Source organism: Canis aureus, chromosome 35 (genome assembly GCF_053574225.1).
Source record: "Canis aureus isolate CA01 chromosome 35, VMU_Caureus_v.1.0, whole genome shotgun sequence".
NCBI lineage: Eukaryota > Metazoa > Chordata > Mammalia > Carnivora > Canidae > Canis > Canis aureus.
The window spans coordinates 11,945,993-13,099,425 of record NC_135645.1 but is presented as its reverse complement, the minus strand read 5'-3'; the positions used below and the strand labels follow the sequence as shown (position 1 = coordinate 13,099,425).

Here is a 1,153,433-nt window from a genome sequence, read left to right as displayed (position 1 = left end):
ATAGTTCAATTTGTGAATGAGGCAGGATTACCTCAGTTTTACATTACAGGAATTCTAATCTACACGAATTAACTCTGAATTTTGTGGCGAAGGATATATTCTCCCTCAAGAATGTTTGAGAACTGGGCAGCCCCGGTGGCCCAGCGGTTTAGTGCCGCCTTCAGCCCAGGGTGTGATCCTGGAGGCCCGGGATCAAGTCCCACATCAGGCTCCCTGCATGGAGCCTGTTTCTCTCCCTCTCCCTCTGCCTGTGTCTCTCCCTCCCTCGCTCTCTCTCATGAATAAATAAAATCTTTAAAAAAAAAAAAAAAAAAAAAGAACGTTTGAAAACTAACAAATACCTTTACAAATCAGTAATAGCTCTATTCTCTCCATGCCTCTCTTGCCACTAATAAATTAATCACAGGATATGTACAGATGTGTGTATGTACTTATTCACTCACTCAACTCATTCATTCATTCATTCCTTCTCAGGATCAAAGCCTGGATTAAAGCTTACAGGTCTCCAGACTATTCCCTGACTATCTGGGCAAATATCTGCTTACACAAGAATATTATCAATAATATTATATTTTAGTATATGGCTTAATAGTTTTCAAAGCTTTTTTTTTTTTTTTTTAAGATTTTATTCATTTATTCATAAAAGACACACACAGAGAGAGAGAGGTAGAGACACAGGCAGAGGGAGATGCAGGCCTCACGCAAGGAGCCTGATGCAGGACTCAATCCCGGGACTCCAGGATCATGCCCTGGGCCAAAGGCAGGTGCTAAACCACTGAACCACTGAGGGATTCCCTCAAAGCTTTATCATGTAACAGATCTCACTTAACAGACTCAATTTTAAGTTCTATATAGAGGGGGAGGAAACAGAATCCTTAATTGGAAAAACTTATCCTGGCCAAAATAATGCAACTTAAAATGTCTCTCCTAGAATGGTTTGACTGTATGGCCTAAGGTCTGATCAAGCCAATGAACTATATATCTTAGAAGTTTCTCGTTCTAAGAGAGTACCATACTAAGGTACTCAAAAATACTTTTCATGGTGATAGAAATAGTTCCTATAGACTCAGCTGAAGTGAAAAATGTGATATATGGGAACTCTGACGTGCTAAAGACTAAAAAATAACCTTCTATTTCAGAAATGTCAATGGACATTTATTCATGAGAACACCCGCTTAAGTAATTTAGCATCAAGCAGGGTCTATGTTTTAGGCCCTTTTAAACTTTGTGATAATGATACGTTATTAACTCAGCAAGACTGTAAAAGCCTTGAGTATAGCCAAAAGATTTCTTTTGGATCACGGTAACTTTTCAAGATGAAAATAAGAGAATGAAAGGAAGCTTAATGGTACAGATTGTACTTAGCAGAACAGGACGGAACAGCTTGGCATAATTAGCAAAAGTCATCTATTAGCTAACTGATAATTTTGAAAAATTCCACAGTATAACGTATGCATTGGTGGTACATGAGCCCCAAAACTGTATAATTAGTGGCCATCTAACTAAAGATACCATATTTTATTTGTTCATATTATATTTATACTCTGGAAAAAGAGTTTATCTAATAACCTAGAGAGTCTATTATATACTTTTACTTTCACTGGTTCTATTTTTTATAATATCCTTTTTTAATAAAATCCTTTTCAGAGTTCTTAATTTCAGAGATTTAAAGGCTTTTATTTCTTGAGTCATATATGTATATATATGTAAATATATACACACACTATATATATGCTTATATATATATAAACACACACTATATATACACACAGTAATTTTTCTGTTTTCTGCAAGTAAAAAATACTTTGTTGACTTTTTTTCAAATTTACAGATAACAACAGTTTAACTTTGTAAAGTAAAAAGTTCAGACAGCTATTTCCTAAGATAAAAGACTCTTGGGTCTTAATGGAAACAAAATTATATGACATAAAGGTAGATAAAGTTCCTAGAGGAAGGGACTAAAATGTTACATAAGTCCCAATAAACATCATGATACCCTCTGCAGAGAGACTAGGCCCGAATTAAAACCAGCCTACTTGCTGGCAGTAATCAAGGTAAAAAGCAAGATTGCAGTCCTTCTGGTGCCCATTTTAATTTTACATGTCTAAGTTAAGTACTCTATAGCATTATGTGGTGGGGTCTGGGGTGAAGGTGAGAGGGTAGAGGATCTTCCCCAAAGGGTTTTTCAAATATGACAGTGTAATTATAAAAGAAAAAACTGATAGATTCACTTTATAACAACTCTGTATAGTATCAAACCCCAAAACTTATCCAAAAAGGCAAATAAAAAAAATTTTGCAAAATATATAGTAATGTAAGCATCAGTAGTCTTAAAAATATAAAGAGCTCCTATAAATAAGAAAAAGATATATAATCAAATAGAAAAATGTATAAGGGCATGAAGAGACAAATCATTAAATATCTTTCTAGAAATAAACCATTTCCACATACATATATATATGTAAATGGCCATTATAAAAAATGTTTAGGGATGCCTGGGTGGCTCAGTGGTTGAGCGTCTCCCTTGGCCCAGGGCATGATCCTGGAGTCCCGGGATCGAGTCCCACATCGGGCTCCCTTTATGGAGCCTGCTTCTCTCTCTGCCTGTGTCTCTGCCTCTCTCTCTCTCTCTCTCTCTCTCTCTCTCTGTCTCTCATGAATAAATAAAATCTTTAAAAAAAATGTTTAACTTCACTAATTAAAAAATGCAAATGCTGAAGCAATAAGAGGATGAAAGTATTTTACCATCAACTTAGCAAAAATGAAAAATGTGTTACCAGGCAGGAAGATAGGCATTTTTTTGGCATAACCTTTCTGGAGGGCCAATTTGGTATTATTCTTTAAAATGTGCATTCTATTTTTAGGTATTTATCCTAAGGAAAGCATTTAAGTAAAGTGGATGTGTGCAAAGATTTCTTTATAAGGATGATCACTGAAGCATTGTTTGCAATAGTGACAAACTGGAAACTTAAATGTCTAGCAATACAGAAAAAGATAAGTAGATTCTAGCCTATGGCTCATGATAGAATATCCTATAGCCATTACAAAATGATGTCACAGGATGGTAGTCCTTAATCAAAGGGTATTCATCAGGTTCACCCGTGAAACTTAAAAAAAAAAAAAAAAATACAGGCGCCCCACAACGAGAAATTTTGATTTAGCAGGTCTGATCTGTGGTTTACTGTCAGCTGAGAACTAACCTTGCAGCAGTAAATTTAGTGATATAGAAAATTCTCAGGTTATATTGTAAAATTGCAATTTTTTTTCAAAAAACATGATAGTTACATTATTAAGAAAAAATGGCCTTAGTTTTTCTGTATTATGTATTATGAAAAAGCAGATACCCTCAATAGCTTGACTGAAGAAAGTTTAAAAGCTAAATAAAATATTAAAGAGAAGAATTTGCATATGCCTGAATAGAGAAAAGACTATACAGCTATTCAACATGTTACTAGCGGTTATTTCCAGATGATAGAATTATAAGCTACTTTGCTTTTTCCTCTGTCATTTTCTCCTATCAAATTACCAGAATTAACACAAATGATTTTTCTTATTAGAAAAATAAAAACTTAAAAATTCCCCGTGTGTGTGTGTGTGTGTGTGTGTGTGTATGTGTGTATCACAAGCTCATTTAGACAGGAAATGTCTGGTGATCAAGTTAGAGGAGTTAAAGAGTTATAAACAATGTTTTATATAACTGTTCCTGAAGGAGTCTTTCACTTAGTTGTTTTAAGTTCCTTCTCTATATTATGTCCCTCCAAGTCTCAAGAATACCAAAGTTCATATATGCTATACAAAAAGATTTGGGGGATGCCTTGGGTGGCTCAATGGTTGAGCGCCTGCCTTCAGCTCAGGGCATGATCCCAGGATCCTGGGATCGAGTCCTGCGTTGGGGTCCCTGCAGGGAGTCTGCTCCACCCTCTGCCTATGTCTCTATCTCTGTGTGTCTCTCATGAATAAATAAAATCTTAAAAAAAAAAAAAAGAATTGGTTCAAGAAAATAAACACTGACTTAAAGATAACCTCTGTGTACCGCAAACAGCTCACATCTTCTAAATAGTCCAGGCAAGGCAATCTGACAATGGCTAATATAACCCAGGCCATACCAGTGCAGAGCTCAAATGCCAGTGTTTAATAAGCAGAAGACCAAGCAAAGGAAAAACAACATACCCCTCCATTTCCTCTAAGTGGATTCACCATAGTTGCTGCCTCCTCAAGTAGAACGATGCCTGATGACCCATTTGTGCTGAGTTTCCCTAGTGATGCTGCCTCCAGCAGCTCATTCATTTTCTTCCTAGTTTCCTCTTTTGTCAGGGCCAGCTCTCTCTTTAGGATTTCCGTGCGGTGCCAATGCTGCCATCCTGTAAAGTGCTGTCGGAGAACTTGTTTCCGGTTATACTCAGTGGCCAGTTGTTGTTTTCTAAGCAACAGAGTATTTCCATTAAAAAGATGAAGCCATTTACAGCTTGTTAGCTGATAACATATAAACGAAACACAAGTCTAAAAGAGTCCCCGAAATGTTCCATCTTAGATCCAGCATATCCTTTTATTTAAGCTAAATGGAATTGCTTTATCAAATCCCCTGGTGCAAAAGGTCTGCTTGTAGAGGACGTTGGCACCTTAAGAGATTATCTCAGAATTAAGAGTTCTATCACGTCACAGAGCATATTACATTTTTAAAAATTACCATAAAAGAGTTTCTGAGAGCTTTTGGAGGGGAAGGAGCAAGAGAAATCGGCATATAAATAACTACTTTAAAAAAGATGGATATGTGAGGAAGATTTCAGCCATGTCTGCAAATGTGAGGAAGACAGAGGTTTGGGAGAAAGGGAATGGAACAAGATTTAACAAGTGAGCTGTCAATAATGAATTAAGTATAAGACTTATGAAACTTCATAATGTTAGAGGACATCAATGAGTGAGGCTGGGAACTGCTTGCTTTATTCCCTTCCCAAAGGGGACCCCCATCAGGAGACATCGTTGGGGCAGCCAGTCGAGAATTCGAGCATGGAGGGGTCTAAATTCTATCTGTAAGTGGATGATTATTGTCCCTGAAGAAGTAAGCTGTAGAGTTTGGAACTTTTTATATTAGATCAGGAATCAGTTTTGAGGTTGAAAATCTACCATTATTTAGAGAAAATCTACTACTACTTGATTTCATCTTGTAAAGATGACTCAAGTTCTCTATAATACTACTTGGATACCCATTTCTGTTAAACATCCGTAATGTTTAACTCTCCACATGGACTCTTTGGAGTTATAGGTTAAAAAAAAAAAAAAAAAAAAAAATCAAAGTTCTTAGGTCAATGGGTCAGGACAACATTTCTAGAGTTCTTAAATGCTTAAGGGACTTAAAGCTTTCCTGACTGGCATCTATAGTAAGAAAAATGTTACACTGTGACACAATATACAAGTTTATGTGTGTATGTATGAAACAAAAGTATATATAATTGAAACAAAGGTCTCGCCAAACAATATCTAGGTGCATTCTAGCATTTCTGCTCTGTTCCATTTCTTTACAAAATATAGCTCATCTGGGCCTCATTTCAGGACCCGTTAATGGGTTAAAACCCTTAGTTTGAAAAAGACTACTTTAAAGTCACAGAAGTTAACCTGTGTCAGAGAGTTGGATGAAACAACCAATTAGTGAGAGTAGAGTCGATTGAAATAGTGAAATTCAGGATAAACACAACAACTCTGCCAAGAGCATATTTCATTGTATTTAATTGCTTCCCTCTACTGTATTAATGACAGGTACTCAATTAATTTAACTGATGTTTTTGTAATAAAAGTACAATATAGGTGCTAATATAAATATTTATACATGGGATTTAATCTGATGGAAATAAATTACCTAATATGGGACCGAATAACCATAAAATAAAAATTTTAGAGGAAGTAACGATAATAAATCAGGTAGCAAAGAAGGTAAGAAAAAAGTTCCAAATATATCAATGTTTAAATAGTGAAACAAATAAAAAGCCTATAGCACTTTTCTTAAGTGAAAATAATAAATTTCCACTGGATAGAAGACATACATTGCCCTCTCTGATTAATGTGAAATTCAATTTACATCAATCTGCTCAGGAAGGGGGAGTGTGAAATTTACCTGATGTGTTAATTTCATGTTTTTATAGCATAAACAGCCAAAAGGAGCACTAGGGTTTCGACTATCATGGAAGAGATAATTTGGACACCATAAAAGACAAAGAGAAAAATATTTCGGCAGCTATATCAAAATGACTGAACAGTAAGAAAATGGGTAAAAATTACATATCGACCATAGTGTGTAGAGCTGACTCTCTAGTGGTTATGTAGGGGATTTCAAAGTGTATTTAAAATATCTACATTTGTGCTTTGAGATGGAAAGGTAGAAATGCAGAGTCTAGGGATCCAGAGACAAAGCTGGTCTTACTCCTGTTTCTCTGCAGTTCACTTCAGCAGAGTGGTATTCCAAATAAGCTAATTTCCATATTTTTAAAAAGATGACACTAAAAACAAATATTTCTGAAAGTGAAAAATCACTTAAACTTCCTAAAATCTCAGTCTGATGCAATACTTAGGTATGCTAACCAAAAGAAATGGTTTCAAACACAGTTCCCAGCTAATCATAAAATGAAGGACAGAGTTCCCTTATGGAAAACATCTTGTCCCAGTATGCCTCCAAGCTGAAATCTGGGAAGTTCTGGCAAAAGCATATAAATTGATTATCACAGTTAAATAACTACATGCACAGAAAGGCTGTCCCTAAAGACCAAATATAGTGGAAAAACTGTTTTCCGTCCTATATAAGGAAAATCCTGGTTCTTCCCCCCACTGTGTGTGTCTCCTGTGTGTCTCCTTTATCTTTTCTGAGAACACCTCACTTCTGGCACTTTGATTACAAACGTGTGAAGGTTTTTCCCCACACCAACAGCAACTCTTGGACACCAAGCAGGATATCCAAGAATTAACTCAATTCTGATACTATCTCCCCAAAGACAGTGTCAGATCCCACAGGCTAAGGGCTCAGTCCCATAAAAGTCTTCCCATTCTCCCCACCCACCACCTTCAGATGCTAGTCACAAACCCAGGTTATCTATCACTCATGCTTCTGATCAATTTGCTACAGATCAGAGATTCCAACTACCCGCTCCTGGGGTTTAATTAATTTGCTAGGGTAGTTCACAGAACTCAGGGAAACATTTATGTTTATCAGTTTATTAAAGGATATGAAGGATACAGAGGAACAGCCAGATGAAGAGATGCATAGGGTGAGGTCTGGAAAGGTCCTGAGCACAAGAGCTTCTGTCCCCATATATTTGGGGTGTCAATGTGGATGTGTTCACCTGCTGGGAAGCCCCTTGAACCTTGCACTTTGGGATTTTATGGAGGCTTCATCATGTAGCTATGATTGATGTTAACTCCATTTCAGCCTTTCTCCTTCTTCAAGAGGATGGGGAGCAAGGCCAAAAATTCCAAGTTTCTGATCATGGTTTGGTCTTTCTGGTGACCATCCCAGAGCCCTTCAGGAGCCAACCCAGAACTCTCTCATAGGACAAAAGACACTCCTATCACTCAGGTAATTAGCAAGGAGTTAGGTGTCAGGAGCAGAGATCAAAGACTAATATTAGAACAAGAGCTGTTCCTAGTGCTATCATCATTTAGGAAACTACAAGGGTCTTAGAAGCTCTGTTCCAGGAACCAGGTGTAGAGACCAATATATATTTTTTATTATCTCAGACCTAAGAGTATAAAATATAAAGGTTTAAATAGGAATTTAAATAATCAACCATGCTGTTTAGAATCAACACCTCAAATGATGCTTAGTGATCAGTGCATGTTCTAGAATCTGTAAGTCAGAAGAATACTAACTAGACGGGGGACACTAGATTAAGCGCTTGGAAGCCTCAGTTTTCTCCTTAAAAATGGGGTCACCCTAAAAAAAAACCCAAACCAAACAAAAAAACCCTACACATTGTGTATTTTTTTTTAAAAAAGATTTCATTAAACACACACACACACACACGCACACACACGCACAGACACACACATCTGAATATGTAGACGAATTCTCATGGAAGATAACACTATCTTAGGACAAGACTACCAGGTACTAAAAAGCGTCTTGAATTTTTTAAAAAAGGAAATGAGAAATGACAAACAACCACACACTCGTGATCTGATTGAGTGCAGAAATCTGGCACAGAACATGAAAACAGCAGCGGTATGAACAGCTGCATTTGGGATGAGCAGGAACGGGGACGTTAAGCTAATGCATTCAAGTAGCCCCTAGGGAGAAAGTGGAAGATGACAACGGTTCTGTCTGAAAGTTTTAAAAGTGAGCCAGGCAGTGCAAGTCTGGGCCCCCTGCCTGTCTCACAGACACATGAGGAGCTTGCCCAGCTTCAGATGCCCTGCACTTTCTGGCCTCTCGCCTGGATACCCAGGTGCGCGTGGAAGGAAGGGCATCAAGCATGATTCACCGAGGGGCTCCATAAGTGATTGTCCTAAAGAATGCTCAAATGAGGAGTGGGGATATGGGGATACCTGACAGTCTGTTTTCAGCTCAGCCTCCCCACCCCCAGGCTAGCATGTGGGCTCACCCCAGCCCACTCTCTCACAAGCTGCTTATGTGCTGGTTTACCAGTTTTTTCCCCCCCGAACTGAAAACGCCCTCTTCTACTTAGCCACATTCTCCCTCTCTCTCAGAAGATAGGGCCCTTGAATTCCTATTTTTAAAAAGCTCCTCGGGGGATTATAACGCATGATAGCCAAGTCTATGTCACTCCTAAGTATTTTTCTTATGGTGCCTTCTGTCGCAATTATTTTTAGTATTTGGGTACCGTTTTTCACTTCACTTAGACTGAAAACTCCTAGAAGGCAAGTATTTGACACTTTTTCTCAAGTCCCCCTCCCTGTGCTCAAGAGAGAGCCCAGTACTCAGTAAACATAAGTAAAGCTGGTTGGTAAAAGAATAAATTCTATTCGACAGAATGAAAGAATGAGTGAACGAACGAATGCCCTGGCTGGAGGGCTACCAAAGGGCCAGTTTGTCCCCGGGCCTTCCACAGTACCCTCACACTCCCATCGCTTCCGTTTGCAGACACCACCTGTGCAAGTGCAGAAAGCTTCCCAAGAGGGATAACATCAATTGATGGTCACAGGGAACAGTGTGAGGAGCTCCAGGGACAAAGGGCAGGGATCAAAGCATACTCCAGGAAAGGCCCAGAGCTCCGGTGCAAGGGAGGGCAAGACTGCAGGCAGTGTGGGGGTTACTGAGGGAAGGACCGAGATATCAGGGGCTCAGAGGCCTGGGGGTGGAGGATGCCAGCAATGAACCCTGCTTCTTCCTCATTTTGTCCACGGCTGGCCATAAATGGAAGAGAGGGAGGGAGAGAGGGGCAATAGCAGAAGCAAAGCCAGCTTTGAACATGAACATGCAACGCAGATTAAAAATTCAGTTCAAATGCCAATACGACCCCATCAGAGGATCTAACTTGGTGTATGCACCAGGGTTTTGTGGCGTTACCTAAGTGACTGAATCCTCAGGGTCTGGGAATACTTGTTAATGTTGAGATTGTATCAGGATACTGTATCAAAATTTTATAATACCATTTCTGTAACTACTTTTAAAAGAAAAGAGACAGATAAAAATAGAAGAAAGAAAAAGAAAGGAAGAAGGGGCACCTGGATGGCTCAGTGGCTGAGCATCTGCCTTTGGCTCAGGTCGTGATCCTGGGGTCCTGGGATCCAGTCCCACGTCGGGCTCCCCACAGGGAGCCTGCTTCTCCCTCTGCCCAGGTCTCTGCCTTCTCTCTCATGAATAAAATAAAATCTTAAAAAAAAAAAAAAAAGAGAGAAAGGAAGAAAGGAAAGAAGGAAGAAAGAAGTCAGGAAAGTGGGCCCTGTGTGGGGCGATAGGCCAGTGAGGAGAAACCCTGGGTATCAAAAACAAATGTGGATACAGGAGCTGGCGCATGAGGACACAGCTGACATCTGAGTAATGGGCAAAGCAAATGATTTCTACGTCCAAGATAAGCCACAGAACCAATGTGTTTGCCAATCTGGTGAGAGTTTCTACAGTGAGTAACCTGTTATATTCCTTGAGCTCATTAGTAGAAAAAAAAATGCTTGAAAACACTATCAAGTTAAATTGCAGGAGAGGAAGCAAATGAACTCATTCACTCACTGACTCACTTATTATTCAACAAGTATGTATTTCGTGTCCACTGAGGTACTAGGAGAAACTCTGATGAAACCAGAAAGAGGCTCTCCAGACACCCTCCATCCCACTGATATTTCTTGGTTTCTGCCCACAGTAGAAACCTGTGAGCTCTTTCCCCAACTTTAATATCCCAACCTTCCTTGAACAAAATCACCCAACTTAATTTCTAGAACAAAGAGAAACATGCAGAGAGCCTGGGATTTGTAGGAAAGCAGCACAAAGGATGGCTCGTATTTCATAGCTCCTTTCTTCTCCTTCGTTTCTAGCATGACTTGTCATTTGTTGATTACTGCTTTATTTTTCATCCACAACCATTTAAAATTGCCATGTAACCGAAAAATACGGCTGTCTCAGGGAACCACCACCTACATACAGTTTAACATTTAACACAGAAGCAGTGTGGTATAGGAAAAAGCATCTGACTCAGAATCTGAAAGACCAGACTCTAGTCGTGGACTAGCTACTCTTACCTTCATGACCTCGAGAGAGTCATTTACTCTCTCCAAGCCTTGCTTTTAACATCTGCAGAATGACAGGCAGGATCAGACGATCCTTGAGATGACTTCCTGCTCTAAGATTTTCCTGCTGTAACGTTTTGTAGTAAAAAAAAAAAAAAAAAAAAAAAAAAAAAAAAAAAAATGATTGTAAGTTACGTATTTTCTAACTCTGGCACTTTAAAGAAATGTAGTACCCATTCTGAACATTTAAAAATAGACACCTGAAAATAAGTCACAGATACGAGACAAAAAGTTCTAAGATCTTAAAAAAAATTGGCACCTTGTGCTATTATGAAATCCTCATTTAGTGATTTTTATATTTAAACAGTTTAATTGGAATGAAATTATCAAGTTCTTCACATTTTTCTTCTACAAGTTTCTTTCAGCATGTACACTTCACAGGCCACTTTTAATGTCAACCCTCAGTTTTCCACACCCTTTGTGTCCTCACTCATACTGCTTCTCCTTTACAGCACCTCCAGTTTCCCTCCTTTACCCAGGAAATCCTGCTAGCCACTCCTTTTTCAGTAAGCTATCATCCCAATATCTTATATCAATCGCTGGGTCTTGAGAACTTAGAAATGAATTATGGGAAAGAGCTTTTCAATGCTGCCTTTTTTTTTTCCCCACTGAAGACTCCCCCTAGCATGCTGTAAAGAAAGAGAAATTGAGTAGGACACACTTCTACTTAAAAGCTGTCAAGAACTTAAAACACACACACACACACACACACACACACACACACAGAGTCAAGAATTTACCTTCATTTCACAAAGAATTCCTAAACTCCTTGTCTTGGCATTCAAGGCCTTTTACAAGCTGAGAACTTGAGAACCACATGCTTGATGATCTCCAACCGGGATGGCTATCCTACAAGCCATTGCCTCATCTCCCCATTCCCACTGAGGAACGTCCTACATACCATACAGAGTCCAGCTCACCACCCACCTTCCTGATAAAGCCCTTCCTGGCATTTTGTAGGAGCCTCCTCAATCCCCGACACTTCTTCTGCTAAGCTTTCAGCAGCAGAGGGGATGCATTATGCAGTTTATCATGCCGCTCAACACCTGTCCTGTTTTTAGACCTTGTTTTCCCCACCAACTGTGAGGCCATGTGTCAGGCTCCTGTGTACATCACCCCAGGGCCTGATGGCCGCACAACTCTAGAGGGCACCCTTTCCTCCCACGTAACAATGATTTCCCACACCATTCATTCAAATTTTCAGCCTGAATGAGTAACAGAGTTGCCAGCGGGAGAGGTGATTACACATAACATAAACTGTCCTTGCCCCCCAAATAAACAAATGGATCCTTTTAAAGCCGTGACTGGGGTTCCAGGGTACAAAGTTGCACTTGGTAATTTTAAGATGATGGGACAAAGTAAGTTTTACTTGAAGACAATTTCTGTGTCATTCCCAGGTACAAGAGGATGCTGATACAAAGGTATCAAAAACCTCTAAATAAGGTGTGGAACAGAAGATGGAGGAAAGGAACAGAAGGTGGGAGAAGCAACTCGGCAGGTCTGCCCTCCCGGATGCACGGTCCCTATGCCCCTAATTAACATTCTGCGTGCAGGCAGGGATTTCAAACATCAATGGGAATTACTGGCATATTAACCAAACTGTCTTCCAAATTGTAAGATGGTCCAAGGTACGATGCTACGACTTCAGGGGAGAGGGAAAAGGCAAAGCAATTGTTTTCTTCACAAAAAGCATATACATTAGTATTTTTGAATTAAATTTTTCTTTTGCTTGTAATTGTCAGTTAAAATTTTCTAGTTTGGGATGTTAATGCAGAAAAAGCAGTGATCCCCACATTTTATAATAGATGAGATGATTCTAGTGAATAGAATTTTTAGAGTTTACTTCAAGATTCCTCAGGAGGAAAAATGTCCTAAACACACCAGAGGGGTTTTCGTGATCCAAATAAAAGTACCTGTTTGCTTCTCGAAGGTCATTTTCCAGGGCTTGGGTCTCCCGCGCCAACTTCTGGGATCTTGTGTAGTCTCTCCAGGCTCGCAGGACCTTCAGTTGAAACTTCCAGTCGGACAGGGTCCCAGCTTTTCCCAGCGTAATCCTACGATCAAGGATCAGACTGTGCCAGGCAGAGAAATACCGTTTCTGACACTGCAACGGAAACATGTGGAAAATCACCACTGACCAGCCTCAGTGTCTCTAACACCTAACACTGGGAGCGGTCCCCTCAGATTTCCCCCTCACACTTCTTCTAACAAATCTAGGGCCTGTGGTCTTGATGAAGGGGAACAAAATATAACTGCTTTATGCGAATAATGACAGAAAGTATTCAAGTCATGCAGCTGAGGTACCCAGGCTCATGACCTAAACTGTAATACTTAGTTCTCACTGTAAGGCATCGGTCCTCTGGGGGGTTGGAGGAACAGTCACATGTAAGACCCAGGTTAAGTGACTTGTTTGAGAAGCTTGAAATACCTGCTTCCTGTAGGACTGCCAGCTTGTCTTGGGAGTTTAAAATACCAACTGATTAATTAATTCCTGTTACAAACATTGCTGATGTCCTGCACAAAGGAACATGGAAGATCCCACGAGGACAGAATAGGGATCTCTGGTCCTTGGAAATAAGATAGCTAAAACACCAGTTGACAGCTGAGCTACCACTGACCACAACAGAGCTTTGGTGAGCAGGCCTAGAGAGACTAGGTGCTCAGGATGTTTGGGATCTTCCGCTACTTGCATGTGATCACAAGGGAGAGAAGTTCCACTGAGCCTACGGATGTCCCCAGAAAAGTTTACTTATGGTCCTAGCCTAAGAAACTCTCTGAAATCTAGTCCCTGCCTACATCTCCTACCTTCACAGTAAACTAAATGTTCCCACTACATCACAGAACTTTCAGTTTTTGCCCTTACCTCAACCACACCTTTTAATTAATTAATTTTTTTTAAGATTTTATTTATTTATTCATAGAGACAGAGACAGAGACAGACAGACAGAGAGAGAGAGAGAGAGAGAGGGGCAGAGACACAGGCAGAGGGAGAAGCAGGCTCCATGCAGGGAGCCTGATGTGGGACTTGAACCAGGGTCCCCAGGATCACGCCCTGGGCTGCAGGTGGCGCTAAACCGCTGCGCCACCTGGGCTGTCCTCAACCAAACCTTTTAACCTTTCCTATGTGCATGCTCATTTCTCAGTCCTCCCTTTCTGCCCTCTCTTTGACTACTTCAGGACTCCCTTCTTTCTGGAAGTTCTCCTGTTATCAACCACTCTCCCCAAATACAAGTGTCCTTCCACTGTGTTTCCAGAGCAATCTCTGCTTTCTTCCATCACAACACTCATTATACTGTATTACGATCCCCGGTTTACTGGTTTCCACTAGACTACGAGCCCCCAGAAGGAAGGGACGGGGTCCCATGAATGAAAATGGCAAATCTGAGAGTTGTATCAAGTGTTGGTAGCAATAAAACAGAATGTAACCTCACAGAAAGTGACACTGTGGCCTAAATGACCAGCCTCAACCACTTGCTAGCCCTGTCAGGGTCAACTGTATTTACTGCTTCTACCTGTATAACAACCCTTTTGCTACTTCAACATTTAGTAAGCAGCCACCATTGGATTTAAATTTGGGAACTCTGGGATCCCTGGGTGGCGCAGCAGTTTGGCGCCTGCCTTTGGCCCAGGGAACGATCCTGGAGACCCGGGATCGAATCCCACATCAGGCTCCTGGTGCATGGAGCCTGCTTCTCCCTCTGCCTATGTCTCTGCCTCTCTCTCTCTCTCTCTCTGTGACTATCATAAATAAATAAAAATTAAAAAAAATTAAAAAAAAATAAAAATAAATTTGGGAACTCTGAACAAAGATTTAATCTCTCCTTTTGAGAGGTTTAGGGAAAGAGGGCATATAAATTAAAAGACTAATATTGCAAGTAAGCATATGCTAGAATTCTTAGAAATAGCTCTTTTGGCAAACAATGTTTTTTTTATGCAAAAATTCAGTTCTATTCCCATTTAGACAAATTACAAAATCCTCTTTATTATTATTTATCAGGAGAAACCATGGCAAACTTTAAAAAGTTCTCATTCCCTTTCCATTATGTCAAATGAGGGCACACTGTCTAGACCTTCATCTTAGATCCCATGAAAGGGAGGGAAGAGAAGAGAGGGAAGGAGGAAGGGAGATTTGCTGAATACAGGATATACCTCCAGTCATAAAAAGGGAGACACACAGCTGCTAGATAGAATTTTTGCATTACTACCTGCCTGTCTAACCCACAAAATAGAGCATGGGAAAAAAAAATTAACTTGTGTGTCATGGTCAAAAGAAAACATACTATGTCTACCAGATTCATTTAAAGGACTCTCAAAAAAAATAAATAAATAAAGGACTCTCAAATGACTTGAAATATTCTATGTACAGCTATCTCTAATTTAAACTCCTAGAATATTTCTAAGGATGAAATAATACAAACATAACCCACCTTAGACAATAACAACACTATTAATAGTGTCCTTGGCTTTCTACATTCCGTGTCTACAAAGTTCCAAGCATTACTGTAAGCACAATATTACGTGCACTATTTATTAATTTGCAGACCATCATTACAATATAGAGACTGCAGATATTATCATGATTTACCTTACCAAACTAAACTTCAAGTAGAGAAGGGTTAATGATGAAATTCACAGAGTGAAAAGTAAGTGGTACACCAAAGGCTAATACTGAAACATTCTGGCATCCTGATGACCCAATCTATTAGGCAAAAAGTCTCCAAAAAATGAAGAGCATATTCTTTGCTTCTTTTATCCCGCAAGAAAGAAGTCATAGTCATAACTGACAATGGTAGAGTACTGCTAAAGCATATCTGAATTTAAGAGGGGAAAATTTGAGTTAATAAATGCTATAGTCAATATATTTTTTTAAAATAGTTTAGATTTTGAAAGCAAAATGATCAGTTTTAAAGGTCTATAATTCAGTTGCACTACATAGAAGGAAGTAACAGCAAAGTGATGGGCTCAAATCAACTTATTGGTTTTTCTTGTCTATTCAAAAGGGCAATCCCATTAAAACTTAAAAAAAATTAACATGTGAACCAAAAATAGCCAGTTTTGCTTTTTTTTTTTTTTAAACACGTTATTATTTTTTTATTCATGAGAGACACAGAGAGAGAGAGAGGCAGAGACACAGGCAGAGAAGCAGGTTCCCTGAAAGGAGCCCGATGCGGGACTCGATACCAGGACCCCAGGATCATGACCTGAGCTGAAGGCAGAGCCATCCAGGTGCCCCACCACTTAGTTAATTTTGATTCACAGCAAATGTTATTTAGGCAAACAAGAGTCCCATAAATGTGCTTGGAGGAAAATATTCTTAGTCCCTCTTCTTTGGAAGATGCTAGCACTCTGCTTTTATTTAGAAGAGATGAGAAGTGGCATACTTCCATGGTCATGATCTATTTATTCTATTACCTCTCCCAACACCCCCCACCCCCCCCAGCTGAGTCCCTGCTGTTCCCAGGCCTGCTCCTCCTCTTCAGTACTAGATTCTGGAACTACAGCAGTGCTCTGTCCTTTTGCTCTTTGAAAAGAGAACTACTATTGAAAAGCACAACTGGGTTGGAAGAGGAATACATTCTGTCTAATACATTCTATTTAATAAATTCTGTTTCAGAATTTAATGTTCTAAAAAAAAAAAAAAAAAAAAAAGAATTTAATGTTCTAACTAGCCAGACAACTAGGCTGACCTCCCTCCATTTCTTACCTACCTCCTTTATTTCCGTACCATGTTTTATTTCTGATAGGTTTTCCAGATATAGTCATGGATTCTTAATTTCCACATCTCTTTAACAAAGTGGTGGTGAAAAAGGCTTCGTACAAGTAAGTAAAATCCTGAAAATCACGGTGGGAAGAACTGTTCCTAAATACATGATCTGTAATGATTTACAAAATACTACAAAGTGAAATTTAGAAAGTTTTAAGGGAAATGCTCTCCTCCTTTCAAAATCTTCCACAAGACAGCATTTGATTGTTAAGGATTCCACTCAAGAGAAGAAATGACAGCTCGCCCTGCTAAATTTATTACCTGCACTGGAGTTGCCCTCGTTCTGTTGGCAAGAAAAGCTCTTCCCTGAAGTGTAATCACACTGCTGTCACGGAGAATGATTGACGTTAGGTGGAACAGCAATTTGCTATCTAATCTTCATTGTAATTCTAACCCTGTCACTAGAGATGCTTGTTCTGATTAATGAAGTGGGGAACTCATCAAAATTCCTCAGCTATTTCCCTTTTGTCAGAAAGCTCAGTGATAATTGCATCAAAATTCTCAGTCATGGAAAAATAAACAATGCATTGTAAAGAGGACAAAAATGTCAACAAGTTTACAATTTATTTCTGCCGAACAGAACTAACGGTGGTGGTGCAACTAGTGGTCGAGGGGAGCTGGCCAAGGTTTGCCTCGATGTCAGCAAGAAAGCTACACACACCCCCCAGGACCCCAGGTGACTCCTTGCTGCTCCCTGGCCAAAAGGGAACAAGCACTCCATAGCTAGCTACATAAGGAAGTACCTTTTTCCTTTTGGGGACCACTACAGCTAGGCAAAAGCCCCAAGGAACGTATGAAGTCCCTGGGGGTTGCGGAGAGGAGGAGAGGAGGATCCTTATCAAGGCAAAATGAATGAGCCTGGGAAGGAGTAACTTGTGACCCACCCTACTCCTGATTTTCATAATTATGCCCCAAAGAAAAGAAAGGAAGTCATTGTGCAATCTGTCTCAAGGAATAAAAATCCCTATAACTGATTACATTAAGGAAAATACATTCAGTTCTCTGCACACAGTGCTAAGACCTGGACATGCCTGGTTCCATGGAAAGCCCAGAGGCCCAAGCTTTGACAACCACTGCTGTGCAAAATGTTAACACTGGTTACAGACAAAAAGCTATTTTTGTTATATCCCAGAAGATGCAATGTTTTAATTTCTGTATTTGTTTTTTTCTCCTTCCCCTTTTAAACTTAAAACAAAAACACCATTATTACAGAAATTTTTTTTTCATTACAGAAATTTAACATACTCAAAAGCAGAAAGAAGAAATAAACACCTCATTTAGCTTTAAAAATTATCAACATTTTGCTAATCTTGTTTTATCTCTCCATGCATTTTTTTTTCTGGATTATTTACAAATAAATCCCATACATCAGACATCATTACACTTCACTCATAAACATGTGAGTATGTATTTGCCAACATAAGGACATTCTGTAAATTCTTAATTCTGCAAAGAACTTTAATCAATAATACTGCTTATTAATCTAACTCTGCCTCACTTCAGAAATACTACAATTTCAGAAAGTAATTGCTCAGTCTTAACCACATAGTAAATTCTTAACCAGCAAAACACTCTGGGATCTTTTAAAGATGAATAATTATAATACAGCCTATAACCAGACTATTCATTAGGACAGTGCTCTTTCTCCAACGTAGCTTAGACCAGTTTTCAGGGCCTTGTGTCTTTAGGGAAGGCAGACCTGCTGCTTCCCACGTCTTCTCTCCTTTCCTCTTTCTTCCTCTTCCAGACTTCCTTCCCCCCTCTACCAATGCACTCCCTGCCCACTCTCCCCCACCCCCAGCCACACACACTCAAACTAAGCCAAGAGTACAGCTCATCTCAGAATATATTAGATAAATGTTAGGTTCACCCCCAGGGTAGCCTGACAGTAAGACAGTGATGTGATGTCATTTGTTTCTACGCATATGGTTCTCAAGATCCTTATAAATATTCACCTGAAATGTCTAGTATTTAGGGGAAAAGATATTCTACTATAAAATTTTATAGAATGGGCTCCATTTATGCCAAAGGCTCTTACTTTTTTAAAAGCAGAATTTAATCAGTTACTTTTTTCAAAAGACAAAAAAATTACTTATACATGAATTGGAACCTTTGGATCAAAAACAGCTTCATGGCATTCTGAAAAGCCAAACATCAATGCGATGTTTTGGTAAAATGGCCCTCACTGTCCCTTCCTTGAGAATGGGACATGCGAGGGACTCATAGGGTGAGGGTAAGGAAGAAGAGAACAAAATAGACAACCTCTTTACTGATAAAATTTTACTTGGAAATTTCTTCTTGGAAATAACTGTATGAAGTAATACATAATTATGTTTCAAACCCCTCCTAAAATGCATACCACACATGGTCTTTGGCAATAAGCATAGAGGGGAGAGTTAGAAGAATCTCGATGTCCTTCATGTGTATGCCTGACATTTCTTTCTCTACAGTTTTATTTGCAAAGAGGCTCTTCCTTCATTTCCTTCCCCAAATATAGACGACATTACTGAGAGGATGGTTGCTATGTTTCTGCTCAGAAATGGTTTTCCTTCGGTGGCATGTAGGCAGTCCCAACAGAACGGAGATCTCTGGGGATGAATCGTGCTATATAAATGAGGTACTTAACTATAGTTCTTATCACCTTGTCAGAAAAATCCAGGCTTCCTTTCCAATAGATCTCCCTGGTTTAGTCTGGCATGGCCTTTTGGAAGGTGCTATGCCATAAGCACAACATTAACAGTGATTCCTTTGGGTCACTATTATCTTACTCTCTAACAGAAAAACTCAACCAAGTAAGTAAACCAAAACCTTCCCCCATCAGAATTAAGATTTAAGTTAGTATCAGGCCATCTTTCATGGTTCTCTTCAACTTTCACAAGCAGGAAAGATCACAGACTTTCTTATTTCCTTAAGAAAACATAAAATGTATTTCAGAACAGGGTGAGAATTAAGAAGGCCATTTGTATAAGAGTTTCATAGTTAATCCCTTGTTGTTTCTGCTAATTAGCAATGACATGAGGATTGCTGAATCTCCCCAAGAGATTTCACTGCAAGATCAAAGGGAAAATAGAATAGAAAATGGAAGTAGAAAGTTTCTATACAAAAACAGGTATTTTTGATAAAACAAAGAGACCTGGTAATGAAATACGTGGGGAAGATGCATGCACAGTGCCATACCTGAAACTATGTTTGGATGGGAGGGCCTGCTCAGTTTCTCTCAGAAAGTCTATTAAATAACTTGGCCTAAATGGGATGTTAAGAGATTGTTTGGGGGAACAAATACGATTCAGAGTCAAAGCACAAAGAATTATAAGAATTAAAGGAGCTTGAACTAGAACTCCTCCTAGAAATAGACTCTTCAGAGTCTTCCTACAAATCCTCTATATAGCCTGCTGTTGGGTTTGTGCCAGTGAATCACTGCGAGGGTGCTGACAAGAGTTTCTTGTTATCTAGCCGCTCACTGCAAGACAACTAGGCCTTTTCCCCCTTTCTGTCCTGCCATCATAGTTAGGCTGCTGAGTGTTCAAGTTTCAGTATCCAAGGGCAGCTTTGGGCTCCTTCAAGAACCAGGCTAGGAATGTGGCTTGGGGTCATGGTAACAAGCCCAGGGGGCCTGCTACTTTGTGGCATTTACCAGAGGACCTTCAGGTCTCTAGCCAAGTTCGAGTAAAAGCCTGAGGAGTCTGGTAGGTGGGTTTTCTCCATGTCTCAGTTACACTCATACACAGGGGAAATCAAAATTACAGATTTACTCAATATTACAAATAAACATAAGCAACACTGAGGGGGGAGGGAAGAAGAGGACTAACTAACATAAATAATAACATTCTGGCTGAATGAGACTAGAAATGAAAATAATGTACAAATATCATACTCTGGTTTTAGTGAACTTGTTTACAAAGCAGTATGTCTAGCAATTCTGAAACTACTTTTATAGTATATCAGGATTAAATAAGTAAATATATTTTGGATAATGAGTGCCACTGCCAGAGAAAGGAATTATAAATAAAGTGGGAAGGGCATTCTGAAACCTGTGGCACTGGATTAGGGTTGAAGGTATCATTATGAACTCATGAGTATTTTAATAAGCAGACAGATAGTCACAGAAGTAAGTTATACATAAGGAAGAGGGAAAGCTGGCATGACCCCTGCATTACTGCACTGGAGTTAGAGATGTCAGTATGAATTCATGGATTTTAATAGGTATACAAATAGACAAAGAAATACATATAATATGTGTATATGTGTGGGTTAGTATATACCACATATATTTCCCAGCTCTGTCTACTGAGTAGTGACACCCCAGGAGCTGCGAGAGCATCCTGTATTCAGATCTTGCTTTCTAAATACTATTCTCTCATAAAGAAACCAGAGAAGTGGTTGATTCCAGGGCTAGGACAGGGAAAACACAAGATGGGCCTAGAATGTCCCATGGTGTCAGAAGAAAAGCAGTGCTCAATAAAGGATGGAAGCATTTTGAAAGAACAAAGAAGTCAACCTGAAAGACTGGCCAAAGTTAGAACAATTTGAGTAACAGTAAAGAATGACAGTAAGAGATTATCACCCACAGAATAAAATAAATATCCATGAGCTCATACTGATAAAAGAACATAACTGAATAACTGAATAAATAAATAAGTAAATGGGGAGAAAGGACAGGTTTTCTTTCTGTAGAAGAGTTTCAGTTAATAAATGGAGAAGAAAGGAGGGGAAGTACAAAATCATCATTAGATAAATGCAGTAATGTTGCCGGCAAGATCCTCCAATATATGTTAAAATTAATAAGTGAAAGTTTAAGGAGAAACAGGATATTTGCATAGTTTTACAATATCTCCTCTAAGACATTCCAAAGGAGAAACAGTAACTTTATAGTACAGGGGCACCTGGGTGGCTCAGCCAGTTAAGCATCTGATTCTTGGTTTCAGCTCAGGTCATGATTTTAGGATTGTGAGACTGAGCCATGCTGCAGGCTCTGTGCTGGGCATGGAGCCTGCTTAAGATTCTCTCTCCCCACCTGCCCTCTCCCACCCACCCCTCCACTCACGCTCGCTTGTGCTTGATCTCGCTCAAAATAAATAAATAAATAAAATAAAAAATTAAAACAACTTTACAGTACAGAAATCCAGCATACTAACAGTATGTACCCTCTGATATGACTGAGAAGGGCACAGCATCACTTCTTGTAATAATCCGGCCAAAAATGCATAATCTCAATCTAAGCAAGAGACAGTATCAGAGAACCCGAATTGAGGGACACTCTACAAAATATCTGATGAGTACCCTTAAAAAATGTCAAGGTCGGGCAGCCTGGGTGGCTCAGCGGTTTAGCACTGCCTTCAGCCCAGGGTGTGATCCTGGAGACCCAGGATTGAGTCCCATGTCAGGCTCCCTGCATGGAACCTTCTCCCTCTGCCTGTGTCTCTGCCCACCCCCCTTCTCTCTCTCTCTCTCTCTCTCTCTCTCTCTCTGTGTCTCTCATAAATAAATAAATAAAATCTTTAAAAAAAAATGTCAAGGTCATAAAAGACAAGGGATGACTGACGAGCTGTCACAAAACTGGAAGAGACAAAGGAAACATGACATCTATATAAAACAGAATTATGGGGCAGCCCGGGGAGGGGGGAGCTCAGTGGTTTAGAGCCTCCTTCAGCCCAGGGCTTGATCCTGGGGACACAGGATCGAGTCCCACGTCAGGCTCCCTGCATGAAGCCTGCTTCTCCCTCTGCCTGTGTCTCTGCCTCTCTCTCTCCTCTCTGTGTATTCTAATGAATAAATAAATAATCTTTTTAAAAAATAATAAAAATAAATAAAACAGAATTATGGACTGAGTCCTAGGTATACACTCCTAGGTATACTCTAACATAGAATCATGGGCTGAGTCCTGGAATAGAAAAAGGACATTAGTGGAAAAACCAGTGACCTTCTAATAATGTCTATAGTTTAGTTAATGGTATCTAATGGTATTGTACCAAGGTTAATTTCCTAGATCTGATAATTATGATATGCTTACATAAGATGTTAACGTTGGAAAAAGCTGTGTGAAGCGTATTCAAGCATTCTGCATGTTGTTTTTGCAACTTTTCTATATGTCTAAAATAAGTTCAAAATAAGCACTTAAAAACAAAGTATAGGTTTAGATCAAGCAGATCTCTGTGGAGTAGAGATGATAATCTCGCATTTCTAAGTTACAATGGCTGAATAGGTAGACCATGAATTTTGTACAACTCTTTACAAGTCTAAAATTCATAGCTAGCCACTTCTATCTAAAACATGCATTATTTCTTCCTGTACAGTGAACTTCAGTTTTAAGTTTCTGGAAAAAATGTATTACTCATCTCTCATTGGTTGGATAATATTTCTTGGCATGTTTTCCTCACCCCTTCTCTAAATGGTCCTCTGAGTACTCCTCTCCTTTCCTATATTCCTTTAGAAATCTGAACTGTTATTGTAAGACCAATTCTATTGGTCTCCCGAAGGATGTAGCATCTTAGAGTCCTTGCCAATCTTTCTCAAAATGTTAATCCCAACTCTTAACATTTCCTCCTGCTACTCTTCCTTCTCTATTCCTAAAGCCAAAACTCTAACCAAAACCCCTGTTTTATATCTCAATAATTATGACTTCTTGCCCATCAGTCCAAAATGCCTCCACCACATTTTTTCAAAAAATTTTATTTATTTATTTGAGAGAGAGAGAGAGAGAGAGAGAGAGCGAGCATGAGGGAGAGGGAGAAGCAGGCTCTCACTGAGCAGGGAGCCTGACATGGGTTCCAACACAGGACCCTGAGATCATGACCCAAGCTGAAGGAAGATGCTTAAGTGACTGAGCTACCCAGGCACCCCATGTCTCTCTCCTTTTAAATTTCTTAGACTACTGTGGTCTCTTGTTCATATCCCACTTCTCAATATTATATTCAAATTCCTGTTATGATTTCCAGGGTTTCTATAAGTCTGTACTATATTTATCAAGATCCCTCAATACCATCGTGACATTGTCCTTTCTCTTGTCAAATCTGTGCTTTCCTGCATTCATTCCACTAGCTCTCATTGAATTTCAGCAAAGCCTAAGGCTCTGGGTGGGTGTTATAAAAAATATAAAATATCCATATTTATCTTTTCTCAGCCAACCCTCTCATTTTACAAATCTTCCAAGTAATCCCTTTCACCTGAAATGTTATAAATCCCAAACGCATACTGCTGTCAATCCCACTTCATTGAAAGAATCTTCTGCTTAAATGGACTGGAGAGGATCCTCATTTGTCAATAAAAAAATTGACCAGTAATTTTTACAAAAAGTGAAAGTAAAAGAGAGGGAGAAAAGAGTAAAGTGCAGACCATGAAAAGGAGAAGTGTATCATTGCTTTAAGATCCTAGCTATCAGAAGGAAGTGACTTTTCTGAGTAATTCTTCTGAATAATCCAGAAGACTATGGAAGCCAAGCTTTCAAAACCTACCAGAGATCTACATGAGTAGTTAGTTACATGCTATGCTGAAAAGGGTAATTTAGGAAGCCACCTCAAATTAACACCCAGTCTCCCAAGATCACACGGAGTATCTATAGGAATAGACCCCAGACAGGAGAATGGAGCACTGCCCCATGCCCTAGGCCAGCTGGGTAGCACAGAACAAACAGCGTGGGCTATTCGGTATTTGCGGTGAGGTTCAGTTGGGCTTCATGTGATACTGGCCCACCTCTGATAGAGCCCTCTGTCATTTATGCTACAGAATGCTGAACAAAGAGAAGTTATAAGTCCCACCTGACGATTTTCCTTGAATGTTTGGATTAACAACGCTCTCAATTTCTTCTTTCTTTCTTTTGCCATTTTTTCTTCATGCAGAAGAACAGAATCACTTTGACACAAGCCTTTTTCTGTATTTTTTGGAGAATTTTCTTCCTGCTTTTTCCGCTCTCTGTTAACAATTTTAAAAATACATGTATGAACAACAGACTTAATGACGGGTAATTACAACGTACTATTGTGGAACAAACACTGCATTTTCCATCAGAAAACAGATTTTTTTGAGCCTTAGTTTATTCCTTCATAAAATATAGATTCAATAAGAGTGTTACACTCTGAAAAGTAGAAAGCCCTATAGATATTTTGGTAAAGTACTTTTATTGAGTTTACCATTGAGTGATACTTTGATAAAAATTTGAGAGTTAACAACTCCTAGGTATTCTCTCATGTAGACATAAGTTCTCTCTTTTCTTCGAAGGGAGGAACAGAAAAGGGCCCTCAGATAAGGGATAAAATTTTTGCCCCAATGCTTTTACAAGGTTTCTAGGGAGGAAAAATAATGAAAGAATCAGATATTCTTGCATAAGGAGGCAGTGGAATTTATATTAATTCTAAAATAGCTGAAAAGAGAAAAAATAGAATTTAATAATAAGGAAAAAGCTTTCAGGACGCCTGGGTGGCTCAACAGTTGGGCATTTGCCTTTGGCTTGGAGCGTGATCTTGGGGACCGGGGATCGCATCAGGCTCCCCGCAGGGAGCCTGCGTCTCTCTTCTGTGTCTCTGCCTCTCTCTCTGTGTCCCTTGTGAATAAATAAAATCGAAAGAAAGGAAAGAAAGGAAAGGAAAGAAAGGAAAGGAAAGAAAGGAAAGAAAAGAAAGGAAAGAAAAGAAAGGAAAGAAAAGAAAGGAAAGAAAAGAAAGGAAAGAAAAGAAAGGAAAGAAAAGAAAGGAAAGAAAAGAAAGGAAAGAAAAGAAAGGAAAGAAAAGAAAGGAAAGAAAAGAAAGGAAACAAAAGAAAGGAAACAAAAGAAAAGAAACAAAAGAAAAGAAAAAAGAAAGAAAAGAAGAAGAAAGAGCTTTCAGGCAAGTGACAGGAATTGCCCAGTAACTTTGTTGCTTATCTCTCTGGTCATCCTCTATCTCACCCACCTATCCATTCTCATCCAGGTCTCTTCCCCATGACAACTCAGGCAAGCTCACAGTCACTGCTCTCTTATTGGAGTGTATTAAAGTATATGTATGTGTATTTGTGTAAGGTATATATACCACCAATGCTAGAGTAAAAATAGCACCTAGTCAGCAATCAGGATTCCTGGGACTTGGCCACAAATCAGCTGTGAGAGCTCATACAAATCACCTTGTCTTTCTGAATTTCACTTTATACTTGTGGAAATGAAAATTGAGAGAGGGATGCCAGAAGAGTCTACATGTTAAACCTCACATACAGAGAGGACATACAATGTTACATCTTATTATTGGTGAGGTTAACCATTACTTGGTTAAGGGGACTTCTCCCATATAAAGTTGCCATTTCTCCCTTTGTAATTAATAAAGCTCTTAGAGAAGATACTTTAAAACTATGCAATGATGCAGATTTAGGATAGCTTACAAATAAGTTAAAAAGCCCTATCAATAATAAAATTGTACTGATTCTATCCAAATGCCATGACGTTGTTAGATAGTTATGGGCAGAGCATAGTGGCCATTTAAAGAAATACAGTTCTAAAATTATGGATCTGATTTTCTAAAATAATATTAAAATATGTATCTGTCATGAAAGTGATAGCTGCTCACTGTGAAAAACTGGATATAAAAGCCAGAAAAAAAAAACAACAAAACACTGACATGTATGTCAGTGCTGTCTCATCGTATAACCATTTTCATTAATTTCTCCAGTATTTATTAATGTCCATTATAAATAATATCATCTTGATTATCTTTGTGCACAAATTTTTGTCTGGATTTCTGACCATTTTCTTATAGTTTTCCTAATATTGGAATTTCTAGGTCAATCATAATATCATGTTATGTCTCCTGTTGTTTATTACCCAATTGCCTTCTGGAACGTTTAAATCAGTTCATCTGCTAGCAGTAGAGTGTATTATCCACATCACTGGCACTGTGGATAAGATCCAAACTTTTAAAAGGAATGGGTGGGCAGTGAACATTTGTTGAGTGCCCACTATGAGCAGAGCATCCCATTACCATCAAATGTTACTTGTTTTCACAATTTATTTTAGGTCAGCCTAGATTTTTCAGGGTTTGAGAGCAATCTGAAAAGTAAGGTTGACCTTAGCAAGAACTCACTAAAACACTGGTGATTGTTTTCTGAAAGGAATGGGGTCTGGAGGAGGCCTCAGCCTGGCCCTTGAGAGAGTAAAGCACATGTGCACTGGTGAGCTGTTTTAAATTGGATAGACAGAGTAAGAGCAATCAGGAATTCCGGCAGAAAAGTTGTGTAGGCTGATGGGGGTGGAAGGGATTATCTAACAGGTCTTTCTGGCCTCTGTGTTTGAGATTCAGTCACATCAGGCACGTTGCTCCAAGGCTTTTGCAGGTCATCCATCAGTGCTGTTTCTCAGCATACATACGTTAGTTATTTCATTTAGAAGCTCATTTTCTGCATGAGGATACATAACCGTACTATATCCTATGAGGACTATTTTGATTCTCCTCTTATGTCAGGTATTCCTGTTCTTCACCAGTGGTTGGAAGGCAATGGTAACACTGTATGATTATCAGAAGATAAGACACCCACAGGATTCACATAGGCTGAGGCACAATTAGCAAACGTGCGTAAGGAAACATGTTTAATCTTAATGTTTGGGTAACCAAAGAAATGCAAACTAACATAATACCTATTAAAAGCGCAAAAATATTGAAAATGATAGTACTCTCCATGCAAAGAAGAATGTGGTAGGTAAACTGGCCCACTGCCAACAATAGTGTAAATAAGTACAACCCATTTGGAAAGCAATTTGGCAATATTTCAAAAGTCGTCAAAAGGCCTATACCATTTACCTCAGTAATTATACTCCTAAGAAAATAAAAAGCTCTATGCTTAAGGAAGCTCACTGCATTATTATATGGTGAAAAATTTGAAATAGTTGAAATGCTTATCAGAAGGGGGGGAAGGTTATTACATAAATTATGGTCTAGGAACTCAATGGAGAAATAGTATGAGACCTCAGGACTCTGGGCAATGTGTTAATTACAAGAAGCAAAATAAATTAAATGTACTTTATAGTTGCAATTACGTATGTAAAGGGATCAAGACCCAGAGGAAACAGAAAAATGTAAACAGTTAATTTGTTAAGATCATGAAATAGTGGGTGATTTCTCTTGGGTGTTTTGTTTATCATAATGTCCATGTTTTTAAACTTCCAAGTACTTCCAAAATGATCGTTTAGACAAAAAGTCTACACTGCTCACCACGGCTGGCTTACATTTTCCATGCTTCTTCTACAGCAAGTCTCCTCTCAATTAGCTCCCTCCGCAGCTTTACCATCTCCCTTTGAATCTCCTCCTCCTCTTTCTTGGCCTCCAGAGCCTTCTTTTTCTTTTCTTCCTGTACCAAATACTGAGCCTCTAAGAAGACTGATTTTTTCTGGATCTTTTCCATTCTCTGGCGCTCCAGTTCTTTCTCACGTCTCATGCGATTCTCTTTCACCTTAAAGAGAATACAATGAGGGTGAAATGCAGCCTTCCAAATAGAAAAGGAAATGCAAAAGCTTAGAATACATTTTCAAGTTCACGATATGCCCAGTTTGAAACATTCTGGCCCAGAAGCCCCACTGTTCATTGGAAGAATAGGAAGAAATCCCTTCTTTGCTTGGGTAAGAACCAATACAAGTCTAGATGAGGTCAGGTAAGAGGGCTCCCAGAACTCTGGGAATGATTTGCATCATGGAAAAGTTGAAAGTCTAGTGTGTCAGACACCAAGTTCTGGATTCTTAATAATGACTTCCCACCCCTAATATTTTCCAAGGTGTACACTACTGCTGTGTGCACTCTGATTATAATTTAAGAAAGAATATGGATATTCTGGGGAGGCTGCATTGTGAAAGATACAACAATACTTTAGTGCCATGAGGAACACTACTCACTTTTATCATTTAAATATATCAATGATTCTGGCTCATATTTGGAAATCAAAACCATGACTTTCACAGATATTTCTGAATAAGCACAGTCAATTTTTCAAACCTATTAATTCCCTAGACCCTAGAGGCTTTTCTAGCTATGAATTAAAGAGTGCTCCTTTCCCTTCCACTTCACTTACCTTCAACTTTATCTTACTCTCCAGTTATAATAAGACTTCTAGATACTGACAATCTCTTATTGAACCTCCTCTCCTCCCTTTTATCACAAAGCCAAACTAGGATCATACTTCTATCCCTTCTTCTAACATCCTCAGTGCTTTGGCATACCTTAATATTTGAAAGCAATCAGAAATTCAGGGTTTTGAAAGACAACATACAATGTATAGACATCCGTTCTAGTTCAGGCTTAGTTCTGGACATGTGGGAAAGACTTGGTCATTCTGATTTCCTGAAGCTTCCCTACAAAGAGTTGAGATGCATCTTTTTTCTATAACCCACTATTTATTCCCTTTGAAGAAAAGAAAGTTCCCATATGCCTTTCTAATTCAAAACAGCTGAACTAGATTTAATTCAGATCTGTCCTCCCTTTCAAATTATAATCACAAAATGAGTGAATTTTTCAGTTGTCTGGAAAAGAATTATCATTATAACATTCACTGGAATATTCATGATATTAATATTTTGATGTCACAGTTCAAAAATCAAATTCAAACAAAACCAATCTACATATTTATAATAGTACCATATACAAACTAATAAAATTTAGTTCACCACTCCATTGTTCAAAAATCAATTATTCCTTTTTTCGGTTTTCTTAAATAAATTGTTTCCTGTCCTCAGTTTATGAGCATTATTTTTCTTCTGAAGTTCTTATATTTTATTTTTATTCTTTCTAACCAAACCACAGATGGCACCCTTTTTCATAATAAAGCCTAAGTCTTTATTTAAGCTTATTAAATGTGCTACACAAAGATTGCTTCCTGTTACCCATTTTAATTTTGTTTTTCCCTCCCACCTGCTTATGTCTCATCTCCATGGTAAGACGAGGATCCTTCTGCTGCTGCTTGTCTTGGTTTCCATTCATTCCAAGATCTTCCAACATTCCAGAATCCACCACTTCTTGATGGAGCAGATGGTCTATAAATTTTTGAACAGTGGTACTTTCCTCTTCTTCCTCCAAATAGCCACACAACTCTGGGGGAGACAGAGCAACAACAAAAAAAGGGAAAATTTTTTAAAATTTAGTACAATTTCCATATTTATGTAAATAATCCTGGTACAATAAAAATACAAAGCTGTGAGTGTTCAATAAATAGTAACTGATAATGCCAACTGGATGAGGATAGCCCTGAGCAATTAACTACCTTCAACTGAGAGGAAGGAAAAAAAAAAAAAAAAAAAAACCCTCCACTCATGAGGAGTTATCCTCACCCAAGTCACTAAAGACTCCTTATTGCCAAATGTAAAAGCTACTACTTCAGTCTAAACATCCTTGAAGACTCCATGGCTTTTTTTAATGGATTTATTGAGGTATAATTGATGTACATACAATACACTGTAAATATTTAAAGTCTACCATAAGTTTTGATATATACATCTACCCATAAAACCATCACTATAATCAAGATAAGGAACATGTCTGTCAGCTCCAAAAGGGTCCTCATGCTGATTTGCAGTCGTCTCCTCCCACTCCTCCCCATGTTCTGTCTTATCCCAGGCAACCACAGACCTCTTTCTCTCACTATAATTTACATTTTCTAGAATTGTTTTTATCAATTAAATCATACACTATGTACTTTTTTTGATCAGGCTTCTTTTACTCAGCATAATTATTTCTGAGATTCATCGTGGTGTTTTATCAATAGTTTATCACTTTTTATTGCTGATTAGTATTCCACTGTATGGGTATACCATAATTTAGTTCATTCATTCATGGATGGACATTTGGGCTGTTTCCAGATTTTGGCTATGACAAAGTTATAAACATTTGTGTACAAGTTTTTATATGAACATATGCTTTCCTTTCCCTTGGGCAAATGCCTAGGAGTGGAATGGCTGGATCATAGAAGTAGCTGTTTAACTTCTTAAAAACCTATCAAACTGTTTTCCAAAGTGGTTACACAATTTTATATTCTCCCCAGCAGTACAGGGGTGTTCTAGTTCCTCCACATCCTCATCGATACTTAGTATAGTCAGTCTTTGGATGTAAGCCATTTTGATAGGTAAGTATGTACCTACTCAAGGTAGTTTTAATTTGCATTTTCTCAATGACTAATGATGAAAACATTTTCCTTGTTGATGTTCTGTTTAGTTCCATACATTACCGAAAATGGGGTATGAGGTCTCCAGATAATTTGAAGAATTGTGCAATTATCTATTTCTCCCTTCGACTTTGTTAGTTTTTGCCTCAGGTATTTTGGAGCTCTTATTAGGTGTACATATGTTTAAACTTGCTGTGTTTTCTTGACGGTGGATCCTTTATCATTATAAAATGCCTTTCTTTGGCCATTGTAACAATTTTTTATCTTAAAGCCTATTTTGACTGATATTAGTAAGCTGCTCTCACTTTCTTGTGGTTACTGCTTGCATGGTCTATCTTTTCTCATCTTTTTATTTTCAATCTGTTTGTGTCTTTGAATCTAAATTGTGTCTTATGGACAGCATATAGTTATGTCGTATTTTAAAATTCATTCTGCCAATCCTGTCTTTTAATTGGAATATTTAATCTATTTACATTAGATGTAGTTCCTTTTTTGTTTAAATTTTTATTTATTTATGATAGAGAGAGAGAGAGAGAGAGAGAGAGAAAGAGGGGCAGAGACACAGGCAGAGGAGAGGGAGAAGCAGGCTCCATGCACCGGGAGCCCGACGTGGGATTCGATCCCGGGTCTCCAGGATCGCGCCCTGGGCCAAAGGCAGGCACTAAACCGCTGCGCCACCCAGGGATCCCTAGATGTAATTCCTGATAATGTATTTTGGTTTTTGTTTTCCATAATTCTTCTTCTGTAAATGTCCTTTGTCAGGTTGAGGACTCTACCTTCTATTACTATTTTGCTGTGTGTTTTTAATCAGGAATGGATGTTAGATTTTGTCAGGTACTTTTCCTGTGTCTACTGAGATAATCACATGTTAATATTTTCAGTAAACATCCTTTTTTAATGGCTATATAATATTTTTGTTCAATTTTGATCCAAAAACACCAAGAAAATAAAACAAAAAAACTCTACATGCATAAGATGAGTGAGGCCTGGTATGATACTAGATGATAATTGCCAATCTAAGTAAAGAAACATAACTACATCTACTAGCACCATATGAAAGCAAGTAATAGTTCACTATATTCCATATATGCTTCAGAATAAATATGAAGTATGCAAGTGCCTCACTTTAATAATGATATTGATAAATAGAAAACATCTAGAAGATGGCAACCAGCATGATAAGATTAGAAACCATGTGATACGAAGAACTGTTGAGTAAGCTGGTGTATTTAAGCTAGAAGCACGACATATGAGAGATACGATTATATCTCTCACACAAAAAACCAATATGATATTTTCTCTTGCACTAAAAAGTAAAAGTTTCGGAGGTCAAACTTCTTATTCTCCTGAAAGAGAATGTATGAGGATTAGAGCCCCATAACAACTGACTGGGCTCCTCCTATCCTGGGAGATGTGCTGGCAGAGATTATATCACCCCATGTGAGGGATACTACAGAAGGATCTCTAGCTGACGGAGTTCAGAGGGGAGATCCGACTAGGTGTTCTTGAAGAATTTCTCTAGCTAAGAGCTCAAGACTTTGTCATTCCTGGGCTGGGGATTTTGTAGGAGATTTCTGTAGAGTCCTAAACACGGGGAATACTGCCAGAGGAGTTTACCAGTGATGTAGGAGTAGTCACACATGAGGAGCTGCCTCCACCATTGCTAGGCCTACCTTTATGTTGAGTAAAACAAATCGAATTCTGAGTATATTTGAGGAACCCTCACACACTAGTTCTGTGTACAAGCAATAGACTCCTAATGACATGAAACATTTTATAAATATAAAATGGCCCCCTTCAAAGTTAAGGGTCATCTAACAATATATGGGAAGAGATACTCAGAGCATTAATTGCTATAATAATCATAAGAAGAATTACAAATAGAATATTTTAACTTTAAAAACACCATGAACTTACTGAGGATATAGATAATTTATATTGAACCAAGAAAAACTAAAGCCAATTATAAAACTAAGTAAAACCCAGAAAAGTCAAATAATATATCATTTATTTTTTAAAACCATTAAAAAGACCTCTTAGATACATTCATTAGATTAAAAGCTTAGAACAATGAGACAAGTTCTTACCATCAAACTTGTCATATTTCAAATGTCCACTGGCTTCCAGCACAGGAGGGATATTTGACACAGTGTCTTCAGCATCACCTTCGCCATCACTTACTAGTTCTTGCTTAAGTTTGGTGTCTAACCAGTCATTGACTAGCTCCTGAGCTATCAATAAAACAGAAAAAGTCTTTTTAATATTACTGTTACTTCAGAGACTTTCTTCATTCACTCAGCCAATATTAATTGAGCATCTATTATGTGTCAGGTACTGTGCTAGATGCTGGGAACAGAGCAGCAAACAAAACAGGACAAATAAAATCTACCACCAATGAAGTTTACATTCTAATTGGAGAAGAGAGACCATAAGTAAATAGGAAAAACAGAGTAGGCAAAGGAGAAATGGTAAGAAATAAAAGGTGGGTACTGACAGTTTTAAACTAGGGGTTCAAAGAGGTCTCACTGAGAAGACATTTGGGTAAAGAAGGGAAGAAAGTGAGGAAGCGAGCCTATGAATATGTAAGGAAATATTATTCCATGCAGAGGGAAAGCAATTGCAAAGGCCCTAGGAAGAGAATGTCCAGAGTGTTAGAAAAATAGCAAGGAGGCAGTGTGATGGGAAAGGAGTGAAGGGGGAATAGAGGAGATAAAGTGGGAATGTGGGGATCAGGTTTAGAGCAGTGATTCTAGATCAGGGATGATATTGCCCCCCAAGAGACACCTGGCAATGTCTGGAGCCATTTTTGGTTATCACAATAGGGATAAATGATACTAACATCTAGTGGGCAGAGGCCAGATATGCTGCTAAACATCCAATAATGCAGAGGATAGCCCCCCAACTGCCCCCAAAATAATTATCTGGCCCAAAACATCAACAGTGCTGAAGTTGAAAATCCCTTGCACAGAAGTAGTGAACATCAATTGAGAGACAAATGTAATAATCCAGGAAAGAAGTGATAGTAGCCTGGATCTGCAGAGGAATTATTAAAATTGGTCCAATTTTATTATTTTTTTCTAAGATTTTATTTATTCATGAGAGACAGAGAGAGAGGCAGAGACATAGGCAGAGGGAGAAGGCATATGTTCAACCACAAAGCCACCCAGGTGCCCCCCAAATGATCCAATTTTAGAAAGTATTTTTTTGAGGTGGAATTGATAGGATTTGCTAATGTAGTAGATATGGGAAGTGAGAGAAAGAAATCTACAAGGTTTTGTTTGGCCTAAGCAACTGTAAAAATGGAGAAGCCATTTACTGAGATGGAGAAGGCCGAGGGAGAAGATCAGGAATTCAGTTTTAGACTAGTTTGGTTTGAAATGCGTAGGAGACATACAAATAAGAATGTCAAATAGTGGGGCACCTGGGAGGCTCAGTCGGTTAAGTGTCTGCCTTCAGCTCAGGTCATGATCCCAGGGTCCTGGGACTGAGCTCCACATCATGCTCCCTGCTCAGCAGGAACCTGCTTCTTCTCCCTCTGCCTGCCGCTCCCCCTGCTTGTGCTCTCTCTCTCTCTCTCTCTCAAATCAAATAAAAATCTTCAAAAAAAAATAGGTATTGGCTTATACCACTGTGGATTTAATGCCACAGAAGTAGATGAGAGTACCAAAGGAAGAAGATGGATAGAGTACCGGTTCTAGGAGTAAGTCCTGAGGAACTCTGGTATTTAGGGATTGAAGAGATAAGGCCGAACCAAGAAGAGACTAGGAAGGAGAGGCTACTGAGGTAGGAGGAAAACCAAATAATGTGCTGTCCTGGAAGCCAATTTCTATTTGGATTTCTTCCTTAGTGATATTCGGAAAATCTTCTTAAAAGTATACGTACGGGAGAAAATGTCTACTTTAGTAATACCTTCATCACTATCCTTATTATCCAACAGCTCTATGCATAGGGTATAAGGGTTTCAAAGAAGAAAAGTATGTATTTCAGCATTAGCTTCATCATTGTTACCACTAGCACATAGCTCTGAAGGAATGGAATGTTTCTTACATTAAATGATGCCAAAAAGCATTTAATATAGATAGGAATGTAGGAAATATAAACTAAACAACAATGAATCAAGGTAGTAGGAACCAAGTATAAAAAGTATACTAGCAACAAATGTGGGCTTTCAGAGGAAGGTAGAGAAAGTTGACATATTTACCAAGTAACTCTGTGTGCAGTAATTCAGACATTTACATGTATAGTAATTTATATGTAGAATAATTCAGATCTATTAAGTGCCATTCATTAGTAAATAGGGGTTTTTTATGAAGTACCCCAAAAGAAAAAAGAAATAGAACTTCCATTGGAGGGTTCAACTGTAGGAATACCTCCTGTTGGATGAGAGGCTCTAAAGGCTGCATTAAAGCAGAACTTCTCAAAGTATGTTCCTCAGAACATTGATTCTTACTGAATATTTTTTTTAAAGATTTTATTTATTTATTCATGAGATAGAGACAGAGACAGAGAGACAGAGGGAGAAGCAGGCTCCATGCAGGGAGCCTGACGTGGGACTCAATCCCGGTCTCCAGGATCACACCCCAGGCTGAAGGCGGCACTAAACCGCTAAGCCACCCAGGCTGCCCATGTTCTTACTGAATATTAACAGATGATGGAGGAGAGGAGAAAAAAAGGATATAAACCTTTGAAAACCATGTTCTTCCCATACACTGGTACTTTCTAATATAAATCACTAATTCTTCAGGATATCAATATGGATTTCAGGATACAAAGAGTTTCATAATATAGAAAGCTTAGAAAATGAAGTAAACATTTTTTAAAACAGCAGAATTTCTCAGAAACTTCAAGAGGCTAAAGTATATTGTGTATTCCCACTAGTGGGCTGGGAGACGGGGTCGGCAAGACATAGCCTTGCCAATTTCTGAACCAATCTCCTTTCTGCATCTCCAGTTCTACTAACCCCCCAAGACCAAGGGCCATTATTGCTCGCCCAGACCACTGCACCAGCCTCCCGCTGATCTTCCTCCTCCCTTTTTTCTCCCCTATAATTCATTCTTCACATACTTAAAATGTTATACAGTTGTACCTCTGCTTCAATCACTTCAATGATGTCTCATCATACTCAGAATAAAATCTAAATTATTTCCCCAGGCCTATAAGGCCCTATGTATGTAATAGGTCTTCTGCTCACTCCTGCAAGCTCATCTCCACTGGGAAGCTCCAGCCACACTGGTCTTCTTTCTGTTCCTCGAGCACCTCAAGCTTGTATGTACTTTAAGTCTTGATGCTACTTTTCCCTCTTTCTTGGATACTCTTCTTCCATCACTGGCTCCTTCTTATTATTCAGGTCCAAACTTGAATGATTTATCACTACTTAATTATTTTAAGTTTTCTTTATTCCCACACCAGAATATAAACTCCATGAAAGCAAGGGCTTCCCTTCTCTTGTTCAAAATCTGTTCCTCCAGTGTCTAAAATAGTATCTGGCACAGACTATTATATTATAGTATATACATATGTATGTATACATATGTATGGGTGTGTGTATATATACGTATATATACATATATTAAAACATGTAATTTTTATTATGAATTATATAAGGCAATAGTTATATAATACATATTTTTTTTTTTGAATAAAGACATACTGTGAGTAAATGGAAACCTAAATAATCCAAATGGAAGCTGGCTTCCAGGACATGGTCATTCTGACTGTCCTCCCACCTCTCTTGCCTCTCCTTTCCAATCTTATTTTCTGGCTTCTCCTGATTTCTTCACCCCTAAATGCTGGAGTTCCCAAGAGCATTAAACACCAAAATACTAAATTCCAGAGGAGTAAATGTTTTGGGGAGATAGGAAAGTTAGATCAGTTTTAGACTCTCTTCATAAAGAATAAAGTGGATTTACAACCCAGTGGTCAAATTATTTCATAATATTAGATCAGATTATTATGCTGCCCTTCATGCCACAGGACTGATACCTTATAACACTCACCAGTTAGCTCTATCATATCAAACTGCCTCTAGATGGGATTCCATTTCAGGAGACAAAATGGACCTTAAATATAGCCTTACCTGTAATATATATATATATATATATTTTTTTAAGATTTATTTATTTATTTATTCAGAGAGAGAGAGAGAGAGAGAGAGAGAGAGAGAGAGAGAGAGGCAGAGACACAGGCAGAGGGAGAAGCAGTCTCCATGCAGGGAGCCCAACGTGGGACTCAATCCCGGGTCTCCGGGATCACACCGTGGGCTGCAGGCAGCGCTAAACCGCTGCGCCACCGGGGCTGCCCCTTACCTGGAATATTGGAGTTCACTCCAGAGTAAATTTGTTTCAGGGAGGTTGAAAGACACAAAAATTAAGAGAAAGAATAGTTGCTGTTCTGTACTTAGAAATGCATTAAAAAGTTATGTTTAATAAGCTATATTCTAAAGAACTGTCAACACTGCAACAAAAAAAATGTATTGTCTTACCTTCTGCATAGACTTCATCATGATCCTCTATTTGCTCCGATGTTTCCAAATCTACAATTTGGTTCCAAAGCCTTCTGGGCAAATGGGAATTTCTAGCAGAAAATGCTTTCGAAACTGCAAATTCTGAGGCTTTCTCCACCCTCTTCAATATAACAACAACAACAAAAAAATCCATTAAGATGACACAACTTTGTTCAGGTCTAAGGAACTTTTCTCCTACTCAAGAAACTGATTTTTTTTTTTTTTTAAAGATTTTATTTATGTATTCATGAGAGACACAGAGAGAGGCAGAGACATAGGCAGAGGGAGAAGCAGGCTCCATGCAGGGAGCCCGATGTGGGACTCGATCCCAGGACTCCAGGATCACGCCCTGAAGGCAGACATGCTTAATCGCTGAGCCACCCATGAGTCCCAAGAAATGGATTTTCTATCACCTACTGAGATACTTCCATTTTTCCATTTTTTGAAGGAACTGAGGCTTAAACACCCCAAATAATTTCGTTTTTTTTAAACACGAATTTCAATACTTTACCAAATTTTATTTTATTTTTAAGATTTTAATTAATTAATTAATTAATTTATTTATTCATGAGACACACACACACACACACAGAGGAAGGCAGACACATAGGCAGAGGGAGAAGCAGGCTCCATGCAGGGAGCCCAACCCAGAACTCCATCCTGGGACCCCAGGATTATTTTACCAAATTTTAACATGTACTCACAACATTTATTTTTGAACAAAAAGTTATTTAAACTTTAGATAACTTTTGTTTACAGCATTAGTAATGGGATCCTGACACCTGGATATTTTATTTTAAATAGAAAACAGTGTTTTATTAGCTACCAATGTCACTACGATTTGCATATGAATATGAAGAGGCAGATTAGCTATACTTCCTCAAATTACTAGCCCTGAAAAGAACTTCCCATCATATAAACAGTAGGCTCAATAAAATTGGGACAGAGTTGCTGAACTGTCATCATCCAGAATGTCTTAACAATAAAAATATGGCCTAATTCATGGGATTGGTTGAGGTGTGCAAACTGTGTTGGCACGTCGGTTCACTTGCACAGTATAAAAGAACGTATTTTACAATTATCCCCGACTTTTTCTCTCCCCACAAACTTGCTTTCCTCCACATCTGCTGTGTTCCCAAGCTTCCAACCTGGGCAGTTACCATTCCACTTTTTCAGTTCTCGGAATGAAAACCTTGGAGTCCTTCTTGGAGTCCTCTATTCCTTCCCTCCTACCCCATAACTAACCTATCAGGAAATCTGTCGCCTCTATTTTCAAAATATATCCGGGATCTGACCCCTTCTTGTCACCTCTACTGTCATCACCTGGTCTAAGGCACCCCAATTCCCTGATAGGTTTTCTGTCATAGTCTCTCACCACAGCAGACAATCCCTTTGAAATAAAAGCCAGATGTAACTCTGCTCAAAATCCTTTAACGGTTCTCTATCGCATGCAGAATAAAAATCAAAGTCTTTACAATGTGCTTCAAGGCACTGCACCATCAGGCCCTCTGTGAGCTCTCCATTCTTATCTACTACACCCCACAGTCACTCGACTTCAGCCACACTCACCTTGTGCATCCCTCCTCAGATATATGGCAAGCAGGGCCCCATCTCGTGACCTTTGAGCTTACTTCCTCTCTGCTGGACTGCTCTCCCTCGATGGCCATACAGCTCTTTTCCTGGCCTCCTCTTGACCTTACTCAAATGTCACCTTCAGTGTAAGGCTTTGTCCAACTGCCCTACAGGAAACTGTAACCACCCTCTTCACAGCTCTCCCTATTCCCCTTCTTTATTTTCTCTATGGCACTTAAGACCTTATAACATATTTTACCATTTATTGTCCCCCTTAGTAGAATGTGAGCAGGCATGTTTGTTCTCTTCATGTGTGAAACCCACAGTATCCATAACAGTGCTTGGCAGACAATAGGTGCCCCATAAATGTTAAAAAACAAAACAAAACAAAAAAAAAAAAACGAATACATGTAAAATTTATTTTTTGAAAGCTGTATTTGAGAGAGAGAGAAGGCACATATGCTGGGGGAGGGGCAGAAGGAGAGGGACATACTACCTGCTGAGCAGGGACCTGACACAGGGCTGGATCCCAAGACCCTGAGATCACAACCTGAGCTGAAATCAAGAGTTGGACACTCAACTGACTGGGCCAGTTGCCCCTAAAACTTATTTTTAAAAGCTGCACTTTCCCACAGTTTATATTGTTGCCTGACCTATTTTGAAAATGATTTTTCCTCTTGCCCTTCATAGAAAGGCTGGTAGTACCTCTGCCAAAACTTGCCAGCGGCTTTACCTTTTAAATTCTCAAGGGTTTCACATATTATGTTTGAATTAGAAACAAAGGAATAAAGTTGAAAAGCCAAGGGTAATTTGAAAAACATGTAGAAAACAGAACACACAGGAAAAGATATGAATCAGAAAAAAAATAAAAACATGATCTAATCAAGGTTAGAATACAGAAAGTATCATTCACTCTTTATGAGGTCACTCTGGAGAGATCTGTCTCCCACATTATTTCTTGGCCTCTGATGTGCCCAAATTGAGGACGGTCGATATGCCATTTCTTGTATGGTCACAAGGTGCTTGGCACATAGTCCTTCCCTTTAAGGTTTTCAAATTCTAAGACAGTAAGTTGAATTTCACATAGATCACGTGTGCATGTTATATACACATATATGTAAATAATGTACAAATAAATAGGTCGACTTTCAGTTTTTAAACCAACACTCACAGGGATGCCTGGGTGCTCAGTGGTTTAGCACCTGCCTTCAGCCCAGGGCGTGATCCTGGAGTCCTAGGATCAAGTCCCACGTCCGGCTCCCTGCATGGAGTCTGCTTCTCCCCCTGCCTATGTCTCTGCCTCTCTCTGTGTGGGTCTCTCACGAATAAATAAAATCTTTTTTTAAAAATAAAGAAATAAATAAAATCTTAAAAAAAAAACCCAACACTCACAAACAAAAAATAAATAACAAAAAGAGGATTGCAGACTTAGTGTCTTAGGCTACGAGTGAAAGAAAAATCTGTAGGATAGGTTATGTCACCTGAATTGCAATTGGTAGATTCTTGGCAAAGGAGGCAGAGAGAGAGTTTGGAGGTAGGGAAAGACTTAGGTTGGTTCTAAAGAACTTGGTCACGGGATGGTTACAAGGAAGGGAGTAAGGAGAAACGTCTGCTTGGCTCTTACAAAGCAAGTGTTTGGGATATCCCTTAACATGAAGATTTTGGCAAAAAAAAAAAAAAAAAATACTAGATGATATTAAGGATTAGAAAGTCTCTGTATTTCCTTGTTTAAGATATCCCATCCTAACCATTTTTCTTTTTTTCTAACCATTTCATACAAAGTAAATATGTGAGACATAGAAGGTCTTACATTAAAGTTCAATAAAACAAAGTGTGAATTTAACAAATTCTTTAAGTTGACTGAAGGCCTGAAGGCTACTGAGGGGAAAACAAAACTAAAAATGACCAAAGAGTTCCCTTTTATCTACCTGCCTACTCAATACCTACTTATTTACTGTGTCATGTGCCACATGTGTAAGAAACCACTCAAGAATAGCTCTAAAGTAACACAGGAGGATTAGAAAGAAGCCCCGAATACCTTAAAAAGTTTACTACTCAGTAACTGTGTTATGTGTAAGTATATGATTTGTAAAGGAAGCATCCCAGTTATTCCCATGATCTTATAAATGCTCAATATGAGCTCCTCATGTCCCACTATGCACATCAATCCCACTGTCCCACGCAATGGCAGAAACAGCAGGTACAATGCACTCCTTCATTTCCTCAAGGCTGGGAGGTAGAAGTACAAGTTCCTTAATATGCCCTCAAGTGCAAACTGCATGTTTATAAATAATAGTTTTGGGAGTAATAGATTTTTGAAAGTGCCCAATCACTTGGGCACTCTATACAAGCACTTTTATCACTTCTATACAAGCAAATGCTTGACATGGTCTCTTATGTATAAATGGCAAAATAATTCTGAGGGGAAAAGTGTTAGAAGATGGGACTAGGTGGTTGAGGTGGGCGAGGAGAAGTTGTTCACTGAGAGGGGCATCTCAAGCTGAGCCTTAAGGGAGTGATCAGGATTGGCCTCCCAGAGAGGAATGCTATTCCAGGTTTGGGGGATCAGTGTGAGTCAGAGCAAAGGGAAGATAGGGAGGCAGGAGACTGGCATGACAAGAGGCACACAGAGTCCCAGCAAAGGGGCCGTTACAGGTAGATTGATATCATAGTTTGACTGACAGAGAGCCTTAAATGCCCATCTAGAATTTAGTTTCATTGGATGGCATACAAAATCCCTGAAGGTTCAAGAATAGAGAATCAATGAAAATGTTTAGAAAGCTCAAGTATCAGGGCAGCTCAGGTGGCTCAGCGGTTTAGCGCCACCTTCAGCCCAGAGCATGATCCTGGAGACCCGGGATTGGGTCCCATGTCGGGCTCCCTGCACGGAGCCTGCTTCTCTCTCTGCCTGTGTCTCTGCCTCTCTCTCTTTGTGTCTCTCATGAATAAATAAATAATCTTAAAAAAAAAAAAAAAAAAGAAAGAAAAAGCTCAAGTATCAAAGTAACAGAATGCACAGTAGTAAAGAGATGAGTTAGTTTATCAAATCAGGATGAGGATAAATTATAAATCACGGTGAAGTGTTGCATTTTGGGTGAGCTTCCCCACAATTCACAGTTCTACTCAAGCATCTGTCTGAGTCTAAGTGACTTCAGCATCCCTGAGGAAGACTCACCAACAGTTGAGCCTCCAGGTTTGCTTGATCTACTATATTCCAATGGCCTTTCCTGCTACTGTACTTCAGCAACTCACTGACATGGACATCACAGAATTTTCCATTGTTCAGCCCCAAAGCTGATAACCCCCACCCCAACATCACCTCCTGTCCATCTCCCTCTTTTAGTCCCCCTCCTCCACTACATTAGTGTTGCACCTAATCACATCCTCAGTCACTATGGGTCTCCTCTTCCCAACCTAGGAGTCCTTAAAGCGTCCTCTCCTTCCTACTCTGCATGGATATTCAGCTACTCTCTTACAGAACCCTCAAATCTCTTCTCTCTTTGCCCCTCCAGTGAAACCTTCAAACCTGGATCAATCTGATCTACCAGTTTTTGCTACCACATAAAATTCTGGTTATCAACTTCAACCAAAGTCCCCAGTGCTGCCCTGGTAATCTTTTCTGTTCTCCAGAAAGCCCTTTCTTGACCATCAACATGCTCCACACCCCTTTCATATTCTCTCCCTTGTTCCACGTAACCAGATCTGAGCTGATTCTGAGAGAGTGGTGCACTCAAAGGGATTTGGAAGTCTTAGTTCCAGAGGTCCTACCTGTTTAGGATGCACCCAGAGTGGGATAGGTCAGGGAACAAAATCAGAAAAGATGACAGCAATGAGCGAAAAAGTAAAGGAGAAAAAAGAGAAAACACTGTTTTAAAAAGATACTGAAGCAGGATTTCTGGAATAAAAAAAAGTGATAACTGTATCAAATGAACCTTACACAAGTTCGGGGATGAAGAACAGATTTGATCAGGAAGTCATTTCTGAGAGCTGTTTCTGTGGAGTGGTGAGAAACAGGAGCAGGAAGAAAATTCCTATAGACACCAGAGGATAGTAAGATGCAGGGGCCAGGAATCTAGGCTATACTCCCAAAGACACTGGATAAGAAAAAGATGCTGCACCATAATCAGAATGGACCCAGCAGGGTCAAGTAAGGACTTACTGATTTTTTTTTTTTTTTTTTTTTTTGAGATGGGAGATTTGAGGGCATAAGGGAGACAGAGCTACTGCAGAAGTTTTAGAGGAATGATAAAAGGAATGATAAAAATCTAACGGGTCAGGCTGACAAGTGCATAAGTCAGAGCAGAATTTTAACCTCTTTCACTTAGAGGCGGTAACTAAATTTGCAATTAAGCCCTGCAGGGGGTTGGCATTGGGACTCTCAGCACTGACATGGAAACTAGGCTTAGGAGGAGGCTGGGGAGTGGGTTTCCCAGGGGCTGGCCTCCGCAATGGCAGATCCATTCAGCCCTTCAGCAGAGCCAGGAAGCCTTCCCGGCCTGTCTGCATTAGCGTCCCCCACTACATGCTTCTATTACATCCTTTATTCTCCCGACGGTTTTAAGTAAGTTGTTTAACCTCCACTGGACTATAAACTCTGGGAAGGCAGGAACTATACCTGCCCCCAGCACTGTTTTATCTTCAGTGTCCAATGGAGAGGGCGAACACTTAGAAGGCTCTTAATAAATACCGGCTGGATAAATAGTTAACATTGATTACATCTGGCCTAGGTTCCATCTGGCCTGGTGCTTATAATGGCTGTCAATTTAGATAAGTAAAAGCTCTTCAAAATACTACCAGGCAGAAAGATATTTTCCCAGGAAAAGGCTGCATGATTTGGAAACATATGCTGCACAAATGAATTGAGTATGGCAAGTTGCCAAACCGACCCTCAGCAGCATGCACCTGAAGGAGTTTAATAGTACTTTCAACTCAAATGGTACTTGGACTCAAAAATACAGACCTCAGGCCTGGAAGACAGCTCAGAAAGTCACCTAATTCAATCCCCGCCCTCTCCCTCCCCCACCCCCCCCACGCACAGAATGTTCAAACATATTCTTCATTAGTCCTAAAATTAAGTGGCCATTTTAGAATCCACTTGAATACCTCCATTGACAGGAAATACAGCTCTTTATGAGGATGTCCACTCCATTTTTGGATCTCTCCAATTATTAGAAAATTCTTATGATGCATGCACAGCTTTCACCTCATGCACGGGATGCACTGTAACTATGGTACAGTCCTTCCAGTATCTGAGGGAGGCCACCACATTCCCTCTTACAGCTTGCCCTCTGCTCCTTTAGTCCTCTTCATGGGATCCTCACAGCATTTCAAAGAGCATGTCTATACCCATTTTCTTGTCATTCATAGTTCCATGAGAATGAACAGGATAATGCAAACAAAATACTACAGGGTATAAAACTAAAGTAACCCAGATGAGAATAAAAATAGCAAGACGTGTGCAAAACAGAGATCTATTAGTATTCCTTTCCATCAGGCTATGTCTGACTTTTAACTCTCTATTTTAACTAGGCTGTAGCCTTACCTTAATCCAGTGTTCCACATTGTCAGGGTCAAAGGCAGGCTGGAGATAATATATACAGAATATTAATACACAGCAATAACTTTATCAACTTTGCCAATTTAATCTATCCCTCTGACTAAAGCATATGGAAAAGTGTCCTTTTTCTTTCGCCAAGCCATTTCATCAGCAAGTTCAGCAAGCACACAGAATGATGATCAGAGGAAGAAACATGAAGCCTTACTCCGGGACTTCTGTTTTTATCTCCTACCTAGGCCCACCTGGAGATTCTAATTTAATTGGTCTGGAATAGTGCCCAGGTGTCAGTTTTGTTTTTTTTTTTTTTTTTTAAAGGTCTCCAGAGGGGCACCTGGGTGACTCAGTTGTTACGAGGCTGACTTGATTTTGGCTCGGGCCATGATCTCAGGGTCATAGGATCAAGCCCTGCGTCTGTCTCTGCACTCAGCATGGGTCTGCTTGTCTCTCTCCCTCTGCTCCTCCTCTCGTGCTCTCCCTCTCTCTAGTAAATACAAAAAAATCTTAAAAATAAATAAATAAAGCTCTCCAGAGCCAAAATAGAGGAATGCTAGATATATTCCTTATAAAAACCCAAATAAGTACCGATTAGCCAGTTTATTCAAATGTCATGGAAGCAAATGTACTTGGAGAAGGGTATGCCCTTTTCCTCGGTTCAAGTTTTCAAGAATAACTTGTAGTAAGGGGCTTTACTATCTTACCTATAACAGGAATATTGTTTGGTCCAATAGTAACTGGGGAGTGGGGTGGGAGATAATCAATCTTCTGTCTTACAAAGCAGAAAATGAAGATCACGTATATTTCTACCCGGGTCGGTCTAATAGTCACTTAACAAATAGAAGTATATGCTTTGCTAATATTTCAGGTGGGTCTTTAAAAAAGGGAATATCTAAACTAGCATGCCGTCACATGGAGGAAGGAAAGGTATAATACTCTCTCACATGACACTTCACCTTCAAAGCACCTTTTTTTTTTTTTGAACCTTCAAAGCACCTTAAGATAACTAATTAATGCAGCTGTACAGCTGATTAATTTTGTCACTGCAACAAAAAAAGAGCTGATCGTATTAAAACTCAACTGAACTTCAAGAAGCTCTTGTGCTTTTTCCTTTTTATCCCCTAGGCAGTAACAATGAGCACTAGCAGGAAAAATCCTTCCTTTTAGAGTCTCACGAAATTGTCCTAAATTTTCGCCTTCCATCATCAAGTCTATACCCATAACCTATTTGGGATCCAATCTATTGTGGCACAAGTTACATTACAATTGGACCAGACTCTTTCCAACTCTAATGCTCCTATCTACATCCTCTGGTATCTAGGGCAAGATATTTACCAAGTGGAATGTGTCTGGTGCATTATTTAGCTGGTATATTTAGAATAAACTGCAAGCACAGTCGCCTAGAGCCCTAAGAGAATGCCACATGTCTACAGATATATTTTTTTTTTTAAGAAAGTGTAACTTCAGGGTGAAAACAGCTGGTGAAACTGCTCTAGAGCTGAAAGCTGAGAAGCCACTCCATTTTGGTACTCTCACTTACATTTAAAGCATTTATTTTTGTGACTGTTAAAAAGGTGGTCTGCGGAAAGCACACACCGTGTGACTGTGACTTTGCACACAGCATTTTTGTACGTTTTTAAGTTCAAAACGGGGTTATCAGTTTCCCGGGTCTTTCGGTGCTGATGCATCCAAGGAGGTAACAGGTATAAAAGGGAAATGTTGAATTCAGAAAATTTCAAGTAAATCAAGTGTTGATACCTCCAATATGCACTTAACATTCTCTTTTTTTTTTTTTTTTTTTTTTTTTTAGAGAGAGAGAGATTTTATTTATTCATGAGAGACACAGGCAGAAGGAGAATAGGGCTCCATGCAGGGAGCCCGATGCGGGACTGGATCCCAGGACCCCGGGGTCACGCCCTGGGCCGAAGGCAGATGCTCAACCACTGGCCACCCAGGTGCCCCCTCCACTTACACACCTGATCACGTTCCTTTTTGACAACTTCATGGAAAATTAGAAGAGGAATATGAGGAGAAGACTAACATGAAGATCTCCCCTCTCCAATAAAGATCTAAAATTTGGGAGACGTTTAGGAAAAAAAAAAAGTGCAAGAACTTTCCTAAAATTGTGGGAGGGTGGGTATGGGAGGCCAGGGAGTTCGGGATGCGCACTCCCAGCCGTCTCCCGTTCAAGGAACCATGTGATGGAGACAGATCTTCAACTATACAGCCCACCAATGCTATAAAGTAGCCAGACCCCGGAGTGCACAGGCCCCCTGCACCAGGGCAGCCGCGGCGAGAGGGAGCCAGGTAAGGATGCCCCTGGGGGAAGACGGAGGTAGCGCAGCCCGGCCGGCGGGCCTCGGGGCCGGCGCCCGCCCCCCTAGAGCTCCCGATTCGGATGGATCACCTTGGGACTCGGCTTCCTTGTCATTCGTTTCCAGCGATTCGGCCCTGTCCTCTTCCTTGAGGAGCACCCTTCCTGGGGCGCCGGCAGCATTTTGCAGGTTCAGGCCCGGACCACCGCAAAGCTGGAACGAGCGCTCCGTTGCCGAGCCTGCTTCCGGGTCTCCCTGGGAGTTGTAGTTCCTCCGGCCGCAGGGAAGGCGTGTGTGGGGGCGCCGCGGAACCACCACTCCCAGGGGGCTTCGCGCGGACGGAACGCGGTAGCTCCGTAACCCATGGCAACGGCAGCGCTCCCGCGGCCTCGCGGTCCCCAGAGCTCGCTTTCATATTACCTTTGCTTTTTTTTTTCCTGGCGCCGGCTGATGACGCGGCGCTCCCTGATTGGCTCTGAAGCGGAGGCGGTGGTTTAGGGGGCCGAGAGTGCTGCAGGCCGGACACGTGGTAGCGAACTACGAGGAGTTTTGAGGGGTCTCAAGGCCAGAATAAATCGGAAGGGGTGCAGGTAAGTGCCCCGTTTCCCTGTTAGAGCGGGGGGGCTGCAGTGGGTGCACGGGTCGCGCCGCGGCCAGACGCGTTCCGGTTCTGTGGCAGCAACCGGGGCGCTACTCCCGGACTTGTGTCTCCATCCCGGTTCTGGCTCTCTCCTGGTGGATCTTGGGTTCTCGGAGTCCAAATTCTCCCAAATCGTGGAAGCTTCGCTGCATCTCTAAGGAAATAGGGCCTCCTTCGACCGGCCTCTGCTCGAGAGTCAAGCTGTCAGCCGAAAGTGTTCTCTGGCCTGCCCTGGATGCTTGGGAGGCTTGGGGCCACCTCGAATCCCTGAGCCGAGGGCTGCGCCGGGACCAGGCCGCTGGAGGGGGCCTCGGGGCGAGGGAAAAGCCATGCTTACAGACTGAGCTTATTAGATGCTCTCGGAGACGGTACCTGCAAAGGATACGTGGGTTTGTAAGGCAGGGCAGTGGTCTACACAGGGAGCTTTGAACTCAGCTTTGTGGCTCCAAGACCCGAGACTCTTAGTAATGCAGACCCTCAGTTTACTTACCTGCAAACGGGAAGCGATGGGAGGGCTGTAACGGCGAAAAATCAACATCAACCTAGCGCTCTGCCAGGAAACCTAGACTACACTGGACTTGAGATTGGTGAAAATGAGATGAGGGAAGCTGTGCCCGCCCTCATACTCTTGCAGAGGTCGTAGGACTTGCTCTGTCACTCGAGCGTCCATCAGAAGGGTGATGGTTGAGTAAGGGGTGTCACATCCGAGCTATGTAATACCACGACGTAGTTCTTTTAAAACGGTGAGTTAGTTCTGTGTCTCTTCTGCAGGAAGGAGATCCATTTTCCTCCTGGGGAAAAAGCAAGCTGCAGAGACCTGCGTACACTGCGGTATGTTTCCGTTGTTAATAAAAATAAAATAATAAAATAAAATAAATAAAATAAAATAGTAAAGTAAAATAAAGTGAAATAAAGAAGTAAAATAAAGTAAAATAAAATAAAATAAAATTCCCCCACCCCCACCCCATATATGAGTATGTTTAAATGTTTGTACGAAGTGTGGAGAAAGGTTGTGGAGGCTGGGAGGATGGATAGAGGCAGAGAAAGAAGAGAAGGGAAAACAAAAACAATGACAACACCATAGCAAAATGGAAAATAACGACTATGAAATTGCATATTAACGTTACAGTTAATGTGTAATCATTGCGTATGTATATGGACAAGATGGGGCTTCTAAGAGGCTGTCAGCCTCTAAAGCTGGACTTCTGTGATTCGAGTCCTGGCTTGACACTTCCCAGATGGTGACTCTATGACCCTCAGTTTTCTTATATTAAAATGCACTTAGGCAGGGGATCCCTGGGTGGCTCAGTGGTTTAGCACCTGCCTTGGGCCCAGGGTGTGATCCTGGAGACCCAGGATCGAGTCCCACGTCAGGCTCCCTGCATGGGGCCTGCTTCTCCCTCTGCCTGGGTCTCTGCCTCTCTCTTTTTCTCTCTCTCTTTCTCTATGTCTATCATAAATTTTAAAAAAAAATCTTAAAATGCACTTATGGAGTTGATATAATGATGCATTTTAGCAGGGTTAATATGTAAAGGACAGTAAATGCCCAATAAATGTTAGTTGTTACTAATTGTCATTATATAAAGTTGTTGACTTCTATTGTGATCACTGACATATTTGACTTCTACCATCTTATTTTGTATTTTCTCTATTTGATGTGCTTTTTTTGGTTTCTTTTCCTTTTTCTTGCCTTTTATTCTATTAACCAGTTCTTTTTTATCATCCCCCATCCCTCACCAATGGGATCAGAAATTAAGCATTGCTATTAATCTTTTAGTGCTTCTTTTATTTATTTATTTATTTATTTAGCTTCTTTTAAAATTTTTGACACACATACTTAATACTTGACATGATTCATTATCCCTCTCCCCCTCCCAAATAGTGTAAGGATTTTAGAATACTCTCTATCTTCTGTTACTGTTTTCTAGAATTCTAAAGTCCATCATTTCTGTATCTTTCTAACTCAACTCAGGGCGCCATGTTGTTTAGAAATCCTTCAGACTTCTTTCTTTCTTTCTTTTCTTTTCTTCTTTCAAGATTTTATTCATTCATGAGGGACACAAAGAGAGAGAGAGGCAGAGACACAGGCAGAGGGAGAAGCCGGCTCCATGCAGGGAGCCCAACGTGGTACTCGATCCTGGGACTGCGGGATCATGACTGAGCCCAAGGCAGATGCTCAACCGCTGAGCCACCCAGGCGTCCCCAGACATTTTTCTATGCATATAGAAGCATTGTGGTGTATGGGTGTACACGTGTTTATAAATACGTATCCAGTTTTTCTTTCACAAAAAAATGTGCTCACCTAAGCTTGCTCTTTTCCCTTAGCATGTTATAGTCATCTGCCATGGCAGTCTTTAGAGAATTCATATAAAAAACATTTAGAGATTCCTTCTTTCCTGAGGGAATGCTGGAGAGTTGGGGCGGGGAATGTGTGGCTCTAAAAGTGTTAGGACAGGTACAATGCTACCAGAGGTGGGGGTAATCTTTGTTAGCCCTTGAGAAGACCTAGATCCACTGACAGCTTATTAAAGTTTTTTCCATGAACCATTTCCAGATAGTTTTTTTTTAATGGTTTTTCCTTAAGACTTTTCCAGAAATTCCATTTGTGGAAGTGAAGTGTGAATGTATATTTAGAAATCATAATACCACAAATCTTAGAAGATACCTACAGTGAGTGACCCACAAGGGAAAGGGTGATGATGAGGGGAAATAAAAATTAGTTAACATTTTGGAGACTATTGGTTTGTTTCTTGAGAAATTTGCTTGGTTTAGATTATATCCCTCCCAAAGCATGTTTTAAAAAACATGTGTGAGAATATATGTTTATGTGTATTTATACTTACATTACTCTGTAATAAAAACTTGCTGTATTTGAGCCGTAGAAAATGGGTGCACTTATAAAAATTACCATAAACTCAACAGTGAATGGGGAAAGAAAAGTGTGGTTCTTCTAGCTCTGGGCAAAGTTGCTTGTTATTTTTTTTAAATGTTGATTTCCAGCATTAGAAAATGCCTTCTGATAATTGTATTCATTCTCACGATACAGAAAATCACTGACAATAGCAATTTATCTATTATAATACTCTTTCTTAAATGCAGCTGTCTACTTTTCCTTGTTTGCTTTTTTCTTTGGTGACATGTTGATTTATCATCATTAGGATGGGACTCTTAAGAAGCTCCAAACAAGGGCGCCTGTGTGGCACAGTCAGTTAAGTGTCGGCCTTCGGCTTAGGTCATGATCCCAAGGTCCTGGGATTGAGCCCGACATCGACTCCCTGCTCAGCAGGATAGCCAGCTTCTCCCTCTCCCCGTGCTTATGTGTGCTCATGCACGCTCTCTCTCTCAAATAGAGAGAGAGAGAGAGAAGCCCCAAACAGCAGATGTGAGTACATAGCATCAGAGTCTTACACTGTGGAGAAAGCCAAGTGGATATTCCTCTCCAGTTGACCTAGTTCAGTATACTAAACTGAGGATTTTGAATTTTATCTTTAAAAATATGGGTGTTAAACCCTCGTGCATTGTATCACAGGAGAATCCATCTCTGCATCTAAGAACATGGTGGCCCATGTCTCTAGAGCAAATAACGGACTTGGGGAAAAGAATGAAGAAAGCTATTTCTTCAATTGAGGAAAGAGTGAGAAGGGGAGATAGAATATGCTTTCAGAATTGAATGAATGAATGATCAATCACATTTGAAGCTCTTTCTATTAAAATATGGGGACTCCTAGAACATGTTCATTGTTTCCTTCCACAAGGATAGGTCTAAGAAGTCCCCAAGAGAAAGCTAAGTCTTGGAAGCCAAGAATCTGGGCTTCCAGATTTAGCTGCTGCTTCCTTCTTGAACAATCCCTGTGTCTAACCTTGGGGAATCTGAGTTTGGTTATATTAGAGAACCAGTGAGTTTCCTTTCAGTTGTCTTTACGTATGTAATCATTACTTACCCTTCCTATTCCAGATAATATGATCGTGTGGCATTTAGATTCCTGTGCAGTACCCCATAGGGCATGAATACAATAACTGGTCCTCCTTCCTTTTTTGGTTCTCAGATTAAATAATGTGCATTCTGATTTTGTAGTTCAGTCTTTGAGATTGTTTTGTTTGAGCCTGACCCTGAGAGTGGATCTGTGCTAGGTGTATGTACAAGATCAAGCTCCAGGGCTTGCTACACAAAAGGACTAGGGTCTAGTCTGCCAAGATCCCTGATAAAAGTAATGCTAAATTGCTTATGAATTGCATGTATGTTTCATGTGGTTTCTCACCTCTGTTTGGACACCATATAAGAACAATTGGAAAATAACCTCACTTCTCAGAAAATCTCTGTATATCTTTTGATGTATATTGTTCCATATAGTTTAATAAACACCAGGATACCATTTTGTAACCCGCTTTCTTTGCTTAATAACATATTAGGAGAAATTGTTGTGTTGCCTAGTATTCTCTCAATTAGAGAAAGGAAAATTGGATCAAATCAGTAATCAGTATGGCCTAAAGAATGTAGCCTTCTTCTATATGCATTTTCAGGGCTGAAAGCTAGCTTTTGGCAAAAGAGTACAGACTCTTTTGCCAAAGATTAGTCCTGGGGCAGCCCCGGTGGCTCAGCAGTTTAGAACTGCCTTCAGCCCAGGGTGGGATCCTGGAGACCCAGGATCAAGTCCCACATCGGGCTCCCTGCATGGAGCCTGCTTCTCCCTCTGCCTGTGTCTCTGCCTCTCTCTCTCTCTCTCTCTCTCTCTCTCTCTGTCTCTCATGAATAAGTAAATAAAATATTAAAAAAAAAAAAAGATTAGCCCTACTCTTGTCCTTCCTTTGATTTTCATCAGCACACATAAAAATTGCATGACTGAATTTTAACGTGGCTGATGTCATCCTTTTGCTCTGGATCTTTGGGGGAAGGGGTCTTATTCCCTTGTGTGTCTTCTCCCATTTCCTTCTTCCTGATATCTAAAACAATCATCCACTGGAAGTAGTAATAAACATGTTGTCATTTATCATCGTGTAAATCGTTTACTTTCTTTGTAAAATGCTTAATTAGCCTTTAGATGTCATGTAACTCCTGAGTTTATTGTTGTTTTCTTAGCAGGACCTAGAGGAATTGCTTAGGATGAAGCTGAATCTTACCAAGGTAGTTAATGGCTGTCGCCTAGGAAAAATAAAAAACCTGGGCAAAACAGGGGACCGCACCATGGACATTCCAGCCTGCCTTCTGTACACCAAGACCGGCTCTGCCCCACACCTGACCCATCAGACACTGCACACTATCCACGGGGTTCCTGCCATGGCTCAGCTTACACTGTCCTCGTTGTAAGTGTTAGATCCGATTATTTAAGTATCAACTCTGGCAGCAGCTTAGATACCTTAATAAGGTACAGTAAAAAGAAAGACTTTTTTGATTATATGCACAACATTTATAGATTTTCAGAATGAAATTAGGAGATGTCTACTATCAGACAGCCTCTGGCCCTAATCTGGAAGCCACAGGCCAGACCTGCATGTCAGAGCTGCATCACTGTTCCTCTGATTCAACTGTGTCAGCATGGTGACCCTCATTGCCACCACTCCCAGAGGTGACAGAGCAGGGAATGCTCTGTGAGAACTAAACTTGGACTCCAGAGGCTGTCTGCACACACCAGCCTCACACCTTTCTCTGTATCTGCACCCGTACTTGGTACTACCTTATGAAAACAAAACTGATGGAGTTAGATCATTTGATGTAATGTACATACTGACTTTATGCTTAATTGGAGAACCTCTGCTATATGATGAAATAACTCTGTGATACAGTCTTAATCACAGTGATTTTAAAGGGTAGAAGGGAGGAAGAAGATCAGGCATTTGAAAGCACTTGATCTTTGCCAGTTTCTGTTCTCACAGAACTACTTGTAAGTTGAAGACCTGTTTTCTGGCTGAAGAACACAGCCTAGTGAGTTGGGACTCTTGAATACCGGCGTACTTCGTTGTACAAGACTATGTTTACCGTCACGTAGCTCATTTGAGTGTAGAGAAGTGGGTGTCAGTTGTCGCAGACAGTATGTGTAGAACAATTCATTTTTACGCATTTTTCTGTTTTGCTTTCAGGGCAGAACACCATGAAGTCTTAGCAGAATATAAGGAAGGAATTGGAAAGTTTATAGGTAAAACTCGAGTTATTTGTGTTTGCCTTATGATGTATTAATTTGAAGTGTGGAGGTGCTGTTGACTGATCTTTCATTCATACATTTATTTGTTCATTAATTTAATGAGCGTTTATTGGGCATCTAAGAACCACATATTGGGGATTTAAAGATGAGTAGAACTCTTGCCTCCCCAATAGAGCTCAGAGCCTGTCTGGGATAAAGAAATAATTGTAGTAGGGTATAGTGACCACATTTGTAGGATTAGGGGTGTGTACATGTACATGAGAACCCAGAGGGGGAGCACATTACTTGCTGTAGGGTAATGGTGGAAGGAGGTCAGACTAAAGAAAGGATTCTTCGCTTGATCTTAGCCAAAAGGCTGAGAAGCGATAAAAAGAAAGGATTCTTGAGAGAGGAGGAAGAAGTGGTCCCTTATCCGAGTCAAGGAAAAGTAGGACTTAGGCAGGTTGAGAGGTAGGCACAATGGTGGTGGTGGACAGGTGTGGACAGACATCCCAGGCACAGAGCAAAGACCCAGAGGTAAGAAACTGCATAGGACATATCTAAGATCCAAAGCAGTCTAGCTGTGTTTGAGCCTAAAACATAAAGCAGAAGATGAAGTTATTTATATATAGCTATCTTCTGGTATGTTAATACTATCTTTTGTTCTGGAAGTAGGATTTTATATGCAGATGAATGTGTCCATTTGTTTATAGGAAAAGCATAGCAGAGGCACCTAGAGAATCCGTTCTTCTGTAGACCACTTTCTCCTGAGCTTTCTTCCAATATCTAAGAGTTACTTAAGTGAATGAGAATTCTGTTTCCATTGGTTATTCAGTCCTCTGCTTCTGAAGGAAATTGCATGATGGCTTGTTGGTAGTCACAAGGCCCTGTTTTTAAGTAGAGGAATTTATGTAATGTTTTCCTTGGACTGAAACCAGCTTTAAAGTATACAAGCATATAATTAGGTGACAATAGCTGCAAAAGCTTTCTAGAGATAACTGTAAAAATTGAAATGGTGGAAAATAGGTAGAGAACTGCAGAATTGTTTTTTGTTTTTGTTTTTTAGCTTGCTTTATTTTCTGGGTCTTTTTTTGTCAGTGAAATCCTTTTTTTTTTTTTAATGAAAATGTAGGGTAGCATAGGAAGTTTAAGCACATATGGTCTAGTAAGCATTTTTTTTTGGATTTTTTTTTTTAATGACTATATTTTTGACTAAAGAACCTAAGAAATTGTCATCTTGAGTCAATGAAACTTAAAGAGAATTTGATCCATTTTCAGTATGCTGTAGCTTTCCTTATTCTGCTCCTAGGTCCCATGACATGGGATAGTTTTATTATTAATAAGATTACCTTTTGATCATATCACTTTGTTTTTCCAGTCGCTAGTTCCTTTGGATGGTACCTACAACAAACATACTTGATATTAAGTTTTTCTTCAAATCAAGTAGGGTTAAGATGCCACTAAAGACTTTTATTCTACTTCATACTTTAATGTATACTATTCCTTTGTCTATTCCTTTGTAACAACTCATTAGTCCTTAGACATGAACATTCAATCCTTTTTTCAGATGAGTAGGTTTTAAAGGTGGTCTTTTCATTCATGTCGATAAGGCCTCTTAGAATTCTAAGATCGAGTATGAACAGTTGAACATGTCTAGAGAGACTTTATCCAGCAGTACACATATAAACTGCTCTCTGTTACAACACAGCATAATTGTTAATATAAATGCTCTCAGGAGTTCTTTTTTTGTGTGTTTATACAGGCATGCCTGAATCGCTCTTGTACTGTTCCCTGCATGATCCGGTCAGCCCCTGCCCAGCTGGTTATGTCACAAACAAGGTGATTTCTCAGAAAGGTGTCCAGGGCTGCAGCTTTGTCCCAGAAAGTCAGCCTGTTGCATCCCTCCAGTGCTAAATCCCACTGCCTTGGATGCTAGCGCATTCCTGACCCCTTTATACCTTCTTATTTATGAATAGCCCACTACATAGAGTGGTTTATAGGAATTAAAGTAGGGCTACCTGCAGATGAGGTTAAGGTAAGGAATATATCCTCAGTATTTTCATTGTTGCAAAGAATTTGGGGATGAAGGAGGGTCAAGTACATGGCAAAAAAAGAAATTGCTATGATGGTAGAAAGCAATATTTTTTTTATGCCATGCTTTATTTGCAGTTTTAACAACCTCAGGAAGCGCTAGGAAAGTTGCTGATGAGTGTTATCACATGTATAACTATATATAGTAGAATCTCGGTGTAATACTGCTTGCTTTTAGAACAGAATTTGAAAAGCTGGGTGCACAGCCAGAGATTTTAGCTAGTGAAGAACAGTATCAAAAAGATTTCATTAAAAGTTTCCACCTGAGACATGGCACATTGGTCTTGTCCCTGAGGACTACATTTTGGCAAGCCCTCGGTGTATGCTGCTGCTTTACAAATGCAACTACTTTTCCTGCACCCATTTTCATGTCAACGATATCTATTAATCTTACCTAAGTATTTTAAATTATTCTTCTGCTTTAAACTTTTTATTTTGTAGTTTTAATCTGAAAGAAAATATTTTTACCTCAGTTATCTACCCCATTTATAAGGGAGAAAGGATTCATTTGAACAGTGTTCTTAAGCTTTAGGCCAGAATAAAGACTGTCTGCGGGTTCCCCATTTATGTCCTTGTCAATCTCTTCTGGGAAGAAAGATAATATAGAAGAAGGAGTACCCAAAGAAAGAACATTATATAGAGATGCTTATGTATGTATCTGACTTCTTTATATCTGTATTTAACTTAATCTAGTAAACACTTATTAATCTTCAATAATGTGTGAGGACCTAGATTAGGCTTTTGGGACACAAACATAGATTGGGATACTCTATAGTCAGACAATGTACAATGGTACAGTTATAAGTACTATCATTTCTATAAAAGAACTAAGTACAAATTGCTGTAAGAGCTTGGAAGAGTGAGTGATGGATTATGCCCAGATAGGTTTTTGGAGCACAGTAGAGTAGATAATATTTGAACTTTGTCTTGAAAGATGCATGGTATTTCACCAGACAGAGAAGTAGGGAAGGGCATTTCAGCCAAAAGGAACAGTGATTGAAGACAGAAAGATCAAAGTGTATGGTGTATTTAGGGACAGCATGCGTTGGAATGGGGTCTCAGAGAATGGAAGACTGGGCTGGAAAAGTATAACAGAGAATTCTTGGAGCTAGCTTGGAAGCTGGCTGTGCAGCCACTGAAGGGTCTCTATGAGCTATAGAGAAGGTCCTTGGAGAATTGGAATATAGTCCAATCTGTCCAAGATAATGAATTGCCACCATCTCTCTGTTTGTAAAGAAGAATTAAATTCAGTATTACTTTATCGTTTTATTATTCTCTTTTGCTTTGCATATTCCTCTTGCTGATTCCTAATCATTTTGTTTCATGGCAGTCTGTGTCTGTCTGGGGCATTGGGGGACGAGTAGAAATGACTGCTTCCAAGTTCATGGCAATTCAGCAGGCCCTTCAACCAGACTGGTTCCAGTGTCTCTCAGATGGAGAGGCATCTTTCGAGGAAGCAGCTTCCATAAAAAGGGCCAGAAAGTCTGTTGATCGATCGCTTCTATTCCTGGATAATTGTCTGCGGCTGCAGGAAGAGTCAGAGGTAAGGCTGCACCGCCCACCACGTCTTTCTGTTTGAAGCTCTCATACTACCACCTTCTCTGCTCCTCCTCCTGCTTCTCACTTCCCCGCGTCTTTTACTCTCCTGTTTTCTTTTCCTGAACTGTAAGTATTCTGACTCTCTAGGATTCTGCCTTAGGCTCTCCACCCCACTTTGGATGTTTTCCCTGAGCAGCCTCCCCTTGGTTTTAATTGGTGAATAATTCTGAAATCACATGGGTAATCAAGCTCACTTGGCTTAGCTTCAGAATTACATCAAGTGGACTTCAGCTGGGTTCTAAGAATGCATCCCTCACGTGCGCCTCGAACTCAGTGGTAGCCAAACTCAGTATCTGATCTCCTCAGACCTGTTGTTTTTCTTTCTGTCTCTGTTCATAGCAGTCACCATGTTCCTCAGCCCAGAAATTTGTGTCTTTCAAGGCTCTTTTTTTAAAAGAAAATTTTATTTAAAATCAATTAAGTAAAAAAAATAAAAATAAAATAAAATAAAATAAAATCAATTAAGTAACATATGGTGTATTAGTAGTTTCAGGAGTAGAGTTTAGTGATTCATCAGTTGCACCCAGTGCTCATTTCATCCTATGCCCTCCTTAATGCCCTTTACCCAGTGACCCCATTCTGCCACCCACCTCCTCTCCAGCAACCCTCAGTTTGTTTCCTGTAGTTAAGAGTCTCGTATGTTTTGTCTCCCTCTGATTTCATCATATTTTATTTTTCCCTCCCTTTCCCTATGTTCATCTATTTTGTTTCTTAAATTCCACATTCAAGGCTCCTTTTAATACCCATTTAAAATCCAATTGTTTACTCCTTCTTGATTCTATCTCCTTAAATATATCTAGGATCTGCCCCACCTCCCCATCTTTCTTATCACCACCTTGAGGCATAACCTCCTCATCTCTTATGTAGACAATTATCCTTTAAAATAATTCTCTCTGTCTTTTCTCATTTCTATGCAATCCATCTTCAGCCCTGCTATCTGAGAGATCTTCTTAAAACACAAATAGGAGCCCATATCCACTTCCCTAAGAGAATTTAATGACTCTTTTTGTCAACTCTTATGTGGCATGGATGGGCTGCTGTGACCTGGCCTCTGCATGCTCTTCCAGCCCAGTGCTTACTGCTGTTTCCTGTGGCTAACACCCTGGCCCCTCTGAGTTGCAGTTCCCTGCAATTGCAGTTCCCTGCAGTTCCCTGAGGTGTTACCCTATTTCATCCTTCGGATGCTATACAGGGACTTCTGTCTGGATTGTTTCTTTTCTTATCTCCAGCCATATTCCTTCTCTTGCTCCACATTGGCTCATCCCATTCCATTCATCGATCTAGGGAACTGTCTCTGACCCTTCCAGGAAGTTCTGTTCTTCCTTTGCTACCCCTTTAATTTGTATATGGCTGCACTATAGCTCCAGTTATATCATAATGCAATGATTTCTTTACGTGTTTGTCTATATTAGATTGTGACTTCCTTAAACTCCATTTTTGAGTGTCTTTATTTTGTATCTCCATCACATAGCAGAATACCCTACATACGTAAGTCCTCAGTAAATGCTTGTTGATGGTGCTGGTTATAATGGGGTGGGGAGGATGAAACTGTGCCAGTAGCTCAGAGATCATGGTAGCAGAGTGAATGAAGCTCAGAAAGAATGCTGTCACTAGGAGAGACCAGAGCTGGTGAGAGAAGGGAAGGTGTGACCGAAGGGGAGAATTCAATGTTGAGATCATTTATGTGGAGTAATCCTGAGCAATGGTGACAAAGCATGTTGAGGTTGAGGAACATTGTTATCTTGAGTGTGCCAATAAAAAAATTTTAATTGGATAATTAAGTTAGTATACATAAAATGATTAGAAGAAACTTAGTTGTCATTCTGAATAGAACTCTCAATATCTGCAGTGAGAGTTCAGCGTGGGGACATTGGGACATTGCCGTGGGTCCTAATTGTTAGTGTTACTCACCAGCAATTGTTCCGCGCCAGTAATTATCATTGGAGGATGAGTAATGTTTACATGAGTAGAAAGGAGGACAGGGGGTATGACAGCATGATTATTAGAACTGCCGGATGAGCCTCAGGTCCCTCTTCCGTGCTAATCAGCCTTACCATTTCACATTATTGCTGTGTGTTGGTCCCTCTTTCTATCCCTATGATTATGCTGTTGTCTTGACATGATTATTTAGTACCGTCTCCCTTTACTCTTAAATGTGTCCCTTTTTTTTTTTGAAAGAGAACTTTTTATTACTTTTATATACAGAAAACTCAAGAACGCACACTTAATCCAATTTGGTGGCCAGTTCTATAGCCTCTGCCTTTTTCAGGTTGACCACGTGAACCACTGACTTTGGGCCCAGGACGTTGCCTACCCAGTGACGGCAGATCTCATCATATCCGTCATTGTAATTGTTTCTGATAGCTTCCAGCAGCTTTGCCCGAGCTACTGTCTTCCGAGTTAACCTGTGTGAAGGCAACAGTGGTGCAGGTTTCCTGTGGATCAGACGTCCCAGCCTAGTCTTCCCTCTGATAATGTAGTAGGGAACCCCCATCTTATGATATAGGACATGCAGGAAAACAACCAGCTCAGTGGGATCCATAGCATGTGCAATCACTACCAGCTGAGAATTTCTGTTTTCCACCAAGATGGTGACAATATTCACCCCTGCTTGAAGGACAGGTGGCATGTTAGTGGGGACATCCTCTTTGCTGGCAGCTTTATTCTCAGCCCAGGCCAACAGTCTTTACTTCTCTTGCTTTGTCTCTGGTTGTGTTTGTGGGTCAGCCTAAGCAGTTGAGTAGCTGTTTGGCAGTCTCAGGCCAAGGTCTTGGGTGAACTGGTTAATTGTAGGAGGTATTTTCAGACATTTATAGAGAAAAGCCCTTTGCCGCTGCAGCTGGATGTAGTGGGGCCATTTGACAAAGCGGGTGAGGTCCCTGTTGGACTGGATTCCTGTTGAATGCCAAAATTCTTAGGCTTTTCTTCAAACAGGATCGACCACCTTGCCTCCTGCTTCATGACAGCGGGAGCTGGGGCCACCTTGTTCCCCTTAGCCTTCTTTCCTTTTGGCATCTTGGATGGCTGGTGGAGAGAGCACATGTGTTCCATTTTAGATAGTAAGTTGTATGATTATACTTCTTAGTCCGTGAAAAGGGGTTTCCCATATAGATAGGGCTGCGCCAGTCATGTAAAGGGGCAGGCCCATGAAACTTCCTGCTTTGTATGTCTGCATACATCTTTTCATTTTCCGATGATTTCTTCCTCTTTTACTCACTGGATCCTCCTATCCTGAATGCCCTTAAATACTGAAGCTCCTCAAGGTTCTAGTGTTGGCTTTCTTTTCTTCTCTATCTCCTAGGCCAAGGATGGCAAAGGGGTTTCATCCCAAGGTGCTTGGAGCTGTGCCTGGGTGCAGCAGGGAGAGAGTATCTGTCAGCCCTGTCTGCCGTGGGAAGTGGCAGCAGTGTGCCAGGTGTCTGCTGTTCTAGCCTGGGTAGTCACATTTGTATCACACATGTCCATAACTTTAGGTCCGTGTACTCAGCTGCTGATAACCTCAAACTCAGAATGCACAAAACAGAATGATTATCTTGTCTCATCCTCCACTATTTTCCTAGGATTCCCTGTCTTTGCTCTTCCCATTGTCTCTCCGGACCTCCAAAACAGGAGCCAGGAATCATCCTAGACTTTTTAACTTCTCCATGGCCAATTGGTCAAGTTTGTTGATTGTACCTTTTTTTGCTCTTTTAAAAAGATTTTATTCATTTATTTGAGAGAGTGAGCAAGCAGGGGAGAGAGAGAGAGCACAGGATGGGGGAGTGGCACAGGGAGAGGGAGGAGCAGACTCCCTGCTGAGCAGGGAGCCTGATAAGGGGCTCTATCCCAGGACCCCAGAATCATGACCTGAGCTGAAGGCAGACACTTAACCTACTGAGCCACCCAGGCGCCCCTGTTGATTATACCTTTTGATGAAGTTTCAGATCCTGGCTTTCCCCTTCTGCCACTGCCACTGCCTTAGCCCACGTCCTCTTTGTCTCTCACCTGAACTGTTAAATGTTAAACTTGCTTCCTACATATCCTCTAGCCATACTCCTAAATCATACTCCACACAGCAGCCCAAGCATTCTTTCTGATTGTGACTCTCCTGCTTAAATTGAGAAGTGAGATTCCCTGTTCACATTCCAGGCTTCCTTCCCATTCCTCTCTCCTACCAGAGAGCCACTGTTGATTTGCGTTTTTCCTTGCAAGCCTTACTTTTTAGTTGCATACACATAGTTTTTACATACATACATACTGTATGGAGTTTTCATTACATGAATATGATCAGATATGTGATCACAAACACATTCAGAAATGTGTTTATTTTTAATCAGTGATCTCTCAAAACTTGTCAATGCGTATATTTCTATATCTACTGCATTTAAAAAAAAAAAAAAAGAAAAACACCTGCATGGGAAGCCATACTATGAATGTATCATAATTCATTTAAGCCTTTATTGATGTCTGTTTTCCCGTTTTTCATCATTCTAAACATTTTGTAAATATATCTTGATGCATATGAATGAATATATTTGTAGGAGAGATTCTTAGAAGTGGAATTTTAGGACATAAAGATAAAAGCATTGTCATTTTGAGAAGTATTGTCTACCTGCCCTTCCTAGAAGCTGAACTAATTTTTACTCTTTTTAGTTACCAGAGTATGTGTCATTTCTATAACACTTTTACCTCTATGGCGTTGCTATCTTTTAATTATTTTGTCTAAGCAATGTGCAAAAGTGGTATCTAACTGCTTCCAGTTTGTGTTTTCTTGCTGGTGAGGTTGAGTTAGCTCTCCATATATGTACAGGGCATTCACATTTATTTTTCTGAAGTTTATAGTCACATATCTGCCCAGATTTCTATGGGGTTGTCATTTCCTTAGAAGATTTCTTGGAGGTTTCCTATAGTATAAGTATTTGTCTATTCCAACAAGCAGCAAACTCTCCTTTGCCTTTGTTGAGAATATATTTCACTAGAGAAGTTTTGTACTCAAATAGGTTAGCCTTTTCTGGTAAGCTTTAGCTTGCTTAAGGAGGCCTTCCTTACCCCAAGATTATAAAAACTTGAATATATCTTTTTGATACTTGTGTAACTCTTGTATGTTTTAGATTAGCCATGTGGGATTTATTTTTGTGGGTGGTATGCAGTGTAGTTTTATTTATTTTTTTCCAAATGGATAGTCAGTTATCTCAACCACAAAGTTATCTCTAGCTCAGAGACTTGGAGGTTGCCTGAAGCAGGGCTAACAAATGAAAACTGATCCTTTTGTCCTTTCCGTCTCATACTTGCTCAGCCTGTGTTTAATTTAATCTAAGCTCAAACATGACTCCACGTGTTGATCAGTTTCTCCTCAGTCTTTTCTCACCTATCTGAGTGGCTTTCAATTGTGTTTTTTGGAGCCCTAGAGGTTCTCGGGGAGGAGAGAGCCCCATCCCCTTTTCATGTTTCAACTGTAGCAGCTGCACTGAGATCTCTGCCATGTGAAGTTCATTTAAACAAAGGTCTCTACTACTGGAAACAGTTAAAAGCATTCAGTCCTTTCTTCCCTTAGGTCCTTCAGAAAAGTACCGTCATCGGAGTGATTGAAGGTGGAGATGTGATGGAGGAGAGACTGAGGTCAGCACGAGAGACAGCCAAGCGTCCCGTAGGTGGCTTCCTTCTGGATGGCTTTCAAGGGAATCCGGCAACCTTGGAAACTAGACTGTACTTGCTGTCATCGGTCACTGCAGAACTGCCGGAGGACAAGCCAAGGCTAGTGTTCAGTTAGGATGCAGGCCACACCTTGTGGGCTGCAGAGCAGGAGTGCTGGTGATTGTGTATTATGTGGAGTCTCTACACTGGGCATGTCTTTTGATGATCTGATTATGTCCTTTCTGTGCAGAGTCTGCTAAGGCAGACTCAGGGGAGAGTTTCCATCACAGATGTCCTGCCTTTGATTTCACAACATAGATGAGTGCAATTGCTGTGTGAATTAGTTTATTTGATCCTCATAAGTGAGGGCAAGTGTTATACTGTTTCCCCTCATTTTTGTGCCAAATGCCAATTTTATTCTTTATTCATTTTAACATGGTGCCTGGGAACAGGTGTAAAGTCATGTGGAACTCTAGCCTTAATCAAGGAAAGCTGAGGACAGATCTGGGGTGCCCAGCAAAGTGAAGGTGGGCAGTAGTAATAATAAGGATGTTGAGGAAGTTCTTAGATTTGAGGCAGGTAGTTAAGTCACTTTTTGAAATCAAGAGGACTGGCAACATTGACGGAACCGGTTCTTTCCTTATACACAAGATTCACTATGTACTTACTGGTGTAGAGAAATGATATGCAAGATTCAGAGCTCAAAACCCCAAAGTTCTGAATGCTCCGATGTCTTATTAGACTACCCACGTTTTTCTTTTTTTCCTTTTCTTTTTTTGTTTTCAATCCTTAGTTTTTCATCCAACTTGGTATGAATATTCTTGCTTTTTTCGTATAGATCTATCAAGAAGTTTGGTTATAGAATGCTACTTTATGCCCTCTGTTTAGATGCTGTATAGTATATGTCAATTTTACCACTTAAAAAAAAATCCAGGTATAACTTGCAATAAAATGTATGAATCTTATGTAAAGTTTAATGAATTTTTACGTACATATGTAACCCTGTAAACATCAGTCAGAATAGGCTACTTCCAGCAGCACTTGGTCCACAGTTTTGACCTAGCTCTCCTGTGTCCTTTGCTCCCCTTCCTGTGCTGATTTTGTTCTGGTGCAGATAACAGTTCAGCACTAGTGTTTCTAGTCATTTTCTGGACTTCTTTGAGCTAAGTACTCACAGATGTCTGTTACTGGATTTGAGGGCTGGGATTGTTTTCATTCTCTATGTGCGCAGAAATGCCAGCTTCAGTTGGAGAGGACTTCTAAAACATTACATTAGTTGAAGGAAACTGTAGTCAGAAAAGCCGGCATCTATTTAAGTGTTCTGGTTGTTTAATATTACATAAGCCTTTTTTGGACTTCTCCTAGAAATCAGGGAGTCTGTAAGCTTTTCTCTGCCAGTTCATAAAAGGGACTATGGGTAGAAAAACAAACATAAAAAAAAAATAGCAGCCAGCCAGCCAGCCCTGATCTAGAGCACCTCCCCTTCTTGTTTCAGTGGCAAAACCTAGTTGAGTGGCATGATCACTCCCAGAATGCCTTACCTATTACCTCTGAAAATACCATCTCGTTCCACCATGCAGACTTTTTATTAGTGGAGAAAATAAAAGAAGAATAAAGAAAGCCAAGTAGTCTCAGATCTTACGGGCAGAGTTGAAATTCTGAGAGCTAGAGTTGCTTTGTAACTGAATCTATGAAGACTACAGTAGATAAAAAAATGTCTTTCTTTGAACCAATTATAAAAAAGAATTCCTAGGCAAAATACAGTTAAAACATGGAAAGTTTTGAAGGGGGAAATAAAGCACACAGCTTTGCACTCTTTAAAAAAATTTTTTTTTTAAATTTGACATATAGTTGACATATAGCTTTGTACCCTCAAAAAAAAATCTGTGTAGTGACAGGCTATAAAGTTCAGTTGAAGACTAGAGGTTGTTTAGAAGGAATGGGAGGGGAAAGGAAACTACGTTGAACTTCTCTTTGGGACCCAAAACTCCACTGTTTGCTTTTTCAAATATCTCCTTAATCTTCACAACAAATCTTTGAGGTCTGTATTACTGCTCTGGTTTCTAAGATTAGAAAACTAAAACCCAGAGTGGTTAAGAAACCTTCCCAAAGTAGCACAATAAGAGCCCAGGTCTCTCTGCTGCCAAAATCTCATGTTCTTTCTACCATACCTTATTATCTGTTATGTGCCATGCAACTGTGATTGGTGGGCTTTGTTATTACTGCTTTTTAAAAAATATTTTATTTATTTATTTATTTGAGAGAAAGAGAGCATGAACAGGGGGAGGGGCAGGGAAACCAGGGAAGAGGGAGAAGCAGACTCCCCGCTGAGCATAGAGCCCAACTCAGGGCTGGATCCCAGGATCCTGAGATCATGACTTGAGCCAAAATCAGAAGCTTGGCCAACTGAGCCACCCAGGCACCCTCATTATTACTACTTTTAATGCTCTCTGGAAAGTCTCTGCTTCTGTTCCTGGCATTGTCCTCATGTCACTGTTGTTACTTGTTCTTTCTTGTATAGGCTTATCTGTGGAGTCAGCCGGCCAGATGAGGTGCTCGAGTGTATTGAAAGGGGAGTGGACATATTTGAGAGTTTTTTCCCTTATCAAGTGACAGAGCGGGGATGTGCCCTGACTTTCAGCTTTGATTACCAGCCGAACCCTGAAGAGACACGTAGGTCTTCCGAAGTTAGTCTCGGTGTTATCTTCAAGTTTCTTCTATTTCCGTTTCATTATTGCCTTGAGTCACAAGCCAGAAATATGTGCATATTATAACACCAGCCTTTTATAAAACTACATGTTTATTTGTTGTCTATGCTCTAGCATGTCGGCACACAACACTGGTACTTAGTGCTATACCTGTAGCTCATCAATACTAGGAAGTGATTTTATGGTGAGCAGAACCAAGAAAAACAACCCTTTCTATTAACAATATGAAAAAAGAACATTCAGAGTGAATAGTGATGCAAGTCTAAGAACAGAACACCTTTGAACTACTTAGTAAAAGTTAATTCAGTTTTTCACAAAAGAGCTCTTGCCTGCTTTTTGCAAACCACATGCTATCAAAATACAGAGAGTCTCACCCCTTCTGATCCTAGTGTTACTTTTGCTTTTTTTTTTTTTTAAGATTTTACTTATTTATTCATGAGACACACACACACACACACACACACACACACACAGAGGGAGAGAGGCAGAGACACAGGCAGAGGGAGAAGCAAGCTCCATGCAGGGAGCCTGACGCAGGACTCGATCCCGGGTCCCCAGGATCATGCCCTGGGCTGAAGGCAGTGTTAAACCACTGAGCCACCCAGGCTGCCCTACTTTTGCTTTTATGGGCCGTTTATTTATTTGTTTGATTATTTCACAAAGAGGTAGGAGAGGTGTTTTCCTCTGCTAATATTGCTTTTCTTGTATTGCTTATTCCGAAGTCAGGAAAATCAGTCTCAAAGTGTGACATTTAATTGACAGTAGGAAAAGAATTGGGATATGAGCTTTGGGCTGGGATCCCTTAGAGCATCTAGCCAGTTTTTCTGGAGAACATTTGCACGCCCAGTCTGCCCTCTGGCCTTCACAGGTGTGCTTTCCTTTCCTGCTTCCTGTTGTCCTTGGAACTCTTTATTCCGCCAGCCCTACGTATAACTTGGGCCAGAGGCTTCCTTAAAGATTCATTTTATTCCCCACAAGTTATTAAAATTTCATCCAGAAGATGTTACAGTTTTTGTAAAGCCCCCTAACCATCAATCTAAATTGAATTACTTCTGGAAACAAAATCAGATTGGTCAGATTCTTATATATAGGAGGTCAGTTTTGCTGTCCTTTAAATTGACCAGAATATAATGTACAAGAATAAAAAAGCATACCACAAACACTATAAATGTTCATTTATAAGCTTACTTATTTCCACAAGGACTTGGATAACTGTTAGTCATTCTGTACTGTGAATATTTAAAACTTAACAACCTGATATTGAGTTCTCCGGAATAAACAAATTCCTTTTTGGCTAGAGAAAGCTGTTTTCTTCATGATTAGGAAAACTGAAATAGTTTGAACATTTTCCATTAGAGTAGTATTGTTAATCATATTTGTGTGTATATATGTGGTAAATTAAAATCTTTTGCCAATTACAAAGTGAAAATTACAAAAGAATAAGTTGCCAAATACAGGAACCAATATAGTTCCCCCTACTGACAAGGATTTTCCAAAAAGCCAGGGCATTATTGTGGTTTCCCACGTCAGCATGCAAATTCATGGCAGCAAAGTTAAAACAGCCCAGTGCTCAATGCTCAGGTCACGTCTCTTTTTCCTTTGATCAGGACAAAATTCCTTCTTAGGACTGTCTGCCCATTCTCTTTGGGCCGACCCTGAGTTTGTTATTACTCCTTCCCAATAATACTTCTCTACTTGCCCCTGTTCAAGACAGCTGGCTCTTTGCATAGTAATTGGTGTATCCCATATATATCAGAAGTGTTCTTTCTTAAAGAGTTCAAGGGAACAACCCAAGTCCCCATTTAGTTCTGGATAATCTGAGTTCCCTGGAGGCTAGGGTCTCCAAATAGAATACATAAATTAAAACCATATTCTTTTTTAAAAAAAAACAACAACAACATATTCTTCTTTTAATCTATTTGGAACATAAGCAGTTCCAAAGCACAATTAATTTGCCTGTAATGATGATAAGGCATAACTCCGATATACACACACAAATTTATTTGTCTCTCAAACACACACACACACACACACACACACACACTCTTACACTCTCAACTGTGGTTTTTTTTTTTTTTTTAAGATTTTATTTATTCATGAGAGACACACACAGAGAGAGAGGCAGAGACACAGGCAGAGGGAGAAGCAAGCTCCATGCAGGGAGCCTGACATGGTACTCGATCCCGGGTCTCCGGGATCAGATCTTGGACTGAAGGCGACGCTAAGCTGCTGAGCCACCCGGGCTGCCCTCTCAACTATTTTCTTAAAAAAACTCCTTGACAGTAAGATTATATATTATGTACTTGTAACCATAATTTGCTTAGACATTGTTGAATCTCCCAAATCGTGATATTATGGAGAATATGTCAGTGATCATCTTGGTCCATATTACTACTTTTCTGGTGTCATTTCCTTAGGATAAATTCTTATGAGTGGAATGACAGGGTCAAAGAGCATAAAATGTATGTAAAATAATCTCCCAAAAGCCAGTCTTTATCTGATTCTCATTCAAGACTTTTTATTCATTTGTCCTCCAGTATTACAACAAAATGGGACACAGGAAGAAATAAAATATGTGGATCAGACAAAGAAAATTAAAACAACCAGTTGCAACCAAGAAATGACATCATTTGAAATTAATCTGAAGGAAAAAAAGTAAGGAATTTTTTTAGATTTTGATATCTGACTTTGTAATTTCAGTCTGTTTTAAAAGTTTATGTAACTGTTCCCTTTTCAGTTTATGACTTCATAAAATATTTATAGTTGAATATTATTTGGGCCTTCTTAAATTCAGTTCCAGAAACTCTTTTTTTCTGCAGATGAATTTGTGTACTTTGTCTTGTCAGAAAACCAAGGCTAGATAACTGTTGTTTTAGAAGGACTGTCAGAAAGATTAGACCAAATCCATTGTCTGGTGTCTTTTACTCTTTCCGATTACTTTAAATAATGTCAGAGCAAAATAAAGATTTCAAGATAAAAAAGTGTTTCAATTCTAAGGAATTTAAGTTATCTTAGTTATATACAGGTTATAAATCTTAATAAAATATTTTCCTCTGTAAAGAATGAAGTAAGAAATCTTGTAACTTTGTATTTGGCCCAAAGTAGTAATTATTAGTGAGCCACTGAGTGGATTTTCTGTGAGTTTGGTATTCTCACTTTTGTGCTGGAGTGTTTTTGACTCACCCGAGTGAGTTGTGAGCTGGGCATCACACCTAGGCACGGTAGCTCTGGAGCCCTTCCTCTCGACCCCCCCCCCCCCCCCCCCGCCAGGTAAGTCTTCGTTGGGAAATGACAATAAAAATGCCTGTCTTCAAAGATGGTTGCAGAGATTAAGTGAGACAGTGTATGTCCAAGTGCTTTGCAAATCACGAAAAGCTCTGCAAGTAGAAGGCTGTACCATGTCTTCTATACTAGTTCTGGTGGCGAGTGGGAGAAGTGTGTCATTCATCAGAACAGCATTTACTGCTATGGTGTGCCATTCCAGTGTGACTAACGAAGCTCAGCATGCGGGAGTGACCACGTGACTCTCTTGCTGCTCTTGTGTAAGCCTCAGTCCAGGAGGTTATGTCTGTCAGGGGAAGACTCCCGAATCTCCTGACTCGTTTGTGCTCTAGGTTAACTTTTCACCACACTGTCATCCTAAGCAGGTGACCAGCGCCACATTTGCCAGTGATGTTATTAATTATTGGTTATGTACCCACAGAATAAATAGAGAGCCTAGGCTGTGGGTTTCTCGTATTCCCTATTTTCTGGAATATCACTGAAACTTCTTTTCTCAGGTACCAGGAGGACTTTGATCCACTTGTGAGAGGGTGTTCCTGTTACTGCTGTAAGAATCATACTCGTGCGTACATCCACCATCTGCTGGTGACCAACGAACTGTTGGCTGGGGTCCTGCTTATGATGCACAACTTTGAGCACTATTTTGGATTTTTCCACTCCATCCGGGAAGCACTAAAAAGCGACAGACTGGCACAGTTGAAAGAGCTCATCTGCAGGCAAGCATCTTGAGACCTGGCATACGCAAGTCTGACTCTTCACACTGAGCCTGTCCCACTGTTGTAATGTGGGAAGAAGGGAACAAGAGATGATCTTAGCTTTAATCATTTATATTTGAGAATAACATCTGCTCAAATAAGGAACGTTTATACCAGACTCTGCCCACATGAGGCAAAAGAGATTTCTTCTAAGGATTTAAGTGACCCCCCACTGATAGAAAAAATTGAACCATGACCTTTAATATTTCAGTGCTAACTCTTATAGTCAATGGAGATTCGTTTAGTCAAAGACAAAAACTTTAGTTGTGAAGAGACAGCCTTGAAGCAGGGGTGATGAGATTGTGTGGGTTTGCTGAGTTGGATTAGAGGTTGGAAAGAGATGAATGGTCATGAGCAGCATGACTTCTGTAGACACATGGCTGTTGACTGTAAAAGGAACCTGGCTGATTTAAGAGTTTCCTAGTTTTAATCCTTATATTCTCAGGATTGTCTTGGACACTTCTGCTTTCCAATTGCTCACTGCTGCTGTCAGTCAGAAAAGGCTCTTGTGACTTACCCAGACTCGCATCTTCATGGAATATGGGGCTCACTTGATGTTCCTGTGTTCAGTTGGCCTTCATTTGACCACATGACCTGTGTGTGACTTGACTCCCGAGAGCCCATCCAATTGCCTGTTATGAGCTGCAAGTTTGCCTAGACGCTTTCGTCCGGTCGTGCAGATCCATGGTGGTCTGCCCTTCAGGCTCATTAATAGTCTAAGCACATAATAACTATAGCCCCATCACTTGGGGAGATTCATTCACCATGTGTTCACTTGGACGGAGCCCTGGCCTGGCAATTGGAAGACTGGGTTTCAGCTCTACTCAGCTGTGACACCCGGGCAAATCACTTAACCTCTCCGTGCCGATTTCCTCCTGAACAGACAGGGACAGGCATGGTGGGTAGGACTACATGAACTTCCAAGATTCTGTATAGCTGTAATGTGCGGGGGGCGGGGGGCCGGGGCGGATAAAAAACTTTAGTCGTAGCCTCCTTGTGTCCTTGTTTACTGATCACTGTTGGCCTGGTGAAAAATGCAGTGGTGCCAGGAATCAGGCAACAGTAGAGATATTTGAGAGCCTAGAAAGAGGTTTGGCCTGTGAATTTTGAAGTGGTTGGTGAATTAGCACCAGCAGATCCTGAGGCTGGGAAGACCTTCCTGGATCACTTCTGATTCTATGAATTTTTTCTGCTCTCACCAAAGAAGTGACACACATGTTGATAGTGTGACAGGTGATTCTTATTTTCTTTGGGCTTTTCTATGTTTGTCATGTTTTCTGTAAGACTTCATACATAAGTTTTTGTAAAAACAACCAACAGAACCAAAAAAATGCCTTTGTTTTTTTTAGGAGCGTGTAATATATTTGTTTTGCATTCTTAGGCTATGTCTTTCTGTCTGGTCATTTCAGTGGGGATTACTGAACATTGTTTTTAATTATTATGGGGTTGCTATATTTTTATGTGTTAGGTATCTATCTGTTTTTCTTTTCTTGATGGTTTAGGTATGTCCATGACATTCCTATAATCTCTCCTCCACGAATGGCAAGGGTAGTTATGAAAGAGTTTCTGCTCTCAAGGATCTGCTTGCTTTGAAATAAATTGGATTAGATTTGTTCATATGTTTATATTCCTGTTCAACGCTAAATCCATTGTTGGAGGAGTATTAATATCCCAGAATCCATATAAAATTTATGAGTTTTATTTATGTTCAAAACACTGAACAATGTTCTGCTCAACATTGTTCATTTTTATGGGTCTTTTTCTTATTAGCACATTTGAAAAAAAAATGTTTTTTTTCCTTTAATGTAAGCCTATTAAAGTCGATAGCCAATAAACATTTTTAATTAAAAAAATATACTGTCTTGTTTCCTGTAAATAGTAGCGAGTCTATTAAACAAACTATTAAATTTCCATGGTACTAACAATGTTCTCCATTGGAAGAGAATTTTTTCCTACATTTATTTCATCTGTGGTCATTGTTTTAAGTGCACTCACACTAAATGCAGAACCCAAGGAGATTCAGCAATGTACCTGTCTCTCTAAATTATAGAAATAGGGGCCTTAAGGCCATGTTAGCATATAATAAAAATAATAATAACCATAACCTATGGAGAGCATTTTTAATGTACCAGGCACCTTAGTAAACATTTTCCATATAGATCTCATTGACCCTCAGAGCGTGGTTATGAGGTGAGGTGTTGTTATTATTCCTTTGTTAAGCACTGAGTTTCAGGAAGGTTGAGGAGCCTGCCTGAGGGCCTACCAGAACTCCTGGAAGGCTGAGTAGTTTGCCTAAGGGCCTACCACTAGTCAGCTAAACTTTAGCTGCATCTGCAACTACTAAAACTCTGCAGTTAACCATTGCACTAAATAGCCTCTTGTGACTTGCTCCTGGGTTGAAAGGTGCTAAGAGAAGGGAGGAGAAGATATAAGCACCGCGTGACCCTGAGGTGTGGGGTGCTTCTGGAGCTTCACTGCAGCTCTGCCGCCTGGCGCCCACTCCAACAGGGAATGGCTGGCCCTGGCATGTGTAGCCCATAGTTCCCTGCTGGCACCTGTTAGGTGCTCAACATGAGTTGCCATCCCACATCCCCCAGTTTCTCCCACCCCCAGTCTGGGGACTATAATCACACTCTGCGTGGTGGTGAAAGGGTTGAGGTCTGTAGTCAGTTCAAGTGGACTCAGGGAATCAGTGGGAGGTGCCCTAAATGCCTTGAGGGAGCGATACTTTATTATTCTCTGGGAATAAAGGGAAAAGATTCTTCTAAAATATTTTTTGAGCCAAAGACTTGCGTAATTAAAGCATTTTCATAAAAATTTCAAACAAAGACCATCAAAAGGTCAAGATTAGAGTGTAAGCAACTATCTTATCCAGGATTTTTTTTTTTTTTTTCCCTGTCGAGGCAGCTTGGAGCTCACTGAGAAACCACAGAGTTAAATGATTATCCTGTGCCTTCCTGATTAGGAACAGGCTGCTCTCTGCAGTTTGATTAGTCTCGCTCGTAGCTATGGGATTACAGCTTATTAAAACTGACAGTGCTGTGGAGGGCAGGGAGCCGGGAAGGTCAAACTTACATGCTGAGCCAGCCACCAGCAAGGCTCTGCCTTTACCTGAAGGTTTTGTGTAATTGGCATTCATTTTAATATTCTTTTTCATTCCTTTCCCTTTTTTTCAACTTTGAGATCTCATCCTTATTTTACACCTTTTCTCTCCTTCTTTCTCAGGGGAGTCCCTGACTCATGACCACATAACCCAAATAACAGTGGGCAAAAAAGAAAAGCAAGCCCAGCGTAAGCAACATGAATTAGGGTAACCATACGTCCTCATTGTCCCTAATAGCCCTGATTTGTGTCTGTGCACCCAGGCATAATTACCAACAGCACCCTCTTTTACTTTCAAAAATGGCCTAGTTTGGATGACAAATTATATGGTCACCATTTTAATGGTAGAGATGGTCAAGCCAGAGAGCAGGTGCCTCCTCTAAATGGGACAGCTGCTACCCGCCTCTCACCACTTGCTGACGTGGAACCATTGCTGTCTTATCGTCCCATCTCTCAGCGAAACCCAAAATCTGGATTTTCAGAAACTTAACAATACCCAGGTGTGCCGAGTTTGCAGCCTCAGGTTTAGAATTTGGAGGGAAAGCTTTCTGACATCGTTGGCTTTTGGAATTTTCTCAGTGATTCATCACAACATACAGAAAAAGCACCTCTGGTTTCTAGCTCCTGCAGCTGATTACAGATCCCCACATTAAGAGATCCCCATGTTGTCCCGACTCCATGGCACGATCCCTAGAGAACTCCCAGCACCATTCTAAAGCTGCTCAAAGGGAAGGAATGCATCATCCTCTTCAGCCAATTTTATGGATGAGAATTGCTCGGCCTGGAGAAGGAAGGGCAGCAGTCAGTGGGTTCTTTCCTCTCCAGGAGTTTAAACAGACACATGTTTCTTTCCAGTTAACAACTTTGGCTCTTCAACATCTACCCCTTCCAGGTCAGTGATTTTCCCAGTACTCACTTTCCAATGATCCTTTCTGACTCACAGAACCAGTCGGTACCAGGACATCAAGGCTGCTATTGCACCTTCCAGCATTAAAGGCAATAGTCCTGGCTGACACAGTGAGAGCTCAATTATGGTTTGTCAAGTGAACAGATATTCTTGGAGCAGCTGAGGCCTTCTCTTCGGACTGTAGCCAGCTGAGCACTGGTTAGAAGTGACTCGCACGGCAGTGCGTGGTGGGACCTGGGCTCAATGTCTTGTCAGTGGTGGCTTTATCTCGCCCTACACCAGGCAGGCTCCCAGTGACCTGGCACATTTTTTTTTTCTTCTTTTACCTGGTTCGCTTTCTACCATTAGCATTTCCCAGTGCTGGTCTCAAAGCAATTTCCCCTGCTTTGACAAGAGGAACTCGCAGTGAACTTTTCTTTTGTTCTCATTCCTCACGATGCACTTTGAGACCAGGCTGCAGCTGCCAAAGAGTTCAAACGGCCCCGAGCCTCCGCTGGTACGATTCAGAGGGATTAGCACGTCCTCTCTGCACACTCTCCCTGATGGCTGCCTCCTTCCCTGAACCACTGTCCCCTGCTGTCTACTCCTTTGTCTGAAAAACACATTTTCTCTTATTATCACCTAGTTCCCTGCTTGCTTCGGATGGCTTCAGCTTGCCTTCTAACGAAATCAAGATGTTGCTATTAATGGTCTCTTTCCTAACAGCTTAGAGTCACTTCTTTTTATTTAGTCTTTTCCCTTCCCTCCCAAGCCACATACTCATCTTCGCTTCAAATAAAAATGTCCTAACCCTTTCATAACTACTGCCTTAGAGCTATTACCAATAAGGCACAAGAGGGAGGAGATAAAAGTAAGGGGAGAGAACCCAAAAGGTGAGGTTGGTGAGGGATCCTCTAATAATTGAGAAACAGGGCAAGCATCTTCAGGAGGCTTCTTGAATGAAGAAATCAGGCAAGATTGGCCCTCCAAGCTGAACATGATAAGCCCTGTGGTCTGGTAAGGTTTTCCTCTAGTTTTTTTTGTTTTTTTTTTAAATTTTATTCATTTATTAATGAGAGACACAGAGAGGGAGAGAAGCAGAGACACAGGCAGAGGAGCCTGATGGGGAACTCGATCCCGGGTCTCCAGGATCACACCTGGGGCTGAAGGAGGCGCTAAACCACTGAGCCACCCAGGCTGCCCTTTCCTCTAGTTTTTATGGGTGGAATGGAAGATGGTTTCCCCTCTGAGGATTTGTCTTCCTTCCAAATAGTTAAAATAATGCTTGGCACCATCCTAGTATCATTTATATTAGTCATAAATCCATTTATAGGTTCTGGTGACCTAATAGGTATAAGAGTTTTTCAAATCATGCCCCCTGAAAAGTAAAAATATTTACCCACATAATCCAGCATTTTGCATTCCCTACTCACTTATTTTTATTTTGGTGTAACAAACTTATATAACATTTCCATCATAATTCCGTTTATCATTTCCCATGCTGAAGAAAATACAAGCTATGCAAATATACTCAGTTCCCCCACATGGTAATTTACACATCAAAAGAGAAAAAAGAAGAGTGACAGAGTATGTTCAATTTTTTCTTTTTTTACCCTCTATCTGATTTTGGTTAGACTCTCCAATTTCATGTTGTTTGAGTAGAAAAGTTGCTTCTAGTCATGTTGAAAAAGTCAATTCAACTTTACTTTTCTACTTGAACATTCAGTTATTACCCCAAATCCCAAGTGTCAAGAATCAGATTTATTCTCCGTCATCAATCACACTGGTTCTCAATTTCGACTTCTTTACCTCTGTCAGTGGCACCTGCCTTCCACTCAACCCAGCTGGAAAACCTATTCCTTGGATGAATGATATAGTTCCTAGAAGGAGTGGGGATGAGATATTTCAAGGGAGAGATCAACAAGACTTGATATCTGGCTCAAAGGCATGATTGATCATAGATTACCACTGTCCTGCCCTCATCTCCTTCTTGTCCTCCCTCACTCCTCTTTCCCTCCTTTATCTTTATCATTCACTGCTACTCGGCTAACCTGTCGTGAGTATTATCTTCCATAGGATACTCTTTGACTCAAAACCTTCAATGGCTCCCCAGTGCCATCCAGGGCATGGGTGGGTTGGCCAATGAATTCCGAGGCCTGTCATAATCTGACCCTCTCCAATCATTGTGGGTTCTCCCACTTTTATCCAATGGTCTTATCCTAATCATATCATTCTTCAAGGTCCAGCCTGAGAACTAAATCTTCCATAAAAACTTGGTTTTCTGGGGATGCCTGGGTGGCTCAGCGGTTGAGCACCTGCCTTCAGCCCAGGGCGTGATCCTGCAGTCCTGGGATCAAGTCCCACATAGTGCCTGCATGGAGCCTACTTCTCTCTCTGCCGGTGTCTCTGCCTCTCTCTTTCTGTGTCTCTCATGAATGAATAAATAAATAAGATCTTTAAAAACAAAACAAAACTTGCTTTTCTGGAATCCTAGACTCTCAGGATTGAAAGAAGAGGGACTTTTTATTCTGATTTTCTTTGTTTATCAAAGCACTAACAACCAGTGCTCTGAGGCATTTGGTTTGCTTAGGTCTTTAATACTGTAAGCCTCATCTTTAACCAGACTATCAGCTCTGCGAGGGAAGGATGATTCCTCACAGAGGAATATTTTCCCTGTCTGCATCCTCACCCCTGCCCTAGCAGCAACAGTTGTGTCCACTGAAATAATTACAGAGGAGTGTGTGACTAGTTTCCTTCCCACTACATACCTGTGGTGTGCCTTCTGCTCCTCTGTCTTAACATATTGCTTGTCTCATTTCTGTTTGCATCACAATTGGTTTAATAATTCCTCTGCTTTATAGCATATTGCCTTCCTTACTGCTCCGGCGGACCTCTGAGATTGATATGCTCTCATTTACAGAGAAGAAACTGACTCAGAGAACTTAAGTGACTTGCTCAAGCATACAAAGCAGGAGACCCAGAATTTGAACTAGGGACTATGACTCTGAAGCCCAGCATTTTCTCATTTCACTCCCTGACCTCCCTAATTAGTGTTTTTCTTATATAGAGCTTCTGCTCTACTTCAGGAACAAAGGCCAGAGGTAGATGAAGCCCTATGCCAAACAAAACTTCCTCCTGCGATAGATCACCTCTCCTGGTTGTCCTCTGGGCTACCCCTAGAGGTATTCCAGAACTGGTAAGTCAGGATGACTTAGTAACTGTTTTCTTTTCCCTTTTTTTGTTCCCAGAAATTTGCAGCTGCATTTTAATGGTGAGAGGGCTGAGGAATGACACAGAGATCATAATTTTGTTTTGGTCAAAGACTCATACATTTACATATAAATGAAAAGCAAAAAGGCATGTAAATTGTAGAAAGGGGGAAAAATTAGCTTAGCCTTTCTCCTCAGAAAGAGACTTCTTTGATGACACAGAAAATATAATTTTAGAACCTGAAGGAATGTTACAGATCGTCTATTCAACTCCCTCATTTTACAGAGGTGGAGCCCAGGCCCAGACAGAGAGTATGACTAACCCAAAGTCCAATAGGACATGAAAAGCAAGACTTCCTTTCTCAGCCCCAGCCCTTCTCCCTGTCCCTACCTTTTGGTCTGCTTGGATGTGGCCTCTGTATTCTACAGCTCCTTCATCATTTACAAGGTGCTTAATTAAGATGGTTAATTTTATATGTTGACTGGGCTAAGAGATGCCCAGAAAGTTAGTAACACATTATTTCTGGCCATGTCTGTAAGGGTATTTCGGGGAAAAAATTAGCATTGGAGTCAGTAGACTGACTAAAGAAGATGCTATCACCAGTTCAGTGGGCTTCATCCAATCTGTCAAGGGCCTGAATAAAACCAAAAGGTGGAGGAAGGGTGAATTTGCTCTTTTACTAGTTCTGGGATATCTATCTTTGATGGATCAAAACTCCTGGTTCGCACGTCTTCAGACTTGGATTAGAACTTTTACCATTGTCTCCCCTGGTCCTCAGCTTCTCTGGGCCTCCAGCTTGCAGATGACAGATCAGATCTTGAGACTTCTTGGTTCCTAGAATTGTATGAGCCAATTCCTATAATAAATCTCTCCTATCTCTCTATCTATCATCTATCTATTTATCATCTCCCAATGGCTCTACTTCTCTGGACAGCCCTAACTAATATTATTTCACCACTCAGGTATTGGCTATAGCCTTCTTAGTTGCTGAGATAATAGTGATTCTTGAATATAGAGGTGGTTAGGGTGACTGGGGACACTGGTAGCACAGAAATGCACAAAGAGTGGATGGAGCAAAAAGCAGGACGGAATTTATTCTCTCTCCTAGGGAGGAGAGGGGCCAGACATCTAGAGAAATACAGGTCCCCAAGTTTCTGTATGGCTAGGCCTTTTAAGGGTTTTTGAAGGATGTGAGAGGGTTTTAGCTGTGCCCATGCGGGAGAGTATCGGAAGGGGGTTGACTCTTGGCCAGGTAGAGCTGGAGATGGCAGGTTTTTCAAGGGGCTTTGTCTGGGACTTATTCAAGATGTGAGTTGTGGTCAAACTAGAGAAGAATATATTTTGTAGTTGTGGTCTATTCTCTGAGAATGTAGGGTCCCGTGACCTAGAAAAACAAAGAGTTAGGGACATTGCAGACATCTATGAATTTTGTCTGTCAGCTTGGTTGGAGGGTGGGGGTACTTTAGAGTAGATTCCTTTCAGAGGTTATTGTGTTTGTAGATGCATTTTTAAAAGACTTCATCGACCTCCTTTTGACTGTGGACATCATAGAAGTTGGCAAAGTTGTCTCCAACCCTTTCCAAAGTATGATGTCATTTATAATCCCCTTTGCCCCTCCCATAATTATAAAGAGCCCACCAATTTTTGTGGGTTGCTGGTTTGTCTTAGGAGAGGGGAAGGAGGGAACAGTGGTGCTCCTCTTCCAGGGCCCCATCTGCTGGGGCCTTGTATCTAGTCAAGAAAAAGTTATCCACTTCCAAATAAGTGTCAGGCACTCTTGACACTTAGGATTCAATGACAAACATCCTACCCACAGAGAGCACCAGCCTTCTTGGAACTTTCAGACCAGGAGCAAACTCCAAAATTACATGTATTCTACAGAATTAGAAAGTTTACTTTGCTCATATAATCTAAATCATATCCCAACTACAGAAGATTATAAAACTGTCCTCAGAGATGAGAAAATGTGGGAAATCACTAGATGACAATATTGGTAGATAAAATAAAAATGTTAGAAATTTTTACGGTTCATCATCAAAGGAACATATGTGCCAATCAGTGAGCTGAATTTGCCTCTGAGCTGGTGGCTGGGTCACTCATACTAATTCAGTCTGCATTGTATTCTTAGTAAAGCTCCCAACAAATCCATAATCCCTCAAAAAAAGTATAATTATCCCCATTTTATATTTGAGGAGACAGGATGAAACAATCAAATAACTGCTTAAAATTACTTTGATTTCAGGAATATCTGGTTCTGAAGCCTATGCTATTATTTCTATCCTCACCTCCTCTTCACTCACTGGTGCTTGGGCCCAGGTAAGCTGCTGCAAAGGGTATAAAGATAATATAACCTGCCCACTCTTAATAAACATGTTTCAGGGCACCTGGCTGTCTCAGTCAGTGGAACGTGTGACTCTTGGTCTTGGGTGTGAGTTTGAGTCCCACACTGGATGTAGAGATTACTTGAAAATAAAGTCTTTAAACAAACAAACAAACATGTTTCTATGGAGCCATGTCACTGATTTTTTTCTAACGAATTTTTGAAAAAAGTAATTTAGTCTTGATGTCTAAGAAGATAATCATGGGGAAAGAGACCTTTTCTAATGACCCTGCGATTACTTAAAACCTTTTTGGAACAACATCTGGAAATTGAGTTTGGGAAAGGAGTTCAGACCAGAAAGCATTATCAGTGACTATTTATAATGAAAACACTGTATACATGCTTTAAATTTTAGAAAATAACAAAAGGTCATTTAAGTCCATGTTTCATGAGAAGGTCAAGTTAAATAATTCTGGTCATGATTTTTTTTAAAGGGTGTGGGTAGGTCACTGCAAAGTAATGTACTGCTGGTTTTTTTGTGTGATGTTGAAGTCCATAACAAGATCCTAGCCACGTAGCCGCATTTGGAGGTTAAGAAAGCACAAAAAGCTGCCATTTCATAGCATTAACCTGTTTAGGTGATATTTGTTGATGAATGACCTATTCATTCTACAAACATGTATTGCTTGCTCATATATCCCACATTTGCAACATGTTGGAGATTCAAAGGTGAAAATGTCAGGGTTTTTGCTTTTGAAAACACAGCTTAGTGGAGAAAATAAACGCTTCATTGCAAAACAGCACAGCAATCACTTTGCTGGTGGGATATACAAAGCACCATGGTATGAAAGTGTGAAAGTTTTTCTCACCATGTTTCTTGAACCAAAATAAGAACATGTAGTTTGTGAATCTACTTATGGGGGCCGTAGGGAGCACCCTTTACTTGTAGAGTTTTGCCAAGGGAAGAATATTCCAGGCCACTAATAAAGTGGTCTGAGAATTCCTCCCAGATTTGCCTGTGTTTTCTCCCCAGTGCCCTGTTGCCTCTGATTATCATTCTGTTATTCATCACAGACTCACTCAACCAAAATTTGCTGACTGACTAGTCAGGCAGTGTAAGTGATACAAAAGAAAGGAGCATTGCCTTTTTTTGATAAGACAAAAACCCAGAACCTCCAAAGTTTAGCACCAGAGGAAGGTGATGCTCCATGAGGGGGTGGTTAGCTGATGCTAGTAGTTCCGGTATCCTCCCTCCGAGATTTAACTTCCTCTGGAGGTTTCAGGCTGTCTCCTTCCTGTGAGCTTCTCCCAGAGAAACACTCTGGCTCATGCTGGATTTGAAACATTTGTTTCCTTCCCAGAAAGCCTTTGAAATTTCATTTTTTTCACATAACCGAGCAGATTTAGAACCACAATCTTTTTTTCCCTTCAGCACCGGGGATGCTGCAGGGTGGCAGAGGGAACATAGGGGAGATACTGCCAACAATTGGCTTCGAAGCCAGGGAAGGTGTTCCAGCCAATGTTATATCATTCCTGGAGTCAGAAGTGATTGATGTATTAAAAGCTGATTCTATCTCCATTATCTCCTTTGCAGTGGGTTCGGTAAACAAGACCCTCTCCATTCCTTGACAGTTAAACAGCAAACTGCTGCCATTTTCTTAGTGGTAGCCAATCCGCTCATGGCCAGTCTTGTGTTTCCTATTCTTATCCCTTCCCCTTACTCCCATCTGGATTATTTTGAAGCAGATCTCAGACATTTTATCATTTCATGCATAAATATTTCAGTATGTATCTTTAAAATATAAGGACTCTTTTTAAAAATGCAAACACAGTACTATTATTTCACTTAAAAAATGAATAATACAAAAAAATGAATAATACCTTACTATAACCAAATACCCAGATGGTATTAAAGTTTCCTCCATCTTCTCATAATTTTTTTTACAGTTGTTTTGTTTGAATTAGCATCCACACAGCTATTGAATGGTGCTTGAAATGTGGCTGCTCAGAATTGTGATAAGCAAGCGTAAAATATACAAGAGAGCTAGAAATAACACATAAAAAGATATTAAATATTAATAATTTTGCATTGATAATATGTGTCAATAATAATACTTTTATATATTGGGCTAATTAGAATATAGTATGAAAATTAATTTCACCTATTTATTTTTACATTTTATATGTGGCTAGTAGAAAATTTTAAATTACCCATGTAGCTTACGTCCTATTTCTATTGGTTAGTGCTGATCTAGAGGCTTGATCAGTTTCAGGATTTATTTATTTATTTATTTATTTATTTATTTATTTATTTATTTATGTTTGGCAAGACGATTTCATAGATGGCAGTGTGTTCTTCCATGGGGAGGCACATAATGGTTGGTTCACTTTTTGTGCTGCTAAAGATCGATCGGGAGTCCCAGTGTTACAGCCTGATCCACCTGTGTCTAATACTCCATTAGCTTCCCACCTAATGGTTTGAGCAGCCACTAGTGATCAATCCCCAGATCCACTCTTTCATTATAGGGTGTTATGGACTAAATGTTTGTGTTTTCCTCCAAATTCTTGTTAAACCCCAACCCCAATGTGATCGATAGTATGGAGGTGGGGTCTTTGGGAGATAATTAGAGTTAAATGAGATCACAATAGAGTCCTCATGAGGGGGTTAGGGTCCTTAGAAGAAAAAACCAGAAAACTAGCTCTCTCTCTCCACCCTGTGAGGATACAGCAAGAAAGTGGCCATCTACTTCCTGGTGAGAGGAAGAAGGCTCTCACCAGGCCCTGAATCTGCTGGCACCACCAGCCTCCAGAGCTGTGAGAAATCAGTGCTTGCTGCTCAAGCCACCCAGACTATGATATTCTGGTATGGCAGCCTGAGTCGACAGTCTGTTGTTCTTTTTGCCTTTTTATATTAAAAAAAAAAACTTCCCTTCATCAAAGATTTGGTTATAGTGAAGTTCAAATTATACAGGATGAATGATTCTTTCCTATGTTTACCAGTTGTCAAAGAATGGGTTGGTTTTTTGGCATCTTCTAAAAGTGTCCAAAGAGGATTTGAAAAAAATTGTTTTAAATATTATAATTAACTCATGAATTTTAATCATTTACTGTTTTAAAAACTATTCCAGTTATCTTTTTTGATGCTCAAATTGTTTCCACTTTGGCCAGTGGAGGGACCATCCTATAGGCTTCTGGGTCTTTCTGACTCAACCTCAATCTTTTTAAAGTTTTTTCTTTCTGGTATACTAAGATGTTCCAGGGTCACATTTTAGATTTCCTGCCCCCAAACAGGAATTGATTATTTTCCAAAGAAGCTCTGATTCCTTTTATTGGAAAGTGCTTTTTTAGTGGCTATAATCTGGGTTCTAAGAGTATTTATTGCTAAACTTATGGTCATTGCTTCTAAGTTCTTTAGTGGGAAGAGAAAAGAAATACACATTTTTTAAAGGAGAAAATACAGTGATTTCACATTCAAATTTAGATTATGGAGTTTTTATAGAACTTTCATATTTTATATTTATCTCTTTACACTAAAAACTTAGGTCCTGATGACATCAGTCTAAATACTTATTTTGCCTCATCCACACACATACATATGGAATAGTGTCAGAATAACAACTTCAGCATTATTACTGACAAACTGATATCTCACAACAATTTAAAAATTATCTATAATTCTTCAGGCTCTTGGAGAGGTATACATGTCTTAGAGAGGTATAGTCAAATTTAATTTTTAGAATTTGCTTATTATTGTGAATATTTAATCCAGATAAAGGTATTTTTTTTTGTCTTTCAGCACTTTAAATATTCCATTCCATTCTCTTGTTGCTTGCCTAGTTTCTTTCTTTTTTTTTTTTTTAAGATTGTGTTTACTTATTCATGAGAGACACACACACACACACACAGAGAGAGAGAGAGAGAGAGAGAGGCAGAGAGACACAGGCAGAGAGAGAAGCAGGCTCCATGCAGGGAGCCCGGTGTGGGACTCGATCCTGGGTCTCCAGGATCACGCCCTGAGCCGAAGGCGGCACTAAGCCGCTGGGCCACCAGGGCTGCCCAAGAACACCTTCTTAAATAGAGTCTGTGCCTTGCAGCTCTTTCAGCTATCATCCAGTTCTTACACTGGAATTCTATTGATACGGCAGTAAGGTGTGTGGGAGGGGAGACATTCTAAAATTTTGTCATTAAATCTCAGTGTTTTATTGGGGCTTGAGATGACTTTAGATGTCCTTGAGATGACTTTCAGAATGCTTCTTAGTGTTTTTACTCCCTGTCTCCCTGCTCCTTGCCCATTAGATGACACAAGAAAGCTAGAGAAGGATTTTGGTTTAATTCCCATAAGGTGATTAATTCCCATAAGGTGATATAAGACTCCAGTAAAAAGTCTTCCTCTGTAATATAGACCTTTGCTGTGAAGAACACTCTGGACATATTTCAAAATGGTTATATTACCCTCCACTGCAAGAGATATGAAGAGATTTTTTTTTGGTTATCATGAAAAGCTGGTGTGGGGCCTCCCAGCACTATGGCCCCTTGGAGTCTCTCATTCTCACACTAGTTCATACTCAGCCTCCAGCAATATTTTTAAATCACCATTTAAGAGTTCCTATCAGTTTATGGCTCTAGAAGCTTCTGCCCCAGGTTAGCTGATATCAGAAAACCGTCCTTTTCTGGATTTGCTTGTATTGCCAGGTTTCTAGGTAGTGCATTGCCCAGAGACCTCAATTCTCTAATAGGTTCAAGAAAAGTTGCTGATTTTCAGTTTGTTCAGATTTTTTTCTTGTTGTAACTATGGCAGTAATGTCTACTAAGCTTTTTACATGCTGGAGTTAAAATTCTAAGTCCTTACACATTTAATATATTTGGGATCATTCTTTGTTCTGACTTGTATACTGATATTTTTAAAACCTTTGAACTTTGATTTATCATAAGAAGGTTCCCATGTTATGAAAATTCTGTATAAACATTATCTAAAATATTTTCTTAATCCCTACATGTGCTCTGGACCAATGCTGTCCAGTAGAACTTTTTGTGATGATGGAAATGTTCTCATGTGTGCTGTTTATAGAATGACCACTAGCCACAGGTGGTTATTGAGTACTGAAAATGTGTCTAGTGCAACTGAAGAACAGAATTTTTAATTTTACTTAATTTTATTTAATTTAAATTTAAATAGCCATATATGGCCAGTGGCTACTGTATTAGCTAGCACAACTCTTGACACACTAGCTTTCCTTCAGAGTTTCTTTAAAAAGCTTGAACTCAAAAAAAAAAAAAAAAAAAAAGCTTGAACTCACAAGTGTTTTTTCCCCCCTTCTGGGACCTTCACTTATGTTCATTGCTTTGCATGGAACAATCTTCCCCAGACTCATTTCACTGAAAACTTATTTCTATCCTAGAGACTACTCTATGTATTGCTTCCTCAGATTGGCCTTCCTTGACCCCTCAATCTATAGAAGGTTAGTTTCCTATATTATTCTTGCTCATAAAAGCCTCCTTACCTCCTTAATAATATTTACCCTAACTGATAATTATATATTCATGTGTATGCATCTTTATTTAATGTCTGTTTCTCCTGCTAAGTTAGCAGCTCCATGAAGACAGCACACTTGTATCATTCATCATTATGTCTCTGGGGCCCAGAACAACTCCTGTCACATTAGAACTTCAATCAAAGGCAAAACAGTGAGTGGGGTTCTGTTTGTGTAACTACCAGGGCAACATAACAAGAACCAACTCTTTTATTTATTCTCCTTGTTTTTGTTTTCTTTGACAAGAATTAAAACATACATTATGATTTCAACTGCCATGATGTTGCTTATGATTAGACACAATTAAAACAAAAAATTTAAGAACTTTGAAATTTCTCCTACATTTCCCCAGGGTAAAGTCTGGTAAAGGTTTGAGGGCGATGGTGTGGGTGGAGAGGTAGGTGGGATGGAGTTATCAGGCACACTTTTGCTTTCTTCTTCATTAAAAGGATTTATTCCTCCCGGTTTTCCATCTTTGTTCTAGAATTGTCACTGAATTGTTTCTTTCTTACTAACATATCTCACAGCTGTTCTTTCTTGTGTCTAAACCATCATTTAATTTATTTTCTTGATAACTTGATAAAGCTATTTTCCTCCTTCTTTCCTATTTCTACTCTACTAGAACAATTTGCCTTATCTCATGGCAATTTGGCTCCTATTCTTCACCTCTCTGCAAATTTTGAGCAAGCTTTGCCCTTCTCTCCATTCTTCTCTATTTCAGTCTTCTAGACAGCTTTATAATATTTTAATATTATAATATTTTCTTTATAATATTTTCAAAAGTTAAATAAGTCATCTAAGAAGAGCATCACATTGTTATCTCTAAGCACTCCTACTTCTTCAGCCTTTTCTTGATCCCCGAATACGTGGGGACAGGGCAATTCTTGATTTAAAAAACTGTGTTCCTTGTTATGATTGAGCACTAGGTGTTGCATGTAAGTGATGAACCACTGAATTCTACTCCTGAAACCAATATTGCACTGTAAATTACCTAACTAGAATTTAAACAAAAATTTGAAAAAAGAAAAAAATACCCTCAGTGCTCAATGTTCCTTGCTCAAAATCCTCTTTCAAGAATGCAAGCTGGTGTAGCCACTATGGAAAACGGTATTCGGGTTCCTCAAAAAGTTGAAAATAGAGCTACCCTATGACCCAGCAATTGTACTACTAGGGATTTATCCAAAAGATACAAATGTAGTGATCCGATGTGGGGGCACCTGCACCCCCAATGTTTATAGAAGCAATGTCCACAATAGCCAAACTATGGAAAGAGCCCAGATGTCCATTGACAGGTGAATGAATAAAGAAGATTTCATATATATAATGGACTACTACTCAGCCATCGTAAATAATGAAATCTTGCCATTTGCAATGACATGGACAGAACAAGAGAATATTATGCCAAGTAAAATAAGTCAATCAGAGAAAGACAATTACATTATCTCACTCATATGTGAAATTTAAGAAACAAAACAGGATCACAGGGGAAGAGAGGACAAAATAAAATAAGACAAACTCCTCTGATTTGAGAGAGAGGGAGACAAACCATAAGAGACTCTTAATCATAGGAAACAAACTGAGGGTCACTGGAGGTAGGGGGATGGGGTAACTGAGTTATGAACCTTTAGGAGGGCATGTGATATAATGAATACTGGATATTATATAAGACTGATGAATCACTGACCTCTCCCCTGGAACCAGAACCAATAATATATTATATGTTAATAATTGAATTTAAATAAAATTAAAAAAATTCTCCCTCAAGACAGTTTATTTCTACTCAGTTTCAACTCAAAATATCATCCTTGATATTTTCAGGCAAGATACCTATGATTAAACACAAGTAATAAATATTCTTTTATAGATAGAGCACACATTCTAATCTAAATTTTCTTACACATGATTTTCCCCCCAATAACTCTGTAAAGTCAACAGAACAGAGATCATTACCCTCATTTTACTCCTCCAGAAACTGAGGCATGGAAAGATTTACTCTAGAGTTTGTCAGCAGAAGAATATGGACTTTGATTGAAGTTTATAGAAGCAGGTCATTTAGGAAATGGAAATCCCCAGTTGTGAGTGGTTACAGAGATAGCCAGTTGCCTCTAGAAGTGCTTTCTTCCCCCTTGCTCCATTTGGACTTCTCTGGAGGCAATGGTAGGTGAGTTTGCCAGGTACCAACAAAGGCTTGCTCCATTGAAGGAACAGAAAGTATTTCAGTTCAACAAAAACAGAGCCTGGGATAAAAGCCCAGAGGGCTTACACACATCCTAGAAGGAAGTAGGAAAGCAAGGAAGGGAAAAGGACAGGAACAAAGTAGGAGGGGAAAGAGAATAAGTGACAGAGGTGGAAAAAGGTGTGAAATAATTTGCCCCTAATTGGTCTTTATGAAAATTTGATATATGAAAATTCCTACTTGAAAATGAGATAAATAAAGAGGTAATTATTTGCATTACAAATTAACTCTTCACTTCTAAAGAGTATTTACCACAGGTGTGATTCTGTGATGTGAGACTTTAGAAAGGAATCTGACTTGGGGGAGGGAGGAGATTTAAACAATAAAATCCTGATTATATAATATAATGGGAAATAATCCACAGATAAAGGGGGAGACATCTAAAGAAAGAGGTGGTTGTACAGGGTGCTCTCTGCAGAGCTCGGGTTTTTAAAAGGTACATGAACAAAAGACAGAGAGAGGGGATTATAGATAAGCTTGAACACAAAAGACTATCAATGCACCTTCAAGAACAAAATAAAGGAGGCTAAAGTCAGGAATAAACCGAGCTTTATAAAAAGTGCTAAAGACTGCTATAAGGATGTAAAAGCTTTGCTTAGACTTGGGAGAACAAACGTGGGGCAACTTGCTCTTTGAATAAGTGAGATGATACAACGTTAACAGAAGTTAGGTAGTTCTTATGAATTTTTAAAAAAAGGTTTTATTTATTTATTCATGAGAGACACACAGAGAGAGGCAGAGACACAGGCAGAGGGAGAAGCAGGCTCCATGACAGGAGCGTGATGTGGGACTCCATCCCAGATCCCCAGGATCATGCCCTGAGCCAAAGGCAGACGCAACCCCCGAGCCACTCAGGCGTCTCAGTTCCTATGGTTTTGTTTTATTTATTTTGCTTCTGTCTTTTCTAAGGTGCAGAAAGACAGAGGAAATTGGTTTTTCTTAGATAGTATGGAAGGAGTGTATTGATACTAGCCCACCTGGGCAAGGAATGGACATTCCCAAGGTCTGGGCATCAAAGACAGAAGACATGGGGAGATTTGGGAGAAAGGTGGGGGAGAAGACATAGGAGAGGGACAAAGCCACAAGGACGGTAATCTGTCCCTTCCCTCTTCCACAATCTGCTCAGATCTTGAGTAAATTCCACTAAAACTTACTAATTGCTTAGTGTTAAGTGGATTTCTTATGGAAAAAGAAGATTGAACTCAGCTTGGCTCCCAGGGGGACGTGGGGAAAATGAAAACCAGCCTTCAGATGCTGGGGCCAGAGGAAAGGGACAGCACGATATACTGCCTTCAATGTTGAAAGGAAGGTGCCATGAGAATTGAAGTCCCACATGGGTGAGAAAGTAAGAAAACAGGGAACCTCTCTAAGTGGGTTTAAGTTTCTAGTGCTAGAGGAATTAAATGCCAGGAAATTGAAATCATGTGCAACGCAGAGGGCTTCTCGGCCTCTCTTAGTAATCTATTGCTAATTACAGCTAATGGCAGAAGTGCCTGAAGGCTGAAGGCTTTTCTCAAAGGGGAACAGGTTAGGTTCTACCAAATATGGATCCGGAAGCTCTGACATCCATTCTACTGCAAATGATTAGTATAAGCTTAAGCCAATCATGGTATTCCATTCCCTTTGCCAGGATGAATTTTGGCGTACAACAGTGACTTACTCTTGGTTCATAAGACACAAGCAGAAGTCTCCTAAGGGTACTAGGCAAAGAAATGACATGAAGAAGAGCAGAGTAGTTCTGCTGCTGGTGGACATCGTTGTATGGGATAGGACTCCTGGAACTACCCCATCATTACCTCGGACTAATAGAGGTACGGGGTGAGGAGCCAGCTTGAGCACAAAGCCAGTACAAGTTTCCCCTGGTATCTAACAGTGGAGTTATTCCTATGATGTCTTTTGTAAGCCAAAGTGGAGTAAAGTGAAGAAGTAATGACCATTAATTTGTATGGAAACATTTTGAGCATTCCCTAACCCAGGAATAAACTCTCAGGCCCTTTCTGATACTTTAGGACACATCTTGCTAACAGATGCAGGAAATAAATCAACATAAAGCACAGATGCTTACAGACACAGTTCAAAGCTCTGAGAGCTTGATGCTGAGATGCTGTATGGAGTTCCCCGGGGAAGGAGCTTGGTGAAGCCATGCTGGCTGCCCTAAGTGGGTGCAGCGTCTGTAATGGCTGGCTGCAGCACAAACTCTGAATGCTATTTTTGCTTTTCACCCTTTTTTGTGAAAGAGAAAATCCTCTTTGGATTTCTTTGGTTAGCAAAAATAGGGACTAATGTAGGTCTTTGTGAGAGCAAAGTGGCATAACTTGACATTTAAAAAAGTGAGGGATACCTGTACTCCAAGATGGCAGAGAGGTGAGCTAAAAAGAGCATAAATCCACGATGACATTGACAAGTCACTGAATCTGCCAACCTGAAGCTCATACTACCTACAGTGTTCTTCATAAGTGATAATAGTAAACTTTCTCCTTATGACAATTTGAGGTAGGGTTTTTTGCTGTTTGGGACAAGGAAATCCAACTGATACAATGATATATATATTGAATTCAAAACATTTTACATATATTTTCTTTTTTTTTAAGATTTTATTTATTTATTTATTCATGAGAGACACACACAGAGAGAGAGAGAGAGAGAGGCAGAGACACAGGCCGAGGGAGAAGCAGGCTCCATGCAGAGAGCCTGATGTGGAACTCAATCCCAGGACCCCAAGATCACACCCTGGGCCAAAGGCAGACACTAAACCGCTGAGCCACCCAGGGATCCCCCATATAGTTTCATAGCTCCCTTGATATACAACTAACTTGGGGCTTGAATTCAACAAAACATTATGATATTTTCATAGCCCCCTTGATGTACAACTAACTTGGGGCTAGGCAACAATGGCAAGTGTACTTGTGGATGGCTGAAAGAATGGTGCTAACCTGTGCATATCCTACAAACATTGCTTGCTCTGAGGATTCAAGCCTCGATGTCTTATCAATAACTTGACAACATTCCCTTTGATATCTTCTTCCATGAAGATAATTCAAATCTCAATCTAGTATAAGGCAGAAAATAGCGTCACAATTCAAAGTGACTTTGCAAGCTGGAATGCTAGGATAAAACCAACAAGTTGAATAGATGACAAATACAAGGTCCGCACTGGCTCCAAAAATCTAGGACACATCTTAAGACACAGGAGTTCAAGATGAGTGAGACTTGGTTTAGTAGAACTTTAATAGAAGACATCTGGGAAATTCAGGTGAGTATGGATTGTGGATGCTATTGTCTGCTGCCCAGATTCCTCTTTCAAAACTAAGGCACAATTCCCCCAGCTGTGGGTGTATTGGTGGCTAACGGCCAAGTGCTCTCAGCTAAGTCCCTCTCTAGGCATGGTCCTCAGCTGAGGAGAGTCATGCCCTTCACTCCCCCGGTTGGGCCTCTTCCTTGGAAATAGCCGCTTTTCAGACTTGATCAATATGGGTGTATAAAGGCCTGGTCCATGTACCTAAGGGTGGGAAAAGTCTGAAAGGCCATCTTAGATCCAGAGAACCCTGTATGATCTGCTAACGCCTTTGTTACAGTTGAATCAGAGTGACTCGGTTCATATGACCTGGGGAACTCTATGGTACAGGAAATATCATGGAGAGGAGAAATGCCCTGTAGATTTTATGGTAAGCCTCAATAGGAAAACCCAAAGAGACCCCTAGGATTCAGAAGTGAGGCAAGCTACCTATAGCGGGGAAGTATATGCCTTTTGAAAACAAGCTCCGTGTATGCTACTGGTTCTTGGCAGAATCAGAGAAACTGACCACCTGATACCAAGTGTCCATGCAGCCGGAACTGCCCATCATAACTTCTGTCAGACCCCCAACAACGATCAGAAGGAAAGAAGGTTGTACATCTGGGATCAGTTACGAGCAGAGCCAGAGAGCTATAATAAGCTGCATGGTAGGTGGCCCAGACTTCTACGTCACCCACCACTCTTGCACTGATACTTCAGCCCTACCTTATACTTATGGCTACCATGGGGAGAGGGGAAAATCTGAATTTGGTTTATGAGTAAGTAAGATCAGTATATGGCTGAAACCAAAAGTAGACTATTGCTGTACTTCATGGGTGCAGCTCCATTTAGGAATGTCTCTCAAAGATGGGGATGAGGGGAATTCTTCCTAATGGACAAAGCCTGTCAAGAGAAATACTTTGAGGTAAGAATATATATCACTAATGGACAGTAGTGAATGACTTGGCCAGTACTCTATACCATCTAGGAAATAATGTCTTAGCTGATTGATGCCAGTCAACTTCTATCAGTGTTGGCACAGTAGGCATATTAAGGAAGAAATGGAGTCACCATCCTAGCAAGGCTAATTGAGCTTCATCATCAAGAGAAGGAATTCTGCTCTCACATAATGGAGACAGAAAAGAATACTCCCTTGCCCAGTTTCAATGGTAAGGGACAAATACAACAAACACGGCCTCAGAAATGGTGGGAAGGAAGTGGAGGCTATGTGTGGCCCCAAACCATGGGCTCCCACTTAATAAAGCTCATCTAATTACTGCTACTGTTGAATATCCAACCTCCTTGCAACAGACACTTGCACTGAGATCCTAATATGGCTCTAACTCTTGAAAGATCAACCAGCTTCTCAATGGCAAGTTAATTACAAAGGGCGCTTCCATATTGTGATTCATCTTGATAGGAATTCACTGGGACTGACTAATATTCCAATAAGGACTTGCCTTTCCTACTCATACAACCTCAGCCAGACAGTGCTTATGTAGCACTTGATCCACTGGAATAGAATCCTGCCAAATGTTGTATCAGACCAAGGTAATTGCTTATATCAATGGAGGCATGGCTATGTGCACATGACCACGAGATCCACTGCTTCTATTGTGTATTACATCCCCCAGAAGCTGCTAGTCTGATGGAACATGCATTAGCTTTTTGGATGCACAACTGCTAGTCTGATGGAATATGCATTAGCTTTTTGGTCAGCTTGGAGATGATATTCTGATGATGGGGCACCAGCCTTCAGACAGAAGATACACTCTAAACCAAAGACCATTAATGGTGCTTACTCCACTCACTAGAATATATGGATCTAAGAAACAAGAAATGCAAGTACAAGTGTCCCAGTTTAACATTATTTTCCCTGACCCACTTGAGGAGTTGTGTACTTCTACTTCTTGTCTCTGTGCTTTTGGACTCTACAGATTTAGAGGTCCTTGTTCTTATTATTTTTAAAATAACTTTATTGAGGCATATTTTACATAGCATATAATTCACCTACTTGAAGTATATAATTCAATAATTTTTAGTAAGTTTATGAAGTTGTACAACCATCACAATAAATCAGCTTTAAAATGTTAGTATTATCCCAATAATATCCTCATGCCCATTCACTATTTAATCCCCATTCCCACCCTTTGCCTTAGGCAACCACTAATCTACTCTGTATAAATTTGCCTTTTCTGAACATTTCATATAAATGGAATAATACAATATATAGTCTCTTGTGGCTTGCTTCTTTCACTTAGTAAAAGTTTCTGAGGTTTTATCTATGTCAGAGTATGTATCATTAGTTTGTTACTTTTCATTGTTGAATAGTATTTTGTTATATGGATACATCACATTTTGTCTATCTCTTCACCAATTGATGGATGTTTGGGTTGTTTCCAACTTTTGACTATTATGAATAATACTGTAAAGAATATTAATGTACAAGTCTTTCTGTGGATATTTGTTTTCATTTTTTTTGGGTAGATGCCCAGGAGCAGAATCATTGGATGAAATGGCAAATCTATGTTTAACTTTTTAAGGGACTGTCAAACTGTTTTCCACAGTGACTGCACCATTTTGCATTCTCATCAGCAGTGTGAGAGGATTCCCACTTCTCTACCTGCTTTCTAACATTTGCTATTCTCTGTCTCTAAAAAAAAAAAAAAAAAAAAAAAAAAAAAAAAAAAAAAATTAGCCATTCTTGGATGACTAATGATGTTGGTCATGTTTTTTTATGTGTTTATAAGTGATTTTTATATCTTCTTTACTAAAATGTCCATTAAAATATTTTGCTTTGGGACATCTGGGTGGCTCAGTGGTTGAAGTCTATCTTTGGTTCAGGTCATGATCCCAGGGGTCCCGTATCAGGGTCACCGCAGGGAGCCTTCTTTTCCCTCTGCCTATGTCTCTGCCTCTCTCTGTATGTCTCTCATGAATAAATAAATAAAATCTTTAAAAATTTTTTTTGCCTTTTTTTTTTGGATTGGGTGATTTGGTTGTTTGTCTTCTTAGTATTGAATTGGAAAAGTTATTTGTATATTGTATTATATCTTTTTTTTTCTTTAAGTAAACTCTATGCCCTAACATGGGGCTTGAATTCATGACCCAGAGATCAAGAGTTGCATGCTCTATGGACTGAGCCAGCTAGGCAATTCCTGTGTATTCCAGATGCAGTCCTTTATCAGATATGTGTTTTGCAAATATTTTAAAAGCAAGTCTTTTTATTTAAGATTTGAGCCAAAGGCAGATGCTCAACCACTGAGCCACTCAGGCGTACCTACAAACCAGTCTTATTGTTTCTAAATGGTGTCTTTTTTGACATACAAAGTTTTAAGATTTTCATAAGATCCAATTTGTTGTAGGCAAAGATTTCTTATATGTGACACTACAAGCACCATAAAAAAAGAAAGAAAAGATAAATTGGATCTTATGAAAATGTTAAGGTCTCAAAGATTTTCTCTTATGTTTTCTTTTTAAAGTCTTATTGTTTAGCTCTTTTATTTAATTCTATGATCCATTTTGAGTTAATTTTAGGATATGGCATGAGGTGGGGCCTAAATCTGTGTTTTTGCATGAACATCTAATTGTCCTAGCACCATTTATTTAAAAGGATCTCCTTTCCTCAATAGATTGCCTTTGCTGAAAATCAATTGACCTTAGATATAAGGATTTGTCTCTAGACTTTCAGTTCTGCTCATTGATCTATGTATCTATCCTATGCCAACACCATACTCTTGATAACCGTGGGTTTATAGTAAGTTTTGAAGTTGGGAAGTAAACGTTCTCTAACTTTGTTCTTTTCCAAAATAATTTTGGCTATTCTGCATTGTTCCATATAAATTTCACAATCTGCTTATAAGTTTCTGGGTTGGGGGAAGGCCTGTTGGACTTTTGAGAAGGATTGCATTACATATATGGATCAATTTCAAGAGAATTACCATCTGAACAATATTGAGTCTTCTGATCAGAGAACATGGAAACTCCAGGTCCTGTTCTTTTTTTTTTTATTAAAATTTTTTTATTTAGGCAAAATTTGTATAGCATAAAATTAACCATTTTATTTTTATTAAAGATTTTATTTATTTATTCATGGGAGACACAGAGACGGAGAGGCAGAGACACAGGCAGAGGGAGAAGCAGGCTCCATGCTGGGAACCCGATGTGGGACTCGATACCGGGTCTCCAGGATCACGCCCTGGGCTGAAGGTGGCGCTAAACCACTGAGCCACCCCTGCTGCCCAAAAGTAACCATTTTAAAGTAAGTAATTCAGTGGCATTTAGTACCTCTATTGTGAGACCACTACTTTTATCTAGTTCCAAAGATTTTCATCACCCCCAAAGAAACCATTAAACAGTTACTCCCTGTACCCTCCTCTCCCACCTTTGGAAACCAATTTACTTTTATCTCTATGGATTTAACTATTCTAGATATTTCATATAAATGAAATTGTACAATATGTGACCTTTTGTGTCTGGCTCCTTCCACTTAGCATATTTCTGAGGTTCATCCACATTGCTGCATATATCAGTACTTCATTCCTTTTTATGGCCAAGTAATATTACATTATATGGATGTACCACAATTTGTTTATGCATTCATGTGTTGATGATGCCTGCTTGGATTCTTTCCAAATTTGGGGCTATTATGAATAGTACTGCTGTGAACATTTCTATGCAAGTGTTTTGTTTTTGAATACCTGTTTCTAATTATTTGGGATATATATACCTAGGAGTGAAATTGCTGGATTATGGAGTAATGCTAGGTTTAACTTTCTGAGGTAAAGATTCTTGTTCTTGAAGGAGGAATATGTGTAGTAGGAGATGAAAACCCCATTAAGCTTTACATTGTGGCTTTTATCTGGTCATTTGGAGTACACTTTGTGCCAGGAGACCAACAGGTAAGTTGATGGAGCTTCCTGGCAAGGATAATTGAATCCCGGTAATTGGGAGAAGTTAAGGATGTTGTTACACAATGCGGACAGGGAAGAACACATTTGATGCCTGGATGATCCACTGAAGTGTCTTTTTGTATTCCTTTGTTTAATTTTACAGCATGTGAGTAAGTGTAGCAGCTGTGGCCTGAGAAAGTCACCACATCCCTCAGGGTCACTCCATCAGATATGGCCCTAGACCAGAAGAATGCTAATCGTAGTGAGAGGAATCTAGAATAGATGACAGAAGAAGGCAAGATGAGAATAATTTTGGCATTGAGACCAGTTGCTTTGTCAGAGATTATAGTCCATCCCTCTCAGCTTCCACAGAAAGAGAGACCAACTAGATTCCTGACCAAGCTGTTTCTAGAATTTTTTATGTAAGGAAAGAGGAGCCAAATGGCATATAGTGCATGCTGTGGTGTGCACCCAGATCCCCGCTTCATGACTGAGGATTTTGTTCCCCCCAGTTCCCAGGAGAGTTAACAGCAAAAGCTTTCAACTGCACAGAGCCTCCTTGCCTGAGGCACTCCTTCTTCCCAGAGGTAGTCCACATCCAATTACTGGCTGGGCCATGAAAGTCCCTACCCCCTGAGAAATCTCAGTAAGATTGTCTGAGTTCCTTGTGTGACTACATCACAGTTCAACTTCTCCTTCTGCTGAGTTCTACTTCCTTCACATACAGGTATCGATCCCTAAGGAATATCCTATTAAAGTTATCCATTCAGCATGCAAATCTCCTTCTTAGGTTTTCAGTAAGAGCCCTAAGGGTCTGTGTAATTTACAAATATTACAAATATTTGTAATATTACCATTACAAATATCACAAATTTTCCATTACAAATATTCCATTACAAATATTCCAAAAATGCAGAAATGAGTCCATGGCACTCTGAACTGCTTAAACAAACAACATTTAGATTATATTCTATCTGGGGCCTTATATTTTAAGAGAAACACTAACAACATGGCTACATCCAGAAGAAATCAACAGAGATGGAGAGTGTAAGAAAGTGTTACTTGGAGTAGAGAAAGAGAAATTGAGACTTCGGCAAACTGCCTTAATCACACAAAGACTGTCATTGGGAAGTTGGAATAAAAGTTTCTGTGCCGGAGGAGAAAATAGGGGCAGAAAGGTAGATTTTATAAGAAGGGAGATTCTGGCTTAAAGGAGGGAGGAATTTTCTAAAGGGTAATCTGTCACATGTCTTGGGAAGGAGTGATCCAGCTTGTTAATACAGCTACTTGATGATCATGGGTCAGGGATGTTAGAATTTCTGCAATAACTTGGAGACTGGGCTAACGTCCCTTCCAGCTTTCAAATCCCATGATTTAATGTTGTAATAAATTGCAAGATTTTCAAGCATCTTTAAATATAGAATCTTCTGGAATCTGCTCAACGTAATATAAGACCCCAGACCCCATTATGTAAGTTTTTTTTTTTAAAGGCAAAACCCCATCCTTTACCTTAGCCCATCTGGAGTGGTGCTGCATGAAGTAGGACTACATGATATTCCCTCAGCTTTCCTAAGCTCCAATAAGTTTGCTGTTGAATTCCATTTTATTTTATTTTATTTATTTATTTATTTTTAAGACAGTGAGAAGCAACTAAGGATGGTTCTTTGAACAGTTTCAACTTTTAACAATAAGCATATTTGTAGGTTTTTACGGCTCAGAAGATAATTTATGTCCTTCTAGAATTATTTTTAGCTTGTCTTATCATAGCTTAGGGATTCAAATTTACCACTTTTATTGATAACAAAGTTGAGCGTCAGGAAGTTTGCACACTTGTCTCAGGCCACTAAAAAGATCATATGCCAAGGCTGGAATCTGACCTCTTACATTCTGAATTCTGTCAAACTTTTGTGTGTTTTCCCTAGTCATCCAAGTTCCAAGTCCTCTTCCCTTCCAGAATGCTTTTGCCGTATTTTATGGATTGATTTGTGTCCCTCCCTAAATATGTTGAGGCCCTAACCCCCAGAATCTATAAATATAAACTTATTTTGAAATAGGGTCTTTGCAGATGTAATCAAGTTGAGATGTGATCACATTGGATCAGGGTGGATTTTAATTTGAAGACTTAGAAGAAGAGGAAAACACAACATAGACAAAATGAAAGAGCAATACCATGTGAAGATGGAGGAGAGAATGCAGTTCTGCTGCCCCAAGTTAGGGACACCAAAGATTGCTGGCAACCACCAGAAGTTAGGAGGAGGCAAAGATCACCCCCTACAGCTTTCAGAGAGAGCGTGGCCCTGCCAACACCTTGATTTTAGACTTGGAGCTTCTGGAACTACGAGAGAAGTCTCTGTTGTGTAAAGCCACACAGTTTGTGGCCATTTGATACAGCAGCCCTAGGAAATGCATGCACTATATTCAGTGCACTTCTTTCAGGAAGGAAGAGATGGAGAAAGAGGAAAGGTTCAGACATCATGAGGAACAAAGATGGAAAGTCTTGAGGAATATATGCTTTCTGCTCATCATTCCCCAGCCAGGAGAGGAACAGGAACTCCCCAGGCCATCCTTAGCAAGCACACATCTACCATCAGATCATGCTATACTTGGGCACGTGACTGGGTGAGCAGGGAAAGGGTGTGTTGTTAGGGACTAGCCATTTGCCTAAAAACTTCACTACAAATTCAGCCAAGTATCCTGGGCACATGTAGGGAATAAAAGACAAGAGAAAAATCAGATTTCATGTGGGAGGCTGAACAGATTGTGCCTGATAACATGAGACAATTAGAGAATCAGCAAAGAGAAAGAAAGATGGGCTGTGAACCAGATAGGAATGATAAAAATAGCTGCTTGGAGGGGGGGGGGGTAATGTTTATGATGATGATGATGATGATGATCATGATCATGATCATGATATCAGTGATAATCTCTCACATTTGTAGAACCGTATAGTTGGCAAAGCACTTCTAATTTATGATGTCATCTAATCCTTGTCTAGTGAGGAAGGCTACTGGGGTGGGTGGGGCAAGAGGTCCCAAGACTCATGCTTGGCACCGACTCCCAGGTTCTGCCTCTGTCAATGTGTGCAACAGAGCTGAGCTGACATTGGTATCACCCTCCACTGAGTCTCCGTGTCAGGAGGTAGTCATGGAAACTCACTCCCTTCCTAAGCTGATGAGGAGAGAATTAGGTAGAAAGGAGGAATCAAGTTAATTGCCTGTCATCCCCTCTCTGCTCTTTGTGTGTTGATTCAAATTAAGCTTTTTCAGTTTTCTGATGTCAGCAGATACCAAAGGATGAGAGCACAGGCCTGGGAGTCAGGACCTGCAGGAAACAGCCAGTTCTGAGCAAATCTCTGAACTGTTCTGCTTCACTATTTAGTTCTGACCCAAGCATTCAGGAAAACAAATCTCTTTGCCTGACCTCCCCTCGATTTTTGACCCAAACTCTCTGAACTGCCTTCATTTTAACCATCTCTGACTCTACATCCATTCAGCCAGGCATTCCTCCTCTTGCAGAGAAAAGAGCAAAGAATTCAAATTGAATTCTGCATTTATTGAAATTCACTGTGGCTCAGAGGGAAGTAATTAAATAAGTCAGTTAAGTAAGTCGTCTGTGATGTGTGTTGCCCACATGGAGGGAAGTGGAGGAAAGATCCAGAGGTTTTCTGCAAGTGGTATCACCACTAGCTCACTTGTCACTTGAGCAGAGCTGGAGGAGGTCTCCGAAGATGAGACTCTTTCCTTGCCTGTCCTATGGTCTCTTCTCTACAGCCGGTGGAATTATTTGAGATTCCTTGCATGCTCCTTGCTTGTTCATATCTTCGGCTCTTCAATGGTTTTCTCTGCCTGGAATGCCCTTCCTACTTTTTAATTAGGTCTTAACCTGACAATACTTGTCTGGGAAGCCTTTTTAGGGCTGAATATAGGACTTACAAAAACCATGAATTCCCTTTACTGTAGTCAAAAAGCAGGTCATCAGTGTACACACAAATTCCCCTCCCCACTGTACTACAAGTTTGGGGTCATGGACTCTGTCTCCCTTGATGGTGTTTCCCAGCACTGAGTACTCTGCCTGGCACACAGAAGGTGGTAAATCAATATTTATTGAATAAGTAACTGATTTAGTAAATGAGTGATGAAAGGAGTTTTAGAGGATGCGGTTCTGGAAGAAGGAAATATTTACTTACGATCTAGAGTTGGATCTATCTGGATTTCTGTTCTATTTGCATTTCACCCAAATAGTATGGCCAGCTCTGAGCCTTCTTTGGGCCCTAGAACAGGTTTGCCCCAAGAACTCTGCTCTACTTCATTCAGGCTAATGTCTCTCCTGGAATTTTTGGTCACGTTGGCTCTGAAAGTAGCAAGTCTGAGGTTAAGTGCTGGCTCATGGTGGGGAGTATAGAGGTATAGGGGGTAGAATGAAGAATCCCAGGATGAAGAGGCTCAAGTGAGTGTTTGGGATTTCCCTAGAAGGATCTTCCTGGATCAGAAGAAAATTCTGGGAAGGGGATGTTATCTCAGATTAGAGATAAGAGCTGCTGTCTAGGGAAAAGATGCCTCTTAGTTTAATGGGGAAGGTGATAGGATGACTTTCTCCTTGTATAAATATGGAGTTTATCATTTTTATAGAAGAGTTCAGTATACTGGAGCATTTGTCTCTCAGTAGCCAACTGGGATATAGTTTCCTTTTATATAAATGAAGGAGATACTAGACTTCAGTTTCCTTTTATATAAATGAAGGAGATACTAGAACCAAATACTCTCTAAGGTCTCTTACATGATTTTATAAAAACAGATTATGAATTTCCTGTGTGACTGTTTTGGAAGTTGAACATGGCAGGAGAGTGAGAGCAGTGCCTTGGGCTGGGTCTCCAGAAAGTTTAGGGGTGGAGGTGGGTCAGGTAGGCTGCGGCTCTCCCAGGGACCTTTGTTCCATTTTTTTTCTCCCCACTTTTTTCCTCCCACCTCTTTACCTCTCTGGTAGAAAGCAGTGCGTCATAGTGGTTAGTTGCATGGGCTTGCAAATGAGTAGACATGCACTCGAATCCCAGCTCTGCTACTTACTGTGTGTGCACTGGGGCAAATTTCTTGACCTCCCTTAGCCTGTTTCCTCACCTCCAAAACTGAGTTTATCTTCCTAAGGTTATCATAAGTTTTAACGACTTGATGTAAAGGAAGGATACACAATATTTGCTATCATTCTTCCTCATAAATGTATTAATATGGACGCTGTCTACGTTTTTATTTTTAGAACTCTAATTTTGACATGAAATTTTATGAATGTTAACACATTATCCTGCTTGTTTTTTGTGTATTTTGCATGGAAAAACCTAGGAATCATGTACTTGTACTTCTTCGGATATGTAACTGTCTCAGTCCCTATTTCTGCTTGCATTATAAACCTTTGAGCTAGATAGCATGAGGTACAAGAGCTAGTGGGCACACAGAATTTTTCCACTAGAGTTACAACATAAATACTGCTATAGGCAATAACATTTTTAAAATGCTGGCATTAAAAGCATTCAGGAGTAACAGGTAACTAAGTCACTGGGGGTATATATTTCCTTCTTATACACTTAAAGGTTAGAGGAATAAATATGGGGCAAAGAAGTCTTGGATTCTTTGTAAAGTTCGTGTGAACTTTAAAATTTTAACAGCATTGCAGTGGGCATCTGTTACACCTGTGCACTAATAGCTCTTACTTAATAGTAAATTTATTGAAGTTCAGGATGATAACCCTTCATAAATCATCCATAAATTGTATCTTGATTCTCTAGTCAATAAGACGTAGCTTCTATAGGTGAAAAGGTAAGTGGTGAGAATATTTGAGGTCCCTCTAAATGCAATTTTGAATGACATCGACACATTATTTCTATAATGCCTTTAATTTCAGTTGTCGGAGTGGTCTTGTTCAGGTTCTGCACTAGGCCTTTATGAAGACTGTCCCTGTGAGGTCTTTGGACAGCTACTCTGCCCAGTGCCTTCAGTTCTGAGGTCCTCTGGCAGTCTAGAAGAGTCTCTACCACTCTTATAAGCAAGTGAACAAACGCAGGAGCAGGTGGTGGGCTCCTTGAGCCCTTGAGGGCAAGAGCTGTCTTATTCATTGTCATATATCCAGAGCCTGGGAGGTGACGGGCACTTTGTGGACACTTAAGATTTAATGGGTTTAGGGCCTGAAAGTATTGGGTCTCTGTTAAGCAGGAGATGAAGATGCCTGGATAGGAACACCTTACAGTATGAAAAGCATACCGAAGGCATGTTATGAACCACATGGTTTAAAGTGATACTACAGTGGGAGCCATCACTCCTTTTTCACTTGACATACTCATTCCGAATTACTCTGGAATTGAATCTCTAAGAACAGGGGGTTGGAGTCAAAGGGCCTTTATAGCGAGAGCTATAATACAGGAGTAGCAAGGTTTGAAAGGAAGCCCAGGTCCCAATGTGGGACAGTGTCTCCCTCAGAATTTCTCTCCCCAGTTGCAGCCAGATTCTACGGAGAGGTAGAAGCACTGGCTGTGCCCTTATAATTCAGCAAACAATGACCAAAAAGGTGTGGGCCTGCAAAAGTACAAGGTCAGCCTGATAGTTTAATTATAGGCTTGAAGGAAGAGAGACTGTCTATTTCTGCAAGATGGTTTACTGGCTGGGATTTCAAGGACCCCTGGCAAGTTGACAATTATGAGATCTGTTCATTTCTCCTTCACTGTGATGAATCATGCCTCTAATGACAATTTTGTGTGTGTGGAGGGTCATGTTTTATCAGCTTCTTTCTGAATTATTACTTATAACTCAGGGACCTCCCAACCACTTGAAGATTGCCAGGATGAAGTCAGATTTTTGCTGGGATGTAAACATTCTGACCGGGAAGAAGCAGTTGGTTACACCTGCCACTCAGAGGTGTCCTGGCTCCAGGAGTCTCCTTCCTACACCATGCCAGAGAACATAGCACAGTCTTTCTGCGCAGGTCCTGGCCAGTGGCCCAATGGCCTGGCAGCTAAGGGTGGGCACAGGGAGTATGCTCTCCTCTCCTTCAGCAAGACAGGATCTTGAGAAAGGCTTTGCGGAACTCCACATTGAAGGTGGTATAGATCACAGGGTTGAGGGCACTGTTCACGTAGCCCAGCCACGTAGTGGCGCTGTAAAGCTCTGGGGACACGTGGCAGGCTCCGCAGTGCGTATTGAGAACGTGGGTCAAAAAGAAGGGCAGCCAGCAGACAATGAAGGCCCCTGGGTTGCAAAGGAAGAGAGACATTGGTAAGGGGTTTGCTTTTCCTTTTGTTACAACATGAAAATGACTCATGGTTGTTTGCTTTGTGCCAGCCACCATGCTGGAATTTTATAGACCCATTTAATTTTTCCACCAACCCTACGAAATAGGTGTGATCAGCCACTTTTTTTCCCCTTTCTTTTGGAAGAGAAAATTACATGCTTACATCTTTGATTCATCTCAGGCCTTTGTTCCTAAATCAATTTATCAAGTTTGGTATTTAGGTAGCTCTTTACTAGTGTTTTCTACGTCTCAAGTCAATTCAAATATTTATTTAATGTCTAGCTGTGCAAGGCATGATCCTGGGCACTGATAGTAAAGACGACCTCAAAGACATGGCTGACAGTCCTGCTGTTGAGATGACAGCCAGATGTGCTCACAAAGTCCCTGAGATATGAGAAAGTGAGCTTTGTCAGTGGCAGTGAACTGGAAGCATTGCCTTCACAAACTCTATATGCTACCTGCGACTTGCCAATTTTTTTCTTTTTTGTTTTTTTTTAAATTTTTTTTTCTTTTTTGAATACATTTTCTATTATTCTACTGTAAAAATTAACCCCGATTTTGTACATTATGGAAAACTTGGTAAATACAAAAAAGTACAAAGAAAAAAATAACCACCCACCACTCGAAGACAATCACTTTTGACATCTTGGTGAATTAATTTTCATGTTTTTCCTTTCTCCGTATTTGAAATGATCTAGATGTTATCACACCATATGACAGCAGTTTTTGCATCCCTATTTTTTTCCACTTAATATTTTAGAATAAGTAAGCATTTATTAAATATCCAATATGTGCCAGACACTTTTATTGAATGATGATCTTATTTATTATTCGATTTATCCATTATAATTTCATGTGACAGACAACAAACACAATAGAGAAACAGCTCAGTTAGGTCACTTGTTCAGTTTTTTATTTTGTGAATTTCAGCCTAGGCCTTTGGATTTTCACCAGATTTATTGTTTACGCGCAAACCCTTTTCAATTGTATCATGAACATTCATAAATATCATAATTATTGGACTTTCATTGCTGACAAATGTGGTGCTCTGCCAGGTTTTCCAAACTCGACCTAACCTAACCAAATTTAACCCAATTCATCCCAGTCCAACGTGGCTCCAACTCACCAAGCACAATGGCCAGCATCTGCGTTGCCTTCTTCTCCCGGAGTGGCACTCCACGAGGTTGCAAGGGCCCCAGCTTCAGAGATGTCGACAACCTGCCATTACTGAGTTTTCGAACCTCTAAGCTGAGCTTAGGTGCCATGGTGGGGCTGAGGGAGTTTCGAGTCCTCCCCTCCCTTTTCAACTCCCCTCCTGCTTCTTGGAAGCCTGGCTGCCCCAGGGCAGTATCTTGGCAGATGCTGTAGTAGCGCTTCAGCTCCATGTGGGCCCGGCTAGGGGAGAGTGGCTGCAGTTGGGACAAGAGAGGGTCCTGACATTTCTGGGGATACCTTTTATCTTCTGAATGTTCCTGAAAAGAAAAGAGTTTGTAAAGAAGTTCAAGGAAACGATCATTTTGTGAAACATACTGAGGGTCACTTGAGAGTAGTGGGATCATGAAAGTTAAGGTACATGAAGTCTGCTTCTGACTTGACAGCTAAAAGACTCCTACCAGATATAGAACATTTGAGAATCACAGTAATCCCTTGAGGAGGGTAGTATAGGATTATAGTATAGGATTATATTACATCCTTTTTCAGTTAGAATGACCTGGATGTATAGAAGAACACATGAAATGAAGCTACTAAGATGTAAACCACAAAATCTGGAATGTGGTGAACTCTGTAAGACAAATGACTCAGTTTTTTTTTTTTTTCAACAAATAAATTTCAACAACAATACCACTAAACAGTTGCAAAGTATAGGTCTTATTTGAATTTTGATTCAAATAAACCAACTATAAAGACAACTGGGATAATGTGAACATTATTTGATATTTTGGATATTTAATGATACTAGGGAGTTATTTATTTGCTTAGGATGATGTATCGCAGTAATACATTTTATAAAGAGTCTGTATCCCTTAGGGAGTCTTACAGAAATATTTGTGGCTGAAATGTTATGATGTTTGGGATTTGCCTCAGAAGAATCCAATGTGCATGGATGAGTGTAGGTGGGAGTGTCGGTGAAATGAAAGAAGATTGGCCATGAGTGAATTGCTGAAGCTGGCTCATGGCTACTGAAGGATCCCTTATATTTGTCTTTCTACTTTTTTAATTTTGAAAATCTTCTATAATAAAAAGTAGAAAGAAAGAAAAAAGAGAAAGAAAGAAGGAAAGAGAAAGAAAGAAAGAAAGAAAGAAAGAAAGAAAGAAAGAAAGAAAGATAACTTAGTATTTTCACCTCAGCTTTCCTACTTATTAGATGTATCCTTGGGCATTAATGAAATGTCTTTGAGTCTCATTTGTAAAATGGAAAAGAAGTTGGAAAAAATAGGTTTAGGATGAATAGACCCTGAGAGTATGTGGACATTTCTGGTATTTGGTGAGGATTTATGTGTATTCAACATCTGAACTTTCCATATTTGAAGAATCAGACACTGTGTCAATCTCAAGTAGCAGGCAGGGCCCCTTAGCTCCCATTACTGAAGCTATAAAAGCCATATATACACTCTCCCCACATTCCCACCAGTCATCTAGACCTCTGGCACATAAATCACGCCCAGCCAATTAGAGATTTGCATCTAAGACCTTGATTGTGAAGCCAGGAGACTTCAGAATTTGTCTAGGAGTGGTGGCAATTAGTGTCCAGTGTCCCAGGTCTTCCAACCAGATTCTTCCTTAGGCATGAACAGCATTGTCTGAAGTTACTCTCAGCCTTCTCAATGAGTCTGAGCTACTTGATATCCTTCCGGTAAATTCCTTTGTCTATATGTTAGTGTCAACAACCAAGAATGCTCATATCTCTGTAGTTCAAGGAATCATAGTACTAGTGCACTGTACACACTCAGAAACATTGCTGAATGAATGAATGCAATAGGCCTTTAAAACGATATGGTATTTTTGAAAATGTGCCTCACAGAGGTATTCATCAGGATTCTAGTATACTTAAACGTTTTTGATTTTCATTTTGATGGATTTTTTAAAAAAAGATTTTATTTATTTATATGAGAGAGAGAGAGCACAAGCAGAGGGAGTGGCAGGCAGAGGGAGAGGGAGAAGCAGGTTCCCCACTGAGCAGGGAGCCCAGAGTGGGACTCATCCCAGGACCCTAGGATCATGACCTGAGCTGACGGTAGATGCTTAACAGACTGAGCCACCCAGGCACCTTAGATGGGGTTTTTAAATAATTAATATAAACATATTGTGTTTTATCTGAATGGCCATTTGTAACTAAGATTATGATTGTGTTGGTATCTAGTAATCTTCTAAAAGTGACAATATTTAACTTCAAATGCATTATTTCTGAAACTAAGGGACTGGGACAAATTCTTACTGTCCTTATGAAATCTAAGGTTTTAGAACATCGACCTAGTCTAACTTGTCTCTATTTTACAGATGTGGAAATTCAGTCCTACAGAAGGAAAGTGATCCTTCCCAGATTACATATTTTTCAGCTCTCTGCAAACCCTCATCAATACTTCTATGACTGGCATGCAGGAACACTGGATTCTTTTGGGTCTGGTTGCCAGAGCCTTTCACTACCAGATGCTAGGACAGAACCTATTTTTCCATACTCCTGGCAACACCAGCCTCCTGCTTCCCTATTCTCTCTTCAGTAGTCTCCACTCTTTTCCTTTTGGCCTTGGAAACTCCTCAGACCTTAGATCTGCTATTGGCAACTTTAAAATTCTTACCTATTAAAAAATTATCAGCAAGAAGCTCTCACTGCTACACCAGGCCTCTGGGAAACGTGGCTAACTATACAAAAATGGGACAAAGCTTGGACCTTCATCATCATGAGTTTTTGAAATTTTATTCCTAATATTTACTTGGAGTTCAGGGGGAGGAATATTGATCTTCTTTCTAACACCTCCATTCTGCACTCAGCTTGCTTGGGGAGGCAGGGCTGTCTTGAATTGAAAGGACAAGGATAAGGGTGACCATGAAATTGTCTTGGTTTTCTTTCATATAAAGTGGGAAATGGGACACTTGAAAGTCTCACATTAGCCTCTCTTCTCTGCTTTTCTTGGCTCTGACCATGTGTGTTTCATTGACATCCTGTTCCCTCTAGGCAGATGACTCTGGATAGCATCCTAACACCATGTCCAAGAGTCATTGGCTCCAGTCATTGGAATCTAGCTCAGTAGTGATATGCTCTCTGCATATCATTGGGTGATTCGTATTCTGAAGCTCAAATTAGGATCTCATATTTGTTATATATAATAGATATAAGTAAGGGATTGGGGCCATTTTGAGGTAGACGTGGAAGCAAGTCAACTCAGAGTGTTGTGAAAAGGTATCTTATTTTTTTCCTATGATTAAAGACATGGCTTACTTACCATTTGCCCCATAGCATCTGATGGAAATCTGTCCCTTATTGAAAACTGCCGAATGGGGTGCAGCCTCAGACAGGAAGACTAGGGTGGGTTGAAGGAGAAAGAGCTGTAGGTCAAGTTCTACATGGATGAACCATATAGATGCCAAATTTTCAAATACCTTTAATGTTTGTTCATATCCTCAGCTTCAGGTCCTTGCCTTCTATTTCATGGGAACCAATATTCTTGTTCTACCTAAACCATACGACTTGAACTTTGAGAGACTGACTCTTACTCAGGTCATTATAGGTTAATCTCGCCATCCACATTGCACCTGCCTTCAAGATCAAATTCAGTTCTTACTCTGTCTAGGAAGCCCTTTCCTGAGCACATTGACCTCTCACAACTTCTACAGCACTTCTCTTTTGGGGCTTAATTGTCTTCATCTCATTTTGCAAACATCCCGGGGCTGTTAGTTAACTTCAGGGAGAGGTGTGCTTTATCTGCTTGTCTAGAGTCTAAACTCCATAAGGGCTGTATAATATTCCTGCTGTCCCTTCCCTAGCAGTTGGCAGGCATGTGCCAGACACTGGGATAAGCAGACTTTCCAGCCCAAGCAAATGGAAGATTGGTGCTGAGACAGCTCTCCTCTTCAGCACCTTGAAAGGCCCAGTAACACACACGTCATCAGCCTTCTATTTCACAAGCTGGTCAGCACCTTGACACAGTGGCAGATCTAGTAAGGAAAAGAGGTTCCATGGACCCAGTGATTCTTGGAACAAGTGGTCTGCTAAAAAGTCAATCCTGGGGACCTGCCAGCAGTGCACAGTACAACTGTCACACTAAAACAGCCAATCTTGTGTGACATTTGTACCCTTGGCCATTTGGGGGCAATGGAAAAGCTCTGATGGGAAGCAGAAGTCCAGAAACTATCCTCATTGTGCCAAGCAACGTGAGCTCTAGGGAAGATTATAATGCACCTTTTTGATTCAATTTCCTACTCTAAAGCATAGCAGCAGGTTAGAAGGTGGGTGTCAGCTGTGTGTCTCCAGTGTGGCAATACAAGCAAACACACGTACTGCTGGACACAAGGCTGGGAAGCTACAGGGTTGGGTATTTTCTCCCTCTGCCCCTCCAGGGTGCTTACTTGTTGAGGGAAGCTGGGTCTGACACTGATGCACTGACTGTTCTGTCGAGTGAGGATCCGTTTCCGTCTCCTCTGTCTCAACACCACGTAGATCCTGGCATAGACGAGGACGGTCACTCCAAAGGGCACATAGAAGGACACCACTGAAGAGTAGATGACAAAGTCAGGGTTGGAGATGGAGCACACAGTGGGGTCTCCTGTGAGTGAGAGAAGAGGAGAAAGCAAAGCCATTTGCCAACTATGAGACATCAGTGGAGAGCACACAGTATGGCCCCATATCATGTGTGGTGTCTCCACCGTTGAATCTACACGGAGCTCTGGGAAGCAAGGGCTGGACCCACCTACCCCCTCACTATGTCTCAGTTCATATGCTGCCTCATTCATGGAGGCTTCCACCAGTTCCTCAGTCAGAAGGAATTCTTTCTCTCTGGCCCACAGCACTTGCCTTGCCTCTTTGGTAGTGTTAGCACACACAGAGGATCATTAAGTTGTGAGGGTGGTGGGGGGAGATTATGTTGTCAGTTCCTTGAGGGGTGGAGGTCCAATTCATCTTTGTGTTGCTCACAGTTCACTTAGAAAGAAAATTACCCAGTGATTACATGCTAGACACTGCTCTACGCTGGGACTGCAAACATGTCTGTCCTTGAAGGGCTCAGTCTAGACAGACAGGTGGATCTTTCTGAATGCTGTGTTAAGTGTCACAGAGCTATGTGGCCTGGGAGGCTGGGGGTAGGAGGTGTCATAGAGCAACAGGCCAGAGGCTCCTGGGAATGAGGCAGCCCCCAGAAAAGTGCTGGTATGGAGGCATTAAAAGGTTGTTGAAGAGGGCAGCCTGGGTAGCTCAGTGGTTTAGCACCACCTTCAGCCCAGGGTGTGATCCTGGAGACCCAGGATCGAGTCCCACATCGGGCTCCCTGCATGGAGCCTGCTTCTCCCCCTGCCCGTGTCTCTGCCTCTCTCTCTCTCTTTCTCTCTGTATGTCTCTCATGGATAAATAAAATCTTAAAAAAAAAAAAAAGGTTGAAAGCAAAGAGAGGAAGGCTTCTTAAGACATCTTTGTTAAGGATGCCAGGTCTCTAATTTGAATCTGAGGTGGAGGGCAGGTGGTGGGTGAATACAGGCAATTCTCTTTTTTAGGGAATTCTAGGACTGGTCAGGGGCAGCATGGGAAGCAGGCTGTTAAGGATAGTGTTACTGTGGACAATGTGAGATGAGGAACACCTTTGTCCCTGCTTGTGTCCTAAAATACAACTGTTACTACACTTTAGAGAATCTCTGTAGTTTTGCCTTTTTTGCTAGCAGATGTTGAAATTCTTCCAATGCCCAGGATAGGGCCTGTAACTTGTCCCATATGGAAGAGGAAAGGGAAGAAAACTTATCCTCCAAATGGTGTGCCAAGGACTTTATACACATCATCTGACCTAATCATCACGGCAACATTATGTGACACAAGAGCCATTACTGACTCTATTCTCAAGTGAGCAGACTAAGGCTCAGGGAAGTTCAGAAGTGGCCCAGCATACCATAGCCTGAAAGGGGCAGAGCCTGGATATGTTTCTCCAGTCATTCGACTTACAACCGATGTTCTTTCTGTGATTTTGACTCATCTCCCTCTACCACTTTGACTCGCCTCCCTCTACCACGTTGACTGACCTCCCTCTACCACCGGGAATGGCAAATTTACATTTTGCCCAGCACTGTCAGCAACAGCTGTCGGCACACCCAACCAATCTTCATAAAGGGTTGGGGATTCTCAGCAACCCCAGATCTGGCCTCAGAAGATAGAGCCATAGGTGTGAGCTAGTGGGGAGAGGGCAGCAGCCAGACATCAGACATATGGGCCCCTCATTCTGCCTTTTGGTCTTCTGAGGTAGGCAGAGGCCAGGCCTGGGGGGTGAGACCCAGATCTGCGTCTTAGCTTACTATGTGAACTTGGGCACATTTCTTAACTGTGACAGGCTGCAACTTCATTATCTGAAAAGAAGGATAAAAATAAGGTCTCATGTAGTGGTTGTGAGACCAAATGAGAATAAATGGTAGCTATTATTATTATTATTTATTCTCTACTATTATTATTTATTATACACCTCCCTGAGCTGTTCAAATTTAAAAGGCAAGGTGTCATTTGGAATGGAAACTTGTAGAGAGACTTATAAAGCACAATGTCTGTGGGGGAGAGAAGGGAGAACCAGCTAATAATTTAAAAAAAAAAATGTGTACTCAGTGCTCAGTGAGGCATTTTAATGATAGCACTGGCACCAGGATCTTTATGAGCTGCTCCCAAAGTTTTTTATTCTCTTGGGAGGAGGGTAAAATTAATGTCATCTCACCAAGTCTGTGTCAGCATCCTTTAGAAAATGGCTTAGAAAACTTTGAGCAGTGGTCACCGAATCGGCATCTTCTGGCATTCTGGGGGAGACAGGGTTGGAGGTAGGAGAGGGTGGCAGCTGCTGGTCTTTCTGAATCTATAGGGAGTCATTTGGCAATGATCAGTCTTCTTTCTGAAATCAGCTCCTCTGTTGTCAGCATCTGACCATGATTGATTGATTGATTTATTTATTTATTTATTTATTTATTTATTCTTTTTTATTTTTTACCATGATTTAAATGCCTCCCCTGAGGAGATACCTCAGCATGTTTTACTGGTGAGAGTAGTATTTCCCACTATTTGTCTGGCTGCCATTGCTGGTGTGCGGGGTACTCCCCATTCATCCCTCCAGATATACCTTCCACCCTTCTCTACCCTCCCCTGGGTTCTGGGAAGCTGACCTCTAGATTTTACATATTAACCCCTACTTTTTTATCCTCAGGTTTTTATTTAAGTTCCAGTTAGTTAACGTACAGTGTAATAGGAGTTTCAGGTGTAGAATTTAGTGATTCATCACTTACATATGACACCCAGTGCTCATCACAGCACATACCCTCCTTAATACCTATGGGTATTAATTCCTATTTTTAAAAAGCCAGGAGCCAAAGTGGGTATAGTATGCCTATTTGTGTAAAAAGTGGATACGCCCACACATGCATGTACACCTCTGTGTGTGTACATACTTATCTTAAGCATTATCTTTAAGATTATTAGTGTTTGCTTCCAGGGAGGGTCACAGGGCAGCTAACGATCTAGGGTAGAAGGAGACCTACATATATGTGTGTATCTGTATCCTCTTACACCTTATGTTTTATATGAGTGAGTATTTATTTTTTCCATTAAAATAGTGAAAGCTTACATATGAGAAAGAGCAAAGAGAGAACACAGAGCTAATTCAGAATCGTTGGCCACTGAAGGCCCTCAGTGTACAATCACTGAGCCTGCACTGTCATCCCCTCCTTCCTCTCTTATCTGAGTAAACCGCTGCCCATCCTTAGACTGAGCTCTGTAGCCTCTCTCACAATTTCTCCAGGCCTTGAAAGTGACACTGGAGGCTGATGGCCAGTGAGTGAGGCCCTGCCTCAGTTCCCCAATGGGCCTGGCCTAGGTATGTATCCTGTCGTCAGGACAGCAATTCCAGAATCTTCTCTCTGCTGAGTCCCAGATGAGGAGATGAAATGCCTTGTCTTGATTATTTAACCAACATAGTACTGTTGCTATTAGTACAGTAGTTATTGGATGAATACAAGAATGGTGAATACCTGAGCAAAGCAGACAAATGAGCATTTTACATAAACACATAAGCAGTCGCTGGCTGGAGGATAATGAGGAACACCAGAGGGTTACTCTCATTCTCTGAGATCGAGGATGTTTACCCCCAAGAAATCTCAACATTTAAGGAAAAAAGGATGATAAAGAAGAACTCATCCACTCACTCACTCATTCAATAGAAGTTTATGGGGCACCTACTCTGGGTGAGAAAAAGCCAGGCACTCCCCAACCTTGGAACTCTCTGTGACCCAAGATCCTGCCTTACGTGCACATCCAGAAATGCATGTAGCCCTTTTCTTGGACAATAAGAACAATGCCAAGAGGAAGAAACTGAAGTTCAACTTTTTTCTGCCTTGTGTTGTCTGACAGTTCACGATCAAACATGGCAGCTCATTTCATTAAAAAGAGCTCTGCCAGAAAGTTCTTTTGTGTGGCACTGCTTAGTGAAAAATCCAGCCACTTTTGATATCAGGTGTCATTGGCAGTATCCTGCCCTTTTCTGCTTTTCTTTTCACAGGGTGACTAGAAACAAATGGCTGAGAGAAGTCATTTATATTGGGCTTTCGAATGAACTTGGGAACTTCCTTATAGATGGAAGAGGTGCTAGAGGAACCCACATCCATCAAGCTAATGAAGCTGTACTGTGAAGGTCAGACCGAAGCAGAGAATGACGGCTGGGTTTGAGTTCTGCTCACTAGTTTCCTGAACTGTGTTCTAGGACGAGGTGACTGGTCTCTAGAACCACCAGCAGAGCTATCGCCGCTCAGATTTTCTTTGAAGCAGGTGTGCATAGTTAAATTTTGATACACAGAAATCTTTTCTAATATACAGTAATAACAATGATAACAATAGCTAATATCCATTGGGCCTTTACTATGGACCTGACACTTGGATGTGATATATGAATAGATGGAGGGCTTCCTATAGTCTTATTAATTAACTTAAAAGTAAGAGAGAGAGAAGAGAAAGAGAGAGAGCAAGAGAGAGGAGCGCCTGGGTGCCTTGGTCAGAAGAACATGTGATTCTTGATCTTGGAGTTGTGAATTCAAGCCCCATGTTGGGTGTAGAAATCACTATAATAAATAAATAAATAAATAAATAAATAAATAAATAAATAAATAAATGAATAAATAAATAAATAACTTTAAAAAGTTGCAATAGAATAATCATGTACTTCTTTAAAGTAAGAGAGAGATTTAAAGAGATGAGAGGGAAGTGAGAGTGTACATGCTAAGCCACAGGCATTTTTTTGTCTTCTCAATTCTATATTTGAAAATCCTTTTGGAGAGATTTTTCTGAGTTTTGTTTCTGGAATAATAATGATCTCACTGGTGGCAACAACACTGCAATTAGCTCATCATTCATCTTCACTTTAGATGTTGACATTAACTGGGAACTCTGTCTAATGTCAGATTTTGAGACTGTTTTTAACTGTTACGAGGTTTGTGTGTGTGTCTGTGTCTGTGGAACTGAGTAAAACAGCCCCCGCCGACCTCCCAGGATGAATAAGAGGAGCCACTCAGCTGAGTGAATATTGGTGGGGATTTGCTGCCGGCTAGGGGTAAGCAGTGCAGTGGTCTACCAGTGGTAGTGAGTTCCCATACTACAGATTCTAACTTAGAATAATATATTTGGGGGGATCCTTGGGTGGCTCAGTGGTTTAGCGCCTGCCGTTGGCTCAGGTCATGATCCTGGAGACCCGGAATCAAATCCTGCATTGGGCTCCCTGCATGGGGAGGCATGGAGCCTGCTTCTTACTCTGCCTGTGTCTTTGCCTCTCTCTCTCTCTGTGTGTGTCTCTCATGAATAAATGAATAAAATCCTTAAAAAAAAGAATAATATTTTTTGTATAGAAACTAAGATATAGGGGGATCCCTGGGTGGCGCAGCAGTTTAGCGCCTGCCTTTGGCCTAGGGCGCAATCCTGGAAACCCGGGATCGAATCCCACGTCGGGCTCCCGGTGCATGGAGCCTGCTTCTCCCTCTGCCTATGTCTCTGCCTCTCTCTCTCTCTCTCTCTCTGTGACTATCATAAATTAAAAAAATAAATAAATAAATAAATAAATAAATAAATAAATAAATAAAAAATAAACTAAGATATAGAAGGTGGCTTAGTTATCAGACTAACCCCAAAAGCATATTTAACACTCATCAAAAAGAACATTTTAACACCAGGTAGCCTCTTAGAGTTGGAAATGTTAGAGTTAGGAAATATTGCTTTGGGGAATATGTGTGTGTCCACAACCATGTGTGTGTGTAGAAAGTGTGGTCAGTGAAAATGACAAAGTAACTAATGGTAAAGAGTAATGCAAACGTGATAGTAACATCCTGTTTTAGGAACACCCTGAGTTAACTAGGCAAATACTTGTTGGATAACTCAGCTACTTACCCTTCAACGTAGCAGACAAGAAGCCTGACCTTGAGCGTGTGGTGTGTGTTTGGCAGGTCTACATGTTATTCCAATTTAATCCTCACTTAATCACAAAAAAAAGCTCTATGAAGCAAGTACCATGGAATTATATCATATGTAGTGTCAGATTCTAAAGTCAGTGATTAAAGTGAACACCATATAGAGCTGAAATTTGCTTTGAAAAATCTCCTGAATCACATGCAAAGATATAGACAGTTTTATTACAGCCCTGAAGAGTAGTGAGTAAAGATGTATGATACATACATTGATATGTCATGTATTATGAAGAGTTCAAACACAACATGGCGTTTTTAGAAATGAAGTTGTTGGGCTGCTTGGCAGGGGGGCCATATATAAAAATAAATGTTGGAAACATTCTGACTAAATATAGAGACTCAGTTTATATATTTAAATTTGCTCAAGTTTATGCTTTAGGGTATTATTATCCCAAATTTATCAATAAGAAAACCTAGAAAAGTTTAACTTGTTCAAGGAGCACAGCTGATAAGTAGTAGAACTGAAGTTTGAATGGAGGTTTTTCTTACTCCAGAGCTGCTATCTGGCTTCATAAATGTGTTTTGACTTTGAAATCATTGGCCAGCAGATGAGTCTTTGATGACTCTCTATAAATTAGGATTTGCCCATATTTATATGCAAGGTGTTATATATAATACCTGTATGCATATAAATGCACAGCTGTGTGACATATATACTAGAAACTAATGAACTTGGAAGATAGTAGGACTTAAACAAATCCAGATGAACACTAGAACATGACTCATTTAGTTCTCGGCAAATACTCAGTGTTTATTGTCAATACCTGTAATTTTATTATATGTGCTAATAGTTTTCACTCAACACATGAAATTCCTGAGGCTGAAAGACGTATATGGAACAGCCAAAGAAGGCACTGATCCATATGAGGTGTAAATTTGGATCGGTGTCTTATGCCTAAAAACCAAACATCTCAGATATTCACATTGCTCATCCATCCATCCATCCATCCATCCATCCATCCATCCATCCATCCATCCAATAGAAGATGTACCACATGCCAACCATCTCAGCCAGAATTTTTTGTGTATCAAGATAAAAGAAATATAGTCTCCAATAATTTAGGGATCTATACTAGTTCCCAGATGCAGAAATGATTTTTATTTAGTAAAAAATTAGAAATATATATCCTGTCTGAGGGCTTGTATAATGTTATTTTGCATTGTAAGTCCATTGTGAACTGTCCTCTTTTCATTAGCAAATCTCACGTGAATTATTAATATAGTTTAATTTTTTAACTGGCACATTGCTTCAAATGAATACCGTGACATTTCTTTCAAAATAAGGAGAGGCCAGACTTTACGGGCCCGTAATTGATGAAGTTTTTTCTTTGTACTTCAATCAAAACCCAAAGCTTTGCTGTCCATGGCAGCCCTATTTCACTATGATGTATGCTGATCAAGGTCAGAAATTTCCAGGCTAAGCACCCCCCAGGGCCTCTCAGGTGTGCTCTGAACCAACCATAGGGGTGTTCATTGTTACCTGTGGTGTTGAAGCCAAAGAGGAGAGGGCAAGACACAGCAAAGGCCAGTACCCAGACGGCCGTAATCATGAGGGCCACGCGCCGGCAGGAGCTCTGTCCTGTGCCGTGTTGGTAGTGGACTGGCATGACCACCGCGGTGTACCTGTGAAAGGAAGCACAGAGGGACAGATGTGAGGAGGAGGGTTGGGGGAATTGTTCAAAAGACAAGTTCATGTAGAGGTTCCTAGAGAACTAATCTAGGTGATACGTGTGGCAGGAGAAAAAGAGTTTGGTTGGAGAAAGAGAGAAAGGGTATTTGAGTAAAAATGTAGAAAGGTTGAGATGAGAGGGATGAAGAACTCCCTGAGCAGGGAAAAGGAGAAGAATAAAGTTAGTAAAGAACAGACTGGGCAGCTGGAAGGCTTCTTTGCTGGTGGTGGCTGAGGCCCAGCATACCTGAAACTTGTAATCACATACTCTGACCCCCCGAGCCCCTGGGTGCTGGTCTGTGTGCCTTTACTTTCTCCCATGCTTTGTCAGATCATGATAGAACTGTGCCCAAAGAGGACGCTTACCCCTGCTTGCATCCTAATATAAGTTCTAAACCTCATAGTGACAACTATTCCAAGTGGTGGAGATTTTAAAAATAGAGATGAGTAATATCCAGTGAAGGCTTATTTCAAAATCCAGTGTTCATGCTCTCTTTGTCCGTTGAGGCTGCTATATCAGAAATAGCATAGACTCGGTGGCTTAAACAACAAACGTTTGTTTCTCAGAGTTCAGAAGGCTGAGAGGTCCAAGAGCAAGGCGCTGGCGGATTCAATGTCTGGTCGGAGCCCACTTCCTTGTTCATAGATGGCTGTTTCCTCACTGTGGCCTCACACGGCAGAAGGGGCGAAGGAGAACCCTATGGGGTCTCTTTACTAAGGGTGTTGATCCCATTCGTGAGGGCTCCACTCTCATGACCTCATCATCACCCAAAGTTCCCACCTCCTAATACCATCACTTTGGGGGGTAGGATTTCAACATATGAATTTGGAGGAGCCACAAACATTCGGTCTACAGCACATGCTTTTGCACGGTCAATGCATAGTTCCTCGTGTTATTGGATGTTGTCTTTTCTGTGGCAACTCCTCTCACACATTTCCAGCTACTGAGCAGAAAGATAGCTGGCCCTATACATATGCTTTTTACGTCTTCCCCATTTATCCATGCATCTCTTTCCTACCAGTTGCTCCCTGTGATGGCCACAGCCTCCTGGTTGGTCCCTGTTGCCAGGCTCTAAAAGTAGATTTCATCATGTCCTCCCCATCCCTGACCCCCCAGCTGGAAACTGCTTGAGAAAAGCAGAATTCTAAAATGGACTCCAAGATTCCTGCCCCGTATTCAATCCTCTGCATCGACTGTTGGCTGAACCTGAGAATAACATGTGATGTCATTGCTGTGATTAGATAACTAATCAATAGACTGAGTTAATCCTTTAAAGGGAGATTATCCTGGGTGGGCCTGGCTTAACCAGGTAATCCCTTAAAAGAGACTGGGCAAGTTCAATAAGGAGGCTAGACAACTGCATGCCTTATGGCTGGAGAGACGTAGCTCCCATATGATTTGTTACTTGGTGACTCAAAACATGTGATAGCCTTGGTATTCCTCAGAGGTCCTTGTGCCAAGCAAGTGGTAAGAAGCTGTTGATTGCTTGCCTCGTGGATCCTGAAGGCCTTCCCCATAAGAGGACAATTCTAAACCAAGCTCAAGGAATCTAGTGTGTGTAGCTGTGGCTCAAGTTTTGTCATCTTCAGGGTTCACGGAAGCTAAAGGCCAGATTCAGAGCAGGATCCTTCTTAGCTCCTCTTGTGTGTCCATCTAGGCTTGGGGCTGAGGAAGGGAAGAACAGACCCTGGGTTGGAAGGGTTGTGGCACACGTGCTCCTCTCTGTGCCATCACCTCTTGTGCATCTGGCTTTAGGGTTTGTGTGTTAGGATTTTTATTTCTACAAGAGCAGCTTCAGAGTCAGCTCTACAGGACTTGACCTTGGTACCGTGATGTGTGACAGAGGTAGCTTTTTTCTCAAGAGGGAGAAACAGGTCCGTGTTTAATAAAGTCAGATTAAGATCCAAGCAACCGGGGATCCCTGGGTGGCTCAGCGGTTTAGTGCCTGCCTTTGGCCCAGGGCGTGATCCTGGAGTCCCGGGATCGAGTCCCACATCGGGCTCTCTGCATGGAGCCTGCTTCTCCCTCTGCCTGTGTCTCTCCCTCTCTCTTTCCATGTCTCTCATGAATAAATAGATAAAAGATCTTAAAAAAAAAAAAAAGATCCAAGCATCCACCCCAAAGGGGGCCGTGAGAACTCAGTTCCCCTCTTCTGATGCACGTGTTGTAAATCCTCCCTTTGATCAAGGAGCAGCCGAGTAGTACCTGGTGTTCCTCTAGGCCTGTCACTCTCCTTAGGACTTCAGACACTGCTGGGGCAGTGGGCTGGGCTTCGAGTCAAATATGTCTGGCCCCCAGCAGTGATCCCACAGGTGCCTTGGAAGAGAGGTTTAGCCTTGAGCCCAAACCACTCTGGTGACCAAACAGCTGATGGGAGCTGGGGTCGGAAAGGCTTCCTTCTGTCCACACCTGCAGTTGTCCCCTTACCTTCTCTTCACCTAACACCCTTTGATGAAAAAGAGCCCGACCGAGGTGCCTGGGTGGCTCAGTCAGTTAAGCATCTGCCTTGGGCTCAGGTGGTGATCCCAGGGTCCTGGGATCCAGCCCCATGTCGGGCTCTCTGCTCAGCGGGGAGCCTGCTTCTCCTCCCTCTGTCTGCTGTTCCCCATTTGTGCTTTCTCTCTCTGTGTCACATAAACAAATAAAAATCTTAAAAAAAACAAAACAAAAAAAAACAAAAGGAGCCTGACCATCGCATACATTCAGTGCTGTGCTGCTAAATAGCTAACAACTGGTTCTCCAGGTGAAAACAGCTCTCATCTGTACCATTTGTCAATTTTCATGGTATAAATACTCTCACCATTGCCTATTTAAAGCTACACCAAAGATTTAATCCCTGGCTCAAAAAATTCCTAAAATCTTGCCTTCCAGCTCTTGCGAGTCCTCATGAGCTGGCTCCCAGCACACCGCTGAGTGCATCGTCCCAGGTGCACTTTAATTCATGTTCAGCAACTCCTTAGAAGTCCCTGTTAATTCAGTGGAGTTAAGGACCACGGGCTCCACGGTAGAGAGGAGGAGACCTAGAGAGGGTACCTGATGAACCCCAAGGTCCCACAGGGGGGCGGAAGAGCCCGGTCTCCCACCTGAGGTCTGCGGTTCTCCTGCACACCCCGCTCCCTCTCAGGGGCGCTGCAGGGCCTCTGAGGCCTCGTGGGGACGAGGGCTCCCTCAGGACAGGTGGCATGAGCGGGGGCATTCTCTGTGAGACCGCTTTGGATTCCCAGAACTTCCCCCAATTAGAGTCTATTAATTACCTGGGGCGGAGGCGGGGGCGGGGGGGGGGGAGAGGAAGAGGGGCCTGTGAAAATGCAGATTCCCAGGCCACGCTACCTTGATCAAGCCCTCGGGGAGGGGAGCCCAGAACTGTGCATGTGGACCAGGGGAGCGCAGCTTGCAGACGCACGTGAGTCAGTGCGGGAAATCCTTAACTCGGGTGAAGAGGTGAGAGATGAAATACATTTAGCATCATCACGTTTCATTTTTTTCCTTGTATTTTTTTGGTGGGGGAGGGAGACACGACGGAAACTTTGGAATCAACGGGGAGCACCGCGCCCCCGATAGGCCTGCGCGCAGGATGCGCGGCCCGGAGCCCGCCCGCGGGGTCGCAGCGGGTGCAGTTCCGCAGCCGGCCATCGGAGGGCACCCTAACGCAGCGAGAGCTGCCGGCGCCGCGCACCTGCGGGCCTCCCGGGCCGGGTGGGGGGCGGGGAGGGGGAGGGGAGCCGGCTGCTCCGCCTCGGCCCCCCGGACGGGCCCCCCTCGCCCCCTCGCCCCCTGGCCCGGGCTCCCCTGGCTCGCTGCGCGCTCCCTGGCGTGGCCAGGACCCCGGCGGGGCGCAAGGTGCTTGAGCCCGGGAGCTGGGAATCCCCGTTCTTGCGCTTAGCGGTGTGGCCTGGGGGGGGGGGGGGGGCACTAAGGCTGCCCTGAGACTCAGTGTCCTTATCTGCACCTTAGGGGAAACGATGCAGCAGGAGACGGCTGTTAGGAACGTTGCCTAAGCTGAGCTCTGCGGGGGGGCCCGGGGCCTCAGCGGTTGAGCTGCTGCCTTGGCCCAGGGCGTGACCCTGGGGACCCGGGATCCAGTCCTGCATGGAGCCTGCTTCTCCCTCTGCCTCTCTCTGTGTCTCTCATGCATTAAAAAAAAAAAGAAAAAGAAAAAGAAAAAAAAAAAAAAGATTATTCTGCGAAGTCCTTTAGCACCATGCCTGGTACCTATTCAGCATCCAAAAAACCAGTGTTGTTATTGTTGTCATCTTGCGGTGCCGGCCCCGAGGGATCTGTGATTCTTCCTATCCATGCATTTATGGGTATCTGTCCCCTTGCTCCTGGGAACCTTAAAAGGAACGTTGAAGGTATTGATCAAACAAACAAGTATGTCAACTTTCTCTATGCCAGGCAACTGTTGGAGTGCTTCACATATATTAACTTATTTAATCCTTGTGCTAACTCTTGTTGCTATGATCTCCACGGAGCAGTGAGGGGAGCTGAGGCCCAGAGAGGCTGACGGCCTTGCTGCGGGTCACACTGCTATTAGGAGGTAGAGGCGGATTTTGTAGCCAGGCGGTGGGGGCTCCAGAGCTGGGGGCCCAGAGGGCATAGCCAGGCAGCAGGGGGCTCCAGAGCTGGGGGGCCCAGAGGGGTTGCCAGGCGGGGGGGGGGCTCCAGAGCTGGGGGGCCCAGAGGGCATAGCCAGACAGCAGGGGGCTCCAGAGTTGGGGGGCCCAGAGGGGTTGCCAGGCGGGGGGGAGGCTCCAGAGCTGGGGGGCCCAGAGGGCATAGCCAGGCAGCAGGGGGCTCCAGAGCTGGGGGGCCCAGAGGGCATAGCCAGGCAGCAGGGGGCTCCAGAGTTGGGGGGCCCAGAGGGGTTGCCAGGCGGGGGGGGGGGCTCCAGAGCTGGGGGGCCCAGAGGGCATAGCCAGGCAGCAGGGGGCTCCAGAGCTGGGGGGCCCAGAGGGCATAGCCAGGCAGCAGGGGGCTCCAGAGCTGGGGGGCCCAGAGGGCATAGCCAGGCAGCAGGGGGCTCCAGAGCTGGGGGGGCCCAGAGGGGTTGCCAGGCGGGGGGGCTCCAGAGCTGGGGGGCCCAGAGGCGTAGCCAGGCAGCAGGGGGGCTCCAGAGCTGGGGGGGCCCAGAGGGCGTAGCCAGGCAGTGGTGGGGTGGTGTCCAGAGCTGGGGGCCCAGAGGGCGTAGCCAGGCAGCGGGGGGGTGGGGGGGGCTCCAGAGCTGGGGGACCCAGAGGGGTTGCCAGGCAGCAGGGGGGGCTCCAGAGCTGGGGGCCCAGAGGGCATAGCCAGGCAGCGGGGGGCTCCAGAGCTGGGGGCCCAGAGGGTGGTAGGCGCCCCTGCGGCCTGCAGCTCTGGGCTGTTCAAGAAAGACGGTGACCGGGCGACTGCATTGTGACTCCCGCGCCTACCAGTGGTGTGAGCTGGGCAGGCTACACAGTCTAGCCTCACACTCCTCACTTGTGAAGTGAGGATAACACCCCCATCTTGCCGGGGTATCGTGAGGGTTAGCAATAGTGAAAAGCTCTTTGCTTGGCCCGTGTACGTGCTCCAGAAATGGTAGCTGCGTTTAGACTCATGCAAGTTGAGATGAGCCGGAGGAGCCAGGGCACGAAGACGTGGGCAATATGCTTCTTCTACTCCAAGGAAATAGCACGTCAGTCGTGGGTGCTGGCATGGCCAGGGGCGCGCCGTTGGTGCCCCAGCCCTACTGCGGCCAGTGACGGGCACTCACTGTAGTGGAGTCGGGAGGCCCGGGTTCTAGCCCCAGACTCGGCCAAGAGGCTGCGGGAGCCCCTGGGAGCCTCTGTGACATCTCTGACTCCCAGGTCTGCGACTGGGGGTCGTAGGCTTGTCACTCTACCAAAAGTCTTGGGATCCTGGCAAAATGTGACCTCCACCTGAAGCCCTGTCCTAGGGCAGGAGGTGTGTGTGTGTGTGGGGGGGACCGATTGGGGTGCCCCCTCAGGAAGCGGGCAGTGGGGGAGGAAGGAGGCTGGCCTGGGTGGGAGGGCCGGAGTCTAACTCCCTGCCTGGGTTTAATGAGCCCCGGAGCTCTGTGCGGGCTGCTTTTCACCACCTTTTATTTGGTCAGACAGGGGGCTCAATAAATCTTTAGTTCTGTGGACTCCCCTCGTGGAATTGTTGAAGGAGAAAGCTTTTTGCAAATGACTGGAAAGCCCTTTGCAAATATAAAGTGCTTATTTAGATGCAAACGAAAAATCCAAGGTGCCTGTGACTCATCTGGTACCTATTGTGCTTGCTGCAAAGACGCGGAGGCTTGCCTGTGTGATGGGTGCCATTTGAGAGCCACTTAAAGAACTCCCTGGTGAATGAATTTGGTTGCATTATTCCTGGGCCCCTAGCGGAGGACTCTAATTCTCACCGATCAGAACGCGTCCTCCTCCTCTGACACTTTCTCAGCCCTCTCCCTGAGCTAGTTCTGACCCAGGATGCTGTGGGAGGGGGCTGGCCCCCTGGGGAGGCAAGGCGCCAAGGGGGGGGGGTGGTAGGGGCTTGTGCTTTTTAAAAAAGAAAAGGCAGCATTAATCCAAGCATCCAGGGCTATGCCTAAGAATCTAATGACAATAGTATTACTTGCTTTCAAAACCTCTTTTTATCATTTCGTTTCCTTTCCTAGCTCTTACTACCCTGTTATTACATACCAGGGCTTCATGGCCAAAAAATGCTGAATCCATTTGGTCAAGTGTGTCAGACTGGTGAGTAGCATTGTGTGCAGACCAAAGGTCTGCATGAATGACTGCATTTTTAATGAATTGACCAGCTATTTGGCATCCCATGAACAGAATTTAATGCTGTGTACTGCACGCTGCCGTGAAGGATGATGGAGACAGCTTTTCCAAGGCCGAGTCTCACTCCTAGAACAGAGAAGAGGCTCCATCTTTAGGTTTGATGAGGATGGGTTCATGTCAACATACAAGAAGAAAGCTTCCTTCTCCCTTGGGGCCAAGGCATGGCTTGTTCTTCAGATTTCAGGTGGTGAGGGCAATGCATTCTGGGGCTTTTCCTCCATGGGACAGAAGCCAATTCAAGGTTTATTCTTGTTGGTTGTGGTGAAAAGTGGAAGTGTATGTCAAGGGCAGCTGCTGCCAGTGAAATGGTGCTCTCGTGCAGGTTGGAAAAAGGCACCCTCTCCTGGCCGACTCAAGGTTTGCAAAGAAACACTGGCTGAACTCAGTTCCCAAACGCTTGTGCGGGACACAGCCCGTACCACCTCACCTGCAGGCCCCACGTGTGCGACTGTGTGTGGGTGGAGTGTGGAGGCACAATCTTAAGAGAGTACAGAGGAAGGCTGGGAACTGGGAAGCCAGGAGGGGGGCTGCCTCTAAGCTCCCTGCTCCAAGGCTCATCTTCACCCAGTCGCTCATGTTCTTTCTGAAGGGGCATATCTGTGCTCTAAACCCTGGCTACCTCAGGCAAGGACCACTCGATTCAGTTTAATATTCTTTGTTCAACGTCTGTACTTGGCACAGCAGGGAGGCACATGGGTGATGAAGAGCTAGGACTACTGTAAGAGTTTTTGGGTGGTAGAGGTGATGATACAGCAAACCAGATGCAGGCTGCTACTTATGTCACTTATATATTTAGGTACTAAATGTCCGGAAATCACACAAAAGGCTTACATGTTATAAGCAGAGTTCTATTCTCAGAGAGCTAAAAATATTATAAAATCCCTAACGATCCCCTCATTTTAAAACAGCTTTATCAAGATATAATTCACATATCACACAATTCATTCATTTAAAGCGTACAATTCAGTGTTTTGGGGTGTATTTATAGAACTATGCAACTATCTCCCTTTATTTTTAAACACATTCTTTAATGGTGTGAGTCCCAGCCTTCTGGCCATGTTCTTTGATTTTCTTTCTCAGTTGGAGAGCCAATCAAGTGATAAAAGTCAAAAGACTATCCAGTTCGCTGGATGGATGGTCTGCAGTAGTATCATTAGAGGGTGGGGTTTCCAGGTTCATTCTTTGGTTGTTATTCAAGATTCTCAACTTAGCACATGAAAGGGAGTTTAGGCTGTTGATGGAGAGGACACAACCCTGGGGGTGGGGGTGTGTAAATGTCAAAGGAGGGGAAATGAGGAAGACCTGCTTTAGGACCTCTAGCTAAAGGGAGGCTAGAGATGCCTTATGATAGTTACAGAGAAAGCACTATGAGAGTTCAGGGGCAATGGAATCAAGTGGTAGAAATTTGCCAGGGCTTCGTGGGCCAGGGTGTGGTAGACTTTGAAGGAAGAGAGGCCATGGAGCAACCCAGAAAGAGACGAGAATGAAAGATAGATTGAGGCCATAGTGCAGAAAACTTAAAATCCTAGGCTGGGAAGGTAATTCTAACATTTATTCCACAGGCCAAGGAGATGGCGAAGAAGACAGTGCTCCATGGAGGGAGCGCAATGGACATTTGGACTTTATTGCTGGGGGAATAATTCTGAGAGTGGCGTGTAGGACCAGTTAGGAGGCTGTGGTAAAAGTCCAGTGAGAGGTCATAGGAACCTAAAATAAGCAGGCACGGTAAGAAAGGAAAGATAAAAAAAAAAAAAAAAAAAAAAAGAAAGGAAAGATAGGGGCAAATTTGGGGAAGAAATGGCAAAAATAGAGTCTATAAGCCTTGTCTGCTTAGATGAGGAAGAGAGAGGAGTGGAACCAAACCTGAGATTATGAGGCAATGATGCTGCCAATAAGGGATGATCAAGTCAAGATGGTTTGGTGCTTTGAGGGTTTGAGGGTTTGGCTTTTAACATTTTAAGGAGCCAGTGAGCTATCCAGGTGGTAAGGTGGCTTGAAACTCAGGGGAGATCGTAGAGGTGTAGCTAGAGATTTGAGGAGGCTTAGCACAAAGCCTGAGGTTATGAACTTGGAGTCAGATAGACATGAATTCCAGTGCTGGCACGGCTCCCTATGAGGATGTGACTTTAGGCAAATTCCTTCCTTCCCCTAAGAAACTGGAAATGAAGTCAATAGTAGCAGTTGAGTTGTTGTGAAGATAGAATGAAGGAGTGAGTGTGTGTCAGAGCCTTAGCACTGGGTGGTAAGTTCTCAATGATTGGCAGACCTTGTTTGGGCTCCCCTGTTCAGGCTAAGGAGTGGGTATATGGTACTTCTGGGAGGAGTGGAGGACAGAGAAGAGGTGGACAGTGGGTGGGGAGGACAGTGAGAGGGGACCCAAAGAAGGGAAGGTTGGAGGCCCTTGAGTGGCAACAGAGGCCCTGGGCTGCAGAGAGCAAACTCCTTTCCCAGGGCTCTCTGTGGGCCTGGAGATGTCCAGGGGAGCCCTGGGGACGTCCAAGGCCCAGGCTGGGAAAAGGGAAAAGAGGGAAAAAAACACAACAAGAGGAGAAGCGAGGAAGAGAGGTGCCCCAGGGCCAGGGCAGCACACTCTTCATTCCTCGGGATGGAAAGCCATGCCACTCAGGTGGAACATGTGCCGGTTTGAGTCATAATCACAAAGATCCACACCAGCAACCAAAAAGCAATTCAAAATGAACATCATTGTTTACTTGTTTACCTTAAACTCTATGAAGGAAATGAATAAATAGCTAGATCACAGCCATAGTTCCTGCGATTGCCCTTCTCCCATCCACTTCTCTCCTCTCTGCTTCCTTGCAAATCCTCCCAAGGTTTTCTCTCTTCTCTCCCTCTTCCCCCTCCTTTCTTCCCCCACTTTACCAAAAAAAACAACAAAATAGTCACAAGAAACTTTCCTCCCAACTCTTGTTGGCTCACCTTCTGGCCTTGTTCCCCCTCCTCCATCCCCCATTTGCTCTCCATGAGGAATCACAAAAGCCCTAAAGGATGGCAAAAAGGCAAAACCAGAATCCTCTTTAGGGGTCTGGGAAGCAGGAAAGGCCAGGAAAGCTTATAGGATGATTGTTTTTCTCCTGCCACAGGGGTCCCTTCTCTACTGCAAATCATAGTTTAAAAGAAAAAGAGAGAGGAGAAAATGTCCTAGTGATTAAGTCCTACTTGGCAGAGACCCCAGGGACCTCCAAGGCAAAGCCTGGGCATCATACACAGCAGGAGCAGTTTCCCCAGGCTGGTTTCCTGTACCACCTAGCAGCCTGAACCTGCTGGAAGGGGAATCCCAGCCCTACCTGTCGATGCTGATGGCACAGAGGTTCAGGATGCTGGCTGTACACATCATGACATCCAGGGTGACGAAAACATCGCAGCAGATACGGCTGAAGTTCCAGACTCCACCTGTCACCTGAGCGGCAGAGACAAGGCTGTTAGTATAGCCCCCCCACCGCCACCTCCCCCACAAAACCCAGTCAACTCTGCTGTCTTCCTGAGGCTACCCTCCACATACCCTCCATGTGGTCAGTACTCTTGTTGCCAAGGGCAGGCAGACGCTGAGGGAGTGCCCGGCTGCTCAAGATGGTTGTTCAAGGAAGGACAAATTCACAGAATGTTAGAACATTAGAGCTGGAATTAGTCCAATGTCTCTCAAAGTGTGGTCCACAGTGGGGTGCTCATTAAAGATACAGTTTCTGAACCCTTCTCTAGGCCAACTGAGTCAGAATCTCTGAAGCTGGAGCCAATGAATTTTCATTTTTTAAATACTCCCTCCAGTTCCCCCTGTCCCCATACCCATCCACCAAGGCTTGAGAATTATTGATCTAGTTCAAACTCAGGAGGCAACTAAAGCTCATTGTGGTTAAGTGATGCCCATAGATGTCCAGCTGGTAGTGAAAGAGCTTGGGTGAGAGCCAGATGTGTGCACTGTGCCCACACTGCCTTTCTGAAGCCCTCCCCACAGCGGAAAGCTCACCATATACTCAGGAAATAAGCGGAGGGCACATTTGTCATGGAACTTACCTCTAAAATGAAAATCTAGCTGGCTTCTGTTTTTAAAGCTTGGAAGCATATCTGTAAGAACCTCTGTGAAATAAGTCTGTGCCAGTGTGCCTGCCTTGAACACCCTGGTTTCAGTTCCCAGGAGCTGGGGGGTGGGGGTGGGGAAGGGGTCCAGGGCATTGGAAAGGCGCTCAGGTCCTCTCTACCACTCATAGCACCAGTGAGGACAGTCCCAACTTCACGCATTTACACGTATGTTCCAAGCTCTGAAACTTCCTCCCAGTAATGCTTACAGAGTCAGGAACTTAGGTAATTGAATATAGATTCTAGCACATTTCTATCTTATTTTGAAATGTTTAACATCATCTAATCAAACCAGAGCGATATGTCAGGGAGATTGTCACTTTCAGAGTGTCCATAGACTCCAATTCTTGGGTCCTGAGGCCTTTGTGCGTTTGCCAGCTTCCTGTCTGCGGTGACTATGGTTCTCAAAGAGAAACCCCATGAAGCTTCGTGCCCCCAGCTGTAGCTGTGCTCATGATATCCCTGCTGGGCTGGACCGATGGCTATTTAAGAGGAACGGGAGTGAAAAATAGGTACAGTAGCCTCTAAAGTAGCTTCTTAAGGGAAAAACAGATATTGAGCAAACGAGAGAGTGTGTAAAGATGGTGCTGTTGCTCTGGTGACTTTTTGTCACCCAAGATTCTTATTACATGGCCAGGACACTTTCCTGTTCATTCCTGATTTAGCCCACTAAAGAAAGGTTCTGAAAGCCTCTCACCCCAATCACGTCTTTCCCCTTAGATTTATTTCTTTTCAGCATCTGATTTTAGCCCTATAGTTAGTCATCTCCAGACTCTATTTTGAGAAACCCTGACCAAAGATATTTTGCTGAAAAGCAACAATGAAAAGTTCAAACTAGTGAAGAAGTCATTATTTTTGTTCATTAGGTTGCAGATTCACTTTCTTTTAGTTCAGCCGTTTGGCTTTGTATAAATAAGGCCTAATATGAATTTATAGGAATTCTGAGAATGAGAAACTCATAAAAAGGGAACTGTATAGTCATAATAGCACTACGATTTAAGGGATCCAGGAGAATAAAGGATGGTTTTCTCAGTACATAGGATGGTTGTATGCTGTAAAAGCTTCTTGCAGAGGTTGAATTTTGTATACTAGGTCTCATTTTAACATGTGTCTATTACGTAATTTATGTATTAAATTGGGTAAACCTCACTTTTTGTTTTGCAAAGTTGTGAAAATCTGTCTGTGTCTGTAAGCTGAGAGTGAAAATGTAGGTGAGAGAGGATAGTTATGACGACAGCAAGCTCCAGTGCTTGCTGTGGGTTTGATGGTTAGTTAATTAATTAGTTAATTCATTCATTCATAAAGCAAGTAGTTGTGAAGCCCCTGATACTTAGTTCATAGAAGGAGGATTTGTTATGTGTTTTAAGAAGTTTTAAAAATGTACTTCGGGTCCTGTCCTTGAAGAATTTATATGATGACTGAGGAGCAAGGTATTCTTAAATAAAATAATCTTATTCTTAAATAAAATAAGATCATCATGAGGTCTTAACATCGTTAATACAATCTAATGTTTATTGAGAACTTACTTTTCCATGGGTCACTTACCCACATGACCCATTTGGGGAATTTCTTTTCTTTTTTTAAAGATTTTATTTATTTATTCATGAGACACACACACACACAGAGAGAGAGAGAGAGAGAGAGAGAGGCAGAGACACAGAGGGAGAAGCAGGCTCCATGCAGGGACCTGACATGGGACTCGATCCCAGGTCTCCAGGATCACAGGGCCAAAGGCAGGCGCTAAACTGCTGAACCACCCAGGGATCCCCATTTGGGGAATTTCTATAGTTTTGAAAGTTTAGATTCTGAAAACTGAATTTGTTTTTAACTGTATATGCTCTTAAAGCTTTTTGGGAACAAATTATATACTTACTTGCTAGGAAAGTAAATGGCTGTTACTTAATTCTGTAGGAGCAGGGACTTTGACTTGTTTGCTGTTGCATCCTCGGCTCCTAGAGCAGTACCCAGCGGGCAAGTATATTCTGGAAGAGTGAATGGTCTCTGACATAATCTGTATTAATACTACTAGCTAACGTTTACTGAATGCTTACAAAGTCTGATGTTCTACAAAGCACTTTACATACAAGGCCTCTATTGCTGCTTATAATCCCGTGACAGGTGGCTACTGTTTTCACTGCAGAAAAAGGGACAAAACCTGGGAAAGGGTCTAGTACTTCACCGGGGGTGGCACAGCTAGCAGAGGCAGACAGGGCATTGGAATGTAGGCTGTGACCTGCCCTGCTATGCTTGAGCGTCGAGTCAGGAGGGGGCAGTTGTTGGAAAATGATGGGAATGGGCAGACGCAAGGGGCAGGGAGAAAACCATGCGCTCATCAAGGATTTTTGTGTGACACGCTGCATCACCTCCCTTCTAGGAAATGGCACTCCTTTCTCTCTGATTGCCTTCATCACAGAGTTCCAAAAATAGTGCAAAAGATAGAGGTGGCTGCTGGCCTTGGGGTCTAGTGAAAGCACACACTTGGCAAGGTTTTTGGTACCCTGCTTCTTTTGCCCCGCAGGGCCAAAGCCCTTCTAGCTGTCCCTTGGCTTCTCCTGTGCCACCCTATTTTGACTGTCCTCTTCTCCCATCTCCAATTCTGCTAGAAAAAGTCCCATTCTCCTTAATCTCAGCTAAGTGTCAAAAAAACAAAACAAAACAAAACAAAAACAAAAAAAACCCCCAAATGATCTGATCAGCAGACTGAAGTAACTCCCACTAAGATGCCATCATTTAACCTTCCCTGGAGCTTACTCCTTAAGATGAGTCTCTAACTGGTGGCACGTGTAATGGAAAAACTTAAAAAAAATTACTGGAGTCCTGCACATCAAGTAAATAATAGTAAGCAGTCCATAGAGCTGCAAAGGGCCAACACCATGCTTAAGCAACTCTCACACATGGTCTCATAGCAACCTGATGAGGTAAATATTATTTCCAATGTTATAGGTAAAGAAATGGAGACTGAGAACGGTTGAGTGATTTGCCTAAGGACACGTAGCTGGTAAAGAAGCTGGAATTTCAGATTCTTCATATTCCCGATCGCTCTATTTTGCTTTTCAGTGGGTAGCACCTTGCCACGCCACTGCTGGGGGCTCACGTGTGAGTGGGTGTGGGTGAAGAGAGGGCCCAGGAGAGAGACACTAAGAAAATAACTGTGATACAATGAGAACAGTGCAGATGGTGAGGTAAGGGCAGAGTGTGGGGGGGAACATAAAAGGGAAAGGGAATTTTGAAATTAAAGCAGAAAAAAAAAAAAAAAAGCAAGACCAAAATCTGATGGGTTTAGGGCTCTTTAGAGACATGATTTTACCTTTCTCCTAAATTCTAATGAGTAGCTCACTACAGAATTCTCAGTAGCCAGGTGGTGTTAACTCTCACTTGCTAATGAATATAACTAACTCCCTTTGGCAATACAGAAGGTGGGAGTAAGCAAGAAAGTGTCTTCAGGTACTGAAGTTGGCTATTGATTTCCAACAGACACAGCCTAAGGCAGCATTTCCCAAATTTACTGATTATAAGGCAGCATTTCCCAAATCACCTAAGGCTCTTATTAAACAAAATGATTCCCAGGCCCCACTCAGAATAATAAGTCCCTCCAGTGAATTCTTCTGCTTCCTAAGGAGGCTTGGGAAACACTGGTCTGGGATCCAGGGGCATGATATTGTCTTCAGAAATGGTCATCCCTAAAAGCAGGGCTCCTTGAGCATTCTGTGTCCCATGGATCCCTTTGGTCTCATGGTTCCCTTCTCAGAAGAATATTTTTAAGTGAATATAATAAAATATAACGGATCACAAAGAATACCAATTATATTGAAATGTAATGACCAAAGTATTTGAATATATGTGCTTCTTTAATAATGCATTAAGTAACAAAACATAGCGACCAGTCCAAAATTCTCATGATTTCAAAGTACTGGTGAATGTCAATGGTATTTCAAGGTATCTGCGACAATTGTAATGTGATTTGAAAATATAAATATCTGTGATTTCAACTGGTGACACTAAGGATTTCTTCTGCTCTGGTTAATGCCTATATTCATACTTGAAGAAAATACTAAATTTCAGTTTAGTGAAAATAAAGAAGTGATTTTATTTACGTCCAAGTTGATGGACTCCCCTGATTAAGAATTCCTGCTCTAGCAGATGGATTTTTAGTTGTTTGGGGAGGTGTCCAAGGCACAAAAATGGACTTCTCTAGCCTCTTCAGTCCACTTTTGTTTGCTACGTTTGGAATCTTTTTGGGGGGCAGAGAGATTGTTGTGAGGCAAGATAGGGGATCCAATGATCTGAATTTCAATTTCCTCATCTGTGAGATGGGGGGTGGTTTATAGATTAGTGGTTCCTAAATGTCAGTTTGTAGCAGGTGACCAGGTGCCTGCACAAATTACCCAGGGCTGGGGAGGGGCACTGGTACAATTACTGCAGACTTTCCCCTGGAAATTCGGGTTTGGTAGATCTGGGGTAGACCCAGCAGTCTGTATTTTGAACAAGCAGCTCTCTGTAATAAAGGTTTTGCTCAGAACTGCTCAAAGTTTAGATGCGTTTAGATGTGTAAGAGTCATGGGAGAACCCATTGAAAATGCAGACCCTCCTTTATTTTTAACAATCAATGTCAAAAAAAAAAAAAAAAAAAAAAAACAATCAATGTCATTACAAGGCCCAAATGTTCGTCTCTCCCAAAATAGTGTTGCTCTTTCCCATCATCACTATCTGACCTTGATCACTGCCTGTGGTGGGACTCTCTGTCTGAATGCCCCCCCTCCGCCCCCACTCTTTTTGGCTTGGTCTATATTACTCTATTCTCACATCTTTTTTCCTGTCCACACTGGGACCCAAGTATTCTGAGTTTAGTATTCTAAATGTTCCTCTGGCTGCTTGCGTTGCCTTTCTGCCCTGATATAAGTGCATTAAACATCACAAAAGGTGCTTAACCGAGTGGAACAAAATGGGATGTTTGTGCTTGGAGAGGGAGCTCCACACAGACTGCAGCTTCTAAAGCAGGAAATTAAAAACTTGAGAGGGAATCAGAGATAGAACTATTTGTTATGGCACAGAAGCGAGTTTTCGAGAAAATGCGGCAAGCTGAATTAAAGAGAGCCAGGCGAGGGCCCTCTGCCATATAACCTACCCTGAGATTACTTGTATGATTTTCATCCTGAATTCCTCTGCTAGGCCTGAGGACAAAGAAAACCGATGAATGTCAGTGACCAGCCCCTGCTAGTCTCCCAGGCCAAGCCCACGCTCCTGTGTGCCTTAATGATGAGAATGGTACGGTGAAAGCCACTGTGGTATGTACTTGCTGGCTGTCCTCTGCCTTCATTGCAATAGTCCTTGAATTCCACTGGGAATCCATGAAATTCCTGAGCAGGTCTTTGATGTGTTCCTTCCGTGTGCTAAACCAACTCTTCTATCCAGTGATTAGAGAAAATCAAGTGCCAGAAGCCAGTCCAATCAAAGTACTCCTTGACACTTCTACTAGAAATTCTGGACAAAGATTTTCTGTCTTGGTGTGAATGGTGTGGTGCACACATGTGAGGTCTATAGCTTGCCCTATGTTGTGGATAATGTCAACACATAGAAGGAAGCTGAGAGAACTGTAGAGAAATGGAGCTGGGATCCTGCTCAAACTATGCCTGTAGCCCACCCTACCACAGGACTTTTAAAGAACAATGCATTCTGTTTATTGTTTAAGTCAATTAGAATTAAGTTTTCTTTTACTTAATGTTAAAAGTGTCTTAACTAAGATGTTTATAGCTCACATTTTTTAGTTATCAAGGCACTTTCTCCATTGGCAATGGTGAAGCCTAACATCAAGCTATGAGATAGGTTAAGTATGCTTGTCACCTCCATCTTATTCCCTTGATTCCAAGACATCTGACGCCCAGTTCTGAGTCTTTCTCATAGCATAATGCTGTGCAGGGTAACATTCATCCTGGTGAATTCCAGAAGCACAATGTCCTATGACATTTTATTTGTCTATCTCACAGCAGTTCCCCATACCACGTCTTCTTTTTAAGTAAAACCCATATTTTCACTTTCTTTTCTATCCTCCCCTGTATCCTTCCCTTATGATCCAATTTCGGCTAATTAAACTTAAGTGAAGTCCCTTAGGGGATGCTTTGAGGCACTCCAGGCAAAGGGCTTTTTTTTTTTTTTTTTTAAGATTTTATTTATTTATTCATGAGAGACAGAGAGAGAGAGAGAGAAGCAGAGACATAAGCAGAGGGAGAAGCAGGCTCCTTGAGAGGAACCTGATGTGGGAATTGATCCCAAGACCACGGGATCATGACCTGAACCAAAGGCAGATGCTCAGCCACTGAGCTACCCAGGCGTCCCAGGAAAGGGCTCCTCCCGTTTCCTTCTTTGCTGTCCTCACCCATCCTATTTATGAATACTGCCATGATGCTGAGGGCCATGGCAGCCACCCTATGAAGAGCATAAGGAAGTAAGCCAGTTTGCCACGGGTAGAAGAGATTGGTCTTTCATGACACCATGGGACAGCTGAATCAACACCAACAACCTTCCTCCAGAATTCTGGTTGTGTGAGAGAAGTTACTCCTATTTGTTTAAGCCATGCCTAGTAAAGTTTTCCAATGTTTATAGCCATACACACTGGTGCCTGGAAAAATTAGGCAAATTTCCTTCGAGGGAAGGTATCTGGCCAGTATGAGCCAATATTTCCTTCAAAGAAGATAGATGTATTCAAATCAAAGCACAGGAAGCTGTGAATTTGGCAGTTAATGTGGCTACCACATGGTGTTCTCATTTCTGTGCTGTCCTCTTGGGGGCCCTCAAGCCTACAGTGGTCTCTGTGCTGTGGTCAACACTGCATCCTTTCCTCTTTCAAGGGAGCTCTTAGGTATAAGCTTGTAATTACTAGGCCAGTTACTCAAACTGTACCACCATTAGATAAGTTAGTGAGAATAATGCTGTGCTCTTCTCTGAGATACATTCATAGTCCCTTTAAGGGCTCAAACTACTCTTTTCTCTCATTGAGATACCCTATCTGCTTCTGAGGTCCACAGAAAGCAGGCAAATATTTAAGGTGAAGAAAAATAGAGGGATCCCTGGATGGCTCAGTGGTTTAGCGCCTGCCTTTGGCCCGGGGCATGATCCTGGGATCGAGTCCCACATCGGACTCCCTGCATGGAGCCTGCTTCCCCCTCTTCCTGTGTCTCTGCCTCTCTCTCTCTCTCTGTATGTCTCTCATGAATAAATAAATAAATAAAATCTTTAAAAAAAGAAAAGAAAAATATATACTGTGGTGGGTTAGAGAGACCTGTCCTTTGGATTAGAACCTTCTAATATCTTAACTGGTTGTCTATTAATTAGGGCTGCTTTAAGTCATGTTCTATCTTTTATTGAGAGTCCACCTTAGTGGACTGTTGGCAAAGTGGTACAGAAATATTAAGTTGCATTGACTAGAGCTTTAAAGCAACTAGGGAAGACCAAAGAGGTCCCAAAGCCCATTTCCCAATGGAGCGACGTCTCCCAAATCTGCTTTATATGTTTGTAGACTTATTTAGCCATACTCTTCATTACTGAACACTTGCACCAACTAACCTATTGGACAGAATGAACATTGATTTTTGTGAGGGGGAACCAAGAGCTCTACCAGAGCTCATCTCATAGGGGAAAACTCATAGATCCAACCTGCAGAGAGTTCAGTAAGCCTTTGGCAAGATTTCATGCTGGCTCTATGTGGGCTCAGTTGCTTTTCTATGCTCATCAGAAGGGGGACATCATCAATTTTGGCAGGTGTGGCTTGAAGGGGATGCCATGGGTGTCTACTGTGGAAAAATCCCAAGGTCAATATCCTACACCAGTATCTATAGAGATTTTCCAATGTGGTCTATCCAGAGTCCTGGAAGCAACCACAAAGGGACAGTTGAGTGGCTTTGTTATAGATACCAGATGACTGGTTTTATTTCAGAGGCAATTAAATTAAAATGTTTATTAGAGTGAAATTCCTCATCCTGTATTTCTTTCTGACAGTCAGCCTTCTGAAAGACGTGAGAATCCTTGTAATGTATAGGTGTGGACCGAAACACTTTGAGGTGTGGGATGATGGTGTTAGGAATCCCTAACTAATCCATACTAGTTTGTAGCACTTGATCTGCCTTAACTCTTGAACAGAAATATCATAGGTGTCTAACTCCTTTTCAGTCTCATTATTATTGAATGTAAAAAAGATAAACAGCTCAATGAAACAATAGATATGGCTACAGATGGTATAAGCAGGAATTGCCCATCTAATGCATACATTACAGAAAGATTCATTTAATCATTCATATATCAAATATTTATTTAGCATATATTATGTGCCAGATAGTGTGTTTGGACTACAGAAAAAAAAGAACAAAGACATAGCTTCTGACTTCAAGGTTGTCTCAGTCAGTTTGGGTTGACAGAAAAGTCAAGATAATTGCAAGATCTTTTACAATCAGGATTATCCTAACTGGGAAAAATTAATGCTTTTTGTTCTCCTTCAGGTCTTCCCTTAACCTTTACATCTATCCCAATCAGCCCAGATGTTTTTCTGCTTTTCGTTTCCTTTTCTATTTCCTTGATTTCTCTCCTTTATGTTTCCCCTTTGAGATCATAAGTCTAATTTTAGTTCCCAATCATTCTTTAATAGGGATACCAGTCTAGGCAGCCTATGTTTGAGGTTTTTGCTCTCCTGTGATATGTCATACTTAATTAACTGTCACCTTCACTATTAATATTAACTGAGATATTAATTTGATGAATTTTAATTTCTCTTAATCATAGCATCATTTTAATCCTTCATTGGATACCTCTTTAAAATGATGCATGGTACACAGTGCACGAGAGACATATTAATAGTACATTAAAGTGTTTTTAAAAAACTCTTTAGTAATTGAATGTTTTCTCAGTAAGAATATCTGTTCCTTGAACAGGTGTAGGCACCCTGATTCCTTTGTTAGCAAATGGATGTTTTGTCTTGATCACCTCCTGACTCTGTTTTGCACTTTCAAATGAAAATACTTTCACATTTAAGAAATGTTTCCTCTCCAGAAGAATTCTCCAGGGTCTGCTGCATTATCTGACTGGTGAGGGCTCTGTGCTATTAATGGAGGGATCAAAAATATAAATGTGAAGTTTTGGTCTGTTTGGTAGCAGAGTCTGTAGAGAGCTGGTACCCAGGAGGAAAGAGCTGAGTCTGAGGGTAACTGCACTATCAAAAGAAGTCTGATCTATTTGCAGACTGTTTTTTTTCTTTCTTTTCCTCTTATTCATTAAAAAAATTTTTTTTTTTGGTTTTTCTATAATTCCTACTGCATCCCCCTCCACCCTCACCGTTGTCCCACATCCTTCCTGTGCATCCCCACCCCTCTATATACATTGAAATACTGATAAAGGTGCCCACTGACTGCCTCCCCCAAGCCCCCACATCTTTGAGATGTGATTGGCACAGAGATTGAACCTGACGCAAGGGGCACCTGGGTGGCTCAGTGGTTGAGCGTCTGCCTTTGGCTCAGGTCGTGATCCCAGGGTCCTTGTATTGAATCACACATTAGGCTCCCTGAAGGGAGCCTGCTTCTCCCTCTGCCAGTGTCTCTGCCTCTATGTGTGTGTCTCATGAATAAATAAATAAAATCTTAAAAAAAAAAAACCCTGATGCATTTTTAGGATGAGTCCCACCGCTCTAGTCCAGTCACCTGGATGCTGGAGACCCAGGAACAAAATCATTCCTGGATCCTTGGTTCTAATGTGGGCAAGTGATGTTGGATAATGGCTGCTCTCAGGCCTTCAGTTCCCTCATGAAAGGGAGAATGACAGGAGCTCTCTTTCCTTCTTAGTCCTTGAATCATGGCAGGGAACATTTTGAGCTCAGAAGGCCAAGAACTCAGGGAAGACAAAGACAAGTATGGTCACACAGGCGGCTGGGGCCCACTCACCTCCAGGTATACCACCCAGGGCATCACCAAGGTGGCCACCAGCAGGTCTGCCACGGCCAGGCTCACCACCAGATAGTTGGTGGTGGTCTGCAAAGCCCGTTCCTTCAGCACGGCCACACACACCAGACCATTGCCGAAGATGATGGCCAGGATGAGCGCGCAGTAGGAGAGGGCATAGTAGGCATGTGGACGGGCCCGGCTGGCACCTGTGGAGTTCTCTGCCCCACAGGTGGAGTTGATGTTTCCACTCAGCTGGCTCAGAGGCGTCATGGCCCAGAGGGAGAAGAGTGACCCTGGTGGATTTCCTGGGAAGAGACAGAAAACAATGTCGGTAAAACTTGATTCTTGGGAGATTGGCTGCTTTGGTACATTTTTATGTATTGCTTCAACAAATACTTATCAAGCACTTCATACTATTCTAAGCACTGGAAATACAGCAATGAACAAAAGGGATACACATTCCTGCTGTCATGTTGGGGCCCACTGGGGGAGGAGAGTACAGTAAGAAATAAGATAAACAGAGGATGTAGTATGTTTGATAATAATAGGCATTTTAGAGAACGATAAACCAGAGAAGGAGGTAAGGAGATGGGAAGGATTATGTGTGTATGCGTAGGATATCTGAGGGCAATTTTTAATCAGGGTATTCAGGTAGCCCTTGCAGAGAAGGTGACAACTGAGTCAAGACCTGGAGGACATGAGGAAGTCAACCATGCAGGTGTCTGTCCAAGCAGAAGGGATAGCAGGTACAGAGGCAGGACAGGCTGGTGTGTGGAAGGCAGCAGGGAGACCAGAGCGGCTGGAGGCAAGTGAGGCAGGTACAGAGTGGAAGGGTGTAAGACTGAGAGATTGTGCAGGGCCATTGAACGAGCTGTGCTTGGGCTCTGAGTGAGACGGAGAGCTGTTGCAGGGTTAGGATCCCAGCTCTGCCACTTGCCACTGTTGGGCCTTAAGCATGTTACCGCACCTCTCTGAACTTCATTCTCCTCCTCTGTAAAGTGGAAGAAATAATGGAATCCATCCCACAGGGGTTTTGTGAGGATTAAGTGAGCTATTACATATGTAAGACAGTGAAAGGTATGATCCCTAGAAAGCTAAGTGTGATCTCTTTTTCTATACTGGTCTGTTTCTCTTATCTTGCCATTCCTCTTGCCTTATTTCCTCTCTTCTCTCTTCTATTGTCCCCATTTGCCTTTTCCCATGCCTCCCTCTGTCTCTTCCTTTAGTTTCTTATCTTTCTGTTGTGTCTTGTGTGGGGCATGGTAGGTGTGGGATGCTGACTTGAGAAAGACTCAAGAGTAATGGAATATAGAGGCAGGGCAGTGGTTTTTATATTTAGGGAAAAGTCCATGTGTGGAATTTTATTTGAAACCTCCTAATTTTAAAATATTGGTACCAATTAAAGAAGTGTTTAAACCCTATGAAGTCTCTTCTCCCCCCACCCCCCAAATCCCACATCCATAGGCCAATGGCCCATGACCATAAATTTTAAACCTCTGATGTAGCTCAAAGCTCTCACTTTTCAAATAGAGGATTTGAGACCCAGAAAGATGAGTAACACATCTTAAGTCACAAAACTTATTAGGGGCAGAACTAGCATGATTTTTCCAAAACTCTCCTTTGGCATCTGAAAACCATAACAACTGTCACGTCACTATCCCACTAGGATGAACTAATCCTCAACCTGTGAGGACTTTGGAGTTAGGATGGGAAAGGCATCAGAGCCCATCAGCTGCCTCTGTGACACCAGCCTGTTGGGGCCAGCACTAAAGAAGGGACTCTGGGCTCTTACAACCAGGTCTGTGTGTGTCTGGGGTAGGGGTGGCGGTGGGGAGGGAAGTGACAAAAATCACCATGTCCTGTAGAAATATATGGAAATGCCTGTGCATTAAAGCCTTGTGTGCTGGTAGAGGGGCTCCTGTCCTGGCATCTGTGCTTTAAAGGGTCCCACTCTGGACCCCCTCTATTATATCCTCCCCATGGGATAAGGTCATGCCCTCCCACAGTGCCAAGGAGCAGGTCCACCAAGAGTCCATACTCTCATTCTAAACCACACTCTGGGCACCAAGATCACATAATTTTCTGCCCAAACTGCATGGAGTCTGTTTCCAAGGCACAGATCCTAATCTGGATCTGTCACCCTGAGGGTAGACTGTGTCATTTGTCTTTGATGCCCCTGAGCTCAAGAGGTAGCTCTTTGGGGGAGCTCAGATGAATAGCTTGGGCACACCCTGAATGGCAAGGGAAGAGGATGGAGTCCCTGGGGCAGGATTTGGGGTGGAAAGTAGCTTCTCCTGCCCTCTCACGTTTTGTTTTGAACTCTTAAGAAACCCAGGAATCATAATTTCAAACCTGGCCTTCCGGATGGTTACAGAAGTATATTTTTCAAGGCAGGAGTATTAAACATTTTATTCACTGGTTTGTTGGCTATAACTAAAATACTTAGACATGGAATATATGGGCCTCCATGGGAACACTTGCTCTAGGCCCTGGCAGAGGCAGAGGCTGGCTTGGTAGCCAGGATTTATTCTCAATCCTGGTATCTGAAGCTCTCCTTTGGTGAGGGAATTGGCCTAATCATGTATGTCATTTTGTGCCTCATTTTGAATAGTTTCATCCTGGAATGTGAAAGTGTTAAAATGAACAAATGATTGTAAGGGGCTGACTTGGAATGAATTCAGAGAATTGTTTTAAAGAAAATTGTTCTTTATCTTGGCACACTGTTTGTACTCAATATATTTTAAAACATAATAATAGTTTTTGATAATAATTATAATTTTCTCATTATTTGGAAAGGGCAGCTGCTACCCCAGAGATAGCAATGCTGCTGCCAAGAGCTTTTTGAAAAATACAATGGTTTCTGATTGTTCAAGGATATTTCTACCTTTGAGGCCAGCTCAGACCCAGAACACCTTTCTTTCTGCAACTGGACCAGTTAGGAAAACAGTGGCTGGAAATCAATCTTTCATGGAGTCTGTAGTTGGCTAATGATGGCTTGGGCTCATCTTGCCTGTCAGGTATGATGGAAGCAGAAAACCTTGGGATATTTGTTACCATCTTAGACTTTTTAGTCTGTTGAGGTTTGACAGCTACTTAAAAATAGTACAGGTCTGTGTCAATGACTAATTAAACAAAAGAAAACCCTCAACCCTGAAAATCAGTTGTGTGCCTGCTGTTGGAATCATAATTGCATGGATTTCTGACTTAATATTATTTTTGCTTTGTACCGTCTCTGGTCTTAGGTTCTTTAGAGTAGAGGGTGGGTGTAAGTCTTGGTTGTCCAAGCCGTTCCTGATGAGTTTGTGTGGGGGATGGAAGCAGTAAGTGAATGAGATGCTGGATTGCTCTCTGCCTCTCAGCTAATTGTTTCAACTTTCTCCCTCCTTAGACCTTTCTTTCTTTCTTTCTTTCTTTCTTTCTTTCTTTCTTTCTTTCTTTCTTTCTTTCTTTCTTTCTTTCTTTCTTTCTTTCTTTCTTCTTTCTTTCTTTCTTTCTTTCTTTCTTTCTTTCTTTCTTTCTTTCTTTCTTCTCTCTCTCTCTTTCTTCTTCCTTTCCTTTCCTTTCCTTTCCTTTCCTTTCCTTTCCTTTCCTTTCCTTTCCTTTCCTTTCCTTTCCTTTCCTTTCCTTTCCTTTCCTTTCCTTTCCTTTCCTTTCCTTTCCTTTCCTTTCCTTTCCTTTCCTTTCCTAGCATTGCTTATGTAACACAGAGCTGGGTTGGGCTTTTTCCTCTCTTTCCCCCTCTAATAATTATATTACCAGATAGCAAACTTGTTTCAGGTAGGAAGAAGTGGGAAGCCTGGAGAATTTTAACTTAATAATTACTCTTTAAGTAATTCATACAGATAACCTGGTCTCCTCATCAGTAAAATGAGGATATCATGTGGACTCCATGGGGTTATTCTGAAGATCAAATAATATTATATATGTAAAGTCTTGGCACTACTGACAATTTGGGCTGGATAATTCTTTTGGGGGGCGAGGGGACATTGTCCTGTGCATTATAGGATGTTTAGCAGCATCCCGGACATGTAGTACTCACCTTCACCCAGGTTGTAACAACCAAAAATGTCTCCAGATATTGTCAAATGTCCTTTGAGGGACAAAATTGTTCTTCCAATTGAGAATCCTGGCTCTAACATAATGTCTGGCACAAACACTTGAAGTACTGTTGTTTTTATTTTTAAAGGGAAAGTGGGAATAAGTGAAGGGGTCAAGTAAGCTACAGTTGCAGAGTGGCTAATGGACTTGGAAATTAGGAGGTTACTTGTGACCTCAGCAAAGAGTGTTAGTAGTTAAGAATGGATGGGGGGGCGGACGGTGAGAAAGTGGAGAAGGCAAGGACTAGAAGATTATGGCTGGTCTTATTCTTTTAAGATTTATGATACATAACACTACTTACAAATTTTAATGAGCCTTTGAACTTCTTACAAAGTATTGATTTATCTTGGTCTTTAGAGTTTATTCTAGCATCTCTGAAAGTGAGTGCATAATTTATTTTAAAAAGCAGAGGGACAGAGAGTGGTCAGGTCCCTATCTGCAGTGACATACATCCTGCTTCACTGATATTCAATCCCTTGGTGCTGAGGGACATTCTGCCTGGAACATTTGTAGGGCACCTCCTCGGCAGTTGGTTCCATATCAGGCGTGTTAGGAAGATACTCATTAAGGTATACCAGGTTTTTTATTTTTTTTATTTTTTTTATTTTTATTTTTTTATGATAGTCACACAGAGAGAGAGAGAGAGAGAGGCAGAGACACAGGCAGAGGGAGAAGCAGGCTCCATGCACTGGGAGCCTGATGTGGGATTCGATCCCGGGTCTCCAGGATCGCGCCCTGGGCCAAAGGCAGGCGCCAAACCGCTGCGCCACCCAGGGATCCCCGGTATACCAGGTTTTAATGATTTGTTCCTCTTCCTTAAGTATTGAATTAGGCAAAAAACTAAACACTGTAAAGCAAAGACACTTGAGTTCTCAATCTCCTTCTGAAGACAGTAGTCACCATCTCTTCTGTTTTCTACTGTGTACCAGGCACTAGTGCTTTACATTATTATCTCATTTTAATATTTATAGCAGCCCTTGATATCCCTTTTTTATAGATTAAAAAACTGAATCAACAAGAGGTTCAGTAACTTTCTCAAGAGTATAAATGTATAGGGACACCTGGGTGGCTCAGTGGTTGAGTGTCTGCCTTTGGCTCAGGGCATGATCCCAGAGTCCGGGGATTGAGTCCCACATTGGGCTCCCCGCAGGGATCCTGCTTCTCCTCTGCCTATGTCTCTGCTTCTTTCTGTGTGTCTCTTGTGAATAAATAAATACAATCTTAAAAAAAAAAAGATTATAAATGTGTAGGGGGCTGTATTGAGCCTAGCTTTGATCTTGGGTCGCCTTAAATATCAAACTTGAAGCTTATTCAATGTGTCTGTGTTGGGGGTGGACATTGATGTATGGAGTCGTTTCCAATTAGAGATGATTTTTCCTAACAAAACACCTTTTTTTTTTAAAAACAAAACAAAACAAAACAAAATACCTCAATAGCAGGGTTCTATGACCAAATCTTCATTTGTGTCATAGAACCCGGTCTTTTGCCACCAATTACATACTGACCTCTAGTCTGCAAAGCTTTTCTGGTTCTGGGCTTCAATGCAGACTTGCTAAATTGTCTGAAAAAGTTAATAATTAGAGCTAAATTTTATAATCATTATCATATTTAAACCTCACAACAACCTGATAAAGGAAATAGGTGTTATTAATACTCCCATTTTGCAGATGAATAAAGTAAGTAATAGAGAGGTTAATTATCTTACTGGGGTCATACAACAATAAATGATGGAGCTAATTCAACCCAAGATCTATCTGTTTCTAGACCTTATGTTCTTAACTACTCCACTATTGGGGTGAGGAACAAACCTGAAATGGAGACTCATTTTTAAACCTTGCTTTTTCAGAGCACCTGACCAAGCTCAGTGAAGTTAATGCAGGTGCACACTGCACATAGAAACAGTGGGAGTTACATTGTCATTATTATTAGAGGTAGTCTTTAGCATTTCTATGGCACTTTATTCTTGAAAATTGCTGTGTAGTTCCCTTTTTTTTTAAGTTTTTTTTTTTTAGTTTAGTTTCCTAATGAAGATTCACAAATCCATTAAAATACATAGCAAATTTATATATTTGAACGTATTTACAAAGACAAACCATAGCTGGCCAACGAGATCCAGTAACTAAGGTTATATACATTTCTTCTATAATTAAACCTGCCCCATAAAGCAGAGAATTCCCACTTTTCATAACAACTTTGATCACCAAGAATTTTATTATTTTAATCAGAGATAAAATGGGAACTCAATGGATCAATCAATAAGCAAATATTAACCAATGGCAAACTTCAGTGCATTAGATATTGAATTTAATAATGAATAAGATCTATTTGGTATTTGCTTTAATTCATATTCCATAATAAGCAGCCTTCTTTGTAGATGCTTTAATATCAGGCATTCATTTGGATACTATTAGTATTTTCCTTGCTTGACACCCCTGCTCACTACTAACCATGCAGCCCTTTGAAAGTGTTCAACTAAAAATAAACAAGAATCTGAGCAAAAATCTTTTTCATATCATTTTTGCTTCTCTTAGGCTACAAGAGATCCAATGGTGTGTCAAGCAGTGATTCTTCACTCACCCAAGGACAGACATCTTACTGACCTTTTAGTATCAGTAAGCAAAGGGCTTCCCCTATAAAGTGCAAACAGGCATGCAGATTGAGTTTAGAATCCAAGTTCCACTTTGTTATTGCTGCTTTATTATTTGTGCGTGCATTTTGATAGTGTTCGATTAAACTAAATGCATGAACTGGAACAAATGCCTAATTGCATCGACTTCCATTGACCCAATAAGCTACAATAAGTGATGAAAGTCCAACAATTAAAAAACAACAATACCCTCAAAATCATATGCTATTATTAATGAAAACATACACAATCATCATCTCAAGTACTGCATATCTCTGTTGGGAATAATTGGATTCTGACTTGGAAACAGCCTGACTTTAAATAGACCATTGAAAACAGTGCCTCTCCAAACCCTCAGCCCTGGATTACCAGGATGCTAAATTGGGGAGTTTAAAATAACAGACCCTTACAATTAAGTAAGACCCTTAAGGGGAATACAATCAACTTCCATACAAATCCCAGGGATAGTAACAGCTTTTTATTTTTCATCTTTTAATTCTGCCTTGATATAGCTTCTAGAGCCCATGAGGATCTAATTTTGGGAGAAAAAGAGAAAGAGAACAGGTTTCTATTGTTAAAAATGAGGAAAAAATGAAAACAGTTTCCTCAGGGTTTCAGGTTTTTAAATAAGAGGGGGTACAGAGTTTTAATGCATATTCTTAGAGAACCACAGAACCCCAAGCTGGTTAAATAACCTTCCAGGAAAATGCTGTGTATTAAATTAGAAACAAAAAAGCAAAATTACTTACCCTGAAAATTTCTTCTGATTTCTGGAGACTGTGGAGTTTAGCACCTCAGCTCCTGCAGTCACTTACTGACAGCAGACATGCCCAAGCAAAGCAAACTTTGTCTTTCCAAGGACACAGAAACTGTGGAAATGAACAGAAAAAAAAATCACCCATTTTTGCCTCTAAGGTGAAATCACTTGTGGGCTGCTCTTACAGCTTTCCTATTAGACCTTACTGCATGCTTCATAGCTGCTTTCAAATTCATGCGTTTTCTCTAGAGGATTTGGGAGGGACCCTAAAACTGGTCGGTGCTTGGGTCAGCCCTTCAGAGGCACTGTCCTTGGTGCTGAAAGCGAGGTACCGCAGGCACAAGCAGGATCCGTTTTCTATCGCTCTCCTCTTTTCCCTCTGAGCCTCTATCTGCTGCGTGCTATGCTTTTTTAGTACATGTGTGTTTTCCCCCCAGTGCTCTTTTTATCCCACTTATTCCACTGTCTTTCTTTCTGTGCTTTAATTTCTCTTGAATAACTCCAACCTTCCTCAGCTTAATTGCCAGGGCAGCTTTTGGTGGGTGTAAAGATGATTGGTACAGAAAAAGCAACAGATCAACAAATTGATACCACAAGTGGTTAATATAAATCCGTATAATTTAAAATACAATTGACAGAATAATTGAACTTGGAGGTGTAAGCCTGTCTGGGAAAGAAGGTTAAAGGAAATATATTACAGTGGAAGCAAAACCGAGGCATGGAATATAACTGATAATAAAGATGAGATAAGCTTAATACTGTGAGAAATGTTAAATATTTGTTTAACAGCACTCCTTGCATTCAAAGAACTTTACAAAAACATTTACCGATTCATTTTCACTGCTCTTCTGGGGTATACGTGAGTAAGTTTTCTTAACTCAACTTTAGAACTGGCTGAAGTGGGGGGCAATTAAGGGCAATGTCAGTAAGTCAGTTTCTGAAGCAGCCCTAGAACTTAATCTTACTATGGTCACCTGTTCATATAACATCTTACCATGGAACCCTACCTATTCCCTGTTCTCTTGTTTTTGAGTTCTTCTTCCTTCAGACAGGGTGGGAATTCTTTCACTCCTTTCTCCGCCAGCAGTGGATGTGCTTGGCAGCTGCTGTGCACACTGTCATGGGGAAGCTAGTCCAGGTTGATTATGTTGGAGACCTCTACTGGCTGAGAAAGAAGCAGCAGCAGCAAGGTTTAAACATGGCTCTTGCTAACAACCACATTAAATGAGCATATACTATTAATCGGTCATTTTGATGCACTGTCTTGTTTAATTTTTTCAACAGTCCTAAAAGGTAGGTACTATTTTTACATCCCTAACTTACAGATAGGAAAGCTGAGGCTTAGAGAGGTTAAAATAATTTTTAAAAGTGGAGCCCAGATTTGGATCCAGACGTCTTAATTCTGGAGCATGTTCTCTTAACCACTGTGATATAATTCTTCAAAAGGTGAAAAACTGAGATTTCCCAGGAGACTGACAATGTGTCATAGAGAATAATAATTATAATGACAAAAATGATGATATCATTGATACAATATTTGTATGGTGACTTAGAATTTATAAAGCATTTTCTTTTTTTTATAAAGCATTTTCTAATTCATATTCTTGTCTGCATCTTACATAAATCCTTATGATGCCCTTTTTACATAGGCTGTTATGGATTGAACTGCATCCCTCCACCCCCCCCACTCTCACCCCAAATTCATATATTAAAATCCTTAGACTCAGAATATGACTATACTTAGAGATAAAATTTTTGAAGAGTTGACTAAGTTAAAATGGTGTCCTTAATCCAATCTGATTGTTGTTTTTATAAGAAGTCAAAGAGATACCAGGGAGACACACAGAGAAAAGGCTGTGTGAGGACACAGCAAGAAGGCAGCCATCTGTAAGCCAATGAAAGAGGCCCCGGGAGAAACCAAACCTGCTGACATGTTGAACTTGGACTTCTGGCCTTCAGAACTGTGAAAAAATTAATTTATGTTGTTTACACTACCCAATCTGTGGTATATTGTTATGTCATCTCTAGGAAACTAATACAGAGACTTACAGAGATTAGACCCCATATCAAAGGTTGCTAATGATTTACAGTGCATACATATATTATGTGGCATAATGGTCCGGAACATGCCCTAAAACCAGAACTCCTAACTTGAATGTGAACCCTTAGTCTCTTCTTTTGGTTAGGGGATCAAGAGAATATGTACTGTCCAGGGCTGGCATGTCTGATATACCAAATTAGAAACAGTGTGTGAGTAGATTGAAGTAGAGTTGTACTCAAAGTACAAGGTCTTGGGTGCCTGAGTGGTTCAGTTAGTTTGGCATCTGACTTCTGCTCAAGTCATGATTTCAAGGTCCTGGGACTGAGTCCCGCATCAGGCTCCATACTCAATGGGGAGTCTGCTTCTCCTTCTCTCTCTTTCCCTCTGGCCCTAAGCCTGTTCATGCTCTCTCTGTCTCTGTGTCAAATAAAATCTTTTAAAAACCTTTTTAAAAGGCAATCTTTTTTTTAAAAAAGTTCACGGTCATAACTGCTTATTTTGAGTACCATAGTGCCACCTTTGAGGACTCTATGTTTATCTTCTTTAACACTTGAAGATATTGTGTCTAATGATAATGGTGCTCTGATAATGCATGAATGTAGCAAGGAAGGCCACATTTCTGAACTTTCTGTGTTGGGATCCCTTAGTGTATCCCACAGGGCAGCTGTAAGTGTTGCTGGCAAAATTTCCCTCAGCATATTTGTAATGCCTTTTTTGGGCAAAGTTCAAAGGAAGGTAACCAGGGACAAACATTCTAATTCTAAGCAGGAGCAATGGATCGAGGAGTTAACCACCATGCCCAAAGTCACAGATCTAGGCAGTCACCTCAGGCTGGATCAGGTGTCTCTCTGGTAGACTCTCTGACTGCTTTGGTGGATAGAAGGGAATTGGTGTAGGAAATGAAAGGGGGTGGTGGTGAATGAGGTGGTCCTTTCTCTCAGGACATCAGTGTAGGTGAAGATCAGCAATTGCTCCTTTTAATCTGGCACTTTTCATTCATACAACATTGAACAAGTTTAATTATTTTAAGTAAATGGAACTCTTATTCATGATTGGCATTGAAGATTTTGAGATCTGCCTTCTGGGAAGAACTCCAGGACGCCTACAAAACAGACATGCTTGGGCAAAAATCAAGAAAAATGCAGATCATTTTCCTCATCTTCCTTCCAGGAACCCATCTCAATAGCATGACTGGAACATTCTCATGTACCAGCCAACAGTGCTTCATGAAGGAAGTCTTTATCTTTTGAACCTGCAATGGGAGTTTTAGAGCAAGAGTTAAGAGGCGATGGGTTTCTAATACATAGGCATGCTCAATGGTTTTGTTTCAAAGGGAATTGGTGTGAATTTTATGATAGAAATAATCTTTATCATTTTTGTGATTACTGTTCCAGGGTAGTAATTGTTTGGTTTCATCACTGAAATCTTGCTTTCAGCACCAAAGGTCGAGTGCAACATGCCTTTTTGCACCACTTTAAATTTGCACAGAGCTCACCAGCAAGACAGTGCGAAAACCAAATATGGAGGTGTGGGGAGCCAATTTAGAGGGCCTTGTATGAACAGAGGGACATTTTGTTTCCATGTCTCACCATAAGTAATATTTCTCCCTAGAACTGGAAGATTCAATTATGAGGATCTTAAATTGCATGAGTACCTATCTAGCCCCTTGGTGTGCTTTTCACTGGAATCAGACCTCATGTTGTAGAGTGCAAGTTGGCAAATCTGGTAAATGGTCCTGACAGTATGGTTGCTTCTTCTTGACCCCAGCCCCTATTCCTCTCCAATGACACTGTGGTCTTGCCATAGATGAGAACTGTCTGAGAAAGACTTAGGTCTTATATTTGAATTCACTCTGCTGCTATCATGAATTTTTTTTGAAAGAAAAAAATAGCTCAATTCATTAATTATTGGCCAATACAAAGCTTCAATCTTGATTCCCTTCTACCAAAGAATGACAGTAAATAGCATATTAGGCTTCACAACCAGTCAGATTGGTATCTGCTCTGCTTTTTTTTACAGGTACCAGACTGAGGGTAGGGAAGAAAGTGATATTTGTCTTTATATTCAGATCTACTGTTCTATGTACTTGATCCTACTTTCTTTTTTATACCTCCTTCTTCACTTTTCCAACTATTTTCTTCTACCCTGTATCAGATAATCTTTTATTCTTTTACCTTTTCCTCAATTTCTTCCAGTGTATTCTATATTTCTTTTCTTCTTCCCCAAAATTCATATAAATGCGAATGGGGTTGGGGTAGAATTAGAAAATTTCTATCATGATTAACATCACTTGTTAAAAAAGAATTTTGGGTTGATGAATGTGGCAGATTATATTTCTCAAAGATGACCACAATTTTATCTCCCATCCTTCATGCTATTCTGGAATTTTGTTATTTTGCCATCAAGAAGTAGAGTCTTGTTGGTCTTAATTTGTCTTTTTTCTTGAACCTGGCAGGCCTTCGTAACTGCCTTAACTAATAAAGTATGGCAAAAAGGACACTAAATTATTTCCGAGGCCAGGCTATGAAAATACCCCATACTTCCATTGTTTTTGTGAGACATTTGCTTTTGGAACTCAGTCATCATGCTATGAGAAAGCCCAAGGAGGAGCCTACATTGAGAGGAATCAGGATAATTGTCCCACAGACCTGGCTGAGCTTCCAACTGAAAGCCAGAACTAACCTACCACCCATAAGAGTGAGTCATTTTGAAAGTGCCTCCTCCAATCTCCAACTGAACTATCCCAGTTGAGGGCATGTAGAACAGAGACAAACTGTCATGGCAAAGCTCTGCCCAAATTTCAGATTCATGAGCAAAATAAATGTTTTTTAAATTATTTTTTTATTTTTAAGATTCTATTTACTCACAAGAGACATAGAGAGAGAGAGGCAGAGACATAGGCAGAAGGAGAAGCAGGCTCCATGGAGGGAGCCCGATGTGGGACTTGATCCCAGGACTCTAGGATCACGCCATGAGCCGAAGGCTGGCACTAAACCACTGAGCCACCCAGGTGGCCCAAAAGAAATGTTTGATACTATTTTAAGTTAATAATTTTATTGGTATAGCAATAGATAATAGATATACTGAGGCTCAATCTTTCTAGAACTTGTATTTAGTGTTCAGAAAAGCACATCTCAAATTCTATTACATCCTAACACATTTTGAAACAATTACCATTTTGTTATTTAGTGTGTTTTGCTTGAATCTCAGATGCTATTTCTCTGAGAAATTTTATAAAACCTTGTTACTCAAAGTATGGACCATGGGCCAGGACCAGCAGCATCAGCTTCACTTTGGAAGCTGCTAGAAATAGAGAATCTTGGGCCCCATACCAGACTTACTGAATCCAGAATCTGCATCTTAACAAGATGTCCAGGATACTCACTGAAGTTTGAGAGAAGCATTGGTTTGAAGAACAAGCTTGTAAAGCAGATGCAGGTATAGACACTAGACAATCTGCTGTTTTCCATTTGCTTTTATTGCCACCCTAGAAGTCAGGAGGCTTTATGTGTGGGAGGTGAGGGATGAAGGAGATGGAGGACAAGTGTTGCAACAGAAACAGAAATGGCTCGGAAAGTGCAGACCTGGGTCCCAACAGTGGCCTTGAGACTCCTGACTGTGTTAGGCATGTTTCAATTGTTTTACTCGTGGGGATTTGGGACATTACAGGGAATAAGATGGAGAGATAGTAAAGGTACTTTACTTTTTTCATAATTGACAACATTCTATTATAGAATAGACTGTACTTTTCTTGAAGATAATATATATGTTTATTTTGTAAAAATAGTTTTAAAGCCCTTTAGGAATTCCCAGGAGGAAATGTTCTCGGAGATTGGAAATAGACTATTATTATTTTTGCTATAAGTTGAGGTTTGAGTGTTCACACAATATGCCTCTCTTGGGTAAGTGACTTTATAATGGTTTGAACCCTGCCCTAGAGTACAAAGGAGCCCGTTTATCTTCATATCTGATTTTTCAAGATACTCAGCATGTATAAAGTATATCTATAGCCCATCTCTACAGGTTACATTTTCTAATCCTCAAAAATTTAGTTCTCACCAGCAGACAGGACTTGTAGAACTTTGTATGTTAATGACAATAATTTTGCATTCAGCGGTAGCTTTTGTTCCTTCCACACCCCTTAGCAACCTTGCCATTGATGTTCAGATACTACACTGCTATGATTGAAATACGGTCACTTCTAGAGAAAAATAACAGATAATTAAAAATTGGCTGGTTTGAAAAAGGACAAATGCAACCATCAAAACAGGGGTATTTGGTGTCATTAGAGCTCTTGGGAGAGTTAAAAGCTCAAATTTATTGGGATGGTATCCTTATTCCTGGAAATGGTTATTTCCTCCTCTTTCCTACCTTATTTTCTCTTAAGAGAGGATTTCTCTCTCAAACTGGTTTCAACTCTTTATTTCTTAAATATGCCATATAAAAGTGTTGATGCTCATAAAGTTCTGATTATATTAGGGCACTTAGTAGAACCATAACTGGTAGCTTAATGAAGCAGATTGTGGTTATATCCGTCCTGACCACACCTCAGAAATGAGGCACTAGACAATTTCAATGTAGTCATGCTGCCTATGCCTTAGGATTAGAAAAAGAGAGGAAAATATGTGAGTATATTCTCCTTCCATAAAGGCATCCAAGTGTGCTTTCCAATATACAAAGAGCAGAATCAAGTTTATTATTTTGGCTGGGGCTTTGGCAAACAACAGAAAACCCCACTTCTTAAAACTGGACTAAACGATAAGAAGTTGATTATCTCATAGAAGAAATTCAGAGGTAGATGACTTCATACTAATTCATCAGAAATAATTTCTTTCCTTCTTTTCTGCCAATCTTAGCATATGTTTATGCTTGCTGCATGATCACAAGATGGCTGAATCAGACCTAGGTCTTTATATTCTCACACAACATCCAGAGGTGGAGAAAGAGATCTGCTTGTAAGATTGAAGAAGCCTTAGGTCACCTGGGTGGCTCAGTCAGTTAAGCGTCTGACTCTTGATTTTGGCTCAAGTCATGCTCTCAGGGTTGTGAAATCAAGCCCATGTCTGGCTCTATGCTGGGCATGGAGCCTGCTTAAGATTCTCTCTCTTCTTCTCCATCTTCCCCTACCCCCACTGCACTCACATTCTCTCTCAAATCTCTCAATTAGTAAATAAAATAAATAATAAAAAAAAAGATTGAATAAGCCCTGTCCCAGAAGTCCCTCAGCAGATTCCCTTTATGTTTCATTTGCCAGATTTACATCACATGCCCATGCTTGAAACAATTACTGGCAAAGAGATGAGAACACTGCTATTGATAGATTTATCAGGACAATCCTGAGTCACAGGGGAAAAGACTGGATACCTGAACAAAAAATGAAGTTTTGCTAGGGAGAAGAGGGTAGGAAGTGGTGAATAGCTACCCTTGAAATTAAAATGGACCAGCAATGTTGTTAAAGAAAATCACCTAAAACGGTATGAAGAATATTATAGTAGCATTAAAATGATTTTTAAAAGGACAACAATCATGCCATGCCACTCTAATTAATTTCATTATGCAAATTTCATCCTAGTCTTTGTCCACATGTTGTGTACGTTTACATAGTTGAAATCTTCATTTTATAGTCTGTTTACCATGCAAATCATCATGAATAATATTTGTACACATTTCACATTATTGTTACCACCTTTGATGACTAAATTCTCTTTTATTGAGTTTATTTTAATCTAGCTTCTATCATTCGAACTTTTACTGTCATTAACACAACTTCCAGAAAACTTTAAAGGGGATATTTACATTAAACAAACCTGAAGCATGAAGTTGTTATTAGCATGTTAGGAAGAGCAAGAGCAAATAGCTGACTTGGAGTCTGAGATGAAAGTCTTGTCTTAATCCTGCTATGTTTGCTGTGTTCCTTTTGACTGGCTTATTAATCTTTTGGGCCTCAGTGTCCTTTCTTGGAAAAAATGAATTTGGAATAAACAACATCTAAGATCATTTCTAGCTCCCATTGTCTATAATTTTGAGTGCTAAAATCCTCTGAAAAGCATGAGTGCTTGGGCCTCAGGCTAGAATACTGACTTAGTAGAGGCATCAAGACGGAACACTGGTGGCCACATTATGCCAGCGGAAAACTTGGGTTTAGTCAGCTCATTTTCATGTAAAGTGAATGCAAGTACTTTTTCTATAGAGCATGCACTATCCATTTAGATCACAGTGTTCTCACTGTTGTTTTATTTATTTTTTATTTTTTAAAGATTTTATTTATTTATTCATGAGAGACACACAGAGAGAAGCAGAGACATAGGGAGAGGGAGAAGTGGGCTCCCTGCAGGGAGCCCGATGTGGGACTTGATCCCAGGACTCTGAGATCACGCCCTGAGCCAAAGGCAGATGCTCAACCACTGAGCCACTCAGGCATCCCTCTCACTGTTGTTTTACATAAGGATGCTTCATAGTCTCATAGTACTTGTTTTGCCCTTGAAGGGCTTTGAGTTTGCAACCCCTGGAAGAAGGTGAGACTGGTGATTAAATGAATCACCTACCTGCACTCAGCACCTAGTTTCCATGGAACTTTTCCTTTGGAGTATTGTTGAAAGGCAGCTTTATTTGCTCGCAAGATCCAGTGATGGTTTCCATGTTACGCACATAAACACCTTGTCAGGCACCAGAGACAGGTTGGAGAGGATGATTGATGGGAGTGGGCTTGTGAAATCACACCTGCTGTCACAGCAGATGGGGAAAAAAGCCGGAGTAACCTGTGGAATTGCTGATCCTTTTTGAAAATTCACTCCTAAGAACATTATTTTACTTCTTTTACATACTTTAGAAAGAGCCAGTATCACAAACCAGGCTCTAGGGGAGTGCCTACTCTAGGAGTTTTCAGGAGTATAATTTCAATAAAATAGCAAGGAGCCTTCAACAACCAGGTGAACTGGTGTTTGAGCTCTGAGGTGGTGAGGCAACTCTTTTTTTGCCAAGCAAAAAAAATGTCATTCAAACTGCAATTCCTGGCTGGCTGCCCACAGGGCATATAAACTATCCTCAGTGAGTGTTATCCCAGGCCATCCATAGCACTGCCTGTGGAGCACAGAAGGCAACTTAGAGAGAGAGAAATAAAAAAGAGAGATAAAATTGATTTTGTACAAAGCAAACCAGTGAATGGGCAATGGGAAACGTGGGCTATTTACACCAACAGGGAATCCATGTGGACCCAAGGACGTGCTCTGGGGGTCGCCTCTTTAGCTTCATTTCTTGTTGGCTTGGTCTTGCACGACTTAGCATTATATTATCCTAACTTTACTTGATATGCATTAAAAAGTGTATTCAACAAGCTAGTTGAGTCTCCACTATGTTTATGGCACTGTTTTATAAAAGGTACAAAGAAATGTGTTTGGATGGGCCGAATCTGCGCATGTGCTGAACTAAGAAGCAGGGGACAAATTGAACAGGACGGGGCAGCAGGCTACAAGGGACAGGCATCCAGGTAGGATGTGATTAAATCCAAAGGAACTCTACAGACAGCGCTGTGCGTGAGGGGGGAAAGGCACATCTTCTGAGTGGAATAAAACTCCCCAGACAAGCTGGGAATTGATTTGCATCAGTGCTATGTGTGCAGTAAGGGAGAAGGGTTTGAGCTATGCATGCAGTAAGGGAAAATTTCACATCCTAGAGTCCAAAGTCTCAGGCAATTCAGTTATTCACTTAGTCATGCGTGCGTGCATTCATTCATTTGTCCAACATACTTATTGAGCACCAGTTCAATGCCAGGCCTGTTTTAGGCTGGGGGATACAGCGGTTGATCATGACAGACAAATCCCTGCTCTGATAAGGGAGACAGAGAATAAAACCAGCGAACAAAGGAAAGTTTCAGGTAGTGATTAGCATTAGGCAGAGAGAGGTAGGACTGGGGGATGTGACAGTGATTGGGTGACTACAACAGAGTAGGTGCTTTCTTTGCTTCTCTGAAGAGATGATGGCTAAGCGACCATCTGAACGACAGAAAGCAGCCAGCCGTGCAAAGGTCAGGGGGAAGAGCGTTCCTGGCAGAGGGAACAGCTGGTGCAGAGGCCCTGAGATGGGAACATGTTTGGCACATTTGAGGAGGCCAGTGTCACTGGAGTGTAGTGGATGACAGGAGGGGTGGGACAAGGTGGGACTGGAGGGGGAATATGCCAGATGGTATAGGAGTTTGGATTTTATTCTAAGTGGGATGGAAGACGTTTGAAGGCTTAAACAGAGAAATGATATATTTAAGACGCAGATCCCTCTGGCTGCTGTATACAAGAATGGGTCACAAGAGGAGGAAGAGAGGAATCATGGCCTGTGAAGGGGCCAGTGTGGCAATCCAGGAGCACACTGGAGTTCCTTGGAGTCCAGTGGTGGTACTGGAGATGGGGGAGAAGTGATTACCTGTGGGTCACTTTTTTGGATATAGAGTTGACACGACTTAACATTAGATTGTATGTGGCCATGAGGGAAACAGAGTTTCCAGGACAGTGACAGAACTGGGCTCACTTATCAAGAATGTGCTGGTTTCTCTGAATTGCTTATGGAAGCTCTACCACAACATTGAGCTCTCCAAACAAAAGTAAGCGTATTGTGGAAAGAAAGACCAACCAAATGGGCAAACCAAGGGTTATTTATTAAAAGCTCTCTAAGAGAAAGGGCGTCAGCCACTGTCACTAGTTGTGGCAGAGACTCAAAGACGGGCAGCTTTATAGTGAAATGGGGGAAAGCTTTAGGTGTGCCCTGATAGGAGGCTGTTGGCATGGGGAAGCTCCACCTAGGCCAGAGTGGGGTGTCCTGTGTGATTGGTTAGGGGTGCATACTTGGCTTTCTGTGTTTGGTTCTAAGTTGGAAGTGGGTAAAATTATTTTCCTTCCTTTCATTAGGGAAGTTGAGAGGCTGATATTAAACTAATTAAAATGAGAAGAGGAATGAAAGAGGATAACAAACAGTTGATGCTTCCATGTAGGGTTGGAGACAGTGGCTGAGTTGACTGAGGAAAGGCTACTTCTCCAGCTTGGAAGGCTCCCTCTTCCTACCTCTCAGAAGGGTTCCTGAGTCAACCGAACCTACACTGGACTTCTGTTTCTCAAGCTCGACCACCGCAGAGCATCCCTAGTGTGTCTGAGAGCCTCTTCTGGCTTGGCAGGCTGAAGTGGGGTGGGAAGGCAGGAAGAAGATGAATACCCTGGTATCCTAACTGAAGTCTTTCTCAAACACTTGCACCTCTTGTTCTTGGGGTTCGTGTGTATCTAAGCCTTGGAGTCCTTTATATTTTAAAGACATAGTGGCATACAACATCAAAGTCTAGAAAAAAAATCTTAAAATAAGCATCCTAAGTTTCGTTTATTCAGTTTTTCTGTGGATAAATGAATGCACATGCATAGTTTGAATGTTAGCTTTTTTTGTTGCGTTCACTAAATAGATACAACTTAGATTGTCTTGTTGCCCTATTCCTCTTCCATTACAGATTCTGGGTTCCCTCAGTCAGTTCTAATTTAAAATATTCTATCCTATAAGTAAATTCATATCTGTCCAATCATGTATTCTCATTTTTGATTTGTAGACTATGGTTAAGGTGTCAATCAGCTTCCATCCCTGGTCACCTCAGTGACTGAGGTAGGATGTCCTAAAGGATATCCCAAAATGACAGTGTGACTTTTGTCCTTCTCTAAGTCAATGTTTTAGAATCAGTTTACTCCTTATATTTCTATCCAACTGGTGGTTTTTTTGTCGAGTTGTGTTTCAAAACCTGACAGGTTCCCCTGGATCCTGAATCCATTGTGCTTTCTGTCCTCTACACCTCTGAAGACATGTCAGGAATGTCAGCATTTCTGATCTCACAAGTTCATAGTACATTCTGTCATCAGCTTTCCATGGGATGACCTTGCAGTGATCGACTACCTGCTTTTCTCCATTCCTTTGAAGGAAGGCATGTTGTCTTGTTTCACAAAAGTCACTTCTTACCTTGCATCCTTCCACAGGAAAGACTAATGTGGTCTTGGAACATATTGCAAAGTCTATTATTATTTTGTCTTTTGAGTGTGCGTGTGTTTCTTTTGACTGGGCATGGAGCCCAATGTGGGACTTGAACTCGTGACCCTGAGACAAAGATCTGAATAAGATCGAGAGTCAGATGCTTGATTGACTGAGCCACCTAGGCACCCCTCTCCCAACTCCTGCTTTTTTTCTTTTGAAATCATTCAAGGAAAACAAAGTCTCTTCTTGCTTTCAAGTCATTTGCCACTAATGTTCAGAGCAAAATCTGCTTCTTGAAAGAGGAACAGCTCCTAAGACTTGGGGAAGCCTGTCTGCTCTCAATTCTTAGGAAATTACCCCAGGCAGGTATCTCCAATCAGCTCTAATCTACTCATTAGTGATTTTTCTTCTAAAAGAACCACTTGAGGCTGAGCCAGAGGCTTGTCAAGTGCTTCAGGCCTTTTGGGGAGCATGGAAGAAGGGAAAAAAGGTGGGTAAGGAAGGGGGTGGCAATGCACGGGGTTATGAATCTGCTACTAAATACCAGTAAAGCCCTTTCTGTGGAAGACCTCCTGAATTCTAAGAAGGAGAATGTTATTTCATGTAATAAAACTTATGTTTTATTTTTGTCTTATTTTCAACAACTGGGAGATACTTTCAGAAGTCTCTTTAAAATAGGGACCAAGTATATACAACCCTAGTTTAGTTAAGGGATGCTAAGCTGATATGTCCAAAGATGATGATGCACCCTAGTAAAAGCATGAACGTCAAAATGAGTCAGAGTTAAATGTCTGTAATCACATAGTCAATAAAATGTACAACATTATGGAAAGACTTCAATTTTTCACAAGTTGACTAAACAAAGTAACTAAGTTCCATAGCAGTCTTTTTTGCTCATATGGTAACAGAAACTGACAAAGAGAGACGATAAGACATAAAGTACTTTTAAAAGTTAGTGGCCTTCTGATTGAAAAATCGAGATAGTTTTGCTTTCCAGTCTAAAGTTAATTCAAAGTGGGGCAGGGTAGCTAGTGTATTGTAGTGTTGGTCATTGCAATTAGGATTCAAAGAGATAAATTGAAAACATTTCTATTTATACTATAAAACAATTTTATAATAAAATTATTTTATAATAATTTTATAATAAGATGATGTTTCACAATAAAATATCTTAGTTGCCCAAAGAGTTAAATAGAAAAAAAATCTATTTATACTATAAAAGTCTTATAATAAAATTATTTTTAAAGAGGTGATACTATTTTACATTCCCACTACAGTGTATGAAAGTTCTAGCTCTGCCACAACCTTACTGATCCTTGTATGGCCAATCTTTTTAGTTTTGTTGTCTCAATAGATGTGAGGTGATAGCTTATTGTGTGTGTGTGTTTAAATATTTTATTTATTTATTCATGGGAATAAATAAATAAACTTATTTATTCGTGAGCCGTCATGAGCGACATGAGGAGAGACACAGGAAGAGGGAAAAACAGGCTCTCTGAGGGGAGCCTGATATAGGACTTGATCCCAGGATCCTGGAATCATAACCTGAGCCAAAGGCAGACGCTCAACCCCTGAGCCACCCAGGTGTCCCACTCATTGTGGTTTTAACTTGTGTTTTCCTAATGAATAATGATATTGAGCATATTTTCATGTCTTATTTACCATCCGTATATCTTCATGTAGGTGAAGTGTCCATTCAAATCTTTTTTTCATTTTATATTGAGCATTTATTTTCTGATTATTGAGTTTTGAAAGTTCACGATACATTCTGGATACAAATATTTTACCTGGTACTTGCTTTCCTAATATATTTTTCCAGTCTGTGTCTGTCTTTCATTTTTTAAATAGTGTCTTTTGAAGAGCAAAAGTTGAACACTTTGGTGAAGTCCAATTTATCAACATTTTCTTTTCAGTGGATTGTAATTTGGTGACTTATAAGAAATTTTGCTTAACCCAGGGCACAAGATCATCTTCTTCTCCTCCTCCTCCCCCTCCTCCTCCTCCTCCTTCTTCTTCTTCTTCTTCTTCTTCTTCTTCTTCTTCTTCTTTCCTTCTTCTTCTTCTTCTTCTTTCCTTCTTCTTCTTCTTTCTTCTTTTTCTTCTTCTTCTTTTCTTCTTCTTCTTCTTCTTCTTCTTCTTCTTCTTTTCTTCTTCTTCTTCTTTTCTCCTTCTCCTTCTCCTTCTTCTTCTTCTTCTTCTTCTTCTTCTTCTTCTTCTTCTTCTTCTTCTCTTTCTTCTTCTTCTTCTTCTTCTTCTCTTTCTTCTTCTTCTTCTTCTTCTTCTTCTTCTTCTTCTTCTTCTTCTTGTCTTTCTTCTTCTTCTTCTTCTTCTTCTTCTTCTTCTTCTTCTTCTTCTTCTTCTTCTTCCTCTTCTTTTCTAGAAGTTTCATAATATTAGGTTGTATAGTTAGGTCTATGATACATTTTGAGGTAATTTATGTTTATGGTACAAGACCTAGATTGGAGTTCATATTTTTTTGTACTACTATATGTTGTAAAAGCTATTTTTTTTCTTCACTGAATTGGTTTTGCCCCTTTGTCCAAAATAAGTGTCCTTATATGTATAGCTGTGTTTCTGGACTCTCTTTAATTCCATTACTCTGTTTATCTTGACACCAGGACCACAGTGTCTTGATTACTCTGGGTGTATAAGGCTTGAGCTCAGGTAGTGTCAGACTTCTCTTATTTTTCAAAGTTGTTTGCCTATTCTAGGTACTTTGTATTTGCATTTCCATACAAAGTTCAGAATTAGTTTTTACTTTTTACCAAAAAGGTCTGCAGGGATTTTGATTGGAATTACATGTACTCCATAGATCAATTTGGGGTTTTCCTTATAAATCAATATTGAAAATTTCAACACATGAATAAAGATATAGCTCTTCACTTTTTAGGTCTTAGTTTTTCACAGCAATATTTTGTACTTTTTAGTGTATAGATATTTCATTTTTGTCAGCTATATCTTTAAGTATTTTATATTCTTTTTTTAAAAAAGATTTTTAATTTTATTTATTCATTAGAGACCTACAGAGAGAGAGAGGCGGAGACACAGGCAGACTGAGAAGCAGGCTCCATGCAGAGAGACAGACATGGGACTCGATCCCTGGTTCCAGGCTTGTGGGACTCGATCCCTGGTCTCTAGGCTCATGCCCTGGGCTGAAGGCTGCACTAAACCGGTGAGCCACCCAGGCTGCCCAAGTATTTTATATTCTCAATGCTATTGGCAATGATATTTTATAATTCCAATTTCTAGTTGCTTGTTGATAGTATATAGAAATATAATTGCTTTTTATATACTGATCTCATATCTTGCAACTTTGAACTTACTAGTTCTAGTACTTTTTAAATGTAGATGTGTTTGGATTTTATAGAGAGATGATTGTGTCATTTGAAAATAATGAGTTTTATTTTTTTCCAATCTGGCTGACTTTTATTTCTCTCTCTTCCTAAATAAATATTTAAAAATTCACACTGTGTTTTGTTTTTGATAGTTTCTGGTTGTTTTTAAAAATATTTTTAGAAGATTTTATTTATTTTTTAAAAAATATTAAAAATATTTTTAGAAGAGAGACACAGAGAGAAGGCAGAGACACAGGCAGACGGAGAAGCAGACTCCCCGCAGGAGCCCGATGCAGGACCAGATCCCGGAACCCCAGGATCACACCCCAAACCAAAGGCAGACACCCAACCACTGAGCCACCCAGGCTTCCCTATAGTTTCTGTTTTTAATGTCAAATTTACTAATCTTTTTCTGTGATGTCTAACCTGCCATTTATCCCATTCAATACATTTTTCATATCCCAAATCATAGTTTTCATCTAGAAATGCAGACTTTTCCCTTTGCATGCCTGTACTTAACTTTCTGCATCAAGAATGCAGTTTAAGGGACACCTGTGTAACTCAGTGGTTAGCATCTTAGGCTCAGGGTGTGATCCCAGAGTCCCTGGATCAACTCCCACATCAGGCTCCTCACAGGGAGCCTGCTTCTCTCTCTGCCTATGTCTCTGCCTCTCTGTGTGTCTCTCATGAATAAATAAAATCTTTTTTTAAAAAAAGAATGCAATTGTAGTGATGATATTAATGTCCTTATCTGTCAAATTTAATATCTGGATCAGTTCTGGGTCATTTTGTAATGATTCCAACACTCCCCTTCATTATAGGGAGTTAATAACTATTGGAACTAACCACTGAGTGACATTTAAAAATTTCTTGGTTTAACAGCTGATTATCAGGCCAAAAATTAAACAGTCCAAATTATAACGTAAATCAGAATAGCCATGAAGAATGTCTTTAAAGAGAGGCATGTACATTATGAGTTGATTGTTAGGAACCTGGGAGTACAAAGCATGTTACTGATGACAAGAAGGTGATGAATGAGAAGTGACAAGAGCAGCAACAACAGAGAAATACAATTCGATATTCAGAGAATACTAAGTGCACATGAGAAAGTCATGTTATAACAATGAAGTAAATTACACTATATGATTTGAGCAATAGATGGAAAAGCAGAATATTCTGAAATAATGAAGCAAAATTTCAGATATTTCACGAAGATGAAGAGGACCAACTGATGTTTTGTATTCTTGTGTCGTTTCTTTGGGCTTGTCATAATTGTGAGATTTAATAATATTCCTGTAATGTGTTTAGTTTTCCCTCTTGAAACTAATTTGTCTTTTTTATAGGCTATGTTTCTTTCAGGACAACCTGTCCCTATTAATTTCCTCCAAAGTTTCAAGCTTTGTTCTCTTTTTAAATAAAAAAATACTTTTGTTCTTGCTGTTTAATCTTAGTGGTATCTTCAGATGCTTAACAGACATTTGATGAAGTGTTACTTCTTGGAAACTTAAACTCATGCCCATTAAGAAACACATATTGAAAAACTCTCACACAACCACTTAACCCTCTTAATGTTTTTTCTTAATTTTTTTAACATCAAAGAAAACATTTTTGGATGGATTAGTTCTTGTTTCAAAGAAATTGTTTTCTGAAGTTCAGTGATGCCTAAGTGTTCCTTTTAGGTCATTGTTTTTGACACATTTAAATAAAATTATATCTCATAGTTTTTATTTAAGTAGGCAAGACATATATATTGACAACCTTTGTGTTAGGTGAAAAATTTATCATTCTTTTGTTTCTTTCCTGTCTCTTCTCTCAAGTCCTAGATTTTATTAATAAAATTGGACATCTTGGGGATCCCTGGGTGGCTCTGTGGTTGGGTGCCCACCTTCGGCCCAGGGCATGATCCTGGAGATGCAGGATCGAGTCCCACGTCAGGCTCCCTGCATGGAGCCTGCTTCTCCCTCTACTTCTCTCTCTCTGTCTCTCTCTCTCTCTCTGTGTCTCTCATGAATAAATAAGTAAAATCTTTAAAAATAAAAAAAAATAAAGTGGAGACTTAGAAACCAAACATTTAAAAAAAAATAAAATTGGACATCTTATATTCAGATTATTTTTGTTATCTTTTAGATTATTTATTATCTTTGTGACTAAAGAATTATATTTGGCATTACCATTACTTCTAGAAATAGTGAATAGCAATTCTTTTTTATTAGACAGTACTGTAGGTGGTTTTCCCTCGAAGCAGACTTCGAGATACAGCATAGTTCAACTTGTTCCTTGGCCCAATCCTGCTTTCCAGGACTCTTGTTCCTAGAGAAGATTTCCTGCATCTTCTCTTTTATGCTTCCCCTCCCCAAATGCCACCATCACTGCGATTTCCTGTAATTGAAATGTTTTCAATTTTGTCCTTCAGCTTTCCACAATATTCAATCTGTTATTCATTTGTTTTTATGGATGTTTTTAATTCTCATAATAATGGTTTACTTGTTTTAAGTCTCCATGAAATCTTTCTTCCTTTTATACTGCTTTCTCTTTATTATTAATGGTTTTAGTTTCCTAAATAAAATGTTCTTTCTCGAGACTTCTTAAAGAAACCAGGGAAATTCCTCCTTTAAAGAAGACATTTTTTTCCCCTCTGGTTGAAGGGTCTTCTTTCAGGTTATTTATATGTGTTTTAGAATTATATTTTAATTTTTTATTGGCCTTTTAGCAACATGTATTTGTATCACATTTTATTGGTTGCTATAGGGTTTATAATATATATCTGTAACTTTTCATCATCTGTCTAGAATTAATATTAACATGAACAATATTCACTTCACATGAAATGTAAAAATATTTCAACCATAAAGTTCCATTTATTCCCAACCATATTCTTTAGGCTATGGTGGTTATATGTATTTCATCTACATACATTATAAACTCCAACAAGATAATGCTATTGTTTTTGCTTTGAGCAACTTGATGTATTTTAAGGAAGTGTGAGGAATAAGTAGTCCTGTATATTTACCAAGTATTAACAGTTTCTAATGCTTTTTATTTCTTGCTGAAGATTTTTGGTTTCACTTTCCTTTAGCCTAAAGAACTTCCTTTATATTTTCTGATAGTTCACATCTACTGCCAATTAATTCTTTTAACTTTCTTTATTTTGTCTTCTTTTTTGAAGGATATTTTTGTTGGACATAGAATCCTGGATTGACTTTTTTTTCCTTTCAGGACTTTAAAGTGATTGATTATCTCTTTATCTTTGATAGTTAGCCGTTTGACTATAATACTACTACCAATGTTTTTTTTTTTTTGTATTTATTCTGCCTAGAGTTGAATGTGCCTAAAGTTGAGTTTGTAAAGTTACGTTTTTCACTAACTTGAGGAAACATTAGGGCATTATTTTTTCAAATATTTTTATTACCCCTTTTCACACTTTTCTCCTTCAGAGACACTAATTATATGTGTGTCAAACCTTTTGGTATTGTCCCATGGATCTTTGAAAACTCTACTTATTTTTTTCTCCCAATACTTTTTCTTACTTCTTCAGATAGCAATTTCTATTGACTCATCTTTATTCTTCCTTTGTCATCTCCATTCTATTGTAGATCCACGCAGTGATTTTTTTAAAAATGACTTTTTAAAAAAGATTTTATTTATTTATTCATGAGAGACACACAGAGAGAGGCAGAGACACAGGCAGAGACAGAGCAGGCTTCCTGCAGGAAGCTGGATGTGAGACTGGATCCTGGAACTCCAGCATCACGCCCTGAGATGAAGGCAGATGCTCAACTGCTGAGCCACCCAAGCTTCCTTAAAAAAATGTTTTAATTTTTCAGTTCTTGAATTTACATTTGGTCTTTAAAATATAGCTTCTATATGTCTGATGAGGTTTCCTATCTTTTTTTTTTTTTTTTTTTGCAAGCATGATTTTCTTTAACTCGTCAAGCATAGTTATTATAGCTGCTAATCCAACATTTGAGCCATTTGGTAGTTGTTTTTCATTTATTTTTCTCTTGGAAATAAGTCACATTTTCTCGGTTCTATGTGTGTTGAGTAATTTCATCCCTGACATTGCAAATGGTAGGTATGGATTCTGTTATACTCTACAAATTTATTTTGCTGGTACTATTTAATTTGGCAAGTGACCTAATTGTGCTAAAATGCAAATTCTGTCTTTTAGGTGGCAAATCAAATTTTAATTCATTTCTTTTATCTTTAGTTGGAGTTTGCTCCATAAATATGTGTGGTTCAGGAGTGAGCCAGAGATTTAGACTGAATTTATACACGGAATTTGGGGTCCTTCCACTCTGGCTTCTTTTTTTCCTGGGATTCATCCCTCAATTTCCAGTGGCTGCAGGTCTCCAACACTGTCATCTGGTTCTTCAGACGAGACAGAATATGATATTCTATTGGAGTTGTAGCTGCTCTGAGCAGTTACTCAATGCAGTCTGCCTTCGAGCTCACCATCATAAAAAGGGGAAATTTGACATGTGCTCATTCCTTTCACACTCCTCCAGAAGCTACCTGCTTTTATTCATTCTCCAGTGCCTTCAGATAGTTCACTTTTGGTATTTTGTGCAAAGTTTACAGCTGTCATCTGCAAGAGAATCAGTCTGGGTGGAACTTACTTTGTCATAAGCAGAATTGGAACCAAATTCTTTTCTTTTGAATCACAGAATCTTTTAAAGACAGTAATTTTCCTGTGCTTACTCATCTTTAGGAAGTCAGTTTATGTTTGACATTTTATTAGCTTGCTTTAAAGCAAGAGTTGGAATGACGTCTTTAAGAGGTTGATGTGGTCAGTTTCTCAACCCCCAAGTGCAAAATGGAAAAAAAAAAGTATAAAGTGAAAGTTTACTTATCTTGTAAATCTATGTTATTATTGTAGAGCTATTGAAGGACTTCAGGGAATGAAGAAGTTGCTGGAGCCAGGAGCAAACTCTACAGGCAATTTTGCCTCTGTGACAGAGGATTTCTCTCTTGTGTTTGGTATGGGATGACCTTAGCAATGTTTCTGACTTTTTGCCTGGCAGGGCAACCTCTGCCAGATATTATGTTGGAATTAAGCCTTGCCTGTACTCAGCTCAATATATGAATTAACTTTCTAACAATTAGATCTTGCCAATACTGAGTTTGACCCCACATATATAGTGGGTTGTTTATCACTGGAATCGTTCAAATGGAAGCTTAATGATCATCCATGCTTTCTTCTAATTACCTCTACTTTTATTATGGGGGGTAGTGGGAGAACATGTTACTGTGTTCTCCCTGGCACATAGCAGGCACTCAATGACTAAATATTGTATAAACAAATATTTATTGAATTTATTGCATGAATGAATCAAAAAAGAGGTCCACCCCCCACCCCCCCAGCTGTATGGCAAGGTATTTTACATTTTGAAGAGCAAGGATTAAAGAACTAGGGCAGATATTGTCTAATGACTTTAGAATATTCTGGTGGAAGGGGGCATGAACAGGGTATTAGAACATTTTTTAAAGCAATTATTTGATTACAATCAGTTATTTGAAACAATCAGCATGTGAAACTGAAAATACCTGTTTTAAAATAATTTGAAATTATCCCTGTAGAAGAAATTTGAATTGTGATGGGATGGCCTATGGCATGCTCTCAGAACCTTGAAGCATTCATATGCTCAACTCTCTTTCTTTTGCTAGTTCTTTATATTTTTAAAGGAAAAGCTATCTGTTGGAGTGTTACACAATTTGAACACTCAAACAGGTGTTCTTTGCCTTCTGGTCTAGCTATCAGATAATCATCATAAACAGTACCAAAATGAGTCTTATTTCCTATCAAGAAAGGTTAGAACAGACTTAGTGTTCATAATTAGTCATACTCAGGAAGTACTATGTTTTATCTAAAGATGTTGGCACAGTCATATTGACTTTTCAAAAACATTTGTAAGCATAAGGTGATCTGGACACTAGAAACTACCTGGGAGATTTTAATTGCTTTGGGGATTTCACCTAATTCTTACAGTCACTTCAGTCATGGCTATTATTCAATTCACACCTCCCTCCCTCCCTTCCCTGCCCCCACTTCATTAGTTGAACAAAGCAAGATTGCATAATAGTACAATTGAATGCCATTCACATAGGAAGTGTCCATTACATATTTGCATGGAGAAATGAATGGTCTGTTTTATGCATCAGGTACCTGGAAACTAAAGTTAAATAATTCTCTCATTTAAAGTTGCACAGACAGATGTTTATAAGCTTTGGTAGGAAAGTAATAGTGCTCTAAAATAATATTAGCTGCCATTTAATGTACACTTTGATATGTGTCAGGCCCCTTCCTAAATAATTTATATGCATAATTTCATTTATGCTTTATAATACCTTATGAGCTAGGCATTGTTATCTTCATTTTACGGAGAAAGAGACTGAAGCATCAGAGAAATTGAGTAACCAGCTCATGATCACTGTCTCAAGGAGCAGCAGAGCCAGGATTTGAACCTCAGAACACCTGGCTTCAAGTCTGAGCCCTTAACCACTGATTGCTGTAGGGAAATAGCTACTATGGAGAGACAGATGAGTAACTTTAGAACGCTGTGAAATCACTTCAAATCCTGAGGGAAACAGAAGTGAAAAAAGGATGATCTCTTGAAGGTAGATTTTGCTTTTGTATAAATTTTACCTAACACTGAGTGTGTATCTATCTCCTAAATTCTTGTAGGCAGTATGGTAGTCCCTTCCCCTAATCCCTTCTCAGATTATTAGAGCTGAGAATTTGTGGAAAATTTAGAGCTCCAAAAAATGGCAACCAGGGAAGTAACTGTTGGTGGAAGCAAATCTGACCTCCCCCTTACAACCTCTTTCATATCGAAGATCTGGCAGGACCATTGTCCAAGGCATCCATACTATTGCCTGGATGGCCTCTGCTGATGGTTAAGTATTTAATTCTATAATTTGTTGAGCAACTACCATACTATACCATATTTATTTTTTCTTAAATTGTGGTAAAATAGATATAACATAAAACTTGCCATTTTAAGTGTACAGATTAATGGTTTTAATTACATTCATAATGCCATGCAACCAACACTACTCTCTGTCTCTAAAACCCCTTTCATCATCCCACACAGAAACTCTGTATCTCTTGAGCATTAACTTTCCATTCCTCTCTCCCCCCAGTCCCTGGTAACCAGTCCCTGATAGCTTCTATGAATTTACCTCTTCTGTACAAAGGTTTCAATTTCTCTACATCCTTACCAACCCTCATTTCCCTTTTAAAAAAATGATAGTCAACTTCGTATTTATGAAATGGCATCTCATTTTGATTTTGACTTGCATTTCCCTAATGACTAATGATGTTGAGCATCCTTTTGTGTGTTATTGGCCATTCGTATATCTTCTTTGGAGAATTGCTCAGTCAAGCAATTTTGCACATTTTTAAATGGAGTTGTCACCTTTTTGTTTGTGAGCTGTAGGAGTTACATTTGGTATCTTGAATCTTCATCACAGCCCTGCAAATTAGGCTTTATTACTCTAACTTCACAGAGGAGAAAACCAAGGCTGGGGGAGGTTGGGTTACTTGCTTGAGATCCTACAATAAGTGGCCAAGCCAGAATATGAAGTCATATGTGGTCGATGGTCTCTAGGATGGCTCCCATGATGCCCACCTCCTGGTATTCATGCCCTTGTATAATCCTTTCCCCTTGAGTGTGGGCTGATGTTAATGACTCACTTACAATGAATAGAATGGGGCGAAAGAGATGGGATGTCACTTCTGAGATTAGGCTGCAGAAAAATGTAACTTCCACCTTATTTGCCCTCCTTCCTTCTCTTGCTTGTTTGCTCTGAGGGAAGAGAGTTGCCATGCTGTGAGCTATGTGATAGAGAGGCTTATGTGGCAAGGAACCAAGGGAGGCCTCTGGTCAGCAGCCAGTGGGGAGGTGAGGCTTTAGTTCAGAATGAATACTCTGAGGAACTTAATTCTCCCCGTGACTGTGTGAAGTGCTTAGAAGTGGATCTTTCCTCAGTCAAGCCTTCAGATGAGACTGCTAGTCCTAGCCAGCACCTTGATTGTAGCCTTGTGAGAGACCTTGAGATAGAGGCTTCTAGGTAATCTGTCCCCACATTCTTGATCCACTAAATTTGTGAGATAATAGCTGTTTACTGTTTTAAGCTGCTAAGTTTTGGAGTAATTACTTATGCAGCAACCTATAACTAACACGCCATGTTTACTGTTCTTTTGGTGAGGACCTGAAATTGGTTTAAATGCCAGCCAAAGACACTTAAAATAATGGAAAAAGTAATCTCTGGGGACTTATTTGGGCACAGCATCCAGGGCCAGCCTGAAGAAGAGCTAAACTGGGAAGTGGGAATAGTTGAGCAATCCGTGGTTGTGAATAGTATACAGAATATATTTGTGTATGGGTCTCTAGATGGTTCAGGTTCAGCCTATACTGTAGTTTCCCTGGGAGCACAGAGAGCTATCTTCTGAAATAGCTTTACCTGCTTCTCTTTGTTCTACCATTGGGTGGAAAGATACTAAGGAGAGGAATAAATGGGTTATGATTTCTTCCTACTTTAGAACTTGTTGGATTGCAACGTTATTTACTGTGTTGTTCAGTCTTTGAGAAGTTGTTGTTTAGGCTTCGGGAAGACTGAATTATACAAGAAGGCCAGTCCATCATCATCATCTTCAACAACAGCATCAGTAACAACTATTGATGGTGATTGGTAATATGAACCTGTAGTTCTTGAATGAACTATAGGGGGTTCAAAGAAGCCCTTGAAATTATAAGCATGATGGTGTAATGTTTGCACAAATGTACATTTTTCTGCAGAGAGGGACCATAGCTTTCATAGATTCTCAAAGGGGTACGGGATCCTGAAACAGTGAAAAACGACTGCTTGAGTTTCTTACTGGCATGCCTACTCCTGTCTGGAATCTCAGATCAGTGTGGATCTTTTATGATGTCTAGAGCCTCTTGTTGTTTTTCAGATCACTAAACTAGACTGTTTGGATACCGACAGCAACTCACCGTGGCCCAAAGTAGCCACAGTCTTTCAAAATACTGTTCCTGGGATGGCCAGACACTCTCCTAATAGGACCTCTGGTCCAGTCAGTAGAGTCTAAATCCTTCTCCCTGCTGTAGTCTCCTCGATGTTGTTGCTTCTCTCCCAAAGCAATTTAGTCTTAAACATACTTAATAATTTCAAGAAGAGACTTTGGCAAATTTCAATCTTTTGTCTAGTGTCAGAATGACAAACAGCATTGAATGTAGGGCACCTGGATGGCTCAGTGGTTGAGCATCTGCCTTTGGCTTAGGGCATGATCCTGGGGTCCTGGGATGCTGTCCTGCATAGGGTTCCCCACAGGGAGCCTGCTTCTCCCTCTGCCTATGTCTCTGCCTCTTTTTTTGTATCACTCATGAATAAACAAATTAATTAATTAAAAAGAAACACTGAATGTATAAGGCCTCTAGTCCAAATCTCTATTATATTATCATAGTCTTCTTGACACTCTCCAGTGTTGAGGAATTTCTATCACCAATGAAAAAAGCTGAATCCATTGTTAGACAGCTTTTGTTGAAATACTTTTTTCTTTTTTTAAACTTTTAGGTTCTCTGTTTTCTGTGACTTATATGGATTGGTCTTTGTTCTCTCCCTAGGATGATCCTAAGGTTGTTCTTTCTTCTCCCACATTGGCAATCATTTTAATAATTGAAGAAAGCTCTCGAGTTACTTTCAGAATTTGTTTATGTCATATTTTTGAGCCCCCTCATCTCATCCAATCTGAAAGTACTGATTGTCTACAGTTAAGGAGAGTGTTTTTCTTTTCACTTCATGCTTCTTGAAATGACTTGTATCCATTAAGTCTACCTTGCTTTCATTTTGTACTGTGATTTGTCAGTGACAGGCTTTAAATGCTGGAGAAGATGTTGCTAATATTATGTTTACACATATGTGTATATGTTTACATATGTTATGTTTATGCACACATATTTGTATACTATTACCAGCAAGTGTTAACATCTCATTTCCCCACTTTATAAAGAGAAGCCATCACTGTGGTAAAATCTTACTCGACCATCTCCACTGTGGGAGGGGTGGTGGAGAGAGCATAGAACATGTATTTCTCAGTACCATAGTATATAATTAATCTGAGGGTATCAGAAGGCAGTGTCTATGCAGGGGTTGATCAGGGTACCCCCAAACTGACTGAAAGTAAACTTCCTGCCTCTCAGGCCAGTGAAAGCTTGGAATAGATCATATGATTAAAGAAATAAGGAGTTCTAACATTATATAAAGACTGAGCACCATGGAGTGCTTCATACCATTTATGACTATTTAGTTGCATCTTTGTTTATGGGAGTTTTTGTACCATATTGTCCAATTAGAGTTTTAACACTATACCAAGGAGCTTGTCCATTTCAGGTATGGGTCCAAACAGTGATGGTCTTTTCAAGACAGTATACAATTTGTATTTCTGAAGCTCTTCCCAACTTATAAGACTTTTTTTTTTGTTTTCTCCAATGTTCTTATAGTGTAGGCAGGGATCATTACCCTCTATTTTACAGATGAAGAAGCAGAGCCTCAGAGAGATCAAGGGACTTTCCAAAATCATAGACTTGGTGAGTGGTGGTAGAGGTGGGCGGCGGGGGCTTCCAGCGCAGGGGGATTCCTAATCCTGGGTGCCATCTACCACTGCACAGCGTGGGGTATAGTGAGCCAGGAATGGAACTTTGGGGCTGTTCTTTCCCAACTAGTACCAGAAAAGTAGGTTGGAGATAAGGAGTATCAGAATTGCCCCTCTTTTGGCTTCCTGTAAGAGAAACAATAGCTTTTTTTTTTTAATAATGAGAGCATAATTTACATACAGTGAAATGCACAGACGCTAAGTGTACAGTTTGATCAGTTTTGACAAATGCAGATACTCGTGTAACCCACATACAATCAAGATGCAGAACATTCCCATCACTCCAGGAACATTTCCATCACTTCATACCCTTCTCAATCAATCTCTCCCTCCTTCCCCACCAGTCCTCTCAATCACATTCTCCTGCCAAATAACCTCCATTGTAATTTCTGTCCCATGGATTTGGAGAACTGGTTTATGGTGGTTCTGTTTTGGTCACCAATGGCACTGTCACAGGCAGTAGTGGCTGTGTCATCTCTTGGTTGCCATGGTCAACCTGGAATCAGGCTACATGTGAGCCACTTGGTTGGGTCTGCCAACTTTATCACTGAACAGAGGCATTGTCTCTGTGACAATAACTCCCTTCTGCATTCACTAGGCAGTGAGTGACATTTAAACAGCTTTAAGACCTTGCCTGCAGCTTTTGTTTGCTCACACATAACATACCACTGGAATCCAGTTAATGTTGAGACAAAATAAAATATTACCCCCATCCTATTCCACCTTTGGGGAGAGTGGGTTGTAAGCGCATAGATGTCTACTCTAGGGCTCCTCCTCAGGCACAGATTTTACCCTGCATACGGGGATGGGAAGAGGAGTTACTCCCTAATGTCCATTAGCCAACATCGTCTTCAATGGCAGCCACCACTACTCCCATTTATTAGTCGTGACTCTGTGTTGATTCTGTCTGCAGTGACATGCATGTGAGGCCACTCCTTTTGGGAAGGAAATAGGTCTGAGAATTGGATAATAGCCAGAAGGTGACAGGTAAGTGACTGGACCGGACTTAGGAGATACATCTAAGGAGAGATGCCTGGCTTCTCAGTACGGTGTCCCAAACCTCAGGCCCATTTCTAGCCAGGGAAGCTCATTCAGGGGAGGAGGGTCAGCCAGGATGTTTTCCCTCCACCCCAAAACTGTCTTTCTTGCCTTTCCTTGAAAGGATACTCTTTGCTTCCTTTACACACACAGCTAGAGTGAAGCCATTTTGTACTTGGAGCAAGATCCTGCTCATGGTTTTCCCATCCTAGCCTGAGCTCACTCTCTCTGTCCTGGTTAGGAAAGGGGCTAGGAGAAGCTGGAAGGTAGAGCACACTGTCCAGCTAAGTCAGGGGGGGCAGCAGCAGGAGAGAGCCTTTTTTTTTTTTTTTTTTTGGAAAGTTTTCAGCACATGCTCTTCTTGGTCATGCTAATGAAGTGCAGGGGTGGGGATCATTTCACCTACACATTCCTGGTTATGAAAGAGAGAATGGATCCAGACAGAAACTTGTTTTCATTTGTCATTGCCTATCTTCGTCTCCAACTGGCAAGCTAGAATGGAGCTGGCACTCCGGCAACAGCAGCAGGGAGTCATAGCCTTTTCATAAATGCGTGGAGAAATAAGGCATTAGCAGGTACAGGGTACAATGGCTTCCGGTGGGGCCCAGGGATTTCATGGCTTTAAAAAAGATCCTAGATTCTTCTTTTCCCCCCCATGCCAAATGATAGTCAGTCTTCCCAGTTGTTTCTCTATTGGCCCCCCTCTTATTCAAAACTGCCCAAATTCAAATAATCCCCCTTCATCTAGGCAAAAACATAAAAGGAAAAGACAGTCAATCAGGAATCTGCTTGATTAACGTCTCGGGAGAAAGCTAACGTGAGTCTTCAGGGATGAAAATAAATGGCTCTGAGCCTGGGCTGTGGTCCTAAGGCTGACCTTGGCGCTGCCTAAGTGAGGAAGGCAGAGGAGGGAATTGGAGCTCCCGTCCCAGTGTGATTACAGTTGTACCCTTAACAGGACATGGCGGTGGCTTTGGCATTCAATTATGTTTGCTCTGCGTGCGTGCATGCACTCACACACTCACACACACGGAGCTGGAATTGAAATCATCTCAAGTGAGAATTCTTGTGATGCATTTAAGGGCCTGCATTTGACAGGTTGCTACCTAGTTATGGACTAAAATCTCACCAGGCACCCCCATAGCTTATCGCCTGTCATTTCAAAACAAAGACATCCTGCTTCTCCTTTCTGTGTCACATCTCATCGACTCATTCTCGGCAGAATCTTACTTTCATTACAAGCTTGGTGCCACCTCCCTGACTTTCATCAGATGAGAACTTGAAAAAAAAAAAGAATAAAGAAAAAAAAATCCCGTTCCATGTTTTGACTTGGACTCTAGGTGTTATTCTCTCAGTCCAGCTTGAAAGAAAAGAGCCCACCCCACGAGGGGGCAGGCCCGCTTCCCTGTCTTCCGCCACCATTCAGTCTCTGAAGTGTGTGAAGAAGAGAGGAAGAGACAATTAACACTCAGCACCAATCTGCATTTCCTTTTTAGCTGCCATTTACACGCTGCTCAGGTTTTGAAAACCAGCATTTCATGCTACTCCCCAGAGAGCCAGCACCAGCTTCAGCAGGATCCATCTGCACAGCAGTCACATTGCTGAAATCTTCAGCCAACCCAGAATTCATTTATTTATTTTTTGAAAAATGAAAGAGAGGAAGAGAGAGAAAGAGAGAGAGAGGGAGAGGAGGGGAGAGAGAGAGAGAGAGAGAGAGAGAGAGCCAGTGAGCTGGGTGAAAAGAATAGATTCGAATCTGGTCCTATTTAATGCACATGCTTGACCAATCCCTGTGCTGGTCTAGGCAGGGGTGAGTCAGTGGAGTTTTTCTTTGATCATCTTCTAGATTAGTGTGAGCAGCGAGTGAATGAGCAAGAGCCCTGTGACAACAGGGGCTGACAGGCTGTGAGGGTTGAGGCAGGAAGGACACACTCGATAAGTTTCGGTGCAGCTCATCAGCCTGTGTGTCAGCACGCTCTTGCTGATGGGGAACAGCGGGGAGGAGAGCTGTACTGGGAAGTCACTGCTGGTGTGGGACAAGTTACAGGAAGCTTCTGGAGCAAGAGAATGTGTCATCAAGTCCTCAGGTCTGGCTGACTTGCTTTATTTCCTCCTGCCCCCAAAGGGTTGGGAATGGAGGCATAATGGCTTCGATAACCTTTGTTATTTTATCATTATTATTTTTTAAACTGAGTTCAGCACCACAGGAGGTCACAGAGTCAATGGTCACAGCTGGCTTTTAAAAAGGGGTTGAGTCATTTTGTGATTGGTAAACAGAGACTCAGCCTGAGATGAGGGCAATCAAATTTCCTGCTTCAAGGCATCAGTTGATCACTACAGGGGTCAGAAAGAAGTGTTTTTCTCATGCAAGTCCTGGCATGAATATCTAGGTGAATGCAAAGAAAAAAAAAAGTTAGCTTTTTTTTTTTTGAAGAGCAAGCAGGGCTGAAGAGCCCATCCTTATTTTAATAGACCAATGAATGTTCTGATTCTATCTAGCTCTGCTCAGATGGTGGTTGTGATTATAGTGTTACAGATGCATTTCCCATCCAAGCAGGGCAAGATGTCACCGTCTGCATGGGCCACATTTACCCATGGATGCGCACAGGTGTGCTCAGATGGGGAAAGAGACCTCAGGGCAGGTTTGGCGGCGGGGTGAACATATGGCAGTTGGGATAGAAACTGCTGAGTTCAAAAAAAAAAAAATGACTCAGAAGAAACCCATAGTGATATATGGATGCAGTTACATGTCAGGCCGAACAAGATGTTCTCAGGATACAGGGTTTTTTGAATTTCATAATAATACAGATATGTAACTTGGGTTCACCTGCCAGACAGGGCAAAAATAAGGTTATAAAGAACAGCTTTTGTTCTTTGAGCTCTGCCCTTACTCGGTGGAACCTCCAGTCTTTCCTATTCTCCAACAGTTCTTGGAAACCCTGGTGGCAAGGATGTCCCTCTTCTGTTCTGACTCCATGCCATTAGAGTTAGACTGCATGGGTTCGAATCCCAAATTCATTCATTCAACATGCACTTAAAGGGAGTGCCCACTATGAACCTGGCACTATTCTAGAAGCTAAGAAAAATGCAGTCCAAGCTCTCCTTGTAATTTAGGTTCCAGTGAAGGGAACAAATATAAATAGATAAGCAACTGAATGTATAAGATACCAGATAGGGATAAATGCTATGGAGAAAAATACATTGGCATAGGGGGGTAGAGAGAACAGGTGGTGGAAGTAATGTTGGTTCGATGTTAGACCAATTAGGCAGTGAAGGGCTCACTTCTTTTTTTTTTTTTAATTGAAGTATAATTGACATACAATATCCTATTAGTTTCAGGTGTACATCACAGTGATTCAATATTTTTATACATTATGAAATGATCCCCACGATAAGTCTAGTTACCATCTGTCACCATACAAAGTTATTACGATATTACTGACTATATTCCCTATGCTGTACATTACATCCCTTCAACTTACTTATTTTATAACTGGAAGTTTGTACCTCTCAATCCCCTCAGTTACTTCACCAGGCCCCCAACTCCCCCCTACTCTGGGAGCCAGCAGTTTGTTTCCTGTAACTGTGAGTCTGTTTCTATTTGGTTAGTTCATTTGTTTTGTTTTTTAGATTCCACATATAAATGAGATCATACGGTCTCTCTGTGTCTGACTTATTTCACTTACATAATACCCTCTAGGGTTGTCTATCCATGTTGTTGCAAATACAAAACTCACTTCTGCGGTGATACTTTAGTAGACACTGACAGGGACAAGTCCTGTGGGGTGGGGGGCGGGGGGAATGAATGGAAGAAGAGAGAGCAGTAGGCACAAAGCCATGGAGGCAGGAGTATGCTTGGTGTGTCCCAGGAACAGTGAGGAGGCCGGTTGACTACATGAGTGTGGATAGCAAAGGAGGGGTCTAGGCCAGACCTGTCACCCGAGGAATGACTGTAGCTAGAGGAAGGGAAAGATCTGAAACCCTGGGAAATGGCAACAGCTAAATGTTGAAGGAAACTGGAAGGAATAACTGCAGGAAACTGAGGTGGTCAACTGGTGAGAGCGTTGTTCTGAATAGAAGGATAAAAAGCATCTTAAGAAGGAAGGTGTGAACACCTGAGTCAAATACTACTGGCAGTTCCATTTGAATGAGAATTTACCACCACACTCAGTAATGGAAGGTCACTGGTGCCCTTGACAAGGGATGGAGGGAACAGAAGCCTACCTGGGATGTGTTCAAGAAAAAAATAGAAGGATGGGAGAGAGGGCATTAAGACAATCATTTTAGGGAGTTTGGTTGTAAGGGGGAACAGAAACGGAGTTAGCAGGTTGATTTAGATATGGAGTCAGAAGTTGTTTGTGTTTTTGATTGAAGAAATAACATCATGTTTGCAAATGGATCCTAAGACAAGGAAATTGGTACTAAAGCAACGTCCTTGGGTAGGAAGGCAGGAGGAGGTGGGATCTCGTGCAAAGTGGAGAAGAGTTGGCTTTAGACACCATACAGACAGTCCACCCAGAGCCACAAGAGGGCAGGGAAAGCACATGGGCAGAAATGCAGAAAGATGGGCAGGTGTGGCAGTAGAAACTCATTATTCCAGTTGCTGGAATAATGCTCCAGTTTCTCAGTGGAGTGGGAAGTGAAGTTACTAGCTGTGAGCTCCTGAGGGGAAAAGAAGGGTATTGGAGGTTTGGAGGGAGAAGAGGTGAAAGAGTCCTGGGAAGGTGAGTGGACGTGGGTGATAAGGTGGGCTGCCAGGGAGCGCGGGGTCCACGTGAGGTTTGTGGTAACAACCAAAGGGAGACCTGGCGGGGCGGTCGTTTTCTTCAGTTGCACTTGGCTGCCCTCATATAGGCGTGGAGGAAGGGGACAGTTGGCTTGAACTCAGCTTTGGGTTTTACCAGCTGAGCACAATGAAGGGAAAGTGGGTGGAGATGGGTATACTCAGGGGGTAACACCATGACGGCCCATGCAAGTTGGGTAAGGAGCGCAGGAGGTCATGAAGGCGTGAGAGACAATGAAAGGTAGGTGCCAGCAACCATGGTTCATAGGTCCTGGTGTGGCCCAAAAACTGTTGGGGCTGGGACGCTGGAAAGGATGAGCTGGAAAGAGTAGAGGCCGTGGTCCGAGAGGGGGGTCTGAAACAGTACAGTTGCAGTTGTAGTTGGTGGTGATGTCTAGGCAGCGGCAGGAACTCGGGGAGGGGGGGCGCCCGCTGACTTGGGGTAGAACAGAATCAGCTTCCTGTTGTAGTGTACATGGTGGCGCTCCCCGAAGCCCAACGCTGTGGAGTCTGGTTGGATGTTGAAAGCACCAAGAATTGTGATAGAAGTGGCTTTGGAAAGAGTCCAACTAAACTAGAATCTTCCAAGACTAAGTGGGAGGGATGCAGAGGTGCGGAGAAAGGAGAGAGAGGGACAGTAAAGAGGAAGTCTGGCTCGCCACAGGGCTGGAGAGGAATGGAAGCGAAGACGACTCCGTCTGGGGGGCAGCTGGTCCTCCACCTGTTGGTTATGTGACTCGGGGGGAGTTACTTGACCTCGTTGTGCCTTGGTTCTGTCAGATGGAAAACGGAGACGGTAGCTGTGCCTCCCTCGCAGGGACGTTCTGAGGGTTTGATGAGGACGCAGATGTGCCTGTCACAGGTCGCGGCCCAGCGCCACTGGCTTGTCTGCTTTTCAACGGAGGCGGTTTTATCAGCTTCAATATGGGTCAGCGGAGCTCTTGTGTTTTGAAGGGACGGAATGAGTCGTTGGCAGGTGCTGAGGAGCCGCTCGCGGAAGGTGAGGTGCGGGCCTGAGCCGTGAGGGCCGCAGCGCCCGGAGGAGGGTGAGCGGAGCAGGCCTGCAGCCAAGACGGAGCAATTAACCACGTAGACGGCTGAGAGGCTTGACAGAAGAAATGGAAGTAAAACATGTTGCTAATCAGAGCCACGACGAGGGCCGCCTGGAGGCTCTATTGGTAATTGATGTGCCTCTGACAATAATTAGAAACAATTTCTGGGGACTTACAGGATAGAGTCACCTCGTGATATTATTTACCATGGAGAGTAGTGTCTGGAGTGAAAATGGATGTTATTGTTTCCTCAGAACACATTAGAAGGTGACTTCATGGTGAATAGATTTTTCAAGATATGTGACATTCACTGACTTTCTGTTTAACTCCTCTTAGTCACAGAGGCCATTACCGTAATGACAGTCCCTGGATTTATCTCTGGTAATGGCAGGAGACATGTGGGCGATAAGGCGTCCCCGTGTGGGCCCCCGAGTCCCTGAGAACCTGAGGGGTTCTGGGGGCGCAGGCGCCCAGAGAACAGCTTCCGTCCAACAGTGACTCACCCACAGAGGCCGAGGGGCGGGATTGACACGGACCCCATCGCCTTTCTCTAAAGTGAGCTTTATTTTATGCTACTCGGGATTAAGTGTGATAATGTATGTAAGGTGTCAGGGCTTGGCACATAGCAAGCACTCGGAAAGCGTTGGCTCATTAGTTATTATTTTCTTGGGTTCGTTCTTCTGATAAGACTTAGAGGCCGCTCATATGTGGCACGCTCCCAGCCCTGGGGATGTGGGGGGGAGAGAGCCCAGAGAGAGTCAGTGGCCCTATAGGGCCGTGGAACTAGTGGGTTATATGCCCCTTGGGACACCCGAGGTTCAGTGGCGGGAGTTTTTCCTTGAGTGGACTGGTTTAGGCCTGTGGGCAGGATGCCAAGTGGCAGTTCACCAGCAGGGGTGTTACCTAAGGGTTTGAAGTAAAAACTTTGTAGATCAGATAATATGCATTTGCCTTCTGCCCCCGTGTGCCGGTAGCTCAGTGAGCACTGATGTGCCCCCCAGGGAGGGAGACATGGACTGGGTATAAAACTAGCCTCCAGGCTAGAGGGTCCAGCCCAGGTCACCGGGGTGGGGAACAATAATAAAGCCTTGTTGAGGTCCAAGCCCGACAGACGGTTCTCAAGAGGAGTGCTATTGGCATTTGTGTGTGTGTGTGTGACAATTCTTCAATGAGTAGGCCTGTCCCAAGCAATGCAGGATATACGGTACCTGAGGCCCCTGCCTCAGTCCTGTCAGTAGAGCGTCTTACCTCAGCAGTGCAGCAATAACCAAAAGGTCTCCCAACCTCCCCAGGTTGGGAAGGGCAGTATGAGGAACGACGATGAGCTTGGACTATCCTCCCTGCCCATGGGCCTGCACAGCAGCCAGCTGGCCAGCCGCCTGACCTCAGCCCCGTCACCCTGATCCGGGTTCTGAAGTGGGGGAGCCCGGCAGAGTGACTTCTCAGAGTCGAACAAGTATTTAAAGATTATGGTCCTGACTGTCCCCCTCCTTGGAGATGTGCCCTCCTCGGAAAGGGTTGTGTTAGTCACACTGCTCCAGCCATGCAGAAGTGTCCCGCTTCTTTGCATACCACCGGCAGAGGGGGATTGGATCTAAGGCTAATGGAGCTTAAGATTCGGAACCTCTTCCAAGGCTTGTGTGTGAAAGGAACTTGATAAGATCCCCAAATTTGAAACGATCGTAAAATTTTATATGACACTACCAGTAATGCCTCACTTCAGAAGTTTGGCTGTGGAAGGATATTAAGAATAGCTGATTATTAGGTCTGTGGGTGCAGGCACTCTACACCAGGTGCTTTCAACAGTTCTGTGTTTTCTTTTTCTCCTTACCCCTAATTTATAACTGAGGGAGTTCAGGTGCAGAGAGGTTAATGCCTTGCTTGAGATCACACAGCCAAACAGGGTTAGAGCCAAGATTCAAACCCCTAACTTTCTGAGTCCAGAGTCCTATGCTCTCTGCATTTGGCTACACTGCCTTTCAGGCGGGAGGAATAACTAATATCAGGAGGTGTGTGTCTAGTAAAGGGGATTATGTTTGTTGGAAAAGTGGGCATCCCGGCTTTGGCTGACGGCAGAGGGCCCCTGAGGAGAGGGGCTTTTGGCGGGCAGGGTGGGGAGTAGGAGCAGGTTAAGAGGAAAAGTGTGGGGGTGACAGCCCTCAGGAGGGAACTTGGAAGGGTCTGACCAGGTCCAACTTAATCTGGAAGTTATTGTTTCTGAAAGAACAGTGCCCTTCTCTCACTGGTCAGAGGCCAGGGGTCCTTGGATTTGACGGCTCTGGAGCAAACATGCAGGCAGGGCAGACAGGCAGGAGAATCAGTGGTGAGCATTCGCCGAGGAAATTGCAGGGAGCAGACATTAAGGGGACCTGTTGGCAAAGATTTGGTATTTGAAATAAATGTTGGGCACGTATGGGTATCAAGGAGGTGCATTTTCAGAAAACAATAAGTCACAGACACAAGACATCCATACCTTAGTGTGGACTCATGTGGGGGCAAGAGCAGTGCCCAGTGGAGAAGAGAATTCTAGAGAGGCCAGAAAGAGACATATTCTCTTAGCCAGAGCAAGGGAGGGCATTTCTCCAGTGGTTTCTTAGTGAGAAAGAGTTTGAGATGTGCATGAGGAACCCCTTTCATGTCACTCATCCAGCGTCGTAGACGATGCTTAGCCCAGCTTCATGTGATTCTCATTAGCTAATATAGCTTCATTCTCATCAACCCTCTCTTTGCCGTCATCAAGTCAAGAATTAAAGATCCACTGAGTAATCTGACAATTAGCAAAATGAAAAGCGCACATGTTCTGTGAGCCCCTTGTTGGAATGTATCTTACGGAACTACTAGCACGGGTACATAAAGATATATGGACAAAGGTATTTATTATATAGGACTGGCTGAAGACATTGTGGGTCAGCAGACAGTGGATTACTATGCAGTCATTAAAAAGGGCTTGAATAGATGTTATATTGAGAAAGTGCGCAGAATAATCTTATTGTGTAATGTGCAAGTGTGGTCTTACTCTTATTTAAAAATTGCTGTCTGTATATACCTACACATATTTGTGTAAACATTAAAAAAGTCTGGGAAGACAGTGGATACCTTTGAGAGCTAAAGTTAGAGATAAGCAGGAATTTTCAGTTTTTACTTTGCATCATTCCCCCAAAAGGTAGAAGTAGTGGGTTTGTGGGTGATTTTTATTTCCTTTTTGTACCTTTTCAATATCTTTCCAAGTTCCCCATAATGGATCTATGTTGCTGTCACGGTCAAGCTTCATTTCTGCCTGGGAAGCAGCACGGCATATGCAGCAGCTCTACCATATGTAGAAAGAAGCTAAGCATATGGCTGTGGAGTCAGAACACCTGAGTTCACATCCCGTGCAGTGGCTGGAGACCATGAATGGATGAAGTCATCCACTCCCTGTGTCATGGTTGCCTCATTTGCAACACAGAGACAGTCACACAGAGATAGTTTGGACCCCATGAGGTTGTTGGGAGGATTCAGCCTTCGTGCAGAGGGTACGGTCATGATTTAGGAATTGTTGAGTGTGGACCTCCTTACAGGAAACAATTGAGCTCAGGGGCATAGGTAGGTAGATTGATGTTGAGCAAAGGACTATGCTTTGCTGTTTCCATCTAGGATTGGAGGGACAGGACCCACCAGGAGGCAGAAACACCAGTGGGGATATGAGAATAGTGTCAGGACCCTGCTCAGGGTGCTTTTCCTCTCTCAGTGGAACCACAGGGAAAAGGTCCAGAATAACCCTTCAATTTGAGTTCTTGCCCATCTTTCTTGAGGTCCAGTGAGCTTTCTCTGTCCTTCTACAGACATCACTTCTACCTGACTTCTTGGGACTGGAGTATGAATGTCTTAGGAGGGGACTTGCCTCACCCTCCCTGCTGGGAGGCAGGGAGATAAGGGAGCCCACCCTTTGCCGAGATCTACAATGCCCTGAGCAAATCTAGGCAGGTTGCACCTGTTACCCGATCTTTCCTCAACTTTCTTCCTTCTGCAGCTTGAACAAATGATCAGTCACGGGGAGCTGGGTTCTGCCCATGGTGGAAATTGGTTTCTCAGAATTGACTGTTGGGCTCTAAAATCATGGACACCGAAAATAACTCATGGCCACATTTGTGATTCCTTTTCAGATAAATCACAAGCCAGACACATCTAGTATGTTTGAAAGTTGCAGTGGCCACTGCAGATCTCAGCATATTTAGGTTCTCTGACTTGGCTGGTTAATGAAACAGGCCTCCAAGTCACTGAAAATGGTCATCTGGAGGCTGTATAAGGACAACTACACACTGAAACTCCCCCCCCCCCCCCGCCCAAGTATGTGGAAGTTTCATGTCTGAGAGCACCCTGTTGGTAGGTGAGACTATACCTATGCCAGTTTACCTCTTGAGATCCCCAGCAGCTCTGAGAATACGGGGGAAAGCATAGATGGCCAAGATGCCTCACAGTCTGGCCCCAGTCATTACAGCTCAGCCTCACCTCCTACCAATCTCCTTTCCCTGCATTTTGCCCCCTGCCTCCCAAGCTCTCTGCTTGTCTCTGACACCCAAGACATGTTTCTCTCTCCAAGCTAGCTCACGCACTCGCATCCAGTGTTTTTGTATTGCTTCTCTAATTGGCTAATTCCAGTGCCTTCAGAATGACCCAAATTCAACTATAATCTGCTATAAATGTCTTCCTAGAGCCTTCCACATAGAATTGATTGCCTCCACCTTGGTGTTTCCTAAGACTTGGTTCATACGTATCTGTCCTATTTTCTTTTTTCTTTTAGTAACATTTTGCTTACTTATTATTTGCCTTTATTATCTATACTTACTTCACTTATTGTGGTGGGTTATCTACTTGATTAGTAGCCCTCAAACCTCGGTGGGCAAAAGAATTTAAAAGCAGCAACAACAATTATTGGACACTATAATGTGCAGGTCCAGGATTGGTAAAATAGTGGACTATCCAACAGACTGGTCACAGAATGTATTTTTTGTTAGTGTGTTCCCTCTTCCAGATGAGACCTCTGTTTCTGTAGCTCCACTGTAGACCCTGGGAATCTGCATGTACTAATTACAACCCTGGGTGATTCTGATTTAAATGGCTGGAGACACACTCTTTGGGTAACAGTATAGTAAGCCTACAGCTTATATGAATGTAATGAATATCATTTATAATATTGCCGTAGAATAAATTTGAATCCAAGTGCTTTGAGCCTGGTGTGTGAGAACCAGCCACTTAGTAAAGTTAATTAACCATCTAGGACCCTCATCTCTATAATGGTAGTTTGTGGTTCTCTTCTAGTCTTTGAATAAATGGTATAATATTTCCTAGACAAGGATAGTGGTGAACCTAATTCTGCAATACATGGGAAAATGTGCGAGGTGCTATAATTGCAGAATAAAGAAAGTGCTATTGGGCAACAGAAGAGGGAGAAATTAATTTTGACTGGGATAATTAATTTATAGCTAGCAGTTGAATGAAATGCCAAAAGCAAACAAACATACACAGGTGTTCAGGATTGTTTTTCTGACACCATTTGCTATTCATTTGTGTATTGCTTGCTATGAACAGGAACATGGGTGTAACTGGAGATCTGTGAATGCCAATCTTCAAGACAAGGAGCTGCCAAGGAGGGCTTTGATATGGCCAAAGAATTTTATTTTGCATTTCAGAAATCTCATTACAATTATGCTTTAATAGACAATAGTGAGATATATTCAATTCCCAGCCCAAGAAAATCATAACATGGAGAGAAGGCTCTGTAGAGGTTACACAATAACTGACCTTTGTGGAATTTTGACATCTTTCAGAGGAAGCATGAAATTATACAATTTTTATATGATTGATCAATTCCAGAATAGTCTATTTGTCCAAATAGTGGACTTTTGGTAATTCTCTCTCTCCTTATAGTAGTGCTTTGTAGATTGGCTGAGGATTTATTTAGAGATCTAGGGAAAGCCCCTTGGAATTTAGCTAGAAACACCATGTTAACATAACATTTATATATTCATTAAGAACTTCTGAACTATTTGTTGAGCACCTACTATGTACCAAGCATAGTGTTCAGCACTAGGAGTTAATACTCCATGAAATGGGCCCTGAACTTACTCTCATGTGGATACCTTCTAGTAGGAGTTACAGAGGAGTGGACAGGTAATTTTAACCCAATGTGACAAACTCTACCTTGGAGTGGATATAGAGTGCTATGGGCACATAAGAGGGATATCAATTTACATTTGAAGTGATTCGTTAAAGTAGTTTGAGACTTTGTTTCATGGCCTAAGAAGTAGGGGTAACAAGGTGTTTGGGAGGGCCCATAAGCTGACTCATGGGACAAACAGAGTGCAGAGTCTGTAAATAGGGACAGCAAAAAAGGCAATTAGAGTCAACAATTTAAGGACTGGCCTCTGAGTGATCGTTCCTGGGAATGATCCTTTAGTTTGGTGTAAGGCTGGACATGGGTTGCTGTGTGGCATGGTGTCTTTAGGGTGTTGCCCAGCGACTGATGCTTACAGATGGGAAATTGCCTGGGCCTGGAACAAGGTCAGGTAGACTGAATAAATCTGTACCTGGTGTCCCAGGGATTTACAGTCACTCTTTGAGCTTTCTATTGGTGAATTCAGCTTCATACAACAGAAACCACTCTAGTGAATTTAAGCAGAAATATTACCAGATACTAATATCACTGGATACTGGTTAGAAGAGCTGGTTCTAGGCTGAGCTTCCAAAAACACTTCCAGATTCCAAAGTCATACAAACCTCAGCCATAATTCAAGCAGTTGCATTTCTGCTGCAGGAGGACCCTGAATTATAGGGGGCTGCTGACTACAGGTTATGCTGCCTCTGCCTCAGCCCATGCCAGCAACTGAATGGGTGCTTTCAATCTTCCTCATTCCAAGTTTATATGGTGAAACAGGAGTCTTTATGGAATCCCACCTGTAAGGCAGTTTGGGAAATGTAGTTTTTGGCTTTCTGGACTCTTCAGCATAGGAAGGCACAGTAGGAGGGGGTTAGAATAAATTTGGAGCAAGCTAATTACAGTATCTCCTACAGTATACTCCTGGGTGTGTATGCCTCCAAGGTCTAATCAAGTACAATGGGGAGATTTGAAGCCAAAGAACATACCCAATTCCCACCATTTTAATTAAAAGGGTGGGGATGGAATATTGGATCCTTCTGGCCCTGAAGGGTCAGGGATTTGGGTACCTTTTCAAGGATTGTGGGACTTGGAGAAGGATAGCCATGGAGCTGATGAGGATGTGAGAGGAAGGGCCAGGCACAGCCAACAGAGTACAGTGAGAGATGAATGAGGAGTAATGGAGGTACAGAATTCAGAGGGGTAGCTGAGCCTCAGAGGCCAGAGAAAGCAGTTGAAATTCCAAGAGCAGGAATTCAGGAATGGCTCTTGGTTTTTCTAATTGTGCTAGAAGTTGATTTATTACTGAGTTAATTAGGAGGGCATATGCATACTGCCCAGTGTCCTCCCAACTTTCTAGTCACTCAGTCGTTGACTTAAGCCTCAAGATTTCTTGAGATTGCTTCACCGAGCAGCTTTCCTCTGAGATAGGCTTTGTCTTCCCCAGTGGGATTGGATCATGAGTTTTACCTGCAAGCTCAGTCTGAACCAGATCCTGAGCCAACTGTGGCAGAGGCAGGAGGTAAAAGAATTCCAGCATCATCATTCAAGAAGATTCAGAGTGAAAACTAGATGCCAACAGACCTGGCTTGTAGACCACCATGGGTTAATTCCCTTTATTCACTCACTTAACCATTACCTATTGAGCCTCTTATGCAGCAGGCATGTGCACAGTCTGCAGGGTGACATAATGGCAAGCAGTCTGAAAGATGAGTCAGACTCTATTAGGTGGAGAAGTGATGGAAGAGCATATCCTGCAAGAGAGAGCAGGATGTGCACAAGCCTTGTTGCTGAAGTAGAAGTAACGAAATGCAGCGTGGCTGGGTAGATGGGTAGGGGCCGGACAGGTATGGCTTTATTGGCTGTGTTAGGGACTTTTACCTTCTCCTAAAAGTATAGGGAAACCATTGAAAAGGGTTTTAGTTGGGAAGATGGATTAGATGATGCTTTATTATCAGTCCCATACTTGCTTTCTTGAGGGATTGATAAGATGGGGAGGGGCTAAAGTTGATATAGGGAGATCATGTAGAAAGCTTTGCAGTCATCGTGAAGCTAAGAAATCATAATCAGACAGAGGGTGGTGATGGTGAGGAAGAGACATTTCGATAGAGGAGGAAGAAAACAATATAAGAAAGGGACAGTTTTGTTCTTTTCTCTCTAGTCACTTCAAACACTATTTTCACTTTTAGACGTGGTTTTCTTTTTTCATATTTATCTTTTCAACTTGTACACTAGCATAAGAAAATCAAAAGGCATAGATTCATTTAAGAAATGTCACATCACAATATGGATATGCTTACATATAATCCATGCCAAAGACTTTGGAGTGGTATATAGTCTGTATTATATACAATGCCATGGTTAAGAGCACGGATTTTGCAGACAGAGTATTAGCTATGTGACCTCAGATGGGCTATTTCACCTTTCTAAGCTTCAGATTCAGTGTCTATAAAATGAGGCTTAATAGTACCAAACTCAGTGGGTTGCTCTGAGAATTAAATGAGATAATCCATATATAAAGGCACTAGCATAGAGCCTGGTGTAATTAAAATGCTCAATGAATGTTAACCAGCATTGTTATTCATAGATATTATCTGACCAGCCTCCACACAGTTGGCTGATGGTCCTGCAGGCCTTCAGAGTCACCGCAGAGCACTGTACAAAGATATTATTGCAAGACAGGCTTATGCACAGATTGCAAGGACTCTAAAAAGGTTTAGGATATTCTTTAATTCTGCTGTTCTCTCCTAAAGCTAGGTTCTGTCTCTGGGACCGTAGAACCTGTTGGAGAAGCATTGCATGGTAGGATGCATGGGAGGATAGGGAGGAGTGAGGGAAAAGTATTGATGAGAAGGGAGACTATGATGTGGGACACAGGATTTCTGCTCCTTTTGGATAATGTTGGTGATAGTTTCATTGTGGCTCATTTTGGTGTAAAGCTCCGATCTGTTTTCTCAGTCCTCATTCATTGACCACTCACAGTGTGCCAAGCACTGTTACAGGTATTCGGGATATTTCCACGAACACAATCTCAGCTTCTGTAGAGCTTAAATTTTGCTGGGCTATCTTTCTTGTCAGCAAATTTTATTCTCCTGGACGTCTCAGTTGGCCCTAACTTCTTCCTCCATGATAGGAATGAAAGGGAGGGGAACAATAGAGAAGTTCATCACTCTGAAGAACACTCCTCTTATCAGTCTTCAAAGTATCTGTGAGTATGTAGTATGTATTGTCACAGATGAAGACAATGAGGCTGAGAGCTTAAGTGATTTTCCCAAATGGAGGAGGGATTCAGGATTTGGACTTTGCATGCCATTTTTTATTTCTGTTTTTCATAAACTGGGAGTTATTTGCTCAACTGCAAATAAGTAAATTTAATGACATTAGCCCAGTTAGTTTGTTGGTGGTGCTTGGAGTTCCCAGTTAATAGATTTTATGGTGAGTACACTTTTAGATACAGTTGTCTGAAATGGCATACGACATAGCTTAGTGGTTCCCAGTTGCTAAATCCGTGGAGCAATGATGGTCTATGACAAAGTTGTCATCAATCTCAGCAAAATGCAAAATAAATTTAAGTTAAAAGCTGTTTCCCTCATAATGTCTTCTCAACTTATTTTTTATGAGATGATGAAAGTAAAAGGTAGTTAGGCATTTTTTAAAAATAAATTCAACTTGCCAACATATAGTATAATACCCAGTGCTCAACACATTACATTTGTTTTTTAAATTATTATTTTACAAAATAAAAAACTGGTGAGCCTATGTGTGTCAATTCATCTTTTGTTACAATTTACTGTTTGGTAAATTCAAAAGGTTGGGGGAACATGATTTAGCTAATGAAATGAATAATGAAGCCCTGTTTCTGGCAGTATGAAATACTAGGTGTTAAAAAAAAAAGGTCTCTCAGTGCAAAATGCCTAAAAAGAACGTAAAATTAGAAGAATTATATATTTAAAAAATGCCTAGTTGTATTGGCAAGAAAGGAAAATTCTCTCTTTTTTTTTTTTTTTTTTTTTTAAGAAAGGAAAATTCTTAAGAGTCCAAAAATGACAGGAAAGCACAAATCAGAGAAAACTACATTTGGGAAAGACAAGACTCAAGGTGTGTGTAATGTGGGAAATAGGGTCAAAGACTTTTGCCTAAAGCCAGAGCTCCCAAAAGGTGCTATCCTTGGTGAAAAGAGGAAGTAGGGAAAAAAGTGCCCCTTAGGGGAAGCCCAGTAAATATAACTGCCTGTCTTACCTTTGGGATGCTAGGAAGGATAAATTTCTCTTGAGGAATTCATAACCATGAGTCATTCTCTTTGGATTTAAGCTAGAATCCCCATTACTAATATGAACTGAAAAATCCCAAGCTGAGAATCCAAAATAGTCTGTTAGGTAGTGTCTCCAGGGGCCTGATAGGAGCAAGTAAATTTTCTCTGAAGGTGTGCATCTTGATTTCAGGCCTTAAAGAATTCCTACAGATATAATTCCAATTAACATTAGCTCAGAATTAAAAATCACAAAATATATGAGGAAATAAGACGTCCTGGTTTGAAATCAAAAGAACCATCAAGAAACAAAATCAGAAGTTTAATCAAAATTTCAGATATTAGAAATGTTGGATATAAAATATAAAAGAGGTATTAAAAGTGTAAGAAATTAGCAACTATATATTTTGAAAAAGAACCAATTAGGGCTTGTATAAATGAAAAATATAACCACTGGCATTTTACTTACACAGGTGAAGAGAGAATTAGTGAACTGGGAGATAGATATGAAATAACTACTCTGAAAGCAAAGAAGGATGAGGTTGAAAATAAGGGAGATAGGGTAAGAGAAAGAAAAGAGTAAGAAGGTACAATATACATTTGAGAATTATGGAAAGTAATAATAGAGTAATAGAGGTAATGAAGGAGATGCATGCCCAACGTTATAATGAAGGAAACATTTCCAGAATTGATGAAATAGAGGAACCTTTAGATTCAGAAATCCCTATAAATACCAAACATGATAAACTGGAGAGCCCCATCTAGACCTACTATATTGAAGCTGTAGAATATAAAGATAAACAGATCTGGAAAAAGCTACAGAAAAGAGAAAAGCTATGAAGGAATGCTAATATGTTGATAGCTGGCAGCAGCAGCTATGGAAATCAAAGAAGAGACAGACATTCACAATCCTTCATTGAAAAGTCAGTAAGAAGCCAAAGGTAATATCTAACGAATTAGCTCTTCAAAAGGCTTAGATTGTCTTAGCCTTAAGAAAACACATTTTTACCTATAACTGGGATGAATTGGCCCACAAATTTGAAATACAGAACTTTCCCCCCTATATTTTCACATAGCCACTTGATCACTCACATGTCCCATGTGCTTCATTATCGTGGAGCTCAGTGTCTTGCTTTGAGGGTTCCCATGTCCCTTAAATTGAGTTGTCTAAGAACACTGGATACTTATACCCCAAAGGGGATTAGTCCTAAAGTCAGATGTAGAGGGAAATGAAATTTGGTCAGTTTACACCCCCCTGTGCAGTAACTTGTTCACTGCTGTATGTTATGTATTGCCGTTGAATTTGGCCCTGAAAATTTCTGTGGCTATTTTTCCATTACAAGGACATTTTGATGAGTTCAGATCATTGCATAATCACTTTTGCTTATAACTTTCTTGAGTGACAATCATAACCTCCTGGAAAACAGTGGGTCACCCTGACTACCATCACCACCAACACCATTCTCAGACGCAAAATTACTGTCCTTATTTCTCAGGGTGGCCACCTTCCTTCTCAGGGTGGAGGCAGAGTTTTAAAACCATGGGAAATACCAAAGATCTTGTATTCATCTCTCCCAAGGCCATGATACCTGCTTAGTCTACCCTTATATGACCAGGGGGACTACTCGATGATCTTCACGGTATCTTCTCCAGGTGATCTTTTCTCCTCTGTTACAGACTGTGCATGTCCCCTTGAAATCCATGTTGAACTCTAACCCCCAGGGTGATGATATTTGGAAGTGACGATTTTGGAGGTAATTAGGTCATGAGGGTGGAAGCCTCATGAATGGGATTGGTTCTCTGGTAAAAGAAACCCATGAGGGCTCCCTTGTTCCTCCCACCATGTGAGGGCACAGTGAGAAGACAACTGTCTGTGAACAAGGAAATGGTTTTCACCAGGCACCCAATCTGCTGGGACTTTGATCTTGGACTTGCCAGCTTCCAGAACTGTGAGAAATAGATTTCTGTTGTTTATAAGCCACCTAGTTTATGGTATTTTGGTATTGTAACCTGGACTAAGACATTCTTCTAAAGGAAAAGGTCACTTGGCTTCTCATTCACAGTCCACTTTCAGCGACTGACCCCAAATGGGTAGGATCCACTTGTACCATGCTGTAGCTGCCAACTTCTCCTGTTAGAAGAGAACAAAACTCACAGTTTCTGGTGGGACAACTCTGTCAGGCAAACTACAATTTGCCTGGACAGACTTTTACCTGTGGGTTACAGGTATGCTTGTGTGAAAATCTCACTCTCTCCTTTCCTCTTCTTTCTTAAAAGATTTATTTATTTATTTACTTGAGAGAGGAGAGACAGAGACAGAGAGAATGAGTGCTAAGAGAGAGAGGGAGAAGCAGACATCCTGTTGAGCACAGAGCCCAACACGGGGCTCGATCTCAGGACCCTGGGATCATGACCTGAGCCGAAGGCAGACACTTAACTGACTGAGCCACCCAGACGCCCCATCCTTATTTCTAAACAAGGGAAGTATGTCCGATGGTTCATGATTCTCAGTTCATGATTCTCAATGCATGATGTTAACAAATATTCAAATATGTTGTGGGGGCGGCTGCAGACAAATCTTAAGATTATATTAAATCATTAGATATCAAACTCGTGTTCTTTTCTGGAAAAAAGGTCTGATTGCTTGGCATGAATATTATGTTGGACAGAAGCAGCCATGCTTCTCTCCATTCAGAAAACTGACCTGTATCATGAGGACTGAAAGTAAATCCAGTACACCTAACCACATTCATTCTGCAGCAAACATCTAGAACCAGCTGTGGCCAGTACACGTGTTTTTATGTTTGTGTGTATATGTGTGTATATACACAGGATACACTGACATTACTAGCAATCAGAGTACTTCCCTTGTGATCAGCTCCAAGGAGATTAAAACCTGACACCTAAAACGTAACCACTTGTAAAAGGACATTTTATTTTTTATTTTATATTTTTAAAAGATTTTATTTATTCATGAGAGACACAGAGAGAGAGAGGCAGAGACACAGGCAGAGGGAGAAGCAGACTCTCTGTGGGGAGCCCCATGGAGGACTGGATCCTGGGACTCCGGGATCACGCCCTGAGCCAAAGGCAGACGCTCAACCACTGAGCCACCCAGGTGCCCCAAGTTACCAGGATTTTAAAGAAAAATGAGTGTTTGTTATTTGTTGAAGAGTAGCCTATGCTGAGCTCTCATTTTTTTTTACATGTTATTCTACATACGTCTTGTCTCAATGTTTTTAAACTTCCTTATCATTTATTAGATATTGTCAAATAGCTCTGAATCTTTGATTTGGTTTTTTTTTTTTTTTTTGAGGCATAATAACACCAGAACTTTGAAACATCCTGTAAAATCCATGCCTCATAAGAAATAATAGGAGTCACTTTTATTGCAAGGCACCATTTTGATTAAAATATTTGAAACATTAGTACAAAAATAATACATGTTCTTTATTTAAAAACTTGCAAACAATGTTTAAATATATAAAGTAAAAACTGCAAGTTCCCTATATCCATGATCCACCCCACTTCCCACTGAGAGCCACTGTTAACAGTGTTATGTTTCTCCTTCCAGATCTAATTTCATTTCCTGCAACTTGCTTTTTTACCTAACACTGTATCTGGGAGATATTCTAACCTCAATACACACAGAGATATTTTATCCTTCCATGGTATTTCATAGAACAGATGTGCCATAATTTATTTCTTTACTGATAGACATTTAGGTTGTTTTCACTGTTTCATATATAAAAACACATTTTTGGCAGTTATTTTTGTACACATATCTCTGCACATTTGTCAGAATATTTCTTTTGACTAGATTTCTAGAAATTGCATTAATATGTCAAAGGATCTCCATGCATGTTTCACATTTTAATACATTGTATTCATTTAAACATTTTTTTAAAATTTCTTCCTGAGTTTTTCATTAGTTTAAGGTAGCTATATTTTTTGTTTGTTTAACCAGCTCCAGTGTAACCTCTAGAAAACTGCTGACATTGTTTTGGAGAAGCCCCTCTACAGAGGACGAAAGAAGCTGAGAAACCATGAGGGAAAGACTGCAAGCTCACTTGTGAAAGCCACGTAGCTCCAGTGTCCCTGGGTGTTCAAAACCACATGAAGAACTACTGTTTTAAAAATTAAAACCTTCCATAGTCTTAAATGATGCATTAAGATGTGCCTATTCATATGTAGATCCTCATCTCCTTAAATATAAAATAATCTTACGTGGCAGTACTTTTAATATTCTAACTTCTTACAAACTTCATATTTCTCATATAGACTTATGCTCATTAAGACTAAAGACAATGTTTTGCAATAAAGAGTGCTTTCAACAAATCTTTGTAGAGCTGCTCTCAACAGTCCAACTCCCCTGTCACTAGACATGAGTGAACACAAATATCAAGCACAAAGAAAGGGGCAAAGCCCTGTTAGTTCTCAGACAGCCCCGAAGAAAGAAAAGTATGCACATTTTCATACACATGGCTTTCAGAGAAGTCTGAGAGAAGCTGTGCACTCATTTCTTTTTTTCTCTTCTGCTCCCTCCTCCTTGTTCTTTGAAATAATCCTGAGATGGCTTAGTGATACAGCCTTTGGGGAGATGTGTGGCTGACCTTTCTTCTAAGTGTGCGGTAATCAAGAGGTCTCTCTCCTACGTGAATTCTCAGATGCCAAGTAAGATGTTTCCTGTGACCAAGCGATTTTCTGTAGTAGTTATATTCAAGAGGTCTTTTCCTTGTACAAGTTCTTGGATGTTGACTGAGGTAGGCAGGTGCAAAAGGCACGTACCCACGTATCCTAGGCTCAAGGAGTTGCTCTGCAGCATGAATGAGTGAGCTGAGTGAGCCACGAGCAGCAGCTTAAGGCTTTCCTACACTTACTGCATTCAGAGTGCTTCTCCCCAGCACCACTCCTCAAGTGTCAAGGGAAAGAAAAGGTGTTACGAAGCCTTTCCCACACTATTTGCACTCAACGTTTTGCTTCTCTAGTGTGGATCATCATACGTCGGCTGAAAGCAGAGTAGTAGGCAAAGGCCTTTCCATGTTCACGTAGAGCTTCTCTCCAGCGTGACTCCTGGTGTGTCGAGTGAGGGAGAAGCTGTAGTATAAATCTTCCCCACATTCTTTACCCTCACAGGGCTTTTGGGCAGTGAGGGTCATACTGTATCAGATAAAAACAGAGTGGAAGGGGAAAGTCTTTCCACATTCGCTGCCCTGGTAGGGTTTCTCTCTGGTGTGAATCCTCAAGTGTCAAGCAAAGTCTACCTTTTCACAAAAGGCTTTCCTACACCGTGGCATTCATCAGACTTCACTCCAGTGTGAATCTGCTGATGCTGAACAAGGAGAGGCAGATCTTGTTGAACACTTTCCCACCTCCTTTGCATTTGTAGAGGGTCTTCGCTGCCTGAACCCGAGTGTCTATACTTGGTTCCTATGAGTCAGAGTCATGAATAGCATCTCCTGCAGTGTCTTACTTCTGTTAAAACCCTCGAGTACAGACTCTCATCTGTCCCCAACCTGTTGTGTTGAAGGCTCATCTTCTCCAGGAGGGTCTCCTTGTGGGAGACTATAACTGGTCTCAAGTGCCCTTCCTGCATTTCCAACAACCTTTCCTGATCTCTGGCTTGCCCCAACCTGGAGGACCTTCTGGCTTCCTGAGTAAGTCTTTCCCCGAAGCAAGGCCTCCTTAGACAAAGCAGGCTAGTCTTGAGTTTAACGGGTCACCTGGCCAAGTGCTTCAGCAAAGACCTCTTTCTGTCTCTTACTGATGCTGCAAGCTGTTAGATCCACTCTGGTTCAAGAACTGCATGCTCCAGTGAGACCATGGGTCTGCAGGTCTCTCGTGGTATTTCCCAGAATAGAGTCCTCTGGGCCTGGTCCACCGGCCCTCAGTCCTTCCAAGGGAAGGTCACGGGCAGGTCCAAACACTGCTGCCTGGAACACCACCACAATCTAACAAGACAAAAGGTGTATGTAGCACTGCTTCCACCAGCACAGCGCATGCCTGTGACTGCAGATACCAGAGAGCACTGTGCCCAGCCAAGCATTGGGACTATAACTCCCAGGGGGCTTCAGTTTCACTTTATTTTTTTTTTAATTTCTGGGAATTGAAACTTCAGTTGCCCTGGAAGGAAGTTCATATAGCAGTAGGAAGTGCACTCAAGTTGTGTCAGGGAGAAACTACAAACACGCACCCAGATATATATGTGAACATGCATGCAAGGAATTTGGTCATGCAGGGTCTGGGGCAAATTTTATTTGCTGCTTTATTCTCTGCACTGGCCCACAGAGTATGGGCTGGGTATTAAAGTCAGTCCAGTCCAAATACTGGGTGTTGGAGGAGGCATGGAAATTCAAGATCTCTTTCATGTTGTATGTGGTTCTGTTATTATTTGTAAAACCACTTTGAAAAAGTTTGGCTGCTTCCTACCAGTCTTTCCAAAGAGAAGCTTTTCCACATATGCCTCAGGAGACATGTATAAGAATGTTTACAATAGCAAACACCTGGAGGGAGTCCAGGAAAGAGGGTAGATAAATGGCTTCTCCACAGAATGGAACATTACTCAGCAGTTCAAGAGTGTTCTAGCCTAGGCTGTAGCAAGGAATTGGAAGCATCGCAATCGGCATTGCAGAATCCTGGGAAGTGCCAAGTCCCTCTGGAATTGGTGAAGAGCGGAGGCCATCGTGGGGAAGATGGGGAGAGCAGTTTGAGCAGGACCCCAATTCGCTGTCTTCCCTGCCCAAGCTGGAACTGGTTATGACCGTGAAGAGAAGATCTTGGAACTAGAGAAGGAGAGGCTAATTTGAAGTTTCTTATAAAAGGATTGATGGTCATTAACACTTTGGGTTTTGGGACCTCTGCCCATTGTTGCTCTTCTTGTAGCTGTTTGGACTGGTCTTCTCTGAGAGTATGATCATCTCAAGACAAGAGAGCCAAAGATACTGCCCATTACAGGACCTCCGGTGAAATGGCTAGACAGGCTGACATTCAGCCAATACTTAAATTTTGTTTCATTTTTCTGTCTTCTGTGCTGGCCAAAAACCTCCATCCACGACGTTGAAGAGAAGGGGCGATAGCAGATGCTCTTTGCATTTCCCTGATATCAAAAAAAAAATCTATTTTTGCATAATTGAGATTGTGTTTATTTACTTATTTTTAAAGATTTTATTTATTCATGAGAGACCTGCACAGAGTGAGACAGAGGCATAGGCAGAGGGAGAAGCAGGCTCCCTGCAGGGACTCCATTCCAGGACCCCAGGATCACGACCCAAGCCAAAGGCAGACACTCCACCACTGAACCACCCAGGTGCCCCAAGATTGTGTTTAGTATTGATTTTTGTTGGTATCACCGGCTTGATCACTTTCATAGCATATGTAAATATTAAGGTCAGAGAAGTGAAGGACTCGACAAACATATCACCTGGGAAAAGCCAATAGTGTGTTCTCAACCATGGGATTCATTGGAAGTCAGTGCAGTGAGAATACAAGGCAGAGAGGTCAGCTGCATTTTCTAGAATGGGAAGCAATAGTGGATGGCCATGCGTAAGGCTGCTATGCATGAGCTGGTCTGAATAGGTGCTGGACTGTCTTGCCCAGGACAGGTGACTCCATCAGTCTAAGGATGCTACACACTTGAGACAAAGTTCTCTCCGGCACTGGTTCTCCGAGTGTGGCCCTTGCTCTCAATTGTATCCACTTTTAAGAGTTCAAGAAAGCTGACCACTTGATACCGACGTCATAACCATGATAGTGTGGGCAATTGAGGTAGCTTTGCTTCTTGAAAAAGTACTTTTTTCCTTAGTGAGTCTATCTTTCTGTACATGGTTTCAAGGTTACAGAGCGATTTCTGAAATGATTGATATGTGCAGTCATTTGAGCCCTTCAGTAGCAATGCTTTTAAGTAGCCTGAGTATCTTAGCTGGGAGTTTGTATCAATTAGGTCAGAAACTATGCTCTACTCAGAGTCTCCTACCAGCAGTTCTCAAGGGCTTCTCAGGAGGCTCCTGTGTCAGCTGGGGCTACTCCAGTCCACAACCATGGTGAGTGCAGCTGTCACCTGCAAGTTTTGGTCCTTGGACACACTCATGGGGAGAGTGTCCGCCACTCTTCCTCTGCCTCCCTATAGCACTGTAGTCCCCACATGAATATAGACTTTTTCTCTGATATTAGACCAGTCTGTGAGTTTATTAAGACTTTGCTGAAGGCTGGGGATTGCAAGGGGCTTTCACGCAAAGAATAACTTACAATTGACTACTAGCTATGGTTGTTCTTAAAGCCCTCAGTTCCTAATCTGTCCTCCTGGGGCCTCTATAGGACTGCATTTCTGTTCAGAGCATACTCTTCCCCCTTAAGGAAGAATCTAGGTTTTCTCCAACACCCAGAAACACCTCAAACATGCCTTAATTCCCCAGAGTCTAGGCCCAAGTCAAGGAGCTGGGAGAGGAAGAAGTTTCCTTCTTAGCTCCATCTTAGGACTGTCTTCCCCATTTTCTGTTCCTGTCTTTTACTATTAAGGAGGACTGCTGGGTGTAGTATCTGCTTCCTTTAGTGGAGACTCTGACCCCACCCACACAATATTACCTTATGTCTCCATTAGTACATCCCTTCAGGACAAAATAGAGCAATATTTATATAAAATATACATACTTACTCTTAGGGGTTGATAGCATCTTCTGCAAAAGATGTTGAAGTTCTAACCCCAGTACATGTGAATGTGATTCATTTGGAAATAGGATCTTTGCAAATGATCAAGTTAAGATTGAGGTCATTAGGGTAGGTCCTAGACTAATATGACTTGTCCTTATAAAAAGCTTTTGGAAAAAAGAGCTCTTTTCATTCATTAAAAAGAATGATTATGATGGGAAAGAATAGTGTTTTCAACAAACGGTACTGAGACAACTAGATCCACATGCAAAAGAAAGAACTTGGATTCTTACCTCACGTAATACACAAAAATTTACTCAAAATGGGTCATAGACCAAAATGTAAGAGCTAAAACTATAACACTCTTAGAAGAAAACATAGTTGTAAATTTCTGTGGTCTTGGTTTAGGTATTCGCTTCTTAGACATGACACCACAAGAATGAGCAACAAAAGAGAAAATAGGTAAGTTGGGCTTCATTCAAATTAGAAGCTTCTGTGCTTCAAAGGATGCCACTGATAAAGTGAAAAGAGGACCCACAGAATAGAAACAAATATTTACAAATTATATGTGCACAATTGTATAACTCTTATAACTTAATAATCAGAAGACAAAAAACCTAATCAAAATGGGCAAAGAATTTGAAAAGCTATTTCTTCATAAAGGATATACAAAAAGCCAATAGCACATGAAAAGATGTTCAATGTCATTAGCCACTAGGACAGTGAAAATCAAAACCGCAATGAGATACTATTTCACACTTAGTGGGATGACTCAGTTGAAAAGACAATAACAACTGTTGGTGGGGACGTGGAGAAATTGCAAGCCTCGTGCACTGCTGGTGAGAATGTAAAATGGTTTAGCCATTTTGGAAAACAGCCCAGTAGTTCCTCAAAAATTTAAAGGTGGAGATACCATTTTAACTTTTACCATTTCAACCTTCCCAAAGGCTAGGTTGTTTTGTTTTAAATAGGACATCCACTGTGTGATCCAGGCTGCATTTCCACAAAGCTTTGTGGGGATCCCCTTCCAGAAGCCCTGAGTGAGTGGAGATCACCTGCCTTGCAGTTCTCTCAAGAGTCTAAACCCATCCTTCTGCAGACAGGGTCTGCTGAGGTCCACGCTTGTCTGCTATACAGGTAAAGCTCCATAGGACCACACAGAAAATTTAGCTTCTTGGCACCAGAGTAGTTCCATGACCTCTGCTTATCTGTGGTGTCCATTTCTTCTAGAAGGTGTTTCCATAGGATTAACTTTCCACTGGTAAATGCTGCGTTTCACCTAATCTTGAAAATACGTGCTTTGTTTTCCAGATCTCTTCTGTTGCCAGTTAGCAGAAATAGAAGTATTCCCATCTTTTCAACATAGAATCTGATTCCTGGGTCCGGCTATAGCAGCAGAGGGCCACAGTTCCTTCTCTAAGAAGAACTGGAACAGGTTATTTCTACCTGGGAAGTCCCTAAACATGGTAGGTTTGCCCTTTGACTTTTTTCCCCACTCGGCTCAAGGTCCTTCATGGGTTCATCTGGGCTGCTAAGCCTAAAGTCAGCTCCAAATGTATCCTATTCAAATGTTCACGCCAGAGGGATCATCCCTCCCTTGTCAGATCTGTCTACCACGGCTCTGCATAAAACAGAGTAGGAGGAGAAAGAAGAATTTACAGTGTGAAAACATCCAGGGCCTTGCAGTGGAGCCAGACCTCCTCTCCCCTTTTCCCTCTGTGCTGGTAGAGAGGAGGGGAGCAGAGATGGAAGAGAACCAGAGGGCTCACAGCCCTGCTCGGAGCCTCCCTGGGCCGGCTGCTACAACCCCACACCCCATTGTCTAGTGGGGCACTGATGCCTGCCCTCAGGAGCACCTACAGATTTCTTGAATGCAGCACAGTCCCACCCCTCCCACCACAGCAAGCCTGCCTGCTGCCCTTTCAATGCTTCCAGAAGGAGATGAGGAGGAGAAACTATAAAAGCTGATGGGCCCTGGGCTCTTAGCAACAGGTCTTCTGACCTGCGGGCAGGAAAATGAAAATCAAATCGGTGACTTTTCAAGACACTGACATGAGTGATGTATTTCAATGCTCGCACATATTTTGCATCTGGGAGAAAAGTCCAATGGCACAGAAAGGTCTTGAAATGTTTTTAGAGGGGAGTTCAAACCGCTTTAAGCCCTGGTGGTCTTTTGATTGCTCCCTCCCCCCAGCCTAGGCTCCTAGAGGAGGGAAGCCTTTGGGAGCTTAAGACTCTATTTAAAGGGAAAGGAAACAAAGAGACAACTAAATCTCCCCAGGCACTTCTGGTGGCCAGCCAGATTCTAGAAACTTGTTAACTCAATTTCCTTCTTCCTCCTGTAGTAAGGCCTCTTGAAGTACCCATCCTTTCCAGCCTGGCAAGTTTTTATTCCTTCTCAAAATGTGCGAGACCCACCTAAAATGCCCTTCCTCTAAACACGTGGATTCTCCGCATTAGGAATAAACTCTCCTTTGTATCTCCCTAGGCCTTTATCCTTTAGCTCATATGGCTTTTCGCCTCCTGCCTGGTGACAAGGCTAAGGTGCTCAGCCTGACCCTCCCCAGTCCCCCCCCCCCCCCCCCCCCCCCCCCCCCGAGTTCACAAGAACATGATTCCTGTTGAATTCATCTTTATATCTCCCGGAGTAGGAAACACTGTGCCTTGCATGTGGCCCTTGAATGAATACACGTCCTGTCTAATTTGATTCCTTTTATAAATCAGAAAAAGGTGCTTAGTACCCACCCCCCTCATTTTCATTGAAGTATAATTGTCCTACAGTATCCTGTTAGTTTCAGGGGTACGTCACAGTGATTTGATGCCAAAATGTTCCCAACAGAAGTCTAGTGATCATCTGTCACTGTACAAAGCTATTACGGTATTCCGGACTATGTTCCCGTGGCCCAAAGATGAGAACGACCTGCCCACGGAGAAGTCTGTTACCACTGCTACTGTTTTAGGCGATATTAAGTCTAACAGACAACAAAGAAAAATACCAAAGCATGAAACTCAGTGAAGTGTAGCCATTGGTTTTCTGTCTGGGAAGCCAACTTCCCTTTGTGTGGGACAGCTCTGTTTCGGCCTCACCAGGGAGCAGCCCACTTCCAATGCAAAAGCAAGTCGTTACCCCTGCCCCAGTTAGGACCCGCCCCTCCTCCTTTCTGGCTGTGGGAGTTGCCTCTGGGCCCTGGAGCTGTTGCAGCGAGCTGAACACCTGCCTCTCAGATGCCCAGTGTATTCTGCAGTCCCTCCCCACGGTGGTTGCTGTAAGGAAGGATGAATTTCTGTTTTCCTCAGAAAATATTCTTTCTGACTTGAGGTTTCCCATGTGCTTCTTGTCTGTTCTACTTGTCTACCATTTGCTGACAGGTTGCCCGTCTCCTCAATTATTCATATACTTATATATAAATAAATAAAATTTATTTATTTCTTCATTGGCGTGTTTCCCATTACCAGGCCAACAGCAAATTCTTCACAGGTTGTCATGAGATGTCAAAGTTTCACTCTGTTATATCCCACTAAAAAGATTCAGGACTAGGAAACCAGAGAGAAAGCTTTATTGTTTCTTGGGGAGATCTAGGTTTGAGATAGTATGACTTGTGGGATAACCTCAGGAAATTCACTTCACCCATCAGTTTCTTCATTTGGAAAATGAGGGATTAGCTCAGCTTATCTGGATCTATGTACTCCCCCCTCACCAGTGTTGGGCTATTTAGGTCTTCAGTGAGACTGTGGGATATGGGACAATATGGATCCAAGGGTGAAAAAAAAAAAAGCATAAATCTCAGAATAGGAAAGGGATATTAAAGAGAAAATGCCATCAGAAGCAGAATTCATGAATTCATAAAACCATAATTACATTTATAACTCCAATTTGGGATTTAAAGAGCAAATATCATGTGGACCACTATGCTCTATTTTAATTCAAAATATCTTAGAATTTTTCACCTCAAAACTTTCAAAGTCCTTTGCCAAAAAGTCTGGTCCAGTGTTGGCTGTCTCTAAGAGTCTGGATGGATGATATTCCACCCCTAAGAACTCATTAAGTAACTCCTCCCATTCCCGTCCTTCCCAACCCATCACTCCCACATGCAGAAGGTGGGCTAGGATAAGGACTGAGGGATTCTGAATACTGCCTTTACTAAAGCCTAACTAGGGGATCTCCCAAACAATGCTTTCCCAGTCTTGGCTGTCCTAGGCTTCTTATTTTCTTATCCATTAAGGGCTGCTCCATATGGTTGCTTACAGCTGCCAACTTGAAGTCTCTTCTATCAGTGACTGGAGAGGTGTGGTTGTTACTAGTTGAGACCTTCAACTGTCCTGAAGATTTTTGGGTCTTCCTTCCACAATGGGAACTGATAGAGCTCATCTGGGAATGTCCTAGAACTGTTTTGACTTTTGGTAGAGATAGGACTGATTATTGTGGTCCTGCTCTCTAGAACTAGCCTGATATAAGATAGCTTGATGTATTCCAGCCCACTATCTCTCTAGCCCACTGTAAGACAGTGCTCAGTTTTATAGGTTTCTATTGTGTTCACAGTTTGAAATTCTTCTCTAGTTGTTGATAGAGAGTAGCTTACTCCAATATGCAGAGTACATCCCAGAACCCAGGGCAATGCTTCACTGGGGAAGCCTCTCTTCAACATTTTTCATAATAGAAGAGTGTACATCCTTCAAAATACCCAATTGGTGTTTCCTCTAAATATTTCTCAAGAAGCCTCTTTGATTTATTCATTAAAGCTTAATTAATGGACTCTGGTTCTGGCCAAGATAGGATAGTTCCTTTTCTCACCTGTTCTCTCTCTTAGAGCTAAAAAACTCCTCACATAACACAACAAACACAGAGAAACTCTGCAAAGTAAAAGGAAAAGGTGCACTGCCTTGAAACCCAAGACTTCACAAATGACACAATGATGAGTTCCCTGGGTTGGTTTGTTTGATTTTGCCTCCAGTATGTCCCAAACTACAGGATGCTAAAGTCTTCAACCTGAAACCCCCAGCAGGACCAAACTGAACCAAACCAGAACAATAAACAACTCCCCCACCCCCATTCTTCTTTTTTTAGCCAAAAGCAGCCTAGGAGTATGGAAAATCTTTTTGATACCACCTGGCTCACTCCAGCTAATAGCCAATATGCTGGAAAAAGAACAATCAATTTGTGGTAGTAGATGTATAAAGCACAAGAGTAAATGGAGAGAGGTAGACTGAAGATGTAAGCAGGGCCTACACACGTGGGAGAGCTTGAGTGCTCAATGAAGCACATTTGCTGAAAATCTTTAGGCTCTATTTTATAGATTTAGAGGCACTGCAGACATGATTTAAGGAAATAACAACAGGTTCATATCTGAGTGGTAGGTGGATCACATCAAGGGCTGACAGGAGGCAACTGAAGTATTCCAAGTGACAGGTGATGAAAGCTTCCATTCTGGCAGGGACATTGGAAATGTGGAAGTGGGAGAAAATTCCAAAAATTAAAGGACTTGGTAATTGGATGTTGGGTAGTGGCAAAGAAAAATGTGGTGTCAAGAAGGACTTATAGGTTTCTAACTTGGATGACTGTTTAGATGGATGCCACCAACTAAGATGAGGAGCACAAGAATGAGCATGTTGACAGTTCCTAAATCAGACTGCCAGTGCCTCATGCTGTCTTCTCATACAGAGTCTTATGTTCTGGGCCGTCCAGTCTTTTCAGCAAATTTTTCAGTCTTTCTTGGAAGACCTGCCCCACCTGGGTCAGGACATATTGAAATGTCAATTTTTTTTACAATAAAAAGAAGGGACTGAGATGGGAGGAGGGCAAGTGGCATGCATGGTAGAAAATTGGTAGTTCTGAGATATAGGAGAGATCTGAGTCCAGTAAGATAGCTCTAAAAAGGAAACAGAGGGCACCACAAAATATCTTCCAGGCATGATGAAGAGATGGGGTCGGGATAGAAACTATAGGAAGTCAGGACTTCCTATGACCTGACACAGCAGTCAAATTAGTGAACAGGAATCCAGTATGCCAAAATTGGAGTGTTTGGACCCCTAGGAAAGATTCTGAAGAATCAATGAGTTCAAATGACAGATAAGACCAGAAAGGGACCATTTGGTTCTTATAAACCCGAGCCACCTTCATTAGCCCTCAAGAAGTAGATAAGAACCCATAAGACAGAATAACTATGCTGTTCATCAAGCTCTTTTCCTTTGGGTCAAGATGGCTGAGTGGTAGGAAACTTTATAGATGATATGGCTGAACTATAAATAACTTACAGCAATTAAAAAATGGCCCAATATTCATTGAGACTCCTTACATTGAGAGGTGGGGTCTATGTCCCCTCCTCTCAAGTCTGGGCAGGTTGTTACTACTTTGACCTAAGAAGCAGTGCTCTGTAGCTTTTGAGGCTAGGTCATAAAAAGTCATGCCTGGTTCTTTTGAGGTACTAGTATCTATAAAAATATCCAACCACCCTAAGACAGCCAGGATGAATATGCCATGTGAAGGCTCTCTGGTCAACTGAGAGCTCACCTTCCAGCCATCCTCACCAAGGCACCAGATATGCAACTGAAGACATTTTGGAACCTCCAGACCATCCTATCTGCCAACTGAGTTCCAAGGAATGATATCAGTCAATACATCAGAAGCAAAAAACTTATTGTGATGGCCCAAATTGTATCCCCTGCCAAATTCCGATGTTGAAATCCTAACCATCAGTAGTTGAGAATGTACCTCAGAGCTCAGACTTCCAGCTTCTGTGACTATATTTGGAAAGAGGGTCTTTAAAGTGGAAAAAAAGGTAAAATGAGGTTACATGAGTGGGCCATAATCCAATATGACTAGTGTCCTTCTAAGAAGAGGAGATTAGGGTGTGGACACATACAGAGGAAGACTATGTGAAGGCCTATGGAGAAGATGGCCCTCTACATGGCAGGAAGAGAGACCTGTTAAAATAACTTTTTCGACAGCTAATTTATTGGTCTAGTAGGCTTTTATTCAACGACTTGTGAATCAGCATCCAGGCTAGAAGTTAGAAAGGCGTTCCAAAGAATTGTACAAAGCAAGAGGGTTTTTAAAGACCAATGTGAGCAGGAACGAGGGCTTTGTACTGGGCATTTGCCGACTGGTCAAAGCACAATTGCTTTCCTTATATGGAGCAAAGATAAGTCTTAGAGCCAGGTCAGGTAACTTGTGCTGATTGGTTGATCTAGGTCTTCCTTTTCTGGGAGAGCCTAACATGGAAACTGAGTGAAGTATTGGTTTGCTGATGTGAGGCTTAGCATGAGTGACACCATATTGGACCTAATCTGGTTACTTTAAGAGGCGTCAGAAGAAATCCACCTTGACTGACAATACCTTAGTCTTAGATTTCCAGCCTTCAGAATTGTGAGAAAATTAGTTTCTGTTGTTTAAACCACCCACTCTGTGGTACTTTGTCATGGCAGCCCTAGCAAATTGATATATTCACCCAGCTACGAATTTCTTACCTTACAGAAATTGTGAAAGATACTTAAATAGCAATTGTTTTAAGTCATTGAGTTTTCAGATAGTTTATCCCACAGCAGTGGGAAAAGGAACAAATCTGGATTTCTAAAGTTCCTCTTCTTCTAGGGATATCTAGCTTCTAACCACATTGTTAATTTAGGATGCATAGCAGGTGACCTTCAAGAATCGGTACTACCAGAGAGAGGATGCAGTGAAAAGTCAGAGCTCAGACTTCCAGCTTCTGTGGCACTTGAGAACCAGAAACTTTTAAAACAGAGGTTTAAAACTATTTTTTTCATTAGTCTGAGAAAAATGGGAAGAACTGTGCATAAAATGCAACTTCATACAGTTATTCTATGTCTATGTCATTTGGTCAGGTGGGATTCCTTGGGAGAGAGAATTACAGTACCAGATTGCAGGCCGAGGGCCCCGTCTGACCTAGATTCTGATTTTTTAAAAGAGTGATTATAGCTCTGGAGGCAGGGGTTAAGTCTCATGGTCTCCACCAGGAAGCACTTTTCTTAGCCGTGGGGGATATTACATTACAGCTAATTACAGGCTGTCTGCTAAGATTTTCTAATTACTTCACTTACATTAGTCTTGCTTTCTTAAGGATCCTGTAAGCCTTTGGAAAGCATCTTGAGGACAGGGGCACACTTCTCTGGGTTTTCTACCCCATGCAGAGCCCTCTTCAGTACCAGTTACCCCACAGACACTGGATAGTAGAGATAGACAGTAGAATATGAGTCACTGTATTGAGTCACTGGGCTCTGGGGTCAGCCTTGTTGGGTTCAAATCCAAATTTTTTTTCCTATTAGCTTTGTGACCTTGGAAAAATTATCTAATTTCTCCAAACCTGTATCCTTATCTGCAAAATAGAAATACTAACAGTACCTACCTAATAAACCAGTGTGCATGTACAGTTGGAACTGAAGGACGTAAATGCTTCATTCACATTAAAAAGTTCTCATCTTAATAATTATTTTTTAGGGGCACCTGGGTGGCTCAGTTGGTCAAGCGCCAGGCTCTTGATTTTGGCTCAGGTCATGATCTCAGGGTCATGGGATAGAACCCCAGGTAGAAATATGAACTGGAACCTGCTTAAGATTCTCTCTCTCTCTGGCCCTACCCCTCCCCATCGTGTGTGCGTGTGTATGCACAGGCACTCAGTATCTCTTTCTAAATATATGTAGATTTTTTACTTCCATTTGGCTCTAAAAGTTTAAGAGCTCCTACCCACTCACTGCTGTCAGGTTTGGGGTTTGCATGTGGGGAGGGGAACAGAGAGGCAGTAGCAATTGCAGTTAAAGAGCATGGGATCTGGAGAACTCTAAACCCCAGCTTCCCCCTGTATCGGTTGGATGAATTTGCGTAAGCCCATGTCTTTGACATAGGGCCACATGGCAAGGATTTCCAAGGCAGGGCTGTCACTGTTTCTCTCACTCACTGCTCTCACCCCCAAGTGGACAAATCCCAGGTGACCATCTGCTCCTGTATCAGATGTGGAGGCCCCCACCAAAGCCAGAAGGACTGAAGATCTACCCCAGCCAGAGCCAGGGCTTTGAGAAATTAAAAGGGAGCATGTTAATTAGAAAATGCTTAATTAGGAAACCAGTTCCCTAGAAGAAAGGGAATTAATTGAAAAATAGACCTTAATCAAGAAGTTTTGGGCGCAAAAATCCAGCACGGGAACTAGCTAGAACTGGCTGATTTGAGACGATTGTGCACCTTTCAAACTTCACATTCAGTGACATGGTGTTGGCAGCTTGACTTCCCCCACCGTGGGAGTATTTATACCCCTGACATTGACAAAGGCTACAAACTTGGGACTTTTTCCTAGGAGCACGTTGCTCACTGTATTACTACCATACAACTGCAAAAATCTAACGTGTATTCCTAGTCAGAGGGCCCACGTGTCTCTGGGTCTAGAAACTTGTAGAAGCACGGCTCTTGCAATGTCTTAATTCCTTCAAAGCTGATATCTGCAACACGATTTGTACAAGATGAGTCATTGGGGTACATAAAGAAGATCCCACATTTGTTATTTAAATCTTTTTATATAATAGGTTTTTTTTCTAATCTCAGGTTTTGTTTTATAATGTATAAAATATATTACTATAGTCTTATGTCTACAGACTTCACACACATTTGGGAGGTCATTGCTTAAATTTTTTTAACTGATGGTATATGAAATTAAACGGACAAAATGGGAAGACCACTGTTTTAGGGTAGGAGAAAAGAGGATTGGCTCTAAGAAATCCAGGCAGGATGATGTAGAAGTAGGGTATGTATGTCGGGGTGGTGGTAGTGAAACTAGAAGTTAGAGCTGAAGATAAGAAGTAGAAAAGGTGGCCTCATCGCTATTTTAGGGTGGGATGTGTTGATTAATTAACATGCAAGAAGGAAGGTGGGCCACTGCAGTGATCAAGGCCATCAAGGCGGTGAGACGAACAGCTCTTGGATCTGGGGAGTCTTTGCAGGAGGATTTCACAACTTGGAGGGCTTGTTACCTGGAGGACTGCTGGCCCCGCCCCCAGAGACTGGGATTCAGTCAGGCTGGGATAGGCCAGGAGAATTTGCCTTTCTTCCAAGTTTTAAGCAATGTGATGATGTTGGACTAGGCTCATACTTTGCAAACAAGTGATTTAAAGAAGAATTTTATCTTTTGAAGGTGATAGGGATGTTGCTGATGGCAATCCATGAGACGCAGAAGGGAGAACAGAAGCATTTTGAGTGGGGTGGGCAGGAAGGCTGGGAAACTGGATCAGATTAAAGCCTTAAAGAAAGAAGAGCCCAAGTGAGAAGTGTTGACCTAGGAGCCTTGGACTTGTGGTCCTAGTTAAGATAAGCAGGGATATAAGCCATGCTGGGCTTTAGCTCTGTGTGTAGTCTCCTTGCTGGTGACAATCTTTACAGCCGATTGTTATGGTGAAGCAGGGGGTGGTTTGGCTTGCTGGAGGGGCTGGGGAAGGTCTTACCAAGAGCCAAATCAAGCTCTGGAGGCCATACCTCCATTTTGACTGTCTTCCCCCAACTGGAAAAATTCTACATGCTCTTGGTAATTCATCCCTCAGATCACGTCTGTCCTTTCTTTCGAAGTCTTCTAGGACACTCTGGAAATGTAGTTTAGATTCTAGAAGGCCAAGAGAATGTGTGGCTGTTTTAGGGCAGGATGACGTGTGCCACAGTCTGACACTTCCACTCACCCTCCAGCCCTGCAGGAGGCACGGTGTACCCAGCTACCTTTAAAGGAGCACCAAGCATTTGTGTTACCACTTGACCTGCTTGACCAAGGGAGCGGGCTATGCACATCAACCATTGTGAGATCGGGTGGGGACTTGCAAATCAATGGTCTCCACTTTTACTGAGACTTCGATCATATCTGTCCTTGAGCCAGGACACCATCCACATCCGTAATGTTTTGTTTTTCATAGTATATGTTTGTAAACATTCAGTCTAAGCATGCCCGAGTGTCCCACCATATTTCTGAAGTGTTGCCTAGGAGCACATGAATCTCGGTATGTGAATTAACACTGTCATCGCGGCTCTGTCCAGGCATTGGCTGCATGCCAACATTTATTACTGCTTCCCCATGTGCCTTTATATTATTTAGATATATCTCCTTGCTCTAAGATTAGATATCCTTGCTTCAACCACACAACTACCTTTTGCTTCTTTTACCTAATGCAGATGACTATCCTGTAAATCTACTTCTGCTGGTCTCTGCCGATCATTCGCGTGTGCAGCCTACTTTATATTTTATGTTCTGTTTCTTTAGGTCTAAGCCTTTCTCCTTAGATTGTGAACTCCTTGAAAAAACTTTTTCTTTTTCGTATCGACCAGAATGCCTAGCATAGCAGTTTTGCAAAGTAAGTGCTCAATATTTGTTGATTGATTGACACGAAGAAATGTGTTAGGGCTGCTAGATTTGTTATGACAGAGAATCAAGCAGACTTAGCTCAGACTAGGAACTGCCTACCCAATATGAGGAATTTGGCTAAATACTGAAAAGCTCCTTTGGTTATTATGACATTTTAAATTAATTATATATTTCCAACTGTATTTTTCAGTTTTATGCATAATTATTATTATGCTAAACAGTATTTATGCTGAAATGTTTGGTAGTTAATGTAAGCGACTGAGATTAGTAATGTTTTACAGCCTAACCAAATTCATTTTTAATTGTTCTGTTCTCTCAGCCTTCCTATTGGCAATTCCCCTGATGCATTGTGCCCTTGAATTCTAATCACCCTTTGGCATGTTCAGGTGGGTTAGAAGACCGAGGCCCTGAGTTCAATCCTGAAACAGGCAGGGCCTCTTTGTAAGGGATCTGCCCTTCCTTCTTCCCCAGCACTGGCTCTTAGTCCTTGGGCTTCTCCATCCTAGTTGTGCATCCCACCTGGTGCCCACCTTCTCGCAGCTGGACCTGAGTGTTTCCTGCCCTTCAATTTTGACTTCTTACTATGAACTTTGAACTTACAGAGAAATAGATAATACTAAATACCCATATCACCTATATTGAGCAATCAACATTATGTACCTTTTAAAAAATTATTTTTAAGGATTTTAAAATCACAGACATTATGACATTTCACACTTAAAAACTTCAGTAAAAGTTTTGAAAAAATTTTTCCTATGTAACTGCAATGTCATTATCACACCATACTTATTTCCTAAGGCAAGTATAACACCCATAGATAACCACGACCGTGTGGCTTACACAACAGAAATTTATCTTCTCGTGGCTCTGGAGGCTAGAAGTTCAAGATCAAGTTGTGGGCAGGTTTGGTTTCTTCTGAGGCTTCTCTCCTTGGCTTGCAGGAGATGATTTAAAGGAATATATATATTTGGTTAAATATATGATTTAAAAGAATATATTGTATACACTGACTCCAGAATCTATTCATTCAAGAGTATATGTATCCATATATTATGTATATGTGTAAATCATGTATTGATTTAAAATCAATTGTATTGATAGTTCAATTTTGAATTTAATGTTACAGGGCTTTATTTACTTGAATTTATACTTCTATTTCCTCTTATGCTGAAACATTAATATAATGTTAATATATTAATATATTTAATATATTACTTAATATAATTACTTATTTGTTATATATATTATTTCAAAACAATAAGGAAACTGAATGACCAGAATATATTTGTTTATCCTAGAATCAATCACTAAGGGCATACAACATACTAAGTTTTAAACTCAGTTAAACTATTTCTCTATGTGGTTCTGCTGTTAATTTTTAATGCAATTAGATTAATTTGTTTTTTTTTCCCTTCAGTTTTAGGTATGGCCTTCTGTTTTTATTTTTATATAATATGTATTTTTTAGAGATGTAAAACATTTAGATCCTAGAAGTTAAAAGCTATATCCAAAGAAGTTTCCCTTCCATCCCAGTCCCCTCTCTCTCCACCCCCTCCTCTGCCATCTGTTAACTAATTTAAAAAATTGAGTTCTGATTAATTCTTACAGTGTTTCTTATTACAAACATAGGTGAGATTGTGCTCGTCTTCTTATTCCCCTCTATCCTTTCCCATGTGGGTTACCTATTATACATTCTTTTTGGACCACATGTTTTCTCTTAACAAGTCTGGAGATGGCTCCATATTCATACATCGAGATTACTCTCATTCTTTTTATGGTTGCCTCGTGTGCTTCGCATGAAGGTACTAGAGTTTACTCAATAAGCGACTGGGTGTCACAGTGTATTCAACAAGACTCTTGTGGAAATTTGAGCCATTTCGTGTTTTTTTTTTTTTTTTTTGCTAGTATCCATGATGCCTCCATGAGTAACGTTGTGCATATGACATTTCATGTTTGCGAAGTTATATCCTTAGAAAGATTTCCAGAAGTGGGACTCCTTGGTCAAAAGGTAAATGCAGCTGTAGTCGTGATAGATACTGACAAATTCTCCTCCAAAGGAATGATATCATTTCATATTCCCAACAACATTCTGTAGCAGCATTCACTTCTCCACAGCCTCACTAGTAAAGCCTACTGCTACAATTCCAACTTTGCCCAATCCAATGGGGGATGGGGGAGACATGGTATCACTGTGTAGTTTATTTTGTTTTATTTTTATTTTGAGAGAGAGAGAGAGAGAGAGAGCCAGCATGAGGGGAGGGGCAGAGGGAGAGGGTGAGAGTGTATATGTAAAGTCTCTGGCCGACTCCCTGGGGAGCCGGGAACCCCACCCAGACTTGATCCCAGGCCTCTGAGATCATGACCTGAGCCGAAATCAAGAGTCAGGCCAAGGGACAGAGCCACCAGGCACCTCCTACAGTGTAGCTTTAACGCGCATCTCTCCTTTACAACTGGAGTTGAGGATTTTTCCGTATGTTTAAGAAACATTTGTATTCCTTTTTCTATAAACCATCAGTTCGTGTATCTTGGCATGTTTAGGATTGTTGGTCTTTTTCTTTTTTGATTTCTGGGAACTCTTTAGTTAAGGAGATGAATCATTTGGCTGTGAAATAAGTTCCAAATATTTGTTCCTACTGTGTCATTTGTCTTTTCACCTTTATGGTTTTTTTTAATGCAAGTCTTTTTAAAAAAATTATGTAGTCAGATTATTCACCAAATTATTTATTGATTCTAGATGTTGAGTCACAGTTAAAAAGATTGTCTACACTTCCAGGTTTTAAAGCAATTCACCCATGTTTTCTTTTAGTATTTATATGGTTTAATTTAAAAGTATATTTGAATAGCTGATCATTTAGGAAAGTTTTTTTTTGTGGCTTTTGCACATTTCTTGTTAAATTTATTCCTAAGTATCTTTTCTTTTCCTTCCTTCCTTCCTTTCCTCTCTTCTTTCTTTCTTTCTTTCTTTCTTTCTTTCTTTCTTTCTTTCTCTCTCTCTCTCTCTCTCTCTCTCTCTCTCTCGCTGCTATTGTGAATGAGGGTTCTCTTCCAAATATCTTCTAACTGGTTGATGATATATAGGAAGACTGTTTATTTATATTAATTTTATACCTTGCTGATTTAACATTGATAACTAGAGATAGTTTTTATACCTTTATTTCTAATTCTTATGCCTCTAACTGCTCCTCTTATTTAATCAAATTGGCTAATCCTCCTGATAAGTGATTAATTGCAGCAATAGTGAGTACCTGGTCTTATTCCTGATTTTAGTGGGAATACCTCTAGTGTGTTCCCATCAAAAAAGATGTTGGCTTTGGGGCTGGGGTGTGTGTGTGTGTGTGTGTGTGTGTGTGTGTGTGTGTGTAATTAAGAAAACAATAATTGATTTTTATTTTGCTGAGTGGTATTTTTTTTTAATCAGCCATGGGATTGAATTTTCTTTTCAGCATCAAAGAAAATGACCATTTGCTTTTTCTATGTAGATATAGTACTTAATGCGAATGAATTTTTTGGCATTGAATCATCTTTGAGATTGAGGAATAGATTGTACCTGGTGCTTATGTATTTTGTGTAACATGCTCTTGGCATTTGTGTGACAATTTTTATTTAGAATTTTTCCTTCAAGGGGATCCCTGGGTTGCTCAGCGGTTTAGCACTGCCTTCAGCCCAGGGCATGATCCTAGAGACCTGGGATCCAGTCCCACGTTGGGCTCCTTGCATGGAGCCTGCTTCTCCCTCTGCCTGTGTCTCTGCCTCTCTCTCTCTCTCTCTCTCTCTCTCTCTGTGTGTGTGTCTCACGAGTAAATAAATAAATAAAATCTTAAAAAAAAGAACTTTCCTTCCATATTTATAAGAGATTAGGATCTGATTTTCCTTTACCATGTGCAATCTTAATCATTTTTATATCAGTTTGAAATTCACTTCATAAAATTAATTTGGAAGTTTTCTTTTGTGTTATTTGTCTGTATATTTTAAGTAACATTGAAATGATCTGCTCTCTAAAGGCTTGTTATAGTCTCTCTGTGAAATCATCTAGGTGTGGCATTCTTTTCAGTCGGGGAGGAAGAGCTCTTGATGGTGAGGAGCTGGGAATGATAAGTTCTTTGTACTGCAATTCCCCATCCTAGTTGTCTGGGATGCTGAGGGCTCTGGGTAGCAGGAAGTAGGAAGTAAGGTCCCAGGGATAGAAGATACCTTTCTCAAGGCAGATGGAGCCTGGGGATGGATGGATAGTATAATCACCTCTAGGATAGAGAAGAGACAAGAGGGGAGTTGTGTTGGGGGGCGGGCTGTGAGTAGATGCCAGAGAGGCCCAAACTGAGGAAAGATCAGCTGCTTCTTCCCAGACTTCTCTTCTGACTCTGCATTCCAACCTCTCCTGGGGGGTCTCTGTCCTATTTTCACAGCTGAGAAGGCAAAGGAAATTTCCCATGGTCCACTGAACCCCTTGACAGCCTCCGTGGGGGAGGCCCTCTGAGTCACCTCACCTGATGGAGCTTAGAACAACAGTCAGCAATCCTACCCCCCAAATCTCCTCATTTGCATTTGTCCTGAGCCAGTTTCAGCCAACAAGCCCTGCAGTTCACAGACTTATCCAAAATCCTGAGGTTATACACATTCCTTTCACGTTGAATCTTTTATTTTCTGAGGCAGGTCTCTCCACAAGGGCTTTGGAACAACCATAGCTCTGCTATGAGGTGGGCTTTGCTATGGCAAATGGTGGATGGGGGCAGGCTCTTCCAGGTGCCCCCTCCTTTCCCCTACTTCCTGTCTCCCTGCTCCCTCAGCCCTCTGTGGACCTGTAGGAGTCAGGGGTCTCCTTGCCCCGCCCCCCCCCCCCCCAACAGCCTACCAGCAGGAAGTGCTGGTCTGTGAGGTAGAGAGTGGGAGCCCTTGGCCAAAACATGTCACCTCTCTGGCAGCTGCAGGATGTTGTGCTTGATTAGAGGCAGGGAGGGGGAGGGAGAGGAAGCTGTGATATCCCTGAAGCTCCTCACCACTTCTGAGCCAGAGGGAAGACTTCTGAGAGAAGCTGAAGCTCAAAGGCACTGCCGGGAGATTCTTCTGTGCCTCAGGTCATGCTTCCTGTTGTGGGTCTTGTGGAAAGTGGGACCACTCCCCCAGCACCCAGTGCTATGACCCTGCCAGGCTGCAGGCTTCTCGCTGGAGCAGGGGACCCTACAGTGGGCTTGCAGGGTGAGAGGAAGGCTGGGCCATGAGAGGACTTGGGGCATCTGGGGCGTGATCTATGTTCCAGGCCAGCACTTCTTTACCCTTTAGATGCAAATGGAATCCCTTCCCCAGCACGCCTCCATATCAGAGCTGGCCAAGCTTGTCCAGCCCACAACTGCAAAAATGGGGGGAAAACTAGTGGCTCCTTTTAGACTCTGCAAAAGAGATGTGAGTTAGCACCTAACTGACCACAGAGGTTCATACTGTGCTACAGAAACCGACGACTATCTTCAAGGCTCAGGGTGGCCCTAGGATTGGCCCAGACCTGCTCCTCACCCCTGGCCTGCTCAGCTCTGTTTGGGGCCTGCTCAGGGAGTGGCCATACCAGCTGGGCTTCCAGATGGAGCCCCAGAAAGGAGGCTCCTCGATGGACTTCGGGAAGGTTTCCTGGACAGACTCTTCGGTCATTCACATTTCTCCAAGGCCTCCTCAGGGGCTGTTTGGTCCAGTGGCCACTTCTCTGCAGGCATATTTTGTTCTGATATTCGTGTATTATTTGCATATGACTGGATAAAGAGGGTAGCTAGAACCTTGGCCTTGGAATCCAGAGACCAGGGCTTTATTCCTCCCAAATGCATGACATAGAAGAGGGATAGTCTCCTCTAATTTTCCTTTTACTTCTTTAAGATTTTATTTATTTATTCATGAGAGACACAAAGATGCAGAGACAAAGGCAGAGGGAGAAGCGGGCTCCCCGCAGGGAGCCAGACGCGGGACTGGATTCCAGGACCCTGGGATCGCAACCTGAACCGAAGGCAGATGCTCAACCACTGAGCCACCCAGGCGCCCCATACTTCTTGAATTAATATTATTATCAATATGATTACTGATGTATGGAACCCTTCCTGTGTTCCAGGTGCTGTGCTTAACAGCTTACCAAACAAATTAGTTCCCTGAATCCTCATCAGCCTACAAGGCAGTGGGGAGGGAGGTGAAGGGGGCACTATGGTTCTTGTTTACAGAGGAGGAAACTGAGGCTTATGAAGATTGAGCAATTTTCCATAGATCATCAAACCAAATTGAATCTGGCCCTACCTATCTTTTTCACCATAGTCTATTAATCATCACCCTCAAATAGCTCTGGAGAGCGTCACTGGTCAAAATGGACTTGACTGTGTTCCTTTCCAGACTGCTTAGAAACAGAGACATTCTTTAACCATTTTTTTTTTTAACTTAGTCTAAGTTTCTTGGGATTTCTCATTATATAAGACAGGTCCTGCCTCTGGCTTTCACCCACCTATACAAACCATGGAAACATAGACTGTAAATTTTTCATAGCCCAAACCCCCATGTCCTCCTCTTTGTGCTGTTTCTACTAGCTGCTCTCAGCTCTCCCAGCCCTGGCTCCTCTACCTGGACAGCTGGTTTTGGAAACACTCTACCAGTCCTACTGTGCACCCTCCCTGGGACACACAGAGGTATTGCAACTTCTTTGGCTACAGGCCCTCGGACCACTGAAAGGAGGTGGAGGAGGTGTCTCTTGACCTGAGCCTCTAAGGGCAGGTTGAATTAGGGTAGAGTGAGGTTGATGAGGTGAATGTTGTCTAAGAGGCTGGAGGTGGGCTGTAGGGGGTGCATGGGTCATGGTTTCCAGCTGGGAATGGGTGGAACCCAGGGAGGAGAGGAGACTGATTGGAGATGGAGCACCCTGCAGGGAGAAGGGGAGGTGGAGGCCAGGAGCCTGGACGGTGTGGAATGCTCCAGGTGCTTTCCTGGAAGGAAGCAGATGTTTCCCTGGGGGAGGAGCAGATTTTCAGGACATATACCAGGAAACATGCCCAAGGTAGCAGAGGGCAGCCCTAGAGGCAGGTCAATGGAGACCCTCCACCTGCTTTCCCCAGAATGTAGCTTCACCAGAGAGCAAGCTCTGACTGCCTGAAGGCAGGGTCTATGATCATTCACCCTTGTATCCCCAGAGCCTGGTGCTGAGTCTGGTGCTTCATAGGCCTTCGGGACTTTCATATAGATGCAGGAACAGACAGAGGGAGGGAAGGAAGAGGGATGGGTCAACAGTAAGACTTGATAATGAGTCAGGGACTCCAGGCTAGTGTCAACGAACCCCTTCCCAGGGTCAGGTAACTGGGGCTCACCCTTCTCTGCATTGCTGGTTTCCATGGTGGGTCAAGAGTCACAAGAACTGGTCTCCTCTGATTCTGCTGGATTGGAAAAAACTAAGCCAGAGTTCAACAAAGTCTCAGTCCAGATAAACAAAGACGGAAGAAATCAGATTCAGGAACAGAACCTCATTCAAAGGAAAGTTGGCCTATTGTCCAAGACTTTTTGTCCTGCCCACAACTCATCTCTGAAGTCAACGCCTCTAGTTCACTGGCTCATTAGATTTCAGGCCCGGGTCCTGGTCTGTAAGTGTGCATGCCTCGGTTTCTCTTACGGGCACACCTTCCTTTCTTGGATGAAGCCAGGGGGAGCCCAGTGAACTCCATCAGTAACAAGAATGTCAGAATCTTGGGCATCACACAGATACACAGGGCCCTCGGGTTCGGGAGACAAAGGTTGATACAAAACAAGCGCATTAAGACAGGACTTTAAAAAAACAGTAGATTGACTAATAGTAACCCAAAGACCAGTGTGCCTCTAACCACATTTTTGTTTATTTTTTAGTGTGTTTCCTTCATGGTCTTTCTTGTGGGCTTGCCCTATGCAGTTTGTGTACTTGTTGAGAGCGTTTCATATATGCCTCTGACATTGTTTTCGCTGAACTCAGTTTTTCCGAGACCCTCTCTCCTCATAGGCTCAGTTCTGGCCTCGCAGCTGCAGTCCACAGGTTTCGGCGGCAGAAGAGGCCTCGGCTGCTTCCTGTGGGCCCCCTCGCTGGGTGGAAACATGCAATGGTATCTCCTCCTGATTTGGGCCCAGGGGCTGGGGCAGGCTCCCCTCCCTACCTCAGGTAAGGCCTAAAAAGCCAGCTTGGATCTGGAGGAAGAGGAAGAGGAAAGGGAGGTTGGGAGCAGAGGGGAAGCGAGGGGAGGAAACACATGGTTGTCAGGGTCCTTCCTGTGTCCTGTTGGGTGAGAAAAGGCAGCGTTGGGGAAGGAGGTCCGGTTCTGTTTTGGGGGGCGGATGAAGGACTTGGGTTGGGGTGCCTGACTGGCCAACCCAAGAAAGGAAGCTGAGGGAAAGAAAGGGACAAGGGGGAGGAAGGATCCGTTCGTTTGTAGGAGTTCGCTTCTGCTCCATCATTCTGTGTCCTGTCCTTGAGGAGACTTTTAGAAGGGCACTGTTTTCTGGGGATCAATAATGTCTTCTTCATGGATTCCAGAGATTCATTATAGATTGAATTTTTACATCTGTTTCCTTTGGTATTGAAAATCATAGACAAATGTTTCCGAGATGTCTGGCACAGATACCGAGAAACTATAGTATAATTTCATTTTTATCTTGTTTTTTGAACCATTTGAGGCTGGAGCTAAGCCCAAGGTGCTGGGGGTGGTCAGTGCCGAGGAGGGCGCTTTGGTCTGGGGGAAAGAGTTTCTCTCCAGTCCTCCTTTCCTTTGGAGTTTGTGGCTTTCCTGAAGGTTTTTTCCAGGCACCCCAAATGGCAGTCAACCAAACAGCCAGGTTTTCTTTCAAAGGACAATGTGCCCAGCACAGAACTGGCTGCTGAAAGATAAAGGGTTTATATTCTAGGTAGGGACACAGAGTAAGTATGGAAATAATCAATGGGCTCGTCATGGAGCTAGATTACAGCAGGATATCCTGAGTGGGTGAAGTGCCCCATTACGTAGCAGTTATAGTCCACGTGGGGAGTGACAGGATGGACAGGAAAGTCTGTCATCCCCGAAACCAATTCGAGCCTTAAAGCCCTTTGGGATTTCTATGGGAAGATTCAAGGAGAGCTGTTGACCTGGGACTCATGCTCGCTTTCTCCTCTTCCCTAGGAGCTGTGTCAGGCAGGATAATGACAATGGGGAACATTTCTGCTAAGGAAGGTGGCTCTGTCACCTTGCAATGTCACCTCTCCTCCACCACTGCCAACGTGACTCAGGTCAACTGGGAGAAGCAGGACCAACTTCTGGCCGTTCATCACACTGACTTGGGGTGGCACATCTATCCGGCCTTCAGGGAGCGAGTGGCCCCAGGCCCCAACCTGGGCCTCACCCTGCAGTCGCTGACCAGGAATGACACGGGGGAGTACCTCTGTACCTATCACACCTACCCTGATGGGATTTACAGAGGGACGTTCTTTCTGGAGGTCCTGCAAAGCTCAGGTATGCCCTCTGGAGCAGGGTGGCTGATGACCTTCATGCTCCAGGATAGAAAATGTGTTTCTGCCAAACAGTGTGCAAGAGCAGAGTTTCTCAACCTCGGTTCACATTCAAATCACTGGGGAGCGTCAGTGGTACTGCTGCTGGAGCCCCATTGCCGACCAGCCTAATCAGAACCTCCAGGGGCAAGGTTGGGATGTCATAGGCCCTAAAAGCCTGGTGGTTCAAGTGCACAGCCAGAATTGAGAACCACTGTTTTGGGTAAGAGGTGCATTTTATGTGTGTTGGTTAGGAAGAATAGTCTTTGGGGTCATTTGGGAAGGTCATTCTTGCTTATTAGTTTAGCTTCAATCATGCAAATTAAAATTAGCATCGAAGTTTGATAAAGGATTTATTTATTTATTTATTTTAAATTTTTTATTTATTTATGATAGTCACACAGAGAGAGAGAGAGAGAGAGAGAGAGAGAGGCAGAGACATAGGCAGAGGGAGAAGCAGGCTCCATACACCGGGAACTCGACGTGGGATTCAATCCCGAGTCTCCAGGATCGCGCCCTGAGCCAAAGGCAGGCGCTAAACCGCTGAGCCACCCAGGGATCCCTTGATAAAGGATTTAGACACAGTGTGCGCTAAATGCCCAAGTACAGTAATTTACATCTGTATGGTACTTCACACTTTCCAGAATGCTCTCACATTCATTATCCACCCGAACACCTAAACCAGTTCTCTGGAAAGTGGGAAGAGATTACTGACCTGAGAGACAGTAGAGCAGAGTGCTCATGAGGTCAGACTCGGGCACCTGACAGCTTGGGTCCAAAGCCTGGTCAACAGCAGTTGACTTCAGACAAGATTACTTAGCTTCTCCGCGCCTCAGTTTTCTCATCTGTGAAATGGAAATAAATGTAACCTTATGAGGTGCTACCAGGGCCTTGAACACGGTAAGCGCCAAGCGTTAGCTCTGAGTGCCGGCCACTCACATGGGACTGCCTGATGGAGGCAGGGCCTGAGCTTTCCTAGCTCTGTTGCTCAGGGCAGCCGAGCTGGTTTTAACACAGAGCCTCTGGTTTCACTAAACTACACCCTCAGAACTTTTTTTTTTTTTTTTTTTAAGATTTTATTTATTCATGAGAGACACAGAGAAAGAGAGAGGCAGAGACACAGGCAGAGGGAGAAGCAGGCTCCAAGCAGGGAGCCCAATATGGGACTCGATCCCCGGTCTCCAGGATCACGCCCCGGGCTGAAGGCGGCGCTAAACCGCTGAGCCACCCGGGCTGCCCCAGCCTCAGAACTTCTATCTGCTGCCATCTATTGTGTTAGAGATTAAATTTTATGACTGAGAAGATGAAAGGCCACTTTAAAGTTTCCTTTCAAATGCTGCTCCTTGGCTGGCTCTGACATAGGTCAACGCAGCAGCGGGGTGAGAGCCTGCGCCCTTTCTGGCCCGGGAGCTGTGTTCCGCATGACCACTTGGCTCCCCACCTGCCCCCTTCCCCACCTGCGGGGCAAGGAACTCATCTGGGGAGCTCGGGCTCTCGCCCTCGCACCCTTGGGTACGGTGAGCACTGCCTTGTCCTAAGTGACTGCATCCCTTAGCCGCCTTTCCCACACTGTAACCCCTTAGTTAGAGGGGATAGCCTCCGCTAGGCCATTCTTTCAAGACTTCCCTGGACACCTGAGATCTTCCAGAACTTCTGGGAAGGAGGGGTGGGGGGGGGTGGGGGGTGGGACTAAGTGCCTGGAAACTCCTCCATCGACAGTATAGCTCACATCTTGGCAGTTGTCCTGTTCCTTTCACACTCCCCTTGGGTCAGCTATCCCTCTTTTTTTTTTTTTTTTTTAAATTCATGAGAGACACAGGCAGAGGGAGAAGCAGGCTCCATGCAGGGAGCACTATGCCGGACTCGATCCCAGGACCCCGGGAGCATGGCCTGAGCCAAAGGCAGACGCTTAACCCCTGAGCCACCCAGGCGTTCCCCTCTTCTCTTCAAAACCCTCTTTCTGCTTCTCCTCCTTACATTTTACATCTTAATAGAAGTTCATTTGTTCACGCTTTAATTCATGTCACAAATATTCACTAAGCACCTGCTACGTGCCAGGTGCTGAGAAGAAGTGAAGAATAAAGCTCTAGATCTTTATTCTCTTTAGGATCTCACAGCAGGAATAATGTTACTGGCTTAAGGTGAAAGATTATATGCTTTTTGCTCTCTTTTTTTTTGGTATTTTAATATTAACGTTATTTTAATTTTTAATTAAACTTTTTTTTTTACTTAGTATGGTTATAAATGTGAAATTTAATAAAAAGCAAACATGCACTTTCTGGTTTTTTTTATTTTAAATCCTGGATGTTATTGTTTGTTTCATTTCACGATTATTATAGAAAGTGGATTTTATCGATTAGAGGAAGGGGTGTTAACAGTGGGCAGCTCTGACGTCAAGGTGGAGCAGCGGTGCGCCACTGCTCGGGAGATCCGCTGTTGATGTCACGACAGGCCAGCTGATGCCCTGCTGTCCGAAGAGCTGGGCTTTCTCGAACCCCTGTCCTGGGGTTCGAGAAAGGTCTGGCGAGCCCCCATCTCAGTGCCCCGACACAGGGGCTTCACTGTGTGGTGGGTGCCTCTTACTCTGGTTTTGACCCCGTCCTCTTTACCTTGTCATCCCTCCAGTGGCTGAGCGCAGCGCTGCGTTCCAGATCCCACTGCTGGGAGCCATGGCCTCAGTGCTGGCCGTCATCTGTGTGGCAGTCATCCTGGGGGGCCTCTGGACCAGAAAGGTAATGATTCTGGCTGCACGTCTCGGTCATGGGCACCCCATCCCTGTCCTTCCAAGTCCCCTTCTGCCCAGAGAAATATCTAGATGTAAACTCTCCCACTGCTCTTCATGCTTTTCTATGGTCCTTGCTCTGCCTTTCAGGGAAGCTGTTTCCATTCTTCTTCTGTCTCCTTCCCCCCCTTCTGTCTGGGGACCCCAGAAAGCCTGGGGTATGCTTCCCATCTTGCTATCACCTAACAGTTTGTAGTTCCTGCCTGTCCCTAAAGCTACTCCCTTGAGAGTTCGATTGATCTCTTGTGAGTTGGATGCATCTTGGGCATCTAGGGAGTCTTGTATGTTAGCTTTTTAAATCTTTAACAACATTTCCAGATTCTTGGGCTACGTAGCACTTCCGTAGGGTGTGTAATAAGCACTCCCCAGATTGAGGAGTGAAAGGTCCATGGCAGGATCAGCAGACTGCAAATCCTCTGTGACTCCAGCTTAAGAGGGCGACTCAGCTGAAAGAGCCCTGGATGGGGAAGCGGATGATGTAGTTTCTAATGTCAGCACCGAGTGTGACTACAGAGAAGCTGCTGAATCTCCTGAGCCTCCACTTCCTCGTACAGAAAGTGGGGACGATGGTGACTCTGCTTGCTTTCTGTCACAGGGTTGTGGTGAACAAGTGGCACGTTGTCACGTGCTTGTATTGTAACCGTAGCTACTGATGAGTGAAGGGATTTCCACCACTTGTTTTGTCTGCCCTTTTGGACTTTTGAAGACTTCCCTGGTCACCCTCATTCTAGTCACCAAACATTTTGGGGAAGGCAAGAATGGGATTGCCAACATTATTTTCCGCCTCATCCAGACCCCCTCCCTAGTTCCTGATTCACTTCTCCCCAACCTGGGTTCCACTCAGTTAACAACCTAACTCTTCATCCCTGACTTTTTTTTCTCTGGAATGTGTACTTGCTGCTGTTGGTACTGATATAAGTGGATTTATAGCCACCACCTTATTTTCTTCATATTTGTTTTGCCTGTTTTTTTTTTTCCCCCTGGTCTTTCTTGCTGTCTTTTATGACAAAAAAAAAAGACCTATTTGGTAATGAGGCATTTTTTGCTATTCTTTTAGTGGTTACACTGGAGTTTACAAAATATACCCTTGACTTATTAAGGTCTAGTATAAATGAGTGCTTTTATCATTTCTTGGATTATGCAAGAATCTTAGGAAATGTTAATAGTTAATATTATAGTTATTAGTTAATATAAAGTTAATATTCACTTAGACTTATCTTTTCTGTTGCTCTTCACTTCCTGCATTTCCTATCTTGTAACTAGGATCATTTTCCTTCTGTCTGAAGAATATTATTTAGTATTTCCTTTTGTGCTGGTGATGAGTCATCCTGGTTTTTGTTTGTCTGAAAATATATTTTTCCTTAATTTAAAAGTGATGTATCTGTTTTGCTGGTCTACGTTTCTGTGTTTCAGCACATGGAGAACATTTTTCCATGGGCTCTGGCTTCCTATATTTCTGTTGAGAAATTATGTGAATCTTATTTTTGCTCCTTTGCAGACATGGCTTTTTCTTCTGCTTCTTTTAAATTTTTCTTTCTCTTTGATTTTCAGCAACTGTACAGTGATATAATTAGATGTAGAAGGGACCATGTAGGGCTTTTAAGGTGGATAGGTTAAGGACAGTTTAAAACAGACATTTACAAAGGACTGGGCATTAAGGAGGATGTAGCAGCATGTTGGTGTCACCCTTAGTCTTTAGGGGAAAGGAGAGGATGATTACCAGAACCTGGATAGAGAGAGATTTGTGGACGGGACCACCTTGAGAAGTTCTGTAGTCCTGAGGGAAGGTTATAGCCAGCCCAAGGCCACCCTTGGCACACAGAATGCCAGGTGACAATATACCCTCACCTCACTCTCCTTCCCTGCATTCCCCTACTGCATTGGCTGAACCCAACTCAAGCCTGACAGCAAGGGAGCCCACTGATGCAACACCTCTAGTTCAGTCTCCTTAGGAAACAATCAGGATGGAAGGAAACAGAAGGCTGGTTGGAGGATGGAGTTGAGGGGTGAACAGATGATATTCAACCCAGTGTCGCTCAAAGACCTGGAAACTGGGCAAGAGGTCTTGACTTTCTAGGGGGTGCTGACCTCGGCCTTCTCTCATGTATTCTTGATCTCTTGATTACATATATAAGTAACGCCCCTTATTGGCTGTCCATCTCTATCTCTCTTAGGAACACTGCTTTATTAACCATTTTAATATCCCCGTGGGTCAGGCTTCCCTGGCTGCCATTGCAGTAATTGCATCCACTTTGTTTCTTAAGCTGCCACTGCCCCTATATTATTTGGGGGTCTTCTCATTCGTGTTGATCCAGTTCTATGAAAGCATTGAGCCCCAGCATAGAGACGAGAGATACCACGAAGCCTCCTAGTGATGCCCGTTGCTCTCTTCCCTAGCACATTCCTTCCCACCTTTGGGAAAGACACTCCTATCACCAGGAAATTCCAAGAGTGTCCTCTGGCTCCTCCCTAGAAACATAATTAGCTATTGGATTTTCAAAATTACGTAGTACAGGGAAGGGCCAAGTTTCTCTGTAAAGGGCCAGATAGTAAATCTTTTAGGCTTTGTGGGCTATATGGTCTCTGTTGCAACAATTCAACGCTGCCGCTGTAGCATGAAGCACCACAGACAATATGCAAATGGATGAGTATGGCTGTGTTCCAACAAACTTTTATTTATAAACACTGAAATTTGAATTTCATATAATTTTCATGTGTCATGAAATATTATTCTTCTTTTGAATTTGTTTTCAACCACTTAAAAATATAAAAATCATTTTTAGCTCCCGGGCAGTACAAAAATCTGTGGTGGGCCAGATTTGAGCCATGGGCCTTAGTTTGCCAATCCCTGATTTAGTAGGTTATATTGGGGAAAACTCTGTTTTTTTCCTCTTCTCTACTCTTAACACTGCACAGAACACTTCTAAACACCAGATGGGTGGGTTTATTCCCACACTGACCAATTCTTCTACACCATCTGGGTGTCCTACAATCAATTCAGTTCTGACACTATCTGCTTGGAATTAACATGAGAACCCACAAATTAAGGACTCAGTCCTACAAGACTGCCCTCACTTCAGACACCAACTGCAAGTCCCAGATTGTCACCTGTACTTCTGACTGACCGGCTATAAATTGAAGTTCCTACAACCCCCTTCTTGGATTTGATAAGTTGCTGACAGCTCACAGAACTCAGAGGAACACTTACATTTACTGGTTTATTATATAATAAAGAATATGATAAGGGATACAGATGAATAGCCAGATGAAGGAGGTACACAAGACGAAGTCAAGAAAGGTCTCAAGCACAGGAGCTTCTGTCCCTGGAGAGTTGGGGTATGCTACCCTCCTGGCGTGTGGATGTTGTCAGAAAACTGGAAGCCTTTTGAACCCCACACTTGGGAGATTTTTATGGAGACTTCATCGCAGAAGCATGATTGATTATGAACTCATTTTCCAGCCTCTCTCCTCTCTCTGGAGTATGAGAGTCGAGTGAGGCTGACAGTTCTAAGTTTCTAATCATGGCTTGGTCTTTCTGGTCACCAGCCTCCATCCAGGAGCCCAGCCAACATTGCCTCACTGGAACAAAAAGACATTCCTATCACCAGGAAATTCCAAGAGATTTAGGAGTCCTGTGTCAGACATTCCTATCACCCAGGAGATTATAAGGGTTTAAGGAGCACTGTGTCAGGAGCCAGGATTAAAGACCAAACATTAGTAGAAACTGAGGGTAGGGACCAATAGATATATGTTCCTTATGATTTTGCACATATCCATTATAGCACCCCCACCTCTTTGAGCATTTTGTTTTTCTCTTCCATAATTTGCCAAAGCAGTATTAGCATCTCTCTTGACAGTAGTATATTAGCCTTATCTTCTGGGACCCTTGTGCGGGTGTTACATCTTCAGTCATGAGATAGGTCTCAATATTGACAAGTTACACCTCGCCCAGTCTCATAATCTACTTGCCCAGCCCAGACCATCACTCTCAGGATTCACTCCCAGACACGTTCTCCCATTGTTGCCAGTACACGTTACCCATGTCCTTTAGGTAAAACCTCTCTCCTCCCTCAGGATTCCCGACATTCTCTCAGCTAGTCCAGGCTGTAGTCTTGCCCTAAATATGGGGCTGATGGCCCATACAAGAGGTGGAGACAGGTCCTAAGAGGGCCTTACCTTCCATGAAGGGGAAGTGGGCCATTTTGGCAGCTCCAGATGATACGAGAGAAGCAGGTGGCTTTCAAATGCATCTACCCAGGGATCCTCCTCCCGAGTCATAGAGATCTCTTCTTTTCTAGACATAGGAGGCTTGCCCAAGCTTAGAATCCAGCTCTGCTTCGAAGTTCTCTCTCTCTTACAGGTAGGTCCTGTGCCTGGCCTTTAGTGCTGGAGATGGATGTTTCCTGAAACATCCAAGTTTCACCTGAAGCTGCCAGGTACTTCTTGCTTCCAGGTGCTGCTTCCAGGTGCTGATAGATCTAAGCCTATCCTGATCTGTCCTCAGTGCATCTGGGGGAATTAAGTAAAAGCTACTCAGTCCCACAGTTCTTTTTCTTTTTTTTTCTCAAAGATTTTATTTACTTATTCATGAGAGGCACAAAGAGAGAGGCAGAGACACAGGCAGAGGGAGAAGTAGGCTCCATGCATGGAGCCCGACGTGGGACTTGGTCCTGGGACTCCAGGATCATGACCTGGGCAGAAGGCAGGTGCTCAACCCCTGAGCCACCCAGGTGTCTCAAGTTCCACAGTTCTAATACTGTTTTCCCATATATCTCAGATATTAGAGATGTGACACCAGCTGAGAATCCCCTTCCATCTGTGTCCCATCCCATTTCACAACTGGTAGTGGGGTTTATATTCCCATCCACCTCGGGAGGGGGGGGGGTTCTCCTCCATAATCCCATCCTGTGTCTGCTTCTGCTTCTAGGGTCACTTACGGGAGCAGTTATTTATTTATTTATTTATTTATTTATTTATTTATTTATTTATCTATCTATCTATCTATTTATTGGAGTTCAATTTGCCAACATATAGCATATCACCTAGTGCTCATCCCGTCTAGTGGGAACACCTTTTTAAATCAGAAATAGAGCCTGACATGCGAATTCTGGTGACAGTGATTTATTGGGATGGACTCTCAGGTAAAGGGTAGTGAGGGAATCAGGATAAGGCTGAGGGAAGAAAGCTCTGCTTGACGTGGTCTCAGCAGGAGACTTGGTTGCAGTAAGATTTTATGCAGAGTTGGTTGTACCTTGAGGCAGGGAGCTGGCTTTTTGAACACTCACCTCGGTCATCACTGCCCATTGGCTACTCACCAGAGAGGGCCCAAAAGCCATTCTCCAGAGAAGGGGCAGCTATGAGCCACCGGTAGTCCCAGTGTCTGGGGAGTGGGAGCACTGATTAGGTAGGGAGGATCTGAGCGGGGTACCAACAGCCTTCCTTACAGACCCGGAGAGCCTGTTGATTGCATTATTCAGGAGCATAGACTTTGGAATCAGACCTAGTTTTGGATCCTGGCTCTACCACTTGAGTTGCTGTGGTAGTATCTGTAAAATGGGAATAATTATGATTTGTAGGGTTGTGGGAAAACTTGAGTCAAATAATTCATGTAAGGCACTTGGCATTTTTCCTGGCATGTAGTAATAAGTATTGGTGATTAAGTTCTTATTATGAATTTTATTTACCGTGGCACTTCATAATACTTGGTACTCAAAAATATGGATCCTGCATGGATTGATTATGACTAAATGAATGGATATTGTTTGCTAAGCAGCTATTGAAAAAAAAAATTCCCCTACGGGACCTTCTGAGAAAGGAGGGATGGGTGTGTCCAGCTCCATAACAATGACTGCCAACTGTCCGTCCTCCTCACATTCTCCTAGGGGCAATGTTTGTCCTCCTAGGACCCAGCTGCAATCTCTGTAGCTCCCTTTGGTCCTTTAGGACATCAGTCCCAGGCTTATTTTTTATACTGACAATTACAGAGTCCCCTAGGCGGGGTGAAATGAAAACCGGACTGTTGACAGACCCATTTCAGGCATGTTTACATTTCTCAGAAGACCTTGGAAACCAAAATGGTCTTAATATTCCAGGGCAAGTGTGGCTAGTCTAAGAATGGAAATGAGAACACACCAGCATCAGAGGTCACAATCAGTTCTTTGAGAAAGAATTGGGTATTTATATTTTTTAAATGGACTGGGTTGCATCAAGGGATGTAGTACTCTTTGAAGTCCAGCATCAGCACGATCCATGATGACCATGCTCTTTCTTCATACCTGTGGTTAGGGTGCAGCCATTGCTATTGAAAAGGAATGAATGACACAGTGGAGAGAGACCACCTGGCTCCTATGTGTGCTTTTGAGATGATGGCCTCTCTCTGGGCCAGGTTCCTCAGGGTCTGCAGTGTGGCACCTACCCTAATTTTTGATATTTATTCATGATGTACATCTATGCAGCCCACTCACCCTACCTGTTCGCTTTTATTTGTGCACTGATGAGCTTGGCTCTAGCCCATGATGCTGCTGCTTCCTATCCCAGGAAGCAATGAAGGTGGGAAGAATGAGATTTGGTTTGTGTTTGCTGTTATTTTCTAAGCCTGTGTGTGGCTTTTTGGGATTTTGTTATCCAGACCTATGGTGGGGATGAGGACATGTTTAGAACAGTTTCCAGAAAGACCAAGAGGGTGTTACCTTTACATTGGGATGTTATCAGGTATTTCTTCTGCCATCCTGCTTGTGCTTATTAGTCTTTGATTTCCTTGGCTTAGGACAACCTTCCCTTGTGATGCTCTTCTATGGGGTAATGGCTGATTTCACACCCTTTATTTTCCCAAACAGATTTTGCTGTCTATTCTATTTTCCCAAAAGAGCAATCATAGTTATCTGACCATGAGTCCCTGCTTGGGACTTTGAGGTACGGTGCTGAGGAAGAATGCTTGCATGTGCATATGTGTGTGTGCACACATGTGTGAGTACACACACATTTCAGTCCTAAGACATATATTGAATGTCTGTATGGGCTATGAGGTTGCAAAGGGGAGTAGAGAAGAGATCCTTCCCTCAGGAGGCTTACGGTTTGGGGCTGAAGAGGTGAGAGGAGTAATAATAAGTTCAGGATAGCACTGAATGTTGTAACAGAGAACATCCAGGAACATATTCTAGCATCCAGGGAGAATGTCACTCTCCCAGAAAGGTCAAAGAAGGCTTCTTGGACAATGTGCTATAGAGCTGAGTTGGGAGGAAAGAAGAGACAACTTTTTGGGGAACTACAAGAAATGGACAGTGGTAGTAGCATATATAAAATTGGGGAGGTCGGAAACAGTGCATGGCATTCAAGAAGCTATCAGATGAGAGACAGCCTGGCCAAGGAGACAGAGCATGGCCTGGCCCCAACTCAGAACTTGGTCCAGGACAAGGTGCTTCACCTATTGATGCCTCTTTACTTATTCAAAAGTAGAAACTTCAATAAGATTGTTGCTGAGATTACATATGCTGTGAGCCAGTGCATACTCATAGCAGCTTCTCAAAAAATGGCATCTCTCTGGCACCCAGGCCCTATACCAAAAGTTGGGGTGTTGGGTGGGGAAACACTGCAGGAGGTGTAGCTGGAAAGGTAAGTGTGACCAAATCACAAAAGGCATTTTAGGGGGCATCACATACAATCTCCTGCAGGGAATGTAGTGAAGTTATGGACTGACTTGTGGGGTTTTACAAACCCCTTGACATCTACCTGTAGCTTCTATACAAGATTAAGCATCCTTCAGCAGACAAGGGGAGTCATCAAAGGGCTGTAGGCAGAAGCACAGCTTTTCCAACTCCCAGTCCTGAACTATCACTATGCTGGTGGCCATTTGAAAGTCAGACCAGAAGAAAGAGGGAGTCCAGAGGCAGGCAGGCGTAGAAGCATAGGGTGAGATAAAACACGAGGGTGGGAATAAAGAAGTGAGAAGTGATTTCAGGGTGACTTAGGAGTACAATTGGATGGGATTAGACTGATTGGAGTTTAACATCGGGCTTCAGGTTTCTGGTTAGCTGGTGCCATGAGCCAGTAGAGAATGCAGAGACAGGAACAGTTTGTAGAGGAGGGAACATGATGGTCTCATTTGAGACATGGTGAGTCTGGGCTTGCTATGATGACTTGCTATGACTGCCTAGGCCTGGAGCTCAGGGCAGAAGCCTGGGTTAGTTTGGGTAGAGATCGGGAATCTTCAGAGGGCCGATGGTGCTTGTAGAGGGACGTTGGATGAAGTGACTCAGAGAGGGTGTTGAGTGTGAGGAAACAGAAAGTCGAGCTCTGGGGAACCCCCTTATTTGGGGAGCCAGTGTGGGGGCAGAAGAAAAGCAGGGCTAGCTGAGGGTGAAAGTGGGAGTTCAGGAAGAGGAGAACCAAGAGAGAGTGATGCCATGGAAGCCAGGGAAGGAGAACATTTTATAAGGGAAGAAGTCGACAGCGTCAGATGCAGTAAAGAGAACAAGCGAGTTTGAGGCAGAAAGCCACCTCACTGGCCTTAGAGAGTAGTAAGTAATGGGGTGCAGGGCTCATTGCATGTGGAGCAAGTGTAGGTTCACTGGAGCGGTTAGTCCTGAAATCTAGTTGTAATGACGTTGAGCAATTAAGGGTTGGGGAATTGGTGTCGGTAAGAACACAACCTTGTTAGTGTGTGTGTGTGTGTGTGTGTGTGTGTGTGTAAGAAAGGAAGAGAGAGATCATCATAACTATGTATTATGCTGAGAAGTAACTTCTGAATAACATCCCTACATCCTCACTTACTAGTTTGTTTGTTTTTAGAAGAAATGTCGCAGAGTCCATTGTGGGGAAAGTGGCCTCAGGACGATGACGTATGAACAGGAGGAACAGAGTCCCTGCATCCTGTCGTCCACTGGAAGGGCCATCCAGGTAGAGATGGTGCCCGTGGGCCTCTACACGGAGCAGAGGGCAGACGACTATGCTGAGCCACACGACTACTTCAACGTCCTGAGCTACAGGAGCCTTGGAAGCTTCAGCTTCCTGGCCGAGACTGGTTAGCTCGCAGAGGCATCTTCTGGGAGACGCATTCCTGTCCCTGCTGTGACAGGTGGTGACATAAGGGTCTGCGGTCTCCATCGCTGCTGTGCGTGCATGTGAGTGTGTGTTCAGTTGAGTGAGTGAATGTCATCCTCGTCCCCGCCCTTCCCTCCCCTCCCTTGTGGCAGACCCACAGTGGGCAGCTTGTATCTTGGTTGTGAATGCAGAGTCAAGAAACAATGAGTCGGTTCTGAATCGGGCAGTGTGGGCAGACCCTGTGGCTCTGAGGAACGCATTCCCCCTCGTAGCACCGGGCAGGGCTTTGGTGGTCCTGGCAAGTGGCAGTTTTGTCGTGGATGATGGTGATGACAACGACGATGATGATGGTAAGACTCATCTCATTTCTCCCAGTCATTTTCATCAGCAACCACGCATTCAAAACATTTTATTTTATTTTATTATTTTTTTTTTCAAAGCATTTTATGAACAAGGCCTGGCACTGGCTGCCAAGGGGAGGTTTGGACAGGACTACACCAGGCTTTCGGATCTCAGCCCCCTTAGACCGTACAGATAAGTGAGGGTAATGACATTTCCATGAAAGGTAGTGCGAAAACAGAGATATAAGACGCAGGCCTTTGGGAAGAGCCACTGGCGTAGGCTGTGGTCATCAGGCCAAGCTTGCCTGGGTGAAGTGGCTCGGGAGGATGGAGGGAACAGTGAGGCTAGTGTGGTGAGATCAGGAATTGTGTCTAGGGAGGGTGGAGAAACTGAAGCAGAGCTGATGAAATTCCCACATGGAAGAACCAAGGGAGCTGAGAGTGCTTGGGATTTTATTCCTCGGGCAGATCCTTCAGGACTCCTTCTGTTGGGTGGGCCTGGAGTCCAGGGATGGCCTGCTCAGGGGACTCGAGGCCTTCCAGATGCCTGCCAGGGACATGCGCAGGAGTGCTGGTCCACTATAGGAGCTGCATCCTAGCCCCCGGCCAGGACCCACCTTTTCTCTATCAATCCACCATTGAGCTTGTGAGGAAGGAATCTGTGTCCTACCAAAAGGAAAACCTGGATTTTAAAACATAGGGACTCTTCCTAAGAAAAAGAAGAAAGAGGGGGATCGAGGGTTTAAGGTGAATGCCCTCTCCCTAGCTTCTCTGAACCCTTAAATTCACCCCTTGAGCTCTTCGTGCTGGGGTTTGGGTGGCATCTAAGTGCCAGTTTCTGTTTAACTGGCATCCGGCCTCTATCCTGCCACCACTTCTCTTACAGGAGTGAGGAGGGAAGGTGGGCTTACAGGTGACAGGTTTTCTTCCACGACCATAGGAACTGAGTGAGGATGGGAAGAAGGCTGTCTTACTGGTGGTTGAAATCAAGCTCTGCTCTGCTCCCTAAGAATTAGGCAGCCTGAGCAAGAAGACGATTCAACTCCTGCTCCTTGGATTTGGATTTGGATTTTGGTCACTCTACCAAATACGTATGTAGTTAGGAGCAAGGAGCTGAAATCTGTCCAGAGTGCTAAATCTTTCGGAAGACAGACAGATGCACGTAAGATGCTGTGATGTGCCAGGGCAGGTCACCCCACTCTTCTTGCTGAACTCCTGCAAACTGCTTGGGAGTAGAACCCAATTCATGAGTTGGAGAGGAACTAAAATGTCATGACAAAAGGGAGTGGCAGTTTGATGGAGAGATGGCGACTGGGTCTCGGCTAGACTGAGAGTCGCAGTGTTAACGTGGTTATGGTAAACAGGAAATGCCATTTGGATGGTAATAAAAATATAAAAGGACCCATAGATGTTATAAATAGGTCAGGTTGCTAAAATGAGATTGAATTAGAAAATACATTTTAAAATGGAATTCATTGAAGTGGATCTTCCATGGAGGACCAGAGAAGATGATCCCATAAAGCCGGGTTCCTGGACACATGGGCTGTCCAGTGGGATAGCCACTCTGCATGGGTAGCCGTCTAGTGTATGAGATGTGGTTAATCTGAATTGAGATGTACTGTGCTAGACGTGTAAAATACACGCTAGATTTTGAAGGCTTAGTGTGAATAATCAGAATATAAACTATCATGTTAGTAATTTAAAAATATTGATTACATGTTGAGAGGATGTATTTGGGATATAGTCGGTTAAATAAAATTATTAAAATTGATTTCACCTGTTTCTTTTTTTACTTTCTTAATGTGGCTACTGGAAAATCTAAAACTGTGTATGTGGCTCCCATTATGTTTTTATTGGACCACGCAGCACTAGACCCTACACCCAAGCCAAGCTGGCACCAAGGAAGGGTGTCTATCTCTGACTGGTGGGCTCTCTCTTTTTCTCTAATTCAAAATAGAGTTTGAGGAGGCTTTTCCCTCCTACTATGACATTTGAAAAAAACACATAGGAAAGTATTACAGGGGAGATGGAGGTGGGAGACTGTTAAGTGCACACAGGAAGTGATCCTACGCTCTCTTGGATCCCCTCTTGGATCCCCTCTTGGATTTCATGGTAGGAGAAGGGGAGAAAAAATGAATTAATGAATGAGAGTTTGGGAAGGAATAAACGTATTGATTCCCAACCCTTTATTACTTCACATTCTAAGCCTCGGCATCTAGAGTCTGATCTATAATCCAGAGAATTGCCCTGAATAAATATGAGGAATTTTGATTCATGGAGTTTTGAGGTAGGTGATCTTCATGAGTAGACAGTATTTTCCCATACAATTTTATTTCATGACTCATTCCTTCTCACCTGTGATTTTGAGGTGCTTCATCATATACTCAGGTGCATACAGTTTCCGTCAGTGCTAAGCTGGACAGACAGGGTGGCTGTGTGTGCTGCGTACGCTTGGCAGCATTCTGGTGGGCACACTATACCCACAAAGGGGAAGGACTCAGCAGCATGGCTGTGGCTGCCAGCTGTGGGCTGTGAGTTTTATTCCATCTTCCAGTTCTTCCCAATCCTAATTCATGGCTGTAACTAGTAAACTTCCACATCCACTCCAAAGTACACCTGCCAAGAGGCCCAAAGGATTCTTATGTGTGCAAGAGCCTGAGCTTTCAAGAAATCAGAATTAGGTACTTTGATGTTTGATAGAATTTTTTTTTTTTTTTTAGAAAGTAGAGTGTAGGATAATACTACCCAATAGAACTTTCCATGATGATAGAAATGTTTTGTATCTGTGCCATTCAATATGGCAGCCACCAGCCACATGTGACTCTTGAGCACTTGAAACGTGGTGAATGTGACTAAGGAACTGAATTTTAAATTTCTTTTCATTTTAATTAACTTAAGTGTAAATAATGGCATGGCTACTATATTAGACATCACAATTCTAGTAATTCCCTTGCGTATGGAGAAAACACAGAAGAGATATGTTTAGAAGCCATTGGGTGGGTGTAGAGATGCTGTGCATTTGAAAGGGCTCCCACCAGGAATAAACATGGAGGTCTTCTTCTATTCTCCGTGTCCTTCGTTTTTCTTTTGCTGTGTCCTTCCTTTGATCAAAACAAAGCATGAGCCCTAAAAACAGACTGTGTATTTGTTTATTTCAGACTCTTCCCAAAAGGTATCTGAATTAGCTAAGGGATCGAGTTCAGGTAAACAGGGTCATCGTTGTCAAAAGGTTTGCAACTCGTAGGTGTTATGCAGGAATAGACTCGTATCACAGGATTTGCCCTAGACTACACTTATTCTGACTTCATGTGAAGAATACTTCCTCTGGTGCTAAAAGTCTAATTGATTTTGCAGAGATCAAAAGAGAAGTAGCTAGGATGTGTTATGGACAGAGAGGATACTTGGTTAAGTGCTAAGTGCTGCTATTTAGTTTTATGACATTGGATAAGCCACTTAACCTCCTGATCCTCATTATAAATGTTTCCTCATTTGTAAAATGGTGATAATAATACCTACTTCTTAAGGTTCTCGGGAAGACGAAGAAAATGTGGTTGAGTCTTTGTAAGCTAAAAATGCAGAATTAATGTTCTCATTATTGTTCCACGGCACTGCTGCTGATGCCACAGAGGTCCCTGAGGGGGCATCAAACCTTGTTGGGAGCAACCCAGGTGTCTGGAATTATCGAACTCTTGAAAACTGGGATGTAAGGAATGCTAAGAGTTGCAGATGTATCCTTGGGGTCTACAAGTTCTCTGTATTTTAAAATTTTGTGTTTTAAGTGAGATAAACTTTTAATAAGTCGAACATATCTTGGATATCGATGACTTTTTAAAGCAGAGTATTGTCATTGCCTTCAGTCCCTGTATTTGTGTTTACAATTAAGTTGATCTCAAGACATGGAAATTTAACTCCTAAATGATTCATTTGCTCCGGGGGGGGGGGGGGGTGGAATAGTGGAAGATTTTGCAGTAGTTGAAAGAGTAGGAAAGTGATTAGAGAGTTGTCTTCACCTTGCACACTATAGGGATGCCGTCCTCAGAAGGACATGGGCCGAAGCAGGGCTCTAACTTTGTGAGCAGCAAAGCATCATCCAACATATGAAATTGTTATTTCAAATTATTAAAATAAATAATTCATCAAGGTGTTTTTTTGGGTTCACAAAAAATCAAATACGGGCAAATCATGCATTGTGAAATGTTTGCTTTTCTTTATTTTTGACTTGCTAGAGTATCAGGAGAACTTAGGGGTTCAGTGACTGAGATGCAAGAAGTCAATATTTAAATTCATAGAAGTCACCTTTCAGCCCAGAGTTCTCCTTCAGACTCTCCCCATCCCAAGCCCCTGCCAAGGCATCCGTGTTTCTCACATTGGTGGAAATGTCCATCCACACTCACCTCCTCCAACCCAAAGCTTGCAAGTACCTGGGAGTCCCCAAACTGCTCATTCCTTGGACCCCTCTTTGATGAACCCAGCCCGTATATCTTTCTGTTAGTTCATGAACTTCCGTGGCACCGACAATCTGAACAGTACAACCTAGCTCTTGATCTTATGGAATCTTTACTCCTAGTTGTTAGATTTCAAAGCTTGTCAGGGTTAATTGTCTTCATTCCCTTCACAAACTGCACAATGTTGAGTGAAATATAGGTGCTTACTGAAGACTTGGTGAATTTACTTGTCGCGTTGACTGCCCTAGGGACAAATAAGATGTACGTTTTCTTCATCATGCCAGTAATTTCCGTGAGGACCATGAGATTGAGAGCTCTTATGTGTAGGTATACGAGAAGGGGGTTATGGAGCAAATAGAAGCCTCTTGGAGGTCCCCCAAATCATCAAATGGGGACATATTTTGAGCCATGAGTTTTCCTTCAATACAAGGATAGAAGGGTGTAGTGTCACATGGTTATTTCCATGGGAGGCAGATAGATACTGATTTGCACATGGGAAGGAAAAAAAATGGTGAATCAGTTTAGACAACACTAATTGAGTCACATGATTACACGTGAGCTTTGGACGGGAGGACAAAAATGCCCAAATTTGCCTTTGTAACCCCAAAATGATATCACCAATTCTGGGATTTTTATGTCTTATATCAAGAGGACTGATGTATTGAAAATTTCTCTGGTCTTTGGGTATAATCCTCAGTTTGGATAATTTCCAGCTAGACCTTGATCACAGGGTATGAGAGACTGTGAAGGACCACCTGAAACAGAGACCCTGCCACAACATAAAGACGCAATAGGAAACCCAGAGAAGAGTTTTTTTTTTTTAATTATTCCTTCATATTCAAACTTCACAAACAGTGTGAACTTGTACAATACCTCGGAAAGTGAAACTTACAAAAAAAGTGCTGGTAACATTTAAAAAAAAACAACAAAAACCCCAAAAAACAAACATCATTCTTAGCAACATCAATTACTCTTCCACACAAAACAGAAACCTTGTAAAATTTATTTTCGTATTTTTAAGGCGTAATACTTCCGTATAAAGTATATGCAAGAGATAAAACTTCACAGTATTCCAAAATGTCACAATAATAATAATAATATAATAGTATAATGAAGCGCTACAGTTAATTTTTCTTTTTTTGAATGTTTTTTTTTCCTGTTTAAATAACAAATACAAGTCACAGGTAAATATACGTGAGAAAAATACGAGGCTAATATTAAATGGCAGGTAAGGATACTGTCACTGTAAGAAAAAACTGGCAGGATGTGTGTATTTAGTCTATATTTTAAAGCACTTGATAGAAAAGGCGTATGCAAGGTTTTTCAAAACAATTTTTTGTTTGTTTGATAACTGACAACAATTTAAGAGTATAATGAGGAAAAAAAAAAAGGAACAAACTCCCTCTCAAAACTATTGACCTGCTCATCCCAAACCACGTATATACTGATGGATGGATGGATGTGTGTGTGTATACATGGGTTTATAGGGTACACAGATTGATACAAGCAGTGTTCCATGCCCACCTGCAAAGATCGGAGGGTTATAGTCTCTGCAGTCATCGAGCCCAAGTTCCTGTTGGGAAATTATTCTTTCAATTTAAAGCTCACTCTTTCCTTGCCTTTCCCTCTTTCCAAACTCTTCCCCAGTTCCCAGGTCTTCGGTCTGAAAAGACAATCTGGTTAGAAAAGTTGCCCTCCATTCAAAGTTCGCTGGGAAATAGATACTGCATGAACAGTGACACCCACACAGACGTTGAAAATACCACTTGGACGAATGAATATGTGCATGTGTGTGTGTGTGCGCGCGTGCGTGCGTGTGTGTACAGTAGCAATTGCAGAAAAGGGACCATATTCCTTTCCATACTAAGATACAATGTGATAAGAAACATTTCTGTGCAGGGAATAGGGTTTCTTTGAATCTTATCACAACACTGTGGCGGGAAAATCAGGAAATGGGTTCACCTTTCAGCAGTCACCACAGTAAACTTCATTGAGAACACACATGCTCAGACATCTGGTCTGCGCACATGCGTATGTTAACAGCTAGCCATTCAGCCAACAGGTAACAGAAAGACAGCAGATAGCAAAACACGTCAATAAGGTGCTCAAAGAAAAAAGTGGCACCCACTCTTCGAATGGATGGCCACATTTAAGGTGCTTCAAAAAAGTTTTTTTTTTTTTTTTTTTCAGTTTTTATTTCAAACATTAAGAGAGTACTGATTTGCACATGGTAGTTCTGAGCCAGGCCAAGGGTTTTGAGATTTCTGACATCTTCCATTGAAAAGGGCTTTCACTGTAGTTTTATTCAGTTTGTTGTGGGTCACTTGAGTCTAAAGAATTTTTTTTTTAAATGGCCAAAAACTGAAATCAAATCAACATGACTAAAAGAAATAACAGATGAAATGGTATAGAACATTACTGCATTCCCATTGGATCAAGATGGTTTCGCCCATTTTTTCCTCTTTCACTAACACTGTTCCTTTTTTTTCTTTGTTACAATCCGTTCCTTGTGAACATACAGAAGTAACCAAAATCACTGCAAGTGGCTGTTTTTATTTTTTGTGATCTGTTGCAAGAGTCCAACCTTGTTTCCTCTGCTGCTGTTCGTGTAGCATCTGTAATGAGCATCTGGATTTATAATGAGCATCTGATTTTGTTATGTGCATGTGTGTGTATATGCACATATACACACCTATACATGTATAATATATACACTATATATATATGGATATATATAGGAAGTGTGTATACATTTATACATAATATAGTGTATATTGTTTCAACTGGAGATAAACTGAACTGGGTTCAGACACTAGCACATGTTTATCTTTCCCCTGCTCCCTCTGTACATTTTAAACAGTCTGGAGCTTTTATTTATTTTTTAAAGTGCATTTTCAATGCAGAATAACTGTAATCCACTGATTCCTTGGAAAACATTTTTGATGAGAAAAATCTGACAGTTCTCAGCCCCAAGCAAGAGAAACCTGGGTTTGGTCATGCCGGGGGCTGACGTGGCAGTGCCAGGCTTGTGCCTGAGTGATTACTGGGCATTCTGGACTCCGGGCACCTAGCAGCAGCAGCAGCAGCACCTTTACGAGAAGGCGGAGATCAAAGAGGAAGAAGGAAGGAAAGCTCAGATGAGGAAGGATGGGGTTGCGGTGTGTTTGCAGGTCGGAATTGTTCACTTTGTATGGGTTTGTGCAGTTCCTTCTTGGCTTCAGCTAAGAGATGCCATCTAGTCCCTTCCCCGCCACCTGACACCAACCCCCCACCGCCCCCCGCGCCCGCACGCCCCAGCATCGCTGGAGCGTCCCCACTCCCCAGGCTAACTTCCGTGTCCCTTCCTGTGGGTATGTGAGTGCCAGCATCAAGTAGGAATAAGGCACCAGAGAAATCAAAATGTTACAAAAAGATGCAAAACCCCGTTTCAAAGAGCCTCTCCCGTTGCTCCATTAAAATATTGCATGTGATACCATTCATTTGTGTGTACTTAAAGTGTGTCAAATGCAAGTCTCTGGAAGGAACTTGAGGCCCTTCAGCACCAGAGAGCTATAGGAATGCACCCTTTATCGAAACACACCCACTCCCCCACCCCCATGCCCATCCCATGCCACTCAGAAGCACCAAATCCGGAGAACAAGGCCGCTTGCCGTTGTTCACCTCATTTTTGATAAAAATGAAAGAAGCGTACGAAATAGACTTTTCAGGAATTGCTCTAAAGTCAAATGGGTTCAGGCTGTCGTGTATCTGGCTAGGTAATGCTCTAAATGTCCAAGGAGCATCACGAAGGGGTTGGCGTGTCTGTGTTAATAGTTAGGGGGAATGTGTTCAACAAAAATCACTTCTCAAAACGATGCCCAAGTCCTCCACTAACACTTCAACCTCCCCTATTTTTTTTAAGCACTGTAAAAAGGAAGAGGTTCATCTAACTATAAAAGGAAAAAAATGAAGGCACATGATTTTATTCGGTCCCACAATCCTTAAGAAAAATGGTATTTTCCAAGTGTGTGTGTGTTTGTGTGTGTGTGTGTGTGCACGTGCATGCGCTCACACACACACACACACATGAAATGGGAGTCTGAGGGCCACCGGGGCAGTAGTCCAGGGGAAGTTGGAAAAGGAGAACAGAGAGAGTTCTAAGACAGAGAGAAGAAAGGAGAAAGGAGGAAGTGGAGGCCTCTCTTCAGCTTTCTGTCATTGACAGTCTCAAGATTTGGCTGCTTTAGGGTCCAGAATGGAATTCATTTGTCTTGGTCTAGAAAGTGCCCCCAGTTAAATATCTCCAGTTAATCATGTTACAGCTTTTGGTGTTTCCCTTTTCCCTTCCCTCCAGCCAAATGATTTTTTTTTAAAAAAATCACAGTTTTTAAAAATTATTTTTTCAATGTTGAAAAAATATGGAAAGCTATTGGACAGCCTTAGGGCACTCTGCCTCTCCGTCTTCACAGTGAGCAGATGGATGGACAATCCACAGAATCAAAGATGAGGCAGACAAGATCCCTTGTGCTCGATGGTCCCTTGCCCTACCTTCCCCATTTCTTTCAACTGGATCCTCCCTCTTCCAGCCCGTCCACGGAACTTGGGCTGCCGAGAAAGGCGAAGCCATTCTGGAGAGCGATGGTCACAGAAGGTCTCAGAAGCTGAGGGTGGAGGCATCGGGCTCTCTCCTCCGGCAGGGAGAGCGCTGCGCCCTCTGAGCAGCCTGGCCACTGGCTGGGGAAGCGTGGTTGCCCACCGGGAGGCTGAGGTCCCACTCACATGGACTTCATGAGACCTCAGCCCCCAGGCCCACCACCTTCATGCTTCTCTTTGCATCACAGTTGGCCCCCAGTCCTTAAGAAGGCAATGATCCAAGACGGAGAGGCAGAGCCGGCTGGCTGTGTCATACAAAAAAGGGCTACAGACAGTGGGATTTCAGAAACAAATTGAACTTTGGTTTTCTGACTTTTTCGAACCGTAAAAATTAAAGCAGGGCTTCAGTGGCTTTCATCATCTGACAGCTGTTATATTTTTTCTCATTTGGCAAGGCTAAGGCGGGGGGAAAGAGAAAAGGGGTTTCCCATAATTGGTCGAAGACACAGGGTGGTAAAATGCTTCCACACTTAAACTCACAGTCCAGTGTTTTTGACATTTCATAAATAGCTTTTTTTTCTCTAAAAAAAGAATAAAACAAGAACAATCCCTTTACTTACTCATCTGAAACAAAATAAACAGCAGTGGGTACAAACTTCTTCTTGTAACAATTACAAAAAACAACAATATAATCCCAACTTTTAACACGCATCTTGAATCAGTTATTTTTTTTTTTTTTTAACCTCAAAACTGCAGCATATCCTTAAGGGCAAACTTTTCGATTAGTTTTTTTCTTTTTTTTTTTTTAAATAATGTCTTCACCAAAAAAACAGTCTTGTACCAATAAAATGCATTCAAAAATAGAAAATATTACACAACAAAAATATGTATCCTTCCTTTCCAAAAAAGATTCTTCACAAAAAAATGTAGAAAAAATTCCAACAATTTTTTTCCTCTCCTAAACATTAACTTTCAGTCTAGGGCACAATTAGTTATTGATTCAAATGTCTGTTTTTGCATAAAACATGGAAGATGCAAAACAATTACTGTATTAGGATTGTGAAGTTACATCCACTCCCACCCCTACTCCAAAACAAAACAAAACCAGAAAAACCCAGCAAACGTGAAACAAATGATATAACCACTTGGCTAGGCAAATGAGCTCTGTCGTTCCTCTCACTGTGCATTTGAATGGGTTAACTGGCTCTGTTGGTATTGGGAATGCTGAAGAAGGAGGGTTGACTTGGAGTCAAGAGGTTCTTTAGCACTAGCTGATGTTCTAGTGGGTCACTTATGGACTCCCATGTTGTGGGTCTCCCCCCTGCAATCCTCACGGGGAAAAGAAACACGTGAGGTAGTACGTGGGCGGAGGACCGAACTGGGCGCACCTGTGTACTGTACACACACCTCTCTACAAGCCAATTTTTCAATCATAGCACATCTCCCCCCCACCCCAAAATGGAGCCCGAGCATAGGATAAATGGTGAGAGAGAGAGTTTCAGAAATGCTGGGTTTATTTCCCCCATCATGGTCTCTCCTACATTTAACTCTTTTGGCATTCACTGGGACAATGGTAAGATCTCAGATCTCAAAGGAATGCCTCATTTTCCCCATCCCCACTGAGCCCAGGTTTCTTTTATATTTTCAGCACGGTCACTTTTAGGACTTATCTTTCTTATTTGATGATGTTTGTCTTTTGTGTGAGATGGATTTTGTATGGGAATTCAGTAGGACTAGATGATTTTTCTCATAGCTTTTTTTTTTTTCTCCTGTTGCTTATTTGGTTGCTGGTTTTTTCTTTGTGGTGTTTGTTCTGTTTTGTTTTTGAATTTTTGAACAGTGAAATGTGTCCAATTTTATTTCCAGTGCATTAAACAAATTTTAAATTAAAAAAAGAAATAAAACTTTTCCCCCCATCCTTCTAAAGGAAATGACTGATAAAAGTACAATATAATAAAATCAGGCATCGCCAAAAATAGCATGATGTGCAACCTCAATTACATCAAAGAAAAACAAACAGACAAACAAAAATTATAGAACATAAGCATGAAGGAGCCAAGACTATATAATCCCAACTATGGTATGATTGGCAAGCACTGGTTAAAAAATAGGTAAGGCTACTCTTAGATTTCTAACTCAACATAGTTAACCACTGCTCTTCTGTCTTTTCCTTCAACTCTTAATCTTTTACTCACTAGTTCTTTATATCTTTAAAATGAGCAAATTTGTTTTTATATTTTTGGTCTACAGTAGAATTACATATTAATAATATAATAAAAAGATATTTCATTAACAGGTTGGTACTGCATCCATGTGGGGAAAATAGAAAAAAAGTACTCAAATAGACATAGCAAATGGACTCTATTCTTATAAAAATAACCACAAATATAATAGAAATTATAATCAGGGCAACAGATTCAACAGAAAAACAGGCGTAGAAAGCTATATTTTGGATAATACAAACTCTTGACAAGCTATGCCCTAGAATTGCAGCCTCTAAACCTTTTCTGTGATTTCCACCTTCTCATAGGATCACTCAGAATTCAAATGGAAATGAAAACAAAATGAAAATAAAGTGACAGGTGGTTGAGCCAGCCAAAGCTTCCAAGTTATCTTAGTTGACTGGGTCAAGACCAGGTGGACAGCATTTGAGAAACTGGTAGGCTACAGGGGAGCCGCTGATGGGATCTGCTTTTAATTTTGGAAGAGTTCCCAGCCCACTGATAAAGAGAAAAACCAAGGAACCCAATAATTCTTCTGGTAACATAAATAAATGAGATGAAATATAATTATGATAGAGAGGATAGGAGGTGAGGTGGGAGAGAGAAGAGAGAGGGGAAACGGGCACAGTGCGCACCACCTTCCTTGTTTTTCTCCAACACATGGGTTTCCTTCTCTTTCTAAGCATTTGTTAGGATTAACCACAGGCTCTAATGTCCTCTGGGCAAATATGTGTCAGCTCAGCTCTCCATATGAGATCTCTGCTTTTCAGCCTTCCTAAGGGCCAGGTGGCTCTGGAGGAGACTCCCACCCCCACCTCCAATGCCTCATGCCCTCGATGACACAGAGGACCCATGCAAAGTTGTAAGGACAGATGCCCTTTACGTTGACCATTCCTACCTGATGGTTAATTCACACGGAAGGTTCAGTGTGGGGAGAAAAAATAATGAAGGAAAAGAATTGGTAAGAGTTGGGCTTGGTAATCAGCAAGTATGAAGCTTCCTTCAAGGGAAAAGAAGAAGAAGGAGAAGGAGGAGAAGAATGAGAATAAAGAGAAGAAAGAGAAGAGGCATCAGTCAGAAAATACTGCTTTTGGTTTCTTTTAACATTGAACCATCCTTGGTTTTTCTCTTATTCAGTTGCTCCAGTTTAAAGTAGAGTTTAGAATCTAGTGCAAATATCATCAAATCACATCATCCCAGGAGCAATATCCTGTCCCTTCATCCAAAGTGAATACTATCCCTTCAGACCTCCTCAGAAGACTGGGGGTAATGGTCCAGAAAAGCCTAACTGAACAAATTATTGAGTACTTGCTACAAGAAAGGCACTATCACAACAGGTCAGCCTCAGCACTGTCCTTGCCATGGGCATGGGCATTTTAACCACTCCAGCAACCACAGTGAAACCCAGATCGTGGCCTTTTCGGTACTTGAATTCACTTGCCGGTTATCTGACTCTCCCTCTGGCCGTTGTTGTTGGCTCTGGCCACAAAGAGCAGCGATCTGCTCTGTTGTCTACACTGCCCCACATTTCACCAATGACCTTGTTTGGTTCTATGTGATTTAGCTCACTCTCTTCCATGGATGTTTCTTTCTCTCCATCAGTCTTCAGGTCATGACTCTATTAAAGACCAGTTTACAGTGTCAAAGTACAATTGTAGTTTTTCCCCTACTTTTTTTAAACCTCTGACTAAACCCTAAGTCACAAAGACAGTTCAGTAGCTCCTCTAATAATGAGTTCCCTGTAAATATCACCGTGAACAGAATGAAAACCAAAGTGTCCTCCTTTGACCACCAAAGCATACCCGTCGAGCCTGTCGTATTATTTTTGTGTGGGAGAGAGGAGATTAGGCTCTGGTGATTAAAATCTTTGGTGACAAAACTGGAGTGGGTATGCAAGTTTCACAAGAGAAGTTGTTTCCGCAAAGCCTCAAGAGAAGTATACTAGGACAGTTAATGTGAGTGTATTTTAAAAGGTCAATTATTTCTTTCTATACCTTTGGTTTGGTGCAGTCAATACCGTCTTAGTGCTTACGCAATACACATCTCTAAGTACCTGTGAAGAGCTCTGAATTAGAGGTTCCTATTTAAAACTGAGATAATGCTTTGAGTGCTTAAGGGATTGCTTACGTTAGTTCTGAAAGCCCTGGGGTGGTGTTTTTTCCTAATTCGTAACGCTGACAGTTCTCTTACAATTTTTTTTCCTTCTAATAGTAGACTTGGATGGATGCTAAGGAGGAGAGCGAGCGAGAGATAGGTAGCAATGTTGTAATCTTAGGAAAGAGACCTCAACTGACAGTTTTCCAAATTGATGTCCCCACATGTGATAGTGTTCGGAAAAATTCAACATTAGCCATTTATATGTGTTGTGACCCTTTCCTACGGAACCAGAATCTTCAAAGCTGTCACCTTGGATTCTGGAAGAGCTCTTCAAGCATCTTTACTCTTGTGCCCTACAGAATCTACTTCCTTTACAGAATCTATTGTTTTCCTGTGGTGCAAGATTCTTTTACGAATAGTCACTGAAGAGCTGTCACATGCTAATTACTTCTCAGGTTTACAAAGGCAATAAAAATAAACCCAATAAAAAAGTGGAAAAGATTCAGCAACTTCAAAACTAAACTTTTAGGCACTGTTAAGGTCTTCTGCTTAATAAAGGATAGTCTATGATGGAGCAGCTAGTAAGTAGGTTCTGATCACTTCTCCAACCCTCCCTTCAATTTCAATGTTGGTCTAACTTGTTTCAAAATAAACCTTTCACCTCACTGGTTTTCAGTGTTTATTGCACTGTTCCCTTACTGCCATCTTAAAGGATTTTTCCACGTGCATGGCCTTCCTCTTTGGTTAGCCTGACCTAGGTCTCACCCAGGGATGGAAAAGCATGCTCAGGCTGAATGGATATCTCCTATACACACAAGGCTAGGTTTTGTTTTGTTTTTGTTTTTTTTTTCTTGAATGTAGGAAATGCCACTGCCCTCTGCCACACTGGAATGTGCGTCATCAAGGGGATTTGTGGTGAGGCCAAGGTGAAGACTTCAACCTCACCTCAGCTGGCTCCCTTACCATTGCAACTGTTACTGAAAGCTTAGTTGGAGACAACATTGGGCAAACTTTTCCTTGAACATCTTCAATTTACTGTACTAGCCCTGCTTCTTTATAATAAGACAATAAATCCTATCAGCATGGCAGTTTCTGGGCCTGATCAAGAGTTAGTAGATTCACAGATTCTCACCAACCCTGCTAAGACCAAGCACGATGGAAAGAATTCTCCATTTTGTGATGCTTCCTGTTTCATAACTGCCTCTTTCTTCCCCATACCTCACACACTCTCTCCCAGCACAAGTAAATACATTTCAGTAGTGCAATGCAGTGCAGTCATATTTAGTGCAAAAAAAAACAAAAACAAAAAAAACAAAAACAAAACAAAACAAAAAAACCAAACCTCAAAACAAAAAAAAATATCCCCCAACAAAAACAAAAAAAACAAAAAAAAACAAAAAAAAAGCCCTATTATAGACCCAAGCTCAACCCTAAACAGTTCTTAGTAAAGGTTACCAGTGCCACACAAGTGGGAAGTTCAGTCTTTACCTCACACTTCTGTGAGTCATCTCTTGTTGCCCCTGTTTGTTTCAGCTCCAAAGAGAGAAACAAGTAGCATGCGCCTATGTATTATTCTGTAAAATGTTAAATCAATAGGCAGAGAATAAAGGGAAGTAGATGAGTTGAAACCAGGGGTAGTATTTAGAAGAGGAAAATAGCTATTTAATGCAAAGGTCAGTAGTGGTTTTTACTGAATGGTTTTCATCACGTCAAATGGCTCTGATGCTAAAGAGAATGGGTACAGAAAAAGATAAAACTTTCCTGTTTCCCAAAACATGGTTCTAAATTGAACAGTGCTGGGCTCTTATTTTAGAATAGTGCAATCAACTCTTCCTGGAGGGCTTCTGGCAGCAGCCACCTTACCTAACATAAATAGGGACGCTAGGAGCACTCACTTCTTCACATTGACTGCCTACTCCCTCCTCTCGTTCCTCCCGTTTGCTTTGTTTTCTGACTACACAGAAATACAGATCTACATACACATAAGCAGAAATTTTCGAGGCCCCTCTCAGGATGATAGATTGAAAACTGGTACGAATAGCTCAATGACACACTCACACAAAAGTACAGCTATTAAATATAAAAGTGAATTATAATTACACCCAAATTAAGAATCTGCATTGTACCTCTTCTTGTATTATTCTGTAAGAAAAAAACATTCATAGTAGGATATCTTAGGGAGCTTACTTCTCACTTAACGATCAATCTGGAATTGGTTTGGGATACCGCAGTGCTGAGTGATTCTGGGGAAATATTTTGTATTTGATACTCCTCTAAGAGTGGATTTTTTTGGTTTGTCTGGGTCTCCATTCTCCAAATGTAAATCTGCTTGTCTGCTCCTACCCACACATGCATGCTGGAAGTCTCAGGAGAATCAAGACGTAGTATTGAATACATTGTGGAAACAAAGGTGTTTGGCATAGTGGGGCTAGTACAGTCAAATTACTTTAAGACATAAAGTTACCATAGATTTTCTCTACCCTATCAACTTCTTGCCTTTGTTTTGCCACACGGAGGATTACGAAGAAATCCTGCTTTCATTTTTTTTTTTTTTCTGAAAACCACAATTCTTTCAACAGGGGGCAAAAAACCAATTTTAATTCAATATATGAAAGTTACCCTTAATGTCTATATTAATAGGCCCCTCCCAGGAAAACTGAGGTTCAAATCATTGGAACTAAGGAAGGAGTTTAACTGCTGACAGTGCTTTTGAGAATTTTTTCCTACAAATCTTCATACAGATGGTTCCAAATCAAATTTGTCCCAGGGAGAGTAGGAAGCAGAGAAACTAGCCTTATCTGTCAAAGAACCTCTCCGCAGTGAAGGTACACAAAGTATTTTAGACTATGTCTAAATCTTGTACCAAATTTGAACCATCACTTTTTTTTTTCAGATATCTCTCTGCATATGCCCTGGAGAGCAGATTAGGTATAGGAGCAGTCAAGGGTTTGTATGATTTCTCTGAATGGGTTTGACAGAAATAAGAAAAGTCTTAAATCCTAAAGAAGTGAGGTTTCCTGACCAATTCTTAAGACTAGAATAGTAAGGATGGGCAAGAATGGCAAAGGGTGAGTGGTATTAGCTTTCTCTGGTAACTCTGAGAACTGGCTTTATGAATCCAGAACTGTATCAGATTTAGCCCCATCACATTGCCCTGTCTCCCCTCTTTGCTTTTCTTCTGTTCACTTAATTGAAATGGCAATTATTTTAAAGATTGAGTTAAAAATGCAAATTATAGCACAAAAGACAGGTTATAAAAAGGTTGTCAGGCTATCTGTAAATTGAATTGAGTTAAAAACTGTATGCTTTCAAATGAAGCACTACAATTTCCTTTTTTTCAAAAAAAAGTTTCTAATTTAGTTTTTCCTTATTTTGTGGTAGTGGTGGTGGTGGGGTGGTACAAATGGGTGTAGGACTGGCAATGCATTGCCGGTCTCCCTCTGTGACTCTCATCTCCAGTGCTAGGTGGGGGAGATGAGAAGCAATGGAAAAGCAGATGTTTCTCTACTTAAGATCTCATGGACACATATTTTTGAAAATGAGTAGAAAAGAAATCTGAATAATTATAAAAATCTATAGATTGACTTTGCATTTAGTAGCATCTTTCTTTGTCTTTTCTGGGTATTTTGCATTAGTTATTAATAAGAAACATCCAAAGCAGATTTTCATGAAATTAATTTATTCTCAGCCTTATTCCAAAAATTGGAAGAGGCAATAAAGATTTGTAGTGTAAAATACATGACCTTCATCTGCAATCAATTCCCATTCTTTGGCCTCAGACTTGTTAGTTTAGCTAAATGGGGTTTCTCTCAAGAAACAGTTTTTAACTATTCTACTCTCAAAGTGCAGGGAGAGATTTTCTCCTCAAAGCTCTCACATACTAATTGAAAAGGAAGATAAGATTTTCAAGGAGAAAAGGCTCCTTAATGGCAGGCAGGAAGGCTCTTACTCTAAAAGGAAAAGAGTATGGTCAGGGCAGGCATTATTTGACTGATACCTATGCCAGGGACAGTATCAAATTAAAGAATCCAAATCTTTTACTATCTTGAGAAGAAAGAGATAAAGGGAAACAAACAAATCGACAAACAAACTTTACTAAAATACACATTCCTCCAGTTTCAGGTTTCTAAAAATAATAATTATGCTTAAATCAAGGTTTACAGATAGCAAACAACTGTTTTAATGTGTAAAAGTATTATCCCTTTGCTTTACTATATTAGTTTCACTTTCTTTGAAGGAATTGTATCTGTGCACACTTGTCCTAAAGTCCAGTGCAGAAAATAAACTGGTTTGCCACCAGCTTCAATCTCAGAACATTTCCTAAGCTATATTTGCAAATCCTAAAACTACATATCTGTAAAATGAGATGCAGACTTTCTGAAACGCATGGTGGTGGTGGTGGGGTGGGGTGGGGAAGCAAGCTTTTTGTGGGAGAAAAGAAGAAACAAATCTCTTCCCATCCTCCCTATTATGTACTATAATGTTTCTGACCATCATTTTGCTGCATTAGTTACTGGTGGGGCTCTTGGAGTTCCTGACAGGTGTCAGTTTAGAAAAGCAGGAGGCTCATGAGCAATAAGAAATTCACACCCTGGAGTCTCTAGAATATTACCGGGATTTGCACATAATTCCAGACTAATGCAGAGGTTGCGGTGAGAAATCCTCATCTCAGGGTTAGAGCTCTTCTCAGGAAACCAGAAGGAATAATATCAAGAAGGCATCCTGGAGGAATCCCTGTGATTGACTGGACCAAATGGGACCTGTCAGAACTAGATCCTCTCCTACTCTACACTATCCTTTAGACAATAGTAATTAGGATTTAAAAGAGAGTCTTCTCCTGTTTCAGAAGCCAAAGCCTGAGGAGAAGAGTACTTTAGATAAAGAGCACTTTTACAAAAAAGATAGAGGGAGAACAGACAAAGGAAGGGAAGATGGGATTGACTGGGGAAACCAAGTGAAGCTCACCATCCTAGGCAGCATAAATACTGGCTTTAAGAAATGTTGATTTCCTACTAGATGTATAATATAACCCAGGAAGGGTTTGAACTATCTCTTATTTCATTGCTTTCTGTGGTGTGAGTTGATGTTATAAACTGGTTTAATTAAGGTAGGAGATGGGTCAGGCCTCTGGTCACATCAGGAATGCATTTCTCATACTAAATGTTGATTCTGTTTGTCAGTGAGTAAAGCAAGAAATGAGATAGCGTCCTTCTTCTGGGCACTCAGAACCAGGTAATACTCTAAATGACACAGAATTTGTCTTCATGGGAGCCAAGAGGCAATGTAGGAGCACAGCAAGAACGTTGGACTGGAAGTCAGGAAAGAAGGTATTACATTATGAACAACCTGTAAAGGGATAGATCCAGAATGGTATCAGTTTTGGGGCAACATTTTGGCAACAAGGCAGTTGTAACTCATTGAAATGAGATCTAGCATGATGACTAAATTACATGTTGAATGTTTAGGTACTGGGGAGTGTATTACATGGCCCTTCAAGTATCCGGTCAGCCCTATTTTATATACACACATGGTTTACATTTTAAAAACAACTGCTTGTGAGATAGATACTTTAGACACTTTATGCATCTTTCCATCCCTCAACAGATCACTGCTTAAAGTTCTAAATCAATCAACAATTATTTGTTTTTTCAGAAAGATGACATATGAAAAAATTCTTCCTAGTTGTTTCTTCCTACTTTAGCAGAAGTGGCTTTGCTTGTTTTAAGAGAGTTCACTAAGGCTCGAGCAGTTATCAAAATTATTTTAAAATGGTACCTCTTCTGTTAGACTTCTGTAAATCTAGTATGTGGTAAATATGTCATTTGGCTAAATATCAGCAGGACTTGAGACAGTCAACATTGATAAAAATTTTTTCCCCTCTCAGAAATGGTCTCTTCGTATCAGGAATTTGAACACTGTGATATTTAAAGAAAAAAAAAAAACCCTCAGAAAATATTTTCTCCTCTTTACCTTTGGCCAGATGTGAAGGTGAAAGGAATTAATGACCTCACTAGCTCAGCTGACATTTAAAATTGTGACTCAGGTCCTCCCACTCTCAAAAGAATATTGATAACTTTTAAAATTTGAAGGTACAGTGAAGACATGCTTCTTCGCTCTGCCTACGAGTCTCAAGTTGATGAGCTGACTCCTGTCAATGCTCTTTAACTGCACAAAAGTTAGAGGACATTCAGGACAGGTGGGAGAGGGAGGGAAATGAGCACTCAGGGGTCATAACTGTTTAAGTTCTTCAGGTGGTGAGGAGGAGAAAAAGTAATTTAAACAGTCCTGAAGAGAAACAAGAAATAAAGGAACATAGTTAGGAAAAGGAAAGAGGAAAATAATTAAACTGATACGATTTGGGTAGTACAAGGTCACTGGGAAAGCAACAGGCTCGGTGAATCCCAATTCACAATTATGTCTGGTGCCTGTAGAAATATTTTTAGTTGAAAACTGTGGAGAAACAGACTCAGAATTTTGCTACCAGACTCAATGGTAACCTCTTCAAAGTAGGCTTGGGGTAGGTCTACGAGGCTTTACAAGTGGAGGGCACTTCTGGGGGCTTGCATAAGGGGAGGTCAGGAAAGATTTGTTGCTGCCAGTGGTTGGGGGGCGGGCACAGCAGAATGGGATGGGATTTGGAAATAAAAATTTACTAGGAGAGAAGAAAGGAAGGAGTTGGTGTTTGTTACTCATGCTGAGGCCTTAATATTGGTCCAGTGTGGGAAGGGTTTTCACACTATTATAAACCACTGTTTCCATTTTGCCCTGAATGGAGAACTGAGAGAATGAATCTGATTTTAGGTCTCCAGGATGGGTGTAAAGTTTATCCAACTGCGGAGATTCCAGGCATTGGGTTGAGTAGCTAAGGGAAGGAGAAGAAGCTCTTTATCTGAAAATACTACTTGAAAATATTTCTTGCTAGGAAGACAGGATGCCTGATTTCTGAAGCTTCCATGATGGCCTGGCACCAGATCCCCACCTTCACAGACAAATGGAGATACGGGGGGCCAGAGACCCCAAGAGCCACCATTTTATGGATTCTGCAGATGGAAAAAAATGAGATCTCTATTTCTCGCTTCTATTTCTCTCAGCCTCTGTCATGAAAGATTTCCTCAAATTCTGGCTTTATTTAAGAAAGAAAATCTCCTAGGAAAATGAATGTTATATTGCCAAGCTGCCTCCAGGGAAGCATTGAAGACTAGTTAAAAATCATCGTAAAGCATGCTGAAAACAGAAAGTAGTCTGCAAAGAAGCAGTATTAAAATCAACGTCTGAAAATCCAGTTGGGACAGCTTAGGCATTTCATTCCCTTAAGCTTTTCAGATGAGCAGCCCTTCGAATGGCAGCCTGCAATTGTTGGTCAGATCTATGGAGGTGAAGCAGCCCCTTTTGGTCATGTTTTCAAAAGCAAATATAGACAGTGACAGTCCTAAAAGGGAAAATCACAGATACATTCATATGCACTTCTTTTGTTCTTCAGATATTGAGCGGGTCAGCTAAACAAGATCACTTTGAATACGAACCTCTTTGTATCGGCCACACCGAAAAAAAAAAAAAGTTTTCTTAAAAAAAGTTTTCACTTTCCTACATTTGCTAAGTCTGAGCTTAAAAAAATCCTAAAATCCTGTAAAGACAATACTGAAGCTGATAATATAAAAAGCAAACTAGAGCAGTAATGATTATTATTAAATGCACCAGATTAACTGCAGCAGGATGGTGATGGGTGATAAATGCAAAGAAATAATATTTCAATCAACTCATGATCATAGGCAGATTCAAAAGTTAAAATGAATATAATGTAATATATATTTCAATATAGAGTTATATATAATGTGTATGTTCTAGCTTTCAGAAATACTGCAATGTAGTGTACTGTACTTAAGTAAGCATACCTAAATGTAACTCATGTTCTTCCACAAAGTCACTAGTACTGTTAATTAAAACAAACAAACAAACAAAAAAAAAAACAAAAAAACAAAAAAACAAAAAAAAAACCAACTCTTTTTTCCAGTAAAAAGAAATACCTATGGTTACAGTCACAGACTTCTTTTGGATATAGAAAGACAATATACATTTTTAAAAATAACAACAATGAAAAGATTCTAACTGTAAGTAGCCTTACTTAATGGGGTAGGGGAAAAAGTCACCAAAATAGAAGAGGCAAGAAAATGTCCTCTGAATTCTGTAAATCAGCAGAAATAATCTACATGTCACAAAAAATAATAAGCCACCTAGTGAAAGAAGGGCGTGGGGGTGAGCAAACTGAATCCGACTGTTTCCAGGCCAATCTTTAAGGTCAGCTACGAGAGCCAGGTCCATTTGTTCAGAATCGTGCACGAGAGTGCATGTGGCCTTCTACTTTCATGTCGGAGATGGGCCGGAGCTGTCGATTCTTAGAGATTACCAAACATGATTCCCCCGGGAGTCTACTGGCTTGCTAGACACGGTAAACGACCTGCTGCTGGAAAGACTTTGCGGAGGCCACGGTGGCTTCAGGAGACACGGTTTGGAATTCTGATGATGTCCTGCAGATGCAGGCAGGATGGGGAAACTCTGGTTTGGGAGTGAAAGTTACAGGGGAGCAGGTGTTTGGGTGCACACACTGGGCTGCGCGGAGGAAAGCACTGAAGGCCTTTGAGCCATGGACTGGGCCTCCCCTCCCTGGCCTCGGTGCTCCTCCTCCCCAGAAGACCCGGAGGGGTGCCCGGACTGCCTCTCTCTGTGTCTGCTCACCACTTGACTACTTCTGTTCTACCTTCTTCTGGAGGAAAACAGCCTGTCACCGTAGGTTTGCTGTGGATCCAACAAGCTGCCTTTGTTTCTCCCAACTCTGACACGCTACGAAAAGCAACAGAGTGGGCAGGTGACTGCTTCCTGGGCAGGGAGCCACAAGTCTGGAGCGCAATGGTGGGAAGAGGCAACCGTATCAGGCACCAGGACCTATGCCCACGTGTGCTTTCTGAGAGGCACGCACACTACAAGTATCCACGCAAACGCGCCCGTGCACACGTCGGTAAATGCAGCGGATGTGCAGAGTTTGTTAAGTGCACTCTACTCCACGCAGCAGATTTAAGTTTCTCATGAAACTGGTACAATAGAAATTACTGATGGTGGGGCTCCTTCAGAATGCCCTAGAACCTCATCACAGACAGCGGACGGCACTGATGCACCCAACTAAGGCAACAGAGCAGAAGCAGGCAGGAGATATGTGAGACCTTTGACTAACTAGAAGTTCCAGAATCTACCACTGGGGAATACGGACATGCAACAGTTCTGCAGTGAGAGGACCTCACACTGCGTGTGTACCTGCATGACATGTACTCATTTATAGACATTTTGGACAGCAGCTGTGACTGTTGTGACAGTAGTAGAAACAGATGTCTCCTGTGGGGTCAAATTTGTTTTTGTTTTTCTATCTTAGGTCTATCAGAATCTCATTGAGGCATTTGAACCAAGGAAACCCCTGAATTTGAAAGACGGCTGGTAGGAACTTTTTATACCCTAATTAGGTGTCTCAAAAGCCAGGACTCCCACAAGTGTGGCTAGATTTCCTCTATGATCTGAAGATTATGCTCCCTCCTTGAAGATTTGTAAGTTGTGAGTTTGCATTTAAACAAAGTACCACCAGATAAACCAGATGCTCACTAAAACCGAGGAAAACCGAGTTTAGAAATATATACTGTATAGGGAATGAAAGCTTTTAGTACAGACTGTTCTCCCTATGAAGGAAATGATTAAAACTGGCATCCTTGGCACCTGTGATCATGTCTTATGGGATTTATTCTTTGACTAATATGATGCCTATTTTACAGCCAGCCCAGACCTAAGTCACTGAAAGAGAATATAAAAAAGAGCAACCACTTCCTGAGAACTGTCAGTCCCAGACAAGTCTGACACGTCCCTGCAAAGCCAAGGTTTCCATCGTCTTCACTCATGAAGAGGGCCCATTTTGATAACGAAGCGGAATTAAAAACAAGAAATGTCTATGTCTTCACATCCTTCCAACCTCTCTGTCCTCTGTTCTCTTCCCTGGGCTTTCTGACTTAAGGCAATAATTCTTTACTATAAGTGGCTTCTGGTGAAAACACCTCAACTGAGGTCGCTTCAGATTAGATTTTAGTCTGTTTAGTTTGTGGAGCAATAGGCTGGCCCTGAGAAACCACTGGAATCCAGGGGTTGTAGTTGGTTGCTTCAACCCCGGGGCATTTTTAGCAGTTTTTCAGTGGAATCCCTAGTTCTGAAAAAGAACCCGTGCTATGCAGCCCTCACCTTCTACTTCTTCAACCTAAAAAGAACTGAAAACAAACCCTGGTGTTCCAAACCATTTTCTGGGATCTGTGAATGTACACCGCTGACCACTGTGGATTCAGTGTTCAAGGGGGAAAAAAAGATTGTTTGGAGACTTAGAAACATCTTTGGGGAACTTTGGTTAAGCTAATCACCTTAATCCCTCTTGCTAGAAATGATGCTCTGGGTTAGCAATTTTCACGTTTTGTGTTTATACCAACACTGAGTCACCACGGCTTTTCCTCTTGTGGCGATTTAAGTGGTATTAGAAATGGCAACTCCACACAGAGAGCCCTTGGGAATCCGAGAATATTCTCACTGGAGCAAGAGCTCCTCTGTGGCCCCCCTCTGTCTCCATGTGCTGCCTGAGCACCAGGGCGAAGATAGTTTTTGAGATTTTGGCCCGTGCAATCTATTTCCCGGGCACCTAAGAGAACAGTTCTTTCCTTCATGTCGAGGTGAAGAGGAAGGGGCTGCAGCCACCCCAGTGGGGCAGTCCTGCCCAGAGTCCCAGCAAGCCCAGGTGGCTGGGCCAGGGCGACCCTCTCTTCAAGCACTGCAGATGGAGAGGCGTTGGGTTGCCTTGCTTTTTTCTAAGGAATTAGGGAGCCTATTGAAATTCTAGTGGGCCCTTCCTTTTGTTTGCTACCAGGTCACATGGTTCTGTCTTTAGTGTCCTATTTTTATTTTATTTTTTTAAATTTCTTTTTCTGGGGGATAAAATTGGCCATTTAAAGAAAGTTCTTTTCTAGTGAGTAAAGAGGTTTCTCAGAGCCAGAAATCACTCAAAAGAAAGTCTGTCGACCCTACTACCCATGGAAAAGCCCAGAGATTTCTCTAAATACTTCTTGCCAAACTTCCTAGTGTTGTGATTGGATGTTTTTTGGTTTCGCATTATTGGGTGCTGAATACACTTTGCAGTCCTTTTGTTCTCTTCCCCAGGGCTTCCATTACCCTGGACTTCAACTCATTACTAAATTAAAGAATTCTTTCAGAAGATTTCTTTTAAGGGTCAGGTCACAACAGAAAGGGCACCCTCCCTTCTCCCAAATCCCAAGGGCATCTCAGGTTGTGTCTGCTCTTGCATTGTACCTTCGTTTTGTTTCTTTCTGCCTAGCAGAGGCAGACCTGATTTGGTTATCTGATATCTTTGCTGCAGAATCACATATCCTCTGCTCCCAGCCTCAGCTAATTAAATAACATCTTCTATAACAACAGAGGAAGGTTCCTGAATGGACAGGTTGAGTATGAATCTTGGCCAGATCTAGCTCACTGCTCCCTTTCCTAAAGGCAACAGGTGTTGGGAGCGTTATGGAGGAAGCACATCTAGGAAGCAACACGAACCTTTTATTATGTTCTGTTGAGGACCCGAGGGACTTTATAAGGGACACACCTCATTTTCAACTGCTGAGGGAAAACAGATTTGGGGTATGGGCTGGCGCATACTATTGGTGTGGTTGTGTGATGGAGGGACATGTAGGTCAAGGCATTCGGGCTTACTTGAAAGTAATTCATACACCCAGAGGAAACCTTTTTTCTTCTAACAGAGTGCACACATTCTAACTGTTCATGGGTTACAAAGGGTTTTCTTGGTCCTTGTAAGAATATTGGGATGATACAAAATGAAACCCATGATTTTTCAACAAAGCAAATCCAAGTCTTTCCTTATAAAGCTGGGAGCTATTGCGACCTCCAAGACGCCTATGAAGAAGGAATGGACTAAAGCGGGAACACGAGAAGGAAGTTATCTACCACACTTACTCATGGCATAGACAGTTTCAGAGCATTAGGAATTTGGGCAGGAAAAAGTCTATAAACTATTATTAGGAGCCGAAGTTTACAACTCCATTAAAATATATAGTAAAAACCATTTTGGTACAGAGACTTTCATTTCAAATTATTTTTGCCTGGCTTGTTTCTTAATCTTTCCCCATGTGTGTAGATTTGTATCAGATCCATCTGTTTCAATTCCTTCCTCTTTGGGGGCCATATTTTACCACTTGGGTTTTTTTTTAGTACAAATATTGGCATTTATTATAGTAATAAGGGGAAAGTCGCCTACCATACTGAGATGCTACCAATGTTTTGAGTGCAGGGCAATTTTATTTTTCATAAACTGTATCTAAATGTCTCGAGATAAATATTCCCCTTTGACTTTTTTCCCTTCCCTTGTTCAGCTAACCCAGTTTTAAATCACAAATTACTAAAAAAAATGTGCTTTTCCAAACCAGTTCTTGTTCCCTGTATTCCTCCTAAGAGGTCTTAAATCTGGAACATTTGCTTCCATTTTATCTATTTTTTCCCCTGACTACTGAAAAAAAATTTTTTTTTAGCACTCATAGCATCCTAGCATGAAGTTCTAAATGTAAGAAGATTGTTGGATTTGAAACTAAAAAATAAAAGGATTCATGCTCATCCTCTATTCTTGAAGCAAAATATGTTTTCCCATTTCCCAAGATGTTGGTAATTATTTAATTGAAAAGTAAGGACTGGCAATCAGAAAGCATCTCTATCCTTTTGAAATAGGTACAGTCTGCCTTACATCAGTTGGGAAAGTAGCCCTTTCAGAAGGTCAAAGCATATAGTAATGACCCCACAGCAAGTTCACTCCCCAGATTAGACCTTCCACTGCAGTCTAGCTTCTCCCTCTCTCCGGAGAACAAATCTGTCAACTATTTTAGACTATGAATGTTTGGGAGGAATAGACATACGGTAAGAAGAAGTCTACCACTATGCAAACCTGGAGAGTCCATGTGGTTATAATGATTGCATCACCTCACCAAGAGTTCTCTGCGAGTTCTTCAACATTTTTAGAAAAGAGATACTTCATTTGAAGGGAAAGGATGAATATTAGCGTTTCAAACCCAACTGGATTTTTTTTTCCTCTACATGTCTATATCAAAATGTGGATTTTATTTGAACCCAATTTGCTTTGCTTCTCACGTGGCAAATCAACATTAAGGCAAGTGGGTCTCCATCTGAACTGAGAAGCAGACAGCTAAACGTGGCCCATAATGGCACCCACGATCAACTTTTCTAGAGGTACTATAAATCCTGCCTATTTCGCAAAGGTTGGAATAAGGAACCTATCTTAAATCAGCTGCTGTCAAATAAGTGAAAATATTTTAAAGTGGCTTTTGGCCTTCATCATTTGTAACATATACTAAGTGATTTAATATCATTTTTCCTCTAGATTAGACAAGTTGGTTACTTAATATCAATTTTTTCCTTTTTATATCATGGTTTGAACGAATTGTTTTTCAAGATACCAAAACAATTCCCTGACATGGTTAACTAACTAATGCTCCCTCTGTTGGTAGTAAGGGGAAATATTAAAGTCTTACAACACTGCTATTTTAAAAAAGGAAAATTAGCAAGAGAAAAATGGACTTTTTCTTAGTTTTGAAGCTGTTTCCCACTAACTTTTAAAACAGGTCAATTTTGGACACATAGTTCTTGATAGGATTCCTCTTAGAAATCATGATGAGTGTTAACCAATAGTCAGTTAACCATCCAAGTCTACATTAAACTTCCAGCAAAATATTTACTGAATTAAGGACAGAGGACCAAATAAAACCCACCTGTACTCCAGTTGCACTAACCCTACTAAACATCACCAAGAACTTATGGGAAAGATCCAAGTTAACCGGTATCTAAAATATATGAGTAAAACCATTTAGTTACTATAGAGTTGCTTTCCTTGGAAGATTTCTCCTCATTTGTTGCACAGTTTTTGCAAATACGTTGCTGACAAGAAAATTAAAATGCAAAGAAATTTTGAAACTAAAATACTGTCTTTGCTTCTTTTTAAAAATTACAGTTTGGTGTTTCTGCTTTGTTTAAAGATTTAGTTTTCCCCCTTAAGAGTGTTAAAATATGCCCAGCAATGAAATCACCTTTGGAGTCTTTGTTAGGCTTAAGAATTTTTATATTTGACTTGGAATCCCTTCAGGACACTGTCTATAATGGAAAAATCCCTATTTCAATACTTTGATTAGGACCGAGGAGAGAAATCCCAACTAGGAAGAGAGAGTGGCATCTAGGATGATGCAATGAACTGGTGGCCTTTTGAATGATGGATGGTGGTATCTGAGAAATTTTTGTTAATTTCCTTAAAACTGTTCCAAAAAGCAAGGGTTAATAAATCATCTAAAGGACGCTCATCTTATTTAGCCCTCTCAACCATGGTGGAAATAGTCAGAAGGTGGTATTTGGAAGGAAGAAAGTAATTTTGGCATCAAGCCCTCCCGATCTGTACCAGGCTTCTGCTCTCTGTAGTTGTGAAGGGTGAGGAGGCATGAACTCCTCCTCCTGGCTGACCACAAAAAGAAAACCCATTTGTCACGACCTCTAGACTACTAGTGTTTCATTAAAGAAAAGAAGTAAAGGCAATAGAAATTCTAGAATCATAAGATCTCAATGAACTTTTTAGAGAAGCAAGAAATCTGTTTCTGAAAGATAAAGTCCTCCCATGAAAAAGAACAGAATTCTAGATGGATCAGTTGAAAAAAATAGTCAGTGGAGCAACTTAAGCTTGCTAAAAGTCAAAGAACTACATATCAAAATACAAAGCAGCAGTTCAAATTACAGCAGGGATGGGCTGGCCACAGAGGCCCTCATCAACCCAGGCAATACTTAAAAATAATAAAAATTAAGAAAAATTAAAAAAAATATGAAGAAAATATCCTTCCTCTCTTTCAAATATAACTTTAATTGCCTTTTATTCTTTCTATCTGGAAGCAGTATCGCTAACCTTAACAGTCTTGACTTACCAAAAAATATATATATGTGTGTGAAATAAAATAAAAGAGAAGGGATTGGTGGCAGTGTATGCAAAACCAAAATGAAAAAAAAATTACTTTTAACAATCTCACTTTTTTTGTTTTTTTTTTTACACAAATACTGTTGCAAATATATTAAAAAAATCAGCATTCTATCTGGTAAACGTCACTTTTGCCCCTCTATAAAATTTTGAATTAAAAAAGCCTCAAGAACTTTTTATTATTCCCCCCACCCTCCATTTCTCTTTCTTTTTCTCTTCCACAAGAATATATCCTGACACTTTTTTTTTTTGTTTTTGTTTTTTGCAAAGATTGTTGGAAAGAATCCTTCTCTTGTACCTAGAAACGTAGGTGCAAACCTCTGATATCTTTGTTTTATCTGCATTCCTGCCTTTCATGAAAGTCCCTCTTGATTGTGCTGAGGCTGTGGCTCAGCGAAGACACTGAATAAATACGATAGCCACTGTTGCTTGATGCTTGTCCAAGTCTTCCTGGCTTCTGCTGAAAGGGGGGATATGGAGGAGGTGGGCCAGGGTGTGTGGACTTGAGCAGAATCTGGGGGAGAAGCCTGCCATTCGCCTTTCCCACACCACCGAACCCACTGCCCCTTCCCACCCCCCCAGCCCTTTTATGAAATCAGACAATGTGGTAGGTGGAAAACAGCAGGGCCTTTCCTCTGGGTTTTCGACCAGAAGTGATATTCCACAGTTTTAACTGGTTACTGTGAAGTCCAAGCGGCCAGAATTGTTAAAATGTCCACTGAAACACTGCAAGCGGTGTACTTAAAGACAGTAGGCCTTTTAGATTTTGTTATATATTTTTGTAGTGCTCTTCACAAGTGAAAAAAAAATTTTTTTTTTACTTTTTTTTTTTTTAAAGATTTTTTTTTTTTTTTTTTTGTAAAGAAGGGTTGTATTTAGAGGCCAGTAGCTAGAGATCCAACCAGTGGACCTCTTGAAGCACTACCAGGCCTTAAGGCCACCATCCGAGGGAGGCTGGGAAAACTATCATTCACCCGAGCCTCCGGAAATGTAATGTACCAGCAGGCAAAAACAGTTCTTCATGTAGTACAAAATGAAACGAAACAAAAACGAAAACAGAAAGTCAAAACGAAACCAAAAACATTTCTTAAATTCTAGTGCCATAGCTTTTTTTGTTTGTTTGTTTGTTTGTTTGTTTCTTTTTTGTGGTTTTGTTCATAAGAAAGAGAGAAAGAGACTACTTATCCGTCAGACACATGCATCCTCATGTGGTCGTTGAACTGCTCGATTTGGTCAAACTTTGCTGGACAGACGGAGCAGACGTAAGTGGTCCCCTCCGTGCAGGCCACCACCCCAGGGGGGCCAGCGCGGGCACCTGGGGGTGTACCCGCAGGAGGGGTCCCGTTGCTGGCACTGTGCAGGGCCACGTGTCGCTCCAGGAGGGTCTTGTGGGAGAACTTCTTTTTGCAGATGTAGCACTCGTAGGACTTCTCCCCCCGGTGGAGGCGCATGTGCACGTTGAGGGAGCTCTTCTGGGTGAAGCGCTTGTTGCAGATACTGCACTGGTATGCCCTCACTCCTGTGTGTGTCACCATGTGCTTGATAAGGTAATCTTTTAAGGAGAAGGAGCGCCAACAGATGCTGCATTGGTGGGGCTTCTCACCTGTTGAGGTGGGGAGAGACAGCAAGCAGAACAGGGCGAGACACAGCGAGGGAGGGAGAATGAGAGACAGAAAAACGAAGACAACAAAAAACAAAAACAGAAAAATTAAAAAAAAAAATCCGATTGGTTCACCCTTGGGTGGAAAGATCCAGTCCTTCCTGGCTTCTCATGTGCTGAGAAACCTTGCTTTCAGGGGATGCCAGGACAGTCTGGCCTTCCACCTCCCCATGCCAGAAAAAATGGCTCTCTTGGAAAACCGCAAGCTATTCCCCACCAAAGGTTTTCAAAGGTCATTCTGTGGAGAAAAGGGAGGGCTACTTCTAGGGGGGTCATTTTCAGCCTCGTGAATGTGTGGATTTAACTATGTGTTTCCCATTAATTCGATCAAACACATGCAAGAAATAAGAGAGGGGGAAAGGTCGTCCAAGAATTAGGGTTCTTTGCAATCTTTAGAAACTAAAGACAGTGTTTACGTAGCTTGGCTCTTCGGGGATAGTTTCCATTTCCAGTATTCTGTCTAGGAAATGTATTTTGCCTTGATGGGTCTGGAAAATACTGTCCAACGTAGGAGCAAGTCGTTCTGATGAGCTACGCTTTCGATTTTATTTATTTTACACAAAAATCTTCCTGAAATGTAGCGTTATAGTTAATTGGCTATTTCCATCTTGACTGCCCTGAGCTGCAAATGGGTCTTGCCTGGTGTGGAGGTAGGGTAGGTGGTGGACAACACAGTGATCTCAGAGTCCAACGGTCCTGTCCAAATCTGGGCACCAACATTCGGCATGGCACTCTGACAAATCTCCAGATGCCTCTGAGGTATACAGCCGTACTTACCTCACTGCGCTGGTGTTGACATAAATACATATGAAATCACTTTGCAGACCACCAAGGGTGGTGTGGGAATACTTGCATGGTATTCTTATTATAAAACTATTCTCCCCCCCCCCCACCCCAATTAAATGGTTCCATACGCATTTCTGAACTCTCAGGTCAATTTAGAAAATAGTTTTCTCTTTCTTTGTTCTCAGGCTGTTGGCCGAAACCCTTCTTTTCTCCTCAGTATAATGCTCTGGTTTGCTGTTGGCGTAGAAACCAAACGATCAAGCTTGTTGAAAAGACTAAGGTAAATAAAAATATTGTTACTAACTGGCCACATATAAGTATTCCTCTGTAAGTCATGTCCATGGGCCTCTGACATGTTTTTGGATAAGCAGAGCCTTGTTTTTGTTGGTGCTGTTAGTTCTCAGCTCTACTCTGGACAGGTGAGATGAAATGCATTAGGTAGGGTCTTTCCATCTGTCCCACCTCATTACTGATTTGCCTAGTGGAGACACCCACCTCGGAGAAGAAAGTCCTTCTACGTACCCTTCCATAACCCAGCATAAAGCCCAAAGCCTTTGAAACTCTCTAGGGTCATTGTTCAATTAGTGGACTATCAGGGTAGGAAATCTATTTCTTAAAATGGACTTAACTTCCAATGAAAATATGTGCCTTGACTGTGTTCCCATGTTTCCCATTCTGAAACAGGAGAGGTCTGAGTCATCACGGTAATAACGGCAGTGAAAACAATCGGCACATATTCGGTGCTTAGTGTGTGTCAGGCTCAGTGTAGCGCTATATTATGTCCATGATCTGTTTCATGGAACTTTATCTCATCAGAAACCTTTCTAATTGTGTTTATAAACCTAAAAGGATAGGTTTTGAAGCACATGATAGGAAGAAATGGCTAATTTGTTCAGGACTCACGCCACAAATTTCTTAACTAATGCCATTGGTCTTCGAGCTCTTTTTCCCTTAGTTATTTGCAAACATTTTGGCCTAACTCCCTCTCCTCTCGACTCTTCTCTGGTTTCTTTCCCTTTATTTTCACAGATAGGACAGTATGGTCAGTAGGATCACAGGGGTAGAAGAGAAGAAGTTCACTTTTAGACAAAGCGGGGAGTTTGGGGAAGCCTCATTCCCAAACGACGCATTTAGGCTACGCATGGTGTTGATGGAAGTACATTCTTTTGAAATGAGAGATTCCCTGAGACAGTCATGCATGTTATTTTTAGTTGGAACATTTCTGTCAGCTGTACACATGCTTGAACTCGAGCTGGTCTTTGCCATCCTTGTGCTAGGAGTACACTTTCTAGAGGCTGTGATAGGCTGGTCAACTAACTTTTAAAACACAGCCACCCGTCACCTTTAATGGGAAGCTTGCCTTCTTAAGTTCCAGATGGTATTTTGGCTGCTAGGAAGTTGAAACTTTATGTTAAAATGCTCTTGCTGTTTGAAACTTTCACCTTCTTACAGTGTGTTTTTCCTCTAGGCAAGGTCACTCTGAAGGTTTTTTGCTTTCACAACCTTCTAATCTGACTATAAATTGATTCTTCACAGTTGTTATCTTTCCCTTCATAGCATACGTCTGTATGTTGTTTGTATGCACGTAGTATTGGCTCAGCTGTTAATTATCTGTGTGACCCTGGGCCTTCTAAGTCTCCCTGGGTTTGTCTCCCTTTCGGAAAGTGAGGAGCTGGACGGAGCACTTGCCATGGCCCTTTGCAGATTCAGTGGCCTTCTGCCCATCCTGACCCACAACCCCTGAGGACTCTGGTCTAGGCCTTGTCAGCACATGACCTGAGGGCAACCTGCTTCAATCATTCACAGCATAAGCAGTCCCACATTTTAAATAGGACAAGGTATCCTGTTCCCTTCCCTGCCGCAAAAAATGGTATGGCAGTTAATGAGGAAAAACATTTGCAAAGCACTTGGGAGCTCCTTAAAGGAAAATGCTCTCTATAATTATTAGGGTGCCGTGTTGGTAGAGCAGAGGTATTTCAGAACTGTCTTACTAAATGGGGTTTATTTTCAGATTAGTCAGCCAGCTGCAACTTTCACTTATATATGTGTGTGGATCTGAAATAATAGCACTCTGTAGAAATGTTACTATTTTTCTTTCTTGTTGTTCTCCTGCATTTTACTTATAGGGACCCCAAAAGGGCTTTCAACATTATACATGAAATAGATGAGGTCTGCTAATTGTTGTTCTCGATGTGGAGAAATGAAGAGTTAAGATGAGTGGAAGTGGACGGCTTTTCAGGTCTGAGTCTAGAGCCAGGAATGGCAAATCTATCACTGTGTTAGGAAGGGATACGAAGTCCAAAGCAGACACCGGAATTATAACATGAGGGAGAAGCTCATATAAGCCCCTTCACTTTAAAATGCTCCATTTGGGGCTATCCAGATGTGGGAGTCAGATATGAATTCCATTTCCTTGGCTGAATGACTTGAGTATGTAACTTAACCTCTAGAAGCCTCAGTTTCCTTATCTGTAACTTGAGAGTACTACAATAAATACCTGTCTTGTGAAGGTATTTTGAAAATTAAAGAGATAAAGCACTTAGCCAGAGTATGCGGTTATTTTAAGGGAAAAAAAAAAAAAACAACTGTTCTTTCAGTAGAAAGGAACTGATGATAGATGAAACCAATTGAGAAATAACTTGCACTGCATGGGGAAGCCAACTCAGGATTTTAAAAAAACAAACAAAAAACTTTCAGATAATCAATGAAGCTATGTAATTCAGAGTTAAGAGTATGGTCTGCTCTCAGTTACATATGCTAATCAAAGAATTGGCACCATGAGTAAAATATCAGCACCTAGCACTGACAGAGGGGTTCTGAGCAAGTGACAACTGAGCTCTGGAGGTCAAGAAACTGTCCAACGTGGAGAAACCATAGGGAGGGCAGTGTCCTTTACAATTCCTACAGTAGGGGGGTAGGGTGGTGGACACATAGACTTTTCTTCAGTTTTTTTCAGAGATGCTATTCTCTAAAGGGCCTCTTTTAAACTCCTTGTGGGCTAGCACTGACACTCTACCATGATTTCAAGTCAGGAAAAAAAAAAGAGAAGAAAGAAGAAAGAAGAAGAGAGATACTGCTAGGTTAATAGATACAGAGGGTCTGCCCAAAGTTCAAGTAAAGGATACCCCAATTCTGGTATATGTGCTGCTGAAGCGAGAACAACACCCCAATTCTGAATAGTGACTTCTGTAGTGGGGGCTTAGCAAGGACCCATTTATTCGGCTGATTCTTTCTCATTCTTACCAGGCTTCTACTGGCTTGCAGAAGGTACAGTGAATGCTGTTACCAGGATGTTTTCTAGAAGCACCGTTCCCACCCGTCTCTCCCATTCTCTTGGCCTCTCTATCACCTGCTTTAGCATAACACCCTCCTCTTCAGGGGAGTCTGGTGAGGGGCCAGCCAACTGAGGCTGGGAGCCTGGTGAGACGGCAGGTGGTAGGGAAGGAAGAGGAGAGTATGGGTAGGGGAAGATGGCCACTGGCGAGGAGAGCAGGAGTCCTTGAATGGAGAACATCAAGGTTACAACAGAAAATGGGAAAGCTTCAGTGGCAAGAATGGAAGGGTGCTCAGAGTCACGCAGAGCTTTCACTGGCTGAAGAGTCTGCTTTCCACTGGAGAAGTCTAGTTGAAGGGAGGCCTACATTCCTGAGATGCGGCTGGTGTGACTGAGGGCCAGCCTTTCTCTCCAGCTCTGAAGGTGCCAGCTGGGACTGTAAGGCTGATCAGGGTGGGGTGGGGGATGGGACTGCCTACTGGGGGACATACTGTATTCACAAAACATCTCTGGCCTCAGTGACAACTAACAGTTTGGTGTTAGGCAGAATTTGAAGACCTCAGGGAACTTCATCTACGTTACTTCATTTTTCTTACAACTTTATGAGCGGGGTAGACATTAATATCCTCAGAAGATGGGATCTCCCTTAAAGAGGTACAGTAACATCCTGAGGGTCATCCAAAAAGTCAGTAACAGATGAGAGGATGATACCAGCTTAGCCAGATTATCACCTCCTCCTCCTGTTAACGATTTCCGGCTCTCTGGATTATGTGACAAAATGTTATGATGTTAATAACATATATGTTCTTAAATGGCTTTGATAATTTTACAGTACTTGTGATTAAGTGCTTTCACAGAAATAATGTTATTTGATTCTTATAGCAACTGTGTAAAGTAGGAATTATTAAGATCTATATATTTTGTGGCAAAAACACTAAGGCTCAGGTTGATTGTAGAATTTATTGAAGGTCACTCAGAGAGTGGTAAAAACAAGCCTCTCTTACTTCAAATATGATATTTGTTTATTACTCCACTGGCTTGATATAATTAATAGCCCAAATTCCGCATGAGGATTATCCCGTTATTATCTTGATCTCAGTATTTTTACACTATTTCTGACTTTTGTTATGTTACTATTATTCCCATATTTTTTTTATCAAATTCATGGCTGAAAGAGCTGAGCTTCTCAAAGTAACACACAAGATTATCATATATGCAGATGACCCTAATGGACTAAAGCCAGTCACCGATAAACCGGGCTGTTGATAGTATGATTCCGAAAAACGCTCAAACATCTACCACATGTTAGGGAAGAAAACGCAAGTAGAAATGAGGATATAATAAATTCCCCAGCAAATAAAAAAAGAAAAAGAAAGAAAGAGAAATGTAAGTATTGCTAGAAAATAATGCATTTATGTATAAGTCCCTTGAATTAAATTCTCCTGGAACGTGTGCCTACATTTCTGAACATTCATTCACTTACTCAAAAAGTATTTGTTAAGCAATTACATATGCCAGCCTGTATTCATATTCAGATTTTATTTGTTTATTTATTTATAATTTTTGTTTGTTTGTTTAAGTAGGGTCCACACTGGGCATGGAAGGGGCTTGAACTCATGACCCTGAGATCGAGACCTGAGCTGAGATCAAGAGTTGGATACTTAACCAACTGAGCCACCCAGGTGCCCCCATATATAGGTTAAAAAGCAAGAAGTCCTAAGATTGGGTCCTAAAAGAAAGTTCTACTTGGATAGTACTGCGAGATAAAATGCATGACACCCAATTAAATCTGACTTTCAGGAAAGCAATGAATGGGACTGCATGGGACATACTTAGTTTAGAAATACAATTGTTTATCCAAAATTCAAATTTAACTGGATGTCCTATATATATGTCCTAAATATATTATATATATATATATATATCCTGAGGGTAATAAATACCCCCTATACTTGGGGGTAGATAAATCCTCCAAAGCCATCATGGTCATTTGATTCATTCACTGATCAAATATTTATTGAATGTTCATCATATGTAAGGTATTATGATGGGTATGCTGATATATAAGATATATAACGATCTTTATCTCTGGCTATCTACCTACCTATCAGTTATTTCTGGCTCACAGAATTCACATTATAATGGGAAGGTGTAGAGACAATTGCATAATGATAATACAAGTCAGTACTTCTAAGTGCCAGAAGGCAGTATTTGCTGTGGTCACTTGTGCAGTTTGAGAAACTTAGCTCATTTCTCATAAATGAGGTGTTTGCCCCCATATTATAACTTATCCACGATAAAATCAAGCTGTTATTTTCAACTGATTTACTTTTTCCAAATGCATAGGTTCTTAAGAGTGGAATTTTAGAGAACCATGTTACATAACACAAACAACCTGATGCTATCCTTGCCTGTTTCCCAGCCATCTAGGGAAACGATTCCCAACCTACACTGAATCAGAGCTTGTTGAAACACAGATTGTTGGATGGATGATTCAGGTCTGGATGGGCCTGTGAATCTGTATGCTGCTGGAATGGGAATCACGTGGTGAAAACCACTGTTTCAGGGTTATCTTTGAATTTTCCCTATTGCTTGCCTTCTGTATCCACATTGACACCAAAGCTTGTCCTTCTGTGTCCTCTGTCTTTCCCTTCTATTCCCATTCTTTTGACTTTTGTTTTTTCTCTTGAGGGGAGGGGACATAGAGGAGCCCTGCTTGGTTCAATGACAGGATGGTTTGTGTTATCTGTTTTTCTCTGACTCTCTTGTTTTCAAATACATCCTTAACTCTTAGTTTCGTATCTCACAACTTTTGTGAAGCCGTAGTAAAGTGATCTTGAGACACTCCTGGGAGAAATGGAGTACCGCTGTGGTTTGTTGGGGAGTAGAGAAAGTAGTTAGGTGAGGGATTTTCTTATACTCTTAAAAAAATCATTCAGAAGTGAAAAAAAAAATGCTGATGTTATGAAGGAAGTTCGGGGGAAACCCAAGAAGTATCACGTGGCTATAGCGTTTGAATTCCGTAGAGGAAGGAAATCTGTCAAGAGCTTATTATTCAGAGATGTGAGATAGAGCAAAGAAAGTCAATGTCTCTTGGGTGGAGGGGGCTCAGGTAATAATGATGATGGGCTTTTTTAAACATTAACTAGTACTTTACCTTTTATGAAAACCTCTTAAATGCATGATACCTTTACAGCTACTCAAAAGGCAGGAAAATTATTCTTTCCATTATAAACTCAAAGAAACTGAGGGTTATACAATTAAGTGACTTGCTTAAGTCCATGCAGCCAATTAAAGGAATCAAAACAGAACCCAAATAATCGAATTCTAGTATAAATTTCACTTATGTCCCCATTGTAAGTTTCAGTGTTATAATCATTATGGAATATGCATTACAGCCAGGGCTGCCTGGTTCTCTACCGCAGAGCTTAGCTCCAAAGTCAATACAATAGCCTACTTATTTGTTTCAAATACTTCCTTTCAGTGAATATGTAGATCATTAACACAGAGCTCCACAGAATTTTATTTGGAGTCCACATCTCAGAATAGATTCCCTGCAGCTGTGGATAGTAAGTACTATTTACGTTAAATGTTGGAGTGACTGAAATGCAAAGCCAGGTAGCATGCATAATAGCTGTGATGCAGAGAACCCAAATCTCCTTCCTTTTAGCTCTGTCAAGCTACTCTTTCTTAGTAAGATTCTTTTAAATTAGGTTATAGGTGAGAATACTGAAACCATCCCTATCCTTCCAAGTGTCCCTAATACTTTCTAGAATCTTTTCAGACCAACATTTAGACTTTTTGCTCTGGATTTTTATCATTTCCACTGGGCTCTTATGAAGTTGGGAGGCCCTGGGTTGTTGTTTTTTTTTTTTTTTCCCCCCAAGAAATTGGAGAGAACTCTGTTTTGAAATGGAGGCCGCAGTGAATCCAGGTCCTGAATTACTTCCATATGTTCAGGCTGTCTTGCCTTTTGAAAAATCTAGACCAATTGTTCTTTAACTTTGTTAGGTTATGGACTCCTTCACTTCAGCTAGACAAAAAAGTCTTGATAGACAGATGGCCCTTCCAAACTGCCACTGCCAAATAATTCAGGGTGAATGGGAAGAGTGTCTCTTCTTCTAAATGAGGTGCTCAAGTGATATCTGTGTATTATTAATTGTTCCCAGATGTTGCCATGTTATACACACCAATATAAAACCTTCATGATTTACTGAGGATCTTCATAGTTTACTAGAAATCTGAAGGCTACACTTTGAGCATAACTCAGATTTAGAAAATGACTTTATTCATAGTTTTTGTATCTACGAGGTCTAAATGTACAAACCCATTACTGGTTTTCTCATGGGCAAATCTAGTTATTTGGGTTAACCACAGAATCCTTTAGTGAATCCACTGGATAAATGCGTTTATATAGCAAAAAAACAATTTTTGATAGTGCACTGAAAATTTTGTGTTGCAAATTTACAGCCTTATTTCAGTATGTGATCTTAAAGAAAAGTGAGTTTTATACCCATGTAGGTCTACTGGATGAGATGCATGGTCTGGGAGAGGGAGAATAGAAATGTTTATGGATCCAAGACCAGCAAAGTGAACTTTGGCTAATGAGACACTTCCACAAATGGTCTCTTTTTCCTCACTAACCTTTAATTTGATGGTTTGTATGACAATAATTCAGAAGAAGAAATGACAAATGATGTGAGAGCACTCTGTAAACCATAAAGTGCCACATAACTAAAAATATTACTATTTGGTCAATTTGCCAAATGATGATGATGATGCCTATACCACATGGGAAATTGTCCTTGATTGATCTCAGGTTATCAGTACATTCACATTTACCCTAAATAAACATGGTGACTTATCACTACCTGATTTCCTTCCTGAATTCAGTAGTGAGTTACTATGTTGCTTTGGAGTTGTGAAAACATCCTCCTTTAGAACAACTGATTCACACAAAGGCACATACAGATTTACCTACTGTCTTAAGTTGACTGTGAAGAAGGCAAAGTGCATCGTAAGGAATGTTCTGTTTTAGTTGTTCACTTCTACGTTGGGTACCTTGTCTCAGTGTCTGTTGTTTTCCTTCCATTCTATTTTCCAACTTAAATTTTTATCTGCCTTATGTCCTATCATCAGCTAGCTGAACTGAGAAACAAGGTTGCTTGGAGGAACTAATTTGTTTTCATGCATTGTAATTCTAGTAGGTAATTTTTTTTTTTGGCAATTTATTTGTCATTTAACAGGGGTGCTCTGGAACCAGAGGTACACCAGAAGAGGGGCTCATGATAGGAATTTCAAATACGGGGATCACCACTGGGATAAGTATTTTCAGATACAAGAGAATCTATGTGAAATCATATCTCATATGTGGTCACTTATATGGAGGAGCATCCATGAAGTTCCCACTTCTATGTTCCATAATTGAGCCGGAAAAGCGCACTAGCTGGCAGTCAGGAGATCTTAGCTCTAGAACCACAGAATCCAGGGATGAAACACCAGCCCACCCAACTAGTCACCTAATGACTGAGGCCCTGCTACAACATCCCTGAGATGAAATGATCATTCTCTCTCTGACCACCTCTAATTATAGAAACTCAATCCCTTTGGAGGCTGTCTATCCTATCTTAGAGCAGCTTCTTTTATTTAGTTGAAAGAGTCTCCTTTATAGCTTCCAATCGTTGGTCCAGTTCTACCTTTTGAAGGGTGGTGGACAAGTAGTGCTCCACCTGCTCCAAGACAAGCTTAATGTTTCTCTCCTCCCAACCATTTAAATAAAGTTAACAGTGCTAATGTCAGCTACCATTTATAGAGTGCTGATTATGTGCCAGGAATTGTTTTAAGAGTTTCATATATTAATTCACTTAATCCTGAAGACGATACTCTAAGGGAGATATATTATTACCATCCCCATTATATAGACAAGGAAACAAGTACAGAAAGGTGACAGACATCAGTAGTGGCTAAGTCTAATTGCAAGTCTAGGCAATGTGTCTCCAGAGCTCCAGCTTACTATATTATGCTGCCCCCAAAGCTCAAATACTTGGATGTGGCTTATAAGACACTCTGAGTCTTCTTTTTTGCAGGTTGAACAGCCCTAGGACCTTCAACCATGATACGCCATGGCTTTGCATTCCTTTGCATCCCGATTATACTCCTCTGAATATGTCCCAATCAGTCTACTATTTTTTGAAAAGGTAGTGCCCAGACCAGACTGTGGTCTCTAGATGTCAAAAAGAGAGAATAAGCAATTGAAAATAGAGTGAAACTATCACGTTTCTTCATTTCAGGGACCACAAATACAGCATAAGCCTGCATCAGCCTTGTTGTGGCCTCTTCAAGCTGATGGTTCATACAGAATTTACTACACACTGCAACTCGCATCCCTGTTCTGCCTGTATGACTTTGATCTGTAAAATGAAGTGACTGGAGTATATAATCTCCAAGGACTTTTCCAGTTTGAAACAGCTAGAATCAAAGAATGTATCGCAGAGTTCAGCATATTTAAGGGATGTTGTGCCTGTAGATTCTTTGTCAGACTTTTCCCCATTGGGCCCTTCTCCCTAGGGTTTCTGTCATTTTGAGCTTTGGTGGCAGGATGCTTCATTCCTACAATGGGGGTACTGTTGGGGCTTCTAGAAGATGGCTGACAGCGGGGTCTCCTGCAAATCTGAAAGATGACTCCAAACCTTCCCTTCCCCTTGCTGTCTGCCCCTCCCTTCTTCCTACAGCCCCCTCATACCCACGGCCTGCTTCCAGGCCCCCAGGGGGAGCCTGTACTCACCTGTGTGTACGAACATGTGCTTGACGTAGTTCTGTTTGGCGGTGAAAGTCTTGTTGCAGAGAGTGCACTCATAAGGCTTTTTTTCGCCCTGCCCACTGGCTGTGCTGTGGCCTGCGGATGGGGCCAGGGGCTGTGGCGCTGGCAGCTGTGCAGTAAAGGTCGACAGGCCAGGCTGGGACACTGTCACAAACTGGGTCTGCTGGCCTGCCAGGGGCTGTGGCAGGCTGAAGAGGAAAGGCTTGGGGCCACTGCCCGCGGGCTGGGTAGTGAAGAGGGCCGGCAGGTAGGTGTTGCCGGCTGTGCCAATGACCTGTGTGTTGCTGGTCAAGGTCAGAGGCATCCTCAGGTTGCTGGTGAGGGTTTCTGTCTGGCGTAAGTAGAGCTGGGTACTTGGCAATGGCTGCCCGATGGACGTGTTGACCGAAGGCTGCTGCAGGACGCTCTTGTCGGAGCTGTTGCTGACAGTGATGACCGTGCTGTCCATCTCCACCTCGTTGCTTCTTTCCGGGGAGGAGGCACCTGTCTCGAGCTGGTGCGGCTGCGGGCCGCCCTCGGCAGGAGCCTCTGCGGCCTGCTCGGCTTGGGCGGGTTCGGCCTGGCCATCCCGCGCCGCCCCGGGCCCGAACTGCTGCTCCACCGAGTCAGGCTCGGTGCCTATGGAGGAACTGACGCCCGAGTCGAAGCTTTCGCCCTTGGGCTCGCTCTCAGTGCCCTCCGCCTGGTCGGTGTCTTCCGTGCACTCCTCGGACTCGTTGCGCTCCAGGATCTGCACCCTTTGCTGCCCATAGTAGTCGTAGTCGTCCTCCATCTCCTGCTTGATGTGGATGTTGCCCACCAGGGTCTGGATGCGCACGGGCCGGGGCTGCTTGCGGCAGTGCGTGGTCTCGGGGGTGGTGGACAGGTAGCGCTCCATCTGCTGCGAGCGCTCGTGGATGCGCGTGATCCAGCTGGGGTCCTCCATGTGGTGGTCGCGGGGCAGGCCCAGGGCCGTCTCGTGGTGGCTGACCACCGCACCGCTGTAGAAGGAGCGCTCGCCGCTGCCGTTCTGCATGGAGCACGCATAGAGCGCCGAGTAGATCCTGTCCACGCTGTGCTGCGGGTGGCTCTGCAAGTAGCCCGACTCGGTGTCGCTGCTCTGGCCCGAAGTGCCGGACTCGGGGGTGCCCCGTGGCGTGTCCTGGCCCGAGTCCTGGATCCCCGGGAACACGTCACCCACATTCTGTGACACAATGCGCGTGCACTCATCGATGACGGTTTTGATCTGCAGGATGCTGGCGGCCGTGAGGATCTGCAGGGCTTCCGACTGCGAGACGCGCAGCACGCCGCTGTACATGAAGTCAATGAGCTTTTGCACCGACTGCACCGACACCACGGACGGGATCTCGATGTCGCTGTAGCCCAGCAGCAGCTTGTCCTGGAAGAAGGGGCTGCCGGCTGCCAGCACGCAGCGGTGTGCGCGCAGCATGCTCCCGTGGATGCGCACCGTCACGTCACAGAAGTGGCCACGGTTGCGCTGCTCGTTGAGGGTCTCGAGCACGGAATTGCTGAAGTTGTGAAGGTTGATGCTGTGAATGCGCTCGGTCATCCCCTTGCAACTGATGTCACCTGCACGGTGGCAAGACAGAAGACACAAGACAGGGTGTGTGGGTCAGAGCTAGCTGACTGCATGCCTAACGCCCAGGTCTCAGGTGGGTTACGCTCATGGCTCCTGGAAGCACCCCCACCCCTGACCTTGCACACACAAGCGGGCTCTGCGGCGAGATGGACATGCCTTGCACGGGGATCGGGCTGCCGGGATGACCGCCTATGAGAAAAAGGCCTTCAATTTGGCTCCAACAATACTCCAGCTATTTTGGGTATCGAATCTCTATTAATGCCCTAGAGCTGCAGCCAGGGTTGCCAGTTGAAGTAGGACAGCCTAATAAACAGATGGGTCACTTGCCTGCTCTTCCTACAGCTTCAGCACACAAGACCTGAGAAACAAATGGAAGACAGGTTCTCATGGAACGCTCTACCCTACACAGGTCTAAGCTGAGGTCCTTTGGGAAGGCTTGTATTTTCTCCAGGTTTCCACAGTTTCTGATTTTATCCATAGACAGCAACAATATTCATAGTTCAAAAATTTGCCTCCCTTCCTATTAATTTATATGTCTATTTCCGAATCCACATCATGTATGCAAAAACCCTTGGAAAATCCAATCCACACTAAGATATCCACCAAACAGCTGTCACCATGTTTTCCACTTGAGGGACAGGCTATAGGCTGCAGCCTGCGAGCTAAAGCGGCACTCACCCACTGATTTCTGTATCTACACACTCTTCTTGGCATCTCCGACAACCTGTTTGAGGACTTTCTAGAGTGGTGGTATGTGACATGGGTCGTTTTCTGCATTTCCTAAAGCTGAACGAGGAAGGAGTGTTTAAAAAGGTCGGACATGGCAGCATTGACCTGGGAGACTTTAGTATCCTAGGTGATCATATTTAGAGTTCCAGCTGGGCACTTCTGTGAGTGAAAGGGAGCACTGTTCATAATTAGGTGAGGACAGCAGGAGTAAACCAGGAATGGGCTGTGTGATCACCCTAGGCAATACCGTGTTCTATGCACTTGCTCCAGGGAAGTATCAAAGGGCTCCCAGTGGGAAGGCAACAGTCAGCTATGCAGAGGCTGTCCATAGCCTGACCCATTGCCACCCTAACACCCAGCGCTCTGCACACGGGGGAAAATGGTTACATTTGGATCACAGACTGAGAATTAAAATGGGTGGCTATACCACTAAGTTTTAGGGCTTTCCTATTTTTCTACTTCACTTCTCAAATGGCTCTAAAGAATCCCTCTTTCGGAACCATTCTTCACTTAGAGTCCCCATTCTTGCCTTCGTAGGTGAACAGTCCCCTTGAGAGAGGCCACGCGAGTGGGCCTTTCACAACCAGGGTGGCCCAAACACTGATTGTTGGCCTGTGACCGGGCATCCCTGTGTCTTGCGAGGAGCAGCCCCCAGAGGTAATGATCTGAGGGATAGGAGGAATGCCCACCTCCTCAGGTTCTTTCTCCTCTGCCTTAGGAGAGAGGACCAGTTCAAGAGAGTCGGAACACACCAGCTCTACCTTGCTGCACTCAATCTCTGCATGCTGTCTGAGCTCAGGAGGTGCGGCCGCATCCTTTCATATACTCATTTATTTCCTTTGTTCCCATCTTTACATTTAGTCAGCCTCACACATATCCAGTTACCTTAAGACATGCCTAGAGGCTCTTATGCTCACTTTCAGTCATATGATTTGCATAAGATTTTTACAGAAGAGAATTCCTTCTTGTCCTGACTTCCATTAGGTCTGTGATGTGCCTAAAATATTGCACTGGGCTACAGTTTCTAGGTTGTTTTTTTTTTTTTTTTTCACTGTTGTAAAAGCAAATTGTCATTGCCAGATTAAAGAATCATGGTGAATCCTCTATAACTGTGCTAATACAAAGTACAGCCCCAGAGGAAGGCCCCAATAACCCAGGAAGGTATTCAGGAAATCAATCAGCAGACCAAATTCTAAGTTCTTGCTGAGTCCCCCATGCACATAGAGCATGAGAACAAGAGTAAACCCTCCTTTATTTAATGCTTACCATGTATTAACATATTATTTCATTTAATCATCACAGCAACCCTTATCATGTAGGTAGTATTATTATTATCCCCATTTTTCAAATGAGAAAACTGAGGCTGGACAAATTAAGAAACTCATTCAAGGCCACAGAGGCAATTGGTGGTAGAGCTGGCATTTGAATCCAGGGGGTCTGGCTCTAGAGTTCACACTCTTACCTGCTTCATTGCATTGCATGTTTTGCCCCAAATGAAGTCTGGCCCTTAGGTGTCCATAGATCCACTGTAAAGCTGTGTAAAAAAAGTTTGTTCAATATGTTCTCCAGCTGCTTCTACACCTACCCTTGAATTAGCATGGTGTTCATGTTTCTAGGCCTTGGGACATCAACGTAGTCTCAGTAAATCTAACTTAAAAGACTTTTTTTTTTTTTTTTTTTTTTTAGTTTATAAATGGAATAATGCAAGAGATCAAACAACTTGTCCTGGCACTAAAATGTAGAGTTTTCTATATACAGTTTTACTATCACTAAAGTCTTTTTTATTTAAGTAAAACAGTAAGCACTAAAATTGGTTGAGTCTCTAATAAAGTCACCATCTCTGAGTAGGATGGATTTATTAAGTAACTTTTTTCCACACAGGTGAAAACACTCTTTAAACACACATTTGCTCTTAGCCCAGTCACAGCAATATCACTAGGCTTGTCACTTATGATGAAGACTCGTCTTCTTTCTGATAATTCTGGGAAGAAACTCTATGACAAGTATCATAATCATTAATATCCACATAACATTTCATAGCGTACAAAACTCTTTCACATACAACATCTTAGTCTTTCCTTAAAGCCATCCTTATGTTTTTAGGACAAGTCCTATTATTATTATTTGATGTAAGAAAAAGGTTGAGGCCATCAAAGTGTTGAAGTGACTTATCCTAAATTTTACACAGCTAGTAAGAGGCAGGGTTGGGATTAGAACCCACACCCCTTGATGCTTTTCTCACTGCATAACACTGGGTCACTGAAGGATGAAACTCGGATTGCCTAGGGATCTAAGGCCATCCTAATCCTCAGGACATAGAAGAAAAGATAAAAACACTGAAAGCGATGATGGAGGTTGCTCTAGAGTAGGAAACAGTCAACAGCAAAAGCTGTCCTCATACTACACATACTCATACACACACACACACACACACACAAACACACACACTTAAAATCTCATGAGAAAAATTGAAAGTGCTTGTTTGGTCGAATCTATCTAAACAATCAGGTAACCCTATAGAGATAATCACTAAAAGTTGTTAAATAGTCTCAATTATGATTATTGCAGTACTGTCACCAACTTCATTAGAAACCACAGAGACGGTTTTTAAAACTCAAACTTGCACACTTGTACAACCTGACCCGAGACAAGCCTAGTTAGATTTTTATAGACACAATTTTTAAACATCTCCCCGAGTACACTGGTCCCACACGGCAGTGAGCAGCTATGAAAGGCTGAATGGGCTTTGCTGATACGGGTACAGATGCGATGGGGGACCCTGCCTTTCCATTCAAGCACGCCTGGTTCCTCCTGCACACAATGCTGAAGCAATTCTTTCCCAGGCTTTCTTTTATATTTAGCACTAATACAGTGGGAAAAAGTTTCTGCCACAGCAAGGCAATGTCCAGGCTTTTGTGAAGCAGGTCCTTTCATCCAATGGGCATTAATGTATAGATTCCAATGGAATAAATCTGAAATACTCTACTGTAGAAGATTTGTTCCCCATTGAAAACAAATCTTGATTAGATGGTTATTCACGGACTGTATAGGAAGGAATGGTGTGAAAATGCTGACTCCATTCTTTCTTAGATTGACACTGAATAGGCATTTGGGCTATTCAAAAAAAAAAAAAAAGAGGGAGAGAGAGTGAGAGAGAGAGAGAGAAGAAGAAGAAGAAGAAGAAGAAGAAGAAGAAGAAGAAGAAGAAGAAAGAAAGAAAGAAAGAAAGAAAGAAAGAAAGAAAGAAAGAAGAAAGAAAACACCAACCACTCTCTCAACTCCACAAAACCATACAACTTTACAAAGATCATGTATATTTGGGGACATCACCTCACCCCAAAAATACCCCCAAGGTGGTGTTGAACATAGAACTGATGGGGTAAAATGAAAAGAGTGATGACAATGGTTCTCTGTGTGTTTAAAAATAATAACTGACCTTCTTTCCACTAGAGTGAAAATACAGAGTCAGCCTGAGATGGCATTCACTGGAAACACGCAAGGAATCCTACCACCGAGAGTGGTCATGTGTCCTGAATGACTGTTCTGTGAGCCCGCACAATGCGGATGGGGCGGACCCAGGGTGAGTACCGAAGGAGAAATGGGCTTGTAGTGAAAGAGGTGGTGGAGGGCCTGGCTCTGCCTTGCAGGAACCCAGCTCCTGCCTGTCTCCTCAACTGCGGGCGTCCGGGGGGTAGGACTTAGCATGAGAATGAAAAGCTGCTTGTGCACAAGGGAGAATGAACAAGAAAGGAAACAGCAGGCAATACAATCTCCTTTAATTAGGTGTGAAATCCAGTCCTTTCTCAGCCCGGATATATAAAATGAGACCAGTGCAAGGGTGAGGTGCTACAGAGGGAGACGGGAATTTGAAGTCTCTGTGATTTGGGAGGAAACACCAGCTCTCAAATTAAAACCCACATGAATTTCGGTCAAGTCAACACGTCTAAGTCAAATGGCAGGGCTGAAAAGCCCTTGAGCATTCAATCTGGGTCACCAGGCTCACATGAGGTAAGTGGGTCAGCTCACGAACTAGGGCTAGGGTGGCCAGGCCTCCCCAGCCCAGGCTCTCATATCCCACTCTTTCCCACACTGCACACCAATACCATTATCCTGCTGAGGTTGCTCTCTCATATATTAGGTGATTAGTGACGGTCCTAAGCTACTGTGTGTTGGTGTTACATACCAAGTGGGTCATGCTCGGAAAGGCCCATTCTTCTCCTGGGGAAGATTCAGGTCCCTTCCTCCCCAGATCTACATCTGTTGCCCCTGCCAGGGCCAAGACTTCGGTCATATCCATTTGACCTACATGCAGGGTGGTGGTCAACTACAGAGCCTCTGCATGATGGGAGGATAGAGCTTTCTTGCTCACAGCTTTCACCATCTGAAGCACATGTCCCTCCACATACTTTCTATCTCACTGGCATCTTCACAATCTTTATGAGACAGAGAAACTGAAGAACTCCATAAAAACCTGCTTTTGGCTCCCTTTCCTGCTTCTAAATCTTGTTAGGGCCTACGCCCCTGCCCTACACATGCCTTCATGTATGTCCTCCATATAAGGGACAAGGAGTTAATGATTTCTTTGGAGTCTTCCAGCACAACAGATAACATCTAAGGAGTGACCAGGCATGGCCATCATGTGCATATTCCAGACCACCAGCGCTAGACATATCGACGCCAAGACCCCCTGGCTCTAGGGAATAAGTCACTTATGATGGACACCTGGACTCTGTCCTTGTTCTGACCAGTTTCTGGATGCCTGAGAGGACACAGACACCAGACCACAATTGTCAATAAAAACCCCCAGACTCTAAGCGAAGATGAGACTCCCTCCTTTCCTTTCTGACTGTTCCAGACATTCTGTCTCTAACCTGCACTCTCTCTATACCTTCAGTTAACTCTGCTTTCACCTCCTGTTGGCTTGTGTTTGATTTCTATCCTGAACACAGGCAAGGATCCTCTTGGCTGATCCTGCGGGACTGCCTCTGGGTCCATGAACCGGCCTGCCAGTATCATTTGGAGGGTGGCCGGGGGCACTGGGGAAAACACACAAACAAAAGGTGGCAGGTTGTATAACAAGACTCTTTCTCTCACCTTGGCTCCATACACCTAGCATAGCCCAGCTGTCATTGCCTCCTGGAAGTAGGGACCGTGGGAGGGTCATCAGCTGCACTGCGTTATGCACCCACTCCTGGGTGTAAAGGGGGGGTGTTTGGGCTGTCTCCCGGTGAGTGAGAGTTGTCCTCTATCTTCCCAGTCATCTAAGCCCAAGGTACAGGAACCATTAGAGGCTGTTTTCTTTTTTTCCCCTTCTTTTCTTTTTTAGCACTGGTAACAGAATTGTTCTCATACAACATAAATCAACTGTTCACCTTTCAGCAATTTGACTTCCAAACATATTTTCTGGAGGACAGCACCTATGAATATTGGAAACAGGCTGTATATACTTTTGTAGTAAATGGTTATTATTTTAGATGGACAGAGATAGTCAACCTTCTAACTTGCTTAAAGTGATTATAACACCATTCTATCTATGATCTCAGTACTGTACTTGGGTTTGTCTTTCCTATTCCTTGAACTTTCATTCATACACACAATGAACTTTCATTCATTCGGGAGTATAGTGTAAGTACTAAAAGGTCTTTGGGAAGTACATGTGTTGGACTTTAGGAGTGTCCACATGTTTTCATGAATGGGTATGTTTCTACTTTCATAGGATAAGGTCAGTGTCTTTCATTAGAATCCCTAAGAGGTCTGTGTCTCCCTCCTCCTCCCAAATTGAGACCCATGAATTGAGGATCAGTATCTCTCTTTAGGCTGCTCTTAACCACTCTGACTAATCAGAGCCTCTGAAACTGGTGCTGCCTCATCCTGCATCTGATGCAGCGGGCCTAGCGGGCTGATACTTCCCATGTACTGAGGCTGATCGGATGCTAACTTATGTGATAAACTCAACAGTCTTAGCCAAAATGACAGCAGTTGGCTTTTCTTTCTTTGTTTTTCTCTCTCCCTTCATGACCCTCCCTCCCCTCCCTCTTTCCCTCCCTCTCTCGCCCCTCCCTCCCTCCCTCCCTCCCTCCCTCCCTCCCTCCCTCCCTCCCTTCCTTCCTTCCTTCCTTCCTTCCTTCCTTCCTTCCTTCCTTCCTTCCTTCCTTCCTCTCTCCCCCCTGCCTCACTCCTTTCTTCCTTCTTTCTTTCTGCTATACCATTCAGTTTTCCTAAGCTTCAAGAATGGTGAACAAGCGGGCAAAATTGTGAACTAGGAACACATTTGCCCCATGATCTTCAGGCCCATCCCCAAATCTGGACCAAGTCTCCATTCTTGTCGTCCTTCCACTCTCTTCACTCTACCAAAAAGTAAGCTTTATGCTTTGTCTCATGGATAGGAAGAGACTGATAATACCGGTAGGATTTTCAGGGCCAAAGGAAAAGTCCCAGGGAAGCTTTTTTACTAGGCTCTGGAGGCTGTCACAGTCTCCCTCAGAGCCCAGGCCTTTGGTTTGCTTGATTCCACACTCAGTCTGTTATCTCCAAGCAGGGACTAAGAAGTGCCTGACTATGCATCTAGCATTGTGAATACAATGATATGAAAGCAGTTGTTTTGGGGGTCACTTGAATTTTCACCAATTCATGAGTGAAGCATTTACTGAGAATACCCTTGTGTAAATGGATACAGAAGGCCATAGATGATCTGAAATCTAAAACAGTGGAAGAGGGCAGCGCGGGTGGCTCAGCAGTTTGGCACCACCTTCAGTCCAGGGTGTGATCCTGGAGACCCAGGATCGGGTCCCACGTCCGGCTCCCTGCATGGAGCCTGCTTCTCCCTCTGCCTGTGTCTCTGCCTCTCTCTCTCTCTCTATATATATATCTCATGAATAAATAAATAAAATCTTTAAAAAATATAAAAAATAAAAAAAAAGTGGAAGAAATTCATCGGTAAGGACCTTTGACATTTGAAACGTATATTAATCAATCAGCTTCTCTCAGACCTCGTTGCCCAGGAAAAGCTGGTTCTACCCTTATCTTTGTGGACCCTGTGCAAATCATACCTGGAGCTCAGAATCAAAATTTAGATTCCATTTTTGCAACTATATGGAACCTCATGGTATGCTATTTTAAGTAAAATTTACTCCTTAGCCTCACTCAAATGTCGATTCCTTATTTTACTTCAAGGCTGATTTCTTTTTTATAGTTATGTATAAGTATATTTTCCTATATATTCACTAATGTATTAAGTATTCTTTTAAGCCAACTGAAATCCCTTTAGTTATGAGGTAAGGATATAATCAAACAATCAAGAAGTAATTGAACATCAACTTTATGGAACCCATTCTAAATATAAGTTAAACCTTCAGCTTGGGGTATTATCAAGCTACATGCCTTATGAATTTCTACACTTTGAGCATCTGATTCCAGTGGCATAAAACACGGAATGTTCAAATACCTTCTTTATTCTCTTATAGTACAGCTTGTGAAAGCTAAGTTTTAACTCTGGGAACAAAGGCATTGGACAGCTATAATTCTAGACAACATTCTAAAAGACACCTATGCCCTCATTCTGAAGCTGAAATGAAATGGTTTCTTCTTGAGGAGAGAGGACCTGCTGGGACTAAGGAGGAAAGTCAATGAAATCTGAGGTTGATGCCTTTAAATCCTCTTATATCATAAACCTTTTGAGACACCTTTTAGGAGTTTGATTTTTTTTTTTTTTTTATAAAGCTCTTTCCTTACAAATTTAGCTGCTGCCCTATTGTAACCTTTTCTTTTGTTCACTAAATCTGGGGAACAAAAACACAGAGATGCTGCATCCGTGGGTGGGATACAAAAATGAACAAAAGGATCTACTTAAATTCACGGTGAAAGTATGCAGTTTGAACTTTGCTTTGGATAGGCCTTAAGAAGAATCTTTATATTCAAATGTACAGTTAATAAGTTCGGTCCTTTTTTTTTTCTGCTTGAAAAGAAATTATACATTTTAAAAGTGTTTATATAAAAACCAGCATCTTCTTACTTACTAGTCTGGTTTTCTTTTGATCTCTATACCATCGTATACTTATCTTAAAGGAAAAACAAAGTTTTATCTTTAGTGAGTTCAAAGATCAGCATAACTCCCAGGAATGACATTCCTTTGGGAAATATCAACTGGTTGTTAAAGTATGGTTAGGTAAGAAATTAATTTTTTTGACTTTGGGAAAACTTTTATCTGAACTTCAACGACTGAGAAAACAGAACCCCATAGCGTCGTTTTAAATAAGCCTTTTTACTAAAATAATCACAGGGCTTCCCAATCCATAGAACTTCCTTTGGTCCTCTGTTGCTGCACTGTTTTGAGACTGCTTTTGAAGCAGATCTTCAGATTTACGTTCAAATGTTCTCTTTGCTTATGTCTTCCTAGAAAAAATAAGTTACTTCCAATGTGACAACTGGTTTTCAAGCATAGTTCTGTTTGTCAATAGAAGGGGCTACACTACTTCTCTATAGAGGGCATGGGCTTGAGCCATGATAGATCGTTTTACAGAAAAAAATGAAAGCCTTCTATCTCAAAGCAACAAGGAAGAGCCACGGAAAAAGGTAAATTTGTTTTTCTGGATTACTAGTGAAGTGAGAAGCACAGAGGTGGTTTGATGTGGGCTAGTTTAAGACAAGTAGCTGAAACTACATCTCAACAGCCCACCTAGGATGATCCATTATAAAGCCAAGCACAGGATTTCTTTAAGAAAGAATAAGATGTAAGCCCTTCTGGCTCATGCTAAGATGAAGAGCCTAGATAAATGTTGTTGGAACTCAAAAGCTTGGGAGACACTGGTTAAGTAAATGAAGCAGAAGGCATACTGTATAATTATTCTAATAAGGACTAAGATATTTTATTTTATTTTTATTGTATTCTTTATGTGTTCTTTCATTAAATATTTTTATGTTATTTACATATCATAGGAAAAATGATATTAAGCTGTAAGAGCCTTCTATAGCTATAGGAAACATTCTAATGATCTCATTTTCCCCCGAATAAAATCTCCGCACTAATATAAGGAATTGGACATCTTGCCATCCCTTGCATGTGTTGCGTTTATCCATTTATTCTTAATTCTCTTCTCCTGTTGAATTTGTCCTGTGTTCTAAAATACTGTGCTTTCTGTACTTACTAACCCTTAGGTACCATTCGAGAACCCTGTTCAAAGTTCTTCCATCTCTGTGGAGCCTTCTTTGATTACTGGAGTCCATCCTGAGTTCTCTCTTTTCTTAGTTCCAACTGGTTGATGAGGCAATAGATTGAAACATTAATTTCTTTTTTGGTCTCCACCCCCGCCCCCCCCCCCCCCAAACTGAATGAGAAGACTTTCCTAACAATACGGCAATTAAGAAAGGCTAAGGAAGTCGTGGCCTCAGAGTCTGACTCAGAAGCTAAGCCTTAAAGACAAAGCCCTGAGACAGAGGGCTTTGTTTTTGGAATCTAGGCCTTCTAAAGAGAATTAAGCTAGGCCCTTTCTAGGGAGAAGTGGGTGTGACTGGTGCCTTGGAATTAGACTGAGGTAGTCTGATGGGAGAAAAATACTCAACTACCCCTCAAATGGGGAAGGTAATAAAGTTTGAAGTCTCTGCTTATACACAACTGTAATCGGGGTAAGGTCTTGGTACATTTCTGGAGGCTGGACAGAAAAAGGCACTGCCTCTAGAGGAAAAGTGATGATTTGGGGGCAAGGACCACTGGGAGGGCATCTCTAAATACAGCTAATGCAGTAGTGACTAGTAGTCAGATGGACCCAGGTCTTGGTCCGGTAGACAACCAATGTGGATGATGGAGACCACTGTGGACTCAGGATCTGACCTCTCCCTTGAATTCACGAGTCCTGCACAAGTCTGGGGAAGGGAGTGGAGCCTGAAGCTTCATGAAATTTCTAACTTCACGATAGCAGCCTCAGGTTAAATTTGCTTTAGAAATGCAAGGAAATGTTTTCTGCAACCGAATGCTGAGGAATAAATCCGAACATCTTACGCATGGACCACATAATTCAGTACATGATTGATTATTGTCTCTTTTCATTCACACTTACCTATGTCTACAAGAAGACTCCAAGCTTCCCGAAGGCTAGTACTTTATCTTGCTCTAACTATAGCTGCAACTACGAATTTTTGGAGCCTTCACACTACCTAACATTGAGTAGGTCCTAACTGAGTATCTGTTTGATCAAGTCTCCCTTGAACTGGCCAAACATGCTGACAATGTAGCTGGGAACTTCCAGCAGCATTTTTTCTCCGAGATGTGTCTGCATGTTATAGTCCCAGGGGGTCTTTCTGTCTCTGAAGTTCTGGGTAATGCTCTTCTCCCTCTCCTTTACCATCTACTGTCTCTCATCAGGGAATAGCCATAGTTCTATTTCCAGTATGAATTTAAGGTCTAAGGCAGTTGGGTTTTGACGCATTCACTGAGTTTCTCACAAACTGTGCTCATTCAAGTATGGTTTCTGACACAGGCCTTACTGTCCTCATCTCCTGGATTCCATTTGACCCAAGAGACAGTTCATTAGGTCCTCCTGTCAGCTGAGGAGTCAGTGGAGCTCAGAGCAGAGCCATAACTTATAACCCAAAGTGAGAAGAGACGACCAATCTCTGATGTGACATAAAAATTGTTAGGCCAAACTCCCACCCCTCTTGCCTAATTTAGGGACGCTAAATTGCTTGCTCGCAGATGTTACAGAGATATCTACCAATCAGCTTTAATACCTGGGCATGCATTTTTGCATAAACAGTGTCAGAGATTGTTTAGAATATTTTCACTTGGTGGCCACTGGGTGTCCTCATTTACAAAGTAAATAAGTAAATACACACTATTTACTGTAGGTCACCAGTGGGAATTAGACACTAGGTTTCTCTTTGGCCTTTCACATACTAGGTATAAATGTATTATTGAACTTACAACCAGGTCAGAAATTGGTACTGTTTATAAATGCTCAGGTAAAATTGGTAAGGTTTAGAACCAAAGTAACTTTTGCAAGTTCTACACAGAATTTATTTACAAGGCCATTTCTTCAACAGAGGGGACTGTGATCCAGCTTTTAGAATGAGCTCCTATTTGTTTGAAAATTGGCATGGGATTTTGACTATCTGCATAGAGAGCCAGGAGAGAGGGGCAGAGAAGGTCTTAATTTATTCTTCAAGAGAAAAGAGAACACCAAATATCTCCATGGGATATTTGTTAGATTCTGTTTTTATCTCAGTTTTTCTGAAAACCAATTAAAAATAATAATGAGAAAGATAAAATATGTTCTCTTCTTGGAAACCTAAAATAATGTGGAAAAAAACAGTACATTGAGTTGGGTCATATAATGACTATGAATCATTTCATATTTAAAGACAAAGAATTAAATTATTTCTTTGTAGACCAGTTATCCCACCTGTAAAATGAAGATCCTTATGCTTAACAGGGATGCAAATATAGAGGCACTTAGGGTTCCTGGGAAAAGAAACTGTATACCCGACAGATTTTTAGGGTGGTACTAATATTCTAATTGTTGTTGAGTCACAAGTGTGTGTCTTGTCACTGATGGCAGACACAGAAAGTCCAGGCCAGACACATGCAGCCAATAAACATTTACTGATTCAACCACTCTAAGGCACCAAGCGTGATGCACTGCTGGGCTATCACTTTGTGCTCCCATAAGTGATTTGTGCATGCCTAGGATTGTCAATGCTTCTAAACATACATTATATATATATATCCCTGATGAGATTCTTTCCCTGCAAGGCCAAAAGGATTTCCATCTCCCTACCCTGTAAATCCCTCAAACTTGATATAATAGAACTACTGCTAAACATATAACAATATTTGCTTTCAAACGTGGTGCTTAACTAACTAGTTAACCTTTTTATTTTTTTTAAAGATTTTATTTATTTATTCATGAGAGACACAGAGAGAGAGAGAGAGAGAGAGAAAGAGAGAGAGAGAAGCAGAGACACAGGCAGAGGGAGAAGCAGGCTCCATGCAGGGAGCCCGACCTGGGACTCGATCCCGGGTCTCCAGGATCATGCCCTGGACCGAAGGTGGTGCTAAACCGCTGAGCCACCCAGGCTGCCCTAGCTAACCTTTTTCAAAAGCAAAGTTAACTTTACTATAATAATTTTTCCCTCTAGTGTATACCCTCAGCTTAATTATTGTTCCCTGGCATGTGATTTCAGTATATAGATCATCAATATCATTCTGTACCATAACCAACAATTCATACAGATAATATCAGGGAACCTAGGAAGCTGTGTGAACTATTCACTGCCTTTCAGAGATGTTCTCTGGTCTTATTTGACTTTGCTTTACAGCTTTTTTCCTGTTTTTAAAAGACCACCCGCCCATGACTCTAGTACAGCTGTCTGTAACTCTCAACCGTTGAAATGCGCAGCAATACACAATAGCCAGGTCACTTGCACCCTGAGATTCCACTAAAGGATCACAATGTGCTCCGAGTGTATGGAGAAGTATCTCATTTCTTCTAAAGATCCTTAAATTCCTGGGATTTATGGCATTTTCCAACTCTTTAATTAGTAGATTCATTTTTGAACTACGGTAACCCCAAAGACGCGTATCTGCGGAGCCCTCCCGATTGTGTTTTTCCCTAAGCTTTTACTCCTTTCAGTTTCCCCAGTTTGCTCCTTTAATTTCACTTTCAGAACTTCTTGAGGCTCAGTGGCTGAACACCACACAGGGCAGGTTTTATCTGATGTACCGGCGCCTGGTGTGGTCTAAGGCACACTGGTGTTTTGTTCTTGAAGTATAGGACTGAAGTTCTGAAACCTAGACTTCAACACAAAGGAGATCATTAGCTCGTTTTAAGTGTCTCTTTTCTTCCCTCCTGGCCCCCTCCTACTCACCCCAGTGCTTCCTTAGTCCTATGCACCGGCCACAGATGGCAACCATATTCCAACGCTGAGTATATACAAAATCGTGCCATGGAGAACAGAGTGGCTTCAAAGTTAGCTTTCTATTCGAGTGGGATGATGGAGACTCTGGAGGAGTGAACTCATCTCTCATTCATTTAATCCTCTATTCATTCAGCCAGGAGTTTGTTTTCCTACACATTCTTCTAGTGTCCAGCCAGTTGAGGGAGGATGGGTGTGAAGAACTCTCTCGAGGGCCCTTCCAGCAGGAGGGCACTGGGACTCTAAGCCAAGCTCTTGTTTCCCTGGGCCAGCTCTGCCTGCTGTTGATCGAATCACGCCAGCCCCGTGAGAGGAGCTGGGGAGCCCTGTGTGGGGGGTGGGTTTCTCAAGAACGGCCTCCTTGCTAGACTGACAGCACAGGCGAGGATTAGACCAGGAAAAAGGGTGAAACAAGGAGGTGTGGGGTTGCAGGAAACTCTGCAGGATGGTACAGGAATGCGAGGTGGAAGTGGGAAAACCTTTCCTTTTTCTTGTTTCAAGGTTTGCTGGAGCTTTCGCCTAATCATCTGTTTGAGCATCTTGAAAATAAGTATCTATTTTCATGATATCTATCTAAAACAGGCACCAGATTATACTACAAAGTTGACCTTAACCCTGCCATATTGTTACTAGAATCAAAACATGTAGCAGCCTACAACCAACAGAAAACCATTCTGTTTTCCCAGCATAAAAACCAGAGGGTATCTATGATGCACTTTGCTTTACAGGTCTGCAGAAGGAAAAAATCCAGGAAAAAAAATCACCTATACTTTTGCAAATGGTAAAAACGCTCACAAACGCGATCTCCCCTTGCTTTTGCCCTGTTCTTCCCCCATCACATTCATTCATGCATTTAGTCATTCAACAAATATTTGCTGAGCACCTACTACAGCCAAGCACTCTGCTAGGTACTAAGGATCAAGCAGTGAACAAGAAAAGATTTCTGCCCTCACGAGTTCTTCCGCTTGGCCCAAATAAGCATTTAATAATTTAACTGCCAGCATGTCATTTGAGGAACGGGGATAATTTGTCTTACCTAGAATTTCTTCTGAATCTTTCTCAAACATATTTCTTGTAGGTCCAGACTCCTTCAACTAAGATGTTCTGTCTCCAATCTCGCTTTGTCTATTGTTATAGTGGGTCCTTTCTTGGCTACAATGTTGACAGTTCAGATTGCAACTGCTACTTTTTTCTTTTTCTTTTTCTCTTGGTGGGACTGCAACCCTGAGGGATTGTTACTTTTCAAGCTATACATATATTTTCTCTGTAAATACTGCGCCAGTAATTTGTATCTTTGGATTCTGCTGGTTAGGTATCAACATAGGATTTAAGGAATATCGCATATGAGATGCAGAAATTGCCACTCAGTACGTCATTATTTTAAAACTCTGACTTGGGATTTATACGGACTTCATACATACAATCTAGGTTAAGCATTTGATCTGCACCTCTTTACTAAGAGGCCTGTGGTTCAAGTTCCATACCCATGTGTCCCTGGAATGCTATACTCAGCTGTAAAAGTGCTCCGGACTTAGGAAAAGCAAATGTCCACAATTATCTCCATTACCAAAAACGATGTGGGCACCACGGGACAGGAAAGGCTTACTGGGTACAATGAGCCAACAGGTCTTAACTGAATTTCTTAAGATTATATACATTATTTCGACTCCTGCAAACGGCTTCGGAACAGAAGAAGGTAAGCGAGCTGGGTGATTCAGAGCAATCCTCCTCTGCAGTGAAACACATTTGCTCTTCTAACTTTGCCTCTATTTTCAATTATTTCAAAACACTCTGAAGCCATCAGGCAGACTGGCTTTCAAAAAGCTGAAAGATGAGTTTCTTTAGTTGTAAGGATGTCTCTTTGGAGAGGGCCCTGGGATGCAGCAGCACAGCCTTTTGCCCGTCGTGAGGAACTGCTGTTTTGGCCTCTTCGGGTATTGGTGCTGGCAGGGGCTTCTGATGAAAGAAGGATGCCTAGCAGGGGCGGGTACAGGTGCTACCACGGGGCCTGAGCTAAGACAGCACACAGATCTGTTCCCCATAACTTGAAAACCTCTCACTGACTGGAACACACTTGAAGACAAGAAAGGAATTAATAGGCCAATATTATCCCACTGTTGCAGCATATAAATAATACTCTAAACCTTCCTTATACCAAGAAGAAAAGATTCAAAGTTTTTTTTTTTTTTAACTTGTTTGAGCTGCAGTTTCCTTATCAGTAAAATGGAACGTTTTGTAAGAATGATAGCATGTACTTGATACACGGTGGATGCTTAGTAAATATTAGTCCTCTTCCACTTTTAGGGAAAAAATCCCACACCAAGACAAACAAAGGCATGAAAGAAGGCAAAAAGAAAATGGAGAGGCTTCCCAGTCGACCTGGTCCTGAATCTGAGAAGGGGCCAAGAGAGGGCCATCCTTTAGGCTTTTCCTGAGGTGAGGAGGGCGACTGCCCCACACGTTCTCCTCCAGATCCAGACCTCTTCCCAGTCATTCTCAGGGGCAAGGATGCGGGCCCTGCTACTACGATATACATCATTTATGTTGCATCAATTTTAGTACATGTTTACTTAATAATGCAAAACATTTAAACTAGAGCTAATGCTCAAATTCACTGTATGTTGGCCATCTTTCTGGTGCTGTTTTAGGAGCTTTACATATAGCATTCCATCTAATTCTTGTAATAACCCCATGAGATGGGTACTATTTGCATTCTCATTATGCACATGAGGAAATGGAAATATAGGGAGGTTAAGTAGATACGCAAAATGCATTCACAGGCTGGAGTTCACGTTAAAAAGAGCGCATACACAGGCATGCATGTGTGGGTATCTTCTTAGGAGGTTCATAGACTGAGAGGAAGGCCCAGTCATTGTACCATAATACCAAGCCTCCAGGTCAACATCTCCTCTCCTGGAGGGGTCCCTCTTCTGGAAGGAAAGAATAGCCTCTGCATGACGCCTCTGCCTGTATCACTGCCCAAGGAGGTCAGCTTAGAGTGCCTCTCAGTGTGTTAACCCAGGACTACTGTCTACTTGAGAAGCCCAAGATCCAACTACTCCTCTGAGACCCTCAGGAACAAAATGGAATAGACCAGATTTCCAGGAGTTTCCTTAAAAAAACCCAAACCACCCCATCCTGCATGCAGAAACCTACAGCTTTCCCTGACAAAAGGCTATGCATCCTTTCACTTGGAGTTAACATTTAATGGTTAAAGTCTAGAATTGGCATGTGTATTATAATACACATTCTGTAAAGACACAGAATTATGCTCTGTAGCTCAAATGCATGTACACTGTTCTTCTGTTGTCTCCTTTATATCTAAGTACCCAGTTGAGATACAAGGCAAATATTATACAGAAAAGAAAATGATATGAAAAAAATTAATGACAAAGTTCACTTCACTTCTCGCAATTTTTCATGTGGTATTCTTCATGGCACACCAAGCGCTCTTAAAAATTATGTATGCCCCGGGGATCCCTGGGTGGCTCAGTGGTTTACTGCTTGCCTTTGGCCCAGGGCGCGATCCTGGAGACCCAGGATCAAGTCCCATGTCGGGCTCCCTGCATGGAGCCTGCTTCTCCCTCTGCCTGTGTCTCTGCCTCTCTCTCTCTCTCTCTCTCTCTCATGAATAAATAAATAAATAAATAAATAAATCTTTTAAAAAATTATGTATGCCTGGTTAAACACTGCACGAGATCTTGGTATAAAACTGATAACATGAACCTAGTTAAAAACACTGAAGGTAAATGAGGAGGAAGAAATTCTTTTTTTGGAGTTGGAGAGGAAAGGGAAAACTCAAGGTCCATTTTGGCATCAACTATGAATTTGTTCTTCCTTGTGAAATGATAAAGACTCATATTCACAGTTCTTCCAGGTGGTTTTTTATGTAATTTCTCATAGTAATAAATTAACTGTCTTATGTGTTTTAGAGGTAATTTAATAGCAGAGGAAAGTAACACTTGATTTAGCTGGTTCTAGAACACCATCTTGAAGTAGAAGTAATTGCAGATACTGTGTCCAAGTGACAGTGGCCTTAGGGATGTCTTCAACCATCAGAGAGAACAATACAGGCCAAGTAAAAAGTTAAAAAATACTTCCACAAAATAATGAACTTGCCGATGTCTTGTGACAATAAAGAAGTACGCGAGAACAACACATAAGTTTGTTACTGGTAATACAGAGCTACTTGAACCTATCACAAAAAGAATTTCTTAGAATGTGACATTTCAAAAAGATTATGCTTTAAGAGAACTAGTTTTTTAAAATTTTAAGGAAAGTTTTAGTACTCAAAGGATATGGTACCTGTCCTCTGGCTAATGCTTAGAGATTACTAAGGGTGAGAGAATATTTGAGAAGGCATCCAAAGAAGCCGTGCACAATTCTTACAGAGCATTAGTTCTTATTAGCTAAAGGGAAGAGAAAGCCATGCTGGAGAGGAGTAGAGAAAAAAACTAATATGATACAGTTACTGATTTGTTCGGCTTGGGTAGTGACTTCACATTTCTTTTTTAATATATTTATCATTCCAATTGTGGTGTACACAGAGGATCTAATTCTCTCTCACCTCGCCTATTTAATTGCAGTCTCCCCTAACACTGGTTTCTATTCTTCAGTCTATAAATGGGCTTGAGACTCTTATATCATAAAAATATTCCCTACCCTGCTTTTGTATTACCTGTTCATTATTTCTTTGCAAAGTATTAAACTTCTTTAAAAAGTAGTGCAGAGTTCTTTCTTTCTCATTTATCTTCTCTTTGCTCTTGAATCCACCACCCCCCCTTTTTAAGAGATTTTATTTATTTTTTTGAAAGAGGGAGATAGAGAGATTGCAAGAGAGCACAAGAGCTGGAGGGAGAGAAGTAGGCTGCCCATCAAGCAGGGAGCCCGATGTGGGGCCCCATCTCAGGACTTTGGGATCCTGACCAAAGCCAAAGGCAGGTACCTTAACCAGGCCACCCAGGTGACCCTTGAACCCACTTTTATGGTGTTTTGTGATGCATCAGACTCTGCTCTCTTAACAGCTGCCAGGAAGCTACCAGGCCTTGGTGTCTGCAGCACCCAATGCTGCTGACCCTTCTCCTCCCTGAGAGTCTTTGTGTACTATCCTGGTGTTCGTTCTGTATCTCAGACTTTCTTTTCTTCTCCTCCTTTGCTGTTCCTCATTCTTTCTTATCACTCACTGTAGGTATTCTATTTTCCTTTTTTTTTTTTTTTTTCTCTCAACAATGTCTTCTTTGAATCTACTCCCTATTCATGGCGTCAAGTTTGGCTTCTTGGTGAAAGCATTCACTAGCCCTAATTTCAAATCTTCCTGCTGTACTCCACTACCCTATTTGTGACCCTGAGTTAATTGTCTCCGTTGGGTCTACCCTGGTGTCTCATTCTCAGGGTTGTTTAAAACTGAACCATATTCTACTCTTCTGAACATTTCCTTTTTTTCTCCTCTTTTTGATAACTTGGAGTTATCTCTGATGATCTCCTCTCTCTTAACTAACAGTCAGTTCCTAGAGCTGTCCACTCTCATCTACAAAGTCTGTTGAACCTGCCTCATCCCTAGCCCCCTTCAGGGTACCCAAAGTCTGAACGACTGACAAAGCTTCCCTGGCTCTCTCCTGCTCCCAGCCACCCCTTCGCATGTCCATGTACCCTCCACACCATTGCTGCTAAATTAAAGCTTCCTACAGCAAAGTCTTGAGCATGCAACCCCTACTTAAAACCCGTCCACAACTCTACACCAGAATGCAAACTCCTTATCCCTTACCCTCATGCTTTACTTCCAAAGAAATCCTATTCCTTTTTCAAGAGAGCTCAAATGGAACCTTTCCTGATAAACTGGATATTACCACAAACCAGATTATAATGTATTTTATGCACTTTCCCACTTCTATCTCAGATAATGGTGATCTGAGGACACACACTAAGTTTTAAGATTCTTGGTGGCAGGGTCTGGTTGTCTCCACCTTTGTATCCCCCAAAGAACTCCATGTAGGGCCAGGCATGAATCAATGCTGCAGTGCAACCAGGTGTATAGGACGTATCTTGAAGCAACTACTCCACGGGGTAGTTGTTTGTGAAAGTATCTGATCTTGTCTACGAGACTCCAAGCCTCTGTACATAGGGCTTCGGTGTATAAAACTGCATCCTGCACAAGACCTAGGTCTGGCCCTCCACATTGAAAGCATTTAGTAAATAAATAGATGACTAGTCCTGACTCTCTTTCTGCTCAGAAAACGTTAAGTTCTCCTTGAAGCCGACTGGGTAGCAGGCAGCACAGTACAGTGGGAGAAGGAGTAGGGTTCTGTTTTTGGCTCTTCAACTCACTATGTGGAAACCTTTTGGTAAGACACTTGCTATCTATGGGCCTCAGTTTCCTCAACCAAACAATAGTGGATTTAGATCAGGTAACCTTTCATCTCTTCCAGTGCTGATAAAAAGTACTCACTGGTACACATTCCCTAGAAAGAACAAAGGATACAGAGGCAGGAGAAAAGCCAAAGTGCTTATTCAGCTGATGAGTTAACAAGGGGGTTGGGTTGACTATGGTACTTGACACGATTGGTGGAAGGATTTGACTTGAAATTTCTTGAAGCGAGGATTTCCTAGAATCCTCAGGCATGCTCTCATTTGATCTGAAACGATCCCTCTCTGAGGCAATTTTGGTTTTTTAAGTCAGGATGTGAGAAGCCCTGACAGTTATGGAGGAACACTAATTTTATATAATGAAATTGGCCATGAGTGGAGGAAACGCATAGGAAACTGTCACTAGCAGCTGCAGATAAGAATTACAGACGTATTCTAGCAAGATATGGGATGGCGAGATGAAGAACAGAGCCCTGAAAATCAGCAGTCGGTCTTAACAATTATATGTGGACAATTATAGGCACCTTCATGCAATATTTGGGAGAGCAATCCGGCATGGAGTAACTTGAGGCAATGGGTCACGAGACCAGATGTGCCAGGGGAACTGAGAGGATTGCATAAAAGGACAGATTGCTAGAACCTGGGGAGACCACCAGTCTCCAAGTGACGGAGTTCCAATGTGACACACAGGTGACTCTGTGGCTCCAAGAATGAACACTTCTCAATAGGAAAAGTTATTTTGAAATCTGCTCATCAATAAATTATTACTAGGTCCCTCAACACTTTCCTACATCTACTGATTATAGGAAAGAGGGCACTTTTACCTATTAGAAAATAAATGAGTGTCTTGCTTTATTTTTTATATGGAAAGGAAATGTCTCTAGAAAGGATGTGCAATTCAGCCCAGTTGAATTTTAATGACAGGCAATGTTACTGAAATATAAACTGCCCTATGGGTTTATATAAAAATGAAGTGAAGCCTGAGAAAGTCTGAGTATTGTAACTGAAATGCTCTGTTTTCTGAAAACATCATGCTTGTTTTGTTTGTTTGTTTTGTCTCTGTGGCTTTGCTTCTGTTCCTTTTGCCTGGAATGCCATTCCCTCCCTCTTTTACTTTGCACACACTTGCTCTTTCATGATCTAGGTCTAATGGCCCCTTTCCACTCCTTCAGGCCCCCTCCTCAAAAACTCTCTAACACTGCATTTGTACCTACCCCTGGATGAGTTTATAGTTTTAGCCAGTCCTTGGGGCACACTGAGCTCCTAAAGTGGGGAGATGGCATCTTGTTGGTTGGTGTCTTCACCCCTAGCCCTCACTGAGGACTTGGCATAGAAGCAGGGGCACAATAGCATTTGATGAACGACTAAATGAAGGACTGTGCGCATGAATGAGGTAAAGGGCTACTAGAAATTACTGCATTCAGTGACCACGGAAGACACCAAGTTAAATTAGCAGCATAGGGAGAGAACAGGTTTGACTAAAAGGAGGCACACTTTTTTACCAAGAGGTAGACTGTGACATGAAACTTCAAGGAAGAGACTTTTAACACGAAATGTGTCCCTGGGCATTCTAAGTAGAGACTCTAGGAATTACAGCAAATAAAAACATCAGCTGGCCTTCTGATGCATAAGCACTGGACCAAGCACCAAGACCTCTAAATAAGAGGGTATCGAAGATAATAAATGTAATTCCAAAGAGATTCTGTATCAATTAACTCAGAGGCAGAAAGGTGACTGTTTATAAAGGGAAAGACTATCTCTAAAAGAAATGAACCCACACTTAATAAGTAAGAGGTTTACTTGGCTAATGATGTAGCAGAAAGATAGGTATGAAAAGGTAAATATGTAATTCTTTATGGGAAGTAGAATACAGAGGGATGTAGGGCACTCTGGGGCTAACGAGAACACTTAGTTATTATCAAAGACGTTCTATTTGACTGTTTAACTGATATGGAATCCAGTAGAAAATTAATAGCAAAGCCATAGGATAATAGCTCTCTGTGGTTGCTCATTCCATCCCAGTTTGATTATATTTCTTCTGCAAATTAGTGTGACCCCAAAATTGTTTTCAGGATTGTCCAACTTGTCCTAAATTCCATAAATAAACTCTTTCAGAGGATGCTGTTTTTTGCCATGTCTCTATTACGGTTCTTCACAGATGGACCATTTTTGTCCTTTCAAAGCCTAAGAATAACTCTCTCAGTTATCAAGACATACCCAAATCCAGTTCAGCTGCTCCTGTGGGATTCCAGTTAGTTTAGACACATCTGCTGAGATACATGCATTTGAATCCAAATGAAGCTTTTGTTTGATTATACATTTTGAACATTTATGGAGGGTTTTTGGGGGCCAAAATGTTTTTCATTTTTTGGCACTCCAAACAGAGATCTTCGGTTATAAACACTGCCTTCTGAGCACCTCTAGCCGAAATCCAATCTTTTCATGTGAACAGGTGCCTCAGGAAGTTTTTGGAAGGGTTTACACTGCATCAGCTTTCTGATTGGAAACTTTCTGAATGCACAGTCAGATTTGCCAAGGAGACCTTCAAACTTGCTTGAGCAGTTTTCACTCATACAGACATACATTCACACATACAGACAGCCCACGTAAAAGCAACTCAGAGCCCTGTAAAACTCAAGTGTCTTTCTTAAAGGTTAAATACCAGACGCAACCAAACTGAACAAAAAGGAATGTGTGACAGGAGAGAGAATGAACCAATAGCGAGAACAGAGGCTCAAACTCTTCCCGAGTGTTTTCCCCTTAAAGCATTATTGGAGAGTTTTTTTTTTTTTTTTTTTTTTTTTTTACTGGAGAGTTTAAGCCACATACCCTCTCTCGCCCAGTTTCGAACGCATGCCCAGAGCATCTGGGATTTTGAACACTGTACCTTTAGGGGATTGCTGCCCATCCCTTTTACTCCCAAACTTGTTCAAACATTTATTTTGAAACACCTCCTTCTCCAACACAAACGGGCCAACCAGATTCAAATCCAGGAAGAGCAAATACCTCTACTCTCTAAAACGGGTTTTTTGACAAAGCCCTTATTTTACCTGGTTCCTTACAAGGTTTCTTTTCCAGTTTGAACATAAACTGAAAAGTGGAGGCAGAGTAAAATAACTTTTTGAGCCGTCAGCCTGAAAAGTTATTATGGAGTAAAATCACTCCCCCATTGGGCATGCCCGGAATTCAGGGGGGAAATTTGCTTTCAAGTTGTTCTTACAGCCCTGGACCAGATGCTCTAAGGTGGCCAGAAACCTTTGTCTACACCCACTTAGCAGATTTCTGGCTCTCTATCAGGGACTAAGAGGTTTATTTGCAGAAATGAATCATTTCCTTCAAAATATCCTTTACCCTATTTACATGCTTGCATATTCCTTCCATTTTGTTTTCCCCCTACAGCTTTACTAAGGGAATTAATTATCTTGAAGAACAGGAACATACAGTAAGTACATCTGAGATACAGGATGAGGCACAGTATGTCATCTATTAGGCCTGGCTAAGACCAGCAGCTGATGCTAAATGGGAAGGAACATGCACCAAATGTTTTTTAATCACAAAGTTAGTAATTAATTGCTCTTTAAAATACATTTTATGCTTCTTTCTGTCTGTGTACATGAAATGCACATTTATTACATGCCAAAAATTACAACATTATGGTTTAAATGTGACTGGCACGGAAGTCCGGAAATCAGAGTTAACGTTCCCACGGCAACTTTAATTCTGTCCGTGTGCACATGTAGGGCCGTAACAGTCTTCCGCTCCAGGATAATACGTATAGATGGTCTGGGAAGGGAAGCTAAAGGCCCATATCCTCAACTGTAGTTACAGGAAAAAAACAAAGGGTGAAAACCGTGCTCCTTTCCACATATGTGGATAGAAAACAATGTCACCACGCCTGGTGTTGTGTAATCAGGGAGTGAAAGAATCTGCTGTGGTGCTGGCACTCAAGGGGACAGTTTCTGTTGCTGTGGGAACCTGAACTTTGCATTTCCTGACTTTGGGGTAATTAAAATGTCAGCCTTAATGTGGCATTAATGGAGTTTGCCATAAAAAATCCTCTTTCTTGTGTTCTCTAAAAAATTGCTTAAAAGTTCAAACTGAACCAAGTGTACTAAAAATTGTAAACTCGAGGACTTGGCCTGGTGGGGGGTGGGTGGGATGGGGGGAGCCAAGGGTTGGGAGGGGAAAGACCCACGAAGGTAGAAGGCCAGAGAAAAGAAGGGCCCGGCCGTCTCCTCGACAGAGCTCAGCCCCAGCAGAGTCATGCTATACCTACAGAGCTAAAGTTAAACCCACCCACACAACAGTTTGGTAATGTGTAAAGGTTAAATTAAAAATAAATAAAAACTGTTAATGCATAAGTGCGCCTTGGCAAGGACACAAAAAAATGAGACAGCCTGCTGAGGCCAGTGCAAAACACTGGAAGGTAAGTAACCACGGACGACGTCAGCTTCCAACAAAAAAAAGACACCAGAATAGGTGCATCTACAGCCCAAGGTAGGGAGCACTGCCAAAGGAGGGGCAAAGAGAACCACTTCTCCCTTCTATGGGAGCCTTATTTGGGGGAAAACAAAATGGGAGAAGCACGCAAGTCAAAGTTCTGGTCGGGTCTGTCACATGTATGACTGTGACGTGCTACAGCTTGATAGTTGTCAAGATAGAGAGGGCTTCGTCTGCTCTGCTGACTTGGTTTAGGCCTGTTGACGCGTTTGAAGAGAGAGCTTGGCTCAGCTCATCCTCAGCCTGTTCCTCGGCAGGGAACGGTTCTGTCAAACACCTAGGGCTTTTGGACCCTCTGCATTCCAAAAGTCATCTCAACGCTTTGTGCCTTGCGTTCTCACCATCTGAGTTTGCTTGGAAATGGTGGAGAGGCGACAAGCTCGGAGGTCATGGGGGAATGTCGCCAAGAGGTCACTTAGTGGGTGCACTGCGAAGCAGCACACAGTTCCGTAGCAGTATTAACCTCATCATCTCACAAAGGGAAGCATTTCTCAGCCATATTCCTTCTTGTTTTGAATATTACTGGGATCTTCTGTAAAATGTGAAGTGGCTCAGCAGGTTAAATAGCCAACTGAGAATTTTAGGGATCAGAAGTGTCTACAACATTGGCCTGGGTCCTTCGGGTACGACAGCAGTACATCTTACCCACCCTGCCCCGGGTCGGAGGCAGAGCTGGCTCTTCCTTTGTGGGGATGGTGACCCATTGTGTTTTAGAACTCACTAACCAATATGAGTAGCTGCACATTTGCAAGGATGCCATTTATGGGCCTGGAACAGAGCATGCAGCCCGCTCCCTGGGAGAGCAATTCCATAAACATCCCTGGGTGTCTGAAGGAGTTAAGTGCCAAGCAAGTCATTCATCTACAGAAGTGTCAATTTTCTCAGTCTTCTCCTCCGTAAATTGGGAAGAATTATAATGATTGTCAGGAAATGGGCATTAGAGCATGACTAAGAATAATTTTGCTAAACACATAACAAATAAAAAGGTGCTATAAAAATTCAGGCACTTGTGAAAGCTTGGAACACCACACACTGGTGGAATGTTTCTGAAGTTAAAGAGACTAACAAGTCAAGGGCACTATTTTTAAATGCCCCAAATCTGTTAGTTCTAAATAGGAACTGAATATTTTACCTTAAAGAAATTAGGCTTTTAAATTAATCTATGGTACGAATGACATTTGAAAGAAAAAAAAAAAAAACAAAAAAACCTTCTTGAATGCAAGAAGAGCATCCAAAAAATTTAACAGCTTAAAATAAACCTCTTTCCTGTCTTCTCTCAAGCAATCTCCAAATGGACAGATTTCTGTGAATCTTTCCTAAAAACAATTTTCTTCTAAGTGTAGGCTCAAATCAGGACAAACTACAATCCAAATATATTTGGAGAAAAGTCTAATCAATTTAAACAACAGGTCAGAAGGGAGAAGACTTACACATCTTAATGGCAAAATCAGAATGACGTTCTAAGCAGCTGGAGATTAGGTGACTCCTCCCTATTTGTTCTCCTTCCAAGCACGTTCAGACACCTCACTGTGAGCTCAGATCTACGGGCTCCCTCAGGGTCACCAAGGAGCTGTACGGCAGTGTCATGCTCATACAGTTTCTTGTACGTATTCCACGCTAATGCCAAGACCTGGCTGGAGGATGCTTATGATAAAGTACAATAAATGAAGCCGGGCGCCTTCTCTATTCCGCAAAACATTCATTTTACTGCAACAGGGGATTTCTGGGCTAAGGCCATTCTATGTAATCTTCCCCATAAGGTGTGGCAGAGAGCCAGGCAATGAAGGTCGGCATGCAGGAGCTCCAGGCCCTTCTCCACAGGAACGGGCTACCTTCCTGGTAGGTAGGGACAGTGTGCACATGTCTACGGGCACCGTGCCATGCTATTTTCCAATTCTTCCTGTAATTACTATTAGGCTGGAGACTGCCAGGCAAGAAGGGCCAAGGATGTTATTATTACGATGGGCCACAGAACATAGTCCTTGCTTCTGATCCCCAGGTTTCTCCAGAGAAGCAGCAACTTGGTACAAATCACACGGGCTCTAGAGATTGGGATCTCATTCTTTCTCGTTTAATTTTCTAGTAGTGATAGCTGGGGCAGGGTCTCAGCCCAGCCACCATGTAGGATGAGCTCCTTTCACCCCAACTTCAACCCCCGGGTTTTATCCCTTTACTCAAGACACTAATTATGATGAAGCAAGTAGGGAAGGGAATCTCCCAGAAGCATCCATTTCTTGCCCACTTTGCAGAGAGTTTTCCATTTGTTTTGTCAGAAAAATAACAAAAGGAAATTTAGATTCTCATTTCTTAATTAATAATGCTTGTGTTCATGGACAGGATAAATGGAGCTCTTTTCTGAAAACAAACTGTCTTGGTCTTACTCTTCTTCCTTCTAAAGAAGAACATGCCAGCTCTTTGCCTGTTACTAGACATCCTTTATGGAGATCACTTCAGAATACTTGTTGGGTATCTTAAGACCAAAAGGAATATTCTTTCTGATTGGGCCCCAAAATTATTCTATTCCTTTCCATTGTCAACACACATGTTCCTTTCTCTTTGAAGTATTGGGTTACACTTCAAAAAGAGAAAAGCTCCTAAACATGATTTATCAACTTTCTTAAAATAGAATTTGAAGAAGTGACTCCCAGATTAGTGGGAAGACAGCAAAAATAAACAGCAATGGAGTGATTTCAATAGCGACGATCTCATTAAGCTGCCCATTTCCAAATTTAGCCCGTAGGCAGTTTTTTTAATTAAAAAATATTTTTAACCTGAATTCTTATTGGCTACGTGAAGTCTGGGTGGATTCTGAATTCTTGGAAGCCATTCTCTTTTCTTCTGTAAATTTATGCTATCCTTTAACCACTTCAAAATAAATTAAAAACTGGAAGGACGGAAATTCAGCCAAGCCAAATGAGACTCCAATAACTAATGCAAAGCTGACTTGTATTATGTAATTTCAAAATGGATGTTTCCTGTGTCTAACTGGCTTTTTGAGGTCCATATTTGGTGGTTCAGTTTAGTCATGGTGGAAGTGCTGTTATTCAGATCGAGGGGACAAAGGAATAATTAGAAAACAGTAACCTAACTTTTTTTTTTTTTTTTTTTTGAGTGAATGTTATGAAAGAAAATGTGGTCCATCTAATCAGTCAGCCTTTTGAGGTCAAGTGGCTGGACACTTGGTTTTAAAATACACGCTAGTTTGAAAATATAGACGGTTGGCTGAATCAAAATGGAGGCAAGTTCCTTTTGACTACTCTAGAAGACCAAACGGAAATGGCTTGTTCGGAACGCAAAAAAGCCAGAACCCGGGGGAGAAGCACGCTCCAAGTGCCGCGAAGACACCATCACCTTACTGGTGTACTCACAATCAGATGACCCGGTGTGAGCGTGAGAGTTTGTCAGTGAATGTGTTGAGTGGATGAGGGCTGGGTCTGGAGACAAAACAGCTTCAAAGTTCAGGCAGGGAAGGCCCGGCTTGGCGCTGGATCCACCCGGCTGAGTAATCTCATTCTCCTCAGATGCCTTCTGGTTTTCAGCTGTCTTGGGTTTCTTCCTGAAAATAAACAAAGGGCCCTTTGAAGGAACTGACTGCATATTTGGGAAAAGGCATTTTTAGAATCTGTTAAAGATAACTTGATTTTTTTTTTCTGAGGGGGGATGGGAGGGAGTCCAGTATGTCCCTTGTTTTAAAACAAGCTGATTCTTGTTTTTTTCCCTCCAGTAATGGCCTAACTGGGAACACATGAAAGCATATGGGCCAAGCAAACAGCACCACATTTGGACTCTGTTGGCTGCATAAAAAGACCCTGTCCCAGAACTTTAGACAGATTGAGCTACGTATGGCTGACATTATCCAAGAAAGCATCCTTTTTTCCCCCTTAAGAGTTTTAACATGGTCTGGAAAAATACTAGTGGAGGTTTACCGTTCTAGCATTTGTCAGGAAGCTTAGAGACAGGACCCGTGGAGTAATGGGAGGAGCACTGGACTGGGAGTCAGGAGACTTGAGCTATGGTACTAGCTGTGCCTCTAACTTGCTGTGTGGCCTTGGGCACCTCACTTCACCTCTCTGGGCTTCAGTTTCCTCATCTGTAAAATAAAGGGCTTGGATTAGAAGGCCTTGAAGGTTCCTTCCAGCTTGAAGTTTCTATTCATGGAACGCATCATGGAACATTCAAGTTTCTTGCTGTTATTAGATTTCACTTTAGATTAACACATAATTCCCAATCACAGTCTGAATTTGCAGGCCATAGAGATGAGAGGGTAGTGATGGAGATTTTTGTGAAAGTAGCAAATGAAAAGTGAAACAGATGAGCTTAGCTTCTAGCAGGTAAAGCGGTAACACATGGATATCCTCTATTCCAACTCTTTACTCATCCAAAGCTGAAAATGCCCTTTGTTTGTTGATTTAGCACAAGACCCTGGAGTATGGGACTTGGACTGTGTGTTTGGGGGTGTGAGGAAGAGATGGGTGAAGGGAACCAGAAAGCAATTATTGCCCACTGTTGCTTGGGGTCAGGAACAGGAAGCAAAAGAGCTCAGGTATTGTGGGTGTCTCCCCCCCCCCCCCGCCTGGGACAATAAAATTGCCATAAACACAGAAATACTGCATGTACTCTAGGTCCCAGCCATACTGGGTTATTAGGCATATCCTGAATTGGAACGTGCCTTCCAATTTCCTTGTCTCTGTGTCTCTTTTCTATCATTATGTGGATGGTGACCAGAGAAATTATTTTATTTTATTTTTTGGTGGAAGACTATGTGTATGACAGAATTTGTTGTAAGTAGCTCTGTTTCCATGTTTTTCTTGTTTCTATAAGCCTGGCAGTGGACTTGTCATGCAGAATATTTTGTATCGAAATTTGTGGTACGGGGTAGTTAAATCTGCCCTCGCAGAATATGGTGTTATGATTAGCATGCTGTGTTTCTGGTCCAACAGGTTGCGAAATCAAATCTGCTTTTTTCAGAGGGCAGGAGGCAGAGATGGCATGGTAAAGATGATGAGAGAGGAGAAGCTTTCAGACATATTTTTCAGCATGGAGGAAGCCAATATAAGAGAAGCAAAAATTGCAATGCTTTACCAACTGTTTGTTGGATGGGTGACTGTAGAACCAACCCCCAAGTCTTCAGCATCTACATGGACCTCCAAGACCCTGGTTTCTGGTGTGCAGTTTGAGAAAATATTCAAGATCAAAGTCTCCAGAGCTTAACCCTTTTTTTATCCTTGGAAGCCAGCGCCCCCTCTAAGGTCCCTCCTCATTTCCATTACTGTTGGCTATCACTGGCTGAAACCGGCTGAAACTGTAGGCAAGCAGAGCCTTCCTCTGCCTTAAAGCCGACTCATCAAGTCCTGACAATTCTGTTTCCTTATTTTTTCACGTCCATGTTTCCTTTCCATTTCCACTGCTATCCCTTGACACTTTCATTTAGACTGTTTATTGACTGGCTCTCTATCCTCTTAGACCCCTCTGAGGAACCAGGTTAGCCCAACACCCCAAATGAGTTCTATAGATGCTCTAGCTGAGTCTGGTTGGCCATCCAGGACTCTCAAAGTTCTTGAAAATTCCCAGAGCATCTTGGGCCATCTACATCCTTGGCTCTACATCTTTGTTCAAATTAGTTCCCTTGCGTTGTCTGTTTTACAACTCTGTTGAAATCATATTTATCCTTACTTATTAAAGGTTGTCTCCATCTTGTAACCATCTTGATTTACCTCTACCAGATAGAAGGTCTCTCTCTTTCTTTGAAACTCAACTCCCTCCCACCTTTCTCTGAAATTCCCCTCCGCCAAAATTTTACTTCTCTCTTTTTTACTCACTAAATTTTGTTTTCATAATCGTTATTTATTTACGTGGTTATCCATCCCGTGAGACTGTAAATTCTCTGAGGGAACTATATTAGTTATTCTTTAATTCCCTATGTTCGTCCTTTCTTTCCTTTTTCCTTTCTTCCCACCATTCATCTTTTCACATATTCATCTTAAAATATCATGCACCTATGGTGGGCCAACATAGGTTAGGGAATGCCGCAAGCCTGGTTGCTCTCCTCCCAGAGTTTGCTCTCTAGAGCGTACTGTTAAGCAGAGTAGCTTAGGCAAAGCTGTCATTCAATATTTGTTTGTTGATGGGATAAAGCAGAATTGAAATCAAGGTATGTTTTGAGAATGGTCATAGTGTAAATCCCAATTAAGTTTTCCTACTCTTTATGCAGCGGTGAAATCTACCTTGACTGGCTGCTTTTTCTTTGAATCCAGGACGGGCATTTGATAAGAGTAGGATCATTTTGCTCAACAAAGCTGGGCTGGTCCTCATGAGCCCTTTAAATATCAGGATGAAATTCTATTGATAGATATCACTTAATAGAAAAAAATTTTTTTTTAATACTTATTTCTGACGCTTATAGACAAGGCCTAGGCTAGTTTTGGATTTTTGTTTCAGGAAACTGAAAAAAAGCCCTCTTTCAAACATGAGTGCATGGCCAAACAACCAACCTCACTCTTTTAACACTGCAAAAATGGTATTGTCTTGTATATAAATGCCCTTGCTTCCTTCCCTGGATTTGATCCTGCTTCCCACCTGACATTTTACACCACACCCTTCTGTTTGTTGTCTCAAGGATCACCTACAGAAAACACCTGCAGCACGGAGGCATCGGAAGCCACCTCTACAAGTGAAAATATTGAAAATTCAACCTTTCGGCTCACCCCCTCATTTGCTTATCCTGATACCACTGGGCGTTTTCCACCTGCACAGATAACAGAGAGCCACTCACTGTCCTTAGAAGCAATTCATTTCCCCCGCTCACCCTAATAGTTCGGTGGGACTCCTTTTTCTGGAGCTGAGAAATGCGGAAACACGGAAGTGCAGCAGCAGTCTGTGCAGACATGCACAGGTGCTGCTATGTTGACTCCATTTTTGCAGTCAGTCCATAGTTTATTAAGGAGGAAAGAGCAAATCTTGCGGTAATTAATTGAAAATACCTTCCTTAACTGTGCAAAACGAATCACATAAACATGGCACATCTGAGGGCAAGCCTGTCCAAGCCTCCCTGGCTATGCATTATTCCCTGGAGCCTTTAGAGGGCAGCAGCACACAGGCAACTCGGGGCAGCGCCGCGGAGAGGCACACTCCCCACCAGACCAGAACCTTCCTCTCGGTCATCATGCCAAAGGTTGGTTTGCCAAGCTCTGGCCGCTCAGCCTCTTTCTTTCTTTTCAGTTCTCATTCTGTCTCTGTCTCTGTCTCTGTCTGTCTCTGTCTCTGTCTCTGTCTCTCTCTCCCCTCCCTCTCTCCCTCCCTCCCTCCCTCAATGTTAAAATTATACACTCTGATGAAGTCGCCCCTCAACCGGAAAATGAAAGCTCCAATGAAAAAGTTAGACAAGCCAACAACAACAACAAAGAAAGAAACCGGGAGAAAGGGGAAAGGGGGCTGGTGAGGGAGAAGGATTTAAGAACAAGAGAAGGGCAGATGTTTCGTAAATATATGCAAACCCAAACTGGGTGTACCCTCAACACTTCCACAGAGGAACAGACCAATCATTGTGCACTTCCTCCCGCCACACTGGTGGAGCCCTGCATTCAAAAAAAAAAAAAAAAAAAAAAAAAAAAGAAAGAAAGAAAGAAAGAAAAAGAAAAAGAAAAAAAAAAGTGTGGCTGCAGGCACCTGCCTTTCAACGGTCAGTTCTGACATTCTCACTGAATATCTCCCGATTGTCCACAGAGAACAAAAACATTTTCATCTCCCCACTGGAAACGTTTCTCTTATGAGAAAAAAAGGGCTGCTTCAGGAACTGGAAAGGCGTTTTAAGGTGACTGGTGGCTGGTTTTTAACTCTCATTGTGCTGGTCCTGGCAACAAGTTTTGGGCTGAAAGGTAGCAGTGAGTGAGGTTGTGGATGATGTTGGCTCTTTCCTGACTAGACATATTGCATGTGGAAAGAAATATGCATTGAAACATATTGATGAGATGGTAGGTATTAGGCATGTTAAATGCGTGGAAATTAACCAGATCGGTGGCATTTGATGTATATATTTCACACTTCTTTGCACATATTGCACACACACAGTGATGGCAATGCCTTCTGCAACATATGGAAAATAAATATTTTATCTGTGTGAGCTCTTATCAGGCTCCCGGGGCTGTTGAGAGGAGAGTGCTCTCTTCTTTCTCGCTCTCCCAATTTTCTCTCTTCACTGGGCCCCCACCCTCTCCTGCACATTAACATGCCTTCCACTTATCAGCCTGGTTGGATAGGAAAGAATTAGTCAGAACCTCCTTTTGATAAATAATTACTCAGTCATTGAATCATGACAATTTAGCCCCATGATGCCCTCCCCCAATTTTTTTTTTTTTTTTTGAATGGTAACCATTTCTTTATTCTCTTTCCCAACAAAACACTGAAAAGGCTCAGGAGAGTGTTTGGGGAGGGGGGGCAGAGAGCAGAGGTGTAAGAAACCACCCCAGTGGAAGCCAGCTCTCCCATCAAGTAGCTGTGGGCCCTAGGCAGGTCACTGTGCTTCTCTGGGCCTCGGTGGAAATAATGGGGAAATAATACCTACCTCCTTGCGCTGATGTGAGGAGTAAATGAGATAATTCATGCCAAGCGATTGGCAGAGTGATGATGGCCCATGGTCAGTGCTCAATGATGGTAGCTATGAGACGGCATCAGTTCTATGGTTCTCATCAGCTCTAAGGAGGCACTTCCTTGGTCTTAGTAATCTTTTTCTAGTGTCAAGACTTTGGCAGGGGCAAATGGACTGTAATTGTTGCAGAGGCGGAAAGAACGTAAGGATAAGCCATCTCTTCTTCAACACTTTGATCTTACTGTATTACCTTCCCGACACCGTCTTTCTGTTCACGTGTTTGCCTTTGCTGCTGCTCTACCAAGAACTCCTCTTGAACTTGAGGATCGAGCAAGCTACACTTGGGCCGGAGAAGCCCATCGAGCCTGGGCACCATTGTCTGTTCGTCGAAGCCAACCTTTGGCACTTTCGCTTATTACGTCCTTTTACAATTTATCCTTTTACCACTTGGTCTAATGTTCCCAGACCAATTGAAGATGTTTTCATAATTAAAACATTTTATTCTCTCAATTTTTTTTTTTTTTTTACCTTCTTGGCAAGGCTGATTTATAGTGTTTTTCAGTGTATTTCTCCCTCGCTGTATCAGTCAGGATCCTGGCAAGAAACAGCTGGCACACTCACAGGTTTTAGCTGGAGAGAGTTGAATGTAAGGACTGTACAGTAAGGTGCAGAGGAGGTAAAGGGGTGCCTGAGGGAGGGTGAAGCACCAGCACTAGCACTAGCAGCGGGTGGGGGCGGGGGGAGGACTTTAAATCTCAGCTTTCAACTGTTAAATCCAAGGGGCAAGGAAGGCATGGCATTCTCTGCGTCCAGTCAGAACTGCAGTTAGAAGGGGGTCTGGACGAATCAATACCGTGCCCTCACTCTCCTCCTCCTCGCACATCCTTCACGGATGTTCCTTTTGGCCAAATTCAAAGGGAAGCCAGAGTGAAAGAGAGCCTGGGGAGTGCAGTCCAGAAAGGCGGCCTCCTGGGCCACATACCAGGGCAGAGGAGGGCTCAGGGGTTTTGTGTGTGTGTAGAGGGGAGACTAATCAGCGGGCCGCTTCTTACTCTTCTCCCTTGCCTTTACCCTTCCCTCTCGATCTTACTTTCTGGAAAGAAAGACACAGCAAAAGAAAATGAAGTCAGTTCTCTCAGGGTCCATGAACCTATCTGGTCTATTTGCCCTTTGTGGGGGATGAAGACTGCATGTGGGCTCTGTGAGAGCCGGGATATTTGTGTGTTTTCTTTTCTTTTCTTTTTTTTTGTTTAAAGATTGTATTTATTTATTCATGAGAGACACAGAAAGAGACAGAGGGAGGCAGAGACACAGGCAGAGGGAGAAGCAGGATCCATGCAGGGAGCCTGACGAGGGACTCGAACCCTGGCCTCCAGGATCACACCCTGGGCTGCAGGTGGCACTAAACCGCTGTGCCACTGAGGCTGCCCTATTTGTGTGTTTTCTTTGCTGCCACATCCCTAGTTTCCAGAACAGTGTCCGGCACGTAGCAAACTGCCCAGTGAATTTCAGTTGGTCAAGTAAATATATTCACTTCTGCTGTGCTAGACATTATACACATATTATCTCATTTAACGATCACAACAGTCCAAATAAGTAGGCAGCTGCTTAGCATAGTTGTGCAAGCGGTGTGGGAGTGGGTAGGTTTTAAAATCTAACACTTGTCCCCTCCCTGCCCACCCCCAAGCCTTGACACCTGGCCCAGGACATGGTCAACCCTCAGGAATTTTGTGGTTAGTCCACATTTTTGTGCTTTATTCACCTTATTGCTTTTGTATCTAGCCAGTATGTAAGCTTTACTCTTGTTTCTTCTTTCTATATGAAAGAGCTGAGTTTCTGAAAAGCAGAGCCTGCAAAATTGAGAGCCCAGTCTGTCACTGGTAGGACCTGTTGCACAGGTAGGACGTGGTGTTGTGCACAGGTAAAATGCTTCCTAGGGCAGAAACGGAGGCTCACTGGTAGGTCTCCCCGTGATTTCAGGAAACTCTAGGTTGTAATTTCTGGGTCTGGATTTGAGTTTTCTGCAGGAAGGTAGGAGTGGTAAAGACTCTTCCCTCTACCAAAGGAACAGAACCTGGGAGCCGGGATGCCTGGGTGGCTCAGCGTTGAGCACCTGCCTTCCACTCAGGGCGTGATTCCACGGTCCCAGGATCGAGTCCCACATCAGGCTTCCTGTATGGAGCCTGATTCTCCCTCTGCTTATGTCTTTGCCTGCCTCTTTGTGTCTCTCATGAATAAATAAATAAAATCTTAAAAACAAAAGAACCTGGGAACCCAGTTTACACCCTAGCCCAGTGGTGCTACTTACTCCAGTACAGTGACCCCGTAATGCAGAAAACCCCAGAACACCATCCAGATGTGGGAATTTCTAAGGCACTCCTTGTACTTCAACTTGAGGATGAAAATATACAAGTAAGTTTCTTGCATGGGTATGGAGAAATTAGTTTTTATTTTCTGTCACGTCTTTAGTTCCCAGCGCCCTGACCCAGTAGTACTGCACATCACTCTGGTGGTCCCCATCCCCGTGCTGGCCAGGCAAGCCTGCCTGCCACTCACACTCTACTACCACTCATTACAATCCTGGTGACTCAAAGCATTAAAGATGAAAAGCAATGCAAAACAAAGCAAAACAGAAACTCAGACTTTGTCCCTTTGGGTGTGATTTATGCCCAAATAACTGAAGACAGGGAAAATGTGAATGTGAAAATCCTACCTGAAAGCCTAAGAGGGATGTGGCTCTCCCAGGGTTACTGTTTTCCAGTAACAGAGATGTCTGTCAAACCCCATCCCATCACCTGCCTCATACCATATATAGGAAAACCTGAGACTACAACTAGAATGAGGTGTTGTCTTAAAATATATAATTAAGTTATTTTGCATGCATAGCCTCTAAATAATTCAGATTTCTGGCTTTTTCATTTAAAAAAGCATATATTCATCTGTTACTTTTAGCAATGGTTAATGAATACTTGATATCAATCTTTCATAAGTATCGTCCTGTAGGCATCATACCTCCCAACCCAACTTGTTTCTGCACCTTGCCTTGTAAGGGCTGTACTTCTATGTAAATGCCTGGCATGGAGGGAACAGCCTCACGCACAGAGCCATGCATCCGGAGGGCAGGGCTGAGCTGGGGGCAATGGCGAGAGACGTGGCTGAAGGAGCCCCAAGTCCCCAGGCTGGGCCATGGCCCCACAGAGTGGCGAGGAAACAACAACACTGGCTCAGAGATGCAACTCCGACGACAGGGAGATGCCGGTGAGGGAAGCCGGCTCCTGGCCTTGACCAGGGTGCCATGAAATGACAAGTAGCAGTGCAATTCAACAGAATGGCACGGAAGGTGACAAGGGGCCAAGAGATCGGGTGGGAGTTGCCACCATTCCGGGGAGGGTGCAGACGACCAAGCGGAACAGCCCCAGTCCCTGCAAAGAACATCTGGATCCGGCCCCGCACAGTCATCTGGTGAGAAGGGCATGTGCTGCTCAGGGCGGGCACCGCAGGCTGGCAGCTAAGGGCCGCTGTGGGCACCTCGGCATTGGGTCTTGCAACCTCACTGCGATCAAGACATGAAGCCATCAGAAATTTCACCTGCATTTACAATTGTGGGAGGCAGATTTTTTTTTTTTTAAATCAAACTAAGTGAATTAAGAAGCCTTTCACTGGAGGCATAATGTACTCACAGTAGTTTCCAAATAAATGGTGTCACTCTTCAGGTAAATCACTCCGAGGCTTGGGCCTAGTGCAGATGTTCATTGGGGCAGGGAACAGAGAGCGGCTGCATCTAGAGCAGACAAGGAAGAAAGATAAGGCCGTTAAACGACAGGTGATGGTGACCAGTTGTGTCCATGGAGACCGAGCCCAGGGACTTGGGTGCGAGTCTGCTCCTGCCCCTTTGCACCGGCGAGTGGGACAGCAGGGGTGGTGGGGGCAGAAGAGAGGATGTGGCCCGGGCTCCGGGGGGTCTGAGATCTTCAGCAGCACCCTGTCTGTGCACACGGGCTTGATTTCGTGGTGGGGAGATGGAAGCTGGGGTGTAAGGGGGAGGTGTCCTTCCACCTTGTCACGACTGTTTCGGTGTTCTTGGCTCCACGGTAGCCTCCCCTACTTTAGTGCCCAGTTCTCTTCTGCTCTAAAAACGTCACTGAGCTGGCCACGTCTGAGCTCGTGCTGTGCCCCTGCCCCTCACTTCAAGGTCTCCGCTGTCTCCTGTGTCCTCACACGTGGCGCTCAGCCTTAGGGGCTCCCGGGCCGACCATCGTCTCCAGCCTCGCACCCAGAGGTCCATATCCCAGGCCTTGCCCTTTGGGCCACACTGAGCCCCGATGACCACATTATTCCCCAAACTGTCCTCCTTTCTCACCAGGACACTGCATTACCCTGACTTTCCTTCTACCCCTCAGCTCATCTGCCTCCTTTCCTGGCTTGTCTTCTCCCTCCTGTTCCCTAAATGTAGATATCCCTCAAGACTGTCTTCTTCATCTTTGCCTACACCCACCCTGCATGACCTCAACAATCACTTCTCCATAGAGAACACCCACATGGCTATCTTTAGTTCCTGCTTGTCTGCAGAGCTCCAGATCCATATTCTTAATAACCTCTGGTTATTGGTTCATTCACTCATTTGCTTGTTCATTCATTCATTCATTCATTCATTCATTCAGTGTTTGCATAGCATCTATCAGGCACCTGGAAAAGATGAATAAGACAGGGCTTCTCACTCTGAGAAGCTCACACCTCCATCAAATACTGCACAGGCACTTCTAATTCAGAATTTTAAAACAGAATTCATGGTCTCTCCCTGAAAATATGTTCCCATTTCCTGCCATGTTCCATTTCCTACCATCTCCACCCAGTTACTTGGTCCTACAATGGAGGAGTCAGCTTCAAGTCCTCCTTCTCTTTTGCTTCTCAATGTCAATCGATGGCCAAGAGATGTGGTTTGTGCTGAGGCTGTGCTTCCTAAATCAGTACCTACTTTCTATCCCAACACCTGTTTATCCCTCTGTCACCTATGCCAGGACTTTCATGAGAGCCTCTCAATGGCTTCACTTCTTCCAGGTTCTTTTTACTTTTAGCCCATCCTTCACACCACTACCACATTAATTTTTCTTGAATACCATTCTAAATATATCACTCCTTTGCTCTTTGCCCACTGGATTAAATTCAAACTTCTCAGTTTGGCATTCAAGGCCCCCACAATGTAGCCTCAATCTAATTTCCATTTTTTGCAGTGGAAGTGAAGTCCCACTCTTTCCCATCCAGATACCACCTCACTTATGAAGCATTTCCCAAAGGAAAGTGCCCTAGCTGAGTCCTCAGGCACTTTCTGCATGACTCGCTTTGCATGTTCTGTGAACTCTAGTAATTATTTGTGCAACTTGGCTCCCCCTCTATAAGCTCCTAGGAAGCAGAGACGATTTTTACTTTGCGTACTCTAAAGTATGCAGTGCCTTACACGGAGATTTGTGCTCAGCTGATGTCTGCTGAGCCAAAGTTAAAAGGAATCAAGATTCTTACTTCGAGTCATGGAAACTGAGACTGAATTGGAAAGACCTGAAAGCTCATCGCCTCTCATTTTTCAGATGAGATTAAGGGAACGGACTTGCTCAAGGCCACATCCTTGCTCCTGGTTGAACAGCTATCACTGATAGAAAAGGTCACAGATCTTTAAACATCTGCCAGTGCTTGCTCAGCACCAACAGGCCCAGTAGACCATCAATAGTGACCGGACCAGAGAGAATGAGGGGCTCGGGGGGGTGCACAGCCAGCAAGGATATATTGGGTCCCAAAATATAAAGAAATGTGCTTCACTTATTCACTTCAGTACACTGAAATAATAAATATCCTTTTGTAGATAAATAATGTTAAAAAATGAGGGTGGATTTAAAGAACAAGGAAGCGAACCTTTCTAACACCGTCAGCAGAAACAATTATGACAATATTGCAAATGCTACCACAGGGTGATAAACTCAGGGTGAAAACCAGGATGAAGGAATTTCTCACGCTTTACAGAAGCAGTGGGTTCAGCTGAAGTTCTTGGTGAAAACATGCCCCAGTAATTCTCTGGTTAAATTCTGACCTTGTGGAAACAGAGGCCACTGGCAATCCTGCTATTATGCGACTCACGTCAGCGTGTCTTTTCCACCTAGTTTTTGCCTGGGGTTGATCTTATAAGTTTGGCTAAATTTTCCCTGATTTTTCTTTCACTGTATCATCAATTTACCTGGGGAAAGGCATAGATGAGTGCTCCCAAGTCTGCCCTAACTTTCTTCCCTTCTTTTCCCCTCCCGATAGAAGAAGTATCATTGTTTAATCTCCTTTCTATCCTCATCCTCAAGCAGAATTCTTTCCTTTTGCCCAAAGATGAAAAGCTCTCCCCAGAAAACATGTGGGATAACGGCGTTTACCTAGGTGAGAAAACCAGACTTTGCCAGGGAATCACGGTGGTGTTTCCTTGGCCAGGAAAGCTCAGCTCTTAAATGTTAGCCCTCCAGCACTACATGACTTCATCTGCCTCTCCCAGGTGAGTACTTAACTTAGTGTTACTCACCAGAGGAAGAACTCGGTACTATGAATCAGATCCTTTTTGGCCAATATGGGGGAGCCATGCTATGCACTGAGACATCTATTCAATAGCAACACCCCAGTAGCCACGTAAATGGCAAACTGGGCTCAAGAGCTCTCTATAGTTCTTACTAAACCATCTTATGGCTGGACAGGTTATCAACACTTCACCAGACACAGCTTCCTTTCTCTTTTCTCCCCACGGCAACTACGTTAAAACGATAAAGGATATCACTGACCGGTATGTCTAGTACATTGCAATGAAAAATCACCTGGAAGCATACGAATCCATTGTGTAATCAGATAAATGTGCATTTTAAATATGCCTAACATTTGGCTTAAACTGTGCATTTTATAATTAAATGGAGACATAATCTTTCTGTCCTTGAATCTAAACTCTTTCCCAGCCCCACATCCTGCTGCTGTAATCTTCCTTTCATTTTTTGGCAAACGGTCACCTCTCCCCCTCTCCTCACTTCCCTGCACGCCTCAGCACACACCTAGGGGCCTATTAATCAGAACTACTGCGTAGTGTGTCATGTTTTACTGCTTAAAGGGTGGGGATGCTCTAAAAAAGACTCGGTGAGAATGACTTCATGAGGTTTCATATTTATTCTCTTGCAATGACTTCCATATCCAATGTACATAGTTTTTAAGTCAAAGGATAATTCTGAGAGGCTGCTGGGGCTACACATTCTTCCCGGAGTCTGGAAATCCAGCTGTTCTCTGTGCCTCTTACATCATCACTGTAATAAAGAATCTGCTCTTGGAACCCAGCTGGCAGAGTTCTTGATGGTGTCAGAGGCAGAGGAGACAGTGGGTCATTTCCATTCCAGTCTGTTTTATTGTTGACGTCTCTGCAGCTCTGCCTTGGAAGCCCTTGGAGAGCAGAGCTGTTATGTAACACAAGGCCACACATCACCTCAAGGAATTTTCTGTGGAGGTCTCATTTCAGTGTGGCTCTTCCCATTCTTTGGAAATCACACCAAATCATTCTAAAATGACAGATGGGGCCCCTTCATGACCAAAGCTTACAAAAAAGATAATAGTAACAATAATAGCTACCATTTGTTAGATGGCTACATTTTGTTAGGCACTGGATGGGGAATATTTTTACATGCAAATACATGCTCCTTGAATCCTCACAGCAATGCTGTGCTGTAGGTATTAGTATGCCCATTTTACAGATGAGGAAAAGTGAGACAAAGAGAGCTCAAGTATCCATTCTGTGGATAGTGAGGTCAGAATTCAAGGTCAGATATGAGCCAGATTGCTCTGACTTTAAATCTGGGAGGAGGGAGTTGTTCTGTTTTTGTTTGTTGTTGTTGTTGTTGTTTTCCTTACTCTACAACAACTGTTCCATCACAGCGACATGTTTCTAGTTCCTACTGTGACATCAGCATAAGAAAGACGCTTATGCTATTTCCATGATGATTCAGAGCTACTGAAAAAACTAGGAGCACAGACCTCACGTGAAGGAGCTCTTTCAGCAACTATCAGTAAGTGGAGCTCCTTCCTAAGTTCCTTTCTATTTGAAGACGAGAAGATCTTTTATCGGTCTTCTCAGACTAATGAACAAATGAATCATGCAGGATTTCTGAGTCAGCATGTCTGGGAATGAGTCTGTGATTCTGCATTTCTAGAAAGCTCCCAAGTGATACTGATGACACTGGTCTGGGTACCACAGGTCTCATGTCTGACACTTGCCTTCCTACTGTTTTGGAAGGAGGAGTTCAAGCTGAACAACTTGGCTAACAGCTCACACGGCACGACTGGCTTCTGATTCTGGGCCAGTTTGTCAGGTCATCAGGCATTAGATAGAATTCAAGGAGTTTCTGGCATAGAGCACATTATGAAAAAAAATTGTTCCTAGATCCCCCAGGGCTCTACTGTACCCCCATTGGAAATTAAAATGATAATGTCTCTAACATGTAAAATTCCTATTTTTTTACATTATTGTTATTTTTAACAATAATTATCTGGTAATAATTCAAATAACACCTTTCCTCTGAGAGATTCAATGAGCTTTGCTAACCTTAATTGTCTAACAGCAATTCCCAGGTGTAGATAAAGCTGTCTCAAAGATCACAGTAAATTTAAAATTGTTCCACTTCCCTCCTTTCTTTGCCCCAAATGTAGTGATGAATTAGTGGTGGAGGTTTACTAATTGGCAAAGACCCACGTCTCATAATTTGAGGCATTAGAAATTTTATAAAGGCAAGGTAAATCTAAGAAATAGTCAGCAGAGAGGTGGTAGTAGGGCACAAAATATTGGTGAGAGAAAAAAGGAAGGAGAGTTAAGGGGAATAAGAGGATGAAGAAAGTGAAATTATAGAACTAGCCCAATGACCTTGGATGAGTCATTTAACCTCTAGGTGGCTCAGCTTTTCCATCTGTAAGAAAATGTGGATTTTATGATTTTTAAGGGTCCTTAAAACTACAGTAGTCCCTCGAGAAGAAAGATGTGGAGATTAAGTAGCTCATCAACCTGTTAAACCATTAAACCTGTAAGGAAATCTATTTGACTTTTAACTTTTTAACTAATTACCTGAAATGAATTCCCAAGTCCACATCACTAACCCCACCTCTCTGGAAAGTGGTAATAAAAACCGTTTAATAAGGCACCAAAGTCATCACGGCCAGACAAACAAGTCATCAGCCCCATCTTCACTTTCCAATGCTATAATAAATGTTTTACTTTAAAATACTTTAGGTCCTTTTAAAAAAAAATTTTTTTAAGCTCTTTAATTAATCACTAGTTAATACCCATGTCCAGAAGAAATACGTCTGATGGCTTGAAGACCCCTGGGATGGCCTTGCCAATAGAAGGTCCTGCTGTTTGTCACATTAAATCTATGTTAATTTTCTCCATAGAGACCTCTTGATTCCTCTTTGACAATTCACAAACTCTGCTAATAACACTTGCATGTCCCAGGAGACTTTGAGCTATCAGGTACAGTTGATTCTTAATTTTAAACTAAGAGATCTCTGCATCAGGTGAGAGATATCTATTTCAATACTCATATACATATCACATATCCCTATGTAGACACACACATATAGGCAGTAATAATTTTTCTGGTTTTAATGGATAACTGGCAATGGGAACTCCTTCTCTAAGTCACTTTGCACTGGAATCTTCCCCATCAGCAAGCCTGCCACAGGTCCTGGTTAGAAGGCCATTTTAAACTATGTAATGAGGATTCCAACAGGGACATGACTTATGGTGCAGCGTGTTATTTGTGTAATATCGGAGTTATCTGTACCTTGCTTCTTGCACGGAGTACGTGTTCTGGACTAGTCATTACGGTTTCTGGCTAAATGGAGAAACAAGTACTGAGAAACATCAAAGTGACATTATCCTGAAGAACACACACTGCCACCGTCTCCAAGTGAACATCACTCCCCTTTTCCTGCTTCCATCATCTCTACCGTACCATTAACTGAGTGCTGACTGGGTGGCAGGTGTTTATGTTGGGCACTTTCCATACATTGTTTAGCTTTCTTTTCCTTTTTTTTTTTTTTTTTTAAAAGATTTAGTTATTTATTTATAAAGATTTTATTTATTTATTCATGAGAGACATGCAGAGAGAGGCAGAGACACAGGCAGAGGGATAAGCAGGCTCCCTGCGGGAAGCCTGATGTGGAACTCGATCCCAGAGCCCTAGGATCATGCCCTGAGCCAAAGGCAGACACTCAACCACTGACCCACACAGGTGTCCCTCGATTTTATTTATTTATTTATTTATTTATTTATTTATTTATTTATTTATTTATTTGAGAGAGAGAGAGATATAGCGACAGAGATAGTGAGAAACAGCTCAAGCAGAGAAGAGAGAGAGAAGCAGACTCCCCACCAAGCAGGGAGTCCGAAGCAGGGCTTGATCCCAGGACCCTGGGATCATGACCTGAGCTGAAGGCAGACACTTAATTGACTGAGCCACCTAGGTGCCCCTGCTTAACTTTATTTCTTATAATCATTCCTTAGGAGTAGGAATTATATTCTGATTTTACAGATGAAGAAACTGACATTTTAGGAAAAATAAGAATATTTACCATAGTCATAGAGCCAGATGGTAGCAAAGCAGGGCTTTAAGGCCAGGTTTTAGCCACAGTGCTCTACATCTTAATCTACACCAGCTAGTGCTCTCCTGCCTGCATCCCACCCCTGTTCATTGAGCTCCTCGCCAGGGGTTTGTACTCAACTCTCCATCATAGTCCTCTGCTGCCTTCTTGTACCTGTTTTAACCTTTCTTCAAAACCTTCCACATTTGATTTATGTTCCCTCCCTCTACTTTGATCGATGCTTCAATCCAAAACTCATTACCATTGTTTCCATAGATCTTTACCACCATCCTTCTCCAGCTACTTTGTAGCCCTCATCTTCATTCCAATGGACTCTTTGCAGGTTTCACATTTGACATTAAGTGTTCCAACCCCAGCTGGAGAACTCCCCTTCCTCAAAGCCCAAGGAATCTCTTCTTTGCTCCTGGCCTACTAGTCGGCTCCTGCTGGCTTCACTGGATGTCTTTGTCCAGTCTGACTTTACTCCAGGATCAACCATTTCAACACTGTTCTCAAGAACGCTCCAGATTTCCTTGCTCCCTGACCTTCTGTATACAGGGTCTTTTTTCTCATGTTCTGCAACCCTGAATCCATATCACCACTTGTCATTCTCTTGCACTCTCAGAACAAAACCTGACACATGCATGTCATCTGGACCCTCACTCCTGCTCAGGGTTGCTTCTTAATACAAGCCTCCAATAGTTTTCTTAGCACGTCCTACTTTATCAAGCTTATTCTCCATTTTCTTCTTCAGTTGATGACCTTGCCTCCCACATTTGTAAGACAATCTAGACCATCCAGTGTGGTAAGCTTACTGGCTCTCATGTCCAGTATCTCTGAGTTTTCATCATTTTGTTTCCTCAGGATATACCTACACCTCTTTCCACATTCTCTTCCTATCTTGGAGGTTGTCCTCTTAACTTCTGATCTTTCTTCTTCCCTTTGGTTCTGTCAATCATATCTTGTTCTCTGTAGCCGATGACATGTCCATTTATAATAGTACCAGATTAATCATCACAATACAGTGTTTTGTCCCACCTTCAACTCCTGCCCTTCAGAATATTTCCAGGTGGCATATCTCAAGATGGGTTTTATAGAACACTAGAACTTCAAGATGCACCTCAAAGAAAGTTCCTTGTTTAAAGAAATATGGGAAACGCTGCATGCAATATGTTTCTCTTGCAAACTTATATAAGGCACATAAAGACATTAAAGGTGCTGAAGACCCCAGCACTGCCCAAACTTATTAGATTACAGACCATCCCCCGCCCTTTTCAATGGAACACTTATCGACCTCAGAATATACTTAGACAAAGATGTTTTAATGGATTTCCCTGGTTCCAAATACTTTAGCCTGGGTATGTAAGTTCATTGAATCTATATCAAATAGGCCCTCTCAGATTTCCTTTCTGTCAATACTCCATTTGGTCTAACCCAGTTGACTTACAGGGTGTCGGAAAGACTGAGCACATTTGTATTTCTGAGACCCTGAACATAGTATTTTGGCTGTTTAAAGTGCCTTTATCTCCTTTGCCTCAGCTAGGCCGTTCCTCTTCTTCAAGACCCACACGAAACGATGTATTCCTTATGAAACCTTTCCTTGTGAAAACGGTCTCTGCCCATATTGAGCTCTGCCACTCAGTGAGCACTAAAATAAATGGCTATTGTCTAACACCTATTTTCTATATTTTTGGGGAGAATGTCGATTCTGTAGGGCGTGGATCTTGTTTTACATGTTACAGAAACTCCAGCACACTATGCAGTCCTCTGTGCATGCTATGGGTCTCTAACCATAGTAAAGGTTACTGTAGATAGAGGCAGAGGACATTTGGGACATGGGTGAACAGAATGTGATTTCTGTAGCTATTGGGATAGTTTATTATGCTACAGACCCAGGTGAAATGTACTATCACCTTGTTGGGAAGAAATACCACCTACCCTCACTATTATCACCTCTTCAAATGATAACACACATGCTTTGAGGAGATGAAGAGTAGATGGAGATGAGCAAAGGCAGCTCTGTCTTTAAGTGAAAACAGGAATTTGCATTAGTTGACACCAAATGGGGAGAAGGGTAAAATCACCTAGGATCATCAAAGGACCCATGAAAGGTATCTCTGGAATGCCTCTCTACCAATGGTGAGATTACCATTCATGGTCATTAAATCATGGTAACCTAATGAAGAAGAAAAGGTTGTTCCCCTATGCAGGGAAGTCAGGGGCAGTATTGTGCAAGGACCCACTGCTCACAATGTGCCTGGTATACAGAATAGACCAGGCAGCCACCTGCCGAATGTCAGAGGATTGCATGCGCTCTTCCTTCCACTCATATTCCAACTCTCTCTTTGGATCCGTGTGGAGACATATTACCCTGGAGAGGTCGAGGCGGCTTGGCTACCAGCAGCACAACATGCAGCCCCCAAATGATGAATTCCCTCTTTCCCATAAACTTCTTATTGCCACAGGACATAAGAACATACAGCAGCTATACGTCTCAGGCAAGTGCGCAATAACCAGATATTAAAGGGCTTTGAGTTTTTCAGATTAGATGTTATCTGAAGTTGGGTCTGAACAGGTTCCCTGGTCGAGAGTTCATAGTGAGTCTAGGACTAGAAATTTAATGCCTTGATACCTAGTCAGGGAGTTTTATTACGTGAGAGAAGTCAGTATAGCTTCCTTTCTTCAAACTGCAGCAACAAATGATTTCATGTTTTAGCAAAAGAGAAAATGTACTTAATTAAAGTACAGTCTGTGAAGTATTTTGCTACCTTCCTGGATAAAAAGTGTTATACAAACAAAAGATTTAGTTAAAAACTATTTATAAATGAGAATGTTTACTTATGTTTACTCTAAAATAGGTATAGACTGTATTATGTAATGTGTGAAAAATAGTAGGATAATGGTAAAGATTCTGTAAAAGAAAACTCTGTGTTGGTCCTTAGTTAAAATTCCTAAGAGTGTATTACAATATTTATTAGTAGTAGTAGTCAATGAAGAAATATTTTTAAAACTGGAATTTTTATTAGGGGAGATTTTGGGTTAGTGAAGCTAAATGGCTTTGATATTTTCTGTCATGCTCCTGTTTAGAGTTGCCTTTTTGGACAATTTACACATTTGAGAGTGAAAATGAACGGTGGCCTGCCTTTTAGATGTGTGAGAGGCCACTGGGTCAAGGCTACTGCTTTCTGAGAGCCATGGGCCATTTCTATGGTAAAATATCTTAGTCTCTTCTTTTTGTGGTAAAAATAGGTGTTTACTTTTACGTTCTGGGTTGCCCAGATAATGAAGAGTACAGCTTAGTCTAAAACCAAGGTTTTTAGAGGAAACCTCACCACCACCCCCCTTTTTTTCTGAAAATACCATGGCTGCCAAAGAGCTCTGTAGCAAGTCTGAGTAGCAGAGAACTAGGTGGAGAATCAGAAGGCCTGCCTCATCTTCTGGATCTGATAAGAACTAGCTGTTGTGACGATGGTCAAGTCAACTTTCCTGAACCTTATAAAATCAAGAGCAAGGAATCAATGAATAGCATAATTACCTTCCAGCCATAAAACCTCTCACCTGTAAAACAGTATTGATTAAACATGTGTGCTTTGCCTATCTTATATGAAGTTGTGAGGCTCAAGTCAGCTGAACATGTGCAAGGACTTTGCATTCTGCGAAGTACTGAATCACTGTAGTCTCGAAGAATGAATACTGGAAGAATTAGCAATGGGTCCCCTGTGTGTGTGGGAGTTGACAGCGCAGTCCATTTCCATTCAGGTTTTTGGAGAAACGGTAATAAATCAGTCAAATCCCACTCTGTCGGCCTGCCGCAGAGCCTCACTCGAGCAAAGTTCCTTGAGTGGGTGAGCCAAACCTCCCAGTTCCAAACCTTTCTGAGCAGGAGCTCCAGAGGATCCTGAGCCACAGGGCAGGTGACAATCCCTGTTCCTTCAGTGTATCTGAAACACTGGGGAGACCCCGGGGACAGTCCATCCAGGGAGCTGGGGAGGAAGGTCAGACTGCACTGCTCCCAAGGCCTGGTTTTCTCTCGCACGCCTTGCCAGCCCACATGATTTTACCCGGCAGCCCCAGGAGACAGAAAAGACCCAGAATGAGCAGGAGCCTCCTCTCCTGATAACCTAAGTGCTGCTCTGATTGAAAGGCAGAGGGTATCAGCAGAATGGCTGCACCGAGTCCGCATTGATTTCTCCAGCCTTTGTCTGCGTCTGGTTTCTGTCTCGTTTGGAGGTGGTTACTGTTACTACAAGCAGCATGAATCATGTCTCTGTTAAAAAACAGAGCTTCAATTGTCTTACATAACCCCTGGTAACTGAACGTCTAATAATAGCAAGCCATTTACAGGTAGGGAGTCTGTCTTCCTCCCAGACACACACACACACACACACACACACACACACACACACACACACACTCTACTCCCAGTGCCTCACAGTAGAGTGAGACAGACAAGGAGGAGGCAGAAGGAGAAAGGGGACAGCACAATTGATTTTTTTTAATATTTTAAAATATATCGAGTAATCACACATCATGAGGCTTGATGATGGGTGTGTTTATGAGCTAGTTTAATAAACTGAAGGAAACAAGCGTTCTTCAAAGAATTTGAAATAGCAAGGAACCCTAAACACACCAGACAGCCACCTTCTCTACCACTCTACGACTGTATAAAAACCCCAAACCCCAAAGATGAAAGCAGGGTATAAAGGGTAGGAGCTGGGTTAGAAGTTTTGCTGGATTGGCTACTAGCTAGCACCAGATAGGTTTAATTTTCAAAGGACTTTTCCTCCTATCCTTTTGGCTTGACCAGAGAGAGATATTCCAAAGGTTCTTGGCTACAGTCACTGCATAAAATTCCAGACAGTGAAAAGCAACTGAAAACACGGCTGCCGTGGCCCACTATGCAGGTGATACAGTGTCGGGCATTGTAACCTGAGCTGCTCACTTTGGGAGAGAGAACCTTGCATCTGAAGACTTGTATTTTTCCCATGAGCATAATCTCTGCCTTGTACAACACGAGGAGGTCTTTTCATACATGAGCCCCACTCAGCCACCCGTTAAGGTGATTACCAAAAAGCAAATAATAGGACAGGCTGAAAAAAAAAATGGCTGGAAAATCATAAAGGTGAGTTTTCCTTTAAACCACCCATGTGAGGGGGGAAAAAAATTAGGCTCCAGACAGCAAATTAAAAAGTGTATGAGGGAAAAATAATATATATAAATTTGCCACATGCATGGCTTCAGTTGCTCACTACCTCATCCTGGTCAATCTGAGATCAATCACCGCAGGCATTATTTTTTGAGCATGCATTCCCCGGAGCCCCAGAACTCTAGATATCATGTAAATTGGACCCGGGGAGGACTTCATGGAAAATTGCAGATGGAGGCTACACCCTGCCACTCATTTGGGCCAGGACTACAGAAGGAAAACTTTCTTCTCTGTTTTGGTTGTTGGATAACATGAAATGGTGAACTAAGCTAGTTCAAACCAAAGAATGTCCTTGGAGACACCCACTTTGAAGACCAGCACCCGGTCTCATCTGCCACTTGACAGTTGTGTAGTGATATAAAAAAGGCATATGGATATAGTTATATGTCAAAATGGTGTGTGTTCCCTCAAAATAGGACTTTGCCGATTTTCCTTTTAGAACACTTTCTAAATCCATAAGGAAAAGAGTTTTAAATAGAAGAAAGAAGAGAAAGAATAAAAAAAGAAGAAAAGAGAGAGGAAGAGGGAGGAAAATCACTAATGTTTCCTTATCCCCACTTGCAAACCTGGTTGGAGCATATAACGAAACCTCCACTGCTGTTCTCTGATGGTCTTTGCTATGTGCCATATGGATGTGGTTTCTGGAGGAAATGAGTTCTAGGTTTTTCTCACAAATATACAAATGCAGAACAGGAGGGATCGTCACCACTACTTCACCCCACATAACAACAGGACCACAGTGGTGGGATGTGGCTGATGGGGCTAGAATCTTCTGCTTATTTCATTCACAGTTTACTGAAGTAAATTGATCTTAGAGTTGGTACAATGGTCGACTAGATGTTTTAATAAAAACAGCCACGAGACACCACTGTTTTCTTTGTAAAAGCCTTTCCCTTCTAACTACTGCGAATATATTGCTGAATGATTCCTGCTTCTGGAAGAGCAGGGGGGCCGTTGCCTCTTCTCCTCCTCTTGGCCTCACACACTAGCCTCTCCTATATGTTCATTAGGTGATTATATTTACCTGAAATTTCAGGGCACTACGTCAGCTGGTTCCTTCACAGTAGTGTGTTTGGCACCTGAGCAAGGGCCAGACGCATTTAAAATGTACAAGTGGGTTATTTTATTATTTGCATTGCAATAATAAGAGTATTTCTGGATGTTGCTGACAACTAGATCATAATAACCATATGTGTGCAATAAACCACAAGACATTGTATCAGAAGCTTAGAGTTCACATCTTCAAATAATCAAATAATCTAGAGGGTTTTTTTTTTTTTTTTTCAAAAGAGAAATGGATGCTCCTTCCCCCCTTTCATTAAGCATTTATAGAATGCCTATTGTCAGTGATGTACTCTTTGGTCACAGAAGGGAGCTGGGCTATGCCAGGCTCTCACCATGTTCTTTCTCCTCTAACACTGAACCAAATATCAGTAAAACCAAGTACAGCTTTTTTTTTTTTTGAACCTGATAGGCAATCAGTGTGCAGTGGCTGGCCACACTGACGATGGTAGGCGCTGGTGATACTGATGGCAGTGGGAATGACGTCCTTATCAAGGCACAGCAGTTTAAGAACATCTCAGGGACAATTTGGAGGGGGTAAATGAGCAGATCTGGTCTGCTTCATGTATTCCAACAAATGTCTGGAACTCCAGAAACTTTTAAAAATCTAATCATATGATCATGCCATTTTTACAAGAATACTAAGATTCTTATGAAAAAGAGGCATATATGTTTATCTAGTAAGCTTCTCCCTATTTGGAGCATACTCAGAATACTTCTGAGAACACATTGTAATTTTTAGAATCCTTTATAAGAATCCAACAATTTATTATTGTAAACTAAACTTCAGTCCAGAGCAATTACTGGAGATGCTTGTTGACAATAAAGAGACATGAAGCAACATTGGTGGGATAAGGCAAAGTTAGAGTTCTCTAAACCCATTTCAGGGAAACTGAAGAAATGGCAGAGTGGTTCTGCTGGAAGACATCTGACTATAAATTAGAGGACCTGGGTCCCCAGGCATGTTTGTCCACTCTGCACGATCTTACGAGTAGTGAAACGTCTCTTGAGCCTCACCTCACCTTCCTCATCTGTAAAATGGGAGTGGTGGATTCGAAGTTTCTTTCTAGTTTAACATTTGCTGATTTTAAAGATGGGAAAGATGACAGAGTAATTCCCTCTTCCCCTTATTTTGATCTGTGTCTATGTGATTTGATTTAGGTTTAGGTTTCTGGGTTCTAGATGTCCCACAGTAAATAAGTCATTTTTTTCCTTGTATATGTAGGAAAATAATAGGCAAATAGTTCTCCTTTTCTCTCTATGTTGGTGTCTCCTCTCAATCAGATTGACAAACTGAGTAAGAATATGATCATCCTAGCTCTGAGGAAGGCTCTTTCTCATCCTCATCCCAGGCCCTCTCTCATGTTCATGCAAGCTTATCTGATTGGGTTATTTCTATATTTATGTCCTGGCTATTTTTTCTCTTTCAACTCGTTGAAATCTCTGGTAAGCATAGAGCTGCAAAAACAAAAACAAACAAATAAAACAAAACAGCTCTGTTTGAATAATTTACTTCAGTTTAAGCAATGTAAGAAAACACTGTAACACTCAAGGAAAAAGAAAAGCTTTTTAAAATACTCCTGTATCTTAGAAAAGACCAAATAAAATGTTACATCAATGATAGTCTCATCTGTTGTTACTGTTTTCCATTTTCAAAGAGAATGCTACATATTGGGTTTATAGTCTGTGTAAAGACATGGCTAGATCTCCCAATATTCCTCAGGCCACTGCCTCCTGGATGCCAAGGAGGCCCAGAGCATGCTGAGCTAGTTTTACGTAGACAAAGGAGCCACATAGAAAACCCGGTACCTGGAGCTTATATCATATCCTGACTAGGTGCTGCAAGTTACTCATGACTCACTCCTTTCCATCTCTCTCCTGTTCCTTTGCTGGTTTAATTCCTGACACCTAGGATGTCCTCCGTGTGACTCCCTTTCTTGCCCATGATTCCTCCTATCTTTCGAGACCCACCTAGCTCACACCCCTTTTCCAAGAAGCAACAGGCTGATCCAACTTGGGACCCAGGGATAATTTTCATGGCTGGCAAGCTGGCAAGTGATAACTAGCCTATGTGACAAGGGGAGTTACTGGGATCACCTATCTGGGAAGTGCTTGGGGAACACCAGAGAAAAAAAAGACTATGAAGACTTGCAGAGTCCTCATAAAAGGAAAAAGGGCTTTAAGAACAAGCCCAATATAGAAGCTGTGGGATGTAAGAGAAGAGCTGTAGCCTTGTAAATAAAAGTTGTGGCCTTATAAAGGAAAGTTGTAGCCTTGTACAAAAGGGATTGTTTTTGAATGGCCTGACCCTTCTTTCACTTTTCTTTTTTTTTTTTTAATTTTTTTAATAAAGGAAGAGAAGTACTCTTTCTTGAAAGGAGCTGAGACTGCATATAGCAACATATAGTGTCATAGGGTTTGATTGTACTAATGATGAAGCTAAACTGTCAAGCTTTTAACAGAGAGAATACGGGGCTCCGTGAAGATGGGCAGACAGAGGTATATGTGTAGAATCTGGATTTCATCTGCCCCCAAGCGCCCTGGGTCTGATGGCCACACCGTGAATTATGACAAACTCTGACGGTGCCTGGCGGGGCTGAAGTGATGGGCCATGATATATTCTGATAGTAAGAGATAGAATGAAGCTCAGAAATGCTGGATGCTGTTATATATGTATATGATTTTATTTATGTGTATATTTTTATATCTATATATACAAACATATATATTTGTATGATGTTTGGCAACCTCACTCATGGTATTCCTGTGAAGTAGGCATGTGGTAAACATAATTAGCCCATTAAACAGATGGTAGGGCTCTGGCAAATCTCACCATATTCTAAAATGGTGGAGCTGTGAGCAGGAACTGAAGAGAGAGTGCAGTTTGATGCACGGTTCACTGCAAATCTCTGTGAATTGCTACTTTCCTAAAGACAATCTGGGTAGGCTGCGTTTGGCTGAGAACTGGGGATGGTTTGGGAAGCTTTAAAAATATACAAGGGGACAACTTTTCACATTCATTCAGATATAGTATCTTCATTTTTACTTACTAGGGACATTTTTTGAAAAACAGCTTTTTATCTTAACTCATCTGTGTTCCAAGCAAACTCCCAAATTGCTGAGCAGATTAAAAAAAAAAAAAAAAAACCCACCCACATGCCAAGTAGAAACACTGGGTAAATGTGTGTATGTATGTGTGTGTGTATGTGTGTGTGTGTGTGTTTTAATTGTCTTACAAAGTGCACTATTGGAAAAGACAAAGTTGAAAAGAGGTTTGGTACCATAAACATAAACACACAGCCATCACTGTAGCACAGCAACTAGATCCGTGCCAAAGCACATGTGATCAACTTTTACTCAGCTGAAGTTATGTGGCCATGGCATTGCCACTCCATGGTACAGCTGGCTTCAGAGAGCCTATAATTAAATATTCCAGCCCAATTCTTTGTCAATTGAAATAGGGGCTGACAGACGTGAAAGGGTTACTAGAAGTTAAGACTCGAATTTACAAATGTATTTGAACTGGCTTCAAGAAGACACGAAACATCAATACATCTGGAGAATAGAACTTGCACTTGACTGTTCTTTACCATCTGGTCTCAAGAACATTTTCTGCTTGGAAGTTGCATAAGCAATGAAAAAAACACACAAACAACTTCCTGTACCATGTTTTTGGTCACTTATAATGACGCATTACAAAGTAAACCAGCTAAATATGAGCAACTGTGCCTTACGCCAGATGACACCATACATTATATAACTAAGATCAATGACAGCGAACATCTTTATTTTAAAAGATCTGTACTTGAAAAACTATTCAAGAATAAATAGCCTTCCTTCTAAGGTGTTTTTCTTAATAGTTCTGGCTAGATTCTGGGCTTTTAATGGCAGTGCAAAACTCTCTGATTTTTTCCGAATTAAAAAAAAAAAAAAAAAAGAACACCACCACCACCAACAAAAAGAACCATACTGGGGAATAAAATGTCCCATATATATGTTTTAATGACATCAATTTGCCTCTTTAAGCAATAAACCACATTTTACACTTTTTTTTCCCCATGGAAAACTTTTACACATCCCCGTTTTTATAAACAGAGATGCTGACGTCATTTACATTTTTTCATATGATACAGGGTCATCCTTGTGAATACTCATCGCTCCTGTTTTTTCAGTAATACACTTTTATTTTCCTTGAGAATTGGACTCCTGCCTCAATGCTCAGTCTAACGGCCATAGACTAAGCTGTGGCCCACTATCCACTGCTGCAGCTCATTGGTGGCACTGTCCTAGTTTTTAAGGGCCATCTCCTTCCAAACCTCTATGCTAGGTATATTTTCTAGTCTACTTTGGGTTAGAATGTCAGGTACATACGTGTTACAGAGACAATATTGCTTGGAAGCAGGGTTTGGTCAGAGACTTTGGGGACACTCATTTGGGTGTTTGAAGGTCTTTATTTACTGCTTTGTTAAGGGTTGTGATTCAGAAGTCTGAACTGCCAGAAATCAAACTATGAGGTGTTATTGTGTAACACAGAGCGTGATACTTATGCTCTTTTGTTGCAAGCATTCTCATTTTCAAAGAAGTAGCTCAGTTGCGATGACTGGGTGGCTTAGTTGGTTGGGCGACCAAGTTTTGGTTTCAGCTCAGGTTATGGTCGAGGGGTTGTGGGATTGAGCCCCGTTTTGGGCTCCGTGCTCAGTGGAGAATCTGTTCGACATTCTCTCTCCTTCTCTCTCTGCCCCCCATCCCTGTGCCTCTGCATACTCTCTCTTTCTCTAAAATAAATCTTTTTTTTTTTTTTAAGATTTATTTATTTACTCATGAGAGACACAGAGAGAGAGAAGCAGAGACACAGGTAGAGGGAGAAGCAGGGCTCCTAGCAGGAAGCCCGATGCAGGACTTGATCCCAGATCCCGGGATTATGCCCTGAGCCAAAGGCAGATGCTCAACCACTGAGCCACCCAAGCATCCCTAAAATAAATAAAATCTTAAAAAAAAAAAAACAAACCAAAAATAAAGAAGTTGCTTAGTAATCCATTCTTTAAAAAAAAAAAAAAAACTTTTTGTTTTGTTTTTTAGAGAGGGAGTGGGGGAGAGGAGAGAGGGAGTGGGGGAGGGGGGAGAGGGTGCAAGGGAGAAGGAGAGAGAGAATCTCAAGCAAGCTCAAGGCCTAGGGCAGAGCCCCAGGTGGGGCTCCATCTCATGACCTTGAGATCATGACGGGGCTCAATCTCACCATCCTAAATTCATGACCTGAGCCAAAATCAAGAGTCTTGGGCTTAACCAACTGAGCCACTGAGGCTCAGTAATCTATTCTTGTTCACTTTGCTTATAGGTTTCTGACCCATTCCACTTCATTCATTTCATTTCTACAGGCAATGCGACTAACATGATCACTTTGAGAAGTAAAGAAATACTACACTTTCTTAGGGTAAAGTGAGAGTCTTGGAAATTCATCACAGGGACAAAAGCAAAGACATATAAGCAAGTGAGAACATTTCTCTGGACTTCCAGTTTTTCCCTAGATTTTGAACAGGACTCTGGCCTCACTGAACACATGAAAAGATTTTAAAATTTGTGAAGCTATTTATATTAATTTAAGTGTTCAGAAAAGTAACATCTGATCATCTTTTCTCCTTTTCCCTCAAGGGCAAATCAGCATAATTCACAATCTGTGATGGTTAGGATAGGGATTGTGTTGAAATTTACCTTTTCCCTATCTCTGAAAACACAGATTTTTAAGCAATAGAGATTTTTAGTTTTCTAAGAAAATAGCGTTAAGAACGTTGGGGAAGGAAAAGAGAGAACCATGTTTAACCTATAGGAGGGGGAAAAACTTCTTAAATATTTTAAAATACGCGTATGTGATAAGCTGTCGACAATTTTTATTTTGAAGTCAGTTCTCAAGAAACTCTAGTTGTTAACAGTTTGAAATCTCAGTTCAAACTACATAAAAATACTCCATGAGGATTCATACTTTCAGCTAATTCAGATCAGTTGTCTATTTTCTAGTGGGTCTGAACTGGTGAAGTTTTACAAAATAAACATCTTTAGCTTCCTAGAGTTACATTTTGTACTCGTTTGATTTGTTAATTTTTGTAACACGTTTATACAATTAAAAAAAATACTACGAAGAGCTAGCTCTACTTGTTACAGATTATTTTTGGATAAAGAGAGTTTTTGAGAAAGTGTCGATTTTACAGCAGCCAAGGTTATTGGAGACTAAAGCAGAAATTCAGGCATAAACTGGTCTACCAGTTTTCCACAATATCATCTGAGGACATGGTTAATGAGTTCCGAAATTCATTCACAACATTGTTAATCTTTTAGGAATCTCATAACCTTGCCTGACCTTTCCATAATCGTGAGAGAAAATTAGAACCAGTTGTCATGTCCTGCCTTCCTTTCTTCTAGTTATTCACTTTCTGTTCTTTCTTTCTTCCTTCTTTCTTTTTCTTTCTTTCTTTCTTTCTTTCTTTCTTTCTTTCTTTCTTTCTTTCTTTCTCTTTCTTTCTTTCTCTCTTTCTTTCTCTCTCTCTCTCTCTCTTTCATTGAAACAATCAAAAGACTACGTTTCGAAATTCCGTAGAAGACTAATGATTGAATAATTTTCTCACATCTCTGTTTGCACTTTCGCAGTCTGGTTGCATTGATTTGTGTCTCATAAGTAGACATTTCCTTTGTTGGTTACAAATCAATGCTATAGAATAAACCTGCCAGCACATTCCCACCTCCCCTATCCCCCCACTTGCAGTTTGAAAAACAAAGCACCGTCTTCTTTTTAAAAATTAATTTCATTGGTTAGTAATATACTAAAAGAAGAGAAAGCCCTAGAGTTACAAAAAAAAAAAAAAAAAAAAAAAAAATCCGTGGGAAAAAGAGCTCCTCCCAAGCTGGTCTCTGCTGCTTTCTCACCGCCTAAAGCAGAGACCTGCCTAGTGGGAGAGCAGCGCTCGGCTGCCATGGCTCCTGGTGCGCCCTGTTAACCCAATTAAGGTCCTCGCCTTCGTACATCACAAGGCTGCCCAAAGCCACACACTGTGATGTCACAGGCAGATATGATTTCATGGCAGGAAAAAAAAACAAAAAGGCAGAAAAGGTTGAATGTGTTCTGCTTTTATTCCAATCTTCTAAGAGAGGGCAAAAGGGAAGATAAATTTTTTTCCCCTAAGAGAAAAAGGGCACAAGCTTTCTCATGTGAATGTGAAAACTCAGTTCTGAAGATACCCTGGTGCTTTTACCCCAAGTGGATAAGAATGAATAAAGAAGCACAAAAAAAGTACGATCAGCAATCTGAATGCTCTTGCCTACACTTAGCTACAGGTGGAAAGCAGGCAGGCACGATTTGATTTACCTAGATTAAAAGAGCAATTTTCTATCCTCTTTTTTTTTTCCCTTTTAAAAATAGCCAATCGATTTTGGCCTCGCTATTGCTGACTGCACCAGGTCCATTTTAATACACCACTGATTAAATGGTATGTTCATGGCTGAAGGCACTACAGCAGGAACAAGCAGCAGCTGCTGAAGGAATAGAGATGGTAAACCAAAGCCCACAGCTCCAGAAAGTCCGTTCTCGGTACTCCACGAAGGCCGCAGCTACTAGCACTTCACCAGGGCCCTGCAGATAGCACGCTGAGGACTTGAACCAGCTGAAATATAATTTTGGGAGTTGGAAACCTGGAATTCATTTAAGCTTTTTAATTCTGACCCTAAGAATTAAAGGGGGAAAAAAAAAACAAAGTCCTTTGATTTTTTAAAAATACGGATGGGGGAATATAATATTGTGCCCTAAGTTGCAATGACATCTGAAACGAAGGTGGAAATTGGCTTCTCAGGAACCAGCCTATTTAACTGTGCTATGAAAAAGTTAAATTTTCCTAAGTTACAGAGTTAGAGTCATCTACCCGAAGGGGATCTAGTAAGAGACCACCCTGTTGGTGAAGTTGCATGAAAAAGGAACAAAGAAAGAATCTAGGACTTTTATGTAGGGTGACTGACTATACGTTGGGATTTATTGGCAGCCCACAGAAAAGTGAGAAGATCTCCACTGGTTCTGAGAAATAACCACCTGGATTATTATGAGAAAGCACAGCCTTAAGTAAAGTGGAAGCTGGAAACGTATACTCTGGAGGGACTCCTCCAGGTTACTCTCGACCCACTGAGCCACTCAGGTGCTCCTTCCAGGTTACTCTTAAAGATACCTAATAGCCACAGATGTTTCTTCAGAAAATGCAAAGCCCATCTGACAGGTGAGGCCGTAGTTCCACTATGGCTCCAAGGACCCAGGAATTAGATCTGGGAATTTGTGAAATCCAGTTTTAAAAAGTGAATCCAGTTTTAATATGTGAATCTACCTCTTTTTTTTTTTCCTGCCTACTGCTTCCTCCTGCCCCCATCTCTCTCTCTCTCTCTCTCTCTCTCTCTCTCTTTCTCTCTCTCTCTCTCTTTTCTCTGCGATTATTGTTTACTTAATTTGAATCCTGGCCTTAATGGAGACTGAAATGTATCCAGAGGTACTATTAAGCTAAGAAATTTCAGGAAGACAGATTCAATGAGGGGCTTAGGAGTTCGGGGGAAGAGGAATAGAAAATTATTTAGAGAGAAATGAGGGAAAGAAGAACTAAGTCAAATATCAAAATCAGCACGATGGCTGTGGACTAGCTTGTGAGAGACACAGATGGTCTGCATTCTCCAGAACAAAAACAAACAGGAAGTAACAGGGCCAGAGCCCCCTCTCCCCTCCATTCCTCCCTCTCGGGTAAACTGGAAAAACAAAACAAAACAAAACAAACCCGAAATGAGTTCAGATCAAAAAGTCTTCCTTCAAACACGGGAAAAGTGACCAAAGCCAAAGAAATAAGGGAGAGCTAGTTGTAGCCGGTAAAATGCCAAAGGACAGCAGACTTTGAAGGTGGAAGAGAAATTGGAGATTAGACCTGCAAGCTCGCTTTGGAGAAAAGTCAGGCTCTGCAGCTGACTGATGTAGCAGACAGGTGGCAAATTCGAATTCTGCGGGAGAGGAAGGGCTTCATTTTGGGCAGTTTTCTGACGGAGGGTTGGGAGGTCCTGGGGGCAAATGACCACTCTTTGGGTGCGGAGGCGGGGGTCTTAGAGGAGAGGTGATAAACTGGGGAGCGATCTGGGGCACAGGGGGTCAGTCGGGATTTCAGTTTGGATGGTAACAAGCTCCCAGGACATGGCTGTGACTCAGAAAACTGGTGCTGGAACAGATGGCTATCTGCGGGGTTAACATCTTCAAGCTCCTCCTAAAGTTCCTAAATCCGAGCGTCCAAGTACTGCCTACAGCAGCAAGCATGTACACACAAAACAAAACAAAAACAATCCACAAAACGGGGGTGGGGGGGTGTCAGGGCTAGAGAGGAGGTTGGTGAAAGGCACCAGTCACCCCCTGGCCCACAGCCCCCAACAGCACAGAGCTGGGCCAGGGTAACCGCCAGTGAAAGCGGAGGCTTGCAGGCCTTCCTCCGGAGATAAACCAGCCCAGGTCCCCGATGACTCCAGGCAGCAGTGAGGACAGCTTTCCTGTTCCAAAACTAATTGGACAGTAAGGAGTGTCTGTATGAGTACAAGGGGGTGGGAGTGGAGGATGGAAATAAAAGGGGAAAAAAGTGTCCTTGTTGAAAGTTTTAAATTACAGGCTCAGTAAAAAACTGGCATTCCACCGCATCCGGTCTAGTTACCAAATGGAAAAATAGGGTCATTAACATGTTTATTTGAATTACATTAGTCCTTCTCTTTCATATTTAATTTATTCTGTTAGAAAAAAAAAAAAAAACACAACACTCTGCATGCTGGTGAAAGGCGGGAGTGTAATGGATCGGGGAGCTGAAACGCAATGATCTTTACCCATTATCTACCCCGCTAAGGCTTTTCAGAACTTACTAGGATCATTCAGGGGTTCTACTCCTCGGGAGGAAGGGAAGGGTGCAGAAAGACGTAAGGTAGGGACGCCTCTCAGTCATTAAACTAATGTTGGAACACATTCGAATTAAGGGGCGGGAGTGGGATTTGACTATGGAAAGGAAGGTCGGGAAAAGAAGCAAAATGACCTCTTCTCTGGGTTGCATGTTCACACACGAGGTTTATCCTGGGCTTACGTGGTATGCACGTTCTCCACTCGGGATAACACAGGGAAATCTCCGTGTTATTGGTATTCCGGGTATCAAAAGGTCGAATCCGCCCAATGATCTCAGGAGCCTTGCCATTGTCCAAAAGACTTCAGATCGACTTTATCAGAAGCAAGTAAAATGTGATACATTTAAGGGAAAATGGAAGAAAGTCTATTTTTGGTGTCCAGAGATGACCTGGTTATTATGTGTTAGTGACATGAAAAGGACAAAAAAAATTAGTATCATAAGATCGTCTTCGCTCAATGGTTTACTAGCTACATTTGCACACATAATTTAATCAGTTTTCCTCATCCATAAAATGGGCACATGAGCAGAGTTGGGAAGTGAGATGATCTATGTAAAAGCACTGTACACACATAAGACATTCCTATTTCCTAAAGACCTTGGAGCCCAGTACATGCCAAACAGCATGCCAAATATGCTTAGAAACAGGATTGGAAACAAAGCAGAAAAGGCTCTGACAAAGCTGAGGAGGACGCGGATCTCCTATCTCAGTGCTGACTGGTTGTATGACTCGCTACCAGCAGGGATTTCTCACCGGGGATGTTGACCTTGGGTTCACAGATTGCCTCCACAGTAGGTTGCCACCCACTCACAATGAGTCATGTAAAGTTCAATCTTACTTCGTGCTAGCGATGCTAATGTAGAGGTAGGTAGTTTTAGGGTTTTTTACAGCAGGTTTCTGCCGGTATTATAGAAATGGTAGCCTCAGCCTCTCACCGCAACACAGGCCACCTAGCCCAACCTACACTTGGTTCTGCACCCCTGGGTGTGCCAAGATCAACTTCCAGTTCCAACGGAACAAATTGGCTAGGCAGCATTACCTCGTACCTCTTTGTTAGGATCTCCAAAATGGGCAGACAATTTCAGTCTCTACCTTTTCTTAAGGCGACTTTCTCACTTTGCAATAGAATGAATCACATTTTCTGTTGCCATTCTTCCTTTTGGTCAGGTTGATTGAACATTTTGCCAGCTGCTTGTAAGCTGAACCTTGGCCCATATATGATTGCATTCACATTAAGGTAATTTTGGTTAGAGCCCAAAGCCTCCTTAGGATATAATTTTGACAGAGGAAGGGGAGAGTTAAATCACAACAACTCTGGAAGGAGACAGTGGCAGGGCATGTGTGGGACAATGTTTCTGGATGGAGCGCTTCAATATATGCACACAGGCATGCAGACACACATATGGACGGACAGGAGAAAGCTCAGAATCAATGTGATAACCATGATATAAGATGAGGATTTCCATTCATAATGATCAAATCCAGAAAGGGATGGGGTATACATATCTATGGGGAAATGAAAGGCTAGGGTAAAGTGAATATAGATTTGTTTATCCAATTCCAATATATGTGAATTAGAAGTCATCTTATTCCTCTTTAAAACAAAGCATTTAAGACAAAGTAAAACAACTATTTGACACAGTAGGCAGTAACCTTATAAAATTCATTAAAAGTTGATGACAGAAACAGTATCACAAAGGTTTAGCTAAACTCACAGATAGCAAGTCTATGGTGGTTTACTCATGGAAACTAGGATGTCTGGAGAAAAGTCACTCTAATTCCTGAAGTTAGCAACAAGGACAATTGTGTCTTACAAAACAAGTTCCTGGGCCTGTAATCAGAAGGTGAAGGTTGAGCTGAAAGGTCCAAGGGACCCAGCCAGTGGGGGCTTTTCTTATAACCATATTGTCATAAGAAATTAGAGGCCAACTGAGATGCTGAGATGCTGGGCCCGGAAGGGTCACAAATTCTTGAGCCTACATTCCCACATGTCATACTGCCTAAGCCATGCCACTCCCTCTCTGCAGAAATTGTGATTGTCTCCATGTTACAGATGAGAAAACTACGGATGAGAGAAGTTCAAAGAGGAAAAGTCATTTGACAAAAGTCACACAGCTGGCAAGTGGGGTTTGAACCCAGGATAATCTGTTTCCAGAGCTATGCTATCATACTGCTTCTGTTTTTGGCCATGTAGCCTGCGTAGTCTATTAAAGCTATATAAAGTCTTGTTCTTAATTTCCCTCAGTATCTAAATGGTGTGTGCAGTGGCTTCTTGCTAAGAAACCACGTAAACATCTACGACTTTACCTTAAGATGTCTCCAGCTCTTGTTAAGAGGGAATGAGAGAAGCAAGCAGATCGCGAGAAGGTAAAAACATGTAGCTGGCAATACGGGATGCGATGGAGTACCACAGACTACAGTGTGAATGAATGGCAACTTCCTCTAACAACTCATCTACAGATTCATTCGCAGTTTTCCTAATCTAAACCCACGGATTTCAATAAAAGTAATATCCAGGAAGTGCGTGAATATCATGGATCCGAAAAACATCCTTGATTGACCAGTTCTGATGTTGGATGGAAGATCAAAATGGAAGATGAAAAGTGCAAGAAATGTCTGGGTGGTGAGGAGAAGCATTGGGAGGAGAAGAGAAATTAGAGAAATAGCCAGAATTTACTTTCCCCAACTCTGGGTGATTTAATCCTCCCGAGTCTGGTTTTCTTCATATTTTGAGGATTTTAAATTCAGTTGCAGGAGGTTTTGTCATACAAGAGTATTGCCAACCTAAAGGCTGTGATAACATATTTAAGGAGTTTTCTGTCCCTCATAACAAAAATAAAAAGCCTTTCAAAATTATTGATGCCTTTGAATATGTTGGTGAGTACTTATATCCTAAAGTCTGTCCTTGTCAAATGAGACCATTTAAAAAAAATATACTCAAAATTACTGTGTATGTTTACAGCAAAGAGGAGCTATTTATGTGTATTATGAAAAGTTCAGGTAAAGTCACCTATAATCTGTTTTGCAGGGTTCTTTTCCTTTTCCTTCTTTTATATTTCTGCTCCCTTTTTTTTTCTTCCTCTCATCCCCACCTCCAGGATTTTAGCACAGATGTAACACTGACTGGCAACTTATTGCTTTCACCAATTTTCCCTTGGAGCTGGGCGCTCTGAATAGTGATGATCACTGGCCGATGAAAAATCAGTGTGGTTTGATATTATTTAGAAAGGACTGAAATAATTCTCTGAGCAGAAATTCTTTCATTCTTTACGAACACTTCCTACTTAAAGACTTACTTTCCCTCAACACAAAGTTGACAATCTCACTGCAAGTGAGGGATTGCAGTGGGATTGTGGCATCACTGTGCCTGGCCAGGCTGTATCATGATGTCATTGCTTAACTGAACTAAAGGAACTGATGAGTGCCAAAGAAGAAAGAGAGTATGAGGAAGATGTCAGGGGTTATTGTCTAGACTCAGAAACAAACTCCTCAGTGAAGGCCTTAAATGTATTAAAAGGCTCACAGCATCATGCACTGATTGGACTCTCTCCTTCCATGCAGCAATCTTGACTATAATACTTAATTTTCATAGCCTCTTCCTAATGATAAAACCCCAGTGAAAACTGGTTAGCTCAGCCCCTTGGATTGAATCCTGACAACACTAAGTTGCTGGGGTTGGTCTCTGCTTGGCTCATGTCCTTTGACTCAGGGGAGGAGGGGCGTATAGTAGACAGAGCATTAGAGTGATGACCAGCAGCTCTGAGCTCTGGTTCTGGCTCTTGATGCTAATTAGATGTGTTGGGCAAAATGGACAAAATGACTGAACTGTCTAGGCTAAATGCCTTCCTCTGCAAAGTGAAGGACTCCTTTCAAATCTAAAGTTGTGATTTTGTGAGTCTTGTCTGGCTGGTTTTCTTGGTTAGAACGTGGGTTTCATGAGGTTAACATCATAAATTCAGTTCTCATACACATAAGATGGCCCTGTATAGTGCTTCACACATAGTACTGGCTCAATAGATATTTGTTCAATGAATAAATGTCTTGGTATAAAGAAAAACTCTATTTCATAATCAAAGATTCTTATTTAGGTTAAAATGGAGAGCTGAGAGACACCGTAGGACTTGGTACCAATGCATCTGAGCCACTGAGAAAAGAATTTCAAAACGCGGGTGTCACTGATGTTAAGCCCATGGTATTGCTATATAGCTAGCTGTGGTATAAGAACAAGGTTAGTATTTGTTACTCCTCAGATCAGCTGAGAGTAAACTTCCCCAAACCCTCTTCCAGAAAGATAGTAATCCTAAGAGAATTCCCTGAATTTAAGATTATATGAACAGCTCATCAATTCCTCACAATGTTCGGTTGAGGTATGCAAAGCACAGCTCTTTTGCTCTCCATTTCTCTGGCGGGAAAAGAGAAGACTGCTTCTACTACAGGTCACCTTAGTTCCTACAGACGAGGGAAACAAGTCAACCAGTACTAAAGCTCTACCTCTTTGTAAAATATTTGAGCATAGACTTTGCCCATGTTTAGCATACCCCACGATTGAGGCAGCAATCACGGGCCTCATAAAAGAACAGGTAAACATACAAATTGAGATGATATTATCAACCACCTGGTCAGTGTGGTCAGATATCCCATACTTCGAATTCGTTAGCAATACCTGCGAAACCAACTAATAAAGAGGAATTAGAATCAGAAAGATGAAAACTCGAACATTAGACCAAATAACCCGGGGTCATAAATGTTCTTTGACATCCTCAGTTTGCTTCCAACACTAGGGTTTGGTTTTGTTTTCTTTTGTTTTTGGTGCCATGAGAGGATTGTGAACTCCTTCTCCTTTCCTTCCAGAACCTGGCCAAGCACAGACGTGGAGGGTGAAAGCCAGTCACACGGTGTTGACAGAGCTCCTCTTATGGCTGACAGAACAGATCTACTGAGTCTCCCATCTCCTGGTCAGCAGTGACAAGTAAACACTGGTTTTATTTTAGTAGCTCTGTTGTACTTCCGCGGGCAGCTGTCCTTACTGCACACAAGCAGTCCCTCTTTTCAGGGGGTTGTAACTCAACCATCAAAATACCAAAATATGCTCTGGTTTGAAACTTGGTGCACAGAGTCCCAAGCCCCAGAATGACTGTGGTTTGCCTCCACATTTAAGAAAATATTGAGTTTTGTAGGTTATTTATTTACTGTTTTCAAATATGTTTGAAGAGTCTTTTAAACTTTCCATAGGAAAATGCACTAAAAAAGACACGCCATGTTAATACCTTTAATGATTCATTCTGAATTTCAGCACACCACTGAAAGGACCAAGTGGTGGGGGAAAAAAAGAGTTTATTTGTTTTATTTTCTTACCAAATACAGATGTTTTGACCACTTGGGTCTTCATCAGTGTTCACAATATTGGTGTGTTGTAACATAATAAAATAAAGGCGTTAACTTCTTTGTTTTGTTCCTTTCAGTGATGTGCAGAATGGATTAATGAGTTCTTGTTTTTGGCCCCTGTATAACTCAAAAACTCATTTCAACTTAAATAAATTAAGTAAGTAATTAGTTCATAATATGGCCTAATCACCTCTGGTATTTTGAAACAAACAAAAACACAAAAATGGCTGTTGCACAGTTGTACTTAATTACTTCCATGTAAAATACCCGTGTGGATTTTATTACAGGTGACATAAATTTCATGTCTAAGCTTTGTTTGTGATAGAAACCTGGGCTATGGGAATGTGTAGACTCTCTACCCTTCCCTATTATTTTCCCAAAGAAAGACAGTCTATGGAACTGCATTCTTGCCTTCTTAATTGGCAAAGGAAAGCACTTTATTTCAAAAACTCTGGAGAATAGGTTACTTCGTGCAGAGGCTCAAAGGATGTTAATAATAAATAGTATAATTTCTAGAATTATTGCAATGTTCAATTTTTGCTCTTAGAGTCTGAACAGTTCTTGTTTGCATACATGTCTATCTGGGGATTGCTCTTGGTGATCGGGACAGCTTATGGAAATCCTTCCAGATGAATATACCCAATAGAGCAAAAAATTGTGCTATGTCTCTAATGTAAGGGGGAAAAAAAGACTTTTTAACAACTGTGTAATTGTGAGTTCTAGCCTTAAAGGAACTTTCTTGGCTTAGATTTCTTCCAACCTCCCTCTCAGATACTTAATAATCGAAGTATATGCCAAGAAACTAATGATGCAAACCAGAGTATTGCACATGAACTTGGACCTCTTCTCCATTGTGTAGTGTGTACAGTGTGACTAAGATTGGATCCAGAGAGTCAATGATAGCGAAGAGACAATACAACATGATACACAGCAAAGTGCCACTATCTTGGGGAGATTCAAAGACCCATTTCCTGTCCTTCATAACTGGGTCTAAAGAGCCCCAGTGTAAATTCTGAAGTTTCTAGGCTAATCTGACAACCAGCTGCAAAAGGAAGAAGGATCAAACCTTCATTAGTAAATATCCAGGTCATTTGCTTGGCATGAAGCCACTGCCATGTCAGCCGCACACCTCACAGTTCTCTAGGTGATATCTGATACCATCATGCATTTGTAATACCTTATGAGTTCTGATGCAGAAACCCAAGCACAAATAAACATTTCCCCAAGCTGTGACAGCTTTATGGATGTCACTCATTTTAGAATTTAGACCAACTTCCCTTTGGATGTTTGACCTAGGAAAGCTTCCCCTTTAGCTTTCTGACTCATGCCAATTCACCCAAAGCGTTGCTGCAACCTTTGTTAATTGTAGCCACTCATTCACTTACTGGTGCCTTATGCCTAATAGCAGCTCAATAAACACTTGCTTTCCAGGATAGACCTAGCCTTGTTGCAAGGGAGAAGGCAGTGCATAACAGAGTTCTAGATGAACTCGAACGAGGACTAATAGATGTTGAGTATATTAAAAAAAAAAATCAAGCAGCGAGAACAGTTGGGGTTTGATACAACTTCCCAGGGGAAGTAGTCGGAAGTTTCATTACTCAGGGCATTTTAAACCAGAATAGACAAAACACTAGTGGGGTATGTTGAAATAAAATATGCGTAGTCCGTCTGTGAATTAGTGTTTACTTTCAATATAATTATAAGTGAAGCAACACTGTAATGGGAATTTTTCATACACACGAAAGCTATGGCTACTATGTTTCCACATCGACCATATGTTGCACATGTTGGTGTGGATGTGTATCCCTACTGCCCTCTAGTGGATGAAATGTAAGACCTACCTGATCGGACCCATCTAACCAGCTACTCTGGCTTGGGGGGTCTATCAATCCTTAATCATTTAGGGTAGAAAGAAAATAGCTGTGTTGATGCATTTTCCATCAAATTATAAAATTGAAGGGCATTAAAAACAACAGAGTCAAACTCTGTAATTAAGACTGCCATTTAATGTTTGTTCGCACACGGTATTCATTTCTGGGTATCCCTGCCAAAGATCCATTGTGTAATGTTGTCCTCACATGACATTAAAAACACCAGTTCCCTGGAAAATGTAAAAAAGAAACCGTGCTGCCTTGAAATACATGGAGTTTACTTTTGGAAACAGAAAATTAATACAGATGCAGTAAGATAATTTGGAACACAAATAATGGCTAGAAGAAACTTGAAAATCAGGACTGCTCCTTAAATCTAAGCAAGCGATATTAGCAATCTAGGGGTGTGCTGGCTGAGACTCAGAAGAGGGCAGGAAAACAGGCTCAGCACAGGGAAGCTGATCTGAAAAGGACTGACTAGACGCACTCTTATCGATAGTAATGGGGGAAGAAAATAAGTCTGAACACACATTTGGTCCTGGGGTATCTATTTAATGCTATCACATTTAAGCTGCTTTTCGGGTATAGAATCCAGATGCCCTCCTCCAGTAAAGAAAGATATGGATCTGTAGAGTTCTGTGGAATTTTGTCATTAAGTCACAGGATAAATCTGAAGGCAGATCTCTCTGTATAATATTATTATTTTAAAGGATTTAGACCTGATCACTAAATTTAAGCCTCAAACTTAGCATGGGAAATAATTCCCCCCCAATACTGAGAGGACCCAATTGTACAATCTGAGTTGAGAAAACAACTGATATTCTGGATTGGGCAGACGAGATCTGAACGAAGAGAAACATACCCTATGCGTGCTGAGTGAAGCAAGGCAATGGCCATTACTATGAATGTGGAGGAAAGAGATGGACTAATTATTTAAATACCATAAATTATTAGAAGCCAGCAATGTGGGCCTAGATGTACAGTCAAGGGAGGTGCAGATCTAGTTGGGCATGGAGCCAGATTGCTCCCTTTGAGTGAGCGGCAGTTTTCACAGTACAAGATCTGGTAAGGAGCCATGGTTTACCTACCAAAGGTAGATTCCAAATGACTTCTCCTTTTCAACTTAAAAAAAAAAAAAAAGCAACAGATCTATCTAGATAAAGGTGAAAAACAACACGAAATCTCTCATTACCTGAGTGACCTAGAAGAAAATCTGACCCAATAAATATCCTGGAAGCTTGGTTTTCATCTCAACCAGATTTCCATACAGCAATTAGCATCTCTACAGACAGATGACTGGAAGCCCCAGGAGAGTTGGGGGTAAGCAGTATGGGCCACAGGGAAGAAATTCAGCCAATTTCCTACTTAGCACCACGGACAGAGCTGTCAGTGGAAAGAAACATCCTTGGAGTTCGAGAATCTACACAAATCAGTGCTGCATTTAAAGATGCTGCTTCTCCTCAGTAGGACTCGATTGTGGAACCGTGTCGGAATTGTGTCCCACTTCTTCCCCACGGTGCAGCCGTTGGAGCCAAACGGGGCCAGCTTTAAATAAAAAGATGGCTTGCCCACCTGGACATGTGGATGAGGCAAGGTTGACGTAGAAGAATGATGTTCCCTCGACCTTTCTCTGTCACTTTCTGGTTTTTGACCAATCACAGTGCTCTGAGGAATAATATCCAAGCTTTTCCATGACAAGATGAGGCCACAGGCATTTCAGCCTTTGGATCTCTAGGGCACAGAGACTGCTATGGGGCAGAACTAAGGGAGAGAGTAAGTAAAGACAACTTTAAAAGGAAGTCAAGAACCTCTATTCCATCTCCTGTCATGGCAGATCACAAATCAGACCCTCTTTTCCCTCTCAGCTCTGGTCTTGACAGGGTGAAAGGACTGTTTGATTCTGTAACTGAAGAACAGAATCTGGGAAATGAATCCCTCTCATAGACGAGCAGTGAGTGGGTCTCCTTTTCTGCCCTGCTGACCCTTGATGTAGAGACCTCACTTTATGAAAGAAAGCATCCTGGCACAAGCTATCTGGCATTAAATCTCACTGTCACTTGTTGAGGATTTGGAGTCAAAACGTTTCCTATTTGATTGTTAATAAGAAACTTACTATTTCTAAAAGAATCTGGTGGTAGGAGACTTCTGGGTTACAGTTTTCATATATATATTCTTTAGGGTTTTCTTTTATATCTTTTGTTTCTTCATCCTTTACGTCCACAGGGAAGTTTATGGAAGGTATAAAGGGAGTTGGAACCTGGAATTTCTGTCAGCTTACTACACATGTTCACCAAATGGTAAAGTTCTCACTTTAAACCCCAGCAAGACAAGATAAACTCTGTCTGCCCAGCAGCCTTTCAGAGGCATTAAGGGTAAGAGAGAAGGTAAGTAATTCACTATGCGTCCCCATTTCTATAATGGGGAAGGACGTCTTGATACATTTACAATACTCCTCTGGGGATATTTCATCAGTTATACCTAAACTCTAATGGACAATAATTGATTTGAACTTTCCACTTAGCACAGAGCTGTAAACAGCTTCACTGCAGCCGGCAGCAATGAGCCGACGTTTTGTAAAGTGGAGAGAGATTCAGAAAACTTTTGTACTGGGTCAGGCCGTAGCCTAACAGCTTTTGTATCCAGGGAAGAAACAGTTTGTCCTCCTGGTTTTAATAGCTGGGCTAATCGAGTTTCAAGCCTGCAGTAGGTATAGGTTATCTTTTGAAGGCATTCCGTTTTAACCCCTCACTACTGTGATGGGTTTACAACCCAGCCATAAAAATGCACTCGTGATTTAGACGTACATCAGGCCACACTCAGAAACATAACTTTCAGAATGCTAATTTCCTGATGAAGGGGGGAAAACAAGACATTATAGTCATTTTAAGGCTACAGTTGTTGTTTTTTAAACTCTCTGTGGTTGGTGAAGCTCTCAGGGAAAATATCCCCTCTCTCAGTGTCCCTCATCTGGTTGACATCTGTCTCTTATCCTCCACCCCCACCCCCACTTCGTTTCTGCCCGTATCATCATGCAATCTTTCGCAGAAGGACCCGAAGAATAATCTGCTGCAGGGAATGGGCCGGGCACGGGTGTTCCTCTGTCCCACGGCCCCCTCCCTAGCCCTGCTGAGCAGAGAGGTAGGTCAAGTTTGGAGGAATGCTTATTCCTTTTAAATCCGGTTTCTCTGTCCCTCAGGCAGGACAGCAGGGTAAAAAAATGAAGAGAAGTAGAAGCCTAACTATATTTTGCTTCGACCACTGTTATCTTCTGCTCCAACTCTGGCTTTCCTCCCTGGTCCCCGGGATTTCTCACAATGGGATTCAGAGCACACCAGGCAGTCAGTTGCTCTAAGACAACAAAGGGCAGAGGCCCCTTTGGAGTTGTTGCTGCCACTTCTGTGGTGTCAAAGATCTCCAGACCTCGTGGCAGTGAGGTAGGACCTTATATAATCACCAGTTAGAGCTCTGCAAAAGCCATTTTAGCCCGACGTGTGAGGAACACAGGGCAAGAAGGTACATTCTGTGAATTTATTGCTACCTGTCATTACTCACCTTATGTGAGTTTGACACAGAATATGAATTTTTTTGGGAAATTCGGCTGATGAAATTATAAGAGCAAAAACACCCCGTTGTCAGAAAATAGATTTACACTCCACCCCCGATTGTAGCTCCCTTTCTAGAAACCTACAGGAAAAACAGGATACAATCAGACATTTTGTAAGATGTTGTCCAGATTCTGAAGTGGATTAAGACCAAACTAAACATAACTTGCTCCACTCGGCCCTGAAAACAACACTCTGTAGATTCCAAACATCCAGCCTGGTTCTGCTCTTGATTTTACTATTGGTTATACAGGTAACAGTAAACAAGGCACTGAAGCTTGTGAATCTTAGCTTTCCCATTTCCCATCTGGGGAGCATGCTCTCTGGCCATTCACCCTCATTTATATTTATATTCATCCATATTTATGTACTGATGAGATGAATGAATTTATACCAGACAAAAAGTTGTTATATATATTTAAGGTCAGTCACACAGTTAGGAGTGGCCTGACCCCTGACTGGCCATACTCAAAGTTCACTGCATTTTATCGCCTGTCTGCTAGGAATGGCAGTTTCTATCTATTGGCTGCAAGCACCTGGCCCTACCCATAAGGCAAACCCCTTTCTTCTGGGGTCAGAGGGCAACATTTATTATTTGATTTTTTTAATCAAAATTGGTATTTTTGAGGTTGGTTTTAACAACATTCAAAGCTTGCTTAACTTTCAGTTAAGTCACCAAGGCCCTCTTCCAACGCTGAGCTACACTCTTGAACCATAAGATTTCATACAAGGGTACCCACTGACTGAACTATTTTCTCAATGGTCAACAGCTTAACAATGATTAGTTTGTGAGGTGTTTCTATTATAGACTGTCGCTGTATCAAGTTTAGCTCTCATAAATTCCACTAATCATAAAATACGCTTTATAAATAAAATGATGACCAAAGTTAACAAGGAATGGATAACTTAAATTCACCCTGTGTTTTATATCAACCTTGGGATTCAGAGTTCTATAATTAATGGAAATGGGAAGAGCTTAGAGAGGGTTCAAGGCAGAGGTCAAAGAACTTTCCCTCCTTCCTTGCCCAAAATATTTTAAGAGGTGATTTGATAATGGTTATCAGTAAGATGATGTGTTAATAGATGTTCTTTATCTATAATTCTGATTAAACATTTAAAAAGGGGGCTTAAGCAGCATCAGGGATTTGGTTTAGTTATAAAATTCTGACATATTTCAGGAGATGTTAAATCCTCGTATGAAATATTGTGATGTCCTATTATAAGTTTTATGAAATACATTTGGTCTCCTTTTGTCTGTGACAATTTAGGTAAAGTGTTGCTAGAAGGCAGGGCAGCTGAACCAAATGAGTTCTAGACTTCGGCTTTTTATAAAAGTTAAAAATGAGTCGTAGAGCTTATCTTGAAATACTCTTTCACAAAAAGCATACATGGGGCACAGTGACTGAAACAGCTCATATGCTAAGTTGACTACCATCACAGGGAACCAATCTCATATGGACTGTTTGGTTCCATTATTGATCAGTCTTTATAAATGCTTTGCAGAGGTCAAGGAAACAAATCCAATACCTATAAAACAAATAAGAGATTTCCTTGTTTGCTTTAAAAAATGGCATTTACTGATTTTTTTTCGTTTACAGTATTCAGCTTGCATGCAGCCATATTATAATTGTCATACAATAACCTTAATTCAGGGACACATCTTTTAAAACAATGTATTATTCAGCAACCTCAGGTAAACATGTAATTGAGGAGTAGAAAGATGCACACAGAGACAAGTAATCATAGATACAAAGCATGGTGAATTTCTGTGCCATGCACTTCACACCCCAACTCATTTCGCAGGGAAACTAGAGGAGGGGCAGGACCATTCCTATTATGATAATTCACAAAGGGAGGCCATAGAGATATGCATGCAAAGTCTCTCCCCACCTCCCCATTTGCATGCCAGGATTTCAACTCTGCGACACTGAGTCCCTTCATTTAGCCAATTAGTCTTTCCAGCTTCATGTAATGCACGCCAAGAAGAAGGAGAAATAGAAGTGCTGACGTTCACTGCTTTGAAAGTTGCTATTCTAATGCCAAAGCTGCCTCTTGAGCAATTTCCAGAATGTATTAACATGGGAGCAAAGCTCTATTCCTGAAGACATAGATCACATTATGCAGGGGAGCCCCCTTCAATGTGTCACAGTTGCACAGAATCTCCTCCGTCCCTTGTAAGACCTTAACAGTTGTAGTTAGCGTGGGCTCAAGTTTATGGTCCTTACTCATGCAAAACCTAGGAGGTCTTCCTGAAGAAAAGGGGCCAATTTAAAAATATTTAGCAAGCAAAGCATGTTTTCTGAATTATACGTTGGCCGAGTCTTTGCACGGCTACACGGAAGAAAGCCAGTCAAGGTCCAAAGCAAACCAGTTTCTCCGTTTAGGTTTGAGTGAAGGATTCTTCAGTTTTCCTGTCATTTTTGTTTTGTTTTAACCAACTAAATCGAAGTTCAATTTTAACTATTCTAACTCAAGCAACCCCTAGAATTTTCCCTCACCACTAAGGACCAAGTTGAAGAGTGATCTTTAGGTAAAATATAAATACGCCTTGACGTTTGCAAGGCTGTGTAGCTCTGATTCCCTAAGTGCCCTCTTACAGATGTGGGACAGATACTTAGTGGAGAATAAGAAGTTGCTCTGAAATACTCAAAAGGCTTCATTCTCCTTCTTCTGGGGACCATCCTGGCCACAGCTTAAATAGTGACAGAGATTTTAGTATTGCTTTCTCCTTTTCTCAATAGGTTTACACAAACCATCTTGTGCTAGCCTGGCCCACTACAGATTCAGCATTTCTTTGCTTGACTCTTGACATTTGCAAGAGGTGAGTGGGCAAGTCCTTCACTGAGGCGGCATCGCACAGTGGCGGGAGCACCTGACCACCATCAGAGACCCCTGTGCCCAAGTCCTGGTTCTTCTACAAGTTACAAATTCTTCCACTTCTCTCTTCTAGGCCCCCTTCTCCCCAGACACAGAATTTGGGCATTGGCTGAGACGATTCTGCAAGGCTCCCTCAAGCTTGTTTCTCTCCTAAAATCTTCCCAAAATGGCTGCCTTTTCATGTCTTTGGTGGTTCTATAGTTTAAAATCTTGGCTCAATCTTCAATTATTCCCTCGCTCTTCCTTTACTGTCTCCTAAATATGCTGTCCCACAAAAAGCCCCCATTCCCATGATTGTATTTTATTTGACAATCATGGATTCAAGGGGTTGGTGCACTCCTCTATCATTTCCTATAAGCTACGATTATTAGTTAGGGTTAAGTTTACTTAGTTAACCCTTCCTCTTCAGAATACCCCTGATCAGATCTGCCAGCAGCTCACATTCCATCTAGAACATTCTCTCTCTCCTTTTAAATCATTCTTCAATCCAAATTTTATACAACCACAGTCTATGACACGATCCAATGTCCCAAACTTCTGCTAAACTTTTGTATTTTAAAATATTTTGCTTCTCATATATAGAAAATGATCATATCTAGAAAATTTCTTTTTTTTTAAAAAAAAATAGATTGTATTTATTTATTTATTTGAGGGAGAAAGAGAGCAGGGGAAGAAACATAGGGACAAGCAGATTCCCCACCAAGCATGAAGCCTGATGTGGGACTTGACCTCATGACCCTGAGATTATAACTTGAGCCGAAATCAAGAGTCAGATGCTTGACCGACTAAGCCACCCAGGCACCGCTAGAGCATTTCTTGTAATGATCTTAATTCAAATATACATTTTAAAATACGATCCCTGGGCAGCTTCTGATCACACTGTATCTAAGATGTGAAAATTGCCTCCTCACGGCAAACATATTCTCAGTGGTTTGAGTGGCACAGTTCCCTCTCAGTCCTCCAGTGGATTCCCATCCTACTTCAGATCAACTGTGAATTCCAAACTCCCAGCACTGAAAGCCCTCTCTAGGTTTGCTCATCTGATCTGTCAGAAAATGGTACCATGAAAGCCCACTTGTTTCCCCGAAGCAAATCTCCTTTGCCTTCTGGCTTCTTGCCATTGAGAGTCTTCCCTTTATGTGAGGAAAGTTCATCTTGGAACCTTTCCCCCATAAGCCTGCAACTGTGGAATAATTCCTCATCCACTGTAGAATATCTTTCCTTCCTTCAAGTTATAACTTATACCCTGCTTCTCTTAGAGAGACTTCCAGGATTACTATCACCCAATGAAAACAAAGTAAAAGTGACTCCATATACCTCATCATACTTAAAAAACTCATTGTATTTTAAATGTATATTGCAGTTGCTTATAAATTCCACTGATGACAGGAAAAAATACTGTGGGTACTCAACCAATAGTTATGATTAATTGGTTACCTTGCAACCTTAGGTCTTGATTTCAAACAAGTATATATAAAAAGCTCCAACTGTCCTGTTTTATTACCTTAAGACATATAAAGCCATTTAAATCTGGTTTTTGAGAACTGTCAATTGCTATGCATGTGGTAGGTATCAGTAAACACTTGTTGAATTGGATTGAGGAGGAATCATCTTAAACAGTTTACTCATGAAGGAAGGAGTAGTCAGAAGACGACTATTAACATAAATATTCCATAACGACATCTAAGTGTAATGAAAAATAATACCCAAATAAGAGTTTCTTAAATTTCTTATTCTCTTATTTGATATTACATTGATAAAAATATACTTTTAAAAATAGCTTTGATTTTGAGACACTAAATTTACACACCAAGAATTAGACACTAGCAAAATCCCATAGTCTGATTTATTTCTCTGTAATATATCTGTCTTGAGAACATCAGCAGGAATACACCAAAGAAATATGCCCCTCACGGGATCAACTATATAAAAAGACAGAACACATCATCAGCACAAAAATCATTATCCATCTAATTTCTCCCATTCTAGATGGCTCCGGTGAGCCCCTCCATCATTACTGACTAGGGTTAAGATAGACCTTAATGGATTAATTAAACCAAAGCAGGACTGCATTGCAGGCCAAAGAGGAGGAGATCCTGACACGGACGAGGTAGCAACCCTTTTCTTTCATTCAAATGTGCAAGACTTAGGTACTCCCTAGTGGTGTACATTTATATTATAAAGCAGTCTACAAAAATAAGATTTGGTGTCTGTTGTCTGGGTCTTCTCCTTGGCAGTCATCAAAATTGAATACTTGGGTGCTTATCAAAACTTATCATGGAAGAAATTAAATGTTAAGACATTTTTTTTCTTCAGGAATGTGGGGAGCATTTGAAAAGGGATAAATCAATAGAGATGGCATGGTCATTTTGGTAACAAGAAGCACTAGCTAGGGAAAAAGTTACTGTTTGGATGCCAGTGTGACTCTGAGAGGGCCAGGACACAGAAAATTTACAAAGAGCTGAAGGGGAGACGTGTCTACAGCCATAAAGTCACCAGGGACACACCCAGGGGCAACCATCATAATGGAAACCTTGAGAATTGTTCATTTAAAGAGGATTTTGAAATGCAAACGCATATGGAGAAGCCGATAATCCAAAGGGCACAATTTAGAGTCTTTTTCTTCCAGTGAAAGGAATAGGGAAAAGGAGAGGGAGAAAATAACTCCCAGAACTGTTACATCATACGGGGCAGTTTGCTCTCTCTTTAATGAACCAAATCAGTGTATTAATGACATGAAAACCTACCTGCCTGATGAAGACAATCAGACCCTATCACACACATTAAATACACAGGTATTAAACGGGAAAAAACAACCCACCAGGAACACCCCACTCTGGAAATATTGCAGCTGACTAAGGCAGACTGTGCCATTAATATCAAGCACCAACCACACTCTGTGATCTACAAAAGCGTCTATGAATCTACACTGGAACTGGCAGGCCTCATTTCCACCAGTGAGGAAGTGCACTTAAAGCTTCCAGAAGGGGGACCGGGAAGCTTTCTCTCTCTTTCCTGGAATGACAGAAATAGGGCAGGCTCCTCTGGGGGTCACGCTGACCACACCATGTTGAGTCCATGTCTAAATGATAAGTAATTGAACTGAAAAGACACCTATTTCAATGGCTGCCCTGAGATTTAAAAGCAAGTAAAAGTTTCTAGGCCCCCAGTAGATTCCATTTGTGATTCTTGCATTAGGGGAAAAACTTGCGCAAAGTTCAAACAATAGCACATCTCTCAAAAACACATGACATTTCTCACTAGAGAGAAAGAATAGAATTAGGGAATTGGAAGACTTTCCTACCTTTGTGATTATTTAATCTAGTCATTGTGTAAATAAGGAAACTGAGGACTTGCCAGTGGTCACAGAGTTAATTAAGTAGCTGGCAATTTTACCAGTAATGAGTCTATAGACTGATCCAGGACTAATAGTGATCCAATGGAATTGGGTCCCTTAAGGCCTTTTATTTAAATAAATAAACACACACACACACACACACACACACATAGACATACAGAGAGGGGGAGAGATCTATAGATATAGACATGTGTATAAAATATACTACTGGGCAGTAAAAATAGGATCCTGTGTTGTAACATTATCACTACTGTGGTCAAGAAGCCACTGGCTAGATTAATTTATTAATTAGACAAACATTTATTGAGCTCCAATTATGTGCAAGTATTATGAAGTGAAGAGTGTATGATTTTTAGGCATGGTTGTGTTGTTTCAAAGAGTTTCCATCTGCAACACAACCACCTAAAATAATCGAGTAGCCATTCTGGATGAATCTAAAACATAATCATTGATTTTTGAATCAGGAGAGAAGGCATAAACTCTGCACTATACTTTAGTCAGAGACTGGAAATAATTTGGAATGTTTCTAACCCCACAAATCTAGAGGTTGAGCCATTGATTTCAGCTGTTCCCAGCATTTGGACGTGTTTTTTCCTTCAGAATCTACCAAATTCACTGCCCTAAGTAGCTTGGAAACAGGCTCTGTAGACCTTGCTGCTCTGCTTCTGCGTGGTCTCAGAGAGGGTATTTAGGTCAAGGATGAGGGTGGAGCTGGGGATAAAGCAAGGAACCTGGCTGAGCCTGTGTCTATCAGCTCCACACACTACCTAACCTCTAAGTCATTTCACTTATATTTTAGTCTATGGCAGAGCACAATGATTTCCTTTGAGATCAACAGAAACTGAGTGGCTAAAACCTGATGAATATGCTGGGTTGAAGTAATCTCGTTATGGAGAAAAATCATGAATAGTAAGCTTACGACCAAAGAAGTGATCATGTCATCCAGGCATTTCTCTTAAAAAGGAGGGAAAGGAGTAGTAACATTTGAGGGCCTACCATGTTCAGAGACTATACTAGGGGATTTGCACATATCATCTCATTTCATCCTTATAAAAACCTTCCAGAGTAGAGATTATTATCCCCATTTCTTCAGGTAAAGAAACTGAGGCTCAGCAAGATTGTGGTTTGATCAGACTCACAAGGCAGGACGTAATTTATGGCACTCACGTGCGGATCCAAGTGTGTCCGTCTACAAAGCCTGCGTTCTTTGCCAAAGTTTACTAAGAGGGAAACCCAAAGATGAAACAACTGTGAATGCCACTGGCAGTATTTTTAGTGAGTGTCTGCTATATAGTGCTAAATTGTGTGCAGAAGTTTATACAAATATAAACACACATTTTCTGCCACCTTGACATTTAAATATGCTAACATGAACAAACTGACATTGGACCCACCAAAAAGAATATTAATGTGGAAAATTCAAATGACTCATGTACAAAAGGGGACTTTTTTCAGTTCTAAAGACAGACAGTCTACCTGACATTGCAAAGCTTTTGTGCAGCTAATGCTTAAAAACATAAACAAACAACCCCCCTAAACTCTTTCAACAACAGAAAAACACGCACAATCTCCACAAAAATCTAGCACAGCCAATTCTTCATTAATTGCCAATAGATAGGGATTTATCCTCAAAAATATTTAAAGGTGAGCATCTAGTTTGTACTTAAAGGCTTCACATTCGGTCCAGGGTTGACATTATCACTGCCTCTGCTTACCTTGTCTTTCGTAAAGCGTGGAAAGGGAAAGGTTTGGGTGTTTCTTCCACATAATAAAGGCTTAGCTGTGGGGACAGGTTGTTTAAGTGAAAGCACCGTTTCTTTCCTAGTGGCCGGCTGGGGCATTGGGAGGTCCTCCTCCTGCCTGCGCTCCGCCAGCCAGGCACACAAGCTCCCTCTCCTTAGTTTCATGCACGGGAGAAAAAGAAAAGGAAGGAAAGAAAAAGCACGGAAGGGTGTAGAAGAGGAAGAAAGAGGAGGGGACAGGAGGAGAGTCAGGGGAAGTGGTGGTGGCCTCCAGAGGGCTGCCCGAAGTGAAAGTATGCAAAGAGCAGAGCTGAGGCAGCAGGGCTCCTCCCAGATCCCTGGGGACGGGGAGGGGTGCCTCCATCAGCTCCAGAACTAAAGCCCTCTGTGGCCAGGATCCCACTGGAAGAAGGCAGGCCCTGGACAGAGGCTGGAGAGTGATGCTACTCAGTTTTCCAGCCCCTTCTATGCCACATATAAAAAAACAATTATTCTGGAAATGCTGTAACTTTCCAGAGTACCTTCAAATGCAAGAAAAAGGTGCACTCTAACATGAAATGTGACGTGAGAATAATTCATTATTTATTATGCCCCAATTCTTTATTTATAATTATTATCTAACTACGACCCTGCGGGCTTTCCTTGCCCCTTGGTAATCAAGAGTTGACAGCATGCCACTTCCACTGGCTTGTTAAAGAAATAAAAAAAGAACGGTTCAGGTAGACAGGAATTAATTGTCCTGCGATAATAAGAACGCAAGACCGATATCCCCAAATCAGCAACAAAAATGTCAATAGCGAGGTCCTAAACCCCTGGATCTCTGTTGAATTTTTCCACGATCAGAGCTACAGGTGAAATTTAGGTTGTAACAGGCCCTCAAAAGACAGTACTGATGGCCACTGCAGGTTAGCCTTTTCTGAATAAAATTTGGCGGTTGGGGTGCCAAAGATTCACCCTTGCTGGAAAGAGCACTCATGTTAGCTTTGCAAGTGAGCCACCCGTGGGAAGGAAAGGGTAGAGAAGGAAGCCTGAGCACCAAAATCTCCAGTCATCTTCAACCATCTTGACACGGGTTAGCTGAAGGCCATGGAGAATAAGGGATGTGCACTCGTCTCTCTCTTATACAGACAGCAGAGGTGGGGGGAAACCACACACTTGTATTTTGCTAATGTAAAAGTCCCAGTGGAAACATTAGCACTCAAAGACATTAATGTGGATTTAGGACACTCCCTGAAGGATTTTGATTCCATTAGAAAAAAAAAAAAAAAAGACGGTGACAGATATAATCCTGCTTTGATATGTTTAATGCCATTTAAAGAGAAACTGCACCCATTTACCTCAGGCCGGGACACCAAGAGTTCAAAAAGTGAAATATCATTTCTCAGTGCAAAGAAAAAGCTTGGAAAATATTATGTGAAAATTAATTTGGCATGCTTCTTTGAAATTTTAGATTTCTGGGATGAGCAAATGGGTACAGTTTTCTTTTAACTGTTTTTGAACACCATGTGTTGAGAAGAAAACAACAGAATGGCAATTGCTCATCCAAAATGCTAACTTGTGGCATGGCACAGTCAAGATGGCCTGCCACAGCCAAAAAGCAGGTGTACGCTATGCCTCTCACTTCGGTAGCGTGCACGCCACATGTCCCTGCATTCGGCAACCTCTCGCATTTGCTTTTGGAACCTTTCTGAGGGGGACAGTAAACATGACTCAACAGAATGTCTAGCCTAGGAGGGACTGGCTCCCCCGGCTTTTTGTGAGACAGATTCTCTGAGGAAGAACCAAGGAAAAACTGGAATAATGTATCTATTTTGGAATTCTTTGCCACATCACGTCCTGTGACCTAGCACGAAAGTGACTGGTTTCAGATCATTTTGTGTGGATGAAATTTAGGATTTAATCGAGTTAGAGGGTAATGGTGGTGCTTTTGTGTGGCTGGAGAGACCCTATTAAATCGGCTGTCTCGTTTGTAGCTGGTACAGATCATACGCACCCAACCCGATAGCTTAGAGGAATATGCCCCTCACCCCTAAAAGTCCATGAGAAAGTTCAAAACATAGGATGTACGAAATTATTTGGTGTGCTGGGATGCCAAAGCTTCCCCAATCTGACATTATGAATCTATTATGTTTGTTCCAGGAATTAAAAGATTTTTATACAGACATGGGTCTCATTACTCATTACTCTATATAACAGTTCTATGAGGAAGAGGAGACAGACAGAAAAAAAAAAAAAAAAGAATTTCCTCTGCCTTGTAAAAGGGTTGAGAAAGAGGCCAAATTGAAACTCACGACCATTCTTAAGCCTATGCCAGGTGCCACTTAGAATGAAATCTCAGGATATTTGTATTGTGGAGGTTGACAGGGTCAGAACACAAAGATGTAGATGGGGATCAAAATGACTATTTTAGCGTAAAGAAGTGGGAAATCGCTGCTTTATTCTATGATTTAAATTAATAAATCGATAATCATTTGTTAAAAACCTACTGTGTGCAAATACTGCCAGCCAAGAGGAGGGAAGAATGAAATCTATAAATACTAGATTCAAAAAAAAAAAAATCCTTAAGCTTTACAGATACAACTGAGTGCTGTTCTCTGTAGGCTAGCTTCTGGGTAGGCATTTATAGAGCTCAAAGAGTCTGCTGCCAAATACTTATATGCTATTGTTAATTTGACTCATTAGAATGACTGTATTTACTATGTACCTTTTAATTCTGCTGGTACTTTCTAGGTGTTGAAGGGGATACCAACTGTGTATAAACACAATCTCTGTATTTATGAAGCTTACTGTGCAGTAGTAGGAGGAATGAGACACAGATAAACATACTCTAGTATAGAAGAGTATGTAATCAGTGCCACATGAGACATAGAAATAAGTGCTTTAACAGTTGGGAAGAAGCAAGACCTTCTGGCTGTGGAACAGCCCTTCCACAGACTTACTAAAATGGTTCAACGCACAGAAAGGAAAGGGCCTGGACCAAGCTTCAAGGCAACTACCAGTGCACATCGGGATTTAGCTAGGCTGCGAGGGGAGGGAAATGCACCCTGTATCCACAACACCTCGCACACTAATGTTTACCCAAAGGATGCATGGATGAAAGATGAGTCAATATGGACGATAGGCCAGGTCAGTGGTTCTGCATCACTCCTGGATATTAATGATTATTAATACCGGGTAGAAGTTGGCATTGTTATGACGTGATTTTCTTCCTACCAAAATGTGAAAACTTGAGTCCTTTATCCACTCTAGAGTGATAGAAGGTGCCTTTCAGGGTTTCATCCTTCCACGTGAGGAAGCACTTTGCCCATGGTACAGGTATCACAATGTCTGTCAGAACAGCAACAAATGAACTCCCCGCTAGCCCCTCAGGAGGATGCGTGGGATGTGCATGGGGTGTCAGAACCCACACACTCTAGAAATAATGATAGTGGAGCAGGGCCTCAGCTGATATGTGGTGGTCCATACAAGAAGGTCGGTATCATGCAAAAGGAAACAGAATTTGGATGGTGTGGCTTCTAGGTCTAGGTTCTATCTATAGAATCACCTTCTTTTTCAATTTTTCTTCTTCTTGGATACTCCAGCCCTCTGCATCATGAATAGTGGCCTTCTGTAGTTGGTGTGTATGTGTGTGTATGTGTGTGTGTCTTTTTAAGGGGGAGGATGGCTTTACTGATGTGCTTTTGTAAAGGATTCAAGGTTGTCTGGATCCTCAAAGAATGCATTTGAAAAAAGAATACCATTTCTTTGATTCATTGGTGCTTACATTTGGGCAGAGTTTTCTTTTTCCATCCTCAGATACAGTATTTGAGACAATCTGCCCACAATGGAAAGCTTTTAGAGCTTCAAAAGTGTAGGCGAACCAAATCAGAATTAATCTCTGTGAAAATGGAGATTCAGGCACATGGAAAAAGTTTAGAAAAGAATCCAGGCAAGAAGGCAATCCCACAGAAAGATGTCTGACATCTTCCCTAATTCCAGGTGAGCTGGAGTAGGGCAGATGAGGAAGGGGCATGGGGAATTCCAGTTGCTCATATGATCCATTGTCTCACCTGCACCCATACAACTGGGGTCCAGCTGATTTAGTTCCTATGTGTCCTATGGTTTGACTGTATGGACCCAGAGGAGGCTAACTAAGAAGTGTAGGCTAACTGAGGCCAAGATAAAGTGGCCAACAGCTATTCACTCAGAAAGAACTGACCAGAACGGCCTGCAGAGTATCTGCAGCAGTGTTCACTTTTTTTTTTTCCCTTTAGGTTTTATTTATTTATTTGAGAGAATGCACAAGCTGTGGACAGGGGCAGAGGGAGAGGGAGAAACAGACATCCTGCTGAGCAGGACCCTGGGATCAAACCTGAGCTGAAGGGAGATGCTTAACCAACCAATGCAGCCACCCTGGCACCCCATGGCTTTTATTATCATATTAAAAACTGTGCATTTTACTGGGGGGGGGGAGCTCTTAAAAAAAAAGACTTGCAAACAACAGAAGCAAAAAATGGTAGAAGGTAAGAATGATCACCTCTGAATCTTGCTACATGCCCGGCAGTTTTTTTTTTTTTTAATATGTGTATTTCTCTACATACACTCTCTATTTGATCCTATAACAAATAGGAAAGATTTATATTTTGCCCATTTTCTCTGTAAGGAGCTTAGGGTTCAGAGAGGTTAGGTGACTCTCCTCTGGCCACACAGCAGGGGCTAAGCTGGGAGTCCAATCCAAGCGGTAAGACACAAAGCCTGTGCTCCTCGCCATGCCTTGTGCTTTTCGTGGCACGGAATCAGTGTTGGGGGAACTCTGCCCAGCATCTCTGGTTAGCAGAGTGAATCGCTTTTATCATTTGCCAACATGTCATAGAAAAAAACCAAAACAACAAAAAAATTAAAACTCCTGGCTCTAGGAGATTTCCTATCCACCACCTGAAGTTTGGCTTGGTTACATATTGAGTATCTGACAATCTTATAGAAAGTCTAACAAGAATAAAGAATTTTTTCATTTATGCTAGCTCCTACATTAGTTAAAAAATCTCCTCTTCCTATATAACATTGCACCCGGGGAACTCTCTCAGTGCCAGAAACTCATCTGAAAATGCTGAAAAGCCAGAATTTGGGGCCTATCCGCGGACTAATGTTACCAGCTGTGAGTCGGCTTGAACATCAGTAATATGATATTTCCCGCTACAATTTGATTTGGTTAAAATGTGTTTGAAGTTCACCCTTTTATTAACTAGAATTACCACCTCCTGTAACTGGAGGGCCCCTGAGAGCAGGCTGCTCGTGCAATCCAACCTCCCACCTGCCATCAGCGCATTTCCTGGCAACAAATACTATTACATTGATAACTACAGAAATAGGTCAAAATGTCTTTTCAATAGTTGCTAATGTTCTCCTAATGCTCCATCGCCTGCTTTTGATTCTCCTGCTAACGTTTTCTCTCACATCACAGCAGCAACAACTAGTGAAAAGACTAGAACGTGGAGGAGCTCGCTATGGCAGATGGAGGTGCCCTTAGGAGTTCCCTGGATGGTTGGCTAGAGGAGCTATATTTTCCTTGCAGCTGAGGGCCCCAAACCTGGCTTCGCATGTGAGTTGGGTGACCAGGGGAAAAAAGCCACGTCCCATCTAAGCCTAACACCCATCTCTGCAAAAGAGGAAACTCAAGGTGACTGATTATTCAAATTTGCAAAATGCTCTGAGTTCACAGGAGGTAGGAGCCTTGATTTATCACAAAGCAGTCAGTTTTACACTTATTTGCTCTACTTTCATAACCATACCCATTAGGGCCTTGACTATCCAAGATAGAAACTTATTTTCATATCAAAAAAAAATGTTACTGTGGCATATTTTTGTAACAGAGACCCTCTGCAATCATCTGGGGTTTGATTATTCACTGTGTAAACCTACATTTCCCGCCCCCCCCCCCCCCCCCAGGAAGAAAGTTCGCTTTTCTGAGTTCACATCACATATGTGACCAAAGATAAAGATGGGGGTGGGTGGGGACAGTTGCATTAGGACGTGGCTGATTCTAGGCAGAGGAGTTTGGCTGGGAAGGACAGCCACATACAGAAAGCAAGGAGCCCAAGCCCCCCTGTGAATGAGGTACATTTCAATCTCCAACACTTCTTCTGAAATGCAAACATCCTGTTGGGGGGTTAAGCCATTCATGCCTCAAGCTCTAAGCACTTCAACCCCAAGAGGGCTACTGCAGTTTAAAGTAGCTTTGAATTGGAGCTAGGGGAAGGGATGGGGGGGTGGGGTGTAGGAGAAGGAGGTCAGATTAACACAAGGACTTTGGGCCCCAAGGCAGAGGAAAGGAGGAAGGGAGTGGCCATGACTGAAAAGGACTCAATTTCCTTTTGCCATTTTTGCCCTGGGCCTTGTCTGGAGATGCTCGGGTTTCTGAGCAAAGCTTCTGGCCCTTCTGCGGTGCCATGACTGTGCCGGGGCAGGCAGAGATTGGCACTGATTTATTTATTTATTTATTTTTTAAAATTTTTATTTATTTATGATAGTTACAGAGAGAGAGAGAGAGAGAGAGAGAGAGAGAGAGAGGCAGAGACACAGGCAGAGGGAGAAGCAGGCTCCATGCGCCGGGAGCCCGACGTGGGATTCGATCCCGGGTCTCCAGGATCGCGCCCTGGGCCAAAGGCAGGCGCCAAACCGCTGCGCCACCCAGGGATCCCTGGCACTGATTTAAAACCTAGCAAACTTCGGCCTACCTGGTTCAGGCAAGGATAGGTTATTCTCATCTGAGGCTTAAACTCGCAAAGATTGGGGACACCTGGGTGGCTCAGTGGTTGGGCATATGCCTTTGGCTCAGGGCCTGATCCCAGGGTTCCGGGATCGAGTCCCACATCAGGTTCCCTGCATGGAGCCTGCTTCTCCCTCTGCCTGTGTCTCTGTGTCTCTCATGAATAAATAAATAAAATAGTTTTTAAAAATGTGAAAAGACTCCGCAGTCTAGGACCCCCCCACCAGACTCCTCTGGCTTTCCTTCCTTACGCAGGAAGGGAGAAGAGGCAGGGAGAAAAGAGGGTGCAGGGAAGGAGCAGAGAGGGTGGAGGAAGCTAACCCCACCGGGGTTTCTGCCGCCAGCGAGGCTTCCCACGTTAAGTGAACCTCTCTCTGGATCTTTCCAGCAAGCCAGGAGGCATTATTAGTGGTAGGAAGTATTTTTATAGGTGCAGAGAAGCTAGCTCACTTCAGGTGACCAGTCAGGTTCTTTTTCACACATACCTCTCCCTGCTGCTTTCCTCCTCCTCCTCCTGCTAATGGGCGCTTAGATATTGGGGTATGGGCCCGTCATTTAGAATAGGTCTTTTAAAAATGTTGCCGATGCCCTGAGTCATCAAAAGCAAACCCTGCTAGGAGTCTGGAGGCTTGGATTCTTCTGGTGAAAGCCTTGTTCTAACAGACTGTCACTGGGGACAGGTCCCCACATCTCCCTGGGGTCTAATCCAGACCGGTCTTAAATTTCTGTCATTCGTACTCTCCAGGGTGGTAGTAGGGGTTAGTGTACATGTACAAAATTTAGCAAAACCATTCTTATTTTATTCATGAGAGACACAGAGAGAAGCAGAGACATAGGCGGAAGGAGAAGCAGGCTCCCTGTGGGGAGCCTGAGGCAGGCCTGGATCCTAGGATGCCATGCTGGGATCACGACCCGAACCAAGAGCAGACACTCAACCACTGAGCCACCCAGATGCCCAGCAAAAATCAGTCTTATTAGATGCCATATGTAGAGGAACTTCATCCTCCTGATGCCAGTGTTGAGTAAGCAGGATGAAAGGATTGCCCTGGGCTGAAGGCAGGAGGGGAGGTGTGGAGCACAGAGGAAACAGAGCTACTGTGGCCTGCCATGGTGGGAGTCTAAGAGACAGAAGCCCAGGGCCGGAGCTGGGAGATCAATTTGTTTTTAGAATACCCTAGTGTGTTTGATCACATAATGCTTGGGAAGTCCTGGTCTAAAGTAACCTGAATGTTCGATGTTGTTTCTTCAATCTTCATTTAATGGTTGACGCCTATTTTAATCATCCAATAAAGGGCAAAGACTTCCCTACCACAACTATTTCTTCCAAATATCAACCTCTAGCAAAAAGATACTTGGCTGAGACAACTACTACTGAGTTTCTGATTACAAGACAAGACCATCTTGATTATAATCATCTCAAGTTGTCTGGAGGATGGAAGGAGTGATGGGTTCTTCGGAACCACATTATATGGACAGAAATCTTCCAAGTTTAACACAGGAATTAGCTTCTGAGGAATCAGAAGAGGATCGTTTTCAGTAAGAAAAGACATGTGCCTGTTACCTCCAGTGGGCATGCCAGGAGAATTTGCATTCCAGATAGGACCAGCTATATAATTTGTAGGGCTCAAGGAAAAATGGAAGTGGAGGGCCCCTTATTTGAAAATCGTTAAGAATTTCAAGACAGCAACAGCAGAGCATTAAACCAAGCACACGGCCCTCGTAATCATGGGACCATGAGCAATTGTGCAGGTTTACCTCCCAGGAGGGCGGTCCTGATTCTAGTTACTGTTTTCAGAGTCCAGTCCCATAATTACCAAGACCAAAATTAAGAAAGGTGCACCATTGCTCTCAAAATTCTCAGTGAATCCTGTCTTCCTAGGGTAAGGACGCAACTGAATCCTGCAGCAAGGATCAGAAAAATCTGGGGTCTGCCAACATGTTTGATAGATTGCAACTGCACTGGCTTCTGCTACATTTGTCACAGGCACTAATCCCCGCTTCTGTCACAACCCAAAGATGCCCAGGATATCAATGTCTGGGAATTGAAACATATTTTCTAAAAACACAAATTCCCTGAAAACACACACATGCACACACACGTGCGCGCGCGCATGCACACGCAACAAAACAAGCAGAAGTTACTAAAAAGAAGGAGTTTCCTGGATGGAAGTCCTGTCCCCGATTTCTTTCTGGCCTTACCTTGAGCAGTTCTTGGACATGTGCACACAGGCTCAAAGCACAGGTGAATTACCACAATGACTCTTTTCAGTTTGGGGGAAAAACAGAGGAAACAAGAGAACCTGGTCATAGCCCAGTAGAAACTCCTTGTTTCGCTAACAGTATGCCTGCTGCCTCTCTCTCTCTTTTTCACTCCTTATTATGCTAAGTTGGAACTGTGACTTCACTTTCCATGGAAGCCAGTTTCCCTTCTCTGGGTGCTGGGAATGGACCAGAGAAAAGCAAGCAGAGGGTACCAGTCCTGTTAAAAACATCACATTTGAGGGATCCCTTGGTGGCTCAGCGGTTTAGTGCCTGCCTTTGGCTCAGGGTGTGATCCTGGGGTCCCGAGATCGAGTCCCGCATCGGGCTCCCTGCACAGAGCCTGCTTCTCTCTCTCTCTGTGTCTCTCATGAATAAATAAATAAAATCTTTAAAAAAAACCCACCAAAACATCACATTTATTTATTTTCACCTGCCCCCCTCATGTCATTGCCATCCCATTGAGGTCTGGATAGAGAAAGCAGAGATTGAACAAGAAGCAGAGATTGAACAAGAAGCAAATGAACGTCCTTACCCTAGGAAGAACATCAGAAGAATAGTGGCCGTACAAAATAGATGAATGTGGCCTCTTTTCCAATGATCTTAAGGGCTTTATGTATACTGAGTCTGATTCTCACTGGGACAGACCAGTGGCCTGGGCAGGTGCCCAGAATGTTTGTATAGGTTGAAGCTTATCCTCTCCTTATCCTTGTCCCATTTTCTAAAAGATAGCTGTCTAATATAGAGAACCAGTTCATTCCTACAGCCAGAATTGTACTTTGATACCACACCTCGATTTAGATTTTTTTTTTTTAATGGTATCTATTGGCAAAGCTAATCATTTATTTTGCTTGGTAGGCTTGTACTGCCTTTAGTAAGGCCACACGGGTCCATAAGTAGATAGAAATGTCTTTGAATCTCTATAATCATGCTTAGATTTCTAAAAATCTTCCATTTCACAGAGGTGATTTAGGCCCAGTCATCATTTGCAAATGTTTTAACAATCGGTAATTAGCTAAGAAGGTCTTAAAAAAAAAGTGATTGACCTTCACAACAGTTGCATGTATGAAATCCCAATTTGTTTATTTTTAAATCATTCTCCCCTGCTGTAAATAGATAGCTATAATATATACATTTATATACATGTGTACAATCAGCCTTAGCAATACTGCTGTGAGGGAGATGAGGATAGATGGTTTTCTATTTATTTGACAAATGTACTATTACAGAGCTGGGTTAGGAGATTTGTCCTGTAAGGAAGGGTGGAGCTGGAGAAAAAAAAACAAAACAAAAAACAAAACCCTGCCATATCTTTTCTCCTATTATATCACTCTGGAACCGAGCAACCACTACTGTTTTCGGGCTACCTGACTGAAAGGTTGGACAAGGCAATTTTCTGAAAAAAAGAGTTTAACTCTTTCTTCTCTTTCTCATGCTTCCTTGCTCTCTCTTCCCTCTGAGACTATTATAAACTATTGATAAACGTGGCTGCTCTATGTTTATACTTGCTCTTCATGGGCTCTGATGGGTTTTAGCTCTTAAGAGGACATAGGGAAAAAAAATCACCTCCAAAATGTTATAATGATAAATAAAGCTGGGACAGTTTGTTTGAGTTAATGTCCCCAAGAAAATTGGTATTGGTACAAGTGATATTGGGGGTCTTAGAATATTGGTACAAGTGAGGTCTTAGAATCCCCTCTCACAAGAGCTAGTCCATGGCTCTGAAGTGATACAACAGAAGCAAAAGCTTCTCGGAGGCACGACTTGCTCATCGGTACACTGTTGTTCTCTTGGGATCTCAGATGAGGGTCAGAATTTTCGCTGCCTCTTTCTGCTTCAACTTGCAACTGCTGTCTACTGTACATCAGGGCTGCATCCTCTAAGTTCCTGACCTTAGATAGTCTTTCTCTATTTTGGTACATATTTGCATGTCACTTACAGAGCTATATTTGATTAAAGCAACAACAACAACAACAAAAAAAACCTGGGCCAGACTGTTATTTAGCCACGGAAAGACTATTTCAGTATTGTTTTAACTCCTTATTATGTATTTTGTTGATTATTTATGGGAATAAAAAAAGAATATTAGGTTTCTTGCCACTTCTCATGCTTCTGGTTAATGTTTCCCAATGATATCGGTTAATGCTTCGGAAACACAATTTTACTTTAATGCATCCCAAATAAAACATAATTGTGAAAGAGAAGCAAGAGAGAAGAACATATATAATGAATTTTGAAGCTAAATGGTATAAGTTCCTTAATTCTGAAATATCTGCCATTCTTATTTGTTTATATCATCAGAATGTAACGTTGCTGACAAAGTAGTTATCCGGGTGAAGGTGTTTTTTTTCTTTTCTTTTTTTTTTTTTTAAAGAAGGGACAGAATGATAAGTTTCCTTTCCGGTGAGGAGAGCTACAACCCCTGCAGCACACTAGCACCTGAGAACCATCTGCTGCATGGAGCCAGCTTCGGTGAGTCCTCCTGGAGGAGACCACCCCATCAACATGTTCAGGAAAGCTACTTCTGTTTAGAACCCAGACTCCACAAAGGGTGTCTCCGGGCCCCTCAGAACCTTGGCTGGCTGTCATCCCATCAGGTACCCAGTCTGCAGCTGCCACTCAGACACGGAGAGCCCCTGTGTGTGTGTGTTGTGTGTGTGTGTGTGTGTGTGTGTGTGACACACAATGGGCCAGGAAGGGACAAGGCTCTGTTGTACCAGTGCAGTTATTGTAAGGAACTAGTTATGCTGCAACGGCTTTGCTCTTTTATATTCCAGGCAACACGCCGGTGAATATAATTCATAATGAACATATTCAACATTTTTCCATCAGTTCAATACATTATTCATAAATATTAGAGATGGAAAAGACCTAGTAGATTACTGAGACCAAACCGCCTTTCCGCACCTCCATTTCCCCCAACTGTTGATGCTTGCTCAAAACAACAGTGACAACAACAAATCACACAGGAAAAGCAACAAATTCACAATTTTTACAAGTAAAAAGGAAAGCTCCAAAGAAGAAGCCTGTATTGAGGGTGGGGAGGTCCGAGGCCTTCCCTTCCTGCTAGTGGGGCTCACCGAGGACTTAGGATTTTGGGCAGCACTTTGCTGGGAAGACAGGCCAAGGGAAGGAAATACCCATTTCTCCTCTAGAGAATCAGAATTCAAGATAAAGCCCGAGAAGCAATACCATGTCCCTGGGCCAAGTGCGTACTATCCGTCTCCACAACCTGGTGTGGACTCTCCAGTTGGAACTTGAGATTCTGACAATAATGATGAAAAGAAAACGTATAAATAAATAGAAAGTTAAAACTACTAGAGAATGCTCCCTGGGATTATCTGTACTATCAAGATAGGAAAACTTTGCAGATGCTACTGTCTCTCTAGAGGAATAAATGCTTGCATTTTAATATTCTCAGCAGCTGGTTCCTGTTGAATACCATCAGGATGATTCAGCCACCCACCAGGAACACCAGTAACAGCAAGTGCACACGCAGAAATCTGCAAAACTTTCTTCTCTTGATGCCAACACCATTACTCTGGCAAAGTCAGAACCCTTTATTGAATTACCAGCTCCACTAAGTGTGACCCTTTCCCCTCCTGAATACCAGCAACACTCTCAAAGACATGGAACTTTTGGCTGAGTAAGAAGCAACATTCTTTCTGACTTGAGCATACCCTCCCATCAGTCAGTCTCTCCTCGGCCATGATCACGTGACCTGCTCCTTTAAAATGTTCTCATTATTCGCTGTAAACCTGAAGGACCAACAAGGCCCATGGACTCCCCGGGCCCACCTTGCATGCCACAGCGCCGCAGCCGAACCCACGCATTTAATGCTACATCTCCACCCTGACCCCGCCACAAGTTAATTTCTCACTTGCATTTTTCCAGTTTCCCATTTCCACAGGATGTGGTTGCATGCCAGGACAAACAGAGACGTAGGTGAACTACGTTGACCACAGCCATCATTAATACAGAAATTACCATGGCATATGCCAAGTTAGAGAAAAAGTCTATATGTGCCCCCTTCTTCAAACAGACCAGATTAGACATAAAGGGGGAAAAAATGCCAAGATGATAGCTAGCTATCAAAATTGTCTCACTGCCTCATTGTCAGGTCCCCAAAGTAAAATCTAAGGACATTCAACACAGATTCAGGTGCTCTCAACAGCCATGAAAATATATGGCTGGAGAGGGAATCTATAAATGTAATGAATACACAATTGGCTTATAACAGATGCAACTAAAATTAAATTCGATATCTTGACCTGCTCTCTAAAGTGAAAGTTTCTAGTTCAGGCTACAGACAGAGGTATAACAAGCTCATTAATCACATGAACCAGAACTATAAGCTGACACTCCTGGGGATGTTGCAAAGAGCAATCCTAAGTGGTTGGGGGTCTGTGGGGAACCTGAAAGAGAATGCGGCCCTGCTAGTGTACAGTGAGCGACACTCCCATCTTTTATGGTGTACGCAGGTCGGCACTGGCCAACACCAGCCACTATTCTCCACTTCCAGGAAACAACGTAAGGATCTCAGTAAAGGAGTGATAGACCCTATAGACTTGCATAAGATTTAGTACATTTTATTCAGTTCCTATTATGTAAAAGTCATGGTGTTTGTGTTTGTTGCTTGAGGAGATAATGAACTCAATGAGATCAACCTATGACCCCACGAAGAATGTTGTTGGGAAAGAACTGCAGACAAGGGAATATTAATAATAGTAGTAGTAACAGCAGCAATGATATTGACTGATGGCCACATGCTAGTCTTTGTGCCAAGCACTTTATACACTGCATTTCATAAAAATTCTTAACAATATTTCAGCAAGATAGTTATTATTTTCCTATTTACAGATGTGGATTTCACAGAGGCCCAGTGAAATTAAGTGCATTGCCCCAAATTACATAGACCTGTTCCATATGTTACAAACAGATACACAGATGACTAACCTATAAGATAGAATATGGCAAGAGACATTAAAAGATAGAGTATTGTAGCAATAAAGAACACCAGGGGAAAAGGAACAGGGATGTGAAAATGTGGTGTGTGCTTAGGAAATAAGGAGTAGCCCAGTCTGTAATGCGTTTAAACTTGTTGACTCAGTGCCCTCGGATTAGAACTCATACTTTGATAAGATACTAAGATACATCCATCTGTACAAAAAGATTTCTAGGAAGAAGGTCTTCTTTCTAAAAGATCTGACTACAATTTCTTGTAATTTTTTTCTTTTCTTTTCCTTTCTTTTTTCTTTGTTTCCCATCCCCCCCCTTTTTTTGGTGGGGGCAGATGGAAGAAGAGAAATGAAATAAAAGTTACCTTGAATTATCCTAGAGGACATATGAGTGTGAGGGGAACAGTGTTGACAGCAGAGGGTATCCAAGAAGTGCAAGATCTGGTTACATTTTTTTTTATTCCCCAGAATGCCTTATCCTTAGCACATTTATTTGCCCCTGCCCCATTACGGTAAGATTATTGGTACAGCAGTAGGAGCCCAAAGGGCTTGGCTCTTTTGTTCTCTTCCTCAATTACTTCTGGAATATCATCTACTTTTAATTTTTATAAAAATTGTGTTAGAGGTCAGGATGTGGTGTAGGAGTGGTAGCTAGAAAACCTGAGTTCTAATACAATTTACCTTTCTCATCTTGAGAAAGTTTTGTCACTTCTCTGTTTAAATTTTCTTATCAGCAAAGTAAATGGTTTAAGCCCAAACAGCATTTCTTAATCTGTTAACCTCTCCCTGCCCCTTTTGATGAAAATAAAACCTTATGCTTTTCTGAAATTTTTTTCACTCTTCTCTAGTTAGACCCCTGGTTCACAGAATCCATTGTACAGCACCACTAGTCAAGATGAATTTGTGGAGCTTTACATTCTTTATTTTTTTTTAAGCTTTCCTTTTAAATTGTTTTCCAAATATAAGTCATTGTAATACATAAAAATACATATTTTTCTCAAATCCTATGTGGTGCTGCAAACAGATATTCAGTATTTTTTTCTGGAGAGTTTGCTAACCCACTCACCCATATTGAGATATCTAAGGCTCCTTCAAGCTCTAAGATGCAATGATTATGATTCTATGATGCTGACATTTGCTTTGTCGACACTTAAGGCAGAGCTTTTCAACTTCAAACAATAGCATAACAAGTTGCTATAACAATTACACTTATATGAATCTTTAAGCAGATGTGCACAACAGCTCTTTACAACTAGTATCACACTGGACAGCCAAAGCTTTAGGAAGTTGTTAAAATTCTCAGCAAAGGTGAATTCTTCAGTTAATTATATCCTATAGGAAAAAGTACTGCCTTCCTACCTACTTATAAAGTTGACCGACTCATTTCTTCGATATGTTAATTTTCCAGCCAGCCACCGGCTTTAAACATCTCCAATAACTTTAATCACTAGTCCCTACTGTCATAGCTCCTGTGTCTCACCCTCCTAACCTTGCCCACTGAGTTCACTCTTACTGATGTAATCATACATGCTTCTTTGTAGTGACATTCGTCACAGTGCTCATTTAGAATTATCGTCATTCCTACTGCACCCTAGGTCAATGGAATTAAACGTGCTTATGCAAGTTGTTGTCATTTTAATTTTTTCAGCTAGGACTTCTTCATCCAGAAGGACAATTTATTTTATCTGATCAATATATAACCAGTCAGTCAAATGACTCTAGGAAATTGGTAGAAAATCATTCACTGGGGCAAAATCTTACATCTAGGGAGGTTTTTATAAACCTGGACAGTGGCATTTTACTGACCTTGAATCCACAAGTCCAAAATTTATTAGTGTGAACTTAGTCTTTCAGTCTATTAAAGCAATAAGCATAAAATATGCATGATTTGTATTTATGTGTGTGTTGAATTTAATAAACTCGTCGAGAGTCAGGTATTTTAAAAGAAATCTCCAGCCTGTTCCATATTGACTAATCCACCAATTTTCAGATAGAGCTGAAAATATTCTTTCTGTTGTGTCTTAAACTTTTTCTTTTCTTCTTTCTTTCTTTCTTTTCTTTCTTTCTTCTTTCTTTTTTTTTTTTTTTAATAAATAGAGTACATGGACTGTGAAGTAGCAATGTGGTTCACTGTCACATTCTATATGTTCCTCAACTTTGCTCTTTCTATGGTCAGGGGTCAGGGCATGCACAAATAAATAAATCTACAATAGTTTAAATCTAGAAATTTGACTAAACTCTGAAAATATAGCATAATAGACTTGAAAGCTTGGCATCTCATCATTGCTTTATATTATAAGGCTGACAATGCCACCTTATAAAAGATACATTCGTTTATTTTCACATTCGATCAAGAGGGAGAGTTTCAGGAATGGGAATGGATTACAGATCGTTCTGTCCTGGTTATTTTTGGCTTTAAGTATATTGATCATTTTATCATTTTCTTGTTTTAAACTGCTTTAAACACAGCACAAATGTTATTCTCATCATGCCAGAAATGGGTTTGGAATTGATTTTGAGTTTCCATCAATTTTACTCTTTGCTCTCTGTGAGAAGTTTTTCACTTGCTTAAATTCAAAAGGATAGGTTTGTTCAAAAGATGTCAGAGTACAACATTTAGAGATCCTTAGCTGGACAAGAAAGCTCACGTTTTCTACTTTACAAAAGAATAAAAATCGTGAATTTATTACCAGGGACTTTATTGAAATTAGTGAGGAATCATTCATATGAATGCAATTTCAAGGGCTTCCTCCCTCTTTCTCTTCATGTAAGTGTTCGACAAAAGCATGTATCTTCTGAGAAGCCGGCCTGATTGGTCCAGGTTGGCACTGTTTCAGTGTTTGGCCTACGGCGGCTGCTTAGGAATAATTTTGTCTCATCCTCTCTATTTTCCTGGACCGTATCGGACTCAGACACGTGGTATGCAAAGGAAATCCAAGTCCCTTAAAAATGCTATTTCTCTGGGTACTAAAGCCAAGCCGAGTTCTACTTTGGCCAAATGATCTTATCAAGATTTAACAAGAGATATGCAGTAATATCTCCAATCTGTGAGCAGATATTCACTAAGGAAGATAATTTACTACCTACAGAATACATATATTTTCCCTCCCGGAAGCAGAGAGGGACACAATCGAACTTATCCTATTGGTGCTGAGAATAACGACAGCGACACAAATTTTATGGCAATTATTCATTTCAGTTAATTTAGAGAGAAATAAACAAGTAGTTCTTTCCATATTCAAACAGATACTGGAGATCTATTTTCAGTTATTGCTGAAAATATTTTGGCTTCCATAAAGGCACCTTCCTAACACAGCTGCTTTGCCCTCCTCTGCGCTGTCACAATTCAGAATTTGTAACATTTCAGCCAGGTTCTCTAGACTAATTGGATGAAACAATTACCTTTTCAGTCTTAAGATTCCTTTGCAGAATAAAATGAGAGGAGATCTGCCCGGTTCAGATAGCCTGGAAGGTCTGTAATGAACACAGCCCCAAATCCTACAGGTTCCCTACATTTTTCTGCATTTAAAGTAATAATCACTTGTATAGTAAGTGTTAGGATTTAACTTCACACTTAGGGCTATCAACAAACATAGGGAGAAATTTAGATATGTAAACTTCATTTCCCACCCCAGTCTTACTTCTCACCTGCACTATGCTTTGTGTTTCAGAACAAATGCTTCATCTCTTTTGAAAAGTGCCAGGAAACCTCTTCTCCAATTCTCTGGGCCCTTGATTTTACGTGTGTAGTAATGACACACCTTGAAACAGAGAGCCCCACAAACTAGAGTGGGACGTTAATTTAAATACAGACTTAGGGGGAAGAGCTCCATCTACTGCATCAGTTAGATCATGGTTCGCACCCTACAGTTATCCCATTCACTACTTTCCATCTCTTAAAGGCTCTGGAGAGAATGAAAAAGTTACAGCCCCCCCAAACGCTTTTGAGTTTGAGGCCATTCAGAGTATTTCCCAGATACTCTGAGCCCCCTTTCCTTTACCCTTCCTAATCTCCAAAGCTTTCCATATTCCAGTATAAAAGGAAAATGGGATGCTTTGCTATATAAACCATCCTTGGAAAGAGGCAGAAAGCCATTGGTTACAGAAGGAAAAGCCCTAGATAGCTAAGGAAAAGCCCTACATAGCTAAGCTAAAGCTACCGAAAGAAAATCACTCTACCTGGCCGGTGGAGCAGCCCAGGTAAAAAGCAAAGAGAAGTGTATAGCCTACTTACTCCTCCTGCTTTGCATCATTGCTGGGGAAGTCTGCAGCCACCCAGGATCAGTTCTTCTGGGCTCTCCCCAGCTGCACAGTGTTGTTGTGGCATTGGGAATTTGCTGTGGCTTCGTAAGATTATGGGGATATGCTTCAGCAAGCCAAAAGAGTCACAAACAAAATTCAGGAGAGAAAAAAAAAAGTACAAAAACAGCTGATCTTACTGGAGGAGCTCTTGGCATTTGCCTACATATGCCACAATTTTCTTTGGTATTTCCTGGTTCTGTGATCAGAAAAATTATATCATGTTTATTATTGTTGTTTTTTCAGGGTTGCTGGTGGTGAGGGGTGGTACAGTGAGGGCAGATATTGCAGGAGTTTTGGGGAGTAGCAAGGTAAAGATTACTTCTCCCACTTGTTTGAAGGCTTTCCAGGACATCAAAAGGTTGGAAAGTTTCTTCTTCAGAATACTGAAGATATATAGAAATCATATATAGGGGAAAATGGCCATAGTCTTTCTAGATTGGGAAAGTAAAAAACTTCTTAACATAGTAACAGATATGGAACAAAAAGCAAAGCGTATCTGAGAAAACTCAAATGTTAATGTAGCTGCATGAAATTCAAGTGTGAAAGACTTATAAAATACTCTATAAATTAAGATACTTTATTAAACTACAAATAAATATTAATAAGCATATACATATATTAAATAATCAGAGGCAATAGTTAACTGGATTTCTAAATTATAAAAAATAGAATATAATAAATTAATAAAAGTTTGCATTAATACTAATCGTGTTTTATGTAAAAATAAAATTAATATAGATGTAAAGTGGAGTTGCGTCTCTGTGTGTGCATGTGTGTAGATATATGTATGTCTGCACAAAGTATTACTGACTGACATTGAAAGGTGATATGCTGCATAGAAATCAAAACTTTGAATTATTTTAAATTGGGTATTTAAAATATCAGCATTAACCTGGCAGGTTTTTTCTTTTTTTCTTTTTTTTATACATTTAATTTTCAGGTTCTGTTTTAAAGCATGAAAAGAAAAATTAGAAAAACATTGCATATCAACGTTATTTGTAAAACAATCCCTCTGCATTTATTGAAATATTTAGTCCTTAAAAAAAAAAAAAAACCTCAACGGCTAGTTGCATTTTTTTTTTCAAGCCTTTCCAAGACAAGTTCAGTTCTGAGTCAAGAACAACTATGAGAAATTTCACCTCAAAATGAAATTTGTTTGGCGAGTTATAAAGGCCTGAAAAACAAGATTATCTCCATCATAACTATAACAAACAGCTAATGAGTGAATATATTCTGGCAAGAATCGATCAGAACTGCAAAGCCTGGAAGGGTCATCGCAGACTTGAGAAAGGTAACCAAGTGAGGAAACATCAAACGGAATTAATGGAGATAAAGCCCTTCTGAAATATGGAAAGTGTTAACAATCACTGACAGGAAAGAATATACTTCAACAGCAGTGACAACAACAAAACAAAACAAAACAACCCAAAACAACTGGAAACACATAGCTCCAGAAGCAAAATATGACTACTTATTAAGCAAGAGGAGAACCTACTTCTTTGTCATTCCCTTTGGAAGCCTGGCTTTTTTTTTTTTTTTTTTAAAGGCTGCACAAAAGATACATGTGTTCCTTTTCTGGTATTATTACAGGCCCACCTAGATTTAGCTTTCGATTCCAGATGAGATCAGGCATGTTCAGACTAGCACATCTTTGCTCTGTAAGCACAGAGCTGCTATCATTTCACTGGCAAATCCTCGTATCCCCAAATTTATGCACAAGAGATGCCTTTAAAAATCTGCAAATTTTCTAATTCAGTCAAATACCTCATTGAGTTAAATTTTTTGCTAATTTACTTTGCTACTATTAAGCCGAAAAGTTAAGGCAAGCGACTCCTATAAGAAAGGAAAGTTGAACAGTACTTACCCTAAGTATAATGTGCAAGCTTTACTGGGGGAATCTACTTTTGCTCTATGATTTTTAGAAGGGAGTCCAGGTCTAAACTCAGCTCTCGCCCTTTTCCCTTCTGGAAAACTGAGTAGACTCACTGGAGGTAGCTCTGAGAAAGATCATACAAATCAACAGCCTTACCTGTGGCCATTCAGAAGACTGCACTTTGGTGTGTGTTTAAAACTATGAATAAAGTCAGATACAGCGCATGCTCAGCAGGCAATTTAAAAATATTTATAACATTGTTGTTTCAAAAACAAATTTCCTCAAACAAAGCAAAACTCACATTTCTTATCCATGCCAAGTTTAACGTTCTGAGACAAAGCTGTTTTAGAGTTTTCCGCTGGGGGAAAAAAAGGCTTCTAAAATTTTTTGTTGAACGAAAAAATACTTCTCCCTTCCCTTTTGGGTACTCTTAAAGGGGTGGAATAAATTTCCCTCCAAGTTTCAACAGAACTCACCTCTGGCTGAGATAAGCATTAGAAATTTAAGGTCTGTGAAAAATCATCTTAGGGAAAGTAACAAGGAACTAAGAACTATGGATTTAAAGAATGTAATGGTCATCTGAACGTTCAGAGCAGTCTAGCTTGTTACTACTATTTACTATTTAAAAAAAAAAGGATCCTGATACAAACAGGATATGTCATATTATGTATAGATAAGGTATAGCATGTGGAGGATAATGTATAGGCAACCAACCAGTTACACACCCAGAGAAGTTCTGTTTTCTTTTGCTAACTAAAATCTGAACTCTGCAAAACTGAAAAAGAAAGACATCAAAAATTTAGGAGAAACCCTGTAATAATGTCAGTTTAATTCCTCTGTTTTATACAAGAAGCATGGAAGGAAGGCAATCGCATATCAATTGGCTAAACTGCAAGTTACACAAAATAAAAATGTGATTAACTATGATTCTCAAAGTACTCCATGCAGCAGGAATGCCTGTGTTGCCCTCCCTGGAAATGTCTCTCTTTCTCCTCCTTGAGGATCCCCAAGTATTCCATTTCACCATCTATCACCAAGCCCTGCACGGCCCACAGATCTCACAGATCTTATTGAAATCTCCCACTTAATTCTGAAGTCTCTGAATGACTTTCAGCCCCTGCTCTACTTTCCAGGGGTGCTCAGCTGACCTCACAAAAGCTCCACAGACACATCGTTCAGTATCTCTGATGCTTTCAAACTCAGCAGAGGGTGCCAAAAAAAAAAAAAAAAAAAAAAGCCACCGATTAAAAAAAAAAGTTTATTAAAGTGAAACTAGGAGTGCAGATTTGAAGAAGTTGCTTCTACTTTTATTTCCCTCTGAACTCAGCACAGGTGTTTCCTAACTCACACTGCCGTGCATGCTGATGAAGGGAGGGTTAAGTGAAGGTGAGGGAGCGGGCCAGGGGCCGACCAGCAGGCATTTAGGATCTCTAGCCTCCTGTGTTAATGGATGTGTTTAAAAATGGACCCCCCAAAAAGCCTAGAATGAGGTTTCTTTTTGGCAAATGATTAAACCAGTATACTGAAATAATTAAAGCTTTGTCCTTAAATAAAGCATCAGATCAACAGAACAAAAACAAAGATAAAAATTGCACACACATATGCATGCGCGCACACACTCTCTCTCTCACACACAGATACACAAAACTAGCGGGTGAGGGGAGAAGGAAATTAAATAAAAGAAAACAAACAGAGTCCTAACAGGCCATTCTCCGAAAAGGAATCTAAATAAAAAGTCATATGATATCTGATAGTGCAGGACACGTCGCCAAGAACTGGAGCGGATTGCCTACAGGAAGAAAGGGCCAGTGTATTCCAGCTCAAAGAGCTTTTCTTTCCTCCTCCTCTATTTTTTTTTTTTTTCCCTTTTCTCCTCGACTGTGAATGTGTTACTCTCAGGTCAGATCCACGAAGAATCCCAGAATGACAGCTATCACCTTTCACTGTACTCTTGGCGGCACAACTAGCTGATAGGAGCTGCCTGAGTTGGGATCAAGAGAGGCTAGTACAGCTTTCAGTAACAGCCTCTTACCAGACCCCTTCTGCCCCTTCCCTAGACCCCCTTGGTCACATAAAAAAAATAGAGCAGGAGAAAAAAAAAAAAAGAAAAAAAGCAAAAAAAAAAAAAAATAGAAAGAAAGAAAAAGAAAAAAAAAAGAAAGAAAACCCAAAACAAAACAAAAAACAAAAATGTAAGCACAACAGCCCACAGCAACAAAAGAGTTCAGGGGAAAAAAATCAGAAACAAGCCAAAAGGGGGTGGGGTGTGTGGGGGGGAAGCTCTTGCCTTCAATATAAAACTTTTTTAAGATCGAGTTTCTTTTCTCTTATTTTGATGACTTTCTTTTTAAAGATCCTTTTCTCCTGAAGCACTATTAGCAGCATGAAAAATCTTTACAAAAAAAGATAGAAAAGTCTGGAGGCAATACAAGAATTTTCCCGAAGAAAACACACAACTGTAAGAAGGGAGCTACCCTAAAAAATTTTGGATTTGTCAAAAGTTCCCCTAAATCTAATGTCTTTCAGCGAGTTCAAGTGGCCACCTAGCTCTTGTTTTTTCTCTGAGGGTCATTACTGAGGCAACACATACACAGTAAGGTTTCCCGAAAAGACTCCTTGTTATCAAGTTACTTCAAACATAAGGCGCTCACACCTCCCAGCCAGAAGGGTTTACTGACTAGTAGACATCACACTCTGCCCTGATATGTGTTACACTCTTAAGAAGCAGTTACATAAATGCATTCTAAAAATATGGAAAAATGTATATATCTATATTTTCCCTACAGTTTTTCTCCCCAGGGACAGGAATAGATTATATTTTCAGTGAATGGAAAAAAAGAAAAGAAAAGAAAGAAAAGAGTTTCTGAATCTTGAAACAACTGTTGTAGCTCATTTTCACTTAGTAAAATAGTTATCTGTACTTAGGTACTGTACATAATATATATTTAAGCATTTTTCTGGTGCTTTTGCATTTTCCCCCTTATTCAGTTTATGTCTATTATGTACCTTAAAAAGATTTCCAAATGACAATCGAGATACAAATGCATTAGGGGGAGAACTTTCAGCAAGAAAACATTTACTTGAGTTTACAATTCAAGAATATTAGGATAAAGATATAAATCCATTTATAAACGATGGGACTGTTTAGTACATTTTGCACATACAGTTCACATGCTGATTTCTTTTTCCTTTTGTCGGAGCATTAATTTGAAAATGATAAGCATTCTGGAATGTTTGCTACAAACACAAATTCATGGTAAAAATATACAAGCATAGGCAAAAAATCAAGTAGAGAACACAAAGCTACATGGCAATCAGAATCGTTGAAAAATCTCTGTCTAGACTATATTTCGCTTGAACTAGTGTATCACGGATGGGGCAAGTAATCTCTCTGGGGGTTTTTGTCATTTACGTAATTAGATGGAAACAAAAATAAAATACAAGTATCTGCTCCCTTAGTACCTTTTCTTAATAACTGACAAGTGACACAGGCGGTACCTTTTAAACAGATGGATGCAAGAACTTGTGAGGCTGGATGAACTAATGCACCCCATTGGTATTTGGGGAGCCCAAATTCCTTAATTAACTTTTTACCCAAGTGGCAAAAGTAGAAGATGTTCTCGCCACTACATTGATTATTTGGCGTACTCTCATCCTCTCCTCCACAGGATTTTGGGGACCCAGACAGGGTAAAGAGATGGTAAGAGAAGATGCATCCTGAGCAACTTTTATTGTGAGTAGAAAAAAATAGCATAGAGTGAGCATAAGAACAGTTGGATTTAGAAAGATTAAAAGAGGAGAAAAGAGCAACATATCCAACTTCATTAGTCTTTTTCCTTTTTATTTTGTACGTATATATATTGGGGTGATGGGGAGAAAAGATAACTGGATTTCTTTTGAATGTCTTTGTGTCTTTATAGAGTGAATGTTCTGTTCCTGTCTCTTTCTTTTTAGGCGAAAAACTAATAAAAATAGAAAAACATATATCAGACATTAAGCTCACTTCCCCCCCCCCCCCCCTTCCCTTTGTAAAGAACTCTTTGTTCTCTAGTGAAAATGCTGAAAAATCCCCGGGCAGCTACTCCCTGAAACAAGTGCAAAACACTTAGAGGCTTTTGGGCTGGCTGGGAGCCAGGAACCCTCCCGCTGTCTGGTTAGAAGAGGAAAAAAAGAAGAGAGAGGGAGAGGGAGAGAGGGGAAGAGAGATGGGGGGGCAGAGGGAGAGAGAGAGAGAGAGAGAGGGAGAGAGAGAGAGGGAGAGAGGGAGAGAGAGAGAAGGGGAGAGAGAGAGAAGGGAAGAGAGAGAGAGAGAAGGGAAGAGAGAGAGAGAGAGAGAGAAATTGGAGCTTCCTTTAATAGACATAGGAAGCAACGTTTTTTTTTTTTCTTTTTCTTTTTTTTCAAAACTGGCGGTCAAGCGTTAAGTAACTCCCGTCCAAATCCACCTGCTAGAAATGAACTTGGGTAACCCCCCAGGGGTGCACAAAGACAGGGAAGACAGTAACACACTCCATACTCTTTCCCACCCCCCGTTGTACTGCTTCCATTCTCTCTGCTCCCATACACAAATGCCCACAGATCTCACGCCACCCCCCTTACCCCCCAACAACAAACACAGCGAAATACATGCTCCCTCAGTCTCCTGGAAAAAAAAAAAAAAAAAAAAAAGGCTTTTCCATCTCGGTTGCGACACAGTGATAAGGGGTAGCGAACATCTCATACCTGGTGTGAATGCTAATCAGTCAGGAGTTCTCCTTTTCCCAAGACAGGGAACTGTTTCCTTCCAAATTTATTAGAACCTCCTCCACTGCCTCTTTGAAAAACCTTCTTTGTCACCCTCTCCCAAGTCCCGATACTTCTTTAAAAAAAAAATGGCTTCGGAGCTCCTTCTATTCTTGATATTGATTCTCTCTCTCTCCCCCCACCCCTCCTCCTCTCTCCTGTCTGTGTCTCTTCTGAGTGGTCTATTGATAAGTCCCTGGAGGCACTGGGTCAGCCTGCCCGTAGGAAACCAGACACAATGCACAAATCTCCGAGTGCCATTCTGCCATCAGCAAGCAGACCACGTTTAGGAGAGAGAGAGAGGAAAAAAAAAAACAGTAGAGCAAGAGACAGAGAGAGAGAGAGAGAGAGAGAGAGAGACCAACCGAAGGAGGGAGAGAGAGACCGAGAGAGGAAGAGAGAGGGGGGAGAGAGGGAGAGGGAGAGGAGGGAGGGGGGGGAGAGAGAGAGGGGAAGAGAGAGAGAGAGAGAGAGAGACACGGAAGGAGAGAGAGAGAGTGTGAGAAAAAGACTGATTGGAACAGGAGGGAGGGAGAGAGAGAAAGGGAGAGGGAGAGAGAGCGCGAGGGAGAGCGACAGTGCCAGTCAGGTTAATCATCCCTACTTTAATTAGCTGTTCGGCTTAGACATAAAACAATTGAATTTGAATGATCTGTCAGCAGGCTCGGCTGAACCAAAGGGGAAAAGCGAATATTACAAAAAGACTGTTGGTGTGTTCTGATAAGCAATACTGCTCGTACTGACAAATCCTCAAAGGGGGAACTATTAAAACTTACAACTAAACAAAAAGTGCAAATACAAATGGCACTAGATAGAGGTCTTTAAAAAAATGGGAGTTTTCTCCCCCAGTCCTGGGAACGGTAGATATTTATGTGCAGGTGCCAGCATCTTAGGGTCTGCGTGTAATGTGTGAAAGTTTATTAACGATGGTCTAGGAGTGTAGCAGACAGATGCTGCAGAGAACAAGACAGGTACAGTCAGATGCCGAGTCTAGATCTTGGAGGGAGATGGATGCTGGAAGAAGAGGCACCGTGGCAAGAGATCAGCACAGACAAAGTCAGTGGGCAGACAGGCAGACGGATTTTAGGCACGGCACGATCTCGTCTAAAAAGGCAAAAGTTCTGATGCAATAATAGGTGCAAAACAATCCATCCATCCTCTCTCCCGGGAGCACTCTAAGGTACAGTTAAAATGGATTAATCTTTGTGACAAACAGAGCTGGCAAGGCACACTATGGCAGACACTGAAGGCGACTCGCAGACCCAGAGAATACTAGAGCCGGAGAAAGCCACGGAGATCAATCTCCCCAACGCCCTCATTTAGCAGACGAGGAAACTGAGGCCCAGAGACTCAGGCTAATAAATCACAAAGGCAGTAGCAAGGTCGACACTGGAACCCAGGGCCCCGGCGGCTCACCAGGCTGGTGCTCTGGCCATCATACCAGCTAACCTCCTGCTTTCTGCACAGACCCTGGCCCAACAGGTATGGTGATCGCCCTTGTCTCCAGAATAACAAGATTTCTCCACCTCTACAGTTAGTGCACAGAGCTCCAGTTTTTAAAATGTCTAAATAGCTAAGTGGAAATATTTTCTTGTCCGTTTTGAATTCTAGGGACAGGGATTTAAGTCTTAATTCGGTCTCAGAGAAAAGCAGAAAAATATGGCTTTGTGGAGGCCTGGTCTCAGCCAGGGATAGCTGGGGTCGCCACATTCCAAGCTAAGGAAGGCCCGTGGATCCATCTACAAAGACCCCTCCCAGAGTTTGCAGTTCTCTCTGTGTGTATCATCTGCTGTATATCACATGAAGGAAGATGTCGTTCTTTCCTACAACTCATTTTTAAAATATAGGCACACTATGGGTGAAAGAGATTGAGGCTTTCAGCCCACAACGTCCTTCTAAATCACTGATGGGATTTGCTACCTGGAAGATTAGCTGTGGGCAACTTTTCCTGTATATTTCGATTGAGTTGAGCTTCTAAAATAGAAAGGGGAAAGGGTATTATCTGCCCACATATTTGATGCTATCTTTTTTTTTTTTGGACACGTATGATCGTATTCATTATGGATCTCCCTCTTGACAACAGATAATTGAAGATACTTTTTTTTTTTTAAATTTAAATAAAGGAGGAAGAGGTGCTTATGAAGAGAACAGTGCCATCAGATGCTACTGGAGAGATTAAGTCTCTGGTCCTAAAACATGCTGTATATAAAAGCGAAAACTCCCTCTGGGTCACACTTGGGTGACGATGTTGCTACTTAGGGTGGAAGGAGAAAACTGAAAGAAATGTCAGGCACCTGGGAGCCCACTGGACGGCAAGTGAGCTGAGAGAAGCCATAGTCAGTCATTTAGTTTATTGGCACATCAACCTTTAACAATGGCTACTGTGACTTCTCTAAAACACAAGGTCCACAGTCAGTCAATTTAGGGGGAGGAGGGACCACCGCTTTTGACCTTGGTGGGTCCTCCTGTAGGTCTCAAAGCACCTGAACGGCAAGAGCCCAGGGCAGAGCAGTGAGGTGCTTAGTAAATGCGTGCTGGGTGAACTGGGTGAAAAAGGAATGTGTTTTAGAGTGAGACAGACCTGTAGAACACTGCAGACGTCATGGCCACTCTCAGAGCCTCAGTTTCCCTATCTGTAAAAGGCGATTATGTTCATCCCATAAGGTTGTTTTGAGCGTGACATGAGCTCACATATATAAAGTCCATGGATGGTATTACATGGCAGTTATTATTGACGTAGGCATAAAATGAGGGTGTAGATAAATAAAACTGCGTACTCTAGATGAGCTGAGCGTATTATATTCAAAGCATGTAGGTTCAGGACAGGAATACTCCCAGCAAAGCAAGGATCTAATATACAGATTTCTATTAGAAAGGGTTGGCAGTAGAGACTATAAAGTTTAGAACTCCAAAGTTCTAGAATTTAAACTTCAAAGATCACCAGAGGACTATTTGATCTCTTTCTACACAGACTTTGGTATATTTCTCAGCTCATAATAATAACCAACATATTACCGAGTACTTGATTTGTGCCAAGCACTCTGCTAAGTACTTTACATTTGTGTCATCCTTTAGTGTCACAGCAACCCTAAGAACTAGGCACTCTGAAGCTTCTTTTCATAGAAAAGGAAACTGAGGAATAGAAGGGTTAGGTCACATGCTCAAGAGCACACAGCTAGTGAGTGTGGAACTGGGGAGGAAAATCCAGGCAATCCGACTCTGAAGCCTGTTTCCTAGCCATGATGCCGGGCTGGCACACCTACCGTATTATTCAGTAAATATGTGTTGAATAAATGAGCAAATTGCATAAAACACCAGTGTTTTGATTTCATTAAAAAAATAAGTGGAAATCTGTGCACGATCACTTGAGAGAATCTTGTGCTCGAATGATACACTCTGTACCTGTGTCTCTTCAGCAGCTCACTTCAGGTGGCCCTTCCTCAGAAGCCAGGGTGAGCCATGTCCCCGTGTGGTGTTGAAAATGGATGAGGTGAAGATTGCTAGCTATGACCACCCAGGGCATTTAAATATCTGACGGCATTTTCAGCACTTTGAGGGTAGTGTTAGCACACGGGTTATTAATTGGCTTAATTCCAGTTCGGATAATTACATCGTGTCTCTTTAATTTTTCCCCGACTATGCCATTCTTCATTTCCTGTCACAAATGTGCTCTTTAAAAAAGCATGTGAACACACAAAAACATATAGTTATATTTAAGGTTTGCATAATAATATAGGGTGTTCTTTTTTTCTAAATGATTACTGTATAGTGGCCATGTAATAAATGAATGAGTGGGCAAAAGAATTAAAGCCATTGCAAAATAAAGATAACTAGTTGAAGCTAATATTTGAAATAAACAGATTTTTAAACCATATCCTTGGTGACAGGATCCCAATCATATATATATTTTTTTCTCACGGGCAGATATATCAAGAGCTGATGACCTGCTCATGATAAGCTGATTTCCATATATATATATATATATATATATATATATATATATATATATATATATATATAGTTTCTAGCATAAAAAAATAGCAATGAAAACTGATTTTTTAAAGTGGAAAGTAACACCAGGTTCTGAATGGTATAGTATACTGAACTCATGGTTTTAGAATAGTCATTAAAGAGTTATTAGACCCCGACTTATCTGGCAGGTTTTTTTCTCTGCCAAACATATTACTAGAATAATCTTCAAATTGTAGAAGGAAAGGACAAAGGATCCCAACTTAATATGCTTAGGAAAGTTTGACAGTCATAAACACACATAACCCTTCTTCTTTTCCCAAAGAATTCTTGGCCTTTGAAATACTGACTGTGTCTACATGATACCAAAGAAAATCTCCTGGAGGCATGTATTTGAGTCATGTGCACAAATAGTTGAATGTACCAAAGGTGGAGCATGGTTTATCAGTCCTTTTCAGCGTATATTTGTATGAACGAGTCACCAAATATAGGGAATGTAGAAAGTTAAGAGAATAAAGGGTTAATTTATTTACTATGCATGAGAGTTTCTAGACCTTTGCTTCTTCGGCTTTTAGTTCAAAATTCCATGCATACTCTGCACATAATAATAAATGCCATAATTCAATGTATGCCATAATTTGATTTACTTTCAAGCACCTTTTCTGGTTCAGCTCTCAAAGCTTTCCTTCCTATAAACTTCCTCCAAATTATTCTACGTGGCCCTCTGTAAATCATCATTTAAAATAGGTGTTTGTGGGATGACTCTAACACGGTAGAGAGATTTGTATCGAACTAGCCCTATTTCCTTTTGAGAATCAGTGGTCAAGTTCCATGCCCTTATCTGAGAAGACGAAAATTAACAACAACAACAACAAAAAGAACAACAATGAATAAGACCCCAGCCCTTTCCCACTTCTTTGTCCCCTTGTAGAAATAACAATAGCCCCTCAGTGACTGTCCTCTAGTGTGTCACTCCCACCTTGACACTAAGATCTCTGGGACAATGTCTTTATACTCTGCTTGGCATTTTTAACATATTGTCCAGTATCACACCTGCCCATGGTGGTAAATGGTATCTCAGGAAAGCTGGCAGCCACGACTGTTCTCTCTTAGTTCTTCATATGCAATTACAATTTATTCTTTCTGTGTTTCAAGAGTCCAATAAGTACAAGACTAGTGATTTGATGCTTAGACTGAAGTTGTACTACTGGATAGGATGTTTAAGAATTAACTAGCAAAAAGCACTTGTATTGGTGATTTTCCTAGCCTCACTGTGACTTTTACAGCAGGAAGTCCTCGGTAGCACATTCTAAATTCAAAATTTAAGTGAATTCAAAAGAAAAGTGAACAAGATTTATTCTGAATATTAGAAATGGTAAGCAAGCTCTTGCTTTTAAATTTAAATATCATCTAGAAACAGGCAAATAGATTTAAGGCAGCATAGAATCTCAGATGTAGGAAGTATTTAGGAGACTCTCTGGTTCTGTCAGTTTAGAGAAGAGTTGAAAGATTCTTCAGACATTTTGTCAGACGAGCTTAAGGTTACACAACTTGGTAGAAGCGAAACTAGTACTGGAACACAGTTCTTCTGTTTCCTGGTCCCATGCCCTCTTCTTTATTAAAAAACCTCTCAAATACTCGTGCCAAGAAAAAAGTACCATATTCTTCATGTAGTTCAAGAAACATATCACAAAGGGGCTGAATAATGACCCCACACAAAATATCCTTGTTCTAACCCCAAGAAACTATGGATGTTACCTTATATGGCAGTGGGCTCTTGCAGATGTGGTTAAATTAAGGATACTTAGATGAGAAGATTAACCTATATTATCTAGGTAGGCTCTAGATGTAATCACAGGGGTTCATATAAGAGAGGGCCAGGAGGAGAGCTAGTTGTAGGAGATATGATGACGATAAGAAGTTGGAGTCACTTGTGGAAGGGGTCAGAAGCCAAGGAGTTCAGATGGCCTCCAGAAGCGAGAAAAGGCAAGCTTCTTTTTATTATATATATAATAAAAATATATATTTGTATATTTACATATATATTTATATGTAAATATATTTATATTTTACATATATATATATATATATTTAGCAGATGTATTACCTTGTTGACTCAAACCGAGCCTATGATATAAGGACTTCTCACCAGTCTTCAGAAAAATATTGACTAGGATAGGTCAAGAATGGGTCTCTCTCTCTTGCTATTAAGAACATCCTTCTAGGTTGACATGGAGAAATTGATCTAAAGATTATTGATTAATGGATCAGTTGTCTACAGATTTATCTAAATACATTTGCCCATGTCCAGTCTTAGAGCAGCTCTTCATTGCTAGGTTGACAATCATACCTCCAAGTTAATCTACAACAGCAGGTTCTAGTTAGAAGCAAACTGAACGGATTTGCTGTCCAATTCTTAAGTGCCAGAAGATTTAAACTATTCTAAACAGTGAGGTGCCTTCTTATCAGCTTCTCTCCCCCAATTTTTTCTGTTCTTCCCCAGTAGAAGTCAGAAATAGAGAAAAGAATGAGACATGAGGCAGCGTCATGCAAATAGACTTCCTTCTTATAAGACTATCTTGTCTTAATGTATCATTGCCATTCAGTTACTGCATACAATCTATAGAACAGCGCTCCTAAAACAGTGCTCCTTGGCAACATCAGCATTGCCCAGAAAATTGTTGGAAAATTCTTGGGCTCTACTCCAGACCTAGTGAATCAGACACACAGAAGTGGGTATGTCAGTGCCTATGTTTTAAAGATCCCCTCAGGTAATTTTGAAACCTGGCTGAGAACCATTGTCATAGGATGAATCTATGAGCCTTGGCAAGCCTAGTGAAAAATACGCACTATGAATGAGGTCACCTGCTCATCTGGACCTAACTGTGGCTCTGTCACCAGTGATGTGACCACAGATCATGTTCTTAGTCTGTTTATCTCATCTACAAAATGGAAATGATGGTGTTGATGACAATAATAATAATAATAATAATAATGGGCCTCCTGTCTATGTATAAGGCTAATGTAAGACTTAATAAGATCATGAATATGAAAATATGTTATAACTGCAGGACTATCATTATCGAAGAACCATTAATTTGGATTGCGAATGTCCTGAGACCAAGGTGTTGGGGATATTGCCTTGCTTTTTTGCATTAGCTGGGGCTCCGAAGTAATAATAGTAAAAATTCGACAAACTCAAGATGCCAGGTCTAATTCTGCAAGCTAAAATGAAGGCTGGAAGTCTGAAGACTTGTAAAGGATGCGATATTGAGCAGAGGAGCCACTGACGTTATTACTTTCTGGAACTAAGTGCTGAATTTCTTGATTTGAAACTCTACCTTTCTATTCATCAGGTAGCAAAATTTAGTGACAGCTCTGAATTCTATATTGCCAATGAAGGCTCGCAGCTTCTAGGATTCAGAACCACACTTCCTTATCAATTCCCAGGGACATTCAGTTTTAGTAGAGTGGCCCATGATCTCCATCATTTCCATACCATATTTTTAAATAAGTAAGACGGTCCAGGAAGCCAGCCTAAAGACAACTGATTTTATTCACAAGATTTTCAACAGAAAAGCCATAAATCTTGACAGGTGGGAAGGACTATTTAGATCAGAATTGCAACTTTTTTTTTTTTTTTAAGAATTGCAACTTTTTAAAAATATCAAATCCCAAGTTTTTAAAAATTTTTTTAAAAATTTATTTATGATAGTCACACAGAGAGAAAGAGAGAGGCAGAGACACAGGCAGAGGGAGAAGCAGGCTCCATGCACCGGGAGCCCGACGTGGGATTCGATCCCGGGTCTCCAGGATTGTGCCCTGGGCCAAAGGCAGGCGCCAAACCGCTGCGCCACCCAGGGATCCCTCAAATCCCAATTTTTAGGGGGCTGGGAAAAACTCCGACACAACCAGATCAGATATAACTATGATTTTGTGGCAAATCATCAGGATTTTATCCAATCAGTAAGTATGAAAACTTTCAGAATTTACCCAGGACTCTGTATCAGTGGGGGGAGAAAACACTATAAAAGGCAGCTAACCATCCCTTTTCCTTCTCGCATGAAATCATAGCAGGTATGCCTTTTGGCCTGAGGGCTCTTCCATCCTCTGAAGATTTAAGTCTACAGGTTGCACTTTGGCAACTCCTGTGTACCTTGCAGGACAGTTGCGGGGAGGCAAAGACTCTGTCGGGGTTGCTTTCTCCTCTGAGCCAGTCACAATGTGAGCATCAGAAGGAGCTTTTAAGAGCTCTATGTCTTTAAGGAAGTCATCTGTCCTTTTAAACTTTTAAACTTCATGGATTTTCCGTTTGTACAATGTGGATAGTATGTGCCCTGCCAATCTCACAGGTTGTTGAGATCACACACTGAGGATCAAAAGGCATGATGTATCTAGAATGCTTTGTAAGCTAAGAAACCCGTTTGCTTCGCATTATTGATGTTATTATTATTTACACTTCAGCAGAAGAGTAAAGGTAGATACAGAATTGTTGGGCATGGTAGTTTGCATACTTTTAGACACTTACATTGTGCCTACCTCCATGGTTTTCCCCTGAACTTGCATGAATCTCTTTGTCAGATTATGACTAAAGTGGTAACTAAAGAAGTTACTTCCTTTAAGTCCCTATATGATCTCTGGGTTGATTATGATCACTTATACATTAAATAGACGCTGCTGCAGAATTTATTATGGCTGTGTTCTGGCCAACTCTACTTTGAACGTATTCCCTGAGTAAGAACAAATTCACTATTATAAAATTGAAGAAAGCGTGGCATCCAAAGCTGGTATGGAGTAGTGAAAATATCTTCAAAGGCCATTCCTTGGTTGCTTTTCCATCAAATATCTACTTAGAAATATCTCTTGGTTCAACGAGCATTCCTGAAGGAAAATTTGTGGTAAAGCTACCAGGCGCTCAACATTTAAAAGGACAGGAGCATGTATTCTGCTACAACGCAAATTTGAATTTCTGAATTGTCCAAACATTGTTTAAACAAATCTGTGACTCAAGTTTAGATGAAGATCTCATGGACTGTTGCTATTTTCATGCCTATACAGATAGACGCTACCCAATCAGCGAGTCTTTCCAACAGAAATGAACAGAAATGAACTCTGTGGTATATTTGAACATAAATTATTAATATAATTGTGCAAAAAACATATCTGAATACCCTGAACTGTTATTTAAGTCTTTAGCTGTTGTGTGCAATTCCACTTTTTCTGTCATGTATCCTTAACTAGACTGTAGGCTGCCTGAGGATAAACGCTGGCCTCTACTTCTCTGAATTTCCCATTGCCTCCAGTACAGTGGTTTATCCATAGCATTTGCTTCCAACATATCTGCTGTTTAATTGGGTTAACTTCTTATCGGCTTTTCTTGGGGGCAATTAAGACACATAAAATGCCCATAGATAAACGCATCATTATTACTGAGATAGAAGTTGTGATTCTTATATATTTTTTAAATTATGCATGGGGCCACTTATTTTTCCCATGTGACACTTGACCTGACTAATTATAAAAACGAATAGAAAAACATGATTCTCTTTTAAAGAGCTCACTTTTCATGCAATGGTTTAGGAATTCAGCTAATATGTCAAGGAGAGTCGTTCGGTACAATGATGGTGATGGTGAAGCTTTGAGTACTACAGCTTTGATGGAAAATATTTTAAATTAAAGCAAGCTACCCATAAACTTACACAAACATAAATATGCACTCTCCCACAAACACACATTTGCACATCCTTAAACTTAAATTAATGCAAAGAAAAGATATATTCTTTTGTTCCAGTGGAATACAAATGATGAAGGCTAATAAAGGAATAAATAAAGCACCGGGTAACCAAATCAATGTCTGCTCAATTCTGGTCAAGGAGGTGAAGTGAGGTTTCCCTTTGAGTCAGAGAATGTAGTGGATAAAAAGGACGTGAATAGCTGGGGGGATTTCCTGAGGCCATTGCAGACCAGCTCACACACTGTTAAGAGGCTCATTTTCATGAGACTTTTGGTTGCATTTGTAACACTTGCTCTAGGTCCCCTAGAGCATTAAATGCCACATCACAGCACTACAAGAACAGGACTAAATGTGAGAAGGTTCTTTTGCTTTCAGATCCAAATATCCAGGAGTTTGTAGATATTTTCATGACTGCTTTTTTCTCCTTTGTTTTTCCCTCTCCCCACCTCCCCCAACGCTCACACACTCCTTTCAAGCAGGACTGTGTGGAAAGGACTTTTTGTTTTTCAGTGAAAATCTAAATTCTTGTACTTTTAAAAAATGACCAACTGTAAAACCTGTGGATTAGTACAGCTAATTATTTCCATAGGTAGAACATATTTCATTAAAAAAAAAAAAAAAAACAAAAAACCCGGTCAGGCTGCTAAATTTGTTCTAGATTAAGGATTTAGCCACAGTTTGGTAAGTATTTGTTCTCTATTAGGCTTGGTGCATATTAATTGGTACATATTTTAACATTTCACTACTGCATTAAATTATTAATAATTTCAAATTATTAGCTGGTACTGCCACCGTTTTCCCGAAGCAATGCTACCTCTTTCTTCTATGCTTGGTCCAAAATGCAAAGTCTGGAATCTGATTTGTCAAGAAAACAAATGTGAAGTTCAGCAAAAGGAGAGGAATCACCAAAAGAATGAGACTGAATCTCAAAATGATTAGGAGAACAAAAGTTCGCTTAATCCTCAAAGTAAATGTAAAAGATAGGCGGTCAGATTTTATAGATGAAAAATCCGAGGCTCAGAGAGGTTAAGTAACTTCCTCAATGTGCACAGTTCAGAGGTGGCTGACTTGTGTATCAAATCCTCATCTGTCTGACCAAGCTTGTTCTCTTTTCTTTTAAATGTTCCATCCCCAGACACTCAAGGTCTCTGGCTATCCAGGAGTTTCTTTGCAATCTGCCATTGGGTACACGGGGTGAAATAAAATTAAATAATGATGATAGTTGTTAAATATATATATTATATGTAATACACATATATATTATACATATGTATTATCCGTTAAGTATATATACTTACTATACATATGATCGTATATGCTATGTATATACCACATATATGAATACTTAACAGCCAGCACTTGTCAGCACTTACAGTGTGCCAGATATTATTCTAAGTATTTTGTTATTTAGTATTTAGTAATATTAGTTCTTGTAACATCTCTATAAGGTAGAAATTACTATTATCATCCAGTTTTATAGATGAGAAAACTAAGGCATACAACTAGTAAGTGGCACCCAGGGCACTTTCCATGACCCTACCTCTCTCACAGACCTCTACTTATTTGTTATCTCCTTGCGAATATACCTCACGTCTGGTCTATTCTTTTAAGACTTTGTTTCCTCTTAGGTGATAATGAGTTAGTTTTGGAAAGTGGGGGAACTCAAGTAGTAACTAGTCAATAGTTTATTGCTAGGGAACAAAAAGACACAAACTGGGTGGAAAAATCCCCATTTGTAGAAGAGAAAGTCCCAAAAGCAACATATTATGGCTCGGAAAGTAGGGGAGACACTGGGTGGGTAGACTTTCTGGGTCTTTCAAATTGTAACACACGTATAGTCATTAATACATAAACCTAATTTAATTTATTGCATAAAACCAATTTAATATTTAATGAGGGCCTGCTATGAGCAAAAGACTCTGCTAGGAGCTAAACTCTAGAAAACAGCTACAAAGATAAATAAGAAGCCATAAACCTAATATTTAGAATCTGGAAGAAAATAAACACCACATAACTAAAATACAACACAAAAGAAGGCAAATACCATAAAAGGTTGCCAACAGAAGTCTGTAGGTTTAGTGGCTTGAGGAATATCATTTGATGATGGACACTGAAGAAAGTTATTGAAGAAAGCAGGGTTTGAGGTGGACCTTGGACTATGGGGGAAAGTTCCAACAGTTTGAATTTGGAAAGAGAGGTTTTAGGCAAGGGGCACAGAATAAAAGCATGGGGACAGGAAAGCATAGGGGGTATTTGGGGTTGATTTCATTACTTCTAGAATACTTAAAGATAGCAGCAGGAGTTTGAAATGTTGTGGGTGGCACATCCAGTGGAAGTGTCTAGTGGCAGCTGGAAACCCATCTTCATAGTACTAGAACTGACACATTAGAACTAGATACTCAAATCTTCAGGGAGGTGATATGAATGTTGGGTTCCAGCTGTATGGGGTCCATGAAACTGCCCACAGACTTCAGGAAACATTGAGGGAAGAAAGGAGGGCTAACTTACATCTTGTGGGCACATGAAGGGGACAATGGATGAAGGAGCAATAAGGATCATTCATGGGAACAGAAGAATTATGAAAACAACATGCAGTGGAGCCTAAGGGTAAAGAATGCTCTAGAGAAGTGAAGATAGATGGACGGAACAGCCGATCAGAAACAATAAAGCTAGCACTGCCAGGAGGAAGAGAGACATTTACGAGCTGGAGTCTTCACCACTGTACCCTTCCTTGAAAGAACCACCTCTTATTCCTTTATATTTTTTTTCTCCAAACTCATACATGTACTCAGCCACACATATAAACAAACATTTTCCTTTTCTGGGAAAAAAAAAAAAAAGCTATGGCATTACTAATTCAAACTATATCTGGAAGTTTTATGAGTAAAGTCTGAATATTTTTTGCTCAAGTTGTATTTAAAAGATGACTTAGTTTTTGACATGTGGGTCAATTGTTCCTTGGTGGGAGTACAAATTTATTCATATTTTATTCAACAAATACTTTTAGGGACTTTCTTATTTGCCAAGTATTGTGCTAAGTGCTGGCATCAGAAGAACTTCCATAAATGCATAGATGACTTTTACCTGTGAGCTTTGCTTCCTATGGGTGGCTAACTGGGACACAACTGATGCCTTTGTGATTATGAGTTTCAGTTCTGGCGCCCTAAGAGTTTTTATGCTCATTTTTTTAAAGTGCATATTTCTGTGTAATTTTTCTGTTCTGCGATGTTTTTAAAATTTTTTTGAATAATTTTTGGTATTGGCATAAGGTGCTATAGAAGAACAAACCCACTCCAGGCCAACACAGGAACTGATGCTCTTGCTTTGCCATGATGATAGTCTAGTATATGGCCAAGCAGGAATATTCTTCAAGTATTTAAAACAACTATGGAAATCTTATTCTTGATTGTATTCTCTAAGGTATAAAAGCAAAAAAAAAAAAAAATCAGTTTTAAAAGAAAATTGAAAAATAGCTCAGTATATGTTTGTGCCAACTCTTGGGTTAAAATGGAATATAGGGGAAAAAAAAAGGAATATAGGGGCAGCCCGGGTGGCTCAGGGGTTTAGCGCCACCTTCAGCCCAGGGTGTGAGCCTGGAGACCCGGGATCGAGTCCTATATTAGGCTACTTGAATGGAGCCTGCTTCTCTCTCTGCCTGTGTGTCTCTGCTTCTCTCTCTCTCTGTGTCTCTCATGAATAAATAAATAAAAATCTTTAAAAAAATGGAATATAAAAGCTTTGGGGAAGGGAATTGATAAAAGCTACTGTTGGGGCTTATTTATTAGCTTATTTGCTTATATTTTTGCATATGTATATATTTTTCTAATACCACTCTGAGATAGCACTGTAACCCTTTTCTTGTAAGCAAAATTTTTTTCCTATAAAATAGGAATCTTGCTGTATACATTGTTTTGTAACCTGCATTCTTTTAAGACATATATTTTTAAATCCAGCATAATATTCCATTCTATAGGTATATCAACATATATTTAAGCAATTCCCTAATTTTGGACAGGTTGGTTACATTCCAATTTTTATCATTTTCAATAATGCTTTGTTGAGTACCATTGTGCATAGCCTTTGCAATGCTATTATTTACTGGAAAGAAATTTTTGAAGGTTTAAATCTTCATACTACAAGCAAAGAAAGGGAAGAACTTGCTTAATACATCTTCCATAAGCAAAGAAAGAAAAGTCAGATGCTTCTAGGAGCCAGGATGATAAAGTAAATGAATGAAGTGTGTATGGCATAAAATATGGGGTGAGAGGGACTCTGTCAAAGTGAAAAGGACATGACTTATCTGCAGGGAGCAGCCTGGATATTGGTGCCATGTAAGAATGCAGATCTAATAGTGCCAGATCTCCAAATTATCAGCAGAAGTTGAAAAAAGCTAGATTTTTTTTTGGGGGGGGGGAAGATTTATTGATCTTTAAAAGGTTGGCTCAAAGTCCCAAATTATTTTAAAATATTCAATGGATCCCTCATCCCCAAATCTATGGGCTAGCCAAGCACAGCACACAGGCCACTAGTTTCTAACCCTCAAATTAAAGAAAGGGAAACATGTTTGGAAAACATTTTTATATAGGGAGTATATAGGGAGTTAAGCAAATAAAGTTTCACTTCAAGTTTTTCCAGTAACAAGGGATGCGATATGGAGAAACTGAACCTCTATATGCATATCTTGGAAGGTGAGTATATATTGCTCCTCATTAAACTAGAAGCTTCTAAAATGTTACAGACTTCTCAAGGAAAGATGCTTTAATTATATAAATCTCTAACCCAGTGCTCTGCATTATGACATCTAATGCTAATTCCCCTTCTGAACAAACATTTCCCATTAACATCCACCTGCACTACTTCTTTTCGTAAAGGGGAGGTGGTATTTCGCTATGCTCTGGTTCTGATTCAGGAGAAATCAGCCCAAGCCCAACATTTCTGTTCTTAACAGATTTTGGTTTTTAAATCTGTAGAACACAATGTTTCTCTGGGCTGAGTTCTAGCATGCCAAGTTTTGGCTGGCCACAGACTTTGACATCTGAGTGAAAAATCTTTCAACAATGGCATTTAAACTGAAGAATCAACAGACCTTTAATTATAACACTGCTTGTAATCCCCCCTCCCACTTTTATCATTATGTTCAAATTGCCTCAACTCACTAACTGCACGGACAACATGTTATTCAGTTGCCATTGGAAATATAATTTGGAAAACTCTGTGACTTGAGATTGTATATTAATTTTTGAAAAATCAGTATGACTTTACTATAAATTAAAGTGGCATATAGAACATGAGTCAAAATTACTGATTCATTAGAAATAAGAAACAAAAACCACTCAGCATACAATTTCTCAATTTATGTAAAACGTTCAAGGTTTATTTAGATAAAAGTAATATTTCTACTTGGAAATTAGGCATTAAATATATTGAAATACAGAGTTTCTTTTTTTGTGAGGTTTCACAAGTGGCTCCATATTTCTCCATAAAATGTTAAGTGACCTTTTATGGCTTTTTTATGACACTAGCCTCAGATCACTCTATGTTTCCCTTATATACAAAAGATGCTTCTATACTGCTAAAGTGCATCAGGAATCCTTTGAAAACTTTCTTTTTAGAAGTCATTGTTGCCAAGTACTTAGTTTATATTCATCCTATCTGAATTATTTATTGGGCAAATTGAGAGGAAGCATGTAAATGTACAAAATCTTTATTTCCATCATTAAACCCCACCTAAGTTTTTGTTTGTTTTTAAATATAGAGACTGGTTATATAGAACGTGGGCATGATTTCAGTCCCTTTTCATCTTGAAGAGAAACTTGCCTCTAGATTTCCAGGAAATGTATTTATTTATTTAGACTAAACAACATGCCCAGCTTTTATATGTAATTTCTAATCTTCATAACATACCTGCAAGATGGATATCATTAATCTTGGTCAAGTTATCTGATTTATCAGAGCCTCAGTTGCTTTATCGGTAACAGATTAATGATAGGGGGTTTGGACTCTTTTTTGTCCATGGATCTTAAATGAGGGAGTTTGGAGGCAACCCCAGATCTGACTTCAAAGCCCCTGCTTTCTCTTTTGGGGGAAGAAAAATGTCTCCTTGAAACGTAGACACTTTTCCTCGTGTAATCGACCTTGCTTTCTGGATACAATAGGTTATCAGGGAGGTCACATTATTAATTACATTTAGCACTACCTTGTGATTCTGGAATTCATATTCATTCAGAGTATAAAATTCATATTCTAAGAAAACATATAGAAGCCAAAAGTTTCTGATGTCCTGGACAGACCTGGTTTCAAATCTTGCCTTTTATTATACCCATAAATACGCTTGTATTTATAAAATTAGGTCCTATGTTCAGAAAATAAGGTCTCTCATTATCTACTTTGTGTGTAAAGCCAAAAGAGTCCAGGAAAGTAGTTCTAATCAGTACAGAACACTGAAGAATTGGATCCTCCAAGGTAGAACCAGTAGAAGGAATCCAAATCAAAGTTGTTGAGGGGAGTGGAGATGATAAATAATAGGAATAGTAGTAACTACATGTATTGGACACTTAAAAAAAAGGTTGCTGATTCTACGTATCATATTTAATCTTCACAATATGTCCATTTTATGTATGAGAAAACAGAGGCTTAGAGATGATAATTTACTGGCATATGTTCATGTGCCTAGTGAGTAGCATCTGTCTCCAGTGTTTAAGCTTCACTTACTTTACTAAACTATTTCCCAAAGTGGGGAACAAGATTTAGAAAGGCAAATTTAAAGAGCAGTTATAAGATTATAAATAGGAGATGGAGTATGACTCAGGATTTTGAGTGGGGACATAGTAGGAACGAAGGTAGGGAGTCCAGCATGGTGGAGGTCAGCAGGTGTCTGATGTAGGGGGGTCATGTGACTTTAAAAGTATAGCAGCATGTAGAGCTGAGTGACAGAAAGAGAGAATAGGTGGGAGCTAAGATAAATTAGGATGTTTGGCTGTTGCCTATGTTGTTCTCTTTTACAAATGTAAGTAAAGTTTTGTGTGTTGCAAGGACAAGAGGGCAGAGCGGATGTGTCTGAAAGACCTACTCAGAAACATCTCTTTTCACACGTCACTAACTGGAGGCGGGGAAGAAACCCAGCAGTCTAACAAACTTCTTTTTTTAAAATACAAATTTCGGGACAACTGGGTGGCTCAGTGGTGGAGCTTTTGCCTTTGGCTCAGGGTGTGATCCTGGGGTTCCAGGATAGAGTCCCACATTGGGCTCCCTACAGGGAGCCTGCTTCTCCCTCTGCCTGTGTCTCTGCCTCTCTCCCTGTGTCTCTCATGAATAAATAACATAAAATCTTAAAAAAAAAAACACAAATTTCTCCAAGAGGGTTAAGCATCATTTAGGCCTTGGAGGAAACTGCTTTAAGGTTACCAAACCGCCTGAGTGTAATTAAAGTCGCGAAGTCACAGTTTGAGGAAAGGTAACGGCTAACTGGAGCTGGAGCGTGGAAGAAGGGTGGTGGGAGGTGATACAAAAGAGAAGGATTTCCCTAGGGGAGTGGGAGGGCACCATATATAATTCTGCACAAATACTGTTAAGATCTCTGTAGGTAGAAACGACTAGAGTTATTATCATCAATTCTACTCTGTACTTATGTTCAGAATCTTGGTAGCACCCAGTGCGAAACCCAAATCACAATTGGTTGTTAATTTCTCACGTAAATAGTGAGCAGAATGCCGTACTCCATAATATGCAGTTCCTCCATAAATAATTGTTGAATGACTGGGATGTCAAAATTAGTTTGGAAGTTGGAAACTCTCAGATTTCCCGAATTCCAACCTGTCTCTTCTCCAGTCTAGGTTAATTCAGCCCAACCTGTCAGGTTCAGCACAGTTTCCTCAGTGGAAGGAAGGGAGAAAGAATATCAAGAGGGGGAAAAGGACTGATACCTTTCCTCCTTCCTTCCTTCTGCCTGTGTGGCCTAGTACAGCTTGCTCTAGATTTTGTGAGGACTTCAGAATGTAGCTCCTGTGAATGCTGAGGCGACAAAGGAGCTACATTAAAGTTAAATTGTGAGGTGTATGATGAAAAACAAAGAGATATGGTAAGGACGAGCTCATTAATGAGAAAGCTCATCTGCCCCCACTAGAATCTCATTATGGTCCTTTATCCCATTCTGGACCTGTGCTGGGTCTGTGCTGTGGTGTGAAGGTTTGAGGAGACTCCCCAGATTCACACAATGGAGTCCTGATCCCCAATGTGATGCTGTTAGGAAGTGACGCCCTTGGGAGGTGCTCAGGTCATGAGGGCAGAGCTCTCCTGAATGGGATCAGTGTTCTTATAAAAGAGGCCCCACAGAGCTCCCTAGCTCCTTCTGCCATGTGAGGATGCAAACAGAAGGCTTCTACTCAGAAGAGGACCATCACCCGACCTTGCTGGCTCCCTGATCTCAGACTTTCAGCCTCCATAACTGTGAGAAATACACCTCTGTTTTTTTTTTTTTTTTTTTTTTTTTTAAATAAGCTACCGAGTCTGTGGTATTTTGTTACAGCAGCCTGGACGACTAAGACAGTCTGCACAGGTACTTCAGAAATGCTTATATATACAACCTGACAGGTACAATCAGAGGCAGCACGAGGACCACGCGCTTCAACGAGCACCGCTGGAGCATTAAAATCAACTCTGGAGCCCAGGCAGGCTTGAATGATGGGTACGTGGATGATCCCCGGATGTGGCCGGAGGACAACACGCTGTACGTGTGCATAGTCATATCCTCCTTGGTTTCCTCCCCTTCCATCTTCTCCATACACACATCTTTCACATTTTATAACATCACAGGAGACTTCTAAATTCAGCGCTTCTCAAATACACTTTGTATTTCACTCCTAACTTAAAGGGGAGAGGGGGAGTATTTTGTTATAGATGAACCGAATTTGACAGTAAATTTATTTTGGATTCTTATTTGTGAGTTGTGGCTAAAAAAGCACATTTGGTCTAAATATTGATAGCACTTTGGTTTAAAAAATAAAAGTCCTGAGCCTTGGCCCCCTACCCTGTCTTCTCCAAGTGATTCTGATAAAATGTCAGTGTTGGCGGCTTGCAGCCAGTTATGGGGACCAAGGATCTTCGTCAACTTTTTCATTTAGCTGACAAGGGATCTGAGACTCAGAGAGAAACAGTGACTTCTCTAAGGTCACACAGGAATATACCATGTATGAAGATAAAGACTGTGAATAACATGTAAGGGACCCCATTAGCTGTAGTCCAAGTTACTGCTTTAGAAAGTATTTTCTAAAATAGAAATGTTTATTATTATTAGAAATGTTATTATTATTAGACAAATGTTTGTCTGTATAATGCAATAATTCCTTCATCTGCAAGCCACTTATGCGGCATTCCTAATCTGGTTAAGAAGAGGAAGGATGTGAAAAAGATCTGCAGAGCAGCCCATCAGGTAAATCACACAGAAATCCCTCAAGTTTCTGTGATGGGCTCTGCCTCTTGGTCTGGGAGACCGAGATGGCTCAACCGCTCCATCTCCAAGCCTGACTTTGTGCTGTGCTGTAGTCTCACGCCTCCAAAAGCCCAGAGGACCTCTCACGGATACCCAATCAGTACCTTCACTCAGTGTGTTCAGAATTAAACTAGCGTCTTCCCCTCCTCTATCTGCTCCTGCTCTGCAGCCCTCTGCTTCTGTTTATGGTCCCACTCTGGCTCCAAATCGTAGTGATGTCTTCGGTGGTTTCCTCCCCCTTGCTCCCCAAATATGATGGATTAATCCTCTTTCTGCCATGTCTCATAAATCAGCTCACCAGCTCCGCCCGCTCCCTCTGCCTCTGCCCTAGTTAGGGCCCTCACTGCCTCTTTCTGGACTGCTGTGATTGTCTCCTACCTGACCTGTGTCCCCCCTGGTCATTCCCCACTCGGATCCACTTTATTCACTCTTGCCAGATTAATCTTTCGGAGGCACAGCTCTGATTATTTAACTCTCCTACTAAAAACTTTCAATAGCTCCCCATTGTCTACTGAATAAAGTCCAAATTCCTTGGCCTGCTAATCAAGCCCTCTCACTTACTGGTCCCGATCTGCTTTCACTGCTTTATTTCCCACTACTCGCCTCTATACACGACATGCTCTAGTTAAACTCAACTACTTCTCTGCAGAATCTTTCCCCTCTGATTCTTCTAGGCATTGCTCATGGTTTCTTTTTTTTTTTTTTTTTGCTCATGGTTTCAGAAATGTTCTTCTTTCTATCTGTGAGTGCTTGAGTTCTCTTTGCCTTTCAAGACCCCAATCCAGCATCTGCTCTTCTGGTAAATCTCCCAGTTAGCCCTGCTCTGGGATTCCAGTAATAGTTTATCTGTACTACTTTCATAGAGCACAGCACCTACTCTGGACACTAGCAAAGGAGGCCCATGCCTCCCAATGCTGCTAGATTAAAATTTTCTGAGGGCAGGATTGGTGCTTTTTTACCTGTGTATCCTTCCCATTGCTCAATACATAGTATGCTGCTCACAAATATTTGTTGAGTGAAGGAGTGAATGCATGGGCTTTATATGCAACCTAAACAACATTGGCTGTTTGTTTTCCTATCCCAAACCAGATTAGAAGTAGTGCGTTTGAGAAGGAATGAGGATCTTACAGGCTTTCACAAGAAGTAACTTGATAGCTAAAGAGGAGAAATAAAAACTATAAAAAGAAGAGATGAGGACTAAAAATATTATAGCTATCTGGGGGTGAATAAGCAGAGAAGTAAATAATCTTATAGACTAAGGACAAATGGTTAATGCCACATGGAACTGCTTGGAAACCACAAAACAATATTCAAATATACAGCATTATTTTTGTACTTCCACATCCCCATTAGCACCAGTAGATGCGCAACAAATTGTTGTTTAAAATAATGACCCTAAAGATAGATAATAAATAAATAAAATGATGACCCCGAGTCATTAAGAAATGTTTGAATTATGGTACGCATATTATCAGAAAGCTGGGTATGCACATAAATTTAGACACTATTCATCAAAATTTCACATTAATAAAATTTAAAAAATCTTTTGATAATTAAGAGGAGATAAACTTCTGTTTATTGGCTATATGGAATATTCTGTTACATAAACTGATTTCCATAGTGATGTCCGATAAGTAATCTCTCTCTTTACACTTGAGTACACCTATATATTTTCCTAAATATTGGAGAAATAATTCCTGTATCATTAAAAATGAAATATGCCTATGATATATAATTTAGGAAATGTCAGAAAGTAATCAAGACAAAACAATTTAAAAAAATCTTAGATTTCCAAGGTCCACAATCTATTATTTAAAATAAGTAGTTGTGATTATACAATATGTAAATTATGTATGTCACCTTTTAATTTAAAATTAGCATAAAAGTCCAGGTTACTATAAGCTTTTTATCAACATTTTAATGATTCAAAAAATTCTATCTAGGGACGCCTGGGTGGCTCAGCCGTTAAGCATCTGACTTCGGTTCAGGGCCTGATCCTGGAGTCCTAGGATCGAGTCTCATATCGGGCTCCCTGTGTGGAGCCTGCTTCTCCCTATGCCTGTGTCTCTGCCCCTCTCTCTGTGTCTCTCATGAATAAATAAATAAAATCTTAAAAAAAAATTCTATCTAGTATATTTGTCATAATACACTTAATCATGCCCCTAGAGTTGACTATATAGTTTATTTATATATAAATAATATATATTATTATTTTATAATATAGTTTTATAATATAGATGTAGCTAACAAGATTTGCTGTGTGCTGATAAATTGTTGAAGTGGAGTGAGACACTTATGAGGGTTCTCTATGATGTTCTTCCTACTTTGCAAATGTGAAATGTCTATAATAAAAAGATAAAAATATATTTATCTATGATAAGTATCTTGTTTACAATGGTTCCTATTTATTTGTGATCATTTTCTTAGAGTTTTGTACTAACTGGCTGGTTCAAAGTCTGACTCCACCATTATGTAGTTATGAAACTGTGGCAAGTGGCTAATGCCTTCTCAGCTTCGGCTCCCTCATCTGCAAAATGGGTATGATAATGGTAACTTAGAAGACCACTGTAAGCATTATATGAGATGGTGGGCATCAAATGCCTTTCACAGTGCCTGGCACATTGTTAGTGGGCAATTAATACCACCTTGAAGAGACAAAATGCTGGTTATGTCATTGTATGTATTGCGTTTATTCAAAAAAATCATCATGTATAAACTGAGAAACATGGCAGCGATAACTAAAGTGTGCATCACCTCCATGTCCAGGTGAGGCACTTACTTCAAAGATGCTGCCAAGGCTAAAATAATCTGGATGAATAATTACCCTTATGGAGCATGTTCTATGTGGCTGATCCTGGGCTAAACGCTTCACAAGGATCATCTCATTTCATCTTCACAAGAATTCTGTGAAGGAATTACTATTATTATTCTCATTTTATAGCTCAGGGAATTGAGGTTTAAAGATTAATCAATTTGTCCCAAAGGACACAGGGACAGGCAGGGACTATCGTCAAACACAACTCAGAGCCCCTGGAATTTGTCCCTGAGTTATTGAAAATGGCCTTTGGATCTTGGATTCTTTTGCACAGACCTCAGCATTTCTAATCTGTATCCTTTAGAGGGCAGATTTGAATTTGGGACATTTCGGCCCTACTTTGGAAGTTTAACTGTATCTGTGGCTGGAGCATATTTTTTTCTTCCTTGTACTTTAATCAGCATTATTTATTCAAAACATTTTAATCTAGAAAATATTTTAGGGGGATCCCTGGGTAGCTCAGTGGTTTAGTGCCTGCCTTCGGCCCAGGGCATGATCCTGGAGTCCTGGGATCGAGTCCCACGTCGGGCCTCCTGCATGGAGCCTGCTTCTCCCTCTGCCTATGTCTCTGCCTCTCTCTCTCTCTGTGTGTGTCTCTTGTGAATAAATAAATAAAATCTTAAAAAAAAAGAAAATAATTTTAGAGACGACAAAGGGGTACTCCGTAACATATGCTGCCCTTTCAAGAATGTGAATCTCATGGTCTGGAGAGATTAATACCCATCTTGGTTTTGAACAATGATTTCCCATCGGTCTGATTATCTTATGTTCACTGTAAAATAATTCATTACCCGACACACACATACACATGCTCTTTAGAAAGACTATCAAGTTGTCCATATTGACACTTCACCTTAAATTTGTAATCTGTAAATGTGTGTGCATATGTACGTATGTGTAAGACAGAGAGAGCGGAAGTCTGAATTTTGCAAATACTGTGAAAGTCTGAAAAAGGTGGTTTCCTACAAAGATCATGAAAATTAAGTCACAGGTCATAATTAAAAAACAAACAAACAAACAACAAAACCAGTCCAATGGCAAATTAGGTCTTTTATTCTGGGTGGAGGGAGGCTACTCCTCTGCAATAGACTCTAAACCAGAAACACCAAAGGGGCTGCAGCCGCCCCTCTGCCTCAGACAGCGCATTTATGCATCTGTATTCTAAAAAATGTGCCAGCTCTAGCAAGCTCACAGTACTGAGCAAAGTGCTACAGTTACAGCTGGGGATTTGTCTTTCAGGGCTGGCTCTATTTACTGGTTGTTTTTTACTGGTCTGTTCCTCCCTGGGGGGCCACAGTGGGGGTGTTTTTTGTGGGGTGGGGGTTTGAAAGAGGGAGTTTTTGTGAGTTCTATTTTGGATTTTGGTGAATAAGAAAGCAGGGAATTTGCCAGCCTGTTACTCAGTTATATTGAAACATGATACAAACTGCCTCAGTTTGGAGCACAGAAGGTGCTGAAAAATTTTTCTGAGGAGGTCTTGAAATATCGAAGCCTGTCTTCAAGGAAGGACTTATTTCTCTCAAAAATCACCCTGTAAATAATAGAGGTATGCATTTGTCTCCTCTGCATCCCTGGCCCCCTAGGTCACTACCAGAAGGATCACAATCGAAAGGTAGCCAATATGCTGTGAACAAAATCACATCTTGTTCTTTATTTCCAGGGCGAGGATTAAGAGGACTAAGCTTGAGTGTGGGCCTGCTTTAGAAAGTCACTTCTCCACATGTACACCCTCAGGAGCATGGGCTGCATGTGTTTGAACAAGCTGTACTTCCCACGTCGGCACTGTCCACTCTGTTTTCTTTTTTTCCTGTTTTTCTGAATATGCCTGAACATATGTGTCCAGTATAAACATACAATTGCGTGGACATGGCTATGTGTGTTTCCAATTGCATACTATCCTGAAGGTGGTTCAACTTTTTAGAAATGCAGCCATATAATTTGTTCTGACTTGAAACACTGCTCAGAAACTGCATACCGGTCACCAGGGCAGGTACTAGACCATTTATTGCGGGGCTGAAACAAATAGAAAACGAAGTCCTGGACAGCATCACAGAGCAGCGCTTCCTTGTGAGATCCTCTTGGCTAAGGAAGGATCAAGGGAGACAATAATGAAACTGATACTTATAGGCTTTTTAAGGGGTAACAACCAGCTCAGGGTTAGCAGCCTTTCTAGACCTTGATGGTCAATGATATTCTCAACCTTTGCTTCCAGAGACTGGATTCCTGCCAAAGTAGCCTATATCATCCTCCCGCCCCTACCACCTGATTTTTGGTGAGGATGCCCTTGAAATTAGATCATACTTATTCCTGACAAAGCATATGCATATTGTGGTATCACTCTAAAACCGATTGGTTTTAGCTTATGAAGAAAAAAAAAATTCCAACAACCTTTCATGCTGAGATTTCTCATGCTAGTTCTCAGCACAGAAGTGATTTTTTTTTTTTTTAAGTTGCATAAAGCCTAGCAAGGTTTAAGTTTTCCCAGCAAGGAGAAAGTGTTTTTCAGCTGTTAAATTTTTCAGATGCTTTTTTTGAATTTGGATAAAACTCAAAAACATGTTTGTTTTAAAATGTAAACCTTTTTTATGTACAGAGGTTTGCATATAGAGAAATGCCATTACTATGTTTAAAGGTACTTGCTTTTGAAATAAAGAAGTCTTAGGCACTTAAATATATAATAAACTGTATGTTGCATCACCAACATCTCATTGGGCGCACACATAAATACGATGTTTTGGTGGACTGCTGATACACGTTTGCTGACAGGATCACTTATAACACTGCTAGTGAATGTATTTCTGCGTGAGAGCAAAGGGCAGCCAGGTTTGAACTGAAGAGCATTTCTAGAGTCAATATGCTTTTGAAAGACCTTTTACTTCAGTTGCATGAGACTTCTTGGCCCTAGACCTGCTTGATTCCTCAGCTTCTTGACTGGGCCAAAGTTGATACAACATATGGTATTTCAAGCACAAAAACGATGGAGAAACACATTGAGGTACAGCAGCAAGGCAGAGATGAGGGTAAATTATCAGGAGGCCTGCCACCTGCCATTTTTAATGGGCCTAGTCGCTCTTCAATTTTAAGCAAATTGTAGACTGCTGAATGAGAAAAGATACTATCTTGTCTGCCCAATTTTTTGCAAACATTTTTATTGTATGTTTTACACTGTGATCCAGTGATTGTTTGTTTACACACATAAATTGATACCTATGGATCTATCCACTCATCTAGATCTATCTCATTGAAATAAGGGCGTATATATGTATGTATGTGCGTGTATGTGGTTTCAGAGGAAAGTAACTGATCTACCCAAACTTCAAATCTTAAAAGATTCCTCATAATCCTACTGAGTGTTTTATTGTTTGGAGAGTTAAATATCAAAGTCTAGAATTCAGTACACATCAATCTTCTAATCAAGGACTTTCCAAAATTAGGGAAAGTACCAGATCTTCTGGTTTAATCTTTGAAATGCCAACAAATTCATTTTTCCCTTACTCATTCATAAGTTATTAATGTAGTCATTTTCCAAACATTTACTGATAGCCAACTGTATGCCTTACAATACATACCTGCAATGTATTTCTAGCCCAATTACTTTAACAGTTGCTTTAGGATTTATATCAGAGTTGGCCAGATGGTTCTTGAAAAGGAAAATCTTCCAGAGTAAAACAACCTGTTCAGTGTTTCCTATCTAGCAACCAAGAGTCCTGGTAGCATCTCTTCTAATTTTTTTTTTTTTTTTTTTTTATTTATGATAGTCACACAGAGAGAGAGAGAGAGAGGCAGAGACATAGGCAGAGGGAGACGCAGGCTCCATTCCCTGGGAGCCCGACATGGGATTCGATCCTGGGTCTCCAGGATCGCGCCCTGGGCCAAAGGCAGGCACTAAACCACTGCGCCACCCAGGGTTCCCATCTTCTAACCTCTTATTATGGTTCTAGTATAAAATCAGAAGTCTAGTTATATTTACTTTTCATATTTAAGCTTAATTAAAAATACTCAGTGCAATCATGAGCTTTTAATATCAGAATATTCAAAAACAACTTTCCCATAAGGTCTTCCTCACATATGATCCATAGAGAAAATTCATACAATTTTTTTTATGATACAGAAATGCAGAAAATTGACCATTACCTACTTTACAGTGATTCTGAAAATAAATGAGCTAAAGCATGTTAAGTTCTAAGAAGTAGAGTAAATAAATAGATCACACTAGTGCCATCAGACAGTGTGTCTGCTCCCTCTTGATGAGAGCAGTATATATACGATAAGAAGACAGGTCCTAAATATTTATTACTTAGACTCATTTAGGTGGCCATGCCCTCCCATGCCAGTAGAAGTGATATATAAATATATGGGTAGAGCCCAATTCAATTATTTACATGGCCTTTCCAGAAAATGGTTCATGCTATAGACTAGAGACTTAGAAAATGCAGAAGACTGAACAATATGCAAGTGGATGAGACATTAGTCTCTCTCCTCATTGTGTAGGTCATGGCTCAAGGTCATGGAATTAATAGTAGGAGTTGCTACTTTTGAAGAGTGAAATGCTTTGAGGCTTTTAAGGGAATTTATTTTTATGTATTTATTTTTAAAGACTTATTTATTTATTTATTTTAGGGAGAGACCATACGGGAAGGGCAGAGGGAAAGTGAGAAAGAGAATCTTAGACTCCTTACTGAGTGCAGAGCCCGACGTGGGGCTGGATCCCACGACCCTGAGATCATGACCTGAGCCGAAACCAAGAGTTGGATGCTCAGCTGACTGCGCCACCCCTTTTAAGGGAATTTTAAATAAATTAACTTTATGTTTTGGGAATTATCATTTGGGCATTATTAAAGTATTATTAATTGGACATGGGTTCATAAACATAATTACAGGCCACCTTTCCAAAGGACCTTCTTAATAATTCTTTCAATTTTTGATGGGTATAGTTAGTTGCCTCCCTAAAGTTATTCCATTTTCCAAAGCTTCTTACTGTCTGCACAAGTGACAAATTGGCACATACACGTTGGCATGGGGGAGGAAGTATCTGCTAAAGGCCCCTAATAGGGATATGGCAGGCTTTGAGCACTGGAGGCCAAAGGCACCAGAAACATGGGCAGACAGCTTAAAATTGTCCTTTCTTATGTTTGTGCATTGTTTCTATATGGAAAATTACATTTCTCTGAGAGTATATGTGTAAATATGCATCTGCTAGTGTTTTGGCAACTCTAAGTTACCTAAATTAGTTTTGATCAACACTGTCGGATTTTTAAACCCACCAACGTAATAAAAGCAAGTTTAAAAAAACACAAACAAACCCTACAGTACATTGTGTGCTCTGCTGTTCCAAGCCTCAGCTTCAAGACAAAAGGAGAGTGAGACTTTGTCATTTGCTGGCTGTTAATAATCAAGAGAAGATCTGCCAGACAAGCTCTTCGAGGGCTCTGTCTGTCTGGACCAGGTATATACTGCACTACACAAAGGGCTTTGCAGGGGGAGAAAAATGAGTGTTCATGGACAATGATGCAGCTTTCTTAATTAAGATTTTCATTACTGATACATACATTAAGTTCTGCAACTGCAAGAGCCAAAGCACTGTCATGTGCAGGTAGATGTCCCTGATTCCATCTTCAGGCAGTAAAGCTAAAACATATTAAATGTGCACCCCGCAAATGTGGTGGGAGCCAGGAGAGATCCAGAAATATTTCTGTTGGAATGCAGAGAGGCCCCATTAAAAGTAAATTTGTAATGCATCTAATAGGCAGGAGAAAAAGCTCATATGGGTAGACTGCGGGTGCACGTGTGTATGTGGCGTGCATGTGTTCCTGAATGGGACTGCTTTGAGGTCCTGAGCCACAGACAGAGGTAGTTGCAGCTGACCTAGAAATAATCTCTATATAAATACATCAATAGCTCCGGCCTTAAAAGGAACCTTGATCTTTAAGATTTCCAATGCCTATTGTCGAGAAAGGAAATAAATGGCTGATTTTGGGTAGCTTTTGGAAGATGGTGAAGACTCCTGTCCACAGCTGGCCCTGACTCTGTCCCTCTGGGTCACTCAGTCTATTTTCCCTGGATCCTCAGGCTGGTCCACAAGTCAGTGTGGTCTGCCAATGGGTGTAGTGTTCCCATGAAATAATCTGACTGGGGTGTGGGGAAATCTTTCTTCTGAGATCGAGTTATTTTTACAAAAAGAATTTTGCTAAGAGTTGAGAAGAAATGAAACTGCACAAGCCTCGAAATGGATGAATATCTAGAGTGCATGTTTTTTATTCCACCTTAACTAAAGCCTAATTCATTTTAGGGTTGCTGGTGCTGTTAATGTGCACACTGTGCTCTGTTGTTTTTCTCATTTCTAGTTGCATCCTGTTTTAAGGTTCAAATTCATTCGGGGGACTAGCCTCTCTGTCTCCTCTCTAAAGAAGACCTTCATCTCTTGGTCATCCAAGAGTAGAGATGAGTGTTAAATGCTGCAGTTCATGAAAGATCATTTTATTACAACAGTCAAAAATGACACATTCGTTTCTTATTAGGTAAAAACATTTATCTGGAATTTGAATGTAATCCCCCATGTTCTAAGAAGGAATAAACCAGAATCCAACACCGAAATGGCTCAAAAGGAATTCTTCTAAGTATTTTGGCTGTAGTTCTTTGTTGTTTGGGTAAAAGGGAAAAATTCCAAATAATAGTGGCCAAGAAGATTTCTCTTGGATTTCTGCACCAAGATTCAGATCTCTGAAGTAGTTTTCTGGATGTTAGTATACATTTCTGAAACTCTTTCCCTAGGTATATTACAGAGCTAGGCCAGAGTGGTAGACACACAGCCTGCTATGGGGTGGCAGGCCTCTGAACCTATTCTAGATGAGTGATGTTAATGACTGGCAGTAATAAGATGATTCTTTATACATAGTGGGATAGATCGTATGCAGACATCCTGTTAACAGATACTTCATGCGTTTTGGGAAAAGTAAACAGTATTAAGATTCTTTCTAATGTTTACTGAAATGTACGGTTATAAAACTGGTTAGAGGAATATGTGGAAGCTATTAGTGAAGAACCAATATAGTGGACATTATTCAAGCCTTGTGATGATGGAAGCAAGAAGGCAAAACAAACCGCAGGAGAGGATTTTGTTTTATTTTATTTTATTTTATTTTATTTTATTTTATTTTATTTTTTAAAGATTCATTTATTTATTTGAGAGGGGGAGGGGCAGAGGGAGAGGGAGAGAGAGAATCTTAAACATACTCTGAGCTGAGCATGGAGCCTGACATGGGGCTTGATCTCATGACCCTCAGATCACAACCTGAGCCAAAACTCAAAAGTCAGACGCCTAACCGACTGTGCTCCCCCCCCACCCAGGTACCCCCCAGAAGAGGATTTTCACTGGAGATTTCCTATTACTTCTCTTATGCATGCTAGACTTGCTTGTGAGGACCAGATCAAAGGATATTATTAAAGGATTTAGGTGTACCTTTTACTCAAATTCTGTCATGAGACACGCTTCTCTTACCCAAAATACAGGGTTAATTTTAAATTAGAGGTGATAATTATTTTCCACATACCAAAAAGCCCAGAAATCTACAAGGAGGAACTAAAGGTGGAATTCACTTTAGCCTACCACATTGTGAGGGGTTAAGGCAGCCCATTCTAAATAAATACCTGGAAATGATTCTCTGGGATAAGGAAGTTAGGCTTGATTTGTCTTGAGTATCTTCAAATTAGGAGAAACGAGGAATTACAAAAAGACTAGAGAAAGAATGTATAAAAGAAGAATCTCATGAAAGAAAAAAATCTTAATTTTATCACCACAAAGATCTCTGGTACAAGATGCCCCTGCAAGTGCCCTAGTAGAAAGCTTCTTTGAATAAGTAGATTGTGTAGGTACCATATATATCCCTCCCCGGCTTTGAGCAGGCAATCATCATTTTGGGGAAGAAAAGAGAAGGGTGATAAAGAAGGGTGATAAACAACACAAGGAATACTCATAATGTTAATTAATAGCACTCCACATTAATCATCATTACTGTGTCCCCATTTGGTCTCCAAGGAGAAGCTATGTTATAGAGGCAGGTGTATATAATACGTGAAGTTTTCTAAGAGCATAAGAAAGCCAGACATTCAGTAGTCTGAGCCCTGGGTACCCTGAGCCAGCTGTGTGGCCTCTAGCAGCATCCGGCACCTCTTAACCACATCTCACCCTTCCCGGGGAGTTTGTTCAGGTGGAGAATGAGCTGTTGACTAGGCCTGGTACCCACCACTTGCCTTGCTTGGCCTGAAGGGGTTTCCATATAATCTTTGACAAGTTTTGCCTTTTGTCTTTCTTTCTGGATGCTAAGGATTTAGACACACACAACTTTCTTGTACACACTTTTTTTTTTTTTTTTTTCTGAAGACAGAGAAAGAATGCCCCGGAGCACATGCCATCCCTTATCATCTGCAAATAAACTTCTTGTGCTGAAAGAAAGCTCCAGTTACCACTCAGAACAGCTTTGCACAACTCCTGCTCCTCTAAAAGACTCAGGGAACTCACTCCAAGAACCCAGACGCTCCCTAGCCCAAAACACAGGGAAGACGCCCTGTCACAGTTTGTACTGTGGAGGCAGGGGCTGATGCTGTCACTGTGGCATTTCTGTCTCTCCAGCGTCTTTCACTCTCCCTGAAGTGGCTGAAAAATATTCCATGTCATTAAGTATGTAGTAATACACATGGGAGTTAGAAAGAGAGAGGGAAAGGTGGAGGACATTTGATGACATGGCCTCTAGCACTTTATTTATGAGAACATCCAGAAATCTCTATCTACATCTGGTAGAAGAATAGTGTCAATTCTGCCCTGGAGACATGGATCAGGCAATGTTGCCAGTGTGTATTTTTCCCTTCCCAATAATTTACTGATTTTGGTCTGATGGCAGAGCTCAGATGATCACTTCTACACTCATGTGAGTGAACAATTAGCTTGTCTCTTTGGGGGATGGTCATGCCAAATAAATATAAATATATGTAATCAAGGGAAGTACTAACTGTTGTCCCCCCACCCAGAGACTCCTCAGGTCCCTTGACTGTTGTTGGGTCCCCATCATATTTCCCAGGGGGCCAGTGAGGGTGGGTGATGCCACCAGGGCACAGGGGCATAGGAAACCGCACTGGAGCTGCCCTCGTAGGACTTCAGGGAGCACTGCCTGTGCAGGAAGAATGAGAGGAAGCAGCTAAACATGTGTGAGGCTGCTCGTTTGCCCTTTCAAATTTCTACTGTGTCACTCACCTTTTCATTGTTGATTTATAACCACTCTTAAAATATTAGGACATGTCACAATTTTTTTCCCAGTTTAAAAAAATTTTTTTTTCTATCACAGTGATTTTTATTTTCAGGTAATAAAATTTAATATATTTTCTTGAAGATTTTAGACTTTGGGGCACCTGGGTAGCTCAACTGGTTAAGCATCTGACTCTTTGATTTCGGCGCAGGTCATGATCTCAGGGTTGTGAGACTGAGCCCCGCATCTCTCCTCTCTCTCTGCCTCTCCCCCTTCCCTCACTTAAAAAAAAAGATTACATTAAATAAAATATTTCAGGCTTTGGTTTTATGCTTGGAAAAAGCATCCCATACTCCCAACATGAAATATTCACATGCACAAATTACCAAAATTGACATTTACGAAATTAGTGAAGATGCAAGAAAATGGGCAATCTCTTTTTTCATCGGTGGAGGTATAATTTGATACGTGTTTACTGGAGGACAGTTTAGCAATAGATAAATTTTACTTTCACCGTTTCACTACTAGAAATTTATCCTAAGGAGATAAATTAGGAAAGCGCATTTTTGAAAATGTATATGTGTATAAAGATAGATATTGTAGCATTATTTAGTTAGAAAAAAAGTCCAAGTATCCTAAATGTCCATCAAAAAGTGACTGACTCAATAAATTATCCATAAACTGGAGTACAGTGTAGCTATCAAAAAGGTAATGTAGATCTGTACTTATGAAATGGAAAATGCCTATTATAATGTTTAGTCAAAAAGTAGATTACTGGACAGCAAACAACTCTTCCTTTCATTTTCAAAAGACAAAGAAAAAGAAAAAGAGACAGATGAATGGATAAATATGGAAATATATTTCCCGAAGTGTTAATAGTAAATTTCACTCCCTGGGCAGTGAAATTTTGAATGGATTTTATATTCTTCTTTTTATATTATAATTGTAACAAATTCAAACAAAACTAAATGTATACTCTTTAGAAATAAAAATCAGAACTTTTACTTTGGGGGAAAAAGAGCTTAGACACACCCCGCAACAGCTACTTGAAAGTTCAAATATGAGTTTCTCGGTCATTAGCAATTAGAAACTCTCTTAATAGGACGACATCACTGCCTACCTCAACTTCCCTCCAGGTCAGGCAATTGCAGGTGATACATTGTAGTTCTTGCCTTAGAGGACTTTGAAACTGAGATATTGGAAATAATCCAAATATTTATATATAGGGCACAGTTGGGTAAATTCTAGAGGGTTATATGATTGATAAATAATCATGCAGACATTAACAGTGGCATTTAAAAAAAGAACACTTATGTAAAAAAGGAAGCACTTAATGTAATATTTAGTTAGAAAATAGGATATAACTCTATATATACAATGTATGCCCAATTATGCTAAAATCCAGAGGAGAGACTAGAAGGGAATCTAAAAAAAAATTGTTAATAATAGTTGTTTCTGTATAGTGGCATTATAGATGTTTTCTCTGTACTCTATACTTTCTTAATATTTTACAGTATGTGTGAATTATAGAGCCATGAAAGAAGTAAATATTAAAAAAATACAGCTGCTTTGCTCAACAGCTGCCAAATCCTTACCCCAGATGTATCTGCAATGTAGTTTTGAGTCAAATGGCCCTAATGTCATTTCCTAAAGGAATCTAGCAGAATGGAATGTGTTCAAATAAAGGAAAGCTACCATTGCCACCACCTCTTTCTGTCACCATTTCTTAATGCTTAGAATAAATCTGAGTAAGGAATCCTGCTTCTCCTGGAAATTAGGAATTTCCATGTTCTTCAGATCCTCTTCCTATCTTGCCTTATGTTGCCAGATACTGGGATTTAGGTACACTATAGTACTCTGGTATGTGTCCAGGTCTGGAAGTTGTTTTTGGGGGCTGATGGTATAGGTCACCACTAGAAACGGAGGCTCAGTTATTTATTTCAAATTGGAGTTCTTTGAAATATAAGGATAGGTCGCTACATAAGATCTTCTGTAGTTAATTAGTTTTCTTTCCTTCATTACCTTCCCTCTTCCTTCTTTCCCTCTTTCTTTCCTTCCTCCACTTACCTACACACTTCTCCTGTCTCCCTCCCTCTTTTAAATAAATAACCTTTCTGTACAGTTGGATGCCAGCTCTTAAAATTTAGAGAAAATTCACATAGTACCAATGCCACATTTCAAGTAGATCATCTGATTGTTCCAAAATGATCATATTTTGGCAAAATGATGATGGGAGAAGTCAGAATTGTCATTCATATGTATACAATGCATGTTGAGGCTTGGCAATAAGGCAGGCAGTAGATATTTTTGAGAATGCAAGAAAGTAAGTAGGTAATGCCAGGATGGGGGGAAGGAGCAGGCTCAAGAAAGAAGGATCGACATGGGTTTCTGTGTCCTTTGACTAAAGTTGTCTAACCACGTGTTCCTGGCCTTTTGGACCAAATGGCAACTTTCAATCTTCCATTACTAGGAGCTATTTGACAGCAGGGATGGTACTTTATTTATCTCTTTTTTTTTTTTTTTTTTTTTTTTCTGTATGCAACACAGTGCCTGGTGTAATATAGATGCTCACTAGCTACTTGGAAAATTTGACTGAGCCTTTTTACTGCCTTTTATTAACCTCAGCTAGGAAAGAAGAGAGAAAGAAAAAGAAAGAAAAAAGGAAAGAAATAAGAAAGAAAGAAAGAAAGAAAGAAAGAAAGAAAGAAAGAAAGAAAGAAACTAAAACCCCTGATGTCTTTTCACACATACTGGGTAAAACTCCAATTTAATTTGTACTCAAATATATATCTTTTCTGAGCTTCCACCTTGGTCACTGAACTGCTGGAAAAAAAAAAGTACCCAAGGCAGATGGGTATCAACATTAACCCACCAGATTCACCTAGGCCTTCCATACTGCCAAGGAGAATCCTACTAGGTTTTTCTGGTCAACTTGTCCCATTGGTCCCAAGAACTATTTTTTTAAATTTATTTTATTTTATTTTATTTTATTTTATTTTATTTTATTTTATTTTATTTTATTTTATTTTATTCATGAGAGGCACAGAGAAAGACAGAGGCAGAGACACAGACAGAGGGAAAAGCAGGCTCCATGCAGGTAGCCTGACGTGGGACTGAATCCCGGGTCTCCAGGATCAGGCCCTGGGCTGAAGGTGGCACTAGACCGCTGAGCCACCAGGGCTGCCCCCAAGAACTATTTTAAACTTTCTCTTTCCTCAAATCTCCACCTCACTTATTCTTCGCAGGACTCTGCCCCCTAGTAGCTATCATTTTGGAAACCACTCAACCTCTCAGGACACGGCGCACATCTGCCCCCATCCTTTCCTTCCTCTTTCTTGTAACAATAGGAGATGTCCCTCCTCCAATACTCCCATATATGCTCAGGATTCCATGTCCCTAGCCTTACCAGGAATCTTACACTACTAATCATCCCGACCTCTTCTCTTTCTTCCATAAACTGAATCTCCCCTCTCTACTGTATGCTTCCCAAATGCATACAGACACACCAGTATTTCCATTTTTCTCAAACCTTTCTTTGACCTCACTCCCTCATTCCCAAGTTATTACAGTAGTTCATTCTCCTTTTCTTTACAGGAAAACTTCTGAGAGTTATCCATATTTGTGTTCTCTATTTCTTAACCTTTCACTCTTTCCCCATACCATTACAAACAGGTTATCGCTTCTACCACTTCAACGACACAGCTTTTTTTTTTTTTTTAAAGATTTTATTCACTTATTCATGTAAGACACACACAGAGAGAGGCAGAGACATAGGCAGAGGGAGAACCCCTGCAGGGAGCCTGATGTGGGACTCGATCCCAGGACCCCTGGATCATGCCCTGAACTAAAGGCAGATGCTCAACCACTGAGCCACCCAGGAGTCCCAACAAAACGGCTTTTGCCGAAGTCCACAACCTCCACATTAATATATAAATGCATTTTTCAGTTCCTGACTGACTTGACTTCACAGCAGCACATCTCACTACTGACCACCCTCTTGGAACACTCTCTTCTCTTGGCCTCTATGCCACTGTTTTCTGGTTTTCCTTGTACTCCCTTAGCTGTTCCTTCTGAGGCTATTTCATGGCTCTTTTTTTTTTTTTTTTTTGTTCCCAGGTGATTAAATAGTAAGAGTTCCTAAAGTCTTGGTTTGGGCTTTCTCCTCAGTCTTCCCCCTGGTCCGAGGCAGTATCATCCTCGCCTGAAGTCTCATTTGCCTTGACTTAACTTCTGATTTCCTGCCTAGTCAATATGCTCAGTTATCTTTATCAAAAACACCTCACTCCAGACATCTCAAAAACAGATCTTTCAATCTTCCCTCAATTCCTGTTTTTCTTTGTTATTTCGTGTAACCGTGAATGGTACCGACCTCCATACAATTTTATAAGCATAAAACCAGTAGTCACCGTTGCTGTTTTTCTCTCCTCCATCTCCTACATCCAGTCCTTGAGAACATCCTGTATATCTTGCTTCTGTATTATCTCTCAGTTCCATTTATTTTTCTTCCATTCCCAGTCATTATCCTAGTTGATCTCTTATCTGCTATGCTACAATAGCTTCCTTTCTTTTGCTCCTGCAAAACCGTTCACCACGATGCACTAACTTGATCTTTTTTGTTTTTAATTTTTAATTTTAAGATGACTGCAGATTAGCATGCAGTTGTAAGAGATAATACAGAGAGATTTGGTATACCCTTTACCCAGTTTCACCCAATAGTAATATTTTATATAACTGTAGTAGGATATCACAATCAGGAAATTGACCTTGGTTTTACAGTGGTACAATCCATCTACCTTATTTAGATCTTACCAGTTTTATATGCATTTTGTGTGTGTATGTATATGCGTGTATTTAGTTCTATGCAACTGTATCACCTATATACATTTGCACGATCACCACCACAGTCAAGATACATGATAGTGCCATCATAAGGCTCTTTTGTGCTACCCTTGATAGCCGTAGGGAGCTCCATCTCTCCGCCACTCCTTAACCTTTGTCAATCACTAATCTTTCCTTCATCCTTATAATTTTGTTATTTCAAGAATGCCATATAAATAGAATTATAAAGTATGTAATCTTGAGGTTGGCTTTTTTTCACTCAGCATAATACCTTTGTGATGAACACAAATTGTTGTATGTATTGAGGGTTACTCTTTAATGTTGAGAAGTATTCCATGGCATGGATATACCACAGTTTGTTTAACCACTCACTCATTGATGGTAATTTGGGTTGTTTCCAGTGTGGGATTAGTATGAAAAAAGATGTTATAAACATTGGTGTACAGGTTTGTGTGTGGTTATGTTTCCATCTGTCTGTGATAAATATATAAGGGTCACATGATCTTTTTAGAATACAAAATTGATCATATCATATTCCTTCTTAAGTTTGCTTTCCCATTGCCCTGAAGAAGGTCTTTAACATGGCCTACAAAGATCATGACATCATCATATATCTTTTCAACCTCAATCTGGGCTGCTCATTACCAAAATCTCTCCATCCAGCTATATTTGATGCCTTCACCTATGCTGAACTCTCTGCTTAGAAACCTCTACCACCACCTAATCTCACTTCTTGTCTTTTATCTTCAGATGTTAGCTCAAATATCACTTCCCAGGGGAGCTCCTTGTGAACTTGTAGACTAACTTAGAACCCCCTCTTATAATTGCTCCTAGAGCTCCTGGAACTTTTATTTCACAGCAGAAAGCACAGTTTGTAATTATAAGTTATTTTGTATGGTCATTTGATTAATATGGCTTCCATCCCCGAGACTGTAAACTGAGTAGAGCAGAGACCATGTCTATTTTGCTTGCCATTATATCTTCAGCATTTAGTAGGCAGTCACTCTGCGCTTGATGAAATTTAGCCAAAGTTTTTAAGACAGATAGTTTTGGATTCAAGTTCTATTTTACTTACTAGGCATCCTTGAAAAAATTACTCAAACATGCACAATCTCTGTTTCATCTTCAAAATTACGATTACAACAACATCTAATTAACAAGAATAATTTTAAAAGTTAAATCACATAGCTGTTAAAAGTATTTTGTCCAGTGCCTAAAGCAAGGCAAGCACTCGACACATGCTATTTCTTATTGTGATTATTAGTTTAACCAAAGATAAGAGTTTTTGTATTTTTTTCCTCAATGAGGTTTTAGTCCATTATCTTAATTCCTTGCCTGTTCCTGGGGTTCTGATTCAGGGAACTCTGAGAGTCTGAAAAAGAACCCTTAGTTTAGATCTCTGATAATTCTATGACTACAGGTTCCAAGCCAAGGTATGTCTCCTTAGGTGAATACCTTGTTTGGTCTCTTGGCTGTGGTTCTCATTTTCATCTCACTCAGTACTTCCTCCTCTTGTTTTCCAGCCTGTGGATCAGAAGACTGGTAGGAATGCTTCTTTCTGATTCCTAGTTTCCAGAAAGAAGTTTTTTGTTTTGTTTTTTTAGAAAGAAGTTTTCTAAACACAACTTTTCTCTGTCTCATTCCTTATACTTCCCCATAGAGGTGAATGGGAGTTAGTGGCCTGGAAGAGCATTGCTCTTACGCAGATCCAAATTTTCCCTTGGGAGGGCTTTTCTAAAATTTAGATAGAAGGGAAGGGAATCAATGAGCCCATCTTACCTTTCATACATCCTTCAACCAAGCCTAGTGAAAAATTTTTGTTCCTTACCTAGCAGTTATTTCGTCTCATTTTTTAATGGGCTTACAACTTTAGTGGGAAAGAATAGTGACATTTATTGGACCCTGTCAAAGATTCAAACACTGAGGTTTATGCTTTTGCTTGGGATATCATTTGTTTGCTCTCATCTTTATATATATATTCTAGCCATTTTTCAAGACCCAGCTAAATCACATTTTACATGACACTTTCCAGCCCTCAAGGTTCTCTTTCATGAATGAAATCTTATAGTACTTACTGGACTGTATCATTTCTTTTGGAATTGTCACTTATTGTCTCATATACATATGGCATACTCAACAGTGTAACTTCTTTTCCTAATCCAATTTTGAGTTCCTTAAGAGCAAGCAAGGGCAGTGTCCTAGATTTATGTTTTAGCTCTCCACTAAACACGATTTCTTCTTATGTAGTAAGTTCTTAATAATATCTTATGGGATGATTGTGCTTGAGGCTGGCCCACTGACCAGGCTGTGATTTGAAGGATCAAGTTACAATTAATATGGTTTAGTGGCTGGATGGTTTCTGAAGGGGTGGTAGCAGTGGCCAAAGGAAAAAAAAATGCTACTATGAGTATGTCCCTGAACTGTGTTATGAGCACTGTTTAGATATATACAGGTAGTGAAGCTTAATCCTATTATGTGCTGAGTTTTCATCCTGGTAATATACTCCTCCATTTTCCTTTATGAAAGGCATATGGAATACATGGTCTGATAGGCAGAAAGGCTAAGAGAAATGCAAGCAGAGGGAGGTAATGCTCTTAGGTGTGGTAGGCTGGTGTGCAGAGTGTTTTGATTCTCTGAATTAGTCGAAAGATGAAAAAAATAGCCACTACTACCACAGGAAATAAATTAGAAGGAAAGGTCCTGAAAATGGTATCTGAGCAATGAAAGACAGTGAATATTTTAAAGATCACTGAATTTAATTTATTCAACCTAAATGCATAAAAGTACAGGTGGGGACATTATTTATGCAGGTATATGCAAATCACTTTATAAAATAGGCAAAGCCCTTCTGCTTTTTATAAGTTGCCAAGGTGGTTCCTGATATTTTAAAAGCTATACACCTTTAATGTAATTTCCTAAGAGTTGGAATCCCTCTGTTGGAATCACAGTCATTGTCAGAGCGAGTTTATTTTTTTTCTTTCCTCTGGGACTTCTACAAGGCTCTCATAACCATCATAAAAAGGGTGGTTTCCACAGAGATATGACTAGAAAAATCACTTGGAAATCACTGAGGAGCAAGTCACAATGTTCAAAGCGGAGAATAGGGGCTTTGAAAACATGAACCCATCTGACCTCTTGAATTTAGTACAGTGAATTCCTGAGCTCTGAAACATGGGGCCCGGCTGTGCATGCCATATTGGTGCTATAAGACTGGCAGTAGGTTGGCTGTGGCATGGTCTATTTCAAACTCCTTCACAGTGCCCAGTGTTGCATGTTCCCAGATGACATTTGGTTGGCAGAAGCTGGGCTTCCAAAGCTGGCAGTCTGGAATGCAGCCCACTATGTTTTGACAAACACATAATTGACCATCTGATCACCAGCCTACAGTCTGCATTCAGGTCACTGGGGGGACCTGGGCTTTCAATAGGTCCCTACTCCTCATCTTGTTCATCTTCTCAAACCTTTCTTCAGAAAGCAATATAGAGAAGACTTAAACACACCCACACATACCCTCCCATTTGCAAAAGAGAACATGGCCCATGAAACATAAGCTGTTGAAAATTTCCTTTAAATTGTCCTGGCAGCCCAAAGTGAACAAGAGAAAAGCACATTTATGGTGAACTCTAATTCAGAAAGAGCTAAGAGACATACTGAACTGTTTAAAGACCGGCAGTATATACATTGCCATTCAGCTCAATGGCTTGGAACTCCTTAGAAAAAGACAGCATAGGAAACTGATAGAAATTGGGTATTGCTTGACTTTAAGGGGATGCTATTAAGAAATGTTTCAATTTCAAGTGAAAGAAGGGAAAAGCAAGACACTGGAAATGGCTTCTTCCTTATCCGCCTGATACTCCCCCAAATCTACTGTGGGAGGAGAAGTCACACATCTCTGTGACCAGCAGGCAGCAGCTCAGAGTGACTTCAGATTCAAATTCAGGTCTCCTGTAAAGCTCCTGTAAAGAGTGCTTTGGTTTGAAATCACAACTCATGAACCTTTCTCCTAGAAGGCAGGGATTGTGTACTAGGCCAAGATATGCTGGCATTACGCAGATGTCAGTGTCTATGTCGACACTACCAGAGGGCCTCTCCTCTCCACTCACACCCCCACTGCACAGTCCAGGCCTTTGGTTTTTACCTTTGACCTGGTCTCCCTTTTCTCAACCATCCATGTCTATGTAGCTAGAGTACTCTTTTTCTAGAACATACATCTGCTTAAAATTTTTCAAAGCTTCCACAAGCCTGCCACACATCACATCCAAATTCCCCCACGTGACTTCCAAGACCCTTCGCAATCTGCCTTCTACCCACTTTCCAGCCTCACCTCCCAGGATCTCCTTTTGGCCGCCATGCCCCAGCCATACTGAACTAATGTCCTCTAGAGTTGGCTGCTGCTCAACGCCTCTTGATTTTGAAAATACTCTTGCTTTGTTTTTTGGATTTGGATCCCTTTTTCCTCCCCTTCCCCAACATTGACTCCCCAAACTGCAATTCATTTTGTAGACTTTTAGACCCAGCTTGCAGGTGGCACTCCTTTCTTGTTCCTCTTGCTACATCTTGTTTATACCTCCACTCCAGCGTCCATCACAAGCTACAGCCTTTATTTACTCTTTATCACCCCCACCAGACTGTGAGGTTCTTAGCAACAGGGAGCATTTCTTATTTATCTTGGAGTTCCAGGAACGAAGCATAGTGACTAGCTTTCTATAAATGTTTGTTGACTGAAAACTGAATAAAGAGCTGTGCATGATAATTAATCAAAACTAAGCCAAGCAGTAGCATTAGCTTCTATAAGCTAAGCATGGAGCCTATTAGCAATCTAATGAAGGCAGAAGATCACAGCAGTAAGGCTCTCTCTGACGGTTATCATGGGGTGAAAGGAAGAGTGAGGGATAGAGGGTGTGATGGAAGAATGTCTTGTTAGGAGAGAATGTCACGGAGGCAGTGAATTTTTAGCCTTTTCAGTACTGAAAGGTATTGTTCTGAGAATGAATCTGAGTCTGAATTGTGGAGAGGTCTAATTTATAATAACCTGGTTTCTCAAATAGGCAAAGTCTGTGCTACCTGCTACAAGGCAGCGTGGCAGGCTATGGAGGGCTCCTCTTTGTTTCTGCTGAAGAGTCATGGAATGGAAAACTCTTGGGGGGAACATCTGGAAGCTATTCCGTTCTCATTGAAATCTGTGTCAAATCCAGATTGGGACTTTGGACCAAATGCAGGGCCAGGGAGGGAGGGTGGAATTCGCACCTGTCTGGAGAAGGCCATGGAAGAGGCCCTGGGAGCTAGAGACACCGGGGGATAATGTTCTGATCTGTTCCCAAGGAGCTTTTCTTTTCCCTTTGATAGGTATCTGGGACACCACCCCTGAAGCCATCAGCTGTGTCTGTGGGGCACTTGAGGACAGCAGGACTGTCACAGGCCCCGTCACCCTTGAAACAAAAGCAGCCTCAGGATTTGGAACAACCCAAGCAAGCATGAAGCCCGGCCCAGGGAGGGGGGCTGGGACAAGGATCGTGGGTATAGGCACGGGCTGTCAGCCCATTACAGGTCATCCTCTCAGCCCTATCTCTGGTTAAAAACTAGGATCTCTCTAGAAGCTGCCTGATTGATGGTTGATGTAGCATAGAATCAGTTTCACATTTTCCTATGAGCCAGAAACAGCCTTTCAATTACGTTTTTATCTCAAAGGTCTCCCCCTCGATTTCTAATCTGTGACACAGGTCCCCAGTCCCCTGTACCGCTTGTGTCTGAGGCTTGCCCTACAGTGCTGACGTCATAATAGCTGAGCCGTGCGGGCAGGAGTGCACTGTGCTGACTCATCCCCGGTGATGTGAGGATTAATGCCTTGTCTAACACGGAGCTATTATGTGAACTGTTTTTACACAAAAGAACTGTAACAAAAATGATTTGCCAGAGGACTAGAAATATGCAGTGCTAGGTAACTGAAGTAGCGATGCAGAGACATAAAGTGGTAACCACAAGCATGCACGTTGACACCCTCCCAAGCATTGACAGACCTGCTCTATCAACACAGAGGATAAGGAATAACACGACTTGTCAGGGGCAGGGAGGATCCACTCCTGCTGTATAAATGCATTACACACAGTACCGGTTGTCTTTGGGGAGTTTAACCAATCTCCTTTCTCTGTCAAATGGCTGTCACTTTGGACTTTAGCCTTACTGTCCATCCTTTGGGGGATTGTGCTCCCCGGAATATATTTGCAACTAGCTTCCAGGAATGTTCGTGGAAGCCACACACACATACAAGCGAGCCATGGGGACCCCCTTTCTGAGCAAATGATTACCACACAAGAAATACCTCCGAGTGAGAAGTCAGTGAAATAAGACAGATGTTGTGAATAAGGGACAGCACTCACCAGAGAGCTAGAAGCAGCTGGGAAGATGCTGATGATTATTTATCACATAAGGTGATTGCCCCTACCTGTAGCATGTCTCGGGCAGTGTCTCATGTAGTGAGTGACTAGGATTATTTGGGTTCATTGCTGCAGAATCTCTTACAAGCAGCCCGAGGTAAAGCTTATCCTACCCATTCAGTACAGCCTGGTTTGGGCTTTAAAGAACAAATGTTCCCTCTTTTCATCTGAAATCAAGAAATCAAGTTTTTTCCTCTCTCTTTTTTTTCCCCTCCCTTTTCAAATGACTTCCCATCTTTTCTCAAAAAGGATGGTACCTTCTACAAACCTCTTGGCACATGTAATCCCAGATTTCTCTCTCTTTTTTTTTTTCCTGGACTTGTGATTACAGACACTATTTTAGCCCAAATGGATCAAGCTTTATAGATCACGCTTGTACTTCTTAAGTAAAAGAGTATTGGAAATTTTGGCCATAAATGAAAGCTCTGACCGAGAAGTTGAAATTAACTATTGGACCTAGAGATGGGTGTATAACTGAAGAATACATAATTGCCCATTGATTGACAGTGGAGCAAAAGCCCAACTGTTGCTGATATCTGGCTGAAGAATGTAAGCTCTAGTTTAGAGAAGCAGTGACTTCTGCAAACAGCAGCTGCGGCTTAGTAAAAGGCAGTCTTTATATAAGTCCAATGCCTGAGGCCCTGGTCTTTTCAGCCCCCTCATGGATGGCAACTACTACCACCACCAATAGCATCAATTCCAAACCCAAATGAAGCTAACACATAGCAAAGACGTGCTGGAAACCACAACAAAGTCAACTAGAAAACATGCCAATAAAGATCCAAATTTCCCAAATATGACACTTTCTTGAAAAGTAAAGAAACCAATTTTACTTACATAAAGAGAAAGGGCAGGCCACAGACTGCTGGTCAAGGAACTGGAAAAACAAAAACAAAAACAAGGAATTAAAAATAAATCCAAGGATACTACAAGGAAATCTAGGTAATAGAAAACCGGGTTGCTCCTAAGGATGAGTAGTAGGAGCGTGTTTTATTACATGTAGCCCAAGAGAAAAGATCCAGCTCCATAAAATTTTCCAAAGGTGTGATGTTCTGCTATATGACCAACACAGTACTTCCCAGTACACTGAGAGACAACCTTTTCCTTTGTCGACTTCATTCTGATCTGTATGGTACGAGTATTTTCTAGAGTTATGCTTTTCAATACAGTAGCCCCCATCTACACTTATCTATTTAAATTAGTTAAATTTTGGGGATCCCTGGGTGGCTCAGCAGTTTAGTGCCTGCCTTTGGCCCAGGGCATGATCCTGGAGTCCCAGGATCGAGTCCTGCTTCTCCCTCTGCCTGTGTCTCTACCTCTCTCTCTGTGTCTCTCATGAATAAATAAAATCTTTTAAAAATAAATAAATTAGTTAAATTTTAATAAAAAAACCATAAATATTTAGTTCCTAGTCACATTAGCCACATTTCAAGTGCTCAGTAGCCACTTGTGGCTGGTGGTTGCCTTATAGGTAGAACATTTCTATCACTGCATAAATGTCTATTTGGGCAGCACTGACTAGAATAGGTTAAGGCTTTACCGTATAGTACAGGGAAAGTTTTATCGAATTACAACAAAGATGGATAAAACTCTGATAAGCTTTGGCTCTTTTAAGGGTAAATTCAGTATGTTTAACGTCCCAAAGATCCTATGGACACATTTAACACCTACATGCACCGTCGCCCCTCAGCTGAAGACTTGATGTGATGCAGCCTCATGTTGGCTTGACTGAGAACCATATACCACCTCCTCTGCCTCTTCTCTCCAGCCTAGGAGTGTCCCCTCTGACAAAATGATTTTAAATGAAAGCATCTGTCTCCCCAAACGCATCACTAATGATGAAAGCCTCAGGTTTGCAGGGAGTAGATCTTAATAGTTTCTCCTTCTGTATTTCAAATCAGATAATTCTCCTTTGCAATCTTCAACTTACAAGCCAAATGAGCTATAATGGGATTGGCCTGCTCACCACTGTTTTGACAACTTCTCTTAGAGTAAAATAAAACTGAAGATCCATGAGAAATTAATAAACCAAGCAGGGATACTAAAAAAGCAGGTCTCTCTACCCATACCCCACTCAAATATATCAAGGACTTAATATATGCTGATTGGATTCTTGCCTCTCTGACGCCATGATTTTAACTACTTCATAGAAGGCTCCAGAAGTATGCAAAACAAATCATACTAAGATCAAGTAGAGGGATCTGATTATATAACTTAGCCTAGAATAAGGCTAAAGCAAACACAAAGAAACAAACAAACCAGTCAGAGAGATTTCACTTCTCAACAAGTTTTCTAGACTAGTGCCCTATCACAGACTTTCCTCCAAAAGAAAAGTTTTCTCTTTATGGCTAATGTGAGACCCTGGCCATGCACCTGTAAGTGTTAAGGAAGGTATTCCCGTCCTTGAACAAGAAGAGTTAAGATGAAAATCTGCAGCCTGGATAATAATGTATGCTAACACAAGAGAGGCTGGGAGTCTACACTGCTTTCAAATTATTTTACAAAATTGATGAGTTTAATGAAAACTTTAAGCAAGATAATTAGATTATATATGATTCATTGGAAGTACACACAAACTTAAAATATATATAAAGATTGATTAGTCTTCAGAGACTTTAAAATTCTAGGTTTTGCTACATTCTAGTCCCTTTTATAAACCAGGATCCTAGACCGTTGCACCAGTCTATTTTTTAAATCTCCTTCCTTCCTCCCTCCTTTTCCCTTTTTTCCTTTTCTTCCAACTTTTTTGAGCTTGCTCTTTCCCCCCAACCTTTGGGAAAAAGGAGAAAAATATGATTCATGGTTTTTTATGAAATATTCCCACTTATTTCTCTGTTGCATGTTATAAGCCCAATAGCTCTCAATAATACATTATGCTTTTTAAAAACTATACTTAGCATTTATATTCTTATATCTAAGCACATAACTTTCCTTTTCAAATTTCAAGAAGCATTTATTCATAAAAGTTAATCAGTCAAAATTAAACTTTTGATGTGATCAAAAGAGATCAATGTAAATTGTACCCAGATTGATTATTACATCCAAGGTCTGGAATGAAGAAGAAATATCTTTTCTGGATGTCAAGTGACACACAGGCTGTCAATGACAGGAATCCAAGATGGAGAGAAAAATCACAGTGTGTATGTCACAGTCTAAGACAAATTAAAGCCAAATTAAATTGAAGATGTTATTGGATATAATTGTTGTCTTTATATATTAATGAAAAACAGTAATACCTATTCCAAATTTAATATTAAGGCTAAAAATTTAATCTCAGAGTTCTTATACAATTTATAAATGTTCATAAACGTCAAAAGGCCCCTACTTCTTGATTGAATTACAATCTGCAATTTTGAGAATATGTATTAATCTACATAGGTTTATTCCTGTTCTGTTCAAATTGTTATTTTATTGATATGCGCCCTTTCTGCCTAAGTAATATTCACCTTATATGTCTGTAAGTTGTTTTCATCTGAAATGCAAAGAATTATCCATGGTAATTTTGCATACGATGAAAAACATTTGCATTAAGCATGCTAGGCTACCTAGCAAAGAATATATAACTATAAAGTCCAAATGAATCAGGACCCTAAAACATGGTGGGGGAGGTAAGAGTAGAGTGGGGTAAGGGGGTGGTTTATGGTGAAGTCTAATTGCATCCTGTGATTTCTCCACAGAAATTATTGTATAGTGTCAATCTCTAAGGAACTAAATGTATTATTAATTAAATGTATTATTAATAAAGATTAGTCTACTCTGATTTCAGTTTATGTAATGTTCAAGGGCAATGGTTTCCAACATTTTGAGGTGATATGGATCCCTATGAAAATCCCTCCCCAAAGAAACTCCTTACCAACACCAAGTTTCAAGAAACTTCCAGACTCCAGAAAGGTTATCCATGAAGTCCAGTTAAAGCCACCCTTGGCCTAGGGGAGAGGTGAGAGAACACCTGTGAAATCCCACTGCTATCACCTCTAGGGAGATGAGCAAGTTGCTATAAGCTGAAGCCAGAAGAAAACAAAAGATATAGAAGATAGAGCACTACATGGGTGTGTGTGTGTGTATGGCTAGGGACACCCAGACTACCAGACTCTGACTTACTTAGTTCTTTACAATTCCTTTTTAAACGAGTCCACAGAAGCTTAGGAACAGTGAGGTAAAGGAATAGTGAGCAGAGAAATGAGAACAGTTACTATTTACTCAGCACCTTCTGCAGTTGCAGGCATCCTGTTAAGTAAATGCTTCTCAAATTTGAATGTGGGCATGTCCAGGGATGTGGAGCAACGTCACAGGAGCGCACCAAGTCATGGAATAAATAATAAAGACATGACTGTCTTTTTGGAGGGTCAGTTGTCCCTGTGGCTAAGTCATTTAAACTGTTATTTGTACATATGTTTATTAATCCGATAACTTGGATATTAGAGAAGAGAAAACAGCCACTGTTCTTGTCCTTGTGGAACTTCTAGTTCAATGAAACAAATAAGAACGTAGTGAGGAAGAGGAATGCAGAATGTGTCATTTGTAGGATGAACCCTGAGAGCTCACTGAAAAGTCTCATCTGTGGCAGACTGCTTCAGGCAATGGCTTGCACCCTGAGTGCTGGATCACTCTCTGTAACCAGAGGATCACCTCTGTGGAAGAGTTCGAAAAGCAGCATTAGCCGTAGATCATTTCATCCTGACTAGAAGAGTAAATACTGTTAACTTCCAATTTACTATAGAACAAGGGAGATTTGAGAAATTAGGAAACTTACCCCAAATCCCACAGCTGCTGGGATCTGAATAGGTTTGTACCATTCCAAAGTCTACATATTTTTCACCACTAAATTATACTACATCTAGGTATTTCCCATTTTATGTTTCCCCTTGAAATCTGGGCTCATTCAGGATTTTGTAGGCTAGTTTAAGCTTCTCCTTTGGAAGGAGACAGGTTTGGCTTGATTTGTATTCTAAATATTTCACAGTGGTAAGGGAAAGCTATTATTATACCCATTTTATGGTGCGGAAGCTGAGCCACTTGCCAGCTGAGGTATCTGGCTGGGTTAAAAACGGAATCGGGTTGTCAGTCTTTCATTCCTCTTGACTGACTGAAGCCTAGGCAGCAGTACTGTCCAAAGGCTTTTTTGTACACGGGATTCACACTGGTGGAGAAAGAGTGAGAGAAACTTTGCAAGGGGAAAATAATCGTGCAATACGAAAATGGAAAATAAGTAATCATAACTCACTCGCAAAAACTGGTTACTTTTAGCACTGTGAATAGAAAAGAGAGAGCTTATTCATCACAAATGAATCAGAAAATTAGAATGTGTCACAGCATTGATGATAGAGCTGAGGAATTCAGATGAACTGAAGTTCAACACTTATCCTTCTATCTGAAGAGGGTAAATGGTGTGACAACAGGGCAGAAATGACCTCTTCCATGTGCCTTTAATCTTTCCAATCTTTTTTCTTCAACCTTCTCTCTAGAAGTCATGTGGGTTTATATCTTTGTTTTCTATGGGTAGAGATAACATTTTAACATCCTTTTAATGTTCTAGAAGTATTGTATTAATTAATTCTTATGTGGGAGTCATTCCAAATAGTAGGATGAAGATTTTTACCTTATTGATTTCCCTAATACCTTTCTGGCTTCTGTGTTTTCAAAGGCTGAGGCACTATTGGATTTTTAGATTCATATGTCTCTCAGAATAAGTGCCAGCTTCATAGGTTCCTGTCAATTGATATTCCATCTTCTCTATGGATACATGATTTCCTTTATCTGACAGATTCAAGAAATTTTATGCTAGATTTAATGACATTTCATGCTCCCTGAATTTGGAGGTTTTTAATTCTCTATTTTCTATCTGGCAAAAGGTTTACAAGTTAAAGTCAGATGGAAGGGTTATTCGGATGTGTGTATAGAGCATGTGCAATCTCCCACTAGCTAGATTTTGGGGTCTCCTGAAGACAAGTCTCTTGAAATATTTTCATTCCTTTTGGTCCGTCTTATGAAGACCATAAATGCCACAATGGCCTTTCATATCTTAGGGTCTGCTTTTCAAGACCAGCCATTTTTTTGGATCCATCTTGAGAAAGATGATAAGGAAATCAAAATGATGCCTTGCTCTCCTTAATATGCTATGTTAAATCTGAAAAACATCTACCTTAAAAAAACTTAGATGATAAAATAATGATCAACAGAAAGAGATAACTCAAAAACTAAAGTTTAGCATTTAGGTCTAGGCCTGTTTCTAGGTCTGAAATATTGCTGAGATAGAACTTGACACTCCACCCCACCCCATATAAATCCTCCCTAGTTTTCCTGAGTCTTACAGGTATAGGACCTGAAAGATAAGAATGAAACAAATGCTGGAGAGCTGAGGCGGGTGGCAGGGCAGGGCAGGAGGTAATGTCAGGGACTGAACTTGTTTTATACATTCAGGATGATTTCTTACAGTTCCTCAAACAGATCTAACTCTGTTATGAAGACAGTCAAGAGCTCTCTATGACCTGAACCCAAACAACTTTTCCTTCTGTATCTTGAACTCCTGAAGTTGTAGTTTCACGGGTTTAAGACAGATTGGTCTACCAGGACCTTTGACTATAGTACAGTGATATCCCTTAGGGAATGCTAAATAGGTCTGGCAATGTTATCACATGGTCGAATCAATTAGAAATACCTGGTCATAATGCTGCTCAGAGACCGCCGTGAATGCCTTTTGGCACAAAAAGGTTGTGTCTATTACAAGGGAAACTCATCCTGAGATCCCTCAGTGTATAAACACAGAAAGTAACATGTTAGTGGTACAGAGGGCTTTGGAATAAATACGGGCACAGCAGGAGAAAGAAACATCCAGATCAGTGTGAACAGAAGGCTGTCTTTACTCAAATGGTTCCCTCAATTTTTTTAACTCAAAGGGAAAAATCATGACATAAAATTTATACCAAAAGATATAAATTAAGCAGGTACTTATACCTAATGATCTGTTAGATACTAAACCAAGAAGACAGCATGGGCACAGTATGTGTTTTAAAGACTTGGAAAGAACTTCCACAATATAGATTGAAAAAATGTTACTTTCGTCCTTGTCACCATCAACTATTTGCTTAAGAGAATCCAAGATCTTTCACAATCTGGCCCCAATCCACCCCTCTTGTTTTTTGTTTGTTTGTTTGTTTCTGGCTTTTTTCCCCCCACCGCTGCTTCCTTATATACTGTGACAGACTATTGGCTCCTCCCTGAACATGCCTAGGACATCTTTGTCTTTGAGCCTTTGCTAACAGTTCACACTTGAATCTCCCAAGCCTAGCATAGTGTCCTAAACACAGCATGACACTCCAACATTTGTTGAATAAATGCTGTCTGTCTATTTTAGGAGACAAAGATGATAGAAAAAAGTTGTTAAATCAGTAAATAAATAGCACAAGAGAGAGGTCAAGGAAAAGTTAATTTTAGTGCGTTTTAGGAGTGGGGGCAAGATGAGCTTTAAGATTAGGAAAACTGATGCTCTTTATTCTTGGGTCTAGCCAATGCTATGAGTCAGTTACTTTTTTGGGAACAAGTTTCAACCTCAAGGTTAAATGAACACAAATGCTCTGTCCATCAGCATATAATGAAAAAGCTGTGGCTATTTCCACATCAGCACAGTGAAATTAAAATATTCAGTGTCTTTCTCAGAGGCATCATATATGACAGAACTTTTTAAAATAGTCCCCTGTGCCACTCTCATACAGAAAGAGCTATAAAAACAAAAATAAATATTTAAAAAAAAACGGTGGGATAATTTTGTTTTGGAAAGAAAAAGCTAAGGTATAGCTTCATGGTTTTCTGACTATGAGAGTTGTTATAAAGAAGATAACGATCGACATTTTTGTCCTCGGGCATAATGATATTAAACTGTCCACTGAAGAATTTAAGTTAAGACTTAAAGATGAGCATCCTAAATGCAAGTGGTAAATAATCAAATAGATTGCTAAGAGCAGTTATGAAATTTCTATCAACATGGCTATTTAAAAATAGGAAGATCTTCATCTATTTTGGATGGAAAAATTGCTGCTCTGCCTCCAGTCAGGAGATGGATTCAATACCTTCTCTCAGAGTGATTTGCTCTTTATGACTACAAAATCCTGTAACATGTTGATCCTAAAAACTATACAGAATCACAACACAGTTGAGTAAAATACATTCTACAGTTTGGAGAGGATTAGGCAATACAAAAATCTGTAAGTTACTAAATTCAAAATAGTATCTGTAATGCTTACGTCTCAATTTAATTTGCCAAGTGTATATGTCACAAATAGAACTGAGGAAAAATGTACTTGAACCTACTATAGTTTAAACATAATGATTAGCCAGAGTAAAACATTCTAACAATTAATTCTTTCATGTCTAAGAAATTTAGCTGAATATTTCATAAACCTGGTATGAATATGCATCAATCTCCAATTTAAAAAAAAAGTTAGAAAAGACCAGAAAATAATATAGGAACTCACTATTATTATTCCCAGGACTATCTTCAAAGACATCAGGAGAACCAGTGAACAAGTCCTTCTAAATGACCAAAATGGGCCCCATATGATTAAGAATGTAAATCTAATAACAGACTTAGAGAAAGCTCCCACAGAGGTGGCAAGTTACTGGCTTTCTTGTCTATTTACCTTGCAGCTTTGGAGCTCAGCAGAAGTGTCCATTACATACTGCACACAGGGTTAGATGAACAGTTCCAATGACCTTGTCTGAACCAACTTCATTTAAAGCAGTTTGCTACATTTCTTAAATAGAAGATGAGCCTATTCTATCTATGGCCCACATTTGGACTGGATCACTGAACTATTGCCCAACTCTTATAAGCAAAGCACTAACATGTACCAATCAACAGGCAGCCCATAGCAGAGGCATCAGGAAGGTCAAAATACACACACATAAGAAATTGGCAGTACATTATAGAAGAAAGCTATTTCTGAAGATGGACTTTGGCAATTAAAGCCTTTGAGTATTATTCAACCTTTGTTAGGAAAAAAAATCAATCCCAATGTAACTTGTAATAATCTGGTGAAAAAAGATTGGGAGAAAGAAATATAGTTTTATTTTGCAACACATTATTGTCATAAGAACATGAATCAAAAACATAAACTATGCCAATTTCTTCATAGCTGACTTCTTGTGAGATACTGTCCTAGTCTTCACTAATGACTGCTTGAGGGTGGTTATGCTGTGATCAGGATTTGGAAGGATAGAAGTCTAAGACCTTTCAAAAGAAACATTTTTGTTATAGTTCAGAATCACTACAGAAAAAGGAGCATTAAGCTGACTTTGACAACCTAACTAGGATAATGGTTGTTGCATGTAGCCATTGCTTATACTGTTTCAAGTGACAGGAATGAACTAAACAGCAAAGGCATCAAGCTAACCATGAACTTGAATTTTGAAAAGTTCTGGTACAATGGGTGGTAATGTCAGTTGTTAGAATTCATAAAACTTACACCAGAATTATGGATGCAGCAAAAGCAGTTCTTTGAGAAAAGTTCATAGTGATAAATGCCTACCTCAAGAAATAAGAAAAATCTCAAACAAACAAGAAAAATCTCAAATAAATGACCTAACTTTACACTTTAAGGAACCAGAAAAAGAACAAACAGAGCCCAGGCTAGCAAAAGAAAGGAAAAGGCAAAGAACAAAGCAGAAATAAATGAAATAGAGACAAAAAAAAAATCAATAAAACCAAGAGCTGGTTCTTCAAAAAGAGAAACAAAATTGACAATTTTTAACTAAACTCACCAAGAAAAAAAGAGAGAAGCCTCAAAGAAATAAAATCAGAAAGGAAAGAGGAGACATTAAAACTGATACCACATAAATACAAAACATCTAGGTGACTACTATGAACAATTATATGCCAATAAATTGCACAACTTAGAAAAAATGGATAGATTTCTGGAAGCATGCAACCTGAATCATGAAGAAATAGAAAATCCAAACAGACTAATTACTAGTAAAGAGATTAAGTCAGTATTTTAAAAACTCTCCACAAATAAAAGTCCAGGACCAGATAGTAACAAAGAAAAATTAATACTGATTATTCTCAAACTCATAGAAAGAAAAGAGGAGGGAACATTTCCAAACTCATTTTGAGGCCAACATTAACCTGATACCAAAACAAGACAAAGAGACCACAAGAAAAGAAAATTACAGGCCAATATCCCCAATGAATAGAGATGCAAAATTCCTCCACAAAACATTAGCAAACCCAATTCAACAGTACATTAAAAGGTACATACACCACAATCAGGTAGGATTTATTTCAGGGATGCAAGGATATCTGCAAATCAACCAGTGTGATACACCACATTAACAAAATAAAGGGGATCCCTGAGTGGTGCAGCGGTTTGGCGCCTGCCTTTGGCCCAGGGGGCGATCCGGGAGACCTGGGATCGAATCCCACGTCGGGCTCCCGGTGCATGGAGCCTGCTTCTCCCTCTGCCTGTGTCTCAGCCTCTCTCCTCTCTCTGTGTGACTATCATAAATAAATAAAAATTAAAAAAAAAAAACAAAATAAAGGATAAAAATGGTATGACCATCTCAATTGATGCAGCTGAAAGCTTTTCCTCTAGGATTGGGAACAAAACAAGGATGCCCACTTGTGCCATTTTTATTCAACATAGTATTGGAAATCCTAGCCAGAGCAATCAGTCAAGAAAAAGAAATAAAAGGCAATGGTATTGGAGAGGAAGAAGTAAAACTGTCACTATTTGCAGATGACATGATACTATATACAGAAAAGATCAAAGACTCCACCAGAAAACAAAACAAAACAAAACAAACAAAAAACCTGTTAGAATAATGAATTCAGTAAAGTTGCAGGATGCAAAATCAATACATAGAAATCAGGTGTGTTTCTATACACTAACAACAAACTATCAGATAAAGTAAGGAAACAATTCCATTTATAGTTACATCAAAAAGAATAAAACACTCAGGAATAAATTTAACCAAGGAAGTGAAAGACCTGTACCCTGAAAACTATAAGATGTTGAGGAAAGAAATGAAAACACAAATAATGGTAAGATATTCTGTGTTTGTGAGTTATAATAATTAATATTGTTAAAATGTTCACACTACCCAAAGCAATATATAGGTTCAATGCAATCTCATCAAAATTACAATTGCATTTTTCACAAAAATAGAACAAAGAATTCTAAAATTTGTATGGAAATATGAAGACCCCAAATAACCAAAGAAATCTGGAGAAAGAAGGACAAAGCAGGAAGTTTGGTTCTTCATGCTCCCTGATTTCAAACTCTATTACAAAGCTATAGTAATCAAAACAGTATGGTATTGGCATTAAAACAGACACATAAATTAACAGAACAGAAATAAACAGAGATCCCAGAAATAAACTCACTCATATATGGTCAATTAATTTATGACAAAGAGGCCAAGAATATGCAATGGGGGGAAGGACAGTAGCTTCAGTAGATGATGTTGGGAAAACTGGATAGCCATACATAAAAGAATGAAACTAGACCACTACCTTATACCATATACAAAAACTAATTCAAAATTGATTAAAGACCTGAATATAGAAGAAACTCCTAGAAGAAAACATAGGTGGTAAGCTTCTTGACATTGGTCTTGGCAATGACTTTTTGAATTTGATACCAAAAGCAATAAAGGCAACAGAAGCTAAAATAAACAAGTGGGGCTATGTCACACTAAAAATATTCTGCATAGTAAAGAAAACCATCAACAAAATGAGAAGACAGCTTACTGAATGGGAGAAAATATTTGCTAATTATATATCTGATAAGGGATTAATATCTAAAAATATAAAGAACTAATACTATTTATTTATTTATTTATTTTTTACTAATACAATTTAATATCAAAAAATCTGATTAAAGAAGTGGGCAGGGGATTTGAATAGACATTTCCCCCCTTTTTAAAAAAAGATTTTATTTATTTAAGAGAGAGAGAGCGAGAGAGCAAGAGAGAGAGAGCACATGCATGTGTGTGAGCAGGGGGATGGGTGGAGGCGGAGGGAAAAGAATCTGAAGCAGACTTCACACTGATCACAGAGCTCAACTTGGGGCTCCGTCTCATGACTCTGAGACCATGACCTGAGCTAAGACTAAGAGTAAGACACTTAACTGACTGAGCCACTCAGGTGCCCCAAATAGACATTTTTCTAAAGAAGACATGCAGATGGCCAATACGTACAATGAAAAAATGCTCAATGTTACTAATCATCAAGAAAATGCAAATCAAAACCACAATGAAATTCACCTCACATCTGTTAGAGTGGTTATTTATCAAAATGATAAGAAATAAGTGATGGCATGGATGTGGAAAAAAAGGGAACCATTGTGCACTGTTGGTGGGAATGTAAATAAGTGTAGTCATATGGAAAATAGCATGAAACTTCTTCAAAAAATTAAAAATAGGACTATTATATGACCTAGCAATTCTACTCTGGGTATTTATCCGAAGAAAATGAACATACTAATCAAAAATATATATGCATTCCCTTGTTCAATGCGGTATTTTTTTTAAATTAACAGCCCGAATATGAAAACAACCTGAGTGTTCCTCAGTGGATGAATGAATAAAGAGGATGCGGTATATATACATAATGGAATATTATTCAGTTATATCAAAAAATGACATTTGTGTCAACACGGATAAAACTTAAGGCCATGATGTTAAGTGAAGAAAAAAGACAAATACCACATGATCTCATTTATATGTGGTATTCAAAAAACCAAAAAACCAAAACCAAAACAAAAGCGAAGCTCATAAGTACAGAGAACAGACTGGTGGTTGCCAGAGGTGGGAGGTAGGGGGGTAGACAAAATGGGTGCAAGTAGTCAAAAGGTACCATCCTCCATTTATAAAATAAATAAGTGATGGGGATATAATAGCATGGTGACTATAGTTAATCATACTGTACTGAGTATTTGAAAGTTGTTAAGAGAGGAAATCATAAAAGTTCTCATCACAATAAAAAAATTCTGTAACTATATATGGTGACAGGCATTAACCAATCTTGTGAGGCCATTTTGGAATATATATAAATATTGACTCACGATGTTGTATGCCTGAAACCAATATATTATTCTAATATAAGGTATGTCCATTATACGTCAACAACAACAACAAAATAATTCATAGGGCTTACTCATGGCTTGTCTCCCTCCAAGTCTTCTTATCCCCACAGCCATATTTCCACATCCACACGCCCATTATACCAGGCAGTTGAAGAAAAAGGAACACGTGTGACTGGGACTGTCACTATGGGGACACGCTAAGTCAGCTCTCTGTCCTCCTCAAATCCAACTTGCTCTCAGTCATCCGAAAATCTGTGAGTTTAATTCAGTACCTTCCTCTCAGTGGAATCTGCGTTTACTTAATGGCCTTTACAAGATCTAGGTTCAGGTTTTTCCACAGGCGATAGAGGAAATATGGCAATTATGTTTGTATGTGGTGGTGGTGGCGGTGGCGGATTCTGCTTTGGACTTTTCAAATTTTGCATTTTCACTGCTTCCCCAACTCAAGAAGCAGATGTCGCTTATAGTTTAAATGCAAATAAAGATATATACATATATGTGCCTGCGCCACATATTTTTTTTTTTTCCTCTCAAAAGTTATAACACCCATTTTGGGATTTTTCTGTCCATACACTCCATGAATTGTTTCTACTCATGTCAGAGTGACTGAGGCAGAAGCGGAAGAAAACATGAATGTTTTGCGCTGACACTTGACTAGCATATTCTCCGGTAGTGATTTCCTCACATTCATCTCCACCGGTTCCGTCTCTTGGTTAGCATATGCTCTGGGAGTCTTTTTTTCACGAGATCTTCCTTCCCTAGAAATCCCTGCCTGTGACATTTCCCTGTAAAGGCCCGAATTCTCAGATTCACCTATTAAGGATCTAGGCCTGGAGGATGTTTCTTGCCTGCTCTTGCACCTCCGACTTCGAGAAGGGCCTAGTCGGTAAACAGGCTGGCGGGGACCCTCGGGGCTCCCAGCAGCCCGGGAACCTGTGGCGGTCTGCACGACACAATTAGGAAAATAGAAAGGATTCACTCATACTTTCAGCAAGAGAGTATGTTGTTTCCAAGAGGAGGCCCAGAAAAGAAGGCCCGATAAAGAAAGCGAGCGAGATGATAGGATTTTAAAAGGAGTCCAGCAGAGGTAAATGTCAAAAAGTGCAGATTGGCCAGGCCTCTCTCCACTGGCAGCTTCATTTTCAGGGCCTGACAGTGGTCGACGCCAGACCCTTGGAGGGAAGTCCGTTTGTCCCTGACCAGTGTAGCCCAAAGGACTCGTCGTGCAGAAGGGTTCCTTTCTTGTCTCCAAAGGCAATCAGTTTGGGTCCCCAGAGTCTGAGGGTTCATAGCTTTCTTTTAATTTTACAAGTCGGCACATGCATGGTTCCTCCTGCATGATTTGGTCCTGAGGAAGTGACCCACCCACAACGCCACAGAGCTAATTAACCCCATACCGAGTGGTTTTTTTCCCCTCATTTCACACATCCACTCAATGCTTTAAATGACCCAGCAGTGGCATGATCAGATAATTTTTTTTTTTTCCCTTCTCAGTGAGGAAAGCACAGTGATGGGAGAGCTAGGATATATTTGCTCTAATTCAAAACAGCAGTGTAACTCGAAAATATTACCAAATGACATTTTATCAGAGGGTGCAGAAATGCTCAAAAATGCTTGAATTAAACCCTTTCATGTTATTCATTCGACTTGCTGAGGTCTCTATTTTAAATAACAAATAATACATAATAAATACTGAGGCAGAAAAGTTTGATCTAGATCCAGAATTTTTTTTTAACATCTCATTTTACCAGGAAAGATAAAAAAGACCCAGCCTCCTTCCTTGTCTTTAACAGCTTCAAGAGAAGGGCCAATGAGATACGGAATGATATAACCCATCTTTTTTTTTTTTTTTTTTTTTTCACTTCAAGGAATAGGCTCAGGTTTTTCTAGATTTATTTTTGCCGAAGTGAATGCCTTGAAAACTGCGAGATGATCACTGTTTTCTAACTTTTCAAAAAGGAAAAAAAGTGAACATGATGATGGTGGGTGATTTAATGGAATCAGCTTGTCAATGTGATGAAACTGAAAATGTTTTTATAGAATATGTCCACATGCTAAAATAAAAAAGTTTTAACATAATGTATATAGCATAGAGTGGTTTTTGTCATGGCAAAAGAAAGGAGCGTCATTAATTTAGACAGTAAGTATAAGGTTCTGCTAGAAATCCTCATGGATAAATCACGGAAATACTTCTTGGTCAGATAAATGGAGCCAGACAAGTTCTAGTTCTCTCAGAAGCTATCGAAAGAGCCATCAGATTTTAAGTCTGTCATCTCTGCTACATGATAAGAAAAATTCTGGGCTATTTCCTTCAGTTATTCTAGTCTATGGCTTCAGAATTTTAAAGATTTATACATAGATGGACAAGAAAATGACCTCCCCTGAATGTCCCATATTGGGCAAACTATCAGCTCTCTTTCATTCTCAAAAGCACGTGTGCCAAATTGGCTCATTCTGGTATGAATTGGCCATAGAGCGTGCACGTCTTGTGTGAACTTTCAACCTTTCTTCCTCTGCAAAGTGATTTATGCACACACTAGTAAATGCCCGAGAATTCCATAATTCTTAGCACAGCAGTCAGTACAAGGGGAAACCTATCTAATATTTAAAATTCTTCTTTGAAGTGTCTTAAATACTATGCTTTGGAACCAAAGACCTTATGAAAATTCTAAAACATATTCACTATTGCTCCCTAAGCTTTTCATGGGTATGACTGCCAACTGGGAGTGTTAGGTGGGTATAACTGATTCAATAGGCAAAGAAGAGAGTCCAATGAGGTAGTTTTTTTTTTTTTTTAATTTACAGTGGTCAGAAATTTTATATTTAAGATAGAGCCTAAATCAAGCTCTTACATGTGTGCCTCCAGCCTTCGGCTGAAACTGCTACATCTGGTAATCCTATAGTTGGGTTATGATTTCAAAGACTTGCCCATCAGATTTTTTTCAGCTTCACTGATGCTTGGGATTCTGAAGCCCTTACCATTACCTATGAAGCCCAATCTCTCACTACTTCTCTGAACTCACGTAAAATTGGTCCAACTACCAATAGGATGTGATTACCTAGGTGGATGAGCAAGAACAGGAATGTGAATGGGCTTAAAATGAATAAATCAACAAAAATTAGTCACTTTATGCCCTTGTTAAAATTCAACTATCTCACTGGAGAACCTAACAAAGTGTCTGAACTTTCCTTGAGAACTGGTTAGATAAAGGAGACTTTGCAAAGAATTGCCCAGGTGGAGGCATATGTTAATTCATTAATTTAACAGATGTTTTTTTCAGAGTCTATTATTAATCACTCTGCTAATTGGATTCCAAACCTGCTCTCAAGGACCTTTCACTCTAATGTATGCTTTAGAAAGTTATGCCTCCATTGTCACTGACAGGTTATAAGCCCACTTAGGTAAGTTAGCATAAACTTAAAAACCTCTCTTCTTGTTCCTCATTCATTCTTTCCATTTGCCCTGTGACACCCACTAAGCCCTCGTGAATGACCTGTTTATAGTCGATATTATCAAATCTGCCAATTCCTACTTAGGTAAGACACCCTTTCCCCACCACCAATTACATTTTCTTTCTGAAACAGCCAAGAAAATATTATAAAAGTCTGCCCAGAACTATTTAAATGTTAGAAATGGGTCCTAACAAACTTATTTGAAACATCGTTTTTTTTTCTTTTTTGGAACAATTAATGGGGCTTCATCAGCCCCTAGGAAGCATATCTTGATTTATAGGCAAATTACGAGTCAAGCGTGCCAGACACAGCACTCACTACTCTCCAGGATAGGACATTTTAGCACCCAAAAGAGGATCCTAGTCTTATTCAACTAATCTCAATCTCAGAGAGGATTTAATGGAGCACATGTCTTTGGTCTCTATGCTCCTTATAAGGAAGTATCCCTCCATTATATTTTAGTCTTTTCTAAACTTAGCAATCTTAGGTCAGTGTCAGTGAACATGATATACAGAACACTAACTCCTCCTCAATTTACTTAACTTTTTCTTCCTCATGTGCCTTTTAAACAAAAATGGAAGAATTTAATATATGTACAGAGCAGCAAATGTTCTCTCCCCATTTCTTTTCAGATACTTTCTATTATAAACAGTGGTGATGGAATTATAAATACCATTGTTTTACCTCCATGTTAATACTCTTATTATCTTGCATAAACAGAAGTGAATAAATACGTACATGACACCAATCAATCCCTTCTTTAAAAACGCAGTTTTCATCTTTCCAAATCGTAGAGGAAGAATTAATGAATTCAATTTGTGGTTTACCTGTTTATTTTTTGAATGTTAATAAAGTAAAACCAAATTATTGTTAGAGTTCTTTTCAGATTTACACCAGCCATTAACACTCTCCATGCCAGCAAAGGATAGGGGGAGGGAGGAACTAATGGCAGTGGGTCCCAGTCCCCAGAGTCTATGGGTAAAGAGGTTGAGGGGCTGGCGAGGATGTTAAGGTACTAGAGCAGGAGATTCTGACCTGTTGGGTAGGTAGGAAATACTTGCTGGCAGTGAAAAAGGTTATTTTTGTAGAACAACTGGCTAGGAGGAGGTCATTTGGGGCCTTTGGTGAGAGAAATATCAAAAACCAAACATAAAAACACCATCAGGGGACTAGGGAAAAGGGAAATCACTACTCATTCCATCTCCTCATTGGTTTTCCTTCTTCCCTAGTGTGCTTTCTCTTTCCATAACTACATACTCTCTCCCCTGCATTCTTCAGGTTCTCTCCTTTGCTTCTCTGTAACAGAAGCATGTGGGGACAATTTTAGGGGACAGTGAAACCAAAAAAGACATTAGAGAAGACTTGTGACAATATACTTTACATCACATATACAAGGAAATACAACCTACATTTGATTGACCAAGAACTAGAAACTGGGACTTTTGAGATTTAAAAAATTCATTGTATGTCTGGTCATATTAATCTCTAGACCAGCTGGTTTTTAGCAGTGCTAGAAAGAGCTTTAATAGAGTCATGAGTAGGGGGAAAAATGGAATCTTGTAAGGATTTAAATTTGCGAGGAAAAAAGGAACTTCTTTAGAGTTGTCTATTGGAATTGACCCCAAATTATGTTTTGAACTTATACATGGACAATATCAAGAGAAGGAGTCTAAAAATTCTCACAGGGTTTAGGAAAGTACTAAATCCTGTATATTATGTCCATCACAGTCATTTAAGCAAGTAGAGGATAAGTAGAACATGGTATCTCACAGTGAATAACATGGTTGGCTACTTCGCCAGTCTGACATATGGAGACTGGGCCCACAGGAACAGGGCTCTCCTTATGAATACCATGGAGAGACACTCAGGTTCATCTGAATGCACAGGGCCAGAGGGGTTAGCTGTACAGGGTCATCTGGGAGGTCCCTAAAAGTATTCTCTAACCAAGCACCAACTTTTTAGCTCTGTCTTCTTGGAAAATAATTCCAACACAAAGCTTATGAGAATACTTTATTTGGTCACTGGGTGGGGGGAGGTTGCTGAGACAAACCACCACATTCAACGCCTAAAGGCAGGAGGAAGCAAGGAAAGAGACACAGAAAGGGAGAGTGAGTGCCAAAGAAGTCAGTGCCAGCTCTGGAGACTCACTAACAGAATAAATAGAGAATCTTAGAATGAGAGAAATAAATAAGCATGCTTTGAGGGAAACATCAGTATGCTTTTGGAATATGAGGCAAAAAGTAAAAATACTTGGCTCTTGTCAATTACCACCATTGTCCCATTTATTATACTTTTATATACACAAGTAACACTCTTTCCCTAAGGATCTGCAAACTGCAACAACGGTGGTAATGATGACAAAGTCCTTAAGTCACACGAAGTTAAGTTGTTGGCAGAGCTGGGAATGAAATCCTAACCTGCAGGCTTTTTCTGGGCCTACTATATGTCCTCCAAAGTGTTCAGGCTGCTTTCTGTGATTTCTTTCGGACCCAAAGACACGTGTGGTAGGGGCAGTCGTCCTTATTGGTATATACATGCCTCCAGAAAGCAAGTACTCTACCTTGTTACCAAAGGCTTTTCAACTTTCACTTTTTCCTTCATTTTTCTTCCAGACTACTAACCTCCAGTTTCTTCTCTACCATCCAGGATTCCAAAGCTGTTAACTTTAAAACACATACCAGCTCCATTAATTCCCTCTCCTCTGGTTCTCAAGTGAACCTAGCTAGTTCTTGAGCCCACATGAACCCACTCATGTGTGTTGTCCTCAGCTCCCAGGCTGCTGAACAATGCTGGTCTTCCCAAACTGTATAGTTTGGGGCCTCTCCAGAGTCCTGGTTTCCAGCTGGTGTTTCAGAAGTGCTTTATAGTTCTTTTATTGTTCCCAGTCTTTTTCTTTTTTGACTCCCCATCTTCCATTTATCACTCTAATTAACTCCTTCTATCTTCTTACTCTTCATTCTCAACTGACCTTGTCTCTTTTCTCACAGAGAAACAGAGGTCATCAAATAGCATCTCCTCCCTCCACCTCTGTCAAGAATCTACCTATCACATCTCAGAGACCTTTCTCTCTAGTACTGATGACCTGTTCCAGGATCTTATTATATCAATTACTCTTTTCTTCTGTTTTTTTTTTTTTTTTTTTTTTACTGCCTGTCAACATGCTTCAGCTGTCCTCATTTAAGACAAATAATAGCAACCATAACAAATTAACAAATAACAAACCATCTTCCGTGGACCTGGTCTTTCCCTCCTTTGTACCACCTCCAAGCTTCCTAAAACCCAAATTTATTCCTCAACGCATTAAAATCTGGTTTCCTAGCTGTTTCTAATTAAACTGCCAAGGTCACTAAAAACCTCTGAATTGCTAGTTCCCAAGGTCCATTCTTCAACCTCATCATTTTATTCCTTTCTTTTTAAAGTCAGGTCCCTTGATGAATAATTTAATATGATTCACCTTTTTTATACACTTCTATAGTTCAATAAGTTTTGAATTCTGTGCTGGTTCCTTGATGTCTGTAAAATAAAGACCAAATGCCTTTGATTCATATACAATTTCCTTCAGAATCTTTAGCAGCCTTCCTCACAAAACCCATTGTTGGTCACACATTATTCGACACAATGTGCTATGTACATTCATGCCTCTTGGACTTTCTTCATGTTCCCTTTCTATATTATAAACATACAAGTTTTTGTGTAATATAGTAAATGCTATTAATATCATCATATTAATTTCCATATAGACTCATGAAACTAGATGTTATTTTGAGAAGTTTATGTTTCCAAAATAGAAATTAACCATCAAAATGGTATTACTTGAAGATTTGTTATTTTAGTGTTACTGAGCTGAACTATCTCCTCTCCAAATTCATATGTTGAAGTTCTAATCCTAGTACCACAGAACATGCCTATATTTGGGAATAGGGTCATTGTAGATGTGACTAATAAAGTTAAGATCAAGTAACATTGGAGTGGGGTGGGCTCCTAATCTAGTGTGATTAGGGTCCTTCTAAAAGGGGAAGTTTGGACTTAGACATGAACACATGGTGAACACCATGCAAAGATGAAGGCAGAGAGATCAGGGTGATGTTGCCATAAGCCAAAAAACACCAAAGATTGCCACAAGAAATTAGGAGAGAAGCATGGGGCAGATTCGACTTAGAGCCCTCAGAAGGGACCAATTCTGTGGACACTTTGATCTTGGGTGTCTAGCCTCTAGAACCGTAAGACATAAATTTATTGTAAGTCTCCAGTTTATGGCACATTTTTATGGCAGCCCTAGTAAATGAATTCACTTAGTGAATGAACACTCTTTGAGTATATGCGAATACTCATTATCTCATTCACTTACCAAATACTGCGTGCCTACTATGTGCTAGACACTGTTCTAGGATGTTAGGATGCAAGGCATCAAAATACACTTGTTGAATGAATGAATAAGAACTTGATCGTGTTCCTGCATTTTTGATGCAGTAATAAGCAATTAATCTATCAATCAACATAGGATTGGTTTAACGGATGCTTATACTTATTCATTCAACAAATATTTACTGAATACTTACTATGTGTCAAATATCATTCTGGGCGCAGAGAATAAAGTATGGATAGAACAAGTTCTCCACCTTCATGGAGCTTAAAATCTAGTGGGAGAAACAGACATCAACCAAGAAAACGTATAAATAAATCACATAATTTCTCTCTGTGTCCCATACTGACAATTATACACTCTTATCCTATAAACCCTGTAATTCTTGAACAATGCTCAGGGCATCAGTAATACTTTAAAATATTCCTAAATACCATGCCCTGTTCTTTCCCTTACATTCCTGCAATCTCTAAATAAGCCTGAAATATCCCTAAGATTAATGAACTTAAGCTGTTCTCTAGACTTTCTGATTTAAGCATGATTTTAGGAATTTACATGTTACGTTATGGCCTACAAAATAATGATCAAGACAATTAAGTCTGATAGTGGGGTAGGGTAATCCACAGGCAGTGCATGGGTTAAAAGTGTGTGGACAGCACACCTCAAAAACTGGGTTTCTTGGTCAGTTAACACATATTTCTTAAGCACTTGCTGTGTGCCAGCCCCTGTGCTGAAGATAATAGAACTCTGGGGAGAACAGGCATGATGCTGAGCCACACTGAGCTTATAATCTACAAGGAAACACCTGAACAACTAATTTCACAGTCCATTTCTTAATTTCGCTTATGCTAAGGATATATGAAGAACATTAGAAGAACACCTGGGATGGGTAGGGGACTTTGCCACGAGGGTTTTGTGACAAGGCTTTCTTGAGGAAGTGATGCCTGAACACTGCTTTGGGGCTAAGGTAAGGGTATTTGTTTGATCAGGGATCACAAAGTCTTATGTTTCTTCTTCCTCATCTCCTTTCATCCACGTGCACACATTTCAAACACTTAAAAGCATTCTTCAAATATACTAAGAACACCAAAACTAAACACAAGAGAAGGACTCTCCAAAGGAAAGAGGCCAAAAATAGAAGGGAAAAAAAAAAACCCTAATCTCACCATTTGTTTTGAAAACACCCCAAATGATTAAAACATATTATAAACTAAAACATATGAACTAATCACTTGCCAAGTTTCATTTTTAAATCAGTGCCGTTTTTGAGGTTCATAAACTGAGAAAGAGTCTTCAAATATGAACTTGGTTTTTCTTTTCTTGGCCCTCAGCTGGCTTGAAGTATCTGCTGTTAGGCTGTGTTGAGGGAAAGGGTTCCAGCTGGTTAGGAACATTTGGTACACATTCACCAGAATGTAAGCTCCTGGAGACCAGGGCTTTCTTTGTTCATCATTTCATCCCTGAAACACAGAAGAGTGCCTGGAAGGTAGTAGAGATTCATCAAATATGTGCTGAAGTATCCACTGAATGAATATTCTGGGCCTTTAAAGGAATTCACCAACTTTCTTTTCTCACCCAAGTCAGATCTTGCTTTAGGCAGGTGGTTCTTACCCTGGGGCGGTTTTTGCCCCCCACATGAGACATCTGGCAGTGTCTAGAGACATTGTGGGTTGTCAAGACTGAAGAAGTTGCCACTGGCATCTAGTAGGTAGAAGTCAGAGATGCTGCTATAAAACTTACAATGTATAGGACCATCCTACAAAACAAGGATTTATCTGACCCCCAAATGTCAACAGGGCCAAGGTTACAAAATGCTGCTGTAGGCCCTTTGTTTCTATTGGGTGAACTTGGGAGTACAATCTTCCATATATTTGAGAGGAGGTTGAGTGCTAGAGGAAGCAACCAAAAGTGCGTTCTTGCTTCATTCTCCTTCCTTCTTCCCAACAGAACTGCTCCAGCCTACGTAAGGCACACTGGGAGATAGTCATTTTGCCTTTAGCCCCCCACCGGGTCAATAGCAGTTGCTGGGGAAACCACCTGAAAAAGTCTGTCCCTATAACAGTAGTGAATAATTTTATAGTTTATTGGTAATTTTCCCTGAGTCTACCTAAGGTTATATCTTAACTTCAGTAAAATTAGCTTGTTTACAGATTAGTCATGTATCTCTAAGAATAAGAAATGTCGCCCTCTCCTAATTCAACCAGTTTATCCATGTCCGGTCAGAAGCTATATGCATCAGTCTAGCTTTACTCATGATCAATTAGCTCAACTTCACAAATTCCAACAAAACCCAATAATGTGCCTGTAGAAAGACTGGGTTTATAGTATTTCCTCTGCTCCCTTCCTTGCCCTGCATATTAAAATATTACTATCTGATTCCAGTTTCAATGGGGAAACTTCCATGGTGCCAAAGGAGTGCATGTGCCGATTTCCCCACTATGATGGTTGCTCCAGTAATCTTGGTATTGTGGCATGTGTCCCAGTTACCATAGAGACTGCATACACTAACAGTGTAGCATTAAGATTGGTGGGGAAGACACATTTCACAGAAGCTTTTTTGGAGGGATAAAGATAAGACACAAGAAAGAAAGTGAGACTGCCAATAAAGAGGCACAGCAAAGAGAAGTCCCTGACAATCATAGATTCTAGAAATTCAGGACAACAGAGATGGCAACTACTACTATATAACCAACATACATTTTCCATTCAAAGGCTGCCTCTATTGGGAAAATTCCAAGTATGAGGTGAGAGAACACATACAAAATATTTTAAAATTAAAAGGTAAATAAATGAACCTACTAAAGTATAGAGGTGACAAAAGTGGTATGGCCAGAAAACTTATTTAAATAATTCAAGTCAAGAAAAAAATAAGTAATCTAAGCTCAATAAAATTGGAAGTTATATTTCTGTAGGATGGCTGACTTACAGAGAGGCTGGCCCTCAGGGAGTAACTTAAGTTCTGAGTGCCTCTGGTTCCTTTACTGCAAATGGAAAGAAAAAAAAAAAATAAAGATGACCTCCCTCTCATTTGTTTACAGAGATCTCCTTAAATATCCCAATGGTTTGTGTTATGACACATGAATATGCCCCTTGCCAGTCAAAGAAAATATGACAAAAACTCTTAGAGACAGGGTAAATTAGGGGACATTGTTCATGATGTAAATAGGCTTATTCTATAGTTTCTTAAAATAATGAGAGCTTAGAGTTCACTAATGGTGGGATCTTATGTATGAGCTTTCTCTCTGCATTCAATTTTGAGGTGTTTTGTTACAGAGATCACGCAAATATCAATGTAAAGGGTTCAAGTGTTTAATTAGAGATGTTTTTAAATAAATAGAAGGCTGGGGATAGGATGTGGGCTGGTGTAGGGGATGTATGAGAAAGCATATAAGAGGAAATTAGTCTAGGAAAATGTCAGATAAGTGATTAGAAGTTCCTTGATGTCCAGGTCACATCTAGCAATGTTTTATCACACATACTTCACACTGCTATGTCCACTGCCCACTGGATACCTATGATTCCCAGTTTTAATGATCATCAATATGTTAATGTCTCTCAAATCAGGAGCTTGAGCCATTAGTTCTCTCCTGACCTCTAGCTCTCTATATCAAAAGACCTACTGGACAATTCCAATCGGATATCTCAACATGGCCAAAGTTGAATCATCCTCTTCTTCAAAGTTTCTCTTCTTATGTTCCTTATGTGAGCAAATAGCATTACCAATCACCCATCTGCCCAAGCCCCATACCTGAGAACCATCTGTTGCTTTTTCATCACCCCTCAAATAATCACCAGATTTGTAATTCTAATGCAATTTCTTTTAATAACTGAGGGAGGCTTTTGTGCATAGAGAGCGATATTTACAGTTAATTGGGTTTAAAACTATTATGTGTGTGTGTATACTTCTCTGTACATGTGTACTAGACTCTCTTGGTCTAGTAATTTCAGTATAAAATAAGAAGAAAAAAAACTTTCCGGAAGGATGAGGTCACTAGGTAGAAAATTTGGAACTTCAAACTATTTCAACTGTCAGTCAGGCAATTGGAAGAATGAGAGTTAGGGCCTGATCTGGGAATATCTTCTGGAATGATTCTAACAAGGTCACCAGTGGATACACTGAACGTCTTCACAGTAACTCTAACAATGAGGGATTCTCCGTCTATGTCCTACAAAGGGACTTTCGCAACTCACGTCTTCTAAGTTCAACTTGTTTCACACTTACCCACTTCTTTCACAATCACTTTCCACTTTATAGCCTGATAAAGATAGGCAGTATTTTGTTTTCCCCATCAACCAGGCTTCTTCATTCTAGTGACCTTTTACTTATGGATGTTTCTCACTTTTCTAGGTCTCCTGTTCCCATTGTACCACATTAACTCAGGCCTCTGTTATCTGTCACTTGTGATATTTTAGCAGTCCACTGTACTATGTTCTCTTATATTACGGAGCCTTTGCACAACTCGCTACCTGTGTCTAGAATGCTCATATTCCCTGATAAACATTTACCAAATGAAAAAAAAAAATAAGTACTTTAGATGTTGCTGCTTTGGGTGCTGAACAGAAATAGTGGCTTATCTAATATTCTGGATAAACCTGAAAAAAGTGCACTTACTTTCAAAATTAATTTTGAAGAATCTAAAAATTTTGCCATGGAGAATCAAGGGGCCCATGCCACGATATTAAGTTTTGCATTTAATAAAAACACCTGCAAAGTCAGGGAAAGAAGCACTCATTCTTTTTTCATTCTTCCAGCAAATATTTACTGAACACCTTTATACACCAGGTACTGTTCTAGACACTGGGGATTTCTTAAAGTATAAAACAGACGAAAACCTCAAAAACCATACAACAAAACCCAGCAATCGTTGGGCTTACATTCCATGGCAGGGGGAAGTAAATAAGCGAATAAAACATACATCTAAAGGGAGTAAATGCTGTGAAAAGAAATGAAGCAAAGTGGGGGGCAGGGAGTACATTTTTAAATATGGTGGTTATGAAAGACATTCTTAGAAATGAAAATTGAACAAAGACCTGAGGGTGGTGAGTAAATAAGACTTATCTGGGAAAAGCATTACAGGCAGAGAAGAAAGCTGGTGCAAAGGCCCTGAAGTGAAATCATATATGATAGGTATGGAAAGCAAAAAGGTCAAGGAAGCTTGAGAGGAGTGAATGAGAGATCAAGTGTTGAAGGACACAAGTTAATATGGTAAACAATGTGTATGGCGTTTTGGACTACCATAAAGGCTTTAGCTTTTCCTTTGAGTAGACAGGGGCCATTGGAGACTTCTGAGCAGAGGAGTGACATGGTCTGAGTTACATTACATACATTACAAAGAAGCACTCTGGCTACTGTTTTGTGAGTAGACTATAAGTGGCAAGGCCAGAAGCAGGGAAGATAATTAGGAGGCTATCAAATAATCCAGGCAAGAGATGGTGGTAGCTTGAATCAAGGTAGTAGTGGTGGTGAGGATAAGAAGTGGTAAGATTCTGAATGTGTTTTGGAGGTAGAACTGCAGAATTAATTGATAAATTGAATTTGTGCCAGAAATAAAAAGCTAGGAGAGAAATAAAAACTTTGACTTGGAGGATGGAGGATGGAGGTGCTATTTACTAAGATGGGGAAAACCATATTTGCTGAATACAATGAATAATTCCATTGGGGGGATATTGGGTACCCGATGTCCATTAGGCTCACAGTGGAGGTGTTGAGTAGACTGTTAGATATGTGACCCTAGAATTCAGGGTAAAGGCCTGGACCAGAGGTATGAACTTGAACTATAACCTGGGGTGTGACTCTGAAGGAAGTGAATGGAGATAAAGAAGAGAGGAGGTTCAAGGACTGAGCTCTAGGACCCTCGGTGTTTACATGTTGCAGAGATGAGAATATACTAGCAAAGGAGACTGAGAAAGAATGGCCTGTAAGATGGGGAAAAAGTCAAATGAGTGTGGGGGACTGAAAGCCTGCCAAGTGAAGAAAGTGTTTTAATGGTAAAAGAAGAAGGAACCATGGAAAACAATGCTGGCAGGTGGGAAAAAACAAAGACTGAATTAGTTCATGGATTTGGCAACATGGAAGTTGCTGGTGAATCTTAATGGTGGGTGCAGGTGCTAATTAGAGTCAAGAGAGAATTAGAGTAGAAGTGGAGAATGTCAGTAGTGATGATAAGCATTTCTCAAGAACCTTGGCTTATAGCGGGAATCAAAGATATGGGGTAGCAGCTGGCAGGGTGTGGGGGCTTAAAAAAGGGTCTTTTTTAGAATGAGAGAACTTACAACATGTTCGTATGCTATATAGGGAGTATTTGGAAGATAGGGGGAAATTGGTAAAATGAGAGAGAGGGGAGGTTTTTCGGGAGCACTGTTTATGAATATGTGAGCGGGGTGGGGACTGAAGGCACAGCGAGGGGTGTGCTGAGACAGGAGCGCACAGGGTTTGTCCATAGTTATAGGGGAGAAGGCAGTGTGTGGGCATGCATGCAGATGGGAGGGTAGGTGTGCTGGAGAGCCAGCGTTCATACAAGTTCTTTTTTGACTGTTTCTATTTTCTCCATGAAGTAGGAAGGAGGGTCATAAGTTGAGAGTGAGAATAGGGAAGGAATTGTTGGAAGTCTGAGAGAGGAAAAGAGATGAAATGCTCTTGTAGGATATGGAGAAGGACAATATTAGTGCAGGGCAGCACTAAGAACCTCTTGGAGTGATCGAGAGTTTACAGGGAGAGTCATCAGTTTACTTCTATGCTTTTCCCCAGCCACAGTCAGCTGGCATGCAGGCCTACAACAGGCATGGAGTTGCATACGATCACTATGATTAGGATTTGCCAGGAGAGGACAGTGAAGCAAGAGAAGGTCAAGGAAGTTAAGGCGTGTGCAAGAAAAAGATTACAGTCATTGTCCAAAGAATCTAAACTATACAAGGAAGTGAGAATACGAGGGGTTAAGGGTAGAGCTGATGAATGAAAGGTCCCTGTGTGTTCTGGAGTTGTTGCAGTAAGGGGAGCTGCGAAAATATTAGGTGGTGGTTGAAGAGTGGGATGCTTGAAATTGAGATCGTGGAAAAGTTGTCATTATCACTAATGAAAAGGTCAAAAATGTAACCACAGAAGTGAAAAGCTACAGTAGGGTGGAGGGCAGATGATGAGACAATCAAGGAATTGAAATGCAAGGTATTGGGAGGATTATGTATTTAAACACAGACACTGGCCTCACTTTACCATCCTACCTGTTTCTCCTTACGCTCCTGCTCAAACCATCCATCTCCACTCACCAGGGGTGTTTTATAGCTTCCCTCAAGCACTCTGTTGATTTCCGTCCTGACAATTGCATCACATTTCTCCCTGTTTTTAATGTCAGTTCTCCACACACCGATTCAAGTCTCAGCTTGGGGCTCATCTCCTGGATGGCTTTTCCACAATTACTCTAAGGCCGGCTGATTTCTCTCTTCCAGAAAATTCTGCTATGCCTAATAACATCAGCTGCCTTATCTTTTCTAATTGTTGCAGGTGTGTCAGTTTTATCTTTTCACTTTGAACAGAGGTTTGTTTTTGGCTCAGGGTCCTGACTTATATCTATAGTACACTCCCTAATGACTAACATAATGTAGGACAGATAATGGATGTTCAAAAAAATACCATGGTTGCATTGGATAGTTTCACTGGCTTCTCTCTTCCTCAACTGACAAACTTGACTCCTGTCCCATCTTTTATTCTGCTTTTACCTAAATCTGACTATTCTTCCTGCTATATAGATATTGTGTTTGAGACCAGGCCCTCTGTCCACCACAGAGAATTCTACAGCCTTGCGCTGCAATTTCCATAACTAAATCATTGTCTTTGCCATTATTGTTCATGGAGTCTCTTGGCAATTTTAGTATATTCAGGACATAGCTGCCAAGATCATCTTTCTTCTTGGTTGATTTGATTCTTTTTTTTTTTTTTTTTAATCCTTGCAATTCTTTTTCATCAAATTTTATGTATCCCCTTGGGGTTTATTTTTCCTTGGCTCCATCCTTGGACTGGTTCTCCTCCACTTTTTTTTTTAGTATGTTGGGTCCCTGCTTTTCACTTGATTTGCCCTTTGTCTCATTTGAGGGATCAGCTTTCACACCTTCTTTCAAACCACCCTGTATATTTAGAATAGTTTCTCAAATAATATAAAATTTATAATATTTATGAATAAATGACACAATGCCAAGATATGCTGTCTCTTCTTTCAAATAACATCTGAAGATGCACCTGCACCACTGAGTTCTATATTTAAGATATTGAATAAGTATCATTCATCCATCTGTTTTCATTCTGTCTTGCATTTTTCAGGACCTGCTTAAGAGTTGTATTGTGAGGTCTTTGAGGCTAGAGCCTGTCTGGCATAGTTCACAAACTGGCCTTTGCTCTATATATTCATGCTTCTTTGACAAATAATAAATAATAATAATAGCCCACTGTGCATTTTTACATTCCACTCATAAGTCCCTGGAAAAAGGAAAACTAATAAACAGGGATTATAATAGAAACACTGAGACAAAACTAACCTCTTACCAGGTTTTGCTACAGTAACATAGACTTCTATAGACCGATATTCTAATAAATAATTACCTACTTAAGTCATTTGTAAATTGTTCCTTTGCCAACATTATGTATCATATCAAATGCCTATGTGGTTTATAGGACAGGGAAAAACAAGTAGAACATTACAGCTATGTGGGGGATCGGAGCAAAAGCAGCAAAATAAGAGGTTTACTCTGCTGGGTGCACAGTTTGTCAGAATTAGTCTCACAAGTAGAACTACTTGACAGAAAATGTGCCTGCTCTCCAGCTTCCCTCTCCCCTCCCCTCTTCCTTCAGCACTCCACAGCTTTTTTCAATAATGGAAGACTGACTTCCTTCCTTCTTTCCTTCCTTCCTTCCTTCTTTCTTTCCTTCCTTCCTCCTTTCCTCCCTCCCTCTTTCCTTCCCTCTCTCCTCTTTCCCTTCCCTTCCTTTCCCTCCCCTTCCCTCCCCTTCCTCCTCTGCTCTCTCTTGTCTTTCTCTCTCTCAATCTCTTCTTTCTTAAATTTTAGGTGGGAAGTATATAACTTCATGTGAAAAATCTGTTTTCCTGTGGATATAACAAATGTTCTGCTTGAAGCTGCTCTATGAAAATGGCAGTATGTCTAAGGAAAAAAAGAGAGGACTGTGCCTAATGGCTGGAGCGCCTCCCTATTTACCTGTGGATGAGCTCAGTCTTCAAGTGAAAACCAAAATGTGCCGATCGCCTTGTTACTGCAGTGGCCACTAGATGGCAGGTCCAAAAATCTGACTGGAGCCTCACAAAAGGGCAAATCTTACATGGGAAATAGAATGTTTCTGGCATATAGTCTGGTATTGGTTTATCAAAGAGCCTCTTCTCTTTGCCAAACATTGGGTGGATAAGACAATATCCACATTACTTCACAGGGAAGCCTTTTAACAGCAAGGTCTGTCATCACAATACTCACAAACCCTCGTCATTAATCCTGAATGTGCCACGTGATTCCTTATTGGAGGAGGAGCACATTAGTGTTCACATTTTCCAACCCAGATACAGCTGGATCTTGAGCCTTCCATCAACAAACATTTTCAGATCTAGTGTTTATAAATGTTCCGCTGTATTTCATTATCTAATGGTCTTTGTAATACCTTGCCATAATCTCAAAGGTATAAAAAGTAAGTATCTAACTAACCTGCCTCTGTAGAGACACATGGAGAAGACCATCAAACAGGCTGGGTGGGCAAAACACATGTCTGTACTCTGTACCATACTTAATATCTATTTACCAGTAGATCCAATTGAGTGTTTTGTATCTCTGTGTATACCTATCTGCATCTATACCTGTATCTATAGCTTCTTTTTTCTTTAAAGATTTTATTTATTTATTTATTCAATAAAGAGAAAATGAGTGGTAGGGGGAGCGAGAGAGAATCTTAAGCAGACTCTATGCTGAGCATGGAGCCTGACTTGGGGATCTATCCCATAACCTCGACAATTGGACGTTTAACTGACTGAGCCACCCAGGAGCCCCTATATCTATGTTTTCTATAACAGAGACTTACAATATATTCATGTTGTTTTTTAAAAAAAAGAATGTTTATATATAAGAGACGTATTATTTAATAGAAAAATAATTAAGACTCATGATTGAAACTGACATGAATAAATTTAGGACAAATTCTTTGTTGTACTTTGTATCATTTCCATTTTTTTTGCACTGAAAGAGGGGGCTTCAAGAAGTGGATCTTATGAGACCATAAAAGAAGTCAGTCTGAGGCGAATTATTATGCAGATAGATTGAATCCCTCCCTCCATAGTTTTCTTTATCTTTTTTTTTTTTTTTTTTTGTTAGCAGATTGTCCTGATATAAATGATTTTACTACATGGACACTGAGCACTTTTCTTTATCTTTTAATTAAAGAACTGACCTTATGGTTTTTAAAAGTAAAGAATCACAAGTCTGAGATAATTTATCATTCTCATTTAAGAAAATATGTTCTAAAGTCAATTGTATTTTTGTACAAAAGCTGTGACATGCATTCTGATATACATTTAAGCATTGATGCCAATTAAAATTTTATAACAATGAAAGCAACACAAACTCAATTATAGCCATCTGACTAACTAACCACTAACCTCTGGTTTCCTCTTTCTTTTAAAATTTAGGTGAAAGACTAACATTAAGCATGCTGATTGCATCTACACTTGCTCTTATATTTGGACTGTTAAATACCTACACGAGACATGAGAAGAATAGGACATATACACTGGCCTTCAGAATTAAAAAAAAAAAAAAAGATTTTTTTTCATAAGAAGTAAATATGGACTATCCTGATTATCATAGAAGAGATTTTACGTCAGCACTAGCTGACTTCCTTGAGCTTGGCAGTAGAATTTAAAATACGATGACAGAAAAAAAATTATGATGAGGCTCCATGGTTATTTCTACATAATTGTGGTGACTGGAATTTAACCCTTGTTCCTCTCCTACAAAAATGCTACAACTTGTACCTTCCTCATAGAAAGAGCTCTGGAAGGTCAGCTGAGGCCTGGGTTCTACCCTGGTTTCGACAATGCCTCCCAGGGTGAGGCCCGGATGGCATGAGCTCCCTGGGCTCTTCTTTCTTACCTCTGAAATGAGGTAGGGAATTAAGGGAATTAAGGAGAAAGCCTGTGATTCCTCTCTGTTTTAACGTTTACATTCCAGTGAGGTAAATTAGTATGCATTGGAGATTTTTTTCCCTCTGAAATAGATGAATTCTCTTAGATGAGAGAAGAGTGTCATCAGGGAGCTTATATTGAAAGCTAACATGTCCCTACCACCATTGAGGACCCTACCCATGGAGGTGAGGTTAGAACAGCTCCTTCCTTCAACCCTCCCTTTTCCCCTTCTGTATCACTCTTCTGTGGATTCCCCCCATTGCATGTTAAGTCTAAATCCCAACCTTGGGAACCTCCCTGAGCTCAGGCATGAAAAAAGCCCTTTGCTTTTCCACTTGGCATATAGCTCAACTCCATTTCCCAGCCCTCTCTGCAGATGGCTATAGCCTTGTGACCAAATTCTGGCCAGTGGGATGTCAGTAGACATGACATGAGCTGCTCCTGCCCTGGTCCCAAAACATTCCTTTGCCATGATTGCTCTTTCTCTTATGAGTGTTCTGACTGGAAGTCACACCCAAGGTGACCTTGGAAACTGAGTGAAGATGACAGAACTTCTGTCAACCTGGTTCCTTGGCCAGTCTCTACATGAGCAAAAGAGAAACTTCTATTAGGTTAAGCCACGAAGATTTGGAGGTTTATGTGTTATAAAAACCAATATCACCTTAACTAAGAACTCCCCTAAACCAGAGATTGGCTTTCTCTCCAAGATACTTTATTTGTTTCTTTGACCAAGAAACGAATTTTCACAATGTAATGAATTCCTCACTGGTGTGTAAGATCTTCAAGGACAGTACATGTTTTATTTACTTTCTCATCCTCCACAGAACTGTAGTTGAAAAAACGTTGAATACAACATAACTGGTTTGGAAATTATATAAGGTGGTTAAAAAAAAATTCTAGCTTTTTGTCTTGTCCTATTTAGGTAGCAGGTAGGGATGGTGGGTTTTTCTGGCATTGAAATGTTACTATGATATCCACAGCCTTTTAATGCATCTTGTGGACTACCTTCCTACGAACTGTGCTCCCAAAATAAAGTGCACATTAAATATTTTGAAAAGTTAAAGCAACACCAAAGGGAGGGATAAGTGAAGAGATAAATTGAGAAATATGAGAACTAAGGGATTTAAAAAAAAATGCCATAAGTTCTATGGGGCTTCTACTACCACTACCACTAATGAAATTATTTGCCTTAAACTATTACCTCAAATAAAGCACTGTATGTTTGGTACCTTACTCTCAGTGTCAGTATTAACCTCTTTTGAGCCAAATTCCTTAGACATTTTCTGTTTTATATTTAGTTGGTCTCACCACAGGCCCTCTCTGCAGCACCTCACCCTTGGTTTCCTCAATATTGGCCTCGTTTTCCCACTCTCTGTCACTGACAGTCCTCTCTCGTCTTTTCTTTGGCTCCACTTTCTTGTCCATTCGTTGAGTACTAGAATTTTTTTCTATTCTGCACTGAGTTTTCTCCTCACAACTTCTAGAATCACATCATCTAGTCTTTTATGGCTTCACCTACTACTTCCTGACAAGTAACTCCCAAATTTCTGCCTCCAGTGCAGCACTTTCTCTGGAGCTCCAGACGTGTTGTCTATGGTCCCTGGATATTTTGAGAAAATCTAAACATCTTGCAGCCATCTTAAATACAAGTCCCAAATCAAAAGCATCACTTGCCTTTCTTGGCAAATCTCTTCTTTTTCCTCCCCTGCTATCTCTCTTGGCAGATGACATCAAGTTAGACACTTTAAACTTTCCTTATCCTTCTCTTCTGCCCCTTATCTAAATTAGCTACTTAAGTACTAAATCCTAATAGTGACTTTATGGTTCTTTTGAGACTTTTAGCCTAGGTTTGAGGACTGGAGAGAGTTGAAGGCCAATTAAAAATTGGACTTCTTTTACCTCAATGTCAGAGACTTGCTACTATAAATTTCTTCACACAAACACATAGAAAATCCCAGAAGTATGGAAAGACAAAAAGAAGATTTTCAGACCCTTCCATTATACCTGAGGTATACTAGAAACCAGCAGAGAAGCACAAGAGTAAACATTATCACGTTCCATTTCTCAAAACTGGGACTGCTTTGAAATGAAACTGAATCAACGAAAGGAAGGATTTTTGCAGAAGTGACAGGAGCTTTTTGCTCATCACCATTCTTTCAGTGACCTTGGCAAAAAAAGAGTTTGAAGAATGTCCCTGAGGGCTAAACCTACACAACCTCTAGGCTCAAGATTTTCATTCATTCCTGGATCTAACTATAATAAAAGCTCGCAATTATTTTAAGTGTTAGGTTTTCCATTGACATTCAAATGAGATTTCCTTTCATCTAATCAGTTGCTTTGATTTCTTGGTCCTAAAATTCATTCTTCAATGTTTTCCACAATTCTTCAACATCAGTAATAACTTTCTATAGCAACTGCGGTCCTTTTTCTTTCCCTGGTGATGTATTTATCATCTATTACACAAACCTCCTCTTTGCTTCCTCCCTTTGCACCACCAGCTCTAACATCTTAAATTTTCATTTGACATACTGCTTACCTAAATTATTTCATGTGTGTTCCCATCCATGGAAATTCATTTTTGTGTGACATAAATCCCTACCCTATTCTATTTCACAGTAATAAAACTTTATACTGAATTGCCAAAGAGATAGGTAACCAAGCACGCAGTTTAAATTAAGTGCAAGATACACATGTTTGAATATTCTGCTCTCTGTCTAAGATGTGTAGAGACAGGTCCTGTTTGTGTCTGAGCATTCTGTCTTCTGACTCAAACTGTTGGAGTTAAATCATGTAAAAACAGTTTTTTTTTTTTTTTACTTTGATTCAAAAGTAACTTCAGCTATGCAAAAAAAAAAAAACACAGTAAAGAAATAATATGTGTATTAAAAAAATCTCTTCTAAATAATGATTACAGTTGGTTTCAGTCTATGAAAGATGCTCCATGACTTGAGCACATGCCAGTGAAATTAAAACTCTTCCAGGGTTGGCACTATCATTGATTGTTGTCCTTCAGTGCCTTTAATGGTTTCTAGTCCTTGTCCATGTTAACCTTTGCTAGTTGTTGTAGCCATGGTAAATATCCTATTTATTGGATTTTATTAGCATTTCAAATTTTGACATTTGGAAAAGCACAATCCTCCTTCTTTTTCATCTTGTCATTTTTAATGTATAAGTGTCCAGCCTTTTTCCAATTTCAAGTTTCTCTTTCCTAGCTTCAAGAGATTATAATTTTGGAAAGTCAGAATTACTTTGTTAGTCTGTGGCCAGAACATTTCAATTCCATACAACAAAATTTCAGTCAGAGGCATCATTCATATGATGTAAGCATCAATGTTTACTTCTGGTGCAACTGTTTGGCATTTTTGGCAAAATAAGTTTTGGTCGAATCACCTACTGATTTATGTTGATTCTCCACCATTTGTGGTGATATGCTAGTTATGTTGCTAGACATTTGCAAAGCACTGTAAAGTGTTCAAAGTGCTGCTGCAAAGTTCTTATTTGACTCCCAGCATACATTGTGGCTAAGCAATCAGACAGCACACCCATTTTATAGATAAAGAAACACAGGAACAAAGAATATTATTCTGGAGCATGCACGGTAAACAACCAAGGCCAGAACAAACTCCTATTCCTGTGTTCTTTCCTCTACATCATATGACCATTATTTACTTATTCTTGCTTTTCAAATATCCAACCATCATGCTCTCCTCTGCCCTGCACTAGTATCACTCCTGTCATATTTATTTGATCTCTTTCTAGACTGTATCCACCCTTCTGGTTCACACAGTCCTCACTTAGAGCTACTCGAGGACAATGTTGCATCCATGCCTGTATCTCGAAGGCTCTGGTGAGATCCTACTACGTGTTTGCTGAGTGGCTCTGAGCTATAAGTGTTCATCTTCTCTTGGTCCTAAACTGTTTTCGACCCACGCTTTTTAAGAAAATGCTGTAAACGTTCACACTATTTGAGAGGGAGGCATTTCATCCATGTCTTGAGGAGAAGAATGGAAAATCAGGGGAGTGAATAGCTTATTTGAGAGTATCCAGTGAGTTTGTGACAGAGACCTACAGAAAGGCAAAAACGAAGCCAGGGCTCTTCATGCTCAGGCTGTCTCTGTGCCACAGTCAAAGGCACTGGGACTCAGAAGACTGGGAAGGCTGTGTGAGCAGCATGGACAGTGTTGCCACATCCCTGGTACAGGCTACGATTATTTAAAAGAACTGTGGTAAACTGGACATTTTGTTCCTTTCTAATTTATCTGTGTTCCTGTAGCCATGTCTCCACTTCTAAACACTAATCACTTCTCTAGGTGAGCTTAAGTACCTAATTATTAAGAGCCCTCCAAATTTCTAGTGCCATCTTCAATACAGTTAGTGCCCTTTCTGTCCCATTTGCCCCCTGTGCTTGGTACGGAATCAGAACAGCAAATATCCCTAATGAGGAATCATGATACAGGATTAAATTTACAAATTAAGCAATTCCTTTAGTTTTTTTATGTCAATTCCTTTCATCTTGGAATCCCCACCCTCCATTTGCTTAAAATGCATCCTACTGTGAAACTGAAAAAAAACAAAAAACAATGCTGTTATGACAATTCAAAGAGAAATACTGAAACCTAGAAGAGACTCTTGTCACCTGTAAGCACTTGCATATAGCATCAGATAACCTAGGCTTCCAGGGAATGGTAGGACAATACATTAGCAGATTTAACATTAATCTCCAGAATCCCAGATTTATTTCCTGTCCAGGTTAAGTGCTCTTTTGATTATTATAGCAAAAAATAATACAAAAAATCGATTACAACCATTAATGGAGGCTTAAAATATTAACTTCCATAGCTTTAACCCAATATCTATAATTAAATGCAAAAAAGCTAAGTTAATGCAATGTTAAGGTTGAGCTTCTAATTGCACAAAAGTCATGAAATTTAAAATTAAGGTGTCTAGTGCCACTCTCTGTCAGTTCTACAACATTCCTCACATGATTTTTTACAATATATGTTTAACTTAAATGTGTCAGTGATGGAGTTCCTTGGAAAGAATATAAAACACAATAGATTAGAACTGAACTTGTAGATGTCTGCTTAGAGTTTTATGTAACCAACAACACTGGGAAAGTGCAATTATTTTAAAATTATGATGCCCCATTTGAGTGATTATCATATTCCTGTTTAGGAATTTACCCATTTCCCTTACAAATCCTTTAACTTTCACTTCTGATTACAAACTAGCTATTCCCTGGTGAAGGAAAGAGAATTTATATTTAAAAAACAAACAAAACAACCTGTGGGTTGTGATAGTATACATGTGCCAATTCTTTCAACACATGACAAAAGGTATTCATGTGGGACTATTATTTAAGAAGAATAAGTAACTCAGACTACTCAGGTTTATGGGTACATCTAATAGAATAAACAAAGGCTCTAGAGATGGGTAGATAGGGATTCAAATCCTTTAATGCTACTTACCAGCCAAGGTGACTTTGAGCAAGTTACAAGAGTAATCATACCCACTTTGTAGGGTGATTATGAAGATGAAATGAAGTAATATATGTGAGACAGGCTTTGCAAAGCTCTCTTGGAGTTTATAGCACCATAGCAACTATTACCATTAAAGAATGAATAACCATAATTTAACTATCATGTAGCTATCCATAGGTACTTTTGAAACACAAAACAATGATCATCGAAAATTCATTTTATTAAAAGGTTCATAGAATTCTTTTTCATAATAGTTTCCTAAGGTTAAGTATGTGTCTACGGCTTATTATTGAGTGTCCAGATATGTTCAGTACATAATGCATCGAGGTATGTCAGCTACTTCTGAAGGCAGGTGAGTGAAATGAATTCTTGAATACTGGACTGCCATGCCCAACATTTTCTTCAAATTTTATGAAACATTTGTGTTTAAATAGAGAATATGCCGGGGAAATTCTAGTCCAACATGCAATTTCGACAGAAAGTTATAAATCATAAATATAAGGGCTTAAAGCTAAAGTGCCACCTCAACCAAAACAATAATAAAAACTCCTAAGTGCATTCTGGCAGGAATAAATACAAGCAGCAAAGCCTGTTGTGGACGGTGCAGAGCCCAGGAAGGTAACCAAGTGAGTAAACAGCTAAGGCAGGATTATCCTCATTTGGGAGGAATCCATTCCAGACAGGAATTAAAGGGGAGGGGGTTCAGGAGGGAGAATGGAGGTTGGGGGGAAGGGCTTTTGCATCTGAAAGCAGCTAAGTTATCCTGTGGAATGAAAAGGAAATTTGTTTTTCCCTGTCAACAGTAATCTTGTTTGAGGTCTAGCAGACTGGTACACAAAAGATACATGTGTTCCACCTACTTGGTTTCTCTCCTTTGGCAGTGAGGTACACAGGCAGGGTTTCGGGCGAATCAGACCCACTCAGAATAACATAGCCAAATTCCCTTCCAAAGGTATAAATACTGATTCTTCAATAGCTTTATTCAACAGACAGATAACTTATTGCATAGTTCCTGGCACATTCACAGCCAGGATTTGCTCCTGGGAGTACTACAATGCAAAAAAAAAAAGGGGGGGGGAGTGGTTTAAATGAAAGGCAGAGATAGCTATACTGAAACTGTGAATCACAACTTGATAACAATGATTGAAACCAAAAAATCTCACATACATACAGTACCCAGAAAAACATAAATAACCAATAATTTCCGAGTCCTATTGGCTTTTCCAATGTAAATAAATGGTGTAGATGAGATTTTTGAATGGAAGAATAGGGTGAAGAATTGGATCGGTGAGGTCAGCATCACGTATCATCTCTGACTACCTATGGTCCAAGTTGCCATTCTTCTTGGCACTTGATTTTCTAGACAACATGTAGTAAATTCACTATAAAACCTTTAGGTGATATAAATCCTATTAGAAAATGGGCTGTTTCCAGAATAACCCAAGGACTATGGCTATCTACACCCAAGACATATTTCCCAAGCTTTTTAACAACATCAGCATATATTTATAATAATACACTTTATACTTTTAAGACCAAGACTAAAGGTAAGGTTTCAATGGTCATAAAAACAGAAATGAAAGTAATAACTATTTTCCAAGAAAGAAAACAGTTCTCTGTTTATAATAGCTTAACTCAAAAGTCTTTTGAGGTCTTTTTCTTTAGAGATTTTCTTTTTTTTTTCTTTAGAGATTTTCATGCAAAATTTACCTTTAAGAGTAAGCATGACAAGTCTCAGAAAATAGATAAATATTGTTAATTTAAATACCTCCTTCTTATTCCAGGAAATCTTACAAAACTAAATGACAAATGAATTAGATGCAATTCATTCATTAATTCAGCAACTATTTATTGAGCACCTACTATGTCTGGCACCAGGTAAGGCAGTGAATAAGAGAGTCCAGGTTTCCGCTCTCACAGATAGTGTCATAAAATGGTTAACTCATGGCCAAAAAGGCCTTTCCATATACCCTCAGAAAGACAGTCATTCTTTGGGACCAAGATATAAAATTTAATTCTCATTCTTTTTTAACCCTAACATAAAATTATATTCCCTGAAGCAACCCATGCATGGCCATCAGATTTTATTAGGTGGGCTAAAATAATCAGAAGAAGACTTCCTTACATATCAGTTGACCCCACGGGACCTCTAGAGAGTCTGTTAAATTTTCTAATGAAGAATGTTTGAAATCTGTAATATTGATGGCTTCTCTCCTTTCCTGATTCATTGATAAATCTCAAACACTGGGCTGGCACAAACCAGAGCAAAATAGTACATTTTGCACAGTGTAAAGTGGTGGGTGTGGATGTTTTGGGAGCCAGTCAGTCTCTGGCAGCTGACTGAGTCACACTTGTGCTTTGTTGCCCACTTACATCTTCAGAGAGCAGCTTGGGTGGGGATGCTCGTCAGATGTGCTCATTTAAGGACAAACCCATCTGATATGATAACAACGTTTGGCAAGCTTCCTCTACCAAATTGTGAACCTGCCCCCTACTGCCTCTGAGAACTACTGCTTGTCTGGGAAACCTAAGACCTTTGATGTTCTTCACAGAGTAGAACACATTCAAGGCCTCCCAACTCAACACCCTGCCTAACGGTCCTGAGTGCTTTACCTGTTCCTCCAACATTTTTAAGCTCCTGGTCTGGACCAGGAGATTATGGATGTGCAGCAAGTCTTTCTACAACATACAACTATTTTTAATCATAACTGAAGAATCCAAATGTCTTAATGAGATCTAATGGTCACATATTTCATTAAGAAGCCAGCAGCAAACATTTGTTTGCTGCTGTAGAAGTTTTTTTTTATGCAGAGTTCTGTATCATACTTAAGAAAATGTTCTCTACTTCCGTAAGAGGCCTATAGTCTTGCTGAGAATGAGGAAATGACATAATGTATACAGGAAAAACGGCTTTCAGATTAACATAAAAATGAGTGTGCACAAAATATATAAAGTCTTTAGGGTAATCAATTGATAAAAAAATGTGGAAGGGAGTGGTGGATAGGATATGTTTACTGAAGTGAGAGAGAAGAGCATCCTATAGTGGAAAGAGCATAAACAAAGGGAAGTGGGAAAGAGTGAATCCCCCCAACATGCTAAAGCAGGGTAATGAACAGAAGGGTCACTGCAGGTGCATGGAGATAGATAAGGGACTGACTCATGTCCCTCTGGAGGTCCAACTGGAGCCCTTGGTCATTCTACGTTAGAGGAAACAGAAGATGATGGGGACCTTGGAGTTTGGGAAGAAAAAGAGGACAAGGTGAATAACTCGTAAGAGAGGAACTGTAGAGCCAGATGAGGAATTTGGGTTTTAATTTATAGGTAGAGTGAAACAGTGTAGGTTCCTGGGTCAAGAAGCGAGATGAGGAAAATGATGGTGGGAACAATTATTTTAGGTGCTTAAAGGTTTTATGAAAACATCATGAAGGAAGGATGACCTATTTCTAAATTCAGAAAGGAGATAAGGGCCATCCTTCCCAAGGCCCACTGTGAAGTCTTGGCAATGAAAAGAAAGAGGCCAACTGAAGAGGTATTGTTGAAGGGGAAATTGACAGAATTTTGGGATTCACTGAATGGGAAGGGAGGAGCAAGAAAAGAGACTTTTGGAGTGATCCTAGTGCTAGGGCCTAAGGACAGTAACTGGGAAAGAAAATGGATGGCTGGAGTGGAAGATGCTTTGGGCAGTGACTGGATATTCACATGGTATGTGTGTAAACTACAGACACGCAGGTCAGAGTTAGGAGTAATGCCTCATTTTCCCTAATTTTATGTAACAACTTACAATTTTCATTAAATTACCCTATTCTTTACTAAATAAGTATTTATTAAGTGCCTATACTATATGTAAGGACTATATGTAAGGTTTACAAGATGATGATACTTAAGGTTTACAGTAAAGAGATTCAAAAGTCCCACCATTATGGAAAATGGTTTAAGCCTAATTGCAATGTTATTTAAAGGGTGCATTTTCATTTTTTATATTATTTTCTATTGTTTGTAATTCTTAAGCCAAAGACATAGTAGTGCTTTAATTGATGACAGATGTGCCATCTCAGGACAGTTTATAAGCAAGTAATTTTTCTTAGGGTACTTGGCTATCTTTTTTTTTCAAATATCTTTTATGCATTTACATGAAACCAGTGAATAAGGTGCCTTTACAGCAGGTTTAAATTTATATGCAGACCAGTCCTGATCAAAAACCATGTGGTTCCCTGGAAGGGATATATGTGTATGTGCATGGTCTATGCCTCACTCAGATTTTGGGCTTATTGCCATGGAATCAGAACTGCTGTCACTTACATTGTGGATTCCTGCTTGTTTGGGGGTGAGAGGAGAAAGGAAAATTCATGCTTATTTTGCACAGAGCACTGTGCAGGAATCTAATGGCTTTGCTTCTCTTTATCCTTTACTTGGTATGATGAAAACTTATGGGAAGTCTACCTACAGTACTGATCTCTTATATCAACTCACTTTTCTTACGCAGCTGATACCTAAGGAAGTAGAAAGTTCCAGGAGATCAGTTAATCTCAAAATAGAGTTCATCTACAAGTGCACCAAGAGGAAACCAAGTTTTAAAAAATGGCTAGATTAGTCCTTCAACAATAATATAAAGCAAAAAAAAAGCACAGAAAATGTTTGCAGGAATCACACTTCTTCATAATTATTAAGATCTGAAACTTACTTTGAAGAAAATCAGTCATGGACAAGAGAATCACTTCTTCACAGAAGTTAAAGGGAAGAGTACCCAAAGAAATAAATGAACATATGAAAACCTCTTAATATACCAAGGCACTACTATATTTATTTCTGACCTTTGGCTACTGAGAAAATATGACGAATGATGATTCTATAATATTCTATATAATGGCAGAGGTTCCTCTTATTCAAGGAAACAAAAAAGAAATTTCACTAAATATCTATCCAACCAAAGAGAATTTTGCATTGATTTTAGATAGTCTAGTTCCCCAGTGCTTATAACGAAGGTACAAATAATACCTTTTCTTAAGCATGCCACCTGTGTGTTAGCGTGTTAAATATTTTCTTTAAGAGGGAGTCACTGCTAATTTTGTAGGGTATGATCTCATCAAGTGGGACAATTATATACAAAAATTCTTCTATCAGTCCTATATTTCTACCTACTTTACTAGAGTATTATCGAAATAATGGCAAAATCCTGCTAAATATTCAACGTGTATCTTCACTGCTAAATTTTTCCACCATGGTACTATTACTAGTACCACCATGGCTCCTCGTATCTTAAATCCATGCAGTATAATCCATTCTCTTCTACAGCATCGTTTCCTTTTTGTAAACAGAAATTTGGCTTTCACACAGCAATTTCCACCAAACTATAAAAGTGCTAATGATGCCCGATTTAGGACATAAACAATTTACTGCTGTCCTCCTTTGAGCCTTCTCTTTTTTCATTTCTCTAATCATCATACTAAGAATATTCTTTCCTAGAAAGCTGTGGGCAGGGTTGATTCCATAACGAGTTACAAGTTGATTATTTTTAATTTTTATTTTTTTCATTGATGCTTATATTAGACTTTGGTGAACCTGTAAGTTAAGCAATGACTTCTAACTTGACATTTTTCTTGTTTGAGTGATGGATCCTAACTATTCCATTTCTATTATTTTTGCTTTAATCACCGTGCTTCCACCATTTTCCCAACATAGAATGTTCTTTCTACTTCTATATATCTTCTTTAATTATTTTTCCCTCACTTATCACATTCAATCTTATTTTTCTTACACAATTAAAATATTTCCTGAGTACATTTTGGTTCAGTGGTTAGTTGTATTTACATCATTATTCCATAGTTTGGTTGATGACTTGCAAAGAGCATATACATTTATCAAACTGATTCACACTCACTGCAAATGGATTGAAATCCAAATTGCAAGTCGATTTGTTTAAAGCTTTGTGTAAGCATCATACCAGACAAGTCTGACATTCTTCAATTTTATTTCCTCTTCATTTATGGAGGAAATCTTGAAGACAAATATGTTGTTTTAGCTTTCTAGTTTTTTGTTTTGTTTTTTCGTTGTCTTTAAAGGCTTTCATTCATTCTTTAGGAAGAAAATGATAATTTAAAAATTTTTTTTGGTCCCATTCTTAATCTCTTAATTCCCTTCCAGTTCATATATTTGTTCTCCTTTTTAAAAGACATAATTTATGAGTTATCTTTTGAACATATGAAGTCTTAAGATGATTTTTTAAAAGAGGATCTGGAGTAAAAGATGCCTGAGCATCTGAAACAAAGAGAGCTTGTAGACTCACAAGGATTAAAAATTATTTTTATTGTCTAATTTTGAGTTTAAAGACATTCTTATTTATCAGTCTATCTTATTAGTAATATGGGAAATTCTCAAGAAAAATTTCTGCTTCTAATGAAAGAGATTCAATTTGTTATAATATTTATAATACAATTTTTAAATATAATAATATTTATTGAGAATCTCCTCTAAGACTTTATATAAAGTAGTTATTTCACCTGAAGAATCATACCTTGCAGAAGGAGTAGAGAAATTACAGAAAATGATGCAAATTAAGTACTAAGTTTCATAAAAGAAGCACCAAAATGTTGTTAAGGGGTCTTTGTAGGAAGAATGACTTTTGCTACAGAGAGAGCTGAAGAGACGTAGGCCAAAAACTTCATAAAGGTAGTGGCGTTTGAGATGGGTCTGAAGGATAGATAACATTTGACACAGAGGAATGAAGATGGGGTGTATACCAACAATCAAGTAAAGAGTGTGAGACCAAAAGTGGGCTATTCAGAAAAAGAAAATGCTCTTCTATGGAAACCATAGATAATATTTTGGATTCTATTCTTAAAGACTATTCTAAGCAAAGTTGCCATTTATCTCATGGTTTTCAGGGGACAATGTTCTTCCAGCCCCTAAGGTATGCTACTTTTGAAGTCAGAAAGGTTGTAAATAGATGTAACAATGTGACTAGACAAGCCTTCGTTTGCCCAGATGTTTTTGTAAACTTTTCAATATGGTCTTCAAGAACTACAGTTCACAGAACTTTTATTATTTTAGAACACTTTTCATTCTATAAAAAAATGGAAACTCATATGCAGCTAAAAACATGGACATTCTAGATACCTGGGTATCTATTTACTATTATAGCTTAACCATATCTCCTTATTATTTTGTCTCTAGCTAAAGTTCTCTGGGACTAGACATCAAGGATTATCAAATCTCATCCAAAAAGATCATGAAGTTTAAGGACAGTGGTGCCTTTTTGAAGTTTTACTTGACTCCTTCTGTTTTTTAATTTCTTTTAGTTATTCACTAATGAACTCTACACTACAACCATTGAAATAATAGAAAAGTTACAGAGACTCAAGTAAATAGTCCTATGGCCAGTTTCCAAATAGCCCGAAATTAATGGAGGAAATGGTTAAAGTCAAAAGAGTTTTTTCTCTGACATGGATTTCTAAACAATATAATTATGGTTCACTCCATGGTTATGAGCTTTAGGAGCTCCCACAAAAAAGTCTTTGCTGCAGATGTGGCCACTGGCTGCACTACCAGACCATTTGATCCATGTTTGTAGTTGTTTCAAAACACACACACACACACACACACACACACACACATTTACATACAATCTCCTTGGGTTTGGTAGAGTAAGACAAAGCTAGGCACAAAGGCCAAGTATTTCAATATGGTCTTTCTCTATTTGCCCTCAAGACAGAAGCTTAGGAGTTTAATACATGTGAAGATGGTGCTATTGCTTTGTATTAGCTTTTTGCCCTCAGAATGATTGTTTTCAATAACACTGTTTAATATAAACAGAAAATTAGTCCAAGTTGGACAACTGTTATTGGGTTACCTCAAGATGTGTTCTCAAGATAGCTTCAAAAATTTACCTTCTTTGTTCCAAATTATTTCATGGGACAGTTATATGGTATCTTGTCAATAAAACAACTGGGAGCAATGCCTCATGTTCAGTTGGGCATTTAGACTCAAGAAGCAATCCAGTGAAGACTTTACCATAGGACTGCCAAAACAACTGGCTCTTAGTGACACGTAAAAGACTTTAAGAGCTCTACTGTATTGTATTCTATATAGATGTATGATGTGGTGTGCAAAGTATTAACACTTTATGAGCACAGTAGCTCAACTTTGATCAATTTCTGGCAGGTACATTAAGTTATTTTGTAGGAAAAATATAACAGATTAAAGCATAATTTAACTTTACTTTTTCCAAACATGTAATCTCTTCTTACCATCCTTCTTAAAGTGTTTCTTTGATATTTGGCAGATCAGTGAAAACAGAATTTTGTGTTTGATTATGTGTACATTTACTACAAATATACCGGGCTTCCTTTTTTCTTATGCTATTAGAAATGGATTCTAGCTTTCCTAACCCAACCTTACTGTGAGGCTGGTCAAATTTATTTAAATACCATAAATTCACAGTATAACTTGTTTGGTACATTCCTTCTTCCTATAGTTTGAAAATGTGCTGTTCAGCACTGAAATGACTCAAATATAAAAAGATTTTATTTCAAGAGAAGCACAGAGTCCATCATCAATTAACTTTGCCCTAATGGAATTAATACAGTGTACAAGTTCAGGAATGGGTAGATGAGAAGAGGAAGGGAGAATGAAACTTATTCACTCCCTTGCTAGGTTCTGCAAAATAGCTTCCTTATTCCCATAATGTGACATTTCTCTTCCTTATTTCTAGCACAAAGTCACTAGCCTTAAAAATCTTCTACATAGAGGTTTGTGTCTTCCCGTCTTTATAAAAACATAAAGATGAGCTTGCTAGAAAAAGATGTTTTCTGCTAAACTGTAGTATCAGATTGAACAGTTACCAAGCACAATTTTGAGGAGGTAGTCATAACTTCATACTACCTTTCTATCCCAGTCTGCTTCACAGATTTGAGGATGGGGGTCACAGCTAGCTTATCCCTTTGGGTTAGAAAGCCTTTCCAGATGAGGTCATCATTTTCATTACTCTGTTTCTTTCTCTCTCACTAGAGTGTCTTTCTAGAGGCAACCGAGGACCTCTTTAGTGAAATATTGAAGGCAGGGGATGCCTGGAATGATTAAAAGAAACAAAGCTTTCCCATAGCACTTGTCCTTTTCTCTGTAAGGAGATGAGGTAATATATAATCTCCTTCCTATATTACTACCACAAGGGCAATTTGTGGGAGGAAGAGATGGATTTCTGGGAGTGAAATCCTACGGCCTAGCCAGGGCTATTTTCAGAAGGGCTTATCTTCAATACCCTCATTTCAGAATTGGTCTCTCTGCTCAGAGCAGTACCTGGAGCAGCACTGAGAAACCCCTATCCTCAAGGTAAGAATGAGAGTCGATTCCTTGCTGTTGAAATATCTGATGAAGAAAAAGGAAGATAAAAAAAAAAAAACAACACAAGAGATTCTGCTAATAAAAGGTGATGCATAAGAATAAATGTCAAATCTTTCTGCTATTTCTCACGTGGTTTGTGTGTGACACCTCTATTTGATCTTTTGCTCTGCAGTTCCCACCGCCTGACCACCTACACATGTAATCTGGACAGACAGCTAGATTGCTTATATATAAATTAAATAGCCTCAAGTGCCAGCAGACCTCTGCATCTTTTTAATACCCCAATAACTGCTTCAAGTAGGAACAGTTACAGAGAACCTTACTGTAGGACATGGAATTCGCACTTGCCAAAGAAATCACTGCACGTGTAAATTAGAAACTAATCATCACTTCCTCTCTGGATACAGTGGCAGCTTTGCCTCAGAGTTTATGTTGAAATATACATTTTTATGAAATATTTCTCACTGTAGTCAGCATCAATTTAGGAGTATCAAACACTGAATCCCAGTTCTAGCACACCAGAAAACCAGAGAGGGAACAACTGAAAAAAGGGAATTGACAAAGGCCTGGACTTTTCTTACACTTTAAGGAGCTAATTGTATTTGTAAATGCCTAGTTAAAAGCCTGACAATTGTCAGTGACAACTGTCACTGCCAGGCTATTCCTGGGTTTCTTCATCATATATTTTTCCCCAAAGTCTCTCGTAGAACTGAAGGGCTTCCAGAGATGAAAATGAACTTGACAATCATGTTGCAACTCAAACAGATACTGATTCTTTTCGTCACTTTTTAATTCATTGCAGATGGTGTAAATGGGATGTTTACTGGCTGGCAGGTAATGAGTCTTGTTGTAGATAATAGTGATGGACGGAATCTCATGCCTGTTGACAGCCTAGCATCTCAGCAGCTGTATATGGCTATCACCCATTGCTTGGCAGCACATACAATATCGTGACAGGATGCAAAGTCAAGTCCATTTCCCCCAATAGAAAAGATGATTGGTACACCTGAATCTCACTGGGTCACATACGAGTTGCTCTGATTTCATCCTCACTGTCCACATGAGTAGACAGTCTAAGATGTGATCTAATGTCTACTGCTCTAAAAGGAAAATGTAATCTGTTTAAACATCCAAACACTCCTCTTCCCAGGTACTGCCATTCATCACAACTGTCAGTGCTTCTGTGGAAGAGTAATGACCCTCAGGCATGGGATAATGCTCCATAGGGGCCTTATGAATGCCACTGCCAAGCGCAGAAATTGATCGGTTTTCAGTGGGGCTGGTATGTGCATCATGAAAGACCTGCACTTACTCACTAAATTACAAGTGGCTGTTTACCCCTTATACAATAAAGCCTGGGTTAGGGAGCCACAGACCCTGCTGATTTTAATTGTCCCAAACATGTGAGCACTAGATTTGGACCCGTCAGTGAGATAGATTTAAACAGCTTGAAACTGAAGTTAGATCAGAGTCATTCAAAAATATGTTGGAAGATAACACAGGTATTGTTGCCTTCCACTCCTCTGCTTTTCCTTTTTTTATCCTCTCTCAATGGAAGGTAACAACACCCCACCATCCAATATAAACACAATTTAAAAAAAAAAAACAGAATAAGCATGCCAGTGAGAAGTTAACTGTTTCCTACCTGTGGGTTTCCCTCTACTTCTGGATTTGTTCACACATTGCTTCTACAAAGTAGGATAAAGATGAACAGTTACGTAATATGAACTCATTATTTTCAAAGTATCTCCCACAAGTCTTGTTTCCTCACTAACCTATGTGGGCCTTTTTCTTTCAATCCTCCCTACCCTCTCAATCTCAACTGCATTTACTATCAAATCTTGTTGCAAGATAGGCTATCTTGCATTCTATAGACTATTCGTACCTTGGTAAATGCTCTATCACTATGAAAGCTTCATCCAAAATATCTCTCTTCCTCAGCTCTCATTCTTTTGAAACCTAGATATTCTCTTGTGATCTCGCTTGATCCTATCTCCCTCATTCTAGTAGTAGTACTACCTCTTCAGGGCTTTTAGATTCTAGAAAGGGCACCATATTTTTCATATTTCTGTGATGTGATTTCCTAATACATTTTTGACTTCTAATTTCTGTTCTATCTTTTTTTGTTGACAACCTTAATAGTATTAAACCCTTAATCAGTACAGTTTAATTTTTAGTAAATAAGTTTTGAAAGTCCTGCTATTTTATTAGATCCTATTTATTAGTCCTGCTATTTTATAGATTTTTATGCTTTTCCTTTTTTAGGGTGCAAAACAGAGACAGCGAAAACCGAAGAGAAAATAAATGGTACCCTTCAGGATGTAGCATCTATATTAACTCACAAAACATTGGTTGGTCTTGCCTGGGGAATTTTTTTCCAATCTGTATGAGTGGAATGGCTCAAGATAAATAAATGAAAGGAACCAAATCTTTTTTCTCACATTGACTCATTCCATTTTTATGAAAATTTACCAAGTAATGAATCACTCTTATGAAATCCTTACAGTTTGGGGAGCTTTCGTACTTGGGAGATCTCTGTTCCCTTGGCAGTTCAGGGTTATGCCCAACTTAACTATACTTTGGGTGTTCACAAAATTCTGCTTATTAATATCTCTAATGATGAGACTTAGACACTTTCTTGGGAAGAGAAACTCCCAATTAGAGAGATCTTAATAATTAATGAAATATACCAATGAGATAATGAAATTGGGAGCTCTCAGTTATACTGCCAGAGATGGAGAAATTTTTTTGAGAATTAGGAATATGCTAGAAGACAATAAAAAAGATCAGATAGTGAACTGAGCAAAATGACCTTTGATGTAAAGCGTCAGCTAGAAATGTCAATCCAATTCAGGACTGGATACAAAGGGACATTGTGTTGCTGAGCAGAGAGGTATTAAGTTACCTGATTATCTTCTCTGGAAGAATGCATTATGGTTTAGACACTTTTATTACCTGAAAGATGTAGACAAATCAGGGAAGATTAACAACCAGTTTTATTAGGAGGTAGCAGATGAGCTGGCGTGAATAGTACTGGTTGTTAAGAGTTCTGTATTCTCTTCTCAGCTTTGATATTCTCTCACGTGGGAATAGTCATTCTTGAAATTTAGATAGGATAATTTATATTCTGTTCCCCAGAGAAAGGGCAGTTTGGGAACTGGAGGGAGGGAAGGGTTTAAAATAGCATAAAGACCTGAGATGGCAAAAGGGCAGGAAATTCTATTACAGGATTTCAACTTTAATTAAAACAACAACAGCAAACAACAACAGCAATAACCATGTTAAGCCTCCACTTAACATAAACTCCTTGCATGTTGTATTTTTGCAACAGGTCTTTCAAATATAATACCTAATTGTTTCTGGTCCATGGAATACAGCTACTCCATATACAGCTATTACACTCCTGTTCCCCCCGAAATATAATTTGCATTATATTCATTCTAGGAACTCTGATTATGAAATTCAGCATCACTTTCGGTTGGTTACCCTTCACTCTAGGGCAGTTTTTTCACCTCATCACATTTAACCCTGAAGCTGTAACATATAGTCTCATAGGAATGCCAGTTGGAAAAGTCTCCTGCCCCTTGCCTTTTGAATGATTTTCAGATACATTTTTATATACTTGCATATTTTACCAATTTGCATTATTTATGAATGTCATTGAGCAATGATTAATATAATTTTCCAGCTTATTAGTGAAAATAAGTTGTTCATAAACTAACACTACATCACTATTTTTATTTTTGGGTGTATTTATTACAGTTCACCATTTATTAAAGGATTTCAGCTGGTTGGCAAAGTATAATTGAACTAAACTTCTTTCAAGTAATATTGGTGACTCACCGAAGCCCCAATACATTGCACAAATTTCTACTCCTGGACTTAATCTCTTAATTCTATTGGGAAGCACCTATAAACAACAGGATTTCTTCCTTTCCTAATGTTTTTTCAAGTTACATTACATTTGCTCCTAATCCCTGTAGTGACCTTCTCTATGGACTACTTTGAGGGGGAGATGGTGGTAAGAAGAAGGACATTTAAATCCACATTTATTTTGTTTCTAAAAAGATTTTATTTATTTAGAGAGCACAAGCAGGGGGAGGAGAAGGAGAGGGAGAGAGAATCTCAAGCAAATTCTGTGATGAGGGTGGAGCTAGACATGGGGCTCGATTTTAGGACCTGAGCTGAAATCAAGAGTTGGATGCTTAAATGACTCAGTCACCCAGGTGCCCCTAAGCCCACATTTATTTATTTATTTTTTATTTATTTTTATTTATTTTATAATAAATTTATTTTTTATTGGTGTTCAATTTACCAACATACAGAATAACACCCAGTGCTCATCCCGTCAAGTGCCCCCTCAGTGCCCGTCACCCATTCACCCCCACCCCCCGCCCTCCTCCCCTTCCACCACCCCTAGTTTGTTTCCCAGAGTTAGGAGTCTTTATGTTCTGTCTCCCTTTCTGATATTTCCCACACATTTCTTCTCCCTTCCCTTATATTCCCTTTCACTATTATTTATATTCCCCAAATGAATGAGAACATATAAGGTTTGTCCTTCTCCGATTGACTTACTTCACTCAGCATAATACCCTCCAGTTCCATCCACATTGAAGCAAATGGTGGGTATTTGTCATTTCTAATCCTAAGCCCACATTTAAAAGGGGCGAAAAGAGTTCATGAAACTTGTGATCTTAAGCTCGCCTTAGGCGAAGGCAAAGCAGACTTGTAATGAACCTTAGTGAAATGGGCCCAAACTCTCAAAAACACCCTTATTTATTGAGGTTCCTCATTGCTGGTGACTTTCTCAGTTACCTTAACAATCCTCTCCCTACCACATAACTGCTTCATTTGCCAATATTAGACTGTGCTCAGATTTCTTTTTCCTTTTCCTCTTCCTCTCAGGAAGAACATTTTTAGCCCAAAACAATCCTTTAGTCAACCAAAAACATAAAAGATGCTATACTTTATAAATGTTTCTGCTCTCTTGGCTGCTCAACATAATCTGAAATCTTCTATGAGACAATATATTACGTGGCCATGAGACTACTTGCTTGCTATCTTCAGTTTCGGGCATCTTATGCTTACCTATTTATTAACTTCTTCCTCTAACTAGAATGTTCCATGAGGAAAGAAGACCTTGTAAGTCCTGTTCACTATTATATTCCTAGTGCGTATAGCAGTAAGGGCTCAACAAATATTTGCTGAATGAATGAATAAATGACTAAATGATAAAAGAATGGACAGCAAGCAAGAGCAATACCAGTGTTTTTTAGCCGGTCTTTCAATACACCTCCAATGTTTCAAAAACAAAAATGTACTTGCCTATCAGTTTAGCATCAAAAGTACTAATTTTACTAAATTAAAAGCCTGGACCTTAGTGTACATTGATGACTGGTCCAAAATCATGTGGCAAATTAAGTATCACATAATTATGTCTTACATCATGTCAGACCAGACAGTCCCACAGTGTTTTTCTTGGAACACAATTGTAAACCAAGCATAATTAATCTGAGGTCCGTCAATAGGCTTGAGGGGGCCTGTGAATCCTTTGACAAGATGCTGTCCTTTTGTGGGCAGAGGGTTCACAGTTTTCATGAGATTATTAGTGGAAGCCTTAAACTAAAAGAAGCTAGAAAGCCTTTTAAGCAATACCATTCAAAAACACTTGCTATGCCATCTTCCTCTGTGGTAGTATATGCTCTTTAGAATACAAAGATGTTAGGTGGCAAATTTCAATCATTGTCTTCGTCTATTTGGGTTATGTTCACTTTACCCTACAACTTTCTCATGACTCAAGCTATTACTTTTTGGAATAGCACAGGAGATACATGTTTGCATCCTCAACTCTGCGAAACACCTTTGGCCAGTTGGGATTTAATCTCATTTTTACCTGAATATGTTGGACGTAAGCATTTTATTAGCCTAACCTCTACATAAATCTGACATTTATTAATTTTACAATCTTGGGAGAGATTTTTAATCTTAGTCCTAGAGGTTTAAATGAGGTAACACAGGGTATGTTGAACCATATGAAATTGCTGTTTCTGCAGGTGGAAATTGACAAAGTGAAATAGTTCAACCTGTGGCTAAGTGTTCAAATGTCAACTGCTATTGCTGTTGGAGAAGTTATTTTCACTTTATAGTCTTCCCTTCCTGTAAATATTTCTACTCATGAGGAATGTATTATTGGTAAGTGGTGTTAGGGGATAGGGTTGAATTTGCCCAATAATTTAATTGATAATACCTAGGCAGCTACCTCCAAGTGACACCACAGAGACAGTCTGGAGAATGGGCTTTAGAAGATGAGATTCATAGAGGCTGGTTGTTTTTTTGCATCCCTGGATTCACTTTTAACTGGACAACTTTTACATGGAGACCAAATCCATGGAGCAGATTCATGGGTTTTATATTGGTTTCCTATTGCTGCTTATGGCTTACAAAACAGGAATGATTACAGTTCTGGAAGTCAGAAGTCCTTAAATCAAGGTGCTAGACTGCACTCTTTTTGGAGACTCCAGAGGAGAGTCCCCATTTCCTGTCTTCTCCAGCTTCTAGACACAGCCTGCATGCCTTGGCTCATGGCCCTTCCTCCTCCTCAGAGGCAGCAGTGCCACATCTTCCATCTCAGTTTCTGATTCATCGTCACATCTTCTCTGACTCTGACCCTACAGCTTCCTTCTTCTTATAAGGGCTGTTGGGACTATATTAGGAGCCCAGATAATCTGCAGTCATCTTACCATCTGAAGATCCATAGCTAACACCTGCAAAGTCCTTTTTGCCATGAAAGGCAATGTATCCATTTACAGGTTCTGAGGATTAGTATTGGGGGGGGGGGGAGGTGGTTATCATTCTGTCAATCACAAGGATCAACATTTCACATAGCAAGCAAGATACTATTTTATTTCTTTAAAGCTCATATCATGGTAAGCTGCATAGAAGTGTTCACATATACCCTCGCATAAGTTTTAAGAGATAGTAATTTACAACTCCCCAGCTTCCCTTTTGGCACATGCATGTGGAAATCATAGTCTTAGTTTTGGTTTGCAGAGTCTTATTTTGCTCCTTTACCCAGTTTTAGTTAATCCTTCTTAGATTCCAACTTGTCCTTTTTGCAGAATTCATACTGCTATCCCTAGCCAAAGAATGATTAGGATGGTAAATTCTCTCAGCACTACCTTCTACCAACTCCAGGAATAAAAGATCCAGGTTTTTAGCCAAGAGCCAGTGAGGACAGAGTTCCAGCATAGCTCATCACACCTTTCTCGTGCCCTTCCCTCGGGCACTACATATAGACAACCTGTCTCTAGGCTAACCAGCATTTTCAGGTGTTAACACAAATGACTACACCATGAGAAATCCCCTCTTCCAGCTCCTTGTTTGGATAAATGTAACTCAAATGTCTTTCTTCCTCCCTCACCTCAAATATCTGCTTCCCTGACCTACATCTCCCCTGTCCACTACCTCCTGTGAACATGAGCCCTCCAACACTGATGCCTCGGCAGCACAGGCCCATCGTGACAGCCTAACATCCTTGTCCTGCTGGAAACTATTCAGCATCCAGAGGACCATCTTTATGCTGATAACACTAAAATATAAAATAATGCCAACAGCTGGTGCTACAAATGGCTTTTAAAAACGATGTTCATTCACTAAAATTCCTCTTGCTACTTTTGACATGAAACACGCAGTCTCTAATTATTCTGATCAAGACGGTGAAATACAAAAACAAACTTTAATTGTGTTTAACAGATATTTAATCAGGACTCACTGAACTACAGATTAAAGCTGAAATTCATAAACCATAATTACCCGATTGTCGCAATCTTTTGGTCCACATTCTCCTTCCGTCTGGGCGTCTGGCACCTTGCCCCGAATTTCTTTTACTGTCTTCTCAGCTTCGTTACTGTTCATGTTTTCCAGCAGAGATTTAGCACAGATTACAAAATATCTGTTCTTGGCAACTTTCTTCATTAGCTTTTTTTCCCCCTTGCAAAAAAAGTTTATTTTTTTTCCTACCAGAGTAGCTGGAACAGGCATACGTTTAGGGTGCTTTTGTGACACAAACTAATTATATAGTTATCAGGAGATAATACGGTAGCGATAACTAGAGTTACTATAGTTATCACGTAGGTATCATGCAATTTCTCCAGTATGCCATGCGGTGTGTCCCAGTCACCATGTAATTACCTCATGTCACTACTGCATTGTTTTATGGAAAATGCTTATCTCTCCCTAGCAAAACCTTTCCACTACATTTGAAAAAAAAAAAAAAAGTGGGATTCTTAGTTCTCATTTCTAGTACTGCTCATTCCCAGTAAGATGTCATATGAATTAAGAGAAACACCTGTCCTCTCTTAAAATTTTGGTTAAGGAGCAAATGGAGCAATTCTGTTTTCTTTTGCTTCATTCCACCCAGGTGAGGAAGTAATTACCAACAATACATACATTTTCTTTCTTTTTTTTTTTTCTAAAAAAGCAAAGTAGCAAACAGAAAAATACAAAAAAAAAAAAAAAAAACAAAAAACAAACCCAACCCCACCAAAAACCCAAAAAAACAAAAAACACCCCACCACTCCACCCCACCCTATTTACTTAGGATTCGTTTAGTCTGGCACTTCCCCCCTACTCTTCCCTTTCAAATCTCAGTCACTCACATTTGTTTTTTCCTGGAATTATGGTGTAAATCATTCTTAACAAGCTAGCTTGAAACTTGTCTCACTCAGTAGAAACATATAACGCCACTGTAATTGAAACATGGAACTGCGCGCTTGAAACTCTTTCTAACTATTTTTTTGGGCCACTCTTCAGAAGGACACACAGAGCTTCCCTTGCAGTGCTGTAACCCCTGTGTCACACAGTTAGGATAACATCACAGACCAAGGCAAATGGATAAAGAGAAGGCTCTGGCAAAAGAAGAGGTGGGTGGTTCCTTTATTCCCCCCAGTTGGGCAGGCAACCCTCTGAAGCAAGGACTGTAGCTCCTACTTATTTATCTCAAGTTGATTGCTTGAAGTCTGACCTCACCAAGACCTCTGGATATCATATCCCACCTGAGAGTTCCAGTTTAAAACAGGTTGGAGTAGCTTACTTTGCAGCACAGATGAAAGCTGTTTCCAATTCTGCTTTTATTAGTCACTTCCCAAACCGATAACTGCCCATTCAATTGTACACTTAACTCAAGTTGGGGTAAAAATCACCCTCAGATTTAGAAGGGCTGGAAAAAATTGCTATTCCATCCTAGAGCATTGTTCTTCAATCACATAGTTCCTCTAAATACAGTTGACAGCCTTTGAGATGCAAAATGCATCACTTTAATGTAGTAGAGGTCCCCTTCACTGCATTGCCAAATCTATTTAGCAGAATCTTCTTGGAATAATCTGTCCCTAGACCTGAGGATGCGCAGTGATTTTAAGCATTTTAAGCTAACGATAATGGTTAGTGCTGAGAACAGATGTACCTGGCTGTGATGTGATCTATTCCAGTAGGCTTTTATGAGCTGTTCATTCCTATTGACTTAGCATTTTATGTCTGTGCTTTTGCCTGGTGTGATGGTTGCATAGGGGTGTCATGTGTGTATTTTCCTGATGTGTGATGGCTGCACAGGGGGCTGTGTGTATTTTCTCAGTGCAACGGCTACACAGGGTGTTGTGTGTGTGTGTTTGCCTGGAGTTATAGCTGCACGTGTTATTGTGTGACTCTTACCCCCATTTGATGCCTGCTTGCAGGGTCCTATGTGTATCTTTTTCCTGGTGTGATGGTTGTACTCGTTGCTCTGCTAATGATGGACATTTCTAGCAATTATCTATCTACAGGGTCCTGGGGAAAGAATTGCAGTAAAATCAATAAACAGTGCTAGACAGGCCCTTGTAAACATGAAATGACACCCCTGCATAAATGCCTTTTCCTACGATAGCATGTTAAAATCCAAGTGCTGTTACCTTATTGGCATTGGGATAAAATTTCTATGGTCTCTCTATCTCTTTCATATATTGCAGTCGTTTGCGGGAGTTTGAGATTACTGCTGTTTGGAGGGCTTTTACACATGAATCCATCTAATGACACTTTTCACTACATTGTCCTACACATCACCTCTTATACTCCACCCTGACTTGCTCTGGTACAATAGCTGATGTTCTGAAACTGAATATGCCTTTCATTTATTCCTGCAGTCTCACCAAGCCCTCCCCACATGCCCCCTACATCACGCGCACACAGCCCCCTCCCTCGCCTCTCTATAGTCTCTGTATCCCTCCTGTGTTCACCAAATGGAACTGACAAAGGAAAGAACCAATGAGGTTAAAGTCTTTTGAAACCCCTGGAATACAGATGAGCTGGGAGGCATCTGGAAACAAAACCAGACACTTGAAATCAAAGAGACAAGTAAATTACTATCCTAATCTAGGAAGAATAACTAAAGGTGTCAGTGGGGTTCCATTGATAGCACTTGGCCCTGGGCCAGAATGCCAAGGGTTCAAACTCCACACCAGCTTTGGGCTCAGGCCCAAGACTTGCCACTGCAGGGCGCAGCAGCATGTGCGGCGGTGTTAAAGGTGTCAGCCTTCTGCAGAGAGGTTAAGTCCAAGTCCTTCTGCCTGCTTGTCATTACACCCCAGAGGGATGCCGAGATAACCCTAGCTTCCTCTCCAGTGCCTTTCTCAACAGGACAGGCTGTGGAGGAACTAGTACTCAGCAGCAGTATTCACTAAAATCACAATTGTATACTCACTGAAATGCCCCTTTTCTGATGAGGCTGCTTGAAGAAATAAAGTATGTGCAAGAAAATCCAACTACCCACCAAAAACCCTGATGTCTGGCCTAAAGATTCTTCCATCAATGCAAAGAGCTAAGTTTGGAAACCTAAAACCACGTGTCTAAATGAAAGGAAATGTTTTCATTGGAACAGCTTACATGTCTGGTACACTTGCATAAAAACTATTGCATAGCATTTTAGAGCTAAAATTGCTATAAAATGCTTAATACAGTAAGAATAATTATGAGATTTTGCACGCACAGCTGGTATACAACTAAAGTCTCAGCCACAGATTCAATGGAGCATGGGAAAACCATTTATAAAAATTCCTGGTATGCCAGTTTAGCTCACCATCAACAGCCCATCAACACTTCCTCCTTTCTTTAGGCTGGAAAGGGAAGATATTTACCTATTAAATGCTTTATTTCTTCTTTCATGGATGTCGTTAACACTTGATTCAAGGAATCCTAGCTATTGCTTGACAGTAGCAATATAAATTATCACAAGGACACGAATGACCTGAATCCGAGGTTTCCTTATCCATTGAGCCCAAGGGTTACAAATACAGTAAATAATGAGCCAAAAACCAAATGATGAAGTCTACCTGCAGCACTCTCCTCCTTTTACCTCTTCTTTCTATCCCTTCACCTCTTCTTCCCTCCCCTCTTCTCTGATACTCACATCTTTCAGTGACCTCCTGAGTAATCTGGATCCCCCTGCCCTCTGCCCATCACAGCCCATTTGACCTTGCCTTGCCCTAGCTAACACCTCAAGACAGAGTTCTTCCTTTTCTTCCTCCAATCAAATTATAATGGTTCTTTATTCTTCATTCCTTTTAGCTCCAACTGATAATCATTTGAAAGGAGCTAAAGTAGTTTGGATGAGCTTTTTATGGTTAATAATCATTTAATATAGGTTATTTCTTGATTCTAAAAAAGTGAATTTAAGAGTCAAAGGAAGAATCTCTTTATTGAGGCCTCTTAGGCTCTAAGGAAAATGCCAGACAAGGTGAGAAGATTCTAATCAGAGGCATTGGTAGATGTTCCATTGCACTGTCTTGGTCAAAAGATGAGAAACCACTGTAGATATATGGAAACCCTCAGGGGAGAGTGTGTCAAGACAGAGGCAACACGGTACAATATAAAATGAATTGGACCAGAATTAGGAAACACAAGTTTGAGTATCAGTAAACTTTGTTACCAAGTGCTTGGGGAAATCATTCGTTTCCTTCAGCTGGAAAGTGAGGACCCTGTACTAGCACATCTCTATGGTTCCTTGCAGCTCTAACATGAAGGTCATGTCATGGCTCTCTGACTAAGGATCAGTTGGCTCTTCTGATTTCGCTGCTTTCTCCAGCTAAAATTAGAAGTTCTGAATAAAAATGGCTACCAGTAATTCCACATGGAGCCTTCCTAACTAAAGGAGTGTTGACAACCATAAGTAAGTTTTAAGCTCTCTGCTTACTATCTGCACACACTACTTTTGAGCTGGCTCCTTTCTGCTATACAGATATTTTCTTAGCATTTTCTTTCTCTCCATGTATTAATTCAAAAATCATTTATCGAGCACTTTCTATATGTGAAACACAGAGCTAATCACTGACAACAGGATTGAACAAAGTAGTCTCTACTTCCTAAGAAACACAAATGAATCTACTGTTCTTGTCTATTATCTCTCTCTCTCTCCCCTTCACTTCCATGCATAAACACATATACTTCTAAATCTACAAAATTAGTATAGAAAAAAATAAGAGGACTTAGATTTATCTAATCTGTACCCAGTCCAAAGTACTGTTTATCTTCAACACAAGAATATGATAATAATTTGCATTAGAAAATTATAGTCATTCAAAGATGCACTTCAATAGTATAAATGGTATTTCTCAACATGTGTTTTGAGGTCACTGATTTACATTAAGGACAACAATTTGGGTGGCAAGAAAATTATAAAGGTAAAACTATCTCTTCTGTAGGTAAAATTCTGGGATAAAATCTGAGAATCCTGTAAATAACCTCTGAGAAAGTGAGACCACAGAATATTTTTGTTTAGCCTTTTTTTCCTCAGCGGATGTAGGGTTCTTATCCCTTCAAATTTTCTTTCCTGAATTAACAATAATAACTGCCATTTGTTGGGTACATATTAAATTCCAGGCACTTCCAATACATCATTTAATGTTAAGAAAGCAATTATGTAATGTAGACATTATTACTCTCACTTTACAGATGTAAAAACTGAGGCTCATGGGAGGTGAAATAACTTGTCAAAGACCATACAGACAGTATGCAGAGTTGGGATTTAAACTCCAGTCTGTCTTGGTGAAAATACCGCCATAAACATTTCTTGGTTCTACCAAGTCTAACTTTATTTAAAAAATAAATAATCTTGCTTGAATGCTTTGTTTCTTTGTTAGCAAACAAGGAAAACACCTTTATATTCTTTCTTCATATTCATTCATTGCATTATATATAGTACAATGAAAATAGAAGATGGTTAAGATTTTTGTAAGAAGGTCTGGCTACCTTTTCATATTTATTTGGACTGAGATGAATAATTAAATTTGGGGCTCTCTATCAAAGGAGGAGAATGAGCTATTTGCTCTTTGAATATGTATTTGTTATTAATTGATCAGACATGGATAAGGTGTATATTTACAACTATATTTGTGAGGTACGATTTATGTTGTTCTACTGCATATTACTCTGTGCTGTTTTTCATTTTCTTGCACTTTGGACTTTTTGTTTTGTTTTTATGAATTTAGTCACAGTTGGTTGTGTTTTGAACTTTGTAAAAATGTAATACTGAGAAAATTTAAAAAAGAAAAAGAAAATATTTTCAAAATGATGTCAAAATCAAATCTACCCTCACTAATTTGATTTGTAGGAAATGGAGAACAAAGTATTGCAGGCAGAATGCTTTTAAATACATCTTAATTACTTCAATGTGCAAATGCATTGACTAAATCGAAGCATGCATTTAACACTTTGCACTTCAATTGTGCTTATTCATCTAAGTTCTATAGATAGCAGTTCCAAAAAAAAAAAAACCAAAAAAAACAAACAAAAAAAAAACCCAGGAGGTAAACTTCATAGCCAATCATTCTACAATTATTGGAGGAAAACTATTGCTCTAAAGTTCAAGCTTACCTGTCAAGTCAGCTCACTTTTGGACTAATGCAAAGGACCATTAGTCCAACTAATACAAAATAACAATTTACTGCAGCTACTCAAGTTTTCCTTATTGACGTTGTCTTCCCTATTCTCCTCTCTGCTTTTAATGGGGTAGGATGAAGGAGTGGGGGCAGCAAAACCACAGAAGTATTCAGCAGGGTAAGTCCTGGGGAATGATGCTATGGGGCTGGAGGTGATATGCAATTGAGGATGGGATAGAGTCATGGTGCCAGGGTTACATAGAGTTTGGTTTGGGACCAGCTACACCAGAATCACCTGAGGAGAACGTAAAAAACCATATATTAGGGTCACATCACAGAGCAAATCAACTAAATTAGTATGTCTTGAGGTGAAACTCAAAGATCTACCTTTTAAATGAGCTTCCCAAGTAATTCTTATGCTACTAAAGCCTGAAAAGCACTGGCATATGTACTTCAGCTCTCTGATTCTATATCCAATGTGAGCCATGCTGGTATACCTACCCTCTGTCCCAGGTGTCAAGAAACATGTGCAAGTACAACCAGCTGTCCTGTGAGGAACTAATTCTAGTAATAATAGTCCAAGGGCTTAGCCAGGCAAGATTTGCTTATTTTATTAGAAAGAGAGAGAGAGAGAGTTAGAGAGAGAGAGAGAGAGAGAGAGAGAGAGAAAGGGAATAGGGGCAGAATGAGAGGGAGAGAAATCCTTAAGGAGACTCCCCGCTGAGCTTGGGGCCTGACATGGGGCTGGATTCCAGGACCCTGAGATCATGACCTGAGCCGAAATCAAGTTAGTCCCTTTACTGATCGCTTAACCAGGCTCCATGACAAATATGCTCTTGAAAGATGTTTACTCTCAAGGATGTTCATAATTTGGTGATAGTAGCATTGTGAAGGAGCTTGCCTAAATGCTAGTGAGACTGGTTACAGAAGAATACATAGGATGCAAACATTTGAAACCAAGTTAACTTTTCCTTCATTTATCTTTGTAGATACTAAAATCATCTAAAGAGTAGCTGGTATCTTTCATTAGTTCATTCAACAATCATGTGCTTTGCCAGAATCTGAGGTGACAAAGATAAATAGTACCTAGCTTCTACCTTCACTGGAATTACAGTTCTGAAAAAAAGATGAGCTGTGTATAAGTAGTTCTGGGTTAACCTGTAGTTAGTGGAGGCCTGAGCTGGAGAGAGAGTGGTTCACTCTCTTGGCAGAAAGAAAGAGGGTGAGGTCTGGGAACATTTAGTTATTCCCGTACTTTGCCATTGGCTAGTGTAAGGAATTTAGATTTTAAAGATTACATTTTTACTTATACAGTTTCATTAGAAAAGGAGTGGACTAAGTTACTTGTATATTTTGAGCCAATAAAACTTTGTCTGGTTCATTCTTTCTGGCATCTAACTGGGTATCTTTTTTGGCTAAGTCCTGTGTATAGGGCCAAGTAGGTTGTTATGTTTATTCATTCTTTACATAGAGTAGCCAAAATTCTATTCCTGAGATGGGTGCCTGATAAATTTTATCAGTAGTAGTTTATTCTACCAATAAAAGTGACTTTATACTGACATATTGGCTGTGCCCATTACTTCATTTTCGTGTTTCAATTACTCAAAATGCTATTATGATTAGATTATGAAATTTTTACAGGATGAGAAATTTGGAAGTTAAAAACAATTGAAAATATAAAGAGTGATCTAGATTTCTTCCCTTACGATAATCTCATATACATGTACATGTGCTTTGAGTGTATTAATGTCAGAACTGACTGATGGACTAAAGAAAATGAGGTTCTAGAATGTCAGAGCACAAGCTGATAACTGAGACAAATGCACAAGAATCAAAAAAACCCAAAAAATAAAAAAACTGACTCTGAGAAGTACTGGCCAATAGAAACAACGTGATCAGATTCAGAAAATACAAGCCATATTATATTCAATATGATATGATTCCAAAAATCTGTATCACAGATATTTCAAAAGCTTAATAAATTGGAAAAGCAAAACATTTTAACTCCAGTAAGGGGTGATAAATAGTAAACATGTATTCATCTCTTGAATTATCATCAAATTTGGAGTGAATTTTATTTAAATTATTTGCTGTTTGCTTAAATTTTAAATTTTTCTAATTAGTATAGTATTTGTTGAACATTTAGAAAGTTGAAGAAAAGAAGAAATAAAATATCACTTAATGCTACCATATAGAGGGATGCCTAGGTGGCTCAGAGGTTGAGCGTCTGCCTTCAGCCCAGGGCGTGATCCTGGAGACCCGGGATCGAGTCCCCCGTCAGGCTCCCTGCATGGAGCCTGCTTCTCCCTCTGCCTGTGTCTTTGCCTCTCTCTCTGTGTATCTCATGAATAAATAAATAAAATCTTAAAAAAAAATTCTACCATATAGATGTTCACATTTTAATGTATTTCCTTCTATTATAACCATATACTTACATGTACTTTTTAAAATTTAGGATCATGTTAGGTGTACAAGTTTCTTCTGGATCAGGTATTTCTGTTACATTGCTTCATTAAAAAAATTCTAGTAAAGAATTTTTAAAAATATCTTCAATAACTATATATGCAATGATATCTATGAATGTCCCATAATTTGGATAATAATTTCAATTAAATATTTAGGATTGTTTTTTTCTTCTTCCACTTTTGTGATGAACGTCTTTATACATATATCTTGGTGTAGAGTTTCTATTCCCAACAGATTCCTAGAAGTAAAACTAAGTCAAAAGATATATATAAGTGATATACATACATATATAGGTGTGTGTGTATATATGCATATAATTTGTTTATTTGTGAGAGACAGAGAGAGAGGCAGAGACATAAGCAGAGGGAGAAGCAGGCTCCTCATGGGGAGCCCAATGCAGGACTCAATCCCAGGACCCCAGGATCACAACCTGAGCCAAAAGCAGACGCTCAACCACTGAGCCACCCAGGTGCCCCCAAAAGATATATTTTTAAAGAAAGGTTCTTGATAATATAAAGCCATTTTACTTTGTAGAATTTTATGTCAATACATAGTTCCACCATCACTGTATGTGTGCCAGTTAAACTGCACATTTACTAGCTTTGAGAATTATTATTTTATAAACAATGTCTTGAAGTGCTAGCAAGTTATAATACTTTTTCATATGTTCATTAGGTATTTGTATTTCTTCTTTTATGATTTTTCTTTTCATAATCTTCTTAGATTTTTTAAAACAAATATTTATCTCAGTAACTTCATATCTTTTGCTTCCACTCTATCTGATGTTATCACTACATTCTGGGACCCCTTTATCTCATCCTGAACCACGGCCTTATTCGGTCTGTGTATCCCAGATTTCTTCCATTCTGATCCATTTGATATACTGCTGCCTAATATTACTTTTGAAAATATCATACTGCTTTTATCTTGATCAAGAACCTATTGTAGCTCCCAGTTATTTATCTATCAGATAAATTCAACTGCCTTATTCAGGGGATAATTAATCTCATTCTTGGATACTTCCTTATGAATTCTCTAGAATAACACAGGCTGTTGATGTATGGAACCTATACACGATGTATGGAACCTATACACAGTGAAGTTTTTATATGTGGGTATTTATATAATACAGATACAGACAGATACAATGCCGAATACTATATACAAAAATTGGAAGGGGCTTTACAGAGTATTAAGCCCAACTCTTTATATTTATAAATAAATAAAAAAAAATTGACTCAAAAATTTCAATAACTTACTCAAGAGAATAGAGCTAGTAAAACGACATAACTGGGACCAGAAACCAAGTCTCTTGATTCCCAGTTCAGTGACTTTTAAATAGAGAATAATAAAAATCTTTTTTACAATTTAAAGAATAGAAACAGCTAGGAAGACAGTTTAATTTCAATCTGTTATTACATATGAAAGATTGTTAAAATCATGCCATATAGGAGTGTTCTTATAAACACAAATATGCACTTCTTATAAATTGATCAAATGTGCCATTAAAATTTCCATAAAATTTGCACATCAGCAATGACCCACTTTATACTAGTTTGCTTTTTTCTTGTTAATCTACATTGTTTTATTTAATCTACAATAGAAGCATCATATTTTTTTTAGCATGTTACAGATCATCATTAAGTTTCTTGTTAATATCTAATGGTATTCAAAGGAAAATTCAATTTTCCTAGCAACTTCTATAAAGAATTCTTTGACTATAATTGGGGATTTTAAGAATCATCTTTAAAAAATAAAGCAATAAGAAGTACTTCAAAATGCTTCTATTTAAATAGTAAACAACATGAAGAATTCTGGAAGAACACAGGCTATTAGCAATTGAATATGATACAATTATTGATATTTCATCACGATTTCATATTCAAGAATCACACAGTATTTGGCAAATGAAGACTTAATGGTAGTTGCTGACGTGAGAATGGAGTGGCCAGATATATTTTATTATTTGTAAGGGGAAGATAGGATAGAAGTGGCTAAGGTGGAACTAGCTATGAGTGGGACAGAGGCACACTAATTGCAAAGGGTTGGTTCACAAAGTATGTTTGCCTCACAAAAGAATTGAATGAAAGAGTCCTTATTAAATTATATGTTGGCCCAACAGTTTATAAAATCCAAAGTTTAAATGAATAGATGGGTTATCTAGCAGTAGAGGGAGACTCTAATGACATTTCAGCTACATTTTCTTTCTCTGTATGCATGTGTGTATACACAAAACAGGTACATTCATTTCATACTCAACACATATTTACTAGCAGATTTCTCTTAAGAGAATAAAATTTAAAAATAAAGTGATCATTTTTATAAAGAAACTAAAGGCAGCAAAGGGGGCTAAAGCCATAAGCCTGCTCAGATCTGGATCCAGAAGCACACAGAGGTATCTGGGAGTCTAGCTCTTGGAGTAATGAAGCCAAAAGGCTCCATATGAAATGGTGGGCCTGAGACTAGCTCACTAGTTCAGCAAGAGGCTGCAAAAAATTTGGCCAACTGCTTTCCGGGGCAATAGCTTATACAGAGCTGCAGGCACTAAGAGGTGGAAAGATAGAGACACATGATCAAATATCCTTAAAGAGAAAAACCTGAAAGCTACAACATTTGAATTGGGACTAGGTACCCAGGAATCCCGGCAGAGGCAATTGCAAAATCACTAGTCAGGGATATATGAACGAAGAAAAAAAGAGGAAAAAAGAACCAAGATACAAGTAAAAAAAGAAGAAAAAAAAAGACTTACAATCCACATTAACCTGCAAAAAAAAAAAAAAAAATTCTAAAACATAGCAAGAAATCTAATGATAAGAAAAACAAACAACATTAATAATTAGAACATTCACTACAAGTGAATTTGATATTATAGAATTGTCTGACAATGACCTCAACATGAATATGTTTATAACGCTCGGAGACAAAAAAAAAATCATACTTATAAGAGAGTAAGAAATTATTAAATAAAAACAGAGCTGTGAGATAAAGATAGGTGAATAAAGAACCAATCAGAGATCTTAAAAATGAAAAATATGTTCATTGACATTAAAAATGCAATAGATGGGATAATTTAAGATTGGGCAAAGAATAAGATTTGGCAATTTCAAGAAGAGCATTAGTGAGTTGGTAGGTAATAAGGAATGCATTCAGAAAAAAAATCACAGAAAGTAAAATATAGTTTTAGAAAATGAAAGAGCAATTGAGATATGTAAATTGACTAGGAAACACCAGGATATATCTTATAAGAATCCCTAAAGAAAATGGATGTAATAACAAAGAAACAATAAAGGAAAAGATAATAACTGAGAATTTTCTCTAACACTAGAGTCCCGAGATTAGAAAGTATACCCTGAGTTCATGACTGATAACTCAAAATAAATCCATATCTAGCTACATTTTAGAGAAACTATAAGACATCAAGAATATAGAAAAACTTTTTAAAAGTCACCAGAGGGAAAAAGCAGACCACCTACAAAGAGATGAAAACTAGACTGATAGCAGATTTCTCTTAAGTAATGATAGTCGAAAAATAATTGTGTAAGATTGAGTAATATCCTCAACTGCTGAACAAAAATAGATAAGCTGCTATTTAATATAAAAGATAAAATAAAAACATTTTTAGATATATAAAAAGAGTATACTCCCCAGGGCTCTCTCAAAAGAATTACTGAAAGATGTAATTCAACAAGAAGAAAAATGAACCCAGAAAGGAAGCTGTATCATCCAATAATAATGGTGGACACAGCAATAGCTAAAATATATGAGTAAATATAATTAGGTATTAACTATAAAAATCAATGATAACCACTTTTGCATATGCTTAAAACAAATAGGTAAAACAAATTCCATTCAATAACTATAACAGGTTGATAATCAGTAAGTAGATAAAACATGCAAGGCAGCGTTTTTTACATTAAGGAGAAAGTCAGAAATACTAAAAAGTGGATTTTATTTTTTATTAGAAAAATATATAGTTCGGCATACATATAAAAATTTTAATATGAGCACTGAATAAATAGATAAGCCACCTAGAGTTTTCAAGTCAGCAGTAAAATCCATGTCCCAGGTCACAAAAAAAATTAAAAACAACTTTTAATTGAATCCATATAAAATATATCCTCTCATTCTAATGCAATTAAATTCTGAATCAGTAGAGTAACTTTATGTATAGAAAGTAAAAACTACACTTTTAAGTAACTCAAGGGCTAAAAATAAATCAAGCAGACATTACAAAATATTTAAAATTGAACAAACTACATATCAAAACCAAGATATGCAGCTAATGAAAAACTTGGAAGAAAATTTAGAGACTAAAGTTTATCTTTTAAAATAAGAAAAAGCAGTGAAATTAAATGAGTAATATTTGAACTCAGGAATCTAAAAGAAGATGGTCTAAACTATAAGAAAGTAGACTGAAGAAAATAATGTTGATAAAAGCACAAAATAATGATATAGAATACAAAGACACAATAAAGTAGATTAAATCAAAAGACAGGTTTAAAAAAAGTAAATTAAACAGAAAAATTTCTAACATGAGCAATAAAAAGGCTCAGATAAATTAAATTAGGAATAAGAGGGGGATATTAAAGATAAAGTTAAAAATCATAAGACCATTATGAATAATTTTATGCAAATAAGTTTGAAATTGTAGATTAACTGTTAATTGCATATTTTTCTAAAAAAATTTACTAAAATTGACTTAAGGGGGCACCTGGGTGGCACCTGCTTCTCCCTTTGCCTACGTCTCTGCCTCTCTCTCTGTGTCTCTCATGAATAAATACAATCTTTAAAAAAAATTCACTTAAGATGAAATAGAACACTAGAATAAACCAATAACCATGGTAGAAATTGAACTGATAATCAGAAGTCCACCCTACTTTACCTACCCACTTTGGACAGAAAATACTAGGTCCAGATGATTTTTCAGGCAAGTTTAATAAAATTTTCAGAATAGGTAATCCCTATTAATATGACTACTATTTCAGAAATAGGAAAAAAAGAAAGAAAGACATGAATGTTGCTCAACTTATTTTATGAGGCTAATATCACCATGACACCAAAACTCTACAATAACAGTTTAAGAAAGGAAAATTAAAGACTGATCTCCCTGTACAAACATATTACATAAAATATCAGCAAATTAAATTCAATAGTGGATTAAAAAAATACACCAGGACCAGTAAAGTTTTTTTTTTCCAGGAATATAAGAAATGTTTAATGTCAGGAAATGTATTAATAGCATATAAAATATCAACATGTTAAGGGGTAATTTTATCATAGTATTGATGCAGAAAATGCATTAGATAAAATTTGACTAGTATTCCTGATTAAAAATGCGTGGCAAACTGTAAATAGATGGTGGAAACTTCCTTAACACAATAAGTTTTGATTTATCAAGATCCTAAGCAAATATCACATTCCCCAAATTACCATTAAAGTAAGAAACAGAACAGTATTCATAATATCATTGCTTTTATTCAACACTATATTGAGGTCTTAGTCACATGATATGACAGGAAAAAGAAATTGACACTTAAGAATTAGAATTTAAGAGAAAAGCTGTCATTATTTACTGATGATATAGATGCCAATGTAAAAAATCTAAGAGAATTTTAAGTTTAGTTATTAGAACTAATAAGAGAGTTCAGCAAAGTTGCTGAATATATACCAATAATGACCAATAAACAATGAAATGGAAAACAGACTCTATACATAATAGAAGAAAAATCTAAGTAATATGAGAAGAAATCTGACATAATTGGTTCTAGCAAGACCTTTACAGTAAAACTTATAAAATATTATTAAAGAACATGAAGGAAGATCTGACTTAGTAGAGGAATATGGTCTGTTAATAGGTAGAAAGACACAATATTATAAAAACGTTAATTCTCCCCCAGGTTGTTCTCTAAAGTTAGTGTTACAAATAAAATTCAGCAAAGGTTTTGCAAAACTTGACCAACTAATCCTAAAATTTATATTGAATAGCAAAAGGCCAAGAGGAGCCAAGAGAATTTTAAAGAACAATGTAGAGAGATTTGCCTTACCAGATAGCAAGAATATTATAAAACTATGATAATTAAGGCACTGTCATGTCAGCACAAGAATAGAGAAATAGTTTACTGGTTGACACAAAGATTCTAAAAAGAGATTTAATGTAGGCAAGAGATGACATTATAAATTAGTGGCTAAGGATGGCTAACTTATTAAATGGTGCTGGGATAATTGGGTTATCCATGGAAAAAGAATAAAATAGGGTACATGTCAGATATAACATACAAAAGTAAATGCTAAGAAACTTAGAGATCGAAACATAAAAGGCCAAACTCTTAAACTGTTAGGAAAAAAATAAAGGAAGGTTGTCATATGGAAGGATTTCTTAAGTGACATACACATCATGGGGTTTGAACTCACTATCCTGAGATCAAAAGAGTTGCATGCTTCACTGACTGAGCCAGTCAGGAGTCCTAGCATAAACTATAAAGGTTAAAATATTAATAACTGCATTAAAATTAGAAAGTTTTAAAAATAAGCTATTACAGACACAGATGAGGAAAATAAGCTTGTAATTTCTATTGCTCAAAGGACGAGAATCCAAAATACTACAACAACAACCAAAACCAAAACCAAAACCTAGCTTGGTCCAAATAACAATACCCAAACAAATAACCTAACAGAAAGATGGGTAAAGATGCAAACAGACAACACACACAAGGAAATCCCAATGGCTTATAAGTAAAGCAATTCTTAAATGAGATATTATTTAATAACTATCAAATTGGCAAAAAATTTAAAAGTCTAGCCATCTCAAATGTTGTGAAGTACACGGAGAAGTTTTCACAGATGGCTAATGAGAATATAAATTACTACTACCACTTTGGAGAGAAATTTTACATTCCTAGTGAAATTGAAAATTCATGTTTCTTGTAGTTAGGCAATTCCTCCCCTATGTAAAAATATGTATAAAGATGTTAACTGTAGTATTAGTTGTGATTGGGAAATACTAGAAATAACATCTAACAATGAAAGACTCAACAAATAAATTTTAGTGATACCTACAGTATAATATATATTTTATATAAACCTATACTATGGCTTATGGCTTATGTAAAACTAATGCATAATGGTGGAAGTCACAATAGTTTTGCTCGTTTTTAATCTTTTGTTAAAGCTTTGGAGAGTATCACACACAAGAGGGCACAAGGGACTTTTTTTAGGTACTGTAAATGTTTTGTATTTTGGATTGTGCACTGTCACATGGATATATATACTTACATAAAAGCTCATCAAGCTATAGACAATTTGTGTACATCATTGTACATAGCTTAGAATAATAAAAGACAAAAAAACAGGTTTAGGAATAAGTGTGCCAAATATTTGTTTAATTTGGGTATGGGTTCTTGTGTGTTCACACTATTCTTGATATTTTGATGTGCTTGAAGTATTTTACTTTAAAATAATTGATAAGACAAAGACCTCTGCTTTTCCTAATTAGAATTAATCAAGGTGAAAGAAAGCACTAGTGTCACCTTTTCACTGTTTCTGACAATAGATCCAGCAAGGAATCAGCAAGCACATCATAGCCAAACATACTTAAAAAGTGTTCATTTTGTCAAAGCAAAAGCAAAATTTTCAATTAATCTCCTGACTATGTGTAGAATCTAGGCTTTTCAAGTGAATGACCAGCAGCATATGTTGTTGATATGATGCTACCAAGGCACAAAGATCATCTAGTCGGGTTTTCAACGGACGAAGTGTGGGGGGGTGCCTTGCCAAGGACTTTTCTGATATGAATCAACAGGTGGTTTGGCATCAACATTGCTATTTGCTGGTGCATTGAACCTCTGGTTTCAGAAAAGAAAAAAGAGACGATACCTTTTCAATGCTGTATTTCAAGTCGACCATATGGAAAGCAAGGTTTTATTCCAGCCAATTCTCTTTCTCTCAAAGCGTGGAGGAAAAGTGCCAGCCACTGCTACTCTCGCCACCAGCCACGGTACAGATGTTTGGAAAATGCAAAAACGGAGAAATGAAACAAAAAGAAAACCCACAAAAATAAAGTTTTGCATAAATCAAAAATAGAGTATATAATTATCATGGCTGCAAAAAAGGTAAATGCATTTTTTATTTTCCCCTTGTGCTAAACTAAACTAACCAAAACAAACAAAAACATTGATGTTTTTAACTTTAATCAGTGTTTTGTTGAAACTGACAATTAACAAGGACCAACTCAAACATGGCTAAAAGTGGGAATAAAAACCAGATTTCTTTTAATCTGATAAAAGATTTTTATCTCCAAGAATGTTAGATTATGATCTACTTAAATGAATACCTATTAAAGGAACAGACCCATTTAAAAATATGTGTTTTCAGGTGCCAAAATGGGAATGGACAAAGTATTTCTTTGAAATCTTATAAGAGAAAAAAATTAGTGGAAATTGTAATGGTTCCTTTCGTGACTCAAATAAAATACAACTTAGAAAGAAATATCTCCAAACTATTCAAATGTATATCCCTAAATTGGCTTAGCCAGGACACAACCCCAATTATTCCAAAAACAAATGCCTTATTAGACTTAAGTATATCAATGCTAATTATTCAAATGAGACTGTTCATTTAAAAGAAAATTTTAGGCCTAGCTCTGTCACAACCTTGTTGTGTATCTTTGTTATGGTATTCAGCATCTTTGGTCTCAGTATCCACATCGCTTAGGCAGGAGTGTGATACAAAGTCATAGCCTATCATTGAGCTCTTTTCCAGCCCTAAAATCCTATGAATCTAATGAGATTACTCTAGCATAAGAATTTGACTTTTCTCTCTTCCTTTCTTTCTTAAAATAAATAGACAATCAAATAAGTAAGTAAATACATATTAAAAACACATACACATACTCTAATCAGCTATCCCTCTGAATAGGAAGAGAGAACATTTTTTATCGTTGGTGCCATTATCTATTCCCTAATGTGTATTTAAAAAGAGAGTTCCCATAAAAAAAAAAGGTTTTATTTTTTTCCCGAATCAAAAATAGCATATTATTTCTTTGCCATTTAAGTTCTATTAAAAAATAAAACACAAAATCATTGCAGAAATCCTATTAGGAACTTTAAAAAGAAAGAAAAAGTCACTAAAACTCCATTTAAAATTCAAATAGTTCCTTTGCATGTATTCTTTTACAGAAAATACAAGTGTCCCGCCTCAAACTACCTTCACCTCCTTTTCCAGGGGTAATAACTTTAACGGTGGAAAACACAGGACCCTCTCTTATACCCTTCCCACCTGTCTTCTGAAGTAACAAAGCTGAGGTATAGATTGCAGCATGAGATATTTGGGATGGGAGTAGAACATTTCACCTGGGAGACAGTACTATGGTCCGTTTGCCAGATCTCAGAGAAAGGGAAGCCCCGTCGCTACTTTGGCAAGAAATATGGGTTCTCATGGCTGAATGATGATAACCGTTTTTACACAAGACTTTTAAAAATGAAAGCACCTGAGGCAACAGCAGAAAATAAGTCTGAGAATGCAAGTTTTTCCCGTCGATATTTAAAGCAGACAAGACAGTATTGATGCACCTTTAACCAAGGGTCTAAAAAGAAAAAAATACAGGGCACCTGACACCCTGATGAATAAGAGAAGCTCAGCTTTATGAAAAGGCCAAAGTCTGAGGGCGAAACGCCATTGTTTCCAGTGCTGATAGGCCCAAAGCCCCAGCAGAAGCTGAGTACCCAGGCACGACGGGCCAGGCTCCTGTTACAGGCTCTAGCTCAGCTCTGTATGCTGCTAAGCCCAGGGCCCACCGCTCTGCACACTCAAGAACACCGAGGGGGGTCCCCCGGGCAGGAGGGCTACTGCAACGGCAAGGCAAGAATTGGAAGTTGTGCAGTGTCTGAGCACTCCCTGCTGGCAGCCGAGGTTGGAGGTGAACTGGTGGTGTCTTAGGGCTGCCCAAGGTTTCCGGGAGGAGGCTGAAGGACATACCTGACTTTTCAGGGACAAGAGCCTGGTTCTGACTAGGTCTAGATAGTTCCAGTTGCTATCCTGAAGAAGTAGGAGGCTAGGAGAGAGGCTCCTGATGGGAGGAACTCCAAGAATTGGCAAAAACCATGCTTGAAGCTGGAATACACTTTTCAATAACTTTCCCAGCTATTAACACTTTATAAAGTTTATAGAGGTGCCCCCCCCCCCCCATGTATGGGGAACGGAGGAGGTGCAGTAGGAAATGCATTTCTGTGCAGCTCCTTTATCCCAGCAAGAGCATCCTTGGGACATTGCAGGGTGTTTGCAACGTTTATGTTTTACCGAGAAATCCTATCCACAACCCGAATGGAATTGCCTGGTGTGTCCCTGACACCGCTGCACCTAAGGACCACCAAGTGGTCCTCGTTTATCTGTACAGCCTAGGGTGACAAAACTGGCCTCTCCCTAGTGCTCTGCTCTGTTAGGGGTTCTTCTGTAGGAGGAGATGAAGGTCAAGATGGCAGCCTGCTAAAAGCAGCAGTATTTCATTTGCAGGGATAACTTGCTTGTCATCAACTTGTTAATGCAATAGTCAAACATTTCTTTGACATGTACAGTATCAGCTAACTTCAGCAGATAAAGGATCTAGAATGGGAAGATGCTGCAGATGCTTTAGCTCCGAGGAAGGCTTAGCAGAGCCAAAACGTCAGCAGGGCCTGTTTGTTCCATCCTTTCCATCGGGCTCTGTGAAAGAAATGTTAGATTACTGCAATGACAAGTTTGTGACAAGCAAGTCATTTGTGCAACTGGTGCGCTCCTGTTTTTATCTGTTTACCATTCAGACTTGTGAATGCCATTTCAAGCACTTACAGGATTTCTGGCTCCCATTAAGGGGAAATGGTTCCTCCATGTTTAGAATTTTCTGCCTCAAAGAGAATTACTAAGCAATTATTTATTCCTGTGGTCAGAGTGTCACACAAAAGCACTCTTGAGTTGTTTAGTTGGACTCTGAATCATGAAATGGAGTCCTGCAGACTGGATAGCTTGGAGCATCAGAAATTTCTCGTCTAGTTTATTGGAATGACTACAAAGCAAGCCTGTGAGAGTCAATAAAATTGTGGCCAGCTTGAAATACCTTGCTCTTTTGCTCTGGGATCATATATCAAGGCCATATGCTTCAAGGCACATAAACTCACTTGTAATGAGTGGATCCTGAGAAGCCAAGGCCTGACTATGTCACAGACACTGACATGTGATCTAACATATGATAGTTTTAGTGACAAGGACTGTTTTAACTGTGGAAGAAGGGAGCTTACGCAGCTTTCTCCCTGTATTCTGTGGGTAATCGGAGGGCCAGTTCAAATCCAGAAAACAGTTTAAGCATGTGGTTAAAAATAATATCATGATATAAAATTTACTGGGGATCATCCTCCCTAGGCTGACTTTTTCTCACTAAATGGAGACCCTGGCAGATTTTAGATCAAGATTTCAAGATTGATTCATTGGATTCCTCATCTGAGATCACGGAGTAGGTTTTGGTGAGTCGTTTTAACCCCCTTGGAAGAGGGTATAAAATAATAATACCTTGTTCACTGGACGTGAATTGGGCTCAGGGTCAATATTATCAGAGATGAAGAATGCCTTCAGAGTTCAAGAACAAGAACTGCATTTCCTGGAAGCCATGTTTCTTTTTTTATGATTTAAAATATTTGCACATTGTTAGCACTGAATTTACATATCACTGCAGGTATACCTTTTAAAGAACACAGAAGCATGAAGTTTTGAAGCAGAGAGATACCACAGTATCTGGGGAAGTAGGTCAAAGCTGAAACAGCGTGGAATGTCAAGGACCAGACAGAAAGCAATGACGTAAAATGAGGCAGAGCTTGGTATGGGTAACCAGAGAATGTTACGGAAATGGATAACAGTCCTCACTGAATAAAAATTTTATTGTCAATAATTATTTGCCAGACATTACATATGTTACACAATTTACATGTGTAATACAGTCTTTACGTGAGCTCAGTGGTGTATGCATTACCATTTTTTTTAACATGTGGAAGTTAAAACTTAGAGAAATTTAAATACTTTACCATAAATCTGTTAAAGTAGCAGAGATTTGAAACTAGCTTTTCCTCACTCTTGAGCCCTTATACCCTTAACCATGGGAGAACTAAAGTCATTTCCACTACCTTCAGAAGACTTTTCTCTCTCTGGTGTGCTGGAAAACATTTTAATCTGTGAATGCAGATATTCAAGATTTCATATAAAAGGGCCAGTGAGAATATTCTGGCTCTACCTATATTGCCACCTTTCTTAGGCCCCTGGGAAAGCTGAGCCTCGTCAAGATGTCATTCCTTTTGCCCCAGCCTCTCCTACTCGCATACCCTGGGGAAGAGGTGAAAAGTGATTCCAACCTAAATCACGTATCTCTGCTGTGAATGCAGGGTGTTTGGCCGCATCTCCTGTGTCCATGCCAACCCCTTTCTCTCTCTTCATGTGTACGGTCTTTAGTTCCCCTACTCTTTGCTCCCCTGGTATCTCCAGGGAGCCTCCTTTTGTCAGTCTCTGCTCTTCTTTTTAGGTGGGGGGAGGGGCGGACATCTTTCTTACCAGGACAAGGATCACTGAAACAGTGTGAACCTCAAACTTTGCACAGAATGTATCCTTTGTTCAGTCTTCTGCTTTGTTTCTCTTTAATGATAGCTTTGCCACAGGTCCCAATCCAGAGCTATGCAAATCAAACTGGGAAGCAAGACTTGGTGGCAACTGGGTCTTCAAATGAGTATGTGTCCAAGAGGTAGGGGCCTCTGAGGGCGGCATGTCTTCTGAATATTTTGTGTCTAATATCTGCTTTCCTTGTAAAAGTGGCAAAGAATAAGCTCAGTGAGATCTGTATTGACACTCCCTGTTCTCTATTAGTGTGTGTTCAGAGGGGGTCACAAGAGCATTTAGCTCACACAAACTGTGTTTTGTTTGTTTTTCATGTTATTTCTACTTTTTTTTTTTTTTTTTTTAGCTTATAGGGATTTTCCCCAAGCATAGGATTCTTAAAAGCTACTCAAAAAGACCCCATGCATAATGTAAAACCATAGGATCAGCAATATGTTCAGAAGCCTAAATAACCAGTGGCCCGAGTTTTGACCTAGTAGTGCCTGGGTTTGCTCACAAGTGTTCATTCAGCCTTTGCTGCTACTACCAGGGGCATAGGGCTCTGGGCCTCACTGGCAAACCAATCCTGCTTGGAATGCTTCTTTACAAAATTTGACACCAAATAAGGTTCCTTATGTTGAACCTTAAAGTTGTCTTTCTAAAATTCCCTCCATGACTTCTAGTCTTTTACTCACACCACCTTTCAAGGCTGAGAGCTTTAGAGGATCCATAATCTAATGGCTCATTTAAAGATACCCCTTGTGCATATCATATACCAATACGTGTGTTTAGATAGTCCTGCCTTGTTCCTCCTTCCTCACCCCACAAGAGTTAAATTCCCACTCTATTCCTCTGACAATGCTGGAAGAAATGAGAGTCAGTCATTCTACTAAGTTTTTCATTTCCATTTGGATGTAGACAACATGTGTGGCAAAGCATTCTTAATCTCTTTGATTCTCTGTCCTAATCTGTGGAAAATCTTGCTAGACAACCTCAGGCAGATTTGATGGTTATAGCTATTTATAGGGTAACCATATAATGTATTGTCCAAACCAGGGCATATTTTGTGAAAGGCCCTGTGAATAATTATACCAAGACCATAGGCTAAGCCAGAATTGTCCCAGGCAAATCCATACAGTACCTTGCACATACCTTCACTCCAATACATATCTCTTTGCACCAGAGTTGCCTATTTACCCGTCTGTTTTTCTCACTAGTCTGTGAGCACTCTTTACTGATGGAAACTTATTTACCTAAGTACCTCCAGTTCCTAGATGAGTGCTAGGCAAGTAGGAAGAGCTTAAAGATTTTTTTTTTCCTAATAGAGGATGTCTTTTTCCTAATTGCATTCGGTGGGCCTCTGCTCTTATTTATAGCAAATACCACCAACACTTACTGGCTTCATGTTTTTGGGGATGAATCAAAAAATTAGTACAGTAGGAAGGGAATGGTGTAAGTAAAATGGTAATGGGTTTGACTTTGAGTACTGAAAGCAACAAGCAGAGGGTGAAGTGTGGTAACTTTTCCACTAAAAGTTTCTAACATTTTACAGAACACTGAACAATATGCTCTGATCCCCTTGTTCACAAGCACATTTTTTTTCAGCAGCCGTACCCACGGTTCCAAGTTTGTAGTAAATCAGTTGTTATAGAAAATAACTGGAACATAGTGTGATGGCTGCATATGTGACCATATGTAACAAAGGATAGCATTTTGTGATCCCTAAGAATTGTCCACTAAAACTTTGGTTGGCACTGCTATTGCTTTCACATTTGCCAAGCACATTTAGAAGTTCCTGTAGCTTCCAGCAGTTTTTTCCTCTAAATAACAGTGACTTCATTTTTTTTTTTAAGATTTTTATTTATTTATTTGAGAGAAAGAGCATGAGAGAGCACAAGTAGGGGGAGGGGCAGAGGGAAAAGCACACTCCCGGCTGAGCAGGGCACCAGATGTGGGACTTGATTCCAGGACCCTGGGATCAGGACCTGAGCTAAAGGCAGATGCTTAACCGATTGAGCCACCCAGGCACTAAGAGTGACTTTAAAAAAGAGAGAGAAGTTGGAGTGCCTGGATGGCTCAGTTGGTTAAGCTTCAGATTCTTGATTTTGGCTCAGGTCATAATCTTAGGGTCATGAGATCAAGTCCTGCCTCAGGCTCCACACTGGATGTCCATACTGGAGCCTGCTTAAGACTCTCTTTTTCTGAGAGAGAAAGAGAGCGAGAGAGGAGAGAGAGAGAGAGAGAGAGAGAGAGAGAGAAAGAGAGAAGAAATTCCTGAAAAATATGAACCACCTAGAGAAATCATTTTTCCCTGATAGAAAGATTGTGAGTCTATCTGGTTTAAGTTAAAGACCTTCACAGAAGACTATCCCACAGCTTCTCTTGCAGTAGTCAGAAGCCTCACTATCAAGAACTTACTTCATTATCAAACCTAAAGATTTTCTGTTGCAGGATAAGTGTTTTTATTACTATGATTTGTCAGCAAAAAAAAAGAAAGTCTCGTTTCTTATTTCCCTTAACTTGCTTAAAAACTGGTATCAGTATCTCAACCTTCCTTTTTCTAAAAAGAGTAAAAAAGTCTCAATGTCTTTGACTTTTCCTTAAAGAACTTTTTTTTTCTCAAAATGTTAAATTTAAATTTTATTGGGAGGGGTTTTATAACTCTTTCTCTCTCGGATGCTCATTCAAATTTTAGTGAATTCAGAACAAGCATGATTAAGTATCTGATCTATGCTCAGAGGAAATAGCAGAGATATCTATATTCTGCATGCTTCTTACACATTTCACTATTACAGCTATTTTTAAATTTCTGTTTTACCTTTCACACTCTTGATTAACTTTCTATGCTCTAGATGCTATTTTGCCCATAGAGCTAGTGATTCTTTATTTTCAGTCCATCAGTGACATTTACCAAACCATCATGGGTAACGGAAAATACAAGACTTACAAGAAGATTCAGAAGAAAAAAAAAAAAAAAGATTCAGAAGAAACAAAGTTATATGCCTTCCCTTGCAAATTCTTTAATTTGTAGAAAAAGACGACAGTCCTGAATAAAGAAAGCAACATGGATATGTATCTTCAGGTATGTGGTGTTGGTTTAGCAGTTATTAACATATGAAAGCTAGTACAGTTATTACGAAATTCTTTTTTTTTATTTTATTTATTTATGATAGTCACACACACACACACACACACACAGAGAGAGGCAGAGACACAGGCAGAGGGAGAAGCAGGCTCCATGCACCGGGAGCCTGATGTGGGATTCGATCCTGGGTCTCCAGGATCGCGCCCTGGGCCAAAGGCAGGCGCTAAACCGCTGCGCCACCCAGGGATCCCACGAAATTCTATATATATGTGTGATGAGGGAGTAGTGGAATGAACTGCCACTTGGGAGGTTTGCTTTCCCTCCTGTGAAGAATGCTAAAGTCAACTGTTATTTAGCGACATTCTATTTATTTTCTGTTTTACTGTTTATTTCAAATGATTATCCTCTCTCTGAAGTCTCAAATTATTGCTCTTTGGGCACTGTGCATAAAAGCACTGCACTTTGAAAGCATGCATTCCTTATCCTCAAGATCTAAAATAATGATTTACAACCATTTAGAATCTCTGGTGTCCTGTTGTTAATGTGATTTTGCATCACTTTTCCCTGCTTACTCCTTCTTAAAATATAATTTTAAATTAAAATGAATTTTGTTTTGACATATCAAAATGTTGCTACCAATAATTTAGACCACACTGAGTTTGGTCATATTGGAAACCATGTGTCTAGATAATCAAGGCAATCAAAGACCAGAATCCAGGATGGACATCAATGACATACCATTTCTCCATTTCTCCATATTGACTGGTCTCCTAATAAACATTCTCTGAGAATTCTGAAGTGCTTGGCACCAAAGAAATAGATTAGAAATTTGATTGATTGACTGTCATTTAGAGACAAAATTTAAAGGTCTGCTAGTTAAGTGGAGTGAGATCATAACTCTAGCTTTGCCTGAGTTCAGCAGGACTCTCTTTGGACCAAGAAAGAAAACATATCATCATAACATTGTGCTGGTTATTACCTAGTGTCCTCATATTGTCAGAGGACTGGCAAATCAGTTTAGCAGGGTTTTCCTGGCATATTTCCTTGCATGAAGGTTAGATTCTGCATCAATAATTTGCAGATAGAAGTATTAAAATGGTTATTTTCAGGTACAGTTTTCCAAATAGTTTCATCTTGGCAGAGAAGAGGCAATGAACGTAGATGTGAAAGTATCATCACCCACCAATTGAGATAGAGAATAACTGCAGCCTTCCTTCCTGGGTGATCAGCCACAGAGCACCATTTATGGCCAAGAGTTTGAATTTCTATGCTGATCTTATTTTTAAATGACATTAAGTATAAATATAGCAATGTTTTTAATAAGCAGCTCATTTATTAAATTTCTAGAGAACCTTCCTCTAAAATACTTAGTTCTATCCTTTTATCCAACCTGTTTTCAATTTTTGACTAGCCACAAGTCTATACTGTATATTTTCTAACAACATAATCTATTCTTACGCCTATTATAATATAATCTATTAATCTAAGCCCTAATCTAGTCTATTCCCAGCATACAATTCTAAGAGATTCACCCACAAAACTGAACACCAAACATTCATTACTGCTGGACATATAGATGGTCATTGGATCCATGACAGCTAGTTAAACAGGTAGCTTCCAAGTCACTATTACATGAGTAGAAACTTGAAAAGTATATATACTTTGTAATTATTGGGGAATAGAGGGATTTGACTATAGAGAAGACTATTGTTTTTTCAAAAGCTCATTTTTTTTCAAAAAGAACAAAGGCAATGGCCCCCATTCTAGTGAATGTACATCAGGAATTCAGTATTCACTTTTTCATTACACTGGATCTGAAGGTGAGTCCTTAAAAGCACTCCTTTAGTAGTAATAATGCTTCTTAGCTGGGGTCCTTTTCAGTGAAAAGTTGCCAAGTAGACTTTTTAGGAAAATTGAGGCTGTAATCATTATATAAATCATTCAATCATTCATAAACTAAAAATAAGAATGACAATTTATTGGCTAAAAATAGAGGGAGACAGATTTCTGAGTAAAGATGTCCCGATGGGGACATAACTAGAACTAGATAGGCCATTTACCTCCTGTGCCATTTGGGTTTGGGGTGGAGGGTCTCTCTTTGAGTGATGTCTATCACCAACACAGTTCATCTCCATGACAATAGTAGGTTTCACTTCGTATTAAAATAGACCTTGTAAACAACTCCTTCAAGTGTTCTGTTGCTTATTAGCCATCTAGTCAGGCAACTATTTGTTTTCTGCCGGAGCAGTCAAGGCTAAAGAGTCAATATCTGTGCCTGCTGGGGTGGGATCAGAGGTATTTCCTCAGCACTTCTGTCCCACTGCCCTCATTTCTGTCATTTCACTCTGATCAGTAGACAAAAGGTACACCAGCAAAGAAAGAGCTGTAGAAGTTGCTAGGATTTCTAAGGAAGAAGAACCCAAATCTTTCCTGCTTCAGGCAAGAGAACATTTTAGTATTAATAAAAAGAGATGGTTAAATTGCAGCCCATCAAATTTCAACTACAGTTCCAAAGTGTGTCTAAAGTGATCCAAAAGAAAACAAAATTCCTTCTGTCCTTAGCTATAAATTCTGCAGGATGATTCTATGTTCTCATCTTATTCTGGTTTCTTCCTCTGCCTCAGAAAGGATTAGTGTCTAACATTAAACAAACAGTATATAATAAAGAACAGATATAATGTATATTCATAAAATTCTGAATCCAGAGCAAGAGGAGGTTAAGTCCTTAGCCCGGCAGATGAGTCTTGCTGATATTAATAGAGATATTTGTAATTAATTCATAGAAGGTGCTGAAAATGTTCTCTATTGAATCCTGAAATGAAGTTTCGATAGTATAAAAATCTTACTATTAATGCCATATAGTGGATATTCCCCCTCCTCTGTGGGACCACAAAAACAATATAAGTATACACAGGAGCATGTTTATTTATTTCTTCATTAGAATCCCTACATGTTACTATATTCTTTTGTAAATGAATTATGAAGAAAAACACCAAATTCCTTGGTGCCGACCATATTACAATTCCATGGATACCTATGCTTTCGTTTTTCCTGTTCTTTCAATCCTTGTGCTTATTTTTTTCTTTTTTGAATTCACGACCTGCTCTTATACTGCCAGATGATTTTTGGTGGCTGGAGTCCTTGTGACATTTCTTTGTCCATCAATGCTGTCTAGTTTAATACAACACTCCCAAGACGCCTTCATCCTACCAAAGATGATGATTGATTGGACTTAAACGATGATTTACATATTATGACATAAAATCTGGAGGCAGCATTTATGGCTGATCAAGTGAACTTTTAGCCTTACATATGACTCATAATTATGAGGCAAATAAATATGTGTATTTCTCTTTCTGAAGAATAACTAAAGGCCCTAGAAGTCCTGAGTTTGTGTTCAGTTGTACTGAAACTGCATTAATACTGTTCATTAGGTACTTTTTTTCTCAGTCCTAAGAAGAGCATTTGCCATGGTATATAGCAGATGCTATATGAAAGCAGGAACTCATATGTTAGGACCTGAATTGAAAATCCAGAATGGGAAAGATTCATGAATACAAAGAAGATTGGGTGAATTCATTCAACTTAAGAGTTATTACTGGTCCCATGAGTCCAAGGGAGCAGAAGTTCATAATTATATCCAGGGGAATAGTTCTAAGATAGACTCTTGTATATAAGAGACCTGGATTATTTAATATGAACATGACCTACAGCTTGGAAAATCCTTCTGTTTATCCTAGATTGGGTGCAGATTTCCAAGGTAAGACTGGTCACTGGTCAACTCTCATCTTCCATGTTTCTTTCTTTAAAGTCCAGATTCCTGACATATTCTCATTATAGGATATGGTCAAGATTATACACAGGTTGAGAGCACACAACATTTTAGTAACTAAAATGTTGCCATAATAGTGGTCTCTTATGCAAACCTTGAAAGGCCCATATGCTGTTATCTAGAGCAGTTCATGGGAAAGTTGACATAATAATGCTTTAATGATTTAATTTATAAATGAGCCATTTCACTGATGAGTAGAAAGAATAACTGAGATATGTTTGAAAATGTAAATTGTTTCTGTTTCAGAGAATAATCTTCTCTCTCCTACCTACTAATATTTCTTCTTTATGTAGCTAAATCTCTATTATATGAGGCTCATATATAAACTATGGAGACTTCACCTATAAAGTCTCAACATATATATTTCTACAATGAATTAACAACAACAATTTTGGTCCAAATACAACCTAAGCAAGAAAGAAATACCTAAAGCCATAGCATATAGCTATATCCTATAAAACTCACCAAATCAAGATTGTACAATGATGCCATTTATTTTGGTTTCATAATAGTATGTTTTAGAGATTCCTGTTTTTGTACACAGAGGGGAAAATGACATCATATAAATGAAGCACACAAACAGAAAGGTGCAGCAGGCAAATGTAAGTTGCCCGTATACTGTCAACAAAGTCTTGCCAGTTGTAAAAGAAGTTGACATGCTAATATCCATTCATTCGGACTCGTTACTGAGACACCAAGAGAGTGATGGCTGGCAGGCAGTGCATTTAAGTGCGGTTACTGAGGCCCCCAAATATTGACAGAGTGCCAGATTCCAAGAAACTATTGATGTACACAGCCAGCCACAGCTCCAGACACCTCTCAGACAGAGTCTTTAAATGTCACAGATAAATGAATTTTCATGAAACTGGGAGAGAGAAAGGAAGAGCAAGAAGAGAAAAAGAACACAGAATGAGAGGCAGGATAAGAAAAGAGAAAGAAGAAAATCCTTGTGCTTTTCGGGCACGAAAGCATGCGGCATCTCATCTCTAAAGTGCCTTGTAAACGATGGGAGATCAAATCTTCTGAATGCATTCTGTGTTACCAAAGCACTCAAACGCCTTTAATAATTCCATTGTATATTTAAAAAGTTAAGGTGGATACTTGTTTTAGAATAGCTTCAACAAACTATTTCTGAACAAAATAGGATTCAAATACAAATACTGCAAAACTGAATCTTAGAAAAAAATTCAAAATAAAGGAACCGCAGGCACAAATGAACATGAGAAAGTCTCCTAAGCAGTTCTCCATGTATTTTAGAGGTTAAAAGTCAAGGTGCCATGAAATCTATTTTTTGCCAAGACACAGACTTGTCCCTCTGAGTCTCCTCTCCAGAGTCCCACTGAAAGCAGTGACACCTAGTGGGTTTATAACAAGATATTAAGGAGCACCTTCCTCCACCTCTTTCTCCCTGCCTCTCCATAGAAAAACACTTGTCAGGGAAGCATATGAGGTAAGTCAGTTACTTGACACATGATTATAGAAATGAGCCATGGTTATAACTAGAACAGCCAAGTGTTCCTCAGAAATCAGGCGAAACACAATATATTTTAAATGTAAATGAAGCTTTTTCATTTTGAAAGTCTTCCATCTGCCGAGGGCACCTTCTCTTGACCTTGATGCACTGTGTCATTAAAAGCAACCACATATTCAAGGTTAGAATACGGCTTGCTTGCGCACTTTCTTTTCCGTGTTAGAGTTGTGCAATCTCCACATTTTACATAGAGCAATCATGCCAATACCCACAAACAAAATTCTTCCTTCTATTCAAAAGCACACAGGTTATTTTTTTTTCAACCTGCTGCAATATGGTTTCAAAAAGCATCAACTGCCTTTCTACTAGCATTACAATAAGTCTTGGTTTACATTATTTTCCTGGCTCTGTCTTGGGTAGCTGGGACCTTAGCAAGTACTTGGAGAATAAAGTTATGCAGCTCATATATTCTAAGGGGTTTTGTTTTTACATCAGCTTTTTAATGATTTCTTAGTAGCTTTCTTTGTTTATGTTGGAGATAATACGAAAGGAATTAGCCTTTCTGCCATGGGAATAAAATTATTTTCTGTTTTTTATTTTTCTTGAGGCATAATTGACATACTTATTATATTAGTTTTAGGTGTGCAAGTTAGTGATTTGACATTTGTATACATTGTGAAATCTTTACCACAGTAAGTCTAGTACCATCTGCTACTGTACAAAAGTAATACAATGTTATTGACTATATTCTCTATATGCCATTTAATTTATAACTAGAAGTTTGTACTTGATCTTCACTCATTTTATACCCTCAACCCCTCTCCTCTGGCAACCACAATCTGTGTTCTGTATCTATGAATCTGAGTTTTGTTTAGTTTTGCTTTTTAGATTCTACATAAAAGGAAAAATCATGTGATATTTGTTTTTCTCTGACTTATTTCACTTGGCATTATACCCTCAAGGTCCATCCATATTGTTTCAAATGGTTAGATTTTATTTTCTTAGTATTCCTTCATGTATACACACCATGTCCTTTTTATCCATTCATCTACGGATGGACACAGGTTGCTTCCATATTTGGCTATTGTAAATAATGCTGCAAGAAACAAAATGGTGCGTATATCTTTTTGTTAATGTTTTTGTTTTCTTCAGATAGATACAGTGGATAGAGAGTAGTGAAACTGCTGGATCATATGGTAGTTCTATTTTTAATTTTTTTGAAAAACCTTCATACTGTTTTCCACAGTGGAAATTTACATTCCCACTAACATTGCATGAAGGTTCCCTTTTATCTATATCCTAGCCAACACTTGTTATTTCTTATCTTTTTTATAATTCTAACAGATGTAAGATGATATCTTGTTTTGATTTGCATCTCTTTGATGATTAATGATGTTGAATATCTTTTCACGCACCTGTTGTCCATCTGAATATATTCTTTAGAAAACATCTATTTAGGTCCTCTGCCTATTTTTAAATTGTATTGTTTATCTTACTGTTGTTGAGTTGTATGCATTCTTTATATTATTTTGGATACTAATCCCTTATTGGATATATGATTTTTTTAAAGACTTTATTTATTTATTCATGAGAGACACACACAGAAAGAGAGAGAGAGAGAGAGAGAGAGAGAGGCAGAGACACAGGCAGAGGGAGAAGCAGGCTCCATGCAGGGAGCCTGATGTGGGACTCGATCCCGGGTCTCCAGGATCAGGCCCCGGGCTGAAGGCGGCACTAAACCACTGAGCCACCTGGGTTGCCCTGGATATATGATTTATAAACATCTTCTCCCATTCAGTAAGTTGCCTTTTATTTGTTGATGGTTTCTTTCGCTGTGCAGAAGCTTTTAGTTTGATATAGTTCAATTTTATTTCTTTGCTTTTCGAGTTGGATCCAAAAAACTATCACTAGGGACCAATGTCAAGTAACTAATTACTGCCTATGTTTTCTTCTAGAAATTTTGTTTTCAGGTCTTAAAGTTTTTTAAAAAATTAAAGTTTAAAAAAATTAAAGTTTTTAATCCATTTTGACTTTTGTTTATAATGTAAGGTAATGGTCCAGTTCCATTTGTTTGCATGTAGCTGTCCAGTTTCCCCAACACCATTTATTGAATAGACTATCCTTTCCTCATTGACTATATTCTCTATGCTTTACATTATACCCCCCATGCCATTATAAAAGAGGCATTATTCTTGCCTCCTTTATTGTAAATTAATTAACCATATACATGTGTGTTTATTTCTGAGCTCTCTATTGTGTTTCATTGATCTATGTGTCTGTTTTTATGCCAATATCATATAGCTTTGTAGTATAGTCTGAAAACAGGAAGCATGATACCTCTAGCTTTGTTCTTTTTCAAGATTTTTTTTGTTATTCAGGGTCTTTGGTGGTTCCATATGAATTTTTGAATTATTTGTTCTAATTCTGTGAAAAAATGTCATGGAAATTTTAGTAGGCATTGCACTGAATCTATAGATTGTTTTGGGGAGTAGGTACATTTTAATGACATCAATTTTCTCAATCCACAAGCACAGAATATCTTCCTATATATTTGTGTTTCCTTCAATTTCTTTTATCAGTGTTTTACAGTTTTAATGTATAAGTCTTTCATCTCCTTGGTTAAATTTATTTCGAGGTATTTTATTCTTTTTGATGAGATTTTGAGTAGTATTGTTCTCTTGATTTCAGTTTATGGTAGTTCATTATTAGAGTATAGAAATGCTACAATTTTGTATATTGATTTTGTACACTTCAAACTTACTGAATTCATTCATTTAATAGTTTTTTTTAATGTATTTTATTTATTTGTTTTAGAGAAAGAGACTGTGAGCAGGGGGAGGAGCAGAGGGGGAGGGAAAAGGAGAGGGAAAGAATTCCAAGCAGCCTGAGCCATAGCTGTTTTTATTCTTGTTTTTTGGTGGAGTCTTTAGGGTCTTCCATATATAGCATAGAAATTGCGTATAGTGACAATTTTACTTCTTTCTTTCCAAATTGAATACCTTTTATTTCTTTTTATTGCCTAATTTCTCTGGCTGGGACTTGTCATAGTATATTCTTGTATACATATTATATCCTTGTATGCCATAGTATATTCTTGCCTAACTCCTCTGCCTGGGACTTGCCATAGTATATTTAATAAAAATAAGGTGGGGATCCCTGGATGGCTCAGAGGTTTAGTGCCTGCCTTTGGCCTAGGGCGTGGTCCTGGAGATCCGGGATCGAGTCCCACATCGGGCTCCCTTCATGGAGCCTGCTTCTTCCTCTGCCTGTGCCTCTGCCCACCGCCCCCTCTCTCTCTCTCTGTGTCTCCCATGAATAAATAAATAAATAATATTAAAAAATAAAAATAAGGTGAATAGGCATCTTTGTCTTGTTCTTGTTCTTAGAGGAAACATTTTTGTCTTTTTCACATTTTATACCATTAAGTATAATGTTAGTTGTGGGCTTGTCATACAAAGTTTTTATTCTGTTGAGGTATGTCCTGCCTATAACCACTTTGTAGAGAGTTTTTATCACAAATGAATGCTGAATTTTGTTAAATGCAATCTCTGCATGCATTGAGATGATAATATGATTTTTATCCTTCATTTTGTTAATGTGTGTGACATGTTGATTGATTTGTGTGTGTTGAACCATCCTTGCATCCTTGGAATAAACCCCATTTGATCATGATGTATGATACTTTTAATGCACTATTGAATTTGGTTTGCTAATATTTTATTGAGGATTTCTGTATCTATTTTTAATCAGGGATATTGGCCTATAGTTTTCCTTCTCTTCTCTTCTCTTCTCTTCTCTTCTCTTCTCTTCTCTTCTCTTCTCTTCTCTTCTCTTCTCTTCTCTTCTCCTCTCTCTTCCCTTCCCTTCCCTTCCCTTCCCTTCCCTTCCCTTCCCTTCCCTTCCCTTCCCTTCCCTTCCCTTCCCTTCCCTTCCCTCTTCCTCTTCCTCTTCCTCCTCCTCCTCCTCCTTCTTCCTCTCCCTCTCTCTGTCTCTCCGTCTCTCTCTCTCTCTCTCTTTTATATCCCTGTCTGCTTTTGGTTTCAGGGTAAAGCTGGCCTCAAAAAATGAATTTGGAAATGTTCACTCTTACTCTCTTTTGCGGGGGGGGGGCGGGGAGAGTTTGAGAAAAATCAGTATTAATTCTTCTTTGAATGTTTTGTAGAATTTACCAGTGAAGTTGTCTGGTCTTGAACTTTTTTTTGCAGGGGAGGCTTTTTATTACCAATTCAATCTCTTTACTAACAATTGGTATATTCGGATTTTCTACTTATGATTCAGTCTGGGAAGACTAAGTTTCTAGGTATTTATCCATTTCCCCTAGGTCATCCAAATTGTTGGCTTATAATTTTTCACAGTAGTCTTATGATCTTCTGTATTTCTGTGGTATCAGTTGTGATGTTTCCTTTTTAACTTCTGATTTTATTTATTTGCACCCTCTCTCTTTTTCTTGGTGAGTCTAGTCAAACCAAAGTGACAAAATTTTATCTTTTCAGAGAACTAGCTCTTAGTTTTGTTAATCTTTTCTATTGTCTTTTTAGTTTTTATTTCATTATTTATGCTCCAATCAATTATTTCCTTCCCTCTACTGGCTCTGGACTTCATTGGTTCTTTTCCTTCCTTCTATTGGCTCTGGACTTCATTGGTTCTTTCACACAATTATGTGAAAAATTTTTTAAAAAAATTTTCTTATTTCTGGAAGTAGGATTGTGTTGTCCCCTCCTAGAACCACTTTTGCTACATCCCATAGATCTTAGTATACATATTTCTGTTTTCATTTGTCTCTTGGTATTTTTTGATTTCTCTTTTGATTTCTTCTATGACCTGATAGTTGTTCAGTAATATGTCGTTTAGTCTCCAATTATTTGTAGGTTCTCTAGGTTTCTTGAGTTGATACCATTGTACCCCTAATTTTTTGTGTCCCCAAAATATTTCTGATATGATTTCAATCATCTTTAATTTAATGAGATTTCTTTTGTGGACTAATATATGATCTATCCTGGAGAATGTTCTATGTGCAATTGAGAAGAATGTATATTCTGCTGCTTTTGGATAGAATTTTCTGTATATACCTATTAAGTTAATCTGGTCTAATGTGTTATTTAAGGCTAATATTTCCTTATTGATTTTCTGCCAGGATAATCTATTCATTGATGTAGATGGGGGTGTTAAAGCACACTACTATTATTGTACTACTGAAAAATTCTCTCTTTAGGTCTGTTAACATTTGATTTATATATTTTCGTGCTCCTATGTTGGGTTCATATATATTAACCCAGCTTATAAGCCCATTTGCATTATAAGCTGGGTTGACCTTTCATTTATCACTATGTACCACCCTGCCCCTCTTTGTCTTTGATTGCAGTCTTTTTAAAGTCCACCCTGTTTGATATGAGTATAGATATACTAGCTCTCTTTTTATATTTATTTTCATGGCATATCTTTTTCCGCCCTTTCACTTTTAGTCTGTGTGTGTCCTTATACTGAAATGAGTCTCTTGTAAGCAGCACATAGATAGGTCTTATCCTTTTTTTTTTTTTTTTAAGATTCATTCATCCACTCTTTCTCTTCTGATTGGAGAATTTAATCCATTTACATTTAAAGTAAATGTAAATTACTGATAGGTATGTACTTATTGCCATTTTGTTAATTGTTTTCTGGTTATTTTAAAGTTTTTCTGTTCCTTTCTTCTTCTCTTGCTCCTTTGTGTTTTGTGTTTTGATGACTGTCTTACTGGTATACTTAGATTCTTTTCTCTTAATCTTTGTGTATCTACTATAAGTCTTTGCTTTGTGGTGACAAAAAAAACATATGTGCAATAGTCTATTTAAAATTGATAATAACTTAAGTTGAAACACATTCTAAAGCTCTATATTTTACTCCCCACCATTACATATTTTTGATGCTACATTTTACATCTTTTTATTTATGTCTCCTCTAACAAATTATTATAGTTTTAATTTTTACTATTTTTTCTTTTAACTTTCATAGTAACTTTCTAAGTGATTAATCTACTACATTACTATATATTTATCTTTCCCATTGAGATTTTTACTTTCATAGATTTTCTTACTATTAATTAGGGTCATTTCTTAAAGTCTCTTTAACTTGCTAGTAAAACTAGTTTAGCAGTGACAGACTCCTTTAGCTTTTGCTTGTCTGAACAACTCTTTATTTCTCTTTTGCATCTGAATGATAGCCATACTGGGTAGATTATTCTTGGTTGGAAATGTTTTCCTTTCAGCACTTTGAGAATATGTCATTCCATCCTCTTCTGGTGTGCAAGATTTCTGCTGAGAAATCTGTGATGGCCTACTGGGTTTTCCTTGTATGTTACTATTTTTCTCTTGCTGCTTTTAAGATTCTCTCTTTATCATTAACTTCTGACATTTTAATTATAATGTGTTGGTGTGGATCTTTTTGGGTTCATCTTATTTTGAACTTCCTGGGCTTCCTGGATCTGGGTGTCTGTTTCTCCCCTAGATTAGGGACATTTTCAACTACTATTTCTTCAAATAGGTTTTCTGCTCCTTTCTCTCCCCTCTTTCTATGACTCCTATAATGCAAATGTTATTCTGCTTGATGCTGTCCTGTAGATCCTTTAGTTGTCTTCGTTTATTTGTTTTTCTTTTTCTGCTCTTTCTGGGTGATTTCATTGCTTTGTCTTCCAGCTTGCTGACCCATTCTTCTGCTTCATCCAGTCTGCTGTTGAATCTCTGTGATATAATTTCTGTTTGGTACTTTCTTATATATTTTTATATCTTTGTTGAAGTTCTCAGTGTGCTCATCTATTCTTTCCCCCTGTTTGGTGAGCATCTTTATGACCATTACTTTGAATTCTTTATGAGGTAGATAAGTGATCTACCTATCTTTAAGATCTTTTTCTGGGTTTTGTCTTGTTTATTCATTTGAAACATTTACTCTGTTACCTCATTTTTTCTTGACTATCTGCTTGTTTTTATGTCTGAGGCAAAATAGCTATCTCCTTCAGTCTTGAAGGAGTGGCCTATGTGGGTAATTAACTTTATTGTTCAACTTTGCCCTAGTTTTTGGTTGCCCCTCAGACATTTGTGATTATCTAAACCACTTGATTTTCTTGATATATCCCCATTGTTGAAGGAATGTCAAGACCTGGCAGTGTTCCAAGGGAAGGAATTTAATTGAGCATCTAGTTTCTGGATAATTGAAAGCCAGATCCTCAGGCAGTAGCTTTTAAAGTATATAAACATATATAGTCCTGTGAGTCTGTAATCATAATCCCTGCTGGCCTGCAGATCAGGAGTTCTGGAGGTGTCCCCTGGGCAACAACTGCAAAAATTGGGACTCCAAATGAATATATAAGCTCCTTTCTGGAGTTTTGTCAATCTGTAGTGAGGCCAAGGGGGTGTACAAGGATGGTGTTTCTCTGCTTACATTCCCTGAGAACAGTGCATTCATTTCTAGATTGGGGGAAAACTAAAGCCTATCACTTAGGCTGAAGCTCCAAGCTAAGAGTATAGGCCATTTACACAGGAAGACTTGTGTTTCAGTCAGTTGTCTGTTCAGTGCCCTGGGGATAGTGGACTGCCAAGAACTGTCTTTCTGAATCCATGGAGCTCATGAATGCCAGAGCCCTTGGTTTTTAGGGCCAGGCCATCAAGGGGTATCCCTTGTGTGGATTGGCATACCTACTGGCTTTACTTAGGTAGCTGGAGAGTGTAAGGCCAGGAAATACTTGCCAGCTTCAGAAAGGCAGCAGGTAAATGTCTTGACTGGGTGCACCCACAAAATTCAAGAATGCAGTGGAACAGTGTCTTGTCCGTCTGCACATGCCAACTTTAGGCTGGGAGATATTGCAACTGTGCTGGGAGCAAGGTAGTACTTCAATGACCTGCACTATCCTGCTTCAGTATACAGCAGAATAGTGCTGTGACCACTACCCTGCCTGTATTACTAAGATGGTTGGAGGTTGCCATGTCTGAACTCACCTGCCTGTGCCACAGGGTACGTGGAGAGTGCAAAAATAGTATCTACTAGGGTCTCCATCCCCAGGCCATGTTTCATCTGATCCCTGCCCACCTAGCATAAGATTTTAAATATTAGCAAATAATTGCCCTTTCCTTATAGTCTAAGTGCTTTTCATATTGCTGTTTTTTCTCTGGATCTCAGGGCAAGTGACATAGCATATGAACCCTTAAAAGAGTCAGCCCTGTTGGGATTTCTAAACCAGAAAATTTGAGGGCTTATCCCTCTGGTGCAGATTCCAGGGGCTGGAGCATCTCATGTGGGGTATCAATGCCTTATTCCTCTAGGGGAAGTGCCAGACTGTGAGATCCGCCATTCTGGGTTGCCACACCAGCAGTGGAGTTTTTGGTAAGACTGTGTCTTTGCCTCTCTGATCCATCTCGATGTGGTACTTTTATCCTGTGTGTAGAGAATAGTTAATATAATTTTCCAATCTTTCTCAGAGGGAAATGATTCATATGAAGTTGTAGATTTGGTGTCTCCATGGGAGGAAGTGAGATCAGGATCTTCCTGCCATCTTGCAGAAGTCCGACTTGTTTTAAAAACAAAATGAGTTTTAACTCAATGGAAATTGTGTAAAATCTCAGAACCTGTTAATCAGTGACTGCATTAAAACTCCCTAGAAGTATGTCAACTTCCACATGAGGCCACAATTCAACCAAAATTATAAAGAAACATTGTCCACTTTTCCTGTGGCCATTCTGACATATTATACTGTAAAATTATAGAACAAGGCAGTACTCTCTAATATGTTACGCACAAATATACACACACACATACATACGGATATAGTAATTTTTCTCCTATGACCATATAATAAACAAGAAGGTTTTAGTTTACACTAGGGTTAGGTCTAACAAACACATAAAGAAAGTATATGAAAATTGTTCTGATTATAAACGTAATTGTGTTCACTAAATATTCAATGACTGGTTAAACAACTGTAGTACATCCCTACAAGGAATACTACAAGGAATACTATGAAGTTGCCAAAAAAGAATAAGGTAGTTTTATATGTTATATGATAAGCTATACTACATGTATGATAATTCTTTTTGCATGAATAAAATGAAGACATATGTGCATATTACTGGTATATAAATACACATTTTTTACGGGAGAGCATACAAGACACTATTGATTAGAGGGACCAGGGAAGTTTACTTTTGATTATATATATTTTTTCTACTCTGCTTAAATATCTAATTATATGCTTAAAAAATATTCCAGTAAGAATTTTGAGTGACAAAATTCTTGGTAAGGAAAGGTATGAGGAATTTTTAAATTTTTCATCTGTATTAAAAAAACTTATATGATATTTTAAAGTGAATCATCTTTAAAATAGGTTCTATAAAAGTAATCATAAGAAATTTGAAAGTAGTTAAGAAAGGATTAAAAAACCTGTAATTCTTTGGCTCAACAATAACCACTTTTGAATTTTTGGTGGGTTGTGTCCAGTTTGTGAAGTCTTTTCTCCCCTCAATTTTGGGGAAAGTAGAAAGATTCTTTAGATTCTTTTAGGTGGAGGGACCCAAAAGAGCCTTATGAACTGTTCTGCTGTATATCTTTCTGGATACCCTTCATCAACACACTGTTTTTGATTGCTAGGATGCTGCTGGAGCAGCCTAAGCTATATGTGACGCTTCTTATAAGTGCACAGGTCTTCCTTCCTGATATTGCTCCCTAAAATGCATGATCCTTCTACTACTTTATAATAGTATCTGGAACCTCATTATAGAGATCTTGTGATCTCCGTGGAGTTGGAAGCCAAAGCGACTTCATCATGCTCCACAATTATTATAGTGTTTGCACCAAAATAGTTTCTGGAGGGCTCAGAAATGCTCTGTTTTTCTGAACATATAGAGATGCTTCCCTGCAAGGTACTGGTGCCTTAGAATTTATTCAAAACTAAGGAAGTTGAAAGCACATAGAGAGGTGATATACTTGCTATTATTTCTTAGGTAACTGACTTATAGATTACAATACTTTTCATTACTTTATTTGTTGAGGATTATTTTCTGAGGTAACTCTCTCTTCCATGCAAACACCTGGGTGTTACCATTCATCTTTTAAGTACTTTATCCTCTTTTCAACACATTTAAGAATTTTTCCACCTTTGTTATTGCTGTTCTTGAAAATAAGATAATAATGATAATCATCATTTTTATTATGGCTAACTTTCATTGATTGATTTTATGGGTTGGGCAGTTTACATACACTATTTTTATTTAGTTCTCAAAATACCACTATTGTTGTTGTTATTATTTTATAGATTAAAAAACCCAGACTTAGAAATGTTGAAAAACTTGTCAAATATCACAAATTCATTAATAGGCAGATACGACTCACATCTACCTTGGGTTGATTGAAACCTCCCTTAAGATAATTTTTCAGAGTAGATTTACAGGACTCCTTACTCAAGAGTGCAAACCATGCTTAGAGATTTCTTTTTTACTTTCTTATCTTTCTATTACTGTGTGACTGTGTGAGAGAGAGAACTCGAATAAAATGTTATAAAATTTCTTTCTCTAGGACTCCATTTTCCTCACCTCTAAAATGGATAGCACCTATCTCAGAGATTTATTATGAGGATCAAATGGGATAATATACATGAAAGTACTTAGTACACCTAAAATAAAACATTATCATTATTGCTATACATGTTTCCCTCCTTTGCATAATGGATGTGTTCTGGAGAAGGTGATTATGGAAATGTATAGGCTTAACTTCTATTATCAAATCACAGAGCAATTACATTATAAAATCATAGAAAAAAAGATTCCTAACAGATTGTGATGAAGACTTGATGTAAGGCAGGGGTTCAGGTGGAGGTTGTGCCTATGAGTATTATACGGGAAGCAGTCTGTGTGTTGGCATGACTTTCTAGGACCTCTTGTCTCCCTCTATTTAGTCTCCTTGGTTTGGTAATTCCTGATTCTATTCCATCAGTTTCTAGAAGTGATTTCATTGTTTTATTTTTGCTAGTTATGAGCTCCATTGGAATTTGTATGAAATAATAATACTTTACCTGACAGTTCTATCCTATACATGATAGAAAATAGAAAATTCTTCTAATTTGAGATTTCCAATTAGATAAATCCATTGGTACCCTACTTATTCTGTATGTTTGGTTATAGGTTTAGGTAATATATATTAATAATACTTGTATTAGATTAATCATATTCATTATATTGAAAGCCTTCTGGGTCAGGAACCACATCTTCTACTTTCTTGGAAACTCTATACTTACTAATGAGTCCTATAAATAAAATGAAACTTTAAATAGTACTGACTTCACCTCTAACTCATAACTAAACCTGACTCTGGGCTTGAAGTGCTATTTTCACTCTCTAGTCTCATCAGACATGATTGTGTTATGTTACTGACTGAGGCCAACCTATATGCTCCCACAATTCACTTCTTTCTAACAACTAGCTGCATCTTGGTGCTTGCCTTTTCTTGAGGAACTAAGACTTATTCTTAAATTAATGCCTCAATTCTTCTTCTCTCAGGACATCCTTTATTTGTGGAAAATATTAAGAAAGAATGAAATTTTAAAAATAAACCATCTGTTGCTCAGATCCTGAGAAAAGCAGTGATGTTTGAAAATGCTAGATTCAACTAATTAGGGGCACAAAAGCCTTATTAAATGTGTTAGCTTTCTTATGTTTAGAGCTCAAGTAGGAAACAAGATCCAACCTTAGCATGACAACAGGTATCAAGTGAGAGAGGTTAGCAGAGTCTATATTCTTATAAGGTAGCTTGGACACATCAGCTAGAAGTATCCTTTATAAATTCTAAGAGGAGACCTTGTTCCAGATTATCTTATACATGACAGCAGCTCGGGAAACTACCAGACAGCCTCCCTGGTTCTAGACCAATTCATACAAGGTTACACCTACATTTCATTTAATGTTTTGTCATAAGCAGACTATAGGATCTACTTAAGAACAATTTATTTTACTACTCATTCATATTTCCATAGTTATCTTCTATTCCCATTTCACCACTCATCTATTTATTCATTATACAATAAATACCAAGGACCTTAGGAGAATGAATAGATAGTCATATGATAGATGACTGATAGATCGATAGATAGGTAGACAGATAAATAATAGCTACCTAGATTAAATATGCATGAGTCATAATCTTAAGAAATAGCTAAGGAAGGAGATTCCAGATGCAGAAGTATTAAAGGATAAATGGGATTTCAAAATACAGGAAGGAAAGAGAGCATTTCAAGTAGAATAAAACATATGAACAAAAAGGTCATCATGCATTGGGTGAAGCAAATAATTTAATTTGTGAAAGGGAGTAGTAAGAAATAAAATTGACAATTTTTAGATAAATTAAGACTAGTTAACAGGGGACCTTAAGTGCCCCTTAAGTGCCAACCAAAGAACATTACTCTGTCAAGAATATAAATTTAAAGAAAGTTCAGTAAACAACCCACTAGTGTCATAATTTCAGTAGAGAATTACAACCTGTCACAACATCTGAGGCTTTAGACTCCACAGGGAGATGATACATTAGTGGTAGAGAAAAGGTCTTCATTTCTAATGAGTCTTACTCCAGCTAAGATTATCATACTCCATCTATTGAGGTTAATCACATCACATGACTTAAGAATCTCACCAGCTCCTAATCACATCCTCATCACATCAACATTGGTCCTTCATTCTCAATAACAAATTTTACAGAATTGCTTAAAGGCTGATGGTGAGTCTGGCTCAAATGATAAAGAGGAGTATCAGTGCACATGTATAATATCTGTAGAGAAGTTTGACATAAGCTATTATTTGACTCTATTCTATTTGAATAGAGCTAATATGTTCACTAAGAATTGGTTATTTACCTATATTTAGTTCTGGTTCTCCCTATTATAAAAATTGTCATTTCAGTGTATTTAGAACTCTGAGACACCCTTTAAGGTTCACTGATAAATTGTGTAGAATTCCTGGTTTTAGACATCATAGAAATAGCCCTTTCACAACACTTCCCCTCTCTTTCTCTCTTTATTGCTCACTATTGCACTTACTGACTTCTAATATGCTTTCTATTTTACATGTGCATTTGTTTATTTTCTGCCCTTCCCCTCCAAATATTAGCTCTTCGAAGATAACAACTTTTTGTATAGGTCTATTTTTCTTACCCCAGAACCTAGAACAGATACTTGTTGGAAAACCACTTTTGAAAATGAAAGCAAAATATGGAAGATGATAAGCAAATATTAACTGGAGTATGGGAGAAAAAAGCTTTCTAAGTAAAGCCTCCCTCCAAAAATTCATGTATCCTATAATTTGAAGATATCAACTAATAACTTCATGAACTAATTTTCCATAGTACTCAAAGCACTTTTCAAATGCACCTATTTGCTTTCTACCGTTATTGAAATAATGACTTCATTCTTTCCATTTTATATAGATGGAAATCATGGCAAAGAGAGAAGCTCTGGGGTACAGTAAATGAATTCAGGGTCTCTGACACCAAGAGCTAAGTTCTGTGCATATTTTATACCAGTTTATATTTTACAAGCAATAACTGTTTAGTGCTGAATTGCATCGGATGCTAGAATTTGAACCAATAAATAATGCCATTAGCTTACAGCCTCTCTGTTAGTGGACAGCCTTCTCACAGAAATGATGAAACAAACAAAAAAATAAAACAAAGAGCAACATAGAAAGAAGAAAGGTGAACACCTCAAAAGGCTAAACATGGTCATTTTTAAAAAAGATTTTATTTATTTATTCATAGAGACACACAGAGAGAGGCAGAGACACAGGCAGAGGGAGAAGCAGGCTCCATACAGGAGCCTGATGTGGGACTCGATCCTGGGAATCCAGGATCAGGCTCCAGGCTGCAGGCGGCGCTAAACCGCTGTGCCACTGGGGCTGCTCTAAACATGGTCATTTTTAAGTTTAACTTAAAATCCAGATTATTCTTTTTCATCATAATTGTATTGTTTCTTATTGGCAGAAAGGAATGAGATTTAGTATACTATGCAAATGATAGTAAGTCAGCTACAACTCAGTAAGCTCTGGGCACATTATGGCTTCATTTTCCCCAGAGCCTCCTTTATCCTGAAAATATCTTCTGGATTAAAAATCTCATTCAATAAATCAAAATTTTCAAAATAAAAATCCAAATTATCAAAGTACTAAAAGAAAACATTGGTAAATCCTTTCAAAATCTTGGTATGGGAAGGACTTTCTACCTATGCCTCAATATCTAGAAGCCATAATAGAAAAGACTGCATTAAATAAAAAAAAAACTTCCATATGGCAAAAAAATATATGCACCACAAACACTAATTTTTTAAAAAGTAAATGGGAAAGATTTTACATATTTTCATGTAGATAAAATAATTTTCAATATTCATATAGGTGAGCAGATTATCTCCTTAATGTATAAATAGCAATAAATCAATAAAAAAAGACCAAGAATTCAACAGAAAGTAAAGGAGATGAACCATAGACACAATTTAGAAAAATAAACACCCAAATTATCGAACACATTAAAAGATGCTCAGAATCACTCATAGTAAGGAAAATGCAAATTAAAAATATAATGAGATATCATCTTTTACCTATACATTTGGCAAAAATCCAAAATCTAAAAAGATTCTGTTTCAGAAGTTAGAGGTTAGAGGTAAAGGGTTACTTTCAAACATTACCAATGGGGCTGCTCATTAATACTACCCTTCTGGAAATGAATTTGGCAAAATTTCTTGAAATTTTAAAAAAGATTTTATTTATTTATGTGTGAGAGAGTGAACAAGAGAGGGTGAGCAAGAACAGGGGGAGGGACAGAAGGAAAGGGAAAAGCAGATTCTCTGATGAGCAGAGAGCCAGACATGGGGCTTAATCCAGGACCCTGGGATCATGACCTAAGCTGGAGGCAGATGCTTAACTGACTGAGGCACCTAGATGCCCAAAACTTCTTGAAATTTAAGATGAATATAACCCTTTGAACAAGCAATTTTACTTCTTAGGATTTATCCTGCTGAAAACCAGCACATCTACAAAATGATTAATGTACAAAGTTTTTCACTAGAGCATTGTTTGAAATCACAAAAATTGTTTACAAATAGAGAATGGTAGGATAAAGCTATGACACATTTATGTAATGGGATACTGTGCAGCTAAATAAAAAGTTAAGGTAGCTCTGCCTGTTTTGATATGGAAAGGTCTCCAAGATATATTGGGGAAAGTAAGACTGAGAACTACATTGAAAAATATGAGATTGACCAATTCAAGAATAATCTCATATGAAAGTGAAAATGAGAGTTTCATGGTAATAATACAGTGGTCCAGAGCTCCCCCATCTTGTAGCCAGTGGTGCAACCAACATTTCAGCAGATGTGGTAAACCAGTATTTGGCTTCCTTGGGACTAAATTACCTTGAATCATAAAATGCTTCAGGTTCTTATTTCCTTAGTTCCACAGCATTCTTATGTTGTTATTAAATGGCTGCTCCTTTCTGGGCCCAATGGAATTACTAGTCAAATCTAAAATAATATTAAAATGTTGCAATCATGGCATTATTAGCAATAGCCAAATTACAGAAATAAGTCAAATGTCCATCAACTGATGAATGGATAAAGAAGATCTCACACATGCACACACACACACACACACACACACACACACACAGGAATATTACTTAGCCATCAAAAAGAATGAAATCTTGCTATTTGCAATGACATGGATGGAGTTAGAGTGTATTAGGTGAAATAAATCAGTCAGAGAAAGACAAATATCAGATGATTTCACTCATATGTGGAATTTAAGAAACAAAGAGATGAACATAGGGGAAAGGAAAAAAGAGAGGGAGGCAAATTTTAAGAGACTTTTAACTATAGAGAACAAATTGAGGGTTTCTGGAGGGGAGGTAGACAGGGGATGGGCTAAATGGGTGCTGGGGATTAAGAAGGGCATCTGTGATGAGCACTGGATGTTGTACATAAGTGATGAATCACTAAATTTTACTCTTGAAACCAAAATTACAGTATGTGTTTACTAACTAGAATTTAAAAAAGAAATAAATCAAATGTTGCAATCATGAACTAGTTGGGATAAATTCCATTTAAAAGCCTCGGGTGAGGGGTGCCTGGGTGGCACAGTTGGTTAGGGGGCTGACCCATGGTTTCAGCTCAGGTCATGATCTCATGGGTCATGAGATTGAGCTCTGTGTCAGGCTCTGTGCTCAGTGGGGAGCCTGCTTAAAGATTCTCTTCCTCTGCCCTTCCCTACTGCTTGCTCTCCCTCTCTCTCTCTCTCTCTCGCTCTCGCTCTCACTCTCTCTGTCTGTATCAAATAAACAAATCTTAAAAAAAAAAAAAAAAGCCTGGGGTGATTCTCCATATGTTCTGCTTTCCTGTGTTGAGTGGAGATAGGACTATCCACCTGTTGCTATATCAGAAGAAAACACATTTCTGTAGGAGTTTAGATGTAGGAGATTATTAAAAATAATGAGTATAATATATTCATTTGCTAGATAATATTTGTCGAGATTCTAAGGTACTCAGGTGGTATATTCAAGGATGCATAAGATTATTAACATGAGGCAGATTATTAACATTAGGCTGATGATCTATGTTGGGGGTTCATAAAGGAGAAATCTATGTAAACAATACATTATAATTAATTAGAAGTTTAATAACAGCAGCCTAAGTTTTGTATAATAAGCAACACATTCATTCACTGGTCAGAAATTAAAGCATTAATCCACCAAGCTGTTTCCCCAAAGGCTTCCTCATTTACAGTTAGAGTGCTATCTGGAACAATCTATAAAAGTTCCCAAATTTGATTCTCTATTTCTTTTGTCCTTTTATTTTTTTTAATTTTTAATTTTTTTTTTTTTTTGATGAACAGGTAACTGATGAGCTATCCATTTTGTGTAAGAATTTCTTCTTCTGGGTTGTTATTTACATGAGTCAATTATTTTAAAACATGTAGGAAAAAAATAAAACATAGAGGAATGTAGGAAGGAAGTATTGATTGATTGATTATTAATTAAAGACTCAATATGTTCAGGTTCTTTTGCTAGCATTAGAGATACAGAGATTTAAAAAAAAAACAAAAAAAAAAACATAGTCCCTGCCCTCAAATATCTTAGTCTTTTGGGGAGAAAGGAAAGCAAAATCCAATTAGTCATGACATAGGGTGATAGCTGCTGTACTTGAATTAAGGCATGGGACCCTAACTTTTAATACAAGGTTCAATAATAAGTTTAGAGGAGATGATGCCTGGAGCTGAAGCTTATATAATGGGAGGAGTTGATCAGGCAAAGACTGAAGAGAATGGAAAGATACACCAGGTAATCGTAAAAGAAAAAATACAAAATAAAATTTAAAAAAATTTAATTACAGAGAAAGGTAAAGTATAATCCATTCAGGAAACCACAGGTAGTTCCAGACAGAGTACTTAGGTGATGTTTGGGAATAGCAGGAAATGAACTTTCAGAGGTGGGTAGGGCCCACCCAAGTTGTAATGGAAGCACAACTTTAGATAAGATGGTCAGGGAGGGCTGAGACCTCGATGAAGAGAAATAGTCAGCCATGCAAAGCTTGGGGAGAAGAGCATTCCCAGCAGAGAAGAGCACTTGGTGTACAGGTAAGTCTATTCCAAGGAGTGGTTAAAGAGCTAGGGGCACTGATTCCTGGGTGTCAGAGATGAGCAGAACAATTCCAAATACTATTCCCCTGACTATTATCTAATCTCTTTTGTTGTCTCTGGAACCATGGCTCTTTCCCATCAATGAATTCATTCAGTCCCTGTAATCAACTCTGATTAGTGTTGTTTAACATCAATCTTTTCTACTTTTTTTCAAAGAAAGATACCAATCAGTTCTGCACACCCCTGCTTGTTAAAAGCAGCACCTCTCCTGCTGACTTACCGTTCTCTTAATCAAAAGGGCAGGAGGAAGCAGTTGGGATTCACTTTTCTTTTTTTTTCTTTCAAAGTACACAAATGTCAACTTCCTCGAGGATGTTTGGCATAGCTGAGTTCAGTCATGTAATGTACAAAGTCAGCTGCATCAAAAGGCTGCAGGCTGCCCACTGCTAAAATGGAGGGAGAAAAGGAAACCAAGGGCTTCTCTGAAGTGTGAATGAGTGCATAGGCCACTGTCACATGTGTATTTACACTGAGGACATGCTGAGCTGACAAGGGAGTTTAAGAAACGTAAACCTCTAGCACTATACTTCTCTGTTTCCACCTTCAAAACTCCAGAGTGGCATTTTCTCCCTTTCCTATTTTTACTGTTGCCCCCAGCCAAGTAGTTTCCATATAGCTTTGTAACAATCCCAAGCCAGGACCATTTATATGTATTTAAAAGTTATTTTCACTGGCAGTCTTCCAACATTTAGCTGAAGGTTATAATTCTCCTAGCCTCTTATAGACTTGAAAGTGGTAGCACCTGGAACAGGCACCTACACTAGGTTGTTCGTTTGTTTTGTTCATTGATTGATTCATTGATTCATTCATTCATTCCCTGACTCTTTTAACACACACTATCCATTATGTGGCTTCAATATGACAAGCCCTTGTCAATAATTCCCCCTGGAAGATGCTTCTAACAGTTAGAAGCAGAACATAAGTCTTCCAAAGAGTTTATTATCTTAAACTATAACTTAGTTTCAGAAATAGGTAAAAAGTCTGGAAATAATGCCTAGGCACATGTCTAAACCTGCACCCACATTCCCATCAAGCACAAAAATCATCATATATGGTTATGGTTCCTAAACAAAGTTCTGACTGTGTTGTTATTTAATATTTGTAAGGATGTTGAGCTGGCAATGGTTCACAAATAATATTTTGTGCAATCTCATCATTGTTCTAATGTGAACACTTAAGTTATGAGGAGGTATAAGGTCACATAGCTCAGAGTTCCAGCCAGAACTAGAATTCAAGCTCCAAATTCCAAATCTAGGAACTTCTATTTTATGCGGTGACTATTTATTAGGTAGGGATAAGGAGTAGGAAGGAGGGAAATACAAAGTCTTAGGGTCACCAATATGAAGGGATAAGGAGAGATATGAGATGCTATAACAAAACAAACCCTGGTCTAGAGAAACAGTTCCTTTACTCACTCGAAATACCTCTGAATTCCTGATAAGAATACAGGAGAAATGCGTGTACGGGATCACTTTTATATGAAATAAATGGACACATCATTCCCTCTTTTCATGTGTTCTAAAAAAAATACTTAGAGTACTGTCTCCCAAACTTCCCTGATCATACTGATCGACTAGGTTTCTTACATCAGATACAAATACCAAGACTGTTTCACGTAAGTCTCTGATTCTCTGTCTGGGGTGGAACCCAGAAATGTGCATACTTCACAGGTAACCCTGATGATTCTTAGGATCAAGGACACATTTGGGAAACACTGTCCTAGAGAAACCTTTGCAAAAGCAGCTAAAAAGTTCTTCATTCCTAATGAATCATTGCAGTTCTACATTTTAAGCAGGTGCAGACTCTTAGAGCAAAACTACAAACTTGTATGTTCCTTTAAAATCACTTCATATATTTACTGAGTTGTCAGGCTTTTAGCATAGCAACAACCCAAAAGGGGTTCTTAACTAGCTCACTCCCACAGAAGCATCAACTTCTAACTCCCAAATATCAATCTCTAATTAATTTTTTAAAAAATCCTGTGCTCAGGAAACATCCTTAATTATAAACAGAGTTTCTTCCTTTTTTTTTTTGTCTTTATTTAATTGTCTGTCATTTTGGTGGATCAAATTACTAATTTCTATCCTTTTGGAGGTGATCTACAGAAAAATCAGTCTGCTTTTGTTGCATCCCAGACATATTAACAATAGTAATGAGAAGAAAACATACCAAACAAAAATAACTCAGAATAGAAATCTCTACATTTGATTCCAGAACCCCTCCTACTCAGTGAAACATCTGTCTTTCACCTTTTTGACACTCAGAAATAAGCCCTTTCACATCATCTCACCTCTCTCTGATGAGTTATTGTCTTTCCTTCCAAATTCTGGATGAGATAAAATTCTTCTGCTCTTCCAACTACCTTTTAGAAAAAGGCACCAGTCAGGAAACACTGTCTTTAAGAGAACTCCCTTCCTTGTGTCTTTCAGACTCTTTTAAATGGACACCAAGCAAACCAACCAAAAAACAAAAATACTCCTGTCACTTCTTTTGCAATAATTCCACAATCTTGAGGAAAATTGAATTTTGGGGAAAAGAATGGCCTGTACCCTCTTATAAGCATAGGAGGGAGGGGCAGTGACTGTAAAGAATGTCTTTTAATTGTGGTTGTACTGTAGTTATATTAAGAATTGCACAATTAATTCCCACTATCAAATTAAGCTGGTAAACGGGCCTAGATTAAAAACACAAGTTTGCTCTGCTTATTTTCCTCAGTTATATACAAAGTAATAATAAATTCGGTTTGCCATCACCATTATATTGTTACTTCAGAGGAAAAAAAGTATTTTTCTTTGTAAGGCATATTGCATATTGAGATGATCCAGACCAAGCTCAGTGATGTATGTATTTGTAGGGGTGTGGCTGCTGCTAAAATAAGCACCTAGTTTAGTAGACTATTTCCCTCAGAAACTTGAAGCACAATAATTTTTTCCAACTGTGAGAGGGTGTGTCTCTTGAGTGGGGTGCAGGCTAAGAGACAGAGGGTGGTACAGCCTGCAGCAGGAAATGCACCTGGCAGTCAGAATCCATGAGGATCGGACAGCATTGGAACTGCATTAGAGACAGTGCCTGGAGGTAACAGAGAGGTAGGGCCTCTTGAGGCACAACAGCAAGATTACAGGTGGTAGGTGACCATGGCTTCAAGACTCCAACTCCGCTGGCCACAACAACATTGGCAGTCAACATTTGCAAGGTCTCTTTAATTATGTCAGTGACCAGAGCTAGCCTCCTGGATTAGGCTAGAACGACAACTGACAAGCTGCCCCCTAGCCCCCTCTGGGACTCAAATGATAAAGCCACAGCAGTCACAGCAGCAGCAGCAGCAGCAGCAGCAGCAGCAGCAACAGCAGCAACAGCAGCAATCGTAAGAGCACAGCTTTGACCTGCAGTTCTTGCCCATCAAAGAGCTTGCCCTGTCTGCTCCCACTGACAGGCAGATAAATACAGAGATCTGTCGCAAGTACATATTTATGTATATCTACGGCTCCTTCATACAGACCTACAGAGAATGCATAACAACTTCCAGTGGTGTAACACATTCACCCACTAATGGGGTGAGACCCATTACTCACAAATGGGTGAAAAGAAGCATCAATATTCAGGTCTTAACCCCAGTTTGTGGGCAGAAACCTGTCATTCCATTGCAGGCCGATAGGTCTCCTATTCAGACAGTCCTTGTTTAATTTTCTAAACACCCTTCCTCTAAATGGTGCTACTCTACACTGTGCAGACAGACAGGTTTGACAAGCAGAGCCATCAATTTCACATTCCCTATGCCAACTGCTGGGAAAAATTAGGCCTAGTATGTCTCTGGTATTGCTGGCTGGGGAGGCAAGAGAGTTTGATACCTAGTAGGTATTTTCTACACTAGAGACTCAAAACTTCATGGAAGGGTGTTCCTGTTCAAAATATATGAAGTCAGGGGTGCCTAGCTGGCTCAGCCAGAACATGTGACTCTTGATATCAGGATTCTGAGTTTAAGCCTCATGTTAAGTGTAGAGTTTACTTAAAAAATGCATGAAATTTGGAGTGTCCAAAAATGTATAATGGTGGTCTATGGTGGGGCATACGTTATGCTGAACCCAGTAGATAGGAAAGCAAGGCATGGTCTTATCTAAAAGGAGCTCTAAGTAGGCAAGAAAATACTCAAATAACCATAGTATAAAATGGGGCACTTACTTTAAGAATAGAACATAGCAATGCATACATACAATTTTTGGCCAAAGAAAGTTGAATATAGATGTGATATGCTGGCCAAATTGTTGCTTTTCAAGAAGTGTCAATTATCCAAAGAAAGGCCAATTGGGAGCATGACTGATGATGGGTGAAGGAGGACAAATGAATGAGCATTGTTTCTCACAACAAAGTATGAGAATACCATTGGGACCTCTGAGACTGTTTCTGGGGTGAAGACAAAGCTTGGGATGGTCTCGAGATTTCTGCTAGGATATAGTCTTTTGGTGTTGATCTGGTTGAACTGAAGAAGGAAGGGAGAAAATGGGGGGAAAAGGTTCTATTGTTACTTATGAGTCAGGCATTGAAACTCTATAGAAACTTTCTCCTGAAGAAAAGCACATGGAGATGAATGGAACACAACACAACACAACAAAACAAAACAAAAGAAACTTCCTTCTGAATCCCCCCTGAGCAGATCAGAACTTTATGATATTTGAGATTTCCTGCAGAGTTGTGCATATCTGGGACTCATAAATGGGCACCCAGAGGAGACTGTGCATTCCCTGAGCTTATTCCCTGAGCAACCAAACTTTGAGAGAATATTATGTTGTTCAGGCATATAATAAAGCCTCACTGGTCTGAAGCTTGAGTGACCCTGAGAGTCCATTCTCCAATATTGTTCTACCTTATAAGTAGTAACCAACTTAACTAAAATATACCCAAAAGGGAAGGAGGATCCTATAGTCAGGAGATATTTTCCAGTAAAAGTGATGGACTAGGGTTAGGGCTGGTAGGGAAAAGACTAAGGAGAGTGCTGCTGATGTGTTTTTGAAATATGCCCCCCCCCCCTTAAAAAAATCTCCACAGTCATGACTATATTTGAGTTTTGAGTGTTCTACGTCTGAATGGCTGCAATCTTCTCCCAGCTGGCATCTCAGACTAGACTTATCATCCTCAAACCATTCTGTATACTATAGCCAGGTCAACTCCTAAAACACTGCTTTCATTATTTTTGCTTGCTCAAGTATTCAGCAAACCCTTACTGAGTTTTAATTGTACTACTGTATGTTCTCATCACCCACAAAGAATAAATTCTGGATTTCATCTGCCTTTCCAAATTCATATGTTAATTTTCGCCAACATCGACCTCATCTCTAATTTCACTTCCTGTACACACCAACTTCATTCCCACAGCCATACCTTGTTTGTTTGAATGTTTTCTTCATTCTCAGTACTCCTCTGGTTTCTGACATCATAGTATGGCAGTCTATCTTTCTTTCTTCCCCAAAAGATCCTTTCCCTTCATTCTTCAATGTTCAGCTTTTACATATATACTTATACAGCTAAAGCTCTCCCTCTACTATGAAGCCTTCCACATACTAGTAGGGCCACCTCAAAGTGAATTCTTGTAGCATTGACTACTTTCTTTATTGCCTATTTTGGTGCACAATAACAGACTAGTAATTTCCACTTAATTAGTTCTAGATCTAATTACTAATCTCTGCAGTAAGACTATACAAACTATAAGCTCCCTGTAAGCAGGTATTGTATCTTTGATAATTGGTAACACTGTTAACTATTGTGACAGATGCTAATTAAGATTATCATCATACTTGTTTCTAAATTTAAATTGTACTTCTTTCCCTTTCAAAAAAGTAGTGACAATAACGGAAACATAATAAATATATAAACATATAATGGTTAATGGTCTTTATTGGCTACAACAATGTTGCATTTTGCTGTTAGTTCCTCTCCCTCTCGCATGTGATACTTACTATTTGAACACACTCTACACAAAATCCAACATTGCCCAATTAAATTTTACATTAATTAAGATTTGGATGTGGTTAGAACCAACCTAGAGGTAGAGCAGCTATAGGGCAATTGAGACCAAATTCAGGATATAAGACCTCTGAATATTCATCAAGGAGCTAAGATAAGGACCACTGTGGGAAGTGTAGCAAATGATACAAGGCAAAGTCTGCCAAGGTTGTTGAATACTATTTCTTACAGATAGGGAGGGCTTGATATCAATTTTACTTACTTCTTATTGATACAAGCATATTTTTCTTAAAATATAATAAATACAGAAAGGGGTATGTTAACAGAATCATATGAAGATCAAAATCAAGGTTAGAATCAAGGACATCAGATTAAAATGTGAATGGATAATGAACCACTTGTAAGATTAAAATTCAAATTTCAAATGGGAAAAAGGCATAGGTAGAGGCATAAAGAACATAATTCTAAAAATGGTGTTCATGGTTCCATGAAGGAAAAAATGAAGCAGATAGAGGGGTAGGCCTATTATATTTGTCAGATGTCAGTATTGGGAGTTTTAAATCAGACAAGAAAGCAAAAATAACTGGGGAGAGTTTGGACTGGAAGACTGAGAATAATAGTCAGAGATAGCAAATACAGTCACTTAGGTAGATAATGAGGTCAGCAGTTAGAACATCAGGACCCAAGTGGAGAGGCTGGAAGTAGTACATTTGTTCATTCATTCATTTATCCTACATTTATTTATTAAGCTGATATAATAATTTATTGAGCTGTAATGGTGAACTGATCAATAGGTCTGGACTAGACTGTGCTTAGCAGAATCTATACTTTAGTAAGGACTTAAGTGATAGAATGAGGACAACCAGAGTGAGTAGGTAATATGAGTGAGCCCAGCATCTCAGTAATTCTGCATCAAGTACTTGAAACCAGTATTAATGCTAAACTTAGAACCAAACCCATTGCATCTGAAGTATGAATTCCTCATATGTTCTCTGCCTAAGAAGACACTGAACATGAAGGTGAAGCTTAATCTCACAGCTGAGGGTAAGCAAGCCTTCCTAGGTGGATAGGATGGATGCATGTGTGTTTGTGTATGTGGGCATGCACATACTTGTGTAGGGTTTTTCCTAACAGGTATTAACCATGACTTTATAGGAAAGGACTAAATGATGAGGAGGATGATAACTGTGATTATAACAGCAGCTAATGTTTACTGAGTGCTTTCTGTATCCCAGGTCTTGGTTGAAATATTTTACATTCATTAGACCATTTACTCCCCACAATAATTTTCTGATGATGGTATCATCATCTCCATTTTACAGATCAGGAAACTGAGGCACTGAGAATTAGTTTTTTCCAAGTTCACACAGCTAGTGAGTTCTAGAACCCAGACAGTCGGCCCTCTTAATCACTCTGCTCTGCTGCCTAAATCCAGAGGAACAATAGAAGAATTGTACTATCTCAGGTCAGAGCTTGTCTATGTCTACATAATATCTTTTTACATTCCCATAAATATAAATGATTCGAGGATACTCTTACTAGAGCAGTAATCCTTCTCAGAAATATTTAACAATGGCATATTATGTTGTTCAAGAATATAATGAAAGTATAGTGGCAACAGATGAGAGAGATTTGGCTCTTGTGGACTTTAATTTTTATTATACAATTTAAGCAATAAAGAAATACTGTGTGAAGATGTAGAACAATAGGCAGGTCAATATGGAAAGTGAAAATTTTAATTTCAGTCAACCCCGCATGTGTGGGTCCAGCTCTCTACCACTTCAACATCCATTTCTCTACAGGGTGACATGAGGGTTAATAAGATGACTGTGGGACACATTTACCTTATGAGGAATCATAAGTTCTTTTCTTACTGTGATTTTCTTAACCATAATAATTCTGTTGAAATTTCTTATTAAGACAGCGCAGTGAAACCCAAGCTCAGGAATGAGAATGACCAAACAACAACAACAACAACAAACACATCAGTACCATAATGGCTGAAGTAGTTTGGACTCCAGTGTCTAATTTTGTGGTGTCTACTCTTGACAAAGTTGATTGCTAACATAGGGCTATCAACATGAAATTTTCATTAAAAACAAACAAACAAACAAACCCCCCCCCCATAGGTAGCCTTGACTCTTTCTTTTTGGGTCTCCTTGGAATCAAATTGCAAAGCATCATAGACATTCAAGTCAATTATATGGCTTCCAATTTTCAGCTTGACTGAAAGATAGAAGATAGATTTCAAGATAGAATGTCCCCTTTAGACATCTAGGGAACCACTTTCATTGGGCACTATTAACCCATATCTTCCTGGATGCTAGGACTATTCAGTACTATTATTTTTGTAAGTGATCTGCATCAAAACAAAGAGAGGAAAGAGTAGGACAAGGACTTATAAGCTGCAAACCCTGCTGTACAGGTGAGTCCAAAAATCCCTACTTTCTAGCCTCAACATGCTAGAAGACCAGGACCCTAAATTTGGTAGAGAATATCTTGAAGCAGATAAATAGAAACACTGGACCTCTGAACTTGTCAGGAGATTCTGGCCCCTTTTAGCACTTGACCTTCAATGAATAATATAGCTGCTTTTCCCCCTTTGCCTGCACTAGCCACAAAGGTGAATCATACCTGTCATATTTTAGGACAGCTTATCACCTCAGCCCGTGGAGTGATTGAGTATTTATAGACACAAAGGTAGAAATATAAAGCACATATGTATAGGCAGGAGTCCCCTGGAGGTGGCGATTAGGACCAGGCAGTAATTTTAGCTTGAAGTTCCTATGACTTAAATAGCCACTTGAGCTCTGCTCTTGCAGTTTACGATGTCAATAGAACCCCTAAATGAAATTACAGCCTTCTGATACGCAGCAGGATATCCTTTCTTTGCCATGCAATGTACACGGCCAGGAGAAATTGCTCTGTATATGGAGTTTCACTAAAGCAGAATTTATCATAAGGCTGCTCTGCTAAAATATCATTATGCTGTTATTCACTGGATAACACATCTAATGACTCGGGGTGCACTTGATAGCCATGTTTCAGTGAACACAGACGCACGCCCTGATGTGAACTGGGCACTCCAGTGCTTCAAAGCGCTATCGATTTCAATTCTACCATAATTTACACCTGGCTTGTTTTGCCAATAGCTTGAACCCATGCTAACAGTGGAACATACACATACAAGTATTAGAGAAATCAGAAATGAACTGTATAGCGAAAATGCATGCAGCAAGCGTTCTACGATTCTGCCTTTATGATGATCTCCCCTGATGCTAATTGAGTATTCCACACGACTTTCTCTGTTACGCACGGGCATTTCCTCTGTTAGCACCGTCCCATGGCTGCTGGTGACGGTAACGATAGCCTCTTACATTTGTACAAACTGCAGGTATTTCCGGGGCAGAATCTGGGTGCCAGTCACACAATGGGTTCCCCCACCATTTGGCACAACGACTGGCTTCTAATAGTTGCTCACAATAATCATCTTCTCTAAGGCTCCTCTTCCTCTCGCTGTTCCATAAATGTGGTATACTCTAAGGATCTGCTCCCTTTTGCTTTCTGTCAATAAATTTTCCTTGAGAAAAGTCCACTCAATAATTTTCACTGCTACTGTGATGCTGACAATTTAGATGACTGCCCAACTTATGTCTCTCCCTGACCTATCTTCAGCTTTCCTGACTAAATCCAACAGCCTACCAGAAGTCCGGATGCCCCCCTGACATCTCAAAATAAACACATTCAAAAGCAAATTTATCATCTTCCCTAGACTACAAAACCTGCTCCTCCTCCTCGTAGCCTCCCTTGCTATGCTGTGCGAGGTGGAAACCTGGGAGCAATCCAAAATGCCTTCTTCTCTCGATGCCCAGCCCAAAGGTTATTAAATTGTGCTCATTCTGCCTCTTATCTCTTGAACGTGTCTCCTTCTCTCTATTCCCACAGTTACTGTCCTAGTTCAGGGCTTCATTGTTTCCTGTCTGAACAATTTCAGTTGCCTCCTAACTCATTTTCCTGCCTCCATCCTCCCATTCCTCCAATCCATCCTCCAGCCTACTGCCAGGGCGATCTTCCATAACACAATTTGATCATTTAACCTTCTCTACTTAAAACTTTCAATGGCTCCCCAAATGCCTCAAGATGAAGTTAAAACTTCTTTGCATGGTGATCAGGGCCCAACATGACTGTTCCCTGACTACATCTACAGCCTCATTTCTCACCACTCCTCTGCTAAAACAGCAGTGACACTGATCCCTGACTCTGCCACACTATTTCCTATGGAAGTGACTTCCCTCCCTTGGACCATCTGGCAAAATCCTTTAGAGCCCAACATGGATTCAGTAGCTCTTCTGTGGAGCTTTCCCAGACCCTTTGCCCAAGCTACATTTAGCTGAACACACTCTTTTGTGCCTCCAAGGTTCTTTGAACATCCTTCAATTATGATACTTCACATATGGCATCATCCCAACTTGCTTGCCTATCTGTCTTTCCTGTGGAGCAACTTGGGGTCATGTCTTATTCATCTTTATATTGTCGCCAACAAAGTTAAAGCCTTCTCAAGAGCACATGAAAGCGCTCATGCCCAGGCCCCACTGCCTCCCTTACATTATTCCCTACCACGCTTCTCCTTGCCTACTCTGATCCTGCCACAAAGTCTACTCGGTTCTCACTCACACTTCCCAGGTACATTCTCGTCCAGGACCTTTGCACTTGGTTCCACTGTCAAAAGTGCTCTTGCCTTGCTATCTATGAAATTTGCTTCTTCCTCTTTCTCAAATGTTGCCTCCTCGATGAGGCATTCCCTCTCTCTCCAGTTTAAAATTTCACCCTCACCCCTCACACACACACATTCTCACTCTCTTTCCTCCTTCACTTTTCTCCAAAGCAGTTATCACTATCCAATGTAATGTATTTGACATATGTACTTATCATTTTTCTTCCCTGACTAAAAAGTGAGCATTATGGAAACAGAGACTTCCGTCTGTTTTGTTTACTGTAGGAACCCCAGCCCTTGCAAAAGCTCTGGGTGCTTTCGAGCAGTATGTGCTCCCCCATAAATACTTGTTAATAGATGCATCAGTCTTTAGTTTCTAGAATAATACCTGACACAGAGTAGGGGTTCAAAATGTTTCTTGAATTAATAAATAAATGAGTGAGTGAATGAATTAATGTTAAATCCACGCTTGCTTTATGAATGTGTTGAAGGAACAGTCTTTGTAATCGGATCCTCATAACAACACCAGTAAGTAAGCTGAGTGGGTAGTATTATCCTCGTTAGACAAACGGAGTAACTGAAAGGTTAGGAGCCTAAATTAAGACTGCATGGGTAGTTTAAGGTTTGCTACTCTTTTCATTTCAGTATTAAAAGGTAAAGACAATTCTTTGCACTCTGTTCATGATGTAGCTTTAACATTTATTACACTATTTTGGTTCCTCTTGACTAGGAAGCCAATTAACAGGAGGTGCAAGGTGCTAATACCTTTTATTACAATTTGTGTCTTTCCATATTAGGTGCCTTTCATAGACAGATCCTTTTCTTTCACTTTCAAAAGTGGATTAGGCACTCATACAATTTTGCCCCTCGGAGTGGTTTGTACATGGCTACCCAAGAGGACATCAGGCTACAAATCCTGCCAGGATGAACTGGAAGGTGAGTGTGGCATTTGTATCTTGAGGATGAACAGGTTGTTTGATGCCAAGTTTGTGCTAATGGAGGGGTCCTTAATGTGTTAACACCCAAAGGAGAACAAATTCAACAACAAAACATTTCAGTTTTTGGCATGTCTGTGGAGAGTTAACTTTCCATTGTTCAAGGGTTAATTATCCATTATGTGAATCACTTCTCTTTCTCCCTCTGGCTGCTTACATCTAGGAATTCAGTTTACTAAAGGATAAGTAGGGAACATAAAAAGATGAAAATGAAACTAGTACATTTCGTTTATATGTATTAGAAGCTCCAGAAAAGAATTCAGTGTAGGAGGCAGAATTAGATGCAGTTTGAGGATTGCCAAGTTGACTGACCATTGACAACAGCCTTAATTAAAGCACATTTTATACAATATTTTGATTTCTTTCAGTTATTGTTTATGAGGGTTGGTTTGTAGTATATAAAGTTACTCCCTGAATGTAATTCATGTCAGGGTGCCATGTAAGGTGCTGGGATTTCTCCTTTCCTCTGATGTTCCCCGGGCACTAAAGGTGCCTTAGTGTTCTGTGGCTTAATGATTGAAACAGCACAAAGAAAGCCCACCAATTTCTCTACTCATCCATGAGAAACAATTGCAGTGTTTTCAGCTATTATTTGCCTAAGAAGGGGCATTTAATTAGTACCTGTTAAGATAGGGTAAATGATTTGGCTGCCTGTCCTCTTGCCTCTGTTTTTATTGTGTTGTCTGTCTGCCCACCCCTCCTCTGTCTAGTTCACAGGGCATTCAGAGGCAGTCTTCATGCCTGTCCACATCTGACATCAGCCTGCACTCCTTAGATGTTGGGTTTGAGGAAAAGAGGAACCATTGATTGTATGTGAGTAATCGGCAAGCCAGAGAGACTTTTGGTCATGTTCTGGGTGAGTCTGGTCCTTTCAGACTGCATGAGCATGAGCACAACAGGCTGGGTATATGGCTACCCTCACGAGTCTTGGAAAATGAATGGAATTACTGCAAGCTTAAGACCCCATGTTCCATCAGAATTCCCCTATACGTTGTAGAAATTTTAGAAGGTATCTTAGTAGATGGCTGTAGGGGCTGTTGGAAAATCTGATACGGGAACTTAAGGGGTTCAGATAGAGAAGAATCTATTGATTTGTTTTCTGGACTTATTTCTTTTGTTATGATAAATAAAACATATACACTGTCAATGCGCTGACATACAGATATTCACTAATCACCCATTCATTGATCCTTCACTTAGACTGAGGCAATCTGACATTGGTTGGGAGGGAGATAAACATAAAATGTACTACCTGCCTTCTAACCACCTGTAGTTTGATACCTACAAAAAACTTCAGTTCAAGGCAGTATATGATAAGTGCAAACTGAAAGCTAGAGAGTTTTTAAATGCTATCCCCCATGTCAGAAGGGGAAGTTAACTTTTAGTTTTGGTTATCATAAATAGCTTTAGGGAAAAAAGTGTGACTTAACAAGGATATAACATGCCTGAGGGTCTTGAAAAGGTATCTGGAAGGTTATAGTCGCTGATGCTGATACGTAAATACAGCATCAACATATTTAACGTACAGCTAAGTAACTGAGAAACTGGAATAAATTGGGACATTTGTATATAAATTCATTCTTATAAAATAAAGCGAATTCATTAAATATGCCCTCAATTTTAAGATAATTAATAGCAATTTAATTTCTTTCTACTTAATTTTAACTACTTTATAGATACAGCAATTATTATTTTGAGATTGTACATAATAGAATTTAGGTTTATAATCTAACATGTATATTGATGAAGGATAATTACTAATCTTATTGGCTAATAACTGAGTCCCACTTTTTGCAGATACTGTTCATAAATATTCGTACAAAATTTCTGTCTTGTCAGTGTGATAAAATGTCAACCACATTTCACATAAGGTCAATTTGCAAAACGTCTGACTGAATTCAAAGGCAAGTAAGCCTAGGTCCTAGTTGGTCATATTTTTAATAGTTGAGTATTGGTACGTCATGATGCAAGTATCTATGCACTTACAAGCTAACATACATACACAGTCACATGATACAATGAGTCAACTCCTTTTTACCACTGAAAATATAGATCTTTTTAAAAGAATCACAAATATCAAAAAGCATTTTTACATAAATAATCAAGAATAATTTCTTATTGGTGTCATCATAATTCTGTTATTTAGCAATGTCATTTTTATCTAATTGTGATTGCCTAATTAAAATGAATGTAACATGCAGGAAGTGCTTATGGCTAAAACGCGCATGCAAGAAAATACACATTTTTTAAAGCATGCATCCTCTAAAATGTCATTACAATTTTTCAAGATGAGCACTGAAAAACTGAATTACTGATAGTACACTAGCAGGGTTTATGACACAGGCATTGAAAAAAGAGGAGGTATTAATACAAGAACTTAAGCAGAAAGATATACATCATTATCCTGCCTCTCAGAGATGTACTGATCGTATTCTGACTTATTTGCTCCAATTTAGCCATTGAATTCTTCCTCAGCCACGTGGACCTCCAGATCTTGCCAATAATACAGAAAATCTCTCTGGCGGGTTATATTTTTAAAATGTCATCTCTTGGGATACACTCTTAGATATTCATGTTTACCTATTCTCTGCTTAAAGATGCTCAGAAAATTTTATATATCAGACGTAGGAGGTTTCAACATCCAAATGTTCTCAAAGTATCAGAGATCCAGTCTGCCTTTGGTGTAGTCCTAATAGACATCCTTCCAGAGACTTACAGGTAATTCTGGGAGTCTGCAGCCTGAGTGTTAACTGAGGGAAGCACAACCTCCTGCTTGGGTCTTGGTGGTAATGGGCTAAAAGCTAGTTACATTTTTTATACCATATTTTAAAAATTTTAACACCACTTGCCTATTCAATTCCTTTCTTAAGAAAATAAGAGCCTAATGAAAAACCCCTCAGATACATTCAACACACAAATAGTATGGGTGTAATTAGCATGCCTATAATTGAAAGAGTCAAACTTTACCATTACATACATCAGAAGTGTTTATCATCCTCTTCCTAATAAAATGTGGAGACTGCTTCCTGTCACAGTGATAGGTAAGGAATTTGATGTGCCTCACAAATTATAGGTACTGTGTTAGGAACCTGACTCTGTTCTGGAGGTCATGACGGACCTCGATGAGGCTGTAGCAGGGGTCAGTCTCTGTAGAGAACCTGGGATACACGAGCATGTGTGAGTTCTCCGGGTAAGAATCTGAATCGTTCAGTGTAGCAAACAAAATTCCAAAGCTAAGTACCAATGGAATATGTTGGATGATTGCACCAACTTGGACAAGAGAGCACACAACAGGCACACACAATACACATCTGGTTCAATGTAAAATCAACTATTGCTAAAGCATTTTTAACTTTTAGGAGGAATCTACTGGCAACGTGTTAATAGCAAGGACAACTAAAACAATAAAATAACATCTCTTTCCAAATATTTAAGAACATCGAGTAAGTGCCCCTTAGGCTGGGTTGTGGTTCTTGAAAGTTTTAGCCTATGAGAACCATATTGGAAACATCAAAGGCTCCTCCCTCTTTCCAAAGAGCAATTTACTTCAGATGGTGCCACACAGTCAAATGCTTTTATGGCCACCATGTTTTTTTGTTTTTGTTTTTTTTTTCCACTTTTAATATTTCAGAATATGCCAGATTCCTGAAATTGGAAAGAAGACAAGAAAACATGGTAAGATGAAATCCCTTTGAAAGAGCAGCTAAGTAGGTACCTGATGGCAAAGGGCAAACATACATTGCAGCTGAAATTACACTTCCGGGGAGAGCGTGAGTTATCAGTAAGGACACGGAAGGCACATATTGCCTCTGAAAGCTTATCTGTTGACTCCTCTGCTAGTCTCGTATCAAACAGGATGCAACCACCCCCATTCCATTCCTTCGACAACTTCCCAGAGCACACTCAATCAGAGTCTCTTATAATTGAGGACAATACTATATTTGGGTTTAATACTGCGAGGACCGTCATCTAGTTTTCCTAGGTCAGGATGATAAATTTCCCTGGAACCAAATAAGGATTCTCACTGCATTCTTCTATTCGATATCCTGAATGCAGAAGAATAAAGAAGAGGGTGTGACAAATTATATTTTCCAAAGGTCGGATGAGGGGAGGTTCCCTCACATTTAAAAGCAACCAGCTCTTAGTAAAATGATCTTTAGAAGAACAGTATTAACAATATTCCTTGGCTATGCATCCACTTTTCTTTCCTGCTTAGCTGGGTACGTAAGTATTCTGAGCAGAATGTAAATGTCCAGAATAGAGATGCGTGAAGTTGGTAGAGAGAAACTCCAGATGAACGATGAATCCCACTTTCATTTCCCCTTCTTACCACCCCGAGAGCTACCTCCCTGCCCTCACACACTCACCTACCTTCCTCCTCCCACAAGCATGTTTGCTAGGCATGTCAAGGCTGACATCCATCGGTGGCAGCATGAAACCTATGCCTGCAGGATCCTCCTGAGAACGGACTCAAGGCTCTGCCCTTGTACATAGAGTGCTCTCAGCTGTGCACACTAAAATCCTCATCATTCCGTTGGATTGTTTGGTAGCGTTTTAAAAAAAAATTGTTTTTTTTTTTTAAACACCCTTTATTTCCTGACTGCCTCAGAGACACCAAGAATAGAATCCTTGACACATCAAATTCTGGAACCTCACCACTCACCAGGACTGTGGTTCCTGATCCAAGGAGTGTCGACTGAGAATCAGCACAGTCTCTTGAGAGTGTCCAGGCCTGGCTGCTAAGCTCCCTGCTCTGATTAGTTTGTCGAGTTCACAGTGTTCCAGAGTGCTGAAGCACAGAAATTAGGGAGGGGAGGTGGAAGGAAAATCACTGGAGCCTCTTACGATCTAACTTCCACTAACTGAGAGGAAATGTCTTATAAATAAACAACAGCAAGAGAAACAAAAAAAACCCCATCCCGTCCTGCCAGAGGAATGTACATTATTGTCTCCCGACGGAAAACTTTACACCACACCAGAATGCAGCCATGTCTCCTGAAACTACCTCCCTCAAAACAGAAAGAAAAAGAGAATCAAGAAAAAAAAAAAAAAAAAAAAACCACCAAAATGATTTTTTCATCCCCTTGAATTCTGTTGGGAAGTTCATGTGAGTTCCCAGTAGACAAACTAAACGAAGCAGTTTCAACAGTGTCACTGTTCCAGGATTTCTTGCACAGGCTGCTTATTAGCAAAATTTCATTTCTGCCCAGATCATTGCTGTGCCATCCGGACATTTTCAGAAGGGAAGTTCAGGGAAGCGGGGGAGGGTACGACTGTGGAGGAGAGGAAGAAGAGAGGACAAAGGAACACTCCTGATGAACCGGAATGCCCTGGCCACGGCCATGAGAAAGCCAGCCCCCACCCACCACCCGACCACTGCTTGTTGAGGACTTGGTGATGCAGTGTGTGTAATCTACTTACTCTTTCTGCTCGGGAGGCTGAGGTTCCTACATTTCCAGCTCATGCTGGACTGTACCGTAAGCAACAAGTGAAATGAGTTCAGTGATCTCATTCTAGTCCTTCGACTCCTGTCCACATCGCTAAGCGACTGCACAGCTTGGCACAGGCCAGGATGAGTCAGCAGTCTCTGGTCATGAGAGGCCAGGCCTGGAATAGCAGGGGGGTTTAGGTCAGGAGCAAAATGAAGCAGAAAGGCAGTCTAGATGGCAGGGCTAAGCTCTGCAATACACGGAGATACTGCAGGTCAAAATGAAAGAGCCTCATCAGCTCGGGGCGGGGGGGGGGGGGGGGGGGGGCTGGAGGATTGTAGAAAAAGAAGCAGCAAGGGATAAACTTCGAACAGCCGCCTACCAAACATAACAAGAACAAATCAGAGTACCACAGGCGGAAAAAAAAAAAAAAAAAAAAAGGGCACCGTGAGAGCCCCGGAGGAGAAGAGGGATTCGTTAAGATTTTTGGAATACCTTTTTTTCCCATGCGCTCCTGAACTTGATTTAAGAAACAGTGGTTACCCTATATACTATCTTGGCATTTGGGTGTTGCTTTCCCAATTTGGTAAGTAGCAAAACAAGCAAATAAAAGCAAAGCACTGCAGTTAAATAACAAGAAGAAGCCTCACGCTCCAATACAAGAATGTAATTATAAATAAAGAACTGATCTCAAAGATGTACATTTGAGTCCACAGTGTCTTTGTATAACTTGCAAAATACTGGTCACAAAATGGCTAAAGAGAGGTCCTCCTTAAGTTGAGCTTGGGTGGAGGCAGGGAAGAACAGAGAAAAGAGGGGACCAAGCTCAATGATGACAAAGGAATATGACATGGTGTCTGTATTTCTACTCAATGGGGTCATCAGAAATAGAGGCTTCCCAGCAACAGGACCTTCCAACATCTCTCCCCATTCAGTATTGCCATAATATAGCAAGGGGAGAGGGAAAGCAAAATATCAGAGGGGAAAACAACATAAAATAAATCAGTCAGTAATAGACATTTTGATTGGGAGGAGGCAAACCCACCCTATGAGCCACCAGATAGGGAAATATCTTAGTATCTGAAACAACCTTAGAGGAACCATATCTGGATAAGGAGATTGAGGTGGAGACCGAGAATTACCAGCAAATAAGAGTGCTGGCCTCCTAATAAGGAAGAAAGCAATCTGAAGGCAGCTGGTGTGCAGCAAGAATGGCATGAAAAGAGAGTAAGATCTACAGAGTAGAGAGGCACTAGTAAAAGACTTCTTCCAAGTTCTTTGACAAGGAATAATAAGGACCTGCTATACCTTCCTGATTGTTATCCCTTAGAGATGCATGCATATGTAAGTAAATGGAAAGTGAATTTTATTTAGTTATCGTTCTGGAGCGTACTAAATTATTTCCACACATCTTTACGAAATGCTCAGCCTTGGGCAGATGAACCTTCTAGCCTCGATTTTCTTGTCTTTGAAATGGAATATTATCACCCTTGGTGAATTATTTATAAGGGCTGAATCAGTGTTTGTCAGTCCTTACCATAGCCGTGTCTGTCACACGGTGAATACTCAATAAATTGCTATTGTTTCTATTTGATCATCGTATTTTCCCAAGTGCCCACTGAAAGGGCCATTTCCAGTGTTGTTCCACTGGATTGAGTGGAACCAATATGAAGGCTCCAGTGCAATGAGTTGGGTAACGCTCCTCAGAGAATGCTGCTTTAAAAAGCTTATTTCTGTCTGGGTGTGTTAAACATTATACTTGAACACAGAGGATATTGAGACGCTATTGTGTTAAAGTCTCAATTTGGGGTATCTATATTGTCAAAGCAGCTTGAAGCTAACAGTGTTTAGTTAGTTAACTAGAAGCCTAAAAAAGAAAAGAGGGATTTTTTTTTTTTTTTTTTTTTTTTTTTTAGAAGGGTCTCCAAAAGCAACAGGATAAAAGTGCTATTGGCCTTGACCGCATGATGAGGGTTTTTTACCAAAGGGGAAAACTTAGTCCAGTTGATCATCCCAGCCTAATTGATTAATTGTGGGTCTGACCATCTGGCTGATGAATGCTGACACCCAGCAGTGATTACTGTGTAACACAAATCCGGATGTGCTCTCCCTGATGCCTCCCACAATAATGGCAACTCTGAACTTAAGGTTAGTTTATTCAGGCCTCTTGGCTCAATCTCTTCATGGAACAGTGGTTGTGGCAGGGAATATTTTACTAGACCTGGTCAAGCATTATCTTCTCTTATTTCAGTTACCCCCTCTTTCCCAACTCCACGCCTACCCACTCCTGAGCCCTCTCTTGTCTATAATCACTTTTCATGCAAAGCATTCCATCTGTAGTTTTCATCATACTGTCTGATTCTCTCATTTCCGGTTGCTCTATTCTGAAAAATATTTGGTCTAAAATACCTGTATTGCTATTTCACAGGGAATCCTATTGAGACATTTTTATTGTCTCTTCTTTGCTACTGATTTGCTTTAAATTAATCTGTGCTTCCAAATTAAAAAAATATTTGTGTTTCCTTCCTTCCTTCCTTCCTTCCTTCCTTCCTTCCTTCCTTCCTTCCTTCCTTCCTTCTCTCTCCTTTCTTTCTTTCTTTCTTTCTTTCTTTCTTTCTTTCTTTCTTTTCTTTCTTTCTTTCTTTCTTTCTTTCTTTCTTTCTTTTTTCTTTCTTTTTCTTTCTTTCTTCTTTCTTTCTTTCTTTCTTTCTTTCTTTCTTTCTTTCTTTCTTTCTTTCTCTTTCTTTCTCTTTCTTTCTTTCTTTTCTTTTCTTTTTTCTTTTTTTTCTTTTTTTTCTTTTCTTTTCTTTTTTCTTTTCTTTTCTTTTCTTTCCTTCCTTTCTTCTTTCCTTTCTTTCACCTAACTTGTAAGCCTGATTAAAAGGCCCATATATTGCCCAAGTTCTCCATGAGGTTAGTAGGATACAAGGGTTAACAGAAGATAAGTCTTGTATCTTGAACCTACATCTGATCCTCAGTAAGGAGTGTCCTATGGAGAAGACTCAAACACATTTTACTGCTAGAGAAAGAATGTTAGGCTCCTGTAAATCACAGGGATCAATAGCAATGCCACCAATCTATACCTGCAGATAACCTGCACACAGGAGAGTTTGCTAAGCAAATCAAATCTGAATGCATCAAATATAAACTCTGGGGGATTACAACTGAAGGTTTTATTATTTTTTGTGGGAAAGCACGGGGGTGTAAACTGACACACAATGTCTTGCACAAGCTTGGCCAATGAGTCACAACCAAGCAGGATCATCCATTTCCCTTCTCCTTGTCCCAGACTGATTTCCATCTCAAAATTCATCATGTTTCTTGTTCCCCACAGATGCTGAATTCTTCTATGTTCCAGGCTGGGTTAGTGTTAATTTTCAGTGGAGGATGGCAACAGCATGCTGAACTGCAGAGTTCCAGACTGGGAACTGGGAAATGTTTTTGGCCTGACTGTCAGTAAACAACTATGTGTCTAGGGCAAGTCAAGTCCCTTAACTCCCCATGTCTCAGTCTCTTCATTGAAAAATGATAGGGTAGGACCACATGAACTCCATAGTCTCTGCCAACACTAAGATTCTAAGGTCCTATAGCTCATTTCCTTTTTCTCTCTGGCATCCACTGCTCAACCACTCTGCTTATAGTCCTTTCTCTGCTCTCAGTTACTGAAGGGAAAATATCTCCTTCATTTACTACCCGGTATTTGGTATTTGTAACCTCTCTCTTTTTTTGATGCTAGATATTTGGAGGCAGAAACACGAACATAACCAGATAGATGCTTTAAATTTGAAGGCGTTTAAGGAGAATAGCTTTCCCATGTAGAGCATTTAGTGTAGCTCGGCATGGAGGAAGCCAGCCATCCAAAAGTGGAGCAAAGGGGCCAATTCACAAATGAGAGGAAGCCTTTCATAATAAGAGTCTCCAGACTCTTCAGTTTCGATAAAGCTAAATGCTACCAAATTCCAACTACTTTTCCAATCAATCTCAGACATCATCACAGACACTTAGGACTACAAATTTGAGGCCCAGCACTGGCAGTGATGCAGTTCTTATTTCACCTCCACCATGTATTGCCAAGTAGGATTTAGGATGGCATAGTAATAAGAGCCAAGAGGACAATCTGTCATTTATTTTCCTCCAAACTTTTCGAAATTTCCCATTTGGGCTCTGTTTCCCAGTTTTAATTTGGTAACTGCCATTTTTCAGCATTTCTTTTAACAGGTTACTAATAATTTCTGATACAGGATCTCATATTTCATTTTGTGCTGCTAGAACTGCTGTTAATATTTCATCTGCCTTCACTTCAGCTCCGAGTAACGGCTGCTGGGTTTTTGATACACTGTTAACACTTTGGTTCTGGGGATTGGATCACCAGTGTTCATCTAGTTTTGACCATATCTTGTTGGGTACAAGTGAGAAATTGCCGGTCTCGGATATATCTCAGAGTATGGTATACATTCTGGGATACTTTGGAGAAGTTGTTTCCCTCCCCCCCCCCGGATATTTGATGAACACAACAAAAACAAGTTTTTGTGTTTTTTCTCCCAGGTAACATGCTATCTGCTTCATTGGTAGTGTTCTAGAAGCAAAGTGCAGTGGTTAAAAACCAGGGCTCACAGGAAAGTCTAGGTTCAAATTCTGGCTTTGAAATTTACCACACATATCATGCTAGGCCAATTCTTTAACCTTTCCAGGCCTCTATTTTCCCACTGGTAAAACAGGGATAATAATAGTATCCACCTTTATTGTTATGAGGATTCAATAAATTAATGTAAAATGCTCAGGACCTTCTGAGTTCTCAGTTAGTGATGGATGTTGTTATCCTAGCATTAATAATCTACCAATTCATATCACACTGTTATTTTGCAACATCTTTTCAAGGCCAACAAATTATTTTTGAGTCTAGGCTTTGGTTGTTTGCTTTATTATAGTTCACATTTAAGACATTCTTAGTGAAATCAAGTAAAATATTTTAAAATGGTCCTTAAAATGATACATAATTAAAATAGTATATAACATCATATTATTACATCATCCTTCAATCTAGCATCAGATTCTCAAAAATTTTTGTTCATCTATTAGCTCTACCTAGATAAGGTGCCTTATATCAATGATAATCCATTCTATAAAGAGATGGCTTATCATATTTACTTTTCCATACTCCCAAAGAATACAGATTATTCTAATATTCTTTGGGTATGTATTAGGGTCCATTAGGAGAGGGAAACCACACAGCAATTTGAGAAGGAAAAGTTTAATATAAAGAATTATTAACTATAACAGCAGACTGCAGTAATGAGGGAGTAGCTAGTAAGAAGTAAAGAGAATTCTAAATTATATAAGAATAGCAAATATAAGGGGCAACTGGTACTTGTAGGGCTGAGATACAGTGCCCAAGGAGGAGTTCCCTCCAACCCTGGAATGGCACCCAGATCTTGGTGGACCAGGTACAGATACTGATGAATGAATGGCAGAGAAATTGCTAGAGAGTTGCATTAGCAGATCTTGCTGGAAATCTGCATTCTAGGGAGCAAAGAAGCTGTTCATAGGGAGTTGTCTCATCTCAGGCACTCTATTACACTTACTACCCAATGTGTGTGTGTGTGTGTGTGTGTGCATGTGCGTGCATGCATGAGCGTGCATGCATGTGTGGTGGGTGCTGGAGGAAACTGCTGGTCGTTGGGTCCTGAAGAAGCTACATGTTCTTCAGCTGCTGGACACCAAAGCAGATGTGTGTGCTAGAGGAGCCAGGCCTTTGAGAAACTATGCTTACTGCTGGAAGCTGCCAAAGGATTACCCAGGAACCAGCAAGGAAAACTTTTTCCTCCTGTAATGTCTCTCTGAACCCCTTATTGACAAAAGTGCACTCACACCAGCTTGGAAAAGAAACATATTTAAAGGACTCAGATATTTTTTTTTTTTTAAGAGAAGGTAAGAAAGGCTAAATTTGGACTTGAGAGGCAATGCATTGATAACTAACAATTATAATTATTTGTCACTATTTTATAAAAATAATATGCTGATTATAATCCATTGTTCTCAATTTACTTAATCCTGTTAATCTTTACTAATAAATTGACTGCCTAACTGAATAAACACTGTCAGAAATAAGGAAAATAAGATTCGATTACAAGTAATCAATACTCAGGGTGTCTGGGTGGCTTAATCAGTTAAGCATCTGCCTTCGGCTTAGGTCATGATATCAGAGACCTGGGATTGCCGCAGTCAGGCTCCCTGTTCCGTGGAGAGTCTGCTTCTCCTTCTCCCTCTACTCCTTCCCCCACCACTCATACTCTCTCTGTCTCAAGTAAATAAATAAAATATATTTTTTAAAAAATAGCAATACTAGTATTTGTATAATAACCTTTCACCCTCAAATGCTGCTCATGTTTTAATTGTTTATAATTTGCATATTAAGAAAAAGATGTACAGAAATGCTAAGCTATTGACCTAAATTATGTATCAGTGATCCCAGTCCAGAATTTCAACTAAATGATAATCAGAGAGCATTACAAAAAACCCACAGCTTCAAGAGAGGTAAAAATTGCCTCAATTATCATTTTTCCTTTTTTTTTCCTCCCTTTTCCTTTTATTGACTCCAGAAGCCATATTTGCTGTTGACTCATTTTTTGAGGAGGCTGTTAAGTATAGGTTGCTCTTTTCAGAAAAAAATTATCATATATTTAGTAGGAAATTTTTCCTACAGTTTCTGTCTTATATTGTTGAATCCTCAATATCAAATAGAGAAGCATCAGGAAATGATCAATTTGGTACTTTCCTCGAGGTATACAGTGATGATTCTTAAAACTGGTTTTACATATAGATAGGGAGGTATCTTGCTGAAATACTGTCCCTGTTTCACCAAAGTCCTTAATTCCTTTAAAAAGAGGCCTAGGGGTGCCTGGGTGACTCAGCTGGCTAAGTGTCTGACTCTTAGTTTCGGCTCAGGTCATGAACTCAGGGTCCTGGGATAGAGCCCCATGTTAGGCTCCCTGCTCAGCCAGGAGTCTGCTTCTCCCTCTCCCTCTGCCCTTCCCACTGCTTTCATGCTTGCTGCTGCTGCTCTCTCTCTGTCTCAAGTAAATAAATAAATCTTAAAAAAAGAAAAAGAGGCTTGAAACTTTTATTCTCTAATTAGAGGTAGGGTTTTAAAATACAAACCCTTGATATCAGGAACGGTTGTGTTGGTGGGAGGCCAAAGATAGAAAGCAGTTCTGCGAGAAGAGGGTCCTATGGAGCGGAGACTATCACCAGGCTAAGGCCACAAAGCATGCATCTCACTCATTTACCTATTTTCCCCCATGCCTGGCCAGGAGTAGTACTGCCGGTGCTTGATGTTATGGGAAGGACCTACTTGCTTCCTCACAGTTGTGTTTTCTGAAAACCAGTGGTATCAATCGAGCAAAGCAAGCCTCATCAGGCTGTCTCACAATCATTGGCGGCATCTCTATTAGCTGCAGGCAGTTGTCTTTAGGATGTTCTCTCCTTTGTGCTGTGTGTGAGGAGTAAACCTACATACGGATAAACCTAATGACCCTACATACAATTGATCCCCACCTCCCCAACAAACACATACACACACCTCTCCCTTGTGATTTCTGAGTCCAAAGGGGGATGATGACAAAGGAGAGCCGTTAAGTCCATGTGAGTCAGGCAGGCGAGTCCGTTTTATTTCAGTTTGCCCTTCTGTTCAGCAGGCTTTTCTGCTCTGACCCACTATACTTACCCTGTCGGCTGCTCTTACTAGCAACATGCCTTTTTAATCAGCCTTCCTGGGGTCTGCATTTGATTACAGCATTTGTGTTCTATTTTGATTCTTTTGTACTGTGCCCTGTGGTGTTAGCTTGAAAGGTGTTATTTATAAAATGAAATTCTATTGTATTGCCACTTGGATTCAAAGAGGACATATAATATTAATGCAGAATGTATTTAATAATATCTTGAATCTATTAAATCAATTTCTTCATGAGAACACAGAATGGGGGGGGGGGCAAGTTGGTTAGTAACCAGGTAATAAGATTTAAGAATTACCTGAACTTTCCTTCACAAGCACTTGTGAAAGCCGACACAAGGATTATTCTCTTAACGTCAGGGTTTCCAGAAGGAGGAGACTACCTTTCCTCAGCCAGCCCAGTGCGGTGTGCACCTGTTTAAACATTCAATTGTGAAGGCCAAACATTTTCCTAGGCCTCAGATGCAAATTTTTTAACTAAGGAAACCATGAGACTAAACATGGATATGACTTTTTTTTACAACCTAGGAAGATTTAGGGAAAGAAGGAAATATAATCACTTGTTTCCAAGGAGCTACTTGGAAGATTTGTTTAAAAAAAAAAAGGGGGTGGGGGGAAATTTCCTATGTTCCCGACTCCTCTTGAAAGCAGGCTAGGAAAATCCAAGTGACACCAAGACGTAGGCATAGTTTTCAGGGTAACATGTTTAGAATAATGTTCTCACTTAGCATAAGTACAGGTTTCTTTATGCCTGTTGGGTCTCTATAGTCAAATGTTTATGAATTAGATTGATGAAGAAGTCCCCAACTTCTTTTCACTTCTAATTTTATTTTTTTAAAATATCTTATTTATTTGAGAAAGAGGGAGAGAGGGAGAGAGAGAAGGAGGGAGGGAGAGAGTGCATGCACACCAGTGGGGGTGGAGGGGTAGGGGGAGAGAGAAGCAGGCTCCCATTGAGCAAGAAACCCAACTAGGGCTCTGTCTCAGGACTCTGAGATCATGACCTGAGCCAAAGGCAGATGCTTAACCAACTGAGCCACCCAGGTGCCCCTTTTTCACTTCTAATTTTAATGCACGCCCAACACTGAAACATATCACGGTACCATACACAGCTTGCTTATCACAAGTGTTGCTACACACACACACACACACACACACACACACACACACACACAATTCTTCCCTTATGCTTTATCCCCCAGTTGGATAACTGAAATCATCAATGGCTAAACTGCTGTTTGAACAGGGAACAAGGAAGGATCCAGTATGGAGGACACTTTAGGGCACTATATCCTTTTCTACATGCACTGGGCTTCTTTAGGGATGAATGAGATAATGGTTCTGAATAGTTCTGGAAATGCTCTAAATTCTTTGCAGTGAAGGTGGGATACAAATGTACAATATTGTTAACATGATAGTTCAGACCCTTTTTTGGGTTCTTCAAATCCAGATATGAGAAAAATTGACAGATGAATGAATCTGCACCCATCTGGGAATAAATTATATACCCTCATTCATAAATGACATCCCAAACATTTGGAGCTAGGATGTGTTAGGAAATAGACATCTGAACCTTGAATGCATCAAATTATAAGCTACTTACATAAAAATATTATATTATTCACCTCTGTATCTATCCAGATTCGACCATATTGGTTTGCATTATGTAAGTATTACACTAATATACCTTGAATTGAACTGAAAAATAAGATCATAGAATTTGAGAGCTGAAAGTAGCTAGAAATCGAATAAGACCAGTAAACTCATTTGGCAGATGATAAAACTGATGCCCAGATAAATTAACTTATCCAAGTGCAATATTTTCAATGTTATGTCTTTGGAGGAGTTGTTAAAGATCTGCCACTGAAAATATATCACTCAGTCAATTAAAACAAAATGATGTTCCTTTGTCAAATAAGAAGTACTCTTAGTTCAAATAAATCTGAAATCTTCTAATTTAACTAGGGAGGCTGAAACCCAAAGTAACAAAGTAAACTTCATTAAATGGCCATAGACCATAAGTATGCTAGAAATGCCAACTAACTAGTGTTGCCTGTTTTAATACTGTGCCTATCCCCTAATCTGTTGTCATATTTCTCAGGTAAAATCAAGGCTGTACAAACAAAAAGGTTAGTGTCAAATCTTTGAAATTATGTGGGATTCATGAAGGTGCAATTCAAAAATGAAATTATTTTTATCTATTATTTCGGTCTACTATTAAGCCATATTGTAGCCTGTAAACCAAATTTAAATTCTAGATTTTGGGAAATAAAATAGGACAAGATACTTTATCCTTTGTTAAATTAAAAAAAAAAAAAAAAGCCCTATAGTGAGAGAGGCAATTTCCCTTTGGTGGGAGTTACTTGTATAGTATTTGCAGAAACAAGTTTGTTCGACTCTTGGATCAGTTGTCTGGTTAAATTAGTACCACAACCATAAAGCCAGTTAAACTATCCTTTTGACTGATTTGATTTCTTTCTTTTCTTTCTTTTTTTTTTTTTTGGAACAGTTTTATTTTTTTTTTCCTTTCTTTTACCTTAAATCAATCAAAACATTTAAATTATTAATTAGAAGGTAAATAATTTGCAGTCAGGGTTATTTCAATCATCTCCTAAAAACTTCAGCAGGGTGACTGGCATACAACAGATGCCGAATAAAATTTCAATTGTTGGAGAGTAGTAATCTAGGAAATCTCCAATGAGCTACTTTGCATTTTTCCAAAGCTCCTAGCACACTGGAAATCCCTGAAGGTCAAAGAGAACAGGACTTGGAGCAAAAGGAGCAAACAATAGCAGCAGGCTTGGTGCTTCTAACGAGTTAGAAGAACAGTGCCGGACATTGTTGTTTGTGTATTACCAAAACTGGATTCCAGAAACATAATCGGGCTTTCAAAGATCAAGCTCAAGTTATTAACTTGGTATCTCAGTCTCCACGTCCTTGCTCTACCTTGCTAAGGCATCCTAGGTTCCATTCTTTCCCAACAAGTACTCAGGAGTATCGCTGGACTGTATTAGTGTTTGCCTTTATCCTGGTATTGTCAAGGGAGTCCTACATTTTAAATTTTCTCTTCTATTATCTCCATAATTTGTGAAGTCATGTCTGGACTTCTGGGTTGGAATATTATATGCATTCATTTACTGTGATTCAATAAGCATCTACTGTGTGTGAGATACTAGGAAAATAAATAGAAATAAGGCTTTCTTCCTGCCTTCAAAGAACTAAGGAATTCACAATGTAGTGGCTACTTCCCATATATAGCATATATGTTCCTGCTTTTAAGCTTTTGTTCTTCCCTTAGTTGGAGTGTCCTATTGTTATTCTTTCATTGATCTAATTGCTTTACTTATCTTATTCTACCTCCACATAAATCATTTTGTAGTTTTTGTGGTCCGCATTAACTCTCCTTTTGTTTTGACCATATAGCTAGAGTCGACACCGTTACCTACCCAATATCCATTCCCCCAATTCTTCCTACTTACAGACCCTTATTTTGTTCAGAATGGAATGTGCCCAGTCCTGCATGATGAATTATGATACTTCTAAACAAATTATGACAAATCTGACTCTGATTTCCTTGCCTCCCTAGCAACCAAGGATGGCTTTGGGACCCGGTTCTACTCAGAAAGATCTCTGTGACAATCTGCCGGCCTCTGAGAAAGCTTTTTCTTTTTTGATAAAGCTACCTTTTTTTGATAAAGGTAGAGGTAAAAAGCGATCCTTTGCTACCTCCTTTCTTCCTTCTTCTTCTTCTTCTTCTTCTTCTTCTTCTTCTTCTTCTTCTTCTTCTTTTTTTTTTGGTTATTTTAAATTCCAGTTAGTTGACACAGTTTGAAGGTGTTCAATATAGTGATTCAACACTTCCTTACACCTGATATTCCCCTCTTCCTTCTTTGAGCATAGACATGATGCTTGGAGTTGCAGCAACTATTTTGTGATCCTAAAGCAACCAGCATGAACAAAAGGCAAAGAGAACCTCAGAGATGTTGGCCTTGACTTTATCACACACCAGCAACTCCCTACCTCTGGACTTGCTGTTTTGTGAGAAACACAAACCCCTATTTGTTTAAGCCACTCATGTCAAGATTTCTGCTACTGAACACTTTTCTAACCAAGAAATAACTTTCATAATTTAAATTATCTTAACTACTCTTCCTAACTAGATGACAAACATTGGTTACATTCTTGGCATTTAATAAATACTCATTTGCTTCACATCTCGATTATATATACTAGACATTCAATACATGTAATGAAATTCTCATTCTGAAAGCAAAGGGGAAAATTGTACTAAGATATGAAAAGACAAACCAGGTCAAGAATGAAAAAAAAAATCGAGTCTAAAATAAGAAGTTCAATGAGAGGAATTTGTTACAGCCTAGTTCAGTTATTCATATAATAAAAGAAATTTTTAAAGATTTTCCAAAATTCATAGAAATGTATTTTAAGAAATAAAACATTAGAATATGCCCCAAAGGGATGGATGTTTTAAAGAAGAGATCATATAAACAAGATTTCTATTAAATACAAAGAAGACAATGCAATGGCGTTTCAGCTATATTAAAACTCAGTGAGGAACCAGCACTTGTTAAATATCACTTGTAAAAAGACACTTTCTCTGTCCCTTAGATAGCATGACTGTGACTCACCCAAATGCTCAAGTCCTTAGCATGCTAATTAGCTTCCAAAATCTTTCACCTGAGGTTTTAACCCATGCATGAGGAAATTGTTAGAGCATTTGCTTTTGGAGAAGACTACCAAAGCTGGGACAGGAGCTATTTGCAAGCCTTCCAAATATTACAAGTAATGGGGAACCATTCAGAGAAATAAGTAGCTTTGGGTCGTTTTAGGTTAGTGACCTTAAATATAAGGTGTGATTTAATCAGAAGCCAGAGTAATCATAGCAGGAGGTGGGGAAAAAGACTCAGCTGCCTGGAGTTAGGGAAGACTTTGGTGGCCGCTTTCAGTTTGAGCTCAAACTGCAGTGTTTTGTCAGAGCCTCCACAAACAAAGGGCTGCATTATGTAACACATCTTGTATTCCTTTGTGAACTATTCCACAACAAAGTTTCATTAGTTCCCCCCTCCCCAACCCCAGACATTTGACCACTTCCAGGCTGCAACTTGTCCAGAAGGGAAACTTTCTACCTCACATTAAAATTTAAATTGCAAAAAACTGACATTTTTTCCCCCAGGAATCTAATGAAATTAATTTGAACTTTATACTGACTAGGAAAATACTTCTTAAGCTAGGTGGAGAAAATTAATCTCATTTGAAGAATTTCCCAATAATTCAGCAACAGTTGGAAGTTAACTGTCAAACTCTTTTTCCATCTACCATCTTCTGGTAGTGTTACTCTGTTGATTGTACCATCTCAGAGGGTCACTTTTCAATACAGCATTTTATAGGCAAAATTGGAAGACTGTTACATTGATGATGCATAGCAATACATTCTCATAAATAGTATCTTTTTTCAAAATAAAATTTATTTTTGTGCCTGTTATGAGGATGTTCTAAGATTAAACACAGCCCTATGCTATTGTATTTAGCTTTGGTATATAAAAATCTATTTTTTAGCAGTGTGATTTTAAAAATTAATTACTAACTTAAGATTTGTCCATTATATAATATTATTTTGGTCAGCTGTAAAAACAATTTAACTGCTGAATAGATTTTCCCTTTTAAAATTTCAAGTGTTGATTTAATGTTTGTCTCTTAGACCCCTATAAAAGTGACTAGAGTTTACTGAGGAATACTGCATAGAACATGTCTATTGGTCTGAAAGTCTGGGTTATATACTATATAGTTAAAGCTTAGATGGGAACTTCCAACTACCAAGTAGTATAAAAAATTAGGGTTTGAATCTCAGCAGGTGACACTTTTCCTTCTGACTTGGTCTTAATGGATGTAACACTCCATCACTTGTGGGCAGAACATGAGACTGAAGTGTTGAATAGTGCTTATTAAGAACCACTTTGGGGCACCTGGGTGGCTCAGTCAGTTAAGGGTCTGACTTTGGCTCAGGTCATGATTCCTAGGGTCCTAGATTGAGCCCCACATTTGGCTCCCTCAGGCCCTTTCCCTGCTCTCTCTCTCTCTCTCTCTCTCAAATACATAAAGTCTTTAAAAAGAAAAAAACAACCAACTTCATGGGAGCTGGAAATCAAGACAAGTCAAAGGTCGGATACATGGATTTTCATTTTGCTGGCTTTTTTTCACTCAAAACCCATCACTCTCAGAATCAGGATTATGTCTTGTAAATTGGGTAACCATATCTCCCAGTTTACTCAGAATAATTCTAGTTCCAACTGTCCAAGCACAATTATTAATACAGGTCACTTTTACTCTCAAAAGTGTCCCAGTTTGGATGATAAATTATGGGGCTATCTACATATAAGCTTTAAGGAAAGTTATTTATAGCACCATTTGCAGTGATAATCACTCTCTGTAGGGCAAATTAAAGTAATCACTATTGGTTAACTTCTGTAAAGAGAGAAATAAACTGAAAGCTTATTACTTTAATCCCAATGATTTAACTAGAGAGATTTTGCCATCTAAAAGTTTACGTAAATGAGAGTAATTTTGGAAAATCATATTTCAATGAATTATTTAGGATTCGTAATTTTAGGTAGTATTGGCTTTTTTGTTAGCCCTATTCCAAACAAGAAAGCTTATTTCCCCTTAAAATTTATTATAATGAAAAAAGCACAAGATCTGAAATGAAATTCTTTGTATCTTGGATGTGAAACCTAATTCAACTATTTGCTCAATTGGCAAATTCAAATAATCTCTGTGAACATCATTATTATTAACCCCTTCTAAACTGTCCTTAAGGACAGTTTAGAAACCAGAAGTGAAAGAGCTATAAATACTGTAAAAAAAAAGTGACATATTTTCAATATAGTTACTCTTTTTTTAAATAATAAAAACAGCTTTTCCCTTTGACAATTTCTAGGACACTTGTATGACTGAAGAAAAACTGCCAACAGCAGCTAAGACTGAACCACAGGTGAGAGGGCAGGGGTCTCTCTTTAGACTCTCTGCTGACAGTTTCATCACATTTCTGGGTGAGCCCTGTACATGGACATTGATGGCCCACAAATATCAAAGGAGAAAAGACTAAGGACCTTGTGTACTGAGGCCAGAGAAGGAAAGGCTGAGCTTTAAAGCACAGGACTCTGGTCAAAAATTTTATTCGTAGTTTCTGACAGAGATAATCTTGCCTCAAAAGAAAAGGGAAACATGGCAGTAAGAGGAGCTAGATGAGAAGGGCTAGTTCCTGGAGCAGAAAGATATTCTTTTTACTCGCCACATTTTTCTAAGACATTCCTGGATCCCTGTAGATACACTCTTCTATCTTCTTGATGTTCTGCCTTTTCTTCTCTGAAATTCTAGATTCTCTGTCTCAGAAAAATACCCAGGTGTTCTGACTTAATTCCTTTAATCTACCTGATGTCAAAAATTATATGGGAAGTGTTTTTAGTTTTTCATCGATTTGAATGTAACAAATGATTTCATTTAAAACAAAATGAAGCAAAACAAAACAAACAAAAACTCTGAGTTTCCACCACCTTGCCATTGTTTAAAAGACATTTCTTTAGAGTTTTTAGTAATTGTGGGAAGAGTTTGGATAAATTATTCTTCATCGCAATAATTAGACAGGTAAATACCCTAAAAGGAGAGCTAATCCTGGAATGCAGGGCATTTTTGTATGTTTAAATTGACTCCTCTGAGATTGGAGCTCTTTACCTATTTTGAGGCCTCCAAGATATTTCGGTTTGTACAAGGTTCTATCAATTAACCCTCTACCCAATCATTCTCAATTTTAAATATGCTCTGCGTGAAAAGGTGTAGAACAAAAAGAAGAGTGAATGGCAAGAGACTGCAGAGAGGAAAAGGTATCCTGGGCTGAAAAAGAGAGCTAGATATCTTCCCCCATCCTTTGGAGAAAAAAATCTCTCACACATTCTATTAGAAGTTCATTTGTGTTTAACAAGACCCTCTTTTAAAATGCAAATCTCTCTGGTGAACCCGTAAACCTCTTTCACACCTTATTGCTAATTACTTTGATGTTCTAGAATATGATCAACACTTAACTGATATTGACAATCCAGGAATGAACAAATAGCTCAGAGTGGAAAAGGGACATTTTGGTGGAGTGGAACTGGAGGTGGGATTTCATTTGTGAGCACCCTGATGTTTCGTAGTTTTCATCTAGGACAGTGGTGGTAGCTGCAGTACCACAAAAGGACCATTTTTTCTTGATTGCCAATGTCTGGCTGAGATCAGAACAGGTTGGAAAACTGCAAACTTTAGGTTTTAAATACTTAGCCTGAGCAAGTTAATTGAGTTTAGGCTTTCTTGGAAACCTTTCTATCTAATTCTCATTACCTCCCAAACTTGGCAACCTTGGATTCTAAGACTCTTCTGGTTCAATCTACCAGGTTTGAAGCTTACTAGGTAAATGAATTCCAAAAATAAGTGAATGTGGGCCAGTCCTTTTTCATTGTTTCACTAGTCATTTACTTCTTTGGAGATTATGGTATACAATCCTAGACATACTGTAAGCAATTCCAGGATATAAGATATATTATTTCTAGATCTGATTTAGTAAAAGGGTACTTGCCTTGTTATCAAAAGGCTGCAAAATTCGAATTAGACTACAAGTGACTTAAACTACAAGTCCTTGGCTAAGCAAAAATTCAAGGAAAAAATTTTTATGAAATCATTAATCATCTCTCCATTTGTATGAAAAATAAACATGCTAAAATCTTCACTGTTAAGAAAAGGGGTCATCTTTCCCGCCAAAATGGCTATTTTTAGTTTTCATGTGGTTGGATACATTTGTAAATGATTACATAAAAACATATGGTTGGAACATGCTTATTCCTTTATGAGTATTCCTCTTTTGAGGCTGCCGAATTTTCTTAGTTGTTCCATGTGCTTTTTTGTTGTGCTGGTGGCTTCTTGTTCTAAATAATCTTCTTCCTATTCTATTGTTAATGAAATGAATTCTAATAAGGAAAAAAAAAGAAACCCTCTAATGAAAATCCCCTTCTTTATAGATGTGAGCTGGGAAATGATACAGGGTATCACTGGGGGACAACAAACATGTTGCGTATTCTTAGTTGATCCCTCTGCCGCTTATTCACCTGCATGCATTTTGAAAATCACTGAAGCAATAGTGGGAGAGAGACTCTTTGTGTGGCCAATTTCAGTTACCTTTAAAGTACTAGACAAGTTTGTCTTATTATTAAACATAAATATTTGTCTTATTATTAAACATAAATATAGACACACTTTTATGTTCCATCAGGTAAGTGGATCCCCACTGTAGGGTATCTCAGCCAGAAGGAGTGTAAAGTCCCAGAGGTATTAAAATTTCACACACCCTGAACTTGGAGTTTTGTTACATGATTCTCAGTTGACCATTAAGTGTGACAGTCAATTATGGAATTGGCACGGCTGAAGTATAGTTCTTACAAATAGAAGAGGATTATAAGACAATTGAGGATCTTTCCAACTATTTTATCTGATTTTTTACTTTACATTTTGCCTTTACCTTCCCTTACAACACTCCTCTTTTCCCTACACATTTTCACTCCCATACCTTCCCAATTCTGCTTGACACTGAGACTCTCCAGTCTGGGCACATGATATGTTATCTATAAATATGTTTCATGTGTGCTGAATGCATGAAAAATCACCTGGGTAAATATTATGAAGTAAACAATAGGAAACTTTTAATTAGGTAAATCAATAAATCTGTAGTTTGGAGGGACATCCATGATAATAACAAAATGATTAATAATTCCAAGGACATTTAGGAAGGATGTAATCTAGAAGGTTAACAATGAGGAATTCCAGAATTGGAAAAGAAAAAAATATATACAGCTCAAAACAATTGAAAGCACTTATGGAAGAAAGCTACTATATTGTTTATTAAGACATTAAATGGAAAGACTGAAATTAGAATGCTAGTTGGTATTATTATATACAAGCAGAAAGTTTTTTCTTATTGTTCTGACTCTGGAGAGAACAAATTCTCCAAAGCCACCAAGAACAGAATAGGAGAAATGTTTGGAATTTAAGAGTAGCAGTAGATAAAAATGCTAGATGTTCACGGTAAGTCAGTTTGGTTTGTGTGGTAGCCAGCTTCCAAGATGAGCACCCCCCACCCCGCCCGCCCATTATCCCTGTCTCCTGGCATTCACACCCTTTCATAGTCCTGCCTACATGGGCCTATGTGAACAATATAATGTGGTGAGAGTGGTGTTATGTGACTCTCAACGCTGGGTCAGAAAAGCCATTATTGCACCTTTTTAGTCCTTTGTATCATTCACTCTGGAGTGGCCAACCCCTATGTCATGAGGACACCCAAGCAGCCCTATAGAAAGGTTTATGTGGCAAGCGACTGAGTCCAACAGTCAACACTGACTTATGAGCCTTTAAGTGAGCCACCATGGATCCTCTAACTCCAGTCAAGTCTTCAGATGACTGCAACCCCTGTTGACATCTTGCCTGCAACATCATGAAAGTTTTGAAACCAGAACCACTTCACTAAGCTCTTTCTGAATTCCTGATATTGGGAGATCCCTGAGAGATAATACATGCTTATTGCTTGAACTCATTAGATTTTGAGATAATTTTTTTTTTTTGGTAGCAATAGATAACTAATAGAGTGATTATGGCTTCCCCCTACTCCCACCCCTGAGGTGTACAGAATTGAATTAATCATAATCCTTGGCACATGATGCATACTCATTACCGGTCCATGCTTGGCCTACTTTAATTCATATAGTTAGCTATTTTTTAAATGAATTAATAAACACTAGCAAACTAAGACCCTAAAAGAAGAGCTAGAAGCTTTATAATAACCTATATCTATCCATATAGTTTACCCCATCTTATACATATATTTGTAAAGATTTTATTTATTTATTCATGAGAAAAACAGAGAGCGAGGCAGAGACATAGGCAGAAAGAGAAGCAGGCTCCCTGTGGAGAGCTTGGTGTGGGACTCGATCCCGGGACCTGAAATCACACCCTGAGTTAAAGGCAGATGCTCAACCACTGAGCCACCCAGGCATCCCCCTATCTTATATTCTTGCCTCTCCCACCTAAGATAACCATTATCCTGATTCTTATGTTTACTATTTATTTGTTTTCCTTTTCATATAGTTTTATCATATCTATAGGTATGCCTAAATTTATGTTTGTGTATAAACATATATGCATATATAATATGTATTTAATATGTATACATTTTGATTGCTTTAAACTTTATAAAATGCTATTATGCTGCAGATAATGTTTTGAAATTTAATTATTTTTACTAATGTTATATTGTTAAGGTTTATCCACATTGCTGCATATCACTGCAGGTCATTTTATGTCTAATTATTGATGTTGCTAAGTGTTGGGGCCAGGCGGGAAGGGAAACTCCTCAAGATGGTGGATTCGCCAAAATGGCTGAGGTTCCTGTCACCACCTCCACTTGGGACGACAGCTTGAGCAGACCCTTACACCTCTCCTTTGGACTTCCTCAACCGAACCCAATGCCCTTCAAACCCCAGAGGAGGAAGTCACCTTTGACTGGTCGAATTGCAATCCTTCCTTTGCATAGTGAGGGTCACTCTGACTGGTTGGATTGCAATCCTTCCTTTGCATATGAGCCAACCAATAGGAAACCGTTCTGCCTTACAACGTTATGTAAACCCCCTACCACCTTGTCTTGGCGCGACTTCCTCGACTCACTCTCTTTCCCCCGTGAGTCGTGGAACCTCGCCCAAGGGTGCCTGCAATAAAATCTGTTCTTGGACCCTCGCTTGCCTTGGCGGTCTCATTTCTGTCTAGTTACTAAAAAACTTAACACTAAGGTAGTGAGTAAAACAGAAAAATAAGACTAATAAGCCCTTACATCACAGAATTATGTAGTTGTGGGTTGGCAGGATAAAGCATATTTAGGATACAATTTAAAAAAATTAATCAGCTCTAGACATTAAAAAAACCAGAAAATTAATTTAGAAGGTAAAAAATTCTTTCCTTATGGATATTAGCATACTTTAATACTGTATACACATTCGTTTTAAATATAATACAGTTTATCATACACACACACAAACTATGGCTTCTACAGATGTTTGTTGAAGTGAATATTATAAGGTTCAAAGACATATGAAAATATAGTAAGGGTTGCCTATATAAAAATAAAATGCTAGTGTTCTGAAGGACTCATTGCTAGAGACTATGTTGGTGAGTGAATACCAAAGATTATCTATTTTTCTTTAATAATTCATATAATAATTTGTATGGAAAAATATTTATGTACAGGAATTTTCTTTACTACCAATTGTTCTCAAACACACATATCAAAGAATTTTTAAATATGATTACTTAATGTCTACCTCAAATCTTTATGAATACAAGTTAAAGTATTACTGATAAATCTAATCAATTATATGTACAAATGGTGAGGGTCTCTTAACCTCACCTCTTAGCTTCTTCCCACTCAAAGAGCATATTCCTTTGACTTGACGGCACTCTCCAGAAACTAGCCTCCTTTGTTAATTCGAGAAACATCTATATTTGTTTCAGTCAACTATTTTCTGGTATCTTTCTGGTTGACATCAGTTTACAATAGATAGTATTGTTGAATGTCAAAATTATTTAATTTTAATATTATTATGAGTACTCCTGCATCTCCCCCACCATCACCACCAAACCAGTGTCTCATAGGAGGATACTGACTCATGGAGATTTAATGTCTCCTTAAGCTAAACAGACTTCCAGTACAAGTAGACTTTTGTTATAGAGTAGTCAAATTAACTTTATCCATTAAATCAGGATCCATTTAGCCATTTGGCTTTACCCATTAGACACAAACACTTTTCTCTGACTTGATACAATTGCAAAAAATGTGTGTGAAAAGTATCTACAAAGCAAGAGATATTTCATTCTCAGTTTTTTACTAAACAAAGATATAGCTTTAAGGAATAGAAGGAAGAGAAAAATTGATGAAATAGAACCTTCAAACTATGGCATAAAATCCAAAGCATGGAGCAAGATTGAAAAGAATGCTGAGGATTAGTAGAATTACTGAAGGTGATCAGAAGTGCTGATAGAGGAGAGTCACCTTTATTTCCTTAGTCATTTCCTTAAGATCCTTTATTAAAAAAAATAGGGCATAACATTTTAAGAATACATTTTTCTCAAATTTCTCAGCTTTCCAAAAATCTCTACACAAGAAAGATGGATTATTTGAAAAACACGTGAGTGGGAGGATGATAGGAGCCCATGGGCCAAAAAAGGAGGCTACTCCAGCTAGCTGTTCCTTGATGCTTTTTCTCAGTAGGCTTCTGGTAGATTGAAGAAATTTGGAAACTTTTTATATGGGAAAACAAGTGGAAGCCCTGGTTTAAAGATAGTGAAAGAAGTATCTTTTCTTCCTTGTACTAGGGTTGTATTTGGTAAAGGAAAAATGTACTTCCTTCTAATAAAAACTTCTCCTTCCTAATGAACACTCCACTGGGAATGCTTGCAAATCATCAAGGCACAAGGCACTAGACAGTGGCAATGGGAAAGAGACCAAGTTTAAGATTTGCTTTGGAGGTCGATGTGGTAAAAAGTGATATTGAACAATAAGCCAAAAAATAGAAAAATCTTTTTTTTCTCGTCTCTTGTATAATGGAGTTTGTTGACTTTTCCACTGTAAATGTAAAAAAAAAAAAAGCCCCAAAGTTTCATTTATTCTCCTGTAGTGACACCAATCTAATTTGCTATTAAATTTCCACTCAAATGTTCTATTTTATTTAGTTATAAGGATTTGATCTCCTAAACTTTCCCAGAAAGTTTGTATGGAAGTCAGTTGTTAAGGACATTCCTAGGGGAACCTGCAAAATGTTGCAAGATAAATTACCTCAGTACATTATGAAGATTAAGTAGGAGGGAAGGTTTAAGAGTTACCTTTGGAAAGGAAAAGAAAATATTTAGAATTTTGGCTGGAGTTGCTAGTCAATCACTGATGGAAAGGAACTGAGTTGAGATAGTTTTACACTTCCCAAGAAGGGAAGACTTCTACATTTTTCCTCTTGGGAATAAAAGTAAGAGTTTTATCATGGAGAGAAAGCCAGGGAAGAATGTTCATCACCTCTGCCTCCTACCCTACCACCACAAACCCACTCATCCCCACACACCCTTCCTTTTCTTCTTCCTTCCACCTCCACAGCTTTTCCTTTGGTGACTCAAAGATAAAAGACCTCACAATAAGTCATAGGTGACAACTGGGAAGTCTCAGAAGTCTAAAGTTGAGGTTTGGGCAGCCTGGTGGCTGAGTGGTTTAGCTCCTGCCTTCAGCCAAGGACGTGATCCTGGAGTCCCGGGATGGAGTCCCACATCGGGCTCCCTGCATGGAGCGTGCTTCTCCCTCTGCCTGTCTCTGCTTGTGTCTCTGTCTTTCTCTGTGTGTGTGTCTCTCATGAATAAATAAATAAAATCTTTAAAAAAAATAAATAAAGTTGAGGTTTAGCTTCCAGAAAACACTTTTGGCAACTTATTTAGGTTGGGTGAATGAAGGAAACATGATAGGAAAAGCATGGGTTTAGGATCAGAAAGGCACGAATTCGAAGCCAAACTCTACTACTTACTACCAGTGTGACCATGAGCAAATTAGCCAACCTGTTTAAACTTCAGTTTAGTCATCTCTAAAATGATGATTACCTACGGAATCTGTGTTACATATACCATGCAGGTACTTGGTCACTACTCAAGACTTTTCTAGTAGCTCTCTAAACTGGATTTGGAGTAAGGAGCTAGTAAACAGGACATTTATGTGAAAGAAAGGAAAGATACTTAATCCTGAGAGCACTTACAGTCTTTAACAATCATTTGATGATTGACCAGATGCTACTTTGCTGACATCTCTTCATTTGCTAATTGATAAAATGTTAGGAGTGGAAGAAAAAAGATTAATCTCTAACTTCTATCACTTGCAAAAAACTAAAGATCAGAACTAAGAAATAGAAGACAATAATAGATTATTTTTAAGGTTAATCTTTCAGATATTTTTCACAAACATATGGTGTTTAGTGTTCTCACATTATAGAACATATTCTCTACTTTGATATGGTTGTCTATCACAAGAAGAAAAAGTTTATTAAATGTAAATTTTAACTAAATTTTCTGCGATGTTTTGACTAGTTGTTTTACTATACTATAGAGTTTGCCTTGACCTTCCTTCCATTATTGTCTTAGCACCCCAGTTAATAAAAAAATTTATCAAGGGACCTATTAATTAACATAATTAGTATTTTTACTTATTTTGTACTAGATATTGTACTTATTACACTGTTAATATTTTAATATCATTAAGAGCTATAAATATATTATGTATAATAATAAGAATTGTTCATTGAATGCTTATTGTGTGCCACATTTTACTAAGCATTTTGTATACATTTTCACTTAATACTTTCAAAGACCTAATGAGCAGTATATAAATGAAGAGAAATGATCATTTTTTTTTGTTAAAGGAAAACTCACCATATCTAATGTTTCAAGCACTGATAGAAGAGAATGGTTATATCTTAAATTTAGAAAGTGTCATTCATTAAAATGTATTACTAACTACTTTACTAACTTGTGCTATATGCAGTAATAATCTTACATTACACAACACTGAAAGGCTGCTCCTAAAAGATAGCATTTGATAAATTGTACACAAGAAATCCATTAGAATAACAGCTTAATAGAGGGACAAAATTCCATCTGAAATACAGAGAGAATTTAGAAAAACCAAACACTTAACTTAAGCTTAACTAGAATTTGTCCCAATCTGTTTCAGAGTTCATAAATATAATAGGCAGAGATCATTGACATTGTCAGGGGATTATCATTAAGTTTCAACCCAAAGGCATCAAGCTGAAGTAATGCAGACATAGAAAGTAATTCCTCCTAAAATAAAAGTAAAGCAAATATCATGATTTATTCCAGCTCCTACTCCTTTGACTAACCAGCAGGCTCAGAAATTAAATATTTAAAGATTAAAAAATAATACAACTTTAAGCAGTTGACCAATATGTTACTAAATAAAAGAATCCTCATTACATCTGAAGTGTCTCACAGTTCAAAAATTTAACCTATACTCATCCATTTCCTATTCCCTCCAATAATATAAGAACTTGATTATCTCATAGTTTAATCTGGCAGAGGAATCAAAGAAAATATGATATTCTTTCATTGTTACTTTACATTAGGGTAAGTAAAACAATATAAAATTTATGGAAAACCTGATGTGTGTGTGTGGGGGGCGCGGGGGCTGTGTGTGTTCACCACAATGCTTTTACAAGTAGCTCTCTTGCTGACTGAATAAAAAATGTTACCATCCAATCACATGCGTCTCCATGAAGTTAGTAACATTCAAGTGAAATTTATAAAATAAAGAAGATAAATAGACTACACAATTTCCAGTTCTTGAGTAGCCGATTATACACAAAAGGACTATTAAAAGTGAAAGGGTTAAAAAAAGTGAAAGGGTTAGGAGAAAATCTTCTGAGCTCATTTAGTAAGCGAATGTGCAATTCCATGAGATTCTTTTCTAAAGAAACCACTAACAACTCTGTAGATCTACAAAATCTACAAGAGTACACAATGGAATTGAGCCCCTGCTTTGTGATTCATGGGTATACTTCAGCAGGATGTACTTCCTCTTTTAAAGGCTCATATAGGTGAGTAAGCTGACAAAGTCTACAGAGAAAGAAATTCCACATGTGTCATAGGGATAAAATGTATTTGATCTCAAGTTCTATATACATATAAAAAATGAATGAATTCTAATTCAAACCTTAATGAATTCAGTACTGTTGGTGGTTTTTAATTTTTTTTCTGTCTCTAGAATATAACTTACATTTTTTTAACTCTAAATTAACACTAGGTAAAAGAAACAAAAGTAAATTTACACTAAGTAGATTGTATATTTCACAAATCTTTTTCAATTTAAATTTTTATTTTTTTCTCAAATCTTTTATAAAAGCACATAAGCTAAATGAGATAATGTCTAAATGCCAGTTGAAGATTTCATTTTTTTTAAGATTTTATTTATTCATGAGAGACATAGAGAGAGAGAGACAGAGACAGAGACACAGGGAGAGAGAGAAGCAGGCTCCATGCAGGGAGCCCGACGTGGGACTCAAACCCGGGACCCCAGGATCACGCCCTGGGCTAAAGCGGCGCTAAACCGCTGACCCACCCAGGCTGCCCTGAAGATTTCCTTTTGCAGGTAGTAATAACAACAACAATACTAATACAGTAATAATGAATAACTGACTAAACACCAGGAATCATGTATTTTGCTGAGAGTTTTACATTATTAATAGATTAATAAATCAATCAATGCTTTTGAGAACCTACTCCAGACTAGGCACCGTACAAAATGTGTCACACACACACATACACACACACACACACACAAAAGATAGAAGCATTTTTAATTATATAAGAGAGCTACAAAATATAATGGATAAAAGTTTCACAGGGGATTTTTGGTAAAACTGAATAGGTCTTTTCATGTTTCTCTGTTTGAATCCCTCCAAATATCTCTATGTCTGCTTTTAAAAAGAAAAAAAAACTATAATAATCTTGAAAAAAATTGTTCACAAAGAAAACTGCCACTCATATAAAAGCAATGATGGTTAACTTTTTAAGACACACAATATTGTCTACTATTTCTGAAAAATCATTGACAGGTAGCCATAAAAACCTAAATAATAACTGAAAATATTCTCCAGAGATCAATAGGCCCAGAAGAATTCTTATAATATGCATTGGCCTTCAGCCACATTTTTTAATGTCATGTACTTTGATCCATCAAAAATTTCTGATCCCTAGATTAAGGAATATCAGTATTTATTTACAGAAATATCTGGAGCCTGTGCCTACAAATGCATATTCCTATGAAACCGAGAAAAGAAGAAGAAAGCATGAGAAAGTATTCTGATGTCCTTCCTTTAGTTTTTCTTCTTTTTCTTCTTACTATTCTTAGGCCTGCTGTCTATTTCTAATAGGCTGCATCTTTCATTAGACCCAAAATACAGGTCTCTTTATTTAGGACTTGGACATAAACATCAGTTGCTCAGTTGTTATTTTCATGATCATTTTAAGTTATTTGAACCATAAATGCTTTAATTCCCTGAATATCCCAAAGCTAAGTACAAATATACTCCCACCACATTCCTCTGTGCTAACATAGTAATGCAGTTGAAGTCAAGTTTCATTAAAATATATGAGGGAAATTGGTACATCATTAACATTTAAAAATTAAACAATATACAAGATAGTCACAGGACATAAGATACAGTCAGGTCTTCAGAACTTCTGACGCATCATTTGAGAACATCATTTATCATTTTGATAAAGCTGAGGTCAAGTTTCTAAAAATGCAACTTGTTAAAAGCAGGAATAAATGAATGAGGTATGAGTCAGCTCATTTGACGGAAAGGGTAAAAAAATACTTCAAAAGCATACCACATGACTTGGTAAATATTCAGTGTATCAAAATGTAGTTGCCATCTGGCGTTGATAGACTGGGCTAGAATATGTGTTAAAAAAAACAAGAAAGGAAATAACTCAGCCAGGTTAATGTGCTCTTGTCTACATTTCATAATTCAGGTACTAAGTGTTTAATAAATATTCACTACAAAAGAAAGGCTGCATTACAAGTCAGACTTGGACAATGTTTGTTAAAGATATTCACAGATTTGCTGGGGTGGGTGGAGAAGAGTAAAATCAGACAAGACCTGATGACACCTATAGAAGCTGAAAACAAAAAAGTGTTTTAGGTAAAGCAGAATTCTCGAGTATGATGATCCTGCCAAAATACCAGCTTCACAGTTCAACACAGGGAAATGGTAAGCCTGCATTTGGAGGAAAAAACCTGAAATCTTGTTTATTGTCAGTTTTGAATATTCAATTATTCTTCTCTGCGACTATGACTATTTTAAAGTATAAAGTAAACCAGGGAATAAACAAAACTAATGGCTAGATAGTAGAAAGAAGGAAAAATTTGAAAACCTTGACAATCTCTGAAGTTTTTAAGCTAGAGTTTGCTATTGACTTTGCAGTATGTGATCAAACAAAAAGTAAAACAAAACAAAGCGAAACAAAACAAAAAACTACACATGAGCAGTGAAAACTTGCCTGTAGTGGCAATGCCTGTCCAAAGCACTGTTTGGGGTTTGTTACTAGATACCTCTTTCCTTAACCCTGAACATTCCCTGGGTTTCCACATCTTGACAATTCATGTTCTATCCACATCTCTTGGAATCCAAGTAGTAGGGAGAAAATAACAGTTTTCACATAGCTTTGCAGGTCAGTTAAAACAGGGATCAGGAAAATTGTTAGCAAAATGGATGCAATACTTCAGGAGAAAATTGATTAGGGTCAAGCGCTGTTTGTTGGTTTGCTTTAAGGAGGTAAAATTTATATAAAGCAAAATCCACAGATTTTAAAGTATACAATACAGAATTTTGATAAATGTATACAGCTGTGGAATCACCATCATAACAGAGATATGGGAAGTTTCTTTGTGCCCACCTCCAGTCAATTCCCATCTCTCATAAACAACCAATATTCTATTTTTTATCACCATAGATTAATTTTGCCTTTGTATAAATAAAATAATACAATGCGTAGTTTTTTGGGTCCTGGCTTCTTTCACCCAACACATTTCTGAAATCCATCCATATTGTTGTCTGTATTATAGTCTATTTTGTTTGACTATTTAGTATTCTTTTCCATGATTTTGTTTGACTATTTAGTATTCTTTTCCATGAATACACCACAATTTGTTATATCCATTTTCTACACTTGGATGTTTCCATTTTTAGACAGTTATAAATAAAGTTACTAGAGATATTCTTGTATAAGTCTTTTTGAAAGCCCAGTTTTCATTTCCTTTTGTTACATAATCAGGAACACAATATCCAAATCATAGGGTAGGTTTATGTGTTACATTTTATAAGATTATTGGAAAACCCAGTTTTCCATATTGGAATATTCCCCCCGCCCCCCCCGGCAAATGTCCTAAGAATGCCAAGTATTCTATATCCTTGTCAACACTTTAATGTGTCAGTCTTTTTTATTTAGTCATTCTGGTAAGCATGAACTATAATCTTCCTGTGGTTTTGATCTGAATTTCCCTAAATTTTAATGATACTAAGTACCTTTATTTATGAGTTTACTGCCATGCTTAGATCTTCTCTTGTGAAGTGCCCATTTAGGTCATTTGCTGATTTTTAAATTTTGTCTATTTGTTATTGAAGTGTAGGCATCCCTTACATATCTAGACATGAGTCTTTTGTTGATATATTTTACAAATATTTTCACCCAGTTTATTGATTGCCTTTTCATTTTCTTAACAGTGTGTTTTGATAACCAGAGTTTTTAATTTGGATAAAATGTGACTTATTTTTTTTCTTTTATGTTTAGGGATTACTATGTCCTATAAACAATTTTTACCTACCCCAAGTTGACAAGATTTTGCCTCTATGCATCATTCTAGAAGCATTATAAGCTTAGTTCTTGCAGGCTTAGTACATATCAAATTAACTATAGTGTGTAGTGTGAGACAGAGGCCAAGGTTTAATTTTTTCCTATATATTCATGCAGTTGGTCAAGTACCATTTGTTGAAAAGATTTTCCCTCTCCCAATTAAATTATGTTGTCACCTTTGTTGATATCAATTGATTACATATTTAGAGCTGATACCTGAACCCTCTCTATTCCATTATAATGACCAGGAGAAATAATATTAATCCTATACAAATTCTTTAAGAAAATATAGTAGAAGAAAAAACTTCCCAAATTGTTTTGATCTAAAGTGTTTTCTCCTACTAGATTTTCTTAAAGAATTTGTGAGGATTAGTATTTCATCCTTTGATGTTTCATATAATTCTCCACTGAAACTATCTAGGCCTGGGGTTGTCTTTTTAGGAGTTTTTTTTATAACAAATTAAATTTCTTTAATAAATATAGTATGATTCAGATTTTCTATGTTTCTTGTGTCACTTTTGGCAAATTTTTCAAGGAACCTACCTATTTCATTGAAGTTGCTGAAATTATTGGCATAGTGTTTTCATAATATTCCCTTGTTATCTATTCCTTCAGTATCTGTGTAATATGTAATGCTATCTATCCCCTTTCATTACTGATTTTGGTAATTTGTATCTTTTCTTCTTGATCATTTTTGCTGGATGCTTACCAGTTTTATTTATCTTTTCAAAGAATAAAGTTTTGCCTTTGTAAATATATTGTTTGTTGTCCATTTCTTGAATTTTTGCCTTTATTATTTATTTTATTCTACTACTTTAGAGTTTAATGCAATATTATATATATATATATATACTTTAATGCAATTATATATATATTTACTTAACTAAAGTAGAAATCTATGTTGTTGATTTTAAACCTTTCTTCTCTCTTCTGTTTAAGAATAAAAACTCTAGATGTCTACTATGCCCTCCTTTAACCCATACTAAATTTTCAATATAACTTAACTTAAAATGTTTTATAATTTCTCTCATGACTTTATCAATGTAAGTATTTAGAACTTACTTACTCAATATCCAAATGGTCTTTTCTAGATACTTTATTGTTTTTTATTTGTAACTTAATTGCATTCTGATCAGGGAACAAATTATGTAGTATCTCAATCTTTTGAAAAATGATTGAAAGTCATTTGATGGCCCAGATTGTCTAGCTCAATAAAAGTTCCATGTGTAGAGAATGTACACATAAGGAATGTATGTCTTTGTGTATCTTGTAAATGTACAAAACAATGCATATTTTGCAAGTGGGAATAATTTCTGTAAATATCAAGGTGTTTAAGGTATTTTTAATATCTTATATATCTTTTTAAATTTTCTATCTACTTATTTAATCAAGTACTGGGAGAAGGACGTTAACATCTCCAATTGTTATTTTGGAGTAATTGTTATTACTCCATTTCTGTATTTCTGACATTTTCTGATATATGCTTCTTATGTCTTCATGATAATTTAACACATTTCATTACAATGCATCTCTCTTTACCTTGAATAAATAATACTTCTTGTGTTGAAGTTTACTCTAATATTAATGTAGCCGATTGCAGCTTTCATATGTGTACTGTTTGTATTGTATATATCTTCACATTCTCGTACTCTCAAGATATTTATATCTTTACACATTAAGTGCATTCTGACAGTATAAAGTTGAATTTTACTTTTTAAATTCAATCACAGTCTCTGCCTTTTAATTTTAGTGTTTAGAGCATTTACATTGAATGAAATTATTGCTATGGTTTGAGTTTAGATTTTCCATCTCATCACTTGCTTTTTCTTTCTCTCTCTCTCTCTTTTATAAAGACTTTATTTATTCATGAGAGACACAGAAAGGCAGAAACATAGGCAGGGGGAGAAGCAGGCTCTGTGGGGAGCCCGATGTGAGACTTGATCCCAGGACCTCAGGATCAGGACCTGAGCCAAAGGCAGACCCTCAAACACTGACCCACCCAGGCGCCTCTTTTCTTTTCTTTTCTTTTCTTTTCTTTTCTTTTCTTTTCTTTTCTTTCCTTTCCTTTCCTTTCCTTTCCTTTCCTTTCCTTTCCTTTTCTTTTCTTTTCTTTTCTTTTCTTTTCTTTTCTTTCTTTTTTCTTTTCTTTCCTTTCCTTTCCTTTTCTTTCTTTTCTTTTCTTTTTTCTTTTCTTTTTTTTCTTTTCTCTTTTCTTTTTTTTTCTTTCTTTTCATTTCCTTTCCTTTCCTTTCTTTTCCTTTCCTTTCTTTTCTTTTCTTTTTTTTCTTCTCTTTCTCTTTTTTTTTTGTTCATTTTTCCCTTTTTAATGGGTTAAACTGGTAATTTAATATTCTGTTCAAAATCCGCTATTGGCTTGTTAGCTGTAGATTTTTGTATTAGTTTTTAGCAGTTGTTCTAGGGATTATAATATGCTTCTTTATCACTGTGTACTCAGAATTATCATCATATCACTTCTGATAAACATGTGAGTCTTACAAGAGTATAACTAGCACCACTCTGTCTTTGTAGTATTTTCTTATATATTTTAAATCTACAAATATTATAGACCCATGATAAAATGTTATAATGTATGCATTAAATGGTCATTTAAGAAATTAATAGAATAAAAAAGGATGTTATTTTACATGTACCTAGATTGACAATATTTAGTGTTTTTCATTCTTTTAAAAAACCTGTTCCCATCTGATTCAGTTTCCCTTCAGCCTGAAGAACTTCCTTTCACATTTCTTATAATAGTTCTGCTAACACCAAGTTTGGTTTATATGGAAATACTTTACCTTTTTGTTATTGGAATATATCTTCGCTATATATAGAATTCTGAGTTGACAATATAAATAATTTTTTAAAATGGCATTCCATTGTTTTTAGCCTCCATCATTTATGATGAGGAATCAGTCGACATTTACTACTTAATTGTTCCTCTATAGGCAATCTGTTTCCCATATTCCTTTCAGGATTTTTCTTTTTATCTTTGGCTTATAGAAGTCTGAAAACAAGATCTGCAAGTGATTTTTCTTGCACATTTTTGCTTTTTCATTAAATTTCAGACATTTGCAACTATCATTTTTTACATCATTTTTGTCCCATTCTCTCTTCTGCCATCTCCAATCTGCTATTAAGCCTTTTCAATGAATTATTTTTATTTAAATTCTTGTACTTTAACCCTTTGGTTCTTTTTAAATAATTTCATTCATTTTATATTCTACTGAAACATTCCAAGAATATTAGACTCTTTGATATCATTCTGTAGATCTTTGACAACACATTTTTTTAGTCTTTTTTTCTTTCTGTTCTTTAACAATTTCCATTGATCTGTATTCAAATTTATTGACCTTTCTTCTGTCATCTGCAATATGTTACTAAACTCCTCTAATTATTTTGTTTGTTACAAACATTATACCCTAACTTTTTGATTCTTTTTAATAACTTCCATTTCTCTGTTTATTTTCTCATCTGTTCCTTCATGTTCAAAATCATATTTTCCTTTAAGCCATGAATATATTTATAACTTTTGCTTTATAGCCTTTGCCTGCTAATTTAAACATCTGAATAATCTAGGGATTTGTTTCTATTAACTGTTTTTTTTTTTAAATTTTTGAGTTAGAGATTACATTCTCCTGTTTCCATATCCAGTCATTATTTAGTTGCATTTGGGTCTTGTGTATGATATGTTGTAGGAGACTGTGTTCTGTTATCTTTCCCTAAGTAATGTATTTTTATTCTAGAAAAAATTAAATTACTGGTTGACCACTTTGACATTCTGGTGGCTTAGTTTTATGCCTTGTTAGAGCCTTGCAATGCTGCAATTTGTCCTTTGTTTTTGAACTAATTTCTTAGTCCTGGGTAATCATCTATATTCCTAAGGCATGGCCCTTCTGGATTTTAAGTAAAGCCTTAGATATTTACCAAATCTTTCTAACGTAGTAAAACTCAAACTCCTAGTTTTGTCTTCCCTTCATCAGATATATTTGCTCAGCTCTTTCAGCATTCTAGTTGTTCTTTTTCGGCAGGTTCTTATAGCTTCCCCTCTACATGCACAGTTTACAAATCAACCAAGACTCTCCTTAGAGTTTATTTGCAGATTTATAGGTAACCTCCCTCTGTGGGTCCATTCTTTCCAAGATTTCCTCCCTCAATTTCAGTTACTTTGCCAACTCCAAACTCAAACTTCTGACACCTCAAACCAATAAGATTGTAACCTTGCTTCTCAAATTCTAACTGCCCCACACCACACAAACTGGGAAGTTCCTTGAAGGAAAAGCTGTGATAAATGTGGATTCCACCCACAACAGTTTACTTCAGATTTCGTCTGCTGTTGATACCACTCTGATGCCTTCACATAATTGTTTGTTTTTAATTGCAATTTAGTTGTTTTTTTAAAAAATCATAACCAGAGTTTGGTATTGCTATCTGAGGAAATATTTGTCCTGGAATAGTATAAGTTACCCCTTTATTACCAAAATCAGAACTATCAAAAGAACTGTTTTCTATGGTAGAGAGTATTTAGAAGTTGATTTGGAAAATTGCATTAAAATCAGTGTCAAGAGGATTTCTTTTTCTAATTAGACCGCTTTTTCCTTTTGAGAAATGCTATTAAATTTTTTTTAAAGAAAATCATTCACAGTACCTAGGAAAATGATAGGTATTCCACTTACTAAGAATGGCCAACGAATATCTTTATAGTTAAATTCAACAGAATAATCTAGATGAGTGAAATGAAATAGAGTTACAAGTGAAGAAAATCACCTTAAGGAATATACTTGGGAGATTAATGGTATGTGATATTTCTGATTATGGCAGAGAATCTGAAAATGTGGTATAGCTATCCAGGGAAAATTGGTAACTCCATCCTCACCATTTTTAAAGCCTTATTCTAAGACAGGCATTTGCTAAGTAATTTGTATAGATGAACTTAAAAGGTAGCCCAGGTAGTCAGACTCCAAATTAAATTCCAACCATTTCTTCTTATTGCCTATTTGGAATTAAGATCAAACTCATTCATAACACTCATCACAAGTTCTGATGATATGTATCTCCTATTAATATTCTTCCCATATCCTACGTTAGCAACTTGCTTCCTCTGTCATGCAAACTTGCTCTCCATCCTTCCTGTAAGATTCTTGCTCATTTCATGAAGCAGCAGTAAAATAGAGATCTCAGACTGAAGCAGTGAGGGCTGAGAAATACCTCTGGAATCAATGAACCCGAAACTGCTTGTCTAGTTCTGCTCACCTCTCTTGTCCTTTAGAATTAGTTTGAAATTCATCTCTTATAGAGAGCCTCCACTGTTTAGCTTGGAACCACATCTACCACTCCAGCTGACCAACTACCCTGGCAAACTGATATAACAGGGCAATTATTAATTATTTAATTTTATGTTTCAACACTATTCAAGGTATTGTGTGGAAAACAAATGAAGAACAAGACAAGGTCCTTAGTTTCGAGCACATTACACTTTGGTTACAAATATTTTACCCATTACCTACAGTGTAAATTTCATCCAACTTATCTCATCAGTCTCTATGTATACATATATTCCAATATGCTGTTTTACTTTTCTTCCTTCTATGTAACGATTTCATGCAAGCTACTCATTTCAAGAACCTCGCTGACTTCCTATTGGTACCCAACCCTTTAACCCTCAGAACTGAGGGCCAAGTGGAGCCATGTGACTCCTATCAGGTCCCTCTGCTGCAACTAGTCCTTGCTGCCTCATCCAACCCTCCTCACTCAGCTTGTAATCAACTTAACTTTTAAAGTCTTTGTACACATTAGGTAATATTTGTCCTCTGTACTCCCAGGGGACTGTGGTCACTGCCCAGCTAGGAAGCCCTACCCTTCATTATTCAGCAACAGCTTGAAGAGTATTCTAATTCTAACCTTCCGCCCTCTGACGGACCAGCTGCATCAAAGGCTGTGTTCCCTTGTTTGTTTGTTTTTTTCCCTGAAGCAGAATCAGGATTTCAAACTGAGTCATCTATTAGAAAAGGACGGATTCTGGGTCCAAATTTTCAAAATGTGTCTCTTCTGTGAACCACAGCAAATCTAAACTGGATGATGCCTTATGTTGGAGTCAGAACTCATGTGGTCCTCTTGTCTCTGCCCCTCTGGATCCCTGCATGCTGTTCAAGGGAAGTTGCTGGCTTCTGAACTGACGGCTTGGAAATGAAGGCATTTTTCTTTTAGGGAGAATAGTCCTTCAGTGATTCAAACAACGAGCTTTGTGATCAAAATAATTCATAAAGGAAAAGATTTATGAAGTGACTTCACTAGCACACAATGCATTTTTTAAACTTTGTTTTTAAAATAAATCTGTCAGTACACAAGCCAAGACAACACATCTGAATGCAATATCAGTGGACACACCCTGAGTCTCTTCTTTGCTTGTCCAAGACTGTGGCAGAAGAGGAAAATGCTTCTCTTTGTCTTTTTAAATTTAATATTATTTTTTTAATTAAAAAATGCTAGTTCAATGAAAAGACTTAAAAATTGTGCATACTGTCATTTCCTAAATAAAACCTGCCTTACAAAAAGTGTGTTTTCCATCTACTACTGAGCTTGTTTAAAAAAAAATAAAAAATAAATAAAAAGTCCAACTTATAATGAATTCCTCTGGCATAAGGAAGCCTGTTCTAATCTCCCTTTATCAGGTTTGAGTGATAGTTCTGCTCAACGAGTATTGACAGGGCCGTCCTGTTTCTCAGGCTTTCGTTTTCCTCAGTTGGAGAAGGATACAGTGCATTTTCACATTCTCAGAGTCTGCAGTTGTTTTTATATAAGAAGCAATTTGCTTGGGTCACGTCAGGTCGAATGGGATGCCTGCCCAGCTCTTGGTTTTAAAGGAAAAACATACAGAAAGACACAAAAACACAGCAGTTTCCTTCATTAAATTCCACTCTACCTGCCATGGGCTTCTAGCCACAATGGAATTTCCCACCCTGGCCTAGTCTAGCCTAACTTTTATTTTTAGGGATTTTTTTTCCCCTTAAATCTTATGAGCTTTCTTTCAAGTGAACTTTGAGGTAAGGATTATTAAATGATAGAGTAATTGCCCAGTTTAAAAAGACTCAGACATAAGAGACAAATGCCTGGTGACCTTCCGTAATATTGTTGGATAACCACCCTGTAGATGACAGCCTTTCAAAAAACTGTTTATAATCAGCACAGCAAGACAGGTAATAAAATTCAAAATCAAAACCTGAATCATGAAGTGGAGTGAGGAACAGCACCTTCTCAGTAATACATTCTATTTACCATTGCATTAGATAGAATTTCAGAGGAAAAAATGGAATTGAGTAACTAAAAAACCAAGGAAATACACAAATAAGAGAGCAAAGGAGTGGGAGAGAGAGTGGTGGGGGAGAGGGAGATAGGGAGGTGGAGGGGGAGAGAGAGAGAGAGAGACAAGCTTTAAGGACCATTTTCTCCTAAAAACCATTTATGCTTTTGTCCATAGCCTGGGGGCAACTGATTTAATCAGGATTGTTCATGTGGATTATCTAAACTATGAAAAGCAACAGGGAGAACTTCCCAAGAAATCCAGACTGGGTCTGCTGCAAAATACTTGGTTTGGGGCCTGGAGCTAAGCAGACTGTTCACATTGTACTCAGGGTCCTAAGGAAAGTGGCTCAATGCCTCTATAATTCTTTGTCCCTTTGATCTACCTCACCATTTGGTGTCTCTTGGCATCTCGAATGCTCTCAAAAATGACCCTGCCTAGTTAACTGATTTACAGTCTGGGGAAAAAAAAAAAAAAGAAAAAGAAGGAAAGAAAGAAAAAGAAAGAAAGAAAGAAAGAAAGAAAGAAAGAAAGAAAGAAAGAAAGAAAGAACAAAAGTTTGGTAATGAGGGAGGAAAATATACCTTCTTCCTATCTTTGCTCAGCATAAATAAAAATTGAAAGATGTGATTTTTGGGGGATGTGAACTCCACTCTGTCCACATTTAGCAATAGTACTGTCAGAGCCAAATTGACGCCTTCTCCCAACTAACTCTGTTTAAAACACATCAAGTTGGCCTTCTCGTTCATTATTTTCAAGCTGTATTTTACATAATCTTCCTTCAAATGATGAAGTTTACTTTTCAGGCATGTCATTTGCTCTTAGCGTTGTTGTTCTTTTTTACCCATTGCAGCTTCTTATCCTCAAATCCCTGATTTCTTGTTGAAGTTGATTGTTAATACAGCCATTCTTTAGCATCACAGCACATTTACAAACCAATGATGAGTTCACTCTCTCTGACTTCCAAAACCATTGGCTGCTTGAGACCATTTCATGAGTTTGTCTACTCATGTGAATAAACAAAAATGTGTCTATCATGTGAATTTGGAAAAGAAAGAGCGACTCCACGGAACAAAGCCTACAGAGGCCAAATCACTGCCCTGGGTTTCATGGATGCTGCCCTTGCATGTGCTATTCTACCTCAACTCTAGTTTAGATATTAGAACTTTGCTTCTTAATGGATGCCATTTACCTCCAATAAAACCATGTGGTTTACCCTGACATTTAATAGTGATTTAGTGATTTTAGAGTTTCTTCTAACTCAAGAGTAAATGTTCATGAGACTCATGAACTTGAATCTAGGCAATTAATCTGGACATTTTAGCAGTTCCCTGAGGCTGCGTATAATCTCCCACAATCCCTTGCAAAACCTGAGATTTTGAACCACCGTCTAGTTTGTGGTCGCACTGCCAAGGAATAAAGCAAAATCATTACTTATGGTGACTCCCTCTCAAGCGCTGTAGTGAACTGAAGCACAAGAAAACCTTCGCTATACTTTAGACAGAACATTAAGATTAATGCTAAAAATCAAGTAACTAAGATCTTAAAAATATACCAACCTCAAGGAGCAGAAATTAAACAATACTGGAGTTTAGAAACAAATCAATGTTACTATGCAGCCCTTCATTACAACAAAACTAAGCAAAGGACAGCCTCAGCACCAATGGAGAAACACTTTTGTGTACAATTCTTGAGACTACTTGAACTGGATTTGTGGGAAATAGTTCTCATAGGTTTATTACTTGCCTTTCTTCCAAACGTGCATGTGCACACACCCGCACACACGAATGTACCAGACCCACACACATCCACACATAGTACCAGACTAGGCCTATGGCTCCTGTGTTAAATTTATGTCGGTGAGCCACTGTTCAGGTGCTTTATGTATACACCATAGAGGGCCAAAGTGAGAAAACTGGTGTCACCATGGTTTTGTGTAATATTGCAAGGAAACAAAATAAGCTTAAAGCGAGTTAAAGGTAAATGGACATACAGAACAAGTTAGGATTCTTTAGGACTTGGTAGTACCTTGCTCAACCTCGCTCAACACATTTATAAATGACTTGGTCACCCCAGCATCTCACACTTTGCCTGGCAAAGAGTGGGAGCTCAGTTAAGTTTGCTGAGTGAATGGATGAAGAATCTGAAACAAGAAGTACACAGTAAGTTATCCAAGTATGGATATATATACTATATGGATATATAGTATGGATATACTATATATATATATATATATATATATATATATATATATATATATGGATATACTTGGATAGAATTAAACGTCCCTGAGCAGAAAAAAGCTAAGCTGATGGGGTACTTGTCCAGGTGTGCAGAAAGGTGGCAGTGTGAACATAAACAGCCAAAATATCCAAATATATAAAAGGATAGTTTTAAGTCTTAACTAGGAAGGGGTCTTGAAGGCCACTGGCATCTTTCAGGCAAAAATACCTTGGAAATTTTAGTCATTGTTAAGAGAAGTAATGAAAATAAAAGTTATACTTCCTTTATATAAAACCCTTTGCTCTTAGAGTACTACTTTCCTATGACATAATGTTCCAGAATTTCTTCATGCGACAGTCATTAAAGAATTCAAACTGGATTAATGTAATATAAGCTGGTAGATAACAAGTTATTTTGCGATATCATAATAATTCATTGACTATGAGAAAAATGCAAATGACATGGTTGTTAATAAATGTTATGTAGCAGACATCATATTGACAGTTCTTAATAACTGGCTGCCATGGCAGCTTCCTAGTTGTCTGATTTTCTCCACTCTCTGAACTTATGGACTAGTGATCTTGCAGCTCTGGGTGTTGATATTTATTAACCCATTCAACAAACTCTTACTAAGTTCTTCCTTAAGCTGTACCAGCCTGATGAGACCAGACTGGATCCTCTAGATATTGTCACCATTCTAAATGGACCCCATGCCTCCTTTGTCCCTTAAATTCTCCAATTTTTTACTTGTGGTAACCTATCCATGATTACACATCCAGATCCCTGATCCTAGTTTCCTTCCCACTTATTTTCCTTATTTCCTTTTACCCTATGTCTCCCTTCCTATGAGGAGCCAAGAGACAGTCTAATTCTTAGCAGTGGTCATTGGGCTATCTAGAACGGACCTCTATGAGCCCCGAACACATTGCCTTGTTGAAGAGATATAATAAACTTTCCACAGTCAAGAGTGATTTTATTTCTTCTGCCTCAGTAGATGTATTACAAGTTAACAGTGGTTCTCCTGTTATAAACCACAATAGCAATCTACCCACCAGTATCGGTTACAAAATTGTATCATGATAGAATTCTAAAATACCTGTTAGACTTTCTTTCTATAGGTTGCCCATTTCTTCTGATATAGTTAATTCACCTAGCAATAAAGATTAATTAGCCACTTCTTTTTGTATGAAGACAGAAAGAAGTATGATTTTCTCTGCTTATAAAAACTCCTGGTAAGTGGTGATAGCTTTCAAAAACCCTCTTCTTATTTGGCAACCATGGTTCAATTATCAGGAACTCCAAGTTCAGAATCTGAGAACGGTGACTCTGTTCTGTGATTTTATACATGCTAGGGATCGGTAAATTGCTGAAGACTTCTAAATAAAAGAGGAGATACTGTTCTCTTCATCTGCAAGGAACAAGCAGGCATATTAAATGAGGTTTTAGAGTTTCTGGAATACATGGTAAACTCTTGGCTTTCTTTTTAAAAACTATCTATGAGGTTCTCTTTAGAAATAGGACAGACTGGTGAATGTGGTATCTCATTTCTATGGGTGGAAATCCCATCTATAACAATGCTTTACAAAGAGACATAGTAGCAATACCTTTCCCAGCAAGATGCAAATACTAAAAACAGATATGGGCTGCACGAGATAATTTAAGAATACAGGTAGAAAATAATTAAAGCTACTGTGATAGTTTAGATTATAAATGAAATATATAAAATAATAAAATGAAAAGTTTTAAAAAAATTTAAAGCTGAATCAGAATTTCCCTCCTGCACCATAATCATGCTCTTAAAATATTTCTCAAAAGTAACTTTGCTGGGTTCATGAAGAATGGCCTTGATAAGGATGGCACAACTGTAAGCAAAATAATTTTTAAAAGAGTGAGTCTACATACATAATTTCATTATTTCTAGAAACATGGATGTCATTAGAGTTACAGGTAACCAGTGGATTGTATCTCATTCTGATAACAGTCAAAATGTGTTCTAATGGCAGGTTGCTGTGATTAAACACATTTGGAAAGAAATGGGTCTACTGTCTTCTCAAAGTGCCCACCCCTCTGTTCATCTTCCAGCACAAAATATAGCAGCCTTACCTCCAGCCAATAAGTTAGAGAACAGGGTGAAACATCATTTTGGCATTATTTTTTTAAATTACAACCAATCAAAAGAAGAGTTTGAGTGACTATTATAGGATATAAATTAAGAACTAAGGTTATTTACCTATTGAGTAATATTGATGTTTAGAAAATTGTAAGTATCAAGATAATTTTCAACCACAGTATTCCATATCCAGGAATATTTTAGTGGGTACAGTATATTAAAAAAGATGCTTGGACATTCAATAATTAAATAAGATAATGATATCTGATTTATTTATGGTTTAAGTTCTTGTGTTTTCTGGCAAAAGTATTTATGAGAGATAGCATTATCTGACAGTTAATGAAGGGGAGTGGAAATTATCTGTTGCAGACCAATCATGCTCATAAGCAAAATAATCTCTCAATCTGCAAATGGAAATGGGGCATTAAGAAAATACTTTGAGATTCTGTGGATGGAACACATATTCTATGAAAATTTTGTAAATATTATATATTTTAAAAATAATGTAGTATGGTAACTTAGCTGATTATTAGGTATGTAAGTAACCCTTTCTTCTTGATCATCACCCTCCCATAAATCTGAAGGGTCTATTTTCTTCCTTTATTCTTTTGCATAAATAACCTGTTCATAGGTGTTTGAAATATCAGCCCATCAGTTTCACTTTAAATCCTGAAATATTTTAAAGGACTTCAGATCAACAACTGTGGACTTACGGGCTAACTTGGAACTTGCTTCTATCTCTTACAGGCTGTGTGATTTTGATCACTGACCTCAGTAGCCCTCTATCCTCACTTGGGAGAATGGCATAACAACAGTGCAGGCTTCCTGTGCTTACTGTGAAGACTGGATTTTATACAGTCAATACGAGGCTGCCTTTCTGAATCTTTGAAAGTTACTGACATCAGGTTAGTTGAGCAGAACTTTGGTCTCTTTGATTGGCTAGTGATCTCCAAATTTCACTTCTGGTCTCTGACCTTCTGAAATGAGTGAGGTGAATCTCTGCTTGTGTATTTGCCATCTTTCTGCCTCAAAGCCAGGGTGGATTTTCCTGTCGGTTTTAATTTTCACGGAATCTCTCTTTACCTACATGCTACTAAGGGTAAAATATCAACTATTAAACTCTTTGAAGCAAGTAAATTTTGAAAGGAGGATTTAGAAGTCAATAGCAGTATGCCAGCTTGATCTGCCTTTCAGAAAGATCACCATAATAAGGAGACCAATAAATAAATAAAAAGAATAAAATATACATCTATGTTGAATCTTGGAACCCTTTCTTTAACACATATCATTAAAGGAAACTCTGAGTCCTGCCTATGTAATTTGACATTTAAAATAGAACTCATCACAGTTCTATGGAAGAAATTCCCAGGTGAGAACTACCAACTTTATTCAGATCAGAAGTTCCTATACTCCCTTAAAAACAAAAACAAAAACAAATTGACAACAAAATCTATGCTTCTGGTTGTATGTAATGCATACTGCTATCCAGTGGTTTTTAACCAGGGAACAATTTTGTCCTCTCCCTCCTAAAGGGCAATTGACAATCTGGAAGCAACTTTGATGGTCACAAGTGAAGTTATTGGCACCTAGTGGATAGAAGCCAGGAATACTGCTGAATGTCTATAATGCACAGAACAGCACCCATCCAGGCCCCCAAAAAGAATTACCTGGTCCAAAATGGCGACAGTGCTGCTGTAGAGAAACCTTGTACTAACTTGTTACCCCAGAGACACTGGCCTTAAACCAATGACCACATCAACACTTAAGAGACTACATCGAAAGGATAGTCTAACAGTTGAAGAATATGCCCACAAGGAGCACCACTTCAAATATATTTGACAAATTTGGATGTGGTGCTAAGGAAAGAACTGGTAAAACGAATAGTTGTTTGGTAGCTAATTATGTCAAATATTACAAACAAATAATTTTATATTACTGAGTCAACTAGATTAACATCCTTTCTTAATTGCAAGAGGTCTAAAAATACGAAGTTATGGATTAATGCAATATTATCCTCACACAGAGATCTTTTGAAATGGTTTCTAGAAAGCAGTGAACACATTGAAAAAAAAGATATCACAAATGAATTCTGAACAGTTAGGAGCCAATTACCTAGGGCGGATTATTTCTACACACAGTATTCTCCGTATGTATCACAAGCATAGGATTGTGCAGACCACAGCCCCACACTGGAACACTGCTTCTTTCAGAAGACAAATCAGGCTAAAGCTCAGAGTTTGAGAACCGTTTCTGTGCAAGAGTCACTTTCAGCAAAGGAAATACAACATGAACTCTATCTAAGGTAGGTGTGAAATTTATTTTTTCAATGAGCCACAACTATTCTGCAAACATTTAACTCCTTGCTACCGTTAAAGGATGCTGATTACACATAAAAGGAAGAGCCAATAAAAATGAAATTGGAAAATGAAGAAAATATGTGAAAATTATTTTTAATATGGTTAAGATTCAACTATGTGACAATTATATTTTAAGGGTTCTCTGTCAAAGGCATCACATATTTTTCTGATGAAAAAGGATGCCTGAAACTGACATTCAGGTGAGCATTTGGACACTCCAAGTTGTACATTTTTTCTCACCTTTGCAATTATTCTCTTGCTTTTGAATTTTATTTTGATCAGTGGTACCTGAAATTAAAATGAATTCAGGGCCTCAGAAAAATTGGCTTTTACTTATTTCTCAGTACCCCAAGAATTTGCTTCCTAGACAGGCATTTCTCAATGATGAGGAAACAAGAGGTGAAACTGGCTTAGCCACACAGAGAATGGAAACATGCTAATTTCAGAGTGGCCAATATCTTGTTTTTCCATTTTAATTTCTAGATATAGCTCCAAAACATTTGTTTTTTCCTCCCTCAAGGGCAAGTTCTAGAGGCAGAAGGATAGTGGTGGGGAGAGTAGAGATGATTATAGGTTTTCATAGCAGTTCATTTTAAAATTGTTAAATATCCTTTATCAGGAGATCACCATTAACAATTCTAGAACAAAGCAAAATAAGAGATTTTAAATAAGGAAAAAAAAAAAAAGATAAGAACGCAACAGCAATGTCCTGGTACTATGAAAGACTCAAGAAAAAAAAGTCGGATTTCTGCTCTCATGATGCTTGCAATCTTGTTCTAGAGAAAAGAGAAGAATTAAAATAACTGAAGAACAATAAGAAACAGTGTAATTAAGTGTAAAAATGAATAGTGGAAGCAAAATGCTGTGTGAAAGCCATGCCTCTTACATCTTTTCCAACTCAGAGGAAAGAGACCATATGGGTCAAAAGTAACCTACTCTAGTTTCTGATATTAGTTTCATAATTCAGCTATAATCCCATTACAAAGAACTTCAAGGAACTGCTGACATTTTTTGCTGCCCTGTAGTTTATGTCTCAAGTATTGCTTCAAATACCAAGCTATACACAGAGATGTCTGCTCTAATGGTATTTGTTGACCTGCATTAGGTTAAGGTTAGCCTCAATAAACAGAGACGAACATCACAGGGAACCAGTAAGTCAAATTGTTTTTAAGTAGGCTTGCATTATTTTTAGAATGTTTTATTACTTTTAACCTAAAGACTAGACATTTAAAGAACATTATCCTCAAATAATCTTGTTATTACATAAAACAGTAATATTTATCATAGGTGCCTCTGTAAAGCCCAAAATGGGGCTGTGCAGAGGTGGATTTACTAGAAATTTAATAAAGCCTAAACTTCAAGGCCCTCACTTGCATGGCCCCTTCCAAATGCCTGTAGGTTAATTTGTAATTATAATTTTGTATTCTTCTTAACAAGGGTACCCCAAATAGTGTAAACGTCTGGCAAAATCTTGATTCACCCTGAGTATAAAATAACCTTGAAGGGAGCAAACCTGACAGTCCTTAAAGGCCAATTCTGAAAAGGGTACAAAATGTACTTTCACAAGGATATAAAAATTACATTTCCAAATGTATCCCTCCTATTGTCTCTGCCATTCACTCCTGCCAAAGAATAGATGCCATCTTGCCCCACTGTTACAAGGTCACTAGATTCTTTTACATATAAATTCTCTCTGTTCAATGACTGGGACTGGGACTCACAGCAGTTTTTGTTTTTTGTTTTTCAAAAGATAAAAAATTCAGAGGTAGAAGATAATTTCTAAGGATAAAAGGCATGTTAGAGACTCGTGAAATTTCTCACTAAAACAGTAATAATTATTATTCATAGCTGAGGGATATATGCATTTGAGAAAAGGAAGGACATGGAAATTCTCTCAGTACAATTTACAGTACTACCTACTGAAAAATGTGGTGAGTTTTTGCAGCGTGTGAGAATTTCTACCATGAGTAACACCACATATCTGTTTTTTGGTTTCTGAAAACCCCAAATAAAATCCACAAGCACCTCTAAACCCCACCATGGAATTCTGACACTTCTGAGTAAGAGGTTCAAAACAAAATAAAATCTTTAGATGCACTATGACTGTCTGCAGTTTTTCCTATAATGCCTTGTCCCAGTTTTTGAAGAAAACTGAATAAAAATTAATTCAAGAAAAAATGAGTGAAATTACCCCAAATGGAATACTAAATTGAAAAATAATAGTTAAATTGTTCATAACCATTTCCTGTTATATTTTTTCTCTCTGTCTTAGAAATGGAGTAAGAATGCTTCAAATAAAAAATGTAAAACCCATCCCATCCCATAAAGGGCCCACTCACGTAAACAGGAAGCTTATTAAAAGAGCTTTTCTTGGTTTTCTGGCAAAGCCTACTTTTTATTTTGATGGCAGCACCTATTAAGGAGAGGACTTTTTTAGTGGGCAGGGTGAAAAATCAAAACTGCAAATCCTTCAGGCACCCACTGGATAAGGGGTTAGTTGACTGACTTCTTGGCTGGAAGGAACTAAGTGGCTCTGAGATCAAGGAACAGGCTGTATGCAACCTAGCCCTGTCCTATAGATCATGGTCTTCTCAGTCTAGATATCACAAATCAGCTCGAGGTTCCCAAAGAGTCAGCAGACACCAGTCTATAATAGTGCAAAGTGTTTCACATGCACATTGAACTCCTTTCCTTTACACTTAAATCCCTTTTTGTTTCTGTGATTTTCCTTTCTGGGAAGCATTGTAGCATAATCAAAAGAACACAGGTTTTGGAATCTTAAAACCTGGTTTCTAGTTCCAGCTCTGCCAAATACAGTGACATGTTGCATTCCTGAGCATTCAATCTTCTGATATGCAGAATGGGAGCTATAGTTCTTCCTTAATCAGCTCAGGTTTCTCAAAACATGAGTAAGCATTATCTGTCTTGAAATTACCAGAGGTGAAAATACAGATTCCAAGGCTTCTTTCCAACTTATTAAATTAGACTCTTTGTGAGCTAGAAAGCCTTGGAATATTCATTTGAGACCCACTTCCCAAACAATTTTTGCATATTAATGTTTTAGAGCCACATTCTATCTTGTCTTGAGTCAGGATTAAATTAAACCATTTTGGTGAAATGTGTCTGCAAAACTGCAAATCAGAACATATATGCTGGGGGATCCCTGGGTGGCTCAGCGGTTTGGTGCCTGACTTTGGCCCAGGGCACGATCCTGGAGTCCCGGGATCGAGTCCCACGTTGGGCTTCTGGCATGGAGCCTGCCTCTCCCTCCTCCTGTGTCTCTGCGCCTCTCTCTCTATGTCTATCATAAATCAATCAATCAATCAATCAATCAATCTTAAAAAAAAAAAAAAGTACATATATGCTGAGCTGTTCTTACTACTGTTATTTTCCAGGGTAGCTCAAAGCACCAAAGCCAAGACATAGGACCATCTTCCCAAAGATCCCGCTTGAAGCCACACCCGGCCAGGCCACAAGCCTTCCACTTATGTTCACTTAGGCAGGGTAGGTTCACCGGGGGTGGGAGGGTGGGAGGAAGTAGAGCTCAGTTGTGACACAGGCAGGATTTCTGTAGAATTTCATTTATGTGACTGTACCTACCCCACAGGGCGATATAAGGATTAATTCCTATTTGGTAATTTACTGTGTGTAAAATGCCTCAAGCCCCTTGGAGGAAAGTGCTATATAAATGTAAAATAATAATTATAATAATAATAACCTTGACTATTTAACTGATCAGTGAATTAGCTAGAAGATTTAGGCTGCCAAGGGACAAGACAGAAACCATTTTAAGTAGAAACACTGTACATCATCGTATCTCATAACTGTTATCACAAAAAAGGGAAACAGAGGTGGAAAATTAAGATAAATCCATGTTCTTCACTGACTTAAATGACAGGGGATCACTAGTCTTGTTTTATGAAAGCCAGGAAATGCAGAAGTGACAGCTGCATTGTAATTCTAACTCAGGCACACATCCTAAGGTCTAATAAGCTTTGGTCTTTTATTTGTATAGAATATATCTCACTGGAGCAACATCTAAAATTTAGCATGAGTAAGGCATCTGACTATAATTTTGCTTAGTTGGAATATGTTCATAACTCACCCCTATTGGTAGGCAATGGTTTTTCTATCTGAAAAAAGATTGACATTATTCTATGAAGTTCCAGATAATATTTGAAATCAGTTGTTTACTAAATTTGATTCCTCTGTATCTTCCTAAGAAAACTAGAGTGTGTTTCTATTTCTGAATTTAGGAAACTAAAACATACAAGAGATACCTTTTCTCCCTAGGAAGAAAATATTTTGGTGCATATACTCACAAGAGCTCAACTGCCCTGAGTTCTTACATTATTTGTTTTATTTATTAGATTTACAGAGACCCTCCCACTAAAAGCTCAGGGGGCTCAACCCAGAACTTTCATATACTAAACATGAATCACTTCTTAAACCACAAAAAGCAAAAGAAAAGGCTATAGAAATCTTAATGGGCAAGCTTCAGATGCTCAAAAGCAATTGTTTAGTTACTCTACTTAGTTATGCATCGTTCAAAACACTTTCTAAATCGGGCAAAAAAGGTTCTTTGTGAAGAACAGGCTTTGGGGCCTTGGACAAGTTTTAATTCTAGTTGTTTTATAGCTCACACACAAAGTAGTTTCGATGTGTATGTAAAGAGGTACTGTACTTCCATGCGATAAAGTTTGCAGTTGAGGATTTTGAAAAGGAAAGAAAGCAAGCAAGGAGACGAATGAATATGTGGTACCTTGCTCTATTTTTAATTATTAACTCATAGCCTTGAAGATTTACATTTTTTAAAAAAATCCAATATTGAGTAAAAACAGGTGTAGACTAAGGTGAATGAGTACCAGAAAATAAAGTTAAACAGTATAAACTAAAATTATTTTGTAAATACCAAAATTAAGCTCTACTCTGTTTATAGGGTAGGGAGAGAAAGAAAGACAAAATGACAGAAAGACAGAAAGTCAAAAATCTGAAAGCCAGAGTTGCAACTCTGGCTCAGTTTCTTTGCATGAACTAGTAAATATTAAAAATGCTTTTTGATTTATAAAAAGTCATATGATACATAATACCCAACACAGCAGAATATTCCAAATGTGATGTGTGCTTAAACACATGCATGCAAACACACAGATACACTCACACATGTCAAAAATATGGGTGTTTTGTCTGGTATAGCTTTCTGGCTTCAAAGGGCCTCTAAACAGGGTAGAAGCAAAAGAGTTTCTGATAAACTGCTTCTGCCAGGGTCACTAGCAGAGAACAAGTGCTGCCAATAATCACTCCTGTTATAAACATTTTAAAAATCCCTCTTTCCTTTACAGATACTTTCCCTTCCATATTGCTAATATGGTAGCCAGTGCCTTGGTCCTTTAGCCACATTGGAATTTCTTGCCCTGCATCACAGGCCCAGCTGTACTCATCAAAGTAGAAAAACTGACAGCATTGTCTGAAAGACACAGCTTGGGATAATTGCTCCTTGTAGTTCCCCTGTCAATGAATATTATCATATTCTTCTCACGAATAAGGTTACTGTACTTTTTTTTTATTTCTACACACTTAGCCACTAAGCACATTACTGTTCCTTTAATGAAATGGACCAAACGTGACAGTGTGAGCTGTGGTTTAGCATTCCCAAGAGTCTGTTCTAAGGCTTCTGTGTGCATATTTTTAAAAACAATCTTTATATGTCCAGAAGAAGTAAAAATGACAATAATTTTTAACGATATTACTGTTTTCTTAAGAAGGCTAACAGAAATATCAGTGGACTGGCATAAAGCAAAGAAAAAACAAAACACATGAGGGTAGCAAACATATCCTCTTACTGAATTTCTTTCACCCAAATATACAATGGAATCTCTGACATAATGTGTTTTCTTCTCCCTTCAAGTTAGACTGAAACTTAGTTAGAAAGTAGAAAAAAAACACTTGCTTTAAGTCTTCTAGTGATCTACACCTTTGAAATATTAGTCTCTCCTTAAATTTTGAGTGCAAACTCATTAAGAAGGAAAAAAATTTCAAAGTATTGCAGTCACTAATAACAATAGTAAAGTTAACATTTCTTGAACTTGTAGGTGTTCTTGGTACCATTATAACCACACACGTATCGATTGACTCATTAAATCTTCATGACAACTCTGTGAGGTAATGCTATTATCACTCCCATTTTATAGATAGGGAAACACAGGCACAGAGGGATTAAAAACTTGCCCAAGATCACACAGTCCGTGTATAGAGGAGTCAGGATGCAAACTGAGGGAGCCAGATGCTGCTACACAGTGAATATTTGGTCCCATAAAGCCCAGTGCTCCTTATTTCTCCTAAAGCAATTCCTCGGCAGAGTAGCTCTCAGTGTTCACTTTCCCTTCTGAACACTTATACACCTGTTTGCACATAGCCTGCTTTAATATCACAGTAGTGTAATGCTTAAGCTCTGGAGACAGATATAAGTATTTATCCCCAATATCAGCAGTGCTTAACTCTCCTGATATTTGTGCCTCAGTTTCCTCTCGTTAAAAACAGGAGTAATAATACCAATTTCATGTAGCTGTGAGGGTTAAATGGGAGAATGCCCATTAGAGCTCAGTGGAGGGTCAATGCTTAATTATGGCTAGCTTTGTTATCCCTGTTTTTAATCTCTTAATACATATGCTCCCTTTCCTCAACTAGATTGTATTTCTTTTTTTTTTTTTATTGTATATTTTTTTTTCCAGAGAAGTCATCAGTATGAATCCTAACTGTTTTGTGTATGGTTTTCCAGGGTCTTAATATATGTTGTTGAACTCTTAGATGTCCTTGATGCCACCATAATAACATGTATTAACTCATTAAATCTTCAAAACAATTCTTTTTTTTTTTTTTAGAGATTTTATTTATTTATTCATAAGAGGCATGGAGAGAGAAGCAGAGATATAGGCAGAGGGAGAGAGGGAGGGAGAAGCAGTCTCCCTGCGGGGAGCCCAATCCCAGGACCCTCAGGGATCACCACCTGAGCCAAAGGCAGACAATCAACCACAGAGGCCCCCAGACATCCATCCCTCTTCATAACAATTCTATCAGGATATATATTTACTTAGAATATTATAAGTAATGTAATATTTAGAGCAATATTTAAAATTTAGTGAACACTTACTGTGTGTCAGGAGCACTACCAAGTGCATGATGGTATTGTCTCATGTAATTCTCCTCATAATCCTCTGAATGAGGGACTTTCAAAATCCACCTTACACAAGAGGATACCAAGGCTCACAGAGGTCACATACGCAAGTGTTCAAGAATGTGAACCTTTAACCACAACCCTCTACTACCTTCTAAAGAATGAATTTAAAGCAAGTGTTCATAAATATTTGGTCTTCGTGGTGAATCAATTGAGTCACTTCCTTCTGTCATCAGAAATTCTGTGCTTACAGCAAACTAATGTGGCCTGTGCAATATCATTCATTCATAGCCAGGCACATGCCAAGTACTAGCAATTAAAAAAACACTATGGATCTAAAATTTTCTCATCAAAAGCAATTAAAATTTAATGTAATTTCACGACCTCCATTTGCTATGCCTACTCTTAGAAAAATCGAACTTTTCTCCCTTCCTTCCCTGCCCACTCCTTATTCTTTCTTTTAAACCCAAGTTTCATAGTATTAAATTTATACAGATTTTTGCCCATAAGAAGCTTATATGTCAAGGCAAGGAACCATTTTAATTATATTTACTCTTCATTTTGAGTATATTTCCTTTTCATATCTGACAAAGACTTCTGAAGTGACTAAAGAAAGGCAAAGCAACCTGATTTTTTTTCAAAAAAATTCTTTCATGTACAATCTTTTGTCTGTAATATTCTCATAATGGCTTAGAAATTTTAAAAGAAGGTTTTAGCTATTTTTGTTCTTTTCAAATTGGCAAAATTTGAATTTTTTTTCTTCACATGTTTAGATTGGCTTTAAAATCAACAAACCAGAAAATAAGAACATATTCAGCTTAAAAAACACGCCCTGCATGGGCGCCTGGCATCTTCAACTAGTGTCAGCATCGCTCTGAAAACTGGGTTTCTATTCTGTTTTTTAAAAAGTTTGAAAAATGCATGTGTAGAACTCACACAGCACCAAGCCTGCTGTCTAAAGAACAGAAAAAGTTTCAGGGCAATAGAAGACCATAACCATTGCTGTAACAAACTCTCCAGTCAGCTAGCAGACCTTGCCAATACTTCCCTTGCCTCTACGCTGAAGGTACAGGTGGCATTTTGTCTGTGACCTTAAAAAATATCTATTTAGGGCTTGGAGTGGATAATTCTAAAACCAGTAGTGTTCAGGTATACTCTGAAGAATCATTATTTGCTATGTATGACTTTAAGTTATATGGATTTGATAATTTCAAAAGGATAAGGAAAGTTCTCCTGAAATTCTATCATTAAATGCTTCATTTCAGCAGAATTATTTAAAATATAACGCCAAAGAAGAGTATTTTATATCTAGAATACATGACCGTAGAATGCCCTTCAGAAGTTAGCATAATCTGTTACTTCATTAAAGATACATTTTATTGTGTACCTACTATATGCTAGGCATTATAATAGACAAGGACAATATGAAGAACAACTAGATCTGAAAAATAGCAGCAGGGATATAAATGGGGATGGTGAGAGAGAACACAGAAGAGACAATAAAGTGATTACAATCATAGCTGCCACATGCTGAGGGCCTGTCATGTATCAAGGCAACGTACAAGGTGCTTTAGATGAATCACTTCATACCAACCCTTCAGGATAGGTATAATCTTCTCATAGATGTGAAAAATTAGTGTTGATTGATTATAAAGGGCTTTGTAATATGATATAATAAAGTTTTTATTTTATTTTATAAGAAATGGGGAAACATTTTTAAGGTGAGAAATATGATGAATTTCTCTTTCTTTTTTAACATTTTATTTATTTATTCATAGAGACACACAGAGAGAGATGCAGAGACACAGGCAGAAGGAGAAGCAGGCTCCATGCAGAGAGCCCAATGTGGGACTTGATCCCAGGTCTCCGGGATCACACCCCGGACTGAAGGTGGTGCTAAACCCGCTGAGCTACCAGGGCTGCCCTGAATTTTTCTTTATAGAAAGGGAACTTTGGTGTTCGCATTCATTTTGGTATAGCATCACTATACTACCCACAAGGATGTGATTTTTTGGCTGGAGCTGTGATTCTCTAACTGATCCAGAGTTCATTGCCAATGGAGTCCACTATGAATTAAGTAGTATCTGGCTTCTGAAAGACACTGATTGGATGCTACTACTCTTTACTTAAAAACACAAGTCATTTTTAATGATTTCCATGACCTAGCTAATAGAGCTTCCTTCTGAAGCATCCATGATCTGCTCCTGAAAACTGTACAGGGTATAACTGTACTTATTCCCCAAATTCTGTAATGCCTTAATATCTTGCCAATTAGTACCTTCCTCACCATTCCAGATTCTATTATATCTTCATGCTTCAGTTCTCCTGACAGCTCCTCAGATTATATTTTTCTCCCAGGTGAAAACTTTATTCATTCTCCAACATTGTTTGAAAGACCACAGCCTTCCCAAATCTTCCTTCTCATTCACCTTAGATTCAACCACTTTCTCTGGTTCCCCACAACGTTTCACCTATTCTTCTACATCAGCATTTTTTTTCTCTACTTTATATTGAAGCTCTTTCTTTCTAAGTCTCTCTCCTAGAATCTAGAAGGTTAACAAACTGAGGGTATTGACCTTAATCTTTCACCTAAGTTTTACAAACAAACAAACAAACAAACAAAAAAAAAAAAAGGAAAAGAAGCATAAAGTATTGATATACTTGGCCAAGTAATGATATCCAGATGCTACACTGCCATAACCAATGCTCAATAACTGTTAGATGAATAAGATAGAGTCACTCAATCATTCATTGACTCACGTTTTAATTAATTCATTAATTCTACATGCTCAAAGAAGAAAGTAAAGATTTCTTTATAAAAAAAGTTTTCTGGGGACGCCTGGGTGACTCTGCAGTTGAGGATCTGCCTATGGCTCACATCCTGATCCCGGAGTCCCGGGATCAAGTCCCACATCAGGCTTCCTGCATGGAGCCTGCTTCTCCCTCTGCCTATGTCTCTGCCTCTCTGTGTGAGTGTGTCTCTCATGAATAAATAAATAAAATCTTTAAAGAAAAAGTTTTCTGTTCATTTGAATAAAAATCTTTTACAAATCAATAGGCTAGGAGAGGTCTATTATATTATAATTATTATTATTAAATCAAATAAACAATGGGTACATCTAAAGAGTACATTCCAAGCTAGAATCAGGAAAACTGGTTAGAAACTATAGAAAACTGAGAAATGTACTAGCTCATCACTGCCTCCATATAGCCTATAGGTATTTCTGACCATCTTGTACTAATATGAGAGTACCTATGGTACTGGCAAAAGTAGATGAATTGCCTGCCCAGAGATGCTATTGAAAGGAAATAAAACCATTTCATAGCAATATAAGGGAGAAAAGACTGACATTAACAAAGCTATTTATTGTCTAGGCAAGTTAGTAGATTCCAAACATATATTATCTCATTTAAATTCTTATAAAAACCCTAACATGGCTAATATTTATCTATTTTAAATAAAATCATAACTGAATGCAAGAATCTTAACTAAATTCCCAGAGGCCACATTACTAGGAGGTTGGAGTAGCCAGAATCAAAAAGCTGAAAGCCCTTACTTAGTCTTTTCCATTTATATTAAATTACTTCTTAGGACATACTTCCAGACCAAAAGAGTTGAAATCTATGTAGATTTACATTTTGATGGATAGCTTTATGGAAGACTTTACTGTAGGCATCAAAAGACAAAAAACAAGAGCTAATATTTACTACTGTTCTAAACATTTTGGATATATTCACTCATTTAATCCTTACAACAATGTTTTTGGAAGGGAGTACTATTATTATTGTTGTTACCACTTTAAGGTGTGGAAACTGAGTCAAAGAGAAGACAATAAACTTTCAACAAAGTCACAAAGCTAGTAAGTGGCTGTGCGATCAGACTATAGCCCACAGAATTTAACCGTCATGCATACAGCTAATTAGACTAAAAGGTTATTTTTTTTTAAAGATTTATTGATTTATTTTAAAGACAGAGAGTGGTGGAGAAGAGCAGAGGGGGAGGGAGAGAGAATCTTAAGCAGACTCCACGCTGAATGGGGAACCCAACACAGGGCACACAGCTTGACTTGGGGCTTGATCTAATAACCTGAGATCATGACCTGACCTGAAAGAGTCAGCTGCCTAACTGACTACAACACCCAGGTGCCCTAGCCTAAAAGGTTATTAGATGAGACAATGTAAAAATAGTTCCAAGAATAGGACATGGCACAGAGTAGGCCTTTATTAAATGTTACTGCCTCTCTTTTTCTTCAATCTTTAAAATTTTATAACAACGATACCTTTATTTTTAAAGTATATTCTGCTTTTTAAAGACTTAACAATATCAGCTTTCACAAAAATAGAGCATTGAATGTAGGATATACTAAAGTAGTAGTATAATGGTGTTGAGAAGTATTTAACGTGCTGCTAAATATTACTCATAATATAGTTTTTAAGTGACAAAGTATGATTCCAGTGTACCAATGTTTTACCAAAAATAAAATGACACAGAAAACAATGACAACAACAACAACCGGAAAGGTATAGCCCCAAAGGACATTATGAATGGCTTTAATTGTCCTCTTATATTTTATTCTATATAGTCTATCATGACTATTTATGCTTTTCATAATAAGAAAAATAAAAAAGAATAGCTAGGACAGAAATATTCTTAATTTATTGATATAATGCTAAACAGCAACATTAGTAGAGATGTGTGACTCCACACTTGTTTAGAGATGGAGCTTGAATAGAACCCAAGCTCCTCATTTCCAAACCAGTGTGTTTTCTCTTATACTCTATTCTCTAGCCAGTGGTCATAATTATGAGGAATTCAAAAGTAATCTATGAAGAAGACTTCTGGCACATGGTTAGAGATACTATGCAAATGTGCTTTAAGCACACACACACACACACACACACACACACAGAGGTGTTCTAACACATCAGGCTTCTTAAGTTGCTTATGAAACTGTATAAGCCGTTTGTTTCTGAGTCCAATACTATATATGGCAGACTGATTTTCTCTAATTCTTCACACTCTTTCTATAAGAGAACTATAAATCTACACATACCACATGACTTTACTGTAACTCTCAGTAGTGTGTGTTAATGTGGGGAATAGAGTATAACTCTGTCCCCTAGGTTTGAGTTAAGTCAACTCACTTGCTTTGACTGATGTAATGTTGGCAGAAATGCCATGAGTAGTGATTTGGCTTGGCTTCTTATGCACATGGAATTTGAAATAAGAAAACTTTGTCTCAAGTATCTGATCTCTTCATCCTGAGTCCCAGAATGAGAAGCGCGTGAAGAAGATATGAACCCCAATGCAGCCTGAAATAGAGGTACCCAGATGCCACATAGACCTATAAGTGAGAAATAAATGTTTACAATTATAAGCCACATAAATTTGGGGGTTGTTTGTTATGCAGCATTATCATAGCAATAGCAAACTAATATACAAACAACTATCAATGCAATCCGTGGTGGTAGGTTTTGTAATATATATATAGTATACATCTACTCTCTCTCTCTCTCTGATTTTTTTTTTTGTGTGTGTGTGTGTAGTATACATTTACTCTCTCTGTCTCCATATATATCTCACAAGTTTAGGAAACCTGCCACTACAGATAGCATATATATACACATATATATGAGAAAAGGTTGTCAGTTGAAATTTCATACATGAAGAAGCTACTATGCTTTTTAGTTCGCCATGAATGGGCTTCTTACATTTCACTGCACAGAAAAATCATCTGGGATGGGATCTTATTAAAATGCATATTCTCCTTCAGGAGGTTGGAAGTGAGGCCTCAGATTCTGTGTTTCAAACAAGTTCCTAGGTGGTACTGATATTACTAATACTACTATACTCTGAATAGTGAAGCTACAGAGGACAGATAATGGTAACCACATGTAAGAAACAGCCGCAAACAGGGAAGACAGTCTGGAACAGTCTGCAACTAAGAATGGATATAACTTTGATTAAAATTTTATCTTTATCTTATAATGAAACAATTCACGTAAGAGACAGAAGAGTCAAAGGAAATGGGCCTTGCAAACAAATCAAATGACAGCTCTCATGTTAATGGTGAGTATAGATTCCCAGTTTTATACACACACACACACACACGCCTGTTAATGACTGGAACTAGAATTCCACTCAAACAGTGTGAATGTAGCACCCCAGGACATTCTTATGGACATATATACTGATAAACCTAGAATATTGCAGCATTCGCTTATGGAAAAATCTTACATATAAGTTCACTTTCTGAAATGTAGCTTTCTAACAGCAAACTTGTCTTTATTTCTCTATTTTCTCTTTTTGATACTTCAATTACTCTTCACTACAATCCATTAGATTATTTGTCTTAGTTGGCGTGGGCTGCCACAATAAAATACTACAGACTTGTTATCTTAAACAACAGAAACTTATTTCTCTCAGTTCTGGAGGATGAGAAGCTCAGGATCAAGATACTGGCATGGCCTGAGTTCTAGTGAGGGCTTCCTTCTGGACTGCAGATGGCCACCTTCTTACCAAGTCCTCACATTACACAGAGAGAGGAAGCTCTGGGGTTTTCTCCTCTTCTCATAAGGACACTAATCCTAGCATAGAGGCTCCACACTCATGACTTCATCTAAACCTAATTACTTCCCAAAGGCCCCACCTGCTAATACCATCACACGGGGGTTGGGGGTAGAGCTTCTACATATGAATTTTGGGAGGACACAAACATTCAGCCCATAACATTAGTACTTCTCAAATTTTTTCAGGTCATGGCTTACGTAGAAAAGGGTAGGGGTGCCTAGGTGGCTCAGGCAGATAAGCGTCTGACTCTTGGTTTTGGCTCAGGGTTGTGAGATCAAGCCCCACACTGAGTTTGAGTTTCAATCTCCCTCTCCCTCTGCCCCTCCCACTTATGCTCTTTCTTCCTCTCTAAAATAAGTAAATATTTTTTTTAAAAAAGAAAGAGTTGTATTGTCTTATTCACTGGGATAAACTAGGAGAGATTTGGAGCTTTAGAGGGGGCTCTGCTGGGCTATCTATAAGTAACCCTTTTGCTCCAGCTGTCACTAGGCCTCCTCGAGGAGATCCATACCCATTCCACATAAGTTGGCAAACTACAAACTGGATACAAGCACATGCTCTACAGAACACAAACAGCATCACCAATTACCATCACTGTTTCTGAGCCTCATTTTGGATCTTTCATAATTGAGCTGATATTTTCTGGAAAACAACACTAGTGTGGAAAGGGGTTTCCTAGGCAGTTGATCAATAACCACTACAGAAAAGATGACAGTATTTAGAAAATTATGCTGGAAGGCATAGTACAAAATCTAAATAAGGCCACTTTAGAAAACAGCAGATGAGATCGTTGACTTTTCTTGAAGAATATGTTTTTAAATTTTCATAACTTTGTATGTCTCCAGGTGTCACAATGGATGCTAAGAAAGTAAATGGGAATCACCCTTTCTCCCTGAGACCAACACTTGTTTTCTTTTCTTTTTTGGGATATATGTGCTGCCGAAGTGAGCACATCTTTTCTGGGATAAATTCACTAACAGTCAATAGCTTATCTTTCCAGAACAAAAGCTTAAAAATTTTTCTAAAATTAGGGAAGAAAATGTATATATATATTTTTTCTGCAGGAATATAGCTAACACCCAACATCAAGTCCTTTGGTACTTCCATGGGGATGAAATTGAGACGCTGTTTCCTGTAGTTTTCTTCAGCTTGGGTTTCTGAATAATAAGGAGGAGGCTTCTGGTGTTAGGGTGATCTTCTTGGTCACCAAACCCTGGAAATAGCTTTAAAATATCCATGGTCTTGGACACTGAGAGTCCGGAAGAGAGTTTGAAACTTTCCATCTTATTGTTATTTATGTTCTAGAGCCTCACTAATTTCTCTCACAGAAGATGGGGTCTTCCCTGGTGCTGATTATAGAGATATAGTGGATCTTACATTTCTGTCTAGAAAAGAGGCATCAACAAGACTTCACCATGTCTCATTCCAGACTGGATTAACATGATCATAGCAATAAATATCAAACTAAAACCAATCGGCTCCCACTTAACAAAGCATGTTAGAAAACACAAGTATATGAGTATAACTTTATTACAGGAACAGTATTGTGTTTGTTTTAATTTAATTTTTAAAAGAGTAAATCAAATACATATACTTCATAAATTTGTTATTCATAACAAATTTATTGTAACACATCTCACGCTTGATTGAAACCCACAAGACTTTCTTATTACCAACAATAAAAATCACTGGTATAAATCATGCGTTATTCACTCATCCAACAAACATTAATTGAGCACTTACTATGTGTCAAGACAGTGCTAGATACAAGAAACCACAGATGAATAAAACAACATCTCTCTTCAAGTGTTAACAACTATTGATGTGAGCAATTGGGCTTCTACTGGGTTTCGGAAAACAGGCTACTAATGGGCAATAATACACTGGAGGTAGTAGAGAGCAGAGAAGAAGGTGCTGTGATCTAATTAAAACAAACAAACAAACAAATAATAAATCTGAAAACCTATCTCATTTTGGGTTCCTTCCAAAGAAGAGTCTGCAACAAGAACCTGGGTACTGGTTTTACTTTGAAAGGTGATCTCAGGGCAGCCCCCGGTGGTGCAGCGGTTTGGCGCCGCCTGCAGCCTGGGGCGTGATCCTGGAGACTCGGGATTGAGTCCCCACATCGGGCTCCCCGCATGGAGCCTGCTTCTCCCTCTGTGTCTCTGCCTCTTTCTCTCTGTGTCTATGAATAAATAAATAAAATCTTAAAAAAAAAAAAAGGTGATCTCAGAAGGCAAGCGTGAAGAGCATTGAGTCAGAGCAGAGGACAAGGCAGTGATGAAAATGTGTAGAAGGGGCCACCAGAGTATTAACTGGAGCACAATTCAACCAGCATCTCTGAGACTTGTGCACAATGTCTCCAGCGGTATAGTCTGAAGGAAACAGAGGCTGGAACATGAATTCTCCAGTTCTGTTCCTCCAATGGTTGAGAGGCTCTACGGCCTTAAGCAGCCAACCTTCCCTTTCCCTATCTGATGTAGATTTATTGAGCACCCCCTGGCCATGGAAAAGGTCCTGGGAAAAGCACTCCTGAGGTGGGGGTCTGGGCCAACACAGAATTGCTTCAAGCGGAGCTGAAATCAGAGGTGAGCTGAGGGGCTAAGTGTCAGACACGTCTGCTAGAGTAGCCTACAAAGACTTCTGGGGAGTGGGGCGTAATATACTGCAGTCTGATCCAGCAGCCCCTAAAGGATGGTCTGGGGAAGGTTATAATGACATCTTTTTCCTAATTATATTCCGCATAAAGTGTTTCTGACTCTTGTAAGAAGTCAAACTTTGCGACAGTAAATCCTGACACCGCTCGGGTAAGAAACAGAGAAAATGATTTGCTAATCGGCTTACCTGATTCTCTGGCTAGGATGTCAAGATTGGACTCAGCAGTTCTTGTGAAACCCCTGACACTCATTCACCAATTATCCCCTAGAAGTTGATATGTATCGATCTCCCTGTGTTTCAGGGAAGAATTCTTTGAACTGCTCTAAGGAGCTTTTCCAAAAACGATGATACATTTTTGCATCATTTTGTCATGATGGGGCCCTACTGAAAAATTTCCTGACATTTCTCAATTCATGGCAGTAATATCTACGTTGTTGTATCTGGCTTGCATTTTGTTTTGTTTTGTTTTGTATTAAAGCAGAAGAGAAGTGGGTAAAGGTTAAAAACTGCACCTAAATGTATTAAGCTTGAAGGCTGCGAACATAAACGAGAAGGTTTACAGGAAGTTATTCAGACCTTTAAGCTTCTATAAACATTTCATCATTGCTGACAAGATCCACTTTAGGTAACCCTGCGCAAGCAGTTCCTGTGGTGCCGTAAGGGTGAAGGTGAATTTATTTTGCAATTTGCCAAGCAGTGTAGGAATTTTCTGGAGAATTTTGGTTTGGGGGCCTAGAGCGTAAGGCTAAACAGTAGATACTTCTGTGGTTGCAAGAGAAGAACTGATAGACCCCCTCGTTCTGCTATTATAATGTATGGAGGAAAGCACTGGATTCCCAATCCCTAGGAAAGGTGCCGGTGGTAGTATGAACGTACATGAACACAGGCGGCTTCCCTCTGACAAGGAGTGGGCGAGTCTTTAAAATAAAGTTCTGAAAGAAAAAAAAGGAAAAGCTCCAGGGACCATTTAGGCTCCGTCAGTGAGTTCCATCCCGAGACATCACAGCCAGTTGCACAGAAACCAAACGTCAATATTTACAAAGCCCTTTCCATCTTATGTCCTGCTTCCTTTTCCTTTCTTGCCTTTTCTTCTCCCTTTTCTTTCCTTGCCATCCCTTGATCCTCTGCGTCCCTTTCTCCCAGGTGCCCTCACGTCCCCCAGCCCCACCATTTGTGTTCATCCTGAGAAAGAGGCTTCGGTGATGGAAAGGACAGGGCTTCAGACAAAGCCACCGCTCCGGCCGGGGGGCTGTGACCCGGCCAAGCCCGAGGAGGGGCGCTCGGCCCTCTCAGGCTCTTCACCCCACAGGCCATTAGGCTTCCAAGGCTTGATGGCTGTCTGGAGCCTCGTGATTTCAAAGCTTTCAGGGCCTGACAAGGACTTGCTAATTTCAAACTTTCTAACCAATTACAATCACAAAGAACGCAGGACAATAATCAGCAAAATGAAACTGCTGGGGTGAAGCCGCCCTCGCAGGTTTCGCTCTTGTGGCTCCACACGTCGTGCAGCTGGGACTGGGTTTCAACAAGTAAATAAAAATACATTATGAAATAAAAACATGCACAATGGGTCCCTCTTGCTGTCTTGTTCCCGGTAGTCGGGTCTGGAGGAACCCTGTCCTGCGTGTAGCCCATTAATTTCTGATGGTGTTAATTAAAAACTTTTGATGCTGCCTTTGAATGGAAAATACCTCAAACAGTGTTTCCTTTATTGAAACACCAAGTTCCAAGACTTGGATTATTAGGTTAAGCTCTGTCACAGCAGTGAGACCAACATAAATGCTTTTCATACCATCTGACTAGTTCTACTACTACTAATTAATAATAATAAATGAAAAGAAAGAAGAGAAACTGTTTAGGTTGAAACTCCCTTATTTCAATCCTTTTTTTTCCCCCGAACTAAATTGAAAATCCGGGTCCCTGAATGTAGAACATATGATATTTTAAAAATCTTTTTTTCAAATCCTTACAGAACATTCAAATCACCCAATGTTCCAGGACCTGAATTTTTTATATTTTAAAATGGGGAAAGCTGCTTAAAATAAGTGAATCAGCTGCTAAGTGATTTCTCTCTGTCTCTTCCCCTACTCTCTTTCGAGAGGCTGAAAAAAAATGCTTAAAATGGTATATGCAATTGATATGTGCTGCTTAAGAAGCTTAATATAATTACTGAGGACTCAGACTTTCTATTTAAAACGGAGATAGGCTGGGGCAAGAGAAACTCTGAGTTGTAAGTATTCATCCCTCGTGAGGTGTGGAAAATGTTTCCAGACGTTTAGTCCACCGAGCGAGGTAAGGGGCGCGAGGCAGTTATGCACACGGCTCTCCCCGCTCCTGGAAACCTAGGGAAACCGAGGAAATCCTGACAGCAACGTAAGGAGCCAGTGTGACAGATGCCGTGCAGGAAGCCAGCAAATAAAAATGCATCCCTGCAATCCAACGCTTTTGTGAAGTGCTAAGCAAACCACCAAAACATCCTGATTGGTTTCTAAGACTCTCCTCCAATTTGATTTTTTAACCATTCCTCCCTCCCGTACAGGCGCCTGGAGCCCGGACGCCCAGTTGGAGACGCCCCACAAATGTCTTTTCACCGACGCTCTCTTCTCTCTCGGGCTCTCCTGGACTTCACTTTCTCTCCCATTTCTCCTCTCCCAATCTGTTTATTCATGCTGTCTGCAACATCAGCTGAGTCCTGGAGGGACGACAAAACTTTCCTTTTCTACCCTGAAGGTCTTCATCGGTCTTATTCTTGTTTTGATCTACTATCCCTAAAGTGGATGAAGTTCTGCATAAAGGCGAAGCGTTTTGGCAAATCTCCTTTCTTTCCCTCCCTAACCGCAGGCTGCATTGGCCTCACCCTCTTGCAACAGTTTGCAGAACTGCACCCCAACCGCCACCACCTCCACCCGTCCCCGCCTGATGTGACACGATGGTGATCCTTCAACAACATCAACGACATCAACACCGACGAGGGGCAACCCTCCCTGGAAGGCACGCGAGGAGAACAGTCGGAGCGACGGAAAGAACTAGAACACCCAAAAGGGACGTAGGCCTGAGCAAACCACAGCATGAGTCTATCTGTTCACAAAATTTATGAATTTTCCCAAGTAAATTGACAGGCGATATTGTCTACAAAGGACTAGTAAATGTAAATTAACTAACAGATCTGTAGCAAATGAGTGCATTTAAAGATGATTTCCAGCTGAAATGATTTTTCTTCCGAGAGACCAAGTTTTTGTTAAACTTAATCCTACTCTCTTCCCTCTCCAGCAGCAGAAACATCTGGTCGGTTTTAGATTCCCCTTGGATTTCCAACTTCAAAGGGAATTATAAAGAATAACAAATTCATGTACCGGCACTAAAAAAAAAAAAATGAGAGCAGCAGGAGAGAATGGTAAAATTGTCCTTATTTGACTGCTAGTGACAGGCGCCACAGGCAGAACCATAAGAAAAGACAAAGGCAAGATCACCGGGTGACAACCAGAGTTTCTTGAAGGGACAGGATCTTTGGCTACATGCAAATATACACAGGGCTCTTTGCAATCTATAAGGAGATTTCTCCTTGCTTAAATAAAGAAAACAATGAAAGGAGTTAGAAGGCGAGAGAGAGAGAGAGGAAGGAAGGAAGGAAGGAAGGAAGGAAGGAAGGACGGACGTTAGTTAGTTAGTTCACATTTACCTGTCACATAAGAAGCGTCACCAAAAGTTTGTTCAAAGAATCTTAGGACTCAGACTCTGGGTTTTGTGTTTGATCTACAGAAAACTCTGAGTTCTGATTCTACCAAGGGCCAGATAAGCCATCTCAGAAGTAACTCAGGCTCCTAAGAATACCTTAGAACTGTAATATCCTCCTAAAAGATTAGACCTCTGAGAGTCTCTTCCTTGTTCTGGATCTTTATCAAAGGATGGCCAGAAATCAAAGTCCTCCAGGAGTGGACAAACAGGGTTTGAATGAACTATTGATATTTGCAATTGTGCCCAGTTATGCTTGACATCACTTTATACAACTGGATCTATCTTTCTCCTCTGTCATTTACCTAGGAAAACTGAAATATACTTCTTGGAGTGCAGGTCTTGATATAATCAAATACAAAATAAGAACAGTTAGAAGTCCAATTTTGCCATTATAATTAGCTCTTATAAACAGCCTCTCCTCTTTCTTGTTTCATGTACAATGTGTACAGCAATAACAATAAAAATAAGATGTGATTAACCAATCACCTTGTTCATGGACAGAGAAAGAGTTAAGGGCTAAATGTCTTTAAATAATTAATTATAAAAGTCTTTAAATTTTTATTTATTTATGATAGTCACACAGAGAGAGAGAGAGAGGCAGAGACACAGGCAGAGGGAGAAGCAGGCTCCATGCACCGGGAGCCTGACGTGGGATTCGATCCCGGGTCTCCAGGATCACGCCCTGGGCCAAAGGCAGGCGCCAAACCGCTGCGCCACCCAGGGGTCCCTAATTATAAAAGTCTTTAAACTTAGTGTTCAAAGGTTACAGATCCCCACACCACAAATACATTAGGTTGATTCACAGAGTGGCCATCAAAAACCAGAAAGCAAATTACTTTTGACCAAAAAGTATATATCAACAGCATGTTAATATTTCAGAGTAGGATAGAACAAACAACCAATTCTCTGTGGACCTTAGCATGGTTTGCAGATGGAGCAGTCCTCCAAAGAGAAGACCATCTCCAAAGTATGTTGTCTATATCACAGGCTTTGAGTAATCTCTAATGAAGGAAGAAAAAGTTAAGACTTCTCTTCAGCATTTCCAATGTAAAAAAGAAGGACTGAGCTGGCTGCAAAAGCGTCTTGAATATCTGGCTTGAATGAGGTTTTCAATCTCCCCTCAACACTCTAGGTAAAGGCAGGATCACCCAAGTGATCTATCTCACTATGAGAATGCCGTAACTCCTATTCTGATGCTAATTGCATATGATGATGATGTATTACACATCCAAAAAAGTTTACCCAGAATATCTGCCAACTTTTTGAAACATGGATCTGATGATATGAATAAACCATTTTTTTCTTTTGCAACTACCTGTGTCTTCGGTCTAAAATGAAAACCCTGGCTTGATGCAAGCATTTACAAAGGATTCCCTGTCCTGTATAAGCAGAATCATTCAATGATGATTACCCAGGGAGGAGGAAGTAGAGGGTATGGACTACTACTTTATTCCAAGAAATGCTGTTTTATAGCTTGAGGATACATATGGTCACAAATATCAACAATTGAACAGACACCAGACCCAAAGGCAGAGCATAAGGAAACCCCACACACATATACCAAGAAGCAAACACTATCATTAATAATAATAATTATTATTATAGCTATTATCGGGATGAGGTATGATGGTTCACTTGGGTATAATGTGTAATACATTAGCTAGAAAGAACCAAGGGTAAACTTATTCTTATCTTTAAAAGGCAGTTTGTATTCTGGTTTATACGACATGAGCTACATAATTAACACATATAAGAAAAGAATTCAGGAAAAGGTGAAGACTTATGCCTTTATTTCAGTTATTGAATTGTTAATATCAATCTTGAAAATAATGATGAAAAGGTTAGCTGTTTTAAAATATGGGTGTTTTGGGCTATGGTAAAATATCCTCGCAGCTTTAAAACAGTGGCTCATCCCCACCTATCTTTCCTTGGAATGCCTGGCTCAGTGCAGAGCCATCAGATCCTTTCCTGACTTCTGAGGACATTTTAATGGTGGTAATGCCATACCAGGGTAAGAGAGAAATCGAGAGGACCAGAAGACTGAGAGGGACAAAATGAAATGGAAAGAAAAAAGTTTGTATTGTTTACACCATCCAGTCTGGCAAATTTTACAGATGCTTTCTGTTTGCTTGGGATAGTTTATTGCCGATGTTATTTCTTTTCTTCTTCTTCTTCTTTTTTTTTTTCTCCACATGCTTTCCTCTACCAACTTTGGTTGAAAATACTTTGTATGTGTCCCTACTGTAAGCCCTCATATTTTTGTAGAGATTTAGTGTGGTGGAGAAGCACTTTTTTTTTTCTTCCCCAAGGGTTAGGCACATCAATATTCCAGCTACTCACTTTCGAGGCCAATGGAAAATGTGCTCCTAAGATTAAATAGACCTGAGTAACACATAAATCCAGTTTATACTGATGCAGTATGTTACACAGTTACTCACACCCTGAATTTCTGATGAGTGGAATACACCTTTTGGACAACACACTGCTACTGAACCATCACTGACTACAATTCAAAGACAGCGAGGCAGGACTAAACTCTTAACTATAGGTTCTCTACAGAGAGCCTAATTTTGCACAGAGCCCTCCTCATCTGTGGAGCTCTGTATGCAAAGGATCTGGTCTAGCCACAGAAAATTAGGTTCTTTAAATATTCTTAGAGTAAACTAAAGAAATATATGCAAGCACACAGGGAGTGCCCTTTGTTCTACAATACACCGTCTCCTTTGACCCTCACTTCCCTAAACAGTGCTTTTCTTTTTTTAATTATTCAGACTGTTAATATATAATTTCTCCCTTTTCAGACTTCATAAGTGCCCCTTTAGGAAGCAACCTTTCCTTTCTGCCAATAAATCTTTAAAAAACGATGCTTTTAAATCCAGTGTTATATTTGGTTTAAGTAGGTTGGCCATGTTTATCCACTATGGGTTGGCTGCAGCCACACCGGACTTCTATAGTAGTCAGAGCACTATGTTTTCCTTTCACCTCAGATACACAATTGCATATAACACAACATATATCCCATATTAAGTCTAACTAAAGCTATGTAGAACTAGCAGCAAATTATCATTCTAAGTTTGGGTCAGTAAAAATATTCCTACTCCCCAAAAAGGTTCCCCTAAGAAACCTAGCCATATCTGTGAAATGTCCCTCGAGTCAACCAAATTGCCCTTTGGGTAACACATGTACCTAAGAATATTATGAAACACTCTGACAGGATTTTATGATCAATCGTTACATTTTAGGAAATATAATGGCAGTATACTCAGAAGAAAAATAATCCTCTATACAAGGATTAGAACTCTTTATCTAAGTGTTTATAGCGTTAACATGCGAAAAAGTCCTTATGGGCCTGAAATATTGATGGACTAAATGCTGTGATGTTTGGGGTTTGCTTCAAAATACTATGGTAGTAACATGGGAAAATGATAGACCATGAGCTCATCACTGTAAAAGCCCAGGGATGCGTACATGAGAGTTCACTGTAATATGTCTACTTTCATCTATTTGGAAGTTTTCATAATAAAAAATTCAAAAATATATACTGATGGAACTTGCATCCCTTTACTCATTATTGATTGATTAATTTATTCTTTATAGGCAAGATATTGTGGGAATGTCAAAAGTGAAACAAAACAAAACAAAACTCCCCCAAATGCTCTTGTTGCACATTTAGATTAAATAAGCTATTCCTTCCTCTTCAGGAATCATATATATTTATGTAAAATGACATTCATAAGAACCATGTAATTACATGTAAAATTCTTAGGTTAAGTTTTGAAAGCAGGACACAAAATTATATACAAAGTATGTTGGGATCCTTGGGTGGCGCAGCGGTTTGGCGCCTGCCTTTGGCCCAGGGTGCGATCCTGGAGACCTGGGATCGAATCCCACATCAGGCTCCCGGTGCATGGAGCCTGCTTCTCCCTCTGCCTATGTCTCTGCCTCTCTCTCTCTTTCTGTGACTATCATAAATAAATAAAAAAGAAAAAAAAAAAGAAAAAAAAACAAAGTATGTTTACGACATGTTTAAAAAAATATATCCTCAGGGGAAAATGAGAGTAAAGAAATACATCAAATAGTTATTAATGATTGGATTTAAATTATAGAAATAATTACTTGTATTTTTCTTCATTTTACTCCTATGTGTTTTTCCAAATTATTTTTAATGAGCATGTATCATTTTAAAATGAAAATAAATTTTTATTCATTAGTGGATAAGATGTGCTCTCCTTTCCCGAGGAGCTTTTCACTAAAACAGAGAAACTGCAAACACACAGCTTTGCCCGGATACTTTAAATCTTCATACCTAGAAGTGAAATACACCCACAGGAAAAGAAACGTCAATACAGATTTTATCTGATCATAGAAACATAAAGAGCTTTCTGTGTGTTGGACAGAAACAGGGGAGGAACCGGCTTCTCTGCAAGCCAGAAAGAGTGAAATTCAGGCCATTTTGTGGCGAGATCCTTTTGCGATGAAAGCAATGGGAGCAACAAATTAAAGTTACAAGTAAGCCTGTCCCTTGAGTCCTGATGCTCACACTGATAGGAGTTTCTTTTTTGTCAGTGTAACAGAGAAAGCACGGGAGTGGGAGTTGGGTGGTGGGAGTAGTTACAATCCTTAAGGCTTGGGGCCTTCATTGGTGAGATGGATATGGTCAAAGAGACAGAGGTGGATGCGAGACACAACTAGAAACAAAAATACAGCGACAACTATGGATTATGTGCAATGGATGTGGAAAGTCCCTGTTAGAAAAGTATCTTTATCACCCCAAGGGGTTATTTTCCTCATTTTATGCACATTCATATAAAGTGAAGTCAAGAGTGTAACTTTTAAAGGTTTGGATGAATATGATGTTCATGACTAAAATAGGCCTGGCTGGAGCCAGGCGTAACATCATCAGATGCCAGGCAAGTCACCCCCTCCGGTCCTCCTCCCTCTCCAGTATTTCAATGCCGGCCAACCTCTAGCAAACTCAGCTCTTTTAGACTCTTTCTGACTCAATGATGCTCTACGAATATACCCGTAGTACTGACCTGCACTCTCCTCCCAGCCACCGAAATCTCAAGAATTCTAGAAGGCCACAATACCAACCTTTCTGAAACTTCAATTTCCACTAAAAGACACGTAGACCTCAAAGCTTTCAAAGCTAGACTCACTCGCAGCTCTGGGTTGGTCCTTTTAGCTTGAAAAAGAGGTGGCTATCTACATTCATGCTCCTAAAGGACATTTTCCCCTTCCATTTGTGGGTACACAAGAGCAATACCATCTGATTTCAAGATTGATTCAACTGAAGCAAATGCATTTCAAAATTTTAGCATATCGTAGAATAATAAGTAGTTCCAAGCATCACAAAATGTGTTTGGAAGGTTCTGTGTTTGTTTGTTTAATGCCAAAGCATCCGATGTTCCACATGGGCAACATCAGTTTCCAACTTCACCACATCATCCTCTCTGTCCATTCAGGCACCTCCTTCGGAAATATATATCTCCGCAGAGTCTGCCAACCAAGTCCTTTGAATACTTCCACCTCTGCATGGCAAAATCATCACGAAATGTTTGTTGAAATCTGTGATCACAGGTTCTCTGGATCATGTTTCTAATGATTCTAAATGATGGTATTCCAAGCGAACAAATTGGATATAAAATATGTACCGTTCATCAACGTCAAAATACGTTCTATTCAAATTTAATACTTGAGGTGGTGAACACACCACAGCCTTTAGGTTGAATTCTTTCAGAGACTGGGAGAAACACACTCGACTTCTTGGCACCTCGATATCTAGGCTGCCATTTAGGGATAATGAAAGTTACTTACCGGACAGCAAAGTTGTGAGGAATATCCAGTTAGTGATGGTGAAACATTCTGAAATGAAAAGAATATCGTAAATGCTGGGCATTTGACAAATGCATGTCAACACAGTGATCATGGAAAATAACTCATTTGCTTGTCACCTTGGGACACTGACTCAGTGATAGCATATGGAGAGTAAAGGAGCCTTCTTTTGGGGAAGGAACATTCTAGTGTGCCCTGGGAAAGTGGCTTGTGCTGCTGTCTGCATGTTCAGCTTTAAGGGCTCGAACCAGTTGCAACCAGTTGTGAATGACTTGCTGCCCATTTCTGCAATTCACTGTAACTTGTATTGGGAAAGTTATGTTTTATGGTTAATTATCCATGGTCTGTTTGAAAAAATAAATCAAACCATTGTGAACCACCAGGATTTGCAGCTCCATTTGAACTTTACTGTACTTTTGATTAAACATTTTGTAAATAAAAACAAACTGGTTTCTTCTTGTTTTTAGTTGTTTGTTACTTGTGTTCTGGGTATAAATATTGTGGCAATGGTGGGAGAACAAGTTATGGATTATTTACCCCTGGTTTCATGAGTTGTGAGTTACTGGCCTTATTCTCCTTCATGAGTATAAATAAATGTATAGTATTATATTCCAAGTCCTCTAAGACAAATGGAACGAGTGAACTGAAACCTTTTAAAACCAAAACCTTTTATGCTAAGTCACAGAGCAACAAAACAAACCCCAAATTAACATTTAAAAAGCTTCTACTGTGGAGCAACAAAATCCCCCAATATTATATAATCTGCATTTTAAAAACTGCTTGCCTAACGAGCAGCAGTCTATCAATAATTCCACACACTTGTCTTTTCACTGCTTTTATAATTTAGAAGCCCTAGATGGTTTACCAGAGATTACCTCCCACCCCCAATATAACCACCAGGATGCAGCCTTCAAAATAACCAGCATAACTAACTGAAGTCAAAACTGATTTAGAAAGATCTGGAATTATTGTGACTAAAAGTAATGAAACTCTATGTAAAGGAAGAACTTTACATAAATTTGTCTAGAGTCACCATCCTAACATTTATATAAATAAAAGAAGTTTGAAATGCAATTGTCCAGGGAAAATGAGAAAAGCCAGGATTCAAAGGACCCTGTGGCAGCCCAGTGCGAGAGGAATGTGTTTGAGACCTAGAATCCTAAGTTCCTAACACATTTGCATATGAAACTTAATGAGGACCACCACAGTAGCTTGCAAAAATTATGTTTTTTAAATGATCCACTGTTCTATGCAGCACTGATCACTGAAAGGGGCCTCTAGGAAACATAAAATTGCCTTCTGCGATTTGCAACTTTTATAAAGACAGAGACAGGATAATAAGGGCTTTCTTCTAGGATGGGGTGATCTGTCCATTGCTGCGACTTGAAGAGCACTGCATCCGATTTCATCTCTCCCCTTTATTCCTCTCACGGCTTACTGCTCACCTGTGTAAGCACTGTGAGGGAATGGCCATAGAAGGTCCCTCACCAGCTCACAAAAACATGGTAAAATATTTATGAAGGGGCTACTATATGCCAGGCACAACTAGAGCAATCCTCCTTGGAAAGGTAAGTCAGTGGCTCAAGTTCTCCTTGTAACATTTAAAAATATCTATTACTACTGCCAACAGGGAGGAGAAGCTAGGTTGAAAGTGTTATGAAGGACTTCTGAAAAATTAGAAACTGTTTCAAACTCTCCCTAGCTTCTTGTATGCTCTGGGAAGAGAAAGTTCCGGCTACGGGCCCTTCTAAGCCTGGATCCCATATCACCAAAGAAAAGCTAGAAGCAGCCTATATGTTTCCAGGGCCCTGGCTGCAACTGAAAATGAGGGCTGACCAGAATCAGTTGGCAGTCGTTGGACACTGAAAGGTCACTTCTGCCCTAAGTATGGTTCAGAGAATATAAAAACCCACCGAAAATGGAAGCTATTTTGAGAAACAGGCAGGAAAAAAAAAGATATTTTACTTAAAGACATTTTCCTTTTTTTTTTTTTATAATACACTCCTCTATTTTTGAAAACCAAGAAAACACTCATCTGTAGAGTTCTGAGTTTTCTTTTAAATCCAGGCAACCCATTTAAAAATCATGATATGCAAAATGACTCCCCGTATAAGGAACTACACACCAAAAGTAAGTGCTTGGTGGCAGATGAATGATCATGTTCAAATTCTATTATAAAGTATAGAATTCTACACGATGCAGGTATATACATACAGAATTTCAGCCATGACACCTGGAGAGAAACACTTAGAAAATGTATACACAGGAATATGATTTCCTGGTGAAAGACTTGAGTATTATGACCAACTTCCATTATTTTTCCACAAACAAATCTACCTCAGCTATAGGTTCTTTTAAGAGAAAAAAAAAACCAAACAAACCAGGAGACATACTTACAAATTACACACACACACACACACACACACATATATATATATATATGTATTAGCTTGCTCATTACTCTCTAAGACAACTAAAGATGCCCCCACGTCATCACAGAGACATGATAATCCCAGGCCTCTTGATTACTCGGTTATTGCAAGAGAGACACAGATTCAGGCAATGAGACCTGAAAAACCAGACAAAACTCTCCCGGCTTTGATTTTTATCTTTATGCACTAGATTTCTCCATACAAAGGGACTCCTAAATTTAATAGCTAACCCATAAATGAAAGGTAAACAAACTAGGACATAGCCCAAATCTTTTTTTAAAAAGTGAAGGAGCACTCATGTCTCACCTGCGGTCAAATCAGATGAACCAATTTCATCTGGCTTTTCCATCCAGAAGAAAAGTATGACCTGGAGGCATGTTCCTGACCTCCAGTACAAGGAGATGAAGTGCCTCCCCCGACCATTTTCATCCTCTCAGACTGCGTAAGGAAGGATCAAAACTGCCAGTGGTGCCACCCCTCACACACCTGATGCCCAACAAATGCCTAGTCCCATGCGGCCATTTTATGAGCACTCGGAAGGCAGAAACTACAAAGGAAGAATAAAACAAAACTAAAAAGTCCTCCAAACTCCATCATCAAGTGCATGTCTGATTGCCAGAGGACATCAGTCCATTAAATGAAATAAAATATTAGAAACGGGCCCTGAAGACCGATAGGCCTCACCCAAATCTCACTGTGTTCCCACTTAAGCTGGGAAGGAAGTTATTCCAGCAAAAAAACAGGGGCTGTGGGAAAGGAGTGATGGGCTACAAAGGCACAAAGAGACATAAAGCTGGTGCCATGAATCTAAACGTGTGCCAGGGAAGAATATCACAGAAAGTTCTAAATGAAAATTCCAGAAACTGCAGCTTCCTAAGTGGAACTGTTGTTTAGGGGATGAATTCTATAGGGAGTTTGCATTAAGTGCCTGTGCTATAGCATCTAGATGTTTTCTCTTTCATTATGACTTTGGAGTTTGTCATGAGAAAAAAAAAAAAAAAAGAAAAAAACATTAGAGCTTTCTACAGCCCCCAAAGTAAAAGGCGAGAGAAAGACAGGGTTTATATAACTGGCTTTTTACATAAATATTACATCAGGATACATTTCAAATGAAAACACACACACACACACACACACACACACACAGCCGTCTTCCCTATCCTCTATTTTAAAATTCATTTCATACTTTAAATGTTGTTGATTTTTCACAAAACAAGTAAGAATCAAGTCAGCATTAAACACCTCTGAATAATTTCAGTCTTATGTTACTTGGAAAATTCACCACATCATGGAGGGTCACAAAATCCCGTGTTAAAGTCAGTTAAGGCACTGACAATTATGGGATGTTTTGCTGCAGCCTAGGGCAACTCGAAATGGCCACGGATGTTAACTAACTCCCTCCTCAACAGTCTGAGAAAAGGGAAAAAAAAACTGTAAGTTTCCCCATCTGTTATTTCCTTTTTTTTTTCTTTTTGGCTGTGGAAAAGTAAAATTATGCAAGAGCTTTTGAATGTAAAGGCTGTGTGTGCTTTTTCCCTTTTTGTCTCTGTGTACCGGTTATGTGATGTTGCGTAACTGAGTACAGAGTAGGCGGTTAGCGTTTACTATTGATTTACACTATGCCATCTAATGAATTCATAGCACTGAAAAGAAAGGAACGAGAGGGGGAGGGAGGAAAAAGAAAGGAGAGAAGGGCGAGAGGAGAGAGGAGGAACAGAGGAAAGAGAGAAAGAGCTCCTTTAGAGAAACAGTTCTAAAGCCTCCAACACTTTCATTCTCATTCCCTCTAGCTCTGACTTCTGGTTATTGCTCAGGTCTCAGAAAGATGGACTTTGGGCAAGCGACCCCAATATTCCAGTCTTGTTTCTAACCAGGATTATTGGCAGGTGAATGTCTGAAAGTACTAGTGTGTCAAATTACTTGAAAGCAATTCCACTCATCTGTCAGACTTCCCCATATGCACCTATTTATCATTCTCTCTATGCGTTTGTAAATCTGTATCTGTGATAGTCGATGCCATGGTCCAACTGGTTTACCTAGTTGCAAACACTATTTGAAAGACACACAGGGCAAAGAGAAATACATTCTCCTTTACCCATCTCCTTTCACAATTGTATGAAGGATGCATTTAGAAATCTTTGAGGTCACTATTTTACTTTGGAAGAAGATAGACCACAAATCATGTGACTACACAGAACTGCCTAATACAGGATAATCAAAGAGAAATGGGCAAAATGAGGAGAGATTCTAAACTGATGAACAACACTTGAAAAAGACATTTAAATAATTTCTTATATTATGCCCATGGAGAGCACTTAAAATTTAACTTTTGATCAGGATGATGATAGGCATTCCCAGTCCTCAGTGTTTTCCATGCCAGGCCGTACTGTGAGTTCCTAAATCGTAGGCTGGAAGGTAAGGGTGCAGTTGATTCTGCTGTTAGGCACAGGACCTTCCTGTACCTGAGTGCCCTCCCATGGCTGAGAACAACTAGTAAGGTGAGGAAGAGAAATAGAAGTTCTCTTTATTAGCAGCCAGCTCAAGGGTTTGTTGTGTTTCCTTCCTGAGTGTGGGTTTGTAAATGCTGACTAGGAAAAATCACATCCAAAAGAAAGAACAAGAGTGTAAGGTTTCATTTCTGATCGTCCAATCATCTCTTTTCACCCAACTTAGCTTATTAAATATTAAACAGGTGCCTACTCATCCATTTGTCAAGGATGCTTTAATAATCGATGGCTGTGTATACACTGTTGTATGTTGAGCACCTTGCACAATGCTTGGCACATTCTCGATGCTCAGCAAGTATTTGTTGAAACAGTAAAATGATTATGGGAGAAACATCTCTGTAGGAAAAGTAGCTAGAAAAGCCTCAGAAAAACATATTTCAGGGCTTTACAGGAAATCTTAGGCTGTATTACTCTATCATTTATCTGTAGACACAAAATGATGGTATAGAGGAAGTATCAGTTATTTGGCGACAGTTGACTTCAGTTCCATTTTATTGAAAAAAAGCTTAACAAAAGTTATAATGTTGATAGCATCAGCAAAGTTTTGTGTTCATTTCCACTAGCCCTTTTGAACTATTTTACATTTCAGTCTTGGGCACAGAAAAGTCCATTTTAATTTCCATGGACACATTCTAAAGGAAAAGTCAGGGGGTATCAACATAATTCATCTTTTAAAAACTACTGAGAAGAATGTAGCCATTTAGTAATGGGAGAGAATATAGCTTTTTGTTGAAGGGCAAGGCAGGTTGAGTTTTGATTAGGTTATGCAAATTTAAATTAATAGCAGGGCAACCAAGAATGTACCGATTTCCATTTTCTTGGTTAAACAGGAGTTTTATAAGGAAAAAAAAATCTGGATTAGAAAGTCAGAAATGCTATCTTTCAGTGAATTGGTGAATGAGATCTTTACAGGAAAAGTTGCATGGGCCAATCTCTCAGAAATTCCAGTTGAAGATTCAACTAAAAGCCTGTTTGGAGGTAGCAGCCATAGTGCTTTTTAAATAGTGCAATGACCATTTTGCTAATTCATCTAGGAGTAGGCATATACATTTCAGTCAAAACCTTCAGAAAGTTGCTTTTTTTTTTTTTTTTAACTTTGATCAATGGTTTAATCTAATCAAATTCAGCAACTTCCTTACATAAGCATCCTGGCAGTATGTTGACAAGACCATCCCACGTGCTATTTCATTTCATGGATTCTAAAAAATGAATGAGAACTTGGTTGGAACCCTCATTTTATTCATAAAGATTCTGAAGCTCAGAAGGTAATCTTCTCAAGGATATATATTTTGAGACAAAGCTGGGCCTAGTATCCGAAGCTCACAGTTCCTCTCTCCGTAGCTTAGGATAAGTTAATATTGTATAAATTGAATCTTATTTTATTTTATTTTTTGGCCCTTTTTTTCCCCAAGTTTTTATTTAAATTCCCATTTGTTTACATATAGTGTAATATTAGTTTCAGGATAAATCTTATTTTAAATCCCAAAGAGAAAGATTTGAAGAGTCTTTTATAAGATTCTTTTATAAGATTATGTAACAATGTTCACCTTAAAGCTATCTTACACTTCATTTTTTTATCTTTAGTCTTCACTCCTCTTTCCCTTCTTCCTCTTATTCTTTAGTTCTTTAGATAGAATCACTTTTAACTCTGTTTCTAGATCACTATGCCCATTGCCGACCTCAAATTCTTTCCTTTCTCTCACTTTGCATTTGTTTTCCCAACATTTATTCATTACTTTTCCCCATGAAATAATTGTTTTGTTAATGCGCTTTGAGATCCTTAGAAGTCATAAAGGAAGAAAAAATTTACATTTAACATTATACAATAAATAGGCCTTTCATGTATACACAAATTAAGAAATAAAAACTGCAACAAGATACTGACAACTTACAGGCTATGCCACAGGGTGTTAGAGCTGCCTAAACCCTGTCACTGTCAATAAGACTGGAGCCTATGTTACAAGGAATCTCATCAGATGGGAGAGCAAATCTCACAATCTCCAGGCCACTCATTTTCTGCTTCACCATGTCACCTTTCTCTTCCCTGTTCTTTCTTTCCATTCCAGAGATATAACTATTTTGGGACTGATTATGGCATAGCAGAAGAAGGTCCAGAGAAATCCGAGTGGCTTAACGTGGCTTCATGATACGGGCCAAACTCTCTCAATTCCAAAAAAAAGTCCGAGAGAGTTGTATACAAAAATTGCAGCTACACAGAAAGTGAAGTCTGAGGAGGTTAAAAGAGAACTTGGACAAGAGAAAGAAGTCCCTGGATAACAGGAATGTTGCTGCCAGAATCACTGTAATTAAGATTGTGTCATTGTTTCCCTTATAAAACATTAACTCTTATGGGGTTTACAATTCAGCTAAAATGATCAGCTCTAGGCTGAACACAGTTCCAAATATCTTCAAGTGGGAAGTACTTTCCCCCTCCTAATTCCTTAAAAGAGAAAACATGAAGCAACTATTCAGAAATTTCAGTGACATTTGGATTCTGACCACATATGTTTCTTCAAAAAAGAATAGGTGCCGGGGCACCTGGGTGGCTCAGTTGGTTAAGTGTCCAACTCTTGATTTTGGCTCATGTCATGATCTCAAGGTCATGAGATCGAGTCGGGCGTCAGGCTCTATGCTGAGCATGGAGCCTCCTTAGGAAGCTCCCCCTCACTCTCCCTCTGCCCCACCTTGCCCCTCTCTCTCATAAGTAAATAACTCTTTTCTTTCTTTCTTTCTTTCTTTCTTTCTTTCTTTCTTTCTTTCTTTCTTTCTTTCTTTCTTTCTTTCTTTCTAAGAGCAGGTGCCAGTTGAGGAGTCTAATCTACAGTGAGCTAAGGTGAACAACATCCACTGTAGAATGAAGGACATTAACCTACTATGAGTGGGAAATAAAATAAAAAGGATGTCCTGTTATTCTAAAAGGTTTAATGTGCATCACTTGATTGGTCCTTCATTCCATTTTAATGATGTGAATAGGATTTTGACAATACGGTGTTGAAAAGTCTTCCATTCCTGTTTGTTAACTAGAAAACCTTAAATTATAGGAGGCAAGAATTCCTGATGGTTTCCTTTGATCTCTTTCCTCATATGCCCATTTTCAGGGTGGATATTACATAATTAATAATTTTTTAAAACCTGTTTTTCTTATTTCTCTAGCATTGATCATGACATCTAATGGCTATAGTACAATGCTATGCCACAGTGGTGAGAACGGACAGGAGGAGGAAATCACAGACATACATTAAAATTAATAGGCCAGGGGGTGCCTGGGTGGCTCAGTGGTTGGGCTTCTGCCTTTGGCTCAAGTCGGGATCCCGGAGTTCTGGGATCGAGTCCCGCATCAGGCCCCCTCTGAGGCGCCTGCTTCTCCCTCTGCCTATGTCTCTGCCTCTCTCTCTGTGTTTCTCATGAATAAATAAATAAAATATTTAAAAAAAGTTTAGAAAAATTAATAGGCCAGGAGGAAACTAGCATTTATTTAGTACATATTATATGTCATTTACTTCATTATTCCATTTAATGCTAGCCCCTGTGAAGTAAATAAGATTGGCCTAAGTTTCATAGATTAGCAACCTAGTTACAGAGCTGCTGGCTAACTTCTTAAGGACACAGAGCTAATTAAAATGTTGTGCACGTGAGGATCAGGATCTGTTTGACTCCCAGGCCCACAGGTACTGTAAGATACCACAAAGCCAGGAGCAGAATATGAAGCCATCAAATAAATAAATAAATAAATAAATAAATAAATAAATAACCCTCACGCCAATGATGAGAGCCACCACATGCTCCGAGTAAGAGTTGGGAAAGGTAAATGACTCCTAAAAAGAAACAGATTCTTGCTTTGCTCTTGGTTCTGATAAATCCCTGTTTCCTAAATGTATATTTGGTAAATATTTTTTTGTCGTAGATAAGAAAATGTACCATTTCCCAGGAATCTTTAAATCAGACCTAATATTTGAGTGTTTATAAAAATCCCTTTAAAAATTTATACTCTATAATTATATAATAGTTTATAACTCATACAAAATTCGATGATTAGTACATTAACAATTAATATGACTGTGTGTATCTGTGTGTATACAGGTGTATATGATACATGTGTATGTGTATATAATATTTTTCCTTGTCAAAATTTCTGGTAATTTACTATATGAAACTTGACAAAAGCTAACCAGTAAATAGGTTAAGGCAGGAGAAAAGGAAAGAACAAAGAAAAGAAGAGAGGTGTGTGTGAGAGGGAGAGAAAGAGTGAGGTACGGGGAGAGAGAGAGAGAAAGAGAGTGAGATGTCCTATCCTCAAGGCCACTGGGACATTTTTTAAAATATATTTTTAAGATGATAATTTGGTGAAGAGCTTAACAATAAAGTAATAGTAGCCAACCAGATTTGAAAGAACGAATTAACAATTCTTTAGCAGCATCAATTTATTTCTCAACTTTTAATATATCCATATTGCTTTGCCCTTCCCTCCTTTTGTGCTTTAAGTCTAAATCTGACTGGGAGCAGGAAGGAAGAAACAGTAACTTCTGGTTTAGCAGAAGCACAAAAGAACAGAGAATTAGAACATCTTCCTGGCCTTCTTTTCTCATCCTTATAAGGAAAAGCAATAGTAAACTAAACAACAGAAAAGCAACAACAACTACTTTGACAGTTTTGCTTAGGCAAAGGCAAGATTTGTTTCAGCACAACTTTGAGGGCTTTTTTTCACATTTTAGCTTCTCTGGATGGTCTTACAACAAAGCTGAAGAAAAGACGTGATCTGCTTAGGGAAATAGATGAAATTTGGGTGAAAATAGGAGGCACTTCTTATTTTCAAACAGTTTTTAAATGCATGACCAAGATATAACTTGCAACATTAAAAAAATTACACAGTTAACTCAAACCTGCTAAAAATAACTCACAATACCCTCTCCACTGAAACAAAACAAAATAAAGCAAAAACTCACAATTATTTTGACTGGTGAAAACAGTGACATGAAAGTAACAGATGGAAGCCCAGTTTTACTCACACAACACACTCACTAAACACAATTGCAAGCTTCCCCACAAAAATAACTCAACAATGGTGACTTTGGCCTAGTGCTTCAAAATATCCCCCTTAGGTGAGTTCCTTACAGACTTCAAAGGGCTTGGGAAAAATAACGTAGAATGAAACCAACTGTCTGTCCGAACCCAGAAACAGGAAAGGACTGCCAATCACAGCCTGCTAACAAAAGGGATCTTGTCACCTTCACCAAGTCCTTTCTCAGGACTGGAATAGGTGTTTTTCCCCCTATGTATTATTTCTTGTTGTTTGGTAGTAGTTTTAGGAAAGGTGACATAATCTGTACTCTTAAAAAACACCACACCACATAGCATCTAAAAACTTTCATAAATCAAATAATTAAAAGTAACAAATCTTCCTGCTAATTGCTCCTCAAAGTTGAAAGACAGGTTATTTTCTTACCTTACACCGTGCCTTCTGATCTGACAGTGTCATTCAATCAATAATTTCAATGTCAGTTACTGATTTTCAACTCTTTTATTACAAAGGCTTCAAGCAATAATGAAATGGTGCTGATCTGCTTGCTTTCACTCTATAGAACGTCTATATTTATATGCTTTGCTTCTATTTGGATCTATATTTATCTGCTTTATCTGCCTACAGTGCATCTGTTTCTCATACACACAGACATATATTTATATATATACACACATACTGTATATATATAGGTTATATATAAACACACATACCCACAAAAAAATGTATGAATGTATGCTAGTGTGCTTATTTCAACAAGCGTGCAGGTGCATAAATACTCAGACACATGACAAATATACCAAGAACATAAATGTACATATAAACATAGTTGTACAGGGAAAAGCGTATCTTAACAATAGGCCTGTCTGCAAGACTTGAGACTTACACACTCAGGAGTGACAGCCACAGACTACTCTGGGAAGGAGAAAAACTCTTCAGAGAGCAAAACTATGTAACTAAATACAGTTCAGGCGTTCTGACTTACTCATTTTAAAGACGAGGGGCAGAGACGCGGAGAGGCTAAGAGAGAAGGTCTGTCAGCTTTCTAGTGGCCGACCTGACTTGGGAGCAGAACGTGGGACTCTAACTCCTAGACGAATCTTCTGCTATGCTGACTCGAAATGACGAAACAGTTTTCTCAAAGGCAAACCATCTAATTTCCACTCTTCCGTATTGTTTCCCTTTCTTTGCTGCATGAAATGGAAGCCACCAATATTCAATGAGAGTCAGGAACTGCTCCAACTGTTTTAAATGTATGATAGCACTTAATCTGTACAATAGCTCTATAAAGCCGGTATTCTTGCTCATGTCCATTTTACAGATACAACATCTGAGGCCCGATTATTAAATAACTCACTCAAAGCTACACAGCTAGTAAGCAAAGAAGCCACGCTCCTGTGATCCTTCACAGCCTGTGCTTTTCCCACTAAATGATGATGCTTTCCTTAATACACATCTAAATGCCCGGTGAACGCCCCCAGTACCACAGTCTAAGCATCACATAAATCTAACAACTGGCCTGTTTCAGGATACGTCATAAGCCTAAAGCAGAGGTTCTCAGTCTGAGAAAAAATAAAGGGAGTAGAACAGGTATAAGTTGTGCATCCCCAGTATACAGCGCAAACCCTCTAATAGAAAACCGAAACATGCAAAACTCAGTCCAAAAAAAAAAAAAAAAATCACCCCAAGGGTAGTCTTACGTGATTTAAAGTCTTAATAACTTCTAGTCTATGAACATTTTATGTTTTTTTCATCAAAAGATGATAGCAAACTGATAAAATTGAATCAGATGGGAAATAGAGGCACAAGGAGGAAAACGAGGGTAGCAAAAGAAAGCAAGCACCACACCCCTCTTCTTCTCTCGGGACACCACTTCCAAAAATAAACATCTATCAAAAAATTCAAAGCCAGTACCAAAAATTGGTATTTCACCCCCACTTAAGTGTCAAGAAAGATTCAGAAAGGCAACCATGTCTAAGGTAATTTCATACAGATTTCCTCAGATAGTAACCAGCTATGTGAGCTATCCCAACACATAGGAGTTTCACACGTTGTTCAGCTTACACAGAACCCAGCACTAGAAGATGCCATGTGGCTCTGTGAAACTCCCTGGGGCATACTGCATCCATAAGCCAAGGAACAGAAATTACACTGATCCATACATGCAGCTCTTCATCTGTGACATATTGATAATTACTCTTTATTTGTGAATTAAATCCAAGTTATAAAAACAAGTTTCAGACATTTGTCACAAACAGGGTGCATTTTACTTAACTCTTTCAGAACACCATCTCACTACCGTCTCCAGGAAATGGGAGCTATCCTTGAAAGGGCCTGATACTGTGGAAGGATTATGGCTGAGAGGGGGAGAAAGAGAGAGAGAGAGAGAGAGAGAGAGAGAGAAACTGACTTGAATTTGAATCCCAAGTCTTCCACTGATTAACAGTATAGATTTAGGCACATCACTTAAATGGATCTGAATCTCAGTTTCATTACCTGTGGAATGAAGAATAAAACCATCGATTCTGCAGGAACATTGTGAGGATTAGAGATAGTCCCACAGCAATGTCCCTCTCATAAAGGGGGCCATTAAATATTAATTATTATATGTTTAAGAAGACCTTTTGGCTGTGGCTTTCTATTGCATAAATGGCACATAGTTCTTTCGGGAGTAAAAGAACACGTGAGGTCCTTTATACTGGTTTAATCAAAGATAAACTTTTTGGTGATCAGATATGTTCCAAGTGATGACAGAAATAAGAGCATTTCATAGCGTAACATTTTCACTGGAAGATCTTAAAGCACCTCATGGCCTTCCACTTTTGTGATGGTGGCTACTCTCATTTAACTACTGGGCCAAATGAAGCCCAGAGATACATCCCCCAGATGAATAATAATTTTTAAAAAATCACCACCAGGGGTGAGTAGAATTTCTGTCTTTAACATCTAAACCACATAGTGTCCAGCTGAGTAATAACTGTGGCAAGGTCACAGATACAAAGGGCCGTGGTTCCCTAGGGCTCTTTGAGATTATTCACTGAGGCCAGAACCATTAGGTAATGCTGTGTACATCTGCTGAGATAACAAGGGTGAGTCAGGGTTAGGTCAGGGTTTCAGGTTATAGGGGTGGGGCCAAGAGTGGCTTTCACATCGAATGCTGAGAGCAGTTTAATTGCAGCAGCGAACGAGCCATATAGTACTTAATGTAAGAGGAAAGAGAAGAAGAGACAGCCACTGCCAAGAGATGGTGGGTGGGAGTGGGGACCCTGTGGGGCTCGAATGAGGAACTGTGTCTCAAAGAGGAGACCCTCCCATGTAAGCGCACACACTGAGAAGCGGACAAAAAAGCCCAGGGTGCAGCATAAATCCTGCTATCCCAATAACACACACAGATGTTCCACCATTGTTTTCTTTTATGCACATTTTAATTAAGAGATCAGAATCAAGCATTAAAATGTTATTAAATGGCTTGTTTACATTTTCACTATATGTCATTTATTATGCATTTCCTAAATGTGTATCTATGCAGAAGGGCTATTTGGGATTTTTATGTCACTGTTACAATTGTCCCTCTAACTCACACCAGTTTTAGCTAACCGAGGAACTGTCAGAAAGCCTGTTTGGTCCACGCAGTGGGATGGGAACTCTGGCTTCTTTAATTCTCAGTCAAGCCAACCTCACCCCCATCACACCTCCCTGCAGTGTGACAAATCACACTGGCACTCCAGGATGTCCCAGGTCCACAGCAACCTGGTTATTCACGAAAGGCCCATTTTTAAATTCCATCCCATTGTCTTCACAAGAAAACAGTGTCTACATTCATGCCATACTCTTCCTTGAGCAGTTTTGAAAACCTCAGGAACTCAAAGCTACCACATGGAGAAAACTGGCCTCTTCCCAGTGGCACAGACTCCCCCCGGAGGGGACACCTGGGAAAAATGGGAATGAGACTTTTTTTTTTCTCTCCTCAAGCCATCACTTATTTCTAGTCCACCACTTAACTCTACTTACCCCTGCAGGAATCCCTTGAGTGTTTTGTATTATTATAGAATTGAAACAGATACCTCCCCTTCTCCCAGACTCCACAGATATTAAGACTTACTCACAGTCTACTTGCAAATGTGGAGCGCAGGTGTCCTGCAGTCGGCCTGCCCCGTATGGCCTAGAAGCCCCCTGTTCAGGTGATGCCTTATGAATCACGGTGCACGGAATTGTAAGGCCGAGGGCAGGACCTACGTCTCATGCATGTTCGGTTCAGTACCTAATATACTGTGAGTGCTCAGTCAGTCCAAATAAGAGAGGTGGGCTTCCTCCCTCCCTCCCTCCCTTCCTCTCTTTCTTTCTTTCTTTCTTCCTTTCTTCTTCCTTTCCTTTTCCTTCCTTCTTTCTTTTCTTTCTCTTTCTTTCTTTCTTTCTTTCTTTCTTTCTTTCTTTCTTTCTTTCTTTCTTTCTTCTTTCTTTCTTTCTTTCTTTCTTTCTTTCTTTCTTTCTTTCTTTCTTTCTTTCTTTCTTTCTTTCTTCTTTCTCTTTCTTCTTTCTCTCCCCTCCGCTACCCCTGCCTCCCTCCTCTCTTCCCTCATTTCTCTTTGTCTGATTGTTATCCAGGATAAGCAGAATGCTTGCACACAGCAGGCACAAGACAGGAACACATTCTAATCCACTGTCAGATTATACTCCTTAAACTGTCTCATTTGCAGCACTACTGATCTATAAACATGCTTCCGTAACTTTAAATATAACCTTGAGGTTAGTAGACACCTGGTGTACTAAAGCTCCCTGAAGCCCTGCTGTGACGGTCCCTGGGGCAGCCTTCCATCTGGAATGCCCTCAACAGAACCTCTCCTTAGAACTCCTTTATTGTGCCATGTATATCTCAAAAACATATCTCCATCACCCAGCAAACTGAGTCCTTATTCCTTTAAATAAAAATAATAACACCGATAACACCTGGCATTCAAACTTTGAGATTTCAATAGAATCCAAAACTCAGACTCTGTAAAGCCCGAGTTTCAGATTTCACCATGGAAATTTCAAATAGCTAAAGTGGAGCATTACAAGTTTCTATGTTAAGTCTATGGAATTTACATTTAGGTAAATGTACATTTAGGTGTAAATGATGTATGAGTGATGTAGGGCAGTGTGGCAACCACTTCCTAACGCAGGAAGTTACTCTTGAAACAAATCTGCAGACTTCTGGGTTCCCACTGGATAATGGCAGCAAACTGAATTTGAATTTTCCAGATATTCTCCAAAAGTAATGTGGATCAACAAGGAGGGACAATAAAACAACTTCTGTCCATAGCATAACTAAAAGACAGAAAGCGCTACAGACTTCAATTTCTGCATGAGCAGTGAAATAAACACTGGGAATCAAGGAGAGCCAGCTGGGGATCCCCCACTAGGATGGTGCCCCGAGAGAACTCTACCTAGGAGTCCAATAGGACTGTTTCCCTAGGAAACAATCAAAGCTTTAGGAAGGAGATGTGTTCCTGTATAAGCTCCCTGTGTGAAGTATAAATGCCAGGGACCTTCCAAGAACCTATGGAAATCAGAATTTCCAGAAGCCATATCCAAGCATCCTCATTTCAAAACTCCAGAAGTGATTCTGAAATACCCTACAGATGAGGACCAATGTGCCTAGGGGTAAGTTCAACCTTTATAAATTCATCTCTTCTAATAAACATAAACACAATAGTCTGCTCTTGCCAGGCCAGTCTCCTGTTCCCCACTCTTGCCTTCCCCAAAGAGAAAGTGAATTTATGTCTCTGTACATCTGCTCCCAACTTGCCCTTATCTGAAATACTGTGCATGCTCCTTACTGCCTGTTTAAATTCTCCCCACTTCCAAAATTGGGTTCAAGTTTTACCTCCCTTCCAACTCTCATGCATTCCACCTCCATTAATAAGTTACAGAGTATGTGCTGTCCCCTCTGTCTTAAATCATTATGGAAACAATAACTTAGGTTTGCTTTGCATCTCAGTGAGATCATAAACCATATGAGTCCTCAGGAAGTGTTCGTATGTTTTCGTTGGGACCTCTTTGCTATATACATCTGAGACTTTCCAAAGACAGCAGAATGAATCAAAGTAGCACCTGTGTATTCATCATCAAATAACATAGGGGATACATATTTACCTCAAAAACTCAGAATACACGCCTTGTACTCTGTAAGCTTTACATTATAAAGAAAATACATATGTAGAAGTGAAAAAAAATAGACAAACAACAGTTTGTATCTCTAGTACTAATCCCTTTCCTGAGTTCCTGAGTCATATACCTAATACTTCCTCAACCTCTTCACTTGGACAAGAATTGCAAAGTCAACATGCCCCAAATTAATTCATAAATTATCCCTGCCCCCAAATCTACTCTTTCCACCATATCCTCTATAGCTCCCAACTCCACAGAGTTCATGATATTGCCATTCATCCAGTTGCTCAGGGCAAACACCTAGGACTCCCCGCACCTGATGTGTCTCTCTCTAATCTATACCACATCAAAATCCTCAGCAATTGCTTTCAATGTACATTCAAATTATTCAGAAATGAACTATTTTTCTGCCCTCCACTGCCATTGTCCATCATATCCTGGGCTCCCACAGTAACTTCTGACTGGTCTTCCTACTCTGTCTTTGATCCTTTTAGCCTATTCTCCATGGAATAGCCACAGACCTTTTTTGATTTATAAACTAGAACACATACCTTTTTTTTAAGATTAATTTTTATTGATTTTAGAGAGACAGCATGAGCACGAGGGGCAGAAGGAGAGAGAGACTCTCAAGCTGACTCCACACCGAGTGCAGAGCCAGACAGGGGGCTTGATCCCACAACCCTGAGATCATGACCTGAGCCAAAGCCAAGAGTCAGATGCTTAACCCACTATGCCACCCAGAAACCCCAAGAGCACATACCCTTTTTAAAACCTGCTAACAGCTTCTTGTCAGTCTTTACCACAGCCTATGTGATCTGATCCATCCTTAGCTTTGTGACCATCCCTGCTTTACCCCACTTGAGCTACACATTTCTTCTTGCTCTTTCTGGAACATTTCAAGGTGTTCTTACCTACTTTATAATATCTATTCCCTAAACCTCAAATCTTCTTCTTCTTATCATCACATGCTTAGCTCCTCATTATTCTAATATTTGCTCAAATGCCCGTTGTTTTAGTGAGAACTTCGCTACCTGCTCTATCGCAAAGGGCACTCTCTCCATCATCCATTCCTATTTTTACCCCCGCACGTTGCCTTGTTTTCTTCCTAGATCTTATCATTATTTAAAATGATATATTTTTGCTTACTTAATTATCGGTTTTCTCTTCTTTCATTATAAAGTCAGTTTCCTAGGGGACTTTGGTTAATTTTTCACTCTCTCCCCAGTAATTAGGACAATGTCTGAAACATTATAGGTGGTTGATAGATATTAAATGACTGAATGAATAAGTGGATGAATAAAGCGTTCTAAATCTCATCCCAGTCATATCAACTTTAAATAGAAAATTTTTATTCTGCACAGTGTAGTGGCTGATCTGGATTGTCCCAGATGCCTCTGTTCTTTCCATCTGACTGCACAAGCCAATCTGGGTACCCACCTACATGCTACAGCTCAGGTCTTAGAATATGGTTCTTGGGAAAAGTGAAGTGAAATTAGGTAGTTAACTAAAAATAATGTCTCCTTTGAGTCTATAAAGGGAGATATTTTCCCAGCCCAACTAGTCCAAGTGTCTTAGACTGGTATGGAATGCTGACGTGGCAATCTTGCACTTGAAGGATTCCCAACCTGGAGAGGGAATGGAGTATCCTTTTGTACTCTCTATTTTGTAAAACTACCAAGTATGACTCATTTTTGTATCCACAGTGTGCAGAACATTGCTGAGCAGATACTAGAACTTCGATAAATGTTTATTAAACAAATGAACAGACCAATCCATATAACAAACAACAATTTTAAGTGCTATTCTTATATGTCTTAAGCTTTGTGACAGCATTAACCATTCTTAGTGAATACAGAAATCACCTCAATTAGATACTTTATAAAATTCATTCTCACAGCTTTTTTTTTTTTTTTTCCCACTTCATAGGTTAAACTGAAAAACTTCTTGTGAAGGACCATGTCTTATCCATCTTGTATCCTCAGTTCTTAGCAGGATGTCTGGCTGCAAAAGGAGAAAAACTCCACAGCAAAGGATAAAGAAGTTAGAAGTCCTGGCAGGAATCAGTGAGTATTAAAGAATGCCAGTCTGACATGATTATCAGATGTTAGGTGATGAAAACCATGCCAACTAACATATGGATTCCTACCCTGCTTCTATGGAAGACTTGAGCTATAAAATTATTTCCTGAACACAGGGGATCAGAACTGATGCTGATTATTTACTATGAGACTGCTACTTTCCAGAATATTGCTGATCAAAGTGCTAGACACTCAATGCATGGAAGTCTACACACCTCTTTATTCAACACTCCTATGGGGAGGTAAAATGCTTTAGCAAGTGGATGTTATAAAAAATAGTTCCTAACAGCAGGTTGTTCACTAAATATAAAAGCCTTTTCAAATAAAAGATGAAATATATAATATAACTATTAAATCAATAGGCCTTAGGGTAACTGACTTCCTTGGTTTATCTGAGACTGAGGAGACTCCTAGCATGTGGGACTTCCAGTGTTAAAACAGGGAAAGTTCTGGGCTAGCCAAGATGGGCTGTCACCTAATCACGACATAATTTGTTCATTTAATTATCAGATATTCATACATACCTATATGTAGGATTATTAACGTGTATGTAGAATATGATAGACATGGGCATTATCAGGCCACAAACATGAGAGGGTTGAGGAGGAGTCTGCCTGTGTTGTTCCAGTGTATGATAGGAAGTGTAAATCCCTTTTCTTTATTTTCTGTCCACGGCCCCCTATGTTGGACCTTCTTCTTACGTTTTAAAACCATATGCTTGTGTTGATTTTATTACACTCAAAGGATATTAATTTGGGGTGTTAGGACAATTTCCTTTTCTCCAGAAGAAAGGGAAAAGTGAGAGCACCAATGAAGAGTGGTCTCCATTGACGCATGGGCTCATCTGTTTTTTACAACCCCAAATGTGGTAATTTATGATGGTGATGTCACTGTAGGGAATTAAAATTTTCCTAACCCAGAATGTGTGCTTTCTGCATAAGCCAGAACTGAACACATGCAGATTGAGTTCAAAATCCAAGGTGAGACCTACCAAACAAGGATCCCAGCCTCAATTCTGCTGAGGTTTTATTGTAAGACAAACTGGGACAGCCCCTCGTGGTTTCCTTCACGTTCCTATGACCCCCTCACAAGGATCACCTGGCTTTAAGGAGGTCCAAAATAGTAGTCAGTCTTTGGGCAAGGGATAGTCATCAGAATCTGGATTACAGTCTGAGAAGCACTGCATTCTGCAGAGTTTACAATTCCAGCCTTTAAACATTGAAGGGCAATATCTTCTTTCTAAATATCTCTGGTCAGTCTTAGCAACTAGACCTACTTTTGAGGCTCCATTTCTTTTATGTCTTTTAAACTTAATGATAAAGAGGAAAGATCTAAATTTATAATACACATGAAACAGTGAAATTAGGAAAAAAATTCTATTTGATGTGAGCCTGTTTTTTTTAAGCTTCCATGACTAAAAAGATCAACAGTTACCTACATTTGTAATATTTATGCCTCCCAGACTCAGTGTAATGAGTTTCATCTCTGATCGAATTTTTATAACTGACTTTCATTTACCTGTGAAATAGAAAGCTTTGGTAGGCTCTTGCCCTAAAGAATCAGATGCAAAAGTTAGTTCTATTGCAAGGAACAGAGGGAAAAAAAATTCACCCTAATATGCTACTCCTGTATTCCTCTGCTTTTTGCAGGAAAAGAAAGGTACAGAAGACTGATTAAGCAAATCCTGAGAAGCAGAGTCTTCAGCTCTCTTCCATGAAACTGTGGTGTGTCTTCTTCACTTTGGCCAAGTGCCCAGCTACGAGAATTCTCCCACAAGATGAGCATGTTTCAGAGCAAACTCTTATCCTAACTGTTGGTGTAAAAAAGCCCAACCCTACATTCTGTTCAGGGCTTTGGTGAAGTCTGTAAGCCAAAACAGAGGAGCACGACTTCCTCCATTAAACTGGCTGGAACCCAGGTTATACTAATTCAGTCTAAATAGAAAACCTCTGCTTTTCAATCCCTTTGTTCTCTTGGATGTCACAGCTCCCTGCTCTATTCGCTTCCTTTTATAGTCTTTCTTCACCAAGCATTTCAGGGGGAAAAAAAAAAAGCTAAATAAAGATCACACAGCCTGTTCCATTGTGTCCCCTTCTTCTTCATCATCTTCTTTTCCATTTCTGCAATGTTGTGGCACCTATTAACTACCAATGTTTTCAGAATGACATTATACAAGGTGCGGGCTGTACCACTGTGCCCTAAAAATATCAACAACTGCATTAGTCTCACAATAATTAATGGCAGGCATTATGCAAATGACAACTTTTTCGCTGCAAAATAATGACATTTCTTCATTTTGAGCAGAGTTATGCAAAACAATGAATTTAGGATGATAAATCACACAGGAGAATTAAGAAAGCCATAACGTTCCTGCCCAGGCAGGCAGAAAGATAGACAGACCAACAATTTAGAAGACATTGTTTGTTCTCACACCACTATAGAAAATCAGAGCCAGTCGGCCATTAATGTGTGTGGGTTTTTTTCCTTCTCCCCTTTAGGCAACAATGCATAAGGGGATGCTAAATTCTAGCAATTGGATCATTACAAGTCACAAGCAAATTTTTCTTTATTAACCTTAATAAGTCATTCACTCAGAGACTATAGTCATCAGGCAAATAAAAAGTATCACATGCCATTCTGCTACACATTAACTAATTCCTTATGCAAACATCACAACATATAGCAATTACTGCCGCTCAAAAAAACAAAGTCATTTTCAATTTATTTTATTGCTTTTATACTTGGCCATTTCCTGTAGCACATTATCGTTTCTTTCCATAACAACCCGAGGTGGAATGGAGGAGAATTTCAGTTGCAATGAGCACTTCCTCTAGCCACCTTTGTCATACCTTTCTCCCCTTCAGAGGCTGCTAAAACAGGCTGTGGATAGAGTGAATGTGCATGTGCTCCCTCACAGCAAATCTCCACTGCTCTGATGGGAATGGCTTTTTCAGCCCCTACCTCTGGACAAAGCGCATAGAGAATGGGCAAAATGGGTCTGTCTCCCACATTTGCTACCATAATGCTGATGGCTTTCCTTGATTCTATAGAACAAGTTACAAGTGCAGGTTCAGATCTGCCACTAACAGGTGAACATTAAAGTCCACATATTCAGTCTTCACCTGAGAGATGCCTGCTATGGTTAATGAGAATTATGGGACTAGTTCGTCATGCTCCACTCAGCGCATAACCTGTTCCTTCAAGAGTTCTAAGTGAAGAGCAATAATAAATATTGAAACCTCACCCTCCGATGTCAAATAGGCCCTCTTTGTTTTTCCTGGTTTTATTCCACAGCACCATTTATCCAAGCTCTCAGGATGTGAAACAAACGCTAAGTAAACCTTGCATGTGGCCAGTAGATTTTTTTAGCCCATTTTATAGATTGACAAGTAAATTCCAAGCAACCAGGGGCTTTTCACAAAGTTGGACAAGGAAACAGATCAGATCTGACTAACTCTCCAATGTTCTAACCTCTGAGGCCATGGCCTCTTTCTCATAATCATGAGCACTCTTTCCTGCTGGTAAACAATTATGTTGAAAACAGCCTGTACATGTCCCTGTTCACACAATAGGATCATCATCTCCCTCTGTTCTCCTAAATCCACAATCCATTCCCTTCTTTTAAAGGTAGAACATTTCCAAAATACACGAGGGAAAAGCTCCCTTTTCAGTTTCTCTTCCTGAAGGTAATAACATTTTGCAGTTCTCCTTAAATAAAATCCAGCCCATGCTGGATCAATAAGAATGATGCCCATTTCCCTAATGGCAGCCGATTGCCATTTGCTATTCAAATCAGACTAGATAAATTACAGTACATGCCAGGGAACAGGCCAGTGAATTAAGACAGGCCTCCAGAGGACCAGCGATATTATTAATCTTTTAAGACACTATCATATTTCTTCTTGACAGTGTGCGTAGACTCACAGACACACTGCACCCAGATTGAAATATCAGCTGCTGAAAAAATCAATAGTGTTAGAAACACAATAATTTTTGGTCTGCAGGGCCTATACTAAGCAACACTTGGACCCCTCCATGCCATCTCTTCTCCTACTTCACATTTCCCATCTTCTCCTCCTACTTTGTTTGGTTTTAAAAGCTGGTAAGGCCAAATGACAAGATATTATGAAGGGGTTTCCACCACTAACATTGATGGTCAGAGTGTTAATTTTCCATGGGTGTTTGAAATACTACCACTAAACTGGTAAAAAGGTTTTGGTGTAGGGTTATTCTTCCTAGGCACTTAATACAGACCTCTGATCCCTATGCATTTGGTTCCCTTTTGTGAAGAAATGCAGATATTCAGGGAGGTGGTCATACTCAGAAATCCCTGAAGAAGCAGAATGGAAAGAAATACAAATAATGGAAACCAGATCAATTTTTTTTTAAAGGGATTCACTGAGAAGTGAGGGGAAAAAAGCAAAACAAAATAAAACACCACAGAGGGAGCACTATGAGGTGGGAAGAACCTTTAAATTATATTCTAAAAATTTGGGGTTCAGCTCTGCCTCTGCTATTTACACACCATATGATTTTGCCAGCTACTTCATCTTTCAGAACCTTGGTTTCCTTACCTGTTAAGTAAAAACAATATAATCATCTACCTTGTAGGAGTCTTGTGAGGGTTAACTAACAAGATATGAATGCTGTCTAAATAATACAGTGCTTTGTCAATGGTTAAAAATGATAGAAATTTTATTTCTACTAAAGAAGGACTTCTGAAATACGTCTGTTATTTTTTCCTTTCTGGAACTGAAATATCATAAATGGACTTTAGATTTTATCAATAAATAAGTAGGCTCATACTGAAAAGTTATTTAGGGCAATATTACTAGTAGCTGGTAGAGTTTGACGTGGAACCAAAATCTGTTGAATCTTAGCCAATACCTTCTACATTTCACAAGGCCAATTTTGCCTTTTTCATCTCTTTTTACTCCAGATTTCAGGCTTTGATTCTTATTTGTGTCGTGTTTCACCTGGGAAAGCAAATTAAACAAACACAAAAAATAAAACAAGACAAGAAACCACCATGCTTTGTATATCTTTATATGATACTTTCTTGATTCCAAGTTTCTCTCCAGTCACTTTCCATTTGTCTTCTTCCTTTTCTGGCAAAATTTATTGAAGGAATTGTCTATATTAGCTATTACCATATCTTCACTTTCTTTTTTTTTCTTTTTTCATATCTTCACTTTCTATTCTTTCCTCAACCTACTCCAATGTGGCTTTTTCCATTCCACTGTAACATGTCTGCTCTTGCCAAGTCCAATGTTCACATTTTCATTCTCATTTTACTCATCTTCTCAGCAGCAATTTAACATGGTTAACCATGTCCTCTACTTGAAACACTGGCTATTTCTGAAACACCTCTCTTTCTAGTTTTTCCTACTTGCCTTATTGGGCACTTAAAACCTGCTTAAGTCTCTTCAAATTTGAAATCTATTACTTATAATTCTATCTCAAATGGCTTCTGATTTGGGATAAACACAGCATATTTGGCAAAACAACAAACACTAAGAAGGTGTTTATGAGATATCCAGGTTTTGAATGTCTGGCTTTATGACTCTGAATGCAGAATAGGGCTGAAAATCTAGTTCTTGTTTTGGCTTTAAGCCGATTAATTCTTATAGCAAAAATTATTAACAACTGACTTCTGAATATCCAAAAATGATCCTTTAACTAGAAACTGGCCAAGCAGATTTCTATATATGGCCAAAACACAGCATATCTTCATGGCACAGAATTTCGGAGAACTCCATGTTAAAGTTGAAATTCACATATATGCAGCCCCTTCTAGTTTCACGAGATTTACTTAATTGCTCCCCAAGTCTCTCCAACAACTATTCCTTGAGGTCTGCATTACTAGAAGATGAAACCCCTTCCCAAGTAAACCGAAGTAACCCAAATAGGGTTTCAATTCTAGATTGTACCCATGAACCCTAACAAAAGCATGAAGATTTCCCATAGGAATGCAAGATATGCTCTGGCAATCATCAGATGGAGCTTGAGTTCATCTTTGTCTCAGGAGAAGAGACAGTCCCTTCTGACTTATGAATATGGCTGAAGGGTAATACCTAAAGAGAGTAATTTCATCTCACATCTGCCTCTAAGTTTGATAACACTGTACTATACAAAGTCACTGACAATGCAGAATGTCAAGATAGCACAGGACTGATCAAAGCCTAATATTATCCAAATATGCTATTTGGAGGGAATCCCAACAACTTCTTTTGAATGGGATGTTACCAAGGCTATGCATAAAGGGCATTTTCTTAAGAAAAAAAGGGATGTTCTCATTATTTGCATGTCATTTGCTACCCAAAAGTAGACTCAGGCTTCCCCTTCTACTTAAATTCTTCCACAGAGTTGGCTTGCCAGGCCTATAGCCAAGGTCTTTCTTTTATCTGAACTAGAACAAATATTCCATTTTGGGTCTAGAAGACATATCAGCAAAATTCCCAGAGTTAGTACTTTTATTTAATTATATACATATATTTATTATTTTTTTATGAGCTGTTCCACTAAGTTAAACTTTAACCATATTAATCCAGGGGGGGAAAAATCCCTGATTGCCAACCAACAATTTTGTAAACAGTTATCTCATGAGTTAAATATTAACTTGAAAAATTTAACTCAAAACTCCAAACAAGCAGGAGGAGCCAAAAGGCCAGTAGGAAGGAGTAAAGATTTTACTGCCTCTAGTATATCAGATCCCCTTGGAAGAGAGTGACAGAAATAGGCAAGGGAGTATTTAGGTGGTTTCTCCCTCTCTCTCTGCCCCTTCTCCTACTCATGCACACACTCTCTCTCTAAAGTAAATAAATAAATCTTAAAAAAAAAAAAAAAAACTCTTTCCAGTGAAGGTCTTTTAAGGAAGACTCCCAACTGCCCCGCAGATGAGGTGAGGCCAACTAATGTGAGTTTCTCAAGACAAGAGTGAATTAGATGGAAAAAGAGGAGATCTAGGAGGAGATATAAGAATGTAAAAGAATAATCCTTAGATACACATGTGTACCTTATTTAGATACAAGAAATGATACAGCTTATCGGACCTGACTGTTGATATTTTTAATTATATATTTAATACATGACTACATGTTTACTGGAAAATATTTAGACACTATAGACTATACCTTATGGTTATAGAGCTTTTTGCAGTTTATAAAATAGTATACTGTCAAATACTGTCATATCCACATACATATAATGCCATTTGTGACAACTTCAAAAAGTAAAAGACCAGGTTCTGTTATTTCTGTTCTACAGATAAGTATTACCCTAGTATTGATGTAGTTGGTATAGAATGAACTAGAAGAACGAGAACACATTAGCAGCCTATGAATGAATATGATGACCGAGGGGATGGCTGTGGAATGGAAAGACATTATAAAAGTGAGTGCTCAGGGAAGGGGAGCAAGGAGGGAGAAGTTTTAAAATATTTAAAGATCAACAGGCACTAGGAATATTGGACAAAATTCAGAGTGATTTGTGAGAAGGAAAAGGTAATTAGAGGAAGGAAGGAACTCCAAATTCAGACCTCTTATTCGTTTGGCATATATTCACTGTATACTTAACTATGTTTGAGTTTCTCTGGATGCCGCTGGGCAAACAATGATGTATATTGAGACACTGACCTATGTCTGAGGTACTTAATATCTAATCATTGAGATAATGCAAAAAAATTGCAATACAAGGCAAATCAGTATTCAAAACAAGGATTTAAAGAGAATCATTTCATGTCAAAACTGACAATGGGGAAGTGATAAGATGCAGGTTAAGTGAAGGACATGAGAAAAGGCGTGGAAGCAAAGAATGAAAAACATATTTGGGAGCAACAAATAAACAAGTTAGTGGGAACTGGAATAGGAATAATGTTGGAAAGATAAATTGAGCCTGGAATTTGAAGAGGTTCCTTGAATATTGGACTATCTAATCCACTTTATTCTGTAGGCAAAAGAGGTCTAGTAAAGGTTTATACATAAGGCACTGGCATCATCACACTGGTATTTTAGTATAAGTAACTGGGGTTGGTGGACAGAAAAACTTGAAACAGGGAGAGCCCAGAGATAATGACAGATAGAGAGAGAGAGAACTCTTGCAATAAACCAGGAACTATGAGATAAATATCTGACCTTGGTAGCATAGGTAGAAATAGAAAGGAAATTAAATATTCTGGAGACTTTAAAGGAAGAAAGGATAATATTTATTAAATCTCTACTATGTACCAGGCACTGAACTGTGTGCTTTATGTAGATTAACCCATTTAATTTGTATGTCAACCCTAAAAGGCAAGTAACTCTATTGTTTCTTATTTAAAGATGAGGATTAAGCAACTTTTTCAAGTTTATACAGTTAATAAGTGATAGAGCCAGGATTCAAACACAGGTCATCTGCCTCCAGAGCCTGTCTGCTTAACCTTGATGCTTAAGGGCCTTGATGATGGATCATATATGGCAAATTTTGATGAGACTTGATGATTGGTTTTATAAAACTTTAAGATTCTTGGGAACATTGATTCTGAGATTTTGAGGTGATGGGTAGAATGGTGATACTATGAATAAAAACAGGGAAATAGAAAAGAGCTCCGGACTTCATATTTTACATTTGTTCTCAATGGTCCAATTGCTCTTTGGATTTAAAATGTTAATTTACAATAGAAGTCACAAAAGCAACTGAACCACCAAACTTAAAAGCCTTTGAAGACAGATACTAGCTGATTCTTCCTTCCAAGGTTCACTAATGTATATGTGGAGTATGACACAGTGCTTGGCATATAGGAGCTGCTCAGCAATGTGTTAAATGAATCAACTGGAGGGGTATTAACCATAAATTAGTAAGAATAAAGGGTGGAAGAAGAGTAGAGTCAAAAGAGTATGACCCAGAATCAAACAAATCTCAGTTCAAATACTGGCTCAGCCACTCTCTAACTAAAGGACCTAGGGCAAGTTACTGTAAACATTTTTTTTTTAAATTTATGTTAGTCACAGAGAGAGAGAGAGAGAGGCAGAGACACAGGCAGAGGGAGAAGCAGGCTCCATGCACCGGGAGCCTGACGTGGGATTTGATCCCGGGTCTCCAGGATCGCGCCCTGGGCCAAAGGCAGGCACTAAACTGCTGCACCACCCAGGGATCCCAAGTTACTGTAAACATTTTATGTAAGATAGGGTAACAATTCATAGCAAAGCCAGGTATCTGGATTCAGCGCTTCTATGTAAGGCAGTGGGTCCGTGCAAACTTAGAAAGGATGCTTGCAAAGACCATTATTTCTGACAGAAGAAAATCTGCAACCTTCTTCTCTCATTGAGTTTAAATTACAAAAACTTTATTGAGGCTTATAGAAAAAAATCTGTTAAGTAATTGCCAGTTTTAAAAGAAAAATAAATAATTTTCAGAGAAGTAAAAACTGTAGAGTTTCAACTGAAGGGGAGATTTTAATTGCAGAGAGACATATCAGCTGAATGGTTTAGCTTGGACTTGTGGGATCAGGAGCAGCCAGTGGGATATATATATTAAAGAAAAACCAAGTTTAATTAGCCTTAAGATTTTATACAGCGTGGCTCTTCCCTCCCACACCTAGTCCGTTTCCTTCAGGTCAATCTCCCTTTCAATCACATGCTCTCCCATCCTTTTCTCAGTTGCTGTCATGACAAGCCAATAGGAGAGTGACATACCGATGAAAACAAGGTTTGAATAATTACTGCACTGCGGCTGGTTGTTGTTTGAGCATCATTTTATTTCTTCCAATCACACAGGTTCTTGGACTTCACAGCCCCATGTTTCAGATGGGGGTGATGCTGATTATATTATGACATTACAGCAAAGACAGGCAGATCAGACAAAGTGAATTTCGCTCAGTAATTAAACTGCAGTATCTTTCGTCTAAAGTCCAGAGCAGGATTAATCGAAAGGTAGCTCTTTATCATCTCGATTAGTGCTGGGATTTGAAGAGTGAGCTCTGATTTGATAGCTAGCCCTGAGTTGGGCTGTCTAGTGGCCCCATATCTGTCTAACTTGCAAAAATAATATCAGATCAAGATACATTTGCAAGGTTATGCCCTTCCCTTTTATTTTATTTTTATCTGAAGGAAATGCAGATAGATTAAAATATGCTGCTATTTCCATTACCCTGTTTTCTATTACAAAAATGTCTATTAAAAAGAACAGGTCCTTCCAAACCCCACAGCATTTTACAGATGGTTTCCCATAATTCCACTTAGTACCATGCTCTAATGGCTTCTTATTTCTTGCCTTTTCATTATCTGAGAGTCAAATCTGAATATTTGGATAGCCCAAGCAACAGCTTCTCAAGCTGCTCACAAGTCCCACTTTTATTTCAAAGGACTCCGTGTAGGATTTATGGAAAGATTTTGCTTCCTTCAATTGCTCTTTTAATGTATAAGATAGTCTCAAATTCTTTATCAAGTGAACTAGTAGATCAGTGATTCTCCATCCTGGATGCCTATAGAAGCACTTGTGAGGCTTTGTAAACAATCAGCATTGAGCCCCCACCCCAGATGCAATGATTCAGTATCTGTAGGAGTTAGAACCATGCATCTGTATATTTTTCAAAGTCCATAGGTGATTTGGATGTGCTGTCAATGTTAAGAATCACTGAGTCAGCTCTACAGTGTACCAGCTGTATTTGCAAAAGATTTATCAAAACAAACCATTGTTGAGGGAAATGAAGCCCGATATGGTGTAGAAAATCCCTTAATAAAATGATAAAAAGCTTTTTCTAGTAACCTTTGCATAGAATATATATTAAGTCTCTTAAGAACAATAGAAGACAAGGAAGACTACAATACAGATAGGTTTATGTTGATGATGCTTCCATTGATCCATCTGAGAACACTGAAGGTGATAGTTTACCGATTGAGCCCATCAGCTACCAACACATAATTTAAGATGACCACTGACTAGCATCATAATATCTCAGAGTTTGGACACAAACTTGGAATTAGCTGTTGTCACTTTTACTATGCAGCTGACTTCTTAGAAAGAGAAAAGGCAGGATTAAAAAGATCTGATTTTAAATTGTGACTCAGTCCTGTTCTGGAGTTTAAGAACACACATTCTGGAGTTAAACTGAATCTAATTACTAGTTGGGTGGCCTTCAGAAAAGTAATTACTTCTCAAGCCTCAATGATCAGATCCTTAAAATGGGGCCAAGAAACACAAAAAAATTTGGGTTTTGAACTCATTAATTTAGATAAGAGTATATGGCAAACAAAAGTATCAGAACTGAATAAAAGTCTGTTGAAGGCAAATACAATAATAATTTAAGGTTGTCACTGAGGCTCTGTGCCTAAGACATCAGTTTTGAAACTCACTGCTCAGTTTTCTGGAAGATCTGATCCCTCAGAGAGAAAAAAAGAATTCAAATAAGAATGACTTTCAAATTTAATTGTGCATTCCCATCACCTGGAAGTGATAGTTATGAATGTAACTTGCTGGGCTCCCAACCAGGGATTGTAATTCAGTATGCAGGGCTGGAATCAAAGAACATGCATTTTAGCAACCATCCACATGATTTTGACTCAGGGTCAAGGATCCTCACTTTTATAAAACAGCTATAAAGGAATATAAGTTGGCCAAATATTTATCCCCCAAATAGCCACACAGTGTGGCTATGTTTTCATTTCCTTAGGCCAGAACTTAGTCAGGTGAATTTAAGTTATGCACAAATAAAACATGTTCACAGAATATGTTATGCTTACATAGTAAAAAACAAAACAAAAAAACCACTTTTTTTCAATTAAAATAAACTTCCTGAATAATTAGTATTTAGCTGCTAATATCTTTTTTTTTAAGCTGCTAATATCTTCAATTTTTTTTCATCACTACTGGGTACGTGCAAGTATAAAGGCATGGGTCAGATTCATTTTCATCTCATCATGTTTTTCTTCTTACAAAAAAATAAACTTCCTAAAAATCAGTAAATTCTTTAAATAACAAAAGTAGCTATTTCTTCCTTGAAAGGCATTATAAAGTATTCTTGAAATGCATTTATCAAAATTGATGATAAAAATCAGTGCACAATGGTGAGTTGGATATTTTAAATGCAATCAATGAATTAATCTGCTAAAATAAAGATACTCTACCTATAAATGGAGAGTGTTCTGGATCTAAGAGGAAATTTTAAAACTTTCACTTTCAAGGTTTTCCTAAAGAAAAAACAAGTTCCAGAAAGGTATTTATAGTTTGTAGTACAATATGTTAACAGATATGCATGAATTCTCTATATTTTAAAAGTTATTGTAAAGATAACAAAAGGATTATGGTCTTAAATTGTAATTGGGCATACAATTAAGCTGTGGAGAAAAAAGATAACAATATGAGGAAAGTTTATCAGTATTACTAGATAATATAGTCTCATGGTCAAGTGTAAGGCTAAAGGAGAATCTTCTCTTTGATACGTACTGTGTGAGTTAGGGTAAGCTACTGAAGATCTCAGAAACTCAGGCATAGCACTTCTCTCGGAAGGCTGCAGTGACCAGAGTGGGTACTGAATAAATGCAAGCAGTTGTTTATTGTAATAGTTGACAGTTTGTTATACAAGATATGTCATGGATAAGACTTACATAAATGGTACAGACATTGAGAGCTAAAGAAACCCAAAATTGAGAGAAAGTTGACATGACTGGTGAGGTTTTTGCAAGGAGAGATATTTGAGTTTGATAATTCAGAACAAATAAGATTTGTCTAGAAAGTACGACAAAGACCATTTTAGGCTACAGGGGAGATGTTGCTATGACCTGCAGGTCAGAGGTAGAAAGTGTTAAGTAGTTTAGGACAAAATTGTTAAATAGTTTAGGATAATATGATAAGAGATAATTTGGGGTAAAACAATAGAGGTTCTAAGTTCCAAAATCACCTTTGGTTTCTGGTGGAATTTTTAATTGCTCAAATATTTTCCCAGTGTAATTCAACATCTTTTTATAACAATGGTCTGCAAATTTTGCTGTGTGTCAGAATCACCTGGAGGATTTATTCAAGCACAAATACCTGTACTCCACCCCAAAGTTTCATTTCAGTAGGCTGCAGTAAGGCCCAGGGGTTTGTGTTATAATATATTCCTAGGTGTGCAAATGCTACTGGTCACTTTGAGAACCACTGCTTTAGAAGATGACAACAGTTGGATGGAAGAGGATTTTCCTCATAGTAAGAAATGATCAGACAACTGAATAACCTTCTATTTCCTGTAAAATTTCATCACCAGTTGCATACCAAGTCACAGAAGAACCTACCTGGAGGTTACCTAAGGAAAAACAAATGCTTACTTTAACCTCCTAATCTCACTACTGGAGTCAGGTCTTTAACTGTGGGAATGAAGAGACCCACGCCCCATGGGGACCCAGGCCAATCAACCTGGAAACTTAGAGAACACTTCATCAGCATTAAGAATATTCAAGAATTGAAAATAATAGAACCAAGAGATTAAAGACAGTGGGTGGACTTTTTATTCCAAAGATCCTCTATCAATCTATGTGGCACATTTTGTACTTGGGTTATACTTGATTGCCTGCCCCATACTCCACAAACTATTTTCAACCCCCTCCGGTCATCCTTCACCTTTTTCTTTTCTTCAACAGGCAATCAGGAATGAGCTGAGGCAACAAGACCTCTCTACTTTGGCCTGAGTCACTGTTCAAGTATTTCCACTTCCTGCTTCAAACTTTTTCTCCTAAACAATCACTATTTAGTAACTATACTGTAGGAAATATTGTAAAAGGTAGAAGGAAGAAATGAAAGGCTCTGACTCTATCTTCTCACGCGTGACTCCAAGGGCGTCATCTCACTAGTTAGTACTTTATTTTCAATGGCAGACTCCCCCCCAAAAAAATTCTATTTGAAGATTCATGCAGAAGTCTTTGTGAAAAAAAGGCCAAAAGTGGATTTAAAATGTTTGACACTCCAAAAATCCCTCAATAACAGCAGCTTGTTTATTTTTTTTAGCCATTTATCTTTCCTTAAAATAAGCTATATAATTACAAAGTATAATTAATAATAACAATAACAACAATTACCACAAGTACAACGGAAATAATGATAGTAAGCACCATGGGCCCAGATTCCCATAGTTAACAAAGGATAAGAATTTGTCTTAGTATTTTCAAGAACAGACAGCAACCCAATAATACGGGGGAAAATACTGAAAGGAAAAAAATCTTTCCTATGTTCCCTGGAAAGTACCACAGAAAAATAGACAATAAACTTTAATACCTCTTGTTAAAGATCTTCATTTTACAGATCAGTTCAAGCAATTTAAATAGACAAAAACATGAGGCCTCTAACGTCTCTTAGGAAACAGTATCAACGTTAATTCCTGGCTGGTCCCAATTCCATTTCTAGTTAAGCATCCCCATCCACTCATAAGAAGAAGGAAATAGCATTTGTATAGTGTTTTACAGTTTATAAAGCACTTACACAAACATCGTATTATTTGATTGTCTCAACAATCCCGTGGGATAGCTAAGTAGGGAAAGTATTAATATTATACCCATCAGAAGGTGAGAGAATTAAGGATCAAAGAAGGAAATAAGTCACATTGGGTCAAACTGTGTGCTGACCTGAAAAGAATTCCAAATATAGAACTTTTTAAAAAAGATTTTATTTATTTATTCATGAGAGACACAAAAGAGAGAGGCAGAGACGTCAGCTGAGGAAGAAGCAGGCTCCCTATAGGGAGCCTGATGTGGGACTCCATCCCAGGACCCCAGGATCATGACCTGAGCTGAAGGAAGATGCTCAACCACTGAGCCACCCAGGTGCCCCTCAATTATAGAGTTTTACATAACATGAACAAGGCTCAGAGAATTTGATATCTGCTCAAGGTTACCAATGGCAGACTTGGGGGCTGGAATGCAGGTAATTCAGCCCAAGATGCCATGCAACCCTAGACTTGACTTTCCAAACCCTAGACTTGACTCTCAGTTGTAAATGTCTAGTTATAGTAAAAGTTGTAAATGTCTAGTTATAGTAAATGGCCCTCTCAAGATGAAGCTTGTTCAATTGCCAAGTGTTACAACCACTACTAGTGTCCAGGCTTTTTGTTTGTTTTTAGTTCATCTGACAAAAAGGTACACACTCCTTGAGAAGATGTGCAACTTTATATTACTTAGTCTGTCAAGAAAAAAAGAAGAGAATGTATTATTTCACTGGCTTAGAATCCTGAGTTTTAAAAGTCACTCCGACTATCCACAGACACAGGTGACAACACAGTCCTATTTCCGTGGAAATGGTCATTACAAAAAAGACAAACCAAAAGACTAACCAACCTCAAAGGTTGCCCTCTGGCATAGGCTCAACTTTAAACTATTAGTTTCTTTTTATTTAAAAGAAAAAAAAAAGATTTTACTTATTTATTTGAGAGAGCACAAGCAGGGAATGGGCAGAGGAAAAGCAGACTCCTCACTGAGCAGGGAGCCAGACGTGGGGCTCCGTCCCAGGACCCCAGGATCATGACCTGAGCTGAAGGCAGACACTTCACTGATTGTGCCACCCAGGTGTTCCTAAACTCTGTTTCTAAATATGTGGACAGGGACGCCTGGGTGGCTCAGCACCTAAGTGTCTGCCTTCAGCTCAGGAGGTGATTCTGGAATTCTGGGATCGAGTCCCACACTGGGCTCCCTGCATGGAGCTTGCTTCTCCCTCTGGCTATGTCTTTGCCTCTCTATCTCTTGAATAATATCTCTCATGAATAAATAAATAAAATCTTAAAAAAATATATGTGGACATGCCTATGCATATTAAAATGAGGAAAACAGTGTAAGATGTATGACCAAAATAAATTACTCATTTTGTTATCTTCAACTCAAAAGTCTCCAAGGTGTAGATTCAGATTTTGAAACTTCTGGATTAAATTGCCATACCTCTTGCTGTTTTTAGTTTTTACACACATTTACTTGTATAACTGATAAGCAATTTTTAGTTTGTACATACATTTACTTTTACCATTTGCCTGTTTTGTTTTTTAAGATAGTGATATTCGCCCTTCACTTGCATATATGCAACTTCTGACTTAGAGCACTTATTTATTTATTTAAAAAAGGATTTTATTTATTTTTTCATGAGAGACAGAGAGAGAGGCAGAGACACAGGCAGAGGGAGAAGCAGGCTCCATTCAGGGAGCCTGATGTGAGACCCGATCCTGGGACTCTAGGATCACGTTGAGCCGAAGGCAGATGCTCAATCGCTGAGCCACCCAGGCACTTTGATTTAGAGCATTTAAAGGTTTGGCAAAGGAATATCTTCCCACAAAAGACACAGAGGTTTCACCTAGAATGCATCTCGGGAATTTGTGCTCTAGAAGTTAAGGGAGGTCTAGGATATGAGTAAATATCAGTGAAATCAGACTGGAATTTTGAATACTAAGTGAAAACATTTATTAAAGATTACTGTTGTATGTAGTGAACAACTTACCTTACGACTGAGCATTGCAGAATTTCAGACTTGATGCTTCACTGGAGATACTATTTTTATAATGACAGAATATTAGTGTTGGAATTCATCAAAATTATGTATTATAATTATCTAAGGCTTTACCATCCTATAAAACATTCCTGTAAAGTGACTGTCCATGCTTAAACATCTTGGTCTCAAGAGTTAATATTTGTTGATATTAGGGACTGAATATGACCCCTTCTCAACCTCCAAATTTGCATGTTGGAGTCCTATCCCCTAACTCACTGTATTTGGAGATAGGGTCTTTAAAGAGATAAATGCAGTTAAATGAGGCCCTAAGAATGGGACACTCATCTTCTAGGACTGGTGTCCTCATAAAAAGAGGAAGAGACACCAGGGCTGAGGAAACACAGGGAGAAGATGGCCTTCTGCAAGCCAAGGGGAGAGATCACATGAAATTCAACTCTGCTGATACCTTGATTCCTGGACTTCTGACCTCCCAAACTGAGGAATACATTACTGTAATTTAAGCTACTCGTCTGTGATATTTTCTTATGGCAGTCTGCACAAACTAATACAGGCTCTAAAGTTCTACAACTTGCCGAGTAGGAATTGGTTAAATCTACTTTATCGGTACAGAAATAGATTATGGGCATTCAAAACATGAGAGAGACACAGAATCAATAAGTGGCATAACCAAGTTTTAATCTAGGTTTGTCCTCCAGACTAATATTTTTCCTTCTTGTTTGTTTTCCACCTTTGAGCACAAAAGGATGTAAAACGTTAGTTTTTATATTGACCTGAGTATTTTATTCTTGTATGTTTTATCACTGGGTTGTGTTCTACTTGGAATCACAGAAACAACATAATTTATCTTCTATGTGACAATCCTTAATATACTTGAACATACTTATCATATTCATTCTTTGTGAATTTCTAAACAATTCCAGTTCCCTTAACCATTCCTCATATCACACATCTCATTTCCCTACCCTCCTGGTCACTTTCCTTTGAAGATGTTCCTATTCATTTAGATTTCTTGTACTAATTTGTTAAGCCACATATCACTCAGAGAGTTCATGAAAAATCTTTTAAAAATATAAAGACAAAAACTTGCCTTTATCCATTTTAAAAGTTTCCTCTGGTTAGATGCATCCCATCGCTCTAGTCTTTCAAGATGTTTGAAACATGATTCCTTAATTTCTTAATTCCATAGATTTTCTATGTATTTGGATTCATATCATCTGCAACTCTGATGGACATGCTTTCATCCCAGTAATTGAAAAAAAAAATGGTGGCCAAAATACGGCTTAGGATTCTCCTGACTTATTCCTTTTTTTTTTTTTTTTCTCCTGACTTATTCCATAGGAATCTCTTCTATTATGACATTGAGCCATTTGTTTGCACTTAATAGTGTGGTCATTCAACCAGGTACCAATCCACCTGTACATCTAACCAGGCAAGATCAGATCATATATTGTTGATCCGCTTTCACTGAAGTCATTCTGGTTTATAGCAAGCACCATTTCTTTCAGGGGAATCATAAACCACCGCTTTATGCTTTATTGTTTGAATAATACATCTAGGTCTTTCTCAGGAGTGACATCGTGTTGTTTGTCCTTATAAACTATCTTCTTATACTTCCCAAAAATCAGAACACGTTTTGCACTCCTAGTTATCTAACACTTTTTGTTGCTTCTCCTCAGCTACAAATGGCAATAATTACTTATCTTATTGGCAAATCCTCTCACTAGCTTATGGTTCTCTAGCCCTATTTTCAGGCTCTTCTCCTTTTCCTTTTTCCTGTTTCCTTCCAAGGAATAGAGTCACTCCTGTGTAATCATGGATTGCATCCAGAGATGCTGGTCAGGGGTAGATCTGCAAACTAGAAGAGTATGGAGAATTTAAGGTGCTGTCCTTGGGCCTGGCCATGCTGGCAGAGGAGAATGGGCTGTGATTAGGTGAGGCTTTGCTTTCATCTCTACGAATGGCTCTGCCTGACTTCTGTTTTTGACTTGTAGCTGTGCCCCTGGACAGGGCTACCTCCTTTTCTTACTCTGGATGATTTCCTTGGCCAAAGATTCAAGACAGCGTTGTATTTTTCAGTCTTTCATTGAGAAAGGTTGTAATATATAACACTTTCATTTTTCCACAAAGACTTTCTCTGAGGCAGGCATGTACCCCGACCTTTACCTAATCAAGAAAAGTTGTTTGGGGTGGGGGGATGGGAAATGGAAAAGCAGGTTGGACTTCAAATGCACAAATCACTTCTAATAAAAACACTAAGATTCAGGTGCCTGAGGTTAGAAATACTGGAGGGAATTCAATTACACTAATTAATATTTAAGAAGGGCTAGAGATCACATACTGAATGTGGGAAACTAGGCCAGTGAGACATGAGCATATGGGGAGGGCAAGATCAACTGATAAAAGTAACAAACAAATCATACATAAATGCTGCAACAGGAATAAAATAGAGAATATAAAATAAATGTTTCAACAGACTCTGAAGAGGAGGTAAATGGTCTACCACATGAAAGCAAAATGTTCTCACACACACAAGACATTTTATTGGTTTTATGTAAACACCTATATTATAAAAACTGTTTTTTTCAAGTAAGTTGGTAGAAATGTTACCCATTTGTAAAAACAGACTTAGTTTGGGTTCTGTGAATTCACAGCATACTGTATTTGCTTTCATTTCCTCACTGGCTCGTTAAATAGTGGTCTCAGTAAGGCATGACTTTCCTACTGGGGCGTTCCCTAATGGCCAAGCCTACCTGGATACCCAAAACCTGATGGAAGGTTGAAAAGCAGCAGAGTATTCTGGGTTCCACACACATTTTTCTTGTTCTGTCTCTGATGTCATTTGGTTGGTTGTCACAGCTTTTACCACATTCTCTCTTTGTACTTGATTGTTTTATTTGTGGTCCGGATAGTCAATTTTGATTTTTGATCCCTCTTTTGTATACTTCGAAGCTTTTAGAGAAGGCACTAAGTACCAGAACTGTCTTGCCTCTAGCATGTAAATGGTTCCTTCTTCTACAGTAGCATTTACCTAACCTTTTCACTTCTTCTCTATCTCCCTTCCTCCCTTTGCTCTGGTTCATCAGAAGGTCCTATTCCTGAGCCCTCTTCTACCATTCAACTGCTCTTATTCCCTCAAAGCTCCACTCCATAGAAGCCACAATCTGTCAATACACAGGCCCTTCTTGGGAGCTCTGAAAACCAGAAGCCCAGAGAATTCAACTGAACTGTTTTTGTTATCAACATCATTGTGTAGAAACATAGAGTGATAGATGAGAGGAGGACTGAGGTTGAGATTTAGGCCCTTTTTTTCAAATTCTCTAGTGTGCACAGATGGTAACTATGGACTGGGCAAACCCCATGTCTATGCACAATGTGTAATATTAGTCTCGTGAAGAGAACAAAGCAAAAAAACAAAAACAAAAACAAAAACAAGATTCTTGCCCTTTAGGACTTTAACCTCTAGTTGAAGAAAGAATTGAACTATACCAAAACCCATAAGAAAAAGCATCCCCAAAGGGTTGAATTGTCCTTAAATAATAAAGGAATAGAGGGAAAAAAATAAGGTTATTTCCTTAAATTTTGAACCAAATTAGTGGTTTTCAAACTATGCTCCATGGTCCCCAAGCTCACAAACAAATGATTACAAAGAGATGACTGAGCAGTTAAATGTTGAATTAAAATGTAAATGCTAAAAATTATATATTTGTATCAATTTATAATTGAGATAAAAATGACATGCAAATTAAATGTATTATGTAGTTTTATTATTTTCCTTTTTTAAGTTCTTATTTAAATTCCAGTTAACACACAATGTAATATTAGTTGCAGGTATAGAATTTAGTGATTCATCACTTACATACAACACCCAGTGCTCATCACAAGTGCCATCCTTAATTCTCATCAACCATTTAACCAGAACACAGACTCTTAAGTACAGAGAGCAAACTGAGGGTTGCTGGAGGGGAAGTGGGTGGGAGGCTTGGTTAAATGTATTTATGTAATTAAAAAAAAAATTGGAGACTGATGTGTTGCTAATAGTTAAATATGTACAGTAAGTTTAACTAGTTTTCACATAGGCCTCAAATTAAGGCTCTGAAATTGGAAGGCAAGCTCTTTAAAAACAAACAAAAAACTGTTGATACATGCAACTGCTTATGTGTGTCTCATGATTTTCTTGACACCATATAGTATTCCATTCCTCATACAAAAATAAACTAAGCTTAAGCCGATATAACAATCCAGTCCTAAGTTTCCATTTCTTTGCATATTCACCTTTATTTATATATAAAGGTATTTCTTTGCATGTATTACCTTTATATATTTATACCTCAGAAACTGACTTTTATAATATTTACTATGATAAACAATTCTGATTTATAAAATGAGTTTAATAAAATACTACTTTTACTAGTTCATACATAAAGGATACAATCACATTTATTTTGAAAAGAGGATGCTGTTGTTTATTTTTTATTTATTTATTTTTGTTTAAATTCAGTTTAGTTAACATATAGTATATCATTAGATTCAGGGTAGAATTTAGTGATTCATCAGTTGCATATAACACCCAGTGCCAGAGGACTCTGTTGTTTAAAAGAAATATGAAAAAAATCCCTGGATCAAAATATTTGTATGATCCCTCCAATTCGAGGCCATACAATTCTCATGGTTCTGGCTCCAGACTGCTTATTTTCTGAATTTATTGACTTGCTGGCTTAGATCACTGCATACAGCAGATATACTGGGCCCAAACCAGATTTCATATACTGGCTACTATCCCTTCAAGCCTAAGAAAGATGATATTTTTACAATGAGGAATAGACTATTTATTATGAAAACATCATGCATCAAAAGAAGTCACTTTGTCTTAAATTTACCCAGTACATGAAATTCATTAGATATTTGTAGAATGCCAGGTTATCATAATTTAATATATTAGTTTAAAATTTAACAGTACTAACTAACCAAAAAATAAGTCAATGGAAACTTCTTTAGGTAAGAAGTACTGCTTTAATTAATTACGTAATATATGGACATTTATTCATTTATTTTTACACTTACCCAAAATGTATTATATCAAAAGACTTCAGAAGACTTTTTCCTAACATTAATCAGTCATTGTTTAATGGCAGAAAAAGAGTGAGCCAAAAATGATTTTCCACTACTACAGAGAATGGAACTAGCAAACCTGAGTTGAAAGATCCATTTTCCAAAACCTGAACTACGCTCTACTATGGAAATGTTTCAGACTTTCTTAACACTGAAGTATAAGTCAATAATAAATTGACTTGATATCTTCTATGGTCTCTATTATATAGTAGTCAAACCAGAATTTTTGTGTGTATTTAGTTTTTAAAGGCCGTGACTTGAAATGTACCATAGTGTATAGGTTACAAATGTACCTGGGTTTCTGTTTGGGCTCCAAAGTCCTAGCTGTGAATTCTTGGGCAAATTACTTAAACTGCCTAAGCCTCAGCTGTCACTTCCATAAAATGGAAGAAATAATAAAAATACCGATTCTTGTGGATTTGTAGTAAGAAATAAATGAATGTATAAAATAATGAATGAAAGTTGCTTAACATGTTGCCTAGCACATAAAATGCTCTTAATAAATATTAACCGTAATTATTAAAATTGCTAAGCATCTAAAAGCCAGTTGTTTGCTTCTGATTTTTCCTCTGACCTGAATTTACTCATAATTTACTGACTATCTGTTCTTCCCTTCTGGAATGATGCTCTATTTAGATTTTTTCTGTTTCTAGAATGTTCTCTGGTTAATATCTCACCACCTGCACCCCAATTATCAGATAGGATTACAGGGCTTCATTCTGGTATTTTTGTATTTGTTTTTTTGTCAGTGCTTGTGTTATTTTCTCGTTCCCACTCAGTGGTTTAAAAAGTAAAACTCAAAGAACTAAACATTATGAGGAATTTATTAAGACTAATGGTTATCAAAATTGGGCAAAAAAGGATGTTATTAAAAATAAATCACACCAAGGGAGAGCAGCTGATGACAGCAGCTGTGAAATGGCTGTACATGGTGGGAATCAGTGAACCCCAAAGAAACAAAAGAAAAAAAATGGAAGGCCATGAAACTTACATGATTTACAAGATAAGTTTAAGCTTAATGAACAGATTCTTTGGACTACAGGAGCCAGGGAAGTCATTTCTGGATGAATATTTGCACAATATAGTAACACTGAAAGGACTGGTATTCTCTGATCAAATGGAAATTACTAGTAAGAAGAGAGTGAGAAGACAAATGAAAAATTTTAGTGCATTTGATTTCATTACTGCATCACCTGCATTGAGGAGACATCTTCGTGGATACTGATACAGATGGAATGCCTAAAAAATGCTTGGTAATATGGCAATAGCAATGAGAATGATATATTTTTAAGAGCCAGAGTTAGAAATTCATGGACAAGATAAATTAAAATTAGAACCCATTCGGCCGACATTGGGACAGGGTATTCTATGACAGGAAAGCTTTTCTTAAATAGGACTCTACGGATTTTGCGGTTTGAAAAAATATTTCAAGTAGGTGATAACAAAAACAGCAAACAGTTGGTTTACTGCAAAGATGCATACAGACTTGTGGCTTTTTGCTTTGTGCCTAGATATCGACCTGCCTCTCAACTTCGATAAGCACTAAATTCAGTTAAAAAGTTAAAAAAAAAAAAAAGGCAATAATGCCAAGGAAATTGAGCTGATCATATAGCATCATGCCTGAGAGAATAAATTATCAGGGTGATGAGCAACCAGCTGAAACGGGACTAGCAAACTTAACCCAAGTCAAGAAGGCAGTCTATATTGTTAAAACAAAAATATTACTAAGCAGAACCAAAGTTGTTCTTCATGGGAATAACAAGTGAATTTTTTTTTTCTGAAAATCTACTTGGAGAACTCCTATGAGACTACTCCAAATGTGGAGATTCTTTTCAGAACTGCTCTTGTTGCAAATGAAATTTAAAGACTTTTGATGAAACAAGTGAAACCTTATCAAAAAAGAGCCTTTAAATTACCAAAAACAAAATACTAGCCTAGTTAGGAAAAGGAAACTTAAGTCACTCACAAATGTTGGATAACACTGACTTAGACATAGTTGGAAGTATTTCCATTAAAGTCCTGAAAGCTTCCCTTTTTGAGAAGAAATTGTTCTCTCCTAAAAACCCGTATTTAATTATAAACCAGTACCAAATGTATATTCACTTGAAATCTCCACTTAGAAAAAAAACTGAAACACCAAAATTCATTCATCTCCATTCCAATATGAGCTTATGTAAGCTCCAAAAATCATCTTAAAAAGAAAAACATCACTCTCTCTTCTAATTAAGTATTCATGCTTTTTTTCAGTAGTTGGATATTTTTAGAATAACAATATGCAAGAGTATGATGTCATAGTGAATATAACCACCAGGTCAATATGATAACTTAATATATGACTTTAATTGAGCTTTCCTTTAATCCTACTATTCTATAAATAACTTCTTCATTCTGCCATGATTAAAATATCTTCTCATCAAATTTGATATAAAGGCACTAGATATGGTAAATATATTTCTGGCTTAAAGTGACAACAATGCAAATTGTATGATAAAGACTGTATCATCGTCCCACTTTCATTTTGATAAACTCTCTTTTTAGGTGATATCATTTCATGTTAGGCTTTTTTGTGCTGCTTAATATTATAATTAATAATTCATATTTTTGTCTTTCCCCTCTCACTCTGACAACTTTTATTTTTAATCGGTGGGCATGTGCCAAATTGGTTTGTTATTTATTTATAATGTAAAATGACAAGGAAATTGAATATGTGGAATAAGAGAGATTTTCTTTCATATAATAAAAAAATTTTTAGTAATGGAATATATCTTGCTTATCCTTACTGACTCAAGAATTTTAGATGGGTTAGATCAGATGGCACCAGTACCTCATATGACAACACGTAATAAACATATTAAATGGAACTGTTCATTTATGTTTTTAAAATTCATTTTAGTTTGTGAAGACAGCTGGGCACATGCATAAAAAGAGGACAAAAAAAATAACAAAAATTTTAAAAGACTCCTTATTCTGATAGATCCTATAGTGCCAAGTTAAGTAAAAATTCTGACCAAACAGATCTATTTGTATTCTCTCCTAAATGCTAAAACATGCAAATTTAGTAGGAACAAACACAGAGAATTTCAAAGATACGGAATTTCCATTAAAATAAATAAAAAGTTCTGACTTGTAGGGCTTTGCAGAGCATTAAATGATTCCTTCAGTTTTCCTCCTAACCAGAAGCTGCATAATTTGAAGTCTAGAGCACTGAATGGCTACGGCAGGAAACCTTGGAGAATGGTCTTGGGACATCCACAACCAAATCACCAGAGGAGCTGGCTAGAATGAAGAATCACAGGCCCTGTCCAAGAGCTACTGTAGAATCAGAATCTTTAAGGATATGACCCTAGAATCTGCATTTACAGCCAGCACCTGAGCTGGAATTAAGTTTGAGAATATCTTATGCCAAAACCCCTGCTTCTCACCAGAGGTGCCCCTGGTCAGTAAGCTTTTTCGATTCATCCTTCGAGTTGAACAGTGAACTTGAAATGTGAAAGTTATATACACGAACCATAACACATTTGATCAAGTAATATGCTTCCTGAAAGATTCCAGCATCTCTCATTTCTCCTATTAATTTAAGAACCATAGTCTACTGTCACTGCCCTGCCTAAGGCAGCCGCTTCTCTCTCGCTCTACCTTTGTTGTCAACCGGTGCAAAATATTCAGGCTTTGATTATCACCCAATTAGTCTCCATCACTTGGAACAAGAAACCTTTTCCCAAGGATTTGGTCCCAATGCCCATTTAAAACTTGACCATTAACAGACTATATTTGTATATAATATTGAACTCTTCAAAATAATTTGATGACCTTAATTATCTTGATCATTACTAAAGTGGAAGAGGTTTGTAGGTTGACATTGAGCCAGATGTGCGAACTGATGCATAGGGAAGTTAAATCCTTTAACTAAGTTTAACTCGTTAAATGGTAGCATCTGAACTAGAGCATAGACATTCTAACCTTATACTGCCCTGCTTTTCAACCTGCTCCTTGCGCAAATCTTCTGTTGCCTTTATGGAAAATGCCCATTTTATAGGCTCTGTATCTGACCTATTTTGTCTATACTTTCGTGTAAATGGTATTTATCTTTCAAAAATGCATTATGAGAAAAAAACTAATTTTACTGTGTACCATAGGACTTTGCAATCTGGGATGGTCCAGTTTAAAATAGCAATAATAGCAATGCTAGTGCCAATGCTGGGAGGTACTATTTCTGACCTGGTAAAGAGCTCAATTGTAAAAATCTTATCATTTTGAATTTCCATAATTCACTTTAAGGTTTAGTGCTAGTGTGGATTTAAGAAAGAAAATATAACTGCTGCCATGTTGAATGTATATCAAAAAATTACCAATAGCCTTGACTACTAGTTGGTTAGCTGTATTTCACGATTTGAAGGTAACCATGGAAAGCTGTATTTTAGAATCTCATTCATAATAACTGCCATATAATGAAAGGAAATAGAAACTATTAGCATAGGTATAATGTTAACGAACTGTGAATTTTCAATAGAGCTTTATCAGACCAGATTACTTGAAAAATGTTACCTGCCCGTAGGAAGAACATACCCTCCACCCCCCACCACACATACAGAGGCATACATACGAATGTTCATATTTAAGTTTTAAGGGAAAAAGACCAATAAATCTATCAAGCACTTTTACTCAAGTGGCATTATAGGATCGTTCACAAATGGGAGTAGATTTATATTTTAGTATATTTTGATCCTCGGAGGTTAGAGCAAGGGGTAAGCTGAGGAAAAGGATGGCGAATGTGTGTTTTTTGGGGAGGGGGCTTGGAGTGTGTGCACTTGGTGAATTTAAGCACCCTGAATTTAATGAAGAAAAATGTTATTATTCTGTGTTTATATATCTTTGTGTGAAACAAGTTCTTTTCTCCATAACTGTAGTTTACATAGGCTCTATCGTAACACCCTTTGAGAATCCCTTTAAACATCAAAATGGATTTTTCCAAATAAAAAAATCCCATGATTTAGCTTTATTAACATCTGAATGAATGTTTCCATTGATTTGTCCAGAAGAGGGAACTGAGTATGGTTTAGAGAGCAATCTTTTTCATGATGATCAGTAGCAATGTTTCCCTTCTATCAGAAAGCAAGCTATAGAAATACAAAGCATTAGATATACACCTAGATAAAAATAATATTGTAGAGTCCAACTGGTATCTGAGAGGTGAGGACAGGCTGAGATGGACTCCTTGGCTTCCTTCTGTCCCAAAATTTTCTGTTTCCTTATTTCCTATGGTTACCACCATGGAACATGTTAAAATCTCAGTAGGGACTCTGTTTCAACTTTTCCTTTCAAAACACAGTGAAAAAGCTTAATGGAAAAAAAATGTCCTTCCTATCTCCATGCCAGGCACAGTGTAAGATCCACAAACTTAAAAGCCAGGCAAATAGACTTTTATGTGCCCCAAAGCTCGGCAAGTGACCTAGTGCTACAAAAATTCCCAAATAGGCATGTGACCTGACTAATGTGTGCTGTGAGATGAGTCAAGGAAAATGGAACCATCTGTACTTTTATTGGACAGTCAAATAATTCCTTTCTGTCCATCCAAAAACATAATTTGTATATTTTAAGGGAGAAACAAGAGGAGTTTTTTCGAAAGGGATCAAATTTTTTGAATCGGTAATATAAAATGATCTGAAACATATAACCTAATCAAATAGGTAAAGATAAGCAAACAGGCTTAGAAAAATCATGGCTACCTTTAAAAATTGTTACTACTCATCTGTGTATTAAGGCTTCTTTTAGACTTATAGGAAGAAATCAGGGGAAATGACGGAATTGAAACTGTAATCTTTAAGCAGTGGGGTGTGGGTACACTTTCTCTTTTGTGACAAAAGCTACCAATATCTGAACTCTTAGAGGGGCTGATGGCAAGAAAAGAGAGCAAGCAACTGGAAGGCCATGTTTTTGTACATGTTTACAAAGTTTTGCCATTTGTTTTTTAAACCTATTTGTCAACCATGCATCTCTATTATCTATTATCTCTATTATCTCTATTATCCCGTATGGGAATTTCAAGGTATTTGTTCTACTTTTCAAGTATTTAGTTTTGATAGAAAGGAGGAAGACAGACTAGTAATAACTGGTAAAATATAATAATAAAGATTGAGTCTGTCGAAACTGTACCTAACAAAATATGTATATTTAGAAAGTAAAAGGGTGAGATGGAAATGAGTAGGGTATCATGGATAAGGTGACAGACAAGCATCTAGAGAATCCTAAAATAAGTCCTTCATTTCATAAGTTAAACTGCTCCCTCACTGTATGGATACGGAAATCCAACACATTACAACATTAACAGTAGCTAATATGTAGAGAGGTCTACACCACAAGCCAGGAACTATGTCAAACATTTCAACATATCATCAAATTTAATTCTCACAAATATCTTACAAAGCGAGTGTCATTATTTGCATTTTATAGACAAGAAAACTAAAGCTGACAGAGATTAAATACCTTGTTCAAGGTTGCACAGTAACTAAGGAAAAGCAGCAAGATATGAATTCAGATCTCTCTGATTTCAAAATCTAGGCTCTCAAGCACTAGGCCAGTAGTTCTTTTTTTTTTTTTTTAATAATTCTCCCTTTTTATTTATTTATTTATTAATGATAGTCACAGAGAGAGAGAGAGAGAGAGGTAGAGACACAGGTAGAGGGAGAAGCAGGCTCCATGCACCAGGAGCCCGATGTGGGATTCGATCCCGGGTCTCCAGGATCGCGCCCTGGGCCAAAGGCAGGCGCCAAACCACTGCGCCACCCAGGGATCCCTAGGCCAGTAGTTCTTAGCTCAGATTATACATTAGAATCATCTGGGAAGCTTTTAAAAACTTCTGATGCTCAGACCCCACCCCCAGAACAATTCATCATCAGAATTTCTTGCATATAAGGCCTGGACATGGGTGTTGGTTTCAGAGCTCCCCTAGATGACAGTAATGTGCAGCTGGATTGCGAACCTCTGCACTACGCTGTCCTACTCCCCATGAAGATCAGTAGACTTATACCGGGGTGAGGTAGTACTGGTAACAATGCCCTAAATGTCTTTGCAATGGCTTTTCCCCTGCCTCACCATATATTCCTCACCACATTTGTTCTTGACTATCTGAAAAAGTAATATACATGCGGAAATTTTTACAAAGCATTGTCACAGGAGAACATGGTCATAAGTCCACCGAAGAGAAGCTGTTCATATCATTCTATGGGCTATGATGAATGAACACAAGGAAGACTCAAGTTCATTACTCTGATCCCCAAAAGGGGAGTATAAGGCTGGTCTTAAAAGCCCTTTGTACCAAAGCAACTCACTAAAATTTGGAATGGCCTCCTCTCTTTTCACAAATCCAAGAATAGCTACTAGATCCAAGGGGGAAAAGATCCAATTACCACTCCTTTATAAAGAAATTTCACTCAGGATCTCAAGGCAACTGAAAGTCATTCAAAACATACAAGTAGTATGTAAAGAAAAAGAAGTAAAGAAAAATGTGTGTAGTAGAAAGATAGTAAGATTTCAAGTCAGGAGTCTTAGAATTTTGACTGTCCTCTGCCACTTTACTGCCATGACTAGAAACCACTTAGCCTCAATTTCCTTTTCTGTACTTATGCTACATCTCATAGTGATTTTAAAAGTGTGGTTCCCACCAGCATCATTTGGGAACTCATGAAAGAAATGCAAATCATTAGTCCTTACCCTAGATTCAGAATCAGAAACTCTGGGAGAGGGGCCCAGCAGTCTGTGTTTTAATAAGCACTCCAAGTGATTCTGATGCATCTACTTCCATGGAGTTGTTGTTTAAGGATAAGAGTAGATTGTGCATAAAATTGTTAATTTTTATTACTGTCTGCTTATTCAGAAATCTCAAATTCTCTCACAGAAATATTTAGAGAAATCATGTTATAGTCTACATTAGTTAGATTAATAAACCTCACTTCTGAATTTCACTTTGAATGTGTAGACGAGGAACAAGTCAACCAGAGGTTATGCAATTAGCTTGGAGTCAAAGAGAAAGCAAGGAGTAGAACTGAGAAGGAAACCCCAGAGTGAACTTGATTTTAATTCAATCAAACTGTTAAGGTACCAACCACGCACTCTCATCTATAATCATAATGAACCTTTTTATAAACAAATCTCTATCTTCTCAGCTAAAAAAATTTTTTTAACAGTACCTTTTCAAATTTTAAAACAGATTGACTTCTATGATTCTGGGCTAAAGGCAGCTCAAGAAACAATAAGAAGTCATCAGCTTTCTATAGTGAAAAGGTACAATTGCTTAGACCCCTCCTTGTGTGAAGTGCAGACAATCCTCTCCTTGCTCACCTCCTATTTCTGACCATTGCTAATGGTGGAAATTCTGGTAAATAAAAGTATATAGCTAGTGGTTGGGTTCAATCTGTAATGTTTCTATAATTTTTATAATTATTTCTATAATATTATTATTTGGATACTACAAAACATAAACCGGGTTTTAGGAGATGCTTTTGGATGGTTTTCTCCCCCATGCTTCTGATAGCAGTCCTCTATCTTTTTGCTGTAATTTATCTGATATAGCTTCTAAGATGCTTGATATTTTCACAGGCAAGGGTGCAGAAAAACAAAGAGAGAGCGAATGGGTTGTTAATGAAATTCTCTGATTGTAAAAAGCACTTTGCAATGATCAGGTGGTAAATAATAATAAGAGGAAATAACATAAAGTGCCTGGATGCCACAGCCATAGTCACTATATAAATGCAGAAGAGATCAGACATGAATAGAATTTGCATTTTATGCAGCTTCTGCATGTGTATATGGAATATACAGTTGCTAATTTTTCCATAATACTGGTAAAATATTGTTCAAAATCTATTCTCACTATCTCCTCACTTTAAAAGACATCATACAGAAACATCCATCTGTCCTAATGAAATGGTGAATGTGTTAAAGAGGCTAGAGAAAGAGCCTCTTTGCACGCATGAAAAGAAAAAAAAAAGAGCTCAAATAAGAGGAGAGAGTGAAGAAGAGGGAATGGTAACACTTTGGAGACATGCACTAAGGTGATCTTTGAGAAACAGGAGGGATAAGTAACTGTTAACATATGGCAGAGGAGCTATGATGAAGAGACATGGTCATACAGCAAAAATACAGGCCTTGCTGTCTCTCTGCTGGGCTGTTGTTACAGTGGTGGTTCTTTTTACATGGAATCAGGGAGAAGGTGACAAGTATGGGTTTTTGTTGCTATTATTGCTGTTTATCTCAGCTCTATTACTAACAGCAACCCCATACCAGATTTTTCCAGCAGTTCCCAAGCTCAGTACTTATCGTGACTTTGCCTTCAATTTGCACATTATTTTCCCTTAGTACTTTACCTGTTTATGACCAAAGGCCCATTCATTAGGTATCTTAAATCCTAGCCCATGGTTACTCTACTTTTGAGACAAGAAGATGCTAAGAGTTGGGGAGTTTCTCTTAGTCATAGGGGAAGAGTCTGATTAGGATTCTGAGAAAGCAGAGACCTTGATAAAAAACACCACTAGCCAAACAATACCAAGCAGTGAAAAGTTAATCAGCCAAAAAAATAGAATTCTCTCCCTTCCTTTGTCCTCTTCCTTTGTCAAATAAAAGATTGTTTCTAAAATTTTTTCTGTCTCTGGTCTTAAAAAGCAGGATTGGACTTGCACATACAACTGTATTTCAAAATATCTCAAATTTCCAACTTGGAAGAAGACACATAAACTTTCTCAGAGAAACTCAGAGAAAGTAACTCTGCATATTCACAAAACTTTCACTTATTTCTAGAATAGAATAGGAAAATGAAGAGATAAGTACCAACATAAGAAAGGAGTAATAATATTAATAATAATGATATTAATAGAATACTTGGGATCCTAGAGCATGTTTTATCACAAAGATTCACCTGCATTAAGGGAGACTCCAGGACAAGGAGGTCGGTAAGGTTATATTTCTATCTTCAGGATTCAGCCAAAGTCAGACTCTCCGGAAAGCTGTAAATGCTCTCAGAACAGACTTTAGTAATGAGATTGGAACGAATGCTGGGACCGTGGCATAAAAGCATCTTCCTGTCCCTTGTTCTAAAAGTTAACTATTAAACCATGTGTTGTTCATTCTGATTTGTTTTACTCAACTCTAGAAGCAAGGACACTCTGATCAGATTGCCCTGGGCAACTGAATACCTAGTGAAGCTTTTCTGAAGACAGTGTTCTTCCCACCAGCTTTATCCACAGGGCATCTATTATCAGACTATCAATTCTGTGTTACTGGGAAAGGATGGAAAGTATATTTTTTTTGAAGAACAAGTTCTTTCTCTCCCTGAGTTTTCTGCTTTTTGGTACATTCAAAATTTTAAGTACTTGATCTCCTCCCTGCCCCACCCCCATTCTCTTTTTTTCTACTCTAGTCTATTCTTTTAATTATTTACAGACTCGCTTGTCTGGACACTTCATTTTAGTAGAAGTTGGCTGATTTTTTTCAACACCTTTTAGTGGAATGCAGTAGGAGACGCATAGTGAGGGAATTGGTCTTAACGGTATTTTTAGTTTTTTTTTTTTTTTTCTGTGACAGAGATCTTTTCCCCTTATTGATTTTCCCCTGTGGACTGTCCACTCTATGGCTTGAAATGGAGACAACGGTGTTTGAAAAATTGGTTGTTAGTCACTGTTCAAACCATTTTTCAAAACAGCTCTTGTAAGCCCCATTTTATTCTGTTTTAAGGAGGGTTTTGTTAGGGCTGGTTTCATTTTCTTTGAGGAGTCATGCTGGCAGAGAAATACAGTCTAGAACTTTGCTTTTAAATGTGGTATGATCGGGATTATAACCATATTGAATCTATATTCAAAACGTATTATATTGAGCCTGTGCAGCTAAAAGGAAAAAGAGGTCATAAGTCTTCAATATTTTTCACAAACATGAACACCAAAGGATGGAAATGCTAAAGTTCACCAAGCACAACGTAACACCCTGCCGTTGGAAAGATATTTTCTCATGCTCAAAATTCATTGTGGGGGGAGGACATTTATACATAGGATTTTCCTCCATATTTTTAATAATGAATACTTGTGAATATCCCTTATGTTTATATAATATCCATGCAGTATCACTTTTGTGAAAATGATACAAACAGCATGACAGGAAGTCCATTTTGAATACAACTGAAAATAGCACCATCCTATGCTCATCTTCTAAAACCATTAATTTTCACTTAATTAAGACTCAATGCTTTCCAGGGAAGAATAAAAGTTGAAGAATTTGGGGATTAAGAGAAAAGGTGAAAATAAACAAAGGTATTCAGAGCTATAGAAAATGGCAATATTTGTTTAAAAAAACAGGTTTGGGGCCAAGTGAGTATTGACAAACACATAATAAACTTTCTGAATATTCAATAAGTAAAAGAATGAAACATATACCTCATTTTAAATTAAAGTAATAAATAATAATGAAGAAAAATCAAAATTGACAATAGGTCAAATTTGAGGGAAGGACATTGAAACAAACATTCATTGCCGTTGGAGAAAAGGTGAACATCAGAGAAACATCCCAGGAAAAACCTCTTGATGTGCAAACAAAAACTCAGCATTATACAATAAAGTTTTCATATTTTTCTTTTCAGAGAAATATTTGAAGAAAGATGGTCCTAAGGTTTGTGTTGTAGTTTCTTTTTTTTTTTTTTAAAGACTTTATTTATTTATTCATTAAGACAGAGAGAGAGAGAGGTAGAGACACAAGCAGAGGGAGAAGCAGGCTCCGTGCAGGGAGCCTGATGTGGGACTCGATCCCCGGACCCCAGGATTATGCCCTGGGTCGAAGGCAGACGCTCAACCACTGAGCCACCCAGGCATCCCCATCCTTTCTTCCTTCCTTTCTATCTTTTCTTTTCTTTCTTTTCTTTCTCTCTTTCTCTCTTTCTTTCTTTCTTTCTTTCTTTCTTTCTTTCTTTCTTTCTTTCTTTCTTTCTTTCTTTCTTTCCCTTCCTTCCTTCCTTCCTTCCTTCCTTCCTTCCTTTCTTTCTTTCTTTCTTTCTTTCTTTCTTTTTTAGCTAAAATATCACTTTAAATTTCTAAATTCTAGGGAAATTTCAGGACATCCTTTTAGAAGATCTGATCCAAATGGAGGAAGTGGTTGTGGTAAAGTGATAAATTAGGCCAATCTACGCTTAAAACAAAGTTCTGGTACTTAGAGTGTAAAGTGGCATTCAATGGTCCAACTGCACAAAGGCAAATTAGAAAATCAGGTCCACGGGGCACCTGAGTGGCTTAGTCGGTTAAGCCTTAACTCTTGGTTTTAGTTCAGGTCATGATCTCAGGATAGTGAGATATGGTTCTGTATTGGGCTCATGCTCAGCAGGGAGTCTGCTTGTTCCTCTCCCTCCCTCTCTGCCATCCCCTTCTGCTGTGCTCTCTCTCTCTCTATCTCTAAAATAAATGAATATATAAAACCTTGAAAAAAGAAAAGAAAAGAAAAATGAAAAGAAAAAAAAGAGAAGAAAAGAAAAAGAAAAAGAAAATCAGGCCTTAGTACTACCCTGGAAAATAAAGATTCTCAATTTGAAGTGTAGTCCTATCATTGCTTTACTGTATGTGGAAAACATGGTGACATTATATATCTCTATTTTTGGTGATCCTAAGGAAAAAAACAATACTATTTTTTGGTATATATTTTCTAAACTGTAAACTGTACAGAGGCATCTAAAAGTAAGCTGATATTAATGCCTCTTTAGAGAAACATATAGATTGGTGATGAATGGATATAAAATGTTTTAAATATTTGCTTTATAAAAATACTAAATACTACTAGTACTACTACTAGTACTATTACTAATCCTTCCAGAAAGTTGGTGTGAGAAAAGTCTACAGGATACAGTCTAGAGAATACAATTGTTGAGAAGAATCAGCAGATTTTAATTTTGGAAAAAAAATATGAAGACAAGACACAGAATGTTTTTCATGGGCAGTCAAAAACTCCTGGTCTATGAGAACTAGTAACAACCTGTCTCCTAAAACCAAAGGACGCAGTGAAGAAAGCTGCCTGGACTCCTGTGCTTTGCCCTTCTGGAGATCCAGTGAATCCATAGCCCTGAGTTCATATTTCCATTAAAATGATAACACAGTAAAATCTCATCATCACTTTGTTTGCTTTGATGAAATTGGCCATGCCCCCAATTAAATTATACTACAAACTTCTTTCCCACTACCAATAAGGTAAACATAAAACCAGGTGCAAGCATTTGGTAATGGAGAAAAGATGGGTTTTAGAGTCTTAGAAACTTGAGTTTGTATCCTATTTCCACCCTTTAACAAGTCATTTAACCTCTCTAGGTCAACATTTTCTTATCTATTAAGTAAAGATAATGGTACCTATCTCACAGGATTATTTTAAGAATTAAATGCACAATGCATGGTATAGAGAGGTCACTCAATAAAAGGAGCCAAATCACTGCCTGCACTAAAATCCAGATAAAACATATTTAGCCAGGACTACTCCTCCGTGCAGGTAGATCTGGTGTCCATGCTACAAAATCCATTAAGCTGAAATAATTTGGTCATTTTAACAATACTCTTCAGAGATTTTTTAAAATGACATTTCCCAAAAGTCAAGCTAACTTATGGTTATATGGAATTGCTGCATTTAAAAGGGTGCTTCATTCATTCATAAAATAGCGTATCTGGTTTTGTTCCCCCAAATCCAGGGTCATAGAGACCTTCAACCATCAAAGATAAAACTGATGTTTAGAAAACCCTGTTGTTGTTGTTTTTTTAATTACAGTAGGAAATGAATGCAGATGATTAGGATGACAGCAAGTGCCCCCTAAGTCATAGCAACATGGAAAAGAAATCTGCCATGCAGATGAACAAGAATGGAATGACGAAACACTTGTGAGAAATGGAGGAGTAAAGAGCAATATCGAGTCCTAGAAGACTGTTAAGTTAAACTAACTCTGACTCTGAGCTGAGAAGTAAAGATTCAATAATACATACCTGTGGGAAGAAAAGCAGTAAGAGCAAAAGTCCTAGGAACTGAGAAGCATTTAGGAATAAAATCCTTAAGTAGAAGTTCCAAGGTGGTGCTAGCTTCAGAAAATACAAATATTGATGGGTTAAATCAGGACTGAGGAAAATATAAGACCAAATATGGGCAGCTCAGAGGGAAAAAAATAGGCAGCTTGGGACTCAACTGTCATCACAATTCATTTGTGTTTCACATCCCACTGTTTGTGACATTAACAGAATTTCGAATTTAGCAATGAACTATTTTTGTATTGTGAATCTCTGCAGCCATTTTCCATATGTAGCTACCACTGCAACGAGCAATAATAGCCTTTGATCTTTAGAATACTTCCAATTAATACTATTCAAATTAGGGGTCACCTAACAGTTTCTCACGTTAATTCACTTTTTCTTCTATTTGAAGTGGAGTGTTATCCCTGCTCTTTATTTGCATCAAGTCCAAATTATTTGACTATTTTAGTAACGAATCCTTTGGTTGCTTTTGCTTTTATTATCATTTTTTCAAAAGATAAAGTTAGTTTTAGATTTTGAATTCTATTTTCACTTAACTAGAATAGCTACAGCAAATCTTGACATGAAGTCATTTAAACAGGTAAAATTTACTCACAGAATTCCTACTGTGGGTCAAACATTAAGCAAGACGATTTTAAGTATTACTAGTTTATATTAATAAACTATTATATATATGTATACACACACAAATACATATATACACACATATATATATGTGTACTTATATATATGAATGATGAGTTCATATTCATTGCACCCAGGGCTTTTATGTCTTGTTGTTTTTTGCTGTCGTTAATGGATATCATTTATTGAGTAACTATTATGTTCCGAGGACTCCTGTAGGCACTGTACACACCTACCATATAATAAGGCCACTATTTCTCCATTTTCCACTTGAGGTCTTAGACACAAGAAATAGCATATCTGTGAGCATGTGATTTGAATGGTGGATGTGATAACCAAAAACATGGCTATGCAACTATAGAATCTATGTTTCTTTTCACTACCTAGTTCTGTCTACAAGCAAGCCCACAGTTTTAGACAGTTATCATAATACATTGTCGAGATTTCACATAACTGCTTTGTCCTAATACAGTGTTATTCCATTGTGTCATCATTCTCTTAAAATCATTTACACTTTCATAGGACATCTACATTGACATTCACATGTCTTTTCTTTTAAAATGTAAAAAATTCTTTAAGCACCTACTATGAGGCACATGCCAAACTAGATATCTTTGTTCACCATCATGTTAAAATACAGATCTGCAGCGAAGAATCTTCTCCTTCCGAAAGACACCTCTTTAGTTAAAATCATATTTCTCATCCTTTTCAGTCCCTGATGGTATAAAGAAATGTAGCACTATGTGAAAAACATGAGCTTTAGACTTAAAAGTTCCTTTTAATAAAACAAACCTAGTTAGTTACAAATTGTCGAAACAAAATCTGCAACATGAAGGTCATTTAAAGGAGATTTAAACATCATTTCTACCTAGAAACAGAAAATTAGTCTGCATAATGTCATTTATCTACTGAGCTAAATTATATTATAATTTTCAGCTATAAACCCAGATTCTTAATGTGTGTTGCAAAGATGATATTTCTGACCTACCCCCAGTAGGAAATGTGTTTTGAGTTGTTTTGTCAGTAGTGATAATGGAGTTGCACTGGACAAAATATATTTTCAGCAAGTTTCCTTGGTAATGAAAATAACTGTAATAGTAATAATAATAATAATAATAATAGTAATTAGCATCGTAATGATACCATTTGTTGAATATGTTACTATGTGCCAAGTACTGTGATTAACACTTTATGTTCATTATTTTATTCATTTCTCAAAATATCTCATGAGGTATATGCTATTAATAACCGAATTTACAGAGAAAGACACTGAGACACAGAGAGGTCAAATAACCTGCCGAAGGTCACACAGATGGAAAAAAAGCAAAGCCAAACTTTGAACCTAATGAGTCTGACTCTCACACCTACATAAGGTGGGGGCAATAGCAGGTGCTATGATGTGTGTGCAGGAGAATATTGCATTTGTGCTGTTCTGTCTACATCAACTAGAACTGGGGCCCAGCTAATTTGTAAGTCCAAATCTGAAGACAGCTAATAGGAGCTAAAATTTGAGTTTCTGCTATTCATATGGCCTGCTAATTAAAATGTTCCCTTCTGAGAAGATGGTGGCTGGTTGGCATAACCCTAGAACATAATACGTGTTCAAAAAAGTATCTGATGAATGTTAATAATGGTTTCTCTAAGTGTTAATAGGTGATTTCCCTTCTCACCCTCTTTTTAAGAAAATACATTGCCCAATTCTCCAAAATATTTTCACCAAGGGCATATGATACTTAGGTAAGTAAGTGAAAAATTAGAACTTTACTTTAAAAATTCTTTGTGTTTTGTTTTGCTATTAGGTTGTTAGTCTCAGTTAAATAACAATTCCCTCTGGGGAATCCTTCCAGTTGCTCTACTCTCTGATCTATTCTAGGATGGTACTCTTTATCTTTCATAGAACTTTATGAAAGCCACCTACTACTGTTAACTGTCACCTCTATGTTTAGTCCCATGATGACTCTATAATTTATTTACCTCTCAGACCCTTGGAGATCTAGGGTGACTTACATTCAGTTCATTAAGAACAAACAAACAACCCAGAATGGACACATGCACACACACACAAAGAAGTAAAAAAATGAAAAAGAATAATCATGTGGTTGACTACATGCTTTTTGGTCCTTGCACGTGTTTTGTTTCTCCCTTTACATTATGTGCAGGTCTCCATGAAAAACGACTTCCCACTACAAGGAGTATCCTGAATTGACTGGTCTGGTCACAGAGAAGTTTATGAATGCAATAAGGTATACACGTGCGTGTACACACACACACACACACATTCAATACAAACACACTATGAAATATCATGAATATAATTGGAAGTCATGGCGAATGCAGCAGCCAATGTCTCCAAAATGAAGCACATTTTTATATTTATATTACTTTACATTTAGTAATTTTACTTTCTATCCCCAATATACTATATACACTAATATAAACTTCATGTAGGTATAAACTTTATTTTATTTATCACTGTATCTCTATTTCCTAGAAGAGAACAGGGCACTAAACATTCAATAAGTATGTTTTTTTTTAAAAAAGGAAGAAAAAGATATAGAAATTCTCACAATATTTTTCATATTGTTCTGGAAATAATAAAAGGAGTGGGTGTTTTCAGTACTTTTCCAGAAAAACATGAATCAGCAATGAAATTGCGAGCTCTCATCCTGTTCCTCAGACCAACTACCAAATTCCTTCATGTACAATATGTCCCTGCTAGCCTACTAATACCCAATTCCTGGCACTACTGAGTAGTAGGTGAGATTAGCTTGAGACCCTCCATATTTTGCCCTACCTGCCAATAATGGAGGTTGCTGCCATATAGACTCAGCATTCCTACACTTTAGCTGATTCCCTAGAGGGGCAATGGAGAGAGACAGTTTTCCTATTGTCAGGTACACTTGCTAACGCTAACACATTTCTTTCCTCCTCTCAAAGAGGATAGTGGCAACAAAATCACTGATTGATGGTGGTAGAAATGGAATTATAAGGTCCCAGCGATGCCTCCTACCCCAGGCTTGGGGGATACAATCTCCTGCTTAGAGGGAAGTCAGAGGTCCTTACAAAGTTTACTTATGTTTCATAGCTTCCAAATTGTCGCAGGATCCTACTATATGAAATTGCTATCAGCAAAATGTATACTTAATACATTAATGCAAATCTTGAGTTTTACTCAAGAGGAGATTATGTGACAATTCCCTAGTATGAAGAAGATAATATTCTAGTGATAAATAATCCTAGATTATGAGTTTTTTCAGACAGCTGACTGTCTCATGCTTATTCATCTTTGTATCTCTAGTACCCAGACTCAACATATGACTTAGCATATAGTAATTTTCAATAAATGATAGCTAAAATAATTAAAGAATTAAAGAATACCATGCTGAGATATGACTTAAAGGGTTCAAACAAAAGCAGATTTTTTTCTAAGCTTGATCTTTCCAGTTTTATTGACAAGGCAATCATCACGTATTATTGAATATGCATTAGTGTTTTAGGTAGTGTTAATATAATAAAGTCTCATACACTGTGGTACGGAAATCCCACCATTTTATGTTCACATATCAAATATTTTAGTCAAAATCTTGAAACAGTGGTTTTCAAACTTGAGTGTGCATTACTAAGCCGGGTAGCTTTTTAAATTCAAGATCCCCAGACTCCCTCCTTAGAGTTTCTAATTCAGAAATTCTGGAATGAGGCTCAGGAATCTTCATTTTGACAAGTAGCCTAGGATATTCTAATACAGGTGGTCCTTGGACAACTTACTTCCCAAGATAACAAGAAAAAAAAATCCTTACTCTTTACCTTTTCAATATGGAGAAAAGAGTAGCCTATTCAATGTGACTCAACCATCAAATTTACTTGTGAAAAGACCAGGCAGTTTGTTAAGACTTTTGAAAGTGAACCAAGGGAGGATGCAAGGGCAAGAAACACTACATTTTTAGCTATAAAGGGCTCTTTTTAAAACTTGAGAAAGACTGGCAGTGCACCTGAAGTAGGTGAATGGTAGTGGTGCAGCAATGTTGTATGATCAACCTGGGAAAGTAATGTTTATTCAAAAGATTTATTTGATAAAATGTGTTTTAATGGCTTTTATATATGCTGACACCCTCTAAATCTTTGGGCTACTATTAATATACATATACATATATATTTATATGAAATAATTTTTAAAATTCCCTCAACTCCTAATTTTCCATAAAATCTTGGCCTTGCAAACCTCATTGCACTAATTGTACTCCTCCTCCCACCACCCTGTGCCCCCTCCAACATATCCCCTGGGATTGAAGGGAGATTAGTCTACTCCTCCACACTTGTCCCAGGGAAGGCATGGCTTCTGCTCTCACTCTGACCTTTAGGTCTCTGCAGGCTATACTTATTTTCAATGGGAGTCATCTTACCACTAAGTTCTCTAAAAACTCAGTTTGTCATATTTTTAAGAGCTTTAGTAATGAATGACGGAAATTATTCTATGATTCTTACAAATGTAAATTGCATGACTTGTCATGGTTTTCTCTTTGTCTTGGCTGCAAGGAAGTTTAAAGGCAAATGTACAGCACTTCACTGAATGTCATCTGTATGCTGACTTTATTCTTGACTCCACTTTTATGTCTTTGCCCTTGTTTATGGTTTTGTGTTATTTTTCTTACCTACTTCTAATTCATGTATTTCACTGTATTATCTGTTTCAATTCCTTCATCAGCCATTTTAATTCCCTCATTGGAAAAAGGTGGCAGAAAGAAATAAAGAAAACAAATCACAAAGTGTGGGTGTGCGTGTGTGGGCATGCGCATGTGCGTGTTTTAGGTATCTATATCAAACCCACCCAAAATATAAAATAAAAACTAACCTCCTGAAATAATGGAGACATTTTGTAGTCTTTGGGCTAATATATTCACCTGATTACTTGCAGGATTGCAACTTAGGGAGGCATAAAATTAAAATACCTCTCTGAGAAAATCCATACAAAATTCAACATAGGTATTCTCAGCACCAAATCATTAAATCTGACATCCTTCAAGTAGCGAAAGCCAACTCTAGCTATGTTAATATATGTGTGTTCAGTCTTTAGACTGACTGTACAAGAGACAGTCCTAGGCTCAATCAGCCTAACAAAGTGCACAATTCTGAAAATGTTTTTGTTTTAAAAATTATATACATATACATGTAATAATATGTGTGGTTTCATGTATTATTCACCTACATATTTCAAACATGCACACAGACATTTACTTACACTCTTCAAACACTACAGTCCTTTGTGTCCATTATTATTTTTTAATTAAATAATTTTCATTAAATCAACAAAGAGGGATAAGTCATTTCAACCCTGAAAGCCCTTCCTTAAGTTGGTTTAGTCTATTTTCTGCATTTTCTCTAATAATGATCCAGCTAGTCTCAGATTGATTTTAGTAAAATCTAGGTAAAGTTAAGAGAACTCTAACTGAGCACTAGACATCTTAACGATGCTACTCATCTTGATTTGTCTTTCTCTGATGGCTTTCTATTGCGTTTGGGATTTAAATATGATTTTTGTTCTTATATTAATTTCTAGATCTCTTATCCTTCCAGACACCAAAGGAATATAGTAGTACCCTGGAATAACATCAAGTTATGCTTGTTTCGGGGGGAGGGGACCCCCTCCAGCATGGGCAACCAATAGTTGATTCATACTTCCATTATATCACAACTGGATTACAGAAGTGCTCTTTAGTCTGACCTCTGCATGTCTCTTGCAACTCATTTATATATAGTCCAGAAGCTAGCAGCTGGACTTCATTTTTGTTCCAGCAGTCACCATTTTATGTTTCTCCAACTCACTGAGAGTTTCACTATTGACAAGTCAACCTCAGATTCCAAAAGGCGATTAAATTTAGTGGGTTAAATCAGAGAGAAAATATTACCGTTACCTTTCCATAGGTTCATGTCACTCAACTACACTTGCCATGCATTCCTTGTATATCAAAAGGGTGTGATAACAGTATTCTCCCATAGAAAACTAATGAAATACTTAGCAAAAGTAAATGGTTGCAAAACACTTTTTAAAATCAAAGTGCTGTAGTTTTTTTTTTTTAATCTTGCATAGAACTCTGGTTCAATTTTTGAGCCTTTCCAAGTCCTCATATTCTGCGGTATTCATAATAAAGCCGGCAGATGGTTTAGTCTCTGAACATATGCTTTAAATGCCCCCTTTGCTATTTCAAAATAATGGACCAAATTGTGCCCTCAAATAGTCACAAGAAACTTTAAGGAGGAAATCTGAGGACAGAATGTTATCCAGCGGGAATTAAACCTTAAAAAATACATTTTCTAAACTTTTTTATGAGCTCTATTCTACATACTAAGACAAACTATACTTTTTAATAAAATAGGATATAGTAAGGAAAAATCCTGACCAGCACGGTATTGCATGGTTCAAGGAATAGATTAGATGGTAAAATATGTTTTATATGTTTATATTTTAAATTTCTGATTCTCTAAAACTTTATGAAAGTCATCTGATCTAATTTCTGGGTGACTGCCAGACTTTTCATTTTTATTATTATTCTGACTATTATTACTATCATGTGGATGTTTTATTGTTAAAGCACTTTGCAATTATTAATTAGTTAATTTAGTTTAAATTATGTTTATGCCTTTGTTTTAAATCCATGTTATTCATAGTTATTATAACCCTAAAATGCTATTTCGCCAGCCAATTATTCTCATTTCAAAAACAGCTTGTTGTCAATGAAAGCAAATTTTCTAGGTTTTCATAGAATATGAAATTCATCCTCAGTGGATATGCATGTTTTGATAATGCTGTTCACATAACCTAGCTATACTTAGGAGAGTATCTTTGTTTCTTACTGTCTATATTTTATAGATAGAATGAGCCTTTATTTCCACCCTTACATTTTGATGTGTTTAAGTTTGGTTTTGAAATAACCTTTATAAACTAGTCTCACTTACTTCACAATGTCCACAAAACTCAGTACTCTGATCAACATTTCAGATAAAAAGACCACACAATTGATAATAAGGACACTTTAGTTATTACAGAAGCCCGAAGTTTAAGTAACTATTCCAGAACTGTAATGTCCTTTTCGAAATTCTGAACAAGGACTAGCCTGGTACAAATGGAAAACCGAGTTTACTTGGGAAAATAAATGCAACAGTTGTACCCAAATGTGTTTGGGACACCGTTAAACAGGTCATGTTTAAATGTTGAGAATAACTAAAGAATTCTAACTCAGGGAATAATTTTATACATATATCCACAAATAACCGAGCAAAGTTTGTAACTATTATTGGGGCAAAACATTAACATATCTTTCTGCTGATAAAGACATAAAGTAACTCTGAGAAAATCCTCTCCTTTCTCTAACTTTCACAGTAAATGCAGCACTGAAACTAAATTCTCAGTCAACTTAGAAATATGCCGAGCAGTATTCCAATAAACAACAAATTGATTTGTAAAAACCCACCAGATTAAAAACTACCCCCATTTTCCCTTGCATCCCCTTGTTCTTTCACTTTCCATGCACACACAATCACACTTACCTGCACAAGTCTGAAACATCAGTCTATGTATTTTTTTTGAAATGTACTCTGTACCGATGCATTTTTCTGTGTTTCTTTCTAACCCTCGGGAATGTTAAGAATTTAGGAAGAGAGCCACAGCTTAAGAGAGCAATTATTTGCCAGTAAATACTCAATTTGCTTGTCCTGTGATTTTTCTTCTAACTTGCATATTCAATAATCCGTCCCTGACTGCGTCACGAGCACAAAAAGTCTTTTCTCCAAAGGAGAACACTTTCGCCAATCAACCCTCAGCCATGCCAGGGCACAGCTCGTCAGGGTGATTTGTTAGCTTTAATTAATAATTCCTCACGCTGGCCATTTTAACAAATAACACAGTGAGACTGGGACGCTGGATGGCTATGATTCAGGCCGATAAAACTACAGTAGAAGGGGGTGGAGAGGGGTGTGTGTGGGGGAAATCAGACGCCGTTTATAAACACCTCTAATCATACTCTTTCAGTTTACAATATAGAGGACATCTCAGCTGAATTACCACGTTATGTCCACCAATTTGTATTCAGATGGGAGCCATATGTTCTTCCACTTTATCTGCTAAGGCCTCCTCCGTGCCAACGCACTTCGGGCAGACAACATTTACAAAAGAGGTCTCTAGCCTCCAGATTGCAAAAGTTTACTGCAGGGTGAAGTTGAGAAATCAGACATACAAGGCACTTCTCAGTGAGCCTGCGTGACAGTCTAGAAACACAGAGGTAAGAATTATGAGTATCAGATTCGCTCTTATTCACTCTTGTTCTGCTGGGCATTTCATTTAGTCTTTTTAAAAGAAATCTCACACCTCATCCTCAAAACAGTTAATAGTAATGGCTGATTTGTTCATGCATTCCACAAACATTTATCGAATCCCAACTATATGCCAACCATGGTATTTAATGCTGAGAATTTTTTATAGAAGTAAGACTTTTCCAATGAAGCACATGCGTTTTTTTTTAACATATAGATAATGTGCTTGAACAAAGCCACCAAACATATAGCATGCAAATAAAAACAAAGATTCATAACCATGTCTGTGTAGTTCAACCAAGTAATGAGAACTTGACAGCACACTTGAGTCCGCATGCAAAAGAACTGCTCAGAGTAAAAACAAAGAATATGAACAGGTAAAAACAGTTTTTTTCAAAGATTAGAAAATTTCCTTCAACGTGACTAGAGCACTCAGAAACATTGATCTGTTCATAAGCAAGTTAAAGCATTCATAAGTGGTTGAGAAACATGCAAAGACAGAAAATTTTATGCATGACCCTGATCTAATGTGTGTGTGTGTATGTGTATGATTGCAAGTTCATTAATTTATTGGATACATATTTGTTGACTACCTAATTTATTCTAGGAACCACTGAGTAATACTGGGTATCCAGAGATTAAAAACAAACACACAGCCCCTGTCTTCAAGAAGCTCACAATTTAGTCACTAGGTTCTGAAAGAGAAAATATATATCTAAACAGAAAACACAAGAATGCAATATATCAAGTGCAATGACACAAATATGCATACAAGTAGGAGGCAGTACTCCTAGAAGTAATACGCAGACTATTTCTCAAGGTGGAGTGGGAATATCATTGGTAGGAAGAATGTTCTAGGAAAAGGCAAACCTTTGAACCCTTGCTAAAACTTTTACTGGAATTAGATGACCAGTTAGATACTGTGGTATTTAAAGCATGATAATTTCACATCCCTAACAGCAAACATTTCAGGATTTCAAAATAAATTTCCTAAGGAAAAAAAGCTCCCCCAAACTATAATACCTTGACGTCATCAGAAAAGTATGCAGCATCTCCAGAACTGGAACAAATAGTGACAAGATATGTCTTTCTTACTTTCAGTGTGTTACTTTCAGTTGGGTCAGACGAGTAAGAAGCATTCATGACACACATTGCCTTTTTGTTTCTCCCAGGTCATTTGTCTTCTTTTACTATACATACTTGTACAGCTTCTGTTTTCATGGTACCACAAGATAAATCATATCTACATGACTGCTAAAGGAAGGGGAAAATCTATATCTGTGTGGTAGTCACATATATAACTCTAATCACAAAAGGCATGCCATATAGTACTAAGGGTGGAAGTCTCGAGGAAAAGAAATGACACCTCCAGGCCCCCAAAAAGACTCTTTCAGAATCAATAAATGCTTCTGCAAATTGTGCATGATTCTTAATGACATTGAGCATTTTCTTTTTAAAGATCTTATTTATTTATTCATGAGAGACACACAGAGAGAGGCAGAGACACAGGCAGAGGGAGAAACAGGCTCCATGCAGGGAGCCAGATGTGGGACTCGATCCTGGGACTTCGGGATCACGACCTAAACCGAAGGCAAGACGCTCAAACGCTGAACCACCCAGGTGTCCCTTAACATTTTATTATTAAATTCAACAGTAGGAGGCATAATACTGCATTTACCATAGATAAGTAACACACAGCCCAGTTTGAAGGACTGATACAATGTATTAATACATTCAATATATATTTATTGAGCTCTTGCTATGTACCAAGTACTTAACTAGCAATTGGTTGGTTTTGATTTCTGTAATGCTCATATACAGTAATAGTTATTACTCACTGAGTGCTTATTATTTGTTAGGAACTGATCTAAGGACTTTATATATATTATCATCTCATCTAATCTCCACACTGATATTATGAAATAGGTACTAGTATCATCTCCATTTAACAGATTATGAAACTCATCGGTAGTGAATCTGAATATGCACTACACGGATTCATTCTAAATAACCAGGCCAGTGCCAATAATACCCACCCAAAATCAGTCCCACTACCTCACAGTTACATAGTCACATGTAGGCTTATGTTATTATTTTCAATCTAGCAAAATTCAGGTGGTTTTGAGGTTAATTTGAGAATTAAGCTAAACCGTATATGTTGTAAAGGCATGTCTCACTAAATAAGACTAGAAAATTGTGTTGATGGTATCAATAGGCTTGTAGGTTACACTGAGAGACTGACAATAGGCTTGAATCAGGCATGTTTTATTGTGATTAAAAGCTAGCACCATAAAACCATATGCTATGGCAGCCCCAATCTCCCTTTATTAAAACTCCATAGACTTGTAGAAGGTAATTCAGAATCTTCCCCATTTTTAGAAGCAGATTAAGTGAGTGGTTTTAAAAGAGGGGAAGAGGTCTTTGAGTCAGAGAGGCTTGTGTTTGAATCCTAGGTTGGCCACTTACTCCCAAACTCCTTAGGGTTCTCTGAGGCTCAATTTTCTCATCTCTAAAATGGCGTGTTAGGAAAATTGGAGGGGATAATGTACATAAGGTGCATAGCATAGAAACTAGCTCTGAATAAGTGCACAATATATGGCATTCCAAGTATCCAGAGTTAATGTCTATCAGATACAACTAAGATTTACTATTTCTGGACCAAATAACACATATATTATCTAAGGCTGTCTTAGACAATAAATGTAAATAAGTCTTAGCTAATGCAGATTGGAGTTGCTAATCCTGCAGAATTTCCTTTGGGAATGTTTATAATATAGCTGAATGGTGTGTTTAAGAAAATAGCTGACAGAAAAATAGATGACATGGGAGTTTACCAGTTAATAATAGAAAAACTTACTTTTCCAAGTGATTAATACAATATTACATTTATTTCATGGAGATGGAAAAGCCTATTTGGCAATCACTGGGGAAGCCAGCACTCAGCACAATCATACACTTTCTTTCCTCAGATAACCCGATGCTGCTAACTTAACTAACTACCAGTATTCTTCAACTCCAGGCACTCTGATGTCCTCTCCACATACTTCCTTCTCTCTTGGACCTTGATTAAGTCCAGCCATCTCCATTTCCTGTCCTATTGGAGCAAATATTATTGGAACACATATTTACTGATGGTGGCAACGCTGGTTTAGGTGAAATGTAGATTTCTTCATGTAGGAGTCATTGGAGGGGCTTCAGAAGGGCTCTTCTCACTTACTTGAATGTGTATGTGAAGTTTCTCCTTTGAGGATTTCTTTGGGATAAGGGACTGCTTAGACTTTGCATTATTGGTGTTTATTCTATGGCCTCTGGCTAAGATCCAGTTTGTATGGGAAAAGTAGCAGATGAGTTAGTGAGCATAGAGACTGCCACACTAACCTGGGCAATCAGAGCTTTCTAGAATCTGTTCACTTCTCTACTGGAAATCCTAATTAGTAGAAAGTTAAAGCAGGGAAGACTACCTTATGTGCTCTTTCCTTAGATTGGTTAACAATGACTTAGTAAAATTTTGGTCTGGTTGGGTCTCTGTTTCCTTACTGCTTGAGTCTCCAAGACCCATATAGGGAAATTAAATTTTCTGATTGAAAATGATGACAAGTGGAAGTCATTACAGAAACATCTCAAAGTAGATGATATTTTTTATAACCTTTTCCCAAATAAATCCCATATATTTTATAGCTAACAAACATGAATTGTTGCATACATATATAAACACCTAATAACTAAATGTTTTACTTAGTGACAAGCAGATAATGAAGGAGGAGAAAGATGACTTACTTTCAGTTGCAAATTTAGATTTCTGTCTAAACAAGAATCTTAGAATTCTAACATTCTGAAATTGTTAAATGTTGATCAGTATATTTGGCTGTACTAGGCTGAGGTTAAAAACCTTAAATTTTTTCAAAAGTTCCTAGTCCCTTGAGACATTGCTTTCTCGGTGAAAATCTCCAACCTTTACAAATGTGAAAATTGGGAATCCCTGAAGGAGAAAAATGTTTCTTGTCAGAAAACTAGTCCTGGCTAGTATACAGAGTGAAGGAGTCCAAGATCTTATCAGCTTTCCTGTGACCTTGTTATGTGATTTGCTACAAGTCATTTAATATCTTCCTATGCCTCAATTTTCTGTCTTCTTTTAAAAAAAAAAAGATTTATTTATTTATTTATTTATTTATTTATTTATTTGAGAGAGTGGGGAGAGGGCTGGGGTGGGGGTCGGGGGATCCTTAAACAGACTTTCCGCCCCAGTGCAGAGCCCAATGTGGGGCTTGATCTCACAACCTTGAGATCATGACCTGAGTGGAAATCAAGAGTCAGTCGCTTAACTCACTGAGCCATCCAGGTGCCCCTCAATTTTTTGTCTTCTTATCTACATTTCCTAAATGAAGATAATGTAGATTCAATATTTTAATCATCTCATAGAGCCTAAGCTAAAACCCTAAATTGCAAAATATCTGAATGACTCTACCAGTATCAAATTGGCAGATGCCAACACCCTGTATAATCTTAAGTAACATATTTAGCACGTCAGTGCCTCTACTTTTTCAGCAATCAAATGGGTAGAATGATGTTTACATTTTCCATCAAACAACATATTGCAATGGAAAAACTATTGCATAATCTTTTAAAACTTTCAACAAAAATTTCATACAATGTGAAAATATGACCAATATCATCAAGCCACTAAAACTGATTTTCAAATATAGCAGAGAAATTGATTTTAAAATATTGAGGCATAAAATGAAGTAAATGTTTCCAAGCATATTCAGATATGTAAGAAACAAGACTATTTACGAATGGGAGAAATCCTTTTATTTGTGTGGCTACATTTTATGGTAGATCCTAGACCCCAGGAATGGAAAACAGTATCAAGGAAAGTGATTTTCAGCAGACTGTTGAATGATATAGAAAATAAAATGTATTCACTAATGGGTTGGCAGAAATGTTATACATGTGCTCGTAGAACCAGAACTGTTTAAGCAGCTTTTCATACTTGGCAGAGCTGTGTTTCTGAAGTGTCCCCTCACCACCCCTCCCACCTCTCATTTTTTTTGTCCTATAGTGCCAGGTGGGCGCAGTAATGACCAAGGGGAGGGGCAAACCAAATAGAGGCACTCACTGTAGCAGGAGCCACTCCAAGGATCAAAGCACCGATTTGGCTATGCCTGCCAAAATTGGAGCCTGCCACAGTGGGTGGCTCATCAGCATGGTGCCCTGAGAACCACATGGGCCATTCCTGGTAGGCCTGCACCTGGGGGCGCAGGCCCTTCATCCTGCTTAGGAGGACTACCTGCTAAAAACTGAATGTGCATGTTTCCAATCACAGCATTTGACTTCAATATATTTCTACGGTAGTATTATGTTTATTGGATGTTTTCAGTATGACACTATGTCAGTCACACAAAGCATAATTCCTTTCTACTCAGATTTCACACCTTATAGGATTCTAAGAATAGAACCTTGATTTTCCTACATTAATGGGTAAAATCTTGGGCAACTAGTAGTCAAGATAATTCAATTTCTCATAGTTTTATCAGATATATTGCTTTTTAAATCAGATATGTTTCTTTAGTTTTCAGAATTGTCATGAGAAAACAATACGTTAATACCTCAATTGTCTGGTATGCTCATATTCACTTATAGGCCTATCTCAATTTAACATGGTCAAGAACCCACAAAAGAGAAAACAGAATCCTTGAAAAATTTAAAATAGTGTTATAAAGTATACATTATTGCCCAAATTCATCTTTGCTCGTCTGTGAGACTTTACCTTGGAACCAATTTATTCTTTCTTAATACACAGTAGCAGTTATTGGGACTGTCCATTCATGTTAAATGGGAAAAAAGCATAATGATAACTATAGGCAATAATCACCCTGTATCTCTGAATGAAGAGGAGACACAGAGGGTAGGGGAGGGATGAAGTATACAAGAGTGAGAGCTATGTACACCTTGCAAACATGCCTATATTTGAATATCTCAGAAATCAGTGTGGTAGAGCTGTACACAAAAAATTATGTTTGTACTTCTTATGTGTTGAATTCTGTCTCCTCACTAAAAGGACAGAGCGAAATGCACTCTATAGAAGACACCAAAGAAAGAGTCCTCAATCTCTAATGAGCATTCTTTTAGCGGGGTAAATAAATATTAACTTACTTTATTTATTTGTTTAAAATACATAACCTAATGAGGGTGTAATGGATACCAAGAGAAGTTATTGGTAAAGAAGAGGCTGCCCTACATAGAAAGGATCTATTAAGAAATGGAATTTGAGTTTAGATCAAAAGTAAGAGACATTCATGCAGATGAGAAGCTATAGACAATTCTAAGTATGAGGAAGACTGGGGAAAAATAAGGAAACTGAGGCAAAGGAAGAGTAAGAAGGAAGAGTAGAAACAATAGTGAAGGGAACATGAAAGAAAGCTAGCTGATATTGAGAATAAAACAATCTGAAATGGGTATGAAAATGATAAAAAGTCCTGCAGGTGGTAACAAAGACAAGAGAGAGTAGTCCTCCTGTATTCTGAACAGGAAGAGAGTCAAAAACATCTAGCCCAAGAATTAAGCTTTCTTTAAAACTAGTGCTCTAAATGTTTTTGTGTGAAAAAGAAAGAATGTACCTTGATTTTTCTTCAAAAGGATTCAATTGTAGAATGGAAACTTTTTTTCTCTTTAAGTATAAACTAAGCAGCTATGGCAGGTAGGTCAAGGAAGAAATACTTCATGGAACAGGAAGGTATAACTTTATACAATGTGTTCCCTGGAGAAGTTACAAAAATAAAAATAAAAATGAACAAGGACAAACTAGTCCCATAAAGTTTGTTTGTTGTGTTAAGTGGATTTAGAATCCTACCTCTCCTAATTGTTCCTAACATTTTATTCAGCCAATTATCAACTTAATCTGGGGAAAGAAAAATCAACTTGACTTTTTGACAGCCAAGTCAATCCAACTGGAAAATTCAAATCCTACAAGACCAGAGTGCAGGGAAAACTCTGCACAGCAACATTTTCAACTGCCAACAGAAATCCATAATAACAATCATCTCTTTCTTTCTTTCTTTCTTTCTTTCTTTCTTTCTTTCTTTCTTTCTTTCTTTCTTTCTTTCTTTCCTTTTCTTTCTTTCTTTCTTTCTTTCTTTCTTTCTTTCTTTCTTTCTTTCTTTCTTTCTTTCCCAAACTCATTCTCTCTCTAAAAAAAGTTAATGATCACACAGAGATGTTTTTGGATGAAATGAAAGTGAAGAGAGCTAGTCACTCTTTATAGTAATAGGAAGTTGTTACTCAGGATGGTCAAAACTGTAATCTTTTTCTATTCTTCCTAGAAGTTGGAGCTGGCCCTGTCCACATCTCAAAAATAACTCAATTATATCATTAAATAGAAGAATTACAGTTTAATTTAATCTATTTTCTATGTTAAACAATTCACAAATCAGTTTAATTATTTGTTTTATTTTTTTCATGGGGGAAATTTTAGCTTAGATAATGATGTTCAAATAGGGAGCAAAAATGTCGAAAAGGAAGGTGAGGGATATTTTTTATGTAGGTATTGCCTTTTCTTTATACTGATTTGTAAATTATTTCTGCTATAGAAATGCCTTCTGCAGAGTATGACTACTTCTGATGGATAGGAAAGAATGCTCTCCAAACTGAGATGGTAGCAAAATGTATAAAGTCACATCAATGGGAGAAGAAATGAGAAGGAGATGAGGAAAGACATAATTTTACAGCATTAAATAATGATTTTGGCCCTTACTCAAAATAATGCCTACTTAAGTTTTCTCCTCTGAAGAGAAGGAATTGAAAAGAGAAAGGGGAAGGAAGTGACCATGGGGGGTGGGAGGGATGAAGGGAAGGAGGAAGGAAGGAGGGAAAAAAAGGAAGGAAGAAAGGGGGACGGAAGGGGGTAAGGAAGAAAGGTAAATAATTGAGTGAGCATAAAAGCAAGAAAGTAAGAAGGTGAGAAAATGGGAAAGAAGGAAAGAGGGAAAAATCACTAATAGAGATACTCTTTCAACCCTTTCTTAGTGGCTGGCCCTCTAATATTCCTCCCTCACTACCTACTCAGTTTGAATGTTTGGAACACAACTGCGCTAGTTGAAAAGATGATGGGGGAAGAAAATTTCTCCTTTCAGTTAATATTCACTTAGGTATAAAATTTGTAATGCAGCGGGTCCAAGTGTTTTTAAGTTCATGTGCCCCTTTGAGAATAAAAAAGCTATGAACCTCTCCTAGGGAGAAAGAAAGGGCACATTTACAAATGCATATAAAGTACACACATATTCATATACACACATATAAAGTATTTTTGCATATATTTTCAAGGGATTCATATAAACTCTGAACTGATCCCTGTCCTCCAACCATCAATTAATTCACTGTAAAGAACCATTGGCTCTAGAATCAGGACCCAGCTGAAATAAATGAGGATAGGGACATGGAGAAATGGGAAATATAACTGACCAACTAACAGCTATGTAAAAAAGGTGTCCCTTGTTCCCAAGTCAACTCTTAAGCTTTTTATTCTTTTCATTATTTTTGGAACTTAGAACACAGAAAATTATGACCTGACTAATGAACTATTTAACAAAAATAAAGAAAAGCATAAATTATATTATAGTGATTCTGCATGTTTTTAATCATTAATTTTACATTCCTCTTTGTTAATTGCTTTTGGTAATGCACTGACATGTAATACTGTCCTGATTTTAAACATTAGCTCTCACATATACAATAGCATTGAAAACCAGTGCTATTTAATATTGTGAATAGCAACTCACCAGACACACAAGAAATGACATGAAGACTTAGCAGTGAAAGTGGAAAAGGAATAATAAACTAATTTCAACATATTAATTAGACTGTATATATTTGAAGACAAGGACCATGCCATAACTGCAATAATGAGAATTGTTTATATTTGTTTGAAACATAATAATTTTCATAGTACTTCATAATCTTTAAATGCCTTAAGGTATCTTTAGCTTCTCTGATTTGGGTATCAACACTGGAAAGTAAACAGGAGAGATATCTTGATGTTATAACTGATAAAACTGAGGCTAAAAATGATTAAATTACATGTTTAGTATCACATATGTAATATGTGGCAAAGCCAAGACTAGAACCTCAGTATTTAAATTTTTCTCCTATTCTATACTTCACTCAAAATACACTCATTACATATAACTCACTTAGACATGTATGTTGTCTTACTTTAAAAATGAGGGAAATGCTACATACCCTCAAATGAGTTCATATCCATGACATTTGTTTCCCATGCCAGGATTTGGCAGATGTAATAGAGTGAAAAGGTAAGTATATTAGCTATTTTAGGGATGCCCACAGATATATTTAAATGTATACTGAATACGTTATGTAAACTCTCCACAATGGATACATGTATATGTGGGTGTCCAGGCATATGTGTGTGAGAATCAGTGTGTACTTAGTCATCCTATTTGAAAACAATACTGTCAAGTTAAACTCGCACTTTGTTATTAATCTTGCATTCAGTAGTGGCACATGTTGACAAATAATTTACAAATCTCTCTTACATCCCAGATATCAAAACTCACCTGGAGAAAAGCTGTGAAGTATATCCTTTTTTTTTTTTTTTTTCCCCTGAGAGAGAGTGTATGTGTGTGTGAGTGTACATGCACCTGAGCTGGGAAGAGAGAGGACAGGATCTTAAGTAGGCTCCACATTCAGCATGGAGGGGACATGGGACTTGATCTCATGATCCTGAGATAATGAGCTGAGATGAAATCAAGAGTCAGTCACTTAACTAACTGAGCTATCCAGGCACCCCTAAAAAATATGAAATGTAGATGAACCTCATCCCCAGTTACTCTCCCTTATCTCTCTTGACCTTGTTTCCTTTTGATAAGTAAACTTATCAAAAGGTTTACTTCCGGCCCCCTTTCCTTGGGGTGCTAGAACCTTCCTCTTTAATTTCAGCTGTAAACTGAGGTCCTTATTTAACTTGGATTCCTACCACTATATCCTTAGCCCTTGGCAATCCCTGAATTGAAATGCTGCCATCTATCTGACTAATTTCAGTCTGCCTTGTGTCATGCCTGGACTTACCAGAGCACACTTTCTTAGATACCAGTGAGAGACTTGAGATTTTTCTATTTCCTGGCAAGTTGTAGTTGCATTTATCTCAGCCCTCCTGTGTAAATCATGTCTACCATATTTCAGTAATCCCATTCCTGGTTCACTCAATTTTGGCTTACTTCCTTTTCCCAGTTGGGCTACCACTATGGTTCTAGCATGCTTTGTGGAGAATAAAAGGCTAATGTTGAATAAAATCTGTACCACAAGCCAGAACACCTCTAGCTTAGCTTAATGGTCAGCTTGGTTTCCTGTGCCCTAGTTCTAATTATCAGGTGAGAAAAAAAAAAAACGCTATTATGAAATTCCATGAGATATAGAAGGGGTCAATATTTAAGTTGTTAGGAGAAAATGTACTAACAGATTTTCTAAGTATTCACACTGAGTCTTTTCTTCTACTTCTGGAGCAAAAAAAAAAAAAAAAGGAATACTCAGAGTACTCTAGAAATGTATAAGAGGTGACCCATTCTTCTAGAAATCCTCTGTGGTAGGCAAAATAATTGTACCCCAAAAGTGTCCATTCTCTAATACCCAGAACCTCTAGTACATGGCAAAATGCTATGCTACACGGAAAGGGGACTTTGCAAATATAATTAAGATTATGGACCTTAAAATAAGGAAAATATACTAGGTTATCTAGATGGGTCCAGTCTAATTACCTTAAAAGCAGAGGACATTTTCTGGCTAGAATTTGGGAAAAAAAAATACAGTAAAGGGGAACTCAGAGAGATTCCAAGTGTGATAATGATTCAAGGCATTCTTGCTGGCACTGAGATGCAGAGACCTGTGTGCAAGAAGCTAAGGATATCCTCTTGCTGACAGCCATAAAGAGATGGGGATCATAGTCCTACTACCACAAGGAACTGAATGAGCTTAGAAGTATATTCTTCCCAGAGCTTTCAATGAAGAAGCCAGCCATCTGACATCTTAATTTTCATCTCATGAAATCTGGAGCAGAGACTTCTGTTGAGTCAACCCAAACTGGTGTGTAGAACCATGAAATAATACATTTGTGGTATTGTAAGCTGCTAAGTTTGTGGTCATTTGTTACAGCAGCAATAGAAAAGTAACATAGCATTCCAATTCAATGGCTGGTAGATACCATAGTTTAAAATTGTATGGTAAAGTGTTGGAACACTATTATGAACACCATAGATTCTTAGTATATTACAAACACATTCTTTTCTTGATTTTCTTTTTTATAGTCATATCCTAAGAGGAAGTGAAATAACACAGGACTGAAGGACAAAGATCATGAGCAGTGTGTATCTAAGTGCCAAGTGTCCTCACCAAGAAGCTTCACAAATATGCCTTTTCCCCACAGGCAAGAGTACTATCCTAATAATGTTACATTACTCATACCAACTAAATCAACTGTCTTGAAAAATAAAAATAAAAATCTTAGAATAGTCAAGGGTTTATAGAAACATGATGATGGTGGTCATTTAAGAGACAATGAAAAGGAAGTAAAGAAAATCTGAGCATATCCAAAATTCACAGATCATATGTATACTAAGATGTGCTACATAAGTTGTCATACACATTTAAAGGAAATCATTTTCAAAACTACAATCATGTATTTTTATATGGCATCACCAGAGGTATTTTTCAAAGTACCTTCCAAAATTAATTTTCTTTCTTATTCACATCTTTTGTACATCCAGATTGTGGCCTCAACAGAACATAACGACATTGGAAGAAAGGCAATAAGTTCCAATGACTTTTTTAGCACGGAAGGTTTAGAATTTGACTTTTGAAGATTTACTCAAGTTCATAACCTCAAACTCTTTGAGGTATAACAACAACAAGCTGAAAATGGATACTTTTGTAATCAACTAGAAATGATTCTCATGGTAAAGGGTAAATTCTCAGCAGGTTGTTCATATCCTACTTTATAATTATATCACAGTATGAAATAATACAAAAGAAGATAGGAAGAAAAACAAATATAGTGATTAAAAATTCTTGTAGAAACAGGATAAATGCAGTTAATTGTTTTTTTCTGTAGAGACAGAAAATATACTAAAAATTACTAACGACACACTGTGCAGCTTTCCTTTTGTATTCCACGAGGCCACAACAGGAAGCACAGTTGTACTGGTGTGGTTAAGAGCAAAGCAGTATGGAGAAGGCCACTGGAGAAAAAAAACACACCTCCCTCTTCTTGTGAACATTACATTCTGCTTCCCACAGACCTCTGAAAACTTATTAAAAACTTTGGTCATTTTATAAGGAAATATAATAATTTTGAGGGACTTCGAGGCTCACACACAGCAAATTAATCCCCATTTTATGTCTGTCCCAATTTAGTATTTCTAAAGGTGATGGATAATAAATCCCGCCAACTCTCTTTTTTTAGGGCTATTCAGGTACTAAATAAACCAGGAACATTTTAAAATCCAATCTCACAAAAATCTGCTTTGCTTAACCTCCTCTCCTTCTTTAAAAAATAAGAAAGGCATGATGTTCTTTTTTTGTTAATTAATTCACTTTAGACAATTCCTTAAATTTTCATTTTAATAAATTTTTGTGTGGGTGCATTAATTACTTTCAAAGACGCTTTACAACTGTTACCTATTAAAAGCCTTTGTTAGTGAATAAAAAAAATAGAAAAAACTTCCAGCATGCCCCCTCCCTTCTCCATTCTGAGCAGGTCCTTGCTATCAACTGCTGGAGTATGCTCGCTTTGCACCTAGAGCTATAATTATTTTGCTTTAATTTTACAAAACCTTTTGTTCCATTCCCACGAGCCCACCTGATCCTTATATTACACTCGCTCTATTAAAACACTCATGCAGAACAAAGCATGGCTGTACTGATTCATAAGTAACTTTTTTTCTCAGTAAAATGCCACTGGCTAGGGTTTGGGACATAGTCCTGGGCTTCACCCTCCTCTGCCAGTTTTCATGTATTAGAGCAAAAAAAAAAAAAAAAATGTTGTTTCATAGTGTTGTATTCTTCCCCAACATCCTTCCTTTACCCTGCTGGTTTTTTTGTGTTTTAAAAACTATTTTGTTATACTTCCTTTTACTCTGCAGCAATATAGTGATGCAGTGTTGAGGATTTCTTTTATTCATATGGTTAAATTCTTTTTAAAATCACTTGCTTTGCCTTCTTTAATTTTCCTTCTCTCTCCTTACTCCACCCCTTTTCCTTGAGATCTTGCAACACATGTGGGGTTTTGGCAGAAAAAAATTGCAGTGACTCATCAGGAGAATTGTTTGTTTGCTCTGAGGAGCACCCTGAGGACCCTCTGGGCTGCACACGGAGCCCTTTGATCCTAGGAAATTTATTTCTTCCAGATGTTTTCCCCACAGCCACCTTTCTGCAATGTCCCTCTTCATTATGTAGCATAAGAATAAACACTCAAGACCCACTGCTACAGCATACAGTTTTCCTGAATGGAGTGTGACAGAGGATTGACATTTCATTGAACTGTTGGGATGTCCTTGCCTTAGGCAAAATGATGGAGGAAGGTTAACACTGAAGAAGGCAGGCTGGGTCTCTTTAGGCAAGTGTCCTTAGAATTAAGATGGAAATTATGTGAACTGCACCAAAGAAAATATACAAGTCTGCAGACCACTGTTCACAGACCTAGTTATACCCAATCTTATAAAGTAGTAACACCCAGATCTGTCATATTATTTGTCCAATTGTTCCATCTGAAGTATAAAGTAAAGAAGTGGCCAGAAAAGTAAAGTCTTTGGACATCTCATGTATTTTCTTGGTCTGGCTAAGGATGCTCATAGATATGAGAAGGGAGAGAGGCAGGAAATGGAAAGTAGGTACACAGGTGAAGATGATGTGTTGGATTGAATAATGACCCCTCCCCACAATGGTGTCCACATCCTCATCCCTGAAACCTGCTACTGTTACCTTACATGGAAATAAAAAGACTTTACGGGGATCCCTGGGTGGCGCAGTGGTTTAGCACCTGCCTTTGGCCCAGGGTGCTACCCTGGAGACCTGGGATCGAATCCCACATCGGGCTCCCGGTGCATGGAGCCTGCTTCTCCCTCTGCCTATGTCTCTGCCTCTCTCTCTGTGTGTGACTATCATAAATAAATAAAAATTAAAAAAAAAAAGACTTTACAGATGTAACTAAGTTAAGGATTTTGAGCTAGGGAAATTGTTTAGATGGGCCCTGAATACAATCACACGTAACCTTTAAGAGGAAGAGTTCACACAGACATAGGAGGACAAGTCAATATGAGCATGGGAACTGTTGCAGCCACAAGCCAGGAAATGTTGTCAGTCACCAGAAGCTGGTAAAGGTAAGGACGTATATTTTCCCCCAGGGCCTCCAGAAGAAATACATCTTGATTTCAGCTCAGCAATACTAATATTGGACTTCTGGCCTCCAGATTTTGAGAGAAAAAATTTCCAGTGTTTTAAGTCACCAATGCTGAAGTAATTTGTTCAAGCAGCCATGGGGAAACTAATGCAGAGGGTTACTTCAAGACCCCGCTGTCGGCCACAATCCCGAAATCACCAAACTCGGGCTCAAGGAGGAGTGGAAAATAGGGTCTCAAGACTTTATTTATTTATTTATTTATTTAGTCTCAAGACTTTAAGTCAAAATTCTTTATAGGGATGCTAGAGTTCATAAGAGAACTCTTGATCTACAGCAAGTCATAAGTGAAAATAAACAGGGCAAAAACAGTACATGTGGGCATTTAGCAGATTGTGTGGATTGTGAATGTAAATGCTCCAATTTGCTAATATGAATTTGCATATTTTTATTTAAAGATTAACCCAAAGATAATTTGGTACCTAAACCCAAGAATTTTTTAATAGATGTATTAAAATAATACCTTGAATCTCGAGAAATCCAATGACAAAATGATTATGGTGTGACCAGATCACCCGGTTTATTATGTTTTCTAGATCATCAGAAAAAATCTACAGAAGCTGCATCATTAAAACGGACAAGAGAACTTCTCCATCCTCATGATTCTTTCAGCTATTGGGCTTTTCAACAACCAAATCATTAATCTTCATAATCAACACGACATCTGTAGACCACGGATACAGATGAAGACATAAAGTTCTGGAGGGCCCCGAAAGATTCTAGATCAATCAGCAAATGAGCAGAATTGAGAAAATTAAGTCGAAATGCTGACTCTATTCCCTAATACTTTTGAAAAGCATATAGAGATTGAGTTCTCCTTTTGAGGATAACATTCCAAAGATTGAATATGTAAAAGGTTGTCATTTATTTCTAGCTACTTTCATATAGTTACCACAGAGCATTCATTTGACAGTGGGTTTAAAAACAGAATCCTAATTTTTAACAAAATAAGTAAATGATAATCTGATTATTAATACAACTATTGCAATAAGTAAATGATAATCTGATGATTAATACAACTATATCTCAAGGCATTCAAACTACCAGGAGGCTAAAGGAACCAGTAGTTATCCCCATGCACATACATTTGGGGAAGCATCAATAATGAGAATCTCAGTGCATTGCTGTTTTCCATTTCCTACCACTACTAGCTGTGTCCTGACTGGAGGCAGTTCAAGGTCTCAGGATTTCAGAGTTTCGCGATCTGGAATGAAGCGCAATCAATATAAATTCCACCTTCATACTTCCACATCTCATTGTTTTATTTGCTTTAACACTATACATACCTTATTATTGGAAGAACAGAACACATACGTTTGTTCTGAGTATGGTGCAGGTTTTCACAGCATCATATAATTACATTACTCTTTACTCACTTATTAACCCTCCAACAACACAGAAGGCAATTGTTAACATTCTCATTAATCAGCACCCCACCTGTTTCTATGAGATCCTAAAGAGTAGACAGTATGTTTTCCTTTTTAACTCACTCCCCTTAGGTCTACAACATCTAGAAAGTTTCTTAAGGAGTAACTACTTGATATTATAACTCAAGACACAGGAGTATGGCTGGCCGGAACCAGTGGGGATTGGCCTATTTGGCTTTGCAAACTTTGTAATAAAACACTGAGTGCTGAAAGGATCAAACATGTAAGGATTTTTAAAAATCCTAATACAAAAGTATCTTAACTCACTTAGCATTTATCATAATACTAAAAGCCAATAATCTGTACTGCTCCATAGCAAAGATACTGTGCCATAACAAATACAAGAGGGTGAATTTTGTGTGATAGTTTGCTATGGTGGGGAAATGGTTGAGATGAATGGGGCTTTACAAGTCAAAAGTCAAGGACATTTAGGAAGACATAAGATGTACGTGGATAGCTTTTAAGAGGACAAGGACTTGTCTCTAGTATTTTAGTCATCATATTCCTGGGACCTGAATTAATCAAAGTCCCAAGTTATCAGTACTTAGTATAAATTTTCCAATAAACACCCCTTGATTAAGCACTTAGATCTTCAAATTACATAGACTTTATATAGTCCCTTATACATAAGCAAATTACATACATACACAAAGAAGTAAAGCTAATATGTTTTTCTTTGAAACTGTTTAGTGAATTAAAAAAATCAATAATGAATAAAATCAGACTTTACATTCTGGATAAAAAATGTTCCACATCAATGACTGCCATGATGTGTCTGGGTTATAGATTATTTTTTTCTTAATAAAATGGGATCTCCGTCAAATATATAGATAGATCAGTCTTCCCATAGGGAACTTTAAGATCATCTAATCCAATGCCTCATTTTACAGATGAAGAAACAATATGTGAGTGTTTTGATAAAGCCTATTTGAAGATTTGTATTGAGACAAAATGGCTGTTATATGAAGAGAGAAGCAGAAAAAGACTTAACAGCATAAGGTTAATGAAGGAGAGAGAAAAAAGAAGAGAGAAGGGCTTTTTTCATGTAGTAGAGCACTAAGCAGAGATTTGTTTTCTAATATGCATCCAGGTCTTTCTTTGTTAGAGACTGGCTGAGATATTACAAAGATGTTAGCATTCATTTTTCAAAAAGAATTGCTTAGATTATTAACATTTAAACAGTTCAGACAGGTTTACCTCTTGAAATCACATGACTCATCAAAAATAAACAGGAACATTCTATATTTCTGACATAGTTGATTCATTTATACTGGTATCACCACTCACTTCCCCAGTACATGCAAATTGAAGGCAAAAACGATGACCACAGTTAAGATCTATTTTAAAATAAAGATTATCACATAAAAACAGAGAAAATATGAATACTTTTTAGTGTTCCATAAGGATAAATTTTTTAACTTGGATACTGAGGAGTACATAAACTTCTTAAATGTGCAAACTCTGGAATTAGACTTCCTGGGGCTGAATTTTGTCTTTGCCACCTACTTGAACCTTGAGCAAGGAGGAAGTTTAATCCTCTGTGCCTCAGTTTTCTCACCAGTAAAATCAGGATAACAAGAGCAACTACTTAAAAGAGCTAAGTGAGGTTGGAATCATAGATCTTCATATACAAATGTACAGGGACAGGCACATACTAATTACTCAATAAACAGCTGTTACTATTAATGCACACAAGGCTGTTAAACATTTTCAGGGGGTAGGGGTATTTTCATTAATGAGACTTGTTAAGTATTCTGTGTTTCAATGTGTTGCCTTACTTAATTTATGCCAGTATTCCATCTCAGTATGAATAATGAAATAGTATGAGGAAAAGCCTCAGTTTAATTTGTTTAGATGCATTTGAGACAGGGATTATCATTCTTTTGAAAGGAATAAGCTAAAAGGCTGACTCTGTTCTGGCTTGAAGCAACTGAGAGGTGATTCTTAAAAGGCAAAGGAGAAAATGAGGGAGCAGGGGAGGCTTGGCAGGATGCATATATCTTCTGATGTCATGGGAGCATGAGAGAACACTCTCAAAAGAGAGCGAAGGTGCCCCATTTACATGACCTCACAGTATCTTATGCATGTCTTAAAGCTATTAACCTTCTGTGTGAATATCTGTTTACATTTCCTTTTCTCCGATTAAACGGTGATCTACTTGAGGACAAAAATGATTCCATTCACTTTTGTTCAATAGTTGCTTAGTAAAACATTCACTGAATGAATGACTTAACTAGTTAATTGACTAGTGAATACTATAACAGGAGAGCTAAGGCTCTCAGAGGTACTCCTCCTCGACGAAGGGAAGTGTTGAGGTACAAGTGACTGGCCGATATGGATCCCCAGACTCTGTGCTGGAGACAAATGTTCTCAGTAAGCATAAAATACATTTGAAGTTTTTCTTTTTTTTTAAAATCATAACTTCCTTTTAAAAAAATTTCACAACTATTTGAAGATCTACTATGTAGCACTTTACAAGTCAGAGGAACTAAGTATAATGTGGGGTACAAATATAATTGGACTATCAAACCATGGCAAACATCTGAAAATAAATTCAATAAAACAGTTCTAGATAATGTGTTGTGGTAGATCAGAGAAGAGGTAGCTACTTATAGCTGCAAGAATCAAGGTAATTTTAGTATAGGGGGTAATATTTGAGCTCAATCTTGATGCTAATGATCAATCTAAACCTGTCAAAATAAAGCATTATGATTTTATACTGGAAACTGAATGATGCACAGATACATGTGAAAATATCTGTAAATGAAGGACAGTAACATCCAAGGCATTCCCAAAGTATCCATATATATGAAAAGCTGGATATTAGTTGATGTATGTCTCTGTAACAGCAAACCACTCAGTAAATAAAATGATAATAATGCCCCTTGGAAAATTCACCCATTAATAAATACTTCCATTCATTCTTTCAACCTAATATGAGGACCTACTACATATCAGATTTTTGAACTGTGCTGAGTACACTGGATATCATGGTGCTTAAGACAGAATAGGCTCTCTGTACAAGAAGTAGATTCAGACAATTAAATTAATAATTACAATACGATAAATTCTGTGTCAGGCAAAGAACTGGATGTTACGAGAAAACATACTTGTAAGCTATTTATACTTTAAATATGGTAGAACCACATTCGGTAAATGTGGGCAAATATATTTGGGTAAATATAAAGTGCTAATGGTTTTTATTGACCTTGGATTTCTTCTCATTTGGTGTTGCTTATCCACAGAGTAGTCTGCCATGTGTGGGTCTTACACACACCACTTGCTCTCCAAAATCTTGTCGTTTGATTTACCTATATAATTATGGATACATCAAGCACAAATACATTTGGTTTTCTCAATGTCTTTAAGCATGGCAGCAGCATTCTTCCTACCTTGGTGTTTCTCTTTTCTGTTAAGGTTCATCTTTTAATATATTAAAATGACAGCGACCTCAAGAAGGTGATGGTGACAATGTATGAAACAAAAAAAAAAAGTGCTCTCCTTTCTGAGATTATATCTACAGGCCTAAGAAAAGTAACATCTTGTTTGGACTGGTAAATTGAACAAACACAATATAGGAGTCAGAGGAAACAATTATAGGCAACACCAATTCTTATGATTTTAATAAGTAAAGGTTTGAGTTGACCTTTTTGCTGTGATTCTTCTTCAAATTCAAGCTATCACCTGTACCTTATGACATTTTCCCCCCAAAATTGTCATCCACACAGTGAGTCTCTCTTAGAAACCAAAACTTTAGATTTATTAAAGCAGATGACATGTGCCCCTCCCCTTCATTTTAATCTTAGGGAGGAAGAAAACTGCCCCCCCTTTTTTTTTCTTTGCATGAAAAACTAAACTAGAGCTGCTATGAGGTAGGGGACTAACAGGGTAAAATACTAAATGATCTAATACGTAGGGCATTTATCTCACTGGGTTTCATCTAGTACAGCATCATGGCTTTGTAGTCTAAGCAGTAGATGAAAAGCATCAATAAGCTGGGCAAATAATGTTTTATGTGAATAGCATAGAAAAGAATGAATAGAAATACAACACTTCACCATCACACAGAATACAATTAAATATGATTATTTTTAAAAAGAGAAGAACAACAGCAGCAGACCCTCTGCCCCATCACTGAAAGAAACATGACCAGTTCAAGTAGTTTTAAATATGGTGAAAAAGTCCATAGGACATGCAGGATGAGAGAGCAGAAAGTCTCATTCTCATCTGTTGGGCTCAGGGCTGGTGTGCTGTGTGGCTGTCATTTAACTGCTCTGTGTTTAAGTTTTCCCATCAATCCTATAAATTATGTATGCACGTTTGTATTTTAGAAGTTCATAATTTTTTGGATTAACTTGTGAAGCTATCATAAAGGATGAACAAATCATGCTGTAGGAAAGAGAATGTGAATAAATGCCAATTCTTCCCCATATGGGAGATGGAATACCCTCACTCCTCTTATAAGAAAATGAAAGATAGGATCAGATGTGGATTAGTCCCTTTCTTTTAGGATTGCCTACTAATTAAATTCATTGACACTAATTGGCACAATAACAATTATTGAGCAATAACCATGTGCAAGGCACTATTGCAATCATTTCACATATATTATCTAATTTCATGATTGCAACACTATATTACAGATAAGGAAACCGAGGCAAAGAGAAGTTAAGTAACTTGCTGAAGATGAACAGGCTAGTAAAAAGAGAGTTAGGAAACAAACCAGACATTCCAGAGCCCATACAATACTAGAATATTCAGACCCAAAGAGATGAAAGGAGTCTAACCAGTACCTTGGGAACATTATTCAGCTTTTCTATACTTTAGGTCCTTCATCTAGAACAGGGGTGGACGCATGTTTTCTATAAGAGCCAGATCATCAATATTTTAGGTTTTGTGGGTCAAGAGGCAAAACCAGGAATGCTCTATTATATTGGAACTTATGTAACAAATGAGAAAACAAATCACATTACATTTTTAAAAATAATTTCATTAAAAAATATTTAATTAAAAATTTTAATTCTAAGTAAAGCTATGTAACATAAATCACATTGTTATTTTTTAAGCAAAATTTAAAATATAATAATAATTAAATATATAATTTTTTAAAAGGATAACATTTTGCTTAATTGGGGTTCAAAGACAGTGTCCCTATCATGGATTCAACTGTAAATATTCATTTGTAAAAACCATTCTTACCTCATCGGCTAGACACAAATAAGCAGCAAGCTGGATTTGGTTCATTGGCTACAGTTACACTAACGCCTGGTCTAGAAAACAAAGACTCTGTAATGGATTATTTCTCAGAACTCTTCCAACTTCAAGATTTTATGGTACAAAAAAAAAAAAAAGATTTTATGGTACTATCTTACTTTAAAAGCATAATAATTTTGATTTTCAGTGCCTTTAGTACATTTTTATAAAAAGTGAAATTTATAAATCCTACCTGTACTCTCTACGTTCTAATAACGAAGTGAATAGATGAATGCAAGTGCAGCAACAAAAACTTGTATCTGCCTTGCAGATTATTGTTGTCTTAGTTTTTTCAGGACAACTTTGATTTCACTGTGTTTCCACAGGCCCCTGTCATACAGAGGAATAAACTTTCTGTTGAAAAGGCATTTGAGGGAAGCCTGGGTGGCTCAGTCAGTTAAGCATCCAGATGGCTCAGATTATGATCCCAGAGTCCTGGGATAGAGACCTGCATCAGGCTTCTCTCTCTGCCTTCTCTCCCTGCCACTCCCCCTGCTTGTACTCTCTCTCTCTCTCTGACAAATAAATACATAAAATCTTAGAAAAGGAAAGGCATTTGACTGGTATGTTAGAGGAATGGAGAAAATCACCTTAGGTTTATAGAGAAACAAGAAAAGAGTAAACACAACATATACATAGTCTCCTACTGAAGGGAATCTCCATATTATTTAATTCTGTGTTTCTATACTAATATTTGGTACCTTAAACTAATAATCTAAATTTATACTTTACATGAATTGGTGCTGGACTTGCCAACTGTGGTTGTTACATTTTTTTATTATTATTATATTGTTGGTGTTGTTATTACTATTATTATTGAAACTTCTATGGTTAGTCATGCGAATTTTCCAAGAAGTTTCTAGGCTCTTTGTCAGTTTTCACAAAAGGTAGTAAAAACAGATGACTTCCAGCATACACATTATCTTTTCAATACACACCAAAAGAGGTAGTGATTTCTTGCCTTTCCTTCAAGCGAAAATATCAAGAACTTACTTTCACACATTCATTTGGTCTCAATTGCATTTTTTTATTTTTTTAATTTATTTTATTTTATTTTATTTTTTTTGCATTTTTTTAAATTAAAAAATCAATCTATGATACTTGAGGCCAAGTGTCACGTGATTTGTCAATCATTGAAGGCATATTTGAGCACTTCTGTAATAATCAAAAATAACAGAAAATTAACAATTCTGGAAGACTTTATAGAAACTTATAGAGTAAGTTTCTGGTGTCTGGTTCCTGATTGAGTTAAAGATCTATAAAATGGGTATGTCTGGGTGGCTCAGTGGTTGAGTGTCTGCCTTTGGCTCAGAGCATGATCCCGGGGTTTTGGAATCAAGTCCCACATCAGGCTCCCTGTGGGGAGCTTCTCCCTCTGCCTATGTCTCTGCCTCTCTTTCTGTCTCTCATGAATAAATACATAAATAATCTTAAAAAAATATTTATGAAATGGTGCTATTATGTAAATTTTTGGATGGTCCTAAATAAGGTTGGTCCTGGCAAAACTGTTAAGTGTTTGAAAAGCTTCACTTACTTTAAATTCAATTTTATATTTTCCCTAAATACTACATTTTATTTTCCCAGGTAAAGATGAATCAACAAATCTATTTTTTTAAGATCTATCTATCTATCTATCTATCTATCTATTTATGATAGACATAGACAGAGAGAGAGACAGAGGCAGAGACACAGGAGGAGGGAGAAGCAGACTCCATGCAGGGAGACTGACGTGGGACCTGATCCCGGGACTCCAGGATCGCACCCTGGGCCAATGGCAGGCGCTAAACCGCTGAGCCACCCAGAGATTCTCTGAATAAATAAATGTATTAATGCTATTTTGTATATATTTCCTCTTTCAAGGCAATATAAATTTTGACAGGGGCTTTTTTAACTTAAAGTTTTTATTTGAAACTATTGAAAACTCCTCCCATAAACATACAAAAGATAAAGTTTAAAAAAATACAAACAATCCCACCACTTAAAAATAAATTTTAACAAGAAGTGAAAGACTCTCACTCTGTACCTTCAATCTTTCTCGGTCACTACCTAAGATAACCAGTTTCGAATATACTCTTCCCATTCTTTCAGATAGTTGTATTTTACTCGGTAAGAGAATTACCTGTATCAACCTATAACTTCCTTTTCAAACTTAAAATATGTTATGCAAATATCCTCAGAGTCGTATGTATGGATCTATTTTATGCTTTATAATAGTTTGATATAGTCTAATATAACAGTATTTTCAACCATTTATCTTTTGATGGAAATAGAGTGTGCTTTAAAATGTTTGCTATTATGAATAAAGCTGCAATGAAAATTGTAATGTATGTGCAAGTATTTCTTATGGAAAGAGTACTACAAGTGGATTACTGGGTCTTAAGATATATTCCTTTTGCACTATATCAACTTTTCTTGACAGTGGATTTTTTAAACATTTAAAACACCAAGCAATTTTGTTAAAATAATGACCATTATTTAGTACCTAACATTCTAGGCAGTGTGATGTGCCTTTTAAATACATTAATACATTTCAATATAGAAAGTTTATTATACATAGAAATTCTACTGGTTGAACTTTGAAGGACCTTAATTTGGACTTGGATTGCACCTCTAGAAGCAATGAGGAGTCAGTGAAAGTTTCTGAGTAGAAGAATGACCCATTTTCTTCACTCAGAATTGATCATTTCTAGGAAGAAAAGAGAGGGAAAAGACTCCTCTAGCTGGAGGAGACATATTAAATAATATTTAGCGAGCTTGGGACTAGACAGTAAAGACCAATCCCTGCAAAGGACTAATATGAAAAAGGCTTAACACAGAGCCACTTTCTTCCATACCAAAAGCAAAATGGCAGCCTTAGCAAGATAAAGTGTCTACCTTCAAGTGTTATCTGTCAGATAGACAATGGCAACTTGCTCAGAGCAAGAGATTAAGAACATGCTTTCCTATCCTGCCTGTTGTTTCCAATGGCCCCCAGATGGCCACTATTAAATTGAAGAAGGTGGGGATGGGGAGAGTACAGGGCCTGTTTAAAAATAAACACAGAAAAATAAAAATAAACACAGAGATTTCGGGCTTAAAAACTATGCCTATTTGAGGTTTCTGCTGTGATTACCCACATGCAGAAATCACCTGAAACAAATGGACCAGACCAACTAAGTTTCTGAGGAAACTGTATTGCCAAAGATATAAAAATAAGGAAAAAAAGATGAGATAGAGCATAACTGGAGCAGGCCTCTTCCAGCTGAATGGTGCTGTTTACCAGAAATGAGAAGAACCAAGATCTTTTACTAAATCAAGATCTCTTACTAAATATAAGATGCCTACAGGGCCATCCAAAGAAGACAGCAAGTAAATGGTTGCTTTTATAAATCTGGAGCCCAGGTGATAGGTTAAGGTCAGACTTGAGATAAATATCTGGTATCATCAGCATATAAATAGTATTTAAAGCTACCGGATTGGATGAGATCATCTGGAGTGTATAATGGAAAAGAGAAGGAGGATCTAACATAAGAGATTGACAAATCAGTAAGGTAGGAGGAAATCAGGAGAGTGTGAAGTCATAGAAGCCAAGGGTAGATATTATCTCACACACACACACACACACACACACACACACACCTGCACACAAAAGAATTAGATCACATTTTGAAATGTTTCTGAGAGGTGAATAAGATGAGAACAGGCCTCTATATCAGGGTACAGACAATGTCCTACAGCAAAGAATAAAAAACAGATTAGTTAATTATGCCACATTATGATGCAAAGTAAATATTTGTTAAGAACAATAAAAATGTTGCCTTTCTTGTCATCACTGGTAGCTAGATGTAAATCCTGGAAAGACACAATGTTAGTTTTTAATTTTTAATCTGGAGAGAAATTTATGGACAAGGAAATAAATCTGGAGAGGTGAAATACCTTGCCCCACTCTAAAGTTACAAAGTGGGAGAAGTGGGGCTGTGATGCCAGTCTTCTAATTCCCAGAACAGGGCTCTTTTCTCTAAAAGAAAATGTGTGCTCATTAACATAAATATGTTTTCATTTTTCCAAAATGTTATTTTAAAGTAGAGACTAAGACCCATTCAACACCTGATGTGCTGATCTCGAAGAATTTTATTTCAGGAACCACATTCTCAAATATAATTTGCCTCAACATTTAGAAGTACAAACAGAACTATAATTTGCTTTTTTTTTTCTCTCAGATTGCCCTTTCCTGTTGTATCATATATTATTCACCTAACTGGCCAAGATATAGCAAACATTCAAAAAACATGTACTGAATGAGTACAGTAATTTTCTAATACCTCATAGTTAGCATTTATATAGGTACGTACACTATTTTAGCTATGTTAGAATTTAGATATACAGAGGCAATTTTTTTGATCTTCAAGAAAGAAATTTCTTGAAATTAATTGAATTACTATCTTGAATTAAATGAATGCACTATGATAGGGAAAATTAGTCATTCTGAGAAGAGTAGGGGAAAAGTAACAGTATCAGGAATCCAAAACTAATAGATCACACTTTCCTTTCCTGTGGGGGAAAAAAGTACATAGGAACAGAAAAATAGTCTCTAAAAATAGGAGTCAGAAGGATTATGGCCCTAGAATCATGTGTCATCTATAGCTTTAAAATATGTAGTCAAAATGAAAGCAATGTTTCCACTCCACATCTATTACAATGGCTAAGAAAATAGAAATAATGACAATACCAAGTGTTGTCAGGGTTGTGAAGCAACTGGAAATCTTATCCATTTTTGATGGGAATACAAAATGATGTAGCCACTTAGCAAAACAGTTCAGCAGTTTCTTATAAAATATATATATATATAATCTAACCTAACAATCTGACTCCTGGGTATTTGCCCAAGAGAGTGAAAATTTATGTCTGAACAAAATCCTCTACACAAATGTTGATAGCAGTTCTATGATAATTGACCTCAAACGGGGGGGAAAAAAAAGGACAAAGAAACAACTAAGGGTTTTTCAGTGGGTGAATGGATAAGCAGTCTGGTACAACTAACTATACAAGGGAATACTACTCAGCACTAAAAATAAAACCACTAATACATGCAATAACATGGATGAATCTTAACTGCATTATGCTGAGTGAAAGAAGCCAGTCTCAAAAGGTTACATGCTGTATGATGCCATTTATGTGAATGATGATTCTTAGAAAGACAAAACTATACTGATAAAGGAGAGATCAGTGGTTGCAGGAGTTGGTGGTTGGGGGAGGGATAAAGAGCATTTAGAAGTTCTTTGGGGGGCAGCTTGGGTGGCTCAGCGGTTTGGTGCCACCTTCGGCCCAGGGCGTGATCCTGGAGAACCAGGATCGAGTCCCACATCGGGCTTCCTGCATGGAGCCTGCTTCTCCCTCTGCCTGTGTCTCTGCCCCTCTCTGTGTGTCTCTCGTGAGTAAATAAATAAAATCTTAAAAAAAAAAAAAAGTTCTTTGGGGTAATGGAACTCCTCTGTATTCTGATAGTGGTGGCAGCTGTAAAAATCTATACATGTATTAAAATTCATAGAATTGTAAACCAAGACATTTATAAAAGTTAACAAAAATGTTCAACATTTTCGGGGTAGGGGGGAAGGAAGCAATTGTCTTACATACTGAATTATTGGAAAAATACAGACTATTTTTAAAATACAGACTCATACAAAGCCATGGCTTCTCCTACCAATAAAATAATTTGGTAAAAGATAGTATTTTTGGTGCCAAAGAAACCTGATGCTCTGCCTCTATCATCACTTAAAAAAATGAGAATTCTAGTACAGCTACAAGCATTAATAATAGTCCTATTTATTTAGAATTTGGTCTCTGTAGTTTATTACAGTCATTATTGCTTATGAATCAAGGATAATACCAGCACTTATCATAAATGTGACAGGCCTCAATAGCAAAGTAAAAACTATTACTTAAACTAATCAATTATTATATTTCATAAAGCCCTAATGAACCTGTGAATAGATTACTCAGTTCAATTGTGCCTCTGAACCTGGGAACTACAATTCATTTTCACTGAAATATTATAAAAGTTTTTAAAATGTTTATCTATCTATCTATCTATCTATCTATCTATTTAAATTCCTTTAATTTTATTTAGTGGTTATATATGTAACATAAAATTGACCATTTTTAGGTATACAGTTCAATGGCATTAAGTACATCCACATTGTTGTGCAACCATCACCACCATCCATCCCCAGAATATTTTAAGCTCTCAAAATGAAACTCTGGGGACACCTGGGTGGCTGAGCGGTTGGACATCTGCCTTCAACTCAGGGTGTGATCCTGAAGACCCAGGATCGAGTCCCACATCAGGCTCCTTGCATGGAGCCTGTTTCTCCCTCTGCCTGTGTCTCTGCTTTTCTGTGTGTCTCTCATGAATAAATAAATAAAATCTTAAAAAAAACCCACCAAAATGAAACTCTGTACTCATTGAATCATAATTCTCCACTCTTCTCTCCTTCTGGCCCTTCTATTCTACTTTCTTTCTGTATGAATTTGACTATTCCAGATACCGCTTATAAACGGAATCATACAGTATTTTTGCTTTTCTTTGTCTGGCTTATTTTACTTACCATAGTGTCTTCAAGGTTTATCCATGTTGTAGCATGTGTCAGAATTCCATTCCTTTTTTAAGGCTGAATACTATTCTACTGTATTTATATGCCGCATTTTGTTTATCTGTTCACCCGCCAATGGTCACTTGTGTTGTTTCCACCTTCTGACTATCAAATGCACATCCCGTTGACATTGTTGTCAGCCATCATTTCCCCCATAAATCAAACTCAAGCATATTCTGATACTCTTTAGCAATGTAAGGCATTTCATTTACAATAGTCAGGTTTAAAGAGAACTTTTAAAATTTGGTCAGATGTACTTAGTTTCGAACTAATTATTATACTAATAGTAATTCTATGTTTAACAAATATTTGTTCCAATTTGGTCGTTAGCTTAATGTGTGTGTGACATGCATGTCTGTGAAATGCATAAAGCTATATTATACATACTGTTAAAGCTTTATTATTGCCTATTTAGGAAGATAGTCATTATTTAGAAAAATGGTTTTCTAGTGTGAAGCAGCAGGTTAAACCAAACTTGAATTGAAAATTTTGAGATGAAATGAGTTTGGTCATCTTAAGTGTATAATTTGCACTAAACTTCACCTTTGATAAATGAAAAAAAAAAAGAATATCTGGGCTGGGGCTAATGCATTGTTTTTGTTTTGTTTCGTGTTTCATTTTTTGGACGTGTGTGTGTGTGTGTGTGTGTGTGTGTGTGTGTATGTGTGTGTTTTACTTTATAGGTGATTTTACTATGTAGCCAGAATTAAGAACCTCTGAACTAAAGAAAGAGATTCTGAGTTAGGGAGAAGAGCTATGTGAAAGCAACTGTAAAAAGCAGTTGTGGTCTGCAGCATCAAAATGGAGGGAAGAGAAATTCAGAATTGTAAATGGCAGAAGAATCACTCAAACAGGGAAACATTAAGTAGCCTTTCAGCTTATAACAGAAGAGCAGGAGAGGTGTCAATTATAAGAATAATTAACATCTAGGTTCTAAGGCGCTCCAGGACCTAAACTAGAAACTTAAGTCATGAAAATGGTCTGAGAAAGTCATACGGTGAGACCAAGATAAATAGGTGAATATTTAGAGGAAGAAGAGATTATAAAGTTTGAGAAATATCAACTTTCTTGCTTGTATATAGTTTTTGTTCCATTTAAATGTTTGTACTAACTGAACTTTATAGGTGTAACATGATGTAATTTGTCATCTAAGTAAACATTTATTTTATATACAAAAGCATAGTTTGAATATATCCATTGACCTACCTTACTTAGGTGGACTTCTCATGGGTGAAGTGACAAGGGTCCTGTGTGCACTACACTAATCTGTTACCATTAGCTAGATAATGAGTCATCTCCTTCACAACCTTCTTCCCCCAATCACTCTACCAGACCTGAAGGGCTGCTTGAACATTACAAATGACCAGAACACTACATCACAATAGTAGTTTATAAAATATCCTCAGCAACAATATCCTGTCATTTAAACTTGAAGTGAAATTTTTTCATTGTAAGAGGTACCAATTATTAAAATTAACACTGATCAAAAGCAAGGAAATGAAATGTCAAATAAGGAAGGATATCCCAAGAGCACCTTTCCTTTTCTTTTCTCTTTCGCTGTGTGTGTGTATGTGTGTGTATGTGTGTGTGTGACATTTTGGAAAATGAAAAGAATGGAAAAGAAATGAATAATGACCTCTCAGAAATGAGCACTAATATATGTTTTGTCTTGCTTTTTTTCCCACTTAAACATTATATAAGCATCCCTTGTCCTATTAAAATTTCTTCATAAACACTATTTGTTTTTCTAATCACATTTCTATTATTTGACATCTTTCTAAGTAGAGTTACTGTTCTCACCAGACTATTGGAGGAGGTAGGAGTCACATAATAGACAAGTAATCATGTTCTTTGTGTAAATCCCCTAAACTGGAGGCAAAGTGCAGAAAAGGGGACCTACACCTTTGGGCAAGCTTTCTATGACCAGTTGCTTATTGACTTCTTCATCTCCCTGGAGTTAGGATCAACAAACATGATTGTGAGCATATTCTAGAGATTTCCCTACACCTGTAAGTAATTTACTCTGAGCCAGCACTCCCTAAGTGGAAGGAGAAGACAGCTGGCTATTTGGAAGTGCCAAGCAGAGCCAGCCCACACAGGGTAGGTAGGACCTATGAGGGACCAGGAAGATTTGTATAGATGTAAAGAAATGGCTGCAGTGTCAAAATACATTTTATTTTATTTTTTCATGCTTCCTAATCTCCTAACTAATCACCATCTTCCACTCTCCACCGGCTCTGACTTTCATTTGGGAGGAGGGATTCTCTCTCCATATTTGTCTCTGTCTCTCTGTGCCTCTCTTTTTCCCCCTCCCTTCATTTCTCTGTCTCTTTCTCTCCATCCCCCCCCTTTTTCATAAAACCTCTATCATAACTAGCTATAACATGACATAAAGTAGGCCTGTGTACCAGTTGTGGTCATCACATTACAACTTTCCTGTGTTTTAAATTTAGCTTATGGTGCCTCTGTTCTCTCTCCGTAAAAGGTCAGTCACTGTCAGGACTACTGTGTGATGGGAAGTAGAATGCACCGACTCTGGGAAATACAGTATCTCAGAGTGTATAGTCCTCTCTTGCCTGGTTCCAATCCAGATATTCTGTTCAACTCAGGGGCTCAAGTCTATTTAAGTACATTCTAAAGGGGGTCTTCGGTGCTTATCTTTAACCTAAGGCTTCTGGGTCTGCCCCTTTGATTACTTAAAACGCCTGTGAAGTTTCTCTTGGGAATATAGTCCTGAAACCTATCTTGCAGAGGTGTTTTTCTTTTTTTTTTCTTTCTCTCCTTCCTTCCTTCCTTCCTTCCTTCCTTCCTTCCTTCCTTCCTTCCTTCCTTCCTTCCCTCCTTCCTTCCTTCTTTCCTCTTTCTCTTTCTTTCTTTCTTTTCTTTCTTTCTTTCTTTCATTTTCTTTCTTCTTTCTCTCTTTTCCTTCCTTCCTTCCTTCCTTCCTTCCTTCCTTCCTTCCTTCCTTCCTTCCTTCCTTCCTTCCTTCCTCTTTCTCTCTCTCTTCCTCCCTCCCTCCCTCCCTCCCTTCCTTCCTTCCTTCCTTCCTTCCTTCCTTCCTTCCTTCCTTCCTTCCTTCCTTCCTTCCTTCCTTCCTTTTTTCTCATTGAGTGAAGAAACAAGCCTGAAAGTTTAGTCTAAAGTCCTTTACATCAGAAAGGAAAGAACAAGATAGACCCTGCAAGGTCAGAAAGGAAAGAAAAAGATAGACCCTGCAAGGTGTTGGGAAGTGAGCAGAAAAATTAATTGACCTGGGCCAAGGAGGGTTAATGAGAGTTCTTGAAGAGGAGAGTGAGGGAAAGGCAGCAGGAACTTCAAGGCAGCTATTGTGAGAGACGTATTGCAGAGGACGCAGATGGCCCCCCCCACAGAAAACCAAACCCAAGAATATTTTTTGGTGAATTTGTAGGTTATATATTCAGAGAAACTATACTAAAGACTAAAATTACTTTTAACAACTTTTTCTTGCTCAATTATTAGTTCTTTGTATATGATTCCATGTATGAATCTGCATGATGAAAGAGCTCAGCTTTCACACACACGCGCGCGTGCACACACACACATCATGCTTGTTAACAAGAACGAGCACCATTATAGAGCTCAGGATATATTTGTTGAGCAAATGAATCACTCTATTTAGAGTATGTGCTTTACTCTGTATTACGGAAGTTGAGGCAATACAATAAAATTTAAAGTTCTATCTGGTGATGATTTTTCTCAGGCTGCTTCTTCAAAAAGCAAAAAGTAGTAATTTAAAAAGTAATTTTATATATTCATTTTTAAACTTATTTTCATAATAGATATTCACTATAACTAATAAAACAATAAAAATGTTTAAAGAAAAAATTAATAGTCTTCCATCAGTCCTTTTATATTCTGAATCCTGTGAGACAATCATTGTGAATAATAGGGTCATACAACATGCACAATATATTTACTCACAAATATTCATTACCCTGAAAATTTGCTCTTTTTACTTAATAAATTATGGTCATCCTCCCAGATCAATAGTGATATAATTCATTCTTTTTCAAAGGGCTATATAGTCTTCAATAATATCTGTCCATATCATATGGTATATATGTAGTCAAATTCATAAATCCTGTATCTTTTAAAAATGTTTATTAAAATTTTACTAAATTTTTACCCAAGATATTCAACAAGCACTGAATATCGATCTGGCAGCAGTTTTAGTAACTGAGAAAACTAGTAAATTACCCAGGTTCTTTACCTCAAGAAATTCACTGTCTACTATGAGAGATAAAACAGTTAATTTTCTTTTTAATTTAAGAGTAACTGCTCAGAGAATTAATAGTAAAGAATGCCTTTTAAATAAATCTTTAAAAGGAGTAGCATATTGAAAAAATAATAAAGATTTTTTTTAAATAAAAGGAGTAACATATTACTAGCAATTCATTCTTCGTCATTGCTTCCAATGTATGAACAGTGCTTGACAGCAACAGAGTACCTCCTTATATGGCAACTCAAAAAAACAAACTAATTTCTAAGCAGAAAGACCTCGGATAAAGCACCTTACTCTAGAGACCTCAAAGTGATTTATAATTCTGCTAATACTTTTACTGTAATAGTAATACATGATATTTATGAACTACCTTTATCCAGTAGAGCTCTAAATACTTCATATATATCATTTGGCTTCTTTGTATAATGTCTGCACAATCGAGAAAACTATCCCCTACAGATAAGGAAAATGATCTTAAGACAAAACTATTTGACAATGCCTGAATCAAGTCTTCAGGTAGTCAGCCCCACGTTCTTTCCTTTCCATGACACTTGCTGCCTCCTTCTTGATAACTGCAATGATAATGTGGGTACTACAATGTAATCAATCAGAAAGGCTCACGAAGCATGAGAGAGTCCATACTTATTAAAAAAACAAGGGTTTTATATGCAAACTATTTCTCTATCTGCTAAAAGGCCTTATGAATAAAGCTTCACTGACAAGCTTTCTCGGTGAGTCTAAGTTCACTTACAGAGCAGCCAGTCTAATAGGCTGCTCGTACTTTCCAGGGCTGCAAGAAGACAAGGCAGAGAGAGTGTGAAATGTGTAACTCAGGTTCTCAGCTCTTCCTGCCAGCCCTAGTCCCGAGAAGAAGATAGAATTCTGATAGTAATAACAGTGGCAATGGGAACAACGCTAGACATATATTGCTTATTTAATAAAGTCCTACAATATTAAAGTAAGTTAAGCAAAGAATAGTTTGGTAAAATTGTGGCAAAAGTTAAGCAAATTTTATATGGTCAAGTTTAGTGCAATTGCAAACACGTAAATGACTGTCAAAAACCTTAATCTTCTAATACTCATAACTATCAGCACGAGTAAACTTATTTTCCTGTGTCTTTGAGGACATTTTATCATAGGAGGAGAATCGGATACTAGCCATTGGACTGAGTTCATACTGCATTCAATACCTCATGACCTTCTGAAAGAATGTCAGTTCCCTTCCTACTTGACTCAAAAATGGTGCTTTAACATTGCTCTTTGGGGTGCATGAAAGGGTGCATTTAGATCCAATGTGCTGCAACCTGAAGTGTAAGATTCTTTATTGTTCTTGAGAAACCTGTGCCTAATTCCCTGGAAATTTACTGTTTCAAAGAGTCACAAGTCTCCTGATTGCTTCTTACCAGTCTTGAAGAGATTAGATAAGCTTCCTCCCTCTTACAAAAGCTTTTCTTCATTCAAAATTCCTTTGAGAACAAAACATTGAACCAGAATTGGATTTTTATCAAAATATTAGAAGATTGTTGAAAACTTTTTTTTTCCTCCTGATGAGACCCAGCAGTTCAAAGGGTATATTTATGTAGTTTCTGATTTAAGGACTACTAGCAAAACACATTGCAAAGTTCAAGGATAGGCCAAAGAACAAAGAAGGGTCTGCAAAGTAGAAAGATGGTTTTCATGAAGTTATTTTAAGAGACTTGAATGGACTCTTTAACTCAGAAAGACTTGGAAGTCAAACTCAACAAGCAGAGAGTATAAAGTAACAGCTGTAGAACCCTAACAGGTAAGCTAACAGGTAAACTAAACGTCATCCAGGAGAAGAGCAGATTATCACTTCTAATCACCATAAATTTGATATGTATATTGGTGCCATTCTACAGTGAAATTGGTTCTAGAATGATTATTCAAGAGTACTATCTAATAACAAAATGGCCATCTCAGAAATGAAGGTGTATGCATCCAGTGTTGCTAAAGTTGACACACGGAAGGAAATTCAAGATTTTGTCTAAGCAAGAGCTGTCCTTCAACAAGTGTTTCCAATCTCTTTCTCTTCCCCTTTCCCCCTTCCATGCTTCCCTCCGTCTCTCTGTCTCTCCCTTGCTTTTACTAAGAAGTTCACTTCTCATGTAGTCCTCAGTGCTCATTAGAAAACAATCTAATAATTCATAAATATGTCTGGATTTTCAGTTTTGCACTTTTTCTAGAAGCAGTTAACAATGAGCTCTTTCATTGACCAGTATCTCTAATCAGACTTATAAGGCTTCAAATAAGTTAGTTTTGAGAAGGATAATGTAAAACTTCTTCCTTTATATTGGCCTCATAAATACAATACTTTTAGTTCTTTTACTTTTCAAAGGTGTATTCAAGTATGATATGGGTTAGCAATACAGCATTATCTGTGATATGATTGGAGTCTTGGGCACAGACACAAAGTGAGTCAGATAATGTAGAGATGTTGTAATATGGTAACGTCATAGATTCGACCTATCTTTCCAGCTCCTCATTTCTCAAAGAAGGAAATGTATAGGGGGCATTTATTTATTTCCAGACAAGGTAATATTAGTTAATTATAAAAGCACCCTCTCAACACACTCTCTTCCTTCTTGGGAAGTCTATGAGAGCGTGCATTCCAATTCTACTTTGCCAGATAAGGAACTGAGGTGTGAGGACTGTAGAAAACTAAACGACATCCAGGAGAAGAGCAGACTTGAAGGCTGATGGAACAATGAAAAGAATACCTAGGGTCAGACAAATCTGTGTTAGAACTCTGGCTCAGGCTTTTACTAAGATGTGTGGGGCAATTTCATTTCACTGAACCTTGGTCTTCTAAATTTTAAACTAAGGATTAAAACATGGTCTTGAGGTACTGTTGAGGGAATTAAATGTGAAGAGCTTTATGCAGAGAAGACACCTGCTAAATCTTTCTTTCCTTTGTAACTTTTTATCAAAGTTTGGACTATTAGAGAGCTAATGACCTGTGTGACCACATGAGCTAAGGAGATAACAAAATGCAAGAGATAAAAACACCAAGCAGGAGATAGTACAGAGTTTGAATCAGTTAGGTCTGGCATCAATACAAATTCACTTACTGGCTTTGCAATCTTGGATGTTACTTAATCTTTCTGGAGCTCAGTATTCTCATTATAAAATGGAAATGATTCCTACTTTGCAGAGTGGTTGCTGAGTGTGGTAGCAAGGATTAAAGAAAACTTTCATAAAGCATCTGGTACATTAAGTAAACAGATTGTGAGTAATACATATTGTTCAGATTTTTATTAATTACAGCTTGTCTGTAGACTCATCTCCTGTACTTAATATTGTTTTTTCCACCCAAGACCTTGAAAGGGTTATTATGGTAGGGCTGTTGATCACTGATTAGCTGGTTTAGCTGTGTTAATCTAGTTCCTAAGAATTAGGGTTACAGTTCTAGCCCTGCCATTAACTATTTAACTGTATGTCTTAGATAGGAATTCTATGTTTGAATTTTGTTCATCTAAAATGAGGAGGCTGGAATAAATAATTCCCAAGTTTCCCTGTCACTATAATATTTTATGATTCTAGTATCTTTTTACTGAGTAATAATAGATATATCCTCATATCTTTAGAGTTTAACCTACTTTTCTATGGTTTAATTTTCTATTGTATTTCTTTTCCTTTTTTCTTTTCTTTTCCTTTGGCAAAAGGGGATAATTTCTATCATTTTGCAAATAAACCAATATCTCCATTCTGACTTAGTGGTATGCCATGATATTAATGCATCATACTTTAAGTAATCTGGATTGTTTTTAATCCCAAAATTCAGTAATAATGAAATTAGTGATATTGAGGATAATGATAATTCATTTCAAGGCTTTCTATGCCTGTAGGCCCTGGTCATTGTACATGATAAAATACACCAAAATTAAAAATAAGATTAAGGTTTAACAGTTGAAAATACATCCTGGGAGTAAAACACATTTTTGGTACTCATTGCTACATTGTGCAATGAGAACTTAAAAATAAACAAAAATAAGAGTCTCATTAACCAACAACAGAATCTTAATAATTATTAACTAGAAAGGAAATAAAATTAACCTGACCTTATCTTAGAAGGCTGTCAGGGATCTACTTTGGTTATGCAGATAGGAAATATGTTGTGAACTATTAGACCTCAGTTTCAGAAATCCAAACCCTCCTCAAACTTAGAAGTGAACCTTTGGTGAGGATTCAAAATAAATGTATGGTTGTTGTGAATTTGTACATACTATTTGCTTTTGAATTATTTTCATCTTGTTCTTTTCAATTAATTCAATTAATTACAATTAAAATACCAATATGTGTTTTTCCAGTGTATTCAAAATAAAATCCAAATTCCTCACCCTGGTTACTCCTCTGACTTCACTTCTAATTACTCTCCTCCTTTATTTACTTTCTTCTAGCCATTCTGGAATCCTTTTATTTCCTTGATTACACATAGTTTGTCTTTGCTTCAGGGCAGTGTCCATGCTGCTCCTGTCTGGAGCTTTCTTTTCCTTGCATGTTTCTATTCCCATCTCAAATTCTTCACCTGCCTGATTCTTCCTGCACTTCAACTATCAACTTAAATTAAATTTTCTTAGAGAATTTTTTCCTGACTTCTCAATGGATAGTATAACAGATTTTCCCCATGCATTACTGTCTTGTATATCTATTAGCTCTTTTCATGGACTACAATTTGTAATTTTGTGATTATTTGTTTACTTATTTAATGTCTGATTCCCTTAGGACAGCGGAACTTACTGTAAGTTCCATGAGAGCCTAAGGGATCCTTTCTATATTCCCTGGATTAAGCTTGGTTGCGTAATGAATTAATGATTCTGCTGTGGTAGATTCTGGAGAGTTTAGAAATGTTAATTAAATATGGACTCTATCCCTAAAGAATTTATTTTCTAGTAAAGGGATAAAGCATGCACATAAGTATCATTAGAAAATATAGAAAGTAATTCAAGTCTCAAAAACAGTGTAGATAAATGCTACATTAGTTTCCTAGGCTATTGTGACAAATTACCGAAAACTTGTTGACTTAATAGAAATACATTCTCTCACAATTTTGAATGCTAGAAATCCAAAATCAAATTGTCAGCAGAGACACTACAGGTGCTAAGTGAGTTTGGTAAGTAGGGGGGAGTTGATTATTTCTGGGTAGGTCAAAGAGGGAAGGTTTCATGGAATTAATAGCACTTAAAATAGACCCGGAAGGATGGGTTAGATTTACACACGGAAAAACAGAATAATGGACATTCCAGATGGCAGGAACAATATTAATAAAGGGGAAAGGGTAGTGGTGGTAGTGAGGAAATTTGGCCTGAGTGTGTGGCATATTAACCCACAAGGTTAAGTCAGAAATGAGGTTAGAATCAGATTTTAGATGATCATAAATATTGGTTAGAAATTGTTTGGTAATTAATCTAGAGTTACTAAAATTTTGTCTGAACAAAGGTGACATAGTCTTAGGGTTCCTGTTTTAGGAAAGCTAATGAGGTAGCAGTGTTTAAAATGAACTGGTCGGGGATCCCTGGGTGACTCAGCGGTTTAGGGCCTGCCTTCAGCCCAAGGTGTGATCCTGGAGTCCCGGGATCAAGTCCCGCGTTGGGTTCCCTGCATGGAGCCTGCTTCTCCCTCTGCCTGTGTCTCTGCCTCTGTGTGTGTGTGTGTGTGTGTGTGTGTGTGAGTGTGTATGTCTCATGAATTAATAAATAAAAATCTTAAAAAAATAAATAAAATGAACTGGTCTCCCTTCCCTTTGTTTCTCTTAATTAGGAGATTATTGAAGGCAAGAGAAGACGAAAACATAAGACAGAGATACCAAGGAAGGAGAATTAACAAGACCTGGCCACTTACTGGACACCTTGGGGGGTGATGGAGGAAAGCAAGAATGATATAATTTGAGTCAAGAAGACCTGGACAATTGAGATGAAGAAAATTAGTATAGTCAAAAAGAGAATGATTCATTTTCACAGGAGGATAAATTCAATTTTGATGTACTGACTTGGAGAATGCTAGTGTGCCAACTATCTGAAGATTTAAATAAGGACATTGGAAATACAAGACTGAAATTTGGGAGAGATATCAGGACTAGAGATGAAAATGTATGAGTTATCAGTAGTGTAATAACTGAAGTCATGCAACCCTGGAAAGCAGTATCAGATCATGGGGAGAGTCTGAATGTGGAGTCTGACAGACCTATTCACATTCTACCTTTTATATTCACCTGTTGTGTGACCTGGGATTAATTGCCTAATCCCTCCTCTTTCTCATATATAAAGAGGGGGAAAATAATAGTATCCCTTAGTTAGGATTACATGAATTGATTATTTAAAAGACCTATCTTCTTTAGATCTGCTTTCATATTTTGGTGGCATGATTCTCATTAAGAAATATATTTATTTTGCAATATATTATATGTAACACACTTTAAAAAAAATTTCCCTCTTTGATACTATTTCATTAAAGGCATATTAACCATGATCCTCTAAATGAATCCATGACCTATGAATGTTTTGCAACCCACACTTTGGAAAACACTGGCTCCAACCAGCATCCTATCCTCAGATCACACCATTACTATTCACTATTCCCTCAACTTTCATTTTCATTACTCCCTCTACTTGGGCTACTGGTAAATATCAGATAATTTCTTGATGGTCCAAAAGAAATGATAACTATTTCCTTTACTGTACCCATACAACATTCTGTCTTTAAGAAATATATATCATTACCCAAACAGATTATGAACTCCTTGATGATAGGAAGTATATTATATTTACCCTGGTAAAATGATCTGTTCATAAGAGTCACAGAGTAAATTTTGATGTATCATTATGGAAAAAATAGAGAAGAGGTCTGAAGGGAGGACCATGTTGGGCACCTACATCCAAGGCCTTGCTCTGGCATCCTCATGCTTCAATTCTTCCTTCTCTATATACCAAAGCTTCCATGGAATTTTTTTTTTAAAGATTTTATTTATTTATCATGAGAGACACAGAGAGAGAGGCAGAGATGTAGGCAGAGGGAGAAGCAGGCTCCCTGCAGGGAGCCCAATGAGGGACTCAAGCCCAGGACCCTGGGATCAAGACCTGAGCCAAAGGCAGACACTCAACCACTGAGCCATTCAGGTGCCCCTCCAAGGAATTTTTAAAGGCAGAACACCATCCTCATTTGGGGCACAAAAACATAAGCACTAATATTTTGTACATAGAAACTTGAGTGCTACACAGTAGGGATGGGAAGGTGGGGAGGGTATAAAATATATCTGAGGAAGAAACTAAGATCTATTCAGGACTTAGCTCTGGGTAAAATAATAGAAAAGTTCCCACACTGATCTCTTTGGATTGCTAAATGACAGAATGCAATAAAGGCAACCTGAAATAAATTACTAGGGCAAGTAATTCATTTTAAATTATTAAAGTTTATTTCATTTTTTTTTCAGACCCTGGAAAACTTTTCTCTGACAGAAATGACCCCTGGCAACAGTGACATTCTGACACCATGCATGATGCACACTCTTGGGAAGTCTGAATTCCATGTCACAATGGCTCTGTTCAGATTACTGGTTTTATCATGCCTTTAAGCGCAATTAAACTACTGAAGTTTCTAATGGTCTTCTGTCCACTTCGTAAATCGTCACAAAAAATATTAAGTCGACCAAATAAATTTGCTTCTATGTGACTCATTGCAGAACCAGAGGCATGATATCAAAATATACAGAAAAGATGAAAAAAAATCTTATGACAATGAATATTTCCAGAATACCCCTTATATATTAATTTTGGACTAATCAGTGGAGGGGACGCCAGGTCCATGGGTCTCAAAAAATGAGCATAAGGCAATTTGTCCCTCATAAAACACTGGTTAGACCCTGAGTATAGAGGAAAGAACAAAGCCCCAGAGTTTAAATTCAGGTTTACTCTCAGGCCTAGATGTCTAAAGGATGGTCTGCATTGGTGGTCATTATGGCTTGGGTAACTTGCATGCCGTACCCTGGGCCTCAGTATATTTATTTCAAAATGAGATTATTGGACTTCTACTTCTTACAGCCTTTGTACCTGTACTGTTTGATGAGGCTCTACCCTTAAATCCTTTACACCTCAATTTTTTAATCTTAAAAAATATGAAATATGTTTATAAAGTTCTTTGATGTCCCTAAATGTTATTCAACATGATAACAGTACAATTCACTAAGCCTAAATTTCATCATTTTAGTTTTGCCTCAGAGGCCATGTTTTATGAAAGCCTTAATTTGCATCAGCAGCAGCTGATTTAATAAAAATGAGGGGACTCCTTTGGAAATAAATTAAAATTGGTGGGGGAGGGTGGAGAATTTTACACAAAAACAAAACACCAAAAAAAAAAAAAAAAAAGAAAAGAAAGAAAGAAAAAGAAAAAAACAACCTAAAAGACAAAAACAAAAAACACACAAAAAAAACAAAAACCACCATGAAGCTAAATATTAAAGGGGTCAGAGGGGTCAGATGGGGTCAATTGGTTCCAAATCCTTGCCTTGTTAATCTGATACCTATTGTATCATGTGCCTATTTTCTTGAAGCACAATTCACTGCATGGCAATTAGACCAATAGGGTAAAAGCCATCCTGGAGTCAGGTAGATTTATCTCTGGAGACAACTCCAATGTATGGGATGTAAGACACACAAGTTAGGTGGAAAACTGCTGGAGAAAAAAGAAAACTGCTGGAGACCATTTCATAGAAAAAAAGGATATGATATGAATGCGTCTTCCCCATCTTGGTGATGATAAAGAAGAGTAAAGTCAATGAGGAGAAATATTGATAGACAGATGCCTAATGCAATACAATGAACAGTTGGTTTGCTTTTGCCAAATTCCTTTAAAATTGTCTTATGGACTGTCAAAAACTTTATTCAACCACTCTCCACAGAAAATATTCTCTGACAGAATAAATCCTGAAGTTATGACTATTAATAAATTTTTTAATTGTATTAATAACAGTAACTGTTACTTCATTACTAGTACTATGCCAAGCACTGAAGATTACAAAAATGAATATGAAACAGACCTAGCTTTTGGAGATCTTCTTGTCTATGGGTTTGAACTGTTGTAGTTATAACAAAAATAATATGCATCATTTGTTCCTTTATACCAGCCAAGCACTGTGCTCAGTGGGCACCATGCATAAACTATCCACCCAAGCTCCCTTTTCATTCACCAGATACCCCGATGGTGAGGTGATCTTGCTCTGTCCATGCATCATCTCTCTCCTCCCACCAAAAAATGGACCTAGCAGAAATTCAAACCATACGTGGAGATATTTAAACAACTTCTGTACTATCTGCAGTCAACACACAAGTCCTATAGCCAATAATGAAAGAGTCCATGAACCAAAGTGAAAATGGAAGACACTGAATCACCTTTAGCGTACTCTGTGGGACAGACACGGTGGCACTCTGAAAACCACGATGCAGCATACCCTGCATCCAGCATTCCAACAAGGACTCAAGGAGACAAATGTTATTTAAATGTTTTAAGACTCTCTAAGGAAAGACCTTGCAACACATTAAACTGCAAAACTTAGGAAGACATCATAACCTTCTGGATTTCATTACCAAAACATACATTTTGATCTAAAATTTAAAAAAAAGGATTGACTTTTCTTGTAGTATTTTACAACCTTTGAGTGCAGCATTAAAATGCTTTTCTTTTTTCCCCCACCAACTATAAGCTTCTGTTTTCTTACCCTGGGCGTCTGAATCTTTTATATGCTCGGGTTCTATTCACTGCCTGTTATTCAGACATTGAAATCCCAAGTGTTAATTGTTCTTCCAAGTACATTGACAAAACAGCAGCTAAATAAGGGTAGACCAGACTGTGGTAGACTCTGACATGCATTTATGGAACAATGGGGCTCTGAGAGACAGCCTTGTAGCTCACGGGAAGACATAAGATGTGCTATTTTGACTGCTTCATAGCAGAATGGGGAACACACGCACACAAGGGAATTATGCATTTTACTTAGTTTTGCCCAAAGTCCTCAAGGCAACAGAATCTTGTGATGTCATCATGAACTTTTTTCCTCTCCATTTCCATTGACACAAAGGCTAAAAATTTCTAATGACATCACAAAGGAAAAAGGAATCTACTTTGATTCCATAAGAAATCTATTACCTTCAGTGAAACTTGAACAGAAATGTAAGCATCCCTCCTGTCAGGGTGTAGGCACTGTGTGGATGCACAGTGGGTGACACCCTCTCTAATGCAATTCAAACCAGGCAAAAAAAAAAAAAAAAAAAAAAAAAGGATTCACAATTTAGGTTGAATAAAAAAGACATACTGAATATTGAGCCCAAAAAAATTTTCTTTTTTTATAGAAGAAAATCATTTAAACATATATTTCTTCAGGGATATTTAAATTTTTACTCATGCCTGGCTACTCTGTTTCCAATGTTTTTGTCTTTTCTTGGGTTGGTCACAAAATCACAGAGGAAGAAGGTACAGGAAGCTTTCACTTACAGGAATGCAGTGCAGCTCAATCTTTTGTTTTTAAGGTGCAGTGATTTCAGTCTCTAAATGTAACTTCAGGCAGTCTGAAAAGAAACAGGTTAAAATCTCTTTCAGTTATAATTGGTATTTCAGATTTAATTAAAAATTAAACTTTCATAATGTTTCACCATCCAAAGCAATGCATTATCAGTCAAGCGTGGCTTTTTTTTTTTTTCTTAACAGAAAAAAAAAAAAAAAAAAAAAAACCTCTTCCCAGAGTAGTTTTTTAATGAAAAGAAAAGGATCTAAAGAGGAAAAAAAAAAGCAATTCTGAAAAACAAAATATGCCTCCCTGTTTAGAACTTCATAATGATATGACTAGAAACTCAGTGCCTCTGAATTTTAGCTAAATTCTATCTGATTTTTTTTAAAAAAAAAACTCCTAAACAACAATTTCACAGCCTAAAGATTACATAAAATGTTAATTTTAGAGAATAAAGAAGAAAATCTATTATCTGAATATACATGTTGAAGGGAAATTATGACTTCAAATAGGTTTGGGGAAAAAATGTTAGATCTACTAGTTTCAAGTGACTGCATTGGTGGTGGGGCAGATGGTGAAGTAGAGGTAAATGAACATGTTGAGCAATACGAAATGCCCATTGCAATCTACTGTGGGCTTAGCATGCCGGATACCATCCTATATACATATATCCCATCACATGCAGCCACTGCTATGTGAAGCAGAAAGAGAGGACCATCAGGATTTGAACCAGATCTCCTGGTTTTAAATAACTGAACCACATTTTTTAATATGTATTTTTAATCTTCAAATTAAGAGTCCAGGCTTTAAAATCTCCAACTATGTCATAAATATTTGGGCTTAAAATGTCACACTATTTTTTCAATCCTTTCTTTCTTCATACAACACCATCTCTAAATAAGATAACAGTTAAAAAAAACAGACTAGATTAAGTCATCCCTATTTTTAGCTTTAGATAACTGACACTACAGGATTTAGAAAAATATAGCTTTTTTAGTGTAAAATGAAAATAATACAATTATCTTTCTTTTACTTCACAGCACAGCAGTACATTTTTTATATATATTTGTAGCACTGAATGCGGTGTGTTTATGTCCACCTTCACATTAGTGCAAGGTAATATTTTAATATCTCCACATACGAGAGCATGATCATAAATCACCCCTGAAATTGCATCTATTATTAGAAAATGCATCTTGTTCTGACTTATGAATTCTATTTTCTTTTTTCCCTTCAAGTATATGGAGGAATATTTTAGGTATTGTGTCTATTTGATATATATAGATTTTTAAATGCAAACTGGTTCAGATTCACGAAATCCATCCATGAATGGATCAGAAAAAAAAATCACTGACATTGACTAACTAAACTTTTCCCCTGCTTCTCACATGCCTGAATTAGACTAAAAATGCACCAGTGTAAAGACAGAAATTATGGAGGCGTCACCAGGGACAACTGAATGAGAGAGGGGAGTGCACATATTTCCTTAAAAGGCAACAAAACATTCATAAAAGAAACTGACAAAAATAACTCATGCTTAGAAATTATATGGAATAACAATAATCCCCGATAAACAATTCAGAAATATAAAAACTGTCCACCTCTAAATAAATCTGCATCACCAATTGGTATTGTTCTACTTACCGCCCAAATATGGTTAGTGAAAAACTGATTCACCATCTAGTTCATACAAGAAAGTGTGATGGAAACTAGGCTGCATATTTATATATAAACTATTTAACTGACAACTAGCAGTTCAATTTAATCAGTCAGATTTCCTTTTCCTCAATTCACCAGATGTTGAGTTAACTGAACTATTAATTCAAAATAATAAAGTAATTTCTATGAATAGGTAGTCTGCTATGTTACATTCTTCTCCTCCCTTCACGTATTCCTCATCCTCTTTGACCTTTCTCTTCACTTCTCTTTCTGCATGTTTCTTCCTTACTTTCACTTTCTTCCTTATTTTTTCCCTCTCTTTTTTTTTCCCCTTGGTGAGGGTAATGAAGCTCAAAAATAACATCTTGTATCCTGTTGAGGGAAACTTGGTCACAACTATCCTTCCAGATGACAAACTCATTCTTAAATGTCTGTTTCCCAATCCAAAGAAAACAGAGCAATTGAGAAAATAGAGACGCAACATCACTTACCACTACCAACACCACCACTTTTAATTCCCATGCTACATTCATCACAAGGAGGACTAAAGTTTATTTATATTATCCCCTAACCTCAAATAGGACCACAAATAAGACTAATAACAGGACCATTTTGTGGCACTCAGGCAAACGGCTGGGCAAAACAGATGGATCTTACTTTGCGCCAGGACTCAAAAAATACAGTCGCCAACTCACTGTTGGCGACTACATATCTTGGCCCAAAGATGGACCTGGAAGTGGGACCAGTTGTCTCTGATATGAATACTGTTCCTATTCATATCTGCCTCATGAGATAATCATTAACTCTGTCACCATGTAGTGGGGGTAAGTTTTGGATGGAACCTGGAAAAATGGTCATCAAGGAAGTGAAATATTCTGAAGGCATGTCGGATTAGATTAGGGAGCACAAAGTCAGGGCTAGAACATTTTTGGCAATACTATCTACTTTTCAACTTCCTGATTTTTTTTTAAGAACTTCAGTACTGTACACTGTACCCACCTTTAAAATAGTAGATTTCCAGAGTATGTGTGATCAATAAGAATAACTTGCTCTTGACATTTCAGGTCCCAAAATCTGTTAAAATTTTTAAAAGTCACCCAGATCGATCTCGGTCATTATTAAAATTGACCACCAGTGTCAGACTTCTTTAATCAGGACAAAAGTATGTAAGGCTTTATAGATTACAGTCAACACCCAGTGATGCACTGGGAAACAGCTCAGTCAGTAATCAATGCAAATTACAAAGCCCGGAAGAATGCTTCTCTTGGCAGAGACCCTTTAGCAAAAGAGTTGTACATTCTGCACTAGTTAGAGATTCTGAATGGCTTTCCAGAGAAGTGGCAAATGCATTATATTACAGTAACCTATCCTGTAACTCACAAGTCCAAAAAACAAAGCCCCAGATGATGAAGAAAACTGAAGGGGGGTGAGGAACTATAGATCGCAACACTGACTAGTAACACAGGGCTGCTTCTGACCACACTCTGTACTTTTCAAAAAATCCTCAGATGCATAGGAGTTTTAGGTATCACCAGGTCTTCAAGAAAAGAACAACAAAGTACTCTACTTTAGGAGGTCCATGCTAATTCGGGCATTTTTCTTAATGTTCTCCCAACTATTCAGCATTGATTGTATCTTGCTCAGATTGTTTTTTGAGAGTTCACTCACCTCTCTATAATGTATTCATTCTGACATTGCTTAGATGATTTTTAAGAGAAGCCCTGCCTCTGGTCAGTGTAGAGGGAAATTATAATATTTTAATTATTTCTCATTGACTTTTTTCCTTACCTTTAAACAAAAATTTATTATGGGAAATCTCAAACACTCGCAAGAGTAGAGAGCATAGTAAAATGAGCTACCATATATGGTATGAGTATATTCATCACCCACCGGCCATCCTTTTATTGTCTATACTCATCCACTTTTTCTTTGACTAACTCATTTTAAAGACAATTCCAGATATGTCATTCTACTCACAAATACGTTAGTATGTAGTGCTAAAAAAGAATGGCTTCTGAAAATCATAATATTATCATCCTGCATCAAAAATAATAGCAATTCTTTAATGTTTAATGTTATCCAATATCTTAGGTCAAATGATTGATTTCTGAATGTTTTTTGTTTTTTGTTCATTTTGAACTGGCTAGTTTGAATTAGGATCTAAACAAGATCCACATATTACATTTAAATCATGATTCTCTTTTAACTTTTAAATCCCCCATTCCTTTTCTTAAAATTACTTTGTATTTTGGAAATTTTCCCATGTATTGAAAAGTTGTAAAGATAGTGCAGAGAATTCCTGCATTTTCTTCACTACTTAACATTAACATCTTACATCACCGTGGTAAATTTGTTAAAAGAAGAAATTAACATTGATACAATACTATTAATTACATACTTAATCCAGATGTTACCAGTGTTTCTACTACTATCTTTATTCTGTTCCAAGGGTCTAATCCAGGATACCACATTGCATTTAGTCGCCATTTCTCCTAATTCTTCTCTGATCTGTGACAGTTTCTCAGTCTTTTCTTGTTTTTTTATCACCTTGATAGTTTCAAAGAGTAGTAGCCAAATATTTTTAATAATAATCCAAATAACAACTTGGATTTGTCTGATGTTTCTCGTGATTAGACTGGGATTGTAGTTTTAGGGAAGAATGCAAATGAATGAAGAGCTCTTCTTGTAACATATCAGAAGGTACATGATATCCATATGACTTCTCACTGGGGAGGTTAATCTTGGTCATTTGGTTAAGGGAGTGTCTGCCACTTCTCTTCTTAGTTTTAATTAACATAATTTCACTTTTAACAATCTTGAGATATAATTTACACAACACAAAATTCACCCTTTAAATGTACAGCTTAAGGACTTTAAATAAATTTAGAGTGGTCATCACCATAGCTCAGTTTTAGAACATTTTTTGTCACTCCAGAATGACCTTTCATGTCCTTAATCAACCCATTCTTACCCCTCGCCCCAAACAATAACTAATCCACTTTCCGTCACTAAGCATTTACCTTGTCTGGACATTTCATATATTTGCAATCATACAATATCTATCATTATGCATATGGCTTATCATAATGTTTTCCAGATTCATCGATGTTGTGGTATGTAGCAATAGCCTGTTCCCTTTTATTGACAAATAGTATTCCATTGTGTGGATGTGCCACATTTTGTTTACCCATTCATCAGTTGGTGAACATGTAGATCGTTTTTAGTTTTTGATTATTATGAAAAATTCTGCCCTGAACATTGACATATATAGAAGTCTATGTGGGAACACACGTTTGCATTTCTCTTGAGTAGATATCTAGAAGTGAAATTTCTGGGTCATAAAGGTAAGTTTATTTTAACTTTTTAAGAATATATTTTTTAAAAGATTTATTTATTTATTTATTTATTTTTAGAGAGGTTGGGGGCAGAGAGGGAGAGAATCCCAAGCAGACTTCACACTGAATGGAGTTTATTTTAACTTTTAAGAACTGCTAAGCCATTTTCTAAAGTGGCTATATCATTTTATTTTTATTTATTTCTTTTTTTGGCTGTAGCATTTTAAATTTCAACTAGCTATGAGGGTTCCAATTTCTTAGCATCTTCACTAATACTTGTTATTGCATGCCTATTATTACTGCATTTAGCTAGCATAAAGCAGCATCTCTGTGGTTTTAATATACTTTTTTTCTAAGGATTAATGATATTGAGCATCTTCTCATATTCTTATTCATGAATCTTATATCATCTTTGGTGAAATATTTATTCAAACATGCTGCCCAATTTTTAATGGGGTTGCTTATATTTTTATTATTGAAGAATTCTTTATATATTATGAGGACAAAGATCAGATACATATTTGCAAATAATAAATCTTGAAGGGGTGTCTGAGTGGTATAGTGGGTTAAATGACTCATCGAGCCCCACATTGGGCTTTCTGCTCAGTGGAGAATCTGCTTCTCTCCCTCTTCCTCTCCCTCTGCCCCTCCCCCTGCTCATGTTCCCTCTCTAAAAATACTTAAAATCTAAAAATTTTTCTCCCACTCTTTCATTTCATTAGTGATATCTTTTGAAGTATTAAAGTTCTTAATTTTATTGAACTCCAAATTATCAAGTTTTTAATTTTTTGTGTCATGTTTTGGTGCCATATCTAAGAACCCTGTCTATCTCAAGGTCATGAAGATTTTCTCCTGTTTCCTTATAGAAGTTATATAGTTTTAGCTCTCACATTTAGGTCCATGATCCATTTTGAATTAATCTTTGTGTATGATGTGAGGTAAAGATATAAAGCCTTTTTTTCATATAGTTCTAGCACCATGGATATTCATTTATATTTCATATAGTTCTAGCACCAATTGTTCTAACACTATTCATTTAAAACAACAACAACGAAAGTATTCCTGCCCCCAACAAATTGCTTCAGCACCTTTGTCAAAATCAACTCACCAAAAATATAAAGGCTAATTTTCTGAATTTACAACTACATTCCATTGATTTATGTGTCAGTACTATACTCTTCCTTACTATCATTTTTATAGTAAGTTTTAAAACCATGAGCATAGGTCATCTAACTTTGTTTTCCTTTTCAGAATTATTTTCACTGTTCTGGGTTCTTTGCATTTTCATATAAATTTTAGGATCAGCTTGTCAATTTCTACAAAAATGCCTTTATTCTTTCTGATGCTATTGTGAATAGAATTACTTTAAAAAATTTCATTGCTTACTGGTAGTATATAGAAATACAATTGATTTTTGTATAATTATAAAATAATATATATTTTATACTATAATATATAATTCTATATAATTACAAAATAAAATATAATTTGTAAACATGGTGAGCTCATTTATTTGTGTGCATGAAGGTAGTCCTTAAGCTTTTCTACAAAATTCATTTTCTGCAAATAAAAAGTGTTAACTTTTTACTTTCTAATCTGGATTCCTTTGGTTTCTTTCCTTTCTGTTATGTTTGTTTTCCCCCCTCCTTTTCTTTCTTTCTTTTCTTTTTCTTTCTTTCTTTCTTTCTTTCTTTCTTTCTTTCTTTCTTTCTTTCTCTTTCTTTCTTTCTTTCCTTCCTTCTCTTTCTTTCTTTCTTTCTCTCTCTCTTTCTCCTTCCTCTCTCTCTCTCCTCTCTTTCTTTTCTTTCTTTTCTCTTTTCTTTTCTTTTCTTTTCTTTCTTTTCTTTTTTCTTTTCTTTTCTTTCTTTTCTTTTTTTCTCTTTTCTTTTCCTTTCCTTTCCTTTCCTTTCCTCTTTTCTTTTCTTTCTTTTTTCTTTTCTTTTCTTTCTTTTCTTTTCTTCTTTTCTTTTCTTCTTTTCTCTTTTCTTTTCTTTTCTCTTTTCTTTTCTTTTCTTTTCTTTTCTTTTCTTTTCTTTTCTTTTCTTTTCTTTTCTTTTCTTTTCTTTTCTTTTCTTTTCTTTTCTTTTCTTTCTTTTCTTTTTTTTTTTTCTTTCCAGAAACCCTAGTACAATGTTGAATAGAAGAGGTGAGATCTGACAACTTTCTTTCCAGAAACCCTAGTACAATGTTGAATAGAAGAGGTGAGATCTGACAACCCTCCTTGTTCTTAGGGTTAAACCAGTTAGTCTTTCATCATTAAGTGTGATGTTAGTTGTAGATTTTGCATAGGTGCCCTTTGTCAGGTTACAAAAGTTCTCTTCTAGTCCTAGTTTATTGAAAGTGTTTGTCATGGATGGTGGATTTTCTCAAATACATTTGTGTATTGCAATAGTCACAGGGTTCTATCCTCTATTCTATTAATATGATATATTACATTAATTAATCAATCAATCAATTAATTTATTAATTACTGAATGTTCAACCAAACTTGCATCCTTAGGATAAACCCTACTTGGGCAGGGTGTACAGTACATTTACAAATTGCTGTATTTGAATTGGGAATATTTTGTTGAGGACTTTGGTGTCTATATTCATGAGGGCTAATGGTTTCTTATGACATGGTTATTAGGCTTTGGTCTCAGCATAATATTATTGTCATAAAATGAACTAAAAAAAGTTCCTCTTCCTTCTATTTTCTGAAAAAGTTTGTGAAATATTGGTATTGTTTCTCTTTAAATAATGGATAGGATGCAGTGAAGATATCTTCATACAGATTTTCTTTGTGAGATGACTTAATTCATAATTTCATCTCTTTGCTATTATACATCTATTCAGATTTTCTATTTCTTTTTGAATTGGTTTCAGTAATTTGTACATTTCCAGCAGCTAGATAATTTCACCAAAGCTGTCTTAGGAATATATTTGTTCATAGTTTTACCTTTTAATCTTTTTAATTTCTATGGAGTTGGTAGTGGTGTTCATCTTTTATTCCTGAGTTCAGTAATCTATTATCTTCTCTACTTTTTCTGTAGTCATTCTAACTACATGTCTGTCAATTTTATTGGTCTTTGCAAAGAATCAACTCTTGTTTTCACTGATTTTTCCCTACCATTTTATTGTTTTTTATTTCACTGATTTCTGGCCTAACCTTTATAATTTTCTTCCTTTTTCTTCAATTGCATTTTGTTATATATTTATGCCATATTTATATTTATCAACTTAATATTATAATGCAATGTATTGCTTCATGTAGATTTTAGTTACTGCTGCCATTTCTTTTCAATCTAAATGATTTCCTTTAGTATTTCTTACAAGGTCTATTAGCAACAATTTGCCTCAGTCTTTGTTTATCTTGGAATATCTTTCTTTTATCTTTATTTTTGAAGAACAGTTTTGCTGAGTATAAAATTCTTGATGGTTACTTTAAAAATCTTTTTTCCTTCAGCACTTTGAGTGTGTTGTTCCTTTGCCTTTAGTTTTAATTGTTTCTGATGAGGAGTCAGTTGTTAATCAGAGTGTTGTTTCCTATATTGAATGAGTCTTTTCTTCTTTTAGTGCTTTCAAGAATTTCTCTTTTTCTTTGGCTTTCAAAGTTTGACTAGTATGTGTCAATATATGGATCCTTTTGCATTTTTCACACTTGGAGTTTGTTGAACTTCTTAGATGTGTAGATTAATGCTATTTGTCACATTTGGCAAGTTTGGGGCCATTATTACTTCAAATATCATTTTCTGTCCTTTATCTTCTTCTTTCTTCTCCTTCTGTTACACATGTGTTAGTATGCTAGATGGTATCTCAGGTTTCTGAAGCTCTGTTTATTTTCTTCCTTTTTTTCATGTTTTTCAGATTAGATAATTTCTACTGATTTATCTTGAAGTTCACGGATTCTTTCTTCTGCCATCTCAGATCTATTGTTGAGTCCCTTAGAATATTCTTAATTTTAGTTACTGAGCTTGTAAAATCCAGAATTTTTGTTTCTTTAAAAAAAAGTTCTCTCTTTATATTGATATTCTTTATTTTAAAAGTAATTATATTAACATTTTAATTACTTAACATAGTTTCCTTTAGTTATTTGAATATATTTATAACAGTTGCTTTCAAGTCTTTGCTAAATTTGATATCTGCTCTCCCTCCTCCAACCTAGGGACAGTTTCTACTGACTGCTTTCATAACTGGGTATTGGTTACACTCCTGTTTCTTTATATGTGTTATGATTTCTTTCTTGCAAGTTGACATTTTATACAATATATTATAGCAACTCTGGCTTTGGAATTTTCCCTCCAGAAGATTGTTGTTGTTATTGTTATTTATTTGTTTAGTGATTTACCAATCTAATTCTGTGGGGTCTATCTCCCTCATGTTGTGCAGCTGCTGATGTCTATGGTCAGTTTTTATAATTCCTATTTTCATTTTGTTAGCTAAGCCTTGCCCCTATGTCAGCACAGTTTGCAGTTCACATCTAATGATTGGTCTGGAGTTGGATTCAAAGACTCTGAGGGCAATAAACTAACATCTTTTGCTGACATATGTGTATGGGTTGGAAATGCATTCAATGTTCAGGCATTTAACATGTCTTCCTTCGTTCTTACTTTGTACTGAGATCGCTCATATCTCCTCTTTGCAGAAGGTCTTAGGGTCAGCCTTGGGTATGTGGATATCTTGGACCCTCTCTGGCCACATATTCCTAGAATATGTGTAGACTTCAAACCACCAGGGATATGTGCTTATTAATGCCTACTACAGTAGCCTCCTTTTCCAATTTTCCTTGTTACACTTCTGGCAATTTACCAGTCTATTGCCTGCCCCAACCTGAATTGCAACTTCAGGCTAGCTGTAATGTTTATCCTCCCTATTTGTTTACCACTGAGACTGCTGCTGTTTGTGACACCTAGGGGCATGTGATTTTTCATGTTCTGCTCCATTGAGTCAGCCCCTTTCAGCAGAAAGTTGTGAGTTTTCATGGCTTAGCCTGCCACAAAAGATCTATTGTGCCAATGGAGTTTGGGAAGGGGTAAGTGGTGAATGTAGTCTGGCTAAAATACCAGACCTTATTTATCCCTGTTGTCTTACCATAATTCTTAATATGGCTCCTTTTACTCTCAGAAGTATCTAGTTTGGGTGATATAATTTATGAACTCTTTTTATATAATGAGTATAAAAAACTTATGATATTTCTTCAGCAAATAACTATTGCCTAATTCTATTTCATGTAATACAAGATTTGGAGGCCCAGCTACAGGGGTGTGTATATGGGTGGGTGGGGAAGTCCAAGTGCCATTGAATGAATGTTTCCATGATGGTTACATGTAAATAGGAAATCCTCAACTGCCTGTTCCACTACATCTCTAAAAAAGTCTAAGAGTTCTAGAGATTAGGAATTTCTGCCAATCAAGAGGACTAGGACATGGATGGAAGGCGAGTCTGAGGGTACAATACTTCCCTCACAGGAGATAAAGAATTCTGCATGACCTTACAATGCTGACAGAAACCACACAATGAGAAGAGCTAGCATTTCATGGTTCATAATGAGTTGCTAAAAAAATTGGAGCTGGACTGAGCTAGAATAAACCCATTCCAAGCAATTGTGGAGAACATGTCATCTAGACTTAATCTTATACCAAATAGTAGCTAAGGAATCTCCCTAAAGAGGTCCAAATACTTAAATGAATCAAGGTAGTATTTTGCAACTTATTCCCTCACAATTTTGTGGCTATATTTCCTCAGGAACATACTAAAGGGATATGCTTCTCTGGGCACTTAACTAACTCTTACAAATCAGAAAGTTCCCATGTTGAAATAGGGAGTAATATGCACTCTAAAAATGATTTTTGCTTTACATAATGATCCACAATAAAATTCCCTTGAGAATAGATTCTCCTAGAGCATTTAAATTATGAATAGATTTACAAAATCACTCATCACATAAAATGAGATAAACATGTAGTATCTGCTTCCAGGATTTTCAAAACTTTTTTTTTTTCTTCATAGAGACTGAAAGGAATGGGGAAATCAGCAAACTTTGTGCTGTAAAAATTCAGAATGTAGGATGCATTAACTTTGAATATCTTACTGATGTTTTTGGATCAACATTAATCCTTCACATTTACAAAGTGTCAAAGAAATCAAAGTATTCACCAGACTTTATCTCACACAAAAAAATGTCATAATAATTCACCTTTAACCCAGGAACCTGTAACAGTAAATATTACTACTTCTATTTGGCAAACAAGACATCTAATCCATAAAATAAAGCATGGAACATCACACAAATTGCTTAAGGACACAAGAAGGTTTGGTGATGGAGTATGTGATAAAATTCCCTCACCTTGTAGTATGAGAATTAGGCAATATCCACGCTATAGCAAAGAAGAAATTGGAGTCTCCATCTCCCAGTTGTTTGCATATTACAGCAGAATGGAAAAAAAAGGTTTAGGGATGCCTGGGTGGCTCAGCAGTTTAGTGCCTGCCTAAATCTGCCCAGCCCGGACCTGATCCTGGAGTTCCGGAATTGAGGCCCACATCTGGCTCCCTGCGTGGAGCCTGTTTCTCCCTCTGCTGTGTCTCTGCCTCTCTCTCTCTCTCTCTCATAAGTAAATAAAATCTTTAAAAAAAAAAAGAAGAAGAAAATAAAGGTTTAAAGAGATTTTTGGGGTCCTATGAAATCACATTTCTCCAGCTAATTTCTCAGGTAAAGTGGGGTGGACATTTTTTTGACTAAGTGTTTTGGCGAGGCTTTGCAATTTCTATAAGAGAATTTCAACTCAATTCCTAACTTGATTACTGTTTCTGCTATTAATTAACAAAAATAGCTTTTTTTTTCCAGTAATACCATCTAGAATTCATATTATCTAACAACAATTAGAAGCATAACCTAGAAAAACAATATCTATTAAAAAATTGCAGTTCTTCCATTGGAGGTTAGATCTAGATATATTCTAGAATCTTCCTTTGAATTTTATCAGAATGGAGTGTCACCTACCTGGTCTGTATCTTATAAGAGTGAGGATACCAAATTGCACATCACTGAGATGTTATCAATCTAAATTGAGGGCTATAATAGAGGTATACCTACAAAATATTCTTTGTTTCTCATAAAAGTGAACACTGATCATGGTATTCATTCATAATACAGTGACCTCTTTATATACTGAAGAGTATCAGAGGAAGATAGTTCTTTCTAGTCTGAATGTATTTCTTTAAAACAAACGGTCAAAGTCCAGTTTGTAAATGTATATAAGATTCTTTACAGAATGGCTTTTTTTAATATATAGGTCTAATTTTTATGTTTTTCCCTTATGTTTTCAGTTTACAATTACTTCATTTATATCATATAATTTATTTATATTTACTTTCATATACTTATGTATATTTATAACATATATCTATGTATCCTTTTAAACCACCTTTCATTCTTTTCAGAACAAGGAGATGTCCATTTATATCTCTTTTTATCTACCCTTTTGTATATCAAGCCATCTGAAGTTACAGTAAGATAGCCCAAAATTTTAGATGCCATTTCAAAATATAACCTAGATCTTCCAGGAGTCAGACTTGAAAAACTCATCTATGATTTTATGGTGACTTTATTTCATTTCCTTCCACCCTCAGTGCTATTCAAATCAGATGTCTGAAGCAAAGTAATAGATTTGTATCATCAGGGTCCCAGACTAACTTCAAGCTTAGATAGGCATCTTTTTGCTAAGCTACCTGAAGGTGATTCTTGGTTTGCTGTGCAAGAGAACAGTTTGGGACCTATAAAGCAACAGCAACTATTTTCAAATAATTTATAAAGCATATAACATAGGGCAGCCACGACTGAGTGTGCAGGTTGTACCCTGTACAAGAGCACCCAATCTAGGTGTGTGTTCCACTCTAGAAGCCATGCTCCTTGGCCCAAGCTCCATCAGTTGGAGCAAGTTATTTTTATAATTTGCACAAAGGTCCTGGAAGAGGTCACATTTTTCTAAATTGCACTAACCCTCTCTGAAAGTAACAGAGGCCCAGTATAACATATTTCTAACAAAATATAATTAATTCCACTAATATTTAGCTGGCTCTCTAACTGCTATATGCTACATAAATATTCAGGTAAGCCTCCTAGTACTAATGCCCTCACTACATGAACTTGAGTCTCCATGACTTGGGCTAAACGAGATGCTAATTACATATACAGTTTTCCTCAGGGAGAGTGATTTTGAAACAGGACAGGAGAAAAAGGATGCTTCGAACACTCTTGCCATAGATGACAACAACATATATCAGATCATATTCTCAACATAGTGAAGCTCTTCTTCCTAAATGAAGTCAAAAAATGGGTGCAGAACATAATGTTATTCATATTATTACTATTTCCCTAATTAAGTTGTCTCCAGTTTGGAATTTTCAGACAATGAGAAGTGATAACAAAACTTCAATACATTCTGAGACAACAGATTATTTGTGTAATGGAGTACTTTGCCTTTAAATTTAGCTCGTGGCTTCCACTCTCCCTGGGAGACTTTATACAGTTCACTCAACGAATTATTTGCAAATGGGGATAACACATAACACCTAACACATTTTTACATTAACTTTTTCTGACTACAAAATTAACATATGCCCAATGGATAAAGAAAAAAAAAGGAAAATACAGGAAAGTATAAGAAAGAAATTACAAACACCAGAAAGTCTGATCACAGAGACAATTACTACTGGGATGTCAGCATTTCATTCAAACATGACAAATTTTAATCCCAGTTTGGCTTCTTCTTTTCCTCCTGCATATCACTCAGTTGCCTCCTACTCCCACTATTTGGTATGTACTCAAGCAATAATAATTATTTTCTACAAACAAATTTAGCAATTAACCAAGTACTATTGTATTTCATAGGCCTATTAGTATTTATTATTATTATTATTTATTATTATTGCTCATTATTACATGAGTCAGGTTTTATCCAATCATGCCCTATGGAGAATATATGTTACATATAACAAAGTATGACATTATACAAGTGCTAGATCATTTCCATTCCATAATATGGATATTAGAAATAGCTTCCTTAACCCATGAAAAACAAAAATAAAATGGCAAATTTGATGTCAAAATGTCAAATACTGTATATATAGGCCAAAGAAAAACTACCTTAGATAATAAAGTTGTTTCTTTATTTTTATTTTTTACCATAATTACCACAATACTATAATATAGTATGGAAAACTGAGAGTTGGCTATGCTTATAAAGGTAAAGCACTATAAAAGCCCAAAAGCATATATCTCAGGAGTCTAATCCAATTCTATCTGAGGAGCTATCCTCTTTCTGTAAGCTCTGTCATGTAGAATTACATCATCTCCCATGGCTCAGATTATCTCCAATTCATAAAATGCTTTAACAAAAACTGTTATGAAGTGGGTTCTATTATATATTCACATAACTTCCTTCTCACTTTGGTTTAGCACGGAAATACACAATACATCAATATGTGTTTCATTAAGACAGTTGTTTCGATATAGTAACAAGCTGGGCAAATAGAGGAAGTGTGCTGGGTGTAATTTATTTACATTTTAATAAGACCTCAGATGAATGATACCACACAGGAAGCTCCCAGTGAGGTTAGGGAGAATGGTGGCTGAAAAAATGCCTTGAAGTTTGGAAGCTGTAAGTATTACTTAATCAATAGTATTACTTCTCAATTAGATAGGATAACAGTTCCACAGGGATAGGTATTGTGGTCTGTGACAAACATCATGCAATGCAGGCATTAAAAAATTGAGAGGGATATAAATTTTCCAAAATATGATAAAATTTTCAGGCTATAACTTAAACATAGATCAAATGATAAAATTTAAAATAGATGTCCCCATGATAGAAAAATCTCATCAAAGTCCAAAGGATAGGACTCTACTTCCTTAATATACTAAAGATTACTGCTAAAATTCCCATTTAGTAGAGATGCTAACTTCATGTTAGCATTTGGATTTCTCCTACTTTACATGTTAATTCTTTTGTGAATGGTTGTAAAAATCAGGGCAAGTTTTTTAATGAAATAGATTCAGAAAGCAATGCTTTTCCAGTTTACAATTATAGTAGCCTGCACTACTCTTATTTCCAAATGCTGAGCAGGGTCACCTTTGTGTGAGACAAATTATCACTGGTAATATTTCAGAAATTAATGTACATGACATTTGTCTATCTGGTGTTGTTCCAAAGACACTTTTAAAAATCTTGCAAAATAAATACAATTTTTAAGCAGCAAGTGAAGAAATAATTGTAAAAGGACAATAAGATAGGAAAAGCAAGAAGCCAGGGTGAGGTCAATATACAAAAGGTATGTTGTGAATTCTAATACATTTGCTTAAATATAGAACAAGAATATGACTATATTTATATTAGCTACTATAAAAACAGATATTTCATTAGGATGTGTTGTTTTTTCATTTTTTCCTTGTTTGTACCTTATCTACCAACCAGGAAGTAAGTTCCTGACAGTATGTGATTTACATTTTTCTGTATAATTCATAACAACTAGCATGATGCTAACTAGAAAATTGATTCTTGATCAATATTTGCTGTTTTGATTTGAGTGAAATATAAAGAATCAGGTTAAAAGGGTATAGTTTTAAAATATTTGATATTCATGCATATTATATAAAATAACAAAATAAAGAATTCTGAAAAGTAAAATAAATTATAAAACTATAGTTTTATAGTAGATATAAAACATAATATATCTAATAACCTAGATATATTATGCTAACCTACACTGAAGCAAGAGAATTAATACAAAAAAACCCTTCAATTGAAAATAAATCAATGTAAGTGCATACTTAAATCCCACGGATAATGCAGAAGACTCCCAGACAAATGAAAACACAATGTTGGCATCATGAAAGTGATGGGTCCCAATATCTCATACCATTTCTGTCATATGGTATAAGAAGTGATAAAATATGATTGGAAATTCCAATTTTCTGATAATATAGAATGTAAACAAACTATAATATAGAGATCTATGAATTTTCTGAGACATTATCAAATTTATAAATGGTCTTTATTAGAATCTGAACACTATTACTTCAGATATAAAAACCTGTAAGTTTGACTGTAAATAATAATTTTATTTTTAGCTATTTTTAAAATCCACATTTTGACATGGTATACAATTAGGTTATAAAAGCCTTCAAAGTGTTCTTCATAAAATACCAAATGTAATGTTTTTCTAGTAATGCAGGGCAATTTAATAATGGGAAATCAATTACTATAAATCCCTTGCTGAATTATCATGCTCTGAATAATCCTATGTTTTTAAGAAAAGGAATATGCATCTGAATTCCAATGCCCAGCAAACAATTTCTGGCACATAGTAAGTACTGAATAAATGTGTGTTAGAACTGATCTGAATTGAAAAACACATCACAATAAAGGTCTATATCCATCAGTTAGATTTTAAAAATATTTATCCCAAAAGGCATGTAATATACTTTAACACTCATTCTTAATAAACTAAGAAAGTGTTAGAAATAGTACTTTAATCCAATATGACAAAGATTATGTCTTGAATCAACAACAAACATCCATCTTAAAACTATTAAAAAACAATCAAACAAACTAGAAACATTACCACATAATCAAGAAAAAGGACACCTTCTTTCTTCATGGTTACTTAGCTGTTTTGGAAATTCTAGTCAATAGAGTAGGACATTAAACAGAAATAAGGAAAAAAAGAAGATAAAGTCATCATTGTTCACAGATAATTCAATGACCTTAAAAACTTAAGAGAATGTAAAAAGTTACTAAAATTATTAAAGTTGAATAAAGTAGCTAGATAATAAATATCATACACTTCTATATAATGTATTGGCATGTTGTTAAAAAGAATAAATCCTAAGAATTGTCATTACAAAGAAAAAAATTCTTTTTTTGCATTTTCCTTCCTTTTATTGTATGTATGTGAGAAGACAGATGTCAGTTGAACCTATTGTGGTAATCATTTTAAAATTTATGTAATCAAATCATAAAAAATTATTACTAAGAAGATATGGCTTTTCTACTGAACAATTAGAAAGTGGAATATACACAGTTAAGGACAATAACAAGAACACAGCATGCCTATACTTAAATATAATAAAGAAAAAAATTTAAAAATAAATAAATATAATAAAGAATTTGAGGACTTTTATGAACAGAAAGACACTATTTAGTTGTAAACATTATAGAAATAGAAACATATAATGGTTCTGAATGTGAAGACTGAATATCACAAAGATAACTGATACTAATTTATAGGTTTAATAAAATTCCAATAAAAATTACAATGGGACATTTTGGTGAACCGAATGAGGTAAACTAATTTTGAAGAATAAGTAGGTGACAACAGTCAAAGTCTTTTTGAAAAAAAGAAAAAAAAAGAAAAAAGAAAAATAAGGAAGTACTTGACTTAACAGATGTGTAAACTTCCTGTGAAGCTCTAATGGAAACTGTATGGAACCAGTGAAAGAACAGATAATTCAAAAATAGATCCTAATGTTGATAAATATTAGTAAGTAATAAGGATGGCACCAATGAAGAAATGGTGTTGGGACAACTGATTCAGTTTTAGGAACAAAATCAAAATGCTTACCACATACCTTAAGCTAAAATAAATTCTGGAAGGAATAGAGTTAAAAATACAAAATAAAGCCAGGATGATACTAGAAAAATGGTGAATTTTTATCAGATTTCAAGCTGATAAAAAAGAAGATAAAAGCAAAGGCTGTAGTCATAGGGAAAAAAATACAATAGAATTGAGTATACAAATACTTAACATTTTCAGGGTGTCTGGGTGGTGCAGTTTGTTGAACATCCTACTCTCACTTTTGGCTCAGGTCGTGAACTTAGGCTTGTGATCTCTGGGTCATGAGATAGAGCCCAGTGTCAGGCTCCTCATTCAGTGAGGAGTGTGCTTGGGGCTCCATCTCCCTCTCCTGCTGCCCCTCCTGGCAGTGTGCTAGTATGCTGTCTCTCTCTCTCTCTCTCAAATAAATAGTCTTTTAAAAAAGTACTTGACACTTTCTCACATCAACAACAATGAAAACTATTATAAGGTATATTAAAACTGGGAGAATTGCATCACATTTTTTAAATTGCATCACATTTGACAAAAGTAATGATTTAACATTTAAAAAATCTTACTAATCATCAAGACAACATGAGTAAAGAACATAAGCAAACTATTTATAGAAAGAAGAAAAAAATGGGAAATAAGCTTACGAAAGACATTCCAGTTCCATATTAATCAAATTGATGCAAAGTAAAACAAAATAAGCCAGGTTTTTGTTGCCTGCTAAATTAGCAAATATTTATAAAATAATACTATTTAAAGTGGGTAAGATTGTACTTAGAAAAGCACTCTCACATACGGTTTGGGAGCTGTTGACAAGAGAACCTTGAGAAGTTTACATCCTCTACTCAGAAATCAACCTTCTAAAAGCTATGCTAAAACATAATTCAAGATGTAGATAAAAGTGCACATATAAGAATGGTCCTCAGTAGAGATACTGGTGGAAAATAACCTATATATCAAATATGGAGATGTTTAACATTTTTTGGTACATAAATAAGGTATAATATTATACAACCATTAAAAATGAGTATTTTATGACTCTGAGAACTAATATTATAATTAATGCTAATTGAGAAAAGTAGAATAAAGACTATATGATCCAAATTCTTACTTAAAAATACACACACACACATCCACTTAGAAATGTACAAAAAAATTGGAAGGAAGCTGAGTAAAATCTTAGAATTATTCATACCTGATTTAAATTTATGCGCTATATATTTTTTCTATTTCCATAATTATATGCGATGAGCATACTTTACCTTTTAATCTGAAAGAAAAACAACCTTTATTTTAAACCTAAAATGAATTTATATGTATTCAGTCAGAACCCACTCAGGGGAAAAAATCAAACACCAATAAAAACTACTTTTCCTATACATATGGAATTACTGTGCTCATTCATCTGTGGATCTCCATAATTCTGAGTATAAGGAACCTTTACTGAGATATTTGATTTTCTTATTTTTATTTCCAAAGAACATAATACTTTCCCTGAATTAAAAACCAAAGAAAATAAAGTCACTCTTAAGTACCATATTTGACCTCAGTGTTCTTCCAGTGCTTTGAAGGCCCTTTCTCTGACCACTTCTAGATGAAGTTTTCCTATTTTGTTAATAACTATTTTGGTACCAAGTTCAGTAATATTCAGTCTGAGAATGTTTATTTAGCCCATTTAGCCAACATCAAGGAGTCACCTTCAACCAACTGTGACCAACACAGTGAACAGTGCATTTGATTTTCACATCTCCTTTGCCTGGAACACCAACCATGCTGAATATTCGGAGAGTAACAATGGATGGGAGTTGGATTTTTCATCAGTGCTTAAAAAATAGCTGCCAAAGTCAAGACATGCAGTAACCTTCTAAGTAAGTTTGCTGGCTCCATATTGTGTTTGAAGGCACACCCCCTCCAAACGTCTGCACTCACCATCTGCTACTCAACTGCAGAATAATGCACTCAAGTCTGGTGTTGCTTGGCATAGGCAAGGATAGTCAATGTCCAACTCCATTCAGACATGTGCACCATATCAGGAACCTTATGACACAGTCCTCAACATCAATGCAGCACTTTCAAGCCCCACTGCACATCAATCAAGTATGTATGACAGTCAAGCTGATAGACAAAATCTAAGCCAACCCTAAACACCTACTGTGCATGGATCTCTCCAGTTTGCCTGCAGCTCACCTTCTATTAAGATGATAGCTCTGGCCTAGTCTTCCATGCCAAAACAAGTCCATGGAGTCACTCTGGCAAGAAGAAGGGTCTATATCAATGTCAACAAACAAGTTCCTTGCTGCCGACCCTACCATCTGTCCTCCTGCTTCCCACCTACCTTACTTTATGTGGACCTTGATGAATGGGATTCTAATAGTCCAAGATTCTAGTTTAGCCAGACTTTGCAGATGGGGTCAACATGACTGCCCTCTGGCCAAACACCCAGGGTGACATAACTGAAAGTTACCTGGAGAGTGCCTTTTTGCACATTTGATATTATAAATAAAGCAAATAAAGATGTTCCTCCCAGTTTTTGAGTTTGGGGTTTGTGAAAAGAATGATATGTTCAGTGCTTAAAATGAAGATGATTTCCCTTTAAATTTTTTGGAAATATTAAAAATGTGAAACGATAAATTCCATTTCAACACTATGGATAAGAGAAGTAAGACAAATAAAAATAAAACTAAGGTTGTTTTAAAGTATTTATAAAGTAGGTTTGAGAAAATTACTTGAAAAAAATCTCAGGAATATGTAGAAATAAGACTTTATAATGTAATATTAATAGAGAAATAGAACATTTCAATAGGCATTAGATGCAACAATATTAGAGAATAGTGTACATGCTAAATGGAGAATAATAGCTTTCAGATCTATTCTTTAGAAGTTGTATTGCACTTACAGTCTTCATGGTTGAATAGTAGAATTTGACATAATTCTAAATATGAGTAGTTTCTGGAGAAATCAATTTCTTATCTTAAAAAAGACATTATAGGAAATGCAATAAATCAATATTGCCTTAAAATTGTAAAAAAATTATTTTTGGAAACATGTTGACAAACCTTTTCAATTAGGTCATTAAAAATGCACTTTAGACTGAGCCTAATGACATATAAAACCTACAGAAAATCTCAGGAAATACCACTGTTTCCAACCCAATTCAATTTAATATAATGATGTAATGATATATCTTTATCTTTCATTCAAGGGAAACTAAATGTATTTCTAGAATGGTCTCTGGACTCACCCAAAAAACAGAACTCTACGCTAAATTCAAAATACAGCATCACCTAGGCAATTTAAATAAATAATAATTATAAGGAGAATCTTTACCAAATAAGATAATGAATGTGAAAATATGTCACATATCATAAAGTATCATACATAGAATTATTCACAGCATCTATTTCAGTGCTTTGTACATAGTAAATACTAAATGTTTGTAGAATTGATTAGAATTTAATTGAAAAGAGAGGTATAATGAGACTTCTATAAGTAGAATTCAGATCCTTTCAAGATCATGGGAAAAAGTTCAATCAAATTATATTAGTAGGTACATCAGTTGTCTTTGATGTTATGAATCAAGATGAGCTTCTATTGCATCCAAAGAAAATTTTTGTAGAGATCTCTTTGGAGAAATCACAGTAGAATAAAAAGCATGATTATTTTTAATTTCTAAATATATCCAAATTTTTAGCATTCTTTGGTCAAGTAAGATAATGCTATAGAAATTCTACATAAAACCCGAATTTACAATGTCCTGGCCTAATCATCTGGATAATCTCTTTGAATTTTCCTAAAATATGCTCCCATCCCATTTTCTATGGGAATTCTCCCACTGATTAACACAGAGAATGAGAATTTGGCCTGTGCTCTATAGACACCATTGAAATGTGGCCACCTGAGGCATGTAGGGAGGGCATCCAGCTGGCACGCCACATGTTGCCCTGGAGTAGAGTACAATGAGAGGGATATTTTGGCTAAGACTACCTGGACAATCTCTACAAAGGCCCTGATTATGAAAGGGACTTCAGTATCATCATTGTCTCTTGAGTGTAATATGAGCCAAGGGAACTTCTGTTTCTAAGTTTATATATTTTACCAAGAAAAGCACTTATAAGAAAAATCAAAGAAAGCTGAGCCACCGACACCAGCATCTGAGCATTATTCATATCACTGGGGGAAACTTTTTGAGAACCCCAGACACTTTAAAACTGATGCTAAAGCACATTACAGACTTGACCATAAACTGCAATGTACTAAACTCTGTAAGTCGAAGGATACAAAAACACAGAATGAAGATTTGTCTATAGTATGGTTGTTAGATTACATATTCTAAAAATCAGTTCATAGACTACTCATTTAAGAAATAGTTGTTGATTTTATTTTTACTTTATGCAACTTGTAGGAAAGAAAAGCCATGCATTTGAACTGCAATGGCAATGAAATAATTTTGTCAATTTTGAATCCCTTTTTTCAAAACACCATACGTGATTAGAACACATAATAATGCACTACTATTTTTTTTGCCAATTTTTGTTTTAAACCAAAGTTGTTTTTGTATTACATAAGCACAAAATCAGAATTTCAAAACCAGCAAACATATTTAGGGGCGAATTTTAAATTAAACCCACTTGATTCTTTGTTAGATCAACTTTGAGCGCCAGCAACATTTTTGTAAAATTCCACTGGGGTAAATAGGGTAGCTAGGAAACGCTCCTCATAGTGAGAAGAAGCATATGCATTATTTTTCAAGTTTTGTTTAGAGTTTTTATCCTCCTACTGAATGGTTCTAGTGATATTTACAATACAATATGAGTATAAATCTTAAGGAATTTATGATGTCACCAAATGCTGAGAAACAATTACAGCTGGGATTTACATTTGTGTTTATGTATTATTTTGCCTATACATTCCAAAAACCAATGAAGAAAAACTTTGATACAAAACATATCCTGGAACTGAAAGACAGATTCCATCTATCATTATAACCAGTTGATAGTATTTCTAAGACAGAGTTTGACAGTAAGTGAAACAAACAAACATAATGGTTTAAATATGCCACTTCAGCCACTAGAGCTGTCAGTCAAGAGGCTTTTTTTTTGTATCATTAATTCAATGCCACACAAATAGGAATTCTTACTTTTCAATAAATTTTGGTGACAAGTTGTCTACACAAAGGAAACCAACACCTATAGGGAAACTTTTAATTTGTCATCATGTATGTCTATTTGAACTTACTTAAAATATTATAATTATGGGCTTAATTTACACCCATTTTTTTCCCTACAAGCTCAAGAAAATCACAATGATCACAGTGTTCCTAAGACTAATGAGTACCAATTTATGACAGAGAAAATAGAAGCTCAGAGAGATAAAGAGTATTGGAAAGGATCATACTGCAAGTCCAGCACTATATTCAGTGCAATCACTTGGAATTTTAATAAAACCATAAAAATCACCATTTTATATTTTTTCATTAACTTATCATTTTGCTTAGTTCAAAATATTGTGTAGGAAAGTTTTATTGCTGACTTAGGTAACTGAAAATTTTTATTAATTTAATTAGTTTTTGCAATTCGTGACCAATAAGGTTTGGCTTACATTTTGTCTTTTTCTTCACGAATTTAAAGGCTTCACAAATCTTAATACCCTGATGGCTACTTAAGTCTTATGAGGCTAGGAAATACTGAAATTGAACTTGGCCCCTCTTCATCTTTATTGACAGATAGCCACAGTGCCAAAAGCCAGCACTGCTGGTTGTCCATCATCATATCTAAATATTGATTTTCCTAAAACTTGTGTTTTGAGACTTTCTTCATTTTAGAATTACAGGTAAAGTCACTTCCCTTTGATATAAACTGCATGCAATAAAGAAGGAGGCAGACCTACACAATAAATATGTAGGGAATGGTTTTCCACCTCTGCATGCTACAGGAAAATCCCACTGAGTTAAGTAGGGTTCTACCAAGACCACTTAAACATATTAGCCTATTATGCTCCACATTTCTTTATTGTTCTCAAAAAGCTAATGAAATGTTCCAGTGTAATGTTTATGCTGGAGCACTTTTAAAGGCATTTTAGAAGTGATATTTCTCTCGTAACTCCAGAAGGGGCTTCCACTTCCTAGAAGTATTTAGTAGACCATGCAGAGACCATGTAGTCTCATTACCCAGACTGTTTAGTTGCATGGCTGGAAAAGAATTCTTAAAGATAATCACTTAAGAGTTTCAGGATGGGCTTTAACATCACTGCAAAGTGCAAGAATTACAAAACTGGCAAGCATACATGGCATACTGTCCTACTGAATAGGTAGGTTTAAAATACTATTGTATTGTCTATTCACAGGTAACACTGATTTATGATTTATGTTGTCAATCTTTTGGTTCACAGTATCAATGTAAAATTCAGCAATCAATTGAACAGATTTAATTCTTTCTGGGAAAATATGAGACTATAATCTTCTACCACTAACAAGTCAGTATGTGGAATGAAATGTCAGAAGTTATCTTTGCTGTTAGGGTGTCAGTTTCTTCTTCAGTAAGATGAAGGAATTAGACTGGTTGGTCTCTACAATCTCTCCCCATTCTAATATTTGCTGATTTTATGATTCTAAATACCAATACTGAGCGTTGAGAAATAGCAAGTAGGCAAAGAGCAAGGAACAAAACATCATTAAATTATTAACTTTACAGCAAAACTGAAGTCATGTAATTGTGCCTTGAGTTGCCACACACAGTCACCTCACCTACTAAACATTATCAATAATATAAATGAAATATTGAATACTAAAGTCAGGTGTGGTAAGATTAAGGTTAAAGCCAAGACTAAAATATAATAATTAACTGAGAAATGAAAAAATTATAAACTTCTAACAAGATAATATGTGATTTGCCTTGACAAAGGGCAATTTCCTACACAATCCTTCTCAATTAAAAATAATAATTTGGAGAGATCTTGGAATTTTTTGTTTTTATTTTCAGGAAATTGGACTATAATCCTAAAAACTATTTAATAGAGTTCATAGCTCTGAGTTCTACTGGATAGTCTAAGAATATAGTATTATTTTTATCCTTTTAAAAAATATTAGGTATTAACAGCTAATACAGATACTGCACTTAATTAATGTCAGCTATGTTCCACCTGCTTTATTTACATTCACCCATGCAATCCTTCCATCAACACTAGGGAGTAAGCACTATTAGAACACAAAATCGTTGAGGTGGTTATCAGTAATGCTAGATGATCAAACCGAATTATGGGACCCCCATTTTTTCCAGTGTGCAAAGTTAACACAGCATGGCACCGTGTTTCAAGAATAATATCACTCATATCAAATGATTATGTTTCTGTATTCTTCCTAATGGTCACCAAAAAAGCAACTTATTCTTCCATTCATGAAAGTGGAGATAGAGAAGAGATGAAATTAGAAGGCACACACACACTTTTTTTTTCTCATTAAAAGTGTGAAGACACATCCATAAATTATTAGAGGTATAAACACCAATAACCAATGACAATGAAATAGTTTGAAATTCTATTGTAAGCTCTTTAATAAGTGGATTCTTACAGCATAATGAACACTAGAATGGGTACAAGGGACCCATATTTTAGTCCTGAAGCTGACACTATCAAATTATATAATTTCGGGCACATTACTTAACATTTAAGTGCATCTATTTGTTTTTGCTTGCTTTTTTTCCCCTTCTAATATGGGGAGATTCTGATCTCAAAGTTTCTTTCCAAAATAGCATTCTATAGTATGCTATCTACAAAGTCAAGTAGTGATTTGCTTTGTTTCATTTATTACATAAGAGTTATTAATGTAAATGAGTGGTATTATATTCACAGCTTTAACAAATTTACAGCAAAGATTGGGCCTGCTTTGTAATCATCTCTCTAACTACTGCTCTGATATAATAAGGTGCTATCTTGAACATTGTGGGATATGTCATTTTCATTCCTGCTCAAGATTTAAGCAAAAATATCTTGGCAATAATCAGATAATATAAAAACTCAGAAGTGCATGAATACTTGGACTTAATCTTTTTGACCTCTTCTATAATTTTTGACTTCTACTTACTATCTTGGCCTGCTCCCCTTGACCTCTAATATTGCCAAGTACTAAAGAAGTTCCTGGATATAGTGTACCCAAACCAAGCGTGGCAAGCATAAGACAGGTGGAGGCAGGGGCAGGAGTATTAACATCCAGTAACATTTTTAAAGCTTCCCACTATTTATTTAGTTATATTTGTTTCAGAAACTATTTTAACACATGACTATAGGAGAAGTCATATGCAGCAGGCTAGTATTATAAGTAAAATAAAAAAAAAATCATGGGAACATGGAATATTTGGGTCTGGGGTCTAAGCATTTCTACCACTAGAAACACTCGACAAGAATACCACTTTCTTTGTAACCTGGAAATTATTTGATGTTGTTTGAAAGTAAAATCAGATAGTAGAATTCCAGTTTCTATATTGTGGGCGATCAAAGGTCATTTGAAAGGAGAGTGGAGGTCAAGAACAAACCCCTTAGGTCTACTCCAGAAATTTCACTAGAGGGTGCTCGTGGGCTTTTATGAGTTGTCAGTTCTCCAATAAGAAAACCAAGAATTGCTTAGGAAATGCTCTGCCTTAGTGTAAGTTGGACTCCATCATGGAACCCGTATCCAATACTTCAATATAGATGTAAGGATGTCTCCAGCAAACCTCAATCCTGGTTCTTATTTTCCTTTGAAATTGACATGTTTCTACTGGTATTAAACTTGTGGACTCAAAATACAAGACCCACAAGAGATCTTAGAGGTCTTCAAAAGTCTGCATTCTAATTAGGTAACTGCAGAAACTTCCCGAGATATCAAAAGGAGCTTAAATGGGGTTAACTGATGAAACTATTCTTGCAAATGTATTTTTACAAACACAAATTTGGTCTTGTAATTGGTTCATAATTTATATATCTACTGAAAAGATTTTCATTATTCTATAGGACCTGTAGATGGAATCTAACTGTCAAAAGGAATCAATCTGAGGCAATTATTTATATATTTATTATTTGTATTAATAACAACATCCAATACTGAGCATTGAATAAGTATTCGATAAATGTCTGTATCTTTGACTGCATATAGAAATTTCTATAGTATATTCATGATAAGATGTCATATAATTAAATTTTAATCTCTACTTCATATGTTAGACATTTTTCTATATTGGTTTCACCTTTCTTGAATTTATATTAAATGACTTATTCTAATTATTCCTGATGTTAGCTTCTTTCTTTATGCTTCCTGTTTTAGCTACACTCTTAAGAGAAAAATGGAACATGGAAATTGTTTTCTGTGATTAACTTTTAATGTTTATTTTTTATTTATTAGGAAGATTAAGCAGGGTTTTTTTTTTTTTTGTCTACACATTAAAAAGTTGGCAATGGCATGTAACCATACATAGCAATGTTCTTATTTTTTTTTAAAGATTGTATTTATTTATTCATGAGACACACACACACACACACACACACACACACACACAGAGGCAGAGACACAGGCAGAGGGAGAAGCAGGCCCCATGCAGGGAGCCCGACGTGGGACTCGATCCCAGGTCTCCAGGATCATGCGCTGGGCTGAAGGCGGCACTAAATCGCTGAGCCACCCAGGCTGCCCCACAGCAATGTTCTTATTAAGAATCAAAAGTCTAAGTAAAATTCTTCTTCACTTTCAGAATGTAAATCGTTCTGAACTACTGATGGTCATTGGTCATTATGTGTGGCATCATGGTGACCTCTCATCACACATGCTTGTAATTTTGATGGCTTTAGCATCTTTAGAGTTGACAGGATCATTCTGAAGATGATTATAGAATACTAAGGCTTTGTCTGCATTTTCAATCTGGTTAAATTTGAAGTTTCATTATTCCTTAATTGAATTAAGCTTAACAGTTTCTCTCAAAAATTGGCTTGAAGTTTCTGACAAATAAGAAATTCAGGGCTGAATAGTAGCCCTTTATAGTGCATGAATCTGTATAGAAATGTGTTTTAAATTCTCATTTGATAAAAGATAAGTCTGTGCCATTTGTGAATTCTGGCTCCTTTCAACATCCTGCATGGATTGCAACCAGCATGAAAAGTTGGGAAAATTCTAAGTGGATTCTGAACTTTTAAGGGGCTCTCTTTGAGATGCACCAGATAGTTTAAGCATGCACATCTGATGCATGTTATTCCTCCATTCAACTTGCAGAGGATAGAGTCACCAGCATATATTGAAAGTATGCTTCATCTAAGTTAGTTATAAATAAGTTTAAAGCACTCTATAAAGAATTGGCAAAATTCCATGAATACTGTGAAAATAAAGGGAATCAATGAAAAGATATAATTATTTTTAGCCCTAGATATAATTAATTTGTGAGTGAGGTCATTTTTTCTCAAATACATTCAAGTTTCTTTAAACACAGGTCAATGTTTGCTGGCTGATGGGAGAAAAGACTTATTTGGTTTGAGTTTGCCCACGTTCATATTCATTTCTATATCATAGCAAAATAAAATGTCTTATAAATCTTCACATCTGCAAGAGGGTTCAAGCTGAGGCAGAGTGACAAGTATTGCTGATTGGCAATAAGAAAACCTCTTAACTATTCATAAGTGTTCTTTCTATGATTTCCTTTTCTAGTCTTTCTATTGGAAAGAAATGAAATAGTTCCACCTCATTTTATGGATCAGATGCACTAAAATGTTTAGTTAGATGTTACACAGCAGATCTAAGTCTAACCTGATCATTTTACAACGAAAATACTAAGACACAGGAAAAATAATGGCATCCTATCCCATGCCATGCAGTTAGTACATGACAGGTCTTATTCAAAGTTCCTAACCCGGTGTTCTTTCTATTGCACAATTTTCCAATGCTGGTTGGTTTACCTCAAATTTTCTAAGTATCATATCCCAATTTCATGTTGACTTCCACTGAAATTTTGGAGAAAGAAAGATATGGGGAAATAACTTTTAAGTATACAACTCTTCAATTTAGGCAACATCCCTATATGCAACAGTCTAGTGGTCAGTGGACCTATATGAGCTCGCATGCTCATTAAAAATGCATACATCATAAAGTACAATTAATGTTCTTTCTGAATACAGCACCCTCGTATATTTTAGCAGTTATTCCATCCATGTTATCCTGAATCCTGGAGGCACCCGTATTTCCCTGAAAGTCAGCCCAGCATGAAAATCCTGTTACCTTGTGGGAAGAAGAGTGCAGGTGTTACTTTTTGCTTTAAGAAGACTCAATAATCCAAATTCTGAACTTACCAAACAGATAAATTAGGGGGTGATTATTCACATTATAAAAGCATTCACCACAGGATGCTTTTAAATCATAAGCTGCTGTACTGCATTCGAAATAAGTTGTATTACAAAGCTTCCTTTATAAGCACTTTTCACATTCCAGAGTCCAAGGTCTCTTATCCAAAAGCAGTGAAAGATTGGTGGGCATAAAGTCCTACCACTTATTACCTACTAGGCCAAGCTTCCTTTTCCATATGAAAGAGTAATTAGCACTGTAGTTCATTTTTGAAAAATTTAATGAATCTCTCACTCCGAGCACTTATTATGTGCCTGGCACAGTGCTAAGCATTTTACGTAATGATCTGATTTACTCCTCCACACCACAAGTCTAGGAGATTAATACAATTATACCAATTATAGATGAGGAAATTGGGATTCAGAAAAGTTAGATTCAGAGTACTTAGTTAAGTAATTTGACTAAGTTTATGCACCTATTAAAATGTTGCTGCCAGAATTCAATGCCAGATCTGTCTAGAGCTCTGGTCTTTACATTCCTTACCACATTGTTTCAGATGAAATTTAATGTCACCCCTTAACTCTCACCTAACAAAACATAGCTGTACTCTGACGTACTATCCCAGGGCAGCAAACCTGTCTACAGCAACAGGAACCAGACATGCAGTCTGTATACACAGACAGGGAACCCCCTACTAAGGCTGCTTATTCTGATTACTGCACTGTTTTATTGAGCCAGAACCTATCTCCTTATAATTACTACCCACTGGTCCTAGCTTTGCTCTGTTGTCACTGAAAAAGATTAGAATCCCATTTTCCCATAGCTATCACATTCCTCCCATGGTTTCTTCCTTTCTAGGTAAAATTCCCCAGTTCTTTGAACCTTTTATTTTATATATTGGGTATGTCTGCTGTTCACATAAATTCTATTGTTTCTTGAAACTGGTTTTTTGGAGCATTGAGACTTATGCATGCCATTTCTAAGCAGGCATGTGACTAATAAATGCCTGGGAGGCTGCATAGCAGAGTGCTTAAGAGCAGAAGCTTTAGAACCCAGATTGCCTAGGTTCCAATCCACGCTCTACTACTTAATGGGTCTGTTTCCTTGGTGAATTTACTCAGTGTCTTGTGCTTTAGTTTCCTTCTTCAGTTATGAAATGAAAATAGCAATAGTACCCACTTTATAAGGCTCTTCTGAAGATTTAAGAGAGAGACTGTAAGCAAACCAGTTAGGGTCCTTCTTAGTAAGTTGTAAGTTCTGTAAATGTCTGCCATTATTATTCATGGTATAAGAGTGGGTGAACACTTAGCTGCCTAGGAAAAATATATGGCCAATATCATTTGATGATACTGACTTTAGAGTCCAGATATAAAAAAGTCAAGCTCTACTAGAATATGCACTTGACTAGAGACCAGAGATCTGTTTCTAGTTCTACTCTCCCATACACTCCGACTTAACGATCGTGGACTAGTCACTTTACAAACCTCGTCCATTACACAGATGGATAAGACTATCCTACCTCTAAAAGGATATGATTTTTTTTCCTAGGATTTTGCGATTCTATGATTCTATTCTCCTAGGCCCTGCTTAAATTTTATTACTAATTATGCTTGAAGACTACCATTAAAATACTAACTTTTTATCTGAACATTTATATTAATCTGTTGAGATTTCAAGCAGCTTAACTGCATTATTTCCATGAAAGAGAATAAGCCTCTTAGATTCTATAGACAGGTCTCCTGGAAAATGAAAGATGTTATAATTGCATAGAGAGGGATTTAATGTTATTTCTGAGGTCATAACCCAAAATCTTCTTCTGTCAGGTCCAGGGAATCCTGCCCTCTCTCTGCCCAACCTGCCCCCGTCCATTCTCAGTCATGTTGCTGAACCTCAGAGCAGAGATAAACACAGTGCCAGGTTTGGATGATATGCCAAACTGACACACAGTTATCAGTGTTCTTTCCCACAAAAGTGCATCCAGGTTGGACAAATTCTTCCTTCCCCAAAATCACTTTATATATATATATATATTCAGCTAATTTTGTTATGGTTTTGTTATGGTTAAATGTACCAGCGCTACTCACATACTTTACCTCTAATGCAGGCATGGGGACAGGTGCCAATATCAAATCAATTGTCTTCCAAGGAGTATGGCAACCTATGCCAACCTAGTCTAAATTCCACAAGGCGGCAAAGGGCAACAACCCCAGATTCACAAATGACAAGATCTTTGACATTTTGTAACTAAGCACAAAGCATATTTCTATCAATAAAGATGAGTATCATTGTATTCATCGAAGTTATGAAATACTATCTTTTCTATTTCTAAAATTCTCTGTGTTCAAAGTTAACAATTAAGTGTTCTTAATTATATGGACAGTGATGATGTTTCAAATCTTAAACACTAAATCTGTGCATTAAACTACTCTCCCCCACTTAGCTCTGACCATCCTTGTTCCTACATAAAACAGATGAATATTTTAGGCCAATGTTCTGTTTTGATTGGTTTTCTGTTTGTTTTTCTTGCTTGTGTGTGTGTGTGTGTGTGTGTGTGTTCTGTTTTGATAACTGACTTACAGCATCTGAGCAGGTAGAAAGGTGACAACTTATTTCAGGATATCTACAATTTCATAACACTAATATGGCCTTTAAGTAATTCTTTAAATAATGTTTAAGTCTCATTCTATCTGTAGCCCTTGCATTGTGAAGAGAAGCTTGAAGCTGAACTTTATATTCTGGAAGATAGAAATCTTAGAAAAATCAAAGAAAGGAAATTAGAGATTTTGGAATTTCTGGTTTTATTTTTTCTATACATAAGAAAATAGTCTGACATACATTCATTCACTGAAAAATCATTACGATGTTCCTCAGTTTATCTAATACTAATTTTGCTATACCAGCTTTGTTTTGGTTAATGTTTGCAGGATAACTAGTGGTGTTTTAGTAAAACGTTCAGCAGAAATGGAGTCATTTTGACATATACCGCATTATATATGTACAAAGCCGTCCTTTAAAATGCAACACTGTTGCCTTTAGAAATAGAATTTATATAATATTCGCCAAAAGATTAAATCAGCATTTTCATGCTTTCAAGCACTTTAAGCTTCCCTAAGAACTTTATTATTTCAATGAATGGTTAGAGACCCCTATAAATAGGTATTGTTAACCCCATTTTACAGATTAAGAAAATAATAAGACACAGAAGGTTAAAATGAGTTGCATAAAGGCAACAACTGGCAAGTAGATTTATGCCAGACTTTCCACTTAGATCATTGGAATCTCAGCGCTCTTCCTATTATTCCCAAAGCAGCCTTGTTAATGTATATTTTAGACTGCACTGACATAGTAAGGATAAAGGAAACCCATTATCTCTGTATAACTATTTTCCCCTGAAAATACAGGAAGGTATTAAAAACACTATCCCATCAGAGTTTGGTAACACCTACTAAACATTTTAAATCTCAGCTACATTGTAAAGTATTTTAAATCCTGAAGAGTTAAGGGATAACAGCACCACATTTGCATCCCTTCAAATTTGTAACTCTTGGAAATCTAAAATAAATTCTAACTCCTGACTTATAACCCCTCAAGGAGGAAACTTATAACAAAACCAGAGACAAGCCCTTCGTTAAGGGTGCCTATGACGCCATGGATATACAAATCTGCCCCATTTTACAGTACACAAAGAAGACTGGAATTCAGCTGTTATCAGAGATAATAATAAACTTCTGCTGGTGAGTCAGTCTCTTTGCCTCAGATTTACATTCCCACTGTCAGCAAGAGTTTTTCAGTTAAACATTTTTTAAGAGTAAAAATTCAATAAACAATGTTTATATTACCCAAAAGAATGTATTTTCATTGCTTTGGTGCTAAAATATCTGATTCTTTTCAACTTTGGTCTCATCTTTCTCTGTTTCGTCTATCTCTTAGCTCCTTTGCTCCAACCCTTGCCCCCTCCATACTTGTTGTCTCCCTGAAGCTTAGGGAAGAGGGCTGCACACTGCCTCAATGCCTGGACCCTCACGTTTCTGGGATTAAACCCAGACCCATCCATGGCATGGGTCTCGTTCTTTGTCTGAAGCCAGTGTCTGATGGAGTCAGATACGGAGTTATTATCAAATTGAACAGCAAGCCCAGATTTCTTATTGTTTATATAAAAATGCATGATATTTGTATATTTGTATAAAAAATGTCTATCTAACAAACTCTCTCAAAGGAAATAGTCGTATTATAGTTTCACCTTATTTTTTCATTCTACTCTTAAAGCCACAGTGAGATGAAAATTATTGTGGTCACTCCAAAATATGCTTTCCATTTCCAGTTAATGGTTTTGACAAAGCTAAGCAGTGATTGCTAGCTTGTATTTAAGGATGCTAGTTACCAATTACCTATAGATGTTTATTTGGACCAGTGGGGGAGGGGAGGTTATCCTTGGAGTGATAACTAAAGCTTGCCAGTTCCTTGGCATTATGTTGTAGGTGTCAGGAGGGTTTTTGTAAAGCTAATTTTCTCCCAATACCATTTTATTCCCCCAGGGAGTGAGCAAGATGGAAGAGCTCCTTTTCCTCAAAATAAGGCTTATAGCATTGACCAGGGCATTTAAATGTATCTTTACAATTCCTCACTTGGTCTCCCAGGAACAGTTTTTATAGATTTAGATTTTTTTGTCATAAAGTATTCTATTTATTTCTCAGCAGCTGGTGTCAAAAAAGTTGTTGTTGTGTTTTTTTAATATTCCTTTTAAATAAATAAAATCTGTTTTCATATTGTGTAAAATTAGTTTTGCCTGCTGTGAGTTTGTGGCATTATGAAGTGATCATTTCTTCCCATGAATTATTTAAAGTGAGGATATCAAAATCTGACGGAACAATACAATGTACTATACAATACAATTTAATTTTATAATATACCAGTTCATACTAGTATCTCACAATGCACAGTAGTTATAATACATTGGCTCAAAATTAGCAGATCAAGACTATGCCCCTCAGTTTCATATTTTAGTATCTGAGAGTCAATTCTAAATTTTCCAGTATGCTAGAAAATCACTCCATATTTGGCAGCACATAGATACTAAAGACATTTTTGCTACTACTCATGCAAGGCACTGATGTTCAAATAACCTGGATGATATTAAGCTCTTTTTTTTTTTTTAATTCTGTAAGACACTGAGTTTGACAGTTGTTCACTTTCTCATTACTGTTGGCATTGTTAGCATTTCTTCTGGAGTTTTCAGATCACTTTGTCTTATGGGACAAAAGTACGATATAACTGTAGTTTTTCTTACTATAGAATTTGTAGAGGAAGAGAAAAATGATCCATCCAAATTCCCCACTGTACTTATGGGAGTTTTGGCAAAGCTGTGACAAACATTTAAGGTGAGTGGGGTGGCATGAAGAAATCACTAATAAAGAGGGAAAGGCACGATTAGAGGCTATAACAAAGTCTGGATCAAGGAGACAGCATCGACTTGTATTTGATATTTATATTATGTGATATTTATGTAAGGTGGCATTTATTTTATGACAAATTATAGCCAAAATACTACAGCGATTTTTTCTTCAGTGGATTTTGTAGCACTCTATAAGAGAAATTACTGCTGATTAACTCACTATATTGAAAGGATGGAGTCAATGTATGTTATGTAAGCATTCAAATAGCCTATGACAAAATTCAACCGCAAAGTAAAAAAGAAAAACAAAATTTATGAGGAAAAAAGAGACTATGAGATGTTAGAAGTGGCTTTCCAGAGTAAGAAACTGGCTTAAAGCACAGAATATAAATTAATAGGCACTTCTCTCGTTGGTTCCATATTAACACATCCAAAACAAAACTTCTGATTTCATAGCACCCATGTGCTACCTCCACCTCCACTCAAACTGCACTTCCTCAGTGAAAGGTGCCACCATCCACCTAGTTGATTAGGCCAGACATTAGAAGCCCTTGAATTCATTTTGCCTGACCCAACTTATCTAATCTAATAATCACCATTAACTCAACCCCAAAACTACATTCTAAACCCAACCATTTGTTACCATATCTGTTATCACCAACCTAAATCATGAATAGCTCTTACTTGATCTCCTAATTGATTTCTTTGCTTACATTCTTGTCTCTTAAAATTCATTTTCTAAACAAAAGCCAGAGTGGGATTAAAATGCAAAACAGATCATATAACTCTCTTACACAAAATCCACACTGTATATACATTGCAATAAGAATAAAATTCAAGTTTAGAATCATGGTCAGTAAGTCCTTCTATTGTCTGTTCTGACACACCTCTCTGATGTCCTCTCCTACCACTCTTCCCTTACCTACTGTTCTTCTGCCTCAGTGGCCCACTCTGTCCCTCACATAAGTCAAGCCTATTCCTACTATCACTCTAGCTATCTTCTCTGCTTGGACTGTCCCGCCCCTATATCTTCACCTGACTGATACCTTCTCACTATCTTCAGTTAAAACATTATCTTCACAGAGGGGTCTTTCTTTCCCTGATCAGGATATGCACAGCATCCCCAATTCACTCTACCCCATTTTCCTCTTAGAATAACTACTATCATCCTCACTCATATATATATATATATATATATATATATATATAGTGTGTGTGTGTGTGTGTGTGTGTATAGTCTCTCATATATTCTAAGGTCCATGAGAGTAAGGTTCTTAGCCATATTGCTATATTAGTTATCTATTATGGTGTAAGAACTTATCATAAAACTTTGTAGCTTAAAAAACAAACATTTATTATCTCATAGTTTCTGGAGGGGCTGGAATCTGAGTGCAGCCTGGGTAAGTCTGGATCAAAGCCTCTGGGTCAAAGTCCTTCAGGAAGTTGTGATCAAACTCAGGCAGCCCAGTGGTTTCATCTGAACTAGAATGGAGGATCCAATTCCAAATTCATTCACTTGATTGTTGGCAGGCCTTGATCCCTTGCCAATTGGGTTTATCCACAGAGCTGCCTCATGATAAGGCATTTGGCTTTTCCTGGAGAAAATAACCCAAGAGAGAGTGAAAGAAGTACCCAAGATGAAAGCCACAGTCTTTTTAAAACTTAATCTTGGAAGTGACAGCCTACCCCTTTAGCCCTTTTTAGAAGCAAGTCACTAGATCTAGTCAATAATGAAGCATAGAGAATTACACAGGAGGTGGGACACAGGATATAGAGATCATTGGGGGGTCATCTTAGAAGCTACTTATCACAACTGCTTACGACTATATTCTTAGTGTGCCAAACAGTTCATGGAATTTAGTGAACAAATGAATAATAAATGAATTTCCCATGGATTAGTCCTTGAACCTATCCTGATTCAACATTGTGTCAATGATCAAGAAGAGAAAGTAATGGATAAAAGCTCACTCAAAGTAGTGACATTTAAACCATTCAAACCAAAGAGGTAGGAAGATTAGGTTGTATGAATAACAAAAAACTAGCAGCAATATAGCCTCAGTTTCTTCATCAGTAAAATACAGAAAGTAGTTGTACCATGTTGTTGGAGCTTTAATGAGGTAGCTCATATGGAATGTTTAATATAGGGCCTCACAAATCAAAGACATTGGATAAGCATTGGCTATTATTCTTTTTGTTTTTGTTGGTGGTGGTTTGTTCTTAGTGAGCATAAATGCAAGTCAAACATTTTGGGAGAAAATAATACAAGTTATATTTTTTAAATGATGGTATTTCAGACATCAGATACAATTCAAAATAGAATCTATGAATCACTTTGAACTACTTACTAATGATACTGGTTTAATATGAACCTGGGGCCAAAAAGCCTAATAAAATGTTGGGACTTACCAAGTGTGCTGAAAAGAAAGGTTTTTCAATTTTTATGTAAAATTAAGACATCTCTGAATGTGTGTAATGATACATTTCCAGTCTGTACAATCCATGAAAGCTTAAAGGGAAATGGACGTGTTGCAGCTTTGGAATTGGAACATTCACAGTATGACTTGGGGTTAAACTTTCTGAAAAGTTAAAGGAAGGGCACTGAACCCTGATCTATTACATAATTGAGTTATGAAAGTTATGAAGAGGGTAAGCACAGAACTATTTATGAAATCCTAGAATATTAACACTAGAGGACAAACTTCAAGTTCAGGGGATCACAAATAGAGTCATAAGATGAAATGCTGTTCCATATTTTAAAGAATGTCTAACCTGAAAGGTAGCAAAGATTAAGTAAGTAGTTGGAGAAATTCACAGAGGATATACCAAAATAGATGATGATAGTATATAGATTTGAGGTTGGCATCAAGGAGGGAAACTAGATGTCTTTCAATCTGTTTATTGAAGTCTCTATTTGCAACCGCATAAGCAAGATGGGTCACAGCTTCAGTGAAGTCCTTCCAAAAGCATGAATAGCATCCTATAAGATGTTATCATTCTTGTCCTATTAGTGAGAGAGTAACACTCACTGTTCTACTGCTGGCCTGATGGAAAATCAGTATAACTTGCCATTTGTAAATACCTGTGAAGTTTAACTTTCTGCATTTTGACTAGTAAATATTCCAAGGATATAGCTATTGTTGGGAGAGCAAAATAGTTCCTACAACAATATCCAGTATATTAGGTTGTATGATGGCTACTTAAAAGTTATGTCTATATCCTAATCTCCCAAACTTGTGAATGTGGTCTTATTTGGAAAAAAAAGGCGGGGGGGAGGTCTTTGCAGATCTAACTAGGCTAAGTATCTTGAAATGAGATCAATCTGGATTATCCAGGTAAAAGACAAAGGAAGAGAAGACACAGGCACAGAGGAGAAGGCCATGTGTAGATGGAGGCAGAGATTGTAGTTATGAGCCACAAGCCAATGAATAGCTGCAGCCACCAGAAGCTGGAAGCAAGGAAGGATACTCCCCTAGAGTTTTCAGAGGGGTTGCAGTCCTGGTGATTTGTTTATTTCAGATTTCTGATTTCTGTCTTCTGGAACCATGAGAATATTTCTGTTGTTCTAAGCCATCAGTTTACAGCAATTTGTTACAGCAATGCTGGGAAACTAATATACCCAGAACAAGTCATTGTTTCACAGAGAGGTAATGAAATGGAGTAGAAAAAACATTTAAGCAAGACAGATTCAGATTTAAGTCTGGGCTTTCTCTACATGAGTTGTCTGATATTAAAAGCAAGTTACTTTTTATCTTTGAACTTCAGGATCCTCATTAGTAAAATGGTGGCAAATTCTCATTGTAGGATCACTGTTGGATATAGAGATGTAAAGTGCCTGACTTGCTGTATTCCGACAGCAGAATATTATTCTGCTCAATATTCAATACTCAATTAACCTGTTAATAATAAATTCAAAAGTGTGTCACATATCTATAAAAGTTAAAAACTGTTGTTTTCCTCGAGAATCAACATTTTAGCAAGGTATTAATTAGAGCATAAGGGATTGATTAATGTGGAAACTGGTTGTGCAATACCAAATGTCTTGACGAACCTTTACTGCAAACTGAATATGCCATTTTAAGCAACCTCCTCGGTTGTCAGTGGAACCATATCCTGTCAGGTTACTCACTGTCTCATCTTTAATATCCTCCCCAGTTTCTTACAGACAAACAACGGAAAGCAAAGCCAGAGTATTACTGAAAAATGTTTCCATCTAGCTGGGGCTTAAGACAGCCAGATATAGAGGCAAAGACGGTGATAATAGAATTTTCCTAAATGTTAGTCTAAGGAAATTGACAACAGCATAATAATCTCTTGGACAAAGTTGTCAAATTCATACCAATCATGGACACCTTCAGTTATCCCTACATTAAGGCAGACAAAAATAAATAAATAAAAGGAGCTTTGACAATAATTTTCCTGGAGGAAAAAAAAAAGGGAATCATGCAGTTTGGGTATTTCATGTTCTAGAACAACCCTTAATACCACAAAATTGAGACTCTAGTGAGATCCATTCAAAATACATATAAAGTGAAACAAATTTTCAAGAATTTTTTTCTTTTACTTTTCTAGAGACAAACAGGGCAAATATTACAAAAAATAAAAAATTAAAGTGAAAAGTGTATTAAATCAGCCATAACATTATTTGCATCTATTGAATTTACTTATGTATTCATGTACTCATTCATTCACTCAACAAATATTTATTAAATGCCTAATCAATACGAGGCATTGTGTTAGGCACTATAGACACAGCTTTGAAGGACAGTTCTATTCTGTATCTTAAAGGTATCTAGGCAAAATAATCAACAAAAATAAAGCATTCATTATAGAAGTACAATGTAAGGCAATTCTAATTAGTCAGGGCATTAGGGAAAGCATCCCAGAAAAAGTGAGTTTTAAGTTGAGATTTGCTAAGTTATCTCAGGGTATTTGAGCAGAATGGGGAAGAAGAAAGGAATAGAAGGTACTCCAAACAAGGGAAAAGATACAGGCAAAGACCAGAAATAAGAATGCATTGAAGAGACCAGAACAAGTTCAGTACGATTGGAGCATAGAAGGCTAGAAAAAAGTGATCTGAGTCAGGCTAGATCCAGAAACAGGAACCAGTCTATAAGACTAATATTAAGGAAATCAGGATAATGTTGCAATAATTTCAGAGAGAAAAATGATATTGTAGATCAGCATGGTAGCTTTGGTATGGAGAAGAGGGAATAGATTTAAAGAACACTTAGGAGGAAGCATTTAGTAGGGTTCAGAGAGAAGTCTGAGCTGGAGAGAAAAATTTGGTAGCCGTCTGTATAAAGAAGCTAATCAAAGCCATGGAAGTAAATGAGACTAACCTGGGGGACCATCTAGAGAAACAGGAGAGCCTAAGAGAGAGCCGAGAGAACATCAATTTTTAATACTGCAGTAGTTAAGGAAGATTGCCTTTATGAGATTTGTCACCCTTCATAACAAACCCTAATTTTGATAAGAGCAATTCAACACTTGCTGTTATATTCATTCTCATTTTTGGCTCTCAAATAAGATTGTGGAAGAAGCAGGGCAGTCAGCATAACTCTTTACATACCAGAATCTAGGTTCCAAGAGGTTAGAGGTCATTATATACCAACGTTAAGACTGGAAGTTGGGGTTCTTCTTTTCAGCTTCGTTTTCTTTCCACGAGACTACTCTACTCTTAAGCATCAGTTCCTTACGGCTTCTTCCTTAGTGTCAATGCGGCCAATAGCATAGGTGTTGATTCTGAAGGCATTAAGCTTTATTAGCACATATCGTATCAAGAACCTCTCCATTTGGAACTGCTCTTAGGGCAAAGGGCTAATCCAAGGCAGACTATGAAGTGGGAAAACTGTTTCTTAGCACTTTGAACTTCCAACCTTCTCCATCTCTATCTTCTCTTCTCTAAGGACATTTGTTCATTCATGCAACAATTAGCTAGGAAGCCAGATACTTTGGGGATATAGGAGTTAACAAGTCACACCCAGTCTCTCCTGAAGTTTTGAGTTTTGAAAGTTCTTTGTATTTTCTGGATACAAATCCCTCATCAGATATATTCTTTGCAAATGTGACCTTATAGTCTGTGGCTTGCCTTTTCATTCTCTCAATAATGTTTTCAGAGTAAAAGTTTTTAATTTTCATAAAGTCCAATTTATTCTTTTATGGATCATGAGTAAATGGGTCATGCACTTATCAACTCCTAAGATACTTCATCTTTTTCACTGGTGGATACCAAGTATCTAGAATGGTACCTGAATACACAGTAGGTATTCAATAAACATCTGATGAATAAATAAAAATTTCAAGGAGTTAAATGCAATTGTAGAAACTTAGTTTATAGGCACCATAGAAAGTAGTCTTAAGTGAAAAGTCATGTTCAATTTTTGTTATCTGATCTAGTATAAAATTTTATTGGTATAAGAACCCAAATGTATTAAGTTCTCTCAGTTAAAGAACCTTGCGCTTTTCCTGGAGAGAATTCTTTCTCTCCCAAAATATTAGTTTGAAATTCTGTAGAACTTCAATGTAAAGCAGTAAGTCCCCTACCCATTTCCATTCCCACCTCCTCAATAACTCAAATACTATATTAATCCCTGTAAATAAATCAAAGCTGCTGAATTCTCGAAAACTCTAATTGTGCCAATTATAAATAAGCCTCAGGATGGATTTCAACCAGCAGCGTCCCCAAAACCATTATCTGCAACTATAATCCATTATTTTTTCTTTCATAATTAATTTTTCTAAGTAGGTCAGTACTATTCGTTTTATTTAAGTGCTGTTCCAGCAATCCCATTTTCCCAACAACCAAAGTCAACTGTAACTATATACATATTTTTATTAAATACACCAAAACATTCTTATATTATGTAAAACACTATGGTAGGCAGTAAAGTTTTTTTCTAATAAGTAATAAGATAATGAACTATATTGGTCTTCAATTACATGTCTTGATCATATGACATCTGGTGGAATCCTGAATTAGCACCTGGAGGACTTTTAGATATGTGGTGCTTAAATAGATACCCTCCCTACCTCCCACAAAGGCTATTTTTCATAGATTTTTAACATCTAAATCACTAAGAGCAATAAGAAGAGATAAAAACAGGTAGAAAGCTAGATTGATAAATACACAATGTTATAGGCATGCATATTATATAGCATATAATGTGTTTTATGTGTGGAACTATACATACCTATACAGTATGTGTGTGTTTGAAACTCAACTCACTGGAATGCAGTAGAGAAAATGGTCAGGCAATCAACAGAATTCACCACATTGATGAGCTTGACTCCTAAGAGAGCTCCTCATGCCCTCACTCAGAGTCTACACGTTCTTCATTTTAGACACAATTGTAAAAACTTTGGGTATCTGCTTTTCCATCAACAACAGATCAAATTCAAGAGAGTAGATGAGCTTGGGGTTAATACTAGCTGCAAGCAGGTTGATGTAGGGATAAATGAGAGCTGTAACAGAACCCATCCAGGTAGTATTCTGGAGGCAGTACAGGGGCCTGCTGGTCAGGAGAAGGCTTGGTGGACATGGGCAAAATTTCTTGGATGAAAGAGAATTAATCAGGGAGTTCCTTTGGATGAAACCTTTGAGAACTCAGTGGCAAGGGGATATGGATCTAATAGGAGACTGATAACAAATAAAAATTAATTATTTTGTTATATACTGCTGGTTGCCTTTTAAATGAGTATCTCCCTGTTGATTTTACCACCAGGTATTTATGAACCATTCTAAGTGAATTCATTACTGTCTGAATTTTTTAAACCACTTTTGACACTATAAATTAGCTAAATCTTTCTTAAAAGATAACGAGAAGATAGAGTTTTGCACTCCTCATAAAAGGAGAAGAACACCACAAATGTACCCATTGCACACCACTGAGGCATGAATTTAGGAGAAATTAGGTTGAATATTGGATAACCATCCTAACTTTCTGCAACACCCTCTGAGCTATCATGAGGTTTTACTTCAAATATTTATTCTTGATCCAAAAATATGCTAGCCCAGGAAACTGAATGATTATCCCATAGCTGAAAGCATATTTAGTGATTTAGAGAGGTAGGAGAAGTTTCATTTCACTCAAGCAAATGGTTTTGGTATTCCAGCCAAAGGACAGCTTCAGCTTCATCACATGGGAACCATCATTATAAACGGATATGACTGGATTTTTTAAAAATATATTATAACATAGACCTCTAATAAGGGCTATTTTTCATAGTGGTCATCCTGGGAGAAAAGTTCCTCCAGGGATACTGTCATTATTTGAAAGATGGGGCACTGTCTTTAGAATCAGTTCATGAGAAAAATCAGTCCTTTTTGCTTCATAGTTACCTTTTCTCTACCACTACATGCTCCTGACCTCCTGACTTTAAATGTGCCTCTTTTACACCGATCAGTGAAAACCTTCCTCCTAGAGGCTGGTATCATAGACTATTTATCCCGGGTTTTACTGGGGGCCAGGGCTGGGAGAAGTTTCTAGGATTTAAGAAAGTCTATTTTTGAGCATTTCATTGGCATGGCATACCAAACTCCTTTGGCCAAAAAAGCAATAGAAAACTGAGATTATCAAAAGTTGGTTATCCCTGGGACTAGTGAATGGGGAAAATCCTCCATGACCAAACAGAGGATTTTTAGGTATCATTTCTCTTCTGGGTGCATGTGTTTCTGGGTTGTCTCTTTATTGAACTGCTCTACCAGAATCTATAGTCATTTGGTATCTGGAATCTAAGAGAAAACTCTGACCTCACCCAGGGAGTTGTAGGGTACCACAGTAAACAAAGCACAATGAATTAAGTTTAAGCACCTACTGTGTGTGAGGTTCTATACACCCTGTGGGTGTTCAGTACCTATCTGTTGATTGACTGAGTGACCCAGTCACTGAGTGAATGTCTGATTCACTATGGATGTGGATAACACACAACACTTACACACACACACATACACACACACACACAAATCTTGCTTTTAAAATAAAACAATGAACACAAATGCTTTCTACGTTCTTGTAAGTAAAGTAGCAAATTGTCAGAACCACTCTTGTCCTTCCTACTCCCCACTCCCTCCAAACGAATTCAAAGGAAAAGAAAGAATATGAAGAGAAAATGAACAGAAGAAAAACAATTAGCCAATGCACTCTGCAAAGCCTGTAACATTATCTAGAATGACAGCATAGCCATTGTTCGGGCTGCCAGAGCCCTGCGTGCTCACTAGCTCACCCGAGGCCCTGGGAGAAGAATAAACTAAGCAGATGAGATGGAGACTGATGCCTCCATGCCACCACCACCTCACACAACACGCACACTGTTCCGAGTGTCTGGACACACGCAGGCAGGTAAACCTAGAGAATGGGCACTCCATGTTGGCGGGAGGGGAAGAGGCTGCCAACAAACAGGGCCTGTTTATTATTTAACAGTTGGTACCGCTAGAGGCCTGGCACTGCTATAGAGCACTCTCTGTTTCAGTGCAAGTCAGCCTGATTATGAGAGCGTGGGAGCCAAATCGTGTTTACCATAGTCTGTGAGAGCCTCAGTGCCCCCAACAGACATGGAAATTCTTACAATAGCTCTTGTCCAAACAGAGAAAACCATTCCTGAGATGGAGGTAAAGGGCTCCACGCACTGAAAGCTTGTCTGATCATCTGCTCCCTGTCTCAGCATATACCTGCTTTTCCCCTCCCCCCGGCTCATGACCAGTCATTCCTCTTCAGTGATTTAGTTTCTACTCCTCTGCTTTTGGTTACTTTGCTTGGGACCTAAATCAACCAAATAATGTGTGAATCACCCATCTACAAATGTTGCTCATGCTGTCCTGCATGCTTTGGCTCTCCAGCAAAAGAATCTGCTACCCAGGACAGCTACCTCCTACTTGGCCAGGACTGCCTCACAGCAAGTCTCTCCTCTGCCAATGTGGCCACAGGTGGATGCCTTCCTACAAATCCAATCAGCAGGATAATGTGCTACTATCACAAGAGTGGACCTTAATGACAAAGAGCCCTGCTTAGATGGTCACCCCATTAACTTTGATTTGATTATTCTGCCCCAAAAGAACACTTGGCTTCACAACCACAGATGGCACCAGTCCAACGTAAAACCTGTAGAGAAAGTGGTCATGTTGGGTTTATACATTTTCAAAATATTAAATTTGATGTAAAAAAAAATAAACATGAGATAGTATTGAGATGGTCTCTGGCTCCCCAGAAAAGCACTAACTCTGTTTTTTAAAAAAATAAACTAAGGTCACAGCAGATGAGACAATTGTGATAACTAGGCAACATAGATAATCTAATCATTTCCTTTGAAATTCAAGATAAATCACCATTTCTTTTCATGTAAGAACTTTGGCTTTTATCTTCGATATACAACCAAGGCAGCCTTTGATACTTTATGTGACTCTTTTCTATATAACTGTTTATAAATTTGAGATAAAATTGTCTCCATATACGCTAGTTCAATATTTTGAAACTTAATTGTTCCTTGGGTACACTTTCGCTATGACCAGAGTAAATCAGCAAATGCTTTCTACCAAGGAGGATAAAGACAGAGCAACCTATATGTCTTACTGAAACTGTATATACTAATTTTTTAATTTTTGTTTTCTAATAGACAGTTTATGTTTATATGCTTATATAATAAGCTCTCTACTTTAAATGCCACTCAAAAAAACAATACATGCTGAGTACAGTTAAATAAAATCATAATTTTATATTTTCACTTTATTGTGTTTTTCATGGACAGTAGTTGTCCTTATGCCATAGATTATGTACACAGACATAATAAATAAAACTTTACAAAAATGGACAAAGTATGAAAAAATAATTCCCTTTATAAAATGAAGTTAATCCCTACTTGACTTTAATCACTTCCTCTACTAGTCAGAGATGCTTAATAAACAACCCTAAAATGTGGAAGGTAATTCTAGAAATAAAAGGCTTCTTCCAAAACATCTTGCATATGACAATTCTCATAAGTACTAGTTAACAGCAGAGCAATGGATCCGATCACAGGTTCACACGGGGAATTGTGCTATATCAGCCATGACCAAAATGTGAAGAGAGATGGTTCACAACAAGTAGATTAAAGACAAGTGATGTTTATCTCTCTGCTAACATACTTCACAACTAGTAGGCAGACACTAATGACAGTTCATACTTCTGGAGTGTCTTCTGTGCTAAGGTATTCTTCTAAGAGCTTCACATGTATGTACTTATTTATTTAACACCCCTCCTATGAAAGTGGGGATCGTCATTTTTCTCCATTTTGCAGGCAAGGAAACTGAGGCACAGAGAAGTTAAGTAACTTGTCCGAGGTCTTGCAGCAAGTAAATAAAGGAGCTGGATTGTAAACTACAGTAGTCTAGCTCCAGAGTCAAACTGCAACCACCATGTTTGTGCTGCTTTTCACAAAGATAATCATTCTATCTGAGGTTTGTGTTCGGTTTAAAACTGTGCAGTCCCCAAGGCTTATCCAGCAATTTAAAATTATCTAGTGCATGGCTCTAAAACTCCAGGTGTGGAGAGAAGATCTAGGAAGACTGTGATGTCCCCAAATTTTGTGGATAGATAGATACAGCTTTCTGGGAAAAGAATATGAACCAGGAATCTAGTCCAAGTCTCTTAGTAGAGAGATTTAAAAAAAAAAAAAAAAAAAAGCCATAGAGCAATGAATGCAAATGCTACATATTATTATAAGCAAGAAGTAGCAGAACCAAACCTAGAAACCAAAGCTTCTCTCATTATCCTCTTAGTCTTAATTCTATCAGCTGCCGGGCCTTTGAAGCAGAAGAAACCTGACTGAAGGACACAGAGACTATGAGTCCAGTCCCTCTACTCGGCTTCCTACAAAACAGTTAGCAAAACAGTCAGAAAAGATGTCCCCTCCTGGAAAAGAGGAGCCTGTTCTTGACTACTCAGTGCTAATGGAAGTAAGTTGAGGACACATTTGAGATAAGAAGGAAAAAAATTCTCTTAACAAAGTTGACAAAATGATTTGCTTAGCAAACACACACACACACACACACGTGTACACGCACACACTTTATTTAGTGGTAGCCCTGAAACTTTCAAATTTCTTTTTATTTTCCTTAAATCAGTTTATATTTACCTACAAATCATCCATTGTATCTAAAATTTTCAAATTTATCTGTAAAGTATTCATTATAATTATTTTAATTTCCTCTATTTCTATGGTTACTTCCTTCTGTATTTCTAATTTTGTGCATTTGTGGGCTTTCTCCGTTAGTAATTAAACCATGTGATATTGATTTATTTATTGCTTTGTTATTCTCTTTGAAAAACCCAAATCTTTGATTTATTAGTGTCTCTCTTCTGTTTCCTAATTCATTAATTTCTGATTTTATTTTTATCAATTCTTTATTTCTGCTTGCAGATTTGTTTTTTTTCCTTTTTAACCAACTTCCTGAGATAAATGCTAATATATTAATAATTTTTTTTCACATCGTATTAGTGTTTTAAGCTATGGATTTTCCTCTGAACATTGCTCTATCTCCATATGTGCTGCTTTTTTAAAAATATAAATTCTATAATGTCTCTTTAATTTAAGAATGGATTTTGAAAGTTTAAATTTCACAGAGATAGTACTTTCAATGTTTCTTTCCAATATTAATCTCTAACTCATTACATTGTGAAGGAATGGACTGAATTTTTTCAAACTTCCTTTAGGCACCATATTTTTTTCTTTCTTGATCTACTGATATGGTTAATTGTCCTGGTAGACTTCCTAATAATACACCACTTTTTTTTTTTTAATTTTTTTAATGATAGGCACACAGTGAGAGAGAGAGAGAGGCAGAGACACAGGCAGAGGGAGAAGCAGGCTCCATGCACCGGGAGCCCGACGTGGGATTCGATCCCGGGTCTCCAGGATCGCGCCCTAGGCCAAAGGCAGGCGCCAAACCGCTGCGCCACCCAGGGATCCCTACACCACATTTTTTAAAAGATGATTTTAGTCTTATGTTTATTGCTATAAAATGTATGCTTGATCTTAATTCTGTTATCCTATTTTACAGGGTTTTTTTCCCTTTCTTTTTATTTAAATTTGATTTTTGAAGATATAGTAGTACACATCATTAGTTTCAGATGCAGTTTGCAATAACTCATCAGTTGTGTGTAACACTCAGTGCTCATTACATCACACACCCTCTTTAATGTCCGTCACTCAGTTTCTCCATCCCCCCGCCCTCCACCGTTTCAGCAGCCCTCAGTTTGTTTCCCGGAGTTAAGAGCCTCTCATGGTTTGTCTTCCTCTCTGATTTTTTCCCCCATTCAGTTTCTCCTCCTTCCTTTATGGACCTCTGAACTATTTCTTATATTCTTCATATGAGTGAAACCATATGTTAATAGTCTTTCTCCGACTGGCTTTTTTCACTCAGCATAAATACCCTCCAGTTCCATCTGCATGGATGTAAATGGTAAGTATTCATCTTTTTTGATGGCTGAGTAATATTCCATTGTATATATATAGGCCATCTCTTCTTTATCCATTATTTTACAGTATTTTAAAAGTTGCTCCATTTCTTTCCTAATGATTTGCTTTGTTACTGTGAGTTTCCTTCCTAAAAGTTTGGGAATCGTTTCATAGATTAATTATTCTATTATTAATAGAATTCTAATATTAATAATAGAATTAATTATTCTATTTCAGGCTTTCTCAGACACAGATGATTTACTGAAAACACAGATTCCAAGCTTCATTCCTTTCCACTCTAAGATCCAGTAGGTGTGAGTTGAGATATCTTTGTAATACTCATCCCAATGATCTGATGACCCAACTTGAGTACACTATTCTAATGGTTAACAGTATACATTTTAATAAGGGAGGTAAAGTCCTATTTTTGATTTGATGACTTTAGAATACAACTTTGGATTCTCTAGAAAATTATGAAAGTACTACTACTCTACTCTATACTTCCTTTTGCCCTCCACTCTCTCCTTCCTCTTTACCCCCAGACCTGGATTGAATTTTTCTTTAAACTCTTGATGTGGTCATCATAGCTTTAGATAACACAACTACATCTCTGTTCTGTAGTTCATCAGCTCTGGAGTATTGATCCCTCATTCCCTGCCATGGAACACAGGCCATGAGTGAACACTTTCTTCCTCCAACCTCCTCTTTACCTTTCAAACTACTCAGGCTCTGCCATGTTATTTCTCTATCATCAAGATTTAAACCATTTACATTCCATTCTGTGACACAGTCCCCACCCACTTCCACTGTTTAGTCAGAAGTCTAATTGGGAGTTGCCTAAATCCACTTATTTATCATGGCTTCTTTCAATCTTTTGGTAGCCTAAATTTATCACTCAACATTTTGCTTTGTTTTATTTGTTTACCAGAATTGTTCATGGTGTTAGAGTCTCTGAGCTCTTGCAGTTTAAAATTTTGAGGCAAATCTACTCTCTCCCTTTTTGATATTTTTTCCTGTATGCTTTCTTTCCACGTTCCTTTCTTCAGCCTTGAAGTTCTGTAACTATATCACGATAGATATCAGTGCTTATTGCTGAGCACAATGATTTTCCTGGAATACAGTGTATTCCCTCAATATAAAGATTCAGGATTACCTTTATTCCAGAAAAATTATATCCTTTTACACACTGAAATTGTTTTCCATTTGCTCTGCTCTTTATTTCCCACCCAATTATCAGTTGTCCTTATATTTCCTTTGCCTTCCAAAGGTGTAACACAAAATTTTCATTTATTCAATTCTAATGATCAATTCATTCACATGATCCTCAAATACAAACATATAAAATGATATATGGTAAAAAGTCTCTCTTACACCCTGTTTTCTGTCAATCCAGTTCTTATGCCATTTTCTGACAGATAACCACTGCTATTAGTTTGTTTGCTTTAAAAAAAAAAGACATGCAAAAATAAAAATAAGAAAACCCATATATACCATGAAAACAAAAATATATTCTTTATGTGTATATTTTTATATTATACCTACTGCTCCATATCTTGAATTTTCACTTAAAGCATATATACTTGATGGATATCCAATAGTTAATCCAGTCACCTACTGACAAATATTCTCATTGTTTCCAACAACAAACACTGCTGCAGCCAATAATCTTGTACTTGTATTATTTTATTCATGTAGAATAAGTTCTTAAAACCAGAACTGATAGGTCAAAGAGTATATATACTTGTTATTTTAGTAGTTATTATAACATTTACTTCAATTTGAAGTTGTTACTTTTGATGTTTTCATAGATGAAAATGCATCTTGATGTATTTCTAATTTGCATTTCTCTTATCATGTATATTTTATTCTTTATTTCTCTTATTATATATGAATTAAATATCTATTAATATGTTTAAGAGCCATTTGGATGTCCTATGCCCATTTTCCTATTGAATTGTTTTTTTTTTTCCCATCAATTTGCAGGAGCTCTAATTTATTAGGGAGCTAATGTTTTTATCTGAGATATGAGTTGCCAATTATAATTATTGCTTTCTCCCATCATTTTAAAACTATTTTTAAATTCTTTTATTTTTTTTAATTTTTCCTCCCCACAATTATGGTGGTATTGTTAGAAGTTCTTTCCTTCTGCTTTCTGCATCTAATGTGGCTTTTTGTCCTAGAACAGTTTTATTTTTCTCTTCCATTTCTTTCCTGTTCTCATACAGCTCATTTTATTTCTTGTTTTATTGTCTTATCTCTTTGATCCTGTATATCTAATCTTTGACCTTTTTTTTTTTTCTTTTTTTGAGAGAGGGGAGGAGAGAGGAGAAGAGGGGTGAGAAAGGGGCATTGAAAGAGAGAGAATCTCTGGGCTCAATCTCGCAACCCTGAGATCATTACCTGATCTTAGGTGCTCCTCTTTGGCTTCTTATTGTAAAGAAGCTGCAATTTCTTCTATTTCTTTGCTACTATGGAAAATATATACTAGTTTCTGGTAGATCTCTTCTCTTAGTATATATCTTGATCTACTTTTCCTAATGTTACTTTGTCTTATAATGAGGTAAGAATGGGTCCAATGCTGGTTTCTTTTTGATTATTTCCCAATTTTTAGTCAGTTAATTTTATCAGCACTTTGCTGGATAAGAGAGGCTAGGGGAGTGAATTGCAGCAGTAGGGAGTTTCATTTTGGTGACGTATTTCTTAGCACATCAAAGCTTTCTCACTAACTCCACGGTGTCTATTGCTCAAGGGATACACCTCTGCCCAGTGATTTTCCCAACTGGGTTAACAGTAGCCCAAAAAGATTTTCATGAAGTCCTGTATGTTACACATCTTAGAGGTCATGATTCAGCATTCCTTTCTCTTCTCCTGAATGTGATCAACATGGCAAAGTTGATGTGGTTTATTATCCCTACCTTGCTTCTCTCACATGCCAATTCTGATACATGTGGCAAATGATGCCATTTCTCATTCACTGCCACTTTCTCTGTTAACCTCTGCTGTAGGATAAGGCTCACAGATGCTTCCACCGATCACCTGTGACCTCAGACTTTCCTGTTCCATGTAAGTAACTGTAATATGTGTCCCTTGCAGTTGTTCCATTTATTTTTGGAGGTTCTGCATTCTGTGTATATTTAATTTACTCTCAACATTCCCCCTTTGGCTTGGTCTAAATGTCACAGTATTCCATGGTTTCTGATTTGGGATTGTGTCTGTCTTCTAAAGGAAGAGGGTTTTTATGTGTGTCATTTTTCTTTGTTTGTTTGATTGCTTGGGTTTTGCACAGGAAGATATAAAATGGGATTGCATTTGTTTTTCATGAATGTCCTTTTAATTGGCAAAAGCAGGACTTCACTTACAAGCTCCTCTCTAACCCTTTCCTCAATTAAATATTTGCCCATCCGTGTCCCCAAAACTGTACTAATCCATTGTAAGGTGTCAACTACAGTATTCAAATTAGTTGACCGTTGCATGGCTCCCTTCATAGGCATATTTGCATTTAAATAGGGAACTTTAAACCCTATGCTAAACTTTGGGCTTCCAGATGAAGCTATGAAATGAAGCTATGGTCGTGGAATGACAAGTAATATGGTAGATGTAAGAAAGAAGCAGAAGACCCCAATTAGTAGCTGTAACATTATCACATGTGGGTGAGTGATAAAGTTGTTTGAGTTGCTTTTATCTCTTGAAATTGCTACTGCAATGCCTCATTTTCTTTCTATGATAGAAGGATAACAAGAGAAAGTAAATTTTCTAGTTGACTGAACAGCTTCCTTTTAAACATTTGGTGTAAATCTTTATAATTATTTCCTATTTTTTTAAAACGAAGAAATGATGGTGTGAAAGTACACAGGATTAAGTACACTGGACTTCTAAGCACTGTGGAAAATAAAATTTTGGCAAGACTCTCTTAAGCTACCCAAGCCTCAGTTTTCCCATCTGTAAAATGGATATAGCATTCTTTCTTTTCCTACCATATAGGTTTACTGTGGGTGGCAAATGAAATAGCATATGTCAAAATGCTTTGTAGAATAATAAACAACCAGAAAAGTATAAGGGCCTTAATTATAAAAGATGATCCAGATAAAAATAAAGACTTACAACACTGTCAAAGATAATACAGGTATATAGGGCAGTTTATCCGACACAATATGATATGATTGTGTCATCCTTTTGTGCACTTTTTCTAATTGTTCAGCTAAACTCTAAACTACCATTTCTCAATGCTTTCTGTGAGTCTGCCTCCAGGAACAACACTTTCTCTCATCCTGCTTCCTTTTCCTCAGTACATTTACATGGTTCTTGTTTGGTTATTTCTTTGTGTTTTTCATGGTCTTAAATCTGCCCTGAAAGATAGTACTGAGTGATAACAAGAGAATGAAGCTTTGGAGTCAGATAGACATGGTTTGAATTTTGGTGTCCTGTCCCTGTGCTCATCAATTAATATCCCTGAATCAGTTTCCTCAACTGTAAAATGAATGTTCTGAGTATTATTATGGAAAAATTAGATCATATCTACATAAGGTTTGGTACATAGTTTGGGTTCCACAAATAGATTTTAAAATCAGAGATACCCTGAAGGGCTATTAAATATATAAAGTTTTTGGACTTTGTCAAATCTCATTTGCTTTCTTCAAAGTCTATTTCACTTATTTCTATGTTCTTCAGATTTCATGAACCTCAATAACTGATCTATTGCCATGTTTTGATCAATAGCTTTCCTTTTCGTTTTTTTTTTTTTTTTAAGATTTTATTTATTTATTCTTAAGGGACACACAGAGGAGGCAGAGACATGGCAGAGGGAGAAGCAGGCTCCCTGCAGGGAGCCCAACGCAGGACTCTATCCTAGGACCCCCAGGATCATGGTGGAAGCCAAAGGCAGATGCTCAAGCACTGAGCCACCCAGGTGCCCCTGATCAATAGCTTTTCTATTCCATGAACCATGTCACTTTTTTTCTAAATGGCACCATACAATCTACTTTTCCATAGATCTACTTTTTGTTGATGTCCTTGACTAATTCCATAGTTTCCAAAGTTTCTCTGTTTCAATTAATATCTTTTTGTCTTAATCACCTCTTTTTCTCTTATAAAATAATATATCCTAATTTTAACCTTCAGGAAAAAGACCATATTGTCTGTTCATAATGCACTGGATACTCTGTAAAAACTATCACTATTAAGTAAGGACTATATATATGTGAATGTTCTTGATTCCAAGACTTTATCCACTCCATCTGAGTTCATTCCTTTTCGTTCCTAGAACATCACAGAATATTATTATATAGCAATTATATAATCCTTTGTCATTTTGCAAGCATTTCATACTCATTTAATGGAGGTCTTCAACACACTAGTATAGACTGATCTTGTTATTACTATTGGCAAGTAGAGGAAACAAAGATGGAATGATGAAAACTTGTCACATATCACATCCTGTGTTACCAGGAAAAACAGGAGGAGCATTCCGTCTCTTATTCTCTGATCTCCTGATACCCGATTGCGCTAGGGGTGCCTTAGCATCAGAGGGAGAAACAGATCGATTCATTTCAAAGTATTATTATTTGGGAAAGGTCTGTTCACTATTAAAGAGGCTGTTCTCTTTCTTTTATTTTTTTTTAAAGATTTTATTTATTTATTCATGAGAGACACAGACTGAGAGAGAGAGGCAGAGACACAGGCAGAGGGAGAAGCAGGCTCCTCACAGGGAGCCCGATGGGGGACTCGATCCCAGGCCCCGGGATCACAACCTGAGCCAAAGGTAGGCGCCCAACCGCTGAGCCACCCAGGCGTCCCTGTTCTCTTTATTTTCAAAACAAGTACAAAGCAAATCCTAATGATTCTTGGGACTTGGGGTTGGGAAAGGGGCAAGAAAACCGCAAGCTAGGGCCAGAGAGCAGAAAGAAGGTAAAAGAGATTAAACTGGTTGTGAATGAATCTTCATCCATCATTACATGGGAGAAATATTTAAGAAGGAAGGCCACTATCTTTTCTCATCTGAGGCTTCCTCCAGAACCTGTAGGAGAGGAAGACATACTGCTGAGTCTTCATTTGGGGAGCAGCAGGACAAGGCAGTTTCTCCTTAGCCAAATGAACCCCTTCCTGACAGCTGTGGGGAAGTATGTTTATGCCACTGAGTCCCTTTGAAAATTACTCCTAAAATTACTAATGTTTAGTCAATTAAAAAAAAAAAAAAAAAAAAAGCTTCAAAAGGAAAACAACGTGGAGAGTGACCTCCTAGCATTTTTTGTAGAGTGGCTTAGGGTAGAAAGTAGAAATCACCCTGAGCTGGGACTTACGAGTCCTGATTTTAGTTTCAGCAGTTTCCCTAGCTGGCTGTGGGGCCTCAAGCAAGTGGCTTAACCTCTCTGGACCTCTGATCCTTTATATTTAAAATGAGGGAGGTGGTTATTAAGTGATGTCTAAGAGCCCTTCTAGAGGTACAAATTCCCCAATTTATAATAGTAATAATTAACATTTGATGGTGCTTTACCATCTACAAATGGTTTCCACATACATTAGCTAATTTGATCCTCATGCCGGTTCTGAGATAGTATTATTATGATTATGCCCATTTTTAGAGGAGAGATTCAGAAACCACAAAATGGCAGAGTTGGCATTGAACAGATGTTCCCAAGAGGAAAATACCCCTTCAGTAAAAGAAGCAGCTGATGCTAACAAGGATAAGCAACAGCAGATAATTTAGGCTGTGAGCTCTTGTTTAGGGGTGCAACAGAATTTCTGGATGCCGCACTGGGGTAATGATAATCCACCATGTGGAATGTTATCTGATGATGTATTTATCAAAAAAAAACTAATAAAAAGAAAATTAAAAAAAGATACAATAATTGTTACTGCACTACACCCTAATGAATTATTGTGTTCAAGGTTCCTACAAAAAAAAAAGTAATATTATACTCGGCTTATGTTTTAATTGATTTATTAATATTTTATCACAGGAATGTAATTTAAGCTCCTCATGATTTAGATCTCATAAACCTTTAGCATTTTGCAAATTCAAATTCCAATTTAAAGCCAGGGCGAGCAATTAACTTTTCTATCATCTTGTCAGGGGAGAAGGTTCGTGTTTAATTTGAGACAAAGTGACAGAAATATATATACACTGTATGTATTACTCCAATTTAATTTATGAGTCAGCACCATCCACCTTCAAAATGTAGATTTAATAGAAGGGGAGGAAGAAAAGGCCGTGCTGTCATGATAGAGCTGTGATATCTGCCCTGAATTTCTTATATATATATAGTCCCTGGTTTGTTGAGATATTAGGCTAGATTGATTGCAGGCCTACTTCCAATTCTTTTGTTTTAAATTAATTTAGTAATTACTTGCTCACATAGCACACAATCTCATGGATATCACAGAGAACTCCTACCCCTGTTTTCAAGCCCCTACCCCCGCCTCCCTCCTCAGTTTCCTGGAGAGCTGCCCCTCCAGGTTTATCCTAAGCTCGTTAAGTGAGACACACAGTGGAAAATAATGCCTTCCGGTCATTTCTTCATCCTCTTTCTTGTTTTCCAAAGCGATCTTTTAAATGCTCTCTACCTAAAACAAATTAGCAGACAAAAAAAAAACAAAAAAACAAAAAAAACAAAAAACAAAAAAATCCCCTCCCCACAACTTCATATTTTAATTTACAGGATATGCATGACAAGTTAAAACAGTGGTACTTTCCAGTGATCCTTTACAAAATATTTGAGGACAGGATCAGAAGAAATGAGCTCAAACCACAGAAGGTAGTCAGGTGAACTGAAGGGAAGTACTTCCCTTTGGTGGTTATTAAACACTGGAACAGGGCTGCAGAGAGAGGTTAAGGAATTCTTCGTAGCTCTGTTATCCTATAATTCACCAAAGGCGCACAATGCTCTATGCTGATGAGATGAGTTACATGACATCTCCTCCCTGGTTCAATCAAAGGGAAGCAATTTACATCTCAAACCAGTTCTCTCATCAGTGGGACATAAAGACTGCAGAACAGAGACACAGCAAATGTGCTTATTTATACAGCATCAACTCAGTTGCCACTGTTCTTTATTATTTTCCTTTGCTCCCTCCTCCTCTGTATGGTGGCCATTTTGAATAGGATGCTTTAAATTCTAAAGTGAGAGAAACACAGGACTAAGAACAATTCAGGACCAAAATTAACTAAAGATTTCTTGTGATTCTGACAATCACTGGCCTTTGTGATGCCAGGCCAATCTCTTTGTTCCATTTAAAAATAAAATCGGATTCCCTTTGCAGACCACAAGAAGGGAATTAGAAGACGGTTAATGGAAAACTCTGGAAGGTAGCCTGACAAATGTTTATTCACTTTCCAGGCATACAATTCTGTGCTACATAAGTGAATGCAGTGCATTTGTCAAAGAAAGGCTATGTTGAATGAGTGTGAGGTCTTCATTCATAAAACAAGCTTATTTTACTAATAGTCTCTATTAATCTCAGCTTAATTATGTCAGACGTTTTGCACTTGCATACAACAGTGAAAATCGCCAAAAATGCATTTACTGCACCTGCTTAAATGCAGTCATATCCCTAAAAACTATTGCAGGGAAGGAGGAAAAGCTCCCACAGACATGGCTTTTAGGCAGAATATGGGATTATGGCAGAGGGGTTTAAAAACACGAGGTAAAAATGGTAATCATATTCATCAAGTACACAAAGAAGTAAAAACAAGAAGCTCTAGATAATTCTTTTTAGTGGACTCACTAAAATAACAATAACAGCTTGATGAAGAGAACATGATTGTCGAAAGCTTGTCCATTTTACATTTTCTCTTTACATAGTGCAATAAAAAGGGAGCACCTGCAGTTTCTACTTGTGGGTTTTTTTCTTTCTTCTTCTGATGTTAAAAGAAATCATGGGACATCATATTTGTTTTAGGAGCTACTAGTGTAATGTCTGTCTAGTACACACTCCCTACCATAAAGTTACGTTTGAGCCCTCTGGGAATACCTGTGTTGTGCAGACAGTCTGCAGCCTCAAAGTAGTCTTTGCCTCACACCCCTTTCCTTCATTCAAACACATCAGCCCTCCATCACTTTGGAAATTCAGCTAAGACAGACTTCTCTGTCATGAACGATTTCAGACAAATCACAACAGAATGTGTTATAATTTCCATTACCTGGTTGCATCTACTTTACTAGACACCAGCCACTGCAGCCTCACTGTTGTGGTGTCCTAATACTTACCTAAAAAAAAAATATTGTTAACTACACATTGTGGATATTTGAAAGTGCCTAAGAAAGCCATAAACTTAATTACATTGGAGGGCTGGTGTGAGCTCACATGAAATTTGAGCTATCGTTATTAAAAACAGAAATTACATTTACTTAATGCTTCTTACAGTATACCAGTCAACTTTAAACTTTCAAGGTTTTATAATGAGACAAAACAATATTTAAAAAGAAACAAAATGTCTGAAGAATTTGATAAAAATTCTTCATTTTATATGCCAAGAGAAGCTTTCTTCCTCTTTCTCCCTTTTTATCTTCCTCTCTTTTCTTGCCTCTGTCCTTCCCTTCTCCTTCCTTCCTTTTTTCCTTTCCACCTCCCTTCTCTTCTCTAATTAGGGAGAGGTGGCATTAAACTTTGAGTAAGGAAACAATATTTTTGTTTCAGATCCATGTGCTTTTACTACTCAAAGCACTGATTTAGAGGAGAATTTTGGATGAATTCTTATGGCATTTTTCACCCTCAAAGCCTACAGCTCTCCTTCAGGTATCAAGCTATTTCCAAACATTCCTATAACAGCCTCCCAAATTCCAACTGCAGTCTGTGATATACCCTAGCAAGGTAGTCTTCTGTGAAAGACTTCAGTAGCCAATGAAGAACTATTATTTTCAATTATTTTTGTAAAGGCACAGAGTAAACCATAGTGAAGTTCAATCAAGGAAAGGTTCAAACTGCATTTCCCAAGTATAGGGCCATGAATGATATCATCCCCTTGCAGTTCTACATTTCTAGATTCAAGTCTAAGGCTTTAAACAAACTTTAAGAGACAAAACAGGACAAGGGGCTAACCTGCTTTTCATGTTCCAATACCATAGAAGGTACTGGAAAAAAAAAGTCTGTTTCCACGGATGTCTGTCACTGTAAAGACTTAATATATCAAATTCTGAAATGATGACAAAGTGAGGATCTGACTACGTGTTTCACAACACAATTTGCCATAGGTCTCCACTGAGGAGACAGCAACCCCAAGTATGTCAACATTTAATTTTCTTCTATTTTCGCAAAACTTTTTAAGAAAGGTTGCCATAATATAAGAAATGTCAGTATTTTCAGAACACTCAGAGGTTTCCTGAGGCAGAACAGCATTATGGATTACAACATTACAACAGATGTTCCTCATACTCATGCATCTAATAAGACAGTCAAACCAATGGGCATGAGGGGCTTATAGGTGATTGTGAGGGTAGATGTCTCCTAAGTGGAGAAAGGCTAAAAAATAAAGTAGTACCTAGAGTGCTGTGCATTCATCTGTGTCGCCCTGTGGTCACCCTGCATCTCTCACCAGTGTGAGATTAACAGTGTGCATTAACTGTCTCATGGCATTCTTTCCAAAGCACCTTCAGAGGAATAAACTTCAGGTCTTATCAGACTAGATGTAGTCCTGTGCCACATGACTGAAGGCATTCAGTCCTTCTATGGTTTTACTGACATCAAAAGTAGCATGAAGACATCTTAAAATCTAAGACTGGAACTCACATTGCAAGGATGCTTTAATGTCCTCCATAAGGTTGTATAAAGAAAATTAAGTGTTCATCACATGGGTCAATTTTTACCTGCTTCTTTAGGATTTTATAGACTGTCAAAGTTTGTAAAGTGTTCCTTCTTTCCTGGGACACACCAAACTAAGTCCCACCTCAGGCCCTGAGAACTTCATTTTACCTATGTCTGGAATTTCTTTCTCCAAATTGGCATGTTCACTCTCTTTCTTTACTCTGGTATCTATTAAAATATTACCTTTTCAGGAGATAAGACAAAATATATTGGACATAATAGAGCTAAAAGAGCTTGACACTCCCACCCTCCCATGCTAAACTTTGTTGTTGTTTTTTCCTAGTATTTATTCTTTCCTGAAATTACCTATTTATCTGCTTATTATCTGTCTTCCCTACTAACATATAAGCTTGGTGAGCCAGACTATGTCTTAATCCTTGTGGTATTACTAGTGTTGAGAACTGTGCCTAATACAGATGGTAGGTAGTTACTACATATTTATCAAATAAATAAAACTTACAGCTAAGATACTTAGCTTTAAATTTTACAATTTAAACTCATTTCATCTTCTGATGAGAGAGCATCACATACAATGACCCTTCGCGATCTAGATAATGTATGAAGTCAACACGTTAAGAATCACTATTCTGGGAAGAGTGTGTTCAGACCTGGTCTAAAATCACAGCCTGTTGCTGTGGGACATTTAGAGTCTGCAATTTTAGCTAGACCACCGAATGGATGGAGTTAACCAAAGAGCTGACAACACACACACACACACACACACACACACACACCCCAGAAAAACCCAACCCAAACCAAAGCTCTCCTTACTATGGGAATTGGAGAGGATTGCTACTTACTCCAAGCCAACAATAGCTAAAGAAGAGAGGTAAAAATCAGAAGACCTTTGGAAACCATTTCACCAGAGCTGCGTGACACCATGTGTCATTTACGTTAAGAGAAGCAATAATCCATATGGCCAGACTGGAGAATCATAAAGTCCTAAATACTGTTTACTTACCTCAAACTAGTGATTCCTTAGAAATTTTTTATATCACATAATAATGAAATGACATGATCTTTATTTGTTTTCCTTTAGATACACATTGAACATTTTCTTTAAGGTGGCATTCAACTTTTAAAATACAAATACCAATTAACTGAGGTATTTTTGGTAGAGGAAAAAACGTCTATCATAATTTTAGTGGCAATAATAGTTCTGTACATTTCTCTTAGCAAATTTAACCTCAGATTTCTAAGCACTATGCAAACATTAATTTACTAAGTTCTGCTATGTTCTCCATGTGAATTAGAATATTACCACATCTTCATTATTTTCAGGTGAGACTCACATGGAAGGACCCGTAACTTGCGAAGACCAAATAGCAAAACTAAACTAAAATAAATAAATAATAAATAAATAAATAAATAAATAAATAAATAGCAAGATCCTTCCCTTTGAAAGTGGGTGCCCAGAGAAGATTAATGAAATAAAATAAGAATGTACCTAAAATAGCCTAACTTGATAACTCAATACAAAGGACTCTGAACAAACATCCCTGAAAATAGTAGAATTATTCTTTAAAAATAACAGTAAGCAATTTTTGAGCATTCACTATGTGTCAGGCACTGTTCTAAGAGCTAGTGGAAATGGGGATGACTTTGTTTCTTATTCGCCACTGTATCCCAAGAGCTAGAACAGTGCCTGGGTCAGAATGCATGCTGAATCCATACTTGTAACAAATGTATGAATGAGAGATGCGTTCTCAGTTCCAAATGACCAAACCATCTAAATTTGTTAACACAACCTGTTTGTAAGTTGGGAACAGGCCATATAAATGTTTGCTCTTAGAGTGAAGGAACAGGGAAGAGGTTTGAATTGACCCAGTGTGTAACTAAATCTAGGGTAACAATGAGCCTTTTTACAATGGAGTTCATTTACTTAACAAACATTTGTTGAACACACACTATATGCTAGGTATTGTAAGAGGTTCTAGAAATAAAGACAAGGTGCTTGCTGTTGCAGAGCTTAAATTATTGTTTATGTGTTTGAGAGGAGGATGTCTTTGTATATAATGTAATTATGAGGCAAGAACTTTCTATAAAGCAGTGATTCTTGTTTGTTTTTACCATTTTACCATCCTAACTTGCTAATGCTTTGATAATTCAGCCCTTGAGGAAACTATAAGAAAATGTAGGTGTACTTATTAATTAAAACATATATCCATAAAGAGGAGTGGCTCTCTGACAACTACCTAGACAAACTGATCACTGTATGAAAAGTTAATTTCGGCATTAGGGTGAGGTCTGGAAGGTATGCGTTATCTATCTTTGCTATCTATGTTGTCAATTCTCAACTTTATCTACACAAGTCTTTAGCTTCATTTGGGCTGCTCCAAATTGGAATCCAGATGCAGCTATTAATGGATAAGTCAAAAAATAATATCATTTCACTGAAAAGAAAGAAAGAAGCACATAAAATAACAGAAGATAAACAAGGTCTTACCAGTTCCCTATCATGTATGGACTAATTAGAAAAGTTATGCTACAAAGGCCAGCAGTGGCACCTGTGTTCACCTTCTGGGACTATAACATGAGCTCCTTCTGTCTACTACACAAATTCTCTGAAAGCCTAACTGACCAGAGTACAGCTTGTTGAGGAGTATGCATACTTGAATTTATTTCACTCTGATAATCCACTTGAGATGTTTGGTTTCTCAAAAACAATCTCAGTTTTTTTGGCTTTACATTTACATGAAATCAAGTTTTTGCAAACATCTATGTTTGTAAACTGACTCTTCAGCTATGCTATGGAAGCTGAGTTCTGTAAGAAAACCAAGGAGTCCAAGGCAATCTAAGTTTGATGTTTAACCATTGCTAGGTTAATTCCTCCTCTAAAAATAAAGTCAAACTATATATGTTAGCTGGGAATTCAGCAATGCTGGGAAAACATTCTAAACACTTATTGGCAAAGCAAGAAAAGAAAAAATATATTGATATATTTGATTTTCAGTATACTGAAATCAAAAACTAAATACAGGTAACAGATCTGCTTCAACCTGCTGCTCTATGCATTTACAAAACCAAAATGTGGTATCTAAAAATCACTCCTCTATTCAGAATTACTTAACATTCCCTTTCTGTTTATACACATTTATGTCAATGATACAACAGCCCCAGGCATTCTGCTACCAATCTCCCTGTACATGTCCATTGACATCGTCTCTATCAAATTCAACCCAATAAAATTAAATGGAATTAAATAAAGCTGTCTGCTTGAACCTCAGTTTTTCTCATCTCTTATTGTATTGTACTTCTTATCATTTATTTATTTAGCTGAGGCAAAAAGCTTTCCAGACACAATTACATTTTCCTTCCTGGTCTCCTATTGCTTAGTTTTTTTTTTTTTTTTTTTCCTGAGTGATGTAGTTCATGTCGATTGCCAAAAATAAATAAATAAATAAATAAATAAATAAATAAATAAATAAATAATCCTTATAATTCTATGAAAATAAAAATGGTATGATAATATAACCGCTATCTCACAGCAGAGAAGACATTTCCAACTGATGTTTACCATAAAATTTTCATCCCATTCCATTAGTTTTCATATAGCAATATCCTCAACTATTGCCTACTTTCAGAAGATTCCAAATTGTAGGAGACAAGTGGGTGGTTAAGTAACTCAAGGGGAAACTTGTTAAAGAAGGGTTTTTGCTCTGGCTTCAGGAGTTAAATTCAAAAACAAACTAAAGAGAATACTAAAGTGTTGAGGATGATATGTAGTCGGCTTCCAGCTTCTCCCCCCACTCCCAGCAAGAGGGTGCCCCACATTTCTCACCTTCATTCTCACATTCCCTTCAACCTGCGCATGGGTTTTATGTTTCCCTTTCAAGGGTGCCCTTAATATTAATTTTAACCTGATTTCATGTGTAAATAAACACTTTGGAGTGAGGGAGAAAATAAGACACACAATGATTTTCTCTGGATTCTCTTTCCATAAGTAACATCCAGATGACAAACGATCTCTCATTAATCTCTTGGAAAAAAAAGTCAGTAAGTTTCTTATGTCCTTCATACAGGATTGCTGTTTGTTATAAATTGTGCTGAAGGACCCCACACACAGCAAACTGAAGCATGTGGCATTTAATCCATCACACAGAAGGATCAAGGATTGAGTCAATACTTCTAGGGCTTCTACCCCCCAACTATGCATTTCCATGGTGCCTATTTCCATGGTGTTTAGACCTTCAAACAAACACATTTGTCTAAAAACAAATACATATGTAGGAAAACAGTTCTCCAGGGCTCTTGCCTTTCAGCTGCTTTTAGTTGACAGATGAGAAGTCAGATACAACATTCTGAAATTGTGATTCTTGGTCTTATATAGTGAGAGAGAAATATTTTGTCCCAGGTAGTGGATCTTTCATGGCTTTTGCTAAATAGGCAAGAGAGTCACAAAAAGAGGCCCTGAGATTTTTATCCCACAATGCACTCTTCCTTGGCTTCCTTTCACCTTCTTTCACCACCTTTCACCTTCCTTTAATTTTGAGGATATATGAAATTATTCTGAATGAAAAACACTATTTTTATTCTCTCTCTTTAAAAAAAGTTTTCTAAGAAGTTTGTTTCAAAACAATTCTATGTATAATATGTTAATATGCTTTCAATACCTTTCTAGATTTCATCAGTCTTACTTATCTTAGAAACATCTGGGGTAATTTGAGGGAAACTGGAGAAATCTCTCCTCTACAGTCTTCCTGTGCCTGAAATTCTATCACTTAAAATTTACAGATGAAGACAATATCCCTAGAAATCTTTTGATTCTTTATTACTTTGGGAAGGGTACTATTTCCCTAAGTACTCCGGAAGGGAATTTTGGTTCTTCACCGTGATGGCAAGCTCAGTGGGAATACAGATGTGAACTTCTCCTTAGAGAGGTAAAAGGTTATAGGGAAAGTCAAAGAATTGACAGAAAAGGTCAGGTTTGTTTAATGCCTGGCTTACAGTGCATTAATCCAACCAACCCAACTCCTACATATGTACTTTGTTCTCAGCTAGAAACTATGGGGAATAAAATGACTTCTTTATGTAACAGGTTAGGCCCCTATGTTTTTCAGCTAAAAACATCCTAGAAATGGCAAATTCAAGTTTCCTAATGCATGTGATTTACACTGATATCCTTGAAATACTGATTTAATTACTCTTATCCACTGTGGCCATCAGTTAACGAACATCTCTCCCTGAATATCTCCTTCTAAATATCATTCTTCAGTTAGGGTTAGCCAGTAATGTGACTTCAAGGAGTTCACACATGAAGAAAATAAGTGGGTTTTTCTCTTAAGAGAACATATGTTTCTCCCATCATCTGAGCTAAAAACCAAGGAAGCTGCAACAGCTGGGAAAAGAAGGAAAAGCAAATTTAATTTTTAAAGAAAATAGAAAATAAAAGCAATTTGTCCAATTCCAATGTGTGGTATCTATGCTGATTTTCTCAAGGAAAAGTGCTTATTGTCACCAAAATCCCCAGAGTAACCACAGCTGACACACTTCTCAGCATTAGAGCACTTGGCAACTGGCAATAAGGCCTGTTCCTTTCCCAGGCAGATGAAAAGCCAGGCACTCCCCAAACAAAACCAATGCAGCTTTTCTTGACTCTTCAGCTGCCTTCATGTCTTCTGAACATAGCTTTTTTCTGTGCAGTGGGAAGCTCATAGAGCAAATCTATTTTACTCAAAGCACCGAAATCAATACAATGAATATTTCTATTCTTCAGGCTATTTTGACTAAAGGACCTATCCTTAATGTACATTCAAATGTTGCCACTGCTGATATACACATAATTGTACAAAGATCTGAGGAGTACTGTCAATAAACAGAAAAATAAGTCCTGCTAAAGAATGCCTAAACATGCAAAGGAATGCAAATATAAGCCCTCTACCATACACAAGATCTTTGTTTATACCAATTGCACATGGTCGATAGACAAGGACATGCAAAACACTTTTTAATAAACAAATTGTCATCTTGCATTAGCTTATACCAATAGAATTCTTCCAAGTTTTCTTTTTTTCATAACAAAATGTGTACAGATTGGTTTGGTTATTTTTCATTCTCATCAGAGAAAAAAAATCATGTGCCTTAAAGTGTTTCCTCTTATGTGAAAGCAGGAAGCCAATTTCGAAGGTTACCATTTTAATAACAAATGCCTTCATTTATACTTTTGTTAAGAAACAAGCCTATTCCCTTATCTAAGTTCTATGAAAGTCTTTCTACTTTTCTCACATTAAACTACATGTGTGAAGTTCCATCAGTGTTATTACCAATATTTATTCCTGATGGCCACAGCTTTTCTAATCTTTGTGTAGCCATATGTTTAATGTTACATAATCCAGTGGGAATCTCTTTTTAAAAACAATAGAATAAATGTGGATTTTTAAAACTGTGATCCTTTTTTAATGCCAAAAGTAAAAACAAAAGAAAGTTTCCAAAATGGACATTAGATAATATATACAATTCACCTTATAAAAAATGTTATTCATGTCAGGAAGTCTTCACACAGTCCTGCAAATTCCAGGCCTAGGGTGGCACCAAGTTCATAGACACATCAACTGAAGCACGTCCACATATATCAGTAGTCAATCTTACAGAGAATGATTTCATGACACAACACTTACCCTGGTTGAACCATATCTAACTCCTAAATAACAATGATGACTAACAGTGTTTTATTGGATGATGTTTACTTGCTAACATTTCTTGTAGGAGTCTTGATTAATTACCTTTTTAATCTTCGAAAGATTATTCCAAAACATAGTAGTGCCTGAGATGTAGAATTCTTTCCTCTGAACATAAGCACAAATTTGTTGTGGTTAATATGAAATTGCTTTGCAGATCTGACCCCTAACAAGGAAAAAATATGAATTAAGATCAGCATGTAGGTGAAATGTACTAGAAATTCAGGCCATCTCCAGAGAACTACCATCTAATATAAATCACATACTGGTTGGCCATCATCCTTCCACTCCTATACCTATATTTTCTGGGATTAAATGTTACATCAACAACAACTGATAAACACAATATAAATCACAGAAGTCTACCGATTCCTGAACACTGGGATAATTCTGATCCTCACTTCTTCACTGTGTTGTGTTGGTAATAGTAGTAGGAATGTAAGAACAAAATTGTGGCCCAAGTTTTATCTAATTTTGATCCCCCAAAAATAGCCAAGGCTAGAAACATGCAAAAAATCCCAAAACACAGAACAATTTATTTTGTTTAGCTTCTCAAAAAAATAAAATAAAATAAAATAAAAAGAGAGAGAAGAATCCTTCCTCTGTGTCTTAGGCACATGGACTACAGACACCAATGTGCCTCAGTATCTCTCTCTACTCACGTTCACCTCCCAACCCAGACCTCTCTCCTATCCATCCTTCACAAGCAGCCCCCACTCCCATTCATTGTTCTTCTCATCTCTGTTTTTTTTCTCTTACTCGAATAAAATCCTGCCACTTTATAAGTTATCTGCCCCCTCCTCCAGCCAAGATCCCTTTCCCAGTTGTTTTCAATTCCCCTGGTTCTACATTACCAAAGTCCTGACGCTTCACCAGCATAAACAGAATTCTCAGACAGAAAGGAAGGATGGGACCTGAGAGGAGTCCTCTTCTGTGGTAGAAAAAAGACAAGGGTTACAAGCCCTTCCATGAAAATATGCAGGCCTCGAAGCTTTGCCAACCATGTGCCAGCGCCCTTTTATTATCTTCTCTGCACAACTCCTCTCTTGTCTCATATTTTGATTAGTTTATCAGTCATAGAAGTTAACTTTCAACATACAGGGTAGAGAAGTTAGGATACTCCCTGGTCCCTTTTTCTTAGGTCCATGGGTCTATGTCCATCCCCCAAATGTGAAAATCTATTAAACTCATCTTTCGGTATCTCTGCCTTCTTACAGTCTTCTGATAGCCACAACTTTACCTTTATTTTTAGAGGACCTTTTCACCTTCTTCTAGTCAGAACAGTATTATTCTTATTCATCTTCCTTTGCTTCCCAAATATCCCTCCTCTGGCTTAACCTAACCATGCTACTAGCACAAAATTCATCTTTCTCATTAAACAAGCCCAATCTCTGAGATCCAAAGCACCCAAAATAAGAGCTCTCTTTAATTATTATCAGTAGAAGTGACTTAAACTCATATACATTTAAGCGAGAGATAGAAAGTGTTGTGAAAGGATATATATGGGTCAGAAAGATGAAGTGAATTATTTAAGGTCATAAAGAAGTATGGAATCGAGCTTGGACTTGGCTCAGACCTTCTTTCTGTCACGATCTCTCATTGTTTTTCCCTGTATTCATTGGTTGTTAAATCTTACTACTTCTTATTTCACATACAAAAAGCTAATGTCTATATCTTTGCAACATAGTGTTCTCTTAACCACAAATATATACTCATGTTGGAAAGCTAAGATTAGTCACATAAAACACTAAACAACTCATAGGTCCTTCAGAATATGCTCCAACTTAACTTTCTAGTCTTCCTTTTTGCCACCTGATCCACTGCTTTCTTGCCACAAATCAACTGTACACATAAAGCTCTTATCTCTGCATAAAACTTATTTTTCTTTCCTCTTTCCACCAGGAAAAAAAAAAAAAGTTAAGTACTTTTTATAAAGAGCAAACTCAGATATCATTTGCTCTTGGAAGCCTTCCCCTTATCTGCTCCCTAAAGCTTTCAACATCTCCACTTCCATAATACTTCCCCCACTAGTAGATTATATGTATTACTGCTTTAAAATTCTTGGCCCTTATTAAATTGTGGGATTCTTCTTGGTAGAGCCATGATAAATATTGGAGATACAAGAATTAAAAATATTAACCTTGCCCTCAAAAAGTTTCCAGTATAGTCAAGATGTCAAAATCATAAACTATGGTCCAGCTCAGCCATAAACAGCATATTTCTATATAATTGACTTGAATTATAGTTGTACATATTTGTTGTTGTTGTTATAATCAAGGCTATATTACATGTGGTACATTACAAGTACCCCAAAATTGACTCACAAAAAGCAGAGAAATAGTCAACGTACATAAGAAGGACAGCAAGGAGAAATAAACTATAAAGATGTAACGGGAGGAAAAAAAAACACTGAGTTAATTGAAGTACAGGCTTAATGTAAGAAAAAGCAGCTTGGGGAAAGGAAGTTGAATTAGTTCAAGATATTTTTGGTAGCAAGAGCCAGAAAGGCTACAGTTGCCAGAAATGAAAAAGGGACTGACTATGGAGCAAAGCTATGCTCCAGTGTGCCACTGGGCATTGAGTTCAGTGATTTATATAGTTTATTTCAACTAATACTCATAACCACCCTGTGAGGTAAGAACTGTGAGGAAACAGAGGCTCAAAGCAGTTATGACTTGCTCTGCTAGTCACTGAAAGAGCCAGGATTCAAACTCAAGAAGTCTGAATTCCAAAGTCAATTCTTCATATATTCAATTATGGCCTAAATCCAAGGAGGCTGTGTCCACAAAAATAGCCTAAAATTACTTTATTTTCTCAAAGATCAAAGTCTCAGAGAGATTGCATATGATCCCAAGGCTCTTCACATGGTAATAAAAAATAAATTCATTTTATAGTATAATCAGCTAATAGCATACTTGAGATGAAGATACCTTGGAAACCATCTAGTGCAACCACTTATTTTGCAAATATTGAAGATACTAACGCTATCTAATTGAATTATATAGATTACTAAGGAGAAAAGTTTTGAGAAGGAATAAAGTACAAATTCTTTGTTCCTAAAGCTGAAGATCATGAGAAAAATACCATCTTATCCTGTGTAGGTGAGCCCCATAATGCTAGACACTTTTTTTTTTTTTTTGAATAATTGTATCTCCATTATCCAGGACTGTAAATGGTGGCTGTTACTAGCACATGGTACACATTTTACAAAAGGAGGTGCCCAAATAATATCAGTTTCATGAAAGGATGAGTGGGTCTGTGTGGGAGAGTGTGTGTGATGTGGGTGCAAGAGTGTAATTAATCAGGAGTTTGAACATATTAGTTGGGTATTATTAAATTAAGTTTTGTCTGCCATTGGCTCACATCATTTTCTCCTTGAAATTTTCCAACATCTTCAATGCCTTACATAGCAAGATCTTTGCTTTCAGATGACTTCATCAGAAATCAAGAGTGTAGTATACCACCAATGAATGGAATTTGCACAGACCTTTGGGTAGAATCATCGGGAAAATTTTTTAAACTTATCAAGAAATAACTCAAAAAGATTTTGATAAAGTGGTAATATGAACATTTCCTCTTTATCTTAGTTTTTGGGGGGTGGGGAACACAGAAGCAATGTTTCATTTCTAAAACCATGTTCCCATGAAGCTGAGCAGAAGGACTGCTTATAACAGAATTTTCCAGCCAAATTCTCAAAGGGCCCCCAACAGGCTTTCTCAATTTGTGGGCGCTGTCCTCTCACAATCTATTCCTTTCCAGACTCTCCTTGGAAACCAAAGATTTATGTCATTCTCTTCATATTTTAAAAGGAAATTGGTCCTGGTTAAAACAAAAATGAAAACTGAAGGCCTGTCTTTATTCCAAATACCAGTGCTGTCTGGACAAATGCCTCATTAATATGCCCTATTTTGAAGACACCACCAATGACTTTGCCTCTGCAGGAGTCTTAGCATTATTTGGACAATTCCAGAAATCAAGCTCACTACGGGCATTTGTAAAGATGAGTTGTACTTAGGCAGAAGCCTGAAAAGGAAAAGTAAATAAACCCCGGGTTGTAAACGGGGAAGCAGACCCTCCTTTTGATAAATGACTTATAAATCTCCTGCTCAAATTCCCGAGTCAAGGAAAAGTCACATGGCCTGAATGCATTTCTTTTAAAAAATGAATATTCACTTAGTAATCCTGAAATGCTTTCTGCTCTTTGAATACATTCAAACAAGTAGGTATCGTAGCATTTCACTGATAGCTTATCAAACCACAGAATAGAACAGGAGGAGTGAATAAAAAGGGCTTTCCTAGGGGACCTCCATGGTCATTGTTCTATAAAAACATATGAACATATTGCTATAAACTCATCTTCACAGGAAGTCACCCAGCTAATAAGCACAGACCTGCAAGTTAATATTAAAATTCACTTTGATTTCAGCAGCAACAAAGCTGATCCAACTAGGAGCTATTACATAAAACTCTTATTGTCATATTCGTCATCACCACTCTCAGTAGAGACCACTGCCAGCACCACGAAGCCCTCAGTTCACCTCAGGAAATATGCTACACAGACGGCCATCCCAATAACAGTGCGGTGCTGAGATGGCCCTGTTTATTTTATCAGAGTGGCACTCCTTTAATTTTTCAATTCTCTTTATTGATGTCCTCTTTCATGTATAGGTCTATTAGATTCTACTTCCTCTACTGTCCTCCCAGGAATTGGTGCTTGCCAACTACAATAAGTTGTTTTGACAACTTGTCTAGCTATACAATACTCTGTTTCTTTCCCTCTGCAGTCTTTTTGGCTTCAAATGAGTGCCTTCAAAATATAGCAGAGACTATCCAACCAAACTATGCAACAGGGGGAAAAACAGCTTTCTATGCGCAAGCACCGTCCTGCCAAAACCACAATCTTCCGTGTGCTCAAAGTTCTCTTTCCTTTCCTCCTTATTTTTATGGATAAATCCCCCCTTGCTATCTTGTCTACTCCTATCTTAATAAGGAATGACTGCCGTGACTACCCCCATCAACCAACGCCATTCACCGCCAGCACCTCTGCTCTCCTCGTGTGCTTCAAGAAGAACTGATTAGCACTTTGCATAATTAACCTGATTAGCACTGTGCATAATCAAACTGATTAGCACTTTGCATAATTAAAAAGAAATAATAATAATAACAATAATAAGCACTAAGTAATATCAAAAGCTGTTAGTCCCACAGCCCTTTGGTTACCTCCAAGATGAGTTCAGTGCAGCATTATTTTGCACCTTCACATTGAAATCTTTAACTCAAAAGTCAAGAAAATAAATTAAAATGCTTTCAATCCATTGACCTATTATGATTTTCATATCCATATCGGTTATCAAAATAATCATTCTTGTCCATGTGTGCCTTCCTCAGTTTCAGTCTTGCATTATTTTTATCCATATCAAAATGGACAAGATGTAGATATAAAACCAAATCAATAAAAAAAAAAAATTGGAATTAAGTTAGAATCAAGACATATGCTTCTTATGTAGCTATAGAATTCTCCTATGTACTGTTCCTGGGTGATAATGAGGTATATGAAAAGAACTGGACAGCCTTTCAGGAACACCTGGCTCTGACATTTACTGTGTGATCTCACTTAAGTCACTTAACTTCTTAGAACTTCAGTTCCCTCACCTGTGAAATGGAAATAAATAAGGTCAATTCTGAAGCCTCAAGGGTTGTTGTGATGATAGAATAAAACAGTAATTTAGGAAGTAAACAGTAATTTAGGAAGGTACTTTGTAAACAATAAGGTTCTGGATTATGAGAGACCCCTTTCTACTTCTCCAAACCTCTTCTCCCCTAAATTTTATTTCCTACCATGGACAACCTTAAACATTGGGAATGATAATAAAATTCTATACTTTCAGTGCCTTGGAATTAAAAGTTATAAAATTCTTTTGCATACTTTATCTTATTTCCTATTCAATAGCTGAATGTGATTAAAATTTTGACTTGGAGTTATAATTTAACTTTAGTCATTATTGTATCCATCACAGCCCTCATTTGTGTTTCCACAGAGGTTAAAATCAAGCTGTTGCTGGAAATTCATAAGAGAATAGAAGAAAATCTAGTATGTTTCTATTACCTGGGGACTGAAACTAGGAGAATTCTGAAACTCTGCTTTTCTCCACCCACCATCGCCAGCCATCTGCTCCTGACGACCTTCAAGGTTTTGCTCAATCCCACTTTCCTCCAGGAACCTACTTCAGACACTCTTCAATCCAACCTTCTCTCTTTTTTTCTGGTGCTCCCATACAATTTTATCTGTAACTCTACTGTGTACAGTATGCTATGTTTTAAGTTGGCGTGTGTCTGATTCCTCTGGAAGACTAGGAGCTCCTGGAGAGAAGCCACCATGTCTTTTCACCTGCCACAATGAGTGATGCATATGGTGAGCACATAACACACTCGTTATGGTGGACTTGAGGAAACTGGACACTAAAGTATGTTTTTTACTGTGTACTTACTATGTAACTGCTATATGCAAGTCTGAATGATTGCTTCACTAACTGTTTGCTGGGGACAGTGAAGGTATTTGACGTACACATAACCACTTTACTGACCATTAAAATGTTTAAAGTCTGTCAAGTTACTTTTTATTTATTTATTTACTCAATTATTCACTTAATCATTAAAAAATAGATGTGAGTGCCTAGTAAGTGCTAGGCATTGTGCTAAACATTCAATACAGCATTGAGCAAGCTCAAAAAGGAACTGTTGGTTCCTCTAAAGAAGTTTGTAGTCTACATGTATCTTAAAGAGCCTATGTTAGCCTTTAAAAGGCTGGGGTCGAGTAGAATGGAAGGGGAACCTTTGAAGTAGCCAAGATCATCAGTTGCAAGCTACCCACCATGGAGCCATAAGCCTCTCAATCTAAAGGAAAGGAACCCACATAAGCCGTCAGTGTTCCTGAGCCAATCATCCATTTTACAATTCATTTAATTCAAGAAAGAAAATGCTGCTGTGGAGATTATTCAAGTCCAAATGTTCCTGGTGAAGGTGCTTCCAGTAATTCTGGGAAAGAAGCCAATCCCCTAGTTTTATATGTAAATATTTAAAAAACACACACATATATGTAAGCACAAAGGAAAGGTCAGGAAGACGTAAGTCTTTTAAAAATCTATTTTAATAATTTTTTTCTATAACTGTCCACAAAAGTTTGGGCTTTTTTGTAGCCTTACATTTTCTTTTACACAATACACCTGCTTTTTTTTTTCCTAAACTAAATATTTCTTCCATCTAATGACTCTCTTTATTAGACAGCATCTAATTTGCATACATTTACATACAATTTAACTGCTAGCTTGTGAGAACAAAGAAATGGCTCTGTATTGTACTGAAGGACAATACTCAGTAAAGGAAGGTATAAAAACCAACCAGCTCAGTGACTGTGTAAGCTCTTTGTTTCAGATATACCAGGCTTTTTTTTTTTTTTCAACATACCAGTTAAAAGGGGCAAAAATTATTTCATCAAACAATGAAAGATACAGCACTACTTTGTTTAACTGCCCATTTCCTCCCCAGCTTGCTTACTACAATTCAGGGGTCTAACTTTCCTGAATCTACAATTTCCTTTATTAGATTTGATGGATTCAATCCCTTCACATATTTTTGTTTCGAGTCTTATTCCTAAAACAACCTGGGATTCTGCTGTGATAAAGCTCTGTTTCAATGCTAATTTGTGCTGCCACCTGTCTTGTTCCAGGAATGGACGGGGTAGATATGACATCCTGTTCTCCAGTGAAAAATGCATACCCATACCTTAGTAAGAAGAGATTTTACTGGGACTTCTGGTCTTTATGTTATGAACCAACTCTTCAAAAGAAATGGTTTCCAGCACCCACTGGGGAGTAGATGGGAAAAGAGGACCTGAACACAGCAGGTATACGCCAAAGGAGAAATAAAGAGTTGAGTCAACTGTCTCTCCACTTTGCAACACCACCCCCCTGTAAAACTCCAAACCCAGAAGACTACTGAGACATTTAAAAAAGAGAAGAAAAGAAGAAAACAAACAAACCGTAAACCTGGGGTCCTTGATCTTCATTTGAAAATGAATTCCTATACTCTGTGACACAGGGTAAGTCACTATGACTCTTCTCTGTGCCTCTCATCTTTGACGCTTGGAGAGGGAGATTATAGAAAGCAATCTTGAAGAGTTTGTTCAGTGTTTTGTAAATATTAACTATTGAAAACACATGAAATAAGTAATAAAGCTGCGGTCACAACCAATGAAAATAAACACGAGAAGGATTCGAGTTTCTGAAATGCCATGTGTAAAATTCCACAAAAAAATAAAGTATGGTATATAAAAATGCTTCAAAATTATAACAAACGATACAGATACAAGGCAAGATACTAGGACAAATTAAAAAAAAAAACATAAAGCCACATATGAATTGCCCCAGAGGCTCAATGGAAATATAATCCATAAATGGGTGCTGGAAGTGGTCATGGAAGATGCATTTTCTTAGAAATATGTTTAATATCATTAGGTGTCCTATTTTCTGCATCTGATAATGCAGATTTACAATTTTAATGACCAAAAGAGGTGTGAACTTGTCAGTGATAAGTGAAGAAATTCTACTACTCTGTGGGGCTGCAGAATGCCCACATGGTTTGGAACCTTCAGCAGCCAAACAGATTGCACAATCTCTACCAGGGATCTTGAAGCATGTCTGATTTTCCACCTGGTGAGAAGAAGCCTGAGTTAGAGACTTGTATTAATGCTGGAGTGCTGGCATAGACCAAGTCTGCCAACTTCCTAACCCATAAGCAATTCTGAATAATGATCCAATAGCACCTAAAAGAAATGATCAGACACTGTCCTTTTAACCTGTCCTTTTAAAATTAGACATTATCCCCTAGGTACCGACTAGCTTCTAGTCCCTATAATGAGAAGAAAGGAAGGTATTGATGATCCTCTGAAAACCATGGCTTAGCTCTAAAACTATCCTGAAATTCCAGGGAAACTGACCTTGACACCCCACACCCCTTGCTCTAGAACAGACAGAGGCAATCACCTCCTGAGGGGTTGTAAGTTTAACATGGAAGTTCTGTTTCTAAGGCTCACTAGATCTCTCTTGTTGATATAAATTTGAGGTTGTGCTTATTTCCCATGTCATAGAACACTATCTGTTGGTACCCGGCACCAGACCTATTTTCTACACTTTAACAGATTAAACTCTGCCTTGTTTGTTTGTAAAGCATCTCTTAATACCAACTCCGCCAACATCACCTGTGCTGGAGGTGGTTAAGATCCACCTCCCCAAAGCATGTTACCACGGTGACAAAGTAGTGACCTAATTTGCACACACCTGCTGGGTTAATTGGGCCAAAATGAAAGATGATATATATGCTCAAAATCCAAAACTGATTTTTTTCTTCAAAATTAAATATTTGATTTTTTTTAAATTAGCAGTTTCTAAAGCTAAGTAACGTACTCCAGGTGTGCATTTGCCAGTTAATATACCCTGAATGTTTCATGACACTCGAGGAGCAAAATATATTGAGTGATGAATACAAATCTTTTATGTATTTTCTGTGTGCCATGATTAGTATGAGTAAGTGGTCTCAATCACTGAATACATGGGGTGTGCCTAAGGGGTCAGGCCATTGCCTCAAAGCAAATAAGGACATTTCAACTGTGCCAAGTTAACAGAGTCTGAGCCGTTTCTGAAAATGCAAGCTCATTCTGGAGCTGTGCTCCATAGCCTGTGACAGCCAGCAATATCTCCCAGACAAAAATGTTACTTAACTCTGCTTGACCTCTTCCTACTTCTTTGTACTCATCCTTCTCAGACCACTGATAGCTTTCTTTGAGCCATATAAAGTTACACATCAAGAGCTGATGAAGATATGAGCAGGCACTTGCAGAGACTGCTGGTGAAGCCACAGCAACATGTAAGTGGCATAGGTAAAGGCATCAAAAGCTTGAAAGTTGCATATCTCTGTGACTCAACTATTTTGCTTTTAGTTATTTATCCTAAGTACATAATCAAAGATGTTCATGAAAATGTGTGCACAATGATATTCTTCATATGTTATTTTTAATAGAGAAAAATCGGAAGCAATTTACATGTCCAAGAATAAGAGACTGGCTAAATTATTATAACACATCCATTGTGTGGAATACTATATAATCAATAAAAAAATCATGCCACAGAAAAAGTATTTATTAACACAAACAAGTGTTCACAATGTATTGCTAGTTGAAAAAATCAGAATCCACAATCATGCAGAGTATAATCCTACGGTTTTGTATGCACGCATACATACACACGTCAAAATGTTAATATTGATCTTCTAAGTGGGAATAGTAATGTCAAGCGTGATTTTATTGTCTTTTGCTTTTTTGTGTTTTCCAAATAGTTTCACCATGCTGGTGTATTACTTTTATAATTGAAAAAATAAATACTCTATTAAAAATAAATGGCAGGAAAAAGTTAAATTACATTTCCTGATTCCTCTCCCTCACTTAGATTTCACATCTCATCTGGCCTCACCTCTCTTCTTATCAATTCCAGTCATGAATAGATGTTAAACAGAGTAATATTCTTTTATTGCTAAATATTCCACTTTTCTAGCTGAATGGATCCTTTACTTATTTACAAACTTGACAAAAATGTCAGCCATCAGAGCCTGGGTAGTCTCCAAGTTGCTTCTTAAGCTTAGAAAACCAAATGAAGTAACTGCCCTTGCCCTTCTGGAATGAGGATGACTTGAAGTGAACTTTTCAAGGTACAAACGTATCTATTTATCACCTGGCTATTGCATCCTGCTTAAATTACAACATTCACATTTTGATTTTATTTGTAAAGTTATAAGGTCTTACTGATAAGTAAGTGCTTCTCTTAAGTAAGTAAAATTAACATTACCATATGAACTGGAATTGCTGTTAAAAGTATCTCGCTAGGGGTTTGATTTATTCTATGATGCTTTCACTGATTTAATCATTGCTTAGATTATCAAAATACAATAATTTATTCTCATAAGTAAAAAAGTTTCTTGGGATTTTCCTATGTCATAAACAATAGACATCAGTGATTGATAAATAAAAGAAAAATATGCCAATTGTGACATCTCAGTTTTTATTCCAGCATATATATATATATATATATATATATATATATATATATATATATATATTTTGCCTTAGTGCTTTGTTCTTGCTAAAAAGTTCATGGGATGAAAAATGTGATTCTTTTACATTTCAAGTAATGAAATAAAGTTTATTTTCATGTCCCAAAATAAGTGTTATTAAATATTTTTAAAATATATAATACATGAAAAATATATGGGTAATTTTGTCATGAGTTTTCTATACCACAAAGGAAATGACTGATAAATACTAGTCTCATAAAAAGTCTATAGTAAAAGTCAAAAAGCAAATTAAAAACTAAAAAATAGTTCAAACATCTCTTACATAAAGTTTTATTTTCTGCTGATATACAAAGAGGTTATACAAATCAACAGAAGATTAAAAAGAACCTCTATAGAAAAAGTAAAGAAATATTTAATAGCCAATTCACAGAAAAAGAAATATAAATGGCTAGTAAAATCTTTAAACATGTTTTTAATCCAACCCATAAATAAAGAAATGTAAATCAAAATAACGATAGAATATCATTTTCACTTTTCAGATTAGAAAAAAGATGTTAAAACTCAGTTTTGGTGAGGCTGTGGAAAGCAGAAATTCTCATACACTGTTGTATAGAAGTATATATTAGACCATTAATGAGGCAAAAGTTTTAATAGCTGTAAACATTTTAATTATACAAATATTCTAGGAAATTATATTATGTACATTAAAATGAGTACAAAATATATTTAGAAGGTTGTTTATTGCAATATTTTCTGAGTAGAAAAGAAACTGGAAATAACCAAATGTCCATAAATTTGGCAGGGTTAAATACATTCTATTATATCTATAAAATGGAAATATTAGGCAGCTATCTAAAAATAAAAGATGATATAGCATAATACTCTATAGTGTAAATACCATAAAAATCTCTGGGATATGGCATTAGAAAACAAAACAAAATATAAAGATAACTTTAATGGTATGATTATCTCTTCAATTTTATTTGTCTTTTCCTTTCTGTTTTTAAAATGGAGGTATCTTGGTACATTTCTGTACAAATACACTTGAAACTGTTTATCTCTGGTAATAGCACTATAAGTTGGTGAAGAAATACTTTTCATTTCATATCCTTGAATGCCTTTTATTTTCAAAAGTTTTTTACAATGTGCATGTATTTTTAAGATCAAAACGGCAAAGACAATTGTTCAGTATAGTGAGAAATGGTAAAAAGTACCCTCTAAGGAAGTAGAGTACCTCATTACTAGATCCCTCACTTGTACTTGATTGCACCTATTCACTGTTTCCATTTCCTCCTCTGTAACATAATTGAATTACACTAGAAAGGTGGTATGTAAATTATCTTATATATCTACAGGTTATAGTTTTATGTCTTAAGAATCCATTATAGAAGAGTGGAAAAACATGTTTGAGATTTCAGTATCTACTTTGAACATCTATAGTTACCACAATTAACAAATCTCTATTTGGTACTTTATAGACAGATTGTAGTCATGTCTTTATGGTGACAGAGAATAATGAATAATGCTGAAAAATTTGACAAGCTGAATAAACTAAATATGCTCATTGTCCAAGTAGTGCTTCTGGGCCTCAATAGGTCTCAAAGTTTTGAAACATGCCAAACAGGATTGATCCAGAAACGTATTTCTTATATACTTTACTGCCAACTTCTAACCTTGGCCCAGGTATTTTCTTGAATTTACCCTTGATATATGATATCAAATACACAACTTGAGTAGAACAAAATGTCAAAATGGTTTATAATTTCAGCTATATATTGCCATATGCACTCTTTAGAAGTTTGTGATATTCTAAAACATTTTATTTTTTTTTTTTTTATTTTTTTTTTTTTATATTTTATTTTATTTTATTTTTTTTATTTTATTTATTTATTTTTTTTTTTAATTTTTTTTTATTGGTGTTCAATTTTCTAACATACAGAATAACACCCAGTGCCCGTCACCCGTTCACTCCCACCCCCCGCCCTCCTCCCCTTCTACCACCCCTAGTTCGTTTCCCAGAGTTAGCAGTCTTTATGTTCTGTCTCCCTTTCTGATATTTCCCACACATTTCTTCTCCCTTCCCTTATTTTCCCTTTCACTATTATTTATATTCCCCAAATGAATGAGAACATATAATGTTTGTCCTTCTCCGACTGACTTACTTCACTCAGCTCTAAAACATTTTAACGCATGCTCTCAAGTTATAGGAAGTGCTCTGAACCTTTTTAATTTGTGCTCCTTTAAACTTTGATACGATAATTACCTTCTTCCATTGTGACTTAATATTCTTGTCATTTGGATTGTGTTTTTAAAAGCAAAACATCTCAAAAATAAAAGCAAAACCTCTCAGTCACGGTTTGGATGACAAATAATATGTTCACTTAAGTTACACAGTGGAAATTTCACACTGTGTTTTCTCTAGGAAAGTAGTTTGTTCCTCCATTTCTGGCTTCCATGATTGTGACAAGAACAGAACCATGATTCAATGGTATAACTGATAATAATGTTGTGTTATCAATTGCATCATAATTTGGTTTATAAATTGGAATGAAAGTAAAGCCTATTGAAAATTATATTAAGAGACTTTTTGGTTTCTCTAGTGAAAAAAAATTAAGCCCTCTCATCTAAAATCTTAATAATTTCTGAAAAGGTCATTTGGCTCCATTTTTCAAATGCCCACGGTGGACTGTCTACTTCCTTGTGCATTTTTTCATATCGTATGCCTGGGTCATGGTAATGCTGTCATCTGTTACAGCAGCAAGCAATAAGAAAATAATAGTGCCGTGAGTGCAATGTTGATTAGACACATTAAACTCAGGAAAATTCAATCAAATCTCATCAATTTCAATAATTTACCACCACACGTCCTTGTCTAGTTAGAGATAAACAATTTAATTTTGAATGAAGCATTTGGAGAAGTTTCTACTTCAGAATGAAAGTAAAGATGAAAAGATGAAAAGAACAGATTCCCTGCACTCACCTCAAATGGAAAGTTAACTACATATTCCTGAAAAGTTCTGTGCTTAATCTTGGCCTGCCATGAAACTAATACTTAAAAAAATAAATAAATAAATCTAAAGTTTGACCTTCCATTTTCCTTTTACAGCCTGGATACACGGAGAAAAAGGAAAGGGGGTGATATTATTCCTAGAAAACATTATTTGCCAAAGAGGGAAATGATGATTCAAGAATCCCTGTAGTTCTACCAATCCCTTGCACCAGAGTGGCAACGGAATTGATGAGGACAGCTAAGAGTAGCAATGAATCCAGTCTCTCTGTGGCCAAATTAATTTTGGCTTTCAGAAATAATAAGTTTGTTCAACTTTAGGGAGATACAGTTGAGCATCTTTCGTTCATTTCTGAATGCCTATTATTACTGTGTTTACTATCAAGATAAAGAGAAGCATCAACTGGTTGTCCCTGAAGCTGACCTCCTAATTGTACATTGTTAATAGCTAACAGACAGGGCATGCATCCCCTTGTCCCTCTATTCTGATACATATATACTTTGGGGGCACAATCTTGAGCAACCGGTGAGAATACAAAGATCAAATTTAGATTAATTCAGTTCTGGTATTATTTCCTCAGAAAGCCCACCCTTGACCACCCCACAAGAAAACTCACCTGTAATATCTAGTAATCATGAGGTGGAAATGACAAAAAAAATGCTTCCAATTCTATCCCAATTCTTTTAGGAACGGTTCCCTCTGTCAACTCCTACCGTAATAGTAGTCTACTCCTTATATGAAACAAAAAACACTTTGAACAACCTCAGAATCAACTTGGGAGAAGTACAAAAAAAAAAATGGAGGTGTTTCATTTGGTCATAGCTGAGCTTCAATTCTGTTAGTCAATAACTGGCTACATAAAGTTTGAAATTGACCTTTCTGAGCTGAGCCCTGCTTTTTCAGTCTGATTCTGGAACTTCTGACTTCCAGTTATCGCTTAATGGAGGTGTATTTCTATAGATACCCAGATTCATAATTCTCTAATAAAGACCTTGCCTATGCTAAATACAGAGAGATAAGTTTCATGGTTTCAACAGCTAAAATCTAGCACAACGTCTTTGTCATTCTACAACACTAAATTTCAGGTGCATACATGGCCTACAGAATCTAAAGACCATTATGAAAAAATTTTCTGTAACTAATGATTTAGTTTATAAACTTTTTTAGAAGTTTTATGTACTTCACAAGATATTTGGTATCTTAATACACACGGCTTCATAAAAAAGCCAAAGTCAGTTTTGAATTTTGCCCTGCATCTGTGGAGTAACTGTAACCCTGTTAATCACTACCTATTCTATCCCCCAAGTTTAATATTTATAATAAAGAGAAGTTTCCAATAGTTTAAAAGACTATGCAAGAGAATGACTCGTGATTCAATTAAATCCATAAAAAATACTAAGGTGTTAAGGCAACTAGTATTCTATCAATACTGAGCAGAAAAACTGTCAAGTACAGAAGCAAGAAAGTATTAATATGTGACTATGTAAGTAAGCCTTCCATAGATATGTAGATATTTACTATAGAAAAATAAGGTTACTCTCTATAGTAGGTTGAATAGTGTTCCCCACAATTTCATGCCTTTCTAATTCCTCAAAATATGGATATCATTAGGAAATAAGGCCTTTGCAGATGTAACTAGTTAAGGTTCTTGAGACAAAATCATCTTGGATTTAAGGTCAATCCTAAACTCAATGACTGATGTTCTTATACGAAAAGGAGAAAACAGAGAGACACTGACAGAGGAAAAGGCCATGTAAAGATGGAGGCAGAGTGTGAGGTTATACTGCCAAAAGCTAAGGGATACAAGGGGCCACTAGAAACTATGGCAAGAAAGATTCTTACTACAGCCTTCAAAGGGAGTATGGCCATTCTGGACCTTGCTTTTGGACTTCTGGCCTCCAGTACTATGAGAAAATAGATTTGATTTAAGCCAACCAGTTTGTGGCAATTTGTTACAGCCTTCCTAAGGAATTAATAGGCTATCTCTGTACCGCAACAAAGTTGAAGCTGACACAGCAGTTCCATAAGTGTAAATGGTGACCTCAAAGTCTCCGACTGATAGGAACATTTAAGTATGGAAAGATCAAAGAGAAAACTTACTGGGAGGTTGCAATGAAGTTTGCTGGTAGTAGTAAATCAACTTGAAAAGGGATTTGGCCCTCTGTTTCGCGTTGTTCCCTCTTAAATCCTATAGATAGATGCTATCACAAAATAATGTAACCTCTTCTAATCCCATGCTTTCAAGAAAGTCAAAGACAGGTCTTAAACAGGTATCAGTCTTAAAAAAATATATACAAAATTTTAAATAAATACTAAAAAAAGAAAATTATGACATTTATATTTTTTAGAATCCCGAGTGAAATACAGACTTAAACAATTAATAAATATTTTATGATGGTACATGATCAATAGCAGAGGGTATTCTTAATATCACTTAAGCGAACATAGTTTAAGTAGGCTCCATGCCCAGTGTGGAGCCCAATGCAGGCTTAAACTCACAACCCTAAAATAAAGACCTGAGCTGAGATCAAGAGTTAACTACTAAAGACTGAGCTACCCAGGTGCCCCAAATGAACATCACTTAAATCAGTAAGCAAATTAAAAATTATTGATGTTGTTGAAGAATTGGATTCAAAAAGTAAATATGCCCATTTTTGATTAATGGAAATTATGACATCAAGTGACAAATACACAAGGGAAAAATAAATTTTCTTTTGGCCTAGAGTATATCCTATCCTGACACTGGTAAAGATACTAGTAAGCATGCATTACTTTGCTTGAGGCATCATATCAGCATGATTACGAATTCTGTTTGTCTCTTAATACTCAAAATTAAACATTTTTTAAAGTAATACTGAACTCAGCTATACAATTTGCTATATAAATTTAAGACACTATTAAAGCAACATTTTTAGGTAATTTCCAGTTTACTTCTTTTTTTCTGTATACTGCATTATGTTTCTTTACTTACTTAAATCTCAAAATTCAAAAGACCCTAACACACTTACATTTTTTATCTTTAAAAAGTTATGACCTATAGTGCAATCCTATTTTGATCTTTATTTTTTAAGATTTTATTCATTTATTCATGAGAGACAGAGAAAGAGAGAGGGAGAGGCAGAGACACGGGCAGAGGGATAAGCAGACTCTATACAGGGAGCCCAACGTGGGGCTCGATCCTGGGACTCCAGGATCATGCCCTGGGCCGCAGGCAGGTGCTAAACCGCTGAGCCACCCAGGGATCCCCTATTTCGATCTTCTTAACAAAAACCAACAAGAGCAAATAGTGTGAAAAGTTCAAATACTTTAATGAAAATATATTTTGAATGATAAAAGATCTATTCACACATTTTACCCTAAAAACACAGAAATGCATATATTTAAAAAATTAGAAATTATTTTTAAAAACTCCCTTAAAGAGGTCAAAATCATAAGGATGGCACATGTAGATATCCATCACTAAATGTTATATGTTCAAAGAAGGAAATACTGAAGGAATTATCCTTATAGGAAACAGTATAGATCAATTATTATTTTTTCCTCTTCTTTTTTTAACCTGAGAGATGTGCAGTAACTATTAGTAAATGAAATTGTTTCTGTAGTTAATACATTTTAGATAGCCAAGCCAACCTTCTGATCAATCTTCTAGTCACCAAACATTCTAAAGGTGGGAAAAAATGGTTTTAACAACTCAAAGATGAGTCTATTTATATTCAAATTGTTTTCAGAGACATTGGTCTCCTAACACTTTAATAGCTCAGCAAGATATAGATGATTAAGGTATTTATATAATCAGATGGAAAGTGAATACAGTTATGTCAATAGCTAGAATAATTTCCACTGAATGAGTGAATGAATAAATAAATCAAACATAAAAAGGCAATGTTTAAAATTGATCAATATAAAAAAATGATAATATAAAACAATTATTTTAGATATATAAATTATTAATATCAGATAATTATACTTCAAAAGAAAGAGAATTTTTTTTTAAGATTTTATTTGTTTATTCATGAGGGACAGAAAGAGAGTCAGAGACATAGGCAGAGGGATAAACAGGCTCCCTGAGGGGAGTCTGATGCAGGACTGATCCCAGGACTCCAGGATCAGGACCTGAGCCAAGGCAGAAGCTTAACCAACTGAGCCACCCAGTGCCTGAGGAATATGTAACAAAATTCTTAAATCCTAGAGTTAAAATAAAAGTCTCCTCCAAAAATAAAAAGTTAAAAAAAATTAAAAACTTAAAATCTCCCAAATTAGTGTTGAGAGTGCCACAGTATTTATAAAAATAAAAATCAGGTTTTGAAAAATCGTTGTTGCTACATAAATTTATAGAGAACAAAATCATCTTTGATTCAGCCTCAATTTTAAATATAGAATATTGGCAGTAAGAAGGTGCTCCCCAAACCGTCAGGTGAATTATATACTGTGATGGGAAAAAATAAGAACCTATAGAAATGTAGTACAGCCTGATTCAGATAGGAGAAGTCTGTGAAGTTCTCCCTGAGAAGGTATTTTAAAATAAACAACAATATCGTACTTTATGGAATTTGTAGTCTAGCAAAGAAGAAAAGCGTTCAACTAAAAATTACATAAGCACTTACATATTTACAACTGAGGACTATTCATTATCATTGATAATCACACAATTCCATACTTAGCTCATTTGTTGATACGACTCCTCAGCCTGAAAATGATCTCCTTTCTCCTTTCAAGTGTCTTATGTCCTATGTTTCATGTTATTTCAAGGCCTAGTTCAAGTCCCATTTCTTACTTGCAGCTCACTGAGATGTCTCTCTCCATGGACTATCTTTATTACTTAATGACTTATTCAGCAATAGTAAATGAGTTTCATTTTACATCCAACTTCCATCAATTGGTAATGATTGTCTAAAGTGTTGTCTTCAGGAGGAGTTTTAGATCAAGTTCTAGTTTAGTGGCAGAGAGAACCATAATGGGTTGGCGATGTCCTTCATGGGCACTGAGGGGGAGCAGGACATATGGTCCAGGGCAGTCGTTTTACAGGAGTGCCGTTATTTTCACTTTTACAACATTCATTTGATACCAAATTCAGGTCTACGGGATGCATTTAACACTGAGAGTGCCTTATTTTATTTTTAAATTTATATCATGTTTCTTCAGGAATCCCATAAGATTCCTACAATCAAGGACCATATATAATTCTTTATGTCCATGGCATCTAGGCATGCCTTGTAAAGTAGGTATCTGCTGATGATAGTGAAATGACTTTTTTTGGCATTCACTCTTATTACTATTATTCACAAACTCATCTTGTCTCTTGGTTTCTCTCAAAAGATTATCAATGCCAAAAGCATGTAAAAAAAAAAACACTGTAACATAAACATTAAGTAAATGTATAGTCTTTGTCATCTCTAGGTTCAAATGAAACACTAGAAAATTGGTAATATTTGAAGGTTAAATATATGCCTACCAAATAACACAGTGGGATAAAGAGAAGATAAATACACATTTTTAAATGAATTTAAACCTTTTTTAAAGATTCCAAAGCTGTGTCTTTTAAAATATATTTTATATCTTTAGTATGTCCTAGAATTTTTATCCTTTTTTTAGTAGACTGCATCTTCCTGCACATAATAAGTGTTGAAGAAATCCATGTCGATTAGTTTAGAGTTACATTAGAGAAATAGTTCCATTTTACATTCCCCCCTGCTAAGCAAATGTATTTATCATATTCCATAACAGCTCACAGTTTGTTATACATTAACTGCTCATTCTCTGTGCCAATAAGACTGTGCTGGAACAGCAAATGAATTTGGGGCGTTCATTTAAATGATTCTGCAAACCACAGGCTACCCAGTTGTCTAATGATAAGAGAGCCCCAAAGCCACCTGATCACCATTATACTCCCTTATTTTTTTGGACTCGCATGGTCAGTACTGTCAGGATCAGGATCCCAATACTGAGAAGAGTGAGAAGGAAAAGTATACCTCAGACATAATCATGAAAGGGGGCTTTATTAATTCAGGCACCAATGATGATGTGGTTAGGTTGGAAGAGAATGGAATATAGGTTTGAAGTGCTTTATCTGCTCCAAGACCAATGCTGGTTTTGGCACTTCTCTCACTCTAGTGAGTTGCAAAAAAACAAGCAGGTGCTAGCAATCTGAGAGACCACATGCCAGCTACAGCTGCTTCAAACTGATTCAATTACATCTGCCTGAATAGTCCCAGGACATCAAACCAGTTGAAGAGATCCATAGGTTGCAAGGAGACCCAGTCTGTCCTGAGACAACCACCTGCAAATCTCCAGGTTTGGATATGAATGATCATTCTATCCCCAGGCACAGGAAAAAAAAAATGGGCGGGGGGACAGGGAATGTGATATTAATTCACTTGGTTGGAGCCAGCACAAAAGGCCCCTTCTAATTTTCATGTTTAAAATCTGACAGTAGCTGAGGTCTTAAGGATACCTTGAAACAGCCTGATTTTGTGAGAACATTTCCCAAATCATTGGGTACAGCACATTTACAGAACATGCTCTTGGGATCCGGACTTCGCTCCAAACCTTGTTTGTACAAAAAGGGGCCAAGCAGCTGGGAAATTCTGGAGTGGAGTGTGTCCTCATTAGTTCCCATCTGCCACCAGAACTCAGCTCATGGCAAGTTTGGCTAAGTCCTGGTGTACTCAGGTCCAAATGTGGGTCAGTTTTAATTACACTATACAGAATTCAGTGTGCAGTTTTTAAACCCTTATTATACAGCACAGAGGAATGGGCAGCTCTCCAGCTAATCAATTTTTTAAAAGTACATATATAAAATTTTTAAACCAGGGTAGACAGACAGTGGGTGGAAAAAAATATCTTATAAATGAGTACAAGGGTTACTTAAGAGAATTATTAGTGAAATTGGGTCATGAGCAAGTTCTGCTTTAAAACTTCAAAGTCAGAAACAAACTGTTCCACTGGTAAGATAGGAAACTTAAATAAGGTACACAATAACCCTTGCTCTTTGGTTTGAATAAGTAACAAGGCTGCAGCCAGTTTACAGTAAACACCTGCAGAGGCACTGGCTTTAACACAAGCAGAGATATTTCCTATTCTGTCATTCTTCACACCTCATCCCTTTCAATGTTTATCACTGATGGCAGAGACTGCAAAAAAGGGGAGAAAATCACAAACTACCTGTTAAGAATGAAAAACAAAGATGAGGGAGAAGAAAGAGAGAAAGGAGAACAGAGGGCACATGTGCTGAGTAGCAGACACTGGGCATGACTAGGCTCTCAGTGCCATCCACACAAACTGGGGCCAGAATCAACCCATGTAGTCTATGTTCAGAATCCATCCTGTCCAAAAGCTTCATCAGGTGCAGGAGAATGAAAACACTAAGCCTTCAAAGACAATAATCAGCAAAACATTCAGGAGTGAAGATGTAGGGCAATGCTGGGCATTTAGCAATAGCACAATACACCATTTTTTGATGGATAAAATGTTCATTGGCACAAGCCCTAATGAAGACCACCTTCCCCTCCCCCCAAAAAAGAACCTTAAATGAATGCTTAAAGTACAAATGTTTTGGAGGCTTTTGACCAAGTTGTCAATGAAGCTCATCCATTAAAAATGCAGCCTGAAATTCTATGGGTTCAAATATTAGCAATTTGACATGTACTAGATGTGTAATCTTAGAGATATTGCTAATCCTCTCTGAGTTTAAATTTTCTCACCTGCAAAATAAGGAATAATATCCACCTAATAGATCATTGTAAGGCTTATCAATAATATAGTATAAAACATTTGTAATACAAAAGTCACTCAGTAAACGTTAACTGTTAACCCAACTGTTCTGAGTTAAATTGAGCCCTCCCCTCCAAAAGAAAAGAAAAAAAATATATTGGAGTCCTAACTAAAGTACCATAAAATGTGCCCTTGTTTGGAGATAGGGTTTTTATAGAAGTAATAAAGTTAAAATAAGATAATTAGAGAAGGCTCTAATCCAATATGATGAGTATCCTTATAAAAAAGGAAAATTTGGACACACAGATAAGCATGAAGAGATGATAAAGACAGGGAGAGAAGATGGCCATCTATTAAGTGTATAAGAAAGAAGCCTGGGACAGATCCTTTCCCCACAGCCCTCAGAAGGAACTGGTCCTGCCAAAACATTGATTTCAAACTTCTGGACTGTGAGAACAAAAATTCCTCTTGTTTAAGTTTCCTAGTTTGTGATGCAGCCTAGCAAACTAATACCCAACTAACTAAAGATTTTATTAATCATCAGTGTTTACACATCATGGTCAAAGCTAGACACTTGACATTAGGCAAGACAACTTTATGAACTCTGCTGAATAATAGTTTCTTCCACATATTGTGCTTTTTCCCTTCTTTTCTGATTGCTGTTCAGGCAGATACTGCTACAATATAAACAGGATGGCAGGAAAAAAAACTGGTTTACTATAATTAAGATCATCTAGTTTTTATTAAAGATAATTAAGGGAAAATCATACACACAAATTCATAATTCAGTTTTCTACTGTTGAGGGAGTTTGCACAGGAGAGTATCAGAACACGTTACCACACTAATTCCCTTCCCAGGAGAAAAAAGAAAGATTTATACAGCCATTTACTCATTGCCAACTATGTTCCCTAAATCTGAGGCTGCTTAATTTTGTGCCAACCTTCTCAATAGGACCACCTAGTTCACTAGGATGCATGTATGAATACATGGTTCAATTGGGGAGGATGGGTTCTTCATTGTTTGCAAAAGATTGGTTTTAAGGGTACCTGACTTTCAAAAGAGGGGTGATAGTTGTCTGGGAGTTGTATCAAGAGCCCTTCCATTGAAAGGTACATTTCATAATCACAGACTTTGAGGTGGATGTGATTATCCACATCTTATGTTTCTCTTTAAATAGCCCCAGTCTTCTATAGACATGTAGCATGTATAGTTAGAAATGGTAAGTCTAGGGGTGCCTGGATGCCTCAGTTAGTTAAGCGACTTACTCTTCGCTTCAGCTCAGGTCATGATCTATTGGGTTGTGAGACTAAGCCCCATGTTCAGTAGGGAGTCTGTTTGGGATTCTCACCCTCTCCCTCTCCCCTCACTTGAGCCTGCTCTCTCTTTCTCTCTCCCTGAAATAAATAAGTAAAATCTTAAAAAAACAAACACACACACACACACACACACACGAAAGGAGAAAGAAGGAAATTAATTTGTAGGGAATACTAATGAATGTTGTGCACCAAATAAAGCATTTTGCATATCTAATTAACTTCAATCCTCTCATCTCTCATTTAAAAGATAGATGCTCTTATCACCATATTTTAGACAAAAAATTGAGGTTTAGTAAGGTTAGGCAACCTTGGTCAGGTCACATAGCTACTGCAGTGTGGAACTGGGATTTCAATGCAGGCCATTTGGACTGCAAAGCCCCTAAATTTAAACTCAGGCAAGAGATTTAGAGTCCAGATATCCTGAAAGGTATTTGCAATTCATAGACTCCTTTAAAACATCTGAAGTCACATAGATAGATGTCTTGCTAAACCTGACTCAGTTTATTCTCCTTAAGAAGAAATCAATTATTCACAAACACAAACTTCAATAAACTTCCATCAAATTAATCCCATTATAAGAATACCTGAAGGTCCTTTAAATTCAGTACAGTGATAGTTTTTTTATGATTAGAATTCCAGCAACTTGGCATAGTCCATTTAATTCCTGGAGATAAGCGATATACTCTCAAATCTCTAGAAGGAAGGTATTCCACATGAGGTATCTTACACAGACCAAGAATCAAGAGCTCTAGTTTCAAATTCTGTATCTCTCACCTACTAGACTATATATCATTGACAAGTACATGAACTTTTCTGAGCATATTTCCTCACCATGGATATAATAAAGATGTTAGATGGATGACTATTAAAGTTTCATAAAGTTCTAACACCATGACATTTAAAATCTCTCTTAACCTATAAAGAAGTAGAGGTAGCATCGGATAAAACCTCTAAGAAATTATGTGACAATGTTCAAGTGAGGATCTCTGGTCTCAGGCAATTAGATGATCTTTCCTCAGTAGCTAAGTGATAGCAGTGGTGGTAGTGATAGAAATAATATTAGGATAGCTAACATTTATTGAGCACTTGCTATGTGAAAACCACCTGAGAATTTTACATGTGTTGCCTGATATTTAACTTGACACAACAGTATATGAGGTAGATGTTATTATTTTTCCAATTTTCCAAAGAAGTAAAAAAGGAACAGAAAAATTAGGTAAGTTGATTGGGTCTATACTCATAGTAAGTGGTGAAACCAAAAAAAGCTCTATTGACATATCTTTGTTTCCCGTTCCAGTCTGTGTGCTCTCTGAGAACAAGAACTTTGCTTTATTCATTTACCTTAACACCATGTCTGGCAAATAGTAGGTATCCATTTACTGTGTGGAATAAAAAGAAGAAAGAAAATGAGGAAGGGAGGGTGAGAGGGAAGGAAGGGTAAAAAGAAGCATATTTAGCCATACTATATCCTTAATAAACATTGATTTTCTTCCTTTATATCTTTAATCCTGAAATCACAGAAAAATCTACAATTATGCCCAGGCATCCTGTGGCTTGGCGACTTCTCCTTCCTGGGGATTCTATACTATAATTTCTGGTACAAGTCAATGAAGCAGCTACAGTTATCTGGTTTAGTACGCTAGCTAACTGATGTTCTTGCCTCATCTTTTAACTTCAAATATTGAGACTAACAAAAGAATATAGTTTATTTGAACACACTAAGGTTCTGGGGAAAAAAAAAAGAATGCCCTTTTTACTGGCCTCTTACTCACTGGTATAAACCAAGGTAAAAGAAAAACTGTTCTCAGAAGAAAGATACTTCCAAGCCTAACAGTATCTATGAATAACAATAATTGGTGGTATCGAAATTTGAGAAGCCTAAACAAAATGTTCTGATTCACTAGATACTGGCACATTCTGCAGCCTCTGCCTTTGTCATGTGACTGTCACATGTGGCACAGGATGGATTTCTAGAGGAGCCTATCCAAAGCAGGTCTTAACTACCCTATTTTGACTTTACCCCTACTTGGCTTTATCTCTACTTATTTACAGTTAGAATTTAGTGAATAGCAGAAACCATAATTATAAACATGTATACAGTAAACACAAGGCCCATTACTTATGTTTAGCAAAAACAGTTACAGATTTTTAATATAATCTGATCTTATCTGGCCTGAAGAAAGTTAACATACATTTTATTTTTGTGAATACAGTGAGGTAGAGATTAAGAAAGAGGAGGGGTGGGTGAGAGAGAGACAGACAGGAAGATGGAGAGGAAGAGATGGAGAGAAAGTGATTGCTCAGGAATACCTATGGCATTGATCATATAACACAGAAGATTTGTTTATTCCTATGCCGCAAAGTATTTCTAAAGTGACAAGTAACTCAGTCATTGAATACCTCAGCATTGTGTGAAAAATAGTTATAAAGACTTTTCTCATAGTCAGTAAAAATAAATATAAAGCATATTGCAAATAGTGTGATGTAAGTTCTTGACTATAATGAGGATCAATTCTTACATATTCATTTCTCATTTTAAGGACAGAATTTATCAGTAGTCTCATCTCTGTCTAATCAGCAGTATGAGAACTAAAGGAAGTCCAAAGACCCATCCAGAATATATAACAAGTAACAGATTTCTAAGACTCCCTAGTCCTCTGTTTCTAATACAACTCCAGACATATTTTAATCATGTACGTATTCATTCAACATTTACTGACCACCTACTTCGTATGAAGCATTGTATTAAAAGGCTGTGGATAATCCTCTACATAGCTCAATACCTGTGTTTCCTACTCCAAAAGAGGTTAAATTTATATTACAGTGATTAAGAGAAAAACAACAGCTTAAATGGATCAATAAAAAGTAAAGATACACCAGCTCTAAGATTATGTGTTACTAAATATTAATGGCAACTCCTTAAATTTTCATTAAGATAGCATTATTAAGGAAAATAATGCAAGTTATTTGAATAAGTTTTCAACATCAGGAATTTGGGACTACCAAATAAGTTATTTATTTAAATACTTGTTATATAAGTTGCCACTTTTCATATTGCATTTAAAGAACTTGACCTAATTAGTACAAGCTATGGTCTCTAATAGCTTGTCTATACTAAAAATGTAGATATTTTTCAGAAAGTGGGTAGAACTATTAACATCTAAGAAATCAACACTTAGAGGAAAAAAATATACCAGGTGACAAGGATTTGGTAAAAGTAAAGGTTAATGTTCCAGCCTTAAAATCTACATCGGGATTTTAGACCCTTTTCTAAGACTACCATTATGTAAGTTTTACTTTTTTCCCTCTCTCACTTCCACTCAACTGCAATAGACACATGCAGAAATCAAGAAATGATCTTACAATATATACTTAAATTTTCTGAATATGCCCCATGTGTCCACTAATAGCCAAATGCTTTCAAATCTGTTCAGCTAAATGGATCAATAAGTACATCCAGTCTCACATAGTGGGGTTGCCAACATGGTGAAACCGAGCCAAACACAAAATATCTCTACCAGGACAAAAATGATTATCCACCCAGTACTCCAGAGAAATCTACTCTCCCCAGGTATCCCTTAGGGGAGTTAACATGCACATTATCGAGGGCAGTCAACAGCTATTAGAAAAAAATATATTTGAGACTCAGATCAAAGGATTGGGAGAAAACAGTGAGTTTCATAATAAACAATGTAATAGTTCAAGGTCGACATCAAATTATAATCTTTCAAACTCAGAGTACACAAAATACGTAACGGCTAGAGCAAACTGCTAACAAGCTTCTCTGTGCGCTCGCTCATATGACACAGCTGCAAGAAACAATTGAGCAGGTGCAACCAAGCTTTTGAGAATTCCTGCCTGTTGCCCAGGAACCACAACACCGCACAGTTGAGATTTTAAACAGGTGCAAACATTTTTTTTCCCATTCCTCTAGTGCTTGAGACAGTGCAGCAGACAGTACATCTGCAACCACTCCTTACCTAAAACAACCACCACAGAAAATAAACTCAAAAGCGGTAAAAAAGAAAAAAGTTTGAGAATAAAACAATAATGTCAAAAAGAGTGGTTCTGCAATAGTCTCTGACCCCGTATCAGCAGTCGCTTTAATAATACAGTTCCATGAAACACTCTCTAATCTCTTCACCAGATGAATGCTTTGTAATTAAAATCATTCTGCTTCATCAGATCTTAGAAATGTTTATTTGATTTTTACAATAGAGTGAAATGCAAGGTATGTATAAAATGCACTCTTCTTGGAAGCTGTCAATATTTGTAAGTGCTCAAAAATTAACATTTTCACATTATGAAATCTGTAAGCAATTTTAATACACAAAACTGTAGTAACTTGTCAGTTAATACATAGATTTACATAACTATAGGTGGTTCATATACATACCTGTGCAGCTATGGGGCACAGATGGACGTGCAATTTATCAGGTACTCTGAAATGCAAAACAAACGTATCATATAAGTAAAAATTAATTTTCTAACTGGAGCCAGTATTTGTGCTGAGGCAGTTTCTGCAGAGAAGTAGAAAAGACAGCAGTCCTTAAAGAGGTGAATAATTTTATATCTATATTTTCCCCAGAGTATATTTCAGACCACCCCAAATTCATATGTGTGAATAAACACACACGGAGACCTTAGCAGTGTTATCAAGAACAAATACCAGCAAGGGACTAAGACTCACCACGGCCCCTAAAACGAAAATGCTTTCACCAGAGGACGAAGCAAACACTTAAAAATGATTTTTTTTTTTTTTTTTGGTATTCTTCCAACACTATTGCCTTCCTAAAACAAACATGACGGCTACTCTCTAAAATGAAACCACACAGATTCATCTGCACTCAGTTTGAATGGAACACCGTTTAGGAAGAAAGGTGCTTTGTGGAGCTGTCCACAAACATCCAAAAATAAATAAATAAATAAATAAATAAATAAATAAATAAATAAATAAATAAATAAATAAATAAGAAGTAAACTTTGAATGTTCATTAACTTTAGGTTACAACAGCAAATAGAAAAGAGATTGCTTAGCTACCAGAGGGAATACCAGATATAATGCCTCAGCCCAATACACTTTGAGAAAACTGCCAGTGAAGTAGGTATCAATACAGAAGGCAACGTAAATCCAGCTCAAAGTTTGCAGAGTTTACAATTAGCCCTGAAACATATTTGTACGTAGGTGGAAATTGTATTCCAACATGCGGCCTCTGGCTACTTTGACCCTTAAAAATATTCCATAATTCTTTCTGAAAGCAAACTTAAGTGTTTAGTTTATATACTTCTAAGCAGAGTTAATAAAGGTAACATGAAAGTTAGTAGGTCTACACACTTGCTTCAAAGTGTGTCGAGGAAATAATCAATTTTGATGGTGATTCAATGAAACACCATCTTCATGCACTTCTGATGGGACTGTGAATTGCTAAAAATTTTCTAGGAAATTTCTAGGAAATTCTAGGTAATAAGTTCAAAAATTTTACTCAGTAATTTTAGTTCTAGAAATCTATTTTGTATGACTGAAAACCATAAATCTACAAAGGAAATAACTATTGTGATAGCAATAAACTAAAAGCAAACTAAATGTCTAACAATGGAAAATTGATTAAATAAAGCATAGCACACATCATAGAAAGGAATATTTTGCAACAATTCAAAAAATAACTTGTGGTAGTATAATGTTATATAAACATATAATATACCAATTGCATGGACATAATGAAACTGTGTAGATGAGGAAAAAACCCAGAAAGAACATACAAAAATATGGAGAATGATTGCATCTTAGATAATTAGATTACAGATAATTTTAATGTTTGCTTTTTACTTTTCCATATAGTTAGGCTCTACAGTAAACATTACTTTTCTAATAGGAAAAAATATTAGCTGGCAGGGTAGGGAGAAAAGAAAGAAGTTATAGACTGCCATATGGAAATCATAAATCTAACCTTCCTAAGTGAAATAAATTAATTCAGTCACAATAAAATCCACTAAGTATACCTACAGTGAGAAACTCATCTTCCCTGCTTCCTCAGAGGGGTACAGCCAGGGTCTCTTTCATCCCACTGCTTTAGAATCTACACCAGTAATTCAATAACACATTTTTAATCATCTTAGTTAAACTTCTTTAATTATGCAGAGTGAAATGATGGCAAGAACAATTTAGGACTGCAAATCTGTTCAACCTATTATAGACTAATTTATTCACTAAGTCAACAATATTTAGTGAGCATCTAGTACATGCAAAGTGTTGTATTTGGCATTATGATATGCTAAAAGATAAAACAGAACATACCTTACCCTCATAGAGCTAACTATTTAAAAGTGCAAAAAATATGCTCATATACCTTCCTATTAATTTTGCTGGAAACCCAAAACTGTTTTTAAGAGATAAAGTATTAAAAACAAAAAACAAAACAAAATAAAACAAAACTATGTACATACAGCTCACATAGAGATGCAAACAATACCGTATGAGGTATTTGTGACAGATATGGTACATTTTAAAAAAAGAAACCATATATCAAGCTTATTCTTTCATATTATTGCACAGAAACTGATATTTAGGTAACATTCAAGAAAAAGTTATGAGTACATGAGTGTATATCACTTATAAAATGCTCTAATTATTTGAGTTTGTTTCTTTTATGATTGACTTTTTGTTAATAGAGAATTATATAAAGGAGACCAGGTATGAAGGCATATTAATCCAACCTCAGATGCCAGATGTCTAAGCCTGTCTTAGATTATCTAAAGCTACATAAAACATGCACAATTACTAACAGGCTATTTGTTATTTATTGGCGACCAAAGTAAATAAGTGGTTACTTGCTAACCTTGCCAAAGACACTGTTATGACACTACCAGGGAAAGGAAAGGAGATAGGAGTGGACAGAAGAACACTGAGGGGATCACCAACCAAAGGTGGTGATGGGAGTGGGTGAGACCATTTTTGTGGTGCAGGTAAAGTGATGCTTCTTTCAATAGCAGTTCAGCTCCCTTTTGGCCCGTAACCATAATGTAACCAGGATTTGTCCCTCTGAAGTGACACGCAATGGTTTTAAGGTTTGGTCAGTATGGTAAGCCTGTGCAAAGTGGTGACAAGAAGGAAGAGACGCTACTCATGCAATCAACGATCTGCAGATCTGTGGCTCACAGAGTTCGGCACAGCAGCAGTTATACGAGGTAGCACTGTGGTTAAGTGATTGGCTTTTGCCATCAGATAAACCTGGAATCAAATTCCAGCTCTCTCTCTTCAATCGTGGGGTCTCGGGCAGGTGACATTTTCCCTGTCTGTAAAATGAAGATCACGTTACCCATCTTTCTAGGATCGTTTGTGTCTATTACCTGTTAGAAGCATTTAAAGGAACTGGCACAGTGCCTGCTATAAAGTGAGCATTATTAAAGGGAAGCTATTAGTACTGCTCTGGTGGTTTGAGAAAAGGAGAGGATATCTGTCCCTTTAAGTTAAAGTGCTAACCTAAGCAGGCAGTAAAAAGATAGAAAGATGGCTTACTCAAGATATCACTCTATATCCCACAGCTCGCTGTAGAGCCAAGTCAGATGCTGGATGTTTCTTGAATCAGCAACAATAGTAATAGCCACAATAAGCAACCCTAACCAGCCTTTTAAAGCACCATTTCTATTATTGAAGAGGAAGACAGTAGGGTCATAGTAACATGTACAGCGATAGTGCCCATTTTTCTGAGTGAAAAATGAAGGCTTATTTTCTATACTTTACAATCAGGGAATTGGAAATAAGGATGAGGGGCAGCCCCGGTGGCGCAGCGGTTGAGCACCGCCTGCAGCTCGGGGTGTGATCCTGGAGACCCGGGATCGAGTCCCACGTCAGGCTCCCTGCATGGAGCCTGCTTCTCCCTCTGCCTGTGTCTGTGCCTCTCTCTCACTCTCTCTGAATAAATGAATAAATAAATAAATCTAAAAAAAATTTGAAAATAAGGATGAAATAAACGTAATTATTCAACAGGAAAGAGACCAAGGTGTTGTGGGCTCCTTAACAGTTAATCACAAGTCGCAGAATCACCTTTTTATGTCTTCTAAAGAGACCCTGCAAATAACCCAAGCTCACATATAACACAAGGTTCGAATATAGAAGTAAAAAAATATTATAATCCATTTTTCTCTCCAGGGTTGGAACATGTAAGTGAAGGAATAATGATGTTCTGACAGTCCTTATTTCTGTTTTGATTTGGAGGACAGCACAGAGCCAGAATTGTTAAATGGTGTCTTCGGAATCCCATGCAGATGACATAATCCCTAGAATGGTTTGGGTCACATGAGGGTGAAGTTGCTATCAGCACCATTCCAGATGGAGATATACTATAGAGGATTTGTGTTAAATTCTTTTTACTCCTAGGCTGGCACAGCTGTATTGCCCAATGGGAACTGAATAAGTCCAATTCTGTGCTGTGAAGTGCAGGAAAGTTTATCCTCCCTCCATACTGGTTAGGCCTGGCTAGAGATGGAAGAGGGGGGCACTCAGTGGTGCCTCATGGGCCATTAATAAATCGAATACCTAATTCATTTAAGGCACTGTAAAGGGCCTCAGCAGGGTCTGCTGGGGCCAGTGGCTCCACAAAAGAGATCTGAACCTACATTTAGACCATAAACTACTTCCCCAGTGACCAAGTGAGCATCCTTATGAACATTTTAAGTGCTTTACATTTCAAGTTTGACCTATTTTGAGAAAAGACAATTTGTAAACCAAAATATTTTTATTTTATTTCATATGTGTTACTTCTGGACCCTCTACTGAGCCGAGCTGAGTGCTCTACCATTAATTATATTGTTATTATAAAATGCTGAATTTAATCATCAATAAAGACAATTTCATTTTTTTAAAGATTTTATTTAAACAATTTCCTTTTTTTAAAAATTGAGGTGTTTTAATTTCTGTGGTTTTATCTGAACAATAAGCCTATGAAGAGTAAGAGGAATTATAATTTTAAAAGTAGACTTGAAAAACTAATTATGCTTGTTTTTGTAAATTACAAAGCTAGATTTAGCCCTTCACACTTAAACAAATCTCTCTTCCTATCAGAAAAAGGAAGTATGAGAAGCAACAGTTATCTATGTATCAACTCTGTGAACTGGAAATAGATAAAGGGCAATAAGGAAGGAAAAGGAAATCATACGATAGATACCCGTTAGGCCAAGAGCACAGTTGGTCTGTCTACACCTTTGTCAGACCACTACATGTATGAAAGACTAAGCATAAAAAAATGCTGTTTGAATTTTCTAGTATTAATGGCTACCTCTTAAAACAATTTAATATCAGATTTTACATATAAATTAATTTGAACTTTCATGTAGAAACCTGATCTATAATATACTGTAAGTAACTCTATTCTGTAATCCACACTTCACAGTATATTAAAGAGAAAGTTTTATTAAATAGATGATATTTTAAAACTTTAATTCTTATACCAAAACTTAAGAGCTATCAAGAAAATGAACCAAACTAGAATTTAGGTAAACATTAAGAATTATATCCTCATTTACAGTACATCTTGAAGTTATGATTACAGAAAGGATTTATTCTTGGGCAATGTGAAAATTCTACTGACCTGCATGTACAAGTCCCTGATGTATCAGTTTAGATATTTTCCTCCTCTAGAATATGATGTTCTGTCCTTAATCTTGTCATAATAATCATAGCGTTGCATTGTAATTATCTATCACATAAGACCATAGGTATGTGAACAGGGGTTTTGTCTTATTCACTATTACATCTCTAGTCCTTAGGACAATACCTGAAAAATGGTAGATACGGCCTAAATATTGGTTAATAAATGTTGAATGGGGATGCCTGGGTGGCTCAGTAGTTGAGCGTCTGCCTTTGGCTCAGGGCGTGATCCTGGAGTCCAGGGATTGAGTCCCACATCGGCCTCCCTTCAAGGAGCCTGCTTCTCCCTCTGCCTATGTCTCTGCTTCTCTGTGTGTGTCTCTCATGAAAAAATACATAAAATATTAAAAAAAAAGAAATGTTGAATGAATTGTGTTACAATCTATTCCTGATGATTAAGAAAATTCACATTGCATAAAAAAAAATAAGGAATTACATTCCTAAACAAATTACTTTTCAATCCTTAAAGGACTAACCTACTGAACCTCTTTTCTTTTACTTTCCATCCTACTTTTCTTCTACAAAACCAAATGATGAGAATCCTAGTCTCAAATGTTTACAACAGATTAGAAAGACTGGTTGGTTTGGCCCCAGGGTGGGCAGGGGTGAGTGCTCTAAATCCCCCATTAACAGCCAGCTGGTACAGTATGATAGAAGTTGAGTCAGGGTTCCCTCAAAGAGCTCTGCAGCCCCCAACCAATTGTGTGGTTCTTCTACTCTCTCTGAGAGGCCACCTCCAATTGATGACAGACAGATCTCACCATTATTTTATTCTTTTGTAGCATTTGTAACAGTTTGAATTATTCATGTGGTTATTGGTTTGTGTTTATTCTTTCTCACCCCCACAAGGTTGTACACTCTATATAGAGACCACATTATTTTGCTTGGCACTCTATATCCAGGGTCTAGGTTAGTGCCTGACATACAATAAACACTCAATAACTATTAGATGCATAAATATGAGGTTTGGAGCAGCAGCTTTCAATCAAAAGAGACTATAAAATTAGGTAGGTAACAGCTACCCCTACCGTTGTTTTTTCTACATTCCAACTCTGTCTACCACTTGGAAACCTCAGTGCTGTAAGAACGCTTTTATTATAAATCCCATTCAATCAATGGCAAATCAGGAAAATTTCAAAAGCAATTCCAGGTAGGCTGAGGTGGAATATCTAGGAGAAGTAATGGAATTATAATGAGAACAGCAAACACTTCCAATTAGAAGTTTGGGGTTTGAATTCCAGCTTACTAAGTGTGTATCCTAGGGGAACTTATGTAATCTCCCTAATAGTTTCATCTTATTTAAAATGAGGGGATTTTTTTTTATAACACACAGAGTTTTTAATGGCGATTGAATGAGATTATATATGTGAAAGCAGCTGGTAGTATAATTTATGGAATTTAGGAAAAAGGGCTCCCTACAAATTAGTTCTTTCGCATTGGCCAGCCAGTCTGTAGCAAGATAGAGAGATGATTTGACTACAAGCCCAGGCACAGACATTTTAATAGAGAGAAAACAAGAGCTCAAAGGAAGAAATAAAGGAGGTGCTAGGACTATAACTAAAAAACATAAGACAGAGTAGTAAAATATAACAACGGTTAGAAATGGAAATAGATTTTAACATGATAGAAAAATTGCCAAGAAATCTATTAGCTTTTCCCTTAAGTGACACAGCCTTCTCCACATATAAATAAAATAATTGCTACTAGTATAGTTAGGAGAAAAATCAACTGAAATGTACATTAAACACATATTAGAGATTTAACATTCTTTGCATGATTTCACATGCTAGAAACTCAGCCTGTGTAAATACAGCCATGAACTTTATTATTTACTATGATAAAGTAACAGCATATCCTCCTGTATGTACTACCTGCAGAGTTATAAAAGGCAAATGTGTACTTGCTCTTTAGGTACAATTACAAGGCAGCAGAATGTTGAGTTAGGCCCTTCCTTTGCATTCTGTGCTTATCAGACAGTGGTTACCAACACTGAAAAAGAAACCTGGTATCATGGAAACTTTATTGGAAATTCTTTTTTCACACTTAGGTGCTTTCATTTTTCTCACTGCTTTAGTCAAACTTACATCAGCTCCTCAGTAAATTGTTTTCTAAATCATTATCTTTGTGTTTGTGTGTGTGTGTGTGTGTTCTTTGGTCTATTCTTACATAAAGAAAATAAGAGGTCTTGGATGCATTGCATATCAAAAATAACCACCATGCCTCCATACTTCCATCTCAAGGAATGCCAATCTGATATCAAAAAGTTCATCAAAAGAGTCCATTTGAAATTATAGCCTTTGCCCATCTTTGGTGATACAATGCTTTTTAAAGTTTATGTTCTCTTTAAGACTGTCATCTGCATGAGGGCTGAAATTGTGTCTATCTTGTTTTATTTTATAGCATCACCAATATATAGGATAGGCACTCAATATGCAGTCACTGAATATTTCATTCATTTATTAAATAAAAATTTATTGAGTATTTACTATGTACCATTTTTCTACGTAGTGAACATAGGAATGAACAAAATAGATGAAAACTTCTGATCTCATGGAGATTACATTTTTTTGTGGCAAGTGACAATAAGAAATATTAGTAAAATATATATAGGATGATAGACAATGGTCCATGCTAAGGAATTAAAATAAAGCTAGGGAGGGGGAAATAAATGACGAGATGGGGTATTTGGGGGTGAAATTTTAAATACGGTAACTGATGATGACATTATTGAAAGATCAGATTCAGATAAAGACCTGAAATAAACGAGGGAATGAGTTAGGAAGATATTCTTGGAGAAAAGGTAAAAGGTATCCAAGCCAAAGAAATAGACATGGAAAGGCCCTCTGGGAAGAGTATGCTCTCCTGTTTCCTATAAAATAGCAGACTAGGGTCACAGAGAAATGTTCCTTTTGAAACACAGAGGTGTTTTAAAAGAGAAAATACAAAAACACATGCACAATTTTTTCAATGTTTGATCTATGAGAAAATTTTTTCAATGTTTGATCTCATGAGAAAGAAATTAAAATTCCACGATGATAGGAAGAAAAAGGAATATAAAGGACAGGGCATTTGGCATATGATTACAATGTTACCACAATACCCAGGCATGTTATCCAATTCAGTAATAATCAGGGGATCTCAGGGACACAAGGCAGGCTTACAACCACTGTGACCACAGAGAATGGCAACCAAGTAATATACCTAGAAGTATCAAATCTGCTCTGCTAAGACACCTTCAACAACCCAGGCCATGTGGGAGTCACGTAGAAAAAAAAAAAAAGAATAAGTATTCACATATCAAAAATATCAAACACATGAAGAAAGGTTTTTCCATAAATAAGTTAGCAGATACTTAAAAATAAGTGTTTTACGTCAAACATGAACATTAAGTTAGAAAATGGATAGAGCATAGTCTGAAGATCTGAAGTGGCAATATTAATTTCAGACTTTAATGGGATAAACACTTAAAATAATAAGAAATTTTACTTTTTAAAAAGAGTTTGTTTATATTTAAAAGGGACACAGAGACAGCAACAGAGAGCACGAGTAGGGAGAAGCAGGCTCCCACTGAGCAGGGAGCCCAACACAGGGCTCAATCCCAGACCCAGGGATCACAACCTGAGCCAAAGGCAGACGCTTAACCAACTGAATCACCCAGTTGCTCCCAAATGATAAGAAATTTTAAAAGAAAAAGGCAAAAATAAGGAGAAAAAAACACAAAAGAGGCAAATTTGATTTTAAAAGGAAGACATGCATAGAATTGAATTTTTATTAAAATTAACATCTGAAATCAAACTATATCACATTAGATGTAGCTAAAGGAAGAATTACTGAATTGAAAAATAAACTCCAAGGAATTTATCTGGAATAAAAACATGAAAAACATAAAAACAGATTAAGGGATAATAAAAGAATAAAAAGATCTAACATGTGTCTAAAAAGTATTTGAGAATGGGAGGAGTTTGAATTTTAAAAAGTCCTATCACATGCTGTTTATGAGAGACTTAGCTAATATATGAGAGAATGTTTGAAACTACAAGAATGGTAAAAATTAAGGTAGGCATAGTAATGTTTAAGAAACTAGATTCTAAGTGAAAGCATTATTAAATAATAAAGATGGTCATTAAATAATGAAAGTGAAACAGTTATCTCCAATAATTAGAATTTTTTCTTAAAGCTTCATATAAATAACAGGTCAAAGACTAATGAAAGCTTGAAAATTATAGAAAATATGTAGAACTTAATGAAAATGGACACAACATATAAGAAAACTCAAGGGATGCACCTAAAGCAAAGGAAAATATATAGCTTAGATTTTTATGTTAAAAAGAAAAGTAGTAAAAAATATCAATTTAGAAAAGGTACAATAAAGTAAAACCAAAAATGCAAAGGCAGGAAAACAACAAAATAATGTCATGAATAAGTGAAATAAAAAACAGACCTAAAGACAGTTAATAAAATGTGGTTCTTTGAAAAGACTAATAAACAAATTGTTGGGAAGTTTTATTAAAAAGAAGGTATGAATAAATAGCATTAAAAAGGAAAAAAGAACAAATTTGTTTGGAGATTTAAAATAATTACTGAATACTATGTACAATTTTATGTATTATTGAAGCTAAATATTCAAGCTATTTTAGGACTTATATGAAAAGACAATTTTATTGAAAAACATAACTGGCAAGAACCTGGGTGGCTCAGTTCATTAAGTGTCTGACTCTTGATTTCAGCTCAGTCATGATCTCAGGGCTGTATGATCAAGCCCTGCTTCCAGCTGGGTCCTGGGCATGGAGCCTGGTTAAAATTCTCCCTTGGGGATCCCTGGGTGGCTCAGCGGTTTGGCCCCTGCCTTTGGCCCAGGGTGCGATACTGGGGTCCCAGGATCGAGTCCCACGTCAGGCTCCCTGCGTAGAGCCTGCTTCTCCCTCTGCCTGTGTCTCTGCCTCTATGTCTATCATGAATAAATAAAAATAAAATCTTAAAAAAATAAAAAATAAAAAATAAAATAAATAAAATAAATAAAATAATAAAATAATAAAATAATAAAATAAAATAAAAAATAAAATAAAATAAAATAAAATAAAATAAAATAAAATAAAATAAAATAAAATAAAATTCTCCCTTGCCTTCTGTCCCTCCCATCTTTCAAAAAATATACATATACATATATATAGACGGTTAAGCATCTGCCTTCAGCTCAGGTCACGATCCCAGGTTCCTAGGATTGAGCCCTACATCGGGCTCCCTGCTCATGCTGTGTCTGTTTCTCCTTTTCCCTCTGTGTGCTTACTCTCTCTCTCAAATAAATACATAAATATTAAAAAGAAGAAGGAGGAGGAGGAGGAGGAGGAAGTGATGCTCAGTGATGCTCTTCTCTTTGAGATAAGAAACTGGCTCAAGGTCACAGAGCTAATAAGTGGCAGAGTTTGGTGTTAGCACTCTAAAGCCTATTACTTAAAATACTACCTTCTACTGTTTCCTTATCTTTTAAAAATTACATTCAAATAGGACACTATGTCTTTATAACACTATATCTGAGTTTTGAATGCAATATAATTTTGGATTTCAGCAGTTTAATTATAATACCCCTAGGCATTGTTTTCTTAAAATTTATTGTTTGGGGTTCACTAAACTTCTTGTATCTATGTATGTTTTTCACAGAGTTTTGACCTTTATTCTTAAAATATTAAAATATTTTTGTCCCATTATTATTCTTCAATTACCTATATGGTAGATCTTTTTAAATGTCTTCCAATCCTCAGAGATTCTTCTTTATTTATTTATTCTAATTTATTTAAGATAATGTATTTTTCTATTCTAAACTTTCCATTTTGTTATATGTTCATATATCTATATATCTATATCTAGGTAGATAGATAGATAGATAGATAGATAGATAGATGTAAAATTCTCTTTGAGATTTCCTACCCTTTTATTCATTTCAACAATATTTTCTTTTATCTCATTGAGCATAATTGTAATAACTCCTTTAATTTTCTTACCTGATAATTCCAACATCTGGGTCCTTTCAGGATTGTCATCTTACAGATGACAGATTTCCTTTCTCTTAAGAAATAGAATTTGTTGGGGTTTTTGTTTTGTTTTGTTTGCATTTGAACTAATTTGGAGTTTTATCTTGGATGTTGTCAATGTTAATGGTGGGTACTCTGAATTTTGTTATACAGAGCCAGAGACTACTGGCATACTTTTGTTTTAGCAGTCCATAAAGTTGGTTAGTCTCAAATTGCAAACTTGGTCCTGTTCTGTTCTCAGTTGGTTGCTTTCAGTATATTCTATACACATGTTGTTCAAGAGTCAGCCAGAGTGTTAAGCACAGTTTATATACAGAACTTGAGGTCCCTCATCTCTATATCTTTCCTTTCTTCACTTGATCTTAGCCAAAAGTCTGAGAAGTGATCTATCTCTTTCCTTTCTTGAATCCCCCCTCACTCTCTGGCATCTGTACTCTTTGTCAGGTTTCCTCCAGTCATTAAGCAGCAGGCTTTCTTTTGGAATTTAGTTGCCCCATTGCCACTACAACTGCAGATACCCTCAGGAAAAGCCACAAAAATGTGAAACTCCCCCCACTCCATACCAGTTGCTTAATCCAAGTTTCAGTTCTCTTCTAAATCTTCCTACTATTGTCCATATTTCAAAACCTTCAGATCATTATATTGTATTTTGTTTTGTTTATTTTGCTTTTGTTCTGAGTTTATCATTTTTATTTGCAGGTAGGTTATTGGTTAGAAATTTATTTCTCCATGCCAGTAGCAAAACTCTTTTATTATTAATTGGGGGAAGAGAGGACTCTAAAAAAAGTATCAAGAAGTATAGATAAAAAATCATATTAAACAGGCTAGAAATATGTCACTTGCTTCTGGGAGAGGACTGAACACATGAAGAAAAGGGGCAATAGAGTGGGTAATAAATATAAAGAAATATGTGCCACCAAATATGAATAAAAATGAAATTCAAATATATCAAATCCTCAAAAGTTTTGGAAATGGAAAATAATGTCAGTCAAATGTTTCAAGACCAACATTTTTCATCATATCTCAGAACCAAAGTAGAAAAAACAAATAGATAAAAGAACCTCTGTTCAAAGGGTTCTTTTTTTGCCAACATTTACAGCAATCCACAACACATCTCAAAGCTTGAAAAACTATCTCAAGAACTGACAATGATTAAGTTCCCAACTAAATTGTATTTTCTAAATTAAAAACAAGCACATACTCAAATGTAACTTTTTAAAATGAAACTAAAGCACATTCACTTTATAGATGAAAACAAAGGCCATACATCTCTATCATTACAAGATCTGTTTTAGACTTGACACATTATAGGACATGATAACATCAGATAGTAAGAAAAAAACCTCATTGAAAACTCAGCAAGAATCTAATTTCTTTAAGAGATCTATCATTTGAAATAATTTCATTATATTCTTTTCTCCTTTGGTATGCCTCTGGATCTAATTCTATCAGGATATAGTGAAAAACAGTCTTCCTTCAGCCATCAGAAGGTATGGTTCCACCATTACGTAGCTGTGGGACCTTCGACAAGTCCCTTCACCTCTCAATGTTTCAGTTTGCTCATGTGAATTGTGAGGCTTGAATAGATTGTTTCCACTTTCCAACTGCAGCATTCTATGACTATATACATAGCCTTATTTCTGTATTCTTCAATGTTATAGGCATTATTGTATTATTTCTGCATAACAGGTCTGGAAAATTCCTCAGATGCCAGGACTATGGAAAAGATTTCAGAAGAGATAAATTATCCTCTGTAGAAAAGTGAGGAGAAAAAAAATACAATCTCCAACATACAATTTCAAGTAAATCATCAACTGACATCTGAAGTTGTCATACCTACAAAGACAGGAACCATATTTATATCAGTACTTCAAGTGAGTGGGATAATTTTGTGAATGGTGTGTTAAAATAATTTTAAATATGAAGATTAGACAATTGGACATTTTTCATGAATTTCAAAAAAAAGATGCTATAATATTTAAGATTCTGAGAACTTGAGATATATCTCCTTATAAAAACTGCTTAGAAACAAAAAGTGGGATGATAAGTAATGCAATGCTCTTTACAACTGCCTAGGTTACACGGATTCAAATAACCTTAATAAACATGCATTAAACACCTAGTTGGTACAAGGTACTATACTGTTCCCTGTGAGACACATACATATAAGAAAGAATTTTACATCTGCCTTTAGGGAGTTTATAATTTATAAGAAGCAGTATATACTAGAGGGCATACAGACATAAAATATAAAGTGCATAGCAAGAAGAGGTAAATACTATGAATGAGGAAAAGAGAGAGCCCTGTATTTAGGCTTTGTTCCCAGTGGGGAACTAAGCAAGTGGGGATCACACTGCAGGAAGTGGCTAACCATACAGCTTGAGGGACACTCAGAGTTAGCTCCTGAGGAAGCAGGTAGTGGAATGGCTAGAGCAGCCTGGAGAAACACAGGCAGAGTTGCGGACCTAGAGGACCAGTAATCAGTTGAAGACCTAACACGTGCCCACTTGGAAGATAAAATTCCTGTATTACTGTCCTGAAGGGACACAAGGATGACTGTGCAGCTGGGAGTTGAAAAAGGACAGAAGTAGAGTGAGTTCCCTGTTATGAGAAGAAGACTTCCAAGTTGAGAAAATAAGAGTAAAACCATAGATGAAGGAATTTTGAGTTTGTCTAGTTTTCTACCTCATGAACATGTCAATAAAAGCAGAAATTATATAAACAAGTAACAATTTTTATCAGTTTACAAATTCTGGCAGGCAAATTAAACCTGAAGATAAGGACAAAATTACCTTCAAGTTCCTGTTTACAACTTCCTATTCCCTAAAAGGCTATTTATATAGTTCATATGTGCAATTCAGTTGCATCCTTTCTAAATCATTCTATTGAAAGTGTGAAATGGTTAGAATCAAATATTACTGGTTTTCATTTTGTTCTGAAAGGGCAGTAAGAACAAATTAATCTATAATCACACTAATGATAAGAATAAGAATTTTAACTCCTTCCTTTGAAATGAAGAGGCAAATACTTTAGCCAAGAGCTTGCAGGTTTAATTTACAATTCACAAAAATCTACAAACATAAATTATGTGGTGAAAATTTCCCTATTCTTACTTGAATATAACTGTAATATTTTGAACATCAGTTTAAACAAAATGAATAAGAGTGCAACAGAGTTCAGATGAAGCTTATTTCTTGCCAAAATCCACATGAATGCCAAATACCTTCCAAGCTGATTGTGTGGCTACTTAGTACAGATGAATCCTCTTGCTCTCCTTTCAAATAAAAAAAAAAAAATTCTTCAGATTAGACACTTTCCACTAAGTAACAGTCTCCCTAATCATGGCCTCATAGCGAACAAGAACTAAGGGAGACAGAGTGAACCCTTGAGGCCACTATGGTACTATATTGTAGGCCACTCATGTTGTGCTTCTTCAGAAACAAGCTATAAGAGCAGAAAGAGAAGGTGTGTTATACTTTGCCCATGAATCCTCCTTTATAGATTGGAAGAAGCAAGAATGAAAGAAAGGAAACTAATATTTAGTTATACCTTATTCTCGACTAGGCACTTAGCAAATATTTTGCTATTTAATTTTGTCACAATCAAATGAGGTATTAACACCATGTGATGCAAGAAAGGATGGAGTTCAAAAATGCAAAGTTATTTTTGTGACATCACATGTCAGCTAACTGGTGACACCATGACTTGATCCTACTTGACTCTGAAGCATCTGTTCTTTCCAATACATATTATTTCTACTCATGTCCCATTTTTCAAAAGTAGCATACTTCCTTAGGATTGCAGCTCTGGAAGGCAGGAGATTCTCCTCAAGCTGTTTTTGGGCAGCCTTGTTCATCAGGGGTCGTGCACTGGAGTATATTAATGGTTCCCTCCTCTCCAGATCTAGTGTCATGGATCATCTATAATAAAACAAGTTGAAGGAGTATCTGCCTAATGTACATCCTAGAAATTAATTTCAAAGGTAGTGAGCCTCACAACTAAGATGGTGGCAGCAGCCTGTCCAGAGGTTGATCAATGAAATATTGTTTTTGTTCCACTGGTGTCTGTTCTTTGGAGTCCCTGGGGTGCACGCCACCATTGTTGGACCTACGACCATAGTCTTTTTTCCTTCCAGGCTTCTCTCCAAGCCAAACTCCTCATGTGTAGTTCTTCAGTATCATAGATATTGTGAAACACTAGGCTTTGCCAATTTTCTACTCTTTGAATCCCTTTTTTTTTTTTTTTTAATTTTATTTATTTATGATAGTCATCACAGAGAGAGAGAGAGAGGCAGAGACACAGGCAGAGGGAGAAGCAGGCTCCATGCAGGGAGCCTGACGTGGAATTCGATCCTGGGTCTCCAGGATCGTGCCCTGGGCCAAAGGCAGGCACTAAACCGCTGCGCCACCCAGGGATCCCTTTGAATCCCTTTTATATTGTCTTTCTGACCTAGCCCCAACCACATGACCCATTACTTTATTCTTTTGTTAATACTCTGAATTCACTTTCTAGTTTTGCCCTGTCTCATTTACCAAGGTCTCTTGGTTGAGATCTTAAGATGAGGATTTTAGTGTAAGTAGTTTATTTGGGACATAACCCCAAGAAACACTAATAAGGAATAAAGGTGGGGGTGGGGCAGAGAAGGGAAATAAAACAGACTATCAGCAAAGATAACCATCAACAGGCCCTCAGATCTCTGTTCTTGCATGTTGTCCCTCACATCAAGAGGCAGAGTTTGTTTCCCTCCATCTTGGATCTAGGTTAGACTTTTACTTTTGACCACAGAGTGTAGCAGAGGTCACACTGTGCCAGTTCTGAGCAAAGGCTGAAAGAATCCTGGCAGCCTCCTCTTTTGCTTTCTTGAGATGCAGACACCACGTACAGAAGCTCTGAGTTGATTAGTGAATGATAAGAAACCATGCGCACAGAAAGAGGTCCAGACAGAACCCAGCTATTCCACCCATTGCACTGAGGCCTCAGTCCTGTAAATAAAGCCAGTGTGGACCTTCCTGACTGCCATGAGCTGGTAGCCAAAAGCAGCTACATGAATGACCTCTGGTATCCTCTGGCAGAACAGAAGGATGCCCCAGCTAAGTCCAGCCACCCCACATAATGTGAGAAAAACCAAATCCTTATCACCTTAAGCAACTGAGTTTGGGGGTAGTTTGTTACATAGCCATACAGGAAGCATGTGGGTAGTCAATAAGGGGTGCATTTATTAGGCAGCTTATTGCTATGGTGAACTAGAGCTCAATTCTACTGCATTAAGCTGGCGAATAGTACAGAACATGCCTCACAGTTAACCCATATAAAGGGGGACGGTGCAAAGGTATTTATCCACTAACTTGCCACCAGTTATTTGCTCAAGGCTTCTTCTTGTGACATGAACTGCTTGGTATTTCAAAACTGCCCAAATTTGCTACACATCCAGGAAAAATGCCCTTAAGCAGAAAGTCACAAGTATCAACCATAAGAAGTTCTCAGTGACAAGAAATGAATAGTGGGGAGAAACAAAAAGAGTGCTGACACCAGTGAAGACCCAATCCTGGAGCACCTGCCTTCTCCACTCCTAGAGTTCAGAAGCTACAGAGGGCCTTACATACACAGAGTGTAACTGCTTCCCGTCCTTGGCCTCCACCTTTGGCTGGGCCCAAAGTGCCTTAACAATCCTCCTTCATCTCCCTAAAGCAACTCTCTCAATTTCTACATATGACATCCATTTCAAATCTTCCCTCTTTCCTGAATTTTTTTTTTAATTTTTATTTATTTATGATAGTCACACAGAGAGAGACAGAGAGGCAGAGACATAGGCAGAGGGAGAAGCAGGCTCCATGCACCAGGAGCCCAACATGGGATTCGATCCCCGGTCTCCAGGATCGCGCCCTGGGCCAAAGGCAGGCGCTAAACCGCTGCGCCACCCAGGGATCCCTCTTTCCTGAAATTTTCCACTCCACTCCTGCCCATTCAGTATCTGCTACCCGTTCCAGTGAGAAAGTATAGACCCTTAGATCAACTTTTTGATACCTTACTTACAAACCCACTGCATTCATATCCATCTATTTCCCCTTCCCTACTAATGCCACAGGAAAGGATCAACCTCAATCCTGCATTCCTCCACCCACCTTGCCATGACTGAAACCCTTTGCCTTAGGGCTTCTGTCCCTCTTACATAATTGCCAGATCTCTCTCTTAACACACAAATCTGGTCAAGCCACTGAATTACTGAAATCCTATTTATGATTTTATTGCTTGAAATATACTCTTTTCTTCCTCACCCATCTCCCAGATGCTTTCCTGACAAACTCCTCTCCATCCTTAGGTCTCAACTTAGCTATTTTCTCCTCAGGAAAGCCTCCTCTAACCTTGTTGTCTACCCCTCCCCCAATCTACACTTACTCCCATTACAGCAGTTTGCTCTATGCTGAAATTCCATATCCCCTTTCCTGATATCCCTCCTTCTCCTTCCACTGAATGTAAGGTCCTCCAAATCAGATATTTGTCTTATAAATTTTTGAACCAATGTCCTCTATCTGGAATACATTTGGTGCCTCATAAATATTTATTGGATAAGTAAATGAACGGGGTCCTTTTATTCTCCTCTTCTCACCATTCCAGAATAACTTTAATGGAAGCTGAATGGAGGATATAAGCATACTGTGGCCCTTCTTTCCATTCTCTTTTTTTTTTCCTTTTTAGTCTTCTATAAAAAGGTATCATACTGACACTTTCTTTTCCACTTAAAGACAGTTTGGTAAAAAAAAAGATAAAATAACAGAGCAAAAATGAACTTGCTTATTTGCTCAAGAATCCCTTGCTAACTTGGAACCTTTTGTCCTGTTACTATGCTATGCAGAAACAGACCTCAATGCTGGCCTCTATAATTCTCAACATCAAAACTTCACAGTATCTTGAGTTTTAAAAGGATTTTTCATAGGTAAGAAAATATACTTGTATATTCATGGTGAGCTTGTTTAATAAATTTTTTCTAAAAAATATAAAACAATCAATCTCCTTTTTTGTAGTCGGATCGGCGGGCCTGTCAATGTTAGTTTTAATAGGTATCATTTTTATTGTAATCAAAAAATGAACCATCGACTTTATGAAATTAAAAAAAAAAAATCAGTGTGGGCTTATGGTCATTCGGAAGCCTTTCTACCTAGACCTAGAGTCATTTCTTAAACCATAGACCAGATTTCCTAGGAAAGGATTTGGAACAAAGAATATGTTGTCTTTGCCTCTTCTCTACGACATTTTCAGCAATTGGGAATGTGAGACATTTTAAGTCTTTAATATGAAATAAAGCTCACTACTTTAGAATACCTGAAATCTAAAAAAATAAAAAATAAAAATAATTTAAAAAAGAATACCTGAAATCTGTTCAGAGGGATTCTCACCTTCTTCCTTTCGCATCATGCCACCTTTTGAAATAGGTGAGGGAGGTGAGGTAGCTTTTTACAGGTTGGTCTTCAGGGAGATAAGATCATTGAAATTCCACTCTATCTATTTTTGTTTCCTACCACCTTGAATCCAGAGTATTTGTGATATTATGAAGTCTTTGTGTTTTTCACTAAAAACACCCAGCCAATTCAGATTTTAAAAATTTACATTAAAGCAAATATGCAAAAAAAAAAAAATCAGATTAACAAACCACCTGAAAAGCATCAGCATTTATAAAATTTGGTGAAATGTAGGAAGAAGCAGGTTTCCTACTATTTTCTTAGTCTGTGGATACCTGGGACATAATTCAGCTTTCCAGCCCCTGTTCCCCGATCAGCTCACTCTTTGTTCAGCTCTATCTTCAGTCTGGCATATAATTACTTCTTTAGCTCCTGTGCTATTTGGTTTTAAGCACCTCTTACCCCCAAGGCCTCATGGCTCTAAGGGCTTGTTGAATTTAAACAAGCACGTTTAAATCTTTGTCTTTAAATGAGTAAAATAAAAGTCTTCACACCTAACACAGAGTACTATTCTATCCACCTACACTCTAAATGTGCATGTTATAATTGTCTCCCAGATCATAATGAGCATCTATCCATCCTCAAAATCAGAGAAAGGAGAATTCATTCTAGAGGTAAATTTACAATAAATGGTTTTATTCTTGATTAGCTATGTGTGTTTGGGGACACAGAGATTGGCACGTGCATAATTTAACCTAATAAGTGTTGGATGATCAGGGACACCTTAGAAATAAATGTGGGGCAAAGACAGTGGAAGAAAAACAAAAGAGAAAAGCAATATTAATAGCAGAAAAAAATACAAGACAACAAAGTGAAGAAATTTTAAGCCTAACCCCTCATCCAGCAGAATTTGCTGCACACTCACACACATCCTCACACTCAGGTGTGTACATGCACAGGCACATGCATGTATACATACACACATGCACACATTTTAATTACAAAATGTTAAAACTATATGCTTTTCCTAAAGACATACAGGAGACCTGGATTCTACTACTGCTGCTGTTGGAAAATCAAAAATAGCATGTATGGTTTTAGTTTAGTCTTGAGTAAATGAGTGATCATATTTGTTCCATGTTCTTAATTTACCTGAACTACTGGTAAATGAGTATAGAATGAGACTCTCATTTAAATACACTGGTAAAAAGAAGTGTTTGAAAAGAAGGATTATAAATATAAATTATATTAAAAGTTTGTTAGTGAAAAAATGAATAAATTTTAATAAATCTCAAATGGAAAATAAAGGACATTTACTCTCATGAAGGAAATAGAAATTTTGAACATGAAATATCATACTTTGATCTATCAAATCAATGTAAGTTAAAAAAAAATAAGGGAAGAAAAATCCAGTGTTGAGAAACTACACTCAGTGAGTATGGAAACTGGTACAAATTTTTTTGAAAAAAAATATGCATTATGCATCAAGAGCCTGAAAATGATTAAATGCTATGTCATTTTGGGTCCTCTGGCACTAACACCAATTGGATAAGTAAGATATTTATTGGGGCAACAAACTGTGAGTGATAAGAGGGAGGACACCAGGCAAAGAGAATTCTCAGACCATGATGCAGGTTTGACACCTATGAAAGGAAAGAGAGAAGAGGAGTTTCACATGTAGAGCAGTTCTGAGAAAGTCTAAGACAGGTTGGTGGGGAGTCCTTGGGCAAAAACTGCCCCTTAGAATCTCATGTTGTGCAAGAGTGAGTACTGGTAAGCTCAGTCATTGCCTAGAAGCAGCCCAAGAGAAGCATATGGATGCCTGAATGCTGTGATGAATCTAAAGGTGGTCCCAGGGTCTGAGGATAAAGCCCCACATCGAGCTCCTTGCTCACCCAGGACTCTACTTCTCCCTCTCCCTCTGCCTGGTGCTCCTCCTGCTTGTGCTCTCTCTCTCTCTCTCTCTCTGTCAAATAAATAAATAAAATCTAAATAAATAAAAGGCACTGTGGTGAGCCAGTTAGTTAAGTGTCTGACTTGATTTCAGCTCAGGTCAAGATCTTGGGATCCTGAGATGGGTGCCTGCATCAGGCTCCGCACTCTGCATGGAGCTTACTTGTCCCTCTCCCTCCGCTCTTCCCCATCCTCCTCTCTATCAAATAAGTAAATAAATAAAATCTTTAAAAATATAAAATTAAAAATAAAAAGGGCACTGCCATGGTCACTGCATGTGGCTTTATTCCAAATCTAGGAATTTTTGTTTGTTTTTTTCTTTTGTTGTTGTTGTTGTTGTTGTTGTTTTATTTTAATGATGGTATTGGGTATCTGAATGAAAACTGATGTTCCATACACTCTTGTATGACTATTCGGTATAGGTGTTCTACTATCACTGTAAGGAGTATCCTCTGCATATGTATGTAGGTGTGTTCATTAGTGCATTCATTTTCAACACACAATTGAAGAATTTTCTGAGAGTCATCATATGCCAGGCACTGTGCGAGTAAATCAAAGGTTACAAAGTAATATGATTAAATGTTTGCTTTAGCCCTGTATTTTGTTTTATTGTGCTTCACTTTATTGTGCCTCACAGATAATGTGGTTTTTACAAATTGAAAATTTGTGGCAACACTATATTGAGCAAATCTATCAGTGCCATTTTTCTGACAGCATTTGCTCACTTCATGTCTGTGTCATATTTTGGTAATTCTTGTAAGATTTCAAAATTTTTCAATATTATTACATTTGTTGATCTGTGATCGGTGATCTTAAATGTGACTATTGTTAAGTGCTGTGGGATGCCATAAACTGCACCCATGTAAGACAGCAACATTAATTGATAAATGTTGAGTTCTGACTATTCCACTGACCAAACCATTCCCCTATCTCTCTCCATTTTCTTGAGCCTCCCTATTACCCAAGACACAACAATATTGAAATTAGGCCAATTAATAACCTCACAATGGCCTCTAAATGTTCAAGCAAAGGGAAGAGTTAGATATCTCTCATTTTACATCAAAAGCTAGAAATGATTAGGCTTAGTGAGGAAGTCATGTCAAAAACCAAGGTAGGCCAAAAGCTAGGCCTCTTGCATTAAACAGCCAAATTGTGAATGCAAAGGAAAAGTCCAGGAGGGAAATAAAAAACACTACTCCAGTGAACACTTGAATGATAGAAAAGAAAAACAGTCTTATTGTGGATGTGGAGAAAGTTTCAGTGGTTTGGATAGAAGATCAAACTAGCCACAACACTCCCTTAAGCCAAAGTCTTATCCAGAGCAGGGCCCTAATTGTCTTCAATTCTAAGATGACTGAGAGAGATGAGGGAGCTGCAGAAGAGAAGTTTGAGGTTATGAAGTTGGTTCATGAGGTTAAGGAAAGAAGCATCTTTCCAACTTTAATATAAAAGTAAAGGTGAAGCAGCAAGTGGTGATTTAGAAGCTGCAGGAAGTTATCCATAAGATTTAGCTCAGGTAATTCATGAAGATGGCTACACTAAACAACAGACTTTCAATGTAGATGAAACAGCCTTCTATTGAAAGAAGATGCCATCTAGGTATTCCATACCTAGAAAGAAGTCAATGCCTGAAAGCCTCAAAGGATGGTTTGACTTAGAGGCTAAGGCAGCTGGTGACTTTAAATTAAAGTCAAATGTTCATTTGCCATTACAAAAAACTTACAGTCCTTAAGAATTCTGCTACAACTACTCTGCCTATGCTCTGTAACTAGGACAACAAAGCCTGGATGACAGCATATTTGCTTATATCACAGTTTACCTAATATTTTAAAGCCGCTGTTGAGACTTACTGCTCAGAGAAAAAAAAATTTCCTTTCAAATATTCAAAATATTACTGCTTATTGACAATGCACCTGGTCACTCAAGAGCTCTGATGGAGATGGGACAATGAGATTAACATTTTCATGCCTGCTACACAGCATCCATCCTATAGCCCAAGGATCAAGGAGTCATGTTAACTTTAAAGTCTTCTTATTTAAGAAATACATTTTGTAAGGCTATAGCTACCATAGATAGTGATTCCTTTGATGGATCTGGGCAATGTCAATTGAAAACCTTCTGGAAAGAATTCATCACTCTGGATACCATTAATAACATTTGTGATTCATGGAAAGGGGTCAAAATGTCAATGTTAACAGCAATCTGGAAGAAGTTAATTTCAACCCTCATGAATGACTTTGAGAGGTTCAATACTAGTGGAGGGAGTAATAGCAGATGTGGTAGAAACAGCAAGAGAACTAGAATTAGAAGTGGAGCCTGAAGATGTGGCTAAATTGCTACAATCTCAACTTGAACTGATGAGGAGTTGCTTCTTATGGATCACTAAAGAAAGCGGCTTCTTGAGATGGGATACACTCTTGATAATGATACCAAGAAGGTTGTTTAAAAAACAACAAAGGATTTAGAATACTACATAAACTTAATTCATAAAGAGCAGCAGGGTTTGAGAGGATTGACTCCAATTTTGCAAAAAAGTTCTACTCTGGGTAAAATGCTATTTATTACACAGCATTGCAGCTACAGAGACGTCACTCATGAAAGGGAGATACAGAAGCCTCATTGTTATCATATTTTCAAAAATTGCCACAGCCACCCAAACCTTCAGCAGCTACCACACTGATCAGTCTGCAGCCATCAACAAAGAAGCAAGACCTTCCACCAGCAAAAAGATTACAAAGATTATCTGAAAGCTCAGATGAGGGTTAACATTTTTTAGCAATAACATTAATTCAGGTATGTATATTGTTTTTTCAGACATAATGTATTATACACTTAATAGACTACAATGTAGTGTAAACATAACTTTTTTATGCACTGGGAAATAAAATAAATTCATTTAGCTCTCATTATCACAATATTTGCTTTATGTGGTGGCCTAACACCAAACCCATAATATCTCTGAGGCATGCCTGTATTCTAAAATTGTTTATAGGAAATACATATTTCAAATTTATATGTCCACATCTTCAGAGTATTTGTCCATTTGAATATAATGCATTTCATTGCTTTTCAGATGTTCTATAATATGCACATGAGTGACAGAACCTGATTACAATTTGATTAATTCATATAAATGAAGAAAGGAAGACATTATCCATTCATTTCTGACCTTCTTTTGACTGTGAAAAGTATCATGAACCCTACTATAGTGAGCCAAACCCTCTCAGGGTAGATAGAACTCACAAGCACTGGTTTCATAGATTGTTGTCATGCTCCCTAATTAAACAACTGTGTGTTCTAGGTATACTTGCATGACATCTCTGATGTATGCATACCTATCTTCTTATTCAGCATGCTTTTTTTTTCATTTAAAATCCATCAACTAATGATCTGTGATCTTCAAGTAATTAATTTAATGATTACATGAATTAATATAATGCACATCCCTTTAAAGGAGTTAATATTTTCTATATTTATGTTACAAATTGGCCTTGGGTGAATATCATCCATGCCGTGGATTTCATAGTGGTTCAAGGATAAACTATTTCCCTTTTGTAATTCGGTAAGTTTGCTCCAAAGGAGCCTATTGCTTCTCTACTCAACAATGAGTAAAATGCATTCAGAAACCTTAAGGGACCTATTCTTAATAACATGGAGTTCTGTCCCAGTTTGTTAAATTCACTGAATTTATAATTCATTGTTATTGTCAAAGAAGTAATCCAAACATGTTACTAGATTGCTCTCCTAAAATTCACAGAGCAAATTTGGAGCAATTTTTTAAAAAAACGAATAGAATAACAGAAACAATAATCTACTTGCCACTAATAAGTTACAGATAGGAAGGCAGACTTTATATTTATCAACAGAAAACTATGGGAAATCTGTCTCAAAACTGTTTTATGCTTCTGAGCAGCGCTATAGCCCTCCACAATCATTGGCCCCAATAATGATGATGAGGATAACAAGAGGAACCTCCTACATTTGTATAATAGTTTTACTTTGGGAAAAGAGTTTCACACAGCATTTTTCATCTGGTCCTCATGGCTCTAAGAAAGTAAGGCAAATGCTTTACAATATCTTATTTTATGAAGAAGGAAATTGGAGACCGGAGAAGATAAGAGCCTTGCCTGACAGCAACATGTACCTGGAGCTAGGTCATTGGCTGCCTGACTCCTACTTCCGGGTTTGGTTTTTTTAATACTTTCAAATCAAAAGAATCCATGATTTGCAATGTCTTTTTAAATTATGTACAAAACTTTTAGAACCCTTAATGTCTATCAACCACAGCAGTTTCTGATACAGACCAAAGATAGAAAGATAGAAAGAAAGATATGTCTCTGATTGACAGGGCCAAGGGGAAGATAAGTCAAAAGATACCTAAGGATTCTACAGACCCTGAAATAATTACTTGATATCTGTATTTATATTTTATTCTTTGTTTCAAAAAGTATTTAACTTTTGAGGCTTTAATTACTATAAAATACAATGGGTCATTAATAATAATAAATAAATCTTTATGCTGTTTAAATAGGCATGCTTCTCCAGGTCCTTACTATTCAACTCTCATTACAACTGTTTCGTTTTATCTAAGTTCCCAGTACTGAATCTACTAGGACAAATACTGATATATCTGCTGCTGCTGATTTTACTAACTGAATATTACATTCATCACATTATCCAGAGAGACAAGTAAATTTCAGGAAAAGAAATGAGTAAATCAAAATAGTTTCAAAAATTCTTTATACCCCATTTACAAAACTATATTCTATGCCTAGGTATTCATCGCTATCACCATAAGATACATATGAATGACAGTTTTTAAATAACATTGACTTCCCTTTATAAACCCCTTAACCATGGTAAAAGGAAACTGGCACCAGTTTATTAAAAAGGAAAACATTAATTGTGGTTTACAACGCAAGGTGGGGAAGACTATCAGAGCTCACTAAAACTATCGTTATTATTTGGATTCTCAGAATGCATGCAATTATCTAAACTATAAGTTATCCTTTGTACTAGGTATTACCAACTTTTCCTTCAGAAAACAGCAATGGTATTTTTGGTGATTTTTAAATTTCAAAATTGGTTTAACTAGAGAGATTAATATAGCTATTCAAATGGAGATTGATCAATTTGTACAAGTCAAATGAACTTCACTAACACACGTTTTATACTTTTAAATACTGAAGAAATAATATTTAGGTCCAAATAGATGTAAGGAATTCACGTGAAGAGGAGTATAAACATATTTGAAAGTACCAGTGTATTTTCATAAATTATTTTGTAAAGTAACAAAATAGTTAACTCCCAATCACTCACTCCCAAATAACTTGTTAACCAAAATAGCATTGTCAGAGGGCCTCTAGTTCTACCATGATAGGGTGGCTTGTATCAAAACACTCATCCTGCTGAGAAAAACTATACAAGCTAAATAAAAATTATTTGAAAAACTGTTTGATGAGGGACTAGGAACCAACCAAAGTGATTTTAACTTAAAATTCAAGATATTGGGAATCCCTGGGTGGCTCAGCAGTTTGGCGCCTGCCTTTGGCCCGGGGCATGATCCTGGAGTCCCAGGATCAAGTCTCACGCCGGGCTCCCAGCATGGAGTCTGCTTCTCCCTCTGCTTGTGTCTCTTTCTCTGTCTCTGTCTCTCTCTGTGTCTATCATGAAAAAATAAATAAAATCTTTAAAAAAAATTCAAGATATTGTGAAAGGAAAAACATTAGTATGATGTCTACCACTTTTGCCTTTAGGCACTTAGTGAACCTAAGTAGCACTGAGCTAAGGCATGGAGCACAAAGCTCTGGATCAGAACATTAATTACTCTAGTGGAGGGGAAAGAAAAATTACACCTGGGAGTTGTCAAGATAGCCATGACCTGGGGAGCCAAGCTCCTGGACAGTAGGTAAATGCAATAAGGTGAATACTATATTGTTTCACACTTTTAACCCTTGAGGCATTTGTAGATTCCCTTTCATGTGGTGAAAAGCACATTCCTCTGCAAAAAAACAAAAACAAATAAGCAGACAGCATCAACCTGGATACTAGAAAATTAAACAGAATGTTTAGTGTCAAGTTCTTATGGTCTTAACAGTGTCAAGAAGGCAAAAACTGGAGTTTAAAGACCACTTGAAAATCATTCCATAATTTTATTTGAACCTCTAAATGTCTATAGGAGGAAGGGCCAAATAGAGAAAGGCAAGCTATCACAAAGATGAGAAACCCAACTTGAGGGTGGTTCAGTCAGTTGAGTATCTGCCTCTAGATCAGGTCATGATCCCAGGGTCCTAGAATGGAGCCCTGCATTGGGCTCTCCAATCTGTGGGGAGTCTGCTTCTTCTTCTGCCTCTCTCCTCCCCCCATTCACTCTGTCTCTCACACTATCTCTCAAATGAATAAATAAAATCTTAAAAAAAAAAAAACAACTTCAAATTATAATTCCTGATCAAATCAAAGTGAATTAACACTACTCTAATTATCTGCAGGAAGGAAAATAAGTCATCTGTGGGAAAATACAATATCACACAAAATTTTCATACACAAAGATCATCATCAGGCAAGCCAGGACTTATGGCTGAATAACTGAAACTGAAAACCAAAAAAACAAAAAAAAAAACAAAAAAAAAACATAAACTCGAAAAATGTAACAGGTGAGAGAATCATCAGGCACAAACTTTTAAGTACTGTGATTAATATGGTTTTAAAAGTAGAAGAAAAGATTGAGAATTACCAGAGAACTGGGATCTATAAAAAACCAAATGATACTCTAGAATTAAAAATAAAATAACTGAAATCAAGAACTCAATAGAAGGAGCTAATGCAGATTAGACTAAACAGAAGAGATTCATCATCTTGAAAATAAATCAATAGAAAAGAGCCAGACTGGAACACCTGGATGTTTCAGTTGGTTAAGCATCTGATGCTTGATTTTGGCTCAAAACATGATATCAAGGTTGTAACCAACTCTCACAATGGGCTCTGCACTCAGTGTAGAATCTGCTTGGGGATTCCCTCTCTCTCTTTCCGTCTCCCTCTCCCTCTGCTTCTCCCCGACTTGCTCTCTCTCTCTCTCTCTCTCTCTCGTACACACACACACACACACACACACACACAGATGAGTAAGCCTGACATACAAATATTTATAGTTCTGGAAGGAAAGAGTAAGGAAAATAGGAAGAGGCAAAACTCAAAGTAATGGCTGAGAATTTTTCCAAGTTGACAAAAGATATCAAGCCACAAATTTAAGAATGTCTAAGTTACCCCAAGCAGAATAAACACAAAGAAACTGACACAAAAGAAAAGATTAAAATATAGTTAAAGATGAAATCTCAAAAAACCCAGAGGAAGGAACTCTGGGTGGCACAGCGGTTTAGCGCCTGCCTTTGGCCCAGGGCGCAATCCTGGAGACCCGGGATCGAATCCCAGGTCGGGCTCCCAGTGCATGGAGCCTGCTTCTCCCTCTGCCTATGTCTCTGCCTCTCTTTCTCTCTCTCTCTCTCTCTCTCTCTCTCTGTGACTATCATAAATAAATAAATAAATACATACATACATACATACATACCCAGAGGAATAAAAATGTATTACTTTCCAAGAACTGATTTCTTATGAAAAACAATGGAAATCAGAGAAGAAAGCAATGATAACTCTAAAGTGCTTTAAGAAAGCAATTACCAACCTTGAATTCTATAACCAATAAGACTATCCTTTAAAATGAAGGCAAAATAAAAAATATTTTCAGGAAAATATAACTGGAAAATGTGTCACCAATAGATTCTTACTATAAAAAATACTAAAGGATTTCTTTCGGGTAGAAGGAAAATCATGGCTATCAGTGATTGGGAAATTTAGGAAGAAATGAAGTATACCAAAAAGGCCAAAGTCTGAGGAATATAAAACAATATATACAGGCAGGAAAAAAAAATTTCTAATTGAAATTAGAACAACAGAAGTATTAAAATACAGCACAACAATAATACAAATGGTGAGATGAGGAACAAATGTAATTTCTTTCCTGGAAAAGATAAAAAGTGTAATTTATAGTAGGCATTATTTGGATAATCATTAAAAATGAAAAAATATATATATAATTAGCAAGATAAAATTCAGGGAATGAAATTAAAAGATTAGTAACAAGTTAAAGAGAAGAACTGGCAAACGTACAACAGTAGAAAAATGTGGTAAGATGATAGAATTAAATCCACAAATATTACTAATTACATTTAATGTAAATAAATTAAATATTATACTTGGAAGACAAATACTTTTAGAATGAAAGTTAAAAATAACACTATGCTATCCACAAATAACATACCTCAAATATAAACATACAGAAAAATTTAAAGTAAAAGGCTAAAAAAGAATTTACCAATCAAACATATTCTTTTGGAAAGCTAGTATAACTATATATTAAACCACCAATCTAAGTAGAATATAATCAAGATATACTAGAAGAAAAGAATTTAGTAATGATAAGAAGTTCTAGTTAGTCTACAAGATCACAATTCTAAATTCATACACAAATAATAATATAGCCTTCAAAAGCAAAAACTAACAGGAGATAAAAGGAGAAATAGACAAATCCACAACCATACGAGTAAATTTTAAATAATAAATCTCAATAAATGATAGAAGATAGAGGTAAAAATATCAGTAGTGAAATAAATGTTTTAAGCACCAATATTTAACAAATTTAATCTAATTGATATGTATAGAACCCTATAACCAATAACTACAAAATACACATAATTTTCAGGTTCATATAGAACATTTACTAATATTTTCCTTAAGTTGGATCAGAAAACAAATCTCAATAAATTTCAAAATATTTAAATCATTTAGCATATGTTCTCTGACCATAAACTCAAAATTAATAGCAAAATTAATCCCAAAATACCCCAAATATTTTGAAATAAAGCAATACATAAAGAAGAAATCTAAAGATTCCTTTTGGAAAGACAAATAAAGGTAATAACTTTCTAGAAATACAAATTTTAAAGGAAAGAGGAATAGGCACAAAAACTCTTAATAGGAATGAAAAATGAGGCATTGCTATAGATGCTACAGACATTACAAAGATAAGAGGATATGATAAGCACTCTAACATTAATAAATCTGAAAACCTAGTTGAAAAGGCAGATATACAAAGATAATAAAGGGATATGGTAAGCAACCTATCAATAAATTTGAAAAATTAGATGAGATGGATAAATCTTTTGAAAAACACAAATTACCAAATGGACACAAGAAGAAATTGGAAAACTGCATGTTTAATTTAAAATCTCTCCACAAAGAAAGAAACTTAATATTTAAGTTAAGATCTTTCCATAAAAAAAAAAAAAAAAAAAAGATCTTTCCATACTGAAAATTTCTGGCCCAAATAGCTTTACAGTTAAATTCTTTCTTATAGCTAAAGAGAAGACACAGCACCAATCATACACAAACTTTCCCAAGGGTAGAGAAAGACGAATACTTTCTAACTTGTTTTGTGAGAATACTAGAACTCTGCAACCAAAACCTGATAAGAACATAATATTTATATATTTATATGTGTATTTTAAAACATAGGCCAACATCTTTTTTTGAATGCAGACAAAAATATCTTAGGGAAAACATTAGCAAACTCAATCTAGTTCCCTATAAAAAAAGGATAACCCATCAACATCAAGTTGGGTTTATTCCAGAAATGCAAGAGTGGATTTCAACATATCCAGAAAATAATATTCAAATCCGCTTGATGATTTAAACACATGCGGACACACATGGACACACTCATATAAAGCCAAACTCAGAAAACTGAAAAACATTTTTTAAAACTTCTTTAATTTGATAAGGGGTATTTACAATTAGAAAGCAAATAAACAGGGGCACCTGGGTGGCTCAGTGGTGAAGCATCTGCCTTTGGCTCAGGTTGTGATCCCAGAGTCCTAGAATTGAGTCCCACATCGTGTTCCCTGCAAGGACCCTGCTTCTTCCTCTGCCTATGTCTCTGCCTCTCTCTCTCTCTTTGTTTCTCATGAATAAATAAATAAAATCTTTAAAAACAAACCAACCAACCTAGTGCAAATATTATGCTTTTACTCAATATTATACTAGAGGTCCTAGGTAATGTAACAAGAAATAGAAATTAAAGCTAGGGGATTCCTGGGTGGCTCAGCGGTTTGGCGCCTGCCTTTGGCCCGGGGCGCGATCCTGGAGTCCCGGGATCGAGTCCCACGTCGGGCTCCCAGCGTGGAGCCTGCCTCTCCCTCTGCCTGTGACTCTGCCTCTCTCTCTCTCTCTCTATGTCTATCATAAATAAATTTTAAAAATCTTAAAAAAAAAGAAATTAAAGCTATAAATAGGGCACAGACTTCAGTTATAAGATACATAACTTCTGGGGATAAAATACAACAATAATATATTATATACTTGAAAGTTGCTGAGAGTAAATCTTAAATATTCTTACCTCAGAAAAGAAATCGTAATTATGTGAGGTATGTTAGAAGTGTTAACCAATCCTGCTGTTGTAAACATTTTCCAATATATAAAGATATAAATGATCACATTATACACCTTAAACTTATACAATGCTGTGTGTCAATTATATCTCAATAAACCTGGAAAAATAAAATATAGTTATATAGACAGTAAAGGTAGAAGTAAAATGTAATTATTCATGGAAAACGTGATTGTGTTATTAAACTCCAAGAGAACCCAGAAAATCTAATAGAATTAATAAGTGAATTTAGCAAGATCCCTGGCTACAAGGTGAATCAATATATATAAATGAGTGGGTTTTTTTCCTATACTAGCAACAGACATTCAGAAAATGAAATTTAAACTACAATTTACAAGAGCATAAAGCAAAATCAGATACTAGAAATCAATCCAACAAAAAGTATGAAAGTTTACAGCATAGAAAACTATAAAATATGACTAAGAGAAATGAAAGAATACTAAAATAAATGGGAAATATAATGCATATTTATAGATTGGATATCAATTTTCCCAAAACACAATCTCAATTAAAATCCCAGAAAATTTCATTTTTGAATATGGACAAGCAGATTATAAAATTTTTATGGAAACACAAAGGACCAAGAATAACCAAAGCAATCTAAAAGAAGAATATATGTAAAGGATTTATACCACTAAATACAAGAATTCTTATAAACCTACACTAATGAATGATGTATTGTTACAGGGATAGACCAATAGACTGATGAAATAGAATAATAGAGCATCCGTAAATAAGTCCATGATTTATGTAAGCACTTGATTTATGATAAACTTACTGCTGAAGTATCTGGGGAAAGAACCACCTTTTCAACAAATGGTGCTTGATCAATTAGACATCTACATTAAAAAATAAAGTGAATCTTGTATACCCAACCCCCAAGCTTACACTTACTACAAAAAATACATTCCAGGGAAAATTCAGACCTAAATGTTAATGGCAAACAATAAAGCTTCCGGAAGATAACAATGGAGAATGTCTTCATGATCTTGTGGTAGGTAGAGGTTTTTCTTTTTTAAAATAGGATATAAGAAAAACAAACTATAGGGCAGCCCCAGTGGTGCAGCGGTTCAGCGCCGCCTGCAGCCCGGAGTGTGATCCTGGAGACCTGGGATTGAGTCCCAGGTCAGGCTCCCTGCATGGAGCCTACTTCTCCCTCTGTCTGTGTCTCTGCCTCTCTCTCTGTGTCTCTATGAATAAATAAATAAAATCTTTTAAAAAAAGAAAAAAAAGAAAAGAAGAAAAGAAAAGAAAAGAAAAGAAAAGAAAAGAAGAAAAGAAAAGAAAGAAAAGAAAAGAAAAGAAAAGAAAAGAAAAGAAAAGAAAAGAAAGAAAAGAAAAACAAACTATAGAGATTGACAAATTAAAAAAAAAGAGATTGACAAATTGAATTTTATTAAAATGAAAACTTTTGTTTATCAAAAGACAATTATAACACATTGAAAAGACAAACCTCAGAGTAATAGAAGATATCTGTAATATGTATATTTGACAAAGACATACATCCAGACTACAGAAAGGAAGAACAATTCAAAAACAGAAATAGTAACAAGCCCAACTATAAAATGGGCAATGAACATCAAAATGCACGTTACAAAAAAGTATATTTAACTGGAAGTAAATTCATGGAAAGATGCTTAATTTCACTTTCACTAGTCATTAGAAAAATGAGAACTAATGCAATAATGGTTACCATGTCACACATACCAGAAAATCTAAAATGAAAAAGACAGATAATACCAAGTGTTGTCAAGGATTAGAGCAAATGGAACTCTCATATAGTGATACTGAGAGTAAAATTGGTATAATAGCTTTGGAAACTATTTGGCAATACCTACTAAAGCTGAACATAGGTATATCAGCAATGTGACTCTTTGGTATAGATTGAATAGAAATACTTAGATATGTACAACAAGATATACAAGAACGTGCATATGACAACCACTATTCCATAATGGTTCTAAGTTGGAAACAACCCAAATTTCCATCTACAGTAGAATAGCCTTAAAAAATAAATTTTAATACATTCATATACAAATATGTCTTAAAATAAGGAAAAGGTTTTTTTTAAGTCTGTAGTTACACATCAATGCAACACAACATGAATGAATCTCACAAATGTAAGCAAAAGAAAATACACCACATGATTATATTTCCATATTGTTCAAAAACAATCAAAACTAATTTATTGTAATAAAAGTCATGATAGTGGTTACCCTTGGGGAGTAAAGAGGAAAAAAGGGGATCTCTGTGGTCTGGTAATGCTTTGCTTCTTGGTCTGGGTGCTGCTTACATGGGTATAGTCACCTACTAAAAACACATCTAGATGCATATTTATAATTTGTGTGCCTGTAAAAATTTAGCTGTGGTCCCATAAGAGTTTAGTAAGCTCCCATTGCTTTTATTCTCATCTTTCTGTCCTCTCACCACTTGGCCTTGAACATGGGCTCAGTTACAATAATGTGCATGAGAGTGCAGTAAATAAAGCCGTCGCTTGCTAGCTGGAGGGCCAAAAAGGGCAGCTGCAGGGAACTACAAAATACCAGTGATATCATGGAGAGATAAGAGCTCAGGAAAGTAATCCCATAAAACTGTTATGAAATTCTGGGCTCATCCCCAAGCCACACATATATGGATCTGATTTTAATCAGCATACAAAAGAAATTAAGAACTAAATGAACACATAGGTCTGTGCCTAGGTCCAAGACTGACCTCTTATACATACACAGTACAAATCTGAAAATAAAACTTGCATTGGAACCATAGAATACAGCTTGTAACTTCTGACTTGAACCTAACTAGATCAATGGCCTGATAAAACAAAAAATATCAACAGCTCCATAGAATTTAAACAGGACTCAAAATCTCATAATATTTACAATGTCTAGATCCTAATTAAAAAAAAAATTACTGGGGATCCCTGGGTGGCGCAGCGGTTTAGCGCCTGCCTTTGGCCCAGGGCGCGATCCTGGAGACCCGGGATCGAATCCCACGTCAGGCTCCCGGTGCATGGAGCCTGCTTCTTCCTCTGCCTGGGTCTCTGCCTGTCTCTCTCACTGTGCCTATCATAAATAAATAAAAAAATTAAAAAAAAAAATTACTGGGTATGCAAAAAAACAGGAAAATCTCAACTCACATGAGAAAAGATAACTAACAATCACAAATATTGATATGATACAAATATTGAAAATGTCTGACAAAGACCTTAAATTATTATCACAAAAATGCTCTAACAAGGAACAGTCTTGAAACAAAAATAAATAAATAAATAAACAACAAAAAGATCACAGATGCTCTCAATGACAAAATGAAGATGACAGAGAAAAGAGTCACTGGACTTTAAGATAGACCAATCGCTATGATCTAATATGAACACAAAGAGAAAAAAATTAACAACTCAGGGATCTATGGGACAATAAAAGAAGTCTAGCATTCCTATCAGAGTATCAGAAGGAAAGGAGAAAGAGCACAGTGCTGCAAAAATATTTGAAAAGTATTTGGAAACTTCCAAATTTTGTGAAATACATAAATATACAGATTCAAGAAGTGTAGTAAGCACAAATAGGATAAAAATAAAAACAATCTATGCCCAATATATCATTTCAATTTATCTGAATATTAAAGTGTGAAAATGATGGTAGAAAAAAAATCTTGGAAGCATCCAGAGGATATCATACATCACCTACAGGGGGTCAATAAGTCAAATGATTGTAGATTTTTCATCAGAAACCATAGGAGCCAGGGGTGCCTGGTTGGCTACTGGGTAAGCGCCCAACTCTTGATTTTATTTATTTTTTTTAATTTATTTTTTATTGGTGTTCAATTTACTAACATACAGAATAACCCCCAGTGCCCGTCACCCATTCACTCCCACCCCCCGCCCTCCTCCCCTTCTACCACCCCTAGTTCGTTTCCCAGAGTTAGCAGTCTTTACGTTCTGTCTCCCTTTCTGATATTTCCCACACATTTCTTCTCCCTTCCCTTTTATTCCCTTTCACTATTATTTATATTCCCCAAATGAATGAGAACATATAATGTTTATCCTTCTCCGACTGACTTACTTCACTCAGCTAATACCCTCCAGTTCCATCCACGTTGAAGCAAATGGTGGGTATTTGTCATTTCTAATAGCTGAGTAATATTCCATTGTATACATTAACCACATCTTCTTTATCCATTCATCTTTCGTTGGACACCGAGGCTCCTTCCACTCTTGATTTTAGCTCATGTCATGATCTCAGTGTCATAAGATCAAGCCTCATATTAGGTTCTGTGCTCAACAGGGAGTCTTCTTGAGATTCTCTCTCTCCCTTTCCCCTCCTCCCATGTCATACTCTCTCTCTCTAAAAGAAAGAAAGAAAGAAAGAAAGAAAGAAAGAAAGAGAGAGAGAGAGAGAGAGAGAGAGAGAAAGAAAGAAAGAAAGAAAGAAAGAAAGAAAGAAAGAAAGAAAGAAAGAAAGAAGAAAGAAAGAAAGAAGAAAGAAAGAAAGAAAGAAAGAAAGAAAGAAAGAAAGAAAGAAAGACAAACTATGGAAACCAAAAGGAAATGACACATCTTTTTTAAAGTGCTGAGAGGAAGAAAATGTCACATAGAATCCATATCCAATAAAAATATCTTTTCAGAATGAAGTGAAATAAAGATAGTCTCAGATGAAAACAAAACTTAGAAAATTTGTTGGTAGGAGACCTGTTCTAAAAGAATTACTAAGGGAAGTTCTCCAAACAGAAGGAGAATGATATTAGAAATTGTATACATCATGAATTAAAAGAAAGCAAAGGAATGATAAACATATAAGTAAAAATAATAAACTATTATTCTCTGCTTGAGTTCTTTAAAATATGTTGAACAGTTGAAAGTGAAAAATGTAACATTATCTGATGGAGTTTCAATGCATGTAGATATAATACAGGACAATAACAATGCAAAACTGGGAGAGTAAATGAACTTACATGGTGGCAAGATTTCTACATTATATTAAAGTGATAAAATATTGATTCTAAGTATTTAGAACAAAAATTTAAGTATGTATATTGCAAACCTTAGAACTCCCAAAAAGCTATACAAAGATATATAATCAAAAGCACAATCAATAAAGTAAAATGGAATACTAAAAAAAATATTCAAGTAACCCAAAACAAGGCAGGAAATGGGAAATGGAGGAATGGAAAAGAGAGGAAATAAAACAAGAAACAAAATATAAGACATAAATTCAAACGCCAATAGTTATACTAAATGTAAATGTAAGTATTCATACATACACACAGACTCACATGCTTACATTTTCCCAGAGCTATATATGTTAAGGAGGAAGTAACCATGATACTGCCATATGGATTAGCCAGAGGGTCTTACCTTTGAGTGAGCTGAGAAAGTTGCTTTGGAGAGGTATCTTCTAATCTGAAACTATGGAGTCAAGATGGACCCACCCAAGCAAAGAGTGAGTTTCAGAAGTGTCAGCTCCTGCATGCTTCCATAAGAACACTGAGAGAAAGTGAAAGCTGAATAGTCACAAGCCTCTTCCAAAGTGGAAGAAGATTTGTGACATCTCAAGAACACTCAACAGCAAATACTATTAGAAACCAGTCATTCCCTGAGAGAAATAGCAGAGGAATAGATAGCGGGTTCTTGCTGGAACAACATCTTATGAAGCTAGGTAGATCTTACCCTGTCCTGACTAATTCTGGGGAACTTCAGGGAAACAAAGGTGCCTTCACTTACAGCTGCTATTGCTACAGACATGGCTCCTTTACTACAGAAAGGCTAATAGTCATTCCAAAGGAAACCACTTTTACCATGGTTGACAAGTGGCAGTCTTGGACTGTGCCTCATCCTACACAACTATCCCATCAGAGCAGGTGGGTCCAGTACTACCGCTACTCTGGTTACCCAGATGTTGGAGATCAAGCATTCAACCCTTCACCAGCCTAGGGTAACTTGTACAATAGCATGAGCCATCTCATGACTGAATGAATTCTGACAACTCCAGCTCCAGAGACTTCTGGGCAAGTTCCTAAAGGATGATAGCTAACAACAAGATAGCTGCACCTCCTGCTACCTACCTGGACACTCTAACAAAAAGTCAGATTTTATGTATCCATGTACCAAGTGCTTGAGGACCAAAATAAATAGGATAGAGTTTCCTGAATTCTGTTTACAGAGCTCACCCAGATCCTACAAATACAAATCTCTAATTCATTACTTAAGCCATTCTGCAATTGTCACTGTATGAACATAACAAAATCAAGGATGAAGCTAAATCCCAGCCTTTTCAGTCAAATAGGTGGACAAATGCTCATGAGAATAGCACATGAACCAGAAAGATGACAGCAGAAAATTTCCCATGCTCAACTCACCTCTGTGCAACTAAATGTTGTTCTGCCTATTTCCTGATGACTTAAGAGAGCAGGGCAGGTATTATGGATAGCCAAATAATGGTCCTCTACCAGGAAAACATTAAAATCACTATAAAAGCTACTCTTCCCCCCCCCCCCCAATTCACCTTCTCCTCCCTGAGCTGAGAACAGTGGACTAGGTTTAAATGGTATAATCACTTCAGGTAAAGGACATGAAGAAAATTAAGCTCCCGTGGTAGGCTTGCCATATGTAACTCTGTCCCCTAAAAATACTCTGAGAAGCCAATATTCTGACAATATTCTAAGAAGCCAAGAATTTGGTTAACTCTATACAACCATGATAAACTGGGCACTGCACCAAAACATGCAGGCTATTTGACTTCACATCTGTTTCAATAAACAATATTTAAGGGAGAGGCCTAATATGCCAAGTCACCATCCCACAGCTTAGGGATGACTCATTTTGACAGGAAGAGTGGAGTGTTTCATTCTCATCTCATTGAATCCCATTCATTTTAACATAATACCACATAGTTCCTAATATGTACCAGAGGCAACTTTGAGCCTTTGGATCCATATGCTGTGAGTGAACTGGGATGGTGTTCTCAGAGTCTCTTTCCTCATTGTCATAGCAACAAAGGGCAAAGGTGGCAATCAGGCTTTATACCTGGATGGCTAGCATATGGGCCCAGCTTCTCTTAAAATGAAATTGGACCACAGTCACACATAGAAATTTTGAGCTCTTCTTAGCATAAAAGGAAACCAAGTCATATTAGAGGCAACTCTTCAGTTATTTTGTCTTTATCTTGTTCTTACCAGTGTAAAGTGTAAAGATATTTATTACATTGTTTTTCAAGATGTAGGGTATACTATAAGTGGTCTTGAAATTAAGATAGTAGGTTGTAGACTTTTAAAGGAAAAAATAGCATAGGGTAGAATGAGATAAAATAGGATAAAATGTAACATATTTGTAGGCATCACACATAGGTAGGGCAAATACGTCTTGTAAAATTTTTGTTTTGGATATATATATATATATATATCTCAAACCTCTGTGTATACTAGGTTATGATTTAATGGCATTTCTTTCAGTGTATTATTATGAAAATGTTTGAAAACTACTGCTATAAAGGCTACCTCTCTCATTGACCAAATAGCATTTCTCCACAAGAATGCTATTGGCCTTGAGAGCTGGTCAAGTTTCCCTTCTAAGTAATCAGTCTACATTTCACAGGACTTAAAGTCATCTCTTTACCCTATCTACTAAAATACAGTAGTGCTTCCAGGTCACCATAACAACCACACATTTCTAAATGCTACCTAGGAGGTGATGTCACCCTCTGTAAAGAAATATGAATCTACAGACAGAAGGTTACTAGTTCAATTCATATTTGATGAGAAGCACATGTTTCCACCTATGCTTTTGTATCTAGAGCTTGACCTCCAGTAAAGATCATTTTGCAGTCCTTTAGCTGGGATATACACTGCTCTAACTACTGCAAATTGTCTTTTGTTCCAAGCACCCATCAATCTGATACTAAATTCATTAGCAAAATAAAATGAAAGGAACACAACATACATTGCTATTAATGGACTTCCACACATGTCACTCCCCACACAATGTACTAAAAATGGACTTATCTCTATTTGAGTGCCTCCACACAAATATTTGTGCTTTTTGATACATAGCATTTCAGGAGAGAGATTTTCCCTAAAGCTAACCAAGGTTAGTTATTTAAAAAGCTCCCTTTCAAAGCTAAACTTCAGACATTTTTACCATCAATCTATGTTGACTGTTTACTCCTTGATGGATCTTCTATAGAAAAGATCCACGAAGAAACCATGGTTTCTAGTCTAAAGAATTTATATTATAATATATTTTTAGAGTTCAAATATTTCTTGCTTCCTGTGACTGACTTTGTGTGACAGTAATAAACAGCTCATAATGCTTCATCTGCCAGCCTTACCCACAGAATCAAGGAATAGTATAATATATAAAAAATTTTAAGTGAAGATGAAATCAGCTGGTAGCTTCCTATTGCAGCTTAATATTTACATTTGCACTTGAGTGGGGGAATTTTTCTTATTTAGAGCAGAATAAAGTATAGATTTTAAGTTTGGAATAACAGAAGATATCAAGAGAAATAATCTGATTTTATAAATTAGGCAGAGATCGTAACCTTGCACTTAATTTTTTCACAAACTCAATTTCTGGCAAGCTTAGGACCAAACTATGTGTAACCATGATTTAGGGAGACCATAAGCTAAAAGTCATAAATTAATTATTCAGCTCTTTTTCTTCCAGAACCTAAAAGGAACTGATCTCTCACTTCCTCTAAAGAACACTAATGGACAATTAGTTAAAGATAGACAAGCAAAACTTAAAAGAGTGCTTTTATTTTTTATTTTTTATTTAAATTCAATTAGCCAACATACATCATTAGTTTCAGATGTAGAGTTCAGTGGTTCATCAGTTGCATATAACACTTAGTGCTCATTACATCAAGTGCCCTGCTTAATGCCCATCACTCAGTTACCCCATCCCTCCATGCACCTCCCCTCCAGGAACCCTCAGTTTGTCTCCTATAGTTAGGAGTCTCTCATTAAAAGATTGTTGTTGTGTTTTTTTTTCAAAGATTTTATTTATTCATTATGAGAGACAGAGAGAGAGAGAGAGGCAAAGACACAGGCAGAGGGAGAAGCAGGCTCCATGCAGGGAGCCTGATGTGGGACTGGATCCGGGGACTCCAGGATCAGGCCCTGGGCCGAAGGCAGCCGCCAAACCACTGAGCCACCCAGGGATCCCCCAAAAGATTGTTGTTAAAACAGAAAATCACACAAATTGCTCAACCATTTACTTTTTTATGCAATAAAATGTCAAGGACCAAAAACTGAGCACAAAGGAAGAGAAAAGTAGAAATGGACAATATCACACTGTATGTTTAAATAATAAAGTGAACAAAAAAATAGGAGAGAAAAGACCATTTTTTAAATTGAAAGACTGCTCAGAATAGTAAAAGAAGGCCACATAGTGTAAGGTTTGAGGGGATAATCCGGGTAAATTGCACATTGCAAATGTACGGTAAATAAATAATAAAAAATGAGGCCAAATTTGCAAAGGACACCAACACCAGTAGCAAGTGAGTTTTCTTTTGTTGTTGTTGTTTCAAGGTTTTCTTGTATTTTGTTTTTTGTATACCAAAGTAGTAAATTAGCTTAAAAAATTAGCTAAGTAAAAAAATTCAAAGATCAGTTTTACTAAACAACAAAAAATAAATATGTATGTACAGACATAGTAGGAAAACATTAAGGAGATTTTCATGCCTCAAATATGTTTTGAGCACACAAATTAGGAGATCCTAGTTTAAAAATAGTGACAAATGGAAAGATCATCCTAAAATTAATTAAGAACCTAGATGTAGATGAATCATTACCATTAAATGGGCACTGACCAAAAATAATACTGTGCCCTGAATATTAACTTGTCTATAAAGTGGCCATTTTCACAGAGTAATAATAGTACGTTGGCAATGTGAACCATCACAAAAAGCAAGTTTAAAAGCAATGCTGCTAACCAAAGACAGACAAGGGAGATATGTACAAAAGGGGTAAGATTCCCCAAAAGCTTAAGCCCCAGGCGGTTAATTGAACATCCTACACCTGGGCTCCTTGTGAGGTTAAAATAAGCATCTGTAAGTGCAGTAACCAGAATACACAATCTATTCAAATTGTCAAAAAGTTTTTGACAAAATTTCATGGCAAAACTGTCTAAAAATTTTCAAGTAAGCATAGAATTAGGAATATATATTTCAAAAAGCATGGAATTACCTTAAGTAAAGGACGCATTATGTGAAGTACTGATGTAAAAAAGGCAGTTAAACATTTTTATAAACTTTGACTTTGGGATTCAAAGTGTCATCTGAACATCCTTTAAAGTTCACTATCCTCTTTATGTTGTAAAATATCAAACCACAGCATCATGAAATCTTAAAGAGCTGGGATGGCTGCCCATATATTGCCGATTAAGAAAATAAGATTCAAGGAGGATTAATCATTGCCCAAGGTTAAAACATAAACATCAAGAAGATTTTATAGGATGTACAATTATAACCAAAGTTACCATATGAGTTCCCCTACAGGCATGTGCTGAGTACTGTACATCACTTATAATAAAGAATAAAATAATATGTATTGAAATACAACCTTTGAAACATCGTCCTCCTAAAAGAACTTTAAAAGAATTATGGTACTTTCCCTGAAAACATCTCAATGTGTTGTGGCTACAAAGATACCTAAAACACTGGGCATCAACAGAAGTGCTTTGAATCTAACCTTAGGGATTACCAGCATTTAATAGCTGGATATGGGTTAATATGCCTGCAAAGGAAGTATCATAGAATAATAAGGGAACAGGGAAAAAAAACAGGAGGGCGTGATGCCATGGAAAATTAAGGCAGGAAAAGCATTTCAAAAAGAAGGAAGTGGTCAGCAAATACAAATGTCCAATGAGATCTCAATAAGAGTTTTGGTAAAGTGATAGAGGTCTCTGAAACAGACAAGATAAACTGGTGAATGTATTGGTGAGGAAATGAAATGGAGAAGATGAACATCTCTGGAGAAATTTGAGTGTATTTGGAAAAGAGAGGGTAGTAGCCAATAGCATTTTCTATCTTTTTACAAACAACACTAAAACTCACCAAAGCTAGGAAGCTGACTCATTCATGACTCCTTCACCATCCTCCATACCTATTTGATTATGTGGTATAGATTATAAGTCCACTATCTTGAATATATCATCTTACATGAATATTCCAATGACTCACCAATAGTGATAGGATAAAATCCAATCTCCTTAAGGTAGGATTTATGGCCTTTTATAATCTGACCAAAATTACCCATCTTGCCTTCTTACTTCCACCCTAAGATGCAGTTGAATGAGTTAGGCTTTCCCATTCCTCTCGGCTTTCCTGCACACTGCTAACATTTTCCTAGAATGCTCCCCAATACAATCACCACTCCCCTTTACCTTCATGTATCACCTTCATGTATCATGTAATTCCTATTCACCTCTCAAATCTCCATTCCAGTATTATCTTTATGAATTCTCCCTTGATCTCCTACTATGTTCCCACAGTAACCTTTTTAGGCCTCTCTTACAGTATTAACAATTACAGAATTCTTTTGAATTTGAGACCCCAGCAACCCTAGGTCTCTTGAGAGCAGACACCCTATATTTTAAACTGTATGCTTCACACATAGTTAGCATTAATAAATGTTTTTAAGTGAATGAAAGGATGGATTTGTTACTAAGGACACAGTACAAACCCAAAGTATAACTAGCTTTAGATTAGGTCATAGGTGGGATATACATAATTGACTACTAGGGGAAACTAGTGATTTGTGAGTCACAGGTGAAGTTATTTCCTTGAACATTTTATGTATTTGAAAATTAAGATGAATCACATTCTAATATAAAAAAGTTCACTGAATTACCTTTGAATTTAGTGACTCTCCTCACTGCCCTCAGATTGTCCACATTAAAAACAAGAGTCACCTAAAAATGTACTACATACCTGCAACGTCCAAAGCATTAACAAGAATATAAAGTTATAAATAATGCATTTCTTCCTCCCACAGTTCATAATCTGGTGGGGGATTTAAGACATGTGGAAATATGTACTGCTTTCAGCCACCTTCCAGTGCTATTTGAACAACAAGTGTCTTATAAAAAGCAAAAAATAAAATAATAAAAAAAATTTTTTAAGTATATAGAGTGATCCTGTCTTAAATAAATGGTTTGGTAAGTGTCCCTAAAATGAGAAGACATCTTGCCCTAGAATTCAAAGCCAAAGACTCTCTTGACTCCAGACAAGGAGGATCTCTCTTATGTTAAATAGGTTTTTTAAGTATCCTCCTACTTGACAGTAGAATAGCCACAAGTTAAATCATTTTGCCTCCCCATTGAGAATGATATTTGCTGTGGGCTTTTCGTAGATGGCTTTTAAGATGTCGAGGAAAGTTCCCTCTATCCCTACACTCTGAAGAGTTTTGATCAGGAATGGATGCTGTATTTTGTCAAATGCTTTCTCTGCATCTAATGAGAGGATCATATGGTTCTTGGTTTTTCTCTTACTGATATGATGAATCACACTGATTGTTTTACGAGTGTTGAACCAGCCTTGTGTCCCGGGGATAAATCCTACTTGGTCATGGTGAATAATTTTCTTAATGTATTGTTGGATCCTATTGGCTAGTATCTTGTTGAGAATTTTTGCATCCATGTTCATCAGGGATATTGGTCTGTAATTCTCCTTTTTGGTGGGGTCTTTGGTTTTGGAATTAAGGTGATGCTGGCCTCATAGAACGAATTTGGAAGTACTCCATCTCTTTCTATCTTTCCAAAAAGCTTTAGTAGAATAGGTATGATTTCTTCTTTAAACATTTGATAGAATTCCCCTGGGAAGCCATCTGGCCCTGGACTCTTGTGTCTTGGGAGGTTTTTGATGACTGCTTCAATTTCCTCCCTGGTTATTGGCCTGTTCAGGTTTTCTATTTCTTCCTGTTCCAGTTTGATAGTTTGTGGCTTTCCAGAAATGCATCCATTTCTTCTAGATTGCCTAATTTATTGGCGTATAGCTGTTCATAATATGTTTTTAAAATCGTTTGTATTCCTTGGTGTTGGTAGTGATCTCTCCTTTCTCATTCATGATTTTATTAATTTGAGTCTTCTCTCTCTTCTTTTTAATAAGGTTGGCTAATGGTTTATCTATCTTATTAATTCTTTCAAAGAACCAACTCCTGGTTCTGTTGATCTGTTCCACAGTTCTTCTGGTCTCGATTTCGTTGAGTTCTGCTCGAATTTTAATTAACTCTCTTCTTCTGCTGGGTGTAGGGTCCATCTGCTGTTTTTTCTCTAGCTCCTTTATGTGTAAGGTTAGCTTTTGTATTTGAGTTCTTTCCAGTTTTTGAATGGATGCTTGTATTGCGATGTATTTCCCCCTTAGGACTGCTTTTGCTGCATCCCAAAGATTTTGAACGGTTGTATCTTCATTCTCATTAGTTTCCATGAATCTTTTTAATTCTTCCTTAATTTCCTGGTTGACCCTTTCATCTTTTAGCAGGATGGTCCTTAACCTCCACGTGTTTGAGGTCCTTCCAAACTTCTTGTTGTGATTTAGGAGCCTTTCCCCTAAGATCAGGAACAAGACAGGGATGTCCACTCTCACCACTGCTATTCAACGTAGTATTGGAAGTCCTAGCCTCAGCAATCAGACAACAAAAAGACATTAAAGGCATTCAAATTGGCAAAGAAGAAGTCAAACTCTCCCTCTTCACCAATGACATGATACTCTACATAGAAAACCCAAAAGCCTCCACCCCAAGATTGCTAGAACTCATACAGCAATTCGGCAGTGTGGCAGGATGCAAAATCAATGCCCAGAAATCAATGGCATTTCTATACACTAACAATGAGACTGAAGAAAGAGAAATTAAGGAGTCAATCCCATTTACAATTGCACCCAAAAGCATAAGATACCTAGGAATAAACCTAACCAAAGATGTAAAGGATCTATACCCTCAAAACTATAGAACACTTCTGAAAGAAATTGAGGAAGACACAAAGAGATGGAAAAATATTCCATGCTCATGGATTGGCAGAATTAATATTGTGAAAATGTCAATGTTACCCAGGGCAATTTACACGTTTAATGCAATCCCTATCAAAATACCATGGACTTTCTTCAGAGAGTTAGAACAAATTATTTTAAGATTTGTGTGGAATCAGAAAAGACCCCGAATAGCCAGGGGAATTTTAAAAAAGAAAACCATATCTGGGGGCATCACAATGCCAGATTTCAGGTTGTACTACAAAGCTGTGGTCATCAAGACAGTGTGGTACTGGCACCAAAACAGACACATAGATCAATGGAACAGAATAGAGAACCCAGAAGTGGACCCTGAACTTTATGGTCAACTAATATTCGATAAAGGAGGAAAGACGATCGATCCACTGGAAGAAAGACAGTCTCTTCAATAAATGGTGCTGGGAAAATTGGACATCCACATGCAGAGGAATGAAACTAGACCACTCTCTTTCACCATACACAAAGATAAACTCAAAATGGATAAAAGATCTAAATGTGAGACAAGATTCCATCAAAATCCTAGAGGAGAACACAGGCAACACCCTTTTTGAACTCAGCCACAGTAACTTCTTGCAAGATACATCCACGAAGGCAAAAGAAACAAAAGCAAAAATGAACTATTGGGACTTCATCAAGATAAGAAGTTTTTGCACAGCAAAGGATACAGTCAACAAAACTAAAAGACAACCTACAGAATGGGAGAAGATATTTGCAAATGATGTATCAGATAAAGGGCTAGTTCCCAAAATCTATAAAGAACTTATTAAACTCAACACCAAAGAAACAAACAATCCAATCATGAAATGGGCAAAAGACATGAAGAGAAATCTCATAGAGGAAGACATAGACATGACCAACATGCACATGAGAAAATGCTCTGCATCACTTGCCATCAGGGAAATACAAATCAAAACCACAATGAGATACCACCTCACACCAGTGAGAATGGGGAAAATTAACAAGGCAGGAAACAACAAATGTTGGAGAGGATGCGGAGAAAAGGGAACCCTCTTACACTGTTGGTGGGAATGGGAACTGGTGCAGCCACTCTGGAAAACTGTGTGGAGGTTCCTCAAAGAGTTAAAAATAGACCTGCCCTACGACCCAGCAATTGCACTGTTGGGGATTTACCCCAAAGATACAGATGCAGTGAAACGCCGGGACACCTGCACCCCGATGTTTATAGCAGCAATGGCCACAATACCCAAGCTGTGGAAGGAGCCTCGGTGTCCATCGAAAGATGAATGGATAAAGAAGATGTGGTTTATGTATCCAATGGAATATTCCTCAGCCATTAGAAACGACAAATACCCGCCATTTGCTTCAACGTGGATGGAACTGGAAGGTATTATGCTGAGTGAAGTAAGTCAATCGGAGAAGGACAAACAGTGTATGTTCTCATGCATTTGGGGAATATAAATAATAGTGAAAGGGAATATAAGGGAAGGGAGAAGAAATGTATGGGAAATATCAGAAAGGGAGACAGAACCTAAAGACTCCTAACTCTGGGAAACGAACTGGGGGTGGTGGAAGGGGAGGAGGGCGTGGGGTGGGGGTGAATGGGTGACGGGCACTGAGGGGGACACTTGACGGGATGAGCACTGGGTGTTATTCTGTATGTTGGTAAATTGAACACCAAAAAACAATTAATTTATTTAAAAAAATAAATCATTTTGCCTATTTTTCTAGCATCCAATTTAAAATGTCTAATAGAAAACATTAGAAATTAAAAACAAATAAGCAAATGATAACTTTTTAAAAGGATTCAGTTTGTTTTATTGTACAAAACAGTTGTGTCCTGCCCTATTGCTATGTAGGATAGGTGAGTGATGAGGAATTTAATGATTTTGTGTGTGTGTGGTTCATTCCGAAAACTTGGCTTGTTTTTACATGTGTTTAAATCCCAAAATCAGCAGCCCTTTTTTTCTTCCTTAGAGCTTACATGTTTTTAGGGATTTTGTTGGTTTTTTCACGGAACCCCCAAACTCAGTGTCTGTTAATCTAAGACAGGAAGATATGATAGAGGATAGGGGGAAATTCTGCAATAATAATATCTCTATACTATTCTCTATATTTAAACTTCAAAAGAATAAAAGCAGCTAAATTATCAATGAGTCAAACTGTTTTCTAGTATCCTTGGCTTTTAAACCAGGATCTACACCAATAATTGTCAATTTGGGGGAGGTTCATTTGAAAATACCCCACAGGTGGTGATTTTGATCTCTACTTCCTCCACTTTCAGAACTGCTGTTCTCATTCAGGCAGCTGATGTATTACAATGGGAGTGAAATCAATGCTCTTTTTAACAGCGTTATTTTTATGCTTTGTACCTAAAATTTTATCCCAAGCTGTAGAAAAAAAAAAAAAAGTATGACCACTTATCAATCAAAAACTCCAGGCCCAGTGATTTTAAGAGGAGATTCTCTACTACCCATCATCATGCTTTATTCACCATAATTCCCAGTCAGTCCCGTCAGAAGCCTGAGGTGAAGTCCTTAGAAGAACTTCCATAGAGCTACCCTCTTTTAGGATGAAAAATAAAAGGCATCTGGTTCGCAGTAAGGCTATAGACCTTGCAAGACTTCTGCATTTTGGTCTAATCAGGGATTTTCCAGAAATCTAAAATTATTATGCATCTTAAAAAAAATAAGATAACCATACAGCCAACTAGCTCTGTAAACCAAGGGGAAAACAATGAGCTTAAGAAATGCCTTATGGGATCATTGTTTAACATGTTAAAATCAGAAGACTGGGGGTGGGGGGGACGGGACAAGTCACAGAAGTCTTGGATCATTCGAATTGTTCTAACTGATGAATCTTCTTCAAGGAAAAAAGTGGGCTCCATTTCTGTTTTTAACAATCCAGAGTGTCTGTAATAGTGCAACTAATGACAACCTTCCCGTTATTCTCACTTAAGAGGAAACCCTATAATAAGAGCTTCCCAAAATGTCAAATAATACTTGTCTCATAACAGGGCTTCTTTGTTCATTCACCATGTCTCTTTTGATATGCACAGATAATAAAAGTTCATGTAAAACTAAAGGTAATATAGAGCAGAAGCCAACACTAATTCTGTATAAATATGTCTGATTAATAAGAGTGCCATTGTTATGGTTATTTCGTAATGTCACGATTGTTACAAGAACAGAGCATAGAAGTACTCTTACTTTCACTGTTTTTGTTCATCCTCTGTCATCCAACCAGTTTGCGAATTTTTGTTCAATGGGGGAAATGAAGGATAGATTTTTGTCCATTAATTATTTCTGTTTCATTAGTTCATCTCATGAGCTGTGAAACTAGCTTTAAATTCATGGGGAAAAATTAAGGGTTTTATTCTAAAATTAAACCTCACATTCACTTAAAAAAATGAGTACATGCTCCAGGCTTAATTTCTAGGCTCCCTTTTTCAGACGCACAACTACTATATTGCTCGGGTGTTCATGAGCACCTGAAAGATAAAATTTAGCATGACAGCACTAGGACCTGGCTGGGAGCCTAACATGTTAAACCTAAACCATGGTTTAATACTACAACCTTAACCAACGTTGTAGGTCAGATTCAGTTCCAAAAATCAGAACCCCACCCTGGCGAAGTAATAAGAAAGCCCAGAAACGAGAACAGTGTATGGTTCTTTATTGGAAGGGAAACAAAACAGGTAATGGAAAGCAGAACACATTCGCAGCAAGCAAGACAGGCTGATAGACTTTGAAGAGGATTCTAAGGCTGATAGATAAGTTTGTGTTGTCATTACTTTGCTTTTCTCTTTGAATTTTTATCTCCAAGATCCTGGCCTCCCCCCTTGGGGCAGCGGTATAATATAAAAACTTAACAGTCGATCTTAAATTTAGCTGACATTTTTATATCCTTCACAACATACTCTTTAGATTGCACCCAAGAAGGAGATTATTAAATAGTAGCAGGAGACCAGTTACCAGACCATTTTGACCGAACAAAAAAAACAGCACTATGCCTTCTCGCTGACAAATCAAACAACATTTATATAATCATTATAATCAATTTCATAAATAAAGGCCTATTAATGACTAGGGGAAAGAAAAGAAAGAAATTATATTTCTCCCAGGTCCCTTCATTGGCTCCTCAGACCCCACATTAGATTTGGCGGTGGAGGAAGCTATGCATGAAAAAAAAAGAGGACTCAGCTGAACAGGAGCCTCCCATGAAGCAGATTCTGTCCATCAGAAGGCGAGGACACATTTCTGTGATTCTTTCAGCCTATTTTTTTGGTAGTAATTAGCCAGAGTTCCATTTTGCTGGGGCTGGCATCGCTCACAGCTCCCTAATTTTTTTTTTAATTTAGGTTTTTCTTTCCTTTTTATAAAGTAAATTTACATATTTTCAGTCTCTCAATCCCTTCTATGTTTTATTTATGAATATAGCCCTTCTTGATGGTAACTTTAATGTGAAAGAGGTAGTAATTAATGTCCCAATCTGCTAGGTTAATCCCTTTCCACACTCTCTACAGAGAAGTTTAAGGTAAGTAACAGTTTACAGTCAATATTAGGTTTAATTATGCTTAATGAGAGTTAGTGTCTCTGTTTACTAACTGCATTTAGGTGTGTGGATCCTAGATGAGTTTTCCCTTGGCCTCATTCTGATTTGTTAATAGTGCCACTGTGTACTGTATGCTCAGTGCTTAAATCTATAAAGCCGCTCCTGGAGAACAAAGCAAGTAAGGCACCTGTTTCAGTTGAGACATCATTAAATGAGTGCAGCCTGAGCACAGCAGCATCCTTCTCTGGGAAGGGAGCTATTATTTTATACTGCTTTCCAAACAGATCCATTTGAGAGGCTAATTATTGCCTAAATTTCAGATCCTGGGTAAGCCTACACAGATACAATGCTGTTTCAATCTAAGTACAATCGTCACTAGTGGTTAGTACAAAATTCTAGAGTATTAAACACTCCTAAGACTTTCTGTATTGGTTCTCCCATGTTATTTCACATGTGAAGATCTAAAACTACTTTGACAAGTCACTGGTTTGGTCCTCTTTTTTTTTTTTTTCCTAATAAATGTCTTTTGTCATAAAGATGTTTCCTAATAAATTTTGTCATAAATAAAACGTCTTTTGCACTTCACTATAGCGTATAGGACACTTTTGTTTCCTTACTGAGCTACAGAAATAAGGATGAAAACAAGTACTCAGACGTAAAGGAAATCACATAGTGACACAAAAGAAACTTAGTACACCTCCTTAAGAGATCCCTCTTTGCTTGGTTTGTGTTGTAGATAAATTCTGAGTACAAACGATCATATAGTTTCTCTATGGCTATTGATAGACTAACCAATTCAGGAAGCATTTCTTGAGTACCTGGTCTGAGCTAAACTCAGGATGAAACAGGCATATTCCCTTTCCTCACAAAGCTTGACATCTGGGAAAGGCAATGGGCATAACTAGGATATAGTGTGGTAAGTGTTACACTCATGTGAGCAAATGTAAAGGAAACACTAAAAAAAAGAGGTGTTGATTCTGTATTAGAGGATAAATACAGCATTTTTCGGAGCCACAGGAAGGCCATAGCAGGCTGACTGAACTATGAGTAAAGGCATTACACATGGCAGGACAGTGTGTGTTAAGAAGACAGCAAATGAGGCATCTGGGTGGCTCAGTGGCTGAGCATCTGCCTTTGGCTCAGGATGTGATCCCAGGGTTCTGGGATCGAGTTCTGCATCAGGCATCCCACATCAGGCTCCCTGGGGAGCCTGCTTCTCCCTCTGCCTATTTCTCTGCCTCTCTCTCTGTGTGTCTTTTTTTTTTTTTTTTTTTTTTTTTATGATAGTCACAGAGAGAGAGAGAGGCAGAGACACAGGCAGAGGGAGAAGCAGGCTCCATGCACCGGGAGCCCGACATGGGACTCGATCCCGGGTCTCCAGGATCGCGCCCTGGGTCAAAGGCAGGCACTAAACCGCTGCGCCACCCAGGGTTCCCTCTCTGTGTGTCTTGAATAAATAAATACAATCTTTAAAAAAGAAGGAGAAGAAGAAGGAGGAGGAGGAGGAGGAGGAGGAGGAGGAGACCACAAACGCTGCAGTGTAGGTGGAAAGAACTGTGTGCTTAGGGAAAGAAGGTGAGAACAGATAGGAAAAGTGGGAGAGAAGTTTGGAAATTAGGGGCTCAGGAAGTAGATTGGGACCTAATTAAATATAAGTTTCAGTGTCATCCTACACTAGCTTTTAAGTAATATGAAGAATAGAAAAAGGTGAATAGATATCTTTATCCAACAAGGATGAGATCAGTATCAAACCTGAAAATTAAAAAAAAACCTGAAAATTAAACTGAATTTTTCTCGGCCTACTGATCTCTGAAAACTACTTTCAGATCTCATAATCCCCATGATGTATTTACAAGCCCTTACATTTAGTTCAAAGAATTAATTTTTTTTTTTTGCCGTGAGAAAATAAAATTCCTAAAATGTATCTAAAAGATTGTTTGATTATATATTAATGGAAGCTAGAGGAGAGAAAAGCTAGGTAGATTCATATCCCAGGATATTCTGGGAAATCTGAAAATGATTACATGTACTTAGTGAAATAAAAATCTGCTTATAATTAATTTCAGAAATTTTCTGTCTTTTGAAAATTCTACATTTACTATATATTCTTTACTTTTGCTTTTTGAAAAAAAAATAGAAGTAAACATTCCCTTAAAAAAATCACAAACTAATGAGGCTAAAAGGAAAATACAATGCAAGCTATATACTCCATCAGAAAAGATCCATACATCTAGATGTCTTTCTACATTTAGCTAAACCAACCTTTCTGCTATGTCCTTTTCATCTCAACCTTGAGCTTCACATCTGTAAAAACCACCTGACCTGACAAGATTGAGCTATCTAGAGGACTTTCAAATTACTGTTAGACATCAGGCACTCCTAGGTAGATACCCACCTCTGTACCCTTGGTCAAGGAAAAGAAAAGAGAAAAGCCTAGATTCAAATAATACTAAAGTCTCTGTCACCCTGATAAACATATTTAAAAAGTCAGTCTCCTCTTAATACCAGAGTTATATAAAATAAGCATGATCCTTGTATAAACTCACAAGTTATTATAGAAAAATCTTGATGGGTAGTAAGTAATGTAGTGGTAAAAATATGCATAAATACCCTTGATTTTAGTAAGCTTATGCAAGTTAGCTATTTATTATATTTCAATACAAATATTATATATTAATATAATAAATAGCTATGATACATAACATATTTACATATAACATATAATAAATAAAATACAATAAAATAAACATATATGTGTAAACACACATACATACATTTACATTTCAGCATTTATTCCTGAAAGTTAAAGAAAAAAAATACTTAAACTGTTTTCATAACACAAATTCTAACTGAAATAAAATGTCCTTTAAAAACTGTAATTAATGGCTGCTGTGTCAAACAGTGAACCAAAGGGTCAAACCTTATAATTCACAGTTTGAGAGGTCATAGCTCAAATTATAACTTTAAAAAACTGATTATCTGTGAGTAATTTGACAAATCCATCTAATATACTCTGAATGCATATAAAATCTTTTTGAGAGTAAAAAGGATGTATGTCCAAGTGGACAGCTGATGGAGGAAATGGCCTTTTTACTGAACAAGGCTGAAGTCCAGCATAATGACTTGGAATGCCTTTGAATGAGCATGCAAGGCTGGAAGGCCAAACAGTACACACATCCAAAAGGAGCATAATGAACAATCTGATCAGAAGACAAAAATATTCCACACACATGTCCAAAGAGAGGAAGGAAAAATATACATTTCTATCACCTACTCCTTTATCACCATTACTATAACCCAATTCATGGGTAAATATCTGGACTATTAATAAGTAATCTTTATAAGGGATAATATTTCATCATTTTAAAAATTCTAGAAATTCCCATGATTTCTTAATCTGAGATTTGAAAACACATATTGAGGTCATTTACATCATATATAGTAAGCCAGGTTTATAAAGCTGGCTTCTTTATGACTCACCTTGAAAGTAAATATTGCTTTATATATCTCCATCCTGAGGGTACCCACTCCATAAAACCTAATCTGAAATAATTTGGCCAACCTGCATTTTTTTAATCTAGAAGTGATCTACCACTATTAATATGGCAGGCCACTGAAGATAATTTCTCCACTATAAATTCCCTAATCCATTTCAGAATTGAGAAGTCCAGCAAAATAAGCCATTTTATTACATATCTATGTCTGTAATGTTTATTTATGTGTTTATTATATTTGCCAATTAGATGCTCAGCCCCGCAAGAATGAGGACTATGCCTCTACTGTTCAGCAGATTACCTAGCACCTGAGAAGTTCCTGGCAGAGCAGACATTCACTAAATATCTGCTGGAGTTTGAAAAGAAGGCATGGAGAGAAAGAAGACGGAAGGCCTATGGTTAGCTAATCTCTTCATTATTTGTGTGGCTGTAAAGAGAAAAATCTAAGAAAATAAAATGTACGTTCTATTTAGTCAGTTTCCCTACCCAACAATTCACTGATCCATCTATCTATCTATCTATCTAACCACAAAGATTTAAAATGGCCTCAAAAAGTATATTGTTGCAAGATAAAATAAAATAAATGAAAACGGAATATACAGTAGGAAACAAGATGTTTATATATGTACTCATGTAAAGACGATTAAATCATAGGAAAGGAAGGGAATTTATTTTCTCAATTTCTTCACTTTAAGTTAATCTTATTATAACCACTATTGTAATGCTCTTACTGTAACAAAACAGAGAATATTGACTAGTTCCTCAACTGGCCATAAACCATAACAACCTCTACATAACCAGGTTCCTTATATCATAAGCCATAGTAGAGTCTATTGGAGGAGACAAATATTCAATTAAAATAAAATGTAGTAAGTTATAACAGTAAACATAGGCTTTCATGAGAGAACAAAGCAGGATTCTTCTCTGAACCAGCAAAAATGCACTGTGTCCTGTTCCAACAGACTTTTCTGATACACATAAATACTCTGGTCTCTTGATATACAAGGAACTACATGCTTTCAAATGTTACTAGTACAAATAAGGTCTGAACATGTAAATCACTATATCATAAGAAAACACATTTGAAAAATGTCCTTTTTCTTAAAAGTGAAAGCCTAACTCTGATTCCACTTAGCCTGGTAATATGCTTCTGTCATTCCGTTGGACCAGCCCACACATACTGGGTTCCTGATAGGTCCTGGGCTCGGCCATCTGGCCCTTTATTTACTTAATTCTTTTTTAATACTGACAAGTGTATTAGTAACACTTCCTTGATCACTGGTAAATATAGAGCCACCACACAACCAAGATTTTCCCTAATTCTGAAAGTCACTAATTAGTTGTGGGTAGGGGTTGGGGAGTATTACAAAGATATGTTGAGCAGTACTACAATAAGTAATCTAATTCCCAAGAAGAAAGCATGTTAATCTGTTTCCCACTTCATTAGAGGAATAAAAAACATCTTGTCATCACTAAAGGATACAAAGAGAGACCTGGATATTAGGGGGGATGGTAGATAGGGAGGAAGAATGAAAGCAGCATTTAGGCAGGAAACACAAATCCCCTACATATCTTGGACAATGTTCACGGTTTTCCTTGATATCTTTTGATTGATCTATTTAGCAGTGTGTTTCATGAGTGTAGTTTATTCATTAATAAACACAAGCTTGCAAAGGAAATGAAGGTAAATGAATCCTATTGAGAGGAACTGATCATTCTACTGGTACTTATGTTATATAGTAGGCAACTCTGGAAGCTGCCTTAATCTTTTCAAACCAGTAAGGTCTCAATTACTTGAGCTTGCAGAGTAAAACAGTGTGAGCTTAAAGGAGAGAAAGCAGTTTCCAAAGGGAGTAAATAGTCATTTAGAGAGGAGATATGGTCAAATTATAGGTACTGAAACTATATATTGATGTATTTTAAGTCTATCAGAAAACCAATTCATTTTTAGGGTTTTTTTTTCCCCGTCAGATAAGAGATAGTCGAACAGGTTCAATTTTCCATAAACTTTAGATTCTCCAAAGAACATCAGCTGATCATTGTGTTTGTTCACACCAGCATAAAGTTTAAAAAATCAACTCCATCTTCCTGAAACTAAAGATTCTAACTGTATAAGGTTTGGTCAGTTGTCCTCATTTCTAGGATCAAACAATGTCACATCAAGTACAACAAGATTATTTTGGGTTTCATTCTACCTCCTTTGTTCATAAACATTTTGGGGGAAATGATCACATTCTCTTATAGTACTTAATCCAAATAACTAGAATCTCAATGGGAAACTTATAAAACTGAATTGTAAGGTAGGTGTTAGTATTTCTTTAACGAAATCCTTTAACTAATGAATAAAAGTTAATTGGTTCATATATGGAAGTAAATTGGCGAAAGGCAGATGAATACAATAAACAAGGGGAAGAAGTACATTGTTTAATATGTAATTTAAGAATTGTCAAAGAAGTGTGACATGTCATTTACCAGTATTTGAAAAAAGAATAGATGCTTTGGTATACAAATAAATGCAGGTATAGAAACATAATAGAAGCTTTGTGCTACAGTGCAATGTAAACTTATCTGGGCAATGATCAGCTAAGAAGGAACAGAGGCAGTTACAATGCAATGATTAACTAGCTGACAAATCTATTATTCATGGCAGGTATGTAAGCAGTCAGGGCAGCGATGTTGGTGGCCCCTACTCATCAAGCAGCTTTGCCAGTACAGACTGGATGTCTGGAACAGACAATACACAAAAACAATAAAACCTATAGCCAGCTAAAGGAAGATTCAGCACAATCCATCTCCAATTTTAAACAGTACCAGAAATCTCCACTGAAGAATGTTTTCCCTTGGGATTAGCATAATTGTATTTACAAGATGTTGACCAACATTTAGCTCTATTTATCTTAGTATGCATAGCAACATGCCTGAAACACCTATCTAGAAATTCCCAGCATATCACCAAAAAAAAAAAAACAAAAAAGTAATTTTAAGATTAGTTGGCAGAAATTTCTGTTGATAGGTATGGCCATCATGTCGTTACATGAACAGATGGTCAAAGTGTGTCCATTTCACTGACAGTGCATTATGTGTGTCTTTTTATCCCTGAACAACCAAACCAAACAAAAGCACAACACAGAAGAGGTCATTGTGCCTTCCCTCATTTGGTTGGCAGCTTCATCTGTGAAAATATGAAAATAAAAAACAAAACCAACTATAATTCCTGCATAGTATTATTTCTGTATAACATTTGATCAAATAATTAAGTATTCATATCCAAAAGGCATCCTGGTGTTTGTGAACTGAAAAAAATACATGGAATCCTTAAAAATCCTTTAGCTCCATGACCTTCTATAAAAGGGGAAAAAATAGTCGTTATTTCTTGTTCTTTAGGTTTTTTAAATCTAACCAACAGTTTATATGAAAAAAAGCAAATTACAACTCTTGATTGGTATTCAGGTCTCTTAATAAAACCTCAGGAAAAAAATATTGAAAAAAAAAGTAAATCCCCACATTAAAATCTATTTCCCTTTGAAATAGAGATGCTCTCTCTTTGTATGTAATACTTTTGCCGAATAATTTTTAAATGTTCCAGTTGAAATATTTATAACCAAATGAATTAACAGTCTAACAGATATCCAGTCACAAACTACTACATTTTATACCGTGAGATCTCTCGAAATACACACACACATGTGTTGCTGTTTGGATGCTTAATATGGTTGCTTCATCTCTATAACCAACCTAAAATGTAGTTTTCCTTGATTTTGTGAAATAAAAATGAATAATATTGTGAGGAAAAGGAGAGATTAAGAATATATTTCTATCTATAACAGCTAGTAGTAAAAACAACAGATGAGAATTATATTGCTAAAATGCATCTACACATGTGGCTATGGAAACTTCTGTGCAAAAATAATGCTGTTACCCACCTTCAAAAAGAGCTGATGAAGTATAAGGTTTAAGAGTACATCTTTAGTACTTCTGTACCTTAAAATATTGCCGAGTATTAATTTTTCATCAAGTTGTCATTTTCTCTGACATTTGGTTTTATTAATCAAGGCATTTATCATTAATTTGTAGAAAATATCGTAATTAAGCCAAATAAAATAAAATCCTTAAAAGGTTAAAATTAGAAAGCAGGTGAATTAGAACTTTGACATTACCCTGTTGACATACTGGAGCATTTTAGAAGCATGGGAATCAAGTTTTTGCAGAGAGTTTGGTGCCTCAATCTTGGGACTGGCTGGTTTTTAAAAAAATGTTATAAAGATTTGATTTAAAGCTCTCTGACAGTTTTGACATTCAGGTGAAAGTACTGCTGCTGCATTTGGAACAATTTGCATATCCCACTGCTAAACGGAATGTTTGAGGTGTGCACTGGTGTAAAGAAATTAAAAACAAGCTATCACACATGCTTAAGTGTATGTATTCACAAAACTGATGGTTGGATCGCAGCACCCCATCCCCCTCCAATGTAATCTCAATGTGATTTACTCTTCTATAATAAATTACCCTACCATGTTATTCTTGCTGGAAGATCTAACCATGCATGTAAGAAGCAAAGTAATTACAGCCCCCTCTTGTCTCAGAAACCTTCTTCAATCCCTATGAGCTCTTCATACACAATACAGCAACACAAGTCTATTGTACACTTCTTGCCTGAAATTCTAGACTTGTGACTATAAGTAGCCACTAAATCTCATCCGCATGGTTTCTTGCACGGTTTTGTTGTCTGCAACAAATGCATTTTTAGCTCATATAGTTAGTTGTAAAGCCCTTCCGAAGGAGGAATGGTGCTGACTTTTTGGCTTTGAGCCAATATGTCTATTTAAGAAAAGGGCAAGGTATAAAATCAGAAATGTTCTGAACTGATTTCAAAAACAGGGAAGGGCCATAATGCATTCCCATATTCCCATATAGAAGGAAGAAGAAGTATAGCAACACCCAATTAGGCTGAGACATTCTGACATGACACAAGGGTTCTTCTTTTTTGACTTACAATTTCAGATTATTCTTTAGAGACAGAAAAAGATATATAATGTGTTAAAGGGCAATAAAGACCTGAGGCGGTAAACCCAAGACCTTAAGTATTATGAAACTTTTCAAGAAGATAAAACCCATTCAAGAAAATATCACTGGACATTACCTTCAGTCTTCAGAGTCTCAAAGGGCAATTCTTAATACTTCTTTTAGTGTGACTGTAAAAAGAAAATACTTAAAATTAGAAATCTTCCAAGGAAGCAATTTACATTTCCATAGCTTGTTTATAACCTTGAGAAGTAGGTAGCTGAGTTTGTGTGTGTCAACTAAGATCTATAATTTCCAAAAGAAAAATAAAAGCTAACATATTCATTTGTATATGTGAGTACAAGTACACAGTAAAGTGTGACAAAAATATATTATTTAAATCACGGTAGGTACAGGGCTTAGATGTAGACCAGGGTCTTTATTACAGTATTATTAACAGTTTTCTTAATTTACACAATTACAGGTTTTTACATTTATGTTTGTATAATTGAAAAAAAAAAAAACGAATCCCAAATAGTTCTTAGCCGTTGTATTTGTTTATTCTTAATTAATAGAGATTTTGCAAAGATCTATTGTATATAATACACTGGTAAGTACTGATGAGTTAGGAAAAATACAAACATAAAACACAGGCCCTATCCTCAAAATAATGAGTGAGGCTGGAGATCTGCATAAAGGAAGATAATCTATAGAATAAAAAGTAAATGGACAGAAAGAAACAGGGAGCAGAGGGTAATATGTTCAATATAGCTTGAACTGGTGTATAGTACCTAATGCACTGACATGAGAACATGGCTTTATGTTTTCTGTCTCAGCAAGCAAGGCTATTATTGCAGATTTGGAGGCAGGGATGTCAAGCAAATGGATGAGCCACTTTTAAATTCTTTTCCATCCAAATGCATTTGATGGTATAGACTCAAAGCTAGGACTGAAGTCAGGAAAACAGGCAGGATGTTGAGGTGGCTTTAAAGGCTATTCGATGAGTCTGAATATAAAAAAAATTTAACTAGAAACAACTCTCCTATTAAAAATTGAATTTGATATTTTATGTCCTTGGAAAGTTCTCCCTCTAAATTTGCTATGAAATCTCAATGATGACCTTGATGTCATATTTACTAATAATCTCCACAGAGATTCAGCCATTCAAAATCTCAAAAGCAGTTTTACTAATGGAAGTACATACATAAACATAAGCCAATCCTATCATCCAGTGCATCTACAGTCAAAAAAAATCATTAAAATGAAAAATATCTAAGGATTTTAATTGATTGGATCTTTAATATGCATAAATAATATTTTATGAAGGGAAAACAAAGAATTAAACAGCAAACTATACCAGTAAACCAAAACAAACCTGAGTTTAAACTGTACTGATAAATGAGATTGAGGAAAGGAAGGTGCTAGTACTGTTATAGTTGGGATACATGAGTAATACCACATTTACTGTGTAACACCAAACTTTAGAAGAAGCACTGAAAATTACAATCTTTTAGGAGTGTGATTAGAACCATTAATCAAGGATAAACAGAGAATATAATCAGGAATAGAAAAAATGTTCAGATTGTAGGGATAGGTGGGGAAATTTAATTTGGAGAAAATTAATTTGGCCATTTTGTGATGTATTATAAAAGTAATTTTTATTTATGGAAGTGCCATAAGGGCAGACATTGTCTTTTTTCACTCTGTTCCCAATTTCATGAACAGTGTCTGCCATATACTAAGATCAGTGAATATTTATTGAATGAAAGAATGAACAGCCTGACCAACTATAAAATAAGCACAAAGTCTGCATCCATTTACAGATAAAGAAATTTAGACATAAAGAAGTTAAATTTTATATATTAAACTTTGCTCTTTCACTACTGTAAACTTATACAACCCATTGTTTAGTCTTCCATTCAATATTCAGTGTAGTAGTGGAAAACAAACAATAAGCAAACAGGTTGGTAAACTTATGTCATATAATTAGTACCATGAGTGCAAACAGTAAGGTAACAGCATTGAGAATGACATGGGCTGATATTTTAAACAGGTTTGGACAGGAAATCTTCTCAGAGGAGGTGACAATAAGAAAAAGTTTGCATGAAGTGAGAGAGTCAAATAAGTGTCTAGGGGACTAGATGGGCTATTGTTAAGAGGCAAATAAGTTAATATATATTACCTTGCTTTGTATAATGCACACAGCAAACAAAACTCTTCATATCTATTATTTTATTATGTTGCTATTATTTTATGAATAATGAATTTCCCCTACTAAATTATAAATTTGTCAAAGATATTCATCTTTCTCTCCCTATGGCTCCTTAAATAGTGCCTAGCAAATATCCAATAAAAATTTACAGAACTGAAAATAGGAAGACACAATTATCAGTTCATTAATTAGAAAAAGTAAACAGACTGTATGAATCTGAAAAAGTCATCATATTTCATATGCCTGAGTCAATATAACTCTGTTAAAGCAATGTTACTTCATCTTTTCTGGGTTTAAAAGAAAGATAAAAAGGAAAAATACATAAAATGGCTAGAGTCAGTAAATTGTAGACTTAAATAAAATAAAAAAGAATTAAAAAAATAAAGGTACAATATTAGGCCACTACCTTGACCACGTTCATGCTCTGTCTGCCTCCACCAAATTAATACATTTTTCTAGTGCAAGGATTGTAGCACGCAGATTTCCAATTCACATACATGTTCCTAATACAAGTACAAGGACTGGTATATAGCAAACATTCCATAAGTCTTTGCTGAACTAAATTGAATTAGAACTATCTTTAGTAGTTCTGATGCTTTAAAGTTAGCTGAAATTTTTAAAAATAAATAAAACCAAATAGGATGTCACAAAAGAAAAAAAAATCTAGTATTTGGTTTTGACCCTCAGCAAAGGAGTAGAGGACAAGGTTAGTTTTCATCAATGATTGGAATATAGGTGATGGGGTGATATTGGCAGTGGAAGAGACAGATCACAACAGACCTCAGGGACTCTAATATGGGATAAGGATTACATGTAGCATTTTCACAGAATTGAGACTAATGATATAGGAAAATAAATTTTTCTGTTCCCTACCTCTTACCAGGAACCGAAATATAAATCAGATTGATACATCTTAATATAATGAGTAAAGAACTATAAGAAAACCTATGTATATAATTTTCTGAATTTTGGTGAAAATGCTTTTAAGCCACATAGACAATAGCAGAATATAAGAATAAAGATTTATGAATTTCACTACCTAAAAAAATTTTTCAAAGTAGAGTTAATAATCTTTATAAATAAATAAAATGAAACAAAGATCTCATTTTTTTTCAAGTGAATAGGCAGTTCAGGATAGAAAAAACCCAAGCTAAGATATATATAAAATAATAGATAAAAATCTATAACAAATATTCTTTAATAAGCTTAAAGATGTAATCAATTAAAATTTGGCTCCTAGGAATCTAAGAGATCTTTAATTAAAATTTCAAAGAAATGCACAGCCTGAAATGTAGAAAACTGGAATGTAGAAATCTTAAAAGAAGTTTGAGGCTATATTTATATTGTAAGCATACTATTATGTAAGAGAAAACAAAATGCATCAATTTCAGTGTTAGGACTATTACAGTTATAATTTCAAATAAGTAAAAATTAAAAGCAAGCAAGATACCTTAGAACAAAATAAATGGAAACTGCTAAAGGCTTCCTTTATTGATAATTATAGAAAGTAAGTCTTCTTCATTAAATAAAATTTTAAATATGAAGTTTGTACCTCATCAAAAATGGCATATGGAAACTAATGTATAATCCTTAAAAAACATCAGGAAGAATGTATACATAAATGGCCAAGAGGACAAGATGCAATTCCTCAAAGACTGGAAAAGACTAATTCAGTTCTAGTCTATAATCGTGCTTCTTAGAATGAAGGTATTCATTCTGACTTTGGATATTGCCAGAGTTTTTAAAGCACCCAAGAATCTAATAAGTTCTATGGTAGACTTCTCCAAAAATCCATAAAAATGACCTGGCCAAACCCCATAATGAAGCCATCTAAGATCAAATCAAGTTCTACTGAATCAGTCTCTAGGGCAGCAACAAAAGACTATTCACTTGACTCATTCATACTTGCTGTTAGGTATTTCCGTTTCCCCTCCAACCAGAGGGGAGAGGTTCAGAAAGATTATGTAATAAATACTTCTTTTAATCCTAAAATCCAGTCTATTTCTTTTTTTTTTTTGCCACTTGTCTCTTTAAAATAACTGAATCCCTTTCCTTTATTATGTGCAGCTTTATTCTGTTCATTTTTATTTCCCAATAGTAGAATGCCTTAAATAAATTCTTAAAAACCAACACACCAACAAATAAATAAATTAAAACTCAATGACTATAAAAAGTACACAGTCTAACCTGCTTAATTATTAACAGGTAAACAGAATGCATTTCTGAATTATTTACTTAAACTCCTTCAACTAAAAACTTTAAAGTTTTTGAGCTTAAAATGTATACCCTTCCTAAGAATCCATAAATTATTTTAAAATATTCTATTAACCAATTTTAATAAAAGTAATTAAAAAACATCAAAGTAAATGTGAATTTAAACACTGAGATAAGTGCATAAGAAATACAACACATTTTTAAGATTTCAGAGATCAGTAAAATTCCCTTCTTTCCAACTTTCCCTTGTCCTCTTTCAGGTACTTTATTCCATAGTATACTTGGACAGAATGTACAGAAATATTCTCTATTAAATTATATTAATAAGATGGATATAATAATGGGTTTGGAGCATTTAGATAATGTTCTTACTCCTAAGCATATCATAAGAAATATGCAATGACAAAACTATAGAAAATGTTAATAATTCCAAAACTAGAAGGACAAAAAGAAGGCATGAACAATAAATAAAATTCACCATTTTCTCAAGTAAGCACTGATTATCTGGAATGCTGATGAACTGAACTTCTAGTTTGCTGAAGGTTCACCAGAGAAAATAGTGTTTGTTTAGATTTTTTTTTTTAACTAGAAACCTAAGATAACTAGCAGATTTTCCTTCATTGGTAAATAGGATTTTATAATTATATCTTCATTAAAGATGAAAAATGTATACTGCCATAGAGGATATTTCTTAAACTTTTGGGGGGTCCTAAGCCCCTCTGAGAAGATGATAGAAAACCGATTATCTCTTTCTCTAGAAGTGTACATGTTCACAAAATTTTATATAAATTTCTAGGAGTCCAGGTGATGTGGGAAACTAAGGCAAAAGAAAAAAATCATATTTCCTTACTGCCTACATCCCATTGACAAGTCCTTGAAACAGGGAGAGTGATCTTCTTCCAGGAACTCAACTGCCTCTATGTTGACACTTTGCTAATGGCAAAAGGCAATCTTAGCTTAACATTATCCCAAACCCCCAGGATTTGGAAGTCTACTTTAATGTATAAAACATAAAATTTTCTTCGGAAACTTCCTTCATCTCTCCCCCAACCCCACTCCAAGAAATATCTTGGCAATCATCCTCTAAGCATATGGTGCACTGATAAGACATCTGAGGGATCTTATGACTAAAGTTTTATTAGACAGTAATAAATGATCTTTTCCTAACAAGAACTAGCCCCCTCGAGGTCCTGGAAACCTTGCTGCGAAAATTCCTTGGAGATTTTATGTTATCCCTAACCCTCTCCCAACTTAAAAGTATATAATCAGTCACCTAAACCCCAGTGCAGTTCTTTCTGCACATGCAACCTGTCCTTGTGCTTTAATAAAACCACCTTTTTACACCGAAGTTATCTCAAGAATTCTTTCTTGAAAGTTCAATCCGAACCCCAACATTTCCACATCAAAGGGACCCACAAAAGATCATTTGCCTTCTAATTTTACAAAATTGTAAATGCATAGACATTGGAGATTGCACTAACAAGACAGTGAGACTGGGCATAACAAGGATGTTTAAAGTTGCTTTTTGAAGACATCTCTAATAAAGAAATATTTTCTTATGATTGGTTTCCTTTCTTCTACAAGGGGAGTGTAAAAACAACTATTTAATTTAGTCTTAGTTAAAGGTTAAGTTGGTTTTCTTTTAGGATAATTTCACTAGCAGAGTTTGAGCTTTAGAGCAATATAGTGCTGTTTTCAAATCATTCCACATTCTAGAAGACGCAACAATTTTCTTACACTTTTGTAACTCTCAGAGGAGGCAGGGTCAGAGAAAGCTATTTATTTTTTTTTAATTTATTTTTTATTGGTGTTCAATTTACTAACATACAGAATAACCCCCAGTGCCCGTCACCCATTCACTCCCACCCCCCGCCCTCCTCCCCTTCTACCACCCCTAGTTCGTTTCCCAGAGTTAGCAGAGAAAGCTATTTAATGTTCACCTTTACTTCTAAAGATTATCAGATAATCACAAACATATAAACATTCCCTATATTCAGGTTTTATTCTAAGTACTTTTATGTATATTTGCTTATTTAAACTTCACAAAAACTCTAGAAGATGGGTAGCTAGATATCAGATGTCATTATTCTCATTTTGTTGATATGTAAACTGAGGCATAAAGAGATTATGTGATTTGCCAAAGATCGCCTCTCTACTGAATGGCAGAACCAGGATCCACACCTAGTCAAACTGGCCACAGAATCTGCACTTCTACAAACAGTACCACATGTTCAGTTTCAGTAATGAATTGATAGGTTTTCTTATGTGGTTTTACATTTAACACAAGTCCACCTCTTCACTACTACGCAAGACACATTCATACTGTTTTTTCCTAAACATATACATTTGGGGAGTTGTTCATATATTGTTGACAAAACTGGCACCACCTATGTGCAGCTGGCAGTTATATACCACTGTTAACTTCCCAGAGTCAAATGCCTAGATGAAAAAATAGGGCATCAGTATCTCAGTAAATGTGGACTCTACAATAAAAGCTGACCCTTCATTTTTATTTTTGGAAATAGTTCTGGTGAGATACAAAATTGAATAATTATATAATCTAAGGGCCAACCAAGACAACAGGATAAATGGCCCATATTGTAATAACAGTTCCCAAAGGTGAGGGCAGGCAGACAAGTTGCTTTTGTAGCTAAAGCTGCAACAACGTGAAAATTTTCTTGGTGCATCTTTCTCACTGTCTGGATTGAGTGCTCCCAGAGATAGCAATAAATTTGTATCTCATTTGTTTTCAGAGAGCCAACCTTAATATTTTTAGGAGTCCCATAAAAAGTAAAGGCTGGAAAGAAAGAGAGAGGGGGGTCCTGAGAGAGAGAGAGGAAGGAAGGAAAGAAGGAAAAATGAAAGAAGAAGGAAAGAAGGAAAGAAAGAAAAGAAAAGAAAAGAAAAGAAAAGAAAAGAAAAGAAAAGAAAAGAAAAGAAAGAAAGAAAAGAGAAAAGAAAGAAGAAGAAAAGAAAGAGAAAGAAGAAAAGAAAGAAAGAAAGAAAGAAAGAAAGAAAGAAAGAAAGAAAGAAAGAAAGAAAGGAGGGAGGGAGGGAGGGAGGGAAGGAAGGAAGGAAGGAAGGAAGGAAGGAAGGAAGGAAGGAAGGAAGGAAGGAAAAGAGAAAAAGAGGAAAGAACGAACAGAAAAAAATCCCATTTTTATAGTTTGTACAGAAAAGTTTTGAGTTATAAATCTGTTCCACCTAATTTTTATTGAATTACTTCCTAAATATAAATGCAATCAAGCAAATACCAATGAGATACAAATACAAAAGGGCAAAATGAGGCAGAATGTTTAGCGTCCTGAAAATGGTTAAAAGTCAGATAAACAGGAAAGAAAGCACAGCAAAGGCAAACAGGAATATATATGCAAGAATACATAACAAGAAAGAACCTTGGTAACTGAGGCAGCTTTTCATCATTAGAGCCAGGGACTTTTATGAAGTGATTGATTCCAATGCAGCCAAGCCTCCCTGGGAATGAAAACCTGGTTAAAATTAAAAGTATATCTGGAATAAAATACCATCCTCATCTCCTTTTGTCTCTAACTCATCCTACATACCATAAAAAACACAAATATTTGGAAATGATCTAGCTATTACTTATTCCCTATAATGATTCCCAATCACTTACAATATCGATCCAATGTGTTCGGTTTGCAAAGCCCTCCATAATCTGATTTCATTGTGTATCCTCTCTTCCAATTAATGCAGAAATTATACTCTCTAATCCAATCAGAAATTGTACCCTCCAAGCCAATCAGATTAAACCTGTATACATTGATTTGACAAACATTTAGTGAAGCCTTTAATATGTTAACGAGTATTTATGGAACTGAAATCTACATGGTCTTGGAGCCAAAGAACCAATGCTAATCTTCAATTTCTCCAAAACTCTATCTCAATGCTTTCCCCTCTCACTCTTCTATTCCTACCCAGACACCTATGCATAGTCTTCCCTTGGATTCAACAAAAATTGATTCAGATATAATCAGTTCAATCCCTCTCATTTTAGCTCAGACACATTTCAGTTTTGAAAATATGATCATTGAAATACCTAAAAATATATACTAAGAGCTAATTTATGCACTGTTCCCACCAACACTCTCACACAAACACAAAACATGGTGGATCTTAAATTAACACAACACATACACACAAACTCTTACTAGGATCCAAACATGCTTGTCTTCTATTCCTTTATCAGGCCACAGTTGTTGGGGGCTTTTGAACTTGTTCTTCTAAGGCTCTTCTCCCAGATTATTTAATGATGGCTTCCCCTTCTCATCATTCAATCTTAACTCAGATGGCACCTCATTACTCTTTATCCTGCTATCCACACTTTCTGCCCCAAGTCACTCTTTATTCTACTACCCAGTTTTCTTTTTTTCACAGGTTATCACTCTCTGCAATCATTTTGTTTATTGATAAACACATTCACTGTCTATCTTCCTACATTAGGGATCCTATCAGTTTAGCTATACATAATTCACTGTCAAATTGTTTGCATTCAGGCATTATGCCTGGCATATGGTGAGCATGCAAATATCTGAAGGATAAATAAATAGATACAAAAATAATTATTAATATTCAATCCATAAATATTTATCAAGCACAGTGAACAAAATGATTTTTTTAAAGTTAAAACCCAGGCTGAGGAATGTTCTGCCCCTAACATAATTACATTTGGAGAAAGATTCAAGATAAATTTGGTGACAGAGAGTTCTAAACAAAATAAACTGTCAGAGAATTAGACCTAGCATGTCTTGATACTTAAGACTAACATCACTGTTTTTCTCAACTACAGTTCCCTTCACATTCCACCATTAAACCCATTGATATATCATCATCAACTTTTATAATGTCAATAACGGTTGAATGGAACTGAATGAAGGCAGTGACAATGTCACAAATCTTATTTTGTATTTTACTGCTGAAATGGATGAGTCAGTACTCATGAAACGTGGAAGAGTTAGAGTACTAGACCCTAAGTGTAGTAACATGTACAGATTCACTGCCTTCTTCATACAGTGTACAAACATTCTACCTATGCCCAGATTTGACTATTCTAAATGCTTCTAAAGATTAAAAAAAATCATTCATTTAAGCTAAGGATCAGAAAAAAAGCCATGTGTGTAAAAGGCCAAATGATAAATATTTTAGCTTTGTAGGTCATACAGTTTCTGTCTCAATTACTCAACTCTGCTATCATCTCATGAAAGTAGCCATAGGCAATAAATATATAAACACATAATATGCCTATATTTCAATAAAACTTTACTTACAAAAATTGTAGGGTCATCAGGGAAATGCAAATCAAAACCAAATCACCTCACACCAGTTAGGATAGCTATTTTCAAAAAGACAAGATAAAAGAAAGGTTGGTGAGGATGTAGAGGAAAAAAAAAAAAAAAAAACCTTTGTGCACTATTGGTGGGAATGTAAATTGATGCAGCCGCAATGGAAAACAAAATGGAAGTTCCTAAAAAAATTAAAAATAGAACTGCTATACAATCCAGCATTTCCACTTCTGAATATATACCAAGGGAAATGAAATCACTATCTTGAAAAGATATTTGCACCTCATCACTGTAGCATTACTTACAATAGCTAAGACATGGAAACAATGTAAGTGTTGATAGATGGATGAATGCAGTAAAAAAAAAAAAAAATTGGCATGTATATACAATGGACTATTATTCAGCCACCAAAAAGAAGGAAATTCTGCTATTTGCAATAACATGAATAGATCTTGAGGGCATTATAAGCAACATGAAATAAGTCAGACAGATAAAAACAAATACCATATGATCTTACTTACATCTAATGGAATCTTATGGAATCTGAAAAACAAATAAAAAACAACAACAAAAGAACTGAACTCATAGATACAAAGAACAGCCTGGTAGTTGCCAGGGTATGAGGGAGTGGTGAAGAAGGGGGTTGGGTTGCATGTGAAATAGGTGAAGGTGGTCTAAAGGTACAAACATCTAGTTATAAAATAAATAAGTCCTGGGGATGCAATTTACATCATAGTGACTATAGTTTAAAATATTATATTGTATATTTGAAAGTTGCTAAGACAGTAGATCTTAAAAGTTCTAATCACACACACAATATTGTAAATATGTGTGGGACTGAATGTTAACTAGACATATTGGTAGTTATTTTGCAATATATATATATATCAAATCATGTTGTACACCTGAAACTAACATACTATCACATACCAATTATATCTCAATTAAAAAAAAACAGTTGGACAGATTTGTTGACCTTTGATACGAACTCATGAGTAAAGCTTACAGAATTTCTATACAGGAGAGATTTAGCAACAAAATTTAATTAGAGGGGGTTATGAGGACTTGTATTAGAAGCTGTTTTTACAAGATATACAAGTTGCTTTTACATGAATTATAATACTTTTTGGGGGATTGATGGGAATTACAGGGGACCTAAACCCCTTAGGTCACTCTTGTCACTGCCACCTAATCCCATAATCAATTTAGGCATATTCTTGGCATTACATTTTGACATTATATAGAATCGTATTTTCATAACTATCCAATCCATCATATTATTTGTATCATAACATTAAAATTATTTTTGAAAAGTCACAAAATACTTGGTTGAAGTTTAAAAAATACATTCTCTTTATCCATGTTAATTTTGCAATTTTATTTTAAACAACTATTAATTTTGTCAGGCATGATTTGTTTGTAATAAACTTACTTTGTTCATTGCTCATGATTTCTTTGTCTTCAAGATGTTTACTGATTTCTCTTCCAGTGTTTTATTGAAAGTGTTGTCAGGCCATTTCAGGTTACATTTTCATTACATCTATTATAAGAATTGTTTCTCCCTCAAATTTTTTTAGGTCTTCTAAATTTCCCAAGTAAAACACAGCTTCATAAACCCAAAGTATTAAATACCCTTTTACATGATTCTGATACCTATTTTCAAAAGACATTCTAAAACTCATTTTATGCTTTTCAAAATAGTATTCCAACACCAAAATAGCTGCACAATTAAACTAAAATTTGGTGTGTAAAGATTCTAAATGATAGCACATTGATCCACATTGTCATGAGATAACTTATTTACTGATCAGTAGCACTATCATTTTCTATTCTCCACTTTACAGTTGCTGTAATAAATTCTACTGCCAATCAGCTTTCATTAAGCTATCAGACCTTCTAGTTGTGATAACCAATACTCTACCTTTCTGTCACTCAATTTCACTCTATCTCTTCTGGCTACATAAATCTCTAAAGACTATGGTGTCAAAATATTTTTTTAGCTTCAACCGCACTTCTGTAAAAATGTGAAAGCTATAACATTTAAATGTAAAGTTTACTATTAAATTACATTGCATGTCAAACAACCACGAATTTTAAAATAAAATGAGAAAATATAAGATTTTAGATAATATTATAAAAATGCTTCAATCGGATTCAGTATTCAATAAATGAAAACACTTGAGAATTCTAATAAAAGTAAACCTTGAGATGGTTGAAATATCCATTCTAAATAATGGGAACATTTAGGTAATTGTCTGTACAAAACAAGGATCAGACTTTCTGAGGTCACAAAAAGCTTGACCTTCCCAGGTAAGTCGAATGCTGAAAGCTTACTACTAAATTACACAATAGGGATAAGATTGTTGAATCTATCTGCAAAATAACATTTTTGAAAGCTTCATAAAGTAACTGATTTGTTAAAGAAATAAAGGAAGATTCTCTTTTCTGATATGAAAGATCACAAAACATTGCAATATTTACAAAAGAGGAGGAAATGCCCATGCCTCACTTGTGAGAAATGAATACCTCCTTTGTTACCTATGTTCTTGCTATGTACTGAGAATGTTGAAGCAAAGAAGTTCCAAAAGAACACAGGTTTGCTGATCCTGGGTTCCTGTTAACATAACATGCTAGAACAGAAGCTTTCACATACAATCAAGATGACAGTTACTTGATCTTTACTCAGAGGGACCAATTTCCCCCTATAACATGAGCACAGTGCAAATCACAAAGTGCCAAAAACTGAGTATAAGTGCAAACCTCTCAACTTCACTCAGGTATCAGCAAACGGACCAGTTTAGCTACATATGAAAAGAAGTCAGGTCCAAGGAGTTGAAGGAGAGGGTAGACTGGCATTGGGAGAATTTATCTGCCTCTGTTAACAATTCATCTGCCTTACTATAAAGAATTAAACCAACCTTGCCAAGCTGTCTTATTGTATTCTTACCCACTCCCCATCCTCTCCCTTAGCTCTCCTCCTCTCAACTATTGTTCTCCTCTTAACAGTCTCTCATTCCACTTAAACTCTTTGACCTCTCTTTCTCTTCCCCTCCCTCCCACCACACACACAAAGAGAGAGAGAGAGAAAGAGAGAGAGAGAGAGAGAGAGAGAGAAATACACACTGCGTGATGTTAACTGTTAAAGGATATTTTTTCTTTGGAAAAAAAAAATCACGTATGATTATTGATATGACAGCACAGAAGTATGTTAGCCAGTGGAGAATTAGGGCAACATGATCCAAATCAAGTGCTAGTATACTTACCATGCATCTTCTGTAAGGTGATTACCATGCTATAAACAAACTTGACAAAGATTCACATAAAGATCCTAATGGACCTATTGGAAGTAAAGCAAGCTACTGTGAAATGCTATTAATTGCAGTGAATATATCAGATTCTACTAATGTGACTGTGTCTCTCTTTCACTTCAAATACACAGATATTTAGGAAATTTTGATAATTAAAAACTGATCCATGTTAGAGTGAAAGACAGAAAGGGATACCTCTGAGTGTCAGAAAAAAACAAAAACAAAAACAAAAACAAAAAACAGAGAACTCAAAGCTAGAGCAAATGGGGAAGGAGGGGCTGAAGCCTTGTTGGAATCCAGAGCATCATATTCACACAAACCCAGATATTTAGGATGACATATGGAATATCAACACCAATGTGTGGACAGCAGACAAGACCTAAAGCCAAAGAGATGCATGGAAGAACAACTGAAACACTCTTATTAGAGAATACCCAATCCATTAGATTAGGAGTAGAAAAAATCTCCAGACTAGCATGGAGAAACAGTAAAAAATACCCAAATCCTTCGTAGGGATCCAGGTGATAAAAAGTCACATGAAAGAAATGTGAAATTCAGATATGTCCCTTGGGTACCTTAGGAATCAACATTTATATACCCTATTTTTAGAACTTAAAATCTAAGCTTAAAAATTAACACAAAACAATCTGGATTTCTTTAGACTCTTATAGGCACAGATCTAGGGTCACAAGACAGAAAGGAATTCTAAAACACTTTGCAAAGAGCTACAGAACTCTCATGTAACAACCTCCTTCAACTAAAAAGAAGCTCACTAGAATATCAGAAATACAGCTCTACTTTTGTTCATTCAGTCAACAACTATATATTAAATATCTGTTGAAGGCAAGAAAATACAGTGTGAATAGAGCATCATTCCTGTCTTCAACAAGTTTATGTCCTAGTGAGTTAGACAATGGACATAGAACATAAAATATAATGTTCTATACAGATAAATGCTACGAAGAAAAAAGCAGGATAAGGGAAAAGAGAGCGAAGATCTGAAGAAGCAGGTATTTTCGATAGGATGCTGACAAAAGGGCATTCTAAGGTGAAATTCTGGCAGAATTCTGAACAAAGTAAAAGACTTCATCATGAGGCAGAAGATACTTAGAGAGATGACAACAGTCAGTCAAACATCTGCCTTCAGCCCAGGTCATGATGCCAGGGTCCTGGGATGGAGCCCACCTTGGGCCTCTCTGCTCAGCAGGGAACCTGCTTCATCCCCTCCCTCTGCCTGCTGCTCCCCCTGCTTTCTCTATCTCTGTGTCAAGTAAATAATGAAATCTTTAAAAAAGAGAGAGAGAGATGAGACCAAAAAATTAGTAAAGATATAGAAGATTTAAGCAATAGAATTAATAGTTTTGAATTCCCTGGTGTGTAGAAACTTTTCCCCTTGAGGATTGTATGTTCTTGTCAAACTAACATGCAGTATTTTTAAGATTCAATGATTACTGATCCATAAAAGAAGTTTCAACAAACACCAAAGAATTTGTATCATACAAAGCATGTTATTTAACCACAATGCAGTAATACCAGGAATTAAGAAAAAAAAAAGACAACTTAAAAATCTCTATATATTTGGAAACTAAAAAACACATTTATAAATATTCCATGAGTCAAACTATCATAATGGAAATATTAAATATTTAACACTAAACAACAATAAAGACACTACATATCGAAACCTGTGGGATGCAGCTAAAGTGGTACTTAGTAGAAAATTTATGGCTTTAAATGCATATACTACATGTTAAAAAGTTGTAAAATTAATTAGTTAAGGATGTAACTTAGGAAGTTAAAAAATAACAGCAGAATAAAGTCAAATAAGGAGAAGGAAATAAATAGTAAAGAGTATAACAAAAATTAGTGACATAGAACCTATATACAATAGAGAGAGAAAATGGGTTCTTTAAAAAGACAATAAAATGGTTTAAACCATGTGAAATTGTCAAAATTCAACCTAATAATAAAATCTATACTGATCAAAATATTATTAATCATTAAATATTAAGCAAGAAAAGGCACTAATTGGAGGCTTTAGGAATTAAGAAAATATATCTCTAAAGATAAAAGAAACACTAAAATATTATGAGAGAATATACTAAACAACAAAAGGGCAATCAACTTACGAACTGAAATGAAATGGGCAATTTCACAGAAAAGTGCAACATAACAAAATCAATACAATAAAAAATAGAAAACCTGAGTAACTTTATGATCAATAATTGATAGTGAAATTGATACTAATAAAGAAAACATGAGAAAGGAAATGTATATGCCAATCTCACTTAAGAAATTCTAAAGGAAATAGCAAACCAAATGTGCAAAATGCATGTGCATTTGTGTATATATACACATAAATACATAATAATTATAGAATACTTATCCCAGGAATGTAAGAACTATTCAACATCAGAAAATATAAATACAAAAACACTAATTCAAAAAGATATGTGCACGCCTGTGTTCACTGCAGCATTATTTACAATAGTTAAGATATGGAAAGAACCTACGTGTCCATCAATGTAGGAATGGATAATGAAGGTGTGATGTATATACACAATGGAATTCTACTCTGCCATAAAAAAGAAGGAAAGCTTGCCATTTGTGACAAACACAGATGGACCTAGAGGATATTCTCTAAATAAGATAAGTCAGATGGAGGAAGACAAATACCATAAAACTTAGACTCTAAAAAACAAAATAAACAAAACAAAAAGAACAGATTAGTGGCTACCAGAGGGGAAGGAGTTACACAAAATGGGTCAAGGGGCTCAATTTTATGGTGATGGGTAGTAACTATGTTTATCATGGTGATCACTATGGAGTGTATTTAGATATCGAATTATTAATGTTATTATGCTATACACCTAGTTTATAAAATCTTATGTACCAATTTTACCTCAATAAAAAAGAAAATATATTAAGTGATATACGCCATATTGAAATTAAATGAGAAAAGCCATACTTCCCTCAACATAAACAAATAAAAAAAACTCCAAACATTATAAACATGAAATAGCCTAAGAAAAGATATTTGCAACATACATAACCAGTGAAGCATTTCTATTCAAAATATATAACAAGCTACAAAGAATCAATAAAAAAATAAGCATTATAACTTTAAAAGCTGCTGAGAGAATAGAGATGGAAAATCAGATAAAATAACATCTGATTAGGCAATAAGAATAAGAAGACAAGCTCAACTGTATAAAAAGATAAAATTAAAGTAGCAAATAGATACACTACTTCTATCTTCTTATAAAAAATTTAAAAGTCTATATCAAGATCTATAGCTGGAAAAGGTATGGAGAAAGGGGAACTCAGAAAAATTTGGAGACCAGTTTTCCATTTCTTTGTAAAGTTAAAAATGTATATTCTCTAAAGCTAGCAATTCAAATACAGAAATTCTCTCACATTTACACAAGGTGATATTTACTGTGAAATTGACTGTAATAGAAAAATTAAAGAGAAAGAAAGAAAAAAGAAGGAAGGAAGGAAATGAAGAAAAGAATGAAGTTGAGGGGAATGAAGGGGATGGGAAAGGAAGAGAAGAAACACTTAAATGTGCATCAGTAGGAAATGGATAAATTGTGGCTCAGTCACACAATGGAATAACACTGCATTATATACAGTGGCTAATATGCCTGGGTCCATGGGTACCAACATAAATAATCCTAAACATAATATTAAGTGAAACCAAAAGATGTTGCAGAATGACCCAGTATTTCTCAGTTCACAAGAGCCCTCAGTGTCTCATTATTATTTTTAACAGAGCCCTTAGTGTCCTAGTAATGTTTTCTCAGCAAACTTAGCCTAAAAATATTTCTAATAGAACCATTTATTTTGTAGTTTAGTTCTAAACAGCTCAATAAGTATTTATGTCCCAGCCACTTAGTGGTCGTACAAAAAAATAATAAACAGAAATTGCAAGGAAAATATTATTTTAACTCAATGCTTACATAGCCATCCTTAAATTAGTTATAATTGGGATGTGTGTGCCTGTTGAGGACTGCAGAACTTCTCAAACCTTGAAATCAGTTTGGACACTGCCACCTTTTTCCTTTGTTGTATATTGATTTTCACACAGTATCTGCTTTCTATGACACCACTTACCCCCCCAAAAAAAACAGCTTCTCAAAGACAACACAATCAAGAAGAATGTGCTGAAATTAAAAAGCTGAAATTGTGAACTATCTCAAACTAGTGGCTGATTTGGTATCTGAAAGATGCTGAATATTGCCATGTTTCTCTTAAAAATTTAAAATATCCCACAGCACACCTGGTAAGTTCACTGTGGCACTCTGGGAGCACCATGGTACCTGAATCGGAAACCATGGCATTGGAAACCATGAGGTATGATGTACATAAATGTTTTTTGGTATCCAAAACTACTCCAAATTTTGAGGGTGACATGCAGGCAAAATTACAATATAAAAATAGTAAAAATATGGACTGAAATAATATATATATTAACCTCAGGAGAATAGTTGCCTCTATGTAAAAAAAGTGAAATGTAAAAGAGAGGACTCTTCAACTACTTCCGTAATGATTAATCTCCGTAAAAATTTTCTTAAGCATATATGGTAAATGCTAACATTTTTTAAATGAATGATGGGTATTTGGTATTTATATTAATTCTGTGCTTTATTATATTTTTGAAACAGTTCATAAAAGAAAATAAGAAATGACAAGCATTGTTAAGTTTTCAAAGGCTTTATATAAGCAGCTGCTTTTAGCATACCATTCTAAATCCCAAGACATCTGGTTACCGTTAGACCTGCTTTTCCACAGTTTCCATTTAGAATCATTAAACTATCCACTGGTAGTAATCTAACATTTAAAGAAAAAAAAAAATCAGTGCAAAGACCTCTATTTCCTAAGCTTCACCCTAAGTTGCAAATGTTGTTTTTATTTAATAACTTTGGGAAAACTCTCAGCAGAAATGGGATGCAAGCACTTTTTATCCTCTTCCTTCAAAATATAATTATTTGCTCATTTTACTTACTGCAGATAATGTCAAATTGGTAGAATATAACACTTATTCATTTAGTACTATCACAAACCCCACAGATGTCTGGTCTATTGCAAGATATACACCTATTCCCAACCTTAGTCTTAATCTGTTTATTTTTTAGGATACTAGAATATTCAGAATTGCAACTGTAGTGAATCAACTGATGCTTTATGGTTATGTTGGGTGTACATTAAGTTTTTGTTAGTTGCAATTCCCCATGTTCATCTTCCCTTTGCCTTCCCCCAGTCCCAATATGTTTAATTATTATTACTTCTTAGAAGCAATAAACTACAGATATTGTGAGAGTGTTGGGAATATTGACAGATTTTTAGAATGTTTATGTATCAGTCAAGGCCTTATGATCAATAACATCAGCCATAATAATAAGTTAAAGAAGACAGCAATTATCCCATGTGCACCGGCCAGACCACACAACTTACTCTAAACAGTCCATTTTGAAACTTACTCTAAAAAGTGCGTTTTGATAAAGACATGGTCATATCAGAGCCTATAAAGAAAAACATAGAGAATGGTGAGAAGTCTTGAAATAGTGGGGATTCTGAACTATAGGAAACAAAGTGAGGGTTTGTTGGAGTGGAACAGGGTGAGGAGGATGGAGTAGTTGGGTGATGGGCTAAGGAGGGCACGTGATATGATAAGCACTGGGTGTTATACACAACTGATGAATTATTGAACTCTACATCTGAAACTAATGATGTACTATATATTGGTTAATTGAATTTAAATTAAAAAAACAGAAATAGTGGGAATAGTTGAAAAACTAGGGAGAGTTGTCTTAAAAAATAGAAGACAGAGAAATCTCCAGCATCAACATGTTCTTGATAGAGTATTATGTACATAGAAGAGCATTTAGTTATAAAATCACTGGAATATTGTAGCCTGGATCTCCAGGAATGACTTCTGGGACCACACTGCAGAATCTTCAGGGTGATGGAAATGTTCTAGAATTAGACGGTAGTGATGTTTGCACAACTTTCTGAACATACTAAAAGCCACCAAATTGAACACTTTAGATGGGTGAAATTTTATGTGAATTTTTTCAAAGAGGTATCCATTATATTTAGTAATATAAGTAGTATAAGAAAAAAGGTGAGAAGTCAAGAAATAAAACAATAAAAACATGATTTCAAAATGGGAGAAAAGAAATAAGGTAATAGCTCTTCTTTCAATACTAGCATAATTGAAAAGACTGCTTATGTCTACACTTAAGTGAATTAGCTTAAACTTTCATCTTATATGTTCCCAACCTTTGATGATTACTAGGAAGAAACGATATGTAGAGCCTGCCCTCTCTAATCTTGATATCCTTTCTCAGAAATAATAATAAAAAAAAAACACAGGAACCTATGCTCCAAAATATTGCCAATGTTGTAGAATTTTGAAAAGAAAAATTGCACTCTACAGTGTTTTCCAGGTTTATTAAAATGACTACTTTCATTTTTCTTTAAAGTATTACAAGATAAATTACAGCCCTCAACTTTTAAGACTTTTTTTTAAGGATTTTTATTTATTTTTTCATGAGAGACACAAAGAGAGGTGGAGACACAGGCAGAGGGAGAAGCAGGCTCCCTGTGGGAAGCACAATGTAGGACTCGATCCCAGGACCCCAGGATCACAACCCAAGTCAAAGGCAGATGTTCAGCCACTGAGCCACCCAGGTGCCCTCCATTTTTAAGAAAAAGTCAGAACTACTCTTTTATTTCCAATGAATACATGAATGAATCATAATGTGGTTGGAAAAGCATCATGCCATATCTGATGTATATTCCAGAATAACATTCAAATATGAAAATGAAAATATGAGATTGCGATCACTGTCAGTATTATGAATATATTACGAAAGGCTGTTTTCTACTCACAGAAAAAATAGAACAATCAAAAGCAAAGAGTAATTGACTATATTTATACTAGTTTCGGGATTTTTTTAAGAGAAAACAAGAATCATGCATTAAAAGTATACAAGAAAAAAAACAAGAAAAAAAAAATAAAAGTATACAAGACTCAGTTGCTTTTTTACATACCATGGATTAACTAACTGCTGAAATTTGAAAGTAAAAGCACAAAAATATTTACATTAGGACCAAAATATTAAATAAATTCTTAGGTATAGATATAATCAAATATATATAAGATCCATATGAGGAAAACTACAAAATTTTGATAAAAGAAATCAAAGAACAAAATAAATGAATACATATTCCATGTTCATGGATATGAAGACTCAATATTGTCAAGATGTCAGTTCTTTCAACTTGATCTATTGATTCAATGGAATTTCAATCAAAATTTCAGCAAGTTATTCTGTCAATGTCAACAAACTGATTCTAGGGAGGGACAAAAGACCTAACTTAGCACGGAAGGAGAGTAAAGTCAAGACTGACTATAAAGCTATACTAACCAAAACAATATGCTACTGATGAAAAGATAGATCAATGCAACAGAATAGACAGAAATAGACCTAAATAAACACATTCAATCAATCTTTGACAAAGAAGAAAAGGCAACATGTGAAGCAAAAATAGCCTTTTCAACAAATAGTGTTGGAACAACTGACATCTACATGCAAAAATAAATAAATAAATCTAGCTTCTAACAATATGCCTGTCAAAATGTCAAATATTATCTCAAACTGGATCATTGACCTATAGGTAAAACATAAAACTATAAAATTTCTAGAAGATAACACAGGAGAAAATCTAGGTGATGTGAGCTTGGCAATTAATTTTTGACATAATACCAAAAATATGATCCATGAAAGAAATAATTGATTAATTGGACTTTATTAAAATTTTGAACTTCCATTCTGTGAAAGACAAGTCACAGACTAAAATAAAATATTTGCAAATCATATTTCTGATAAAGGACTAGTATCCAAATATACAAAGAATTCAAAACTCAACAATAAGAAAAATCCCCAGTGTAAAAATGAGCAAAAGATCTGAACAAAAACCTTACCAAAGAAAATAGATAGCAAATAAGCACACAAAAAGATGCCCAATGTCATAAGCCATGAGAAAACTACAAATGAAAACAATGAGATATCACTACACACTTACTAGAATGACTAAAATCCAAAACAACTGACAATACCAAAAGCTAGTAGGGATATGAAGCAATGAGGACTTCATTGCTGGTAGGAATGCAAAATAGTACAGCCACTTTGGAATAGGGTTTGGCAATTTGTTATAAAGTTAAATATAGTGATCTATGATCTAGCAATGATGCTTCTTGGTATGTACCCAAACTAGTTGAAACTTATGTCCATATAAAAAACTGAACATAAATGTTTATACAGATTTATTTTTAACTGCCAAACATTGGAACCAACCAAGGTACCTGCCCTTTAACAACTGAATGGATAAACAAACCATGGTGCATCCATACAATGGCCTGTAATTTTGCACTAAAAAGAAATGAGCTATCATGTCACAAAAAGATATGGAGACAGGGTGCCTGGGTGGCTCAGTAGGTTAAGTGTCTGCCTTCAGCTCAGGTCATGATCCCAGGGTCCTGGAATTGAGCCCTCCCTGCATCAGGCTCCCCGTGCAGCAGAGAGCCTGCTTCTCCCTCTCCCTCTGCCCCCTACTCATGCTTGCTCTCTCTAGTGCTCTCTCTCTCTCTCAAATAAATAAATAAAATCTTAAGAGAAAAAGGAAAAGAGATCTGGGACGATCTTAAATAAATATTGCTAAATGAAAGAAGCAAGTCTGAAAAGGCTATATACTGTATGTATGACTGCAAGTATATGATATTCTGAAAGGTAAAACTCTAGGGATCATATAAAGGTTACCAGGGGTTTGGAGGCATGGAAAAGAGGAGTATAGGGAAGATGCATAAATAATAGGTGTAGCACAGAGAATTTTTAAGTCAGTGAAACTATTCGTATGATACTCTAATGGTGGACACATGACATTATGCATTTGTCAAAACCCACAGAATAATACAACACAAGGTAAATGTTAATGTAAACTAAATACTTTAGTTAATAATAATGCATCAATATCAGTTCATCAATTGTAACAAATACACTATGCCAACGTATGAGGCTATAATAATAGGGAAAAGGGTGGAAGATGAAAAGTGAGTGAGTGTCTGGGAACTTTGTACATTCTCTTCGTTTTTCTGTAAACCTAAATGCTCTAAACATAAAGTGTATTAATTAAACAGAAAAGTTAAACCACCTATTTCTAAAATCAAGGACAGGAAAACATACAGGGCAATTTTAATATATATATATTTTTCAATTCCTTATGACAGACAATCAAGATGGAAAGAAGAATATGAGAGAGGAATCGAAAAGGTAGGGAAGGTAAGACAAAGCTAAAAAGGGAAAGGAAGGAGACAGAGTAAGAGAAAGACACAGACAGGCCCCTATAAAAAACAGACAAGTCACACACACACACACACACACACACACACACACAGAAGGATGAAACAAAAGACAAAGTGTTTGTGATATGCAATTGAATTAAATCAAGGCAAATCCTATAGTGCTGGTAAAGTTGAAAACAGTACAATTTTCACTGTGACTAGAAAGTAAAATTTTCATTTTTTTGAAAGACATAAGCCATGTTCTATAATTGAAAAAGTTACTTCTTCCTAGAATGTCCTTTCTTCCATCCCCACCTGCCATTTGTGTCCTTCTAGGTTCAATTTAACTGTAATGTCCCAGTTAAAACGAATCCTTCCCTCTCCTGTATTTATGTAGTGCTTTGTCACTCAAAGAGAACACTTCCATCTGTCTTGTGGGAGAGTCATTGAAAGGTATTCCCCTCCCTTACTATTTTTTTCTTTGCATTTTTGCCTCAGTGTCTACTACAGTGTTTTGCATAATATACATGTTCAATAAATATTTACTGCACTGAAGTGAAGATACCTATCCAAGAATCAAAGACTTAATACTCTGTCGCCATGGAGGTAATACCTTTATTCCATAATTCTACCATTCTCAAAGTTGTATCTCTTTTGACACTGCCTTTAGAAACTGCACAAAATCACACAAGATAAGTGGCTTTATAAGTTTTGTTTTGTTTTAATGCCCTTGTTGATCATGCAAAACAGGCCATAGTCCTAGAATTCTAAGAGTACTGTGAATAGAGTGGACAGGACAAAGGGCACTCAATTGGAGTAGGTTGTGGAGATGGAGGTGAGGAAATGATAAGGGATTTATAGAACTGTCCAGTCAGAATAGGCCAGGGTTTGCTATGGCAATAAACTTGGTTCTATTCAGTAAACATGGTTCTAAATTACTCTTGATTACTTCTAAAAATCGAGTCAAATTAAAAATTAAAAGTAGTTGTCAATGAAAATATTCAAAAGGATATGTTGTTGGCTCTAAAGGCAATTCCAACACATTAGAATGTTTAGAGCAATGGCTGTACTATTTAAAAGAAGAAATATCTTGCAAGGTGACTACTTTGCAAAGAATAATACTCATTTGGATGCATAAAGTTCCATTACAAATAGACAGCACTTGTTTAAAAAAAATACAAGTTTTAGAATATGGAGTTGATTCTTTTTATATATTAAATAAGTGTAAATCAAATTTTATGAAGAAATTATACTTTTGAAATATTTTGCAGACCATAATTCCATATAACAAACCACCACTCATTAATTTATCTCTTTTTGCAAATCCTAACTTTTCATAAATTAGGTTCTTAAATACGGAGATCACCTGAATGATTATGTGGAAAGAGTCTAATCTTTGGATAAATGTCTCTTGAACTTTTATTCAAAATATTTTAAATATTATGTCTTAAAGGCCAAAATACTGCCACTACTCAGAAAAAAAGTTTTAAAATGTAATAAATTCCTAAAATCGTTATACTGATGTGTAAATTGCATATTTATTTCGATCTGAAAGTCTAGCCATGTTTAAAATGTCCCTTTTCAGTTTTCTTTTTTTGTTTTTTCTTTAAAGAGGACAACATTGTGGAAATATGTGAAATATTTTAACATAATATTTAGTTTAACAAAGATAGAGCCATTTTAATTATAAGAAAATACCTTTTTTAAGTGATGGTGACTTCTTTGAGTATGGAGGAGAGTAATTGAATTGTAAAAGTAGAACTTGGTGATGAAAGAGCAGAATGATAGCATTATCCTTTTTACAGGCCTCCTCAGTTTATATAGCAGAACACATGCAAATACATTCATTTTTAATAGGGTTCATGTTTGCATTCATTACACAAAAATTTTTCAACAAATTTTCACAATATAAAACCTCATTGAAAAGAGCAGCTTCATTACACAGAAACTTCATTTAGTAATATTTTTAATGTTACATAAATGCAGGTTTTAATAAACTGTGTGCATGTGTGTGTATATATATGTGTTATACATATAAAATATTGGAAAATATATATATATATATATTGTCCCCGTCTTTACAGTAAGCTGTCAGAAAATAATACTGCTCTTTCAGTAAGTAAGGTTGCTTTTGCCTTGGTTGCTAAACTTCATAGGTTGAAGCCTCTTTGCAAAGAAAAATCAGAATGATTATATCTAAAGTTCAGGTGCTTTATACTCATGCAAGCTATTATCCAGGAAAAAAAATTTAAAGATTTCCCCTAAAAATACCATAAATTACCAATGGCATTCAAAAAAAATGAAGGAAGAATCAAATAGCACACACAATGTAAAGCTGACTTTTGTCACAAGATAAAAATTGCCTATTAAAGTATGAATTATAGAAATAACTAAGAGACGAAAAACCTGCAGTCCATGACTGCATCCTGTCCTTTACTCACTCCACCAGTCTGCGAAAATTTAAATTAACTAAAGTTCTACAACCAATAGGACATCCAGCCATACAAAGTCATACGGTAGCAATAATGTCAGCCTCATTCTGGTATTAAAAGAAGTTTCCCTTTAATGGAAAGAAAGTCTTCCTTTTGTAATAAAACTACTTGACTTAAAATTAATCCACCCAAAACAAATATTTCAACAAGTGTTTTAAAAGACTTACTATAAATGGAAAAGATTATGACATATACTTTCATACAGAAAAGGTATATATGTGCAATACATGTTCAGTTAAAGAAAGAGGTGAGTCAATATGAAGAAGCAGAATAGATTTATGTATAAGGCAGGAGAGAGAATATAATGAGTGCAGTACAATGAAGTCTTTACATTTCATCTTTTCTTTTACACCCTCAAAAAAGACAATTAACTGTTTTAAAAAGAAAAAGGAGAGAAAGAATATTTCGTCATTGAGCTGCTTTTAAGATTCCTTTACTCAAAGTTAAAGACTGTAGCTGCCATCAACTAGTCGGGTCATTAATTTATCTAAATCTGTCTAGACCTCACTACAGTGTTTCTCATTATGTGTCTCCGAATTCATTATCATTTGCAAAGATCTGAAACCTTTGTCACTGAAACCACTTTTATGGGATTTAACAAAACATTTTGAAGGGTTTTTTAAATACGGAAGCTAAATGGACTATGTTGATTGACTATTATTGGCATTATTTTTGGTGCTCCACAGATGCAGCCTAACCATGCTCACACAAATTATCAATCTTAAAATGTAATCTGTCTTTCCTGTACATGCCATAAAACACTACAGGCCATTTATATATTACATAAGACCCTGGGTGCTTCAGGTGGCTGAAGACATGTGGCTTTCAGCTTTATACTTCAAAATACATTTGTGAAAGTACAACTAATCCTAGCATGGGACTGTGTTGCCCCAGAATGTCTTACCTGTCAACTCTTACAGGAAAAAGCAAACACTTCATTTCCAATCATGTAGTCTGCTTCTTGCACACACAATTTTAAAATCTTTTTTCCGGCTGGGCTGCTCTGCATCAACATCCCCTGAATTTTTGTTGTTCCTATTTTTGTTGAGGCATTTGATTTCTTCTCTAATTATTCCTAGCTCCTCCCTGAATTTTTCTTTTATTTTCTCAGTTTTTCCTTCTACTGCTTCAGTACCACTTCTCCAGAGCTCTCTGTCCGACTAGAATTTTCTTTGCAGTTTTATATAACCACATGGACTCTTCTTGTCGCTTTTGGAAGCCTGGACCTTAGTAGGAAGAGACTGCACTTTGTTCCATAAATGTTCCTCAAACATCTTCCACCTGCATTCAGTATATAACCAGACTTTATTTCACATTCCTCCAAATTCCCTTTCCGCCCTCAGTCCATTAATTTTGTAATATAACTTTTATATGAAACAAATGTTCCTAGGCACACTGAAGACTAAAAGAATGAATAAGGTACTCAGATATCCTCTAATTTTCCATGGGTCTAATGTTAACATTGAGACCATTTCAATTTCTATTAAGTTTGTAACTTGTTTTTATTGTATGTACAGCATGAATATTTGCTGCTTAAAAGCTAAAAAACAGATTGGGCATGCACTAAGTGCCTCAGGGTACCTAATATTAGATAATTTAGTTCACTAAATCGCAGAAAATTCTCAGCCTTCATTTTGTTTAAAATACAGTAATTTCTTTTGGTGAATCATAATTCTCTTTTTATTTCTAATACAATCCCTGAATATGATCATTAATGATTCATCAACAAACTATCTAGGTTCAAAATTAATCCATCTCAAATTGTTTTCTCTGTCAAGAAGAAGGATGGATTTAAACTGCTATCTAAAAGACAGATAGGTAACTAAAGCACTGGGAAAAAATTAGGTCTTTCTTTCTTTGGGGCAGTACTTACAAAGTATTTAGTCATAAGTGAGTAAACAGTGAAGGGCCAAACTCTAATTTGACCTCAGCTCAAAGGACAAAAATCACACAATCTGGAGGGGAGAAAAGTTAACACTCTACTAAAATTGTCAAGCAACTTCTAAACTAGATCAATTGCCTTCATAATATTCTCAGAACAAAATGTTCTCTAAGAGCAGATCTGATATAAAGAGCCAAAAAAATGGAAAACATTCACTACCAATTTATTGCAGTCACCCATAAACTATTACAAGAACATTATGTATTGGGGTTCAAGCCAGCAAGCTTTTAAAGCGGACTGCCCTGGTGTCTTCATTTTACTTTAATGCTACCAAAGCATTAATAAGTCCTCAGGGAATTGTAGTTATGTTGAAACAGTCTTATCATGTAATCAATTTTTCAAATATTCCAACACTTTTAAGATGAGCTTTGTTTCTTTTGTTTCTTGTTGGTCAATGTCATTCCACCTTCACAAATGCCATCATGATTTTTTTGTTTGCTTCAAGTCATGCTTTCATTTTGGAAATATATCAATCTAAATGGTGCTAATTGCCATAGCTAATGAGTGCCAAGACATCTAGCACCCTTGGCCCCATTGCCACTTTATGTGCTTCTGCTCATGTAGAGATCAAAGAACAAAAGATGGGAAGAATCATCTTCAAAAAGTAAGAAGATGCCACATACACACCTTTTTGGGTTTGTTTGTTTGTTTGTGTTAAACTTTGATTGAGGGCATAAATATTCCTGCTGAAATTACTTTCCTTTATAGTCCCTGGTTAATTTTAACTTGTTAAAAATTTTCTAACTTAATTTTTTTTTTTATTTAAAAGATAGTAATGATACTCTGGCAGAACATAATTAACCCAATGATCTAATGCTTTAATTCACTATCCACTGTTTTCCCTTGGTGGCATAAATTCCAGGCAACTGAGGCATCTCTTAGTAATAATGGAAAATATTAGTGCTTATAAACTTCCTACAAAATAAGATATCTCTGTAACTTTCATGGGTACAAATCAGCCATGATTCAACTTGTAATTGAAACTACAGGGGTAGGGGGAAGCTTTAGGCATAAAAAATACTTTAGGCAATTTTTTTTTAAAGTCATTGAAATATGAATCCCAATGCTGGATATCTCTTGCCAGTACAAAACTAACCACAACTTAGTAGCATTCCCTGGAAGTAAATATTAATATTTTTTATTATCTAATGCTTATGTGCAGATGTGTGTGTGGAAATACACATATCTATCTCAATTAGGCTCTAAGATCCACAAGCTATGCTTCATTTTATTACAGTGTATCTCCAAATTCCAGCACAGTGGCTATTATATAGTATTTACTCAATATACATTTGTTGAAGGAATTATACATAGGTAATAACACAAATGCAATAGTTCACCACTGAAAAATTGAAAATCTTTAATATAAAAGAAATCCTGAGGAAACATCAGTGAGAACAGACTTCCTCAACAGGTAGTTCAATTTACGCCTTTCTGTGATAGCTGATTGTTGTCTTTTTCTTGGCCTACTGCAATAAAGATTGCCATCTTAAACTATTAATTTATACCATAAACTATTCTGGAAGATATTTGTTGGCAATTCAGTTCAAAGAAACTTTATCAACCCTATCATACAGTAATGAGACAGTATGTTTCTTTATCTGTGCACAAACCATACCTTTTTACCTCTTACTGCTTATCTTAATTAGCAGATCTAGAATATCCCTGTTTTATGTTTCTTGTATAACTCTCTTATGTAATTAGTCACATTCCAATCAAACTTACATTAAAATAATAAGCAATGATTTCTACCTGCAAGAGTGTATAGGGCATCCGAGACCCATCACACAGCAGGTAATAAACAGAGCTCTAGCTAAACTTCTCCCGACTCCTTCCATGTTATGCCCCTCATAAAAGAACTACAAGATATGATGTCATTAAAATAGCCAATGAGGTTTTCTTTTTTTTTAATTTTTTTTTAAATTTATGATAGGCACACAGTGAGAGAGAGAGAGAGAGAGAGAGGCAGAGACATAGGCAGAGGGAGAAGCAGGCTCCATGCACTGGGAGCCCGACAAAAATTAAACAGAAATAACAAAATGAAAAAGACACTGAGAAATATTATTTGATAAAGAGACTTTGAACTTTCAAGCCACCTCTCAAAGTTAAACACTAGACTATAAGCTCCATCAGAGCACTATCTTGGCTCGCTGCAATAACTGCATTACCTAAGAAACCCTATGATTCACAGTAAAACCTCTGTAAATATTTATTAAAATGAATTAATTTGTGTACATACTTTAATGACAAAAATACAACAGACCAGGGCCTAAAGGAGGCAAGCAGTTTGAAACTACAAATGCTCTCTGTTCCTCTACTTTCTGTGTATTTGCATTAGACAAATTCATGAAATAGGCTAGAGATGAACTGGGGTGGTAATCTAACTTAAATCCAACAAAGAATTTCTCTAGAAACTATTTTAGGAGCAAGAAAAAACATTAAAAACCATATCTGAAATGCTAACATGTTTATGAATGAATTTCTATGACATCCTGGATTTGCTTCAAAATAATTGGGGAGGGGTAGATGTGCTTTGTTGGCCTCTTATTGATAACTATTGAAGTTATGTGATGTACACATAGTGATTTATTATATCATTCTCTCTTTTGTGTAAATTTGAGATTTTTCATAATCTTTTTTAAAAATGAGAATGCACACACATATACTATGTATTTATTATTTTCAAAATAAAATAAAATTAATTTGGAGGCTTCTGACAGAACTTTTCTCAGCTTCCCCAAAGAAAATAATTGCCAGCAATAGTTAATAAAAGGAAGGAACACAGCTTCCTTCCTTAATTGTAGAAAAGTGGCAGCCAAGGAAAGAGGCAACTAATACACCTCCTAATTTGCAGTATTCTCTTACATCAGAAATAGTTTTTTAAAAATTGAGTGTATAAAATCCTAAGCAAAACTTTACTAATAGCCCCCAGTTTGGAGAAACGTTTAATGAAAAGAGTGAAAACCTTAATATGGGAGAATCAGTATTTGGGGAGGGGGGCAGGGAAAGGACTAGAAAGCCCTTCAAACTTCTTTGGCTGGGAAAGGTAAATGGTCAATGCTTACCATTTTGTTTTTTCTTTAATGGAAAGAAAGTAGGAAAGGGAAGACAAAACCATGATAATTTCCCAAAGCTAATCACCTTTATAAATAGGCACTTAGTAGAATATAAAACCAAAGAGAAAAAAATAAGTAATACAGAGTAGTCGGGAAAAAGGAGACTGGATGGAAGAGCCACATGGATAGGCATAGAGTCCCTACTTGCCATTTCTAGACTGTTATGAACCGAATGTCTGTATCTCTTCCAAATTCATAAGCTGAAATATTAACCTTCAATATGATGGCATTAGAAGGTGGGGCCTTCAGAAGGTAATTAGGTCATCAGGGTACAGCCCTCATGAATGGCATCAGTGCCCTTATAAGATAAGGCCAGAGAGCAAACTTGCTCTTCCCCCATGTGAGGGTACAATGAAAAGTCAGCGGCTTCCAACCCAAAGGAGGGTTCTTACCAGAACCTGACCCTACTAACACTATGATCTCAGACTTTCAGCCTTCAGGGTTGTGAGAAGTAAATTTCTGTTCATAAGCCAACCTGTGTATGGTATTTTATTATAGCAGCCCAAGCTAAGACAGAGAATAATTGTTATAGCAAAACCAATTATTTTTACCTGATTTGTCCTCACTGCCTAAAAAAGGATGAGACAGTGTGGTGGGGAGAACAGATGAATAGGAAAATATAAAACACCTGGGCTGACTGGCTCTGTCAAAGTAAAATTTTGGTCCTCAACCAAAATCTCAGAAGATAAGTTAACATGCTTAGATTCAGATAGGGTGGATTCAGATAAGCTTGGATGCAGAAGAGCATCAAAGGATGTTAAAGATCTGGGATCTTTAAACATATAAATTAAGGACTATGCAGTGATTTGTAAATTTCATATTAAATGAAACAAATATATAAAAACAGTATAGAGAAAAAATATGTAGCAATAAAAAAATGTATCTGAAGAATATGTTCCAGAAGAAAACATAATGCAAGAAACATAAGAAATAATTCAAAAAGGAAAAATACAAATAACCCCATAGAAAGGCAGTCAAAGAATAGGAAAACATGGTTCACCGAAAAAAAAAATAAATATCCAAGAAATATATGAAAATATAATCAGTCTTATAGACAATCATACCATTTTCCTTTATCAGACTGACAAACTTCTTTAAAACTGGATATTTTTCAGGGTTAGTGACCATATAGGAAACAGATATCACACAATGGTGGGTGAGTAAACAGTGTAAATTCTTTGGGAGAGAAATATATAAAAACTCTCAAATTTTGAAATGTAGGGTAAATTCCACCAGCAGAAATTTATATTATGTAACATATATATATTCATATATGAATGTATATACTTTGTTTAGACTTGGCCTCCTCTACCCTTATGCCTTGATTTATCCCCTACAAAAAGAAAAGTGTGTCATCACATAGATTGGGGGCAGGAGGAATTAGTTATTTCTATTATTAGAGAGATACAAAAATTAAAGAGTGAATCTAGACTTTAATCCCTGTTCTTATCGTTAACTTGTCTTTATCTTAAATATTCGTCTTCCCTCTGTAGGATTGTTTCTCCATATGCAAGATTAATGTACAGGATTTTTATAATGTTCAAGGACCTTTCTACCTCTCAAACATCCAATGTTTGTTACAAAGAGTTGTCCTTTGTATTTAACCTACTCATTATCAGGGGCATTTTCATGGTTATTTTTCCAATATTGGTGGGATGTTGATAGCAAATTTCCTCTAAAAGAGATATACATTCTCCCCTGACTCTGCCTTTGACCCCGACATACATATCTACAAGGCAACTGTATAAGGAAAAGGCAAACTCAGCTTCTTCCAGACCATCTTGGTGGATGATGGTTCCAATCAAAGGGATGGAAAGAACAGGAGAAGTACATTTTAGAGTGAAGATAAATATCTGCAGTTTGAGACCTGTTAAGTTTGAAGTACCTAGGGAGCAAACATTTAGCTGAAAATATCCGGTGGCCAGGTGTATGTGTGAGCCTGGAGAGCGACGAAGGAGCTGACATGTGCACAAGCTACAGATCTGAAAGTCATCAAAATAAAGATAATGGATGAAACAAAAGGCACAAATATAATCATTGGAAAAGAGGTATGAAGTGAGAGCAAGGGAGGGAAGGAGGAAGAGAGAGATGGGAGATGAAGAAAGAGAAAGAAAAAGAAGAAAAAGGAGAGAACAAAAGAAAAAGAAGGAGGAGGAGGAAGAAACATAAGGACAGGAAGGAGTCCCTTGCAAAGGAAACTTAAGAAGCCAGAGAGAGGAGAAAACCAAAAAGTATCATGAAACCAATGGGAGGGCACAGTTGCAAATGAAAGAGGTTGTCAAAAGTGTTAAAAACATCCAAGAAATAAAGTTAGGTGGAGACTGAATATATGCAATTGGATTTGACAATTTCTTGATTGTCTCAGTAGTAATCTTGATGGTAATACTTTAAATTATATTTCAAGGACAGAATTCAGTTTTCAGTGGGCTGTAGAGAAAATGAGAGGTGAAGAAGTAAAAATTCTTTCCTGAAGCTTTGAATAGAAATGAAAGAGAAGAAAGTGTAACAGAGCAAATCTTCAAAAAAAAAGAAAAAAAAGAAAAAAAGGATTTCCTTCTTCTTATTTTGTTGTCTGGGGTTTTTCTTTGTGTATTTGAGAGGAGAGATGCTTTCACAAGTTTATATGCTAAGAAGAAGGAGCTAATCGAGAAGAAAAGGTTCGATGTAGAGTTGATAAAAAAAGTTAAGCAATAGAACAACTTCCAAGGTTGTATAAGTATTTACTATACAGCTAATTGCGAGTTGGCAGGGTCCTGGCAGATGAAAGTGGCACAGCATTCAGAACACACATAGCACACTTTATTTAAGATATTCCCTTGGGACGCCCGGGTGGCTCAGCTGTTGAGCGCCTGCCTTCGGCCCAGGGCATAATCTTGGAGACCCGGGATCGAGTCCCATGTCCCATGTCGGGCTCTCTGAATGGAGCCTGCTTCTCCCTCTGCCTGTGTCTCTGCCTCTTTCTCTCTCTCCGTCTCTCATGAATAAATTGAAAAAAAAAATTAAAAAGTCTCTAATTTTCTTTCCTTCTCTTTTGTCTCTTTTTCCTTTTTTTCAATTTTAGAAAATGGTATCCCTCCATTATTCAAATTTAGCAGCATTATTTGGTAAATTAAATGATGGAGCATATACAGGAAAAAATATCTCAAGAAGAGCTGAAATTATAAATATTTCATTTGATTTTATCAATAAAACAGATGTTTTTCAGAGGAACCAAGAAGAACATAGATTTATTTCAGAAATTTACTTAAAACATTAAACCGATTCCGATGTAAATGCAATGACTGGCTGAAAGGACAGAATTGGCACAAGGAGAGATGGAAACAAATATAAATGGAAATATTTTGCAGAAAATCTCCAAATACTCCTACTCTCATCATTAAGTTTACTAACAATCTAAAAGACTGAATCAAAAAGAAATTTTTTAATATTCCTATTTTAATTCAGGGGAAAAGTCACCTTAATTGAATTTCTAAATAAAAAGAAACAACAAAATTAGGTTAAACTGAAAAGATTTCAAATGAATCTAAGGGCATAAATAGTGAAAATTCAATAGACAGGAAAAGCTTGGAAGGATTTAACACCTACAACTCTAAACATAAATGTCAGACTACCAAAACACATTAAGATCTAGATGGTTTTCCTTGGAAAGTGTTTAGTTCCCTGGACATAGTGATGTCCAGCCACAGGCCACATGACCACTTGGTGGATGGTTTGTAGAGGAGGCTCAGGACCCAGGGGTTAATGGGAACAGATGAGGCTGAAGGGGCCCTTCAGCTCCATGACACTATGATTTTATGATTCTTTGAGACATTTTTCTAAAACACAAAAATACAATATAGTTTGGGTTGGCCAAGCAGGAAGATATCATGTTTTTAGCAAGGAAAAATACTCAATGGAAATAAAAGAAATGCCATAATTTCACATATTCTGAACTTTATTAAAGGACAACAAAAACACACAAAATGGTAAATATCATATACATTGCTAAGTGGATAAATTTTATCCAGTACAAATATAATATGGAAACATGTATTTATTTATTTATTTATTTGTTTGTTTGTTTAGTTGGTCATTTATTTATCCACTTAATATTTACTGAGTGCCTACAGGCTGAACACTGTATAAGAGTAATAAATAAAACAATATTTCTATCCTCACAAATATTTCAGTGTACTGTGGGGAAGAAGGAAGAATAGACAGTAAACCAACAGTGAATTACAAATTAAGAAGGTCCTCTAACAAAAACTAACAAAGATCCAGGCAAGGCAGAGATGGTTTCTGTTTTAAGTGGTGGTATTTTAGTTGAGACTTTCAAGAATGAGAAGAATGTAATGATGCAGAAGGCCAGAGCAGGGAACAGCATGTATGAATGCTCCAAAGAAGAAAAGCACTTGACATTGGCTAGGAACAAAAAGGACAATCAATGTGGCTAGAATGTCCTGAGCTAAAAGGACTGTGGATTTGAGATGAGGGTAAAAAGAAATTGAGAGAAACCATAAAGAATGTTACAATAAGTGAAATGGGAAGCCACTGGAATTTGTGGACATAATCCAAGAATAAACCTGCCTTTCATCCAGGATCATGGCAGCAAGACAATTAGTGAATAAACAAGTTAAGTTAGGAAGATTAACACAATGGTCCCGGATAGAGATCATGATAACTCCCACTAAAGTAGCAGTGGAGATAGGGAAGTGGATAGAGGTTTGTCAAGTCTTGAGTCCTCTTAGTTGTCACCTACTCTCTCTGAGCCTCAATTTCATCTTCTATACACAAGAGTTAATTATATTAATGCAAAGAGATGTTCAGACCCTTGGGTGAGACAAGGCATGATAAGTACATGGAACGAGGTAAGTTGCAATGAATCTTAATTCTTTATGAATATCTATTTAAAAACAATGTTCTGTTCAACTCCAAATTTAAAATAGTGATAGCAACTAAATATCCAGTCAGATAGGAACTTTTTGGCTTTAAAACACACATATCATTTCTGAGATAACAAAGGAAAATGTTTAGATTTTTTTATTCATAAAATATTTGAGGTCATTCAAAAGTTAAACAGACATCAGCTCAATGCCCAAGTGGTTACCACAAAAATAAACCAAAAAGGTGGAAATTTCTATTTAAATTGGTTTCAACAACATTGTTGTAAACCTTTTAAAAACATATTAAAAGTGGTGAATTAAAAACAAATTCTTTAGAATAAAATCCTTCTCCCTAAAAATGTGCCTATTGGTTCAAATGCAATGACCTTGCCCACTTTCCTTCTTCGTTTCTCTTACACACACACACACACACACACACACACACACACACTGAGCTTTAACAACCTTGTTTAACATTTGGAAAGGAATAGCTGACACAATAGAGGATAGATAAGTAAATACATTGCATGGGCTGTATATAATTGAACATTCTTCAAATTCTTTAAACAGAAAATTCAGTACCATGGAGATCCTTGAAATAAAGACAGATAAATGTGACCAATTATAACCAAATATCTCTTGCCAAAAATTTAGAGAAATCTTCCATGAAAATGACAAGTAAATTAAAATCTCACTTTGGAATTACATTATAAATTGTGTCCCTCAGTTCAAGAAATATTATACCCTTTAAAATAGAGGAAAGAAAAACCGGCTGTGTTCTGCACGAGAACACACAGAATCCTCATCTCTGAACAAAGAAAGAAGTGGAACCCAAGGAAATGGACTGTGGCAAATGAAAGGCCCTCTTCTTGTTTTATCTATCCTTTATTAATGTGTAAAACTAAAATAAGAAAAGAAGCACAGACCCCAGGACTTATAACTCTACACAGAAACTTGTTTTCTGAGAGTTAGTGTCAGATCTTGCCACTTAAGGCCCAGTATATAGGATATATATATTCTGCTTCCTACAGAGAGAGGGAGGGAAAGAGAGAGGAAAGAAGGAAGGCAAGGAGGGAGGGAGGGAAGGAGGAAGGGGACAGCAATGTAGCAAAGGAGGAAAAAAACACTCTTCACCTGATATTTGAAAATATTTCCCATAGACAAACTCAAACTTGGGTAAACTTTTACAGTATGGAGTTTCCAACAACTCCTTCTCTTTGTACTTCTTTCATTCTTTTTTTTTTTTTTTTTAATTTTCTCTCATTTCATTTCTTCGTACTATCTCCAAATTTTACACTTTTTTTTCCTTCCTCCCTTTCCTTTCCTTCCTAATTTTACATGACACTGCTGATGGACACAAAGAGAGGAAAAAAATGACACAAAAAGGCCAAATATATTTTCAATCAGAACATTACTAAACAGGGACGCCTGGGTGGCTCAGTGGTCAAGTGTCTGCCTTTGGCTCACGGCGTGATCCCAGAGTCCCAGGATCGAGTCCATCGTTGGGCTAGCTGCATGGAGCCTGCTTCTCCTCCCTCTTCATATGTCTCTGCCTCTCTCTGTGTGTCTCTCATGAATAAAAAAATAAAATCTTAAAAAAAATTACTAAACAGTACTTCCAAGCATTGTACTTCATACAGGTTCAGTTAAGTTTTTAAAGATGATTCCAAGTTCTCTCTCCCTTCTGAATCAAATATTAAAAAACTAGTAGTCTGGAAATAAATATGTTTTAATAAATTATTTTTTAGAGAGACCAAGTCATTTATATTTGTTATCTACACTCTGTTTCCCAACTATGCCACACTAATTTATAGTACATAGAAAGTTTCTGTAGCTCCCATCTTCTTGCAGGACTAAATCTAAAAACTACTGTTGCCGGAAGGCAATATTGGTCAAGGCAAAGAGAAATGGGCCTGATGATGTTTGTCTTCAAACTCTCCCTTTTCTTTCATGTAATAAACCTGATCTCATAGATCTCCTTTTTTCTTTTATTTATTTGATAAATATTTGTGGAACCCTAACTATTTGCCAGGAACTGTGGTAGATGCTATTGATTAGGCAGGCCTTCTCTGACATAGAAAAGTTTACACCTAGGTGGAAAGGCAGGAACAGACTGCAATATAATAATTTGATAAGGCTTTTAACGAAAGTAAGAACAGATTGCCATCCTCATTATGCATCTGGCTAGTCAGAGTCCTCTATTTTATTCCTTGGGTTTTCCCTGTACTTACAACCCACCTCTCTGTTCTCCTTGTTAAAACATAACTGTTGGTAAAGTCCATTTTCCCACAAGGTACACCTCTTGGACAGGTGCCTTGGGAAACCAATCTCCCAAATTAACTTGCACTGGATATTAAACAAGTAAAGCCTGTACATCACATATCTCTTGCATCTTAACAAGTCACCCCATTTGAAGGAACTGGTTGCTAAATAGGGGGGATTACAAGAACTGTATAGAATGTTGTTAGAAGAAAAAAAAATTAGTAAGAACTTCCTCATACACTTTAATCACAACTGCAAAGGGTTAAGTCCCCTACATAAAACCTCCCTTTATATAGCCTTGACATTATTATTTTTTAAACAACACAGCATGCTACACACTTGTTCACTTAAGAAATACAATTGAATCTGATTACTACTACTACTAGTAGTAGTAGTAGTCGTAGTTACCATTAGAAACTACTGTTATTAAAATAGGGATTATAATTATCAAAGTTGCCCTTATTCCTTGGTGTCATATTAATGTTTATATCAGATATATTAAAAAATAACCTAGGATTGTTTTCTAATTACATATACACAATTCTACAATAGAAAGAAAACAAAATTAGACATACTTAAATATATCAAGAACAATGATTCATGGAATTACAAAATCAAAATTGTATGTATTGAGAAAAACAAGGACTATTTGATATAATAGCTATAGGAAAAAATAATTTAATATCTGGTTTAATATCTGAAGGAACCTGGTTTCCTCCCCTGTAAAATGAAAGGCTTAAATCAGAATAAACTCTATGTTTGTTTCCAGGCTGGATATATGTGTGAATGCTTTGCAAAATATATCCAACTCTTCTATGACATGAAATTTTATGGTTTCTGCATATCATAATTGAAGAGCCTGCATAAATAATCCGAACCTCTTTTATATTTGTGTCCCCAAAACTAACAAAATGCCTAACCCAAAGTAAGTGGCTTAATAAAATTTAGTTGGAGAGATTGAAGATTACATAAATAGAAAAACACATTAATGTAAATGAATGTTGCAAAGTCAGGACTATATCTAAATATCTAGAGACACTTAAGAGAGACACAGAGGATGCAGGAATTAATATTTTTTTAGATTTCAAGGCCCTATGGAAAGTTTAATAAATAAATAATGTTTAATAGCTTAGGGGGTAAAGCAAGAAGTTCAAAAATGGAAAAAACTGAAGTAAGTTAAACAAGGTTCATTTTTGACTAGGATTATTTATGACAATTCCCCTTCATCCACTTTCTACATGTTCACTGTACTGTGCTTACTGATAATCTATCCCAAATTATTCCTGGCACTTTGAAATCATTTCATCTATAACATATAAACGCCTCACTTACATCAACTGCACAAATCCCAGGTCTCATCTCACCAAAGTTTTCTGAAAATTAATTGTTCCTCATCTAACATTTTTAAAAATAAATTATTCCACCTGTAGAACGAAATACCTATATTACAGAGCTATTGTGACCATCAGATGCACTCAATGAATTTCATAATTTCATTTATTTATCTTCCAACCCACTATCACTATTCTTCTACTTGAGGCCACCTCCACGTGCATACTTGATTTTTATAATCTCCTAAAGTCTCTAGGACTTTGCTCTATCAATCATCATTCTTTCTCCTCATCTTCCATGTCTTCTCCACTGGCTCTTTACTTTCAGAACACATAAATCACCTTCACTCTAATACAAATCTCCCTTGATCCAGGGCTTCTCTTTAGCCACAGCTCTCCCTCCTCTTCTCTCCTCTGTTCACTGATTAACCAAAATAAAGTCAAAGGATTTACCTTTTTTTTCTAAGATTTATTTATTTGAGAGAGAAAGAGAGCTCACGTGTGCAGGGGAGAGGGAGAGGGAGAGAGAAACTTTAGCAAACTCCTCACTGAGCTCAGAGCACAATGTGGGGCTTAATCTCAGGACCCTGAGATCACAATCTGAGTCAAAACCAAGAGTCAAAACCAAGAGTCCAACGCTTACACAGGGGCCCCTCAAAGGATTTACTTTTTGATATAAAAAATACATGTGTGTTTTTAAAAAGGAAAATACAGAGAATGAAAAGCAACAATAACGGTATCAAAAGACTGAGACAAAACAACAACAAACATCTGTTGTCAAATGCAGACATTTCTGTCCAGGTTAATATATAGTTATGTAGAGCTTTAACTGTACCCATCATCTAAAGTGTTGAATCCCAATATTTCCACCTAACAAACTTATATGTCAATTCTCCCCAAAATAATTCATAAATTCAATGCAACTCCTATAAGAAGTCCAGTGAAATTGAAGGCTCTGCAAGAGGGGGTAGAGGAAGACTGATTAAATCATTCTAAAGCTTTTATGGAAGATCAACTAGATAAGAATAGTCAGTAATCTTTTAAAATGAAAAATAATAAAAGGAAACTCTCATTAATAGGTTTAAACTGTATTGTAAAATCCACAACAATTAAAATAGCATAGTCCAAATAAAGAATACAGAAACTGATAGAACTTAAGAGAAAAAATAGAAAGGCTGGAAATCGAATAGAAGGCATGAAACAAATCCATTTGTAAATTAAGTATTTAGCATATGATAAATAATGCATATCAAATCAACGAGGAAAACAGAGATTTTTCAATTGATGGTGCTGGGACAACTGGTTAAATATTTAGAACAGAGTAAATTTAGAGCCTATCTCACACTGTATATCAAAATAAAATTCCAGATGGCTTAAAGAGTTATATGTAAACAATGAAACCATAAAAGAACTAGAAGCAAATATAGGAAAATTTCTAATCTAAGTTGGAGAAGGTCTTTCTAAGCATAAAAGCAAAGGCAGAAGCCATAAAGAAAACTGCAATAGGTCTTTTAAATAGTAGATTTGAACACATAAAACAAAGAAAAGGTCTACATAGCAAAAACAAATGAAATTAAAAGGCAGACAATAAATTCAGAAAAATCATTTGAAACTTAAGACAGAATATCATGTATCAATTTTTAAATGTTTTATGCAATATAATTAAGGATGTGAGAAACATGATCAGCATATACTATTACATGAAGAAAGCATTATAAAACAGTACATACATTACAGCCCCAGCTTTGTAAAATATAGGTATGTTTGGAGATAATGGCTTCCTCCACACTATGGTGTTTAGAATCTCCGTAGTTTTACTCAGTTCCCTCTCACCAAAGAGATCTTCTTTCTCTCATTGTACAGTCATCTCATATTCAGTTTTCAAGGATCATTTCAGACATCTCTTCAAACATCAAGAAATTCTGCCTCAATTATCAGGCTACAATAGGTGCCTTTCTTTGTTTTCTCATAGCACAATGTTGTGCACCATGAAATCAGTGTCTTATAATATTAACATTATCTGTTTATATATGTCACTCTATATGATTAAAGTTCCTTAAGAGAAAAAAAATACTATATTATACTCTCTCTGCATCACCAGTGCTTGTTACTCTATCATGTAGTACACGTTAAAAAAAAAAATGGTTTGATTTATTGTTAAAATCTCTTCTAACCAGGAATATTCAAAAACAGAGCTAATGTCCATAGGGAGCTAAACAACATAAGAAGGATCAAACAGTATAAGAAGGCGGAAAGAAAAAGAAAAAGAAAAAGAAAAAGAAAAAAAAAACAGACCTAGCTATTTAAGGAGAATTCCTTCTATATATCTTTTGAAGGTATACCAGAAGCTTCCTTCAGGGTACAACTAAATGATTCACCCTAGAGCATCCCAGGTATATACTGATCTTTTCAAAAATCTGAAGACATATACTACTTACAGTGTCCCACAATTCATCACATAAAGTTCATTGTTATTATTTCTCATCTATGAATCTTTTCTTTCTCATCAAATATTGAGCCCTGTTACAAGAAGAGGCCATGCCTTATTGTAGTTATGTATCCTACAATATATTTGGCTGGATAGCTTAGCAATTTAATAAAGATCCAATATAAATTTATTTTATTTATAGCTTTGAATGATTTTCTATGTTTTTATATACATATTCTCTAATTCTCTAGAACAAAAAGAGTCAGCTCCAATTTCTTCCTTTACCTAATAACATTCAGAATAGTGGATATATACTTTGTATTACAGAAATACTTTCACTCACTGAGGAAACTTGATATTACCTAGTCAAAAGAAGAGCTTCAGATATGCTTACTCCTAGTGGTACCAGGCCACAAAGCTTTGCTAATTCTCATGAATTAGTGGAGGTAACGTTACCTCATTTTTCCAGTAAGACTATATGAGAACATTTAAATTAGTTCATCTCTTTACAATAAAAAGAATAATTTTCACTATTAAATGTTCAATAGTAGGTCTTCCTAAGCTAAATCATGAGAAGATGAACTGGTGAGAAATTTTGATGTTAATCAAAATATTTTTTAACATATAGCTTAGTATATATCCAAAAATGCACAATCTTATTTACAGCTAATGTCAGTTTACTATCACATTGTCTGATAATATTCTAAAGTTTTCCAATAAGCTAGCTGACCTCCTATAGATTAAAAATAAAATCATAAGATTTAAATTATTTAATGCCAAGAAAGAAAGTCATCTTTTTCTCCTTCTTATGTCTTTGTTTCACAAAACTATTATCAGAGAGGCCATGCAAACAACTAAAAACAAAAAATTATATGGTGTAGTTAATTGAAAAAATGCTTTTGCTGTACACAGAAATTGACACTAAGTGCTGTATTAGCAGGAAATCAGTGATTTTCAATTGACATTGCACAGGAAATCGTTTAGTGTCAATTGATATTAAATGGGCAAAATTGTACTGAATTAGTACAAAATGATTTGGTGGGAAGAAATGTGCTTCCATCAGGTGACTTGGTATTAAGTGGGCTCAAATGCAATACGTTTTAGAGGTCACTAGTCAACAAAAATTAGGGCATGCTATCCAACCCTGAATACATCAGACTGGTTGCTTTTAACATCCTTATCAAAAGAAAAGATAGTGTCATATTATCAGGACAAAATTGTCTCCCTATGAGCTTCAAGGAAAGTGGGAAAATTTAAATTGTTTAAATGAGTTAAATTAAACAGTGGTAAGAATCATGACTTCTTCAGTCTCTATCTTTAAGAACAAAATAATGTATATATAATACCATTTTTAGCATCAAATAAAAGCAAGATAATAGCATCCATTTTAGGTAATATGGTGCAGACTGAATTCTCTCTATAAAATGGCCTTGACAGTAAGCAGACAATAAGTTATTGGTTGAATGAGTTATTGGTTGAATCAGTCTTAAATAATATTGGTTGATATCATTGGTTATTATGAACAAATCTCTTAGAGGTCCTTAGAAAAGCCAATGTTCTTAAATCTGAGTAATGGGAAAGGAAAGTGTGTAGATGCAGGAAATAAGGGGAAGGGGAAGAGGCAGGAGAAGATATATTATACAGTCACTACAAAGAGAATAAAATACACAAAGTATGTTAGCTATTTGCTAGGAATAAAAACGGAAATGTTTGAGGTAAAAACGCTATCACATCACTTGTGTTAGTAATACAAAAACAATTATGGGGTAATAGGCATACACAGAACCCTCTGATCAACCAAAAAAATACATTCTTCTCAAGAACACAAGGGACACTTTCCAGTATAGATCATACTTTAGGCCATAAGTTAAGTCTCAATAGATTGAAGACAGATAACACAAAATACCTTCTCCTCACTCCATAAGGAAAAGATAGTATTTTCAATCAATGGTGCTAGGTAAACTGGATATCTATACACAAAAGAATGAAGTTGGACCTTACCTAATACCATATATAAAAAATTAGCTCAGAATGGATCCATGACTTTAATTCAATACCTAAAAATATAAAACTGTTAGAAGAAAATATAAGGTAAAAGCTTTACAATATTGGATTTGGCAGTGATTTCTTGTATAAGACACCAAAAGCAACAACAACAAAAAAGTAGACAAATTGAACTTCATGAAAAATTTTAAAATTTATGCATCAAAATGTACTATTAACAGAGCAAAATAAGTACTCGTTGAATGAAAGAAAATATCTGCAAATTATGAATCTGATAAGGGATTAACATCTAGAATACATAAGGAACACTTAAAACTCAACAATAAAAAAATAAACAACCTGATTGAGAATTAGACAAAGGGTTTGAATAGATATTTCTCAAAAGAATATATACAAATGGCCAATAAATATATTAAAAAGATGTTTAACATCATTAATCATTAAAGGAATGCAAATCAAAATGATAAGATACGTCTGCACACCCATTAGGATGGCAGAAAGAAAAAAAGAAAGAAAGCAAGCAAAAGAAAGAATGAATGAATGAATGAACAGTGTCAACAAGGATATGGAGAAATTGGAACCCCTGTACACTACTGGTGGAAATATAAAATATTACAATCACTGTGGAAAACAGCACAGTAGTTCCTCAAAAAATTAAAAATAGAATTACTATATGATCCAGCCATTCCACTTCTGAGTATATACTAAAAAGAATGGAAAGCCAGATCTCAAAGAGATATTTGTATACTCCTGTTCATAGCATCATTATTCACAATGGCAAAAACAAAGAAGCAATCCAAGTGTCCATGGATATCCATGGATAAGCAACTTGGTATATTAATATAATGCAATATTATTCAGTCTTAAAAAGGAAAGAAATTCTCATGTATGCTACAATATGGATGAACTTATGCTAAGTGAAATACACCAACAACAAAAAGATAAATACTGTATGACTACCCTTATATAAAGTACTTCAAGCGGTCAAAATCACACAGACAGAATGTAAAATAATGGTTTCCAGAAGTTAGGGGGAGAAGGGAATGGGAAACCATTGTTCAATCGGTGTAGACTTATAAATTTTCAAGATGAAAAGATTTCTGGAGATGAATGAATGGTGGTGTTGGTTGCACAACAATATGTCTGCCACTTAAAAATGGTTAAGATGGCAAATATGTTATGAGTATTTTACCACATTTTTTAAAAGGGGGAAAAATAATAGCAAAGCTTTATAACTTTCTATGTGCTATTTCCAAAGGAAAAGAATATTGTGGAGAACTCACGCTGCTAAGCATTGGGTTGAAGAAATAGTAATGATTTTCTTTTCTAATTTGGCCTAGAGAATGAAAAGACAAACCTCTGAAAGAACTCAAGACCTCAGAGAATTTACCATGAAGCCTAGAAATAATTAAACTAAGAACATTCCATAGAATTAACAGCAAGTAATCCAAAGTAAAATTCAGCTTCATCCCTGAAGGAAGTGTGCAAAAAAACAGAGATGCATTCAGGATAATCTTAAAGGGATGGGAGTTACTGATTGAAATGGATGACACAGAGAGAAATTGGATTGGATAGTAACATATAGTTATGGTAATTGCTATTCACTGAGTTCTTACTAATGGCAAACACAATGTTCAGCATTCTTTATAAAATATTACAATTTTTTCTCTTAATAGCCCAATGAAATCTGATGATTTTAGATACAAAGATAATGAAATCAAGAAAACTAACATCACAAACACAGAGTGGTTGTTAAAACTACATCTATCTGAATCCAAAGTCAAGGATTTTAACTAGGCAAAGAGGACTTTTAGCTGGTAGTTTGAAATAAAAATCCTCTTGCAAGTACACGTGAAGCTAAAGTGTTCTAAAGAACAACTGGAGCTGAGCTGCATATATGCCTAAGGTACTTGTATGAATACATTGACGACTTAATCTAAGTAGGGAAGTTTAAGCAGTGATTAATAGAAGATTAGTACAAAAAAACACACAGCTGTACCTCAATGTGGCTATTCCTTTACATTTTGCTTTGTGTGGTTTTTTTAGATGAAGATATCCACTAAAAACATTAATTCTTCGTCATCTTTTTAAAGATTTTACTTACTTATTTGAGAGAAAGAGTGCAGGCTTGCACACACGTGTGAGCGGGTGAAGGTAGAAGGGGAGAGGGAGAGGCAGAGAGGGACAAGCAGAATCCAGGCTAAACATGGAGCCTGTCTCTGGGCTCCATCTCATAACCCTGAGATCATGACCTGAATCAAAATCGAGAGTCAGAGGCTTACAGGACTGAGCCACCCAGGGTCTCCTATTCTTTGTCATTTTAATGTAGATAAATCTATTTTCAATTCTAAACAGCACAAATGACCTAAAAATTACAATTAAACAATTTAGTTATTCTAATTATAGAAAATTTAGCTATATTCAAACAATGTGGCACCACTTTACATAGTCACACATTATTAGGTTATAGTCAAATGTGGTGTGTGTGTGTATATATATATAATATACATATACATATATAATATACATATACATATATATAATATATATATTTAAAAGAGCAGCTTCTGAGGGTTAAACTTCCAATTTAAAACCTAAGTATCACTATAAATGTTATAGGTTCAAAGACTGACAAGGAAAATTTATGTAAGCATTAAGGTTGGTTAACCAGCACATACTAATCCAAGATGCATTTGTTAAAAGCAAGGCAAGTACTACACACCCTGCATTCTGAAGGTACACACAAACCCAGTTAACAATCTTCAGTAACAAAACTTGCTCCTTGCGTGCATAACCCCATAAAATTCTACTAAGAGCAAATACAACACAAGAAGAAAACTGACTTGGCTATACAGATTTTACAGTAGAAAGTTTAAAAATCACAAATAAATTTACTTAGTAAATTATTAAGTATTTAAGAAAGTAAGGAATGAAAATTATATACATAATTGTTTAATGTTCTAAACTTGTCCAAGTGAAGTTTTCTTAATAGATTTTTTGCTAAGTAAATCATATTTTCCTTGAATTTTTATATAAAACCAAAGGTATTTTTCTTGAAACAAGTTTACTTCTCTATATAAAGAATTCATTCAACCTTAGAGAAATTACAAACTTCACAAAAACAGATTTTTTTGATAAACTATTAACACTGTTGTTACATTCAAAGGAAATGCTAAAGAATGAAATTTAAATTATATTATAGTTCTAAAATCTATAATAGTATTAACTTTTGCTAACATGTCTCCAATATAAATGCAGCAAAATCTAAAGGTTCAGCATATTTTCAATAGCTTTTAGCCTTTTGTCATATTTATATTTAGCTCACATAATTTTCACCCTTTTGTTTAATACATATTTTTTCATTTTGTGCATTCTCTCTCTTTACTGAAGATCACTGGCTTCTTCTCTGACATCATTGTTAGATAATATCTCAGTGACCTGTTACTGTATCCTTGGATAGGAAGAGATAGTATCTTCAGTGAGGTCAATATGACTCAACCATGTGATATGGACATTTAAAAAAATCAGATTAAGTCTTAAACTGTGCTAGCAGAATAACATTATCTAGAATGAGGGAGATAACAGTCCCACTCTCGTCAGCAATGGTCAGATGACATGATCAATATTGTGATACGGAATTACTCAGAATCACTATGATATTCCAAGAAAGGAAACAAGGGAGGATTCAAGACTAGAACCATGGAAGGTCGAAAGAATCAAGGATATTGAATGTTACTACTTATGGGATTGGGGGAATAATTAGAGCAGAACATTTTAAAATGTTTAAAAGCTTCCTATTATATTTATTCTACATGGTACCAAGGGATATACTAAAATAATGAGCTGGTAATACAAGATACAGATTTCAATTTAAAGTAGATAAGAACTTAATGTCATAATTGCTCACAGAGATATGAGCAAGTATAAGTGACTGGATATGTTTATTCAAAAAGTGGGGAATTAGACTATATTACCTTTAAGAGCAATTTTTCCATATGATTCAATGATTCTTCTCAAAGCTAAGAACTAAAATATGTAATCTTACTGAGCTATAGATGTTTTTCTAATGGTACCTGGAGTCTGCAGTTATCAATCTATTGTTTGATTTTTATTAGCAAAATATTAAAAAGTTTGTTCTTTTCCCAAATTAATAAGTAGTTTGTGCAATGGTGAATGCTTCCCAAAAGCTGCGGGGTTTTTTCTACTTCGAGAAATATGGCCTGACAAAGTGCTAAATGACTCACTGACTGAATCATTCAGTCAGTCATTCAACAAATATTTATTCAGAGCCTGATGTGTGCCAAAGACTCCAAGGTGGCAGACAAAAAGAGAGAACAAGATAGAGCATCTGCTTATAATCTATTAGACTAGGTAGACACCCAAAAACCATTTTATAAAGTATCAGATGTTATTCTAGAAGCACATGCTCTGGAAGCATACTGAAACGGTATTTAGCTTTCCCTGGAGAATCAAGGAAGACTTTACAGAGGAGGTGGGATTGAACCTGTTGTTTACAAGTTTATTAGGATTTCACTGAAGAGTAAGGGAAGAGAATGGTATTTTAGATGGAGGAAGCATCACATGTCTGAGGCATGGAAGTACATAGCATGTCTAGGGGAAATGGCAAAAAACGTGGTAAGCTAAAGTGTAAGACACAGAGTGAGGAAACAATACAAATAAAATTGACAACACAGTTTATGGGTAAATACCTTTGGACAATATAAGGATTTGGATTTACCTTGAGTGCAAAGGGAAGATGTTTCCAGGTAGGAAGATGACATGACCAGATTTGGATTTTAGAGAATTTATGAGTATTGGTGTGAAGAAATTAATTTCCTTCAAATATTAGTTTTTGCTTTGAAACATATTTCAGGAGGAGTTAAGTCCTCCAACTAATGGCACTAGCCAGGGTAAGTTAATAAGTGGTAAATGGCAGCCTGGAGCACCTTATTCTTTATAATATCAGTTATTATTTTGAGCCTGTATTTTGACTTAAATAATTCCTTATTCAAAAATTCCATAAATGCGTGAACACTACTTATATTGATTGGTATGAAGTAGATTACCATAAAAGGAATAAGCATTTTTTGAAGAGTTAAAGACCATGCAGATGCACAATGGGGAAAAAGGCAGTTAACTCAAGAAAGATAAAAAATATGTGAATCAAATTAGAAATACAATCTCATGTTCAATGGACTTTAAAATTTCCCTTGCAGAAGTTACCATTTATTTTGAAGTTCTAGTAATACATATAATAATACATTACACTTAAAATTTGGAAAACAATTTCATATTACCATCTCTTCTCTCTGCCTTGATCCCCACCATGAACATTTGTATAAACATCAGTATTCCCATTTTTTCAGGAATAAAACTGAGGCTCATAAAAATTAAATTTCTCACCCAATTTATATGTTACATTTAGCAGATGATAGTCTCAAAATCAAACTTCTAGTTTGTGATTATAAGTCCATTCCCCGGTTTACTTTATCATGCTTCACAATTGAGAAACAGTTAAAAACTATGACAGGATAAGACAAGAGATGAGAGAAACAAGTAATTCCATGAAATTCTGTGGAAAAGACAGAGAGAGAGAGAATGCAAGTACTATAAGTTGAATTGCCTGCTTTTCTGAGAATTATTTTGGAAGAATTTTCATGCCAAATAAAATGATGACCAATATTTAGGGCCATCAGGGAATTTACTAGAGAAGCTCTTTACTTTTCGGGGGTGGGGGGTGGAGCTGACAATTTGTGGATGAGATAATTAGCAAAACACAGAGATGATGAGTAACTTAGTACCAAAAAAAACTTCAACACTGTTGGTGGGAATGTGAAATGGTGCAGCCATTCTGGAAAACTGTGTGGAGGTTCCTCAAAGAGTTAAAAATAGACCTGCCCTATGACCCAGCAATCGCACTGCTGGGGATTTACAGCAGATGCAGATGCAATGAAACGCCGGGACACCTGCACCCCGATGTTTATAGCAGCAATGGCCACAATAGCCAAACTGTGGAAGGAGCCTCGGTGTCCATCGAAAGACAAATGGATAAAGAAGATGTGGTCTATGTATACAATGGAATATTCCTCAGCCATTAGAAATGACAAATACCCACCAGTTCCAACGTGGATGGAACTGGAGGGTATTATGCTGAGTGAAGTAAGTCAATCGGAGAAGGACAAACATTATATGTTCTCATTCATTTGGGGAATATAAATAATAATAGTGAAAGGGAATAGAAGGGAAGGGAGAAGAAATGTGTGGGAAATATCAGAAAGGGAGACAGAACATAAAGACTCCTAACTCTGGGAAACGAACTGGGGGTGGTGGAAGGGGAGGAGGGCGTGGGGTGGGGGTGAATGGGTGACGGGCACTGAGGGGGACACTTGACGGGATGAGCACTGGGTGTTATTCTGTATGTTGGCAAATTTAACAGCAATAAAAAACAAATTTATTATTTAAAAAAATAAAAACAAAAAAACTTCAAATGACTATAAATTCCTATGGAGAATCAGTTCTCCTTGTCCCATGTCATCATACCTTTAAAATTAGGTGCAAAAATTTGAATAGTTAATAGTGAAATTATATATTTAGTAATATAGAAGGTCTCCTTCCCTCTATTTCCTATGGGGAAAATACTATAATAACTCATCCTGGATTATGAAAATAAAGAGTTTTTTCTTTCCTCAGAGAATTTATTCTAGCAATAAGAGGGAACTTTTTTTGAAAATTTGAAAAATGTCCATCACACCTACACCAAGAAACTACACCTTTTCCATACTTTATCACCGTACTCCATTTCTTCAACTAAACAACAAAAAAAGGTTATGCAAAGAAGAATAGAGACCAATAAATTTGATCATAATGTCTAATCCAAAATTAAATCTAACCTTTTGGTTTTAATACAAAAGGAAGAAATAATTAACTGAAGACATATCATTGAAAATTTTTCATTAGCTTCTACATCCAGAAATTCTGGTTTCCCCAGTTTTTTGGCTGCATCTTTCTAGAAATGTATATTCTTTTCCTTGCCCCACCCTGATAGTGTTTCTATCCATAAAGTATCATGTTGACAATGTTTCACATCTCGACTTAAAATTTTCTGTGATATCAAAATGAATCTGCACATCTTGTAAGTGGTAGATTTCAAAACAAATATTTTAACCCTGAAAATACATTGTCTGAAAGAATTGACAATTTTCTTAAACGAAATATTGTTAAAAAAGGTAGTTGAAATCAGAAAAGAAGAGATCATCAACCATATCGGAATAGTTTTGAGACAGTTTCACTTCACATTTTCTTTATCTCTTAGCCCTCCTCCACGATTTCTACTTTCTTGAATTCCTATGAATCCTTACTTTTAGGATTTACTTTCCAAGAGATTTCATATAATACTAGATTTAACTTTGGCATGTTGCTGCCAGCCAGGCTGGTTTACTCTCTTTTATTCCCCAGTGAGAAAAAAAAATAACTTAATCCTTAAAGCTGGTTTTGATCTACAGAGGTGAAGAGTCATTTTACTTCTAAGTATCATACATACTTTTATCCAAGATTCAGACCTTAAATGAGAAGTTAAAGCCTAATGTGTCTCATCCCTATTACCAGGTTAATCTAAAAGGCAAAAATTAATAACATTAAAAAATTAAAAATAATTTTAAAAAACAGCTAAAACAAATGACATTGTGGACATTAAGGAGTATTTATAAAAAATTGTGCAAAAAATGAAATTACTTTGGTCATTATCTATGTTAGTGATTTCAAACTTTGGCTAACTATAAGAATTACCTGGAAACTTTTAAAACATACTAATGCCAGAGCCCCACCCTAAACTGATTAAATCTCAATCGGCAGAGCCAAGTTTAAAGCATACCTGGGACTGAATTTTGTTGTTGCTGTTGACTATTTAGCAGTTATATTAAGAACATAGCCTGCTTTTAACCTATAAGATTGCCAATTTCCTCAACTCCAAAATAGGCATAATGATTATATTATGTGGATATTATGAGGTTATATGAAATAATGCTCGTAAGGAGCCTAAAATAGTGATACAACATGCACTCAAATATTTTTGGAACTGTTGCTGTTAGAGCTCTTGCTATATCTGCATAGATATGGGGCCTATCAGCGCAATAGAAGGGACATGACATTCCTGTGACTAAGAAGGAAAAATATTCTTCCAAAATCAATCTCAACAAGCAAGTGTGCTATACCAGGAGACAGGGGAAAAGGCAGCAAATCACATTTGAGCATCCTCTGATAGATGCTACTTCACTGAAGTATCTTCATGCCACACACAGGGTCATAAAAAGCTCTGTGGAACTCAGCATTCAATTTTCTGGAAAAATGTATCAATCCCATTCATTCAGTTAGTTATCTTGAACATTTTTCCTCAATTTCTCTATATCAAGTTTCAACCAACCACAAAACATGTAGCATACGATTCTATTTATATATGCATATATGAAGTAAACATAGACGTTTATATATGTCTATATATTTTTCTTTTGCCTATATAATGTTTTGTACCCTCTGAGTTTTCTACAAGAAGTACACACCATTATTACAATAAGTAAAACAACAGAGTTTTGTCATCGGAATTAAACAAATAAAATTTATAACCACTGAAAAATACAAAGAAACTATTCTTTAAGAAAAAACATTTTATTTATTTATTTGACACAGAGAGAGAGAGTGCACAAGCAGGGGTAGCAGCAGTGGGAGAGGAAGAATGAGAGGGAGAGAGAGAAGAAACAGGCTCTCAGCTGAGCAAGAGCCTGATGCGGAACTCCATTCCAGAACCCTGGGATCATGACATGAGCCGAGGGCAGAGGCTAACCCACTGAGCCACCCAGACGCCCTGAAACTAAACTTTCTAAAACTAAATTTGTAAAGAAGAAATTTGTACCAGGGTTTGTATTCTAAAAAAAGTTCTGCTTTCTTATCTCAACTAAAACTCATATTGACTTTAAATTAGTAAGTTAAGGCTATTTAAGAACAGATACATACAACTTAATGATGCTACTTGCAATTATAGGAATAGTCTTTATAGGCATTGTAAGTATTATGAAGAAATATTTCTCTCCTTCATTCATACCTGCCAAGGTAGTTTATGAATTGGCCTTCAAGAGAAACTATTTTGATTCACGTATAGCAAAACTTCACCTTGCTATGACAAGATTCCCTACTTCATACTGTAACAATGACACTTCCAGTCAACATCACAGCACAGAAAATCATTATTAAAAACAAACACAAATCTCTATTGTAGAGTATGGGGTTTTAGTGATAAGCAGAACAAAAAGTCATCAAGCACTTCTTCCTCAGATATTCTTGGTACAAATGGCAAGGGCTGATTTAGACCTTCCAACTTGAAATTTAATTATCTGCTAGCACATACATTAGACCATATCTTTTTTTCCACAATGCATTAATGTGTTGATGTAATCCAAAATCAAACAATGTGGTTTGATAAAGGAATCTTATCAACAGTTTCTTCTCCTTTGTCTTGAAGCATATTTGCCACTAACTTCAAGGTTGATTTACCAGGTTTTAAAGCAATCCTGCACATTACTTGTACCTGTTTTCGCTTTAAGAGGTACAACTCTGAATTACGCCTTTGTAGTTTTGATCTTTTCACCCTTGGCAACATAAGTCATCAAGTTCTGTATCAGAAAGTATTAAAAAGGGGGCATCTGGGGATCCCTGGGTGGCGCAGCGGTTTGGCGCCTGCCTTTGGCCCAGGCGCGATCCTGGAGACCCAGGATCGAGTCCCACGTCGGGCTCCCGGTGCATAGAGCCTGCTTCTCCCTCTGACTATGTCTCTGCCTCTCTCTCTCTCTCTCTCTGTGTGACTACCATAAATAAATAAAAATTTAAAAAAAAAAAAAAGGGGGGCATCTGGGTGGCTCAGTGATTGAGCATCTGCCTTTGGCTCAGGACATGATCCTGCGGTTCTGGGAGCGAGTCCCACATCAGGCTCACTGCAGGGAGCCTGCTTCTCCCTCCGCCTATATCTTTGTGTGTCTCATGAATAAATAAACAAAATCTTAAAAAAAAAAAACATTAAAAAGGCCAAAAAAATTCTATAGCTTCCTTTGATTATCTGACAAAGTTTGAGAGAGATAACACTAGGAACTAGGAAGACTGCTGATATTCATCATTAGGCTTTTCTACTTGTACTTTGAAAGTACTTGTATGAAATCCTCACACCCGCATATTCACTTTTACCTGCGTATACAAAATACGCGTTCAATATTGTTCCAGAATATTCAACATACTTATAATATTATTATGAATTATTTTAAAATTATACCTACATTTTTATATTTCAGTGAACCTTCTTTTCACTATTAATAGATTTTTGTGAACTGGGAATATAACAGAAAAGTAGCAATAATCTGAAAGTTTTATAAAGACATCTTAGCCAAAATATGTTATAGACTGTATCCCATTATTAGTGAGATAAACTATCTTTGCAATATGAATATATGAACAATATATAATATGTGTACATATACAAAAGCTTGTGAAAATGTAACTTCTTATGTTGTGAAATGAACACGAACAGAGTTATTTCATTGCTTTTTTTCCCCTCTAAAACGACCAAAATTCATGGGCCCCTTGATAAATTGCCAAGTCCAAGGCAACAAATTAGGGAAACTTTGTTATAAAAGGACAAAAACTAGAAGTCTGAGTTAGGTCAGGTGATGCCGGAAAGACAGATCTTTATTGCATATTAAAAACCTAAGTAAGTAATTGAGACACTTTCAACAGCAACCCATTCACATCATAAACAATCCTCCTTGCCTTCATCTGTGACTGAGAAAAATGCTTCATCCAAATACTTTGTTATGAAACACTGAAAGAAAATACCAGACATAATCACATTCAATAGATCTCTTGAGTAATAAAATTCAGATACACAGTCTAGTCTAGTCTATATAAAAGTGGGCTTCCTTGGTACAGAATGGCTTGTATGGTATCAGAGAAGGATCTTCTCTTGAGCAATAGCTCAAACAAACAAGCAGAACAGATACATAGATATGATTTCAGAAGATTTTCTTTCCAAACGTTAGTTTTAATTTTAGAGCAAACCTATGCATGCGTGTGGCACTTGAAGATATAAATCCTAAGGTAAATTCCCACCTTCTAATAGCCACACATTTCAATCACAGTACCATGACTTCCTTAAACATATTGCAAAATGGGAGGCCAAAAGGCTATGGTAGTAGAACTAAGAGCAAAAAAGATTATAGATACGAAGTGTGAGTTCTTTCAAAACCAATGCGGAAGGGGAGGTAGGTGGGGGGATGGGGTAACTGGGTGACGGGCACTGAGGAGGGTACTTGATGGGATGAACACTGGGTATTATACTATATGTTGGAAAATTGAATTTTTAAAAATGTAAAAAAAAAACAGTAGGTACTTTCCTTCTCCCTTGGTATTACTTTTCATCAGTTCTTTTCTCCTTTTTTTTTTCCTACTGCAGTATTGATAAAACGTCTGAATTGTTAATAAATTTGTTTCTACTCACTTCAGGGACATTGTTAGAAGTTCTGCTTTTGGGAACACAAGATTTTCCTGTCCCACATACGAATGTTCCATAGACAGGTAATAGAAAAATATAACATGGAGAAGCTACCTCCTACTCTTCTCCTGCTAAGTTGGCTTACTCTATACATACTGCAACCAAAATTACCTTAGAAAAAAAATGTACCAAGAGTACAGACTATAACTTATTTCTATACTTATTAAATTCTTTTTTAAGATTTTATTTATTTATTCATGAGAGACACAGAAAGAGGCAGAGACATAGGTAGAGGGAGAGAAGCAGGCTCCATGCAGGGAGCCTGATGTGGGACTCAATCCCTGGACTCCAGGATCACACCCTGAGCCAAAGGCAGATGCTTAATCACTGAGCCCCCTCAGGCATCCCTCTACTTATTAAATTCTGTTTTCTGATAGAAGGGTGGAATTCTTATATTACATAGGAAATACTCAGAAAAACAAAGATTATGAAAAAAAGAAAAAATATGGAGCTATGTCAGAATGTTGTCACAATTTACTCAACACAAACAGATCATGTTTTAATTGGTGGTTAATAGCTTGCTCTCATAGGTAAGTCTGCCTTACATATGATGGCATTGGGTGTTTACAAGTCTTGTTCCCTGTGCAGTTACCCGGAATTGTGGCAATTCCCTTATCCCAGAGATAGTATTGTTAGGAGCTAATTGGACAGTTAGATAGGTAGTCAGGGCCAGGGTCCCCAACAAGAAGATACAGAGTAGGGACAGCTAAGGCAAAACAGCACTAGCATCCTGTTTTACAGCTTAGACAAGACCACAATAGCATCCTGTCTAGCATCCCCTGCAAATGTGACTTTTGCAAAACATCCTGAGACAAAACAATTAACTATAAAAACATTGGTCGCTATCTCAAGTTGAGGCAGTTAGTCTCCAAATGTCAGCCCAAAAGATTATCAGCATATGAACCTTAACCTAATAGGTAGACAGGTGTATGATCAAAGCCCTGATGGGCATGCCTTGGTAGCCATTCCACAAGTGGCCCATACTCAGGATGCTAGGATAGTTCCTCAAAAGAGCTCATAAGAACCCCTAGATTTAAACGCCAAAAGGGCGACCCTATCGAGTCCCCTCCCTCTCTGGGAGTATTGCACTATCACTCAATAAACTTTGCTTTGCTGTCCACCACTCTTCATCTGGCCTACCTCTTCATTCTTCGAAGTAGCATGCCCAACAACCACAGGCATTGAGGGAATAGAAATCCTGTAACATTGTGATCACGATGTTGGAATAAACAAAATAAATAATTATTAATAGCTGATAAATTCTCCATATCAAATACCAATTCTCTTTTTACTTGAAGTATATCTACACACTCAAGAAAAGTCTATTACTTTTATTTCAATCCAGTTAGTCTTTATTCCTGAATTAGTTTGGCTAAAATCAAAAAGTCCCCACACAAGCATTTCCATTCTAAGACCGCATCAAGTCCCGTCTACTTACTGCAATTTATTTATTTTTTTTAAAATAATGCAACCAGATGTATTAAATGGACACAAGTCAGTGAGAGTTGACATAAGGAACAGTTTCCTGCCCCCCTGCCCTCCCCATTGCCTTCAATAATATTAAGCTCTTATTCATTTTTCCACCTCCTGTTTTTCCAGGGTCTTTTTTAGGACCAGTGATGGAGTAGATGCAGAATAAAAGGGCAAAATCATTTTGCTTCCCTGGGTGCTACATATCCCAGCTCTCTCTTGGTCCTTAATGATGTCCATGCGTGACAAGCTTACATCTATCTTTCTCCCTATGAGCTGCTCTTCTGGGTTCTGTCAAGGACTTTTCATTGAGGACCCCTCTGCATCATTGTTCTTTGATATCCTCTGAGCTTCTGTTCCTCGAAGTGGACCCCACAAAACCTGTTACTGAGTCAGACCTTAAAAAGTTTTTTACTGAAGTATAATTAACATACAGTATTACATTAGTTTCAGGTATACAATATAATGATTCAATAATTCTATACATTACTCATTATGATAAGTGTACTCTTAATCCCCTTATCTATTTCACCCTACTGAATGTGGTTTAAATCCTATACCAAAGTCAGGGCCTTGGATTCATACGATTTATGTTGATAAATGATAATGATAATTGTAATAATATCCCAACAGAAGACTGTGTTGTTTCAGGTAAGATAAATGATTATGACGGAATTAAACCAAATGTTGAGATGATTATTACTGTGTACATTTCAAAGCAGCCATAAGCTTCACAAAATGAATCAAACTCAACAATTGTTACTATTACAGACTCTAAGTATTAAGGACTACTGTGAAAGGTCATTCATCAGTTTTTCCTCACACACGTAGGAAGTAAAACCAATAATCTGTCCATCGTTTATAAAGATGTGACTACTTTTAAATTTTCATTTACATTTTAGTTGAGCATTTCTTAAATACTTGTCTTAAAATAGTAATTTTGAATGATCTACAAGAGTATATATTAAAGATTTCTGTCTAAAAGGGGATTTATAATAATCCATGCATGTTCTAACTTACTTCTACAACTTCATCTTTCACGTGTGCACACACTCTTACCTGCAAACTTCACTCCAGCCACACTGAAGGTTTTGCACACCCAAGAACCTGTCACACTCTGGTTTTGTTTTGTGGGTGTGTGTGTGTGTTTTAGAGTTTATTTATTTGGCAGAAAGAGAGCAAGCGAGAGAGCACAAGCAGGGGGAGTGGCAGATGGAGAGGGAGAAGCAGGCTCCCCACTGAGCCGGGAGTCTGACTTGGAACTGATCTCAGGACTCCACGATCATGACCTGAGCAGAAGGCAAATGCTTAACCAACTGAGCCATCCAGGTACCCCTAATTTCCAAGCTTTTGAACAAGCTATTTCTTCTTCCTATAATACCCTTAACACTTCCTCCTCTGGCTAATACCTACTCACCTTTCCAGTGTCATTTTGCCTATTGTATCCTACAGGAAGCCTTTCTTGGTTTGGGTTAGGTGCCCTTACTATATGCCTCTACAGTTCTCTGTAGTAATTTGCTTCTATAGCAATTATTGTACAGTTTGGAAAATATCTGATGATCTGCCTGTGTCTCCCTGTATACCATATGTTCTCTGAGGACAGGGAGTATTTGGTGATTACTTTTGAACCTCTAATATCTGGACAAATAGGGAGTATTGACTAAATATGGTAAATATCAGGATCAAGGCAAAATGTTTACTCAGTGTTATTTCTCAGAAGAGAGGTTCCATATTATGAAACACATTCCCAATTACTTTATTTTAAACAACAAAGTACTGTTTGGGAAGGATGTATTAGCTAGAAATGACCTCAATCCGTATTGGCTTTGGATGGTCTTACAGGTCATTCCAATAGAATAGTTAAAAATGGAGACAAAAATAATAAATAAATAACGCATGTTTAGTGATTCTCCTTGGCAATTTAATTCAAAATTGTATTAGATATTAATGTAAATTAGATTCAAACATCACTTAGAAAAACAAAGAATTATATGGTTACATCACAGAGGTCATGATAAACACTTGAGGGACAGTGTTAAAAAGAATTCCCTAGGGTTAATGGAAATGGCATTTGTGACTCCTGATGAAATTTCAAGTGACAGCATCAAACCCGGATTTAAAATATGCTACAACTAAGCTAAACTTAAGCAAAACCAAAGATAGACTTAAGAAAACTTTGAAAAAGATGCTAAGTTTAAAAATGTATGTGAAGAATCTGAATAAAACTCCTATAAAATTAGAATTGAAAAATAATATTAGTAAATTATATTATAATTTTATGTGACATTATTTTTAATTATACATATGTTACTAAATTACCAAGATAGGTAAATAAACATTTATCTACTGCATCCAAAATCTCCTGAAAGTTTTTTTTCCCCATGTTAAAACAGGGAACCTATTGACCTATAATCAGATATCTTATTTGGGGGCATCTATGGAATTTGACAAATACATGATTAAATGAGTGAGTGATGGAACTAAATAAGCTCTCTTCCATTCTCTCTTAGAAATCAAAACATATATTACATTATCAAACAATTTATGCAAAGACAATTTACAATACATCTTACAAATTAAGATAACTTGGGAATATGTGCATTTACATGATTGATCCTCTACATTTCACAATCATTTCTTGAATTTTATTCCACTTTCTATAATCCTTGCCATAAATATTCAAGCACATACCATCTTACAAATTTGGGTTAATTGGCATATAAATTTAGAGAACTTTTCAACAAAATTGTTTATGTATGGATGCTAGTTCTGATTAAAGGCTATGATCAATATGTCAACTAATATGGATATAAGGCTAGAATATTACTTTGTAGTTTTATCTACAGAAAAGAGTTACAACAAAAGGATGGTAATAAAATGGAAGCTACTGCAAAATTCAATTAGAACAACAGAAAGCTAAAGTCAATCTAAACTATAGGGAGAGAAATATATTATTCACATTTTTATACATTGTTTATCTGCTTATTTATTGGATGAAAGAGGTTTTTATGTTTCTTATAGATTTTAGATAGTAACCCTTTATCAGATTTGTCATTTGCAAATATCTTCTCCTATTCCATAGACTGACTTTCAGGTTTGTTGATTGTTTCTCTTGCCTCTGGGGACATGTGTAGTAAGAGGTTGCTATAGCCAATGTCGAAAGGTTGCTGTTTGTGTTCTCTAGGATTTTAATGGTTTCCTGTCTTACATTTAGATTTTTCACCCATTTTGAATTTATTTCTGTGTATGATGTAAGAAAGTGGTCCAGTTTTCCAAAAACCATTTGTTGAAGAATATCCAGTGGATATTCTTTCCTGCTCTGTCAAAGATTAGTTGACCATATAATTCTGAGTCCATTTCTGGGTTTTCTATTATGTTCCAATGATCTATGTGTCGGTTTTGTCCCAGTACCATACTGTCTTGATCACTACAGCTTTGTAATATAACTTAAATACAGCTTTGTAATATACTTTGGAATTGTGATGCCTCCTTCTTTTTCAAGATTTCTTTGGCTCTTCAGGGTCTTTTGTGGTTCTGCACAAATTTTAGGATTGTTTTTCTAGCTCTGTGAAAAATACTGGTGGTATTTTGATAGGGGTTGCAATAAATGTGCTTTGGGTAATAGAGACATTTTAACAATATTTGATTTTCTAACCCATGAGGAAGTAATATTTTTCCATTTCTTTGTGTCATACATGTTCTATAGTTTTCAGAGTATAGATCTTTACCTCCTTAGTTAGGTTTAACCCTGTCTTATGGTTTTTGATGCAATTGTAAATAGGATTGACTTTTTGGTTTCTCTTTCTGCTCCTTCATTACTGGTGTATAGAAATACTACAGAGTTCTGTATGTTGATTTTGTATCCTGCTACTTTACTGAACTCATGTATCAGTTCTAGCGGGTTTTTTGGCAGTGTTTTGTGTTTTCTACAGAGTATCACACCGTCTGCAAATAGTGATAGTTTAGACTTCTTCTTTGCCAATTTGGATGGCTTTTACTTCTTTTTGTTATCTGATTGCTGAGGCTAGGACTTCCAGTACTACATTAAATAACAATGGTGAGAGTGGACATCCCTGTTGTGTCCCTGAACATAGAGAAAAGCTCTTAGTTTTTCCCTTTTGAGGATGTAATAACCGGATCTTTCACATATGGCCTTTATGCTGTTAAGGTATGTTCCCTCTATCCCTACTTTGTTGAGAATTTTTATCAGCAATGAATGTTATACTTTGTCAAATACTTTTCGTGCATCTATTGAGAGGATCATATGGTTCTTATCTTTTCTTTTATTAATGTGGCGTATCAGTTTGACTGATTTGTAAATATTGAACCACCCCTACAACCCAGGAATAAATCTCACTTGAGAGTGGTGAATGATTCTTTTAATACACTGTTGGATTTGATTTGTTAGTATTTTTTTTTAAGATTTCATTTTTATCTATTCGGGAGAGACACAGAGAGAGAGAGAGAGAGAGAGAGAGAGAAGCAGAGACACAGGCAGAGGGAGAAGCAGGGAACCTGATGTGGGACTCGATCCCAGGACCCCAGGACCAGGTCCTGGGCCGAAGGCAGGCGCCAAAGTGCTGAGCCACCCAGGGATCCCCCAATTTGTTAGTATTTTGTTGAGAATGTTTGCATCCATGTTCACCAGGGATATTGACCTGTAATTATCTTTTTTTTAATGAGATCTTTGTCCGGTTTTGGAATCAAGGTAATGCTAGTTTCAAAGAATGAGTTTGGAAGCATTTCTATTTTCTGGAACAGTTTAAAAAGAATCGGTGTTATCTCTTCTTTAAATGTTTGGTATCATTCCCCTGTGAAGCCATATGGCCCTGGACTTTTGTTTGTTGGGAGATTTTTGATTACTGATTGGATTTCTCTGCTGGTTATTGGTCTGTTCAAGTATTCTGTTTCTTCCTGTTGCAGTTTTGATAGTTTATATATTTCTAGGAATTTATCCATTTCTTCCAGATTGCCAATTTGTTGGCATATAATTTTTTCATATTCTTCTATAATTGTTTGTACTTCTGTGGCATTGGTTATAATGTCTCCTATCTCATTCATGGCTTTCTTTATTTGGGTCTTTCACTTTTTGATAAGTCTGGCTAGGGATTTATCAATTTATTAATTTTTTTTCAAAGAATAAGCTCCTTGTTTCATTGATCTGTTCTATTGTTTTTTTTATTTCTATATCATTTATTTCTGCTCTAAGCTTTATTATTTCCCTTTTTCTGCCGATTTTAACCTTCATTTGTTGTTCTTTTCCTAATTCTTTTTGGTGTAAGGTTAGGTTGCATATTTCAGATTTTTCTTGCTTCTTGAGGTAGGTGTATATTACCATATATTTCCGTCTTATGACCATTTTTGCTGCATCCCAAAATTTTTGGACCATCGTACTTTAAATTTCATTTGTTTCCATTTTTTAACTTCTTTAATTTCCTGGTTGACTCATTCATTCTTTATTTTTTTTTTTCATTCTTTAGTAGAATATAAATTTTTTTCTTATGGTTGACTTCAAGTTTCATAGCATTATGGTTGGAAAATATACATGGTATGATCTCAGTCTTTTTGTACTTGTTGAGGCCTATTTGTGACCTGGTATATGATATGTTCTGGAGAATGTACCATGTGCACTCAAAAAGAAAGTGTATCCTGCTGCTTTAGGATGAAATGTTCTGAATATATCCCTTAAGTCTATCTGGTCCAGTGTGTCCTTCATAGCCATTGTTTGCTTGTTGATTTTCTGCTTAGATATTTCATTCATTGATATAAATGGGGTATTAAAGTCCCCAAATATTATTATATTATTATCAATTAGTTCCTTTCTGTTTGTTATTGTTTTATATATTTGGGTATTCCCAAGCTAGGAGAATAAATATTTACAACTGTTAGATCTTCTCGTTGGATAGATGTCTTTATTATGATACAGTGCCTTTCTTCATCCTTTATTACAGTCTTTGGTTTAAAATCTAGTTTGACTAATATAACTATTGCTACTCTGGCTTTCTTTTGAAGTCCATTACCATAATAAATGGTTCTTCATCCCTTCACTTTCAATCTGCAGGTGTCTTTAGGTCTAAAATGAGTCTCTTGTAGGCAGCATATAGATAAGTCTCTTTTTTTAATCCATTTTGACACCCTATGTCTTTTGATTAGAGCATTAGTCCATTTATATTCAGAGTAATGTAAATTTACATTTACATTCAGATAATTATTGATAGGGGCAGCCCCGGTGGCACAGCAGTTTGGCACCGCTTGCAGCCCAGGGCGTGATCCTGGAGACCTGGGATCGAGTCCCACATCAGGCTCCCTGCATGGAGCCTGCTTCTTCTTCTGCCTGTGTCTCTGCCTCTCTCTCTGTCTCTCTCTCTCTGTGTTGCTCATGAATAAATAAATAAAATCTTTTTTTTAAAAAAGATAATTATTGATAGATATGAATTCAGTGTCATTTTATTACTTGTTTTGTCATTGTTTCTGGAGATTTACTCTGTTCCTTCCTAGTCTTTGTCACTTTTGGTCTTCTTATCCCACTCAAAGAGTCCCCTTTAATATTTTTTGCAGGGTTGATTTAGTGTCTCAAACTCCTTTAGTTTTTGTTTGGCTGGAAAAATTGATCTCTCCTTCTATTATGAATGTTAGCTTTGCTGGATAGAGCATTCTTGGCTGCATATTTTTCCCATTCAGAACCTTGAATACATCGTGCCTTTCTTCTTGTCTGTCAAGTTTCTGTGGATAGATCTGCTGCTAACCTTTTTGTCTTCCCTTATAAGTTAGGGACTTCTTTTGTCTTGCTGTTTTTAATTTTTTTTCTTATCTCTATATTTTGCAAATTTAACTATAATATTTCTTGGTGTTGGCCTGTTTTTCTTCATTTTGATGGGAGTTCTTTGTGCCTCCTGGATTTGGATGTCTGTTTCCTTCCCCAGATTAGGGAATTTTCACACATAATTTGCTTGAATAAACCTGCTGCCCCTTTCTTTCTCTTCTTCTTCTGGAACTCCTATGATATGAATATTATTATGCTTCATAGAGTCAGTGAGTGCCTTAAATCTACATTCTAATATTTTTCCTTCCCTCTTCTTTCAGCTTCTTTATTTTCCAGAATTTTATCTTTAACAATTATTCACTCCTCTGCCTCTTCCATCCTTGTGTTCATTACATCCAGTCAGTTTCGAATCTCAGTTATTGCAATTTTCATTTTAGCTTGACTAGTTTTTAGGTCTTTTATCTCTGTGGAAAGGAATTCTCTGGTGCCTTCTATGCTTTTCTCAAGCCCACCTATTATCCTTATGATTATTGCTTTAAATTCTGGATCAGACATATTATTTATATCTGTTTCAATTAGATCTCTGGCCATGACAATTTTTGTTCTTTCTTTTGGGATGAATTCCTCCATCTTGGAATTTTGTCTAGGTCTCTGTCTTCTTCTCTGTGTTAGGAAAGCCTGTTAAGTGTCCTGCTCCTGAGGGCAATGGCTTCATGAAGAAGATGTCATATACTGTTCAAGGTCCAGTACTTTAGGACGTATCTCCATTGTATGCTGTGTGCATTCTGTTGCTGTGTTTTGGCTGCTCTTTTCTTCAGGTCAGTCCTGTTTCTCCTTGCCTGTAGTGGCAGTGTTTAGACCTTGGCCAGAGTGTGGTGAGTTTTAACTAGGTATGCTCTGGTCTGCTTGTTAAAACAGACTTGATTTCATTTCTAGTAGAGCTAAAGCATTGCAGAGCTCTATGGTTGGTAGATATGCTGCCTGCAGAAGAAGGGGAGTGTTTGTGTTGGTCTTTTGGGGAGGGGATCAGTGCTCTGCTTCTCAGGCACACTTGCCCCAGAAAAGCAGCACCAGCAGAGTGCAGGGGGGCCATGTTTGGTGTAAGCAGTTTAGGCTGCCACTGTTGGTGCTGTGCTGCTTACTGAAGTTAGTTTATCCTTAAGGGGTAGAGGAGGGAAATGGTGCCTGATGGCTCTTTTGTCCCCAGAGAGGCAATGCCCACTCCCCCAGAAGCACTCCAAGAAAGGAGAGCTGTCTCTCCCAGTGCAATCTAGAGGATCCTCAGATCAAGCCATCTGCCCACAAGCTATCTGCCCTCCTTCTCCACAGGAGCACTGCAACGCCCTCAGGTCTCCACACTGGCCATGCCATGGACCCCTAAAACCAGTCTTTGAGCACTGCTGGTTGTAAAAACATTTTTATACATTTTTATACTTTTTTTAAATTTAAATTCAATATTCCGACATATACTATAACACCCAGTGCTCATCCCATCAAGTGCCCTCCTCAGTACCCATCACCCAGTTACCCCATCCCCCTACCCACCTCCCCTTCTGCAACCCTTTGTTTGTTTTTCAGAGTTAGAAGTCTTTCATGGCTTGTCTTCCTGTCTAATTTTTCCCACTCAGTCCTCCTCTTTTTCCTTATAATCCCTTTCACTATTTCTTATATTCTACATATAAGTAAAACCATATGATGATTGTCCTCTCCGATTGACTTACTTCACTCAGCATAATACCCTCCAGTTCCATCCACCTCAAGGCAAATGGTGGGGATTTGTCCTTTCTGATGGCTGAGTAATATTCCATTGTATATAGAGAGCACATCTTCTTTATCTATTCATCTGTTGAAGGACATTGTGGCTCCTTCCACAGTTTGGCTATAAACTCTTGAAAATTCAGCCCCTCTCGTTTTCCCAGTCAATGGCTTTGGGAAAGTGTTCTCTTTGTGCAATCCCCTGTGTGCTTCTCTCTCTCTCTCTCTCTTGCCTCTCCATGACAAGGGCTCCCTCCCTGCTGCAGCATTCACAATCCATCTGTTTCTCCCCCAACTAGGCCTCTGCACTTCCATGATGTGGCTAGCCTCTTCTCTCCCTCTAGTTGTGCAGTTTGTTCTTTCAGTCCTCAAATTGATTTCTTGGGTATCAGAATGATTTGATATTTATCTAGCTGTGCTTGAAGGACAAGGCAAGGTCCTCCTAATACTTCATCACCTCAACCCTTCCCAGCTTTCTCTATGCTTTTTATACCTAAATTAAGTCTGTTGTGTATAAACAATATATTTGTATAATTTCAGTCATTTAAAAGTTATTGAGATTTGATTTAAGGTCCAGCATATGACCATCTTGGTGAATGTTCCATGTGTACTTCAAAAGAATGTGTATTTTCTACTGCAGGATATAAGATTCTATAAATGTCAATTAAATCAAATTGGTTAAGTGTTAGTTAAGCCTTCCACATATTTACTGGTTGTTTTCTATATTTACTCTATCAATTACTGAAAAGTATATTTAAACTTCCAAGTATAATTATTCATTTTTCTCTAATTTTTATTAGTTTTTTCCTTCATTTATTTTGAAGCCATTATTATATGCACACATTTTTAAAATGGGTATATCTTCTTTATCTATGGCAATATTCTTTGTCTTGAAGTGTACTTTTTTCTGTTATTATATAGCTACTCCACCTTTCTTTTTTTTTTTTTTTAATTTTTATTTATTTATGATAGTCACACAGAGAGAGAGAGAGAGAGAGAGAGAGAGAGAGGCAGAGACATAGGCAGAGGGAGAAGCAGGCTCCATGCACCGGGAGCCCGACATGGGATTCGATCCTGGGTCTCCAGGATCACGCCCTGGGCCAAAGGCAGGCGCTAAACCACTGCGCCACCCAGGGATCCCTACTCCACCTTTCTTATGATTAATGTTTGCTTGGTATATATTTTCACATCCTTTCATTTTTAATCTATCTCTGTTTTTCTATTTAATATAGTAATCTTATACACAGCATATAGTTGGCTATTTTTTATCTAGTTTGACAATCTATGTCTTTTAATTGAACTGTTTAAAGCATTTAATGATATTTAATTGACATGGGTGAATTGATTAATTTACTTCAGAATTTTGCCAGAGATAAAGTTAACTCTGTAGATTACAGAATTCATCTTTATTTTATGTTTAAGATTTTACACATTTGCTTATACCTAGTATTTTATAGCTTCCAACTCTCAAATGTGATTATATCTAGAATTTATGGATTTCAAGGGAAAAGGCATAGCCGTTGGGAGAAAAACTCCTTATGTTTGGATTCCAAATACTTTGATGCATAGCTAGGAATTGAAAAATTTATTTAATTTATTTTAACATATATAAATGGAGATAATATTGTCTTCTTGAGTATAGTGAATAATAAATGAGAGTTAATAAAAAGGTAGACCTAGTGTCTACTATTCAAAGTAGTAGTGGCTACTTCTCAGGATCACTATAAGGATCTAGTAAAAATATATGTTGACAACACTTTGAAAAACACACATTATATAAATGTGCAGGGTGCTTTGTTTTTTCAAAAATTATGGAATAGAATTTGCTAAACCCTATGGACTTTGATTTCAAATTTGCCAAAAAAGCCTCTTAGTAACCAATTCAATCATTGATTTACATTTCCCTCTTCCAACTTGAAGATTTTTCCTCTAGCAGAAAAAATATATACATAATAAATGTTCATCAATTCTTTCTTCTCTGTATCACCTCCTAAAATTATAATGTATTCTTCTAAGTAATGGCTCTATTTATTCAGTATGAGGTGAGTTTTCATATCCCTTATAAAATTTTATGATTCTAAAAGAACAAATTGGAATGTTATTGAACATACAGAAAAAAGCTGAAAAAAATGAAACATTTTCACAAATAGAAAATATTTAATTAGAATATCCTAAAAGATCAATAATTAAGTATAATGAACACTAAAAGACATTTATTTTATGATGGAAATATTTCAGTGTACTTATATCTTGAGTACCTACTGAATCTTTTTTAGGCTTTGAACAGTCCTTTCTACCAACTACTATAAAAAAAAAAACATAATATTCACTCTATGCCACAAAAAGACAAACACATATATATATGTAAAAATACATATATGTGTATATATGTATATAACCAAATAATATGCACTCTAACCACAAAAAAGATAAATATATATATTTCCATCTCTATTAATTGACCAGAAAGTATCTTCTGACCCTGAACTTAGACTGACCATAATACAGAAACTGTCATTAAGTGTTCTGTTCACACGCATACACTCAAAACTGGTCCAACAACTTCCATTATGCCAGTTACCAGCACTGCCAGCCCCTTTGCCCTTCACTGCCTGGAGAATGTCCATCAGAAACAGGGAAGCAGAGCGAGCTGCCACAATGCACCATTGATGTTTGAGCAAGGCTGCCCAAGCAGCTGCAACAACAGGGCAACTCTTCAAAGTGTCAGCATTGAAACTTAGAATTCTTCCTCCCATACAACCATCAATGAAAACCTTTATAAGCTACAATCAATTATAAAATAAATCTTTGAGACAGATCATGTTCTTTCTTCATTTCTTCTCTCTTCCTTCTCCTGTCAACACCAAATGTCCTTGGTTTGAAAAAAAAAAATTCAAGGATAAATTTCCTTTTTCTACCTCAGTCTCTGTTTCTGCCTCTCTTATGTTCTAAAAATTCTTTCAAGGAGGTTTAAGGATGTCTGCTAAACTCTTTTGTTTACGAGACATGTTCTGGGGTTTTTGTTTGTTTATTGTTGGGTTTTGTTGTTGAAGTTTTTTATTTAAAAACTTCAAAAGGCACTTGATATTTTGAGCACACTCATACTGGATTTTTGGCAAAGCATTTTCTGATTTTTGAAAGATAATCTAAATTCTGAACTGCATGCACTGAATCACATAACCTCCATATTTTTGTAAACCACAGCAAAAGTGGTTTTACATTAGCTATAGATGAATAGGTAATGAGTCAGTGAACAGTTAAAAGCATTCCATGAGAATGCATGAACTAGCCATGTGAAGTTTTTGATAGGAAAAAATCTTGAGTATTTAGGACTACTTGGAATGAGCGGACGCTATTCTTTGTTTAACAAATAAACTGTTTAATTTGCCTTATATGAGTGTATCTACCAAATCAAATGGAAGTTTACCCATGGTGCTTCTATTTCTCCTTAACCCTTAGTAATACTGGCTGTCTTTTATTTGGGACACACACTTAAGTTCTGAGAATTGTAACAACAACTTTAAGATTTCTTACCATTACCTTCACCATGCAAACAATATGTGCACCTTGAAGGGATAAAAGGAAACCCTTCCCAATAATAGTTATTCTCAAGAAACAGAATGGACAAATGTCAGCAATGCCAGGGTATAATCTATTTAGCTCCTCCAGATAAGTAAAATATATATACTTCATCAAGAGTTACTCTTCTATATGAAAAAGCAAAACCGAATATACTTCTATTCCTCTTCTTCTCAATTTTAAAATTATAAATTCTCAGTTTCCAAAGTAGTACATCTATACAGTTTGCTAGTTAAATAGTACCACAAGATTTCAAAAGAGAAATGGCAGCCCATATCCCAACTTTGAGATTTGTCAAAATATCTAGTGTTTAGCTCTTTATTTCCAAATAATACACTTATATTCTTAATTTTTATTTATAAGCTTAGATGATCTATTTCTTTCCTATCATGAAAGAAAAGACTGGGGCCCTTGGGTGGCTCAGAAGTTGAGCATTTGCCTTTAGCTCAAGTCATGATCCCGGGTCGTGGGATTGACTCCCGCATCAGGCTCCCCACAGGAAGCCTGTTTCCCCCTCTCCCTGTTTCTGTCTCTGTCTCTCATGAATAAATAAAAACAAATCTTTAAAAAAAAGAATTAGTTCTCTTTATAACACCCACCTTCCTTTCTTTCATCCTCCCAATATTCAGCCAGCTAGCATATTTTTCATACATTTCCTTCCTTGAGTAACAATGTATCCTTCCTACTGTTAATATTGCCACTTTGACCCCATTCCAAGCCTCTACAACAAAAATGTAAAGCCTGTCTGAATATATTTCACAGTCTTAAAATGAAGCATCCTGACAATTCTAATTCTACCTTCTGATCATATCCATTTCTGGAGTTATTCATCTTCCTGGCCAACTGAGGACTGGTCATTCTTAAGACCAACACACAGCTATTGCCCAGGAAATTCCCTTCACCTTTCTCACCTTGTTATCATCACCTATTTCCTGAATCCTCTGTCTTCCTCTTTCCTCCTCAGTTTCTCCTCATTTGGATATAGCACATCCTCCAAAAGATTCCTGAGAAAGCAACAATGGAAGGTAGTTTGAGGATCGGTTCTCTAAAAATGTCTTTTTCCTGCCCTCACACTGATTAATAGTTTGGCTAGGTATAGAATTACAAGTTACAAGCTATTTTCCCTCAGAATTTTAAAGCCACATCCACTAGCTTTGAATGTAGCCATTAAAAAAAAAATGAGATACTAGTCTCATTTTTAAGCAAACGTGTAAGGTCTATATTTTCTAACTACAAGCTTCTATTATGTATATATTGCTGGTAGTCTAAAATTTTCCAGTTATGGACCTCGGTATAGATCTGCTTTACATTTCTTATGGGCGCTCAGTTGACTCTCTCAAACTAGAAACTAATGTCCTTCAATTCTGAAAATTTTTATAATATAATTTTATGACCATTCTTTCCCTATCTTTTTCTGCACTCTCCTCTGTTTTCTGAAACTATAAATTAGATGTGTGGTTTATTATGTTATTTGCCTGATTTTATCTTTTCTCCCTATTTTCCATTTATCTCACTTTTTGCTCTATTTTCAGGAAAATTTCATGGAAGTACTATCTTTCCTGTCTCTTTGAGTATATTAAATTATAATTTATTTTTACCTCAGCTATTGCCTTCCAATTTTTGTCAGTTCTGGAGCATGAACTGGCTTATTTTCTCCTTGGCCTCACACTCTTCAGGCACCTGTATTTAGCCTTCTCAGTTCTACTAATTCCTCTATCCTCTATTCCTTTACATCTCCTAAAAACTGTATCTCTTTCATAAGTTGCCTTCTCTTCCTTATGCTGGTCAATTCATTACTATTAGTCTTTTATTTTTTAGTCTATTATTTATGATTTTAGTTCCCTAGTAGGAGGGAACTAGGAAAAACAGGTTCAATCACCAGGCTTCACTAGAAGTCAGTTGTTAAGGTTTCCAAAGATGGTAATTCTATAGGTGTAGTCATTCATAAGGTCATAAAATCATATGATTTTTACTGTTAAAAAAGCTTTTCTGAGATCATCTGATTCAATCACCTATTAGAGGTAATAAGAAAATGGTTTTGTCTGGTCCCACAGACTCCAATTTCTTCTCTCTACCTGAAGTTTTGCTCTGTTTTGTTTTTTCTCAACAGAACTAAGCTTTCATTTCCTCACTTAAAACCCTTTAGGATACTACCTCATTTCTAGCTCCTTAGCATGGCATATATAAGATAAAGATACTTCATGGTAGTCATCTGCATATCTCTCCATCTTCATTTCCTTTGGCTCTTAATCTTGTATTTTATAGAACTAGAAACCAAGTAGAAACCAAAAGGTTTCTGCTGGGTTTTCTATTCACAGTGGATTTTCACTACTAAATGTCAATCATCCTTTCCCATCCCTTCTCCCAAATAAAGGAGGAATTAGATGAAAGGAAAGAGGGTGATATGACTAAAATCAGTATTAAATCTATAAAAAGTATTTGATAAATTTCTGTTTACCATAATATTTTATAATATTTTATGTTATCTTTCAGGGATTATAATCTGTCTAAAGGTATTGGCATTATGTTAAATTCAGTATACAGAACATTAAAGATACAAACTAAAAATCTGATCATAACAATAGTAATTAGACCTCTTGGATGTAGAATAGTCAAGGGACCAACACATTATTATAGTAAAGGCCAATCTAAGAATGTTTTATACAAGAGCTACTAGACTACAAATTTTAGTAGGCAGGGACCATGTCTTACTCATCTTTGCCTTCCCTCCTGTGCCACATACAATCCCCAACATAATAGGTACCCAGTGAAAAAATGAATGAATGAATGAATGATTAAATAAAATTACAGATAACATCAGGCCAACAAACTCAGATAGCAATAACTTATCTGCTTTTTGATAAGCCAAATAATTCAATGGAACTTAAAGCTGATCAACCTAGTCAAATCTTATGAATATGCATTTTCTAAGTGTGTGCATATCTATATGAAACATCAATCTGATCTTTATTTGAACATCTGTTAAATCATTCAATAGATAACAAAACAATAAATTTCAACACAGAAAAAAAAAATACTTGAAAACCAAGTAAAAGAGAGTCAATCTCATTGCTACTATTCTTACTTTAGATTGTCCTCCCTACATCTCTTCAATAAAGAGAAATGAGAAGTTAGCTAGAACTTTGATCAAGTTACTGCCTTTCATATCATTTGCAATGATACCCAAACTTCCTTCTAAACAAAATAGAAATAGCACCATTGCATATGTGCATAAGCCTAATTTTACATTCTTCCAGTATATCAACTTCATGTTCCACGATATTCTGACCACTATTATTCACTAAAGCCAACTTGCTTACCTACCTCAATTTTAGCATCACAGCAAATCACTGCTGATGAGGTATTAACCCATCACCTGGGGTTTAGCAAAGCATCCCAAGTCACTTACAGAAATACTTTAATCCACAGCCTAAAATTTAAACTATCAAGGGTTGGTCCCCAGGGATAGGAGTCAAGAACAGAGCACTCTGAATATATCCAAACTGAGAGTAACTCTTTTCTCTGCCTAGAAAGGTGCTTGACAAGGGGTTCTGAATATCATGTTGACTGACAGAAACTGCGTATGATGAAAAATTCTCTTTAATTCTACCTCCTTAAAAATGTCTTGTATAACCAGAGGTCATCATGGGTAGGTCCTCACTGCACAGAACCTGAATACCTAGACTATTGTACTTTGGTATAAACACCGCCTTTTTCTGGGTTACTGCCTAGCTTTTATAAGTTCTACTACTGTCTCCATGTAAAATCACTCTATAGAAATAGTATAGCTAAGGAAAAAAGTGGGTGAAATTTAAATCAACAAACTAAGGAATAAAAGTGTTGGTTAGAAAGTGGGATACAAGTTAACAAATGATTATATACAGAAGAGCAAATATATATGTATTATTTGACTTCATATATATATGAGTTTATATATATATATGAATACACATCTGAGGGCTAAAGGCTGAGGACAGCTGAAATTGGAAGGACATATAATGACTGAAATGAAGGCACAGGAAAGATAGAGTAGAGGAGAAATTTGAATAACATTCATGGGTAAAAAAAAAATGTATGTTGTATGAGCTGAGGTAATCCCAATGTAATGATGAGCTATGAAGTAGAAAAACAATATTTATCTTAATCAAAAAACATTATGACAGGTAAGGATGAACTACAATATGAAACACAAATAGACCTAATTCCATAATAGCTACAGAAAGTGACCAATGATGATACTTGTACTATTTTAAAAAGACAAAATGGGTACTTGATAACTTTAGATTATACCATTTAAAATTTTTTCAACTTTGGAGAATGTCTTAAATTCCACTTTGCTACCTATTTGCTTTATTTTAAGGATTATGGCAGTGCTACATAAATCATTAATAGAAGGTGAATTATATCACTTATTTCATAAGAATAATAGCAATAATAATAAATGATTGATAGTGTATTTACTCTAATGTCACTAGAATCCCTATAACATATAAACCAAGGGGGAAGTATCAGCAGCGTTGGTGTTTTCTCTGACCTTGAAGCACCGGCTTCTTTCCTATAAGGAGGACATTTGTAGGTTAAAAAAAAAAAAAAAACAAACCAGGATATAAAATGATATGAGAATGTGTGTGTCAGCATCCAGAAAGAAAGCGAGTAAAAGCTTAATTCTCCTCTAAAAAGCAATTTTTAAATGTGGATTCAATAATGAAAACCTATAATCTATCGCTTACCAGAAGCATTTAGAAATTGTGGGCATTGAGTAGAATACAACTGTTACAGTCGGTATTTGACTACCACACAATTATTTGAGTTTGACTAACAGGTTCTTATCACTCTTTCTTTTTTCTCCTTTTCCTTTGTTTGCTATTTGCAATTGTGAGAGGACTACGATCATGAAAGTTAATGTTCATTTAAGGAAGAAATGCCTGAGCTAGATCTAGACTCCACGTGGGCAGGTACTGCATACACATCCCACACTACTCCACCAATACACGCTAAATTCTCTTTTCGATGGTCTTTAGCAGAGAGTACACCTAGGCCTTTTATTTATGTCTTATAGTTTCAGATCTTAGCATCTCCTGAGAACAGGTGTAGGCAGGCAAGCCTCCTCTTCCCATAAATCCTGAAAGTAAGGGTGTGATGGAAGCAGGAAATGAACAGTTTTGTTACTAACACAAACCAGAATTATTATGTCTTGCAACTAAAATATTCTAATGACTGGCAGGAGTGTCAGGTAAAATTATTTTTATCTTCATTTTATACAGGACACTGAGACATAGAAGCTGGTTAAAACAATTTTAATATATTTAGTTTATTTCAAAGTAAAACATAAAACTTTACACCTGTTGACCATCCTTTTGATTTAGGACCAAGAGTTGCCTGCCATTGACTCCTGGTCTGGTAAGTCACATTATTCTTCTTGCTTATACTGTACCACATCATATCATCTATTTAAAGTCAGTGAGAGTTTAAAGGTTTTGGATTACTTAAAGTCAGTGAGAGATTAAAGGGACTTGCAAAGCAAATTCAGTGCAAGATCCTTCCAGATCTTTTACATTCGGCCCCTACCTCCCAACCTGGGCTATCCTACATAGTTGTTTACACACCTATTTAGGTTGTAATCTGTTTAGTGATTCACCTTTAAAAAGTCTTTCCAAAGCATTTAACTTAAGTTTCATAAAATCAATAATGCTTTATATTTTTTTTACTTGTATTTCATCAGTTTGCATAAATTACAATTGCACATTCAACTGGCATAAACAAATTTGAAGACAAACACAAATGACTTGAAGTAAGCATACCAGCAGGTAAACAGATAAGCAAAATACACCATTTTTCAGAGTGTATCTTATTTGCCTGAAGCAGGGATTGGCCAAGAGGGCTTCTATTATATTCATATCTTCCCTAACTGCAAGAAATAATATTTAATAAGTATATGGCTATATTATGTTTCTGGCAGACTGGGTTTACAATTGAAAAGTATGATTAAATCTGATAGAGGGGTTCACAATAATACCAACATTCTATACTAGAAAGGTAACATATTCCTTTTTATCTTTCTTAATTAGAAATTCTAGGAGACTCCTTCACTGATAAAACTAGGGTGACATATTGTATCCCAAAATCAATTAAGTACAAGGAAGCCTCTTCCCAAAGCATGAAACTTATAATCAATGAAGAAATTTAGGTTTAAAAAGAAATTGTGTCCCTACTAAAGGAAAAATTCGGAGTTTAAAGTTCACATTCAGCCTGTTGCTACTTATTATATATGTGGGTTAAGTCACTTCACCTCCCCGAGCTGCAGTATCTTTATCTGAAAAAGGAGACAACAATACCGTTTTCTACACACACACATACACACACACACACACACACACACACACACACACACACACAGACCTCCCAGAACTATGGTCAGAATTATATAAAATAAAATCTATGAAAACACTCTGCAGACTATCAATCATCATACACATATAAATTATTACTACTGGAAATCCTAGTTTGTATTTTGGACACAGAACTTCAGAGTCAGGGGAGGTCATTTCACAAATGACGAGGCTGAGAGCCAAAAGCCTAAATTACTTTCCTACTTACAGTGGCATGGATGACAGAGCAGAAATAGAGAATTCTTGATTAACCAGGAAAAGAATATCGCAGTCATGGGAGTGGGATCAATTGGAGATTCAAGGAAACCAAAGTGCCCAGAATAAACTAATGCTGCAGTGTAGACTGTGAACAGAGATAAATATTTAAAGGCTGAGTAGTTTCATACAATAAGTCCTGGCAGTGACTTTGGTGAAGATATTAGGAAAGAGGCAGAAAGGTTAACAACGACAACAAAAGTTGCACTCTACCAAAAACATTATTATTTCATCTTACATAACAAAATTTTGATGGCTTGTCAAACTAAAGAAAATAGGGAATTTAAGATAATTCTCTTATTTATGTTATTCTGTAATTAACCATAGGTTAGGAAGTTAAGACAACAATAGGATGGACGTCAGTGAAGTTCAAGTACTTTAATTGGACCGCTTTGGGTACAGTTTGTTTCCCTTTTTCTCTGGCCATTAATCCAGCAGAGGAAAGTGATCTAACACAGCACCATGGCACGAAGGGATGGACCCTAGAGCCTGTCTCTCTATGATGACTGTTCTTGTGCATCCAGACTGCCTATTGAAACTAACAATGCCTGCTGCTGCTACCGAAGAGGATCATCCAAACTCTGAAAATGAAACACATCACACAAAGGGATGAAAGAATTCTTATTCTACAGGGCTTAGCTTGCAGCTGGTCATGCATGCCAGAGGGATGTGCCATGAGGATGAGAAAGAAGCTTCCAAAGAGAATGGCTGGGGCAGCCAGTTGAACATTTTGAAATACTTAGGGAACTATTCTTTTGAAACTTAGGCAAATAACTAGACTTTTTTACAGCTGAACTTGAGAGTCAGGGTTTTTTAATCTCTGCAATTCACTTAGGTGTGAATATTCTTGCAAGTAAATGAAGCTTAGAGAATTTCTAATTGCTTATACATTCGGCGGGGGGGGTCCCCACTCACAGTAAGAGATCATATTACATATTGTTTTCCCCCTTCTACGCTATAATTCCATGTTACTTTGGAGTTTAACACTGTTTGCAGGAATAGGTGTTGGGTTTTTCTGCAAGTGACGCAGGTATACTGAATAATATGCTTGTTATACAAAATAGCACAGTGGTTAAGACCACGGACTTTCAGGTCAGATCAGTGGTGAAACTGATGCAGCACTCAATATATGGCACCAGGTCCCATGGGCTCTAACAGTGTGGAATAGCTATGCCCAGTAACTTTTCCCACAAAAGGTGTTTCAAACAAAGTTAAAAGTTATAAGGCCACCATTGCTCCTGGCCTCTCAACTGGCCTCAGCAAGGCATAATGCTGTTTTTCAGGTGCCCTGGCCACTACTGCCTAACAGGGTGCCAAAAGCAGTATCTATGCTTTGGAAAGACAAGCCACCATGAGGCATCAGCTTTCTTATTCTCTAATAAACTTACAGTGTCAAAAACACAAACATTTGCCCTCTCTTCCTGGCCCTTTTCCACTCCAGTTCCAAAAAGCTGACTTCCTCTGTTTACTGGATAAAAGTGAGAAACTCCTTTCATCATACATAACAGTACACAAATCAGACTTCATGATCCATTTTTACCTGTTATACCCTTGATTCCAAAAAATTCCACTATAACTAGATGTGTAGCCTTATGAACGTAGCTTGATCTAAGTTAGCCTTTGATTCTTCATTGATAAAATGCAAATTTACGAGATTTTGTGAAGAATGAGATAATATTTACCTCGTAGTTCAGTTCTCAGCACAAAGGGTGATTCGATAAATAATAGTCATTGTCTGTGCCATTCTCTATAACAGGAGTAAGAAATAGTTCACATCAGAAATTGAAATGAGAAATGGAATAGAATATTAAAAATATTCCCCTACCTTGTCAGGTTGCTGTGGCTGATTTGAATATTGTGCCAATTTTTCTTAGGTTAGATCATCCGAAATGCAAAGAACTCATTGGAAGAAATGTTTCCTTCCACATATTCAGCCCATTAGTTCTAACTAATGTCAGTCAGACCACTGTAAACATGTTCTTGTTACAAGTATCTTAACTTTTCAAAAAGCTACTATTATATTGTATACATAAATGTTGGCACTGGAGGGTGTCTATGATTGTTTTAATGTTTTTTGTTCCCTCCACTTCTATCACTGCTTCCACTCTCTCATGAGCTCTTCAAACTTCTCTCAGAAAGAGAAGACAATTTGGATGAGAAGCAGTACTACAAAATCAAAGTTAAAGTATATTTGAGAAAAACTAACTCTCACTCTAGATCATTCTACAGGTACTATCCCACTCAAGTGAACAAAATGAACTTATAGCACTGAGTTCATTACCAACAACATATTCTGAAGACAAGACAAGCAATCTTTCAGAAGAAGAAAACTAAGATGGAAAAATAGTTCATCCCAAAGAAAAGGGATTTAAAAAAAATGTATATAAAAAGAGACAATGATATTTGTAGTATAACAGAAAATTATCACTACATAAGAAAATAAAATTCACAATCCATTTCCTGTAAGAATTATAGAATGTCTTAAATTCACACTGTATTCTAGTAAAAAAAAAAAAAAAAAAAAAACCTAAAATGGAATTTAGACAAACCCTTACCATTAATTACTTCTTTACATTGTGAAATTTTGTTTGCAAATTTTACACTAAAGTCCTTTAATTAAGTGCCAAGGAAGGCAAAATAACCTAACATTTCATTCTAAAGGAATTGATCCAACAGTTCATGAAAACAAGTCATCATTTTTCTCACCATTCCTTTTAGCAGCACTCCCATCCAACTAATCCCCAGATTGGGCCAATGCTCTTTCTTTTCCCACTGTTATTGCTTAAAATCCTAAATAATCTACTTACTTTCAACCTCTAACTTTTTTCATCCATCTTTGCGCTTCCAGAGTTATCTTCTTTTAAAAACAAAACAAAACAATAAACACTAATTGGTCAAGGAATTTCCGTCACTTCCTTAAAAATCCTGGGTGGTTTATTATTGAATAAAATCCAAACTCTAGTGTAGAATTCAAAGTCTTTCATGTTAGGGCACAAAACAATAAATTGTTTTTTTAACTACAAATTGAAAGTAAAAGATATCCATTAACTTCCTGCTATGTGCCAGACTCCAAAGAAGAGTGGGTTGGTAGTGGAGATAAAGATGAACCAGACATAGTGCCTGTGTTCAAAGAAGCCAGTGTAATGAGGACACAGATAAGCTAGCTAAAAATTGTAATGCAATGTAGTGAGTACACAACAAGGTAACCAACTATAATGCTAACACATTAGATGATAAGTCCCAAACTCAATGAGGAGAAAAGTGAAAGTAGTATGTTGGTCTTCAGCTTCTGAAAATGAAGTAATAGAAACATGACTTAGTCTCCTACCTCAAACTACTAAAAACTAGACAAAATAATGGTTTATTGGACAACAGGCATCACATGCCAAGGTCAGCCCTCCAACTGCTGTAGCTTACTGCCTACGGAGAGTTAAGAGACTACACCTCAAAAAGAGAGAACAAAAGCGGAGCCTGCTTTGCCCAGGGCCACTCGGTTAACAAGTGGATCTGGGGTTCAGAAATGAGTCTTTCTGATTGCAAAGTCCCAGAAGTTTTATTTTTTACCTTTCCACCACTTTTAAATCTTTGCTTAGACCATTCGCTCAACCTAGAAATCAACTCACTCCTACCCTTCCATTCTTCCTTACCCTACAGAAATCATGCTTCAAGGTTTCAGTTTAAACATTACTTCATCTAATAAAGCTCCTCTAAGTCCATTTCCCCAGCCACAGTGAAAATTACTATTATCATCTTCTACGATACTGCATTAGTTTGTTTTTATGTTTTACAGCATTAATTTTATTCTGTTCTACGTAATAATAATATTAATGTTAACCAACATTTATTGAAAGCTTATGTTATTGCTCTAAATTCTGTGCCTATACTCAATTATTGAAATCCTCAGGACAATCCTAAACAGTAGGTACTATTTTCAGCCTCATTTTGTAGGTAAAAAAAACTTGAAACACAAATAGGCTAAATAGCTCACCTAAAGTTACACAACTAGCATCAAAGCAAGGATTCAAACCAAATAATCTGGCTCCAAAATCTTTGCACATAACCTCATTGTTATCTAACAGTCTTCCAGACTTCTTGAATAGAGACAGCTCACGTAACAAACCTTGCTATTTGTATATCTCAAACTCCCCAGAACAGTGTTTTATACCGAATACATACCCTAGGTTATTTTCCACATGAATAAATGAGCAAAGGAGCTCTCTGGGGCTATGAAGGAATAATTATAATGAGTGCTAAGCCAGAACTTCAGAAAACTCTAACCTATGGACAAAATGTATCTATAATTCTTTGAAAGAAATCATTCTTCATCCTAGCAACTCCTCAGAAATTTCATCCACAAGCAATGAAAGGTTTTGTATCCTCCAATTATGGAGTTCTTACTTCTACCTTAGCTAACTTCAATATTGAAAAATTATATAAAATATATTATTTATGTTTATTCTTTAATGGCCATTATGAGACATGTTTCCTACATATATTCTAAGCATAGAACCATATTCCTAGTAAGAATAAAACTAGTTGGAAAATATGTGTGTGGGGTGAGAGTGAAGAACCAGCCATGGTAATAATAAAAGTAACCAAAAAAACCTACCATATTCAAACACTTACCATGAGCCAGGCACCTGCCTTATCATCATAAATTAACAGCATTATAATGCCAGTGCATTATCTCATTTAACACTCAAAAAACAACCATGAGGTAGGAATAAATGAGCCCTGAAATTCTGGCATTTTCACTTTTTAGCAAAAGATTCTGTCAGATGAATTAAAAGCGTATTTGCAAAGTTAATAACCACTTTATTAAATTGTAATAGATGCTGAAAAGTCATGGAACAATTATACTGAACTACACTTTTATTAATTATTGTTTTTTCATCAATTTCATGACAAGTTTTATATAATGGGCTGGAAAACACTTTTATTCTGCTTACAGCAATAATATATGTTCAATACTTACTCCACAAAAGTTCATTCACAAGTTAGTGCATTATTTACTAAGAAAATGTAGTAATGTTGCCAGATTCTTGAAGTAGAACATAAATGGTTACAGACCTTTAGATTAGATGTTCACATCTATTTAGATAGTCAATAAGTGCTAGAATCAATGTACTCCATAAATTGGTTTGAATAATCACTCTAGATGATCAAGAAGTTCCCTCCACTTACTCTCCAGAGCTAAGGAGTCTTGCATGCAATAATCATAATTAGAGTAGAAGTAATGGAAATATACATGTCCAGCTGCAAAATATCCTAACTTCGGAATTAGTCTTTGGTCCCTAAGTGTCTTAAATCACCAAGGTTTATCAGAAAGTTAAAGTGTTTTTTTCATTTCTTTAATTCACCCCATTTTTGTAGTAAAAATTGATATGATAAACCCTTAATAATCCAATAACATATTAACCATACTTGAATAATAATAATGATAATATGTTATATTACATTATGACATATCACATTATATTATGTTATTAATGGATATCAGCAATTGAATAACTACTATATGCTGGGCAAAATATTAGGTGCTTTACTCTATGATCTCGTTTAGTCTCCAGCAGTCTGGGGGTACGGGGTTTTCTTATCTGTGCTGTGTAGATGAGTAAAATGGCTCAGAATAACTTGTCCATAGTCTCACAGACACTGCTGTAGAAGCAGGGCTCAAACCCACCTCAGGCTACTATAAACAATAAGAGAATTTTGCAAAGTGGGAATCTGCAAAATTAACATACAAAGATCAATAACCTTCTTTTACAGAAACAAAAAGTCATTTAGAAAATATTATGGAAGAGAAGACTGTTTAGGATAGCAAGTTTGTAAAAACAAAACAAAACAAAAACAAAAACAAAGTAATAATGAGTTATATAAAGAAATTAATAGAACACCAAGGAGCAAACTTAGTAACAAATGTTTAAGACCTCTATAAGGAGAAAAAGTAAACTACTTTTGGAAGACAAAAGTTATTGAACAAATGGAAAGAAGCAGGTTCTTGAATAACTTCATAAAGATATTAATTGTCCCTATGTTAATTCATGAATTTATCATAATTATAATAAAAAATACCACCAAGATTTTTTTCACCTCAAGGCCTGCTACTTTTATCTGGAATAACAAGAAAGCAAGAAAAGACAAGAAAGCCTTGAAAAAGAAGCGTGCTGGTGGAGGTGAGGAAGGAGAATAACACTTCAGATACTAAAGCATAATCTAAAACCTCTATAATTAAAATAATGTAATCATGGCACATGACTAGACAGACCAATGGCACGGAATAGAAAATCTAAAAGTATATATGACTGCATAGGAAAATTTCCAATAGGAAGCCATGCAAGTACCAGAACAAAAGCATCAATCAATTCCTTTACAAACTGCAAGTGGGCAAAATTTATAGTAAAATTATGTCCCAATGACTTAAGTCCCAACAAAATCAACTAAATATTATAAATGGCAAATGCCTCTCTTGGTCAGACAATCATCATGCTTGTGGACAGGAAATGGAAAGCTGAATCTACCACACCTCTAAGAATCACAAAAATTGCAGGATGGTTCAGTACAATAAACCCTAATACCTTGTCTTTCTTCATCATCATTTTTAAACTCCAGCAGAAACATTGTATTAACATAACCAAAACCTGGGAGAAAGAACTTAAACCACATCTGTTGGATTTAGTTGGAAATAAAGTGTGCTACCTCACATTCCAATTCAGATCCAAGACTTTCTGGATTTCAGCACTATACTTACTTTTAAAGAGGATTACATCCTGACTATCTTAACCCACTATTTATATGAACAAATGTGCTACAGGGTAAGGGCCCTTAACAGATATCTAGATTTATCCTATAATTAAAAATAATAATAACGCAAATGTATGTCAAAGCTCTGTAAACAATAACTTCAAAAAATTTGTTGTGGAGAAGGACCCCTGGTGTCCAGCTGGATTCAAGCCAGTCTATAGTGTGGCATAGCATTTGAGTCCATAATGAGACAGCATCTTTGCTTACTTTTAGATATTTTGCCTCACTATCAAAGATGTCAAGCCTCTAAAATTTTAAGGATGATGTTTAGGAAGAAATACCTTGGTTGTTTTACATTTTTTCTCAATAAACACTTCAAGAAGCGTAACATAGATTCTTTGGACACCAAATACACCATGACTGACTGGTAGGAATGTGTCCTGACACAGTAGTTACAGTGTCTGATTGGTATCTGATAACACCTACATTAATAAAAGTGAGTTCTATCTCCACAAGTGGCTTCTGAAAAAGCTTTTTAAAAAACAACATAAAAAATGGTACATCGGCAAAAGACACGATCACAGCCCTTGCTGTACACTAACATTGCCTTGCAAATGAAAACCTGCAGTATTCCTTATGATCAGGGTTTCACCCATTTATTTGGTTAATCATTCAAATGGCTAAACAGACCTCTAATTTGAAAATAAAAACCAATTGATGCAATCACAAACAAGTTCTAAAATTGCGGTTTATAAAAATTGAAATCTTGTTCTAAGCCAAAACACACACACAGTTACCTTTTCCTAATCAGAGCATTCATTTCTCCTCATTATGATCTCACAAGCACATTAAAATCTTATTAACATTAATTACTTCTGAGCGCCTATGCATGAGCAGTGACAGTCGTGAGCGTGCGCGTGTCTGGATCATATCTACATTTATATACCTTGCTGCACTTTGCTTATAAAACATGTGAAAATATTTCTGCTAACACCAATTAGCTAATTTCACACACACACACAGATAGTAAACTGCTGTCTCACTGCAGAGCTTACCAGAGACCCATAAACATATGGACAAACGGACAGGAAAGAAACCAGAAACACCTCTTGAATGTGAGAAATAAAACATCCTGTACTTAAGCCTTAATTCTTGAGGTACATATAATCAAATAAATAAGTTGAAAGAACAAAAATAACAAGAAATTAAAAATCATTAAAAATTTAAAAACAAAGCATCCTATTTTCTACTCAGATGGATTCAATGATAAAAATGATAGACACAAAGAAAAACTGGCAAGCAAAAAGCAGCTGACACAGGAGAGACAGAGTCAGATAAACAAAGAGACGGAAGTGAAAGTGTCCTTTACATGTGTACACATGCGTGCACACACACACACACACACGTTGACACATCTGCTCCACATAATTATACTTAATTTGAACAAAAACAATATAAACTTTACACTGACCATAAGGTAAGAATACTAGCACACCAGACCTCAAAATCAAACAGTTCTATCTACACAAGCAAATAAAATTCCTGCTCAACCCAAATGATTTATGAATTCTTACACCAAGAACGTTATATATAGGAACCACTTGTCCCTACAACAGAAACCCAAAGTGTAGAAAAGTAGGCAATTATAGCCACAAAACTACATATAATCCTTATCTCTTTTTTCCACACTCTTCTCTCAACATGCAACTGTTTAACCATTCACACATACATTCCTCCAAATTGTCCTTCTTCCCTCCATCATCTGTCATTTAGTAGGAATTTTCATCATAGAGAATTAGCCATTGATCATTACAGCCACATTTTCTTGTGGACCCATGTATCTATCTTCCCTTCACAGCCTATAGTTTATATAAATCCAAAGACCTATGAAATACCACTGTATTGCTATCCACACATTCTATCTAGAGTTTTTCTGCCATCTTTAATTACTCTGTTACCATTGACCATTATACCAACACTATATCACTTTCCCAAAGAAAATATTTCAAAATTCCTATGGAAAACAGCAGGCATTGGCGAAAACAAAAGTTCATCTGTAGCACCATAATGACTTTTTCAGTGAGAAAAACACTTAACTTCATTGAGTCACAATACCCGTTTGGAGGAAAAGAGTAATAATATACTTTGATCCTATTAGTATTTTAACAATTGATTATACTCATTAAATAATTTTTAGAATGTTTCGCTAAGAATGAAATATAGAGAGGATATGAGATGTTCAACCATCCAGCACAATTAATGCTCAAGTCAATTTAAGCAGGTATAACTCATTCTAAAATTCCAATGTTCTACCTATTGTCTAGCAGCCTCATTGGTCTATTATAGGGGCCAATGACATATACCAATACAAGTGTGCACTCTACAGGTATGCTATGTAACAAAGGTCTAAGTGCATATTAGAGAAGAAATTTATAGAGTAGATTTTTGAATCTATAAAATAGTTTTTAAAATATATCACATTGGTATGAATATAAAATTTAAATGGTAGCAAAGAATACTAAATTTTAATTTCATGTTTTATTTAATTTATTTTAATTTAATGTTATTCAGCATGCTCATAACTCAGAACAAAATTTAGTGGACATTCTCTGGGAAACTTAAAACATGCTAATATAAACATCATTAGCAAATGAAATGTTAAAAGTTTTTTTTTTAATAAACTAGAGGATAACAAAATAAGGCTGAGTACAGTAAAATATATTTAATGATGAAAAGTTATTTAAAATAATTACCAACTTTCCATAACAATTAAAAATAAAATGAAATTATCATCCCTATGAAGTTTACATAGACTTTATATATGTCAATAACCATTGTTATAGTACTATTTATGACTTGCAAATATCCTAACTTAGCAGATTTATCAAACAGAATCAAGTGTGCTCTTTATAAGAAAATCTAGAGCACTGAGAAAACAAAAATCTGAAACCTGAAAAACTAGTGGCCATCAATCATAACACAAGAGAACTCTATGCTTTTAAAAATATATTCATTTTTAATTAGTAAACACTTAAATATTTGTTTATAGGTCATTGATAGCTTAACAGAATCTAGGAATAAAAAATTAAAGTGTTAGCAATCACTGCCAAATGAAGATCACTTTGATTTCATTTTTAAATCTCTAAATTTACAGATCACTAGAGAAATATGAGATACATCAAAAAATCAATTTACATTGACATTACCAAAAAATATTGTGTTAAGATAGAGCTCTAATGATCAGAAAAGTATGGGAAAAGAAGAGGCAGCAAAGAAATAATTTTGGGTAGACACCAAAAAACCCCACAATGTTATATTAACCGTTTGTATGTTGCAGATAGCCTTCAATGATCAATATGACCATGACAAAATTAGCAAAAAATGCAAAAATAGGTTGAGACTTAGAACCACCTTCCCTCTCATAAATAACACATCACAAACTGCAAAGATTAGGTGGCCAAATTTCAATATCAAAGGTATACTTGGCATTTGAACCAGATCTAAGAATTATGGTCTTTGTTTTCCAGTAAAAGCTAGTAAGCTGATATTTACTTAACTCTTTCCTGTTGTTGTGTTGTTGGTTTTTTTTTTTTTTTTTGAGCTTCTCAAGGATTATCGAAATTGAAGACTACATATGAAAAAGATAGTTCATCATTTCCAAAAAGATATTCATCCAGATTGCCCTCCAATCCGTGAAATCTGAGATGCCTAAGGAGTCTTCTTTGTGAAAGCCTTACAAATATATCCAAAGATGGTGAGTCCCATATGGCTCTGATAAATGAAACCCGTTATTGTGAATTTCAAGCTCTTCTTTAAAACAAAACACTACTGGGTGAATTTGGTGCTCATGAAATAAAGCACTAATTGCGTGGCCTAACAACACTCTGAATCCTCTCCCTAGCAGACATTTTAAGTTGTGCCAAATTGGTTTTGGGATGTGAACAAATATCCTGGAGCCAGACTCTCACATGCACGCACTACTCCCTGGAAGTAAGTTGGACACTCTTGGAAATTGCATTAACTCTTTCAGGCCACCAGGGAACCTAACTCTTACTAAAAGAAAGGCCTCTTTTAAGAGGAAAACAAGTCATTCGGTCTAAAGTTTAAACCCAAGTAAACGGTGAAATATCAAAAACTGATTTGGGGCCATTTCGACACTAAGGTATCCATAGATATTAGATAGCCCCTACACCCCAATGGATGCTTATTCAAATGTATCCAGAAAATCTTATTCCTCTTTTCCTATGTGTGCATAATTTCCAAGACATTAATAAGAGTTGTGTGCATTCAGGAGAGGAGAATTCATTTTAAGCTTAATATGCCACATTTGCCTCAGGCACAGTGATAAGAAACTTTTGTTTCTTTGGTAACCACTTTCACCTTATTAGAACAGAAAACTTCTTGACTTTGTGTCTCACCACATGAAATATAATTTCCACACTATAATTTTTTCTATGGTCTTTCCATCCTGGTTCAGAAGGATGACTACAAATCTGGAACTGCATATTTAAATGGCAATTAATCTATCCCCATCTCCCTCTCACTCGAATTCAGGAATTAATAAAAATAATTTTTTTAAAAATTAAAAGCACCTACATGTAAAAAAAACTATTTATGAGTACCAGCTTATTTCTTTTCTTCCTTTTTCTCCTACTTTTAATTTCTTCAGAAGCAAAGTAATTTCTTAGTAACAAGTTATTATATTTTTACGGGATTTTAATTAAGCATTTTATTTGCAGTATGCTGAAAACAGCATTTCCCCTTTTTAGCTCACTGATAAATATCCTAAGCTATCTGGGTCCTAAAGATTATCCAAACTCCACTAACTATAATTTTACACTTTTAGGTCACTGTCATTCTGTGGCTGCCACTCTCCTCAAAGGCTAAGTAAAGACAGAGATAAAAGAAAAATTACTTTTGGGGGGTAGAAAATAACTAAATTCCTATGAAGAAGGTTTTTTTAACCACTTCTAGTTTAAGCCTTCTGTGATATATTTCCAAGAGAACCATATTTAATTTCCTGACAATTGGTTAAATTTAAGAATATTACCAAAAGCCTATGTTCCATTTCTAACAAAGCTTTATTTTCTAACAATTAGCCTGTGTATGCCACTGCCAATGACTCAATTACTAAGATATAAAACAACAACAACCTTATCAGACCCTAAAAGGAAATAAGCTGCTATTTACAATTACATAGGACACATGTGGTGAATCAAATGTGTAGCTGCTTCTGATATAGATTACTTCAAACTGCAATTCCTAGAATAGAATCCAAGTCTGTAGGTGTGTCAACATAAGGACATATATCTGACTTACACTGGGGTATTGGTACTCTGAATAACTCTTGATTATTTCCGATTAAAAATTTATAGGATCTTGGGCAGCCCAGGTGGCTCAGCGGTTTAGCGCTGCCTTCAGCCCAGGGCGTGATCCTGGAGACCCAACATCAAGTCCCACATCGGGCTCCCTGCAAGGAGCCTGCTTCTCCCTCTGCCTGTGTCTCTGCCTCTCTCTCTCTCTCTCTCTCTCTCTCTGTCTCTGTCTCTCATGAATAAATAATTAAAATCTTTAAAAAAATTTATAGGATCTGTTAGTACACTGTGGCCCTTTTGTAGCATGTCAGATATCATGACATTACATCTATGCTCTATTGCATATTCGGTTAGTTGCTGAGAACCAAATACAACTAATATTCCAATTGAGTTTGTTTGGAATCTAGAACCAAATTAATGGCATTAAAAGGTAATTGGTAATATTCAATAGGCGCCTCAACATCAACAATGTTTTATCCATTTTCAAAGCAAATATTTATTATATCAGTGAGAAATTGACTCAGTACATACCCACCATGTCAGCAAAGTGATACTAGGGCCAAGAAGCAATTTTCTCATGGGGTCCAAACAAAGGGGATACTTGGGGCAGTTATAAACTCTTTATGGAAGACTAAAGTTCTGATTTGTATTTCTACCAAGGTCCCCTTTTTCAGCCTAAATTCATATACTCACATCAATTTAGGAGAAAAGGTATTAAAATGTAGCATATATTCATCTCAAAATTCCGTGATAAACTGTAATTAGGACTTATAAAGAATCATGTCCTTTCTTTAGTAGTATGTGTCTATTTCTTTTTTTATTAAGTATTTTTAAAATTTTAATTCTAGTACAGTTAACATATATTTATAATACACATAGTGTTATATTAGTTTCAGGTGTACACTATAGTGATTCAACAATTCTATACATTACTCAGTCTCATCATGATAAGTGTACTCGTATGCTTATATTTCTTTGTCTTTTGTGTATTTACTATAGGTAAATGTATACCTCATGGTAGTTCACAAAAGGTAAGGAGAAAGGAATATAAGTATACAACTAAAATCAAGGCACAAAAGAAGAGAGGAAGAGAAAAAGAAAGAGATACAGAAGAACTACAAAAATACTCAGAAATAATTAACAAAATGGCAATAAGTACATATTTACCAATAATTATTTTAAATGTAAATGGACTAAATTTTTCAATCGAAGGTACAGAGTAGCTGAACGGATTTTAAAAAAACAAGACCCACCTGTCTACAAGAAACTCAGTTTGGGGCAGCCCGGGTAGCTCAGCGGCTTAGCACCACCTTTGCCCCAGGGCATGATCCTGGAGTCTCAGGATAAAGTCCCATGTCAGGCTCCCTAAAGGGAGCCTGCTTCTCCCTCTGCCTGTGTCTCTGCCTCTCTCTCTTTCCCAATCTCTCTCTCTCTCTCTCCCTCTCTCTCTTACTCTCTCTCATAAATAAATAAATAAAATCTTTAAAAAAAAAAAAAAAAGAAACTCACTTTGGATGTAAGGACACATAGAGATGGAAAGTGAAAGGATGGAAAAAGATATTTCATGCAAATAGAAACTAAAAGAAAGCTGGAGTAGCTATACCGATATCAGACAAAATAGACTTTAAAACAAAGACTGTAATAAGAGATAAAGAGAGGAATTACATAATGGGTCACATAATTACATAATGGGAATTACAAAAGGGTCACTCCACCAAGAAAATATAACATTTGTAAATATTTATGTACCCAACATAGCAACACCTACATAAATAAAGCAAATATTAACAGACCTAAAGAGAGAAAGACACAAGACAATAAGAGTAGGGGACTTTAATATCCCACTTAGATTAATGGATATATCATCCAGATAGAAAATTAATAAGGAAACATCAGCCATAAATGACATGTTAGACTTGATGAAGTTAATGGATATTTATTGAACATCCCATCCAGAAGCAACAGAATACACATTCTTCTCCAGTACACATGAAACATTTTCTAAGATCATATGTTAGGACATAAAACAAGTCTTAATAAAATTAAGAGGACTGAAATCCTATTAAGCAACTTTTCTGACCACAAAGGTATGAAACTAGAAAGTAATTACACAAAGAAAACTAGAAATTTCACAAATATCTACGGATTAAACAACATGCTATTGAATACTCAATGGGTCAAAAAAGCAACCAAAAGAGAAATCAAAAAATACCATGAGACAACTGAAAGTAGAAATGTAACATATCAAAATTTATGGGATGCAGTAAGAACAGTTCTAAGAAAGAAGTCATAGAGATAAATGCAGACCTTAAGAAACAAGAAGAGTCTCAAACAACTTAACTTTATACTTCGAGTAATTAGGAAAAGAATAAACAAAATTAGAAGGAAAGAAGTAACAAAGGTCATAGCAGAAATAAATGAAATAGACCCTAAAAAGACAATAAAGGAGATCAATGGAACTCTAAATTGGTTCTTTGAAAAGATAAACAAAATTGACAAATCTTTAGCTACACTCACCAAGAAAGAGAAGATTCAAATAAAATCAGAAATGAAAGCGGAAATGTTACAACTGATCCCACAGAAATACAAAAGATCATAAGAAACTACTGAATAGTTATATGCTAAAATCTACACAACCTATAAGAAATGGATAAATTCCTAAAAATATATAATCTAACGACACTGAATCATGATGAAATACAAAATCTGAACAGAATCATTATTAGCAAGAGGTCAAATCAGTAATCAAAATCTCCCCAGAAACAAAGTCCAAGACCAGAAAGCTTCACTGGTGGATTCTATAAAACACTCAAAGATGAATTAATTCCAATCCTCCTCAAACTCTTGTGGAAATAGAAGAGGAGAGAACTCTTTCAAACTCATATTATAAGGCTAGTATTACCTTAATATGAAAACCAGACAGGAATGGCAAAGAAAATTGTAGGCCAATATCCCTGATTAACATAGTTGCAAAATTCCTCAACAAAATATTAGCAAACAAAATTCAATAATACATTAAAAGGATCATACACCATGGTCATGGGGGATTTAGTCAAGGGATATAAGAATGTTTCAACATCTGCCAATCAGTCGATGTGATATGCAACTGTAACAAAAGATAAAAATCATATGATCATCTCAATAGACACAGAAAGAACATTTGACAAAATTCAGTATTTATGAATGATAAAAACTCTCAACAAAGTGGTTATACAGGGAACATACCTCAACATAGCATATAATATGACAAGCCCACAGCTAACATCATAAAGCATTTCCAGTTAGATCACAAACAAAAGAGAGATGCCTACTCTCACCACTTTTATTCAATATAGTATTGGAAGTCCTAGACAGAGCAACGAGGCAATAAAAAAAATAAAAGGCATCCAATTGGAAAGGAAAATGTAAAACTGTCACTATGTGCAGAATACATAATAGAAAAGTCCTAAAGAAAGCCCTAAAGACTCCATCAAAAAGTTGTCAGAATTAGGGCATCTGGTGGTACAGTTAAGTGGCCAACTCTTGATTTCAGATCAGGTTGCGATCTCAGGGTAATGAGACTGAGCCCCATATCAGGCTCCATGCTCAGTTGAAGTCTGCTTAAGACTTTCTCCCTCTCCCTCTGCCCTTCCATCCTGCACTCACTCACTCTTTCTCTCTCAACTAAATAAATCTTTTTTAAAAATTGTCAGACTTTTGGGGCACCTGGGTGGCTCTGCCTTTGGCTCAGGTTGTGAGCCCAGGGTCCTGAGATGGAGTCTCATACCAGGCTCCCCACGGGAAGCCTGCTTCTCCCTCTGCCTATGTCTCTGTCTCTCTCTATGTGTCTCTCATGAATAAATAAATAAATAAAATATTTTTTAAAAACGCAAACTGTCAGAATTTAGACAAGTTCATTAAAGTTGCAGACAAATTAACACACAAAAATCTGTTGTGTTTCTATACATTAATAATGAACTATCAGAATGGGATATTAAGAAAACAATCTCATTCAAAATTGTACAAAAAGATGGAAATAAATTTTACCAATGAGGTGAAAGACCTATAAATTGAAAACTACAAAACATTAATGAAAGAAACTTACAAAGACACAAATAAATTTCATTTCATGCTTTCTTTCATTTCATGCTTATGGATTGGAAGAATTAGTATTGTTAAAATGCCCATACCATTCAAAGGAATATACAGATTCAGTGTAATCCCTATCAAAATTCCAATGGGAGGAGCAAGATGGCGGAGGAGTAGGGTCTCCAAATCACCTGTCTCCACCAAACTACCTAGAAAACCTTCAAATTATCCTGAAAATCTATGAATTCGGCCTGAGATTTAAAGAGAGACCAGCTGGAATGCTACAGTGAGAAGAGTTCGCGCATCTATCAAGGTAGGAAGACGGGGAAAAAGAAATAAAGGAACAAAGGCCTCCAAGGGGGAGGGGCCCCGCGAGGAGCCGGGCTGAGGCCGGGGCGAGTGTCCCCAGGACAGGAGAGCCCCGTCCCGTCCCGGAGACGCAGGAGCTGCACCGACCTTCCCGGGCGGAAAGGGGCTCGTGGGGAGTTGGAGTAGGACCCAGGAGGGCGAGGAGGCCCTCGGGCTCCCGGGGACAGTAACAGAGCAACTGCGCGCCCAGGAGAGTGCGCCGAGCTCCCTAAGGGCTGCAGCGCGCACGGCGGGACCCGGCGGGACCCGGAGCAGCTGAAGGGGCTCGGGGGCGGCTCCGCGGAGGGGGCTGCGCGGCCCCGGGAGCAGCTCGGAGGGGCTCGGGCAGAGGAAGAGGCTCCGTGCGGAGGGGGCTGCGCGGTTCCAGGAGCAGCTCGGAGGGGCTCGGGCGGCAGCTCCGCGGAGGGGGTTGCGCGGCCCAGGAGCGCGAATCCAACAGCGCAGGCTCCGGAGCACAGGGCGCCGGGACACAGCCCAGGATCCCGCCTCCCCCGGGACAGGCAGAGGCCGGGAGGGCCCAGGACAGCGAGGACGCTCCTGCCCCAGCTGAGCACATCAGCGGCCCCGCCCGGAGCCTCCAGGCCCTGCAGACGGAGTTCCTGCCGGAGCTGAATCCAGGTTTCCAGAGCTGCCCCGCCACTGGGGCTGTTCCTCCTGCGGCCTCACGGGGTAAACAACCCCCACCGAGCCCTGCACCAGGCAGGGGCACAGCAGCTCCCCCAACTGCTAACACCTGAAAATCAACACAACAGGCCCCTCCCCCAGAAGATCAGCTAGACTGACAACTTCCAGGAGAAGCCAAGGGACTTAAAGTACACAGAATCAGAAGATACTCCCCTGTGGTTCTTTTTTTTTTTTTTTTTTTTTTTGGTTTTTTTTGTTTTGTTTTGTTTTGTTTTGTTTTGCTTTTTGATTTGTTTCCTTCCCCCACCCCCTTTTTTCTCCTTTCTTTTTCTTTCTCTTTTTCTTTTTTTTTTTTTTTCGTTTTTTTTTCTTTTTCTTCCCTTTTTTTTTCTCTTTCTCTTTTCTTTCCTTCTTTCTCTCCTCTCTTTTTCTCTTTTTCCCAATACAACTTGCTTTTGGCCACTCTGCACTGAGCAAAATGACTAGAAGGAAAACCTCACCTCAAAAGAAAGAATCAGAAACAGTCCTCTCTCCCACAGAGTTACAAAATCTGGATTACAATTCAATGTCAGAAAGCCAATTCAGAAGCACTATTATACAGCTACTGGTGGCTCTAGAAAAAAGTATAAAGGACTCAAGAGACTTCATGACTGCAGAATTTAGAGCTAATCAGGCAGAAATTAAAAATCAATTGAATGAGATGCAATCCAAACTAGAAGTCCTAACGACGAGGGTTAACGAGGTGGAAGAACGAGTGAGTGACCTAGAAGACAAGTTGACAGCAAAGAGGGAAACTGAGGAAAAAAGAGACAAACAATTAAAAGACCATGAAGATAGATTAAGGGAAATAAACGACAGCCTGAGGAAGAAAAACCTACGTTTAATTGGGGTTCCCGAGGGCGCCGAAAGGGACAGAGGGCCAGAATATGTATTTGAACAAATTCTAGCTGAAAACTTTCCTAATCTGGGAAGGGAAACAGGCATTCAGATCCAGGAAATAGAGAGATCCCCCCCTAAAATCAATAAAAACCGTTCAACACCTCGACATTTAATTGTGAAGCTTGCAAATTCCAAAGATAAGGAGAAGATCCTTAAAGCAGCAAGAGACAAGAAATCCCTGACTTTTATGGGGAGGAGTATTAGGGTAACAGCAGACCTCTCCACAGAGACCTGGCAGGCCAGAAAGGGCTGGCAGGATATATTCAGGGTCCTAAATGAAAAGAACATGCAACCAAGAATACTTTATCCAGCAAGGCTCTCATTCAAAATGGAAGGAGAGATAAAGAGCTTCCAAGACAGGCAGCAACTAAAAGAATATGTGACCTCCAAACCAGCTCTGCAAGAAATTTTAAGGGGGCCTCTTAAAATTCCCCTTTAAGAAGAAGTTCAGTGGAACAGTCCACAAAAACAAAGACTGAATAGATATCATGATGACACTAAACTCATATCTCTCAATAGTAACTCTGAATGTGAACGGGCTTAATGACCCCATCAAAAGGCGCAGGGTTTCAGACTGGATAAAAAAGCAGGACCCATCTATTTGCTGTCTACAAGAGACTCATTTTAGACAGAAGGACACCTACAGCCTGAAAATAAAAGGTTGGAGAACCATTTACCATTCGAATGGTCCTCAAAAGAAAGCAGGGGTAGCCATCCTTATATCAGATAAACTAAAATTTACCCCAAAGACTGTAGTGAGAGATGAAGAGGGACACTATATCATACTTAAAGGATCTATTCAACAAGAGGACTTAACAATCCTCAATATATATGCTCCAAATGTGGGAGCTGCCAAATATATAAATCAATTATTAACCAAAGTGAAGAAATACTTAGATAATAATACACTTATACTTGGTGACTTCAATCTAGCTCTTTCTATACTCGATAGGTCTTCTAAGCAAAACATCTCCAAAGAAACGAGAGCTTTAAATGATACACTGGACCAGATGGATTTCACAGATATCTACAGAACTTTACATCCAAACTCAACTGAATACACATTCTTCTCAAGCGCACATGGAACTTTCTCCAGAATAGACCACATATTGGGTCACAAATCGGGTCTGAACCGATACCAAAAGATTGGGATTGTCCCCTGCGTATTCTCGGACCATAATGCCTTGAAATTAGAACTAAATCACAACAAGAAGTTTGGAAGGACCTCAAACACATGGAGGTTAAGGACCATCCTGCTAAAAGATAAAAGGGTCAACCAGGAAATTAAGGAAGAATTAAAAAGATTCATGGAAACTAATGAGAATGAAGATACAACCGTTCAAAATCTTTGGGATGCAGCAAAAGCAGTCCTAAGGGGGAAATACATCGCAATACAAGCATCCATTCAAAAACTGGAAAGAACTCAAATACAAAAGCTAACCTTACACATAAAGGAGCTAGAGAAAAAACAGCAAATAGATCCTACACCCAAGAGAAGAAGGGAGCTAATAAAGATTCGAGCAGAACTCAACGAAATCGAGACCAGAAGAACTGTGGAACAGATCAACAGAACCAGGAGTTGGTTCTTTGAAAGAATTAATAAGATAGATAAACCATTAGCCAGCCTTATTAAAAAGAAGAGAGAGAAGACTCAAATTAATAAAATCATGAATGAGAAAGGAGAGATCACTACCAACACCAAGGAAATACAAACGATTTTAAAAACCTATTATGAACAGCTATACGCCAATAAATTAGGCAATCTAGAAGAAATGGACGCATTCCTGGAAAGCCACAAACTACCAAAACTGGAACAGGAAGAAATAGAAAACCTGAACAGGCCAATAACCAGGGAGGAAATTGAAGCAGTCATCAAAAACCTCCCAAGACACAAGAGTCCAGGGCCAGATGGCTTCCCAGGGGAATTCTATCAAACGTTTAAAGAAGAAATCATACCTATTCTATTAAAGCTGTTTGGAAAGATAGAAAGAGATGGAGTACTTCCAAATTCGTTCTATGAAGCCAGCATCACCTTAATTCCAAAGCCAGACAAAGACCCCGCCAAAAAGGAGAATTACAGACCAATATCCCTGATGAACATGGATGCAAAAATTCTCAACAAGATACTGGCCAATAGGATCCAACAGTACATTAAGAAAATTATTCACCATGACCAAGTAGGATTTATCCCTGGGACACAAGGCTGGTTCAACACCCGTAAAACAATCAATGTGATTCATCATATCAGCAAGAGAAAAACCAAGAACCATATGATCCTCTCATTGGATGCAGAGAAAGCATTTGACAAAATACAGCATCCATTCCTGATCAAAACTCTTCAGAGTGTAGGGATAGAGGGAACATTCCTCGACATCTTAAAAGCCATCTATGAAAAGCCCACAGCAAATATCATTCTCAATGGGGAAGCACTGGGAGCCTTTCCCCTAAGATCAGGAACAAGACAGGGATGTCCACTCTCACCACTGCTATTCAACATAGTACTGGAAGTCCTAGCCTCAGCAATCAGACAACAAAAAGACATTAAAGGCATTCAAATTGGCAAAGAAGAAGTCAAACTCTCCCTCTTCGCCGATGACATGATACTCTACATAGAAAACCCAAAAGTCTCCACCCCAAGATTGCTAGAACTCATACAGCAATTCGGTAGCGTGGCAGGATACAAAATCAATGCCCAGAAGTCAGTGGCATTTCTATACACTAACAATGAGACTGAAGAAAGAGAAATTAAGGAGTCAATCCCATTTACAATTGCACCCAAAAGCATAAGATACCTAGGAATAAACCTCACCAAAGATGTAAAGGATCTATACCCTCAAAACTATAGAACACTTCTGAAAGAAATTGAGGAAGACACAAAGAGATGGAAAAATATTCCATGCTCATGGATTGGCAGAATTAATATTGTGAAAAAGTCAATGTTACCCAGGGCAATATACACGTTTAATGCAATCCCTATCAAAATACCATGGACTTTCTTCAGAGAGTTAGAACAAATTATTTTAAGATTTGTGTGGAATCAGAAAAGACCCCGAATAGCCAGGGGAATTTTAAAAAAGAAAACCATATCTGGGGGCATCACAATGCCAGATTTCAGGTTGTACTACAAAGCTGTGGTCATCAAGACAGTGTGGTACTGGCACAAAAACAGACACATAGATCAGTGGAACAGAATAGAGAATCCAGAAGTGGACCCTGAACTTTATGGGCAACTAATATTCGATAAAGGAGGAAAGACTATCCATTGGAAGAAAGACAGTCTCTTCAATAAATGGTGCTGGGAAAATTGGACATCCACATGCAGAAGAATGAAACTAGACCACTCTCTTTCACCATACACAAAGATAAACTCAAAATGGATGAAAGATCTAAATGTGAGGCAAGATTCCATCAAAATCCTAGAGAAGAACACAGGCAACACCCTTTTTGAACTCGGCCATAGTAACTTCTTGCAAGATACATCCACGAAGGCAAAAGAAACAAAAGCAAAAATGAACTATTGGGACTTCATCAAGATAAGAAGCTTTTGCACAGCAAAGGATACAGTCAACAAAACTCAAAGACAACCTACAGAATGGGAGAAGATATTTGCAAATGACATATCAGATAAAGGGCTAGTTTCCAAGATCTATAAAGAACTTATTAAACTCAACACCAAAGAAACAAACAATCCAATCATGAAATGGGCAAAAGACATGAACAGAAATCTCACAGAAGAAGACATAGACATGGCCAACATGCACATGAGAAAATGCTCTGCATCACTTGCCATCAGGGAAATACAAATCAAAACCACAATGAGATACCACCTCACACCAGTGAGAATGGGAAAAATTAACAAGGCAGGAAACAACAAATGTTGGAGAGGATGTGGAGAAAAGGGAACCCTCTTACACTGTTGGTGGGAATGTGAACTGGTGCAGCCACTGTGGAAAACTGTGTGGAGGTTCCTCAAACAGTTAAAAATATACCTGCCCTACGACCCAGCAATTGCACTGTTGGGGATTTACCCCAAAGATACAAATGCAATGAAACGCTGGGACACCTGCACCCCGATGTTTCTAGCAGCAATGGCCACGATAGCCAAACTGTGGAAGGAGCCTCGGTGTCCAACGAAAGATGAATGGATAAAGAAGATGTGGTTTATGTATACAATGGAATATTACTCAGCTATTAGAAATGACAAATACCCACCATTTGCTTCAACGTGGATGGAACTGGAGGGTATTATGCTGAGTGAAGTAAGTCAGTCGGAGAAGGACAAACATTATATGTTCTCATTCATTTGGGGAATATAAATAATAGTGAAAGGGAAAATAAGGGAAGGGAGAAGAAATGTGTGGGAAATATCAGAAAGGGAGACAGAACATAAAGACTGCTAACTCTGGGAAACGAACTAGGGGTGGTAGAAGGGGAGGAGGGCGGGGGGTGGGAGTGAATGGGTGACGGGCACTGGGTGTTATTCTGTATGTTAGTAAATTGAACACCAATTAAAAAAAAAAAAAAAATAGTCAAAACCAGGAAACTTATGCTGTACATAGCAAATAATACTACTAACTCAACTAAAAGCCTTATTCATATTCACTAGTTTTTTCTATGGTTTTTATTTTTTAATATCCAGATGTAAAGAATGTAAGTTGCTATCAATTTATATTTTATTGGGCAGTGTTTATATGGAAAAGTATATTAATTTCCTCCAATGCAATACAACATCTTTTAAAAGGGGTGCGTAAAAAAATTACATTCTGTATACAATTGGGCAGACTGGATAGATCATCAGAATAATGAGCTATACATTTTGAAAACCATACTAAGTAAATGTGCATTTAAACTCTCCTCTACCCAGAACTTTCAGGTTCTAAGTCTCCACTTTATTCAATAAGTAAAGGACATTATAGGAAATGTCCTTGTTTTTAATTATTGCTTTTGTCTGCCTTATGTATAATAAATTCATTTATAACTGTTAAAAAAAAAAAAAAAAAAAAAAACAAAATTCCAATGGCGTGTTCCACAGATATAGAACAAATACCTAAAATTTGAATGGAATCATAAAAGACCCTGAAGAGTCTAAGCAATTTTTAGAAAGAGGAACAAAGCTGGAGACATTACCCTTCCTGATTTCAAACTACATAAGAAAGCTATAGTAATTAAAATTATTGTATTGGCATAAAAATCAACACATAGATCAACAGAACAGAACAGGGAGCCCAGAAATAAACCTATATATATGTGATCAATTAATTTATGACAAAGGAGCCAAGAATATAATGGAGAAAGGACAGTCTCTTCAATAAATAGTGCTAGGAAAATTGGACATATGCAAAAGGAGGAAACTGGACCATTATCATACACCATACATAAAAATTAACTCAAAGTGGAATAAGGACTTGAACATAAGATCTGAAGCCATAAAACTCCTAGCAGAAAACATAAGCAGTAAACTTACTGACATTGGTCTTGGTGATGATTTTTTGAATGTGACACCAAAAGCAAAACCAACAAAAGCAAAAATAAAGAAGTGGGACTACGTCAAATTAAAGAATTTCTGCACAGGAAAGGAAACCATCAACAAAATTAAAAGGCAACTTACTGAATGCGAGAAAATATTTGCAAATCATATATCTGATAAGGGGTTAATACCCAAAATATAAAGAACTCAATAGCAAAAAATCTTCAAATAATCCATAAAAAATGGGCAGAAGATCTAAATAGAAGACACACAGATGTCCAGGAGGTACACAAAAAGATGATTTATGTCATTAATCATCAGGAAAATACAAATCAAAACGACAATGAGATATCATCTCACATCTGTTAGAATGGCTATTATCAAAAAGACTAGAAGTAACAATTATGACAAGATGTGGAGAAAAGATGGGATGCCTGGGTGGCTCAGTGGTTGAGCGTTTGCATTTGGCCCAGGGCATGATCCCTGAGCCCCAGGATCGAGTCCCACGTCAGGCTCCCTGCATGGAGCCTGCTTCTCCCTCTGCCTTTGTCTCTGCCTCTCTGTCTCTCTCTGTGTGTCTTTCACAAATAAATAAATAAAATCTTTTAAAAAAAAAAAAGATGCTGAGAAAGAACCCTGGTGCACTGTTGGTGGGAACATAAATTGGTACATCCATTATGAAAAACGGTATGGTGATTCCTCAAGGAAATGAAAATAGAACTATAATAATATGATCCAGTAATTTCACTTCTGGTATTCTTTCAAAGAAAATAAAAACACTTAATTTGAAAAGATCTATGAACCCCCATGTTCACTACAACGTTATTTATAGTGACTAAGATATGGAAACAGCTTAAGGATCCATCAATGAAAATGAATAAAGAGGATGCAGTATACATATATAATGGAATATTATTTGGACATAAAAAATAATGAAATTGTGCCATTTGAGATAACATGAATGGACCTCCAGGGAATTATACTAAGTGAAATAAGACAAAGACAAATACCATATGATCTTTCTTATATGTGGAATCTAAAACATTTTTTTAATTAAAAAAAGAAACTAAGCTTGATGGTTGCCAGAGGTTAGGGGCTGAGGGAGAAATGGTTAAATTGTTTTTGTTTTGTTGTTTTTGTTATTTAAATAAATTGAATAACAATTTTTAAAAATCTATGGATATCTGAATAAACTATGGATATTAGTTAATAATAACATATCAATATCAGTTCATTAATTTTAACAAATGGATTGTATTAATGTAAAATGTTCCTAAAGGTGAATCCACGGTGAGGAGGGGCAGTAATACGCAGACTCAGTGCTATGTGCAAAACTTTTTTTTTTTTTTTTTGGTAAATCTAAAAACAAAAAAACCCAATAGCTTATCTTTTATTAGGTGCCCACCACATTTGTACATGTTTAAAAGTGTGCCATGAGCTCAGAAGCTATTTTTTTTCTATTCCACGTTCACTACCCACATATACCAATAAAATAGAGGCAGAAAGCTTGACATGATACACAGGGCCCTTACAAGTCAGCTAGTTCTCAATGGTCTTAATAGTCAAAATACACTTGTGCAACCAGCTTCTAAACCTGAAATTATAAGCAGAATGATTTTTTAGCTGTTAAAAGATAGTAGCAGCAGAAAAAAAAAAAAAGGAGGAAAGTAAAAGAGAATAAGAATAATAGACGTTTTGATCTACAGAGAAAGTAGATTGACCAATTATCTTATTGAAGCAATGAGTAACCTAGTTCCCAGGACCAGCTCTGATGCTGGAAACTACCATGTAACTTTAGCCAACTTATTTAACCTCTACTGGCATCTATTTCCTAATCTGCAAAACAGAGGTAAATTTCAGACACCAACTGCTTTCTGTAGCCCTACACTGGCTAGGATCTTTTAAAATTTATTCCCTGAGCCAAAACCTCACCCACATGCCATCCGTTATTTTCCCTCCTTTTTCCTGTCTCCTTTGCCTCTGCAAAGAAATAAAATTAGCAGTCAAAATTAAACAAGCCCAGTGAGCAAGGTTTAAGGAAAGGGATGGAGTAAGTTGTGCAAAATTGCTTATTTGGCCCCAAAAGGTTCATTGTTGGGATATTGCCTCCCACAACTAGCTCTACTGGAATTTTTCTCAGGAAAATGGAGAACTGTTTTAAGATAGACATGCCCTTTAAGCTGGTCTCAAATCAAAATAAATTTAGGATATTCAAAAACACCCTACAGGATTTTCCCTGTGGAGTCTAAATAAATCACTGACCAAATTTTCCAATTTATGCTCTGCTGCTAAATGGGACTTTCTAAAAAATCATGTTTTAATTTCTACATATGAAAATAGAGTACAGGTAAACTTCTTCACTATATATTTTCACTCTTTCTTCATGGTAGCATTCATTTGCTTGATAGAGTTTAAAAGAATGCCATCTGGGAAAAGACCACCCTTAGAGAAGAAAGTTAAAATAGAACCCAAATCTCCAATAAACTCGAAAGTCAGCTAAAGACAACACTATATCCACTGGTTAGTGAGTCTTTTAAAAATAATGTATCTTTTGGGGCACCTGGATGGCTCAGTCAGTTAAGCATCTGTCTTTGGCTCAGGTCATGAGCCCGAGCCCGGCACTGGGCTCCCTGCTCAGTGGGAAGTCTGCTTCTCTCTCTCTGCCTCTGCTCCTACACCCTGCTTGTGCTCACTCTCTCTCTCTCTCTCAATAAATAAAATCATTAAAAAAATGTATCTTCTAAAATATAATTATAGAGTCATTAAGAATATCTCCCAAACATATGCATGTTAAACTTTATAAAATCATGATTAGTTTTACACATAAAAAATGGATTTCAGAGTTCCTTCTAATTTTTAATATATTTAAAATATTATTAAATCTATAAAAAGGTATACATAGCATTTTTAGCAATTCATTTACTTGGTAAATGAGAAATTCTATTTGTACTATGTACAACATAGTTGTACTATGTACTATGCTGTGTACATAGGCTGTCATTTTATACTATGAGGTGCTTTTTTTAAAAAAAATGAGAATATAAAAAGTGCTCAGGAATCAGTTTTCATGCTGGCAAATCGAATTTCAATAAAAAAAAAGGAATCAGTTTTCAGATTCTAGGAAGCACTATGACATTGACACTATTAATACTTGCATGGGATCTTAAATATAAATAATTTTAAGACCAACAACAGTGGCTATGCTATCAAATTATTGTTTCATGGCATGTCATTATAGATATAAAATTTTCATTCAAATAATCTGTTCCATCAAAGAGTTGGAATTCTCAAATAAAAATATAAACAAAAAAAGATTATTCAGTGGGTTTTCCCTAAAGTATTATGCATTATTAACACCAAACTTTACAAGACTTAAAAAAAAAAATTACTAGACTGATTAAGTGTGGCAAAATGGTTTGTTCCCTACAAAGGAAATGAATTTTAGTCCCACAAAGTTTAATTAGTATTTAGTGGCTTGTACTTGCCAGAGGAACAGCCTGACTCTGAAGTCAACTGTACAGTCAGAAATGACATACACCGGTGGTTAAGAGCACCAACTGCTCTCAAATTTAGACTTCTATAGAGTCCAGTCCTGGTTCTGCCACTTTAGACTACAATCATCAGTAAGTCACTTAACCAATCCAAATCAGGCTTTCCTCATCTGTATACTGGGTTAAGAAACTACTCATAGCAAAGGCATGGGGATTAAAGATCCCATAGACAATGTTCTTTAACAGTTCAATAATTATGATTATTATTACTACTTAGACCCCTTCTGACCATTCAGAATACTTGAATTCTACCTCTGGCTAAAAGTCACTTCTCAATGGCAGAATTAGAAAAAAATATATCGATTTATTTTACACGTGTAAGTAATAATTATTATACCATATCGGTAATACACTTTGTGGCCCTCAAGACTAGACATTATCATTTAACATAATAGGAACCTGGTAAAGAGTTATTGGTTAGGGGTAAAAAATAATATGATATAGTAGAAAGAGCGTAGGCTCTGAATTCAGCTTCGATGTTTAACATCTGTGTGACATTGGCTATCTACTCTATGAGCTTCGTTGGTTTTTTGTTTCTTTGGTTTTGGTTTTGGGGGAGGTTTTTCTCTGTAACAGAGGCAGACAACCAGGGTATACAGCAGAGTTGTTGTAAAAACTAAATGAAGCAATTTATATGAAAGGTTCTCAGTAACTTCTCTTTTCCTTAATTCTAGGGTTATAGGGCAAGAGTGGTAATTGTCAAGACTGAATTTTTCTTACACAGCTGTATCAACTTTGTCCTTCTTTTTAAAATGAGGTATTTCATTAGGAAATAATGTGAATTATGAGAATGGATTCAGGCGCAACAGTAAATATAGTTTATCAATATACCATAAAAACAAGAGCAAGGATTCCCAAACCTTGTAATTTTATTAGAACCTATGAAGTAGTCTTTGTAAAATATTGATGCCCAAATCTAGATCTAAAGATTCTGATTTAGGATATCTAGGAGTAGAACCTAGAAATCTATTCATTTAAAAAGCCCCCAGCTGATTATGATGTACAACAGCCAAGGAAAGTAGTGTTTTCTAACCTGCGTGAACCAGGTGGAACCTGGGATGCCTGAGTTCCATCCCAGACTTATTAGAGAAGGAGTTCAGAAATCTGAATTGTAACAAATACCCTAGGTAATTTTAGAGTACATTAAAGTTAAATAACCACTAGACTGGAGTCCAATACTACAATATCAAAAACGTATATAAAATTTTTCATTTTATTTGGTTATTTTAAATTTTTTCTTTCTATATTAATAAATTTACTACCATCAAAAATGAACTTATGAATGATAGGTAATAAATTTATCCAAAGAAAACATGAATTTTAGATTCATAAACATTATCAATATTATTATTACATGTTTTTATTTTAAAGATTTTATTCATTTATGAGAGGCACAGAGAGAGGCAGAGACAGAGGCAGAGGGAGAAGCAGGCTCCCTGCAAGGAGCCCGATGCAGGACTAGATTCCAGGACCCCAGGATCACACCCTGAGCCAAAGGCAGACGCTCAAACGCTGAGCCACCCAGGCGTCCCTCATTACAGGTTTTTAAACCAAAACATAAGTAATAGGGTGAACACAACACAACTTTTATCTCCAGAGCCTACAACCACCGAGAAACACTCCAACTAAGAGATGCCGTCAGTTTCGGTGTTTTTAAAATTCGTCTGTTTTTGCTTTGACTGAGGTTTCTATTATCCATTCTTCCTTTAATTAGAGCAGTAATAATGGTAAATATTATTAATATTGGCACAGGGCTTTACTATTTATGAAGAATTTCCATATACATGAACCCCTTTAATCGTCACAATTACCTTGTAAGGTGGATAGGAAGTGTAACATTTATTACTAACTTTCTGCAAATAAGCAAAAAAGCTAAAGCAATTTGCCCAAAGTCATAACGGTGTTTGCTGGTGTTTCTGGTAATATGTGGACTGAAATCTCAGATGTAAATTCCAGGCAAAAATTCTGAAATTTAAAAGTTAGCACTCATTTATAGGGGTTACTAAAAAAAAAATTCAAAATAGCATGAAAGAGGGCAATTGAGTGGCTCAGTGGTTTAGCGCTGCCTTTGGCCCAGGGCATGATCCTGGAGACCCAAGATCAAGTCCCACATTGGGCTCCCTGCATGGAGCCTGCTTCTCCCTCTGCCTGTGTCTCTGCCTCTCTCTCTCTCTCTCTCTCTCTCTCTTTCCCATGAATAAATAAATCTAATCTTTTTTTAAAAAATAGCATGAAAGAGTCTTTAAATTGCAAATAGTCTGCAGTCCCATACCGAAGCATGGGTTCATCTTATTATTTAAAGTTATTGTAATTTATTTTATGGTTAAGGATAGAAGGAGAGTGGAGCTCAATTAACCAAAATCAAAGAAACAGAAAAGTTAAACAAAAAATTGGAATGCCCACCAATTATAATACAATTTGCCCAATTTGTAGTTTAACCCTCTATAAGAAAATCTTCTGTGCCTCAATTTCCTCTACTAAAACTGGAATATCAAATAGCACTTTCAAAGGCTAGCAATTTAATTTTAAGCTATTGTGGTACTTTAAAATTGTTAAACCAAATGTACAACTAGAGTAATACTAACATGTATCCAACCTGTACGAAAGCCCTGAGTACCTTAGGATCAACTAGTCCAGTCTGCTCATTTTATGCACAGGAAATAGACCTAGAAAGGTTAAGCATCTTACCCAAGATAACATAGCAAATTTGTTATAAAGCTGAAACAAGAAATTCAGTATCTTTACCACAGTCAACTACAATAGAAACTTGCAAATAGGCAATGCAATTCCATAATCAAAAACAGAAAGTCATTTTAATATGAAAGAAAGTAAATTTTTAAAGGGAAAGTTGGAAAGGAGGTGGTATCAGAAGTATTTTTCCAAAGAGAAAAGGCCCTAAAATTATTTAAAACCAAAAAAATAAAAATAAAAATAAATAAGAAGTTATAAACCAGCCAGACATAATCATTCATTCAGATCTTAAATGTCTGAGTGCCTCTGGGCTGAATGCCATAGAAAGTTCTGGAGGCAGAAGGATGAATAAGACACAGACTCTATCCTTGAGGAGCTCATGGTTTAGTTGGAAGATATGCTTACAAACAACACAAAACAATACAAAAATGCATTATAAACAATACAATGTGAAAGTGATATTACCAGAGCATATAAAAGTTGCTCTGAGAATGGGCAGGAAGGAACACCTCACTGTCTGGAATGATTGACCAAAAGCCTTCCAAGTGGTAAGATTAGGCAAATGAATATCTCTAACAATCTCTGCCTTCTTCATCCCCAAATCTAAATTGAACACATCTCTGTGCCTATAATTTTTGAAGTATTTTTAATACACAGTGGGATAAAGGAAGGGCTAAAGTACACACATCCTAATTTCTCTCTTTGGTAACAAGAATTGCTAAACACACTAAAACAGATTTTTGTGTAGCTACTGCAAAATCAGAGCTTGAAACAATTTGCCAAATGTCTGTAAATGTCCTATACTTTCCTTTTCACTGGCTCATGCGTCAGAGACACAAGGTGGCACTGTCGTGCTGACATTCATTCAGGGTCCTTTCTAAATGGACAATTTGGAAAGAGGCAAAGGCCCTACTGTGACAACTAAAACCAGAGTGATATTACTGTACTGGCCTTCTCCTAGGTCTACCAGCAATAATGGTGGCTGAGGAAGGAGTAAATCATTTTGTATTTCGTGAATATCACATGATGCCTCTATAGAAGAGAACATATTCTCTGATGGTTTCTGCAAAATGTCATGTTGTGTGCTCATGGAAATGTCCAAAGGAATATAGTGCCCCTCTGCCAGTGGAAAGTCAGAAGTGAACTGTTTACCATGGGCTGTGGACATGGACCGCCTCTCCATCTAGTGGCCAGTGGGGAGGAGTGGAACCATAGTGTTTCACTCAGTTAAAAACAGCCCCTTATCAAACCAACAGTAGGCAATTATGTCACTTCATCTGACAAATGGCAATTTTGGGTTTATTGCATTCACTGAATCATTAAGTAGACCCAATAATACATTGTGACATCCACTTATGCTAGCGATAACAATGACCAAAAAAATAAAGTATGTGTGCTCTTTCAGACCAACTAAAATCCCTTTATTCGCCCGTCATTGCCAACCTAAACTTCTCCCCAGATGTTTATGATTTACAGGTAGAAATTACAAGCAGAACCACCTACATATATAGCTGTATAAAATAAAATAATACATTTTTTAAGATAAAAGAAAATCTAAAGGGGAGCTTTTCCCTTCATTTTTATAAACACAAAATCTTATGAACAGAGAGATTATGATTTATTCAAAGTCATTATAGTCAGGACTAGAAACCAGGCCTCCAGATTTAACCACTTTAAATCCTTTTTGGCATTAATTAATGCCTCCTGTTCTCCAAAGCAGTGCTTTTTTTTTTTTTTTTTTTTAACCACACCATAGTGTTTCTCTCAACATGCTAGGAAAATAATTAGTTTCTAAAACTTTTATTCACATATTTTCATGCTAAGTTGATAGGATTGAAGATATTGTATGTAAGTCCTAACACATCTTCATGGGTATATTCTGAGCCTTATTATAAGAACATGCTTTTTTCTTTTTTTTTTTTTTTAACTAACAAATTATTTACATTCATTCAACATTTAGAAAGCAAAGTAGCAAGTGGGCAGGGAATAGAGTAGAATGTGCTGGTCAAACCCACTATACAGAAATGGTTTCAGAAAGCCATTTTGTAAAAAGAAATCTAAATCCATTCAGGCTGACAGGAAGTTTGGAGTTGTTTTTTGTTTTGTTTTATATAAAAAGTATTTGACTTCATTTTATTTTAAGAGAGGAAACACACACACAAACTTACACAGTCGATCACTTCATCCATTTTAATTAAACTCATGATGCTGTTTTGCCGCATGCCTTGGGAATGCTTTGTTGGGAAGGCTTCTTATCAAAACAAATGAAATCTGTCCACCAACTACAAAAATCTGCTCACAAATCCAAACCTAAGGCTTCAAAGGCAAAAGGTATGAAGAAATCCTGGCAGTGAATACATTAGAAACGTGAGATGTTATGACTTCCTCTTCTATGATCTTTTGGTGGCACCTTTGGAATCTATCTTGGAGTGGAGGGGGAATGTAACCAACCTACTGTCAATAGGTATAGTGAGAAGGCAGTGAGTGCTTTGTTGGATAGGTCAGATGGCTTCTACTCAGGGTTGGGAAGAAAGTATTCTTTCATTATAAATTTAGAAGCTTCAAAAGCACCTACCCTTCCACCCACAGCTTTACTTTTATTCTTGTTTCCATTTGCTTTTTAATCATGTTTATTCTTCTCCCCTCTCCAGATGAGGTGAGGCCACTGTTGATTTGAGGAACTAGATAAAGTGAGAACTATTCTAGCTCTTTCGACCCAACCTAAAGTGCCGGTAATAGGCGCATTTGGCCAAGAAGACGGAGACATTAGTAAATATGTGCAGACCCAAAGTACTGGGCCAAAAGGAATTGTAGTAAGTTCAGTATTTAAAAACAAAACAAAACAAAAATCCAATGTATAAAGTCACCTTTGCAACTAGATGTCCCTAATTCCTATTTAAACATAAAAGAAAGAATAAACATTTTCACTGTTTAAATGTTTTGGTGTCTAAATAAGGTGTTTTTGTTTGTTTACAATAGTAGCCATACAGTTTTCATATACATACATATCTACCCAAAAATTTACACAGCCTAGAACATTCATAGTTTTCTGCTAGTAAGTTTTTTACTAAGTTTTAATTTGGTACCCAAGCAAACTGACAACATTACTTTAATTTTCTCCCAGTTGCATTTCATTTACTGGAAAGAAGCTCATACTATAAAAGGAATTTGCTAACAACAAATCACAATTTGATTACAACAGTAATTCAGAGAACATTTCTGAAAGGAAAGGTAAAAATAGCAAATTTCCAAGCTCATTTAGTAAAAAACTAAAGGCTTCTAACCATTAGATGGAATCAAAATTTAAATAATTTAAATTCAAATCTTGTTTTTAAAAAGTTCAGATTAAGAATTTTGGTGAGCAAAACAATACTATTATGCATAAAATTCATCATTATTACCATTTTTGTTTCAATTTATTGGAAATCTAATTTCCAAAAACTCCAAATTCCATTAAGTAGTTTCATATGAATTAAATGCAAGTCTTTACATTAGTCTTTTTAATATTGAAAGTTTTCAAAAACTTATTAACATTTTAAATGTATAACATATGATCTGTGCATTAAATTTATCATACCTTGAGATTCAGGGTATTCAGTGCTAAAATATTTCTAATATGAAGAAGGTAAACACATTATGCTAGAATGACCACCCTTTTCATCAGTTTCAAAAATAGGACTGAATATCCAGAAATTAATAATAATATCCTTAGTTTCCATCTAATAACTGGATGGGTCAATGAATTCAGCCTTTGTTCCTTGTCTCAATATTATTACTTGGAAGTCAGTAGTTAACTTTCCCTATGAAAGTTAAAACAATTGTGAAAGTGTTGCATTGGTTAACTAAACTACAAAACATGCCAGGCTGGAGTTTCACTTGAGTATCAAAAGACTTCATAAAGGCAAGCACCATGTCCTCAAGTTGATTACTTTCAAGTAAACTGTAGAATCACCCAAGGCTTGACCCTAGAGTAGAGGAGAGGTTACAAAGCCAAAGTTGAGCATAAGTTGCACACTACTTAATTATTATTACAGTTGAGCAACTACAGTGGCATAAAAGCCCTTTTTTCTTATGGGCTCTTGAATGCTGTTCCCAACATCTGTTATAGTGGTTACTACATACATGACAGTAATGATAGATGGCATTACTTCTTCCCACAGCCTCAAAAGCTTGCCTATGTTGAAATCAGAAGTAAAAGAGTTCAAAGAATATATTTTTGATACGTTCAGTATAATTGGCAACAATGTACATTTGATGATTAAATGTATAATAACTATGTTACAGGAATATATACAAATTCAGGCATTTTCTAGAATTTTGAGATATAGATATTGCCCTTGGGTTTTTGGTAAAGAATTAAAAGTATTTTAGTAGCTATTTGACATTGGCTATAATCCCTGAGGATTCTGCAAAATGCTAGAAATTACTTAAGTATTGGAAATGCACAAAACAAGTTTGAGAGAAAATTTAAATTTCAAGTTTGCCAAATATCTAGGAATTCTATACAGAATTTGAAAATTTGGAGCAAAAAATCAAATGGCCAATGATGATTCTAGTATCATTGTAAATAATATCTAATTATTGTATGAGGTAACCAAAACGGCTCATATAATATGAAAAAAAATCATTTAAAATAGTTGATTTCCAATTAATGATAACTCTTATATGTATGCATTTTTTCAACTGCTAGTGTTTATTGTCCTTGATGTAGGTGAACTATTCCTATGTAAATGATATTTGATTCCTGTAATTTGCTTGCAATAGTTACACAGCCATACAAACAAAAATACTTAGATTTTCTTTTCAGCTCTACACAACTTTTCCTGCTAATAAGATTCTCACTGGTTAAAGAACTTGGGATGAATATACTATTTTACTTCTGTCATAGAAGTCCAGTATATTTTTCACTGAAAAATGTAGTTTGTTAAAATAGTTCTAAAGTGGCCTCCAAGGCAAGTCAGCTTTAATATCCTTTATCAACTTTTAGACCTAAAAAGGCCACCCTTAGGACTGAAGAAGACTGGAACTAGCAGCACTCAAAGAATGTCAACATCAGTCCTTCCTTTGCCAGAAAGGATCACTCGTTAGCAATATCAGCAATATGCTACTTCCATACACCTTGCCAGGCCCTGGGACAACACATTTGCTCAGGGTCTGAACATGGTTTCCTGTGTGGCAGCATGGCCAGCCACTATTCAGCCTTGGGCAAGTCCATGAACACATCCACTGATAATTTCTATATTTATAGGAAGCCAGGACATGTGTAGATAATCACACAATTGGATATTTATGAAGTGCCAGATTTTATGAATACAGGAATTTGTTAATTAGCACAAGGACTAATCATTAAAATTCAAAAATAGATAAATAAACAGGAATGCCATTTATTTGTTCACATTTCGGGGAAAGTATGCAGCTGTGATCCTTTTGATGAATGTGGGCTTCTGAAGAAAAATGTGAAGAAGAAAAGTATCTGCAAGTTTTGAAATCTTAATGAGTAAAATCCAGGAAATTACTATATAGTCTTTATATTAAAAACAATCGTGATAATTCGTCCCTTAACTTAAAAAAAAAAAGTTTAAACCAGTGTATGCTTAGCATTTGAATTATGCTGTCTTGCTATTCCAGTTTTGGTCCTTTTCAAGGAGCCAAAGCTGATTTTTTACCGGATAGAAGTTAAAAAGCACACACACGTCACTCAGTACCAAATTGTTTTAGCTACAGGGCATGGCAAAGCATGAAATAACTGCTTTAGAGCACTTCCTCATGTGGGTGTGTTAGATAACTGTCCGTTCCAATATTAAAATGAAACCCACTCTGACCTGACCAAGATTTCGGGCCTCTCAATAGATTTCATGTGCTGATAGGAAAGGCCCACCATAACCTGTAAGGCTAGTTAATGACTTTTTGGCATCCTATAGCCCTCCTGTGACACAAGCCTTTCAGCTTTCCAAAGTCTTATATATCAGAGTACACTGGTTTTAAGTTTACTTATTCACATTTTACAGTGTCCTGTAGTATTTAGATTATGACAATCCCTCCCAAAAGAGGCCAAGATTATTTTTCATACTAAAAATATTTTAAATCTACTGAAGGCTAAGAATTATAATTCTTACAATGTGTATAATTCTACACATTCTAAAAATCAAGCCAACCATAAATATGACTAAATTTTTACTTTCTTTTATTCTTTCTAGAAGGTTAAAAGAAATCTTTACCTTCTCCTAAAACCTCTCCATTTTTCTCATTAACATAAATATGCTTAACATGAAATTTTTAAAATGTCATATCTGCAAAGAATCTGTGATTTCTTTACCCGTACACATGTGTGAGAACATATAGATACATTCATATATATGCACATAGATATCCCCACATGTACATGTATACAGAAAAAGAGAATTCTTGATCAAGAGATACATGAAAGATTTCTTTTGAAAACAAGGGTAGAATTTCAGATAGTCCTCACAACGTTAACATAGAAAATGACAGGTGCATGAGACATGCACAGTTTTGAGATGTTAGTTTTAAAACAAATTTTTGGGTCAAGAGTTTAAGATGGAGAAAATCACATTTGAAATACCATATACTGCATACCTGCATTAATATACACTTTCAATAGACTCCCTCAAAAGTTTCCCTTTAGATCTTTGGGGGGGAAAAAAATCTCTGACAGGACCTGAGTGTACTTAGTATTTGTTCTGTTCTTGGTCAAAGCTGTCCTTTCCAGCTTTAAAGACACTTTAGGCAATAGAAGCAAATTAAAAGTCTCCAAATAAATTTTTAAAAAGAAAGGGGAAAAAAAGACTTTTAGCAGCAAAAGTTCACCACCCTTTTGGAATAATGGATTTTTAATAAACATTTTACTAGGTCTGAACCTTGAGAATATGTTTGGGAATCTGCTCTAGCGTCCCAGGTGGCTTAAGAATATTGCTTTATGGACTTCTTTGTGTTGTCAGAGAGGCCTAATGGAATTAAAAAAAAAAAAAAAAAAAGTCTGCCACTTCTTTTAAATAAATAATTTATTATGAAAAAGGTGATTGTATTATCAAAGATCTCTATAGATCAGCATCCATTTTTTATCATTCCTCCTGTATATGTTCAAAACATCTGTGTATCTTACTATCTGACTTAATTTTTATCAAATGAATGGCAGTTTTACTTTCAGACAAATCCGAATAAAACTCCATTAAGAGTCCATTTCAAATAGACCTATTTAACTACTCCTTTGAATTTCGAAGAACACTGTTCTGGGAAAACTGTTCAACAATGTCCACTAGTTGTGAAATGCAACTTTTCCCACCATAAAAAAGAAAAAAAAATAAAGGAGAAACAAAGCACCTCAGAACTATGTTTGAAATAACAAATACATTATTTATAGTCCCCGAAATGTTAAATGAATACTTGCAGTTGTTGCATAAGATGGCCTGATACACTTCATAGCTTCCACTTCATAAAAAGATGGCCAGCCCCCACCCCACCCTCCCCAAGCATAAATAAACAGTAACATACTAAAAAGAAACTGTCCTAGGATAAAAACTGTTTGTTAAGAAAGTTTGCATCCTTACTAATCCCAGTGATATCCCTATAAATCCAAAAGTCCCTCTGCAAAATAAAAGTTACAAAACAGAGTACCTTGTTCCTTTCAAAATACACCCCCCACATGTAATATAGAAGAGGGTGTGATAAAAAATAATCATTAGATTCTTACCCAGCCTCAGTGACTACCCCTCACCTTACAGCCAATGCCATCAAATAAATATGCTGGCAAAAAGTATTCAACCTGCTTAAAGGATTTAAACTGTAAATATGGACTTTAAACTTCAATGTAAAACAAAGAACAAGAGTCTCACTTTAGTAATACCCGCACTGGCACTGCAGCTAAAACTCATTGGCACATAACTAACACAACCCAGTTAGCAATAAATAAGGACAACATGATATATAGACAGACAGATGGAATTGCATAAACAGACAAGAAAAGCAAAGAGACTAACAAACATACGGAGGGGTCTGTTATAAAAGAGTGAAAGATACTGATTTATTTGGTACTTTAGTGAGAAAAATAGGTTTGTTTGCAATTATTTTTAAAGTAATTAAACTGAATCACAAGGGCACACCCTTTAAATAAGTAGGAAGAAAAGGAGTAGAGGGTAGGCCTCCTATAAATGTTCCAAATTTTAAGCTAGCAGCAGCTCTGTCAAACTTAAATCTGGAAATTAAAATTCAAGGAAGAAAGAATAAAAGCATTGGGGGCTAAAGGAGATGATAGGTGGGGGGGGGGGGGGGGTTGAAGAAGCAGGATTTTTTTTTTATGAAAGTTGTCTGCCCTACCTTCTTCCCCAGCGCTGAGTTTCTCTTCTCATAATCGGTGTCTCCCTGGAAGTACAGTGTGAGTGGTAATGACTGCCTGCCTCCCTAATGAGTCCATTTTCCTGCTCTTGATGTTGTGTATATACACACACTGCAACCTACCTTACAAACCACAGAGACGGGAAGAGAGAGAGAGAGCAAGAGAGAGGGAGGGAGGGGGGGCAAAGAGGGAGAGAGAGACAGAGACAGAGCAAGCGAGTGAGAGAGAGAGAGAGAGAGAGAGAGAGAGAAGAGGAGGAGAGAGAAAGAAAAACAGAAAGAAACAGAGAGAGAAAGGCACAGACAAAGCCCTCCTACCAGACAGCAGACAGCCCTCCTTCCCCTATCCAGCAAAATGCAACTCGTCTAATGCAGCAACAGGTTCAGTATTGCCAGACTAACAGAGTGAAAAAGGTATATTCTCTATATCATTACTGCTTGCAAATAAACAGTTTAAGAGCAGCTGGCTCCACCTTCTTTATTTATGCTCCATTATGAGGAATGTATTGTTTCAGTTCTGGCACACAGTACATGTAATTATCATAAATACATTTTTGCATATTAGCAGGAAATAGTGAAATGCATAGCTTATTTGTGCAATCTTTTAAATTTTTTTTTAATGTGAGAAGAGTGTCAACAAATCTGCTCTGACAAAAGCCTAGTAATGATTTTAAAGTCAGAGGCAGTCTTAAAGGAGGCTCTGAAAGAAAGACTCCATACAATAGGAAAACTGATCTCAGACAAAACTGATAACTGCAAAGAAGAAATCATTGCTCAGTAAATAAATCAAGACCATACGCAAAATTGCAGACAAAAACATAATTAAGTTTAATTAAGTAACTAATAGACTAGTACTCCAGAAGAGGCAGATTGGTTTCTTATTTGAAGCATCTATCTGTACAAATATCACAATGCAATGTACTCTGTGTGAACAGGTGCAATGCATATAGTAGATAATGTTACAACAACAGAAATAAATCCCATAAGGAGCTTCCATCATAAGCAGGACAAGATTTCAGAGAATATGGGTCTGAAGCCATAGCAGAAACCCCTTGTTCTTTTATTAGGAGGGAAAAATAAAATTAATCAATGCCTCTAAACAAACCTTTCTTAAAAAGGAAAAAAAAAAAAAAACATGTTTTTCTTTGTCTGATACCTCTAACCATTTTTTTAATATGCTAGAACCAAAATAATGCTGGTATTACACTCCCCACACATCACGTGATCCCCACCCTTTTTTCCCACTCCCTGGTGCCTTTTTCTCCCATAGGTGATATACTTGCAGCTATGGAATTACAAACATCAGAAAACAGAACAAGTTTCAAGCTCCTGTTGTCCCCCAATTTTTTAAAGCTAGACTCTGCTTGTCTACCTAGACAACCACCTTCCTTAAAATATTTCTGTACAATTTGGCTGTGTGTCATTTAGATGGGACTTAGGAACATCATAATAAAGGTTAAATATTCTAAAGAAAATTTACATAAAAATGAAAAATGTGAATTCATCTGACCCATTCAAATCCTGAATCTGGGCACCAGTAATTAATTGTGTATTAAGTATATTAATTTAAAAATCATCCTTTCTGTGTGGCTTAGTGTTTTTATTTTACCATTCTGCAAATATTAGAATGTTCTTTTGCATAAACATAACTACTGTATTATATAAGCATCAATTCCTTCCCTTAAAAGCCAATTTTCAGTTGATAAAATAAATAACTTAATTACTTCAATATATAACTTACAGATCAACTGTATCCTCATCTGATGCTCAAAAATCTTTTAGCATATCAGGTGAATCTTGGATCATGCTCAGAACAGAGATCAGTATTGTTTTAGCTATTTTAAGAGCAGATAACCTATAACACAGAAATTAGAAGACGATGTCTAGCTACACATTGTGCAAACTGTCCTGGGAAAATTCTACTAGGAAATCAAGAGTCCAGCCCTCTACTCTTAGTGTCAACGACTAATTCCAATTCTCAGGTGGTGTAATAGTGCTTTACCTCTCTCAAGGCTGGTTGCTTAATAAAGAGGGGACAGATACACAGGCAAGGGGATGTAATAAAATAAAAGGAATATGCTTTTGGTCACATGTCTTAAGAAAAACCTTTCTAAAATACACTTAGTGTGCCTGAGGTACCAGCATGCATCTCGCCCCTTACTGCTCAGCCTGGCAGTTCTGTTTTTCTACTATTGCCCTATTGTTTCTCTAAAGCTTTATTCAAATGTTTGAAGAAAAATACCACTTAAAAAAGCACACAAGCCTCACAGTTTGACAGACTCATTCAAATTAGATATTACTATGTCCTGATTTTTAAGACAAGGTTCTAGGTATTTTTGTTTTCTTTCGTTTTGTTTTAACCCAAAGAGAATAAGAAGACATTATTTGAGTTCCACCAGCAGGAGTCAAAAGGAATGTAAAGGACCGTGAAAGCTATTCACCTTTTCTAAAGAACAGCTAGCTAGTTGAATTTAAAAAAGAAAAACAAATATTTTGGCTTGGTGAAAAATGCACAACACCTCAATGCTTTCCTCTATATCTGCACACTTTACTAGATTCCAAGCACAGTAAGTGGCACATTCTTAGTATTTTCTGGAGTTCAAGTCACACTCTTCTTGCTGGGATGGGAGACCCAAGTATTGAATTAACCATAGCACCATGTGAAACAATACTCCTAACTGACTATCAGACTCTGGAAGTTATAGTTATTAAATTAAGTGGTTTTGTATGTTGATAAGCCATGTGACAATTTCATCTGGTAGAAAGATCCTAGAGTGGGAGTTAAAAACTGGTTTTGGTTTCAGCACTGCCACAAGTAGTTTGTATACCCTACACAAGCCATCTAACCATCCTCAGTTTCCATTTCTTCATATGAAAAAATAATTAAATTTAAAAGGAAAGAACTGAAGTGGACAACATAATAATGATTATGATAATAGCTAATGCTTAGGTGCTTATACTATTTGCCAGGCCCTCTTCAAAATACTTTTCTCTTATTAACTCATTAAATCCTAGTGACCGTATGAGGTAGAGATTATTTTTAGTGGCACTTTCAGGTAAAAAAAACAGAAAGGTTAAGTGATTTGCCTGAGATCACACAGCATAGCAGTAATAGGATTTGAACCCAGACTGTCTGGCTTAGAGCTCATGTGCTTAGTCCCTGTACCCTACTCTGTCCTGGTATCTAATGACAGCTAAGGCTTCATCTATCCAGAAGATTCTGTGCTTATAAGTCAAACCCAGCACATCCTGATGATTTCTCATACCTCACTTACTAATATAGTGTAAATTTGCTCTTCTAATTTACACAGTTCTTAATACATTTGGTTTGAGAGTCTAACGACTCTAAAAGTTTACATACTCCACTCAATCACCTTTATTCCCGAATGTCCGTAAATATGTTTCCATTTGCTTAAACTGAAAAAAAACCTATAGTCAATAAATAAACAATGTATAAAGACTAATTGCATTACATATAGTTTCCTAGATTATCCATTTAAATGCCCTGTGTTTAAAAAAACAAACAAAAAAATTTTTTAAAAAAGCCTACATAATCCTTAAAGGTTCCTTAGCTCAAGTATCGAATATCTACTACTGATGCAAATAATTGCTTAAATAACTAAATAAATAATAAATAAAATACAACAAAACAAATATCCCGTTTCCCAATAGCCTGAGAAAAGCATGGAAAAGCAAGGATTCAATTATAAATGATTTGAAAGAGATGCTGGGTAATACCATCATTTGATTTTATACACTTGGTTTTAACTTTGAATTATTTAAAGATATATTCTGAACACTTTGATACTAATGACTCATTCCGCAAGAAAGAATTTGCCCCTTCTCTGATCTCTGTGCATTAACTAAACATGGATTGTGTGCCCATTATGCGCCATTCATGATACTTGGGGGTGAAAAGTGAAGTTAAAATGTGTGATTTAGTATCTGCTTTTGAATACTCCACAGGCTGGTGGGAGACGGCATGTAAACAGCATTAGCGTAAGCAAATAATCTTGCCACTCCATAATGTGATATGCCATGTAATGCAGTGCCTTAAACTTTGTGCTTCTCCCTCAGAAAGCTAAAAATGAAATCCAACAAGATAAATATAAATACCTAAATTTAGTATGTGGCTTATGAAAGATGTGTATGTGTATGCGCACATGGAACAGGGGGATGTCCTGAGGTTAGACTGGAGACAAATAATTTATTCTCCAGCAGCGTGGTTTATAGACCCATTGAGTATACTTTATCCATTGCCCCCAAGCTGCCTACTAAAGTGTCTTCTACAAATGCACAGTACATGAAATTCTTAAGCGTTTGAAGAAATCAGTGGTAACTATTAACCTAGAACATAAAATTTCATTAATTTTAGAGTTATGGAGTCCTTTGATAAGTGAATACTTTCAAAACTATGTAGAGGGTGAATTTTCTTTTAATTTGGAAAGAAAAAAAATCAACCAATTTCAAAAGCATTTACCATTATCTCAAATATATTTTTGCAAAGTCCTTTTTCAGGCATCATTAGTGTTTTTATATCATGTGAGGCTAAACAGAAAAAAAGGTTGAAATACTTTAAGACTGTTCATAAGAACATTCCTAAAAACAAAAGGGGGAGTTGGAAAGAATGAATGAATGAATGAATGAATGAATGAAAGAAAGAAAGAAAGAAAGAAAGAAAGAAAGAAAGAAAGAAAGAAAGAGTTCATGCTGCAATGAAGGAAAGAATAAGAGTTTTAGTCCTAGTACATGGAGGAAAAGGAAAGACGGGTTAATGGGTCAAAATGAGTAAGCGCTATGACTATACTGTCATTGAGGCCACCATCATAAAGTTAATTCTATGCAGCATAATTAGATAATCCTTAATTTGGGTCATCTGTTTTAAAATTGTATCCCATTAGTCCCAAGAAAAACTAGAAGAGATTGTAGATAAATCGTAGTTTACCAACACTACGTCAGTAGTTTGAACCTTATATGGGAAGAGATGTATTTCAATTCTAGTCAACAAATATTTAAGTTTTAAACAAACAAACAAAAATTACATGAAAACTACATTACTTGGAGTACCTTTACCATGCCCTTTGCAGTGCTATCCATAATCATCTGTCCTTTAATATACCTCCATTGCCACTAGACTGAGGGGCCCACCGGAATAGGGGCTCCACTTATTAAGCATTGACAGCCTACTATCTGGAAGAACACTTGGAATATAGTTAAAGCTCAACAGAGTTTTCTTAAATGAATGAATAAAGGAATGAATCAACAAATGAAAAAAAGCAATAACACATGGAATTTATAAACCTTGGTTAATTAAAAACTTTAATAAATTTGAATTCAAAGGATGATATAAACTTCTAAATAGCATTTAATTTTTTTAATTACATATAAAATATATTATTAAGATCTTGAGAAAACAAAATGGTTTTAATAGAACAAAAAGTAATACTCCTCAACTTTTCTCTATGTATGAAAAATTTCATGGGGCATCTGGGTGGCTCAATGGTTGAGCATCTGACTTTGGCTCAGGTCATGATCCCAGTGTCCTGGGATCAAGTTCCACATCAGGCTCTCTGTAGGGGAGCCTCCTTCTCCCTCTGCTTATGTCTTGCCTCATTCTCTGAGTCTCTCATGAATAAATAAAGTCTTTAAATTTTAATTTTCATAAGAAAATGTTGGGAAAAAAGTGTTGCCCCATAGCTAGCACAATTTTAATTCACATCATCTCTGAGAAGAAAATTCAGTTTGCCTTCACATTTCATGTAGTCATTATGTCTTCTATTACACAAGTGTTCAAGTATAAATCAGAAGTTGGCCTTAAAATTCCTTATGGGAGAAGGACTGTCCCCTTTGAAGAAAAATACCTTGGGATAAGCTGGTTAGGGTCAGAAAGTGGGACATGAATAATTCTTCTTGTGGGGTGAAAGTGTGCTGCATAAGATATTAGTAATGATTTGAAAGTAGGGGAACATAAAGAGAAAGGAGGAGGAGGAGAGGAGAATGACAAAAAAGAAAGATGGGCAGTGAGAAATTCCCAATGTGGTGGCCAAAAAATTTAAGAGAGTGATGCTTAATATTAACTTCTAAGACATTTACATTTTTGAGATGCAAATCTTCTCTTCAAACCTTCTGAGAAGCTTGATATATTGTACAGCTTTGTTTAGTAGCGTAACAAGGAGTACAAGGATGGAAAATGAAGGTATGCCATGAATTCACCCATACACTGTAGCCCTTGTAGACAGAGAAGCTTCTTTTTTTTTTTTTTTTTTTTATTTATTTATGATAGTCACAGAGAGAGAGAGAGAGGCAGAGACACAGGCAGAGGGAGAAGCAGGCTCCATGCACCGGGAGCCCGACGTGGGATTCGATCCCCGGTCTCCAGGATCGCGCCCTGGGCCAAAGGCAGGCGCCAAACCGCTGCACCACCCAGGGATCCCGACAGAGAAGCTTCTTAATGAGAGAGACAGGAGTTCCAAGGACTGACCAGTGGCACCGTGAATACCAGCCAACAAATAGTGAATGATGAATAGCAAAAAGTCAACAGTATCTTTAACACAGAATGATTCAAATATGGATTTGAGTCAATCACCTCTTTCCACAAAGATACAGGAGAAATATGGTCATATGGAGAAGAAGCATATAGATTAATGTCTGAATTACAGTTTTGTTGTAATTTCATTGTTGTTACTACCTCCATAAACTGATCTTAAATGATATGAATATCTTCAGAAACATAGGGGAAGAGAGTACTTTCATGACATGATACATTTTGAATCAAAGAATTAAAAAACATAAAAATGTCATTCATAATATCTCCCTGGCTCTAGAAAAATGTATTAGACATGTATACTACATGAACTTTTCTTGCTCCCTGCTCAATCCTCTCTCCTAAACAATCTAGGACAGTGCTGGCAACTGCTTTAAAGTTTCAACACTTACATAATAATTTATTCATATGTACAGGCTATATTCAATACACAAGGAAAAAGAAACAGAAACTATGGAGTATATTCTATAGGAAAAATAAAAGTCATATAGAAGATATATAAAAGAGGCACCTTAATTACTATGATGTTACTTGTCCAGCAGATCGGTGAGATCCCCACCATCCTGTTTAATGATTCTACATGTAAAACTCAGCCTCCTCATTCTTCCTATCTACAAAAGCTGCTACTATTAGTAAAGATTCGTTCTTAAAAGTTACCACTACTACATGTGTCAAGAACTGTGCCTAGTGCTACTACATATACTACATCATTTAGTTCTTCTGACAGCCTTGTAAGAAAGGTAATATTAATGTTTTCATTTATAGATGAGGATACTGAGGCACACCGTCATGTACGTAATAGGGGGTACAAGTCAGACCTAAAATCAATCCAAATAGAATTTGTGAGAGATAGAGGGAGGGGCTTGACAAAAATACTCCAACAATTTTAGAATAATAACTGATGAGATTAGAAATTTTGAAAAAAGACTAATGATGGGAAACAGGTTTGAGAGCATATGGATTCCCCAGATAATTTCAATACATATTTCACATATATTTGAGAAAAATCATATTAACTGTCTCAAAGTAAAATGTAAAGAAAGGATAATGGAGAAAAGCAGCATATAAACAACTTTCAAAAGTGATGAAAGAAACATACCATGAACCAGTGTGATTAAAGGGTTGGAAATATTAATAACAATCTGTCCAGTAATATTGAAGCCAGTTATTAATAATAGAGTCAGCATGATAACAGCCTGCTAACTTCTCTGAGGCAACAGGCCATAGGGATGATTCCAAATGGGTAGAAACAGTATCTCTGATTTTAATCTAAGAAAGCTCTTTTAACCCCAATAATTTATAGGTTTACAACCATAACCTTTTAAACATATCACACTTTTGGAAAAGAATCTACATGAAATCTCAATCTTTTTCATTTGTATTAAGAATACAGAAATATCTCATTAATCAATATACATACAAAAACAATGTGCAATGTTTTATAGGATTCTTATGAAGAAATTTTGAAATGAATTATATTAAATGAATTAAATTAAAATTTAATAACATTAGGTATTTTAAAATTATCAAAAATATTCAATTTCATGTTGAAAATCCATAAACTTAGACTTATCATGAAATTAAATAAGATGTCCTACTTTATTTCAAACTGATGACATTATGCTACTTAAAACGTAATAGTGGGGCTTTTTGCAACACAAATAGTCCCAACATCTGTTAAACCTATGTAGAATATGAACATAAAAGAAGTATCTCACCAGTTGAGGAAATAGTTTTATTAGTAATCAATAAGAGAAGAACCCTGCCCATAATTAAATCTGTATTAATTATGAAAGAAATGAATCATCATTATGGAGCTCATTTTAGAAATTTAATGGTCTGGGACTCCAATACACACTCTTTATGATGTCATATCTAGCAGTCTGCAATTGAAATAAACTGAAAACCACTCTAAGCTAATATTTTAATAAAATTCATGTGGTTGTTGCCTAAAATAAACTTCTCCTAAACTCTGTCCACCAATAAATGCATTAATTCAGTGTGCCATTAAATAATTAATGTGTGCTTTAGCAGTTTCGTCAGATATTAAAACATATTTTACAAAAAATAATAGATATTATGAAATATAATATTAGGTATTATAAATGAGGCAAATTCTGAAGTCGTCCAGGTGCTACATTTTCACTGTTACTATTGTCTTAAAAGTTAAATTAATAAATATATAGAAATAATAAATCAGAGCAGATTTTACGAAATTGTGGGTGATATACAAAATATTTATAGCTGATAAGGCATGGGCAGAGACCAATAGGAAATGTCATTGCAACTAATCAAAACAGATACTGGTTGTAAATAAATGATACAGTGCCAGTGTTTACTTCCTGAATAACAACCCTAGCTTTAGATAACAAACCGGAATCCATCTTCTAAAACAAGTTAATAAAACTTGAAGATGTAGTTTTACTACTGCTATAGTCTAGAGCAATGGATTCTCCAATTTTTAAAAATTATATATTCCATCATTAAAAATATTTTGAAGTCTACAAGGATCACTTATCTATATGTCGGTTCTGAACTCCATTCCCACTCCATCCATACTCCTCTGTGGTGGAACCTGAAAACCACATTTCCCACATTGCTTTGCCAGAATGAGAAGCACTGGCAAAAGGTCAAAGAGAACATTTTTTTTTCTCCTTCTGCTTTTGGCACTAGCAATCTCAGCAATAGTGGTGCTTCAGCAGCCTCTGCAGCTCAGAGCTCTTGGGATCTGACTCCTAGGACTGCTGATGGCAGCAATGGTAGTGTGGTTTCAGAACAGCAGCAGAAGCTCTAAGAGCCCTGGCAAGTACAACAGCATTGGTGGAAATGTGGGCTGCTTGGCTCCTGCCATGGCTGTAGGAGTGTGGGTGCCTGGCTTCCTGCAAAGCGGTGGCAATGGCAATTCCAACAGCTACAGCAGCAGCAGTGCTCCAGCTGCCTCAGCTGCACAGGGCTTGCCAGCTCTGGGAACAAAACTTGCTCTTGCTTTCCGCAGATACTCGTCACTAAGTATTACTGCCACCTTCTTTCCCTCCACCAGATTTCCCAACACATTTGTAACCAATTCTTTGAGTTAAAGTTCCTCTGTCTGGGGACGCCTGGGTGGCTCAATGGTTGGCTCAGGGCATGATATGGGGGTTCTGGGATTGCATCCAACATGGGACTCCCCGCAGGGAGCCTGCTTCTACCTCTGCCTATCTCTACCTCTCTCTGTGTGTCTCTCACGAATAAATAAATAAAATCTTAAAAATAAATAAATAGGGATCCCTGGGTGGCGCAGCGGTTTAGCGCCTGCCTTTGGCCCAGGGCGTGATCCTGGAGACCCGGGATCGAGTCCCACGTCGGGCTCCCGGTGCATGGAGCCTGCTTCTCCCTCTGCCTATGTCTCTGCTTCTCTCTCTCTGTGTGACTATCATAAATAAATAAAAATTAAAAAAAATAAATAAAGTTCTTCTGTTTGGAGTCACTTCTGTTTTTCTGACTGGGCACTGGTTAGTATAAGCTCACACTTCAATATATAATTATTTATAAGTTCTAGACTTATACTACCATGTTACACACATTACAGAACATTATGAATAGCCACTTTAAAGGGTGAGAAAACAAGAAATAAATGATATTTTTAAATAAGTTTTAATTTTGTTGTATTTAGTAGCAATTTTGAAGACATTTTTACCCTCACTAAAAAATAAAATTTTAGGCAGGGTAATTGGGTTAACATTTAGAATTCTTTATATCTTTGCTTGGTTTTACACCTTGTGAAACAGCCATTTGAAAATCTGGTACTACATTCAGGTTACTGTGATACCTGCTGTAATGGCCGTCAGAGTGGGAGAAAAGCCTCACAAAATAGTGGATCCAAGTGGAAGAAGAGCATCATTGGCTGTGCTTATTAAATCACAATTCTCAATTTGCAATCCCAACCACCAATTATGTAAAAGATTTTCTTGAACTTTGTCTTGTAAATTTTCATCTTTCTGTATGTCAATCAGTTCTTATTAAAATAAAGGTATATGTGGTATTTAAAAAAAATTTTAACAAAATAATTTTAAAGCCTATTTTAGAGATTTCATTTGGAAGATTCTGAAACAAGTTATAAAATTTCTATTCCAAGTTTTCAAAAGTTTTCAGATACTGTTATACAGTTTTCAACTACGCAGAAACTAGAGTTTTATTATCATATTGGTTTGGCAACAAAAAACACATTGTAATGCAAATAAATACAAATATTCAATACGAAAATGTTCTCTCCATGCCCTGAACCTTTCAAAAAGCAGTTACCTTCTCACTCATTGTTAGTATCACTACTTTAGATAAAGTGATCAAGTATGTTTCTTTTTTTCCAAAAATTTATGTTAGAGAGCACAGTATTGTCAGCCACATGTCTGACATAAAAGGTCAGCAAAATTAGAACTCTTGTCATTCTGTAAAAGAAAAATGCATAACTACCATAGATTTCATATTGCTTTTCAATACTCTGCCACTGAATAACCAGTGAAACTCCATTCATGGACACTCTCTGTCTTATTACAAGGTTTGTAAAACTTCTACTAAAATTTTAAGAATCTACCATATTTGATTCTGTGTTTTCTATTAGATCATAAAACATTTGTTTAAAAGAATTTAACTACATCAGTGACATCCTACAGCACTTGTGTATACTTCTGACTTCAACTAATTTGCTAAAATAGCTTTATAAATGATGAGCAAATGAATTTCATGTGTAGAAGAACATCTCTAATCTCACCCGAGAATCTTTTCCATTCTACTCAAGCCAACCACTCCAATGTTCCAAAACTACGTTAACATAGTTTTTTTCAGAATGCATTATTTTACTTAAAAAGTATTTTGATGCTTAGCAGGTATCTCCCCCAGTAACGCTTTGAGTGATTCATAAAAAAGCAATTCTTTGTCTTAGTGAAATAGAGCCTAACAAATGCCATTGGTTGAAATATTAGAAATATCAAGTAATTTCATTTAAGTGTATAGTAAGTCACATTGTACCATTTGTTCAAAGATTTCCTTTCTAAAATCTTCAGCAGTGTTTTCTATGTATCTTCTAACAGCATTTGCTGACCAATGTGATATAGTTTGTTGCTACTTATTTTTCATGCATTACTTTAGCCATTTTGGCTCAAGGCACATCATACACTAAGGGTGAGGTTTTTCCTTAATGAGAGTGAATATAAATCCACATTTCAGATAGACTTCTTGATTATTATTTTTGGCTCACATTGTCAAATATGATTAAGTCATCATTGTCTTTACTTTGTAATATAGCCAACATGTTCATAATATGTATTACAGATATTCTTGTTCAGATGTGCTTGAGTATTATTCCATCCTTATTTTGCTATTTTTTGCAGTCAGTTGTTTGTTTTGTAAGAATTAGTTTACTTAAAACTGGATAGTGTAATCTGTGACTCCTCATAACAAGGCAAGAATAAAAGTCAGTACCCTCAAATCTTAGAGCAAATCAACTCCTACTCTCCCTTTCAGGATACTTTGTATAACATTCAATGCATGTGAATGATACTTTATATTGCCAACCACAACTTACATACTAAAAATTAGTAAACTTTAACTTTAGTTTTGTTAAATAAAAAATTACATAAAGGTTTGATATCTTCTCAAACCCTAATATGTCCTCTTGCATATTTCCTAGGGTACATGCCCACTATTTTTGAAAATACTGCTGTACAATATGGGCCTTGGACTCAGTACTGAACAATACTTAGTGGCTATATATTGTTAAATTGCTTATCCATGTCTGTATGGTTCATCTGTAAAATAAAAATAACTACCTCATAGAATTGTTTTGATGATTACATTAGTTTGATTAAGAATAACAGGATTTGTTGACCACCTACAAAGTAGAAGGCATTATTCAAAGCACATGAAATGCATTAATTCCTGAGTACAGTACCTACACATGATGAACACTTGATAAAAAATTAGTTTCCTTCCCCAGGAAAGAGAAAGATTAATTGTACAAAATCAAGAGTATTTATTACGGCAAGTAGAGTTAGTTGTTTATATGCTTATCTCTTTTATAAAATTTCAAGTTTCCTGGAGGCAAAGTTATGTTGTAGTCATCTTTATATCATAATAGGTACAAAATACAATGCTTTGAATGTATTAAGTGCTCAATAATTAAATAAATGTTGTTGAATAAATGTACAAAGAATGCCCCCATAACTTGCTGTTTATCGTTTGTAAAAACTTGGGCAACTCCATTACTGACAGGAATGATCAATTAACTGCACTTCCATTGCAAAACATGCTATTGTTTTTATACATACCGCATTATACCTTTGCAGTAAGGATAACACTCTGCAGAGCTTTTGAAAATACAATAACCCTTGATGATTTGTATAAACAGATGTAAAGTAAGGTATTGATAATCCAAAAGTAATTTCTATTTGGATTTTGAAATGTGTTTCTATATTTATATTAGACTATGAATATGCCTAATGTTCTATACAAGAGAATGCACTTGCAACAAAATAAGCTACACTATGAAAAGCTGACTTAGAAAGAAGTTGAATGCAATTCAGTTTCTGTCATCTTACCCCTTCATTTAACTCTTCTGTGTAAGCTACCCCACTTTGATTACTCAACCTACATAGAACTTTCCATTTCTCAAGCCCTCCCTGGAAGATAAGAAATGTTTAAATGCTGATTATCATGGGGATATTTTCTGCATAAAGCAGGCAATTCTCACCAGTGAATTTGAAATCGTGACTGGCTAGGTATTATAAAAAATCAATTAAAAGACATGAAATATACCTTTTGCTTTACTAAAGTTAAGAATTTTCATTTTCTGTAAAATATTTTATTCATTTGTAAAATGCATGATAAACCATTAATGTTCTTCATGACTCTATTTTTTTAGATAAGTGACCTGAGGTAGAGAAAAAACAGCTGTGATACATTTAATCACATATGAAATCTCACAAAGTTTTCTATCCAACTCGTAGTACTGTTGTAAAGAAAAAATAAGCAAATCATTTTGAAATATTTAGAGAAAGTAAAGGAAGGAATAATAAATGTAAGGCATCACTGTATCTTAATGAGAACCTGAAAGATTAGCTTTTCATCTTTCTCTTAATTATTCATGAATGGTACACTCCATCTCTAAGTGTACAGAGGCAGAATGTTTGGGTAGAAAGAACATGAGCTTTAAAGTCAAACAAGCCTGGGTTTGAATCAAGCTTCCACACTCATTCGTTTGACCTGAAATAAGTTACTCATTTTCCTTGAATTTCAGTTTCCTCAGGAAAAACTGAGCAAAAATATTCAATGAAAACAGATAAAAAAAAAGAAAACAGATTAAAAGTGTTTGATCTGTAGTGAAAATTCATTAAATGATAATCCATTCCCTCCTTTTATTCCTAAACCAGAGGTTCTCAATTCTTTTTTTTTTTTTTTTGTACTATGGATCTCTTCTAACTAGCAATGACTCACATCAACAATTTATATTTGTCTTTCACATAACAGCTTAAAACATTTCTCCATATCAACCATTGAGTTTAATTTTCATTGCTACCCTATGAAGTAATTTGACATTATCCTAATTTTTTACAGTAAGAAGTTGAGCTTCAAAGACAGTAAATAACTCCTATAAGACCTTGTACATGGTAAGTTACAAACTGAACCTTCACCTACCATTCCATCAAGCCTGGTTACCCAATCACTGAAAAAAAAAAAAAAAAAAAAAAAAAAACAGTCCTAGCCAGATCTAACAGAAAGAATGTTTTATACTATGAAAGTTAAATCTAAGGATAATACATATTATTAAACTATTTACACAGCCCCAAAGTACAGTAGGGATATAATCACATTATTATCACTAGTGGCTCTAGTGGTGCAGCCGAATATTTTTGTAACACTTTTATAACACCTTCCTAAAAATAGCTTTTTATGAAAAAAACAGTGAATTAATGAATACACACCTATATGAAAATTTATAATAGCTAGTCTGGCTGTTAATGGTGGAGAATGACTTTCAAATAAAATTTAGGGTGTAATTTTATATTTTTCAGTAATACACTAAATTTCCTCAATAATCAATGTATTTCTTCCCAAATGATATTGTAAAATGAATATGTTCTGGGGATGGAATGTACAGAATAGTGATTAGCGTTAATAACACTGTATTGTATATTTGTAATTCACTAAGAAAGTAAATCTTAAATGTTCTCACCACAAAGGAAAAAAAAAGGTAACTATGTGAGGTGATAGACGTATTAATTACCTGGATTGTGGTTATCATTTCACAATGTATACATATATTAAATCATCATATTGTACCTCTTTAAAAACCCATGTGGTACAACCTAAATATACACAATTTTTATCGTCAATCATACCTCATTAAAGCTGAGAAAAAAAATCAAATGTAAAAAGTACAGATTATCTTTTTTAAAAAGCCACTGTCTCTGAGTACTGAAATCATACACCTTTTTCTATATACTTTTCTATATTTTCAACACTTTCTATGTAGTACATGTATCATTTTATAATTCTAAAATATCTTAATAATTACCTAATCATCAAAAACACTCACAAAATAATATTGGAAAAATAGCTATGTGTAAAATGGGTGGGCCATTAAAACCAGATCACCATTTCATCTAACCAACTCTGAAAGAACAGCTGATTAATCACTTGGATGACTTCAGACTCACAAAACTACACTTAAAGACTTAATTCTTTGGGCCCTTACATTCCCTTTTGTTTCTTACTTATTAGGAGGAAATAGAGCATAAAAATTAAAGGTATGTGGGTTCTGGATTCTGACTGCTTAAGTTCAAATCTTGGCCCTAGCACTTTAGCCAAATCCCTTAATTTCATTAAGCCTTTTGTCCTCTTCTTTAAATTGGGGGAAATAAAAGTACCTACAGCACAAGGTTTTTGTGATTATTAAATGAAATCACCCAAATATTGGTAATAAGTAACATTTACCAAGCATTTTACCATATAGTGAGTGCTATGTTAAACATTATATATATCACCACATTTAATAATCACGAAACCCTATAAAGTAAGTACCATTATTATCCCTCTTATAGGTGAAAAAAGTGAGTCTAAGATCCTACAACTAATACACTAACCCAGGATTTAAATCCAGCAGACTAATTTTAAGTACAAACCTTGGAGGCTAAATTCAATAAGCTCAATGTCAGGCACATTGTAAGCATTTAACAAACCTTGGCTTGTGTTTTGTGTTTATTTCTACTTTACCCAAGTGTCGATTTCTTATTTAACAGTTCTAAATTGAATGAAGTAGCTCTCAAATAGTGCAATTTCAGGATTCCTTGCTCTTACCCTACTAAACACCATCATTTTAAAAAAGGATTTTTAGGGCAGTGAAAATACTTTGCATGATATTATGATGAAGAATATATGACACTGTACATTTGTCCAAACTCATAGAACAACACCAAGAGTGAGCCCTAAAGTAAAAAATGGACTTTGCATAATTATGATGATGTGTCACTGTAGGTTCATGCTAGTTAAAAAAAAAAAAAAAAGTGCTATTCTGGTGAGTGATGATAATGGGGGAGGCCATGCCTATGTGGGAGAGGGGTATATGGGAAATCTCTGTACTTTTCTCTCAATTTTATTGTAAACTAAAAATGGTTTTAAATATATATAGTCTTGGGCAGCCCTGGTGGCGCAGCGGTTTGGCGCTGCCTGCAGCCTTGGGTGTGATCCTGGAGACTCGGGATCGAGTCCCACATCGGGCTCCCTGCATGGAGCCTGCTTCCCCCTTTTCCCTGTATCTCTGCCTCTCTGTGTGTGTGTGTCTATGAATAAATAAATAAAATTTAAAAAAAATATATATATATATAGTCTTTAAATGTAATGTGTTATCCTGGATGGGATCCTAGACAAGAAAAAGACATTAAGTAAAAAATAAGGAAATATGAAAAAACCATGGGCTTTAGCTCATAATAATATTAACACTGACTCATTCGTTGCGGCAAATATACCATACAAATACAAAATATTAATAAACTGGATATGGGATATATGAGAACTCTGTACTATGTTCTCATTTTTTCTGTAAATCTAAAACTATTCTAAAAAAAAATATCTATTTGAAAAAATTCAACCAAAAAAGTCAATAGAAGTTGTTTTGGGAACGTAAACATATAAAGTGCAGACTTGAGATGATGTGACTACCAGGATGCATTTAAGTCAGAGGAGGAAATGACAGAGTGTCAGTGCCTTAATCTAGGAAAGGCATTTTTTAAGAAGTAGTTTTGAATGGTTAAAAGTCCCCAAATGACAAATTAAAGAGAATTTCAGATTAGAAGGCTTTAAAGAGTAAAATAATTACCCAGAGTTATCAAGCTTAGTTTCTAGAAAGCTGGGACTGAAAACTCTGGACTCCAGGGACTCCTGGTTGGCTCAGTCAGTTAAGCATCGGCCTCAGCTCAGGGTGTGGTCCCAGGGTCTTGGGATGGACCCTCCTGTCAGCCTCCTGCTGAGCAGGGAACCTACTTCTCCCACTCCCTCTGCCCCTCCACCTCCTACTGCTTGTGCTCTCTCTCTCAAATAAATATAATCTTGAAAAAATAATAATAAATAAAAACTGGACTCCCAATCCAGTGCTTTTTCTACTGTAACAGATTGGCACATTAGAACATGTTTGACTCAAGGAAGTAATTAAACAAACTTAAGGGGGAAAAAGTGGCAAAATGGAAAACCTTTGAATCAGACTCAAGCATTCTTGTTAGTATGGCAAGGAACAGCTACAAATGGCTTTAAAAGAAGAGAAACAAAATAGACTAGACATCTGACAAGGGATGACACATCAGAATTAATGGGAAGTGATGACAGGCTCTCTGGTTGGTGGTTTCAGATCAGAGCTATTGCCTCTTAGGTAATAATTCAAAGTGCTTGAAAGCTTGGGCTGATCATACTAAATAAAATAAACTATAACCTGTTGCAATAAGGTCAATTTTATAGTCTGTACCCTGAAATTCCTGAATTCATATCTAGTTCTAACTGGGCAACAAACCCATTGTTGGTTGGGTTGATTTATTTGATTTTTCTGACTGAATTTTTTAAAAAAATTATTATGAAAATTTTCAAGCATACAAAAATAGCACACAAAGAAATTCTCTTGCACTTATTATCCAGTTTCATTAATTCACAACATTTTACCTTTCACGTTTTGCCTATTTGCCACCACCACCTATTCTCCCCCTTTAAGTGACTGAACAAACTTAAGATGAAGAACAGAACCATCTTTGGGAAAAGAAAAAGAAAGGATGGAAGCAGTATTTTCACTGTGTTACCCACTGAGACTTAAACCTGAAAGGTTCCAGATTGTGAGGAACATAAATACAAGCCAGGGATAATAAAGTGAAAGTCTGATAGTAGAATAGTCTAAATACGTTAGTTGACAATCAATGAAGCTATTGTCTATGTGGAAGGAGAGTATTTTAAAGAATTATTTTCCAACTTTTTTTTTTTTTAGTTTGACACAAAGAAGTGGGGCAAGAATGATTATGAAGCTTCATTGAGATTATAGTTTCTAAAAATGAGTTTAGCTTTGAGGAACACAAAGTTTGATTTCATCATGTTTACATTCATACAACCGCAAACATTCCATATTCCAATAAGCACCTATACAAAGAATGGTTGGCACTACTGACAAAATTTCAGTATCACCAGAACTCAGTTAATTGTGAAAGTTCAATTTATTTTTATAGTAAAATATTTTTATTTCCCATGAATTTTCTTTGTGTGTTTGAAAGTTTTCCCATTTTTAGATATTTTTTAAATTAGAATATAAAGTGACTTTGTCAAGTTCAGTGGGGTTTTTTTTGTAACCTTAATGAAACTATATATTTTTAGGCCCTGGAGGACTCTTCCACACATTTAGAATTTCACTTCAGTTTCTTGTCTAAATGTTGAAGGCAGGGACTATTACCAGCTAGCTCTGCGGCAAATACAAGTACATCTACAACATCTTCACTGAAAAGAAAAGATGAACATTATGCTGAACTGTTTCAATTTTCATCATGAAACAAAAGGCAAAAATTAGCACATATATATGAGAAATGATGAGGAAAAGGAAGTTAAAATGAAATTACTAGCGAGACTCAACTGAAGTTTTAAGGGATTTATCTAAATACCAAGATACAGGTGGGTGTTTTGGCAGGAAGTGTGGGGCAGGCTGGACCATGAAAGTGTCCACTATCTGAACCAATAAAGCTGCACTAGTTTTGAAAAATAAATAAATACATACACAGTAAATATCAAGATATGCATTCTCCTTCTAAAATTTAAACCCTCCCAAATGACTTCAGATTACAAATGCAATGAACAAAAACTAATTCTTTTCTCCATCTTCATTAGCAAAATGTTAGCATATAGTTGTCTCTTGCTTTCCATTCTCCTTTCAACTATAAAAAGGTCCTGAATCAAAAAATTCCATCCTATATTTCATATAAATTAAACTTTATCTCTGTACAGTCCTACATCTCTGAGGATATTCTTAGTTCTCCATAGATTTTACTTCATTCAAAAGTTTCACAACCTCATAATGCTTTTATTTGCCCTGTTTCTCCATAAAGTCTAAGCTCAGGCTTTTCCAAAGAACGTTTATAAAGACCAACCACACATTCTTTCTGACCTATTCTTCATTCTTTCTGACCACACATCCTACGATTACTATACATCCTAATTTATTTCTATCCCTCGTTGGTTAATATCCCATTTCAAGCATCTCAAGTGTCCATCCCCTGCTAACAATTACCTTTCCACTCACATAGCCAGATCACCTTCCAACTACTGCTTACCCCTTTACATTCTGCTTTCTACACACTAATTTCTAATACCAAATATCCACTCCTAAGGCAAAAATATATCAGTTAAAGGTCAAGTCCTAATTATTTATCTCAACATTCCAATCACCATGAAAAACATGTATGATTTTTTCCATAAAGTTCTAACTCTCGCTTTTTGCTAAATGATCTATCATAGGCTACCTCTGTGTGCTGTGCTATCCTACATTTCTCCCTGTTGTCTTCACTGAGCCGGTGCTTTCCTCTGCTTTTTAAAATCTACATCCCCAAAGATATCTGGCCAGCACACAGTAAAAATATTAAAACTCTCATATTTTGGCTCTTTGTCACCATCTCTTAATATTTTTGTGAGCACCTATTTTCATTCCATCCTACAGGGAACATTTGCCTTTCACATAATTTTATAAATACCTTGAAAAGATTAATAGTTGAATAGGTTTTCATATGAGTTATTAATTAAACATGACTGTTTGTTTACCTATCTGATTGTATATTTTTATTTTAAAAATCCAACTAGAGACAGAGAATAGGAAACAAAAGAAATACACATTCTAGAAACACAAAGGATTAAGAATGGAGACAGATTAAATTGTCAAAGAAGTGTGTCTTTACTAGAAACATTAAGCAGAATACTTGTCAATCCTCTGACAAATGTACCACTGTACAAGCTCTGGACATCTGAGAAGGGAAAAAGGCAAATGAATAAGAGAGGCTCCATCAGCTGAAGCAAATTATTATTTTCATTATTTTTATAGTTAATGCTTTTTTATATCTCTAATGTGGCTTACTCTGGAGTTGATTTTTATACCTCATGTAGAGATTAAAGTGTAAGTTGTCTTCTAAAGGGATAAAAATTTATATTTTCTATTCATTAAAATATCCTGAGAAATGAAAAAACAAGCTGTGAATCAGGAGAAGAAAATAGTATCTAGAATATATAAAGAATTCATGCAAATCAATAAAAAGGCCCAAAAGAAAATTAAATAAAGAAAATGGGCAAAAGACATGAACAATTATTTTACAGAAGAGAAAACACATATATATGTTCACAGCTTCATGGTAAACTAGAAAATGCAAATCAAGACCATAGTGAGATTTTTTTTTATCCATTCAGGTAGCAAGAATTAATAAATCTGACAAAATAACTATGTGAAAAAGAGAATATGGATCAACAGAGATATCTTATACATCACTAGTGACAGTATAAATGGGGAATACAATTTTGGAAAAATAATTTGACAGTCTCTTACAAAGTTGAGCAATTATATAATCCATGATCCAGCAATTCCAATCTCAGTATATACTCAAGAGAATGTCTTCTTGGAAACATCACCAAGAAATATACACAAGAATATTTATACCAGCACTCTTCATAGTAGCAAAAAAAAGAAAAACAACTCAAAGGCCCATTAATTGGAGAAAGGATAAATATACTTTGCCATTGTCATAAATATCACATAAAAGTGAAAACCATATGAATTACAGTTACTTATAAAAACATGCATGTGTAATTTTAATAACTTAATGTTGAGAGACAAATACAGGATGTTAATATATTATTTAGTTGCAGCTTTATAAGTGGTATGGCTGTATATATTATTGTTTGAAAAAACAATGGAAAATAAACACAAAATTCAGTCAGAATGGTGGTTACTTCTGGGTGGGGAGTATTGATGAGAATAGGGGATGAGTATAAAGATTGATGTAAATTGTCAACGTTCTAATTCTTTGGTTGGATATTGGGTTCATAGGCATTTATTGTGATTAAAAATAAGGAATGGATGAATGTAACAAAAGAGGATAAGTGGAACAATGAGTTTGAATCATAATTAACCAATTCTGTGCACCTTAAGTCCAACTGAAAAATGACAACAGTTTAGCAATACTTTTCAAACTTTGATGTACATATGAATAGCTTAAGATCTTATTAAAAATGAAGATGATAATTAATTTTGACTGGGATGGGATTTGAGATTCTGCATTCTAAGCTCCCACATGTGGATGCTGCTGGTTTAACAGACCATAATCTATACTATCTATTGATTTCCAAATATGAAGTACAATGGAAGCTAAAAAGATTGATACACTCAAGGCAACAATAAATGTAAAGCCTGTCATATAATGGTTTAAACAAGTATTTTTATTTGATCAATTTAAAACTCATTTTAATAATAAAGAAGTAAAAAAGAAAAAACATGCATAACCTTGGTTTTAAGATTGAGCATCAGTGACTCAAATTCAGAGACTGGAAAGGATAAACTAAATAAACTGATCTGACCACTGAATGGAATGATAGGTGTCATATTTTGGGAAGTTGATTATGCCATTAAGAAATAATGATTTAGTTTCACTGCATTCCAAAGTGAAGCAGAAGATCTTAATAAAAGATACTGGGATTCAGAATTCACTTTGACAAGAAAGGAACTTCTTTCCTGAGTTATAAAAAACTGAAAGAATATTAAGAATTAAGCAAAGATCACTTTGGTTTCTTTAGGATGAGAACAAAAGGTTACCTAAAGGTTCCCTCACTGTTCTCTATCAAACTACAGCCCACATTGAGGGAGTAATCACTGGTGATTAGAAATTTTCTTGAAAGGAGGTAGAAAAACAATTAAAAGAGGACTTCAATGGCATATACATCCAAGAATGCATACAGCACATTCTAAAGTCTTTCTACTGCTCCAGCAACACTAGTATTGCTAAACAAGAGTAGAGAGATATATTCAAATATATCACATTGCTGATAATTTCATATTTAATAAAGTTAATCAACACAGATATAAAATGCAAATATGCCTGATTAGAATGATATCATTAAATGACATACACTGCATCAAAAAGAATCAATTCAGGTATTTTTTACTAGTAGTGTCACAGAAGGTCTATTCAAAGAAATCCAAGTTCATTCTCTGTTAAGATTTATCTTCTCAGCTTTCTTATAACACTGTTTCCACTATTGGAAGAATAGTAGAGAAACTGAAGGAAATTAGACCAGTGAAATAGCAAGAATATTTACAGAGAAAGTAAAAGCCAAATTTTTGGGACAAGAAGATTTTAAAATAAGGATGTATTCTTGGAAAGAGTCAGGTATAATATATTTCGACCTAGAAAAACACATTCATACATTCCATTTTCTCCAAACCAGAATTTAGATGCCTTTAATAGTATTCTACAGTATAGACTCTAGAAAATTAAGATTTTACTTATGTTTCTATAATAAAAGAATGTGTGTTTTTTGTAGTGTTGTTTCCAACTAATAAATTATAATGTAGGTATTTCCTGATAGTTGCATACCCTCAAAAATTAGCCAATGGCAAATTTTTGTCTGGTGACTAAAAGATAATAAAGATTTTACTATTTAAAGTATTCATGCTATAGTCACTAGTAATTGCAGCTATAAATTACAAGGAGGGAATCTGCAATAAAATATAACAACAGATTACACAGCTGTGCTTAGCTGTTGAAGGCCATTTATTAAGTCAAAACACAATGCAACATTATCATTATGTCCAGATGTGATGAAGGCCCAGACATTCTACAAAACATTAATATTTCTATATTAGAACAATAGGTCATCAGGAGATATACCTGAATAAACAACTTCCCACAATCACTAGGAAAATAAACAAAGAAATTCTGGAGATTCATCTTGGCCTTTAAGCAATTAAATGTATTCACACGTTCCATGGATCCCACGGTTTTGTCTCTTTGAGGGTTTGATAGCTTTATCAGTAATATCTTCTGTTATTGAAATGTTAAAAGTCTTAACATCAAACATGAAACTTGAAATATATGTATATACATATATAAAATACATCTCTTAAATATAAAATATGACTGCCCTCAGATTTTCATTATCATCTTCATTTTGTACAGTGCATTATGTTTTTCACTTAAACATTTATTACTTCACTTCACCTAAAGACTGTGAAATAAGTGAGGAAAATATACTATTTTAAATATTAAGATTCTGAGATACAGAGGTCATTTGCCTAAAACTCATATATATGACAACTTATGGTTTTATTTTTAAATATCCTTAAATGCTTTTATTCTCACATTTGTTACCTTGTTAAAATCATTACTGTACCTAAAATATTATGTCAAGTCAGCAGGCATTTAATAAGCAACTTCTATGCAAAAGTCTTCCAATCTTGCATAATTGTTGTTATAATTAATTTGTAACATTGACAGGGGTAATATTAAAAATACTTAAGAACTAACCACAAAAGGTACCAACCAAAGAAAATTAATATTTGAACAAATTGAAACATATCACCTAAGTTTCACCAAAGGATATTGGCGGCATGTCAGCCTTGACAGGGATAGGACTCAGACTTTATTTGATCTCAAACTACCAATAATTTGCAGACAAGTTTATTTGGCCTGAAATGCTCGATTATCTAAAGATTTCTTAGAATATGTTGAAAATTCTGGAAGTATGTGGTACAGAATTAAAGAAATTGAAAATGTAAAGAGAAAAAAACACTTCTCAGGTCCAATATCCAGAAATATGAAGTCAATACCACCAAAAGTTGTCACAGTATTTATAAATCTTTTAATTAAATTTATGCATACACACATATTCAAATTTAATTAATTTTATTAAGAAGTATAAGCGGGATTGTGAACATGCTTTTAGTGCAATTTTTCTTTTCTTGTCATTGCTGTACTCTGCTATTCTCCCTCTGCATTTCCTCCCATTCAAAGTAATCCATTTTAACAAGTTAGTATGCACCCTTCCATATTCTTCTCCCTTTGCAAATAACTTTGCTGTAAAGCAGATATATACATATACAAATCTTACATATAAAACACATATTCAGGACTTTTTGTCATTGTACAAATATTTAATATTCTATGCACTTTTCTATACCTTGCTTGCTCATCAATGACTCCTGCAAATTATTCCAGGTCACCTGAGATAACTGTAATTCATATCTTTTAGCAACTGCATTATAATTTCCATTATTTTTTGGCATTACCTTATTAATGGAATTCCTTTTTCTTCCACTCCACTACAAACAAGGTGTAACAACTTTGAAACCAAAAAATATGTATGTCCTTAAATATTGATATCTCTATTTGTATTGGACATATTCCCAAGGATGAGATTGTTAAATCAAAGAATATTATGAAGTGAAATTTTTTTTAAAGATTTTTTTATTTACTCATGAGAGACACCGAGAGAAAGGCAAAGACACAGGCAGAGGGAGAAGAAGGCTCCATGCAGAGAGCCCGATGTGGGACTCGATCCCAGGACTCCAGGATAACGCCCTGAGCCAAATGCCGATGCTCAACCGCTGAGCCACCCAGGCGTCTCTGAAGTGAAATTTTTAACAGGTGTTACCAGACTGCATTTCAAAACAGTTAACACACACCACATTTCCACCAGTAACAATAAGAGTTCCCTTCCCCACATCTCTACTGGCATTAAATGTTACACCCATCAGACTAACACAAATTTTAAATGCTAAGACACATTACCTGTTACTTAAGTTTGAATTTCTCAAAAAAAAAAAAAAAAGTTTGAATTTCTCCAATTCCTTTTTTTTTTTTTTTAAGATTTTATTTTTTCATGAGAGACACACACACACAGAGACAGAGAGAGGTAGAGACACAGGGAGAGGGAGAAGCAGGCTCCATGCCCACCCAACATGGCACTCCATCCCAGGTCCCCAGGATCCCAGGTCCCCAGGATCACCCCCTGGGCTGAAGGCGGCGCTAAACTGCTGAACCACCCGAGATGCCCCAAATTTCTCCAATTCCTAGTGAAATTGAGCATCATCTCAAATGTTAACCAACAGAATTTGCTTTTCTGTGAATTGTCTTTTCTTATTTGTCTTTTCTTTTTAAATTGGATTGTTTCATAACTTTTTTCTCAGCAATATCAAAGAGATCTTGGATTTTAACCCTTCATGTTAACATGCATTACAAATACTTTTCCAAATCTCTATTTTCCTAATGATTTCTATTATTTTCATATAAAAGGGTTTTTTTTTTTTTTATGTAGTTAACTTGTTAACTCTTAAACTTTCTTAGTTTTCACTCTTGTTAAGATTTTAGGGGTGCTCAGTTGGTTAAGCATCTGGCTCTTGATCTCAACTCAAGTCTTGATCTCAGAGTCCTAAGTTCAAGCAATGAAAATGTTCATAACAGCATTACTAACAAAAAAAAAAAAAAAAAAAAAAAAAAAACAGCATTATTTACAGTAGTACATGCTGGGTATGAAGCCTACTTAAAAAAAAAAAAATTATATAGTTTCCAAGATTTTTTGGCAAGTTTTTGTTTCATCTTATTTTAGTTTAATGTGCAAAATGGAAATATACTTCCACTCTTTTCCATAAAGATAACCTGTTATGCCAATCCCATTAATTAAATGATTATCTTCCAACTAAACTGTCATCTGTTTTAGTATTCTCTAATCTGTTCAATGGATCTATTTGTTTATTCCTATGCTGTTTCCATGTTGTTTTGGTTAGCTGGCTTTGTAATATATTCTAGCATGTTCTAGCATCCCATCTTTCTTTTTCAAATTTTCTTGCTTTTTGCCAGCACTTCTCCCTCTGTTCCTCACCCCATTTGTGCTCTCTCTTTCATATAAAATCTTTAAAACACACACACACGCACACACAACTTAACTATAATTTATTTCTGTATAATACTTATCAGTTAGGTTTTAAATAAAATTAGGAGAGGTTTCAGTATTTTTCAATGACCTAGAATAATTTAAATTACATCAAAATTATTTATTCCTTTAAGTGACTATATTTGGTCAACTTTCCAATCTCTTCTGTGCTAATAGGTATGTTTTCTACTTCTTCTTAGGTCAATTCTATAATTTGCATCTGAATAAAATATGTTCCATTTTCTCATAAGTTTCAAATTTATTGCCAGACAGTTGTATTTAGATTTCTTTTAAAATACTTTTCAGATTTTAAGTTAAAAAAAAAGTCTTTTCATCTCCTAGTTTTATCTACTTTCTCATTTCTGATTGTGTCTATTTTAGATCATTCTCTTTTCCAGAAACTTTTATTATATTGAGATAAAATTTACATAACACAAACTTCACTATTTTAACTATGTAAACGTTTTGGCTGCTTTCAGTACATTCACAAGGTTGTATAAACATCACCAACTATCTGATTCCAGAACATTTCACCACCACAAAAGGAAATTCAATATCCATTAAGCAGTCATTCCCCAAACTGCCTTACCCCAAGCCCTGGCAACCACTAATCTACTTTCTATTGCTATGGATTTGCCTATTTTGGACATTTCGTGTAAGTGGAATCATGCAATATGTGGCCTTTTGTCTCTGGATTCTTCTACTTAGCATAAAGTTTTCAAAGTTCATTCATGTTGCAGCACGTATCAATACTTCATTCCTTTTTATGGCTAAATCTTACTGTATGGACACATCACATTTTTATTTATCCATACATACATCAATTGATGGACATTTGAGTTGCTTCTACTTTTTGGCTACTGTAAATAATGCTGTTATGAACATTTGCTTTATATGAACACAAGTTTTATGTGAACATATGCTTTCAATTATCTCCCACTTCACAGAACTGCTGGGTCTGTTTTATTTTTTGCTTTTCCATCTTCTTGTATTGGTCTTTCCAAAGAGCCAGCTTTTAGATTTTATTATATTTTGTTTTCCATTTCATTAATTTCATCTTTAAAAATTAATTCCCACTTCCTCTTTTTCTTCTGACTTCTTCTATCTTAAATTTTTTATTCTAATATCTTAAAGTTAGATTGCTCTTTATTTTCTATCATTCTTAATAATGAAGTTATATAAGGCTCTCAACTTTCCTGACAACCCCTTTACTATTCTCCATAGGTTTTTACATAAAAATTCTCCTTTTCATTGTTTTTCAAGTGCTTTCTCTTTATCCAAGGGTTATGTAGGACTATCTTCTTTAATTTCCAAGTAATCATTTTTTTTACCTTTTAAATTAAATTCTACTCACACAAGCTGATAATCAGAACATGTGCTTGTAAAATCTTTCTAAAATTTATGTTTTCTTTATACTTAAACACAGACATGTTCAAAAAAGAACATCAGATTTGACATATATATTATTTTTATGAATTATATTCCATTTCTCTCAGTCATTATTTGTATGTGTTTAACAGCACTGTCTGGAACTTTCCAGTAGTTTTTGCTTTATGTACTTATTTACTATAAACTTCCTGTATAGAGATTTATGTGGTTATTTTCTTCATAAATGTGCCTTTTATCAGTATAGTATCCCTTTTGATATCAATGCTGCCATTCTTTTTTTTTTTTCTATTTTCCTTTTGTTTGCATTGGCCTCCTGTCTTTTATGTCCCCCATTTTACAAACCTTTCTCTTTAACGTTGTCATAGGTGTTATTCCTGTAATTTAATTGGAGTAGTTTATGTTTTTAAACTCAATCTGACATCTGTCTTTTAATGAGAGTATTTTGAGGGCACCTGGGTGGCTCAGTGATTGGGCTTCTGCCTTTGGCTTAAGACATGATCCTGAGGTCATGGGATTAAGTCCCACATTGCACTCCCTGCAAGGAGCCTGCTTCTTCCTCTGCCTAGGTCTCTGCCTCTCTCTGTGTGTCTCTCATGAATAAATAAAAATTTTTTTAAATGGGAGTATTTTGTCCATCTACAATAAACATAGTAATTGATGTGACTATTTTTATCTCTTCTACTTACTTGTATTTTCTTATTTTACATTATTGTTTCCTTGTTACCTTTTTCATTTTTTACATGATCAAGTGGCTCTGCATTCTATTTTCTCCTTGCTAATATTGAAGTTCTACATAGTGCACTACTGTATTCCCTTTTTTCCTCTCTTTTCTGCTCTAACAGAACAGAAACTTTTCCCCCATCATGAGATTCTGTCCTTTTCCTTTCCTCCTAAATAGATATTTAGGATACATTCACTTTCCTCCCTTTTCTCATCCTTCTGTCTCTCATCTACACTACTCAGTTTCCTCTTTTACTTTCTTTTGCCCATCCCCTCCATCAACTAAATTCTCTTTAAGGGTTTTATTTATTAATTTGAGAAAGAGAGACCAGGAGCAGGAGGAGAGACCGTGGAAGACGGAGATACAGGCTCCCCACTGAGCATGGACCCTGGATCATGACCTCATCCAAAGGAAAATGCTTTACTACAAACTGAGCCATCCAGGTGCCCCCAGCTAAGTTTCCTTGAGACAGTGTAGTACTTTAAAAAGTTCCTCTACAGAAATATGATCTTATTTCAAAAATCTGAAATTATATTTTATTACATAATTACTAGTCATATAGCTTTATCTCTTCTCTATGCCCAACATGGGGCTTGGACTCAGGACACCAAGATCAAGAGTCACATGTACTATCAACTGACCCAGTAAGGTACCCTATCTTTATGCCTTAAATGAAATTATACACACACACGCAATAACATTAAAATGCTTATTATTCACCACTATATTCCTTTCTTCTTCATCTTCTTCATCTTTTTCATCTTGAAGTCTTTGTTCTGGTTCATTTGTTGTTTGTTTATAATCTATTCTCAGGCATTTTCTCTGATGGGGTATAGTAATTATATGTTCTGAGTTCTTGATTATCCCTAAATGTATTTCTTTCATGTTCATAGCAAATGATAATTTTCAGAGTGTTGATTCTTACATTGTAGTCATTTTTCTTTTGTAGTCTGTAGATGTCACTTCACTATCTTCTAACTTGCTATGTTGCAGATAAGAAGTTCTATGGTACTTTGATATTTTTCCCTTTTATAGAAAGTTGTTCTTTCTATTGGGGGCTTATAAGATAGTTCAACTTATTATTAGAGTTCAAAACTTTTATCAGGATATGCCTATGTGTGTCTTTTCTTTCAATCAAGACCATAAAACAGTAAACCCTTTCAATCCATACACTCTGATCTTTCTTAATCTCAGAGAAATTATCTTCTATTATTTACCTCTCCTCCATCTATTCTTACCTCTCCCTCCATAATTCCTATTATTCACGTTTTGATTCTGATCTGACCTCAAAGACTCATCTTTTTATTCAATATTTTCATCATGCTTTACCTTTGTTCTATGCTTTGACATATTTCTTGGACTTGGTCTTTCAGTTCACTGATTCATGTTTCAACAGTGAGCATGTTCTTCAATCTTTCTACTGAATTGTTCAATTGAGATATGTTTTTTTATTGGTATCTGAAATTTTTTTGTTCTGAATTTGAATTTCATTAAATGATCTTTTTTCCTACCTTAAATTCAGGTTGCACTTATTTTTGGCAAAAGCACTAATTGCATGGAGTATGCACTCTGATTTTCCTACCTGATCTTCCTATGGATTGTTATTTTTCACGGATAGCTCACTGAAGCTCTGTTCTGGTTGTTGTAGTATCCTTAATGGCAAAAATATCACTCTTGCAATGCAAAGGTAGAGGGTCATCCATTCCCTGCCAAGGCATGAGGAGGAAGATCTTTGTTGTCCTATTTTTTTCAACCTTAGGGACAGAGAAAACTCAACCAGCACATTTAGGAACTTTGGCTTATTAGTCAGTGGGGGGAGACTTGGATACTTAAATGAAAAATACCCTTATTTTCCCCCCAGTAATTCACACATCTCTGAAGCCCAACCCCTCTTCTCAATGTGTACTGTTTTCTGATCTTTGACTCTCAACTCCAGGACTGTTCTCTAGTTGTTTGCCCAAATGAAAGCAGTTTCAAAGCAGTGTCCCTGCCCGAGATGTCATGGCAATTGTACTGAGAAAGGCAGTGAGGAATTGGAAGTGAAGGGGAAGATAGCCTTACACAGGTCACTTTGTTTTTAGAATCCTTAATTTGAAAAATATTATAGGAAGAGAGGTATGTGGGTAGAGGGTGTGTTTGGAACTACTTTATAATGATTCTTGAGAATCAATACTTTCTTCAAAAAGCATATTCCTAAATACATAAAAATGACAATGTGTTCTCTTTATGCTTTTAGATACAGATCCCAAAATATACTATAGCTATTAATCACTTGAAGTAAGCTTTAATGTAATCCCAGTTTTAATTATTTCAGGACATAATTATCTTTTGTTTTAGAAACATCTTCAAATCCATGTGTTGCAGTTTTCAGTAGTAGAGAGACAAATTATGACTTTGCCCAATCATGTAAGTTTCGCAAAATCCAACTAGCAAGTCTTATAAAAAATCATGTCAGTGTTATATTGGAAAAAAACATGCAACCTGCATGGTGGTTTACATGACATTACACTCCTTATTGTTCACAGCCCAATAACACTTTTTGCTTTCTAGAAGAGCTAAAAGAGCTAACATTAAAGTGTTCCCTGGACTAGACTTCTAAATAACTTAAGATAATAAGGTAAAATAAGCTAACATCCTGCTTTTTAATTGTATGAACTTTTATGAACATTTTTTAAGAATTAAGAAGCTCATATAAAATGTTCAAAATCTCAACTGCAATCTATTAAGTGCAAAAAAATGCTGTGGGTTATTTGTCCTACTACCCAGATAGGAATCATATAGGATATGAAATTTGGGTTTCATCCTTGAATCACTAGGTAATGTAATTCTGTGTACTCTATTCAACACAATATCCTGAATTGATTGTAGTAGATTTGCTTTACCATTGATGGGTGATATCTGATATATTTCTTTTCTGAATCACAGTAAATATAATTTTATATTGAAACTTGTGCCATGACAGAATTTCATTAAGTATCTAAAAGAATGAAAAAACATGAGCGTGTATAAAATGTTTGGGTCTTAGAAAAGTACAGAGAAGGCCTAAAATAGGTAATAATAATTGTAACAATGCTAAATTTAACCAGTCAACAGAAAATAAGGGTGTGGGATAGGCTGGTAAGCAAGGATCCAAGTAATCTTCCTAGGACAGCTACTAAAGAGCCCGATCAACATTGAATCCCTCCAGTGTACCAGGTACTATATTCAGCACTAGGGCTTTAAAGATGCATAAAATATGGTACTTGCCCTTAAAGAAGCGCAGTTCAGTGTAATACAATTCTAAATGCTACCTTTCCTGAGTGATGAATATCAAAGAATTTGAGTCGAGTTAAACTGCATATAAAACAAGAAACTGAAATTTACTTTATGCTGGATGTACCCATTTTTGCATAATAAAACTCATCATTACACAAATAATAGAAACAGAGGTATTACGCATAACATGAAACCATAGAAAAGCAACAACCATTTATTTTTGGCTTTTATACACTTTGGGAATTCACTTTATGACAAATGTTGAGAATATAATGTAGAATATCTGAATCAGAAGAGACTGGAATCCTGTTCATTTTTTTCCATATTCTTTGTCAGCTCAAATCACCCATTTCAGTATAGTATTGCCTGTTCTCAATCCTTTACTAGAACAAGAAAGGTTATTGAGAACACGAGTTTTCAAAGGTAGTTCTCATATATATATATATACATAAAAGAAGGTCAGATGCAAACAACATAGCTGTTGAAAAGACCAAGTACCACAAGATGCCAAAAGAACAAGAACAAGAGTAGCCATAACAATGAATCTGAAGGGGAAAGGTGTCTGAATATTATCTTTCTATCTTCACAGTATATTTTGCTTAGTGATGTATCCATTTAGGACATACAAAATGATTACTGCACTATATTTCCCAGGCACTAAAGAGTCTGAAGAAAAGACCAGAGATATTGTCATACAGAACAGTAAAGACATATAAGTAGTAGTATAGCACTTTCATTATTCTTTCTCTCCGTTCAATGATCCAACTCACATAATATAGCTCAACAACGAATATTATCTCTTAAAAACTTCTGAAGTCTCTAGTAGACAAAGGATATGAGTACATACATGGCATATATAACTGTTTGTAATTGATTGGATGTCTTTAAGATTATTTGAAATAACAAAAAAATCACTTTAAAAGTTGCTATAGTTCCCTTTTCATTAAATCATGCTGACTGTCCTAAATATAATCCAAACTCATGTATGCTGACTTTACCTGAGCTGATCATTTGAGCCTATTACCCTGACATAAATGCTTTTACCCTATCAAATAAAATTAAATCTTTCTTTCAGTATAGTGACAAATTAAGGAAAAGTTACAGTTATATAAGAGAAGTCTAGACTCTCTTCCACCTTAAGCTTTGTGGAGCCTGGTTTAGAACTCCAATACTACAGAAAGGTGGAGATCAATAAATTACATAATGAAATGAAATAAAATTATGGTATGACTTATTTCATCATTCACGTTCTTAGAAAAGCTAACAGGTGTTTTCTTATATTTGAAAACTGTACAGCAAGCAGCAAATAAGTGTCCCCGGAAACAGTGACTTCAGAACTGAGTGTCACATGGTAGACCCTCAATAAATGGCAGCTAGTCTCAGGTTTACCATATAGGTCTCTGTGCTAAGCTACATTTCTTTGTAATGGACAGAAATTTACTGCCTAATTCTTATTATTGATGACCACATTTTTTTGTGTGTGCCAAAAACATAGCAATCTGTATATCCCAAACTCAGGGGCGGGGGCGGGGGTGGGGGGAGGCTCTATTTAAGCCAGCTGTTGGTTTCCACAACAAACGTAAGGGACGAACAATATACATAAGGGCATTCCAAAGTCAAGTAGAATTTCACTTTTGAAGATGTTGTTTCTGTTCTTCTTCATCCCTAGCTCTCGGTTACTCAATATCTGCTTAGATTTAATTCTCCTTTTTGAGCTCTACCTTTCCAGGACTCCAGTATCTAATGCTTCCTTTGACCTGCACCTACTCAGGATTTCTTTGGCCTCCTTTAACATGTTACCCAGCTCCACTGTTGGGCACTGAAGCAAATCAAGCAGCAGCCACCCAGTCCATCCACTGTAAAACCCTTAGATAAATTCCCTTTTAGCATTAGTAATTTTAGGCTGGAGAGTTACCTTTTAAAACTAGTTTCTACTGTAGCAACCATTCCTCCTACTTGTAGCTCTTTCACCTTGCGCCCTTCTCTGAACCCTTCTCCAAATCCACTATGCTTTTCTTGAAATAAAGTCACCAGGACTGGGGCACCTGGGTGGCTCAGTCAGTTGAGCATCGGCCTTCAGCTCAGGTCAGGATCCCAGAGTCCTGGGATCGAGTCCTGCGCCAGGGCTCCTTTCTCAGTGGGGAGCCTGCTGCTTCTCCCTCCGCCTGCCTCTCCCCCTGCTTGTGCGCACACACACTCTGTCTCTTTGAAAAATAAAATTAAAAAAAAAAATACCACTACTAATCTGGGTAAGCACTGAGTGAGAATGGTCGCAGAATAGAGAGGCATAGTGAGGTGGTATTTAAGAATTTAGATTCTCTAGAGTTGAACTTGAGTTTGAATCCCCAGCTGTTATATACTAGCGGTGTGACTTTGAGCAAGTTACTTAATTTTTCTGAGCCTCAGCTTGCTTATCTTCAAAAATGCCATAATAAAAGTATATGTCTCATAGGATTATGGAATTAATGGGGGAAAATGCAAATATAACCAATGCCTGGTGGTACAGAGTAAGCACTCAATCAATGTTGGCTGCTGTTGTTACTGTTACTATTGTTTTAGTACAAGGACAGATAAATTTTATTTCATTTTCACTATGTTTCCCACCAATAATTTAGCTAGTCTTTTTGGCGTAGTGCCTTTAGAATAGAGTTTACATTAATTCACCAATATATGAGCTAGGTTTCAGTTAAGTAATATTGTAAAATCAGCTTCCCTTCTAAATATCCCTTAGAATTTTTTCCCCTGTTTGCATGCATTGAGGCACTCATACCACTTTTTGTGCCCTATGGTGGATCTAATAATTTTCTTGCCATTTCTCCCAACAGGCTAGATATTTGGTTGGCTAGAATAGCTTGGCATTACCTACTATATTGAGTAGTTTACATACATCCTGCCTCTGAAGAGATTTATAAAATGTTTATAATTAGTACCAGAACATCTACAGCTATGGGTGGGTATAGGGAAGAGGAAGGATCCAGGGATTGTATAACTTTCTCCAGATTGCTGTTTCCATTTATGAATAGGTAAAGTATGCGATGTTTTTGAGGCTCTCACTACCAATCATACCAACAAAAGAAATGTGAGTCAATTAAAAAGAAACTGAGAGTGAAATTTTAAATAAAAACTTTGAGGCTATCATTAAATACCTACAAGTGGTATATATGAATTGTGTATGGCTGTTTGTCTCTATATATGACCACAGAGTATTTGCAAGGTCTTCCCTAACACAGATTCTTTCTACTTTTCTTCATCAAATAAGAGTCAACTGTGTCTCCCTTATATCCTTTCTATATAAATCTATCCCTGGATAGGTATAACGTATGATCAAATGTTAATGTAGGATCAAAAATTAAGTGCAGTAGTTAAAAATTATAATGGCTCCTGATTACTCAGAGTATATTTTTTGCTTAAAGAAGCATAAAAAAACAGTTTAGTTTACCTTTTTTCTTTGAAGAAATATATTTATTTCTGTATCTACATACTTCATAGAATTAGAAAATGACAGAGTTAATTCATCCTGTTGTTATCCACTTTTTCCAATTAAGCAACCTTATGTGGAATAAAATGTAAAGAATCCCGTTTATAAATTATATTAGCAACATATCTTCATGAGTGAAAATGAGTTGGTAAAAAATTTATAAAAAATAGTAAGTTTATTATAGTTACGAACTACAAAAGTACTTAATTTTTAGATATATATACTTATAGAGGTATATTATATATATGTTTTTAAAGATTCTATTTATTTATTCATGAGAGACATAGGCAGAGGAAGAAGCAGACTCCCCACAAGGAGCCCCATGCGGGACTAGATCCCAGTCCGTGGGGATTATGCCCTGAGCCAAAGGCAGACACCCAACCACTAAGCCACACAGGTGTCCCAGATATGCTATATTTGAAAGTTTAAGTATCACTAAAATGAAACTTGTATCAAGGACTAAAAGTAAAAAAGTAACATCAAATATTTTACATATGCTCTTTCTCAGCACCTTACCTATCACTTCCAGTCATGTTCCCTAAAGCTAAAATAAGGATCCAAGTGTCAAAAGAAACATACTTGTATTATTAGAGCTGGAAAAGACCCTGAACATGAAGAAGGTAGAAATTCAGGTTATGTGACATGCCCAAAATGATACAACCAGTGGCAGCAATCCCTCCTAATTCTACATCTGAGATTTCTGACAATGTGCAATAAAAGTTAAATTTAACATATGAGGATCTGATTAAAAAATCAGATGTTGTCCTCTCAAGTTGAAAACCTTTGGATTGAATAACTTCTACTTACATGATTTTCTATTACTAGGAAAATAAGTTTTAAATAACATGAAATTGCAAAAACTGACGAGAAGTAATGAAAACTACAAAGAAAATTTATGCTTTTCCTTAAATCAGAACCATGGAAACGGATATTTTTTAATGTCTAAAAAAAGCCAGAGATTTATTGGTTGTGTGTGCATGTATGGTAGTAGTGGGTTTTGTTTTATATTGTTTTGTTTTGTAAATTTTTAGAGGTTCTTCCAATTTCCCTGTGCAATGGTAATCTGTGTTCCAAAAATGGGGATACATATAAAATGAATTTCTGATAATTAATTATAAAGTACTTAACCATGAACAAATAAGCCTCTAGAAACTTACTAATGACAGTAAGAAAATGGTACCAAGAATTTCAAAACTAAAAATCTGAATCTTTTTAATATTGTCTGAACTAGAAATAAAGAACATCTTCTAAAAAATCAAAAGTAATTGCAAAAGAGATTAAATCAGTAAACCAATTGTGTATATTTTTCCTGAAGTGCATATTCATGAGCTGACAGTAGAAACAGGCTGGCTGCTTTGTTTGACTATAGTTCTGTTTACCTCGTACTGTCAAGAATGGATTTTGACACTCGCAGTATTAATATTGCTATTTTTATTGATATAATTAGCACTGCTATAAATAATTCCTCGGTCTGCTATATCTAAGTCTATCATTACAATCAGCAATATTAGGGCTTCTTTTTCCTATAAGATGCTTTGGCAATAGACTCTGGCCCAAAGAACCACAGTGACCTCATGATGTGCAAGGTATGGGGAAAAAAACACTGCCCTGTCAATAGAGACTACTGTTTTGTGTATGACTTCACCAAACAAACTAGTTTATATTTGTTTGAAACTAAAGTTTCTCACCAATCTGCTGTTTCAATTTCACATCACACCATATTGTACCTAAAACAGGCAATCTGGATTCCTGTTGCTACTCCCCCCCCACCCCCACCCCCAAACAGCTCAGGAATGGGTTTGAAATACAAGGCTTGAATATATAAAGCAAAGGAGTTAAGACACCCAAAATTCAGAATGGGTGGGTGAAAACAAGTGTGCTTGAAGTCATTTGTATAACTGCTAGTGGGTGGCCCACTTACGAGTTTTTTGATCATCACATGAAAGCAAAATCAAAACATATTTTATCATGCCTCTGGATCACATCAGCTGCGATGATAACCTTATCTAGACCTTGAAGAGTTTGCTCATAAAACAAAGTGGGGTGACTGACCCAGTGCATATTCCACACAGAGTACGAAGGCCAAAACAAAATGACAATACAATTCAAAACAAGTTTGTAGAAATTTTAGACTAGTGTATTAAACCTTTCTTTGTCTCTATCACTTGACAGATGGTTAGCCTTCACACAGCCTAGTATCTCTGGCAAAGAAATGACTGTGTCTAGCCAATAACACCCCAAATTTTTATTTAAAATGCAGTGTACACATACTTACACTTACCTTAAAAATATGAATATTAATAGATTAGTCATTTTATTTTATTACTATAAAAATTTGACAGATATCAAGGTTTGTCTTTTGCCCTATGAATACCTCTTTTTGAAACTTTCAACTGTCTTATGTGGATCCAGGGTTCTAAGAACTCTTACTTTAGATTTCATTCATTACGGGGGCTGCTTGCTAATCATGCTTCAAAAAAAAAAAAAAGAAACTTCTAGTAACTTTTAATCCAAAATTATTACAAAATTCACAAATATTTAATTAGCTTATGCTTCTGTGTTGCTTGGAGCAAAGTTTTGGTAAGTAACAATGAGTTAAGCAAAATCACCTGGAAACATGTTAAGGACCACAAGGCAGGACTGAAATTATTCATCCAATACAGGAATATGTCTTTATTCAAAAATGTTCATATAAAAATATATACTCACGTACACATAAACACATATTAATCAACCATTAGAATTAGGAAAAACTCTTAGTTTTTAACATTCTATCAACCATTCTCCCACTTTGCTGTTTAAAAAAAAAAAGATTTCATCTAAGACAGTATATTCCATTGTTATAGTCCCTGCTTTTCCTCCTAGATCTTCCTATTTATAGCTTTCAGATGCTGGCGGGTCTGTATACAAATAGCCAGAAGCAACCTTGACTGTTCTCTGAAGTGCATTATTACGTACCCTTTGTGGAAGAGGTGATTATGCTACAAATTAGCATAAATAGAGATCTAATGTAGGTATAGAAATTCAAGCCCTTCACAGCAGGGGATGGGAGGACTGGAGGTGGGAGAATTGTGTGTCAAAAAATAAAAGTTATCCTACTTAAGAACTGAACACCGATTTGGCTAACAAAATACGACTCACTGTGACAGAGAAAAATAACGAAAATCAGAACTTGTTATTTGAGAACTATGAACTAGGTTTTGGAAAGGTGAGACACCCACTACTTAAAGCAACAAACTCAGCATTAAATCATATACTCTGTTAACCAAGCACCAAGTTTCCTTCTGTTAGAAACCTAAGATTTTTACACCTACAGACTAAATGATTAAAGTAATGCTAAAATCTTCTGTAATGTTCCTCCTGCATTACAAATGGTCTATTAAATCAGAGAAGTGCCAATCAAATGCTTTTGTAGTTTGAAAGAAAGGTTTAAATAACAAAGCATTTTTTTTTTGCAGGCCTCTCTTTTTCTCTCTTTAATGTCACCTATAAATTAATTACAACAAATTTCCATCTTCTCTTGATAAAACCACAACCGAAAAAGATTTAGGCACTTAATTTTTCAGACATACTCCTAAAACAAATTCTTACTGAAAAATTAAGGTAGTCTAGCTTCTGTTTTGCCACAATTTGCTAACAAGACAAAAGCTCCATCGGAATTTTACAGTAAATTCCAAGACACAGATTTTTTTTTAACATAAAGTAACATTTTATTTATTTCAAAGCACGCTTAAAATTATTAAAATTAATTATTATTATTAAAATTAATAATTTTAATTATAATAAATTATAATAAAATTATTAAAATTAATTATTATTATTAAAATTAATAATTATTAATTATTAAAATTAAAAGCACGCTTAAAAAAAAAAAAAAAACTTCTATCTGTTAAAAAGACCTACTGAAATATATTGTGAATGTTTCATGACAACAACAAAGGGTACAAATAAAGTTAGCTCTTCCTTTCTTATCATTGGCACTTAGTAAACACCTCCCTGCCCCTCAAACATCTGTAAATTCTTTCAAATTGTACTCTCTAAATGAAAAAAAAAAAAAAAAAATGCTAGGTTTTAAAATTTCATACAAAAATCTTTTCTTCTAGCAATCTGAAGTATGCAAACTATATGTGACATTAGAATGTAAACTCCACAAAGACAGGTTATTTTATCTCTTGTTCACTGTTACATCCCAAGTGTCTAGAACAATTTCATGAATTTAAACATCCATTTCAGAAAAGCATGATTATTTCACAGAATAAAGCAGAGCCCATCAAGCTCCACTTCTGTATTGCAAATGTTTTAAAGAAGTCTCTCTTTGGCACTCAATCTAAAATATTTGAAATAATTTCTAATTCACTTAGAAATTCTAGATCCTTTACAGTAACTTAGTTGTATCTTTTATTGCTCTTCTAAATTGACCTAATTATTCAGTCAAGCCTTTCTTCTGGGAAGTCCGATTGGTTAGAAAGCCCTCTTCAGATTTTCACTACTGAGATAAAAATAATTCACTTAAAATGGCTTCTTCTTTAGGTTTTTATTCCTAAAAAAGGAATAAAATTTGCCAAGTAGGCAAATTCATATTAATTTGACAGCAAGATTTGTTGGGTATCTGTGGGTCACAAAAACTTTCTGAACTAGCCATGTAGTAAACTGGCCTCACATCTAGTAGTTCTAAACACCCCCCCCCCAAATTATAACTTTCACATAGAAGTTTTTCTTTCCTCTAAACTCAAACTGTCTTTCAGTAGCTACTCTGTGTGCACATAAGCTATCTCTCTATCTTCTTGCTGTAGTAGTAACCTTTAAATACTGGGATCTTAATCGAACTAGACAGATCAGCATAAAGATTTCTTCCCAAGAATGGAGAAAATTTGACAACTTTTTAATCATAAACCTTTTTCTTTAGTCTGTTAAAATTGGGACCTCACCATGAAAGGGCGTATTGCTTTGGAGGCTGGTAGACAGTTAACTTGTCACCTGATCTTCATATGCAAAAGGCCTGTATTCCACTGGTCTGTGAGATCTGAAATCACAAAACCAAAAATACCCAACTGCTGGACTCCCCGAGCAGCTACTAGATGTCTAAAAACTTACTTTTCTTCTTCCTCTCACCTGTTTACGTGAGCACCACATGTTCTTAAGCCTAAAGCCCTCCCAAACTGAGCTCCACGTAAGTCACAACCGCAATCTTAGGAATTAAAACCTTGAGCCCTGAACGGGGGGAGTAGTAAAGTCAGAGATTCCTCAAGGGCAATTCCAAAAGCTTTTTTTTTTTTTTTTTTTTTTTGAGAGAAGACAATTCTCGAGAGGGCACAGTGGTATCAGCATGCACTGCTTGTGCATATCCACTTTGATACATTTCTGATGAAGAATGAGAAGAGCAAACAAAGATGTGAAAAGTCAGTGCAAATTTTTTCTTTCTTCTTCTTCTTTTTTTCCTAGAACTAGAGAAATACCTACGTGGAAAGCTGAAATCTGGGCCGGTCAAACTTACACGAGGGGCAGTGGAGGGCATATGTTAACTATTCCCAGGTCACTGCAGAGGGCATTCGGGATTAGGGCCGACAGGTAAGAAAGTAAAGCGTGTGCACGACCTGACTTTGCAAATGGGACTGCTTATCACTTACCCCTAATGTTTCCAGCTCTGCCGTTTATTTACAGAACCGTCCTTACCATGTATTTGTTTTTGTTTTTTTAGGACTTTCTCGACAGCAACAAGTCAGGACAGTCCCCCTAGGCCAGAGCTCCACTTGAGAGCCTGCGGTGGGGGGTGGGGGTGGGGGGTGGGGAGGAGCGGCCCCTGCGAGCTGGAGCAGCCGGGGCTTCACCCTGGGCCAGGCAGCGAGGCAGTCTCGCCTTTGGCCTCACCTGCATTATTTTCGGGGGCCGGGAGCCGTGAACACCACGCTCCCAAGTCTCCAGGGACTCAGCGCGTCGGCTCCGCTCAGGCCGGGGCTGCCCCGGAGCCTGCCCTTCGGCCGCTGGGGCGCCCCGACTGCTCCCCGCTCCCGGGGGGCGCGGACGGGGGCTCCCCGCGGCTGACCCCGTGCAGCCGGGCTCGGCGGGTGCAGCGCTAGGTGGGGGAGCTGCGCGCCATATTGTGTTGTTCGCTCGTGTTTATAGTTGATGTGTGCGCCTGGCATATGTTTGTGCAAGTGTGTTTATCAATAGAACTTTTAGAGGATCCCTGCCTCCTGCCTCTCGAGCATCCTCACAAAGGGCAGCAGCTGCGGGGAGGGAGCCACACGGCCCGGACCGCGCTCCACAAGGCGGGAGGCTGCACCTCTTTCAAACTTTCCAAAAAAAAAAAAAAAAACTTCCGACCGTTCAGCTATCGAAAAGCGTCAACATTTTTTTTTTTTTTTCCCCATGTTTCCAGAGGGGCCCAAAGGGGCGGGGGGGGGGGGGGGGGGAGAAGGAAAGGCGAACGGTCCCTTCCCCGGCCCGCGCCTCCGGGGTCGCACAGCCAGGGCGGGCGGGGGCCGGTAGCTGCGGCGTCTGCAGGGGCGCCCCGCGGCCCCGGGGCCAGGGCACCCCCGCCCCTCCCCGCCCCTCCCCGTCCCCCCCAGTTCTCCGAAGACGCTCCAGAGACCGCGAGAGCCGCGGCCGGCGGGGCGGGGGAGGGGGAGGGGGAGCGGTGGGGGTAGGGAGGGGCGCGGGGGAGGGCGAGGAGGGAGGGGGCGGGAGGGCAGCCGGCGCCTCTACAGCTCCGGAGCCCCGGCTAGTGCCCCTCGGCTCCTCTTCTTGGAAGCGGCAGCTCCAGGCGCGGGGAGTAGAGAGAAGAAGGCAGAAGACACGTTTCCAGCTGCGGGACGGCCCCCCCCGCGCCCCCCTTCCCCCCCCCCCCGCCCCCCGCCGGGTCGCGCGAGGCCGCAGCCGCCGCCCGGCGCGAGGACGGGCGCCCGGGAGGGAGCGGGGGCGGGGGCGGGGAGGGGCGGGGGCGGGGCGCGGCGCGGGGGCGCGGAGGTGCGCGCGCACTCGGCCGCCGCCGGCCCGCGGACCCGCCGCTCAGACTCGCCCCCCCCAACCCCACCCCAGTCCCCTCCTTGCCCGTCCCGTCGCCCCCCACTCCAGGGCCTCGCGGACGCCTCGGCCCCCTCGCGCGCGCACACCCCTCCCTCCCGCCCGCCCCACAACAAATTAGAGTTTTGGGGGTTACCTCCTCGCGCTCTTTAATCTTCTTTCCTCAACTCCTAAACTTCCCCCCGCCCCTACTTCTTCGGCAGAAGGCCCACATTGGGCGCCTCACGCCGCGCACCCCCGCTCCTCTGCGCCTATTGGCTCGCTCCTACGCCACTCTTGGCTTCCGCGAGCCAATAAGAGCGGGACGCCCCTCGTGAGGGTGCCGCCCATAAACAACATGCACTCTTCCTCCTCCTCGCCCAAGTCCCCGCCCCCGTCGGCTTCTTTCCTCATCTCTACCACCTTGGATTGGACTAGGAGAGGCCCAATCCGCTATCTCAAGCACCCATTGGGGGGCGGAAACTTCGCTCAGACGATCGTCGACAGGCGATTGGCCGGCCGTCTTCCCACTCCCCCCAACCCCGCCCGCCCCTTCGCCCACTCCGGAGAGGTCAGTCGCGTCTCGCCGTTCAGTGATCCGAGAGCTGGAAGGCGATTGGCCGAGGCCGCCCGTCAGGCCGGATTGGAGTGAGCCGTGATTGGCCAGCACCGACACGATCAGGTTAGGTTGTCTCCGCCCCGCCCCCCTGTTTCCTCCGCCCCCCCCGCAGCCCCCCTCCCGACTGCTTTTACTTTCTACGCATTTCTATTTCCTCCTTTATTTATTTATTTGTGATAAACTTAAATGACCCGGCGACGGAGGCGGGACTGGCGGCCAGGCCGAGGATGACGAGGGCCGGCCCGGGGCCAATAGCCGAGGGGGCTGCGGGGTGAGGGGCAGCTTCGGCGGCCAGTGAGAGGCAGGTGTCTGGAGCGCGCTGGGCCGGTGGAGCCGGGATGCCCCAGCGGAGGCGGCGGTTACCCGCTGTCTGGCGCGGCGAGCCGGCGCGGGGGGGGGGGGCGCCGCGGGGGTGCAGGGGGGGCTGCGCGGAGGTGACGGGGGGTCGGCAGGGGGGCGCCGGGGGGGTGCAGTGGGAGCGGGTGCAGGGGGGCGCTGGGGGTGCAGGGGGCGGCGCGGAGGTGACGGGGGGTCGGCAGGGGGGCGCCGGGGGGTGCAGTGGGAGCGGGTGCAGGGGGGCGGCGAGGAGGTGACGGGGGGTCGGCAGGGGGGCGCCGGGGGGGTGCAGTGGGAGCGGGTGCAGGGGGGCGCTGGGGGTGCAGGGGGCGGCGCGGAGGTGACGGGGGGTCGGCAGGGGGGCGCCGGGGGGTGCAGTGGGAGCGGGTGCAGGGGGACGGCGAGGAGGTGACGGGGGGTCGGCAGGAGGGGCGCCGAGGGGTGCAATGGGAGCGGGTGCAGGGGGGCGGCAGGGAGGTGCAGGGGGGCGCCGGGGGGTGCAGTGGGAGCGGGTGCAGGGGGGCGGCGAGGAGGTGACGGGGGGTCGGCAGGAGGGCGCTGGGGGGTGCAATGGGAGCGGGTGCAGGGGGGCGGCGAGGAGGTGACGGGGACCGGCAGGGAGGTGCAGGGGTGGTGCGCCGGGGGGATGCAGGGGAGCGAGTGCAGGGGGGTCAGGGGGGCGGCGGGGAGGTGACGGGGGGGCCGGCAAGGGGGTGCAGGGGGGGCGCTGGAGGGATGCAGTGGGGGCGCCGGGGGGTGCAGGGGGAGCGGGTGCAGGCGGGGCGCCGGGGGGCTGCGGGGGGGGCGCCGGGGGGTGCAGGGGGGGCGGCGGGGGGGTGTGGCCGGTGCAGACCGCTGAGGCCGCGGGACCGGAGCTGGAGCGGGGGTGGGCGAGTCGGCGGCGCGCGGGGCCAGCCCGGGGCGGGCTGCCGGTCGCGGCGCCGCGGGGTCAGCAGAGGCCGCCGCAGCAGAGCCCGGGCTCCTCCGAGGCAAAATCGGCCCATCGAGGAGGTCTAGGAAAACAGTGTGTGTGAAACGGTTCGTAGTAAGCCGCCCTTAATAAAAAACGAGGATATTATCCTAACGGGAATCCTAACGGGAAAAACAGATTATGTTTCTTATTACCCAACCCCCCGAAGTACCGACGACACCAGCGGAGCCCGGAAAATTCAATATCCCCAGGGCTTAGAAGGAACAAATAAAGCAACACGGAAAATTAAATGCGGTTCAGATGCTTCAATAAAACCTTCATCCTCATCCATTTGTCACTCAACATAGCGCTCCCCAGAGCCAGATCCTTACCAAGTGTTAGTCCAGTGCTCAGGCCTTGCGGGGGCATGAGGCTCCAGGCCAGCAAGATGCTCAGGAAGGATTCCTAAAAAGGCGTAAGATTGGGGGCGGGAGGAAAGGGGTATTCCCTTTTACTAAACAACAACAACAAAAAAAATTTTTTTCTGCCAAAAGAAGAAGTTGCACTTTTTAGGGAACTTCGATAACAATGATTTATCACAAATTAAGGGACTTTATGAAAAATACCATGCATACAAAGACTTGACTGTATATGCAGTTTGAAAACTCCCTTTGGTGGAACATGCATTTGATGTGTAGTTTCTAATAAGTGTTCTCTGAATTTTATCTGACTTCGTCGGGACATAGAGTATTCATTAAAGAAAAAGTTATTCATGACACTTTGATAGAGCTGGGCCAGGCCGACTTTATTCAGGACCATTGAGATACAGGTACAGATGGATAGGACCACTGTGATAGAATTTTGCAGCGGGAGCAGAAGACTGGGCCAAAATGCAACTACATCATGGACAAGTGGGAATTTTAACCAAGGAGCAAGGTGAAGGCTGGTGGATGGAGGATTACTACAAGGCAACATCAGGGAATTTTGGCTAAACCCACCTAAAAGCATTCTTGCTGAAGACAGGCCAAGGTGACGAGACGTCACCTGGAGAATGGTGGAAGATGAGGAACCTGATCATATGTGAAGAGTGATCAGATTGGGGGTGGAGGAGTGATCCTTGCTAAACGGACTGACAAGGGTTCTTAACGGAAACAGAATCGTACAAGGAAGCACACAGATGCCTGCCTTTGATTAGGAGTCTTTGGCAGAACCTAAGCACAAGAAATCGGCCCCGGTTAAAAAAAAAAAAAGGAAAAGCCTTGACCTCATAAGTACAATTAGATCTATCTTTTCAGGAAAATATAAGGGTCTCAGAATCTGTAAAATTATTGCATCAAACGTAAAGTACAAATTGCTATTGAATCTGGAAGTTAAAATATTTTAGAATTCATGTATAAATCTTAGTTGAAAAGTGATATAGTGAGTGTAACAAGTGTCCATACAGAATACTCAGCTTTAGACGAGAAAATTCTGTAAAATGTAACAGGTGTTTAGTTAATCCCTTAGCTTTTTCAAGAGACAGTGGCCACTCCTATGTACTGCTTAAAACTCATCCTTTGCAACAAATTTTTAAAGGTATTATTCAATGTACTAGCATTGAGACTTGTTAGGATTATAATGTAAGTCATTAGGAAAGCAGTGTAAAATATTCTAATTATATTCTAACTTATAAATATTTGTAAAATATTCCAATTTATATATAGTTTTCCTGATGTGAGGATCTGGGGTTAGAATGCTCTAAAAGGTGTACTTCTAAAAGGTATAAAAAAAGGTATACTTTTCTAAAGGTATACTAAAAGGTATACTTCAGTCTTTATATTTACATTACCTACCCACAGACCTGAACCTCCAACCCCTCCCCACCCCTACACACAGATACACCAAGATCCCAAAAGATGCAGCAAGAATTCCATTACTTGTATCAAAGGGTAACAAAGATGTTTTCTTGGTTTAGCAATTAGTAGAATTGAGAAAAGGGATACAACAAGAATGATGTGGTAACAAAGAATGCAAGGGTGATGAAGGAGGCGTGATTGAGAGAAAATGAAAACAAAAGTAATGATTGCTTAGGGAAGAATTTTATAAGAAATTTCAATATCTATTACCTTCACAGATCTTAAATAGTATACAATCCCTAAAGTTTCAAAGTGCATTAAAAGAGGTCAGACTAGCAGTAAGTGAATTCTTCCTACGTTAGAAATGAGGACACTTAGACTTTGAATGCTATATCCGTGTCACAAGTGGCAGAGCTTGTTTTCAAACTTAAGCCTGTCTTCCTTTTTTTGCTATGCCATTTACTCATCCATTCATTGAAGAAATACTAAGTGCGTTTCCACATAAAAGATATATTTATGAGCATTTAAAAATCTCCAGGAACTAAAGATACACAAGATATGGCATTTTTGTCCAAATATGTCTCCAGTATTAGGAGATAAATAGTGAATAAATTACTATGCTGTGTACATAAGTGATATATACAACATGGGAATTACAGAAGAGAAAATGTCTAACTCTTAAGAATCTGAGAATATTTGCTATACACTGAACTCACCACTATACTGAATACAAAAGTTAATCAAATTAGATCATGCTCTCAAGGGATTTAGATTCTAATAAGTTGCCAATTAGACATTAACAGTAAAAGAACTATATTTCTAGGCAAAACAAGAAGAGTCTTAATGATGGAATAAATAGTTACGGGAGGTCAGAAAAAAAATACTGTTTACATCTTGAGGAATGGGGGTAGGAAATCAGGAAAATCTTAATGGAAAGAGTGACTTTTGAGATGGTCTTTGAAGGGTGTGTTAGAGAACTTAGCACCTTTCCTCACATAAAACCATATACAAAAATATGTATATATAATATATATAATATTTATATATTTTAAATATATATATTTAAATATATAACATATAATTTTATAATATATAATATAATATATATATAATATTTACTCAAAGACAGGTACCTCTCTATATATGTGCTCACCATTAACCTGAGCAGATAGCAGTGAATAAAAATATTAAAAGAGAAATGAGTCTGTAATAGTGAAATAAAGTTGAGTTCAACATCCAAATGTTTTTTTGTTTTGTTTTGTTTTGTTTTTTAACATCCAAATGTTTTAGGACAACATGCTAATAATGACGGTTAGACAACTCCGTCTAAAGCAGCTAAAGGAAGATTTCCATAAATCCAGTTAACCCAAGTGTGATATAAGTTAATCAGACCCTAGATGCTTATTTAAGATTTGCCTTAACCCCTGCCATATGGGAAAAGCATGAAGCCCTTTATAATATTACATTGGATTTGCAGTGGGTTATGTTTTCCTAAGTTCCTGTACCCAAACACTCATTTCTTTGCATATTTCTCTTTTGCCCCAAGCCATTGACTTAAATGGGAAATTCACAACAGAGCCATGAGTTTCCTCCAAAACCTCATTCACATAATGAAAATATAATGGACTTGGCTAAAGACTGTGATATTAGGGAAAAGAAAGTAGAGGGAGTGGAGAAGAAGAAGAAATCTACTAACTGGTGTGGGGTTGGCCCAGGGTAGACAAACCAAATGGGAACAGAAGAGAATCCAGCAACAGATTCATGCTCATGCATAAATGGCCTTTTGATAATGTAATGGATCATCAACACAGATTACTGGAAAAAAAGATTATTCAATAAATGGTAGAATATAAAGGAAATTGAATCTCTTGTTTACAAAAGGTATAAAAAATCAGGGGCACTGGGGGCAACTCGGTGGCTCAGTGGTTGAGCATCTGCCTTTGGCTCAGGGCGTGATCCCGGGGTAGTGGGATCGAGTCCCACATCAGGCTCCCTCCAAAGAGCCTGTTTCTCCCTCTGCCCATGTCTCTGCCTCTCTGTGTGTTTGTCTCTCATTAATAAAGTCTTTAAAAAGAAATCAGGGGCACCAGGGTGGCTCAGTTGGTTAAGCATCTGCCTTTGGCTTAGGTCATGAATAAAATCTTAAATAAAAAAAAAGATGTAAAAATCAATTTCAGGTCCTAATAGGAACTAGATTATGTGTTCGACCTGCAAATGGGAAGTGGGCACTATAATTGATGGTTCTGTTTGAATTACATGACTTGATTCTGGGAGGAACAGTCCCACAAAGGAGCACAGGATAAACAAAAACAATAGGTGTACAGCATAGCAAAAAGCTCAGGGATCTCCTTCAGTCCCTAAACCCAGTTGTGCCTGGAACCAACTATATCCTTATCATTCTTAATTATCACAAGTCAATGATTTTCTTTTAATTGGTTAAGGTGGTTTGAATTATCACAAGTCAATGATTTTCTTTTAATTGGTTAAGATGGTTTGTGTCACTTGCAATTTGACATTTGTCTTAGTTGATGTTCATTGGTAATTTTAGTTTTATTTAAATAAATCACACAAAGTTTCATCATTACCTCTGAAAATAGCTTATATTCGTTTTCCACAACTGTACACAGGGACATTTTTTCCATTACCATTTTTATTACTTTCATATAGAAAAACTATTTGTCTTTATGTATTGACTTTATATGCAGACGTCTTACTTAGCAAACACAAGATTTATCAGTTGATTCTCTTGATTTTAAGACAAAATTCATATCATCTAATAGTGATAATTTCCCTCTCTTTTCAGTATTTGTTATCCATTGTTTCTCTTTCTTATTTTATTTTGTTGACCAGACTGACAGCAAAATGTTGAATAGTAGTTATGGTATAGTGCATTTTTGTCTTAGTTCTGAATTGTTGATGCTGTGCGTTTATGTTTCTTGCTGAAAGCTCTGTTAAAGCAGTTGCTGCATATTCATAGTTTCCAAAGTATTGTATCTTAAAAATCATGAATGAGTTTTGAATTTTATCAAGTATCTTTTCTAAATGTATAAAATAATAATGATTATTTTCCCTTTATTCTATTAATGCATTGAATTATAATGATAGATTTACTGGTGTCGAACCATTCTTCCATTTCTAAATAAATTTTTAATTATATTACAGTTTAAAGAATAATGTACTTAATTTACTAATATTTTTGTTTTGGAATTTGAAAACTTCAGAGATTGATGTTCATGAGTAGGATGAACCTTGTTCAGCCCTTATCTAATTTTGAGATTTTTATCAGGCTAACCTCGTAGATTCAGTTGGGAAAATTATGTCTTTTACCATATTTATGGTTTTTATTTACTTTTTTTTTTCAAGAATAGATCTTTATCTATTATCTTAATTCTATAGTTTTTGGTCACTATATCTATCTACCTCCTCCTGAGTCATTTTGATAAGTTAAATTTTCTTAGAAAAGTATTCCTTTCTCAAATTCATTTTTTTTCAAATTTACTTTTTAATTTACATAGTATTATTTTATTTTAATCACTAGTCTATTTTTAAACTCCACTTGTTTTATTTTTTCTTTTTTTATTTATTTCAGAGAGAGAAAAATGCACAAAGCAGGGGGAGCCACAGAGGAATAGGGAGAAGCAGGCTCCCTAGCCAACACGAAGCCCGACATAGGGTTCGATCTCAGGACCCTGGGATCATGACCTGAGCCAAAGGCAGACATTTAACCAACTGAGCCACGCAGGCGCCCCTCACTCATCTTGTTTAAGTGGCCATAACTGGTGTTTTTGATAGCACCATATTTATTTCTTTGCCAGCAGATGATTTTATTTGTTTATGTATTTATTTGTTTATATAATTTTGTTTGCAAATTAATTTTTTTAGCTACAGACATCTGAATCATCTTCATTTGGAGAATTTTAGAACCTTAACTATTATTGTGTAACCATTTTAAAACTTAGTGGCTTAAAACAACTACTTTTTATTTGCTCCTGATTATATGAGTTCATAATTTGGGTTAGGTTCAGCTGAATAGTCCCTCTGGACTTCCCAGCTATTGTTTAGGACTTCACTCCAGATCGCACAAATGTCAAAAGCTCCACTTGTTTCTCCTTTACATTATTAGAGTCCCTCTGTCTATGGCAGGCCTTATTCTTTGTATATGCACAGACGCAACAGATACTTCCCAGGAAAAAGTAGTTGGCAAATTCAGCTTACCCGAGAGAAGCTCTTTTCTCTCTGGCATTTTAGTTCCTCAATTCTTCTTTGTATCCACAAGTCTCTGGTGTTTTTAAAAATACAGTTCTGTAATTTATGTGATTTTTTTTTTTTCTAGTTCAAGTGGGAGTTCTGGCCTGTTACTATCTCTGCATCCTGCCTGAAGGCAGAAATTTAACATTTTAGTTTTAATTCCAGATATTTTTCAGTTGTAGAATTTCCATTTGATTCCTTTTGATAGAGTCATGTCTATGCTGAAATTCTCCAGCCTGTCCTCTTATTCTAAACATATTAAACTTATTTAGTAAAACATACTTATTTAAGTAAAATTCCCACACCTATGAGTCTGTTTCTGTTGTTTTTCTCTTGGTTTGAGTCATTCATTCCTGGGGTTTTTTTTTAGTATGTCATATAATTTTTTTTTTACTGAATGCTGTTATTGTGACGAACAATTATGGAGATTAAGTTTTCTTCTGGGAGACAGAAGAGTACAGGCGGATCACCTTGATCCTGATGCAGGCTGGTGTTAGCGTTCACTCAGGAAACTCTCTTTGAGAAGATGTATTTCCATAGGCAGAGCCTTTCTGGAGGCTCAAATGGAAGCCTGGGTATTTACAGGTTCTTCTCTATTTTAGCAATCTTTGAATTCCATCCTCTGTCTCCCAACTAAGAAATTTCTGCTCAGCTCTAGCCTCCTAGCTGCTGTTTTCTGGTAGATTTCTTGAAGTTACTCTCTGCATCTATAGCTTAAAAGTTCACAGGCTTCTCAAGGTAAATTGAATGCATAGTTTTGGCCTTAGTTGGGTCATTCCATCCTCTTCAAAATTTTCCCCCTCAAGTTTCAACCACTTTGAAAGAGTCAAACCTTGTCCTCTCTCCTGTAGCTCTCTACTCAGGCTCTGTCCTCCACTTTGTGAAGTAGCTAATGCCTCAGGGAAAAGGCCAGAATGACTTTAGAGCTCACCTTGTTGTGCTTCGCTTCTCTCAGGAATCACAGCCCAAAGAATATAGCATTCTCATTTTTAAAAAATCAAATTTAATAGTCTGAACATAACTTCCTAATCTTAGCAGTAGCCTTGAGTAAATCTTTTTTATATAGCAAATTCCCAAACTCAAAAACTGAACCACTCAATTTCTATAGTTCAAGGATTTCTAGACTAATCTCTAAGGTGTAGACATTAGGCTGGGTAAGTTAGAGATGGCAAGTAGGATTGCTCCATTGCTAAATGTTTTGTAGAGAACAGTCCTAAAATTTGTTCTTTTAAGATCTTTCAAAACCATGCAACAGTCTGGAAATAGCTCAGTTTATCAAAGATTAATTACATCTCTCTCACAGGCCAATGGAAAATGCACTGGTGTCTGATCCAGAATCACAGGGAGGAAGCTAGAGCCAGAAGAAAGTCTGTAAACTTAACCAAGATCCTTCTTTGTCCTTCTTTGCAAATTCAGAAGTGTACTCTCAAATAGAAAGCTGTTTTATTTTTTGTCCGTCTTTAATTGGCAGAAAGAAACAAAAAGACTTTTGGCGACTTGTTTTTTCTTGAAAACTGTGACTTTATGACAGAGGTCACTATCTTTGTGAACCCTGCAGTAAGTGGATCATGCCTCTGGGTAAAGAAATACAAAAGTCACCACCTAGTAGGGAAAAGAAGAAAGGAAATTAGAGGATTTTTTTTTTTTCAAATTGTGCATCCCTGAACTATTTGTGCAGAAAATTAGTCTGCTCTGTATTAAATATCCAGAGAAGATTGGTTTAAAACTTTTTTTAGTAACCCCATTGTTTCTTCAACATCTTAGTTAGAATTTTCATGTTTCCAGGTTTATGAAATGTACCTAAATGAATGATATTCTAAATGCCAAGGACATTCTGAGTTTCTTTCTTTTTCTTTTTTTTTTTTTTTTTTTTTCATGTTGAGTTTCAAAACAGGATGCCTTCCTGAGATTCAGATTTAAACAGCTATCCTCATAAAAATCTTTGGCAACTACAGAAGCCACAGGGGGAAATGACAATAAACTTTTCAGTTTGAGGGCTGGCTATTTGAAAATATGATGCCTATTTTCAGCACCTTCTACAGATACACAATAAACTTGGTTGTTTAAGGATATGCAAGCACATTATATTTAACTTAATTTTCTTGGCCTATTTAGAGATCACAAATCCCCTAAAAATGTAAGCTTTTCTTCCTCTACTTTTTATTTTTTTAAATGAAGAACTTGTGTTGTTTTTTTTTAAGATTTTATTTATTCATAAGAGACACAGAGAGAGAGAGAGAGAGAGGGAGGCAGAAACACAGGCAGAGGGAGAAGCAGACTCCAAGCAGGAGCCTGATGTGGGACTTGATCCCGGGTCTCCAGGATCACACCCTGGGCTGAAGGCAGCATTAAATTGCTGAGCCACCCGGGCTGCCCTCTTCTACTTTTTAAATAAGTCATCATAAAAAATGTTTTCCTTGCCCTCTAATTTTACCATTTCCTTCAAGTCTTAGTAGGCTATACACTTTACAAATAACGTTCAACGTTGTGAAACCATTGGACTATCATTCTGAATGAAAAATTTTCAGTGGATCTATACACACCTGTCATTATGGGTGGCACTTATAAGCTCACTCTGGGTGGGGGAAGGCTGGTCTCAGAGCTAAAAGATTTAAAATTGTTCAAGGATTTCATTGAAAGACTGGTACTGTTGAGAGATTTTAAGAACAAAACACTTGGAATGAAGGACTTGTGTGTGTGTGTTTTTTTTAAGATTTCATTTATTTATTCATGAGAGACACAGAGAGAGAGGCAGGCAGAGACACAGAGGGAGAAGCAGGCTCCATGCAGGGAGCCTGATGTGGGACTCGATCGTGGGACCGTGGGATCACTCCCTGAGCCGAAGGCAGATGCTCAACTGCTGAGCCACCCAGGTGTCCCACGTTATTACATTGTTATATGAATTTATATGTGATGATTTAAATATGATTTGTATTTGATTTAAAATATCTATAAGGAAAGGGTTTTTTTCCATTCTCCCTCATGGCAAAACAAAGTTTAAACTCTAAGCATTCAGTTACTTATATATTGAAAATACATTTATTGAGAACTTCCTAATTTTGCTAAATATTGTATGCATACATATAAATTAATCAGTCTCTACCCTCATGCAGTCTACGATAGTCTATGATAGTGTACCTGAAAGTAGTAGTCTGCTGAAAGAAGCATGTTAATTCCACTACAATCTAATAAGGATCATGGTGGAGGTAGGTCTTGAACCTAAGATTTATTGAATGTTTACTGTATCCTTAAGGACTATATATATAGTTAATTTTTCCATAGGTTTATCAGTTAAGTACAATTATTATCTCCATTAAAACCGATGAAGAACTGAGGCTTAGCAAGTTTAAAAGCATAGTGAACTCTTGGGAAATGTCAGATAGTTTACTGTGACTGACATCTAGGTTACTGCTGAGATATCCTTTACTGTGGGATTGAATCGATTCATGAGATATTTTTTGATAGTCTGGTCGAAATATCATCTAATACGGCTTCTCTCTCTTCCAGTCTGTATTTTAATCATTGAGCTTATGGCCTTCTTGCCTGACTCCTCTAATGTTCTGTCCATCTGTGAGGGGGCCTACAAGTGATGGGAGTAGAAAAACTCTTGGAAAGAAGAGTCCAAAATTCCTGTGACAATAACAGATGCATGGGGGAAAAGAAAGGTCCAGAATAGGATCCCCCCATTAAATTATTTCAAAAAATAACTTCAGAGAGAAGAATGAAGTCACTGCAATGTCAAACCTCCTGTTTCACTTTGGAGGTCTTGTCCCTTAGCACTGTAGTCCAGCAGAGCTCTTGGCCTCGATTCACGCAGTCTTTCTTTATTCATGATAGTGGTAGAGAGAAAGGAAGCCTGAGCCTCCTTTGCAGCCTGGAGTATAAAATAAATAATAATCACCCAATGGGAGGGTATAGAATGAGCACCTAATGAGATACTGAGAGGGTGATATAATTTATCTAAGCTATTTTTGAACTTTTTCTGTAATTTGTAGTCATTACTATCCCTTAAAGCAACAGATTGGTGATTGCCAGAAAACAAATTAAGGTTTTCTGACCAATTATATTATAATATATATTATATATATTATATATTATATTATATTCAACTTGGTTCTGAGATCGTATTTGTTTTATCTCTGTTTTGTTTTCAAATCTGGTTCTTATGATGGCCCTTTCTATTGACTAATAATCCAGTCTTGGAGCCAATAAATTGTACAAATCAGAAACACAGCTGAATTAATCAGGAGTCCACATTTGCAAGTAGAAGAAACCCAGCTCAAATCAATTTAAATAAGAAAGGATATTATATTAATTTACATATGAAGAAGGAACCTCATTGCTGTTACCAGCACTCAGTCTGTCCTGCTCTCTTTTCTGACTCTTCTTTTCTTCACTTTGGCTTCATTCTCAGATGGGTTATCTCTGTGCAACAGCAGAGATGTTAATGAAAACTTTAGGCATACATGATCTTAAGCACAAACCGGTTTAAATAGTAAGTGTACTGGATCACATAACAGAAGTCCAGATGTAGTACAATTTTGGATGTGGTTCAATCAAACTCTCTGAGATTTTCTTAGTCCTTCTTAGGGTCCTAGGCCTCACAGATGCATAGCACACCAGTCAAGAGTAAGAAAACAAATCTTTCCCCTCAGTTATTGGATGGAAATCCTGAATTTCATTCTGTGAGGACTAGCTTAGGTCATCGCCCATCCTGGAACCAATATCTAGGGCTAGATGAATAGGAATGCTTCTGATTGGCTTATACTAATCAGGACCCATCTTTGGAGTTGGGGGTGATAAAGGTCCCATCCAAGCCAAATGTCTGCTAGGTAACAGGTGAAAGTGAGATAGATACTGGAAAAAGTAATACCCACAACCACAGGACAGAATGCATATTTCTTTATTGTTCCAGCAAAAGTTTTGAAGGAGTTATCCCACTGGAGAGGTTCATTGGCTCAGGCTCATCTGGACCCCACTAGACTGAAAGAGGAGAGTGAGTGGGTCTTTATGGCTGAGGCAAGTTTTGAGAACAGGCCAAACAATAGCTGTGTACTATAAAATACGTCCAAATCATATCTCCAATTGCTCTATTTTAACTTCTAGATGAGGAAGTTGATCGTGTCTCCTGCCATAGACATGAAGACTAGAAAAATAACGTGTTAAACTTCTTGAGTACTAACAGCTGAATTTTTATTTAGTGTATGAAAAGATTAGGTAATATTTTCCAGTGGGAGGGGGAAATTGAGATTTATAGCCATAGCATTTCTTACACAGAAAGAAGCAATGTCTGTTTTTCTGGAAACAAGTTAGAAGAGAGTAAGACATGTTTTAGGAAAAATTGCTAGAAAATGACAGTTTCTCCCAATCCTTTCATAAAATGCAAGAATTAGCATGGCTTTCAAAGGGCAGAAATGCAATGGTGGCTGATAGAGGGACTTAATTCTAATGAAAGGACACACTGGATAGACTCTGCTTTTATGTAATGTTTCTTCTTTTTATTAATTAGAAAAAAATAGTACAGGTAATTTGATCCTGAATATATTGTGAACATACATGATTGCTTTTATTGCATCTTTATTGTGTATTTTAAAAGTTAAAGCTTTAAAAATTTGTGAAAGTTCCACATTCAAGTATAGACTTCCAGGGAAGGATCAAAGTTATGAGATGTAATTTAAGAATATTGCTAAATAAAATCTTTCCAAGGTAACCTGCCTTTGATTTATCTTTTCTATTAAAGATTAATAGTTTGAAATGTCAAAACATCACAGACTTGAGGAAAACTAAAGCCTTGCAGAGTTACTCTGTAAACTTATATATAATGAGCCTCTAGTGTGCCTGTCAGAATGCAGTACGGAGATGAAGGCTGAAAGATAATACCTCACCCCTTGCTTCTATTTCCCAAGATAGGTGTGGCTAATAGTAGGGAGTTTAAATAGCTGATGATACACGTACCTAATACTTTTCTGGCTCACTCTCATTTCTCACTCTTCCTCTCCATAGTACTTTTTTCACCTCCAGGTATGATTTTTATTGGTGCAAAGAAGCAAGGGATGAAAAGTTTTGCCAGCAGAACATTTGGTGTTGTGAATACATAGTAGTGGTTTAAGGAAGTTGTTGGCTGATTCTCTGTCTCTAGTGTAAGTAAATTAAATGCATGAGAAAATAATAGATTTGATAAACTGCTCTGTTCTTTCTGCTGTCTGGGAATAAGTCTTGTAGGACACCCCACATCTGAAAGAAGGAATTCAGCTATTGAAAATAGCATGTAACGGATATTTAGAATAATTTTTAAATTGGTTTTAGAAACAATGTTGGGATTGGATGTCACTGCAATTTAATATGTTCTTCCTGGGGGTCTTAGTGTTCTGAAGACTGGGCTAGCTCCTTTGGGAAGATACATAATATCTCTGCCTTCAAAGAGCTGATAGTCTCAGTAAATAAAAAGACAGGCTTGCAATTTGCAATAAAAGACACAGGAGAGCATATAATAAATGGCTAGTGTTTTAGTTAGTTATTTTCATTTCCAGTCATAGAGACTCACTGGGGGGTTTTCATTAGAATTCATGTAAAAAGAAAGATGGGATCTCATGGAATTCCAGGATAAAGATCTATGCCATGGTGTCATAGGAGGATAAGGGCTGGAGGCTTGTCCTGGATTCAAGGCGACTGGTAGGACCCCAGCACCAACACTCTGACATTCATAATGATACATGACTACTCTCTGAGTCTCTTTTTCTCTGTCTTTCTCTCTGCCCCCCTCTATTTTAGAGTTTGAGTTCAAATTCCTGAGAGAGAATCTATTTGACTTAGCTAATTATTCAAACTTCATTTAGCTTGAGTTATTTTCACCCAACCATTGGCCAAAGGGTAGATGAGCCAGCTGTTTGTTGGAGTTGAGTGGAGGAGTGATCTATGAAGGACACCCCTCCCTTGGACTGTGTCTTCCACAGGCATTGTGAGTGTATGGCAGGGGGCCCCATGAACAACATGAAAACCGCACTATGCATATTGCTAATAAATGCGGTGCAAGATCAAATAAGGGACTGCTTAATGTGGAATTCTTAGCTTAGTGAGGCTTCATGGCAAATAGGGGTTTGAATTGTGTCCTGAATGGTGAGCAAGAATATAGTTTGTAGACAGTAGGGAGAAGGAATTCTAATATAAAAGTGCTGGGCTGCCTGAATAATAGTTACAAAACAGCCTTTATCTTTACTCATAGTAACTGGGACACATTTTTAATATGACTTTAAAAATTTTGACTGTGAGCCCAAAAACACTTACAGCATTTAATTAGTCTGATTAAGGACTAATTTTCTAGTTGTGGAGGTGAAGCCAGGAGCAGTTTTTTTCCCCCTACTAATTGAGTGGGTCTTTATGTAGAGATGTGATCTCCAAGTGGAGATAAGCATACGTTGACTACATTGCCATCCTCGCATGAACTAAAAGGGAGGGAGTAGGGGAATCCCCAGCAAAGAGAAAGAAGTAGGGAGTACAGTTTCGTACCACTCCAGGAAAAGTTACAAAGAGGTTTCATTTGCTTCCCTGTCCATTGACAGAAACTATATTTGCCAACAGATGTGTACTTGCTTACTATGGTTAGTCCAAGCATCTAGATGGGAAATATTCTATTTATATCCTTGATGCAAAATTTTCAGGACAAAAACTCATTTGCCCAACTAGGGCCAGAAGTCTACTCCAGAACAAATCAAGGGGATGGATCCCATTTTAGAAATGAGGCATCTCTCTCTCTGCAAATTTATTGTTGCAGGGATTGAGGGAGTCAATACTTAGAAAAGGCATACTGCGCACATGCAACAAAAATTGTTCATTTCAGTGATCCCTTTCACACCAAGGAGATGATCAAGCCTCCCTTCTCAGATGGGGCTTAGTTTTGACTTTCCTTCCTTCAAAATCTGAACTGCTAAATTGCTTAGCTGAAATTTCCTAGGATTGAATGCTGAAGAAGGTTTATGAGAGAACCTAGACCATAATTCTGGTTGCCCCTTCACATTAGAACAGTAGGATCCCACAGGCACCATCAAGAATATTGTATACTTGTTCTTTCAAGAAATCTTTCAGTGACCTCTGTTATATATTGTAAATTGGGCAGGATTCTGTACCATTCCTGAGCATATCTTCAATGGAGGCATGACTTCTCATATGAGTAAAAGGACCTGTTATCTATATAGATTTCCATTTTCTTCATTGGTCTTTGTAAGTTGACAGAGAGAACCATCATCTTCCTTTACAGGGGAAAGTAACTAAAACTAAACATTAAAGTCCCTTGGAAACCTTTTGTTCATCAGTTTTGGTCTACTTCCTCATACCTGTTGTGATGCTACGTAAGAGTAATTATAAAAATTGCCAACACTTATTTGGTACTTATGTGCTAGTTACCTTCTAAGTCAGTGCTGGATGAACTACTGGCCCAGTTCAAATCTGCTACCTGTTTTTGTAAATAGGGTTTTATTGGAATACAGCCACTCCTGTTTGTTTACATATTATCTATGGCTGCTTTTGCCCTACAACAACTGAGCTGAGAAGTTGCAGCAGAGATCCTACTGTCCACAAAGCCTTAAAATATTTACCATCTGGCCCTTTTCAGAAAAAGTGACTGACCCTGTTTTAAGCACATAATATTTATTTGAATCCTCACAACAATCTCATGTGGTAGACACTACTTCTTCCATTGCTATTTTACAAATGACAAAAATGAGACACAGAAAGGTTGAAAACCTTCCCGAACGTCACACAGCTAGTAACTGTCAGAGCACTGGGCTTATTCTTCTCAGAATTTTGAAACATCAATATCAGTCAGATCTAATGTACATTAAGGTCGTAATAATAATAATTACAATTACTAAAGAAAATATCTGAGGGCATATAGTTGCTGTTGGATTAGATGCTAAATCATAACACAGTGATGCAAGAGTAGTGTAATCCTGGGGTTCACAGCAAGGTAATTTGCAGGTAAGGAAAGGCTTGTGGCTGTGTGATAAATTGTATTAATGGCTCTAGTTCTTTACTTCTCCCTGTATCTGTGCTGTTTGCTCTGAGACTCCATATTTTTCCTGCTAAAAAGGTACAATATATTTTCTCATTCTTTGATATTGGATGTGGCCATGTGACTTAATTTGGCCAGAAGAATGAGGCAGAAGTAGCAGTATGCCAATGGTAATTCTAGATCAAGAGGACTTATTCTTTTTTTCTTTTTTCTTTTTTCTTTTTTTTAATCTTTGTGTATTTCTGTCATTGCCATGGAAAGAACAGACCTGGGCCAGTCTTCTGGACCCAGGAAAAGAATGGGAGACATGCAGAATATAAGTGCCCTAACTGGCTCACTCCTCTCAGCTCATTCTAGGTCAGCCAACCTCTAATCAACCCACCCACTGATACATGAGCTAAATAAATGTTTCTAAGATTTAGAAGTCCTTTGTCACACAGCAAGAGCTAACTGACACAGGCAGATTTCTTCTACATAAGTCTGTGGACATGGAAGCTTTAATCAGAATGGGGTTATGGAAATGGCCGGCACTCAAAGTGCCACCAACTTCCTTCCAGAAGTGATTCTCTTAAAGCCCAAGGCAAAGAGGTTGCAAACAACTCAGAAGACTGATTAAACAAAAAAATTCCAATAAGGAAGAATATGTCTCTTTGTTGTGAGTACATATAATATACAGAAATCCCGATCTCTGGTACTCTAGGCTTTAAGTATGACTAATAAATCCAATGTAATGGTTGCAAAACCAGGCAGTATAACCACAGGGGAAGGAGTGCCAGGTATCTATTGGAAGGGCAAATCTGTTGGTAGCCAAGACTTTCTCAAACCTTTCTATAATGTTAAGCAATACTCACGGAGAGCTATAGAAAATGCAGGACAACGTAGATATTTGATGGGATTAAGAAGTGCAAATGGAATTTTAGGTGTGACTTGGGCCAGAATCCAGGATCCAAGAACAGAGCTTCCTCTGAGGAAAGGTATTGGCTTTATAAGGCTGGCTGGGAATGTGAGTATATCTTTTAACAGTATCCTGGAGAAGGTTGAGACTACACAGAGACTTTTCCTACCTATCACTTCTCATGGTACAGGGCAAGAATGACCACCATTAGTATGTTTGGGGCATTTGTAAGCATGATAGCCACCACTGCAATTTTCCTCTCACACACTATTTAATACTTTTAGCTTGCTTTTATTTAAAAATAAAACCCTATGGTTAACATGTCTTCAAGAAAAAGAGAAGACTAAATGTAAAGCTTCCTGACATGTAGAATGAGACTTTTTCAGGCACAAAGCATGGCTCAAACCTAGAGAAGTGTGTGATGCTGAGAGCTATAAACAACAATATACATTTCTTTCTGTTTCATTTACCCTGTAGTTGAAGGGAAAAAATTCTTATATAAAAACAGTTATTAACAATGGGAAAATGTTAACTGGCTGAAGAAATTCCTATGAAAGCCTTAGTCTATAAAATATTTTAGGATAATATTTAGCATAATAGAGGTAAGGTTGTTACAACAGAACTTTTTTTTTTCCTTTAAACTTGTAAATATGTTAGAAACCATGAATTATATTATAGTCTAGGACAAACTGTACTATTAATTCCTTAAAAGCTTTTTAATTTATGAGTAGGCTATGGCAATCTGGTCAAATAAAGACTCATATAGGTATGAGTCAGACAATCAAACATTATTATTCTTAATCTATTATGCTTTTATGACCATACACATAATTTTATTTGAAAATGTTAAGCTTATAATGATACAGAAAGGATTTCATCCTTAAGAGGTTGCTTCTAAAAAATTTAGGCTGTAAGAAACAATTCTGGCATTAATGGAATGGATTAGTTTTCTTGGTTCTTTTTATATTATTAATATATGTAGTATACTACACCGCTACAGAAGTGTTCTTCAGACATATAAATAACAACAAATACTACTATAATAACCACCTTGAAGTGAATTTTTAATTGGTTTGATGACTATAGTAGCAACTCCCAAAATATGCTAGCTCTGTTTACTTTCAATTTTATTCAGCATATGGACATAGGAAAGCATTAGCATTTTCCAATTCCAAGGATGAATGTGTTTAATGTTAAAATAACTCAGAACAGTTTTATGTTTTTCATCATAAAGTTCAAGCAAGAAATACAAATACAGAAACTGGGTTCTGCTGCTGTTATTCTCTATAAATTTGGTCAGGCTGTCAAGGATGTGATCATAACGACCTTATAGATCAATTATTTGGGCTTCCCTTAACCATCAACTCAGTTGAACACACAATACAATATTGTTTCCACAGTAAGCCAGTTATTTGAAAACACTCATGCTGTGTAGATATGTTTTTACCTCAATTTTATCCACTGTCAGTTCTGAAGATCCTTTTTGTGGAGGCTAGAGCCATAGTCATTGGTGCCATACCTGACGTAGAGTATCAGAAAATGACAGAAGTTTGAGTTTGAGTCTCAGTCCACAAAGCTAGCTTGCAGGAAATATAATTTCATCTTTTATTTATCAACTGAACTTAATTTCAACTTTCAGACTCTATTCTGCTGAGTGGTGGAAACTTAATCACTTTGGAGTTATACCTCAGTTCTCCCAGTGGTCCATGGGAAGGCAGTAGAGGAAGAATTTGACATAGTTTGTCATCTATCAGTCCTGGCATCTTCAGGAACAACTTATTTCTAATGTGATCTTCAGTTGTCTATCAGCTCAGAACCCTTCTGAGTTTTCATTTTTCTCAACAAGATGATTCTTTCGATGTTTCTCCATAAGCTCATCAAAAACAAATTTCAAAGCTGAGCCAAGCAGAAGCTTACAAAGTTCGCCAATTCTCTATTCAATCTTCAGGGATAAATTTTCTTGGGCAAGGGCTGCTATTAGCATGGGAGCATATCTGTGACTTCTTGTGGAACCTTAATCATCCTTTCCCTGTGCTGATTTGCTTCTGCCCAGCAACCATGGCTTGATTTAACCTTTGCTGTGTGCTGGCGGAAGAGACAGCCACAACGATGGAGAGCTCTGTCCCTTGACCATTCTTTGGAGGGCTACACTCTGGTCTAGCACTCTAGCATAGCTCTGCATATAAGTGGACTTTTGCTCTGCACATTTACAGAGATACATAAGAGTGTTTCTGCCAGGTAAGGCAACACCTGAGAGAATACAGGCTTAGGCACTGTTTGGGCCTGAAGCCAGATATCTTGCAATTGTATTTATGTATATATGATGCTATTAGGAGTAGCAGGAATGAGATAGGATGAAAGGAACTATGTGATAGGGTTGGAGCCAGAGATAAAAAGGATAAATAGACACTTTTATAGTATGATAGGGAAAACTGAGCCCATTCTAGTCACTTTGTTTCATATTATAAACTAAGAAAACTGCCTGAAATGCCCAATGTTGGATAGGGTATAGTGAAGCTGGCTCTCTTATATAATAAGTGTGAAGTTATAGCGAAAAAATTCCAATATCCATCAAGAGTCTTAAAAATATCCAGAAATTTGATATATATATATCCAGAAATTCTACTTCTTTAATTGTTTTCAAAAGAAATATAAAAATGGTGATAATTCTTGCACAAAGATATTCATTACAAGATTATTCCTAAAGGGAAAGACTGAAGAGAGTACAAGAATTATGGAAGTGGTGGGACTCATTCTAAAATATGTTTATATTCATTTATAAGGAAATAGTACACATCCATTACAAATGTTTACAAATAGTTTCTTTTTTTCTTAATTTTATTTATTTATTCATGAAACAGAGAGAGAGAGAGAGAGAGAGAGGCAGAGACACAGGCAAAGGGAGAAGCAGACTCCATGCAGGGAGCCCAATGTGGGACTTGATCCTGGGTCCCCAGGATCACACCCTGGGGAGGAGGCACCAAACCACTGAGCCACCTGGGCTGCCCTACAAATTGTTTCTAATAGCAAGGGGAAATGATTCTGATCACTAGGCTAAAAGAGCATATTACAAAACTAATATATTTTGTAGTATATTTTTATATAAGGTCATTATATTATTCATAGTATAATGCTATTATAATATAGTATACATATTGTAATATGACCTTAATTGTGTAAAATATGCATTAAAAATCAGAAATTATATCAAGACGAAAGCATTTTTTTTGCCTCTGAGTGGTGGGTGCTTCTTTTTGTACCTTTTTACACTGTGAGAACATTTCCAGCTTGTGACTGTATGCAAGATGTATTTTCTATAGCATCATCCTCAGTTACAAAATAACTCAGCACTATAATAGATGGTGATGGTTGAACCAGAAGTCACTATACAGTCTTATTTCCTACCCACCCCAACCTTTTTATTCCTGACAAATGATCTCTTTAGAAAATCTTATAGTGTTCATGTCAAGAAAAAGACAACTCTGTAGACACCTTTAGTTTAGTTTTATAATAGTTTAGTTTATAATAAACTAAACTATTCATAATAAACTAAACTATTAGTTTTTAAAAAAAACTAAACTGCTGTTTAGTTTTATAATAAAAGCTGTTTGAATAATTAAAAAAAAAAAAAGAAAAAGTCTGTTTTAGCTGTTTTAAAATGTTACAAAAATATGGCAGTAGAAATGATGAAAGAGTTCTCAGGGTAGGTGTTCCTGAGTAAAAAGCATGTGTCCGAGACCAGTGGCATCAGAATCATGGGGAAACTTGCTAGAAATACAGTTTCTTGTGCCCTCTGGGGAACAGCCTTATCAGCCTAGAAATCTGTGCCTTAGCAAGCCCCCCAGGTGATGCTGATGCATGTTCAAATGTGAGAGCCACTAGCCTGAAGCAGGGATGGACAAACTATAGCCCAAATCTGCCCATCTATTTTAGATGGAATGTTACTGGAACATAGCTTTGCTCATTGTTTATGGCTGCCTGTGGTGGGCTATAGCAGGAGACTGGAGTAGTTTTAATACCCTAAAACCCACAAAGACTAAAATATTTACTGTCTTATCCATTACAAAAAGTATGCCAACTCCTGGTCGAGAAGAAAGAAGCTTCTTAAATTTTAACTCATACTTTTTTTTTTCTCCATTGCAAGTATAGAGTATTTACCCCATAACAAGTGTTCTATGACAAAGTGTAAACTTAAAACTTCAATTGAATATGTTGATGTGGATTTTATTAACGTAGAGATTTTTTTTTGGAATGTGGAATGACCATTCTTGCTCACTATCACTTACTTCCATTCTAGAAATAAATATTAAATGAAAGAAAAAATAATTCTTAAAAATGAAAAATCATGAAGACCTATATTGCTGTTAAACGGAGACAAAATAAATCTAAAGGGTTCCACCTGCTGGTGGAAATAAAAACTGACTACAACTTAAAAATTACCTGGTAAGTCAAAGTGATAGTCACAGAAGTTTAGACTGAAAGGACAATCACCAAGTTTCTTTATTGCAGAGATAGAATTGATATCGACATGAAAATTAAATTCAGATCTATTTGTAATAGATAAAACAAAGCATACAGATAATAAACAGCTTTTTAGGCTACAAGCTTTGTGAAGGTAGGAGCCATGTTGATTTTGTTCGTTAGGATATTCCCATCCCTAAGTAAGGTGCTTTGTAAATATGTATAAATAATTTTGTCATATGACTTAAGGTTCATGGAACACTAAATTGTTACAGAAAGTTTTGTATTTTTAATTTAAAGAATTATGAGACTGCAGAAAATACATTTAGTAACAATTTTACTCCTTAAATGAAAATTTTTCATGGAAGAATTTTAACATAAATATGTCATAATACATTTTATTTCTTAGAAAAATAAATGTGCCAGTCAGGATGGGTTCTGTTATGCCTAAATCTAGGTGGCTTACAGCAACAAAGATTGTTTTCTCGTTCACATCCATCATGGTTTGCTTACAGCTCTGATCCACATGTATCTTCATTTTGCAACCCAGGCTGTTGAAATACCATTTATCTGGAACATAAATGGTCATCTTGATACAGAGGAGAGAGACTTAAACCACACATAGACTTTTTACTTTTTAAAAACAGCTTTACTGAGATATAATTTCTGTAAGTGTACAATTTAATGATTTCTAGTAAATTTACAGAGCTGTACAACTGATCACTGCAATCCAGTTTTAGAACATTTCATTTTTATTGCTCCCAAGAAATCTCCGGTCCCCGTTTACAGTGAACCCACATTCCTACCCCAAGCCCTCACCAACAATTAATCTGCTTTCTGTATAAAAATTTGCCTTTTAGGGACATTCTGTATTAAGGGGGCATGTAGTGTGTATCTTCCATGTCTGACTTCTTGTGCTATAGCATGTATTGATGGTTTGCTTCCTTTTATTACTAAATAATTTTCTGTTGTATGGATGTATCACATTTTTATCTATTCATCAGTTGATGGACATTTGTGTTGTTTCAGGTATTTGTTGCATGTGATGCAGCTGCATACCTAAATACACAAGATTTGTGGGGACATAATGTTTTTATCTTTCTTGGGTAGATACCTTGGAGTAGATTTGCTGGGTTGTAAGATAAATTCATGTGTAACTTTTTAAGAAACTGTCAAACTTTTACAAAGTGACTAGTCATTTTATATTCCTACCAGCAATACATGAGGGCTCCACTTTCTCCATATCTTAGCAAAAAGTTGCTATTCTTTGTCTTTTTAATTCTAGCCATTCTGGTGGATATGGAACAGTTTTTTGTTGCAGTTTTAATTTATATTTTCAAGTTCAAATGACTACTGTTATTAAGCATCTTTTCATGTGTTTATTAGCCATACCTTTGGTGAAATACTTATTCAAATCGTTTGCCAGTTTTTAAAGTTGTCTTCTAATTCTTACTGAATTTTAAGAGTGATTTATATATTCTGCATAAAATCTTTATCGGGTATATGATAGGCAGATTTTCCCAGTCTATAGCTTGTTTTTTCATTGTTTTAGTGTCTTCTTTGTAAAGACTCCATTTATTTATTCATGAGAGACATAGAGAGAGGGGCAGAGACATAGGTAGAGGGAGAAGCAGGCTCCCTGTGGGGAGCCTGATGTGGGACTCGATCCCAGGACCCCAGGAACACAACCTGAGCCAAAGGCAGATGCTCAACCACTGAGCCACCCGGGTGCCCCGTTTTAGTGTCTTTTGAAGCACAAAAAAAAAAAAAAAAAAGTTAAGTTTTTACAAAACTTGAAGCCCACATGACTAGGAAATGAGAGTGACCTCTGGCCAACAACCAGCACAGAACTGAGAGCCTCCTACTGAGTCCAATAGCTAACAAGGAACTGGATCCTGCCAACAACCACTTAGTGAGCTTGGAAGTAGATTTGCCTTCAGCTGAATCTTGAGATGACTTCAGCTCTGTCTGACAAGTTGATTGCAGCCCAGTGTGAGACCCTGAAGCAGAAGACCCAACTAAACCATCGTATTCCTGATCCACAAACTGTGAGATAGTAAATGATTGTTGTTTTAAGCCACTAAGTTGTGGAGGTAATCTCTTTTGTAGCAATAGGTAACTAATACAGAGAAGAACTGTGAAATATTTGGTAAATAATCAATCTCCCACAATAAGCACATTAGGTGCAGAGCTGGATAGGTTTCTTTTTGTCATATACAGATCAGTGCTTCTCAATGAATCAAATTTATTCAGAGTAGCTTTCCATGGGACTTATAGCCTGGCATTTGCCATGAATTTTTATTCTTATTGTATAAAATCATAAAATACTGGAAGCACAATTTCAGTATTTTCCAGAAATCATAGAAATACTGCTAAGCCACAGCAAGTAAGTCTATTTTTGTAAAATGATATTAAAAAATTAGATTTCCTTAAGCATTGTTTATGTAAGTACTTTAATTTCTTATTGATATTTTATAATTGGTAAATGTTTTGATAATGTTTAATCTTTATAATTTAAATTAGTATGTAAGTGCTAAAATCTATAACCTTCAATTATATAAAAATATTCAGTTAAAAATGTAAGAAGAGATTCTTCCAAAGTATGGAAAAGGAGACCAAAAAAGGAAACTTGACAGTAGAGGAACCTAACACTACCTCAAGCCAGGTGACCCAAGTTAACATCAAGAGTGATAAATCATAGTGGCAGTATGTACTCGTGATGTGATGAGAATGCCACTTAAACTCTGTGGATTCCTTCCCAAAACACATTACCCTAGTCTAATCAGTGATTAGAGAAAAACGTCAGACAAATACCAACTGAGGGACATTCTCCAAAACACGTGCCCAGTATGCTCAAAACTGTCAAGGTCATCAAACCCAAGGAAAGCCTGAGAAACCATCACAGCCAAGAGGAGCTGAAGGAGACATGACTACTGATTATAACGTGGTATCCTGGAACAGAAAAAGGTTAAAGCAGAGGAAACCTGAATAAAGCATGGTTTTTAGTAAATAACATACTAGTATCAGTTTCATTAACTGTGACAAATGTACCTCACTAATATATAAGATGTTAAGAATAGAGGGAAATGGGTGTGGGGTAAGGAAAAACTCTATTATTTACATGATAAATTATTTGTGTAAAACTTCACAAAATAAAAGTCTATTATAAAATAATAGAAGAAAGATCTCATTCTTAATAACAACAAACCTATAAAATTTCTCAAAATTAAAAGTTGCAGGATCTGTATGAACAATTTTTTCAAAATAGACAAAGAGGTACAAGAAGACTTGAATGTCATGTTCCTGGGACAGTGGACAAATATCAAGTTGACTTTTCTGCCCACATGTATTTATAGTTTCAAAGTCATTCCATATACACCAATAATATTTCTTCTTGAACTGGACAAAATGTCTTATCTGTTAAAATAAATGGGCAAAGATTATTCAAATTACATTTTAAAAATTCAAAGATATTCAAATTACATTTTAAAAATAAAATAAATTTGATGATAAATTCAAACAGATATTACAGCATATTATAAAGCTATACTCATTAAAACAGTGAAGCATTGGTAAAATAATATACTCTATTTTTAAAACATACTATTGATCACTTTGGTAGGCACTAAGAATAGTGTTGAGGAGGTCAACATTATCCCTGTCCTCACAGAGTTTATAGCCTGTTGGAGAAGGTAGCTAATATTTACAATTACAACACTATTGTGCTGAGTGAGTTAGGGATGATTTACTGGAGGAAATGGCATTTCAGTGAAGACCTCAAGGATTCTTGTTAGGTGGGTATAAGAGGGAAAAGAGTTAAAAAGACCACAGTGGGCAAAGTAAACAGTCCATGTGAAGGTCATCATGGAAGGACATTAAGCCAGCTAGAAACAGAAACCAGTAGGGAGCTTGTTGGGATAGGTAGCTAGAGTTAGGCAAGTACCATACTGCATAGGGTCTCATGAAGGTTTTTAGTTTTCACCCTGAAAACAATGGGAATCATTGTGGATTTTTAAACTGGGGAAAAACCCAGTCAGATTAACATATGTAAAAAGACTTCTGTTATTTTCCTGAGAAAAATAAATTAGAATGGAGTCAGAAAGATATGCTGGGAGGTAGGAGACTATTGTAATTGATGAGATTATAAAGATTTAACTATAAAGGCAAGAATAGAAAGATGACAGAGATTTGAGTGTGATTAAGAGAAATGAACAAATAAGGTTATTTAAGAAAATTTAGCCTGCATTATAGTAGGAGAAAATCTTTCAAACCATAGTAGCAATAAAAAAAAAAAGTAATTAGACTACATTGAAATTTATTTTTAATTTTGTACATAAAATAATTTTAGGCATATGATAAACAATTCAGAGAAAGAAATATTTGTAATAAAATCAAAGCAAGATGAATACTTGAATGAAAAATAGACAAAGAACATGTTGCATTTTGTAAAATGAGGTTTACAGCTAACTCAGCAATGGTAATTGCTATCATAATCAATAACCAAAGAAATGTAGATTTAAAAATAATAAAGTCTTAATTTTAATTTCTGGAATAGGCAAATTAAAAACAGTGAAAATTCCCGATATTGGGAAGGATGTGGAAAAAACAGTCATCTCACAATTGAAATGTGAGTTCTGTTGAAAGTTTAAGTCAGAACTCTTTACAGAAGACATTTTGACCATCTATATGCATAAAGAGCTTTTAAAAACATTCATATCTTTTAACTCAAAAATAATTCTGGATATTTAATCTAAGGAACTAATCTGTGATGTGAAGAAGTATTTATGTAAAAAATATTTTCACTACAGTGTTACTTACAACAGCAAAGCCAAATTTAACAATATAAATGCCCAAAAATAGGAAAATGTTTAATGGCAAGTGAAAATTATTTGGAGTCACTGAAAATGATATATTTGAAAAATTTAATGACATGGGAAAATATTTAGGACCTAATTTTAAAAGAATAAAGAAAGTTATTACACAGTGTTAAGCAACAATATCCTAGATATATAATGATATATATCCTAGATATATAATGACTATAGATATATAATGCCTATATATATAATGACATAAAGAGTGCAAGAAGTTGGACAAGTGGAAATGAAATTTTTAAACACTTTTGTGTTCAAGTGAATGAAGACCTTGAACAAAAACACAGAAGTTGAAAAGTATAGAAGGCACTTTGAGTGTAGAGAGCAGTTCAGTTTGCTGGAATATGAAGACGACCAACTGAAAATTTTGTAAAATGATAGGTTAACATTAGTGAAGACCACCCCATGAGAATATACCTCTAGCTGGACTGCAAAATCCTTCTTTGGGAGAGGAAATGGTAGCATGCTAAATCCTAGAATCTGGGTTCTAACTCCTCCTGGAGTTAGAAGGAACCGATAAACCTGAAGGAATATCGGTCCATAGGGTTTTGTTTTGCCACAGGAATGTGAGGCATTGCTTAGGATGATCAATCTGATAGCAGCAAGCAAATTGAGAGATGGAAAACAGAAGAGGAAGTAGTATTGGTTAAGAAGCCAATATTAAGTTGATGATTGGTGGTTAAACTGGAATAGTGTTGGTGAGAATAAAGGGAATGTTGTGTGTTACAGATACTGAGGAGGTAAAATCAATAGAATTTAGCAATCAGATTTATAGACAGTGGAAGCTGGAGGAGTTTTTAGAAGGTAATTAGAAGGGTGATGCCTTAGTCTGTTTAGGCTGCTATGACAAAATACCATAGACTGGGTGGCTAATAACAAATTTATTTCTCATGGTTCTGCAGGCTGGAAGCCCACTATTTTTTTTTAAGACTTTATTTATTTATTCATGGGAGACACACAGACAGAGACAGAGGGGCAGAGACACAGGCAGAGTGAGAAGCAGGCTCCCCACAAGGAGCCCTATGTGGGACTCGATCCTGGACCCCAGGATCATGCCCTGAGCCAAAGACAGGCACTCAACCACTGAGCCACCCAGGTGTCCCTGGAAGCCGACTATTAAGGTGTCAGCAGATTTGGTGTCTGGTGGGAGCCCTGTTCTCAGTTCATAGACTTTCATCTTCTCACCATGTCCTCACATGCAAAGGAAGCAGTGGAGTTCTCTGGGGATGCTTTTGTAAGGGCATTCTCTCATATTTGACGGCTTTGCCCTCCTGACCCTAATCATGTCTGAAAGGCCCCATCTCCAAATAGCATCACATTGGGGATCATGTTTCTATATGGATTTTGAGGAGATACATTCGGTCTATTGTTGATAATATTGCCATCCACAGAAACGGAGGAGATTTGGCTGCTTGTCAGGGGAAATTAATGAATATTTTTAGACATTTTGAGTTAGGTGTGCTAATGGAGAACATCAAAAAGAGATCTCCATCATGCAGTTGGAAATGAAGGTTTGGCTGTGAGACAAGTGGGGCCAGAAATAGAGATATTCTCCCTCTCTCCCCTACCTACCTCAAAGGGTTTGGGGTTAGCAAAGGAGTCAGCATGGAAGAACAAAGTGATACCAGAACCTACTAAACTGACTACACTTAATGGAAGGAGGCAAAAGAGAAGTAGAAGTGAAAGGAGATCAGAAACCCAAGGCCAGAGAAGAGATGGAGACAACTGTGTCTGAGCCTGGACCTCCTCTGTCTACAACATTTAGAATTGGGGCCTGGTTACATCAAGGAATTGAGGGAGAAAAATGGAAAAATAAATAGGATGTTATGTATTTTAAGACTTAATCTGATGGTGAGTATGATAAAGGATGAAAACAAAGAGTGGACAGCAGGCATTCTAAAAATTGATACTACAGAAATGCACCAATAAATAAGTTTTTATATTTTCCCACAATTCCGAGTTCCTCTCCTTTATCATACAAGTTATTTTCTCAATATTAGCCAATAGCATACAGCATAAATCTTTTTTGGGAGGCAAATGTGATATAAAGGGAGGAGGAATAGCCCTATTTACTTAGCATATTTCATCTGTAAAATGGGGATAATAATACTTGTCATCAACTGATCCCATAGAATTGTTTTGTGAGTTAATTGAAAATAACTATGCCGCATTGCATGAATGTAAAAGCTGCAATAATGTACAACAGAATTAATATTTAGGGATTTTCTTTTTGTGCTTCTGATCTTATGTTGGTAAAATTGTCATTACTTTAAATAAGCCATAAATATCTATTTTTTGCTCTATGTTCAGTAAACAAATGTTCTCATATTTCTTACACTTATAAATTTACTGTGATTTTGCCTTCTGTGAGATGTTTGCATTTATCTTATTTTTGCCCGCTTCTGCTCTGGCGAATACGTGCCAAATAAAATGTTAGTATCAGCAAACAAACATTTTTGTTGGGTGTGTCCTCACTGTCCAAATGTTTGTTTTTAGCCAGAGCTATTTGTTTCTAAAGCTTTCATGAAACATGCATTTGTTTTTGAATCATCCCAACAGCTCAGATATTCCTGACTACATTTCCTTAGGTCACCTTCTACTCAGCGCTTCTTTCTTATGAATTCTCCTGTTGGCCAGAATTTTTTTTGAGGCTTCAGTAGTTGCCTAGTAGGAATGCTTGTAAAAACATTTGTGGATAGCCCAAACATTTTCAATAACATTTGCTTGGAAAAATTTTACTGGCAGTCAGGACACATTATTTAAACATATTTCAAAATATTTATGCCTCCCTGCAATACTTTGGCGGTGTCTGTATAGCAAGGCTGAATTGATGGTTTTCTAGTTAAGTCTTTTTGTTTGTTTGTTTTTGGTCATTCATAATGGTTGATTGATGAGTGTTTGATAGAGTTTCCATGCAGTTGATTTGATTAACTCGATAGTAGGGTGGCTACAACAACCAGCAGTGTTTGAACTTTCTTCCTTCTCAGAGAAGGGAACTTCATAAACAAATTAGATTAACTTTACTGTAATCTCTTCAGATGCTTGATTCCCAGTTGTTATTTTAGCTCTTTCCTTCATCTCCTTCCCAGCAGTAATTCAGAAAATGGTAGATTTGTTAGGATCATTTTGGCATTAGGATTTAGTTAAAGAGGCAGCTTTAGTGAGACCCGTGGTTCTCAACATAGGATTTACATCTTAAAAGTTTTCATGCTTCATGACTATGTCTAAATGAAGAAATCAAAAGGAATAAATTATGTGTGTATTTATGTGGAACAGCTAAAATAAGAATTTATTTTGTGTATGTGTTATTAGTTGGGTACCTCTGTATTTTTTTCAGAATGAGAAGGGAAATCGAAGTCTGTGATTACATACAATCCTTGAGTTTAGATCATCTGATCTGCAGGAGAAAAAGCAGGACATATCAACTTTGGCTTCCAGGGATGATAAGGCCACATAAATTTAGAAGGCCTTAGTAAGTATATCTTTAAAAACCATATTATAGGGTTTTAATCCATGAAACGCATCTCTCTGAATTTCCCTATCTCCATATTGCTGAGACTACTTTCTGCATATCTTTTCTTGTATCTCTGTTCTATATTTTGTGTGCAGATTTTTTTTTTTAATGTTTTTTTTTTTTTTAATTTTATTTATTTGTGATAGTCACACAGAGAGAGAGAGAGAGAGAGAGAGAGAGAGAGAGAGAGAGGGGTAGAGACACAGGCAGAGGGAGAAGCAGGCTCCATGCACCGGGAGCCCGACGTGGGATTCGATCCCGGGTCTCTAGGATCACGCCCCGGGCCAAAGGCAGGCGCTAAACCGCTGCGCCACCCAGGGATCCCGTGTGCAGATTTTTTTGACACGTTTGTGCTGTATTTTTTATGTGACTTTCTATATATGCCACTGTGTATATACATTTTACTGTCATTTCCTGTGCCTATGCATGTGAGCCTGGTCTGCTTTTTCTTTGGGTGTCTCCATTACTTTTGATCTCTGTCTATGCTTTTATTGATGCATCTCTCCATATGTCTCTGTGTCTGTGTAGTCACACATAAGGTTTGTGTCCTCTGTTTCCATGGCCATTTCAATGTACCCTCTGCTTATATGACTTGGTTCTCTCTCTCACTGTCTGTCTCTGTGTTTCATTTTTTGGCTTTTTAAACCTTTATTTGATTTCAGTTTGCTATAAATAAGTTCTGTCTTTTATTATTTATATGGTATATTTATTAATTAGAATTTAAAATTTCCTGTTCCATTCCACTAGAAAGATGAACAGGCAATTCATAAAAGAAATAACTGTGCTAATAAATTTATAAAATGGATATATTCTCATTAGTAATTAGGTACACACAAATTTAAATAATGAGATTATATTTACTATTAGATTGACAAAGATATCCATTGTGGGAGAATAGTCAGTTATAAAACTTAATGGCATTGAATCAACATTTTAGGAGGAAAATATGTACTAGACTTTAAAGATATATAAACTTTGATTCAACAACTCCACTTTAGGAATTTGTCCCATCAAAAACTGGACAATTGTATGATAGTTTATTTCAGAATTCCCTTTAGCACTATAAAATTGAAAGTAAATGACCATTAGTAGGGGCTTGGTTAAGTGAATTATGATACATCAAATACAATAGAATATTAGATTTCTATTCCTACAGAAAAATTCTATGGTATATTAATAACTGGAAAATAATCAATTTCAAGAAAGTATATAAAATGTACACATTTTATGTGCCATTTATTTATTCAAACTGTATATATTTTTACATATATATATACTCTCTCTCTCTCTCACTCTACACCTATAGAGAGAGTACTTTCTATGTGCTAAGCACTGTAAAGGTACTCTAAAAATATTCATATTATCATATATGGGGCATAAGATAGTGAGAGAATTTCTACCTTCTCTTTATCATGGATTTAACAAGCATGTATTATAAAAAATAATAAAGTTGCATCAATTTTTAGAAAAGAGTTTTCTTAAATTTTTAAACAGATAAATACTTATCTACTTTAAAATATTAAAGTAAGTTGATCTCTTCTTTTATTGTTTTTCTTTCCTTTTTTCTTCCTCCCCCACACTGTGGATCAGTGATCCTCTATAAAAAGTGATCCCCAGTCCTGGCCAGGGCAATATTCTTTGGTGTTCTGGAAATACTATGCCTTAACACATATTGTCTTAATAAGTTGCCCAAAAGGAATATTTAAAGCTTTTGGGAAAATGGGGGAAAAATTCAGCCATGTACTTGTCAAAATGTCATTCCAATGTGAAGCATGGAGAGTCTGAGAAAATATAATGGGAAACAATAAAGCTGAACTCTGCTTAGTCATTGAAAATTGACACTAATGTCAATTGAAAACCAAATTTGAAAATCTAATGTTTAATACAGTAATTTTCAAACTTTAGTGCGATAAGACTCACCTGTTTTTTAAATGCAGGTTCTTGGACCCCACCCTCAAAGATTCTGATTTGGTAGGTCTGTAGTAAGTCATAGATTCTGTAGTTTAATAAGCTTCCCAGGTGATTCTAATATAAAAAGTTTAAGGGTCACATTTCAACTAACAGTGGTAACGAATAGGTTTCAATAGCTAATCTACTTTTAAAAGTGGACATATTTTCCTTAAATCATATCTACTAGATATATTTCTAAGAGACTTTTTTGGACATGATTATTTAAGGAATCATGGAAGTTGTTTTAAAGACTGTAAGTTCATAGGTAGGTTACATTCTATTTCAAGACCCATTGGCTTTCTGGGCCACAATTCTGAGCCAAAATTTTAATGAGCTGCAAATGTTTACTTCCATCAAATAACAATTGTCATGCCTTTCTTCAAAAAAATAGCATCAATACTTATAGGTTTCCTCCCATTTCTATTATTTTATAATTGGTAGATTGTGTGAGTTTTCAAGAATAATATCATAAAAGTATGACAAAAATGTATAAATAATAGAACACTACAAATGCAGAATTCTGGTCAATGAAAGTAGCTATGTAGTATAAATAAAAGACTACTTCAGCACATGGACACAATCAAAATATCAAATCTATGAGTCTTAGTAAGACTGCATGATATACAATTAATATATCAATCACCAGAATAGAAGTTTGCCTGAAAAGTAATTCTGAACTTCCTGGAAAAAAGGGTCATGAGATGTATAGCAAGAGGTTTATCATGTTTCTACGAGATATAACTTACCTGCCTATAATCAAGATGTACACTAAACACACAACTTAATTATTTAATTTGATCATTTAATACAAAACCATTTGTGATTCTATTTTTCTTTTTTTTAAGATAGGCTCTATGCACAGCATAGAGCCCAATGCGGGACTTGAACTCATGACCCTGAGACCAAGACCTTAGCTGAGATCAAGAGTTGAAAACTTAGCCAACTAAGCCACCCACAGACCTCTGTAATTTTTTTTTTTTTGAGAGAGAGAAAGAGAGAGCACAAATAGGGCAGGGTGAGGCAGAGGGAAAGAAAGAATCTTAAGCAAGCTCCATGGAACCCAGTGTGAGGGTGGATCTCACAACCCTGAGTTCATGACCTAAGCTGAAAGCAGGAGTCAAACACTCAACTGACTGAGCCACCCAAGTGCCTCCACCCTAGCAATTCTATTTTAAATAGTATATGGGTAGGAATCCAGAGAACCTTCCTCAATGTAGCTGATATGTGAAACACCTAGCCAGTTCAGACAATCATTTAGTTCTTTGTTTCTCAAACTTTAATGTGCCTATGAATCACTTGGGAATCTTGTTAAAATGAAAATTCTGATTGATAGTCTGGAGTGTGTGACCTGATCCAGATTCACATTCCAAATAAGTTGTTGATGAAAGGACCACCTTTTCAATAGCAAAGATTTATTTCAACCTTTTATTTAATAGATGAAGGGATTGAATGTGGGAAGGCATGGCTTTGCAAGGCATTACTAGAACCCCGGTGGACTTAGTCATTGAACTGAATGATATTAATGGTATCAAACTCTTACCACTAGTGCTGCCCTTTCTGAGTTGAGATTTCAGCTTTTTCTTTCATTCTATGAGAGAACCAAAAGATTGCTTTCAACGCATTTCTTCTTTTTCTTCGCACTTTCCAGAGACAGTTTTTGATGCCTGCAATCAAAAGAATAAAACTATTACAGGTTCTGTATTGGGACTTTATTACAAAGAAATATACCATATTTACATCACAAGGAAATAAATTTTCCCCCAGAAACACTGTAACAAATATATTTCCTTAAAAGTTTATATAAGACCCCTGGTGACTCTCAAATCTCTCTCTCCAGCATGACTCTCCTCTCATCTTTCAGGCTCTATCCAACTTCCTAATTGATATCTCCATCTGAATGCCTAATAGGCATCTCAAAGTTAACATATTCAAAATCCAGAATTGAGCCACCCAAACCTGATGTTTCTGTAGCAAATGGCACATCTTCGCATGCAATTCCTCAGGTGAAAACCTAGGAATCATCCCCAGTTTCTCTTTTTTCCTTCTCATGTTCAATCCATTAACAAGTTGTATCAGTTCTGCCTTAAAAATTGAGCCAGATATCAACCACTTTTCATCTCACCCACTTTTCATCTCATTCTAGTCAACACCGATATCATCTTTACCTTGGTCAACTACGATGGTTTCCTGACCTTTCTTTTTGCTTCCACTCTAGCTTTTCCACACAGCAGCCAGAGTGATTCTTTTAAAATATAAACCAATCATGTTACTTTTATGATCAGAACTGCTCAGTAGCTTTCCATCCCACAGAGAATAACATCCATACTCCTTACCATTATCTACATGGCCTTATGTGATCTGTCCTTTATTAAATAAATTTCTCTTACTTCATCTTGTTTCATCTTCCTCTGTACACACACTGCTTCAGTTATACTGCTCTCCCTAATAACTCTTCAATTAGAATGTAAATCCCAAGGATGAGAATCCTGTGTACTCATTATTATATCCTTGTACTTAAAATAATGCTTGGCATAGACTAGATTTCAATTACTAGTTCTTGAATGAATAAATGAATGAATGAATGAATGAATGAAGAAATATATAATCAATGAAATCAATTAGGCACAGTAAACAAGATAGACCCAATAACTAGTACTCTGGTAGGAAGTGGGGGGTTGATAATGGAAGAAAGGATCTCAGTTATTATTACTACTTTATTATTACTACTTATACTAATAACCACTTACGCCACTAATTATTTACACATGAAATTACTCCCAATTTCAAAGTTCAAGCCACTTCCCAAAGAACTTAATGCCAGACTAGCAATAAGGTAGGCTGGCTGTCTCCTGAGCCTCTCAATTTTTCCCAGCCAGAGAAATATACATTTGGTGGCTTCCAAGTGACCTAAGTAAGGTGTAGAATTGAGATGTCAAAGTAAACAGCCAGACAGATGATTATATTGTTGTTGTGCACTAAATGTTTGTGTCCTCTAAAATTTGTATTTTGAAATCCTAATCCTCAATAGGATAGTGTGAGGATATGAGGCCTTTGGAAAGTAACTAGGACTTGAGGATGGAGGCCTCTTGCATGAGATTAGTTCCCTTTTAAAAAACATTATAAGAGCTTACTCTCTGTCTCTGCTCTCCAGTATGGGAAGATACAAGAAGACAACCATCTGTAAACCAGTAAGTGGCTCTCACCAGAACTGAATATGCCTACACCTTGACCTTGGACATTCCAGCCTCCAGAGAAATCGTAAAAGATGTGGGGGTGTTCACAAGGACAAAGGAATAAACAATGAACAGAGATTTTCTTTTTAATCACTCAACATACCTCTGCATGGCAAGGTGGCATTTTAGTTTCTGTGATGTAGTATATATGAATATTACTGTTCTATAGGCATGTATCTTCTAGTCCTTTTGCCTTCATTAGCTCTGGAATATAAATTGCTTAGTTCTTGCTTTCTCAGTCTTGTTCAGATGCAAGCTCTAATGACCTTTCTCCAATAGGCCCAATCCTGCAACTACCTGAACCAGTGGAAACCAAATTTTAATTGCTCAAGTTAACAGGGTGAATAGGGTCTGGAAATAATCTGTGGTCTTTAGACTGAGTTTTAGTATCCTGGGCAAAGCTCATTGCCACCTGCTTTTGCAGTGAGGGGCAATCTGCCCAGTAATGTTCAACATATGTAACTAGTCCACATGCCAGGGTTTCTGCTTCCTTTTTGGTGTGCAATCCAGATTCCTGCTGGGATGGTAGCCTTGGCTAACCTTTATGCCATTTACCTATGTGGTGCTCTATTCCACTTTTTTTTTTTTTCTGTTAGTCTGCTTTTCATGGGGGCTGGCCCTTACTTCAGGTCCACTTTCAATCTAGACTAGCCTAACTACAACCAAAATATTTCCCCAATGATCCAAAGACTCTTCATATAGTTCCCTGTCTTCTTGGGAGTCCATTAAGCATATCTGGATAAGGTATGACTAGGTTCAAATTTATACTTCTCTTTGAGACCAGCCCTAATGCCACATTAATTCCCTTAGCCCAATTCTCTGCTCTTGCTAACTCTTTCATTGCTTTTCCCCCCTGCTATTTACAGAATTGTATGCCTGAGCACAGATTCTTTGTGGGTTGGAACACATTCCTGAAGGTCTGAGAAAGAATGAGATAATGAAGACACTTGTGAATGCTGCTATATTGTTGGATTGAACCTGCTACACAATTCTGTGTTCTGGGGAAGGAGTTAGAACACTGATGGAAATTAAAGCTTTATATGGTTCTGTGAGAACTTCTAAAAGTCCCAGGGTTTACCTGTTGGTTTACTACAAGTGAGACAGTCATTACAGAGATAGGATCTCTACTCTCAAATGTGTAAAATAATGATGCTGATTTATGGAGGGGCTAGGAATCTCTTAGCTGGGATGAAACCATTCCTTTTTCTTTCACAGTGGGACCTGAGACTTTTCCCACCTGGAGATTACAGGATTGGATCCTGTTCTAGAAAACCCAGCATCACTAGTTTATTACCAACATTTAAAAAATGAAATGATAGAGAGGGCAGGGATAGATATTTGTCATAGAAGGAAAGACTACTAATTGAGTTGCTATGTAGACAATTCTAGGATGCATATGTAACCTGTGTGGATTAGGATATCAGCAAAGGGTGAACTTAACTAAACAGAATAATTAGTTGATAAGACAGTATAGTATCCCTCAGTGGATTGTTTGGCCAAAGGGCATGTACTATTCCAATTTTGACTGAACTGTGAAAGTATTCTCCATAGAGGAAAATGATATCTTAATACTGGATTTTAAGAAATTACTGTTATCAGGGAGTATCTATCATTGTTATTCAAATTAAGAACAATTTGGAAGTCTATGTCTACTTTCTGGAATAATGACAAGTGGGAGATGGATATCAGATATCAGTGTAGGGGAGAAGTTTTTCTAAAATAGTGCTTAAGGATTTCAGCAGGTGACAGTTACCACCACTCTGATAGAAGTAAAAAAAAGTGGAAAGATATATTCTGGTTACTAACAAAATGAATATGTATGTCTGGGATTTCATGTTTACATAGGGTTGTATACATATTATGGGATTTAGGCCAAAAGATATCCTGTACTGTGACTAAGGTTTTCTTCCTTTATTGTTAGAAAGTGGAATGAGCACAAAAAGAACATTATTCCATCAAGCCACATGACCCTAGTTGTTCAGAAAATGTTTTTTTAAGAAATTTGTTCATTCATTCATTTATTCATTCAACATGTATGGATAGGGTACTAGGAACTGTATGTCACTCTATACAAAGGGAAATAAAACAGTGATGGTTCTTGACAGCTCACTGATTATAATCTGGTGGGACATTTAACACACAATAAAATATTAATAATTATAATTGGGAATAGTGCTAAGAGGCCAAGACAACAGAGTCTATTAGAAGAGCAACGTGGTCTTGTAACTTTGATTTTGTGAGGTGAAGAGCAAGGAAAGCCTCTTTGAGGAAGGGACATTTAATTAAGCCAAGAGCTGAAAGATGCAGAAGTTAACCAGACAAAGAGTGGAGGCAGGAGGGATTCAGGCAGGAAGATCAGCATGAAGGAAAGCTCTGAGGTGGGGAAAGGGCTTTAGTGTGTTTAAGGAAGTGAAGGGTCAGTGTGCTTAGGACAGAGAGTGAGGGTGATAATAGTTCCAAATATGGTTGGAGAAGCAGGCAGGGACCTAATCCTTGCAGAGCTTTGTGGCTATGATAAGAAGTTTATATTTTAAACACAATGGGAAGCTAATAAAAGGCAGACTGATTTGTGGATGGGAAATCATATAGACATTATCCCTCTACCACATGTGGTACCCACCCCACACCCCAAAACGCAGATTAGTTTAGAATGGAATAAATTTATTGAATTCTGAACTGAAGACCTAAGCAGAGCAATGCTTTATAGTATTTGTCCTGCTTTTTCCTGGTTTCCTTCTAGGAACCCATTATTTTTGGCATCAGACCTGCATTGTAGGTATTTCCAAATATATATCTATGTATTTGGCAATGTGTTAGCCTGGTTCCTCTAAAAGCACAGAAGATAAGAAGGGATTAATTAAATGTATTTAATTAGAGAAATTGCTGGTATAATAAAGTAAAGTGGTGGAGCTATTCTAAGAGATGCAGTCTGACTCTAAGTGAAGGACAAAAGGAAGGAAATCTGATGAAAGCATCCTAGACTTCAGAACCTAAGCAAGGCCTACTGGGGAGTTCTAGAGCTAAAGTTGGCTTTCAGATGCAGGAAAGGACCTGTTAGTATCCCTACCAGTTCAGTCTGTTTGGAAGTAGCCCTTCCCCTTGGGAAGCGTGGCCTTACAACAGAGGTGGATCTCAGAACATTGCAGCTGGACCCTTGGTGGGTTACATACCCTATCAATGGAGGTGGAGGCCTATGAGGCACATCTGAAGGCCACCACAGACAGAGAATCGTTTAAAAAAACTACCATTTTTGCCTATGAGGCTTTTACAATTTGAGAAGATTCTCCAAGAATTTAAAGAGGATCTATAACTTTTAAATAGTAATGTGCGAGGTGGGCTAGATCTCTGAGAGAGTGATGTAGTGATAAATGTTGCAAAGTGGTCCTGCCTGGCTAAATTCGTTTTAATGAGGAGGGGGAGAAGAAAAAGATTGTAGAGTAAAACAGTTCCAAACACATGCAAAACAAATATCAATAACTGGACACACAGATCTTTGAGGAAGAAATAGTGATGTTATTAAATGAAGTAAGTAAATGTTAGGGGTTGTTTTTTTTTTTTTTTAGGGGTTTTTTTAATTATCAAAAATGGAACAATTGATATTATGTAATACAAAATATATAATACAAAAATACTACACTGAGCATGTAGAGAAAGTGAAAATGTTAAGAAAATCTATACATAGACTAAAATAAAGTATAAAGACTATTACCATAAACAAACAAAAAATATATTTTAGTTTACAAAAGCAAAGTGATGCAAGGAAAAAAAATAGAACAAGAAAGAAAGAAAGAAAGAAAGAAAGAAAGAAAGAAAGAAAGAAAGAAAAAAAGAAACCAGAAGCTTTGACCTGAAGATAATTGGGAATACTGGAGGAAGAAAAATAATTCTGGCAACATGGAATTATATTATAAAATCACCAAACGCCATTTTTTATTGAAATAAAGATATCTCAGGATTTGATTTCCTATCAGAAGATATTCTCAACAAAAGAATTCCTAAACACTCAATTCTTTTATTTTTAAGATTTAAAAGATGTATTTCAATCTGCTAAGGAGAGAACACTATATAGATACAAAGATTACAATGATTTTGAATCTCATTTTCAGAGTAAAGAGGGGGGAAATACATGAAACTTAATTTTCCTTAGGTGATTTTAACTGACTTTTTTTTTTTCTGAAGGTAGAAAAAATTTTACGAGAGATATGAAATGATTTTTCAACAAAATCCCAGAGCCAAAAAGACCAGTTTAAGAGAAAATAGAAACTTGAGAGCAAATCAGTTATTTTTAAGGTGATTAGAATATTAACATTAATTTTTCAATTAGATGCAGTATCATGAGAACTTTAAGAAATTTTCAAAATGAGTTGCCAACTTCCAAAAAATAAGGAGAGAATGTGAAAAGAAATGATAAACTCTGTCTTTTAAGTAACTAAAAAGTTACTAAGTTCGTAAGTTTGAGTATATAAACTATTTAGTTATTATTATAACAACTGTATTAACCCTTGATAAAAGTTGAGAAATTAATCATTTTAAAATATAGTAAATGGTTACATAGTTCTTATTATGTGCCAAGTCTTGTTCAAAGTGCTTTACAAATGTTAACTGACTTAATCCTCAAACAGCCCCAGAAGGTAGGTTCTAATATTATCCCAGATTCTACAGGTAAGGAAAGGTTAAGCACTTTTATATCAGGCCACATAGTTAATAAGTGGCAGAGCTAGCATATGAACCAGGCAGTCTGTTTTGTTCTTTTACTCTGCTAGACTGCCTCCCAATTTGGCGATAATGTTTCTGTAGGGTTAAGCTAAATAAGTCTTAGTAAGCAACATTATTTTTTTTTTAATTAAAAAAAATCACTTGGGACACCTTTGTCTTAGTTAAGCATCCCACTCTTGGTTTCAGCTCAGGTCATGATCTTGGGGTCATGAGACTGAGCCCCACGTTTGGCTCCGTGCTTAGCATGGAATCTGCTTGAGATTCTCTCTCCCTCTGCCCTTCCCACCCTCAGGCATGTGCACACATGCTCTCTCTCTCTCTAAAATAAATTAAAAATCTTAAAAAAAAAACTATAGTTTTTTAAATGACCACCTTTTTTAAAGTGCTTACTATAGATGCTTTATCGTGCATCATCTCATTTAATCTTCAAGAACACCTCTCATTAAAAAGCTACCATTATTATCCTATTTTGCAGTTGAGAAAACACCCAGAAATATGAATGACTTGTTTGAGATCACAAAGAAGTAACACTGGAATTGGACTCAAGCAGTGTGGTTGTAGGACTAGCTTTTAAACAATGGGCTATACTGCTTCTTTGATTGTAAAATTAAAGCAATGTTAACAGAAGTATATAATAATTGGTCTTTGCTTCTTGGAGGATATGTGACTTTCTGAAAATCTAACCTGAAGCAAACAAATAAGCAAACCTATATCTATGGAGAGTGGAAGCCCATTGTTTTCTCCAAATAATATCGGGCTCAGTTGAGAGCTCTCTGTAGGGGAAAAACCTTTTAGTCTTGTAGCCTAGGTTGACAGTCAAGTAATCCACACACTAGTTGGTGAATTTGTGTTAGATAGGTTGAATTTGAAGGCATCAGAGAGTATCTATATTGAATTGTTCTAGATTGGTCTGGGGGAAAACATTCTCAGAATTTAAAATTGAGACTATTATTCATAAGGCTGGTACTACTCAAGGACAGAGGGAGTGTTCCCAGCCATTATCGTCCCCTGGTTCCTTAAAACATCCAGAATGCATGCTTTATTTTATACAAAACTATATTCTCAGACTTCTCTGAGAATTGCTTTGTTAGGCATTGAGGGAGTTCTCTTGAAACATTTAGGTGGGAAATAAGGAACCAAGTGGCTGCTCAGCAAAGGAGAAAAGGACTTTGTTATGGGTAAGCAAACCTCAAGTGTCTTTTTGTTAAAGGGTACCGACAGCATGCATTCAAAAGTAAGTTAGGTTATAAGGGCACATATAAATAAAAATATTGTTTCTATAAATTACTTATGGCAGTTTACTAAGGAGACTATAGATATTGAAGATCATTTTGGATGTGATTTATGTTTTTAGAACATGTGACCTGAAGGCATAATGATCATTGGTCCCCTCTGTCCTGCTCTTAGGCTCTTTCTAGGATTCCTCAGTCATAAAACTTGAAACTCTTGGAGTCCAGGCCACAGCCCCCTACTACCACCATTGTGGGACTGATTTGGGCTGGTCCAGATAGTCCACCTCCAGGAGTTCTCACCTGGGATGTGGAAGCTTGGGAAGGAGAACTGGAGATATCATCTAAACGCAAGCCCTCACTGATGTGTCTGGCATGGCTTACAGATAGAACATTCACCATTTGATGAGCATGCGGTACTATTCTCCATCTGTACATTCTCTCTCCCAGTGTATATAAAATATCTCCATAGTTGAATGTGCCTCGACATTTTGGTTTTGTCTGAGAGACAATCTCATTAGTTGTCTGCAGCAAATCTGGATGCTTGAAAAGGAGTTTGATTCTTGAAATATTTGTCATCCTCAGAAATGGTCAGGATAAAAGGGATACTTCTGCCAGTAAAAAAAAAAAAAAAAAAAATTGATTTCCTCATCAATACAAGAGGGGTCAGAGATGAAGATGCAGACCAGAGTAGGATTTTGATAGAGGTGATGATTAAAAGCACATCAATTGATAAACTGACCCAGGAAAGAGTGATGATGATCAGTCGTTCATTTTGAGCTGCCATTAGGATCATCCGGAGAGCTTTTAGAAACTGCTGAGGCAGATCCCACTCCCAAAGAGTCTACCTTAGTTGGTTTTAGGGACTGGGCATCAGATATTTGTAATGCTCTCCAGGTGATCATTATATGCACTCAGTTGAAAACCTTAGTAGAGGTGGGGATGAATTAACAATAAGTTGCTGTAATGTACAATGTGTTAGGCAAAATTTTGGCCTCCATAGTGACCTTCACCCCCTGGGGTTACTCATGTGAGGTTTTTTTTTAACCTTAGGTAACAAAAACCAATTTTGAAGGGCTAATCAGCTGATCTTAATATAGAGAGCTTATCCTGATATTCAGGTGGTCCTAATATACACACAGGTGCCTTTAGAAAGAGAGAGCATGCCCTTTTTGGTAGAAGGGAGGGAGTTAGATGCTCTAAACCAAAGAAGGATTAGAAATGCCCGTGTGGGTATGAAGATGAAGGGGCTTGTGTGTCAAGAAAGTAGGGATCTGAGTCCCTCCAACCACAACAAACAAAATTGTCAACAACCAAAATGGGTTTGGAAATGGAATCTTCTCCAGAGACTTCAGGTAAGAGTTGAGCCTGAACCCTTGATTTCTGCCTTGTGAGGCTCTGAGCAGAGAATCCTGGTGAGCTACTCTATGTCCAGACTTTTGCCCCACTCATTGTGAGGTAATAAATGGGTGTTGTTTTAAGCGGCTAAGTGTGTGGCAGTTCATTGGGACAGCAATGGAAAACTAACACCTGAGGGAGAATTCCTAGAGTCTGGTATCACAAAAGCCAATGTGGAAAGAAAAGATGTTTTAATTGTCCATTTAGAAGTTGCTGACTTTTGGGAAACTTATAAATAAGGTGTGCTTATGACCAGGGCTAGTTCTAATAACTAATAACTACCATGGCTTTGACATACTGGATTTGAAATACCAGTAGACAGCCTGACATACGAATTATTTCTTAAACATAGCATTCTATTTTTTCTAAATGCACTTAAATCACTTCAGCTGGGTGCTGAGTATTTTCACAATTAAAGTGGTCTCAGCTGTAGCAAAATCAGTTCCCACTATGGCATTTTGCTAGTCAGCTAGGGCCTGGAAGTCGGAGTGGAGACTGAATGTGGTGATAGAGGGCAAGGAAAGGAAGTAAGAACAGAAGCAAATCTTTGGGAGTAAGGTTGGGACACAAAGGAAAACTCAACCTAAAATTGTCAGGCAACGGGTAAGCAAATGCATTTATTTGGATCAAAGAATTGCGATTCTGGGTGCAGCAACCCAACTAGTGATCCTCTAGGGAACTTCTGGGAATTTTATAGGCAAAATGGGAAAGCTTGTATATGTTGTTTACAAAGAATTTTTATTGGTATTGGGGATGGAAAACTAACCCTGTCTAAACCTAATTGGTGATCAGGCTCTCACAAAAGGTCTGTTACTGTAGCAAGTTGCAGGAGTTTGTGCAGACAGGTTCCTCAGAGTGTCTTCAGTTTGGTCCAGTTTAAAACTTCATTGTTCCACCTGGTGAGGATGTGCATAAGGTACACGTCTTTATTGGCTTCTGAGCTCCATTAAAAAAAAAAAAACCCTGACACAAGTGACTATTTAATTTCATGTTTTACTGCAGGACAATGTCAGTGGGAACAGTCTTGTGACAGAAGGGTGGGCAAAAGCCTGCATATGGTAGGAGGCAGGAACTCCTACCTTCTGCCCCGTTGAGGCGGATAGGTATGTTCTAGAGTGTGATACTGGGATTTAAAATAAATATATATTTGGTCTTCATCCTGTTTCTGGCACAGAGTGGCTAAAAGCCTTGGAATTTCCTATGAGAGCTTACAAAGGTGTCTTGTTATGCTAATGAGGCCACTTTTGGGTCCCACCTAAAGTTGGGGGCTGGTTGCCAGAACTAACAACGTGAATGGACAGTTGAGACTTTCAATCCTGCTTCTTGACCTCAGGGCTAGAGGTTGAACCAATCACCAGTGGCCAATTATTTAATCAATCGTGCCTCTGTTATGAAACCTTCATATAGGGGATCCCTGGGTGGCTCAGTGGTTTAGTGCCTGCCTTTGGCCCAGGGCGCGATCCTGGAGTCCTGGGATCAAGTCCCACGTCCGGCTCCTGGCATGGAGCCTGCTTCTCCCTCCTCCTGTGTCTCTGCCTCTCTCTCTCTCTCTAGGTCTATCATAAATAAATAAATCTTAAAAAAAAAAAATGAAACCTTCATATAAACCTGAAAGGACTGGGTTCTGAAAGCTTCCAGGTTGGTGAACAAGAGAGGTGCAAGGAGAGTGGTATGCCTGGAGAGGGCATGGAAGGGCATGGAAGGGCATGTGCCCCTTACCACATACCTCCTCCTCTTCCTCTTCTTATCCATCTGGATGTTCATCTGTATCCTTTATCATTATTTTACAAGAAATCAGCACATGTAAGTAAATTGTTTTCCTAAGTTTTGTGAGCTGCTCTAACAAGTTAATTGAACCTGAGGAAGGTTCATGGGAACCTCTGGTTCGTGCAGCCAGTTGGTCAGAAGCCCAGGTAACAACCTGGGCTTGTGACTGCCTTCTGAAGTGTGTGTGGGACGTGAGGGGATGGGGGGACACGGGCATGCACGCATGCAAGCAGCAGCAGTCTTCTAGAACGGAACCCTTAACCTCTGGAATCTGATGCAGTCTCTGGGTAGATAGTGTCAGAACTGAGTTGCATGGTAGGACACCCAGCTGGTGTTGGAGAACTGCTGTTTGTTGTGGGGACCCCTGCGCTCACATGTTGGAATTGGGTCCAGGAACCTAAAAGATGGAGTCACAGAGAAGTGGTGAATAATGTTTTAAAGGTGTTGGGAGAAGATTTGAGCCCTACGAGAGTACCTGGGATGCCAGTGGGGGCAACTACAGTGCCTGGCCTCTGCTTTTCTACAAGCCATTTATTTTTCTTTTCCCCATCTTGTCAGGTCCCTGTCTCTCTGCTGCAGGCACATAGTTATATGGTACCTGGTCATCCAAACAACCAGGAACAATGACTGGCTGGCTCAGTCAGTAGAGCATGCGACTCTTGATCTCAGGGTCATGAGTTTGAGCCCTGTGTTGGGGGTGGACATTACATTAAAAAAAAAAAATTAAAAATTAAATCTTAAAATTAAAAAAAAAAATCCATGTTCACTTTGATACTTAAAGTATGACCTATAGATCATTATCCAGATATGGGCATCACCCAGGAGCATCTTAGAAATGTGGAATCTCAGGCTCCAGACTTGTTAAAATGTAGATTATGATTCACCAAGATTCTCCATGTGGTTCACATTTACAATATAGTTTGAGAAACACTAGTGTAGAAGATATTTCATCTAATAATTCTTTTGCACTCAAGACACACCCGACCCCTTGCCATTGTTTCCCATAGGTACTCTAATGGAGTATACAGCTTTAGGACTTGATAAGCTTTTCCCACCCTCCAGAAAAAGCTTGCCTTACACAACAAAGTCCATTATTCTGAAGAAATAGATTATTAAAGGAATTTGTGAAAGATATTTATTAGTAAATATCTATTAAAATAGATTATTAAAGGAATTTATTTGCCATTTATTAAAGGAATTTATGCACCTGAAACTAGGTAGTTTTCAAATGGTGGCTTCTCTAAAGTAAGCTTAAAGCAACTACCCTCCAACTGGGAAGTGGCCTCTCTCATCACAGTCCTGACCTTTCTCCTGGACAGTTCTGGCATTTGCGTTGGCCTCTCAGCCTTCCCCAGTGGAAATAATCTGCTTTTTTTATTTGTTATCTATTCTTTTCTACAGGGATACTTACCCTGTGTTGCTTCCGTTACTGTTATTTCCTTTGAAAGCTTACTCTAATTTCCCATTTTCTTATGTTCTTTGCAATTCTATTCATCCATCACACTGTCCTTAATATAGTCTAATCTTTTACTCATCTCAAGAATTTTAATGAGATAAATCTGAAAGACTGCCTATCTGCAATTCATAGGCCTTCATTTATTCTTTAGTTCTATACCGTATTTCCAAGGTCTTGAACAATATAAAGCATCTTTATATATCTCCTGACCCCTTTCTATCTTTTCATATCATTGCATTAGTATTAAATATTTGTGATTGGGCATCAATGTCTTTTTTGGAGTTGTGCTCCTCTACCTTGAGCAGGGTTCCTCTTTGATTTGAGGGTTTGATTATTCTCTAAAAGCAGAATTATACTCGAGGTCAAGCTGGCCTTTCTTATGCTTAAAATACTCCAGATTTTTCTTGAATAGCATCATCTCCAGGTTATTTTTTATAGCAATTAGTTTGTATTGTTTCACTTAGCTCTTGCGAATTTAATAACATCCTTCCTTTTAAGATATCCTTTCCTTGCTGTACCTTTTAACATAGGCCAAAGCATTTTTGTTTGCTCTTCCATAATTTTCCTCTAGTGTGTCAGAGGACACGTCCTGTTAGAGCTAACCAGTCAGTCACAAAGGGCTTAAAGTCTCCTTCGAGTCCTTTCCTTTAAAACTTTATGGTCCAACAACACAATGTGGTTAAGCAAGGTAAAAGGAAGGCAGGGGAGAAAACAGGAAATTATACTATCACAGGAAATTGTAGTAATAAAGTGAAAAGCCAAGAAAGCAACTGGCCAGCAAGTCATAAAATTCTGATCATACAGCAGGGATAAATTGAACCTCTGTTTACTCGCTGGCAGGGTTTTGTATTGTTCCTTTAGTTTTCATTCACATCTAAATGTTTACTTTTGTGACTTAAAGGCTATCTGGTCATTTTACAGTTGAAGTAAGTAAGAGCTATAATGGCTGATAGAACCAGGTCTAAGATTTGGGTCTTCTGACTCTGAGAGCAGGACATGTTTCCTAATGTAGGATATTTCTTAAATTTATTAAAGTCAACAAGTTGCCAGGTCGTGTCCTCTTTACATTTTAATATAGTAAATCCTTCCCATAAAGCCATGAAGTCTACTTCCCATTTCACAAATGAGAAATTTGAGGCTGTGGGAGGCAAGCTTTATTGTGAAAGTGTTCTCCTTCCCCCTTGAAGATAGGCACACATGCATGAGATGACTTTCCCAAGTCAGCAATAGCATCTTAGGGACCTGTGAGGGGCAGGAAGATCAACAGACCTTTCCCAAGGATAGATGCCCTGTAATTGCTAGAACAATTTTCAGAACAATTCAGTCTTTTGCTGATGCAAAGACTTTCCTGCTAGAGATTTTTATATATGGATATTTATGTCTGGCCAGTGGCCAGAAGAGTCTGATTGGTTTTGTTAATTAGAGCAGAGGTATCCCAAATGGGAGGTCATGGACTCTAGGAAATATGTAAGTCTGTCTCCTGGAATTTGAGAAAAATATTGTTTAAAAGTCTTTTTCTTTTAAGTGAGGTGTAACACACAGATATCTTAAATATATAGCTTAATGAATTTTTACAAACCAAACATATTTGCCTAGCTAGCATCAAGATCAAGAAATAAAACCATATAGTATCCTAGGAGTCACCCCTACCCTTCCCTCTAGTCAGTACTCCCTCCTCCGCCCCCTAGGATAATCATAATCCTGACTCCTAATGCTTTGTTAGTTTTGCCTGTTTGAGTTTATATCAATGGAATCCTATAGAAATGCACTCTTTTGTGTCTATTTTATTTCACACAGTGTTATGTCTGTGTGCAGTATGACTAAGTTTTTCATCTCCATTTTTTGTGTGTATATTTGAATGTACGTAACAGTTCAGTAGTAGATCTGTATAATCTATAAATAACCATAACGTTTATTAGGAATGTGTGCTCAGAATTGAGTTTGTGAATTAAAGTATGTTGCTACTTATGTGAATATCCTGACTTGAACACCCAAATGGACTCCTTCTCTTAGCTCAGAGAGAACCATTCATTACTAGACTATGATCTTGACCTCAGCTAGACATTTGCTTTCAATAAACATATTTTTTGAGCACTCACCATGTACAACTCTTTGTAGGCACTCTAACCCTTAGGCAAAAAAAAAAAAAGAAAAAAAAAAAAAAAAGAATGACCCAGGCTCACAAGGAGGTTATCAGCACTGGGAGAAACCCGAGTAGGAAACTCAAATGGTTATTCCAGGCAGAACTAAGTCAATAAAAAGAGGAACAACTAAAATGAGGTAGGAGACTGGGTGAAGGATGACCAATCTTCCAGGAAACTAGAAAAGTCCCATTAAGAGTCTTACTGGATGAACTTTGAGTCCCCTTTTGCTTGCCAGTTGCTAAGATATAATCAGATTTCTCACGACAGAAATAGGATCTTTATTCCCACAGTATACTCATTGCATTATGTTTCTGCTTTAAGGCTTATGGTATATATATAGCTCTTAACAGTCAAAAGGGGGCAGCATTCACCCTTTTTCTGAAAATCAGAGAACCCGTTGGCCACGTCCCTTTCTTTCTAGGAAAAGAATACTTTGATCAGATAGCATTTTAGAACATCCATGTATTTTAAGCTCCGTGTTTTAATTGTTCATTTGCAGAGATAGCAACTGACTTGCACCTTCATGTCATTGAGACCAGTATATTACACATCTATAAATAAAGTCGAGCTGTCTCGGAGCCCAGAGTTCCCCTATTTCTGCCTTTGTCCCATGATTGGGCGTGGCAGTCTTGCTCAGACTCAGATTGCTAAAGGGCGGTGGCTGGAATGAACAAAAGGAATCAGACCTCTACTTTTACCCTGAGAAAGATTGCCAGGGGAAGCCTGGGGAGAAAGGAATGTTGTGTGCCTCCATTACTGTTTGAATTACCAAATGCTTTTTTTCACTTTTGAATTTTTACCCTTTAAAAATCTTTTTTATGAGTATAAAGACTGTATTAAAGGTAAACAAGTAAGCCGTGTGCACTGTGGGGATCTATGACTGCACTCAATCTTCAGGGCATTCTTCTCTTTATTAGCCAAGTAACCTTTAGAGTTTAAGTAATGCACAGTTGCCTGCAGTTCTTTTCTTGCTGATGCAGTAGCTGAGGGTGTAGTGGTGGAAAATGAGAGGTTTAATGCTAAAGCTGTCAGACTGAGTGTCTCTATGACCTCTAACCACCAAACTACCAGATGACTGATTCTGTTTTGTTAGTCAAAATACTGATTTTAATGACTGATTTCTATCGCCTCTATGTTCTACTTGATTGGTTTTGAGAAAATTGATGTTGACGGCCAAAATTCAAAATTAACTATCCCTTTCTAGATTTCATCATACTGTATGCAGCTCTAAACAGCACCCTGACTCTTCTTTTTTAAAGACTAGACCTTAACCAAATGTCTCTGAATGATAAAGGACACTTGCCCACCCCATAATTAGCTTTTGTAAATATCAAGCCAAAGGTCAGAGCAAAGGTCATCTGATTTCTCTTTTGTGAAAAAAACAAGGGTTTTAGTCACTATGACTGATTTCAGAATAGTAGCTAAGGATGAGGTCATTGCTTCCTTTCTGAGCAGAGACTAGGAATGAATTTGGAAGAGTCACAGAAACATGTTAATATTAAAGAACCACTGATAATTTTTGTAGCAGTTACAAATTCCTGTGACCTTTCATTTTAGATTTAGTGAAATGCTTTGCCCTGTCAGATAAATGATGCTGGGAGAGCAGCTCTTGGGAAGATTGCGGATGACATCATGTCACTGTGCTTTGCCACTTAGAGAAGATGCCATGGCGCACTGAGTCAAAACATAACGTGGTGTATCCAAGAATCTCACAAGGCAAAATAAAAACTCAACCTTTGACTCCGTTAGCACTCATTTGCCTAAATTAACAAACAATGCACAATTTAAAAAAAAGAAAAAACTAAAGCCCACATGAGGAAGAGGACAAAAATGTTGCATTTCTATTAAAATTAAACATCACAAAGTGGAGATTGTTACCACTGAAGCCAAACATAAATTTAAACATGTGTGTATCAAGTGAAGAGTTGGGACTTCCTCACAGACCAGCAGAGAAAGTTGGGCGATCACCTTTCTTAGGTTGCCAAGGATTGAGGGGTTCTCTAGGATGTGAGGCTCTCAACTCTAAAATCAGGGACCACCTCAGGCAAACTGGGAAAAGTTGGTTACCCTAGCTGGAGGACATCTTTGAAGCCACCTAGTCCCATTACCTTATTTTACAGTGGAGAATGAGACCTGTGGAATCTTTTTTTAAAATCTAAAGATCTCTGCAGAATTATTTTTCTCCACAATCCTTGTCTTATCTTTTCCCAGTTTTTCAGGTCACACATCAAATTTAGACCATAGGATCATGAAATAGGAAAAAAAAAAAAAAAGTCCCTTCTCATCAAGTGGGCCCTGGATGAGGCTGAGTTGGGGATTGAGTAGCACCAAGAGTATTCTTAGATCCGAAGGTCACTTGATTGTCTATGAGAATGCCTGGCTATTCTTCAGGGGGATGGAAAATACCCTTATCAATAGCTTGAACACTATTCTGCACTTTTCTTCTGAGTGACACAGCAAAGTACCAAAGACCAAAGTGAGACAGTCACAGGGCAGAGGAAACCAGGTCCTGAGTCTTGGGCTATATGAGGAATTTACAGTCAGTCTTTCCAAGGTAGAGGACAGTTTGCTGACACCTGTTCATTAGGGTCCTAAGGAAAGCACAAGATGCAATTAGATCATTTGGCCTGATTTAGGGGCTTCATTCACTCCTAGGAGGATTTGCCTTTTCCAAATGAGGACCGTAGAGGGTAATCATTACTTAAATGAATGAAGAGGCTGAGTGGGAGGCCTAATATAGCTGTGTGTGTTGATGAGTTAGGTGGTAGAGTGGGATAAAGACCACTTTCGGCATTTTCTTCAAGTCCTACAGAGATGAGTGCCTTTATCAGAAAGAAAAGGAGAACTAACAATATTGCATTTCCATTCATCAAGGAGGATAATTATAGAACTGAGAACAAACATTGTAAAAACATGGTATAAATAAGGTAAAACATGCTCTAAACAGAACAGATGGGGGCCTGGATAGTCAAAGCCACTCAAAATGTTGGTAAGTACAATCCTGGTTATCTTCCACTGAAATAGAGACCTGTCTCTTTCATCTCTATTTCACCTGTCAAATTCAGTACCTCATCTCATTTCACTGGACTCATGTACTCATTCTTAGTTCTCAGAATGAATATTACCCCTTAGGGAAGTGTCTGCTCACCCTCTGATTCTGTAGGTTCCCCTGTTAAATGCCATTCTAGCATTCTGTGTCTTTTTTTTTTTTGACAGTGATCTGATATAAAAAGGAACAGCATGAAGTAAACTAAATTTATACTTACAATACTGTCTGTACCCCAGCTAGACTTAATTCTGTATGGGCATAGACTGTATCTTGGTCACTGCTGAGGGTCCTGGCATATATTAAGCACTAAGTAGTCATTTGCTTATTTAATAAACCAACCATTTGGAATGAGTCCAGGTTTTCAGGTTTTGTGTAGGCTTCCTATTGTATGTATTTGTAATATGTGGAAGAAAAACAACAAAATGTATTCTACACAAAAGCATTTACAACGCGTATAAATAGTATTGCTGTTGAGAATTGACTGCATGGAGAAACAATAGGATCCACATGTTGGCTCTTCTGCCTCTAGGAAGTTATTCTGGAAAGGCTTCATTTCCCTCATTTGCAAAATAAGGATAATTATGTCTACTTCGTAAGTTTCCTTTGAGGATTAAATGAGACAATACAGGACAAACATTAAGCAAAGTGCCTAGAACACATTTTCCATAATTATTAGGTTATTAATTTCAGTAAAAATATAGAAATAGGCAAATGATCCAAATTTTTCAAGATGATGGAAAATGGCTCTGTGACTAAAAACAAGAATTTAGTTCTCATTTTGCCATTGAGTCATCACATGACCTTAGGCAAATTACAAATACCTCTGGGCCTGAGATTCTGCAAAATGAGAGACTTAAATTGTTCTCTTAGGGTTCATGGTGAGAATATAAATGCTGTGATACCCTAAATTCCATAAAATTGAATGTTTATTATTCTAAGCAAAGTTTTATCTTTTAAGAGATCCTTAAACTGTATTACAGCTTCGGTTCCTAGAAAGCAGACTCTGAGATGGAGGTTAATGTGCAGGAAGTATACCAAGAAGTACTCTCAGCATTTACACCTAATGGGGAAGGGAAGGACATATGGTTGGGCAGAGGGAGAAACAAGCAGTCAAAACAAAGATCTTGGCCAAACCTCCTTTGGTGGACATTTTGCTAGATTCTGTAGGATGAACATGACCAATACAACAAGCATCACAACTTCAGCATTTTTATGATTTAGAAGAGTATATGGTAGATACTTTTGAAACTATCTTCCAAGCATCCAACCCCATGAACTGTTTCTTGTCTCATTCCAGCTATGGAATTTATAGGGTAGATGACATATTCTTACAGACTCACCTCCAGGGTTGAGTGCCTAACTTAAACCATGGATCAGTTTGAGTCAGTTTTACTTGAAAAAAGTCATTCTTTGGCAATGGGGGCCAAAATGTGAAACTCACAGTCTGGCATTGCTCATGACCTCCGAGTGGGGAAATCATGATGGACTTTAAAACCTACTCATGCATGTTACATAATAACAAAAAATGCGATCTCTAAGAAATCATAACAATCCTAAATATATATGTACCTAACACAGCTTACAATGAGGTAAAAGTTGTTAGAACTGGAAGCAAATATAGATTAAATGTACAGTTACAGCTGGAGAATCCAACACTCAGTAACTGAGAGAAGACAAATCAGTAAGGATATAGAAGACATGAATACTATAAATCAACTTAATCTAGTTGACATTTATGGAACTGTCTACCCAACAACAGAAGAATTATGCATACTGTTCAAATGCATGAAACCTTCATCAAAGTAGACTATATTCTGGGCTATTAAAACAAACTTAAAAGATTGAAATTACAGAGTACACTCTCTAACCATAATGGGACTAAGTTAGAAATCCGTAATAGGAAAATATCTGGAAAATCCACACACATTTTATAAAGTAAACACCACTTCTAGATTATCCATGGGTTAAAGATAAAGTCAGAAAGGAAATGAGATGATATTTTGAATTAAATGAAAATAATGCAAAACATGAAAATTTGTGGGGTGCATCTAGAGCAATATATTATATGTGCAGTTTATAGAGTTAAATGCTTATATTACAAAAGAAAGTCTTAAATCCATGATCTAAGCTTAAGAATCTAGAAAAAGAAAAATTAAACCTCAAAGCAAGCAGAATGAAGGGAAATATAAAGAATAGAAATCAAAGAAATTAAAAATAAAAAATAGAGAATCAATGAAACAAAAAGCTGGTATTTTGAAAAGATCAATAAAATTGATAAACCCAAACTGAGCCAAGGGGAGGGGAAAAGGAAAGATGAAAAAAATGACTACACAGCAATGAAAGAGGAAATGTCACTATTTTATAGACCATAAAACGATAAGGGATTATTATAAACAGTTCTATGTCCATACAGTCAATAACTGATTGACATGGTCTTTGTCTTGTAAGTCTAGCAAAACTCCTGCAAGAATAAATAACCCAAATAATCCTGTGTCTACTAAAATGCAACTTTTAGGAAAGAAATAATATCAAATCTACACACACTCTTCCAAAAAATAGAAGAGGGAACATTTGTCAGCTCATTTTACTGTAATACCAAGCCAGACAAAATATTACAAATAAACCTAAAATTATTCCTCATGAACAGGTGCTAAAATCATCAAAATATTAGAAAATTGAATCCAACATTATATAAAAAGGATAATATGTTGTGACTAATGGGGTTTATCTTGTAAATGAAAGGCTGGATCAACATTTGAAAATGAATCCATATAACTCATCATATCAGCAAACTAATGAAAAAACTATAATTTATAAACTATAAAAAACAATACCCATTTGTGATTTATAAAACAACAAAAACTGGGAATAGAAGGACACTGGGAATAGAAGGAGACTTAATCCACCCCAAAGAAGAGCATGTACAAAAAAACGAACAGCTATGTACTTAATAGTGAATTACTGAGTGCTTTTCCTCCAAGATTGGGGGAGAAAGCAATGATGTCCACTCATATCAGTCCTGTTCAATATCATACTGAGTTTCTAGTGAATAAGGCAAGATCAAGAAACTGTCGATATGTGCAACATCATGGATAAATCTCAAAAACCATTATGCTCAGTGAGAGAAGTCAGACTCAAAAGACTTCATACTGTATGGCTTCATATGGCATTCTGGAAAAGGCAAAACTGGGGAGAGAAAGCAGATCAGTGATTGCCTGGGACTGAGGTTGCAGGGAGAGTTTGAGTATAAAGGCATGGCAGAGGATTTGGGAGGGTGATCAAACTATTCTATATTTTTCTTATAATGGTGGTCCTAGGGCTGTATGTGTTTGTCACTACTCTTAGAACTGTGTAGCAAAAACAGGTATATATTTTACTATATGTAAATTTTACCTCTATACACTCACAAAGAAAAGGAAATCCCACCCACAGAGAAAAACTGTGATGCGGGTTTGTCTTTGGAACAAAATTCTGGGTTGTGTTTTTGTCTGTAGTTGTATTTTCTTTTTTTCAGAAGTCTGGATATATCTCTGGTATTTTTGAAGTTTGATTATTAATTCTATGAATTACATGAGTGGCCCACGATATTTCTAATTCAATCTCCATATTTTTATCCACGCAAGTTCAAATCCGGTTCCTATCACCTGCAATAGCCAGTCCTGAGTAACACATGGAAATACACTTGTGCAAGTAATTGTTGTTAAATGAGGCTGTGTGAAGAGTGCTATAATAGATGTAAAAAGTATATGGGAGCAGAAGGGGGAAAGTGATTACATTTGACTGGGAATATCACAGATAGATAGTTACTGAGTTGGCCTTGACCTTTTTTGTTTTTTTGTTTTTTTTTTTTTTGCAGCTAAAGTTAGGGGAAGCCTATCTCAGAGTATATGATGTGGTTAAACACACAGATGGATGAGAATGTGTGGGGTCTTCAGATGTATGAGTTGCAGTAGGTCTGAAATATAGAGCCCATGGAACCAGGCATATGGTGGAACATAAACTTGTAAAGGTAGACTCTTACAAGACAGAATTTTCTGCAGCAAGTGTTTGAACTTTATTCTACAGAGTAGGTGAGTAGCATGCTCAGAGAAGCATTTTTGAAAGGTAATTTCGATGCAGTTTGAAGAATTAGCAGAGAGGATTAGGGATAGGTCAGTGGGGAGGCACTTGCTTTATCATTAGAAACCTAAAGGTGACACGCCCTGAATGGGTAGAAAGGGTGCCATGCTATTGATGTGATTCTAGTAGTTCCCATTCCTGTATCACTTCCTATGAGCCAGGCATTATGCTGAAGAGCTTTAAATACATTATCTCATTTCATTCTGACAATCATATAAGGCAGCTCTTATTATACCAATGTAGTAACTAATGATTTTTCACTTAGGACATATGGGTGAAACCTTTCCCATTTTTCCCAGGTGGCAACGTTAGGGATGGACATGTGTCTTAGGCCATCTGACATACTATTTTCTCCCCTCACCACAGCAAATGGTGAGGGACAGGTATATAACTCACTGTATTTATTTAGATAATTCCCACCAAAGTCACAGGACTAATTAGTGAAAGATTAATTTCATCTGCTTTTGATAAAGAATACAGAGTAATCTGAAATCATTTAATTTTTTATCCCCGTGTTTACCAATGGTGGTTTTTTGTTTTTTGTTTTTTGTTTTTTTTTTTAAGATTTTACTTATTTATTCATGAGAGACAGAGAGAGAGGCAGAGACACAGGCAGAGGGAGAAGCAGGCTCCACACAGGGAGCCCAACGTGGGACTCGATCCTGGGACTCCAGGATTACGCCCCGGGCTGAAGGCAGGCGCTAAAGCGCTGAGCCACCCAGGGATCCCCCCCAATGGTTTTTCTTTAAACATTTGTCCTAAGAAATATTCTGTGAGTGTTCTATTTTATAAATTACCTGGGAAAATCATCATATAGAAATCCCCCTCAGAACATATTAAAGGTTCTAGGAATCCAGTAGAGACATCTATTTGACTTTGTTTAATGCAGCTTTCTCAAAGATATGCAATAAAGTGCCCTTTTCACACATTTATTGATACTATCTACCACATTTTGGGAAATACAACTGTTTGGAATTCATCTCCCAAATTGTAATTAAACCATTCCAGATTTTAATAGTGGGATAAAGGCATAGCTCACCTATCTCCCAAATCTCGAAGCAGCATTTCTCAGTCTTTTTTTTCCCTCTAACACAAAGGTGCAGATCACGATCTGAAAACAAATTGTAACATGTAAGAGCCAGGGGCATGTTTTGGTCAATTTGGACTTATACAATCTCCTATAGCACTATTCCACTGCCTTCAGGAGACTCCAGAATTCATCGCTTGACAACTGTGGAGAACACAGTGTTGAACTTTGCTCATAATCATGCTGTAGACTACCAAACATGCACCTAACCAGATTTCTTAAGAAAATGAAGGGTTATTGAATGATGTGAGGTAAAAGTAAAGTTTATGTCCTCTGTAGCACAGTTACCTGAGAGTCTCATTTTAAAATTTGGAATGTGAAAATGGGCTTAAGGAGTAATTGAGAAAATGCCCAGCATGCCTGGCATAGTGCTGGGTGTGGTAAATATGGCAATAAAAAAATCCAATATTGTTTTCATGGAACATTCTTCTTGTAGCTTCAAGTGATATCTCTGAGAAACCTTCCATAAACTTATAAGGAAGGAAATTTGAGGTAAACTATAACATTTAATGGATACATAAAATGCAATGAAAGTGAGAAAAGAGAGATTAACATCATTCTTAAAAGAGAAGCATTATACAAGATCTAAAGGGTTCATAGGGAAGGTCATCAGCAGGGCACCTGTGACTAACATAGGATCTGACATAACAGTTATAATTACAAACATTTCTTAGGCATTTCAAATGCAAAGGAACTCTTCCCTCTCAGGAATCTTCACAGTGTTTTGGTGATGACAAACTGGTGTAATAAAAATAAAGACACACTGAAATGGAATTTTTACAATTGTGATCCTTAAACACTTAGCACTGCTGGAAAAAAAAAAACACAATACACTTTTACATACCCAAGCTATCTTATTTTAGCGCTGTTTTGCAAACAATTGAGAAGTCTTAACAATCAATCCATGTTAAAATTAGCTCACAACATGTGCTCTCTGAATGAATTACATTGAACATGCTCAGGGAATCCAAGATGATTTCAGTTTTCATTTAGGAAAACTCACAACTGGTGTTTCTCATCATCTTGTTTAGTAGCTTTTTTGCTTACCAGAAGGGTTGAGAATTATCAAACCTTCTAGAAGTCACCCACATGTCTTAAGAGATGATGATTTTGAAGCTGAAACAATATGGGGCGGGGGCAGAAGAGACAATGGACAGTGTTTGAAGGGCAGTATAATCTCTGTTCTGAAAGAGCTCACAATTTATTAGAGGTGAAACAATCATGTTTACAACTGAATACAATTAGGGGCATTGTGGAGTGAGAATGGAAACCATCCAGAGTTTTTTCTACAATAATCTGACTTTACTCTTTGCTTTCACCATCAATATTACATTATTATCCCTGTGTAATGAAGAAAGTTTTTTCTCTGTACTTTCCTAGGTTCTCCAGTTGAGGCCCTGTAAATTATTACAAAATATATTAACAAGAGAAAACAAGTTTGTTTTGTATTTGCATTTCACTTACAAATGGGAGCACTCATGAGTAACTCAAAAGGATTGGTTAGAATTTGAGGTTAGGTATTGTCTTAAAAGAACAATGAATTTTTAGAGGAGTCACAACACAAAGATATTTGAGGTTCTAGGGGAAGCAAATTGTAGGAAGGTAAAATACATGGGAAATTAATGAAAGATAAGAGCTAGTTAGTAAAGTTCTATAGATGTCCTCTGGTGCCATTTCTGTACTATGAGTCTGGAGTTGTGTCTATTGACTAATTTCTGTCCTTCCTAAAGGAGAGTGGAGAGTAATACAAATTATTAAGATAAATAGGGGCAGGAAAGGAAGCTTTTTTTTTTTTTTTTTTGTATCTGCTGCTTCTCCATTGCATTCAGCTCAAAATAATCCTTGTGCCAAAGTGCCATGTTTTATGATAGCACATTCTGCTCTTCGCCAAGATGCTCTTGTCCTGGAAGACAAAAGTTACAACTTTATTGTTCATTCAGGAATTTCCTGAAAGACCCATCAACTCTTTACTAGAAAACATCAAAGACCATATACACCTCAAGACCTCAGAACTCCTCACTTCAAAATACCTGTTTTGATGTGTCTATCAGTCCTAAACCACCATATGATGATTCTTACTCAATTCTAACCAGGCCTCTTCATTGAAGGACCTACTTTAAACCAGACTAAAATCTCAATAAATATCCTAGCTTCTCTCTTTCCTCTCTGAAATGCTACTAATACTGTCAAGACAGTTTTCTCCCTTATCAAAGTGAGATTTGTTTTATTAACAGATTGTCTTGGTAATATTTTGGATATTTGGGGGAGAATACATTAGAAAATCTTGAAGGCTTCAGGAGATCCGGTTGAAATGGGAATGCCTTAACACTCAGTTTTGACCTGAACACAGCTTTTCCCCATGGCCTTTCAAGCCTTTTCTGACCTCACCCTAAGGGTTGTCTCACAATGGATGGAACTTTAGTTTCTTTCCAGTGAACGCCCCAAATGTTCGAGTTTTTTTTAATTTTAGGAGTAAGAAACCCCTTTTAGGAATCTTTTGGATTATCTGATTATATTTGAAAAAAACTGTTGTCTGCGGTAGAAATCTGCCTTATAACCCGTAACACTATTTGTCTCCATTGGTGGTTTACATTTTGTTCTTTCCCTTCTCCTAAGATAGAGATCATTATTACCAGCTCCTTTACTACAGAAACCCAGACTGCTAGTGTTGGTGTCCACAGGGGAATATGAGGGCAAAGCAAAAGCCTGCTGGAGCAAAGAGTTGATGAAAACACATATGGAATGATGGGCCTCATCATTCACTCCTTTGCCCTGCCACTCCCTGGGGAGATTGTTTCCTTCCCATGCTATCCTATAAATGAAAAAGGTAAAAACTTGATATTCTTTCCTAAATGCATGATAGCAAATAGTGAATAAGAGTTGCTGGGTATGGTCGTGGAGAGTGGTTATGTCTTGGTCTACTCAGGCTGCTATAACAAATACAATAGATTAGGTAACTAAACAAATTTCTTACAGTTCTCATGCCTGTAAAGTCTGAGTTTAGGGTGCCAATGTGGTTGGGTTCTGGTGAGAACCCTTTTTTAGGCTTGTAGATGGCTGCCTTCTTGCTGTATCCTCAGTATGGCAGGGGTGGGGGCAGTGGGGTGGGATGGTGGCAAGCTATCTGATCTCTTATAAGGACATGAATCTCATCATGAAGACCCCACCCTCATGACTTATCTAAACCTAATTATCTCCCAAAGGCCTCATCTCTAAAAGCCATCACACTGGGAGCTAGGGTTTCAACATATGAATTGGCGGATAGTATATATAGTTCAGTCCATAGCAGGCTGTAATCAAGAATAATTGTGCTCTTCTGGTTTCTCCTTCTCTAATCTATCCCTGCATCCTCCTTTATATCCCTAATGACTTCCAGCACAGTGATCTCACTGATGTAGTGATTAGGTCTCACTAGGTACTAGGTAGGTATAGCTACATAGTCTCGAACTTTGATGGCCACAAGCACTATGATGACTGGGATAGATTTTAAGAGAAGGGATGGGTCACTTAGCTAAAAGGTAAACCAAGAAGGAAAGAACTAGTTTCAGATGCTTAGAAAGGCACAGATAGTCGTCAGCTCTGAGAATGGGATGAGGAATGTTAAAGAAGATGCAGGATGTGTGATAGTTTCAGGGCGTCAGAAAGATTGAGAAATACATCATTTTAGGTAACAGGTTTATCTGCTTAAAATTGTATAAAATTTAAGGCCTTTATTAAGGAAATGTTTCTAAAATGGATTGTACACTTTGCTGCCTTCTTAATTAAAGAAGGGTGAACATTATTTAACCTTTTCTTGATGACTCAAGGTCTTCATTGTGTGCATCAATGATTATTCTTCAGAGCAGTGATGCCCTCCAGGGCCATCAGGGTATACCAGGATCTCATTTCTACATTATTCTTTCTAGATTGCTGTGATATTTGAGTTTGTATCGACTCTTAATTGTCTTTATATTGCAGGCACTACGACATATACCTCTTCTCATCATTATCAATGTTTAGTATGTGATCAAGTAGGTCCTCTTGCTAATAAAAATGTGTTGCTTATAGTGTACTGTAGTCTTATAGACCATAAAGACAAACTTGCTTATAATTGTACACAAACTGAGAGTGATTAGGTTCTGATTGGAATGATAGAATAAAAGAGTATTCTGGCTCACGAGATTTAGTGACAATGACTTTGATCCTTCCTATCCCCGCCCCCCATATACCAACCCCACTCCAGGTAAGGTAAAGAAAAAAAAATAACTGATGTTATGTTCATGATAGGTGAGATTCTCTTGAAATAGCATAAGCACTATTTTCAGTTTTTTAAAGATATGATGGCCATCCTGCAAGATGAACACTTGCTCTGCCACTTTGTGCTGTGCAGGGTTTTCTGCACCAGCTTGCGTAAGAGCCCAGCATTTCTTTGCTTGGACTGTTAGCCTAAGTTTCCATTTTAGTCTCTGATTTAAAAAAAAAAAAAAAAGTAAAAATGATACCAAATGTATTAATTTGGCACCATTATTAGCACTTCAATGACTATTCCTCCCTTTTTCGAGTCGCTTCAGTTTCCAGGGTACGTTGTATGTTTTCCTCTATTTTTGTTTTGTTTTTGGTTTTTTTGTTTTTTTGTTTTACCACCACCTTCTGTGGCAGAACTGCCCACAACCTGGCACGCACTCAGGGCCATTTATTCCCCAACAGACAGGCTGTACAGATTCTCTTAAGCTCAATGTCTCTGAGATCCTTCCTGAATGTCAATGAGGAACCATTGCAAGCAGTTGTAGCAATTGTCTCCCTCGGAAGTAACAGATACGCTCATTAAAAAATTGCTGAGGACAAGGGCACAAACCTTGAAAGCCTCCATCAAAAATAAATACATAAAATTATTGTGCATACTTGTTTAGAAACCTCTGGGGAATTCTCAACAAATGAATGACTATCTCACAGCAGCCTAGCTGCATTCTTTGTAATATCTTAAATAATCTTCAGGTCATAAAAAGCAAGGAACATTTATTTGCAAGAAGGAAAGCCATTTTTACTTTTGCTTTTTCAGTTCACCCTCTCACCCTGCGCTTCTGCAATGCAGCACATTTGTTGAGCTTATGATTGCCTTCTCTTGTGTGAAAGGCTTTTTCCCCCCCATTTTAAATCTGTATGTGTGAACACAAGAGGAGCCCTGTATCTTGCACTAAGGCTGCTTGCTATGTTCAAAATCTTATTCATCTGCAGTAGCTTTTATACAGTCAACACATTTCCTGAGCTCCTAATGCTGGTCCAGGCACTGTTGTAGATGATGGGGCTTCAGCAGCAAACCAGAGATGAAGGCTGCAGGCTGGAAAAGGCCAATAGGTTTTCCTGACCTGTACTGTATGGGTTAGTTTACAGATACCTTCAGACATGTGGTAGTAGTATTCCTAACAGATAGGAATACCAAGCATCAAAATAGATGCTTGATTTTTTTTTTTTTCCTCCAGTTTCACATTGGTATAGGAGAACCAATGGGGGAATGGAAGAGTTTAAGATTGTACTCCCTTCAATGGGTGTCAGGACTTTTTTCTGGCTCCTTTATGGATTTGCACTAATGAGGCTTTAAATGTGCTAAGATGGTGCTGGTTGTGGTAGACAGGTCATCAGAGTCAGCAGACCAGAGTGAAGCCCCAGATTTGGAAGACTGCTTGATTTGGGGCAAAGATTGCAGGCTTTGGGGTCAGACATTTTATTTGCATCCAGGCTCTCTGACTTCCTAGCTGGTTGACCAGATTACTTAATCATTCTGAATTTTTTTATCCTCTTCTACAAGATGAATATTATAATATTTAGTAGATAATGAGTATTAAATGAGATTTATATAATGGATCTCATTCTAGCTAATATTTCTTGACTAGCTGGTTTGTGTGTGTGGGAGGGCAGTGTGTACTTTGAAATTCTTTTAATATCTCTGAGGATTAACATGATGGTTAGGTATTTCTTCCAGCATTGTCAGTCTGTGACTATGGCAGCATAGTCTACGATGTATTTAGATGAGTTGCCTGTTGCATGAACTGAGTGGTTTAGGTGTGCCATCTCAGAATTGATTCGTCCCATGGAAATCCAGTAAGTTTGTACTATTTAGGTTGAGTAAAAATTGACTAAAGATTACAGGAAATGTGGTATGTACTGTTTAGTAAAATTGTTGGTTTTAGTCATGATAAAATACTGTGCTAGCATAACTCTGGTGAGTCTCTTCCTCCTTCCTACAACGCATGATCCTGTTCTGGGGAATAGTGGTCAAAATAAATCTAGTCATTTCAACTGGAATGTGAGATTACATATGGTTTATCATTGTTAAATTGAAGTCACCGGATTTAGAATTTGAAAAAGACAAGTGTAAGTAACAGCATGGATTGGATTACTTAAAAATTTTAAATGGTTACAAATAATCAGTGGATAGGTCGTACTTACGCTTAAGCCAACAGGGTGCTCATTTAGTAATTTAAGATATCAATACCCTGTTTATTGGGGGGGGGGAATGTTTCTCTCATCCTCTTGCTTTAAAATACATGAAAACTTAAACTATTACTTTGTGAGGGAGGAAAACACTTATGAAATCTTGTAGTTATGTGTGTGACTATTTTGAGACCAACACAAGGTTCAAGAAGACAGGGAGCAAATTGGGATGTCATTCAAGGGGTACTCCTGAATGAAGGATTCCGAGTGACACGAAGGGAGAGTGGCAGATGGAGGAGAGTGATTCGCCTCTCCCTTTCCCTGACTGGTTATGCCTGATAGAAAAGACCTGGGTATGTTTACAGCAATGAGTAAGGAGTGAAGGAGATGAATCAGTTCAGGTTAGAGCAGTTGTTCTCAACCTTTACCATATCAGCTGGTTGAGAAAGGGGAAAATGTTGCTGAGGTGTTTTGGAGCTGGCTTATTTCAGTTCATGGGAGTAGATTGTTAAATTTTTAGGAATCTTGTGATCGTCACTTCTTGTTTTTACTGCATTTTACTTTATGATGTATTTACTGTATTGGGTATGTTGGAAATGCTCTCTGAATAGTGTGTTCCTGTGCATTTTTCCCAACTCTGAATTCAATGATATCACATTGGTAACTTGGAATTGGCCATGGTAGTATTTACACTATGAAAATTGGCAAATGCTTTATAACAGGGCTTTTTTTTCCCCCCATAAAGCTGGTTTGCAAACACTTGCTAGCATACCACTGGATAGGAGTTAGAATGAAATTAGACATGGTTGGATAGAATTTAGAAAAACACGTTGGGAAAAATTTCAAATATACACAAAAATGGAATGATATTAAGAATACTCATATACCTATTTTCTAACTTTAAATAAGTATTAATATATTGTCTGAAGTATTATAAATCAAATCCCAGGTATCTTATGGTTTTTTTTTTAATCTAAAAACTGCCACATATCTCTCTAATGTGTAGGAACTTAAAGATATAATCACAATTTTATTATACTAAGTAATATTAACAACGATATCATGATATTCTTTAATACCAGTCCATATTCAAATTCTTTGACTATTTCAAAGATGTGTTTCTAGAGGTGGTTTGTTTGAATCAGGAACCAAACAACTGAACTAGTCTTTTTAATAACTGGAAGAGACCAGAAAGCTATAAAATCTGTCTGAGATGTCATTAAAGAGCAGGAAAGGAAGATTTGACAGAACGTAGTTCAAAGTAAGGATTAGAGAAAAATAAAACTGTTTCATGTTTATGCCCTGCTGAGATCAGACTCCTCAATAAACTGGTTATACAAAAAAAGCACACAATATATTCGGTGCCCTTAAAAAGCTCATGTTTTAGGGCAGTAGTGGATATTTAACTTTTTTAACCAGGTCATAGACACCTTTGAGAGCTGATGAAAGTCATTTGCATGTGCGGACCCACATTTACACACAGAATTATGCATGCTATTTGAAGGCACATGGAGCCCTCCGCCCCCAAAAAAACACATCCTGGAGCCAGTGGAACCAGAGTTAAAACCTAGGGTTGGGGAAAGCAGGTAGGAGGAAGGCATGTTAATGAATAATTACAATCGATAGCAATAATATTAGAGCCTAACATGTTCCAAGTGCTCTTGGAACATGGAGCAAAAAGAGTGGCTAATTCCTTTTAAGGCACAGGAAAATTGACATTGGAAGTCGAGTTTGACATTTTGAGTAAGAGTTTCTCAATCAGAGATGGTAATTAAGGCTGGCATGCTGAAGGTGGCGGTGACAAGAGATGATGCTGAACAGACAGCTTAGCGAGGGGTCAAGAATCACACAGAGCTGTATGAAGGAATTAGGGTTTCAGTTGGTTTGTCATTGCAGAATTTTAAACTGGGGAGCAACACGACAGATTGCATATGGGAAAGTTCAGAGCAGCAATGGTGTAGGCGGGGGATTCCAGTTGGAGACTGAAGGCAATGGCGCCTAGTAGCAACTATCATAATAGTTGGAGTTAAAGATGAGAGGGTCTGGACTATGGCACAATCAATGGGGTCAGAAAAGAAGGAAGGATTTTAGGAAGTATTTAGGAGAATCAAGTGTGTGTTGGGGGGGGGGTGTGCATATGCATACTCACACTCTAGCAAAGATTCCTAGCTTTTAGGCTCTAGTAGAGAAGGTAATGCTATTTACTGAAATAAAGAATATGGGGTGCATAGCTGTGGTCTAGGAGAGAGAGGGGACAGAAAAAGGCCATGGGTTTGGAACATGTTGGATTTAAGATATCTATGAAATCAACAGGAAGAGCCTCCTATAAGGAACTAGAAAGCAAAGATCTCCTCTAGGACCTGGGCCAATGCTTTTAGGTCCAGAATGAGTGAACAGGCTTAGTCCAGTTTGGGTATCATATCTGGTTTGAAATTGTTTAGGGTCTGAGATAGACCCTGATTAGTTATGGGACCCAGTGAACCAATGGGCTTCTCCATGACCAAAATTTTATCCTCCATAACTTTGCCCAAGCTGCACTTGTATTAAAACAAAACAAAAACAAAACACCCCACAAAACTATTAATCACATTAATTCTCTTTTTTCTTCTTCAATCCAGTTTCATCTCCAAATAGCAGATCTTTCCAAATATAAATCTGGTCATATTCACTGACTGCTTAAAACCTTTAAATGGTTCTTCATTGCCCAGGACAAATCTCAAACTCCTCCTTACCCTCCCCTACTTATGATGAGGATGATTACTTTTTTTTCATGTGGTTAGTAATTCTTCCAGGGAACCTTTTCTAACCCTTCAGGGCCAGGTCTTAATGGAAAGTATTGTAGATAAATTACAAGTTGATTTACATTTCCTTCTACTAAGCAACTTGTTTTCAGTGATTGCAGTCGCTGATTTAGAAGAAGGTGGTACTGTGAAGTAGAATTGAAGTCCTACTCTGTGCTGGGCAGTTTGAAAGGGGTTGAAATTACAATGGTGAGGCAACTGAAGTATAACCTCCAAACCGCATTGTATAGATTATGTATTGTGCCTTCAAGAAATTAACATACTAAACTTAGTGTTTAGGCATAGGATAATCATATTCCTGGCCATTTTTTCCTGGGTTGATCATAGAATTTTTTGTGGCTTTACAATTGGATGCTTTTTGTTGGCCAGTTTCTGCCCTCTACTGACTCCCAGCAAGATTATTCTTTAAGAAAATCAAGTTGAGGACAGGTTATTCAAGAATAAGAAATGAGACTCTAAATTAAGAGTGTAAGATGAAGGTGAGAAAGAAGGCATAGAAGCTGGGTGAGAGAGAAACACACAACGTGTAATTTTTACTTGGAAAGGCAGCAAATGAAATGAGCAAAAGAATAGGCTCTTTTGAGTCATGTTAAACTCTGTGCTGTGCTATGTAAACACATCATGAGAAAAGTGTTAATCCAATGCTAAGCACACTATGAAAATCTGTCAGTCCAAAACTATTTTCCATTTTCAAAGGACTAGAGCTTTTGCATTTCTTGGAAGCATTGATCAGTTAAGTGCAGGTCGATCAAGGCTTTTGTGTTTGCATTTAAATGTTAATCAATCACATTTTATTAAAAATTTAAGGCAAGAGTGAGAATGGAAAAATGTATGGGTCTGTGTTTATGACAAAGAAGTCAAATTGAGATCCATTCTGAAATGACTTGAGAATTTCATAATGTGTAGAATATTAGGGACCCATCTGGACAACAGATACTGGTAGAAGTAATGATGGGCAGGGGTTGGGGCTGAGACTAATGAACATTTATTGATGATCTCTACTCTGTAAGATGAGAAACAAAAAGTGCCTTCTGTGATGTCTGGACAAATGAACAGTGCATCCAAGCATCCCATTAATCATTCCATACATAGGTATAGTAATAATTATTATTTTAAGCGTTTTGAATTCACTATTTAAAAAGATATCTTTTTTATTGTGGTAACATATATATAACATAAAATTTACCATTTTAGCCATTTTAAGTGTATGGTTCTGTGTCATTAAGCACATTCATGTTGTTCTGTGACCACCACCACCACCACCATCCATCTCTAGAATTTTTACCTTTCCAAACTGAAACCCCATATTCATTATATGATAACTCTCCATTGCTCCCTCTCCTGAACCCCTGGAAACTACCATTTTCTTTTCTATCTCTGAATTTGGCTACTCTAAGTATCTCTTATAAGTAGAATTTTACAGTATTTTTTTTGTGACTAGCTTATTTCACTTACAAGGTCATCAGGATTGATCCATGTGTAGCATGTGTCAGAATTTCCTTTTTAAGGCCAAATAATATTCCATTGTAGGTATGTACCATATTTTTGTATATTCTTTCATTTGTCAATAGATCCTTCAATTGTATTCATCTTTTGGTTATGGTGAATAATGCTATGAACATGCATATACAAAACATCCGTTCAATCCCTGCTTCTGTTTCTTTGAGCTATATACCCAGAAGTGGAATTACCGGATTGCCTGGTAATTCTGTGTTTAATTATGCGAGAAACTACCATACTGTTCTCCACAGTGGCCAAAACATTTTATATTCCAATCAGTAATGTGCAAGTGTTCCAAAATAACCATATTTTAAAAACTGAAAATTAATAGGAAAAACACTAAAAAATGTTGAAAAGGAAAGCTGGGGAACAAAAAGCCAAGTGCAAGAAGGTTAACTTATTCTCCCTTTTTAATTCTCTAAACCAGAAGAACTTCCCAACTGAGGAGCTTCAAATATACTCTGATGTGGGTCCCCTGAGCTCTTGGGAGGGGTAGGCTATGGATGATGAGGTCCTGGGACAACAAGCAAGGCTTGGAGCTAACAGCTGGGAGTCTGGAGCAGCCTCCCCTATTTACTACAATGTGCCTTATGAACCTAATTATTTTCTCTGTAGGATAGTAGACTGTGGGGATACCTCGTGGATACTGTGGGATAAATAAGGTGGAGTAATTATACTTTGACAATGACAGTAAAGAAGCAATGACCACATAACTTCTAAAGTAATCTGCTGAGGAATGAGGGAACTACAAGTTTCTTTATATATCCCCCAACCAACAGCCCCTGTCTATTCAGGTCTTGAGATATGGAAAGAGAGTTCTCTGAAGTCTCATTTTCCCTACCATGGGAAGCCAAATATAATACCTGCTTCTCATTTTGTGGGATGGTAGCTTGGACATGTCAGGAGGCAAATGAACTGTCTGGACTGAATAGAGCTACTTTTTAAAAATCTTGGAAGTGTTTGATGGATAAGATGTCAGGTCTTAAGAAAATAATTTTCATTACAACAGAGAATTGTGAAAACTCAAGCTCTCCTTGAGGACTTCTCATATCTGGGCTCTAGACTCTGCACCCTGGGTTTAATTCTTATGAGAGCACTGATAACATAGTACTGTGGTTGTCTGGCTATTTACCGAACTCTTGCATTTGTCTCTAAGTGTCATGGAGACAGGAATCCTATCCAGAAATATCTGTTGGATGAATAAGTAAGTGATCAGAGCTACAAAGTAATTAGAACCATTGGCATGAAGTAGTCAAGATACCTACAATCACTTAAATTGGTTTTGGAAAATAGTTTCCATTGTTGGAAATTCTGAAGCTACAGAATGGTCGTATGGTGCTACCACAGTTCTTCCACTGTGGCTCAATAGTTTCCAAAATGTCCTCTTGGGTCTCTATCCTAAAGTCTTCCCCGTTCTATTCCCCAAGCAATTAATATATGATTGAATGTCTCTATAGGCTGCAATCATTTGAATTCATTGTGTTATTGCATTTTTTTTTTTGCTAAATGGTTATAATACAGCATATAACACACAAAAATCATTCCATACTGTATCTCAAATAAATTTAAGAGACCATAATTACCCAATCATTTCTATTTTCTGTCCAATTTTGTTATATTATACATATCTTTGATTTGAGGTGGAAGGATAAGGCAGTTTCATTGTAGCTTTCCCCTTTTTAACCAGAAGAAAGATCCTTTCTAATTAGTCAATGAAGGGTATCCCAGAAGAATTGAGAAAATAATGGAATGAGGACTATGGTTAAAATTGCTCAGGTGATAGGGATTTTGATCTCAAGTATTGTAAAAGTATACACATACTGATGGGAAGAGGAGAAGTAATACCCTTTAAACTCCAAACAGCAGTATTCCAATCTGGCTGAAATTCTAGGAAGTGCTGGAAATCCCCAAAGCAAAGTGCCAGATGTCATTTTTGGATCCTGACTATGTGGGCTTGGTTGCTAAGAAGATGATGCCTTCTCCCCTTTGCCACACTCATCTGACGCCCGAGCGACAGGGAGTTAATGTAAGCAGAACAGGGATCTAACAATGTCAACTGTGCTGACATCATTCTAGCTGTGTGGGGCTGATGGGAATTTAGAATATCAAACATCATATCAAGGGCAGTGACCAGGTGTGAGTCATTTCCCTGGAGAAGCAGGAGAGAGGAAGACAGGGCAGGATTATCTCATGCTGACACACACAGCCTTTCAGTCCGAGCTGTTTGACTGGCTTATTTAAAAGCAGCAAAACATTGTGTTCTCTCTCTTTTTTTTTTCTACCGGAAATATTTTGTATTCCAGTTCTGTGTGTGTCAGTATAGATTTGAGTGTTTCAACCTCATACTATATCAAAATGCACATTCTTTAGGATCATTAACTTCTTATTATATAAATCCAATATGAAAACAACTCAAAGAATTTTGTTTTCCTCTATTTTCCCTTCAGGTATCACCTGGTGAACTGTTTAGATATCACTGAATTGAAAAGATGCTGAACAAAAGAGAATGCTATAGGGCTGATGACATTGTTTTGCGATTGCTAAATGAGTACAGCCTTTCAGTATTCTAGGAGAGTATAGTGCTTGGTGCAGGGGGAAGAGATGCACGGTAAATAGTTCTTAGATGAACAATATAAAAATCCTGTAAGTTTGTGAGTGTGGATGTCCATATATAGGCTCTCACCTACTTTATGGCACTAATTATCAGTTGTTTTTAAGGGATAATACACAGTGAATCTGAATACAGTAGTCATTTTGGTGTTAATGAAGATACTGGTTTCGTAAAGCCTTTGTCCATTTGGAATGATTGTGCTAGGGCAATTAAGTCAGAAAGGAGTATACATCAAAGCAGCCAAAAGACCTTCTGCTTCCAAAGATTTAGTATTTAATAGTAATGCAAGAGATTTAATGAATTGTATGGTCTCCAAAATAATTCCAATATGTCTTGTTACTCTGTGGAGTACTAATTTATCTAGGTCTTATGTCAGCCATAAAACAAGGAACTAAAGAACAATAATCGTTATCTTGTACTCCATATTTAAAAAAAGAAAATAGCATTTATTATCCCATTTGCTGGGAATATTTAGTAAAATGGCATATGCATGACAGATTGTGAAACATATTGGAATTGATGTGTATCAGTTGTGATTGATATGGATTGGACAGCACAAACAGAATAGAGTGTTTTAGATCAATCTATAGGGTAGTACTAGTATAATACAGATGGTGTTGGAGGCAGTAGGAACGAAGAATGTGAAAAGGGGAGGGGTGACTTCTTTAGAATATGTAGAATGACATGAAGAATTCCAGGTTGTTATAAGATAATAAATAAGTTGATAAGAGAGATGAAAGGACTTTAGTATGTTCCTAGAAGGCATCTTAAATGTCTGAAGCAGATGTTGAGAAATGTAGAACAAATTTACATTTCACTTCCTCTCCTTTGAAAGTTACTTGGTAAGAGATTTCTGTCTCCAATCACAATTTCTAATATAGGGATATTGAGATTCAGACAATGGTTGATAGTGTTTGATATTGAGTTTGTGCACCCTAAACAAGTGGTTCTCAAACTGACTCTTAGGATCCTCTTAAAAAAAAAAAAAAAATTCCCAGGGGAATATCTTCACATGCCTGAAGAGTTGACTTCATAATATTTCCTAGATATAAGTTCTATTAAAGTCCTCTCATGTTTTCTCCTTCTACTTCTTGAAGAGCCTACTTAAAAGTTATGGGTCACTTCTAGGATGACCTGATGTGCTCTTATGAGACCCTCTAGGAAGGAAGTGGAAAGGGTAAAAAAAGATGTGAAATAATTATCGAGACAGATTATTACTTCAAGAGAGAGCATGTGGTTAATATTATTTTATAAACAATGGGGACTATAGCAAATCATCTCCTTGTGTATCCCACAGAGAGAAAATAGCAGCCCTTATCACCAATGGACAGAAAAATACTGCATCCTGTCTCCCTTCAGGGGATCAACCTTAATACTCAGCCTGAGATGTAAAGGAACAATTTAGAAGCTCCATGGGGGCAATTTTCATAACTACTCAGCAAATTCCTCTTCTCAGGTTTAGTTTGGGAGATGTGATCGGTGGTCATGCCTACATTTCTCTTAAAGAAAAGCATAGTTGTTTCTCTCTTCAGACAAGCACATAAAGAAAACTCCTATACAGTTCTGCCACAATAGGCTACTGAATTGGATCGGTTGTAAGGAAAGAGTATGGATGCTTGAAAATTTCTTGACTTTAACATGCAGAATTGAGATCATGACAATTATAAGCAATGTAGTCTGTTTCTTTTTTGACCAGAAGGTTTTAACACTATTATCAGCCTCCTTCTAGGTCCTTTATGCTAGAATTGTATAATCAAGGATTATTGTTAGAGTTGGGCTTACATACTTATCTTGGAAAAAACTACTACTTATGAGATTTGGAGGGTGAATATGAACATAAATGGGAGGGAAATTTACTATTTACAGATTAAAATTTCTGTCACAAATGGAGCTCAAAATACAAGTTTTTATTTTAAAAAATAAATTTATTTATTTATTTACTTATTTATTTATTTAATTTTATTTTTAGTTTAAGAGTTTCCCTCTTTCCTCCTCACAATCCAGAGCAGTAAAACAGTGCTGCCAATCTCAACCTCAGGCTTTCATATCTGAGTTTAAGAGAGAAGTTCCATTTCTTTCCATCTCCCAGGCAGCCAATGGGAAGCAGGAAGGAGTCAGGGGACTGCATGCCCAATTGTTTAGAAACAAGACCTGAAGGGGAGAGAACACTTCTCAGACTCCATTGGTCTGAGTTAGTAACATTGGACACACTCATCTTCACCTACAATGAAGACTAAGGTCTTTAATTAGGTAATCATGTACCGAGGTAAAACTATTGCTAGAGAAGAAAGGGAGAGCAGATATTAGGGACAACTACCAAGGCCTTATTGCCAAGCCCCTAGGAGATCTGGGTTTGGAAGATGCAGAGAGATAGCAATACACTCTACTATAGTGCCCTTCAAGGCATCTTTATAACCTGGAAGAATCACTGTAACCTAAATGAGAGTAGTAGGTTTATGCTTGTTGCAGTATCAAGGTACACCTATATAGGGAGGTGATAATATGTGATACCAGGAGGAATTGTTTTACCTGGTGACTATTGAATGATTCCAAAACATCTCCCTAAAACTCCTTCAGAAGTCTAAGAAGGTACATAAATGTTCTCAAGAGATGCTAACAAAGCCTAAGCTTTAGCCATAGAATAACTGGAATGGCCAGTAGACTTGGAAGCTGCGTAATGAGGAGAAGGGAGACTTGGGAATGTTAATATGAGTGGTTGATAGACAGAAATGTGTAATGTGGAAGTGAAAAGGCTTGGGGAATACTGATCTACACCCTGTGGAATGGGGAGCCCTCCAAAAGCAAGAAAACTAGAAGTTAGTAATATCCCAAGCTATAGGAGCAGGATGAAGAACTAACAGAGATTCTTTCCAATACAAAAATCACCATTAAAAAAAATAATAAAAATTAAAAAAAAAATCACCATAAAAGGAGAAAGGACCTGTCAGTCTCCCTAGGGGAAATTATAGTTGGTTTTTATAGAAACTACTTGGTGAAGGGGGGTGATGACTTCCTATCTGCAGCCTGTTGATCAGAGTTCTAGAAATACCAGACCTTCAGTAATGGAGATTTCTGGAATATAATCCGTAAAGAAGATAATCAGTAAAGAAAGTAATACCAGAAAGGGGTTTCTAATTGTATAATTCTTTAGAAAAGGCTAAGTGGAGCCATGTTATTAGCTAATATGACTCATTCTGTAGAAATCCCACAGTTGCTCAGGAAATTGTCCTACATTCTGTATAATTGAAAGAGCTTATAGGATTTGCCACAATGGTTTCAGTTAAAAACATGCTGCAGTGCAACTTTATAGGGACTTCACGAACCCCAGAAAGGTCAGAAGTCCACGGGTATACGTTCTAAAGTTGATAGTGGTGGTTGGCAGAGCAAGGTATGAAATGAAAGAAAAGTTAAGGGTGACACACACAGAACCCACAGGTAAACCAGAAGATTACCCTGATTCAAGCTGTCACAAAACCCTGTAGAAATCACCTTAGGCTGAAAGAGATCACGGTGTCTCTAGAACTTGAGAGAAGTGAATTCTGACACTAACACTAAAGTAGATCCCTTGAGCCTGGTCTGTTTCTTACTAAACTTTGGCATGGTTTTTGGTCTCATGGCCTTAGCCAAAACTGTGCCCCAGGCAGTCTACACTCTGCAAAGGTTTCAGAGAAGCGGTTCCTTAACCAACTAGAAACTACTTAATATGGGCCCACTAGCTTCGTTGCTAAGACAGTAGAATGCTCAGTTTACAACTTCTAGAGGATTTGTAAGTATTTACTTAAAAGTTGACAGTATGATTTGTATTTTTTGTACAAGAATCATGTCAAAATGGCATGCAAGTTAATTATGCTTTTATGCTGCTTAAATAGTATTAGTGATGGTATTTGGCTAAGAGACTCAGAGTATCCATATCCAAATCTTTACTGGCCATTCTCACCTAGAGAGACTCCAAGAAATATTTTCACAGAGGAGGCAAATCAAGAAATAATATGCTATCAGCTGGATCTTTGGATCCAGGATCCGATGCAGAATTCTGGTGCATTTAGCTGGACTCTGCAGAAGTCCTCTCCTAGGCAATGTATGTTGAATGGCCTAAAATGAAAGAAGCTAAAAGGCTCACTTGCATCATATTCAACTTGCAGCTAAAACCCATGCTTGAATGTTATAGCTCAGGCATCACATACCCTTGAGAAGCAGAAGGGAATGCAAAGTTGAGAGATCTCAGTAAGGTGGATAAGAGTATGGGCATTCGGATTATATCTTAAATCTCCAAATTCCTGGGACAACGAACGTCCAAAAAGGAACTTGAAGGCCATTCCTAATTGATTTTGGAATTTTCAACGTTTGGAAGGCCCTGTGTGTGTCTTCTCATTTGAACAATTTACATTAGCCCATCTTCCATTTGAGGGTATGGACGAGGAAGGGAAGAAAGAGGATATAGACAGAAGGACTATCCACATATTTTCATCAACCAAGAAACTTTTTGAAGAGGCCAATAGTTAACTACTTCTTCCCAGACTTTGTGTGCTTGCGTGTGTATTTCGATTCGGTTTTGTTTGTTTGTTTGGATTTTTTTTTTTTTTTTTTGGCAAAATACAAACTTGAGACACAGGCTGTATTTGTTAGACATTCCCTATTAAGATCTCTATTAAATGTTTATGTTTTTGGCTTTACCTGGGCTCATTATAGCATAGCTTTAGTGGACGAATACTGAGGAGGGGTAATGGAAAATACTTGGGACCCCACGAACAGACAGTGTCTGTCTCAGATCCTCACAGCAATCTCAATGGCATAATGTGAAATAGAACCCAGGGCTTTCACCATTAGAGTCAGTGCCCTGACCAGATCAAGCTTTTCCCCTTCCTTTGAAGAAATGCTGCCTGTGGTGAGTTCTGCACATATGTTTTAAATAGCTCATTATTTTTTCACAGGATCCTTTGCTAATGTTATTTAGATATTATTCCCCTGATATATATATTTCAATCTTTTCTTTTCTTACTTTACAATATTAATTTTGTTTTAAATCCCATATCTCCTAAAGCGCACCCTTTTCTTGCCTGGGGACATAGTTTTCATTTTGGCACTTCCATTTTGATTGAGGGATCGAACAATAAAGGCTCATCTTTGTACCAAAGACAATTTATTATTTATGCAGGTCCAACAAATGTGTAGTTTTTTGCAGTATGGGGGAAATGAAGGGAGTGAATATCCAACCCATCTGATTGATATTTATATTAAAGGTTGTAGTCAGTTAAATAAGTCCCTTTGGATTGATATGATAAGAGCCTTCTGTTTTCCTTGAAATATTATTTCAGTAAATATTTGGTATTTATACTTTATTGCTTGTCCTGCTATATTTTTCATTAGTGTACACCAAAGGATCACAGTAGGAATATTGTTATAAGATATTTAGTTTTTGAATCTGTTTTGGAAAATATTTAACAAAACTGTATTTTAAAAAATATGTTCTTCCTAAAACTAATATTGATGTTTAAGGTCCTAGGTTATTGCATTGATCTTTCTCCAGCGACAATGGAAAAATCCCTTCGGGCAATATTATTTAACATAATTGGTTTCTTGGCATACTGAGAGATAAGGAACAATATAGTGTTCCAACTTGGAATTAGAATAAACATACAGACCAAGGCCAAGCTAGGATTTTTCTCTACTGCAGGGATTAGTACATTTTTCTAGGTTGAAGTATTCTTCTTCTTTTTTTCTTATGAATCCAAATCCATTGTTGGTTATTAGAAAGATATTCTTTAAAAGGAAAGAAAACTATTCAAACACACTGTGAAGACAGAGGCTGATAATTTTTTTAAATGTCACCAGGTTGTTTTTAACTTTTCATTTGGTTAGCAGGATTTTAGAAGTTGAAAAGAATCAGTTTGAGTAATATTCTGAAGTAGTAACACTGTTTCACTCTATGAATTGGCTATAGTGTCTTGACTAAATATTAAAATTAATCCTTCTAATTCACTATCAACATTTATACCCTTCTAGAATTCCTGAGTCCTCAAACCATACTGAAATAATAATTGTCTTTACAATATTAAAACTACTTTGTAACCTACTCTTTTTTGGAAGTTAAATGGCCCATTGAAGATATCTTTTAAAATGATTATGTGATGGGGGTGGTTTTCACATTGTGCAGTGCTATCCAAATACAAGTGCTGAGGACTTCACCATACAAGCTGCTACTAATTGGCTTTTGGGTATCTAGGTATACACCATTTCAGGGGCTTACAGGTGTTCTGAAAGTTCAAATGGAATTCAGTGAAGTCTCAGGTTATGGTTGAATATGAGCACAATTCAAGATGTCATGCAGGATCTCACTTATAGCAGAGAGTAGAATATCCAACTTGGACCTCAACTTTTACATTGTGCTCAGCTGAATGGCTACACATAGGCTGTAATTGTAGGTTTGACTTCTGTGTGGATCCCCCTTAAGGGGGATTCCAGATCTTTCTCCCAACACCACATTAACTAAATTATTGAATTAGAAAATCTAGTGCTGGCAGGGATAAAGCATAGATTGCTTTGGCACCTGGAAATGTGAAACACCATAATGTAGCTATGAAAAAAAATTCAGAAATTTCTATTAAAATTTAAAAAGATATTCATGACCCAGTGACTTCTCCCACCCCAACAGAGCTTCATCTTACAGAAATAAAAGCAGAATGTAAGCCATATGTACAGGAATATGTAACTGTGATGCTATTTGTAGTGATAAAAATATCTAGAGAAGAGTTGAATGGCCATCAACAAAAGAATAGCAGAATAAACTAATGTATAGTTTTGGACTGTTACATAGCTTTGATCAGGAATGAGTTAACTCTTTTATCCATTAACCTCATGGAATGTCTATAATATAAGGAACAATGTTCACTGAAAGGTTAGAGTTTTTGAGATTCCCATTTTTATAAAACAATGACAGCATAACACACTCTGTTTATGTGTATTCTGCTTGAAGATCTTTGGGTGTGGGGCAAGGTATGGCAAGAGAAAAACTAGTTGGCTTATGAGAGTGGAAATAGAGGAAGGGTGAGGGAAGAGACTTTTTTTGTGTATCTTTGTTCATTCTCTCTCTCTCTCTCTCTCTCTCTCTCTCTCCCTGGGTGGCGTGGGGGGCAGGTGGGCAGAGGGAGAGGGAGAGCAATCTTAACCAGGCCCCCTGCCCAGTATAGAACCCAATGTCGGGCTTGATCTTACAACCCTGATCTTACAATCATGACCTGAGCTGAGAGTCAGAAGGAGTTCAGAATCAAGAATCAGAAGCTGAACTGACTGAGCCACTCAGATACCCCTTTTAAACTACTTCTAATAAGCATACATTTATCATATATGTAATATTTTAAAATAATGCATTTTGAAAATACTGCCTTTGTTGGATAAGTTTGTATTGAGAATATCGCAAAGGGATCTATTTTGACTTTCTACTCCATGATCCATTCTGTGAAAGATTTTGTTGGATGTTTGAAATATTAAAAAAAAAAATTGTAAGAACCCAATAGACAATTTTATCTTTATTGATAATGAAAAGCTATTATAATTAATTCATAACTCTTAGAGTATAAACTCCTTGAGGGAAGGGTCTTACAGATTTTCCTGTAAGAAAATCTGTTTCTTGGGGTTTTGAACAGCATTTGTTGAAAATAGGCTGAGTGAAAATATCTCCCAAATTGTGCTTTATCATTTACCAGGTTCCTTCTAAACTTCAACAAAAGAATAATATGGATTGACTTGTATTTAGAAAATCAACAATTGCAGTCTAGATTCAAACATCACTGTTTGATGCACCCAACTTGAATCAAAGGATGCTTCAAATCCCACTAGGCTGGAGATAAATACACTCAAGGCTTTGAGAGGAGTCTCTTAAGGGAGTTCAGAATGAGACAGCCTCTCAGCTTTACTTCACGATTTTAACTATCAAAAGAAGTAAAGTAAAACTTTGTAACCAATTGAAGATGCTGGAGCCAATCTAGGAGTTAATTTTCACCACCAATTTTAAATAAACTCAATTTTAATACTTTAAATGATTTCTGTAAAATGCATATATTGTTGTCTTAAGTATGATGTTTCATACAGCATGGTGGTTCAGTGTGTGGGGTATAAATCTAGGCTATCTAGAGGCAGAATCACCTCTGCCACCTATTAGATCTGAAACTTTGAGCAAGTTAATGTGTGCCTCAGTGGCCTCTTCTGTAAAATTGGGATAATTAGAGTACCTATATTCTTGGGTTGTTGGGAAAAATCTTAGAACAGTTTCTGGCACATAGAAATAATAAATAAATGTCAGTTCCCAATATTTATTATATGCTTGATAATTAGTATTACAAATTACCTAGAGATATGGCTCACACTCAGAAACATGTACAGAGATCTGGATACTGGAAACAATCTTTCATTTATGGTCTCCAGCAATAGAGCAATCTTACATGCACAACTCAGATATTCAAATATTTCAGATGGTTCTCAGATATTTCTCCTCAAACCCAGTGAAAGTTCTTTGGACTTTCTTATTCTTATCACTACCATGATGGGCTATTGTATTAGTTATACATTGCTTTGTAACAAATTATAGTGAAATTTAGGTGCTTAAGATTATACACCTATTAGTTTCTGTGGGTCAGGAATTCTGGAGCAGCTTAGCTGGATGATTCTGTCTCAGAAGAGTATAGTCAAGATGTTGGCTAGCACTATAGTCCTCTGAAGACTTGATTGGGGGTTGGAAGATCCACTCTCAAGGTGGATCATTAATGTACTAGAGAAGTTGATGCTGGCTGTTGACAGGAAGGTTCAGATCCCCACCATACGACCAATCCATAGGACTGCCTGAGTGTCCTTATGACATGGTTCCTCTCTCCAAGAGCAGAGATGAAAGAGAACAGTGTCTTTTTAAAAAATACTTAATTTAGAAAACATTTATTGGAGTTCAATTTGCCAACATACAGCATAACACCCAGTGCTCATCCTGTCAAGTGCCCCCCTCAGTGCCCATCACCCAGTCACCCCAACCCCCCGCCCACCTCCCCTTCCACCACCCCTTGTTTCCCAGAGTTAAGTGTCTCTCATGGTTTGTCACCCTCACTGATATTTCCCACTCATTTTCTCTCCCTTCCCCTTTATTCCCTTTCATTATTTTTTATATTCCCCAAATGAATGAGACCATATAATGTTTGTCCTTCTCCAATTGACTTACTTCACTCAGCATAATACCCTCCAGTCCTATCCATGTTGAAGCAAATGGTAAGACTTAATTTTTTTAAAGCAATTTTAGTTTCATGGCAAAATTAAGGGAAAAAGAGATTTTTTCCATATATACCCTGCCTTCGTACATGCATAGCCTGTCCCATTATCAGCACACCCCACTAGAGTGGTACATTTGTTACAATTGATGAGCCTACCTTGACACATCATAATCACCCAAAGTCCATAATCACCCAATGACCATATTATGGTCACTGTTGATGTTCACAATATCTTTTATGACTACCTCTTAAGTCACATTCTATCATTTCTGTAACATCTTATTGGTTATTCATTGTGGTAGAGGATTACATGAGGGCAGGAATACAAGGAGGCAGGATTCCTTAGGGACCATCTCAGATGTTGACGACCCTAGCATTTTACTCCTTTCATGCATTTCATTTATGCAGTTAGTATAGAGGATCTCTGATAGCCAAAGCATAGGCCAGGTGCTGTTTTAGTGCATAGAGGTGTGGGAGTTTTCAGTTCTGCTCTTAAAAGTATAATACTTGGTGGAGAGGATGAAGTCCCCCCAACCCCCACCCCAGCCTGTTTGTAGTAGTACAGGGCAATATGAAATAAATATCAAGAAGTAGCGATATCCATCAGTAGTGATGGATATCATCCATCCCTGGATGTTCAGAGGAAGAAAAGTAACTTTTGTTTGGCATTTCTGAAAAAATGGAATGTATTCCCAGTCATTGAGGATGAAATAGAATCCTTGTGGGTGGAGACAAGGGAGAGTGTATTTTATGCAGAGTGAACCATGTAAACAAGATCACAGAGTTAAGAAAGCAAGCTGAATGTTAGAGGCCAGCAATCAGAATAAAAGCTTATGTAGGGAGGAGGAGGTAAAGGAAGGGAGAAGTCGGCTGGGGCCAATTTATGGATGTCCTCAGGAACTATGTTAAAACTTCTAAAAAGAAAAAAAAAATTCAGTAAACAATGGAAGAAGATGAAGTTTTGCCTGTTTTGTTTTAAGCTGTCAGGTAATGTGCTAAAAAGGATCTTTTAGGTTACCCTCCAGGAGGAGTTGAGAAGGGAAAGATCAGAAACAAACTGGATGGGAAGAACTTGTAATAGTCCTAAGGAGAACAGGTAGGACAACAAATGTTACATGTAATAGGATTAGAAAGTAACAGGAGTAATTTTGAAGGGGGAATTTGCCGAATTTAGCACTTGGTTAAATGATCCTTTATTTGAGGAAGCTGTCCCAGTAACTTAAGCTTTGGTGAATTAGAGAAGGAATTGATTTAAAGAGGAAGATGGTGAGTTTGTAATAAGACAGTGGATTACAAAGGACTAGAAGATCCCTTGTATGCTCTTTCCCCCCTCCCCCTCCCCTGCCCACTGAGGCTGAGTTTCCCTGAGTAGTTGCTCTCTGACATAGATTAAATCCTCAAAGTTTGAGGATTCGGGAAATCCTATCATTGAGGTAAAGAAGTTCAGTGTGGGGCAGAGCAGGGCTAAAATCTCAAGAAATTGAACTGAATTAGTTGGCTCAAGATTCTGTTGAGCTCAATTGGTAACCATGATGGTGAGCAAAAGATGAAAAGGTGAAACTATTATAGACTGAGAATAATATAGTTGAGGCTCTAGGTTTGAGATCATATGGACATGGTTTCACATCCAGCTCTCCATTTCTAACTGACTTTTGGTTAAGATATTTAATTTTTAGTGACCTCAGTTTTCTGATTTTTCATAGGATTCATAATAGAGACTTGTGAAGTTTTAGTGAACTGTTTGGCTTGTAAAAGCTCTTGGCATCTTGGCTGGAAGATAGTAAGCATTCTGTAATAAATTAAAGAGGTTTATAGAGATGGTGAGCTTTATGTTACTGCAATAGGAAAATTGATATTGTCTCAGAATCTTTTAGACCAAGTTAGAAGAATTGTCAGTCTCTTGGAATTCAATAGTTCCTTACTGCACGTAGTTGGAGGTAAGGAATACCATATGTGCTTATATTAGGAGATATGGTAAATGGCGTTGACAAAACCATTGGCAAGTGTGCCTATTAATAAAAACACTAATATTCATTCTACATACCCATGAACTTACATTCTTGTTCAGTGGTTTCAAGTTAAGTCTTCCCTTTACCCCAAATTAACAATAAGAGTTGGTCTTTACTTGTGAGTTCCTTCTTGATGGGAAGTTATATTAAGATAAATTACATGCTTAGACAGCTATATATAAAAATCACAAATATGATTTCCTAATATCTTTTCTATCAATTAACTAAGAATAATGGAAGGAAAGTTGATATTCTTTGGGATAATTTATCCAATATAGGAATAACTTTGTCAGTTTCTTTGAATTCAAGCTGGGTTAGGAGGAAAACATTTTTTTTAAAAAGTTTATTTTCAGTAATCCCTGTATATAATATAGAGCTTGAACTCATGACCCTGAGATCAAGAGTCACATACTCTTCTGAGCCAGCCAAGTGCACCCCCCAAAATTCAAGTAATTGGGAATCCAAGGGGAGTGGCTTTTGGAAATGGTGGTTCTGAGGCTTCAAACAGTGGCTTTAGGAATTTTTTTTTTTTTTTTTTTTTTTTGTGCTTGTCTCTGGATTAGGTCTTTCCTCAGGCAACTTCTTTTAATGCTTGCCAGAAGCTTCAGACCCTTACTCTGTTTAAGAAACTTCCACAAAGAGAGGGTGTTTCCTGGTGGCTCAGGAAAATAGTCTCAGGATTAGCTCAGATTCCTCTGATATCATCACGTGCCCTCTCCTGAACCAGTCACTGTAGCTAGGGGAATATCATGCTCCAATCACCTTAGTTCACATCACATTTCTTCTCCTGTTACTGGTGATGGAATCAATTGTAACAAATGTCATGGATTGAAAGTAGGAGGGGGCTTTTCCCAAGGAAAATCATTATCCTATTACTAGGAGTAGGGCAAATGAATACTCTGAAGGCAAAACTTCCCACAGAAATTTCTTGTAATTCATGAGTTGTCAGTCAAGATTCAGGTATAAAAGTGCACCAAGGGCAATAGGTGGGAGAGCCTTGATCACTCTCCTCTCTGTAGGTTTTTTGCTTTTTAGCCTGCTCTAACCCTGTGATAGCACATTGCAGGCAGTCCATCAATACTTGTAGGAATGAGTTGAACCTGATTCAGACTCACGCATTCTCTTAGGCTTGAATGCTTCAGGTTTTCTCCCACAGTCATTCTATTTAGTTTTTATAGATATATTTTTACAGATATATAATACAGAGCAGGAAACCGGGGGTTCTAAAGAAACAAAATGAATCCTCATTTTTTTTTTTTTCAGATTGACCCCTCCTCTCTTCTAGCTCTTCGGGCCTCTCAAAACTTTTTCGGAGAAGGAAAAGTGGATGTTTTTGAATGACCAATCATTTTTAAGAGGAAGCTCTGGTGGAAAGTTAGAAAAACTATACCAGATGTAGAAAATTAATAGATGGAAAAACTTAAGCTGCTCTGGATGACAGGGAAGAAGGTATCTCTTTCCAAGTGCTTTGGAGGGGCAGCTCAAAGCACTTTAATCTTTGATGAATGTGATTGAACTCTTTCCGCTACTCAAGGAAAGACAGAAGTGCTCACAAGGGCTCATCCTGTGCTGGCTCCCTGCCACCAACAACCCTGCCTTCTGCATAATTATCAGGCCTTTAACTTTTCTGTTCCTAGCATTTTAAAATTCCTCTTTCAGACAAGAAAATCTAATAGATGAGATACATATAGCAAATGAAAGCCAGTAAGAGCATTGGAATGAGAACAAGGAATTTAGAGTGGGTGCTGCATTAGTGGACTTTATGTAGCTGTATGTTTTTAGTGTCTATTCTCTTCCATCTACCATGGCCTCCCCTCCAAGTCCCTCTTAGCAACATTGTCTAGGTATCATGGGAAAATGTTCATGGACAGAGATGCTGTGGTATCACAAATCCAGGCATGTTAGGATGAAACCAATGAGTAAAATATGTCCTCTGAGTCAGAAGTCTGAGACTTTTGCTAGTTAACTAATATATTCTTCACTTGATGGTAAAATACTTTTGAGGACATGGAAAAGGTGAAAACATAGCTCAACCATACACTAAAGACTGACAAACACCTTGAAGCTTATATCTTGGAATATTCTCTGCTGCCTGTGCCACAGATAGAATTGGATTGAGATAAACACACAAACACATAATTCCACAAACCAACAAAACAATGACAGATCCAGACAATAGAAGACCTAAAGATACCCACCAATCACCAGGATCTGTGCCTACCACAAATCCAACGTATTCTGTCCCTGTAGAATGATGCTTTTTATATTGTCCTTATTTTGACACCATGATTTCCTAGCAGTCCATCTAGAAGCATTCAGAGAGAGCTTCCAGAAATAATTGAACATCAGAATGGGAAGTTTTTGCATATGTATGTATAGACGAACATGGCACATTCCATTTGGAAGATCCACTTAAAAGAATGTAGGAAGGACCTGGGCAGTAGTATATGTTCAGAATTTCCATGTCCCATGGATTTTCTGGATTCAGAGAATCAGAGAGCACAGATTCTGCTGCTTTAGTGGAGAGAAGTTGCCCTAGGTGAGTGCACAGAAATGAGGAAGGAGATCTTTTAGCCCTGATTGAAATCTGTGCGTCTGAGAAAAGAATCTGTCCATGTTTGCATTTTATTTTTCCAAATTTTCCGAAGCCAAGAAAATGTGGAGAATCAACTCCCGTTGGTTTTGCACTTTGCAATTTATAAAGCATATTTTATATTCCTCTCTCATGATTCCTGAAATAATCCTATGAGTTGGCCATGTTAGGTGTTATTCTACAAATGGAGATGCCTAGGCCCACAGAGGCTTAATGTCTTGCTTAGCTTGTAAAAAATGGAATGGATATCAAAATGTTCTTACTCAAGCTCAGTTATCTTTCTTACAGAGTTTCAGACAAACCAACAACAAAGACAAAGGGTTAAATTGAGATGCACCAGAAATATCTGGAGCCCAAAACAGGGTGAATGGTGGCAAATGGCTAGCTTGTGATTATAGTCTATATGTGCTGGTAAGACAATCTTGGGCAAAGAAGGAACTTGGGGGGTAGAAGCAAGGATGAAATGAAAAAGATGGAAGAGAGAGTGTTGTGGAGTAGTTTTTGTTGTTACCAGCAATGCCACTCTGTTTTTAACTTTCCAAACTGCATGTACGTCAGAATACTAATTCTTGAATTTGACACTTTTAAAAAATATTTGAGAGTGAGCATGTGCATGCAAGGATGGGGGGCAGGGAGGAGCAGAGAGAGAAAAGCAAACTCCCCGCTGAGGACTTTGCCTGACCAGGGAACAGGGCTGGATCTCACAACACTAACCTGAGCCATAATCCAGGGTTAGATTCTTAACCAACTGTGCCACCCAGGCACCCCAATTTATGACACCCTTTTAATACAATTGTTTGTCTCTTTTCTCCTGTGGCTTAAAAAAATAACAATTACATTAAGTTTTCTTTACTGCCAAGTCCCGTCTGCAACCATAATCCAAAACTACCAAACTTCCCCGTTGGTTTTGTGGAAACACCTGTAATTATCTCCTAGCAATATCTGCCTAATTCATGTACCCGTGGGGCAAGCACTGGGAATAATTACCTCTCTGTAACCTGCCTTGAACAGACTTGCAAAATACCAAGCCTTGCTTTGCCCCCTTTGTCCTTCCTGACATTATACCCGGGCCCCTGGTCATTATATAACACTGCAGCTCACTGGGAAAGTAGAGCTACAGCCAAACAGGTGAGCATGGAGCTTTATTTATGAAGGACATGTAGGTTTAGTCTCCGCTTCAACTCCTTAGTCTTATTTCTTTATTCCTCACAACTCTCCAAACCTATGTCTGAATGTATGCTTGCCTGAAACCAGAAGCAGATGAAATTCATTAGGTTACACTACAGTGCTGTTACTGATCTTCACCCCAAACCTCAGGAAACAAAGGCAGGCATATCCTCAGCTTTCAGCTTTTATCTTCTTCTTCTTCTTTTTTTTCCTAGGCCTGGAAAGTTGCAGATAGGATGCATCTAAAATCAGAGTTTGGAAGGAAGACTTTTTCAAAAGGTTTTTATTGGGCAGGAAATGCCACATCTTAAAGCATAGCAGTGTGTTCCTATGGCTGGTACAGACATCTGAAGTCCTTGAAAACCAGCAGGGAAGATAACCAAACTTTTGGCCTATAAATGCATAGAATAGAAGAAAGAGTTGGCAATTATTTGGATTGTGTATTCACCATGAAGAACCAATTAAAACATAATTCAGGATCTTTTGGATTTAGTTTGTTGGCTAGTCATGGGCATAAGTGAACCGGAAAAATCATTTCTATTACTTTAAATGTGTTAACTGTGAAACTATCACTTCTGAAACATTGGATGAAAAAATGAGGACCTAAAGTTTGGTCAGTATAGGGAAAGCCTTTGCAGTTGGCACCCCTGTGGTTCCAGCTTCTTTTCCTGGCACAGCACTAAAATGGCACATGCAACTTTCATCAGCACTAGCGTGTTGCTCATTTAGCATTTAGGAAACACAGTGAATAGCAATTATCAGCCAAATAGCTGGGAAGTGAAAATGACCTAGTAATCAGAGTAAATATACATTATGCTGTCATATTCTAATGTGTAAATATTGGAGAGAAATTGCAGAACATGGACATGCAGAATCTTTCTTTTGAGGCCTTGTATGAATGCAAGTCCTGTCTTAGCTCTCTGGCATGTTTTCTGGACGACTGCTACTAAACATGCCAATTTGGTGAATAGTAGGTCATCCTCATGATTTGCTTGCTTACAGGTATCTTGACCAGAAAAGGCATTGCCCTGATTTTTTGTAAATTCTAAACTTGGCTCCCAGTGACCAGGAGACATATGGAGAGATGATAGCAGCTTGGTGGGAGTTTAGACATCATAAACCTTGCACAGCTAGTTGCTTTAGTTGCTTATTCCAATCCAGCTGCATGTTAATATTATAGAATCCTTCTTCCTTTGTTGAGCTTGGAAAATATTAAAAAGCTGCCACTGTCATTTTGCTTATCATCCTCTTCTAAGCAAGGCAGGTGGGGATAGTATCGATGCTGCAAAATGTTACTAAATTGAGCACCTGGATTCCATGCTGTGAAACAGAGGGGCACAAGAAGAATAGGCTGGATCTTCATTTCAGAAGCTTGTGTGAATGTAGTACCAGGAAAATTAGACTAGCTGATGACTCAAGTTCATTATCAGCAAGGTTCTAGACAGCAGGCATACAGAATTGCCCCAGGTCTTCTATTAAGGGCTAACAGTAGATCCAATCCTACCGCTACAGTAGAAGAGAAAGTAGGGTGCTGGTTGTAGTAGATGTTTGTTGGTTTGGAGGCACACAATATCCCTTTTCCCATTGCTTAAATCTTCTTGATATTTCAAGGGATAGAAGGGGGCAAATTCTCTCCCTACTTGTCTTTCCAGGATAGCCAAACAGTGAGCATGTGCCCTAATCTTAGCTAATCACTCTCTTGGCCAAAACAAAACCCCAAAACCCGCTCATTTGAAGCATCTTCTGAGATAATGCTGAGACCTTTGAGATCTACTTGTTCACAATTGTTCTAAGTTGGGCTCTTCAGCCTTCTGTTTTGATTATCTGTGTATTTCCTGGTCACTTTCCTACAGTATAGTTCTTGCACAAATTCACTAGAGCTATTTCTGTTGCTAGAAACCAAAGAAGCTTAAGATTTTTTTTAAACTGAAGTGTTGCAGATGACTGCTTACAGGGGGTCAAAGGGAACATCAAGTATGCGGTGGATCCCTGGTAGTAACAGTCTGAATATGGTACTATAGCATTTGGAATGTCTAAATCATAGGGGCGATCTTAATACTTCAGAATGGTAGTGCTTGCCCATGTTTCTGATCTTTCTCTACTTCATCTAGTCATAGCTTGGTTAATTAAGATGGTGCCCTGGTCTTAATAAGATCCACGTACATAAAGCAAAATTACTAGAGAGCTCTTGATTCAATATATGTACACCTCAAACAGTATCTATTTTCAGTAGGCGAGGTTGCAAAGGAAACTGCAAGCCCTGTCCCCAGATGGAATCGTTTCCCTTGTCCATGTATCAGCAGCAGTCAGCAAGTATTTTAATTTTTGTCTCTACAGAACTCTAAAATCAAAACATTAATTAACAAGGGCATACGAGTTATTTGTCTTAGCTGCTATAAGGAAAACAAACATAAGGTAGAGTTTTTGCCCACAGAGAACATGTAACCTTTTTGGAGAGTTTGCCAAGTAAACAGATTTGAAGCTTTTATAAGAAAGAATCTCCAAGCTGGAGAGACCACGAAAGACTGTGGAGAAAAGCAGAATTCTTTCATTGTGAATTTACTGCTGATTTTCAGCTCACTTCACAGGACTTCCCAGTCCAGAGTAGACCTGAACAGTGTCATTGCCTTGTCAGGCCAGTGGTGCAGCTGATTTTCCCCAGGATGGCCTCTACCCAAAGGGACTTGAGATGGTGATAACTAAATGATTTGGCCTTAGGGGTGTGTGTCTGTGTATGTGTGTCGTGTGTGTGTGTGTGTGTGTGTGTAAGTCAGTGTGTCAAAGATAAATCTTCTGTTTGCTGCCTTCTGTGAGCTTCCTTGAAAGAAGAAATGGAAGGTAGAGTACATCTCAAAGCAATTTACTTCCTAATGTTGCGAATTGCTGTGAGAAGGAAATTTGTGAAAAATCTACAGCAATGTACAAGTAACAAAATGTTTGAACTGGAACTCAGGGGATGAGCACCCCCGTCTCTACCTACTTGCTTTTTCATTCTGGCCGAACATGTCTGAATTCTTTAAGAAAATTCTGTCTCTGAACTTGATAGATCTATTTGCAGGTGGCTAAGTTGGGCTGGATTGATTATTCACTTGCTCTTATTTTGTAGAATAAGAAAACAGTTGAACCAGTATATCCCAGTTTCCATTCTGAGACAGCATGTGAAAGGATTAGGATTCCTTATATTTAACATTTTTACTCACCTTCATTATAATAACACATGGGGGGGGCAGAAACTATTCTCCACTTTTTTCAAATGGGGAAAAAACTGAGGAACTTTCCAAATATAACTCAGTGGCAAAGTAGGAATGAAAACTCTCATTTTCTGACTTCAAAACAGCTTGATTCACTAGGGCACATTGCTTCCCTTTGAGCATAAAATAAAAATAGCCCAACTTAATCAAACTATGTTTGCCAAGTTCTAGTCTATAGGGAACTTTTATTTTTATAGCCAAGAGTAACACACACTTTATGCTAGGGAATTTTAATGGCAGTATTGGGACAACCTATACTATAGCTTCACAAATGGAGTACAAAAGCCCGTGGGTATTTTTACCTATTAAAAGTTGTGTTAGAGAAGGAGAGCAGTCCACAAAGATTAATGCAGGACTACTTCACCCAGTTGGGAAAAATCACTTTAGTTCCAAAACTGAAATCTCATTTGCAATGCTTTCCTTCTCATACTACTCTTCAACATTAGTGACTGTACCTATAAGGCCAGACCTGCATCTTGTCTCCACCTCTCAGAGATAAATGCCTGTTGAATGAAGAGATAAAGGAATACAGTTAATGAACAATTTTTAAAGCAAAAAAAAAAAATTATATCTGTACGACTAGGAAGCAATGAATATATAGACAAACTGAATCCAACTATAATATGATAGTATGTATTGAGGGCCAGTAGTGTTTATTGAGCGTCACTCAGAGGTGAGTTCATTATAAAATACAACCTTTTTTTTCTCCTCTAGGTGTTTTATGCATGTATCAATTCATTTAGTCATTGGAACAGTTCTGTGAACTATTATTAGCTTTATCTCAAAGATGAGGAAAAAAATATGGTCAGTATGATCTAGTCACTTTAGAGCTAGGAAAGAAAGGAACATGGGATTTGAATCCAAAGCTGGTTCTTATAGTGTTTACTTACACTTTGGTACACAAATAACCATGGCAAACTGCCAATCAGAGTAGGGGTCTCCCAGATGAAGTCCTTTACATTGACTACTATGTAGCTAAACCTTTAATTTGACTGCTTACACCCTGTAACAAAATCCACAGTTTTCTAGAGGGGTTTGGCTTGGTTTCATTAAGAACATGGGAAAAATTCATTTAAAAATTCAGTAGTATGTAGACAAATTATAGAATATCAGAGGAAACTATAAATGTAAATATTCTAGTATCATTTACATTTTCTGGAGAAGGTTCAATTTGTATTTGCTTGGGTATCCAGAGTCAGGGGAGCCACGTGACAGCCTCATTCAGGGGTGAGTTCATTACAAAACGCAACATTTTTTTTCTTTCTGAATGACTTTTTACCCTGGGCGACAGGGTGGCCCTCAGCTTTCAGCCTCATGTTACCCTCACCTCAGAGTCCTTCTAGCTTGTCAACAACAGGATGGTGAGTCTTAACTCAAAGATTTCCTAATCACGGTGGTTTACTGAGACACTTCAATTTTGCCTGCCTCTCCCCTCCTCCAGCTTATATTCCAAACAATCTTACACATGAGGAGTCAGTAACCTAGGATTCAGAGTGAAAAGAAGAGTTCCCTCCTTCCCATCCTTGCATCCCTGGTACAGTGGTGGTTTCTGCATTAAAATTGCCTTGTTCTGCAGTCTGCCTTCATTCTCTAGGATGTGAAAGCTCTGACAGAAGAAAGGGCATATCAGAACATGGAATCTTTGTTTTCATTAGACAAGATACTTAAAAACAATTTGGGATTTGATGTAATTTGGCTTTTGGTTTTGGAAAATATTTTTGCACATTTTTTTGGTCCATCCAGATATACACCTTTTCTGAGAGCTCCCTGCTCAAACTTATCTGGCCTTAGCAGCTCTGATCCAGGTCGTAAATTCCAAGAAAATGTCCTTGTGTGATATGACATGGCATGAGGAGGGCAGTGGGATCAGGAGGTGAAGAGGTGTTCTGGGACACCTAGGGAAGCAAGGGTGACAGGAATGGAAAGATGATCCAGTAGTTCTCAGACTGCTGGAAGCTTTGACGTGTTATTCTGTTCTAGTGTTTAACCACTTGTGGAGGCCAAGCTCTAGATGAAAATCTGAACACTACCCATCTTACCATCTTGTGTATAAAGAAGGAAAACAAGGTGGGCCCACAGCTCCACTATGACCACTTTTTCTGATGGAGTACCACACACTCCATTATTGGTGCAATTTCAGAAATATGCGTGATCCTTTCTGCTGTTTCTAACTTGACAAGTGTGATCCATAAATCTCTAAAGAATTTTGCTCTGCTAAATATTCAAGAGGGTGTCTGACAGAGTGAAGGAAGGGAAATTAGCAGAGACAAAAAGAGCTGGGCAAGAGAAATAAAACAGTTACGAGAATGTAAAAAAAAAAAAAAAAGGAATTTTTTACATACCAAAGATTCTATGGAATCCTAGTGGGAAAAATGAATCTACCATATAAACGTATTAACTATTTCCATTACACTGTAATATTTCAGAAAAGAGGATAATCAGCTTATGACAGCATGGTTCCCTTATAATTCCTTTTATTTAAAACATTTTTTCGATAAGTTATTTGAAGAAAGTATCTTGTTTCCTAGTGAGGAAAACTCCACCCCTTTTTACATGGTGTGATGATTCTAGTCCAAACGCAATGAGTTTCTGGAAATGGCAAGTGAGACACTTGTTGCCATGGTGATTGTTAATAGTTCTGACTCAGATGTAGTGTTGCTATAGCAACTGCATGGAAGCCCTTGGGAGGTGGTGCAGCCTTTTTTTTTTTTTTTTTTAATCAGCAAAAAGAGACTAGGAAGAACCATTTTAGTCGCTTCTTGCTGCACTGCAGTGACGAAGCTTTCAAGGCTATTTCATCCAGATGAAAGATCGTCCTGTTCCTGCACTGATGGAGCAGATATGTTACACTGCAGGATAAATATAGTCCCATATATCATAATAGCAAGCACATTATCTGCCTGCTAATGAATTCTAATTTTCTGACTAATGGTTTCTCATAACACAGGCAATATCTTGAAAAATCCTTTATGTCACTGGCAATAAAAGAAAGCCAAAGGTCAAAGACTGAGCAGGTCCAAATCAGTGAGATGTAGACTGTTTCAGCCTGGATGCATCCCTATGAGGGTGACACACATGGCTAATAAAAGCATTTGGAAGGACTGTTTTGTATGGTTTGGTTCGGTTCTCTAGACTGTATGCTTGTGTAGCATCTTACATATCCCCAGTGATTGGCATGTAGAAGGTCCTCAAGAAATAGTGAGGTGAGTGAATGAATCAACTTGTCAGGCAGTGGGTAGTAGGGTTTACTTTCCCTAAGACTACTGACATAATTCTGCATCATTGCAAGGCCATTGCCACGTTCTGTGGTACGTAGAATTGAGTGCATTAAGCAGGTCTGTGTTTTTATAAAACTGATATGGGGGTGCAATTCTTTATGTCGGGACTTATTCCTGATTTTCAATTGTTAATTATCTGGGATCAGACCTTCCTAGGGCCCTCTCACTTCAACAGACAGACATATGGGGCAGATGGAATGGAATTGAAAGCAACTCCTTTGTATAGCCTCTTCTCCAGTCAGTAGATCAAAGCAAGGTCCCAAGAGTCTCCTCACTGCTGAAACAGGATTTGAAAGGGTTGAGGTAACAGCCCTGGAACTACCCTGAGACCACCTTCTACCAATTCAATCCACTGTCAACTGCCAACTTCTGTTGTTTTCTCCCATTGACTCTTGGGCTAAGCTGAGTTTTCCCTTCTCCAATATAAAGTTCCTTTGAGGACTAGAATAGTGCCTTGTTCATCTGTGCATATTTCACAGCACCTACATGATGGTTTCATATGGTAGGATCCAGTAAAACCAGCTTAAATAAAAATGTCTCCTCCTGTGATTTGCCTTTTGATTGGATTCCTTCTTGCCTCTGAAGGTAGCAGCTAGTGAATAGGAGAAAAGCATAGGTAGTAACTGGTAGGTTTGGTATTAATGGGAGCATTGCCTTTTGGGTGGAAAGTTAAGAAAGGTGACTTCTTATTAATAAGCAGTGAAATTCCTTTTTACCACACACCATGGAAGTAGCTGCTTGATCTGCTTATTTAAGAAGTAAACTTGATTTTGTGTATATATAGTAAATATTTGTGGAATGAGTGATTATCTTTTTCTAGAATCCATAAGCTTTATACACGGATTGATGATTCCAGAGAGTAGTGGACTTAGTTTGTTCTCTTCGCCGAGTTCCCTGCACAGCTGGAAACTATAACAGAATGTTAGCTACATGCTAATGAACAATCTACCCCTCATTAGGCCAGTATTGAAGACAGTTATTCCCTTAAGCTGGTTGCAAAAGAATTTTATTTACTAGGATGGCTCTTTGTAATGTCTTCTTCTTGTCCCTTGTTATTAGACTGTGTTTTAAATGTTTGCAAATGCCTGGAACATCTCATTTTGATAGTTTGTAGCTTCTACCCCCTTTCAAATCAGTTTCTAAATTTTTCAGGGATTTTGTAGCGGGCTGCTTTTTTTTTTTTCTTAGTTGAAAACTTTTAAACACGAATGAAAAGTTGATTTGAGAGTTGTTTAATGAGCTTTTAAAAGGGGCTTCTGTAAAACAGCAACTTGATAGTGGCTCAACTAATAAAGTCTCTTCCTTGCAGATGTACCTAGAAAGGTGAGAAAAGGTAAAAATTTGCAGTGACACCGACAGTCCACTTATTTGCTGGAATCTGAGGGGATTTCCATTAGCTACAATGTCTTTGATTCTATATTGAAAGACTCAATTAGTGGCTTACTTTTGTTATGCTCAACTCAAAGTACTTAGGAAGACTTTCTTCACCTCCATGGTCTGTCTCTCCTTTCACAAAAGCTGGTTTTGTTTCAAATAAAAATTTGGGCAGCTACCCCTCTGCCACTTATCTGCTGCTTTTTAGGGTGACCTTAACATTGCCTTCTCTTTTTCCTTTTCCTCAAACCCGACCAAGAGTTCACCATCTTTATGTTTTCTTGAATTGTGGTAAAATAAAAAACGCATAATATTTATCATATTAACTGGTTTTTTGGTGTATAGTTCAGTTGTGTTAAGCATATTCACACTGTTTCTGAAAACCTCTCTTTTATATCCAGTTAGATCCCATAACCAGAAAGAAGGGGGAAGTAATGTGGAGGTTGGGGAGGTAAAGCATTGTATCATGAGAAGCAGAGGTAAAATATACTCCACAGGTAAAATATACTCCACAGGTAAAATATACTAGGTGAGGAAAAGACTCGAGAGTGATGGCTAGTATATAGGTTTCCCCCACTATCCAGAAGTAGAGCATCCCCATGAAATCTTTTGTAAATAGAAATGGCGTAAAGTAAAGCAATTACCATAGTTTATATTTTTTAAAAAAAATTAGAGCCTTCTCAGACCCCAAAAACAACCTCTCTTAGGCTTTTCTGGTACCTCAGGACATATCTTGCTATAGGGTGCACAAAATAAAGCAGAGATGCTCAATCCAAAGAGACACAATCCAAAGCTATGGCAGCCTGAGGCTGAGTTGCTGAGTAGTTCGTGGGAAAGAAGCGTGGCAGTGCCACTCTTGCTGCTCTGGGTACACTCTGCCTTTATATGGGCTTGCTGCAAACAAATGCTGAATGCCATTTTTACTTTCCACTGTTTTCATAAAAAACAAAAATCCCCTTTGAATTTTGTTGTTGTTGTTAATGAAAACAGGTACTTGTATAGGTCTTTCGTAAAATTAGCATGATACAAACTATCAAAAAGCAGGAAAGAACCTATTTAGAGTGTCAGAAAGCCAGGAAGTGAGCTATTTCAGCCCAGTATAAGTTTATAGAGAAGTAAGTTAAGACATGAACCCAGACTAGTTGTAGATCTGAGGATTCATCCAGTGCTTAACTGTGCAGAGAGGTAGTAGGAGCCAATGTGGCGAGTACAGAGAATACTACAGAAAAAGGGGAATATAATTATGAATATATAGAAGAAAAAGCATACTTTGGAAAGGATTTTTTTTTAATTTTATAAATTTATTTTTATTGGTGTTCAATTTGCCAACATATAGAATAACACCCAGTGCTCATTCCATCAAGTGCCCCCCCCCTCAATGCCCATCACCCAGTCACCCCCACCCCCTGCCCACCTCCCCTTCCACCACCCCTAGTTCATTTCCCAGAGTTAGGTGTCTCTCATGTTCTGTCTCCCTTTCTGCTATTTCCCACTCATTTTTTCTCCTTTCCCCTTTATTCCCTTTCACTATTTTTTATATTCCCCAAATGAATGAGACCATATAATGTTTGTCCTTCTCTGATTGACTCATTTCACTCAGCATAGTATCCTCCAGTTCCATCCACGTCGAAGCAAATGGTGGGTATTTGTCGTTTCTAATGACTGAGGAATATTCCATTGTATACATAGACCACAGCTTCTTTATCCATTCGTCTCTCAGTGGACACCGAGGCTCCTTCCACAGTTTGGCTATTGTGGACATTGCTGCTATAAACATCAGGGTGCAGGTGTCCCGGCGTTTCATTGCATCTGTATCTTTGGGGTAAATCCCCAGCAGTGCACCCAAAATCTAGAAGAAAATTTTAGAAAATTGGCTTTTCCTGGGCAATACAACATAAAATCTAGGAAAGAAAAGCAGAAATATGAAAACATCATAGGATAGGATGCAAAAACAGATGGATGGCATAACCTTTAATATATGCAACACTTCATAGCCCTATGGACTGCTATAAATCATCTGAACCTAAGATATGCTTGAATATTAACATGAAGGAATGCCTAGAAATCAAGACAATATGCAATAACCTATTAATTAAGGCCCCAAGTAAATGATCTAGACCTTCTGTGTACGGAGATGTCAGGAAGAGGCAAGTTCAATGTTGGCTGGTATTATCAGCCATAAAATTTGGCTCAGCAGGAGGGAAGTGAGAATAAAATTCCAGAAAGGGGCAGTGGCATGATCAGAAGCTTTTGTTTTGGGCAAATGCCATCTTCCTCAAACTGTCCTCAGATACCTTAATTTCAGTCTTTTTCATTCATTTGTTTAACATTTCAAAAATTGACACCACTTTCTGGTCAATATTCTCTTACCTGGATTTCTTCTGAATCTTTGCATAAGGTTTAGTTTACCTATCTTGAGTTCATGGACTTCTCTCAGGCAAGAGTGTAAAGTGTCTAATATCTCAATAATATTATAATTTTTCTAACTAGTGCTAATTTTCAGTCTGATCAGGCATTTTTCAGGCAATTCCACAATAACTTTGTGTGGTAGGGTTGATGATCGAGTCCCATTGTACAGGTGAGAATATTTTAAAAAGCTAAAGGCTTTTCCTAGGCTTTTCTTCTGTAGAGCAAAAAAAATGATTAGTACTTGAATCCAGGGTTTTGATCCCAGCCTCATTCTCTTGGTGACAAGAGTAGCAAGTGAATTATAAGAGTAAAGGAAGAGAAAGGTCGTAGAAATGAGCAAATGAAGATGTTTTACTTGTCTTAGAAGTAAGGCTATGGATGCTTGAAGACACTGGGAAGGAACCTGACTTCCCTCTCCAACAACAGACAGTTATTTACTCAGCTATGGGGTAAAGGATATTAGGATTAGAGTACTCTCTCTGAGAAATAAAGGTTAGGGAACTTAAGGTATGGACCTAATGAAAAAGGAGAGTTAGTCTGGACAGGTACTAGGACCATGGACCACATTTTGGAGAAGCAGGAGTATAGGTGATAAAATTCACCTGATTTAGCAAGTGAATGGAACTAAGTAGAAGGGAAACAAAAGCAAAGAACAAAAAGTAATGATCAAAGGAAGAAAACCGAAGAGGGATAATGATCCAGAGAAGAGCATAATGTCTGTAGGGCACATTCCAGAATAGAAATCTTGCATAACCAGAACTATGATGCAAGTTTGGTAACAACCATTTGACAACTGACAGTCAAGAAAATCCTATATTCATTTTCAAGGCAGGTTGCTTTTCATAGTGCTACTGACTGTGGTCTACATAAGGGAATAGTAGTCATGCCTTGTTGACAGTACAGAACTGTTACAGGAAAGCAAGATTCTGGGATGACTGGAGGGATGGTTGGTGGTAGGACGTTTTCATGTAATGTAACTAATATAGTAGCTCAGTATTAACACACTAGTCTTATAATCTGATGTGAAATTTGCCAAATTATTTTATGCACTGGTATGTGATTATCCTTGTACTTTCTTAATGCATATACTTTTAATGGTTGAATACATTTTTCACTGCTCAAACTGAGTCTCTCTCTCCTGTTTTTAATGTTTTCTAGTTCTAGGAATCCTTATATTCTTGGCCTCGTGTACTTTTGCACACATTGGATTTTTTAATGTAATCAACAATTTTGATAATGCCAGTAGTATTCCCTTCTCCCTGAAAGGTGCATGAGGATTCATATGTAGGGATATAATGGCCAGAAGTCTATAAGCGAGAGCAAACAATGCAACTCTTTATTCATTACCAGTGCAAACTTAGAGAGCTGAATTTAGTCACATTTTCAAAGAGAATAGTTAAAAGTTAACATGCATTTTAATTTTGTTCTGTTTTACCCAGAAAATTACCATTCAAGCTGCAGGCACTCTCTTTCTCAACAGTATTTTAGACCTGGAGAGAACCAGACTGCTGGACAAGCCTGGCATATCAGGCTTATCATGTACTCCACCTTGCCTCACCTGTTTGCTGCCAGGAATATAATTCTGAACCCTAGAAGCACTTGGTAACCCTCTCATTATTTTAAGGCATTTCGGGTACACATAATGTCTGATTTTCCTCTTTTCTCATTGAATTCACACTAACTGGCAATCTCTGTCCAGCTGTCGGTTCCTTGTCTCCTAATTCTCACCAATTTCTAGATCCACAGCAGAGAGATCCATCTTTTCTGACAAGTAGACATGCACACAACTTCTTGAGGCCTATTGTCATTGCCTTGGAAGTATATTAGTTTGGTAGGGCTGATGTAATAAAGTACCACAACCTGGGTGGTTTCAACAGCAGAAATTGTTTCACAGTTCTGGAGGCTGAGTCCAAAATGGATATGTCAGCAGGGTTGGTTCCATCTAAGAGTTGTGAAGAAGAGATCTGTTTCATGCCTCTCTCCTAGTTTCTGGTGGTTTCCTGGCAACCTTTAGTGTTCCTTGGCCAGTAGAAATGTTGCTCTGATTCCTGCCTGTATCTTCACGTGGTATTGTACTTGTGTGCTTGTTTATTTCCAATTTCCCCTTTTTATAAAGACGCCAATCCTATTGAATTAGAGACCACCCTAACAATATCACTTTAACATGATTACCTCTATGAAGACCCTACCTCCAAATAAAGTTACATTGAAAGTACTAAGAGTTAGGATGTCAACATATTAGTTTGGGAGTGGGGGCAGAGCTCAACTCATAACAGTATAAAACTTTCTACATTAGAAAACACAACAAAGGGGCACCTGGGTGGCTCAGTGGTTGAGCGACTGCCTTTGGCTCACATGGTGATCCCGAGGTCCTGGAACTGAGTCCCACATCAGGCTCCCTGCGGGGAGTTGCCTTTCTCTCTGCCTAGTCTCTGCCTTTCTCTGTGTGTCTCTCATGAATAAATTAAAAAAAATTCTTGAAAAAAAAAACACACACAACAGAATATTTTTAAAGACTTACTTTGGAATTAGTTTCTTACTGATTTGACTTCTTCATGTGGTCTTTATCTTTCTCCATTTCCCTCCTTTAATCCTTTCTTTTGTAGGACCCTCCCTTAGAAATCTGTTTCCTTTCAGTTCTAATTATCTCTTTCAAAGTTTGTTTTCTCTTACATTGGTTTTTCCTTGCTAATTTCCACTTTCTTTTCTTTATAGATACATGCTTCTCCTCCTTTTATCCAAAAAAAAGGGTTAACTATCTCTGAACCATTAATTATCAACCATGGAAGTGAAATCACCTAGTGAGTCCCAGGATTGTGAAATATGTTCAGATAATTTATTCCTTATAATTGGTAAAATACCCAGTTCTACCAAATGATTTGCCTTTTCAAAATATGTATTTCAGAATAAACCCTTAATATTCATTCATCTGTATTCTGATACGCTCTCTTATGCAGGAAGAAAGGGAAGTAACATCCAGTGTGTAAGAATTTGTATGTAATGGATAGACCACCATATCTGTGCCCACAGAGTGTGTCACACATGTGGCTCAACCATCATGTGGTCGGTGTAGAAAACTCTCTCCTCTAGACCCAAAGAGTCCCTGTGGAACAGGGATCTCCCTTGGGGAGGTAAAGAATAATTTGTTTTCAGTCTAAACCTGTCCTTTTAAAGTTTAAATCAAATGTATACATTTTCTGAGATAACACAGAGCTAACTTCATTATACACGACAAACTTAATTGACTCTCTTTTTTGACATTCAGGAAATATTTGCATGTTAAGTTTATATTTTCTCATCCGATTTAAAACATCAGTGATCAGTATTTCACATGAGCAGTACTGACACTGGGCAGGGAGTTGGTGAAATTCGAGTTTGAGTCAAGCGCAGACATTTACAATTTACTGTCACTTCAGCAAGCCGCTTAGATTCAGGAGACTACAACTTCTTTGTGAATTATATTTATATCAGTAGCTGCCAATGGTTTGTAAGTTTCAAAAGATAATTTTTTTAAATGTATCTTCTGAATCTCGAATCCCATACTAATATAAAATGAGCACATGCCAAAGACTTTTATTTAACTCAATTAATGAGGGAGCCAATAAGATGGGACAATTGGTTCCCAAAATAATTCAAAGACACATATACTGTATAGGTAATAAGTTTACAAACAGATGCAAAGCTGGTCAGTATTCACAAGGCAATATTTTACCTGAGAAATAATTTGCCTTCCTAAAGACAAGAATCATTTGCATTACTATAAGTATTTTATAGAGTTATAAAATACCACAAAGACAATAGGAGGTACAGACTCTTCCAAGTAAAATAACCTGAAAGGACTTAACAGGACTCTCAGTAATCTATTTCAGTCTATTTAGAGATCCTTTACAATTTTCCCGAGATAAATAATGGAGTCCTTTGTTTTGGATGTTCCATGGAACCATTCTCTATAACATATGTGGAAAGTAGAATCACTGTGGTTGAAATGAGTACAGGGGCTTCTAGGTGAACTTTCTTTTTATTCCTTCTCTTAGATCGTTCACTGAAATTCCAACTCAGTTTTCAGATCTGTGTAAATCAGTTTGAAAAACATCAGATGATTTCTGTAATTGCTGAAATCATGTCCATTGCTTTATATTCAATCCCTTAACTTTTAGTAGTGCCCATACCTCTACGTGCCTCTTACTAAACACAGAAACATATATGTACTGCTCTATCAGGCAATAAAGATATTCCTTTCAGGGTCCTTACACATCCTTACAAATCCAAATTTCTAAAACTGTCCATGACTATAGAATTTTTCATCTCTGAATTTCATAAAATAATTGCAAGTTACTTGAAAGAAAACTTCTCCCTTGACTAAATACCCTGTACCCTAAGAGCCTTAGACTATACTTGAAAATGATTTATAAATGTATCCATTGGGTTTTACTGTGATACCATCTTTATCATTAACGTATTCACTTTATTTTCTTAATTTTGAAAAACAAGGCCATATTTTTTAAATGCCTCTGGGCACATGTATAAAAATATCTCTGTAAATCCTGCAATCATGCTTTCCTGTTCTTTATTTCTATTTTAAGTCATGTGGATTGTGAAAGTCTGTTGTCATGGGAAAACAGCAAAGGACTTCTTTACAAATGGGACGAGGTTTCCTTACTATCCATTCTGGCCTAAATGTTTTCCCCCTTTAACTTGTCTGTAGACTTTACCATAGTCTACCTCAGTGTTCATTTGGCCATGACATGTGTGAAATTCTTACATTAGTGGCTATAGTGCATCCAGGTTCACTGTTAGTAATTCTCATCATGTGACCCAGTGTCCTATTGAACCAGAACCTCATAGTGAGACTCAGATGGTCAATTTTCTGATTCTTGCCACTTGTTCTTGCAACTGTACCCTCCATTCCCTTGATCTATACCAACTGTCTGTTCAGCTGATCTCTAAACTTGACCGTTTGCCTGCCTGAATCTAAGAAGCCTTTCCATTTCCTTTTTCCTGCCTTATCTAAGAATCCCTCTAGACCCTCAACTCTTGTGTCATTTTGGGTAGTCTTTCCTGGCCCTCTCTGTCCCCTCAGCTGCCCAAATCTTGAACTGATCTTCTTTCCACTGTATCATCCAGAGTTGAAGATACTAAAGTAAGCTTCAATATTACCTAGCAAAAAAAACAAAAGCTTTTCTTATACTAAAACTATCACTTAAAAAAAAAAAAGAAAAAAGAGGGTGGGGCAGGAGGAGCCTGGGTGGCTCAGTTGGTTAAGCCTCCTACTTTTGATTTCAACTCAGGTCATGATCTCAGGATCACTAGATAGAGCCCTGTGTCAACTCTGCACTCAGTAAGGAGTCTGCTTGAGCTTTCTCTCTTTCCCTCTGCCCCTCCCGTCCATGTGTGTTCTCTCTCTCTCTCTCTAAAATAAACAGATAAATAAATCTCAAACAAAAAACAAAACAAAACAAAAAACAACTATCACTTACCCTCCCTATTCCAACATCTATTATAGCAATATAGAGACCACTAGTTTCTTAAAGCAGAATTAAATGAGATCACTCTTTTTGTTCTACTAAGGTCCCTGGAAAATTCTTTGCTTTCCTCTTCTTTCTAAACCTTATATTCTTGATTAGGACAGAAGTATAGACCAAAGAGAAAAGGATAGCTAATTTTGTCTAGTAGGGACTACATACTAGGGTATTATGCTAAATGTTTAAAAATCTTATTTATTCTGCATGGTATCCCTCTGAAGGAGATACTATTATTATCTTCCCTTTTATAGGTTAGAAAAGGTTGAATAAGTTACAAAGGTCACCTAGCTAATAACTTTTATAACCAGGGCTGAAATTCAAGCTCACTAAATTCTACATTTTCCCAGGATGACAGACTAACATTGCAATTTATTACTAAATAGGTGGCAACCTTGACTGATTTACATTTCAAAACATTTACATTCATTTGTGGTAGAAATGTTCAGAGCAAATCATTAACCTGAAGGAAATCTCAGAAAAAAAGAAGCATCAGAAAATAGAGGTGAAGGCACAGGTCAATAGATAAGGAGACCCAGGTTCTAGTCTGAGCTTGTGGGCAAGAAGCTCCCAGGGTTTCTGTTCTCTCACATGTGAAGTTAGACTTTCACACTAAATTGTCTCTAAGGTTTCTTCCAAAAATGTAGCTGCTTCTTGAGGGGCCTAAAAAAAAAAAAAAAAAAAAAAAAAAAAAAAAATCACACGTAGTATAATCATTTTCTGCAGTTGAAAGAAAGCTTAGGTGCACGTGCATGGGTTAGGCTTGTGTGGGGAGATTAATTATGAAAGTCAGTCCAACTCACCTGTTGGCCTTGTCCTCTCTTGCTCTGTATGAAGGCAACTGCTGAGTGAATCCACTGAGAACCAGGTGATTTGTATAGCAGTGTTACTTCTTAGGATAGCTGTCACCAAAATGGCAGGTCACATCACCAATTGGAAGGGGTGGAATGCATTCTGCCCTAAAGCTGGTCTCTCAGCACAGAGGAGGTACTCCAACCCACAGACACTGGTTTGGGCTTATGTGGAAAAAGGAGGAAGGTTAAGAGACGCATCCATAACAGATGATGTATTGCAAGTGAGAGCCTAAAACTACAAGATGGAAATCACTAAAACATGCTGTAGAGATTCCTTGGAACACAGCTTGCAGGAGGGAGGCCTGTGTATTGTTTAACAACAAGAGCAGCAGACAGATCACTTATATGCGGCAATCAAGAATGAGGGTGTTAGAACATCTGTTATTTTGTCTGCCAGCCTTCCCTTCCTTTGGAAAATGCTCCTCCGCCACACCAAGCAATTCTGATGTGCCCATCTCTCCTGCTGCTCAAGGTGACCAATCAGAGTATCTTATTTCCCAGGGCCCAAAAAGTCATTGACTAGAGATGGGTGTGAGATCTATGTGGGGCCAATCACTGTCTTGCTGGGGGAATAGCTATTGTTATAGGAAGAGAGAGAAGATCTTGTTCTGAGTTTATGAGCTATAAAGATGGTAGTGAGATAGGAGTGACAGGTGGGCCACTTGGAAAGAGTAAGTTGACATGACGGAAGGAAGAGCAAGAGACGTATGGCTGAGGACCTTGCTTAAGTACTCAGCCCCAAATACCTCTGAAACTAGAAAACACCCAGACTTCTGAGCTATATGAGCCAATAAATACTTCTTCCCTGTTAGGACATATTTGAGTGTAATTTATATATATGCATTAAAACTCACCCTGTCATTCCATGAATTTTGATTGATGTGTAAAGACTATACAATCACTACCACGATCAAAATACAGAATATTTCTATCACCTCAGGAAGTTCTATCATGCTTCTGTGTATTGTTTCCTTTCACCCTTCCCCCTCACAACTACTGACTTATTATCCTGTCCCTACAGTTTTGTCTTTTCCATAATGACAAGTAGATGGAATCCTTAAGTATGTAGCCTTTGAGTATTTCTTCTTTCACTTGATTGAATGCATTTGAGATTCATCTTCATTGTTGCAAGTATTAATAGTTTTTTCCTTTTTATTGCTAAGTAGTACTCCATTGTATTGATATATTACGGTTTGTTTACACATTTACTAGTTTATAAGCATATAGACTATTTTTAGCTTTTGGTAATTATGCCAAAAGCCACAATAAATAATTCCATATGTTTTGCAAATATTTACTTCCATACTGTGACTTGTCTTTTTATTTTCTTAGAGGTGTTTTTCAAGGAACAGAAGCTTTAAATTTTGAACATGTTCAATTTATCAATTGCTTTATTTTACGCTTTATGCTTTTCGTGTCCTCTCTAATAGTTTGCTAAACCCAAGGCCATGGAAAATTTTCCTTTTTTTTTTTTTTTTTTCCTAGACACTTTATAGTTTTAGAGCTTACGTACAGAACTACGATCAATTTGGAGTTAATTCTGGCATATAGTGTTCCCCCTTTTAAATATGATTTGAGTTTCTGTTTCTAGCAACAAAAAATCTTGACTAATATAGATGATATTGTTCACAAATGTTAAATGAGAAACATTTTAAGAAAGGACTTTTCTAGTGGAGATATATTTCAAAGCAACATGTTAGTTCTTTCCAAAATCAATTTGAATGAAAATCCTATTGAGATTTATTTATTTGAGCTTGACAAAATGAATCTTTAATGTGGAAGAATAAATGGATGAGAATAGCAATGAAAAATTTAAAAATGAAATAGACTTTAGCTATAAGGTATTAAAACATACAATAAACCACAATAATCAAATCAATGTGGTGCTGGTGTGGGAATCAATGGGCAAAGCAGTGGAACAGAATAGAAGGCCTAGATACAGGCCTAGCATGTATGTTTTATGTCAGAATAAAAAATAATTCTCCAAATAGTGGTGCTGGTAAAATAGTTTTAAAAAATATATCATTAACAATCATCAAAGTTCAAAGTGCATTGGAATAAAATATGAAAAATTAAAACATTTAGAGAAAGTCTTAAATTGCAATCCTGAGCTGGCACTCCTTGGTCTTTTCCCAAATCAGATTTTCTCTTTTTATGTGATTTAAGTGGATTGCAGAATTGCCCATATAGTCTGCATTCCATTAAACTGCACTCAGGTCATGCAGGAATGTAGGTTATATTGGTCTTCTTTGTTGAAAGGAAAAGTACTGTTTTGATGCATGAATGTATTTTAGTCTCTCGTCAAAAGCATTTGTATTCAGGTAAGATTTGTGAAAATATTTTCCTCACCAAATTAAATGTGGCTTCTAATATATTTCCAGAGGGAGCATTTTATATATATTCTTGAGAATGGGGGGTCTAGGAAACAAAGTAAAGGGCCTGGATTGACTGTAGTGTTTCCTGAGAGGTGAAGCCACATTTTTCTTCTCTTCATAGATGCTCCAGCCTGGGGGATTAATGTTTACCTTGATTTAATGTCTCATCAGAGGCATGACATCCACAGCAGTCTGGCTGCAGTAGGATTAAATGAAGCATGGCCATTTCTTCAAGGGAGACTTAAACCTCAAGCCTTCGGCCCTAGAGGGGCGGGCCAGGAGACGGAGAGAACAAAAATCTATTGAACTCCCAATGATAGAGGGAGAAGGAAAAATTTAACCCCCTTCAACACAAGCACAATTTAGGGGCTGAGATGAATTTTATATTTTAAAAATCTAGGAGTTAAACCCAAGTTAGAGGGTTTGGACTTTATAGGGACACTGTTCTAAAGTCTAGGAAGGAGCTCACTGCCCCTGGACCACTCCTACACCACACCACACCATATCAAACAAGTGACCTTGAGACAAGGAGACAAACTCTGTCTTTAAGGGAGAAAGGGAGATTATTTTCAGTGTTTGGAAATTGAATCCAAAGCCTTGTCAGGACAAATTTTGCCAGGGCAGCATATTCTTCCTTCCAGAAGCAGGTAAATGAATATTGGAAATGCTAAACTAGGGCAGAGTAAGTTCCATCCTGCCCAGACTTCTGCCTCTGGTTGAGGACCAGGGGAGGGCTGTGGGAACTGGGCGGCACTGCGGATTTCTCTTTCCAATCCCAAATTTTCTAGGTTCCTTCAGCAAATCATTAAGGATCTGATAGTCATGAAATTTTCTTATATAACTCTTGCATTTTTAGCCAATATTTCAATGGGATAATGAATTCTTTAGTTCACTCAATAAAGCAGTACTTCTTATTTGTCCTAGAATCAACTACTACATGTTTCAGAGGTAGATCTAAATTCTTACATATCATAGTTTTTGGACTGTTGTATTCATTACTCCATCTGTTGTGTGAGTTCATAGGTTTCTATCCAGCCTCTCCTGCTATGGCCACTCTTCCCTCTTCCCATAGAGTTGATTAGTTTCGTTATCTCTTCCCCACTTTTCTTTCCTTTCTGGCACATTCTCTTCCTCTGCATCTTTGCCTTTCCCTCTCTTCCTTATTAGCTGTAACAAAGAATTATACATGGTAGGCCTTGGGGCCATGCCCATTCTTCAGTCACATTGTACTCCTTTTTCGCTTAGCCTTGTAAGGGCAGTGAGCCAGCAGAAGGAACATTGAGCTAAGGAGTCAGACAGACCAGGGTTAAAATCTTTCTGTACCTTTTAATACCTGTATGACCTTGAGTAATTCAGCTTTGAGGTGTGTTTTTTCTTCTTTCAAATGAGAATAATGCATCTTAATGAGTCATTGTGAGGACTGAATGATTTGAAAAACCTTAGGTAGGTAGTTCAATATTCTGATAAAGCTAATCTATTTTTTAAACAAATCAATGAAAGTCTCTAGACAGGGTCTGATTTGTTATTTATCAATTCACTCCTGTGCTATGAGTAGCAAAGTTGTAAAGTCTAGTGGGGCCAGGTAAGTAGTGAGAACTGCTTTGTTTGCTTAACTGGCGAGAACATGACAGTCAGGGGCCAGTAAGTAGAGACTTATCTCATCACTTCCTCATCATACCTTGTAGCACCAGTCTCAAGGGAACATGATAGGAATCCTCATCAGAGTGACCCTGGCCATGTAGGGGCTAATGTTTGCCATTAGTCTACAACCTCAAAGAAACTCTCCCTAATACAACCATTCTCACAAACTTATTTAAAAGCCCTGGGAAAACCCAGTGGGAAGCTCTTGAGCAAGAATTGCCTATCAGCATTTTGCTTTTTGGACTGAATTTGCTGGGATTCTGTATTTCCATCCCATTCAGCCATTGAACATGGGCAGCCCTACAAAAGGCATGACCTTGGGAGAGACACTTCTCAGCAGTTGAAATAAACCCTGAAGGAGCTGACATTTGGAGGCTGTCTGCTAACTGCATATCCTACCCCTGGACAACAAGTCCTTCCTTGAAGGGAGATCTAGATAGCATATAGTTTTGTCTACTACAATAAGTTATTGTTTTTAAAATATATTCTAGTACTTCCTATATTTTTATTCCTATTTCTTTAATATAAAATGGTAATGTGTGTTACTTATTGCTACATAACAAAACACTCCAAATTTTTAGTGGCTTAAAATAACAACGATTTAGTACTTCTCCAAATTGTTAGCTGGGATCACCTGGGTGATTTTTCTGCTGGTCTTCTCTGAGGTCACTCATGCAGCTGCAGTCATATTCTTTCAATTACAGACAGAAGTCTAAAATTGTCTTATTCACGTGGACAAGGTAGGTCTTTTCCTCCATGTAATCTCTCATCTGGTAGCTTATTCTATGTCTTTACATGGAAGTAGAGTGTTCCGAAGGCAAATATGAAAGCTGCAGCCCAGTTGCTAGAATTGGTTAAATTCTATTGATCAAAGTAAATCATAAGATTACCCAGTATAAGGAGTTGAAGATAGACTGTATTTGATGGTAAGAGCTGTAACATATTGTGACTCAATTTTTCAGCCTGCCATCGCCTATTCACTGGCATCCACATACAAAATATCCTCACTCTCCCCTTAAAGTTATTCCCATCTCCCCTCAAAGCTATTCCCATCAAGGCATCATTATCAATCTTGAAGTCCATAGTCTCAATGTAACTTGGAACAAAACTTGATCATTTTCAGAGCTGTAGATTTAGTTGTGCTAAAGATATCTGCCTTCTAAGAATTGCCATTCCTAAAAGAAAAGCTCTTGATATCCTCAGTGACATAGATTACTGCCTAATCTCTGCATTACTTATGGGAAGGTTTTTAGATCTGTCATAAAGGTTGTAGACTAACTCACATCCTACATTATTAAACACTAGGGCTTCTCATTGTAGAAAAATCAGCCTTGTTAATGTCAAATAAAATTCTGAACTTGATCAGTCTGTGTGGTAAATAGGTCTTTTAGATGGTTCATTCCATTAGTAAATCTTATTTAAGCCAAAAAGTGGAAAAGGATTATTTCTCAAATATCCTTGAAAACTGTTGCTCTTCAAGAAGAAGTTCAGGATGAGGGTTCATTTTTTCTCTCTCATAGCATACTGGGCCATCCAAAACTTAGCCACATCTATTATAGAAAAGCATGCTTGTGAGAAAAGTATCTTGAGGTTTCTCTTGGTTCCATCTAGCCTTTGGGAGTCATGAACTCATTAAAAATCTAATGATAACCATGAGAAATGATCATATGCTCAGGATTTAGGGTTGATGGATCCCTTCATATCTTTCATGATAATCTTATAGCTCTTAAAACTTAAGATGTCTATGAATCCACTAAGGTGAATGTCAACCAAGTGTCCCAGGCTCCAGCATTTGTAATTGGAGAAGCCGGGACAGGACCAGGAAAGCCCTTTTTCTTAAAAATAAAGACAAAACAAAACAAAAATACCAAATGAGTCTGATGTCTGATGCAGGTTAATTTTGGCTGCATTTGAGAAATGTAGGAGTTCATGAACCCCCCAATTAAAATCTTTGATCTTTCTAGATACACATATGTGTATGCATATACACATACATATAAAATATTAGAAACAGCAGATGAATTATTTTTTTCCTTTCCTCTGGTCCAGTTACTTCACAAGAATTTCAGTGATTCAGCTCTTACATCTGGGTCAACCTAATGATTACAACTGGAGTGGAGTTCAACTATATACATTTGTCTCATTGTATACATAGGATATGAACTTCTTGGTTACTTACAGTTTTAAAATCTTGATTTCTTGAAACTGCTATTAAGACTAAACACCAACTATTTACATTCTCCAAATGTTCCAATTGCTGTTAATTTATATATTCATTTCACATAGTTGGAATCAGTGTGGTGATCTGCTGCCTATAACATTTTCCATATGCAATGCTGTAGTTATTTCCATGTGTCAACATCATCCACATACTTGTTATTTTATAAAACCATAATATTCCACTGGCAAATGTGCCAGAATTTATTTTTCATTGCTAGGCTTTGTAGGATGTCTGTGAATGAGTGTGCGCCTGTGCACATGCAGATTCTTTTGAACATCAGCTGTATGCAGTGGTACTTCTTTTCAAAAATGATTATTTTGACAAGGGATTATGAAGCAAAAGCACAGAAATATCCTAAAAGATACTTGGGCCTTAAACTGGTAATTAGGATCCAAGATGGGTAATAAATTGGACCCAATCTGTTGTCAAGGAAGTAAACACAATTTTAGACAGGACCGTAACAACTAGAAATAGAAGCTCCTCCCATGAAAAGTACTAACTGTATGCAAATTCATGAACTTTAGTTCATAAGCAGAGCAAAGGGTAGTTGGATGACACAGAAAGAGAACTAAATTGAAATGATAATGCGGGGTGTTTCACAGACTTCTTCAACAGACAGAATAAGCTTCTTAATGTCAGATTCTAAAGATATTGGTGTTTCAGGAGACTTCAGCTCTTTCAAAATCTGTTAGAAGTCTTATTTGGCCAAAAAGTAAGCCATCTGATAAATTTTTTACTATGAGATGATTTATTACTAAGAAAGTAAAAGATTTAATATAGTCTAATACCATCCTGGTCTTGAAGGAAACTAAGAAGGAAAAACTGATAATTAATGTAACAGTAAATGCCTAATACCAAAGAAAAGGAACACTGGGGTTAATTATCCATGTGCCCTAGACTTTAAAAGTCAATTGTTGAAATGCTTCCTTGAGACTCTGAAAGGGAAAATAGATGATGAAGGGTGGAAAGCTCTCTACATGTAATTTGGGCTGTACAAAAGTTTTGCAAAGTTCAAAGAGAAAGGCAAAAGAAAAGACATTTAAGGAAAATAATGTAGTTGCATAGGTATTCCATTCTACAGGCATATAAAAGAGTTTTACAAAAGACATATACATATAATAAAAGAATGACAGGAATATAAGAAAAGCACTGAGGAGCTCCATTCACAGGTGAAGTGAATGGGGTTCAGCTTTAGAGAGAGAGAAAAAAATGACCAAATGATTATTCTAACTCTGTAGAATAAGTTGTTATAGGTCCATGACACCAATGAGGGGTACAAGAAACCTGAGATTTGCATATGCTATTTCACTTCTTAAAGGAAGACCTGTTAATGCCAGAGAGTATTAACTAAACAACTAGATTTTAATTTTTATCAGCATTTGGGATTAAATTTTAAGTAGAAGGCTTGTGAACTTTTAGAGAAGAATGTGATGATCACTAGGAACCAATATGCTTTCACCAAGTATGAGTGAAGCATGTTGATTTCATATCATTTTAAAGTAGTGGTTTTGGCTACTAATTCAGGGAAATATCATTGGTTTAGTATCTGTTGATTTAAGTGTAGAATTTGGTCATTTTTTCTTTGTGTTATTTAGAATGAGATGAGATGGTTAAAACACTTCATGGGCTATTAGATGAATTCATAATTTGTCTAATAGTTATTGTTAAATATTTAAGGAGTGGCATCTTCATTTGACTGGAACATAGTTCTGTCCTTGGCAGTTCAAAATTTATGTCAGTGACTTGCATGAAGGAATCTATTTACACATGAAGTGTAGATCAAAAGAAATCTCAGTAAAATAATTTTATGTGGGACGTTGCTTACCAGATTTGACTATTGGACAACCACAAGTATATCTGAGTCAGGTGGAGCCACAGTGGGCTATAAAGATAACAAGAAGGATCTGTTGACTCTTCCTAACTAACCCTCAGTCTGTGAAAAGAACTGAGAGTTCACTGTGGTAGACTGAATAATGGCCCTCAAAGATATCAAAGTCTTAATCTTTGGAGCCTGTGAATATGTTACCTTATGTAGTAAAAAGCACTTTGCACATGTGGCTAAGGATTTTGAAATTGGGAGGTTATCCTACTTTGTCTAAGTGAGCCCAAAGTGATTATAAGTGTTATTACAAGAGGGAATAGGATGGTCAGAATCAGCCAGGAAGATGTGAAGATAGAAGCAGAGGCTGGAGTATGCAGGCAGCTTCTAGAAGCTGAAAAAGGCAAGGAAATTGTCTCTGCTAGAGTTTCCAGAAAGAATGCAGCCCCAGATTTCTGACTTTCAGAACTGTTAACTAATAAGTTTATGGTGTTTTAAGCCACCGAGTTTGTGGTAATGTGTTACAACAATGAAAACTAACATGAGAAAACGGAGAGATCTGATGTAAATTTCTAGTTTTTCCCAGGGAGAAACAGATGGTAACCATTCACTAGTGGGACTAAAAGAATCATCCTTCTCTAGTTTAAACCCACTTCTATATATCCTACATTGCTCTTGTTCTATGGTATAACCAGTGTCTTTGTTACTTTACACCTTGTGGAATTTTAGCTGGTGTAAACTTAGCCCTTTTTTTCCCCTTATAGACTACAATTCCAGCCTTTCTTAATAATTTTATCTAAGGGATATTTCAAATATTTTGTGAAAAATTTCAAGACCTACCTTTGGAAATTGTTAAGAAGTTAACTGATTATTTATATTCTCTTCCCCCAGCTTTATTGAGATATAATTGATAATATTTTTTAGGTTACAATGTCATGATTTAATACAGATGTGTAGTATGAAATATTTACCACAGTAGGATTGGCTAACACATCCTTTGCCTTATATAATTACCATTTGTTGTTGTTATGGCGAGAATATTAAAGCTCTATTCACAGAATCTTTTAAGTATATAATATATTAACTATAGAAAGCATACTATATATTAGATCCCTGGAACTTATTCATCTTATAACTCTTTACCAAAAGCATATCTTTTTGTAAAGTATATTCATCTTATAACTACTTTACAAAAAGTCTGTACTCTCTGATCAGTATCTCACCCATTTAAGCCAAACTTCAGCCCAGGCAACCACCATTCTGTTTCTATATATTTAACTCCTTTTTTTTTTTTTATAAACAATTCCACATATAAATGACAGCATGCAGTATTTGTCTTTTCTATCTGGCTTATTTTACCTAGGACAGTGCCCTCAAGGTCTATCCATCTTGCCCAAGTGGCAAGACATTCTTCTTTTTTATGGCTGAATAGTATTCCTATGTATGTGTGTGTCACATTTTCTTTACCCATCGACACTTAGGTTGTTTCCATATCTTGACTATTGTGAATAATGCTGCAGTGAAGATGGGAGCATGGATTTCTCTTAAAGGTAGTAATTTTATCTTCTTTGGATTTATACACAGAGATGGGGTTGCTGAAACATATGGTAGTTCTATTTTCAATTTTTGAGGAACCTCCATACTGTTTGCTATAGTGGTTGTGCCAATTTGCATTCCCAACAATAATGTACCAAGGTTGCCTTTTCTCCACATCTTCACCAGCATCTATCTATTATCTTTTGATAACAGTCATTCTAGCAAGTATGAAGTAATATTTCATTATGGTTTCGATTTGCATTTCTCTGACAATTAATGATGCTGAGCACCTTTTCATGTACTTGTTGGTTATTTATATATCTTCTTTGGAAAAATGGTCAAGTCCTCCACCCATTTTTTAAGCCAATTTTTTTCTGTGCTATTGAGTTTTATGAGTTCCTTACATAAGTTGGATATTAACCTTTTATCAGATATATGGTTTGGAAATATTTTCACCCATTCTTTAGGTTGCCTTCTAATTTTGTTGATTGTTTCTTTTGTTATGCAGAAGCTTTTAATATTGTCCCACTTATTTATTTTTGTTTCCATTGCTTCTGCTTTAAGTGACACATCCAAAAGATTATTGCCAAGATATTAAGGAGCTTTTGCTGTGTTTTCTTCTAGGATTCTTAGTTTCATGACTTTTACGTTTTTGCTAGTTTTATGTTCTTAATCCATTTTAATTTTTTTCAGTGGTGTAAGGTAGGGTACAGTTTCATTCTTTTGCATGTGTTTAATCTAGTTTTCTCAACACCATTTGTTGAAGAGACTATTGTTCCTCCATTTAGTATTCTAGGCTCCCTTGTCAAATGTTAGTTGATAGTACATGCATGCATTTGTTTCAGAGATCTTGATTCTGTTCCTCTGGTCTGAGTGTCTTTTTTATTGAAATATAGTTGACATACAATATTCTATTCATTTTAGGTGTACATCATAGGGATTTGATATTTTCATACATTATGAAATGATCCCCATAAGTCTAGTTAACATCTATCATCACACAATTATTGCAATATTATTTACTATGTGTATTACTTCCCCACAACTTTACCTTAGAAATTTGTACCTCTCAATCCCCTTCACCTATTTCATCCTACTCCTCCCAATTCCTGCCCCCTCTGATAAGGTTGTTTCCTATATCTGAGTCTGTTTGGTTTTGTGTTCATTTGTTTTGTTTTCTAGATTCCACATATAAGCACAATTATATGGTTCACATTCTGATTTCAAACTATATATCTGTTTTTATGTCAGTGCCGTATTATTTTATTATAGCTTTGTGATATAGTTTGAAATCAGGAAGTATGATGCTTTTGGGTTAAGATTGTTTTGGTTATTCAGGATCTTTTGTGGTTCCATATAAATTTTCAAATTGTTTTTTTTTATTTCTATTAAAAATGCATTGGAATTTTGATAGAGAGTTGCATTGAATCCATAGATAGCTTTGGATAGTACGGACGTTGTAACAGTATTAACTCTTTCAATTCATGAACATGGGTATTTTTCCATTTATATTTGTGTTGTCTGCAATTTGTTTCATGAGTGTCTTATTTTTATTTTTTATTTTTTTGGTATATGGATCTTTCCATCTCTTGGTGAAATATATTCCTAGTCATTTTATTGTTTTTAATGCTATTATAAATGGTATTATTATCTCTATTTCTGATAATTCATTGCTGGTGTATAGAAATGCAACCAATTTTTGTTGCTTTTTTTTTATTCTGAAACTACTGAATTCATTGATTAGTTTTATCAAGGTTTTTGGGGAATCTTTATAATTTTCTCTATATAAGATCATGTCATAAGCAGAGACAATTTTGCTTCTTTACAATTTAGATGACTTTTCTTTTTCTTTGCCTGATTACTAAGCTTATCAGTACTATGTTGAATATTCATGGTAGGAATGGGCACCTGTTTCTCGTTTCTGATTTTATAGGGATAATTTTCAACCTTTCCCCATTGAGTATAATGTTAGCTATGGGTTTGCCATATTTTGACTTTATTATGTTGAGGTATCGTTCTTCCATACCAAGTTTGTTGAGAGTTTTTTTTTTTAAGGTTTTACTTATTTATTCATGAGAAACACACACAGAGAGGCAGAGACACAGGCAGAGGGAGAAGCAGGCCCTCTGCAGGAGCCTGATGTGGGACTCAATCCTGGACCCCAGGATCATGATCTGAGCCAAAGGCAAATGCTCAACCTGCTGAGCCACCCAGGCATCCCTGTTGAGAGTTTTTATCATAAATGGATGTTGAATTTTATCAAATGCTTTTTCTGCATCTATGACATGATTATATGATTTTTGTCTTTCCTTCTATTAGTACATCATACTAATTGGTTTTTATATGTTGAACCAATCTGTGGCTGCATAGTCTATAGAGTATGCATTGCAGTGGATGCCAGTGATGAGAGTTGGGCCAGAGCATGCAGTTGGACAACTGTACGGTGGTTTTGCTAGTTGCAAGTGAGCCCAGTGGTGCAGGCCAGTGATTGGAGACAACTGAATCCAGGCCCAAAAGAGGCTGTGGGGGCCTTGGCAATCAGCATATTTCTGTGGCTACAGAATCTTGCTCTGTGTGGGCACATGGCAATGAGGGTCAGCTGCCTGACTGTAGGCTGTCATCTTGTACTCAGGCAGCTGCAGAAGTCTGGACTGGCTGCTTGTGTGGGTCCTAGTCTCCAGTGGTGGAAGTAGGAGGAATGAAAGAGGGACTCAAGTATCTTGCATCGGTAAATATAAATGTCTTTGAAACAAAAACAAACAAACAAACAAACAAACAAACCCAGTGAAATCTGCAGAGGGGTCCACAGCAGCTTTTCTGGCTGTGGGTTTCTTCAGTGGTAAAAGCTACTGGGATTGTCTGCAGAGCTGGTCACTGGGAAATGTAGTCACTTTTGCCATGTGGATGATATTGGTAGCTCCTACTTTTCTCCTTTGTTCCCAGTTATCCATTCATCTCAGCTTTGCTTGTCTGTGGGTGAAAATGAGGGGGTTCTTTGTGCAATATCTGAAAAGATTGAGGAACCTGATCACGCGTGTCACTCTTCCTTTCCCCATGAGGGGAACTGTTTCCATTAGGAAGTTCTCTTTTTTTGTTGTTGAGCAATGACTGCTTGGGGAATACGATGATACAAGCAAAATGGAACTGTTATTTTCTTTGTCATGAGGTATTCTCAACTTTTTCCCCACTGTGTGTCTAAAGTTTAAATGGATTCCAAAACTCTCCCAATGGTGTTTTGGTTCTGGATAACTGTCTAATTGATCTTTGTAGGGCGACAGATGCTAGAATCTCCTATTCTGCCATCTTGGTGACATCACTATATATAAGAACATAGCCTTGCAATGATGGCTCTTCATTAGATGATTTTCACTAAAGGTTTTGTTTCCTCCAAATGCTGGCATTGTCTGTAGAGTATTGTTGCTCTCTGTCCAATCAAAATGTCCTGCATTGGTGATGTTTTTTGTTGTGATTAGTGCTCTCTCTTCTCTGGTTCCATAGTTTTTGGTGCACTGTGCCAATAAGAGGGGAGTTTTAAATCCCAGAAAGTACTCAGTTGAAAAAGGAACCTAATTATACTGATTCAGAGGATGTCTGGATGGAACAAATTATATCAGTAAAATGTGGAGGTGTCAGATCAATTGATTAAAAAAGAGAGGTACTGGAAAGAGCAGAAAGAACCAGTTCTTATGATAAATCAAACAACCAAGACCATTCTGAACACTTCAAATGAAGGAATGACAGTCATCTCCACAGAAAGGTAACGGGGAAGAGGATGTTTCCTGTCTTAAAACCATCCTCCTTATTGAATACTTTATGGGGTTAGTGATTTCAAGACTCAGTGCCAAGCTTAACTAGCTTAATCTGGCCCTTCAAATTTGAATCAAAGGATGACACTTTTATACAAAAGCCAGAGTCATAATAAAGGCATGTTTTACATTCAGTCAGCAAACCAATGGGTAATTACTACCTTTGTTCCCATAAAAAAAAAAAAAAAAAAAAAAAAGAGTTAACTCTGTCTTTTTGAAGAAGGGAATAATGCTGTCAGATTTCTACCAATACCATACTCTTGATAATCCTTAGTACAGCATAAACAGGCCATGAAAAGGGCATTAGAAGCACACTAGAATCCAGATATAATGCAAGATAAACTTTGGTCATACAGAAGGTCACTCTATAGTTTTATAGTATCTAGCTTTGGCAACATGAAAGACCTTGTGTAGTCTAAGGTGAAGAATCCTAAGATGAGTAACAAGTATACAAAAATATGATTGGGGCAATTATACAAAAATAATATTTTGCCCAAATAAATATGTAGCCCAACTAATGGTAGAACCAAGGATATAAGGTTAATCAGCAGCCTTCCAAATAATAATAGTGTGAATTAACTAAATTGGAAATGAAAAATACCTGATGAGTGAGTGACATTAGAATTGCTCTAGTCACTACCACTGCCAAAACCTACAGCTGAATCTATATGCTCTTCTTTAGCATTCTTAGCTCTGCTCCAGTTCAGTTTCTATTAGTCAAGGGAATTATAAGAAACTATAGGTCAGTCACTTAGACGTGTGTATCAAGACAAACATCAAAGACAGTTCTGTTGTGAAAAACCTGCCTGGTCTTACCACGCAAAGATAGTGTCAAAAAGGCCTTTGTGACCTGACCAACTGAGAATATTCTGACTCCCCATTCAGTCCTTCAATTAGAACATAAAGAGGGCATTCCCTTAGTATGTTAACTCACAAGGTACTAAATACTGATAAAAATAATTTTAAACTCAGACTGCTAAGTAATTTATTATTAGAGAGGATAGAAAGGAAAATCCCTCCCAAAATTTGTAGGGGATGTTATTTGAATGTCCTGTTATTGCATAGTCCCATGCCACAGGGTTCTCAGCTGCAACCACTCAAATGACCCCATGAACTACTTATCCTAACAGTTATCTGCCACAATCCTTGACTGATCTCTCCCTCACCAATCCTGTTAGTCCTTCAAGACACAGCCTTAGGTATTGTCACCTCTGAGAAGTCAAGACATCCTGGGCTGGATCCTCCCTCTTAGAAGCTCCTATAGGATGCTGCTCTCTTTCTTTTTCTCCTAGTAGCATTGCCAGATTATTATTTCAGCTAGGTTGCCATTTAAGAGAAGGGACCATTATTTTTATGAATGCATCCATAGCAAATTCCAACACATTGTTGATGCCCAATAATCTGCTGAGTGAATGAAAAATGAGTATATGTGTGATTCTCTATAAACCAGAATAGAACCAACTTCTAAAAGAGCTATTTCTTATAGCAAAAATCTCTAAAGGGTTGGTTGGGGTTTTAAAGTCTAATGGTCTCTATTAGAATGTAAGTGCCATGGAAGCAATGACTTAGTTGACTTTATTTACTGTTGTATCTCTAGCATGAAGAACAATATCTAATACACAATGGGTATTCAGTAAGTGTTAAATGAATAAGTGCAAATTAATGAATAGAGGATCATTGGAAATAAAACCTTGTTTCAAAGACATCTATAGGAAGGGTCTCAAAGGTAACCACAATTATAACTTGAATAGCATTTTATAGTTCATAAAATATACTTACTTAATTCTCTTATGGGATGCCTGGGTGGCTCAGCGGTTGAGTGTCTGCCTTTGGCTCAGGGTGTGATCTCGGAGTCCCGGCATTGAGTCCCACATCGGGCTTCCTGCATGGAGCCTGCTTCTCCCTCTGCCTGTGTCTCTGCCTCTCTCTGTGTGTGTCTCTCATGAATCAAATAAGTAAAATCTTTAAAAAATAATAATTCTCTTAGCAACATTGCTTTATAGATTTTATTAAGACCACCTCCATTAGGCAGATGAGGAAACCAGACCTGGTAAAATAAATAGCAGGTAGAACTGAAACCCTGGTGGTATGACCACAGACTCAGAGATCTTTGCATTACACTGAACTTTTTCAATCCATGACATTAAACTTAATGGTTAGTTGGGGAGAAAAAGGAGCCCCTTTGCAGGGGTAGCATAACTTTATTTCAAAAATAGATATTTGAAAGATTTGACCATAAAGTGCCTAGAAATAAAAAAAAAAATCACTGGTTTTCTGAATAACATGGAAGAAGGGTGATATAAGATACCGTGTCTAGGGTGTAATTCTCCTTTTTTAAAAATAAAATTGACAAAAAAATTGACAAGAAAGATTCTTTATGAGATATTCTGTTGATAAAGAAGATGGATTTGATTTTTAAGTCACTGAGTGGAACTGTCAATATGCATGCCTTCTGTGACAAGCAGCTGACAAATCTTGGAATAATCCAGAAAGAATAAATTATCTGTAGTAATTAATATAAACACTGATTACTTGTAATTGTATTATAGGCAATAATAGGGATGATAGGTTTGGATAGAGATTGGAATTGGGTTTGGCATCCAGCCTAGGTCTCTTCATCCAATCAGTGATATGTTTAAAGTCATTGCTTGAAATATTTACATGAATGTGGTAGGCTGAAGAATGCCCTCTCCCAAGAGATATCCATATCCTGATCCCTAGGACAGGGGAATTTTACCTTCTACAGTGAAAAAAGCAGGGGTGGGGAGACAGTTGCAGATGTGATTAAATAAAGAATTTCAAGATGGGGGAATTTTTTGGATTATCCAGGTAGGACCTAAATGCAATCACATGTATCCTTATAAAAGGTCATAGAGAAACACTCTTATCTAAAGGGAAATTTAACATAGTCAGAAGAAGAGAGGGCAGAAAGGCAGAGATTGGAGTTGACACATCCACAAACTAAAGAATGCTGGCAGTCGTCAGAGGCTGAAGAGGCAGGGAATGGATTCTTCCCTAGAGCATCTAAAGGGAGGATGCCCCTGCTGACACCTTGGGTTTGACCTAGTAAAACTGATTTTAGATTTCCGGCCTGTAGAATATGAAAGAATAAATTTCTGTTTTTTAAGTCACCAAGATTGGGGTAACTTGTTACAACTATCATAGTAAACAAATACACCCACTACACATATAGCACTAGCAGGTAATTTTGGCAAGTGCTGCCTTGATTTAGCTGAGGGGGCTTGATAGAATCAATGGGAGATAGAATCAATTACTCTTTGAATTTGGCTGTGGTCCAGAAAATGAGAAATCATCTGCTTGATACTAGAAGAGGACATTGCTGTTTCTCTCACTAAAGAATTCAGATTGGATTTGAACTTTTTTGATTGTGGGGGGAGGTTAACACATGGAAGCAGCCAAGTAGAAAGCATGAAGGAAAGAATAGTCTTATGTTGAATAATCTCCACTGGAAAGTTGAGGAATGACTCAGTTTTTTAGCTTGGGCAAGTAGGAGCCATTGAAAGAAAATTGGAAGAGCCCATTGGGCTAGTGTGAGCAGAGATGGAAATTGGGAATTTCATTTTAGATATGCTAAATATAGGATCCCTCTTAAGTACCTCAGTACACAGGTCAAGTAGGCAAATGAACATATGGATTTGAAGCTCAGGAGAGAAAGAAGACAAACTTTGAAAAAGTTAAAGAGAAAGTAAATGTTAGAAATCTTATACTTTTCCCTGTTGAATATCTAATATACTGATGCTTATTTTATTAATCAGACACTTATTTTTAAATAGTATTTCTATTCCTTTCCATTGTTGCAACCTTCTTTGTTAATTAAGGTTAGATAAAATATCATTGAATCCCTCATTCCATTTATTCTTTAAAAACCTTAATACTCAGTGAAGCCATTTCTCTATACACAAGGTAGCTAGCTTCCTCTCCTTGGAAATGAGAGGTATCTGAACACTGTTTTTAACAGCTTTATTTTTTTTTTTTAATCAGAAGTGAGTACCGACCCCTTCTAATCACAGAAATCAGAAAAAAATTATACACATCATAGTACTGCATGGAGTTATATATTTCTTATTTTAGAAGGTTAAACATTTTTCAGGGCTAACTCTTGTAAGGATAAGTTCTCTAGTATGAACTACTAGGGATGTTACAGAATTTTTGGTGTAAATTGCATTTTTTTTAAATTCCATGTAAATACTATAAAACTTTTTATAATCTCACTAAAATGCTCAAATCTGTAGGTAGTATGAAGTGTACTATATTTGTAGGGCACAAGGATAGTCATACAATTTTATATTTTTAATTAACCTCTTGAGCCTCCATCTTTGCATTTAGCAGGAAACCAAGATCTTTTGAAGTGCCCCCAAATCAGTAGGATTTACTATTACAATTGTGCAATCGCAAAGAGGAGCTGGACTACTACTTTAATGAAAGAGAACTGGGATCTGATTAGTCCACTGTCAGTGTTACTTCTTACCACCAAATGATTCCAAAGGTGAAGACTAGTCTGACCCAACCTATTTGACTATATTTATCCAATGCTTATAGTAGGGTTCCCCATGCTTCGGGTTCTCAAACTTCAGCCTTAGCACTTTATGTCACCTTGCAGGGGTTAGCTTGTGCTGAGATTCCCTTTCTGGTACTTATCTTTTGTATCAGGCCCCTTCTCCAAACACAGTCAGATTGAGAGTTAGGGGTTCGGCATGAATCCAAGTGGCAGGTGGGTGGTGGAGTGGGAACACAGTTCAGTTCATTATACCATTTTAAAATCAAGTTATAAGTCTTTTTATTCTTTATTTTTTATTTTATTTTTTTAGGTTATAAGTCTCAATTTTTGAGTTGTAGGAGTTCCTTATCTGTTCTGAATGCAAGTCTCATCAGATATATGGATTTATGAATATTTTCCTCCCTTTCTTGGGTTATTTTTTCACTTTCTTGATGGTAGCCTTTGAAACAAAAAGATTTTCAATTTCAGTGAAGTCCAATTAACCTATTTTTGTCTTCTGACATTTTTACTTTAGATGCCATATCTAAAAAATTCTTGCCTCATCCAAGGTCATAAAAATTTATTCCTATGTTTTCTTCTAAGTGTTTTTATAGTTTTAGATTTTATACGAGGTATTTTCTATTTTGAGTTAATTTTTGTATATGGAATGAGGTAAGATTTTAGCACCACTCTTTTTCATGTAGATATTTAGCTCTCCTAGTACCATTTATTGAAAGATATTTTTCTATTGAATTATCCTGGCACCCTTGTTGAAGATCAGTTGACCATAATGTAAGGATTTATGTTTGGGATCTGAGTTATATTCCATTGATTTATATAGCTTACCTTACACCAGCATCACTTTGTCTTGATTACAATAGCTTTATAGAAAGTTTTGAAATTAGAACATTTAAGTCCTCTGATTTTGTTCCTTAACTTTCCATTTAAACTTTTGTTTAAAAGTTTAAAAATCTTGTCAGTCTCTACATGAAAGCTGAATTTTGGTAAATATTTTGCTGAATTTATCTATCACCTTGAGATATATTGCTATCATAACAGATTTACATCTTGCAATTCAGAAACTTGGGATACTTATACATTTATTTAGTTTTTCTTCAATTTCTTTTAATAATTGTTTGTAGCATTCAAGACTTTGCACTTCTATGTTAAATTTATTTCCAGGTATTTTATTCTTTTGGATATCATTGTAAAAAATGGCTTTCTTTGAGATTGATCATTGTATATAAAAATACAGTTGATTTTTAGATTTTTGTAGTGTACAAAATCATCTATATTCCATTAAATATTATTTTAACATTGCTGAAATACTTTATTTTAATAATTTTTTGGTGGATTTTTTACGTTAGATCTTGTAACCTGCAAATAGAAATCATTTTATTTCTTTTCCAATCTAGATGCCTCTTATTTCCTTTTCTTGCCCAGTTTTTCGTCTAAAACTTCCAGTACAATTTTGACAGGAATGCAAAAATGTATAACTTTCTCCTTTCTTCTATTAGGCTGGAAACATTGAATCTTTCACCATTAAGTACAATATTAATCATGGGTTTTTAATAAAAGTCTTCTATCAGAGTGAGGAAGTTCCCTTATATTCCTAGTTTGTTTTTAATCATGAAAGATTGTTGGATTTGTCAAATGACTTTTTGTGCGTCTACTAAGGTAATCATATGGTTTTTGTCCATTGTTAATGTGTGTGTCGATTTATTTTCATATGTTGTAACAACCTTGCTTTTCTGTGATGATATACCTTGTTCATGGTGTATAATCCTATTTATATGTTATTGGATTCAGTTGGCTAGTGTTTTGTTTAAGGATTTCTACATCTATATTTATATGGGATATTGATTTGTATTTTTCTTTTCTTGTGATAGCTTTGGTTTTAGTGTCACGGTAATACTGCCCTCATAGAAGATGTTGAAGAATTTTAAGAGAATGGTGCTGAAGCTTAACTTGGTCACAAATAGAAGAATTTTTCAGAGTGATCACTACACAGCATGGTGTGAATGGATTAGAAGATTGGAGCATGGGAAAGGTGAGATCTTGGAGTCTGGGTGAGCAGTGAGGAGGTAATGAATGAAATGATGCAAATTGGAAACATTCTGAATAGAAATTGTGGTCATGAGGATCAAAAGAAAGTGATAAATACAAAACATATTGAGGAGGTATATGAGAAATCACATTTATATATTCTCTAAGCTGTCTTTCTTGGTGTTTAAAGGACAGATATTCAGGCCCTTGAGGTTCTTTTATTTCTGCTGAAACTGCTGCTCTTTCTTTATGATACAAGCATTGGCAAAACCATTCTCTGCCTTTATAACAGCTGAGATCAGATGAATTTTAGAAACATAACTTTGTTGAAGGATCCAGGGAAAAATAAAAGAGAAACAAAGTATGCAAACACACACAAATGTGCCTCAAAACACTACCAGACAGACATTGTATAGATTTCTGATCTTCCAGTAGATAATTCTTAGCAGGTAAGCAAGCCCAGTTCTAATCTGTACCGTGTATGCGGACCAAGCCTAAAGAATCCTCTTTTCTTTTCCACCCATGACCCCTCTACAGGAGCCCATGTTCAAACAAAGCAGATTATCTTTAAAAAATCAATGGGTAATATAAATGCTTAAGTCATCCTTGGTAAAATAATCACACTTTCCTTAAGAGTCCATCATCAGAGAAAGAAATTGTCAAGGGGGAGAGATTCACTTTTTGCCTCCTTCAAAAGGTAAGGTCACTGAGGAAGTATTTTCCTACCTAGACATTCAGCACCTTGGTAGAGATATCAGCGTTCTCTTGTGTCTCCCAAAGGGCATAGAAGGGCATTTACTCATCAATTCATTAAACTAACTTTTTCTTACAGCTCACTATGCATTTGTCAGTAACTTGCCAGGTCCTGGGTTTATAGTAATAAAAGGCCCATCCGTTTCCCCTCCCCCAAGAGGCAGGAGTTGAGGGGAGCAGGGGAAACACCTAAAGTCATTGTGGAGCAGTGTGATGAGACCACTGATGGAAGTAAGGCACAAAGAAGCAACATCTCAGTTGAACATGTTATAAGGAAAGGGTATCTGGGAGGGCTCATTTTGGAATGATTCATTAATTTGTGCTTGAACAATGAGTAGTGGTTAGCCAGAGGAAGAAAATGAGGGAAGTCGGTGTCAAAGAAAAGCATTAAATTAAGAAATCAAAAACTACCTGGATTTTTGCATGTATTTGCTTTCATGATACATTAAAATTCTTCCAGAAGTTCCCAAAATAGTAAACCAACTAGTCATCTTCTAGGATACTGGAATGAAGCTCACAGATTGCTTGTAGAATAAACTCTTGCACAGTTGATTTATCTCTCTATACCTTAATTATTTTAACCTTTAAAGGGAAGGAGCTGGGCTGTATGAACTTTCTGTCTTTACATTGTATGTTCTTCCTGAGAGGAAATTTTTTTCCCTCTGTAAGGATAGTCAATGATATCCAGAAGGCATGTTTTGGAGTATAAGCCAATTCCTGGGGTGGTTGGAGAGGCTTTTGGTGCAGGGGAATTGAGTGGACTGGAATAATAGGTAGATTGGAAACAGTGCTGTGGCTTCAGCATTACCTCATTTGAGAGTGGTTCAAAGAAGGGAAAGGAAGTGGAGATGGTTGTAATGCACTGGGGTTCTAGGAGATTCAGAAATGAATTTGAAAATCTGTTATAAAAGATGCTTATTACTCACTGGATACCCTTCTATTTGCTATACACACAGGTTTTTTCATGCCATTCTGGAATTTTAAAACTGGTTCTTATATAGCAGCAGTGTGGTATGTTTATCTACTTGAAGGGTTTATGGCCCAGACATTTTTCTTTTATTCATTCGTTCATGTGTTTTTTCATTTGTTCATTTTCATTCCATTCATGAGGAATTCTCTTTTTTTTAAGTTTCTTTTTTAAAAAAGATTTTATTTATTTATTCATGAGAGGCACAGAGAGAGAGGCAGAGACAAAGGCAGAGGGAGAAGCAGCTCCTTGAGGGGAGCCCAAAATGAGACTCAATCCTAGTACTCCAAGACCATGCCCTAAGCCAAAGGGAGATATTCAACCACTGACCCACCCAGGCATCCCTCATGAGGAATTCTTAATCTCACCTTTCCTAATAGTTTTCCAGAAAGAAAATGCAGAAAGTGCTAATTGCAGAGCTGTCATTATTGAGGAGATCCCTTTCTGAAAGTGTTTCTAATATCAGAAACACAAACTATTCTCAAAAAAAAAAAAAAAAAAAAAAAAAAAGAAAAAGAAAAGAAAAAGAAACACAAACTAGTGTCCTATGGGCTGAATGCTGCATATGTTTGGTTCATAATATGTGTAAAGATTATGAGCCATAGCTTAAAACCAAGATTTCACATACAAATTTGAATTCTTACCTTATAAAAGCAGATTTGACAGTACTGGATCACGGACCTTAATGTCAACAATTATTTAGATTTGAGTACTATGTGCCTTGTAACTCAAATGCTTTGTGTTTCAGTTTTCCTATCTTTAAATTGGCAGCTAATAACTGACAGATAATAACCCCCCTCATAGGAGGGTATTGAGATTTAAATAAATTAATACATGGAAAGCCCTTCATCCTGTGCCTGGTACAAAGTAAGTGCTATATCCATGTTTGCTATGATGATGATATTATTACTTCTTCCCAATTAAACATAACCTTTACTACTTGCTGTTGTTTTACCTCCATCTTGAGTTGCTCATTTATGTTTCCTGGCTGGCTCCTATAAACACTTGTGTTTTGATCCCTGCTGTAGGCTTTTAGATTTGTGGATTTGACATTTGTGATTTTACCAAATCTAAAACCACCCAAATATCCATGACTCATTCAGATTGTGATTTTGTTGAAGCAAAAATTAGAATCACTCATCTTGAAAGGCTGGTCAGCAGAAGCAAACCACTCAGCCGGTGAGTGGGCCCCGCTCAGCTCCACTTCTCATGTGGTGCTGTTGTTCTGTGCTATGCAGTAACTGTCTCCAGGTCTGCCTAGAAGAACATCTATTGTAGTATTCATTTGGCCATCACCTCATGCCCTCTATGTACCTCAGGACCTGTGGTCTTTTTCAATATGAAACAATGTTATTCTTGCTTCTATAGTAAACACTCTAACAAAATATTATTTTTTGGCTCAAAGGATTGGAACTCTTGAAAAAGAAAATTCTAAATACAATTGTAAATAATTTCTATGAGAAGGAAAAGAGGGGATCTAGTTAGAAAGTAAAATGGCTTTACAGATTATATGCAAACTCAGCTTGTTTAATGGACCTACAGTCAGTATGGCAAAGAAGAGCATCAAAAATGAATACAAAAAAGAGGATCACATACCTGGAGAAATAGTTGAGGGAAGCAAAAATCCAATGGGAGCTCACTTTTGGGGGGAGAAAAAAAAGAACTATGAATAGGGCTTGAATTGAAAAAAGAAAAGAAGTCAGGCAAGTCCTGCTGCTACAAAAAGATAAATGTGATGATCAGGGATATTAGGGAGAAGCAGAACTTTCTGGCTCAGATCTTATGATCATCTTTTCTGGTAACCAGAAGTGTCTAGCAATGGAATAGGTAGACTGGTAGATCAAGTCATAATTTTAGACCTTAAAAAGTGTTCAGGCAATGGTCACTTAGTGCCACCTGGCCCTTGCTCCTAGCTATCTCTCTGCTCAGGTGGATTAGAGGCCTAAGTCCTAAGTCCCTGGATCCCTTTCCTGTCCAACCTCTAGGAATGACCCCATTCTCTTGGATCTGTTGTTTCCTATCTTATGTCTGCTTCTCTTCCCAGCTCCTTTGAATTGAGTTTTTATTTGATTGGTTCTTAGACTTGATTTCACCATGGGATGTGATATTTCAAAAATCTCTCAGGCATATTTTTACCCACCTAGAGTCCAGCCTCATCTCCTACCCTTTTCCTAAAGCGTGGAACTGTTAGCCTGGGAGAATAATTCAGCAATATGTTACCATAAATCTAGTGACCAAATGAAGGAATTCACTTTTTTATTCATTTTTATGGCCTATTTTTCTTTTCTGTTTGATGATATTCTACTGTAAGTAGGATATGGGATAAATTGCCTTTGCAGATAGATTCATGTCATTGGAAGATTGTATGATTTTACAGTGTTTGGAAAAAATAGACACACATTTTCCTAAAGTTCCAGAGAGAGAAGATGACTACAGAAGCTGCAAAGAGAAGGAAAAGAAGTTATTTTTCTGTTGTTCCTGTCTCCTCCTACTGGAGTTAAATTTCTTCCTGCAGCTCTGTCTCCACTCTCCTATGAGGTCTTCAAAGGCCAGAAAGAACTCACAACTGATCACAGTATTATGCTGTGGCTGCATTCAGGAGTTCTGATCGTGCTGCTGTTACATTCTTCTTTGGCATCTTGGGTTGAACTAGGGTGCAAAGTGGAAATTTGCTCTTCGCTAAATATAGCTGCAGATACTGCTTGCCCAGTTCTTGGCTATCCTAATAGTGATTGTTACTTGATCACAAGAGTATAATTAATGTGCCTCTCTTCTCAGGTGACAGAGTTACCTTAAAGAATTGGCTAAACATTTCCCTTCTGCAAGTTCCAATTCTCCCATCAGAAAGTCCTAAAATTCATTAAAATTATTGGAACGGTCATAATGGGTTACTTGTTCTATGTATGCTTTCAAGATCAGAGAAATATTGCTGAAATCTCACAATGGAGAGGAGGAATGATAGCATAGATGGAGGGGGAGAACAAAGAAAGAAAAGCTCTTGTCCTGAAAAAGGTGGAAAATCTTTCTAGGGCATGGTGTTCCACAGAACATGCTGAATGCTCAGTGTTGTGAAATGCAGAGTTCAACAGTGGAGTTGTGCCCCACTGCACTGACATCGTGGATGATTTTTTTTCTGTCTCTCTGTTTTTGAGCCTCTGCTACCACGACTCTTGGACTCTGCTTGCTTCTCTCTCTCTTCCTTCTGTATCTTCTAACTTAACATCTGTACATTCGTGCTTCAGTTCATCTCTCTTCCATTCATTTCTATTTTGGGCCTTTTGCCTCTGTCTTCTCTTTGTGTACAGCCACCCCCACCTGTCCTCAGGCATTGACTCATGGTGTTGACATCCTCTCCCACACACCTCTGCCCACACACTTCCTGCATTTTATGGCTTCCATTGTGCCTTTGTTAGTGTCCTCCTTTGCCAGCACTGACTCAATGGGGCTTCCTCTCCAATTCTGTGTTGGTGTCTGTTTGGATCACTGTCATACTAGTCTGACATGCAAAAAAAAAAAAAAACCCACAAAACACAAAAACCACCACTCAGAGTTGTTTGTGCAAAGCAGAAAGCATGGAAAATGATCTGGGGAAAGAGAGGCAATGCCTTCCAACTCTAAATGCAGTAATAGGACTCTTGTCCCTCACTGTTCTTTTTTTAAAGATTTCATTCATTCATTCATTTAGAGTGTGAACAAGGGTAAGGACTATAGGGGCTCAGGGCCAGAGGGAGAGGGAAAGTGAACCTGAAGCTGACTTCACACTGAGCCTGGAGCCTGATGTGGGGCTTAACCTCACGACCTTGAGATCATGATCTAAGCCGAAATCAAGGGTCAGTCCCTTAACTAACTGAGTCACCCAAATGCCCCCACCCTCACTGTTCTTAACAAATCCTTGGCACTTGCAATCTTTTTTTTTTTTTTTTTTTTAATAAATTCTGGGTTTTCCTCTGTGTTAAATGTTTCAGTTCAGAAATGTGTAATTTTGGGGTTTTGTTTGGTATTATTTGTAAAAATATCCAAATTCTTGATATTTAATATTAATTATTCATTTGCTTTGCTTTTTGAAAAAGACTTTAAAAAGCAATTTTAGGTTTGTAGCAAAATTGAGGAAAGTCCAGAGATTTCCCATATATTTCATGTCCCCACAAATGCATAGCTTCCTCTATTATCAATATCCCCCATCAAATATCTAACTTTTTAAATTTGTATATGTATGATTTTTCCAACTTATTCTACCATTTATCTCCTAACCTAAAACCTTCCCTGGCAGTTGGGAGGTGGAGGTTAGTTCCCTTTGTTCTACTACAGCAATTTGTTCAGCTGTTGTGTCACTTCTCATGTTGTATTCTATGTTTACATGCACCACTTCTTGAGGACAAACTGACCTCCCTAAATGTATGGCACAATATAGTCATACCTGTTGTCAGAAAGCCCCTAAATGGACAGAAATAGAAAATTCTTATGTCGTGCAATTTAGAGTCAGATAAAGAGTTGCCTAATCTGAGGCAGAGGTTCAGAAATAGAGGGATCTACATAAACAAGAATTTCAGTACTCAGAACGCTTATAACGAATTTGTATAATGCTGCTTGTGAGGAGCATAATTTCCCCTATCTGGGAGCTTAGGTTGTTTCTGGGCACTTTCCTGGCCATTCCCACAGGGAGTAGAGAAGATCTTGGGAGACTCTTTTTCAGATACTCTGATCTGGCTTGTTCCTTTCCTCATGCTGACTGCCAACATCACCACTGTAGATACCTCACCCCCAAGACACAGGAGAGGTCCCCAGGGAAATATGTTCACCCTGATGTTACCCTTTGTCTCTGTGTTATTCCTATCATTTCGGTGTTTGATCAAGTTTGGGCATAGAACTAGTCAGTGTCCATGAGTTTTATTTCCTTAAATCTAGTCCTTATCTTTTTAGACCTGGATCTAAAATAGAATTTAATGAATAGATGTGCCACAAAATCATAATTGGATGTTTTAATTCCCATTATATTCACAGGTCTTGTCCACACCAAGAAGATTATATAGTTAAGTGTACACCAGTGGGTGGAAATCCTTCCTCATAATTTTCTTTTTTAGTTTTTTCTCTGAGACTAATGTTGGTGATAACATTATGTATTGCCCATCAACCATTAAAGGCCAATCTATATTCAAGGTTATAGTGATGTACAAAATATGATTCTTTCCCTTAAGGAATTAGTTATAACCATGTTAGGAAAAGAGAAAAGTCGATGAGGGGAGGGAATTAAGGTAATCTATGTGAGCTGTATGATATATACAAGTACTGTGAAACATAATGTGTGAGAAGAGTCAGTGCAGATTGGACTAGTATAGAAAATGTCCTGGGAAAAACAGGTATAAGTGATGAACAAAGGCAAATGATGACCTATTAGTGATCTTATTCCTCCATCGGTTTTCTAATTGTAGGTTGTTGGGACAGATAGCATGAAACAGAAGGAATGACAGCACATCATAATTCATATGCTTGAGGGAACTGTAACTAGTCAAGATGGAGAGCACGGGTGTGGAGAAAGGGATTGGCTGGCAGCAAGTGGGCTGCTCTCCAAGGTTCTGAACCACAGTTTCTTTGTCCTAACCCTAGCTGATTGGCCCAACCTCTCAGGAATGCTGAACCCAGTATGGACAGGAGTGTTGATGGGAGAGGTGAGAGAAGGGGAAAGAAGAGAGGGAGCATGAAGTAAGAGATTATCTCAGTGGTATAGCCACTGAGAGTTATGATAATTTTCAAATAATTGCAGATATAGCAAAAGAAACCTCAAGTAATCACAGACAAAATAATGAATAACTGTATTGGTTTTCTATTGCTGTATAACAAACTCTCACAAAGTTAGTGGTTTACAAGCAAAATAAATTTATTATCTCAGAGTTTTTGTGGGTTAAGATTCTGGGCCTTGGTTAGCTAGGTCTTTTTCCAAAGTCGCATGAGGCAAAAAATCAAGGTGTTGACTGGGTTATATTCCTTCCTAGAGCTTGGAGTCATCATGCTCATTTGTTTGTTTGTTTGTTTGTTTGTTTGTTTGTTTTGGCAGAATTCAATCTTGTGGTTCCTTGTGATTATTGGACTGAGGCCCCCATAATCCTGCTGGCTCTTCGCCAAACGCTACTCTCAAATTCTAGAAGCCACTCACACTTCATTGCCACATGGCCTTCTCCCTAGGCCCTTCAAATCTCTATAACTTCAGAAAAGACCCAGTGTCCTTTAAAAGCTTACCTGATTGGATCAGTCACACCAAGATAATCTCCTTTTTTTATTAATTTAAAGTCACTGATTACTGCCCTAATCATAGGAATGATATTCCATCATATTCACAGGTTCTACCTTCACTTGGGGGAGAGAATTATACAGGGAGTACATACCAGGGTGTGGGAATATTGAGTGGTCATTTTAGAATTATACCAGTAACAATAGGTAAAGGAAAAATAAACTTGCATAGCAATTTCTATATTAGAGGTTTTTTTATTGCAAATAGCTATGTTAACTTTAAAAGACTTAAGCTGAAAGGGAATTCATTATACATATACTGGACTATTTTACATATTTCAAACAAGAATTGAATAAGCAGCTATTGGGAAGATTAGGTTCTAAGGAGGCCCTAGATACCTTAGTTAATGGACAGCTTCTCCAAAGCACCAATACTTGGTCCAAAGTAATTTTGCCCCTTTAATCCAAAAGTACAAATTCTTGGGAGAGAATTTAGGGATAGATACCCACTAGATTAATCAAATATAACTGGAAATAGGGTCTCATAGTATAGACATAGTTTATAGAACCTATTTTTGTATGTTGGGTAGAGTTATGGGAAAAATAGTAATCAGTGTGAACCACGAAGCTACCCCAAGGGAATGTTTGATACAGTGAGCCTAAATGACAAATATTGACAATTATGTGTAGATGGTACCAAAAAAATGTCATCCAGGTAGAAATGGTGTGATTAAAGTGTTATTATTGGCTAACTTATATTACAACAAAAATTTTCAGTGTTATACATTTTTCTACTTTGATTAAACCATTGCTAATGATGCAGTTTAAGTAGCGTTTAGCTAAAGTCTATATAGTTTTACTTATTTTCAAAAATTTAAACATGTTTCTAATAATTAGAATTCCTACCTTAGAAATTTGGAAGTGGGTGAGAAATATTCCTTGTTCCTCAGGGTGCTCTCACATCATGTCATACTTGTGAGATAGACTGGAAGGGTTAGACTGGTGGAAGTAATTTGAGGGAAGTTTTGGCATTGTGTGCTAATTACACTTATCTTTGGAAACACCTCCTCTGCCACCATACTTCAGCTTTTGTCATGAGTGGGTTTGATGTTGCATTTTCTGATGTTCATAAGTAATACTTGAGAATGACATATATTGGGATCCCTGGGTGGCGCAGTGGTTTGGCGCCTGCCTTTGGCCCAGGGCGCGATCCTGGAGACCTGGGATCGAATCCCACATCGGGCTCCCGGTGCATGGAGCCTGCTTCTCCCTCTGCCTGTGTCTCTGCCTCTCTCTCTCTCTGTGACTATCATAAATAAATAAAAAAAAAATTAAAAAAAAAAAGAATGACATATATTGTACTTTTGCTGAGCTATGAATTGGAAATGTGTACTGGGAGATTGAGGTGGAGTAGTGAGATATTTTGCTAGTGGGTGGGCTTAGCTGACTACACAGATCCTGAAAGTCTTATCTAAACATTTGTTTTGTCTCTACTGCTGTTGTACATTTTTTAAGGTGGGGGGAATTATTTACAGTAGTAGTACTATTCATCTTGGTTTCATTAAAGTTCCAGGGTTTGTTTGTTTTTTTAATATAATGTTTTTATGTGCAGTTTAATATTTCTGTAATACCTAACAGATTATAAAGCATTTTTCTATATAGGCTCTCTCTTGATTCTCACCATAACCCTTTGAGGCAGGCAGGTAAACCCTATTCAGAGGGAAGAATTCAGAAGGGGTTCAAATAGAATATATCAGATTCTGGAGCAGAATCCCTGTTTTTTTTGTTTTGTTTTGTTTTTTTTTTTTACTTCTACCTCAATAAAAAGGTACCTTTGTTTCTGTCTGAAGTTGTGACTGCCAGCAAAAATAAAAGCCCAGCATGGGATCCCTGGGTGGCGCAGCGGTTTAGTGCCTGCCTTTGGCCCAGGGCGCGATCCTGGAGACCCGGGATCGAGTCCCACGTCGGGCTCCCGGTGCATGGAGCCTGCTTCTCCCTCTGCCTGTGTCTCTGCCTCTCTCTCTCTCTCTCTCTGTGTGTGTGTGTTTGTGACTATCAAAAAGCCCAGCATTAGTAAACCTGTAAGCTCTCAATAAATATTCACTGTGATGTTTAGACCATTTTTCTCAATTGGGAGTCCACAGATCTTAGTTAAATGTAGAATTATCCTAGTCATGTTCTTCCTCTATGGGCTTTATTTCCAGAAGCTCTTTGAAGCACAAACAAAATAGACTCATCCATTATAATTATTTTTTAATTTCTTTCCAATATGGGCATCAGGGAGAAAAGACACTGAGCAGTGGAAAAGAAGTGATACAGAGCTAGTGACAGGTTGGGCCTTGGGGAATCCCTAGAAGTCCAACAATGCAAGACACCAGTCTTAATTAACGGAGAAATGAATCGTACACAGCCATATACATAGTTTAGTTATGTCTTCTATTCCTTTGTTAAATTAAAAAAATACTGAATATGTATGTGTGTGGAAGAGTGATATTGATGACAAGTTGGGCTAGAAGGGGAAATGATAGATGATAGTTCCTTTGCTTTTTTTTTTTTTTTTTTACCTCAGCAGTCTTCTGAGCTTGTAGTTAGTCTTTTGACTCACAGTTGTGTTGTTCTACTAGTTGGTTGATGTGCCAGGTATCTTTTTTTTTTTTAAGTGAAAAACAATGAAATATCAATGCAGCATCTCCATTTTGTACTGTTTAAAGATACGGTAGTGACTATTTAAGTATAATTTTCCCTAGGGCTCTGAGTGGTCCTGAAAGTCTGCTGTGTTCAAGATGTGTGTATAAATCCTGGAGGTGATATTGTACAATCTGAGAAGAGATTTTTGCCCAGGCATTAAGCATATGCCTTAGTGTCCTTTGCATTGTCAAATCCTTTGTATTGATGCCCTTTCCCTTATCTCCTCTCTTTATCAGATATGATGTAGATTTTAAAGAAGAGACCTCTCCTTTTGAGGTGATTTTTGTGATTTAGGGAAACTGTATCTTTTTATTATTTATTTATTTATTTATTTGGGGGGGGGAGGGACTGTATCTTTGATACTTTTTCACCTCTCTTTTTATTCTTTTAATTTTTTTAAAAAATTTTTATTTTTATTTATGATAGTCACACACAGAGAGAGAGAGAGGCAGACACACAGGCAGAGGGAGAAGCAGGCTCCATGCACCGGGAGCCCGACGTGGGATTCGATCCCGGGCCTCCAGGATCGTGCCCTGGGCCAAAGGCAGGCACCAAACCACTGCACCACCCAGGGATCCCTATTCTTTCAATTTTTGAGTCTTCCTTTTTCTACCAAAACAGCTGTTTCCCCAAGATCAATTGAAGAGAAAGATTATCTTGTAAACTAAGTCACAGTAAAGTGGTAGTAATTTGAGATAAATTTGCATTTAAAGAGGGGAAATTTAAACAACTTTTGTTGATCACTAGGTTATCCTTTCACAGTTGACAAAATGGTCTCAGAAGAGGTCAGGAACTTACACAGTTGGTAGAGTTGGTAAAAAGTTAGAGATTGGTCTTCCTTCAAAATCTGATCTTATTTCATTGCCTAGAAATGCATGCCACAAAGGAAAGAATTTCTTATAGAGGGAATTATAGAATTCTAATACATAGGGATATGAAATCTTGTGAAGAACTCTCGGGCCTCATTGTATCTACTTACTCTGCCCAAGGAAAACCCTACTCTCCAGAACAAACTTTGATTATAAAAACAACTCCTACTTCCCTCTCTTCATTAGGAAGAGCTCATTGAGGGGGAAAAGGTGATAGTGAGCAGGGGGCAGAGCAGCATCTGTTCTGTGCTGTCCTAAGGTCTTCAGTTTTCTCCCTGCACACATATTTTCTAGTCCTAAGTTGATTGCAGCCTGGACTGAGTGCCTGGCCATGCTCAGCACAGAGGAGTATGAAATAATCGACCAGTTATCTTTCTGAGGGAAGTAGGATTGCTCTTTACCTGCACATGAGTAAGGTTAGGGCTCACTAGGGAGGAATGGTGGGGATGAAGCTATGTGCACAGTGCTTAACAGTGTGGAGTCTCTGATGAGCCAGACCCAGGTTTGAGCCCTGACTTTGCCATTTATTAGCTATGGGACTCCAGGCAAATTAATTACTGTCTTTACTTATAAGATGAGATAATATCAGAGCCTACCTCATGGGCTTGTTGGGTGGATTAAATGAGATAATGAATATAGTGTGCCTGACACAGAGGAAGTGTTTAATAAATGTTGGCAAATTTAAAGATACCAATTTAAATAACTTCTGTGTGAGCTCCATGTAATTGTTCCTTTCAGCCATAGCACTAATGGTGTGGCCTGCTTCTAAATGGCATGCCCTGATTGGAGATAGAGAAACAAAAAAGGGATGTCTGTGGATGGGAGAGGGGTATATCTGACTAGATAGCACACAGATGCTAGCATAACTACAGGCCTCAGAAGAGCCTGGATATCCTTCTCTTGAACAAAAACTATTAAAGAAATTCTGCTCAGCTATGCTCTGGGAAGGTGAATGTGCTATTTCCTGCAGCCCTGGCTGTGTGCTTCGTGTTGCAGGGTTAGCTCAGCCCCCACTTTGCCTGTCTCTGCAGGGCTGTCATTGTGTGATTCATAACTCAATATTAACTGCAGACGAGGGAGGAGTGGATAGGGGAATTTTCTTTCATGTGACATAAAGTAACTGGGATCAGGGCTTTTCTATAGAAGCATTAATTACCCTTGTCATTCTAACCAAGAACAAATTTTACTTCAACCAAGGATCATGGTATTTCATTGGCAACCAGTGAATGTGCGATGAAGGTTTTTGCCATTTATCCATGAATATAATAAATGTAGAGTCTCTTGTGATTTATGTTTTCCCCCTTTCTGTTTAAACTAGTATGGTATCTATTAATAATAAGTACACAATTCTGGAATGTGAGACAGGAAGGTTATTACTGACAAGACTAGATCACCAGTATGTAAGGGTTTTTTCTGAGACTTCTCAGTTCATTGCTTCTCTTACTCTTTTTTCTTCTCTTTCCTTTTCCTTTTATTGATTTTGGAAACTAATTGAATATTAGAAGTGAAAAGAGCCTGAGAGATTAACCTATTATAAGAGAAAATTGTGAAAGACTAAAATTTGGTGGGTACCCTCATTAGTTCTTATCTTTAGCAAGGTATTTTACAACTCTGATAAGATAAACGTTAACTTATAAAAGACCGATAGTAAAGCAAATAATTCCTGTCTATAGAAATACATCTCATGGAGAGCAATTGATTACCACCCTATGGCTATAGATCAGTTATACTCGTTTTGCATTTATAAATTCAGCATTCCTTATCTAACTATGGCTGTGTGGCACTTTGAGTTCTCTTTTGAACTAGTTGTAGTATCTTACTGGTTCCTTCATTAAAATCTGGGACACAGGTTCATTTAGTATTTGTATGAGTAATATGATTTTACCTACTAAAAAATAATCTATCACTATAGATGATAAAACAAACAAAACATGAATTATATAAATATTTTATCATATTTGGTCCTCAAATCCATGTCTCCTGACTCCAAGAATTTACTCCATGTATTCTTCTCTAGTCTGTTTGCTTACATTCTACATTTCCTCAATTTCAATGTACTTTGCAAAGTCATATTTTTCTACAAGTTCTCAAGGGCTATAATTTTTAGACCTTTCTTTTATCCCATTCAGCATTAACACTGTCTTATATTCATCTGTTTAACTTTGGTACCCGGTTCTCACCTATAAGCTTTTGTGATTGGTCTAGCTATAATATAGTACCATTTCCCTAGATCCCAAGTTTCTATTAGTCATTGAAACAGGTATCTATCATGTTATTTAAATTCAGCTGTAATCACCTATAGTCATACATAGGCAAATATTGATGAAATTTCACCTATTATGGTATTGTACAATATGCTTTGGAGGTATTTAATTTTTGCATACTCTGGCCTTCTGAATATACTTATATTCTAGTAAATACCTACCTTTCTGTTTCCCAGGGGCATCCTTAAATTTCTTAACTGACTTCCTTCAATCTCTTCCTCTCTTCCTTTCTTTTTGTTTACCTTTTTTCTTCCCTCACTCCCTCCTTCCTTTCTTCCCTCATTGAGTGTTTACTAATTCCTAATGTGAAGCATTTTGCTAGGCACCAGTGAATATAAATATTTTTATGTCAGAGATTTAGAGACTACAGATACTTGATATGTACACAATGCCTAGTTTTGCCTGGAGATGGTTTTTGTTTGTTTTTTTTTTGTAGGGAAATATGAAGAACGTTGTTTGAAATGCCTGCCATTTAGAAAATTTAGACAGAAATGCCATCTTACGTTGGATCATGACAAAATGTAACCTTTGAATATGGTTAATGACCATTAGTTTTGGTATGTTTTTAAAAAATACTGATGGCTATGATATGATAATTATATACATTTGGAGAAAGAACCTCTGATGTTGTTAAGATGTTCTCCAGAGCAGTACTCAAATTGGCCAAATATCAGCTATATTGAACTCTTCATTATTTTGAAGAAATTCACCAGCACTACAAGTTAACCTTTGGAAAATCTTCTTTGCATTTCATGTTTTTGTGTGAAATTCCCCTTTATTAAACTGTTTTCATGTGATAAGATATGAGAATGGGTCCTGCTGTATGTGGAGAAGTTGGAACCTCATACATTGCTGGTGAGGATGTAAAATAATATTGCTGGTGAGGATGTAAGATAATACATTTGGAAAACCATTTTGGCAGTTCCTGAAAATGTTAAACATAGATTTACCATATGACTCAACAATTTCTCTCCTAGGTCCATACCCAAGAAAAATGAAAACATATGTTCACACAAAACTTGTACACAAATGTTCATAGAATTATTTATAGTAGCCAAAAAGTGGATATTCATCAAATAATGAATGGACAAATAAAATGGGGTATGCCCATACAATGGACTATTGTTTGAAAATAAAAAAGAATGAATTATTAATACATGCTACATCATGAATAAACCTTAAAAATATTATGCCCAGTGAAAGAAGCCAGTTACAAATGACTGCATATTGTATGATTCTATTTATATAAAATGTCCAGAATAAGCAAACTCATAGAAAGCAGGAATAGATTAGTGGTTGTGTGTGGTTCTGGGTGGGAGGAAATGAAGTGACTGCTAATGGATACGTTTATTTTGGGGGTGATGAAAATGTTCTGGAATTAGATTGTGATGATGGTTGTGCAATTCTGTGAATATACTAAAAAACCACAAAATTGTGTACTTTAACTGATGGATTTTCTGGTATGTGAATTATATCTCAACAATGATGTTTAAAAAAAAAAAGCTTTCAGACTTCCAGGGAAGATGGTGGAGTAGGTGAGTGCTTAGCTGACCTCTTCACATGGATTCAACCAGATAACAACCACATCAGTGTAAATAACCCAGAAAATCACACAAAGACTGGAAGAATAGACTCTCTACCACTAAATGTATACAAGAGGCTACATCAAAGAAGGTAGGAAAGGCAGAGATGTGGTCTGGAGCTACATGGACCCATGGGACTATCCACAGGAGGGAAGGATGCTGTGAGTATGAAGAGTAGAAAGAAACAGACACCCCAGAAACTTCAAGCAGAGGGAAGATGAACCCACCCCCAACATTTGGCTTTGAAAATCAGAGGGGACAAATTTTGTGAGTTCTTACATTCATCAGGCTTACCACCTAGAACTTTAAAAATCAATGGGCTCAGTTCTCAGAGAACTGAGAGGGTGGAGTCCCAGCCCTTAATGAGACATCACAACAAAAAGCCCACTGAGATACAGTATAGAAGCAGGAGTTCGAAAAAACACCTCAGATATACAGGAGGGAGATGTATTTACTAATCTCAGAGCATGTGCTGAAGGGACATGAATCATTGGGAGACTTCTCCAGGAACAGAAGAACTGACATATGCCATATCCCTCCTCTACCCCCAGCCTACATACATGGACACCTGCAGGAACCAGCACAGTAACAACACTTTCCACCTAACTTTCTAACAGTGTGCTCCCCACCCTCTTGTTCTACAAACCTGCCCCCTCTGATGTACACTTGGCTGGAGCCCATCTTAAAGCAATACCAGAAGCCTGGCAGTGTGCAAGCAGCCCCAATAGGGGCTAGCAGGACTCCAGCTGAGAGGGGGAAACAACTACTCACACCAATCCAGTTGAGCACCACCAGTGGGCAGGTTCTGAAACCCAACAAAAACTTCTCAGGGCACCATACAGGGAAAGAACCCTGCACTTTGGTGCTATTGCATCTATGGCAAACTCCTAGTCTGACTCAACTCAAACCAAGGTGGCCCCAGACATGCCCACTAACAATATAGGGACTAAATCCTGCCCACAACAGACAAAAGAGTCATTGAAGATGACTACACTGAAGATAAAAGTGGCTCAGTCACAATAGAAGGGCACAC

The 1,153,433-nt window shown here is 38.1% G+C and overlaps 5 protein-coding genes and 6 long non-coding RNA genes across 58 annotated transcripts in view; 7 read left to right on the top strand and 4 right to left on the bottom strand.

Moving 5' to 3' along the window:
• CCDC191 (coiled-coil domain containing 191) overlaps window positions 1-46,811 on the bottom strand; it is an 88,369-nt gene extending 41,558 nt beyond the window's left edge. Inside the window, exons 1-9 of one of the 4 annotated variants that reach the window (XM_077884105.1) lie at window positions 46,622-46,811; window positions 44,206-44,244; window positions 37,071-37,212; window positions 32,677-32,820; window positions 29,344-29,522; window positions 27,672-27,895; window positions 24,244-24,397; window positions 12,639-12,829; window positions 4,171-4,420 (exon numbers count right to left, since the gene is read on the bottom strand). In XM_077884105.1, coding sequence (XP_077740231.1) covers window positions 4,171-4,420; window positions 12,639-12,829; window positions 24,244-24,397; window positions 27,672-27,895; window positions 29,344-29,522; window positions 32,677-32,820; window positions 37,071-37,212; window positions 44,206-44,244; window positions 46,622-46,711 — 1,413 coding nt within the window. In that variant the 5' untranslated portion in view covers window positions 46,712-46,811. Of the gene's footprint in view, window positions 1-4,170; window positions 4,421-12,638; window positions 12,830-24,243; window positions 24,398-27,671; window positions 27,896-29,343; window positions 29,523-32,676; window positions 32,821-37,070; window positions 37,213-44,205; window positions 44,245-46,621 lie in introns of those variants that run through there. The other 3 variants (XM_077884106.1, XM_077884107.1, XM_077884108.1) reach the window with 3 other exon arrangements.
• LOC144305336 (uncharacterized) lies at window positions 4,697-12,460 on the top strand. The gene is made up of 3 exons (XR_013372379.1): window positions 4,697-4,851; window positions 6,138-6,250; window positions 12,123-12,460. It is a non-coding gene; the product is annotated as an uncharacterized LOC144305336 (long non-coding RNA).
• Window positions 46,812-46,971: 160 nt separating the features above from the next.
• Window positions 46,972-191,173, top strand: QTRT2 (queuine tRNA-ribosyltransferase accessory subunit 2). Of its 4 annotated transcripts, XR_013372377.1 has the most exons (12): window positions 46,973-47,119; window positions 47,941-48,000; window positions 52,250-52,470; window positions 53,245-53,300; window positions 55,048-55,124; window positions 56,707-56,919; window positions 62,509-62,708; window positions 65,110-65,261; window positions 67,834-67,951; window positions 69,076-69,294; window positions 78,774-78,847; window positions 190,941-191,173. XR_013372377.1 is itself a non-coding variant. In XM_077884111.1 (11 exons), the coding sequence occupies exons 3-11, from the start codon at window positions 52,271-52,273 to the stop codon at window positions 78,787-78,789; spliced, it is 1,251 nt and encodes a 416-aa protein (XP_077740237.1). In that variant the 5' UTR covers window positions 46,972-47,119; window positions 47,941-48,000; window positions 52,247-52,270; the 3' UTR covers window positions 78,790-78,928. The 4 variants fall into 4 exon arrangements, 3 of the variants coding, with proteins under 3 accessions (XP_077740237.1, XP_077740236.1, XP_077740238.1); XM_077884111.1 differs by lacking the exon at window positions 190,941-191,173 and having other exon boundaries at window positions 46,972-47,119; window positions 52,247-52,470; window positions 78,774-78,928; XM_077884110.1 differs by lacking the exon at window positions 190,941-191,173 and having other exon boundaries at window positions 46,972-47,119.
• Window positions 98,316-144,070, bottom strand: DRD3 (dopamine receptor D3). Its single transcript, XM_077884109.1, has 8 exons — window positions 143,694-144,070; window positions 136,221-136,525; window positions 125,514-125,626; window positions 115,207-115,349; window positions 107,622-107,818; window positions 106,499-106,576; window positions 103,183-103,528; window positions 98,316-102,013 (listed from the first exon to the last, which is right to left on the bottom strand). Exons 2-8 carry the CDS (start codon window positions 136,488-136,490, stop codon window positions 101,817-101,819), a joined length of 1,344 nt encoding a protein of 447 aa, XP_077740235.1. The 5' UTR covers window positions 136,491-136,525; window positions 143,694-144,070; the 3' UTR covers window positions 98,316-101,816.
• Window positions 191,174-214,525: 23,352 nt separating the features above from the next.
• On the top strand, window positions 214,526-230,381 carry TIGIT (T cell immunoreceptor with Ig and ITIM domains). 2 transcript variants are annotated; one of them, XM_077883955.1, is made up of 4 exons: window positions 214,526-215,092; window positions 216,084-216,413; window positions 219,074-219,180; window positions 228,021-230,381. In XM_077883955.1, exons 1-4 carry the CDS (start codon window positions 214,819-214,821, stop codon window positions 228,252-228,254), a joined length of 945 nt encoding a protein of 314 aa, XP_077740081.1. In that variant the 5' UTR covers window positions 214,526-214,818; the 3' UTR covers window positions 228,255-230,381. The 2 variants fall into 2 exon arrangements, with proteins under 2 accessions (XP_077740081.1, XP_077740080.1); XM_077883954.1 differs by having other exon boundaries at window positions 214,528-215,092; window positions 228,018-230,381.
• Window positions 230,382-233,859: 3,478 nt separating this feature from the next.
• ZBTB20 (zinc finger and BTB domain containing 20) lies at window positions 233,860-1,015,506 on the bottom strand. 40 transcript variants are annotated; one of them, XM_077884681.1, is made up of 19 exons: window positions 1,015,392-1,015,506; window positions 1,013,161-1,013,255; window positions 936,953-937,017; window positions 929,538-929,630; window positions 860,792-860,843; window positions 802,519-802,564; window positions 799,464-799,501; window positions 775,821-775,897; window positions 775,012-775,132; window positions 709,797-709,870; window positions 639,211-639,260; window positions 604,587-604,634; window positions 488,476-488,575; window positions 418,198-418,237; window positions 307,937-308,037; window positions 299,599-299,762; window positions 299,041-299,228; window positions 269,560-271,164; window positions 233,860-258,658 (listed from the first exon to the last, which is right to left on the bottom strand). In XM_077884681.1, the coding sequence occupies exons 16-19, from the start codon at window positions 299,607-299,609 to the stop codon at window positions 258,237-258,239; spliced, it is 2,226 nt and encodes a 741-aa protein (XP_077740807.1). In that variant the 5' UTR covers window positions 299,610-299,762; window positions 307,937-308,037; window positions 418,198-418,237; window positions 488,476-488,575; window positions 604,587-604,634; window positions 639,211-639,260; window positions 709,797-709,870; window positions 775,012-775,132; window positions 775,821-775,897; window positions 799,464-799,501; window positions 802,519-802,564; window positions 860,792-860,843; window positions 929,538-929,630; window positions 936,953-937,017; window positions 1,013,161-1,013,255; window positions 1,015,392-1,015,506; the 3' UTR covers window positions 233,860-258,236. The 40 variants fall into 40 exon arrangements, with proteins under 40 accessions (XP_077740807.1, XP_077740799.1, XP_077740796.1 ...); XM_077884673.1 differs by lacking the exons at window positions 775,012-775,132; window positions 775,821-775,897; XM_077884670.1 differs by lacking the exons at window positions 639,211-639,260; window positions 775,012-775,132; window positions 775,821-775,897.
• Window positions 440,803-466,654, top strand: LOC144305496 (uncharacterized). The gene is made up of 3 exons (XR_013372510.1): window positions 440,803-440,999; window positions 464,165-464,224; window positions 466,502-466,654. It is a non-coding gene; the product is annotated as an uncharacterized LOC144305496 (long non-coding RNA).
• LOC144305206 (uncharacterized) lies at window positions 608,394-624,822 on the top strand. The gene is made up of 3 exons (XR_013372270.1): window positions 608,394-608,469; window positions 622,637-622,773; window positions 624,438-624,822. It is a non-coding gene; the product is annotated as an uncharacterized LOC144305206 (long non-coding RNA).
• On the top strand, window positions 702,051-706,932 carry LOC144305143 (uncharacterized). 2 transcript variants are annotated; one of them, XR_013372175.1, is made up of 3 exons: window positions 702,051-702,159; window positions 705,075-705,403; window positions 706,744-706,931. It is a non-coding gene; the product is annotated as an uncharacterized LOC144305143 (long non-coding RNA). The 2 variants fall into 2 exon arrangements; XR_013372174.1 differs by having other exon boundaries at window positions 702,074-702,542; window positions 706,744-706,932.
• LOC144305630 (uncharacterized) lies at window positions 1,015,449-1,052,214 on the top strand. The gene is made up of 3 exons (XR_013372654.1): window positions 1,015,449-1,015,916; window positions 1,045,757-1,045,891; window positions 1,051,983-1,052,214. It is a non-coding gene; the product is annotated as an uncharacterized LOC144305630 (long non-coding RNA).
• A 21,286-nt stretch (window positions 1,052,215-1,073,500) lies between these two features.
• Window positions 1,073,501-1,105,964, bottom strand: LOC144305254 (uncharacterized). The gene is made up of 3 exons (XR_013372314.1): window positions 1,105,715-1,105,964; window positions 1,104,131-1,104,178; window positions 1,073,501-1,073,984 (listed from the first exon to the last, which is right to left on the bottom strand). It is a non-coding gene; the product is annotated as an uncharacterized LOC144305254 (long non-coding RNA).
• Window positions 1,105,965-1,153,433: the final 47,469 nt, after the last annotated feature.

Coding starts and splice junctions, on each gene's coding strand:
- QTRT2 (XM_077884111.1), top strand. CDS start 52,271: ATGAAGCTGAATCTTACCAAGGTAGTTAATGGCTGTCGCCTAGGAAAA. Junction 56,920..62,508: donor GGCTGCAGGAAGAGTCAGAG/GTAAGGCTGCAC, acceptor TTCTTCCCTTAG/GTCCTTCAGAAAAGTACCGT. Junction 62,709..65,109: donor CTGCCGGAGGACAAGCCAAG/GCTAGTGTTCAG, acceptor TTTCTTGTATAG/GCTTATCTGTGGAGTCAGCC.
- DRD3 (XM_077884109.1), bottom strand. CDS start 136,490: ATGACGCCTCTGAGCCAGCTGAGTGGAAACATCAACTCCACCTGTGGG. Junction 107,819..115,206: donor CTTTGGCTTCAACACCACAG/GTAACAATGAAC, acceptor TCTCACTCACAG/GAGACCCCACTGTGTGCTCC. Junction 103,529..106,498: donor CAGATGCTATGGGGCAAATG/GTAAGTAAGCCA, acceptor TTTTCTTTTCAG/GAACATTCAGAAGATAAAAG.
- TIGIT (XM_077883954.1), top strand. CDS start 214,819: ATGGTCTTTCTTGTGGGCTTGCCCTATGCAGTTTGTGTACTTGTTGAG. Junction 215,093..216,083: donor GGCTCCCCTCCCTACCTCAG/GTAAGGCCTAAA, acceptor CCTCTTCCCTAG/GAGCTGTGTCAGGCAGGATA. Junction 219,181..228,017: donor GGGGCCTCTGGACCAGAAAG/GTAATGATTCTG, acceptor GTTTGTTTTTAG/AAGAAATGTCGCAGAGTCCA.
- ZBTB20 (XM_077884681.1), bottom strand. Junction 271,165..299,040: donor TCACACCGGGTCATCTGATT/GTGAGTACACCA, acceptor GCCACCGTGCAG/GTGACATCAGTTGCAAGGGG. Junction 258,659..269,559: donor GCACATGTTCGTACACACAG/GTGAGTACAGGC, acceptor CCACCTCAACAG/GTGAGAAGCCCCACCAATGC.